General features: G+C 45.6%; 2 protein-coding genes, 1 long non-coding RNA gene and 1 pseudogene across 20 annotated transcripts; 2 read left to right on the top strand and 2 right to left on the bottom strand.

The window, feature by feature from the left end:
• Nucleotides 1–96,724: 96,724 nt before the first annotated feature.
• TENM4 (teneurin transmembrane protein 4) lies at nt 96,725–817,378 on the top strand. Of its 12 annotated transcripts, XM_084773617.1 has the most exons (35): nt 98,114–98,252; nt 243,481–243,534; nt 327,479–327,568; nt 397,416–397,513; nt 449,850–450,137; nt 453,611–453,880; nt 548,897–549,106; nt 600,076–600,331; nt 610,526–610,624; nt 611,793–612,028; nt 635,490–635,660; nt 642,418–642,632; nt 643,426–643,636; nt 677,898–677,999; nt 679,656–679,850; nt 683,483–683,683; nt 702,758–702,943; nt 710,602–710,628; nt 717,849–717,995; nt 731,538–731,754; nt 744,987–745,106; nt 750,572–750,833; nt 753,345–753,612; nt 755,592–755,735; nt 759,544–759,793; nt 761,835–761,855; nt 770,119–770,351; nt 774,538–774,692; nt 780,302–781,179; nt 791,848–792,020; nt 795,321–795,556; nt 799,566–799,862; nt 801,445–803,059; nt 808,783–808,925; nt 812,004–817,378. In XM_084773617.1, the coding sequence occupies exons 5-35, from the start codon at nt 449,915–449,917 to the stop codon at nt 812,760–812,762; spliced, it is 8,520 nt and encodes a 2,839-aa protein (XP_084629743.1). In that variant the 5' UTR covers nt 98,114–98,252; nt 243,481–243,534; nt 327,479–327,568; nt 397,416–397,513; nt 449,850–449,914; the 3' UTR covers nt 812,763–817,378. The 12 variants fall into 12 exon arrangements, with proteins under 12 accessions (XP_084629740.1, XP_084629744.1, XP_084629745.1 ...); XM_084773624.1 differs by lacking the exon at nt 397,416–397,513; XM_084773616.1 differs by lacking the exons at nt 98,114–98,252; nt 397,416–397,513 and adding an exon at nt 98,456–98,614.
• Nucleotides 817,379–852,112: 34,734 nt separating this feature from the next.
• Nucleotides 852,113–964,615, top strand: NARS2 (asparaginyl-tRNA synthetase 2, mitochondrial). Of its 6 annotated transcripts, none has more exons than XR_014777594.1 (15): nt 852,114–852,560; nt 856,837–856,946; nt 859,914–860,034; nt 862,091–862,231; nt 868,266–868,346; nt 891,837–891,931; nt 912,531–912,663; nt 919,609–919,707; nt 919,812–919,849; nt 924,126–924,192; nt 928,869–929,006; nt 948,491–948,588; nt 950,676–950,702; nt 954,898–955,637; nt 963,662–964,615. XR_014777594.1 is itself a non-coding variant. In XM_084774181.1 (14 exons), the coding sequence occupies exons 1-14, from the start codon at nt 852,420–852,422 to the stop codon at nt 955,040–955,042; spliced, it is 1,434 nt and encodes a 477-aa protein (XP_084630307.1). In that variant the 5' UTR covers nt 852,114–852,419; the 3' UTR covers nt 955,043–955,843. The 6 variants fall into 6 exon arrangements, 3 of the variants coding, with proteins under 3 accessions (XP_084630309.1, XP_084630307.1, XP_084630308.1); XR_014777595.1 differs by having other exon boundaries at nt 954,898–955,434; nt 963,564–964,615; XR_014777596.1 differs by having other exon boundaries at nt 954,898–955,434.
• Nucleotides 855,626–856,040, bottom strand: LOC311583226 (interferon-induced transmembrane protein 2-like; annotated as a pseudogene). The gene has a single exon. The product of its transcript is annotated as an interferon-induced transmembrane protein 2-like (transcript).
• On the bottom strand, nt 959,605–963,557 carry LOC311593108. Its single transcript, XR_014777599.1, has 2 exons — nt 962,535–963,557; nt 959,605–962,490 (listed from the first exon to the last, which is right to left on the bottom strand). It is a non-coding gene; the product is annotated as an uncharacterized lncRNA (long non-coding RNA).
• Nucleotides 964,616–973,682: the final 9,067 nt, after the last annotated feature.

The raw sequence follows: 973,682 nt of genomic DNA on the forward strand, positions 1-973,682 counted from the left end.
GATTTTCCTCATTCTGTAGATCATATCGTCACTCTGCTGATGATTTCCTCGCTTTAAATTGATATAATCTTTTCTATTTTTGTTTTTATTTCTTATGTTTTGAGGTCTTAGATAGTCTTTGCCTATTCAAATATCTGAATGCATTTCTCTATGTTTTCTTTCTGAAAGTTTGTTCACTGGGGTCACTTTAATCCAGTCTAGGGGACTGTGTGACTGTTGGTGTAGAGCGGTCTAGTCTTGTTCTTCTGCATGTTCACATCCAACTTTTGTTCTCGTGTCATTTACTGAAAGGGCTGCCCTCAGCTCAACATCATACACATTGTCACCCACATTAAAACTTGACTAGCCGTAGATGTGCAGGCTGATTTCTAAGCTTTCTAGGATGTTCTGACAATTATCCTGCCTATGAGGGAGGGCACCTGCACAATGCTGCTTGGTTACCATGGCTTTTTCGTAAATTTTGAAATCAAATAATACAATGCCTTTCTTCTTTTTGTTCAAAATGAGTTTGACTGTTTGGAAAGTGTGTATGTATGTGTGTGTGTGTGTGTGTGTGTGTGTCCTGCCAATTTTAGGGATTTTTTTCCCAGTTCTGTACAGAATGTCAATGATATTTTAATAGGTTTGCAGCAGATCTCTAGATAGCTTTACAAGGTATAAAAATTAATAGTACTGATTCATCTACTCCACAAGCATGGGATTTCATTGTCTCTGTTTGTATGTTCTTTTTAGTTTCCTTCATTAAGACATTATAGTTTTGTCTCATGGACTGCGCTGGCTAGTCTTATGTCAAGTTGACACAACCTAGGGTTCTCTGAAAGGAACAAACCTAAATTGAAAAAAAATACCACCAGAACATCCAGCTATAAGGCATTTTTAAAATTTGTGATCGATGGTAGAGGTCCCAGTCCACGGTAGGTAGCGCCATCCCTGAGCTGGTGGTCCTGGGTTCTACAAGAAAGCGGGCTGAGCAAGCCTTGAGGAGCAAGCCAGTAAGCAGCACCCCACCATGGCCTCTGCATCAGCTCCTGTCTCTGAGGTTCTCCCATGTTTGAGATCCCATTGGACCTTCTTCGGTATAAGCCCAATGAACCCTTTCCTCCCCAGCCTTCATTCTAGTCATGGTGTTTCATTATAACAGAGAAACCCTGCCTAAGACACAAATCTTTAACCTCTTTGATTAGGTTGATCCCTAGGTATTTTGGAAACTAGTATGAACGGGATTAACTTTGATTTCTGCTTCTTTTTGTAATATGCTATTGGCATATAGCACCCCTACTGATTTTTCTGTGGTGATTTTGTGTCCTGAAACTTGGCTGAATTCCCTTATCGGTTCTAATAGAGCTTTGGTTGAGTCTTCAGATTGTTCTATACACAAGAGCACGTGATATGCAAATGGTGGCAATTTGACTTTTTTTTCCAGCTCGGATGTCCTTCATGACTTGCTGTTTGCCTGATGGCTCTGACTGAAGTGGTGTTGAATACAAGTAGGAACTTGCATATCCTTTTCCTGGTTTTAGAAAGCTATCTCATTTCTCCATTCGATCTGATGCTCACTGCTGGCTTAGCATATGTGGCTGTTATTATATGAAGTGCGTTCTTCCCAGACTTCATTTGCTCAGATTTTTTTTTAATTGTGAAGAGATATTTGGATTTACTCAAGTGCCTTTTCTACACCTGTTTACATGACTGTAAACTTCTACATACATGTAAAAACTTTTCTAAGTAGAACATTTGTCATAGGAAGGTAATGATAGCTGAATTTTTTTTTAAAAAAGGGATTCTATATTTTTGGAGTTTCTAGTATGTTTAATGTACCTTACATATGCTCATGTCACAATCCAGTGACAAACTGTGGGGCTCAGGGAGATGAAACTGCCTCCCTCAAGGTCATGTAGCACCCACGTGTTCAACTTCTCTCATCTGCTTGGTCCTACAGTCCTTGCTCTAACAGCTGGGACACACTGCTTCTCTGGTCACGGCCTCACTCTGAGCTTAGTTGTCAGCTCTATATTGAAGGCTTACAGCACTCTCCAGGGTATATGATCAGAACTGGGCTTTAAAAGCCCATGTGGTCCTGGGCATAATAGAAGCTGGCATCCCTGAAAAGAACTTAGCTCTCTCAGGCTATTCGTAAGACCAGTCAGCACCTGGAATGATTGTTTGCCATATCAAGGCCCTCGGCGTCACTGTGCAAAGCTGTCGTTGTCAAGTTGAGCCATGTACGAGACCCACACTGCTCAGGCAGCAGACCGTTCGTTCATTCTTCTTACACAACCCACCAGCCTTCCTTCCACCATTGGTAAAATTACGATCATTAATCTCAATGAAGAGAAATATCAGACTCTGATTTCCTCACCATGGGCCACTATTATTCATACTTTAGATATCTGGTAGCGCTCGATGACAAGTGGAGAAATGAGTTACCATGAGGCGGAAGGACAGGAGTGAGAGGGCGCTGTTCTTCTCTACCTAGGTGGCCACACTTGAAATACCTACCTACCTGTTGCCTTGCCGGGTCGAGATCTAGCGCGGACTTGCCTCTGTCACTCTCCACAAGGAGAACTGATTCCCACCACTGACCTTCATGGCCGTGTGTATTGTGCATCCAACATCCTGCCAAGAGCATCCTGTTGGGTTTTTTTTTTCTGAAAGTGAACAATCTCAAGCCCTTTAAGGACCCCTGCAGACCCCACCCCCAGATCACTCAGCCAGAGGAGCACGCCAAATGTTTGTCCTGTGGGTAATTCTGGCCAACTCTCCTAGATTCCTGCTTTACACAGGCCTCCCAGTGAATAACAGCCAGGGCTTCTCTCTATTGAGCTGAGCAGTCCTGGGCAGTTCAGTCAGTACACTCCCAGCCAGATATATTTAAGGTGCTATTGTGAGGAGTTAGGGGAGGGTAAGGAGGAGGACGACAAACAAGGGAGATCAAAGAAATGCTTTTCAGCTTTGGGTTTCGGTGCACAGACAAGCTCCACCTGGTTAACCACAAGAGTGTGCATTCTTGCTTGAGACGCCTTTGATAAATGTGACTTAACAGAAACATTTTATCATTCGGCCGGAATCTGCACAGTGCAAATGGAATGCCTGTTGCTAAGACGGCTGGGAATAGGCTCGGCAATGGCATAAAGCGCCACGGTCACTGTGCTCTCAAACTGGCCTACTGATCTCAGTAATACCATGCCATAACCTGGCTCTGTGCCTCAATTTTCTCCTCCATAAAATTAGAATGGCACAAGCACATGTGTATACTCATGTGTGAGCAAACACACACACACACACACACACACACACACAGAGAGAGAGAGAGAGAGAGAGAGAGAGAGAGAGAGAGAGAGAGAGAGAGAGACAATGAAGGCAGGATGGAGTGGGAGAGAGGAAAAGTTGTGCTTCAAGATGCTAATATATGGGAAGAAAATTTCATGAATAGCAAAAGGAAAAGGCTCTGGGAGATCGAATTAGTATTCACCAGCCATCCTGCCCAGTGAAGTGGGCATGGTTGAAGTCAGTTTGACACAGTCGCATCTTCTAGCAGGACTATACACTAGTTTAAAACAGTGAAACCAATCTGGACCTTTTCTTGCTACAGAGCTTTTCTCCCACAATATTCCAGCACTTCTAGTAGAATGTTTATTCCAGAATCTCTCTGGAAGGCTAAAAGGGCAAGGGTCCATAAAGCTAAGCCGCACAAGGACAGCACAAAGGAAGGAACCAGAACCAACTCCGCCTCAAGGGCAATAGAGCATGAGGGTTCAGTGTGGCTCTCTAAGAGTTCTGCTTCCTCCTACCAATTAGAGGGCTTCTGAAGAAAATAAGGATGTATCTGTTGCTTGTCTTGTTGCCATGGGGGAAAGCAACTTAAGGGAGAAAGGGTTAATTTGCTTCACAATTTGAGGGTCCAGTCCATCATGATGTGGAGCAGTGGCACACACCTTTAATCCTAGTACTTAGGAGGCAGAGGCAGTTGGATTTCTGTGAGTTCAAAGCCAGCCCGGTCTACAAAACCAGTTCCAGGACAGTCAAGGCTAATACACAGGAAAAAAAAAACCCTGTTTTGAAAAACCATGGGGTGGGGTGGGGGAGAAAGGCTGATTTTCCACTTGCTGCCTCCTTTTCCATTTAGTCCAAAACACCTACCGGTGAAATGGTGCTACTCACAGTTCAGGTGAGTCTCCTCTCCTCAGTTAAACCTTTTGACAAGCAGCCTCTTAGACATGCCCAGAGTATACCTATGTGGTAATCTTAAATCCCATGAGCTTGAGAATCAACTATCATAGCCTTCAAGGATTTAGGGGAGAATTTCAGGAGTTAATAATACTTGATGCATGGTAAATGCTAATATCAACTGTAGCTGGCATACAAGGCAGTCCAACAAAAAGGCAGTAGGAAATTATCTTATGGGCCTGGAAGTCCATAAGATTTGAGGCAGAGAAGAAAGAGTGAACACAAATATGCCCTAACATAAGTTGGCAATCAAAACTAACTTAGGTATTCTATTTAATGCTCTGCTGTGGTTCTGTGTGTTTTGTTTAAACTTTGGTTTAGGTGTACCATGTCCCTTGCAAGTTCATACATTTGAATACTTGGTCTCCAGGTGATGGCACTGTTTTGCAAGGTTGTGAATCATTAGGAAGTGGGGTGTGGCTGGTGGCAGTGAGCCACTAGAGGAAATCCTTAAGGGTTACAACCCTGTCCTTTTGGCTTCCAGCAACCTCTGTGCCCCGTGATCTACCAAGATGTGACTGTGCTGTGTCTCCTGCTCTGTCACTAAGGTGCTCCAGCTGCCATGCTTTTCCCCATTGTGATGGGCTGTGCCCTCCAAATCTACGAGCTGAAATAAGTCCTTTCTGCCCCCTTAGGTTTCTCCTGTCGGGTGTTTTGTCAGAGCAATGAGAAAACGATTGTTTTAGAAAACGTTTGGTTTGTCTTGGGATTTCTGTTCAGCAACTGGCATCTTTTATTCAGTCCTAGTTGCTACTGGGGTGGTGGGGTGTGATGGGGGAGCTAGATGGAGGTGTCAAAAATGAGCAATGATAACAAAAAATTAACATTAGGAAATGCTTTCAAGTCTATATGGCATATTTATACCCAACAGCTCATTTGCCCCTAAAAGCAATGCATGGAGATGGGCCAGACAAGGAACTTCACATACAGCTTAGTACACACAGATGGAAAAAGTGGTACTGCAAGGAATAAGGAAGGAAGATGAGGGAATTGGAGATTATGGAGCAGTTATTACATAACACAACTTACTTGAAAGGTTGTGTGTTAAGTGGCTATATGAGCTGCATGCCAAAGAGACAGAACTAAATAAATGACATTTCCTACACTTGAGGAAGCAGTCTTCCCTATAATGGGGACATACAGATAGGAGACCAGCCATTTTTCTTGGTAGATGCACAGAACCAATCAAAGTCATCAAGAAGTCCCTAGGAAGGCAGTAACGGATAACCTGGTAAGGCCTGAGTGAGAGTTAGCCAGAAGTGACAAGGGGCAGAAAGAGGCTTCCCAGGCATCAGAAGAAGGTAAGCACAGGGCAGAAGGGCAGTCACCATCGCCATGTGGGATTAGAATGGGCTCAGGATCCCTGGAGCCAAGGTGAGAGGCAGGGCAGGGAGACACAGATCACGACAGAGACGGATGGGAAGACTCGGGTTGCAGTCACTCGGAGCCCTGCAGGTCATCCTAAAGAGGTGAGATGTTTTCCTGTGGGTGACGGGGCATCTTAGATCATTCTGGCAGCTCTGTGGGAGATGGAAAAGAAGCACTGAAAAGACTTTAAGCTGAAGGCAGGGAGACCAGTGCACAGGCCATTGCAAAGGTCCAGGAAATGCTAGTAAGAGCCTGAGCAGGGCGATGGCCATGGAGATGGAAGACCGGAGGTGTCAGAAATTGGAAACTTCCTGGCTATTCAGGGAAGAACCCTTGGCTGTCTTAAGGGTCCTACTGACTTACAGACAATGTCACCTTGGGAGGCAGTGATAAGATGGAGATTGAAAATATAGTGGATGGAAATTTCACCCAGCAAACTTCTAAAGACTCAAAGGACAGAGTTCTGAGGCACTAAATGCTGTTTATTTTTTAGATTTTATTATTGAAAAAACTCCTGTTGGATGCTTCAAAGTGGCATGTAAAAAAAAAAAAATACCTACTCAGATGGAGATCCACGGGCTCCATAAATTCCTAGTCAGCTTCTTCAGACTTTATGACACGTGTTTAAAATATGAAGTAGAAAAAAAAATAACAGGTAAGGGGAGAGTGACATTTTGTGCCAATCACTTTACAAACAACCTGACTTTGCTGATGGGAAAATAGACCTTGAAAAAGCCGGATTCATCAATAGAGCAGAGGTCAGACTCCAGTAAATAAAAGAAAATTGCTATAATTGCTGATAAAATGCAGCTTTTGTCATTTCATTTATGCATTTCAATTGCAATTAGATTAACAAGGATTTCAAGGGGGAGAAATTTCCATTGCAAACTACTTTTCAGATTGAACAGGCAGGGAGTTTCAGAAATAGCTCCAAATCTACAAGCAAGGGGCCCAGAGGGACAGCCAGGGCAGGGTCGGTATTTCCATAATCTTCAAATCACATCTCCAGAGGAGAGGTTTCCTGGGGTGCTGTGAGCAGAAGGAGGAGCCTATCAAGCTAATTGTGACACAAGCAATAAGTGGGTACACTGCCTGTAGGAAATTTGAAGACAGAAGAGAAGCCAGAAGTCAGAGTGCTTAATTACTTCCATATTCAGACAATTCCAAACATTTTCAATAATGTAAGACTCCTCCCAGGGGCCCTCTCCTACCATAGCCTCTCCTGAAAGCCAGTATTTCTAAGTCAACGGGTGTTTATGTTTAGATCCACTGAGGCTGCAACGTTTCATAGTCACCATTCACTCACCTATCCATTCTCCAATATAGCAACTATATGAGCGTCTTCCTCCTCCTCTTTGTCGTTGTCCTAAAAGGTAGCAAATTTTACTCCTATTTTATAATGAGAATTCCAGGGTCCAGAAAAATGAACAGACTTACTAAAAGAAAAGGAAAATCTAGATCACAGACAAAATCTTAGAGTTTGAATCCTGGACTACTAGAATTTCATAACCTATGATTCTTTTCCATCTTATCAGCTGCTCACTGACCACAGCTGGTCATATTCATTACTTGTACTTGGTTCAGGCTCCCATACTGAACAGGTTTCCCTTGAGTCTCCCAGGCTTCCTCTAGGACTGTCTGGGATGAAAGCTGGTGGTAGGGGGTTGTTTAAGAGCCCAAAATAAAAGGCTTTTTAAAGGAAACAGACATACAGGTCCCTCAAATTAATATTTTTGTATCAATATTTATAACGCGAAAGGAGATATTTCTATGCCAAGGAAAGAAGGAAGGGAGTTAAGAAGAATAGCAGAGGGGGAATTTTTTCATTTTCCAGTGCATTGAGGTTTGAAGACGTGATCCTTTAACAAGCTGAAAGACACATGAAGATAATCTGACAGAATTCAGCTCTTCATGGGAATTCAATGAATTCAATTCCCCAATGTTCACCATGAGGGCAAAAGGCTAGGAACAGCCATGATTGGGACAAGATCCAGTTACCACATGTCTCCACTCAAGGCAACTTCTCTTCTATTACACAAGATAATGTTCACCTGTGCTGGCTAGTTTTATGTCAGCTTGACACAAGCTACAGTCATTGAAGAGGAAAGAGCCTCAATTGAGAAAGTGTCTTCATAAGATGCATCTTTTCTTACTTAAGAATTGATGAGGAAGGCCCCAGCCCATTGTGGGTGAGGTCATCCCTGGGCTGGTGGACATGGGTTCTATAAGAAAGCAGCCTAAGCAAGCCATGAGGAGCAAGCCAGTAAGTAGCACCCCTCCTGGAAGCTCTTGGTTCCAGGTTCCAGCCTTGCTTGAGTTCCTGTCCTGACTTCTTGCAATGATGGACACCAATGTAGAAACTTAAGCCAAATAAGTCTTTTCCTCCCCAACCTGTTTTTGGTCTTGGTGATTCATCATAGCAAAAGAAACCCTAGCTAAGACATAAAAAAAAAAAATCCATAATCCTAATCCTAACCCCATTCACATGTTTAAAAAAATAAAATAGAAAAATATCATTAGTGTATTAACCACAGAAATCATACTTCGTAAGCACTAAGCTAGTGTACAGTTGCTGTTGGTTAGGTATGCATTATTATGACCAAACAACTGAGCAAAGCCACAGAAGGGGAGAAGGGTGAACAATATGTCATGGCTCCAGCCCATCATGGCAGAAGGGCATGGAGGTGAAGACGCAGCTCAATCACAGTGGCTAGAACGCTACAGTCCCCCTTTTATTCTATCTGGAGTCTGAACCTGCGGTATAGTGCCACCCACACTTAAGGTGGGCTCCCTAGTTGGTCACAACCTCACAAGCAGATATGTTTTTATCCAATGTCTAGGCATTTCTCAAGCCAGGTTTAACCATCCCAGATCATCTCTAACACCCTGTAAATTATAGTTGAGTTCGGTTCATTGCATCTTCTGGCTCGCCAGCTGACTGTCCCCTGATCAGGGAAGACAGCAGACGGCATGACATGAGTTCTAATGGGTTAAGCAGCTCCATCGCTGGGGCCTTAATCTATGTACACATCACCTCTCTTTTCTTTTGGCTGTACTCCAGGCTCCACCATTAACTACAACTCCATACTACTGGCAACTCTGGCATCCTGGGATCCCTACTTCAACCTCGCATTTCACACGAATTACCTCCTTTCAGGGATTATTCCCTGAGATGTACTGCCCATAATTCAAGGCTTTCCTTTAAAATCTCACTGCGTGCCTCCATCGCTCTATAATGCATAGACCCTGCATTTTGTATGAGCACAAAACCAGCACCATATGGACAGGGCCAAGTTCTGCCACCAGTGTGAGTAGTAGCTAGCCTTCCTCCCTTGGACCTTGGTTGAAGCTACCTCTGCGGAGTGCCTGAGTGATAAATCTGGGGAAATACTTCCCTGGGTGACTGGGTGACTGGGTAAAGTACAATATAGCAAAGATTCTCTCTTTTTAAAATTTTTTAATTTAATATAATTTATTCAGATTATGTTCCAACTGTTATCCCCTTACTTGTAGCTTTTATCTTCCTGTTCCCACCCTCCTTCCCTCTTCTGCCCTGTTCTCATCCCCTAAACCTCTTACAGAAGGGGACCTCCTCCCCCACCATACGACCACAGCCTATCAGGTCTCATCCAGATAGCCGGCTTCCCCTTCCTCTGTGTGCCGCTGGGCATCCCCACCAAAGGGAAGTAATCATGTTAGAGGTAGTCTCCATTTCTCCAACAACCTCGAAGAATGAGCTAGATCTGAAAAGGGGGTCTAGGTTTACTGCATGCATTGTCCTTGGTTGGTGCAACAGTTTGTATAGACCCCCTAGTTCAAGATCTGCCAGCCTTGATGGTCTCCTTTGTAGGGTTCCTGAACCCTCTGGGTCCTTCCATCCCCCCCATTCTTCCATACAACTCTCAGCACTTTGCTCAGAATCCAGCAGAGAGTCCCAGCATCTGTCCCAATTCCCCATTGGGTAGAGTCTCTCAGATGACATCTATGTTGGGCTAATATCCATTTATGAGTGAGTATATACCATGCATGTCTTCCTGAGTTGGGGTTACCTCACTCAGGATGATTGTCTCCAGTTCCATCCATTTGCCTACAAATTACAAGATTTCCTTGTTTTTAATAGCTGGGTAGTATTTCATTGTATAAATGTACCACAGTTTCTTTATCTATTCTTTGCTTGAGAGACATCTAGGTAGTTTCTAGATCCTGGCTACTAATAAAGCTGCTATGAACATAGTTGAGCAAATGTCCTTGTTATATGGTAGAGCATCTTTAGGGTATATGTCCAGGAATGCTCTCTTTTAAAGACAAATCTTCAAAGTGAGTTTGACACCATGGAGTCCTAAGTGGCTGGGTCTCACCAACTTCTAAAGTGACCTTAAGGGACCTTAAGTGCTTGGATCCCATTTAGTGATGCTAACCACTTTAACAATTAAAGCTTCTTTGTTTGCTAATGTGTGTGTGTGTGTGTGTGTGTGTGTGTGTGTGTGTGTGTGTGTGTGTGCTCTTCCTTTCTGACTAACCTTCATATTTTCACACCTTCCCATTCTTCTTGTTGTTCCTAATTTTCACTGTAAGCCTGGCTAAAACCATCCAGCAGCCCTATGCCATACTGCCTTGCTATTCCTTCAGCCCAATATGGTGGGCCATTATCTTTGACTTTGGCCTCACTTAAAATATTAGTAAAATGTATACAAACTCTTGGCCAGCCTGTAATTCAAGTGGTCCTTACTCTAATTCCAAGCAGAGTCCTTATTCCCATCAGAAACCTCCCCAGTGTAGTTTGCTAGCTATAATGCTATTGGCATTCTGGTCTTCCAAATCCCCACAAGTATATTTAACTATTCTCTGGTGACAACATACTAGGGCTGTTGGAATGATCTTCTTGTGCACTGTGTAAAGACTGTCTTTGTATTATTCAGATGCTGGTTTCTGTACCAGCAGAGAGATGACTGCAGGCCAAACTCAGTATTGTTTGTTATTCCTATGGCTGCCTCATATTCTGTAAACATCCCCTCCACACCTTCTGATTGGCTTAATAAAGAGCTAAATGGCCAATAGCTGAGTCAGGAGAGGATAGGCAGGACATCTGGGCAAAGAGAAGACTCTGGGAAAGAATCTGAGGCAGAAGAGGGCCAGCCAGAGACACAGAGGAAGACAAAAATGCAGGGACTAAGGTACTGAGGAGAGGTAGCAGGTCAAGTGGCAGAATGTAGATTAGTATAAAGGGGACAATTTAAGTTAAGATCTAGTTGGGAACAAGCCAAAGCTAAGGCCAAGCTTATATGATTAATAAAAAGTCCCCATGTCGTTATCTCTGAACTGGCAGTCCAAAGAAAGTCCCATTTTATAGGGCCTTTAGTCTGCATTTCCAGGCTCTTATAAATTCCTCCTCTAAATCTGATCAAAAGGCCTAAGAACCACATGATCAGGTTTAGTCACAGCTCTCCACTATGACATAAATATTCTATATTAATTATTTTTATTCACTGTGAACCAAGATGTCTGACAGCAGCTGCTGAAATATGGAGGTCCATTCAGACATACAATTTCAGCAGGAGTCAATCCATGTGTGCTTTATCTTATACACTTGCACAGGACAACATCTTGTGAAATCGTGCAGCAAAAGTTGGTTTTTCATATCCCAGGGAACCATGAAGAAAAGAGCAATGACAGAAAAGAGAACCAGGCACAGTTTCAAAGCCTTAGAGACCTACTTCCTACAGTTAGGCCCCATATCCCGGAACTCTTGCAGACTTCCCGAAGAGCACCACCACCTAGGAAATAAGCATTCAGAGTGCAAGCCTGTGAACAACATTTCAGATTCGATCCATACCAACTACACAAGACAACAATTTTAAAGTTATGTGAACTGCTACATATGTATAAAGATGCAATTTACAAAGTAACATTAAAAAGTTGTAGCAGTGCTTAAATAAAGACCAGGCTTTTATACAACTGAAACTGAGTTGTTACTAATTTAGACTAAAGTTCTATACATTGAAGTAATAACTGTAATTCATAAATGACTCCAAGGAAAGAATTCAAAAATAAATAGTACAAAAATTAGAAGCTAATCAAAACACTACACTAGAAAATGTACCTATTGTCAAAGAAGACAGAAATGGACAAATTGGACAAATTTAGAGTAAAATATGTATGATATATATGTATATATATGAAAATAACAAAAGTAGCCCTTCAATGTCATTAAATGTTAATGGACTAAATTCTCAAATTAAAAAATAGACTGCTTTTAAAGATCTCTATATAGTGCCCATAAGAGACTCATATAAGGCTGAAAGGATGAAGTGAAAAAATTCTAAAATATATACACAAACAATAAATTTCAATTTCAATAATGAATATAGAACAACTTGAGATAGAAAAAGGAAACTTTCTCAACACTTTAAACTAACTACACATATACAGAATGTAGCAAAAATGATTCTTCTCAAGTTCATATGAAGTAGTTTCCATCAGTTAGGTTATAAAAAAAGTCAATAGAAACTTTAAAAAATTGGCAACATGCAATTCCCATAATGAGATAAAATTACACATAAATAACAGAAATCAATATGGAATATTTACAAATATGTAGATCTGAAATTCTCAATTAGAAGATCAAAGAAGTCCCAAGATAAATTGGAAAATACTTTTAGATAAATGAAAGTGAAAACACAATATACTAAAACATAACACGATATAGTGAAAGCAGTGCTCAAAAGAAAACTCATCCCTTTAATGCCTGCATTAAAAAAAGAAAAACAACAAATAAGTAATCCTTGAAGAAGTGAGGAAAGAAAACTCAAATCTATCCAAAAGCTACCATAAGGAAAGAAATATTAAAGATGAAAATAGAGATAAAGTACAAACCAAAAATAGCAACAAAATTGATAGATCTCTAGCTGAACTGAGAAAAGAGAAAACTGAAAGTACAAACATTACTACCAATTTTACAAACATAACAAGAATTATAAAAATATTATAAATTCCTGCATGCTAATAAATTGGATTACCTACATGAAATAGCCACATGCCTAGAAGCATCAAGTAAAACTGACAAAAGAGGAAATGGTGCCTGTGTATAGACCTAGAGGTAGGTTTAATCAGTTATCAAAAAACTCCCCAGAGATTTTGTCATGATAACAGACACCTGTAATCCCTGACTGAGGAGGCTGAGACAAGAGAAACACTAATGATGTAAGTTCAAGCAAATCTTGGCCCTGTGTGTAAATAAGACAGAAAAGGAGAGGAGGGACAGAGGGGCCAACTGCTTCACTTGTGAATTGTGTCAAACAGCTAAACGTGAATTAAAACCATTCTTTCTCAATATCTTTCCAAGGTAAAGGATCAATCTGAGAAATGTAATCAGAAAATAAAGTGTTTGCTGAACAACCTGGTATGGTAGTACACATTTTTTATTTGTTTTTGTTTTTCAAGACAGGGTTTCTCTGTGTAGCCTTGGCTGTCCTGGACTCACTTTGTAGACCAGGCTGGCCTTGAACTCACAGAGTTGCCTGTCTCTGCCTCCCAAGTGCTGGGATTAAAGGCGTGCGCCACCACCCCCGGCCTGGTAGTACACACCTTTAATCTCAACTCTTGGAAGGCAAAAGCAGGCAGTTCTCGGAGTTTGAGGTCAACCTGGTCTACAAAGTTAGTTCCAGGACATCTAGGGCTAAGTAGAGAGACCCTGTCTCAAAAACAAACAAAAAAGTGCTTGCTGAGCAAGTATAGGAACATTTGAATTCTAATTTTGAATCCTAAGAGCCTATATCAAGTAGGTCTATGATTCCAGAGTTTCTACAGTGAGATAAGAAGTGTAGACAGAAGAATATTCCCAAGATGGTGAGCCAGATAGCCTGGAATGTGCAGCAGAGAATAAAAGTAGACCTTTCCTCAAACAGATCAGCACTAACACCCAAGTTTGTCTTCTGACCTCTACCTGTGTGCCATGGCGCATATGTGCCTGCACTCACACACATGAATGTGTAAACACACAAGCATATCCATCATAAACACAATCAATGTAAAAAAAAACTTAAAAGAAAACAGTTATGATAAATGTATAGCTAGCATCACATTTAATGATAAAAAAAATTATACACCAACTCCTCTCCCAAGATTATGTACATTTTCATCTGTCCTATTTAACATAGTATTGTTGCCATCATACAAGAAAAAGGTTTAAGAGGTACCTGAGTCATAAACAAAGAAGTAAAGTCATGCATTTTTGTAGATGGTATCTTATAGAATATACTGAGGAGACTACTTTAAAAACCTTACAACAAATGATTTCAGCAAGATTGCAGGATATAAGATCAATATACAAAAATCAATTGCCATTTTCCTACTACTTGCAATAAACAGTAAGTTCACGCTGCATCCCAAAATTAGATTAAGAAAGCAATTCCATCTACAAGGCAGTAAAAAATAACAAAGTGCATGGGAACGCATTTAACAAAACGCACACTCTGAAAATTGGAAAATGTTGTGGAGACAAACCTAAATGGATGGGAATACATCCCACATTCATGGATCAGTAGACAATTTTGTTAGGAGTATGTTTCCCTTAATCTATAGTTTCTATACATTTGCAGTCATAGTTCCACCCAGTTTCTTTGAGGAAACTAGCAAGTTAGACTAAGGAGTGGGGGACAGAGACAGAGATGGAGACAGACAGGCTCCATGATCTTAAAACTTACTACAAAGTAATGACAATTAAAAGGTGTGACCCTTTTTAGTGATAGAGGTATACATTGGTGAGATTAAAAACTGAATGTCAGGAGTGAACCATGAATCCAGAATCAATGAATTTTCAGGAAAAAAAAATATATATCCTTTCAGGTGATGCTGGAACTATTGGATTAACACATGGAATTATTGTTAAGTGTTCACTTTTATTTTTGAAGAAAATGTGATATCATTATGGTCCCTTATGGCCAGTGGAGTCTTAAACATGATTAAGCAGATAAAGAAACAGATGGCTTTGCCTTCATCAGCATTTGAGGACACCATGAGCAAAGGGAAATGACTACCTGCAGAGGTGGAGAGACTGTTCGCCAACCAAGCATTCAATAAACAGTTTGTTATCCTGAACATATAAGAAATAACTCAACAAAATGATTTGATTTTTACAATGTGCAATGGACTTGGCAGATGTTTCTCCAAAGAAGGTATGCAAACGGCAAAAAGATCATATAAAAAAAAAACCTCAGTATCATTATTCATTAGGGAAATGAAAGTCAAAGCTATGATGAGCTTGTGGGCTATATGCTCACTAGAATGGTTATTATCATTAACGTGGAAATTTAAAAAGTTTTTTTTCCTTAAAAACATAAAAATAGAAAAGTGAAAAGTAAGTTCTGGAGGTGGGGAGAATGCGATGAAACAAGAACTTTGCACGCTGCCAACAGAAATATGCAAGAGTTGGGACATATTACTGAAAATAGCTTGACAGTTTCACGGAATTATCACGCCCATCTCACTGTTAGCCACAATAGCCAGTCATCCAAATGGCTAACAGCCGATGAAAAACAGAATGCTGCCTGTCTATACAATGAAATATGTAGTCTGTAACCAAAAAAGTACTTGGATACTAGTACATTTTACACAGTGTGTGAGCCTTGAAAACGCAGAACAAAACAAGGAGGACAGTAGGACGGAAGATAATCTAAAGACAGTATATTGCATTATTTCATGTATGCGAACATCCAGAATAGATAAATCTATCGTGACTGAGAGATTGTTGGTGGATAGGGGAGCTGAGGGAAGGGGCCAGAATGAATGCTGAACGGACATAGGTTTATCTTAGGTGTGATGTAAACGGACAACATTGTGAGCAAACTGAAAGGCTTTTACACTTTGGCATAATTTAAGTAGGCTGAGGATTTAGGTCAATAGAAGAGGACCCATCTGTATAATGATCCCGGGGATGAATCCCAGGTAAGAAAGAGAGAGAGGAGGACAGGTAGGCAGGCAAGCAGGAAGCAAAGAAGGAGGGAGGGAGGAAGGAAAGGCTCAGCAGGCGCTTGCCTAGCATACACAAAGCCCTGGATTTTGTTCCAGGACCAAATCAATCAGGTGTGGTGGTTCACACCTCTAATCCCAGCACTCAAAAGATGGAGGGAGAGGGGCTCCGCAGTTCAAGGTCATCCTCTTCTACACAAAGTTGGTGGGTACCATGGAATAGATAAGGTCCTGTCTCCAAATGGAGAAAGTAAAAAGGAGAAGAAAAAATACACTAGTGAAAGGAAAGGTGAGAGACGGGCTCCTCAAGGAGCGACTGGGGCTGTGCAAGTGTATAATATACACACTTAAACTGGGTAACATGGGCCCTCCCCCAAGAATGTAGTGATTTAAAAACCAAAGACAGAAAACTAAAACACCTACAAAAACAAAATGTAAACTTATGAACATTTCAAAACGTCAAGAATTAAATTTTAAAGCAAAACAAACAGAATGGTAGCAACAAATTGGGCAAATTTCTGTGCATAGGAGTCTGTTTGTATAAACTAGCATAAAAAAATGAGCATCCGTAAATAAGTAAAGTCAAGCATGGAGAAAGTCTAAAAATGCAGACAGAACAAGAAATACAAGATGACCTTCACTTACAATAAACAAATAAATAAATAAATATATTTCAACCCCTAGCAATTAAAATGAAGCAAATTAAATGGGTCTAAATAGTTTCAGTACCTTCAAATTGTTATTCTAGTAATAATGATATTATTCTTATTCTTATTACATAAGAAAACTGTTGCAATCTGGTTTTAACTACATGATTCAAGAGCCTAAGACTATTCAGACAGCATGTAACAGTATGTAGTATTAAAAAAAAAAAAAAGTTAGGGAAATAGACACGGGCCAAAATAAAAGGATTGTTTTCACTGCAATGTTACGATTTTTTAAAGTATTCATGCACATTGAAAAAAAAACATTACAAGAGTGAGTGTTAAAAACCAGAACAATCAACCCAAATCTGATCTTGCTGTAATAACCATCAGTAAAAGCAAAGCGACATGCCATTCTCTTTCTGGGGCTGAAGACAGAAAGAGGATAGGTGGGGTTGTTTGGGAAGGCCTGGAGCAGAGTCACACATAACGAGATAAAGAGCCTATTTTTTGTGTATTTATACATCAAAATGGACATTAAACTGGAGGGTTAGTAAACTCAGCAGATGATTTCCACCATACATATTTTATTTATACAACAAGACACTACACTGTGTTTGCAAGACTGTTTGAAAAACACCACACACCGAGTGGCTTGGAGCAGCAGTCACTCCCTGTCCCACAGTTCTTGGTGGGGAGGGGGTCAGGAATGGAAAGTGGGGCGGGCGGGCTGGCAGAAATGAATGCCTCTTGAGCAGGAAGATCAGAAGTTCAAGGTCGTCCTTTGCTACGTAGTGAGTCCTTAGCCAGCCTGGAATAATCAGGCGCCGTCTTAGAAATCAAAAGCTAAAATGAGAACAAACAACAACAATAACAAAACACGGTTTGTTTTGCAGTTGGGGACTAGGGTCAGGGTGTCTGCTGGTGAAATCCTCTTCTTCCTCCTGCTCCTGGCAGCCTCTGACACTGTCACCAAGATGGCTGACTTCTTCCTACGCTCAAGTCTGTGGCCAGCTTCACCCCTGCTTGTAAGGACACTGGTCATAATGACTTAGCGTCTGCCCCTATGACCTCATTTAAGTTCTGAAAAGACCCTGTTTCCAAAGCTATCACTTCTGAGGTAATGGAGCCTAGGGCTCCAATTTATCTACTTAGGAGGACAAAATTCAGTAATGATTATGCAAATATAGCAAGTCTCCTTCCAGAAAGATATTTTTTAAAGATTTGGAAATTGTGAGCCTATGTTTTCTAATATGGTCTTAAACAGTATTGAATGATTCTTTGCTGGGAAAAATGAGAAAATTAGCACTTCCTCAGTTTTCCCTCTTCCTCTGTCTTCTTTTTTTCCCTCAGGGATGTTAGTAATTTTACTCTATCAATATTTATAATATTTAAGTTCTATGGCATAACAGTTTAAATTCCCATAATTTTTTCAACCATAGCTTTCTATTTGTTGACAACATTTTAAGAATATTTTGCTCAAATCCTTTTCTTTGTTTTATTGTATTTAGCCTGGTTGAATACTAACTGGTATTCTTACCAAGGCATCTGTACTGGTGAAATTTCATGTACTGGCTCTTCATATAGTAAACTCAATTTCATCATCAGCAAAACTAATTTTTAAAACATAAGATTCATACAAGTACTGACCTGTGTCCTAGGGACCACATGCTCCCTGGGAGAGTTACCAACTTGATCCAACACGCTCATAAGCTTTCTTAAGCATCCTGGGGGTTAGGCATGCAGCTGAGGTGGTAAAATGCTTGTCTAGCAAGCATGACAGCCTGGTTTCTATCCTCAGCACTACAGAAATACCTAACCTGGGCGTGGCTGCACATCTCCATAATCTCAGATTGTCTATATTTTTACTTGAGAGGTAGAAGCAGGAAAATCACAAATTCAAGGTCCTCTCTGGCTCCGTAGTGAGTTCTTAGCCAGCCTGTATCAAAACAAAACAAAAAAAACAGAAGAAAAAAAAACAAAAGCTAAAACGAAAACAAACAAAACCTAATGAGAATTTTTTTTGCAATTTTTTTGTGACTTGATGGTTTATTTTTCTAGCATCAGCCTTGTAAACGACAATGATTCCACAATGTTATAATGTCGTACATGCCTATAGATTAGTCATCTCTGTGTTCCTAATACCTTTAAAATACACCAATCCTCACTTGTACCAGTGTAAAAAATATAATTTAACTCAGCACAGCCACCTAGGGTCACACTCTCTCACTTGATCCTTCGAACATTGTTGTAGCACAGTCTGCCTTTGACTGTATTTTTTTTTTCCACTCAGGCTATCTATGACTCCAGTTGGCTGGGTTTCAGTTGAATAGTTTTATCTGGAAAGCAACAGAAACTATGCTCTTACGTTTTATTATCTGATGTTTGCTTTTTATTTATTATCAATTATTATTGTATTATTGTTTACTTTATCAGTGTATTACTAGTGTATTTGTGTGCATATGCTGTGTGTACTGTATGACTGTGTATGTGTGTGAGTGGGTGGGTATGTGGATAAGTGAGTGTGCCTGCCAGGGGCACATGCGTGGAGGTCAAAAGACTATGTGTGGGAGTTAATTCTCTCCCGCTACCTTCTTAAGGCAGGGGCACCGGTGTTTCTGCTCTGCCGCCTGCCAGCTGGCACAGTGCCCCTGTCTCCGCCTCCAATCTCTCGGTAGGATTGCTGGGATTACAAGTGTCACCACCATGTCCGCTTTTCAGGTTGGTTCCATGGAAGACACTCAGGTTTTCAGTCTTGTGTAAAATGTGTTTTCACCCGCTGGACCAGCTCCAGGCCTGGACGGTGAGTGGTCAGGTACAGCAGTGCTCCGAGCCTGGGCAGAATTTCCAGCTCTGCTTTCTTAGCTTCCAGCATCAGGTGTGTTTGTGGAGAAGTCTGAAGTCAGCTTGACTTCTCTCTTTGAACTCATCTTTTTTTTTTTCTGTTTAGTTGCCAGAATTCTTCATTATGGGAACTCGGGAGGAAAAGGGTATTGTTCACATCACCTCATCTATGTCCCTGGAATGTGGCTTGCCCTTTCAATCCTTAAATGGTGGAAGGATGTGTTTCCATAGACCTCACGGGTTACTCCTCAGCAGAGATGTCGTAATCCTTATTTTTACGTTGCCTCCTTCACTAAGGACCTCTGTTCTTTTCAGCAGCTTTCGCTGTTACTACAGCAAACCTATTTTCCTATGACAGCAGTGCAATGTTCAGCTGTCTAATCTAGTTATTTGTTATTATGGAAATAATTGGTTATTTCCATAACGCTGTGGTTTGGTAGCAATGTTCTTACCATTATGACTCCTCTTAATGCCGTGCTGACTTGATTGTCTCATTTCTTGTTGAACCATCTCGTGGACTTTGGGATGTTGATGTTCTTCTAGTGCAATTCAAAGCACACATTGCCCTTATTCTTTGAGATGCATTTTTTCATAGCTGAGTTTCCCTTTATCCTTTGTAAACAATTTTCTTCTTCCTTCCCTCTTTTCTTCCTTTCCTCTCTTGAGGGTAGAATGGAGTGAGGACCACAGTACATTTATTCAGCCATTGCACGGTTCCTTGCTTGTCCTGAGCAGTTTGACGTGGCTTTCTGCCTCCCTGCTCCTTTTTGTAATATGTGGTATCTGTGTATAGTGTGTCAACACTATCACCTTCTCAATAGATGAAGACATTGCTTTCCAGCACGTGTCACAGCACGGACATCATAGCATCCTAGAAATGTGGTGGACCAGGAAACATTCTAAACCAGTGTAGATGCCTTAAGGATAGTAAGTGCAGGTCAAGAGAACGTGCCTTCCTCTGTACAGTTTGCTCACTCTGCCCCATATGATGTCACCTCTCTCCTATCTGGTTTCCAACCTGGTGTGGTTAGGTTAAAATACCACCAACAGAGAGAGAATGTTTCAGTGAAGTTTATCACATGAAATAAAAACTCTTACTGATTGCTAAAGAATGTGGGGGGGGGGAAGGGAGATGAGCAGATTTCTAATTAGCTACTACTTATTTAGTCAAGAATTAGAGTGGACCAATTGTGCAGCTGGCATAGTTAGAGTTGTTCCATGTAATTATTTAAATGAGTGAAGAAGCAAAGAGGATCCAAGTTTTCAATAACAGAAGATTGAATAGATCAATGAGAATAGGCCTTCATAGTTGAGTGTTAGTCCTGAAAATATATTTGAATTCAAATGAGAAAATAAAGTTTTCACAATATATTAAACAGTGGATCAAACCATATGTGCAACACAATCTATTTATGGTTGGATTAAATATCTAACCAAGCAGAATAAATCAGCAAGCACAGTTTTGAGCCCTGAAGTTCCCACGGTGTTGATGGCCATCCTCCTGGGCAGTTACTTCACCTCTTCAAAGTTTGGTTTCCGCCATAGAGAAACCAGTTGAAGCATTTGAAACAAAGAAAATGTGCTTAGAAAACTCCTCACGGGAACTGGAGAGATAGGCTCAGTGGTTAAGAGCACTTACCGCTCTCCTGGAGGACCTGGTTTCGATTCCCAGCACCACGTGGTGGCTCACAAGCACGGATAAACTCCAGTTTGGGGTAATTCACTGCCTTCTCCCAGCTTCCATGGGCACCAGACATGCATATGGCACACTTTCACGTGTGTAGGTGAAGCATCCATATGCATAAACATTTTTTTAAATGTTTAATTAAAAAAAAAATAAAAGAACTCCTCACACAATCGATGGAAACCTAAGAATCAGAGAAGAGGTGACTGAAATATTTAATAGCAAGAAAGTGAAGGCCCCGCCGCTGAGGTTTAAAACAAAAGACACCAAAGTAGGAAATGTGATGGGGGCTTGAAAGGGTCCAGTAGTATAGCAGGGAATGACGGGAGGTGCAGGTGGCCACAGTACCTACATGCCATTAAAGAATACATCTATAAAATCACAATGAGATTAAAACGAACAAACAAAACAGAGCATGGTGCCCAGTCTTGGGGCGGGGTTCCTTGTGAAGGTGGCCACAGGTCACAAGCACAGTATCCTGCCTCCATCCAGTGCTACCCTGCACTTAGCCCAACCCTGAAGAGGAGCCCTCCTGCTGCAAGGAAGGGAAGAGAACGTGTTCCGAGGTGAGAGTGAGGGCAAACAGACTCCAGCCAACACAGTCTCTTCCCATGAATCCCATGCCAGGGCTCACCAGGGAAATAACAGACAGAAGGAAAGCATCAGGACAGGACTTGCCTGAGAAGGGATTAATAACTTCTGGGCTTAGCGAGGGGCCAGGAGAGAGCTGTGGCAGAGGCTGATGATGACTCAGAGTCCATGACAATGAAGAGGCATTGCTTGCACTGACTCACACAGCTTACTATGCAGGTGTGCTGTCAGCTCCAGGATTGTGAGTCCCTACCATCCCGTTCTCCACCTAGAAACCGCCCCACATACACAAGCACCCCAACTAGAGGCTGTGAGAACAAAGCAGTGAGGCCCCACTAGTGCCCCTGAGAACCATGACACTCCTAGTATTTAGGATTTCTTAGCAATCTGCCCCATCCCTTTTTTTTCTCTCTCTCTCTCTCTCTCATTTTTTACAACTGCCGAATGAAGTGTGGGATCATAGCCACCAAACAGTCTCCTTATTAGCATCAGAACTATAGTCAAAACACATTATGCTTGGCTAATACATTTATTTTTTTATGTAATGGAAATGCCATCAAAGCACAGTTAATCGGAATTGAATTAAATCATAATTGGAGCTCTTGTGCACAAGGAAGAGAAATTATTCTTTATTGTGGCAGATGGAAAATGCACCCATTGTAATTTACTTTTTTTAGCAAAAAGCCATTCTTACTCAGAGGAGTGCATCCCAGCGGCACAGGATTCCAGTGTCATCAATGCCAAGACACCTTGTGTCCGTGGCTCTACCGGTGGAGACTGAGGAGGAAAATGCTTTGATCTAAGGCAAGAAGCTGCCAGCCACATGGCCTTTGCCCCTCTTTGTGAGAGAAGAGTGTTCCTACATGCACACAGAGGCAATTCTGTAGGCGATTCAATGATGCATCAGACACACCAGTCACTAGGTCAGTCATAGGAGACAGGAGTTTAAAACCAGATCAGGTTTCTGTGCTGTGATTGGTCTATTCTTCCAACCATGCTTGACCTGAAGAGTGCAGAAACACCTTCTAAAGTTACAGTTAGGGATCGCCAGTGCCTTCCCACGGTCCTGTCAGCAAGGCTCCAAAGTCACGCCTGGGGCCTTATGGGACTTTGGAAGCTCCCTAGACTCTACCTAATCTGGGCTCCCAGGTCTGAGCACCACTCCAGGAGCCATCAGCACGCTCACGGTAAAGAGCAACCATGTTGTGTGCATTTCCACTGAACCCAAATAAAGCCATCTATGCCTCCTGCTCCCTAATAGCACTAAAGACATTCATATAAATGTGTTATAGCTCAAACGCAGACCAAGCAAGTACAGGCATGTGTGCATGTTTACACATGTACACACACACACACACACACACACACAGAGTGACTTTCTTCTGGGAAAGCTTTAGTCACCACACTACAGAACTGTTCCTTGGTTCTTCAGCTCAGTGTCTACAGGAAGATGTTTAATTCCACCTCTAGGGACTCCATCTCCGTAAAGTGGTTTGTAGATGAATCTCCTCCTCCCCTATTATTCATAGAGAGTGAGTGAGCATCTTGAACACTACATGCAAAGAGGGTCAGAGTCTTGTATCAGGGAGGGAACCGAACATGTCCCATGACCCAGAATGGCCCCAGGCAAATGCTGTTCCAGCCTTGTGTTCCCAGACTTCTAAGCTAACATCACATACAGCAGAGAGAAAATCAATAGAGGCCCCGACTCCAGGAGCCTCTGAGGCTTTGCAGGCTCTCTCTGAATTTTGTCCAAAAACAAGACCAGCCAGAAATGGCAAAAGATACTATAGGATGTTTTTACTTCCTGAAGTCACATTGTGGCTCACATTCTGGGTGTTTAAATTTGACCCTTGGGATTCATATTTATCAAATGAGAACAGTGAGGCTCAGGGAACTCGGTCAGCCTGGTACTGCATGTGGCAGAATTGGGAGAGCAATTGTGCTATGCACATGTTCCTTCTGTCTTATATATAGTGCTGTGTTCTTCCTTTAGCATCACGCTCTAATGGGGATATGGACTAATAAATACATTGTTCCATCACTGTTAGTCCTTTCATTTGCTTTGAAAGGCCTCGGTACATAACCCAGTCTGACTTTGAACTTGAAATACTTCTTTGTTCTTTCAAATGTTGGGACTACAGATGTGTGCCACACAATGATAATAGATTATTAGGCAGCTTGCAGTTTCGTTGCACAAATATCATAAAATGCATTCAGACAAATTAAGCCGGCCATAATATAAGTGAACCATTATTGACCAAATGCCTTTAAGCAGAACATACATAACTATATGTGCATCTAGACCAGAGGAGCAGGAAGTACAGTGCAGAAGGAAAAGTACACATCTCAGAAAGGGGCATCTTGTGCCCACACTCAAGCCAAAACCACCTATTGTGGACCATGGCCAGACAAGTTGAGAGAGAATCCTCCCTATGAAGGAAGGCCAGGGTTCAGGGAAGAACTTGGCTTTAGAGTCCCAGTGCCCTGAGTTTGTTTATATTCCAGTTCCGTTCCCACACTTCCTAGCTGTTGTGTCCTTGGACGTCATAACCAACTATGGGAGCCTGATTGCTCCAGGTACCAAATGGCAGTAATAATAGTACTTGCCTCCTGGGACAGCAGTAGTAATGGTTAACAAACCATGCGAGTTCTTAGCGCAGCGCCTAGCATGGAGCAGGTACCCAGTAAGAAATCACTGAAGCAGGTGGTGAATGCACAGCAACAGTACTGGCAACATTAGCATGCTAATCATGAGCATCATCTTAGCAGATGATAGAAGTGCAATAAATCCATCCCCAAACCAATGGCCTGCAGGCTTCCCGCAGCTCCAGCCTCTGAAGAACTGGGGCCCAGTGTTAGCTGTTTCCCTTAGTGTAGATGTGATCTTAAGGGTCATTAAGCTGCCTCCCTCTGGACTCTAGTTTTCGTGCAGTTTGTTTTGTTTTATTTCCTAAACTTAAGGAGTCAAATATTTACCCAAAAGATGCGTTGCCAATCATACACATCACAGGGACATTTGTACATAGTGTTTATTGCAGCATCAATAGCCAATGGAAGAATGGCTGAGGAAAACGTAGTATATATGCACAATGGATATTTGTTCAGTTGTAAAGCAGAGCGATTGCATCATCCACAAGGTTAGTAGGAGATAATCATATGAAGTGTATTAGGCCAGCCTCAAAAAGACAAATTCCATATGCTTTCTCTCATTTTCCTAGATTTCAGATGGGTTTTTTTTAAATATCACATTTTTGTATATATGACATGAAAGTAGAAATAAAACTGTCTAGTGTTACAAAGGGAGTTGGTGAGAGATGGAGGAGAAAAGGAAGGAGGAAAGGGTGGAAGAGTATGGAGAGAAATACATTGAACATACAATCCATACTTGTATGGAAACTTTAAATTAATTTTTCAAATCAAGCTACAGACAAGACTTCAGTCTTTGACACTGATGTGTCCTAGCGTACAATAGGGCATCAGTTCACATGTAGCCAATGGTACAGGTGCTCTTGTATTCTGTATCATTATTTCCAAGGCCAGCACAGGTAGGGGTTGCATCTGCATTCTGCTGGGGTGGATAGACCTTGGCAGAACTGCCCTATAGCGGTGTTTCAGGCTCCTAATTCATCCAAGAAAGGAAGGGGCCCGACCATGAACCTGTTTGAAACTGCGATCCGCTGTCCTCTCCCCACCAAAAAAGCAAAAACCACTGTGGCAGGCAGGGACGCGGTGGCGAGAGAAGAGTGTGCAAACTTTTACACAAATATATAAAAGGCATTTGAGCTAGCAAATCAATTTTGTAAATCCAGAGTGATTTTTTTTTTAATGTTTGATTGTAGAGGCTCAATTCCCTGAGCTGATTTCAGTGGCCATGTTGTAAGCACAAATCTCCAATATTATAAAATATTTACACCCAACACAAAAGAACAAAAGCATGGTTTTTGACTCACTAAAATGTAGAGAGAACAGGTCCCACCAGCACACCTGATTGGGCTCTGCTCTTCCCCACACGAAGCCCTCCACCCCCACCCACAAGTTAACGAGGCCACCCCACTCCCTCCCAGTGCCCCACTTTCACTCCCACTCCCACTCCCACAAGCACCCTTGTCTCTACCTTCACGTGCTGGCATCAGTCTCTCCCGTGGAGCCCTTCCTAAGACCGTCATCCTCCATGCATCCTCCACCCTCATCACCACCTCTGGTACAGGCAACGGGGAGTTGTGACTGTCTCCTTGCTCAATGGGAAATGCCAGTTCTAACCCTCTGTGGGGTTAGACTTATCAATGTCATAAGGGATGACAGTCAGGTAAGAGCCAGTGGGGTTGAGCAAATCTGAGGGCCACAAACTGACCACAGAGGGAGGACGCAGGAAGGAGAAGAGGCTCTGAGGCTCTAGCCCTGTTGGCAAAGTGATTGCTTTGCAACCATGAAGAGCTAAGTTGGGTCCCCAGGAACCACATATGAAGAATCTAGCATGGTGACACAGGTTTGCAATTTCAGAGCTGAGGAGGCACACACAGACAGTGGTCCTCCAGACTAGTCTTGGCGAGTTCTGGCTAATGAAAGATCTTTTCTTAAAAAAAAAAAAAAAAAAAAAGCAAACAAACAAACAAGGTAACCAGAGGCACCTGAGCAAGGAGAGCTGAGATTGTCCTCTGTCCTAGACGCGCACACACACACACACACACACACACACACACACACACACACACACACACGAGAGAGAGAGAGAGAGAGAGAGAGAGAGAGAGAGAGAGAGAGAGAGAGAGAGAGAGACAGAGACAGAGACAGAGACAGAGACAGAGACACAGAGACACAGAGACACAGAGAGACAGAGACAGAGAGAGACAGAGACAGAGAGAGATTGAGAGACAGACAGACAGACACAGATTGAGTGGGGTGGAAGCCAGAGTTAGCAGAAAGCAAAAGAAAAAATAATCTGGCCCACTTAGAATTTCAACAAGGCTGGCCTCTTGAGCATTACGTAACTTCTTGAATTGATTTATATGCTGCCTCTTTCTAGAGTCTGGGCGACGTTACTAGAAAGAGGGCATTGGTTGTTGTGAGCTTAAGTACAAAAATAAAAACATTAAGAAAAGGGACAGCAGAAAGGAGATGTGAACAGTTCATTTAATTGAAATAGGAGGAAACAAATGTGTGGGATGCAAGTCTCGGGACTGGAACACTAGAACAAAGGAAGGATTAGATGTATCCTCCCCCCCAACCTCCACCGGAGGGAACACCTCTGGGAAGCAGGTGTGAGCTGAAGGCCCTGCCTGTGGAAACCAGCCTCTTCCTATTTGCAAATCAAAGAAGAATTCCTAAGGCTTTAACTCCTTCTCCATTCCTTTGAAATAGGAAGTCCAACAGCAAGCACAAAAAGATCCAGGCTGCTCCTGGGGAGCTAGAGTAAGAGGCCTCGCTACCCAGGGCTGGTAGTGTGGTGTTGAGGCAGCCAGGCAGGCTGGATGCACTTTGAGCAGAGTCAGGTATCAACCTGGCCCTTCACTTACATAGAAACGTTCTACTGTAGAAGTTTGCTTGGCTTGGAAGGGACAGGATCCTAGAGCTGGGATAGTATAGAAAGGAAACAACTTCAGGTGTCGCTTATACAGATGCCCCTATCAAAATGTCAAAGTTTATTTTTAAAAAAAAATCACAAAAGCTTTACGTTTTTATTTCTCTACCTTTAAGAAAAAGTATACTGTGTTGACATGTTAGTGGCCCCATGCACCTCCTGGTGTATCATTGAAAGTCCCTAACAGCACAACACACCCTGGTGGCCCCATCTAAGCCTTGTACTCTTGTACTCTGGTGCTCAGGGCTGGAAACAGGATTCTAGTACAGAATTAGACTTAGGCGACAGACAAGTAGGATGAAGTTTGACCACACACAATCAAGGAGGCCCTTCTCTCTCCCCATCTCAGTAAGGGTGGAGAAAGGTGAATCCCTTGAGATGCTATAAGGTGCTGCTAGAAAGAGTATATGCTGCTCTTACAGAGGACCCAACGCACCCTGGTGGTGACTCACAACCTTCCTCCCTTCCCTAACTCCAGTTCCAGGGCATTACATGCCTTCTTCTGACCTCTATGTGAACTACACACTTGAGTAGGCAAAACATACACATGAAACAAAAATAAATAAAATTTTTAATTAAACATTTTTATTTTTACATATACATTTATATTATTACACATAAATACGATAAACTATCTATAGCAAGAAGAACCATGACACAAATCAGGAATTATATAAATGATACGTTCTTAGGGTTTTGGCTATTTGCATTTGACAGCCTTCAAGAAAACAGCTTTCCTATCTTGGTGCATCTAAAATTCTGAATGTAAACCAAACTCCATCACATCTTGTCATTATCAACTTAAAACATCTATCTAGACGTAAAAAAATAAATCGTAAAAGAGAAAAGAAAGAAATTCTGCTGGAAAGTTTGGGGATTTGGGCTCAGGGGCGAAGTACTTGCCTGACATGCGCAAGGCCCTGAATCCAGTCCTCAGATCTGAGTTAAAAAAAAAAAATACTGACTGAGGTGAAATTAGTAGCCAAATAGCATTCCTAACATCCTTGATGACTGAACAATACTTCTGTGAGCTTACTTAAGCTGACAGGCCCGTGAGCCTTGGATGAGGGTGTGACGCAGTTGCCCCATTTATGGCTGAGCACTCCAAAGACACTTACTCTGCACTTTGACCAGTTGTCACTCATCATCAACCACAGGACACTACCAAAGACACAGCAAAAGATGTTCAACTCATAAGTTGAAGATAATTTTTTTCTAGAAACACATAAGTATTTGTGATATTGAAGCCACAAAGTTTTCCCAAGAATCCTCTAAAGTATAAAATACATGAAAATGATTAGAAGAAATGCTATGAAGAGCCACATCATTTTTAGTACTTAATAAGTAAGTAACACTAGTGGGAATAGTTGATAATCTCCAAAATCTTTCTAGTCTTAAAAATAAAACAAACCAAAAATACCAAAAAACACCTTTATTCAATTCGGGCATGCTGGGACACACCTGTAATCCCAACACTAGGGAGGCAGAGGCAGGTGGATCTCTGTGAGTTCAAAGCCAGCCTAGTCTACAAATCAAGTCCAGAACAGCCAAGGCTACACAGAGAAACCCTATCTTGAAAAACCAACTAACCAAACCAGCAAACACATCTTTAGCTTTTGAAAATTTAATCACGCATATAATATATTTTGATCATATTTACCCCCAATTTCCACTAGCCAAATCTTTCCAGATTCCATCCTATCCTTCTCTCCTACCTTTCGTGTACATTTTATTTGAAGATTACTGAGTCTAATTTGCATTGCCCATATTTGCATGCCTGTGTTACGCAGGGACTGTGTGCATAGAGCATCGTCTACCTAAGAGGAAGCATATCCTCCAAGAGAAAATGGACTCTCCCTTCTGTGGCAGCCATCAGCTCTCAACGAAACCTCTACTAGTATTGGGACTTGAGAGCTCCTCCTGTGCTGGGGTGTGGTCTGCCTTGCTCTCATGTGGGGCTTGTGTGGTCATGTACACATCTACATACCTGGAAGACTGTTTGTTCCAGTCTTTTCTAACTTCTGTGCTTACAGCGTTTCCACTCTCTGACCTTGGGAGAGGGTGTGATCCAAATGTCCCACTTATGCCTCACCGCTCCATAGACACTCACTCCCTGCATTTTGACCAGTCGTGACTCGGTCATCTATTGCACAATGACACTACTCTAGTGACTGAGAGCTGCCCTAATCTACAAATCCTCAGTAATCTTACCACGATGAAAGTTTATTTTTCCTAACACAAAGCAGTCAAAGTTGGCAAGTAAATTCCGTTTTCATCTGAGGTGCCAGGGCTGCCCCTATTGGAGCACCAGTGCCCTGTAGAGCCTCTAGGCTGAAGAAGTCAAGATTCCAAGAGAGAGGTTTCCGAGAGTGAACCCAGGAGGCAGCTCACACTCATCCCCCGCACTCCATTGGCTAGATTCAGTCACGTGGGCACTCCCACTGCAAGTCACGCTGGGAATTGGATATAACTGTGCTGTGGGTGGTCTCTAGCAGTTTTGGACTATAGTTTCTCTTTGGTCCAGCTTTCCTCTTATTCTCTAGTAATCCTATGTGTCTCTGTGGCCCAGACGTTCCTTCAGCCATCAGCCATGCAGCCTACTGTGAGGATCTTTTGAAAGAATCTAACGTGATAGTGCAAACACGGCTTAAGCCACGACCTCGCACAGTGGCTGGTCCCCATGTCCTTCAGTTCCTTCTGACCCTGACAAACTGTTCTGAGGACCGATGACATTTTGCAGTCAAAGAAATCCCAGCACAGTGTGCGCCATTACTGGACCATCGTTACTGAAACAGACACACCTGTAGAAGCAGGCGTATGCAAATACACACCCCTCTCCAACAGCAGATAACTGTGTCAAATGTGCATCAACTAAAGGAACTTTACAGCTTCACAGCTACTCATCCCACATGCTGAAGGAGATAAGTCAGGAGGCTTCCAGAACAATTGTCTATCAGGATTATCAACAACCCCTCCTGAGGCACTGCCCACCCCTCCACCACCAAGAGCTGATTATCACACTGGGCGTCTCTGCCACTTAGCACGGGTCACATACCGTTTCTGCTTTCCGACCTGCCTCAGTCTTTTATCTCTGACATGGGAAAATAGAACCACCACCCAGAAATTTTGTGAGGATTTTGATAGAATAATCTATTAAGCAATGTTCTGAGTAAAATAATCAAAATGCTTGTGAATATGAATTCCTAGAAAGAATGTGTGACTGTAAAGGCTGATTGATTGATTGATTGATTGATTGATTGATTGATGTGGAGATATTGGAATTTTTCAGGTTGAGAGCATAACTACAATGTTTTGGGTTTTTTGTTGTTGTTGTTTTTGTTTTTACTTTTTATTGGTTCTTTGTGAATTTACATCATGCACCCCAATCCCACTCATCCCTTCTTGCCCTGGTATCCATCCTTTACCCTTGTAACCTTTCCCTCCAACAGAAAAAAGAAAAAAAACTTATTGTAGAGGTTGTAGTATGTCACAATATACCCATTTATCCATACTTCCTTGCTTGTAAATATCCATGGCAGTGAGTGTTTGATCTGGCATGGCCTCTGGATTCTGCTACACTATCAATACTAGAACCCTGCTGGGACCTGGGATTCCTCTTGAATGTTGTTGTCCCCCACCCCCCCCCCCATCCCAGGTCATGGCAGTCCAATAGTTTTGTATCTGTAGGGCTGGCCCTTCACACACTGCAGCAGTACATCAATAGGGTAGATGTTTTGGTAAGCCAACCCCCATCCCTGCATCTGGGCCTAAGAGGTGTCTGAGCTGGTCAGCCTACAAGCTGTCCTGCACACATACAATTGGATGCAATGCCAGCAAGGGGCAGCCAGCTCTTCTGCTCTCATGCTCTCTGGCTGGCTCATCTGCAACCATGCCATCAGGACCAGGTCTTCTGTACGGCCCAAACAGGATACAAGGCCCTCTCTCTGCAACTGTAGCAGGTGAGGGGCTGGGTACAGTGTATCTTGTGCTATCTTTAGCCCCACAAATAGTTATTCCTTACCCACTCTGTGTTACCTTACATCTTGCCATTAATAGGAAAAAGAAAAAAAAAAGTTTGAATGCATTAACTTAATGAAATCCCAGTTTTCCACCAATCAAAGGCTAAGAATACCGTCAGATATCATCGTATGCCCATAATGGAATTCTCTCCATCCTGCCTGATGTATCCACCGATGTATTTGAAAAGGACCTTGATTTATAGTTTATTTGTTCTGTTACTATAAAAAGTTCCTGAAGTTGCCGCTTCACCAGAACCTAGAACTTGAGGTAATCTAAATCTGCGTTCTTGGGCCATGATCACTCACATTTGGCCCCAAAATAAATTACTTCTTTATCCCTTTTGAGGTGAGTTGTGTTTTTGTGTCAACATGCCCAAAATGACTGTCAGCATCTCCATGCAGCTTACCTAATTCAAATGTTTCTCCCTTGACACAACATTGGGGGGTGGGGGGAAAGCTAGCTTCTATAAGCTATCTATACACCTGCCTCGAACAGAGCAAGGGACAGTATAAAGCACTATGTGGTGCCCTATGACCTAAACCTACATAGAAAACTCAGCAGTGGACTGAACACCCACGTGGCACACCTTACACACTACTGTTAGCTTGGCTTTAATTCATTGCCTTTTCAGCTATCTTCAGATAAATCTACTATTGGCCATCCGTGTCCTTTATTGGAGACTGTATTAGTTAGGTGTTGTTGCTGTTGCTGTTGCTGTTGTTGTGATAAAAATGCCTTAACAAAGACAATTTAGGGAAGAGATTTTCTTTAGCTCACAGTTCCAGGGTACAATCTATTGTAGCATCAAAGTCACAGTGGTGGGAGCTTGATGGGGCTAGTCCTATCACATCCATGGTCGGGAAGCACAGGATGAGTTAACATCACCTGCCCTAACCTAGAAAGGCTCTCACAGACATGCTTAGCGACCTGTATCTTTGGTCATTCTAGATCTCATCGAGTGAATAATCAATATTAAATATCACAGGGACCTGGCAAAACTTTCTTTCTGCACCTCAGTTTGTTCATCTGCAAAGTCCAGATATTAACTGTTCTAGCTTCATAAATTTGTTGTGAGATTAAATAAGAGGATGCAGGCTACATGTGGGGAGCCACCTTAGCATGTCTAGAATGTTCACTGTTTGCATTAGATTCCTTGTAATTCCTCATGCTCGAGCTGTTAAAGCGCCTGAATAATCCGCCCCTGGCAGGGACTATAGGTTTAGACTCAAGACACTTGTGAAAGATCTATTTCCTCCCTCCTTGGCCATCACTCTCAGAGGGAAGGCCACGTTGAAAGCAATTCTGTGTCCCCAACAACATGCAGACGCATACCTGACATTGTTTATGGAGACAGAAAAATGACTGAAAGATGTAACCTGAAAGTGGTGACAAGCTGATACTTAATAAATTAACTCATTGTTAGTGAAACTAAGGCGCCTTTATGCCTGGAATATGCCAATTCCCAAAAGATGATGTACAGCAATGACGGTGATAGCGGTGGTGGTGATGCTGCTGCCGCTGCTGATGATATCTTAATATATCTTTGAAGGGAAAAGGTGCTGTTGGCTGTTCCTATACCACCCATGTCACTTAATGAAAACCAATAACAAAACTGAATAAATCCTTAGTAGTGGTGATGATGATAATGATGATGGCAATGTTGATAGTGATGGTGATGATCATGGTGATGATGATGATGGTGAGGATGATAGTGATGATAATGAGGGTGGTGGTGTCGAGGATGATGATGATGATGATGACGATGATGATAATTAGCAACTAAACTGACCCCGTCCATTTCACGCTTTCTCTCTATATTTTTAAGGGAAAAAAATGTATTGCTTACTTTGCAAAGAAGCACATAAAAATAAACTCATTTATTATCCTGCTTCTAACCTTGCCACCGAATCATTATCTCCATTTTGTAAATGAGAAAAATCAAAGCCTACAGAGAGCTCAAGCCGCTTGTCTGAGGTCAGAGATGGGTGTGGCATCTAATCTGAGTAGCTCCTCCTTCTCATCACCTCCATGCACACCACTAAGACAAATAAATCAGCTTCATTTCTAAGGACTGCTCAAGGGACATGGCCCTTAGAGTCTGAAAACAATTGTTCAAAATAACAGAAGACTGTTGAATGCAGTCCCTGCTCAAAAGCACACCTTCTCCATCTCCTCAGGCCAAGAGTTTAATCACCTCATGGTTTGGTTTCCTTCATTTCTAAGCACAAATGTACACTTACCTACACACAAGGGTGCAAGAAGATTAATCGGACGTGGCAGAAGTGCTTTTAAGATGAAAAATGTGGATTATTTGCATCATTATTTTAATAGCCTTGGACTTTGTTATCCCCAGTTTACACGAACACGGAGCGCAGAGAAGATGGAGACTGGTGAGGCTCATTTTCTCCAGCCTCATCCTTTTAGCTGAGCAAGGAAAACACAGTCCCCATAGGCCTGAGAATTAGACGGCTCCTCTCTAGGCCAGCCTGGGTGGGCGTGGGACCTCAGGGCTGAGGGCTAACCTGTAACTGCTTGAGAAGCTAGAAGCTCAGAGCAGCCCTCTACTGAATGAGTGACTCTACAGCTATAATACGAGCAAGCAAGGCTGGAACTCTTTGCTGTCTCTATGGGTATAAACCCACATAGGGTCTCATATGGAGTGGTGCTCATTAACTGTGTGTTAAATATGTGAGTGGGTGAGTAAATGAGGGAGGGAGGGAGGGAGGGAGGGATGGGGTGAGGGAGTAGATAAGTGAGTGCATGAATGCGCAAACAGGCAACACAACAAAACCAGGATTCATCAAGTAAAGAAAACATCCAGAACCTTCTAGAAAAGAAGCAGACACCATTCCTGCTAGAATAGACGCCAACTTCCACAACCCCACCTTTAAGGAAGTCACAGTCTAAGAAAAGAAGTGTCAAGGTCCCTGGTAGCACGGCCCAAGAAATTTAGGTTCTGATAGATGACTAGAATTCCCTGGAAGCAACTGGTGTCCCTGGAAGTCAGGGAAGGTCGCATGCAACTAGATCCTAACGAGGGACATTTTTTAAGGGCTGGGTCAAGAGGTCTCTCTCACTGTGGAGTGGGAAGTGTGTGAAGGGAGCAGTTATGAGGTTAGTTATTGCTGTATCAGCAGCTCAACTTTCCTCCTGTAGGTGCTGTGGCTATAAGAAAGTGAACTAGTATAGGGGTACACATGGGAACCTCCACAGGACAGGACATTACTGACTGAATGCTGGTTAGCAGAAGCAATTGCACTTGAGAAGATGGCCAGGTATCCTTTGTTCCACGGTGAGGCAGAGCTCTGCCCCTTGCCCAGGAGGGAAGCGGATAACCTGGAGTGAATTCCAAAGGGCCTTGAACACCATGCTCATATTCAGGAATTTGGCAAGCTTCCCACACCCTGTCCTTGCACGGCTCAATTTACTGTTTCAAGCAAAGACTTTTTTTTTTTTTCCTCCTAAGGCTCTCTTTCCTCTGCCAGGCCTGAGGGCACGCTCATAAAATGTAAAAATCTGTTTAAATAATTAAACCTGTGGGCAAGAGTCGTGGTCAGGGTGGAGGACACCACCCCATGACACCATAAATCACTGCCAGGGTTGGGGCTTGGCATAGCCCAGCTGAGTCTAGCAAGGCGAGCGAGCGCAGCCAGCCTGAGGCCTGTGGAAAGAAGTGCCAAGTCAGCATCTCACACTTGGTTTGGGATGAATTATGGCGCTTGGGTAGGGACACTGTGCAGCCCGCCTTCTGACAGACGATATCAGTTCACGCCACCCCCTCTGCCCCTCTTTAGCACCAGATTGGCTTCCTCTCAAAAATGCAGTAAGAGAGCAGACGAAATCTGCATGGGAGAACTTTGCCCCAGAAAGGCCCTCCGGTTCCAGTCAGGCCTGGACCCACCTGCCCTGGGTCTAGGAGAACAGAGGCCAGCAGGGACAGACCCTGTGCTCCCTGCGTCTCCCCAAGAGACTCCCAACCACTCAGATTGAGCTTCTGCTATCATTTGCATCATTGCAGTCTGTCCTAACAGTGGGCCAAACAGCCCATTCTGCCACCTGGTGATGAATCTGAGAAAGCTGTTTAGCCTCTCTGTGCCTCAGTTTCCTAATCTAGAAAAGATCCCTAGGTAGAGAGGTAGCTAGGTTGGGGACTGGACTCAATCCCAAAGCCAAGCCTGTGTGAACCAGTCACTTGTCCGTAATCCCAGCACAGGAAAAGGGGACAGAGGACCAGAATTTCCAGGCCATCCTTTAGAGCCCAGCCTGGGACATATAAGAGTGACTTTAAAAACAAGCAGAAACAGAACAAATGCAAAAATGGCATCACTAAGCTAATAGTGTTAGCTGTGAGAATTTCATACACGTCAATGCTTTATACCACTGCCTGGTTCATGAGGAAAAAGCTGTATAAATGCGAATGCTGATGACCACATAATTAGCCAACACTTAATTGACCTTCTAACCATGCCAAGTTCTGAGATGCATGCCTTGTTCGTGAGTTCATAAGTCTTAAGATCACCTGCTGGGGCTGGAAAGAGGTCTCAGTGGTTAAGAGCAATGACTCCTCTTCCAGAGAATTGGGGTTCGATTCCCAGCACCCACATGTCAGCTCACAACTGGCTATACTAGATCCGGTGGGGATCCAGCGCCCTCTTCTGGTCTCTGAGGACACCAAGCACACAAGTACCTCACAGAAATCCCATGTGAAGGGTCTGTTCTATATTATTCTCATTGATTTGTTCTAGAAACATGCATGACCTTGGACCTTGGATTTGATGCCAGGCCGCAGCCCTGGATCTATGTTGCCTTCAGTTTTACTAATGCTGGCTGTATTTGATGCCCAGGGCTGCCATTGTGATATGTCACCAACTAGGTAGCCTGGACAAAGAAATAGATTGTCTCTTGTCTCTGGAGCCTATACAAAATCAAGGTGTCACCAGGTTTGGATTCCTCCATGGGTTGTGAGGCAGAGCCTGTTCAGATGACTCCCCTATCTTCCGTGTTTTGGCATCCGTCTCTGACATCGTGAAGTTGTGCATGCCCCACCCTGATCTCTATATTTGTTTCTACACAGTGTTCTCTATGTGTCTCCATAACGAAATTTGATCTATTTATGAATAATCAGACCATTGAGCTAGGAGGACCTGTTCCCAACCTCCATCACCCGCCCCAGTTTTAATCAAAAGACCATAGGGCCGACTAAAGCCATACTTTACTGCTCACATCCAGACTCCATGACAACAGCCCTTCGTAGGTAGCAATGCCACCTGTGGGGTGGCCATTACTGTGCACATTGTACAGCTAGGGGTTGTGTCATCAGCATTCAGGTCCACATCAAAGTCTGTAATGCCGCCAAGACAGCTGCCACCTCAGGAACTCAAGCAATCTTTGCTTTTTCCTGGGTTCCAATTCTAGGAAACCCTATTGCCCTAGCACCGGGTGTCTCCGACTCGCAGAGTTAATAAGGTGGGTAAGCGGCAGAGCAGCTCGCCACAGGGAAATGGGCAATAATGCCATTAGTTCTTCGGAGGAGCTAAAAATAGCTTGACACTGCCTAGCCGAGGGGGCTGTTGGGTGACACTACCTGTCCCCAGCACATACAACAATGAGGGCATATTGCAGACTCTGGCAGAGGATTCATAGGATAAAGTCAGAGGCAAAAATCACAGAAAAGTTCACCCTTAATGAGAAATGACCTTCATAACTCCCTGTCTCCCCAGAGCTCCCTTCACAGAATATTACATTTTTTCATATCTAATTCCACTCCATCTATCTTATCACTATTGTGGAAATATTAATAAAGATGGTTTTGTTTAGGGCCTTTAATACAGCACTTGTATATATACATATATTGGTACTAAAGCCTATAAGATGAATTTTCTGCCCCTTCTCTGCCTTTATATTCTTTTTGTTTTGTTGTGTGGGGTCCTAGATGGTCATTTTAATATTTTTTTTCATATCCTGCTGGTTCGGCTGACACTCTGATCCTTTGCAAAACTTAGGTACCCCAATGGGGTGCTGGGCGTAAGTCTTTCAAACCACCAAGCTTCAGGCCTGCATCTAGGCCTTACTAGCAGCTTTTCCACCTCATTGTCCTGAGCTAGTATGAAGCATGTGTCCATAGCTCCAAATCCCCAGAATGGCCTCGGTTTACCCCATGCAATCCCACTCTGTTCCCTCTCAGGTTTGCAGTCACCCTTATGCAAAGTCAGCTGAGCACACCTGGCTGTGTTTGTCTGAATTTTGTTCTGGTGAGCTTAGCTTTGGCCTCAGCTGTACTGTTGTGTAATGCTCAGACATCAGCACAGTGTGCTATTTATCCGACACCTACAGTCCTCTTCCCTTTCCTTCTGTGTCCTCCAGAAAATGGCAGCAGCCATGCTGTTATGTCGATGTTACAGTGAGAAGGAAGAAAAGCCCAGTTCACACAGAAATGGTAAATTTGGTTACTAACGTAGGCATCTGAGAAAGCTATTCTTTATCAAGTACAGGCTCCTCCTTATTTTTTGTTTTGTTTTGTTTTTTCTTTTTTTTTTTTTAAACAAGGGCCAGGGGCTGGGGAGATGACTCGGTAGAGTGACCACCACGCAAGCATAAGGACCTGAGTCCAGAGCTCCAGCACCCGTGTGAAAACCAGGCATGACACTATGCACATGCAATCCCAAAGCTTTCGAGGGTGGAGGCAGCAGGACACCTGCGGCTTGCTGACCAGTCTCTCTAGCTAAATTGATGGGCACCAGATTCAGTGAGAAACCTTGACTCAAAATATAAGGTGGAGAATAATCGAAGACACCCAACCTTGACCTCTGGTCATGAGGGCACATACACCCATGAGCACACACATATGCACACGCACATCCATTGCCTGACCTGACAGCGCAATGCAGAGACTGAGTAAGTATCTTAAACACTATTCCACCAAAAAAGAAAAAAAAGATGGGGAGCCTCCCAGAACAGCAGGAAGCCAGAAGGGAAGGAGGACTGAGATGTTTGTGTGACATATCAGGGACTTAGAAGGTAGGGAGCTGCCCAAAGTCAAAGCTAATGCAGTTTCCTCAGTGTCTGCCCAGGGCCTATGTTACTCCCAGGTTTTCCAAGTGCCAGCTATATGTCTCTCAGTTACACATTTTTTTAGTTCATAATTAAGTTTCTCTTTTATAGAATGGTATTGAAAGATTTGCCATTAACACATGGACAAAGTGTGAAACTTTCCTCCAACAATCAAATGAATAACCACGCCCTCCAGCACCTCCCACACCCCTGGAGCAGGGCCTTGTGGGGGGGGGGGGAGGCTCCCACTGAAGACTTGGTATCGCTAGGCTCCCCCTGCCTGGATCGGTGAGCTTCCAGGTGGCTGCCTCCCTTACCTCTTTGTGGCCTTGCTCAAAGCTCAGTCTCTGGCTGGCTTTCTCCAGCACCTTATTTCAAAATAACTTCCATTCCCTCTCGAATCCTCCCCATCTCTCTTCACCTTCAAAAATACTAAAAGGAAGTTCCCTTTCTGCGTTGTGCCTCCTTTGCTCCACCATAGTGTAAGTTCTAGGAGGGCCTACCTTGGGGCCTGGCTTGTTTGCTCCCTGAGCCTATCACTTGACCCAATAGTATCTTCTCAATAAGCATTTGTTGAGTGAATGAATGAGGGAGAAATATTGTACGAATGAGTGAATGAATGAATGAGTGAATGAATGAATGAGTCTGTACAGTCGCCAGTCATGTTTTCTTTTTATAAAACATTCATTCCATTGAAGTGCAGATAGGGGAATGAACCGTTGGAGGGGCTACATCTTGGACACTGAAGAAATACGATCTTATTTTAGTTCTTGATTGCAGAGCCAAGAGAGAGAGAGGGAGAGAGATGGTGCTCCAGAAGCTGCGGCTAATCTAGGCAGTTTTCCAGTGTGGGGAAGCAGATGATCTAAGTTGGCAGCAGCGAATGCTTCCAGCAAGTCAAAGAAGCATTCTTCGTGTATATTTTACACATTGTGGGATGCTCCTTGACCTAAAGATTCTTTGTTCTGTTTGCAGCAGCCAGGCTAGAGATTTCCAAGTCCCACAAAGCCCTGAGTTCAAAGCTCCTCTCAGCCACCCCTTGGCCAGAGTGGTTCTCTTTGTTGTCACTGTAGTGAAGGGGTTGTTGTGAGGGTCAAATGAAGCAGTATTCAGAAGGTGCTTATCACAAGACCAGGGATGTAGAAAGCGCTCGAAGAAGTACAGCTCTGGGCATCAACCTCAGAGCCAGAAGTTCTCCACGAGAATCCCAGCTCCTCTCTTGCCTTGGTGGGTGAACTTAGAAAGCTGCTTGGCTTCTCCTGGGGCAGTTTCTTCATTCACAAAATGGATGAGCCCCGTGCCTGCCTGCAAGGGCCATGGCAACTGCACCAGTTAAAATAGACGCAGCACACAGAATCATATCACCTACGCCCAAGGCCACTTTGCCTGGGATTAACTAGCAAGCTTTCAGGTCAGAAATTAGCATCTCAGAGACTGGCAGGTCTTACAGCAAATACTTGCTGAACCTGCCTCTGTGTTCCCCTTGCACTCATCTCCGCGTTGGATGTTTGCTCTCCAGCAACTGATAATCTAAAGACTCTTTCTGGATGTCGGGGAGGTGGGGGGTTGGGGGGAGCCTCTCACTTGGGACCGGTCAGGTTCCCCAGTGGGGTCAGGAGGAGTCTTCAGATCAGGCTGGATGTGACCTAGATATTCAAGTTGTTGTTCTTCCTGTCTGGAGAAACCCCGTGCAGAAGTGACAGGAGGGCAGTCCCTGTGAAACTCACATGAGAGAAGGTCACTCCCGGGGATGGTGAGGGTAGCCAGCAGGCTATAGGGGCAACTTGGGAGATGATGGAGTGAGTCAGACTTGAAAAGAAAGGGTGTGCCCGGAAGTGAACTAAAAGATAGACCACCCGAGAGAAAAGCAAAACAGGGAGTCCTGAGACACAACTCCAAGTCCAGACCATACGGGTCACAACTTTCAAGCTGAACTACCTCTAAAGGGACAGCCCCTGGGCATCACAGGGCCACTGAACAACAGCAGGCGGGGACAAGTGATCCTATATACTAGAGTGACTCTGAGTGGCCTCCTCTCGTAATTTGTCTTGGGGACACTGTAGAAGCCAGGGAGAGGTTTGCAAAGGGGAATCTGTGGAGTGCAGTCCTAGCTGTCAACTCTTTCTCTCTTTTTCCTTGTCAGCCTGTCAGTCTTTCACATTCGGACATGTACACACACCATCTCTGTGACACCCTCTGCTCAGCCTCCTGGGGGGTGGGTGGGGGTGGGGAGGACATACCAGGTAGGCGATGCAAAGCCATCTTTGATGAAGACCTTGACCAGGGTGGGTAGAGTTCAAGACTCATCGGGTGTGCCCTGTCGGCAGCCCTTCCCTAGCTGCATGCCCTTAAGCATCCTGATTGTCTCTCTCAGGAGCTCCGTTTCTTTGTCTGAAAATGAACTAGTATGATTCGTTGAGTTCTTGTGAGGAATAGCTGGGGTGCATGTCGAGTGCTGGCAAATGGCCCAGCAGTGGGACGAACACCATCAGCTTCTACATAAATGCTGAGTTCTTCCTGCAAGCCACCTCAGCTCCTCATGCCTTCTCCACTTCCTCACCTTTAGGTACCACACGTTCTGGAGGGACATCATCTTACTCCCACTCCACAGAGGGGAAATAGGACTCGGACAGGGTGATTCACTCCTCTAAATTTGAAGAACTAGGACAAAGAGGGGAGGCAGGGACTCGCATCCACACGTTGTGTTCTCAAGAAAGTGGCGACAAAGATGAGAGGGAGGGAGTTTTCCTCTGGAAAATGATTTTAAGGGAACCGTTCACAAGTCCAAGGTCGAGATTCTCCACCCATTAAACACAAAAAGCATGAGAGCCGAGGAAGCCTGGTACATTGAGTTGACTCTGAGTTGAGGCCTTACTTCAACAGCCCGGGCCCTGGCGATCGCCAGCTGATTCTGGCTCCTTAGAGGGAGAGCTGCGCCCATCAGCCAAGCCTAGCCGCCTTGTCTTAGAGAGAGAGCGCGCACAAAAACAAAGAGCTAAAGTTGAAAGTCACAGGCAGGGCCCTTGGAGCCCAGCCCTCAGTGGGCAGGCAGCCTTCCAGCTTGGCATTCTCTTCTGGCACCTCTGTGTCCAGGCACTAAAAATAACGCACAAGGTCTCTGCAGCCAACCCAGCTCCCCAGCAAGGACTTGCGCCCTTTGTGCCCAGTGAGCATCTGTGCCTTCTGACTGCTGTTGACAATTAAAAGCAGTGGCTTATCTCAGTGGAGGCTGTTTCCCAGCCCACAGGAGGTCCCTGCTCCAGCCTCTTGCTAAGTGGTCTCCTGGCCAGCTGTGTAAGCGGCCAGGACCCCGCCCACACGAGGCTGGCCATGGAAGAGTGGAGTAGAGAAACCAGGTCACAAAGAGGGGTGTAGCTGGAGCCAAGAGGGAGAAGAAGAAGAAGAAGGGGATAAAGAGCTTTCTTTCAAACCTGGAGCTGCCTTGAGCCAGAACAAAGGTGGCACGCAGAGATGGCGGAGTACCAATGGGCAGGATGGAAAAGCTTCCTGTTGTCGGTGGCCATGTCTCCCAGACACCCAAGTGGAACACTGTACAAAGGTAGTCAGGCCATGGTAGTGAGAGGGGCTGGAACCTATAGGGCCCCCAAAGGAAAGAGCAAGTATGGTTAACTTCCCAGCACCATGAGAAAAGACTAAGATACTCAGCTTAAAAGGAGGAAAGGTTTCTATTTTGCCTCAGGGATTCAGAAGTTTTAGTCTATGGTCCCTTGGCCAGCTGAACGAAGAGCAAAGCTGTACCTCGTGGCAGGGAGCACTTGGTACAAGAAACAGCTCATCTCATGCAGACAGGGAGTAAAGAGAAACAGAAGAGCTGGCCTCCCAATGCACCCCTCAAGGGTACGCCCCAAGCCACCTGCTTCTTGCCTCTGGTCCTTTGCAAACTAAAGTTTCTGTTACCTCCACCACTTCCCAGTAGCACCAACAGTTGGGGACCACGTCTTTTACTGGAAGACTTCAGAGCATTCGGATCCAAATCTAGCAGAGCACTTGTCCGTATTCATGGTTTAGCCTTGGTCGTGATCACTGGATGTGTGCTGAGCGGCTACCTTAGTGCCAGGCTTGTGGCCTTTTCACTGCAGGCTTCCCAGCAGTGATTTCCCCACACTGTCAGGCCAGAGTATCTCTTTCCTACTCCACTGTTGGGGGATGTCTGTGCTGATTACTTGAAGACTGTGCCAGGCAGGGTGCTGGGTGGTTCCTGTGCATTCAGTACTTCTCCCAGGGCCTCAGATGAAGTAAGGCACAGGCCTGCTATGCAGTTGTTTATGGCCACCTGGGTAAAAGCCCAGTGGGACTTATGCCTGGTTTCTTGACTTGAAAGCCTTTGCTCTTGACAATGCTAATCCAAAGGCCATCTGAAGCTTCTTAATCTTTGAGGGATTTTATAACAATGGACCTAGATACCCCTAATCTACACCCAAATCCTACTCAGATTTTATGAGCCCTCAGAACCACCCAGTTTGTTCTGATTGCCCACCCTAGTGGGCTCTAGGTTCCCATAGCTAACCAAGGAAAACCAGAGGTAGCTGCCCATCATCTTGTGTCCATGTCTTTGGTCCACTTCCTACTCATGTCTGCTTGTTTACCCCAGGTAGAAACATGGCTTTGAAGTGTGATCTTCCCCCAAAGATCACACTTTGGCAATGATTATATGGCAGGCTGGTTGATATTAAGTCTACAGTACAACAAAACAGGCCATGTAGAAGAGAAAATACAGGAGGGTCCCCCCAGTATTTGGGAGTCTAACATATCTGACCCATAGAACCTCTCCATGGACTGTGTTGTTCCACCAGGTTGCCCCCTACCCCCTCCCCTTTAGCTTTCACTTTTCTACCCCACACCATGACCTCAGAACTCAAGTGTTCTTTCAGCAAGGTGTTCATCTTCTTCTTATCTCATGAAATGAAGTGGCCTCCAAGGCATTTTAAAAAAATAAATACAGGTTTCCCCACTTCTGTGAATCCTAGTTGACAGCTCTTCAAATAGTTTTTGGCTTTTGTCCTTTGATAGACTGTCACCAGTGGAGTAACCCACCCTCATTCTCTTCCAAAAATGAGGACTCAATGTGTCCCACACCAGAAAAAGTCAATGGGCAGTATTCAAGAGCCCAGGCTGGAGTTAGGTGGCTCCAGCCACTACTGCTGGCCAAATCCCAGAATCGTCGTCTAGAAACTGAGAAGACTAGGTAGCTGGTCTCCCTTACACACCAGAGATAACTTTCCAGTGACTCCTGGGTCATTGGTGGAATTAAATACAAATTTAATTGAAAGTAAGGGGTCATAGTACCCAACTGGAAGTAAGCCTTCAAAGCCACAATGATGAAATAGGTGGATATATTTTCTCCCAACTGAAATATTTTTATTGAAACAGGGTCTCACTAAACAGTCCAGGCTGGCCTTGAACTCATGTTCCTCCTGCCTGCCTCCAGCTCCCAAGAACTGGGATTACATCACACCCACCTCCAACCCTATGCCTTTCTGAGACTCTACTCTTGTGCTTTTCTGTCTCAAAAGACCTGTGATGGAATCCAAAATGCAGTAGACACTGGAGGGATGGCCTGAGAGTAAGTAAGAGAATAACAGGGTGGATGAACAAAATGGATAAATAATAAGAGTGTCCTAGACACCAGAAGGACATCATGAATCATCCTTCATTCGTATTGGTTCGATTTCAATTTCTCACTAATCACTGTGTATTTTCTTGTTTTCTTGGTGTTGCCGACAGAAGAAAGTACAGTCAGTTCTGCTATCTTACCCCGTATGTGTTCTGAAAAAATCACTGCGCTATGCAAATTCACCCATGGGGGCAGGGGGACAGAATAGAAGAAAATGGAAGTAGAGCCACAACACTCTTAAACTTTTCCAGTGGAACATAATTGTTTAAAAAATATATAAATAGACACCCAATAATAAAAGGTAGCATTATTTAAACTATCTCAATGGGTAAATAGTAAATAACCATGTGATTTTATTTTGAGAAAGCCCTACAGCTTAGACCCACTAGTAACACCATCATCTGAAATGGGGCAAATTGTTGAGATGTCAGGTGTACACAGATGTGGTTAATAGCATGTGTATTTTTCACTTTTCTCATTGATATAACAAAATGCTTTAAAAGAAACAGTTTAAGGAAGGAAAGGTTTATTTTGTCTTACAGTTTTAGGGGACACATTCCATCACCTAAAGGAAAGTTGTGGCAACAGGAAGAAAGAAAAAGCTGACTGATCATACTGTAGCCACAGTTAGAAAACAGAGAGAAAACAGGAAGTGAGACTTGACTATAAAACCTCACGGCCTGTCCCTAGGGACCTACTTCCTTCAGCATGGCTCCACCTCCTAAAGGTTCCACAACCTTCCAAAACAGTGCCACCAGCAAGAGACCAAGTATTCAAACATGGAAGCCTGTGGGGACACTTCACATTCTAACCATGATAGCATGTGCAAGGAACTGAAGTGAATGGACAATGTGTGTGTGTGTGTGTGTGTGTGTGTGTGTGTGTGTGTGTGTGCATTCTTTGTATTCCCACATACTTGGCTGCTTTTAAGCATCCAGATAGGGATTTTTCAGGGGGAAATGTTTCCCATGTTCAAATTTCTCTCTAGTATCAGCTGCGTGAGAACAAAGCCATATCTTCCAAACAGTAATTAGAACAAAACCATAGACAGATGTTTGGATACTTGTTTGTTAGTGTTCTTCTCATTACTGGGTCACAAGCATGCGCACAACAGTCTAGCTTATTTAATTTATTGGTGATTCCTTCTCCCTTATAACCCTGCTTTCCACATGGGCCTACTGAACCCCTAGGATGCTCACCTGGAACTATAGAGCTAAAGTACAGATGGCCCCTTGCTTCACACAGCTTACACACTAAAGCTGTATCTGAGTAATGAGCCGGAGATGCAAAGAGTGCCTCAAATGGAATGTTCCACCCCTGGGCAAGAGCATCCCAAGTTTAGTAATGCGGTACTTCTGAGTGCCTCCATATCAGGGGTCAGGTCATGACATAAATCCTACTGAAGGCTGCCACTCTAACGACTCACTGTGTCTTCAGGGGCCATGCCCCTAAACAACCGGACTGCTGGGCCAGCATAAAGAGAAGCCCCTGCTTCCTACTGAAGACTGAGATTCATCTAGGAATGTAACAGGACACAGGTGCACCCGTGTGAAAGACATGTTGGTCTTGACTGTCGCGAGGCTTTCTGTGTGCTCCAAGGAAGACTCTTCCTCATGTTGGCAAGTTTGACCAACGCAGTGATAATTTACCTCCTCCCACCTAAAAATTCTCCAGCAGCTTCTCTTTGCTTCTTTTTATTTTTAATATTTATTTATTATGTATACTAGTGCTCTGCCTGCATGTACACCTGCAGGCCAGAAGAGTGCACCAGATCACATTATGGATGGTTGTGCACTACCATGTGGTTGCTGGGAATTGAACTCAGGACCTCTGGAAGAGCAGTCAGTGCTCTTAACCGCTGAGCCATCTCTCCAGTCCCCCTATTTGTTTCTTTTTAGTCAAATCCCCCCCACCTCGCTGTGGTCTTTAGACACTCTGATGTGAGTCCAGTGTAACTGCCCAACCTCACTCGACAGTGCCCAGCTCTCTTGCTGAAGGGCGGCCACAGTGGCTGTCTGTTCCTCGTGTTCTGTGCCTTAAGACCTGCCATTCCCTCTGCCTGGAATGTCCTTCTTGGGGATGGTTGTCTTATCCTTTCTCTCACAGTAGCCTTCTCAGGTTGTTATCTCGGTGTGATCTCACCTTTATTCATAGCCTGGGTCATAATCCGTAATTACTGTATGTATTCAGCTCTGATTGTAGCTGTCGTAAATTACCATCAGCTGCCTTCGGGCAACCGAGATCCACTCTGCCGAGAGATTCCCAAGTGACAAGTCTGAAGTGGGTGAGCAGGGCTGCATTCCTAGCAGAGATTCCACAGAGAAGCCCACTTCCTCTGCCCTCCCACAGTCTAGCACGAGGGGGCTTTCCTCCTCTGACCATCTGGCTCTCTCCCATTTTGGAGCTGTCAGTCACAGCAGTTTGACCTCTGGTTCCAAGGCCCTTCCCTCTTTGTGACTGAGAGCCCGCTGCCCCCCTTTTCCAAAGACTTTTCTGATTGCATTGGGCTCACCTGGGTAATCCAGGTTAATTCTCCATTTCAAAGCCACAACTTAATCACATCTGTAAAGTGTCAGGTAGCTTTCAGAGGTTCCAGAGATAAGGATGAGGAGACCTTTGGTGAGAGCCATTATTCACCCATCACATCTTTCTTTCTTTCTTTTTTTTTTTTTTTTAATCTCCCTTCTCCATGCTAAGCCCTATGAGACAAGGATCTTCTTTATCTCATTCACTGCTGTCTCTCTGGAAACCAGCATAAATCCTAACACATAGTAAGTGATCAATAAATATATATAGAATAAAGGAATTGATGGCTTAAGAGTTTTAGCAAAACCTGCAACCCATTCCCACTTTTAAAATAACATAAAAATGTACTGCTTTCTAGTAAAGAGGATTGGCCCTCAAAATGTCCCCTAAACCTTACAACTGACAGGAAAACTTTAGCACAGGTTGCTCCATTTCTCTGTTTCCCTGTGGTCGTCTCTGTAAAGTTGAATCCAGAGAACAGAACAAAACCTTAGCTCCAATACCGTAAGTATTAAAGATCATGAAGAAGAAAAATGCCAGGAAAGCAGGGCCTCCCTAGCTGTGCTCACTCCTGGTACATAGATTATAGATGAGCAAGGCGGCCTAATGAGAAATTATGGCATGAATAACTAATGCAAGGCATGCATGTTTCTGGGCCGCCATGGCCTGAGGGACAGGGTAAGCACAGAAGCAGGGCTCTCTCCACCTGAGGAGCCAGAGAAGATGCAGTTGTGGATGTTGGGGAGTGCCCTGAATGGCAGCGGCAGCGGCGGCAGGAAAAACCCGGAATGGGAAATGATGAGATTGTTCCAGGAACCACATTCCAATAAATCCCCCTAGCACAGTGGAGGCAGAAAAGGGAGATGCTAAAGGAGCCATTTGCAATGACCATCTGGCTTGTTAAAATTGATTAAAGGTAAAAAGAGAAATCGAGATCTATGTCGGTGGCATTAAATTACTCCTCAGACAAGCCAGTCTGGGAGCTACAGACTCTCCTCGCTGCAAAAGCTGAAATATCTGAAGACACGATTTCAATTTATAAAGAAAATTCTTTTTAAAAACTCCACTAAGAGCCTGCTTCATTGAGAAATGTTGAGCATTGCTCAACTGCTTTATTAAATCCTTTTTATTTATGTGTTGGGAAGGGCACGGTGGCATTCTGCAAAAATAAAGCAGGCTCTGCGTCATGTCCTTACTGGAGAGTGGAGACAGCACAGTCACATGCATCTTCAACCTTTTTCAACGCTTAAACGGTTTATAATGATTTAGGAGAAGAAAAGAGAGTAAGCAGTAGACTCTGGGGTGAGACACACTCGAGCACCGTGCTGATTCCTTGGAGCTCCCCAGGCTGTGTGACCTTGCCAGGAAAAGGGGTATTTCTGACCCCAGGTTCTTCTCTACGAGAGACCACCTTGCTTGGAGGTGTGATGTGAGTGATGACACGATGTAGGATTTACTTTTGGTGTCACAGACCCATCACACAAGGAGAATTCAGTGAGTTCCAGTTCTTCAGTGAAGGAGAGACCAGAGGATGGCTTGGCATGGCAGAACCTGACTGAGGTGCTCTCGTGCCTTAGAGATTTGCATCTGGCAGTCCCTTCTCTCAACTGATTTCGTCTTCAAGAAACCAAGAGTTTTTGTCTGAGACTCCCTGGAGAGCCAAAAATGTCTTCAAGCCTGCCAGCCTCCATGCAACATACAAACAAACAAGCTAAAATATAGAAACACACCCTCTGTGGTGTGCGCGTGTGTGTGTGTGTGTGTGTGTGTGTGTGTGTGTGTGTAGTGGCAAATGATTCTGAAGCCACTGGGTTCATTTGTCAAGATGGACTAGCGGCTTCTGCCATAAACAGGATTGTAAAAGCAACAGCACAAAACACTTGTATTTTCCTTTTAGAGTTTCTGACTTATGGAAAAACCTTGACAGTGTTGCTTCACAACAGCCCCCTGCACACATGCACACACACACTACTAATACCACCATCAGGCAAAATAACATCTAGTTCTTATGTGGTATTTTGAGCTCTATGTCTTGATGGCCTTTGTCTGTGGCAAGGATCTTTTCATGGGATTTTTCTGCCACATTCCATGCTGAGGTTCACAAGAACAGAGGCCAAGAGTCTGTGGGCGAACATATGGAGGAAAGTGCCCTGGTGACCGTGTGAGCTTCCACTTTGGTTGATCTCTGGCTGATTCTACCACTCCAAGAGCCCCAAACCTCAGGCAAAGTGTTTCACTCCCCGCACCTCTGTTTTCTTATCTGTGAAGTGCACTGACAGATATTCTTGGAGTCATCATGGGAGGCAGAGAAAAGTGGATTTGAGAGGCTATCCTGTGATCCTGAGATTCTGAGAGGGAGATGCAGGAACAGGTAAAGGCACTTCGTAAGAAACAGGGAACATCAGGATGTGGCCAGGGTAAGTTTGGGTGGGTTGGCACAGTGCTGGAGGTGAAATCTTGCAGTAGAATAGAGCAGAGAGTTCTTTCCTAAAGCCCCACCCACCCGCCCACCCACCTACTCCCCCACTCCCCCACCCCCTGCCCATCTTGTAAGCTTCCTTCCCTCTGAGATACTCTTGTCCCAGCCAGGCTTGCAGATTAGAGAGAATGCTGACTCTGGGTAGAGCAGGGACGGTAACCGGTTTTAGTAGCATGACATTAGTAGCTGCCTTTGCTCCTCCCAGCTGCCCTGGACATCAGGAGTGTGAGTGGTCTCAGCAGCTCAGTAGGATGAAGAAGCCTATGGTCAGAGTAGCATTTCCTTTCTGTGATGGAGGACCTCCTCCAGGGCCATAAGGGAGGCGTGGCCATGACCGGCCACATGGGGGAGCCCGAGAGACTGAGGCTGAGGGTGGCAGAAGCTGGAACAGAGACCAGGGGGGCCTGGTCACCTGTGTCCTGGGTGAGCTAGAGTGACCCTTGGAGAAGCTAGTTTGTGTCATTGAGGCAAAAATGCAGGGAGCAAGAATGGATAAAGGAGGCAATACACGCTCGGAAGCTTCTAGACCAAGCCTGCAGATTGAACTCAGCTCTTCTGCAAGCTAAACTGAGCAGAGTGGGGAAGAAGCAGGGGACTTGATAAAGCCCCTGGAAATAGCCATTTATTCCTAAGGATGTCCTAAATTCACACATGAGGGAGAAGCAAGATTGCATTCCACTCAGAGCTTCTTCTTAATACTGATGAGTTGTAAGACGAGCATTAGCACAACATAAAAATTATGATCATGATAACAACAATAATAAAAAGGATTTAAATTTGTACAGCACTTTATACTTTGCCAAAATGCTTTCCCATTCATTAGCTTGTACGCGCCTCATAATAGCCCCTGAGAAAGGCAAGATGATGGCCGCTCTCCATTTTATGGGTGAAGAACGGGCTCAGAGATAAAGTGACCGGCTAACAGCTGATGGGAGATGAGAGCTTTACCCCAAGTCCAGAGCTGTTCACCAAGCCTTCAGAGAGAGACTTGGGTATCCTTGCTCATTGCCCTGAGGTCATCACCAAAAGATAGAGTGGGAGACATCCGTGATGGAACCCCAAACCCAGAGCGGCTTCCTCTAGGCCTCCCACTGTCAAGGAGTATTTTGGCTCATTGGATTTGAACCACATCTTTGGATACCTCCTCCACCGTTGCTGCCCCTGCTGCTCAGAAATAAGCCAAGTCACCAGTAGGGGTTCCAGAATTCAAGCCCCTCTGGTTAGAAAACTTTTGAGGATCACACTGATGTCTGCTTCAAAGCCAGGTGTGCAATTCACCATGCAAGAGCAAAGGAACAGAAAAGTGAAAGATCTCAACGCTGGAAGATAACCAGAGAAGGACAGCAGAGACACAGAAGAGCGATCCAGAGGAATAAGGAGTCTAGGTAAGAGAGGGCAAGAAGGGGGCTGGAGAGATGGCTAGGGCGTTAAGACCACTTGTTGCACTTGCAGAGGACCAGGGTTCAGGTCCTGACATCCTCATGGTGGTTCACAATCATCCCAGTCACTGCTTTCAGGAGATCCGACACCCTCTTCTGACCTTTGGGGTCACCAGGCACATACACACTCATACACAAAGATAAATCTAAAAGAAAAAAAAATTAAAGAAAGGGCAAGAGTGAAAAGGAAAAAGGAAAAAAGGAAGGAGAGAATAGTTTTAGAACAAAGGAGATAGAGCAAACAGCGGCAACGACATGGCGCGGGGGTGGGAGTGGGGGGTGGGGAGGGCGAGAAAGAGTGGGGGAGTGCTGCCTGGCTTGGAATAACAAGGAAGGTATTTGTTTTTAAGAGGCGATTAAATATCTTATTCTCCTGTCCCCAAATGTAAATGTTTCTGTCTCCTCCGGAGTTAATCAGGCTTAAAGCAATTCTAAGCCTCAAGGGCTTGGCTTAACCGCAACAAAGAATGTGTCCAGTATGCTGACCTCTGTTGGGCCAGTAAGTAAAGGCAGCGGAGAAAGGAGATTAAGGAGTTGCCCTCAGACAGGCGGGGCGGCCACTCCTACTAAGGCATCTCCAGCCCCTAGCCCCAACCCCATCCCCAACCCCGCAGTGGTTAGAAAGCTGACCCACCACCGCAGCTGTGACTCAAGAGCTACTTAAGCAAGCTTCCACGCCCTCTCGTTTCTCTTCTGCCCTAGAGCTACCCGAGGAGCAGGAGGGCAGCTCACCAGGGAATGGCTGAATTTCCATTGACTGAAGAGGGTGGTAGGCGGGGCAAAAACCTCAGGGGTGGAGTCTCTGCAAACAGCTCGGCCTACCGCTGTAGTGGATATTATAGGAACTTCTCTAATCAGTAATCCCGCAGCTACTTCTGTCTGCTATTGTATTTGTGGTTTTATTAAAATCCTGCTACATGATATATTGCTGTGATTTTTTTTCCTAGCTTAAAACAATTTGTAGGTCAGGAGTTTGGGAAGAGGAGCGAAAATGACTGGTTTCTGCTCCTGGGCGTCTGGGTCTTCAGACCCCAAAAGCAGTGTATGGAAACATCTAGGAGCTTCTTCACTCACATTTCGGTTCAGCCTATACCAACTATTGGCTGGAGTAAAGTCCCGGACGCTCTTCCTGTGGTGCAGACTCCCTCATACCACCATGGACATCTTACAAGTCCACCCAGATTCAAGGAGAGAAGAGACAGAGCCTGTTCTGGGGGGAGGTGATGGGGGAGGTGGGTGGGGAGGCTGGCAGGTTCCAATAGAACACGTCAGGTGAGAGATCTCACTGTGTGTCTTTGGAAAATGAACATCTCTGGGACCAGCTTTCCCCTTAAACCACTATACTTCTATTAGGTACCAGTGACCTCCTTCCTAGGAATGAAAAGTCTAGTCTTTGAAGGATGAAGTAACAATGATCCCAGATTCATCAACTAACAGTGAGCCGAGAGGGAATTTAAACCCCTGTCACTCAAAGAGGTCTGACTCCATATTGCCACAGGCATTCTGAAATTATTTTTAAAAAAAAATTTTTTTTTCCTCTTGTGGCTCTTGCAGCCACACCATATGTGGGACACTGTCCTGAAAATATTTTGTTCTTTTCTTCATAGGACAAATAATAATCGCTGTTATTTGTTAAGATTACTTTATGAAAGGGCTGGTTTTGCAGCTAGACTCTTCAGAGTCTAGGTTGAAGGAAGAAGCAGTCACTTGCTCAAGCTCCCAATGCTAGGAAGAGCGGCAGCTGGGAACCTGCCTTTCCTTTGCTAACCAGAGAAGGTTGACAGGTGGTGCACCATGAAGGGGCTGTTGTTTGTGCACAGAGTGCTGAGGGGACCTGGGGCTCCTTTACAGAGATATAAACTTTTCTAAGGAAGCCTGTGCAAAACAGGACATAGAAGACTTCTGTCTTGTTTGCAAGGTTTTCAGAGGTGTGTGTGTGTGTGTGTGTGTGTGTGTGTGTGTGTGTGTGTGTGTGTGTGCATCTGTGTGCATGTTCCAAAGCCAGAGGAAGACACTGGCTGTCCTGTTCCCTCGTTCTCTGCTTTATCCCTTTGAGGCAGGGTCTCTCACTAGAATTGAAGGAGGCTGCCCGCGGCACAATTGTCCTCTGCCCTCTGCTCCCCACAGTGCTGGGGTTACAGGCGGGCGTGACCATGCCTACATTTGGGGCTTCTGATATAACTCCTGGTCCTCACTCTAGCAAAACAAGAACTCTGGAAGGATACCCACTCTGGCTATCCCCCCAGACAGCTAGCTGCTCAGCTCTGGACTGAGCCATGGCACTCAGATTTCATGTAGCCCGATCACGCACTTTTGGCCAGAATTTTCTTCAAGACACCTTGCTAAGTGACCTTCAGTAAAGTCTTCTAGTTTCCATGAACATGCTTGCACTGCTCTAAGGCAAGGACAGTATGGAGTTAAATATGAAATTTTTGTGGCACTTTCAGGCTTTCAAGCTTGGTGCCAGCCAAACATCATTTAAAACACACACACACCCCACCATGAGGACCAGCAAAATAGCTCAACAAGTGAAGGTGCTCGATACCAATCTGAACAACCTGAGTTCAATTCCCAGGACCTATACAATGGGAAAAGAAAACTGATTTCTGCAAGCTATCCTTGGGCTATTTTTGCAAGTTTCAAAGCATGTATACACACAAAGAAATCAATACATTTTAAAGAACTCCATGATGTTCATAGACATGAAACCACTTCTTAAAGACACATATCTGCCACCTACCAAAATCTTCCTTTTCTTGAGGCAATTTTAAAGGAGCAATTTTAAACGGTCTATTTTTATTGTTTCAGTAATATTGAATGTTGACGACATCATGAAATGTGAATATCAGAGAGGTTCGTGTACATTTTTAATTCAAAACAAAACAAAACTTTCTGCTGGATGTGGTGGTGCACACCTTTAATCTCAGCTTTTGGGGGGCAGAGGCAGGCCGATATTTGTGAGTTCGAGGCCAGCGAGGTCTACAAAGTGAGTCCAGGACAGCCAGGACTTCAAGAGAAACCCTGTCTCGAAAAAGCAAAACAAAACAAAAACTTTCTCTGCCAAGTGCCTAAGAACATTGATGCAAAAATAAAATATAAATGGGGGCGGGGGGACTCTTGTATTGATATCTTTAAAAATCTACATGAAAAATAATACTGGGGAAAATGATAAATAACACAAATTAAGAAAGTATCCCAAGAATGGTGGCACAATCCTGTGGTGCCGGCACTTGGGAGGCAGACGCAGAAGGGCCAAGAGTTCAAAGCCATCTTCAACAACATATCAAGTTAGAGGCTAGCTTGGGTTATAAGAGACGGTGTATGGGGAAATGACCAAAAAAAGAAAGTAAAAGAACAAGGAGGAAGGGAAGGGAGAGAAAGAGGGAGTAGGACAAAGGAAAGCGGGAATAGAGGAGAGGAAACAGAAATGAAGAGAAAGGAAAGAGAAAGCAGAGATCAGCTGATGCAATAATTGACCTGGGTATCCATGTAACCTTGAAGTAAATGGCTCTGAGATCTAGGGTAGAGGTTTGTGAGCTGGTGTGAGGTGTGGCTCTCCACTTACTTGGGCTTCACCAGCTACCTGAGCATCTTCCGAGTGGATGCGGGCTATGGGGGATGTGCTATTCACATGGCTGTTGGTCAGTCTCTGATTTGGTGCTGATGTTGCTTGCTATGTTGGCTGTATTGTTGGGACATGGCTACTGTGTCACTAGCCTCAGTTTGAGAGGTGAACATTTGCTGTTCCAATCAAAGCAGAATACCAAAAGCAACACTGAGTGCGTATCCAAGTCAGAGGACCAGTTCAGAAATCCAGATGGGCCCTAGTGACATGGCAGGCTCCCCGACCTTTCTAACACCCGGTCCTTACCTGAGAAAAATGAAGACGCTGGGAGGGTAACTGCAGTCACAATGGGTGAGCTCCCTGATGGATTGTCCTAACTGTGCGCATGAAGAGACCTCAGTTCCTTTTGTGTCACAAGGATGAGTTTAGTAATGAATATTGTCAATTGTCTGACTCATCCTGCAAGGGGACATGAGGCTAAATGGCTCAGCAGGCAGGGTTTGGAAAGTACTGGAAACCAGACCTTTGCCTGTGGCTGATCCTCCCCTGGGAGGTTGTGAAATGGAGTTGGCCTGGGGATTTCAGAGCAAGGGTGAGGTGGCACTCCTGGTTCACTTGGGGAAAGGTTCCATGGGGAGAGAGCCAGTTCCAGCGGCTGCATGGTGCTCCTAATGCCCAAGGCTCCCTGGCCCCTCCTCTCTGTGTGGCTTTGTAGAAACCCTTTCTTCTCTCCCAGACATACCCTTGGCCTCTAGCATGAGGCTCTCCATCAGTCCCCACTGACGGTGATAGTTCAGACTCTCAGCATCATTGTCTGCTGCTGCAGAAAGTGGTTATTAGTATTTACTATTAATTACACATAATTATTACAGTGGTTATTATTTAATCTGCTGTCATATCAATAAAAGACACAGACTCCCGTTAGATTTTTTAATGTGCTAATATACTGGAACTGAGCAGAAACTAACCCCCTACGCTATTTTTTACCTCCCAGACCCACATCCCATGCCACTTGGGATTATTCCTATCTGGGCTTCTTCCCATCCATAATTCCCATAAATACTTGCACATGCTTTTCACCTGGGTTGTTTCTCTCCATCACTGATCCTCAGAGCAAGCTCCTCCTGGCTACATGGTTCTTCTTTACACTAACCCGTGATGACTCTCCATTCTCCCTTCTGTCTCTCTTTCCTCTCTTCCCCTCCCATGATCCTCTGTCCTCCAAATCTTAACTATCACCTACCTCACTTCTGCCCAACCCAGGTGGGTAGGCAACTTTATTTAGCCAATCAGGGATAATTCTGAAGGCAAAGTTACACAGCATCACTTGGTTTACGTGAGGGTTCACTCGGAGAACAGTAAGAATCACGGGGGGGTGGGGGGGAAACAATTAACTAAACACAAAGCACCAGGCCATGCCATAACAGTCTGCACAGACCATGAGAATGGAAGCAAAGCTTTCTGGGTAATGAGCAGCAGCACCACTAATCCGAATGGGACAGAAGGGATAGAAAAACAGCCTTCAGCTGCAGCTCAATTGTTCCCTCACCACACTTAGGAGTCAAATCACAGGCTATTTGTTCAATGTTGGGATAATATCTGATTTTATTTCATATTAAACCAAAAAGTATGATTCTCTGTCTGTATCCCCTCACCCACCATGACTATATGAACCAAAGGTGATAAGTGGCCACCCTGGTTCCGGGTGGAATAAGAGATCTCCAGTTCACAGTTGCTATACTTGGGCATCTGGGCATCAATTAAATTCTCAGTCTGGCCTCTATCAGGGGTAGTTTGAAATCTGTGACTAGGCCCTGAAATAAGTAGACATGGGATATTAATTGTGTCTCTACCAGATATTGGACTCGGAGTTTTGAACAAATTCCTTACCTTCTCTAGCCTTCAATTTCTTTCTTCTTGAAAATGGGGGTAAATTAGTTCTAAGCTTGTAAGTTGTGGGTAAGGAGTGGGATGATGCATTTAGCATAGTGTATATGCACACACTAGGCACTCAATAAGTGCTGTTTAGAATAATTGTTATTGTGACTACTCCCAAGTTCACTGGAAAAAGATTAAACACTGGTAGGCCAGGAGTCACTCTCACTTAACTTGTGCCACCATCACTTATGAACAAGAAAGCACAGGCCAAACCTGGGGAGGATTTAGAGGCACTTTACAGTAAGTAGATAAGCAGCTGTACAGTGAGTTCCCCTCCACCGTGAAGGTGCAGGCACATATTGGCACAGCTGGCACTTGTCACATCTCACTTTAATCAGGTCACCACATCAGCTCTATGAAATGTTGTGTCATCATGGTCTCCATTGCAAAAATAAAAAAGAAACTAGACTAAGAAAGAGATGGAGTCAGAACTCAAAGCCAAGAGTCCTTTTTCTTGATGACTGAGGCAGTTTCAGGAAGTATGTTCCCAGTAGGGCACTGGAGCACAGCTCTGAAGTGAAGCAAGAGAAGCGAGCGCACATGTAGGGATGGAGCCCTAGTTCTGAGCACCAGGCGCTTCGGGGCCATCCTAGCATGATCTGAAATAGACTGGATGGTTTCCTGGAAGCCAACAGGTTAGTCCTAGCATTCCTAGCAGGGGTCTCTGTACCTAGCCCAGCACATAGCTCTGCAGAAGAAAAACCGTACCTACGTCATACCTCCAGTAGAAGATGAAATGAGTTTCTGCGGTGTACTAGTCCTCTTAGGTCATTGTATATTAAAGTAACATCGCCTGGTGATTTAACTAATAAGCACACTCATTACCAGTCTAAAAGCTGGAAGTCCAAGGTCAAGGTGTTAATCTAGTTGGTTTCTGGTAAGGTCTCTCTCTCCCTAACTTACAAATTGTTGTCTTCTTTTTCTCTTTCACATGGCAGAGATGGGGAGCTGTATCTCTTTCTTCCTATCTCTTATAAGGCCACTTATGACATCTTAGGGGGTCCCAGCCTCATGGCTTGATCTGATACTAATTGCCACCCCAAGCCCCCCACTTCCAAATTACATCACACTTCAGAATAGGACCTCAACAGATGAGTTTGGAAGAGGCACACTTCAGTCTGTGTGGCCCTACACACATCCCAGATAAGTGCTACAGACGCGCTGGCTGGTGGACTGTGTAGTCAGTTGTGTTGAGCATGGCCATAAGATGGAGAGTTCCCACTCTTTTCACTCTCTTAGCCTGCTTCCTCCTGGGTGGCAACATTGATGGCTTACCATGAAACCTAATGCAAATGTAAAGGATGGAAGAGAAAGAAAGGGCAGAGTGACAGCTGTGTGACTGCAGGCTGGCTCACAAGATTTGCCCAGTCAAGTGTCCACTGTTGTTAGACAACCTACACAGGCTGGATGGTAGGAAGGGGATGTGACTGAGTCATACAGCATTAACACCAGCTACTCCATGGAGGCAGAGAGCATCCCACCTTCTATGAGGAGCCACAAAGCTCTACCTTGGCATACAGAAGGAAGGGAGCACAGGCCTGGAAACCTTGCCAATTCCTAGACAGCCTTGGGGAAAGTGCTGTCCCTAATGACCTGTACAGTCACTCACTCACTCACTCACTCACTCACTCACTCACTCCTATAGAAGGTCCAGATTCCTTCTTCTGGAAATTTCTTTCAATCCTGTGACAGTAAAACCCAAGTTATGAGGGAAAGGCAGACCTGAACTTAACCTCTCACTCACTCACTCACTCACTCACTCACTCACTCACTCATTCACTCACTCACTCCTGGATGGCCCAGTTTCCTTCTTCTAGAAATTTCTTTCAACCCTGTGAAAGTACAACCTAAGGTATGAAGGAAAGGCAGACTTGGAATTAACCTCTTTCTCTGCCTCTTTCTAGTCCTGTGACCTTGTCCTAATCACAGGCTGGCTAAGTTTTATTCATTTCAAGGGCCAGACTGAATACCTGCTGTCTAGGCTCATCTCTCATCAGTGTGAATTTCTCACTTCTCCAACCAGAGGCACACCAACCCCATAACTCCCATGCTTCAGAGAGAGTGATCCAGAAAAGACAGCATACTCACTTTTGTTCTCCTTCAGGTACTTGGGCACTTTGATCTTCCATTGTGTTTGAAAGGATAGAAGGTTTTCAGTCTGGTTCTCAGACAACGGTGTTTGGAAAGCTAGCGATGCCCACATGTTGCCAGACATTCTCAGAGCCACCAAGGTCCAGCCAGGAAAGCCAGTATCTTGACCCACAGGGTTGTGCCCTTCCTACTCAGCTGCTTGATGCTCATATACAATGCAGCTCTTTAGAAAGAGTGAAAGCAAGACCACAAGATGAAAGACCACTCACTGGAGAAGACAGGTCCCTAAGCTACAGACACTGAGGAAAAGTACCAGAAAAAAAAAAAAAAACCAACCAAACAAACAAACAAACAAAAAACTAAAACCTTCTCATTTCAAGAGGTCTGGCACCATTGTAGAGGAAGGCAGGCAGGGGACCCTCAAGAACTTAGAGGTGAATGAGTCTCCTTCTGGGGGCTCTAAGAGCATAGTGAAAAGTGTTTCTATGTCTTAGCAGGATGCTTGGAAAAATTCCACTTTTATTCAACCTACTCTATGTGGCTCTATCTATCCTGTCCCAGCACACAAAACTCTAAAACTGGTTCAGTTGGCTGAACTGCACACAAAACTCTGAAGTCTAATGTCAGTTGAATATATGGGTTCCACAGTCCACGGTGATCAACAGAGTTCTGTCTATCTATATTCTTAGGAAATCTCAGTGGAGGAAGGAAGGAGGGCATCACCAGCTCCTTTGAGGAAGACTGAAGGTCAAAGTTCACTGATGGCCTCTTCCAAACTTTCCTTATCCTTGCCAATGCAAAGGCTAGGATCTGTTAAAAAAATAAATAAATAAATAAAAATTAAGCCCAGCACTATTGGTCTGCAGCCACCTCACTTCTGAATTGAGAGTGCTGGGTGCCCATTCCAGAAAAGTTTTAGGAGAAACACAGACAGGATGGGACCTTGACAGATGTCTGTCATAGCCAGCTACAACTTGACAGAGTCACTCGAGAAGGAGGGAACCTCGACTGAAGAATTTCTCAGGTCACATTGGTTCATGCCCAAATCTCTGGAGCTTTTTTTTTTTAATTGCTAATGTGTGAGGGAGGGCTTATCCTACTGTGGGCTGGGCCATCCAGAAGCAGGAAGGGCTGGGCTGTGTGAAAAGCTAGCTGAGGAAACCAGTAAACAGCATTCCTCCATGATCTCTGCTCCAATAAAAGCTTCTCTGTTTCTGCTTACGTTTCTATACTGACCTCCCTCCAAGATGGAGTATGGCCATCTTAATGAGAGACGTAGGCCAAATAAACCTTTGCCTCCTCCAAGGTGGTTTGGGTCAGTGTTCTATTATAACACCAAGCAACCTCTATCCCATCACACACTGAAGAAATTAAACAAAGCAAAATCTAAGTGGCCTAGAGAAAAGAATGGGTTTATAAAGCAGAGTGTTAGCCAAAGCTAAATGGCATGTAGAACACTCTCTGTCATTTTGGAATCTATTGAAACATGGAAATCCCAACAAGTCAAGTGAGAAGCAGTATGTTTGTCTACACATTGATTCTTTCATGTAAATTTTCAAGTATCTATTGAGTAGCCACAGTTATAAACACTGTGCTAGGAATCCGAGCAAGTATCCCTAATATTCCTAGTAGCCTAATAGCCTAAGGATAACCTAATATCCCTAATCCTCTATCCCAAGGAAGTATATGTGTCTCTAAGAGCTTTGATATTGCACATAGTCTTAATATCCTGGTATCTCACTGTGCGTGAACTAAACTTGAGCCATATGCTAAGCAGGAAAGAGAACACAAAGATATCTGGGTCCTAAAGTTAAGACCTTGAGGATGAAGGTAGCCATGGCCGGGAAGTGTAAAACACCTCCTCGACAAGCTGGGAAAGCACAGGGAAATAATTCACCTGAGCATTTCCTACATAGTATATAGCCCTTGCTGAAAACTCGATTCTGGCCAAACTAGGCCTATTTTGGACTTACATGCTCTGAAACTATAAGATGATAAATGCCTATTCTCTGGCGTTTTAAAATGGGTGCTGATTTGTTACAGGAGAAAGAGGAAACTAATTAAAGTAACCGCAACTAAAGTCATTCAGCATGGGAAAGGAAGGAGTGGGCCATAGAAAAGAAATATGTAATCTATGTTAAATGAGGTAATACTTCTGTCCACCTTGCTGGCAAAGGGCATTTTAGATCAGTCCTGGTGCTTTTATTTATTTATTTTTCTATATTTGGTCTAGAATTTGATGCACAGCTTTTGGGAAGTTTTAAAGTTAATGATAACTCTGTGCCATGTTCCACACCATCCCTAATGTCACAACCTAAGCTCTAGACAGGTGACATTCTTCAGCTTCTGTTTCCTCCTCTCCTCATGACTTTTATGCTAGGCAAGCGCTACACCCCCAGCCAAAATGGCATCATTCCATCAGGAATGAGAGCCCCTGCCCTGAGTTTACCAGGTATGATCTTGAGCTATGAAGTCAGACAAATCTGAGTTGAGCACACTGCAGCCCGACCCTTACCAGCTGTGCATCCTTAGATAAGCTTCTAAACTCCCCTAACCTCAGTCTCCAGATCTGTGAAATGGAAAAAAGATGGTGCCCCCCCACCCCCACAGTACTCCATAGGAAGGCTTTGGGGCGATGCAGGCAGAGCGCCTGGTGCCTGGTAAACTCCTAATAAATGGTCGTCGTTAGTACGGTCTGAATTATTGTTGGGATTGTCTCTGCTGTTGGGATAGAATTGCCCTCCGTAGGCTAATTTGCCTCCCAGATAATGTGCCTGCTTCCGGTACCTATTGCACAAGCTTATTAATAAGCTTCCCAATGTAGGTTTGTTTTTTTTTAAAGTAGGCAAAGCTTGCAGGGACTAAAGGGAGAATCATGAAAAGGGGGTCCTTGTAGTGAAAAGAGGGGGTGTCAAGGATCTCATTGTTGCACAAATCGGATACAGCTGACAGACGAAAGGGACATATATGTGGCAGCAGACAACTCCGTGGGAGGGTAGACAAAGGACCAGAACTTGGCTCCTCAGACATCTCTGGCTTCCTCGCCAGCACTCCACAGACTTTCTCTAACTATAACAAAACAACCAGGTCAGACTAAGGTCATTGGCAGCCCTACTTCAAACTACAGAAACTACAAATATTCCTTGTCCCCTCCTTGAGCAAGTTGTGGACTGCTATTCTCCTGAATCTGTATTTCTGAAATACAAATATCAAGTATTTGTTTATCAAATGGGGCATGGAAGTATGTGTTCTCCATGCAGCCAACCTTTTAGCACCCTCAGTCATTTTTTTTTCCTTTCAGAAAGGTATTGTAGCTAAATCATGCCAAAAAATTTACAGAATTATCTGTTCTATGACAGCCTATGGTTAAATTAAAAAAGGCAAACTCCTTTTAGCCAGCTATAAAGTCTACTTCCTCTGGAATGAACTCCATTTCTCTCTCTCTCTCTCTCTCTCTCTCTCTCTCTCTCTCTCTCTCTCTCTCCCTCTCCCTCTCCCTCTCCCTCTCCCTCTCCTTTTCCTTCTCTCCTGAGTTGTCAATACATGAAACATTGGTGTTCTGGGTTACTCAGTGGGGCCCATCTTTGATCTTTTCAACTCAAATGTGAAAAATCATCCTAAATCGTCCATTTGATGGTCATATTGAAGGAACATACTAAATGGCCAATGGGAGACAGCGACCCCTCCCCCAATGTCTTGAGCAATGGGAAAAGCCTAGGCATTTTTTTTGTTAGCTTTTGTGAGCATTATAAATATCATATTATAAATTATCAAATCATATCAAATTATAAATATGATATCCACATTTGTTGAATATTTAATACATGAAGCAGAGTAACGCTGCTCTTCTCCCATGAATTTGGAATTTCCACCTCCACCCCTCCTAGTAGATGTTGTTATTGTTGTTATGATTATCATCATCGTTCTCAGTGTGCAGATTAGCACACTGAAACTGCAGACCTTGTTCAGGGTCACATAGTTCAGAAACGGTGATGTCAGAACTGAAGCCCTCATCACGGGACTCGAAGCTCTTCTTCCCGCCAGGCTCCCTGAGTAAGACGGCCGTGAACCATACTCCACGCGTGAACTTAATGGAGAGGAGTGGGCAGAAAGTTGCTTTGCTTCTAAGTTCCCGGTCACCTCGTGGTACTGTCAAACATTTGCTTAGTCTACAGGTAAAACAGAAGGAACAGCTCTATCCCCTTGCACCTAAGCATTCCCCTGGGAAAGGGCCACAAAAACCCAGCAAGAGCGTCTTAAAGGCTCAACCATGAGAATTAGATGCTACTTCTATCAAATACCAAGTTCAAATGAGTTTTCTTTTCCCCTTTCTTTCTTTTTGTTAAAAAAAAAAAAAGCCAAAAAAAGAAAAAGGGCTTTTATCTAGGGAAGTCTCCTCTGGGCGTCCTTGTGTCTGTTTTGTTCTTTCCCTTTGTAGCTTCAAACGTAGTTGTTTTTCCTTTGATTTCCAGGTCTGTTCTCACTGTTACCTTACACTGAGCACACCTTGAGTTCAGAGTTTGTCCCCTCTTGTGTCACCAACATCAAGGTAGTGCCCTACACGTCATTGTCGGTGGTTCCCCAATAGCTTCTGCTAAAGGAACGACTCCTTGTTACCCATAATGTAAAACCGTATGAATTACTATTTTACTAGACAAAACTTAAGTACAGTCTATGAAAGGCTTCACATGGGAAATGAGTATTTACACATACTGTATGCATAGATATGCTTTTTTATTGACATCCTCTCCAGCAGCCCAGAGGGTGATCACACTTAGCATCCAGGCCATAGCTACATTGCTCTTGGTTGCAGGTTTACTGGTGTCAATCATTCAGTTGCCTGTAGGGTGGAGAGGGCCCTATATTGGACCTGCTATGCTTCACTCCCTGTTTGAGAATTTAATTAAATGACAGCTGGTGTCTCTTTATTGGTTATATAAGAAGGAGCTCATTTCTCTTTAATAAAGTGAAAAATTGTGTTTATATTTACTATTTAACCTACATGATTAATTCTTAGAATTTCCCTTTTCAAAAGCCCTCTTTAGCCGGGCGTGGTGGCGCACATCTTTAGTCTCAACACTTGGGAGGCAGAGGCAGGTGGATCAATGTGACTTCGAGGCCAACCTGGTCTACAAAGCAAGTACAGGATAGCCAAGGTTAACACAGACCCTGTCTCAAAAAAACAAAAACAAAAACAAAAAGCCCTCTTTAATATGTCAAGAGCCATAAGGAAGAAATACAAGTTAATCCAAAGTTCCTGTTAGAGATAAAGTACCAACAACTGAAGCTGGTCAATTCCTCTGCCATTTGCAAACTCCACAGTGACAATTATAAGGACTCCAGCTTTGCCCCTCCCCCCACCCCATCGACTCTCTTGCCACCTACTGTCAGTTGTCATCTTTGCACCCATTCTCCCTGTCATCATCAGATCACACCTTCGAAACAACATTTCCCCTGCAGCTTCAGTAGAGTACTCAGGATATAAAATCACCATGCAGTCAGTCCCCGTTCCTTGGGAACTGTACTTACTGCCAAAGGCAACTCAAGCCCTAGGCTTTGTGTGGGGGGTGGGGCAGGCTGGGGGAAGGGGGAAGGGGGAGGCAACGGCAAATGGTCAAACCTCAGTCGTTTATCTCTCTCCCAGTGCCACTGGGAGTCCTTCAGAATGTCTCTTCTGAGCGCAGGCTTGTCTCCTCTTTTCACACTCATCTTTATCTAGGGCATGTTTGCAGGGCTGACTCAGCTGGCTCAGGACGGTGGCTAAAATGCTGAGGTCCTTTCCTGCTGGATGCAAGGCCAACTGTTCCAGACTCTACAAAATACTGTTCAGTCCTAGCCCTTCCCCTCCCCCCCTCACCCCCCCACTCCCCCCACCCCCCACACGCAGCTATGTCGTAGCTTAATTAGCCATCTAGGAGCAACTAAGCCAACAACCGAGCCCAAGTATCCTAAACAAGAGACATTTTCCTCACTGTTTGCAGGCCTGGAATCCAAGGTTCAGGTGCCAGTAGGGTTGATCTCCTCTAAAGCATGCTGGCTTGGATTGCAAATGGCTGCCCTCCTGTTCATTCTCTACAACAGCCCCTGTGTTTTCTGTGTCTTCATTTCTGTTGTTGCAAAGGACACCGGATGGGGTTGGGATCCATCCAAGGGCTATCGTTTTAACTTACCCACTTCCTAAGGACCGTAAGGCTCAGGGCCTAGGACTCCAAGGAAGTAAGGGACACTGTTTAGTCCCTGCCATTGGCCTCGCTCATTCTAGGAGCGTTCTGATCCTTTGTGTCCCAGCATGCCTGTGGTCATGTCTCTGGAAGCAAGAGCACTGAGCCTGTTCCGTTCTTAAGTTCTCATTTGCAAGCACAGACTGTGAAATTAGTCCTGTAAGATGGCCATGGCCTATAGCCCCTGCCATGCAGCACAAAGGGAACCATTGGTGTTCGGTGACATATTTCTATGTCCTCTCTGCCGAAAGTATTTCAGCATAAAGAAGAAGCAGTGTATACTATAAACACATATTATATACGACCTCCAAATTAAATCTCTCTCTCTCTCTCTCTCTCTCTCTCTCTCTCTCTCTCTCTCTCTCTCTGTGTGTGTGTGTGTGTGTGTGTGTGTGTGTGTGTGTGTGTGTATACATGTTCACACATGTGCATGTACATGGGGAGACCAGAGGTTGATGTTGAGTGTCTTCTTCTCTTGCTCTCTACGTTATGTCTTTGAAACAATCTCTCTCACTGGGCCTGGAGCTCACCCTTTGGCTAGACAGACTGGAATCTCTAGGTTTCCGCCTCTCCCGGCAGCAGGTCACAGAAGTGCCACCACACCCAGCTTTTATGTGGGTGGTGGAGGTCTGAACTCAGTTCCTCACGCTTGCACGGCAAGTACTTTACCAAAAGTTATTTTCCCAGGCCCCCAATTTTTACATACTATTTTGAATATCTGGCCTCCTTCTGTTCACATTTCACGTTACAGTTTCAAAAGACAATAATAATAAAAAAAAAATAGGCCAAGAACCCTTCATACATATCCCAATTAACAGACCTTTAGAAATAACTAAAAAGTTACCACAGATGACAACCTTCATGAGCACATGTATACTGGCACATCAAAACAGGGTTTTTGGACTCACACAGGCCTACGTTTAAACTCTGTGCCTACCACTTATTAACTGTATGATCTTGAACAAACCTCTGAGCCCCTCGGTTTCCTGGTTTGTAATAATATCTGGCTCATGAGGACACGTCAGTAAACACCTGAGCTGACCTCAGGCAGCATGTGGGCAGGGCCTACATGGGCCCACAAACTGCTCACAATGTGGGGCTCCCTCTCCTCTCCTCTCAGACCATTATACCTGCTAGTCAGATGCCTGGCCTCCCACCTGCCACCCACTGCCAATGTGGCTGCCAAGCCCAGATCTGGCTCAGTTCTCAAACCCACCCTCTGCTTTCACCCAGTGCAGAGGGCTTTTACAAATCCTATGGTAATAGATTTCTTTGGCTGATTCACTTGGCAAGTTTTACATCTGAAAGACTATTTGACAGTCTCCCCGGGCAGTTCTCCAGGGCACCCCCAAGGGCTGGAAACCTTTGGGAGATTAACTTCTGGCTCTCCCAGCCCCTGGAGCAATGCCCCAGGAGCAGTACCTTTAGCCTCGCTCCCTGCCCTCTCTAGAGAAGGAAAAAGGAAACTTGCTGACAGGGCTGTAGGGAAGAAATCTAAAGAGGAAGGAGAGAGAATCTAAACATTTACAGAGCACTGCTTTTAATCTGCCAAGCCCTTGACATCACTGACCTCAGTCTCCCCAGCCACTCAGAGGGGAGTGTGGGAGTACTCCTCACTAATTTTATTTTATTTTGAGACAAGGCCTCATGTTCCCCAAGTGAGACTCGAACTCATAGCCAAGGATGACCTTGAACTCTTAAGCCTCATGCCTCCATCTCCAGAGTTCTACAGCTATTATAGACGTGTGTTACCACTACCCACTTTGGTGGGTCAGAGCTTTGCACATGCTAGATAAATACCCTACCAACTGAGCCATAGCTTCGGGCCAATCCCTGCCCATTCTACAGATGCAGAGAGGGTAACTAACTAGTGCAAAGCTACACTGGGTGTACAGCTTGCTTCAGGGCCTCATGCTCTGTAAGAGTAAATCCAAGTGCAGCACTCTTTCCCTGGGGGACAGGAGGTTCCCTCAGATCTCCCCTTTGCCCCCTGGAATCCATCATCTTCCTCCTTGTGTTAAAGTCTAGTTCTTTGCCGCTGCAGTTCCTGTCATCCACTGTTTCCCATCTGGAGTTCATTCTTTTGCTGCTGTGGATTTTTTGAAATTGTATTTTAATCACAACATCTCCTCTTTCCATTTCTTCTTTCCAAGCCTTCTGATACACCCATCCCTGCTCCCCTTCAAATTCATGACCTCTTTTTTCCCTAAATCTAGCCTGTTGCGTTCATATAATGTCACTTGTTTGTATGTTTCAGAGCTACCAATTGGTGTGCTCTTATTTTTTTTTCTCAGCATATAGTAGGACTTTGGGTGTATCTCTAACAGATGAAGAATTGCATGGATATGTACATAAATAGATGAACATTTACTATCAGACAACCAATCAGTGAATTTAAAGTGATTTACTGGGTGGTTAATGGTTAGTTGGCTATAGGAACTAAAAGCAAATGCTTCTTCGTACATGCAAGTTGATTGCATGCACGTCTATTAAGTGTATAGATTACATAAAATGATAAATAGGTGAATAAATGAATCTTAATAAATAATAATACAAATGAATGTGTCAATCAATGAGTAAATAAAATATTTCTGAATATCGGATGGGAGGATGAACAGTAAGAGGCAATAGGTAAATTAATAGATGAAGCAATCAGAGCAAGGATGAATGATAAACAGACTGATGGATTCACACAAGCAGGAAGGAATGGATGAGGCGAGGGAAGGAGCCAACAAGTTCGGGCACCAATGCCTTCCCTGTTTTCCTAGGACAGTCCCACCCAGAGTGTGCCTTGTGATCAGACAGCGTGAGATGCTGGGTCCAGTGAGGTTCCAGGAGTCAGGCTTGAGGTTATAGCTTCAAGTCTAGGCTTGAGTCCTCCTACCTGCAGAGAGGATGCATTTGGCAGGCATCACCTATGGCTCATCTCTTAGGAACCAGGCTCCAGTCAAGCCATGGAACCCTGGGGCACAGTTAGAAAGAACACAGCCTAGGAGCAGGAGCCCGATGCCCATCGTCCCCCAGTCTCTGTTCTCAGCAAGCACCCTGCTCCATCCACATCCCGCAGCACAAGCAGGCACCCGCAGGCAAGGAAATTAATTCTTCGCATCCAAGAACAGTCTCTTGTAATAAAGAGGCTGCTGCAATACCTTTGCAACAAGCAGCAACCCACATGTTCTATTACAACAGGTTGAGCCGTTCCACGTTCCCCAGTGCCAGGGCTCAGGGAAAAAGAAATGAAAACACCGGCACTGAAACATGAAGCAAGAACACGCGCTCCCTGACAACCAGCCCCGGGTGGGGATGGGAAGCGCCCCGAATCTGGACTCCTCTGCTTGCCAGCTACTGAGAAGCCCTTTGCTTCCTTTTCTCTTCTTCAGACTCCGAGCTTCAGCAGTTTTGAATGACTGACACCACCCTACTCACCCCTGGGACGTAATTCCTGCAGGATTGTGGCAAACTAGTATTTCAGGTTCCCTTGGCAACCCTGGTGTCTCCTGAGAGCTGTGCTTGTCCAGGACCTCAGAAGACCTGACTTCTGGGTAAGGATCTATACTTTTCTGTTTTTCCGCTGTCCCCGCCCCCTGCAGCAGCCTGGATAGGGAAGGGCTGGCGGAGGAAAGGGTATGCTTGAAGTTAGAAATCACACCGGGGGGGGGGGGGGGGGGGGGAGGAGGAGGAGGACCCTATGTGTTCCTGGCCCTGGGCAAGAGAGCATGGCGTGTAGATTCCTGGGACGGAAAACTGCCGGCTTCCAGTCTTCAATCCTGTCATTGCTTGTTCTATGATGCAACTTTGGAGTAATGCCTGCCCTGCCGCTGAGGACCCGGTGCCCACTTAGCCTCAGGCATTTGTCAGCCGTTTTTAGTTTGACACATGCAGGAAGGAGTTACTCTCCCTTATGGCTAGGGGGAGCACACCTGAATAGAGCCCATGGTGGCAGAGTTGGGGGCCAGGGCTGTGCCGATGGTGGTGGCTTGTCTCTCTGCTTGCAGAGTAAGTGTGCTTCCCGGGCATCAGGAAGTCTATAAAGCAGGCCACCAGCCATCCTTTGTTTGGGGAGGGAGTGGAAGCGGCAGGACTTTGGCCTTGATGACTAACTCCAAACAGTAGACTCTGAGAGTGATAGTGATGTGCAAATTACTGATTTTTTATTGGACACTTTGGGGAATATAGCTGTTTGTCAGGAAATGAAAGAGAATGTTTGTGCTTATAAAATTATATGGAAAATCAATGTGGTGTTAAGTATATTTCTCAGTTGTTTGAGTCAAGGACTGTTCTCTCGCCAATTCTAGCAAACTCTAAGGGGGGACGGCGAAGTCCCAAAATGCAGCTAGGGGACTGGATGGAAAGGTCAAACCTCTGTTTACAGCCGCCCTCCATCTTCCTGGTGCATGCCGAGTGACATGAAGTGACAGAGTGATGAGAGCTTGGCTGGGGTTAAATGTGGTGGCTATCGCTCCATCTAAGTAGCTGCACTTAGCTCCATGCAGTGCGTCTTGAAGCTTGGGTCTCTTCCTAGTTCTTCTTCTCCGCCGAAATTCACGGATCCCCCGTAACATTAAGCTTCTGTCACAGATACGGTGATCCCAGGGGAAGCACGTGGCGGAAGGGAACACACGGAATAAAGCAGCGGTGCGGGGCAAGCCTTTTGCCCCTTTAGGAAGTACTAGACATTGCTTTATGACTGAGGGTCTTCGACGAGGGATGATGTCAAGCAAACTGGACAAAGCTTTTTATCAAGTCACAGTTTGAAGTCTAATAAGCTACCAGTAAGAGCCCTACCTGTGACTGCAAATCTTGTACCAAATATTTTCAAGAGCTTTCATTGAGGGCCACACCTCTGTCCCTAACCCATGTGGGACCTCTCTGGGCATATGCCGTTCCTCTGTGCAAATACTTTGCGATTTAGAAGCCTCTTAGTTTGTTGTTTGAAAACAGGTTTTTACTGCATAGCTCAGGCTGGCCTCAACCTCACTGTACCATCCAGACCAACCTTGAGTTTGTTGTGATCCTCCTGACTCAGGTTCTGGAGACCAAAGATGCCAGGTATATTTATTTTACCATGCCCGGCCAAAGAAACTCCTTCTATAACGTTATTTTTATTATTCACCCTGCCCCCTTGTGCATGTGTGTGTCCACTTGTGAGCCACTGCACACATGTGGACGCCTGAAGACAACTTCTGTAGCTTTGGGTCCCTCCTTCCACCCATATGAAAGATACAGGAAATCCAACTCTGTTGTCAAACTTGCGTAGCAGCTGTTCTGAGCTCCCCCTGGCCGCCCATAGAACCTTCCTGTGCTGCCCTCACCTGTGCCTTCTGCGATGTTACGGTGGAGTGGCCACCCTGATTGGTGCAGACAGACAGCTGAACGGGTGAACTGTAGGTTTTATCTTTCTTACATGGATGCATTTAGTGAGGTGGGGGTGCATCACTATGGCAACTCTTGTGGAGGTCTGAGAACAACTTATTAGGACCTGGATCACCCCTCCCACCATGTAGACCTAGGAGATCGAACTTCAGGTTATGAGACTTAGCAGCAGGCGCCTCTACTCAGAGCCGTCTCTCGGTCCCTTCACATTTTCCTTATGTCTCTTACTAGCTGTATGTTAGGCAGGCCGTTCATCTTTATTGCGCCTTGGTTTCAGTTTCTTCATTTGAAAACTAGGCTTTTGCTTGCTTGCTTGCTTTGGTTTGGTTTGGTTCTTGTTTTTCCCTTTGATACAATTGTGCAAGTAATTAAATGCAGGAATGCATGATATATATATATATATATATATATATATAGATATAGATATAGATATAGATAGATAGATAGATAGTGTGGCAGATACACACTAGTTACTGCCTACTGCCATTATACAAGAAGGCGAAGAAAACAGTGTTTAACAGTGTGTCCTGCTGTCCATATTCAGGGTAACTGTTGTGAACTAAATAACAAATTTCAAGTGACTCTTTTTCAAAGACCAAATGACCTCGTGAGTACCTAAGTGGAGTCCGAGGTCCGCATTCCATGGATCTGCATAGCAAAGCAAAACACAGCCCTGGGTTCAGATGGTCTCATCCATCGTGCGCCAGTTTCATAATCTGTGAGTCAGGTTAAGGCGCAAAAACTATTGGAGAATAAACGTGACATGCGCACCAGATAATGGGATCAGTTACTACATTAACAGTTGTTACTTGAAATTCATGATTTGGAAACAGAAAGATCAAAGAAGCTGCCCAAGCACACATCTGTTTTTAACATGACTTCCTTGATACGTGGGCACTGCTTTTTCCCAGAGAGCTTTTCTTTATGTGTCTCTTTTCATTTCCTTGTAGGTAAAGCTCATTATTTTCTAAAGCAATGAGGTGGAGGTGGCTAGAAATAGTATCTGTATTTTAGTCAAGTACTAGAAGTTTCTCAGATGTTCAGCTGTGTGGCAAACACAGCCCAAATGTTACAGCTTGTGCTAGTAACAGAATTTCCTTGCTGTAGCGCATTGAAATTCGAGAGAGAAATGTATTTGGTTGACAAGACGTTACTGGCCGTGACTGTGGCCAATTGTAGTCATAGACCCAAAGAACTCTTACACAGTATTTTCTAGCATGAAAGGAAAAACATGTGTCCCTTAAAAATGATCCAGGGGTACAGGGTGGCATATCCCTTTAATACCAGCACTAGAGCAGCAGAAGTAGGTGGACCTCTGTGAGTTCAAGGCCATCCTGAGTTATGTCATCAGGGCTGCACTTTTAATAGGACCCTACCTAGAAATAAGTAAGTAAATAAACAAGCAATCAGACACATGCAGCTTCATTCACATTTCTATGGGCCGGAAGGAATATTGTGAGATTCCTGTATCCTTTGCCCTGCCCTGGAGACTGAGGGTGGGGATTTGTTAATGTATAGTTGAGCCTGAGCATCAAAGAGAAAGTTCCTAAGTCTTGTACACTATACAGACCAAAGTTCAGAATGAAAATACCATTGTGCTACATATTTTCCAATGTACACACAGCTGTATTTTCTTGACATTTTTGTTCTGTGGCTTTATACCTTGCCAAAATGGGGCCATTCCTCCACATGAACATGAATAACTACAAGTTATCTATCTATCTATCTATCTATCTATCTATCTATCTATCTATCTATCTATCTATCTATCATCTCCTTCATGTACATGAGAGCGCGCGCACACACGTTTTAAATTGCATTTCCTTTAAATTAAGATTATCTTGTCTCCTGTGGTAGTGGTGGTGGTGGTGGTGGAGGGGAGAATCAGTGGGTTAAAATAAAAGTTATTTCTTTAGGAAAGAGACATAGCAATTATGACAAAATCCAAAGAGCAACAAACCAATTAAAACACACCATTCTTTTTTTTTTTTTCCTTTTGGTTTTTCAAGACAGGGTTTTTCTGTGTAGCCCTGGCTGTCCTGGACTCACTTTGTAGAGCAGGCTGGCCTTGAACTCACAGGGATCCACCTGCCTCTGCCTCCCAAGTGTTGAGACTAAACGTGTGCGCCACCATGCCTGGCAAACACACACCATTCTTACAGATAGAAATTATAATAAAATGTGAGCTGTGACTATCTTTGCATGGTAAAACTAAAGTTTTCTTTCTTCTCTCTGTTTTTCCATACTTTCACAATTTTTGTTGATATGTGTGCATATTACATTTAAACAAGTTTCCATATTTTTAGAATTATTACATTACATGAGGGTGCTCTTCCAGGAAAATGTGTTTCTACTTATTGAGTCACATAGTCACCAAGGTCATGTCGTCTTTCATCTTTCTGATGGCAGATGTCTCCTGTGTGTGGTAGCCTACTTCTAGGCACGTGTCACAATGTCATGGCAAAACATGACAAAAACAAGAGCAATGGTAGAGAGCTTGCCTCACACCTACAGCTTATATGAGGCCCTAGGTTCAATCACCGGCAGCACACGTGTGCATTCAGCGTCTGATGGCTTCCAAGGTGTGCTGACAGTAGTCAGGGATGCTCCAATAGGCTTGGCTAGATTCAGCTCTTGGTTAAGCCTAGACCCGATACAGTTTGCACCCATTGCTGGCTCACTTCTTCAGAAAGTTCTCCAACCCAGCCTGCCACATTTTCATGTTGTCATAATAACCATATTTCCTCCACCAGGACTCACCGCAGCACACTCCTGAGTTTCCTCCCCTTTGGTATATGCAATGTTTACTGGAATTTTTTTTCAAACAATTTAGATTATATTATGCCCATGTGTCTGTGTGTGCTTACGGATTTATTAGATGTGCCAGATACTTTCTAATGTCACTCCAATCGTTTGTTATAATTTTTTGTACCTGTGTAGCAATTTATTACAACAACCTGTGTTGTAATTTATTCAACTAATTCTGTCGCTGGGGATTTAGCATCCTCTGAAACCAAGTTTTGTTAATGTAAACAATGCTGTGATAACATAATTCATACTTCTATTTTTATTGTTTTCTTAGTCTAGAAATTGGAAATAATGGGTCAGAGAACATCAGCACTTTAAAACCTTTTAGAGTAAAGAAAACACAAGGCTGAACTGTCATGAGAGAGAGGCAAGTCTGTGTGCATCAAACCGGGAAACAAAACACTGCACCCCCATGCTTACAAACACTGGAATCTATCTTTTTCACCTTTGACACAGAGTATATGAACATTAGTGCTTTCATATTATTTTAATTTACATTTCTTTGATTATTCCTGAGATGAAACTCTTTTTCATGTTTATTGCAGATTGTCTATACTCTTTTAATTTTCTGTTCATAGCCCTTGCCCATTTTACTGCTGATTTCTTTTTTCAATTCATGAAAGATTCACTCCTATTAAAGATACTAGGCCTTTGTCGCTTCTATTAAAATATTTCCTTCTTGCTACTTGCCTTTCATTTTTTAAATGAATTTTCAGGTGGATAGAAATTTGTTTTCTGTGGTCCCACCACTGATCTCTCACACTGTGATTTCTTCTCTTTGTGATCCTTAGAAGTACGCCTCCTGCATTCAGAAATGAGATGCCCACTGTCAGCGTTTTTAAAGTTCTTGTCTTTTTTAATGTAAAAATAAAGAGTGTGAGCTGTGACCCAAAGATGAGACCGATGACTTTCAGCAAGAGGCTCTTTCTGCCTCTTGCATCATAAGGACTCACAGAGCACCGGCTTCCTAGAGTGAGCGCTCAGGGGCTGGGAGACACAGACACAGGGTGAGAGAGGTAGCTAGGACCGGCATACCGGCATGGGTGTTTGCATAGCAAGTGTTAGTGACTGGTGTAAATGCTGATCCTGAAAAGTCGGCTGGTCTGACTAGGCCTGTGAGTCTTCCTCCTGTGAGCCCTGGCTGCTGGAGAAATACAGTTGTGGCCTCAGGTGGCAGAGAGGAAGCTAAATGATTTTGAATTAGATCTTTGCTTTTGGGTCACATCTGATAAAGTCCATTTCCCTTCGTCATTCTAAGGTGGTGGTTTTCAGCTCAGATCACTGGGCACAGTAAATTCTATTCTGGGGGGGAGGGGGCGCCGGTGTTTCAGGAACTAAGCAGGAAACCAAGGCAGGCCACAATCAGAAGCCGATCACACTGATAATTTCTGGCTATGTCACTTTGAGCCTCAGTTCCCTTACCTGTAAAATGGGTATGTAATAGAAGCCAGCTTGCATAGGTCTTATAGCTTAGTGGTTCTCAACCCACCTAATGCTACTACCCTTTAATACGGCTCCTCATGTTGTGGTGACGCCCAACCATAAAATTATTTTCGTTGCTACTTCATAACTGTAATGTTGTCACTGTTATGAGATGTAATGTAGATTATAAGAAGATAACGGTTTGCCGAAGGGGTTGAGAACTGCTGATGTAGCAAGTACAACGCACCACGCACAACATGAAGTCTCTAAAAATGACTTGCCTTTGGGATTCAAACAACAGATGACTATATGTCTTGTCTCCCACTCCCCTGCATGCTTTCCTTGTGCCACAAACTATAGAACCTTAATTTTTTTTCTCTATAAAAACCAGAAGTTTCCATTTTGATCTTTTTTTTTTTAAAGAAAGATTTATTTTCTTCAAATTAATGCCCTAGAGAGGTACTCACTGAGCAATAATAGCACTTGTTATGGAAGCGAGAGGACCTGAGTTCAAATCCCCAGCCCCCAGATTTTCTCAAAGCTGGCCATGGCTGAGTATGTCTGGGCCTGTCACCTCAGCAGATCCCAGGAGCTCACTGAGCAGCCCACATAGCCAAGATAGCACATGCCGGCTCATTGAGAAGCCCTGTCTCAGACATAAGGTGGAAAACACTGGAGGGAGACACCGCTGTCCTCTTCCGGCTTTCACATATGCTTGCATGGCTATGAGCACTTGCTATACATATGCACACACCACATGCCCCATCCACACCACACATGCACACACACACACACACACAAACCATACACACAAGAAAACCACACCTAACTATAGTGTAATAATGTAACCATATCTTACTGCACATTTAATGACCTGCCTTATTTTAAAAAGTAAAATTCTAAGAACCCCCAATGTCTTGGGAAATCAAGCACATCACACACAGTACCCAGTGCCCTTCCCACTGGGAATTCTTCAGAGCTTCCTGGAGCTGGCTCTGTAGTTCCCTGATTTGCATCTTACCTGAGTACTGACTGCCATGTGAGCTAATACCTGCTTGCTATTTCACTATAAAGAGTTACTTTATTAGGGAAGGCATGCATAATCAATAGTTGTTTTAGACCACTGTTTATTAGTCTTTGTCATGTTGTGTATAAAGGAGACATTAAGTAAGACTAAAGTAGTGGGAAAGCAAAGCTGCACCTTTTTACTTAAAACCTACTAAGCACCAGGTGCCGTGCTAGTCAGTCCCCTTGGCAGGAGAGGTGGCTTGTGGGATGGGGCAGTAGGGAGGCAAGAGTGCCAAAGCCACCAACTCAGCTCTTCCAGTTCAACGGCATCGGGAGAAAGGTGTACAAATGTGAGCTCTCCAATGGCAGTGTCAGGTGGAAAGGTCACTTAACCCTCCTGCCTCCTTCTGAATGCTTTAAGTGATGGTGTTAGAACCCTTGGCTATTTATGAATCTGATTTATGTGCTACATGTAAAAGAGGGTAAAATTAAAAAAAAAAAAAACAAATGATCCTTGGGCCCTTGTCTAGATGTACAGAGCTGTGATGGTGCAGGGTCCCCAGGGTATCACAGATGGCGTGATGGGAGCAAGTGCTCACTCACATTTGCAATCCCTAACTCCAGGAAGAATCCCCAGATGCCTGCGCACTTTCTTCTCTCACTCTGAGGCCCAAGAAACCTCTCCTCCTCTTCCTCCTTCCTCCTTTTCTTCTTCCTTCCTTCTTCCTCCTTTTTTTTCCCCTCTCTTCTCCCTTTTCCTTTCAGTTTTTTGGTTTGGTTTGGTTTGGTTTGGTTGTTGTTGTTGTTTTAACATACAAAACAGGGGTAATACCAGGTCCTAGTGACATACAGCTAGGGACAGTAGGAGGAAGAAAAAGGAGGGGTTGAGGACCCTTTGTAAATTTTTGAGGAATAGGAGAAGAGCGCCTCCCCCCACGCCTGCTCTTCAAGCACCATTAAAGCAATAAAGTGAGAATAGAATCATCAGTGTGCATGGGCCTGTCTGGCACAGAACTGCCCTGAGTCCTTCCACATCTTGCAGATGGCCCTGGTTTCTTCCTGTCTGTAAACATCACTAGATGGCAAGTGAGGCCTGGGTTACCTGACCTGTCTTTATCTGAGCTGGATGACTAGTGCCTTACAGAGAAGAACCCCACATGAGGGGAAGTGCGGTGTGTACAGAGACAGCTACCTCTTAGGACACCAGACGTCTATGTCGTATTGTCTGCCATGCCCTTGGCAGTTGAGCAGGCGTTCCTTCGCTAGAGGCTAGAATAATGTATTACGTATGGGTTTGCTCATGAATTGGTTATGTTAGGCATACTAAATTTAAATGGGCCATTAACACAGATCATGCTTACACACTTGGTCACTTAATTTACTTAAAATAATCTTTAGTGTGGGCTGGGGGTAGAGCTCATTTTTTTTTTACAGTGTTTGCTTAGCGTGCATGAAGCTCTGCATCCAATCCCTAGCACCACATCAACAGGATGTGGTTTTGCCCATTGTAATCACAACACTGGGAGGGAGAGGCAGGAAAAGCTCCTCAGCTACATAGCAGGTTCAAGGCCAGCCCTAAGTTACATGAGACCCTGTTAAAACAAAACAAAACAAAACAAAAACAGAAAATCAAAACAAACAAACAAACAAAAACCAACAACAACCAAAACAGAAGGTTGGGGGATTGGACCAGTGGGTATGGTACCTGATACACCATAAAGACTTAGGTTTGGATCTGTAGTTCCCATATAAAAGCCAGGCATGAAGGTGGCTGTCTGTAACTCCAGCTTGGAAGCAGGGAGTGGGGAGTCAGAGACAGAAGGGGCCCTGGAGCTAGCTGGTGGGTAAGTCTGGCTGAAGCAGTGAGCTCCAGGTTTGGGGAAGAGACCCTCTCTCAGAAAATGAAGGTGGAGCAGTGAAGCATAAAGGCCCAGGGTTGCTCAGAGTTTGTGTCTTGGCAAATGCTGGACAGATTGAGAAGTACATATTTCACAAATGCTGAGCTGGGGGCAAAGTAGAATTTCTGGAGACAACTTTTGCCATGCGGGAACCTGGTCTAATCAGCATCAGTCCGACACATAGCTTCTTCTGACACACATAGCTGTAAATTAGGCTCCCACCCTCCCAGCCCACCCTCACCCAGTAAAACCCAGCAGTGTAGAAATGCTTCCATATGCTTAAAGCTGCTTTCCCCATTCTTGCTGAGGGGAAATAAAGAAAAAAAAAATGGAGCTGAGGAGCCAGCTTGCATATGTGAGTAAACCCTCAGCCGTGCCACATGGAGAGGGAGTAATAGCGATGCTCAGAGTGGTCCATAAATAACGCTCCAAGCCTGCAAGACTTTGCTCACTGCCTGTTGATGTTTTGCTATAGAATAGCCTATTAACTGGAATGTAATTATAATTTACATAGGTTAGGGAAATAATGTAAGACCGGAAATGCTCGAAGTTCCCAAGTTGGGAAATGTTGAAGCAATGAAGAGGGATGCTATCACCTACCAATCCTGCAACCCAGCCTCTACTCTGGCCTACATGGTTAGGTGTTCTTGAGTGGGCTGCCAAGTCTCTCCGGGTTTCAGTAGCATCGATGAAATACAAGGATCATAACGGCTGTGCCTGTACTGCAAAATGTACATGCAACTGAATAAGAAAAACGGCTTGTCCCCAGCACTAAACTGAGGTTGGCGATGTTGGTGCAGCACTGGGAAGGCCTCAGGAACTACACTCCTTGAGTACGACCTGGCATGCCTCCCCGAGAGTTACTGGTTCTTAGCTTTGGATTTGTTATCTGTACTGTGGGGGTCTCCAAGAATGCTGATTTCCTCAAACTTAGATGATGTATATGGAAGGATCTAGCAAACCACAAACCACTCCAAAAGAACCATGTCTATATTTGATCTCCAGGGTGTCCTCAGGAATTGTCATAGTGGTTGGCACATTGTAAATATATCATAAATATTTGTGGGATAATGAAAGAAAATAAAAACCAGCAAGGAAAAGAGTCTTATGTTTCCCACTGCCTCAGGCCTCAGGCAGAGCCCAGTGATGGTCTCCTTCCAAATGGAAGTCTCTGTCCAATGCAGAATTAGGCAAGTTATTACTTGTTTGGTTGTATCTCTAAAGGAACATGTCACCGAGTTCACCATGTCTTCCTCACTCTTGTTTGGAAATGAAGTCAGAGAGGGCAGGGAATGTGATTCTCAGCAAGCTTTGTGATTTGCTAAGAGACACACAGGGGCAAAGGCGTATGGCCAAAAGCAGAGCTCAGGTGAAGCTGACACAAAGCTTGCCATTTTGTGTTCTCCAGTGTAAATCCACTTCCCAACCTAAGGCTCAGCTGCTATCCAAAGGCACCCTGGAGCTTGCCACCCTCTCAGTGAGCCTGGCCTTCACTGGAGGCCCAGGGGACACTGCATGAAGATGTCAGGGCTCTCTTGCCTGCTCTTGAAGGGTATTATAAGTGTATACACTTTCTGCAAGATTGTAGGCAAAAAGCCATCAGTGGCCCCACATTGAGAAATAACTCCAGGAGGAAACCACACACTTATACCAAACATCTGAATAGTATTTACTATAATTTCCTAATCAAACAGTTTTATTGGTAAGGACAACAATTACCATGCCCAGCCCCCTTCTTTTCAATATACGTAAGAGCTAGAAGAACCTTCCAGATCTTCCAGATGAATGATATTTTCAACTCAGTGTCTGCGAAGACATCTTAAACCTTCCATGACTATATGTATCCAAAATGCCAGCTACTCAGGAAGCTGAGGCAGGAGGATTGCAATGGGCTACATAAGCCTAGGCAACTTAGCAAGCAAAAATCTAGCTCCAAAAACCAACCAAATAAAAAACAAGGAAAAAGGATGAGGATGGAGTGTTTGTTTAGCATAGGCAAGATATAAACCAATAATAATAATAATAGCAATAATAATATTCCAATCTCCAAACTGTCCCTAGCTCTATCCCAAAGTTCTTGGTAGATAACTTTTTTCCCCCTCATCTTACCCCCAGCCTTAGATAGCTCAGTTCATCTGACTAGCAACGCCAAAACATTTCCCTTTTCTGGATAAGCCTGCCTGCTTCACCAGAAAGGCCTGACCGCCCGAGAGCTTCTGCATTCACTGTTGGCATGGTTTTCTTCTGCAAAAGAAAAGAAGAAAGTTCACTTCTTGTCACACATGGCGTTGCACTTTAAAACACGCTGCATGCAACAGTAACATCATTTCATCTAATTAATGGCTATCTTGGGTAAAGCGCAGAATTCAACTTAGGATTCCGTGCACAGAGTAATTGCTGCGGATCTACGTGCAGAATGTTACTGAAACATACAGTAATGGGAGTTTTGACAATTCTGTGCTTTTAAAGCCTTTTAAGAATACCATGGGCATATCTGTGAGAAAGCAGTGTGAAATGAGAGTCTTTAAAATGCTAATATGGGTATAAAATGGGGCTGAGCCTTAACCTTTGTCCACGGCAGCCAATATCAGCTTAATCACTGTCCCTTCTTCCCCCTTGACTGGATTTCTTCATTCTATTCAAAATATATTCTTATGTCCACGTGCTGGACATCTGACATGTGGTAGTCAACAAGACTGACACGCTGAAGTCTCCAGAACCACAAATAGTGAACAACTATTTATAATGCTGCCTTGCTTAAAAGGGGGCAAGTGTGGACTTAATCCATTCTTCTTGGCCTGGCAAGATGGCTGAGTATTAAAGCTGCCCGCCACCTAGCCTGACAATCCAAGGTCAAGTCTTGGGACACATTTGATAGAAGGAGAGAACAGACTCCTGCAAGTCATCTCTGACCTCCACATGGACCCACAAACATGTGCATGTGACACACCCTATAAATAAAATGATAATTTTAAAGTGCCCTTCTCTGGGTCTCGTACAGATTCATCTTGGTACAGATAAGGGCGACTCCCTTTCTCCATGTGACATATCCTGCTCACATGTCTGCAGATTGACCCCCTCAAACACAATAGACACAATACAGTGTAAGCCCTTTAATTAGGAGTCTGTTCTGTGCTTTGCCTCAGTTTCTCCATCTGTGGAGATCTATCCTAGTACAAAACTCCTAGGACTGCCTGAGAGGACTAAAAGGATTCATTGTATAAAACGCATTTAAAATAACACCCAAGTTGCTGTAATTGTAACACTTTGTAATTTATTTGCTGAAATGAAGTGTTTCATTCATCTGCCTTCTTCTCTGCTTCACAAATTGTTAGATTTCTGGACCCTTCCTTCATTTATCCATCCCTTCATTCTAGCACATAGCATAGGATTTAGCCCTAGTAGTTATCTGTCTCGGTTACTTTTCCTGAGGCTGTGCTAAGATACCTTGACAAATACCTTGACAAAAGCAAGTTAAGGGAGGAAGGACTTACTTTCCCTCACTGTTCAGGGTCAAAGAAGTCAAGGCAACTGGAGCTGGAAATAGTTGGCCACACTGTGTTCACAGAGAGAGCAAGGACTGTGTGCTCAGCTAGCTTTCCTCATTCTGTAGAGCCCAGGCTTTCCCTACGCAAGCTCCACCCACAATTAAAGTGGGATTATCTCCACCAATTACCATATTCAAGATAATCCCCCACAGGTGCGCCTTTTCCCAGATTGTTCTAGGTTTTGTCAAGTACACAACGAACATGAGTCACCAGAGCATCTAAGCAGTGTTCAAGAACAGAACGTAAGAGAGGTGAATCCCCACAAACATGGCTCACCTACTGTGTGCCTGGACAACTTAAGTTAAAATATTCTAGAAACTCAGTTTATGCCCCTCATATGTAACTGTGCTCCCTTTCTTGGTAAATAACAAGAGAAAATAAAGTACATGTGTCTTTTGGACAACCATCCGGTATGCTCTTTGGCTCTTTTATGTAAATATATCTGTTCCTTGGTTCTGTGGACAACACAGAAAATAACTGACATCTCTTTAGATACAGCCGCCATAGTCTTTGAGTAGGAAAATATCATGTCTCTCTTACGCTAATTATGCCAAGCTGCGTGCATGAGAGTCACATAACACAATTGCAATTTTATTTTGTCAAGTGCTTTTCATCTGGAGCTACATCCCCAGCATTCAAGTTAAATAATAAATAATGCAACACAAGCTGTTGGGGGTGGGGAAGGGGGGACTCAGACAGCAAAAACAAAGGAGGGAAGCTGTGAGCACAAAGCACCTCTCATCAGATTTCAGAGGACCTTCCAATTCCCCCGTCCAGATTTGATTGTTTGGTGATGGTATAGACGGGGGAACAGGAATGGAGATGCGATTTAGCAAATGGCTTAAACAATGGCTTTGATTTTGCGGCGGTGACACGGCTGCCCCACATTTGTCATGCTGCCTTGGAGCTCTTGAAACACCATACAGTTTTTCACTCAGAAGGACTTGTCTCCACAGACAAGACGTTACACACACACACACACACACACACACACACACACACACACACACACACCCCAACTTCCCCAGCCTCACCGTCTGGGGAGAATCAGAATGGCAGTGCAAGCTCAGATGTGCACCGTGGCACTCACCCATGTCTAATGGCGAGAGAGGGTTAGGCTCGATGTTGCGATGCGGGGGAAGGAACGTTTATTGATACACCGGCTGCCAGGCATTGTCATACGGGCTTCACAAGCTCTGGTTCAGGCTGGGGAAAGTTTGGCCAGAGGCAAATCGGCCTGCTGCCTGTGTTTACACAGACTGAGAGCCAAGGATGGATACATGCTTAAGTTTACCTTTAAATGAACGGTAATAAATAGAAGAGGACTGTGTAGCTTTGGGAAGGTACTTCAGCTGGCAGAGTGATCATGCTTGAAGCCCTGAGCTCGATCCCTAGAAAGGGAGAGTGAAGGAGGAAGATCAGAAATTCAGGGATATCCTTGGCTACTTAGGGAGCATGAGGTCACATGAAACTCAGAAGTGGTGGCAGGGGGGTGGGGGGAGAGGAAGAGAAGGAAGAAATTATTTGTGATTGGCAAAACTAATATACTTCCCTTTTTCCCCAGAAGGCTGCTGAACACTATGCTCGCACATTAATGCAGCCTGTGCAATAACGTGAGCATTTATGATCCCCACTGAATAACTGGGTCCTGGGTCTTAGAAAGGGTAAGCACTTACCTGACACTCCTGCAGCTCATCCGTGTGACTGCTAGCCAGGGATCAGAAGCACAAATACTTCCAGGACTTGAGTGGGGAGGAAAAAAAATCACTAATACGGGCCCAGGAGGAATGAGCGAATGCAGAGGGCACACACCCCTTAACAAAAATGGCTGTAATTCCCTCGCGCATAGTGAGGCAGTAAACACAGGAGTGTAGAAGTCTTTTGCAGGACTGATTTCCTTTCCCTCAGATATATACAAAATAATAAATGGAGGCTGGGGAGATGGCTCAGTCAATAAAACACTTTCCACACAAGCACAGAGACCTGAGTGTGGTCCTTGAGAAACCAGGTGAAAAAGCCAGGCTCAGAAAGCATAGGCTGAGCCTCATTCATAGATACAGAGTTGCATATGTCTGCTGATTTCACAGACATCGTCTGCTTTATCCACCGGAAGTTGGCTCTAGTTGACTTACTTTCAAGGCTCCTCTGTGACTTGTGACAGCAATAACTTTTAAGAAGCTCTGGTCTTGGTTGTAGGAGTACCTCACTCTGGAGTGAACTAGACACTCCAACCTTGTGACCTGCCATGTCTTTATGGTTCAGTATTGACCTAAAGACTTAACTCTCCACACCTCAGCCTGTTCCTTTCTGGAACAAAACAGTAAAGACGTACATGTACAGAGATGCCTCCAGACTCAGTTGAGATAACATTAGAAGCCTGCTGACACATGATAAGCTCCTGCTAAATATCAACTGTCATCATAGCCACCATCATCGTCATATTACCCTTTATAATCCATGACTATTCATTAAAACATAAGGGAGGATCCTCTCATTCCATGGAGGCTTCGTCATCTTTATCAATAGTCCAATAAGCTTTGCCACCCACATAGGCAGAAATTGTGACATTGCAAATATATGTGGCTGGCATTTATAGATATTCTTCACAGGAGTAGGAGCTAAGATTACATATGAGACATCACCCTGGTTGTTCTCACAACTGTAAGACACGTGGTTATCTGCGCTGCAATGCTAAGGACACTAAGGATACCCGCAACTCACCCACAGCCTGGGATAGTCCAGGGCTACTCAGAGAAGGGGCGCAAGATCCCAGGGGTAGCTGAGTGACATGGCTGCCTTGGTTTCCTGCTGCTCATGGATGTTAACCACACCTTCAATTCCTTGTGTCTTCTCAAATAACTACCAGCACTGCTAACATGAGAAGGAGATATTTAAAAAGACACACAACCATAAGGGGCAAGAAAGAGCCAAGCAGACAATAGCATTTTGAAACTACAGCTGGTGAGCAAGAGCTAACAGACTCAGCAGACATGTGGGTGTGGCGCCTAAGCTCTCTGTAAGGGAAGCCTGTGGGTTTCTGACTGTCACCTCACTGCAGATCTCCTTTTTCCCTTTTCCCTGGAAAAGGGAAGCTTGAGGTGCTTCTGACAGAACTGCTCTAAGAAGAGTTGACAATGGAAAGACTGGCTGACTGTGCCCAGCTCAACCCTTCTGTCCCACTCTCCTGCCTGCTCAACACATGAGTGCATGAGACACTTGGATTCCTGGGAAATCGGTCTAATACCGGAAGATACAATATGCTGCAAAAAGGAACAGAAGCAAATGCAATCTGGCTCGAATGGCCACATCAGCTCTCTACTTTTCCCCCGATGCTGGGTCTCTAGAAAAGTTTTAGATTTCCTTCTCACTTGGGAGAGGCTGAAATACTACTTTTAAAGAAACTGAGAAGCCGGCTGTGGAATCACCAAGGAAATTGCCTGGCCAGAGCATCCTATAGCCAAGCACACCAGTGGCGAGGGTTACTCTATGCCTGGGACTGTCCAACTATATTGTTGATTATGTGAGAAAATATAGGCATAGTCATTAATGTGAACAGGTAAACTCAAAAAAAAAAAAACTTTTAAGAAAGTCCCAAAGGTTACTTTTGTTCTCTCTCTCCATAAATCTATATTTAAAATTTTTTTCTTACTATCCTCCAGTTTAGTACAAAGAAACTCTTTATCCTATACCCATGCATATGCAAGCAACTTTAATTAAACTCAGTGTATTATTTAAAGAAATAAAACCCACAAAAGTAAGAGGGGACGTGTTGAGAAGGAGAGAGTTCTAGAGTGAGTAGGGGTGGGTAAGACAGAATTAGGATGGAATTTGGTCATCCCACGCTATGTGTGTGGATGAAATTGTCAAAGAATAGATAAAACTCAAAGAACAAGGAGACAACAATGAGAACAGCATCAATAGGACAGCTCATAAAGTAAATTGTTAGCACCCTTAGAGCTGCTGCATGCATGAAATAAGGAGGCTATTTAAAGAGAAGCATTCAAGCGACCAAAATAGGCTCCTGACAATTAAAAAACATAACAGCAGACGTGAAAATGTCAACAGAAGGGTTAGTAGGCAAAACTGACAAAAATCTCCCAAAAGTAGAACAGAAAGACAAGAATATGGAAAATAAGAAAGAGAGGATTTTAAAGTGAGAAACGGTCTATAAGTCCTAGTATCTGAATGTGATGATTCTAGAAACAAAGAAGAAAAAAAAATCATCAATGAAATAATCAAAGTGAGTTTTAGATTTTCCAGAGTTAAAAAAAAAAAAAAAAAAAAAAGCAACAGCCTAGCACAGTGGATGAAATAAGGCCCATAGCAAGCATCCTATGACCTCTGAAATAGAATTCTAGGAAATGGGGACTGGAGAGATGGCTCCAAGCCTGCCTCAGTCCCTGGGACCCACATGGCAGATGGAGAGAGCCAACTCCAGCAGGTTATGCCCTGGCCTATACCCGGTCACAGTGTATACACACACACACACACACACACACACACACACACACATGGAGGCAGGGGAGGAGAACAGTAAATACAACCAATATTATCATTATGTTTGTTTGTTTGTTTGTTTCAAGACAGGGTTTCTGTGTATAGCCGCCCCCACTATCCTAAAACTCTCTTAGTAGACCAGGCTGGCCTTGAACTCACAGATATCTGCCTACCTCTGCCTTCCAAGTACTGGGATTAAAGGTGTGCACCACTACCACATCTGGATCACAATATTATATTTTAATATGGGAAATTAAAGTGTTCTTAAAAACTTCCAGAAAGGCATAAAGGTAAAAGAGTCACAGTGTCACAAGACAGAATCAGGATAAAGAAACAAATAGCATTGGATGCTTTCATGGCACATAGAAGGCAAGAAGAGATGAGGCCATCAACGTCATGAGAATGGTAGAGTAAATGATTTTGGTAGATAGGACCAGTCAAAGCAGGCTTTCCATATGTAGGTTTCCATGTACTCTTGCATGAAGAGTAAAAAAAGAAGAGGTTATGAGATCCCAGAAGCCAAACAATCACTGAGTAGAGATCCAGCAGAATTCCCAGGAATAAAGTAAAGGAGATCCTAGAACAGGGCCCAGCTGCAGGCCCAGATCACAGCCAGTCCACACTGCTACAGTGGGGACAGTGAAAAATGAAATTATATTAGGAAAGAAAGAAAGAAAGAAACAAACAAACAAAGATAGGAAACAGGTAGATTTTGTTATGGATGGGGTATATCAGGAGTTTATAGGTTGATAAAAAAGTGAATGGCTCTCCAAAATATTGAGCAACCATTTAAAAAAAAAAAAAAAAGACCCAACAGGAGAGAAAGCAAAACTTAGTACAAGAAAGCTATATGTACACTATAGCATATGATATGGCTTAACTGAGAATAATTGTAACAAAGTCATAGGAATAAAACTCTAACATTTACTGGAACGATTATATAAGCACACGGAGAGGCTAGGAAAAGACTATCCCTCAACTTTTGAAAGTACTTTCAACCACTGAAAACAATCAAGAAATCGCAAAGTAGGCATGCTACTTAGAAATGTGGAAATAGAAATTGTAAGACATAGCTAAAACAGATGGCATTTCCCTCAGGGAGAGAGAGAGTGTCAAGTGGGATTAGGTGGTGAATTAGAGGGCAAGGGAATTACATTTTGCACCAAATTCATTCACAATATTTGAGTTTTAAAAACTACGCTCATGAACCACTTTGGAAGAAGGAGGAGGAGGAAGAGGAGGAGGAGAAAAAGAAGAAGAACAAGAAGAACAAGAAGAAGAGGAGGGGGGAAGAGGAAAAGGAAGAAGAAGAAGAAGAAGAAGAAGAAGAAGAAGAAGAAGAAGAAGAAGAAGAAGAAGAAGAAGAAGAAGAAGAAGAAGAAGAACTGTTTAAAACTTCCCTCTTGCCCTGTATTTGGCTTTCCGTGGCCTTTACTGGTTTACATCCTGACACTACTGTGAGGTCGCATCTTTCCCATCCGCTAACCCCAACCCCAACTCCAGATTCTACCCCACTGTGCGGCGAAATGAGTAAAGGTGTAGTTGTGGTTTCACAGCCGTGTCCATCCACATGCAGGTTCCCTGAGCAGCGACCAAGTCACCAGCTGTTGTGCTGTCCAGGAGTGCCAGGAGGAGGAGAGCAGCTAGAGAGAGGGCTGGGCCTGCAGCCAGGTTCAGGAGGAGCAGAACTCCTGATTTCTCATGCTGCATACACATCTGAACACTATTTATTTTACCAAATTTCTCTTCAACGTTCAGGAGCATCCGGAATCCTAATGGTCATTCACACACTGATGAAAATAGGTTAGTTATGTCCTTAAAATATGATTGGCATGGGCGCTGGAAAGACGGCTCAGTGGTTAAGAGCACTGGCTTCTCTTCCAAAGGTCCTGAGTTCAATTCCCAGCAACCACATGGTGGCTCACAACCATCTATAATGAGATCTGGTGTCATCTTCTGGTGTGCACGTATGCATGCAGGCGGAACATTTTATACATAATAAACAGATCTTTAAAAAAAAACTAATTGGCATTCATAAATGTCTCCAAATCCCATGCTGAACGAAGCTCTGGGGCAGCATCTTAACCAACAGGAGGATGGCATAAGTCTCCCCCAACTGTTAAACCACGCAGGATGTCCACTGACGGCAGCACTGGCCTCAATTCTGTGATCTGTGCCGCCTTTAAACCCCAGATTTCTTTTCTTCTTGTTTGCCTTGAACCCATGGAGGTCCAGTTGTCTGTGCTTCAACACTGGCATTAAAGACACGCACCATCACACCTGAACTAGCCTCCTGGTTTGTCAGACAAAATTCCTATCCTGCCTACTCCACAAAAACTTTGCAGTGATAATGAAAGATAATAAATACTTTGTAAATAGTACAACACTCAGCAGACGTCATAGATTTATCATTATTCTGCCCATGTGTAAGATGGATAGTTTATACTATTGTAATTTATGCCATCTGGTTTATTTTGGGGATTGCTTGGTAATTTTTTTCTCATGCCAAAAATATAATATGGGCTCATTGTGCACATTGAATATTTTTTTAAATAATAAAAAGCAAAGAAAAAGAACCTAAAATTTATGCTTAATTTCACCATCAAGAATTATTACTGGTAACTTTTTACCTCTCCTCTCTCTCTCTCTCTCTCTCTCTCTCTCTCTCTCTCTCTCTCTCTCTCTCTCTCTCTCCCTCTCTCTCTCTCTCCCTCTCTCTCTCTCTCTCTCTCTCTCTCTCTCTCTCTCTCTCTCTCTCTCTCTCTCACACACACACACACACACACACACAGACACCCCACACATGCACACACACACACACATGCACCTTGTTTACTTTTGGGAAATGTAAGGAGCCAAGTAGTGTTTTGAAAACCTGCAAGTGAAAAGAAAAATATGGAAAAAATGTATCCTACCATTTTAAGATAACCACGGAGTTCATGAGAGGTCATTTCTCTTTATAGAAGTATTCTGCTAGAAAGTGAAGAAGGCATGATAGACGAGCACCTCTTTACAACCTCCAGAGGAGTGATGAATCTGGTCCATGAACACCAAAGGCTGCTAACATCACAAAGACAGATGGAAGCACACTTTACCATCGATAAAGCAGTCCTGCCAAAAAAATTAACTCTGAACTGGACCAAGTTTCATGATGAACTGCAAGTTTACAGGAAAGAAAAAAGAATATGCTAAGACATCTTCAGAATTGTATAATCAGTAACTAGATTATAGGACACATTCTGGGATAAATCAGTAACAACCAGTTTACCAGAGAAGAGAAAGAGATGGCAGGAAGCCTGTAGATCAGAAGGAAGGTAGGAGACCTACCAGTCATTTGCACCATGTGCCATTTACTTGGATGATGACACAAACAAACAGACTGGGAAAAGGGACTTGTGAAGCTGAGTAATTTTAATAGCAACTGGATAGTTTGTCACTACTGACAAATTTCTGTTGGTTTTCATATAAAACCTATTATTGTTACGTATCTTAAAAATAGATGATATATTAATGTGATGGCTACTGAAATATTCATGGGCAAAATAAAATAATTTCTAGAATTTTCATTCAAACAATATGAGAGAGAGTAAATGGGAGTCAATCAACTGAGACTGGATGTGAGATAATATTACTGTAACTAAAGTGATGGGCGTAGTCAATTTGCCTGCTTTTCCTTTGCCTGGAATTCTATATAATGCTTTAAAGAAAATTCACAAGAACACTTATCTCAAGTCTTTCACAAATTCATTAAATATTGTTCTACATTATGATCTGTAGTGGCTACGTAACAGTCTACCACATGACTGTATGCCATAAAACATTTGATCAAAAATTAATAGGTTAATATTTAGGTATTTCCAATTGGCCTGGACTGCTTATAACACTAGTGGCTTCCTACAGTTCTCCAGGCCCTGTGATTATCTTCTTTAACAACATTAAATGCACACTAACAAACATAGAGTCTATGTAGAAAGTGACTCACAGCTGAGACCTTTCATACATATGTTTAAATTCTCTTCTAGGAATGCTGTGTGCATATTCTTGTATAAAGAATAAATAAGGAAAGTGACAGTTTTCTTAGTAATTTTTTTCTTATGTTTTCTCATCTGATGAGTAAACCCAAAATAAAACAGAAATACAATGTCATTATATCTCACATTTCTTAGTAATTAGTGATATATATATATATATATATATATATATATATATATATATATATATATAATGTTCTTTGCCCACTTTTCTATTGAAATGCCTTTTCATTTTTTCTTTTCTTTTTTTTTATTTATTTAATCAAATTATATGTATGCCTTTATGTCTGTGTGGGTATGTTCACATGCATCGAGGTGCCTGGGGAGGCCAAAAGAGGTCACAGGGTCCCCTGGAGCTGGAGTTACAGGCAGTTGGGAGACACTCTGTATGGATTGTTGGACTTGAACCCCCAGTCCTCTTCAAAAGCATCATGTTTTTAACTACTGACTCATCTGGCAGCCCCAAGACATCTTTTTCCTCTATGTCTATATAACCTCATTATATATTAAAAATACTTACATTTCACATATGCTTCAAATATTTTCTTCTGACTTTTGACTTAGATTGCAAGTATACACATATTTTTTAATTTTACACCATTCTTTATGATTTCTTCCATTTACTCTGACATTTGCGACCTTTATTCCCCCTCCCAACTGGATAAATCATAACCTATGATTTTTTTCCTAGAATTGTTAAATTTTCAGTTTTATATAAAGTCTGGAAATTTGTAGGATCAGTGACGGTACTTGCTGACAAGTTGGGGTCCTGAGTTCAATTCTCAGAATTGATAAAGTGGGACGAGAAAGTTATCAGAGTCCCACAAGTTGTCCTCTGACCTCTACCTGTACAACATGGTACATATGCACACATACACATAAAGAAATAATGAATAAATATTTAAAACCTTAAAGAAAGCAGTTCTCCTTAGTTACTTCAACAAGTAATTGGAACATTTGACTTGTCTGAGGTGTCCCAAAATCCTTCCTTGTTTTACTTAACAATCTACAGATAAGAAAGTGATGATATAATTTGCCTATTTAACATTTTGAGCAAATGCTGTGTGTTTTACCTTATGTTATTTGCATGACATTTACTTAAGTGAATATTATCACAATTACTGTGATCCCTATGGTCAACTTCACAAAGTATCATATATGGATATGCTGACAAAGCATAACTATGAAAAATAAGGCTATATGTATATTTATGTGTATATATATGTGTGTGTCCAGATGTACTGTACACAAGAAAAGTATTTGGAAAGTATTATTGCATATATATAAATATTACATAATATATTATTATGGTATAGTATACATTTGGTATATAATATACACTTATATATAATACATTACATATTTGATATATAATATATTATTTCATATATATGCTGTTAAGGCTGGAAAATATCAGATGATAATAACTTGGAAGTAGCACCAGGATCTGTAAAGACCTAATGTGTGAATAATTGTAAAGTGCCTGGCCTGCGTGGCATAGTGACTCACCATAAACGCTCTGAAACTTGAGTGAAAGGCATTCTGGAAGCTTTTGTATTTTCTGTTTGTTCTCTTCTTGGTTATCTCTGCCACACACCCTGGAGCAAGACATAGTTCTCATAAAGGCCACAGAATTCTCAAAGCCCAGGGTGGGGCTGGTTTTAGCTTTGCAGAATATTAGCCCTTGCTCCTGACCTACCTTGAGTATAAAAGACAAACCTGTGTGGGTGGCAAGGAAGGCTGTTAAGCCTGTGGCAAGATGAGGTGAAAGGGAAAGTGGCAGGATGGATGCCGTAGCTGAGCAGCATCCTTTTTGAAGACTGTCACATGGGATCAAGCAGGCTGGAGAAATGGGAAAGCATTAGGATTCCTTTGAGGAGAGCCCTGGGAACCGCTCTGAAAAAGAAAACATTATGCAGGCAAGGTCAGCTGATGGAGCTCCAGTGTGTGACGGTGGGGATGGGGGTGGGGAAGGTAGCTACTCAGAGAGAACGCTTCCACTACAAAATTTCACCAGCTAGTCACCTTTGACCAGGACAGATGCTGCTATTTTCTGACCAGTGTTTTCCCTGCTTTTTGGGAGCAAATGTCAGACGAAGGGCACAATCTGACATCGGAATCATTACGCGCTCACCTGAATCTCAGCCCCACTGCCCGAACTGCATGCCCTCAAGGGCAGATAGTATAGTGTTGGCATGGAAATGCACTGAATTAATGGAAAATCCCCAGCTTTTGCCAGTGTACATGTACAGAGGCTCACAGGGGCTCTGGTGCTCCGGAACAACAGGAGCTCTCGTGTATTTATTCATCTCACATGTATTTATTTAACACCTACTTAGTGCCAGGCATTGTGCTGAGTGCTAGGATACACAACAGTAGCTGAGACATGCTGTGGTCAGTCCACTGTGGGATACCTTACATCTTGAAGACGAAACACACACATAAATAAGCACTTGCAGCTTCAACTTGTAAGCTAAGCAACAGGGCATCACAATGAAAAGCAGTGTGTTTACCTACTTTCAACAAGCTTAATTAAACCGTAAGCTGGACCATAAGCTCACTACACTGCTACTGTCAACAGTTCATTCACCTCAACAATGCAGTGTGGTGGGCAGGTATAATCTAGCCAAACTGGAAACTAGTTTTTGGCATTTGTTTGAATAGTGACCTTCAGCAATTTACTTAACTTCTCTGTCTTATTTTCAAATTGCATGTATTTGTTGCCTGTGTGTGTATCTACACGCATGTGCAATGATATGCCAGGACATGAGTTACTGGACATCAAAGGATGAGTTACTATCCCTGTGATGAAACATCGTGCCTAAAAGCAACTTAGGGAGAAAGGGGTTTATTGGGCTTACACTTCCATGTCACTGTTTATCACTGAAGGAAGTCAGGACAGGAACCCAAGGCAGGAACCTAGAGGCAGGAGCTGATACACAGGCAGTGGAGAAGAGCTGCTTACTGGCTTGCTCTCCATGGGTTGTGCAGCCTTCTATCTTACAGAACCCAGGACCACCAGCCCAAGGGTGGTACCACCCACCCAGGGCAGGGGGGCCCTCCGCCATCAATCACTAATTAAGAAACTGCTTTACAGCTTACCTACAACCAGATCCCATGGAGACATTTTCTCAACTGAGGTACCCTCCTCTTGTATGACTATAGTTTGTATCAAGTTGGCAATACGATTAGCATCACACATAATTGTTTTAAAATTATCTGTATTATTAGTATTATCAGTATGCCCAGGCTAGGGATCAATTAAGAGGAAGACACTTGTTATCTTTTAAAATAGCCTTAGTTAACCTGGGGCAGGGCAGACACTAATCCTCTAAACAACTTCACACAGTGGGGCAGGTGTTGCCCCAATATCATGCCATCTGCTTCTAATAACTTCTATCAAGCTACCTCCCATCCATAATCCCAAATACTAATGTTCTTCCTTTGAGCCGAATTCCCCATCCACGCCAGCCATGTGCTTCTCCTCCATCTAACCCATGGCGGCCTTCTTCTCCTTGTCCGGGCTTTCTCCTTCTTCTTCGTGGTGGTCTCTCTTCTTCCCAGAATTCCTCTCTCTCTCTTTCCCCAAGCCCCACCTATCTCCTTTGCCCTGGCCAGGTGGGATGGCTTTTTATTAATCAAAGGGTGGGTCACAGAAACAACAAGCAGTAATTAGCATCAAAATACATCAGACCATCCCCCAACAACAAATCTATGAGAGTCAGTGCTCCTTCTATGTGAAATCCAGGGATCAAAGTCAGGATGACAGATTTGGCCCCAAGCCCCTTTACCTGCTGAGCCCTGTCACTAGGCCTTGCTTAACTTGCCTCTGTCTCACTTTTCTCACCTTTGGAGAGGAAATAGTGACCGGGTTGATCACATGGCATGGAGCTACAACTGAAATGAGGCAACACTCTTTGCTGGTTCTCAGCAGCAAAATGTTTAGGCCATGCTAGCTCTTGGTATTATCATCCATTTCTTTCTTTTTTAAAAATATTTTATTAATTTATTCATATTACATCTCAATTGTTAGCCCATCCCTTGTATCCTCCCATTCTTCCCTCCCTCCCATTTTCCCCTACTCCCCTCCCCTGTGACTGTGACTGAGGGGGACCTCTTTCCCCTGTATATGCTCATAGGGTATCAAGTCTCTTCTTGGTAGCCTGCTAGCCTTCCTTTGAGTGCCACCAGGCCTCCCCGTCAAGGGGACGTGGTATCATCTATTTCTTATTCAGCGGAGGAAGTTTTGCTGAAGATCTATAAATGCCAACTAGGCTGCTGAACATTTAGGAGCAAGGAGTAGGGTAGAGGAAAGATCCAACTGTCTTCCCAAGAGAGTATTTGTGATGATTCTAAGAAGAAGCGGTTCTCTTACTCTCAGACGATTTAAGTCATTGTTTAACCCCAAAATACCAGTTTCTCAGTCCCACCAGGCAGAGAGACAACTCACAGGTCAGACAAAGGGTGGCCAGACACGCCACCTAAGTTGATTGAGTCAGCCTGCTAGAGACCCAGTCCGGGCTTTGCCTCTTTCCTTTCACAAATGGGCTGAGCTTGGGAAGGCAAGGGGCCTGGGTCTTCTGATACTGACCTTCCCTTCTCACTCTCCTGCTCCGGAGCCAGAAGTGCACTGGCTTTGCTGAGGGCACATCCAGGAAGCTCCAGGTGTCACCAAACGAATTCCAGGAGCCTCTCCTGTTCTCCCCAGCCTTTCAGTACTGTTCGAGGTGGTGACCCTTTCTCTGTCACAGGCTCCCCTCAGGGTGGGTGAGGAAGTGAGTGAATCAGCCGCTGTGGAGGCCCTGGGGAAAAGGTGAGAGAGCTCTGCCTAGGTGCTGTGTTGTTGCTATTCAGGTTGGGGAACATCCCAGCCCTCCTGCTGAGGATCTATAAATGCCAATAGGCTGCGGACTTTCCATTTCTGTGAGGTGGAAACTCAGGGGGTGGGGGCAGCTGTTCTGGGGAGCTTTCTGCTTACATCAAGCTTTCCAAAGCCTGGGGACATGCTCTGGCCCTTACCTTACCCTCTAATTGTGAAAGTCTGCCTGGGCTTATCAGTGGGCGGGAGTCTAAATCCTATGTAACCAGTTTGGTATTTGGTGAAGGATAAGGCAACAGGCAGGAAGCATTGGCCGCTGCCCCTCTGTGACCCCTTGCTTGGAATACTTAAGGTCCAGAAACCCTTCTCCAGGAACTACTGGTCTCCAAACAGAAGTTTTGCTTTGTTTGTTTGTTTGTTTGTTTGTTTGTTTGTTTTCCCCCCAAATAAATATGTTCCCTAATTAAAACTTGCCCTTTAAAGACTCACATTTTCTTGGCCCTACTTCTATGTTTTCTTTTCCTTGTAACATATTACAGAATCAATAAAGGCAATGCAAATATCTTTAATATATACAGCTCCAACGATTCTAATAACACATCTGCCTCCACAAAAATCACCCTCTCTCCCCTCTCCAGCCCAGCTGATAATTTCCCCTGATTTGCTAAATGCCTTGGTATTTCACTTTGGATGATAAAACTTAGCTGCTCAGGGGAGTGGGGAGGGCACATTGGAAAGGGATAAAGTGGATGGGGGAGGGTTCCAGCCATATTTGTGTTTTTTATGACAGTTCTTAATAAATAAGGAACATTTATTATTCAACTTAGAGAACATATAAAATTAAAAAAATAAAAACCAAAATACCAAAATGCCTATTACTCTTAATCCCAGAATCCTCAGGTAATCATAGCTAATATTTGACATATTTTTACTTTTCTTTCCTTTTGTTCCCCCAGATAGTTTCACTAGAGGATTTCAAAAATATAAGTATCAATTTTGAATTCTGTTTTACATTTTGTTTACATCATAACAATGATATATTAAGGAAATAAAAAAACTAGACAAAAATATACTTTGAGAGTATATGTGTAATATTCTCACAAAGGCTGCTCCCATGTTAATTTTTATACTTCACCCTTTAGGCTGGTTTTATCTCAGTCTTCATTATTATAAATGATGTAGGTTCCAGCCTTTGGAATAATACACTGTTTTCTGTGGCCCAATCTAGCCACAAAGGAACATGTGCAGTTAGCAACAGAGCTGGATTATCACATGACAACAGACTTCATTTCCACCCTAAGACCTCTACTTACATCTGAACTTGCTCTACACTTCAACCAGTAGTTTCATCTCCCACCAAGATAACCAACCTGGAAAACAGATTGTTACTTTTGACTTCTAGCACAACACGATCTAATCCGCCACTCACCCAGGCTCACTGTGCACCCCTAATCTTCCTCAAAGTGCTCCCTATGTTCTTCATGACAACATAAATGACTTAGTTTACCTAAGTGACTTACTTGGTCCTCTCATTTGTCTTCCCGGGCTACACCCATTCCACTGGTTTTTTGTTTGTTTTTGTTTTCCCTGCTGCTGCAAAACCATCTCCTTTCAAATATGCTCAAGATCACATCCCTCCAGAGCTAAGAAGCTTCAGTGGCTTTCTCCCACCCCTCACAAGTGAACTTTGAAACCTTTGGATCCTTGGCTTCCTTCAGATCCCTTCATCATACAAATCCAAGCACGCCTACTGCTCTAAACTTGACCCACCTGTGGCCTACAAGTTGTTATGTTTACGTAAGTGCCCCGCGCATTTTCACATGTCCTGTACTGTTCCCCATAGTCCCCTCTCCCTTCACACTCTAGGCTACCCTGAAAGGCTACCCCTATAGGAAGCTTCTCCTTGCTCCCTATACCAGGGTGGACAGACTGGGCTTACACTGCACCTTCCAAGCATCACAGCTTTTACACTTCTTTTTTTTTTTTCTCCTTGAACTTCTAAATATTTCAGCTGCATATTTATTTAAGTGGAGGGAGGTCTCTTATATAATCACCCAAACTGGAAATTAACATGGGCATACAATTGTGTGACATAAACTTTATTTAACTTTTGCCAATTTCCCCACTAACGCTCTACTCAGGATCACATGTCACATTTGTTGTAATAATGACTAAGCTGTCCCTTTATCTGAGACTACCGTGGAGCCCTTTGTCATAACTTTGTTATTCTTCCCTCCTCTCCCTTTCCCCCCCTCCCCTCCCCAGATAGGGTTTCTCTGTATAGCCTTGGCTGTCCTGGACTTACTTTGTAGACCAGGCTGGCCTTGAACTCACAGTGATCCACCCGACTCTGCCTCCTGAGTGCTGGGATTAAAGGCGTGAGCCACCAGGCCCAGCTCAATTTTGCTGTTCTTGGATAGCATATAGCACTTGTGTGGAATGGCCTGTAGTTTGGAGTTGTCTGACACATCTCAATGATTAGATTCAGGGTCCTTGTTTCTTGCAGAGGTACCACAGAAGTGATGTCATCCACCACATCACGGGGCACATGATGCCTGCCACTATCCCTATGATGTTGACCTTAATGCTTTGATAAGATGGAGTATGACAGAGCTTTCTGGTCTAAATCTATTATTGCCTTCTTGGAAATGATCTGAATCTTGGGCGAAGATACTTTGAGGCTATTTGAATATCTTGTTTCAACAAAAAGGTCTGTTTTCTTACCACTTGAAGAGGGTGGAAAGTCTGAAGGTAATTCCCAAAGTTTTCATTCTCAAGCATCCCTTATTACCCCGACCTTTGACCTCAATTATCATAAAGTCTGTAAGTACTACTGAAGAAATGGCAACTCTCTCTCTCTCTCTCTCTCTCTCTCTCTCTCTCTCTCTGTGTGTGTGTGTGTGTGTGTGTGTGTGTGTGTGTGTCTTCTTTTTTTCTCATTATATACTTATGAGGCATGCCTAGGACACTGAAGTCCAGAAGGCTTTATCCTAAGTAGCCAGAGCCCATTACACACCTGCCAAAAACTAGATGGTCAACAGGTACTTTGCTGAAGGACAGAATGTGATTGCCATTCAGGACAGTAGTCAGCATCTGACGTCTATAGTGAGGACAGGTAGTTGAAAAATGCCATCCAGAGGCCTGACATTTTAGTTAGTCTCAAAGGCTTTGTCACTGGTCAGTGTTCACTCACCATGACGATTTTTAAAATAGGTTGGACTGATTGTAAGGCAGTGTGCCCACACCATCCCTATTTTATTTTGCCTGCTGAAGTGAGTATATACTAAGGGGTACCCAGTACCCCCATGTTTATATATAAACCACGATGGCTTTGTAATCAGCACAAGGTCTCTAGAACACATAGCAGTGGTTTGTTGTGTTGTTGTTGTTGTTGTTGTTTAAATGGCCTCATTTTCCCTTCACATCAGTGTGAAATAAGCAAGCACCCATCACTTATTCTCCCTGAAGCACTTTAATAGAAAGTTAGCGGAGGAAGACGGAAGGCAGAAGAAAACCAGAGCTGAGTACTTTCTATGCACCCGGCACCTTCTCTCCATTCTTCTCTCTAGTGAGGTGGCTATAACTTGAGAGAAAGGAGAGACAACCGAGGCTGGCCACAGGGGAGTCAAGTCCCACAGCCAGCTGGAAGCAGGCTTGGGGTGGGGTTCCTTTAGTCTCTCCACAAAGCCTCTCTCAAGCTGTCACTCCATCATAATCAAATGCCCTTCCCTTGGTAATGTGCTGCCAACTACGATCCAGACTCATGAGGGACAGAAATTTCTTGGACTATATTCACTGTTGGTTTTCCCCTCCTCAAGAGTGGCTGTCTGTTACTATGGTTTGGGGGAAGTTGTCCGTGGAAGGAAGGCCTTTTTTCAAAGCATATAGCATGCTTGGGGAAGGAACTGTTAATTACATCTGGCCGAGCTGCAGCTACAACCTGCAAAACCAACCCAAGAAGTGTTGGAGGTGTGGAAAGCATTTCAGGGGTTTAGGAAAGGAGAGAGGCCAAGGTGTGAGGGGAGAGAGGAGCCTGGGCTACACAACACACTAACACACAAGTCAGAGGGAAGGTGGGGGATAAAAACAGAAGACAAGAGGAGTGAAAGTAGAGAAAAGTAGGGTTAGGGGAGAAAGTTTTCGTAAATCTGCGAGGAAGCGAGGAAGCGAGGAAGCGAGGAAGCGGGAAGGGAGGGCAAAGAAGAATCCGAAAAGATAACGAAGAGCTTGGAGAATTCCAGAAAGAAAATGAGATGAGGAGATGGAGAAAGCAGCCCAGAGAAAGGAAGGACAGATAAGGGAAGACAGGACACACAACAGAGACGGGTGAACGTGAGTGGATAGGAGGGACAGTGGCTACGGGAGAAGGGGTGCGTCACCTGTGTGGCGCCCCCCGGCGCCATGGTGCAGCCCTGTTCCTAGCACGGCTCGCCCGGCCTCGTAGGATTGGCTCCCGCCTCCCATTCATGTAACCTGCGTGTGTGTGTGCGCGCGTGTGTGTGTGAGTGTGCGCGTGTCTTGCTAGCTAGCTCGCCCTGTGTGTAAGAGAGCGAGGGTGGAGGACGAAGGCAGGCAGGCGAGCAGGCAGGGAGGGGAAGAAGAGGAGGGAAGCTATTAAACACACACACACACATACACACACTCACACACACTCACTCACTCACACACACCCGCCCCAATCCCCCAGAAGCCTCGGGATTGCAGCTGTTACATGTGGGGCAGCAGTGCTGGCAGGAACGCCGCCGGCCGGGAGCGGCCGGGAGCCGGAGCCCGGCGTTTGCGCGCGGCTGGAGGTTCGCTGGGGCTCCGCTCCCCGCAGGGGCTATTGTTGGTCTCGCCTGAGCTGAGCTCAGAACCCAGACCTGCTCCTTCTTGGGCGCCTCTATCCGACTCACGGCGCGGAGGAGCCAGCGGCGCGGTGCCTTGCTTCCCCGCTGTCATCGTTCCCGCTTCCCCGGCGGTGGCAGCCTGCAGCCACGGTAAGGCGGCGTGATCTGCTCTACGGAAAAGGCGCCTTGGGGACCGCGGCGGCGGCTCCCTAGCTCTGTCGCCCCTCTCTGCGCTCACAGGTCCGGGGAGCCCAAGCAGCTTGTTGGGGGGTCTCCCGGAGATGCTAGCTCGCTTCCCTGCTCCGCACTGGGGAGGGAGGGAGGGAGGGAGGGAGGAAGAGAAGGAGAGTCGGGCGTCCAGGTTGCCGCCAAGGCAAGGAGCCTGGAGCCCAGAGCCTCGCCACCGCAGCCCTGGGAGTCCGCCGCGGACTGGAGCCTGTGAGCGAATGTTGGGGAAGAGCGGAGGAGAGGTGGGAGTCGGCCCCAGACTCTGAACCGCGGGTGGGATGGAGGTTAGTTCGATCCAGGTTCGTCAGCGACGCCCGGTTCCTCTTCCCCGCCACGGCCCAGTCGCCCGCAGCCCCTCTGCAGACTCGTCCGCCCTAGACTCCCGGCGGGCGCTGGAGGAGCCCACGAGGCGGCGCCGGGCTCCCGCTCTGCAGCCTGCCCTTCGGGGCCAGGGCCGGCTGCCGCGGCCCCCATGCGCGCTGCGGTTGGAGCCAGGAACCCGGGGACGCGAACCCCAAGCCGCACGCCTTCTGCTACCCGCTTGGCTCCTGACTGTCCTCTCCGGCCGTGTTGTTTCTCGTTCGGTTTGTCTCGGAACGAGTTGAGGCTGCAGGCGCTGGGTGGATTTTCTGGGGGGAGGGGGGTGACGAGTGTGAGTGTGTGACTACTTGCACCCCCAGCTTCGGGAAATGTGCTGTGTATTGAAATGTGATCTCTGAGCTCCTTAGTCATTTTCCTAGTGATTTAAAAAAATGCAGTATTTGCATTGGAGGAGCGGATAGAAGGTGGTGGAGCTGTGTGTGTGTGTGTGTGTGTGTGTGTGTGTGTGTGTGTGTGTGTGTCCACACATAACCCAGGAATACCCCGCTAACTAATTGGGGGAGAAGGGTGGTTTGAATGGTCACTGCTTCCTGGTGGGTCCGTAGGTGGGTGTCTGTGGTCACTGCCCTCCTCTTCTATGCCCTGCTCCCTCCCACCCAACCCCCGCCTAGGCCAGGTTGGAAAGTACTAGAAATTCAATTGCGTGATCTCTAACTTTGGAAATTGGCACCCCTTTCAGTTGGAGACCGTAAGACGATTTCTGCACTCGGGTCTGTGTGGATGAGAGTTTTGCTTAGGCTAGCTGTAGAACCCCTCCTCAGACCTGCACCAGTCCCCTACTCAGTTGCCCGCCCCCCCTCCCCCCAATCCCCGGAGAGAGGTTTGTACACATGCAGTTAACCGTAAGCCACCAGCGCAGCTACAGAGACTCAGGGAGTCAGCCCGGGTTTTGCGGTAATCTGAGCGCACTATTGGCGTTTGATTAGCCCTGGAGATCGCCCTGCTTTGTAGAAGGCGCCAGTGGGGTACGCTCGCGATCCCCAGCGCCGGGGCCAGAGGGTGCCCATGTGCTGAGCTGTGCGGCCGTGCACGGAGGATATCTGCCGAACAGTATCGCGGGCAATTATATAAGCTGGCTCGGTAATCACTCAGAACCGTATTGCGAGCACCTGGTTCTTGAAAGGCAACCCTGAAAGTTTTCCGGCTTGGGGACTGTAAGTACTTGGGAGATCCACTTCGGAAAGGGAGAGCTGAACACCTTGTACCGAGGCGCCCACTTCCGAGATGGGTTTTGGGTGCTAGAGCTCGTCCCCAGGGAACCGGTTACTGGAGCAGGGAGTGAGTGAGTGGAGAGCCACGGTTAATCTGTGAAGAGGAGCCGGTTTCTTTGAGTCCTCGGAGCCCTGAGATTCAGGTATTGGAGGTGTTGGGGGTTTTGGAGCGCCTTCCAGGGAAGGTAGTGTTAGGAAAATCGGTGTTCTAGGCACTCCCAAGAGTCTTTTCTTGGCCCCTCCCTGTCTTGAAAATCCAGGGTCCTTCACCTGTTTAGAAACCTACTTCCCGTCTCTTTTAGAAATGCCCAGGTGCCCCCAGGCATCCAGGCCCAGGTTTGGGATGGTTGTGGTAGGCAAAGAAGTAGAGTACCGGCCTCCGCGGGGATGAGGTGGGGGTAGCAACGATTTATGTACCTAATGCGGATGCGATGGAAATGGGTGCGTGATGTGGTTTCTGTTCCCTCGCCTCCCTCATGGACTGAAAACAGTTTGTTTCCACTGCGCTCATTCCCACCTCTCCTCCAACCCCCGTCTCGCAGCCTCCATTCGCTGCCGCAGCCTGTCGCACGTTGATGGGCTTTGATACAGAACCACAGTAGTGGAGTGTTTTTAAATTTTGTGTTTTTTTTTTTTTCGCCTGTAGAGGGAAAAGCTAACCCAGCTCTGGCAGAAAGAACCCTGCGGAGCGCTGAAGTCTGGGGCTTGGTGGCCCTGAACTCCCCCCCCCCGCCCCCGCTCAAGTCAGATGATACCGTGCACGGGTGGGGAGGGTTTTGTTTTTGCCACATTCCAGCGTCCTGAAACTCCGCATCCCCCCCCCCCCCCACCCCGCGCCCTGAAATCCCGGGTCTGTCTGAGTGTGTTCGGCGCTGTAAAATAAATCCTCCCCCGCGCAGACCTGTGGGGCTGTTCGGATTTCCTGCCTCTGCCATGATCCTTAACAATGCGATCGCAAAGCCAGTTCTGAGCTGGGAAAAAATCCCCAGGTGCCGGCCGGCCGCGTCTTGACCTTGCTCAAGGCGCCTTCGCTTGGGTTGCCGTAGTGGCTCTGGCCCAGTCGCTGGGGCTAGGGATGGAGTGCACCCTGGAGGCCGCTGGGTTCGCTCCCAGGGCACCGCGGGAATCGCGGGGGATCGCGGCGTGTTGGCTTGGGGGAGGGGGTGGGCTTGGCGGCAACCTGTTTCTCAGCTCTGGGGCCCAACACTTAGCGTTCCAGCCCCGCTGCTGTTCCCCACGTGACTTCCCTCTCCATCAACCTTTAGAAGCCTCTGGGAAAGGGTTTCCAGTGTTAGCTGCGGCCCCCTACAGCTTTCTGCCAACCTGGGCTGGGTGCCTTCGGTCTTGGGTGTTTTGGTGTTCTTAGCCGTGGTCGGCGTTGGAGGGGCTGCAGAGTGGGCGGGGCCTGGTCACTGAAATCAGAGCTCTGGCCTGCCAAGTTCCCACCAGAAGCTTCGCCCAGCTACGACCATCAGTCCGAACCCCTCCCTTCCAATGTCTAATCACTTTCTTTAAGACCCTGGGCGCGCTTATGGCGCCCTACAGCTATACTTGCCAGCTTCTCTTGCTCTCTCTCAGTGCTAAAGTTATGAAGACTATTTTCACAGGTGGTGGCAGTGGGAGCAAGTCTCTCTCTCTCTCTCTCTCTCTCTCTCTCTCTCTCTCTCTCTCTCTCTCTCTCTCTTTCTCTCTCTCTTTCTCTCTCTCTCTCTTTCTCTCTCTCTCTCTCTCTCTCTCTCTCTCTCTCTCTCTCTCTCTCTCTCTCTCTCTCTCTCTCTCTCTCTCTCTCTGTGTGTGTGTGTATGTGTGTGTATCAGAGAGGAATGCAAAAAGGTTTCTGACCAGGCCAGACCATAGTCTGAAAGCAGCGTTTCTCTATTTCTAGGCGCTGTAAAACTACTGTAAAAGAGTACGTTTTCTTGGTGAGGATGGCTAGGAAACCCTTTCTCCTAGTAGGACTGGGTCAGTTTATGCTGCATGTCTACTCGCAGCAAAGACTTGTCAGCAGTGGCTCTTGTGGCTGTTTAGAGTGGTGGATGTCTCCTAGCTGAGCCTATGGTTTAGCAGCTTTTCCTCGTCCAGGTACGGGCATTGAAGTGAGTGGGAGCGGGAGGCAGGGTCGTTTGTGCAATTACTATGTCCTGGGGTGGAGAAGGTGTCAGGGATGGAGAGATTCCATTCTCTAGAGATTTCTCTGGTTCTTGGGTTGCCACTCCTGCTTTTAATCAAGTTGTCTCTGGATAGAAGTAGGGTTTGGGCGTTAAGCCATGAAACCACCCTGTGGAAGAAAAGAGTCCATACTTGACCCAGGGTGGGGTGGGGGTGGGAGTCCGCGACCAAGGCTCAGTTTAAAAAGGAACCCTGAGAGTACAGCAGCTCTGGAATTCTAAGGAATGATCTGGAATTCTAAGCAGTGAGCAGATGTTCCAGCCAAAGGGTGGGTATTTTGGGTTAGAGGATTCTTTTTTTTTTTTTAATAGAATTTAGTTCTTTTTGGTATAATCCCTCAGCCTTTTGTTATTTTGTGGGAGCACCGTTGACTGGGATGCGACTTACTCTTTTGAGGTTGTAGCTGTGTGGCCTTAGGCAGATTATTTGGGGAGGTTCACTCCCCTCCCTTGTGACAACGCCATCTACTTTACTGTCCTGTAAGTAAGCACTGACACCCATTAAGCCTGCGACAAAGGTCAGAGATGGTCATTCTGTCTTGCTTCTTTCACCTTTCTCCAGTGTTGCACACTTGTTGGGTAAGGGTAGTCAGGGAACTAAAGCAACAGCCCCGCAAAGAAACAGCAACACTGCAGCCAAAGTCTATTTAAAACCAGCTTCAAGTGCTGGGAATGAAAATATCTTCTCTTTTCTTAGAAAAGTCATTTCCAGTTTTGTTAGAGTTTGTGCTTCATCGGGTCCCTTTTGCTGTGACAGAATTACACCCTCGTGCAGATTGGCATATTATATAACCTGATATTTTCAGATCAGAAGTTACAACTCTGGGAAAAGAGGTGATCAGGAATGTAAGGGAAAGATCACTGGACAACACGAAGGAAGGACTCAATGTGAGACACCAATTGACGCTCTTCAACTGGAATGTTCGTTGAAGGACAATGAGATTGGGTAAACACAGCCGTGCACATGCTTGACCACGTCCTTAGCTGCCTGCCATCCTATCCTGACAGTCGCTCTGCCCAGGCCCAGCTTCCAGGTGCTCCAGTCCCAAGGCACTCTCCTACACACATCCATCTAAACAGTGAGACAAAGGAACAATGGCATTTAGATCGCCCCTTTGCAGATTTGATTCTAAAAGCCTAGCAGGGTAAATCAAAGCCAATTTTAGATCCAAGGGGCCAATTTTCAGCTGCCTCCTTACATGGTCTATCACACAAGTTTATTGTAACTAAGAGCCGACTCTCTCCATGGTTGCTTCCCGATGGCAGACAGTTGTAGAAGCCACTTTGGTAGTAAGCTGCCCCAGATCCCAGGCAGAGAAGCAACATGGTTTCCTGAGCCTTATAGCTTTCCATAGGAAAGTATTAAATGAAACTTGTAAATATGTATATTTACACACTTGTAAATATGTATATTTATATGGTATACACTGTATGGGTAATGTATTTATTACTTTGCCATCCTTTTTCTCTACTGTTTTTGCTCAAATTACCTAGATAAAAATGTCACTGAAGCAGTTCAGACAGTAGAGACAAAAACAAAATAGATTTAAAATGAGTAAGTAAAATAAGTTTAATTGCTGTTTGGGGTTGCACCTTGAGACTTTACACATACAGGAAAAGTGAGGTCATATTTATAATATTTTGAATGCCTGTTTTTATTTAGTCATACAGCATATAGATCTGTCTTGTTGTAACATCACCCCCCCCCCACACACACACATGTCAACAGTTTCAATGGCCATAGAGAATCCAGATGTTTAATATAACATGCTTTTATTTATCCTGTCCAGGCTTTTTGATCTCTTGTTTTACTTTTAGTGTTTTGTTGTAACATCACTACGACAGTCAGCTTTGTACATTCCGCAGAATTTTAGCATTTTCCTGGGACGGATTCCTAGAAAGTAGGGATGCAGAGTCAAAAGGCACGTAGTGTACCAAGGCTCTGTCACATGTGAGAAGCAGCAGGGTAAACTGCGCTGACTACATCTTTTTTGAACTGGAATCTGGCTGTTTACTTTCTAGTCCCCTCTAAGCTTGAGAACCGAGATGGTGGGGGAAGGCAGGGGTGACAAGGAAATCTTTCACAGGGGATTTGCATAACTTTGAGGTGTTTTGCAGAACTGATAGGAAAATCCCCCCCCACCCCCCCCACTCCCATCCCCCACCCCCTCCCACCACCCCCCCACCCCCAAGAACATTTTTCTTCCCTGGCTGTCTTGGAATTATCACTTTCTCTTGCTGCTTCAGCCAGCAGTGGAGTTGAAATATGTTAATATGTTCCCCAGCCTTGTAGGTGGGGTTGGCTCCCTGTTAAATGACAAACAGTTCCCTGGAGAAGTGAACGCGTCTTCCAGCACTTGCTGAGAGAGGAGAGCCACACTTTCCGTGTTCTTCCCGCCCTGTGGCTCAGAGGCCTTCCATTGACCGAGAGGGGGGGGGGTGGGTCCTAGGAAGAGACGGGGAGAGGGAGATTGTTGTCAAAGAAGCAGGGTCCCCCACCTGCTAGATGGCAGTGCACCAAAAATGAAGCCTTCCTCCTCTTCACCCCTCATTCTCCTCATCATGCCAGGGCAGCAGGAAATAAGTCACTCACTGTACCTACTTGCTGTCTCAAAAGCAAAACTAGTTGGGTAGCTTGTCCTTTCAGTACAGGATCCACTTCAATCAGGGGGTGCACTCATCAGCCTTGGTCCTTCCCCTGTTGCCTTTCTGTGACCCAGAAAAGATATATTCCCTATGGTTGGATGACTTGTCATGTAATAAAAAATTCTGTGGAACTGGTAGGGGGAGCCTCCCACTTCCAACGTGTCCCTATTCTCAGCAGGATAAATCAGGAGTTCCCTTAGATCCTATAAAAAAAAAAAAAAGGTCACCTCAGGGTTGTTGGATAGTAGCTTGTCATTGTACACAGAGTGGCTCTGCTGGTCACTGCCTCTGACTTCAGATAAGGTTCAGAGGCTGTCTTTGATTCCTATTACACTCTGGTGTCACTCAGGGAAAGTGAGAGAATGTGGCAGTCATGTGTCTTGTCTGAACATCAAATCCCAGCTTTTTTTCTAGTTTGAAAAAACAGGCCACAAGTGAAGCACTCTGTAAAGCGGTGACCACTGTCCACTCCTTTCCCCCATTTGTCCTGTGGTGGCTCTGTGGTATGCGAGCTGGAGCATCAGAGGGCATCAAGTGTACTCAAATAACATGAGCATCCTCTGGAAGTCAGGCTACAAGAAAAAGGGAGTTTTAGCTGGGTTAGGGGAAATACCCCTGCAATCCCAGCACTTGGAATCCAAGAGTTCAAGGCTGGTCTGAGCTACCTAGAGAATTCAAGGCTAGCCTGGGCTTCATAAAGAGACCTTGTCTCAAAACAACAAAAAAACACCACCACCCCCAAGCCCAGAAAAAAAGGTTTGTTTGTTTTTTGTTTTTCTCTAAAAAAAAAGTTATTTCTTGCTGTGACATAACTATTGGTTTTTTGCAAGTTTGGGCTTCAAACCTTTTGAAAGACAAACAGGATTGGAGCTTTGCCTAAACCTCACTAATTCCTGGAGTCAATCCCCCCCCCCTTCTGATTTTTGCCTTGGGAGAGGAGAATAGATTTGAGCTGTTGGAAACCAGTGTTGAATGTAGTCCACACCTATATGAGAATCCTGTTAAAAGGCACAGTGTGGTTCAGTGGGCTGGTATACTCAAGAACCTACATTTCTAGCCAGTCTGGAAGCTTGGGAGGGAGGAACTGTTTGCCCAAGATCTCATGCCTGGGAGTAACGTTTGATAGTAGGGTCTCTCTAGCTCTCAACCCCTCTGTTCCATAGAATGGCAACCGTAAAACTTTCTAGAAGAACACATAATCAAAATTCAGCACTTAACAAAGTGCTTGTTTTTAGAAGAGTTTCTCCTTTTGTTTGTTTTTTTTGTTTTGTTTTGTTTTTGTTTTTGTTTATTTTCTTCTGGGCCAACTTTGGGAGTAGATCAAGACATTTACAAATTTGCATCATTATCATGTAAGCAATTAAAGTGCTTAAGAGCTTAAAAGCAATTTGTTCAAGTTGGTTAAATATCCACCCTCCCCAATCTTGTTTGTATTATTAATTTACTCATCAAACTCCTGTGATATCAACTCTGCAAGTGAAGGCCCATCTCCGTATCTGCTTATTGGTAGCACCGTCCCAATGAAAGGGGTTTGTTTTGATAAGGTCCACAGTGAGAGGACCCAGTTCAGGATGAGTCAGGGAAACCAGCATTTTACTAAATAAACCCAGCCCTTCTTTGGCCTCTGGACGAGAACTGGTTGTTTAAACATTTTTATTAAGGTGCAATTATTCTGAGAACCAGTTAGTAATGCAGCTCTTTGCAAACATTAATTAGCTGATCCCTACATCACCCCACATGACTGATAAGTAGCATTAGCCCTCCATTTGAGAGAATAAATGGACACAGTGAGCTGAGGGAGTAAAAGGCCAGCTCTTGACGTGGAAATATGGAAGTGGCAGGTGGAGTTAGGAGACTGAGATCTTCACTCAGTAGTACGTATCGCAGTGCAATAGCTAGCATAGAGCCACACACTGTAACTCAGCAGTCACCAGTCACATTTGAAGTTAAATTTAACAAAAATTCAATATAAGGAGGATGTTCATTTCATCAGTTGCAGACGCCATTTTTCAAGGATTCGAACGCCGCATGTGGAGAGTAGCTCCCCTAGTAGATAAGGCAGTTATAGAATGTTTCCACTGTTGTGGAAAGTTCTCAGAGGTAGCACTAGGTCAGATGATGAGGGTAACCAAGGAATAACACAAAAGTCCTTGCCATCATGGAAGTCAATCTCCAAGCTGGCTGTCATATGAGGAACACTGAGTAGCCCAATCCGTGGGCCCAGCACTTTAGGGTATTGGTTAGGGGGCCTACTTAAGACACCAAATGATGACCTCAAGTCATGGCTGTGCCACACATGCATTCTAAGATCAGCTTCCCGTGCCTCACTGAAGACTCGTGCTATTATTTATCACTTTTCTTATTAGCCAAGATTATTTTAAGACAATGCTGGATCCTGGATTGGATGATGGAGACAGGTACCCTCCTTCCCTGCTGGTGGAAATGCAAATTAATATACTCTTTTAGGAAAGCAATTTGGCAGTAGCTGTCAGTCGTCTTAGAAACACTTACTCCCTTCAGTCCAGTATTCCAATTCTAGGAATCTAGCCAAAGACAATATTCAGAGACAGGCAGAGAAGGTTTAAGAATAAAAATGTTCACTGCAGTGTTATTTATTAGTTGGGAAAGAGTAAGGACTGGACTGGACAGAGTATCATGTAGCCCTACAGTGGGATAGTCTGCAAAGGTTAAATGTTGTTTTTGTTCCTTTTTTTTTTCTTTCTCATCCTTCCGTCCTTCCTTTCTTTCTTCTCTTTATTTTTATTTACTTATTTTGAATCAAGATTGCTGCATAGCTGAGGCTGGCTGTAGTTCAGGCTAGTGTTAATCTTGTAGCCTGCCTACCTCAGACTCCTAAGTGCTAGGAGGATTACAGGTTTGCACCACCATGCCCAGGGAAGACAGTGTATTTTTTTAAACATGTTTTAATAGTAGCAAAAGTATAGACTTATTAAAACAGAAATAAAAGCATTGAGTTTATTCCACATAATTCCACCAAGCATGTGGCTGAAGAGCCTAAACACCATTTTATATTATGACATTTTTCTATGCCACAAACTGTGTTTTCAAAAGCAACATTCAATATGGAGTACAGTGGTGATTCATCCATGACTATAATACCAGGAAATTGATAGGCTGAGGCAGGGGGATCATAAGTGTGAGGCCACCCTGTGCTGTATAGTGAGATCTGTCTCAAAAACAAGCAAACAAAACCCCACTAAATACTGTATTACTGAATCCCTATTTATTTATGTATATATTTTTTAAGTTTTTCTTTATATGCTTGTGTGTGTGTATGTTTGTGGAAGCCAGAGAGTGACAGTGCCTATCTTCCTAACCTGCCTTCTACCCTATTTTTTGAGACAAGAACTTTCACTCAACTTTGAACTCATCAGTTTAGTTAGACTGTCTGAGGAGCAAGCTCCAGGGATCCTCCTGTCTTCACCTCCATAGTGCTGGGAATTCAGCCCAGGACCCCAGCAGGCATGTACAAAGCTGAGTGTAACATTTGCCTGCTATCCCAGTGCTGGGGTGGTAAAAACAGAGGGATCCCTGAAGTTCACTGGCCAGTCAGTCTAGCCAAATTGGCAAGCTCCGGGTCCAAAAGAATAAGGTAGAGAGCAATTAAGGAATTCACCCAACACTAGCTTCTGGCATTCACACACACGTGCATACATATACATCAATATATACACACACATACACACACACACACAAAGGAGGGGGGCAGGCTGGTAAGAAGGAAGATGGAAAGAAGAAGGGAATATAAAGCAATAAAGACAAAGAGAAAGACTGAGGTGACTCAGATGAGCAGGATAGGATCATGAGAAAAGCATCGACTTTGGAGCTGTGCTCAGAGAAGACCCAGTGTTCAGACCCTGAGTCTTCACCTTCCTGGCATGGAAACCTTGAGCAAACCTTTTGTACTGCACTGTCCTCATCTATAAATAACAGAGAGGGCAGTAAATCAACCTCACATCTCATGGAAGTGGAGTCAGCGCTCACCTTAGTAAAGGTCCAGCCCAAGCAAGTAAAGATGCAGATGCCATTAGGGTCTGGTGTGTACACTGATGTGCCCTGTAGGCTCCTCCCTCTCCAGAGGAAGGTAGATGATGTCTTCCGGTTCTGTGATCCTTGCCTGACAAGCCTGTGACTAGGGGAGCTGAGCCTGGTACAGATGTGGCTGACTGTAGTCCCCATCTGTCTCTGGTGCAGACTAGGAAACCTGGTCCAATGTGTTTCTGAGCTTTCCTGCAGGCGCATAGCACTGAAATGCTGCGTAAGCCCCTTGCCAGTTCCTACCTTTTGCTGCTCCTCTCTCTCTCTCTCTCTCTCTCAACAAATAAATAAAGCTGGAATGCCTTGTTTGCAGGACTGACTGATTAAAATCCAAAGGGTCCCTTATTCAAAAGTAGTGGCAGTGGCTGTGAGGCTCAGTGCAGAGTCACATTCCAGGAAATGGCCAGGACTGTAGATCAGGGCACTTACTGCAACCCTGGGCCGTCTCCTCCCAAGCTTTCTCCCTTGGCCCCTGAAAGAGGCACCAATTTGGCAACACCTACCCCTTCCAGCTTTAATGCCTTTTCTCTGTGGGACCTTGACAAGCTACTTAATGTCTTCATGCCTTAGTTTCCCTGTTCATCAAATGGGAATAATATTGAGAAGTTGGCAGCGTCGTTAGCATGGTTATTGGGAGATATCATTTATGACGAGCTTAGGAGTCCTTGTTACTGCTGAGTCAACATGGTAATTCCCAGAACCTTAAAAGTGATGTATTGACTTTTAGCTTAGTAGTGGAACATTTGCTTGGCATTGCAAGGCTCTGGGTTCAATCCTCAGCACCAAATAGAAACAAAAAGGAAAGAAAGGGAATTTATTGAGGTATAGCTAAGGAATGGGTTCCTTTTTCTTTCCTTGCTGATGGTTCTTCCCTGTGCTGTGGTTCTGTGACAGGCAAATTATCAACACAGGGAGGGATGATATCTGTCTTGTCACCTAGTCACTGCATGCATTCCTCTGAATGTCCACCCTCTTTTCAGTAATAAAATGTGAAATCAAAGCCTCTATCTCCAAACGGTTTGTGTGTGGTGTGGTACTTGCCTAGTATCTTTTGGTCAGCATCCTTTGTGCCAGTGGTAGCTTCTGACATTGGCATATTTCTCCTCATTCCTCCATCTGCTCAGCTCTGGGTCCTCTGAGCTGCTTCTGAGGCTTGACAGGACACAGCTGTGACTGGGGAGGATCAGAGACTTAAGAGGTTTGAAGACACTAGTTGCAAAGTTGTACATGCCTGGTTCCAGGAGAACCTTGGCATCCTTGCTCTTTGATAATGAAGGTACCTATAGATGCAGAAAGCTGGGCATCTATGGGGTAAGGTGAGCAGACCCTGTTTCAGTATCAATAGTCTCTTTTGTAGATGCTACATCTGCATCTGCAAAATTCCCTGCTTCTCTGAGTGACTATTCAATGCTAGCGTTTGTTGCTACTTTCATTACAGAGCCTGGCAGGTATTTCTAAGCCCATCTCTGCAGCAGACTCACCTAAGATGTTCTTACCAAAGACCAGCCCCTTTCCCCAAGAGTGCTTTACTGTGTTTGTGTGTGTGTGTGAGAGAGAGACAGAGCCAGAGCCAGAGAGACACAGACACAGAGACACACACACACACACACACACACACACACACACACACACACACACAGAGAGAGAGAGAGAGAGAGAGAGAGAGAGAGAGAGAGAGAGAGACAGAGACAGAGACAGAGACAGAGACAGAGACAGAGACAGAGACAGAGACAGAGACAGAGACAGAGACAGAGAGAAACAGAGAGATGGGGGAGCCAGCAAAGCTACTGCCACCATCACAAAGTACAGCTAAGGCTGGGAAAAGAACAGTTGGAGCTTCATAAAATGTTAGTCTCTTCCCATTTCCAAAGAAGCAGAAAGGATCCCATATTGAGTAATTTATGTATGAGGTGAGTGACCTAATTCACTGAAGCCATGGGACTAGAATATGGTAATCAGGGCTTCTTGCTCCACCCTCCCCCACCCTGCCTCTGGCAAACTGGGGCATCTCAGAGGGGGGAGTCAGCTTTCTCCCTAGCTGGATCTGTTCCCTCCAACAGCCGCATTCTGATGATGGAAAAGGCCTGGCCCTGCCTGGAGCTCTCAGGATGGGCCTTTGGGCTATTTCTGATCTCTTTTTGGGCCTCTCTCTATTAGACAACTCCTGCGCAATTGCCCCAAGCCTGGATTCCCCAGATAGAAGAGAGGCTAACTCATCTCTTCCAGCCTGTCAAATGTACATCACATAGCAGTGACCTTCCAAAGTTGTGCCAGAGACTTGACATCGCGGAAGGGGCCTGCAGTTCGCAGGGCTTGTGGATGACTACAATTTGTTTAGTAGTCCTTGGAAGGCAAGAGGAATTAGCCTGCGAAGGTGCTTGCTGCAAAGGCCTGAGTGTGATCCTTGGAGTGTGTGTGTAAAGGCTGAAGGAGACAACACATTTTACAAAGTTGTCCCCTGACTTCAACACATGTGCCATTGCATATTCATCTCCCTCCAAGTCATGCATGAACACATAAATACATGCACATACTCTTACTACTAATAATAAAAAATAAAGAAAGTCTTCATTCTTTTGAATGCATTCTTCTTGAGACCATCTCAAACCTACCTCAAAGTGGGAAACTGAGTTGTACTATAGAGAGACCTTTTTTTAAAATTTTATTTTATTAATTTATTCATATTACATCTCAGTGGTTATCCCATCCCTTGTATCCTCCCATTTCTCCCTCCCTCCCATTTTCCCCCTACTCCCCTCCCCTATGACTGTGACTGAGGGGGGACCTCCTCCCCCTGTATATGCTCATAGGGTATCAAGTCTCTTCTTGGTAACCTGTTATCCTTCCTCTGAGTGCCACCAGGCCTCCTCATCCAGGGGACGTGGTCAAATATGAGGCACCAGAGTACATGTGAAAGTCAGACCCAAGAGAGACCTTTTATTTAAAGTTAGATGCAATTGTGCATGTCTCTAGTCCCAGCAACTTGGGGTTCTGAGGCAGGAGGATCACACTTTCAAGGCCAGTGTGGACAACATAGGAAGGTCTGTCTCAAGAAATGGACAAAACAATATAACAAACAAATACCTTAGTGCATGTGGGAACTAGCTCAGGCTTGTTAGGACACAGGTCCTAGGGTTGTAGAGATGGGTCAGTGGCCAAGTGCTTGTCACATAAGTAGGACAACCGAAGTGTGGTTCCCTAGCACCCACCTGAAGGCTGGGCAGGTTGGCCTGCTCCTATAGCACTAGATCTGGGAGAGACAGAGGCAAGAGGATCCCAGGAACTCCCTGACCAGCCAGCAGGCTAGCCAAAATGCTGAGCCTCAGGTTCAATGCTAAGACTCTAAAAGCTAAGGTGCTGCGAGATAGAAACAGACTTCCAGTGTCAATCTCTGGCCTCTGAATGCATACATGGAGAAACATGTACCCATGTACGGGTACATATTCACAGGCGCCACACAAATGACCCCTTGCTATACACACGCAGACACAGATTCTTATTCAGTCCACTGAAGAGTTGACCCGAAGACTCTGCCTGTCCGACAAGCTCCGTGGAGATTCCAACACTGAGGATGGACATCCCCTTCCTTGCTGAGCATTGCTGGGAAACCTCGATCTCTCTCTTTGTTTCTCCTTTCTCTTTCTCATCTCCCCAAGTCCATGAGCACCAGATGTGGACTGTCATAGAGCAAACGAAGTCTATCAGCTGTACGCATCCGGCTGTCAGGATCGCTGTGGTCTTCCGTAGTGGCAGCTGCTGCCGTGTGCCAGTCAGCGTCATTGCCATGCCACAGACCAAGCACTTGCAGCTAGCGCACTGTGCTCCTCTGGCTTCCTTAACAACCCTTAAATATAGTAAACTCCGTGACATATTGTGGAGGAGGTAGCAATTTTATTATTAAAGTATTACTTTAAAGATTTCATAGGTTTTTTTTTTTTCATGTTTGGAGGAGGGAAATACAGTTGAGTGAGAGCATTTGCCTAACATGCATGAGGCAACGGGTTTCGATTTTCTACAAGACCAAAATTATTTTTAAAACCATAGTTTTACTAATGTGTTTTTCCTTATGATAGCGACAATACACATTAACATCAGCTCTTTCAGAAAGCCTAAGATAATCCAGATAGTGAAAATAATGGCAACCCTGTGGCTATGCAGACACACTTCCTTCCGACATGTTGATCTTCTCTCAGGTATTTTAATTTTATGTGCAATTCTTTTTTAAAAATTTTAAGATTTATTTTTATTTTGCATGCATGTATCTGTGTGCACAACATGCGTGAGGACCAAAAGAGGGCTTCAGACTGGGGGTACAGATGGATATGAGTCATTTCTATGGTCCGTTACCTGTTGAGGTAACCTTCCTCTGCTCCTGCCCTCCCCTGCTACATGGAGCGAATTATATAAGTTATTTTCTGACTTTAATTTCCCATGCTGTCACGTCTGTCTGTCTGTCTGTCTCTGTCTCTGTCTCTGTCTCTCTGTCTCTGTCTCTGTCTCTGTCTGTCTGTCTGTCTCTCTCTCTCTCTCTCTCTCTCTCTCTCTCTCTCTCTCTCTCTCTCTCCCCAACATGCCATTTAAATATGTAGTTTTCCATCACAAGGATTCACCATTATTTATTCATTTCCCTACTATTGTTTCCAGTTTTCTACTGGAAATAAGGCTGAGCTTCACACAGCTATGGGCTTTTCTGTTTATTTCTTTTACCTGTTTTCTTGACTTGAAATTTCTAGGTGTGTGTGATTAAAACCGTGTCATACAGCCGGGCATGGAAGCACATGCCTGCCTTTGATCCTAGCACTCAGGGAGGCAGAGGCAAGTGGATCGCTGTGAGTTCGAGGCCAGCCTGGTCTACAAAGTGAGTCCAGGACAGCCAAGGCTACACAGAGAAACCCTGTCTTGAAATACTACCCAATCAACCAACCAAAATAAAACAAACAAACAAACAAACAAAACCCTGAACCATGTTAGGTGAGTTGGCCAGCAGGTGATCCACGAAAACATAGACACATATTCTTTCATGAATTTCTGTGTAAATGAGCATGCGAAAAGGAGAAAGATGCTGGTAGAGTCCTCCCAAACTCTAGCCTCACATGTCTAACTACCTCTTGGATATTTTTCTTGAATTATCTTATAACTATCTTGAACTCTATCAAAAATTATCCTTTCATCATCAAATAGTGTTCTGTCTGTAGCCTTTGGCCTATCTTGGCCAATGGGACCTACAGCCTATGTTTCATAGGTACCAAACATTGGAGTTGCCTTTAGTACCTGTGATTTTGTTTTGGTTTTGGTTTTGGTTTTGGTGTTTTTTGTTTTGTTTTGTTTTAAATTTTCATGTCTGAATGCAGAACTGTCTGGACATCTTAAGATGGTTCACCTTCAAAATAGACCCAGAAAGGGACATATTTTCATCATCTTTCCTGCTACCATCTTGGTGTCTGCTCATCTTCTGACATCTGGCTAGTGCCCTGGATTCCCTGTCTGTCCTTGCTCCCTTGCAGTTTCTTGTCATCAGAGCAGCTAGAATGATCCTGTTATTAAATCTATATTTAAATCTTGTATTAAAATATAACTCTGATCTTGTCCAACTTCTCCTCAGACTCCATGAGGGAGCCTCACTTGCCTCGGGGCAATGACTAGAGTACTCACAGAGACTGCAACACACCCTTCTCAAGCTTTCCCACCTGACTCCTGCCCCAAGACTCTCTCACTTGCTTTGTAGGCCATCAGGCCCACTCTTGCTTTGGGACTGTTCCTTTGCCTGAGATGCTTTTCCCCCTTAATGTTCCCGCAGGTAACTGCCCAACTCCTGGTCTCTGCTCCAACATCACCTTGTTCCCAAGCCTCGCTCTGACAATCCTGTTGCAGTGAGAACCTTGCACTCACGACTGCTCTACTGCTCCACGCATCCCTACCTCAACTATATATTTTCTTCCTTCCACCGTGTTAAATGGTATGCTCCAGTACTCTTAACAAGATCACCCTAGCTACTATGTTGAGAATAATCTGAAAGGAGGGGGTGGGTCATGGGCAGAGCGTGCTATGTAATTTACTTATTTATTACACTTCTTGGCAGAGAATGAATAAAGACTACCCAAATAGGCGCAGGCAGAGACTTTATTCAAAGCTTGTTATAACAACGGAGTCAGCCACCATCACTTGCCTTTGTCAGTGCCTCCAAGGCAGGCAGGGGAGTAGTCAACCTCACAGTGAGAGAAGAGAGGCTTCCGGTTTCTCTGATTGGACACTGCCGGGGGAGAGCTAAAAGTCAGCATCCTTCAAGACTGGTTTAGCCAGCAGAGTTTCCTTCCTCTAGTTTTGAGTGGGGGCAAAGTCAGGAAAGCTGGAAGGTCAGGCTTGCTGATCAGTTTGTCCAATTGTTTTTGTATCCAACCTGGCCATTGTCCATTCTCTTGTGAGTGCTATGGATCTCCATGGAGGCGAAGATCTTTGTATTTGGTTCACAGAGGCAGCCCCAGTGCCTTGACTAGTGAGTCTGGCAAGGTCACCTCCATTTCGTGTTTTTGCTGAATTGTGCAAGGCATCTAGCCTACATGGTCTCATTTAATCTTTCCAACAAACCCAGTGAGGTCTTTGTAAAAAGTTACATTTTCACTTACTCATTATGTGCACATGTATTTGGGGGGTCAGGTGCATGCACAGATGGAGATCAGAGGACAGTCTTTGTGTGTTAGTTCTCTATACCATGTGAGTCCCAGTGAGAAAGTTCAGGCCATGAGACTTAGCAGACTGTGTCTTTTCCCATTGAGCCACCTCACTGGACATCAATTTAGTAGTAGACCCGTGGGGCCAGTGGAGACGGTGAAGTGCCTGTAGCAGCTACCCCACCTCTGACTGCAAGGTCATCTTATTTCTTCTTTCTAAAAGTGGTTCAGAGATATCAGGCATCTTGCCCAGAGTCTTCACCGACAGTGAGTCAGAGAACTGGGTCCATAATCCACCAGGCCCATGCAAATATTCCTCCAGTGAACCTTTCAACTCAGCTCATGGAAAATGGAGGCGGTGGGGGACTTGCCCAATGGCAAGAGAAAGATATGTCCCATCTCCAGAGGTCACTGAATTTTCAGGCAAAGCTTTGAGTAAAAATCTACCTTCATTGCTGAAGCAAACCTTGTTTCCAAAATTAATTTGAGCTCTTGGAGTGCCCCTTTAAAGGACACCCCCTCCCTCTCCTTCCCTCCCTCCCTCCCCCTCTCTATATAGACTATAAGAGTCTTGAGTTTGGATGACAGCCTCATAGCATCAAACAGGCATATGAGCGCATGTGTGTGTGTGTGTGTGTGTGTGTGTGTGTGTGTGTGTGTGTGTGTGTGTAGTCTAGCCCTCCTTCCTCTCCTCCAGGGCTCACTCCTGTCACAGGAGTCCAATACTTAGTTGTGCCTCACACACATGCATGTGCGCACACACATACACACCTTCAGGCCTACCTACAATTTCCAGAACATTCTTGGAATTGTTCAAGTGTAAAGCACTGCCATGGTAACTTTCATGGTTGTCACTCGCTGATCTGTTGTGGTCACTCTTCTCAGTTTTCCATCCTCTAATCATTATGAAATTAAGTTCACTTGTTCAGAAATGGACTCCAGAGGCAGGCCAGCAGGTGTCCCAAAGTGCATTCCAGAGGCAGGGAGTGAAAGCCAGGTCCCTTGCAGCAGACTCTGCCAATGCAGATAGCCTTGCATGTGCTGAGCACACTAGGTGTCCAGCATAACAACTCTGCCAGCAGCACTTATTATGCTCCACTGTGTGCTAAACAATGGAACCAAGTTTGAGTGAAGGCCTTCCTGGCTTTGACTTCATTACACCAGGTCTCACCAGCATGTAGCCAGGACTTAGGGACCAGTTTCTCATGGGCCCATCAACAGTTATTCCCCTGGGTCTTCTGATGCCAAGGGAGTCTAGGCTGGATGGAGAGCTGTCTTCAGTTCAGCTGTGAGAGGTTTATTCAACTAAGTATTGGACTCCTGTGACAGGAGTGAGCCCTGGAGGAGAGGGAGGAGGGCCAGACTCCTGAGGCCACACTTCTCACAGGGGTTAGAAAATTCTGCTCCATGCTTTCTTCCAAGATCCAGAGTGAGAAAACGACTGGTTTCTTTTGGTACGGTTCCTCCTCAGTGGGATCCTGGGCATCATCAGAGAATATGACAAGTTGAATAGAAAGAGCTTGCTGAGTGAGCTCAGTCATGGACGACATGTAATGCGAGGTGAGAGGAGTGTCTGCCCAGAATTCAGGGTTCTTAGGATCCGAGGGAATATTTCAAAACACCCAGGCTGGAGTCAGGCTGACCTCTGTTTTCAGTTCTGGCCCAGCCATCTCTGCCTGAGGTTTTCTTACCTTTGCCACTATTGGCTGAGCAATTCTCAGTTACACTAGCCTGTCTCGTGCATTGTAGAATGATTGGTGGTCTCTCCACATCACTAGATTCTGGTACCTTCTCTACCACTTGTGACAGGCAACATTTCCCAAGACATTGTTAAATGTCATCTAGGAAGCGAATACAAGATTGTCTCAGGGTGAGAACCACTGTGCTGACTTACATGACCTTTAGCCAGTCACCAAAACTCTCGGGTTTAGTGTTTTCTCTTCACTGTGTGGTAACCAGTCCAGATTAAGGACTAAAGGAGAGAGCACCAGTCAGGCTTCTGACAGAGAGCCTGGCTGAGGGCAGATGCGTTTGGGAAAAGAGCTGTCATTCCCATGGTGCCTGGCAGAGGCAGGGGAGGCTTCCAAAAGGAAGAAGAGCTTGTGGTCATGCTGGAGGATGAGAGCATGTTTTCCGTAAGGACGTGACCCGCTGTGGTCAGTGCTACACTCTCTCTCTCTCTCTCTCTCTCTCTCTCTCTCTCTCTCTCTCTCTCTCTCTCTCTCTCTCTCTCCCCTTGGTCTACTCCCACAAGCCTACTCTCACTTGCTCATCACCCTTACTTCTCTGCTGTTAAATAGGCCCAGCAGTCTCTCAGCTTTCCAAAGAGGTGGGTTTGGTTCTGGCCTCCCATCTAATGCCCCTGAGCCTTCTCCTCTGGACGAACATGGACTTTGCCCTGGGTCCTGGTGCAGGCCAAGAATAGTCGCCGTTTCCCTGTCTTGTTAAGTATAGATTAGAAATTTCTTTCTGCACAGCTCCTCTGTAAGAAAAAGAGGTCCCGAGTAAGCTTTCAGATCGGCCTTGGGTGAGACAGACAGAATGTGCCTGAATAATTTATGGAGACCCTTTCAAACTGCACACCTGGCTCTCCTGGACGGTGTATGTGTGTGGTGGGGGTGGGGGGTGGGGTGGGGGAGGCGGTGAGCTGGGAGTCAGTCTATCATAGCTCAAGCCCCACCTGCTAGATGGAACTTGGTGGGGGGAGGTCTCTTCATTTCTCCGAACCTCAGTTTCCTCACAGCATCTGCTGTGGGGGTTGTTGGAAAGTTCTAGTGGGTAATGTATGTAGAGGGCTTGACAGGGACCAGACACTTAGTGTCTGTCTAGTTGGAACTGACTTGTCCACTCCTAGACTCTGTGGTTTCAGGGACAGCACTATCCTTCTGAATGACATGGACTAGTGGCATTAGACTCCTTGAGGGACTGGGTCTAGAGTGGCCTTTCTAGTCTTCGCTTTTGAATTTGCACTTTGGGATTGGGCCTGGAATCTTTGGAGGGCATACCAGAAGACCAGATGTAGAGAGAGCTTCCCTGTGCTTCCAGCAGCCCAGCTGAGCATACTTTGGATTTAAAAATAAGCCAGCCTATCAGAAGGCAGTTTTAAAATATAGCTGTGACAAGCAAATGCCTGCCCTGCCATTGCACAAAAATTAGTCATTAGAAAGGTCAAATGAAGCCTAGACGGATCTCAAATCAAGCCCTAGCCCCACCTCAGGCCTAACCAGGCCAGGCCAGGCCAGACCCTCACTCCTCCTGTTTCTGCTAGGGAGCTGAGGTTGTTGAAATAAAAACACGAAGAGTATGGTGTTTTGTAACTATTTTTATACCGACATCAGACTTGCTGTTAGCGCTTCTGAATTATTTAACATTTTTCTTTCTCAGCTGGCCTCTGCAGCGAGTTTCTCTTCCAGGGCGGAGGGAGTTGTTTTTATAGGAAACGAAGGAAGCAGGCAAACATGGACTGCAGGCTCTCAGCTTTCTCATTGGGAGAATGACAGTGTCAGGTGTCCTGCCGTGGGCCAGTGGCCTCCTCTTAAATGGATCTTGTCTCCAGTTTCCAGAGAGGGTGCTGTAGCTTGTGTGAGGGTGCCCAGCAGGAAGGGTGGGTGTGCCGTCTCTGTTGGAAGGGCCTGCACATCCTGCTGCCCTCTATGCTATATGGACACGGGAGGCTCACATCACCTGCTGGCTAACGGGGTGCCAGGCCAAATCACCCCTGAAGAGTGTGAAGGTTAAGAGAGTTGAGAAGGTGAGCCTCAGAAGGCCTACAAGAAGGAAGAGGAGGGCCTCGCGGTCCCTGGGTCTTGGCATCACAGGGAGATTGTCCGTAGCTGTAGCAGGAGGCCGGTTCTGTGCACTTTGCAGTTCTCTAGGGCATTTTAACTTGAGTCTGTCAGTTCTGTGGGCGTGTACAGAGCGGGTAGAGCCCTTCCCTCACCGTCCAGCCTCTGCATCCTGGGCCTCTTTGAAGGAGGTGATGATTGGCAGCTTCAAACCACCCCTAACAACGAGAGGCAAGGAGCTGGATTCTTATCTGCTGCGCCTCGTAATTAAAGTTCGCCATAGACTTTTAGTGGCCAGTTGAAATAGACATTTGGGCTGAAAAGAATCCTGCGATAGATTGCGATGGTCTCGCTGCTGCCGCCCCAGTGTTATCTGTTTCTTTATTTCAGAGTCACAGATTAGACATTTTTCTTATTCTATTCCTCCAGCTCCTATTTAATTATCAGTGACCCCAAGATGACTCTCTTTTAAGCATTTTAAAATCCTCATTCTACCGTGTGTGAAACCTCAGTCAGAATTGTGATATGAAGTCTCTGGGGGGCGGGGGCTCTGGAAATTAGCTAGGGACAACTTACTTCAAAAGTGTCCATCATTATGGTTTCAATAACATTCTCCAGGATAAAATAGCTGTTAGTAATGTTAATAACAGCTGTATTTTGATAGGACTGCACTTTATGACTCTATCAAGCGATATCACATTCTGTTAAATAAAGTAATATTTGACACAGGCGGATTCCATGTTATTAAATTTTAGATAGCTATATGAAATACTTGGTTCTCCCTCCCTTCCTCCCTCCCTCTCTCTCTCTCTCTCTCTCTCTCTCTCTCTCTCTCTCTCTCTCTCTCTCACACACACACACACACACACACACACACCAAGACAGCTATGCCCTCTTCCCCATCCCCATCTCCAATGACTCTTTTTCTTCTAAGATGGCTTTTTATATAAATGGTTTGGTTTTAGTTTTGCAAGAAGAAAAGCAACTGACTGGTGTGTTTTCAAACATCTCTGCTTATGATTTTGCAATGAGGAGGGAAGAGGGAGAGTGATGTTTTCAAAGTAAATCCCGTGTGGCAGATGCCTTGGTGTGTGTGTCTCAGCTCAGCTCATGTGACACACACAATACTTCAGGAGCCTACAGATCTTCTCTTACAGGCTAAATGGCATCTGTAAAGAGACATTTCTGGTGGAACTATCATTGAGCCTAGCCTTATCTGACTAGAACACACGTATTACCCTGCCCTCAACCCCATTTGGCTCCAGGAACTTTCTGAAAAGCATGTTTTTTCCATGTTGTGCGTGTGTGTGTGTGTGTGTGTGTGTGTGTGTGTGTGTGTGTGTGTGTTGTATGTGCAAAGAAGTACCAGTTCTCTTCCTTCATGAGGGAGAAGAACCTTTGGCAAACTGTGCCCAAATAAGTTTGAAGGATGCCAAACGAGACTGCCTAGACATGTGTCTGCATTGCCACATGCCTTGGAGCCTTTCCCATGCTCAGGTGCGTCTGCAGTGGAGGTAAAGAGTATGTAGGAACTCCCCAGCTGGATGGGGCTATCTATCTCGCAGTGGTAGAGTGCTTGCCTTGCATTGCCGGAGGGCCTGGGCCTTGAGCCCAGTTTGGAGGGGGTTTTGAACCTCCCAGTTGGAGGGGGAAATTGTGTTCTCAAACCAAGAATTGCAGAATATTTCCAAGAGACAAGTAGGATAGGATCCCTCCAAGAACTGTTTCACAATGAGCCCTGTGGATTCTTTTTTTTTTTTAATTAATTTATTCATATTACATCTCAATTGTTAGCCCTTCCCCTGTTTCCTCCCATTCTTCCCTCCCTCCCACTTCCCCCCTTCTCCCCTCCCCTATGTCTGTGATTGAGGGAGACCTCCTCCCCCTATATATGCTCTTAGAATATCGAGTCTCTTCTTGGTAACTTGCTATCCTTCCTCTGAGTGCCACCAGGGCCCTGTGGATTCTTGAGTGAGTGGGATTAGAGCTGTTGTTCTTAGTCAAGTGCTCAGACCAAGAGCTTCAGATGGCCTGCTGATTGCCCCTCTTGGGAGGCCACGAGCCTACCTCCCTTTCTGACATCTTAGCTTCTCAGATAAATGGAGTGAGGATTTGTTCTACCCCGTCCCGACTTATCTTATAGGAAACATCAAAAAATTTAAATATAAAACATAAGGACTTAACATTTTTTTGGTATATTATTAGGAGGGAGAAAACTTTTACTAATAGTAAAAGAGTTAAAAGGCAAAGATAAGCTTTTAAAACCCGTACAGAACAAAGAGACGATAGTGGGTCAGAATACAAATATTGAAATTCTGTTCCATTAAGGAAACCTTAAAATATCCCTCCCTCCGTTCCTCCATCCCTTCTCATAGGTACACATTCACATGTACGAAATGCCACATGGAAAGTCTCGCCCTCAAACCGTCTACCACGGATCTAGAGGGAACCGACAGATACTTGTCTTAACCCACATTGCTGGGGACCCTGAGGCACAGAGAAAGGAAGTGCCTTAAACCATCAAGAAAGCCTCTTCAGGAAACATGAGACCAAGACTTAGATAGAACATTGATGTCTAACATCTAAACTCCAACTGTATGGCGAGCGGTGAAACTCTGTCTTCTTACAGCCAACCCAGATGATGGGTTCATTTTCCCTAGGGAAAAGAGGCTTGGAAATTTTAAGCATGGCCCAGGCTAGTAAGTAACTATGTGGTGGAATTTTAGCTCACTAAAGGAGTGATGTTACCATTACCAGCCCTGGAACACAAGCTTTTTGATTGCTGGTCTCATTTTCTCCCAGGGTTTTGTTCCCGACTCAGAGGAAAGAGCAGTGGGCCGACCCAGTTGTCTCCTAGAGAGCAAGGAGACGGCACCTTATTCTGGGGCTGGGGTTGCTGTGGGTGCCCTTGTGAGCAGGAGGAGGAGCAGAACGCCTATCTGTGGGCGTGAGCCTTGTCTTTTTTCCTGGTTCTCAGCTGCTCAGGTGGTTGGTAAGTCTTGGAGTGAGTCATACAGGGCAGACAAAGGCCACAGAGGCAGTGCAGAGGGAGGCGCCTTCATTGTCAATTCCATTATTACCATGGCTTACAGGAGTTGTTTTGAAATCGTTCCTATGTATTTTTTAAAAAGCTGTGTGTGTGTGTGTGTGTGTGTGTGTGTGTGTGTGTGTGTGTGTATCTCTTTGACTACTTTGATTGTGAGTTTGTAGTGGAGGTAGGGATATGGCTCAGCTGCTGTCCTGGTGGGCTGCATTCCGTCCTCTGCGTCAAACATTTCTGGGCTAACCCTATGATCGATATGATCCAGCGGGTACACCATCCCGAAAAGTTGCCTCCTGCATGGGGTGGGTACCTGGGAGACCATCTATTTATTCAGGTGATGAAGCTATGGCTAAACACAAGGCTGAATTCCTCTTTGGGAGTTTGGCAGCTCAAGCACTCATTTATTCAGCCTTTCAAGTAATATTTGTGGAGAGCATCTGATTTTTTTTCTAGGCACCGTGGTAGACTATAGTCAGGGGAAGAGCCAACACCTGCCTCCAAGAATGTAGCTTATTTGAGGACAGCTACATGAGGGAGTGGCTGCAAAGGGTGTAATTCTACCTAGAGACAGGAGTCAGTGGCCCTTGCCTACAGGCAGTCAGGGATGGCCTCATGGGAAAGGAGACGCTTGGTGGGGATGCGCCTCAGTGAGCAATGTCTATGCTCTGCACGCGCAACGGCTGGAATTTGGATCTCCAGTGCTTACATAAATTCCAGATGGATGCAGCAGCTCACCTGTCATCTTAGCATGTGGTAGGCAGAGAGAAGCGATCCACAAGTGGAGATAGAGGAGGCTCCCCCACCCCTATGCAAGTTAGACAGCTAGACTAGCTCAAATTGGTGAGCTCTGGCCTCAGGTCAGAGACATCTCCTTAAGCTACGAGGTAGAGGGTGATCAAAGAAGACAGCCATCGTCAACCATGGGCCTCTACGTGATGTACATACATGTACACCCATGCAAATGCAAACATGTATGCAAACACACACAACATACACATAAGCATTTTTAAAAAACCCCGATGATCCCTGAGCAGTACAGAAGGGTGATCAGTGCTCGCTATGCTGACAAAGGAGGGCATTTTAGGTGCAGGGGTCATCTAGATTACTAAAAAGTGGAGACATGGAAAGTCAATTTATTTTATTAGGACTCAAACAGAGGGTGGCCTATCAGGGGTCACTCTGTACAGGAAAGAATAGGTAAAAGTTCATAAAACACAGAATTGACTGTGACTCCATGGAAAAAGCACCTCATTGCTAGGCATGTCAATAGTCCTGTGTTTATGTTCCTCTTACTGCAATCCCAGTATATTTTGCCATAAGAAATTAGTTACACTTTACAGCAAATGTAGCACCGCTGGAAGAATTTTGTACAGGAATATTCTAGAAGACCATGTCCTACCCCTGTGCTTTCCTAACATGGCAGCTGTTAAGTAGAAAGCAGCATTTGGCTCTTTGGCTTCTTGTTTTATTCTGCTTTATTTGCCTTGTTTTGTTTGAGACAAGGTCTTGCTGGGTAGTTGAATTTGGCTTTAGATTGTGATTTTTTACTGCAGCCTCTGGAGTAGCTGGGATTATGGGTGTGTGCCACCATATCTGTCTGCTACTGGGCTCTTGACATGTGGCTAGAATAGAAATTTGCATTTATTTAGTGTATTATGTAACCTTTAAATATAACATTAGTTTTTATGTTTATTATTTAATTTATTTACTATTATAGTAAATAATTACTGTTACTGATTTTTTCTTTTTTTGAGACAGGGTTTCTCTGAGAATCCCTAGCTGTCCTGGGACTCCCTCTATAAACCAGGCTGGCCTCAAACTCAAGAGAGTCACTTGCCTCTGCCTCCTGAGTGTGTCCCACCACTAACATTTTATTCTCTATCCATGCCTATTTGCTGTATTTACATTTTTATTCTGTTGGGTGATCCTGCTGTAGTAGAGAGAGAAACACACCAGCCCATTGCTCATTCACACACCATTTGAGGCACATACACAATGGGAGAGGAGTGACCTGGAAGTGAGTGTCACCAGTAGAGGGGTGACCCGATCTGTCTGGAGGTCACCAGAGAAGATGTCATCGAATGGAGATGCCTCTAAAGAGCTTGGATAGTTGAGGAGATCCTCAAGTACATAGGAGGACTCCCAGGCAAAGGGCAGAGCATGGAGAAACTCTGGGGAAGCTTATTGGGGGAAAGATGAGGTGACCATAGGACTGAGGGTGACCATCAGGGAAGTTGAACTTTATTCTGATGGGGCAAAGGAACTACGCATAGGTGATATCACACTGTAATTAGAACACTATCAAGAGCCTCACTTAAAATCACAGGAGACATGCATCTTTTTATTAAAAAAAAACTTATTTATTTTTATTTTATGTGCCTTGGTGTTTTTGCCTGCATGTATGTCTGTGTGAGGGTGTCAGATCTCCTAGGACCGTTACAGATAGTTGCGATCTGTCATGCGGGTGCTGGAGATTGACTCCAGGTCTCCTGGAAGAGCAGCTGGCGCTCTTAACTACTGAGCCATTTCTCTCGGCTGACATGCATCTTTTTGAATGTGATATAACTCTACAGACATGGAGCATCAACCCCACAGTTTACAGCCAGGCTTTCAGAGTCAAAGTGCAAAGTTGAAGTTTGGGTGTGGCTCCTCTATTGGGCATAGCTTCCCAGGTGTATATCATGTTTGCATTGGCTCTCAGGGTTGCAGTTTCTTTAAGTTCAAATAATGCATCTTGCTTCCAGGAGGGGGAAGAGGGAGCCAGCTTCAGCCCAGAGAAGACATTAACCTCAGAGAGCTTAGCAGGGAGGCTCAAAGCTTCTCAGGTTTCTCATGAGCTATGCAGCCATGCTCTTGAGGCTAGAACCCAGTTTCTGGGCTAAGAGAGCTCTAGATGTGTTTCCAGTGCTTATATAAGAATCAAATGCTTGAGATTCTTGCCTTCAAAGAGAAAAAAAAAAATAGACTCCTTTGAGTGATTTCTTCAGCATTGCACAAACGTGCTAAACATTGATGTTTTATGCCAGGCCTTTAGATTTGAGGCTCTTAGTTAACTGTTTTCCAGATATCTGCTCTGCCTTTAATGTTATCCAGTATTGATGTATTGATCAAGACCTCAGCCACAGTGTATCTTGGCTAACCTGTCCCGTGTTCCTAGCAAACAGGGAATGACTGGGTGAGCGGCAAGAAAGGGTCGATGTTACATTTATCTGCAGTGTCCATCTGCACTGTCTGGTCGGAAACCGGTGCTCTGGCTATGCTGAGATGGAAGATGCAAGCTGTGCAGAAGAGCCACAGCAGAGGTCATCTCCGGCTGGATCTCTGGGAACAGGGCCTGAAAAGGAGCCCAAGGAGCCTCTGGCCTCACTGAGTCTCTTTTTTCACCTCTGTAAACCTGGATCTTAATACCATCTGCTTAGGCTGACATGAGAGTCAGGCGACATGATGGATGTAAAATTCTTAGCATGATAGCCATTACAAAGTTGAGTAAGAGTTTATTAAATGATGATTAATACTGTTATTTTGATGTCATAGCTAAATAATTAGTGTGGGTCAGTATGGCATAATTGTATATACCTGTTCATGTGTGTGTGCAAAGGCCCAAGGTTGCTGCAAGTGTCTTCTTACCCTGCTATCTCCACTTTATCCTTCTGAGATAGGATTTCTCACTAAAGTTGGGCCCACCAGTTGGATATACTGGCTGGCCAATGAGCTTCAAAGATCCTCTTGTCTTTACCCATCAGGGCTGAGATTAGATGTGTGCCTCCACTTCCCGATTTTTTACATAGGGACCAGGGATCTGAACTTGGGCCCTCATGTTTCTTTGGTAAACACTTTATTGACTGAGCCCTGTAGCTTTGTTGTTAGGTTTATTTAATGTTGTTTTAAATAAGTTATCAAAGGGATACTCATCATTAATCAATCATTAGAGAAAATTAAAGACACAATGAGATGCCACCTCGATCTTGTTCGAATGTCTGAAATTGAGAAGGCTTATTACACCAAGTATTGATGAGGGTGGGGAGTGGGTGGGGCCTAAATGTCAAATGAAGGGTGATTCGACTTCTGAGAACAATTAGGCTGCCTCACAGAAGGAGAGAAATGTAAGGCAAGCTTAGCGTGCATGCTTGTAATCCCAGGAGTTGGAAGGCTGAGACAGGAGGATCACCATGAGTTAACATGGTTAACTGGGCTGCAGTCAGTTTCAGATCTCCTTGGACTACTAAGTGAAAGCCCATCTCAGAAAAAATCCAAAGCAACACCCACTTTATAGCAAGCCTGTGCACTCTCAAGTGCTTGGCTGAGAAATGAGCCACATTTCGTGACACAAAGACCCCCACAAGGCTGCTCAGAGTGCCCTTATGTGTACTAGGCGAGAGGGGTAAGCACCAGAAATGGCGATCAACAGGTGAGTACATAAACAAATCATACTGTATCCACACAGTGGGATCTATCAGCAATCAAAAGGGAATGAATTGTTAATAACCCCAACAGAGTGGAGTAGTTTCAAAAATAACTTGTGTGAGTAGAAAAGCCAGACAAACAGAATATGTACCGCGCAGTTCAACTTTCAGAGTCGAGCACGTGTCGAATAACCCTCTCCCAGCAGAGAGCAGATCAGTGGTTGAGGAGAGCAAGGAGGGATTCCGAAGGGGGCAGGGAAGCAGAAAGCGATGCACGCATCCTCTCCTGGACATCATGACGTCTCACAGTGGCGTGTCTATATTGAGACTCCAGTGATACAATTTAGATATAGAGTGGTTTGTTGTCTTCCACAAAAGGCTTCTTGATGCTTTTCAAAAGTGGAGGTTGAAGATGAAGGGCAAATAATGTACTCAAACTGAAGTTTGTTCACAAAGATGACAGGCCAGCACAGATCCAACTGCAATGATTGACTGCTCCCTGGCACCCTGGACATGGTTTTTAAGCTCTCCGAGCTGCAGTCTACTTTTATATATATATAAAACAGGGATGATAGTCCCATGGCATACCATTCCTGTGGCCTTTGACTTAAATACAAGTCTCTTGGCGTTGAATTCAGCATGTGTTGGGTGCCCCCCACCCCCAATGGCTGCCTATAATGCTCAAATTGTTTACTGGGTTTTTTAAAGGTCTGTAGATGACTTGTTTATCCCTAATCACCTGCCAATAGATGACTTCTCTATGACTCACCCAGACTGGAAACTGAAATGAATGTTCTTCCATATGACATGCTCGTGAGAATGTGCAAAGTTCTCTGAGGCTGTTTATTCTCCTTGTTTGGTTAAGTGTGCTTGATGTTCACAGGTGCCAGTTCTAGTCAACAATTCTCTCTCTCTCTCTCTCTCCCTTAACCTAACCTATCTTCCTTGTATTTTTAATTTGTTTTTAGAGAGTCTTGCTACGTAGCCCAGGCTAGGCTAGAATCCCTCATCTTCCTGTCTCATCCTTTCTAATGACAGGACTGCAGTCATATGCCAGCACACTCAGACAACATCATAATTTTATGAAGATGAACACCTCTGGGGAAGGGAAGTGCCTTGTTGAGGTTATAAAGTGATGGAGTCTAGAGAGAAGCAAGCTTCTTGCCCCACACCCTGCGTGCCCCCCTGCCTCCCAAGCCAGGCTGTTCCTCACAGACTGGACAAAGGCAAGGTCCAATGAAGTCTTGGCTACATGAATTAACAGTTTATGCATGAATAAGGTTTTCTACCCCTGTCTGAAGTCACAAGGCACTCAGGAGACTTCCGACCACAAGTTCAGCATTCTCTGTCTGTGAGCCAGGCTTGGTTGTGTAGTTGCTTGGGTTCCACGTCTCGTTTTAGCCCCTCTGCTTCTGTCACCACGCTTCAGATTTATTCATATAAGAGGACTTTACACACTCTTTCTTAAGATAACTGAAAAGCAAGTGATCCTACTGCCAGGGCCATAGAGGTACAGGCTAGTGTTCTGTGTCTAGCACTAGCAGCAGGTGGCTTTGAATGGCACATTCTTGGAGTCCAGTTTTAAGAAGACAGACACGGCAGAAACCTTTAGTCAAAGAACGGAGACTCACTCATGCTCCTCCGTCTGAATATTAGTTGTGCAGGCTTGTCTTGTTTTTGTTTTCTGGGGGGTTGTTTGTTGGTGCTTTGTGGGATGTGCAGTCAGGGTACACTCATATTCCCTGATGATACTGGAGGAAATGATACTTGGGTCAGTTCAACGGTCTCTCAAAAACATCCCCACAAAGGCTGGAGAGATGGCCCAGCAGCAGTTAGGAACACTTTTCTGCTTTTGCAGAGGACATGGGTTCAGTTCCCAAGGCCGACACCACGGGTCACAACCTTTGTAACTCCAGTTCCAGAGGGATCCCATGCCTTCTTCTGGCCTCCTCGGGCACAAGACAGACACATGGTGCACATACATACATATGGACCAAACAACCACCCACATTAAAAAAAAGAAAGAAAACACACACGCACACACACAGAGAAAGAGAGAGACAGAGACAGAGACAGAGACAGACAGACAGACAGAGACAGACAGAGACAGAGACAAAGCTTTAACCCAAGCCCTCCAGCACAGAGCCTGGCACAGACTGTCACTGTCCTGTAACAGCTCTTCTGAATTTTCTCTTAGCGCTTTCCACTTCAAGGAAGTGCCTTCTGCTGCAAGTATGTGCCCACATGTGTGTTTGCTTGTCTGCATATATCTGTGTGTGTATGTGTGTGCAAGAAGAAGTGCAGGGCAGGGGGGTGGAGATTTTTCTCCTTTAAGAGACAGGCAAGTTGAATTTTGAATTGTGGAGATAAATGTGTCCTATGGTTCAGTTCTCCATATAAGGGATGCACAAATAAATAAACTGTGTGCAGAGTCACGAGGAATTAATCTTCCTTTTGCTTAAAATATCTTCCATGTATGCTTTATCCATGTGTATGTATAACTAACATATGTGGATATATGTATGCTCTGCATCCTATGGACATGGGTCTCTTTATGTACACAGGGAGCAAATATTGTTTTGTTTTGTTTTGGTTTTTATATCCTCACAATAAGGTACTTAAACCCCCCCCCCCAAAAAAACTAATAACACCATAAATAGCCATGTGATTTCACGTTCACATCACATTGCCCTGATTATCCAAATATGTCTTCATGACTTCTCTTTTTCTCCCCTAAACTAGGATCCAAACATGATTTATGCATTACATTTGGTTGGAATGTTGAACCAACATTCCTAATAAGCAGTTTTCACAAGCTGAAATCATCTCCAAATTGGAGTGAGCCGGCCCTCTCCAGCTGAGGCAGCTGCTAGGGGCTGGCCAGCAAGGTCTCATGGGAACATGTGTGCCTTCCCTCTGATGTGCACATACCAATCAGCAGGAAGGTCCTGAGTCCCTGTGCCAAGACAGAGAGGCTTATAGAGCAGGTAGAGGTGAAACCATCTTGCTTCTGGCCTGAGGAGCTGCAAACCTGAGGCTTGGAGTCAGTGGCTGGCTTCTCAGGTGCCCGAGAGCTGCCAGACAAGTTGGGAAGAGCCTGGAGTGTGAGCCTAGGGTTGTCTTGGCAATAGGAGCCATTGCCAAGACGTTTGAGGGCCCTGTGTCTAATAGGAGCAGAGCATGGACAATCTCCTTGTATTCCAAAGTGTTCCATCTGTATGTTTTCACTCTGACCTCTTTTTTTTTTTTTCTGTTTCTCATTCCATGTTTTTAGTAGTAGCCCTGCGAGCATGAATCTGCCCTTTAGATAGAGATTTATTTTTTTCTCTCTCTCTCATTACCTGATTAGGTGGCCCCTGGTTGTTACAACATCATTAAGATGCTTAGTAAGCAATACTTGGTGCGGCTTGTTCTTGGCCCTGGCTTCTGGTATGTGATATGTCCAGTCTGATTCTTTCTTCTCTGATGGACCGTGTGCTATCTGTGTGCAGCCTCAGTGTGGAGCAGTGACAGCCACACTGCAGTGAGGATGCTCTTAGAATATGCTTCAGTGATCCAGAGTTCTCAACGCTGTGCTCAGACAAGGGTACTCTGGGAATGCAAGGGAGAAGGGGGAAAAAAATGAATGTGTGAAGATATGATAATTAATGTGTTTTTTTAAGAGTTAGCCCTAGGAAGCTATTGGAAGGTGTGGTATCTACTTCGTAAACACTTACTGTGTTTATGACGCTGTGGTGCTTTTTAAACTACTTTGTAAATAACTCATCTTATTTTCTTGTAAGCTCTGTGAATAAGGTCTCCTACTTTTCTCTCCTCAAATTTGAAGAAACTGAGCTGTAGACACATCATGTGGCTTGTCCAAAGTCATGTGGGGTGGATGCCTCAGGTGATTTGTCTCAAGTTGGCTGCCATTCACCTCATTTTGTGAAGGGATAGGTGGGTTTTCCACAGTCAGGGAAGTCATTGATAACTTCCGGACTCAGAGCGTCTTCTTGCAATCCCTGCTAAGGCTATCCTGGATTCATAGACAGCAGAGGGCTTCTCCCTTAGCTTGACTGCTCCGAGGGAGGCAGACATTTTTGTCATTCTTGCCATTGTCATTTCTCACCCTGTCGCTTAACCTTTCCCCCAGACAGCCTTCTAGAATGTTCTGGGGTTCAACAAGCTGCCGCAGTACTGAAAGAAACAAGAAGGCTCCTTTCACAGGGCCGTGGAAGCTTCTGAGCTATCATGGCTGCAGCCCGCAGGCTGCCGTTCTTTTTCATGCCTTGACCCTGGAAGGTCTCAGCTGAACAGAAAGGCTGAGCTAGTGGGGCTCTGCCCTGTGGTGGCTGAGCCACATCAGGCTCTGCTAGGCTCGTCGGCATCATCGGAACTGAGCTATCAGCTCCCACCGCTGTGGACTTCTCTCTTGACAGGGAGCATTTGGTGGTGTTTAACAGTGTTGTTTGGTGGTTTGAACTGCTGCCCAGTGCTTGTCTTTACACGTTAACAGAGCTGAAACAGGGCCATCAGCGGAGCAGCATTCCAGATTTGAGAGCTAGCTCCATTGAGCATCCCTTCTGCAGAGCAAATCTTCCCTGAGCTCTAACGCTACCTGCAGATGAGATGGGAAAGCAAAGTGCAACTCAAGGTGCTCTTACCTTCTGCCCTTTGGTGAAACAGAAATGGGGAGAGAGAAGGGATGCTGTGGGAGATCCAAGAGGATGGAGCAATGCCAGGTCAGAAGAGATGGGGAACAGGAGGCACCAAGGAGGCAAAAGCACAGCTTATGCTCTGGAGAGTCTCAACTGTAAAATAGGCCAGTAGGTCCAACCTGGAAGTGCCTGGCCAGTGCATTGGTTATCATTAGACCAAGCAAGAGTAAAGCCATTCACCATAGTAGGGTGCTGCTGGGACCTTCAGCCGGCTGTTGGGGTCTTATAGTATTAGCCCACGGCATGCTCTGGACTTCACTGGGAGTCCAATGGAGGCGGTTGGTCTGGAACAATCAAAGACTCCGTAGTCCATGTGATCCCTTAGCACTGATTCAGTCAGCCTCTCCCACTGGCTTTCACTTCCCTTTATTATGCCTAGGAATACTCTATATGGAATAGGTGTCCTAGGCTTGGAGGTCAGCAACGTGTGTGTGTGTGTGTGTGTGTGTGTGTGTGTGTGTGTGTGTGTGTGTGTGTAGAGAAACACAAGGACAGTTCACCAGGGTCTTGAGGCTTGGGTGACATGAGGAAAAGGTACTCAAAGACTCTCCTCTCTGTAAAGCTATGGAAGTTTAAGGGCCTTAAGGATGGCAAGAGAAGTGGGCGAGTGAAAGGAACTCATGCTTGTTAAATGCATTCTGTATACCAGAAGCTCTGAATCTCTCAGCCCACAGTGTTGCTGTACACACACCACGGAGGCTGTACTATTGCCACCTAGTTCAAGGAGGCTCAGAGAAGACAGAGACTTCTCTTCAAATGTGACCACTGTCCTTCAGTTACAGCACCTCAAATAGCCTTAGAGTACATCCCTTGATTTAGCTCCACCCAGGCACACCTGAGTCTACTTTTAAACATTCTACACACTCTTTGAGAACTCTATGGTGTGCCCAGGTACGTCTACCACAGTGCCATTCCAATACCAAATTGCAACCTTTTTTAAAAAAAGTATACATTCTACTTTTTTCGGGAAGAGAGTCTCACAAAAGATTTTTGTTTCTGTGGCTTCTTTTAAAAATAACATCACCACACACATGCTTGTGAGTCATGTGCCAACATTCTCTCTCTCTCTCTCTCTCTCTCTCTCTCTCTCTCTCTCTCTCTCTCTCACACACACACACACACACACACACACACACACTACTTTGCAAATTAGGCAAAGAAAGACCAAAGGGATTGCTTAATACTCCCCACTTATTCCATTCAACAACAAAGTACTTTTAAAACCCCACGCAATTACACTGTTATTTTATAATGATTGTTCTGTAGTGAGCTTCAAACAAATCAGATTCCATCAAGCACCTCGGTTTCGCCCGTAAGTCCCTTCCCAGTAGGCAATGCTCCCACAGCAACGCTGAGTGCTGGGAAGAGCAGCCCTTTCTAGCCCACTGGCTTTTGCTCCAACAGGCTCCTCCTCACTCCTGCCTTTCTTTTTCACCAGCCACTACTTTCTAACATCTTTTTGCTTAGACGTGGGCTGCAGGTGTGACTCAGTTGGCAGAATGTCTGCCTAACATGCCCAAAGCCCTAGGTTCAGTGCCCCCACACTGCTTCAGATGGGCGTGGTAGTACATACCAGAAAGCACTTGGAGCTAAAGACAGGAAGATCATAAGTTAAAGGTTATCCTGGATTTTATATACAGTTTCAGGAGAGAGAGAGAGAGAGAGAGAGAGAGAGAGAGAGAGAGAGAGAGAGAGAGAGAGAGAGAGAAAGAGAGATTTTATGTAGGATGAAATAGGCCCCAAAGGGCCAATGCACTCCCTTCAAAGAAGGTAATCTGTGTCAGAGAGCATACATTTTCACTGTGGATCACTAATCGGTATTATTAGAAGCCGTGTTTTGAATGCGTACTATACAGTAGGTATTTGACAGGTTATATACATAGCCTCGTAGATGTAATCTGCGCTGGACTTTAGGTGATGGCATTTTTCTCCTTTAAAAATGAGATCAGACTCTGAGACTGGATGAAAGTCGCACGAAAATCAGGTGGGCCAAGCAAGTTCGGGATGGGGCTCATCTACCTCCACAGCGCATGAGTTCATAACCTGCTGTTTCTCAACACGTGGTTTCAAGCAAGCAGCTTCCCCTCGTGGGGACTGTCTGGGAATGCTCGTTCTCAGACCCCACCCTAGACCTGCTGAGTGAGAACCAGGGCCTGGTCTCCTCAGTCTCTGTCCTAACAAGCCACCTAGGTGAGTCCAACTCGCAGTGGTGTTTGGGGAACAGAACCACGCCCATCGTACTGATGAACGGATAAACTGTTAGTTAAACTGATAGGGTTTTTACACTCTCCAGCCTTCATAGGGATATAATTCAAGCAGAATAAAACTAAACTAAAACCTCAATGAACTTCTATTTTTCATTCTGATTAAATATGCCTCTCAAGAGTTGATCCATTTTTGTCTTGTAGCCAGCTGTCTGCATTGGTATCAAGGCCTCAAGCCTTTTTTACTTGGGTGATCTGGGAGAAAAAAACAAAAACAAAAACAAAAACAGCTTAACCTCAGTGCCAGTCTTGGTTCCCAGCTCTGTGTGCTGCAGATGGTAATGATCCTTTATAGAATTCATGTGAGGATTGCCGGTGTCTGCGAAGGTGTTTACCACAGTGCCAAGTGTACTGTAAGTGCCCAATAAATATCAGCTAGTTGCTAACCAGTAACTGATTAATGTGGCTAGGCTGGCTGTTGCTAATGATAGCTAAACTAGCGAATGGTTTGCTTTGCTTTTTTGGAACTGCTGGAAACTAAACCTGGAGCTTCGCGTACGCTAAGCAAGGGTTCTCCCACAGTTGTACCCACAGCCTAAGTGACACTGTTAAAGTCGTGCCCTCTGTCCTAGCTTGCTTTCTGTTGCTGTGACAAAAGCAACTGGTGTCCAAAAACAACTTGAAGAAGAAAGCTGCCCTTAAGGGCCACAGCCCATCATTGTCAAACGTCAAGGCTGGAATTCAAACGCAGAGCTTAAAGCGGAAACCTTGGAGGAAGGCTGTGGATTGGCTTGCTTCCCAAGTTCCCCTGCAACTACCCTTTCTTCCGTATCCCAGGCCTACCTGCCCAGTGACAGCACCTCCCACAGTGGCTCTCGCACATCAAGCAGCAATCAAGAAAATGACCCACAGGCCAGGTACTACTGTCACGGCACACTCAAAGATCTAATAAACAATTATCAAAATAAACCTCTATTTCTCTCTCTCTCTCTCTGCATATGCCACTGCCCAACACTGAGAAACAAGCCCATGAGCTCTTAAATAAGACCGTAGTATAGGAGGAGGCTTGCGATCTTGGCTCAGCTTTGCTGCTAGGCTTAGATATAGCAAAGTCTTATCCTTTAACCTTTCAGACTCTTTTATTCCCATGTAAGTGGAGAAGGTCAGGCCCATGAGTGGCTTTCACCAGGGACAGGCACCAAACGGCTCTGTGTGGTACCTAAGCATGGTATTAGATGCCACTGAATCATGCGGCGATAAAGTCAGTTTCGGTTCCTCTTCATTCTTTTTGATTTAGTTGAGGACAGAGCCTGCTATTGGTGCTGGTAGACATTTAATACTTCAGTGACGCTTGCTCAGCTCCCTGCTAAACAAAAGCCTGAGTCTGCATAAGGAGGCAACAGTATCTACTCGGTTTCCCTGGCTTTCATTCTTAACCTTTTTCTCTCTGCCCACAAGACAACATCTCTTAAATTATCATAATATGATACCTTCTTCTTCTCCTCCTCCTCCTCCTCCTCTTCCTCCTCCTCCTCCTTCTCCTTCTTAAATAAACTGATTCAAGAAATAGTCAATTGAATCCAAACAATACTAGGTTAATAACAGTGCAGGAAACCTGTGGGTGTGGCTAAGGTCAAGACAGTGGATGGAGTTTCCTGTGAGAAGCTAGAAGATGCCTCAGGCTTTGCTGGCTGTACACTTACTGTAGGCCTTCTCTTCCATCAAGCTAGCTCATGTGTATAGTCAATCTAGGAGAAGGGGCAGTTGTAAGCCTCAGTACTGGCAACTGTGTTTGGAGACAGAGTCATCAAAAGCATGTATCCTACCCTCCCTCCACCCCCATCCTCATCGGAGATTCGGGTTCTTGCTTTGCTCTGGGCTGTGTGCATATTCTGGAAACTTCCCTAGGAGATGTTCTCACTCAGTCATGGCTCTAGATAAGAACATGAAATGCAGAACACATCTTGAGTTCAAAGCTTTAAGGGCTGAGAGGTTTAGGTTGAGAGAAAGTAGGTGGACAAAAAAGACGGCGTCAACATTATAAGCATACACAGGAGCTGGAAAGCATCCCTCTGCCCAATGTGAAGAGTTACCTATGGCATCCCAGGGGTGGGGGCTAGACAGCTGCACAATAAGTTTGTAGGGAAAGCTGTTTGATGTAGGGGGTGTTCGAGGTGTGATGTGAAGAGAGAAAGCAATCCACCAAATCATCTATGATTTAACATATGGGTTCACTCCTGTGCATGTGACTCTTTTGCCGACATGTATGTCTGTGCATGCAGTGTCTTTAGGAGCCGAAGGGGATGGGAGCAGAGTTACAGATGGTTGTTAGGCACCATGTGGATGCCAGGGATCAAACCTGAATCTAGCTCTTTTGATACATGGTCTTACTATGTAGCCCTATCTGGCCTGGAACCCACTCTGTAGCCCAGGCTGTTCTCAGACTCATGCATCCGATAGCTTTATTTCAACCAGGTAGGAGAAATATACCAGTACCTGCTGAAGTAATTCATGTCCTTTAAAAACATTTGTGACAGTTTCTAAGATTGTTCTTTGGCAATTCAGAACATCAATTATGCTCTCCTTCTCCTGCCAAATCACAGGCATCCACTACATGGACCAAATTTGACCCTTGTTTCTGTCATTACTAATATGTGACCTTGGGCAAGTGCTTAACCTTGATCCTCAGCTTCCTTACCTGCAAAAAAAAATATGAAAGAATTCCTTTCTTCTGGGCTGTTGTGAACATTAAATGAGGTGAATCATGAGAGACACCTATTGGGTGCTTCCCTCCCATTCATCTCTCAATAAGTAACTCCTGTCATTACTTAGTAATGGGCACTATCATTTCTATTGTTTGGTTTGGTTGGTTGGTTGGTTGGTTGGTTGGTTGGTTGGGTTTTCTTTAGTATTTATTTGGAAGGTGTAGCAAGTTACTATGTCTAAGGAAGTCCAATCCTAATGGCACAAGCTTGAAATCCCAGCTACTCAGAAGTATGAGTCAGATGGATCACAAGTTCAAGGTCTACCTGGTCAACAAAATGAGATCCTGTCTCCAAAGAGGGGGTGGGTGGGTATGAAGAGCCAAAACCACAGTGCAGTTGTAGAATCTTTGCCTAGCATGGATGAGGCCTTAGACTCAACCCCCAGCACCCCAAAAGGAAAGAGTAAAGCTATAAAGCTGTAATTTTTGAAGCTCCTCCCTGTCACTGCCCACTGTATAAATGCAGCCGCATTTGCACACTCGTGGAAATGGATGCTCACATGTGCCTAACTCGTGCTGGTGCTGAACACACACTCTGTTGAGTTCCTGGATGCTCAGTCTGCACAGGACTCAGTTCACCTAACAAACGCCTCCCAAGACTTCATCATCTCCAGATCCAAGAGTTGACTCAGCACATGCACCTTTCATTTTTCATCTAGAGCTCATCATAGAAGATGGCAAAACCCTGGGTATCTAAGGTCCCCAGGGTCATTTCCAGAACTTCCATTAAAATTGAGGTTAAAATTAATAGTACCTAAAATTAAACTTTTTTTCTGCTTTAATAGAACATACAAGTCAGTGGTCCTGAGCACACTTATAAAAATTGCTCAGCCATCACAACTGTGTAGCTCCGAGATATTTTATCACCCTGCAAAGAACCCATCTGTTTAGATCTCTGTGTCCATGTTGAAAATCTTGTGGACTCGTGTATAGACCCATCCCACTCCCTTGTCATGGAAGTTTGTAGTTCTCTGAAGTTGAACCTAAGGAGTTTCAGTGAATTCACTGAAGATAGTACTTTCTCTCATGAGGGAAGTTTTTTGATGGGAGACACAATGCCAGGTGTTCTGCTAGAGCGCCCCTCAGGATCCCTGTTAGGGTGGCCCCTTTCCCCAAACCATGGTGGGGCAGAGCTGGGATCTAAAACGGAACAAACTCAGCTGGTGAGCTAGTGAGGGACTTCATTAGCCTTGGAGCTGTCCTGCTGTCCAGAATAAAACCAAGTTCATATCCTAGCTCTCTTGCTGATCGAGAGCCCCTGAGTTCAGATCCTGGCTCTGTCCCTGTAGCATAGAACCGTGGTCAAGATCAGTGTCTTACTGAACCTGTGTGCACGTCTCTGAGAACGTGGCTATTGTAAGTGTTTGGTAGAGTATTAAATGGAGGCCTTACGGACATGGTGTCTGGTCCGCTCCTTAGAAGCAGAGAGGCAAATTAAAGCTTACTCAAAAAGCTGGCGCTGAGCAAGATGCGTTCAAATTTTAATGCTACTATTTCCCCGTCATTTTCCTGTGGGATCCTGGTAAAGAAAAGGTTTGGTAGACATCAATAGGACTCTTCCACTTTAAGCTTTAGAGCTGAGAAGATTTGTTTCTCCAATACACCTCATTTGTTACATGTGATCAACAAAGCCTCAAATCCAGAGCTAGGTAAAGAGATGAGATGCCATGTGTGCACCCAAGTGTGTGTGTGTGTGTGTGTGTGTGTGTGTGGTGTGTATACATGTGTCAGTGCCTGTTTGTGTGTGTGTGTGTGTGTGTGTGTGTTGCTGAGTGTCACTTCTGGTACCCACAATACTAATATATGACTATGGATAGTCTGGATGGCCACCAGTGGACCAGAGAAGACAGTCATGGATGAGGGAGGGGAAATACAGGGCTGCCTTGTGGACACTGGCAATTCTCTGGTGATTGAATGCCATTCCATTTCAGTTTTATTTGTCCACTTGTAAGCCAACAGGAAACAGATTATTGGGGGGGGGGGAGTTGTCATCACCTGATTGCTTCCTTAGGGTAAAAGCCTCAGTTTCTAGATTTGCAAAATGGAGATATCAATCAATAACTCCCTTGAATACCCCACAGGGGTGCTGTGGAGAAAAAGTGACATAAAACTGTATGTAGAGATATTTTGTAAACTGTAAAATGCTGCATAAATGTACCTGATTACTTCATTGAAAAGACCTTGTCATGCTGCTGTCTTACTCAGCAATGTTCATCCTCCCTCTTAGTCCAGGTGACAATTTTGTGTCATAAATATGCTTTGGGAACCAATGGTGAACAGGTCTTTGGCTTTATCCAGGTGGGCCATGAGCTGGAAAAGATGGAGTATTTCCTCACTAAAGGGCCATATCACTTGACTCTATTGACAGCGTGTCATGCAGAACTCAAATGTGCCTTCCTGAATGCAGATAGATTGCATCTATTAGTTGCTTCTTGTCGTCATGACCTGCCAGATGGGAAAATTAAATGTGCCTTACAATATTTCAGTATCTGTGCTGGGCGAAGGTTTAATATTCATTTGGAGCAGTGAGTTGAGAGAGAAGGAAAATAACCCACATCCTTTACTTTGGGCTAGGAAGTCACTAAGTTCAACGAGCATTCACCCAAAGCTAGCAAGTTAAGGGTGGGTTAAGCCTTCGAAAAGAACGACGCCCAGGTGTAATGTTGATAACTCCACCTTGAGACACTCTTTGAGAAGCTACAAGGATCCAAGTCAGGCGGAAAGCTGCCTGTTCCTGTAGGAGCAGTAGATGGGGCTGCATAGCAGAGGAAGAGCACGTCCATGAGGCGGGAGAACAGTTAGTGGCAACCTCAGCAGCCATCCTGTCAGGTTGTGGGCCTGACTGAGAGATAGAAGTCAATAGACTGGAGTCATAAAAGCTGTAGGTCTCTAGTTAAAGAGCTGAGAGCGTAGCTCAGTGGTAGAACCTTTACCTAATAGATTCGAGGCCCTAGGTTTGATCCTCAGCACCTCAAGAAACAAAATTAAAGATGAGAGCATAAAGCAAAGTGCACTGAGCAGTTGCAGGGGAAACCAACCACACAGACAGAAATGGCTGTGAGCAGTTGATTTATTTCTCCCAACAATACGAAGGTGATTTCATATACATGTTGTTACAGCTATGAAGAGAAATCTATTAGAGAAATGAATGGCCAATGAAAATAACTTGTAAAGTGTATGCTGTTAACATATGTTGATATGTTTTAAGTGTCACAGATTTTCCATGTTTTTAGTATGCTGTCATTGTCACTTTTCTATCAATGTAAAAATATGATTTCAGAAGTTTGTTGGTGACTTCATTCCCCTAATCCTGTTTTTTATTTCCCTAATAAGGTCTTAATTTCCTCAAGCCTGACTTCTCCTTCCCCAGGGGTTTACCGAAACCTGTTCCCCTTGGTTGACAAGGGACATCTGTGTTTGAAGTGGTGACTGCCCTCAAGGAGCTTACAATCTAGCTGGGGGTAGATGTCTTGCGCTTGAACACAACTAGACTGTGAGCTTCTAGAGGGCAGGGGCCTTACCCTAGTCATCTCTCTGCTCACCCTGAACACCCTCCCTGTGGGACACCCTCCATCCCCATGACGTCAGCCACTGCCTGCTTGCTGAGAACTCCGTAGGCCGGAACTGTCTTCTGAGTGCTGGATCGAGCTGTGTAGGGTCTCTAGGCTCCACCCCTGGTAGAGATGCTCCATGGGCACCTCTGATGCAACCTCCTCAGCAGCATCCAACTCAACATCAGTTACCTCTTGAGGCCAGCCCTGGTTCCTCAGGTCCTGGGCTTGGTCATCAAAGCAAAGATCCAGGGTTATTCTTTTGGACTGAGCTCAGTGTAAAATGTTTATGATTGGTGGTGATTGGAAGAAAGGTCTTTCTCATCGTATATAGATTGGTTTGAAAGATTAACAGAGAAATGCTCGGGAATGTATCAGTCATTGCCTCTAGCACCAAGAAAATTGTTGATGTTTTAGTTTTCTGAGAATGTACTTTCTCAATGGCCTGTGCTGACTGTGTTACTTTTATAACCAGCAAAACTGTCTTAATAATAATGGTTGAAAGGTGATCCATATAAGAGTCTCCTGCTCTGGAAGATCTTTTACTTCTTGATATTGCACATGGAGTCTGAAAGCTTGTCCTTTCTCTGTTGGGGGACTTGAGTTCTTTGTATAAATCTGTTCCTCTTAGAATGTGAGCTCCTGGAGGGCAGAAGATCCCTTGGTGTACTTGTTTTCTCTCCCCAGTGCTTAGCACAGGGCCTGTACAAGGAACACATCAGTGCCTGTTTAATGTCTAAAGGCAGAGTGGCTGGGGGAGACACCTGACAAAGGGGCCAAGACATGAAAACACACAAACTAACTAACTAACTAACTAACTAACTGACTAACTAACTAACTCTCCCTCCCTCCCTCCCTCCCTCCCTCCCTCCCTCCCTCCCTCCTCCCCCCCCTCTCTCTTTCTCCACACACACACCTACACACACACACACACACACACACACACACACACACACCTTGCTATTACTTCTCCTGTATGCTCGCTTATGATTTTTAATCTACTAGTCACTGATTTTTAAGTCAGTATTTAAAATTGTTCTAAGTTATCACAGTTAAAGACGTCATAAATGACTACCAAGCTCCTTTGAGGTGCGGTCTGGCACATTGGCTGCTCTTTTAAATCTACCTTGGGTAAAGCGCCCCCTACCTGATACCTCCGGCATAACGTTCAGGACTGCACAGTCTAGATCTGAGTGTAAATTCCAAAGAATTCTTTAAATGGAAAGGTGGCAAGTGGCAGTGACACATGAGGGAAAAATATGGCAAGGAGATAGATAAAATAAGAGAAAAATGACAGTGAACAACTTTACTTCTGTGTTTACTCTGTACCAGGCACTGTGCTAAGCATCAGCATGCATTGCCCTTGTCCTCTTTTGTCCTACAAGGTGGGTGTGGTTGCTATCTCCATTTTGTTCATGAGGAAACTGAGGCTGGAGAAGGCTCTAGATGGGGAGACTAGAATCCCAACCTTGGATCATAGATTTTAGTTCATCTTCCACATACACTGTCATGTGGGTAGCCTTAACTTCTCCAGTTTACAATGACGAATCCAAAGCCCAAAGAACAGGTAAACAAGGCCAGCCCCTGTGTCTCTTATGAATGTACCGGAGGAGAGGGAGAGAGAGGGAGGGAGAGAGCAGCAGCTGCCACTTGGAACCCTGTTTGGTGAGGCGCCAGCTTAGGTGTGCTCTGCTGCAAACGCACAGATGTGCACCAGGTTTGCAATGCTCCTGGACTTAGAAGCGATTTGTTCCATGGTTTGGCGGTGTTCTGGGAAGTTCTTCAAAGGAGCCTGTGTGGCTTAAGAAACATGGCAGGGTCTGGAGAGGAACCGTGTCAGGTCTGGCTCCATGCTGGGAATCTCACCTGTAAGTGTCAGCCAGCACAAGAGGCATGGCCTGGTTGATAAGATACTTTCCTTCCAGAGATTTGAGAATTCTCCATGGAGAGGGTGTGTGTGTATGTGTGTGAATGCATGTGTCTCCTGGGTATGTAGCCGACTAATTACAAAATCAGCCAACAAATATTTATTTAAGAAGTGACCTGACAGTTCTCTAGTTTGTTGTCTGTTTAAAGAAGGGTTCCTGCCTTGGGTGGGGTTTGGGCTGATGAGGTAACAATAATTACCACTTACTGAGTGCAGGCTTCATGTCAGGAACTTTGCTGGGCACTTTCTTTCTTTTTTAATATGTTATTAATTTATTCATATTACATCTCAATTGTTATCCCATCCCTTGTATCCTCCCATTCCTCCTTCCCTCCTGCTTTCCCCCTAACCCCCTTCCCTATGTCTGTGACTGAGGGGGACCTCCTCCCCCTGTATATGCTCATAGGGTATCAAGTCTCTTCTTGGTAGCCTGCTGTCCTTCCTCTGAGTGCCACCAGGCCTCCCCATCCAGGGGACATGGTCAAATATGGGGCACCAGAGTTCGTGTGAAAGCCCTTTCTACACACAATTCCAATTAATCCTCCCCACCCCAACAAGGACGTTTTCATAGCTTTGTCTTGACAGAGGCAGGAACTAACATGAATGGCTCGCCTAAGGTCATAGTGGTTCAACGCAGGCAAGGAGAAAGGGCCCGATTTGACTTCAGCTGTCTCCTCAGCCCCACATTTCCCTATCCCTTCCTGTTGGTGTGTGGGGAGTGTGGCTTAGGTGTATCAAATTAGCAAACATCTGCTAATCAAGCTGGTTTGTTAGGGAATCCTATGCTCGGTAGCATGTGGAACACCATCCTTCCGGGTTGTCTCCTGACTGCATGTTCCCCTCTCACACTCTAAAATATCAAAGGCTTTATTACCTCGACAAGCAGAAAACAGCAGCTCCCACCCCACCCGCCTCACACGTTTCCTTGCTTGTGCTAGGAGGGATTGCATTTTTTTCCCTTTTCCTTCCTTGCAGAACAGTCCTTGTCCTGAGCTGTTTCAAGGCAGAAGAGAATAACATGTAAAAGCAGGGAGCAACTACTCTTTTCAGTGGATGCTAGTTCCCCAGAGAAGAATATGGAACCCCTAGACTCGCGTTTGTTAAACCAGTAAGAACTCTTGTTACGTTGCCTGGGACTGGTTTGCCTTCAGGAAATTGCAAGCAAATCCCAGAAAGAATGGCAAAGCAGTGCTAGAAATCGTCCAGGTTGGGGGTGACATGGGGGTGTCTAGACGCTTTTGCCTCTAAAAAGCCATTCGAGGAGCTGCAGAGACTGTTGTCACCCAGACACACCTTGTCCCTTCTCAGAGGAGGTGAGCTGCCCTGTGAAGACCTCCTTCCTGAACTTGCCTGTGTCGGTCTCTGTACATTGTCCTATTCGGGCTTCCGTGGGATGGCTGTGCTGTGGGATAGGAAACACCTTCCACTTGGCTGAGTCTTGCTTTCCCTTTAGAAAAGATTACTCATTTAAAAAAGCAATTTGCAAACTGATGGATTCCGTTACAATATTTGTAGACATGAACATCCTTGTATTCCATTCATCTTTACCCTCCAATCACCTTCATTGGTTCCATTTTTACTCCTACCAAGGGGTCCCTTCCTTACCCTAAATAGCTCTCCTTTTATCTACCTATCTACACGCATGCACTCACACACACACACACACACACACACACACACACACACACACACACACACCTCTCCAGATTTTGCATATGGAAGAAAATAGGTTATTTATCTTTTTGTGTGTGTGTGATAGTTTGTCTACCTTTGTTTAGCACCACAACATCCAGACCCATCCATTTTATCGCAATGATGTTATTTCCTTTTTATCTATGAGGGACTAAAACTCAGTTATCTATTTACAAAGAATTTTCTTCATCCTTCCGCGGATGGGCTGATTCTGGGCCTTGCTTATTGTCAATGTTCTACTTATTATTATTATTTTTTACTGAGTCCTAGAGTCCCCGTGAGTACAGGAATCTCCTTTCTTAGTTATCTTAGAGGCTACTCTACCAGCCTCCGTGTGGCCCCCAAAATTCCTTATTTGTCCCTACTCATGGTCTAGAATATAATGTACCATGACCCTGATTTTCCTTTGGCTCTTGTCTGTCTTTTATTACAGAGTCAGGTTTTCAGCATACCTTTGTTAAATACAGTTGAATCAATTCTGCATCAGACCTGATTGTTTCTCCTTAAAGTTGGGTCCTACTGGGCCCATACTGTTTAGCACACAAACAAATCCCCACTCTGATGTGGCAGCTCCTGGTTTACTTCCCTCTCTCCTGTCCCTCCTTCTCAGCAGCCATCGCTAATCCTCCCATGAATATGGATGTGAAGAATGCAAAACCACAGGGAGGAGAGGGGCCTTCACAAGAGCGCAGGCTTGTAAAGGGCACCTGGGGTCTTGCTATCTTCTGGGGTCCCAAGAGATAGCAGTCATTCCTGTCTGAGAATCCACAGGAAATTCACACCTCTGCCTGCAGAATCCTATACTGTGCACATGGGTGGTGGTGGAGGGTTCTCTTAAAGGATGTGAGTGGTAGGGTGCCTCAAAGAGTGTGGGGGAGAGTATCTAGCACCTTGGGCTGGATTCCAAATGGTCTACTTTCTGCCTGCACTAGACTGCTAATTTTTCTTGCATAAGTTGGAGTAAATGCAAATAAGCAGTACACAGATGTACCTTGTTCATTAAAAAGATAATCTCTTTTGAGTTTTTTATTTTTTCAATTTAAGTAAATAAAGTAATAATAATAATAATAATAATAATAATAATAATAATAATAATAATAATAATAATACCTTTTGTGCAAGGTTGCAATGTGGATTTAATGAGGAACCTCTTGTGAATGTGGCTTACTTGGAAGTATGGACTTAGTATTTTTAATAGCTTGACTACTTTCTTCTAGGTTTCCACCATGCTAGCTCCATTTGACAGCAGCTAAGATTGATTTGATGGTTATATGCAAGTCCCAGAAGGGAAAGGAAAAGAGTTTTAAAACTGCCCAAGATTTTCAGGCACTTAGCAGCCAGCTCTCCTCGAGACAGACGTGAATGTGGTCCTCAGGAGCAGCCCAGTGATTCCCCAGACACAAACGCCTTAGTACATCCAGCCTCACAGCTTCTGTTCATATTCTCTGGTGACCCTTAACATTCTCCAGAGTCACTAGAGTGTCCTTCTTTGTTGCCCATGAGTGGCAGGTACTGTTGGTTTGGGAAAGAATTAACTTTAGATATCAAAAACGGAAGATAACAGGTCAGCTCAGGAAACTGTATAAAGGAGCCTTTAATGGACACGGCCGTGGGGTTTCCCAGTAGTGATGAGGCATGAAGTCACTTGGATGGGTGAGGGTCCTGATGCTCTACTCACTAGCTCTCTGACCATGTTTATGTCACGAGGTCCCCTGGGCTTTTGTTTTGCCATTTGTAAGATAGAAATGCAATGGAAACAAATTGAATACAAGGTAAGCTCACATAAAAATCAGTGAGCACACACACTTTCTGCCTGGTTGTGTAAAGCAGCCATGAGCTTGAAGTCTTCATCCACAGAAGCCTTTGTCCTCTATGCTCCAGCTTTCCCCCATCCCAGCGATTGTGATGTCCCTTCCCAACGCCTCAAGGCGAAGTCTGTAACTCACTGTGAACCAGAGTCTGTCATTTGAACTGGAAAGCCCCTTGAAAGGCTCGCATGTTCTCGCCTAGGCTCTTAAGCCCTCAGAAGCGGTGTTCAGGAAAAAAAAATCCATTGAAAGAAAGACCTGGCCATGCATCTGAGTGACAGAGCACTTGCCCAGCATGTGCAGGTTCCTGGGAACCGTCCCCAACACTGAAGAGAAAAAAAAAAGCAAAAGGCAAGGCTGAAGAAAGAAAAGCAAGAAGAAAGGAGGGAGGAAGGGAGAGAGAGAGGGAGAGAAAAGTCAATGCCTCTTTATTAATGGGGGTGGCTAGATTCCCCTAAGTATTGCCTCATAAAGAGCAGCTTTCTCTGTGTTTGTCTGTCTGCCCTGGCCTTGGTGCTTTAGTTACTGAAGCCATTCTCGCCTTGGATTTGTTGTCTTTCCCTACGCCAGTGGCGCTAAGAGGTGGAAAGCAGGAAGTGCCATGGGGCTCCAGCAACCTGACCTGTAGGTTAGAAGGGGATGCCATGAGGTTGTGTTCTGGGAGACACACAGGGGGAGGGAGGCTGACATTTGAGTTTGGCCACCATAGACTTTTGTACCATCATCCTGGTCTTCCAATTAGGGCCCTTATTTGGCTATTTCTTCTAGCTGGTGTGGAAAGGCCTTGGCAGCAGCATAAGGAGCTGGCTGCTTTGGGAGCCAGAAAGGTGTAAGTGATGAGGCCATTTAGATCTGGAAGCCAAAGGGCTCTGCTGAGAGTTCCTCTGCCTTAACTGATAGAGAGACTGGCTCCTGAGTAGTCCCAGTCTTTAAAGGACTTGGTATGACATCTGTTTTCTCCCCTTTTAAGAAGCTTGCATAATAAATCAACCAGATACTTCTCGAACAAGAACTAGACATATAAAATATAATAAGGCAAAGACCATAAGAGGCACAGAGCTAGGGTAAGGTAAGATACAGATTAAGTAAGGGATGCTCAGACCAACCACACAGTGGAGAGAGCCTCAACATCCATGCACCTGGAAAGTGTTGGAAAACTAGTGAGGAAACAGTTCAGGAAGGTCAATAGTCCATGAAACTTACAGATGTGTCAGCCATGGAAAAGTGGAGATGAAAGGCAAAGACTTAGTGGAGGCGGGCAGTTCTGCGCAAAGATATGAGAGAAAAAAAGCAAGTACAAGGAGATCTGGTATATGTAGCACACCTGCCTCCTGTTAGACATGTGTCATATAAGTGTTCCTTAGGCTAACTGGGAAGCGGCCAATACTGTTTGCCTGCATTTTACAAATGAACATATGGAGACCCAGGAGCACTCACTTGTTCTTTTTCTGCTTGAGGGCATAGAGAAACACAAGTGATGAATCTTTGTGACCTAAGTATTGAGCCCCAGAATAGGTTTCTGGTATTTAGTAAGACGGAAGCACAAAAAGCTGAGCCTGACATTAACTCGGTTCCCCCAAGGCCCATACTGGTCGTCCATTTAGTGGGATAGACAAGAGTAGTGGATGGTACAAGTCCAGAGAGAGATGAGAAGAATTCTGGAAACAGCTAGAATTGGCTTTTGGACCTGATGCTGTAGCCACTAGAAGTCATGGCAAGATCCTGATATGTGAGTGATGTGTTGCCCATGGCCTTTTCTAACTTATGTGAGTCTGGCATAGTGGAGCTGGTGACAGATTTAGTGAGCCATCTTTCATCTTCCTACTGTACCTCCTCAGAGCACATATATGCCTGGTCCTGCCTGGTCCTGCATTTCCCAGCTGCAAGACCTTGTTCAAAGTGCCACCCTTCTGTGTGCTTCACCACTGTGTCTTCCATGCCTGCCCTGGAACAGAATGGCTATTCGGGCTTGCTTTGATCTACCAGTTATATAGAATGTGGTCAGTACCCATGGGGTTGCATTTCAGAGATACCTTGTTACCAAGAAGTCAGAATTGATTTGGGGACTGGGGGCCAAGGCCAATGAGAAGCATAGCCAGAGATGCAAATATTCAGGGGTGGTAGAGGGTGGATTTGCCACTTCCTCTTGTCTGTGGCCTTGGGTCTTCTGTTGTGGCACTTCTTGTATTGTGGTTTGGCTGGTGTGTTTGTTAGCTAGGACTTCCATTACAAGGTCTCCCAAACTGAGCAGATTGAAAACACTTCAAGGGACCCTGTGGTTCGTCCCCATTTGCATAGCAAGTAGATAGCAGAGTCAGAACAGCGGTTCTCCAGCCCATCTGCCCCAGCTGTACCACAGGGAAAGGAAAAGAGGATGGAGGACAGGCCTGGACGGATGCCTTTAGGAATCAAGGACACCAAACATTATCATCTCGAGGACACATAGAACCATCACATGTATGCATTCTCCTCCAAGACTCCTTCATGGAGGGAACTAACACTAGAAGCAAACGGCCATCCAGGCTACTGATGTCAGCTGTAGCTTCATTACCCATCAGTTGTCAGAAATGACCACACTTACTAATTAGCCAATGAAGCCATTATTTCCTTCGCCTTGCACCTTCTCCTTCCCAGTTCACAATATACTCTGGCTTGCCTGATGTCCACACCCACTCTCTGTGACCCTGAAGGACACCCAGGTGAAGCACCACCACACAGAAAGGATGGATGACTGTGTCCTTGGGGGTACTGGATAAAGGCTTCACCCTTAGAGTCCCTGCCTCCTCTCCACATCGATCCTGCAGTATTCCTGGAGCTAAGGCATGGTAGATGTAGCTGGCCTTACCTTCAAAGCTGTATATTTCTCTTTGAGGCTATAGGAACCTGGATTGGTTATAAGTAAATGCTTGAAATATCAACTGCATAAAAAGGGAGGAAAGCTGATTTTATTGCTTGGATCTCAACAATATATTGAATTTTTTTCAAAGAGAAATAAAAAGTCATTCAGTTATAGGCAAACACCAATTTTGTGTATCTTTTGGTTGAAGGGAACAGTAGGAGTGATTACAGCTGTCCCATGGAGACCATAAATGCATGTCCACAATCCATCATCCAGAGCCTTGGGGTCAGATATGTTTGGGAACCTGTGTGTTTGGATGTTTGAAGGGAAATGGGTTGCATATACTGTATATTCTATAATACCCCCGGTGGAGTCTGGGCAGTGTTCTATAATCAAGCCTATTAATTTTTCTGCAGGAAAAGTGTCTGCCTGTCACACTAAGTGGGAAAAATAAAGACAATAAATAGCCTCACATCACTGCAGGTCAGGTTTTTGCCATCAACTGAGTTATTAAAAAAAAAAAAAGAAAGAAAGAACCCAAGCAACCTTTCGGTTTGAGAATTTCTTGAGTGTCAGGATTGATAGGGGCCCGTGGCTCTCAATGATTAATACTGGCTACTTTACTCTATAAACCCATACAGAGAAGATGATTGCCTGTGTGCTGCTGTATAAATCAATTTTCAGTAGTTTATCAAGTTGTGAAGACCTCAGACATGGGGCAGGAAGGGGACATGATCCATGTGGCATCCCCAGGGATTGACCAGCTCAGGCATGGAGAGGTGCTGATGAAACCTGGCTGGACACATCCCTTGGTGGGCTCCTGGGTTGATCCAGTTAGATCTGAGTAACTGGATGAGTGGGATGTATATATATATTAAACCAAACTATAAAACAAAAGCAATAGCTCACACCGCCCTGCCTGGGTCTTTCGTATAGCTCGGTTCTGCGGCTGACGTCCTACATGCATGCCGCTCACTGGATTCTTAAGGCTACACGACCAGTCTGTTTTGTAAGTGACTCCTCGAGGGTAGCATAGCTGGTTAGCTGCAAAGCCAGACTTGAGGCTCCAACATTTTGTCTCCTGAGCTTATATTTGCAAACCCATCACATCCTTGTGTATGTGCATTGAAGCCAGGCTCCACTGAGAACATGGACCAATGAGGAAGAAGCAACCAAATAGGGTAGTGTGCATCACTGAGCCTCTACTGAGCTCTCTGCATCGCCTTGTGTTGTCCTCTCAGCAACTCTAGAAAGTGGGCTCCACCCTTATTTTCCAAATGGAAGAACTGAGGTTCAGAATAGAAACACATGAAGAACTGGAATTCAAACTGGAGGAATTCAAACTCAAGGGTTTGGCCCTTGAATAAGTGAAGATTTGGGGCCCTTGTCACCCACACACTAAGAGGCATTCTGACAACAATTATGAGCCACACAGCAATGTTGGTGACCCATCAGCACACTGGGGGGGGGGGGAATACACTGAATTGGCCTGTTTTTTCCTGACTATGTGTTGTCAGCTAAGCTCTAGCTCTTCTCTATGTCACTGCTCCTTTCTGTAAAACGGGGACAGTATAGCTTACTTGGTTATCCCAGAGGTTGGTACTGAGAATGGTTTGAGGAGGCAAATGGTATTAAAGTATAGCTACCCTTTTAGCCAAAATGTCAATACATGGAAGTAGCCAGAAGTGAACCAATTCTGACCAATTCGGTAGAGCACACAGGGTCTTTGGGAAGGTAAATGTAAGAAGGAAGAGGGGAAGGAGAAGGGTCTCTTGTGCCCCACTGAACATGGCACATCAAGTTCATCAGTGCAAACCTGCCAGTAGATACATTCAGCCAGGGCTTCTGTGGATGTTTCTGCACCTGGTTTGTGCAAGTCTTCGAGATGGCAAGTACCATACCACCCCCGCCTCCCCCTCCACCGCCCCCCATGCTTGAGGTCTTCACAACTTTGCATGATGGGGCTGGTGGGCTTGTCTGGTCTCTGTGGTCCTAACAATGTCTCCCGAACCTCCCCTTGTCCTCTTCTCCCAAGTCCACCAGCCATTTCCCTGGATGCTTTTGCTGTTTCTCAAACCTCTGAGGACTGCGTCCTTCACCTACTTCATTCCCACTGCTCTGTTAGCTCTTTCCTAAGCCAAGACAAAATGATGATTTTTTTTCCTATTTCTTCCTCCTTTTGATTCACCTCAAGTCTGTCCCAGATGGCTGTTTTGAGCAAATCCTTACCATGTTTCTTTCTCTCCTGGTGAAAACAATTTAGTTATTTCCTGTCAACTCTACCGGAGGTCAGCAAGTGTTTGTTGTCAAGAGTCAGATATAAATATTTTAGGCTTCTAGTCCAATGGGAGAAGTTAAGGATGTTAAGTGAATACACACTGAGCATTATTAACCCCTGACTGTGAAATTCTCCAGGACCTGAAACTATTTAAGTGACAACCTGAAACATCAAGTCCTATAAGTCACTGCAAACAAACTTTGCCTTATACAATAGTTATTAAAGATAGCATGTAAAATTGCCTTTGTGTCATGTGTATATGGTGCATATGAAATATAAATGAGTGTTGCCTTCAGATATTTTGATATGTGCAAGTACTTCTAAATAAGAAGTTCATAATCTGAAATACCTATTTCTGTATGTGTGTGGTATGTGTATTCATGTTGACATATGTGTGTGGTTGTATGTGAGTATACATGCATATGGGAGCCACAAGGTTAAAATAGATTATCTTTCTCAATTATTCTCCATCATAATCCTTGAGGCAAAGTCTTATTTGAACCCAGAGCTCACTGACATAGGCTATAGATTAGTCTAGCAGCCTTGCTCGCTCTAGAGGTCCTCTGTTCTCACCTTCAGAGTGCTGAAATTGCAACTGGGACACAGTCCCATCTGTCATTTACATGGGTTCTGGGCATCAGAACTCTGGTCCTCCTGCTTGCTGCTTGCCTGACAAGGGCTTTACCTGAACCATCTCCTCAGCCTCTGAAATACTTCAGGCTCAAGAATTTCACATTAGAGATACTGGATTGGTCTCTGGTCATTCACTAATACAGTAGGATGGAAAGCACATTTGCATAGGCCTTATATTGGTGAAATTCAGTGTGTAGGGAGCACTGAATACTTTTTGTTTGCAGAGTTTTCATTTTAAGCTAAAATGTTAAAAAAATTAAAGTTATATCTATTAATGGTATACTATGTCATGCTTATATATGAATATGTATATGAGAGAGCTATTTAATTCAAATTAGCCATGTACCTCCTCATATACCTCTCATTTCTTTATGATGAAAGTATTCAGAACCACCACTTTTCCAGCTTTTTTGAGATGTGAACTACTTAGCTAGTTGGGAGTCCATACCGCTGGACCAAGCTCTCCTCACCAATCTCCATCAATTCTCCACAGTCCAGAGACCCATTTGGGAGTTCTCTTTCCTGCTTTACATCTGCTGAGGATAAGGATGGAGATTCTTGGGTATAAAATCAGAGTTTGCTTAATTGGAGTTCATGTTCCCTATCATAGAATTCATTGCAAAGTTTTCACTGGTGAAAACCATTCTGAGTCCACAGGCCATACAGAAATAGGCTTGGGCCCAGGGCTATAGTTTTCCAGGATGACCTGGATCATTTGCAAACACGCTGATGATAGTGACTTCACTAGGGCCCACTTAACATGCAGTCTGCTTATCAGAACAGGGCATCAGTATTGTCTGGCAGTGTCTTTGTGAATCAGAGGTGCAGGCAGGACTAAGAACTACGGTCCCACCAGACAGGGTGTGTGGGAAACCTGTTCTGATCTCACAGTGACAACCTCTCTTCTCTTTCTTGGTTCTGTCCTAGCAACACCAAGTGGTCCTTTCCTACCTCTAGGTCTTTCCCATCCTTCATGCAGGAATGCCCGCATCTCTCCACCCATCCTTTCATCTCACCCAGGAGGGATGGAGAATGTTTGATTGGCAGGTAAAGGGTCAAAGCACAAGCTAAGCAGTTGGGGGAGGGACTGCTCATGTGCATGCAGGAGCCCACAACCATCCAGGAAGCCCATAGTACTTTATTTGTGAGGAGTCAAAGGCAGTAGTATGTTTCAGGTTCCTAGTAATCAGGAGTCCGTTTTCTGGGAATCTCATGTTTTCTGTAACTTAGACTTTCTCGCATCAGTATTTTGGCACTTGTTTTAAGAAAACAAAGTGGGTTTTCCTTGGTTTCTTTTTGGTCTGTGAAGCATTTCGCTATTGAAAAACAGCCCGTGTGTGGTTAAAAGAAAAGAAAGTGTGATTCTACGTTGGCATGCATTGCCCCTCCTGTGTTCCTCCTGCAGACCCTGCGCAATCCCCGACAACAGCAACAGCGCTTCTGAACTGACCCCAGCTGTGGCCCACCCTCCGGTTCAACTCCCCCTGCAGTGCTGCGGCCTGAACTTGCTTCTGCTCTCTCTGGAGGTGGAGCTGTCTCCTTCTGTTGGAGCTCTGAACCTCCCAAGCCTTCTGTGAAAGCCTCATGCTCTCTTTTACTCTCAAGACATTTTCTTGGGTGATGTGGTACTTACTTTGGTTTGGGTTTGTACCTTCTAGAATGTAAGAGTAAAAAGACTGAGTCTCTAAAAGCCAAGGTCATAAAAACATACTATGATGTTGCAACAGGGAAGGGAAGAAGGAGAGAGGAAAGGAAAGGGAAAGGAAGGAATTGCATGTATGCAACATGGAATCCGTGGATACTTGTCTCCGGGGTTTCTGTTGTTTTGTTTTCCATTTTAGCCTGGACATCCCAGCAAACCAGGAGAAGCAGGGGATGTGTCAAATGTATTGTCTAAGGTCTCATAGTTAAAACGTAAATTGGCCAAGGTTGGTTGGTTGGTCTGTTTGTGTTGGTGCTGGAGCAGCGTGTGTGTGTGTGTGTGAGTGTGTGTGTGTGTGTGTGTGTGTGTGTGTATAGTATACATGAAGGATGCTCAGCACATTGTAAAGTGAACATTAACCACAAAGTGAATGTTATCATCTCCTGTGTGCTCCCCACCCTGTCCCAGGCTCTAGCTTTCTTACTTCCTGCTAGGTTTATTTCTATCCAGACTTACAGTGCTGTGAAGTCTGTAGTGTGGCTACTGTAGTTTGGCCAGTTTTATGATGATATAGTGGGATCATGGAACATAGGCTCAGTTTGTTTGTTCCTTTTACTCAGTGTTCAATTGTTTGGAATGATCCCTGCCCTGCCCTGTAGTTGTTCCTTCCTTATTGTCACTGTGTAGTGTTGGCTCTGGCTTTATATGAGGTTGTTTTCCATTTAGAGTCATTTGCAAATGGCGCTTCAAGGAGGGTTATTGTGCAAGCCTTTAGGTACCACTTTGATTTTAGGATTAGAATTTCTGGAATATATGTCTGTATACACACACACATACATACACACACACACACACACACACACACCCCGAAACCCCAGCTGTCCAGTAGTGTAGTCTGATTGCCTTGCCTACTCCAAGGACACACATTCCCTAACAACTGCTCTTGGGGTCACATTCTCCTGTCTCAGTGTACTTTGGGTTTCCCTAGTCTCTGACATCACAGAGCACCTTTCACAAGCTTGCAGGCCTCCTGATGAGCCTCCTCTTTTGTCATGTTTTTGTTTAATGTTCTTGAACCAGGAATCATGGTCCGTATTCTGTTTCTTATTTATCTGTGGGAATTCCTGGTGCATTACAGTCTAAGTCCCTCATCAGACATTGTCATCTTCTTCACGTTGGTGACTTGTCAGAGTTTCTTCTCTCGTTGCTGTGATAAAACACCCTGGCGGAGGCAACATAAGGGGGACAGCTTATTTTAGCAAAGCAATCAAAGCAACCTGAGCTTGAAGCAACTGGGCACTTTGTATCCACAGTCAAGAAACAGGGAGCAGCCAGGGCTTGGGCTTAACTCATCTCCTGCTTATACAGTCCAGGATCTCAATGCAGAGAAAGGGGCCACCCATAGTACACAGGTCTCCCTACCTCAATTAATACAACCACGCTAATCCCCCACAGACAAAGGCCCAAGGCCTAGTGATTCTACTTCTCAGATTAGCTAACACGGCTAGGTTTCTGTCAGGGTTTCTCTGTGCAGCCTTGGCTGTCCTGAAACTCACTCTGTAGGCCAGGCTGGCCTTGAATTCAGAGATTCACTGGCCTTCACCTACTGGGTGACGGGATTAAAAGAGTGTGCCACCACTGCCTGGCTGGCTTTTTACTCTTTTACTTGTATCATTTGATAACTAGAAGTTTCCATTTTGGTGAAGTTGAGTTGGTAAGCTTTTCTTTACTGTTAACATATTTTACATCATGCTCAAGAAAACTTTTCTATTTTGAACTCTTGAAGATGTTTTATTATTTTTTTCTTGTAACTTTTTTTTTTTTTTGTCGTTTATACTTGGGTCTGTGGTCCATCTGGAATTGATTTTCCATTAGAGTGTGAGATGGAGGTCAAAGTGCGCTCTCTCTTTTTTTGCATATGGATAAGTAGATGAGATAGAAACAGCCACTGAAAAGACACCCTTTCGTGCCCTGCTAAGCAGAGTCCTCGGGCCACATATAGGCGTCCTGCACCTGTGGGTCTGCTGCTGGCTCCAGCACTTGGACTTTTTGTTAGTGATCTAATCCCCCCAGTATAACCTCTTTTCATTATTCTGTAATAGAAACAATTAGAGTAAGTGACTTGAGAACATGTTAAGAATGGAAGGGCCCCACACACTGTCACTTGGGTAGGTTTCTTCTGGACCGTCTGATAGGACCCTGTCAAAGTAAACAAGTGGCAAATGAGGGTTAATGGAAGTGTGGGGTGGCCTGGGGGGAGGAGGACAGGAAGCCATTTTCCCTAAGAGGGAGGTGTGGGAAAAGTGCTGGCTGTGGGCTGTAACCATTGAAAGTTCTAAGAGAGTTTAATCCCAGAGGATGGGGAAAACACGTTTTCATTTTCTATAGCTGTAAAATAAAGCAAGCTGTCAGACGAGGAATTATTTGTTGAATAAATGGAGTTTATAACAGTTTGATTTTAATGAGCGTGCATAATTTGTACTTAGGGATTATTAGCTCTTCAAAATCTTGTTGTAACTAGGTTATTAATTACATTTTTTGATTACAGGAGTTAATCCATATATGCTCTTTCCTTAATAGGGGATTACATTTTTGTAAATGAAGTACTAACATAAATAGAGCCGTTAGCAGCCCAGCTTCTTGCGGGTTTTCCATGATGAAATCTCCTAGGTGCTCAATCTGAAATCCATGTTCTGAGTATACATGATTGACCATCCCGTGTAACTTATCCAGGAGGCTGACATTGAACATAATCTTGGCTGAACATTTCCATCATAACCATGAGCTGATGCCCCAGATTCCTGTTTGATCTGTCCTGAGAGTAACCTGGGCTTTGAGACTAAAAGAAGTTCATCAACCAGTCTAATGATTACCCAAGGTGAAAACCATAGGACAAGGTCAAGTTCATCCAGCGGAGAGACTTTCTCCCTATTCCCTGCAGTACCACAGTAGGCCCCAGCTGTTCTCCCTCATCCCACAACATTGCTCAGTGGCAAGTAGCTGTGGACTGGGCAGTGAATTCCCACAAAGGGCTTTGCCCCTACATAGTCAAAGGCCAAGGTCTCCTGCAAGTTTGGAACTGGGGGATGTGGGAAGAGCGTTCCTGGTGTGTGCCGATAGAGTAGTGTGTTAGTAACAGACTGATACTAAAACACAGGGCTCAGGGACAGTAACAGGGTGAGGGAGACAGGAAGACAGGGATGTGAGTGACCCTGGAGAAGGGACACTGAACAAGTATCTGAAGCCAAGCTCTGTGCAAGGCTGGTCCCAAACAGGAATCTCCAATGACTGTTGAGTGAATTCAAGAGACAATAGGGCATCAGGTCGTCAGAAGAAACCCTGACGAGGAAGATTTGAACTTAGGCCTCTGTGAGCTCATGTTTATGCTCTGTGCAGATGGAATTTCTAGTCTAATTGTCCAGGTCTTACACAGTGTGGTCAGGGCCCCCAAGGAAATCCCTGACTCCCCAGATCAAGTGTGTGGCTCACCTTGTCCTACCAGATGAGTCAGTAGGATGAGGAAACTTTCTCTTTGTTCTGGAATAGAAGGTTTTCTTGGTCACACACTGGAGGCCCAGTATCCTGTAGACTGTGGGGCAGGTATACAGCTCATGAGGATTCTCCTCTCTTTGGGGTGACTTCTTGTTCAGGGTTGGGCACATAGAATGTTCTAGGGGTCTTTTGGACAAGTGAAATAATTATTGAAAAACAATCCCTGCTGTTTATTCTAGTATTTTATTTATCAAGAATGTAGTCAGTGTGGCATTTTGTTTTAGGCTAGGGTAGAAGATGAACACCCTTCTCTCCGACAAACACTGTGCTAGAAAAGAGACTGTAGGGTAGTACTAATCCTGAGTCCCTGTCTTTCTCTAGTGTCTTCTACTAGACGAGGCCAATTAACTGTTGCCAACTAGGGGACCAGAGTGGTGTCCTACTGGGACAACCAGCATCTCTAGTAGGAGCCCAACATGAGGGTGCAGTATGGCAGGCTCAAGGTGGCCACTGCTATAGCAACACATGTGTGAAGGGTCTGACAGAGGAAAAGTCAAGAGACCTACAGGCTGCATGTCCTCACCCGGCTCTCTGAATCCTGCAAGCTGCAGGGAAGTAATTAATACCACATCCAGGAATCAAATCCCTGGACCCATAATTACATGTACAAGAATGTTTAAAGACGTGATGGCAGTGGTTTTAATGTCTCATAAATATTCCTCCAAGGATCCTTGGCACAGAGAAGAGTGGTTTTGCTTCTCAGGCATGGAGCCAGAGTAGCCTGTCTTGGAGAAAGAGTCTGTGGTGGTTCTTCCTTCCTTGTTGCTTTGCCCAGCTCCAAGCTACACTAAGATCTTAGCCTGTGGGTTCCTCTCTACAGAAGCCTCTGTACCTTGGAATCTCTTGTAACCTGTTTTCCAGGATTGCTGCCATGACAAGCATGGAGGCTTCCTGTCAGGTGGGGAAAGGGGTGCTGGGAAGAGCTTCTTTGGGAAACAATTCTGTGTAACTAAGTTCTGTCTGAGCATGGCATGTGCATAGGCAAGGGGTTTTTATTCCCTGCTCTGCAGAGCGTCGAGGAAGGAACTAGAAAGCAAAAGGCGTACAGCAGTAAGACAGTGAAGATGATTCAGTAGTTGAAATGCTTGCTGCACAAGCATGCAGACCTCAGTTCAGCTCCCCAGAAATCACGAAGAAGCCAGGCATGGCAGCATGCTGAACCAGTGAGCTTCAGGTTCTATGATGCACCCTGTGGAAGGAAGGAGGGAAGGAAGGGGGAAGGAAGGAAGAGTAACAGAGAAAGATATCTGATATCAACCTCTGGCCTCCACATGCACTGGCAAACACATGTATGCACACATACACACACAACACAGACACAAAAACATGCATGCGTAGAGACCCAGAATAAGAATCTTTTTGCACAGGCCCTTTGACATAGGCACATAGGAACACTCAGTGGAACTGGCCCAAGAGAAATACAGACTTAAGTCTGAGTCTTAGCCTCACCTCGTGAGCTCTTTAGATTTTTCATTCTACGTTTGTATAATGTCATCATCATTGTGTCGGAATAGAAATAATTTATAGGACATCTCCATCCCAGAATCTGGCTCGCACTAGTTGCTCCCCAAATGCAAGCTGATTTCGAAGCCACTTTTAGAATGAGCCAGTGCCTCATCCTTCCTGTGGTCACAGGACTGTTTGTAACTCTGCCCCGATGCTATCTGACTCCTTTGCCCTCCCCTCTCCTGCAGACTGGCAGCTCTTTTGCACCTTAATGCCTGGCTGCAAAGTCTGTCTAGAGAGGGGATCAGCCAAGAAGTGTTGAATGAATGATGGAGTGCTGAGCACACGCCAGGGGATGTTGAAATTCTGAGCCACATCCTGCCTTTGAGCCACTGCAGAAGCCATAGTTAAGAAGACAGGGAGCTGGGAACGGTCCAGAAACCTGATGCATTTAGAAGGCTGTTCACACTGCTTCTTTTCTTTCTCGAGTTTTTCAGGCCACTTAACTTCAGGGATGTGATTACATCTTTGGCTACAGTCAAAGGGGAGCTGGGGGTGTGGGTGCCTCTTCTGAAGTTCCAGATTGCTCTTGGCTGCCCCTTGTCTGACTACTTGAGAGCTGATGAAAAGCAAGGCATCGGGGTACCATGAGAGGGCTGTGGCCAAGGACAGGTGCAGCTGATGGAGTAGGGGGAGTGTGATCTCCACAGACACACAGACCATGTCCCCGTGGTCCAAGGAGGTCTGCTATGTGCTGCTCGCCTGCATCCATGCGTTCCTCATGGGTTATTCCCATCCTTGTCCACTTGCAGTTGAGAAAACGTGATTCAGAATGGTTCCTCCTATGGTTGTAGTCACACACGGGCATTCAAGGCCAAGTCTCACCACACAGCCTATGCTATTCTACCCTCCGAGACTCTGGCTTTGCTTTCTGATCTACACACTGGGGAGACTTGAACCTTCATGTCTGCATAGTGAGTCTGTTGACTTTCTTTTAAGAGTAAGACATGAGCCCAGTTGGTTTCATCGATCTGTTCCCTGGAACTCTTGAACTAGGAGATTGGTAGCTGTGATGGCTTACCTTTGGGGATTCTTCTTCTCTTCCCTGGAGGGTTATAGGGTGCATTACTGAGTTCCACAGAGCTCTTAGGAAGCTTCCAGAAGCCAGGCAATCCTGCATCTTTGTTCTATTAATAATGTTTATTAGCATCCTACAGAGCTGAGATTTCTTCATTGAACTCCAAGACCCGAAATCAGCCTGTTTCCAAAGCCTGACTGGCCAAATGTGTCCCCTAAGAAAGGAATTCTCCCATGATTCCACTAGCATACCTGAAAAAGTACTGAGTTCTGTCTCCAGGATTTGGAAATTCAGTACAGCTCCATATTGGCATTCTTTCTCTTAGGATTCTTTTATGTCTTAACTTGCACACAAAATATAAATATACAACTGTCCATGTGTGAACAGCTCTTTGCTTTGCTCATTCAGTGTTTATTGCAGTTCTGAGCATGCCTGCAATCTGCACAGGTAGAAAGCACTTCTTCTGGGTCCCCTGACCCATAAGCCCTGTCCTCACAAAAGGTGCCCTCCATTGGCTACTGTCAAGTAGCTGCAAAGGGCTGAGGAGCCCATGGACATGGCTAGAAGCCTCCCCTGACCCCAGGTTTCCCCTCCTGCCTTCCACCCACCATAGTCACACTAACACTCAGGCTGTAGAAAAAAAATACCCACAAATCTCACTCTGGGACTAGATGTGAAAGACAGGAGGAGGGACCGAAAGTCATGCACCCAGAGGGGATATGCTTGTGCTCACAATAGCGGGACAGGCATTTGTCTGGGTATAGTTCGTGCCTTTGGGGAGGCTATATACATTGGGTGGCTTCTAACATGCTTTAGAGTTTGGATTTGGGGATCACAGTTCATGTTGATTTGTTAACTAAGGAGCTATTGGGCCAATATTCTCTGCCAGCCCTCTGAATCTCACAAGCCAGACAATGAACCAGATAGACACGTCAAGAGGTTAACATGTGTACTGTGGCGAGTGCTAGGATGTAGCATCAGGAAGGGTATTCTCCACCTTTCCTGGGGAAACTTTCAGGACAAGGCACACTTTAGACTGAGGCTGAGGATATGGGATAAGGAAGGGCCAGCTGGTCTACCTGAGATGGGAAGGAACAGTTTAACAGAGTACTGTTAACAACGCTGTGCATTCACAACCAAGCCTGGCCAGGTGTGGAGGCAGGTCCCTGTATTCCTGGTCCTTGAGATGCTGAGGCAAGAGGATCATGAGTTTGGGGCCAAACCGAAATGGGGCTAAAATAAAAAAAATTCTTCTTTCTACAGATGTCACCCAGTGGTTATCTGAGAACTGAAACAACTGTTAGGTGAGGCTATTTTGCACCAAACACTGTATTTTGTCATTTGAAGTCCACCTAGTGTCTTTCCCCCTGTAGCTTTCCATATGGGCAAAATCTACCAAAGGAGGGAAAAAGGACAGATTCTGCACGTATCTGCGAGGTGACAGGGCTTGTCTTCTGTTGGATGGATGCCCTGCTGTCCTGTACATGTGGCCCATGGTGCGCAGACAGGCAGACTGGCCAGCCGTGAAATCTGAATGCAGACTGGCTGCTAATTAGAGGCTTGTCAGGTTTGAAGCATCCTGGCCCACAGTGTTCTCAGTGTTAACACACCTTCCCTTTAAAAAATGTTAAAATGCACCTCGCATTTATCACAGTGTGAATGGCTTTTCAATGTGTTTAGGCTACAGTGACCTGGCGCAGCCCTCCCTGCTCTCTGCATGGTCCAACCATGAAAGAAGCCCTGTGCAATCTGCACTGAGCATTCAGCTCCTGCCCAGGTGTGTTTGCATATGCATTTTCTTCCACCATCTGACTCGGTTTACTCCCCTTCTGGCCTCACTATCTCCTCTGGCCTTCAGGTCTCAGCAAAAGGGCCCTTTATCTTATTGCACTACACAGCTTTGTTTAACTATGTGTGCGTATAATCTACTTCAAATATTTCTACCCAACATAGAAAAGATAATTTCATTGACCCAGGTCCAAAACACATGAGCAAGTAATAACAAACACCAAAGGAAATTTCAGAGGTCGACTGTTTAGCAGGTGAGTGAGCTAATAGCCACAATATATCCATTATAGATAATATTCTTTAGCCAGTAAATATTTTTGAAAGAATAAAACTAAAATGACAAAAGGGAGAAGCAGGAGAAAATGTTACATGCAGTCTAGTCCCAACTTTATAAGGTGTGTACAAATTCACTTTAAAATCTATCAGAATATTAGTTGTGGCTAGCAATGCTGCAGAATAACTGTTTTTGTTTTATTTCTACCCCCTTTGTCCTCTTTTCCCAAAGTTTTCTCTGATAAAAAATATGTGACATTAATAATTTAAAAATGTCAAACTATTACTGGGGGTATTTCAAGCCATCTGGTGTCTTGGTTCTTTCTCAAACTCAGCCTTAATTGTCCCCGTCCACATCACAGGCATGGCGGATGAATTGGCAGCCCCTACTAGAATGATTTAACCAATTAACTTTTTCATTAACTGCCATGGTATCTTACAAGAGCTGGACAAAAGATCTAGAGTAATCCTTATGACAGGATAGACAAAGGGAATATTTGAAGTACCCCTCCTGCATCCCTTTCAGCTTTTCTCATGGAATTCCCACAGGGACTAATACCCGGGGGGGGGGGGGGATAAAAGACAAAGTGTTATTAGAGTCTTTGAAAGGAAAATGAGTTCCAAGACGCGCCCATTGTCGCTGCCAGAGCAGAATTCCCATGGAGAGAGAGAGAGAGAGAGAGAGAGAGAGAGAGAGAGAGAGAGAGAGAGTTTACTATTCATCCTAAGCTTTCAGCTGCCCTTACCTTCCTCATGGTAAATTCTTGGACTACTCTGTTGAAACATGGCTGTACTATGTGTAATCCCATCCTCTAACCTAGAACAGTTTTAGAAATTAGGCAGGCATCATTCTTCCCATTCAATTCCAGAGAGAGAGAGAGAGAGAGAGAGAGAGAGAGAGAGAGAGAGAGAGAGAGTCTGTGGCAAAATTAGCATCGTATTTATTATTTCCTGGCAAAGCTGTGATCCAGTGATAACATTTTTGAATGCTTACCTTAAGGATACGTTACAGTTCAAGAGAAAAACAAAGGAGCTGTTAGCTGAAGAGGTAGTATTCTGCTGCCATCCACAGCAGAGAGCATTTGAAAGCAAGGTAGAAATACAATTCTGCCTGTCAGAGAATGAGCTTTCCAGCTATGTTCTCAGAGGGCCCGATGAGGCCCTGAGAAAGGACAGCTTTAAGTAACACGGGACGGTGTGTAAAGTGTGAAACGTCTTGGGTTCAGTTTATAGATTAGTGTGCCAAGGAAGTTTAAACTTATGCAGAGAGACTTATGTGCAAATGGCTTTGCCACACTGTGACACAGATGTTATCCCCAGATCCACTGGGATCCCTGCAAATAGCGCTGGACTTCCACTTAGTTCCATATTAGCAAGCACACATGGTTCGCATAGGCCAGTGTGGTCAGTCATTAGAGATTCATCTTGGAAGACTCCCGATTCTCAGGCGCCATTACTTCCCTGAATTTCACTTGGGAAATTTGACATGTGACTTTGGGCTCTGGCACCAGATTCACAGAAGGTGTCATCTCATTTCTCATTTGTAGAGGGAGTGCTAGCCGCTTCTATGCCACTGTCTTAGTCTGTTTTACGTCACTATACTTGGGACTGGGCAGTTTATGGGAAAGAAATCTTCTAGGCTCCTTGCTCTAACGCAGTGGTACTCAACCTGTGGATCACAACCATCGGAAAATACACTTCCCGTTGTTTTAGGAACTGAAATACCACTCAGTAGCAAAGTTACAGTTATGAAGTAGCAACAAAAATAATATTATAGTGAAGGGGTTACCGCAACATGAGGAACTGTTCTAAAGGGCAGCATTAGGAAGGTTGAGAGCCATTGCTCTAAAGGCTGGGAACTCCAAGACCATGGCACAGGCACCTGACAAGGACCTTCCTACTGTGTGACAGAAGGCAGACGGGCAGGAGAGAGTAAGAGCAAGAGGGGGACAAAACTCTCTTTATTTATAACAACAGCCTGTGCAATAATGACTCTACTTGACATTGACCTCCAAGCCTCTTGGCAGGCCGTAGCCCCCAACATTGTTGCATTGGGATGATGTTTCCACACATGAACTTAGGAGGTATATTCAATCTCTAGCAGCCCCTCCCCTCTCTCCCTTTCTCTCCTCCTCCAGCCTTGGGTCATCCTACACTCTCCTGTTGAATCTGGAGTGCTTGTTTTCCTGGACTGGGAAAGAATGGAACCTAACGGGCTCTCTAGGGACTAGCCTATGAGATTGGGGCTGAGTATCTTTACTTTTAGCCTAATGAGACTTTAAGATGACTTTTAGCTGCACGATGGGTCATGCCAGGCTTTTAAATAAAGCGAGTATTTTAAGAATCATAGTCTACCTTTAACATAAACAAAAGCACATATTTTCAAATGATACTTTGTACTACCAAAGACGGTACAAAATTTAGCAATAGTATACAAGCTGCCTGCTTCCTTTTCCTCTTCTCTCTGTCTCCTGCTCTCTGGTCTCTCCTCTTGCCACCATCCAGCCCATGTTTTCATCTGTGCCCCAATCATCCTTTATCCACAGACGTGCGCACCAGATATTGGGTAAATAGTTGCTACTTCTCAGAAATTGTTCTAGCTTTGGATATACAACAGTGAACTTGACAGACAAATCTCTGTGTATTTAATGCCTTCTGTTTGGCGTGGGTTTCTAATAATGAAAACAAAACAAAACCCTGCTTTAAAGAACAAAACCAGCAAAGTCTCTTTTCCTAACCACCCAGTCACCTCCTTTGCCCTTCTGCTGTGCCTGCATTAATATACTTTCTTGTCTTCATGAGTAAGTCCCCACCAACCAATGGTGCAGCCTGTATTTATAATGCTGAGGTTTGCCATCTAGCTCGCTTATGCAGTGCTGGGTGTTTGCCAAAAAGGAGCAAGTAATGTGGAGCTCAGATGTACTGAGCAACTATTGCACAGCGTGCCAAACCATGTAACTTTAAGAGCTCCTGGGCCTTTCCACACTAACAAGGATTTTGTTACTATTCTATACATTAATCTGAGTCTTAGTCTTCAAGTTTCTTTTAAAGACTTATTCTTATTTTGATACGTGTGTGCGTGTGTGTGTGTGTGTGTCTGTATCTGTGTGTGTGTGTGCCTCTGTATCTCTCTGTGTGTCTCTGTATCTCTGTGTGTATGTCTCTGTGTCTTTCTGTGTACATCTATATCTCTTTCTGTCTTCAGGCCATCTTCATTTAAATAGAAAAACAAGTGTGTACCGGTGTTCTGCTTTTGTGTATGTCTGCACCACGTGCATGTATTGCATCCCCTGGGACTGGAGTGACGAACAGTCGTGAACCACCATGTGGGTTCTGGGACTCAAACCCAGGACTTCTGTTAGAGCAGCCAGTACTTTAAACCACTAAGCCCTCTTTCCAGTGCCTCCTTCGTCAATATTTTAAGGCTAGTGTTTGCAGCTCAGGATTCACACCCGATCCACTGATTCTATTACAGGACTGTTGGCTTACATCACTGACTGGGAGAAAAGGGCCAGAGTTGAGTTTCAGATGAGGGCACTTAACAGCTGTGGGCTAGGCCTTATGCCCCTCCCCTTGCTGGTTGGATGTAGGAACTCTGGCCTCGTAGCGCTCTCCTTCTAAGGAAACCAGGACCATGAAGATTTGCCACAGTGAGGCCATTCACTATTTTCAACATATAATCTTAACCTCCTCTCCTTGCAGATTTTCTTATTACATTTTACGGCAAAAGAAAATGATTCTGCCTTCCAGATCCCATCACATGGGTCCGGGCTGTATTACAAACCCTGGGATGTCCATCTAGTATGTATTGGATTGACCTTTAGAGACTGAGATTGGAAAAAATAAAAATAAAATCACCACTCAAAATATATTTCACTAGCTGAAAGAATGATACGAGCATCCATCTGTCTGGGCCAAACTTTCGATGACCCCAATGGAAGTACGTGATGTTTGGCTGCCCAACAAGCAGAGAAGCAGGGCCAGTGCGGCCTCTAAGGACTTCTTGCTGTATCCTAGTCCGGCCTCAGCCTGGTGTCTAAGGCTCTTCCTCAGCTGGTAGCAGCTACCACTTTGCTCACATTCTGAATGCCATTTAGGGAAAGTTTGCCCCAGCATTAGGGTAATAGTGGAGCTTTGAGCTAAGGATCAGATAAAGCCCCTTTTTCTGAAAATTGTGGGGGTGGGTGGGTGGGTGGGGGTGGGGGTGATGTTGTTTGCTGTGTGTAGTCCCCAGGAGGTCTGTTGCCTTGTGAGTGACAGCCATTGTTGCTTGAGGCAACACTTTATTTCTTTTGTGCTTTTCCTCAGGGATTTATAGGGCTTGGGGGATATAGTGCCCAGGCTTGTGTCAAAGGTAGGGAAGGGAAGGCAAGAGAGAGCCGAGGCCTGTTGTAGGGAAGGGCACACTCTGTGTGAATTTTCTTCTTTTGCGACACTGTAAGAGAGCTTTCTGGGCAGTAAATCAGCCCAGGTTGGAAGGGCTAGTGATAGTCTTATCAATGAAGCTGTGTCCTATGACGATAGGTGTTTTCTCTGTGCCTGAGCCAGTGGACCTAGCCCATGACGATGCCAGCCAGTGCCTAGGAGGAACCCTGCCTCTCTTCCAGCTCCATGCCAAGCTATTGTTTTTATTTAATACTCAATGAAGTTGTACCATAAAAACGCCTTGAACATAACTACTACTAGACTACTAGGCAACACGACTGTTATTAACAATCTTGCTCTTTCTGCCAAGGGAGCTCCTAACCACCCCCAGCCTCCCTTTGCAAGTTAGGCAGTGCTGGTTAGTGGCATAGGCAACTGGGGCTCAGATCTGAGACACGGCTATGAGTACTGCTTCTGAGGCTCAGTTGCTGGGTGACCTTGGGCAAAACACCCCTGTCTAGCATCTGCTTCTGCATCGGTAAATGGAGGTTATGTCTGACTCTTGTGGCTTTGGTGAGATCAGATTAGAAGATGTGAATAAAAGTGATTTGCAGCTTGGAAAGCCTTCTCCCTTCCTGAAATGGGCTGCTGCAGGCATTTCACTGTCCCCACTCTTCCTGTGAAATGGAGTCAACTTTCGGTTTAGAAATCTAGATCTGTCTTTGCTCTTTCCCTTGCTGTGTTGTCCTGCCTGGTCTGGAACTCCCGGTTCCAATGATCTTCCCATCTCAGTCCCCCAGGAGGTGACTGGAGGTGTGCACAGCCATGTCTAGCGTTAGGTCCTTTCTGAGAAGATGCTTTGCTCAGGTTGGGAGTGAACTGTGTGTCATAAAGACAATGGGCTTTTGAGAAGTGGTTTTGAGAAACTACCTCTGATGGAGTATCTAATGTGGACAGAGCTTGGTTGGTGGCAAGGAACCTCACGTGTATTCCATTTAAAAGTCTGTAGTCACTCTAAAAGAGGTGGAACCTCACCTCAACCTCACAAGTACTCATGCATTCAACCCACGTGCACACACACTAGAACTGAGGCTTAGAGAAGTTCAGTAGCTTAGTAAACCACAAGATCAAGTGACAGGATGACATGACACCCTGTCAGGTGCCTCTCGATCCATCACGTCTGCCAATGTCTCAGGTACTTCCCATATTCTACATCCTGTCAGAGGCTTGAGAACAAAGGGCAGAGCTTTCAATCTTTATCAGTCTGATGGTTGCACCCACGCCACGCTTTTGCTTATTTTTTTGGTCTTCTTTGAGCAAAAAGTCTGTTGGCTTGTTGGCCTTTAGGATCTCTTGTCATGGACTTCTCTATATTCTTTGTCTATTTGTCAAGGGAGGTCCTTAAATTTTCTTATCTTCTGGAAGAAGCTTCTAGTGAATTCTAAATATTAATGTTTTGTTAGCAGTAGATAAGTATTTTCTTTAAAATTAATATATGTACACAAGTTGCAAAATCTTTAATTCGGGGTTATCACATCCATCCCCTTTTAAGCTTAGAATCCATGTTTCTGTAGGCTTAAGTTGTGTGTCCACCACAACACAGAACTTTCTTCTTTCCTTTCTTCTAGTAAGTTCAGGAAGCTAAGGAATGTTAGACATGATGTCTTCCAGTGGAGGTTGAGTCCTGATGTCCTCTAGCAGAAGGCAAACCTTGTGAGTCCCAAACTGACCTGGCTGATAGTTTTTCTTTCCTTCCCAGGACATTGTATGCCAAAGGAAAGCAATTAGATGAGGAGGGCTTTAATTAAATTCTCCACTTTTTAATTTTGCTGAACTTCAGGGTTGTTCATACCTCATATCACAGGAGCACTAGCTGATGAGTACAGGGTCCCCCAGAAGCTCTGCACTGTTTGCAGTCAGCCTCCATCATCCATCACTGCTGTCTGTTAGTCTTTGATGGCAGACCCAAAGGCATCCGTGGACAGAGGAAAGGAGGCAACACTGAGGAGTGGGTAACAGCAGTGTGCTTGACTCAGGCCTCCAACTCACTGGACTCTTCTCCATGCTGAGGCCCTAGTGAGAGCAAGGAAAGCAAGCAGGGGGCAAGCACAGAGCCAGAGGAGAGCTCTGCTTTTTGTTGGCCTTTCCTCTTTGGGGACCATGTCTTATACACATGAGCTCTATTTGACAGCACAGCCTAGAAAAGCAAACTGGAGTAAGAATCAGATGTCCCACCCCTTGAGGCATGGTCCCCTTACTAAAGGGGAAATGCACAGAGAGAAAGCAGGTGGTAGAGTCTGGAACAGCCTATGAGATGGAGACCCCCAGTGACCAGCTTGACAGCCTATGAGATGGAGACCCCCAGTGACCAGCTTGAATGGCATCCTAGGCCTTGGAGGAAGGAGATCTAGGGTTGAAACTGATCTCTAGCAGCCATTAGTTAGTGATCACACATGGAGTATAGCATTGTTTTCCTGTGGTTAGTGCATTAAGTCGGTTTACTCACAACTTAGGGGAGTTTTGATCCTATCTTCCAAGGTTCTAGATGGAAATCGACATAAGTCCATAGGTGAATGCAAGTTAGTCTGGTTAAAAAAAAAAGGGGGGTGGGGAGAATATTGGATGCATAGGAGAATGGGGAGGAAGGAAGGAAGGAAGGAAGGGTGGGTGGATGATGGCTGGAAGGATGGATGGACTGTGCTCTGTTTCTGCACACCAGTTCTCTTGCTTCCCGGCCGAGGGAGCCTGATAGCAAATTGCTAAACCTAGCAGGAGGGCATGAGGAAAATCTCTCTTTCCCTGCCTAACAATTGTCTAAGAATTTCACTGAAAGCCAAGCACATGCTCCACCGAAGTGCTCACCCCTGTCCTCCTCTGCTTCTTTGAACCTTGGAAAAGGAAAAATGAGAAACAAACAAACAAAAAACTACACCAGAGTAAAAAAGGCGTTAATCACGCTGAACCGTAAAGCTCCTCTCTGAACCTTAGTAGATGCGAATTATACATGCTGATTTCACCCCCTACTTAACTCCAGGGTGGGGGTGACAGGCTGCAACCTTAGAGGCTTCAGCTGCAGAGGCTGCAAACCCTTGCCCAGGTTCCTAAGTGCCTTTCAGGGCCCTCTGACACTGGTTGGTAATTTGGTGGTCATCTTTGCTAGTAAGTCTTGGCTCTGTCTTTAAATATAATGTCATCCCTACCTAGAATGTAGCCCTGTTCTTTTGTTGTCTGAAGACTGGAGACAGTAAAGAGCAAAGGGGGTGTGGGAAGGGAAGAAAGAAAAGCAAGCAAGAATGGACTCACGCACACCAGAAATAGGTAACCCCACCACGGAGCTTTCTTCTTAGTGGAATTGGGGAGGCAAAGAGACAGAAAGCTAATATTTATTTGTTGTTTACTGCGTTGCAGGCTCCTGTCACTCTTGAATTCTTGAATTCCACACATTCCAGAAGACAGGTGTTGTTATCCCTATTTTTCAGGCTTGAAATTAGGGTTAATTAGCTTGCCCAACACGACACCACAATGGTGGCGATGGTGACAGTATGGTAAAAGCTGATTTCATATGGCAACCACTGCTCTTGGTTGTTAGTACTGTGCTCACTGACTGGCTCCTCGCAGTACAGGGGCAGTTAGCCTAAAACTGTTTTTCAGATAAGGAATACGTCCGAGGAAAGCCTGTGTTCCTATCATTCGCTAGTGACTGCAAGAATTGGGATCCAAAGACAAAGTCTGACCAAAGCCTGCACTCTGACTCCTAGGGTGAAAGTGGGAAAGCAGATCTGAAGGGCCGTAAACACCCTTATCTCCCCTCCTGCACACCTTGCTTGCTCCTGGGAGAGGACAGCGCTGTGCACAACAGTCCCAGGGTTATTTGAGTGCTGGCCAAGAGCGGGTCCTGCACTTCTTGCTTCATCTTTTTATGTCTTTGCTTCTCACTGCCTGCCATCCAGGCACGTGGGAACTGAGGCTCGGAGGGGTCAGGTGGTTTATGCAAAATCATGCTGCTAATTGGGGGCTCTGGGCTACTTTTAAGCTAGATGATTTTCCTTTCTGGCTCGTCTCATTAAATTAAAAAAACAAAACTATTCCTGCAGGCCTGCTCTGTTGAACAAACAGTGGCTCAACAAAAGCTGCACAGCTGCCCTTAGCAACCATTGCTGGGGGACCAGAAGTGACCCTGGTGTTGTTCTGCCTCAGAGGCTAAGTTTTGGGGTGCACTGTGAACTTCTCCTTTCTTGCTCCCTCCTCAAGAGGCCACAGTGAGCATGAAATGGCAGGACTTGGCCTGTACCTTTTGAGTCAAACCACAGCAGCCTCCAATTACCCAAGTCAGATTTAGTTACAGCCAGATAGGCATCAATTATTATTCCTGTTAATCCGACACAATAAAGGCTAGATTCCTTGATGCTGGGAAACAAAATATACCCCTGCAAAGGGAAGATCACGAATTATCCAAATTATCACTTTTTGGAGGCTTTAAGGAAGAAGCTCCCGGCCTCCATCATAGCAGGCCATTGGAACTTCACATTTGCTTCCTTTATCTCATTTTTATAGTATTCCACATATTTGAATCAAAATGATGATAAACTACTCTATTGTTTAGATGGTTTCAGCAGGTCATTGATATATTGGATTAATTGACTTTATACCAGTGAGGTTTCCGAAAGCCCAATTCATAGAGCCAAGAAAAGCATAAACATCTATATATAGATTCCTTTTATACACACACACAAAGATGGGTATACGAATGTATGAATTATCGAGCACCTGTAGCCAATGATGGCAGTTCTTCCATGGACCTTAATGAACTATTTTCCTAAACTTTTCTGAAGAAGGAGAGTAGAAAGGCAGGATAGGAGATGGGGTGAGAAAGAAGATCACCAGGCACCACAGCCATGCACCATGCTGTGCGCATGGGGCTCTTCCTGGTCGGCCCATAGCGGTCATCACCTTGACTAGAGCATCATGCATGTCCATGTTGAGGTGATGCCTTTATAGGTGCTCACACAGCTCCATCTTGTCTTCCCACTCTTACACTGTGATTTCCAAATGAAATTTTAAATGACCAGTGTGGCTCTCATAAAGTTTCTCTTGAACAATCCTTCTTGGTGGAGGATGAGCTCAGCAAATGTCAGCCCACTGACCTAATCAAGGCCCAACCTCTAATTTTATATGATTATATGACCAATGTACTAAGTAAGGATCGTGCCTATGTTTCAAGTGTTAGGGAAAATAAAATCAAAAGAATATTTTGTGTCCAGTGAAAGTTATGTGAAATTCATATTTCAGTGTCCATAAATAAGTGTCTGTTGGATGACAGCCACACACGTTTGTTTCCATATTGTCTGTGGCTATTTGGGGGCTGAAGTGACAACACTGAGTTGTGACAGGGACAGTAAGCTGTGGGTTGGAACTCACTAGGGTGCTCTGAGAGACCTGTGCCTCACCACTTCCTTTCTTTTGCTCAAGCCGGCCTTGCTACCCCCAGTGCATCCTTCTGCCCATCTCCTACAGCCTAGCTCTCAAGACTGAGATCCAGGGTACCAACTCTGGGAGGCGGAAACTTTCCCATGGATTCCCTAACACCTGTGAGAATTTGGGACAGGTTACTTAATCTTTCCAAAGATAAATTTAGCCACTGATAAAACAGGAGCGGGTGTAACAGGGCACCTTTCTCTCAGCAAGCATGGTCATAGCTACTGCCACTAACCCTGCTTCAATGTTCGCTACAGGATTTAGTGTGACCCAAAAGTTGGCCTATCTTACCATAATACCACAAGCTAGAGTCATTTTTGCATGGCTTTTCTTTAGTTGACGACATGTAGAATATTTTTCCGCATCTTCCGCCTGGTCATGGGGAGGGGTCCAGGAAATAGTGTCATCATATGTGGGTCCCGATCTCCCTTCGTATGCCTTCACAATTGGCATTTAAGCACACGCTCGCCTCTTTTTGTTCACCTCCCTGATGGTGCCCTTGTCCCTGTTACCACCTCCTGCCTGTATTCAAGTTCCTCACTGTCCCTCCCTATGTTATTGACCTTTCTAGTTGCTGGCACAGTGGCAAAAATTTAACAACCAGCTTTCAGAGAGGAAAAGAAGAGTGTTCCCTGGTCTGTGTAGTGTCTGCCAGTTTCTCTGATGCTCTCGCAGCAGCGGACCCAGGCCTTCTGACATAAGGCCTCTGCGTGTGGGGCTGCAAAGTGAGGCTCACACAAAGTGGTCCCTAACTCTGTGTATGATTTCATCATTTCAGCAGCCTGCAACCTGCTGCTCTACAACCATGGTGACATTTTGCAGTGGGCTCCTCTGCTTCAGCCACTTCCTGTTGATCTCAGAGTAAGGCTCTGAGTCCTTAGCACACTTACGGGGCTCACCAATCAGCATGCTGCCTCCCCCAGTTTTGTCCTCTCCCCAAGATTCTGCCTATCTGTCTGAGCCCTTACACATCTGCCTCCCCAGGTCTTCCAAGATGCTCTGAAGCCTGAGGCAGCCAGTTTCCTTGCTTCCAGGCTCTAGGCACCTTCGATTTGTCTGCACTTGTTGCTACTGTAGTACATCACTACTCTTCTCAGTTATCCATTGCTACTGCCTGTTTTCTATCGGAGTATAAGCTTGAAAGTACAGCACCTGTGACGCAGATCCCATCACTGTGTCCTGAGTCCCTGGTACAGGGGAAAGCTTAGAGCATCTTTCACAGAAGGTAGTGGAGCTCAGCTTCTCTTACGTATTTGATTTCTGTGTTGGGGATAACATTTGAACACTTGCACCTTGTTTGCTTTAGTCTCTCATGTTTTTTAGAATTTAGAAGGTCTCATGATACAGTAGCTTCTGGGCACACTGAGGCTGACTAACCCAGCTCCCTGGTGGGGGGAGGGGTGGCTGTGCTGCCATGAGTCTCATGGAGGAAAAGTCCATGAGCTACAGTTTTAAGACAAGGAGACATTCTTGTCTCAATTCTTTGGGAAGAAAGTTATCCATCGGAGTAGTCGTTCCTTAATGTTGATGGGACAGATGCTGGTGCTTAACATCCCAGCCCAAAGCTCTGTAATTCCTGTGTTGCTGCATCCATGTAATTACATGTATGTTCTCCAAAGTCAGATGCCCATCCCACATTTATCCCACAACCTGAGGATTGTGCATTATCAGGCAACTGCCTCATACAGGAGATTTTGAAATATGTCTCCCAGTGGTTTTTTTTTCCTTAAAACAAACAAACAAACAAACAACAACAAAACCCTAAAGTTTCTTTTAAGTGTGTCTATTGTATCAAAAATGATTCTAGTCATTTTGAGCATCTCCTGAGAAAGGAGAATTATAAGATCACAAGTTCCAGATGACTTTAAAGGAAGGCGTAGACTTCCCGTGAGAGCATAGTCGACAGGACTGCGCATGTGTGTTAAGCTCCCTCTCTGGCATGTGCTGATGTGTGATTTGGGTACCCAGTATCATCTCAAACACCGTGGGATTCTAATACTTCAAGGAGCTGCTGTTGGATGAAAGGAGCCGGTGTAACAGGTATTTAGTAGGAGCCAGTGTTATTAATAGCGTATGACAGTTCATTGCCTACTAGCAAGTTGGCCTTACTTCGATTTTACTATTACTTCTCTACACCTGTGAATATTTTAGTGAAATCTTTGTGAAACTTGAAGCTGCTCCTTATAGAGATAATTGGGGGTGGAGAGGATACATCAGACTTAGACAAGGAAAAAGTGGTAAGACTTTGAGGGAACAGGTGGAGGGGTGATGAGGGGAACCCCAATCTCCTGTCTCACTTCTCACCCTCCAGGCAGGACCATGAGGCCTGTGGAATATTTTGAGATGTAAGCAAGGGTGACAGCGATCTGATGTGCTTGAGGAAGCACATGTAGTTCAGGACCATAGAGACCAATTCTGTCGCATCCAGGGTCATATCCCTGTGCCCAGCAATCTCAGGCTCTGCTGACACACGGAGTTAACAAAGCATGCATGTATTTAACAAGTGGCTTCTGTGGCCAAAGCTCAGATGACTCATCCTTCTGTTTCATAGATGGCATTTGGAAAAATACCTCCTCAGCGATGTCACTCAGATAAAATAAGGGCCACTCCAAGAATTTTCTGTTTCCATCAGCAAAATACTCTTTCATCTCTGGGGACACAATGGATGGGGAAGGTAGAAGGTGGTGACTCCAATTGAAAACACCTGTGTTCGTGGACATTAAGATTAATGGTAAAACTCATTCCTTTGGGCTGTGTATCACTTACTAAAAAGCACACAAGGTGATAGATGTGTCATTGAAACAATGGGGAAGATCTCCAAAGTATTTCTAGCTATCAAATATTAGTATCTAAAGGTGAGATATGTAGCCACTGCTATTTAAAACCATCGTGGATGTAATGGTCTCTCTTTTTTAAGTAAATGTAGAAGATCTATTATTAGTCTCATTTAATAAGACAACATGAGGAGATTTCATAGGCTTCTTCATAATCTCGGTCTCTCATCTCAATTTCCTCTAAATAATTATGAAATGCATATCCCATGTACTGCTTTGGCCACACAGTGGTTTCTTCTCACTTTTCAGAAATACATGGGCAAACATTTCAGAAAGATATTCAGAGACAGCTGAATTCCAGAGACAAACTGGACCACAGAGTCATAAGTTGCAGGATGAACTTTATCAAACTAAGGTCAACCAAATTCCAAAACCCATCATCACTCTAGTGCAAGTTTTCTGATATTATACATTTTCAAATTTATATCATTCTACCTTCAGATCTGGGAATGAAAGCTCAGATCAGGATGAATATAAAACAATTTCAGGAATCAGGAAGGTGAACCCAGTGGGCTGGTTAGGGACAGCAGCAACAGTGTGACCACTGTCAAGCTGACACCTCCTGCTCATTATGATTAAAAATCATGTGTTTTGACATTACACTCTCTATTGTTCCATGAAAGGCTGGAAATCCAAATTTTCATGTGAAATTTACATCTTTAGCATGCTATCAATTCATTTGACTCAAAATAAAAAAAACCACACTGGTACAAAGTCACAGTTAGGAGGAAAAAGTCTTCTCTTCTGTTACGCAATAGGGTGACAGTGGCTAACACTATCATACTGAATACTTCAGAACAGTTAACAGGGGTTTTGGATGTTCTTGCAAAGGAAATAACATGTATGTGAGATTATGTGTATGCTAACTACCCAGATATGGTTGTTACAAGATGTATGTGCGTATTGAAATTTCATACCATCCTCCATAAACTGTAGCACGGTTACATACCAATTAAAAAAAAAACAGTAACAAAGCTAGCTGTGGAGGTATGTGCCTGTAGTCTCAGCTCTCAGGAGACTGAGGCAGGAGGCTGGGAGTGTCCCAGGTAAAACTGAACTACATGTGAACCAACAAACAGGGAAAACCCAGAACAAAATAAGACGTGGTCATTTTGAGGGTCGGTGTCTGTGTATGCAGTGTGTGCCTAAGTATGTGTTCAGAGGAGAAGAGCAGATGTCCGGCTGTATCAGTCTCACTTTATTCACTTGACATGGGGTTTCCGATTGACCCGGAACTAGGCTAGCAGCCAGCAAGCCCCAGCCATCCTCCTCCCTCTGACCCCCACCTCAGCACTGGGCTTGCATGCACGTGTATAACCATGTATAATTTTCTGCATAGGTGCGTGAGATACAAACTCATGGTCCCCTGCCTGTGCACAAGGGCTCTCACACTCCTCCGTCCTAGAGTGAAACATTCTAAAGGAAGAGAGGAAAGATAATGAGGAAGGAGCAGGGAGGGAAGGGGAGGGAACCAGAAGAAGTATACAAAGCAATAGACTATACAGAAGCAGCCTACCCCAGGTGATGTTAGTGGCCAGCCTTCCCTGATCTGCTCATCTTCCTTGATGATGAGTTCGCATTGGAGGACTCTGCCCTGGGAGAATCCTTTTGGATAAGAAAATGGGCCACACCAGGAAACCAACTTAGTCTTAATTAAAGACCATTGGCTACCTATGTTAATACCACTTAGTCTTCCAGCCCACTGACAGATGTTGTCATCCTTGTCTTTTGCTGGTGAGAGAAAAGGTTTGAAGCGATTGAAAAACCTCAGGCAGGGTCATAAGACTTTGAACTAGCCATGTCTGCCTTGTTTCTAAGTCTGCTCTCCTAATCTCTGAGCCGTCCTGTCTCCTCCGTGCTCTATAAGCATTGAAAACCTGTGTGGACATTGCTTTACTCCGTGCCCATTGTTCCCCAGGGCTAGATGTCAGAAAATGTGGGAACCTGTTCTAGAAATAAACACCTTGCCTGGAAAAGCATCTGTCTTCCAAGTAAAGTGCTTTGTGCATCGTAAAAACCTTCAATTTAGCTCCATTATATTTTAGGTCCATGAGGAATAGATTGCAGCTCCTGCTTTCCCGCTGATTAGAGCATCCTATTTACGTGTATACAGTACCTATTAGATGGTGAGCTTTGCAGAATTAGCTCCCTGATGAACAGGTATTATTTCCCCCTCAGCTGACACACAGCAGCTGTCTACACTCATCGTGTTCAAGTTCACCTGTGGTATGCTGGGACAAATGGTGCAGCACAGCCTGCCTTCAAGCCCAGGGATGGGTGAGGCCAAGCCCTATGGAATGTACCTTTTTGTTACGAGGTGAACCTGGACCGCCTATGTCATGTCTGGGCCTCACTTCCTCGTCTGGAGAGGAATGACTCCTCACTGGGTTCAGGATCTGCTGTGGAGCCTCTGACAGTCCCGTAGGCGTGCTCCAGGCCCTGTGTTCTCCATCACTGAACGTGTTCTGTGGACTTCTCAGGAAGCACGTGTTGGATTTCTTGCTATGCCAGCCTGATTTGTGTCCATATATGCTCCTGAACGGTCTGTTCCTTCTCATTCTGGGTTTGAACTGCCACTTCCGTTGTGCGTCCAACCCCAGCCTCCCTCTCTTCTCTTCTGCTGACATCTTTACCTCTCTAGGGATCCCATGCTGTGAAGAACATCCAGAAGGGCAACTGTCTCTGCTTTCTTCATGGTAGTTCACCTGTGCTTCTCTCCTCTGGAGAGAGATGGTGCCTTAGAGCAGGGTGACTGCAGAAAGAGAGTTGTCATCTGCCTGTGTGCAGAGATGTGAGCCAAGGTGGACAAGACAAGCAGTGGTGAAGAACTCAGAAGCCATCAATAGAGAGGCGTCATGGTCTCCTGTGCCTAAGGGATGAGGAGGAGATGAAGGGCATGCCCGAGAGATGCAGGACGTGGAATCCATGGGATATCCCAGAATGCTTTGTGCATGGGATCTGCCTGTCTATGTCCCCCAGTTGCTGGGACCATAGATACACATAATCATGCTTAGTTTTTATAAGGATGGAAATTGAATTCAACCCTTTCTCTTTTATATGCCCTCTTACCCACTGAGTCATCTCTCCAGGTCCCTAGCCTCCCGCAATACTTTAAAAGTAGATACATTGTGAATATGGTGACATATGTCTATAATCTCATTGAAGACCAACCTAGACCCCCTTACACACACACACACACACACACACACACACACACACACACACACACACACACACCATTTCCTCATTCACCATTCCATTCCTGTCCTTCATACTCAAGAGCGCAATACTTCCCTTCCAACTCATCCTATTTATTTTAGTTTGGCTTCTAAATATTCTACATCTTAGTATAAAAATACTCAAAATTATGCAACATATAAGCTCGTAGAAGAGCCTCCACATATTCACCTTCTACCTTTAACACTTTGGTGAGAGTCTAAAAAATTTAAGATTTCCCCTGAATTTGCATTTAAAAAAAAAAAAGAAACATGAGATCATGTGTACATTAACACTAAATAATTAGTAGTGTCAGCTATCTGGGAAGCTCATATTTCTCTGATTTGTATATAGAATTTTACAATTTTATATTTCAAATACTATAATCGTTTGGTGTCATAAAAAGAGATACTCATTTTATTTTAAAATGAAGTGAGTTTTCAAAATATACAAGAATATAATGAAAGAGAAAAGCGTGTTTCTGGTTGCTAAACTATCAGTAGGACCCAGCATAGTAACTGCCCTATTGCTCCTAGCCTCACAACCAGCATCTATTTTTTTTTTTAAGCATCTATTTTCTGAATGGAACTTCCATAGGTGTGTGATCTGATATGCCTATGGTCACAGTGTATGTACAGTCTGTGTTTTGCCTTCCCCATATGGTGATAAGTGTGTGATCTCGTACACCTATGGTAACAGTGTGTGTACAATCTGTGTCTTGATTTCCTCATATGGTGATGTGTTTGTCATCAGACCTACTGGTGATTGATGTGGCTGTTGCTTCTCCTGGTCCCCAAATCCTCAATCTTGACCACAGCCTCCTCTCTTTTTTAGTCCATAGCTTCCTGCAGGGAGACCTTCACTTACAGGCTGCCCCGGTAGCCATGGCTTCTCAGGCCTTAGAGCAACATGATGTAATGCTGGCATCTATTCAGCTGGCACTGTGCTGAAGGTCATTTAAAAATATTTATCATTTAATTTCCTGAAATTGTCTGCCTTATACTGAGGGGAGAGGAGAGTTTTCAAAGTGGATGAAAGAAAGAATCATTGTGAAGAAGCGGAGCGTCTCCATCCAGCAGGATGCTCTGGCTACAGATCACATTTCACCCAGGCCACGAGGCACCGGCCAGGGAGTGTCATGAAGGAACCGTGCATCTGGGGGTAGCTGTGGTTAAACTATTCCCTGGGACCAGCTTAAACGTTGTTTAAGCTGATGCCTGAGCTAACTCTGAAAGTGACCTCAGATCAGGAGATCTATTTTATACCACATCTGGCTCTTTTGTTTGGTCAATATTGTGCGTATGCACATATGTGCACAAGAATGTGCTTGTGTTCATGTATGTACAGATGTGTGTGTGTGTGTGTGTGTGTGTGTGTGTAGAAGCCAGAGGACAACCTTGGGTGTCATTCCTCCTCAGGCACTATCCACTTCAGTGTTTGAGACAGGGTCACTTTTTAAGACCTGGAGCTTGCCTTCTGCGACTGCCTCTCTGGTGACATAGTTCTAAGTCCCACATCCAGCTTTCACTGTGGTGCTAAAAATTCAACTTAGGCCTTTGCTTACCCTGTACTGTCTGAGCTATGTCTCCCAACCCTAGAACCCAGTCTAAATCATGAGCCTTGTTGGCAACACAAAGAGTCCAAGGGATTTGAAAGTGCATCAGTTTTTAAAATTTCCAGATAAAACTCTCCTTGGTCAAAGTTCAGGCTAGGCATTTTTGCTTTATTTGGTGGCACATTTTATAAGAAACTATCTATAATGACTGCATGAGGGTAGAATTCACCTACCATGTAGAATCAGGTAACAAATACTTCCTGTCTTCTGCTCCCCGGCTTGCTGGAGTAGGGGTGCAGGAGAGGGAGAGAGAAAGGTCTCTGTCCTGTTCCTGGGCAGCTTTTCATTTCTGTAAAGTAGATGTAACACCTCCTAATTCCACTCTTTTAGTAGCACGTTCATGTCCCCAAAGGAGACTTCCCTGACTCTAGCAGACCTTGCTGGGGAGGGGTAGATCTCACTAGACTGTGTTATCCATTATGGATACGGAGTGTAGGAACAATTTCTGAGAGCGAGCACCAGGTCATGAAACCAAAGTTAAAAAAAAAAAAAAGTAAGAACTCATTGCTCTGTCAGACATAAAAATGAGTCACAATGGCTCTGCAGACAACTCCTTTACTACAATAACCCTCCCATCACTTAGAACTGACAGTGGTAATGATGATAATAATGACCTTGACTCATTTGTGAGCAGCACTTTGCTGTTTACAAAGCCCTAGCGTGTCTATTACCTCACTTGATCCTTCTAATGGCTTCACTACATGGATAGATGGTGATCATTGTTTCCATTTGTGAGGGGAGGGGACTGACTGAAGGTTGGGGGAGGGCGGTGGGGGGGCCGGTGTGGGGTAACATCGGTTGTATGGTGAGGACATTCAGGGAAGGAGCCTGAGCGTCCCCAGTGTCTTTCTCTGAGATGAGGTGTCCTGCAGAACAGGGTCGTAGCGCTAGTCCAGAAGGGAGACTGTTCTAGGCACAGGGATGGGCAGTTCACACGGATGCCCTTATGTGACACTTTCAGTCCAGCCAGATGCCTCTTTGGACAAGAAACCTGAGTGGGGAGGTTATCACTTGCCTAAGGCTAAGCAGCTGGCTTTGTAGACTTGAATCTGGGACCCTAGAGCCTCAGGTAACTTCCTCTACCCCTCATTCCTGCTGAAGAGACTCAACGGTGAAGGATGAGGTCATTATTGGTCCTTTCCTTGGAGCTGTTCCCTAACAGATGGTGAGGACTCACTGGATGTGTGTGTGTGGCAATATTGTTTATGTTGTCCAGATGTCGCTGACCACTGGCAAGACCCACCCTGGTGCCTTAAGTCATTAGGGTGACGGTGGTTTCTGAAGCTGAGGGTCTAAGGACCACAAGAGAGGCTCTGCCTCGGGCCTGTCAAGCCTCTAAGGAAGTGTGCTTCCTGTCTTTCAAGTTTTAGCTTCTGCCTGCTAAAAGCATCAGGGTAATTTTCATTTCTCATCTTGACAAACACTCAAATGTATGAATTTGTTCCACCGAGGTCCCATGATTCATCACTCTGGTCTCATGTGTCAGTGCGAGCTGCAGCTCAGCTTATAGCCAGCTAGCTGCAACTTTAGCTGAGACACTTCATTTTCTAGGCCTGTTTTTCTTTTCTATAAAAGAGGAGGTTATGACATGTGCCTCATCTTCACACGGCTTCTCTGACCATCAAATAGGGTTAGATAAGGGAAATTCTCCATAAGCTAACAATACTTGGTATGACATAATGCAGATAATTTATTCTATTCAGGGCAGCTTTTCTTTAGGGCTGACTTGAACCTTTTAGAATTCAAATTCTGTTTTGTGTAGGGATTTCTTCCCATGTGTCATAAGGAGACACATTGTGAATCCTTGAAACTTTAATTTTCCCATGTATATAATCAGCATAAATGAGATGGAGTGATGGTTCCAGCTTTGTCCTAGGATGCTTCTGTCAGTTACATCTGTCCATGGGAACCTGTCAGGATTTAGAAGTGGGCTATTATGAGTCTCAGACTTTCCAAATAAAATATCTAACACCTTCAACCATATTGTTGTAAGGCAGAAAAACAACCATTGTGGACTTAAGGTGTGAATAAAGGAGACTCGGGTTTGCCCGCTTGGTTCTTTGGGACTTGATGTGGCTGCTCTGAATCTCGACGGCCTCACTCATGAAAACCACTAAGTCCTTATGCGAATCAAAGAAACAAAAGGGCAAGTGCTTATTAGAGAAAAATGTCTATTTCCCTCATCCTCAGTTTCATGGCACATTAAACTCAGTCCACCCAGCAACCTGTCCCTGCGTTCCGGAAGAGGCTTCTGTGAGCATAATATTGATAACAGAAGAGATCATTCAGTGAACAGGCTATATATACGATACAATTTTTCAGCTTTCTTTTTTTCATTAAATTGTTATGTGTTCGGGGTGGAATGCTTTGTGTGTGTGCATGGGTGCATGCTTGTGTGTGTGTGTGTGTGTGTGTGTGTGTGTGTGTGTGTGTGTGTGTGTGTGTGTGCATGCATGTGTGCGTGTGTGCGTGTTTGTGTGTGTGTTTAGGCCAGAAGTCAGTCTTGGTTGTTGTTTGCTAAGAGTTACCACCTTGTTTTTTGACACAGAATCTCTCACTGAGACCTCAGGCTTGTTGGTAGGCTAGACTGTGTGGTCACAATGTCTCAGGATACAGTGTCTGTCTCTGTCTTCCCAGGACTAGGGTTACAAGTGCACACCACCACACCTGGCTTTTTAAGTGAGTTCTGAGGCTTGAACTCAGGGCCTCCTGCTCACAGGTCAAGCATTGTACTGACTGAGCTAGCTCTCCAGCACTTTCAGATTTTTCAGACTTAATTTCTAGTCTGGTAGACAGTGGTTATACATCCACTTTTTAAATGCAGCAAGACAGCACACAGAGAGAGCGAGATTTAGACTCTGGGAACAAAAGAAAATGTTGAGTGTGGCTTGCAAGTCAGAGGTTGTCAAACTTCTTTAAAGATCCTGCTAGTAAATCTTCTCAATAGTGCAAGTTGTACAGCTTCTGTCACAAGCACTCAACTGTGCATTGTCATGGAAAGCAGCCATCTATGACAGGCAAGCAGATGGGTGGGCCTGTGTGCCAGTAAAACTTTATTTACAAAAATTGGCTGGCTGGGTGGACTTGGCCTGTAGCCCCGAGCATGCCGACCCTGCTATAAACCACCTTTTTTTTTTTCCTGTGTTCTTTTATTCGAATTACTCATCTCTGGCTGATTGATCACAAGCATACCCTTTGTAGCTTTGCTTGGCAGTAGTTATATAAGCAAAAACTATTTCTACAGCTTTTCTGATTTGCTTGATTGGCTATAAGCGTTTCTCGTGAACCAGGCAGCACGTTGGAGTCATTTATGAGCCATGATGCATTAAAGATTGTCACAGGCCCAGGATGCCACCTTTGTTGGGAAGTCAAAGCAGTTCAGAAACTAGTTACATGGGTTCAACGTGAAAATACATTTCTTCATCAATGAAAAACAGGTCCTGAGCTGGGGAGATGGCTCAGTAGACCAAAGTGCTTGTCATGCAAGTATTAGGACCTGTTTGCATTTTCAGGACCTGCATAATAGCTGGACATGCAACATAGCACAAACACCTGTAACCTCACTGACCCTATGGGTGGATGAGAGACAGGGACAAGATAATTCCCTGAAGCTTGCAGGCCAGAGATCATGCACAGCAGGAAGAATCAGTGAGTAAACCATGTCTCAAATAAATGATTGACATTTGAGATCATCCTCTGGCTTCAATATGCACTTTACGTCTTGCACATGCTCACATTTATACACATGGATACTCATGCATATATATATATCATAGAAACACGTACAAATTAATGTAAAAATCATGTCTAAGGCGGGGTTGAAAAATGAAGCTCTCTGAAATCAGAAAGGCTTTCTGGACTTGGCCATCAGAATTTAGAGTCCCTCAACAGAAGCTGGACCTACCCTAGGAAAATTGTTTTATGACTTTGAAGGCAAAGGGTAGCCTCCAAAGAAAAATAAGCTTAAGGCCAAGTATTCTGGAACATTCTGTCATGGATACTATAGATGATCCTGTCCCATGATCCCACCACATTCACACTTCCATCCCCAACCCTAGCAGGCACCATACACTGTATTTTCTCTCATGCTAAGCCTTGCTTAAAGTTCTATAAGGCAAAAGTGCTCAGAACTGTCCATCCCCTGTCCCTATTTCCTAACTGAAAGACAGATACATTGCCTATTTTATTTATCAGAGCTAATTGTGTTCTTATGTTGCTGGCATGGTCAGGATGGTACCCATCTCCCTGCATTTCTGTCCTTTTTCTGTCTCTGCCTCTCTCTAACCTATCTTTCTTTCCTTCTCGCTGCGTCTTATTTTCCTATTTCATTAGAAAAAACCTCAAACACAGACAACGCTCAAAACACACTCGTGTGTCCATGCCCTCATTTAGCTCTTTCTTGCTCTCCTCTGTCTTTTCTTGTATTCCTATCAATTAAACTCCAGAGGCCACTGTAGACACTGCTGCAGACTGGCCAGCTGGCCAGCAGCATACAGAGCTATCCCTTTGCTAGCAGCCGTCTCCCCAGAACACCCCGCTCCTTATTTTCTTCTTGGGTCCTGCACGTCCCTCGGTCCACAGTGTCCACGAATCAATTAGCTGCAGCAGTCATGCTTTGCGGCTCCTCTCTGTTCCCACAGATGTCAGTGCACTGGTGGTGTGAGGTGCCTGCCTGGAAAGCAGACCAATTGGATATAATCTGGGCAGAGGAGGAAGTGGCTGCATTCTTTGGGAACTTAACAGCTCCAGAAGGTCTGGACTTCCCGTCATGCACATGGCTGATGATTGGGTTAGGCAGTCAGGCAAAGCCACGGCCAGTAGTGGCCTCCCATAACCACATACCCCGCCTCTTCCCCCACAGGATCCTCCAAGCACTGCTCATTTGAGGTTCAAAGGTCCTCCTTGAATATGGAAAGAGAGGGTGTGGAGACATGTTTGGGAGATATTCATGAGCAAACCTCCAGAGTCCAGGACCCTTTGAATAGTTTTTTTTTAATCTTTTTTTCTTATGCATCCACTATGCCATACATGTTTGTGGACTCTTTATACATGTAATTTCGTCTCATTTTACAAAATAGGTATCATCATCTTGATTTTCCAGAGCAGAACACTGAGACTTACTTAGGGTTTGAGAGAGTGGAGAAAAACAAGACCTAGACCACGCGCTCCAAGGTTTCACTTTGTTTCCATGGCACCCAAAACTGGCTCATCACCTCCTTGGCTCCAAGGGAAACTTGTCAAGTAATGCCACCAAAAGCCATGGGTGGTTAGAGATTGATACTCCTGCCTTGAGCCAGAAAAAAAAGGGAGGTCAAAGGGAAAAACAAGCCTGTTTCAAGCCCGGCACTACAAACCAGACAGCAATCTCTGTCATCGTGGACCTTATATCCTGTTAACCAGGACATTAAGCGACCAAGTTAGACTGTTACACATGAGGAGACTCATGAGAAAGAACACGGCGGGGAGCAAGGAGTGTTGGGAAGGGGTAGGGTAGAGGTTGCAAATTAAAATAAGATGAAGTCCATAGGGGACAAATCTTGAAAGTACCACCAGGAAGGCCACCGCTCAGGGGGAATACAGGTGACAGGCCTTGTGCATGGAGAGGGGGACAAGGAGGTGAGAGGAAAGCGCAGAGTGTGATAGGAAGAGCTCTCGAATGCGAGGGGCAGATTGCATAGGGTCAGGTGGCCGGGGGGCGGGGGGATGGGTAAGCTTCTACACTGAGCGTGCTAAAGAGCACTGGGGGATTCTGTTTTTTTTTCTTTTCCTTTATTAATTTATTCTTGTTACATCTCAATGGTTATCCCATCCCTTGTATCCTCCCATTTTTCCCTCCCTCCCATTTTCCCCTTATTCCCCTCCCTTATGACTGTTCCTGAGGGGGATTACCTTCCCCTGTATATGCTCATAGGGTATCAAGTCTCTTCTTGGTAACCTGCTGTCCTTCCTCTGAGTGCCACCAGGTCTCCCCCTCCAGGGGACATGGTCAAAGGTGAGGCACCAGACTATGTGAGAAAGTAATATCCCACTCTCCACTCTACTGTGGAGAATGTTCTGTCCATTGGCTAGATCTGGGTAGGGGTTTAAGGTTTACCGCCTGTATTGTCCTTGGCTGGTGCTTTAGTTTGAGCGGGACCCCTGGGCCCAAATCTGCCTATCGTAATGTTCTACTTGTAGGTTTCTAGGACCCTCTGGATCCTTCTACTTTGCTATTCTCCCATGCTTCTCTCATCTAGAGTCCCACTAGAATGTCCTTCCCTCTGTCTCAGTTTCCTGGTAAGTGAAGGCTTTCGTGGGACATGCCCGTTGGGCTAATATGCAGATATAAGTGAGTATATACCCACGCTGGGGGATTCTGAACAGTAGGGTGACGTGATGGATCAGCGTTCAGTAGGACACTTGGCTGCTGCACTGACACTCTTGAGAGGATATGGCAGTTTGGGTGCTGAGAATTCCAGGTGACAGATGATGACAGCATCCACCAAGTATGAATGGGAGAAATGGCTACAAGTTGGGCCTGAGTTACTTAAAGACAGAAATGTTCTTGAGTGGGCCTCCAGGAGCCTGTAGCTAACCCACAAATGCTCCTTAGAGAGCAAAACACCCCCCCAAAATGTTTTGTTAGCTTATGTGTGTGTGTGGGGGGGGGAAGGAGCCTCATTTGGAAGGGTCAGAGATAGTTGTGTGCTTCCCGACATGAGGCATAGCTGTGTATGCATTTGTCCCTGAGGGCAGGACCTGTGTCTGCCAAATCTCCTCAGCCAGTGTCTAGACCAGGTCCCTGCACATACTGTAGGTGATGGCAGGCGGGTCGTGAAAGCATGGAATCCAGGTCACACTGAACTCACTTTGTCCCTGGGACTGTCCTCCTCACAGACTCCATAGAGAGAATATCAGGTGGACTCCTGGTCCTTCTGTGTGCTGGCTGGGGTGTACTTGAGCTCTGTCTCCACACCTATAAAAATCAACATTTGGTCATTCATACAGCAGTTCGGTAAACCTTGTAAGCCTTGGAGAAAGCTTCCTGGCTACTGCAAACAATACCCCCTGCCCATCCTGCCTCCATTTCTTCCACCTTAGTTCATCAAAAAACACCCACCAGTACCTGAAAGCACTTCCCTCATGGATTATGATGTGTCACGTTACCACAGCCGAAGCCCTGTGCAGGCAGAGGCATGTGCGTTGTCTTATCCAGGATTAGTCCAGGACCTTGTTCTGGCTAGCACTTGGGGAATGCTGAGCATGTGTCCATGAGGCAGTGAGAACTGGGACCTGACCATTCACACACCATAAAGAGCAAAGCAAATTGAAAACTATCAGGCTAGGATAAACGTGCCGTGGTGGCGGGACGGCTCAGCGCTACCTCCTCCACCCCCTCCACCTCCCCTCCCCCGTAGCACTTCTCAAAGCAAACGTTGGTTATTACAGATTGTGTTATGTTTTAATTGGGGTCTTCTTCAAAGGGACGAATCTTAGCAACCTAATTTAAGATAATTCCAGGTGTGGCATTCCAGCTGTAGCCTTCACCTGGAGGCTGTCTGTCTCCTAGCAACCTCATTGGAAGCCTAGTACCACAGGAGAGAGGTGATCATGTCAGTGGGCAGACAAGACATCAGAGATGGTGCAGAGGAGGGGCATGTGACTTTTCCAGATGGCGGAAGAGTCCGACACCTTGGATCAGATATTCCCTAGCTATGACACCCCCTGGGAGCTTTATTTCTACAGCACAGGAGCCTCAAGAGCCTCGTCCAGCCCATCATCCTCTGAAGGACATTTCTCTGCCATTCCTGAATCCAAGCACCATGTTAAGCCTTTGCCAGGTGTCATTCCCTCTTCTCTCATTTAGGCCCTGAGGTAGGGTTGGAACCATATCTACTTTCCGGGTAAGGAAGCTGAGGCATGCAGAAGAAGTAACACTACCCTACAGTAGCCATGGACTACTATAGTGCAGTACGGTGCACATGTACTCCAGCTATCTGAAACCCAGGAAATGTGTTTCTTGCAGTACCAGAAGCTGGGATGTCTGAGATCAGTGTGTGGCTCATTCCGTATCTAGTGACCTCTTCCTGGACTTTGGGTGGCCACCTTTTCAGTGTTTCCTCGTGTGACCTTATTTTCCCTCCTCTTCTTATAAATCCTATACTCCCACCATAAGAGTTCCCCCCAGAAGACCTCATCTCACTCTACCTCCAAAGTCCACCATCTCTCAAACCATCACATTGGCGGTTGATCCAACTTGGGAATATGTAGGGTGACAGGCACAAACATCTAATCTCCACCAGTCTCATACCTAGCAAGTAACAGAACCAAGGCTTAATTTCCATCATCAGCGGGCCCCCTATTCCGCATGCTTGGCATCTTGTGCAAGGCCTTGATTTGATACCCTACACTGAGGAAGGGGATTCCAGTAGGATGGAAGGGCCAGCCAGGTGTACCATTTGCTGTCGGAGTACGGCTGCCACAAATTCAGGCAGCAAGACGGTATTGCTCACCAGTGCATCCCTGTATCCTCAACATAATCACTGAGCAGAGATGCTTGATAAATACAGATTTCATAAGTGAATCGATGGCTCTGATAAAGACTGATGACTATATTTGGATAGGAAAAGCTTTCAGTGTTGGCTTTGTTCATGTATCCTGGGAAGCTTTGAATCAGTAGGTCTTATAGCCTGTTCTGAAGTTTAGGCATATGAGGGATTCCTTGGATGTTTGCTCAGAATCTGTAGAGGAAGCCTTGAGGGTTTGATGCAAAATGTATCTAAGATCTCTCCTCCCTCCCTCCTCTCCTCCCCTCCCTCCCCCTCACACACACACACAGTTACTATGACAGATACAACCTCTGCTACAGCTGTAGTTGAGTGACTACGGTAGCTCCTGTTTTTATTCTTCAACCCCCTAGAGGTAGGAATGGTTCCCTTATTATGGAAAAGGTAATTTAGAGGTTACCTGAGCTTGAAGGTGACAGTATGACAGACCAAAGCTTCACATACAAGGCTCACTATTGAGTCAGTTCGCGATGCTTGTGTTCACTGTGTGTAGTGATGGCTGTTGTCAGGAGGAGAGCAGAGTGTTCTCTTGAGGTTTACAACCACTTGAGTGATGGAGTAATCAGGAAGAGCCTTTGATGTTTTCTTTGGGAATGTCTCCTTGTGACTTCTCTTATGTCCTTAAGACTGAGCCCAGGTGACCAAAGTGCTTGTGAGGGAACACTCTGCTTTTTTTTTTTAACAAGTTCATGATAACTCCCCACCAGAAAGGAGCAGAAAAACTCCATTTCATTAAGCTTCTGGATAGTGGAGATGGGGTTCCCCACACTGAATAGCATGGGTTTCTTCTGGAAGCCTCTTCTGGTTCAGCTTATTTGGAAGTCACAAGCAGACTTCATGAAAACATAGTTTATGCTTAATTGGAATGGTTGTTGAGATAGGATTGTAAGAAAGAGGCCTTACTAATTTCCTACTAATTGCTAGGAACTTCCCAACAACATGTGACATGGGTGCTAGTTTTGTCCATTTACACGGAGGAGAGTGTCATTTAGAGGGATACACTAACCTGAACTCATAGCTAACAAGTGCTGAAACACAAACGTAAGCACTCTCAATGCTGCTTTCTCTATATAGCCATGTTATGAGTATAAAACTACCCAGGGATTGAAAGATGAAAACTTTTGGTGGTGATAGTGGCAGTGTGATGAGAGTGTGTGTGTGTGTGTGTGTGTGTGTGTGTGTGCGCGCGCGCGTGCTAGCTGGCCTACAAGCTTCTATGAATTCTCCTGTCTTCCTATAGGAGCAATGGATCGCAGGCGCATGGGCTTCAGTGCTCAGCTTTGGGGGGGGGGGGGGTCCTTGAGATTCAAACTCAAATCTCATGCTGGAGGAGAAATGCGTCATCCACTGCGCCGTCTCCCCGCCTCTAAGGATAGGGGCTCGTAATACATCAGACCATTAGTTTTCTTCTGATTATGGAAAGAGCACGGGAAGGATGTATTTTTACAAATTGTCAGGGCTTTGGGATGTGAATTCTCATTAATAACCAAATAGTGGTAGTATGGAACTTAACTACGCTAATGCTATGATAAGTGTGGAGGGGAGGTAAGAACGTAAATGAGGGTGGGAGCAAAGCATAGCATTTGTTGTAATGCATGTAAACACAGAGAAGCAAAGCCTGGGAACAATGGATATCCATTGAGGAAAAAAAAAAAACCCATGGCATTAGAGGAGAATGAAACAAAGAAAAAGGCATTCCTGTTTCTTGGCTGTGCTTCCTCCCCTTTGGGTTCAGAAAATAGAATTGAGACAGCACCAAAGGGGGGCGTGGGGGGTGGGTAAAGAGTTGGAACAATGCGTTTCCAGCATCGGCTGGGTATCTTGTTAGTGTTAACCTGATGCATGGCAAGTGAGCTGCAGTTAGAACAGTAATTACAGTAAATAGAACCCATTTAGAATCCTCAAGCAAATATGAGCTGGGAAGAAAGATGAGCTGAAAAATTCCATTACCCTTTTGGAAGTTGTGGAAGCTCCGGATGGCAGTGATTTCTACCGTGGATTGCATCTGACTAGGAGGAAGCGGGGATGTGAATGAATCTCCCTCGCTCTCAAGTGTGTTTAGATGGTAAATAAAATAAATTACCTACCCGTTCCAGCCATGTGCAGTTGCCTGAAATATTTGTCTTGGTAATTTCGGTAGGAAATGTAGGTAGAATTGAGGAAATATCCTGTCTTCGCTTCCTTTTGCTTGGGCTGCTGGCTTTCATAGTAACACAAGATATTGCTGTTCTGGGAAAGTCAAAAAGAAGGGCCGAGGGGGATGGGAGCAGGGAGAAGTTTTCACTCGCTGGTTGTGGGTCCGCACTTGCACACACTGGCACATGTGTGTGGAAACCCGAGGCCAACCTCAAGTGTTATTCTTCCCATGACTTCCCCCTTTTCTATTTTTTGTCTTGTTTTGGTTTGTTTTGGTTTGGTTTGGTTTGGTTTGGTTTGGTTTTTCGAGACAAGATTTTTCTGTGTAGCCCTGGCTGTCCTGGAATCGCTTTTTAGATCTGCCTGCCTCTGCCTCCCAGAGCGCTGGGGTTACACCACCACACTGGCCTTACTTGATTTTGATTCGGAGCCTCTCATTGGCTTGGAGTTCAGCACACCCATTGTGTTGCCAGGCTGGCCAGTGAGTCCCAGTGATCCACCTGTTCCCAGATTCCCAAGAGCTGGGATTACAAGCATGTGGCACCACACTGAGCTTTCTGTGTGGTTTCTTAGATCACATTTGGTCATCATGCCTGCTGAGCAAGCACTTTACCCATGGAGCATCTCCACAGCCCAGGGATCGGTTTTATTCATAAAGACTCCTGCACCAGACCACCATGTGTATCTAGGTACTCCGAGTCCTGTGGGTGGGTGTCCATTCCCTCTGCTTAAGAGTTCTAGACACCTTCCCAGCTCAGCTGGAGCAGCAGAGAGAATCGGAGTCCTTACAGCCTGAGTCTCCCTGGCTTTACCTTCGGCCTTCCATCTCTGTTCAAAGCCCGGGTTAGATTTCCTTGTCTGGCTCCCCTTTTCCATCTCCCCCACCTCCATTGAAGAGACGTCTCCTCCCTAAGCTTCCAGTTTCCTACCACCTCATGCTCTGAGCAGCCCACCCCTACCCATTCCCCACAGATCCAGCCCTGGCAAGGAGAAGCATCACCCTGGAGGAGTAGCCTTGCCTCCCTTTTCACCTTCACCAAAAGGTGAACATCCTGTCATTGACGGGTGTGAGTACAAAAGTTAATTAGTGATGATAATGATGCCATTAGCTTTTCAGAAAGTGTGGGAAATAATCAACACAGAGATAGGATGGATAATGTTCTGGTCTCAAGCTATTGGTGTTTGTTTGTTTGTTTTGTTTTCTTTTGTCAATGTAACTATATGACCACTTCAAGCCAAATGCCCATTAGTATGGCAGCCTTTCTAAAAGGGAAACCAAGGGCCTTTATATCAAGTGTTTACATCTAAGTACCTAACTACCTGCATAGTTAGGTAAGCATGGTATGTTTTAATGTGCCCAAGGAGTTATTAGATGCCTTCTCATTTTACAGGTGAGAAATTTAGGCTTTGACTGAATGTCAAAGGCAAACCTCTGGAGTTAGCAGACATGGGCGTGGGACTCAGTCCTATTTATGAAACCCTAGCCTGTGTCTTTCTCCTTCCCTGGGCCTGTGCATGCTCAGCTGTAAAACAGGATGCCTGATTCAGCTAGTCACCACATGAGGAATCATAAGAAAATGACTCCCATGATTGGACAGTCTCCAAAGCCAGATGCAGGAAAGTCAACCAATCCTTTACTTCCCCGGGGCCAATAACAAGAAGCCTCCCCTCAGCCCACTCCATGCATGACTCCTTTTTCTCTAGGCCATTCACACTAAGGATGGGTCACAGTGAAGCAAGCTTTAGTTGTGCCCCTTGTGCGCTGTCAGGGCAAGGCCTCATGAGTCCTAGGGTAAGGCCATCAAAACCACTGAGATGTGCTCTGACTGGCAAGGAGAATGAGGCAGGTGCAACCTAGTCCTCAGACACTGCACAAACACCCCACGGAGGCCCAGTCCAGAACCGGGCAGGAAGGGAGCTTCAGGGCTGGAAGGGCGAGGCCGGCATTGGGGGTGGGGGGAAGTACTGTGGCATCATGGGAAGTGCTGAAGATAATCCATTGGGATGGAATTCAGATGACTCCAAGCTGGCACTCTGCGCCCCTCACACCCCCACCCCCCACGCCCAGATGGGTTCCTGAGCACAGCTGCTCAGCCTTTTAAAAGATTTGCAGTTTCCCAGCGAACCTCACTCTGGGAGGCTGGGTTCAGTGGCTTGGCGTGCAGCCTGGACCCTAGAATCTAAGCACTCCTCAAGTGGCTCTGGTTATACAGAGAGGGCAGAGAGTCCTTAGCCTTGGTGTTTGTCTTGGGGGCCCTTAAGCTCGCAACTGCCAGTCATGCAAGGGCCTTACAGAAAGGCCAGGCATCTACCCATTTCCATTTTCATTGCTTTCCAGCCACTGACACTATTCCTGTTCCTTCTCTTTGCGTTTCTTCATACCTTTCCAGTCTAGCTGCCAGATCCTGCAGAGTCCGGTGCCTTTGCCAGGGAGGCCTTGGCTCCACATTCCTCCCACTTCCTCTTGCCCATGAGGTTTTCCTGTCCTTCATGCCACTGCTCAGCCTCTGCAAAACGCCCAAAGCCCTCTCCTCAACATGGTACGTCAAAGCTCCTTCGATGATGACAGGTTGGCTCAAAGGTTCTAGGCTTCCTCTTCCGTATGTAAATGGAAAGAATGGATCTGCCTGGCAACACCATAGTAAGATTATGTGTGTGCGTGGTACAGGTTTTAGCTAGCCCAGAAGGATCTTGAGAACATCAGCTATCAAAAGTCCCACAGCAGACATGAGGTTCCAGGAACCCAGAGAAGAGAGAAGAAAGTCAGCGTGTGTGTGTGTGAATTGGTTCCCTGCATTGCTATAGGCACTCACAGGCAAAGCCTGGAAAGAGTGCACATATATTCTCTCATAGATGAAGAATTCAAAAGTCTATGGTCAGTGTCATGGGGATGCAGACATTAGCAGGAAAGGCTCCTTCTGGAGATACTGGAAGTAAACCCACGCACTCACTCACCTCTGTGGTTCCTATGGACACCTACAGTTCTTGGCCTTGTTCCTCCTGGGTGTTCCTTCAGTCTCATATCCTACAACCAAGTCTACATCTCCTGCTCCCTTTCTCCTTAGCAAGGACATGGAGATGATAATGGGAGATAAGTAATATTCCCATATCAAGACCCAGAACTTCATCATGTTTGCAAATTTCTTTTTAGCACCTGCAATTCATAGTTATAGGTTATAGGGACTAGGGCATGGGCACGATAGGGATCTATTGTGGTCAAGGGTGACTTTCTTCTTCTCCTCCTCCTCCTTCTGTTTTCTTTTTCACCTTCTTTGTTGTTGTTGTTATTTTGTTTTGATTTTCGAGCCAGGGTTCCTCTGTATAACAGAGCCCTGGCTGTCCTGGACTTGCTCTGTAGACCAGGCCAGCCTCGAACTCACAGAGATCAGCCTGCCTCTGCCTCCCAAGGACTGGGATTAAAGGTGTGCACCACCGCCCAGCCCAAGAGTGACTTGTTACGCAGGCACATTTCAACTATTCTTACATTGGGAAAATGAGCAGGGCTCTAACAGGATGATATGCAGGACCAGTCATTCTAAACAGAGCAAAGATGCCAGGGCATAGAAGGAAAGTCTATGTGAGTGTGGCCAGGTAAGAAATGTCACAATGAGGGGAATGTAGCTGTGAGCTCTGGAATGATGGTTGTCAGGGCCTTTTATGCTATGGGAGCAGAAACAACTGTGTATGGTATGGCAGCTGCAGAGGGAGTCACCGTGCAGTGTGACATCCTGTTTAGAGAATGCTGGCATTCCACCCCAGCCTAGTCTAGCCAGCCTCAAGGGTATCACATTCCACTTGGTGGTAAATGTGTGTCTGGCCAAGAGGCCCCTAAGGCTCACAGTTGTCTTTCTTGCTTTCTCCAGACCAGGCCCCCAACTCTCACAGAAGAGTGCCCCACTCTCACCCCCCCCCCTTAAGCCTCATCCCCTGACTCCACTTCCTGGAGTTCCTGGCCTCAGAGTAGAGGATCAACGCTGGTGATGGAGAACAGACCCCAGTGCCCATTTATTGGAAGCCATTCTCCTCCTCAATATCTTCGGGAGAGGTGGACCGGCAAAGCGACATTCCCGCAGAAATAATTTTTCAATTTCTTATAATAGGACATAAAAGTCGGGCCAGGGAAATTGATTCTGTTCGGTGCTCCCTTTGTAGGACACTTTATCTTCCAGTGCGGCCTCTGTATTTCAGCAATTTCTAAAGCCTGAGGAAGTCGCGCTTAATTTTTTTTTTTTTTTTTTTTTGCCACCTTGGCAGAAGGCTTTTGTAGCTCAGCTGAATGTCTTTGCTGACCTGTCACTTCCTCATGCTGTGGCTTGTGGGTCCCCCCTCAGGTCTGAAGGGGCCAACCCTTCCCATCCCACACTCACCCACCTGGAAGCAGATTGTTCCCCTCCTCAAGGTCCTTTCTAATGCAGTGTATTCTCGTCCTTTGCTCATTCCTCCCATCTCTTTCCCCCTCCTTTCATCACGTTCTCTTTTTGATACTGACTCCCCCTCCGCTTTGCCTTTACTTGTGCTTTCATTTCTCTGTCTTCTCCTGTGACGGTTCCTAGGTTACGGTTACTATTTAATAGCTATGGAACCTAGCAGTTGATTTAGTCCTTCTACATCTCAGCTCCTTAGTCTATAAAATGAAAATTAATAACACTTTACTTCAATAACTTGAGGGCTCCACATTAGATATTTAACGAGCCCCGGGGAGGGAGAGGTGTACTCAGGGGCAGGGAGCACATGCTTGGCCTGCAGTCCTACACAGGAGTTCCTGACCTTGGTCCTGGCTTCTGGAAGGAGCAGTGAGTGCTGTTTCTAGCGTACTAGGATGGCTCACAAACGCACAGTACTTTTCATTCTGAAGGATTGCTCTGGTGTATTACCAAGTTTGCTCTCTGTGACAGTGCTTGACTGAAGAGAGAGCAGGCATGCTGGCCTGTTTATAGACGAGGAGCCCGAGGCTCCAGAAAGACATGGACATGGACACCTGGGTCAAGTGCCCACTGAGCCTGATGTCCTTTGTTCCCTGGATCATGGAGTATGTGGCATCAGCAGACAAGCCCATCCAGCTTTCTCCTGGCTGAACTAGTCTCTTGCCCTGGAGACACAGTCTGGGCAAAACTAAATTAAGATCTCTCCGAAATGCGGAGCCTCAGCTGCATCTTCAGAGTCCCTGACTTGCAAAGCAGCCTTGCTCCACAGCTCATTTAAGCAGCCAAGCTATTCACAGGCAGATGTGCCTCAGCTGGCCAGCGTTCTTCTGCAGAGCTCCAGGAAGAGGCTCCATCACAAATGTTACTTCCCAAGGTCCGGGTGGGACTTGAACCCAGGACCGAGCCAAAGTTTCAGGCCTTTTGGATTCAGGGAGGCTAAGTGTAGTCAGCCAAATTTCATTCGCCAAGTTTAGAATTCATGTCCCCCTAGGCCACATTTCAGAATGATTCTTTTGCTATGTGCTCTATTTGAGGTAGGTTAGACTGTCTTCATGTGAGTCCAAGGCTAGGGCCAGAGCCCTGGAAGAAGAAGCACAAGTCAGTTGGTAGATTCGCCTTTCCACCTGTGTAGCTACCTCTGAGAGAAAGGAAAGATGGGCTGGCTGCAAATCACTTGGGTTTATGGGCAGGCACCCAGATCTCTTGCTGGAGATGCTATGAGGGGAATTCCAACTCCTGCCATCTGGGTGGCAGTCAGAGGCCATGCCATTCCAAGGATTAGCTTAGCCCTCTTATATCCCGGCACTGACCGGGAGCTGAACTCCGAGCTGATCGCAGCTGTCGTTCACAAGTAAGGAATTGCCTCCCAAGAATCTGGAATCTCCAGTGCAGTGGCTTTCTTTGCTGTCTGTGGCTGAGGCTGTGCAAACCTCTCTTTTAATCTTATTATGGTCAGAAAGTCCTGCATCAGATTAATGGATTCAGTCATTCATTTCACACACATCTTTAAGCATCTGCTCTGGGGCAAGCCCTGTTCTGGACTACAGGAATGCAGCAGAAAACACAAGATGGCGCACACACACACACACACACACACACACACACACACACACACACACACACACACCAACGCTCCCTTGCCCTCACCAGTCCATCCCTCCCTTCATGATCCATGGAAGGAACAATTGGGTTGCAGCTCATCACAGTTTATTTGTCAGACCGTTTCTTCCTTCTGAGACTCAGTGGGTCCTTTGCAATTTCTCATATCCTGGTGAACAAGAAGGAGAGAAGATCCTCCTGAAATCGCATTGGGTTGGGTACAGGTCGTGTTGTGAGAACAAGTTGGTCCTTGTGCTAATTGCCTATGGAATGAGGATAAAGGCGACTACTCTGATCTTGTCCTGCATGGGATCTTAGGCATCGCGGGATAGTGACTTACCTACCTACTCCAGCTACAACAGAGAGAGGGAGGCCTGCCGTGCAACACTGGGGGAATCCAAAGACAAGAACCCCACTGCAGCCAAGCCTAACAGACACCGGGTGAGAGTTGTAGGCCACTGAGGTGTCTATGTGTGTCTTTCTCAGTGTAACCACTACTCTGCTCTGCTCTGTGCCCATCTACCTCTGAAAAGCTTACAGACCCAAAGGGCTTGAATTCCACTGGGCTCTCCCTGGCCTTCTCAATATCCTAACAGCCCTTGGTAACCTCCCTTCTGTGACTTCCCTCTGCTATTAACCACTGGCTCTAGTTCTCAAATTAAGGTCCCAATCATCAGAGGAGGAGCCTAATCAAGGCAAAGCAAGGTTCCTGGACAGTCAAGGGTTGTCCCCTTCAAGGGACAAGTACCAATTCTGTTTTAATCAGCCCTGATTACAGCAGGAATGTGATTATATGATACAAATATCCTGGGGCTCTACATTGCAGTTTCCAGTAGGAGGGGGCACTGATCCATTTACCATACCACCAGCTCCTCCTGGGCTGCTCTGACCAGTTCAATGGGTTTTCCCATTTGCTTTGTTTGGCTTTTGTTTTTATTTTATTTTCTTTTTAAGCACCTAGCAGGCTGGTTTCCTGTGCACAGCAAGGTTCACTAAATGGCTGTTGTTTCTAGAATGCCCTGAACTATAAGGTAGTCTGCAGATGTGAGATGTGTGAGTCTCGGGCAAACATTGACAAATGTAAACACTGCAAAGGCTGGCTGGGCTGGCTTTAGGCCAGTGGTTTTAATCAGGAATGATTTAGGGTGGTAACTCCGTTGTTCCCTCAGCAGTTGCCTTTCCTGGGGCTTGAGGAGACTGTATCTTGAATGTGAATCCTCTGATGTGGCTCCAATCTGTGTCCCTGAGTGGGGCCAGGTCTCAGCCTTAGAAACTACAGCTTGTCTCATCCTGATAGACAACATAGAGTCCATGCACACTGGTCTTTCCCAGGACTTAGGAGATTCAGGGCAGTCAGCAGCAGGAGTGACAGAGTGGTCCTTGTCTTCTAACATTCTAGAGAGAAGGAAGAGGCAAGAGAGACTCACAGATATGTCACACTTCTACTGAGTCTGAATCTTAGCATACCTAACATCATTGCATCTTCATAGCAATCTCATCAAGGCATTATCATCCCCATTTTACAGATGTAATGAAGAGTAAGTAAAGTTCAGAAGGATTAAATAACTGATCCAAAGAGTAAACAATAAATGGGGGGTCTCTTGGCTCCCCAATGCTTTGTAGTCATAACTTATAAGCATACAGGTAGCAGTTCTTGCTGACTACCTACAGCTCTCTCCTTTGGTGTGGAAATGAGGCTTTGCCAGGTTGTGTCTCCTGCAGACTCCACTTACATAGCTATGCACAGGCTCATATATGAAGCCTTGGTACTTATAGAGGCTCTTTGGCTTTAGACATGCTCTAGGGAGCATCTACAGTTTTCAATCCTGATTTCAAACTTTGCCTTTCCACCAGGTCTGGAAGGGAGGTAGCGTGCCAAAGCCTAGCTTGGACAAGGTGAAAAGATGAAGTTGTTTCTTGGTTTCTGTCTTCCTTGCAACACTAATCAACCTGCCTTGTAGCAAACTAGCTGTTTCCTAGCAACGCCAAGTGATGAAGCAGGGTGGCAGCTATTTTGAATCTTCCCAAAGTGACCTGTTGACTCTCTTCGAGCATAGCAGCTATTGCCTTACGTAAGTGGCCTTGCTGGCCGGGTTCTGCAACAGGGATACCCTGAATTATACCTCTAATCTGAAAACAGATTCCTTTATTTTCATATTTCTATCCTTCTTATATTCCCTACACAATATCTGTTGCCTTCTGTGCCAAGACCAGCGCCTTCTATGGTCATCTCCGGAGAAGAATCAGGCCCAGTTCCTGTTACTGGGTCAGAAAGATCATTTTGTACCAAGTCTTGTGATAAATGCTATCAATAAGGAAGAAAATCAAGGTTGGAGTTTACAGAAATATTGTTCAGAAAAGTCATAAGTTGAACCAGACTTTGAAACATCAATAGGAGTTATCTAGGGAGAGAAAGAATACATTAGTCCCAGGGTATCATGCAAGTTAATACTCTAAAGGCATAAAAGTCACAGAGGGAAGTGGTTGACTTTGCTGACAACCCCAGAATGCTTCCCCTTGGGATGTTAATGGGATTTTCCCTCAAAATAAGAACTTTGAGCTTAAAGTGAAATACCCTTTCTCAAAGGTGTCTATAACTACCTTTCATACAGTTTTCCAGGGTCATGAAATGGTCTACAGCATTCCTTAGGCTGCCTCATGTCCTAGGATACCGAGACCAGGTTTTAAAAATATTGGCTAGAAAATTCTGGGCTATCCAATAAGGTTGTTTTCTGGAGATGGTTCTAGACTGGAAGATCTATGCTGAGAACAGAGTTTGCTTTGAGATGGTGAGCACTATGGGATAATATGAAACAGGTACAGAGAGCAGGCAGCCCAGAAGCTGTAGTACGACTTATTCTTTGGAGTCTTTGTTACGGATTATAGTAAGATCATCCCTAATTACCTGGGGCACCTCAGGGGACTCAGCACCAGCACACACAACCAAAGACTCTGTTGAGTGATAGCCTGGTGTACTGGCTCTTGCCCTTAATGCCAACATGTGGGAGGCAGAAGGAAGTGTATCTCGGAGTTTGAGGCCAGCCTGGTTTACAGAGCAAGTTCCAGGATAGCCAGGACTACACAGAGAAACCCTGTCTCAGAAAGAAACCCTGTTGGGTATCTAGAGAGGCCCCTACTGGCCAAGAGTAATTTCTTGAGTGTGACAACACAGTAGATTTGGCAGTCCTTTGCCTTTAGGATGGCCAGGTTATGTTCTCTGGTTTTGGCACTTGGGTTGGTTGGGGTTGATATTCTGTCCCCTCTCTGTTCCTGTGTCTATCCCAGCTAGATACCCAGTGCTATTTGTCTACCCAGCTTTGATGTGTCCAGGAACCTTAGAAACCTGAGACAGATCACTCTCTGTGCTAACAAGGGTAGAAAGTATCACCAGATAGCAGATCAAACACAGTATCCCAAAGCAACGGTCCTGTTCAAAGGAGAGGAAACCTAACAGATAGAAATGAGAAAGCCCAGGAGGCAAGAGAAAGCTCAAGAACCAGAGGGCTAAGATCGTGCACCCCAGCTCTCCTGCTCACAGGCTAGAGGAGCACAGTCAAGTCAGTGGACTCTCTGAGCCTTCATTGTCTGGGGGTGGGGGGGAGAATAAGGACTTTTGAAATGTGCCCGTTGTTTGTCACATGAAGTCAGCACTACAGATATTAGAAATGTCTTTTTTTTTCTCCTCTCCTTGGTTCTTGAAACACAATACTCAAGAACAGGCATAGTTTAGTACCAACAGCCATGGAAACAATTTTCATGGTTTCAGTTGAAAAGTTGTCTGTGGGGCCAGAGAGCTCATGTGAGCAGAGGCTCTGTAAGTGAAAGGAGAGATTGCCACATCACAGAGGAATCACTCCCAGCCCCATGCTCATCCAGGCTCTGGTCCAGGATCAGCCTCCACTCAGACTCCTGGGGATGTTGGTCCATCTTCATCTTAGACAACAATGGTCTAGAAACTGAGTACATGAAGGGCAGCTAAAGGGGCCTTAGAATTTTTGCCTGAAAAAGATGATGGACCATGATACGGTAGCCAAGAAACGTGTCTCCTTTCATGGCTGTAGCTTTGTCTGGTGCACAGTATTTTCTCAGGAAGCATTTGCTTGGATGGGCCGATGATGGCTAAGCAGGCCTTTTGTGGCTTCACATATCTAGCACATGTCAACTTTGGTGCTCAGCCTTCCTGACATCAGTTGCAAATGGGAATAGGGAAACCCAATGTGTGTGTGCTCCCTGGAGTCAACGTAAAAAGAAGTATACAGTAGGTGTCAAACATTGAGATTCCTACCCTGGGAGATGCTTGTGAAATGCTCTGCCGTATTCATGGCAGCAATGCCTGCTGTCTTAGGGTTTCTGTTGCTGTGATAAGATACTGTAACTAAAAGCAACCTGGTTTATTTCAGGGGGATTATTTCACCATAGTTCCTGTGTAGATCATCATGAAGGAAAGTCAGGACAGGAACTCAAGGCAGGAATCTGGGAGCAGGAGCTGAAGCAGAGGCCATAAGGAGTGTTACTTACTGACTTGCTTCCTATAGTTTGTTTTCTTATACAATGCTGAGCTATGTGCCCAATGGTGGAATTAACCCTATGGGCTAGGCCCACCTCCCTTGATCATGAACCAAGAAAATGCACTACAATTAATAAAGAAAATGCACAACAGACTTACAGGCAATTTGATAGAGGTATTTTTCAATTGAGATTTCTCTCCACAGATAACTCTAGCTTATGTGAAGTTGACAAACAAGGCAAAAACAAACAAACAAACAAACAAACAACAACAACAACAACAAAACTGGGCATTTGCCTCACAGATGGAGAATTTGGTATGCCTCTGAAGTCCCAGAGTGGGTGGGATGGGCAGGGCTCAGGTCACTTTCTCAAGACTAGGGCCATTCAACTTGATCAAGGTTACTGTCATAGAAGTCAGCTTTCCATCCCCAGAGGAGGGTATCTTCAAGGGGGCAGTGTGAGATGTTCGGCCAGGACAGTGTATGCATGAAGGTCAATCATTTCTAATGATCACCCATAGGATAGACATCTACTGACGCTCTGCCTTTCATTGTGTCCATATGTCATGTGGAAGGAGAGTGAATCAGGTATCCCAGAAAAATAAATAACTATGAAGAATGCTTATGAATCTCAAAGTACTGGGACGTCACTCACCCCCGAGAGGATTTTGATAAGCTGGTGTAATGAGCATTGTGTTGGCCTTTGCTGGAGGGTTGGATTTCATGTGAAATGTTCAGGCTGCTCATCTTACTTTAAAGAAAGAATAGAATAAGATGATGAGGCCCATGCTGTCACCTGGCTCACGGAGCTAAGCCGTGGCAAATTTCCAGAGTTCTCATATTCTCTTACACAGGTCTCTTAAAACCTCAAGGCTAGACTTGACTTTCTGCTGTCTGTAGCCACCTGGCTGTGACCTCTGTCCTCGTTAAATTCTAAGATGACCTATAACTCAAATTTTCCTTATCTACTGAGGGAGCATAAACAACAGCTCATAATGGTAGTGGACACTTTGGCTTCTGTTATTTGGTTACTTTGGGGGCATGCACAATTTCTGCTCCTTTCTAGCTTACTAGTTTCTCAACCTTTCTGATCTCAGTTTTTACTATAAAATGAGGCTAGAAGTCAAAACAGCTTTACAGGTTATGTGGTGACTTGAGGGTGTGTCTGGCAACTGAGTGAGCACTCAGCAGCAGGCATCTATCATTAACAAAGCAAAGAGCTCTCTTGTCATGAGAATCAGTGTCACCCCAGGCTGTCTGGACTTGTACTGTGGACCTGGGCACAAAGTCTGGCAGGTTTTGACAAGGATTTTTAGAACAGGTGCCCTTTCTGCATGAGTAACCAAGAATACCAAAGCTGGACCTGGAGCCAGTTACATGGCAAAAAAGAGATTAGATAATGTGGCCCCTGCCATAGCTGCAGGGGCCACAGGTGAGCATCTTGGCCTGTGAGCCTCCTAGCCCTATAGTTGTAGGAAGCACTGTGATTTTCCAGGCCCCCGGCTTCCTTTGGCATCTGGCAGTTTATACCCTTCCCAGGGTGTGAAGGAACTAATGTGTCACTTACGTTTCTATAACATCTAGATGAGAGCTGATGGGATGAGTCCCCCTTCATCACCACCCCCCTCCTGCTCAGTCCACTGATACTGTGTGCAATAGAACTCTGAAAACTCACCATGCATCCACGGGGAAGGAAAGGGGCATGCTGGGATTGGGCCTTTGCTGGCCTTCTGCATTCCAGTAGCCCCTCAGTCCTCCCCACAGATCTTTGAGGGACAGACTCCACTGGACTCATTTCCCAGGTGAGAAAAGAAAGGTGTTGCCTGTTCCGACGAGCTGCTGACTGCTGGCCACACACACAGCTCCTGAGTAATCTGAGCAGAACCTAAGCTTACCCTAAAAGGATGCTCCTACACTTCTGTCAGCCAGGGAAGAAACATGTTGGCCAGGCAGACAAGTTTCTTTTTTTTTTTTAAATCACTTATTGGTCAGGGACAGGTCAGCCTGTCTCCATCAGAGAGACACTCTGGCTATTGTGCTGACCGCATATAAGTTGTTTCTAGAAGGGCCGCCATGCTACCATCACTCTTCCCAAACAGTGTAGGCAGATCATCATTGCTTCTGGGAGACAGCATTGACCAGGGCTTCAAAGGAAGCTCTGCATTGTGCCCAGAGGGCTTGGTAGACACTGGCCATTACTATGCTCTTTATACGCATATGGCCCTGCTGTCCCTGGTGGGAACTACTTACCCTTAGCTGGGGTTGTATCAGCTACCAAGAAATCAATGTGACTGCCTGAGCCCATTTGAATCCTGCCTCTGGCACATGTGAGGTGACGTGTTTGATCATACAGCTCAGCATCCATGAAACAAGAAAATGCAAGTCAAAGGGCTTGATGTGAGGACGCAGTAGCAGGTGTGCAAGGAGCCTTAGGTCTTCACTCCTGAAGCTGTTCTGCTAACTCTGGGCTCCCTTTGGAGGGAGGCCACACCACCGTCCCATTTGCAGATGAGGCAATTCAAGCATGCATTTGTTCTACACCCAGCCCTTACTAAATCCTGTCTGCGTGTGACCCAAGTGCTGGGGCAACTCAAGGGACTAAGTAAAGCTTGAATCAGCATTTGGTGGCCCTGAGCCTCAAGACTGTTCTTTCTCCTTAGCCCCCTCTGCCTTTACAGAACCCAGAGGTCAGAAGCAGCTGCAGGCCAGACAGGGATTCAGAAAATGCCTTCTTTACTCTTCCTATCACTCTAGCTCAAACCTTTGAGGTCATCTTTGCTTCCCCTCCCCCACCCAAATGTCCGGTCCCTTCACAGGCACTGCTGAGACTGCACCTGGACAACGGGTGTACTGGAGGGCTCCCAGCACCTACTAGGAGTTTGCTGTGCACAACTCTTCCAGTTCAGCACTCAGTGGCACATTGACCGCTTGACATCAGCCACAGTGGGTGTTTGCACTATGGAAATTGGCAAACAGGGATGCCTCCCAAGTCAAACACTTACAGCACTCCATTGCCTGACTCTCTCCACTTCCCTTTCTTTCCCCTTCTACCATCTTAGCAGAAGCCAGTGTCTTGCCCTACTCCAAAGATTCTGCCTGGCTTCTAAACTACCTACTGTGTATTCCCTCACAAAGAGTTGAAGCGGTCCTTTGAAAAATACAAACTAGTTTCTGACACGCATCCCTTTTAAAAAACATCTATGGTTCCAAGATTACTGGGGTTAAAAACCCACTCCTTGATGGGGCTTTCCCAGTGTGTTCCATACGCCCTGCCAGATTCTGATCTCGGCATCGTCCTTGCCTGCCCTGCCTCTGACACCTGGCCTTCTTTCCACAGTCAGAAACAATTTCTGGAGTTAGTCAAGCCTTAGCCATTATCTATCAGTTCTTTTACATTGGAAAGATCTTGAACTCCTAGGAGCGTCAGTTTTGCCTGTGAAATAGGGCTCATATGGATCACTTTCTGTTTTGCAGTTTCAGCGATCGAATGTAATATTCTTTATAAAAATGCTTACTTAACTGGCGGGGGGGGGGGGGCGGCCATAGCACATAGGACTCAATCATTGCTAGTTTTCTTCCTTGATTTTCTGAATGTGTATGAACACACGTCTGTTCAAACCATCAATAGGCGTGTTGTAGAAAATGCTGTGTGCACAGACTTTTCTTCCCCTCACTCCCTGTACCTCCATACGGCACCCTCTGAGCTTCCAACCAGGTAAACCGAAGACAATCTTGTAGGTGCGGCAGCCAGGTAGCTTGCTAGCCCAAGGATGAGAATGTCTCAGTATGAGATCCAGCAACTTTGTTAGAATCAGTCAGACAGTCAGAAACACCCACTGCAGAGCCACGCTCTGTCTTTCTTTACACATACTGTGGCTCCCTGAGTCCTGTGCTCTAGTGGCCGAAAAGATCCTCTGCCTAGCCTGAGAAGGAAGAATCGGGTGCTAGAGTGTGACAGCCCTGAGCTGGCATTCAGAGCTTGCCACCACTCTTTCACCGCTGATAACTCAATGGCCTTTCTGCATCAGTGTGCCCACCCTGACTGATGAGAACACAAGTCCACCTTGCAGAGCCTAGGGAAGAGAAAGGGATTGGGTACCAGAGCAGGAACGTGATCAGCATCTTTTAAAAAAAATGTGTTCACTACATCCCTATTGTAGCCCCCTCCCTCATCTCCTCCCAGTCTCATCCGTCCTCCCTCATTCCCCTCACCTATCCTGTAGTCCTCAGAAAGAGGGAGCCCTCCTCCCCTATCAGCTGACTCTAGCCTATCAAATCTTATCTGGACTGCTTGCATCCTCTTCCTCTGTGGCCTGGGAAGGCCACCCCACCAGGGGGAAGTGATCAATGAGTAGGCACCAGAGTCCACGTCAGAGGTAGTTCCCACGCCCCCATATAATGGACCCCACAAGGAGACTGTGCTGCCTATTGACTACATCTGAGCAAGGGGTCTAGGTCCTCACCATGTGTGGTCCGCGGTTGGTACGTCAGTCTCTGCAGTTCCTACCCTCCACCCAGATTTGTTGGCTCCATTGGTCTCCTTGTGAAGTTCGTGTCCCCTCTTGGGCCTTCCATCCCCCAACTCTTCCATAAGACTCCCTGTGCTCCATACTGAAGTTTGTGAGGCTCAGCATCTGCTTTGATCCTCGTCTGGGCGGAGTCTTTCAGAGGACATCTATGGCGGGCTCTCCTCCTGTTCCTTCTCTTCAATCTCTTCCTTTGTCTATTCTATTTGCCCTTCTGAATGAGAATTAAGCATTCTCTCTAGGGTCTTCCTTATTATTTAGCTTCTTTAGGTCTGTGGATTGTAGTGTGTTTATCCTGTATTATGTGGCAAATATCCGCTTATAAGTGATTATATTCCATGTCCAAGTTCTTTTTTTTTTTTTTTCAGTTCTTTTTTTTTTTAATACATTTTTATTAATTTATACATATTACATCTCAGTTGTTAGCCCATCCCATGTATCCTCCCATCCCTCCCTTCCTCCCACTTCCCCCCCCTACTCCCCTCCCCTATGTCTGTGTCTGAGGGGGATCTCCTCCCCCTGAATATGCTCATACGGTATCAAGTCTCTCCTTGGTGACCTATTATCTTTCCTCTGAGTGCCACCAGGCATCTCCATCCAAGGGACATGATCAAATATGGGGCACCAGAGTTTGTGTGAGAGTTAGATCTTCTTCTCCACTCAACAGTGGAGAATGTCCATCGGCTAGTCCGGGTAGGGGTTCAAGGTTTTTACTGCCTATTTTTTCCTTGGCTGTTGCCACAGTTTGCGGAGGACCCCAGGGCCCAGACTCGCCTGTAGTTTTCCAGGACCCACTGGATCCTTCCATTTCCTCTTTCTCCCAGGCTTCTCACACCTAAAGTTTCAATAGGATGTCCTCCCCTCTTACCCATTATTCTGGTAGGTACAGTTTTTCATGGGGACGTACTTAAAGAAATGCTCGACCTCCTTAGTCATCAGAGAAATGCAAATCAAAACGACACTGAGATTCCATCTTACACCCATCAGAATGGCTAAGATCAATAACTCAACTGACACCTCATGCTGGCGAGGGTGTGGAGAAAGAGGAACACTCCTGCATTGCTGGTGGGAATGCAAACTAGTACAACCACTTTGGAAAGCTATCTGGTGCTTTCTCAGAAAAATGGGAATAGGGCTTCCTCAAGACCCAGCTATTCCACTCCTTGGAATATACCCAGAGGATGTACTACCACACAACAGGGACATATGCTCAACCATGTTCATAGCTGCCTTATTCATAATAGCCAGAACTTGGAAACAACCTACGTGTCCCTCAACAGAAGAATGGATAAAGAAACTGTGGTACATTTACACTATGGAATACTACTCAGCTATTAAAAACAAGGAATTTCCAAAATTTGTGGACAAATGGATTGAACTAGAAATTGTCATAATGAGTGAGTTCACACAGAAGCAAAAAGAGCTAAATGGTATATACTCACTTATATCGAGACATGTCCAAGTTCTTGACAACAGCAGAAGTTGCAGCTAGATGTTAGGATGGGTCTTACAGGCCAGTGCTTGAGTTCCAGAAAACATCTTGTTGAGGGGACATCTTGTTGAGAAACCTTTTCAGGTCAGGTGTGTGCCTTTAATCCCCAGCACTCAGGAGGCAGAGGCCGCTCTTTTAGAATGCACTTTTGCTATTGGCTCTAAACGCTCACTTACTGGGAAGGAGTACACTGAAAGGTAATGGGCTTGTGTGCCTTCCTCATCGATTCAAATTAAACCTCCCTATCAGCTGGCAGCGGAACCCTCCGCCTCTGTCTCAATCAGAAATTTTTATATCTGTAGAAATAAAGGACCCATTAAAATTACCTATTTCTTTGGCGCTTAAAACTGTCAACATAGTCTTCTTGCTTTATGTCCTGGCTGACTTATACAAGCTCACTTTGCTAAGACTCGGGGAACAAGCGGGAGGGTTTGCGAAGATTAATGCTTTGTTTTAAGAACCAGGACTTATGTGTGATTCAGTACTGAGTAGTTCCTATCCACTATTGAACATCCGCTGTGATGGAGCATTCAACAGGGCAAGACAACTGAGCCAGGCGAGGCTGCTGGCCTTCTGGAACAGACACTCCTGGCTTTTTTTTTTTCTCTTCACGTCTTATTTATTAAATAGTTTCCTCATGTGTTGAGTGGTGAATCTATACTAATCCCTACAATATCACCCGCCCTGGGACAAGGGCACAGAACTGGGTAGACCTGGTCCTCTCCTAAGAGGAGGGTCAGAGGAGGAGAGGCAGCTGAAGCACACAGAGGCCCATATAGCCCTTAGATACAATGCTGAGTTCCTGGTGAGGAAGGGCGGAGGCCCAATTTTCTTAACCAATATATTTTATTACAACTTATTAACCGAGCGTATGTCACCTATAACCCAACTAATCAAAACAATAGGAAATGAGGATTAAGCAACACAACAACAAAACCGTAAGGATATCAGTTCTGAGGAGTGATTCTCCTGGCGTAATCAGCAGGATTTCTTCTGCTGGAACCTGGAGCAACCAGAACCCGGAACCTCAGCAGGAGCCGGAGCCCCAAAGCCTTGCCTCAAGCTGTTCTCTCTAGGAGCATCTTGAAGTGGAGCCATGAACAGCCAAAACTAGCCCAAATCTCCAAAGGCCCCACCTCTTCTTTCTGGCTCATTTACATATCTCCTCCCAGAATCTGGTCACAGGATCTTTCATCTGGCAACAATCAAGCTCCTGCATGCGCACGAGGTGGTTGGTCTTCTAGTGGATTAACCTCACCTGTTCTCTCACAAGACCATTCCGATCCAACACTTGGGAATCCTAAAAAACAGGTTTCTCTCTCCTTCAGAAGGGCTTGCTATATATTTCACTGCTGCTACAGAAACCCACCTGGACCAGACTGCGAAGAGGCAGGAAACGGGAACTCAAGATATACAAGAACGTGAAGCCTTTGTCACAGTGACCATAAGTGTTGTAAAAGAAAACTGAGCCTGGAGCCGTGGGATTTCACGAGATGTCTTTGGACTGGTGAGTCATGAAAGGCTTGGCGAAAAGGTCGCCTTTGGCAGAAGTCTTGAGAGCTGGCTGGACACTCCTGGGATAAAGACACAGACGCGGGTCACATTGGTCAGTGCTCGCTATGAGCAGAGTCACTCTAATGAGAAGGTGATGAGTTAGCCTGGTTAGGGAAAATAGCATCTAGGAGAGGTGGAGACTAGGAGATCGGCAGGGCTTTTCCTCGTCCACCAGAAGCTTCACCTTTGGCCTGCAGGCAGAGGAGTACAAGGTAGGTTCGGAGCCAGGCTCTACTTCGGAGCAGGGAGACTTTGGCGCACTTGTTGATGGCACTCACTATATTGGGAAGTCTCTTCCCCGACAGTGTGTTCCGGGGATCGGGCACACATTTTCTCTCTGAGGGCGGTGGTTAATAATAGGTGCCCAGCCCAAAATGGGAATGAGAAAAACACACAGAGATGCACACAGGCGCATGTTTAATGACTTTACAAGTTGATTCGGTTTCCTGATTTTTCACAATGCATCCCCATCCCCACCCTCCCACCTGTGTGAAAATCTTTAGTGGAGCTGGAGCCTCATGTTCCCCTGAGGCTGGCAGGAACTGAAGGGTGTGATGTGGCCTATGTGCAGCTGCTGTGGGGTGTGTCACAGCATGTGCAGGAGCAGGTCAGGGCCACCTCCGTGCCTTTGGCCCAGTGAACTGGAATGTGATAACTATAATCTCAGAGAGGGACTCTGTAAGTTATTTTTTTCACTGCTGCGATGAATCATACACTGTAAGGAAGTAAGGGCTTGTTTTGGTTCATAGTTTGAGAATATGGTCAATTATGGCAGGGAAGTTATGGTGCTGTGGACATAAGGCAACTTGTCAACTTGTCACATTCCATCCACAGTCAGAATGAAGAGATAAATTATATATATATAATTTGTTTGTCTCATGGCTGACTATAGAAAATGACCAGTTGGTAATATTAGCCATCATAGGGTCTCGTCATGATGCCCAGGCTGCCCTGGAACTCATGGGTTCAAGTGATCCTTTGCCTCATGTGTCTGACACATGAGCCATGCTTCTGCTCAGCATGTGGCCCTAAAGGCAGCCCTTGACAGCGGACACTGCTGTGGTAGATGCTCCTTTCTGTCCACGCTCACACAGCGAGTACTTGATGAAGCTAAAGTTATGACAATGAAGTATTCTTTCCAGAGCATGTCCTAGTTATGGTTTCTATTGCTGTGATGAAACACCGTGACCAAAGCCACTTGGGGAAGGTAGCATTTATTTGGCTTAGGCTTCCACATCATTTAAGGAAATCAGGACAGGAACTAAAACAGGGTAGGAACTAGAGGCAGGAGCAGAGGCCATGGAGGGGTGCTTGCTTGTTAGCTTGCTTGCCATTGCTTTGCTCAGCCTGATTTCTTATAGAACCCAGGACCTCTAGCCCATGGATAGCGCCACACACAATGAACTGCCCCTCCACCCCTGTCAATCACGAATTTTAAAAATACCTTGCAGCCAGATCTTGTGGAGGCATTTTCTCAATTCAAGTTCCCTCCTTTCAGATGACTCTAGCTTGTATCAAGTTAACACAAAACTAGCCATCACGGAACAGAGAGGGGACAAGTCGAAGAGGGAACTATTTGGCCTTTTCATTCAAATGGCTGTCAGCTATGATTCTGACTTGGAAAATTCCCTCGTCCATGGTTCCTCGCAGTGGCACAGTCATTCATCCTCCATAGTGGCTTTGAGAGGAGAAGGTGGTAGGCTTCTCATAGGTGACAGGTACATCTAGAGAAGCCACTGTAGGTTTGGAGATTGGAGCTCCCCGACCCCCGCCTGCCAATCCTTCATATCCCACTCATTTTTTGGTGATGGATCAGAGCTAGGTAAAGCTACCACAGCCGTCTTCTCCCTTTGGCATCCCACTCCTCTCTCTAACTTTGGAGCACCTTAACTATTGATTTGTATGTTGTAGATGGTGGAGGAACATAAGAGCACACCCCAGCCCCGTGCTGGTTTGTGCCTGCGAGGATTCCCTGCAGACTGTAACTGAAGGCACAGAGATTTCTCATAGCAGTGGCTCGTTCTGAACCCCACTTTCTCTATTACCTTTTGAAAGTCAAGCAGATGATTCCTCACAATCACTTTGGTTCTGGAGAATCCATTTCATGTGTCCAGTGTGCTCATTGTGTGCACTTATGGTGGACATGGCCTCTGGGGAGAGCAGTACTGTCACTTAGGATACTCCAGAATACTCAGGCCCTGTGCAGGGTCCCTATAGAAACAGAACTATTAGGACAGGTCTGCCTATCTACCTCTCTCTATGGACATATAAGCCAGTTATATATCCATCTCTATAGCTCCCATGTATATGGATTTATTCACATAAATATGCCTTTTGAAAAGAGGAGATTTATTTGGAGGGATTGGTTCATGTCATTGTTGGGACTGCCAGTTCCAGCATGTAAAGGGTAGACTGAGCAGCCTGGAAATTCAGGCAGGATTTCTTCATTGAATCTGGAGGCAAATCAAGACCTCTGTGCCTTTATTTGGGGGGTGGGGCAGTAACCCTTTTTTTGTTTTCTTCTGTGGACTGAATGAAGCCTTACTGGATAAGGTCTACCCTCACTGGGAAGAATAATCTGCTTTTAGTCAACAAGATTATTAGTGCCCATGGTATCCACGGTAACTCCAGACTAGATCCAGATGCCACCACGGGAACTCCCTAGTGCTTGGAAGGGGGTGCCCTTTTTTGATGAGTCTCCAGGCAGTTCTCACTAGATACATAGCTAGAAAGGAGCCCAGTGTTTCTGAAGAACAGCCTCATCTACAGGCAGATGGCAAGCGAGTCAGATGGACCTCTAGAAGTTTGGGTCACGTGTTCATCTATTCATGCAGCTGTCTGACCACTGCTCTCATATGCTGATTAGATGCTAAGTCTTGGGTCAGGCCTCCTAGGACAGGAGATAAGAAAGAAAGGGGGTGGAGAGCAGCTTCAGGAGTTTGTAATCTCATCATGGTTCTCCTTGGTGAGTGCAGGACTCTATGGGTATCCCATTAGCTTAGATTATTGGCCATTATGGGCAAGTGAGAAGTTTCCCTAGAGCCCAGTGCATCTCAAGCCTTTGTGGGTTGCGTGTCCATGAACCATGGAGCTTACCCTTTGTAGTGATTCCCTTATGATAATGTGAATGGATGGGGGCTGTTTGAGAAGATACAGAGACCAGATTGAAGTCGTTCTGGTTTACAAGGTCCCTCGGGTGAGGATTCTCGAGGAAAACACCACACTTCTTTTTAATTTTAAGGACATTAGGAGAGGGTGGGGGAAAGGGTGCCGTGGGAGGAAGCGCTTCCTGGGCAAGCCAAACTACCTGAGTCTGATCCACGCAACTCACAAGAGAGCATGTGCGACGGGCCCTGCAGCTGTACGCCCGGAACTCCTGCAGTGTGATAGGAGAGGCGGAGACAAGAGAATTTCCCAGAAGCTCATGAGCCAGCTAGCCTGGACTACTAAGCAGCACACAAAGCAAGAGAGAACATGCCTTAAAAACAAGGTAGGGAGCAAAGACTGGATTTCAGTCTGACTCACACATGTGCATCTGCACTTACTTATGCTCCCCCTCCCTCCCCTTCTCTCTCTCTCTCTCTCTCTCTCTCTCTCTCTCTCTCTCTCTCTCTCTCTCTCACACACACACACACACACACACATGTTAAGAATATATATCTTGGGGTCTGGAGAGATGTCTTACTGACTAGGCAGCTCACAACTCTCTATAACTCCAGTTCCAGGGGATCTAATGCCCTCACACAGACCTAAAACGGCAGGCAAGTGCACATAAAAATAAATGCACCCTGAGAAGGAATACATATCTTCCTTGAGAGGTTTTATCTTGTAAGCATAGAGTTGTGAGCGCAGTGATGACTCCTTGTCCTAGTAGGCTGCTAGGAGGTGCTGAGCCACAACCAAAGTCTGCCTGTTGAGAGAAATAAGCTAATTCATAACTCAATTTTGGTTATCGTCCTGTCTTTTTCTTTCTCATCTACATGTTCGTGGTCATAGAGTTTTGGGAAGAGTTTATCATCCCTTTTCACAGTTTAAATATCTAATTTTTTGGTAATTAGAGTAAAAGAATCAAAGAACTGAAGCAATGGTAAGCTATGTCGTACAGGAACTGGCAAGGCATGAAAAGGACCACCTGAAGGGGTCGGAATTCCTCATTCAAACACCTGGACTTTAAAGACATCAACAGTAAAGCATAAGGCCAGGACAGACCTCATCTATGCCTGGGGAACAAACACGTAGAAGAGTCCAGCCCCTCTGGGGGAAGGACACTGGGAAGGCAGCACTGGGAAAGTCAGGGAATTTTATCTGCAGAGCATCACAGGACTATCTGGGCCGGGACTCAGCTGGTGCTGAGATATGAGTCATGAGAAGAGATTAGCCTGAGGGGATGCAGAGAAGGAAAGATAAGTGAAACAGGGCCTGCCAAGAGCCTGTGAGCTGTGCTTTTTCTCAGGTCCCCTCCCAGGAAGTCTATGTGACCCCGACCTCATGCAGATTTCAGGCCCACAGAATCCCACCTGGGACACAGCCCAGACTATCCTCTTTTGCTGGCTCATCTGCCCTTTACCTTTACTCTTGTTGCCTTATCTTCCTTCAGCAAATAGGGGGAAGGCCACGCTGTAGCTCTGGCCAGCTCTCAGCTAAGTTGAGCACAGTCCTGAGACACAGGGCACTCAAAACCCACAATCCTTTGAGGTTCTGAGACAACAGGCTTTGTGAGCTACTGCCGACTCCTTCAAAGTGTCCCAAATTTGTCCATCTCGTTGTCATTTCCTGTTTGTGGAGAAAGTCGTCACAGGAGCTTGGTGACAAGTTTGAACTCTGACAGATAGCCTGTTTCCTCACCGTTATGGCTACCTTGGTCCTTGCCAGCAGAAATCGGGTGGTTAGCCCCCTTCTTCCTCTCTGCGATGGCTTACTGTTCCTTTGTGTCACATTCTGATAAATCATTCGGGACATGGAACCATCAACAGCACTGCCATAAACCCTTTCTACAGATTCATAAACGAGATCATGCTGAGAAGACACATTAAGCAGTGACTTGGGAAGTGTTTGGGGCTCTTTATTTGCCTGGATCCATAACAGGCAGGGCAGTGGGACTGATGGAGCATGGAGCTGAAGGCAAACTTCTCTGAGCTGAGCTGGGCTGAGAGACTCCCCCACAGCTCTTAGTGGCAGCCAGGGTCCTATGCCGTAAAGCTGGGCTGGGGCTTCTGTCAGAGACCCTCACTGCTCTCCAGAGCAAAGCAAAGTATACAGGATAAGGGGCTTAAGTGCTATTCAGACAGTAAGCAGCAAGCTTGCTCCCCTCAGATCTTCTATTCCTGCAATATGATCACCAGTAGATAAATACTTAAAATTCTCAGCCATGCACCTCTGAAGAAGCCTTTTGACTTCCATAGACCTCAGTTTCCCCATATGAGAATAGATGGCACTATCTATTATTTCCCCCAAATTGATAAGAGCTGAGAGAAGTATTCATGCAGAGGCACCTGAAATCCTTAGCCTACAACGTTGGGGTAGGTCACATAACCTCTCTGAGCCCCATCTCCTCGCCTCAAAGGTGAAAGTTTGTTTTCTGTCTTTTGTTTGTTTGTTTGTTTGCTTGTTTTAGCAGAGTTTGGAACCCAAGTTTTATCACTACCTGGCATATACAGAAATGTCAGCTATTTTCACCTTTGCTATTATCGTCACTATTAGTAGTACTGAATAATCCTGTAGTAATTATTATATTCTTTCCATCTTGTTATAGACAAGAGCAGCTGTGTCGTTGGAATAAGCGTTCTCAGCATAAGCAGACAGGGCTTTAAATCATGGCTGTGCAATTTATTGGCAGTGTGAGCTTCCCAAATGTCTGCGGCTTGTTTCGCATCCAAGAAGTGGAGTTGCAGTAAACACCTTGAGTTGCTGCTTATGGCGACTGGGGAGGGGCGGTGCACTGGGCAAAACCTGGCCTGCATGTACTTCATGCTGAAAACATTACCACAGTGAGACACCCCCTCATACCCAGCCAGGAGCCACTTAGTCCTCCCTGTGTTTGTGGCAACAGAAGCATTGCCTGCAACTTAGGCAGTTTGCATCATGCGTCTGTCTCCAGTCCGTCTGTGCTACAGAGGTATGATGAAAAAGCCACCAATCCACATGGCCCAGGGATCTCGCTGAAGTTAGCAACGAAGACTTTTGCAGGTAAACACTGAGTGTAGACGCTTGCATTTGGTTGTAGGCTTGTGCAGCTCTCCTCCTGGAGACTGCAGAAGTGGGCTGTTTCCTTCCTGTGTGCTTTGGGCTCTCTCTACCTTCTCTACTGTGTTTGTGCTCTTCCTGTCCTGCAAGACCCCCTGTTGTGGAAGGTAGGTGGTAAATCTTATGGGGAGGGAGTTCGACCAACCGCAGGTGCAACAACCATGAGTGAACGCCTTTAGCTTATTGGTAAAAACACCTGCCAAAGCACAGGGCAAGCTCAACTGGGATGATTACCTACCGGAGATTAGGAGACGCGGGACAAAGCTTCAGGATGGGGCAGTTGCCTCTGCAGAGGGTTATTGTAGTGTCTGGAGGCACAACAGGGAGAGAAGGGACTGGTATTGAAATAAGACATATATGCTACCTGCATCTGTGCGATGCAGAAATAGGTTCTCAGGCCTGTCTTAGCTGTCTACCATGGGGGTATAGCTTACTCCTGTGATCTCCTTCAGCTAAAGAAATGGGGATGTAGTCAGTCAGCAGAACACTTAACTCTTCTCACCTGCTCCTTCATTGCTCAGCATCTTATTTGTATACTCCACATTGTTCGCTCGTAGGAGAAAGTTAAGTTATGCATATTTCACTGCTTTTTTCCGCCTATAACGATACTTATTTTATATAGAAAGTCCTACCTTAAGTCTTAACAATTTAATTCCTTTTATTGTTCATTAGCAAACCAAAAGAATAAAATGGAGTGTGTTATTCATTTCAAAACTTCCTTTATATGCTCTGGGCTGTTTAATTTTCTAGATGTCAGGGACTGAGCGATCAGGCTCATCGTCAACTGTGAGGAAACTATTTTTTTTTTTCAGTTTTCTGGATGAGATTGCCTTGGTGGGCAATGGGAGAGTAGAAATAGTATATGGCTTATTACATCAGAGTGATATACTTGATTAAGGAAAGAGGATTGGAAGTCAAGTCCTTCCACAAAGTCACTTAGTGTTCTCTGATTTTAGGCAAGTTGTTTAATATTTCTAAGCCTCAGTTTCTCAACCTGTAAAATGGGGATGATATCCACTAAAAAAATCTATCTACTGTGGTTTTGGTCAGGATACTGGATTAATGCATACACAGCTCTTGACACTATTTTAGGCACATGGCAGGTCATGACATGCCATCAAGCTTCTTAAGGAGAGTAAGACCACAGCCACAGCAGTGGCTTGTGCCATGACAGTGTGGTCTCAGAGACATATGTGATCCTCTCTGAGATAAGCAGCTGTCCAGCATCAATTGGTCTACTCCATCCCTAGGGTACTAAAAGCCCCGTGAAGGTCTACACCCTCCAAGCTGTCTGATGAGAATGCATCAATGCATTGTTAATTATTAAGGGCTTTGTGTTAGCTAGTTATTAAACACAGTTATGATTAAAAATTAAAGGACATAAGCTTACTTGTAAATAAATTATGCTAAAAACGAAGAGAAAGCGCTCAACAATCACCGTTTTATAATTCTTTTATTACATTATCCTGTCATCCTGAAGTCACAAGTATGTTTTAACTTCGTGGTAGAAACAGCAAGATGGCTGCTTCAGCCCCTGTCTTCCTAGCTCCTCTCTGATAACTTTACCGATTGCCGGAAGCCAGCCATAGTAGGAATATTTACACCATGGGAATAAGAAAACTCTGCAAATCAGAGCTATTTATTTATTGACTTATTTACTTTCTCCTTCAGGGGGGACAGTAGTTAAATATTTACCAGCACAAGTTTGGGTAAAACTCACTAACAAGCAGAGCTGCTTTATTATGGGGCAAGGTCTGGCAGCGAGCTGAAATGACTCTCCTTCCAGCTGCCGCTCTTGTTAGAATTTACAGGGAATTTGTGGTTTTGATGGTAAATAAATACACATTTTGTGATGATGGCTTGGTACAGTTTTGTAGCCCCTTCTTTGCAGCATATGCAATACCAAAGGCCCGGAGGAAAAGTATTATTGTGTAAAATCACCTATCTTTGTATTCAGATCAGGGGTTTTAAAATGTCATTTCTCAGACAAGCCCATTTTCCTCCAAGCATTAACCAGTTTTGGAATGCTTAAACTGTGCTATTGCAGAAATTCAGCATCACAGATGAATCTAACTGAAATTTCGCCCACTGTGGGAACAGGCTATTTTTTTTTCAGAGTGGTTGACTGAATAGAGAAGGGAGGAAGATGTTATTTGGGCCAACATGAAAAGCTTTCAGAAGACTCCTTTCTGTGACTGACCGTCCACCCACACAGGACAGCATTGGGAGGGGGGGGGATGTCAGGCAGCTTCAGTGCAGAAGGACCCAGAGTGATGAGCGCAGGAAGGAAAAAGAGTAACAAGAAGCCACAGGAAAGGCCACTGTGACACACTAGGGCTGTTAGAAACTCAAGATAGAAAGGCTGTTGAGTAGGTTGACCTCTGGACAGCTTTATTGAGATTTTGTGGTCACGCATGCTGCTGTGTAGGTTCTGCTTGTATGATTTTGATGGGCTGTGTGCTCTGAGGTAGGCCACTAGACTTCTCTGAGATTCATTTTTTTTTAAACCATCTCAGAAAATAGAAGCTGTAGTACCTACCCCATTGTTTATTTGTGTGTGTGTGTGTGTGTGTGTGTGTGTGTGTGTGTGTGTGTCAAATGAGATAGTTATGAAGGCCCTAGATCACTGAGTTTCCAGTAATTGTTAGCCACTCTATCTGCCATATCAAACTATGCCAGTCACTTTAAAGTCTTGAAGTACTCAAGATGACTCTATAAATAAGATATTCTAAGTAAGAAAACTTATTTTTAAAAGTTGTAGATTTTTATCCTTTGTTCATTTCTCTATTTAAAATCTAAGGTGAAATTGTCCAATTGAACATTATAGGAGCTTACTTTTGGAGGAGATGCTTGTCTTGATTCTGTTACTTTGTAGGACAGACAGAGGACCAGCTGTAAGAAGTTGTGTTGAGCCAGATATGGTGAACCATGCCTTTAACCCCAACACAGGGAAGGCAGAGGCAGGCAGATATCCACAAGTTCAAGACCAGCCTGGTCTATCTAGTGAGTTTCGGGGCATGCAGGGCTATGTAGAGAGACCCTGTCTCAAACTTCTCACCCTCCCCCACAAAAAGAAGTAGTGTATGCCTTGATTTTTACTGATTCTCTTCTCTTCTCTCTCTCTCTCTCTCTCTCTCTCTCTCTCTCTCTCTCTCTCTCTCTCTCCGTGTGTGTGTGTGTGTGTGTGTGTGTGTGTGTGTGTGTGTGTCCTGTTTCACTCCCTCTACACAGAACTTACCAAAGTGGAGATACTGAGCTCAATGTTTTATAAACTCTGCTAACCTGGAAGAAAATTATTTTAAAAGTCATTTTTTGTCATCTCCCATTAGACACCAATTTTCTAGGCAAAATGGAATGTAGGACACTGTTGTGTGAATGAAATAGCAGACATGTGGCCAGAGGTTAATAACTCCCATTGCCTGGTCCTGAAAGAAAGAAAAATCACAGTGTCACTTCTAATCTTGACATTTAGTTCTGTCACCCCTTGAAGCGAACAAAGCATCTTTGTGCATTATAAAGAGGCCTCCATTTATGTCTTTCCAAAGTTCTCTGGAGCTGTGCCTCTCCATTTTGGGGGAAGGGTGAACAGTGAGGAGAGAGAACCCTTATGAGAAGTGCAGAGAAAAGCACCCCCTGACTGTTGACCGTAAACTACATAACCCTCAAATTCATCCAAGTGGCAACAAGCCATCGGAAATGATGGAAGACCCCTCCAGTACAGAAAACCTGCAGCTCACAGTGAGAAATATTATCACTATCACTGTAATATTTGTTTTTAGATGGGGTAAAAATGCTACAAACTGCCATTGAACTAGAAAGAAAAATGAAGAGAACTTTAACATCACTCTAGGAACAAGGATGCTCAGATGCAGGCCCCTCTGCCTCAGCAAGTGTGCTTGCTTGTCCATACTGCAGCTGCCTACTGTTGGATATTGCTTCACTTACAATAGCTGTTGAATGACATCAAAACCAGTCTTGTGAATTGCTCTGTTCTCTGGGGCTTGCAGCTGTGTACCTCTCCAGGAGCTCCAGGGGCACTCTTTCATTTTCGCTCTGTTGTGCTGTAACCTTCTTTTCTCAGGCTATCTCCTTTTATATCTTGTCAAAGTCCTGGGAGATACTGGATAAGAGTCACCAGTGCCTGGTCTTAAGAAAAGTAGTAGATTCAGGCATTGTTTAAAATGCAGCTCCTGGTAATGACTACCTTTAAGTCTTGCTTAGGGCCTGCATGTAAGAATAAAGCATGATCTTGCTACTTGGGATGAACTCTGATATTTTTTAATCCTTTTCAGACCCATTCCATGTTTTAAACCCTTCGAAATGCTCTTTCTGATGCATTGAGTTCATTTCATGGCTCATGAAAGAGATGGCAGCTTCCTGCTGCAAAACTCTGCATTTTGGACTTTAATGGGCACACAGATCATCTAGGTGCTGGTAAATGGCAGGTTCTGACTCATCAGGTCTGAGATGGGGTCTCTGATTTTTCATTTTTAACAAGCTCCCGTGGGATGTGGATGGATGGGACTTTATCTTCTGGCTGTATCTTGAACACCTGGGTTCTCCGGGGAAGGCATTGTTCAGCACCACGGACAGAGCAAACACAAGTCTTCCTTTCCCATCCCCCAATTCCTGAGCAATCAAGCCTAGGAGGCTCCACAAATGTCTGGCTTCTCTGCAAGAACTGTGTCACCAACTGACTGGGAAAGCAAAGCACCCTTCTAGAGGCCACTTAGTGATGTAAACTATGATTACTCTTCCACGAGGGAAGCCTCTTGGTCTTCAAGGGTGAGCAACTTGGAGCAGAGACCCTGCCAAGGAGTAAGGTAGAAAAGCAGGGCTTGACAAAACAGAGGACTAGCCTTACTCCTGGGAATCAGGCTAGCTCCTTTCAGTATCCTATCTCTCAGGTACACTACAGTTCCTACCTTCTGACTACGTCTTTGTCTACACTTGGGGTCATGCAATAAAGGTGCCGAATGTCTCTCTCACAGACTTGCTCTGGTGAGCTATATTCCCACCTCAGCATGCAGCTGAGGTGACAAGACCATTACAATAGTCTGTGACCATGACTCACCTGTTATGAAATATGGCTGGAGCCCAGAGCACACGTTGTTAGGAACAGCTGTGTGTGTTTATGTCAATCTACAATTAGACCAGTCCTTCTCGGTCCTGGCCATCTTAAGAGCACCTGGAAGCTTTGCAAAATGCTGACAGAAGGTCCTTACCTAAGACCACTCCCATCAGAGTCCCTGAGTAGATGACAGATTTCTGATGTTGTTACAAGTTCTCTAAGTGGCTGGATGATGACATGTACCATATTCTCTGTGAGAATACAGACAGATCAGGCTCTAGGCAGCTTTGCTTCCTCTTCCTGTTGTACAATGAATGAGATGGATTCCCACTACATATCACATGCATATGTAGCTGATGTAACTACCTGACCTTCACTGAGCACCCTCCTCTGCACCGAGAATAAAAGGCTCCCACATTTGCTTCCACTGCTACCCGACTCCGCAGACCCAGGGTGGATCTTAGCTATCTCACTATGAAGTGGAGGGAGCTGGGCCTTAGAAAAGCTGACTGGATCACAGGAGGTCATGCAAGGGAGTGCCAGAGCCAGCATCTCAGCTTGATCCAGGCTGTACTGGAGTTGTTTAGAACTGGTATCAACAGGATTCTAGAGTTAAAGGGAGACGCCACGCCCCAGACAAACTCTTTGTTTCTACAATCAATTGTAGAGCTTTATGAAAAATATAGGATCCTTATTAGTATTTTATAGTTTTCATTTCAAAACGAATAGTAGCCCTTATTAAGTATTTTTGGTTTGCCAACTACTGTGCTTGGTGATTAGCACTGCCAATCAGCAGACAGGTGTTTGGCTTCAGAGCCCCTTGAGGATGTAAAAGTTCATGGGCACTCAAGTCTCCTAAGTACAATGCTGTAGTATTTACACATAATCTGTGTTAATCTTTACATTTAACAGAAATCCTCTATGGAAGACTTCCAGTTCCTAATGTAAATTCTGTGTAAATAAGTGTTAGATGAACTGTTTAGGAGATATTAAAACTGCTTAGGTGAGAATTAAAAGTATCCTGTATATGTTTGGTATAGACACGAATTTTTCCCCAAGTGTTTTCAGTCCTGATTGGTTGAGATCTAAGGTACAGCACCCTGTTATAGACAGCCAAAGGTTGTATCCATGGCCTCTTTACCCAGTTGAGTTTCATGGTGCCATTGTGAGGCAGGTGTTGCTCCTCCTACTTGGATAGAAAAGAAACTGGGTCTTGGAGGGGTTAATCAGCCTGTGTATAAGGTTAGAGCCAGAAAGTGGCAAAGGCAGGTTTGAGCCCAGACCTTCCTAACATGAATCCAGCCCTCCTTCAGCACTCAGCCCATTCCTTATTTGCAGTGCAATGTTTGCGAAATTGTCTCATTTTAGATCCTTGAGCTCAGTAGAGAGATGGATGGCACGGTGGCAAATAGGTTCAGGGTGCAGACACAAGATGGATGCTAGAGGTGAATGGCCACCCGGAAGAAGACTACCCAAACAACACAGCTTAGAAGGGCTTCTTGTAAAAGTAAAATGTCTCTCCCTCTACTCCCTGCTCTAGTAATCTCAGCATTCCTGGTATCCCTCCCAGGACATGAGGAAGCAGGTCCCAGGCCACCCCTCTTCCTGCCTGCAGAAAAACACAGAAGCATCTCTGTTTTGCCATTGGAGCTCCTTAATGATGGATGGCAGGTCACTTGTAGAGCCTGAAGCCATCACTCATGAGGGACAATGGCCCACTGGGACCTAACACATTCAGAGAAGAGCATGAAACAGACAGAAGGGGGATTATATGAAACAAAGTCAAAGGAAAATTGTTAGGAGTCTTATTTTCCCAGACTAGAAACCAACAAGGCTGAAACTCTCTAAAAGAGCTGTCAGCAAATGCACTGAGAGCTCAGGCAAGTTCACTAGCTTCCTGGTGTCCATTACTAGCAGCACTGAAAGTGATTGCGTAGGATTTAATAGAGGATTACCCTTTTGGACAGCATTACATGGGATATACTCTGGTGTGGAAGAGAGTCCTGTATCTGTTTTAGTCTGTAGTGAAGAATTGGAGTACAAAGAACTGCATCAGTAACTTAGACTCCTGGGTCAGCAAGAGTTTTCTTTGTCTGGAACACTGGTCCCTGTGCTCAAGTCTGGGAATGTAAACAGATGAATATCTTTGTTTCACTTGGCTTGGGAATCACTTTCTAAAATGCTGGAAACCCCACTGTGTAATATGAGGAAAATTAATGCTGTATGTATGAACATGGGGTTAAAGATAATAAAAACATCTGAAGTCAGAGAAATAGTCACTAGCCTACTTCTTTCTCTTTTGACTTTGGATCAAGAAGCATTTACTGGCCATACAGTTTGATGCTTTCCAACAGTGGCTAAGGATGGGGCTTCTGGGAGTTGATGGATAGCCAGCCTTGATGCTAACAAAGCACACAGTTCCTTACCATGAGGACGCTGTGGTTTAGACACTCAGGTATATCACCAAGTTAAAGGGAACAGCCCACTTCAGGCCATGCTTAGGGCTGGATTTTCAGAGCTGGGGCACATTCTGCCAAGCACTCATCACTTCTTGGCCTCCCCATGGTGGGTGGTAGCCTTCTACAGAAGGGATGTTGGAAACACATCCTAAGGAGTGCTTGATGCTTGCCTACTTGCACCAGAGGTGCTATTCATTGGTCAATACTTAAGAAATCCATTTCTGAAACAACATGGGCCTGGATTTAAGCACGCACCCTGTCATTTGCTCAACCTTGACTGAGCATATTCCTTGGCCTCTTTGCAAGTTGGTTTTTGTCTTTGTTTTTGTGGATTTTTTTTTCATCATAAAAAGGTGAGACTAGAGGGATGATGTCCAGATGGCGCAGCATCTAAAGATGCTAAGCATGAGGGCCTGAGTTTGATCCCCAGGGTCCACGTGGCAAATGTAGAGAACAAACTCCTAAAACTTGTTCTCTGACCTCCATACAAGTGCTTTAGGATGCATCCTCCCCACCAGCACACACACACACACACAAAAAAAAAAACGAACAGAAAAGGAATATAATAGAGCATACTTCATAGAAAGGTTATACATATTAAATATGCAAAATAAATTAATACTTGTAGAGCATTAAATAAGCTAATATATTTAAGGAATTAATTAAACTAATATATAAAGTATAAAATAGTCTAACATGCAGCAATTACGATAATATCTGGCACATAGTGTCTTGTGTCTGTTTTGAGTTACTGTAATTTTGTACATATGTGAGCAGATGTACGTGTATATATGAGTACATGAGCACATGTGTGCATATGCATGTGGAGGCTAAACAACCTTTGGTGTCATGCGTCAGGAGCTGTCCACCTTATTATTTGAGACATGGTCTCTCCTTGGAACCTGGGCTAATTTACTGAACTAGACTGGCTAATTGATGAGCCCCAGCAATCCTACTACCCAGACTGCTGGGATTACAAGTGGGTGCCAGCACATTTGGGTGGTTTTGCATGGGAGCTGTGGGATAAACTCATGGACTTTCACGTGCCAGGCTTGGAGATATATTGACCAAATCATCACCCCAGCCCTGTAAAGCTGATGTATAGTGAAACCTTGCTCCATGCCTGTCTTTGTGCTGATGCTAAGGATGCAGCAATGAACACCATATGGCCCTTCCCTTCTACGCTCATGGTGTTGAGGAGCAGCCACATAAACGACCATTCTCCATGATGGGAAGTAATATGTCCTCTGAAAATGATTTAGGGGAAGTGCTGCAGGGAGTCATTCAATGGGAGAGATAGAGACCAGTTTGCTAATCCAAGGAAACCTGGAGAAAAGAGTGCCAATTATGAGGCTTAAGGACAGGGAGGAAATTCTGACCTGGTGAGAGCACATGAGAGCTTGCTCCTGCCCTACCTGGGAGGTGCCCTTCTTGTGAAGGTATGTGGAGGCTCTGCAGCTAATGGAACATCCCCAGGGAGAAAAGAATAGAAAGCTGCCAGCCACTTCTCAAAGCACCGGGGGGCTCTGAGGAGGGACAAGGGAACAGGGGCTTCAGTGACAGAGATGCTGCCCAGTATGTGGGCAAGGGTGAGGGGGACACTGAAGCCTTTGTATTGTTCTGGGAGAGGAGCTGTTAGCATGACCAAAGGTGCAGAGGCCTGGGCAGCATGGTGTGTGTGTGTGTGTGAGAGTGTGGAGAGAGAGAGAGAGAAGAGAGAGAGAGAGAGAGAGAGAGAGAGAGAGAGAGAGAGAGAGAGAGAGAGAGAGAGAGAGAGAGAGAGATTTTCGTGAAGACTGGAGGGACTTTGGCCAGAGAGCTTAGAGGATAAGCTTGAAGGGCTGTAGTCCTCAAACCAGAGAGTAGCAGGTGAATTTGATTCCTCTCTGAAGATTTTTATGGCCTCATAAAACCGTATATTGTGGGCTTGTAAAACATCAACTCAACCCACAACGTAGGATTCACAAGGTACAACAGAAGCAGGGTCCCAGGAAATAAATAGCACATCTACTGCATTTGTCCTTCTCCATTCATCTTTCAGTTACTTGTTTCGCACACTCAGCCCTCAAGAGCTCTGAGACGAGAGTGGGAGGGAGCGCAGGGAAGCAGCATCTAACATGTGGGAAACACTACTGGACAGCTGGCCTTTATCCCATTACCACTGGAGATCCGTCAGCCTAAGCATAGAAGCAGAATTAGAGGTTTTTGAGGACTTGGGACTTTGGTCCCTCTGACTCCTGGCCCTTGCCTCATCACTTAGAAAGTATGGGAACTCAGGGTACTAGTAGTTGTGAGATGCAGGGTCTGGGCCCACTGTAAGTCCCAAACACCCTGTATGGACAGAACAATCAGGATGGCTTCTATCGTGCGGACTCTCAGACAGTGTCTGTGCTGCAGGATGGGAGTCGGGTAATAATTTATTTGACGCCCACTCCTGCCTCCCATGCCTAAGGTAAGCAGTGAGCTGTGAGGATGCAAGAAGGAGGCCTGCAGCCATGTGCATTGGTTCCAGCCTGCCTTCTGTCCTGTGGTCCTCACCCTTTGCTCTTTCCCTCCCCAGAAAGCAGGTGTTCCCTGCATCCTTCAAAGCTCATGGAGATGCACAGTGTGGGGAACCCAAGTGGAACCTGACACTTCTTAGATCTGCAGCCACTACTTAGCTTCCCTCCTCTATTTGTTCACAAGAAAGCCTTTCAAAGAAACCATGGACCTTGCTCACCAGAGTTTTGGCTCTTCTTTGATGTTGGAGACCGTAGTCTCTTAAATCTCAGACTTGGGACCAGTTTTGCACGTTAGCTTGATATCAAGGCAGCTTCCTCACACTCTACCACAGGTGAGAATTGACAGCTCTGACTTCCTCACCACAGTGATTCATAGAGCTCCTGTGTGCAGGCCAGATCTGGGCACTGGGTAAGGATTGGTGGGAGGAGGCAGAACCCTTCCTTAAAGACTCCCAGGCTTACTGCAGTGCAGACAGAAAACACCAACAGTGGCCACTCTTCTGGGCGTGTTCTGCAATTGATGTGGACACAGGAACCGTGGTTTCCAATAGCTTTATATCTGCTTCTGCACAGAGGGATCCAGGACCAGAATCTCACAGGCAGACTTGGAGGGTTCTTTCAGGCCAAGTCTGAGATGGTCATTATTTCTGCGAGGTGGAAAAAGAGTAGAACGTTTTCAAGAAATGGTTACTGTCCCTTTAAGAGTTCTCCTATAAGGAAACCGATGCTGGGAGAATTCACGAGTATCAAAATGATCAACAGGACCCCAGCAAGGCTCTTCTTTTCTCCGGGTGTCTCTCCATACTCCACATGAGCATCTTTTTCTAGTTCCACAATCCTTGATGCAGTGTGTAGCTCACAGCCTGCAAGCCAGTGTGAAGCCGACTTGGCTCTCGGTCTATTTATCTCCTATTTATATTTGGAAGCCTGATTCTTCATCTGTTAGAACTGCCTGCATTGCACGCCCTGGAAATGTCTCTGTTTACCTTGATGTGCTGTGAGCACGATCCAGGGTTATTAATAAAACAGGGGAGCTTCCCAGCTGCTAGGGCTGAAGAACTGCTATAAAAAATGCATGGCTGCTGTTGGGGGCTCTAGTCGCCTTAGTGAGAATGCCCACTCTCCTCCATGGGCCCCATCTGACCCTGTGGACCAGGGTGTGGCGAGGGCCATTGAACCAACCAGCTTGGGAAACACTGCCTTGTTTTAGCTTCTCTTTCTTCAAATGGTAGAACTCAAATTTATGTAGAAGCCAGAAATAGCAAACAGACAAGGTTTTGGTCACTCCTGTCTTAGCATTAAAACAAGCAAACGAACATAACAACAACAGCAACAACAAAACCCAACAACAACCCACTATCTTACCAAAGTAACTATTCTCATCATCCGGAAATCCTGATTTGCCCATGGCAGGCAGGGCCTTTCTTTCGGTGTATATCTCCACCATTCTAAAGGACACCGTGTTGAGTGTTGGCTACCCCATCCGCTTTGTCTAAGTTTGCTGTGACAAACACTACAACCAAATGCAATACGGGGAAGAAAAGGGATTTTTGTTGTTGTTGTTGTTGTTGTTTTTTTGTTTTTTTTTTTTGCCTTCAATATCCTGACACTAGTCCATCATTAAAAGAAACTGAGGCAGGCACCCAAGCAGGGCAGGAACTTGGAGGCATGAACTGAGGCAGGCCCTGTGGAGAAAAGCAGTTACTGCCTTCCTTCCCATGGCTTGCTCACCTTTCTTTTTTTGTTTCAATTCACTTTTTAAACTTGTAGTTACTCTTTTTATTTTTAAGACCATAGTATACAGCCCTGGGCCACCTGCTCAGGGATGGGGCAGTGAGCTGGTCCCTCTCACTTCGATCGCTAATGAAAAACGTGCCCTACAGGCTTGCCTAGAGGTCGATCTGATGATGATATATTCTCAATCGAGATCCATCATCCCAGATGACTCTAGCCTCTGTCAAGGTGCAAAAAAAACTAACCAATATTCCCTTTTTTGCAGGGGCATGAAGTTTTGTTTGCCACTCTCCACCCCTCCCCTTCCACTGTATTTTTTTTTTTATATATGGGAAAGTGAATTTGCCTCCGTGGACCTGCTTATAATTTGGTTTCTCATGACAGGATAATTATGCACATTACTGATACATAGTCCCCGGCTTGCAGTTATTCAAAGTTAAGAATTTTGTGATAGTGCAAAACGTGACACAACCAGTAGAAAACATTCCTGAAGTGATGAGGATTTATCTCTCACTAGGCTAGGGATTAAACCATGAGAAATTTTTCCATAATGCTGGGTAGTGAAGCCAGGAGCTGCCAGTCACGCTATCAAAATGGGAAATAAACAATACTCTGCAGTGCATTGTTTCTAGTCTAGAATAGTCAGTAGGCCAGGTGTCCTAAGGGCATTTGTGTGCATGCGCGGTGTGTGCCTGTGGTACATGTGTGTTTGCGTAGGTCTATATACAAATGAATGCAGACTCGTGTGTTTGTGTGTGTGTGTGTGTGTAAGGTCAATTTCAGGTGTCTTCCTCATTTGCACTCCATTTTCTCTTTTGGGACAGGCTCTTCATTGAACCTAGAGCTTAGTAATCGACTAGGCTAGCTGGCCAAAGTCCAGGGACCTGTCTGTCTCTGCCCTTCCTCCACCCAGTGCTGTGGGCTGACAGATGCAGACCGCTGTGTCTGCTTTATGTGAGTGATGAGGATCAGAGCTCAGGTGTCTGTAGCTCACACCCGGCACTTTACCACCCCAGCTTTTTCCATGGCCCCTTAGGTGAACTTTTGACTCTGTAGTATTTTTAATTTACAGTGGGCTTATGAGCTCTGAGCCCATTATGAGGAAAGGACGAATCTACACACACTGCAGAAACCTTTCCAGCCCTTAAGAGCCCCATTCCTATCCATTCTCTCATTCTGACCTCACCCAGGCTGCCAAGATGGGCAGGTGGGCGTGGCTAGTCCCCTCCTTCAGCTTTGGAAATGAAGGCTGAAAGAATGAACCGACTGTCCTGTGTCATGGGTTCCAAGAATCTCCCATTTGGCTCTGCAGAGTGGGTGGGGTGTGGCTAAAGAGGCAGCAGATACCCAAGCTCATGTCTAGTAAGTCATACCTTCCATGTAACCCTGTGCAGGGACCTGTGCCTCCCCTTGGGAGCTCAGTTTCTTCCACTGTAAGGTGAGGTCCCTGCCCTAAATCAGAGCTTCTTAATATGAGCATGTGGCCTGGAAGAAAATAACTGAAAGTTAGCATTTTCTCCCATTGCGAGTATAGGCAATAAACCACAATAGCATTAACAGTTTCTGGGACTTTGTTACCAGGAAGAATCAGATATTTTTGTATCCCATTATAGTTATTGGAGATGCCTCAAAATATCATTTGCACTCATCACTACCTCAAGGTTATGATAGTTATTAGACAAGCCGTTAGATCTTGTTATGACTTGGAAAAGAAATAAAAATATAACAATCACAAGTTTCTCATTTTAACATTTTGATAACTATTTCAATATAATTGGTTTCCTTTGTAATCTGGTTGGTTTTTATTTTATGCATTTAAAAGATGTGGAGGGTTTTTTTTTTTTTTTTTTTTTTTTTTTTTTTTTTTTTTTGTCTTTCTGGGAAGAGAGTCTATATGTTTCAAGGGACTGACAAAGGGGTTTGTGGGACCCCAGAGGTAAGACTTTGCTGAGTCACTGCAGGACCCCAGGTTCCACCAGGCCCAGGTGCTCACTCAGCAGCTCAGCCCCCCTCCATCCAGCCCCATCTGCTTACACACCTGAGGCAGCCGCAGAGGCGCTCCCCTGGGCCCCATGTAGCTTGGATGGCATTCAATTTCATCAGACCAGTGCCTCCTGGTCTAAGGTTTAGGGGAGGCTGGTGCTGTCAGCCAGTGAGGGTTGGGTGGGAAGGGGGGGAGGAGGCTCTAGGGCCATCCAGGTCTTTTGAGATGCACAGCATCTAGTACTCAAAGATTTTGGTCTCATTTTTTATAGCAGGCATCCTCCTTACCCCTGTTCTTCTGAAAGATCCTCATGGAAGCATCACAGATCCAGAGAGCATGGTTTATTTTATTTTATTTTATTTTATTGTCTGTCTATCTGTTTGTAGAAAAAGGCACAGGGAGGGCCAGAGTCCATAGTCACACAAGATGGTGTAGTAAGGCAAAGATGGTGGGGGTAAGAGATTGACCTCTGTCCTAACACACACAGACACACACACACACACACACACACACACACACACACACACACACACACACGAGGAAGCAGAGCTGTTGGCAAGAACCAGGCCAGTCTGGGCTTGTAACTGGGGGAGGAGCCATCTGTTCTAAGAGCACAAGGCACAATAGAACTAGTGATAAGACCATACCGGAAGTTCAGGTGAGAGGACCATGGCTTCACCCAAGGTTGCAAATGCAGGCAGAAGAGGATAAAAGCTGGGAGAGCCTGAGAAGGCAGAACCAGCAGAGCTGGAGTCTGGTTAGCTATTGGATGGACATAGAGGGTCAGGAGCTAAGGAACCTATGTGTTCCACTTGCTGACATGGGAACCAAGCCAAGGGAGGCTCTCTAGTGAGAGACTGTGAGGTGTAAATGGCGCTGTATGAAGTTTGAGGTTAATAGGTGGTTCCTGGCATCAAGACAACGGTTTCTCTTTCAGGCTAATTACTCTGCAATGGAGAAGCCACATCACCCTTGCATGCTTCCATGGCAACTACCAAACGAGGAAGTAAAGCCTACTTTAGGGGGTTGCTGGGATGTTCTTGCAAATGTGGAGTAGAAGTGTCCGATGTATTGTGAGCTTCCTGTGGCCTCAGGTGGCCTCTGGCTGTGGTTGAGTCCCTAGGAATCTGAGAGAATCCCGTTACAAAGAGACACCTCTAGTGCATTTCCCCCTCATGGGATGAAATTTGGAGTTCAAAACAAGTGTGGCAGGAGTGATGCTGAGTCTCTTTTCTTGACTGTTAGAAGGAAATACACCCTTCTGTCTCTAGCCCTTGAGACGGTGTCATACAGTGGCATCATTGGATGCAATTCAGATATTTAGTTTCCAGTGTTGTCTTTGTGGCCCCTGGTTGGCTGTGTAAACTCTCTGAGCCTTAGCTTCTTAAGCTAAAAGAAGAAATGGTTGTGTCTCCAGCTCGTTAGGACCATTAAAGTTGAAGCTCAATGAATTTATGAAAAGTTAATGTAATAAATCATCTTGGCGGGTGCATGGTGGGTACTTAAGAAGAGTTCTTGCTTTGGTTTTTATTGCAAGACCATTTCTCCTCCTTACATGACCTCTGCCTGTATCCCCTGTCACCTCCTTTTTACCCATGAGGTCCAGCCACAGCCGGCAGGCCCGTTTTCCTCAGTACAAATCTTCTCTCAGCCTCTAATGCCTTTTTCCAGACTATGACTGGTAACTTCTGAGTCCTTAGGACCCAGCACATGCTGCCTTGTCTCTGAAGCTTTCCCCGGTGTCACCAAGGCTAATCTGAGGTTGCCCTTTGTCCTGACAGCACTATTATCTGGCCTTCTCTTGAACATATCCTAGGACTTAGTTTGGGGTTATGGGACAGCTGCACTTTCTTCACTGAAAACCTCTTTGGACTATGGCCTTGTCTCTTGAAATTTCATGCCATTCTCAGAGCTGAGAACAGGGTCCATGTGTGTGAAAATGCTTTAACTGAGTGGAATATAATTCATTTAGATGGTAGAGGTGGGGGCAGTACCTCTGCCTCCCTCCCCATGGCTTCACCCAGCTTCTCTGTGTCAGCACAGGGCCTGCCAGGCCTGCCTCAGAAGACACTCTACACCACTTGTCACAAAGCAGCATGCTGGGTAGGTTCTGCAGCTGGTGTCTGAGAGGCCTTTCCTCGGAACAGCTCTAAAGATGCCCGGTCCAAAGCCTCTAGGAACGGAGCTACATAGGATGCTGTGAGCGCCAAAGCAGGGGACTAGGCTAGGCGCCCACGGTTGGATAAGCTATGGCCCTGTACCTGTCTGCATCAGCCTCCATCCTAGCCCCACCTTTCAGGATGTCTTCACTGCAACCATCTAGGAGCTCAAGATCAAAATGGGCACTGGGCATCCTGCTTAAGACATCTTGACTGGTAGGACTGGAGGCCTGAACTTCATCCTTCCTCAGTCCACATGTTCTGCTGCTCTCTCAGAGGCTCAGCATCTTCTTGTCCACCTGCCTGCCCTCCTGCCTGCCTATATCAACATGGGTCCACATTCCACATCTTGTGCCTGGATCTTCTGATGGCAACTCCTCATTCTCATCCATTAGAGCAGACCATACCTGGGTTCCACTATTGAGCATAAGACCCCCTTCTTCCACTTTATGCTCTAGAGACATGTTTTATAGTCCTGGAGCTGAAAGATCAAAGGAGGCTGTGGAGATGGCCCACCTGTATAACTCTCATAGTATGCATGGACATTGTGGTAAAGAGGCCTGCTTTGGGCATTAGGAAGATAAGGCTTGGCGGTGATAAGTAACTTTCTCAGTGTCACATGACACCTTTGGTACAGTCTGGGATTTGACACTGTTGACGGGGTACGTGATCTCTATCAATGAGCTATTAACAGCTGGTAATTATTGGTTGCTGGGGGAAGGTGATTTCATTCTTTTCTGAGGCTGTGTCTACTGGTAGGTCTCCTATACTCCAGTGCATGGCCCCATATCTACACACATGTGATCAGAACTACCTAAACCTAGTGGATTACAAACAAGAAAACAAAAAGACATGAAGTTGGGAAGGGGGTTGGGAGCATGTAGGGAGAGTTGCAGAAGGGTAAAATATGGGGTGGATTTTGATCGTATTTCATTAAATTCTCAGCAATAAGTAATTTTTTTCCTTTTGAAAAATTTTATTTTTGATTTATATATTCACTTTACATGCCAATCATAGCCCCCTCCCCCCTCTCCTACCAGTCCCTCCCTCCCATCCTCTTCCCCCTATGCCCGCTCCCCTTCCTCTCAGAAATGGGGATCTCCCCGTACCAATATGTCAAGTCACATCAAGACTGAGCTCATCCTCATTGACTGAGGCCAGGCAAGGCAGGCCCGTTAAGGGGAAGTGATCAAAAGCGGGCAACAGAGTCCATGTCATAGACAGCACCCACTCAGCTTACTAGGGGACCCACACGAAGATCAAACTGCCCATCAGTTACATATGTGTATGGGGCATAGGTCCAGCACATGCATGTTTTTTAGTTGGTACTTCCCTCTCTGAAAGATCCCACGGGTCTAGGTTAGTTGACACTTACTGTTAATCTTCTTGTGGCATTCTTTTCCCTTCAGGTCCTTCGGTCTCTGCCCCACCTCCCCCACACTTCCACAAGACTCCTTGAGCTCCACCTAATGCTTGACTGTGAGTCTCAGCATATGATTCCATCAGCTGCTGGGTGGGGCCTTTCAGAGGACAGTTATGCTAGGCTCCTGTCACTAAACATAGCAGAGTATCGTTAATGGGGTCAGGGGTTGGCTCTCTCCGATGGGGTGGGTCTCAGGTTGGGCCAGGCACTGACTGGTCATTCCCTCAGACTCTGTCTATCTCTGAACATTGTGTAGGCAGGGTAAATTTTGGGTAGAAGGTTTTGTAAGGTTTGGTATTTCCCTCCCATCACTATAGATTCTGCCTGGCTGGAAGATGGTCTCCTCAGTCTTCATGTCTCCCGTTGCTAGGAGGTTCAGGTAGAGACATCCCCATATCCTCTCCATAGCTTGCCCTGCCCCAGGTCTTCAGCGCATCTCATTGATGGCCCTGCCCTTGGTTTCACATTTCTTTCCAAGCTCTCTCAACTTCCTTCCTCATTCTCCCCATGTGTGATCCATACACTCCCCCAACCCTCCCCAGTGTCCCCTCCACACCTGCTCATTCACCCAGTTCCCTCTCTTCATCTGCTTTTTCCTTTGGTCCCTCCTTGTTTCTTAGCTTCTTTGGGTCCATGAGTTGTAGTATAGTTATCCTGGACCATTTGGCTAATATCCACTTATAACTGAGTGCATACCCTGTGTATCTCTCTGGGTCTGGGTTACCTCCTTCAGGATGATCTTTTCTAGCCCCATCCATTTGTCTGCAAATTTCATGAGTTCCTTGTTTTTGATAGCTAAGTCATATTCCATTCTGTCAATGTACCATATTTTCTTTTTTCATTCTTCAGTTGAGGGACATCTAGCTTGTTTCTAGTTTCTGGTTACTATGAATAAAGCTGTTATGGACATAGATGAGCAGATGCCCTTGTTGTATGGTGGAGCACCTTTTGGGTATATGCCCGGAAGTGGGATAGCTGGGTCTTGAGGTAGAGCTAGTCCCAATTTTCTGAGAAAATGCCAAATTGATTTCCAAAGTGGTTGCTGGTTACACTCCCACCAGCAATGGAAGAATGTTCCCCTTTCTCCATATTCTCACCAACATGTGCTGTTACTTGAGATTTTGATGTTAGCCATTCAGTCAGATGTAAGATGGAATCTCAAAGTCATTTTGGTTTCCATTTCCTTGATGACTAAGGACTCTCAGCATTTCTTTAAGTATTTCTTGGCCATTAGAGATTCCTCTATTGAGAATTCTCTGTTTAGCTCTGTGTCCCATTTTTTCAATTTGAATATTTGGTTTGCTGGTGTTTGATTTCTTGAGTTCTTCATCTATTTTTGGATATTAGCCATTGGTCAGATGTAGAATTGGTGAAGATCTTTCCCCAATCTGAAGGCTGTCCTTTTGTTCTATTGACAGAGTCCTTTGTCTTAAAGAAGCTTTTCAGTTTCATTTGTTAATTGTTGATCTTAGAGCCTGAGTTGTTGGTGTTCTATTCAGGAAGTTGTCTCCTGTGCCAATGAGTTCAAGGCTGATCCCCACTTTCTCTTCTTATAGATTTGGTGTATCTGGTATTATGTTGCAGTCTTTCATTCACTTGGACTTGACTTTTGTGCAGAGTGCTAAATATAGATCTATTTGCATTTTTTTTTACATGCAAACATCCAGTTAGTCCAGCACTTTTTGTTTAAGATGCTTTCATTTTTTCATTGTATGGTTTTGGCTCCTTTTTAAAAATCAAGTGTCCATAAGTATGTGAACTTATTTCTAGGTCTTCAGTTCTATTCTATTGATCCATCATCCTGTTTCTCTGCCAGTATCATGCAGTTTTTATTACTATTTTTCTGTAATATAGCTTGAAGTCAGAAATGGAGATCCCTTAAGAAGTTCTTTTATTGTACAAGATTATTTTAGCTATTTTTTCTTTGTTCTTTCATATGAAGTTGAATATTGTTTTTTCAAGGTCTGTAAAGAATTGTGTTGGAATTTTGATGGGAATTTTATGGAATCCATGGATTGTTTTTTGTAAGATGTCCATTTTTACTGTTAATCCTACCAATCCATGAGCATGAAAGATCTTTCCATCTTCTGATATCTTCTTCAATTTCTTTCTTCAGAGACTTAAGTTCTTGTCATACAGGCCTTTCACTTGCTTCCTTAGAGTTACACCATAAATTTTTTGTGGCTAGTGTGAAGGTGGCTGTTTTCCTAATTTATTTCTTAGCCAATTTGTTGCTTGTATACAGGAGGACTACTGATTTTTTTTTTTTTAGAGTTAATTGCGTATCCAGCCACCTTGCTGAAGGTACTTATCAGCTGTAGGAGTTCCCTAGTAGAATTTTTGGGGTCACATATGTATACTACCATGCCATCTGCCAATAGTGATACTTTTACTTCTTCCTTTCCAAATTGCATCTCCTCGATCTCCTTTGTCTTATTCCTTTAGCTAGGACTTCAAGCACTATATTGAAGACTATGGAGATAATGGGAAGCCTTGGTTTGTCCTTGAATTCAGTGGAATTGCTTTTAAGTTTTTCTCTGTTTAGTTTGGTGTTGGATATAGGTTTGCTGTGTTTTGCCTTTATTGTGTTTAGGTATGCACCTTGTACTACTGATCGCTCCAAGACTTTTAGCATGAATGGGTTTTGAATTTTGTCAAATGCTTTTTTGCATCTAAGGAGAGGATCCTGTGGTTTTTTTTCTCTTTCAGTTTTTTTATGTGGTGAATTACATTGATGGATATATATATATTGGACCACCCCTGCATGCCTGGGATGAAGCCTACTTGGTTATGGTAGATGACCATGTGTTCTTGGATTCGGTTCACATGTACTTTACTGAGTATTTTTGCATCAATGTTCATAAGAGAAATTGGTCTGAAATTCTCTTTCTTTGTTGGGTGTTTGTGTAGTTTAGATATCAAGGTGACTGTAGCTTCATAGAATGACTTTGGCAATGTTCATTCTGTTTCTATTTTGCCTAAATGTTTGAGAAATATTGGTATTAGCTCTTCCTTAATGGCCTGGTAGAATTCTGTGCTGAGACCAACTGGCCCTGGCTTTTTTTTTTCTATAGACAGCTTCTATTTCCTTATGGATTATAGGCCTATTTAACTTGTCTACTTGACCTTGACTCAACTTTGGTAAGTGGAATCTATCAAGAAAATTGGGTTGGGCATGGTGGCACACACCTTTAATCTCAGCACTTGGAACGCATAGGTGGGTGGATTGCTGTGAGTTTGAGGCCAGCCTGATCTACAATGTGAGTCCAGGACAGCCAAGGCTACACAGAGAAACTCTGTCTCAAAACAAACAAACAAACAAACAAAAAAACAAAAACAAAAACAAAAAAAAAGAAAAAGAAAGTTGTCCATTTCATTTAGATTTGCACATTTTATGGCAAACCGGCTTTTGAAGTAAGACCTAATGATTCTTCAGATTTCTTTAGTGTCTGTTGTTATGTCCCCCTTTTCATTTCACATTTTGTTGATTTGGATATTGTTTCTCTGCCTTTTAGTTAGTTTGGCTAAAGTTTTGTCTATCTTGTTGATTTTTTTCAAAGAACCAGCTCTTGGTTTCATTAAGTCTTTGTAGTCTTCTTTTGGTTCCTGATTTATTGATTTCAGATAGTCAATAATAATTTGATTATTTCTAGCTGTCTACTCCTCTTGGTTGTGTTTGCTTTTTTCACTAAAGCTTTCATATGTGATATTAAGTTGCTAGTATTAGAGCTCTTTATTTCTTTATGAAGGTACTTAATGCTATAAAATTTCCTCTTACCACACTGCTTTCATTGTGTCTCATAAGTTTGGATATGTTGTGCCTTCATTTTCAATGAATGTTTAAAAAGTCTTTAATTTCTTTCTTTATTTGTTCCCTACCCAGTCATTGAGTAGAGAGTTGTTTAGTTTCCATGAATTTGTAGGCTTTCTACTTTTTCTGTTGTTGTTGAAGTCCAGCTTTAATCTATGGTGATCTGATAAAGTACAAGGGGTTATTTCAATTTTCTTGAAGTATTGCTGAGGCTTCCTTTGTGACTGACTATATGGTCAATTTTGAAGAAGATTTCATGAGGTGTTGAAAAAAAAGCATATTATTTTGTGGTTGAGTGAAAAGTTTTGTATATATTGTTAGGTCCATTTGATTCATGACATCTGATAGTTTCATTATGTCCCTGTTTAGTTTCTGTCTTGATGACCTGTCTTTGGTGAGTGGTGTGTTGAAGTTGAAATTTCCCACTATTAATTGTTGGAAGTTTATGTGTGCTTTAAGATTTAGTAATATGCCTTTAAATTTTTTTTATGGTGCTTTTGTTTTGAGACATAGATATTCCAAATTGAGATGTGGTGGATTTAGAATCATGGTGGATTTTTCCTTTGATGAGTATAAAATGCCCTTTTTCATCTCCTTTGGTTAATTTTGGTTCAAAGTCTATTTTATTAGACATTAAAATGGCTACTCCAGCTTGCTGCTTGAGTCATTTTTCTTGGAAAACCTTTACTATGAGGTGATGTCTATGTTTGTTGGTGAAATATGTTTCTTGTATGCAACAGAATTATAGGAATTGTTTAAACATCCATTCTGTTAGCCTGTGTCTTTTTATTTGTGAATCAGTTACATTGGCATTGAGAGATATCAATAACCAATGATTGCTAGTCTTTGTTATTATGTTGGTGGTTGTAGTGTGCTTGTGTGTTTCTCTTCTTTTTTGGGGGGGGGGTTCAGGTGGAGTTACTTATTTCCAGTGTTTTCTTGGGTGTAGTTACCCTCCTTTGGCTGGAGTTTTTCTTCTAGTATATTCTGTAGGGCTGGTTTTGTCCATAGATATTGATTATATTTGGTTTTGTCATGGAATATCTTGCTTTTTCCATCTGTGGTGATTGAAAGTTTTGCTGGGTATAGTAGTCTTGGTTGACATCTGTTGTCTTTTAGGGATGGCAAGATGTGTGTCCAAGCCCTTCTGGCTTTTAGAGTCTCTGCTGAGATGTCAGGTGTGATTCTGATAGGTTTGCTTTTATACATGACTAGGCCTTTTTTCCCCTTGTCACTTTTCATATTTTTCTTTGTTCTGTACATTCAGTGTTTTGATTATTATGTGGTGGGATGATTTTCTTTTCCAGTCTAATCTGTTTGATGTTCTATAGGCATCCTATATGTGTATAGGCAACCCTTCCTTTAAGTTGGGGAAATTTTCTTTTATGACTTTGTTGAAAATATTGTCTAGGCCTTGGAGATGGGAATGTTTTCTTTCTTCTATTCCTGTTTTTTTTTTTTTTTTTTTTTTTTTTTTTTTTGTCTTTTCATAGTGTCCCTTGATTTCTTAGATATTTTTTGTCAGGAATTTTTTATATTTAACCTTTTCTTTGACAGATCTATCAATTTCTTCAATTGTATCTTCTACACCTGAGATTCTTTCCTCCATCTCTTATATTGCACTGGTGATACTTATCTCTTTAGTTCCTGTTTTCTTCCCTCAGTTCTCCCGCTGGAGGATTTCCTCAGTTTGTGTTTTCTTTATTGTTTCTATCTCCATTTTCAGGCCTTGGACCAGTTTTCACATTTCCTTCACCTTTCCCCCCTTTATTTCTTTAAGCGATTTATTCATTTCCTCTTTAAAGGCCTCTATTTGTTTGATTGTATTTTCCTGTATTTTTTTTTTCAAGTAATTTATTCATTTCCTCTTTAAGGGCCTCTACCATATTCATCAGTATAAATTTAAGGTCATTTTCTTGTGTTCCAGTTGTATTAGGGTATCCAGCCCTACTTGAAAAACCTTAGGTTCTGGTGGTGCCATATTTCCCTGGCTTTTGTTAATTGTGTTCTTATGCTGGAGTTTATCCATCTGGTTGTCTCTGGCATTGGCTGGTTGTTCCTGGTGTGTGCTGTATTTCTTGGAGGTACAGGAAGAGCCCTGGGCAGAAGGCTGGATGTTCATGGATCAGCCCTCCTCAAGGAATATCCCACTGTTCTCCTCACGTGGCTGTGTCTCAGTTAGACCTACAGGCAGGGGATTAGACTGGCAATGTCTAGCTCTTATGATCTTGAGAACAAACAAGTAGGTCTCCTCAGGAACCCAGGAGCCCTATTTCTAGGGGAACTTTTAGAGTCAGCAGCCTCACAACTACCACTTGCTCACTTGCTCTGAGGTTTCTAATCTGAAGCTGCCTAGACACTGTGTGTGCTGAGAGCTGCCGTCCTGGAGCAAGATCCTGTATGCTCCTGAGATCTGGTAGTCTCCTTGGGAAGATGAGTAGAGCCATGGAATAGAGGCTGGAACCATTTCCCTTGATCTCAGGAGTGGGTGGCCAGAAGCTGGAACTGCACATTCCCTGTGGATCTGGGAGTTTTCCTCAGAACAATAGGAACAACTGGATAGTCAGAGACTGGAACTGCTAGTTCCTGGCACCTCTGGGCTCCACTGGTGTTTTGGAGTCTGCAGCATGGGCGTAATCTCTTTGCAGTCACCATCATCCTGCTACCCAGATACTGTGCTTACTGGGCACTACCATCTTGGATCTCCAAAAATAAGTAAATCTTAAAGTTGTGACTTGGACACCAAAGAGGCCTATGATCTTTCTGTTTTTCTCAGTCACCAGCTCCTTGCCATGTGCAGTCCAGAGATGGGGCTGGCAGCTGTGTGTCAAATGGAAGGGTAAGCATGAAATTCCTGAGTGTAGAAGCTGCTCTTCCAAGCAAAGCTCACTTGCTTGAGTTGTTAACATTAGAAAGGCTCCCTCCCATTTTTCCATGTGTCTGGTTGAAAAGATCAACAGCGTCCTATAACATCTTGGATGATTAGACCTTTCATGTTTTTAGATAAATAACAAAAACCATTATTTCAGTAGCAAACTCCCCCTGAAAGCAATGTAATGCAGAACATCGCAATGGGAGTGCCTGCACATGGGACAGCTGTCTGAAAGCCCTGGCTGGTCCCTGGAAAGCTGGTTAATGCTCTAGTGTTTCATTATTGGCTCTGCCAGGCCATGAGAGTTGTTTGGTGCTGGAGGTTGAGACCTTGTGTGTACGTTATAATTTTTTTTCACCCTAAATTGCTTCCATCACCCTGATCTCACACACAAGATGAAATATAGCTGAGAAGAAGTAAGAAAGGGCAGGACCTTTGATTCTAAAATGCCCAGGAGAAAGCTCAAGTGCACATGTTTTGATACCCTAATTAGGAACATAAGTCCAAGGAAAAAAAATACAAACCCCAGCAATGATGACATGGGAAATAACAGCCCATCATCCCAGGGAGAACTTTCTCACTCAGTCATCTGGTGGCAAGGCTTAGCTTAGATCCACAAAGTTTCCTGAAAGCATCTACATCTGGAAAGTAGACACTCAGAGCTCACACAACAAGTCTGACCCTATGTTTCTCTATAGCCTCATGAGTAAAAGGAGATAGGAGTTTCCAGAAGGACTCAGTTTATTCCTTCTTCAGCCCTACCTTCACTGGTACTTATTGGTCACTGGGAAAGGTCGGTCATCCCCCTTGATACACCGGCAACCCAGGGAATGTCTCAGGCCTCCTGATAGGTGAGCCCAGAATTAAGGCTCTTCAGCACAGTGGTATTTATAGAGCATTTAAGGCAGTGCATGGCCTGCTTGGGCTGCTCTGACCATGCAAGTAGAACAGTTGCCTGTAGTATCATAGGCAGGCCTAAACACGGAAAGCCAGATCTTTAACTGGTGCCTGAAGCCACACAGAACAGTTCCCTGCCAAGCAAGGCACAGGGCTTTGGGAAGCTTCAGGAAGATATAGGAGCTGAGAGAAATGGAACTGCCCTGGAAATATGATAGCGGGAGTTAAGAGATCCAGAGCAGAGATGCACCAGGGTAGGAGGCTACACTATACCACTGGCAACTCAGGCTCCCTACCTCATTGCAATCACAATGGTAATTACTAACTTCGTTGAATCTCTGCTAAATGTCAGGCATACAAAGACTGTGGCAACACTGCTGGTCAGTGCTCTTAGTATCTATCCATTTCAGGTGAAAACATGGATTCTTAGGAGATCACAAATGCTGCCCAAGGTCAACAAGTTTGGAAGGAAATTAGAGGCAGGGGTCAATCTCAGGCTTTCATTGCAGAGCCTGTGGTTGTTAGCAGTATTTTCTACGGACTAAAGACGACTGGTAGCTCATTGTCCACACCGCTCTTCTTTGAATATTGAAATGGAGAAGGGAACTTATTCAGGGGTGCAGGGAGGTGGCCCTAAGAAAAGGGGTACTGAAACAGTGACTAGAGTGTTTGGGAATGAGGCTGAGACAAATGCAGAACCCAAACCACTGGCAGTAGCTTGGTCTTAGCTTCCCAGTGGAAACTTGACTTTGATTGGGGCAGCAGACAAATTTTGGTCTTTCTTGGTACCTCCTTCAGGGCCTGGAGAACCCTGATTTACAGACCATCCACTTCCATATGTCAGTGGCCTTCTGGGACTACAGCAAGTTATCAACATGTTACTGGCAACAGGGGTAGATTAACTTGAGAAAATTCTAAACTGAACTGTAGAAATGGCACCATACCTATCATCGTTTTTTTTCCTGTTGCTGCAATAAAAGGCAACTTAAGGGAAAGGGTCTTCATTTCAGCTGACAGCTCACGGCATGCTCCATCACGGCAGGGACGTTAAGGCAGCGGGAGTTGGAGGCAGCGAGCCATATCATACCCACAATCTCAAAGAGAAAGCAGTAAATGCAAGCTGAAACTCAGTTCACTTTCTCTGTTCTGTCCAGTCCAGAAGGTGCTGCCCCGGAAATGGGCTCACCCTCCATTAAGATGGCTCTTCACCATGGGTGTGCTCAGAGGGCCATGTCTCAGGATCTCTAGGTCCTGTCAAGCAAACAATTAAGTTCCAACTTGACTTTTTATTTCTGTCTCTGGAACCTTGTAGGGGAGTGGGTGTGGAGTGAGTAGAGTTTCAGTAAATGTGTTGACTGAGTGCTGAACTGAGGACAAGGTAGACTCAGGAGACAGAGGAGAGATGCCTGCACAGATTTAACTCAGAAAAACAACCTAGGAAAAAATATAAATATATGTCTCACTCTATAGAAGGAAATGCCCATCAAATCAATAATTCTAGTCATGCACATTTACTTTTAATGTGGGAGGGAAGAGGGTAAATTTGATGTAATTACTATATAATTTGACTTTAAGTTAAGCCCACTGAAAAGACATTGATTGAATGTGGACATAGAGGGTAGAGAGAGACACTGGAGCTGCAGAAGAATTTGTGATGTGGCTCTAGCCTTCCAGGCACCCCCCCGCCCCTGTGCCCACCCCCCCCCCCCCCAGTTCTAGGATTCTTGGTGTCAAGGCCGAGGCTGTGAATCGTATGTGTGAAAAAGATGGGAGAGCCCTTCATGATTGTTGAAGTCAGAACCTGGCATTTAATACACACCTGGCTTATTCCCTCATCTTCCTGTCATCATTAACATCTATAGGAACCAGGTATGGGGGTACATACTTGTAACGCAAGGGAGATGAAGAGGGAGACAGGACACCCAGCAGTGCTGTTCCCAGCTTCTAGTAAGTAAGCTTGGGAGGCTCAAGGACTTCCTGAGGACTTAAGTTTTTAATGTCAATAGAACAGGAAGTTTCATGGGGGGGGGGGGAGGTACTCATTTATCTAAGACAACCCTTCAAATTGTGGGGAGAGAATTTCAGTAGGCTATATGAGCAGAGTAGGCAGGAGGGTCATGCTGAAGTCCACCAAGATGGCTTGGTGGAATTGTGGAACTCCTTGGAAGGAGGAAATAAACGGGTTTAAGGTATATTTGAAGGCAGAATTGATAGGCGGTGGTGAGTAATTGGCCAGGGCCAGTGTGACATGTAGGATGGTGTCAAAACAGTTGCCCGGGACTTTGGTGGAAACAACTGGGAGACAAATGCTATGTTTGAACATGCTGGAAGAAAGCTAACAACAGCATCTGCTGCAACAGTAATAATAAAGGAAAAGAAAAAAGGTAAAGCCTTTTGTACCGATACCTGGTAACTACTTAGAAATGGCTAAAGGGCAGAGAGCATGCTAACTCCTTAAAGAAGTTAATCGCTAAGATGCGGATTAAAAACATGTTTACATTGAAGACACGAAGATGAGACTACCAAGGCATCATGCACCTGCCATCCCAAAAGAGACAGGATCCCAGTGTTTAATATTGAGGAGAGCAAGAGGAACTTGCGTGCTCATGATGGCTGGTAGAGATTAAAGCTGATCCACTCCTTTGTGGGAGGCAGTTACACATTCTTTAAACTGTTCAGCAATGTAGCTTAAGTACATAATCAAACTGCCACGTGAGAAATATGTATGAAGTATTAATTAGTGAAAAATTGGAAAGCTTATACATCCACCAATAGGGGATTAATTACTTACCTACACAACCATTTTAAAGTCTTTTATTTTACTAAGTTAAAAAGACATTGAACTAGCCAAGAGTGGTGGTGCACGGCTGTAATCCTAGCACTCTGAGACACAGAGGGAGGCTGATTTCTATGAGTCCGAGGCCAGCCTGGTCTACCAAGTGAGACCAGGATATCCAACGCTGCACAGAGAAACCTTGTCTCAGAAAAAAAAAAAAAAAAAAAAAAAAAAGACATTGAAGTCAGCATACATTTGTTTCTCCATATTCTTATGAAAAGGCTAAAGGGGCCTGTATAAAAATTGATACTGCCAAGGTGGTAGGTAGCACATTGTATAAATATTTAGTGTATTCTGGAAAATAAAAATGACTTTAAAAGACAAAGCAATCTATAGCTGCAATATAACAGACTGTAATAATTGACTAGTTCCAATGTGGATTGCTGGACGAAGGATTCTGGAGACAGGTTGCTGGGTTTGGAGTGACTACCTAAGGCTACACTTTGTTACTGCTTCGGCCGAGCCTTCTTGAAGGAATGAGGACTCTGCCCCAAGGCAGGCAAAGCCACTTCCACAGGCCTTTCCACCTATTTACTCTCCTTTCATGAAAAATTCATGGCAATTAATTTTAACCAATGACAGGAAGTGGGAACTTAAGAGCTCTAACAAGACTGTCCCACAGCCACATTGGCCGGTGTCCAGCGCAGCCTCTTGTGGCTGGGGTTCCGTCCTCATTTCCAGTGACAGTAGAGTCCTAGGTATTATGTGACCAGCCCTTTCTATCCCCTTGGTTACTATCTTGGATCTTTGAATAAAGAATCACTTTCTGAGACCTGGATGCTTCTTACTAAAGTATCCTTTTTGGGAACTTAAATAGCTATTGATAGGATCTCATCACTTTATGGAAACGCTGACGATGTTACAGAATGGGCTGAACCTGCCTGGATTTCAGAATAGAACTTAATTAGTGGCCAAATGCCAAGGAGTTATAGATTGGAGCTCTGAGAACAGGTTGCAGGAGAGGGAGTGAATATATCCGCAGCGCAGCGGACTAGAGACGGCAAGTCCTGGCTCCTTCAGTTGCTGGCTGTGTGACCTTAGAAACTTCTGTGACTTATAACAAAGCGTAAGGCGCTTTTGTTATTTTAGCTTTGAAATGGGATAGCTCTGAGTTCTGAGGCTACAGACTAGTCACGGGCAAAACGCTAGCATCCCCAAAGTATAGTTAAAGAAATCGCTAAGAGGTGCCATGGTAGATGGATGAGCATTTTAGATTTCAAGAGCTACATAGGCTAATGAGACACGGACAGATAAGTTACACAAACAGCACCTAACCCCTGAGAGTTCGTCGACATTTGTGTGTAGGTCGGCTACTATGATGAGCTCTTTTACATTGTTAGCAGTCCTTTTGCATTTATAGACTCCATCGTCACTGCAAGGTTGCTTTTTATTGGACCAGGGAGAGAAGGACAAGAAATAAAGAGCTGCAGGAACTTTTTTTAAAAAATCCTTTAAACGTGAAGAAAAGGGACAGGGCTGAAAAGTTCAAGCCACCTGCCACCAAGCCTGATATCTTGAGTTTAATCCCTGAACCTACAGGGCGGAAGAGAGAAGCAATATTCACAAGCTGTCCTGACTTCCACATGCGCACTGTAACATGCTCCACCCCCACCCGCCCCACGTGCACATAAAATAAATACCTAAAATGTGTAAGGTAACAAAAGCTTGAAAATGAAGTAAAGCAAATAAATAAACAAACAAATAAAAGTGAATTGATCTTGAAAACTTAGTAAATAATGGTATAAATGACACACAGACAGGGTGAAAACGGTGATGGTGGCACCCGGTGACTGCAGCGGGCTTAGGATGGATGGCCAGCCAGGCTGAACTAGTCTTCTCAGTTGTGAAAAGTTCCCAGTTTGGTTATGAGGACATGAGGTAATATCTGTAGGTCATGTCAGCTTGACAGCTGTCACTGTAGAGGCTCAGATACATGAGGGCTTCCTTTTCTTTCTCTCGTTTCTAATTTGAAAGTAGTGTCTGTAAGTGGCTGGCCTCCTTGTCTTATTTTCCACACCAGGTATGGAACGGAAGTCTAGGGTATAGTCCAGTGGCCAAGGTTGCCCCCTCGGTACTCCCCTGGGCCTGGTGTAGACAGTGCTACTGCCAGAGCACAGAGCTTTTTCTCTGCTTGACACAGATCACTGAGCTTAATTTGTGTTTTAAACTCACCCTTCATGTTGTGAGTAGTTCCCAGGTGACCCTGACCATCAGGAGCACCCTCTCTTCCATGGGCTGGTGAGTAGGCGGCAGGCAACATTAGGAGTCAAAGTTGTGATACTTGTGAGTGCAGAGGACACCCCAGTTCATTGTGGTTGTCTTCTTGTTTTTCAGATGGACAATCAGACTGAGAGAGGGCTAGTGACTTCCCGGACACTTGGGCAATAGGTAAGTTATGATGCTGAATTGGGCCTGAGACAAGGCATACGTCCTGTTGCCTGGCCTTCACCTCAGGAGGCACATGCTCCCCAGTCTCCTGACCTTTCTGCTTTGTGCACTTCAAGTAAGGAGATGAAGTGAGCTGAGCCGGTTGGAAGCATTTGGGTATTAACAGTGCTGTGATCTCTGTCTTACTGCCATGATCTGGCTGAACCGTTGGGCAGGCAAGTTTGTGAAGCTCTCTTGGGCCCGAGCTAGGCCTTTGCTTGGGATGCTAGGACCCTTTAGAACCCGGTTGCTGTGACACCTGCGCTATGTCTCTTCAGTAGACCTGAATGTTTCATGTAACCAGTAGTTGGTGGACTGGTGCTCAGATCCTGCAACGATGCACTCTATGATTTTTAGTAAATCATTTCACCTTTCATATCCAGATTTATTCACTTTCATCAACTTCACCTAATTCCATTGAATTAGATTTTTTTTGTTTTATTTTGTTTTTGTTTGTTTGTTTGTTTGTTTGTTCAGAATATTAGGCTCCAGCTCTGTGCTGGGCACAGAATGTGACCAGTAACATGGAAGTAGGCGTTACCTCCAGTATGGGCACACCCCCTTCCACCATTACTGTTTCATAGAAACTTCTAACAAGCACTTGGGAGTTCATGGTTTTTGTGGTTGATTCCTGCTGTAGATTGGAACACCATTGGTCAGTGTTATAAATGAGTGAGGGTCATGGATATGTGCTTGAAGTGTAGACTAATGCAAAGGCGTTTCTGACCTCAATGAACTTTCTCCAGGGCTTTATCGCATGAATAGGGATTCTTTAAACATTCTTTGACAGTTTCATATATATATATATATATATATATATATATATATATATATATATATATATATGATTTTAGTCACCAATGGCCATTTTGACCCTCTCTCAGCTCAGCAGGGGTGGAGGGAAGAGAATGGAAATCAAGATAGGTTTCTGCCCAGGCAAGGATATTTTCTGCATAGTGTTGTTTTGTTGTCATTGTTTGTTTGTTTGTTTTTCTGTGTCTAACTCCATTTTTTGCAGAAAGCAACACCTTCCCTTCTTAGGAGCAAAGATAGTATGAGGTCTGGGCAAGCTGGTATCCAGATGGAAACCTGCCCTGGGCCAGGGCTGCTGCCTCCAAGTGGCTGAGAGCTAACACGCCAGAGACTCTGAAAGGGCTACAGGGACATTCCTCTCACTGTGCACTGATCCTGCTAAAGGCTGCTGCTTCCCAAGGCTCAGTGGTTCTGGACATTAAAGCCAGCTCTTAGCTCTTGCCTTTGCAGAACCTTGCCTCGGGCACTGCTTGGAGAGTGGTAGGGATTAGAGGCCGGGCTGTTTGTTTATATGGAGGACAGCTTCTTGTAGTTGAAGCTCTTGGGCTCTTTCAAAGTGTGGAATTTCAAAGGGTGCATGAATAACCTCAGGCCCAACCTCGTGTTTCTATTTGAGTGTGGGTTGGGCTGGCTGGCTGTCCTGTTTAACTGAGGAGACATATTTGTGGATTTGGAGAGAGGGAGGAAGAGAGGGAGGGAGGGAGGGAAGGAAGGAGGGAGGGGAGGAAAGAAAGAAAACACCTTGGAATGTGTGTGTGTGTGTGTGTGTGTGTATTTTCTAGATTTAAGTTTTTTTTTTAAGCAGGGCCCTGCTTAATGTGTTTAAAAAATGGGCTTTATCTTAATTTTTTTATTCATGTGTCTGAATTTAGTGTATGCCACATGCATGCGGAAGCCAGCCTCTGCTCGAGAGGCCATTGAATTCCCTGAGAGCTGCTGTTACAGGTGTTTTTTTTTTTTTAAGTCTTTCAACATGGATGCTGGGAACTAAACTTGGGTCCTCTGCAAGAACAGTAAGCACTCTTACCACTGAGCTAGCTCTCCAGCCTCCAAAATGGCTCTTACCATGCCTCATCAACCTCTCTGATGCCAGTGGGAGGCCAGCTGTCCCTTCATGCTGCCTAGAGTTTACCAGCTCTCCATTTCCTTCTTCTTTGGAGTCAACTACAGACTCTCGGGTTTTGAACTGCTCTCTCTGTTCATCCCAGCCCATCCTCTACGCTACCCCCTCCCTCTAGAGCTCTGATTTCTCCCTCCACCTGTCTCACTCAGCGCTAAGAAAGCAGGTGTCCACCTGGCCTGACAGGCGATAGCAGCCCTGCCCTTGCAACCCCATCCCCTGACTTTTCATGTTGTCCCAGCAAGAAACTTTGAGGTCTTTGTTCAGCAGTTGCTCTGTGCTAGGAATCCGGGGCCACCATTCTTTCTCTGCCGGTCACTTTCAGCTGCAGACAAGGAGCAGAGCAAAATCTTTCCTTGCCAGGTAGGGTTCCCCTCATCCCTCACAGGACAAGGGGAAGGCTTGTTGAAAGGCAGCCTTGGCTCTGCACTGCAAGCATTCTGCCAGGTCTCCTGAGCAGAGCCAGTTCCCAGAGTGATTATCTTTCCTGCGTGAGAAGCAGGTGCCTGGTGACAGGAAGCAAGCAGGCTTAGCAACAGACTTATCGGGCTCTCTACAAGAATGTCGTTCCTGTAAACAGGTCTGAGGCTCGGTTGTTTTGCTCCTCTCACCTGCTCAGTTGCTGGGCTGGAGCGCTCTTATTTGTACAGCTCTGCTGCAGAGGTAACCAGTCCCTGTAATGTGAAGTTCTGTCTGCAGTACTCCTGTTTATCCCCTGAAAGGGACCAGGACAGACAAGTTGTGGTCTCCAGCGAAGCCTCTGGCTCTCTCCAAGAAGCCCTTGGAGTGGGCATGTCTCTGTCTCTCTCTCTCTGTCTCTATCTGTCTGTCTGTCTGTCTGTCTCTCTCTCTCTCTCTCTCTGTCTCTATCTGTCTGTCTGTCTGTCTGTCTCTCTCTCTCTCTCTCTGTGTGTGTGTGTGTGTGTGTGTGTGTGTGTGTGTGTGTGTGTGTTCCTGCATTTTAGTCCTAACTTGGCCTTTTATTCAACCAGTCTACTTAATCTCTTTGCACAGGCTGTTGCATGCTGGTTTTGAAAGTGCACCTTGTATGTAGCTGCCTAAGCTAGGAGACAGGGATGTGTTGGGGTCAGATAAAGATGACTGTTCCTCACATTGATCCTCTCACAGCTTCCTCTCACACCTCACATACTCTGCAGCCTCCCCCCCCTCCCTCCAAGGCTGTGATGTCTCCACTTGTCTTGCTCACAATGGACAAAGCTGGTGTCTGGAGTGACAGCGTGGCTGCTGTGTGCCTGAAACCCTAGCTCCTGGTGTCTCATGCTGTCCTGTCAGGAAACTTTGAAGTCTTTGTTCAGATGCTGAGTCTGTTTCTTTCCACCTGTTTCCTCATTTTATTTTTTAAAATAAAATTTTAAGTGAAAAAAGATGGTGGGGCACATTGCTAATAATCATTAAAGTACACCTGACAGATATATAATAGCCGGTGTTAGTACTTGTCATAGGAGGAGAAGTAGTGGGGAACGTCAGTATTGATAATGTATCATTTCTATAGAACTTTCTATTTTCCAAGGTTCTTTCACATTTGAGTCTATCAGCAAACCCACAAAAGACACAAGACTAGAATCATTCTCCTGACTGGAGATAAGGAGACAGAGACACTGAGAAAGATGATGGGAGTTTTCTGCTGTCGGCTGCTGTAGGCCTGGATGGAGGCAGCAATAGCCCTGTAGCCGTAATGTGGAGGTGGAGAATACAAACCAGAGTGTCAACTGCTTCGTCCATAGGTCTAGCTGCTCAATCCTGTGGCTGACATCTTTTCCTGCAATGGGGTCCATACCAGAAAAGCCACACACCCTGTGGTCTGTTGCTTGCCTTCAGATTTCCCCAGACATACAGTCTAGGGTTGGGAGAGCACAGCCACTCAGCGTCGGCTTCCCATACATGCCAGAATGCTCCTGCTTTCAAGGCTGTTTCAAGGCTATCCTGTAGCCAATGGACATTCATTAATATGTACAAGACCCTCTGGTGATGTATTCTGTATATATGCTTATGTGTTTTCTATTTTCTCTCCAAAATGAGATAAATCAATTTTTAAAAAAAGTTAGTGAATGAGGCCAAGACTGCACAAGTGCCTGGCAATAATGCTAGAATTTGGTTCCCAGTATTCAGACCAGAAGCCATAAGCACTTGCCTTATATGGAGCCTGTACCATACAATACCTAGTCTAAATGGGGTGTCACTGGCTACTGGTGGTTCTTTTAAAAGCGATACAGCATCCTAACCATTGGCTTTCCACGGTCTTCTTCCACTTGCTGGTGAGGTTCCCTGAGGTAGCAACTGCAATTCCCAGTCCCAGCAGGGCATAGGGTCTGCACCAGCTGAGGGATACAGGATGGTATGACCAACAGTGTTAGTGCTAAGTTATCAACAGTGTGTCAACAATGCATGGCACTGAGGGCTTTGATGTGATGGTTAAGGATGAGACAAGCCCTGAGAACTTTGAGGTGAGGTGATGCCTTCTTTGTGCAGCCATCAAAATGCAGATTCTTCTAGATGGCACGGGGTTCAGTCACTCCACACAGACTCTTGATACAATCAGGCATGTAATTAGCATGGGTATGAGTCTGGTGCTGACATAACATGGCAAACTGTACTAAACTGTTTGTAGTACATAAAGGTATACTCTAAGAGCACGATAAAAAACCAAACCAAACCAAACATGCTGAATCAATAAACTCACACAGTAGCTTACTATCACTACCAAGTAGTGCACCGTACATGTTGCCCTTTCATTAGCTTGTTCAAATAACTTGTTTACTTTACATTAGCGTCACTGTAATCATATGAACAGCACATTGAGCTCCACCATGATGATGATGATGTTACCACAATGCAATAGGAGTTCTGTCAGCTCAGTTATCTCTCAGGAGACTGCTATTGCATATGTGATCTGCTATTGACCAAAACATCCCCATGTGGAATGTGACTGTATTATTTTGTTTAATTTCTGCACCACCTTCTAGAGTAGATGCTGTAGTTATAACCATCTCGCAGTAAAGGCAGCGGATTGAACACCTTGGATTACTCTTCCAGGTTGCACGGACTTAACAGTAACAGACTTGGGAAGGGATCTGGGCTAACAGACACAAGAGCTGGTGTTCACTGGTCGTCATGCCCTACTGAGATGCACCTGTTTCCTTTAGCAATATTCCTTATAGACACAGCTGGTAGCCATGGCTGCATCTGTGAGTTCCTACGAAACTATCATTCAGATCTAGTGCTGATAACCTAAAGCAGTGTTTCCATGCAGTCAGGGCAAAGCTGGAAGAGGCTGAGAGGCCATGCCACGTATGAAAGAGAATATAAAGAGCCACTAATAAAACCAGTGTACAATGGTTCTTTCTTGGGGGCGGGGGTAGATCTTATTTGTAACATAAGAGTAGGACAAGTTCAGCATCAAGAGATGAAACCTAAATTCCTGGAGAAGAGTGAGGAAATTTGCAGCCACATTCTCTGGGGACTTTTTTTTTTTTAAGATCTGACAAGTTCTCTATAACCACATTATTGGTGAGTGAGGCCAAGTGAAGGGAGGGAGGCAAATCTTGATGCCTTGCTCTCAAGGGAGTGCCTTCCCCTCCCTGTCCCTTCCCACAAGACCTCATGGGTCTGTGACGGGTTTCATCATATGGAGTTTCATCTTATGCAAGCCGGCGAAATGGTCCTCCAGCCCCATTGCAGGAGGATAATTGACCCCTTGTGACTTTGTCCGAAAGGCAGTAGGAACATGTGCTCTTGCAAAGTCAAGCAGCAGGGACGCTGATCTGAATCAGGACGGGGTTGGAGGCGGGGGGGAGCTTGGAGAGGCTTCTGGTGCGGTTCATCAGCTGCCAGAATTCCCTCACGTGGCACGGAGGTGACCTCCTATGTAATTGCCAGCGCAGGGGCACCTGTTTGGCGAATGGAAAGTTAACTAGAGTGGCCATGTGGTGACCAGTAAGCTATAGCGTCGCAGGCTTGCCTTTGGATAGAATTAACATTGCTCCCTTGGTGGCTGTCCCTGTGCACCAAAGGGAGACGTCATCCTGGGTCTTGAGCTGAAACCCAAAGGCCCTGTCTCTTTCCTGCACTGCACCTACCTTCTGCAGAGCATCAAGGTGGGGGGTGTGGGGAGAGTCAGGAATCCTCTCTGGAACTTCCGGGTGAGATAAGCAGGAAGTTCTCTTTTTACATCTGGGCCCCAGCTGTGAGATTCTCCTGTCTTTATTTATGTGTTAGCTTTCTATGATGCCGGGGCAGGTGTTCAGCTGGCTCACCCAAACCACCGTGGCACTGCCAGTCTGTAGCCAACGCCCATTTTCGTTCTCTGCTCTCATTGTCCAATGCCCAAGCGCTGCAGTTGGTAAACACTTGGCATTTGCCTTCTGTTTGCAAGCTGTCCTTTGTGCAGAGCCAAAGGGACCGCCTTGTGACAGTTGCTCCTCACATAGGTCCATCAGGACACGGACTTGTCGTGGAGCCTCTTCTGGACGTAACTAAACACACAGACATGCTGACAAGTGCTTGTCCTGCTTACCAGTCTGCCCCCAGGGTGGCAGGATCACTGGGAAGTCACCAGTTCTCGCTGGCACACGGTGCTGGTGGATTTGTCTGTAGCCCAATCTTCCCATCACGTCAGAAGACCAAAGTTCACTGCAGTGGCAGAGCTGGAAGCTGAATCTGCATTTGCTGTCCCTTGACATGTCTCTTCAGCAAACAAGTAGCGCCACAGCGTGTCACATGACTCTCAGACTCACCCTGCAGAGCAGGGGAGGGCAGCTCCCTCACAAGAGAGAACCTGGAAGCTTCTTGGACAGAAGCTTATTCATTCTGTTATGAAAAGGCAAAGAGTCAAAGGAACGACAGAAGAAATGTTTTATAAAGATAAGTGTGTGCACTCAGCATCCAGGTAGACCAAGGTTCCTATGCAGGCTCCGCTCCATATTCAGACATTTGTGTGAATGTCTCAACTTCCTTCTCTGTGCCTATAATAATAATAATAATAATAATAATAATAATAATAATAATAATAATAATAGTTGATGTTGACTACATCACACTGAGAGTCAGGGCAATGTACTCTTTTTGTTCGTTTGTTTTTTGTTTTGTTTTGTTTCTTTTTGAGACAGGGGTTCTCTGTGTTAGCCTTGGCTGTCCTGTACTCCCTTTGTAGACCAGGCTGGCCTCGAACTCACAGGGATCTTCCTACCTCTGCTCCCGAGGGCTAGGATTAAAGGTGTGTGCCACCACCACGCCCAGCAGGGCAATGTATTCTTAAGGCCCCCAATGGCATTGATCTATGGTGATCTCCAAAGCTAACCTGTGAACAAGAGCCATCTCACAGTCAGAGACCAGGAACTGCAGTGTCTGAAATGAGAGAAAACGTCAAGCCAGCAAAATATTTACCTCTGATATCAACAACGGAGAAGAAAGAATGGAGAAGCATCTTTGAGTCTCCTTGCCACTTAGGGAAAAAGAAAGCCGTGGAGTATGTATCGTTCTCAGTGGCTAACACTGAGTGCCTGCTGCCGGAGTAAGCAAACACAGCTAGCTATTAACCTGGCACAGAGACATAGTGCTTATGCAATACGTGATGGACTGAGTGGGGTTTCTCTGACCGGTTCCAGGACAGATTTCCTTGTGGAAAGTTTATAGGTGCACATTCCTCAAACCAAGCACTGTGAATGAGAAGAGGAACCAGGACAGGCGGAGGGAGGGCTGTGAGCTTCAATGTATTCCGAGCAGTTCTTTCAGTTGACCCCACTGCAAATCACAGGGCTGGGATGCCTCTTCAGATATCCCGCATTACATCATTACGTCTTGTGCTGTTTACCTTACTGCCACTGTAGTGACAGCTGCAGATTGCCTACAGGTGGCCACTCTCTTGAACTGAAGGCCACTTCTAAAAGGAGCCCAACTGGGGAGCCCACGGCAACCCTCTCCAGAGCGCCTTGGTTTCCTTGTACATAGCAGGCAGCCACCAACCATCTATAGACACCTCTGGTTAACACTGTGTTCTTTACCACCGTGTTTCTATTAAGTCTCAGAACTTCCCCAAATGCAGTACACTGGATAAATGTTCTCAGTCGCTGGAATTCACTCACGAGAAGGAACTTCTTTGTTCCCTTTGCCCTCTTCATCTGTAGGGGATGTTTATTGATGGTATAATAATAAGTCTTCAGTGTTATGATTGAGCTGGCAAGATCGAATGCTTGGCAGACCTTGGACAATTTCTCTGACATGTGTGCTGGAAAATGTGATTTTCTCCTGTTGTTCCTTACTATGCTCTCTGACCACATTCCATATGAGTGCAGATGTGTTTTCCTCTTGCCTCACTCGATGCACTTCCCTTGACCACAAATTCATTTCTTTTCCCTCTTATTTCCTAGCCCACACACTCTTTTCAACTGTGGTTAATCACGCAATTACCCCTGTAGCCTTCCTGCCACAGCCATGTTAGTGGGTGAAGACACCGGAACATAAGAAGGTTACAATGTTTTCTGAAGATCAGACATCTTGTGAGAGACAAAGCCAGGCTTTATCTTGGCTCTATGGCTCCCTAAGTCTATGTTCCTGCGTTCTCCCTTCTGTACCTTTGGTATATTTGCTAGGGTGATTTTTTTCTCCGTGTATGTGCATGTGTGTGAACGTGTGAACGTGTGCATATGTGGAGGCCCTGGTTGATATCAAGTGCCATCCTCAATTGCTTTCCACCTCATTTTGAAGACAGAGTCTTTCAGTGAACCTGGAGCTCAGCACTTTCGCTAGATTGGCTCCCAAGAGAGCCCTGGGGAATCTCCTGTTTCTGTGCTGGGGTTATAGAGGTGCAGCACTGCACTCATCTCTTCACATGAGTGTGGTGGATCAAACTGGGGTTCTTGTGCCTATGTAGAAGGCACTTGAGCCATCTCCCCTGCCCCTGAGGTGATTTCTTAATCGCCTGGTGAGTGTGGCCTGCCTTTGATTGTTGTCCCAAAGTGTTGGTTGTTAATCTACAATGTCATTGGAAATCACACTGGAACTGTGGGAGCTCCCCACCCTTGCCTTCACCCCTAAAACACACTGGACATATCAAAGAAGCCTATATTTCTTTCCTGAGCACACACTGGCTCTCAAGATGAGCAGAGTAGAGCCCCTTATTCATTTCTGTACAAGTTTAAACTGCAGGGGGCCTTTGGGGTCACCAACCTGCTGTCGGAGCCAATGGGATGGGGCAGACACCTGATATGCCAGGTCAGGGCTGGTAATGAATGACCCTTGATAAATGACACTGCTCTTGGTCCATCTGGCCAGCTGCTACAAGCTTGGCAGTGTCCCTTCAGGGTTGCCTGGGTCTTTGAACTGAAGGCCCGCTTTCTGTTACTGTCTTTGCCTTTGTACAAGTTGCTTTTGGTAAAGGTAAGAGTTTGGCTCTGAGCTGGAAGCAGACTCCACCACAATCTACAAGAGATTAGGCCATTTCAAAAAGGACCTGCTGAGGCCCAGTTCTATGCCCAGTGTTAAACTAAGCCCTTACAGACATGGGCATAAAACTAGTGTCCCATAGTTTAAATTAGAAGTATGCTTCCTCAGCTCCGTGACGCTACGTGTCTCCTGTGCTGTTTGTGGATTGGACCCTTAGTCCTTGAGATGATCTCTTCTCTATGTAGAATTTGGAATCAGCACGAGTGAACAGAGACAGGTTAAAATTTTCACTCCTTTCTCTGATACAGAGTTTCTATGCGATCAGGAACTGGTTACTTGACCTCTCTAGTCTCCAAGGTTACCTTGGTGTCAGTTACAGACTGTGTCTACTGTTTTTCTCAGGCCCCATATACTGTGGGGAGCAATAGTACAATGCTGGCATTCTATGAAAGTCAAATGCTCTGCTTTCTTGTCATGGTCTAACTTTCCTTAAGGAAACAAAAGCATTTGATTCATCCTAAACTGTCTCCAACAGATTGATAAATAATTGTACACAAGTCCAACTTGGGGAACCAGTGGGTTTACTGGAGCTATTTATGCAAGCATGGGTGACTTAAAGGTGCCACATCACCAAACAACACCAACTCTTAGTCAACCTTCCACCTCTCATATTCCTTGGCATCCCTCATACAGCCCACCCCTCACTCAGCTGTAATTGCCTCATCAGCATCACCAGTGGCTGGACCTGGCAATGACAGAGTTCTTCTGCTCATCTCTGTCATGTTTGTGCCAGGGTCTTCTGTAACTCACCACAGGAGCTCTGCTTCATGGTGGCTGATGGTCATGCCCCACCAAGAGGAAATAGATTGGTTAAAGCACCACCCACTCGTGACTTAGTGACCTCAGTGGGGAAGTACTTACTAAACCTGGACAATCTGCAGACCAGGACTATTTCCTGAAAGATAGCATTAGTCTCCATTGGTTTATCTAAGGCCAACAAGTCCTACAGTTTCTATCTGACATGATATTCCCTGGACCCTAAGCAGCAGGTGGGAGGGAAGAAGGCATAATCAAATTACCCTACCACCATGACTTGGGGAAATTCCTGTTCCTTGTCAAGGGGCAGGTCACTTTCCTGTCATCTTTCTTTCTAGTGGTTGAGGCTGGGTTGCTGAGGTGAGGCAGCTATAGCAAAGTGGGAAGGATTCCATCCCTGGTGGTGGCTGTGTGAAACCAAATGCTCAAGGTCTTTAAGACTAGCTTGCCATCTTCAAAGTGGGTTGCCTTCTTTCTCTTGCTGCCATTCACTGAGGAGAGCACGAGACTATACGTGTGAAAGCATACCACAAAGCAAGCACGGGCCGGGGTGAGGATCGGTAGCTGTGGTTCCATATTTTTCTTGATCTGAATTTCTTAGTCTGAGCCCTTCCCCAGTAGCTCTCAAGGCGATTGTAGAAATGTATATCCTCTGTGAGCAAAGCTATCCAATAGGCTATCTGTGACTAGCATTATTGTTACCCTCTCCTAGTGAACTCTACGAAGCCACATCTATGTCCGTCTTCCACTTCCAGTTCTGGCGTATTTAAGAACAAAGCCCTATCTTGACACATCTTTATCTTTAGAAGGTAGTTGATGCTCTAGAACTGGATGAATAAATGAAGAAAACCAAGCACCATGAGAACGTGTCACACACTGCCCTGGACATGGAAGGCTTCGTGTGAACCTCATGGTGGCTCTAGAGGCCCTGGTGTTATCCTGCAGCTGAGAAAAGGATGCTGGGGTCCAGAGAGGCTCATTAGCTAGCAGCGTGAGGGATTAAAACTTCAGCTCTCCTAACTCCAAACCTGGGGCCCATTTTCTACCAAACTCCCATCTTCCTGTCTCCTTCCTTTTCATGTTATTGTTCCACAAACAACAATAATGGGAAAAGAAATAAAATCACTTTCCCGTCTTACCACTTCTAGCAAGTCAGCTGTTTCCATTTTTTCACATTCCCTACAGTCTCTTTCTTGCATATTTTTTATAACAGCATTATTGAGATATAATTCACATGCCATAAAATCCACCCTTGTAAAGCATACAATCCCCTGGATTTTTTTTTTTTTTTAGAATACTCACAGAGTTGTGCAACCATCATCACTATCTAATTTTAGAACATTTCATCACTCCCAAAAGAAGCCCTCATTAGCAGTCACTCACCATCCCCCTGCATCCCTCATCCCCAGCAACAACTAATCTACTTTCTCTCTCTATGGACCTGTCTATTCTGAAGGCTTTATATAAATGAAATCATACAAGATGCTGCCTTTCTGTCTGTTTCCTTTCACTTAGCATAATGTTTTCAATATTCATCCATGTTGTAACATGAATTAGTATTTTATTCCTAACACACACACACACACACATACACATACACACACACATTTAACATTGTTTACCCATTTATCGCTGAATAAACATTCAAATTGCATCTACTTTTGGACTGTTATAAATACTGATGCTATTAACATTTATGTGCAGATTTTTTTTGTGGTTATATTTTCAGTTCTTCGTGTATATTCAGAGAATGATATTGTTAGGTCATACATTCTTTAGATACATCTTTAGGGTGAAATTGCTGGGTCCTGCATTATTTGTGTATATTCTGAGTGTGTGTGTGTGTGTGTGTGTGTGTGTGTGTGTGTGTGTGTGTGATATTGCTGGGTTCTGCATTCTTTGGATATTTCCTGAGTGTGATAATGTCATGTCCTGCATTCTTTGGGCAGATCCTGAGAGTGATATAGCTAGGTCTTTGATTCTGTGGGTATATCCAAGAGTGGTAGTTTTAGGTCCAACATTTTGGGGGTATTTTCTGGATGCAATATTGCTGAGTCATCCATTCTTTGAATATGTTCTGAGAGCTCTGTTGTTAGGTCTTACATTTTGGGGTTTATCCAGAGATTGCTATTGGTAGGTCCTACATTTTGGCTGTATATCGTGAGGTCCTATTGAGTATATCTTGAGTGTATATTGCTATGTCTACATTTTTTGAGGCATATCCCAATGGTGATATCTTAAGTCCTACATCCTTTAGGTATATCCTGAGGATGCTACTGCTGAGCCTAAAATTCTTCAGTTGTATCCTGGGGGTAATACTGCTAGGTCCTACAATGTGGTAAGTCCATGGTTAATATTTTAAAAAGCTGGCAACCATTTTCCAAAAGTAACTATACCATTTATAGTCCCTCTAGATAGGCATGAATTTTCTAATTTTTCATATAATTTCTACTTGCTGATTTTATTATATGTCTTTTTTTTTTTTAGACGTTCTGGGGGGTTTTAATGTGTTATCTTGTTATGGTTTTGATTTGGAGTTTTGTAATGACAAATAGTGGCATCTTTACATGTGATTATTGGCAATTTAAAAACTTCGTTGGAGAAATATCTATTTTAGTTCTTTGCCCATTTGTTAATTAGCTTGCCTGTCTTTTATTGTTGTGTTATAAGATTGCATATATTCTTAATTTAAGTCATTTGTCCATGGCTTGAGAGTATTTTCTCTCCTTCTATGGGTTGTCATTTCCCTTTCTTGAGAATATGCTCTGAAAGGCAAATTTTAAGTTTTGATGAAGTCCAATTTAGATTCCATTTCTCTTTTGTTGCCTGTCATTTTCATGTCACATCAAAGAAGCCACCGCTTATCCAAAATCATGAAGCTTTATTCCTGTTTTCCTCTAATACTTTAGCTCCTACATCAAGGTCTGTGAGCCACTGTGAGTTCACCTTTGTATCTTGAATGATGTCTGAGCCCAACCTTACTGATTTGCATGAGGATGTCCAATTATCTTTGAGTCATTGATAGAAAAGATTTTCTTTTCCCATTCATTTATCTTGGTACTTTTGTCAAAAATCAATTCAGTATAAATGTGAGACTTATTTCCTAATCTCCCCAATTTATTTTATTGATTTATATCCTTGCAGTGACCTCATCTTTAGGAGATATGTGTCTGTTTCTAAAAGTAAAACAAAATAAAAATTTTAATTCTAATATTAAAGTGTCCAATTTGTGAACATGGGGTGTTATTCCAATTAACTAAGATGTTAATTTTTTTTTCTCTGTGTGATATTTTTATTATTCAACATGCAGGTCTTGCATTAATGTATGTATGTATGTATGTATGTATGTATGTATGTATGTATTTACTTTTGGTTTCTCTTGTAGTCCTGGCTGTCCTAGATTCACTTTTTAGACCAAGCTGTCCTTGAATTCATAGAGATCCGCCTGCCTCTGCCTTTGCTGTATTACAGACATGCACCACCACACCTGGTTTATTTATTTTCTTAAATGTGCTCTTATTCTATTGCTTTTGGTTGATATTACAAGAAAAGTAGTTTTCTTGGTTACATTTTTTGATTGATCACAGAGTATTTCTTTCCTTTATACATTGAGTTTTGTCTCTTGATCCTACGGACTGCCTTCCTGATCAAGTTATTTATTAGTTCTAAGTGTGTGTGTATGTGTGTGTGAGAGAGAGAGGAGAGAGGAGAGAGGAGAGAGAGAGAGAGAGAGAGAGAGAGAGAGAGAGAGAGAGAGAGAGAGAGAGAGAGAATCCTTAGATTTTCTATACCTGTATGATCTTGCCAGCTATGAATAGAGGCTGTTTTTCTTTTTCTGCCAATCTAAAGCATTTGTTTATTTTCCTTGATTAACTTATCTTATGGCCTCTTGTCTGGTGTTTAGTAGAAGTGTTAAGAGTGGATATTTTGTCTTGTTTTTCATCTTAAGGGGAAATTTCCCATTTTTCACTCCCTAGTCTGATGTTACCTGTGAGTGCTTTGTACATATTATTCATAGGCTGTTGAGTGTCCTTTGTCATGAAAGACTATTGGATTTTGTCAAATGATTTCCTTGTGGGGTATCTATCGTCCTTTATTATGTTAATGCAGTATATAAACATTGATTGGTTTTTGCATGAGAAACCATTCTGACATCCCTAGAGAAACACAGCTTGGCCATGATGTATAATCTCTTCTATATGTTTTATGTCAATTCAATAGTATTTTATTGAGAATGTTTGTATTTGTATCTATGGAGTATATTGATTCGCAATTGTCTTTTGTGTTGTCTGTCTGGATCGGGCATCAGGATCATAAAATGACTTGGAAAGGGTTCTCTCTCCTATTTCTTGCAAGAATTTACTAAGTAGGGGCTGGAGAGATGGCTCAGTGGTTAAGAGCACTGCCTGCTCTTCCAAAGTATCCGGGTTCAATTCCCAGCACCCACATGGCAGCTCACAACTGTCTGTAACTCCAAGATCTGATACCCTCATACTAAGGCACATTAAAATTAAATAAAATATTTAAAAGAAAATAATTTACTAAGTATTTGTATAAATCTGCTTCTTTCTTGAAAACTTTTAAAAGTTGTGATGAGAACAAGATTTTGACAGCTCATGGTTATGTTTTTCCATATGCTTGTGTCAGAAAGAAAAAGTCAATGAACAGAAAACTTGATGTTGAGTTGAATCGTGAACAGTTCTCTATGAGCAGAACTGTAAATCTCTTTCCATGATGCCAGGCAAGGCCCTTAACTGCAGACCAATGGTTGGTAGAACAGATGGAATTCCTGTTTTTAAAGAATGAATAACTGTAATTATTTCAGCACAGATGTCTGGGTAGATTCACCACTGAAGCAGGCTTTTCCCCTATCACAGATAAGAGACTGACCTCTCGAATACATGCTGAGTAAGACCAATGCTCGTATTATTATCTCCCCTGGACCCCATTCTGGTCATCCTAGAAAATAACAATATCCACAGTTATTAATAGTTTTGTATGAAGGGGTTAACCAAAGGGCCTTGAGTTTGTTGTTGTTACTTTTTAACATGTGAAATTGGGAACCAGCTTGTTACAGAAAAAAACAGGAGTCTGAAATTATAGTCAAATGCACAGCATTTTCACTATAACACAGGCGAGTATAATAGTCCTGAACATTTCTAACAGAGAGGCTTAGAAGTGTGGCCTCTTACTCTTTCAATCAGTCTTTTCATTAGCTATCACAAGCCAGAGAGACAAGGATGCAGTAAGATGAGGTCACATCTTGGCCCATGTCCATGGGTCGAGGGAGGGCATATGTCTTGTAAAACCTATTTAAGAGATGCATTTTGTGTGGAACTGCAACTTGGGCATGATGGGAGACCACAGGAGTATAAGTGAAGAGACTTTATCATTGGACAATGTCAGGAGAAATGTTTTCTCTACATGGAGTCCTGAAGAATACATAGGAAATTTCCAGCTAGCCCATGGTATAGAACTGAGGTCCAAGAAGAGCAAGGTAATAAGATTGGAGTCTGTCCTGGAATTCAAAGTCATCCTCAAAAGTTCAAAGAAAGAGCTGGAAAGTGGTTTGAAAAAACCCACGAGGCAGATCCTAGAGGGCTTGTGTGCTTTTTATCCTGGTACATACAAAGTGGTAAGGATTTAGGACTTTTGTCCAAACAGCAGTCCTACTGTGCCAGAGTCAATACTGAAATACGATATTACAAAAGTCATGTTTAGACCTTGAAGTCATCTCCTTGCATGGATGTAGGCTTCCTGGAGCCTTTCCACAGAGTTCTGCCTCTATAGGCCTTTTCTTGTCTGTTATGACTTACATAAACCATTTCCCATGACTAGGAAGTTGGACTTAGACTAAAACATATTGAATTCTGGGACGGTAAAGAGTTCAGTGCCATCCTCAGCTGCACTAGTGAGCTCTAAGCCAATTTGGGCTTCATGTAAACACAAATGAATAAGCAAAACCACAAAAGAAAAGGAAAGAAAGAAAGGACCTCCAAAGGTTTTAGGAATCTCTGTCACCAGCTGGATCAACGATGTGTCCCAGCCTGTTGTAGATGAGGGAACACCAGTGTTGAGAATTCTACTGACCAGCCCCACTTACTCCTTGCAGATTGGATCCTTGACAAGTCATCTAATTCCGAGTTTCTTCTTCCGCAAACAGAAACGACTTCAACGGCTCCTTCATGGTGCTGCCAAGGGGGTACGATGATCACTGTACCATCCAGGCATGGTGGATTGAGTTGCTTTTCTGATTGTGAACACAAACATCTTTTTTTTCCCCACCACCTATCCTCCAAGCACAGGGCTGTACTTCTACCATTCGCAGCCCAACACCATGCTTGACACATAAAGACAGTCTAATGTTTCTGTAGCTGCATTTACTTCCTGCCTTTCACCTTTTACTCGGTATGGGCTTTTTCCATATAACTACAAAAAGGCTTGGCTGTCTTTTCAGAAATCTAAATAAATCAATCAGGAAAACAGATTCTAAATCATCTTATTTTATGTATGTATTTTGCTGAGTGGATCAACCAAGTCTGAATTGGGTGCTACGACCAAGGGAGCAGCTCCTGCTTCCCTAACTCAGCCTGGCTGTTCCTGTTTCCCCAGCCAAATGGCGGGGCTGTGGCTTCTGTGTATTAGGGCAGTACACAGTGTGATCTGGGAGGGACATGTCTTTAATAAATCTTCATACCCCTGGCCCACCAAGAAGAGAACTTTGCAAAGGTAGAGTGAGACAGAGGCTGCCAGAGCCAGAGACCAGGGCGACAAGGATGCAGTAAGATGAGGTCACACCTTGGCAAGTGTTCATGGGTGGGTGGAGGGCATATAGTTTGCAAAACCTATTTAAGGGATAAATTTAGTGCACTGTATGCTCCTAACTTGCTTTTCCCCACCATCTGGTTCCCACGTGTGACATCTACTGATTCTCTTGAAGCTACTGAAGAGAAATATCTTGGCCTGTTAAACCCTTGAGACAGGGGCATTTACAAATAATGGAAAAATCAAGGGGTCAGCAGGTTTAATGTGTGTGGAAGGCTACTTTCTGCTTCCAAGATGGTGCCTTTTTCTCTGTCTTCCAGAGAAGAAGATCCCAGGCCCTCACATGACAGGAAAAAGATATAAGGACCTAACCAGATCTCTGCTTTAATAAGACACCACTCTCTAGTCATGAGGACAGGTCTCTCATGTCCTGTGCACTTTGCACCTGTCAAAAGCTCCACCTCTTAAGGCTGTGGCATTGGGGAACTAACTTGCAATGTTAATTCTGGAAGACCTGAGCTTCAAACACCATGACAAGAATACATTTGAGGCACGCCTGGAAGGGTGAGAGTGAAAAAGAATTCACACGAGATAGAGAAGAAAGCAAAGGATATTTCAGGGAGGGAGGGAGGGAGGGAGGGAAGGAATGAGAGAGAGAGAGAAAGAGAGAGGGAGAGAGGGAGAGGATATATTAAAAGTAAAGAGGAAAGTATCCCCAGGCACAGGGGTCTTCACAAGGCCTCTGAGGCAAGCTCAGTGGAGCAGGAACAGTGAGGCAGAGACACTGTGATGCGAGAGATTCACAAATGATGACAGGTTCCCGACTGATTCAGTAGGCCTTGTAGAGCATGTTACAAGGGATAAGCACTCAATACTTCTGAGGGGTGGAGATCAGATCCCAGATGGAAAGACTAAATAAGGTCCTGACTTATCCCTTAATTTATTCATTAAATAATCATCTCTGGCATCAAGAGCAGGTGTGCCTACCTTGTTCTATATGGAATAAGGAAGTTGCAAATGACCCTGAGCAGGCTTATTCTCCATTGTCCTTAGTTCCTGCCTCCCACTTAACATCGTCCTATCTGGTGTCTTCTCAGAAGATGCCAGTGTCCTAAAGGCTGTTACCCAGATTCTGACTGGCACACTTGCCCCAATGCCTTCTGGGAAGAAGAGCTTAGGAAACATGCTGAGGATGAGTCTTGGCAGATGGGAGAGTTCTCTGAGCTCATAAGGTAGGATAAACTCCAGAGTAGGTACCCAGCTGGAAAGTCCCTAATATATTGGACTTCCAACTTGAGAAGACCATCGTCCATTGCTGCAGGCTACAGTCTAAGATGCGTGTTTGTGTGTGTGTGTGTGTGTGTGTGTCTGTCTGTCTGTCTGTCTGTCTGTCTGTCCATCCATCTGTCCGTCTATCTGGTACTTGATGGGCATGCAAGGATCTACAGTGTCAGAATGTACTTCTTGCTCCATGAACATGTGGGGTCTGGTCTCAAGTGTGTCTATTACATATGTCTGCATCCTCAAGTTCCCAAGTGTCCCTTTGGTATGCTGTGTGGGATGTGCCTATGAGATTTCCCTTCAGGCTCTATTGGTTCCGAGAGATGCAGAAGCCCTGCCTCACCTTGAAAACCATCCTGTTGTTAGTGGTTTCCTGATAGTGACAGTATCGCTGCGCTTGCCTGTCAATTGTGCACATGTGCACACATCCTCAGTACCACTTGGGAGCTGTGAACTCAAAGAATTCTCCAGAGACTACCATAGGCCACTTGAGTGACTCACTAATGGGACTGTTTCCTTCCTCAGAGAAATACTATGGGGAAGGTTCTAGAAATGCAATTTTAGTATCAGCTCAACTTTAGTAAACAACATCAAGTGGCCTGAGTCTGAATGCTTCCTCCTCAGAGGCTACCATGATGGGAAAACCCCTCAGATGTCTGCAGCCTGGGAAGGGAATCCTTCTCAAAGGCTCTTGTGAGTTCCTTCTAGTTTCCCAGCTGCAAGCAGGGCCTGGTGTTTAGTTCTCACTCTTTAATCCAGATGTTGGGGATGAGGCAGGATGCCGTGCTGGGTGTGTTTCTGTAGCTGCCAGAGAAGAGCTCATGGGACTTTCATCAGTCACTGTACCCAGAGATGCTAATGTGTGTGTCGGGGGTGGGGGTGGGGTTCACTTTGAACTTTTTTTTCACTGACTTCCCACTTTTTTGGGAAATAACATCCCCTTCCTGTTAGGTCCTGCTGCGTGTCATTGTTGGAACAAGGCAGGACAGAAGAAGCACATATTAGCATCCGTGCTGATGTTGCCCCACATGTGGCCTTCTGCTCATTCCGCATGCCTGTTTTCTCCTTTGCTGTGAGTGACTCTGGGGCCCCATCAAGCCCTCATCTGAAGTACACTGCTTTGATAGAGTCATTGTGTGTGTTTTATCGTCTCCTGCTTAGTGGGAAGAGGTGCATGCTATCAAGCTGAACTTCAGTTGGTGCTCCAATCTGGGCCATCAAGATAAGTGAGAAAGTGGGCACATGGTGTGATATGTGCACCTGTAGTCTTGCCACTTGGGAGGCTGAGGAAGGAGGATTGAAAATCCAAGGTCAGCCTCATTTCTGTATTGAGACCCTTTCTCTGAGAACAATTAAGAAAGGGATGGGGGAGCAGAGAAAGTAAGAGAGGGAAGGAAGAAAAGAAAGGAGTTAGAAAGCAGAAGGGCAATCTCCAAGGGTCAGGGCCTTAAAAGTACATTTGGGTTTCCTTTTTGTGAATCCCAGTGCAGGCACAGGCTACCCAACTGGCCTGGTAGCAGGCAATGTACAGTCCAAATCTCAGCATCCGAAGTCAGCACTTTGCCTCTCCAACCGTAATTATGCGCCTCAAAGTAATACGTTCACACCGTCACCAATGACATCCTGCCAGGGCCAGGACAGATGGATCCTGCAGCATGAAGAAGGGTTAGGTTTCATTAATAGTGTCACGAAGCCCTGGGTTCAAACCCCAACCTTGACCTTGATGAGCAAATGGCGTGCTCAGCTTCACTTCTGAAAGCCTCAGTGGCCTCATCTGTAAGACAGGGCAACAACCTTCTCCTCCCAGAGTGCTGCTGGAAGAGTTCAGTGAGATCGTGTGTGTGGAACTCGATTCTCTCAGGTTGGCCTCGGAGAAAATGATCAGCAAATGTTAGTGTCCCCTCCATCTGGAAGCTGACAAGTCCAATTAACTCGAGCTTCCCATTCCCACCCCGGCTTCCAAGCCTCCCAGTTCTCAGAATCATAAATTTCCTGTCTGAAAAGCAGCTCTATAAATCACCTGGCACAGCCCGAGTGGGGCGAACCCTGGCAGGAGTTGGCTCCTTGTGTTCCTCAGTCTTGCTGGCTCAGCCTGTGAGCCTTCCTATAAGTAGAAGGATTCCCACCAGCCCAGCCAAAAAGAGGGAAAGATGCTGTCAGTGGATTCCACAAAAGGGCTAATATTAGCCGGGCAGGAGGATGGCTAAGGGTCTATATTTAGAATCTGTGTCTTCAGCCCTTTAGGATGTAGCAGAGTTGGGGGGTCAGAGAGGCGTGGGTATTTATGAGGCATGCAGAGCAGCTGGACTGGGCCTTCTTTCTTCTCTCTCCAGGAAGTGGGCAAGCAGCACAAAACAGGGCTGCTGGGGAAGGGGCAGATAGTGGAGGATGCCTCCATCGTAGAGCAAAGTCAGATAGTGGCAGAAGCTTTGGGAGAACTCCCAGGATGACTGAAGTTGGCCAATGGGAGAGCAGAATCATAGACTCTGTGACCTTCAACTCTGAGCTGGTACCCAAAGAAGGGCATTCCTGGCTTTATCGTCTCGTTGCTTTGGATGGATGATGACAAGGCGGTGCACCCTTGTCAGAAGAGAGGCACATGACGTGTCTTTCACAGAGGGCTTTTGCCTGTTCTTCCTCCTTCCCCTTCTGTGCTTTGCTTGCTCTAATGTGATCCACACACCGTCTGCCTCTCTGAGCTGCTTCTAAGCCCTTCTATACAGATTAAACAAAAATGTATACTTCTACCACACACATATAGTCTTGTGTCAAGCAAGGCTCAAGGTAGAGGAGGTGGAGGTGTTTTAGGGTCCCATTTACTCCATAGTGTGGGGGTACAGCCTGAACAACCACGTGCAGAGGCCTTGATATTTCCCTCCAAGTACCATGTCCACAGGTGCTCCCCACTTTGTCCTCATCTCCTAAGGAGACTTCCACACTGAATAGAGTGGCCTGTGGCCTGATGTCTGGCCTGGGACCTCCTCTTACAGCTAGGCCATTGAACCCTTAAGGAATAGAGACAGTGTTAGTAAGAGACGGAAAGCAAAGGGCTTTCCCACCATACCGGGCTTTCCATCGTTCAGATGAGGGATGTGAACCAGATGCTCACCAGGCCTCCCTGCCTTGCAGCCTACTTATCTTCCGAGTTTTAGGTGGCATCATGAAGATATAATCAGAAAAGCATGTGTTCTCCACCCTGTCCCTACTCCAATAAAACCCACGTGATCCCAAGAGAAATGGAGATGACTTAGGGTTTTTCACAATCTGGTGTTCTTCTCTTCACTCCCCTTTCTGGAGGCTTGGGTAGGCCCGGAAGGCCTGTCTACCTACGCAGGATGCCAAGGATTACCCAGTCAGCCAGGGAGAGCTGGCTTCAACTACTTACCACCCTTAGGCCTTGTCTGAAACTGCAGCTCTGGGATGGGCCCCCAGGTTGGCAAGTTGCCCCCATGAGGTCTGGAGACTTTTACGGCCTGCTACCCCTTCTGCGAGTGCTTTTTGCCCTTACGTCACTGTCTTTTACGGTTCCTGGAGCATGCTTTCTCTCTTCCCCCTTCATCCTGGCTCTCTGCTCTCTCAGTTGGTTTGCTTGTTTGCAGTCTGGAGGCACAGTGTTGTCTTCCCCTGTAGACTTCAGAGCACATGGCTGAGCTGGCATGGATGCAGGCTCACCCCTCTTAGCCTGCAGGCGTTTTTGACACATAAATAAATGACTCCAAGGGTAGCTTTCCAGGTAAAATGTTTGCACGTGGTTTGTATCTGTGAAGCAGAAGCATGCAGCCATGCTCACGTGTGTGTGCGCGCACACACACACACACACACACACACACACACACACTTACACACACACACACTGGAGAATTAAAAACACAGATATACTACTCACCCATGCCGGGCCCCTAGAGATGTATTTGGAAACTGTTTCTCCCTTCAGGGCAGTTGGTAATTTTGAGAATCACAGACTGTCAGGGCTGGGAGGAACATAGGAGATTATTCAGTTAGGGGGTTTAAAATTTACTGACCTCCATCACCCATCATCCAAGGGAATTTTATAGAGATCCATGAGATACAAAACAGAAAAACAGAGGTGTTTTGGATAAAGTGATGAAGAGGAAGGAGAGGAGGCCTCAATTCCACTGAATAAGGTATGAAAGCCAGAACACTCAGTACCCTCCAGGAAACTGAGGCCAGAGGGAAGCCTCTCATTTGGCATCATATGGCAAGTGGGTGCTGCAGCCAGAAACGGAGCCCAAAGCCACACCATCGGGACAGACATGAACACTTGACTTCTGGCACATGACTTCACAACTGAACTAAGATGGAAATACCATTGACCTTTGACATCTGTGGAGGATTAGTTCCAGGAAGGCCAAACCATGAATAGCAAGGGCTAAGGACACTCAAGTGCCTTATAAAGAATGGCATGGTATTTGCCTATAACCCAGGCACATCCTCCAGGGTACTTGAAATCATCTGTTGGTTGCCGAGCATATCCAGCCCAGTGTAAGAACAAAGTGACAGTGTTGTTTGGGAGAACAAATGTAGTGATACCAGGATAGTCTTAGTTAGTCTCTAGTCTGTTTCTCTCTCTCTCTCTCTCTCTCTCTCTCTCTCTCTCTCTCTCTCTCTCTCTGTCTCTGTCTCTCGTGTCTCTGTCTCTCTGTCTCTCTGTCTCTCTCTCTCTGTATGCATGTGTTTACACACTTACTATGGCATGCATATCAAGGCTAGAGCACAGCTTTGTGGAGTTTTTTTCATATCCCACCATATGGGCTCTGGGGATCAAAGCCCAATATGCACCCTTAGCCACTGACCCTTCTTCCTGACCTTCCTTGGCTGTTTGAGCTGTTCTTAACTGTGTATCCAGCCCGCCATCTTTCTGCTGTAATGATTGCCGTGGTTTTGTATGTAAGTCCACACTCCTCACACACACTCATCAATTTTCAGCAGAATCACCCAACATCATAGATGGAAATGTCAATATGTCTGTTTCAAATCACTCTGCTGCTCAGAGCTGGGGTCTCCCCAGAGGAGGGAGGGGTGGACACGGAAGCCCCACCACCCTCCGCTCACTTAGCTAGGCTCCTTGCTTATCTATTTGACCAAGAATTTATCTGACAAAACATAAGGGGGGGAGCTACTTTAAACAAAAGAACTCCAGAAACTCCCACGTTATAGATACCTTCAAACGAGCAAATCTGGACCCTGTTTACCTGACTCTTTGGTGAGATATTGACCTTTCTATGACAGCCAAATGAAAAGCAAACCTTCTTCGGTCATGCAGGCCTAGAGCTCTCTCAGTAAATCTGAGAGAATTACAACTTGGCACCAGCATGGTCCCGTATCTAAGCTGAGGGACCCTCTTGCCAATTGTCCTAAATCCCTGATGCCCATCCAGTGTCCCCTTTGACATTGTTTACTTCCGAAGGTGATTCTATCATCTCGCCCTGCCTGTGGTTGCCAGCTTGGCCATCTCAACCTTCTAACCCTACTGATGCCTGACACCCTCTCAGCTGATTACTCCAGAGGAGTTCTTGTTTGGGGCATGGATGGGCTCTTGTCTGGCTACTTGGATTACCCAGAACCATGTAGATCCCCACCATGCAGAAAACAGGCTCTGCTCCACCCTCACAGCTGTGTGTGTGTGTGTGGGGGGGGGGGTTTCTCTAACCTGCCATTTAAAGTGTATTGCTGGCATTAAATCCAATACATTCATGTCTGGCCTCCTGTATTTGAGAAGTTTGGGGCCTGTGAGGTGCATTAACGGGACATTACTGATGGACTTTGAGAGTTAACTTGTGCAGGGAAGGGCCTTGCTCGGTGGACACATGGGTCCAGTTTCCATCCAGGTCCCGTCACATGCTCGAGGATGAAACTTAACCTCAGACTGACTCTTTGTCTCACAAGTGAGGAATATTCAGGGGGATGAGGTGGGCAGTTGGTGAGAACTAGACCAGCCTGGCCTACAGTGTGAGCTTTAGGCCTATACAGAAAGATCCTGTCTCTAACAGACAAGAGAAATGAAAAGCAGGAATCTTTCTGATAAGTATTTAAAGCATTGTGCGGAGAAAAGCTAGCCCACAGTGGGGACCCAGTAGATGACCATTCCTTCCATCCAGTTTCTAGAACAGCTGTGACACCCAAACCCCTGACTCCATGTAACGTGACCCAGATCTGAGCCGGACACCTCTACTAAAACTGTTGCCCAGGGACACTCCAGGGTGAAAACATGTGGGTGGAAAGCGTGTCTTTGATTTTGAGAGCAGTAACTTCCTGGTCTCCAAATACTTTAATACTCTCACATGGCGGGGCTCCCTCCAGCTGGAGGCTGTCACGGCTTAGATGGCCTTGTTGCAGGAATTTTCTGCCTTTAAAGAATGGCTCATAAAATGATGATGCTATCTTATGAGTCAGGAAGTTGTAACTGATACCACTTCAACTTCATAAAACTGACGTCGAGAGCTTCTTGTGGGCCAGGTCCTATTCTAGACCACACTGCATCGCTCATTATTTAATCTGTTGGAGCCATTTTTGCATGACAGGGGTGGAAAGCCTCCCCTCTTTAGATGGGAAACTGAGCCTCTAAGAAGTTAAGGCCCTTACCCAGGACATAGATAAGAACTGGAATCTGAACTAGTATCTGTGGGATTCCTGCTCTTGTGGGTAGATGCGGAGGGGGGAGGGGAGGCAGGGGGCAGGATGGGCCACAGGGAGGGGGGAGGGGGGAGGGGAGGCAGGGGGCAGCTTGTTTCTCTTCATGTTCTAGAGCCAACCTCGTACAGACCTAGGTGCAAGGCCTGAGGGCAGCTTCATTTTAATTAGTAACATCGTCTGCACTAACTGTTGTCTGCTATGTACTAAACACATCCTAGACATTAAAGCTTTTTGCCTATAAACAAGATATAGTTAAAGTCAAAGAAATCCAGACAATAGCAGTTCGCTTAATGCATATTTCAATAGCTGTAAAATGCTGCAGGGACATGCTGGAGAGGCCCTGGTCCCAGGAGAGAGGAGCTGCCCTATGCTATGAAAGTTTGGGCAGCTGAGTGAGTTGGGGTGGTAAGGCTCTGGCATGGAGAACAGGCCTGTGAGAAGTCAGAGAAAATGTAGCCACCTGGAGACTCTGAAGACAGCTGAAGGTTTCCATGTTAGCCAGGGAGGCTGACTGAGCACCAGGAATGTGGCTGGTCCTCTCTGATGTGTGCTAGAGATACAAAATACACATGGATTTAAGAAACCACATAGGGGGCTGGAGAGATGGCTCAGAGGTTAAGGGCACTGACTGCTCCTCTAGAGGTCCTGAGTTCAATTCCCAGCAACCACATGGTGGCTCACAACCATCTATAATGTGACCCAATGCCCTCTTCTGGCTTGCAGGTGTACATGAAGCCAGCTCACTGTATGCATAATAAATAAATAAATAAATCTTAAAAAAAAAAAAAGAAAAGAAACCACATAGGAAAAAAATTGTCAAGTATCACATTGATTTTTTTTTTTTTTTTTTTTTTTTGCTATTTTGGTCACATATTAGAATTATAATTTAAATAAGCCATGTTTATAAATAAAATTAAAGCTATCTTATTAAAACCAACATACTTTTCTCTTGTAAGAAGCTACCAGAATTATATATATGGTCCACCTTTGTGACTCACGGTATGGGGACTTAATCCATCAGGACGTGGCAATTGTCCTAAGAGTTGGAACCTTGCAAATATAAGCTAGGGTGATTGGGCTTAGAAAATGTGAGATTCTGGTATGTTTCCTCTAAGCTCGTTTCTTCCCCCTAAGCACCTCTAGAGGCAAAGATTGTCCATGTTTAAGGCTCAGACAGAGAGAGGATGTACCTAGTGGTTCTCTGTTGGACCAGCTGCAAGCGAGTGCTCACAGCATGCTACCATTAAGGTATGATCTGAGCTCATGTCTTACACCCTGTCTATTCTCGGCACTCCACCCCTGGCTGCCATCATCAAGCTAAGACTGGGTTCTTCTGTGTTTCTTGTTGCTCACACATTACTATAACATCTGGAAGAACAGCGACCTCTCTACCAGTCTCATTGGAGAGCTTCTGAAGGTGATGTGACTAAGACTGTTGTCTGGGTAGACTGTGTTGTTTAGCTTTGTTGTGGGAGCTTCAGTATATGTAGTATGTTCAGTGGCATCCATGTCAGTCACCTGGGCTGCAGGAGCTGTGGGGTTGCACGGATAGGCATTATACAACCCCCTTCCGTGGGTGTGTCTCCGCAAGCTTTTTGACCTAGTTCAGCTGACTGCAGGTACAGGGTGTTCATCAATTTCTGCAAGTTTGTTGGAAGTGGGGTCACTCTTGTGGGCCCAGGTAGGTGCAGCCCAATGGGACTGACAGTTTTTGAGTGCTGCACTGGAGTGAAGCCACAGCTTGAGTCCCTCTAGTGTCTGTGAGCTGGGCAGGGGACCTCGTAGAATTCTGAGGGGGGATAACCTATCCAAGGAAGGCAGTCTGGTATTTTGTGAGTCTGGAAATGGGCACATGAACACTGCTCCTCTGATTTCCTGGCCCTATGCAGAAATGAGCACTTGAGGTTGGTGCTCAGGGAGTCTTGTGAAATCCTCATCATGCTTTATGCTGTAGAGAGATATTGGGACCAACCTTTTAAGTTCTGCCTGTGGGGAACTTAAACACTGCGGATGCTGTAAGGATGGGTGTGCGTGTGGGACTGTTGGGTAACTCCAGGATGCATCTCAACAGACACACAGTTCTATTTGAGAAAGCTCACTTACCCTCACTCTGGAGAAATCTATGCTCTAGAGCCTTAGGGCCTTACATCAAGACTTTGGGTGGAACCTCAAACTTCCTCTTCTCTGAAGAAAGGAAAATACAGGGAACATAACTAGAGAGAATCTAGGCCGATCCTTCCCAAAGTGGAAAGGGAAGGGCCGAGATCTTATCATGTAACTAACTCACAGGCCCGGACTCCAGAGTTACCCTGAGCCACGGAAGGAGCTGAGAATGAAACTCATACGAACTGAGAACTAAACTTCTGCTGAGACCGGGAATTCACTGTGGTGGGATATTTAATGGGACGTGAGTGTGTATGGCTGAGCGAGTGGGTATGTGACGATGGGTGGAGGGAAAATCATTGATGGAGGGTATTCTAGGCAGGGGATTGGGAGCAGCTGGCACAGCTGGAATAGAAGTGAAGAGTGTATGGGAGCGGGGCTGGAATCGTGGTCAGTGAGATGAAGGAAGAAGAGATGACTGGTTATATAGGATGCAGAATTCAGTGAAACTATGTGTCATGTGTCACACTTACATTTGATACAGTGTTGGTGGTATCAAGTCACCTAAGGGAGGGGAAGTATAAGAATTGAATTTGAAGATAGATAGATGATAGATAGATAGATAGACAGACAGATAGATAATTTATTTAGACACAATGCACATAGCACATAATGTGGTGTTTGGACTAGGAGCTAAATTGCTTTGGCTGCAAATTGACAAAGAAAACAAAACCACTGGGGATCCTTCTGGACACAGCACACTGCTTGTTGTGAATAGGCTAAGCCCTACTTACACTCCTTGTTAACCAGGCAACTCTGCCCTCCCTGCTTGCAGAAATCATTTGGGAGGAGAGACCATTTCCAGAGTCAAGAGCCATTTCCAGGATCCAGAGGAGCAGCCTTTGTGGTTCCTACAGGGGCCAGGCAAGAGGAGACACCATGAGGCCAGGCTGGAGGTGGAGAGATGAACCAGGGAAAATGGACAAAAGCAGCAGCCACAGAGGAGCCTTAGCCTACAGGAAGCCCTGGGAGGTGTGGGAAGGAACCTGCTGGGGGTAGAGGGGGGGCAGAGAGAGAGAGAGAGAGAGAGAGAGAGAGAGAGAGAGAGAGAGAGAGAGAGAGAGAGGAGGGAGGGAGGTGGGGCTAGCAGGACACCCACAGAGCAGCAGGGAGAGGAGGAAACCCAGAAGCAGTTAATCCTGCTGGTTGAACTGTTTTTATAAACGACACTCTAAAATCAAATAGATGCAATAAAAACACAGTGGCCTTTTCATTAAACATGCCACAGAGGCCCCTTGTTCAGCAGCCGTTGTCAATCAGATCTGGGCCATTGTCTCTTTTCCCAACCCCCTATAATTGGCATCTGTCTGGGAACAAACAAATAAATACCAGGCTGGCATTTTAACTAGGGCAGCAGGGAGTGAGGGCCCTGTGTTTCAGAGTCTGCTGGGCCACCAGGGCAAGTGAGGGCCCCAAGAAGGCCAATTTTCACCCAAGCTACAGCCTAGCATCAAGGCCCCACTAGGGACCGCTCGGTCCCTGGCTGCTGCTACACTGATTTGATCAGGAGAATACTTTGTTTCCTGCCTCTGGCTGAAGAAGCCCCTCAGAGACCATTTGTTGGAAGGCCTTATTTTTGTTTCCCTTCATGAAAAGTCATGGGAAAAAAAAAAGAAGAAGAAGGGGACGTGTTTCCTGGCTGACTTCAGATACAACCACTTAATGTAACGCTCTTGCCAAATTACAAAAGTGGGAACAAAACTATCACGCTTAATTAGTGATACCATTAATGCGTTGTGACTAACGGGTAATAATAGCTTGTCAATGCACTGTTATTAACTATGAGTTTTAGAATAGATTGCTAGCTACCACCTTGGACCACATATTCACCCAGGTGATTCTTATTATTCACGGCTGCTACGCTCTACAGAGTGGATACGAACTCTGGATTAGCGAATTCCAACCCCTTTGCTATTGGACGAAGTTCCCGCAGGCCGGCAACCGCCGCCTGTCCATCCACCTTCAGTGCGTAATCTCTTTTTCTCATGTGTCACTATTTAAACATACCTGATTTAACGTATACTGTTGAGGCACTGATGTTAAATTCAGGCGTGAAGGGAGGTCGTGTAACACCGAGCGACCTCCTTGCATGTAGGAACACTAGACGCGAGAGCTGTGGGGCCATTTTGCTCAGGGAAGTCGTCAACAGAATTAGAAACACAAAAAGTATGGTGCTAAGTATAGACTGTGACAAAGGGGCAAACTGCTGCTTTACCAACTTAAATGATGACAGTGAGTGCTTCAGATCTCTCTCTCTCTCTCTCTCTCTCTCTCTCTCTCTCTATCTCTATCTATCTCTTTGTCTCTCTCTCTCTCTGTCTGTCTGTCTGTCTCTCTCTCTCTCTCTCTCTCTCTCTCCATGTTGCAAACCTTCTGACAGTACTTAGTGTACAGTTACAAGCACATTTAGTGACTGAGCAAATTCACACATATGTTTGAGCCTCGGGGTAAACAGGGTCTCCATGATTAATTAGCTCTGACTGTACCCCATTTCACCTGGTCCTCATTCTGCCACTACCTCCTCCATTTGGGTGCAGGAAATAAGATTTGGGTTGTGGTACACCGTCGAGCTCCAGGGTCAGGTGGCCCTATAGACTTCCATGGCCCTATAGACTGATTTATAAAAGTAGTTTTACCGAGGTACTGTTCTCTTTCATATTGTTTGGTAGCGTATTGGTGTGTGTGTGTGTGTGTGTGTGTGTGTGTGTGTGTGTGTGTGTGTGTGTGTGTGAAGATGAAAATAGAGTAGTTGCCTCAGAGATCATATAGATTGCAAAAGCCGATACCATTTACAGGCTAAGCCTTTAAAATCCAGGGATAACCACAAATGTATCCCCTCCCTTCCTTTCTTTTCCAACCTCGAGGTTCAGATTGGAGGAGGTTTCCTTTGATTCCCACGCCAAGGCCATTTGTGCTTTACGTAAATAATTCATTTTCCCCTCTTGAACATCTTTAACATTGGAAATTTTGGAACTGTGGTTTCTTCTCTGCATTAACATTAAGAAGCTTAAAGCACAAACAGACTGGGATTCTTCCCACTAACGTGATAGAAAAGGAGATAATCTTCATCTTTGCGACACGGAAAGAAAGTTAGGTGACCCCAGCACAAAAAGGAGATCAATTTGTAAGTTACACAAGGCGTCTGGAACTTTCCAGTAATGAAGTGTTACATCTGGGACAGGGCCTGGGTTCTGCAGGAATCACAGTTGTCCCTAAGGAGACAGAGACCTATTTTCCACGAATAACCTTTTTTTTTTTTTTCTTCCTGTTCAGGCAACTATGTTTGGCTGAGGACTTACATGCCAGTTTCCTTGGTGCCGTTTTCTCTATGGTACATGGCTGTAGATCTGGAATGTCTACACCATGGGATCTGATATGATTATCCCCATTAGTGGAAAGGGAAGTAGAAGATTGGTTACCTGAAGTCAATTTGACTCTAGAACAATCCTTACAGGTTGCTCCACCACCCTGAATTTTAACTTCAATGTGGAATGTCCCCCATTGATCCATGTGTCTCTCTCCAGCTGGTAGCACTGTTTTAGATGGTTTTGGAATCTCAGAGATGGAGCCTAGCTGATAGAAATCACTAGAGCTGACCCATGAAGATTATACCTGTGTCTGGTTCAGGTCTGCACTGTAGGTACCTTTACCTTTTAAAATTCTGTTTTTATTTTACTTGGGTTTTCTTGTATCTCTTTCTCCCATCTCCACCCAAACCCCTTCCAACACCCCAACACCATGTAACAGAGAAAGAAGATTAGTGGCGAGGAGGGGCCTAGGTCTCTTTGGTTACTTCCTGCTGGTTAGGGTCATTGGGTTCCTTGGGGCAAGCACAATCTTCATTTCAGGACATCTGCAACTTCTTCTCATCAAACTGCATCAACAGCAACCAGGAGCAGCCTTCTTCCTTTTCAGAGCACCCACCCCCTGACACACACACACACACAGACACACACACACACACACACACACACACACACACACACACACACAGACACACATACCCCGACTCTAGTTCTGGCATTTATTTCCTCTCAGAGTCTTCAGAATTAAACTCTCGGCAGCTGGCAAAGATCACGCCTTTCTGAGAGCCTGCATGAGGCAAACAGTCAGCTGCTATGGACAGTCTAAGGAAGCCCCATATTCTGCACCTGGAATGAAAACAAAAAACATGTTTACATAACATGACTGAGTTTTTATAGACACCAAAGCTTCCACTGCACTGAACTCTCTGCTTCCTGGTAGGCCACCACAATGTGACTAGCTGACATGGACTAACTCATTCTCCTGGTGACATGCTCTCTCCACGTAAATGAACTGATATCTTCCTGAACTAACGATCCAAGGTAAACCCTTCCTCCTTATTTTGTGGCAAGATGATAAAGTTGCAAGTAAGCCAGATATATCTGACACTGAAAGTTGATCCCATTGTCATCTGTAATTTTCCAGCATTTTCCTCACCGCTTTCCTAACTCCTGAGGTTGGGGCTCGGGATTGAGCTGTGAGGCAGTGTGCACATTCTCCTCATGTTGGGACACCTGCTTTTGGGTTAGAGTAGAGTAGGAAGCACCTACATATCACAGGCATGGAACCAGGGTAGGGACCCTGTCCAGATGAGACCTTTGGAGACTGACAAGAGGAGTAGGTGTGCAACACTAGTGGCCTAGACGTGGAGAAGGGGGCAACCGGTAAGTGTGTGGCATCACGTCTGGATGGATGTGGTTGGTGACAGAGGGGACAAGGACATAGGACTGGAGAGTCGATGATTGTTCCATGTGGATGATGAAAAAGGAGGGATGGTGTTAGGGTGGCCCCCATTCCAGACTGGGAGAATCAACTGTAGAGGGAAGATAAGGAGTTTGCTCTAGTTAGCTCAGGAAGAGATTCCTGAAGGAGTCCCAGAGTCCCCTTGTGTGATCGGCCTTCCTCTCAACCTGAGAGCATGCCTGTTTTCCCCCATAAAGCTTGAGGTACCTAGGAGAGAGTCTTCAGATTTATGGCCCGTTGTATAATGACCAGATGGCTTCAAACAGTTCCTCTGAAGCTGTGGAGATAGCTCAGTAGGTAAAGCGTTTGCTGCGTAAACCCAAAGACTTTGATTCAGAACTCCAGCACCCACATATAATGTGGGTATGTCATCACACATGCTTGTAAACCAGTGCAGGGAAGAAACTGGCGGATCCCTGGGGCTCACTGGTCAGCCACTCTAGCTGAAATGGCGAGCCCTAGATTCAGTGAGAGACTTTGTCTTAAAAGAATAAGGTGGATAGTGGGAGAGAAAAGACCTGATGTGACTCTTTAGCCATATGAACCTGCACAGGAAAATGCGCGCATACATATGCCTTCCCCTCAATGGTTCCTCCTTCTAGATGATTCTGACAGTCTTGCCAATTTCCTTGCTCACTTGTGCTGTGACTGTAAGAAAAGCGAAAGTCTTGCCTGGGCCAATTCAGAGCCTCCTTCATCTCCATCAGCGCCAATAAATTGTGGTTGTCACACTGTTATTGCATGTCCTAAATGCTTTAGTACACAGTGTAAAGAGAGGGTTGTAAAGACTCCTTCCAGAATGTCTCCATAGGAACAGAAGCCAAGACAAGGACCTGAAGAACAGGCTGAGGTTCCCTTATATTCCTTCTCTGCAGTAGTATTATGTGTGTCAGCTGTGGCAAGGGGCATGCCACAGGGCCTGAGACTTCTCAGTGAGCAGACACTTGGTTTGCTTTGCTTATTCCCTTTCCCCGGACTGAGCTTACCATGGGTGTAATGCTTCCCTTGGAGGACAAAGAGGCTCCCATTGATCACTGAGCATGCAGTGATCAGTCAGTCTTTGGGACTCAGAGAGGACCAGCCTGCATTCAAGAAGTCATGAAAGAGATGGCTACGTGGTGAAGGTACAAGCAGGAAGGCTGGACTTTGGATCCCCAGAACCCATATAAAGGTTAGGTAGGCATAGCAGCTCACCTGAAATTCTTGTTTGCAGGGACTGAGGCAGGTTCCTCAGAGTGAGCTGACTAGCACAACTAGACACTGGTGAGTGAGTGATTTATTTGAGAGACCCTGCTTCATTTGGACACCATGAAAGAGTGGCCGAGGAATGTCTAGGGTCCACCTACTCACCTGTCCATTCAGCCACCTGTGGACCCAGCCCTCCCACTTATCCAACCACTCATCTGTCATCCAACCACTCATCCACCTAATCACCTAAGTCACAATCCACTCATCGACCTATCTAGCCAATGACCTATCCATCATCCACCTACCGTCCACTCAGCTGCCCATCAACCATCTATCCAGCCACCCATCCACCAATTTATCCTTCTATCCATCCACCCATCCAGACATCCACCCTTTTTATTCTTCCTTGTATCCGTCCATCCACCCATTCAGTCGGCACTTGCTGACTGCTTACCATGTCCTTAAAGCTTCCAATGGAAAGTCAAATGAGACATGGCCTCACGTCACAGAAAGTAACTGCAAGCTAGTGAGCGATCCACCTTATGTGTACTAAGACCTGTCAGCTTACTGGGAATCTCAACCTGGGGCTACAGGCCATGGAAGTCAGTTGGTTTTCCTTGCTCTTTGTCTTAAACAGCAGAATAACCTAGCAGGTATAATACTTATCTCTGTTCGGGGCTTGGCTCACATTACCAATGAGGTTCCTTGTGGCTTTTATGTGGACATATGTTTGAGAACCCTGCATCAGACATCTCTTAGAAATCTCAAATATGGACAAGCTCAAAGCCTGGGCAACCACAGCCCTGAGAGGCTGTTTAGGCTAGGCTCACACAGTAGGTCATGCCTAACTTCCCATCCCTGGTGTTTACTCCAAATAGCACTACTTACAGGGAACCCTCTGAAAGTTCTTGCATATTCATGAGGTTCCACCACACACCAGGAGCTTGGAGCAAGAAGACAGGAGTCTGGAAAGGCTATGTTGCCTCTTGAAGAAGAAAGCCTTTGTCGGCTTACCACTCTGGGAAGATTGCCAAGCTCCGGTATTAATAATAATCCCTTTGTATTTTAAATGCCTTATAATTGCATAAATAAAGCATACTTTCTCTTCTTCAATGGTAATGAGCCTTATTTGACTGATTGGTTGATTAATAACACTCTAATTCCTCCAATGACAAAACACAAAGGCCGAAAGATGGATGCGAAGTTTCAGTAGTTGGGGACAGGGGGTGGGGGCTGGGGGAATAGGGGGAGGTGTAGGGGGAGGGAGAGAACCATTCTGACAGGTTTCTGTAGCTGCCTGGGCAGCTCTGTGAGAAGGGACCGGCAGCAGGCTTTCTTTACAGCTTCTTGTTGATAAAGCTAGGGATGGAGTCAGCATCAGGAGAAGAGTCCCTACCTGTTCAGCTGTGATATCATGGACACTTTTAATAGGTGTATTCTCACAAGACCTATGGCAGAGATGTCTGTGGCGTTGTTGATGGAAGCACTTGTCCTGGATTGCTCGGGTTACTTTTAGACATTTGAAATCATACAAGGAATCCAAACAGATCGTATTTAGTGCTTCACATTTGTCTCTGAGAAACTCGGAGTGAACCCTAAGTCTGCCCTGCAATAGGCATTAAAAAGTTCCTGTGCTGACACATTTGTGGACCATCAACTGTCTGCGTGGGCTCTTGGTACCTTTCCTCTTGCAAGCAACATGGTCCTGCAAACACAAGGGTGCAGAAATTAATGGAGTGATGCTTTTTCACCCGTTTGAATCCTAGACTGTTGAAGAGAGGCCCCCTTGTTTTTTGTCATTGCTCTTTTTCAGAGCCATAGAGAAGAATTGAGCCCAGCGGGTTGCCTGTGATTTGGCTGTGAACTTGGCTTTCCTGAGCTCATCAAAGCCCCTGCTTTCACTATGAGTCAGGAATCACAAGGTTAGATCAGTCCTTCACTGAGGGAGGTGGCACGAACAGCGCTCACTGTCTTGCACCGGCCCACAGTGCACAGGAGGCTCTTGTGGATCACCTGACTCCTGGTACCAGGCCTCTGACAGACAGTAGGTAGAGGGTGTAAGTGAGGTATGCATCCTAGCTTTCTGTCCTCTTTCCAACAAGCTACTGGGCTGGGCAGATGATCAGGGCAAATTGGAAATGTAGCTGAGGCAGACGGAAATTTGCCTTGTCAGCATGAAGTCCTCACTATAACACCCAGCACTGCATAAAACAGGATGTTGAGGCTCATAATTGTTATCCCAGTACTCTGGAGGCAGAGGCAGAGGCAGGAGGATGAGAAATCCAAAGCTGACCTTAGCTACAGCATGACTTCCAGAAGCCAAGCAGAAATGATGTTTACTGGCTTGCGCTCATGGTACATAAATACACACATTTATCCCAAGATGTCTGCACAGGGGTGGCACCACCTGCAATGAACTGGGCCCTCTTAAATCATTTATTAAGTCAAGAAAATGCCCCCACAGGCTGGCCTACAGACTATCTGATGGAGGTGTTTTCTCAACCAAAGCTCCTTTTTACCATACCCTTCTACCATACCCTTTACACACCCTTCTACCTCTATGTGTCACCTCATTGGATCCTCCAAGGTTTCCTTCCACCCCTTGTCAATTCTATTTCATCACTGAGATTCTTAACACTCAGAGATGTCAAGCAAATTCTCCAAGATCACACATCCAGCCTAGGCTTAGGAGAGAGGAATTTGAACCCTGGACTCCATTTATATGCAATATATTAAGCTGCTTCTTCCAAATATTCTTGCCTTGCTGTGTCCCACGTTCCTGGTTAGATAGTTTCTGAGGGTTCTATCTTGAGGTCTCATTTCCAAAGCATCTCTTCTTGGTGTCTGGAAAAAAATGAGAGTGGAAAGGAATCTTTGAAGCCAAGAGGGTAGTAGAGGGAACAAGCAGTTTATACTTACAAAATTATTTTTCAATTCTAGCCAGGGGTCGTAGTAATTTAATCATCAGAGCTGGCGTCCACTTCCTTGGGGACTTCCTGGCCTGAGCCAGATGGATTTTTTTTTTAGGTTGGTTGGTTGGTTGTTTTGTTTTTGTGGAATCTGGTAATTTTCAAAGAAAGGTCTACATTGGGCTGTCAGATCCATGGCTGGCATCAGGAACACACCGTGTAAAGAAACATAGAGGGACACGGGAACAGAGGGACATTGAGCTTTATACTCCAACAGCTTCTTCTCTGCTCTCCTAGAAGCCCAGAGAGGCATGAGTTAGTTCTTGGGTGAGAAAACTGAGACCCAAGCTTTTGAGAGTCAAGGCAGACCTGCCAGGCTCAGCATGGCTCTGCACTGGCAAGCAGGGCTGCAGACTGCTGTTGGGACACGTTTTCTTCCCGGGTGCTTCTCTGTCTGTAGTAACAACCCACTCAGAATGCCGCAGTTTTTTGAGGGGGAGGGAGTTGAGTTTTTTGTTGTTATTGGTTTTTTTTTTTTTTTAATCAGACAGTCCATGAAGGGCTCTGATCACATGTCGGGCCCTGTAGATCTCTCTGATTCCCCGCAGGCCCTGCACAAGCCTTGCCTTTCATCCATTCCAGGGTTGTAGGAAGCTGTGTATTGAAAGTGTAAGTCTTTTTTTCAGAGGGATTCGAAGGCCAAGCCCCAGCTTTTGTCTCTGGGGTCAAGGAAGAGATTTGAGAGGCTGTGGAGGAAGGAGGCAGCTGGCCTTGTTTTGTCAAGATCTGTGCTGTGTTTTTAACAATTTCCATCCTCAACCGGCTATATACTCCCAGCAAAGAAAAGTACCCCAAAATAACCACAGGCCTCTGTGATCTGAAGCTACAGTACACATGCTTTCTCTTGTTCAGCCCACCCTTCTCCATCCCTTCATCCCAGCCAAGACTCCCAGACCCCATAGACAGTAGAAAGAACTGTTCTCCAATGGCCACTGGTCTGAAGAAACAGGGACCTATTTCCTTAGTACTTCAGGGAGTCACAGTGAGCCCTCCAGAAGGAACAGCAGTAAGACATAATGTGGCCAGCTTCTCCTTAGCTTGTGTCACTCAGAAATGAGTCAGTGTCTCACTCGACCTATCAGTGCAGGGCAACCAGGTTCACTGCCCATCATTTCAACTCGCCACCATCCTGTTACATTTCCACCTTTGAACAGAGTTCTTCAGATTGACTTAGTTGCTCTCTCTGAGATGCCTCATTTTCTCCAGTTTTCTTCTTCCTCTGATTCTAAGAAGGAGGAAGAAGAAACAGGCTGAGGAAACACCATTTCCATAGCCCATCTGATGAAGAGCTTTGGGAAGAGGCCAAGAGTGGCCTAGGGAGGTCTGAGCATGATCTGGCTTGGATCCTGAGAAGAGCCTCAGATCTGTCTGTGTAAGATGGGGTCCCAGGAGGGGTGCAACGAGGCCAGTCTGGAGAGATGTTTTGCTGATGGGCCAGTTCGGTGAGGGTTCCAAAAGGCACCCACTATGCCTTGGGCCCCAGGGAAGCATGACAGGTCTGCAGTCCGTGGATTTCTTCATCACCAGACTGAAGATACATAGCTTCTTTAGTCTTAGTTTCTTCTTCTCAAGATGGAATTTAAACATAGCCATTTAACAGAATGATTATGAAAACAGAAATAATATGTAAAAGCATCCATAGTATCTTTAAGGGAATAAAAACAATGTTTGCTGAAGGAATGCTGCTATTATTGCTGTTGAGATTGGGGCATAAGCGAGATACCCGGAGTGAAATTTAAGGAGGCACTCACAGTCAGTATCATACCACTGCAGCGGCGCAGTCAAGAATGAGTGCCACCTTAAGTGTCCATTTTTGCCTCTCACATATTTTATACTGGTCCCAGCTATGAGATTATATAATGATTAAGATCACTGATGCTTTAAAAAAGAAATTTATGTATTACTACAACAGTATCTATCTTTACATGATAAACAGGTGTAAAGATATATGTCAGGTATGATGTTCAGTCTATAGAAAAGTCGTGACGTTCCACCGGAAGCCACAACCCTCCAGCCACCCACTGTTGAAGGATGAGTAATGCCTGCCCATTCTGTCTTGATAACTTCAGTCTTAACTTACACTATAGAGAGCTGTTTAGCTAGTAGGTCTGAGAATAAGCCATAAACTGATCATAGCCCAGGGATCTCTTCTGAAAACAGTTCCATACTGACCCATCTTGGATTGTGGTTACCTCAAATATGTTAATGCATAACTGCATAGAACATCTTAGTTGTTTATTTTGAAAATTCTTTCTGCTGGGCAGTGGTAGCATATGCCTTTAATCCAGTACTCAGGGGTAGAGGCAGAGGGATCTCTATGAGTTTGAGGCCAGCCTGATCTACAGAGCAAGTTTCAGGATAATCAGGGATACACGGAGAAACATTGCCTCAAAAAAGTAAAAAAAGAAAAATAAAGAAAAAAGTGGTGATGGGGAAATAGTTTTCATTAACTAGCATAGTGGAGTACCTAGTGGTGATTTAATGAATATTTGTTGATACAGTTCATTGGTAAAAAGGTAGATGAATGTAAGCACACACACATGGATGAATGGGTAGATTTTCAACTAGACAAAAATATAGATGGGCAGAATCTATGAATAAATGGTTGAGTGGACTTACAAATAATGACCAGATTGATGAATAGATAGATGAATGAGGAGACAGATAGCTGTGTGGATGTAGAAATAGAGGGAATAGGGCATTGGATAGGTAAATAGAGAGATGGGTGGTCAGGCCTACAAATGATAGACAAGTAGGGAGGGAGGGAGATGAAGGGATTGACAGGTAGAGTCACAAATAGACATGTGAGAAGATAAATAAATGGGTAGGTTGAAGGATAGAGGAATAAGTATTTTATGAGTAAATGGAATAGAGGGTGGATAGATGAATAAATTAATAGATGGGTGGATATACAAATAGATGAACAAGTGGATGGGTGGATGGATGGGCAGACTTACTAATAGATGGCCAGGTGGGTGGACAGATGGCCAGGTGAATGGATGGGTGGATGGGTGGATTGATGAGTAGAGAACAGGTGGGTGGATAGATTGATGGGTTGCTAAGTGGCTGGGTGAATGAATTAATGGCTATCTGGGTTTCAGTTCTGTAAGTTCCCAAGATTCAGTAATTTCAAATATTCTATTTATTGGTATTTATACAGTGCTTTGACTTGAATATAATAGACACTCACTAAATATTTGTACATTTGTTATTTAATAATGTGAGGGGAAACTGTATAAACCACGTAGGTGGGTGGATGAGTAGATAACCATTCACTTTTGAACACCTTTCTTTCCATCCTGTAATGTTATATGAGCCTTGGCAGTCTCGGGGGCCACAGAAGTCGCACCTCCAATTCCTTCCAGAACTGCAAGCTCATCCAACACTAAGCATACGGCCTACCATACTGTAGCTGGTCCACTGGACCACTTAAGTGTGATTGTCACAGGTTTTGGATGCTCCAAAGCAATGAAGAAATGGGTCTCAGGCCACATGACTTGTCAGCAGGGAAGCCAAGACTAAAGCTCATTTTCAGACTATTCATCTTAGACTTCTTTCCAGGTGAGGTGATTGGCCTGCCTAGAGAAGTAATGCATTGATTTAGTAAGGCGCATCATTCTGTGGAGCTGGGGAGTCAATGGGAGATTGTTTGCTTAGAGGAGACACAACTTTGCCTGAGCCTCACTGTTTGAAATAATTGCTACTGTTTAAGCCCCTGATGGTCAGCCACCAAGGACTATGTGCTTTGTCCATCTCTTTGTGTTTAGTGGATTCACTCTCAGTTTAGAGTCCCTGGGGCTGGAGGGACATAGAGATGCAGGCAGTTAATGCCTCACATTTAGAGACCAGTGTCTTGCGAGTCGCTTTTGCCTCCTGCAAACTCAGCTTTTCTGAAATAAAGCTTTGTTCTGGTCCTCTTTCATGGAGGGTGAGTGTGTGCAGAGCGGTTGACAGGGACCAGCCTTTAAATTCACAGACTTGGGTTAGAGTGGAGGTACCATGTCACCCCAGCTTAGAGAAGCAGGAAAGGGGAAGGAGGTTCTGTTTTCTGGGCATCATCCATACTAGGTCACCTGTAGCAATATGGAGGTGCACCAACAGTCTTTCAGATAGAACTCAGAAATATGCTTTACACATCGAGGAAGCCAAGGGTCAGTGGCTATGCATCCTGTTCGATGTCTGATCATTAGTCACTCCTAACCTAATTCCAACATTTGTTACTTAAACGTGTGCCAAGGCCTTCTCTCCTCCCCATTGTAAGGGGAATAACTAAAAGTCCAATTGCCCAGTTTGTCTCAGTAATCATATGAACCCTCACCTTCCAGGTGTTGGCAGGCAAGAGGCCTGAATTTTTGCACATGAGGAGGCTGTTTGTACCCATGATGCTGGTGGATTCTCAACTGACAAGCCTTTTGAGCACTTGCCAGTATCTCAACCCTTCTAATTAAAACCACATTATCCGTGATGATTCTTAATGATAGCATTTGTGGAGTTGGGATGCTCTCTGCTCTCAAGTTCAGTGTAAAAATTTCCCATCGGAACAGCATATGCCATGGCCTTGATAATGGGTCGGTGGAGATTCTACACAGCCTGCTTCCATAGCCTGCCTATTTCTTCTCCTTCTAGAAACTTCTTCTTGGGGGAGACTCAGCCTGCCTGACAAATTGTTTGGTAGCCATGAACCAAAGGCACATGTGAACACTTTCTCATTTATTGTTCTAATTGCATTGGCTATGGATCCCTCTGCCTTACAAGGTGCAAGTATTAAAAAAAATAGATCTGTGTGCTGTCCAGGATTTCCAGTAGGCTGCACTGGTGTGTCCTCTACCACTACCGAGACTCTTTGTACCTGCAAGCTTTTCAGCAACAGACCATTCTTGACCTGAACCTAGAGGAGTCAGCTAGAGAACATCCTGAGTAATGGGCCTATAGAAGTTCACTGAATTATTCATTTCACTTCTAAATAAATTCTGAAACAAAAAAAAAAAAAAAAGAGAGTATGTCCCTTAAGAAATTCCACAACATCCCTTTGGGGCCTAATGTACAGTCTAGAGGCTATAAGACTGACTGGTCAGGACCACAACTGTCAATTTCATAACAGAGAGGCCTGTTTCCTTAGTTCACTGGCCAAGGGCTGTTATGACTGGTCCTTGCATACCTTTCCAGCCCATCTCCCATGTGGATGGATTCTGTGCTTAATACACTTGACTTCTGACATTCTCTGTACTCACCCCTTGCTTAGCACCTTCTATGCTGGCTAGTCTTATGTCAGCTAGAGTTATCTGATAATCAGTTAGAGTTATCTGAAAGGAGTGAACCTCAGTTGAGGAAAAACCCCCATAAGATCCTGTCGTAGAGCATATTCTTAATTAGTGAATGGTGGGGGAGAGCCTAGCCCAGTTGGGTGGTCCATCCCTAGGGTACTGGTCCTGGGTTGCTGTTTTTTCAAAACAGACTGAGCAAGCCATGATTAACAAACCAGTAAGCAGCACCCCTCCCCAGTGTCTGGAACAGTTCCTGCCTTCAGATTCCCACCCTGACTCCCTCCAATAATGAACAGCAATGTGGAAGTGTAAGCCAACACACTCTTTCCTGCAAATTTGCTTTTGGTCATGGGGTTTCATCATAGCAACAGTAAGCCTAACTAGGATACCTTCTATAGGCCCACCATGCAAACTCCCATGAATCCTTTAAAATGCATCCTTTCTTCAAGCAGCCTCTGCTGCTTGACAGACTCTACAGTACTCACATTGCAACCAGCACAAAATTCCCATCTCGTTTTGTTTATTTTGGCCACTCCTCAATGGCCTGAACAGACTTGTCCTTTGGTAATTGTTCACTGGATGGATGGATGGATGGATGGATGGATGGATGGATAGATGGATGGATGGAGTGGAGTGGAGGGGAGTGGAATGGAGTGGAAGGGACTGGGCAGTTACTTACATGAGCTTCTACCTCACCACCAAGCCCTATCCCCACAGTGTCCTGGAGCCAATGATAGCCATGAGACCTGAAATTAGCTCATAGGGGGCTCATTTTCCAGGATGCATGGCTGGGAAAGGATCTGAGCAGTTAAATTCTAAAAGATAAGGCAGTTGGTAAAAGGCAGGCTTTTTACCACATCTGGAAAATATGGCATGGCCACTCTCAATGACCCACTTTCTGTATACTTTCAAGTCTCTGGGGAACCTCCCAGCCGTTCTTTCACAGTTGGCAGCATCTTGCAAATTCTGGCTGACTGTTTTGGTTTCACAGCAACATAATGAAGCTGTCAGTAATGAAATTCTGGCAGTAGGCAGCCTTTGCTTGGGCCCCAGCTCTGCCAACTCCTAGTATTCAACTTAGGCAAGTCAGTATCCTTTTTGAGGTTCTCTACTCCCCTGGAAAAATGAGGCCATGGAACAAGACAAAAAGGGTACACTTAGAAGCCAATAGCATATTCAAATGGGGTGGCTGAAGATTTTTAATAAAAGGCAAGGTGATGCAGCTATCCAAGACAGTGCCACAGAGCAAGACCTTAGGTAGAGAAAAACGAGCCCTTGTGAGCCTATAGCCTATTAGCAGGCATGTCCAACAGCATGACCCACTCCATGTGGCCAAAGATAGCTATGAAAATGGCCTAACACAAAAACATAGACTTTCTTGAAATACGACCTTTTAAATTTTAACTCAGTGGCGGAGTTCTCAAGCATGGACTCTGTACACGACAATGTTGTACATTAATGTCAAAAGTCTCTTTTTCTCCTCCAAAGATGGAGCCTCCCATTGGCTAAGCCTACACAGAAGCCAAAGGGAAAGGCACATGTATTGCTGGAAGGCACTGGGGCAGGAGGGATAGGGAGAGGAGCGGAAGGACAGTGGAAGCACACCTAACCAGCGCGCTGGTTAAGGAAGGTTCCCCCAGGCAGCCTCCTTTCCTTCTTATCAACCCCCCTTCACTCGGACAGGAAAGGAGACCAAAGACAAGATCAGAGAACTGAGGACAGTTCTTCACAGGGCTTCACAAGAGTGTGGTAAAGGATGAAGTTGAAATGGGAAGAAAGAATAAAGGATTTTTAATTGTGATTATCTGTGGATTTCTTTTATCCGCCTTATCTCTCTGTGCCAGTAGCTGGGGGTCATTAGAAGCTCAAGCCTCCCCTAACTGTGGCTCTTACATGTGCCAAATGCACTTCAAAGGTGCTTTTGTAAGGAACTGTATGCTGTCATTTTTAATTAATTTTTAGCTTTATTTTTTCCATTTGATCGGATGGAGTCAAATGAACTTTTATTGCCTAGATATCCCTAACGGGTGAACTAGATCAGCATTTCCAGGAGCTCTTTGAAACTTTTCACATGTATAAATAACTTCTGCCAGCAGAGTCCGGTCTCTGCAGGAGCCCTCGATACCCCGTAGGGATATATGTTAGGTGGGACCTACCCACTGGCTACTTCCATCAGAGAGCTTGGCCCACCCACAGGTCTTCCTGAGCACCAGGCACTGGGTGCTGAATAGGGAAGGGGATCCCCGGGGGCTGCCTGTGTCCCACAAGGAAATAACTTTCAGGGCCCAAGGAGAAGAATTAGCAGGCATCTTGCATTTTCCTCCCGAATCTGCCTTCCTGTGGGGGAATGCAATGTGCCCATCTCTCTGTCGTGGTTTCTGGAGCTTTCCTGCCACCTGTGGTCACTTCTGATGATGCTTCTTTTTTTTTTTTTTAAATTAATTAATTTATTTATTTATTCATTTTATATCCCAATCATAGGCCTCTCCTTCCTCCCCTCCCAGTCTCACCCTCTTTCCATCTTTCCCTCTTCCCCTTATCCCCCACCCTTTACCCCTTTGAAAAGGGGACCCCCCCCACACACACACACACCAACCCTTCCCAGCACAGCAAGTCGCATCAGGACTGAGCGCATCCTTTTCCTCAGTGGCCTGTCAAGGCAGCCCCACCAGGGAGAAGTGAGCAAAAAGCAGGCACCAGAGTCCATATCAGAGCAGCCTTTGCTCCCCTTACTAGGGGCCCACATGAAGTCTGAGCAGCCCATCAGGTACATATGTGTAGGGGGCCTAGGTCCAGTCCATGCATGGTCCTTGGTTGGTGTTTCAGTCTCTGGATGTCCCTCTGGGCCCTGGTTAGTTGGCTATGTTAGTCTTCTTCTGGAGCTCCTGTCCCATCCGGGCCCTTCTATCCTTCACCCCGACTCTCCCACAAGGCTCCCTTTGCTTCTGTCCAACGTTTGGCTGTGAGTCTCCACACATCTGTTTTGATCCGTTACGGGGAGGAGCATCTCAGCGGACAGCTGTGGTAGGCTCCCATCTGCAAGCATAGTAGAGTGTTGTTAATAGTGTCAGGGTTGGCTCTCTCCCATGGGGTGGCTCTCAGGCGTGGCCAAGCATTGGTTGGATACTTCTTCAATCTCTGCTCTATCTTTATCCCTGCTCATCTTGTAGGCAGGGTAAATTTGGAGTTGAAGTTTTTGTGGATGGATTAGTGTTCCTCTCCTCTAGTAGGAGTCCTGTCTAGTTAAAGGGTGGCCTTTTCAGTCTCCATGACCCGGCTACTAGGAGTTTCAGCTAGAGATACGCCCATATCCTCACAGGAGCCTATCCTGTTGTAGGTCTCAGGCTTGTCTCAGAGATGCCCCACTCATGGTTTCTCCTCTCTCTGAAAGCCCTCTGTCCTCCAGCTCTCACTCTCCCCATATCAGATCCCCACCCTCATTTCCCTCCACACTCCCTCTCCTACCCTGTTCCCTCTCTTCATCCACTTCTGCTGTCTATTCTCTTTCCCATTCTGAGTGAGATTCAGCATCCTCCGTTGGGTCCTCCTTGTTACTTAGCTTATTTGGGTTTGTGAATTGCAGTAGAGTTATCCTATACTATACGGCTATTACCTGCTTATAAGTGAGTACATTCCACGTGTGTCTTTCTGGGTCTGGGTTACCTCTCACAGGATGATCTTTTCTAGTTCCATTCATTTGCCTACAAATTTCATGACTTCCTTGTTTTTAATAGCTGAGTAGTATTCCATTGTGTAAATGTACCACAGTTTCTTTATCCATTCCTCGGTCATGGGACATCTGGGTTGTTTTTAGTTTCTAGATATTACAATTAAAGCTGCTATGAACATAGTGAGCAAATGTTCTTGTTGTAGGTGGAGCATATTTTGGGCATATGCTCCAAAGTGGTATACCAAAGTGGTATAGCTGGGTATTGAGGTAAAGCTATTGCCAGTTTTCTGAGAAAGTGCCAGATTGTTTTCCAACGTGATTGTAGAAGTTTGCACTTCTCCCAGCAATCGAGGAGTGTTCCCCTTTCTTCATATTTTCACCAGCATGTGCTGTCACTTGAGTTTTTGTCTTGTTTTGTGTTTTGAAATAGGGTTTCTCTGTGTAACACCCCTGGCTCTCCTGGAACTCCCTCTGTAGACCAGGCTGGACTCAAACTCACAGAGATCTACCTGCCTTTCCCTCACAAGTGCTGAGATTAAAGGCATATGCTACCATTGCCTGGCCACTTGAGTTTTTTTTCCTTTATTTTTTACATATACATTTATATTATTATACATATATAAAATAAACTACATACAACAAGAAGAACCATGAAACAATCAGGAATTATATATATGTTACATTAATGGTTGTATTTGGCAACGTTGAAGGAAAAAATCTTTCTTATCTTGGTGAGTTTAAAATTCTGAATGTAAATCAATATCTATCATATCTCATCTCTATCAACTTAAAACATCTACCTAGACCTAAAAACATCTTAACCCTTAAACAACTAAGCCTAATTGTAGAACTAAACTATCTAGTCTTCAACTCCATCAGAGGCTTGAGAAGGAATAAAATTAATTAACTGAGTAAAGAGGTGGCCCAGGTTAACAGCTTCCAAAGTGAAAAAAAAAATGACAGAGACAGTTTGCTGCCTGAACAGTCACCCAAAACTCTCTATAACATTGGAGCATCATCTTCAGCCTTCTGGCCCAATATATTTGACAGACATATTTGTGAGGCAGAAACTACTGAAGACTTGCTTGCCTTGTCTTGGCAGAGTTTGGCCGTCAACTTTGCCTGCATCCAAGCTTGCCCATTTTCAGGCAGAAGTCTGTCAGAGGCCTAAACGAGGACATTTTGCCCAGTGGCTGGTTTGCCACATTTGAAGCCATCTTCATTAGGAGGTTTATTTGATGCTCATCTTCTTCTTTCAGGTAGGCTAGTTGTTGCCAGGAGTTAACCTGTCTTATTGTCAATGAGTTAAAATAGTAAAAAAAAAAAAATCTTTGAATATCATATTCTGTAGGTCTCTGGGGTTTTTGAAGACCTTAACTATTTTACCTTATCTATCTATAGAATTATAACTATCTGTTAAACCTAGTATGTATATTCTTGTAATGTAAATAGACTAGTAATTGACATGACCATGACTTGATCAACTAACAATTAACTTGTATAACTTATTTATCCTAAAAAGCCTGCAATAGCACTTTCAAAGTATTGGAGGTAAATCTTGTATCCACCTTGTGTTGTATGGTTACAATACCTCATATTAAAGTGTGTAAAGAATAATCTTAAATTTGAATTCTATACCAATGTATCCAAATTAAACTTAGTTTGCATCATATTGATACAAAATTCTATACCAATGAATTAGAAATAACATTATGAGTAACAATTAAGGCCTTAAGTTGAGGAGTAGATTCAATAATCTATTTTTATTTTCATTGGGGGCTGGTTATAAGTTGCTTTTGGCCTTTATTCAGAGGGAAAATAAGGTTGCACTCAGGGATGTCTCTCTTTTCCTTTATTATTCCTCCTTGGGTTTGGAGACAGGGGTTGAAAAGAAAGAAGAGGGAATATAGAAATATAGAGGGATGAAAAGACGAAATGTAAATTACTGAATCTACTTCTCAACTTAAGGTCACTTGAGTTTTTTATCTTGGCCGTTCTGGTGAGTGTAAGATGAAATCTCAGAGTGGTCTTGATTTGCATTTCCCTGATGACTAAGAAAGTTAAACATTTCTTTAAGTGCTTCTTGAACATTGACAATTTCTCTGTTGAGAATTCTCTGTTTAGCACTGTATCCCATTTTTCAGCTTTGTTTTGCTGACAGTGTCTTTTGCCTTAGAGAAGCTTTTCAGTTTCATGAGGTCTCATTTATGAATTGTTGATCATAGAGCCTGAGCTGTTGGTGTTCTGTTCAGGAAGTTTTTTCCTGCCAATGAGTTGAAGGCTGGTTCCCACTTTTCCTTCTAATAGAATTAGTGTTTCTGGTGTTATGTTGAGGTCCTTGACCCACTTGGACCTGAGTTTTGTGCAGGGCAATTAATATGGATCCATTTGCATTTTTCTACATGTAGACATCCAGTTAGACCAGCACCATTGGTTGAAGATGCTTTCTTCTTTCCATTGTATGGTTTTGGCTTCTTCGTAAAAGAATCAAGTGTCTAAAGATGTGTGGGTTTATTTCTGGGTGTTTGATTTGATTTCACTAATCAGCCAGTCTGTTTCTATGCCAGTACCATGCAGTTTTTACTACTATTTCTCTGTAGTACAGCTTAAAGTCAGAGGAGGCTACCTCCAGAGTTCTTTTATTCTATAGGTTGTTTTAGGTGTTCTGGGTTTTTTTGGATGATGTTTCTTAAAACCAATGGGTCTCATTTGCTAGCCCCTTTCCACCACTGTCCTGGAATTCCAGAAAAGTCTCTGTCATCTGGAAGGACTTTGCTTCTTGTCTCTCTACCCTTCTCCTAACTCCTGCGTTATCCCTGTTGCTTCTTATTAGGGGTTATCCCTCCCCTCTAAGAAGAGAAGCCCTCTACTGGGGAGCTACCCCCAACAGCAGCCCCCACCCCTGCCTCCTACTATGCATGCATGAATGTGTGTGTGTGTGTGTGTGTGTGTGTGTGTGTGTGTGTGTGTGTGTGTGTTTTCTTGTTCCTCTCATTTTCTGCTCTTTCACATCCTCTACTTGACCCTAGGACACAAACTATTAAGCTCTTCATATTATGGTATGTTACAACATTTGGTAACCTTTTTTTTTTACTGTGCAGGGGTATGGAAAGTATACACATAATCTCATTTCCCACGTAATTCCTGTGAAGTGAGGGGGAGAGGTGTGTCTGTCTGGTGGGAAAGCGCAGTGCTCCGAAGATATACTGAAGCACATAGTGACTTTGGCTGCAGAGGTAATTGTATCCCCTGGTTTTCCTTAATGAGGTAGGCGGGAGCTTGCTCACGAGAGTTCAGGCACTCCTGTGAGCCATTACATGCTTCTGCATTGTATGAATGCAGTTAAAGATTTTCTCTGCCCTCACACATGTGTATAGTTCCAATAACAGCTGTTACAGACAACTCTTCAATGACCTCCTGTGTCTATCTTGATGTGTTTTGTGGGGACTGACTATAACTATCAACTCATCTGATGAATTCAACTCAAGTCATGCATCCACTAACTGAATTATAGACCAAAACACTTTGCATTTTAGTGTGAATAGCCACTTTGGCCTGCAAAAAAGTTTCTCTGATGGACATCTCATCAGCAGTGTATGAAAAAGCCTTTTTGAAATAGGAAAACCGTGGAAATTATCATGCCTTTGAATGTTTGCCAACCTGATAAGGATTTTTTTTAAAAAAATCATTTCTTTGTTGTTTTGATCCCTATTTCTTTAATTATCAATGCAGCCAAATATCTTTTCATATGTTTAGTAAGACGCCTGCCTTTGTTCTTCCCTGAATACATTTATATCCTTTGTTTTGTTTCTACTGGGAATAAGTTTTAAATTACTTTGTGACAACAAATGCAGGATCCAAATCACAAGTATTTTAATGTCATCATCAAATTCATTTTGGCTTAGTTGGAAATGCCAAACCGAAAGGGCGAGAGGAGGCTCTAGATGTCTCTATCTCCTGCTGCTGTCACAGGCAACCCTCTGCAACCTCTCGGAATGGCTTGTCACGCCCACACTGGGTAGAACCAGGCAATGAATTATTTAGGATGCCATTGGTTCCAGTGAGACGCTCTCCCCATCAGAGCATTCGCTGGCAGCTGCTAAGTAGCAGGCACTAAGGCACGGATCAGCCGTGGGACTCCGTGTCTTCCATTTAGATGAGGGCTCTGTCAACTGCCCATTGAGAACCTCTAGGGGTCACATCCTTGACACCATCTGCTGGACCATGAAGATCACCAGCCTGCCAAGAAGTCTGACAGGCTGTGATTATTTTCCACTCCAGTGCCGTGTGTTTTTCTTTCCCCTGGCATGAAGGGGATTCATTTTCTGAGCAGGCTCTTTGGGCTGCAGACATCTCATAGAGGGAAATGGGCCTCTCAAGAGATGCTGATATGTTGGGCCAGACTTCATGTGCGGAGGCCCTGTGTGTGAGCTTGTGTGCCTACGGGTGATGTTTTTGTTCCTGAAGATGAATTGTTATCCACTCATCCATCTAGTCTACAACAAATGTGCTGAGCTGCAGTTTGCTAGTACATTAAAAATACAGGCTTTAGGGGGCATCTAGACGGCCAAGTAGGTAAGGGTGCTTGCTGCCAAGTGTAATGGCCTGAGTTCAATTCCTGGAACCCACATGATAGAAGGAGAGAACTGAGAACACACACACACACACACACACACACACACACACCACACACACACACCACACAGAACAAATCCAGGTTTTAGAAACAGTATAAGTCTTAATTATTCAACTCACTTGACTGACATTGAACAAATTGCATTTTTGCTTGGGGCCTATGAGGTTTGCTTAAAATCTAAAAGGAAATAAATAAAATGGTGTCAGCAAAGTCCATCTCGGACTTGTGAAATTTGTTGAGCTAATAAGCAACTGTCAGAGTTTAGCTGCATTAATGAGCCACTTCAAAGTACAGGTACTTAAAATAATCATTCACTCCTGTACATATGTCTGAGAGTTGGCTGAGACCTGCTGATCTAAGCCAGGCTTGACCAGGGTCACCTCTAATCTGCAAGGTAGAGTCATGTCTGCCCAGGAATCTCTTACCACTCTTGGACCAGTGGGACAGATGAGGCATGTGGGTTTCGCCACAAAAGAAAAGAGGGCAAACAATAGCAGTACATCTGTGACTGTTACAATACATCTGTTAGTGCCATATTGGACAAAGGAAGTCATGTGACCAAGCCCATCTTGGGTCCGAGAGATACATTCCAGTATTAAGTGAGAAGTGCTGGGAGTCAAGGGCACCAGGCCAGAGAATAAGTGCAGAGAAAAAGCAATACTGCCAACCTGTGCTGCTACAGGTGTGGCCCCCACAGTTGCTCTAGCCTCCTGGCCCACACCAGAGAGCAATGCTTGTTAGCATGATTCTTCAAAGCCGGCTGTCGTATCTTACATTTGTTTTAACCCACGGCTTCTCTTTACTTCTGCGCTCTTCATATCCAGCTACCCTTTAAGAGTAGGATATGGAGCAATACTCAGGTTTTGCCGGTTTTCAGCGAAGATGCACATGCAGTCCGTCAGTCTGTCTGCTGGCTGGCTTTACCCTGCCCCAGCACTTTGTTTTTTCACAGAGCTGTTGCATTTCCTGGCTGTGTCTGTTGCCTTGTGCTACATTATGGGAAATTTCCCAAAAACCATTTTAAAATACCTCTCTCTCTCTCTCTCTCTCTCTCTCTCTCTCTCTCTCTCTGTGTGTGTGTGTGTGTGTGTGTGTGTGTGTGTCTGTCTGTCTGTCTGTCTGTCTCTCTCTGTCTCTCTCTCTGCCCCCCTCTCCCCCCCCCCCCGACCTCTGCATATGCACCTTTACCTGCTAAGCCATCTCACCAGCCCCACAAACATATTTTTTGAGTTTACCAGATCTCCTTAAATTGTATTTAATCTGCAATCTCATTCAGCCTCTGAAGTTTAATATAAATGGTGATTTCCTTAAAAAAAAAAAAAAGTTCTTGACTTTCACTTGTGTATGATTCCAACCTGCCTTTATGTCTTCATAGTTAAAAGAGCAAAATGCTGTTCCTCTAATATAAATTTTATCCCTTCCCTTCTCCCCTTACTCCATTGATTATATCTATCAGATTATTTAGGATTTCAAGGCTATGAGCTCTCACTGTTGTGCCTGCTAATAAAATATGCTCGGGCGAGCTGTAAATTTTTTGTAAGCTCATTTCCAGATGATGTGTTTCTTGTTCTTTTCGTTTTTATTGTTGTTGTTATTGTTGTTGTCATCTTCGTCCCAGTGCATTTTACTGTCTTCAGCATTGCTGAAAGGCAGAGTCCATGAACCGCCCCATGCTTGTTACCTGCCAACCACCACCAAGGGCGCCCTGGCTTCTGCCAGGCTTCACATTAACTCTTTGGTGTAGGATCCCAGCAACCCATCAGCGATGAGAACCTAAGTGTCATGTTTGTATGTAACAGGCTTCATTTTTCCAATTGCAAGATATTTTTTTTTCCCTTCCCCAAATCCCCAAGCAGACACGGCTTCTTGGTCTCCTATGTAGCTGACTGGACAGAGGTCTCACCACTGGAAGAAACCCATCCAGGCCCAGGCTGTAGGCAGAAGCAGGGACTCTGTTCTAACTCTTTGCCTCCTGTGGCCTGGGTATGTGTCATGTTTCACTTTGTGAAAGATAAGCTCCCAGCCAACAGCTAGTAAGGTTTCTGTGTCTTCTACAATTCCAAACCTCTGTGGCTCCTGCCTTTTCACTTGACACTCTAGGCAAATGTTCCTTATTTGGTTTTTTTTCCTTTCTATTTCATTTTGTCCCAAGTTTTGTAAGGCTTAATAGGAAAGAAAATCCATGAATTCAGTCTTCCATATTGGTCAGAGCCACAAGTCCAACACGTACAGCTCTCCAACAAAACCACTGGAGGTTCAGTGTATTTTGAGCTTCTTCCCATGGTATGTCCCCCACCAAGTGTTTTCATTAAGTAATTGACTAGTTTTAGGTGCCTACTGGATTTAAAAAGCAATTGAGAATTTAAGCTGTGCCCAGCAAGTTACTGTCTTGAGTTACCTTCTATTGACTCTTGTAATAATTAGAATTTCAATTATTCATTTTCAATTAGAAGTACGGCATAATCATCACGAATGTCATTAAGAAATTTAATTGTATCTAATGTTGGCTTGATAGAAGGGACATTTCCTAGGAAAGCAGACATCCTTAATTAGAAGAGCAAGAGTTACAGAAGAACCTTTGAAAGATGTTGAAAGAAACAGGACACTGGGCTAGGCTCTAGTGGGTTGAGAGTGTGTGGTTCAAAGCTCCATTCATGACAAATGTCTCCCACCTAACCACACCAGAAACAGGAATGAAACGCCCCCCCATCAGTTCCAAATCTAGCTCTGCCATGTACCTCCTCAGGCGGGTATAATGGATGCCATGGTGCCTGCCCTGTGCCTGGTGCCCTGCTAAATTCTATGCTTGGATTATTTCATTTAGTCTCACAGCTGACTTTGTATGTGAGTTGGTGCAGGGCACAGACAGGGAGCTGAGAGTCACTGATGCAGAGTGCGTGTTTGTGTGATGGATGAGCAAAGCCAGGACTGCTGTGGGAAGTAGCTGGTTCCTCCACTCTTACTTACCTGGTGGGGGTTACCAGAGCAGTTGCCTCCCACGCCTCTCCTGATAGTGCTCTGTTTTACTATTGAGAAGCTAGCTGGGGGCTCATGGGTAAGTCACAGAACTCAGGGCTAGGAGGAAGTGAAGGGTCTGCATTCTATGCCTCCACCTTCTATTGTGGGCTTATTGACCTTGTATAGAGAGAAATAGAAAAAGTTGTCAATTTCTCAAGTAAGTAAGGTGTGTGAATTCATGCATATGTTTAGGTGACTTGGAGGCTTTTTGATATAATTCCTTTTTGGTGGTGGGGGTTGGGGGTGGGGCGGTGGTGGGAGTGGGAGGGATTCACCTGACTGAGTCTGCTGGCAGGTGGATGCATTAGGGCATTGTGCCTGACATATAGTAGAGGCTTAAAAATATTTAATGAATCAATCAGTTCATTAAGGATTTGCTGACTGGCTAGGCCTTTTGAAGGTAGACAAAAATAGCAGTAGAAAATTTCCAGGCTAGCTTTGGGATTAGAAGAACCTATACTCAAATTATACTTTCTACTCTGTGCCTGTGGGCACATGGATCCAATCTCTTCCCTGCCTTCCTTTCCTTGCCTGTAAAGTGGTCCACTCAGAATAGGCTTTGTGCAGAGTAAATACTAAACAAAAGCTCGTGTTTTGTTATAAGCACTCAGATGACACTTGTCATTATTAACTGTCACAATATTATGTTACAGTGTGTTAACAAGAATGAATAAAAATTGGAGAAGACCAAATCATTAGTGAAGGTCATGGGTAAAATGCCCAGGTTCTATGAGTAGGATCAATAGGCCGAAATTCTTCCTCTTTGCCTGTTCTTGTTCCTGCCTTCCTGGAAACCTGTTAGGTAACATCCTGCTGTTCCAGAGAGGATGGAGGATATAACACATCTGGAGAGGGATGGGGAAGCAGAGCTTTGTCATCCTGGAAACTGTTCATTATTCCAGGAGAGAGGTGTGGGGGGGGGGGGCTCTGTAAAGAAAAACTTGACCATATTCCACTGAAGATGCTGTAGTTTCCATGGCAATTAATGGTGTTAAGTGCACTTCATAACTCAGAGGTCTCTAGTGAAGATACAGGAGAAAGGTATGTGGGTTTTTCTTTTTTTAAAGAAAAATTGTGTCTGGAGGAAAAAAAGTCTGCCTGAAAATCATTTCATTGACTATTGGGCAAGAGGTTGGTTTTTTTGGTTTTTTTTTTTTGTTTTTTTGAATTCTTGATAAGATAATGCAAAATAATCTCAGTACAATTGCAAGACCCCAAACAGGCTCTGTGCCAATGAGGGGGGCTCTCCTGAAGGCAATGCTTTGTCCTCCGCCCCTGGTGGGGATTCTCTTAACACGACAAGAAAACATGGCCTTGTAGCTATATAGACTCTCAGCAAGGAGAGGTTAGTAGGCCTCTACCCTAGCCCATCCCAGGGAACACTGGACAGCATTCAGCTAACTAATATCCCTTTATTAAAATGCCTACTGTGTACCTGGCACTTTCTTGGGGTGGCACACAGGTCCCCCAGCTAATCCTAAAAGGGGTGGGAAGACCACCAATTTAGAGGCTCCTGGGCCTCAAGCGAGAGACTTATGAAGTTCTGCACTCTGAATGACAGGTTTCACATTTTAGGGCAAGCCACCACGAAGCTGCAAAGAAGCCAAGTCATTTTGGGCTTCTCTCTTTTCCTACAGCCAGGAGATGGTTCCTATGCTGGGAGGCGGCAGGGTGAACAGTTAAGCATCACTGCAGGTGTCACCTGGGAACAGACTCACGCTGCATACTGCCCCTCTGTCACATCTTAGCCAAGAACACTGGAAGTATTCACATATTTCCACAACTGGAGAGTAAACTATCACTGGCTACATCGCAGTGTAGTGGTAAGAATTACTGATGAAGAAAGTAAATACCCAAAGACGATCTGGACCTGCTGGGTCCTCAGGACATAGCAGCTGTAGTGATGCCAATTTCTGTGGCTGGAAAGGGTAGACCACGCCTCTGGACTGCTACCCAAGACCTTCACCAACCTTTCTTCCTCTTAGGCTGATTTCCATATGCAGTGCAACTTTGTCACACTTTCTACTGCTGTTAAGGGTTTGTGTTGTTTCAGTGTTGACTGTTACACATGATGACGCTAAGGACATTGATTGTGCAAATCTACTGGGTTTTTTAATCTAGCTTGGCCTTGCTGGTGCCTAGGCCTGGTGTCTGCAACATCACCAAATAACACCACATTTTTTCCCCAAAAAGTGCCCAGTTTGCTGTCCTGTTCTTTTGTTTATACTGTAAATAGACAGTTCAGCTAGGCTCCTGAATAGAGGCCCCTGGCTGTCTCCTCTTCAAAATCAGAGCAGTAAAGTTGCCTCATGCCTTTTATTCTTGTAGTATTGAGGAATGCCACAAGTTTGGGATAGCTTGGATTACGATGTGAAATCTTTCTAAACAAACAAACAAACAAACAAACAACAAATACCCAAATACCATTGTATAAAGTCATTACAATGGTATAATGTAATTAACAAGAAGCAACCTTTCATAAGCACCCTGCAAATCTGGCCCATTCATCTGCCCCCTCTTTGCTTTTTCTACGAAATATGGAATGAGGTTATAAAAAGACTCAACCTTCCGCAGGCAGGTGCTCCAAAGGTAAAAGCATTTGTCACACAAGCCTGATGGCATGAGTCGGATGCATGGAAAATGGAGAGAATTGACCTCTATATGTTGTCCTCTGTCCCCCATGCCATGGTAGACACATGCCTGCACTCACATAGCTCCTGAACACATTTAACAATGAATAAAATATTAAAAAAAAACAGTACCAATATTATCTTAATCCCTTATCCTGTGTTCCCATTCTCTCTCTCTCTCTCTCTCTCTCTCTCTCTCTCTCTCTCTCTCTCTCTCTCTCTCTCATACACACACACACACACACACACATACCACACCACAGAGGAATGAGAGAGAGAGAGAGAGAGAGAGAGAGAGAGAGAGAGAGAAGGCTCACCCAGTTTACTATTTTGACCCACTTCTTTTTCTTTATTCCTTTCACTTTTTAAGGAGATTTTCCATGTGCTTCCTGTGTGCCCTCTGGCTTATCCTTTCTAACACTGCCACCCTCGTGTCAATTCCATCCTCATTCCTTGATATGTGGGAGAGGAAACTGAGGTGCAGAGAAATAAAACGCCTGCCCTCGAGGTCCCCTGGGGAGGCAATAGTGGAGCTGGTTCCAGGGACCTAAACCAAACAGGACTCTGCCTGAAGGGCATGTGTGTCCACTGGTCTGTCTTCAGAGGCTTGATGACTCCATTCAGTACCCTTATAGCATATGAGGTGCCCTCCTCAGCAAGGGGGTGGAATAGAAAAGGGAGCTGAGAGACCCAGTTACGTGAATCTATCTACCCTGAGGTGGCACAGGGCTCCTTGTTCTGCAGGAATAGGTCTGCCTTGGTCTAGCCAGCTTTGAGACTAAGTCCAACAGGATAGCAGTAGCCATGTGCATAGAGGGAGGGCCTTTCTGTGTTTAAGATGCAGTTCCAAGTGCTTCTACCTGGTGAAATCCAGGAGGGATTCTGGAAGAGGTGTCTCCCAAGGCCCTGCATCCCCTAACTCCCTTCTGTTGGAAGAGAGTACCTCCCTGTAAAGTATTCTCTTCCATGTGCAGCCAAGGATCTGGGTTCTGCATTCCTCCTCAATGCAGGTTTCTGATGTTTAAGAAAGCTGCTGAGTTGTTTCTAGTTTCTGGCTATAATGAATAATGCCTCTATGAACATGGTTGAGCAAATGTCATTGTTGTATACTGGAGCATCTTTGGGGTTATATGCCCAGAAGTGGCATTGTTTCCAATTTTCTGAGAAAGCACCAGATTGGTTTCCAAAGTGGTTGTACAAGTTTCCACTCCTACCAGCCACGAAGGAGTGTTCCCCTTTCTCCACATCCTCCCCCAGCATGTGCCGTCACTTGAGTTTTTGATCTTAGCCATTCTGACGGGTATAAGATGAAATCTCAGAATCATTTGATTTGCATTTCCCTGATGGCTAAAGATACTGAGGATTTCTTTAAGTGTTTCTCAGCCATTCAATATGTTCAGAATTCTCTGTTTAGCTCAGTACCCCATTTTTAATTGGGTTATTCGGTTTGTTGGTATTTAATTTACATATATATATATATATATATATATATATATATATAATATTCACCCTTTGTCATACGTAGGGTTGGTGAAGATCTTTTCCCAGTTAGCTACATGTAGTCACTTTGTAACCCAGATGTCCCTCAATTGAAGAATGGATAAAGAAACTGTGGTACATCTTCACAATGGAATACTATTCAGCTGTCAAAAACAAGGACATCATGAAATTTTTAGGCAAGTGGATAGGACTGGAAAAGATCATGCTGAGTGAAGTAATCCATATCCAAAAGGACACACATGGTATATACTCACTTATAAGCAGACATTAGTCATATAATACAGGATAACCATATTACAATCCACAGACAGAAAGAAGCTAACTAACAAGGACCCTAGGATGGATGCTTAATTCTCACTTGAAGGGCAAATGGAATAAGCAGTGGATGCAGTTGAAGAGCGGGAACAGGATGGGAGCCCACCATAGATGACCTCTGAAAGACTCCACCCAAGCAGAGGATCGAAGCAGAAGCTGACTCTAACAGCCAAGGGTGAAGGGCAGGGAGTCTTATGGAAGAGTTGAGGGATAGAGGGCACAGGAGCTCCACAAGAAGACCAACAGAGCCAACAAGTATGGGCCAGGTGGGCCAGCAGAGATGGATGCACCAAACAAGGACCAGGCATGGAGAGGACCTAGGACCTCTTCCCAGATGTAGCTGATAGGCAGCTCAGCTTCCATATGGGTCCCCTAGGAAGGCGATCAGGGGTTGTCTCTGCCATGGACTCTGTTGTCTGCTTTTTGATCACATCACTTCCCTCTGGTGGGGTGCCTTACCAGACCACAGAGGAAGAGGATGCAGGCAGTCCTGATGAGACTTGATAGGTTGGGGTTAGTTGGTAGGGAAGAAGGGCTCCCCCTTCTGAAGACTCCCCCTCTGAATACTAGGGGAAGAGTTTAGGGAGGAAGAGAGAGGAGAGAGTGGGACTGGGAGAAGACAAGGGAGGGAGCTACGATTTGGATGTAAAGTGAATAAATTTTAAAAATAAATTTAAATTAAAAAATTTTAAAGGCCCTGACTGCAGGCTTCACCTGGAACAGTGAGCTTCCTTCCCTGTTCCCCTCTCCCCACCTCTACCTAGCCCACCGTGGACACAAGCTTGTGAAAGAGACAACTGTTTGTTTTATAACAGGAGCTTAACAGGATTCATTTCAGATCCCCCAAGGACTTTTGTAAAGTTTGGACTGAGTGATAATATGTTTTTTATTAAACTCCAAGACCTAACAAGCAGGAGAGCTGTGTTCAACAACATAATAGCGCTGATATGCTGCAAAGCGGCTTTTCACGGGTGAGTCTTCGGTGATTCCAGAAACTTCCGACCTTCTTGTACCAACACCTGCTTCAGCAGGGAGATTAAAAGGGCGATGGAGATTTGCTATACCGCACACGAAGTCCTGTCCCTCCTACTCAGGACAAGGACATCCCACCTCCACACTTACCAAGAATGATGGCCTCTCATCCTCTGCAGAGCCCAGAGGGCTGAAGGCAGCAGCACTCTCTTACAGGGCCTGGCTCCTCGGCCATCCCAAGAGCTTAGGATATGGAGGCTGCTGCAGAGATTGTTCATTTGACAATGTGCTTGTCCAGCAAGCAGGAGGACTGGAGTTTGAGCCCTCAGATAACGATGTAAAAAAATGTGGGGTTTCATGGCACGTACTTGTAATCTGAGGGCTGGAGAGACAGAGCCAAGGGGACCATTAGAGATAACTGGCAAGACAGCCTAGTCAGTCCATGAGCTCTGGACCAATGTGAGGCCCTGTCTCAAAGGCAAAATCTCAAAGAAAGTATGAGGTTGACTTTTAGCCTCCACATGAATGGACACACACACACACACACACACACACACACACACACACACACACGTATAGGGCTGTGGCAAGGGACAAGGGGTTGTCCCCTACACAGCATTAGCAATGTCTGGAAGGTTCACATAGCACAAATTCTGAGGCTTCATCCTAGACCTGCTAAGTCACAAGCCCCAGGGGCTAGACCTAGCATTTGTGCTTGCAGGGGCTCTCTGGGTAAATTGTAATGTTTGCCAAAGCTTAGGAAACACTTGCTACTCAAACTACGGTCTTTGACCCAGCAGCTTCAGCATTGCCTGGGAACAACTACAAAAGGTAGGCACCAAATCAGACGCTGAATTTAACAAAGCTGCCAGTTGCCTCTCACACACATGTAGCTAGAGGAACCTTCCTGTCACTGCAACTGCACGCTGGCTGCAAAGGCTCAGGAATTTCAGCTAGGCATATGACTTCTTTGGGCCCCAGCATTTTGATGGGATCCCTACATCTGTCTTTGACCTCTTAGCTGCAGTGAGAATTATGAGGTCACCCCCCCCCCCAATAACCTTTGCTGCATGGGAAGGTACCGGCCCTCCCTGGCGCCAGGGCCCTGTTCCTGCAGCCACCTGCCATGTGTTGAGGTTTTCTTGTAATGAAAAGCCCCTGTTGGAGTTCTCATTCTACTACAGAAATCCTCATCCGGACTCCCTTTGAAGTATTCCGTTGTATGTGTTAGTTCCTCATTACCCTCTGGTCAGGGCACCTCTGGTGACCTTAGACCACAAATCAAGAGTTTCTCCAAGGCCAGCTGAACCCGACCCCAGAATCCACCATGTAGAGTACATTTGAAGACAGCTCTTTAACATGGCACAAAGCCTTCTCACATGCCACATGAGTAGGTCCCTGAAGAAAGGAGAAAAGAAAAGAAAAAAAAAAAAGAAAGAAAGAAAGAAAGAAAGAAAAAACCCAATTCTGGCTATCTAATACAAGGCTGAAAAAATGCTAAAAGTCCTTGGAAGCATCCGTGCTTCCTACCCGTTTGTTGCATCCTATAGAGTTGTGATGTGCAATGGGGCAAGGCCATGCAGAGCCTTCTCTGTGCCTTAGACATAGGGCCATGACACCAGAATCAAAAAGGGGAACTCTGGAGGAGGGGAGAGGAGTCTAGGAGATAGGAAGACGCATCCCACGTGTCTCCATGGAGACAGGAACCACATCCTTCCACTTCTAGGCCAGGGCCCCAGACAAATAGTGCTTTCCCTTCCGCCCATGAGGATAGTTTTAAAATGCACCTTTGGGGCAGCCTGTAAGTGCATCAAGGGGCCGTCAGACTCTACAGCGGGAAGAGGATCATGGGGCTTCTGTGTGACAGTGAAATTCAAGAGTGTCTAAAAAGCCTCACCTGACCTAATCACTCTATTTCTGGGAATCTGTCCTAAGAAAACAGTCTGAAGCGCAGGCAAAACTGTCTCCACACTGGCAATCGACGTGGCTTTGTTTATGAGTGAGAACCGGAAACCACTAAATGCTTCACTTGGGGAGACTGGTTAGTGAATTGTGGCTTTAGTCATAGGACGGAGTATTCTGTAGCTGTTAAAAATGATGTTTGCTGAGCTTTTAATGATGGGGAGAATGTTTCCCAAAGACCGTTAAGTACAAAAGGCAGGATGCAAGTTCTCCAAGTTAAAACCTAAGCTATGTGAAACAAGTACAGAAAGGCGGGTGGGGGGGAGGGGGGAGGGGGCGGAGACAGAAAGCAAAAGAGCAAGAGAAACTTGCTCCCACTGGTTTTTCTAGGTCCTGGGACCATGTGTGAATTTGCTCTATATTTGAAAACTGCTGCTCGTCCGCATGAGGTGATGCCTAAGGCTTGCTTGTGATAAACCAAACAAATATTCCTGCCTGGTCGGAGGCCAGGCGTGGAATGGAACAGCTGCTTCTATCTCCTGAACATACATTGCTTTTGAAATGAGAAATAAATGTTAAAGAAACATTATTTACCGAATTAAATTCAAATAAAAAATAAACAAACAAATAAAGCATCGGCGCAGCCTGTTGAGGATGGCCTCTGCTCCTGAGGGAAGCCACTGCCCTTTCTCCACTTATCGTTTTTTTTGAGGATCTGCAAAAACCAGCCACTGTGAAATTGACTTCTAACTGATCTTAATTGAGATGGGCCCTGAATACGAGGATCAGAAATGACATCTGGGCTGTCTGTCCCCATGCTGTCTTATGAATGGGTCCTGCACCTTTCTGTGTGTCAGCGAAGATGTCTTCAGCGTGTAGGGGGTATCCTGGTCCACATCCCATCCCTGCCTTTCAGGATGAATGAATCCAGGGTCCTGCACACATTAGCAGCAGGTTAGATTTTTTTTTCCTACCCCAAGCAGAGTAGGAGTTGATCTTAATCCACCTGGACCTGCATATAATTGAGCCTTTCTCCTCACCTACCTAGACCTTGACCTCACGTCACATGTGCTCCCCTGCCCTAGCATAAAAGGGTGTAACACTCGAGTGGTACTGTGCAGGACATGCGCCCTGTGATCAGCCTCTAAATCCCACAGTGACCTTTGAACCATATACTATTAATTTTCCCCCTGCCTCTGCTTTATATACAACTCCATTAAATCTTTCTTTTTCTGCCTGCTGGTATTGCTCACATAATTTCAGGAGATGTCCTATACCGCATCCCCCCAAGGGTAGGATTCCCTCTACCATTGGAATGATCAATCTCTTACGTGTACTTTAAGTAAGCTGCCAAGTCTCACTGCCAGTTTTACACTGCATGTCATCTTATAGCCTGGTCCCTTCCCCCTCTCCTCCCTCAGGACCTCTCTTCCAGCTCTCTTCTGCTCATAAGTTTGGGGCTGTCACAGACGGAACAATGTAACTCTTCGTTCCTAGACCGTGGAGAACTCACTCCCCTTTCACGTCCAAACTGACCCATTAAAGCATTTTCCCTCCCACTAAAGTGTTCCTTCTCAGATACATTGTGGTTTCTTTTCAAGCCAGTGGCTAGTATCTTGACTTTGCATCACCCAGCAAATGTTAATAATAAAGGACTGGAAAGCACCCATATTAAAGCAAGAAGAGCCGACAAAGGAAAAGGGACGCAGGCAACTGATCTGACTTAACAGTCCAACAAAATGATACTCTGTGACTCTCACATGTGTGAAAACCTTAAGATGGGAGATTTTTCTGAGAAATGCAAACTGACTCAAGGAAAATTAGAAAGACTTAAAAGGAGAAAGATCCTATAGTCATTGGGCAATTGCTCAACTTACTGGGAGTTCCCCAGTAGAAATAATAGGAACCCTTTTTGTCTCAACAAAAGACTATGGAATCGACATATCACTGTGTTCTGTGTCCATGGGAAAAGAAAAACTCTCTGATCCACTTGCTATGCTGGAAACTGGAAGGCTCTGGGCCTTGGGTAGTCATGGACAGAATTCTAGTTTCCCTTGTTTCTCTGTATAGACTGGGCTCAGAGACTGTGCTGTGCCTCCAACTGAATATGGATAGTTAGCATGTGTGGATATGCACTAGCCTACTTTCTCTTCTTTAATGAAGATAAAAGAGAGAGGGGCATGGAGACAGAGAAAGACTGTGAAACAGACGAAGAGACAGAGACAAGAAAGAGAACATAATGTAAAGGTTAGCAACAAATGAGTTTGAGATGCTTGGATGGGTCAAGAGGGATTTTGATAACATGACTTCTTCTTTAGCATGTTTAAAGTAAAATTCTCTCCTAATGGTGGCTGGAGCCCTGCCCCTCAATGGGACAAGCAGCAGAACCTGAAGGACTTTATTTGGAGTTGATATTCTTTACCATGTTTCTGTTCATTTTCATTTATTATTTACTCATCCATTCATTCTTTATTTTGTTTTCATTGGAAAAAAGGGAAAGATGATGTTTAGTTTCAAGCATCAAACATTTACAAATCGTTTGCTACAATAAAATTAAATCTGTATATTCTGTCTCTGTCTGTCTCTTACACACACACACACACACACACACACACACACACACACATGCGTGCGCGCATGCTAAAACACACAAAACAAATGTTTAAGGGATTAGTTGGAAAAAGCTCCAGGTTGAGTCAGCTCACTGCTCACTTGCTCTTGCCTGTGGAGGGACAGGTTTCAGTTTTCCCTTTTCCAGTCCTGTAAACTTGGGTGCATAACTTAATCTCTCTGAATCTGAATTCCCATAGAAATCCAGTACAGGAAGCAGTTTTCATAAAACAACAGTGCTGAGGGATTTTGGGAATGGCTGCCTTAGATGGATTAAGCTATCTATCATGCTACCAAGAGTCTTAGACTCCTTACTCTTAAGGCATGGACTTTTCAGTGACTTGCAGAGTCTGGCTGGAATTCACAACAGGAAAGTGTTGAACATCCAAAAGCCCTCTGCTTACCTCTTGACTATCTGTGCAATATGGCTCATTTAATCCTTGAAGCAACCTGGCGATGTGGACACTACTGTCATCTCCATCTTAAAGATGAGGAAACTGTGCAAAGACAGACCAGAGTGTGCCTCAGCCAAAGTCCACCCACAGCAGAGTCAGGAATGGAGCTGAGCAGTCGGCTCTCGGACCACTTGGCTGCCCTGGATTTCTGCATCTGTTACAGCCTCAGGTCTGATGTGCCTTTGACAACTGACCTATGACATCATTGGCAGTGCTCGAATGCTCCCTGCAGTAACCACATGCTCTTATTTTTACAAAGTGGGAAATGGAGAGCTGGGAAGAGACTTGCTCATAGTCAATAAGATGCCTTAGCCAGAGCCTGGCCTGTCCTCTCTTTATTCTGTAGAAAGCCAAAGCCTCAGTTTCTGCACTCTCAGGATGTAGGGTGAAGATGCTTAGCTCACAGGGGCTGCAGAGCACATAGGCAGGTACCCAGGAGCGGTGCATGCTGAGTGGATGTCAGTGACAAGTTATTTCATTCAGTACTATCAAATGACATTTGTTCCCTTTGTCCTTCTTGAACACCGAAACATGTCTTAAAATGCCCTGTGATGCCTGCTGCCTTTCCATGAACCCTTACAGAGAAGTTAATTGATGCCAGGTGTGCTTGAAGTCACAAGGGTCCAAGTCACTGCACCCCGGTCTATCCACAAATGCACATAATGACATCTCCCTCAAATGATTCTTGGTTACAGGAAATGAGCCTTGTGTATTTTGAAAGTGTCTGGCTTAGAACTTGCAACAGCAAATATGATTTCCTTCCCCTTCTCTAGTTGTATTTTTCATGGAACAGAGCCATCTTTCTTTCTTTTTTCTTTTTTTTTTATGAGAAGCAGACATTCTGCTGTAGCTTTTCAGTGGGACTTTTCAAGGCAGGTCCAATGGGGGCGTGTTAACTGAGCACTTCCTATGAGCACTGAGTTGTGTGGGTTGCAGAGGAAACACAAAACATGGCCTTGTGGCTCAGTGACATCAGGTCTAGGTGCAGGCATAGCTGCCACACGGACAGGAGACTAGAACCTCATAGCTCACCAGGCAGCACCGACCAGCTCTACAGAGAATCAGAACCACGAGGCTAGTAGATTAAAGAAGGAGACGAATAAAGAGCCCTCGTTCTAGAAGTTGAGAAGTCTCGCCAGCTGTCAGCAGAAACAGAGAAACCAGTGGTGCTGATACCAGTGAAGCCCAAAGGCCTATGACCTCACAGAAGGCACCTCCAAAAGAGAAGATGGGTGGCCAAGGGCGGAAGATGGGTCTCCCAGCTCAAGATCCGCCCTTTCCCTCTGCTCAGATCCACAAGAACTGCCTAATACCCACTCATACTGAGTAGCTCCATCTTGGTACAATGTACAGAGTCTCTTCCATGAAAGCCTTTGGCTTTTTTTTTTTTTTTACCAACTACCTGGGCATCCTGTACACCAGTCAAGTCTTCATAAAACTAAGCAATCAAGTCCAGTCCCAGGTCAGGGACGGCTTTCCAGGAAGCGTTCGTTTGCAAGTAGGTAGAACAATCCAATCCAGACGGCACTCCTAAACTGTTAGCTGCATATTAATCTGCCTGGGCTAATATCATAACATAATTAGTGTAGCAGTGCTCCCAGCTTAATTGAAAATGCTGCATATGAGGGGTAGTTAATGAGAAATGCAGGGTTTGATGATTCAGAACTGCAGAGATTTGTCGGTTTGGTGGGCGTAGCTGGAAAGTGTTGGATTTATTTCCTTTTGCTATTCTCTTGTGCATCTGGACAGGAAGGGTCTGAAAGGAGTTGCTAACAGTCCGTATGGCGAGCGAGCTTTGATTATCTGGAAGTCCCTCAGCTATTTGGAAGGCGGCAGAGAGCCAGCCAAGCAGGAAACAAACAAACAAAATAAACCTCTGCATCAACAAACCCATTTCAATTTGTCCACACAACAGCCTTTTCACATTTCTGATAAGAAATCCTCTCAGTCCAGCCCATTGCTATTAATGTTTACGTTATGTGCAGTGTTAAGAAGGCAGCTGATCTGGTTTTCCAGTCCCTAGCTGGAGCAGCAGCTGCACCTCCCCGCAAGGGCGAAGGCACCCGCAGGGGCCCTTGGCTCTGCACCTCCTCAGTATCAGAAGGGTTTCAAGACACAAGGTCATGCTTGACTATAGATAAGGCAAAGATGTAAGAGTCTCCACTCATAAGTAGTCGATGGTATTGGGGAGACTTGTTTCAGTCTAGTTCTGAGCAGTTTAAACAGAAAAGGGTTTAAGGGAAGCTATTGGGCTATTTACACACTTTCTTTAAAAAAAAACTTATGTTTTTGTTTATTTATTTGTTTGTATGTTTGTTTGATTACGTGTTTGTGTCTATATGGGGGGCACTTGTCCCATGGTGTGCATTTGGAGGCCAGAGGAAAATCTGTGGGGGTCAGTTTTCTCCCTCTGCTATGTACGTCCTAGACATCCAACTTAGGTCATCAGGCTTGGCAGCAAATGTCTCTGCCTACTGAGCTGTCTCATTGGCTCATTGTGTTTTTATATCTATCTGTCTATCTACTTATCTCTCTTTCTATCTATCTATTTATTTACTTATTTGTGCACTTTCATGGAATGCCAAGGCCAAAGCTTGGCTACCACAGGTGCAGAATCGCTCTTGTCCTAAGCATTTGGCCATGAAGGTTCAACACTCTAGTCACATAAACAGTCGCCTCTGCCAGTGTGCTGGTGGGAAGGTCCCAAGTGCATCATTCATCCCGAGCTATCTAGTAGGCTTGCTGTGAGGGGAGGGGTCTGTGCTTTTTTCACTTTCCAGCCTATTAGGAGCACAGAGGATACTGAGGCGGGTTCTGAGAGAGTATGTGGTGCTTACTACGAATGTAGACAAAAGATGAGAACACCAATGACGAGTCCTATTGTCAAGCTGCATCCCAGGGCTAACCTGTTGTTGGACAGGAATAAGGCAAAGGGGACTCAAAGTGATGTCTGTGTGCTGATAGTCAGGGAAGAGCTCACAGCATGAGAAAGAGCAAACAACAACTTCAAACAGAGGTGGGGACAGGTCAATAAGAGTGACTAATGTTCCAGGGGGCAGCCTCACAAAGGGCATCACTGCAGAGTGCATGAACGGGATAGCCGGGCATCAGCCAGAGTAAAGACTGAGTGGAGGGGAGACATTTCCAGGAGGCTGTTGAAGATTTTCCACAAATTCCCTGTGACTTTCCCCTGGCTTGTAGGGCTCCAGCACCCAGCCATAGAAGTGTTATTTGCCACGGCCTTTCTTCGGCCATATTGTCAGATGACAGAAGGGACGTGGCAATATCACAGCCCGGCTTCATACTCCTAGAGTGTCAACCAGGGATCTAGATGCCAGGAACTGCATGCATCCTGCATCCTGCATCCTGCATCCTTTTTTTTTTTTTATAAGGCCAAGCTCCCTCCAAAAAGAACTGCAGACACTCTCAGAAGACTGTGCCTGCCTTAGAGCAACAGCAGCCGCAGCCCCCTCCCCTGTGTTCAGTGACACAGAATTGGGTGTGGGCACGGAGACACCAGAGACCAAGGCAGTGGTATGAGCAGGTAATCAAGTTCAGCTTTTAAAGGAAAAAAAAATCATCCTAATTCATTTTGTTCTTTCTGGTTTGAGATTTTCTTTGCTGGGTAGGCAGGAATAGGGTCTGGCTTTATACCCCAGGCTAGCCCAAACCTCATTATTAGTGCAGAATGGCTTGCTGGGTAGGCAGGAATAGGGTCTTGCTTTATACTCCAGGCTAGCCCAAACCTCCTTATTAGTGCAGAATGTCCTAGAATGCAAGGTCCTCTTGCCTCTTTCTGCTAAGTGGTGAGATTCCATATATGTGACATTATGCCTGAATCATGGTTCTAGAGGTCCTACCCAGTTCTCTGCCAGCTAAATGAAAGTGTGGGCAACAGTCTGGGAGAAGGGGACGGGCCAGAGGGAAAAGTCATTTCCAAAGAGCCATAAGCAGGTTATTTAACATGGTAATCTAATATGTATTTATGTATTTGTATGTTTGCATGTTCATTTACATCCAAGTGTTTCTACATCTGTATCTGTGTAGAGGGCCCCACTAAGTCTGCTTTCCCCAGCTCCCATTCTCAGTGTTCTGTCCATTTGCTGTGCCCTTCCATATTTTGCTGACCTGAGCTCCACTGGGTCAGGCACAGCCACAGTCAATGTCACTGGTCACTGACCACTAGTGTTCATGTCAGGCTTCCAGTTTCACCACCTCGGATTCCCTACTGCCATGTCAGCTAACCATAACCAAAGAGAACCATAGCAGGGGCTCTGACAGTCCCCAGGTCCTCACACATCACATTCAGCTTCGCCCTCTATGGCTGTTTAGCTAGGATGATTGTTAGAAACATTTGCTAGAGCTTTCAGTCTCTTCTTGGTGTTGATATAAGCCCATGGCTTCAGTGAGGCCTCTACCAGATATTTGTTTTTATAAAGTGGTGTGTGTGTGTGTGTGTGTGTGTGTGTGTGTATATATATAGTGTGTGTGTGTATGTGTGCGCATGCACCCATGTGTGAGTGTGTAGGCCATAGATCAATGTCAGGTGCCTTCCTCTATTCCTCTCTAGCTTGTTCTCCAAGAGAGTGTCTCTCACTGCACTTGGACCTCATCAATTTGCCTGGGCTGGCTAGTTAATGAGCCCCAGGAATGAGCCTGTCTCCATCACCATTCCCAGCAATGGGATAACAGACACGTGCGCCATATCCAGCTTTTACAGGATTGCTGGGGATAAGAACCCAGGTCCTCATGCTTGTGCAGCAAGGACTTTACCCAGCGAGCTATCTCCCAAGCCTTAGCTCTAAAAAAAATCTTAAAGTTACAGGAAGTGCTGCTTTCTTGCCTAGCCAGTCCTCCTGGCCAGCTGCCCAGAATAGATCAGGGAAAGCCAACCACATGCTCTACCAGCAGGGATGGAGGAAGCAGGCTCACTGTTTCCTAAGGGAAGCACCAGCTTTGGGAAATAAGCAAGCTTCCATTCCCACACAGCAATTATGTGCACAATTACATCTCCAGCAGGTGTCACTTAAGAGGGTGAAACCCATTAAGTGTTCAAATGAGAAAGCAGAAAGGAGTCTCCGAGAACACCCAGGAAAAGTGTGCTCGGCAACACAGGGACAGGACACGTGCAGGGCTCCACCATGGCCCATGTGGCCCCCTCCCCCACTCTATCTGAAGACTGTAGGGTGTGCAGAAGTGCACAGGCCTGATGCAAACTAGCGCCGGAATAGAACTCAACTGGGAGAGCGAGCTGCCGAGGTGATTGGACACATAATATGTACACGCCCAACTAGGCAATGAGTGTGGAGTATTGGATGGTCCATTCCAAGTCCAGAGAGATCTGAGCCTCATCCTCATCCTCCTAGTTCAGTTTTCAGACTACCGAGCACACAGGAAAGAAATAAATACATGATAGGCACTCTTGTAGCAATTTTCTCTGTGTTGCTTAAACAATGAACTAAATGTTTAAGAGGAACAACTAAGGGGACAGAGAGAGTTCTAGGCATATACAAATGTGCTAAGTTGACACTTATAATAACAGATGAAGAAACAGACACTCATAAAAGGGAAGGGTCTCACCCCCCTCTGCTTGTTAATGAACTGTAGACCTAGGATCTGAATGCCTGACTCCAAAGGTAATGCTCTTTGCTCTACACTGAACAGCCTAAGTTGAATTAGTATTAGTATTTTGTATTAGTCAGGGTTCTTTAGGAGAGACAGAATTGATAAAATGTGCATGCATGTGTGCGTGTGTGCATGGATGTGTGAAGGGAATTTATTAGTGTGGCTTACATGCTGTGGTCCAGCTGGTCTAGCAATGGCTGTCTACCAACAGAAAGTTCACAAGTCCAATCGTTGGTCAGTCCCACAAGGCTGGAGGTCTCAACTGGTCCCCGGTGTATGCTGGAATCCTGAAGAGGTAGGCTCCAATGCCAGCGAAGGAATGAGCTTGCCAGCCATACTAAGGGCAAGCAGGCAAAGAGCAGAAGTGCCTTTCTTCTGTGACCTTTAAAGAGCCCAGACTACAGGTGGATCTTCCCACCTGAAAAGATCTGGATTAAAAGTGGGTCTTCCCACTTCAAATGATTTAGTTGAGAGAAAAATCTCTCACTGGTGTACACAGCTGCTTGGCTTTTATTAATTCCAGATGTAGTCAAGTTGACACTAAGAATTCCCATTACACCCTCTTCACGTCCCCCCGCCCCTCCCAGCCCCTGCCTCTGCTGTCATCCGGCCCTTTACAGGAGTCTCTCTTGGGTCTTCTTTGTTTCTTCCTTCACATATGTCTATCACTTTGTAAACATTTCATTGTATCCGTCTACCCTTCCATCCATCCCAGACACAGTTACAGCATGTGAATACTTACTACAAGGTAGAGTTCATGATAGATTTGAGATGGATACAAAATTCAGTGACAAGTCCAGTCTCTGTGTTGGAGAGATGCATCACCATCTATGAGTGCAGGTGAAGAGCAGACAATGCAAAGGTCCCACTTGCCTGGCAGCCTTGGAGACTTCTGGAGGAGCTGGCTTGGCACCAAGGCCACAGTGTACTTACAAAGGCTTGCCTAACACTAAATGTTTGGGCAGCTATCAATACCTAGATAGGCAGTCAGGGGGTTCATACTGTAAGAACCAAACCAAGAAGTGCCTGTTCTAAAGGGCTATAAGAGTAGTAGCCTGAAGCGGATCATTGTGAGTTCGAGGCCAATCTGGACTACAAAGCGAGTCTAGGATAGCCAAGGCTACACAGAGAGACCCTGTCTCAAAAAATCAAAAAAAAAAAAAAAAAAAAAAAAAAAAAAAAGAGTAGTAGCCTGTAGGCTCTGGGAGGGAATGCCCAGGGCCTTCCACTAATGGCTCCCTGGTCTTATCAAACCTCCTAGAAGCTGGTGTCCAAGTTCCACCTTCTAACCAGATCACTGATCAAGCCTCTTTTCTGGCTGATTTGCATCTGATCAACAATTGTATTCTCTCTGCCACTCATAGGAGTCCTGAATCTCACTCAGAGTAATCCATCTTTAGACTCTCTCTGTGGTCAACACTGTGTCTGGAATGCAGACACACTTCTCTGGACCTGGGCCTGCAGTGTGTGAAGAGAGGGTCATATGGGATGCACATGAGCCACCCCTGCCTCCTGTGGCTGCCGAGTGCCAGGAAGTTGTAGGTCCAGCTGCCACCTCCTGCTCTTCCAGTCAGTCATAGGAAATGGGGGAAGGCCTCCCAGCTGTCCTGTCTGAGGGCAGATGGTGGCCAAGTATTTGGAGCTTGGGTTTAGGGTGGGATTTATCTGCTAAGAGTTCCTCATCTGAAGAATCTACTCCAGCTTGCAGCCTGGCCCTGTCTTCGCATCTGCCACCTCAGGTCCCCTCCTCAGCCTCTCTTTGGGGTTCTATTCATGTATTCAGTATATCTGACAAGGAGAATGTACAGTGGGTACCAAGTAAGTGTTCTTTTTTTTTTTTAGGAGCTGCCTCCAAATAGATGGTGACTCTTCAATGAGTCTTGCAGCCATTTGAAGTTAAAAGTAAGATGACTAATTTAGGTATAGGGCTATTTTGCTTTGCTCTGATTTTCATTTATTTGGTTAGTAGGAAAACTGAACATTCCCCCTACATGTCTATTCACTTAACATACTTGTTGTGTAATTGGCTTCCTGCCCAAGTTATTTATTGGGAAACTAATCTCCCCTCATCATTTGCACTGGATCTTTGATGAGTAGACATTAACCTTAATCTACCTTACGTTCTTTCAGATGTGGGTTTTTTTAGTTCGGTGTCCTTTTCGGCTTTTTTTTTTTTTTAATCTGGTACAGAATTTCAGAGTGCACTTAATTTTCATTCACGTTAAGTTGTATCAGCAGTGCCCTAAAATCTACACTGAACGTTGGAAGTGAGTCTCCTCAGGCAACACATACTCTTCCTGTCCCAGTAAGCTGAGTGAGTGAAGCAGGTTGAAAAGGCCACACACGTGCACCCACAGGGGAATCCTTTGTTCTTTATGTCATCACACCACTGGCTCGTGTGTGTGTGTGTGTGTGTGTGTGTGTGTGTGTGTGTGTGTGTGTGTGTGTGTGTGTTTTGCTCTTAGTTAAAGGCCCAGGTACTTGTGTAAAATAGCTCTACTTGAACCTGATGGAGCACCCTCTCTCTCCATCCACTGAGCACCGCTTGCCTGAAACAAATGTCACAGGATCAGAAAACAAGAGCAGAGGGCTGTTGCTGATGAGGAGCAAAAAGTCTTTTTCTCTTTGGTTGGGCTTCCCTTTGAAAAATGTGCTTGGACCCCTGGGTCCTCTCAGAGGCTCCCCTGCACAGCAGTAGAGGGGTATCTGATATGAAAAAAATGAGGCTGAAGAGCTTGGCTCTGGTCTCTAGCGGTCAATGAAGGCCAGACCCTCCCCTCTGATGTCAGAACAGCTGCTGGTTTTTTTGCCTTAACAAGTCCCTACCATCTAGTCATGGAACTGAGCAGTGTTTGGGTCCTAAACTCAGCTCTAGAAGGGCAGGGATGTCCCCACCATGTAGAAGTTGTAAGATTATAAACATCTGGAGACAGTCTCACAAGGACCCTCCTGCAGGAGGGCAAAATGATGTTCTGAAGAAAAAAAAAAAAAGGAACAGTAACACAGTGTCCAGCCTTTTCTGGAACACCTGCAAGAGGTGACTTAACTGCCAGCTTTGCAATTGGCTTCTGGTTTTTGGTTTGTTTGGGTTTTTGTTTTTGTTTTGTTTTGTTTTGTTTTGTTTGAGACAGGGTTTCTCTCTGTAGCTTTGGCTGTCCTAGACTCATTTTGTAGACCAGGCTGGCCTTAAACTCACAGCGAGCAGCATGCCTCTGCCTCCATGAGTGCTGGGATTGCAGATGTACACCACTGTGCCTGATACAAATGGCTTCTTTTGCTAAGCAAGATCTGTCCTTTTCCAGAATTTTATCATCCACCCTATGAAACAGGCAAGCCTGGACAACTCTAAAAAGTGTGGGAAATGCATCGTGAGCCCACGCATTCATTCAGCAGATATTAAAAATTATTTACTAGCTAATGTCCCAGTAGACACACAGACTAAAATCTGGAAGTTGGCAGCAGGAAAGGCAAACAAAAAACAAGTTAAAAATCCTGATGATCCAGGCACTGGAACCTCAGGGTTGCAGTCAAGTTCTCAGGATTAGACAAGAACTTTGCACGATGCACAGAGTACTGGGGTAAGTTCTGCTTTCAGGATGAGGGGTTTTGTGCTATCCTGTGGCTCTCAACGGGGCTCTAGGCAGCTAGCGGGAGAATCACGTGTTTGGTGAAAGAAAGGGTGAAAGCATAAGGCTGAGCTTTCTAGCACAGCTAGATAGAGGAAGAGGTTGAGGAAAACTCAAGACTCAGTGCTGGAGATGTGGTTTGTAGCCAGACTGTGAGGGTTTGGTGGTTTGGTGGCATCTCCAGGGAAAGGGACACCAGGATCATATGCTGTGGTGACCGCAGGCATGCCATTGCTGTGAGTCAGCAATATTAGCTAGTGGCCTCAGCAAGAGTTCAGGCGCACTTTGTAGCAAGGAACAGACACATAAGAGAGTACAGAAGAGTGAGACATCCCTCTTCCAGCCTCAAGGAACAACCCAAACAGAGTCCAATGGTGGGTGCATTAGTTACTTTCTTGCTGCTGTGACAGTATCTTAGTTAAGGTTAGTATTTCTGTGATAAAATACCATGACCAAAGCAACTTGAGGAGGAAAGGGCTTGTTGAAATCACAGTTCCACATAACACCTCATCAAAAACAGTGAGGGTTGGAACACATAAATGTCAGGAACCTGGAGGCAGGAGCTGATGCAGAGGCCATGGAAGGGAGCTGCTTACTGGCTTGCTCTCCATGGCTTGCTCAGCCTGCTTTCTTATAGAACCTAGGGCCACCAGCCCAGGGGTGGACCCACCCACAATGGGCTGGACCCTCCCCCCATCAGTCCCTAATTAAGAAAATGCCCTACAGACTTGCCTAAAGCCTGATATTGTGGAGGCATTTTTTTTTTCAGTTGTGGTTCCCTCCTTTGAGATGACTTTAGTTTGGGTCAAGTTGACTTGAACTATCCAACAGGGACAGACTACAACTGAAGGAAAGAAGGCATAGGGATAGCGAATTCCTCACAGGGTAGCAGCTGTAGAGTCAGGAATCCAAAAATGATGAAAATTGGCATTCAGTTCATTTTCTTCATTTTCCATTCAGTCTAGGACCCCAGCCCATTGCATGGGGTTTCCTTCATTTAGGGTAAGCCTTCCCATTTCAGGATTCTGTCTAGAACCTCTCTCACAGTCATGCCCAGAGTGATCATTTTAAGTGATTCTGGACAAGTTGCTAATCAAGCATTAACCAGTAGCATGAAAGCATCCTGCATGGACCTGTTCATTGCTCCCCAAACTGCCAAGGACCTGTCTGAAGAGCTGGCCCAACCAAGAGGACCTTAAGAGCATGTGAGGAATAAATCAAATTAGGCATCATTGCTAGGGATCCTGAAAGGGACTCTGAAAAGCTGAACAAACTATAGCTGTTAGGTAAAATGATTTCCCTGTATTGGTTCATCATCTGTAGCAAATGAAGCTTAGTAAATGAAAGGTTAGTATGAGGAAAATTTGCTGCAGGGTAGCGGGGGTTTCTCTGTACTATCTTCATAGTGTTTGGGAAATCTGTAACTTCCGAAATTTTTATTTTAGACATGTAAAGTATGTGTGATAAAAATATAATATGATATGTATTACATAGTATAATAACAATGTTTTAAAAGAAAACTAACGGGGTAAATATATGTAAAACAGATTCTCCCTCCTTCTTTTGCTTGGTTTTCCTATCTCTGGGAAACACTTTCTCTCCTGTCACGGTCTCTCCTCTGGCCATGTCTTCAGCTTTACTAGGGTAGATCTGGTAGGTGTCCACTGGGGTAGGCCCTAGGAGGGCTGAGGAACTGAGCACGGATGCTGAGCTTGAGAGGAAGTCTGTGTTGAAGTCTCAGCCTCGGTTTCCTCCCTGGGGCCAGTTTCCAGGGAAGTGAATCTACAGTGGTTCATTACCAGCCCTGGTGTCCCACACCTGGTGGTCCTTTCACTTTCTCTGGAGAACATTGGTCCCAGACACTTGGGTCAGTCAATAAAAGGCCACCTGTGACAAAGGCATGAAGAGATAGAAGGAAATGTGTCTCGAGATCCCAGAACCCCTGCTCTCACTGTGAGAAGCTGACCTCTGCTGTGAACCTGCCACCCAGGGGACTTGCTCATCTGGAGAGCTCGCTGGGCTTTTATGCCTTCTGTGGTCTTTTTGTTGTTGTTGTTTTTTCAGTCTGCTCGGTCCCAGCTGGTGTCTGTATGTTTATACATACTTTAAAACACACACACACACACACACACACACACACACACACACAAATGCTTCTTTACTCACAAAGGCGGTACTATCTCTCAGCGGTCAATCCATCATAGAGAGAACAGAGAGACTTCCTGTCTCAGAGAATTCAACAAAGAGTGATGGCCCAGCTGGAGGAAAGATTTCCCATTATTTTCCTGTCCACATCCATCCTCTCTCTAGAAGAAATGGTGGTGTTCCCAACCCTTTTGAGTTTTGAAGGATCAAGGCTTCCAAACCCATACAGTACTAAGATCCCAAAGCTACATCGAATGGGAACTGGGCTATCTCACCATCTGAGCTGAGCACTGTCTGTCTTGGTCAATCTTTGGTTTCATTAAACCCCAGGCTTCCCTGAATCGAAGCAGCACATACTGACCTCCCCAAGAGTTTGCGTGTCGCAGTGGAACTTACTGGCACTCAGTGGATCCATAGTTGGTTGGCTTTCCCCATGTTCCTTTGCCCGAAAGAGAGTCACATACAACTCTCAACACACACACAAAGACTTGAGGACATGTTTTCCCCTTTCTGTCTGCAGAGCTGCTTTCTAGTCCTCATGCATGCCTCACCTCCTGCTCCCTGGCTCCGCCCCCAAACCCTGACCTCCTTGGTGCCCTGGCTCCCTCTCCCTCTGAGAGTTCCCAAGCAGCACTTCCACCTGCAGGTTTTCTCAGGCCCTTCATCAGCTCAAGCCCAGGCAGGAAAACAGAAATCGTCCCAGGTGTTTCAGCAGAGGCAATCTAATACAGGGAATTAACTGCGGAACTGAGCAAATAGCTAAGCAACAGTCGGGAGATCAGCTGCGGGGCTGGCAATTCCTATCACCCCTAGGCTGGAAGGACAACAGAAGGAGGTGACACTCAGCAAGAATCAGGAGGAGGTAGGACCGCTTTGCTGAGTGCCTTTCAACAGAGGGTTTGTGCTCACTGCCGGACGGACGGATGTACGGTCTAAGACAAAGCAAGAGAGGGAGGGAGGCCCTGGCTGCTTACGGGCTTTCATTAGCCAAATCTGTCCAGAATCCAGTGAGCAAGGGGAGCCTGAGAAAACCAGTTCCCCACAGAGCCAAGTAGAGGATGCCAATGTGGGTAATGAATCAGGAGCCAATAGGCTAGTAGTCACAGTGTTCAGACTTGTCCGGTGCTGAGCTGGGCCCCTCCCTTCCTGAAACCTGCACTTTTCTAATTTCTCTGAACCATAGCAACTGCCTCCTGATAAAGGCCTCCTATTCCCATGCAATCTTCTGAAGAGAAAGATTTCCCTTTACCCTGGGGGAGAGGACAAGGAACTCTGTCACACTCTGTAACCGTTAGCTCTGGCTCCTGTGTGGTAGCTGCTGCCCTGCCTCTTTTCTTACACGGGATCTTCCAGGTATAATGAATGGTCCTGTTTGGCCTCATCACCACGGCAGCCTCTAGAGTTAAACTAGACCTTGAACAATTATCTTCTGATGTACAAGCTCAAATTCATCACTCAGACCCCACTATCCAAGAGCCATACGCCGGCAAGGACTCTGTTAAGGAGCTATGGGGGAAAGCTAGTGAACTGAACAGGGCCTTCAGTTCTGGTCCAAGAAGGGTAATCAGTTCCAGGCTTTCAGCTTTGTGAGCGCACTTCCTTCCTCTGCTCGCTGAGAGCCATTACTGCTGCCACAAGAGCTCTGGACAGCAGTGGATGTGGAGAGAAAAAAAAAAGCCCAAAGACAGAACAGAGGAAGAAACAGAAGGTCCTTCAGTGGCTGAAGCCAAGAAAACAACATGAAACATGAGAAAAGCTGTATGCCTGCCTGTCTTTGTTGTTGTTGTTTTGCTTTGGAGCATTGCAAGGACCCAGGCACACAGTTGTGTTTGGATTGGGGGGAAAAAAGCGTAACTTCACAGAAGGAAAATCCTTTCCAATTTTATTCCGGCTGTTAGCTGGATTAAAGGAAGCAGCAAGAGGATTAGATTGTGCACGACAGGCAGCAGCAGCAGCAACCAGGAAGGACAGATCTGTCTCAGCCTGGCATGTGTTAAGACAGCATTTGCAGCAATGGGATCCCCTGGCCTTCTGTCCCCATTCTGATAGCTCCAGCATCAAGTGGAATCACCTGGGTCACTTCTTTCCTTAATGTTACTGGCAGTGGTGACTATTAAATATTAACGGCAGTATTAGCTGAGACTGTCGGTGTGAGGAGACAGAGCCCCACCCCCACCCCCCAGTCCACTGTACTCACAGCAAAGTGACTTCCCACTGTCTCACAGAGCCCAAGAAAGAGTTGGCTGTCCTGGCTGGAGAAATGGCTGAGATAGGGTGGGATTAGGATGGGGTTTTAGTCCTGTGGGCAGCTCGGGTCTGGCTCTCTAGGGCCATGTGCTTCCTGCTCTCTTGCAGACTTTTGACGTTACCATGATAAAATATGCAATTAAAACAACTTAAGGAGAGAGAGAAGGGTTAGTTTTCACTCACAGTGTGAGTATATAGTCCAGCGGTTCTCTACCTTCCTAATGCTGCCACCCTTTAATACAGTTGGTGTTGTGGTGAGCCCTAGCCATAAAATTATTTTATCACTACTTCATAACTGAAATTTTGCTACTGTTATGAATCATAATGTACAGAGATGATTTGCAGGATATCTGATATCTGGCCTTCTCCCTGTCAGCTCCCTGCAACAGCACCTCTTCAGACAGACATACAGACAGACAGACAGACAGACAGACACACACACACACACACACACACACACACACACACACACACATAGTCAGCAGCATACCTATGGGGAGCCTCACAAACCATGGCTCCCATTGTGACCCACTCATGCGTAAACATGAGAACCACCAGAGAGAATTCAGAATAGAAAAATCTGGTTACTATGTCTGGACAAGAGAACGGCAGGTGTAACCCGCTTTTCACAGCAGCAGAGCTGACACACACAGTCTCTCTACAACATATCTAGAGCTGGCTGTCTTTGCCTACAGAGGCCCTGCCTAATAGCCTCTCACTCCTTTACAAATACAGACATCCAGTTAAAAATTCATAGGGCTGAGAACTACATTTGTATTTAGGAAAATATATATGCCTGCATACACATATGTAACAACAATGAAAGAAAAAGAGGCCATATAGATAATCAAATTAAATCATAGGGAGATTGTGTAAAGCCATCTGCTGCCCTTACTTCCCCCTGTGTGAATTTAAGATGTATAGTTGCTCACCCTAAAACATTCCATCACAGCAATGTGATGGGGCTCCTGGACAGGTCTTCAAAGTAGATAGCAGAGAGGTCAGGTGGGGAAGTCGGTGTGTAAGCCCAGGGCTCCAACTTGGATCTGTCATGAGAAGTACAATCCAGATGGACTCATGCTATTGCCATACTCTTTGGAGAAGGTGCCATCCTGGGTTTGAGATAGAGTCTGCGGTGAGTTTGTGTATGTGTCTCCTCTCTGATCTGAACATTGAACCCCCAGCAGCTGAAACCACCATAAAAAAAAAAAAAAGATAGAGTTTGCTTTGCTTAGTCTATGGAAATGGCACTGTAAGTGAACCCAGGAATGCAGTATGTCTTCACTTCTCCCGTTGACTTGGAAATTTAATAATTTTATCCTTCTCCAGAGACAGAGGAAGAGAAGGGGAGCAACCTTTACCGAGCACTTATCCTGATGTTGCACTGGTCTGGGCTCTCCATGCATATTCAGAAGAGTGTTTAGATCTAGTCTGCCTGTTCCACGCTTCCCTCACTAGGCCTTGTTGGCTCCCCTATCTCTCAATCTGGCCTGATTCTGGGCAGAGAGCTAGGAGAATTGGCAATATTAAGATGATATCAAATAGGTTGGCACCTTTAATTGACTTGGATTAGAAACCAAAACTCTCAGCAAAGCAGCAAGGTGAAATATTTTGAGCTAATGATTTATACAATAACAAGATGGTTTTCTGGAGGATTGCTTGTGTTCCGGAAGGTGTAAGTCCCTCCTCAAACCAGACTGGAGATAGGAAATCTCACAAGAGCTAAAAAAAACTCTGTGGCTTGGTTGTGTCTCAAGAATAAGGCAGCTAGTGAGGAAGGAGGAGGCATGGATGAGCTAGGAATCCAGAAATGGTGGCCATTGCCAGGAGTACCCAGTCTACAGGAAAGAAAGATGAAAATGACTGAAGGACTCTGGTCTCGAGATGGTTTCAGAACTTTCTCTCCCCACATCCATTTCTTCAGCTAGGGAGAAGCTCGCTTACTTTAGGTCATTGCCATGATCAAATACCCAACAAAAGCAACTCCGGGAAGCAAGGTCTTGTTTTGGCTTACAGTTTGAGGGTGCAGTCTGTCCTGACTAGGAAGGCATGGAGGCAGGAGCCTGAGGCAGCTGGTCACATCATATCTGCTTCCAGGCAGGGAGAGAGAGATGAATCCTGGTGCCTAGTTTGCTTTCTCCCTTGTATTCACTCTGTGACCCTAGCCCAGGGAATAGCACTGACTACAATTACGTGGCTTTTCCCACATGAGTTAGTTCAGACCAGAAAGTCTCTCACAGGTATGCCCAAGGAATTGTATCCTGTCATTCTAGATCCTGTCAGATTTAATTAATATTTACCACCACAGCATCCTCGCAGAGGGGGGCTGGCAATAGAATGTTGTGAATTAAAAGACAAGAAGAACACCCCAGTGTCTGAGGCAGGAGGGTTGTCATGAGTTTGAAGCCAGCCTAAGCTATACAACAAGACTCTTTACAAACAAACAGAATGATTGTGCTGCCCACTGTTATAGATGCACTAAGGATCCGGTACTTATTCTGTGCTGCTCTGTTTTCACTCCCATCTAATGAGAATGGTTAGAAGCTGGGAGATCAGCCCCTGGCCAGCGAGCTGGGGATGCTCCAAGTAGGCTCAGGGATGAGCTCACTGTTCAGGGACTCTCCATGCACTTGGACCATCTGTTAAACTTAACGTCACTGTGACAAAATACCCAAGAAAGTCGAGGGAGGAAGGAAAGACTCACTTTGTCTCACAGTTCCGAAGTTTCAGACCAAAAACAAGTGGACTCAACGCTTTGGGCCAAAATAGTGAGTTCATCGAGGAGCAAAGACATAGTTGTGCTCAGATATCCTGTCTCACACTCAGGTCTCTGTGCACATAGCAAATGGTACGTGGGGTTTCAGAGCCCACTGCTTCAGTGATCCCAGCATCAACTGAGACATGAAAGACGGGCATGAGCACTCTGAGAAGTGGCAGGTTCTCTCCCACTTTGTGGAGAATGGTAGTGGCTAACATTTGGGACTGAGGAACATTTTATCTTTGTGATCTCTGGTCCTTTAGGGGAGACACTGACAAAAGCCAGTGTTCTCTTTCAGCATGGCCCACATGTCTTGGGACATGCAGGATGTGACATAGGAGCAGAAGCAGGTGTGTTAGGAAGACACATTGTGTGCAGAGTCAGAACATGCTTCCAGCACATTTGCAAAGGAACAAACGGGGTTGAGGACATTTCTCTACTGCTTCCTAGCTGAGGATTAGGGGGAGGCAGCCTGGAGCCTCCCAAAGCCCCACCCCACCCCATCAGCAAGTCAAAAAGAATAATGCTTGCCTTCTGCAGCTACTTAGAAGACTCAGTGAGATCAAAATACCCAACAGCCAGCCAAATACGTAACATATAGCCACGAGCTTCCTGCCCTCGATGCCTCCTCGTCAGGCTCTTCACCTGTCTATAGCAGATCTCCAATAAAATCATACCTCTTCTCAAAAGCCCTTTCTTCCTGGCTTCCTATGGCTGAGCATAGCTTGCAAATCTGGCTTGCCCTTTGGGGCCTGCCTGTTGAAGTTCTCACATCTTATGTTATAATATCTACTCTCCTGTTTGTAGCTACAGTGCGGGATGAGGGCATGGGATTTTTTTTTTCTCCTGTGCTTTTGTTCCCTTGGTTGGAGAACCCCATCCTATCCTCACCCTGTACCCTATCCCTGGAGCAAGATTGAATTTCTTTTCTTTTCTTTTCTTTTTTGGTTTTTCGAGACAGGGTCTCTTTGTAGCCTTGGCTGTCCTGGACTCACTTTGTAGACCAGGCTGGCCTCGCACTCACCTTGCCTGCCTCTGCCTCCCGAGTGCTGGGATTAAAGGCGTGTGCCACCACGCCCGGCTAAGATTGAATTTCTAAAGCACATGCTTTATTAAATCCCTGCTGAGATCCCTCAACCCCTGGCTTCGCATATGGTTTATCTGTAACCCCTATGAAACTGCAGGAACATCATAATTTTTGTGGCCAAACCTTGTTGTCTTGCCTGTGATGTTTCTGAAGTAAAGATTTTGTCCTCAGCTTATCCACCCATCATTAGGCTCATCCTATAAATGAATGAATGAATGAATGAATGAATGAATGAATGAATAGCATCCATTCTTAACTAGACTTCTCTTCAATGGAGTGTTGAAACTCTTTCAGCCACCTATATGTGCTGGTTATTTTTTTGTCAATTTGACACAAACCTAGACATATCTGAAAGAGAGAATCTTAACTGAGAAGATGCCTCCGTAAAATTGGCCTGTAGGCAATTCTGTGGGGTATACTTTTGGTTATTAATAATGTAAGAGGGCACAGATCACTAGGGGCAGTTCCACCCCTGAGGAGGTGGTTCCTGGATTGTTTATGAAAGCCAGATGAGCAAGCCACAAGGAAGAATCCAGTAAGTAGCATCCTTCTTTAGTTTCTGCCTCAGTTCCTGCCTCCAGGTTCCTGCCTTGAGTTTCTGCTCTGATTTCCTTCATACAGACTACAAACTGTAAACTTAAATAAACCCTTTTCTCCCTAAGCTAATTTTGGTCATGGTATCTATCACAGCAATAGAAAACAAGCTAGAACACCATGAATATTGGTTTTATGAACAGTCATTGTGATGCAGGCTGAAAACTGAAAATGAAATAGTGAAAGAGGTGGTTCTGCCTGGGGCCCCAGCCATGACAAAGTCAGGAAAGGAAGAGGCAGGGCAGTCCTGAAGCTTCTTCTAGGCAGGAAGCCAAGGCACACAGCTTTGGCCTTCAGCCCTTGTGGACTAAGTGGAATCTTATAACCTGGACCCTGTACAAGTTTTCAGTCAGACATCATCCACCAAGATCAATAGATGTGACAGGACCCCACAGGATCCTTGGGAACAAACCCAGCAGATCTAGATCTTAAACTCTAGCATTCATTTGGGATAGGTCCTGACACCAACACCAGACATGCTGTACCTCGCCCATGGGTGGAGCGGACAAGGCAAGTTCCTGACTTCTTAAAAGCCCCGGGGGATGATATTCTCATGAGCAAGACCTTGTAAATAGGAATTAAGTCTTTGCCGGTTAGTTTTTGTCAACTTAGCATGTTAGAGTCTCCCAGGAACCTCCGGTGAGGAATAGCCTCCACCAGATTGGCTTATGGGCATGTCTGTGGGACAATGTCTTGATTAGTGGTTGATATAAGGGGGCATAGCTCACTGTGAGCCGTGCTCCCCCTGGGCAGTATCAGAAATCAGGCTGAGCAAGCTTCTGTGGCTTCTGCTTCAGTTCCTACTTCAGGTTTCTGGTCTGAGTGCGTGCCTGGGCCACTTTCAGTGATGAAGTGTCACCTATGAGATCAAAGAATGCTTTTCCTTCCCAAGTTACTTTGGGTCATGGTTGTCACAGTAACAGAAAGCAAATGACAAAGTCCCAGAGCCATTTGAGAGGCATAGGATTAGCTCTTATTTTCATGACTGTGTCGTGTGTGTGTGTGTGTGTGCCTGTGTGTGTGTGTGCGCGCACGTGTGTGTACCTGTGTGCCTGTGTGTGTGTGTGTGTGTGTGTGTGTGTGTGTGTGTGTGTGTGTCTGTCTGTCTGTCTGTCTGTCTGTCTGTTTTTCTTTCTGTTCAAGTGTTCCTGTGTGATAGTGTTTATATGTGTGCAGGTGCATAAATACATATGTGTGTTGAGATCAGAGGTCAGCCGTGAATATTCCTCAACTGCTTTTCACTTTTTGTTTGAGTCAGAGTCTTTCTGGCCTGGTACTTCTCACCAAGTTGGTTAGGCTAGCTAGCCAGCTTCCTGTCTCTGTCTCCCATCTCAGTGATGTCAGGATTGAAGATGCATGCTGCCAGAATATACATACATACGTACGTACATACATATGTACGTACGTATGTATGTATGTACGTATGTATGTACATATGTATGTATTCTAGGAATCTAAACCTAGGTCTTCAAGCTGTTGGGAAAGTGTTTGATGGGCTGAGCCATCTCCTCAGCCCTGTATTTGATTTAGACCAACTTTGTTTAGTTTTTCTCCAGATTCTTTCTCATTACTCTGTAGTAGCTCCTGAGGTCAGCCGAGCTTGACCCTGGGGAGGGTGTGGGAGGCCCTGCACTTGGGAAGAGCCTGGAAATGCCCCTGCCTGATAGCTACACTCTGCTTAGAATAATTAGAATTCACAGTAGAGAAACAGCTGAGACACTGGGAGAGTTGGCAAAATTTCACACTTACAAGATTTTTGTTTTTAATGGGAATTACCAGTAATTCCTCACCTTATAAGAGACAATAATGACTTCTTAGCAGGGTTCCAAGGTATATTTGGCAAATATGTATTCAGGGAACTTTTCAAATAATGACTTGAGAACAAAACTAAGCTATATTAAGTGCCTTGACACCCAGCTCTTTGCCTGTAGGCTCTTTATGCAGAGTGTTTGGGAGTGTCTGTTATGTGGCAGGAACCTGCAGCTTTTTAGGGTCTGTGTTCAAATTCCAGTTCCTTTTGTTACAATCACCTGAGGCAAGTGGCTTAAAACCTTGTAGCCCCTCCCTGCCCTCCTAATGGGATGGGATTTCTTGGGCTCATTGACAAGCCTTTATTGTGTAAGGGTATTAGTGATGCAGTCAAGGTCACAGTCTTGAATTCTAGGACAAAGAAAGAGCTTTACATGTCGCCCAGCTCAGAGTTTCCCCTTTTCCAATGATGGAACTGAGCCTAAGAAATTAAACATGCCTTGACAGAGGTTGCCATAGCAAGAGGGCCACAGTGGAGTTCTCTCACAGAGGACCCCTGTCCATGTGACTCTGAGACTATATGGTACAGCCCGGTGAGGCAGGCCCACTTCCTAAGCCAAATGTTGAGGCTCAGAGATCCAAGGTGCTTCGCTTATTTTGCTGGCATGTCATTGATAGGACTGTCGCAAGGCTTCACCTTTGGGCTTCAGCCCCATGCTGGGTGCCTTCCACCCCGTCACAGCACAGATCAATCCTCTCTGTCCATTGAAGAGTTGCTCTTCTGCTTCAAGCCCTGTACTGTGCACCTGGGTTGCAGAGACTAGCTAGCTATCTAGCCTCTGCCCTGGAGAGGCTGCCTTTATAAGAAAACTTACACGCAGGAAATGACTATAAGACAAGGTGATCACACTCGTAGCAAGACAAATGCAGCACAGGGCAAGGCTCTCCCTGGAGCCACGGAAAAGCTACAGAGATGACCTTCTTATTTAAGACCTTCACGGTTAGAGTTCTACTTGCCATAACTGCACAGCCATGGGACCAAGAACATACCCTGTGTCCCGGCTGGCATGGACTTACAAAGGGTGCTGGGCGAGGTCTGTGAGAGTGCATTGGGGCCAATCAAGATGCCATTTTGCTTAATCCTTTCTCTCCTCTTCCTCAACAGAAAGCGTACCACTCTGTCCTCTAGGATCCGATGGCCTTGGAGAAGGGTCTGCGGACACCAACTCTTCCCAGAGTGCTGACATGGAGCCAGGTCAGTCCGTCATTTCTGATTTTCAGTCATCAACTATAAGCCTGGGGCTTAGCGAGAAACGCATTTTAGAATCTGGAAATGTATATACTTTCCAGGCTGTATAGGAAGTGCAGGATATCAAGTAATGGTGGCAGTGAACCTCTTCATAAGCAGAGGGCAAAGGCTGCTGGGAGATGTAGTGCCTGATGTATTCACCTGGTAAGCAGGTGATGCTAGGCTGATGTCCCTTGGCTCCTCCTCATGCGTCACACTGCAAGCATGATGAAGAGGGCTGGGTAGGTAGGCTTGGCTATCCAACAGGAATGTGATGGTGGTGCTGGCAGCAAGTAGATACTATTCAGGCCTGTCCATGACAACACAGAGTATGGTGGATTGGAGCCTGCTCTTGTATCCAGGAGATCAGGGCGAGAGTCCTGGAGCTGGTGGCAAAGCCAGAGTCATATTGAGCATGAGAGAAGAGCAGTAAGTGGGAGACTGTCAGAAGGGGTCCAAGAAACCTCCCTGAAAGGCTTTCTTCCTATTGTCATGCAGCATAGCAATATACAGGGGTTAGGAAGTGCAGCGTCATGGCGATGAAGCTGGGCTGTATGGGGAAAGTTGCATGATGTTTCAAGCTGGAGGAGTGTGGTCCAGATTAGGGCAGCGTCGTACATGGAGGCTGAGCCCGATAAAGGAGGCTGTAGAGGTGGCCCTGGGGACAGCAGAATAAGTTCTTCACTGGAGATATACTGCATACCACTTACACCAAGTTCTGATTCTTAATCTCCAAGCAGTCCCGTAAGGTGACATATGGGCTATATTGGACTCTATATTGCTGGACTCATGAATCAACTCCAGAATCCCAGTGGACAAGCAGACTGAGGTCTTACTCATGACAAAGGCTACCACAGTCCGGTAGAGAGCCCTGCACACTACCTGGAACACATAGCTATCTTGGTAACTGCTGCAGCACAAACAGCTGGAAAATGTCAGCTGATAAGTACTTCGGGTCAGAAGTGACATACCCATCACAGTCTGTGCCTGACATCCAGGGTCCTGGGGCCTGTGCGAAGGAGATAGTGAAAGAGTCCTAATCATGTTCACTGGATTAGATAATTATTTCCATCTTTCAGGCCAGCAGTTGGGAGACTCAGAGGCATTCACTGTACTGTCCAAGGGCTCCCAAATATAAAATGCTGTAGTTCAGATGTCACACAATCTCTGCCTGCAACATTCATATAGCAAATCAACAAGATATATGCAATAGTTACCATAGCCCAGGGAATGACAGGACCGGCGGGGATGGATGCATATACAACTGCCCAAGACAGTGATGCTCTGCCTTGATCAATGGCTCACCAAGAGCCTCTGGAAGTTTTAACTGTCATCAGCAGGGACAGGTAAAATGAGATCACATGTATAAAGGCTTGATTTACACATCTCACTTAACTCACATTAGCCCGTGAGCCAGTTTTCATGGCCTCATCTTTAAGATAAGGAAACTGAGTGTGGCTCAACCAGGTAAGAGGAAGCCACACCTGCGCCTCGGCCCCATCGAAGGCTCATCGTGTGCAATAATGACTTGGACTCCAGTATGACCGTAGCTGAATCGCTCCCACTCCATCTGTAGCCAAGAGATGTGGTCCTGTGGTCTTCCTAGAAGTCTCCTCCAACTAAGGCTTTCCTTCCCTGCTTCCTCAAGGCATGCCCAACATGGCATGCTACACTTTGGAGCCACTGGCCTCAGCTCTGATAGAGGCAGACTGAATTGCTCATCACCTATTGTGGTGCCACCCACAGAGCTGGCCCTGGAGCAAGGCTTGTTGAGCTCACGTATATCAAGGGAAGGAAGGATGACACTGTACAAAACTATTTGGCTGAAAGATCTGAATCTGCCAGGGTGGGGCCGGTCACACCTAAACCTTGACAACAGCAAGTCTCTGCTTCAGGAATATTCTCCCTTCCCTCTCCAGCTCCATCACCCACCATCCCATGCCTGCACTCTGTGCTGTATTTACACTGACAAATCACTTCTGCCCTTTCCTCATCCCTGTGGTCACCTCTGGTAGCCTTCTTTCCTTTCTCTGTCTAGCACAGAGGCACCTGCCACGGTAGTCTTCTATCACTTGCCTGCCAAAACCTGCTGTGACTGTCTGCCTCCAGTAGGCAAAAAACAAACCAACAAAAAAACCCTCCCTAAAGGCCCTTTTACCACCCACCAGTCTTGGGTTCTTTTTCCGCATAGGTCTCTAAGCACTAGTCTCTCATGCCACTCACCTCTTCCAGCTTTCCTAAATCATCGAAATGCTTCAGTTTTGGAACAGTCAGCATGGGCTCTCCCCCTGGCCTTTGAGAAAACTCTCCTGACCCAGGGAATAACAGATGGAAAAGGCATTGCCCCTGTGAGCCAACCCATGTAGGATGAGACGCTTTTGTGGAGGCACGTCAGCTGCTCCGATGGCTGCAAAAGCCAGGGGCTTGGCGAGGAATGTGTGGAAAGGCAGAGCCTTCCCTAACCTACCACCCTATGGGAATTCCCCTCCTCCCAGCACAGGTCTTTCTAGTACCTTCTTGTGTGGGAACATTCAACTCCCCCTGGTGCATTATGCATTGCAAGATAAGCTTATTCATTTTCAGACTTCTCCCATTAGACTGTAATCTCCAGGAGGGCAAGCGCCTCCTTCTTTATAGTTCTCTGAAATGTCCTCATACCAAGAATGATGCCTAGCACTTGGCACACAGTAAAGACAGACAGACTGACTGAATCAATGAACACGTGATTGAGCAGCAGTTTCCGCTGTTGCTTTCCTCCCTGCCAGTCCCAACTGGACTTGACCAACTCCAAGCCCTCAAGCCAGATTATGCCCTTTCTCCCCCCCTCCACCAGTCTCTCTGCCTGCCCAAGAGGCTGAACTGCCTGCAGCACATCACACAAGCATTGTCCCAACTATCATCAGATCTTGGTCTTTGAGCCTCACACACTGGGAAGACCGGGTTACTGCTTGTTGGCCTCAGAAGAGCAGAACAGAATTTTATCCTCAGCTTCAGCCCAGGGCCCCTTGGCTTCTCCTTTTTTCATGTCCTCTTTGCCTTTAGTCAGGCACTGGGGAGCCCTGCTTATCAGCTAGGCCCGTCCTGCCTACCACCTGCCTCAGAGATCAGGAAGAAGAGGCAAATGGGGCACTAATGAAATTCAGAGGGAAACTAAATCTGGAGGTGTTGCAAACAGCATGGAGGAGGAGGAGACAGGACTTAAAAGGATCTCTCTGAGAGGGAAAGGGAGCCAGGGTTGTAAGCAGCCAGTATCAGCATCACACAGACCCTTCTTGGACAGCACATGCAGAGTGACCCAGATCGACCTCTTTATCCCTAGGGGTGTCACTTTGCAATCTTTAAAGACCTTTTAATTAATGGACTGACTCATTCATGCTTTTTCACCCCAATGAAGAGAGAGAGAGACAGAGACACAAAGACAGAGAGAAAGACAGAGAGAGACAGAGACACACAGGGAGAGAGAGAGACAGAGACACACAGAGAGACAGAGAGACAGAGACAGACAGAGACAGAGACAGAGAAAGACAGAGAGAAAGACAGAGAGAGAGAGACAGAGACAGAGACACACAGGGAGAGAGAGAGAGAGAGACAGAGACACACAGAGAGACAGAGAGACAGAGACAGACAGAAACAGAGACAGAGAAAGACAGAGAGAGAGAGAGAGACAGAGATAGAGACACACAAGGAGAGAGAGACAGAGGCACACAGAGAGACAGAGAGACAGAGACAGATAGAGACAGAGACAGAGAAAGAGAGAGAAAGACAGAGAGAGACGGAGACAGAGAGACAGAGAGAGAATTTGAGTAGGTTCACAGTTTAAAGTTAATTAATCAAGTAACCAAAGACAAAAGCACTTAATACTTAAAGGTAGAAAGTTAGGAAGAACAAAGAGAAGAGGGGAGAAAATCGGACAAGAAAGGGATGCGTAGGAGAGGGATTGCAAGCTGGTGTCACATGGCAATGACCATGTGACAAATAAGTTAGGGCTAGAATCTAATGAGCATTAGAAACAGAAAGCTCAAGGCAAACAGTAGTGATGGTGGCTCCTGTGACGGCCTTTTCAGATCTTCTGGTCATTCATTCAGATACGGGCATTCGCTACTTCATGCTACGGACAGCACAGGCCGCTTCTCTCTGTGTATCTCATTACACAGCTTTCAAGTCTTGCAGAGTAGGCTCTGCAGCCACCAGGGAAATGCCAATCAGAGGCACAGAGTTGCTTATGCTGCCCAGCCCTTTTTATACCAAAGTTCCACAAACCTGGGGGAAAGGCTCCAGTGGGGAAAGAAGGGTGGTGTGCTACTGAAGGCTCGCACAGGCTGCGGGGTGGGGAGGAAACCACCCTGCAGGGTAAGAAAGAGGAGTTTGGCAGCATCTCATCCTCAAGCAGCAGGGTTCCTATTTTCAGGACCTTGTTTTATTCTTCAGTATTATTGATGGCCCCAGAGGGGTGTTTGTTTGTGCCAACTGTACCTGTTGAGATAGTGTTTGTCATATTAGTAATTAACAGTTTAAAATATTAAATTGGCATGTATAAGTTACTTAACATAAAACACCAAGCTGTAATATCAGCATCAATGACACCTATGAAGACTTATTTTTTACCATGGCAGGGTGGTGGGGGCTAGGAAACCAGAACTGGATAGAAAGGCATCACTTTATATATGGCAAATTTCTTTAGCGTTTGGCTCACCAGAAGACGTCCTTACTTTGCATCCAGTCTGGAGGTCCCACCTACATTCATGAGGGAGCAGGAAGGAAAATGAATGATAGAGCATTTTTGGAAAGCGTAGAAGACCTAAGGTGTATTGAGGACCCTCAGGGATGTGTGCGCCTATGTTTTGAAAAGCTTATGCGGGGGGGGGGGGGGGGGGGGCGCAGGTGTGGAGATGCACGCCTTTAACTCCAGCACTTGGGAGGTAAGGAGGCAAGTGCATCTCTGTGAGTTCAAAACCAGTCTGGTTTACATAGTAAGTTCCAGCATAGCCAGGGCTATTGAGAAAGACCCTGCCTCAAAAAAGGAAAGAAAGAAAGAAAGAAGAAAAAGAAGAGAAGAAAGAAGAAAACCATACAGAAGTGAGGGCACTGTGACTAGCCTGAGTACTGTGTGAGCGGAGGAGACAGGAATTCTGGGATGGAGCCTGGCTTTCCACGAGGCCCACCTATTATGCTGGTCACCAAACACCTCCTCCTCTCCTGGCCCATTTAGCAAACTCCTACTCATGCTTTCAAATGCCGAAGGGAAGCCTTTTAGCCCATCCTTTACCATCCTCCAGTCTTGGCTAAGCTCTGCTCAATCCAGCACCTGGGCAGCTGCCGTAAGAGTGGGCGTTTTGGCAGAAAAGTGGTGAAGCATGGGGTTCCAGAAGGAACCGAGTCCTATTTGTGGAAAGGCTGTGGTGTCAGGTGGGGAGTTGGCACTCTGTGTGATTGCTGTCTAGAAGGTAGGAGCCATTTAAAGTTTTTGTAGAAGCGTCTCTTGGATACCTAGACATGCAGGAGACCACAGACACCAACAGGCAGAGGAAAGCTTTCCCACTAATTTCAGCTCATTAGCAAACAAAGTAGCATCTCTTTCCCAGAAGATAAGGGCCATAAGGAAAGGAGGGAAAGCGATAGCCGAATGTTCCTCACCTGCCAAGCATTCCACACGTTCCTAGCACAACAGCTCCCTGGAAGACTCCACTGGGAGATGAGTAAACTGAGGCTCTCTCTCCTATGACAGAGCCTTGATGGTAAATGACGAAGGTGGGGTTCAAACGCGAAGTTCAAGCCAGCTGGCCTATGATACAGCTCGTGTCTGTATTTCCTACTCCCCCGTCTGACCTTGGCGTCATTGGTTCAGACAAAGCTGTTTATTGGCTGCATATCACTTTTTGATGTAACGGAGTCAGGGGCTGTGGAGATGGCTCAACGGGCAAAGGCATTTGCTATGTAAAAACACGGGGATCTGAAAAGGCTGGATATGGAGAAAAGTACCTATATCTACAACATGAGGGTGGGGGTGGGGGCAGAAACAGGAGGGGTGCTGGGACTGATGGCATAGCTCAAAGTTCAGTGAGAGACCCTATCTTGAGGAAATAAAAGAGAGAGTAGGACACACAGTAGCTTGTTCTGGCCTTCTCTCATGGGCATGTGCAGTAGCTAACACATGAGCACCATAGACACACACACTGCACACGTGTACACCCGCTACCCTGCACCACTCACATATCTGTATCGTTCCAAGCGTCCTCCCTAACTCTTAGTAAGATGGACAGAAACACCCAAATGCTTCTTTTTTCCAACTTCTAGTGCTTACATGGCAGATTCCAAAGACAGCTGACAATCTCTACTTTCGCATTGCTTCCTTTTCATCAAATAACACCACAGTTAAGATGTAAACCCAAGTGTCTATCAGTTAGAAGTATTAGGGACCCCCACACACTCAACTGGTCAGCCAGTCCTTACCAGAGATGTCCATGCTGGTTGATCATGGGGGCCAGGAAAGTCAGAGACTGGGATGTAAGGTTAGTTTGGAACAAATCGTGCTAAGTTAGATATTCAACTTCTAACGTCAACAATGAAATAAGCCTTTGGAAGCTAAGAATGTGCTGTCACATGTGGTGGCAATGACGTCAGCTAGCAAGAGTGAGCACATATTTTACGAACTCTTACTGTGGGTCACATCTGTGGTAGACAAGATGCAAGTTTTACGTCTAGTACAAAAGCCTATATATCTGTGCATTTATGACATAAGACTTTTCCTATTTTTAAGCTGTGACTCAGAGAAAAATCTTGCTCAGGAAGGCATAGCTGTGACATGGTGAAGTCAGTGCTATTTGCTTTGTCCTTTAGCAATGACACTGGGAGGCAATGATGAGTCTGGTCTCATAGAGAACCAGGGCTGTCACTCTGAGCTGGAGTCACAGCGGTCATGTTCACCTCACAGAGGTTTCGGTATTTCTTCTCCGGCTCTGTCCATCTTCCCTGGCTGTGTTTATTGCACTGAGTCTATACCTCCAAATTCACTCAGAGTCTCAATATGCCCACTACTCTGCAATGTCTCCATCCTCCTCCAACACATAGCCTTGTTGATGTTCTTGGATGGACAAAATACATGTTTAGGCTTAGGGAGGAAGAGTGAATAATTCCTCTGAGTAGAAATCCAAACAGTGCCGCTGTCTGAGCCTGAAGCCCACGGTTCAATTTGACCAAACAGAAATCCCCTATAATAGAACTTCTCCTGGCCAATGCCTCCCACATTTTGAGAGGCAAAAGACTAAGCAAACATTTTCAAAGCCTTGTGTAGAAATCGTTCTATTCTTAAGGCCTGACCGGGTTAAGATTAGATGCTTTGATTCCCACCAGTATTGCGAATCTGGCTGCCTAGGTTCGGAACCCTGTCAGGTCATCTTTCACGCCAGCCTCATTTACCTATCCTGCTTCCCCAGAGTGGTGCACAGTGAGAGGGGTGTGTGTGTGTGTGTGTGTGTGTGTGTGTGTGTGTGTGTGTGTGTTTGTGTGTCTGTGTGTGTGGGTGTGTCTGTCCTCTCCCTCTTTCCCTCCCTTCTGTGTATGTGCCTGTCTGTCTGTCTTCTCCCTCTTTCCCTCCCTCCTTCCCACCTCCTCCCTCCTTTTCTCGTGTGTGTGTGTGTGTGTGTGTGTGTGTGTGTGTGTGTGTGTGTGTGTGTATGTCTGTGGGTGTGGGTGTGTCTGTCCTCTCCCTCTTTTCCTCCCTTCTGTGTGTGTGCCTGTCTGTCTGTCTTCTCCCTCTTTCCCTCCCCCCTCCCCACCTCCTCCCTCCTTTTCTCCTGTGTGTGTGTGTGTGTGTGTGTGTGTGTGTGTGTGTGTGTGTGTGCACGCACTCAAAGTGCTCACAGAGACATTTAGCCATTTGCAAACTGAATGCCTAATTTATTTCCAAATGGGAGATTGGTGTCATTATCCTTGGTGGATTCTATCGCCAAATCATGAGGCTTGTTTCCCGTTGCTAATTGCATCTCCAACCACATACTTCCCCTGCCCAATTTGACCAAAGCAGTGGAGGCAGGAGGCAAACCACCCATTTCCAAGGCTCTGAACCTCTGTGGCTGTAGTGCCTTGACTTACCTACCATGAAAGGAATATATTTAGATACCTTATACTTCCAGTTGCTTTCCTGAAAGTTCCCCTGATAGAAATGAATGAGTCAACCAAAGGCTCAGAATGCTCTGCCTTTTTGGATTGTAACCATAGTGGGAAAATCCATGTGTGTGTAGAACACTCCAGGGGTGAGCGGAGACATTTGTTGAGGGCCTATAAGATGTCAGCCACTGCGCTGAGAATTTTACAGTCCATTTAACCCTCACAACTACCAGGAGAGGTAAGCGTTGTTATTTCTGATTCACAGATGGAGCCATGCAGCCTCAGAGAGGGTCAGTGACTTAAATCTATACAGCTAGGAAGTAGAGGAAGCAGGAATTGAATCAAGGTCATCTACCACGAAGCCCCGCGTCTCTCCAGGGTATGAGAGACGCAACAGCTGGAGCTGGAACTACCTATTTGCAGAATGCCCACTTGATGCCCTATTTTCGTTAACCCATTTAACCCTGATAAGAGCCCAGGATATTACATACTCATCACCCATTTGGCATATGAGAAAACCAGGGACAAGAAAAATGCTTTCAGAATGGATAATGTTCTGAGAGTGAGTGTTTAGAGGATAAGCCTCAGCAATCTGTCACTGTTTGCTGCTCTGTCATAAGGGACTCTTATCCAAATCAGCAAATAAGCAAAGGCACTGTACTTAGTAATCTTGGGGGTTGGTAATTAACTCTGTAGTTTTTCTTGCCCCAGGGAGTCATTATTCTAGGCAGTGACTTGCCCTCTACTATGGGAGACACCTAACAGGTCAGAGGATACCAGAATGTTGAGCAGAAAGCACAGTAAGAGGCTGTGGACTAAGCGATGGGGGCGAATCCTGCTCTACCAGCTCTGAACTCTGGGAAAGGTATTAGCTCTCTAACATACAGCATGGGTATAAGTTCATACTTTGCTCAGTAATCACAAGGACTAAAAGTCACATAAGATGCTTATAATCATGGGCACACACACACACACAGCCAAGGAGATGCTTCCCAGCGTGATAGACTGCTAAATTAATGGATTGGCCTTAGATGGTGATGTAGAAACTCCTTCCATCTCATCTGAGGAAACTGAGGTGCAGAGAGAGGTCGTGGTTTACACAGCACACAGCATTTTTTAGGCCACTGTTGTTGTGTTGTTGTTGTTTTTGTTGTTGTTCTTGTTCTTGTTCTTGGAGACAGTGTCTCTATGTAGCCCTGGCAGCCCTAGAACAGTGGTCTATAGACCAGCATGGCCTTGAACTCACAGAGATCTGCCTGCCTCTGCTTCCTGAGTGCTGGGATTAAAAGCCATTTGCTTTTGATTCACCAAGGGCCCTGCTGATACTGTAAATAATACTTAGAAGCCCAGTTTAAGAAGCTCATGTTCCAGCCGCTTTGCTTCCCTCTCAGTGTGGTCTCGGTGTGAACGTCCACAGTCCTTGCGGTATGTACACACTGCACTTGTCACTTCACTGCCTGAGTCTGATTGCCATGGTACTTACCACGTGTGGATCTGGCCATCTCTGCCACTGCTTCTTCTGCCTCTTCCAATGGTGGCTCCTTTCCTGGTCCACTCTTTGATTTTGTGTGAGTTCGTGATTTTGAAACTTTGAACTTCGTTGAGGCCCAATTTGAAAATTTCCTGATGCAAAAAAGGTTTGAATTTGCTATAGAAGAAACCACCTTGGGGGCTACTTCAAATTAAACATACACTTTGGACTTTGGGGGTTTGGGGAGGGATGTTTATTTTTTCTGCCCACAAGTTGATAAGTGCAAGGGCCATTTTGTGCTTGGGAATTCTTAAGAGGATATTTAGTACTTTCTCCCTTACCTCTGACAGGTGTGTCCTTCTGTGGTGTGAGGCACAGGACTTTTGTAATTCATCGACACACCACAGTTAACGGTGCTGTCTTTGAGGACCAGGCTGTTGCTGAGAACCATAGCCTTTTGGAGATCTATGGCTTTGTTTCCTATGCTGTTGCCTCATAACCCCTAGCCTCAAGGCCACCGAGGATGGTCAGATACCCCCAGGACAGTCATCATGTCCCCTGCTGTGTTCCCTCTGTGGAGCCATGTTATCTTGTGTTCGTATGGCCTCTGAGGATTTCCTCCTGTTTCTTGCCAGCTTAGCTATGCATTTAAAGATAAATGAATGTATTAAACACCGGGAGAATTCCTCGGGGTGAGCAGGAAGCTGTATTTCTGGAAGTAGAATTCTAAAGTGTTCATTGCCAGCCTTCCCTGCTGTAAATGGGTGGCTTCATCAGTTAGGGCTTCCGTGGGCATTAGACTATTGCTACTTGGTGTCGGCTTCCTTCTGAGTCAGCCCTGTGAACCAAGAGAATAGAGGGAAAGTTTCCACACTATAGAAATCTCTGTCTTTCAACATTATTGTTGTCATTCTTCTGAGACCCTGTGCCTGTCTCAGCACCAAAGGGACCTTGACCACCTACAGATATTGACAAACAGAAACTTGTTTGTAAAAAGTACCCGCTAAGTGCCACATCCTGAAGGAATAGCCGTGCTCTATCCCTGTGAGCCAGCAAGCTCAGCTTGGTCCTTGCTAATAAGCACCAAGCCCAGCAAAGTAGTGACAGGCAGTGTAAGCAATGTTATTATTACTTTGGCTCGTTCATTCTGCACGCATTTTCTAAGTGCCTATTGTGGGCTGTGCCCATACAAGGTTCTAGAATGTACCAATGGATAGGTTATGGCCCTTTGAGTCATAGGCAAAGACATATGGACCACAGCTTGGCGTTGCTGTGTGAAAAGGGAACCAACACAGCTTTAGGTAGATGTACCAGACAAGCTTCCCCGTGGGTGTGGCTTAGGAAGCCGAAGCACAAGGGATGATGTAAAGAGCTAGAAACGAAAAGACCAAAGATGGCTGGTCCCTCAAAAGAAAACGCTACTCGAAGAAATGACCCTTCTTTCAAAGTGCTAGGCTGCGGTTTGCACCCCAAAAAACACCTTTGAGAACCACCATTTAAATTTATATATTTTTAGCGGGGCAGTATTATCTCTAAGGGGGTAAAATTGTTACTTGAGAATTAACGGTGAAAAAAAATATTAGTTATTATAAAGGTCTATGTTCTCCCAAGGGCTACAGCATATAAATTATGCAGTACTGTGGTGCTTTAAAAAGTAGATAGGAGACAGAGAGTGGTCAAGAAAAAGAACCTTATAGAGGCTCCTTGGAAAAGCAGGCAGCATCAGCCTGAAGAGAGACGTTGAGCATGACTGGTGTAACTGAATGAGCAGCAGCATTGGAGTCAGCCACACCTAAGTTCAAAAGCTGCCAGCATTGTTGAAAACATATACAGCCAGGACAAACTGATCTCACTGCACCTCTGCTTCGCCGTCTACAAAGTGGGGTAATGTGTCCCTTCACCACATTGCTTGGGGATTGATGAAATAGCACCTGCCAGGTCCCTGGTACATAGAGGGCAGCTGGAGATGCCAGTGCATTAGCTCCTTGTGTGATCAGCCCATCACTGGCTTGTCCAATGCTAAGGATGCTTGTGGAGGAGGCTGCTTTCCCACTGGCCTGTCCTGGGGGTCAGGGACAGAGCTCTTCTTCCTCTGTTCTCATGAAGATACACATTGTCCAGAGCCCTTGGAGTCAACTGGGATGGGCTTGAGGTGATCTCTGATACTCAACCTGTTGAAGGAAGGAGGATAGGTGGATCTAAGGTCCGCTAGGATTTTTCTCTTGGGTCTTCAGTTGACTTGAAGGCCTCAGCTCTTGGTCTCCATAACACCATGTAGGGAGCCCAGGCCTGTATGGAGTTTGAGGAGAACAGCCTTCAGTTGGAAGCAGTGAGGGTAACAGGGAGAGCTGATGAGGAAAGGTTAGTTAGGCTAACTGGCCCTGTACTCTAGAATCCTGCTTCCTTGTCTACATCCTTCCTACCCAGTGAAGGCCTGTGAGGACTCCTGAATAATGCTGGGCACAAGATGGGCCTTTTGCTACACTATTTCTCTTCAGCCTCAAAGCAGCTCAGCCATCAGTCTCCTCCTCCTCCTCTTCCTACCACCACCACCACCACCACCACCACCACCACCACCACCACCATTACCACCACCATCACCACCACCACCACCATCACCACCACCACCACCACCATCACCGCCACTGCCACCACCCTCCCACAGCACCACCACCATCATACCACCAAACCACACCATACCACTACCACTGCCACCACCACTACCACTGCCACCACACTACCACCATCATCATGCCTGTTAAAATCAAGCTATGCTGTAGTCTCAGTCACTCCATACTATGTAAGCAGTGGTTTTTCAGACTATATCACCCTAGAAACGCCATTTTACACAAAGCTTTTGACACCATCTTGACGATACCCATTTTATAGGCAGGTAAACAGAAGCTCATAAGAGATTAGGCATTGCCCCGGTGAAGAGTCTGGAAAACTAGTGTAAGCGGTTTATCCTACTTGTCTTTTACCCTTGGCTGTCACAAGACCTTCCCGGGGCATGACTGAAGGCTTTTAGGCTTCCTCTTTAGCAGTGAGCATGGCTATCTCTTCCCCTCAGCCGCACGGGAATCAGCTCAGCTCAGCTGCCAACCCTGACTCCTGTCTGGTGTTATGTATATCAGGTATGACAGGCAAGTTGCCTTTGCCACATCTGTGGCATACAGAAGACAGCACCCAGGCCCATGTACCAAAGAGCGAAGGGATGTCACCGGTGTTCCATAGAGCCAGGTAGAAGGGCTTCTGTCTGACAGCAGTTGTTTCCTGGCAAGCCTGTCTCCTATAGCAAAGAACACCCATCAGGCAGGTCTTAATCTCTGTACAGAACATGTCAGGACAGAAGCCCAGTAGACCTGGCATGACCCGGAGGATGTGCTGCTGCAGCTCGGTGGGCCTCTTCAGCCCCGATCTGCACCTGCGCCCACTCAACCCCTGCTCTCTCAGCCCTTCTCAGTGTCTGCCAAGGAAACACATGCACAGTGGGAAGGACAGGGAGTTCTAGAAGCACTGCAAACAAGCTAGCTTGGAAGTGGCAAAACAATCCCCTGCTTTTCAAAACACAGGGCAGGTGGCCAGTGTCGGCTGTGCACTTTTCTCCTTGACCTTCCCAATGGGCTGTCACGGGAGGATGGGAGCTGTTGTGTCTTGGACGGGGTGTGGCACTGCGAATATTCCAGAAGGAGCAGCGTGAGCTGGAGACACCTTGGGATCTACCCAGGGGTGGTGGGGGCTGGCTGTGTGTGTGTGTGGGGGGGGTCTTTTCCGGAAAGTCTGTTCAGGTAACAAGCAGCAGGGCTAAAGACTGAGCCCACAACCTCACTGCAAAGGATGAGTTCATCCTGCCACTGCATAGTGACATTTCAGGGAGGAGAAACCATGTGCACTAAGGTCTGGCCCTGTGTGGGCCAGGCTCTGGGGAGTCTCGAGTCTATTGGCCAGGACAAGAGACCTGTGTGCTGTTTGGCTTTGCTAATACCGTGTCTTGTCTGAGAGACCAGGCGTGGGCTCTGATCCTTGGATACTGCGAACTCTCTAAACCCTGTTCCATCATCCTGGACCCCTGGTGAGCTCCTGCTAGGTAGACTGCACTGACACCTGAAGATGACTGCCTTGCTCTCCAGCTGTCTCACAACAAGAACTTGACACTTAAGTGGCCATCTCAGCATGTGTCACTATTCCCTGGGCAGATAAGAGGCATATATGGACGCCTAAGCTGCAAGCCCTAGTGGGTAAGGAAGTGTTTGAGGCTTTGGAGAGCCGGCACTGCATGTTTGTGACATGGCTGTTCTCTCCTTCTGTTCTTCTCAGGGCTATGAAAGTCATAACAGATACTTGCAAGGATTTAGGCAAAGAAGGCTAAAGCCACAGGGGGAACTGTGTGGGAGGTACACAGGAAACCAGGGCTCCACCTGGCTCCTCTGCACCTGGTTCCTCTGCATCTGGAAGACACAGATAGTATCTGGGCCTCATTAGCTACTCACAGGCAGCAAAAATCCCAAACAGCATTGACCTCATTAGAAGACGATTCCCTCCTATGCATTAGGAATTCTGTATTCCAGGCTTTCAGGAAGCTATTTGTTGCCATTCTGGGTCTTTCTTGAGGACCATGGGAGATTTCATGATGAGGCTTCTGTGTTCCCATGTGAGGCCTAGAACCTCAAACCATCTGGTACCCAGGTCCCACTTCCCATCTACCAGACCAGATGCTTAGGTGAGAGGCTGGCCCAGCATTCCTGACATCCCCTTTCTCTTTCCTCTATTTAAGCATTCTCTGGGGTAAAGAATATAGTGAAAGTCTACATACCCAGCACCCACTATAATTCTGGTCATCCAGTCAGTGGGCGGCCAACGCTGAAGACACCTGGGCTCCATCCATCCCACGCCTCTTCACTTTTCTTAGCACCAAAACAAAATGAATTATTGATGCACCCAACAGCTTGGATGAATCTCTAGGGAATTAGGCTGAACGTGAAAAGCCAAATTCATAAACTTAGGTATTGTACGAGCCCATTGATTTTGGAAGTTACAAAATATTATAAATAGAGAATGGTTTAGTGGTTGGCAGTAGATGAATGGAACCAGGGGTCAAGTAACTGGGATAGGAAAAGGACATCATGGGCGGCAAAAGCGTGGCTAAGCAGGTAAAGGCACTTGCTGTCAGGCCTCTTGAGTGCCTGCGTTCAATCCCTGAGACCCACATGGTGAAAAGAGAGAGCCAACTCCTGGACCTCTACATATGTGCAGCAGCACATGCAGGTCCCCTCTTTAAAAAAAACTAAATATGTGTGTGTGCAAGTGTGTGTGCACATGTGTCTGTGTGTACGCTGTATGTGTTGTATATGGGTGTTGAGGAGAAGCTCGGGTGGTGATAGGAATCTCCTTTGTCTTGATTGCGCTGCACAAACCCAGTAGAGGTGCTAAGATCATGTAGAACTTAACACTGATGAGCTTAATCCAGATGAGAACGTGAATAAAGTCAAGGGCTATCCACCAGTTTATATGTTCATAAGATGCTCTTACTGAAAAAGCCGGGGAACATGCACAAGACACTCTATGAATCACTTCCCACGACTGCATCTATAACTAATTTATAAACTGAACTGTAACTAAATGTATAACTATCTCTATATTAGTTATTTTCCAGTTGCTATGACAAAGCACCTGACTAAAGCAGCTCAAGAAAGGAGCTTTTGGCTCACAGTGCGAGGGTCAAGCCCATCATGAGAAAGAAAGGATAGGGACAGGATCTTGAGGCAGCTGGCCATATTGCATCTACAGTCAAGAAGCAGACAGTTAGGAATTCTGCCACTCACCTCACTTCTGCTTTAAACTCAAGCCACAGTCCTAGCCCGTAGAATGGTGGCCCCACATCCAGGAGAGGTCTTCCCTCCCTCCTCAGTGAATTCTGCTGGAAACTCTCTTACAAACATGCCCAGAGCTATGTTGCTATGGTGATTGACAATCAAAGTTACCCATCATAATCTCAGTGTAATTTTTTGTTTGTTTGTCTTTTTGAGAGGGAGTATGCCTGTGTATCCCTGGCCCCTGGCTGTCCTGAGAGTCACTCTGTAGACCAGGCTGGCCTCAAACTCAGAGATCCGCCTGCCTCTGTCTCCTGAGTGTTGGAATTAAAGACATACACCACCAGCGCCCAGCTTAGTATAATTTTTTCAAGGAAAATAAAAGGTATTGTGAGTAGTTTTAAAAGGAAACATTAGAAGTACAATTAAAAGTCTTAGGATGGGGCTGGAGAGATGCCTTAGAGGTTAGTTAAGAACACTGGCTGCTCTTCTAAAGGTCCTGAGTTCAATTCCCAGCAACCACATGGTGGCTCACAACCATCTGTAATGAAGTCTGGTACCCTCTTCTGGCATGAAGGCACATATGCAGACAGAATACTGTATGACTATTAAATAAGTAAATAAATATATATATATATTTTTAAAGTCTCAGGATATCTCCTGGTCTTATTCATCTTCTTCCTAAGGGCCATCTAGCACCCCCAAATTGTTATCAGTCATTCCCTATCATCACCCTCAAAAGAGCCCAAACCCATTAGTAATTCAGATTTTTTTTTCCAATATAAGCTCTATTCTATGCCTACTCGTGTTGCTGGATCTGACATCCTTAAGTGGCCATTTGCTGTGTTTTCAGAGACTGGACTTGCTTGTACTGAACATTTCCAGTAAAAACAAAACCAACCAAACGAAACTTTCCATATGTGTTCTTCTGTGACTGGCTCTTCTCATCTGCTATGTTCCATGATTCATTCACATTGGTCTAGGTTTAGTGATCTTTTCCGTTGTATTGCTGACCAATAGTCTATCACATAGTTGCCTGCATTTCTTTGTTGGTTGCCTTATGAATGTATGAGGTAGTTTCACCCCTTTGTTGTGATGAATTGTACTATACTACTATAGATGTCTGGGGGTAAGATTTCTGTATGGATGTTCCTTTTGTTTCTCTTAGACATATAACAAGGTGCTGACCCTTGTTTTGAACATCTCAGATCGTGTCTGAACCACTTGAGTTTGTCTAAATAGACTCTTTCCTCCTTTTCTTTGGCAGAAGCTCCATTTTTTTATGCAATCATTTTTTTTTTCCTTTTTGCAACAATTACAAACATCAGCACACCCAGCCGTTGTGTTGGGGAAAGAAAGGATGATTGCTTCCTGATTGCCACTGTTGTTCATTTGGAAGGTGACTCTACGGATAGGAAGGACGCAGCTTTGTGTGTGTGTGTGTGTGTGTGTGTGTGTGTGTGTGTGTGAGAGAGAGAGAGAGAGAGAGAGAGAGAGAGAGAGAGAGAGAGAGAGAGAGAGAGAGAGAGCGCAGCACAGTTCATAATACCAAGGCATAGTGAGGAAGATTGGTAACCAGAGGCAGGAGGATGGAGACAGGGGAGTCCGTCACACCGGGAAAGCACTAGAATGGTGTGACAGTGGCAGGTCCCCATGCTGGCTCCATGAGCAGTGCACGCAGGAAGCTGCTAAGAGGTAAACATACCAGGCTCAACATTCCCCCCAAACATCAGCACAATCCCTATTTCCGAGTTTCTTCCCTAGTCCACACTGTTTTCTCTTCATCTTAGTCGATGGCCCAGGAACTCATGCACCATCTTGACTGTCCCTTCATCCCTCCTCTAATCTAATCGTTTGATTCCCCTGTTAATTCTATCCTGCAACTCTCAAATCAATCCACATTTCCTTGTTGTCTCACTCCTGCATCTCCGCAGCAGCTGCCTTGTTGTCTTCGTGCCTCCCAGCTCTGCCCTTCCTAGTAATCCACAAGTTCCCCCTTAAGATCCTACGATGGCATTTGCCCCACCCCTTATCCATCACAGGCTGCTGTGGTTCTTGACTACTACACCAATTGTGCCATGGAGCACTCAGCTGCCTTCCTTCTTCACCCTAAGTTCTCTAAGGGAAGATTCCATTATCCAGATCAGTATTCCCATCATCCACTAGGCCTCTGATTTATAGCGACTGTGCAATAAACACATGTTTTCTCTTACATTTACATAGTCTTGACAATGTTCAGATCTCCTTTGCCCAGTTATTTCTCTCTTTAATCCTTACCTCCTGTAATTTACAAATAGGAAACCCAAGACTCAGAGATGATAACGGGTGGCCTAAAGACCCAACAGTACAGGCAAATGGCAGAGCTAGACTGGCAGGCAATCTTGCAAAGGAGCCGTATCTATAATCTCACGAGAAAGACAAAGCAGGTTGTTACTCCCTATGGTTCTTGAAGCGTGATTCCTAGATCAGCAGCCTCAGCATTATTGTTATCAGGTGCAGACTATGGGCTGGACGTTGTTCAGTGGGTAACGCACTTTCTGTGCAAACATAAAGACATGAGTTTTGATCACTGGCTCACACACACAAAAGCCAGACACAGAGGTATGCATCTGTAACCCCAGCATTGGAGAGACAGGCGGATCAGGGGGAGCTTGTGATCTAGTGTAATTGCTGAGCTCCAGGCCCTTTCTAAGAAAACAAGATGGAGAGGAACTGATGAAGACACTTGATGTTGAGCACTGACCTTGGTGCACGCACACACGAGTTTGTGTGTGTACTTGATAGAATAGCAAGGACCCAAATCTAGACTTCTTAATCACCGTTGACCAGGTTGTGTTCGCTGCCCGATGGCAGTGTGTTTTGCTAGACTAGATAGAGCCAAAGCTGTCTCCTACAGACCCTCTGCTGCACGGCCTTTTTAATTAGGTCAGAAGGCCATGTGAGGTATAACCATCCCTGGCCATGGATCCACTCTCTGCCAAGACAGATTAACGGAATGGCTCTCCTCGATGACTCTGGGTGTTAAGGCACCAGAACATGAGTCCCTTCTAATGCCTCAGGTAGAAGTATTTCTGAGGACAAACAATCTCCCAACAAGAACAGAAACTGTTAGTGACAAGCAGAAAGTTCAAAGGCTGTGACTGTGCCTCAAGCAACAGCCTTGTCCTCTCCTGCCCCTACCTTGACTTTGAAACATTCTGTCAAAAACGATCAACTTAAAATTGAAAGGCATCCATGCGCCAACTGAGCCTCACAGCAATGAAGAACAAGCCTGGGAGGTTTGGCCTACATCATTCTAATACCTGACCTTGGATGAACCTTGTCTTTCTTAGACCTCATTGGCTCTAGTGGCCTATTTCTGGGGCCCCTTCCAGCTTTGAGGTTAAAATTGTGACATATTCTGCAGGACACTAGGTGCAGTGCGGGTCTGAACAGACTTCCTCCCAGCTCCATAGATGGGAGGTTAGCGGGATGTGGTCAGCTGATACCACAGGAGGTTCCCCAACCCCCAACACCAGAAGCTCAGGAGTGTGTAGCCTCTGAATGACACGGAGAGATGATTGTGTCCTGAGTCTCTGAGTCTCTAGCTCTAAACAGCTTTAAGGGTGACCTTGGACTTTCTATTCTGCCTGACCAGCCTTGTCTAGACATCTGGTTCTCAAATTTCATGGTGTATTTGTATCCCCTCAGGGGGTGAGCCTTGCTGCACCCTGAGACTTCCTGCTTCGGTAACTCAGAGATGAACCACTACAGTTTGCGTCTAATGTGTTCCCAATACAAGATAGAACATTCCTAAAATACTCCATGTGTGGTTGTTGCCACTCTGAAGGTGACAGTGAAAATGATGATGCTCTACACATGGTCCCTGGTGGCCATCCTTCCTGTGATCTCAGTGACCTATGATGACACCTCATTCTTTCCCAGGTGGCTCCATCACTCTTTGGCAGTTGTCCCTTAAAGGAGTTTGAAGCTTATCCCCTGCTTCTTTGGCTCACATTTACACTCCACAGCAAGTCACAATGTGTGAGGGTGATGGCAGTGGCCTTTTGTCACCTGCTGTTGTCAAGTACTTGGGTCAGCATTTTACATGCACGCTACCAGCTCTCTTACTCTTACTGGGGGAAAATACTCTTTCTACCTTACAAGGTCATTACAAAATAAAACAAAAGCTGTAAGATGACTTTGTGATCTTGTGTACACCAGTAAGAACTTAGTTTCTATTTTTATGCTTTAATATTTGTTAGCTAGAACTTCTGTCATAAGATACCTCGGAGCAGAACAGAATAACAGAACTTTTTTTGTATTGTTGTGGAAGGTTAAAGTCTGAGATCCTAGTACTGGGAAGTCTGGTTTCTTTTGAGCCCATTCGCCTTGCTTTGCAGAGGGTCACCTTCTTATGCTAGCCTCACAAGTCTGTCCCCCATGGTGTGGTATCTGTGTCATAATCTCTTCTTTATAGGACACCAGTCACCATGGATTAAAGGTCAGCCCAGTGACCTCTTTAAAGTCTTTGTAAATACAGCCCTGTCTGAATTACTAGGAGCCAGAACTTGCACACATGAATATAAAGGAGAGAGCTGCATCATAATCCAAGCTTGGCTGATAACTAGCTGTGTGACTATAGAGCAGTGACTTAACGTTTCTGCGCCATCTTTTGAGAAGGGACTGGGTTTGGAGAAGGACTATTGTTAGAATGGGCTCAGCTGAATCTGAGTGGGGAAAGCCCTCGTTTGGACATCTCTGAAAGCTAGAAGTGAGGCTCTGACCTAACCCCAGGAGGGGGTCTGCAGTGTCACCGTGTGGAACAGCATGTTTCAGAGCTTCCTGTAATACATGTGGCAGTGAAAGGCGGGACTCCAGAGAAGATCCCAGAAGGGAAAGCCAGAGCTTGTTTCCGTTCACCAACTAGCCCAGGGAGGTCTCTAGCCAGAGAGCTGCTGGCATCTGTCTCAGAATTCTAGAACCTGGCAGAGAGGGAGCCTGTGGTGGACTTTAGAAATAAGGTAAATATCTGTCGCTAGGGGGAATAAAGAGATGTTGGTTTTGGAGGTAGTTTAACAAAATTTGTCATTATTCATTGTATTATGTCCGTGTCGGCAATCATCAAGCAGTTATTAGGAAAGCATTTGTATTTGTCACAATCTATGATGGTGGTCACTGCTCCTGACAAATTTCAGGGATGCACACACTGTGGCTCAGGGTCTCTGGCTACAGACCCAGGACTTGAAGCAAGGTCATTCCAGAGCAAACTCATATGCTTCGTCTTTATACTGTGCTCAGTTAAAGTCTCAATGCAGAAGACTACGCATGATGAAGGGAGACGCCTTTGATGTGATCTTCAGTGGGGGAGGGGGAAATCAAATATGAAACACTGTCTCAATTATATAAACATATGTGGGGGAGTATGTGTATGCAGAGTATATGGTATATATGTATGCGTTCAAATGTGTGTGTGTGTGCAATAGGTGTCCATGTGTTATATGATATGTGTGATGTACATGTGCATGTGATGTGCATGTATGTGTGTGTTGTGTGTGCACTGCATGTATGTGTGTGCCAGCATGGGAACACATGTGAACATTTGTGTTGGGGTGGTACAGTGCTGAGGAGAGAGAGAAAATGGTTATTTCTGGATAGTAAGATTATCTTTTGATGTTTTCCATATTACCTAGAGTAATGGACAGTGGGTTTGTGTTTTTAAGTGCAAAGTAAGGGATTCGTAGAGAGACAAACTGGGTAAGAACCCCAAGTATTCCCACTCTCAGCATTCATGCTGCCCAGTACCCAATTACTACCCAGCCCCTGGCTCCCTGCAAAGGACTCTGGGACCTCTGGTGAGAGACAGGGATGAGGAAGCGTACCTGATTGGGGTTCTATTTCTGAAGGAAGCCTGCACTGCCATCCCCAGAGACAGATCACAATATTTCCCTGAATAACCACCGCTATTTTTAGAGGGCGCCGTTGAACTGCACCCCAGGAGCGGGGAAGGGAGCTGTCGGATGCTTCTGAAGCCCCTGCAGATCCAGAGCAGCCTCGGTTGCTCTCATCACCCTCTCTGTGTCCCTGGTGCGGTGCAGCATCCTGTGTGCTGTGAAAGCACAGGAGGCTGGGAGGCTAGCCGGGGGGGGGGGGGCATTTCTTCTTTTTGTGTGGTGCCCTCTTTTGCAGGCTGCTCGCTCTTAGAATCTAGGGGGAGATGGTTGAATCTAACACCCACCCCTCTGACACTGCAGGAAAACTAGCAAGAGGGGGACTGTTGTCTGAGGGTGAAGCCTCCAGGACATGCTCAGCAATCAGCAATCAGCAGAGGTCAGAGATGGGTCAACTCGTGGATGCTTGATGCCAAGGGCCCCTCCTCCAGCCACCTGCTTGGGTGTCCTGGCCAGCCTGAGATGCAGACCCACAGTCGAGGTGCACCTCCCCTGAGACTGCTCCAGTTTGCTCCAGGCAGCTGGGCAGTTTGCTTCAGGAAGTCTTTCATGCCCTGCCCAGCATGAGCAGTGACTTATGGTAGCTAACAGCAGTGGTAAACTTATCCTGTTGTTCCCAGTGCGTGAGACGTGTGCTGCACACTCCCTTTCTCCCCCTTATTCTGAGTCAGGTACATCACTACTCATGGTCTGTGGATGCGGTACCTGAAACAAAGTCCGGCACAATTACTAGGGCCAGTGTGTGTTTAGATGCTCCTCCCTTTGTCCCATGTACTCCTTCAAGTGCTTTTACATAAGCTAATTAGTTTAATCTCATCTTCACCAAAGTCCTCATTATCATCTCTGGTTTAGATATGGAGTTCAGAGAGGTTAAGTACACAGCCCACGGCCACAGACCGCCTAAGTGTCTGAGGCAGTGCTTGAACCTTGCCTTTCTAGGCCATGTAGTCATGTTCTTAGCTGCCATTGCTACCACACTGTGTTCTCTCTCCCACTACTCCTGTTACCATGAAGAATAAGGGATCCTCCTGCCTATTGTCAGGGATCGTCAGCTCTGTCCGCCTAGTCACTGTGTTTCTGGTACCCAGAGTCCAGGTTGCTGCTCAAGAGAGCTGCCCTCCTCTGCTAACCGGCTCAGCCCACCTTACCATGTAGTCTCCTAGCAGCCCATCTGTCCTGAACTTAGAGCAGAGGTGCGGGGGCAAGATGGCACTGCTGTCCTCAGTTAGCAATGCTGCAGGCGGCTGAGTAGTGCTCAGCTGGGAAGCCAAGGAAATAGGCTGGGAATACCAGGTCCTCTAGAAAGCTGCATGAGGACAGGCTGGGTGCGTCCCACCTACTCCCCAGCTTACCCTGAACAAGGTTGAGTGCCTCCCAGCAAACCAGGGAACACACGCACATGGACACACACACACACAAACACACACACACACACACACACACATGCACACACACGCACATACACTACATACACACACACACTACACACACTACATGTACACACACACCACACATCATATATACTGCACATATTTACACACACACACCACACACTACACATGCACCACACCTATGCACACTATACATACACACACAACACACACTACACACACAACACACCTATACACACTACACATACACCACACCTACACACATTACACACACACATACACACTATACCTGACCCCCACGCCTGCATACCTGTTACCCAGCCAGTGGAGTCAGAACCTCTGGTTTGAGATTGGCTTCTATTTTTCAGTTTCTTTAGCTTTGTCTTTGAGATGGTGTTTTGAGGACCAAACCACCCAGAGAGAAGGAGCCCTTCTTAGGAAGTGAAATCTAACCAGATGTGGTAGTGAAGCCTGTGGTCCCAAGAGGACACCAAGGTTGTCTGCATAGGCAAATCTTTTCACAAAGAAGGAGTCAGAGAAGGGAAAGGTAGAAAAAGTGGAGAAAAAAAGAAGGATGCAAAGGTGAGGGAAGAAGTCAGGCAAGCATAGCCCAACCTCAGTCAGTCTACACATGCCAAAGACCTACCCAAAAGGCTCACAGAAATCTGTGCTCTGATAATGGCGCCCACCCTGACCACTTAAAGACAAGCGACAGTTACTATATGCTGAGTAAGTGTTCAGAACCCCTGTCCCCATCATGGCCAGTATGCTACTGCCCTTTCATGGAAGGGGACCCAGGCTAGAGTCATGTCATAGGGACTTGGGCCTCTAAGGAGCCCTGAGCCTGTGATCTGCAGGGAGCTGTGTGGCACAGCATTGCACACATCTCCGTTTCCTCTTCCCTGAGCCTGCTACAGGTGGGAAGGTGTCTGCCTTCTTGACCAACAGGGCTCTGAGACAGGATACTATCCTGATTGGAAGCCCTCAGTATTCTGCGATAGAATTTAGAAGAAAGCCAGCATCCTCCCCCAGTGGGGTCCCCCCCAGGAAAACAATGCATTTTAAATGGCTCCAAAATTGCTAAGCTATTTCACTACTTCAGAGGAGAAATAGCTCGGGGGAAGCTATTGGCCCTTTGTGCCTTGAACATGAAAACAAAATGCCAGATGGGAAAATGAAATCATAGGAGGTCAGAAAAGTGGGGAGGAGTATATGGGAAGAGTTTGTGTGAGGCGGAGGGAGGATGTTGAACCTGGGATTCTAAGAGGATCCGTAAGATGCTCGGCAGCATCCTGCTCATGAACTTGGGCTCTGGCGCATCTGGGTCAAGACCTACCAGGTCTTTGGTGGGCCTCAATGTGATTCACATGCGCTTGCTGGCAAGACCTTAGCACTAACCCTTGCACACAACGCACCCGTAAGGGAAGCTTGGGAAGTGCTGACACTCACCCTCAGAGGTTCTGGCTCAATTGGCCTGGTGTTGGATGTTAAAGGGACATCTTAGGAGCTGCCCAGGTGATTCTGAAGGGCCAGACCTCTGTTAGTCTCTCCCAACTCTTTCTGAGCCTGTTTCTTCACCCATCAAATAGTGCTACCTGAGGAAACAACCCTTAGTGTCTACTAGGGAAGCCAAGGTGATCTCTGTAAACTGTGATGAGGAGGTGGGGACAGGCCCAGCCTGTCTGTAGTCATACCTTTGCCTCTGAGAGGAGCCAGTGCCAAACCTGTTTTCTAGTTGGCACAGGAAAAAAAAAAAGCCACTGGGAAAGAAGTGCAGTTGGGTTGGCACCAAGCAGTGAGAACTGAGTGTGATTTCTTTTGGCTGCAAAACTCATTTAGAATCCCCCAAACCAGAAACCCTGCTTACAACCCAATGGCACATGTTAGACATACTCCCTTGCTTCCACAGTTGTACCCCAGAAACAGATACCCACCTCTATCCTGAGACAAAGGCTCCTACCAGTGGCTCCCAGAAAAACTGTATAGAAAGTTCTGGAAGTGCAAATTGTTTGTGCTCTGGGCCAGCAGTGTCACAGCTGGGGATACAAATCCCTACATCATAAAAAGGAACAGAAAAGGGACTTTCTGGCTTCTAAAACCTCCTGCTTGATGAATAGCCTGGGCTTGGGAGAGAAGAGCCTAAGAAAAATGTGACCATGGCCCTGTCAAGAAGAGATGTGTCGTTCTGGCGACATCCTTGGGGAACAAGTCCCAATCTGCAGCTGAGCTGCCCTGTGTGTGGCTGGGTTAACAATCAGTACTTCTGACAGAACACCAGCTAGGACTGGCTAGAAACTGCCAGCTCTGGGTAGCAGAGTTAAAACTGAACGTCAAGGGCCCACACTTAGGCTGGAGCCTAGAGAAGGTCAGGTGATACCTTTCAGAGATGCTTTCCCACTTGATCTTCTCAGCAAACCTGCGAGATAAGTGAGAATGTCCTTATCTTCTTTTTTTTTTTTTTTTTTTTTTTTTTTTGAGACAGGAGTCTCCTGTAGCCCAGGCTAGCCCCAACTCACTTAAGCAGCCAAGAATGACTTTGGACATTTTACCCTCCTACCTCCACCTCTGGATTACCGGAGTAGTGGATAACAGGCATATGCCACCACACTCATTTTTATTTGGTGCTGGGGATCTTTCATGCAAACACTGGACCATCTGAGCTACATCCCAAGAGTTCATCATCCTTAGTTTAAAAGTGAGGAGAACGTGCATAGAGATGGGTCATGATGGCCTCGCTATTACAGCCAAAGAGTCACAGGCTCAGATGGTTGTCAGCTATATCACTTTGGGGAGTTTGGTGACCTTTCAACCTAGGTAAGTGGTCGTTTTCATCTCATTTCATTTCCTAGCAAGGTGAGGAGAGGAGCATGTGCCTCTGAGAGATCAAGGAGGCGACTGGCCCCTCGCCCCATGCTGCCACTGCTCAGTCAGTGCCAGATGCTGCTGTGTGCTAAGGGACCTCTTCAGGATCACATATGCTAACTATCAGAAAGTACTCATAGAAGATCAAAGAAAACCAGAGTTGGTGAGGAAGTCAAGGAAGGGCCACCCAGTTCAGTCCCATCGCTACAAAGCATGGTACCAGAAGACCCGGGGAGAAGGGAAACACAGGTGAATAACTGTAGAATTGGTTTCCACTTTCAACCCAGGGTATATGTGGTGCTGATGAGAGGCCTGTGCCATTGGGAAGGGCTTCAGAGTTCCCTCTCAGACCAGAGCATCTGGTAATCCTTGCCATTGTGGCTGCCTAGATCCTACATGCTGGAGAGCCTTAGCCCTCTGAGGCCCAGGTTTCAGGTCTGTAAGAGCAGGATGAAGATGAGTTGTGCCCACACTGATCAAGATTTTGACTTATGAGCCATGGGCTGGAGAGATGGCTCAGATGCTAAGTGCTTGCTGCACAAGTGTGAGGTCCTGAGTCCAAGCCCTAGTTTTAGCAACAACCAAAAGCCTGATATGGTAGCTCATGTTTCTAATTTTGTGCAAGGGAGGTGGGAAAGAGCTCGTCCTTGAGATCACTGGCCAGAAGGCCTATGCTAATCAGAGAGCCTCCAGACCAAGGAGGCCCTCTTTCAGTAAACAAAGGATGGGGCACTCCAACATGAACATCAGAGGTTGGTTTCTTGACCTTCCCACGTGCACACGCACAGGTTCATGCAGACCCACATATACATGTGCATCTGGATGTGCAGATACACAAGTATTTGCATGCACACACAAAAATGATGAGGTCACTGGGAGTAGTAGTCATGGCGCTGGGAGTACTCATGGCGGTGAGAGTAGTCATGGCGGTGGGAGTAGTCTTGGTGGTGGGAGTAGTCATGGTGGTGGGAGTAGTCATGGTGGTGGGAGTAGTCATGGTGGTGGGAGTAGTCATGGTGGTGGGAGTAGTCATGGTGGTGGGAGTAGTCATGGTGGTGGGAGTAGTCATGGTGGTGGGAGTAGTCATGGTGGTGGGAGTAGTCTTGGTGGTGGGAGTAGTCATGGCAGTGGGAGTAGTCATGGCGGTGGGAGTAGTCATGGTGGTGGGAGTAGTCATGGCGGTGGGAGTAGTCATGGTGGTGGGAGTAGTCATGGTGGTGGGAGTAGTCATGGTGGCGGGAGTAGTCATGGTGCTGGTGGTAGGTGGGAAATCTCACTGTGCGTGCAGCCATCCTACTCTCTGCTTAGCTGGGATCTGGGGAACTCCCAGCTATTCCTGGGGAGGAATAGCCCACTGCATTCAGGGATTCTCCTCAGGCTATTCCGTGTACCTCCTGCAACACCCTCACCTGGCCTTGGCCTTGCTGGGAACAGTACAAACAAGGAGTGAGGAACTGTGGCTGGAGGAGGATGTCACTATTCTACCACTGCTGGGAAAACAATCATCCCATCTGCCTTGTTCTCCCAAGCATCTTCTGCATGCCTGAGGTGCTCTGATGTAGGCTTGATACTCAATGTATTCTTTTAAACTATAATTATAATTGCAATTTCTTTGCAACCCATGGGAAAAAAAACTACCATGTTCCTTGAACCACACTCCCTATTCATGTTGACTATTTACATTTTAAGCATTTCCTTCCACATTCATTCTACCATAGCCTGCATTTCAGTGCTGAGGGGCTGCCCGTGTAGTGTGTTCAGGATGTTTCTTATAGATGTAGAGACAGTATTGTTTAAATTCTGATGTGCATACATTGAAGCTGAAAATTAATAATGAGCACCTATGCTTGCACAGGAGGTCCAAGGCATAGCTTGAGGAGAATCCCTAAGCACGGTGGTCTATTCCTCCCAGCTAAGCAGAGAGGAAGATGACTGTACAAACAGACTGGTGAGTCTTAAGGAAAAAATAAGTCTAAGCCTTTATTGCTTTTGAGAGAGGGCAAGAAGAGGAAAGAGAGGTTGCTATTGACAAGACACGGGGACACACTCTGCACCTTTTATCTCTTTGAAACCTGTTGCAAACTCGGACGCAAGCTGAGACCTGGGTAGGAAAGTCAGTAGCTAGGACACTGTCACCAGTGGCCTGCAAGAGGAAAGGATGAGAGCTGGTGCCTGGTTAGCTGGCTAATCTGGGCATCTCTTCAAATGCCACTGTGCTACCCTGTAAACAAGACACACATGTAAATGCTGAGCTAACCCCCAGTGTGGCTAGAGCTGTGGGATATTACTTTTTTTTCTCCCAAGCTACATAAAAGGAGCAGACAAAAGAGTGTGGACAATGATGCTTGGACTGATGGTTCCAGAAGATTGCCCAGAGAAAGTACCATTTTGATAGACATCTGTCTTCATCCTGCTGGGGATGGGAAGCCACCACTAAGACAGGAGGTGACCACTGCCCTCAGTAATTTCTTCTGCTTATCAGTGGAACAGAGGTCCCACAATGCTCTGCACTTTGAGCCCACGAACAAGAACATGAGCCTGGCCCAATAAGTGTCTTGCCCCTACAAAACCCATAGGGACTAAACAGCCTCTAGTTTTATGCTGTCAAGTCTCTCCACTGTTACTCAGGCCAGCTGTGGAGCTGGTCAATATTAGCTTTGGTTTCCATTCAGATCAAAGCAAAATCCATTTTGCAAATATTTATCAAGGCCCTACAGCTTTTTACACAGGCACCACTCACCCAGGCCAGGAAAGGATAGTTAAGACTGAATTTTGGGCTTGAAGGGCTCAAGCTAGGCAAGTAGTCTCATTGCAGGTCCCAGGTCAGGCCACCATAGGCGTGCTGCAGAAGAGAGCCATAGATTCATTTCTCAGTGTTTGATGTTCACCTCCCTTTTATCTAATTTCCAAACCTGGAAATTGCAGAAGAACATGACCCAGACGTCATTGCAAAGAAACACAGTCCCAGCTGGAGGAACAGGAGTATAGACACAAAATTACAGGAAATTATCTGGCGTAACGGTGAAGCTGACTACAGTAGCGGTGCAGGGAGGGTAATAGGCTAACTCAGTATGGAAAAAGAGAAGAGGCCTAATATGTGTAAGTCCCCCTACTAAATGCTGGATATTTACATATGCTCCCTATGTAAATACTTCATGAATTTCATTTTCTATGTAGATATGGAAAATACTACTTGCCCCAAATCGCAAACTATGAAAGTGTATAATTAATTGCACATCCTATCACATAAGAGACCCATGCTTATAATCATGTGATACAATGCTTTGAGTGACTTGTTAAGCTTGTACACATATTGCTTATGTTCCCTGCAATTCAGCAAGAGTGGCATCCTATCTAGGAAGCTATGCCAATTACACCAATCCTGATACCTGAGAATTTCATACTGAAATATTCCATAAGCACTGAGAACTTTTCACAAATTTGGTGATATCTTTAAATATTAAATATGTTAAATTTTTAGTACTAAATACATATTTGTGGTTTTGAAATGCTTTAATTATCATTTATAATTATACATAATACTGGGCTTTATTATGACCTTTTCATACATGCATATAATACATTTGAACCACATTTACTCACTGCCCTCTTTTTCCATCATTCCGATTGATCCCCAGCTCATCCTAACTAGTTCTCTTGAACTTTCATTGGTGTGTGTGAGTGTGTGTGTGTGTGTGTGTGTGTGTGTGTGTGTGTGTGTGTACTTGTGTGTATGCATTTCGTTAGCATGACTCAGAAGATCAAATATTTATTTTCAATGTTCACAGCTAATATGACATCAGTACTTAGCTCTGGGCCTCTAAGGACTGATGCCTTTCTGAGGTTGGGACTTGGGATTTGTACTGGCCACATGCCATGTTCTTGTTTGTTTGTTTGTTTGTTTGTTTGTTTAAATATCATCTTTATTACAGTTTATTCAGATTACATCTCAGTTGTTATCCCCTCACTTGTATGTTCCTGATCCCCCACCCTTCCTCCCTCTTTTGCCTTAGTCCCCTCCCCTAGACCTCCAACAGAAGGGGACTTCCTCCCCCACCATATGACCACAGCCTATCAGGTCGCATCCAGATAGCCTTCTTTTGGATGCTGCTGGGCCTCCCCACCAAACGGAAGTGATCAACTATGGGGCACCAGAGTTCATGTCAGAGGCAGTCTCCACTCTCCCCACAACTGTGGAGAATGCACTGTCCATTGGCTAGATCTGAACAGGGGGTTCTAGGTTTACTGCATGCATTGTCCTTGGTTGGTGCATCAGTTTTTGCAGCCCTTCCCCCCTGCCCTGGGTCCCGATCCGCCAGCCTTGATAGTCTTCTTGTGGGGCTTCTGGACCCTCTGGGTCCTTCTAGCTCCCCATTCTTCCATAAGTCTCTCAGCTGGAGCTGGACTCCATCTTCTTGTTTTAACTCTGTTGTTTCTCAGTCCCTCCTCCATGCTCCCATGTGCACTTCCCCCTCTTCCCCTCCCCCGACCTTGGATTCTGTTCACTTCCCTTCTTCTCCATCTTTCCATTGTCACCTTTCGATTCCCTGTTCCCCATCCCTTCTCTGTCTCCCTTCTCCTTATATAAACCTTCATCCCTCCCACTCTTCCTCTTCTTTCTTACCTCTATCAACCCATCTGTATTCGGGTTCACTGGCAGTGTGTTCTAGGGTTCATCAGCTGGAGTCCAGGGAGCCCTGTTGTGTTTGTGGGTGTCTTCCAAAGCAGCATTCATTAACCCTTGACGTTCAACTCCTGATGACTCTACTTTCCTCAGGAGAAATTCCACAGCTTGGATTAGATTCTCAGATTCCTACGGACTGTGTTAGCGGACTTCCCAATTCCTGATCACCAGTAAATGTTGCTCTAACTCAGTGCATGCAGTGAGATTTAAATGCACCTACAGTGGCTTGTTACTACTGAAATAAAGGAAGTTTAAAGAAGCTTATATAAATGAGAACTTGTGGGTAATTTGTACCTTGGTGATGCTAAATAGTAGTGAACTGGAACCCTGTTCTTTGCAAATGAGCAAAATTGCAAATATTGTCATGGCTGCCATAAAGTACCATAAGCGGGGTAGCTCACATGGCAGACATGGCTTTCCTTCTAGTCTTGGAGACTGAAAGTCTGTGGTCATGGTAAAAGCAGTAGCAATTCCTTCCAAGACCTCTCTCCTTGGCTAGTCTATAGCTGCTCTTTTTGAATGCCTTCATGCAACCTTCATCTGTGTGTCTGTGCCTTGGTCTCCTCTTTCAGGGACACAGTGTTCTGGATTAGGACCCATTCACAAGATTGCATTTTTACTGCATCTTCTCTGTGAAGGCCTTATGTAAATTCACTTCTGAGATACTAGGAATTAGGGCTTCCACATAGGTACTTAGTGAAGGGGTCACTTGGCCCTTAACAAATTGTGCATGCCTGAAGAGGTGACCCAGGAAGGGACCATGTACAAAGCCAATCCGTGGAAAGCTATTGCATTTAGAACTTGGTCTTAATTCAAACCACTATTGACAAAAGGCTATTTAGGAAGCACTTTCTGGCTGAGCGTGGCCAGGATTAATTATTAAGGACCCATCCATGGGCCAAGCAGGAGTTGTGGACACTACATTAGCAAGTAGCAGGCCCACGTGGTTGCCCCTTCTCCCTGACAGATAGCGAGAAGCTCTGTTTTATTTATACACGTAGCTATTCTTAGTCTTGCTCGTTCGTTCTCTGCCCAGTGGAAGAGATTATTGTAACCACTGTATCTCGAACGCCTCTTGTCGTCAAATTGATAGACAGAGTTCAGGTCACTATGTTGGAGTTCAAGGGCTGGGGGTCATTTTAACTCCAAAGCTTATCAGCCTATTAGAGTTGTGTGTGTGAAACTATCTCCCAGGGACAGGGAGGAGAGGAGAATATGGGAAGAAGTAACAGCAATGAGACAGAGAAGTCCATCCCCACCCCTGCACACTTGTTTTTAGGTTTTTATTGATAATTGTACTTATTCTTTAATGTTTTCAAATATACTTATAAAATGCCTTTATTATATCATATATTATATTTATATATGTTATATAAATATATATTTAATTATATAATTATATACCTATACATATATATATATATATATATATATATTGTCTATTACATATCCTACTCCCCCTCCCAGTCTTCCAGCACACCTCCAGTACATCCCTCTCACCTTCGTTTCCTCATATATATTCCATCGAGTCTAGTTGGTGACGCACGTGGGTGTGGGCCTATCCACTGAGCAAGGGGCACCCTACCAGCGACCACATTCGGAAGAAAACCACCCCATCTCCCAGCGGCCATTAGCTGTGAGTAGCTCCGGAGCTAGACGTAGTGAGACCTCATGTCTCCTCTTCCGTCCGTGCTGGAATGCTGGCTGGCTTCATCTTCTGCTGGTCTTGAGGTAACCACAGCTGTATGAGTTCATAGATGGGATGGCTGTGTCACGTCCAGAAGACAGTATTTTACAGCACACTCTTATCCGTTCTCTTTTTCTGACATTTTTTTCTCTCTTCCTCTCTTCCATTATATTCCCTTTGGCCAGTGATAATTCTCTTTCTAACTGCTTCTCTATATGAACAAGCAGCCTCTCTAACCAAGGTTAGAAGCAGTAATAATCTATGGACGTGAGCATAAATATTTAGAAGGCAGGTTTACACCATAGCCGTTCTGTTAAACAAGTACAGTAGGTTTCCGCCTCAGGATCTATGACCTCTCCAGCTATAATCTGTTGGCACTGTTCACAGTATCAAGCTTGAGTTACTTTCTGTGGAGCAGGTCTCAGATCCAATCAGAAAATAACTGGGTACCCCCATAGGGGCTATACCATTACCTCACCAGCTGGAGCATCTTCCGTGGCAGGTCAATGTCGTAGTATACAGGGTCTAGTATTGGGTAAGACTGTTGATGTATTTTCTGCTCCAGCAGCCTGTATCATACCCTCTGGTAGTAAGACAGCTAGCCAACACTAAAGATGTTTCTAGGTCAGTTCACACTCGATTTCTCTATGTCCTACAATGGACGTGTGCGGTATCTTCAGAAACAGAATCTTAACATCTAGATACATAAGATGTTGTGATAAATAGCAGTAGCCTGTGTCATTTTGGGGCATGAGAAAGTATCTCTTTCCTGGCACAGGGATTTTCAATTAATAACACAGGTCTTCTGGGAGCCGAATTGAGTACTTGTGCAGGTTACCTCCTTTTAAGCACTTTTAAATGCATATGTATGTGTGTATGTATGTATAAATATATACATATATGTATACATATATGTGTGGTTATATAGATATGTATATACATATATAGAGTTATATATACATACATATACACAAATATATGTATATATACACACATATATACAATGTACATATGTATACATGCACAAATACACACACAAAACCACACACATATATAAATTAGTTTACAAAGTAGTAGATTTCCATTAAACTTTTTCATACATCCTTAATTTTTGTTAGCCAACCTCTACTACCTCTTTTATCACATCCTCTATCACCATCCCTGCTTAGACCTTTAATCTCTAATATTCTCTTCCTCTATTTTTATATCACATGTACTCCATTATCACTTCGCCCACTTAAGTCCTTTTCATCATCACCATCTTGTGAGCCCTTTCTGCTTCTTGACCTCTACAGACATTGCAAGTTAAATATACAAATTCACAAATCAGAAGCTCCTATCCATATATCATAGAGAACACATGGCATTTGGTTTTCTTGCTCTGGGCTTATGTCACTTTGTAAAAAGAAAAAAAATCCATTCCATGTATTTTCCTGCAGATTTTTAAATTTTATTTTATTAATTTATTCTTATTATATCTCAATGGATATCCCATCCCTTGTATCCTCCCATTCCTCCCTCCCTCCCATATTCCCTTTACTCCCCTCCCCTATGACTGTGACTGAAGGGGACTTCCTCCCCCTGTATATGCTCATAGGGTATCAAGTCTCTTCTTGGTAGCCTGCCATCCTTCCTCTGAGTGCCACCAGGCCTCCCCATCCAGGGGACGTGGTCAAATATGAAAGTCATACCCCACTCTCCACTCAATATCTGCACACTAGCCCAAGGGACATGTCCCATGAAAATCTTCACTTACCAGGAAAGTGGACAGAGGGGAGGACATCCTATTGGGACTATAGATGAGAGAAGCATGGGAGAATAGCAAAGTAGAAGGATCCAGAGGGTCCTAGAAACCTACAAGAAGAACATTATGATAGGCACATTTGGGCCCAGGGGTCCCACTTAAACTATGGTTCTAGCCAAGGACAATACAGGCCTTAAACTTCAAACCCCTACCCAGATCTAGCCAACTGACAGGATATTTTCCTGCAGATTTTTAGAATTTACTTTTACTTTACAGCTGAATAAAGTTCCATTATGTCTATATACCACGAGTTAATACAACCTGTACTGTAGTTCCTGATCTGAACAATTGCTGGGTGAATAGAGTTAATTATTATTAAAGATTCTGCATGTGGCTTTCTATTGAGAACAGGGCTTTTTAACATTTCTACTCACAACTCCTATATGCCCAAGAAAATGTATGTGACCTCAGGTCTACAGGCATATCAAATAGGTATGTAAATCAAACAAACTGATAATGGATTATACATAATTTTTTAAACAATGCTTTGGTGTATATATTTTTACCATTTATTAAAGATGAAAGGAAATCTGCAAGGCAATGAGATGGATGTGCCTATTTATCTTATATAAACAACCGAATCTCACCTGAATATTTGATACTGCGGCATGTAAAGCATCCAGTATTTTGATCTTACAATTTCCATTGTTGAGAATGCCACTCCACATAAATATGTAGTGCAAAACGGTACAAGTATATTTTCAGCCTTTTCAAAATGGATGAAAATCCTGTCTTGATCCCACATCAAAATTCACTGAGTATTTTTTTTTATGAAACTTAAGTCAGCAGCTCAAATAGCAATTTCTTTTAGATTTATTTATTTTATGTGTATAAATATTTTGCCTTCATGTATGCATGTGTATCACATAAATGCCTAGTGTCCTCTGAGTCAGAAGCAGGTACTGGATTCCCTGGACCTGGAGTTACTGATGCAGGTGAGCCACCATGTGGGTGCTGAGAATTGAGCACCAGTCTTCTGCGAGAACAATTAGTCCTCATAACCATTCAATAAGCAATTTTAAAAATCGGACATTTAAACACAATCTCACACCCATAATAAACTGCTTTGAAACCTTTATTCTGGGAAATGGGGGTAGGGAAGTACTAAAGTCTTTTTCTACAACTAAACCATTATGGTCCTTTGAGATGGAGAGTCTTTCTAGCATGCTGCAGTCTCAAATCCGAGCCAGGATGTCTTAGGCATCGGCCATGGCGCTGTGCGACTTGACCTCATGAGCGATTCACACTGCTCATTTAATGAACTCAGACCAAGGTTGCAGTGAAGTGGTGGGACACAACGCAGGCCAGTTCTACTACAAAGTGCTTGGATTCACCCTGTGATCCACTGATATTAAACCTGTTGCTGTTGTTGTTGTCGTTATTGTTACATACCCAACCACCTCTTATGATCTTACGATCACCAGTTTTTCCATGGCATCCCCATCTCATTATGCATGCCATGGGGTGGCAGAAAGCCCACGATTTAAGAGTCTGAGGTGTAGGATATATTCTCGTGAGCAGCAAGCATGCCTCTCTATTGTGACCAGGGGATCTCCACTCTGAACCATAACTGCCATCCTAAACTCTGAATTCATGCCTAGCTTTGTCCACAGGCAGCTAAGCATGATGCTTCTTGCAGTGGTAATGCTTACCCAGTACATGACGGAATTGTTGAAAGTAGTGCAGTATAAAAGAAAGCAGGTCTTGTAGTTAGACCTAGATTCAAACCTCAGTTTTGCCTCCTACCTTGGACAATTGACCCTTATCTACCAGTCTCTGATATTTTGTCTTTAAAACTGAGTTGTTTGTTTTGTTGTTTGTTTGTTTGTTTTTAGTTGTTGGCCAAAACGACCGGGAAAATAAAATAAACTCTTCTGTACATGCAAAAGACCAGACTGAGTCACAGAAAAGACACCCAGCCATGCTGTGGTCATTACTGTGGTTCTGGCCCTTAAATCATTTGCAGATGATAGAGGGACTACATCTGGAAGAATTCTGAGCAGGAACAGCTACTGAATGGAGTTCAATCTTGGGTTCTAAGCCAATGCACTTCTATTTTTTTTCTAAATAATGCAACAGTTTATGACTCCATCAAAATGAAGATCTTGTGGGCAGGGATAAACAAGTACCCCAAACCTTGGGTAATGCCATGCCAGCCTTTGTGTTCACACTGTCTGTGCCCATGAAAATCAGTCAGCAGTAGGCCGACCTTCATGGTAAGTAGGCTCCGTGGAAAAGTCCAGACTGATTGGGATTACGTTCCTGGGCCCCAAGAGTCAGACAATATCATGCCATGCTTGAGGGATGTGATACAACTGGCCGAACAAATGGACCCAGTGAAGCTACTGGGCCCTGTGTCAACTATGAGGTTAGAAGCATCTGTTCTTTCTTTTCAGAGTCATAGGCTTCAAAAGTTACTGGTTCAGAACACTATATTTTTCTTATGTTTTTAGATATTAATGGATTGTTATTTCTAAGAAACATATTACAAAATTTGACAAGGATATAGGATGTTAGACATCTAGGATATTGAGCCTTTTGCTTAATTTTTTGAGTTACAGTAAATCATATGTTAGGAGCTTTAATATTCTGACCATTGCAAGGGTATAATTTAGTAGTATGAAATCTCTTCATATAGATGGACAATTGTTGACTTCCAGGGCCCTGTCTATCTTCCCGACTGGTACCCTGTCTATATGCCCTAGGCAATAATCCTTCCTCTCCACAACCTCCATCAGCTACTATCCTGTGTCTCTGTGAACTTGATGACCCTCCGCACCTCCTATAAGTAGAATCACATACTGTTTCTTTTTACCACAGCTTTATTTCACTTGACATATTCTCTCCAAGTTCCATCCACGATGTGGCAGAGCAGGAAATTCCTTTCTAAGTCTAAACAATATCCCACTATGTATGTGTGTTCCCATTTAGTCATTTAAAATGAACCTCCGGATTGGTCCATCTTTGACTATTAGTGCTGCTATGAACACCTGTGTATGAAGATCTCTCTAAGTCCTTATTTTCAGTTCTTTGGTCATATACCTACATGTGAGATTGTTGGGTCATCTGGTGCTCTGTTGTTAATTTTAGTCTTGGTTGGTGAATCAGCTCGTTCTTCGCACAGTGGCTGTGGCATCTTGCATTCTGATCTGTGGTGTGCAGGGATTTGGTTTTGTCACTTCCTTTGCTAATATTTTCTCACCATTTTGACAGTAGCCACAGTAATGGGCATAAAGGATAAAGAGAATGATATTATTTCTCCTTTTAGTTGTATTGAAACAACATTTTTTAAAAACAGTTTTAGTTTCACACACACACACACACACACACACACACACACACACACACAAATTACAGCGCCTGGTATGTCTTTCTTCTTATGTAGTCACAGTCTCCTCCACTGTCAGTGTTCCATTTCAAAATGGTACATTTACCACAACCAATGACCCCTGCTGACACCGTCCCTCATAGCCCATGGACTACAATAATCTTCACTTTGGAGCTTAGAAGTCCTGTGGGCTTGCATATAATGCCATGTACCCACCATGGAGGAATTACAGAATGTTCTGCTCGCTGGTCCCTCTTCCTGTGACCCCTGGCAAGGCCACATGATGGGGAATCCCAGAGTAGCTGGACTTTTTGGATCAGCTGCTTTCTTTTAGCAGTATGCATTTACACCCTCCCACATCCTTCCATGGCTTGATGGCTCATTTCACTGGCCTGATGTAGTAGTGTTTATCGATCATTCACCTCATCGAAGACATCTAGGTTGGTTCTGAATTTTGGCAGATACTAATGAACCCACTGCAGACCTTCACATGCAGGGTTTTGTCTAAATAGGATTTGTTTACTTGGTTGTTAAGTGTCAAGAAGTACAGCTAAAAAAAAATTTTAAATAAATAAATAAATAAATATTAAAAAAAAAAAAAGAAATACAGCTGCTGGGATACAAGAATGTGTTTAGTTTAGAAGCTACCAGATAGTCTTCCAGAGTGGCCATCCATACCCACTTACCTCCCACCAACAAATAAGTATTCCTATCACTACACATCTTTACCAGCACCAACTGTGCCAGTGCCTTGGATTTTGGACATCCTATTAGGTGTCTAGTGGTTTCTGAAATTTTTCTGAATTTGCAGTTCCCTGTTGCTATGTACTATTGAACACAATTTTTGAATCTTTAGTTATGTTTGGGTAGCTTCATTGGCTAAAATATCTGTTCAGGCTTTTTTGGTTATCCAAACCTCTTATCTACTTTGTAATCAGGGTATTCACTTTATTATTGTCAAGTTTTGGTTCTTTTTATATTTTGCATAATAATCTTTTATCCCGTGGCTTTTTCAGATATTTCTTTTCCCATTTATGTCTTTTTTGTCTCATCAAAATGCAATCTATCACAGATAAGTTTTTATTTTCAATGAGTCTAACTTACCGATTCTTTCTTTCCTGGATTGTGTCTTTGATGTTGTATCAAAAAAAAAAAAAGTTGTCACCAAACCCAAGGTATTCTAGGTTTTCCCTCATGCAGTTTTCTAGAAATTATACCATTTTGAATTTTATATTTAGGTCCATGACAACTGTGTGTTAATTAAGTCTATGCTTACTGGTTTTGCACATGATTGTCCAGTTGTTCTTTTTTTTTTTTTTTTTTTTTTTTTTTTTTTTTTTTTTTTTTTTTGGTTTTTTTCAAGACAGGGTCTCTCTGTGTAGCCTTGGCTGTCCTGGACTCACTCTGTAGACCAGGCTGGCCTCGAACTCACAGCGATCCGCCTGCCTCTGCCTCCCTAGTGCTGGGATTAAAGGCGTAGGTCCATGACAACTGTGTGTTAATTAAGTCTGTGCTTACTGGTTTTGCACATGATTGTCCAGTTGTTCTTACACCATTTACTAAATCACTCTCTGTTCCGTTTCTGTTCCTGTGGCATACTCCGTGCCCAAAACAACTTAGGGGAGGAAAGAGTTCATTTCATATTACACTTCCAGGTCACAGCCCATTGTTAATGGGATGTGGAGCAGAAACCACGGAGGAACAGAACGCTGCTTGCTTGCTCACTCCTAGCCTCATGCTTAACCAGCTTTCTCTTGTACCCAGTCTCCCTGCCTAAGGCTGGCTCTGCCCACAGTAGGCTGAGCCCTCCTTTATCAATTAATAATCGAGATGGTCTCCCAGACATGCCCCCCACTGGCCAATCTGATCTGTGCAATTCCTCAGTCAAAACCTTCTTCTCAGATGACTCTAGTCTTAGGCAAGTTGACAGAGCAAATTGGGACACTATCTTTTGATCTACTGTTCTGGTTTTTTGTTTTGTTTTTTTTTGTTTGTTTGTTTGTTTGTTTTTTGTTTTGCCTCTTTCCAAAGACCAGCTGTTCATCTGTGGGTGAGTTCTGGGCTCTACCTGCTATACTGTTGACAACTTTCTCTATTTTGGTGCCCATACCACACTCACTTGGTCAGTGTAACTTTGTAGTAAGCCTTGAAGTCCTTAAATACTGGCTCTTCTGGATTTTTACCTTTTCATATAAAGCACCAGTCATTATCCACTGAACTTGCCGAGACATGGTTGAAGTGGTACCCAATCTACATCTGAGAAAACATTTTTGAAGCCCTGAGTCTTCCTCTTTAAAAGACATGAAATCATTTCTTCATCATTTAGTTCTTTTCTAATTTTTAATCAAACTTTTATCTGTATGCTACTGTTGTATGTAACTGGAAATGCATGTAAAATTCATATTACTGTATGTAATTTATTCTCTTTATATAAATATCACTGGGGATATATTTTAAATTTCAAGCCTTCCTTTCAAGCCATACACAAGAAAGCATCTCTTTGTGTACTAATCTTACATGTGTTGTAACTTTGCTATTCATTTGTGTATGAGTTCTAATAGGTTTGTATTAGCTTGGCTATTTTTTGGTTTTTGGTTTCTTGAGAGAGAGAGAGGGAGGCTGTTCTGGATTTTTCTTTTGGGGTTTTGGGTTTTGGGTTTGTGAGACAGGGTTTCTCTATGTACCAGCCCTGGCTGTCATGGTTCTTGCTCTGTAGACAAGGCTAGCCTCAAACTCACAGAGATCAGCCTGCCTCTACCTCCCCACTGTTGGGATCAAAGGTGTGCACCACCACATCAGGCTTTAGATTGGCCATTTTTCACCAATTTGTTCAGATCTTTTGTTTAGATAATCAAGTATCCTTTCCAGTACACTTTGCTTCTCTTTCACGTTCTATGGTGTTATCCAAGGTTTCCAACATAATATTGAAAATTGTGGTCAGAGGAACACTCTTGCCTGGTTCCTGGTAGAAGAGCCTTCTCATTGTGCTAACTATGGTGGTATTTTTCAACCTTTGCAGTTATCTTTTACCAAACTACATACACCCTCTTCAACTTTCAGTTGACCACGATGCTCTTCTCACAAACACATATCGAATTTTGTCAAATTCTTTCTCTGAGTCAGTGTATGTGCTTATGTGACAGCTAGCCTGTTAGTGTGGTGGATTAATAACGGAATTTTAAGTGTTGAACCAGCCTTATATAGCTGGAGGCAACCCCATGCAGTTATGATCTGTAATTGTTTCGTGTGTTACTCAGCTTGGTTTGCTAATATGCTAATATTTGGCTGAGAAAGTTGTTTGTTTGTTTGTTTGTTTTTTAATCTGTACTCATGAGAGATATGGGTCTACAGTTTTCTTGTAATGTCTTTGTTGGCTTTGGTATTGAGGTAAGGCTGGTCTTACCGAATGAGTTGAGAAGTGGAGTGAATGTGACCCCATGGTAGTTGCATAGAGCCCCATGGGGTACTGGGAAAATCCTGGCTTTCAGGCTGAGACGGGAACCTTTAGAAGTTTTCAAGCAGCAAAGTAAATCAGAGGAAAGAGGAGACAAAGCAACATGAAGGTGTTTGGCCTTAGCAAAAGAAGCAACCGTGCCATCATAGGAGACAAAAAGGAAGAGGGTCAGCTCCTAAGTGTTTGGTTGACCTAAGCAGGGCCCCTCTGGGTTTGGTGGGTGCTTCAATTTAGTGTTGGGCAGAGGCGAAGGCTAGAGGCCCTTTCCAGGAATCAGATATAAATAAAGAATTTAAATAAGTGGGTGGCTGAAGCCCTCCTGGGGAGTATGGGAAAAACAGTAAATATACAATATGTTGGATATCTGATAAGCAACTCCTGTGAAAGAGTCAGTCCACTTCAAAGGGTCGCGATCACAGGTGGAGAGCCATTGTTATAAAGGGTCCCATCTCTGAGTGAAAGCCAAAATCTGCCGGGTATCCTACAAGGCTCTACATAAGGATTACAGCTGGCCCCACCCTCTGCTGGGGACTCTGCTCTCTGTACCCCAGCTCTGCTCCACCAACCTCCACATCATTTCCCCAGCAGGCCAGTCTCTCATGCCACATCCCTTTGTGTCTCCTGGAGCAGAACCCAGAGGTCCCCTGCAAGCCTGCCCTGGATGCTGCCCGCTTCCTCACCTCCTCAGAGAGGCCTTTGACCTCACTGTAGAACAGAACTCCACTGTCCCCTCCTGCTTTGTTTTCCTCTGTAACACTATCTGTCACCCAGTGTGTCATATATTTGATCTCTGAATTCTGCTTTAGACCTGAGGCTCTGATAGGGCTTGTTTCAGTTCCACGCTTGAACCTGGTCCTAAGACAACACTTACAGATGCTCAGGGGACCTTTTATGAGAGAGGAGAAAAGAAATGAAATGAAAAGCCGTGAGAAGAACTCAGCACCCACCTGCAGGATGATGGGCGTGTCAGGTCTGAAAAGCCACTGACACTGGAGGGGGCACTGCAAGCCTTCCTTTGCTAGGGATGCACTCATTCAACCAGATTGTATTCCGAGCACTTATAGAAATCCCACTGGAAACCTAAAATAGTCACAGTACTTGTCTAGAGGTGTTTTAAAGGCTCATTCAAAGCAGCCATCCCAAGTCTGGGAGGCCTCTGGCTGGCTCAGCACAGCAGAGTCAAAATGCTCTGTCTACACGTTCTGAAGATGAGGCTGGCAGGGGAGGGGCAGTCAGAAGAAAGGTGTGGGACCACAGCCAAGCATCCAGCTGGGAAGCCATAGAAGGGTTAATGTCAAAAGTGGTGACCGATAGTGTGAATTTCATCAGGAAACCAAAAGGGATGGAGCAGGCTCTTGCCCCTTCCCCCAGCGCGGTTTCTGGATGCCAAGAGCATGTCCTGGCTTGGGCTTCTCCTTCCTGTAAGCACAGGTGGTGCTTACACGTCCTAACTCTGCCCTACCGTTACTGAGGAGGTATGATGCCGCACACCTCAGTCACTACTATGGCTCCATACATAGGAGCTTGTCTTCACACACATAGGTGTTCATGCAGTTCTGTGTTAGTTAATTGCCTTCCCTGAGTCCTCTGGAAGCAGAGGCAGAGTGAAAATGAAAGAGTAAGTAATTGGGGGCCTCACAATTAAAAGTGCTATTGAGAAAGAACGTCTCTTGAAAAAAAATTTTTTTTTATATAACTGACTTAGAAAGTGTCTCTGAGAAGATGTGGCTGATTGACGGCCTATGTAGTTATTAATAACACGTCATCAACCTGCTTGGAATACGTTATGTGTTCAAGGGAGAGCATATCTGAAAAAGACAGCTGGGATACTGGCAAGTCTCAGTTTGGGACACATGTCTGTCTTGTGGAGAGACAGTTGAGCCCTGCACAGAACCGAAACTGGTAGTATATACAAAAGGCAATGGGCCTGGGCATCCCAGTGGGTCCAAGTATTAAGATTTGAAATGCCAGCCTCCTCCAGGGAGACCAGAGCCATTGGTTAAATATCTAGCTTTATAGGCTATGTGTTCCGTAAAATTGGAGGCTGCTAATGAGCAGTTCCTGGATAACATGTCTCTGAAATGATGCTAGGTGGCTTGGAAAACTATGTTTTATTGTGATATTTTTCTCACCAGTAAAGCTATTTATTCCTGAAGGCTTAGAAACTACGGATAAGCAAATGGCAGGAAATGAGCCACATTACCAGAAGCATTGCAAGTAAGCTCGGCTAAAAAGAAAAGGTGTAGGCAAATTAAACTTAGCAGAGTTTATTAGAGCAAACTGCACCTCGTGAGCCAGGCACCACTCAGAGTCCCTACCTGGCAGCCTAAATAACATAGGATTTGCAAGGCTCAAAACAAAAGTGAAATCAGGAAACTTCACTTTCCAGGCATCTGCCTCTGGGGCTTGTGGTGTGGTGAGCTGGCTAAAACCAGCTGCTTACGACTGGCTGGAATTTGGTTGTACTTACATTTGTAAACTAGGATTCAGTTTGTAAAGAAGAGCAGTTAATATTAGGTTGCAGTTTAAATGAAAGAATTCAAAGTACAGCATCGCCCTCATGCTTTCAGCTTCCTTAGCCTTTCTTTTAAGGTCTTTGTGATTTTCTTCCTTTTTCTTTTTTTTTTTTAAGATTTATTTATTTATTATTATGTATATAGTGCTCTGCCTGCATGTACACCTGCATGCAGGCCAGAAGAGGGCATCAGATCTCATTATAGGTTTTTGTGAGCCCCCATGTGGTTGCTGGGAATTGAACTCAGGACCTCTGGAGGAGCGGTCAGTGCTTTTAACCTCTGAGCCATCTCACCCGCCTTTCCCCTTTTTTTTAAGATAGGGTTTCTCTGTGTTGCTCTGGCTGTCCTGTTGACCGGGCTGGTCTCGAACTCACAGCAATCTGCCTGCCTCTGCCTCCCTGATTGCCTGGATTAAAGGCGTATGCCACCAAGCCCAGCTGTGATCTTATTTTTCATTGAACAATATACGTATCTTTCCCTGTCCACTATTTACCTACAGAACGGGCCATTCTGTATGGTTGCACAGTATTCCACAACAGGGAAGGTCCGAGTCCATTCCCATTTCTCTTCCTGTTCCCTTCTGTTGTTTCAGTGTACTCATCAGCGCAGAAGCAGCGCCCCCTGCTATGTGCTTGAACCAGTTATTCAGTATTTTAGAACCCCTGGGAACTTCTTTACGCAAATCCAAGGATTATTAGAATATTTGAATAATAGGAAGGTAACATTTTTCAGGATGTTTTGGAAAATTGACGTCTAGAAAATAGGTAATATTTTTACGTTATAAACAATTTAATTGTGTCATGCCTTGTTAGATAAAACAATAACAAGCTGTTATTAGTGGCATACATGGCAAACTGCTCTTGAGTAATCCTTTGCTTTTTTATTTTTTATTTTTCACTTTTCACTTCTTTCTTTTCTTCCTTTTCCCTTTCATTGAACATATATTCTTTCTTCACATAATATATCCTGATTGTGCTTTCCCCTCCCCCACTCTTCCCAGTTGCTCCCGCCTCCCCTCCCACCCAGATCCAGTCCCTTTCTGTCTCTCACTCGAAAAGAATAAGCTTCTAAAAGCTAACAACAAGACGCCACAAAATATAATAAGATAAAACCAAAACCATCACATCATCAAAGATGGGCAAGACAAGCCCACAGAAGGAAAAGAGCTCAAGAGAAGGTGCAAGGATCAGAGAGACCCATTCGTTTGCACACTCAGGAATCACATCAAAAACACTAAGCTGGAAGCCATGATGTGTCCACAGAGGAGCTGGTGCAGACCTGGGCGTGCCCTGTGCGTGTGGATTCCGTCTCTGTGAGTCCATATGAGCTGTGTTCGTGTTGTCTTAGAGGGTTTTGTTTTCTTAGTGTCCTCCGTCCCCTCTGGTTCTTACATTCTTCCCACCTCCTCTTCCTCGGTGTTTCCTGAGCTCAGAGGGAAGGGGTTTGATGGAAACATCCCATGTAGGACTTTGCGTGATGTCTGGCTATAGATCTCTGTGTTCCTTCCTATCTGCTGCTGCAGGAGGAAGCTTCTCTAATGATAGCTGAGCAAAGCACTGATCTATGAGCGTAGCAGAATATCAGTAGTAGTCACTTTATAACTATGTTTCTCTTTTTATTTTGTTGTTTTTATTTTTTTGGGGGGGGAGGGGTTTTGTGGACAAATGGATTGAACTAGACATGATCACAATGAGTGAGCTAACCCAGAAGCAGAGAGACTCAAATGGTATATACTCACTAGCCCAAGGGGCAGGTCCCATGAAAGGCTTCACTTACCAGGAAAGTGGGACAGAGGGGAGGACATCTTATTGGGACTCTAGGTGAGAAAAATATAGGATGTAGGGAAATAGATGGATCCAGAGGGTCCTAGAAACCTACAAGAAGAACACTATGATGGGCAGATCTGGGCCCAGGGGTTCTGCTTGATTGAAGCCACCAACCAAGGACAATATGTGCAGTCATCATCAAACCCCTACCCAGATCTAGCCAAGGGACAGAACATTCTCCACAGTTAAGTGGAGACTGGGGACTGACTTTCACATGAGCTCTGGTGCCCCATATTTGGACATGTCTCCTTGATGGGGAGGCCCAATGGCACTCGGAGGAAGGATAGCAGACTACCAAGAAGAGACCTGATACCCTAGCATCATATTCAGGGGGAAGAGGTCCCCCTCAGTTATAGTCATAGGGAAGGGTAATGGGGTGAAAGAGGGAGGGGGGAGGAATGGGAGGATGCATGGGATGGGATAGCAAATGAGATGTAATATGAATGATTTTATTTTTCAATTTAAAAATGTGTAAAAAAGAAAAAGGAAAAAAACTATTTTGTTGTTTTTAAAACCAGTATTACTTGGTTTTACCCTAGGACCCTGGGCTATCTGTTCTTCGATTGTTGGTTACTCAAACAGTGTTGGGTGTAGGCCATATCTCATGGAGTGGGCCTTCAATCAAATTGGATATGGACTGGTTGCTCCCACAAGCTTTGTGACACCATTGACCTAGTGCATCTTGCAAGCAGTACACCACTGTAGATCAAAGGGTGTGTGGTTGGCTTGGTGTTCATCTTTCTCTTTTGATACCATGTACAGTATCTTTCTTTCTTTTTCTCATTTTTTATTATATTTCTCTTTTAAACATATACATTTATATTATTACACGTAAATAGAATAAACTACACACAGCAGGAAGAACTATGAAACAATCAGGAATTATATAAATGTTACACTCATAGAGATTTGGCTATTTGTATTTGGCATACTTAAAGTAAACATCCTTCCTATCTTGTTGAGTCTAAAATTCTGAATGAAAATCAATATCTATCATATCTCATCTCTATTAACTGAAAACATCTACCTAAATCTAAAAACATCTTAACCCCTAACCAACGAAGCTTAATTTTAAGACTAAACTATCTGGTCTTCAACCCCATCAGAGACTTGAGAAGGAATAAAACTTAATTACCTGACTGAATCAGAAGTGCAGGTTAGCAGCTTCCCAAATGACAAACAAAACAAAACAAAAAAAAACGACAGAGACAATTTACTGCCTGAACAGTCACCCAAAACTCTCTATAATGTTGGAGCATCATCTTCAGCCTTCTAGCCTAATATATCTGACAGACATATTTGTGAAGCAGGAACTATTGAGAATTTGCTTACCCTGTCTTGGCAGAATTTGGCTGTCGACTCTACGTGCATCCAAGTTTGCCCATTTTCAGGCAGAATTCTGTCTGTGGCAGAAACAAGGACATTTTGCCCAGTGGCTTGTTTGCTACTTTTGAAGTCATCTCCATAAGGAGGTTCTTTGATGCTCATCATCTTCTCTGAGGTAGGCTGGGTGTTGACAGGAGCTAACTTGTCTCGTTGTCAAAGAATCTTTAGAATAATAAAAACATCTTTAAATGCCATATTCTGTTGGTCTCTGAGGCTTTTGAAGACCTTATCTATTTTTACCTTATATATCTATAGAATAATATCTACCTGTTAGGCTTAGGATGTATATTCTTGTGATAAAAATAGACTAGTAATTGACATGACCATGGTTTGCTCAACTAACAATTAGCTTGTATTACTTAATTATCCTAAATAGCCTGTGGTACCACTTTCAAGGTATTGGAACAGAATTGCTTTCTGTACCAAAGATTTTTATATAGAAGTCTTTATATAGGCACCAGTTTGACTACTAAGTGTTCAGTGAGTTGTGTAGGCATTGTCTTCAGCAATGGGGCCTCGGGAGAATGGTTTTTCAAAAGAAATACATCCATTTGAAGTCAACCGAAGACAGACTTGGATATGTCAGTTGACGTGGAGTTGCCCTATATTATTAAGTTCCTAGCAGGAAACCACTGTGCCATCATATGAGGCTCTGAGACAGGGGAGGAAAGGGATGAATTTGAAAGCATAGGCAGGAGTAAGGACAGCCTCTAAGGTTGGAGACACACCCCATGACTGAAAGCAGCTGAGAACTATCATCCTAAGCTCAATGGACAAAGAAAAGAGCAGGTACTGGCCCCAGGAGATAGCTGGAGAGATGTCTCAAAGGTTAAGAGCACTGGCTGCTCTTCCAGAGGTCCTGAGTTCAATTTCCTGCAACCACATGGTGGCTCACAACCATCTATAATGAGATCTAGTATACACAGTAAATAAATATTTTTAAAAAGGACTCAACCAAGGGATCTGTGCCCTCCTACATAGGACCTCAGCCCCTGCTAATCTGCTGCCCAGAGAGTAGCTATCTAAAGAATAAATGCCCTAGCATCAGTCTCCAAACTAGCTCAGACTTCCTTCCTCCCAGCACCTCCTATTGGCTGGCTCCAACCAGAAGCCACAAGGACCCACTGACTTTCGAACAGTTACAGGACTAACATTCCAATGCGCAGAGCAGTCTGGAAAGGGATAGGAAGAAGATGCGCAGCGGCCTCGCCTTTGGTGGAAAGTGCGGGCAGCCTTCATTTTGCTGCTGTTGTTTTTCCAGAGTCAGAAGGATGAAGGAAGAATGGAGCAAAGCAAAAAAAATGAAGGACTGTAGCACTGCCCTCTATTGTTGTAGGGGGCGTGTGAAAAGCAGCTCCCTAAACTAGGCTTCCTTTTTGTCTCCTCTTGCAAGCCACTTCCAGTGTTGTTGTTGTTTTGTGTTGTGTTGTTTTGTTTTGTTTTTGCGGTATCTGAGCCGAAGAGCAAAGGGAGGATGGGAGCGGGGGAGCCTGGTTGGTCTTATGTAACTCACATCCTCACGAGAGCTCAGTTTGCTTTTATTTTAAGAAGTGCCATTTATGAACCCTCCAGGGGGTTAAAGAGCATAGGAGATGGGTTTTTGATTCGATGTCAATAGGAAAATCGCTTAGCTCCTGAGATAAATGATGCTTCTGTTTGGGCTTTCTGTTTTTCAAACGGGCCATCTGTTTTCATAAACAGAAACGAGCCTCTCTAGCCACGTTTCCCTTCATAACCCTCTATCTCTTTGCACAAATGACAGTATTCCCTTCGTGATTCATTTCTGGAGACATTCTTCTGAGCTAAGCGCGTCTGCTAAATCTGTGCTTGGGCTTTCATTGAGACCCACGTGATTCCCACTCAGGCGGCAACTGTGGTTGGATGGCAGCTTTCCTATCTCCAGAGCCAGGATGGCATACACTTGGCTTGCCAATGGCTGTGCGTCAGGCTCGAAGCAGGGGCTTTTCCTATTCCTGGGAATATCCAAAGTCCTTGAGGGAGTCCAGTAAGTGATACTCTTCTCTCCTCCCGAATTTGGATGCCTTGAGTGAGAAGCAAAGAGTGGCAGATGGAAGCCAAGATACCATGTTGATTGCTAAGGATGAATAACTTAGTTCAGTCTGAGTGCCAAATAGACTTGGTAATTGGATTCAGAGTTAGGCAGACTGACCCATCTGGTCATGAGCAGTCGGGGGGCAGAGGAGAGGGAGTGAGCAAGGAAGAGCCAGCCCCCTGGTGGGTGGAGCAGAGGAGGAGCCAGTCCCCTGGTGGGCAGAGCAGAGGAGGAGCCAGCCCCCTGGTGGGTGGAGCAGAAGAGAAGTCTTTCCCCCTCGTGGGTGGAGCAGAGAAGGAGCCAGCCCCTTGGAGAAAGCAGAGGTATATGCCAACTGCTGAGCCTTAGAAGATGGTGGTATTTAAAAGAGTTCATTCCTTGTTTACTGTTGCTGTGACTCACTGCACTGCCTATGGCTGAAGGGACCTTCCTTCTCACGGAAATTAGCATTAGATATTAAGAATAGGTACTATGGTACTGCATGCCTATAATCCCAGGACTTGGAAGACTATGGAAGAAGACCATGAATTTTAGGCCAGCCTGGGCTGTGAAATAAGAACTTGTCTCAAACAAATAAACAAACAAAAAAACGTCAGAAACAAAGGCTAATGATACAGCTCAGTGGTAGTTCACTTGCTCAGAGGCATAAGGCCAATGCCCTGGTCCTATCCCCGACAGCATGAGCACATACACACGTACACGCACGCGCATGCATACACACACACACACACACACCCCACATACACAAACACACACAACACACACAACACATACACAAACACAACACACACACACACTAACAACAACAACAAAAACCCAACATTAGAAATTATGATGAAAATTTCCTCCCAACAGTGACGTGGGTACCTTGGAAGCTAAAGGATAGTTTTGCATGAGCCTAGACCATGGCATATGCTCAGTATACCTACATTTTGGTGTGTATTTGTGTAACACACATTAATTGTGCAAACATGGAAGACCAATATAAAAAGACGGCCCTTGGTTTGTAACACAATAGAAAGCTGCTAGAAGATTCTGGACAAGGGGAAAGTGTGGTCAGGTTTGTGTGTTTAAAAAAGTCCTCTCTTTCCTCCTCTCCTGTCTTTTCCCATCTCTCACATTCTGGTCTTCTTGTGCTCTCTTTTCTCCCCTCCCCTCCATGTAAGATAAGCAAGTGTCTGAGGGGTTTACCCACCGTGTGGTGCCTTGTTGTGCAGTCATAGCCAGGCAAGATGATAGAGGAAGACTCCAAGATGCCTTTCAAAGGGCTGAGGTCAGGAGGGCAGTGCAAATTCCCTCAGTTGTAGGAGGAACTGGGAAGGGAATATCAAGAAAGCCACGGGGACTCGCACTAATCCCTGCAAAGGCTCAAGTGAGACTCATCTTGACATGGGAAGCAGAAGGGAGCCCTGGGTCATTGTGCCACTTCTTCCTTTTCCCTAACGCAAGCATGTGTCAGAGTTGAAGTAATAAGCAGCGAGGAAACAAAAGCTCATGATAGGGAGATGTGCTCATTAGCAAGGTTGAGGCTGAACTTAGGCTAAGCGTCAGCAGTCTACCAACGCCCTTCCGTTTCCAGCATCCCTCGGCCAGCAGACACACAGAACCATGCCATTTGCAGGAAGCGCTACAGCCTCCGTGGGCACAACTGTATATTTAGACATTCCCAAGGAGAGAGGGGGGCAGGGAGGTGGTTCTTTCCGCTTTTCACAGATTATTTTAGGAGTTGAGACAAGGGAGGATTTTGTTTCAAGAATGGAGGGAAAGGTAGCCATGAAGAAGCTGAGCAGTAGGAATAAGCGGTTAGTGCCCGCACAGCCTTTGGTCAACAGATCAGCCTGAGGTGTTGTGAAATGGTGGTGAACCCATGGGATGACTAAGTAGCATGTTTCAGAAATCATCCGGGGAGGAAGAGGGGGGGGGGGAGGACAACATGGAGACATGAGTTCCATCCTTGGTGTGGGGAGCCACATGACATAGATCATGAACCAGACAGCTGAAGAATGTGACCTATGGCCTAAAAGAATAAGAAAAGTTACTGGGTAGAGAAGACACAGGCTTTGGGCAAATCGTCAGCCTGGCTGTGCTGATGGGGCGCTTCATTCTTGCCTAGTGCTTGTCCCATGGTAAAGCACATTTTCACCAACTCTCTAACAAGCTCAATATTCTCTCTACATAACAGTGACTCCCTAAGAGAAAGTCCTTTGGAGGGTGTGGTGGCTAGTTTTAAATGCCAATTTGCTGCAACCCAGAACTAATTGGGAAGAGCATCTCCTGAGTTTGGAGGGTGGACATGCCTGTAGGGAGTTGTCTTGACTGTGAATTGGTGTAGGAAGACCCACCCTGAATGTGGGAGGCGCCATTGTATAGGGTGTGCTCTGGACTGCATAAGACTAGAGAAAGCTTTCTGAATAGCAAGCAAGGAGGCATTGGCTTCATTGGTTTCTCTCTGCTCCTAACTGTGGAAATTATATATGAAGCCCCTTTAGGTCTCTGCCTTGATTTCCCTCTAATGGTGGACTTGAACCTGGAGTTGTATGCCACAGACTCTTTCTTCCCTAAGCTGCTTTTTTGGGGGGGGGAGGGTCATGCTGTTTTAGCAACAGAAATGAAACTAAAAGAGGACAACATGAAGTCCGCTTCATGATGTCCTGGACTCAGAAGGTGTGACCCAGGCCTGCCATAGACAAACAAGGATGCTGCAGCTTCCAAAAGAGACACCAAGGATCCTAGCTTCCATTCCTTCAGCTGATTATTTGCCAGGTTTCCAGCCTGGGGTTCCCTGCTTGGTTTCTGTCTTTCTGCTTGCTCAGATAAGAACACAGCTCTCAAGTCTTCTCTCTCTCGTGGCTCTTGCTCCTACACCAATCCACCAGCCCATCTCTCCAGCTCGGTCTGCACATTCCATCCCCACACGCCCATCTGCGCCTTTTCTCCTCAGTAGCAGGAACCTTTGGATTCATCACACCACCCAGACACTTGCTTATCTTACATGGAGGGGAAGGGAGAAAAGAGAGCACAAGAAGACCAGAATGTGAGAGATGGGAAAAGACAGAAGAGGAGGAAAGAGAGGACTTTTTTTAAACACACAAACCTAACCATACTTTCCCCTCGTCCAGAATCTTCTAGGAGCTTTCTATTATGTTGCAAACCAAGGGCCGTCCTTTTATATTGGTCTTCCATGTTTGCACAATTAATGTGTGTTATACAAATGCACACCAAAATGTAGGTACACTGAGCATATGCCATGGTCTAGGCTCATGCAAAACTATCCTTTAGCTTCCAAGGTACCTACATCACTGTTGGGAGGAAATTTTCATCATAATTTCTAATGTTGGGTTTTTGTTGCTGCTTTGTTAATGTGTGTGTGTGTGTGTGTGTGTGTGTGTGTGTGTGTGTGTGTGTTGTGTTGTGTCTATTTGTATATGTGTACATGTTGTGTGGGTGTGTGTACGTGCACGCTAGGGAATGTAGCTGAATGTCACAGGCTGTGAGATGTACCTGTTCGTCCTCTCCCTTAGCCTCTGCCAGTCTTTGTCAGCCTCAGCACTCCTGGACCAGCAGATGTGATGCATTACCCTGGTCTTTCTGCCTTTCTAGCTCAAGATGCTCCCCCAGGGCTTATCTCTTGGGCCGAATTTCCATTTGCTTGTTCCAGGTCCATAGTACCTAGATCTGACCTTAGTCTTGATTAACCTACTGCCTCCACAACGACCCCACTTCCAGATAAGATGACATTTTTGAGGTGGCAGAAATTAGAATTTCAACAGAGGAACTTGGAGTAGGTGTAACTAGACCTCCCTAATGTGAAAAAGACCAGGATAATCTGAGCTACTGCCGCAGCTGCCTCCATCTTGCCTCCCATCAGAATCCTGAGGTAATGACGTCTTTACTGCCTAACTTCCTGAGCCTGGATGACTCTTGAGAGAAGATGGGTCTTTCTGATGATGTGCTTGTTCCTATGTCCCCCACAAGACTCTTGAGACTAACTACCAGTCCCCCTTGACACCAGTCTTCCACCCAAACTGCGAGTCATCTCTATTGCAAATATATTCATAGCAAACGGACGGGAAAAGGCTCATAGAACAAAAAACCAAACTAAATCACATCGGGGCACTGATGCCCAGAGAGAAATACAAAGATCAGTGTAACTCTTGGTAGGATTGGAAGGAAACTTGAACTTCTTCCAAGTGAATCAGCCAAGGTCCCAAAATGACTAGTGAAACTCTCAGCTTTAGTTGCAGGAAAAGAGCAGAAGCTGCAGCTGAGGAAGTGAATCCGTGAGTAAACGTGCTGAGTATGCAAGTCTAAAGAACCGAGTTCAAATTCTCAGCATCTGGGTCAAGAGTCAGGCATGGCTACACATGCCTCAACCCCACCCTGCACCGGAGGCTAGAGACCTGAGGATCCCGAGGACTGGCTAGCCTTCCAGCTTAGCTGAAAACAATGAGCTTGCAGCTTTCAGCTCAACGAGAAACCTGTCTCAAGGCAACAAGTCAGAGAGTGATAGAAGAAGACGCCAAATGCCTCCCTTTGGCATCTGCAGGCATGCACACAAGCTAATGTGCCCACAAACTCAGATGATTAGAACAACAACAACAACAACACACACACACAGAGAAACACACACAACAACACAAGCTAAGTATACTCTTGTGTTAGTTTTATTGTCACTGTGACCAAGCACCTAACAGGAACAACTTAAAGGGAAGAAAGACTTGCTTCTCTTGGTTTCAGAAGCTCTGGGCCATGATGTCAGACAGAGCATGATAAAGCAGATCACATCATAAGAGATAGGAAACAGAGATGAGCCACCATAGGAAAGGGTCACCATGAGGACCAATCCCAAGGGCATGTGTTCAATGACCTGCCTCTCTAGCCAATCCCCACCTTCCAAAGTTCCACCACCTTCCAATAGTCTATGGACTCCAAGAGTGGGTTAGACCATCAGAGCTCAAGAGCTGTCTCTGCAAATGTGCTCACAGGCACACCCAGAGCTGTGCTTTACAAATTGCCTGCATGTTTCTCAGGTCAATCAAGTTGACATCATGGCTCACATGGGGTCAAATCACAATGTCTTTCATCAATACACATTTACTGAACAGCCCCAATGCCCAAAACTAGGCTTTGGATACCAAGGTAAAGAAGCAATGGCTTCTGCTCACAAACACTCCACCATGGAGGGTCCAGATTTTTTTTTCTTTTTTAAGATTTATATATTTATTATTTATACAGTATTTTACCTGCATGTGAGCCAACAGACCAGAAGAGGGCACCAGATCTTAATATAGATGGTTATGACCTACCATGTGGTTGCTGGGATTTGAACTTAGGACCTTTGACAGAACAACTAGTGCTCTGGTCCAGATCTTATAAAACGGATTGATACCAATCTGACAGAGAGGGACAATATCATGTCCAAGGTCCTGGAGCTGGTGTCTCTAGGAATTAGAACTCAAATCCCCTGTGAGCTCCTGTTTTATTCAAAGTCTAGGTGCCTTTGGGCCTATGTGGCAAGGGGAGCGCAGGTTGTATGTGTAAAATCTGAGCATGTGATTTTTCTGACTGACAAGCACTTGCCTTTTCCCCTGCTCTGTGGCTATAGAGGATCTGGTGGTGGCTTGTGGTTAAGCACCGGTCTCATTGGTGCCTCTGGGAAAGGGGTCATAGCACATGCTCTGACACTGGATCTTGTAAAGAAAACCATCTTTGAGGCTCACGCATGACCAGAAATTTGTTAAATTAATAGTCTCTGGGGAAGCTCGAGTTCCTGCTGCATAAATGTGCTGATTAAAGAGGCATCTGAGTGGAAAGAGGGATTGGAGCCCTGGTCTGCATTCCAGATTCATTGTTGGTTCAGAGAGTGCAGGCAGGTTACTCACTTTCCCTCAACTTCCATACTTTGCCTCTCTCAAGGACTCCATGAGACTGTGACTTCTGAGTCTTCAGGGCAGCTCAGAATACCTGAGGGTCTAGACCAAGCCTGGCTGAGCTCATTCGTGACCCAGTTCATGCACTCAGACTGAGTGACCGGCCATCTCCATTTGCCTCAGGCTAAAAATCTTCCTGGAGTGTTGGACTTTCATTTTGAATGTTAGCCAAGTCTGTGGTTGTAGAGAGAGGTCCCTTGGTAAAGTGTACGTCTTGCAAATATGAGGATTGGAGATTAATCCCCAGAATCTATGTTCAAAACATGTTGGGTCTGTTGCTGCACGTGTTTAGTCCCTGCACTGTAAGGACACAGAGATCCCTGGGGCTCTTTGGCCAGCCCACTTATCCTACTTGGTGAATTTTAGGCCAGCTAGAGACTCTGTCTCAAAGTAGATAGATAGATAGATAGATAGATAGACAGACAGACAGACAGACAAAAACAGAACACAATGGACAGGGTGCCCAAGAAAGACCACCTGTGGTTATTCTCTTGCTTCCGCTCATGTGGACATGTGCACACAGCACACAGCACAGGTACCTGCAGACACACCGCACACATGTACATGTGCACGCGCACTCTCAGAGAGAATGAGCTAGGCGACTTGGATTAGCTGGTGGATCTTCTGAAACTGAATGTCACTCAGGGCAAAGATGTAGTGGCACAAGAGGAGACTTGATCACATCCATCCTAGTAGGCTGGCCTGGGTGTGATCCTTCAGGTGGCAGAAAGGACTCGCAAGGATTCAGACCACAGAGGGGTGTAGATGCCTGTAAGACCTAAGAGTCCACAGTTAGTATGCCCCAGCACTAACAGTTTTTTTTTCTGCTACTGTAGTCGCAGGTTACCAGTTACCAGGTTACCAGGTATGACAGTGAGCAGTCCCGGGTCCTTCCTGATGCCCTCTGTGTGCTTTGCTGTCCCTCCTGTCTACCAGGCACAGGCAGCAGAACAAGATGGCAGCTCTGCTCACTGCCTGCAACTAGTGAGCTTTGGTGGGACAGCAGGTATGACTCTTCACTGGGAATCTCTGCTTTGTCCCACATTAGTGCCCCAGCTATAGTCACAGAAATCCAGGTAGCCAGCAAGCCCTGAGCTTCTATTCTCTCATCACCCTCAAGCCTGTGCCAAGCCTTTCTGTATGTCCTGGCACTCTCTCTTCTTCCCTCCCCTTGGCCAGCTTCCTATCCCCTCACCGGGAGGCAGCATAAAGTCAGAGTGCTTTCTAAAATGCATAAAAATGTGTGATTAACAGTAGACATGAGCACCCAGAGCACCCAGTTCCATTGCTCCAGGCTGAGCCACCTTGGGTTACTATCTAAACTATTCTGTGCTTTTTTGCTCCCAGGATACAAAATTCATCTTGGCTAACAGAGTGTGGCCCACCCCCTACACTACTGGTAACCCCGCCCCTCTTGGTGCCCCATGCTTCTCATGAATTAAATGAACCAATGAACAGAGTGCGATGAAAAATGAGACCGTATACATAGGTGTGGTCGCTTAGAATGACAGCTCAACATAACCAACAACTCCACGTGTCACTCCCGAACTGATAATCAAAAGTGAACGCCCTGCAGGGGGTGTCAAGTGCCACTCAGGACCACCTAAACCAGTGCAGACGTTGTCAGTGATCCACCCCTGCAGTGTGGCGGGACCTGTCCCCAAGCTGCAGTCCCTTCCTGAGCCTGTATGAAACCCTAAGCACCCTGCCTGCTTGTAGTACGGAAGTGAAGTCTGATGTTCCCCTGGTGTCAAAGCAAGTGCAAGGCGGGGTTTGCTCTCTTGGATTTTCTGGCTTATAAAACCTAAACAAGTGCCTACTACATTATTTATTTATTTATTTATTTATTTATTTATTTATTTTGCCTCAGTTTCTGCAATGTAGCACAGAATCATTCAAAAGATGAAGTACAGTCACAGATGGAGGACTCGGACTGACATCTGGCACCAGAGTGCTCAGCCCTGTCCTTTCCTTCCCTTGGCCTCCCTGCTCTCCCTCCCAGCCCATGTGTACAGCTGGGGTCAGGGGGATTCCTACCACCCTGCAGAGAGAGAGCATACTGTCTCCCTGAGGAATCAAGGAACTGAGCTGCCCCCACCTAGGGATGCGGCCCTAGAGCCCATCAAGAGGAAGGGCCTTGATTATACCATGCTTTCTCGAAGCTTCGCTGCAACCCTCAGCCAATCAGAGACCTGGACATTGTTTGCCTTCTATGCTGGGAATGACGAAGACTTCCCTTTGAGCTGCAGCCCACCACCTCTGGGGCATGTAGGAGACTTTCAGCCAGTTCTACCTCGTGAGGGAGGTCTGGTAACTCAACTCTCCATGCTAAGAGAGACTGTGCAGCCTCCAAAGGTAGCCAGGGGTCCCCTGCTCATCTCTGAGACTGTTTCCTGATTTGCGAAAGGAGGCTAATGAAGATTTGAGTTGATAAGTTCTAGGGCTCTAGGGAAGCCAGAACATAATGAAAATAATGCCAGTCATCCTGAGCATTAGCTGAAACACAGGAGAATCAGAGAGAGGGGGAGGATTATAATAAAAGCAAACGCTCACTGGGCCCTGCCAGTGCTAGGCAAAGCCTTAGCACTGACATGGCCCTAGTTATTCACTTCATGCAACGCCTTCCAGTAGCAACTATGGCACAACAACTCTAGAAGGAAGGGATTATTTTTATCCCCATTTTCCATAAGAATAAATGAAGGCACTGAAAATTTAATTTTGCCTACCACACACAACAGTTAAGGGTGGACCAGTCCCTAATGCTGGGTGGTATGGCTTCGTAGGCCATTGTGACCTTGATCCCAAAGGAAAGGCCTCAGTGTGGCTGTACATCTGCAGCCAGAAGGTTTGCTCCCACTTCACCCCCTGGAGTCAGACAACTTTGGCCTTCTGTTTTGCTTTTTGTTTTTCTTTGGCCTTCTGAAGAGGAGAGCAGAGGGTAGAGGACAGAGAAAGGAGACCCTGTTCAACGCAGAGAGGTAAAGCTTGCTTTCTGTAGACCGTCTAGGGGTGAGGCAGGTCATCTTCCTCCTCTGCGTACTGCACACTCCACTCGGAGATTCTCGGTCTTCTAGTGCTGCCTCTGACTGTTGCCCAGAGTCCCTGATGCTCCTTGCTTATAGAAGTAATGATCCAAGTTCTTCCTGAACCTTCACCAAGTCCCCCACCGTGACCAGTGTCTTTTCCTTTTTCATAAAGGCTCTCATGGGATGGAGTGTCCACTCTAACCCACCATGGTCTCGTTTTCAGCCACTACTAACATCGCCAAGGACCCTACATGACTGTGCTCTGGGGTTCTGAGTCGGCGTGAGTTTTTAGGGGACTCTGTACTCAGAAGAGAACGAGAGCATAAGGGAGGGAGTGGAGGCAGGAGTATGCCTCTGAGGAAAGTTTCTCCTCTGGGAAACAGGATGCAAAGGCAGCCACTTCCTCTTTCCACAGCATCTAGTCCGTGCTTGCTTGCAGCCTTGTTGGCACCCCACTGTGGCCAAGTGTGATACATGAAATCCCAGCCAAGGCACAAACTCTACTTCCCCAGTTTCTTCAGTAACCAGAGTTACCTATCACTTTTTCTTCCATGCCCTAAAACATTTCCTTAACCTCAAAGTCACATGATGGTACCTCTCTGCTGCAGACGGAGAGGCGGGAAGTGGAGAACTCCCAGCCTCTTTTCTAGGGTATAGCTGATTTGTTGCACAGATAGGCTCTGCTCACACCCACTGGCTACAACTTGTTGACTCATCATTCAGCAAGGGAATCTGGGAAATGTAGTCTCTGGCCAAGAGGTAACAAGACCAGCCACAACTCAAGAGAATGAAGACTGGGGAGGACTGTACTGAGGGACAATAGGCATAGAGTGTGAGAAACACACAGCGCATGTAGAAGACCGGAAAGGAGTGTTTCCTTCTTCTGCCATCATGGTGTTGACAATGTTCTCCATGACAGCAAACATTCTCTGACTCTGTGGCCTATCAAAGGTAAAAAGATGCCAGATTTCTCATCCCTGGCATCCATCAGCCTTCTTCCCCAGGAGGCCCCAATCTTGCTTTTCAGAACCTGCTTTCCTGTCTCAGCTCAGCTGACACCTGAGATCCTGGAGTAGAGAAGCTTTCCAAATGCCCTGCCTGGCTGCCTTTTGCTACCCCATGCCATGGAATCTTTACCCCCAGGCAGTATGTAGCTCCCTGCCCATATTGCCTGCTTGCTTTCCCATGTGCTTCAGGAGTTTGAGGAAAGAATGTTCTGGCATTAGGGGGTGAAAGTCAAAACAGTAATTACAGAAACATCTGTTCCTGAGTGCAAAGCATGTCCCCAGCACACCAGGAGACATGCCTGCACAGCTCAGCAAGCTGATGTTCAAATGGAAGAGAATGTTCTGGAAGGGGGGGGGGGCTAATGGACCTAGCCAAAGGAGGTTCGGTTTCCTGGTAGGATGTTGTGCTGTGCTGAAGAGCAGAGAGGGAGAAGTAAGGGGGCAGAGGCAGGCAGGGAATGAGGGAATGAATAAGTCAATGTGCATGGAACGGGAGGAAGGGGAGGGGAAAATAACTGAAAAGAATGAAGGAGTGAACAGGTTAATAAAACGAGTATATGAAAAACGATAAGCAAGATGAATCAAGGAATGAAAAAGTGATATACATATTAAGAAGCGAGTAAGTGAATACATGAGTCAATATATAGTGCTAAAAATGTAAGAGAAATAAATATGAATGAATGAATTTAAGTGAGTAAATGAATGAATAGTTCTAGAAAGAGATGGAGTGATAGTGTAAGGAATGAGTGGCTGGCGAGTGAGCCTACAGTTCTGCCATCCTTCTTATCAACCAGAACAGGCCAGGAGAGTACGTCCAGTGTGGGGAGTGTGGCTACCCTTAGCTTCTCGGTACTGAGCGGAATTGCGGAAGCATCCTTCTCCCATGCCACAGATGGGGAAACAGAGGACAAGTACGAGCATAAAAACCATGGGAAGTAGACTGTGGAGACAGCTGCTACGTGATGGTGAGGAAGGTACATAGTCCTTTAAATTTTCAGTTTCCCTATCTAAGTCGAAATGTTACTACCTCCTGCACAGTATGAGATCAAGGAAGGCGCCGTGGGCACAAACTGTTATCTTCACCATATTGATCTGGTGTTCTTCCGATCAATCAGATTAGTTGGCACGATATATTAGGATAAGATCCAGTGAGAGAGGAGCCCCAAACTTAGTTTAGTTGTCAAAGGTTGGTTTCTTATTCTTGCCACACACAAAGGTCATGCCCTACGCCTACCTTGTAGCTCTTCAGCTTTGTAGTCCTGGACTCCAAAGTCATTGTGGTGAAGTGTCCTGGTGGACGGCACTGTTTCGTTTTGTCAGTTTGACATAAGCTGGATTCGTCTATGAAGAAAAAGCATTCCCATCAGGTTGCATGGAGGTGATTCCATAGGACATTTTATTGATTAATGATTGATGTAGGGTGTCCAGCCCACTTGGATGGTTCCACCCATGGACAGGTGCTCCTCAGTGGTATAAGAAAATAAAATGAGCAAGCCATGGGGAGCAAGCTCATAAGCAGCATTCCTCCATGACGTCTGCTTTAATTCTTACCTCCAGGTCCTAACGGGTCCCTGCCCAGACTCTCCTCCATGGTGGGCTATAAACTGTAAGCTGAAATAAACCTTTTCTTCTCCAAGTTGTTTTTGGTCATGTTGTTTACCTCAGCCACAGGAAGCTAACTAGATATGGAGGAAGGAAGAAGAGCAGGACGGGGTGCTGGTGCTACAGGCCCAGGAGTGGCATGTATCTATTCCACCCCCCACCCCCACCCACGCCTGTCTCATCCCCACCTCCAGGAAGATAACTGGGCTATCCAGTGAGAATAAACCACCTTAACTAGCCATGGCCCTCTAGAGGTCACCATCAGAACAGAATTACTCAGCCATTAAATGAAGACCCATGTAAGTGTGTAAATGGCTTATTCTGTGGCCCAGAGCTACTGAAGGCTCCAGATTTTGAGGCAGAGAGTTAGCTAGTCCAGGACAACCTCTCTGCCATCTTCTGGTGTTGTGTTCTCAGACAAGCCATTCAACAGCTGTGAACCTTGATTGCTTTCTCTGTAAGACAGGAAGAACAGGACGTGTCACACATACATTGTTGGAGGCTTCACCCACCGGGACATTGTGCATAACATCAACTTCAGATTTATAAAGCACAGAGAGGCATGGTTTTATTATTCTGTTCACCTTCACAGTTTGTCCAAGAGGCCTGAGAGTCACTTCTCTTTGAGAGTCCAGTGTCACATTCCATATCCCCGAGGTTAATCTTTGTAGCAACAACAGAAAGGTGGTGTGAGCCATGCTAACTTTCAGACACAGACCTGGAGCCTCTTTGCAGTAAACAGGTCCCTGAGGCCTTAGAGCAGGTGTGTCGCAGCCGAGGCTCAACTGCAGGGGTCTTATGCCACAAGGTCTTACCTCTTTCTACAGACGATCATGGCTTGATAGACTTTGTAGAAGGAAATCATTGTTTCTTCCTTGAAGAACCAAAGTTGTCGGACGCAGAAAGCTGGGCTTCCGGTGATAGGCACGTGTCTTATTTGTGAAGGCAGTACAAAGGTCAATTTGCTTCCTGTGGATGGTGCGAGTTTGCCAGCACCCCGTCAGAAAGTCCACAGCATTAAGTAGACATTGAGGATCCTGGTGCAGGGTTCACGGAGCCTGTGTGAGCTGAGAGCAAATTCTGAGGGCCTATTGAACAGGCCAGGTTGGGCTTTGCTAGTAAGATAAAGGGTAGAATAAGACCTGTTGTGCCCTTCCTTGCAGCCTGGGCTGGTAAGAGGACATGGTTAGAAACATGATGGCAGTCCAGTTAGTTCAAAATCTGTCAAGTACTTGTTGACTTGACTTCCACTAATTTCCAAGTGGAAAGCTCTAGGTCAACTTTATCACTACAGCTGTAGACATGGAGTATACTGCTAGGGAGGTGAGAAGAATCAGAGCTTAGCTGAGAAGTGGTACAGGTTTCTGGGCCAACAAGGTTTGTGAATCTCTGCAGGGAGAACTTGTCCTCTGGGGCCCGCAACGATGCTTCCCTGTGCCATGTGTGTCTTAAGACTGTATCACAGGCCAGGCGTGGTGGCGCATGATTTTAATCCCAGCACTTGGGAAGCAGAGGCAGACAGATCACTGTGAGTTCAAGGCCAGCCTGGTCTACAAAGTGAGTCCAGGACAGCCAAGGCTACACAGAGAAACCCTGTCTCGAAAAACCAAAAAAACAAAACAAAACAAAACTGTCTCACAGGAAGAAGCATACCTACACCATTTGAACAGGACCGAGCCGTGCTATAACTTATCATCTGATGTGTCAGCTCCGACCCTCTGATGTTATAGCTGAAGCACCTGAGGCTCTGCTGGAGGCAGCAGCTTACTGGACAGATGGACAGTGACCTGGATTGAGAGTTAGTCACCACTGGTCATTTCTCAGGTCCCAGTGTCATTTTGTAGCTGCCATTAGTTGGCAGGCTCCTCCCTCTCTCTCTCTCTCTCTCTCTCTCTCTCTCTCTCTCTCTCTCTCTCTCTCCAATACTACTTGCAAAAATATGTGCTCTATAAAGGCCCTTCAAGTCCTCCCCATCAACCTATGTCATGTATACAAAAAGCATCCACTAAGTGTACCCACATATCACGCCTGGTCCAAAGGGTACTGGAGGAGAGGTCCTTTTCTCAGAGCCCTCATCCAGGTCTCATTATCTCAGTCTTTATGTACTTTAAAAATGCTTATGTGTCTGCCATCCCCTGGACTCTAAGCTCCTCTGGGAGTGTATTTGATCTTCATGTTTCCTTAAATTCTTCCAAAGGTAAGGCAGAGAGTCAATGCATAGATTAATTAATGTATTGACTCTTCTTTGCATGTGTGTGCTGGGCAGGCAGTCACTCCCTGAGACATCAGCTGGAGGCAGGTACAGCAGCAGACCACTGCTTAAAGACAAGAGGAATCCCCAAGGAAGCACAGGGTGGGAAGAATCAGCAGCCATAGACCCAAGCCAGCCAGGGAGTAAGGAGGAACTAAGTCTTCAAGGACAAAGAGGAATTACTTCATAATATGGGCGTTGGGTAGAGGAGAGACAGAAAGAAAGGAAGAAATAGCCTGTGCTTGACACACTAGGGTCAGAGAACCTTGTCCATCGGAGGAGCTGAAAACAGTTTTGATGGTGGCAACATCTTAGCCTTCAGCTTGTCCCTCTAGGACTTCTTATCAAACATGCTCAGCATAGCCAGAGGGAAGACAAATTCCAGTGGGCACTCCACAAATATCTTTGGCACATAGGATTCTCTATAACCCTAGCTAGCCCTGCAACCAAGATAATCTGATAGGGAGGACAGGCCCAAATGTCATTTCCTCAGGCTTCCAGCTGAGATGGAGCCTTAACACAATCCCTACCCTTCAAGCCTGCACAGGGCATGGATGCCCACTATGCATTTCTTCTGAGCACAGTAGCTCCTCACTTCTGCTGGAAAAGGCCAGCCATGACTACCTCTTACCTATCATGAGAAAAAAGATGGCCCCTGGCAAGGAAGAACATGAAACATTCTGAGAGTTACATTAGTTCTGAGACAGGTGGCAAGTAGGTAGGTTGGGAGGGGGGAGCGCGTGGAGTTGGGGGGAGTAATGATAAAAAAGAGAAGAGGCTGCTAGGGGCAAGAACGAAACTCCGATGTTACCCACATATGCATCTGCATGGGAGAATCCCAAGGCCAATATATTCTTAGAGTAGGAGTGAGAAAGGAGAGAAGGAAAAAAGAGAGAAAGGGAGGAAGGAGAGGGAGGGAGGGAGGGAGAACGGAAAAAGCAGAGTATCCAACTCTACTTGGAAACAAGCATCAGATGTTATTTAAACATCAAATATTATTAAAGTAGAAAAGCGGCTAGCTTCCGGAACCCTCCCCAGTGCATCAGATAGGTTGCCATTGCTGCAGGGTTAATATGAGGAAATGACATTCTTAAGAACCCATATTAACCTGTCTGTTGTTCTATGAACTGTGACAGCTGCATTTTACATCTTAATGGCTAACCATTTATTTCATGCCAAAGGGGGGAAAGAAAGAAAGAAAAAGAAAGGCGTTTTTGTGCCCATGAAGCCAGAACTCGGGGCTGGAAGTTTGGCTCTAGAAATAGACTATGGGGTCTCTGCCTGCTGTATGTCTCTTTCCAAGAACCCAGACTCGGGTTTTCCCTTCATAGGCCACCTCTGCATTCCTCTCTATGCTGATATGGTCTGCAGAAGACAGGCTGCTGGCTGGATAATGATTAAGATACAAGAGTAAACAAAGCACGGAAAGGCATCAAGTGCATAGGGGGTGGGGGGTACCGGGTCAAACCAAACCAGGTTCAGAAAAGAAAGACTTGACTTGCATAGAAATGTCCTTGGTAAGATTTTGCTAAACACCTACTAGGTGCTGCGAGTTGCTATAGAACCATCAACAAAGCAGGAGCAACTGAACTCACTGTGTGCCTGGCTCTGGAGGACAGACATGAGTCTGTCTGTTCAGAGGCGTGACTTTTGAGTCTGGAGGTAGACACCGGTTATAGAATCTCTCATGCAGGGTCTGGTGACACAGACCTAAAGTCCCCAGTATGGGGAGTATGGCGAGCTCTGCAGGATCATGAATTCAAGGCCAGCCTGGGCAAGAGCTTATTTCAAAATAAAAAAAAAAAAAAAAACAAGAGTGTCTGGCAAGTACCACAGCAGAGCACTTGCCCAGAAGACCCTGGATTCAGTCCTCAGAGTTAAAACTACTTTAAAGAGTCAGTGCAATCTGTATGTGATTCAAGGGCTCTGAAAGGCAGGGGTGAGAGGGTGGACATTCCGGTGTGTGAGCACAGCGAGGCTTCCCCAAAGCACTCAATCTAAGTGAGCCCGAGAATGGAGAGAGGGTGAGTGCCTTTCTGAGGAGAGAGAGCCTTTGTGTCTTGGATAGAGCCGTGGGGTGGGTGATAGCCGGAGAGATGTTTGTGAGCAATCTTGAACACAGAATTCAATCTCTCCAGTTCTTCTCATCTTCCAAAGCGTCTCAAGCACACCCTTGTTGACTGTGAAAGTTGTCCCGACACTCAGGCTGGACTGGCTCTGGCACTAAAGTTCTCTCGGCTTCTTGGAGACCAGTAAGGAGAGACAGTGAAAGCCAGGGCCTTATTGATGTGGAGAGAGTTAGTCAAGATAGAGAAGAGGCTTTCTCAGTGCACATGCACAAGCCTGGGTGACGGAGCACTATGGCAGGTGGCAGGCTCGCACATGAGGGCAATGTGAACGTGTTAGTTCTGTGCCTGGCACAGGGTGGGTGCTGGGTAAGTACTTCTTTCCTTCCCTCCCTATAAGAAGCACTTGTTTATTCTATGTCATAACCCCTGGCTGCCCCATTTCACCTCCCGTGTCAGGGTTAAAGACTTGACCTGAAACTCAGGCCTCTCTCCCAGCTACAGATGGCTTAACTATGAGACCTGTCTTTGCCCAGGCACCAGACAAGAAGCCAGAGAAGATAACCTTTCTAGTGCTCTATCCTTGACCCTAACTTTGGGAGACTGGATGGATGGTGGGGGGCGGGTAATTGTTGCTCAGTCAGTAATATGCTTTCTGTACATGAGGCGGCAGGTGGCGGGGACAAGAGGACCCTTGCTTGCTGGCCTGTCTGCAAAGTTAAGGTAAAGGACAGCACACAGCCTGGACCTCTGGCCTCCACATGCATGTGCACATGCACACACGTGCAACTACACATGGACAAAAATGCACACACAGGCATACAAATGTGTGTATTTACTCAACAGAAATCTCTTTCAGACACTTCTCTCATCTTATCACCAGAGCAACCACCTGACCATTTTATTATAAAAGTACTTGGCGGGGGCTGTTATTCCTGGCACATGTAAGGAACGAAAACCCAAACAGTTCTTCTCCCAACCCAGTCCCGTCTTCCTTCAGCTGCATGGCCTAGCCTCTCCACGCTCCACTCTCTGCTGAGCCTCTCTGAACCTTCACCGTAGGCTTCTCTCTGTGCTGAGGCAAGCTCAAGGATGCCATCCTGACAACATGTCTAGTGTTTGTAGAGGGTATCCCTCTGTGAGACTAGCCTCTGCTGTGTTTGGCTTAATGCATGCTAGTGCTTGTAGATAAATGTAAGGCCTGTGCCTCTCCTTTCTTCCACAGGGAAGCCTTTGGGTTTCCCTTTATATTGACAGGGTGGTTTTAGGCATCTTCCTGGTTACTAGAGGAGGACACTCGGACCCTGTTGGAGGCTTTATCTCCAAAGTCATACTTCCTAGGGACACCAGAACCCAGAGTTGCTGTCCCCTCTCATGGCATGTCCACTGGCCATCAGTAGATGGATGCTTGCCAGCTTGGAAATTATGGCTTTGGAAGGGGACATGTGGCTGGCTCCCAGCCCTTTCTTTTCCCATTCCACTGGAAGGTTGTGTTCATTTGAGCTTTGGAAAACCAAAAATAAATCATTGTAATCCATTTGCTAATTATACCATGTGAAGTTCTAGACGCTGTAAACCGCAGCTGCGATATATCTAGATGAAGTTTGGGGGCTTTATTTTTAGTGACACCAAAAGCACTTGACCTCCTGGAGGTTTCATTTGCCAGTCTGGGAGGGGACAGGGTGGTGCCCGGACACAGCCCTTTAGTGCCCTGCTGTGCACCTCTGGTTGTAGTGGCTCTGGCTGAAGACCTTTCTACCTTCTAGCTTCTGACTCATCTTTTGACTGTGGGAACTGGGGTGTGTCTGAATGTAGGCTTCCAATGCTTAATTCACCTGGAGAGTGTGAAAACTACCTCACTGCCATGTGTGCACAGGCCTTCAGCAATTCCATGCCCAGAGGAAGCATCCTCCTCCTATTGGGCTCTTCATCCCTTTGGATGGGTTTGATATGTATTTAGTACCTGGTATTTGCATTCCCATCCACTAAGACTTACATTTGGTGAAATTTGGATGCCAATGCCATCTTGTTTCAGTCACTTACTGACATGTGTGTGCCAAGCCCCAGGTTTGGTTCTGAACGCATCAGGAATGAGCTGACTTCACCTTTGAGCCCAGAGGCTACCACAAAGAGGATGCTGCAGCTCCTCGTGATGGGTGATGGAATGCCAAGTGTGACTTAGCTAGCAAAGATGCTCTGGAGTGAAAGTGGACTCATTTACACCTCTTAGGGCAGGAGAAGCGAATATCTCAAAAATGAAGAGGCATTTGAGTGCGGCTTGATGTGTAAATAGGATTCTGAAATGTGGTGATTGGGTAAGGAAATTGACAAGACCTGGTTTAGTAACCTTGGCAACTGTCCTGGCCAGATCATGTGAATGTCGTCCATGCACAAACGCTGAGCAGAACTCCTCCCTTCCCCAAGCACCATGACTTCTAGTAAAATTCCTTCCATTTTTAACAACAGCCTGGTATAGTGTTTCCAAGATTAAGATAAAAAATCTTTAGGATGGCTGGAGAGTTGGATCATCACTTGATGTTCTTCCAGAGGACCCTGGTTCAAATCTCAGCACCTACATGCAACACACAACCATCCAGGACTCCAGTTCTGGAGGATCCAACACTCTCTTCTGACCTCATGGGTCCCAGACATGGATGTGGTAACATATAGACAAAACACCCATCCACATAAGATAAATAAGAGGGAACAACCACCGTCAAAGAAAGAAACAAACCAAGGGAAAAATCCTTGAGAACAATCCCTTTGTTTGGCTGCATCTGGAATTTAGACTTCTGAAAGAACACTCTGCCCTGTATATGCTTGCCTAGCATAGCCAAAGTCCTGAGTTCAATCCCCACTTAGCAGTCTGGAAGCGGAAGCAAAAGGAATAGGAGTTTTTGGCCAGCCTGGGCTACGTGAGACCCTGTCTCATAGGGGGAGAGAGGGACCAATGGGCACCTTCCTATGGAGATTTTTCACAATGAGAGATGGGAGTAAATTCATTGGGTAGGTTCGACAAGAGCATTGAAGAAAGGCGTAGGAGCAGAGTGCGGACCACTGAGTGGCTTGCAGGGCAAGGTGAAGGGTGGCATGTGTGGTACTGTGGGGAGGTGGTAATCCCAGAGGCCAAGAGCTAGGAGGGTGGCAGGAGTGAGGACCACAGTGGAGCCCACATGCCCTGGATTAGATATAACTGGAGTTTGCCTCCTAATCTGCCATGTCTCCGCTGAGTGTTCCTAGGAGTCTACAAAACTTTTCTAAGCTTCCATTTTCTCATCTGGAAAATATGAACAGTGACATCTACCTCTGGTGGTTATTGTGCAAATGGAGATAAATAAAATAGCGATGAACCCAGTACCTGGCATGGACTGAGCGTGCACTTAATCAATGATGGCCTAAGGTTATTGTTCTTTTTGAAATGATCCTAATGAGATTACATAAATTCAAGTTCAAACCACAGAGAAATTTCTTAGAAGGTAGAAAGAGCTGGGAGAAGTTGGCAGAACAGTTTCTAGAGCGATGGGCAGCTGCTATTGCAGATAACTTGGAGGGGCCACCATGATAACTCTCAGCGCCATCATCATTGTGATCCAAAGGAGAACACTGTAGGGTGAGAGCTACATACACCACAGGGATCTGTGAGGAGTGAGCAGAGCGTAGGTGTGGCAGAGAGACACAGACAGCTCTTTCAGCTAAGCTCCGGGTTGGGGGGGGGGGGACGGGGAGGGCGGAAGAGCAAGAGGTGGGGGAGGGGACAAGGTCACGGGAAGGGCGTCAGCTGAAGGAAGAGTTCTGGAACTCTGTCAGCTCTGGGCTGCTCTGCTCACCACCCACTACCTAACCGCAGCCCTCTGCCAGAATTACACCTGCCAAGGAGATTGCATCTGAGTTTACCTCCTATGGCTGTATATTAAAATCTTGACAGAATGTAATCTTGGAAAGGAGCGGGTTAGAAAGGAGGGCAGCATGGCAGGTGATCATGGGGAGGGGGTGGTGTCTCTGAGACAGAGAGTGAGAAGATGTATCTGGGCTGGTCAAGGAGTGACAGGAGGAAGGAGTGGAGCGATTTAGGTTCCAATACTCAGGGCAGAGTGACTGACTGCACCTCACCAGGTGGGGAGTGTTTTCCTTTGCAGTGTCCTACCCCCTACCTTTCTGAGAGACACCGCAGCTTCTGTTCAGGCAGATGTGCTAAGACCCAGTGACAGATGTGCTCATCATTTAGAATCTTCAAATGCTCGGTGAGCACAAGATGCTGCCAGTAATATTATCATAAACAAAAGCTAGCCCAGCCTGGATTGCTTTCTCTTGTACTCTCTGTGTTTTTGTTTTGGTTGGTTGGTTGTTATTGGTTTGTTTGTTTTTTGTCACCAGAACTAAGTGTAATTTGGAGCTATATGTCATTGCTCACAGCCTCTTTCACCAGTCAGGAAATGGGAGTGTAGAGGGGGTCTGAAAGAAACTGGCCTGAGTGGGGCTGGGCTGGAGTGCTTGCCTGGCATACACAAAGTCCTGAGTTCAATCCCCACTTAGCACTCTGGAGGCGGAAGCAGGAGGAATAAGGGTTAAAGGTCATCTTCAACCACATAGTGAGTTTGTGGTCAGCATGGTCTACATGAGACGCTGTCTTAAGAAAGAGGGATGAGGATGGGAGGAGAAAGAAAATAAGAAGTAAGAAAGGAAGGCAGGAAGCAAAAAAGAAACTGGCCTGAGATCACACAAAAAAATGTATAAACATTCTAAGCATACATTAACAAAAGTTGATTACATCTCAGTTCATAAAACATTTCCCAATAAATTTCAAGGAATCAGAATTTTTCAGACTGCATTTTTCTCACCACAGTGCATTAAGCTAAAAGTCAATCACAGAAAGATTTCTGTTTGTTGTTTGTTTGTTTTCATAGTATTGCGAGATTGTTGTTGTTGTTTTTTTCTTACAAACACACTACTAACTCACTCATGGGTCAAAAAGAAATGACAATAGAAATTATAAAATAGTTACAAATGAACAATCAAGGAAATATTAAATATCAAAAGTTATGGAATACAGCCAAAACAACACTTAGAGGGAAATTTATGGTCGCCGGTGCTTATATTAGAAAAAAAAAAAAAAAAAGAAAAGGGCTGAAAATTAATGAATGGCCAATGTATCCAACGTAAGCACAACAGTAGTCATGAATCAGCCAGCATATGACCAGAACTCTGGTCATAGATACAGCTTGGCCCAGGGTCCCTCATTCATAGTACTGTATTACAAACATGGCTTCAGTGCTGTTTCTCATAATACGCTCAGAGCCTAGAAATTGTGTTTCTCCAGACAGAGTTGAGGAGTTAAGCCTACAGGGCATCTCTGTATCAGAGTGTGATGATAACCCTCCTTCACCCATCCTTCCCTCTGTCTCCGTGTAGACTGAATGAACACTTGCTCAAATCAGCCGCTGCTGCTACCTTCCTGGCAAAACCGAGCCTCGGCTTAGGACCCGCTGTAATGCTGTGGCTCCTCCAGGCCACCCCTCCCCCTCGCTCCTGCACCACCCCTCAGCTCCCAGAATCTTCTCTGACAACTTGTAAGAAAAGCAACCCTCATCAACAATGACTGATCTCTCTTTTGTCTTTTCCAACAGGTAGACTGAAATTACCATGTGTCCAAATTAAAATTGCGTACTTCAAGGATTATTTGAAGGACTATTCTTAGACCCTTTTAAGAAGATTTTTTAAAAAAGTGAGTCAATTTTTTTTCTCCCCACTTCAGAGTATTTATGACTTAAGTGAATGTTATGGGTGCTCCTCCCTCCTCCTACCACTTAAATATGCACTAATAGGTAACTTCATCTGCATTTATTTTATATTAAAGGTTGTTCTCCCCCCCCCCCCGAGAACAATGAGCAGTGGACATGCGTTTATTGCTATAGTGATTTGCATTTGCATATATTTCACAGGCTTATGGAATTTCAGAGCTGAAAAGGTGTTAGAAGTGTGGAGCCTTTTCTCACTGTCAGAGTGGAGATTCCCATGGGTGTCTGGGCCGGACCTGGAGAGTTCCAGGAACCGCTGGGGAAGCTAGTGTCTATCCAGTCTGGAGCCTTTCAGAGCATTCTCTCAACTACCTGGTTTCGAAATCCACTCCTCCCCCTCCCTTCTTACCAAACCTTCCCTGGAGGACAATGCTAACCACGGTTGTGCAGCAAGAGCGCTTCCCACGCCCCCCCCGACCCCCCACCCCCAAACAATTTTTTATCAACCCCCTTGTTCCTCCAGGGATTCCACACAGTTTCACTTCCAGCACAAGGCCTGCTCAGTTTGTCTTTCCAACCCAGTCAATGTCACCTTAAAAATGGAGGCAGCCTAGAACACAAACTGCAGGGCACCGGCAGGCAGGAGGGGCAGCACGGAGGCAAGCCTGCCTTCTTACTCCAGTTTTGCTCATGCTGAGCCTGCAGGAAAGCTACTGGGTTATTCTGAGCTTGGAGAAAAGGAGGAGATTGGGGTGGGGTGGGTGAGATGTTCCCACAGGTGCCGCTCCCTCCGTCCAGACGGTTTTGCTGACTCATAGTAAGGAAGTTGCTGCCCCCAGCAGTCTCGGGCCCTGGAGTGAGTCAGGAGTTGCTGTCAGTGGGACGGAGATCCAATCCTGGCTTTTAAGGCTTGCTGACTGTGTATGTGGCTTTACACTGTCGCTTCTCATCTCCAAAGTTCTTTCTCTTCACTTGTGAAATGGGGATGCTAATGCCTGCCTGTCAGAGAGGCTCTACGCTGGGGTAATGTGCATGTGGCACTTGGTGCACCAGGAGACCCGCAATCAGGGAGAGAGTCCTTGAGCTCATTAACTAGTGATGGGATTACTGGGCTATAAGGGAAGACAAGACATGGTGGTGACTCTAATTTTAAAAAGGAACAAGACGATATAGCAGGCTTATTAGGCATAAAGGAGAAATGTTCAGACCTGATAAACTCCCATGCACACATAACCCCAAGCCATGAAAACGGAAGAAGTTAAAACTCAGAATCTCATAAGGATAGATTGATTGCTATGGAAACACAGAGTTGAAAAGGAAAAGGAAAATTGAAGGTGGGTCCCAGAGCTACTACCCATAGCCAGGGTAACATCTCTAGTCCTCTCAGCAGCAAGAACTCGTGTCCCTGGAATAGGGGGTCCTAGACGAACAGATAAGGGCTGTGTAAAGCATTGTGTCTTTATGTGTGTTTAGAAGGCTTTTAGGAGAGCTGTAAACTGTAAAATGCCCCCATGCTTTGTGCTTTTGAATTATTCATGCTTTAGGGACTCTTAAATATTTTCAAAGCGGCAGAAGGTAAAATTCAGATGAGTGTGTGATGTACCGTTTGAGTACAGCCCAGAGATGGTTCAGAAAAATGGCAGCATGCACACATACATGTACATGTCTATGTGTGTCCAGATGGTCATGCATGTGCATCTGTGTGTATGCACACAGGGTTTGTATGTGTGCAAGAGAACTTCCAGCCCTTTTAACATGACCAGTCTCCATACAGTGTCTGGTTCCCACCAAGAAGTACAACCCGGGCCACACATTCAGTCAGTCTGTCTCCTTAGCGAGCTACGTCAACTGCCTGCCTTTGTTATCGTGGGTTAAATAGGGTCACCCCTGCCTCTGCCTTCCTGAAGCTTTGAGTCTGTGGAGAAAGCTACCCTGAAGAGTTGAGGGGCTGGGGAGACTGCTTGGAATGACCTTTTACCTGAGAAAGTACCCTGGTGGTGGGAAAGCTGGGATCCCGTGGCCACCAGCTGCTGGCAGAGCTATGAATGTCATCCTTACTTGTTGGGTTTGGAGGACTTCTGGGCGTATCTTGGATGCTTAGGACCATTTAAGGACCTAACCCTGTCTGTAGGTGAAGAGCGATATGGGAAAACATGCCCCTATCTCTGCTGAGGTAAACCCACAACTTGTTCATTCCCAAAGTCCCTTCCCTGAGTCTGGGCTGCGGGAATGGCAGACCTGAATTTCAGGAGAATTGGATGTTGTTGTTGTCGTTTATGGTAGAAAATGGATTTGTTAGTTGGTTTTAACTAAATAAAAGTAATATCCTGGTCTTTGCTCTTCAGACAGCTACTGCCTGCAGACACGGAAATGTTCTGAGTGCTATAGAGCCAATTGGGCCTTAGGGGCAATCCAGATCCATGGAAGCTGCACAATCAATTTGTGCATTTCCACTTCCAAATTATGGCTGGTGATCCATTTGCAAGTTATGAAATTAATTTGGTGATTCAAGACCATCATTTATTAAAATTAAATAGAGTATTGCTTTGTTTCATTGAAATGGGTTCTCTATGTTGTCCAGGCTAGCCTGGAACTTGTTTTTCTCCTGTCTGAGCTTCCCCTCCTGAACACTGGGATCATAAGCTCACCCCACCATGCTTGAGCAGAGATTCCTTATCTGATATGTATGCTGTAGGAAATAATTAACTCTTTATGTAAATCAATAAGAAAAAGACAAGCATGTCATAAAAAAAATAGACAAAAGGCTTAGATACTTCCAAAAAGAGGGTAGCAAAATAACCAATACCAATATGGAAATACCACCATTCTTGAGAAAATGGTACGTGAGCCCAACTATGGAATGCTACCACTACCATTCTCCCATTAGAAAGGCTTATGTGGAAGAGATGGACTTTACCCAGTGTCTGTGGCCATGCAAAACTACTGGTGTACACTCTCGGTGGTTGGATTGAATTGGGATACAGACTTTGGAACACTGTTCAGCAGTCCCAACCACTCAGAATACAGGCAGGAAAGCAGTTTCAGTCCATAGAACATACGCATGAAGTCTACACATGGGTGCATATGATATAAAAACTGCATGGCACACACAGTAATGCCACACACATGATACACTCATCCCGTAATGGACAAGATGCAGTCTCTTCCCACAGTGGGCAGTGCATTCAGCAGAGCTAATGACCCTCCATGCATAAAACACAGAAGCCAGACACGGTCCTTCATGGCTCCCTTTTGTAAAGTACAAAAGCAGGCAAAGCAGATACCTTATACGTCTGGGGAGTGAGTGAATACTCTTAGGGGAGGATCTGGGGTTTTGGAGAGAATGTGAACTGCTTCCAAGGTACTAATGTTGTTCTGCCCTTTGACCTGAGGGCTGCTTGCCTGGGGACTTTTGTTTCTCAGCCCTTGGACCCTAAATATTAAACTAGGGTCCTTATACTTTATACTTCAGTGGCAAACTGTGTATGTGGGAGACAGAGAGGGTGAGAGAGAGAGAGATAGACAGACAAAGACAGACAGACAGACAGAGACAGACAGACAGACAGACAGACAGACAAAGAACATTACTAAGTTGTCATTTGGCCCTTAAAAGTCACTCTGGAGTGAGGTCGATGTGCCGATATCACTGGACCTGGCTTCCACGGGTGTTTGCAGTTTTTGAAACTACATCAAGCTGCTGAGTTCTGATGGGTTTCCTCTACTGCACTTATGTCACACTTTAAGACATGCAAGTGGCACTGATGGAGGAAACATGGTGGGTCACAAAGGTTGGCATTGTTCGGTAGCACTGCGGATTGGTGCCTCACCCTATGCATGTCCGCAAAGTTCAGGTGTCAGTCCCAAGCTGGGGGTGAGAGCCACCAATGTAATGTAAGCTTCCATTTTTAGATGGAGAACTTGATACCCAAAAGAAGAATTAAGAGCAGAGCTGGGGTAGCACAGAGCTAGGCCGCAGTCTCAGGGCCTCTTGTCACTATGAATGGCAAGTGTGCAGGCACTTTTCACCACATGGGCGTGGGTGTCATGGTGAGGACACCTTTCTCAAGGGAGGTGGCCCTGCACAAGTTGGCAGCAGGGAGGGTGTTGGAGGGGTCTCTGGCTCCCCAGAATTTCTTTCTCTCTTCCTTCTTGCTTCCTCTATCTGAATCTGTTCTTGGTTCACCAGTGCACTCAATCACTTTTCCATGTGTGTAGAACAGCCTCCATGCCAAGGTGGAAAACTGGAAAGAAAACAAGCAAGGTAACTGAAGAGACAATAAAGCACATTTCCAACCAGTTTGTGTTTTTGTTGAAGAATTTTGGGCAACAGGGCCTCTGCTCTGGGCCTGGGCAAACTTTCTGGCTGAAGGCAGGTTTATGCAAAGGGCCTGGAACTCTCCCAAGAAAGATGATGGATGTCATTAGCCCCTTGCCAATCCTTCTAACAAGGATCCTGCAGTACACGCCGCATAGGATCTCTTTACCCAGGCCATGTGTCTACCTGCACAGATTCAAGGGAAGTATCGTGTGGAGTCTCCCCGGCTGCTATTGAGAGGGCCAGAGAGGGTTCCAGAGATGTTGAGCTGGAGCTAAAGACCAAGGATCAGGAACGTGCCTGCATGAAGATGCTGAAGAATCGCCATTGTTTATACCAGGACGCTGCCTGCAGTCCATGTAGGGAAAAGAGGCAGAGGAAACTGAGGTGGGCAGAGCCAGGTGCTGATGGAGCCTTCCTGAGTGATGAGGAAAACCTCACCAGAGACTTCCAAGGCAGGAAATGCCTGTCACCTAGGAGACAGGCTAAAACGATGCAGGCAGATGCTGCTGGGAGTGGTGGTACAGGTCTGACATGACGCTCTACAGCACTCACTCGCTTATGCCATCCTTGAAGACCTAGGCGGCTGTAGGTCTGGATGAAGGCCAGAGATAGAGAGATGAGTAAGAGGTTCCCCAGCCTCACATCCCTGCCAGGGACCCAGCACCCCAAAAACCAGACACAATTCAACATCATCATTATTCTAGAACAAATGTCCTGAACTGTTTCTAGCATACATCAGTCATGCAGAATAGTTTTTCAGGTAGGGGTGTGTGTGTGTGTGTGTGTGTGTGTGTGTGTGTGTGTGTGTGTTGTTGTTGTTGTTGTTGTTGTTGTTGGATGATCTAAGAAGCACCATCCACTGAATCCATTTAAGGAGGTGTTGACACTACCAGCATGCTAAGGTTCTGAGAGAGCCTGCAGTGAGGGTGCTAGGATTGTGCCAAACTTAATTGCCCTGAAATCTCCGTAGTTCCTGTCTTGTTACACAAATCCCTCTGTTCCTCTCCTAGAAAAGTCCATCCTTGAGAAGGCCTGAAAGCTGGTTTGGAGAGCTGAAAAAAGAGAAAGGGAAAATGTGCATATTATGTAAGGCCCAGGCTGCCCCAGGAAATGCTCATAGGATTGTAAATGAAGTGCTGGCTGCTGTGTTCCCTTGCTGAGGAGACCTTGAAGTTCTCAGCAGAGGCAATGGCATTGCAGTGTAGCTTTGGTGGCCTGATTCAGGGCCTCTGCCCTCGCTCCCTCACCTGCCTTCTCTCTCCCAGCTACTCAGGAAAAGGCAAGGGCAGAAGTAAAATGGTCAATCCAGGCATGGAAATATATACCTGGAATCCCTGCCTTCCAGACACGACAGCAGGAGGACCTCAAGCTCAATGCCAGCCTGGGCTACATTGGAAGATTCTATCTCTAAACACATCATCATCACCATCATCATCATCACCACCATCATCATCATCATCATCACCATCATCAAGGAAAATGGTTTAAGGGCAGTACACACTGGAGCCAGACCACCTGAGTGTGAACTCATGCTGTTTCTCCTTTCTAGTTCCTTAGACAAGCTGTCCAGGTACCACCTCTGCAAAAGCAGTGACCAGCTCCATAGTGGCCAGGAAGAAGTGTGTTCATCTGTTCCTTAGGGGGCTCCAACATGAAACAACCAGTGTAGGTATAAGAAACCTTTCCTGGGTGCCCTTTCCAGCAGCTGCTGGCAGCCCGAAGAATCCCCTACTCGGAGTGAACCACCTGCGAATCCACTTTTCTCTTCAGTCTTAGGAAGGGCCGAATGCTCCTCCATCCTTTACAATAGGCAGAACTGCTCCAAGTCAGGGCTTAAGTTCCACTCCTGGTTTTCAAAACTGGAGCAGCTGCCAGGGAGCTTGGTCCCAGGGACTCCGGTGCATCTATTATTAATTTTCTGCAAGCAGCCGTTGGCCTCCCAGACAAGCTTCTGTCTGTAGACGACTGTAGTCCTCTCCGAACACTCCTGTCCTTAGTACTCCTCATGAGGCCTCATAGGAAGCAGCCCTCCCTGACCCCCGCCCTCCAGGGAAGGAGGACTGTGGTGTAAACAGTGAGCCAAGAGCCCAGGATGGTCATACTGGATCTGACCTATGGAGACAGGAGGTCTTGTTTGTTTGTTTTGTTTTGTTTTGTTTTTCTCTTCACACCTCCTGCCTCATACGCGGTGCACAGGTGGAGCTGTAGAGATATCCTTGACAGCAAGATCCCATACCCTATTAATCAAAGGGCTGTGATGCCATCCACAGTGTGCCATGCATCCGTCATTTCTCTGTGTAGCGTCACCAGGGAAACACAAGCAGTGGTCTTCCTTATCTTCCAGTCTACCCTCCCCAGTCACTGAACTGCTTCTCTGTGTACCCTGGGGCACATATGTTCCTTTAAAGTCACCTTTGGGTCTCTCACTTAGCTGTTGAGCCTCTGATTTTGCCCCTGGACTGTACTCTCGCAGGGATAGGGGCCTGTTCATCTTCTAACATAGTCAGCACTGTAAATCTCCCCCCAGCGATCACCACAAGGGTGCACTTTACCACCCCCGGCTTCCTCTCTCCTTTGCCTTCTTGCCTTCTCCCGTTCCGCAATTCCTTTATTTTTGTTAATTATATTCGAAAGGGAGTTAGCTTCACCTCGCCGAACATTTCTCTAGAGGAACTCATAGGCCCACTGTGGGAAGAAAAGGGGACAAATAGGCAACATCTCAATGCCAGCCCCTGCTGCTTCATCTCTCCTAACAGGAAACCAAAAGAAAAGTCTTCTATGATAAAAGAACTTCGATAACGTCAATCTATTCTTATAGCCTTTCTCTCCCTCTCTTATTTCTTTTCAAAACTGTGCCAAGTGGCCCACATATGTTCAGTCATAACAAGCAGGGCGTTGTCCTCATTTGTAGCTGCAGAAGATGGTCCCAGTTAGCTCAGAAGCTTACCCACGCTGGACACACAGCCAGCGTCCAACAGATCCAGAGTCCATGAGAGTCGCCACATTCTGGTCTCTGTATGGCCACCTCCCACCTCCCACGTCCTACGTCCCACGTCCCACGTCCCACCTCCCACGTCCCACGTCCCACCTCCCACCTCCCAGGGGCCTGTGGTCCTCGGCCAACCTTTGTCTCTGCCATGGGCACAAGTGCCAAAGATAGGCCACTCGGGCTTAATTGGGCACCACTTGGCTGTAGGAACAGGCCTGTCATTCCTGAGGTTTCCTGGCTGAGCTGGAGTGTGTTGTTCATTAAAGAAGCACCAAATCTGTGCAGCACCAGGGGAAAGCTGGCTGCCCCCACACAGTGCCCTATGCCTAAAGTGAAGTCCTGTGTGACCTGGAGCACTGGGTCCCCAATCCTGTCCCAAATGTCAGGAATTTCTTCCAAGGACATCCTAGACAGACCGGGGAAAGAAGGCCTAATCTAGGCAGTGTCTATCTCGTCTTAACTTTTACTATCTCTCCATTGTCTTTTTTTTTTCCCCCACATGGGACATTTTGACTTTCACTTTGGGATAAAGTCAGCCTTGTTTTAACAATAACATAACTAGAATGGAAGATGGAGGGTGGGGCTAAATTCTCACCCTAACACCCTCAATAATTTTAGGCACTTCACATGGCCTCTATAAGTCTCAGTCTTTCCATCTTTAAAATGGGTATTTTAGATGCTACAATCTCTGCCTTGACAAGCTTGATAATTGAAAAGCTCTAATTTGGGAGCCATTAAGTTCCTGAACTTAAATGCCAGCTCTGCCCCTGCTAGTGTGTGACCTGGAACAAGCCATGGGAGTTCTCCCTGATTCCATGTGGTTATCTGAATATTGAGATGTTAAGAATGCCTATCTCATAGGCTTGTGGTAGGGACGGATGCCCAGCACACAGCACGTTGTTGACTGCGGCTGTTATCATCATAAATCCGTACGGTGTGCGTCTGTACTTTTGTTTGCCAAAGCAGATCCACAGTCTCCTGCTGGGTAGCATTTAATCCTTTTGCTTTCATTGGTTCAGGAAATAGAGGACAGAAAGCTCTTATACATCTAGTAATGGTTGACGTGAACGTGTGCAGATCACAATAGCTCCCATGTATACTGTGCAAGGCATTGACACATATAGACAGTGCTTAGATAAATAACATACAGCTTCCCAAATCATGCCAGTAGCAATGTGTCTCCCAGCTAGAAACCTCCAATCTGGATTATTGGGTTTTTTTTTCTTCCATTTTGTTTCATGCCCACAATAGGTGCTAAGTTAATGATTGAAGAGACAAGTGTATGCATGTTTGGATGGATGGATGGATAGGTAGATGATGGTGAGTGGGTGGGTGGGTAGATAGATGAATCTATTTTATATGTGATTCTTTGTCTTAAGCAGGGTAGTAAGTGTGTATGTATGTGTGTGTATGTGCGTGTATGTGTGTGTGAGAGAGAGAGAGAGAGAGAGAGAGAGACAGAGACAGAGACAGAGACAGAGACAGAGACAGAGACAGAGACAGAGACAGAGACAGACAGACAGACAGACAGCATTTACAGACAAGGCTCCAGCTATTTCTTTTGCAGGGAAGTAGATGGCCATAGCCTTGTATTTGCATATCCCTCCCACATCTGTTAGCATGTAGGGTCATTTTTCAGGAGTCTTCTCAGCTGTCCACCTTTGACAACAGATATGAACTCCTCTGTTTCTCCCATGCCTTCCTTCTCCAACAATGACCATTTTGTGCTGGGAATATCGCTGCGGCTGCCTCTTTCCCAAGGCTCCAAAGCTGGTCTGGCTTTTTATCATCAATGTTCTTGATGGAGGAGGGGTCCCAGACAGTTGGATTCAGGCAGTGGTGCCTGCGGCCTGGTGCCAGCTGACAACTCATGCTAAGATAGGTCACTCAGGTCTGCTCTGGGATACAGGCAGCCTGGTTATCCAGCTGTTTGCAGCTGTTGCCTTAGAAGACACCAAGCCATTTTCCCAGAGAGTTTTCTGGAAACCCAGGGGATGATGGGGATCTGGAGGGGATGGTTAAGGCATGGCAAAGTGGTGTGCAGCTATTCTCTGAGTGTGAAGAACCTTGTCCCACAGGGCAAAGGGCTGCACAGGCCACACTGCCACTTAGAGAGCCAACTTCCTAATGGGATTAAAATGCCAACACCCTGCCTCTGAGCACATTTAGGAACACATTGGCTTGAGTTGCTTAATGAGCGTTAATCAGAAATCTGAGGTCTGGGCAGGCGCCTAGCTGATGTCTAGTTGATTAGAATACTGAATGTGCTGCCCTTTGAAAGCCAGCAGTTGTTAGAGACCAGGCTCTGGGCTCCATTTAGAGAATTCCTTGTAACCCTATATTCTGCCAACTACCAAACATTTTAAGTGATCTGGTACAGGATGACTGGGACGGGGGAATTGGTAACAAAGACAAAACTGGTGATAATTGCCACAGTAGTAAACAATGGCTAGCAAACCTGGCACCCATGAGAAACACTTGGTTCAGCTGTTGCGTGGAGATATTTCTTTTTCCTTTTCTTTTCTTTTTTTTTTTTCAGAGATGGGATCTCATGTAGTCTAAGGTGACCTCAAACTTGCAGTATAGCCCAGGTGACACCTGCACTCCAGATCCGCCTGCTTCTACCTCCCAAGTTGCTAGGAGTATAGGCATATGCCACCACGCCCAGGTTATGCTGTACTGGGGATTAGGCTTGGGGTTCCATGCATGCTAAGCAAGCCCTCTACCAACTGAGCCACATCTTGAACCCCTTTGGATGGCACGTTCATGGTTCTCTTTCTTTAAACACAGAGGTCTAGGACACTATCTGCCATTCGAAGGTGTTGTAGGGTACCCTGCTCCCCCCCCCCCGCCCCCGGCTCGCAGCAACATTGGGAACTGTGGTTCAGTCGGTTCAGGCATGCTGCACTACAGTGTGCCTGACTGCCACTTCCTAACGGGTACAGCTGTGTGCCTGCTGCTTAGCCTCTGGGCTTCAGTTTCATCATCTCTAAAACGGGATTGGGCAAAATGGCAGCAGGGCTATAGGAAGCAATACAAAAGTTGAAATTGACAATACAATTACAGCGTGACCCAGCAACTCTGCTTCTGAGTAATAAAAGAAATAAAAAGCAGGACCTTGAGAACACAGTCTATGCACCCACACTCTTAGCACAATTCACAAATCCAAAGGTAGACCCCCCCTAAGCTCCTGCTAACAGATGACTCGTCTCGGCAGAGCTATACCATGCAATGCTATTATATTTGTGGGGTTGGTGGTGGTGGTGGTGGTGGTGATGGTGGTGGTGGTGGTGGTGATGGTGGTGGTGATGGTGGTGGTATAGGTTTCTCTTTGTTTTAGCCCTTGCTGTCCTGGAACTCACTTTGTAGACCAACCTCACTGAGATCCACCTGTGTGATGCATATCATGAGGGACCAGAATAGTCAGAACCATAGAGGAGAGAGGAGTGGGGGTTGTTGGAGGCTGGAGGGAGGGAGGATGGGGCTTTAACTATCTCACAAGTTCAGAGTCACTGCTGGGGAGGTTGCAGGGGTCCTGGAGCAGGACAGGAGCACTATAGGCACAACTAAGTCTTAGAGCCACAGCTGGATCCTTGAAAACTACAAACAAGGTGAACCGTACACTGTGGGTATTGTATGTTGGTTTTTATTTTACTTTGTGAGTATGTGTGTATGCAGTGTGTGAGTGTGCATATGTGTGAATGTGTGTAAATGTGTGTGAGTGTGTGTATGTGTATATTTTCATGTGTGTGTATGTGTGAGTGTGTGTATGTGTGTATTTGTGTGAGTGTGCATATGTGTGAATGTGTGTAAATGTATGTGAGTGTATGTATGTATATATTGTCATATGTGTGTATGTGTGTATGTGTGTGAGTGTGCATATGTGTAAATGTATGAGTGTGTGTATGTATATATTGTCATGTGTGTGTATGTGTGAGTGTGTATGTATGTATGAGTGTATGTGCATCTGTGTGTGTATGTGTGAGTGTATGTGTGCAGGGGCACACATGCTCCAGCATGCTTGTGAAGGTATAAGACTTCTGGGAGCTGGTTGTCTCCTTTTACCAGGTTCTATGTCTCCTACTGTTTCTGCTGCTGCCCTGTGTACTTCAGCCCAGCTGGCCCATAGCTCGCAAACTGCTGCAGGAGAGCTGGGATTGCAGATGTGAGGCACCACACCCAGTTTTTAAATGTCTTACTTTATTTTATGTGGATCAGTGTTTTGCCTCCATCTATGTCCTCACACTTCAAGCTTCACGAGACCAGAAGGCGGTGTCAGAGCCCCTGGGACTGTGGTTGTGAGCTGCCGTGTGGGGGCTAAGAATCAAAGTAGGTGTCCTGAAAGAATAGCCAGTGCTCTTAACTGCTCGGCTCTCTCCCCAGCCTCCCCATTCAGTCTCTTGCAGGTTCTGAGGATCAAATTCCAACCGCCAGGCTTGCATGGCAAGTGTCTTTACTAGATAAACCGTCTCACTAAGCCCGTAGCTTAATTTGTTAAAGTTCGGCATACTATATCTACCCCTCAAAGACCCTTTGAGGAGGGTACCCAGCAGGACATGGAAATGGCTTAGCATAGCTTCTGATACCGCGCCTGTACTTAAACATCCCTTTGTCTTCTCTTCATCATTTGCTAGGTGCTTTTGAAAGAATTTGTCAACCTAGGATCTTTACACGTATCTCCCTATCTGCACAGATGTGTCTAGAGGGAGGAAGGAAGGAGACACGTGTTTGTAGAGAAAAAGCACAAACACTTGTGTGTGTTAGTTTGAGGGTGACTTGCCCCCATGGGCCATAGGGAGTGGCGCTATTAGGAGGTGTGGCCTACCTAGAGGAAGTGTGTCACCATGGGGGTGGACTTTGAGGTCTCACAGGCTGTGGCTATGCCAGGTGCGGCACACAGTCTCCTTTTGCTGCCTGTAGGTCCAGATGTAGGACTCTCAGCTCCTTCTCTAGGACCATGTCTGCCTGAATGTCACCATGTTTCCTGCCATGACAATAATGGGCTAAACCTCTGAAACTCTAAGCCAGCCCCAATTAAATGTTTTCCTTTATAAGAGTTGCTGTAGTCATAATGTCTCTTCACAGCAATAGAAATCCTAAGACAACTTGCATACCCACAAGAGGTTTAAGTTTAGAGACTTCTCAGAGTCACAGAACTAAGGCAAGGCCCATCAAGGCTTGCCTCAACTCACCCTTCTGAGGGAAGTAGCTGCCACTCTTCGAAGGGAATGTTCAAAAAGTCACACTTGCCTATTGACTTGAATGTCATTTCAGACAGTGGGAAACTTCACTGAGGCTCTTCCCAAGAGTCCTCAAGCAAAGTGAATTCTTGATTAAGCCAAAACCTTGTCTGGCTTTCACCACACAAGCCTTCCTTGTGTCCATGCTTCTATTAAGCCAAGCCCAGTGATGCTCACAGCAGCAAAACATCAGCGTCTTCAGGAGACTGGGATTGCTTGACACTAGACAGGCTCCAAATCAGCCTTGAAAAAAGCCACCTGCCTACCTAAGTCAAGCAGGAAAGAGTGATGCCCCTCAGGTCCAAAGGAATGTCCATTTCCCTCACAGTATGTCTAGAGCATGCCTGGCTCTACGATAAAGAGAGCTGGTGAAAGGGAAAACCATGTGGGTGTAGTGTGGTCAGAACCCCAAGGGTGTGGTTCCTGCCAAAGTCAACATTAAGATTGGGGCTTTATTACAATGAATGAATTAAATTGGACAGCAAATTGGATCGCTACATTTTCAACATTATCATAGAAAATTAAGTAGTTACCTTGGATAGCTAAGTAAAGATGATGGTGGTGATGATGATGATGATGATGATGATGATGATGATGATGATGATGTCGACGACGTTGTGGTGATAATATAAAAGACAACTTGAACAGCTAACGTGGAGAGAAAATTGGATCTCCGCTCCCCAGAAATGTTTTTTTTTTAAAGATGTATTTATTTATTATGTATACAGTGTACACCTGCAGGCCAGAAGAGGGCGCCAGATCTCATTCTAGATGGTTGTGAGCCACCATGTGGTTGCTGGGAATTGAACTCAGGACCTCTGGAAGAGCAGACAATGCTCTTAACCTCTGAGCCATCTCTCCAGGCCCCAGTAATGTTTTAATTGTACTTGCCGTAGGCATGATCTAAGGTTACCACGTTATACACGTGGCCCTGCTTTTCTATAAATAAAGAGTCAAAGAGATGTTGCTGTCTCTGTTGCCAATATGGAACTCTGAGACCAGGTGGCTTGTGTGTCTAAGACAACATGGTCAATGCTGCCTAGAAATGAACCAGGAAGTCTACCTGGCCCCAGGCTCCAGGGTGTACATTTACTGTGTCTTGAATAAAATCACAGCTAATTATGAATCTTCATAAACAAAATGATTTACTTGCTTTAGAGGAGGAGCCATTTAAGAAGTAACACATTGCATAAAGTCCTGATTATGAAGAGTCACTTGGGAGATCATTTCCAGGAGTAATTTAAGCCATCAGTGCAGTGACGGTACTGTCGCAGCAGGGCCACGGTACTAGGTTTCACATCAACTTGGCTTAGATGAAAGCTTACCGTCCCTCTAATCCATGGCAACACAACCCATTCAGTGTCTCTCAGTGGTTAAATAAGCAGAAAGTGGTGCTGGGCTCCCACAGTCTCGGCTCTGTCAGGTACAGCCACGTAAGCCCAAGCAAGATATGAGTAGCATTTCTTTCTTTTTTGTTGTTTTGAAACAGGGTTTCTCTGTGTAACCCTAACTGTACTGGAACTCACTTTTTAGACCAAGCTGGTCTTGAACTCCGATCTGTCCACCTCTGCCTCCCACTGCTGGAATTAAAGGAACACACCACCGCGCCCTGCACTTCTTAGCCTTTCTGAGCATCCATCAATGCCTATGTTCAATGGAGGTGCACATTCAATGTGTGTTAAGCATACTCTGATCCCACAATGTCACAGGCTAAGCAAGGAATTTGTTCTGCCCACCTAACAGTCAAGTGAGACCACCCTGACTTCTGCTGTGGACAGCTCTGGCTTAGCCTTAAGCCTTAAGGGGGCAGATTGATGTCAGTTCCCATTATTGGCATTCCATCTTGTACTTCAGTCTCAAGGGATCTTCCTTAGTGCTCTCAGGTCCCATTGGCCCGGGGACAATAATTATCAGGTCCTTGGTAAAACCAAAGCTATTATTGTGACGCTAGGTTATAGAAAATTTCCCTAAATTCTGCCTTTGCTGCCTTGTTCTCAGGGATAAAGATACCTAGGATTCTAGAGCTAAGCTGGCCCTGAAGATCACGCAGCAGGGCCCACAGCAGGGAGCTTGGCCCTCAGGGTTAGATGAGGTTGCTGACTGATGCTGGAGAAAGAACAAGACCTTGCCTGGTAACTTTGTCTTCACATCTATGGGTGGTTTCCACTCCTTGCCCACCCACCGGCTCTCTCGTATCCTGAGCAAACATAACAAAATGCTCTAATGAGACAGCTTCTGGAGACAGCTTCTGAAACCAGCCGGGAAGCACCCCTCCCCCTCTTTCAGAGGCCCAGAATTCCCCCGGGGAACAAAGGCATTCCGCATCTGTGTCTGAAATTCAAGAAAGAGCTGAGGGCTATAAGATAAGATTAAGGATAAAGGTCCAAGCATCCATGTAGAATCCCCCAGGAGAGGGGACGGCGTGGGGAGTGGGGTGGGAAGATGTGGAATTTGCTGCAGAGATTAGGAGAAATGAAGATCTATCTCTCGCCTCTCCTGTAATAGCAAAAGAATGGAGGAAAGAATTCCTAAGGACAGATAGGAGAAGATGGTTTCTGCTCCCTTGAGAGTTGAGGAAAGAAGATAAAAAAATAAATAAATAAAAAAAAGATGACTCAACGCTGACTAAATCCAAGCCCTTCCCTAGTCCCGTCCTTGCTCACCCAGGTTGTGCACGTTCCCGCTTGTGTGTGCTCAAACTCAGTCTCTACGATGGCAAACTCACAGTGTACTGCAAGTTTCTGTTTAGGTGTCAACATCTTCTGTGTTTGCATCAGCCGTGATTTACAGACCTTTTTTTTTTTTCCTCCTGCTCTGAACCGAAGAGCGTGCCCTCCCCTCCCCTCCCCCCCACCCCCTCCCCTCCCCCCCACCCCCTCCCCTCCCCCCACCCCCTCCCCCAGTTCCAGCCCTCACCATCTTATCCTTCTGTGGTTTTCCTCATAGGACTGCCCAGCAGAGATAATTGTTTACTTATTATCCATCTCCCCTGTCAGCATGTGAGCTCCACAGGGCAGGGGCAGATGGTCCTGCTTTATTCCGTTTTGTCCTAGAGCTTAGAAGAAGGCTGGATAAAGCCTTACAACGTATCTTCTGCTCCTTCACGAGCCCACACCGAGAATCCCCAGTCTTCTTGGATGCTGCAAGCGTAGTTTAGCTTCCTTGCCACAGCCTTGAACACCCAGATGGCTAGACAGACACGGTAATCCAAAGGGTGTTGGCTAAAGGACCAGATGGGTAAAGATACTGATAATAGTAGCCAATTGCCTAAAATTGTGATATATATGGTGCTCATATATCACACACACACAAAAATATGCCAGACTTTTTTTTTTTTTTAACTTAAGAAAGCCATAGCAGAAGCCTCCACCACCAACCCCGTTTGCTTTTGAGTACAGGCCCTGCCCTGTGTAACTTCACGCATCACACGCCATGAAGCCAGGCCTGCTGATGAGGACCAGACCTTAGAAGACTATAAATACCAGATACTGGATTTATGGTTTGTCATGTTTAAAAAAAAAAAAAAAAAAAAAAGGAACTACGGAAGGATTTTGAACAGAGGTGACATTTCAAGTTTATCTCACTGTTTCCTGACTGTAGGTCATAAGCACTGTGGAAAAAAAAAATGCACAAGTACAGAAAAGCATAAAGCCAGGGCTAATCTCCTCCTCCCTCTTGCCCTGCAGGCACCCAACCCCACAGGAACCAGCAAACATTTGGTTAACATCCTTCAGCTTTTTCCAAGTTGGTGTTTTCCTAAGTCTCATAGTTAAGCTGGTACTTCTTCAGCTGTAGGAAGAATTGAGTTTTGCTTTTATTCAAGTGACATTTTAAAGGGTGGAGAGGGGCTTTGCAAACATATGTTTGGGGAGCCTTAGCCCGGAAGTGAGCTTGTGGAGTGGAAAGGAGGAGCAGTTATAGGGCTGGCAGCAAGGTATTGAGGTGGAGGAGGAGGAAACGGAGCAGTGGCGTTCCTAATGGGTGACTATGGAGGGACGGACAGGGAGCTGGTACCACCGTGACACGAGCCTTTTGGGGGATCTGTGGGTGACAGCAGGTGTTAGGAATCGTCTATCCAACAGTGTTCTTTCTCTCTCTCATTCTAAGGTTGAGCCTGTCCCTCCTGCCTGGGGCGTAGGCTCTGCATTCTGAGCAGCCTGGGGTACCCTATGGGGATGGGAATCCATCAGAGAGCATGTGTGACAGGGTCACGGTTCCTAGCATGGGCGGCTCATGCCTTGGGGCTCAGATTTGCCCATTTTCTTAGTAATCCCACGTGCCTGGGCTGGCAAAGGAGAGAGTTAACATTGTCATCGGGTCCTTAATTGTGCGTTTCATGAATTTTCATGTTTCCGCTTGCAAGCTTAATGTTGCTTTCTCCACGAGGTTTTTTTTATACTCAAGCATAAGAGACTTGTAATTACAGAGTGTTGTGGATTGCAGAGGGTGATTAAAATGGATTTCATGAAATCTGAGATTCAACACCCCCAACTATAACACTATAACTCTCTCTCTCTCTCTCTCTCTCTCTCTCTCTCTCTCTCTCTCTCTCTCTCTCTCTCTCTCTCTCTCTCCCTACACTACATACACACACACACACACACACACACACACACACACACACACACACACACACATGCACACTCCAGTCCAATGGGCAGGAGAGTAAGTCAGAATCCCACAAAGTTCAGAGAGCTGGGATATGAAGGCTATGAATTTTCTTTATGTTTTTCCTCCCTGCTTCTTGGATCTTCTCCAAGACAGCCGTCCCCTCCTCTCCCTCCTCCTCCTCCTCCTCCTCTTCCCTTCCTCCTCAGACTCCTCCAGTTCCTGAAAGGAGTCCAGCTCCATCCCTGACCCCCAGCCAATTTGGACCCCGAGGGCCCTCTGACTGCTTCTCACTCCAAGAGGCAATGAGACAGAGTGGGTCTGTTCTGCCTGAGAGCACTTGGTGAGCTGTTTGATCACGGTGATGGTCAGCCTCCATCCCTGTCACTTTGAATAAGGCCTGAAGATGCTGAAGCCAGTGAGGGGTAAGGAGCCTCATTTTGTGTGTCTCTCCTCCTAGGACAAGGTTGGTGCCCAGTAGACATGAAATCTGCTCTGCTCCACTTTAGTCTGAACCCGGAATGGGCTGGTTGGTGTTCAGAGGACAGGAAAAAGAGAAGCAGTGTAGTAGTTGGGATGGGGTGGCTGGAAGGCTTCCTTGAGGAGGTGGGCTTCACCTTGAATATGAGGGAGCTGGGTCTCTGGGGAAGGCAAGGGGAGCAGTAGGCAACCCAGCCTGGCCAACCTGGGAGCTGATTACCTGGAGCCTCTCGGGTGGCTGCCTCTGAAGGTGTGTAATACAGTATTGGACGGGAGTAAGAGCACTCCCATGGAAAAGGACAACAACTATTTGCCCCAGTAGGCGTGAAAGAGACCATGGAGCTTCCTCCCCAACCCAGAGAGAGGTGAGCACGCACTGAATCAGCCCCTCAGCTCTGTGCCCTTTAGCAGTAAATTACCTACCCCGTGTTATGTGGCACCACTGGAGCAGAGCGAAGCCAGACCTTTCTTTGTCCCGGGTCATGCTCTGTCTGTGTCCATATGCTGTATATGGAGGCAGAGTTCTAGCTACTCGGGGGCTAAATTGTTTGGGTTTCTGCCCAGAACAGGTTCTGGTACATTCTCCAGGCTTTTATTGAGGCTCCAGCATTGGTTCTATTGGCTTCATAGGGAACAGATAAAATCTGAGAGAGGGAGGGGCCTGCCTGGCACACAGCCTTAGAAACGGGGATTCTTCACAGCCAGTGAAAGCAGGGTAGGGCTTGTAAAACTACAGGCCTAGCTCTTGGGTCCCATGCCCTGGTTCCAGTGTCATGCCTTCCAAAGCAGACACCTCCCCAGGCGTTACCCGAGCCTTTTTGAGGTACACTGCTCTTTAACCATGAGCATAGACCTTGCCCGCAGTACACATCCTCGCCAACCTGGCTGTGTCTGTGAGCTTTGTTCCACCCTGTAGGCCCTGAAGCTGCAGGTGCCGTCCTTTCTACTCTTAGGCCCTCACTGCTACCTGGCCCTGGTCCAGTTCTTGACCTAGTGGAGATCGCTGCTGGGAAAATGCCTGTGACCCCTCTCTCATTCCACAGCATGTTTTCCTGACACCCCTTGGACTCCTAACCCTAGGCTAGAGCTGCTCTCCAGAGTTCAATGAGTACTGTGCCTGGATGACAGGGTCATAACCATGGATCCTCTGTTGCAAGGTGGCCAGGCTGAGGTTCTAGGGGAAGCCCACCATCATCATCTCCTCCGAGTGCTGAATTGATAAGGTTGGTGGCTGCATAACAGATGAAAATTGGGCCTCCATGGAGGATGCGGAAGAGACAGTGTTCTCAAAAATGGATGGGTCTCATACCACAGTGGGGCTAGTGAAGACAGACAAGGTGTCCTGGCAACAGAGATGGCGGAGGTTATATTTTTAACAAAAGGAATTAGGGAAAGACTGCTAGAAAATGAGACATTTAAGCCAGGCGTCCAAGAATAGGAATTTACCAGGAAGAAATACCATGTGGGCTCAAACAATGGAAAGTGGGTAGAAGAGAGAGCAGTTGCAAGAACAATAGCTGTGCTGGTGTTAACAGAAAGCCGTGTGTGTGTGTGTGTGTGTGTGTGTGTGTGTGTGTGTGTGTGTGTGAATATGTATTCTCTCTCTCTGTGTTGTGTGTCTATGTGAATATGTATTCTCTCTCTCTGTGTTGTGTGTGTATGTGAAAATGTATTCTCTTTCTCTCTCTCTCTCTCTCTCTCTCTCTCTCTCTCTCTCTCTCTCTCTCTCTCTGTGTGTGTGTGTGTGTGTGTGTGTGTGTGTGTGTGTGTGTGTACACACCCTTGGGCATCTCCATTTACAGATAAGCTGACTAAGCACCGGACTGCTTTAGAAGTTGTCAGAATCACACAGCTGTGTGCAGCAGAACCAGGCTTCAAAGCCAAACTTCTCTTGTTTTCTAACCCATTCTCCTTCTAAACACAGAGCTAACCATGCTGGCATGCAGGCACTGGCGTAGGCAGCTCCCAAACGTGTATTTATTAAGCTATCTCAGCAGGTCCTTCAAACACTTCATTCCCGTTTGTCTGTGGGAAAAAGAGGTTCTGACGGGCTGGGCTGGGATTCAAACTTCTGCCTGCCTGCTACCCTAAGCTCTTTTGCCTGTATGGCCATAGCAGACTTTTCGTTGCAAGCTCCCTCAGTCTTCTGCACCCTGTTGCATGCTGGGAGGCAATCCTAGACTTGTTCCTCTGGCACTATAAAGGGTTCATTTCTTTAGGAGTCTCCCCCAAACAGAGTGATTCCTTTGCTGGAATTCACTCTCTCCCTGTGGATAGCCCTGAACTTGCTGCAATCAGGCCCATGGCTCCAAGCCTGCCAACAGGGCTTCCCAAGTGCTTGTCTTTGGCCAAATTTATTGGCCTGCTCTATTGAAACATTTAAATGCAAGAAGTGAAATAAGCACTAAATGGTAATATTCTGCTTCCATAAAACTCGTACAACTCGGAAGGGTAGCGGCACCTGGCGTCCCTGAGCACTGCTTACCCAGGGCCTGCTGAACCCCAGGATGTGTTTGTGAGTGTGTGTTTGGGTGGAGAGAAGAGGCAGGTGGGGAGGGAGAGAAGAGAGGAGAGGAGACGAGCAGGGGAGGGGAGGGGAAGGGAGGAGAGGAGGGGAAAGGAGAGGGGAGGGGAGGGGAGAAGAGGGGAGAGTTAGAACCCTTGTGCTCCTTGTGGTAAACACAGCCACAAGGTATGAACCTGTCTATGCAATAACATTATTATGGCTGCCAGGCTTATGGGCCACTACCACTCCTCGTATGTGAGCAACTAAGGACAAAAAAAGGTTTACTTCTACTATTTCATTTTTTTTTTTTTCAGTTACATTAAAAATCCTGCATAGGTTTGTTCAGGGTGGGGGAAGGAGTTCCACTGGAAAGCCCAGCTCTCTTGTCTCTTACTAATGATGCTCCTTTGAGCTTTGCTCAAGATCCTGTGTTGGTCGGCATTGTCCAAGAAAACAGAGCCAACAGAAGATTCTCACGGGTACATGCATGCATCCATATGTTTATAATCTAACACACTGCATATGCATGCAGACTTACTGTGGGGAGCCAGTGCACACACGACTGTGTGGCTGTTGAGTATGAAATCCACAGGGCAGGCAACAGGCTGGGGGCTCGGGCAAGAACTGCTGCTGCGGTCTTAAGATGGAACGTTCTCTCTGAGAAACCACAGCATCTGTTCCTGAGGCCTCCAACTGGTTAGAAGACGTCTACCCAGACTCTCAGGGTCCATATGTCTGTCTTGAAGGCAATTGACTGCAGAGGCCAACCCATCCCTCCAAAGGGATCTGTGATATGAACTGTGGCTGCATTCCCGGCCTCTAGACTCTAATCCATGCGCACACCAATGGCAGTTTCTGAGTTTCTCCCATTGCCGTGTCCCTTTGGTCATAGGAACTTTGTAAGGAGAGAGTTCCAGACTGTTCCTTGTCTAACCTCCCCCACCTGCACCAAGCATCTATTGCTGGTCCTTCCTGAAAGGAAACAGTAACAGCTGGGACCATGGTGAGCTTTCCCTTAGAGAAGAGGTTTGGGAACTGCCTGTCCATGACAGATCTGCCATGTAGCTGGCCCTATGGCCTGGTCAGGTTCCCATCCAGAGTCCCTTGCTCATACAAGGTGGACAGACTTGTGCAACTGGGTACAATAGTGATTGCATGCAGCAACACATGTGAAAATGCCTCGAACACGACATGTGTGTGGCACAGAGAGCCTTAAATAGACACGCACAGGCCTCAGTCATGGCCAAGCGTCTCATCAATTAGGGAAACATTTATCTTTGCCTTCATCCCCATCACACCCTACAGTGTTAACCCCTGCTGGGCCAGGGAGTGTCGCCTGCCCTGCTCTATTACTTCCATCGTTGCTGTTATAAAATGCCTGACAGAAACAAGTGCAGAAGGACGGAAGGGGTTATTTTGGGCTCTGAGGTTGGGGGTAGAGTTCTTCATGGCGGACAAGGCATAGCAGTGAGGGCATAAGGCAGCTGGACACATGTCCACCAACAGTCAGGAGACAAAGGCATGCCGGTACTTGGCTGGCTTCCCCCTTTTGTTCAGTCTAGGACCCCATGGAACCACCCACCTTGCCCTCCTTGGTTAATCCAATAGAAACATTGCCAGGTTAGCTGTCAGTATTAACCATCCTAGCCAGCATAACCAGGGACACTGGAGAAAGGGTCTCACACAGATAGCAAGCTGCTAGCTGAGTCAGGCCTAGAAGCTCCACCTGGGAGGAAAAACCCGTGGGCAGAGGGTGTAGTATGAACATCAGACCTAAGGAAGAGAGGGGCAGGAATAGGTATTTGGGAAATATTGGGTACATAATATTAAGTTCCTGAAGAGGAAAAAAAGAAAAAAGAAAAACAGTTTCCAAAGAGATTCCTAGGGAGTTTTTTCCTCACATAGTCTCTTTAATTGTGGCTGTGGTTAGTGTTCTCAGGCAGCACCCATGCGCACACTTGAATTCATGCTATAGAAGCAATGGTTCCTTATTCCTAGTGAGAAGCAGCACATCATGGTAGTTATGACTCTGGAGCCACACTCTCTAGGTTCAAATCCAAGCACTGCTGGTTTGCCGGAAGCAAGACGTGATGCTTGTCAACTAAGCCATGAGCACCCCAGTTCCTTCATCTATGAAATGGGTTCTCCCAGGCCTGTAGTGATGACGCAATGAGTTAATTCAGGGAAAGGCACTAGGGAAGCAGCTGGCAGGGGCAGAGCAAAGCTTATGTGCTGGCTTGGTAAGTTAGGAAGTACACTCTAGATATCTGTTCTTCTGTTGAAGAGTTGCTGCTGTCCTTGCAGCTACTGGACGCAATAGCATCAATTCTGCCCTTTACTGCCACTCTGTGTATACCAAAGCTAACTATGCCACCTCGCTTACTATGCCAAGCTGCTGTGGTGGAAAGAACAGAAGGCAGGGATCAGGAGTGTGAGGTCCTGTCCCATCCTTGCCATGGCCCTGTGCTAAGACCTTGGGGGAAGTTAGGCCTCCCTGAACTTCAGTTTTACCTTCTGCAAAGTAGAAGGGTTGGACCAGTTAATATCTAGCCTAAGCCCCTGCCATGCAGCTTTAGTTCAGAGATAGGTAGGACAACTGAAGCCTGTCAGGCACCTAGTGCTTTCTCAGCATCCATCAGATGATGCTCCATTGGGTCCCCAGCTTAGCCTTGTCCTGGATATGTTAGAGAGATTCTCCCCCATGCTCTGAGATGCTGGAGGACTGTGGGGTCCCCTACTGGTAAGGGGCACAGCCAGGACTCAAGCCTGGGGCTGCCCACCCCAAATAGTCTTCCCTTTGAGCTGGCTTTCTCCTTGATCAGCAACCAGAAAAGTGAATTGAGTATGCACTAGGCTCATTCAGTGTACAGAGAGCCCTGTCCCTGCGTCTTGAGTTCTCTGAGTCCCACAGGCGACACTCACCACTTGAGCTCTTCTGAGTATGTGACTTAGGGAGAGTCATTTAGCTTTCCTATGCCTCAGTTTCCTGGTTTCTGAAAAGCAGCCATTTCACACAGTTACCCTGACGCTTGACGATCCTGAGGTAAAATATTAGCACAGACACTAGGATGTGGGTAAACTGAGCTAAATAGTCTGGGCTAGACCAGCCTCCCAAACCTGCTATGAGAGCAGGTGCACCGAGCCATAGAAAGCATATTAGAGGCCGTGGTGTGCTGTTTATATATGAAGGATCAGGATTCTAAGACCTGAACATAGAGAGGAAGTTGAGGGCCCTGGGGGAAGGTGAACTTGCTGCTTCCACACATCTTTTGTTCCCGAGTTTCCAAGTGCAGGTTTTCTCTTAGCTCTGGCTACATTTGTCAGAGGAGACGGGTAACATGAGTTTGTAAACTTTTAGTTCAACTCAATTACAAGAAAGTGGTAATGGAAGTGGGAATTCCGAATGAAGCCAAATTATATGCATTCGTTTTACACCAGCAATTAAGTATGCTGAGGGGAAGAAAACAGTGATTTCACCCTTTTGAACTAGAATTGGGGTTAGTCGGTGGTACGCACCTGTGTTGTATTAAGTTGTGGGATCCGTGGGTATAATTACAGAATTTAATTATAAATTGTGCCTTACCGACATGTGTGTGCATGGATAATACATACTGTAAAACCTTTCAAGATAATCTAGTTAAAAACAAAGTTATGTCAACCTGGAAGGTCAGCACTCACTGAAAGGTTCGTGGTGGGTCTCCCAGAGTAGGGAGGGGATCAGAGAGTCTGAGGTGTTAGCGACAGGCACTCAGGTGTCCTCTGTGGGACCAGAATGAGTCTTTCAGGCAGACTGTGGGACGGAGAGCCCCAGGAAGAAGGGGCATCAAATGGGCAGCCCGGGGTTTGTGGGGGGCAGGGTATTGCTCTGGCCTTTACAGAGCTACTGGGAATAACAGTCTTCCCCTGGCTCAGGCAGCTCCCAATTTGTTAGGACTCTTGTCTCTCTAGGGAGTCCAGGGCTGCCAGTCAGCCTCTCCCAGAGAAGTGCTCCAGCACTGGAGATGTGGTTTGCATGCTCTAGGCCCTGAGTCCAATGTCTTCTCCTAGCCCGTATCCGCTTACACTCTGTCTTGCTTCTTGCCTTGCATGGGTTTGTCCTGACCTATCTAGGGAGTGGGTAGAGGTCTCAAGAAAAGGCAGAGGACAGAGGCACCAGCAGAATTTCTCTTCACAGATAAGGGGAAGGGGGTATTTGTTTGCTTGTTTATTTAGATTTTATCTATTTTCATTTATACAATTTACATATATGTACCATGTGTGTGCAGTGCCTGGGGAGGCCAGCAGAGGGCGCTGGTGACCCTGGAACTGAAGTTACAGGTAGCTGAGGGGTCTTGTGAACCAAATCCAGATCCTCTGCAAGACCTTTAAGTGCTCTTAACTCTTGAGCCATCTCTCCAGCCCCTGCTGCGGACACTTGTACTAAACGCTTTTGTCCAGTCTCACACCTTGGGAGGCAGTAGAATGGGGCTTCCTCCATAGACTGACCCCAAGAACAACACTACTAATTGTTATCATGTGAGCATCTAAAATGTAGAGGGTCATTTCCTGTACTGATATTTACTGTGTGCCAGACAGTGTCACAGGCACAGGGAATGGAGTGGACAAAAATAACATTGGCAAATTAACTGATCTAGGATTTACTATTCAGGGCAGGTCTTGTCCAAGCCCTATATCTTACTTTGATCCCCTGTTTGCCATTATTATATACAATAAAGGTTAGAGTGTGGATAATATTAGGTAATAACTATGGACGTGCTTGGAAAAGCAGACAGAAACCTGGCTGAGTCTTCTTATAGGCCATGCTACAATCCTGCAGAGGCTGGAGCCTTGGGTATGCACACCTGCAGTTATTCAGGATTACCACTAGATGTCAGTGGTGTTCAGGAGGGGGAGGAGGCCAAGCAGTGATGACCTTTCAGCCAGGTTGTAGGGAAGGCAAAGACTTTCTGTGGTCTATATGCTGTCCTGGGTGCAGTGAATTTCTCATATCATTTGATGCTCACAGAGGCCCTGTAACCTACATATCCCTATCCCTAGTTTACAGATGTGCAAATGGGTACTCAAAGTAAGGAGGGCTCGAAAGGTTCTATCTGAAGCCACCAAAGATTGTCTTAGGAGCAAGTGGTCAGTCAGACAATCCTGGGCTGCTGCTCACCCACTGTGAACAGCTTCTCCCCAAACATGGGCAGCAAATGGCTGCACAGATGCACAAGAACGGAAGCTTCCGTGCATATCTGAGTAGGGTGCAGTATGGCTGATCATTAGACAGATTGAGAGTTGCAGGCTCAGGGTGCCGTTATGGGTGCTCATTAGACAGAGAGGTGCAGGCTGATGAAAGCCACGCAAAGGCAGTGGGCTGTCTGTATACTGTTACATATGTTAAAAATCACAAAGGCTGGTGATGGCTTAGACTTGACACGAGAAACACGAAAGGTCTCGGGGACCCAGGCTTAAATGAGCATATAGATAGACCTGCTGAACGTCATCCCTAAATAGCCAGGATCTAATCCTGACCAGAATGGCAAGATGATCTCAAAGGTGCAATAGTGGCACTTATATCTTGGGGGTTACCAACAGCCATTACATACTTAAGGCCTGCCCAATAAGAGGGAATTTGTGACTAGTAGTGTAAATCTAACCAACTATCCATGGCTGATGATGTCATGGACCCTAGAGGAAAACATAATACAAGCCAATATCCTTTTCGGGGGGGAGATTTCTGTAAAGGTCTGTCTGCTGCGTAAAGAAACTTGACGAAAGATGGGGGCTATGCTGATGTGTGGGTCTAAAGATTTAGAATATAGTTTTAAAAGTATGCTTTTTATAAATATGTATTTTTATAAATAAATAAATATTTTTTTAAAAAAAAAGAGCTAGAGTCTAGGTCCTCCCTAAGCAATGCCTGAAGACACTGAAAGCTGAAGAAGAAAGTGGGGGGAAGGTGCAAGGTCAAGATCATACAAGGACAATCTGCATGTAGTAACTCTAGTGCTCATTCCAGTCAATCCGTCGGCCCCTGGGAGCTCAGCAGCTCAGAGCACACACTGACCTTACAAAGCACCTGAGTGTGACTCCCAACACCTACATGGGGCAGCTCACAACTTCCTATAGCTGCAGCTCCAGTGTGCTTTGCTTTGACACCCTCATGGGTACATATCCAGAAACACACACACACACACACACACACACACACATGCACCTAAAAATAAAATAAATAATGACATCATCCATCTCAAGAGAGGAAGTGACAAAGGCAAAAAAGACACTAAGTCTTTGCTCTCAAGACCCTTAGACCATTCATTTAGAGCCTGGACCATGGCGAGACAAGGATGGCTTACTGAATGGGATGAGATACACAAGCCTCCAGGGAGGACTTGCAAAGGGAAGAAGAAACAGACTAGGCCTGATACCCATGGACGAAAACCCTGGGAGCCCTCTCTTAAGCTGAGCCCCACCCAAGGTAGAGCCCAGGTGATACCTGAAGCAACCCAATGACCTTGGAGATGGCTGGGCAACAGGGATCGCACAGAGGTAGGGAAGGCTCTGAGGATCTGATGCCAAGATACCTTGGTGATGTCCAGGGCACTTTGTAGCTACAAGGAAGCAGGTTGGGGCATGGCAGAATATATGCTCACATTTGTCCCCGTTGAACCATGGATAAGGCCATTTCTACAAGTAACATCTCGTTTGAGGGCAGATAACAAACCGCTGAAGGAGCTCTTTCTCTCCTTACTTGACAGGTGAGGAAAGCCAAAGTTGGTGCTCAGTCATTTCCCCAGGTTTGGGTGCTGGAGTGATAATTCTGGTTTTTCTAGTTGCAATGACATACCCCACCCCTTTCACAGCAATGCTGTCCAGAGATGGTGACAAAGTTGCTGATGTCTAAGTCTCTGAGGACAGGCACATTGGTCTGTTCTGCACATTGAAGCTCTGAGCCCCTTACAAGGCATAGCACATGACTACCATGGCAAAGAACATTATCTAGGAGACCGGGGGCTGAGTGCAAACTGACACATGGTCTCTATGCTCCTCTTCTTGGGATTGTCCCCCTGTTCCAGGAGGGTGGGAGCCTGTTCAGATGGCCTGTCGCCAGCTTGTCTTTTGGGTGAGTCCTCCTTAGGCTGGTGCTTGGGAGGAGCCATCCGTCGCTAAGGGCCAGCTTGGGAAGGCAAGTTCTCTGACTCATGCTGAGTGGAGCCTGCACACGAGCAGGTGCCTGACTGGGAGCACATTCCTGGGGCTTAATGAGCACCTGTGGGGGAGGAGACACGAGGGTCCTAGGGGCAGAGGAGCTTGGCAGTAATGCTAGGAGGAGGGGAGAAGCTGGAGAAATAAGCCTGCGCTGGGAGTGATATGATCACATGGTGTCTATGAAAGATGACTATCACTGGCCAGGAGATGGGGTGGAGGTAAAGCAGGAGACCCAGGATGATGCTGTGGATGGTAGCAGTTAATGACACTTGGGCAGGACACCGCAAAACAGCGAGCAGCCCTGGGGAAAGAAGAGTCTGTGAGTTGAGAACTTGGATGTACCTTTGACTCTGCTGAGTCCTCCCTTGCAGCCTTTGCCAGCTATGGGGAGGGCCTCTCCCTTCTCAGCAATGGCTTATGCTGCCTGCTTAGGAGAGCTTGGCCCACTGTCATCGTTTATAGCTAGCTGTATGCGTCCGCTTTATTGTCTTGTGGTCTGTTGGCTCGGAATTCCAAGTCAAGTGTGGTGTTAATTTGTCAAGGCTTCTTCCCTGGTTTCAAATCTGGGTTCTAAGAAGGATGTGTGAACATGACCACTCTGGGGAGTCAGTGGCTAAGAAATCCCATCACCTGGGTCCCCAAGGTGGCTGGCCACTGGCATCCAGGTGATTCTCATGGTCACTGTTTGGTACTGTCCTGGCAGGACCACCCAGCTTGTCATTTGGTCTCTCCATGATATATAGTACAAGATGATGCTTGTGAATGTTTTTAGGATTCATTTGGTCTATTTTGAAGGGTTGGAAGACCTGTTGTTGTTGTTGTTGTTGTTGTTGTAGTTTGGGTTTTGTTAATTTGTTTGTTTGTTTGTGAGATTAAAAAAATGAGGGAAATGTCATTTTCCCAATATATGTTCTGGAAGAAGGAATCTGGACTTTAAGGATCTGTTCTAGCCACAGAGAGGAGGGACAGCTGGCTAGGGCTGCACTGCTTTGGAAAGCCAGGGAGGAACCCATAGTAGAAAGTGCAAGGTGTTCTGGATGTCTGGGCTTCCAGGGGCAGAGACTCCCTGGTGATAGAGTCTCTTTGAGGAAAGGTCAGCTCTGCCTTGGCAAGCCCCTTGGCGCAGGGGGAAATGGCTCCTTGTCACAGGCGGAAGGAAACGGGGGCCTGGGCACCATGTCTGCACCCTGTCCTCTGTGCCAGCTGTGCAGGACTCATAGCTGCCCCTGGCAAGTCAGTGTGCCTGTTTGCCTATCTGTAAGATGGAGGTAACAGAGCCATCTCTTGGGGGCTGTGTGAGGACTCGGTGTGATGATAAAGATAAAAGCTACATTTTTTAGTTAACATGTACTTAATGAATAGTATAGTAATTACTATTATTTGATGCATCATTGAAATCTTTTTTTAAAAAATTAATAATTAGAACTTTATTATAAAGAACTCGCAAATAAAATCTATTCAGTGAGATTAGCCAGGCCTAAAGTCTATACACTGAAATCTTATTAATCATATACAGAGCTGAATTAAGAGAGAGAGAGAGAGAGAGAGAGTGAGAGAGAGAGAGAGAGAGAGAGAGAGAGAGAGAGAGAGAGAGAGAGAGAGAGAGAGCGTGCATGCGCACACACACACACGCTCTCACACAGAAACTGGTCTTCCAAGAAAAGGGATTTAAAAGTGTGAGAAAAGAGCAGATTGTTCCCTTAGAGACCAGAATATCCTGGGAAAATGTCTGTAAGTTGCTGAAACTATTTTAGCGTTGCCAGAATATTCCAAGGAACAGAAGAAAAAGTCAGCCAGTGGCCCAGCTGTGGGCTTTACTAGGCTGCAGGTCCATATGTTTGGCTAGGTCTGGTCTTCTGGCATCCCAGCCTTGCTGCTGAGCAGGGGACAGATCCCAAAAAAGGGCTGGCCAGAGAGCTGCTTGCTGTCTTCAGAGCTGACCATGGGAAAGGTTGGGGGACAAGGAATCGGTGCTTTCCAGGTTTGGATGAACATGAAGAAGAGCCTTGGTAACTCACTGTGGCTGGCTGTGCTGACAAGCTCCCTCTGGACATCTCTGTAACAGTGGAACTGACACTGTCACCCTCAAATTCTGTCCTCGCAGCCTCCTCACTCATCTCTCTGCGGAGTCAACAAAAGTCTTTCTTCATTTTATTATCTCCTTGCTGGACCCGATGGAGGCAGGGCCATCCTGATCTTAAACGTTTCTCCGTTGCTTTCCTTTGTCCAGTGTGGCGCTAGACACTTGGTGAGAATAATCAGTTACCTGGGTTAGGTAGCTAGGCAGAGCTGGAAACAGATTCTGGAGAGCTTCTTTATGGAGAGTCGCACAGCTGGCAAAAAGCAAGGGCGGCGTCTACATCCAGGTTCAGACTTTAGGGCCCACACTTGGCAATCTCTACTGAATGTGTTTGTTATCTCCTGGATATGAGATGCCTTCTGGGCAGAACAACAAAGAGATGAAAATCGCATGGCGCATTGAAGAACTTCATTGGGTTAACCCAGGCTAGCCCATTTTTAGAGGCCACAGTGCTGCAGTGAGAGCATAATGGGGTTAGAAGGAAACGGAGCTGGGCTGAGTGCTAGGGCTACTATGCATTTGCTATGAGTCATAAACCCCTTTGAACTCCTGCAAATCAGATGAAAAAAGCGTTTACTTTTCCAGGCTACCAAAAGAAATAATGATGACAGAGTGGCCTGGTACCTGCTGGGCAGGTGTCTGTAATTGCAAGTGGTGCCACAGTTGTAGAGAACAGAGAGAGCAAGGGCTTTGTGGAACCCTTGGGAGCCTGGTCCCTCATGGCAGGAAGATGTGATCTGTCCTCTTGAGGCCTTGGGCTAACAGTTGAGAGCTCCCATCTCTCCCGCAGGCTGCAGGCTGAGAGGCCTGGTGCCTGCCCTGGCATCAGAACTCTTTCTGTTTTCTAGCCTTTTCATGGTCAAGTGCATCGGCCTTCTTTCACCCCTCAGCACAGCATGTAGGAGAACACAAAGGGGCCTGCTGGCTGTTCTTCATGAGGGCTGTTTGTCTTTCTTCATCAAGAGAGAATGGCAGATTGTGGGAGGCTGTGCAGGGAGCAGAGGACAAGCAGTGGCCTGTGAGTGTCCTTCCTGGCTGTCTGCCGCTTACCTTGGGATACCACTTGCCCTCCTGAGCTGCTGCTCCCGCATTTAAAAGGCGGGGGGTGGGGGGTCCAAGCTTCCTTGAGGGATTTTCATGATGGCTGAAGGCCAGCTGTGGAACTACCTCTATAGGCAGCACTTCAAACCATTAGGAACCCCACGCCCAAGGTTGTCAGGCCAGGCCTCTTCTGCCCCTCACCCACCCCACCTTCCAGCAAGGTAAAAATGAGCTTGGCCAAGGATACCCTTCCTGCCAGACACACTGCTGACTCTAAGCCTTCTAGAGAGCAGATGGAATAGATCTGGCCTATTCTGCGGGCCTCAGTTCTTTTGACCCATCTCTGGTCGAATGCATTGAGGCTGGGGCAGGCACAGATCTGGGACAGCCTGGAGCCATCAGCAGCCTCATAAATCAGGCCCAGCCTTTGAAGCTTCTGCAAGCCCTCTGGGGGAGCTGAGAAGCCCAGCTTCTTGAAGCTGTACCCCTCACTCCCACTCCGGTCTGGAGTCCAAAGGGTGAATGGAGCCTGATTTATGCGGGCGGGGGGGGGGGGGCTCAGGACAGCCTGAGAAGGAAGGCCCCGGAAAGAATGAGTTTGCCCTATGACCTGCCTCCCAGGCCACAGAAAGAAACAGAAGTGGCCTGAAGAGAAAGCCACCTTCCTCTGGACTAAGGTGAAAACGATCCCCCACAACCCACTCCTTCTGGGATTTGGCTTTCCTCACTGAAAATATCCAGTTTGTCATTTCTGAAATAAATGGAAGGAAGAATCTCTTCCAAAATGGCCCCCTGCAGCAGAGGTGCAGTAGACCAACCAGGTTCCACATACTGGTATGAGAGACAACCAGCTAGCAGATGTCAGGCACACCGTGCAGAGACAAACACTGCGCCTCTTGATAAAGATTCTCTTCCCCACCCCTTTCTGCTTCTTCAAGCCAAACAGGAGACACCGTGTTTGGATCCTTGTGCAGGCCCATCAGGTGTAGACTCATGAATTACTCTCTGACCATCCCGAACTCCTGGAGTACCACTGTCTACACTTAGCCAGCCTCCACCTGCACCTGCTGTACTCATGAAATATGACCAATACAATTAAAGACCTTAATTTTATCTTAATTGCAATTAGAAATTAAACTCTAACCATCACATATTGCTGGCGGCTACTGTGGTAGGCAGCCCAGGCCTTAACCACAAAGATTTGAAGACCGGGTTTAGCATTGGTCCTTGGATAAGCCTAATTACCCCTCTATACCTCCAATTTTCTCATCTATAAGGCAAAGGTTGTGGGTGGAGTTTGCATGGAAATGCCTGCTTCTCTTCACAACTGTAGATTTTCAAGGGTTTGCCATGATTATAAACCATTTGCTGAGCTGAGAGCAAGGGCAGTGCCAGAGAAGGCGGGAGTCCAGTTAAGGAAACATCTGGTTAAACAGAGATCAGCTCTTATGGGTCAGAGCTAGGGGGTGAAGTTCTAATTCTGTCCCAGTGTTCTACAGTACCCTGCCATGGTGTGGGGGGCCCCATTCTATGTTTTTACTCTGTCTAGTGTTTCCTCATACCACAGGGCTTCCCCTAGAGTACCACGGTGATTGTAAGAGGGGCATATCGCCATGATTTCTGCCACATCAGCTTGACCCTCAAGAGTTTACCACGAGACAGCATCTGGTTGGAGACTAAAGCTGTCACCCATGACAGATGGTGCCTCAGGTGGTGTAGTGGGCACAGAGATGGAGTAAGCAGAAAGGACAAGTAGGGCTGTGTTGCCATCCTTGAGTCGTGTCTGCTGGCCCTCCATGGCCACCTGAGCTCATATTTATGATAAGAAGGAAATAAGTGGTATCAGCCATTGACCTTCCAAGTTCCCTCTACCGGGGAGCTTCCTTTCCCATCTTACTGGCCAGAATGAAGTCATGTGGTTACCAATACCTGCAAGGGAGTCTGAGAAACTGAATAGCTGGCAACCAAGGGCTAGGCAGGCTCGCCTTGTTTCTTTTCATTGCCTTAGACAAAATTTGTGTCAGCCCGGGAAATTTGTGTGTACGTCTCGTCTCGGCCAACTACTGAGTCTGCCTTCGCAACCTCTGGCATGATTCATATAGTGTCTTCTAAATCACCGCGTCCTTTTCAAGTTTGTGACTCTGTTTGCGTTTCTCGAGCTTGTGGACTACACAGGGATTGTGACCCTAGTATTATAGGTAGAGAAAAGGAGCATGTGCGAGGTAGAGTAACTTACTCTGGGCTACCCAGCTTTCCAAATTCTTAAGCCCTCCTCTGAGCTGGAGAAGAAACCTCAGAGAGGGCAGCAAGCACGTGTTATTTATATTTATCCCCCAAAATAGCCGCCTTGATGGCCTGGTGCACAGTATCTGTTCAGCAAACCTTTGCTGGTAATAATTGATGTGTTGCTCTATTTCTTTATTGGAATGATAAACAGAGGTAGGACCGTTCATATGACTCGGGCGTCTGAGAACCCAGCTCAGAAAATAGGGGCTGCTCCTCAGAGAACAATGAGGAAGAAAGGAGAAAGTGCTGGCCTCCTTGCCTCTAGCACCCTCAAAAAGGGTCCAGGCTAGTAAGCAGCCTATTCACAGGTGTCTGTTGAGAACATGTATTTGTACTCCCAACTCTGGCAGTCTGCCTTTTTTTCACTGAACTAAATGGGTGTTCCCAAGGCAGTCTCTAAATCCCCTGTGCACCCCCAGGGCATAGGAACACAGGGACTGAGGCAGGACCCAGAAGGGTGCAAGGGAAGGGAAGCATAGGCACATCCCTGCCCCACACTTGGACTCACCGTCTTTGCAGCCAAAAAGGAAACTCCAGGCACATGGCAGCCTGCCTTTGCAGGGATTTAGCTGCCTGTGTGCAGGGACGATAGTCTAGGCAGAGGGCAGTGTGCAGTCACGGCGAAGGAGAAGACAGGTGGACAGGAGAGAGCACCATTAAGAGAGGTGTGTTTGAAAACAGGGTGGAGAGGACCTGAGCAGGTAGCCGCAGGTCTTTGGATGGAAACGTTGATTTGGTATCCCACAGTTCAGTGCCTACCAGACATCAATGCCACGGAAGAGCCGTGAAAGTCTATTTTCAGATGAGGGGTGAGTTGCTCTGGCATGAAGCCCGAGCCTCTGCATTTGTTACAGCCTCCCAGATGCTTCTGGTGTGACTGGTCAGTGTGGGAACAAGGCCACCAATGGTCAGGCCAGGCCAGTTTTTCTCCCATTTAGCTGGATGAAACTACTGAAGGGAAATGATTGTAGTCTTCATCATTTTTTTTTTTTTTTACAAAAAGTACTCGGAAGGCTCTGATTTTTTTTTCCTCTGTATTCCTAAAACCTAGAGTGCTAGCTGGCCCATTAAAGAATCAGTTGCCATTCATGATAGAGTTCTTAAATGAGAAAAAGAAGAATGAAGGAATCACTTTATCCCAGCTGGAAAGCCAGTGCTCCCTACATCTCTCACTGAGGCCAGGCCAAGTCACTACATGAAGGGCATGCTTTCCTAATTTTAACCAAGCATCTAAGCATACATGTGAAATCTCAAAAGAACACATATGTGAAGCACATTAAAAAAAAATAAATGAGTACACTCCCAGATTAGTTCAGGGATGGGGGCCAAGCCTCCTGTTATGTCCCCGACACCTGTGACTGGCAAATGCCCACTGCTCCCCGCTCAGTTCTCATGGTATCAGTGTTCTTGGAGAGGCCAGGCCAGCTCTTCTCCCATTTAGCTGAAGCCGCCTGCTGCGGGATCTCAGGTGGGGACTGGCTTGTCTGGACTGGTTTCTCCGATCACATAGTGTGATCGATCTTACAGGATAGGACCACCAAAACCCCCATTGGAATATCCCATGCCATACACAAACTGGTTCAAATGCGGTCCTTAGGAAAGGGTGACAGGAGGTTGGTGGCTGATGCATCAAGTCCTAACGACAAGGTCTGAACTCACAGAGCCCCTCTCCTCCCAAGCAGCAAGGGAGGTGTGAGCAGCTGAAGCATATAGGAGTTAAAATTCATATGTAGCATATATGTATTCGGTACAGCATTTGAGGGTTCAAATCCCAGCTGGGCAACTTTAGAGAAATCCTCAGCATCTCTGAGTCTTGGCTTCCTTTTCTTAAAAGAAGCATGACTGGTCCTGCCTTTAGAGACGTGCACTACAGAGAGCCAGATGAGCGACTAGATGCAAGCAGAGCGTTTTCAACTCTGCAGCTCTCCCCAGACCCTGCCTCTGCCAGCTCCCAGCCTGCTTTGCATCGGCACAAGTGTCTGCACACACTGTTGCATTTAAGCAGAAAGCATCAGTCACACTGACAAATCTCTGTGCCCCCAGGTGGTGTTTCTAACCAGTTAGAGGTTTGGCATTTATTCTCAACTGCTTGTTGGTATATTTTTCAAATAGCCAAGTATTTAAATACCATCAGCCTGATTGCTGCTGCAGATTTGTAGCCCTCATCCTGCATCTGGGGAATCCTCTCACAGGCTGTTATAACAGAGGTAGCTGCAGCCTAGTGGGAAGGACACTAGGACTCAGAGAAAAAGAGCAAATCCTGGCTCTTCTTCTTGCCAGCCAGGTGACCTGGGAGGAGACACTTCGCCTGCAGGAAGCTTCATTTCTTTAATGGGAGCAACACATATTCGTGTTATAAAGTTTCAAGGCCACGTATGTATACCCTGCTGGTGTGACGTATCTAAACCTCCCTGACTGTGAACCTTCCTCACCTCCAAGTCTTAGCTCAAAACATTGAGGCTTACTGTGCAAACCTTTGGACTCTACTCCCCTTCAAAAGTGCAGTGATGCCACAGGGAGATGGTTTAGTTTATAAGGTGCTTTACTTGTCAGCATAAGGACTTAGATTGACTTCCCTGAAGTCATGTAAGACATTTACCAAGTGTAATAGTGCATTCTTACAATAGCAACACGAGGAAGATAGAGGCAGGGAGATCTCAGGTTTGCTGGCTAGACAGGCTAGCTTAATGGGTGAGCTCCAGGCCAGTGAGAGACCCTGCCTCAAATATAGGTAGGTGCTGCGCAGAGAATGACACCCTAAACTGTCTTCCATCCTCCACGCGCCCCTGCCGGGTGACACGTGCATCCTCATACACATGAAAACACTATATGTATACACAAAAACCTCGAGTGATATATGTCATGCTCTTGCTCACCAGATATGGGTTTTCTGTAAGATGATAAAAATGTGACAAGAACGGAGAGATGGCTCAGAGGTTAAGAACAGTGGCTGTTCTTCCAAAGGTCCTGAGTTCAATTCCCAGCAACCACATGGTGGTTCACCAGCATCTATAATGAGATCTGGTGCCCTTTCTGGCCTGCACTGTACACATAACAAATTAAAAATAAGAAAAAGAGAGGTTGTGACAAGAGGGCATCACCAGGTACCTATAAGGTGGCCAGTAGCTGAAAGCCACCATTTGAGCCACTATTTAGACATTTTTGTCATCCCATGATCTCAAAAGCAGGTCTAAGGCTAGCTCTCCTGAGCTGAACTCCATGCTCTGGCTGCTGACCTCTGAAAGGAGTCTGTGACGCCTGCTACTAGGGGCAGAATGAACTTAGGTGACATAGTAGGCTGGCAGTACTTGGTCCAGGTAAGTCCTCAGCAGGGAACATCCTCAGGGTGACATGGGCCATCTGTCAAAGTGTGGCCAATCTTAGCACAGGTTTTGACTGTTAAGTCTGCACATTATTTAGACAAAGCAGTGGCTAGGCCCTTCTTGGTACTTCACTCAACACTTAAACACCCATTTCTTCAATTCATGAGAATAGGAAGAGAAGGACCTAGCAACCTCACCCCCAAAAAGCCTCAGCACGGGCACATTTCATGAAGGTCTAGGCAAAGTGGGCCAGTGTCCAGCCACCTGCCCTGCCTGTGGGGCCTTGGCCTGCTCTGTGGAGTTGGGGGTGGGGGTGGCACTAATCCTATTCTTTTTTTTTTTTTTTAAGCTGTCTTGGAGTGGGCACAGAGCCTAAGCCAATTAAAACCTCCTCTTTGAAGATGGTTTAGGTTTCCCAGAGAAGATGGGGCCGCCCAGTGACCTGCGGTACTTGCCGGAGGACTTGTTCTCCTTCCTGCTGGCCTGAGCTGGAGGAGACCAGGGCCTCCGTTGGGAAGGCACCATCACACGATGCCTCTGGAGGACCCGATCAGACAATGGTATAAGTCATCAGGAGAAATAAGACACTAGAAATATTAATGGCCCTTGACAAAGGAGGAAGGCAAAGCCTAGGATGACTTACCATGGCCCGTGCCTAGCAACTTCAAGGGTGAGATTCAAACCAGATCATACTTGCTCAAAATCTTTCTCTAATCACCAATCAGGATGTATTATAGGTTTCCAACAAATATTTATTCCGTGACTAAATGGGTTAAGTCCTGCTAAGCAATGGTGAGTGGGGTGGGGAAAGGTCAGAGCTGAATACAAGCTAACAAGTGCTTGCTTTCTAACCACAGACCCAAATTTGATCCCCGAGACCCACAATAAAAATAAATAAATAATAAAAATCACCAGTATGCACTGCTGATCCCAGTGCTGGGGAGGCAGAGGCAGGCAGTCCTTAGGGTTCAGCCTGCTTTGCCAGTTTCAGGCAGTGGGAGACCCTGTGTTTTGCATTTATTAAATCACTAGGACCCTTCCTAGCAGCCCTACCAAGGAGGTGAAATTAGCATCCCCACTTTGAAGAGAAGACAGGAAAGTGGGGAGGTTCAGGGAGTGTCATGGTAGACCATGGGGCACGACAGAGCAGGGATCTGAACCCTGACCACAGAGGGAGGGCTCTCAAGGGCCATGGCTTTCTCTCCCAAGGGACCGCGCCCTCCCCCCCAGTAAGGTAGACATGTTGGCGGCACTTGAGGCGAGGATGGGTGGTCTGTTAAGAACGCAGCCAGACAAATGGAGGTTTCAGCTGCCTCAACAAAGCCAGGCTTGGCCCCTGGGCTGAGGCTGAGTGGCCCACCCCTCTCCCTCTCCTGCTGAGTAGCCTCCAAGCCTGGCACTATTAATTGAGGTTAACAACCCGAAAGGGCAGAATTGATGGAGTGACAGGCAGCATTTCTTAATGAAAACAAATTTAGGTCTATGATCAAGAGAACAATGTCCCCAGGAAGTCAGACTGCCGTGACCCAAGTGTAACATTAGACGGTGGAGGGGCAAGGGCCAGGGCTCCCCACAGACTCCGGACCCTCCTGAAACGCAGAGAGATGCCACAGCCACCCAGGAGGCAGTTGACAAGAGCCCATGGAGGCAACAACGGAGGACTATAGCTTGGTCTTGGTGCCTGAGGCTGCTGTAAAGGTAAACACCATCTCAGGTCCAATCAGGCTTCTTGGTGTAGAGTGGCCATGGTGTTCAGAAACAATCACTTCCATGGAGTAAGCACAAGGGGAAGACAGGAAAAAGGGAAGCGGGCATCTGAAACTGGTCCCACACACAGCCTGACCTCGGGCTAGGGAGAGATGGGGCTGTCCTGAGCTCTTGGGTCTGCAGGATGCTGGGTGATACAAAATCATACGGGAGTTCAGCTAACAGGCATCTCTGATCCCAGGCAGTGGGGTTCGCGCCAGCATGCTTTTGCTCCAGCTGGGAACGTGTTTTGATCAGAATCTTCTTAGCATGGAGATTGGCATTCCTTAAACATATGGAATTCATCCAGCAACATTCCCTCCTAACTGTGGAGTAGTTACTCATTTCCTCGTCTGTCTCGCCCTCGGGAGGCATGGAAAATTGAAGGGCAGACCTTTGCACTCTGGGGCAAAAGAACAGAGCTTCATCAGAGTTCAGCCCCTGTTAGCCATGCAACTTGGCAACAAGATCCTTTTCCTCCCTGGGTGCAGGTCTTCTGTCCGAGATAGCACAACTACTCGGAGATATTGCCCATTTATTCAGTAAATCAGTCATTATCTATTAAGTGCCTACTGTTCGAGGGGGTTTGGAAGCGCACAGCTTAGAGCATATGGTTAAGCAGTTACTTAAATATAAAACATATTATCTATGTAAGCAGTAAATTATTTTTTTGAAGGTGCAAGGTGGTGGTAGATTAAATTACACAAAAGCAAGGGAGAAGTGTACAAGTTCTACAGTGCTGTTTTTAACTGGAATCACCCGAGTCTTCTCATATATAATGGAAATCATAGTGATACTTAGAGTAATTTCTCTTTACCCTGTAATATGTCACCCTCAGATCTAGTGGCTTACACTGGTCATTCACTGGTTCTTATTTATGATCCAGGTTGGGTGGAGTTAGGTGGGTCAGCTCCCTCATGGGCTCATACATGTGGCTGTAATCTGTAAGAGCTTGTTGCTCAGGCCTGGGTCTAGCCGCAAGAGCCTAAACGTGACAAAAGCAGCTAAGGCAACAAGAGGAAGGCAAGTTCTAATACTCAAGGGTTGTCACTACCTCTGCTTTGGATTTGTTATTCAACTTTTATTCCACAAGATGCAAGCCACATGGCCAACCCTCAAGGCAGGGAGTAAGTACACAGGGTTTGGATACGAGGAGGTATGATTCCTTCAAGTTGTCTACCAGGGTACCTAGGTTCCAGGGATGTCTTGGAGATTTAGGGAAGGACTCCTGAGGTTGTGCCTGTAGTGTCTGTGTTAATAATACCATTACCTGGGGCTAGATAAATATAAAGCTGAACTGCTTGCTTCTTTCTTAGGGAAAAAGCCATTGCATAGAAAATGAATGGCATGTAAAGTGTGTCACCGTGGCTAGAAATCATAAGGTGTCAGAGCTGCGTGTGGTAATGAGACGGCACCAGACCCTGCCATTGTCAATCCTGGCATTATAAAGGTGACATGGAGTCTAAAGTCATACCTCTCTGAATGTACCTGGTGTCATCTGATCTCAAAAAAAAATAATAATAATATTGGCCAAAAATAGCCTTTTCTTTAGAGGAAGATGGGCAGAAAGGAGAAATGTAGGTGATAGCCGAACCAGGCAATTAGCCTAAATAAAGATGCAAGATTTGTACCTGTTGTCCACTGAGCCCTTACTCTGTGCCAGGCCCAGAGCGAGGTATTTCCATGGAGGATGTCATTTGATGCTCAGGACATCCCTGCATCATGAAAGGAACCATCTTCGTTATATAGATTGGGGAAACTGGCTCAGGATCAGGCACTCGATTGGTCCAAAGGAGCATAGGAGGGCACAAGTAGATCCAACATCCAAACCCATGTGCGCCTGACTCAAAATGCATTGACTCAAAACACTCATTTATTGAATTAGTTGTAGTTCACATATAAAAATAATGGAGATATTTTGTGCATCCTTTACGCGTTGCTCTCCCGCCGTGCCACTTTGCAAAGTAGTAATAAGAGAGTGCACGTCGTCATTGGGATACTGGCACTGGGGCCCTCCTTACTCACATTTCTTATTTTACTGGAGAGCCCTTGGTTAGTTCTGTGAAATCTGACAGCACGTACAGCTGAGTCTATGCGAGAAGGATGACGTGATGTCCTCCAGCACTGGCTTACCTCACGGTACCTTTTGTAGCCACACTCTACCCTGTTCCTCTGTTCTCTCATTCTGAAATGTTGGCAATTCCAAAATGTTGTGGATATGGAAGTATCTGACCTTCTGTGGCTGGCTTCCCCCCCACACACACACTCAATATCAGTCCCCGGAGATTCATGGGTACCATCACTTCTTTCCTTTTTTATCATCAAGTGGTACTCCATGGCGTTCTACCTTGATGTAAACAATCCTCTGTCAAAGGATGCCTGACCTGCTTCCAGTTGTTGACTCTTAAGAGTAACTCTTGAGTGTGTTATCACCCAGGCTTTTGTGCGCACATAAGTTTCCATTTTTGAGGGCTAAACGCCCAAAGAGAGCAACCACTAGCTTGTACAGTAATTGCATGCTCCGTTTTCTAAGCAATTTGCCAAATTATTTTCCAGAGGGACTGCACCATTTTTCATCCCTACCAGCAGTTCATGGATGATCCAGTTTCTCCGCATCCCTGTCAGCATTGAGAGCTGTTGCTATTTTTCATTTTAGCCCTGCTCAGGCGTATAGGACGATGGTTCGCTGTGACTTTAATTCCCGTCTCCTTGGTGGCTAACAACGTTGAACATCTTTCCCTGGGCTTCTTTGCCATCTGTATAGCCTCTTTTGGTAAAATATTTATTCGTATCTTTGGAGTGTTTGTTTAGCTCACTATTGAGCTTTGGGTTCCTGATGGGATGTGCATACGAGGCCTTTGTTGATGGGTGGCTCGCACAGTTTTTCTCCCACTTTGTTGCTCCTCTTTTCATCCTCTGAACAGACTTTCGCAAAACACAGGGATTTCAGAGAAGTACAGTTTATCATTTTTTTTCTCTTTGGAAGGTGCTTTTGATAAAAAAAAAGCCTGCATCTTTATTTACTATGTTCTACTGATTTCTAGAGCCAGGGGGTGGGGTAGGAGAGAGGGAAGAAGTCATGTCCTGAGAGGAGGATGCTCTTGTTTGTGAGCTTTCTAAAGCAGACCTAGGGCCAGCAGAAAATCTCTTTTAAAGAAAACAAATGCTAGCTCACTAGCAACATGGGCCAAATTCGGGGGATGTGATGTGGTAAGCATCAGCACCCTGTCATCCCCGGGTCCATCAAGGCTCGGCGGGGTCTGTGTGGACACACAGAAGCCATCCAAGCAGCAGAAATTTTTACATTTTCTTCTAAGTCTGAAGATCTGAGATGATTTTTTTAGTTCTCCTTGCCAGAACTGGAATTTTTAACAAGCATATCTACCATAGAGTAACCCTATTGAGAAATTAAGAAATTGAGAAAGGCTTTCCATGGCTCCGAAAGGCCCAGCAGAAGTCACCAGTTCCTTTATTGGGGCAGAAAGCACAGAGGTAAGTAGCCACTGAGGACTGTTCTCAGGGACGGGGACCTAGTCCTGCCTCCCTACCCCCTGTTCTAGGAGCTAGCACATGGCTGCCAGCTCCCCCTCACACACACCCTGGCAGTCGTTTCTCTATTCTGATTGCCCTGGAGAATTCCTTTCTTTAAGACACTTAGGAGACTTAATTACTGATGGCAGATCTTTTGAGGCTTTGGATGAAAGGGATGGAGGCAGTGCAAGGCTTGATTAGGCGTGTACAACCCTGGGCACAATTAGCTTCGTGAGAGACTGGCCCTGCCTTTATCTGTCTCCAGTTCTGTGAGACTTACAACAGCTAATTATTGAAATGAAAATTGCCTGGCCACCCAGCTGCTGGCAAGAGGGCCCTAATATCTGCCCTAATGACTGGAAATGGAGGCAGCTCCGGGCACTTGGGGTTTTCCCATCATTAAAGGACTTTCCTCCACCACTTCCACTCAGACTTGAGTGCCAGGATACAGAAGCGAAATTCTTCTCTGCTTTGCTGTCTTTCTATGTGACATCCCTTTCTGGGACACCTTCACTAAACTAGCCTCGTTTGCTAGGAGCACCTAAGGTGTGTTTTAATCCATGCTACATACAGAAATCCTGGTACTTGACAGCCAACTGTGTGCACGTGCATGTGCGTGTGCGTGCGTGCGTGTGTGCATGTATCTGGGTATGTCTGTGCATCTGTAGGTGTATTGGTGTGCAGTTCTCTCTCTGCATGTGTGTCTACCTGTGTGTGTGTGTGTGTGTGTGTGTGTGTGTGTGTGTGTGTGTATGTGTGTGTGTGTGTGTCTGTCTGTCTGTCTGTCTGTCTGTCTGTGTCTATGTCTGTGTCTGTGTATCTGTGTATGTCTGTGCATCTGTGGGTGTATTGGTGTGTGTGTGTGTGTGTGTGTGTGTGTGTGTGTGTGTGTGTGTGTGTGTGTGTGATGGAAGGCCAGGGAAGTCTGTGGGCATAGATATGATACCCACTTCTTGTATAGTGGACAAGAAGATGGAGGCTGTGGTAGGACCCAGGAAGAAGCTGACAGCCTCTGTCCCTTCACTTTTCTGGAATGTAGCTGAGCCTCAGTCTCCATGGTTCGTAGGCTGTTTCTTCCTAAGTACAAATGTCAGGACTCACATAGGCTCTAAGGAAGAGTTCTAAAGAGGAAGTGGGTTTGGAAGGTACATGAGGAAATGGCTAAACTGGTGGGGGGTAGGGCTCCAGCCACCTGATCAGGACACAAGGAGGGTGTGTCTCGGGTGCTGCTGAGTGGCTTGTCACCAGTGGTATTCAGGCTTATGAACTGGAAAGAGTATCTCCAAATCATTGCATAGCTGCCTGGGGCTAGGGTCCATGGGATGGCATAGAAGACAGAAGGAAGAGAAGTATCAATTCCTTTTACACGTGAGGAGTCCACCCTCCCTAAAACTCTCCTCAGGCTGAAGAATCCTCCATGCTAAACTGTTGAGTCAATGAGTATGGTAGGGCACGCCAGTAATCCCAGCAGACAGACGGCTGAAGCAGGGAGCTGCAGGTTCAAGTCTAGCCTGGGCTATATAGCTTGGCTCTTTCTTGAGTCTGGTGTTTCAGCTACTGGGATCAGCTTCCTGGGAGAAGATGCAGAGGGCTCCAGTGGTTCCTGGTCACCCAGTGGGAACGCCAAGGAACAGTGGAGAACATCTTCCTCTCTGGTCCCTGGGAAAAGCCAGACTCAGCCTGGCAGCAGTGACCTAGAGTTGCTGTCTCACCTCTGGTCCTAGGCATCTGTGTTAATTGTTCCTTTGCATCCCTGGGAACCAAGGGTAGGTGTGTTTGACCTGCTTTCTACTTTGTGACTCTGAGGAGACCAAAACCAATCCAGTTCCTCAGGCCACATGCCCCAGGATTTCTTAAGGGCCTGCGTAGAAGAGAGGGAACACTATAGAAGACAAATTTGGGGCAAATCACCAAGAAGACAAGGCCGGAAGATCATAGGAGACATATGGCAGACAACACAAGGACACAGGTTGGCTCTACCTTCAGTCTGGAAGGATTATTCTGGGAAATAAATACTAGAAAGACTTCCTAGAATCCTAGGAATTGAAGAGGTGAGGCCTAGAGTGGGAAGGAGTGAAAAGGGGCAGATTTTGGCTCCTTAACAGGAAGTAAAAGCTGGCCGACAGAGCTGTGCCTAGACATAGCCAAGTCTTCAGAGTGATGATTACTTAGTAGAAATGGGACAAAAGGACACAAGCACTCAATGTCAGTGTTACCTTCTGTCTGGACTTTCAGATGGCACTATTTGTGAAAGGCACTTTGATCAGTGGCCATGATAGCAAAAAAAAAAAAAGAAAGAAAGAAAGAAAAGAAAAGAAAAAAAAGAAAGAAAGAAAGAAAAAGAAAAGAAAAAACAATAAGGACAGAGCGGGAATATAGACAGCACAGCTGTCATAAAACCTTCTGACTGAAGTCCTACTGTGTCCTCAAGTCCTGAGCATGCCCAGCCCTTTGAAGGGGAAGCCCCTGGCTCAGGATCAGAGTCCCTGCCCTTTGATACCTGGCCTCTGACAAGATTCCAACAGAAGGCAAGATGGCTCCTGCAAACAGTGACACCATCTGTCACCTGCCTGCCAGCCACTGATTAGAGATGTCCCGACAGCCAGGCTGGGCACAGGGCCACACTCCATCCAGCTCCACTCCCAGGAAAGCCCTGTCCCTGGCCCAGTGTGTTGTTCGGCGCCAGGCTACCAAGAAACTGCTGTGAAATCCTTTCACCTAGCGCGCAGAGCAGACTGGTGGCTCAGTGCAACCCCCCCCCCAGAAGGACTACTGCTATTTTTAAAATGAAGTGATACACTGGTACTAATCAGAAAAGGAATGACCAGGTGAGAAGCTGTATAGGTTGATTAAAAGCTTGAGCCTTAGGGTAAGACAGCTGAGGTGCCCGGCTCGCCCGTTCTCCCATCCTAAAGTGGTCCCCTAAGCAAGCATTTAACCTGTGTAGTCTTGGAATCTCATCAATAAACTGTGGATGGAGCATAGGGAGGCTTAAATGAGGGAATATCCATGAACACCTTGCCTTAGGCACCACCCTTAACATCACTGTCACCTGCTTAAGAGGTGAGGGGTTACCCATAATGACAGGGCTGGAGAAATGCATTCTGATTGTCATAATAGTGAACATCAATATGGAAGCCAGAGCTCTGGGATGCTTGTCTCCTGGTGTCTCGTGGACTTAGATTTCTTTGACACTGTGAGCCTTTTCCAAATCCATCACATGGAGATGATGCTGCCTTCCTCACTGGCTTGCAGAGTCCAGCACAGAATCTGGCACCAGGGTAAGGACCATGCCTTCCCCCTTCCCAGCTGAAAACAAAGGATCCTAAGAGCAAACTTTGAAGGCCTGTGGAAAATAAGATTTATGCTTTTAGACATGCCAAGCTACTCCCCAGGACTCTCATCCTGCGGAACACATGTTAGCTCCGAAATGTTTATGGGCCTTTCTGACACACACGGAACTAAAAATACCACCCTCTGCTTATGTTAAGCAAAACTGATAAAATTTTAGCCCAGCAGGAATTCAGTCAATTTCCTGGCTGGTTTCGGGTAAGCAGGTGATAACAGCCCTTCTCCCTGTGGGCTGTGGCAGGGGCCGGTGTATTAGCAGCCCAGGCCCTGTTGTCTGTGGATGTCTCCCTCACAGATGTTCCGTGCCCCGCCTCTGTGTAAATACAACTGGAGGCCATGTGAAAGGTCCAGATGTGAGCCTCTCCCCAGACGTGGAAGCTTTGTTTCTGAGATCTCCCTTCTGCATAAGCCCCACACCCAGCTTATTCTCCTAGGCAATTTTAGCCCTACCTTGCTGCCCCAGGCATCAGGGTCTCTGAACCCAGCTGAGGGTACCCTCCCTAAGGACTCCCGTGGCTTTTCCGCCAGCATTCTCTGCCACGTGCCCCCTGCTTCTTATTGTCCACTGATATTATGGGAATGTGTTTCTTCTAGCAGGCTGATCCCTACACACGTCAAGCTTCATCTCCCACTTCTCTCCCCATGGTCTCAACTCCAGGAATAACCTGGCTTCTTTCTGCTCAGGGTCATTCATCCGTGCCGTGACCTTCAGGGGTGTATTCTAATGTCAGTTGGAAATCTATTATATTCATGAAGCATTCCATATTTTAAAAAATAATAATAATTCCATATAAGTAGAATGGACTTGAAACTACCGAAACCCACCCTTGCAGTAAGGTTTAGCACTGTTTCATGGAGCTTAAGGTTTAGTTGGAAAATTGGTAATGCAAGCATCAATACCCGAGTTCAAATCTTCCACACGTATAACCCTAGTGCTGAATGGGCAGAGGCAAGAGGAGCCAGGGCCTTTCAGGTTAGCCAGCCCAGCTGAGCAGTGAGCTCTGGGTTCAGTGAGAGACCCTGTCTTTAAATCCACGGGGAAGAGTGATTGAAGACAAACCACACGCACCTCTGTCCTCTGCACATGCAGGCAAGGACACACACACACACACACACACACACACACACACACACACACACACACACGAGACATTTATAGTGTATGTGGGCCTTGAATTGCAGCGTCGGTCCATTTTCACTGTGTATCAGGGCAGTTTGGAAGTCACATATCTCTTCTCTTCTTGCCTCAGAACCTCTTTCCTGCTCACCTTTTCCCTAACTCTCTTTGTCTTTGGTTTAGACACTAGGGTCTCTAGTGAAGGACTCTGATCATCTGTTTACTGCTGGCCTGTCTCAGCCTGGCCTGGTGGCCCTGTGACCCCTCTCCTTGCCTCTCTCCCTCTCTGACTTACTAGTTGAATAGAGGTTCCTAGGAGTCACACACTCAGCTAAGCACTCCATACTGGCCCTGACTTCTGATGCCGCAAATAAAGCACGAGACAAGACTTGGAACTAAGTGAGGAGGGAAGACACAGTAAGGGAGGCAGAGGGAGACTCCTGTGATGCTAGCCCGGGCCCCTGTGGCACTGAGATCAGAAATGGGATGTAGCAATTATTTACCCAGTGATTCGGCCTGTGGTACCAGGTGTTCAGTGTTTTTCTTGATTTTTGAACATTTTATTTTGTTTCAAATATCGAACCAGACATGAGAGAACCACATGGAGTAATTCACTTTAGCCTCCTTGAACTTTTGTTATCTCAGTGCTAAAACAAGGATAAGAAAAAAATATATATAAGTTAAGAGAATAGCATCTAGCTTGCACCGTTACCATGGGAACTGGAATAATATGCACATAGTAACCAGGACACAGGAGGCTTTTAGTGAAGAGGGGTTTGCTTGTTTGTTTGTTTACATGTTCTCTTTGTTTCAGGCAGGGTCTTATGTAGCCAAGACTGTGATTAAAGCCACTTTTTAGCCAAGGCTAGCTGTCTTCGATCTCCTGGTCTTCTTGCTTCCTCCTCCTAGGTGCTGGGATCGCAGGTGTGTGCCTCAGTGCTCAACATAAATTGACTGCATGCGTAGTATCTCTTAGCTTCGTGTTTCCAACAGTGGTGATTTAACCTATACGTAACCTTGCTCAAGCTAAGCAGGAACTCTGCCACCGAACTCTAACTCCAGCATGCTTCTTTGTTGGTTCGTTTCCTATCTGAAATGCTGCTTTGATCCCCATCACCACCTGGTGTGTCCCCATCCCCCTCATTTCTACACACCTGCTCAAGCCTTCCAGTCCTTTCAGGACTAGCTGGATGTACAGGAAAACTACACCGAACCAAAGCGAAAATACCAAAATGTGGTAAGGGTGCTTGCTTTAAATGAATTAAGGACTTAAGGTCAAGTCCTAAGCACCCATACAAAGTAGAAGGAGGAGGAAAAGGAGGAAGAGGAGGAGGAGGAGGAGGAAGAAGAGGAAGAGGAGAAGGAGGAGGTAGACTGATAGTTGCTAGGAGACTTGAAAGTTGCTCATGCTCCTGACAGTAATCCCAATTAAACTCATTGGTCAACCAAGGTAGATCTGAGCAACATCACTTCTTAGCTTTACCTGGCATAAATAGGCTAGATATTTGTTCATGTCTCATAGGTTGAATTTAATGAGAACATGGCCCCCATGGTTATTAATAAAGAAATGAGGATGGTGATGATGATGGCTGACAGTTAACCAGCTAGTAAGAGGTGGAGCCCTATCATGTGACAAGATCTTTACAGGAAGCAGATTCACTCCCATGTGACATTAATGAAGAGACAGAGGTGTGCCAGGCTCAGGGAAGGAGGCAAGGGAAGGTGCCCAAGGCCTCAAAAGAGCAGGGAAGTGGTCTATCCTGGAGCTGCACAGGGAAAGATCCTGTGCCAGAGGTAGAAAGGCCACATGGAGGGAACTGGTGTGGGCAGAGATCTGCAGAGAGTAAAAGGAGTGATGAGGGAAGCACCCACAAACCTCTCAGCAGCCACAACCCAACTCCTCATCTCCTTCTGCCCCTCCTGCAGGTGAACCTGACAAACAGTGGATGCTCAACATCAGGACCGGGCATAGGGGCATTGAGTAACACCAGGAGGCTCTGTGGGGATTGTCTTAATTTGCCTTCTGTTGCTGTGATAAACATCACGTGTGGAAAAAACGTGTGGAAGGACAGTCATGGCAGGAACTCAAGGCAAGAAACAGGAGGCAGGAACTGAAACAGGGACCCCAGAGGAGTGCTTCTTACTGGCTTGCCTCCATGGTTTGCTCAGTTGGTTTTCTTAGAAAACCTGGCATCGCCTGCCCAGGGGTTGTACCACCCACAGTGTGCTAGGCCTTCTCCCAATCAATCATTAATAAAGAAAATGCTTGCCTGCTACCTAATCGGATGGCTAGGTTTTCACAATCAAGGCTCCTCTTGCCAGTTTACCTTAGTTTGTGTCAAGGTGATAAAAAGGCTAATTGGCACAGGGACTGAGATAGAGACGCATATGGGGAGGGGAGAGGGGAGGATGGGGAAATAAGTTGTTCTGGTGCAGTAAAAGGACATGAAAAGGGGGCTAAGGGAGCAGGACCGGAATACCTTTCCCTCTTACGTTTTATGGGCAGTGGAGAACCCAGAGGTTGGCTGGTTCCTTAGTCATCTGCAGTTACCATGGAGGACCACAGGCTGGTTGCTACTTGTTTCTCAGATCTGAAGTTTGGGAAACACATTATCAGGAAGCGTTGTGTGAGCCTCTTCTTGCTCACCTTGTGACTGTGGTGGAGGGCGTCAGCAGAAGAGAATGTGGGCCAGGGGGAGCTTGCTGAGGCCTCTCTTCTCTCTTCTTATTGAGTCACTAATCTCATCTGGAGGCCCCCAACCTCCTGACCTCATCGGAACCTGATTATTTCCCAAATATCATCAACCCAGAAGGGGTTTGGGGATGGGGGACTCGAAGCACATTCAAGTCATAGCAAGATCTTCCCGCCTGTGTGTCCTTCACCCATGCATGGATCAGAGAGCCATGAGTGGCAGTCAACGCCCTCCCTGCAAGCTCCCCCTCCCCTACGGGCAAGAGCCCAAGGCCACTGCTTGCTTCCAGGGAGTTCCCTTCTCCATCTCATTCCTCTTTCACTGAACCCCCTTTCTGGTTCAGCTAAATGGCAATTTAAGTGTGAACTCTGTCTGACCCCCTATCTGTTCAGAGAAGTAAATATTTACTAAATTGCTATGTTAAGTGGGCAAGGCAGGCTCTCCCAGCCTGAGTATGCCTGAGTTGGTGTGTCCCTGTTCTCACGACTGTCTTCGTGTTGATTGGTTGTGTTCAGCCAGAAGAGACACTGATGGAAGCGTTATCACCCACTGGCTTAGCAACCCTCACAGCATATGCTTCTGTGAGGTGTCCCCTTTGTAATTGTAACTGACATCTAGTTGACGCCTCCTCAATTGCGCCTTTTAAAACTGGGTTTCTGACATTAATAGTTAATACACATTGAGCATTAATTGTATGCCAGGGGCCATATATTGGCACATTTAATCCCAGGACAGCCAAAAGAGACTTTGCAGGTAAGGAAACTGAAGCACACACAGGTTGAGTAGCTTGTCTAAAGTCACCCAGCTAGTCAGTACGGGGACACATATTTTCAACACAGGCTGACTACTACATTTTTAAAGGGGCACGTTTAAGGAGTGCCTCTAATTTAGTTTTTGTATCCAACTAGTTTAGTTGTTACATATTCAACTAAAGCGAACCACCAAAAGCTTGTTAGGGTCAGGAGGAATTAAATACGTGCCAAAGGGTTCTTGGCACTTATTTACTCAGTGAACATCTGTGAACATCATGAAAGCCACAGAAAGCTAGTGTCTACCGGTGTGTGTGTACAGGGGAAGAGCAGTGTGTCCAACAGGGTGAGGAGAGTGCACATTGCACAAGGAAGTGAATGTGGTTCTTGGGATGAAGGAGATGGTCAAACTCTAGAAGTTCACTGTGCTCAAAAAGCTGGAATTGGTCCTGGCAGCTAGGCAGGGATGCAGAGGGGGCAGGAGCGGACGGATGGCATGCCTTGAGCTTTGCAAATTCCTAGCAGAGACCAGGAGGGCAAAACCATCCAACAAACCGTCCAAACATCCATGTGCCAAATTCAATTCTCTGGGCCATAACTCAGGCTTTCCTTGGGCTGGAAAGTCACCCCCTCAACTGAAATGTATAAATAGTCCCGTGGTCCACATGGCAGGATTAGCACAGAGACCTGACGTGTATCCCCCTGCCATGTTACTGTGGGTGCTAATTTGGAATGCTTATGAGGTGTGTCCGTGATGTGTGTTCATGGTGGCTAACCCTTACTGTGTGCGTGTTCATATCAGCTGCGTTTCTATCATGCTGGGGCTGGAAAAGCCACAAGGGACAGATGTAGTAGTAGTTGCTATAAATTCTCACCCAGATTAAACCAGAACAGTGCTGCGGGTCAAAAGTCATTATGGGGTCATAATATCCATGCAAAGAGATATAATCAGCCTTTCTTTAAAAATTAAAAAGATTGAGGAGCTGGGGCGATGGCTCAGCAGTTAAAAGTCCATGTTCCTCTTTCAGAGGACCCATGTCGGGTGGCTCACAACCACCTATAATGCCACCCCTGGGGAAATCATACACCCTCTTCTGACCTCCACAAGCCCAAGCGCACACACACACACACACACACACACACACACACACACACACAGGAGATAAATAAATCTTTTTTAATTATTTATTTTGATTTTTTAAAATTTGTCCAATTTACATCCCCTTTGTAGCCCATTCCCTCGTCACCTCCCGGTCCCACCCTCCGTCCCTCATCCCTCTATGCCAGTCCTTAGAAAAGGGAGCTCTCTTCCCCTAACATCTGACCTCAGCCTATCAAGTCGCATCTAGACTGCCTGTATCCTCTTCCTCTGTATCCTGGCAAGGCTGCCCCACCGTGGGGACGTGATCAAGGAGTGGGCACCAGAGTCCCATGGGCACCGTGGCAGGGGAGACACCATGATCAGGAAGAATTCAAAGCCTAGGTTTGGGCCTTGGTTGACATGACTTGATTCTTGTGTGTCCTCAGTCAATCCCCTGCTCAATTATCAAGGACATTTTGAGAATTAAGAGTGCAAGAAATCCATCCCATTTAACTGCAACTAGGTACAGCGCTCAGGATCCATAATCCATCCGAAGACATGGAGGGCGAACTCCAGGCCATCTCCTCGCCATGGGGCTATGGTGTCCAGCTTAGGACTTAGGTTGACCTGAGTGGATCTAGAGGGCCCTTTAAGAAAGTGGACAGAATCTTGCAGTGGAGTACAGCTAAGAGCTACCCTAGAGAGAGCCTTTGAAGTCTCTTGATGGAAGAGCAGATGGGATGCTGCAGATGCCGATGACGGCGGGCAGACCTGCTTGTCCTCAGACCAAATAGGCTTTTGTTTGGCCCGCAACATATTTTGAAATTAAACAAAAAAAGTCTTAAAATTACATATTTTTATTTCAAAATTCAAATTCCTGGGTGGTCTTATAATCCCAGAAAGCATCCCCTAACACTCACCCACCAGGTAAGTCACGGGTGCACTGAGCACCACCCTTGCTAGCAGAATCCAGCCAGGCACTGAGACCCTGGGTACCTTCCGTTTATCAGAGATCACCTAATCAGCCACCTCTAACAAAGCAGCAAAGAGAGAATGTTTTGTACACCCGCGTTGCTCTGCCAAATGGAGCAAGGGGGAGCCAGGACTGAAGAGGTTGGAGGCGTCAAGAAACACAAGTCATCTCCTTAGCTGAGGATTTGAATGGTATATGGCTTTCCTCCTGGACTGAGCGCCTGGCCCTTTCAGGGGTGGGGGAAGGCTGTACTTGTGCCTCAGAGCCAAAGGAAAACTCTGGAAGGAAAATCCAGATGCCATTAAGCTACAAACTCTCGGACTGTCAGTCTGGAGCGATAAAGCCACTGTCCTTCTGACCTGGGGAGAGATGACGCTCAGTAGTGTTCATGTGTAGTCAGAATGGCAAGTTGCTGAAAAAACAGATAACAACAAACCCTGGTGAGGATATGGACAAGAGGAAACCTTGACATCCTGCTGGTGGGGATGTAAAGTCAGCCAGTATTTAAATCAGTACGGAGATTGTTCCTGTAGAGAGTCACACGGTCTACAGACCCACAGTGGTCTAGTGACATAACTGAAGAAGTGTTTGCTTCCTGGCCTGGCTATAGTCAATCATTTCTCAGATCTCTAAAGACTCCGTAAGTTCAGGGTTAGGCCCTCTCTCAACTAAGATATGGTAGGACTAGCAGGGATGCAGATCCTGCCTCTAACCATCACTAGATCCCAGCACACTCTGGTCTTTGTTGCCCCATTGGCCCGCAGCCCTAGAGGAGAGCATGAAAACTCCTCAGATAAACCCAGTAACAGAAACAGACAGGATTGTTCATGAGAGGCTCCAAGTGCCAGTACCCTGTGCTATTGACTGTCTGTTAGTGATGGAGCCTGCTTGCACCTCAAAAGCCTGGTGCTTGACTCACTTTGCCCCATCCAAGAGTATGTTGGCTCCGGGATAAACTCTGGCTCTGCCTCCCCTGCCCAAATCTGGCGCTCAGTTTCTCTTTGATTTTCCCCACTGCAGACCACTCTGCCCTGAGTGCAGCAAGGGCCCAATTCGTGGATGTGGAAGAGCAGGAGCCAGAGGCCATGGACGTGAAGGAGAGGAAGCCCTATCGCTCGCTGACCCGTCGTCGCGATGCGGAGCACCGCTATGCCAGCTCATCAGCGGACAGCGAGGAGGGCAAGGTCCCACAGAAGTCTTACAGCTCCAGTGAGACCCTGAAGGCCTATGACCAGGACGCTCGCCTGGCCTATGGCAGCCGCGTCAAGGACATGGTACCACAGGAGGCCGAGGAGTTCTGCCGCACAGGTGAGTGTGGCTGAGCATGAATGTACAGAGGTGAAAAGGCAGGTGAAGCTGGGCAGGGAGGGGGTGCTTCTAGAAAAATCCAAGTTCCTGCTGCTTTGACCTCAGAGTCTGGTGAGGGCCTGACAGATATGTTCTGGCTCAGCTGCCTAGTTTGGAGAGGTGGCTGGAGGCTGGGTTCCAGGATCAGCCTAGATCTACACTCTCCTCCTGCTCAACCTGTCTTTGTACGTTAGATGGCTATGCACAGTCTCCCCATGGCAGTGACTGGTGAGGGGGGCCTCAGTAGGTGGGATGACACCTTTAGGTTGTATGCATGAGAGCAGAAGTAAGTGCTAAACAAATGCTGCTGCTTAGTTTAGGGATTTACTCATTCCACGCGTATCTTAGCACCTTCCTTGTACCATGCTGGGTGACCTTGAGAGAAGGCAGCTCAGATGGTTGGACTTTAACACCCAGTGATTTGGAAGATACCATGGTGTCAGACATTCCTTCCCTTGCTCCTTCCATACAGTCCTCCCCAAAGGCTAGCCAGTCTTTCCCAGAATGCCTTTCTGCCAACCCCTTTTCTCCCTTCCCTCTGCCACTGCCAAGTCCTGGGCATTGGTTTGGTTTTTGTTTTGTTTTGTTTTGTTTGTTTGTTTTGTTTTTAATCTTTTTTATTTATTAAATGTATATGATAATGCACACCAGAAGAGGGAATCAGATCCCAATATAGATGGTTGTGAGCCACCATGTGGTTGCTGGGAATTGAACTCAGGACCTCTGGAAGGGCAGACAGTGCTCCTAACCTCTGAGCCATCTCTCCAGCCCCCTGGGCATTGTTATATGTTCTGGAAGATTGGCCTCAATGACCATCCACCCCGAGAGCTGTCCATTCAAGCCATCCTCTTCCACAAGCCCCAGTGAAGCTTGGGAAAACCTCCATTTACTACAGACCCTCCAGGCTCCTCCACCTGACACTCAGTTTTCTCCTTGTCCTCTTTGATTGACTGACTGATTGATTGATTGATTGATTGATTGATTGATTTGCCTCTGGCTTGTCCACCAACCTCTCCACCACCCCCATCATGCGTGGCCTAGCCCATCTGAACTGTTGCTGCATCCTTCAAGGATGATTCGCATCCTACTGTGGTACCCTCCAAGGTAGCTGTTGTTCTGCCTTCCAGGGCTCTGTGAGGCCTGGTAGGTGACCATATTCCCTCACAGTGGGAGTGGCCCACTGGGATTCTGCTCTCTGCTTCTCCCCTCCCCAGCCAGCATCAGCCACGCAGCAGGCTTCGTCGCTTAGATATCTTATAGCAGTGCTATGTGATCCTCACAACAAGCCAAGACTGAATCATGTTTGCAATGTCAAACAAGTAAGAGATGCACACAGGCACACACGCATGCACATGCACACACACAGCCACCTATGGCCTCGTTTCCACTCCGTCCCACAGGCCTGGATCCACATGAAAGCTGCCCCACTAGCAAGGCTTGGGAAATGACAGCTCTGCAGCTCTTCCCCAGCTTGTGATTAAGGGCTCGAGCTCTGGCATCAGACAGACCTGGATCTGAGTTTTGGCTCTGCGGCTGTTACAGCCCTCGGCATCCTCACCTGTGCAGAGGGATAATGGCACCTAATGGTAGGGTGCTCCTGAGGATTAGTGGGGGCTGTAAACAATATCCTTGCCACCGGAGCCTGGCACGTAACTGATGCTTTATAAATGCTACCCACAACTCACTGTCACCTCTGAGCCTTGGTGGAGGGAAGAGACAAAACACTTCCAAGCTTTCCTCTAACTCTGTCCAGCCTATGCTTGACGGAGCTCAGTGAGCCGGTGGCTCAGATGCAAGGCTAGCGCACCAGGCTCAGGAAAAGAGCCCTTCTCGTCCTTGTGGAAAACAAATAAGCATCCATAGCCGTGTGCAATGCAATCTGCAAACTGTCATCTGGGACCTTTAAAGATCCTTTGAAGAACCAAGGCACAGGTTATGCCCCACAACTGAAAGAAGCTCAGGCGATCACAAGCCCACCATTACAGTTAGGTGCTGAGGGAAGTGCAGCGGCGACCCATGTTCTAGGCTCCTCAGGAAAGAGGTCAAAAGGTCATCAACAGAACATAAATCTCCCGCCTTGCCCGTTGCCTCACTAGGATCCCTGAACTCCAGAGGTTGGCCCTTACCTTGCATTCCTTCTGTCTCAGGATTACCTCAGCTTCCTGGTATCGATGCCAATTCTGTCTGCTTCAAAGGGGATGGAGGGCAAGCCATATGGAAGTCAGTGTGGCTCGGGCTGTTTATGGCAAATGAAGTTGAGTTTTCACTTTGCACAGCAGTTATTCTTTATAATGTGAGTGGCCTCTCTTGAGAGGATTAGCCCCGTAAAGCACAGATACAGTCTGGGAGGGGAGCAGGGCAGGGCTGGAGTGTGCACAGCAGCCAGGACTCAAAATGTGCAGAGACCTGCAAAGGAGCTGAAGGACTGGGACTCCAGTGAACACTTTGTTGTTGTTGTTGTTGTTGTTGTTGTTGTTGTTGTTGTTGTTTTTTCTTAGAAGGAGAAAAAAAGATAGTAGAGCAGAACAGAGTATGGCACACAGGGGTGAGATTCAAAGTGCATAACATCTGGTCTGGCCCACACCCCAGCCAATCAGAACATTTGCCTGGCCACTGAGCAGAGCCCCAGAGGTCCCTGAAGTACAGGGTCTGCCTGCTGACGTGAAACCATTTGTCTGACAGCTGGATCTAGGGGGAGATAATGGAAGGGGTTGGAAAAGAAATGGCTGGAGTAGCCAGGGCAGAGTATGGGGGTGGGCACTAAGGGGCTCAGATCCTGAACGTATTATATACCCACCAGTATGGGAAGATTTCATGACTTTAACCGCAATCATGGCTGGGTCAGCTTCTGGATGCTCCCCCCATTCCAGGCTCTCCTGGCCTGACCAGAAAAGAACTCCTGGTTCCAAGGACCAGTTGTAGGGCTCATCCAAGAACTTTCTGTCCTGTTCGGGACTTGTTGAGGAGTGCCCTCTGAGAGAGGAGACCAGAAACCTTCAATGCAATTTAACAGACATATTAAAACGAGAGCTTGACAATCCTGCAATTTTTGCCAGAGTCAGAACTTTAGAAGTAAGCAAGAAATAGTAACAGTCTGTGTAGGCGCCAACCTTCAGCAGAAGCGGCAGACAACTCTACCGGCTAATAGCGTTGGGACAGGGCATCTTGCAGAGGGGCCTGGGAGAAAGAGACAGTGAACTCAACAAACTATGCACAAGTATAGTTGGGTAATGGGGCAGGGCTTTCACAGAGCAAGGGAGCTCTGATACACAGCTCTGATACACAGCACTTGGCTAGAGAGGCAGAAGAGCCTTGCAGGCAGAGGAGGTGGCTGGAGTCATTACAAAGAGTTTAAAGTACAGTGGTGAATCCAGTGTGGGAAACCCCCCCCCCAAGCACCCTCACAATGACTATCTGTCTCGTCTCCCCCCCAGGCACTAATTTCACCCTGCGTGAGCTGGGGCTCGGGGAGATGACGCCCCCTCATGGGACCCTCTATCGGACAGACATTGGCCTCCCGCACTGTGGCTATTCCATGGGGGCCAGCTCTGATGCAGACCTGGAAGCAGACACTGTGCTGTCCCCTGAACACCCGGTGCGCCTGTGGGGCCGAAGCACGCGGTCAGGGCGCAGTTCCTGCCTGTCCAGCCGGGCCAACTCCAACCTCACGCTCACTGACACGGAGCATGAGAACACAGAGACTGGTGAGTGGCTCACCTGGCCTGCTGGTTACCCCAGGCTACCAGGCCATGGTTTTAATTATAATATTGATTTCCTGCTGTATCCACTGGGGCTCTGGTGAAGCCGATGAAAAATTTCTTTGCCCTCAGCAGGCAAAAGTCAGAGCCTTGTGCAGTGTCACATGAAATATCCACCCATCAGCGGTGTCAGAGAAGAAGTCACTGCAGTTGCAGCCCAGACTAGGGCAGGGCTAAAGTGCTGGGTTATTACTTACAAGGTAAGGGGGCAGAGGGCTGCAGGGGTTGGTAGCCCAACCCCTCTATAACTGGTTCACTGTGGAGTCTGGAGTCACCGGCTCTGCTCCCAGCCTCTCTACCACCCAGTTACTCTGCAGTCCTAGGCAACCTCTTGCCCTATTGCACTATCTCATGTTGCTCAGAAGGCTTACAGACCAAGACGTCCAATGGGAGCGTCCACTTTGACATTTGGGGGTACACGGGAGATAGAGGTCAGAGGCTCCAACGTTCCAGGTAGGAGAAATAACTTTACATGATTGTATGTGTGAAGTGTCCAGTAACCCAAGGCTTGGAGTCAGGAAATGTGTGCCACAAAAGCACAGTGTGGTTTGCCTTGCAAGGCCAACCCTGTGGAGGGGTCCACTGGGGTCCAAGGCCTAGGAGAGACTGGCAGAACCTAGAACAGCCCCACCTGGGGAGACTAAACTAAGCCAGGAATCTAGACTACTTACTCCTATAACTGACAGTGCAACATGAGATGCTGTATTAAAAAAAAAAGAAGAAAGAAAGAAAGGAAAGGAAAAAGGAAAAGGAAAAGGAAAGGTCAGAGCCAGCCAGATACCAGTGCCCCCTACTGGCTGACAACTCTAAGTGCAAGAACCTGGATTCCCAGCCAGCATCTGGGTCAGGACAAGGGCTTAGCCCCTTTAACAAGACAGCTCCAGCTGAGCTGCAGAAGATCAAAGCCCGGATTAGAGATCAGGCAGCTGACCAGGGGAGTCATAACCAGGTAAAGGATTTCATCCCCCTTCCAGAGCCAGCTGCAGCAGGATTCCAGATGTCTATTCTGCCATCTGGGCCATTTGAGTTCTTTGTAGGGGTCCGGGGAGAGGCATGGCCTGGGAACTAACTTGACAGTATCACTCTGTCCCCAGCTCCAGGAGGGCCCAGTGACCTCATCCCCTGTGGCTCTCCTATTCCACAGTGGACAACTTGTACAGTTTCCTGCCCCACCAAGGTCCAGGCTAAGCTGACAGTCCTGTCTCTCTCTAACCCACAGTGCACAGAACCATGGCACAAGTTTAAATGGCAGGGTCACTCGGAGAACATGAGCTTTGGCCGGGGAACAGGAAGTATCTATTCCATCACTGGTCTGGAGTGTAGCTTTGGCTATGTTGTGTCCTCTCTCTGGCCCCCACTTTCCTCATTTATAGTTTAAATGTAGTCAGCACCCCTCATTTTGTGAGCTCCTAAGTTTGGAGAGGGAAAGTGTTTTTGTGATCTCAGGGCGAGGAAACACTAAACAAGCTGAAATCGGTTTCTCCTATGCAGAACTTCTCAGAGCCTTTAAAACATTAGCATGCATGCTGACGGATAAGTTGGCAGCATTTGTAGAAGCACACTTAATAGTCTCGGACCAGGGATCCCTTGATTCTCAGCTCATCTGGGAGGGGGGCAGTGTTCTGATAGCTGCTTTTGTGATAGCTGAGCTGACCCAGCGTTCTAGCTGTCTAATGTTGGCATGCTGACAATGAAGGTACACGGGACAGAAGTGATCGGGAGGCAGAGAGTTAATCACGGCTCCTGCTTACCAGTGCCCAAGCTCAGCTGAGCATTCCAGCCATGGGAGCTCACTTACTGCCCCTTCAACTCTTTGAATTCAGACGATTTTATTACAACCATTGCACAGACACAAGGCACTGTAGCCACAGAGGCCAAGAAGTCTGCCCAACTCACACGCGAGGTGGAATTAGAACCGGGGCCCTTTACCAGTCTAAATCTTAATTCGGTTAGCTTTAGTAATTTCGTTGAGTTTTCTGTGTAGCAAAGTACGGGGATTGCCTGTTCTTTTGAGGGCTTCTTGCTATGGTGATGCTGTCTGTGAAGTCATGGCAGAGTAAGACACACTCCGCTCACATTATTGTATATCCCTGAATTACAGCTGAATTAAGCCTCTGTTGGGGGGATAACGACATATGTGATGAGCCTGCAGATCATGGGGCCAGGAGGTCGTTTGCTGGTCTCTCCCTTGCCCCCTGCCTGCATGACTCCCTCCCCCTCCCCCTGGCCTCTCCTTCCCCACATAGCTCTCTCCCCCTCCCCCTAGTCTGCCCCCTCACCCCTGCATGGCTCCCTCTCCCTCCCTCTGGCCCCCCCTTCCCTACATTGCTCCCTCCCCATCCCCCTGGTCTCCCCCTCATCCCCCCTCACATGGCTCCCTTCCCCTCCCCCTGGTGTGCCCCCCCACCCCCACCCCTGCATGGCTCCCTCCCTGTTCCCCCTGCTTTCCATCTCCACTCAGAGCTCTAAGGCAGCTATACTCAGAGGAAATGGTCAGGCAAAGGAGGGGGAGGGGAGTCCAACAAAGGACCCCTGATTTTGACACCACTTTCAGGCCTGAACTCCCAAAGCAGACACCCTACAGGCTTCCATCCCTCCATTGGGAAGTTACATTGATGGCTGGTTTACATTGCAGTCTGAATGAAGACTGTGACCATCAGACTGGCTTGTTATTACTCATTGATGAGGTTTGTGGTACTGTTGCTTGACTGAGGAACTTAGGCTCATAGAGATAAAGATCATGATGCTTTCTGGCTTAATTGAGGGCAGGCCCTGTCAAGAGAGTCTGTTCTCTCCAGCTTTCCTCTTCCTATGCGCTTCCCATCTAAGCTCTGCCTGCCTCCCATCCTCTGCTACTCAACCATCACCCCTCTGGATCTGGCACTCCCTCCATTTTCTCTGAGGAGAGGTTACAGCTCATCAGAGGACGAGGGATCGATATATACTGGGTGTGTTGGCTCTTCATCCCATCACAGTGAGGCAACTGCTCAGGGAGAAAGGAAATCGGCCCCTGCCTCAGAGCACACACATGATAGCCTCTAAACCTCACACCACCACAATGGCATGCCCAGCCGCCTGATGGGAAAACAAACACTCTGCCAAACAAAAGTCAAGTAACACAACGGCGACGATCAGCATCTTGCAAAGCTTTGATCGGAACGTGGGTCTCTCTGGTCCCTTGCTTGCACCCAGCTGAGTCACAAGGAGCTTGGGGTCTTTCATTTTAGAACAGCAGCAATGTGCGTCCACGCTCTCAAGGGGACCTCCTGATAAATGTAAAGGGCAGACCATAAAACCCTGTGACCTTCAGCCACAGAAACGTGCACTCCCCTTCCACACTGGCCTTCCATCAGTCAGGAGTAATGGTCAACAGTATTGACAGCAGTGGGAGCTTCCGCTAAGGTCACGGGGCTGCTGTGTGCAAATTGTCATCAGTAATAACTTTTATAGGGTCCATTAAAGCCAATTTCTGTCCCTGAAAGTTAATGTCAGCAAGCTTTTATGCCGTTGCTTAATATTTGAAATAAATATGAAGTTTCCTAGGTGACACTAGTCCTCCTCCTCCTCAAGATGATCAGGCAGAGATAGTCTTCAGGCCCCTCCTCCTGGAGGGGTCACAACACTGGAGGCAGCAAGGAGGATGACAGATACCCCAGAGGCAGCCAATAAGTGTGTGTGTGTGTGTGTGTGTGTGTGTGTGTATGTGTGTGTGTGTGTGTGTGTGTGTGTGTGTGTGTGTGTGTGTGTGTGTGTGTGTTTTTCAGGAGGTAGAGGCTGTTACTGGGCTCCATTCCCACCACTGGGGCAGGATATCAAAAGTCTCTCTTGTGGATTCTTGCGTAATTTGTGTTGTGATAGCTGGGTGTCTCTGCCACGCCGGCATTACTCTCTAGGACATGGGAAACAGAGTAGTTGGGGGAGACACGGGAAGTTGGCCACCTGCGGCTCTGTGTGGCAGCAGAGGCATCCTAGATTGGAAAGAACACCTACTAGGGAGGTCCCAGGGAGACCTACCTCATAGTCCAGTGCAGCAAGTCCCTGCTGTGAGGCCTTGAACTTGGTGCTTTGCCTCCTCTCAGAACCACAGATCTGCATTTTAAAAGCAACACACTGGCTGGTCATGGTGGCACACACCTTTAATCCCAGCACTCGGGAAGCAGAGGCAAGTGGATTTCTGTGAGTTCCAGGCCAGCCTGGTCTACAAAAGCAAGTCCAAGACAGCTAAGGCTACACAGAGAAACCCTGTCTCAAAAAGCGAAAAACAAGCAAACAAGCAAACAAACAAAAGCAACACACTGCTGGTTACTAGAGACAGAGGGCGTTATAAGGGGTGTTTGTCACTTACAGGGCTTCAGTTCTGGCGATGAATGGGCATGACGGCCATACAATAACATAAACATACCAATACCGCTGGGCTATGCTCTTTAATATGGCTCAGTGTTAGTACGTTTTTTTTTTTTAATTTGTTTTGTTTTTCAAGACAGAGTTTCTCTGTGTAGCCTTGGCTGTCCTGGACTCTCATTGTAGACCAGGCTGGCCTCGCACTCCAGAGATCCGCCTGCCTCTGCCTCCCTGGGTGCTGGAATTACAGGTTTGTGCCATCCTACCTGACCAGTGTTAAGTTTAAGTTTAATCATCATAGTTAAAAAACCATCCAATCAAAGGCCTGTGGAGCTAGTTCAGTCAGCAAAGTGCCTGCTATATAAGCATGAGGACCTGACTTCCATCCTCAGAAGCAACATTTGACACACAAGGCCAGGTGTAGTGGCAAGCTTGCAATACCAGTACTGGGGTCACATGGATCTCTGGGTCTCACTGGCTACCCAGTATAGCCTAATTGACAAGCTCCGGGCCAATGATAGATCCTATCTCAAAAAGGAAAACAAAAATAACTAGGGTAGACTGTGCCTAAGGAACCCTATCCACAGCTGACCTCCAAAACATGCATACCCATAGACCCATGTTACCCCTCACAAATATATGTGCAGGTACACATAGAAAATAAAAACAATTAAAATTTAAAATATAGGACGTCGTGTCATCTCTGAGCTGTTGCTAGCCTGCACAGCACAGGGGAAGTGCCTGCTCTGTGGGTCCCGAGTTCTGGCATCTGGGTCTGAGGCCTGGTAAGATGAGAGAGAGAGAGAGAGAGAGAGAGAGAGAGAGAGAGAGAGAGAGAGAGAGAGAAAGAAGAAGAAGGAGGAGGAGGAGGAGGAGGAGGAGGAAGGGAGGGAGGGAGGGAGAGAGAGAAGAAGAAGAAGAAGGAGGAGGAGGAGGAGGGAGGGAGGGAGGGAGGGAGGGAGGAGAGAGAGAGAGAGAGAGAGAGAGAGAGAGAGAGAGAGAGAGAGAGGTGTTCCCAGGGGAGTCCACTGCAGCAGCTACACCTGGAGGCATGAGGGGAGACCTGGGTGGCCTCTGTGATTTTATCCCAGGCGCCAACTTAGAAAGTCACTTAGAAAAGAAAATGAAGGAAAATCACTGCCCACCCCCACCCCCACCCACCCCATGATTACACAGTCTAGCATCAAAGAGGAAATTGTGGGTTAAGCTAATGAGGCATCAAGTCCCACGGAGCAGGCGGGCATCTCCAGGGCATGTGAGGAAAGAACTCCTTACCAAGGCTGCCTGGTTGACCCTCCACGCTCCCCAGCCCCAAACCCTGGAGATTCCTTCTTTCCAAGATCAAGCAGAACATCTTGAAATGTTCAGAGTGCCACAGCTCAACCTACTGTCCAAAGAGACAGCCTCTTCCCGGCCAAGCAATCGAGCCAAGTAGCTGGGCTAGAAACTGAGCGCCCACATTGCGCTCCCTCTACTTCAGGAGACTGCCCACACTATGCCTGCACAGACCCATGTTTTCAGGGAGTTTTTCTCCTATGTGGAAGTTTGCCATGTAACTCCTGGCCATACTGTGAGCCCCCAAGTTCTGAAAGGGACTGGAAAGGACCTGGTATGAGTCAGAGAAGTTAGGAATAATGAGTTAGAGGAAACCTTTTTTTATTTTAATTTATTTCATTTTAATTTATGTGCATTGGTGTGAGAGTGTCAGATCTTGGAGTTACAGACAGTTGTGAGCTGCCATGTGGGTACTGGGAATTGAACCCAGGTCCTTTGGAAGAGCAGGCAGTACTCTTAACCACTGAGCCATCTCTCCAGCCCCGAAGAAACCTTTTTTTTTTTCTTTCATTTTTCTAGGCAAGCATATTGTGGCATGTTGAAGGGGATGCAGCGGAAACTTTAAGCCCAGATATCTCCCATTCCGTCACCATTATGTTGCTTGCCTCCGTGGTGTACGCTGTTTTGTAGAAATATGTGTTCAGTTCATAAACTGAAAGGCCTGGGAAGTAATTTTGGCTAGAGCTAGAACATAAATCTCCTTGTTCATGTAAGAAACTTCCAGAAAAGCAAATGAACTTATGGCCTCTCCAATATGATCAGGATATAGGAATCAAACCAGGCCACTCTCAAACTGTCTCAAGCCAGAGAAGACAGTTTAGGAGAAAAGTCCAATTAGAAAGCACCCTAGAAGACTCCATGGATGAGGTGCCGGACCGCGGGCTTTGAGAATCAGGGGGAACTTGGCAGGTAAAGAAATTGAAAGAAGGCCACTCTTTCTGGACGGCAGCAAGGTTGTCCCCAGAGGCTATGCTGAGTAGACGTGTGCAAGCATGTTCACAAAGAATCAGGGGATGGGGTGTGGGGAGACCTAAGACTGAGTTCAACGCTGTGCCGCGCAATCTGGAGAAAGCAGTAACCATCCTCTCCGTTTCAAATGAGCGAGTTCATTAAGCTTGTAGCAAACAAAAGTAAAAGAAGAGCTAGCAAGTAGCATATAGGTAATGAAACGTCACCAAAGCAGATGCTTTTACATCCAGCAGGGGCAAAGCGATAGCCTAAGTGAGAGCAAACATTGGTAGCATCATCACATCTGGCTTACGGAGTCCAGAAGAAAGCGACTGGGCAAGAGCCAGTCATGCTGGGGCTTCCGCCCGAGAGTCTCTCCATCAGCGAGCTTCTGGCTTCCTATTACGACAACGCAAAAGTGTTTTTATATTGTAGGCTAAACAAAAGCAGTGTCCGTTGGGAATCATTCACCTTCTAACTGTTCTCAAGGACACTGGGGTTTTTTGTTGTTTTTGGTTTGGTTTGGTTTGGTTTGGTTTGGGTTTTTTTTTTTCTTTCTGTTTTTCCCTGTCCTTGATACAGAGCCAGTGGATGGCCTGACCCATATCAGGATTTGGAGGACACTTGATATAAACATGCTTGAGTCTGAGACAAGGGAGAGCCTTCTTGATACTACAGTCCACTCTGGGCAAGTCCAAACATCTCGTGACAATTCATTAAGATAATGTACATCCAGATGCCATGCTGTTTCATGAGCACTTATTATACCTAGGAATGGTTTTAGGTGCTGAGATTCTGTCAGTCACCAAAACCACTCACTCTTAAGGACATTAGATTTGAATGGGGAATAACTGAGGGTGACAAGTTAGAAAATTAAGCTGTATCAGGTGCTTCAAGATAATAAGTGTGAACAGATCCTATGGCGAGGGAGAGGAGTTATAATTTTCGATACGGTGGCCAGAGAGGGCTTCATAGAGACAGCGAATTTGGAGTTTTGTTATTGATAACAGTAGCCGTGAAGTTGTGGAATAAAACCCAGTAGAGGGGACGGCAGCTGCAAGGTCCTTGATATGGAATGTAAACAGCTTGTTTGAACAGCAGCAATCGGGGCCAGTGGATGGAACAGTGGAGGAAGCCATAGAGATGGCATGGGGTGGGATGTGTACAGGCTGTCACTAGGACTAACTACTGAGGGGTCTACTGAGCACGGGCAGGGTCTAACTCGTGCGTGAGTCGGATCATCCTGGATGCTGTGTTGAGAGTAGACTGCAGCAGCCACAGGTGAAAGCATGATGCTGGGGTAAAAATCCAGGCAAGAAAGGATGGGGACTCTGAGCAGGCAGGCAAGCCTCGTAAGCAGCCATGTTGTCTCCGGATGGAGCTTCTCTATGCTGCTTCCCCAGAAGTCTGCTGCTGACGAGAGCTAGTTCCAGTCTGGCCTGTAGCATCCAGGGACGATCTGGTTTCAGAAGGAGCCTGTCACCAGCCCTAACGGGGCCCCAGACCAATTATTTTTTCTTCTCTGAGCACCAGACAGACAAATGGGACCAAAGGGCTCTCAGTCAGTGGGGTGACATAGAGGGAGGATTGGGTTTGGGGCTTACACTCGGCGTCTCGGCAGCAAAACAACTGTCCTCAAGTGAGCCTCAGTTTCCTTGCCTGCAGCTTAGGGAAAAGTACCTATTACCTAAAGATATGATGGGAGTGGGGAAGGAGTCTCTACAGGAAGGAAGTAGGGCACTCTTTTCCAGTCAGGGCATAATTACCAATTGTGACATAAACTGTAAGACTTAGGACTGTTGTTAGACTTATAACTAAACTAAGGAGATGCCGAAGAGCAGACACGGCACAGAGCCAGACAGGTGTTACTTTGTAAGACGTCGGTTTCAGGCCACTTTACACAAAGCTTGTGTACTAAGTCGCAATGTAAAGTATATCTATGGTTATAGATTTCCGGTTTTTTCCAAAGTTTAAGGGGCCAGTGAGATGGCTCAGTAGGTAAAAGTGGTCGCCATGTTAGCCTGACCACCCAAGGTGGATCCTTTAAACCCACCATGGAAGAAGAGTACCAATTCCTACAAGTTATCATCTGACCTCCACGTGTGTGTGGTGGCACATGCACCGTGTGAATGCATGCCTGCACGCACATAACACACACACACACACACACACACACACACACACACACACAAATAAGTAACGATTTTTTTTTAAAGATTTAAAGAAAATGCCCAGCATATAACTGGATCCTATAAATGTTAATTCTCTTACTTTTAAAGACCTGTTAGCTCAAAAATTCCATGATTTATTTTATGATGGGTTTGACCAAAAACTATTAGCCTACTATTTCTAGGGCCCCTACCTAAGAAGGAGTGTACATCTGTTGGGCTGACTCAAAGTCTAGAGCTTGTATGATAACCCTGGACCCCCTAGCCTGAGGAGCCTGTTCTCCCTTCTTTCTCTCCCTCCCACGTGAATGGATGACTAATAAGCCCAAGGGTAGCCATGGGCAAGGAAAGCATCCTCAAACAGGAAGTGCTGGCCTCGGAGCACCTGGGGGCTGGATGAGTCATAAGGTGGATTTACTCAGCCATCTGGACCACTCTGCTCAGCATAACCGGTGACGGCAGAGGAACCTTGGGGCACATATTTAAGAATACCACATGCAGCCAGCTAGCGTGGCAAGTGAGCTTAACATCTCCCAAACCCTCAGGCCTTACCACAATTAAAGTTCACACTGATCACCCAGGTGGATGGACCACCATGTAGAAAAACAGCTTTCGGTCCATTGACTTCATTGTGGGGGCTCAGTATGGGGTAGGTAAAAGGGGAAGGGGGCCCAGGGGCCTCATATGGGCTTGATACATGAAGCTTGATGTGGGAAGGATGGCACTAGTTACCCTTGGGATCTCAGGGGAAACCCAGAACAAACCCCTTTAAATGGTTTAGAGAGGATGAGCCCCTCCCTCACCCCCCCCAAAAATGTCCCACAGTGACAAGCCCAGCTGTCTCTGATAGGAGCACCCCTAGAGTGAAGGGATTGGGTCTGACTGCTGGCTGAGGGTACTGTTTATCAAATAGCTAACTATTTGTTAATGGCTGAAGCTTCCGGAATTAAGACATGGGCCAAAGGGAAAGCTAGGCTCCCTGAGGAGGTGGATAGGGCTGAATTGTTGCCCTGTATGCAGCCTTTCTTCTGAAAGGGATGAGACCCAAGGCAAAGTTTAACCTGGAAGAAAGTAAAGATCTCCCCTGCTTCAGGTTAGCATATATCTGGGGAGACCTTACTCTCAAGACAACAGTTGCCTTTGGGTATGAACTGCAGAGCAATCCAGCAGAGTGTCTGTGTCTGGCTGGAGCCGCCTGTATTTAGAGTGTACCTGCCTGGAACAGAGTTAATCACGAGTTTGACTCATTGACGCTCTCACTAGAGGGTTCCCTACCGTCATCAGAGCCAGTTTATAGAGTTTGCTTGTATATATAATTTCTGCCAGCTTGTATTGATAAAACTGACTGAGTCTGAGTTTTCTAGAAAACAGAACTTCAGGCAAGGAGAAAAGTTCATGCCTTATTTGGGAGATGTAATTTTAGAGAAACGGGGGAGCAAGCCAGTGTCAGAGGCGTCTGAGTCCATTCGACGGTGATGGACTGTGATGTGGATGTGTACGCTGAAATGAGCCCTTCTTCCCTAAGCGGCCTTTGTTCATGGTGCTGAACACAGCAATAGGAACCCAAACTCAGCCAGGTGCATAAACTGTCACAGGTACGACTCCTTGTGCATTTAATCAGAAATGTTCCCAGGAGGTTCATTTTCTGGATGTTTGGGACGGAGACTCTGAGAGGTTATGTAGCCTTGAGTGAGGCTTGGCTGAATGAAGTGGGGCACTGCAGAGCGGGCTCCTGAGAGACACTGCAGGGTAGGCTCCTGAGGGGCGCTGCAGGGTAGGCTCCTGAGGGGCACTGCAGGGTGGGCTCCTGAGGGGCACTGCAGAGTAGGCTCCTGAGGGGCACTGCAGGGTAGGCTCCTGAGGGGCACTGCAGGGCGGGCTCCTGAGGGGCACTGCAGGGTAGGCTCCTGAGGAGCACTGCAGGGCGGGCTCCTGAGGGGCACTGCAGGGTAGGCTCCTGAGGAGCACTGCAGGGCGGGCTCCTGAGGGGCACCGCAGGGCGGGCTCCTGAGGGGCACTGCAGGGTGGGCTCCTGAGGGGAGCTGTAGGGTTGGCCCCTGAGGTACGTTAGCCCTAGCTATGTCCACTAGTGCCCTTTCTACTGCCTCTCTACCACAATGTGAATTGTTCTGCAAAGCCTTCTTTGTTAGGGTGAACCCAAAGCATAAAACCATGACCCAGAGAAACCTATCCACCCTGTAAGTTACCTGTTTGAGGTAGTTTGGCCAGGGCAGTGCAAAGAGACTACTACACTGGGGTTAGCTACTCCCTCCCCCACCTTCTTCCTGCCTTCCCTCTCCTTTTTTACTCACAAACTCTACATTTGTCAGCAAAGGTGTCAATCATGCTTACTGTCTGTTGTGCACCACATTCACAATCAGCTAGGCAGTATGGCCGCTTTGTTTCATCTAATCAGTTTGTAAGGCCATTTGCTATTAGCATTCTACAAATGGTTACAACGAGGCCTTAAAAGCTTTAACCGTTTTCCAGGCAGGAAGTCTCAGAGTTCATATCTAAACCAGAGCTGTCAAAATCCAAAGCTTGAGCCACCAGCCATATTGCCTGGTGGGGACAGCGATACAGAACACTCTGAATGAGTGACTACCAATGTGTTTGCAGGTTAAAATGATACTGAAACATCACACTTACCCCTCTAGAAAAACATAGTTACCCACACTTAAGCTCAGACGCTGGAGCCACATTGTCTGCATTTGAACTCATCTCTTTCACTGTGTGGTGCCTTTAGTTTCTCTGGTCCTTAGTTTTCTTGTCTGGAAAGTTGGGACAATTCTGCTCTCCACCGCATAGGAAAGTTGTAAGGGTTAAGTGAGCGAAGAGAGTCACAGCACTTAGCCTATTATCTGGCACAAAGGAGGTACTGTGCAAGGGGGTGCTGTTATTATTGCTTGCACGGCGCTCCACGGCTTATGACATTGCCTAACATTTGCAGAAGCCTAAGAGGTGGTGGCTGTGAGGCTCATTGTTGGGTACAGTGCTCACAGATCACACATCTGGATTGAGGCAGAGATGGGACTCCACTCCAGGTCTCTCGGACTCCACACCCACACATGATTGCTCAAGGTCCCATCTGGCAGCCAGTCAGCTTGGCTCTTATTCTGCGGCTGATTCCCAGGTTCCCCGGGCCAAGTTTAAGGGCTCCAGCAAGCCTGCTCTTCCTCCAGGACTCTTCTCCCAGGCTTCTCTGTGAGAAACAGCCACCTCCTGAAAGAAGTGCACTTCCCTTCAAATAAGTAGGCAACCCCTTTATGTTCTGCACACTGAAGAAGCGGCTTCTCTCCACCCCCTAAACGAGTTTGCTACACTTAGTTTTGTAGTCGCCTAACTACAAAATAAATTGCTTTTGCCGAGCACACCTCTGTGGAGGAAGAAAGCGTGTGAAACAACCCAGGTTCAAAACAGGGTATAAACAAAGGGAAATTGTTAGCAATTCTAGCTCCTTGTAAAGATGGACGAGGGAAGAGAGAAGAGCCATCTTGGGTGTGAAGTGGGCTGTGAAAACGCAGAAGCCATTTCAAGTGGGAACCACACGGGCTGGGCTGAAGGCAGAAGTTAGGCAGCACTTAGAATCCAGGCATCTTCCACCTGGCAGCAAAGGGAGAGTGTGTGCCTATACCCTAAATGTTACAGACAACCTGAGTCGCAGGGTACCTGAAGTTTCCAGAAACATTCCATACCAAGGACCTTGCAGCTGCCGTCCCCTCTGCTGGGTTTTTATTCCACATCCTCACAGCTACTGTGATCAATGACAAAACTCCAAATTTGCTGTCTCTACAAAGCCTTCTCTGGCCACCATATCGAAAATTGGCTCAGAAATAGATAGAGACAGTTATTAAGAAAGGGTAGCTCCCCCCCCCCAAAGAATAAAAGTGAGCTGATGAGTTGAGGTAAGAGCATTCACTCAAAAGAGCAGGGCCACAGGGACTCCTGGACCTTCATAGGTCATTTCCATAGCACCTGTCTCTCCCACATTTGTATACCATGAGCTTGCTTCAATCATGGCCTGCCCTTTATATGTAGGCCTGGTGGGGAAGGAATTCCAGCCTTTCTCTGACAACTGATTTCCTTCATATGTTAATTTTGATGTAGCCTTTCCAAGTCCCTATTCCTCTTGTCACGCAGGATTTAGGGTTTTTTTTCCTAGCTGTATCCACCACCTTCGCACTCACACACATTATAATGACACCCACAACGGCCTGTCTTCCAAGAAAGCACAGGAGAGACATGGAGCTGTAGTTTTTGATGAGGGAACTGATCATATGGGTAACTTCGGCTGGCTCCACCCAAGTTCCAGACTCAGAAACGATGCAGGTGCTCACCATAAGCGTGTTACTTGAACAAGCAGCCCAGATACTATGAGCCCCTCTCACATTTCAGGGGGGCTATTTATCAGCAGGTTCTAGGACACCAGCCCAAGATCAGCCCTGCATGCAGAACTCTCTAGGTCCACTGTGGGTTAGCGCCTTTGCATGACGCCCTTGGATTTGCTTCCTGCTTGATCAAAGAGTGATCCAAGCGGACCACCCAGTACATAATACTTCTCAGAGCCGGGCGTGGTAGTGCACGCCTTTAATCCCAGCACTCGAGAGGCAGAGGTAGGCGGATCGCTGTGAGTTCGAGGCCAGCCTGGTCTACAAAGTGAGTCCAGGACAGCCAAGGCTACACAGAGAAACCCTGTCTTGAAAAAACAAAAACAAAACAAAACAAAACAAAAATACTTCTCAGGATGAGATCGAAGGTTTTCAACAGTCTCTGTCTTGCAGACACTCTTAACCAGTGGCTATACATTTTTGCTAGGAGAACTTGCCTAATAAAGAACACTGAATTCTAGTGCAAGTAATAAGAGAAGAGATGAAACAGAGCTTCTTAAAGGAAAGCGACCTGTGTTCAGGTGAATCTCACAGTAGGACCACGTTCCTAGGTCTGTAGTAGTGTGGGTGAATTAAGCCGTTCAGAACAGTATGAAACTCTTTCTTTCTTTTGACTATGCAGTGGACTAACTATGTGTGGCTGCAGGAAGCCAGAGATGATCTCAGCCTAGGGGCACATGGTGCAGAGAAGACAGTAGATAATCTCCCAAGGAGCCACCCTGCAGAAGGACACCTCAGTGCGGGGAAGAAGTATCTGGCTTTAATACTAGGTAGCATGAGAGCCATGTGATGGTTTTGTGGTTTAGACAATGCTTTGGCATCTTGCCTGAGCTCAGGAATGACCCCAGGGTGCCCTCGTCTTCGGCTTCATCCATGTTGTCACAGACTTGTCTGAAGCTTGTGTAGAAAATGATGTTGGTTGCTTACGTCCAACTGGAAAATGCCACAGTCTGCATAGCTGTCTGTCCACCTCCTGTCCACCCCAGGCTTGCTTTCCCCCGCCCCATTCTCGTCTCTGTGACTTACTTTTCTCACAGAAATGGCAAAACGCCCAGCAAAACTCACTTAAAAAAAAAAAAAAAAGAGTTTATTTTGTCTTACAGTTCAAGGTAGGTGCAGTCCACCATGGCGAGAAGGCATGGTAGCCAAAGTTTGAGCCAGCTGCTCACACTGCATCTGCAGTCAGGAAGCAGAGAGAGTGGGGGGGGGTGGAGAAGGAGAGGGAGAGAGGAGAGGGAGGGAGGGAGGGAGGGAGGGAGGGAGGGAGGGAGGGAGGCAAAGACTGGTGGTCCTCTCATATCCTCCTTTCTATTTACTCTTGGATCCTAGTCCCTGAATGATGGTGCCTGAGTTGATAGTGGTCTTCCCACCCCAGCTAACTCCAGTCTAAAAACTCCTACGCAGACGGCCAGAGATTCTAGAGCCTCTCAGATTGGTGGTTACTATTAACCAACATAGCGTGCCAAACCTAGAACTAAAGAATAGGACGCTGGTATCAGGTGTGAGAATGTGCCTTGAGAGCCTTCAGGAAGCTGTATGTACCCCTGACAAATTCCAGTGTTGAGGGAAGATGATAATGAAACTGACTTATTTAATAACAGGTATAATTATATTGCCGAATTAAGTGCTAGTGAATTTTATTTGATAATATATATTCAGCAATAATTATTATAGACCGTGTATAAATATACTCTTTGAAAACCCTTATTTTATCTTCCTGTCTCTATAAAACTGCTATCTTCTTTTTGAGCAGATAAGAAAATAGGGACTGAGACACATTAGGCACCACTCATGAGGTCACTTATATAATAAGTGGTAGGGACCCAATTCGAGTATATCATTTGTGAATGACAGCTACATAACTCCAGAGCCCACACTCTCCACTGCCTGGAGCATCACTGACTTGTGGATGTCATGGACTTTGGAAGAAATGACTGGCCAAGCTATTTTCCTGACCATAGGCTACTGAGAGACCTTTGTGACAAATCTGATATGTGTTCACAGATGGGGTTTATACAGGGCCCCAAAAAGGCAGAGGGGGAGGCTCCCAGCAGCTGCTGTCATAGCTGAACCAAGTGAGATGTTTGCTGGGCATCCCCAGAGAGCAAGCTCAAGCTTTCTCTACTTTCTATTCCCTGCACAGCCGGCTAATCAATATGAAAAAGAGCTGCCCACCATTGATTAGTTTTGTACTCCACCATAACGACGATGATGTCTTCTTCTTCTTTTTTTTTTTTTAACCTCTGAGTCATCTCTCCAGCCCAACGATGATGTCTTAATGAGCCTCATGGCCTACAGCTCAAAAGTGGGGTGAAACCTTCAAAGTGGAAGCCATAGTTAACCTTGCTGTCCCCTTCAGGGTTCAGTACTATCTCATGACAGGGACTCTCCAATGACCTCTTTAACTGTGTCTCGTGGTTTCATGCATCACTTTTCCTTTATATTAAGACCCTTTCTCAGGTCTGTGTTTCTCTTGGCAAGATTGGTGCATGCATCTTTTTCCATGGGATCAGAGCCTGAACATGAGAGTCCATAAAGGCATGCAGGCAGGAAGATATTCTCCATACATCCTGCCCATTCTGCCCACTATTTCAGAATACTAGATGGAGGTCCAGGAGGATACAAGACATGGAACTCATACACAGAGTACAAGACTGGGTGCCTTAGAGTGACCAAAACCCCCAAACCACTCACCTTACCTCTCTGGATAGAAGAAGTCTGACATCTAGGATGCACTCACTCTTAAGCCTTTCTCGTTTCCTCCTGGCTTCTGATGGGTGACTGGCTATTCCTACCTCTCCTTGGCTTGCAACTGCATCACCACAGTCTCTTCCTTCTGTTACATGGCCCTGTATTCATTTATTCATTCATATGTCAATGTATTCATTTATCTCTTATCCTATAAGGGAAGGCTGGCTAAAGGGGCCTCTCTAGCTCCCGTGTGACCTCATCTCACAATTCCAGCCACAGAAATCTTATTTCCAAGTATGGCCATGCGCTGAGGTCTTGGCCATAAGGTTTTAATGTATCTTCTGAGGGGAAAACAGCTGATCCCATTAGAAATGCCTATTAGGCGCCAGGCACTATGCTAAGCACCATGGTTTTCCAATCAGAAGTAGGATTCTTGAGTCTGTGTGCCCCGTGAACTACAAGCAGGAAAGAGCACTTTAGTCTGAATGGTAGACCAGTTCCCCTCCCCACACTGCTTACCCCTCCCCACACTGCTTACCCCTCCCCCACACCGGAGCTCTCCACTCTTCCCTGATCAAGCCACCCAACCTGACTTAGTGACTCAGCCCTTCACTGGGGACAGAGTGGCCCCAGAACACATTCCTGCCCAAGATCACAGATGTGACCCAGCAGCTGAGCCTTAGAGACAGTGTGTGTGGCAGAGTGCTGACCTGACACTATGTGTCTGCACTGGAACCACTGTGTGCACAGCACCTGCAAGTGTCAGTCAATGTGCACTTGGCAGTATGTAAGCCACAGCAATGTAAGTGTGTTCAGTGTGGAAACAAGTGTTTGTGTGTGTGTGTGTGTGTGAGGGGGGGGAGGGAGGGAGTGAAGGAGGGAGAGAGAGAGAGAGAGAACAAGTGGGACATTTCTGCTAAATACCTGTTGTATTCTAGAATTCGCCAACAAGCACAAGATGAAGTCTTTCCTCCATTAAGATGGGAAGAAAGGCTTTGAAGACTTCTTAGCTAAAAAAAAAAAAAAAAAAAAAGAGTCATCATCCAGTTAGTGTTCGTTAATTAGGAACAGGTCCCAGGGAAGCTGCTGTATGACAACACCAATAAATCACTCATTAACTGTCCATGGCTGCCTGCCTCCAAGTCAGCTGCACTGCAGCTCCAGAGGGACCTGGGCCAGGAGGGCTTCCATTCCAGACCTGTCAGCTGGGGAGAGCCATGTCTCCTCACCTCCTCCTCCTCCTACAAGCTGCCCTAAGCCACAGTAGGCCAGATAAGGGCTGAGCCACCATTCCTGGATACATGGATTTAGGTCTAAGCCTCTGCATCCAGCCTTAGTGGTCGCCCGACTGACCTCACTGGCATCTCAGCTCTCCACTCCTCCTTGACTGCTTCCATTTCCATTGTGTTCTGGTCACAGGCTTCTTCACTGCTCTCTGGGACCTGTGCCTGCCCTTCACTGACACCTCCCACTGCAGAGAGCATCCTGTGGTTACTGACATTCACCCAACACCCAGTCAATGCTCATAAAGTAACAGCTACTAGCAGTGCCTTAAGATCTGTTCTTTATCTAATCTCAGTATAACTGGGGGAAGACAACGGGAGTAACTCTTAATGACAATGGGAACTTCTCTTTGGAGTGAGGAGAATGTTCTAGAACCAGGCAGTTGCAAAAGTTGCATGACCTCCAGTGCTCCCAAATTTTATGGGGACCAAAAAGTCCAAAAAAATCCCCTCAAACAAACAAAGAAAAGATAGAAAGAAAGCGCTAGAACATCTTATCTTTCACTTACATTTATTTACTTACTTTTTGGTGTCCTAGTTTTGCTTTTGGTGCTGTCACTCAAACCCAAGGCTTGCAAGTGCACTCTGTACCACCTGGCAACTCCTCAGCCATCACATGTTTATTGCATGCATCCATTAGATCAGTCCTGGGAATATGGAAGTGTCTGGGGTGAGAGAGGATGCAGGCTAACAAGCTGTGGAATACAATCTGTGCAATCCTCCAAACCGTAGAATGCTCCTTCCTGCACTTACCTCTTCTTTATTCATAGAAAAGCCTCAGAACCACAAGGACATGGACCTTGCCCCAAGTCACAGCATCCTAAGGTGGTCTGCTAGGATACGAACCTCATCTTTTCACTGCTGTGTGGATTTAGCACCTTCAGCTTCCTCCTTGTTTCAGGCTCAGTAGCAGCTAACTCCATCTTAGTACAGCTGGAGAATGGAGAAACACAGACCTGGCCAAGGCACCAAGGGCCCTGGCTCTGCCTCCTTCGAGAGGAAGCTCTTCCATGCCTTCTAACCAGCCTCCTTGTCTTCTGGGCAGCCACCTCCCATTCAAGCACTTTAAGCCAGGCTCTTTCTCACCTGTGAGTTCAACATCTGTGTGAGTGCTCGACCCTCCTGCTAATCGGGGAACTCAAAAACTTGTGACACTGGAATGCAATGCTTTATTTTATATTTGGTTTTGTAAGCTGATAGAATCAGTCCAAAATTTAGAACCTCTGCTCTTTGTACTCAAGTAAAACATGCTAAAAAGGTTTAGGGATAGTGACTCCCCTGCATGCAATGTGATATGTGGTCTGATGAGGCTGTTATTTAACCTGGTGCAGGGCAAGGGGCTGTCAGAATTCAAAGCCTCTGGCCTGGAGAGCTTAGAAATCTCTATTTTGAGGTCAAATCCAGATAAGACCCTAGACACATGCAGGGTTATAGTTTGGTGCGAAAGTGATGAAAATGGGTCACCAATTCCCCTCCCTAGGCTACCAAAGCACACACCAGGGTCTGCATGTAGTTTTTTTGGTTGTTTGTTTTGTTTTGTTTTGTTTTGTGTGTGTGTGTGTTTTAATATTTATTTATTATGTATATAGTATTCTGCCTGCATGTCAGAAGAGGGCACCAGATCTCATTATAGATGGCTGTGAGCCACCATGTGGTTGCTAGGAATTGAACTCAGGACCTTTGGAAGGACAATCAGTGTTCTTGACCTCTGAGCCACCTCTCCAGCCCTCTGCATGTAGTTTTGATCAGCATAGATCCAGAGCTATTTCAGAGGTAGAAATGAAAAGGTTCGTTCAGTCCTAGCTGGGTCCAGACGGAGATAAGATGAGCACTATGGGGGAGGGGGGCTATAGAGAGGGTTAGCACGGGCTGTTTCCTCCTGAATATAGGTCTCTAGTTCCATTTCTAGACGTATTTGCTTATACATTCCCACATCCTTGCTACTGTCCCCTGCATCATAAGTTCCTCTACCTCCAGATCCTGTTTTGAAGATTATAGATAGAAACAACATTCCTGTATTTGTCAGTGTGTTTTTGTGGTGAAACTAACAATTAGGGGCCACCCTAGTGTTTTAGTGATTTAACAATCTTTATTTCTTCGATCCCTTGCCAGTCCGGCTTTTCTCTACATAGTCTCTCAAGAATCCAGAGTGATGGGGGTTCCATTTTCTTGCAGCAAGTGGCCTGCCTTCTGGCTGCTTTTCACAGCCCACGGGTCTGCTTAGTCATACAGCTCTGCCAAACTGGAAGGGAGCAGAGAAGTGCGTAACTGCATAGACGTGGGTGGGAGAGAAGGACACAGGTTCATGATAACAGTGTTTGGCTCTGGGTAGGTCTTAGCTCAGTGGTTCTCGACCTTCTTAACTCTGCTTTCCTTCAAAACTGTTCTTCATGTTGTGGTGACCCCCAACCATTAAATTACTTTCTTTGCTACTTTATAACTGTAATTTGGCTACTGTTGTGAATCATAATGTAACATCTGTGTTTTCCGGTGGCCATCGGTGACCCCTGTGAGAGGGTTGTTTGGCACCCCCAAAAAGGTCATGACCCACAGATTGAGAACCACTGCCCATGTGGCCTGTTATAACAAGGTGACTTAGACTGTAAATTATAAACAGCAGAATGTTCCTATCAAAGCATCAGTAGATTCCTTGTCTGGTGAGAGACCCACTCTCTGGTTCTCTTCTCTGACCTCACATGGTAGAAAGGGGGACAGTGTATTTGAACCTGTTTCATAGTGGCACTAATCTAAGAAACAAGGGCAGCATCCTGTCCTTCCAACCTAATCACTTGTTAGCAGCCTTCCCTCTTCAGACTAAGATGATGCCCCAAATTGGGTTCCAAGATATGAATTTTGCAGGGACGTAAACACTGAGACCAGTTGGCAAGGCAACTGAGTGGATGTGGTGAGGGAATGCTGGGGCGTGACTGGAAAGAGAGATAATAAGATGAGAGCTAGACATTGTTGTGTCTGAAGGGCCCATGGAACCTCTAAATCAAAAATGTTTGTGAAGCACTTGAGCATTAGGGCCCCGAGGCTTAGAAGAGCTTTCCGGCTTTCCCTAGTGTCTCAGAAATTAAAGGTGTGGGGTGACCTCTGGGGAAAATTGTGCTTTCCTCCGGGGGATCTCAAATTACACATCTATCGCAGTTCCAGAATTGCTTTTTTAAATTGTGTGGCAATCTGGGTGCTTTCAAAATGGAGTCATTTCCTGCTTGTCACCTTCCTTGGGCCCAGTCTCTCTAGCTGGGGGATGTCACAGCTCCCTGGGCTTCTGCAGTCCCCATTGTTGGGATATGAAGCTGCCATTGTTGGTGGCTGCTGACTCCCAGGGGGCTGGCCCTTGTACACCAGGCCTGGTACCCAGGTGCTCAGGTAGTGATTCTTGGGACAAATGAATGAATTAGCAACCAGCTATTCCAAGCTGTCGGATCCCTCTCGAGAACCAAAATAGAACTTTCACATTGCAGAAGCTTTTAATAAGTTATAACTCAGCAAATTAAAATAAACATTTGTCTAAACTTCCACCAACCAAACCTCCGGAGGGTTGAATACCTTTTCATCTTCAAAGTGCTTTCAAAACAAGAGCTGATTCCCCCCCTCAGGGCCCCTCAGTGGGTTTTGTAAACAGTAAACACATACAGAAACATATTAACATTCAGTAGCTAAGTTAAGTTGCCTTAGGCTAGTTTCAAAGAGTGCCTTCTCAGGAAAGAAAAGTGAATTGTCTTGAGGGGGGTGGTTGGGGGGGGGGGTTGAGGTGGGGGCGGGGTTGCCATGAGCCAGGCATTGTGTCAAAGGCTTCGAAGATCCTGGTGTCATCCTCTCAGTGCACATGTCAGCCAGGTATTCGGCTTCCTACTTTCAAGGTTTCAAAAAACCTAAGGCTTGGCGTTGTAAGCTGTGCAAGGGCACTTAACTGGGCAAATGAAAAGCAAGAGCCTCTCCTAACTTCTGCTAGTGCCTCAAGTATTGACCCTTATCTTGAAGGCTTATTTCCCAACATTTGGTCTACAGATTGCCAGCATTAGCAAGATACAGCGGGGTGACTCATGGCCCCATCCAAGATTTATTAGAAGAGACTCTGGGAAAAGAAACTTGGGAATGACACTTTTTTTTTTTTCTTCCAAAATCTCCCAGGGTCTTCTTTGATCACTTAGACCTTATGCCCATGGCGTGTCTCTAAAACCGAGAGAACGTCTGTCTACAGGGATGAGAGGGAAAATCAGAAGGGAATCACTGGGTCCAAACACCTCATGCCTGGTGTTGAGCTTGGCGGCTCGGCTCTGTGCACAAACCATGTGGCAATGGCTTTCCTCCCCCCCTTGCCTCTGCAGGCTCCGCCCGGCCAAGATGGAAAACTTCCTCTGGGCCCTGCTTTTTCATGGCAAGCCTGGGTGGATGTTTTCTCTCCACTCCATATGGATTTTGCAATTAACTCACTAGAAAAGTAAATCACAGGGTGCCTGGAATAATAAGTGCAGTGAACACCAGACTGCAGCCAAGTAGACTGGGCCCAGATCCAGCATGACTAAGGTTGCTGGGCGGGCACAGGAAAAAGGCAGGAGGCTGAAGGCAGGAGAAAGGCCCAGAGCAAGAGAGGAGGAGAGCAACCCGTGGGTGAGGTGGGGGGCCTTCATGAGCATGAGGCATAGGTCCTGTCTTGTGTTTCCATTTCATGTCACTCATATTGGTCATATTAATGACATCATCTTGTAGAAAAAGAAGCCGAGACTCCAGGAGACATCATTGCTGACTTTGAAATCCTCCAGGAAGCCTTTAAGCCTATCTCCTGGCCTACAGGGACCTTTTCTCTCAGTAACTGAGTGGGAAAACCCCTTCCCTGTGAGCCTGAGGACAACTGGGAGGCAGTTTAGGGGCCCCAGCTCTTCTGTGGAATGGGCTGGTGACTACTCCTAATTGAAAGGTATCGAATGGGGTAACTTACACAGCAGCACCTCAATCCCTGCTTGGCACACGGTCGGCCTTTGAAGTGTCACTCACCTTGACCTCCCATCCAATCACAGAATGACTGGTGCTTCCTTCAGAGGAAAAAATATATTGTGGAATCACACAAGGAGCAGAGACATAAACTGTCTCAGGCTCTCTCAGGGAATGGGGTTCCTAGAGGCCTTATGGGTAGAGTAGGGGATAAGTCACAGGCGTGGAAACCAATGATGCTGGTCATGCCAGAGACTGCTCCTGGCTAGAAGTTCTAGATCTAAGGCTGGTGCTGCATCTACCCAACTGGGCTGCAAGAGGCCCAGGAGAGTCCCTTTCTTGTCATCCTGCTTCCCCATGGGTCACTTTCAATCTCTTAATCTGATTGGTTGAGCCCATCTTTGCCTGCAAAGCTGCTGAGCAGGTGGAACTCTGCAGCTTGACTACACAGGCTTTAGGAGAGACCCTTGGGCAAGCTGCCAGCTTACAGAAGGGGAGCCATGGGCATACATAGACTCAATACTGGTTCCCCCCCCCTTTTTTTTCTTTTTAGCAAGCCTGGGCTTTGGACCTTGTTCATGCTATGCATGTGGTCCGTCACTGTGCTATATCTCTAACCCTCCTTTGCTTCTTCTTTTGAGACACCAAGGCACTCAGAATGGCCTTTAGTTCACTCTGTAACCCAGGCAGATCTTGAACTTATAATCCTTCTGCCTCAGCCTCCCACATAGCTGGGAGGCTGCGCCACCAGGCCTAGCTACAAAATGGCCTCTTTGCCATGGCCAGTCCTATCTAGGTTTTGTACTACACATGATGTCTGCCAATCTGTGTCCTCACTCTGAGCCCATCATCAGTCATCAGGAAAGACTAATGGGATTAGGAAAGAGATAATGAAGTGATTCAAGACAAACAGAGGTCCTGTTTACCCCAGCTGACAAACCTGGCAGCTGGCATACAGGCCTGAACTTGGGACACGAATGCCAACATCTTCTGAGAGGGTCTTATCTACCTGGAGGTTGATGAGGCTCTTCTTCAGATCTCCTGGGGACCCTGCCCTGGGCCTGACACACTGTTCCCTCTGACCATCTCTACATCCCCTAAGTTCACTTTACAAGTCAAAAGAGGCTTGTAAACCTCTAGAAACCAAAGTGGCTCTTTTCTGATTCTAGCAGCTTCCTGGGCAGTCATATCCAAGCCTGGCTGGCAGCTCTATTGAAGTAGAGACACACAGGGCTATGCTGCTGCTGGTGGCATTCACTGCCTGTCACCACAGCTCCCAAACCTTCCTGAAGCTGGAAGGCCAATGAGTGAGAATGACTCAGCCGGCACCAAGAACAGGCAGGGGAAGGAAAACACACTCGGGGCTCTCGGTGGCTTTTGGTGATGGTTTCTTTGCCTCGATAGAAAACCAGACAAAGAGAACAGGCTTTAGAAAGAGCAGAGACAGGGTTAGGGAAATAGCTCAGTAGGGAAAGCCCTAGTCATGCCTATGTTCAAGACTGCCAGAGTTCAAGACTCCTCCCCAACATAAAATCTGGATGTAGTAGCACCTGCCTACAGATTCAGGAGGATGGATAAGGCAGCGACAGGAAGATCCCCAGAAGCTTGAGGGCCAGCTGCCATGGTGTACACACACAGTGGAAAAACTACACATGGAGACCCTGCTTCAAACCAAGGCAGAAGGTAGAATGACACCCACGTCACCCTCCAGCACCCACAATTGCCACACAGCTATTTTAAAAGTAGACACAACTACTTTAGTCGAGAGGACCATTTCTTTTTCAACCGCGCTACTCAGCAGAACTTTTTGCAATGCCCAGATGTCCTGTCTGCACTTTTCTGTACAGCACCCTTTAGCCTCGTGTGGTAACCGAGCACTCAGGAAGCAGCTGGTACAACCGAGGAAACAGCCTCTCCATTTTATTTTATTTTATTTTATTTATTTATTTATTTATTTTTTTTTTTGTTTTTCGAGACAGGGTTTCTCTGTGTAGCCTTGGCTGTCCTGGACTCACCTTGTAGACCAGGCTGGCCTCGAACTCACAGAGATCCACCTGCCTCTGCCTCCCGAGTGCCGGGATTATAGGCGTGCGCCACCACGCCCAGCTAGCCTCTCCATTTTAATTGACTCAATCTTAAGCCTAAACTTAAACCGCCCAGGCATGGAGACTGCAGCATGCCACTCACAAACCAGGGGCCCGTCTTTCATCTCTCTGAGGGCAGGAAATATGCCCTGTGCTCCATGTTCCCCATGTCTAGCACACAGGCTGCCACGGGCTCAGTTATGCTGAAAGAGTGAGTAGAGTTGGTGCTACTGAAGCCACTGGAGACAGTGTGGAAAGTGAGCTCACCAGATGTAGGGTCGGTTAAACCTACCTGCAAAGACCGTCTCTGAAACGGACCCGTGTAACTGTGGAAATGTGGCAACTATAGGAAGCCTTCCTCTTCCATGAAAGTCTGCAATGCCTGTCCTTCTCATGAAGGGATCTAACAGTTGGCATGCAAGAGTGTGCTATAGTGCCTGGCATGTCATAAGCCCCCTGATATGTAATAGGTTCACCTTCAAAAAGACAGAGATAACGCAAGTTAGCCCTTCCTACGTCCAGACTGTGATATTCCCAGTATGGGTAAACCTTCCCTGTGACCATACTCAGGCCATAAACATGGCCAGTGCATGCTACGAAAGTGATGGCCCAGCCACCTCTGACTGCCGTTACCCTCTTCCGTGTGACCTCTGTTGCTTTGTTCATTGCAGACTCTACCACCCTCTCATCTCTGCCCGCACACCGAGGTCATCTATTCCAGAGCTAGTGCATCTCCCTTGGCTTGTCTGGACTCACCTGAGGCCTGTACTGTCCCCGCAGTCCTATCCAGTGCATCGCCCCCAGTTAAATATGTGTACATGTTTCACAACACAGATGTGGTCCTGGAAGCCTCTAAGTATTCAGTGAACACCATCAAAAGTCCCAAGTCTTGATTTTCCCTCATGACACCTGAAAGCTGAGCAGTGAGTGAGACATCCCACCAATGGCCTCTTCCCGTGAGCCTCTACTTCCGGCAACCACCTGCCAAGTTCAATGCAATTCTAAGATGGCCATTTCCCGAGACAGAATTTGAACCAAGTAGGTGCTAGTTAGAGGCCCTGGCCTCCTCTGCTTCCCTCAATCCGAGTTCTATTTTACTGCAGCTAGAAGGACAATAATAGAGAGAAAGATGATCTAGAGGAAACTTTTTCTTGCCCTGCAGAGACAGTCTATAAGTTTAGCCCAGTTGTTCTTCTCAGATCCCTAAGGGCACAGGCAAGGAAGGGTCAGCAAGATGGATTCACCTGGTTCCAAGCGTGACAGACTGAGTTCAGGTCCTGGGACCCTCTTGATGGAAGGATAAACTGCCCCCACCCATACACACTCACACGCATCCACACATCCACACTCACGCACGCATTTTCACGCACACTCTATAAATTAAAACTTAAAACTCTAAGGGCACAAGTATGGCTTCTGAATCTAATCTATGCCCAAATTAAAAAAAAAAGCCAATGAAAAGTGTCCAAAGGCACCAGAGAGAAGGCTCACACCAAGAGCTTTGTAAATAAAGAAGGTGAGGGAGAGAGGCTCCCGATGATTAAAGATGGCGTTGAAATTCCAGAGTCCTGGAGGAGCAGTTTGCAGGCACAGGAAGCACGGTTTGATGGGTTAGAATTGTAGATGTGATGAGTTTGAAGCACCTGGGAGGCATCTCAGTCGAGATAATCACTAGACACCTGGAGCCGAATAAGAGCTTCTGCAGATATTGATTTAGAAGTGATCACGTTCCCAGCCCTGCACCCGTTTGTTGAAGTGAGATGTATGCAGCACCTACTCCACGGGCCTGAGCTGGATTCCGGGCTACAGTGATAACAGAGCAGGCAACTTGGGCGACACAGCCCCTGCCTCCCTTCATCTGGCTTGGCTTTGCAGGTCGCTGGTTGGGGTGTTTGTCATCTGTCCCTGTTCTCCTTTCCCTGGAGCTGTCCTATAAAATGAAGGTCTGGGAAGATGGTCCAGTGGGTTAAAGCTCCTGCCATGCAAGTCTGAGGACCTGGGTTCAAATCCCCAGCTCCTATGTAAAAATCAGATGTATCATGAATGTCAGTAAATACCAGTGTTCCTACAGGGGGATTATGGGAGACAGAGACAGGAGACTCATGGGCACAGTAACCACACATATGCAGAGAGAAGACAACAGATTCTGTTTCAAGATGCAAAATACAGATCAATACCTGAGGTTGTCCTTTGACTTACACACACGCACACAGGCATCTTGGGGTGCTGACTAACTGACTGACTGACTGACTGACTGGCTGACAGACATTGGTTCTGAACTTTAAGCCCTTCACTCTCTTCCACCACAAGAGTCATTTTCTCTGACTGTAGCTCGGGTTCAGTTAGGGATTGAAAACCAGCTCTTTCTGAACATCTCTGCGCTGATTGAAGTCATGAAAGTTTATTGGAAAGACACATTGATTTCCAAGATCTGGAATGATATGAGTGAACGCTTCAAATGCATGTCCTTCTGTGATCCTTGTAGGTTTGAGTTATTTTGAGGGATAATATTTATAAGCAAATCATAGAGAAATAACTGCCATCCATTATCAGGGAAAATTGAAGTCACTGTGGTCTATTAAGGTCATAGTTATTCTCTAGTATTCAAAAGATTTAAATGTTTTTAAAGGTGCAATGAAGAAGCGCACTCTGCTTAACTGCCAACACTATAGGTCTATGCTTGGCAGACACTGCCACCCTACAGCAGTGGTTCTCAACCTTTGGGTCGTGACCCCTTTGAGAGTCAAATGACCCTTTTATAGGCGTTGCCTAAGACCATCAGAAAACACAGATTCTTACATTACTAGCCATAACAGTAGCAAAATTACAGTTATGAAGTAACAGCGAAAGCAATTTTATGCTTAGAGGGGTCACCATAACATGAGGAGCTGTATTAAAAGGTCACAGCCTTAGGAAGGCTGAGGACCACTGTCCTAGAGGAACCCTGCTTTTTTGATTCTCAGAGTATAGAAGATTCAGAGCGTCTCACTAGTTCCCAGGCTGGATGACAAATCTGGTCATGTGACTGAGTCTCCAAAGGCACTACCTTCACCATGGCCAGGTGCTGTGGTCACTATAAGGTACCAACGGGCTGCAGTTTAAGACCAGCACTGGGAGGACAGGGACTCGCTGAGGTTCCCTGGTGTAGACTATCTACAGAAGCCACACTGGCGGCTATGCTAACGAGCAGCTGCTTCTCTTCTAAGTGCCTCTTCTTGCCTGTGTGCACATCCCCACACCACATCGTCCCATCTGGGCCCCACACCCACCCAGCATCCTTTGCCAGAAGGAACCTTGGGTGTAGATAATTCCACTAGCTGTCCATCTCTGCTCCTTGCACCCCATCTGTCACTTCAACTGGGGTGCCCAAAAGTACTAAACCTCACAGCTGAGTTTAGGGGTTCAAACTTTGTTGCACTTCTTTGAGCTTCCATTGTTCAGGACAATTTAAACATCCTTGGATGACACATCTTTGTGATCTTCATACAATGATTATGATGTCTCTTGGCTGGCAGAAGATGATTCACACTAAGTTTCCTTTAGTTTGGGGACCCAGCACCCCCGCTTCCCAGAACCCATTACCACCAGTTCCCTAAACTCTCAAGAAAGACCTGCATTTGGACCTTATTGAGTTTTGTTCCGGCCAATCAGGAAATGATAGTGACACAGCATTTGGGATAAATAGGGGAAGCAGTTATCGGGCTGTGTTGCGAGCTAGGAACAGGAAGGCCTGACTCCGTCCGATGGATGCCCTGGAGTCTCATTCCTCGGACCTCCTCACAAACCTCCTCCACACCCAGCTCCCTGGTAGATCAGACACACAGGGAAGTTGAGCATCCCTGCTCTAGATTTTTAAGTTGATTTCAGAGGTAACATTGAGTCCAGTTTGAAAACCACATACTTTCATACAAAATGGTCCAGGAGGCCTGAGACATCAACACTAGGTCTGAGACCATCTCTTAGGTTTTCATGCATCAGCAACTGACTCTCATATGGAAATCAATGAACAATGATGGCTTAGCGGGGTGGTGGGGTAGGAGCAAAGGAAGACATACAGCTATGATCAGCTTAGCTCTGTGTTGCTTGAATTTAAATACATGAATACATTAGTATTATTTTTTTTGAGAGAAGATATATGCAAACTAACATTTCATAAAGGATGGGAGATTGTGGTAAATGTACGTTTAATGTGGGGAATAGCCTCCAGAAGCATCACATGCATTCCAGAGGACCTTAAACTGAAGAAAAGCATGGTTTTGTGTTTCCAAGGTAGCTCCAAGGAGTGACATTATGGGTCGTTGGTTTCTTTCTTTTTTTTTTTTTAATTGTCTGAATTTTAAAGTTTCCTACAATGAATGTGTATTTCTTATGTAATAAGGACAAATAGACCAAAAATGTTAAAAGGAGGAATTAGAAGACAGGACGAGAAGACATTAGCTAATGTGGTCACAGTGGAGTGACACAGGCCTGCAGGACTCAAATAGCTATGGCTGAGGGTGGGCTGGTAATCTAAAAATGAGACACAGACAGAAGTAACATAGGGGAGTGAGGGCTAGGTGGTTGTTGTGTCAAGCCTCCGCTACAGAACAAACATGATCACAACACAGCTGGGGGAAAAGAGGCTGGGAGAACTACTGACATCCTTCAAAGGTCAGAGGTGAGCTCTGCAGACCTCACAGGGCAACTCTACCATTGCCTGGCAACAATGATGGGCATGAGGTTCGGGCTGACCCAGAGACCTCTGTTCTTCCTCTGTTCAGGAGAGGTGACTTCCCACATTTTCAGTGGAGCATGGAGCTGGTCCAGACCCTATGAGCAGCCCAGCTTTCCTCCAGGGGCCTTGGAATCTTGACGAGCAGCATAGAAACCAGTGTGCAGCAGAGATCCCAGAGCTGGGTGTGTGGCGCAGCAGTAGAGTACTTGACACACGCGAGCAAGGGCTTGGGTTCAATTCCCAGAACCACTGGTAGCGGGGAGGGCTCCTATGAAAGACTGAAAAATGAGTTCCCCATATGTCCTTAGGTAAAATGTTTCCAGGAAGGTTCCAGAACCTCCTACCACCGTGTCTTCTTTCAAAGACGTGTCCAGTGCACCGGCCTGGTCCCTGCCTGTCCAAGTCTCACAGCCACATGTTCCCCTTGTCACCCTTTGGGCCTGCTTGACCGCCAGTGACTTATGATGAAACTCCAAGGAGCATCTCACAGACATCTCAAGAGTCCCGAACCATAGTTTCTGAGATGCTTTTTAAAGACATCTTAAACATTTCTTTTTTAAAACCTAGCATTAAAAAAAAAATTAATTAAACTTCCACAATATTTCCTACATGACGGCTTAGGATTTTTTTCCCCGAACATTTTGTTCTTTGAAAGGGATTCTAGAGAGCTAAAAATGTCTGTAATTAAACCCACAATGAGAGCAGGATCTCAAGTGCAGGCCTCTGAGAACTGGAGGTTAACAAGGATCACGCCTTCGTGAAACACCAGAATAGCATCTGTGGCTAGGCCGACTACGCTACAAATTACAAGGTCCTTTCTTCACTGACATGCAGTAGGGAAGGGAAGACAGTGAACTCAGATGCTGACATCTATCTGTAAGCAGGCCTACCGTTATACGCCATGCAGATGGTAGGTTTCTTTCTTTCTTTTTCTTTGTACATAATTAAAGTTGCTCTGAAGTTAAGCATTTCTCAAGTGGACACAAAATACTAACCCTCCCACACCTATAATAGCCAGTACTCCTGTGTTGTGGCTTACAAGGATTATTGCAAGGCCATGTTCTCACAACAGGCCTATGTAGGTTGCGTGTTAGCCTCACTTTACAGATTGCCTGAGAATTGCTCCATTGATAGCGCTTGTGATCCAGCTCTGTTCTTCTCACTCTATGGCCTATATTGTTTCCATTACCCTAAGTCACCCACAGTGGTTAATGACTATGGTGAGGCCTGGATGTCTTGAATAGATGTGAATTTGGGTCAGGTCATTAAGGCCTTAGCAAAATATTGCCTATTTGTATCTTTGTAGAAGCTTTCAAACAAACAGCCTCATAAATCTGGAGTCTACAAATCAAATCAAGTCTTGTATGTATTTCTTCCGACTGAAGAAATAGACTGCTTGGTAGGCCAGGAAAACCTGGCTCTTTTGGGTATAATACCATGTCTTTATCAGTAAACTGGGGCTAATAACACAGTGGCCCTGGAGTTCTGATGGCTCAGTTTAGTAGGTTATTTTGACTTGATGGTCATATAACCATTCTGCCTTTCATGGCCAGACAGTGTTCAGTCAATTGCATGAGACAGGCAGGACCTTGTTATAAAATGGATGTTGTATTAACCATAGTTGCTGACATTAACCCACTACTGGAGGCTACTGTAGGGAGGCTACATTGAGCTGGGCATCCTGGTGCATGCCTACAGCTCTGGCACTTGGGGTGCAGAGGCTAAATGACCACAAGTTCGAAGCAAGCTTAGGCTACATAGTGAGTTAGAAGCTATCTTTAGCTACATAGGAGAGAGCTCACCTTTAAAAGACAAAAGGGAACCCTAAGGTAGGCTAGGTAAAGCTGTGGTGTCTGGAGGGTCGAGTGGATCAAATGCATTTTTTAAAATTTACCCCAGTTTCAACCATAGGCTGGGTTTTCTGGAATATAAACTCATCAAAGTCAAGTACCACCTACCTTTGGTTTATAGGCTCATCAGGTGGACTAAGGTTATCACAAGTGTCTCATACAGGAGGTAAAAACCTCCTTTGGCATAAGCAATATTTATCGTTCTTTCTGGTATGTGCCTTAAGAGCTCTCTCTGTCTCTGTCTCTCTCTGTCTCTGTTTCTCTCTCTGTGTCTCTGTCTGTCTGTCTGTCTCTCTCGCTCTCTCTCTCTCCCTCTCTCCCTCCCTCCTTCTCTCCTCTCTCTCTCTCTCTCTCTCTCTCTCTCTCTCTCTCTCTCTCTCTCTCTCTCTCCACCCCCCTCCCCAGTGTGTGTGTGTGTGTGTGTGTGTGTGTGTGTGTGTACATATCAGGGGCTAAATGTTGATTTCGGGTATTTTCCTCAATCTGCAATGGCTCCTCACCTTAGTTTTTGAGAGAGGCTCCCTCACTGCAGTTCTCTCTGATCCACCGAGGCTGTCTGGCCAATGAGTTCCAAGGATTCTCATGTGTCTACTTTCTCCCTTCTAGGTGTATGTGGGCACTTCTGTTTTTTGGTTGTTGTTGTTGTCGTTGTTGTTGTTGTTGTTTTAAGTGTGTTCTAGAGGCTTTGGCATGTCAATAAGTGTTTAATGAGTGACTGCTCTCCACCTACCTTCATGCCAAGCACTCCGGACAGATCTCATAGCCTGGTGCGGACATACCCATAATATATATCAGGTGCTGGCTACACAGCCATAAGAATTGTGAGATAGTAAAAACTTGGCTCTTAGAACAGGATGAGCTGTGCCTCCTGAGCTAAGAGATGCAGGAGCAGAATGTTCAGAGATGAGTAGGTGGGTGGAGGGGGATTTTCCTGCTCTGTGACTTGTTAAATGACCCCCATATCTCAGGTTGAATTTGTGATCTTCAATTTTCACTCAAAGTGAGTCAGCCACTGATGTGTCTCCCCGGGCAAGTAAAAAGCGGCTTTTTAATCATCAAACTAAGTCTCCAAGGCCTGGGGAATGGCATAGAAATATCAGTGCCTATTTGTAGTGCATTTTATTTATTTTAACAATATTTTTATTAATTCTTTGAGAATTTCATACGATGTATCTTGAACATATTTGTCCCCCCTCCCTCACCCCAGTTCCTCCCATCACCAGCCTCTCCACTGTCTATTCCCACCCAGTTGTGAGAGTTCTTCCTTCTTTTTCTTTTTTCATCAAATCCAATTTGTGTTGCCTCGCTAGTCTCGGGAGTGAGGCCTGCCCTGGCATGTGTACTACCCACCAGGGGGTCATGCTATTAAAGAACTGACTCTCTCTCTCTCCCAGAGGCTTTCCAGAGGTGGGATCTCATGTTCCCCTACTCATCTCTGGGATTTTGTCTGACTGGAGCTTGCACTGGGTCTTGTGTGTGCTCTCAATAACTGCTGGGAGTCCATATGTGTGTCTGCCCTGTTGTGTCTGGAAAACACTGTTTCCTTGATGTCTCCTTTAGCTCTTACTATCTTTCCACTCTCTCCTCCTCAGAGATCCCTGAACCTTGAGGATGGGGTGCCGGGGGTGGGGGTGAGTGTGATGTCTGTGTCTCACGTAGGACTGAACACTCGAGAGTATCTTAGTCTCTCCCTGTTGACCAGTTGAGCGTCTCTGTACTGATTGCCATCTATTTCAAGAAGCTTCTCTAATGAAGGTTGAGAGATGTCTGATCTATGGTTGCAGCAGGGGAGAGTCTCTCCTGTGTCCCAGGCCAACCTCAAACTCATGTAACGATGTAACAGGTTGACTTTGAACTCTCAATCTTCCTCCCTGTGCATTTCTATTGCTAGGGTTACAGCCACAAGACACTCTGAACAAATGGCGTGTGCCAGTCTTTTCACTGCCTAGCCCCATCTTTCCTTGGGAAGGTAAAGGAGACGCCCCAGCATTATACAGTAGTCTTGGTCTTTGCCTCTTCCAGGCCCCTCATGAGTGGTTAAGGAAGTTTTAGAGAACAAGTGAATTGCTCAACCATAGGCTCCAGACAGAACATTGCCTTGGACTCCTTCTTCCTGATCAACAGTCAGTCTTGGGTGAGCTGAGCCTGGTAACCCTCAAGTTTACAAGGCTTGCGGCAGGCCACCTGTGTACCTCATGCCTTTTCATGGCAAGAGGCGGCACTTTGGGAACTAAGTTACCAGAGGCTCTTTCACATAGAAAAATCCCAAGGCTTTCAGTGCCGACCTGTCCTGCTGCTCACATGTCCTGGGACCCTGGATACATCACTGCTCTCTTGGACTTCTGTTCCTGTACTTGTCAGGCAGTAGTTTTCTTTCCATTTCAGTGGTCCATGGTTGTAAATTCCAGAAAGCTAAAGGGAAGCCCCCAGTGAGGAAATGCTCTGGAGTGCTCTTGTGGTGGTCAGTGAAACCTCAGACCTCTGGAGGAGGGGAAGGGGCTTGTGTCCATTTGATTTAAAGAAGAAACACAAGATGACAGTTCTGCTTTCACATACTGGTGCTCAGTGACTCTGTATCATCACCAGTTATCTTAGTCATGATGGTTATAATGCTCTCCACAAGGCCTGAGATTCACAGGCAGAGAGGCCCTTGCTCTCCCACAGAACTGTAGAATGTGCCCCGATGTCTGACAGGCAGCTCTTTGTTACAGAGTGCCCTGTGTGTTGTGTTGTAGTATGTTAGCTGCAGTCCCTGGCTTGACCCTAGCACCTTCCCTGAGTTGTAATAGCCAAAAATGTCTCGAAACATGGCCAAGTATTCCCCAAGGGGGAAGACGTGGACTCTTTTGGAGAACCAGATGTGTCGGTGTGTGAGTAGAAATAAGGTTCATGCACTGTCACAGAGACCCAAGGTTTTAAGGCAGGTTCTTTTAAGCCACTGTACCCACCTCACAAATCTCATGTGCTGTGCCCAGAGAGCCCAGATCATAAGGCAGGACCCTTTAAACATCTGTGCCACCTCATCAGTCATGCTGTTCTTCCACGGGGACTACTTTGAACCTCTAACCTTCTCTTTCTCATCCTCCAATTCTGTTTTCATTTATGTCTGAAATGGCGCTGGACTCCCAGAGAGCAGCTACAAGTTCTCACCCTGGCATTGTGTACCCTCCTCTGCCACTCTTGCAAGACTATGACCTTGCTGCTAGCTTCCTGGTCCTTGTAAGGAAGCTTATATCCCGATGATTGTCCACCCTAGCCTGGGCCCATTTGCTTGAGGGCACTATTTGGCCATTCACCTTTCCCCCTCAGTTCTTCTTTTCCTATTGGATCTGCCGGACCCATGGCCTGAAAACTAGGTCTCTTGGAGTCCCTTTCCCATGGCTATTTAATCTACTAATGCCTACTCCTGATCTTAAGTAGGGCATCTAATAACTAAGTGTTTGCTGCATTCCTTATAGGTGCCAAGACTGGCTTTCTACTGTTTCTCTTTATTTTGAATCGCACTTGATAAATTCTTAAAGCACCCTCTTCCCTCATCTCAGTCACTATGCTGGGTTCTGTGGATGTAAAAGTGAGTAAAACCAGGCATGGCCCTGTTAGGGGAGGGGGTTTCATCACATCATCCATCACACACATAAATGTGCCTTCACCAGCCTTCCTGTCTCCTCTCTCTCTCCCCACCCCCCGCCTTCCTCCCACTTGCCGTCTGCCTCCTTCCTATTTTGACCTGTCTCTTATGCCCCGTGGCACTCTCCTTCCTTTACACCCATCTGTATCCATTAGGGTCCTTTCTCCAGGCCAGTCAGCAGCTTCTCCGGGGTGCTGGATCTCGATCAAGTGCCTTGCACCCTGCCTTTCTCCTTGGCGAGAGGATGACTGTCATTTAAAAGATCTGCTGAGGTGGTTGACAAGCTAGCTTGCTGAGTGATGAGAGAGGAGGATTGGCAGGCTCTGAAGCCCATCAGTCATCCACCACAAGCCCTGGTCTAGCACGTGGCTCCTCCTGTTCCATGTGCTTCTGTGGGAAATTCCCAGCAGTAGAGGATGGGAGCCGTTACCCCAGGACCCACAGCCAGATGACCCGAACCCCCTGCCTGTGATCCTGTCTCCTCCCTCCTAGGAGAAAAAGACATGCCAAGCCTTCCTAGTTGCCTTGTTCCAATGAAACAACCATTTCTTTCACTTTCTGGCTGAGGCAAAGCCTCTCTGGAGAGTCAGGCCAAGGAAAGGGGGAGGTAGTTTCTGAGGTGGGCTCCCCATGCCTCTCCAGGTGAACCTGAGAGGGTCTCTTCACTTCTCAGACTCAATTTCCCATTATATGAGATGGGAGTATAAAGGTTCCATCACCCTATAGGGGTGAGGAGTCAACTGTTGCTTTGCACATGGCTCTCACAGTCTCTGGCCCAGGAGATGTTTGGCATATTCCAGCCTTGCCCCCTAGGTGGTTGTTCTGGCTTCCTCATCTCCTCCTCTGAGGCAGAATCTTGCTCCTCACCCTAGGTAGATGCTGACTGTCCTGTTAAAGAAGGAAAGTTGTGCCTAGTACCTTTCCCTGCATTGTTCCAAGGCTCTTTCCTTTCACTAGAGAAATGCAGCTGTTAAACAGCTGTTAACTTGCTCAACTCAGCAGATCAAGTTCATTGTCAGGCAGTATGATTTTTCCCCATAAAGGACTTGGGGATTTCTCACAATGAAAGCCGTTTCCATAGTGAATAGTGTTATTAAGGAAAAGAGCCCACCTGGATAGAGAGAGCTACTTGTTACAAATACCAAATCACCCCAGTCCCATTTTACACTCCTCTGCTTTTCCTTGCCCTCCAACTTTGAAGGTAGCTCTCTGAATTAAGATTCCAACTGCAAAGGCCCCTCTAGGAATAGAACTGAGAAATGTTGGGGCCTGGTTCTGAGGAGTTCTAAATCACTCTGTCCTCTGGGGCCTGCAGTTCCCCCAGGAGCTCTTGGGTTTCCAAGACAGCCAAACATCTAACATGAAATGGGTTGCTGTACTCGGCTGAGAGCAATTTAATGATGCAGAAAGCAGAGAACATGGGCGAAGGAGAAACTAACCCTGTGACCCAGTGCCGTTGGACAGGAAGCAAACGGCTGACGGTGGAGGAAGTGGCAGACCCAAGTGGAACCCACCTGCTAAATTATCTGAGCATGGGTTATCTGGGTCCCAGGAGGGAAGACGGCAGCCCTGGAAGATGCCTAGTGTGCTAGCTTTGAGCTCCTTGCAGGCAGAGGCTGGCTCTAATATTTGTAACCCTAGCTGGTAGTAAAGACGCATAAGCGAGAATGAGGGTGTACCTGGGACCTACGCAACAACACTCTTACTGACAGTAGCTCTTAAGTGCAACTCCGAAGGCTGTGTTAACTAGTGCCCCTGCACCTGTACCATGTCTATCCTTGCTTCTCAGGGGAGTGGAAGATGGTACCCTGACCTTCTGCTAGTTAGGCTTGGGGTAGATGCTATAGAGGGGCACTTTCCATGTTGCCACCTAAGCCCAGGATTTTCATTGCCCCGGAGGCCAGAGAGTGAACTCAGATTTCACAGCTACTTTTATTCTTCTGGGAATTGGTTTCACTTGAAAGGAGCTGCCCTACCCAGGCCAAGGTCAAGCTTCTATCCCTGGAGGCTTCCTTACCCTGCTCAAGATGACTTCTAAAGGCCAGCTCAGCTCCAGGACACTGGCTGTAGTATGTGCTTCCTGCCTGCCTCTGCCTGTCCTGGTAGGGAAACCTCACTCTGGAGAGCTGCCATTCACACTCCATTTCTCAGAGAACCCAAGACTAGGCCACTCCAGATAAGTTTGAGGAGTAGATAGTCCAAAGACAACTAGATAAGCTGACATGAGAACGATGCCAGGAGCAACAACTAGCACTAATTGGTCTTCCATTGTGTTTTAAATCCTTTACATTTACAAAAACTGAGACACAGAAAACCAACATCTTCTGTAGGATCACATAGCCAAGGAGTGGCAGTGCTGGGGTTCCATTACTTAGAGTCTGGCCTTGGCCTACTTTGGGCCACGATAGAGTCTTTTACTTCTCAGGATCCAATTGAGGCATTTCCTTGTGATCATTTCCTAGTAGTGAACTCACATGAGCCTCACTAATCTACAGAAGGGGCCAGTGGTGCCTGTGCTGCAGGACTGTGGGGCTCCAGTGGGTCTCAGTCACAGCATATACCTGGGTCTTGTTAGACCTAATGATGCCGGAGCCATGGCAAATTCAATAAATACTTCTCAGATGGTGTCTGGAGGAAGTGGGTTCTCTATGTCCCACAGAAACCTTGGAGCTGGCTAGATCCAAAAATCAGACAAGAAATGACCAAGGAAATGAAAGGCCTGGATGTAAGAGGAAATAAGAGTGGAATAAACTTCAGAAGAGAAGGCAAAAAAACAGTTCCCACCTTCAAAACTCAGGAAATAAGATGCAGCAGAGGATGCCAGTCTGCAGAATGGTGACATGGGTTATCCAGGTGGCCAGGTAGGACCCAGACATTATGGCCACTTTGCTTGCATAGACATCTTCCTAAATTACTGGACTTTGATCCACAGAGTCTCTGATTCTGGGCTCATTACAAATAGCCATGTGACCCAGGAGGAGTCCATCTCTCCTGATCTTGGCTGCAGTTGAAAAGGAGTATGGGGAATCGGAACTTGTGACCACCAAGATGCTGCTAGACCAGAGACTTGGAGATTATGTGAATCTTTGCCCTTTCCTTAATTTGGGGGAGAACTGCTGGCCCTCTGTGGTTTGTGGAGGAAAACCACAAACCACAAACCAACTCTTAGGAGCATTTTCTCTTCTAACCTCTTCCCTTGAATTTCACAAGACTCTTACTTGGGTCTACGAAATTCCAAGTTCACCTCTCTGGGCCAAAGCCCACACTTAACCACTCTCTGCTCCCTCACTCACCACTCATCCCCTTCCATTTCACGTCAGGGGCTTGTGTGCCAACATCCGATGCTAGGAACAGGGCTTGCTTCCTCTTTCTGTTTATGTATCCGAGTCTTTTTTTAAAAGCAACACTGCAGGCTAGAGACTCTGCTCAATACTTACAAGAACATCCTATTTTTCAGAGGATCTGAGAGTGGTCACCATCACCCACATCAGGCAAGGAAAACTGCCTGGAACTAGCTCCATGTCCAGGGCATCCAATGTCTCACGGCCACATACTCTGATCCCTACCACCACTGCCACACACGTATACATTTAATTTTTAAAATAAATAAATATAAATCTTTAAAAAAGACACTGGAAGGAGACCTCAATATGACATATCAGAATATCAGATATTGATCACATGTCTCCCTGAGCCTCTGCCCATGTGCATAGTCTTTTTTTTTTTTTTTATCTTTTTTTTTTCCCCAGAGTTGAGGACTGAACCCAGGGCCTTGCACTTGCTAGGCAAGTGCTCTTCCATTGACCTAAATCCCCAACCCCATACATAGTCTTATACAGAAAGGCTCCAGAACCTTCATGGCATTGCTTATTTGGAATAAGATTGTTGACTCCCAGGAGATTCCTCGGACTTTGCTCATTTGTGTCCATACAGTCACCTTGACTGATCCTTTTTCCCATAGAAGTCATTCTGTGAGGCTTGGGAATCAGACTAGCCAGCCTTTCACTCAGCCTGACAAGAATGCCTTGAAGCCCTTCTCTGGAAAGCTGGAATTTCCATTCTTGATTCTGTTTCAGGTCACATGACAGAATTCACAGAAAGTACCCAATAGGGCCTGACTCCCAAGAAGTACTTAAAATACTATGAAGAAAACTCTCTAGTACCACTGAGCCCTCATTTCTGACCCACTGGAGAAGGCTTGGAGATGCCCTAACTGTTCCAGGCCCTTCCAACCACACCTTGTTGATAGGAAGCAGCACTGCGTGTTGTCTGTCATGCTCTCCATCTACCTTCCTTCCACTCAGCTCCTTGGATGCTGAGCTTTCATTCTGAGCTGCTGACTGCTCTTCCCCAGCCCCGACTTCTGACTGTCAATGCTGCTCTTGTTCCTCCCAGTCCTAACGGTGCCACGTTGGACAGCCCATTCCCGTTGACTTCACTGTACTCACTGTTAAATTCTATTTCTGGCTTCACATGCAGAGCTGGTGATTCCCTTATGGAATGTCACACACACACACACACACACACACACACACACACACACACACACGTGCGTGTGCACACACACACACATACACACACACCCTGCAGTTCTCAGCATGAGGATACTTGCCCTCCAGTTCACACCTGGACAGATGCTACTCTGAATTTGGCTCAAACATGCTGTGACTGCTACTAAGGTGTTGCCCCCACCTTACAGCATAAGGAATAGAGGTTTGCAGACTCTCGGAATATGCAAGAGATGACCCCCAAATGAGGCTACTGACTAATATCCTCTCTCTCTCTCTCTCTCTCTCTCTCTCTCTCTCTCTCTCTCTCTCTCTCTCTCTCTCTCTCTCTCTCTCTCTCCTCTCTGCATTCGTGCATGTAATCAGAAACCAGTCATGCGACTCACCCAGAGACTGGGCTTGTTTTTGTGGTTCCTGTAAGAGTCCCAATTACCTTCCATTCGGTTGTCAGTGTGACAAGCACCTCATTAGAGTATCCAGCTCTGCTCGGAACTGCTAGGGCTGGGGATCCAAATCAGCTGGGCTTCTAGTAAAGTTTCTACTCCCAGGACCTTTGGCCTCATCTAAGGGGTAGAGAAAACAACAGAACGTATCACAAAGTGCAGACCATCGCCAAGATTTGGGTGAGCTACCACTACCAAAAAAAAATTGACACAGTTCAGCAAATGACTGAATCCTACACTATCTCCCAATTTAAAATGATAGTGGTTAGACAGATAGTTAAGTGGTTAAGAGCATTTGCTGCTCTGGAGGAGGACCCAGGTTTTGTTCCCAGCATCCACATCTTGTGGCTTACACCTGCCTGCAACTCCAGTTTCAGAGGATTTAATTGCTTTTCTTCTGGCCTCCATGGGCACTTCTATAAGCATGTGTATGTGCGCGCGCGCTCACACACACACACACACACACACACACACACACACACACACACACACTAAAATAAACCTTGAAAATAAAAGACAATTCTTGTCATGAAAAATAGTCTGGAAAATGTGTTAATTACTGGCATGTGTTATGAAACATGCTGTGGCTCTAACGTCCTATGACGTCACACCTTGTACTTGAAAATATGTAGACGCATTGATTAGTTTAGCCTTTCATTCCTTCTTTCATGGATTCCACTTTTATGTCAAATCTCCCTTGATCCTGGAAGTGGGGAAAATGCACATAGATTTGACCTAGACCTTGCCTGAAGGAGTCTACTGTCAGGGACAAAGGGACAAAATAACCAAGCTTTTATGGCAACAACACAAAGCTATTTGCAGCCGGGAAAGTGCCAGGAGTCAGCCTCGCTTCCCTTTACCCAGCATCCTTCAGGCTTCTCATAGGGTCCACAGCAGCCCAGTGCAGACTCTGGCGGGTCTTCCTAGAGCATACTCTACTTTCAGAGGAGGCAGCCGCTGACACTTTTCTCTTCCTTCTGAAAGAGGAACCGATCCCTCCATCAATGCTGGTGGCATGAACCTTGGTCCAGAAACCGGAAGACCTGGCACCAGCTCCACCTCCTACTGCTATGTACTGTGTGGCCCTTGGCCAGGCCTTCTGGATTCTCTGGGCCCCAGTTTTCTCCTGTGGAATATGAAGTTCTGATAAATTAGACATCTGAAACCCTGTAATTTTATAGTAATTCAAGCAGTGATCTTTAGAGATCTCTTTCTGTGCCAGGGCTGTGCAGGGCCTATGAGAAATGCAACAGAAGTAGAAAATGGGATTCCTTTCCGCCACCCCCCCACCCCCTCCCCCCCCACCTCCATCTTGTCTTCTCATTGAGGGGGAAATGTACACACGTGATCTAGGCAAGGACATTGAAAATACAAGACAATATATTCTACCTTCAAGATATAATCCAGTTTTCTCCAGGCTGGCTCTAACCTTTCCGTTAGGTTACTTGTTGACTTCCAAGGCATGCTTTCCTGGCTAGGCTCCGCTTTAGGGTACTATGATGCATAGGTTGACAATCTCTCCTTCTACATTGTTTTTATGATCCAATGAGTTAAATAATAGGTGAACGACCCGAGACTAGACTCTAAAAAGTCAGTGGGGGAGTCTGAAGGGACCTGGGAAGTTATAGCAAGCAACTACTTCTCTCTCTAGGGGAAGACCCTGCCCTGTCTGCTTGTGCTGCCATCTGCTTCCAAGATGGCACCTTGAACACTGTGGCCTCTGGACAAGGAAGCCATGGGAATTCAAACACAGCAAAGAACAGAAAGCCCGGAAGACAGCCCCCTCTGTCAAGCTATTGTAATGCATTTATCTACTCGTGAAGTGGAAGTCTTTGTGGCCTAAACTCCTCCCAAAAGGTCCCACCTCTTAAAAATGTTGCATTAGAAAGTACATTTCTAATGTATGAATTTGGCGGGGACACATTCCAACTATAGTGTGCCCAGAGACATAAAGAACAAATATACTTCAGGCAGGTGAACAGTCTAAGTGAGAGATGAAAGTGGACCTACAGTCCAGACGCCCTGGCCGCTAGCCTTGCTCTGACGTCATTACCGACGTCTATCATATCTGGCCTTCCCACTATATAATGAGTTGGAGAAATACCTCTATGGCAGCTCTCACATAAACTTCCAAAGTCCACAGACACATATGGGCAAATACTATTTCTTCACTTACTAACTGAAGGACCTAAGAACTGTAAAGCTCTTGTAACAGTATCTAATGTTCCTTTTGTTGGTGTCACAGGACAAGACAAATTCCTAGCAATGGCTCCCAGCAGTGTCAGAGAACAAGACCCTCCGTGGTCCTTCAAACCGCCACAGGGAAAAGCCAAGAGTAGTAAGGCTGTTCAAATCTCCACCCATGTTTGCCCCAGATGTTAGGCCCACACTGTGAGCTTTCAAGCCCTCCTGCTGGAATCTACTAACCCTGCTTAACTGGGCTGCCATGCCACCTAGGGCACAGATATTAATGAAATGCAGGCCAGCCCCTCTCTTCTCAACCAATTACTGAGGAACTTTTAACGGCCACATTAATTAAGAGCGAAGCAGATAATTGGCATTAGCTTATAGGAGCTGAAAAATCACTAATGGGGTTTTTTGCACTAGTTGTAGACCATTCATTGTGATAAATCTTGATTTGGATGTAATTCACGCTCGTTTTCATTTGTCTCTCACGTGAGGATAGAGGCATATTCTTGACACGTGGACATTAGAAGGGCCTAGTCGTTGCAGTAGGTAGACCTGAGACTGGTGTTTGCTGAATAAATGAGTAGATTTTTAAAAGTAAATGAACAAGTGGAAGGGTAAATAAAGGGAGTGTGTGGGTTAGTGCCTGTGGGTGCACGCTTTAGGTTGTGACTTCATTTCTCTGAGCTTTAGTTTCCCCTGTGTTGTATGGAGATGCTGGTCTCCATTGCACAGTCACTGTAATCAGCACAAAGTCTATTTGAAGTACCCCCTAACAACTGTCCTAGTTAAGTGCATGGGGAGTGTTGGTTGTTCTGCCCTTCTCATCATCATCACCGTCATCTCCTTCATCACCATGCTTTCTTTCAGTACATGCAGCATCATCACCATCTTCACTGTCTTCATCATCGCCATTGTTTTTTCTTTACAAATGATCAAAGCTAGTCTTTGCCCCTTTTGGGAATATCACTTTCAGAAAAACAAAACGCTTCCTTTTGTTGCCTATGTCTTTTTCAAACCTTTTATTCCGAAATAATTGCATTTCCAGACAAGACCCCTTTTATTCTGCTGTCTGTGGGGTAATTGCTGCAGCCACTGCCATGTTGAGAGGTTTCCAGGATCTTGTGAATAGGGGCATGCATGGGGGGTGAGAGCCGCTCTCCTCCTGGCCCTGGAACTGATTATCTTGTTTGCTTTAATCACAAATCAGCACAAAGATGCTTTGCAGGAGACATTTACTGCCTAGCACAGCCCAGTAGCACATCCTTTGAAGGGCTGTGAAGGAGCAGCATCATGGAGAAAGGCACCGTGGGGTCACAGGAGGCGTGAGTAGCAGAGGCACATCCCCACCTTGATTTGCAGTTTGCTGTTTAGGTTTTGGAGCACCAGTCACTTCATAGGCAAAATTACATTTTTTTGTGATGTCTTCAAGGGTAGCTGGGAAGATTCTCTGAGGTAAATTCATGTGAGCATGACATAGAGCCTGGGACAAAATAGGTGGCTGGTGAAATCTCAGATAATTGGCAAAAGTCAGCACCATGATTGGAGCTCCCTGGCACTTCCTAGTAGTGTTCTCCCTGCCTTTCACTGCATCCCTCCCTGGCCCTTGGTCTCTCTGCAAACTTGCTTTCATGTAAGGATGACTGAGGCAAAGTGGCTATACATCTCCACACCCTCACACTCCTCACAAGGTCTTTTACTTGCACAAGCCAGAGACGCAGGAATCTCCCTTTGAAAAGAATCTGTACCATAAAAGCCAGGAGGAGGCTGGCAAGATGGCTCATCAAGCAAAGCTGCTTAGTACTGCCAAACTTCCTGACCTGAGATTGAGCCTCAGGACCCACAGGGTAGAAAGGAGAGAAGTGATGTCTGCAAGTTGTTCTCTCACCAAGACACACAACACACACACACACACACACACACACACACACACACACACACACACACACCATGACAAGCAGAAAGAGGCACAGACAGAAATAAATGTAATATTTTTAAAAAGCAAAGCCTATAGGATACTCGTGGTTACAGCATACTAGACTATGCTAATTAGCATGGGGACCCCCTCGGGTCTTAACCTCCAGGTGAGCTATGATTGTTCTAAGTCTACACTTGCCGTTTGGATGTTCTGAGGTTTCCCCTGTCATCATGTGGTCAGTTGTGTGTAGGTATCCAGTTCATCCCCTCTGAGGATGGCAGTGCAGCCAGCCCCAACTCTGGCTCAACTTCCCTCCCTCAGCTACCCCCAGAGACATTCTTTAGTGCAGATTGGGTGTTATACAGAATGAACATCACCCCCCTACACACATACACACTCCAATGGGAGCAGCCATTAGCCAATGATCAACTGACATTGCTATGTGAAATACCACAGCCCCTTGCTTTTTCAGGGGCTTTTTCAGTGATAATCATGTGAGTGTGTACCACTGGCTGCTTTCCCATCCCTGCCTCACATCCTTACTCCATTAGTGCTTACCTGGTCCTCAGAATCTCTGTGAAGTCAAGTAATTTCTTCACTAGTCTCATATAGCAGAACAGTTGTAGGAAGCATGGCCAGTCACTCAACAGAAGCTGCCTGGACCCAAGAGGGCATCATAAAGGTCCCTATCCTCAGAAGCTTGTGTTCTTGGGAGGAGTCAAGGAAATGCAGACGTTTAGCTGGATGGAGGTTGTGTGGAAGAAAAGCTACCCAGATCACTATGAGGACTAAGAAAAGACTATACATTTTCAGATGACTTGTTAATAGTCACTGAACGATGGGAGAACATGTGTTGTGTGCCAAGCTCTGGGTTGGAATAACAGGATGCAAAGATGAAAAATATACCCACTTAATCCTTTAGGCGCATCATGCACTAAGACTGCATCATCTTTAAGGCCTGCAGTTGTTAAAGAGTACCACAGGAATTCCAAAGAGCTGGCCTGGGCTCAGCGATGGCAGGTTTCCTTCCCATATGGCAGGATCTTAAGGGTCTTGGCATAGAGTAGATGCCCAGGAACACTGGTGGAGCTCAATAAAACCATCGGGCAGGGAACAGGTCAATGATCTAACAATTCCTAACAGGCACTTTCTTCTTAGACCCTTTAAAAATGCTTTTTCATTTTTAATTTGTTTTTAGTTTACGTGTATGGATGTTAGGCCTACCTATATGTCTTTATATCACATGTATACCTGGCACCCATAGAAGCCAAAAGAATGTCCAGTCTCCTGAACCTGGCATAACAGACAATTGACTCTACCATGTAGGTGCTGGGAATCGAACCTAGATCCTCTAGAAGAACAGTGAGTACTCTAAACTGCTGAGCCATCTGTCTAGCCACACTCCTTTAAAATGTATTTTAACATTGATTTAATTCATTGTGGATGAGGCTGTACATGCCACAGTGTACACAAGGAGCTCACAGGACAGGCTGAAGGAGTTGGCTCCCTCTACCACGTGGGTCCCAGCATTGAACTCAGGTTGTGAGACTTGGCAGCAAGAAGCTTTACCAACTGAATCATCTTGAGGGCCCATTTTTTAAAAAAGCATTTATTTGTTTGATTCTTAGATATATTTTTTTTAATTTCAGAGAAGAAAAAAAGGCCCACCGAAATAATCTGAACCTTGTCAGAGACACTAGGCAACAGGGCACAAAATGCAGGGGTTTTTGTTGTCTTTTTTTATGTGAAGAAAATTCCCACTTATATTCTAATGTTTAAATGCTTTTGGGGATGGAGGGTGGGAAGAAGAATCTGAGCTATAAGTTATTGTTCATGCTCGGCTGGATTTTTAGTCAGTTTGTTGGGTTGTAATTGAGACCCCAGCTCCAATGGCAGAAATTCAAACGACCCAAGTTGAAGCCAAGGAGTATTTCTCATTATTTATCTTACAATAGAGATAACCTTTTCATTATTGAAATATGGCTCCCAAATAAGATAGTTAATATTAAAACAGAATTAGCAACACAAACACAACATTTGGGAAGAAATTTCTAATAGCATTTTTTTTGTTTTGTGTCTGTGTGTTTTAATTTTAATTTTAATTTTGTCTGTAATATTAGTGCTCAGTCTTGCTGCAGTGTTAATTGATGATTGAAACTGGGTGAGAGTCTGGTCCCAGCCACCCTATGTCTAGCAGTGGAGGTGGGGGAGTCTCTAATTCTTTGTATCAATCACATAACTTCTGGGCCGGCAGACTGGAAGCTTTGTTTTACGCTACATATGGGCTATGATTGGCTATTTTGTTTACTAAAGAAGTGTTGAATTCTGGGTACTGGAGGTGAGCTATGGGTATGGGAAAAGATGACCATCTTAAAGTCCTCTCAAAGCACCAGGTGTTGTGGCAAACGACTTTAATCCCAGCACTAAGAGGCAAAGGCAGGCAGATCTCTGAGTTCCAGACCAGCCTGGTCTACAGAGAGAGTTCCAAAGCCCAGGGCTACACAGAGAACCCCTGTCTTGAAAAGAAAAGAGACAAAAAGTCCTCCTGAAGCTGTCTAGCTGAGACAGTAGCAGGGTAATGAGATAAGAATTGGCAACGGGTAATCACATGCCTGGAGGTCTCGGCGCCGGCCTTGACACGCCTCTCTTTACCTTTCACGTTTATTTCCCCAATTCACAGACACACCAGGTTCACCTTCCAAGATTCCACTATCCCACTTCTCTGGGAACCCTGGTTTGACAGGGAGTGGTGGAGGGGCATCCTCTGTGTCCCCAGGGCTCCCTTCCATTCTCAGGTGCTCAGAGACCGTTGTCTGTATACTCGACTTCTTCCATCAGACTCTTCTCCCCCCGGCTGTGAACTTGAGGCTAAAGGCAGTGTCTTGTCTTTCTGCTCTCGACTGCTACCAAGGGACTCACGCATACCAGGGAACACAATGTCCAGAAGGTGGTTAGTAAATATTCATTCAAATAATAAGGAAACAAGAACTGGGGTAGGGCTGTGCTCCGAGAATAAAGTGGAGGGAAAACTTGGGAGCGAGCGTTCCAGAAGAGACAACAGCCAGATAGGAACCCCAAAGGCAGTGACAGAGATTCTTCCTGCTCTAGCAGGCTCTGCTATTTTCATTCTTGTGGGAGAAGTGTCACCCTGGATACATTTAGGTACAAGAGTTGAGCTTTGGAGGGAACAGGTCGCTCTACTCGTGACCTCTGCTGAAAGCCCTTGCTCTCAATCCTCCAGGAAGTGAAAGAGTGAAGGTCCCGAGTGATGCTTCCTGCTAAGCTGCTTTGGTCCAGGCCCTGGGGACCTATGGGACAGGCTCTGGAGGAATTCCCTCTCTCAAGTACAAGCATCTGGTGGCACTGCAGATGGAAGAGTGGCTTCACCAGGTCACAGGGCTGTGAAGGGAAACAGCCCAAACAAATGTTCTAGAATAGATTCTTCCAGAAAAACAAACCCAAGAGAGAGTGGAAGAGTAAGAAAGTAGGACTTGTGCTTCTGTCCTACAAGAGTCCTGCCCCTCTCTGGGTTTGCCCCGCCCCTCTCTGGGTTTGCCACGCCCCTCTGTGGGTTTGCCCCGCCCCTCTCTGGGTTTGCCCCGCCCCTCTGTGGGTTTGCCCCACTGTGAAATGTACTTATGCTAACTCTGTAAAACCATCCCCATTTCTGCCTGTTTGCCAACCCAGTCATTCTGCGCCTACTAATTTGAAAGTTTTGGGGGGAAACACTCCATGAAGAACACATGGATCTGCTTGGCCTTAGTGAGTTTCCCTCCCCCTCCCCCGCCCACTCTACTTTCCCTGCCTGGCTCACATCACATCTCACATATTAAACCCATTCAGAAAATGGGGTGGGGGTCGGGCAGTGGTCTCCAGGAAGCAAGTAAACCTATTCCGGGTAATCTCTCTCTCACCAGCCACTCTTGCCTCCCGAGACAAAGATAAGCACGTTGTTTCAATCAGGCCCAAGTTCCCTTTCCTTATCTTAAAACTATCTTCTACCACATTATAAATAATCAGCTTACCAGGGAGCTCTGCCAGATGTGTGTGTGTGTGTGTGTGTGTGTGTGTGTGTGTGTGTGTGTGTCCGCGTGCATTAGTATAGCAAATGGGACCCAGGTAGCAGCCAGGATCCTCAAGCAGCATAAATGAAATGAGGTTCCCACCCCACCCCCCAACTATATTGGAGACTGCCAAGAGAACCCAGGGTGAATTTACCATCTAAACATTTGCAGCTAATAACCATAGGGCAGCAGGCACAAAACACGCTCATCCCAGGCTGGCTGCATCCTGCTCATCCAAGCTGTATACCTTGGTATTAGAAACAGCTAGAAGGAAGGGTTTGAGTCAGGATAGAAGGCCCCCCAAGACACTGAGATCCACCTTTTCTCCAAGCAGGACCTGCTACATTGTTTATGGGACCAAATGCAAAATGAAAGCGTGTCTGTGTACAAAGGGTAATAATTTCAAGGTGGCAACAGCAGAGAATTACATGGAGCCTGGAGACCTTCTGAGCTCGGGGCTCTGGACAGGCTGGCAGGGCCAAGCCCTGCCCCTCAGGGAGCCTGAACCATGCTTGAAGAGCTCAGGGCTCAAACATACTTGCTTGCCCTGATGCTTGCATGTTTGCCAGCCAACCTGCTGCCCCCCCAACCCTGCCTGCCTGCGTGCTTGCTAGCTTCCATTCCATTAATATTTTGAACATGTGCTATGTTTCTTTGGATCAGACGTCAAGCAATTCTTGATGCACTAGAAACTGACTCTTCCCCCCCCCCCTTTCTCTTTCCCACCCATTTCCCAGCATTCCACAGCATTCTGAGTAGATAACTAGTTCGCAGTTTCTTGGCTATTTTGCCAGAGTCCTTGATATGATATAAGCATGTTCTTATCCATGTACCCTTTTTAAGAGCCTAAGTTGCATACTGGTCAGTTATTCTGTGCCTTACTTTGGAAAGTTCTTCCAAGAATCCAGCACAGCCCCACCATAGCTGCCCACCTTCAGAAACACACAAAGCAAGGCCAGTTCCTCTCCCCCACGTGAAACACTTCAAAGGGGTGGAAACTGGGGACAGTTCCCTCCCCAGCCCAGCTCTCCTAGCCTCAACTTCTGTGACTAAGACTATCTCCTCAGAAACTTCTCTCAGGTTATGGTGTCTGGATAACAGCTGTTACCTGTAACATCCTATATGGACCCAGAACCAACCAATAGCTCTTCCAGATGTTGAGAAAAAAGAATAGATCCCTTCTAGCATTTTCATTCCTCCCTATCTGATAATAATAGTCTGCTTGGGAAGTTATTCTGTGCCAGGAACCATATCAACATGATATCACCTTCATGACAACATTATAGGATATTTGTATAATTGCCCCTTATACATAGTCCAAATGAAATGACGTTCCCATTATCCGCCAACTACCACAACAAAGACTGAATACTGGCTCAGGAAGGTGAGGAAACTTACAGCAGGTTAAACAACATGGAAATGTCAAAAGGAAGGTTCCAGCAGGTCTGTCCAATGCCAGACTTTATCCTTTTCTGGTCCAGAATCATGCCTCCCCTCTCAGTCCCCTTGGGGTCCAATATGAGGTTGACAGTTGGATGCTTCCTGAAGAACTTCCTTATATACACGGTGTCAGCTGTGCAATACCTCCAGCACTTTTTGTTTCAAGTACAGACTCTTCTGAGCCTGCCTAGTCTCTGCCTTGACTCTCAAGGTGATGTTGTGGTTTCAAGGCTTTATCGACCAAATTTATGACTTTGGCCCAGCCAATCTCCTCAAATTCCAAACTTCAATTTCAAACTATCCATTTACATTTCATCTTGAGTGAGTACTGTGCCTCTACATATAACATGAGACAATGCAACTCACAATTGTGACCCCCCCAACCTGAGTGTGCCCCGGTTTTTACCATCTCAGGGAATAGACTGGTCTACCTCCTTGCCACAGTTGGAAAGCCATGTCACACATCCCCCTCAGTCCCTATGACTTCTACGTCCAACTTATCAATGAGACTTATTTATCCCACCCCCAACATTTGCAAAAGATATAACTTTACTTTATTTATAATGCTGCCCAAGCCCTCATAGCCTCTCAATTTCCCCTCTGTGAGAGCCTGCATACTGCTTTACTTAGTCTTCTGCTCCCCTCCTCTACAGCAGATCTCCAAGTGACAGAAAATGGAGCATCATTGTGTCCCAACTGAAAACCCTTCTATGGTTTCCTTTAATTCAAAAAAGAAAAGGAAGCAAAACAAACCCAGAGCATCTACAAGGCTCCCTTGTGTCTGTCATGCATTCTGGGTCATTCTTCGCTCTACTACATGTATTTCCCCAGGGATATCTTCAGTTCCTACACATCAAACCCACCCTTGCCCCCGGCCTTTGCACATGCCAGCCCCCTTCTTGGGATGCTCTTCCACCTTCTCTTAACAGCCTTTGCCTTCCTTATTCTTTGGATACCAACCTGATTGGCATCTTCTTCGGAGGCTTTTCCTAATAATATTTTTATTACACGTTCATTATTATTATTGTGTGTGTGAACACACATGCCATGGCTTGCACATGAAGGTCAGAGGACAACTTTGTGGAGTCAGTTCTCTCCTTCTACTTTTATGTGGGTTCTGGGAATTGAACTTGGGTCATTGGGCTTGTGTGCTAAGCTTCATTACTTGCTGGACCAACTCTCTAGCCCTTTCCGACAGCCTTATCTGAGTCTTATCTCCTCTATCAAGGTGTCTTAATGGCGATTATAAATCTCCACCATAGTACTTAGGCCCATTCTTTTGGCTGTTCCTTTTGTTTCCCTTTATTTCATGTCTCCATACCAGACATTAAGCACCCAGAGGGCAGCATCTGCCTCCCACACTCACCATGGCAACTCCTGCAGCAAGCACGGCACCACATGGAAGAACTGCAGGATTCTATTTTCTTCTTTCCTTGGTCCTTTCACATAATAGGTCTTATTGGAAAGCCGCAGTATGAGTTTTATGACACGTTATTTTAATTTAATAGTTTCTTGCATTGTGGGAGAATTGACAATGAGGATGTCTTTTGGAACGCGCGCGCGCGCGTACACACACACATACACACACACACACACACACACACACACACACACACAAAGCTCTTGCCTTATGAACTCAGCAGTTGCCTTTCTCATGCTTTGCTGGTTCAGGAGGCAGTGGAGCACCTTGTGATGAGAACCATTGTTGGTACCAGTGAGCGCAGCAAAAACGCTTTGCAATGGCTTTGGCTTTGACTCTGGACAAAGTTGCCTGGGTTGAAGTCCCAGCTCTACAGCAATCCTTCATCTCTATAGCAGATGATAAAAATACTACCTCCTAGCTTGGGGAGACGGCTTCATTGGGTAGAGTATTTGTTTCACAAACATATATATAATAATATAAATGTATATGTAAAACATAAAAAATATTTAAGAAAAATAAAAGAATTGAATCCTGCTGAGCATGATGGTGAACTCCTTTAATCCCAGCACTTGGGAGGCAGAGGCAGGTGGATTACTGTGAGCTCGAGGCCAGCCTGGTCTACAAAGTGAGCCTAGGACAGCCAAGATAAAACAGAGAAACACTGTCTTGGAAAAAAAAAAAAAGAATTGAATCCAGATTCCTGGCACACACTTAAAAAGTAGAGGTGTGCACTTGTAATTTTAGCGCTGACTGTGAAGTGGAGGCAAGAGGCTCCTGGGACTTAACAATTAATGAATTCTAGGTTCAGCAAGAGGCTCTATCTTGAAAATTAAAAGTGGAGAGCAATAGAAGAAGACACTTGGCATCAACCTTTGACCTCCACACATGCCCTTCTGAGTACACCAGCACACCTGCACATCACACACACACACACACACACACACACACACACACACACACGCATGCACACACACACACATCACATGACACACACCACACACCTGCATACCTGCATACACACACACCTGTACACACCACACATACACACCACACACCTGCATACCTGCATATAAACACACACACCTGTACGCACTACCACACACCACACACACCTGCATACCTGCATACACACACATGCACACACTATACACATCATACATACACACCTGCACACACACACACACACACACACACTCCTGTACACATCACATACCACACATATCATATATACACACCTGCACACACACATCACACGCACACACCTGCACACAACACATGCCACACACATCATACACATACACCTGCACATACCACACACCACCCACATCATGCACACGTACTCACACACCTGCACACAGAACACACTACACACATCATACATACACAGTCACACACACCTACATGCACACATACCACATACATACACACACCTGCATACACCACACACACACAGGCACACACCACACACATAATACACACACATGCACACATGCACACACATCACACACATTTGCATGTACACATACCATGCACAGCTACACACCTACACACACACACACACACACACACACACACACACACACACCAAAACCAACCTCATCCCTCTGCAGATTCCACATATAATCAGTTAGTTCCTGGCCGACAGTGGTAAGCTTTACTGAGCATTAGCCTCCAAAGCGCAAGCTGAGCTTCTAACTGCTGTTTTCTCCCAACAACCTAAAGGGGGAGTTTTATTTCAGTTTAACTCAACAAACACTTTCTATAATCACCTGCCAGGGCCTGCAGATATAAACTCAAAAGATCTCTAGACTTTCAGGGGCACCACACCACTCAGAGTGAAGCCATGAAGTGAGGGCTGAGTCTAGGAGCTGCCCGAGGAGATGGTGGACCGCTCCCACTCACTCTACAGTTATTGGCTAAAGCCACTGCCCTTGGTCCCTCTGGTTGCAAAAGCCACAGGCTCTGGCCAGTGCTGCAAAGCTTTTGCCCACCACTGCTTCTCTTTATGTCTGCCAGAGCCCACAAGCTCCCTTTTATATGACTGTTTGCAAAGGGAAAGAGAAAAAGCAATTCTCTCTGCAGAGAGGCCCTCTTACTCGCCACTGGGAACCATGTGTGGCTGCCTGTCACTCTCTAGACTATTGGTGGCCACCAAGCAATTAGACTGTTTGGGGCCTAATGAAGTGAAAAGGCGAGTGAGTCCCTGCTGCAGACACGGGAGAGCAACAGTTACTGGCTGCTGAAGGCAGACATTAAGGAGAAACATTTTAATTGATTAGAATGTGCATATGCTGTATTGGTTTCGTTTGAGGGCATTTTGGAACAAATAGCACTGTCATTGTGAGCCTTAATTAGATAATAAATTAATAGATAAATGGATCCCCCAGCTCTGTTGGTCTCCACCTCTTTGTCAGCCCCAGCTCAGAGTTAGAGACTTCCTCTTGCATGCTGGGGATCGGCGTGAGGGACAGAGATGGGCCTCTGTCATAGTCTCCTGAGGGCTTCCTGCCTCCAGCATCCTGCAGAGAGCGCAGAAATTAGAAGGAGGTAAGGAGCAGCTTCTTGCTGTGGAAGAAATGGCACAGAGCCTGCGTCCCGGGCTGGCTTGGTAACTTTGTTACTGTTCTGTGTGTGGGCTCTAGACTATGTTGGGCACTAGAGATAAAAGTAGCAAAAACTCAGCCCAGCGTGGTGGCATAGGCCTTGAATCCCACCACCCCGGAGGCAGAGGCAAGTGGATCCCTGTGAGTTTCAGGGCAGCCTGGTCTACAAAGCGAGTTTAGGACAGCCAAGGCTACACAGAGAAACCCTGTCTCGAAAAAACAAAACAAAAAACAAACAAACAAACAAAAGTAGCAAAAACTGTCACTGTGGAGAGACAAATGAAATAAGGGAAGTTTCATTTGCTGTAGTTTGTTAGGTACAGACTACAGAGAAGAGTAAAGTAGGGAGGGAGTGGGGGGAATGACTCGGGCCATAAGGAAAGGAGATAGTATTTGAAAATAAATTGGTTAAAAAAGTGACTTGGGGGCTGACATTCACATCAAGAATAGTGAGGAAATGAGACAAGAGTAGCCAGTTCGGAGACAGCCAGGAGAAAAGCTGGTGAGCTGAAGGAAAAGCAAGGAGATCTGGCCTGTATGTGCTCAAGGGGCAAAGTAAGAGGTAAAGAGGCCATAAAAGTGACAATCCCAGCGGGCTGGAGCGCTCAGAGTCTTGGAGGCTGCAATTAAGAATTTGGGCTTTAGGTCTCAGCAGAGGACCTGCATTCCTTTCAGTATTTCCTCCTTTACGATTGCTTACAGTCCAGAATAATTGCTTCCAGTCCTGAATAGCAGGCATGCGTGCCCAGAGCAGGATACCTTCTCCTACACCCGCAGCAGACACTGCTAATTGATCACAGCCCTCTTTCCAGTGAACTCAGTTTGGTCTAGTCTGCTTATCCAGCCTTCCTGGGTTCTACCGCTACCTCCAGGTGGCACTCCAGAGAGTGTAGGCTTTGCCTCCTTCTGGGGAAGAATAGGGGGGTTCTCAGTGGGTACTCTTGTGTTAACATTAAGAGTGCTCACCATCCCATGGATGTGCCTTTTCTAGGAAGCACAATGAGAGAAGCACACTCGCACACACACACACACACACACACGTTCATTTGCCAGTTTTAGTGGAAGATTAAACCTAACATCTAGAGGCTTGTGTAAATCACACTTGTTCTTGCATCAATCTGGATGGCAGCAGCATCTCTTTATGCTGGGTATGACTGAGACACCCACATTCTTTCTGCTTTGTGGCTCTTTATTCAACTAACACTTAGGGGTGACTATAAAAGAGACAGAGGTAAAGAGGAAACCTGTGTTTTATTCATCTGGGCTGAGAATAGTCCTAATCTATTCAGGCCAATTCCACAAGTAAAAGCCGGTGCCCTGGGACTACACAGATACAGAGAGAGCTGAGGAATGTGGCTGAGCAGACCTGTGAAGTTTTGATTCTGTGCTCTGAATGGAAAAGCACACATGCGCGTGAGCGCACGCACACACACACACACACACACACACACACACACACACACACACACCACACACACACACAACAGTGAATATACAATTAACTCATAACTCATGGTTCTGTCACCTACATCTAATCCGGTGCACCAGAACACATCATCCATGTTTCAGAAAAGCATCATTTCTTGAGAATTCAGATTGACAAGCATTCACTAAATACCTTCTCCTATGAGATGATGGGGCAATGCTCCCTCAGTTTCCTCCTCTATAAATAAGAATGAAGACTCCCATGTTCCAAGTTATTAATTAGTATTAATGTGGAGATTCCAAGGCATACAGTGGGCACTCAGTAGCCATCAGCACCCATTTCTTTTGAGCTTTCGCAGGAGAAATCTTGAGGGTAAGTGGATTGGCTCCTCTTAAACACCTCAAATTGAAAGAGCTTGTCTTGCATAAGAAAAAAGAAACTACTGCCTGCATAGATGGGGCATAGCTGAATACACAACAATTAAACATAGAGGTGAGGGCTGGAGCGATGGTTCTGAGGTTGTGAGTGCTTACTAGTCTTTCAGAGGACTCAAGTTTATGTCTTAACACTCACATCAGCTCCAGTTCCAGGGCATCCATTGTCCACTGGCCTTTGAGGGCACCTGCAGAAGCCTAGGATGCACATAAAGTCACACACACACACACACACACACACACACACACACACACACACACACACACACACTAAAAATAATAGTAAATGTTTTAAAAGGATTTAGGTAGTGATATATCTAAATTCTACATTCTATCTAGTTCTTCAAGCTATGATGACAGAGTTCAAGTTCCTTTTCCCCAGTCTCATTTCTCCAGTGGAAATGCCATGGCCTGGACCAAGAGGACCAGCAGTGATTGGACGCTGTTTATCATGAAGGCTCCACTTGGGTACCTTGGTTACAATCTGCCAGGAATGTGTCCAAGGAAGAGCAGTCCAGAGGTTTCTCCCAGGAGAAAGGAGTACCACCTAAGGAAGGGAAACTGAGAGAGGAGCTACAGTCAGAGTTGGGTCTCCTGAAGCCGAATGCCAGTTGGAGTCAAAAGATGTTTTAAAGACGTTTAAAGATGATGCTTAGAATCCCCTTCATGCCTGATGACTCCACTGCAGACACAGTGCAATAGTCCTCTAAATAATACCCACTTCCGGTCCTGTGTGCCTCCCAGCCACCAGAGAAGTAAGGAAAAGTGTCAGCAGTGCTAAGCTGACGGCCTGAAGCTGGACAGGAGCTGCAAAACAAGGGATCCAGGCGGTGTTCTAGCCAGCAGCTAGTTGGGTACAGGCAGAGGATTGGCCATATGTTCCACTCTTGAGAACTCAGACATATGCCGGCATCTTCAAAAGGCTCATCTTAAGAGGATGCCTCACACAAGTAAGGCAGCACTGACCTAGGAGAGCTGTGGTCAGGCTATCAGGACACACAGACACAGTTAAAACCAAGACCAAGCTGATCCAGGACTATGAGAAAAACAAACAAACAAACAAACAAACAAACAAAAAACCTGTGACGTCTTTCTTAGGAGAGCAAAGGTACTTGGAAGGGTAAGGTCAGTGTTGTGGCTCTGATGGTAGATTATTGGGGCCCCCAGGGAAAGGCAGAGTTTGAATGATGCTCAGCCAGGCAGAGGAGCAGTCTAAGGAGCAGGGTAGAGCAGAATCCATGTGAAAGGCCTTCTGAACTTTTGCTTGTTCAGGCAAGTTTTATTTTAAGAGGCTATTCCCCAAAAGCTTAATAAGGAGGAACAGAAATGGGAACACACTAATTTTATATCAAACATTCTATGTGTTTTCATCTATTTTTCACAAGCAACCTTCTAGAGATCAGAAAACCAAGAACTAGAGGGTGGTAACTGACTCAATCACCCAGTTAATGAGGTGCAGAGCCTGGCTCTGAAGCCTACATCCTATCTCCCAAACCCCTGTGGACTGTACTGGGGTTAGCGCTTTCTCATGGGATTTTTGCCCATCTTTCCCTTGCTTGGTACCCTGGTTCCCTCATCTGATACCCTCACCTGCTACCCTGGTGAGACACTTCATCACCACAGTGGGAGGCAAATGAGGACTTCTGCACTGATCTCCCCAAGTCTCCTCTGAATGCCAGTGGCCCAGGACCTCTGGTTATGTACATGGCCCACTCCCTGGAAGGACCTCTCCTCACTAACTGTGAGCTCTTTCAGAGCAAAAGCTGTGTCTGTAACTCCTTGAACTGGTGATTGACATATAGGAGGTTTTGTATAAAGCTGAGGAGGCAGGAGGCCTCCACGCTCACACTGTGTGGCCCTTTGGCCTAAGACTCAGGCTCCTTGGGTTGAGGGACTGACCTCGGAGCTTTATAGATTGAAGAACGTGAACCCCAAATGCTCTTAGGTTCCAGGCACAGACACATTTCTTTGCTTACAAGGTGGGGTGCAAGTTTCTCTTCATGTCCCCAGGATCTGGGTATATAAGTCAGGCATGAGAATAATGCAATACCGAGTTGGAGACCTATGATTGAGTTAGGCCACCCCTTGAGTACCCCACATACCTGACAAAGCTTTAGTACCCAATCACTTCAATGCCAGAGGCTGAGGTCTGGGACGGATAACACAAAGAATTAGAATCCCATGGGTTCCTCCTCTGGATTTGTGCTTGAGAAACAGTCCAGGATTAACAAACGGCTGGCAGTCTTCCTATAGCAAATACAGCAGACAAGCCTTTCTATGGCAAAGCACTCAGTAGAAGGTCTCTGCTATAACAGAAAAGGGCAGCTGACACACAAACAGGAGCAACGTTCAGCCATGCCATTGACCTGGAAACACAGTGAGGTGGTGTCCAGTACTGATGTGTTAGGGGCTGAGGAACACAATCCACAAAGGTGTGGCTGTGTAGGTAGAAAGAAGGACCAACTGACTGTCTCGAAGGAAAACAAGTTAAAACATACGTCAGGGCACCAAAACGTAGACCGTCCCTGAACCCAGTAATTCTGCGCCTCAAACTCTAAGCAAAGAAACTCATGGGAAATATGAGCAAGTTTTATATCACCAGATGTTCATGATGTCATTATTTATAGCTACACACACACATGCACACACACGTGCACACACACACCAGAAACCAGCTCCATATCCAAAAATATACAGTAGTACAAAGATATATATCTCAACCTAATGGGATATCACAAAGTTAATTAAAATGAGGTCAGTCTACAAAGAGATTCCCGCGATTCCAAAATGTTTAACATAAAAGTGTTAAGCAAAAGTTATAAAACTGCGTCATAGCTGTGCTCAAACTATGTCAAAAATGTGGGTAATGTGTAACAAAACACTAAGGCTAGTGTTGTGTGAATGATGTCATTGCAGTGTGGTTTGCTTTATATATATTTTTTGAGAACTTTCATTATCTTTATTTTTCAAAGTATATATTTTAAAGAAAGATATGGAAGAGCTGTTTGCTGCCAGCAGAATAGTTAGGACCCATTTGTCTTTGCAATCACCAGGGACCGCCTGCTAAGGAAGCCGGTTAAACCGGGGGCGGCAGAGCCCCTGCGCCGAAATCGCTCTGTCTCTGGAGCATATTTTTTCTTTACTGAGGAAATTGCTTTCCATAAAACCAGCTCTCTGACACCTCGGAGTACCAGGGAACCATGCAAGCCTGCTTTCCTGGGGACATTCTCTAATAGGGAACTCCATCACGTTCCAGCTTGGCGCTTCCAACGAATCCTAGCCAGCCATAAAAAATTTTAGCACCCTGTATGCAAGACTGATTGCGGCGGCCTCATAAAAATCCCGTTCACCAACCAAGAGCTGTGGCTCTGAAACTCAGAGCTCCCTGCTGTTTTAAACCCAGTGGCACCACGCACTGCTAAGTGACGCCTGCTAGAACTCCACGCAGTGTAAGTCGGAGCTGGGATCTGGGGCGGAACCATCAACAAAACAGGGCACAGTGGGCCCTTGTGACGGCTCCGGGTACAGTTACCGTAAAAAAGCCATCTTGTAGCTGCAGGTTCGGTGGGGTGAGTGGAAAGGGGAGGATCTGGGAAAGATGGGTATCCTTTAAGAAGAAAAAGGGGGACCGGAAGTGTGTTAGAGGAGGAGCAAGCTAGGGGGCTCTGCCTTCATTGGAATGTGAAGGCCCTTTATGGGTCTCAGCACAGAGGAAGCACATTCCTATACAAAGTATCTCCGTCTTCCAGGAGGCACTTCCTTGACTAAGCGCTTGATTGAGGGTTTTTTTTTTTTTAACTCTCCTTCCAGTAAAGGAACCCATTCTACACAGACATGGTTAGGGCCTAACACTGGATGTAACCTCTCTTTCCACCACTGGGCTCTAGGAGGCCTGTGTTCTAGCCACTAGGCTTTGGTTCGTTCAGTCACATCAGAGATGCCACTACAAGGTCCTTCTCCCACCTCTGTGCTCATCACCCATAGAGAGAGAATCATCAACCATCATCCCCGGCTGCTCCAATCACCCATCCTCTACTCACTGGGTTAAATGTTCACACAAAAATAGCTCAATGCTCCAGTCAATTAAAATCACTTAAAGGTCATTGAGATGACCGGCCAGGGTTCTCCAGAGAAACTCTTCCAATGGTATGTCTGACTCCACATGACATGATCCATGGTGGGGAACTGGCCAGTACGGAAGCTGAGAAGCTCAAAAGCTAAAGGATGGGCTGCATGTTTGGGACCCAACGTGATGTGATAGGCCCAGAATGGGAGACGTCTGCCGAGCTTGAGAGAGAACAGGTGTTGCTCTAGTAAGGCCTGCAAATGGTTGGATGAGGCAGTCCCCATTGTGAAGCCCCGTCTGCTTTACTCCAAGTTTATCCACTTAAATATTCATTCATTTTAAAAATCCAGAATAATATCTGGCCAAGCATCTAGGTTCCAGGGCCTGCCATATGACAAACAGAATCAGCCATGACAGGGCTGGAGAGATAGCCCAATGGTAAAGAGTACTGGCTGCTCTTCCAGAGGACCCAGGTTCGGTTCCCAGCATCCACATGACAGCTCACAGCCATCTGTAACTCAGTTCCTGAGTATCTGATGCCCTCTTCTGTCTGCCACAGGCACCAGGCATGCAAGTGGTACACAGGCATGCATACAGGCAAAACATACATATAAAATAATAAATTATTAAAATTTTAATTTTAAAAAAAATAAAAAATGTTAAACAAAAAGTTTTAATTGTAAGACGTGACCATCAATACTGTCTAAAATATCTTTAGTTCCCCTCTACTCCTGTGCATTTGGAAGTCTCTGTAACTCTATACTGTGCAACCAGAGGTAATAAAGTCTGTCTCTCATGCAGGCGTTGAGGCCCATGCTACGCAGCTAAATTTGATAGATACATATGGCAGGCCTAACACATTCCTTTATGGGTTTGGAATACAACTATCTATGTCTTAGTCCTCTCATCTATGAAATAAGAGAAGCATGCCCACATCACAAGTCTTGGGAGAACAGTCAAAGCATTAACATCTTAAAGGAGTGACTTGTACAATCCTTGACCTAGTAAGTGACCCTGCCCTGCATTCATCTTACTATGAATTGGACTTGAAGCATTGCTCGGAGCCCACACTGAAGGTCTGTATATAATTAGGTCCTAGGTTGTGTTTTAGATAATACAAACGAATGCTCCATTTTCACAGCGTTGGCACTGACCATCTTGTAAAATTCCCCCCAAAAATGTGGTGCTGCTTTTTTTTTTAATTGCACATCTAATGGGGGTAAAAGAATGGCAGAATCAGAGAAGCCCTGGGGATGCCATTTTCATGCTTCTACATGAAAATCAATTACTTCCAAGAGAGGGACCCTGGCTCCTGTAGGTTGCACTCTGATGAACTGGACATAGAGCAGAGGTTCCCCTGTTTTGTCCTTTGCGATGGAGAGGATGGTAATAATTTCAAACATAATTCTGTTATGGTGACAAAACACTGGCATTTCAAGACCTTTAGATTTATTGGTATTTGTCTTCTGGCCTAACACATAACCTAGAGAATATTTCTTAGCCTCTTGAGACAGGTGTGTGTTCAGCAGCCATTAGGTAGGGTGTCTTCTGGACATTTGTACAGTGTCGGTCTTATCTCCTATAGCATCAGTTGTCAAACTGGGGTTCGCAACCCCTTCGGGGTCACATGTGTGATATCTTGCACATCATAATATTTACATTATGATTCATAAGAGTAGCAACATTACAATCATGAAGTAACAATGCAATAATTTACAGTTGAGGTTCACCACAGCCATGGGGAACTGTGTTAAAGGGTCATAGCATTAGGAAGGTTGAGGACCACTATTGTATAGCATGCTAGTGTTCTGTATCTGGTTTTTCTATTGAGAGTTAGGTTTGTTGTTGTTTTGTTTGCTTGGGTGTTTGTTTGTTGGTTTGTTTGTTTCTCTTGGATCATGGCCTGGTGGTGGATGTGTGGCAGACAGATCATTAAGTTCAAAGTCTGCCTCAGATGTAGACTGAGTAGAAGTCCAACCTGGGCGACTTAGTGAGATCTGTCGCCAAATGAGAAGAGAGGTCTTGGGCTACAGCTCAGAGGACCAGTATTTACCTCAGTACCACAACTATGAAACAACAAAAGAAGAAATTACATTAGAAGTGCATTCCTCATTTGCACATCTTCCTGATATACTGATCATCTTCTTACAACACTACTCTTTGTTTCTGGAAATGTTTCTTCTTCTTTAGTCAGCTTACAGTAGCCATGCCTGCTTTCCATGGGTTTCTCGTTTGCAAGCTTTTCTTCTTCCCCTCTCAGCCTATCTGTCTGTCTTATCATCAGTCTGAGGTAAGATCCCTCCTAGGGATATCTGATTAGCCAGTGACCTGCTTTTCCTTGGGTCATGTTTAATGTCCTTGAGATTAGATTCACACCCGCCACTTTCATATTTGCTAATTAGATGTATACTGTCTTTCTCGTTCTTCCTCTTTCTGATTACCCCTTTGTGACTGAAATTTTTTTAGTATGGCATTTAATTCCCTTGTTGGAGTTTTAATAGTGCTTGAAGCATTTATTCTGGTTGCTATGAGGATTGCAATGTGAAGTACCACAAGTGCTTCAGATTCATACTAATGATTCTGCTAAAAGTCCTGGAACTCTGGCCTAAGGTGGCCGTATTTCTTCTTTCTGCTGTTTTTATAATACCAAGTTGTAAATATCATTGTACTCAATGATACTGCTTTTAAATTAATTAAGAGAATAAATGCATGTTGAAATGCATGAAAAAATGCATGTTGACAAGATGGTTTTTATCAACCCATGCTGTCCATTTCTTATGCTTTAACCTTCCTGCCTATAGATGCTAGAACATTCGGAGTCTTTTTCTCTCAACTAAGAGAATTGATTGTTGTATGTCATATCTTGCTCGGCTTCAAGAGTTTTAAAATAATTATTCTTGTCATTTTCTCCAGCTTTCTAGTTTTTTGTGGAGTTTTGTTTGTTTGTTTTGTTTTGTTTAAGGGAGTTGATTTGCTAAGTTCCTCATTTGGGCACAGCTAGAAATCCCCTCTAATCTTTCTAAACTCCTTTATTATACATGGTCTCATTTGATTAGGAGAAATAGGTGAGGCAAATGTGGCTAGTCCCATTTTAAAGACAGAGAAACTGATGAGGGTGCAGTGTAGCAGTGGCTCAGAAATTAAGACTAAGAGGACACTTGTTCTTCCTAAAGACCTTAGTTGAGTTCCCAGCATCCATATCAGATGGTTCACACCTGCTTGTAACTGTAACTCCAACTCCAGTGAATCTAATGTCCTCTTCCAGCCCCCATAAGCAACCACACAACTGGCGCGCGCGCGCGCGCGCACACACACATACACACACACACACACACACACACTTTAATTACATTTAAAAAATAAAATTCAGGGCAGGACAGGGCCTGCCCTGTTAAATGAATTTCTGTCATTATCCTACTAGAAACTAACCATACCAGAATCCCAGGTCAGTTTCCTGCCTTTCGGTGTAATTTCTACTATGCCTAGGGTGGGGCTTTATTGAGCGTTAAGGATGGAAATCTCCTAGATCTGGCAAAATAGCATAGCGTGGTGGTATATGAAATATTTATTCATATATAATGCTCAGGAGACTGTGAAGTCCAAGATAGAGGCTGATGGGATTTTTCTGACTCTCTAGAGACTCCTGTGTTTGTGGGGACCAGGTTACAAGTCAACACCTACTTTCTTGATGTGTCTTAACATGACCTTTCCTCAGAGTGTGCACAGCTGAGCAAAGAAAGGAGAAAGCTATCCCTTCTCTTACACAGACACTAATATCAGCCCTGTGATTTTGTGTAACTGTATGTACCAACTTGTGCTGTATCTCCAAAAATCCATCACTTTGGATTCTAGACCTTCATTCAATTTAGAAATCAGAGAGGATACATACAGATTTGAACTACAAAGGAGTCAACACAAAGCTGACCCTCTCTTGCTGCCCAAAGCCTACAGTTGTATTGAGTCTCCATTTTCATCAAGGGTCAGCACACAAACAAAGGATCAGTTGTGCCTTGACCAGAGCCTTGCCTCTCTCACCGTGAGATGAAAGCTGGTGATGGGCGTTCTATCCTCCTTCAGCTGCCTGTGAGGGATGCTATGCCGTGTCTGTAAGAAGTGCCTGAGTTATAAGTGTGGTACCTATTTTGACTGGACTAAAAGTTGCAAAAGGCACTTTTATCTCTAGCTCCCTATAAGAAATGATCCAGCAAAGAAAGGTGATATTTGCTTTAAGACTCAGAGACTCATAACACTCAAAAGCACAGAATTACTTTTTGTCCCAAAACAAGGCCTTTCGTGGGCAAACCCTGAAGGTTGGTGAGATTTTTCTGAGTCTCCAGGGAGTCTTCCGAGCTCTGCATTTTTATTGTAGATGCTGCTCCCTCTGAAATAACCTGAGAATAGTTGGCAACGGGTAGTCTCATGGAGAGAAAGTGCTAGACTTCTTTGAATGTCAGAACCTCTCCCCTAATAATAAAGACTGGCACATATTGAACACTTACTATGTACTAAACACTGTATTAATAGTTTTACTTAAAAAACCATGAGTGTTCCCTCTTCAATCTTTGGTCACATTGGAAATTAATCCAGATTTCCTATATTACCAACCACCACTAACAGAGCCTTCCTCTAATTTGGGGCTTTCTGGAAGCCTATACATGAGCTAAAGACATGCGGTGATAATTCACATTGTTCTTGCCTCTTCACGTGCAGCTGATCCCTCCACCAATCCTGCCCATATGGCGAGCCCTGAGTAAGCCTAAGGCTGCAGACCTTCCCTTGGAGGTGCTCTGTTCCATAAACGATTGTCACTGCCCTACAGTTGCTCTATAACATCCCACTGTGTGCCAAATGTCAGTGCCTGTGTCGAAGAGCATCCCTGCTTGGGACCTTCCCAGCAAGTTTCAAACCTTGCCTAGATCTAGGCAGCAGAGCAATCCTTCTTATCTCTTGTGAGTGCCCTCTACTATGTAATGAACCATCCCCAAAGGCTTAAACTAACAATCATCTATTATTTTTTCATAATTATGAGGATTGGCCAGGTACCTCTCAAGTGCTACTCCAGGTCCTCACGTGGCTATGGGGCTGTGACGGCTGTGGCTGGAGCTTCCAAAATGTCTTTGCTCTGCTAAGAGGCTGGAACCTCTGTCTTCCATGTGGTCTCCTGATTTGCCTACCTTGGCCTCCTTTCCTGAGAACTTGACCTCCTGAGCTGAGAATCCACATAGATGGGAAGCACAAGTGGCCATTTCTCTTAAAGTCTAGACCCAGAGCCATCAATGTATCTCATGTTCTACATTTGATTAAAGGGATGATGGCGAGGGCAGACAAGATACCCAGGAGAAAGTAAGGCCTATTTTTTTATGGGCTTTGTGGGGATCTGTGGCTATCATCAATCTCCCTACCTTTCCTTGTGCATGGGTCTTTTTCCAAGGAGGCCGTCTCATGAGGCACTCCCTGTCCTCCATGGAGTCAACTGTACTGGAAGCAGCTGAGGAGCTGAGGAGCCTCCACAGGACAGTTCCTTGTAGGTTCCATGGCAGCTTTTCTGTGGATCACCTTTGTATGTCTTCTGTCTTCAGTCCTACACAACAGGCTTGTTTTCTCTGATGTTAAGTGAAGGAACCAGAACCTGGGGAACGTAAGTCATTTATTCAAGGTCACAGGCAGCGCATGGCCAAGCCCAGATTCATGGCATCTACCTAACCACAGAGCAAAAGCTCCTCAGTAGTCCCTCCCCTGTAGGGCATCTCTCTGGGTCTGTTTCTTCTTGAGGTGGAAAAAGAGACTGATTTTTCCCCCCAAGGGTCATTTTTTTTTCCCATAGTAGAAACGACATGTTTTAATTTTTGTTAAGAGGGTGAGCAAAAATGATGCAAAATGGACTAAGGCACCTTAATATCACAAAGGTGCTTACTCCACACCGTTCACCATTCACCTTGTGGAAATTCAGGCCAGACTGAAAGCCAAAGTAGCCATGCAGAAAAAAAAAACTTATTAAGTACAGAGCAAGGCAAAAGGAACAAGACCCTTTTCGTGTCTGGATGTCGTGAAGATTTTAGGTTGGCCTCATAACTGAATTCTGACATATCTTTTCTTCATATTCCATATTAATCTAGAGACTTGAGAAGCATCTACATTATTCAACTTCTACTGTTATCAAGGACCACTCTTAAGCTAAACTGTTATAATACTCCCAGCCCACGACGTTTCTGAAAAGACGTACATACTACTTTTCTGTGTCTCTTGAATGAGACTTAGACCACATAGGATTTGATTATTTTTTTTATTATGCCAAGTGGCTCTTATGAAGGTCTTTCCAGTTCTGGTAGACAAATATTAACTTCTAAAGCCCTTCTCAGGCCCATAAATCTCCTTGGAGTATTAGATTGGTTAGTTGCCTTCTGGGAGATGTCAAGGACAAGAATTTTCCAGATCCTGGCTTAAAAGCTTTCCATGGCTCCTCCTATCACCCTCAGGACAAAATCCCAACCCTTAGCATGGCAGACTAGGCCCCTAGAGACCTACTTGCCTCTCCAGGCTCATGTCATCCTGCCATACTGAGATGCTTCAAGCTTTCAGCAGGACCTCTGTGTGTGCCATTGTGTCTTGATTAACTCTTAATCTTTCTTGGATACAATGTGCATATGTCACAGAGGTAGTGACACCTACTACTTCTCTTCTCCACAGTGCCCTAAGCATGACTTTGTCACCTGGCTGCTTCATTTATACCTCTCTCCTAAAATCACAGGGCACTCCCTAAAGAGAAGAACTATACTTTATTGTGACACCAAATTTTGCCCCAATGTTGACTTGCCCAGAGGAGGCATCCCAAGAGTCATTGACAAGAACACAGATCACAACATGAGGTCAAGTCTCCATTTGTCTTATTCAGCACACCCCTGTGCATAGCACACATCAGGAGCTCAACAAATCTTTTCAAATCTTGCTGAAATGAGCCTCCTCATTCATTGCCTTGTGTCTAAGTCTTTCCTATTTGTCAAACAACTCTAAGGGCTCTCCATTCTCCTGGCATCTACTCGAGCTATCCTTTAGTGACTGGAACTGCCCATCCTATCTGATAGAGGCCTGTGACAATGGGCATGATATATGAAATTACTATTTGCTGATAATGAACAATAGGCAATAACAAGCAGTAGTCCCCAGAGAGGAAATTGTGTGCCTGTCACATGTGGCCATCCCAGCTTCAGCCAAGGGGAGATTTATGAAGCAACAGAGAAGGAGATGTCAAGCAGAGCACAGCCATCCTACCAGGGCAGGTGCAGGTGCTGGCATACCTGGAATTAAAAACTGCTTGACTAGAGAGAAAGGAATCCAAAAGTAAAAGCCCTATCAGGCACCTGCATGGCAAGAATTACACAGAGCTGGGTGACAATGAAACTATCTGGAGTAGAAAGGCCTTGCTATCTGCGGGAGACTCCCAAGATGGCTGCCAAAAGGGCACCCATGAAGAGCAGGGCTAATCTATTCAGGCAGTGAAGACTGTGTTGCCTTGTTCTCATGGAGTTTAGACTAAGCTTTGAAGTGACAGAGCTAATAGGCCCAGAAATTAATGTCCTACTCACCAAAGCTCAGCACATTTCCAAGGGAGACAACAAAATCCAGAGCACAGATGTCCCAGCTCTCATGACACGCGGTGGACGACCGGAACATCACGCAGTGCAAAGGAGGGTGCAGGACTTGTAACTAAGAAGAGCAAAGCCATCCAAACATGAGGAAGCAAAGAGGAAATCTCCTTGAATAATCCAAATGGAAATTTTTTAACTGTAAAGTATAATATCTGAAATGAAAATTTTATCAATGGAACTAACCATTGTTTATAACCTGTGTAACAAAAGATCCAAGCACTATGGACAGGGGCTATGGAAAGTACCCAAACAGAAGGAGAGAGGAGAGAGACAGAGAGAGAGAGAGAGAGAGGGAGGGGAGAGAGAGAGACTGAAGAGAGCCTGTCGGTGAATTCTACTTAGTATAACATGAAATCAGAATGCTGAGCAAGGAGACATATTTAAATAATAGCAGATGCCTCCCCAAGTTTAATATAAACTAAACCCACAGATTCATGACGCTCAAGAAATCCCAAGAACAAACACAAAACCATAATAAAATTAATGAAAATAAGCTATAAAGAAAACCTCGAGAATACCAATTGTCCTTTTCCTACGAGCTGACTTCTCCTTCCAGACTTCTCTGTCTTTCTTCAGACTGTCTCACTCCTTTCTCCTCAGCTCCACTTTGGTTCGTCCTAGCCCAGAGCTCTATGCCTCTATGCAATTGCCCATACGGGATTTTGAATTTTGATGGCTGGAAATTGATTTTTAAGTTACATTTAATTTTTATTTGGGTGCATGTCCCACAGTGCACATGTGGGGGATCAAAGGACAACCCTGTGGGAATCGCTCCTCCCACCATGTATAGATCCTGTGGATAAAGCTGAGACCCTTAGGCTTGGTGGCAAGTGCTCTCATAGCACACTGCGTTATCTTGCCAATAGTAGTTACTCAATAAGCAAATTACATCAATGAATGAAGCACCCAAATAAACAATCATAAGAATAGCACAAGTTAGTTATCAAGTCTTGATCATCTAAGTGAGCATTTCCTAAGAACCAAAGACCCAGGTCTTCCCACAATCTTAAAATAACCATCACCTTCCAGGATAATATTAGTTAAACCCGCAGTTTATTGAGTGTTCGTTGGATGGCTGGCATTGTGGCAAACCATTAATAAACACCCAATTAAAGTCATCCTGGGAAAAAACCAAAGGGCAAACAGCTAAATAAATTGCCTCAGGTCACATAGGTAATAAGTGGTTTTTCTAGACTTCTTTCAGAATTGATTTCAAATGGTTTTTTTTTTAAAGCCCTGTCTCTATTCCCTACTGCAGCTAATTCGTCAGCCAGCCCCATGCTTCTTGTGTCTGTTCCTTGTGTTCGCCAGTCCTTCTTGTGTGTCCAGCTCCCACCTGATAACGTCCCTTCTCACTCTAGGTCCACGGGGAGTGCTAACTGCTGGGAGGGGAAGGGATTGGTGCACACACAGCTATGATCCGAGAGAGCATGAGTGTACTGTATCGTAAGCAATAAGAATGCCAGTGTGAATCAGTGGCCTTCCACTCTAAGGGAGTGCACAGTGCGATCAAAGAGCCTGTGAAAAATAGCATCACCACATGAGAAAAGTAGCACTGTAGGTTTGGAGGGTTCTGAACCAGAGGGGTCATAGCAGCAGTTCTCAACCAGTGGGTCGGGACACATGAGGAGGTGTCAACTGACCCTTTCACAAGGTTCACCTAAGACCAACGGAAAACATCAATGTTTACACTGTGGTTCATAATAGCGGCAAATTACAGTTATGAAACAGCAAAGAAACAATTGTATGGTTTGAGGTCACCATAACATAAAGAACTGTAGTAAAAGGTTGCACCATCAAGAAGGCTAAGAGCCACTGATCTAAAGGAATAAACACTAGCCAAAGTCTAAAGTACTCAAGAGAGAAGGAATCCATCATGCCCTCACAAGAGGACCCGGGCAGAGACCCAGGGTCAGTGGGATGGCGGGAAGCAATCTCAGAATCGGCCACTTCTCACGGGGTCTTTCCCTAGCAGGCTTTGCTAATATGGAGTCCCTAACAAGAGTCTGTGGTAACTGGCTCCTGCTCTCCCTACAGCCCAGAGAATTCAATTCCTTCCAAATAGATCTGCCTTAAAAGTGAAAAGTTAATAGCTCACAATTTTTCAAATTTAGAGGAAATCCATAGTTGTCCCTGCTTTATAGCTTGGTATTATTGGATAATCAAACACGACTATTTTCTTAAAATAGAACGGGTTTCCCTTGCTGCCTCCCAGGCTCTTCCTGGTTACCTCCACAAGCCACGGAGGCACAGGATATTTTACCCAGGTCCAGGCCCAGGTTGCTCTTTTTATTCCAGACTGTATAATTGGCCCTTGCAGACAGAGGTTAATTCCCCACCGTGAATTCCCTTACCAAAGACGCCCTGCTCCTGGGGGTGAAACCAGCGAAGAAATTGCTTCCAGGTGCCACCTGGCCTCCTCTGTGACTATGAGGAAGCCTTGTGGAGCCTGGCAAGGAGCAAGGGCTAGAAAGCCAAGCCAGGGTTTGAATTGAGCCACTTGCTAGCCAAGGGCCCCATGGTTCAGTGGCATAAACTCCAGCCTTCAGGTTACTCATCCGTAAAATGGGGCTGCTAGTTGTCTGCTAACCAAGGGAGGAGACCCAGGAACTTGACATAGCCCTTGCATAAACAAGTGCTCAACAGATGCCCCAGTCTCTTGGGTACTCCGTGCAATCCAGCCGCTGTTGCGCTCTCTCTCTCTCTCTCTCTCTCTCTCTCTCTCTCTCTCTCTCTTTCTCTCTCAGGAAGTTTTCTCCAGAAGGCTTGCGGGGAACCTACCTCCTAAATATTTCCTCCCTATCAACAAGAGGCAAGAGCAAACTCTTCAAAGGGAATGTGAAAATCAACACGGGGGGGAGACATTCCAGAACTTTCCTTTTAGATATTCTATGGGTGTTTCTTAGAAGGGTCCCATTGGCACTTTGGGCAGAACATTTTACTATTCATAGCACCAGAGATTCAGAGTATTAAGTGTTAGCAGTAGGCTTCTTAGTCACTGTGACAACGAAGGAAGAACTGTACACAGCTACAGCCACACTCAACACTCAGGCACCTCAGGTCCACCTCAGAAACCATGGCCACATGACACTAGCCATGTAGTGTCATCAGTGTAGGGTTACCCTCTGTGTTCAAAGCGTGCCGCACCAAACAGGTATTCACATGCAGGTCACTACAGCTACTGCGTATTTATTTTTAATACCATTTTTTTCAAAGTATGCAAATAGTGCATGCTAGGTGGAGGAAAAGTCAAACAACGGGAAAAATAAAACATGAAAGTCCCCAACATTAATATTTAAATATTTATGCCATTCTTCCCATAAAGCCACAAAGTCACACAGTTCAAAATTCAAGCAGTGCTAAAGAGTATAAAATGCAGAACAAAGGCCATTAGCATCCACCTCAACGTGTCATTCACAGCTGTACGTCTTACCTTTCTGGAAATTTCTATACTAAGTTGACGTGTCTATACCTTTGTCAAGCACTAATAGAATCCTGCACTCTATGGTTCACCAGCCTGCGTTTGTGTCAGCGGGCACTAAATATTCTGTAGCTTACTCTGTAATAACATGCTAAAGTTGCCCTTCTGGAAAAAAAACCACACACTTGCAGTTACTCCACAGACTACAGGGCCCTGGCCATGCCCATGTCTTCACTGTTGCGGATGGTACTGCCCTGTTAGGGCACATTTCAGTGATGAAGGCAAGCCAAACAAGAGACTAGAGACACAAGAGGCTACATCAGGACACCTGGGTCCCAGGCTTAGCTCAGCCACTCTGGTGCTGAGGGGGCTTTGAGCAGTTCTTTCTGCATCATAAAACTCCAAGGTGGGACAAAAGGACTCGTACACCTCTCCCATATATGGAAGTTCAAAAGTCGTGAAATGGTCCTGTGACCCAGGGAAAGGGAGGCACAGAACAAGCTCTTCGTAGCTGTGACTTCAGGGAGGGCTGGGCTCTGAGAGGCTGTGTAAGACAGGACGGGGAAAACCCTAGAGAAAGATGAGAAGGTCGAACTGCGAGTTAATTGCTCTCTGCGTGGCGTCTCTGAAGACGGCTCTTAACATTTGCTCCTCATGCTCTCAGAAGAAGAAGCAAAAGAAAAGGCACTACAATGAAAGCAGGGAAAATGTGTGCGGGGTGCAGAAATGTATCTGATTGTCAGTATTAAGCAAAACACAGAGAGCACAGTTGCTACCAAAAAAGAGATTGTGGGTCTCTATCTCAGGGCACATCTGCCTGGGGACAGAAGATAGGGCCAAACAGTCAGTAGGCTCTTCCCTGTGTGCTGTGATTCTTGGGGTCATTTAAATGCTAACTGTTGACCAAAAGCTGACCTTTGCTTAATGTTAATAGAACCCAGGGAGTCATGACACTGGTGATTAATATTCTAATGAGGAGCGCTGTTACCAAATGCCACTGAAGTGGTATGCTCTTTGTCTTGCGTGGAGCTAAGTTTTTAATAAGCAGCAAGCATGATTTTTATTTTCTGTGCAATTTCATGGTATTCAGGTCCATAGGTTTAAGGTTAGGGGGCTACAGGTGAAGTATGGGATGGCTGTTCTATCAATCTAACAAAAATCAAATTCTAAGGAGAACCATGAAGACGAGAGAAGAACTGACACCAAGGCTATCCCATTGGGAATTACATTAATCTACTGATCTCTGTCTCTGTCTCTCTCTGTCTCTCTGTCTCTCTGTCTCTCTGTCTCTGTGTCTCTGTCTCTGTCTCTCTCTCTCTCTCTCTCTCTCTCTCTCTCTCTCTCTCTCTGTGTGTGTGTGTGTGTGTGTGTGTGTGTGTGTGTGTGTGTGTGTGTGTGTGTGTGTGTGTTTTGGGGGAATGGTCTAGCATCTTCTCAGTCTCTCCCGTGTTTTAAAGTTTTGACTGCAGAGGCCTCTCATCTCTCCTCAGTGACACGTACACTTCAACATCTTTGGATGCTGTTGTGACTGGGATTGTTTTCCTGGTGTCTGTGTGCTGATTTTGTGCCCCCGCTGATACTTTGCTGAAAGAATTTATGGTCAAATCTTTAGAGCAGAGGTTCTCAACCTGTGAGTCACGACCCCTGCGGGGGCTAAATGACCAACCAACCCTTTTACCTAAGACCATCAGAAAACACAAATGTTTACATTATAATTCATAACAGTAGCAAAATTATAATTATGAAGTAGCAATGAAAATAATTTTATGATTGGGGGTCACCACAACATGAGGAACTGTATTAAAGGGTCGTAGCATTAGGAAGGCTGAGGACCACTGCCTTAGAGTCATTTAAGAATAGGATCATATCATCTACAAATGAGGATGCTTTGACTTTTTCTTTTCTTCCCTGTATCCTTCTTATTTCTTTTTCATGCCTTATGTCTGGCTTAGAATTTGGAGCTATATTTAATAAGAATAAAAAGAGTAAGCACCCTTGTCTCAATCTTGCTCTTAGAAGAAACATCCCCAGTGTCCCTCCATTTAGTATAATATTGACTTGAAGTTTGTCATTCACAGGTTTTACTACATTGAGGTAGTTCAATCTTCAATTTCTTTTTTTTTTTTAAGAAAAAGTTTTTATTACTATGTTGTGCATGAGCACACATGACAGTGCACATATGGATGACAGAGGACCACTCTGTGGAATCTGTTCTCTCCTCCCACCTTGACAATGGGAACCAGGGTCTGAACTCAGGCTGTCAGGCTCAGGCAGCAAGTGCCTTGATTTTAGAAGCCATCTCAATCGCTGATTGTCCCCCTAACCCCTGATCTCCCCGAGGCTTTTATCACAGGGTGTAGCACTTTGTCAAAGGTCATCTAGACATCTGTTAAGATGATAATGCCACTTCTGTCTCTGAGTTTGTCTGTGTGCTATATTGCATCTTCTTTCATCTCTGCAATAACACTGACTTGGTCACAGTTTGTGACATTCATAAATATGTTGTTGAACTCAGTTAATGAGTTTATCGTTGCAAATTTTTGCATCTAGTGTTTTGCTATAGTGCCCTATAAAGCCACGGTTGGGCATAGGTTTTTGGTACCAGGGTAATACTGATTTTGTAGAAAATATTTAATAGCACCCTCCCATCTTGTTTTGTGGAATAATTTGAGGTACAAAGTGTTAATTATTGTTCAGTTTGAAAGCATTTGGTAGTTAGTCTGTCTATTCCTGGGCTTTTCTATATTAGAAAACTCTTTAATTTAATTATTTAATATTTGAAATAGGGTCATAGTCTCGTGTAGCACAAAGCTACACGTAGCTTTGAACTTACTATTTAGTCAAGACTAGTCTTAAATCCTTGATCTTCCTGCCTTTACCTCCTACATTCTGGAATGACAGGCATGAGCCATTATACCTGTTTTATTTGGTACTGGGGATCAAACCTGGAGCTTTGTACATGCTAGGCAAGCATTCTGCCGACTGAGGTACAGCCTCGGGCTATTGTTAGAAGACTTCTAAAAACTCCTTAAATCCTATTCTTCATTATAGATCTATTTGAGTTGTTTGTATCTTCTTGGTTTAACTTTGGTATGTGATCTGTGTCTCAGAAGTTATCCATTTCTTCATTTTCCAGGATTTTTGAAGTGTAGCTTTCTAAAGAATTCTCTAAGAACTCTCTGGATTTGTTTGCATATATTGTAATATGCCGTTTCATCTCCAGTTTTATTGATTTGAGTCTGCCTTCTCTCTTTTAGTGAAACCAGGGACAGACCAGGGCCTCCACTCAGTAACCTGGTCTTCAGTAACATGCTCCAGGTCCACTGAGAGTTTGTCAGTCTTACTTATCTTTTCAAAGAACTGGCTCATAGTTTCGTTGATTCTTTTTATTGTCCCTCAGTCCCCAATCATATTAATATCTGCCCTGGTCTTATCACTATTTGAATATTTAATACTTACTATTAAGTAAACAAAAGTTACTGGAAGGCAAGTGTTGGGGTATTAAGCCAGAGTCATTCTGATAACTGAGAAGCTTACTAAGTCACTAATGGCAGGAAAGATGGATTGAGGGATGTTTCTCATCCTGGGGAGGAGCTAGCGGGCTAGCATGAGATTTCATCACACTTCCCAGAATCCCACGCTGTAGGAGTCATTTATTTGTACAATTTTTCATTTATATCTTTGAGCCATGGCAGAACATAGGTAACTGAAGCCACAGTGACTAAAGGGGAGTGGCTGTGCCAGCCACAGCAATAGTGGCAGTGTTAGTGGCAACAACAGCAGCAATGCTATGCTGATGCATCTGAAGGAAGAATTTTCCTTTTCCTTCCTTCTCTGTTTAAAAATAGCTTTCTGATGGTCAGAGCCTACTGAAATGAGAATAGGCAGCCCCTAAGAGAACAGTGAGTTTCTTGTCATATCAGCATCAATGACATAGGAGATGAGATTTGGGCCTTAAATTTGGATGTGTTGTTGCACACATTTCAATAGGGTGTGAGTTTTCCTTCATCATGCAGGTTGAGCCCATCAGTGAGGCTTAGATCCTAAGAACCAAATGTAATTCCCACTTCTTCATCTCAGGAGAGAAACTGTGGGGGGAGGAAGTTCTTCTAATTAATCTTGAGGTTACCTAACTTCTCAAAGAGGGGAAACAAAATCTCCTGGGTACTTTCTGAGTACCAAATATTATTATTCTGTGCTTCATAGATTATATGCTAGCTTTGCATCAGCATAACAATGCAGAGGTGGAAATCTCCATTTTGAACACAAGGAAACTAAGACTTAGAGAGAAATAACTTATTATGGGTCACAGAGAGTCAGAGGTGGAGTTTGAACTTAAATCTAAAGCTTCCTTATTTCAAAACCTGGTCCCCTCACTTCCAAGATGAAAAACCTGGGACCTAGAGAGGCATAGGAAAAAAAAACATGTAAGTGACTCCTGCAGGCTTTGTCCTGGCTTTGCTTCCCCCACCCCCACCCCCACTGTTAGAATCCCTTCCACATGACAGTTGATGGGGACGCGGTTATCCATTTCTTCTAGAACTCCCTGAGAACTCTTTGATGGCTGGGAGAGCCTAGTCCTGATGAGATATCTTGGATTTGCCCAAGACACAGAGAATGTTGCTAAGAGACCAAAGCCAAGAGCTGAGGCTCCAACTCCTGACCTGAACTTCTGCTCCATTTACCCATGTGGCTCCTGCCATAGCCTCAAAGCGCAGGAGATTGTCCTTAATAAGAATGTGGCCACAAAAGTCTCTATAGCAGGTGTGGGGGTGGCTGTACAGGGTGAACAGAAGGTATTCTAACTCATCTCCTAGGGTGATTAACCTCCTGAGCGTGATGCCTCCCCTCCACCAGGCTCAGGTTGTGCAAAGCTCCTGGCTGATTCAGCCTCCTGCATCCTTCGTGCTAACACAGAGGAGGCCTCAGCTCTTTCCTGGCTGCAGGTAGAATGGATGGCAGAATGGAAACACAGAGAAAGGGCTCTGTTCCTTTGAACTGGGCTTCAGCATGGGTTGCCCTCACCTGTGAAATGTCTCAGGCAGGTACATCATCAAATAACATACACATAACACACAGCAATCCCTACCTTGGTTTTTGTGACAGACACACACACACATACAAAGAAACAATTAGAAAAAGGAAAGATGTATGTGGGCTCAAAGTTTCATAGGTTTTAGCCCATGAGTCCTCCAGTCCACTATGGTAAGGCAGAGCATCATTGCAGAGAGAGCACGATGGCACAGAACTGCTCACCACCTGGCAGACTGATAGACAGGAAGGGACCAGCAGCAGGCAAGATACGCACTTTTTGAAGGTATTCCCTCAATGACTTCTTGCCTCTAACCAGGCCCCCCTTCTAATGGTCCATTCAGTATAAACTCATCAATAGAGCAAACCATTGATATGATTAATACCCTTGTGATCCCACCACTTCTTAGCAGCACTACCAAATGGGAGCCTTTCTGGGAACATGCAAAGCATAACAGTGAACATTCCATGAGTCTGTGAGTTTCCATAGGATAATACCACTGGTATAGCCCCAGGGATTGCTATGTGTGGCTTTTAAGAAGTACTTGTTGAGTGAATGAATGAATGAATGAATGAATGAACGAACTAACGAACAAATACCCGGCAAGTAAATGCATGCTTTAACAATATGAATGAGATGCGAGACCCTGACAGCCTTATATATTCACCACCTGCTTAAGGGGGTGCGTTCTCCCACCTCTTCCCAAGGATATGGTATTTGAAGTATACTTTCCAAACAGACACTGGAAAGGTTATCACATGTCAGAAGAAAAGTCCACACAAAAGCCAGAGAGGTCAGGACAGCAAGTTCCTGTGCGTAAGTCAGTAACTGTGAGCACAGCCATGGGGACCTTCGACAGAGGTCAGCGAGGACAGCCCTCAGCCTGCCTTTAATGCAAGCTGGTTGCAGAGGCTTCATGATAGAATGACAGCTGTTCAGAAAGCAGCAGCGGCGGCGGCGGCAGCCAGCATTAGCACTGATGGGCACTCCCGCACCTGGGATGGCTCAGCTGGACATCAGGAAATCACTTCTGACACAGGGAGTTATCTGTTGCACTTTGGACAAGCCCTTCTTTAGGAAATACACAAGCTCAGGGCTGGCTGGGTGGCTGGGTGGAAAACTGTTCCCCAGCAAGTATGAGCAGCCTTCAAGCTGCAGGCTCTATGGGGGTGTTGAGGAGCGCTGAGCGAAGGGCCCTGCTTGACCACCTGAGACACGACACCGAGACCAGCTGTGGGACCCTCTGAGAGGAAGTCAAGGTTTACAGCTGCATACCACACTTTTGCCATCACAGAAGCCGGCTGCCAGGAAGAAGGAGCCCAAGGCGCAAGACTTCTGACTGTGGCTTTACCCCTAATAGGATTACTCCCTGCCACTGGTTCTTACAGGAATCAAAGGTCTTAGTGGGCCTGGGATGTAGGGAGACGAGGCATCCAAGAGTCCCTGCTAGAAGTACCAAGAAAGCAAAGGATTCATTCACCACCACAAGTTCCTCGTGCCTGGCGTGAAATACTAACCAGAAAATGCAGAGCCCCAGAGCTGCACTTAGCATAGGCTGTGACTCGAAACTAATTATGAAAAGCTGAAGTAGTGGGAGTAAACTTTTAGGAATGCTATGTTAGTTTCCTTGTTATTATGATGATACACCTAACAGAATCAATTTAAGGAAAAGGGCTGGGGAGTTTTGTTTTGTTTTGTTTTGTTTTTTTCAAGACAAGGTTTCTCTGCATAGCCTTGGCTGTCCTACACTCGCTTTGTAGACCAGGCTGGCATCAAACTCACAGCGATCCACCTGCCTCTGCCTTCCGAGTGCTGGGATTAAAGATGTGCACCACCAAGCCCGGCTTTGGGTTTTATTTTTGACTCATGGTTTCAGAGAATCGAGTCTATGATGTGCACAGTGGTGGGACTGTGAGATGGCTGGACACACTGTCTTCACAGGCAGAAACCAGAAAGATGAACGCTAGTCTGCAGCTGGCTTTCACCTGTCTCTGTTTGTGTTCAGTCTTGGACCCCAGCACATGGGATGGTGCCACCCACATTCAGGGTGGGTGTGTCCCCAGTGAGACCTCTCTGAAAACATCCTCAGAGGTTCACCCGGAGGTGTGCCTCCTAGGTGGTTGCAAATCCAGCCAAAATGATAGTGGAGATTAATCTTCTCAACTTTCCAAAGAAAGGTGGGAAATCATACAAAAGCCAAGCTCAGCTCACTTGTAACCATTATTATAACTCAGTCCTTCATTATTTCACCTAGCAAGGTGTTCTAAGGCAAAGCATCTCCAGGCATGGTTTACCAAAGCTCAGGGCAGCTTCTTGGCCTCTGCTACTGCAGTCCTGAGCATTATATGCAGACAGCTCAACATCTGGAGGACCCCAAGCTTCTCCTTATGTCAACTGACCCACGTTCATACTCTCAAGAGGCGAATGGACACACTGTAATTAGCCAGCCAAAATAAAGCAACGGAGGCAAGTAACAGACCTGGCCTACCAAACAGAGTCAAGATGCTATTAGCGAGGGCAAATGGGTATTGGTAGGCAACCAAGAGAGGCTTCCACAAGCAAAACACAATGTGATTAGCTGTCCTCCCCCACCTGTAGGGCCATTATGGGATGCAATGAGATAATGGTGTGAAAGGGTTTCCTGTATCAGGCATGAGTTATTGCTGTCCTTATGAAATAATTACATTTCTATTATAGAACAGTAGCTGATGCCTGAATGCACTCTCCCATGCTTCTCCTGTCTCTGCTCCTTTGCTTGTCATGCTTTGTCCCCCTCACCACACCCACACATGCACACACCTACATGCACACACACATACACACACATTCACACACAAACACACATACCCAGCCCCTGCACATAAACACACATCCTCACATGAGCATACACACACATACGCACACAGGCCCATACACACAAATAACATGCCGGCAACTTTACCATAATGGCTGACGGTGCTCTCTGTAACACTGCATGCATAAAGACGTCACTGTGGCAAACAACGTGGACTTGAGAATCAGACCATCATGGACTTCAGTCCAGTTCCCGTGCTTCATAGCTTTGTGCACACAGCATCTTTCTAAATGTATTTCTTTGCCAAATAGAAACACAAAGTTCACTTCCCTGGTTCCTGTGAGAATCAGGGATAAGGCGCATCAGGTATAATGCCTGGTGCAGAGCAGGAAACAAGTGGCCACGAATGCTCAAATGGAGTTTTTGGGTTAACACTTGAGTCCTGTACGAGCCTGTAAGACAGGTACTGACACTGCCCCAGTTCTATGGCTGAAGCTCTGGAAAACAGATTTAAACCAACCAGGTAACCTCAGGCTTCGTGCTCTGGCTGCAAGGTGAGGCTGCTCCAGACCGCGTTTCCTGCTTGTGTACACCCCCATACAGTTGGTCTATAAGAGCCCTTCTACTTGTAAGCTTCAGAGAAGAGTGACTGGCTGCTCCGGCACCGGGTCCTCAGTCATTTGGAGTCACCTCTGGTCTTTTCTCTGCCGGGCTGGCCACACGCCCTTGCTCAGGCTGATTGAGCACTGTAAACAGGAGCCTCCTCATCTCCTGAAGTGAGAATAGCATAAGTAACTGCCTCATCAGGTTGTTGTGGGGCTTAAAAACTGGATGTGTGTCTTCCACACAGTGTGATAGAGCGTCTGCTGAGGAGAAAGTATAAGATCGATAGTAGCCACTGTGATCATTGTTGTGATTAACGAGTCATTTTTTTTCCCCTCCACTGCATAAAATTCCTCCTGAGAGCAAAGGATTCGGTTATTCAGGCAGAACGCTTGAGGGCGACTTCCTTCAGAAAATCATAGACTTTCAGAATGTAGTCACTTAACCTTCCTGAACCTCCTTCTTCTCATCTGCTAAATGGGGGTAATAAAGAAGAACTCGGAGAGACAGGCTCGGGGCTCGCGGAATGGTGGGAATCAATCTTGCCAGCTTTATTACTGGGGCGTTAGGAGAGCTCAGACGGGAGCCTTGTCACGTGTTCATTTGCAGCTTCAGGGAACTTTGGTGACTCAATTCTCATGCTCCCGTTGGGTCTACCGGCAAAGAAGGAAAGGCAGGCAAGATTGTACAGAAAGCTTTCCTAGATCCCAGCTTTCTCTCTCCACTCATCTCTGGGCCACTCCCTACCTCTTCTCCAGACACACTCTCCTCTTCCCATTTCTCCTTAGCAGTACTGTGTTCTTTCCTACCTTTGGGATTCAGCATATGCATCTCTTTCTGCCTGGGACATTGACAAAGCCACCTTGTACACGTGCAGCTTACACATGCTCACTCAGAACATATCTGTGTCCCCCTGCGTCCTTAGCCTGACCCCTCAGAGCTCACCACTAGGATTCTGAAAAAAAAAATCAGACTCCATAGACACTGAGTCCTCCATGAGTTAAGGGCCAGCTCTGGCATGTGTAGCCTCAGAGCATTATAGGAAATTGACCTAATCTGCATTAGCTTGACTTCGCAAAGACAGGTAAGATCCCAAGCTAAGTTCACAGGTCCACTAGAGTGTTGGTTAGAGCAGTTGTGGAACTCTGAGGAACAGTCTGGGCATGACCCATGTGTAGAAGAATCCTCCAGAAAGAGACTTAAGCATCTCCTGTAGCTGGTACTTGCATTCTCTGGCTTGCCCAAGGACTTAAGGCACAGTTTCACACAGAACTGTTCCGTATGCACAGCCCTGCCTCTCCGCCACCAGACTCTCTGCTTTTAGCACAAAGGATCATCATAAATGCACTTCCTACCCTGCAGGCCCCTTTTTCTCCCCTCATTTCCCCAGCCACATAAAAGCCAAGGCCTATGTAGTCCTTGCAAGTGGTCAAGGAACACCGTTCTTTAGGATCTGCCCAAGAGGCAGCAAGAAGCTTTGTGTAACAGCATCTCTCTGTGCTCTGCCCTCCAGAAAGCAAGACACAGCTTTGCTAGTCAGGCTGCGGCTCTGATACCCAGGAAGTAAGATGCGACCAGAATGTCTGCAGTGGTCTGCCCTGTGCCCTCAGCTTCCAAACTATAAACTCATCTATCTCCAGAGGAACCTTTCTTGGTTAAAGGAATCATAAGTATTTAAACCCTTACCGCCCCCCCCCCGCCCCAATCATGTTTATAATGTTAAGATGGGCAGAAAGCCTTGAGCATCACTTCAACTGTGTTGAATTCGTGGTCCATTTCTGGTGCCATTGATCTCTTAATGAGACCATAGAAGAAACGAGGGTGCACAGTCTTTTCTAGTGTCCTGGAGCTCAGTCTCTTCAGCAGTAAGATGGGGATAACACTTATCTCACAGAGGTGTACGTGGAAATCCTTTACATGTGAGTGGCCCTAGCTGAGCAAACCCCCTATTAGCAAGACAGGAAATTATGGAAGACACCTGTTGGGCATTGTGGGAAGATCTAGATTTGATTTATGATTTATCACTATAGATCTTGAGCGAGTCACTTGGCCATTCTGCCCCTCAATCTTCCTTCTGCCAAAGAAGGTTCTATGTTAGAAGCACCACCAGGGTGTTAAATTGAGGCCACCGTCACCCCACATCTTCACAAAACTAGAAAGGATGAAATCCTAGCCTCCAGTGGCTGGGCAAGTGACTATCTAAAAATCAGGCCACTGTAACTACAGTTGGCTGAGAGGAGGTCATCCTGGAGAGGGTGGGACCCTAATTCAATAGGACCAGTTGTCTTGTAGCCAGATGCCATGTGAAGACAGAGACACATAGGAAGAGCATCATCCTCTGACAGACAGCAAAGTGAGATGCTCTAGCCATGTTGCTGTGAGTCAAGGAATGCCAAATGCTTAGCCTAAGGCCGGGCAGGAGCCCCTACATGCTTCAGAGGCTGGCTGTGGAGGTTACTGTTAACAGTCACCTCAAGAGAATCTAGAACCACCCTGGAGACAAATCTCTGGGTGTGTCTGTGACGAAATCTGTAAATTGAGTTATTGTAGTTGGAAGACGCACCCTAAAAGTGAGCAGCAGGGGTCCTTGTACTGGGCTGACTAAAAGGATAAAGTAAGCTGAGTACCCACACCAGCCTCCCTGCTTCCTGCGTGGGTACCATGTGACCAGCCACCTCATGTCCCTGCTGCCATCACATTCCCATCGGGACTGACTCTTCAAACTAAGAATCAGTAACCAGGTACGGTGGCGCATGCCTTTAATCCCAGCTCTCGGAGGCAGAGGCAGATCGCCCTAAGTTCAAAGCTAGCTAGATCTACAAAGTGAGTCCAGGACAGCCAAGGTGACACAGAGAAACCCTGTCTTGAAAAAAACAAAAAACAAACAAACAAACCCTATGAATAAAAGTAAACCCTCCCTTTCTAAAGTTGCCTTTGTCAGATGTTCTGTCACAGCAGTGAGGAAGGATGCTCTGGCCCTGCCAACATCTTGATTTTCAGATTTGAATAGTATTTGTTGAGGAGAGACTAACGGCTTTTGTTAAGGCTGTCTGGCGAAGCAAACCTAAAGTGCCCGGGAGAGTTACCCAGTGCACTGGAAGCAAGTGGTAAATGTCCTTCTCACACAAAAGCTCCTTTCTGAACACGGTGCAGTTTAGAGTAAAAAGCAAGTCTGTTTTTGTTGTTGTTGTTGTTGTTGTTGTTGTTGTTTTCATCTCATTTGTTCTTATAACCTGCTCAGGGAATCCTTTCTGAGAACCTCCCTCTGAGGACAGCTCTACCCGGAATGAGACAGAGTCACTGGGAGACAAGAGGAGGCACTCATTTCGCTACCTGTCCTCTCTGGCCCTAGATGTTTCTCTTCATTTTCCAAAATGATCTGAAGCGACAGGAGTGGAATTTATGGATCTCTTGGCTCTTATCATGTTTGTTCTGTTCCTTCCCTTCACATTGTAAGATCGCTACAGGCGTCTAGTGGGAGCGAGAGGCTGTGGCCTGGAGAGCACACCCAGGGCAAGCTGTTTCAAATTAGTCCATTTAGCAGGAAAAAGCCACTCAAAGACATGCCTTTCACTGAATGCTAGCCTTCACCAAGCGTGGCGCTCTGCTACTTTTTTAAAACCTTTGATTGAAATATCATAGTGATTTAGAAAACAGTGCGGCCGATAAGTCTATAGCAGTGGCTTTATTTTTATATGCTCTCTGTTTCCTGGTTGGTTTTCACCCCAATTCGCTGGCTACATTCATCCCTAGCTCCCTTTCTAAGACCCCCCAAGAGCACAGAGCATGATTCTGCAGCAAACTTCTGACTTCAGGGTGTAGGGTGGAGGCCCAGCTGCGCATCTATTGAGTTCACAAGTGTGAGAAAGCGGCTTGATTTTGTACATTTTTGAGCTCTTCCACTGCCTACTAAAAGACGGGTGAAAGGGGCCAGGGAGATGCTCGGTCGATAAAATCCTTGACTTATCAGCATGGGGACCTAAGTTTGAGCTTCCAGGGCACACATTTAAAAGCCCACTGCTGCACATAGTGGGGCATGCTTATAATCCCAGCGTTGAAGAGGTGGAGACAGGCAGGTCCTTGGAGCTTGCTGGCCAACCTTGCTGAAGAGTGTGGACTTAGGGTGCATCAGAGTATGGTCCACAGCCCAGCGTGGCATCCATCAGCTGAGTAACCTTGAGCACCCTGCTTCAGGATCCCATTCTACATCTGTCAGCTGAAGGGAGCCTGACATCTTTCAGTGGGATGTGTGGATTGAAGGTAATGATTCATATAAAACGGCTTCCACTGAGCTGGTCACATAGTAGGTGCTCAATTAGTGTCTGTAAGCACCCTACCCTCCAGCAACTGGCTCTTTGCCGGTGGCCCGCATCTCTTGCCACTCTCCGGCATCTGAGTAGCCTATAGCAAGCAGGCCTGGCAGTCAGGTTATGCTCTTCCCCCGGTTATGAGGACTCGAATGCTGCAGCTGTGTAAATTGAGTGGGAGAAGGCAAATATCTGGAGCTACAGCCCCAGGAAGTAAGAAATTATTCTGAGCAGCTGTTTGGGAAGCACTTTCTTAATCACATCACAGTGCAGGAGTTAGGCTGTCCAAGCCTCCCTGACAGTGGAGTGCCATCAATTTCAGTGGCTCTTTGGTCCCATTTGCCAGCAAATTTTGACAAAGAGAGATAAGGCAGATGGCCTCGCATCTTCCTTTTCTCCCACATTCCACGGAAAGTGGCCTTCTGCCCTAGCTCAGTTCTAGCCTCCAGAGACCTAGATAAGGCTTCATATACCCCTCTAGCAAAGGCTGCAAAAGCCTGCAAGAAGCCTGAGGCTATGGCTGGGGCTGGGGCCTTAGAGCCACTGCCATCACTGTGCTGTCAGTGCTCCCTCACCATTCCTCCCTTCCTCCGTACTCCTGCCTCTCCTGGTCCTGTGATACATTTCTGTCTCCTGCGTTCTGGAGGTCTGGGTCGCTCCAGGGTGAGGGCTGCTTTTTGCTTTGTCTACAATCCCAGTTAAGACCCTCCACAGAACTGCCTTGGGGTGTGGATGTGGTTGGCCATGAAACGTGGGGAGAGTAAGAGGGGGAAGGGAAAGGGAGAGGGGGAAAGGGAGAGAAGGAAGAAGAGGGGGAGGAGGAGAGGGGGATCTGAAAAGGGAGAGACAGAGAGAGAGAATGATTACCTGGTCAATGTGTGTGTGTGTGTGTGTGTGTGTGTGTGTGTGTGTGTGTGTGTGTGGTGTGTGTGTGGTTTTTGTTGTTGTTGTTATTATGAGTCCCATGTTGAATAGGACCAGATCTTGACACGCTATGTTTTTAAAAGATGAAGCTACCTGCCCAAAGTCTAAGTTTTAAGTCTAGATCTTACCCACCGGACCTTCTCTAAGCTAGAGTCCCATTTATCCCCCTTGTAACTGGAATTGTGTGTCCTTGCACAAATCGCATCATCTGTCTTCAGTCCCCCTATCCGTAAAGGGAGAAGGATGGGGTTAGAGCAGAGGTGTGGACAAATGTGAAGCTCGTGTGTAAACTGTAAATACTATCACAGCTCGGTGCTGTTTCGATTGGGAGCTCAGTAAGTTGTGATCCACTCTAACACAAAATGGGGTCCACTCCTCCAACTTGGAATGGGATCCACTTCAACATGTAACAGACTCCAGCTATGCGTAGAATCACTATATTGGCTGGATGCACAGGCAATGAATAAGATCCATCCCCGTCCCGGGGGGGACATGAGTCAAAAGACACACATGCCTGGTGACCTTAGTTGCAGAATTTAACCATCTATTAACCTGGCCCCTGGAAAAGTCTCCAGTTTCATCTGTAGTGCTCTCCTTATTAATTCCATCTGTCTGAGTTAGCTTCCTTACTGTGCCTCAAGTGGCCACAGTCCTGCTGCAAGGGTTTGACATTTCTGGGTTCTCTGCCTAAAGCAGAGGCAATCCCCAAATATTGAATGGGTCATATTTCAGTTACTTTAACTGTCACTTCCTCAGGGAGACCACCTTCTACCACCCTGCTAAAATAACACACCCACCACATCACACTTGGCCTTCAGCTCATTTACCATCCCTTCATATTGTTTACCCCTACTTGATTGTCTTCCATGTAGATATTTGCTTTATAGATTATTAATTTTCTCTTCTACTAGAACGAGACTTTTCGGAAGGCGAGGAGGTGCCCTTCTTTCCCTGGCATTAATTCTCAGAACAGTGCCTGGCAAAGCAGACACAAAATAACTTGTGTAGGCATAAGACTATTGTGTAGTTTAAATTATGAATTCCTGTATAAATGTTGTATAAACTCTGCTCCCCCTGTTATGTCAATAAAGCACCTTACAGCCAATTGATGAGCAAGGGAGAGAATAGGGCTGGACTTCCTGCCAGCCAAGGGAGGAGGAGTTAGGATAAGAAGCATGGGATTGAGCCATGGGTAAAAAGGTCCAAGGAAGATCAGGAGGAAAGAACTGGAGCCCAGGAAAGCTACAAAGTGCAAGTATCACTGGGATGTTCCTGGGAGTAAGACAAAATAGCATAGAGGGTTAAGAACAGACTTAAACAGCTCAGATTGTGTTGTGAAGCCTTGTATTATAAAAGAGCCTCAATTATTTGTGTGATAGCCGGGTTAAGAAATAAGCTAAGAGACGCAAACGCTGTTTTATAAAAAAAAATAACATCAACAAACTTGTTTGAGGAAGACGTCAGGGTTGCAACTGAGTTTTATGAAAAATAAGAATAAATTTAAAAAGAAAAGCAAATAACTCAACTTAAAAATAGGTACAAAGAAGCCAAGAAGAAAGCAATGAGAAATTTCTCCAAAGAAGATGCTCAAGTGGTCAGTAAGCATATTGAAAGCCCATCAGTTTCACTGTAGGGGAGATGCAAATCAAACCCACCACAATAGCTGCAGTCAGAAAGGTAAGTAATAACAAGTGTTAGCAAGGATCTAGAGAAGTCGGCTGTTAGTGGGAACGTAGCATGATGCAGCCACTTCGGAAAGCCACCTGACACTTCCTTAAAAGGTGAAACATGGAGTTGCCATACGTTCTAATTTCCTTCCTGTTGCTGCGATACATTGCTCTGACAAAAACAACTTTTGGAGGAAAGGGCTTATTTTAACTGACGGGTTCAGTCTATGGAGGGAAGCCATGCCTGTTTGTTATCCCAAAGCATTGCCTCTAAGCAGGGAACTCAAGAGCCAGTGAAGTCCAACAGTAACCATGTCAAAATGATGCTCCAGGCCTTGTTCAAGTTCATGCTCTGCCAGCTTTCTTACATAGGCCAGGACCACCTGCCCAAGGGATGACACCACCCACAGTGGGCTGGTCCCTTCTATACTAATGAACAATCAATACAGCCTCCCCCAACATGCCCACAGGTTTTTCTGATCTGAGAGATTTCTCAGGTGACACTCTCAAGAGACTCTGCTGCTGAGGCTGTGCCAATTTGACAAAGCTAACTACAACAGCGCCCAATCTAGCTTATCCAAAGGAAGTGAAAACATACTCCTTGTGCAAAACCTCATGTGAAAGATGTTAGCAGCCAACTATAGTAGCCAAGAAGGGAAACAAGTGAGGTTTATATGTGAATGATCAAATGTCACTTACCCAGCCAATGCAGTGCTATCTGGCAACACAGGGAAATGTGAGTACATTTTAAAGACATGTTCGGTGAAAGAAGCCAGTCACTAAGGAGCCCAGAATATATGACTTCACATCATTGAAAAACCCAGACTACACAAAACCATGAGGACGGAGATCAGATCTGTGATTGCCCCAAGCAACAGGCTCTGGAGGAATCCGGAGATGGCTATGGCACTTCCTTGTAGGTAACGCAAACATTCTAAGATGGATTCGAGTAATGGTCCCACCACTCTGTGACTATGTTCAATGCTGAGTGGTGTGCTTGAAATGTGTGGCTTGTATGGCATGTGAATTATTTGCCAAATAAAACAGAGATCATGTAAAATAAATGAATGCCTCCATCAGAGATTGCTGTGCCACACGGAGTACGAACTGACAGATTGTCCATCCCTACGTGAAGATCAGGTAGACCCCAAGGCTATCTTCTCAGTGTGGAGGATGAAACTACTTCTTGGGCAAGCTCATGAAAGCAGAGCTATGTTCTTCATGAATTGGGGTGGGGGGAGAGAAAAAAAGAAAAGAAAAACCTCCCTGGGAAACGTGAGAAGGAGAGGAGATCAAATGCCTTAAGCCTGAGTAATTTACTGTGACCTGTCTCCAAAGACCGTTTTCCCAGCGTAAGTCACAGAGACAGATGACCAGGGCTTGCTTCTGAAAACAAATGCTGTGGGAGTAGAGGCCTGAGACCCACAGATTCCCTAGGTTGCACTGCTCAGCCTGAGCCTGGGACTTGGAGGGTGTTGTTCTTACCTGGTTCCTCCCAGCAGGGGTCCAGGGTGAGAACTATCTCCTGAGTTGGATTTCTGTCCCTTTAAAATAACTTTTGTTGTTTGTTGTTTGTTTGTTTTCAAATCTCATCATTGAATTTGTTCTTTGAAAAGAATGGGCAATGAAGAAACCAAGCACAGTGGCTCATGCCTGTGATCCCAGCAAGGTTAAAGCAGGAAAAATGACAGGAGTTTGCGTTTGAGTTTGAAGCCAGTCTGTGTCGCATAGTGAGACCCAGGCAAGTGTGGGCTATGGAGTGAGATCTGTCTCACAGAAACCATACAAGAAGAGAAGAGAAGAGCGAGTTAGGAAGGAAGGATGGAAGGAAAGAATGAAGAAAGGGAGGGAGGGAGGAAGGAAGGAAGAAAGGAAGGAAGGAAATATAAAATTAAACTTCATAATTCTATTGTCTGAACATAACTGATATAAACATTTTTGCTCGCTCTTGCTCACTCTCTCTCTCTCTCTCTCTCTCTCTCTCTCTCTCTCTCTCTCTCTGTGTGTGTGTGTGTGTGTGTGTGTAAGGGTTTAAAAAGCCTTCATGCAGTTTCCATCCTGTTTTTCTAATTGCTGCTTTACAAGCACAGTTTACAAGCTTTATCTGTCTATCCTGGCATTGAATTTCTGTGTCTTACTTTATAAAGCTATGCACTTGCTTTTAAAATTAAAGATGCTTAACCTTTTTTAGAAACTTCTTTAAAGTTTTACTTTTTACTGTTATGTGCTAAGAACATCCTTAAGTATCTTTCTTTTTTAAAATTTTTTTCTTTTTTTTATTTTTGAAACAACACAAGTTCTTTTTCTTTTTTTAAAAGATTTATTTATTTATTTATTTATTATACAGTGTTCTGCCTCCATGTACTACTGCACACTAGAAGAGCACATCAGATCACATTATAGATGGCTGTGGGCCACCATGTGGTTGCTGGGAGTTGAACTCAGGACCTTTGGAAGAGCAGGCGGCGCTCCTAACCTCTGAGCCATCTCTCCAGCCCCGCCCCCCTGCCTTAAGTATCTTTCAAAAGTCATTTTTATATAAGTTTCTAGAAGTGGGGTTGCTTAGTTAAAAATTAGCTTATACCTAGATATATTACTAGTTTCAGTATATATTTTCATGTTTATTATTCCATTTTCCTTGAAGTTTTAAAGCAGCAGCTTAAAAGTATGAAAAGAAGTATATATGCTCATTGCAGAATTTGTTATGTCTTTATTTGTTATTTATTTGGCAGTGCACATCTGCCAGTGTTTGCATGTGGAGATCAAATGACAGTTCCCAGGAGGCCTTTCCCCCTTCCATCATGCGAGCTCTGGTGGTTAAATGCAGGTTGTCAGGCTGGACAACAAGGATCTCTACACACTGAGCTTTCTCCCCAGAACATCACTGTACAGTAGATTAGAGACATAAAACCATATTCTAATTTAAAATTGTTCACACAGTGAAGACATTGTAAAGAGACTTTTTTTCACTTTTAGTTAACCTTTGTTTCTAATACATTTATCCAAACTCGTGCCTTCTATAAGGGTCTTAGGAGCCTCGTCTGCGCTGGAAGAATCTCATTTCCTATTTTGACTGAGATCATTTCTGTCCTGCATCTTTTTCCTTGCCTCCTTTAATCTTCTGAACAACACCAGGAAGTGTGGACTGCTCTTGCTTCCATCTTTTGGAATCTTGGACCAGGAAAGAAGCTTAGGGGGTTTTAGTTCAAGTAAAATGTGAGGGGGAATGCCAGGATGTGAGATGCTCCATTGACACTGCGCAGAGCAGTCGCCTCCTGCTCCATGGGCACAGCCTCTGATGCGGAACTCAGTCTACATATACTCCATTGCCTTACAAGAGCATGACCACATAATAGCCTATCCAAATAAGGCCCTTAATGATAACAGAGTGACGCTATTGATCAGTGCAGAACAGCAAGTTCAAATTGGGGCCGCCTACCTCCAACCCCTGCCACAAGCCAGACCAGATGGTCACTAGATTCGGCATATATTCAGCCCTTTGAAAAGGAATGAGATGGAATCAGTGCGGAAAAACCAGGGGAACAAGTTTTGTAACTTGTTGCTGATGTTGAGACTCTGGGCTGGACCCCAGCTCGGAGGAGATGGGCAGTGTATGGTCCCTGCTTGGAGAGAAGCCCACTCAAGCAGGAGACGTGGACACAGTTCACTGACATAGGGTGCAGGACCTGGTGCTGCTGCAGTAGAGCTCCCTATCATCCTAGCCCCAGCCTCTTAGGTCTTGTCACTTCCCCTTCCTACTCGTTCTATGGGCAGCTGGATGACTGACATCTGTTCATGGGAAGACAGGGAGGTACTCAGCCTAGGCAGCGGGATTCAAGTGGTGCCAGAAGAGAAGAGGGAAAAGAGGCAACACAGATAGTCTCTGCCGTGTTCTGTATGTGTATTTCACATGTCATTTTTTTTTTTTTGAGTGACATCTTCCATGTTACAGGGCTTCTGGGTCAAAGGTTACTAGGAAACTCTTCTCATGACCCAGGGAGTTTGCCAGGATTGTCCCTCCCCAACAGGCCACAACTGAAACTGCCCAGATAGAGGCTCACACTTTTCAACATTATACACATGCCAAAAAAATTCCTTACCATTGCCTAGATGGGGTTAAACGCTGATCAATACAATTTCCTTTGGGCAGTCAAATGGATTTCTCAGGAATGCTAAACGAAGTGTTTGGGGAGTGGGGAAGACATCATCTTGTTAATGGTCCTTCTTTGAGGGAAATAAACTTGTCCATCAGCTAATGCCACACAGTTTTAGTCTACCTCAGAGTAATTCTCAGAATCCAGAATGCTAAAAGGTTTCCTTCAAGAACTGGTGTACTAATAGTTATAGGTAGGTCAGGGTTCTTTTTCTTTTGTTCTTTTTGTTGTTGATGATGATGATGTTTGGTTTTGCTTTGTTATTGTTTGTGGTGGTTGAGACAGGGTGGCCTTGCACTCAGCAATACTACCTCAGCCACCCAGGTGCTATGACATCACAAGGGCACATACATTGGATTTAAAATGCTACAAAACAAAACAAAACAAAACTACCATCAATTCAAACACATGGTTTAGATGTCAGGATTCTCTGAGCTGAGATCTCTTCACATATCACAACTCTCTCTCAAACACTTTCCTCTTCTTTTGTTACATTATCAGATAATACAAATTTGTAACAGTCTCATTGGCAGGCACTTGCAGAACTGCCACTGTCCCTTTCCAAAACCCGCTTCTCCCAGTCTCTCCCAGCAGAGAGAGCAATATTATTGGGTGAGCTTTTACTTAATCCGTTGAGAGCCAACAGATTGCTGGGCATTCAGTGAGCCACCAGCCATTAACTCCCAGCAGCACTGTATTCCCTATGGCTGCTCTGATTTTCAAACGAGAAGACAGATACTATGGGATGTGACACAGAATGTCACCTGGCTGGTAAAATTTGGCTTTGATCCTGGATTTGACCGAGGGGAAGGCCACGGTCTTGCTGCTTTCTTTTTGTCTCTTTCCCTGACCCTGTGCTTTCCCCATAGCCTCCTTGGGAATCCAATTAGGGTTCATCAATTTCACTCTCAAGATTGAGTGATAAGAACTTTGAAGCTATGGGTTTTCTAACGGGTCCTATGGTCACAGACAAGTGACTTTATTGCTCTAACCCTATATTGCTTAAGCTTTAACATGGGAATGACTCTGTCTCTAAGGCATCTGCCCATTGCTGGCCTCCAGCAAGAGCTCTGCCATGTCTGCCTCATCTTCTACCCCAACCTTGCAGGTGTCTGCTCTCCCTCCCTCTTGGCCTAACCCTTACCTATTCCAATCCAAATCTGGATTCACTGGGACCCTGTCCCCAAAACTGTACATGTCATATATGTATACAGCCAATGAAAGTAGAGGTGATATTGTCTAGGGGGGGAATGAGAGTAGGGTGGAACTGGAGAAATATGCTCAAAATATAATATATATCTGTATAAGAATTAATAAAAATTTAAATTATAAAAATTTGAGTAATCTGATGTTTTATTAATACAGTAAGTTCTTCATACACACACACACACACACACACACACACACACACACACACACACAAATACTGAGTGCCATAAAAACAAATGTCTAGCTAATGTTAAAAGCCCAAATGTTTCTTCTCTGTCTGCCTAAGTGTTTCAAATTAAAATAGTCATTCTCCCTCCCCTCCCCCAAGAAACTGACATGACTCTTTCCACCCTTCTACGGCCCCTTTGGTTGTTGGCATGGGCCATGGGAAAGTTCATTCTAGCCACACCATCCCATCTGTCCATAAACACAGTAGCAGCATCTATACTTCTGGGTTCCCCTCGGCATACCTGAACCCCAGGAATCAGACATCCTTATTGGCTACATAAACACACATCCGGCCCCACTCTAAGGACAATCCCAGGGACATCTTGACATATGAAATCCTACTGAACTGTGAACGCGGAAGAAAATCTGGGTGACTGAGCAGATACTGTAAGCTTACAGACCACCCCCTGGGCTTGTCACCTTCCTGCTCGGACAGCATCCATAACGTTCCACTTACAGTCTGATCTTCTTTTTCTAGAATTGAACCCCTAAAAAGCTACTCGAGATCAAGATAACATCCTTCCTCCCGTTCACTTTAGCAAATATTGATGAGTGCTTTCTTTAGAGAAGACACTAAACCAGGCAGTAGGTTAACAGAGAGACCAGGCAGGCTGGTGCAGGGCACAAACAACTAAACACTCCAGAGAGAAGAGCGCTGCAACATGGAGGATCCAGGGTGTTCAGGGGAGCACCTCGATGGGGTGAAGTCTAGGGCGGCAGCAGCAGCAGGGAGGCCTTCCTACAGGAGGTCGCAGGAGTTAGGCCCAGAGGATAAGCTAGAACCACAAAGACAAAGTGGGTGGTTAGCAAGAGGACAAAGGCTCCGTGGAGAATGAACAGCAGGTGCAAGGCTCGGAGGCGACACCTCTGTCCGCTCCAGATGGACGCGGAGCAAGGAGCTGGGCACGCTCACACACTTAGAGAGACACGTGACTAGTCCTGGGGAGCAAGAGCAACCTGCACGCCTCTGCAGGTCTCTGAAGACAACAAGACGTGAACCTAGGTAGATAGATTGCTGAGAGCAGTGGAAGAAAGGGGGCTTTAAGTCTGTGTGCCCTGCCCTCTGCCAAGCGTGCTCACCCCCATGTTCTGTCCACTGTAACCTTCTATGGCTCCTTGGAATTTTTCTCACTTCCTAAGTGAAATGAACCCCAGCCTTTCATCCCTTACATAGGACTGGTGTTCTGACTGGCTTGTCCCACCCGCGCCTCCCTTTAGGCCCCATGTGCACGCTCCTCTTCCCTACCTTCCCACAGGCTGTTCAGTGCTGGGTCTCCCCATTATGCCCCTCATCTTCCAGGCTGGCAGTAGACAATGTCTGTAGGACGAAGCACTGTTTACTGTACATTTTCAGACATCTGCTGCTCTAGTAAAAATAAATAAGTAAGCCCAAGGTTAACAGGTATGCCTTTCCATCCACACATCCCAGCTGTTATGATATGTGCATCCTAAAACACAGGCTACAGAGAAACATGAAATCTGTGAATTGACCAAGCAAATATTTCCTATGATTTTTTTTCTTGACTATTGGGAAATTACTCTGTGGCACCTCTACCCTGGAGAGAACTGGAGTTTAATGGCTGCCAATGAATGAGAAGAAGGTGACAAGCACGATTCTAGCAATGTCTGTACCTCACAGGCACTTCCCAAACCTACTGAGGTCTGACCCTTCGTTAGGGAACTCAGTGAGTGATGAGTGTTCAGAGAGACCCCAGAACCCAAGGAACGGCCAAGACAGGGGAGCAGAGGCAGGCGAGAAGCCATGAGGGATGCACAGCATTGTGCTTGAACACGAGCCCTAAAGCTTGAGGTAGAATACTTTACTTAGCTCTGTAACTGTATCGCTGGTGAACCTTGACACGTCTACTGAGGGAGCTGTCCCTAAGCACTCTGAAACAACATAGTCCCCTTCTTGGTTTTTTGGTGAAATTCTAACATCTTGATATGTTATGGCCCAGCTCATCAGAGGTTCTGATTGGAGACTGAAGAAACAAAAGACAAGGAAATGAGTACATATGTACTTAATAAATACAGCCTGGCAGAGAAAAGTTGTTCAAAAGCTGAGACTGTAGAGGGGCCAACAGGGGTCCCTGTGTGATGGCTTTGTTCAATTTTCTAAACCATTGGATGAGCGCTGACCCTAGGCTCCTATGTGCTCTAGTACACTGGGGACTCACACAGATCATCTATAGTGCTCACAGCAGCAGCATAAAAATCAGAGTGTACAGGGAGTAGACAGCTTCCAAATGGGCAAATGGAAGTCATTCCCCCCCCCCCCATGAAAACTGTAGAACTAATAAAATAGTAGGCAGTGATGTAAACCTCAATTCTGTTAAACTTGTGAAGCACGCTCAAAGTGTGAACCATGCCCACAGGATGTATTGTGCGTTTCAGTGTTGGAGACACTAGCAGATGTTTGAAATATAACAAACACTGGCATCAGATGGGGGTGGGGAGAGGTAAGGCTGAAAGGTGTGCTCAGCCCTACGGTGGTGGCCGCTATGTGTGCCAAGGAAGGCTCGCGTGGTGACTCTGCAATACTGGTTGGACAGTTGAACCATAGTCCAAAGGTTTTGGATAAAAGAAACCAAGACCCAGAATGAAAAACCACCCAAAGAATGTACCTTGGTCATTGATTCCCCACTACTTCCACTGTCCTTGATGAAGCTCCGAAGTGAACCAGCCAAAGGTCACCATGGGAAGCGATTCTAGGAAGCGTTGTTACGCAGCTAAGCTCAGGGGTTGACAAATTAACGTGGTGGAATCTGTAAAACACTGCTGGATTTAGTGGCTGTGAACTGAGGGGGGCCTTCTGTTATGTGTCCCCCCCAGAAATCAGAAGTTCTGTGCCTCTTAGGATCCTCCTAATGTTACGATGACCCATCTGGGCTGGGCTGGGCTGGGCTGGGCTGGGCTTCCTGAGGTTAAGTCCCTTTGCAGAGATGGCCACATATGACTGTGTTGTATATATTCTGCCAAAGTGTGAGAAAATAACCGCCCTTGCTGGCGGGTGATGCTTGTGTTGTACTGTATATTTGTATGTGTTTGTGCTTATGTGCCCCTTTGTACCTGATGTACTGCATGTGTGGAAAGGTCTTCCACAGACAAGACTATAAATGTCCCCAAGCTGTCCCCTCCTCCTTCTGAAGAGCTGGGAATTTGCTCACAGAACCGTGGGAAGCTGTAACCTTAGAACTATACACTAGCTCCTCAATATCATAGCAATTCAGTCAGAGGCTCTGCCTCTTGGACCTCACAGAATGCCACTGTCCTAATGTGGCAGGGTATTATTGTCATAACTATCAGAACATAAGCATCCTGGTATGCCAGATCTCTTACATTGTAACATGTGGCAAATATCTCTTCCGCGTTTTGCATGAGCCTGGCATTACCTTATGATCTGAGGATAAAGGAGTGAGTAAGACGTCTAAAACTCTTGATTTCAAGACGTTTGCAAAGAATGTCAGAGTTTCAGAGCCATAAAATGTTAGATCCTCAGAAAACTAAAACACTGGTGCGCTGAAATTCTAAGCCACTATAGGTGGAGAACCTTAGGTCATTTTTTCCAGCTCTCACTACCTTTTTATGAGGCCCAGGACTTGTTTCAGGCAAGTTGGATTCAAATCTCACTAATAAGAACATCATTTCAGTTCAGTGACATCACAGAATGGCTGGGTCGCAGGGGCTCAAGCCTTTACTCAGCCCAGGCTGCTCATTTTACCAGAGGCCGCTGCGCTGCGGCTCATAGAGGGCAGCCTCTTGTTCTGTAAAAAAGCTCAGTCAGCAGTAGACACCTCCCGGTTTTCCGGCCTCTGTCAAAGAAAGGCTAAACAACGAAGACCCTCCTGCTGTTTCCGAGGTGGTCTTTACTAGTCCCACTCGTGTGGGCCTTCCCTGCTCTTCAGAAGGAGCTCTCAGCAACTTTCTCTGCACAGGGACAGTCCCTGCCCAGGCCACACGTGCAGTGGATCATAGCGTTCAGAGCCCCCTCCTCCGTTGATGCGTGTTTTATTTCGTTTTCCCCTTCCCCGTGTGCCTCGAAATCGATTTTCATTATTTTTTTTTCTGTCTGTGTTTGTCTTTGTGGCCCGCAGGTGCTCCCTTGCGTTGTTCATCTGCTTCATCAACCCCTATTGAGCAGTCCCCCTCCCCGCCCCCCTCCCCTCCGGCCAATGAGAGCCAGAGGCGGTTGCTAGGCAACGGTGTGGCCCAGCCAACCCCGGACTCAGACTCTGAAGAAGAGTTTGTCCCTAATTCATTCTTAGTTAAAAGTGGCTCCGCCAGCCTGGGGGTCGCGGCAAACGGTAAGTGCTCCTCTCTTTTGCTAACTTTTAATGGATTATTGCTTTTCCTTCTGTGGTGGGCTATGCCTGTTTGGGCCGCTTGCAGCTTGCAGGGGCGGAGCGGCCTGGTGCATGGTGGGGCTTGTGTGCAGGCAGGGACCTGGGCAGTTCTGTGGGCTTGAGGTAGCAGGCTCCTGTCTCTGCCCCCACGGAGAAGGCTTTGTTCCGTGGCAGGTGCATGAGACAGAGGTACAGGAGACTAAACACCAGGCAGAGACACCCAAACTGGAGAGTGGAGGGACATGTTGCACCAATTGGCTTGCTGCTGTATGCAAAAAGCGACCAAGCCAGGCACAGCCAGCCACCTGTTGCTTCGTTAGCTCCTCCTCACAAGGCTATCAAGAAAGGAGTATTACAGTACCCCTCATTAACAATAAGAAAACTTAGAGAAAAGATGCTGCCCGAAGCTGGAAGCTGTTTTTTTGTTTTGTTTTGTTTTGTTTTGTTTTGTTTCAAAGTTCTCTACCCTGGAGTTCCAGGCTGCTGCAGAGCTGACTCTTGCCACAGGCAAAAAGGCTGGGTTTCTACATGGTCTGCCCATGGTTCGGCTCCTTTTCTCCGCTTTCCTCCGCTTTCCTCAAGGAAAGGAGGTGTGAAGGGTGTGGTGAAAAGAGCCACACCCTGATCCTATGCTATCACACTTGGCCCGAGATGCCCATCTGTCCAGGAGCAGCCAGTGCTCTTCTCCTCAAAGATGTTTCTGCAGGGGATTCGATCTCTTACGGGGGGAGGACTGTGTGAGCGAACTTGGTATCACAATAATGGCACCAAAGTTTCACGATTCTAACGGAAGAAAAGAAATTAGGCTTTTCCCACAAACACCAGGGGAGGGTGCGTATTGGTTTGGCAAGCCCTTATGAACGCCTGTCTAGGCTAGAGAGATGGTCCTGTGCTTAGTAGTGTACGCTGCACTTTCAGATGTTCTGACTTCGGTTCCCAACACCCGAGTCAGGTGAATCCCAACCACCTGGAACTCCAGCTCCAGGGACTCTAATGCTGCTAGCCTCCTCAGGCATCTGTACACACGTGTGCCTACCCATACACAGAGGTACACATAATTTACAGTAAAGTAAATCTTATGAGTGCCTATATGGAACTGCATTCTAAGCCATATTCCGGGGGGGAAAAAGGAGCCCGAGATTGAGAGAAACATGAGGCAGGGTGGTTGGTGGACACTTCTGCACCCAATCAAAGCCCTGGGCCTGGGGACTTTGAATACGTTTCATTGACTCCCCCCAAGTGTCTTCAAATGTGAAAGCAGGAAATGTGGTGTTCAGGGCACAGTGAACAGCACCATAGGGTCTGGGGTGGGGGGTTCAGTAAATGGTAGTGCTTATCTCATCAGCTGCCACTTCCCTGTAGAGGGCATACAGAGTGTCTCTGGGAAAGCTCTCCACACACCGCGAAGCACTCAGCTGCCTGAGAGAAATACCAGAGGCCCCCCTCTCTCTCTTCTCAGAAACAGAGGTGGACAGATAAAGGTGATAAGGAGGCATGGAGCCTAGCATGTTGGGTGACAGGGCGACTGAGAAGTCTCCTCACTGCCTGAGAGAACTAAAACTGTTTCCTGTGGAGATGCTGGCTGGGTGAGAAAGAGCTGGTCAGGTGGGGCAGACTTTGATGCCAAGACTGTTCTGGACTGATGGCACCACGTGGACATGGAGTCCTGGGTAGGAGTTGGGGAGCCTGCTGTCACTCCTTTATACCTACGACCCTGGGCACAGAATAGGCATTGACTTGGAAGGATGTGAAAGGCTTCACAGTGAACACCACTGGAGCGTCTCCAGGAGCTAATCAGAGCATGCGCACACAGGCCCTGCACACATCCACCCCAGGGCCCCATATCTTTGGGGCTTCCTCTGATCCAGAGCATCCTGAAAGAAACCCTGGAGTAGGGGTGAAAGGCCTGAGTCCCAGCTCTGTGGTCCACCCGGCTCTTTGTCCTTGGCAAATCACTGTTTCGCCTCAGGGCATCTTGTCAGGGATGGAGCAGTTTCTAAGGTATTCTAATTTCATTAGTGCCATGTGGTACTGATCATGCCTCTGCCAGTCACCATCATGAGCCTAATGAGGAAGAAAAATTACGTGTGTGTGGGGGGGGTAAAATCGTGCACATATACAGAACAAATATAGATAGATTGATAGATAAATGATAATGTTCTTCATTCATTTCTGGAGTATATAAGCCTTGCAGGAAAAAAGAAGACAAAAGATGAAAGTCCTTAATCCGTCCCTTTGCTAATAACTGACCCGGAGCAACACCTTTGTCACATGCTCTGAGGCAGGCTGAGGCACTGTTACTTTGTTGATGTGCAGGGACCACAGGAGGCCTTTGGACTACAGCTGTTTGCTCAGTTCTCTTCCTTGGTGCTCCTGCTTCCCAGGGGCCTTGCTGTACTATGGATTCCTTCCCTGGGGCCTCTGCTCTGAGAGTGTCACCCTAAGCATCATTAGTAAATGTGTCCCTTGTGGGAAGGGAGAGTCTGGGTCCAGATTTGGCTGCCGTTCTGGGGGTAGGTTCCCTGAGAGCCCATTGCTGTGCCCCACCTATTGTCTTCCTGGCCTTGAAGCCCAGCATGGGAATGTCCTGCTGGTACAGGTGACAATAAGCCAGTCTCTGCATAGAGGGTCCAATAAATGTCTGCAAGGCTTTATTTGATTTTTAAGGAGGGCGGTGAATATATTTTAAATGAAATTACCTTTATCGATTTTGCTAGTTACAAAAGGATGCTTGTTTACACCCAAGATGATCCAGAAAAGTGAAAGGTGACTTTCTCATGTAATCCGTATTCCAGCAGCACTTTCAGCAGTTTAGGCAATGGCCTTACAAATGCTCTTTATGCAGTGTCCTGTTAATACGTGAGTAAATGACCCAGTGAGCAAGCCAGGTCCCCAGTGTGCCATCTTAGGCAATGTCCCCATCCCCTCAGTCAGCTGCTCCATGGCAAGGTAAAGAAGCCCTGCTATGCTTGTGATAGTTTTAAAGTGACAAAGCTGGGTACTGGGGATATAAAGCAGAGACAGAGAACTTTGCTAGCCTGAGAGACCCTGGGCAGGATCAGAAAATGACAGAGATGGTAGTAAACGTCCCTAGCTCCATATACCACCCTCTGCTACCGAGCTGAGGCTTGAGGCCACCCTAGGCAGGGAGGCTCACAGCCCCTTCACCCCGACTTCATTCCCACTGTACTTTAAATGCAACGGGCTGCTGCTCCCGCTACTGGAGCGTGACAGCACAGAGGTTTCTCACTTTCCAGTGGTTTCCAGAGGTGTTGGGGGAGGAACTAGCCTCCTGGAACCAGCCTTCTCAGGGCCCAGGCTGCCTTCTAGTTGTCCCCTTCCCCACCCCCCCCCTCACCCCCACCCCCGGAGTCACTCACTACCAGCAGCTGTGTCCGCTCCAGCCAGTGCTGGAACCTGGCTCTGTGAGGCCTCAGAGGTGCCCTGCAGAAATCCCCCATGTAAAGTGCAGAGAGAAGTGTGGGGCTTCTCGGGCAGCTCATTGTCCCCACGGAAAAGAAGAGCGGAGGGAGTCTCTCTTTCTGTCCTCACACAATCCTAATCCTCCCCAGGGCACTCGTCCAGAAGTCACCCGGGTGAATAGGAAAAGATTTCACCAAAATATCAACTGGTCACAGTCCGGGAGATCAGGAAGTGCTTAGGATTTAAGTAAGATGCCTGTCCTAACCCCATAGAAACGTCCAGAATCAACAGTGTTTCATCCATTGTGCTAATCTAAATTCTGAATCCAGGGGGCTTTGGGAACTTGGAGGTAGGGCTTAACAGGGTCAGGAGATAAAGAGCCTTGAGAAGACTGTGGAGGGCTCCCCGAAGCCTAGGGGAGGGTGAGAGACCGTGCATCTGATGAGCACTTTCCGTATGCACACATTTCCTTTAAAGGCCGTTATCAGCTTTGAGATTCAATTTATTTGCATCTGACTTTGGGGGAAACTGAGGCCCAGAGATGAGGACAGTGACTTAATCACAGGCCAACTGGAAGACAAAGACTCAAATCTAAAGCACACTTGCCTCCAGGATCTCTCTTTCTGTCTTATTTCTAATGCCAAATTTGGGTCTTTCTACATCCAGAGCAAGACTGAAGACAGTAGGAATCCCACTGGAGCTGGGATGAATTTTTTTTTCTTTTTAAAGAATTCCAGATTGTTTGATTCCTGTTACTCACCTCACAAACATTGATGAAGCACCCCGCACCTTTATCTTAGGGAGTCACTGACTCCTCTTAGCTACCCTGTGAGCTGCTTCAGTCTCATGGAACAACAGGAGCCCAGAGAGGTGAGCTCCTTTCCCTCATCTGCCTCATGGGGCTTCTAAGTGACAGGCTCAGATTGGAACTCTAGGCCTGCCTCAGACCATGGAATCTTTGTGGTATATTTTCATGGGAACTTTTAAGGGCTTCATAGATGAATCAGACCAGATATTTTCAACATAAAATTTTGTTGCAGATCCCCCAAAACAAAACCCTCCGTGTGTCCTTGGCTTCCCCCCAGGCTCCAGGTCCTTCCTGCCTGGTGGTAGAAAGGCCTCCCTGGCCAGCAGCAAGACTGTTTGGCATTTTCATTGACTTGCTTAGGTCTTAGGCAGCTGGGATTATTTTTGCTTTGACTTCCAATCTAGCAGAGGGGTGTTTATTTTTCTTTCTAAATGAGAAACACTGCTATGCATACACGGTCCTTCCAAAAAGTGTTTTCCTTTAAAAAAAAAATCCAACTTAATTTAGAACCTATGGAGGGTTCCCAGGAGAGTCTGCTGGGTCCTTTTAAGTCAACTTGTGAGATCAGAAGGCAAAATGATGCCTGCTTCTAATGACAGAGAGACGTGCCCAGCCAGGTTGTTTTTCTTCTATCGCTATGAATTTCTTGGAACCCGTGGCAGTCCCAGGGCTTGGGTCTGACTGCTTGACACGTTCCCAGAGAGAAAGTCTGCTGGGCTGTGTAAAGCTCTCTTGCCAGTTCTGTCCATTGCTTCTTTCGACTCTTCTTGCACCAAAAGACACTTGTTGGTTAAAAAAAAAAAAATCCTGTGACACAAGCTGTGAGGGGAAGCCAATTCCTTCCTTTCTTCATTCATCCCCGATGACATGTTAAGTGTTGGTGGACTTTGTTCAGAGAGATGAAGGTGAAGACTGCCATAAGCAGAACGATCTTATAAACTAAACGAGCACGTGGAACCACATGCCTTGCAGATTCCAGTGTTTTCAGATTTCACAGAAAGGACACACTCTGTACTTATCCTGAAACTCCTCCCATCACCAAGAGTATCACCGTCTCTGCAGTAAAGCATACAGATAGTTTATACTAGTGGAAATAAATGGAGAGAGAGAGAGAGAGAGAGAGAGAGAGAGAGAGAGAGAGAGACGGACGGACAGACTAACTCCAGACCTCATGTCAATTCAAGACAGATTTGACAACCAAACAAGATTGACTGGTTGGTTGGTTGGTTGGCTGTTGTGGTTTAGTTCGGCTTGGTTTGGTTTTCTGAGACATGGCCTTACTATGTTTTTCAGGTTGGCTTTGAAATTGTGATTCCCCCCAATGCCAGCCTCCCGAGTGCTAGGATCACAGGCATGGCTGCCCATGCCCACATTCGTTCTCAGCTTCAAGGTTGCTGTTGTTGTTTAAGGTGTGTGGGCATTTGTGTGCACGTGCAGTGCATGTATGCATCAAAGACAACCTGGGGCGTCACCCTTAGCAATGTTTTCTTCTTTCTTTGACTTGGGACTCACCAGTTGGGTGTCTCTGGCTAGTCACTGAGCACCAGGGGTCCCCCTGTCTCTGCCTCCCCGGCACTGTGACTGTTAAGTGTCCACAATAACACTGAGCTTTGTATGGGGGTGCTGGAAACCAAGCTCAGGCCCTCATGCTTGTGGGGGGGAGGGGAGCATGTTACTGGCTGAGCTGCCTCTCCCGAAACAGTGAACTTTGGCTGCTCAGTGCCTTCAGAACACAGTCCCGTCCTGCCTCTGTTTCATTTCTTGGCCCAGTTCTGAGTTTGGGAAGGGCAGCTTTGACTGTGCCTGGCTCCTCACTTCAATCTTGAAAAGCCACAGCTGTACTAAAAAATAAGATCAGTTAATGTCCGCACTTCTTTCTTCCCACTAGCACCCCTTACCTGTGGCACACAACCATCCCCAGGAGCAGCGATCCGAGCCAGGCCACAGGGCCATGTACGGTCCCAGAAAGAGGGCTGGCCCCGGTACAGTCAGGGTCCAGTATGGCCTCAGCTCCTATGTTCTTTGTCCTCTGCCAGGTGCCTCCTTAACTAGACCAGGGCTCACCTATGCCCCCCACCAGGAACAAACTATTATGTTCCCTAATTGGGGGCAGCAGGGACGCCCTCAACAGGGTCACTTTTATTTTATGTAGTTTACAAAGCCCTTTTTCATGCGTTACCTCGGGCAAACTCTGGTGACTATAATCTAATTGCCACTTTGGCTTTCTAGGAGGTAAGGCTTCTCCTTGACCCTGCAAAATAAACAAGTCACACTTTGAATTAATATAGCCCAGTGTCCTGGGAGAACTGGGGGGCAGGGGGGGGCTCTAATTGGGCCCTTCGTGACTAGAATGCAACCTCTGCCATTCCTTTTCCACTCGTTTCCCCAAATGCAGTTGTATTAAAAAGTACAAAAATAGTTCAACGTGTGGCCTGTTTGGATCGCAGGCCTCCGAGGCCGCCCCATGAGGAGGCATGCCAGCCATGCGTTCTGACTTTTTCCCATCTGGAAAGAGCCCGCCTTGGGCTCCTGTTGAGAGGTCAGTGGCTGGACCTGTAGAATCCTCACTTACAGCAGAGCACATCTGAGAGTATCTCCTGACAGCTGAGTACCCAAGCTGTGGAAGAGGAGGAGCCGGGAAGGAGGTCAGGGAGAGTGAGGAAGTCAGCATAACTAACTCTCGGCAGACCCCTTCCCCAAAGCCTGCTCAGATCCATGAGCCTCACGCTCAGATCCAGAGCCTCAAGGATGGCTGAGCTTGGGACCAGACGAGCACTGTGTGCTGGGGGTGGAGGTGGGGTGGGGGGAGCAGCTTTGGGTCCATTTGACTTGTATGACAGTTAGTCCAGCCCTTGAAGCACACTGCCATTTGCACAGCTTGCTGCCCAGTTACAAACCTCAGCTGATGGTGCTGCCCAGACCCAAAGCTGGCATGGACTTCCACTAGTAAGGGGACTGCAAATCAAGACAACACCTGCGTGATCCCTCTGCCCATCCCTGACGTTCTATGCCACCCTGAAGGAGTCTTGTCTTTTGGGTCTGGGCAGTAAGAGAATCGGACTCAATCAACGTTTTCTAGGCCTTGCTTGTTTCTGTGTCCCTGTCACAGTGTGGACTCATGCTCACAAACACCTTCTTTTGTGTTCTTTTAAACTGTCCCTTTCCCCTGGTCTTTTTTTTTTTTTTAACTGAATTTCCTTGTTTTAAGAGGGAATTGTGTAGTGGTGCCACAATTCCCTTGCCATATGGCAAGTGTATGATTGGCCATAAATAGAAGCTAACTGTCAAAATAAACACAATGGGAGCAGGTAGGGCATGCCTGCTCAAGGCTGCGGAGCAGAGCCTTGCCTCGCTGCTCAACAGAGACATTGGCAAGTGTTGACTGTTAAAACACGCACTAGGTACCAAGCTGAGATTTCCTCCATCAGTTCATGAAAAGGATTGAAGAAGGAAGCCCTCACCATGGGAGAAATACTTAGCAGCTGTTCTCAGCAGACGCTGATGACAGGGGCAGAGCTCTGCAGCCTTTTCTAGACCACTGTCCAAGCATTTTGTGCCACCCCGAGCAGCCTTCCCACCTTGAGAATAAATGTCTCTGGCTGCTCCCAAGCACCCAAGTCTTCTTCCCTCTCTTATGCTTGGTCTTTGCAGGCCATCTGTTCCCACCCTCCCCCCTCTGTCTCTGGCCCTCTGCCCCTGTCATCAGGTCTGAGCTGGGTGCTTTGAGCTCAGCTGGATCCCCCATTACTGGTTAATGGCTCCCAGTGTGGACCAGGAAACCATGTGGCTTCCTCTGAACTGCCATTATTTATGTAGGTGTTTGAGATTCAACAGCTTTTTTTTTTTTTTAAATCTCTTTGCTTTACAAGGCCAGAAGAACCAGACATGGCATGATGTGGAACCAGGGTAAGGAAAGATGGGTTGGCGCGGGGGTGTGCATAGATCTCTGCTGTGAGGGGTGGCCATGCGGAGTCTGTTCAACCTCTTCTTGTCCTAGCTCTTCTTCTGTCAGATTTATTTGTTTCACAAGATTGCTGTGCAAATGAGAAAACAAGCTGTTTCCTCTATCAGAGATGCTGGGTGAGTGTTGGTTTTCTTCCCGCCCCTCTGTAGTACAGAAGGGTCCAGACATCCTGGAAAGAAGGCAAATCCTGTCACCCCATTCCCTCCAGGCTTAGAAGAGCCACAGCAATTGATAACTCTGCCCAGGAGTCCTCAGCCGGCAGCCCACCATCCACCCACCCACCACCCATCCCGGTGTCTTCCAAAGATTTCAGGTTGGGATGGAAGGAAGGAGCCCAAGACAGCAACTAAGCAAAGAGAGCGTGAGGGTCTTAAGAACATCACCATTGCTGAATTGCTAGCCATAGTTTCTACACTGGTCCTGGTCCCCACTAGTGTGGCATCATGATGCCTTTTCCTTCTGGCCAGCGGCCTTCCCTATGGAGTTGAAAGGAAAGGAAACTGACTGGTAATTCATTTATGCCCCTTCCCTCTCTCCTGGTAGATCATGTTTCTCTAAATAACTCTGGAAAGCTGTAGCAACAGCTCATGATAGTAGTATGTCTATTTATACTTCCAGAAACTTCTCTTTCAGTGCCCCAGAGGAAGTTCTCTGAGGTACACACCCTATACAGAACAAGTTTCTACTCCCCATTCCCTGTGTGACCTAGGGCGCTCTCCTGTTTTGCCCAGTGGCCATCTGTGAAAGGGGACTAAGGACAACAGCCTAGAGCTGTCTCAAAAGAAGAACAGGCTATCATCAGTGTGCTCTATGCCCCCTGCTCTCCCCTTGGCCTCATCCCCTACTTATTAGAAAGAAATAGGGGGTATTTTTTTCAGGGTGAATGGTTATTGTATCTAAACTGATGTTTGATCACCTATCTGCTGTCACCCTGGAAAGAAATGAAAAGCTGAGATGCTTCCTACCTGTTTGCTTGTAGTGCTTCCTAGGATATTCGTGCCCTGAACCATTACAGGAGCATCCTCTCGGGCTTGCTGCCTCCCTCCCATTGCAGTAGCATCCTCTCAGGCTTGCTGCCTCCCTCCCATCCTTCCCTTCAACCACAGTGATGCCTCCCACACCCAATCTTGGTGGCTCAAGGCCTCACTCCTACAGTGAAAGCCCATCCCTCCATCCCTCTGTCCAGTGTTTACCTGTTTCTGAAGACACCATCCGCTGTGCCCAGAAAGCAGCTTGCATAGCCTTCAGACACAATTCAATTGGGCAAATCATGATCAAGGACGAACTATGTGCCTAGGGCTTTATATACTATGTGCTATGTGCTAGGGTTTGTTTGACTATGGAGAAGAGCCTCACAGGCTTTGAGATACGGACTACTTAACTTCAACAGCTCAGCCCCAAAGCAGGCAGGCACCAGAGAGGACAACAAAGGGGGTTCACAGGGGGCAGAGCTACAGAGGTTCCATGCAAACTGGGAAGATCCCTGTTTCATATATATTCTTGCCGGTGGTTGGCCTGACTTTAGTATGTTGCATGGCAGTTGCCTACATATGTAGACAGATACCCCCAGCTTCGTGCTGGGGTCTAAAAGTGTTTCATCCACAGAAGAGTCTCTTGCTGATGTGTGCTGTAGTGTTCTTTGCTAGGATGCAAGCTCTGGTCCAAGCACACCCCTGTTCTCTATGAGCAGCTAGGTGAAAGAGACACTAAGGTCCCCTGGGAGGCAGGGCTCTCTTCATGTCTGTGGAGTAAGAGCTAGTGTAATAGGTCCACTGTCAAGGCCCTCTCCCACTCTACCTTCTTCCTTCTCTTGGGCAGCTCTCTGGCAAACTCCATTTTCCTAGGGTTGATGAAAGGATGGAGTAAGCAGTGCCATCTGAAGGCAGGGGTGCTACCCCACACCCTGTACCCCGCACCCTGTACTCAGCTCATGTTGGAGCCCACTCACCAAGGAACTGAGCAGAGCTTGAAGTCACACTCAGATTGTGTGGCAAAAAAGCAGGTCCCATCACCAAGCTCCTCGGGGACATGGCTGCCATGCTGGGTACTTTGCCTTTTCCGCCCCACCCACACCCATATCGCCAATGAATCTGCCAAGAGACCAGAAAGTTCTAGAAAAGGAGATGTGCAGTATGGATTCATTACTGTATTAGCTATGATTAGCAAATGACCAAACATCTGAGTTTCCTCCTTTTCCTGGTGTTAGAACACCAAGTGAGAAGCGTTAGCAAAACACCCAGCTTGTGTCAAGTCTGAAAAGGAAATTTTAACTGTAGACATTGCTATGGTTCTGTGTACTGGGCTAACTAAGCCACGGACAGATACAATAGTCTTCAGGATCACACAGACAGCAGGTGGCAAGCTGCACCCCCCCCCCCGCCTACCCCCCCACTCCCCAACCCCCACCAGTGCGCCTGGCCTTTCAACCCAGTCTCTTCTTGCCCCATTGAGTTCCTTCTTTGGTCATCTAACAACCTTTGTCCTCCTTTCTTGACAGCCCCCTTAGGAAGCCATAGGATCTAGGGGAACCTCCAAAGCAGATCAGAGGTTTCCTTTCTAGGCCCCTTGTCTGGAGGGCAAAGCTGCGTGTGCATTTTGGCACCAATCCCTCAGCCCTGATCAGAAGCCCGCTGAATGGAAGTTGCTGAGCTGCACTCCAGTGCTCTCGGCTCTAAGGCACCCCTGTTGAGCCCCTGTGTGGGTGACAAGATGATGCATGAGGTCTGGCTGAGCCGCTTATTTGTCTGAGCTGGTGATGGCCTTTATCCTGAGGTGAGTTAATGGCAAGGGGGCAGGGGCCCCGTGCGGCCAGCACAATGGGCTGGCTTCTCAGGTCATCACTTATCCGGCCTGGCCCTGAGTCCCTCCCAGCACAGGAGCCCTCTGCCCCCTCTGCTCACCAGCCAGAGGTGCTCACAGCCCAGCAGGAGAAGGCCTGGGACAATGCGGAGCCTCATCAAAGGGATGTTGTGACAAGGGATGAGAGGGGAACCGGCTAATGGGCCATCCCGCATGCCAGCCTGGACGGACAGACAGACAGACAGACAGACAGACGAGATTCCAGCTGCTCCTTTTACAGCAGATTCCAGTTCTGCTTTCTCCCCTGGCAGCATGGCCCTTTCCTCCTTCCGGGGAAACACATCTCCAGCGAAGCAAGTTATTGGCCTCAAGGCTCAGCCCCGCCCAACTCCCCCTACATTAACATCTGACTAAGATCCTATTTAATGAACAGTTTTAATATTAGGCTTTTCTATTTTCAAAATAGGAAAACTAAACTTATCCTCTGTTTGAAGACTGGGAGCTCAGAGCCTAGCCTTCTCAGTCCAGATGTATTTGTTCACTCGCTCATTGGCTCATTCATTCATTCATTCATTCATTCATTCATTCTATGAAGATACATGGGATATTTATAGAGTGCCAGACACTGAGCTAAGAGGGGCCTGAGCATCAATGTTTAACCATGCTCAGGAATCAAGAAGACATACATACATACATACATACATACATACATACAAACAGACACATTAACTAATAGTATGTTAAATCTTTAGGTGTTTAAGTCCAATTAAAGAGAAACTTAAGAAGCCGGGGGTTGGGGGAAGCAAATGTGAAAATACCTATTGACCTTGGCACCTGGCTGGCTACTGCAGACCATGACTGGAGTGTTTTCAGGGCATGGAGGCTGACCTTTCAGAAAGATAGATGGCAAAGGGAGAGCTGAGGCAGTTTAGATGACAGACTCACAGAGCTGGTCCTGTGTCACATACTGCTTTCTAATTACAAAGGGAGGAACTGTGTAGGGACCTAATTCTATCAAGGACCCAGTGTCCAACAGAGCTCAATGGGGGAGCTGGCTATGGGCAATACCATAAGAAGCTCAAAGGTTGCAGCTGGGGCTTCGCGGTAGAGCGCTTGTCCATGCAAGGCCCAAGGTCCAGCAGCATTACAAGAGCCAGACAAGAAGAGCAGAAAGGCAAGAGAAAGAAATGTAAGAAGAGACAGACTCAGCAGCCGGTCACACCGCCCATGGGCTCACCAAAGATGGTGAACCTAACGCTGACATGAGAACACAACCAGGCCATCCATAGTGCTGGGAAGACTACAAAGCAAGAGGCTGGACTGTTTAGGAAGTCTGTACCATGAAAAAGAGGAACTTTGGGTATTTGGTTAGCTGTGAAGCATCTCTAGATTAAGAGAGACCGACAAAACACAGCCAAATTTCACTTATATTTTGATCAGGTTTTCTTATTTTTGATCTGTAAGGGAGAGTGTGGGATTCTTTGGCTATGGTGTGTGTGTGTGTGGAACTTGCAGCAACGTCTCTCATTAATTTGCTGTGTTGTGATACTGAGGCTATGGAGCATCCTGTTCCTAGGCTGGGTGCTCATATGAAATGTACGAGAGCCTGTAATTTGCTTTTTTTAAAAAAAACTACATATAAATATAGATTCTGCAACATATTAGCCAGGATTGGTTTAGGTAAAGAATGTAGGGATGGTTTTTGTAGTGTTTTAAATTTCCTCTATGGTTGAGATTTTTTTTTTTCTCAGAGTAAGAGTAGAAGTTTTGTGTGGGTTGAAGAGACTAGAGTTCAGAAGAGACAGGCCCCTTTTGTAGAGAACACCCACTCGTCCATCACCCTGTCTGCTGGGCTCTGAAGCTTTACAGAGGATCCCAAGCTGGGCTGTGTGATGAAAGGAGCCTGACTGGGCATAGAGGGGCGGGACCTCAGGGAAGCATTAGAGCTGATAATAGGAACCACATTGTCAGGGGTGTAGGGAGCCCCACCCCAGGAATGGCTCTTCTGTGCCGAGGCCGAGCTGGAAGGAATTATGTACGTTCACACTTGTTAAACTGCCTTGGCACCAAAAGGGAGCCTCATAACCCTAGCTTTACAGTGGCCAGGCCACAGTTAAACCTGGGTCAGCCCCGTCGCTGCACCCTCTCTGTCAGAGGTTTATGGCTGCAGCGTAAAACAATTCAACACGAAACATGAAAAAGCTCCGGACTGCGAAGGCGCGCTTTCCTTTCTGAAGTCTGCTAAGGGGGAAGCAGTTGGGCATACTTCTTTGCTGGTCCCTTCTGCTCTCCCAGCCAGGCCCCAAGCACACTGCTTTATGCGTCTCCCTACTTCAAGCTCAGACCACAATCCAATCAGACCCTGAAGCTGCGGCATTCTGTGGTTATATGCAGGGGAGGGGGGTTCAGTGGGGGTTGGGGGGGGATGGTAGTGGAAGGGGCGTTGTACCAAGGATCCTTGTTTCTGAGTTGGATTCCTGCAGCTGTGTGACCTTGGATAAGTTGGTTTCTCACTCTGGCCTTCAAACTCAAAAATATTTACCACATTGTTGGCAGCCCACACAGACACGTAGTGAGTTACTGGGTGCACAGAACACTTAGTATTGACATTCTGAGTGTGTCAGAGTGTGTCCAAGACATAGAAATGGACAAAGTAGTTGTTCAAAATGTTTGTTTGTTTGTTTGTTTATTTGCTTGTTGGTTTGTTTATTTTTCATCTGAAAGGTAGTCAAAGAAAAAGTGGGTTTGGGGTTTTTAACATTGATTTCCTTATCCATGTGTGTGCATGCATGTGTATCCTATGGATGAAGCCAGGTTATCAGGCTTGGCCACAGCATGTTTACCCACTGCATGGTATCTCTGGCTTTCAAAGTACAATTCTTAATAGGAAATAAATCATATGGGAAATCACGTGCATGCACACACACGTGTGCACGCGTACACACACAATTTTATTTTATCCTTTTAGGACATTTTGTCTCAGAAAAGCAGAAAGAGGCTTTGAAATATCATAGGCCTAGATCCAAAACCACCTCAGCTGCTTACTAATGGAATGGCCCAAACAGACCAGCAAACCTTTCTGAGCCTCAGTAGCTTCGTTGGTATAACAGAGTATGACATTCCCAGGCCAGCAATGAGGGGGCAGTGACTGATTTGTGAGGGACTCTAGCCCAGGAATTGGATGAATAGAACCACGGTTGGTCCCAAATCTGAGAAAGACTGAACGCTGCCTCAGGGCCAGACCTGTCTCTCCAGAGTTATTCGTGGGCAGGAAGACTGAGGACAGGGGAGGCAGCTAACACCCAATGCTCTGCCCACAACCCCGCAACCCCCCATGATGAAAATGCACTCTGATTGCAGCTCTTCTGAAGGTGCATTTGAGATGAATCCTTCCAGCTCTGGGGGAGTTGAAGGGCTTCCATTTGTCACTCCAAAGCACACAGGGCCTGAGGGAACTGATTGTCCTAAGCCAAGGAGAGAAGGAAGCAAGCAAGTTCAGAGCACAGTGGAGTCAGGTGCCTTGCTCATTTCTGCAGCATCAGGACTTTGACCCAGGTGGCTTTAGAACAGGTTTGGTTACTTATTTCGAAGCATTAAAACCATGGCCATTTCATCCCAAATGACTAGCACTTCGGACCCAGAAAGTCTCCAGGTCCTCTGGATTTTCCCTTGCCTTAAACTAAAGCCACCTGCTCTGCTGGCTCCTATGGGACAAGGCACGTAGCAATGTGAGTGCTTACAAGGGCAGGTGTGAGAAGGTGGTCCCGCCATGAGACTTGTACCACAGGCACATTCACGCCCTGCGCAGCAGGTGTGCCCAGAAGTTGTATGTGAACAGACATGTCGTGATAAAATACTTGGCTAACTGGGTACTTACTACATAGAAGCTTTTCCAATACAGAGCAGGAGAAAGGGGAAAGTTTGCTTATCTTCTGTTAGCTTTCTGCTTCTGGTATCTAGAGGCTTGGTTTGCTTTTGTTTGAGAGAGGATCTCATGCATCCCAGGCTGGCCTCAAACTTTCTATGTAGCTGAGGGTGGCACTGTACTTCCAATCCTCCTGCCTCCACCTCTAGACTGCTGGGGTTTCAGGTGCGCTTACTCATACCTTGTTTAAATGATCCTGGAGATCAAAGCCAGAGTTTCATGCTTGCTAGGCAAAAATTCTACCGATGGGGTCATAACCCCAGTTCCTTGGGCAGGTATATTCATGACTATAGTTTTGACAGTCATAAGGGCTTCTGGATTCTTGAGTCACTCAGACCATCCAGTGGGCTAGCCCCATCTATACTATCACCAGAGATCTAGGAAGTTTCCCGCTAAGGGAAAATATAGCTTTTGGATGTACCTTGACCAGTTTCCCTTGCTCCACACAGATGAGATCTTATGAGTGTCAATTAAATGATGTCATTTGCTGAGTGTGACTGTCCCCCCATGCACAGAGGAAGTAATATGTAAAGAAAACAGTTGAGAGTGGGAAGGGAATTGAGCTTGTTTCCAGGCCCCCTCCCCGCCCCCCAGCCCCAGCAGGTGAGGGTCAGCACTTCCACTTTGATCACTTCACTACCGGGATAGGAAGGCGTCCCCTGTTCACACCTACCCCAAACCCTCACCACCACACGAGGGTGGCCTTTCTGGCTTTGTCTCACTACTTCCAAAAGTCAGGATGCCGCTTGGACCATCCCTCGGGCTTCTGGAAAGCAGCCTGGAAACTAGGGTATGAAATCACTGCCTTCCTTCAGGGCCCCTCCTGAGCCAGATTGAGGGGTGCTGCATACTTGCAGGCTGAAGCCAGCTTAGGGCTTGTCACCTGCAGTGTGTTCATTGAGGACAGCTGTGTAAGCCTCACTCTGTAGGGGGAGAACTGGAACCGATGCCATTTCTGGGCCAGGAAGAGAGATTCTCTTCCTCTTCCTACACCAGGCTCTGAAGGGAGTGACTCATTAGATGAAAGGTCTGGTGAAACCCTCATGTTACACTTGGAAGGCCACAAGTCTCCCCGATTTCTAGGAGTTCCCTTGCAAAGACAGGTGATGCTGTGCCCAGTGCTAACTCTAGAACATCTGGAAAGGCTTTGGCTCATCGCTTTCCCATGTGTAGCCAGGGAGCATTAGACACGGTATCTCCCTTACCGAGTGAGCATTGTTTTTCTCTTTTGCATTATTAAGATAATTATTCTAATGTGGGAGGAGAAGAGCGTCATTGGCAAGAGGGATTCAGAAAAGATAAGCAGATCAAGGGAGACTGGTACCTCCCAATCATGGAATGAGGCAGTTCTTTGGCCCATCAGCTCTTTGAGGATGGGCTGCCCCATATTGCTACAAGCTTGCACCTAGAAAACCACCAAGATCTACCATAGGATGGGGGAAGGTCTACTGCTGGTAGCTTGGTCTACCAATGTCCACGGTGTCTTCAGTGTAGCTAACTGCACTGTTCTGGTTCTACTTTTAAAGGGCCTCATCCCCAAAGTCTCCCGCTAGTGGAGGATGAGCACAAAATAACTGCATCACACAAGTATCACAGGGAGCCAGTGAAGTCTGTGCATGAAAGCATGAAGCCAGCACACAGTAGGAGATCAGACACTGCTGCCGCTTACAGAAGAGGAGCACGGATAAAGACAGGTCAGGAACGCAGCCTGGGTTCTGTCAAAGGCAGGGCCTACCCACGTCAGGGACAGCTTTGTGAGGTGAGAATGAGTCAAGGCAGCCTGGGGAGAGAGCCTGCTCTGCATTGCAAGACACCTAGGGGTGGGCTCAGAAAGGCAACGGCGGCTCCTGCTTCCCATGCCTGCCAGCCTAGCACCTGCATCCAGCAGGCTCCTCATTGGCTCCCTGCCAGCCCTTGCCCCCGCCCTCCTCCCCCCCTCCCCCCCCACCCCCCGCCTCCCCGACCCCCAGTACCGAGACTAAGCTGTCTGCAAGTCACACCTGAGCCCATGTCATCAAGACCTGCATAGAACTGCCCTTCCCTATTTCAACATTGCTCCCACTCCGTCCCTCTGCAGCCTTGCAAAGGGCTACAGGAGGCCTCAGCTGTGGTATGGTGGCCCTCCTCCCCATACCTACTTGCTGTCCCTCAGGATCACCTGGTCCCTTGTATATGTTCCCCCCACCCCCCGCTGAGCACCTTTTCTTGAGGCACGGAGTGCTTTCATGTATCAGTTCATGGCTCATCTTCACAGCAATCATAGAACAGAAGCTCAAGTGCTTTCTTTTATATATATATATATTTCATTAATTTATTCATATTACATCTCAATTGTTATCCCATCCCTTGTATCCTCCCATTCCTCCCTCCCTCCCATTTCCCCCTAACTCCCCTCCCCTATGACTGTGACTGAGGGGGACCTCCTTCCCCTGTATATGTTCATAGGGTATCAAGTCTCTTCTTGGTAGCCTGCTATCCTTCCTCTGAGTGCCACCAGGCCTCGCCATCCAGGGGATGTGGTCTTTCTTAATAGCTGAAGCAACCAGAAGGCTCAGAAACCATCCCATTTGTCCAAAGCCCAGGCGTTGAACAGGAGACAGGGCCCCTATGTCAAGTGCCTGTATGTCTTTGTACTGCTCAAGCAGAGAGCTCCGGAGACACACTGGCAGCTCGGCCAGTCCTAATACAGGATGTTTATTCGTTCCCTCAGTTGACAAAGTGAGGCAATTTGTCAGGCTCTTTTGGGTAAGTCTTGGGGCACAGGAGCTGTGGCGAAGACAGCTCTTGGCTTTCACATCGAAAGGCTTGCGTTTGCTATTTGTGGTAGGCCTAGGAGCAGAGACAGGAGCAAAAGCAGCTGTAGAGACTGGGGTAAGTGCTTGTCTTGTCAGAAAGATAATCTCCCCACACCTGTGTTCTGGAAACACAATCCAGGGCTCCGAGATGCACTTTAATCTGTCACCAGCGTGTCCCCACAGTGACCTGCCCAAGTGAATCCAAGCCTGTGGGGCTCAGGTTACAGGCCCATTCTCAGGGCCCTTGAGTCCCAACAATGCCTGCCTGTCCTTTGGAGCTGCTCTCCCGGGAGGAATGTTAATGGGATGGAATACTGGGGGCTGGGGGCATAACTGACTTAAGTCTAAGCCAACAGTCTCTTGAGTGGGCTCCCCTGAAAACATCTGCTACTTAAACTGCCCCCAGGAAGAAGAGCCGTTCTCTGCACTTCCCAGGACAGAGCATCAATCCTGCGATGGGGTGGGGGAGGGGGGCAATGGACGGACATATTTAACTGGAGCCCAATCTACACCTTTGTCAGAGCACCCAGTCAATTGAAAAGGTTTCAAAAGCAAAACCGCTGGAAACATCATGTACGGATGTCCCATAATAACAGGAAGTGGGTAAAAACACAGCTTTCTGTCCAGACAGCAGTACTCTGAACGGCTTAAACCATCTTAGGGGTTTGGTTTGGTTTGGTTTGGTTTGGTTTGGTTTGGTTGATTTGGTTTCGGTAGGTGTGGTTGGTTGGTTCTACAGGGCTGAGTGGGAATGGAGACCAAGGCCTTATGTGTGCCAGGTAAATGGCCTACCACTGAGCTGCGTGCCCAGCACCTAAAAGTATGTTTGAGATAGCAAAGATATAAAACTTCTGTACAAGAAACTAGATAGAAATGGGACGTGGGACATGAACCTACTTTACTGAGTTTATGCACATGTCTCTCAGAAGGTCCCATAGCAGAGAGAAAATCTCTGGTTTTCTGCATGGTGTTGAGGCTGATAGGCTTTTGTTTTAATTCTTTGGACTTTTCTCCTTCATACATATTGTGGTAAAAGCACCCTACTTTAGGGTCCATAGAACATTAATGTCTTAGAAAGTAATTTATGTCCTTTCTACTCTACAACTGACAACCTAACCCCTGCCCCACAAGAGCCAGTGGCCTGGCAAGGGCGTGAGAACCGTACAGGCAGATAATGAAATGCCATGTTTTGTAACAACTGCAGCGATTGCACAGGCAGGTTGGTTAAGAGCTACTGGTTGTTCCGAGAGCTTTAGTTGTGTTTACATTTAAACCCACATCTCCAGGAGGAAGGCGGCAGTTAGCTCGTTTTGCTAAAAGTTACTATGGGCAAGCCCCGGATTGGTTAGACTGGACACGTGTCCCTCAGACTGTGTTAACTGGGAATTCAACAAGCAGAGCAAGGAAAACTGTTCAGAGAATGCCATGGCCAGAGTAAAAGAAGAGGCATGCTTGTGAGCTAACACTTGCCTTCCTCCTTCCTGAGAGCAGGAAGGCATGAGCCACCTTCTACAGTGGGCAGCCATGGTTTATGGTTGCATGGGATTGGTTCCCTTAGGCAGCAGGAAGTCACCCAGGACTCTGATATGGGCAGTTCCTCAATGGAGAGAGCAAGCCCACTTCTTAGACCCAGAAACAGCTCGGTCTTTGGAAAAAGGGACTGGTTCTTTCAGAAATCTGAGTACTGCCTGGAAACCCTGTTGCCTCACCCTTCACTGGGAGAACATTGCTGCAGCCATGAGGAATCTGGTCCGGCATGGGAGATGGGTATGCACAGACATGTGTTCACCACCCACACTGTGTAAACTGCATCTATTGTAAAAGTCAGGCCCGTAAGCCTGACAAGGTGCCAGAAAGCCAAGGCAGCCCTCCTTTTTGCCATGTCTATAGTCTACCAGCCAATGGCCTGCTGAGCTTGGCACAAATCTGTGCTTTGAAGAGGCGGGGGGGGGGGGTGGGGGGGGTGGGCAGGGGGTGGGGAGGGTTGCACTTGCTCACTAGGGCTCCCTCCCTCCTCTAGCTTTGTCCTCAGGTGTCCTTTTCAAAGAGGTCATGGGTAAATAGTGAGTGGGTTTCTTCAGTATCTTTGTTTTTTAGCTTTCTTTTATTTTTGCTTCTGGGTTACTTGTTTTTGTTTGTTTGTTTGAATTGTTAGAACAAAATGGGGCACTCTGGGAATCCCCCAGCCAATGCCAGGTTCCAGGTTAGACACAAAAATAAGTGAGACATAGACATGGATTTTAAAGCAGATGATTCAAAGGTAGGAAGTGAAGAAAACTATTTGGAAAAGGCTGAAGATCGAGGCACTAAGTAAAACATACCGAGAAATTCTGTACTTTTTTTTTTTTTTTAACAATTTTTAGGTGAACCTAAGATTATTTCAAAATAAAGAAATATATGCTGAATCTTACTGAATCCTAGCATGTACAGTCAGAAACCAGGGGCAACAGTAGATAAGAGTAGCCGGGGATTGCTATTATTATGATTATTATTATTAATTTTGTTATTATTATTTTACTTATCATAGATGAGTTTTATTTTATAGTTTTCTTTTTTAATTTAAATAATTTATTCAGTAAGTAGGCTATCTGCGATTGCTATCATTTAACTGTGTGTTGGGGAGTTTAGTCTAGGACAGTGAGCAGTCATGGGAAGTTTTGGATTGAAAGTAAAGTCAGGTTTCTTATTAGAAAACTCACTCAGTAATTAGGGTGGTAACTGACTGCAGAGAACTGGGTCTCGGAATCATTGAAATAATGCAAATAGGAGAGCCAGCCCTGCACAGTGTTAGTTGGTGCTGCTTGGATTAAGGGTTCTAAAGACAAATAAAATAAGCTTAAGGTCAGAAAGATTATTTGCTGCGTGACTTCTCTGGGGCTTTAATTCATTAGATAATGTCCTCTGATGTCTCTGAGCAGGAGCGAGTATCTGCAGTGCTTCCCCGCCTCTTGGTGGGGGCGCTGTTAGTGTGTGTGCTTATAATGCTGTTAGTGTGTGTGCTTATGATGCTGTTAGTGTGTGTGCTTATATGATGCTGTTAGTGTGTGTGCTTATGAGGCTGTTAGTGTGTGTGCTTATATGATGCTGTTAGTGTGTGTGCTTATATGATGCTGTTAGTGTGTGTGCTTATGATGCTGTTAGTGTGTGTGCTTATGATGCTGTTAGTGTGTGTGCTTATGATGCTGTTGTTGTGTGTGCTTATATGAGGCTGTTAGTGTGTGTGCTTATATGATGCTGTTAGTGTGTGTGCTTATGATGCTGTTAGTGTGTGTGCTTATGATGCTGTTAGTGTGTGTGCTTATGATGCTGTTAGTGTGTGTGCTTATATGAGGCTGTTAGTGTGTGTGCTTATGATGCTGTTAGTGTGTGTGCTTATGAGGCTGTTAGTGTGTGTGCTTATATGAGGCTGTTAGTGTGTGTGCTTATATGAGGCTGTTAGTGTGTGTGCTTATGAGGCTGTTGTTGTGTGTGCTTATGAGGCTGTTGTTGTGTGTGCTTATATGAGGCTAGCGGTCCACCTCTGAGGCCATTCCTTAGGAGCTATCCACCTTGCTGTTTTCAGACTGGGAACTTCTCGCAGCACTTGCATCAAGTGAGACAGCACCATGCCTGCGTTGGTGGCACAGTCACGCCTAAGTTCTGCAAACCTAACTACTATTGGATGTCATTTCCAGGTGGAAAGGAGGACAGTGTCCATATGACCCCTTCCTGCTTCCTCTGGTCTCTGCACCCCAAGGTTTAGGAATGCCTGGGGTCACTGTTCTTCACGCACAAAATACTCTTCAGCAGGTCTGTCAACAGTGGTGTTGGGGATGGCCCTGGGCCACACTTCCGACCTAATTTTTAAAAAGTTTCAATGATGAAACCTAATTCCCATAGAAGGGAAGTGGTTTTTTAGGGCCCTTTAGATGTCATTTTCCTAATGAACTGATCTTTACATGTGAGAAAAAATACAGAGCAGTTTCTAGTTCCCTTCTCTCCATCTTGATTTTGGCCTGTGGGCTCTAGTCAGTTGGGTGGTACCTCCTCTCCCCCGTCCGCCTGCTCACTCTCGCACACTACCCGGTGACGGGCAAGGGCAGGGTGGTTACGGCAAGGCTTATTATGTTTTGGAGGTCTTGCATTGTGGCTCATTAAGCCTTCTGCTTGCACGGCAGTTCGTTCAAGCCCTCTGGTCTTGCCACTTCTACTGGCCTCTACCATTTGTTTGATGTTAGCAGGCCAGCTAACTTCTCTGAACTTCGCTTTTCTGATCTTGAGAATGGCAAAGGCAGTCCCTGCCTCCAACAGCTGTGTAGAATACCATGAAGCACGGAGGCTGCAATGTTCTCTAGTCTCTAAGAGACGATCGCTTTCCAGTGATTAGCGCTCGCCTCTCCGAAACTGCGTATCAAGTGAACACAGGTACATCTACGCAGCTGCCATTAGCCTAATAAACCTATTCATTACAGAGCTAATTGCACCCTTTAAGGTTTTTATTTATTCTCTCTCTTTCACCTTCCTTTCAATAAAAATACTTAACTTGGCAATAATAATAAGCAGTAAACAACTCTGTGAGGAAACCGTTATTGCTCCCAATTTATAAATGAGGAAAACAAGGCTCAGAATGAAGCTATATTAAGATTTCTGTTTTTTTTTTTTTCTTTCTGGCTCCTAAGTTTATTTTCTTGAGATTGCACCAGGAGTGATAAGGTCCTCCTGTCACCCACTCTTCAAGTTAACCTCACGGTTGGGGGGGGGGGCATGTGCTGGGCGCCAGACGCTACACACATTCCAGCCCTCCAGGAACTCACCTCCTAGCTGAAGAAGATGAACTGTGCACATGAAACTTGCAAGGCAGCCCTGTAACACCTCATTTGTCCCTCACCAGGCAGTGAGCTGTTGGGTTAAGTGGATTTTACAGATGGAATCCCAGAACTTTAGCTCAGAGGAGCCTTAGAGATGCACCGGATGCACTACCCCCACCGTCTCAGGGGAACAAGTGCCGCCTCCAGGTCACTGGGTGACTGGTTCCCTGTGGTTCCCTTCAGCAATGGTAGATTTAGACGGGAGTTCAGCTCCTTCAACTCCCCAGACAGGATTATTAAAATATGTTAACAATTGTCTTGAAGTATGTCTTTCTCCGGAATTTGGAAGTATGGCATTCTTTGCCAAAGGGATGGTTCCCATCAAAAACTCTTCCACCATGTGTTAGTGTGAGTATATTTGTCACAATCTATGTAATGACACTGTGCAAGGACACAGTGATGCCTCTGAACTTTCTGAACCATGTGTGGGAGTTTGTCCTGTGTTTCCATGGACCACATAGCTGCCTTTCACCCAAGCTCCAGAATTCTTGTCCAGCACTCAGCATTGTTTTTCTGGTTTTATTTTTTACAAACACACACACACACACACACATACACACACACACACACACACACACACACTCATACACTCACATACATATGCTCACACTCACACACATACATATACACACACACACACACACACTCACACACACAATTGAACAAAGCATGCTAACTATGTAATTAAACACATTTGCTCGGCTCATTAGCTTCAGGCCAAGGATCCTATTTCTGAGTCCGTTTCCTCACCTATAAAGTGGGCAGGTACAACAGCTCCACTCGCAGGGAGTTTAAAGGTCCCTAGAACTTAATAGGCGTTTAGCTCCCACCTTCCCCTTCCCGCTTTCCAAGGCTTCAAGGAACTCTTACAAGTCATGTGCTTCCTCACTCACAAAGTGCACAGAGATACAAAAGTAACGCCAAAATAAGGGCGGCCCGTGAGACGCAATCCCCTCCTCACAGTAAATCAAAACTTCCTCGTCTCCAAAAAAAAAAAAAAGCTAAAACAAAATAATCTGCAGAGAGTATGTCTGGCTTCTTCCTCCCAGGAGAATAAAGTAGGCTTTAACAAAGCATAATTCATATCATCTCCTGATCTCGGGCCATAGCACCTCATGAAAGCTATTAACACATCTCCCGCCGCCGCCTACTTTATGAACTCATATAAAAGCAGATCGGGTGAGTATGCTCGAGGTAATGGCTGGATCACCGAGTGTGTGTAATTGGACCTCATGCGAAGCCATTGTGTGCAAGTCACCTTGGGAAGCAGGCAGAGCTCTTTGCGATGGGCCCCACCCAGCTGTCCCCACTGCAGGGTTGACTCAGTCACAACATGAGCAGAGGGAAGGGACCCCTCCCCCCAGCTCTTCTAGGTCAGCCGCCAAAAGGTAAAGAAATGGAGGCCTAGGAAGTCCTTTTGAGGGCCCCAAAACATGGAGTCTGTTACAAGTCCCGGATGATTCCGGATTTGTAGGAATCCTGTATTTACCGTATGACAAAGCAACAAGAGAAGGAACCAGGGGTTTTTTAGTTCCTGTCTTTGATAGGATTATGGGGAGGAGTCTGGGTAAAGGTGCCTGATGGGTCTTTGTGCTGAGGCTCCCTCAGCAACATCCCCTAGGGTCCCTGGGTTCACCATGAAGAGCCATGCCTGGCTCCCTTCACTGGCAAAGGTTCTGCCCTTGCCTTGCCTAAGTTATGACTGTCTTTTTCTCCTTCCTAGAAGTATTTCTCAGAGTCAGAAGGGAGGTTACTGTGCCTGGTGCTAGGAGGCGGGCGAGCAGATCCCAAGCCCTCCCCTTTTCCTATGAAGGATTTTAGACTCCGGCTGCCAGTTGGTAGGTGGGAAATAGCCCGCAGTAAGGCCCCGACCGCCTCCCAAGCATGACCAGGGTGCAGGGGACTCACATGTGTGTTTCTTCTTGTTCCCAGGTAGGTACTTCCTACCCTGTACTACAGGAAGAGGGGTCTGGGTACACTGAACCACACCCAATCGTGTCCCTGGCACCTCAGAAGCCAGCTGGGACTGCTACCCTCTACAGCCCGGCTTCCTCAGTAGCTGCCCAGTCTCCGTAATACCTCTGAGACTATAACTGAGTGAATCCATAGCAACACTCTCTGCCTGTTGCAAAATTGCATCTGCCTTTAGCAGGGCCAGGTGTTTGGAGAGTGTTTTTTTATGTCTTGCCTGAGGCTTGGATAAAAGTTACAAGGGAGCACAGAAGACCAACGAAGAAAGCAAATGTGGGCAGCCAACCTTGCAACCTCAGCTAATCGTTAATTGTGCCTTCATTGAAGGTCTATGAAGTAGATACCCGAAGAGGAATAATAATAATATGTTGAGTTCATTGGCGTGTTAACCCTCAAACCTGTATTATAATAGTAACTGCTGACGTTCACCGCACCCCCAGCTAGGTTCAGGGGCTGGGTAGCTTCTTTGCAGTAGCTTTCTTTTCTTTCTCCCCTCTCTACTCTGAGGAGAGTATGATCCCTTTCATACAGATGAGGAAAACAAGTCTCACTTTCCAGAAGAGAAATAAAATGAATAACCTATATTTATTTAAACCCTTACCCCAGACTCAGACAGAGGCCTCTGCCATGGCCAGCTGCAGCCCCACTTTATGTAAGTGCTATCTGCAGTGGGCACTTGACGCCTTGAAACCGGGGGCTATATTCCTATGCTCTTGTCTCTCCAGGGTGACTCACTCACCTCTTTGATGGCAAAGGTACGGAAACCCAAGCCCAGTAATGTTGTGATGTGCATCTTACCATGTCCCTTTGTGCAAATGAGGAGCACAGGAGATAGAGGATTTCTAGACTTAACTTGCCCAAGCACTCCTTCCAGTGAGGCAGGCTGGGTATTGGTTATATTTATTTGCCATTTTTCTCAGACACTGCGAGCGCGCGCGCACACACACACACACACACCATTCATGTTATCACAGAGCTATTTTCCTACCTGAGGGTGAGTAGAAACAATGTGTCAGACCTATTGGGCGGTCACTAACATACCTGGACTGATGAGCTTCTGGCCTAAGACCTCCCAGGGCTGGAGCCTCCATGACTCAGGAAAAGTATTTGACTTGGTTGATCTGCGTTGCAGGTTATTCATTTCATTTTGCCAAGATTGAAGCTTTTGATAAGTTCAGCTGGTTAGGTTGAACTTCCCCTTGTCTGGCAAGTTCATCTGATTTGCCCTTTATTCTTCTGCCAGGCAGCCTACTAGGTGCCTTTACAGGGTTATTCCAGAAATTTCGCCATAACCAGAGAGGCAGACTGATCTGTTTGTTTGTTTGTTTGTTTGTTTGTTTACATCTCATGTAGCCCAGGCTAGCCTTAACTCACTAAAGATGGCCTTGAACTTCTGATTGTCCGCCCTACACCTCTCAAGTAAAGAGATTATAGGTGAGCACTGCTGGGAATCGAACCCAGGACGTCCTGCGTTCTAGGCAAACACTATCAACTGAACTACATCCCTAGCTCCTGATATCATTTAACTGAAGTTCAGAGGTCCTGCCGCACTGCTTAAGGTCACACTAAAGTTAAGCTAGTCAAGGGTGTCTGATTTGAAAAGCAAAACTCTCCCGTTGCAATGATGATGTTACCAACCCCTTAATAGCATCAGGGCCCAAAGCCAGCCACTTACCACATACAGATGGGAGCACAACAACCCTGACTCCTTGGATGGTTTGTGGAGATTAAATAAGATGACAGTTTGCCAAAAGCCTGTGGATACTGGTAAGTGCCCTTCTCCTTCCTTGAGCTCTCCGTGGCCAGTGAGTCTCGCTGACTTGGTTATCAGACACTTTGATGCAAGTGCGAGTTCTCGCTGCATCTCTTTCCTTTTGTGACAGTGGAGAAGGGCAGAGACCGAGGCTGTGTGCTTTACAATGGGACAGCACAGGTCCCACATAGTCGCTTCCCCTGGCTTCTTCCTTCAAGGCTTCGGGTGTCCTTTGTCATGCATCAGCACTCAGTGGTAGCATGCCTTTTTTTTTTTTTTTAAAGGCTGGCTTTGGGCTAGGGTGATGTTTTATCTGGTAACATGCGCATGCGCAGGAGGACTTGAGTTAAGATTTCAGCAATAACACAAAAGCTGGGACTAGAGATGTGTCACGCCTGTAATCCCAGCACCTGGCAGGAAGAAATGAACTTGCTGAGGCTTCCTGTCCAGCCCGTCCAGCTAATCAGTGCAGTTCAGTGAGAGATCCTGTCTTGAACAATAAGGCAAAAATCCATAGGAGATACCTGATGTCATCAGCCCCTGGCCTCCAAATATGCATTAATGGGCATGTGCAGTCATCACACACACACACACACACACACACACACACACACACACACACACACACACACCACACAAAACCTTTACAGTAAAAGAAGAAAGATAATGAGGAATCTTGCAGGCTGTACTAGGAGGGTATGGCAGGGTGTTACTTGCCACATGCTCTGTAACCTTCTTTGTGATTGGTGGGCAGTAAGAATCCACACAACACTCCAGCACTTTGGGGGTTTCTGGGAAAGTGCCCTGACCTCCCTGAAAGGGAGAGTGAACATGCTGGGGGGAAGGATTGCTAGCAGCCATCACAAGGATGAAGTGAAATTTCAAATTACATTAGCTGTTTGCTTAAGGAACAACAGATGAGGCCCCGTGGATTCTTAAATCCTGTTGGCAATGCCGCAAAAGCAAAGCACAACCATTTGGAACCTTCCCCTGGACCATATGCAGTCTGGACCGCAAAGATGACCTTTTACTGACAGCTTCCTGCCTCTGAACAGTCAGAGTGTGGTAAATTGTTGTTTGCGAGCGGCCTGGTTTTAATCATCACTTCGGTCAGAAAAAAGGGCGCAAATCCACACCATTCTGGGATGCTCTTCCAGCCTTCAGGGTGATATTTACCACCTTTGGAAGCTTTTTTTTTTTTTTTTTTTTTTTGAGGACCCACAGTGGCCCATGAACAGAATTTCATCTTCTGAAGGATTCTGGCTCTAGACTTCAGAGACCTGAAGCCATTGTCAAGAACACACCCACCCAACAGAGAAATAACCCTTAGCTCTGTGTAGAAGGGAGGACCTGTATCTGAAAGACCATCTTCTAAGCTACTGCCTTCCTCACTGCACTACAGCGAGCTCACAACTGCAAGGAGAGTTATGTGTAAGAGCCACAAAGGGGTTTAAAATAATGTCATCAAAACAGCTTCCAAAAGGTGCCTCAGTTAGTTTCTCTCTCATTTAAGCCTCAGTTAGTTTCTCTCTCATTTAAGACTCTTAACTATCATTCCGTCCCATTAAAACCATTCGATGCGTACCTACAGTAAATTTGTTTTATTGAATCGATATGAAAAATTACGCACAGGGAAAGAATAGGAGCTGACCAAGGTCGCAAGCTTTGCGTTTGTTTATTTTAGGTGTTCGTGATGCCTACTTTTGAAATTTGTGTTTATGTGTATATGATGTATCTTGGTGTGTGTGCACATGTGCGTGCAGGGACCAATGGAGGCTAGAAGACACTGGGACATGGGGACAGAAGGACAGACACTGAAGACAGAGGGAGCTGGAGGCATTTGTGAGCTACCTAACATGGATGCCGGGATTTGAACTCCAGTCCTCATGATTAAGCAGCCAGCTCCTAAGCCTAGTGGCTAAGCAGGCGGATCCTAGATGCGCACAGTGTCCCCAGAACTTCCTTCCCAGGGCTCTGCCAGGGTCTTCTCTAGTTCTTTGGTAGCAGCAGATCCCTCTCTGTAAGGCTCTCCTCACAAAACTGAAATCCACTAAGAGCAGAGGCTCAGAGGTGTTCCACTCTAAATTTAATCCCTCTGTGCCCAGCCCAGGACGGCACTGGTGCCCTACAGTCCCAAATCAAAATTTAATTAGTCTTCAAAGGAACCTTTGCTGATAAAATAGATGGCAAAGAAGTCTTTGTTTTCAATGTTCAGTGGCTTTTTTTTTTAAGCACATTTTTTTTTTATGTACCCAAATTACAGAGTCTGGGGTTAGTGAACTTTTGACATAAGGAGAATAAATCCTTCAATAGAAAATCTATAGCCACTTGAGGCTTGGCTTGGCCCCAGCAGGATTTTAGGAACTGTTATAACTGGACCCCTCCTTGCCACCCCCTTCAAGGGCCCCAGTGCTTGGCTTAATGCTTGCATTTCCATAATAAAGGCCACCATCTCTCATTTCATCACCAACTCCCCAAGAACCCTTTAAAGACCCAGGCAGCACCATTGTAGGAGGATTTCCCTGGGTCCTTCTCTGCCCTCTCTCTCCCTCTTGTCCCTCCTGAACCTGTGGGTTTTTCCAAGGGAGAGATTAAAATGGTAGCAAGGAGCTGGTTAATTAAACTCTTCCCCCTCCCATCTCCAAAGTTGCTGGAGATTTTTTTTTTTTTTTTTTTTTTTTTTTTTTTTTTTTACTTCTCCTTGGCAAGGCCTAATCACTGTAATTTGGCAGATTCTGTAATTACTTACCACACGGAAGCAGGTTGATGGCTGTTTCTTTGTCCTGCCTATTTCAACCTCAGCCGACAGCTGAGTTCACCCCGCGAGTGTCTGGAACAGCCTGGTGGGAGGCAGTGAGGTGCAAATCCACTAGCGATCTTTAAAAGAGTCTGGGTTATAAGTAAAAGGGGCGAAAGGCATGGGACTAGTTCTTTGTGCAGATCCTAGGAGGGTGGTGTGTCGTGCTTGTTGAATTTTTGTGACTGTGCCTTGTAGAGTGAAGTCTACCCGCAGCGTGCCTGGGAATAAAAAGAAAGCTGTGGCGCTGATAGTGGGGACACCCAAGGCCCACTCCACCATGTTCTTGCAGATGCCTGCACTTGTGCCCTGCAGAGAAAGGAAACCTACTTCAACCTCAGATGCTCAGTCCCCATTGTACGAGCAAAGAGAGACCAGACTGTCTCTGGACGTTGCACTGGGATCGCGTTCTGCCTCTAGGCCCACTCTACGCACTCAACACACTCTCACTGGGGTTCTGTCCTGTGCAGAAGGCCTCTCTTTATTCCTTACTTAATTCTGCCAGAGATAATATACTACCTACCTATAGGCTAGGCTTAATTCCATTCATTGTGAAGGAAAGGATATTCAAAACGTTATGCAATATATGCATTGTCAGGCAGCCAGGAAATGGGAAGTTGTGATCTTTCGCACTTGGATGTGATCTCAAAGCTACATTTGTAACCACCACACTTGTGCATTCCAAGGTACAGTCCTTTTCTAGTTTTCTTTCTTTTGTACTTTTTTAAAAATAGATTTTTTTTCATATAGTACCTTCTGATTATGTTTTCCCCTCCTCAAACTCTTCCCAGATCCTCCCCCACTTCTCCATCTATTCAAACCCACATCCTTTCTTTCTCTTTCTCATTAGAATACAAACAGACATCTAAATAATAATAAGAAGATAAGATTAAAAACAAACAAGTCAGACTAGGACAAAACAAACAAACAGAAAAGAGCCAAAGAAAAAGCACAAGAAACACATCCAGATGCTGAGACACAAACATGTTCATACAGAGAAAACCCACAAAAACAAAACCAGAAACTATAAGCAAAAGATCTGTAAGAACAAAGCATTGTGAGATCAAAATACCATTGAGTTTGTTCTGTGTTGGCCATCTATTGCTGGGCATGGGGCCTGCCCACCAGTGTGGTTTGCATACCCAGTGAGACTCTACTAGAGAAAGCTAAACTTTCCTTTGTGAGTGGTTATCAATTGGCAGTAGCTTCTGGGTTAGGGATGGGGCTGTGTCTTCTTCCCCTCTCAGCACTGGGACCTCAGCTCAGACCTCTGCAGGCCTTGTGCATGCTGCCACGGTCCCTGTGAGTTCATACGTGCATCAGTCCCGTTGTGTCTTGAAGGCCTTGTTTCTTTGCTGTCTTCCTTCCCCACCAGCTCTTACAATTTTTCCATCTCCTCTTCTGCAGAGTTCCCTGGAGCCCTGAGGGAAGGGAGCTGACGGAGACATCCCATTTAGGACTGAGTGTTTCAAGATCCCTCACTTTCCGCACATTATCTGGTTATGGGTCTCTCGATTTATTTCTATGTACTGCAGGAGGAGCTTCTCTAGTCTATGAGTATAACAGAATGTCATTAAGCGTCATTTATTTTATTGCTATATTCCTTTAGCAGAACAGTAGTTTTTGGTATTTCCCTATGTCCACACCCTATCTAGTCTCAAAATCTTCATCACTCAGGCTGTATCAAGCATGGGTTCCATTTCAGAGGGGCTTAATTTCAATCACACAGTGGTTGGTTACTCTTATAACTTTTGTGCCACTATTGCACCAATGTATTTTGCAGGTCACTGTTGTAGACCTCAGGGTTTGTAGCTGGGATGGGAGTTGCCTTTCTCCTCTGGTACTGCACAGTGTACCTTCCTATACCGTGAACACAAATCAATAGGAATGAAGGCTTCAGGTAGGCGCCAGCTCAACAGCTTCATCTTGTTTTCAGCACTTGGGTCTCACCATTCATTTATGGAAAACAACCAATATCCCAGGCAGTAGCCTAGGTTGTTTGGAGGTTCCCATGGGCCTCCTTCGGCCAACAACTCAGTTAGTTGTAACCCAGTCCCAGCACTGGAGGTTTCACTTGGTGGTGAAGATATCTACTTGGGGCTCTGTCTCCCTGCTATTTGGGGATTCCAATTTAGATTTCTGTTGTATACGTATATATTTCAAGAGGCCTCACTGTGTTAGGTTTCCATATGATCCCTCAAATGGTCCTCTGTTTTATCTGTCCCTCCCATATTCCTTCACTTGGCCCCCTCTTCCCTCTCCCGCTCCGTCTGATCTTTCTGTTCCAGTTTCCCCAGGCCCCTCCCCCACCCATTCACAACCATCTAACCGTGTCTTATTTAGCCCAGACTAGCTCTAAATGTCCTACATTTCAGAGAATGGCCTTAAACTGCTGATTCTCCTGCTCCTTTGGCATCTGCCACCATTAAAAGTTTTATGCAGTGCTGGGTATCCAACCCAGGGGTTAGTGAGTGCTTGTCAAGGACTCTGTCAGATGAACTGTATCCCCAGCATTATGTATACTCAAGTTTTTAAAGTATTTGTATGTGTATTGTATACGATGCATATGTGAGTATGTTCACATGCGGGAATGCCAGAGCAAGAGGCCTGATGTCTTCTATTGCTCTCCACCGTATTGCTTTAATTACAGGCATGCTTAGCCATGCTCGCCTTTTTACATAGGTGCTGGGAACTCAAACTCAGGCCCTTATGCTTGCAAATCAAGTGTTCTTACCCACGGAGACATCTCTCCTGGCTCTCAGGATATTTTTCAGTGCTAGTGAATGTGTTAAGTGAGTCTCTTTATAGATTTTGGAACAATTTCTATGTTGCTTTACTTATTTTTGCTTGATCAGGTTTTTAATTATTGAGAAGTTGCAAAGAGCTCTTTAACTTAACAGGAGTGCATGGGTGTCCGCCATACACATATCTGGTGTAGAGAGCATCCTGGGACATGAGCATCCAGCCTCTACATAGATGGGACAGCTATCCCACCTAGGTTTGGAGCGAAGGCTCCTCTAACAAAACCCCTCAGAGTGTATAACCCTCTATTCAAATCCTCTTCCTTCAAGAGATCATTAACTTTGATCTGTTTCAACGTTCCCCCTGCTGCCATCTCTTGCCGATCATCTTCTCATATTCGCCATGCTTGCCTGATTACCTTCAGTGGAAGGATGAGGGAAGAGGTGCCATGGAGGCAGCTGCTTTCCTGACAGATGCTGCTTGTTTTTTGTAATATACAAGTAATACATCCCTGGTTCTTTCCTTAAAAAAATAAACAGGAAATACATTGCCATACAATCCATGTAGACAAAGCAAATAAAGCACTTAAAAAAAAAAGGCATGGGGCAGTGAGGAGATGACTTCCACGTTAAATCAATCCCCACTCTAGTAGTGGCAGTGCTTACACGCAGATAATTCATCAGAAACAAGCTCCAGTCCCACAGCCAAGGAATCCAGTTGTCACTGAGGGAATTTCAGCATCCTGCTCACACATGGACGGCACTAAATGTTAGTGCACAGTGAGCAAAGACGAGTTTAGTGGTAGGAAGTCTTAGTCAAAAAGCTAAGTCTTTTGGTGAATGTCAGTGCTTTATAAGACGTGTCAAAAGTGTACAGTGTCACCAAGGTTTTAACTTTTGGTCCTCCAAACCATAGAGTTATCTTCTGCCAGGCCAGGCAGGCCCACATTTGCAAAGCCTTCAAGTTCACGTCAGAGAGGGATTCCACATGATCTCCCAACCACTGGTGTTCACTGCAGCACTGGAATGCTTCTCTTCCTCTGTAAACCACCGCCCAGCCCCTCTGTTTACTGTGGCTTTGCTCAAAGCAGTGGTTCTCAACCTTCCTAATGCTGTGACCCGTTAATATAGTTTGTTGTTACTTCATAACCGCAATTGTTCTACTGTTATGAATTATACTGTGGATATCTGTATTTTCCAATGGTCTTAGGTGACCCCTGTGAAAAGGTCATTCCATGCCAAAAGGGGTTGCTACCCATAGGTTGAGAACGAGTGGCCCCAACAGTGCCATTAACATGAAACCTAGTGTTGAAGCTCGGCTTCTCTAACTTGGAACAACCTTTTTTCTTGCAGTTATTTGTAAGTAAAAGTGACCTGCATACAAAATTTTACAAGTTTTATTTCTCTCAGAGGTTTACAATAGAAAAAGAAAAGCCCTTGACCTAGCCCCTCTCTCTCAGGTCTCTTTCCGCAGGAGGAGGCATCAATTCTGACTCCCATGATTGTTGTCTGTGTCCTCAGTGCCTCCAAGTCACAGGCTTCATCTCCCAGCTATAAACACTATTTGTTAATTTTGTATAAGGGAAGATGATTCCCACACCACCTGCTCTCTTACTATTCTTCTTCCCACAATGCCTCGTAATTAGTATAATCATTTTTTAATAAACAGCCATTGGTCATGTAGTTATAATTATGTGGTACATGGAACTTTGGTTCTGGTTTTCATTTCTCTTTCCTTCCAAGCCAAGCAGCAGATGATCACCATCCACACTTTCTTGCATAGACCTTCCTTTTTCTATGAGTTGCTAATTGCTTCTTTCTTTTGGAGAGATTTCCATGGTCTCGTTGTGACCAGGATGGATGCTTAATGCAAGGGGTTGTTGACAGATGAGACTGTAAAAGGAACCAAATATTAATGGACCTTGAATGTCAGGCAAAGAGAGACCTACACTTAAGGGTGACGGTTTCCTGGGGAAAGGCTTCAGGCAGGGAAATGCCCTTCTGGAACATAGCTTTGTTAAAGCACCATGTGGGAACTCTCATGACGCGAAGGGTTGTGAAGGCGGCTGCGTTGTCACCACCTCTCCAGCACATCTGGTGCCACCTTTAAGAAACACCCACACTGGGGTACTTGTCTGCTGAGCTGCAACCAGGCTCCCTCTCTCTCCCTGTACCAGCCTCATATGGCGGTGGTGTAAGGCAGGATAAAGATCCTATCTGAGTACACGTGATTAGAATTTCTCAAGCTTCTGAAATTATCTAGCCACAAAGTGGCTCATATAATGAGCAAAAGGAAAACCATTTTCCCCCACCTCCCATCTACTTTCATCTTTTAAATAAAAATAACTCAAGTGTGAGTGGATTGGGTTAGTTCATTGCCCATCACCAATGAGTTAGAACTTATTCCCTACCCTAAAATCCAACTCTTAAGTTGAAATCACACATTTTAGTTGGTACTTATTTATTGAGGAATATTGGACATTTTCAAGAGGCTAAACTTAGAATATAGAGTAAGAATTCAGATTTGGTTACTCAGATAGAAATAGAAGCTAGCGTTGGTGTTGGTAGTGGAAGTGATTTTTCTGTTGAGTCTTAATATGTAGCTCAGGCTAGCCTTGAACTTGAGATCTTGCAACTGCTCCCTCCCAAGTGCTAGGATCACAGGCATGTGCCACAACTGTTATTTTTCTTGCCCCTGCCATCTCAGGCTATTCCATGAACTTTGCAATTAGCATTAGGAAGAAGAAAGCCCCACTATAGCAAGTGGTTGGGGAAGGTCCAGCTTCCCAAAGGCACAAACCTCTGACTACCTCTGCAATATGAACATGACCTAATTGGATTTTTTCTACTCCTTTAAAATCTATTGCTATAGTTATATGTCGCTTTTGGTGCAAAAAGAAAAAAAAAAGCTTTATTTCTAATAAAGACTTCTGCTGCTTTTCCCTGTAGTTGGCAAAGTTAGCTCATTACCAACTTATCACCAGGAAACTCAGAGACAGCAGCTACCCACTAGGTTCAGACACTGTCACCATCATGATGCCTGTCAGTGACCTGGCCCCTGCCACACACCAGGCACAGTCCAAGCATCTTCTCGGAGTTACTTCTTTTGGTCTCCATGGCTGCCTTATAAAATGTGATTACTCACCCTCATTTTCAAGTCGGGGAGAGAGCATAAGGCTCCTGTAGGTGTAATGTGGGTAAGTAGCAGAATCTGGCCTTCAAATGAAGTTCTTCTGTCACTTGAGATACTTGCAGCTGCAACTCAGAGCAGCACCAGGTACTGAAGTGTATTGTACTACATAGAAGGGAGCCCAGAGATCGGGTAGCTTGAGGGTTAGTTGCTTAAGAGAGAGATGAAACCCTGAAGGGGCCAGGCACTCTCCACAGCTTTTCTCTATCTACTCAAGCCAGCTTCCCCTTGTAGCTGGAAGATGGCTGTTAGTAGCAATGCAGACCATTTAACGAGCAAGGAAGACTTCCTTCCTCTCTATGGATGATGATGATGATGGTGGTGATGATGATGATGGTGATAGTGATGATGATACACAGAGAGAGAGGGGGGGGGAGAGAGAGAGAGACAGAGAGAGACAGAGAGAGAGAGAGAGAGGGAGAGAGAGAGAGAGAGAGAGAGAGAGAGAGAGAGAGAGAGACAGAGACAGAGACAGAGAGAGACAGAGACAGAGACAGAGAGAGAGAGACAGAGAGAGAGAGAGAGAGCGCGCGCACGCGAGATAGAGATAGAGAGACAGAGACAGGGACAGGGACAGAGAGAGAGGGGACAGATTCTCAAGAAGCTACCTTTGAGTCTCGTTGTCCCAAACTGGATCACATACTTATTTCTGAACTGTTCATTGACCCAGGAGGTGGAATCACCTCTCTGTCTCACAAACACCTTTCAACAGTGGTCACTTCCCCCAAATGGTCTTATTCCTCCCTGTCAAAGGGAAAAATGGAAGCCAGATGGAAAAGCTTTTCTTCATATTCAGAATTGCCCACATAACTTACAGGGCCAAATATACAGTGCAAGTGTTGGGTCTCTTATTCAGAAATTACTTGAAAAATTTCAAGATGGTAACAGCACATGAAATCAGCCCTTGGGTGACTGAAAAGGTGACACACTGGCCTTAACCACTTGCCGCTTGCTACACAGTGTTTAATTGGTGATCCTCCGTCTTCTGTTTGAGAGGAGACTTTCTTGTTTGTCATATGTTCTCTGTGATTGGTTCAGTGCCTGGCAGATAATAGGCGGGAAGGAGAGGCAGGGCAGGGGTGGCTGAGCTCTTCCCTGTGGCCTGGGGAACGGTGGTGGTAAGGAGCGTGGATGCTGATGACTTCTGCCTGATTCTGAGGTCAGTCATAAAACATCCCCACGTCCCCTGAGAGCTTCCTAGTGCAACCTTTGTATTTCAAACTTGGAACACTTTGTTTTATTTATTTTCTTATTTTGATCTTTTGGGCTATAATGCCCACTGCAGTGTATCGTACTTGCAAAACAATGCTACCTCGGGGACACACTCAGACCTTGGACACAGGTGACCAGGGTTACACGCATTTACCTCCCACCTGGGTTACACGCATCTGCCTTCCACCCGTGTTCACCATGCAGCGCACTTCCTTTCTGAAGTGGTGACTGGCCTTTAGGTGGGATGTTCAGGAACGGCAGCCATGCGAACGGTGTTCTTTTCTAACTTGGAAAAGTGGTCCTCGGTGTGTTAGCAATGGTTGCGTCAGCTCTTGTCTCACACCAAGAACTATTTGGACTCCGGGGAGGACCAGAGATTTAAAGAAATGTTTTGACAAGATGGCCTAGTTTGAGACACTGGGCAAAAACACAGGAAGAGTTAAGTAACAAGAGCTGTCACCATAAAGACATCAGGAGGGCAATGCTTAATTAAATTAATTGCCTGTGAGTGTCGCAAACCACATTCCCTCTATTTTCTGCCTGCCTGCCTCTGCTCACACTGTCCCTGCATGTTATACGTTGTCCCTATCATTTAGCAGTGTCCGTCTTCAAGGCCTCCGGAGATTGCCTCTGAGACCTTGAAGAAAATGTCCCGCAGTGTGCAGCTTGCTGCATGCTGCCATCTGGTTGCTCATTGCTCCTCCTAGGTCTCCTCTTCAAATCTGGCGAGAGTCTGGCCGTCCGTGCCAGCCCTATCACACTGGACATGCAGCCAGGATCTTACTGATTCCCGTTGCTGCCGCCTCCAGTTAGGGACCATTGTCCCTGAGGCTCCTGAGGGAAGCTTGGCATCTTAATAGCCTCGTCTTTCTACTCCCATACCCTGGCCTTGTACACAGTAGATGGTAGTGGCTGGCTTGCCTCTACCGTGAGGTCAGAGAAGGGGGAAAAGGGCTGTGAATTTGGAGGCTCCGGGAAGTCTGAGGTCACAGCTGAAAGTGGCAGCATGTGTTCTCTGGCTGGAGAGAGGCCAGGCCAAGCACGGTTTGAGCTGTCAGCCTCATAGCAGGCTCCCCAGAGCCACTGCCTCTCTTCTCGCCTTGGCCTTCCACCTTCAATTACCAGTTTTCTCCATCAGTCTGCTGGGACAACAGAGTTCCTCTGGGAGGCTGCCTGCAATGCTTTCCTGCGCTGACGACAGCCCAGCACAGATGGGCTCAGGCAAGGCAAATATGGAGGGCCAGGGGAGACGTGCCTGTAATTATAGCGCAGACCTCGAGTGTGTGCGAAGGGGGCGGGCAGACAGTCTTCACAGAGGCTTTGACATTTAGAAATCTATCCCCCGGTGCCACATTTGAGTCCTTGAGAAGGAGAAACAGAGATGTTATTTCTGAAGTTCCTCCAGGCGCACTTCCCGTGCTTGGACACGATTGCTGCTCTATGGCTTTTCCTCTCCAGACCTCAGCGCTGCATATCCAGATGCAAGATAGACCTGCGCATCCAGATCATCCCTTTGTCTAAGGCCTCTGAATGCAAGGCTTATTGCATTCCGTAAGTGGCAGTCTTCAAAAACACTGGCTGTCCCCAGCCTCAGTGGGTTGCCAAAGGGAATAGTGAGAAGAGGAAGAAAAGTGCCTGCATAATGCAGGATAACCTTAGTCCTGGGTTGAATCGCCCACTTCCTGGGCAGCCTGGGGCTTACCATTCATTTCCGCAAGCATGGGTTGTCTTCGTGTGAAATAAGGATGGATGGCGTTAGGTGTGCATGGCGCAATACTGTGGGATGGAAAACCAACCAATGTAAAGTCTTCAACAGTGCTTGCTTGCCACACAGGAGACTCAGGGTTTGGCGCTCGCTCATGAGCCCTGGATGACCCGACCCAAAGAAGGATCCTGAGAGCATACAGAGCCTCCAACAGCTTTTCCCTATTTAGAAGGCCTCTGCCTGATTTGCATGGGCAGTTAAGAGAATGAAGACATTAAAAGAGTTTTGGTCATATTTTGTTTGATGTCTTCCTTTCTGGAGTAATGCCTAATGCGTATCAGATGGCTGCGTTTGCCTAATTTGAGTCATTAGATTAAGGAGGGATGAGGTAGTTTGTCCTCAGGGATAAAAAAAAAAAATCAATGGGAGTAAGTGTGATTAGTAACAGTGCGCCTGAGTTAAACAGCAGGAGCTGAGGATATAAGGAAAAGTACAGACCTCAAAATTCCAGAAGGATGGGAAGGGGTTCAAGGGGACCCACCTTTAGCTGAGGGGTTATTAAAGGCAGATGAAGGCAGCTGGAGGAGGAAGAAGCATTTTTCTTTGGGAACATGGCCACTGGTAGGTTGCCCATGCACCAGTGGCTGGGAAATGGCTGCACAGCCGTGTACAGTCAGGTGGCTCTGCTAGACTCCGTGGGTTACAAAAGCAACAACTGAGATAACGCGAGGTTGGGAGGGCAAGAGGAGTGAAGGGGTAGAGAAGAGAGAAAGGCGCTGTATCCTGTGTACATAGCTGAAATTCTCATAGGAAATTTTAAAAATTACATTTTTTAAATAAAAAAAAAAAAGCACAAACCATGTCACCATGACCCACAGACTGTACTGCCCCATCTCCAAGTCCAAAAGCACAGCTGTTCTGGTCCTGCACTGGTCCTGCCCTATCTACTTAGAAATGGACACCCTCTTCTTACTTGGTACCCACAGACCACTACGGGACATTTGCTTTGTGAAGAGAAAATGGACATCCTTTATTGTAGGGACAGAGTGTTCACAAAATTTGCTTAAAATGTTAGTGAAAGTCTGAGAAAGTCGTTCCTGATCCTTTGCTCACCCACCATTTGTACCTATTACTTGGCAGGTGTCTGACTGGGTACGTGTGGTGTGACAGTAGAGTTATCTCAGGGGACTCTCAGACCTCTATGAGACTCTCATGGACACAGGAGTTAGTGTGTACCCGGGTAAGTGCAGGCATATGAATGACCTTTAAAAGATAGTGCTGAGTGGTCCATCTGCAGAGTGAGGAAGTAGCATTATTTCAGTATCTGAGGTGAGCTTCAACCTGAGGAAATGAGGAGGAGGCTAGGGAAGTTACCATTGTTACATCCCTCTGCCTGAACCAGGCTCCCAAGCCAGAAGGGTGAGGATGCTCACCAGCTCCCTTATCCCAGCCAGATCCACTGGCCGACAGTAGAGATGCTCCAGTGTGGAAGGTAACCAGAGAGAGAAGAAATGGCAGGCCAGCAAAGGCCCTATAGAGTTGCCACCTGAGAGACGAGCACTCGTGAGGCAGAGGCAAGTGGATCGCTGTGAGTTCAAGGCCAGCCTAGTCTACAAAGTGAGTCCAGAACAGCCAAGTCTACACAGAGAGATAGCACTCTCAAAGCCCATGCACTTAGGCCCATTTCTACTAAGGACAGTCCCAAAGATTCCACCTCCTCCAACAGCTGAGCCCTCCTCACACAGGAGCTACTGGGGACAATTCACAGGCAAGCCACAACCATATGCAAAACAAAAAGAGACTAGAATGGCATTCAGGTGTGAGTAGAGGTTGAGGGGCAAGCTTACAAGTCCACATGTGCCCCCAGATTTCCCAGGATGCCAGGCCTGGATAGCCATCCTGTCTCTCTGTCTTGGTGTTGGTTGCAAAAGTTGACAAGAGACGATTTCCTAGGGCACCCGGGGTGGTATAAATTAGGCAGAGCTCTGATCACTGTAGCTATGAATATAACTGTTTGATTAAGGTTCTGTTGCCGGCTGCATTATTTGTTTCATAAACTTCAGCCGAGCTGATTGGATTTCTCTCTCTTCCGTTTTTAACATAAGTAGATTCTGAAATTGGAAAAATAAAATATGCCACAGTCGAAAGAAAAGAATCCGCGTGGGGGAATGAGCCCAGGTGTATGCGTTCTGCATCAAAATCAGGCTAGCGGCATCAGGGACCGGAATAGGGGACCGGAAAAAGGCCTGTGGTGTGGCCAGTTTGGGGCAGGGAAGGTGAGCTCTGGCCCTGAGGCTCCTGGAGGGGGAGTTGGGGCACTCACATGCCCCGAGAGCCTACTCGGGGTTCTCACACCTTTTTAGCCAATCTGTCACCTTCGCCAAGGTGTGCCAGTGCGAAGCAGTCCAGGATGCTGGGGCTGTCAAAGGGCAAAGAGCATCACTTCCTGGGATGGCATTCACCAGAATGCATCCCTGAAGAGGCTGTTCTCAAGTAGGAGTGATGATAGCAGCATGATGTACAGGGTCCCCTCCTGACTGCCAGGTGACGTGAACAGGCGGGCTAAGTGTGGGAACTGAGCTTGCCCTAGCCACGACAGGCAGATGAGACTAAAGACACATGCAGTCCTGTCTATGCACTGGGTAGCAAATGGAGCAAGAGCATACTCCTCCTGTGTGTGCCTCAGTTTCCCCTTCTGGACTATGGTGATAAATATAGCTAAAGCTAGTGGGCACATGTGGTTTTTATTACCTCTTTCTGTGAAGACTGGTCTCCTAGGGCTAGTATCTCCATTTTTCACATCAGGAAGATGCCAGAAGATGACCTCAGTCACTTGCAAGTCCACAGCTGGTTCAGTCCCAGGCCACCCTCCTAGCACACAGCCCTGTGTTCCTCCTACTGCCTCGATGATGCTTAATGAAATAACCAGCGGCCTGCCTTCTGATACTTTGAGGCCAGTATTGGTATTAGTAATACATTTCTGTGGTCTTAGGACAGAGTTATGCACTTTGCAGAAGACTACAAGAGGACAAAAATGTTTCCGGTTTGTGGTATGACTGGCCTTCTGGACACTGATGTGTAGAGTGCCTGCCCACACTCTCCTGAACAGGAAAGCCCACATATAGTGTGTAGTGAAGGATTAAAATACCTCCCTGGCCTGGGCAATTTGCCTAATGCTTCTGGCCTTTTCTCCCATCAGATGTATTAGGCCCCAAAGGAGACAGATGTCCATCATGTGAGCAGGGTGCCCCATGTTGTATTGAGACTTGATGGGTTGGAATGTGCTACAGTTGGGGCTCAAGGTTTCAGATTTAGCTCTGTAAAGCCTGAGGTTGGCCTCTGAATCCAGGCTTGAGGGTGTCGGCTCACAGGTGTTGACAACTAGGTAAGACACAGAACCATGTAAACTCCAGGTTCCCAATCTTTAAAGCAAAGGTAATATCTGTTTCTTGGTGTTGTTCCTTTTATATCGTGACTCTTCTTTCTGGGGTCCATGGCACCATGGGCTTCTGCACCCACGTGCTATTGTTAAGAGGCATGAAAGGTTTTAGGGTATTTCAGACACCCTGATCCTTTCTTTACACTTGGCCTGGTATTCTCCAAACTGCTCGGGAGACACAGCTGATAACTGAGGTTGCTGTAAAAGCTTTATGCGTCCATCAGCAGTTAGAGACAGTATGAAAAAGAAATAAAGACACGACTCCGAGAGTTCCTGCAGGGAACAGCCTATATTGTGGCAACAGACCCCAGTCCTGAAGGTCAGGGCAGTTTATCAGGTCATTTTCCTACTTCTCTTCACCCAGAGAGTGCCCTCAGGAGGAAAATTCACAACCCTCACATTCCTTCCCTTCCCTCCATTTTATTTCTATCAGTAAATTCTGAAGAAATAGCTTTATCTTGTGATAAACGCTGGCACATCTAGGTGACCTCGAGAGGTTAAGAGAACCCGGATCAGGTTAATAGGGGGACAGTGATGTGAATGTCACAATTAAGGCTGAACAGCGTCAGGTTCAAACCTCACCTCCTGTTCCACATGCTGGCCACATCACAAACCCTTTGTGGGTCCCTTTCCTTCCATCAGACTGACCGCTCTGGTGTGCTCTAGGCATATGGTGAATGTGGCGATGACTTGGTGAGATATGGACGCTTGAAGAAACTGAAGGAAGAGCCTCTACCTCAAACGAGGGGGAAGGGCATCACAGAAAGCTGCCTGGAGGAGGCAGCTTCTACTGTGAGCCAGCCTGGTAATGAAGGGAATATGGCTTTTCCGGTCAGACCCGCGTATGCAAAGCTATGACTGAAACAGCTTCACGAGGGGTCTAAGGTGGACTTGACCTTGGCAACTTTCACGGAGGGAGGTGAAGAGTGTGGGCACTACCCTGCAGTGGTAGGGCTCAGGCTGCAGAGCGAAGGATCTTATCCAGTGGGCGCCGGAGCCACCCACAGGCTTGACACCAAGGAGTGACATGATCCAGTTTGCTGACTCTTCAAATGGGCTGCCAATGGCTCCAACTCCCTGGCCTGGTCCTGATATATCTGTTGAGGGCTCCACAGAGACAAGGCACATCTCTTCCATGTTTATTCTGTCTGAGGGCAGCAAGTGTTCACCCTATCATCTTCTTTCTAGGACATTCCCTGAGAGGAGCAAAGGGAAGTCACTAGGAATCAGATTGTCAAAGCCTGGCAGAGACTATCATAGATCCTCTGGTGAATGGAGAAACCCCATTTTCCTCATAGACAAACTAAGGCCCATCCAAAGTCATGAGTGAGTTAGTAGCCACACTGGAAGTTCTTCAGTCTAGAACTCTACTACGAGAGCTATAATTGGGCGTTTAACTCCCTGGCACAGACTATGTGGACATGAACCATGAGGCTTGGAACACTAGTCCTAAGTTCCTGGCAGGCTCGCTCACACACACACACACACACACACACACACACACACACACACACACACACTTTCTTTCAACTCTCCCATTTCCAGGCTGACAGGATTGATCTTCCTCCTATTCTCATAGGACCAGTCCCTCCCTCAGGAAGCCAGGGAAGCACCAAATAGTCCAGAGGAGGGGGTCACCTCATCTAGAGGGGGGGGGTCACCTCCACTAGGACCACACCACCTATCAGCATACTCTGAAAATTACCTGCCCTCATTCTTGGTGCTTTGTAGTCTATGGACTGTGTTCCAACGCACCCTACTCCTGCTGAACACACACAGTCACACATATGCACTTATACAGGCACACACACACACACACACACACACACACACACACACCACTCACTCACTCACTCACAATCACTCTTGTCTTACCTATCAACTGTGGCCCTTTGTTGATTTAGGCCGTGACCTGACTGTTTATGGGTCAGACCATTTTTGAAAAGCCGACGGAGGTGACAATGACAGGAAGGAAAGCTCACTTGACAGCCAGAAAGCTCTCCCAGAACAAGTTCAGCCTTGAGGTAGACACAGATTTAATGGAATACCTGCACCCAGAAATGACACAACAACAACAACAACAATGCTCCTGGCTTCAGCTGCCCTTTTCCAATAAGTTTGTTACAACTTTACAGCAGAAAGCCTGTCTAGCCCACCTCTGTCTCCAGCATCCGTACTTAAGAATCCAGTGGGAAGTTTGCAGGAGACATAGAAGCGGGAAGCAGGGAAGGAGGGAGCACCCTACACTTCTCTTTCATCCTTTCTGGTACCCAGCCATACAGTAATGCCCAGCACACAGCATCCTAGGAGTGTCTTTTGTAACCAGATGCTCATGAGCAAATATCACAGCTTCACCCGACACCCCTGATCCAGTCTTGCATCCTAGAATTAGAGAAGTCTCCTTCTTCCTCCTCCCCCTGTTTGTCAGTACAGGAAACTGGGACTTGGGTACATTAGGTGCCTTATTCAAGGTCACAGAGCAAATTAGCCACCGACAGAGACAATCACAAAAGTCATGTGTCGGTGGGTATCTGCTGATAGTCACAAGCCACACAGCACACTTAGAAACATGGGCTTTGATGCCCTTGATTAGTTTGTGAATAACTGTCCCTCTGGGGGCGGCGGGTGGAGAGCATTGCTGGGACTCCGAGAAACACCCCTTCTTCATTCCTAGGCCCCTCTTAAGAAGCACTGTGTCAGACAGAGGAGCTTTGGCATGCACGGCCCTGCTGTTCTACCCTGTACAATGCACCCATTGACGTAGTCTGGGTATTTGGTCTGCTACACATAAATAAGAAAGTCAAGCAGACATCTTTCAACCTCAAGGCTCTGTGTTTCTCCCAGCATGCTGCTCCACCTCCAAGGCCTCTCCTTCTCCCTAAGACCATCTAGTGTGTCAGACCAAATACCACGGAGAATCCCTGTACACTGGCCAGTAAAGGGACGTCAGTGAGAATGAACAGCAAACATCCCATACGAGGAGGAAGGGATGGAAAGATCTACCTACCCCTCACATCCTGCTCACACCAGGGCTTGCTTTTGGGTTGGAATCCATTCTAGGTTGATACATAATACTGATGATAATTCTCTCTCTAACTCTTGCTTGGGACTTTACAGTTTGCCAGCTACTGTCATGTACCTTTGACAGGTGACAAAGTTAAAACCCAAGTTAAATAAATTGTCTGTGACAGCACAGCTTAAAGGAGGCAGGACTGAGATTAGAAGTGGGGCCGTCAGATGCCGCTGCGGACCGTGGTGACAAAGAACTCTCTGGTCTCTCTAAATTGGTCTTGTAGGCCAAGGTTCATTAGCTAAGCACTCGGCACCTCTATATCACCATCCCGAGTCAGTGGTGGTCGATGGCATTTTAATGGAAGCCAAATAATTCTTTCCGTTGGCATGCTCAGGCAGCTGCAGTTTTTGTGTTTTATGATAATTAAATACCATCATCTTTCATATCCGAAGATCTTCAGGGCCCGATTAATGACTGCAGTGCAAACTGGGGTCATCATTAACTCCGAGGCAAAGAGAGCTTTGGGCACCTGTCTGTGGTTTGGCAGGGTTGGTATGTAGGGGCACCTGACCTGGCACCTTTTCTTGGAGCTATCTTTGATGTCCTTAGACCTCAGCACTTGACTGTCATGGCTGAGCCAAAGCCTATTAAAGTTTATGCTTTCTTTCTCATGAGCATGGCCTACTCCATTGCAACCTATTTCCTGGGAAGGCACCCTGCTCTTGATCTGGGGCACTACCTCCCACCCCCTGCCTCATCCTCCACCAGCCTCAGAGCCTCCCCCAGTGCTAATACTGCACCAGTTCCTACCCAGTGATGACCAAGTTTTCCAGCTTTCACCTCCAAGCAGTTACCTCCTAGGCCTGCCTCACTGTCTTACCTCACTCACAGCCAACCAGTGCTCCTCATACTATGAGTTCAGTGTGCCCCCAGCACCGTGCTCTCTTAGGCTTCTAACGCTCACACAGTTATCATTCTCTGCCTTGACTGTCTCACAACATGGGCCATGTGTCACCTCTCATGCTCTCTTCCTGGGCCCCAAGAGCCAAAGTCAAGCAGCTACCCTCCGTGCCTCCAGGTGCTCCAAGGGCTGGAATACAAGGTGACAAGAAGGATTGCCATCAACACTTGTAAGGTGCTCCCAGTATGACAGGCATTGTTGAGTGCACTTGGCCTGTCCTGACCCACTGGATGGACACAAGTGAAGGATTTCACACTGCGGCTTTGAAACCAGTCTGCTGAAGTTCAAATTCTGGCTGCAGCGCTTAATAGTCTGTAAGTGTGGGCAAGTTGCTTGGCCTTTCCATGAAGACTAACAATGGTCTCTTCTTTTCAGAGCTGTTGCAGGATTTCCTAAGGAAAGCACTTAGTGTCTGTTACTTACTCCTCAATATTTGTGAACCAATGTAGGTGGTGACATCACCCAGAGTTCATGTCCGTAGATGTTGTCTAACTAGGTTGAGCATTTCAAAGTTGGCCATGCTTATTAGTCTCTATTTTCAGCCTACACCAAGACCATCACTTCTCTACCTTTTATTGGCATTTCTAACACAGGTCCACTTTCTAAATGAGTAAGTAGGGAGAGGCTCAGGGAAGTGGTGACCAGCCCTAATATCACATCACCTGTCAGAGGCCAAAGCTGCTCTGTAAGGACTCCTGGGCTCTGCTCTGTGCTCTTCTCATCCCCCGGAAACTGACACTTGTCAAGGAGGGATCCTTCACCTGAAAGCACATCAGTCCCTGAACAAGGCACAGGGCTCCCCCCCACCCCCGGCCCACTGTGAGCTCAGGATAGATACATTTGGTATTGGGCCTCACCTGCCCTGAGATGCTCATCTGATGCATCCAAGAGACTTACTGTTTGAAGCCTCGGGAGCCCCCGGGTACCCAGCCCTGAGGGTCGGGGCCAGCCATTCTGGTCACTTTTCTGGTCTGTGTTGTACTCCAGGCACTTTCCTGGCTTCCCGAAGGCAGTGGGTTGGCCACAGTGGAGTCTGTCAGCCATGATAAAAGGGCATTGCTCTTCTGCCAAGTAATTCCCTGTTCTTCCCCTCTCACTCCTTTGGTCTCAGAACTTCTGCTGTAAAATGCTTAAGAGTCGTCTCCATGGTGACATGTTATGGTTTACAGTCTGTTCACTCATGTGCCTTCATCATTGTTGCAGACTAGCAGCTATTGTCTGCAGGGTTGGATGTAGGACCATGGCAGAGTACTTGTCTAGCTCACCTGAAGCCCTGGGGTTAGTCCCTAGCCCTGGGCAGAAAATAGTTACCATATAGTTAAAGTGCTGTACACCAGGCACTGTGCTGAGCACCTAGCATGCACCATCTCGTGTGAATCTCAAAACAACCTTACACAGTGGGCATTGTCTCTAGAAAGAAATCTCCAGAAAACTACAACTCGGAAGAAGTTCAGTGACTTGATAGACATCATAGGGTGTTTTAATGCTACATTAACATTTTTACATTTATTTATGGTTGTGTGTGTGTGCACACTTGTTCCAAAGTATGTGTATATACACGTGTGTATGTGTATGTGCTACTTGTGCTATGATGTCTGCATGAGTATGTTTGTGTGTGTGTGTGTGTGTGTGTGTGTGTGTGTGTGTGTGTGTGTGCATCAACGCTTGCATGGGAAGTCAGGAAACACCTTGCCAGCCCCGTGGTCACAGCTTGTAAGTGGAAGAGAGAAAACTTGAACTGAGAGCTGTGGGACACAAGGCCAGCGCCTCTCTGTGATTCACTGCTCTGCTCAGCACGGGAATGGCACCTCCACATGACCTCAGTTTGGGGAGAGTCAGCAGAGACACCAGTGCTCAGGAGTTTCTTCAGATTTAAAATAAAAGAAGGTACTGGAGAGTCCTGGCAACTGCACATGTTTGGGTTTTATTTACTTAGGTTTTATGAGAAAGAATCTCACTATAACCAAATCTATCATAGAACATACTATGTAGCCCAGGTTGGCTTCAAACTCATATGAGGCAATCCTCCTGCCTCAGCCTCCTTCATGCGTCATGTACATGAGTCACCAAATATACCCAAGGAGTTTTTAGAAGAACCAAAAACTGTTCTGGAAGAACAGGCTTGCGAAATGTAGCTAACCCAGTGGCCTTTGCTGAAGGTGGTGTCTGTTTAATTATAAAATGTCTCACGTGCGGGCTGGATGGAGTGATATGTGTGGACACTGGATCTGTGGGAAGAAAGTATGGACTGAAATTATAGAAGAACTTTACAATGTCCCAGGGCTTCTCAACAGTTAGTGAGACAGGTGTCCTTGCTCAGACACAGAGCAGAAGTCTGTTGCCTGAGGCCAGCTTGTCCCAGCCCAGACACTACTCCCCTCTCTGAGAGCACTTTCACTGCCATTGGCCATAGACTCCAATAACCTGTGTTAGACACAAAGGCACATTGGTTTAGAAGACAGAAGTCACACAGGCCTTAGCGTCTTCATCCAAAAAAGTGGGGGAAGGGTGCCAATAGTTCCTTCTAGGGGTTGTTGTGAGCATTAGAAAAGTCAAGGATGTGAAAGCTCATAGTAGATATTTAAGTGCACAGGAGTCATTGTTAATATCGATCTAAGTAAAATGTCAAAAGAGGATTCCTCCTAGGGCAGGGCAGGTGCGGTCTATCCTGACCTGCTGTCTCTGGACAGCCCTGGCATTGTAGGCTCACTTGCTACCTGGCTGCTTCGGTGCCCTGCAGCTAGAAAGGTGCTGGCGGGCGGGCCACACCCCAGGGGCAACTTTTTAAAATTTACTTTTCATTCTAATTGTAGCCCCCTCCCTTCTCTCCTCACAGTTCCTCCCTCCCTCACTCTTCCCCTTATCCCCCCATCCCTAACCCTCAGGAAAGGAGAGCCCGCCTCCCCCCCAACCCACTCCAGCACATCAAGTCACATCAGGACTGAGTGCATCCTCTGCCTCGGTGGCCTGGCAAGGCAACTCCACCAGGGAGAAGTGATCAAGAAGCAAGCAACAGAGTCCTCGTCAGAGACAGCTCCCTCTCCCCTTTCTAGGGGGCCCACATAAAGACCAGGCTGCCCGTTGGGTACATAGTGTGTAGGGGGCCTAGGTACAGTCATGCATAGTCCTTGGTTGGTGCTTCTGTCTCTGAAGCCCCGCCCTGGGCCCAGGTTAATTAGCTCTGTTGTTCATCTTGTGGAGCTCCTGTCCCCTCCAGGACCTTCTATTCTTCCTCCCACTCTTCCACAAGGCTCCGTGCACTCCGGCCAGTGTTTGGCTGTGAGTCTCAGCATCTGTTTCAAAGCTGGGTGGAGCCTCTCCGAGGACAGCTATGCTAAGCTTAGGGGCTGTTTCTGATGCTGGATTCTGTCCCTGTTCAGTCTGACTCTATTAAAATACTGCTTGCCAGGTGTGGTGTCACATGCCTTTAATCCCAGCACTTGGAAGGCAGAGGCAAGCAGACAAATCTCTGAGAGTTTGAAGTCTGTCTGGTTTATACAGTGCAGTGGTTCTTAACCTTCCTAATACTGCCACTTTTTAATATATTTTCTAATGTCATGGTAACCCCCCAATGATAAAATTATTTCATCGTTACTTTATAACTGTAATTTTGCTGCTGTGATGAATCATAAAGTAAATAATCTGATATGCAGAGTATCTGATATGCCACCCCTGTGAAAGGGTCATTTAATGCCCAAAGAGGTTGTGGCCCACATGTTAAGAACCACCAACACAGTTGGTTCCTGGACCTCCAGAGCAATGTAAGAGATCTGGGTGCAGCAAATGGCCCCACCCTTGCTTACCTCCTGGATCCAAGGCTACTTGTTCACTGGGAGAAAAGCAGATATTCTACCTGCATTTAAGTCAGATTGACTTTCAGATTCTCACCCCTAGCTCTCTGTTGACCCAAGACATCCACACCCGGTGGCCTCTGGGGACCCTCCTTCCCTATACTGAAGCTTCAACCCCCTTGAACCGCCTCAGTCACTCCTGACCTTTGAGGGTCATATGGCCGGAGGAGGTAGTTATGGGGGAGCTGAGGAAAGAGGGGGGCGGGAAGGCATGGGGTACATCAGAGACCAGAGAGCCTATGGGCCCCACACAGACTTTGGACTGAAGGCAGCAGCTGGGAGTGTGTACCCTTTCCGTGGGTTATCATTTTCTTCCTGTTACTTCTAATGGCCTCCCCCAGGTTCCCCCCAGATTTACTTTGTATCCATTTGCCACAGAAGGACACCTACAAAGCCGAGCGGTGTAGCTATCCTCTGTTAAAATGTTTCTATCCTGTCCCCTGCTTCATATCACTGTAGCGCTCTCCTCTCGGTAATTAATGAACTTTCCATGTCACAGATGAGAAAGCTGCAGCTCAAAGAGGTTGGCTGACCTGTCCAGGATTATACTCTTAATAAATGGCAGAATCTAGACTGGATTTTAATTTCCTAACTTCTCCCCCCTCCCCCCTCCCCACCCCCATTATGCTCTGCAGTTTTATGAGAGGAGGCGTTCTGTGAGTAGCTTCGGAGAAGGGGAAAGATTCACTCCCAGGCCTGCCATCATAATAGCAAGTTTCGTTTGCTTGATTTATTTGCAACTAAAATCTGCTTTGCCACATTCCCGTGGGAACTTGAATTCTCCACGCCAAGACCAGATTTTGGTCTTTTGTTGGTGGTGCTGTTTACCTACATATAAGTGATAGTAATACCTGTTGCTCTGGGTAGCTGAGATGATTAAATAAAATGTTTATCCCAGTCTTCTCCTCTGGGTGGGGGCTCAGAACAGCATTTGGCACCCAGTGTATGCTCAGTAAGTATACTAGTAGTTTTTAATCCACCCAAACACAGCATGGCTCACTATGCTCAAAAGTCCTTCTCTGCCCAAGGCGGTCTGGTCTACACCTTCACAGGCTCACGCACTTCATACAGACAGAGCTCTGCCCTGGCTCTGTGTTCACAGATTTGTCAGACTCCCAGCTAACTGTTCTTTGCACTTATTTACCTTGTTAATTTCATTTACTATGCACCATCAATTCACAAATTGAATCATGTGTCAGTCACCCACAGGCTCTGTAAAGTCAGATTCCTTGGGCCCCTACCCCAGGGTTCTTGATTCGATACATTTGGGTCAGGGTGCTAGAACTTCCATCTCAAACACACTCACTCCCATGTGAGGAAGCCACTGGTGTGAGACTATACTCTAGAGACCAAAACCACGAAAGTGTGGTTGATAAAAGGCAAAGGAATAAAGCTGCTGATAACGGGCAATCGGAGCCCCGCCTGCTTGCGCCTGCTCTCGCTCTCTCGCTCTTGCTCTCAAAATCTTGTTTCTTATTACTGTCCTAAGGTTTAAGTTCTGTGTATGGGGCAGGGATTTTTCTTTTATTGCCCCAAACACAGGCACAGAACACGAGGGACTTGGAACTATCTGTGGACTACAGACTTGATTGAATGAATTAATATGCAGTTTGCTAGTCTCAGATATCTGTACCCCTTCCTGCCCCTGTAGTCTTGTTCGGTCCTCTATGGCTGTCCCTCCTGCCAGGGGCAGCACCCAGCCAGTAGCCCATTGACCATGACTGCTTGTTCCCTAGATCACCCCAGTGGCCTGCAGAACCACCCTCGGCTCCGGACGCCACCGCCACCACTCCCCCATGCCCATACCCCCAACCAGCACCACGCGGCCTCCATCAACTCCTTGAACAGGGCCAACTTCACCCCAAGGAGCAACCCAAGCCCTGCACCTACAGACCACTCACTCTCCGGGGAGCCCCCAGCAGGCAGCGCCCAGGAACCAACTCATGCCCAGGACAACTGGCTACTCAACAGTAACATCCCACTGGAGACCAGGTGGGTCCCAGTGGACTGAGGCTGGGGAGGGAATGGGTGGGCTAGGTGGGCAGAGGGCAGACCAGCCGGGGTCTAGGGTCTGTTGGTGGCCAGGGCAGCAGGGAATGTGTCTCTAACTCCTATCTGTTCAGAGAAGCCGCTCTGACGTGCCTGGCCTTGGGCTGCTGCTCTCTGGTGGTAGGAGGAGAGAGCTTTGGAGAGCTGGGGTCCAGTGATAGCCTGCTTCTTACTAAAGGTACGGGTCAAGTTGATAGACTCATGAACGTCTCCTGCCTTGTTTACATAATGGCAGTGAAGCTTGCCGGGCAAGGCTTTTTATAAAAGTAGGCAAGAGGTGTGCAAAGGAGGAAGGCACAGAGGTAGGAAAAAGCAGGCACTTGCTTCCACTTGGCTGGGGTCCTCAACTCAGCCAACTGCGTGCGATTTCACTGCCCTGTACTTAGCATCAGACTTGTCTGGACTGTGACAGGTGCTCTGTGAAGGCAAGTCTCCCAATCCCTTCTCCTGTCCGGATGCCCTGACCTTTCTGTACTCAGAGGGAACCCCTAAGGTTTTTTTCTGTCAGACTTGGTAGCATAGGCCTTCGTACTGTGATGTCCTGATGTCCTGTAATGCTTATACCCTGACGAGATGGAGCCCCCATCCAGGAGCTCTGAAAGTTGAGTCAGTGAGTCTGTGACAGCTCAGGTCATACAGGAGGCTGATACGTGGCTGGGACTCGAACCCAGGGTGCTAGACTCTCTGTCCAGTACTGTTACCCTGTGGTTTACTCCCTTCTTCCAGGAGTGCCATGCATGGTTCCTTCAGCCAGTCTGAGTCTTACACCTATCTGCTTCCCTTGTACTTAGCCACTGTTTTTCAAAATGGTGTGTGTGTGTGTGTGTGTGTGTGTGTGTGTGTGTGTGTGTGTGTGTGTGCACGCGCATTTTTGTAAAAAACATGCAACTCAGTTAAGAAGTCATGGGAAGATAAAAAGAGATTTAGATTTATCTGAAGTTCTACCACCTGAGCAGAACACTTTCAGCATGGCCTCGCCCTGTTCTGTAAGTCACAGGTGAAGTGAACCAGGCTGACCCAGCAAAACCTCTTCTTCTACCCTCTCTCTTAAAGTAGTGACACACAGGTTTTCTTTTCCCAAACTCCTGCTCTTTTGGGGGACTACAAAGCTAAACCGCACTTAAGGAAGCAAAATTAACCTTCACACCAAAAGCATGTGTACCTGTCTCTGCCCAACACAGGACCACATTGGTGATGGTGTTGGCAACACGGAGCAGGTGGAGTCTGCAAGAGCAAAGTCACAATCCTATTCTTGTGGAATCATCTCCCCAAACCCAAGTTTCTCAGAGAGATGAGTCTACCATGACTCACCCCAGTGTCTTAATTATGACCGTGCCTGTTCACATCCTTTAAGACGCCTCTCCTGCCCTCATCAGTTACCGAGTGGATTACTTGTTGTTCATCCCACCCGGGGTAGCCAATCAAGTCTCCATTATTTTCAGTGCTTCTTAAGTGGGACACGGCTGATGGCAACCAGCAAGTAATCAGTGGCTCTAGTTATCTGCATGGCTCATGGCTGCCGTTCTCACTATTTGGATGTTCATTTTTCTCACTTGGGACCAAAGCAGGAGTTCCTCCGGTGAGTCTGTAAGTTTCTCAAAGGAGACGGAGGCAGAAGAGGGCCAGCAGGAGAGGTTGCCCAGGTGACCACTATGTGGAATAAAGATCGTCCCAACTCACTTACCCTGCCCCGTCAGCTAGAACTCACCTGCCTTGCTGGTCCTCTCTCCTTTTCCCCCCATTGCTTAGAATGCATGGTCTTATGCTTCGTCTTCTATTATTATTCAGATAATTGACACATATCATAAAGAAAGTAGCAAAGGAAATAAGCAAGAAGAAAAATGTCACTTAAATCTACAGAAAGATGCATATGGGCACACATACCCTTTCATACATTCCTCAACATACATGCAGCACAGCATTGTATATATTATAGCTTACATGTGTTTAACATTCAGTGTAAGCATGTAGCCTTCCCCCACTCTATGCTCTTTCAGGTCTCTGCAGAGGCCTTTCTATGTCCCTCCCAGAGTTGCTGACCTACCTATTTCTGAAGCCCTGATGAGTAGTTGAAGAAGGCTTCCTCCATGACTCCAGAACACTGTGCATCCAAACTGAGAACAGCATCAACTGGGCTGGCTGACACCATCAGAATTCTGCATGTTAATGCTGACCTTAACAGGCTGGTGGCGCCAGACTAACAAGATAAAGTTAGAGAGTAGGGGGTCAAGTCTGGCAGGTAGAATCAGCAACTGAGCATCAAGGACAGATTGTGGAATTTTTAAAGTAGATGAGCCATCTTCTTACCTTTTAGGCATGCTAAAGATTTTGGCATGACAACATGGCATATCAACAAAGTTCACACTTGAGAACCATATAACCAAGTTACCAAAACAACAACAGCACACACACACACATACACACACACACTCATGCCTCGTAATGCTTTAGGTACACTAATGGTTTTGTGTTAGGCCACATTCATAGCTACCTTCAGCCCATCATACCTGTAGGTTAAACACATCTGCTAACTGAAGGAGTTATTCAACATCCCTAAGCCTTGATTTCTTCATTGAAAGATTAGGATAAAAAAATTATACTTTCAAAGAGGGTAGGAAGAAATAAATGGAAGAAACACACATACAGTGGCCAGTATCTAGAAGCCACATTGTAAGAGCCATTTCCACATTTCTGAAAGGCTCTGCTTCCCTTTGTCAATTCTATAAAGAACTAAGTCTTTGAGAAACGTCCATGAGTTCCTACCCACCACAGGGGTGAATGGGAGAGGCAACTTTGCTTTGCAGAACTGTGGCCTGGTGTTCTGAGGGTGTGACAGGCCATTCACCATCCAGAGTGTTTCAAAGCACAGTCCTCAGGGTCAGGTTCACCCCCTACTCAACCCCCCCCCTGACCCTACCACACACTCATAGACCTAGATGTTGTACATTTTCACTCCTGAAAGTAACAGTAATTCCTGGTTCCAGCTGCTTATTGCTCCATGGCAAATGTCCCCACTTTACTTACTGGCTTAGGAAACATGTAGCTGGCTCTTCACAGGGAAAGTCGGGAGGTAGGGAAGGCCTTAGATGGCTCCTGCTCCACAGGGTATTAATGGTGTCCATTAGTCTTCAGCTGGCATCATAGGCCTTACACCTGACTTGTGGGGACATCTTCACCCCTAAGTTGCCTATAATCCTCTGAACTTCATTCTGTGTATAAATCAGGCTTCCAAGGTACTGAGACAGAAGCCGTTGATCCTACTGTAAGCTTAGCTTAGAATCAGCAGAGCACCAATTCTGCTTTGTTTTGTTGGCTGAAGTGGTCATGGGCCAGCCTGCTTCAAGGTGAGAGCAAACAGACCCCACTTCTCAATGGGAGAAGCATCCAAGCTTTGGTACCCACCATCCTGCTTTTTTTTTTTTTTTAACAGTTCCATTGAGATATAACGTCTTAGGGACTCTATGAATTTACAGTAGAACTTGTTACCAGTAAATACTCACTTGATGCCTGCTATGTGTCAAGATATCCCAGAGACCAGCCTCTTGCAGTAGATTGTCATGGTAGAGGAAGCTGGGTGACACTCTGTTCTTTACCACGGGGTCCCTAGCCCATGACGCAGCGCTTCCACAGCACGGCAAAAGATTCTAATACAAACACACAGGTAGGAAGAGTAAAGATGGGACAAATGGGTGACTATGCTTAACTGAGACTTGAGTGGGGGATAAAGGGACAATTTCCCAATGGCCCTAGAGGAGCCATGTAACTGAGATAAAGCGAGTCAGAAGTCCTGAAGGTACAGAAGAGAAGAGGAAGAGGCCCATTAGAGCCAGTCCTACTTGACAGGTTGTCCGCAGGCTTTTGCCAATACCCAGGAGAGCCCCCTAGTAACACACACACACACACACACACACACACACACACACACACACACACACACACACACCCTTCCTTCCTTGCTAAGCAGAGTCCATGCTAAGAATCCAAGCTAATGTGCAGAAACCATAGCAGCTGGTAAGATGACCAAAAGGGGATTGCATTTTATCCAGGAAAAAAAGGGGGGAAACTATCGGAAGGATGGAGAGAGGGGGATTCTGTAGGCCTGTTCCCTTCTTATACCTCTTACATATTCCTCTGACTATCTCTAAGGTTAGATGAGTCCTCTAGGGAGGAGCCTGGACCTACCTGTGCTCCCCAGAGCTGGAGTAAGTCCTCCCTGAGCATCGGTGGTTCTTCTGTGTGGAGCCATGTGCCAAGGGTCCCCCCAGCCTCTGATCTACTTCTTTGAGTGACTGCTGCATCAAGCAGCTAATGGATTTCACAGGGACTGTCTGAGTAATAACCCATCAGACTCCTGTAGGATGCAGGTGAATCCTGAACAGAAGGCCACCAGACCTCTGCTCTGCCTCAGCTCATGTCAGGCCTGCTCCAGCAGCCTGGAGCCCGTTCTGTGGTCATACCGAATTTGTAACCTCAGGGATGAGGACTACCCGGCAGCCCTACAGTGGCTCCCCAAATGAGACACGGTGCCTCCCAGTAGGTCAGGACAACCACAGAAAGTCACTTAACCCACCTGAGCCTCGTGACAGTCTTCCCTGTCACTTGGCATGCCAGAAGTTTCTAGATGGAGGCAGAGCTGTGAAGGGATGAAAGCACAAGATGATGCTTGGCTGGAGCAAATGCAGCACTCAGAGACGATATCGTCCCGTGTGCCTGAGCTCATCCACAGTCATGCCGGCCACTCTCAGAGACTGCCCTGCGAGCTGCCAGGTGCTATCCAGACCCCTTGGCCCTCCCAACCCTCCCACAAATAGTTATATGTTTGAGGTCCCCAAGACCACTTTGGTGATTTGCAAATAGAGCTCATGATCCTCTGCCACAAAGCTCGGCTCTGAGTTCATCAATGTAAAAAGATGTGAAGCAAAATCAGTAAAGGAAAGATGTGTAGGGTAAGGTCAGGGGCTTCAAACCAGGCTTCACCCCATGGAGTCACCCAGAATAGGCGTACCCTGCCCCCCTACATACATGAAATACTGCCAGGCGGGAGGCACAATAGGGACTTAGTACCCCAGGGTTATAGTAGGGATTGCCATATGGACAACCTCAGACTGGAACATACTGAAATTACAGCCTCCTAGAAGAGAAATATGTATGTAGATTTGAGTTGAGTATGCAGTTTGTGCACAGTGCAGCAATCGCCTGTATCAGTTCACACAGGGAACTCTCCTAAAACCTGTGTTTCCAGATGCAACTAGGGCCCAGTCTTAGCAACACTTTTGACAGCAGTCAGGACTTCATCCTAAGTCTTTTCTGTGTGACTAAGTGCTCTTCTTAGCACACACACACACACACACACACACACACACACACACACACGCATAACACACATACATCACACACATGCACACTACAAAAGGCACACACACACACAGGCACACATACACATACACACCACACAGGCACACACACACACCACACACAGGCTCACCACACACACACACACACACACACACACACACACACACACACACCACACAGGCACACATACACATACACACCACACAGGCACACACACACACCACACACAGGCGCACCACACACACACACACACACACACACACACACTTCCCATTTAGTGAGGAAGATATGAATCATAAAAACTCTAAATTACGGGCCGGGCGTGGTGGCGCACGCCTTTAATCCCAGCACTTGGGAGGCAGAGGCAGGCAGATCTCTGTGTGTTCAAGGCCAGCCTGGTCTACAAAGTGAGTCCAGGACAGCCAAGGCTAGACAAAGAAACTCTGACTCGAAAAATCAAAAACCAAAACAAACCAAAACAAAAACCCAAAAACTCTAAGTTACTGGAGAACGATCCCACAGCCAGCGTGTGAGAAGGCTAGAACACCCACGGTCTCTAGTTCCAGAGCGCTTGTGTCTAGCCACTGTCCAAAGCCCCCTTCCTGGTCACTGCTAAGTGTCTTCTTGGGCCAGATGCAGTCGCATGAGCACTCAGAAGACTAAGACAGGAGGATGGTGAGTGTGATGCTCCATAGTGAGATCCTGTTTCACAAACAAGGGAAAAATGAAGCAGCTTCTCCAGGCATCCCGTTGGCAGGGCTTGTCGGCAGAGAGAAGCTGGACAGAGGCACAGAGCCAGATAGAGGAAGGGCCTGGAAAGGATGGCAAATAGTAGGGAGAAGTGGGAGGACCAGGGATCTCCTAAGAGTGACAGAGAGAAGTGAGCAGCAGCGGGGTTCAGGACATTGAAAAAGAGGTTGCATGCTTCCTGTGGTCATGAGGTCACAGCTTTTAAGTAGTAGCATTATGAGATCAGCCTTTCAGAGGAGAGGTGTGGCCTGGAAGAGCTGGCAGCTGCTGCTGCTGTTGCTGCTGCTGCTGCTGCTGATGATGATGATGTTGTTGTTTCTTTCCTCCATCAATGTGTCTGAACACCGGGTGCCTAGCTGATCCTCATGAGCTTTGCTGCATCACTGACATCTCTACTCCATGAGGTGTCAGCTGCCTCATGGGCAATATGATCTCCACTGTCCTACACCACTCAGTAGACATGACAATCCGATGTGGTGATGTCTGCCCCAGGGCTTTGTGGACAGAAACACAACCCAGCACAGTGGCTTATATAAGAAGAAAAATTAGGGGATCCTTGAGCGGGGATTCAGGATATCCCTGACTTGATTAATGCTCTATCACTGACTTGTGTGGGTTTGGGGTCAGGGCACATGTCTCCCTGGACCTTAGCTTCCTCATCAGTCACACAAGGCCAAATAGCTTGCTCCAGAACTAAAGTTTCAAACGTATAGAGTGAAGTTATTTTACCACAGCAACAGTTTGAGTCACCGTCACTTTCAGCAAGTCCTGCCCCCTCCCAAATTCCTGACTGACCTAAATGACGAAGGCTGGAGTTGGCACGCCAGCAGAAGCACGTTCAAGAGCTCTGTCACCGTGTAGCTTGAGAAATCCTTCCCTCTGCTCCATGGCCTGTCCCCTTATCCTCTGGCTCTGTGCTTTTAAGTGATGATTGTCAGCTGTCTCTCTTTTTAAAACACGTTTCTTTCTAAATTGTAAAACTTAAAATAGGGATGGAGAGACAGCTCAATCAGTCAGCCGCTTGCTTCCCGAGCATCAAGACATGGGTGTGATCCCCAGAACCTGAATAAAAATTCAGGGTGTGATAGCACACACTATAATCCCACTGCTGGGGAGATACAGACAGTTGGATCCATGGGGCTTGCTGGCTAGCCAGCCTACCCTAATTAGCAAGCTCCAGGCCAATGAAGAGACCCTCACTCCAAGAGAAAAAGAAAAAGATGAATGGTGCCTAAGGATTAGTGCCCACATTTATTCTCCAGCCTTCACACGTCTCAACACACAGGAACACGTATTTACACATAAATACACGTATTTATAATAAAACCACATGACCCAGGCACTTGAAGTATGCTGCCATTGACATTTTGATCTTATTTCTTGGCCCTTTAAAGTGCATGCTAATTTGTTTGTTTTTGGTGATTATGAGGTTCAGGCTTGGCTCTCCGGAACATAGGCCGCTGCCAGACTCACAAGCATTCCCAGAAACAGGGTGTGGAGCCGGCATCATTGCAGGAAAGCAGCAGAACTCTGTTCAGGTCCTCTGAGCCGACACTGCGGGGCCTCTGCGTGGCGGGTGATGTAGAAATCTTTCTTAGAACAAGAGACTAGAGGAGATAATAATACACAGCCCCTCCCACCTGCTGCTGTCTCTAGGCACTGACTGTGTGTCTGCCATTATGTCGGGGGGGGGGGGGGCAGGCCACCTCCTGCATACCCTGAACACAGCAGCACTCAGTGCAGATCTGTTTAGTGACTGCATGTGGGTACCAGGCAATCTTCTTCTCTGGGCACATAGCAACAAGCCGGACATAGAAGACACCTGCCTCGTAGAACTAGAATTACATTAGGAGGAAACATACTATGCAGACAAGCAACGCTGAGTTCCTCATCGTCACTCCCTGAGTGCTCGAGTGTGTGTGTGTGTGTGTGTGTGTGTGTGTGTGTGTGTGTGTGTGTGCGCGCGCGCGCACGTGCGTGCTGAAGCAGTGCAAAGGGTCAGGGAGTAGCTGGGGAGTAGAAGGGGAGCCTCTGCGGGTCCATGAGAAGTCATAGCTCTGGCAGGAGCTTACGGTCTAGGGAATATTTATAGGAGGACAGCGGTTCAGGCTTAGCTTGTTTGAGAGAGGCAAGGAAGCCAGTGTGTCTGTGGCCAGGAGTGTGACTTGAGGGGAGCAATCCAAACCAGATCTTATAAGACTTTGTGGGTCTGGTAAGGACTGGAGAGGGTTAACAAGCAGACAAGGGACCCACAGAGCTCACGTCTGGTTGTGTAAGTGAGCGGTTATCACCCTTTGATAGATTCTCAGAGTGATTTTCTGCCAAGGGCAGATGAATGATGCAGCTGGGGCCTTGAGTTGAGCATCTGCCTTGTCCCTCGGCTCTCTCATCAACAGTGCTACCCGCTTAGAGAAAATAACTAAGCTGCTCTAAGGACTTGCAACCCCTGCACATCTCCCAGGTACTGTGGGAGCCTCACAGTGAAAACTCCTGCTAGCGGTGGGCTCTAGCTTGTGACTCTCCATAGGGCAAGGCCCATGAAATGCCTCACTCTGAATGTATATCAAGCCAGATACAAAACAGTGTCACTTTGTACTCTATTGTCCCTGGGATGTTGCCACCTCCAGATGATCCCTCTCTCTCTCTCTCTGGTTTGGGTAATTCCTCCCACCTGGTCACCATGTGATATGGCCTCAGAAGAGTTGCTTCTCTAAGCCACGCCCCACCAGCCTGCAAGGGGAGGATGACAGAGCTGCCTTGATAGGAGTTGAGTGAGGGAATAAATGTAAGTCAACCACAGAGCTTCTAGAACAGCAGACCACATGTCATGGCTGCAGGATGGGCTAGCCATCACATTTAGCATCATCCTAGTTGACCCCAGAGCAACCATAGTGTTATAATCCCTAGTGTATAGGAAGGATGATTCAGAGCCGTTAAGATTTGTACCCAAAGTCACACATGAAGGAGGTGATACAGGAAGGCCTGGTAAGAGGCACACGGGTTCCTTGGCAGGACTGAAGCCTGGGGCTGGCTTGCTGCCATCTCTCCTCCCTCTGGTATGTCTTATTGTGAGGCAACAACGGTCCTGAAACTAGTTGGAAGTAGGATCCAGAGCCCTTAAGGGTGAATGGCATCGCCCAGCAGGAACGGTTGAGAGCCAGAAGGTCAAGGGTGGCTATATTCACTCTGGAGTTCAGTCAGATGAATGCATAAGCATTGTAGTGTTATCACAGACAAAGTGCCCTTCCTTATGTCTTCAGCAGACCGTGTTTCCTACTAACCAGTTACCATCCAATTCTTACACTGCCGAGGAATGGTGAGACTCTAACCAGGGTCCACATCAACAGGGACTTAATTAAAATACAGATGCCATGGCCCCATCTCAGGGTACCAGTTGCTTCCCTGGGGCTCTGCTGGGCCTGGGCAGGGCACAACTCTCCAGATTATTCTCCTTCTTTAGCAGATAGTGTGGCCACAAGTGCTTGGTGCTCTTGTGTCTTCAGAGAAGCTGAGTGGGTGTTTCCAGATGTTGCTTTAGCAGATGCGGAGGGAGTAAAAGGAGAACACTGGGCTTTGGATCCAGACAAACAAGTTCAAATTCTTGCTTTGAGCCTTGCCTTCTAGTGACCTTGGCAAGTCCCACTATAACTCCGTATCCCAGTATCCTCCTCTGCTGTACCGGGATCACTCTGCCTTCCTTGCATAGCATCTATTTTGAAGATTTGAGAAAATAGGTATAACGTGCCTATCCCACTGCTGGGCACCTGCCAGTCCTCTTCAATGAAAACTGTAGTTGGATTGTCCACAGCTTCCAGCCATGCGGGTTTGTATAGAGAGTGCTCCTTCCAGATGCTGTGTGCCAGGTGGATTCCCTTGCACACGTGGCTTTGCACACTGACCTTCTGCCTGGAACCTTTGCCCCTGCTGGTCTCATGCACAGCTGCACCCAACAGCCACTCTCATTTGTTTCTATTCTATCCCCTTCATCGATGCATGACTCATGGCTTCATTCATGTCTCCATGTGTGCGTAGAAACCTAGGCAAGCAGCCATTCCTAGGGACATTGCAGGACAACCTCATTGAGATGGACATTCTCAGCGCCTCCCGCCATGATGGGGCTTACAGTGACGGGTAGGTAGCACACCCCCACCCCATGCTCCCCTGTTTGTGCTCTCCCTGTCGCTCCTGCACTTGCATGCAGACCCCTGAGACCTTTCCCTGGGAAGCTCCTGGAAGAAGTGATGCCATGCTGCATGCACATCCCCTAGTCCATGTTCAACTTGCAAATTTGTCCTTGGAATACCCTCGCCCCGCCCCCCCCCCCGGCATATTAACAGAAGTCTTGTTAATATGCAGCTCTCAGCATCTCATCGGCTGCCTTCGCCATTCTGGAAACCATCTCACGTAGCAATTTTTCCAACAGCGCAGGCCCTGTGTCTTATGTATTCTGGCCTTGAGTGTGTATCTGTGGTCCAAATGTCTTCTAACCCAGGAGGGATAGGTTTGTCCTAAGATTCCAGGGCTGTGTGGTACAAGGCAAGCAGCCCATAAGTCCTCCCAAAGCCATGGCTCAGGCCACGTTGGGTGGGATGTTTGAACACCTCCTTCGGCCACAACCATGTGCTTTGACCATAGTCTGCTGCCTTCAAGACTACCGCTGGACTACGAGATGGAATTGCCAGTCTGTCCTCCACACAGCTTTTACATGGGCTCTTCAGACAGCATTGTTACCTGTCTTTCACTCATGGGCAAAGCTTAGGAGTGAGTTCTTGGTTCGTCTACCCCAACAAAATCCCATTGAAAAAGATAGGCTTCCAATGTCTTACCAAGGTGCACTGGAATGCAGGTATTAGACCAACAGGGGGAAAAAATTAAGTCCCAGTGGCCTCCCAGAGATGTTCAGGACTTTAATCAACCCTCAACCTACTATAATGACTTTAGAAAGCACAGTTTATTTCCCAAGACCCAACTCCTACCCCCAGCTCCAGTGTTCCCAGGAAAAGGACCTCAGGGCAACCTCTGTAGAGTTAGTAGTGTCTTCTGCCTTGGATGGGTATTCCTGTTCCTATGGCACTGTCCTATTAGTGCTGTGTGCAAATGTGTCTTCTTGTACCCTGTTTGTGGTCTGGCCCGTGACGTTTCCTGAGCCTGCCATCTTCCCTGTGACGATTCTTTCTCTCTCTCTCTTCCTCCAGGCTCCTCTGCATGCTGCTTCTTCTGCGCCTCTATCCTGCAGGTTGGCCTGTGTGCCTGGTTAGCTGACAGACCCTGACACCTTCCCACCTCTCTCCATCCACAGGCACTTCCTCTTCAAGCCCGGAGGCACCTCCCCGCTCTTCTGCACCACATCCCCAGGGTACCCCTTAACGTCTAGCACCGTGTATTCGCCCCCACCCCGGCCCCTGCCCCGCAGCACCTTCTCCCGACCAGCCTTTAACCTCAAGAAGCCTTCTAAGTACTGCAACTGGAAGTGTGCAGCCCTGAGCGCCATCGTCATCTCAGCTACACTGGTCATCCTGCTCGCATACTTTGTGGGTAAGCATGTCCTCCTCTTCCTCCTCCTCCTCCCCCGCAGCTCCCCATGGCTCCCATTTGGCCCAGGGGGCACCAACCAAAGCACCTAGGGCCACCAAAGGCACTGTACCAGCTCCACAGTCATAGCGCACAGGTTGTACTAAGAGACCTTGCACTGGTCTAGTCTGCGCCCCACACCATAGGGGCGGCTCTTCAAGCCCCTTCCACTCTCTCCTCAGTGCTTGGGCCCAGAAGGAATAGTAGCATCTGCCCTGTGTGTGTTAGATCCCTAGCATTGAGGCATAAGTCATTGAAGACTTTGAGCCGGCGGTCTGTGACATGAGTGTCATATGTCAGAGTCACTGAAGATGAAATAGCATCTTAGGAGGACTGGGCAGCAGGCAGGCCTCTCTTGTGGTCTCTGTGGCTAGGTGAGAAGCAGGGAGGTAGAGAAGCCTGCGGTTCACAGGAAACTACTAGGAAAGCTTCAGGTGAGTGTTGGGCAAGGTGGTTGTAGAAACCTCCATGATTGTGAAACCATGGTCAGCACTCAAACAATCAAACAGCCCTGCACGAGAAGCAGCAGGCCCCAGTAAGTGGAGAGCTAGCTGAGCGAGGAAGCAAAGGCCCAGAACCACAGGGGCCCGGGAATTTCCTACCTAACCCCAGGGTCCTGTGACATGTGGCCTTGCTCCAGCGGGATGGCTTCTATTTGGCATTCTTTGGGCACATTTCTAGCAAAACCTGGTTTTTCTACTTCTGATTCTTCTCTTTGGTTTTCTTCTGGGAAAGAAATTAATCTAAATAGATGTGGGCGCAATGAGGATTTCTGAAACCTCTGTGATAATAAGAAAAGGCATCCAAAGTGGGTTTGGCTTAGCTCTTAGTGCATTTTCCAAGGTTGAAGGTGGGTCATGCTAGCCTGAGAAGGCCTTGAACCCACGAGGAGGAGTTCAGAAAAAGATCTGGAAACAAGTGAGATTGTGTTCAGCTTAACGCCAGGAAGTAGAAATAGAACAGACCAGCAGAGGCCAAAGGAAGACAGAGCACTTCCCTCTGCCAAGAAAAACTCTCTAGCAAGCTGTCACCATGGATGCAAAGGGAGCTTGTCTTGAGAGGCGTTGCCGTGCCGTCATGAGGAATGATTCCTAGGACACGCGCCACTACTCGTTGCGGAAATGGAAAAATGTTTTGAACATGGCTAGGGTTGAGGTGAGCAAACAGGAAGGGCACCTTGCTGGATGAACAATCCAAGAACCATTGAAGAGCTGTCTACCGGCAGTGGTAGGTCACAGTTAGGTTTCATTTCATAAAGAAGGAATTGATGGTCGAGCTCTTGGGAAGTGGTCACAAAGAACTAACTTGTCAGGAAAAGCTGATGGCTTCAGCTAAGATAATGGCAACGTGGGCATGAAAAGAAAGGAGTCAGATGTAAGACAACTCTAGGAGAATTTGCAAGTCCAGTTAGCAGCAGTCAGTCCACTAATAACATGTCCTTGCTAAGAGTAAATGCATGCTTCTGATAAGTAACCTAAGGCCGGACTATAGCCATCACACCCAAGAAAGACATCAAAGAGTCAAGCCTAAGCATTTGGATAGACTTACATGGCAACCGTTGACCTGACAGCTCACTGATTTCCCAGAAGGATGCCTCTGAGGCTGCAGTTAGGAGATGCAGATGAATGCACTACAGGTGCGGGGACCAGCCACACCTTTCTTCAAGGGCTGGCCATGGCAACCTTGGTACCTGGGTTCTTCCAGCTGATGAAGGCTAGAATGAACATGCGAGCATCTTGCTTGGCCATAATTATAGGCTGTGATGACTAACTTATAAGAAACTATCAATTATTAAAAATCAAATTAATTGTTCCAGCCAAGCACAAATACCCTTAACAAAGACTCTTTTCCAGCAGACCAACTGATCTAATCAACAGGCAAAAAGCACAGATATTTTAATTAGATTTTTGATGAAAAATTGTGTTTAATTTCAAGTATAATCAATTATTAATTATTGTAATGAGTGAGTCTGACTGGGTTTACTAATTAACTCATTTAAAAATTATGAATAACCTTTTTCATTTGTAATTATTTTCTACAGCCTATCAAATTCGAGATAAGAATTGTATCACCTACCCTGCAGAGGGGGAGGCAGACACAAAGGGCGGGAAAGACTGTTACTTCTAATATCTGCCCAGGGCAGCTATATCTGGGTGGCAATCCTGACAGAGCTATTTGACATTCAGCCTCTTAGCTGGGAACTGGGCTGAGAAATGAACAGTGACTGACCTTTAAGTTTCAGATGTATTTATTAGTATTTTCATGGGAAAATAGAGAAATTGGAGTTAACACTCCGTGGAAACTTGCCTTTGGGCCCTCTCTTACTTCACCCAACAAGGCTTACTTGCTTAGGGTAGACCCCTGCCCCCCAGGACCTTCTCACAGTCATGTGATGTCTTCAAAGGGGGAGATGTAGCTCTTTTCACTCCAAAGGACTCCCATTCAGACAGGCTACCACGCGGATGTTTCTCACCCTACGTCACTCCTGCTTTTATGGTTTTCAGATCCTCGCTGGCCTCCGTCTGATCACCTTGCCTTTCCTTTTCTAGAGGAATCTGCTTGGGAGATGCACAGGTGACGCTGAGCTGTCATGTAAATGATGCTTCGTTCTCACAGCATTTTGATCTTTCTTAGAGTATTTTCAGTAAAACGAAAATATGTGTAGTGTAGAAAAGTGGTCACTGTCCGTCATTCACAAGCTCAGCCGCCTTTAATTCTGAGTTTTTTTAGTTTTTAGTGCTCTTTTTTAGCTAAAACACCTCACTTGTACTCTTCTGTTGAAATCTCTGAACTCCAGTGAGTTACATCCCCATTTGCAGATGAGGACCAGAGAGCCCCATGGAGCTTAAGTGACTCACTTACTGTTGCATGATGCTAAACATTAGGAATGTGACTCACATTAGGAATGTGGTCCTAGCACTGGGCCAATCCCAGGACTCTCTCTGGAGCCTCACAGTGATTCTGTGGAATCAGTATTATTTCCTCATGGAGATCTAAAACTCAGAGAAAGTGACAACTTTCCAGGATCCTACAGGTAACAGATGACCTAGCTGCCATTCAGCCAGGACTCAGGATTTCCAAGCCTGTGCCTTTAGATATGGTGATGGAGGTCCTTGCTGAGCCGAAAGACCCTGCTTAAGGTCGCACTTCTGATCTTTAGTCACTAGGAAAGCTTAAATGCCGTTCTTCACCTCTCCAAACCTCAGCTTCCCAGCCTGCAGTAGACACCAGAGCAGCTGAGAAAGCAAACAGGGTGCTTGTCAAAGCACATTTGTTGGGATGTCTGGCTGTTCCAGGAAAGCAGCCACAAAAGGAACCGTCATCTGAAATGCCCCCGTGTCTTTTCTTTTAAGTAGGACAAAAGTTGATTTTGCTCCACTGACAGTTAGCTGGAGCCACACGAAGCTGACAGCTTCCCTCGCTTCTGCACAGCTGTGTAAGAGGCAGGAGATGAGCTACAGATTCCGATCTTGAGGCTGCTTCAAGCGCCTGTCTGGCCAGAAACCCTGTGGAATAGGGGTGAGGAAAGGCTTTCTGTTTAAATGAAGGCCCCAGAGCACCCTGGGATGCTGGCTCTTCCACACCAAGTCCAGGCCCACCCTTATGAGTGGGGGGTGAGTTTGCAGTACTGTCTATATAGAAGCATGGTGTCCTCCAGGAGTATGACCCATTGAGTCTTGTTTCTACATCTGCGTAGTAGAAGGAATAATAGAGCTGTTCCAGTTAGGCTAAGGGACACAACGGTCAAGGAGACATTCCTTCCTGGTAGCCTTGGCAGACTGTCATTACTGCTCCTTGAACGGCAGTTATCTCAGCTTGAGGTTTGGTGGATGTAGATGATCTATCCAGCCTTTTCCAGCGCACAGTTCCCTGCCCATGGGAATTGTACCAGAAAACACAGAGTGTCACAAATATGATCTGGAGCCGCCTCCGAGTGGGACATCCCTGCATGCTCAGAAGCGGTGACTGATTGTTGCATTAATTAGGTCGTATTTTCACCTCTCCCAGAAACTGAGTGTGGGCTGCAAAGACTAAGCCAACTCTGGCACAAAGTGGTGATAGTTTAGTTTGTAAGCGAGGACGTTGCCAAGCTTAATTGCTGTTCTTCGAGAGGCCGCTTTGCAGTGTGGGGTCTGGTGGGGCTTGAGTCATCCACTTCCGGAGGCCTTCTGGAGAGTGTTGGGAGAGGTGCACTTGGGCAATGAGTGTGTTTTTTGCAGAGAACGTTGGCTCCCTAAAGATCTCTGACACCCCATTTCAATTATTAGTTATTTTTCTCATCACTATGTTAGAATAGCTGACAAAAGTGATTAAGGAAGGAAAGGTTGATTTGGACTTACAATTTAAGAAGGGGTACAGTCTGTCATGGCACAGAAGCTATAATGGTAAGAATGTGAGGCAGATAAGTTACATTTGATACATATTCAGAAAGTAGACAGTGAGCAGGAAGTCTGGTCAGGCTATGAACCCTCCAGCCCCGCCCCTCAAGGGCCCACTTCCTTTAGCAAGGCTCCAACTCTCCAAATTCCATAACCTTCCAAGACAGTGCCACCAGCTGGGGAGCAAGTGTTCACAACGTCTAGGGGAGACATTTCCCATTCAAGCTACAGCACCCCATGAACTCTGGCCTTCAGGGTAGCAGCAATGCCACAGGAAGGGGCAGTAGCCGTCTCATCCCAAGAGAGCTGCAGTACACATATCCCATGGCCAAGTATCTTGCCCAGAACCCAGCACAAGGTAGCTGCATTCGCAAATGCTTTATTGAATTAAGGACCTTACATAATACTTAAGTCAGCTATGGGTAATCTATGTAGAAAGCATAGGCCATGGGAAGTGTTTGTTTCACCTCCTGGCATGAGATGGGCATGAGAAGAGTAGGGAAAACATTAGCCATGGAAACTAGGGTGATCATAGGCCCCTCCACTAGTCCTTAGCCACAGCTGGCTCTTTCATGCAGCTTCAGGCCTCAGGTGGCATTTGTTTCGTAGGCACAGGCCTGCTACAACTGGGACCTGGGTACTATTAGTGAGCAGCTTTAGGCTCATTTTTTTTTCTCCCTTCTCTTTAACCTCACATCAGGCCTTTTGGACAGAAGCCATAGGTTTAACTTTATAGCCCAAAGAATGGGCAGGCGGTGGGGGTGGGGGAGGAGTGACAATCCATAGAACCTCATCTTTCAGGAGAAGGAAGGAGTGACGGAGATAGAGGATCCTGTGTTAACGCCTTTCTCCATAGGACTGACTCTCTCGCTGCTCTGTAGGAATTGCTAACGGCAAGACATCCACGGGCCGTACTCTTTACAACTGACCCCACACAAATGTCCTCCAGCTCCCCAAGAGGAAGGCCTAGAGACTGGCATGTCAGAAAGGCTGTCCTGGAGAGCAAGCTGACTCAACCTGTGCAGTTCTGGAGGACAGAGTCAGGCATGGGGCATTAAAAAAAAGTGTGTGTGGGGGGGGGCGCTTGGGAGATGGTCCATGGGGTGCAAGTATGAGGACTAGAATTGGAATCCCCAGCATCCACAAGAAAATCTTGGCAGAGTTGCATACCTGCCCGTAGCCCTAGTGCTATGGGGAGGGGGAGAGCGAAGAGTCTCTGAGGCTTGCTGAACTCCATGTTTGGTTAGCAACTCCATCTCAAAAAGGGAAGATGGACAGTGGTATAACATGACATCTTGTGTCCTCTTTGGCCTCTGTCCACATGCACAGTGCTCTGGAATGAGAGGAAGGGTAAGTGCCCAGACTTTATGGGGCCATGACCTTGTCTGCGTCATCCCTCCACAGAGTCTAGCCCTGCCACCCAGGCATAAGCCTTGTCTTAGTTAAGCTCTCGCTTTCTTACTTGTTAGGCAGGAATAAAAATGAACAAACGAGAGACTGGCTGAAACTATGACTCACTCAACATGTTTCATCTCAGCAGGAAAGAAAAGTCTTGCAGTCTTGCCCAAACTTCCCCACAATAGAACAGTTTGGGGGTGATCTTCCTGGCAGTAGAATTATCAAGCAGTAGGTTGTTCTATTTGTTTGTTTGGTTCTATGTTTGATTGCTCATTTGCTTCTAATCTGAGAGTAATGTAATAAAGAGGCTAATTGCCAAGGCGAGTGCCATGTATCAAGCATCAAAATGGCTCTGGACTAATGGTACCAGAGGGTACCCAAGCATTGCAGGGTAAGAAAGGGAATGAGTGCTTACCAAAGTCAGGAGAGGCCAGTCCAGGATGCTTCTTAGGAGCTGTGGTCTTCAGCAGGAGGGTGATGGTGATGGAGCTAGGGACTATATGCCACCATCTCACTCTTCCATTCCTCCCATCTCTTGTTGATTGATCAAAATCAGCAGCCAGAGCCCCAGGGAGCCACATAGAGGGGAATCACAGAGCATACAACAGGTGGAAGGGAACTCTAGGGCAGATGGCTGGAACCAGCTCCCACGTCTTAAGATTCTTTCCCACAGTGCTGGTGCATAGAGATATCACTGCCCCACAGGAGTGTCTCCCTCACCCTCACACCCACTCAGACACAAAGCCCCAGCCTTTGCTTCTCAAATTCGATATTGTAATCTGATGGACACATAGATCACTTTCATACCATTTTTGGGAGTGCTGACAGACAGGAAACCTGTCACCACCCATGTGAGCCAAGCACAGAAGAACATGTCCCTCTTCTGTTCTTCATGATCAGCCTCTTTCCTCACTTTCAGCCTCTGAAAACCATTCTTCCCTTCTCGGTCTAGGCACTGTTTTAGAAAAGCGTGGTAAAGAAGGCCATTGTTTACTATCTCTGAAATCAGTAATTACATAAAGTGATGCAGTTGAGAAAATGGTAAAGATATGCTTTAGTATTTCAAGTTCCTGGAGCAGCAGTGTCTCGTCTATGTACCTCAGGTGTCATGCCTCTAGCACCATCTGTCTGTCTGTCCATCTGTCTGTCATTGTATGGTTTGGTTTGGTTTGGTTTGGTTTGGTTTATGATCGAACAGCCAGGGCCTCACCCAGTAGGCGAGGCTGGCTAACCAGAAGGTCCCCAGGATCTACCTATTTCCACCTTCGCAGTGCTCAGATCACAGGTGTGTACCATGCCTAGATTTTATCCCTTTTAAAACACAAGTTCTGAGGATGAGCCCTGCATGTATCCTGGAGTTTCTGTGTGCTGCTCTGGACCTTCCTTTGGAGCAGCAGCCACAGCCTCAGTACGTGGTACAAACGTACAGGCTGATACTCGTCCGTTCTCCCAGGCCATTTTCTTTGTGTGCACATTTTCAAGCATGACACACCCTCTTCCTTGTCAAGTCCCCTGCCTCTGTTACCTTCACTGCCATCCTCGCTTGTTGCCTACAACACGTCCATGGACATTTTCATGCCTCTGCTGAGTCCTTACCTCCTCCCGAGTGGGATTCCTGGGTGGTAAGCAGATGTGGACAGGCCAATGGTGCAGGTTAGGACTAAATCCCGGGGTCCCGCTCACATGTCCAGTTCCATTACTGTTCTGCAAACATGGAGCTTTGTGTATGATCTTGGCTCAGCTGAGATCAGTGGGAAGCAGGGGTCACAAATGACTCTGGGACCCAAATAAGGTAACAGCTCTTCATTCTGGAGGGTGCCACTTGCCACCTTCTTCTCCCTCTCTCTTCTTTTTCAAGACCCCCAGCCAAGCCAGGCATGGGGGTGCACTACCATAATCCCGGCAACCAGGAGGCTGGTGTAGGACAGTGAGTTTGAAGGCAAGCTGAACTGAATATCCAGATCTTAGCTCAACACAAACCCAAATTAAAAAAAAAAAAACCCACAAAAGAACTCTTCTTCAACATCACTATTCAGGGAAGCCCTTTGACAGCCCTCACACTAAGCCAGCAACTTAGTCATCTGTCTTTCTATAGGCTCTGATACTGTCTGGGGTCACATCTAAATCACGGTGACATTGAGCGGTGACAATCAGCACCCACCATTGGGCTTCAAGTGCCATGGAGATAGAAACTGCTCCTACCAAGCTGGGCTCTCAGCACAGCTTCTTATGTCTTGGTTCAGCTGTGTTTGGCCAAAGTTTCTTAGAAGATAGAAAGAACGGTGAACATCCAGACTAGAACCAGCAGACACTAAGAGGGAAAGAATAGAGGCTCCAAATTCTTTTGTGCATCTCAGATCCCAAGTCTAGATCACATGAGAGTGAAAAATGGCTGCTGGAAATGGGGTTGGGGTGGAACTAGGAGAGGGAAGAGCAGAGGTGGCTGTGGGGGACCAGCGGCCCCCGAGCCTTCGTCTGTGCCTTAGCCTGGTTACCGTGCAAATTTTATGCATGAACCCTGCTCGTGATGAGCCTCTTTCTCCTAGTCTGTGAATGCAGTTAACAGGCCATTTTGAGGATAAAGTGACTTGCTGGCACACAGTGCTTACTTGTAACAGTCACCAGCAAGGACATTCTGTCTCCTGGCACAGTGGCAGACTGGACACATTGAACTTGTGGGCCTAGCAGATCCTGAGTTTGGAAACATCCCAAGAAAGGCAGAAGCCAAGGTTGTGAATGCATTCATTTTTAAGAGCAGCAATCCGGGCGACCCCTGGGGAGGCAGCAGAGGAATGGTGGGCAAGAGGTGGCCATAGCTGTCTCTCAGGATGTTCCTACAGCTTTACCCAATGAAGGTGGAAAAGCTGTGGTTTTGTAACTTAATAGAGTCCTTGGAAAAAATTTTCCTTCAATCTTATTTTTATTCCAGACTCATTACTGTGTGGTCACATACTTTAAGTTTACTTACCTGAAAGCTTCCCTGTTCACCATTCTTTCGCTTTGTAGCATCTGTAACTGTGAGATCAGTTCAGTCAGGGTGTCACATAGGGTGCTGGCGCCTGGGACAGGGCTGAGAAGCAGAGCTCAGCCACTCTCCATAGCGGGGAGCACAGAAGGGTGGGGGGCAGGGGGGAGCAATGGTTGTAAACACAACATACTTTTTCTTCCACTCTTGTTTTGTCATCTCAGTAAAAGAATAAGACCATATACAATCTAAGGATACAGTCTAAGGATACAACAGCATAGACTTCTCAGTGGACTTGCCCAGCCGGACCTGCACACAGGCCCCGCCCCCCGGCCCTCTGTCTGTCTCTCTGTCTCTCTGTCTCTGTCTGTCTGTCTGTCTGTCTCTCTTTGTGTGTGTGTGTGTGTGTATGTGTGTGTGTGTGTGTGTGTGTGTGTGTGTGTATTTACTCACATGTTTGAGGGAATGTGTACATGCATGTATGTAGGTAGGTAGGCCAGAAATCTACCGGAGGTGTTGTTCCTCAGGCACAACATCTATCTCTTTCTGCAATAGCATTTCTCCCTGGTATAAGACTCATCAAAGAGGCTAGGGTCTCATTGTCAGGCAGCTGGGTCCTCCAGAGATTTGACCCTCTCAGGTTCCACACCCTAGAACCATCTTGGGCTTTTGGTAATCTAGGATTAGTGGGCAGAGCCTCCCACACTCATCGAGGAGCAGGCACTGATGCATCTGATGCACAGCCCTCCTGGGCTGTGATTGACAAGGCTGGACACGCTGCTTAATGCCCTTGAGTCATGCAGGGCTTTCTGGAGATCCAGATGTGTGGGGGCTCTCCTGGCAATATGAGGTGGCTGTTAACACTAGGGTACTAGACTTTGAATCTCATCCCTGAGGGATTCCCCACGAGATGAGACACCAATTCATTCTAGCCAGGAAGTTCAGCTAAGACTTCCACAAGAGGTGGAGCTTGCAAATCAAGGAAGACCTCGAGAGGGAAGGTATAAATGGGTCTCTGGAGGGAGGACGCACACAGAAGAGGCACAGGATGGCAGACATCGGCATTTGCAGAGGGAAATATTTACATGTCCTTTTCTGTGTTTCTGTGTTTACCTCTCTGGGCCTCAATCTCTATTGCACCAAAGGATTCTGGGGGTAGAGCTATAGAAACCAAGGTACAGGTGGGTTCTGTTGCCTGCCCCATTGGAGCAGAGGCTTACTAGGCAAATGCATCATAAGCCTTGTCTTGGTGAGGCCATCAGCCTTCTCCAGCATTCCTTGCACCAAGTACAATTAGCAAAGACATTTCCTGAGGTGGAAACTGAGGCAGAAGTAGTTACGTCACTCGTTCAGCTGTGACAGTCAGTAAGTAGTCTAGAGAGCTGGGCCTAGAAAACAGGTGTCAACTCTGTAGAGACCATTTCCGAGGATGATCCCCATGCCTCACACCTGAGCTCACAGTACACAAAGAGCCTTTGCTTTCCCACGTGGGGTTTTCCTCTAAGATGTTTCCAGACACCTCAGGGTGTTGGGCCTGATGAAACAGCCAGAGACAGTTTGCATGAGCTGTGAGTATACCACGTGCCTGGAGGTACAGCTCCAAATGATGCTTGCCTTTCATGCACTTGATCTTCCCAACAATCTCAAGCAACCATGAGCTAAGTGCTGAGTTATCTGCAGTTCAGATTTTCCCGGGCTGCACACTTCCCTCTGGTGTCTGCACCTGGCTGAGGGTGGGAGGACTCGGGGTCTCTCATCTCACCTGAGCTGCGTATGGAGGGGACCCCTTGCTGAGAAGTACTGGCTGTGTTCCTTACAGAATGAGCCAGTGTGAATCAGCCTGTGCAAGGCAGGGTGCTTTGAAAAGACCGTGCTTTGTAACCTCAGTGCTTCAGAACTCAGCAAATGCAAGGCCTGCGAGCTGTTGGGAGACCTCAGGACCGATCAGCCACGTGCTCGGCAGCAGCACCTCAGGGACTCTGGTCCTGCTTTTCCCTGGGCTTAACAGGTTCCTGTAGGTTGTCACCAAAACCACAATCCACTCTGAAGAAAAGGGCCTTTCTGTTGGTGTCTGGCAGGAAGCTAGATTTCCAATACCTTTCGTCTTGGACTTAGTTTTTGTTCACAGCCTCAAGTGGGGAGGAACAAATGGCAGGCTCATTCATTGAGTTCTGGTCCCCATGCTATCACGCTGTCCCAAATGTTATCCATCAAACCATCCCTAAGACGCTGTAGTGAGGCCCTGCTCCTCCGTTCTGTGTGTGTCTGTATATAAGTGCACACAACTGCATGCAACTCTGTGTGGAGCAAGAATGTTAAGGGGGGGCAGTAGGAGATGGGCAGGTCTTCAGGGAGATTTGGGGGGTTGATACCATTTTTTTTGTTCTGACAGATACAAACTCTCCTTTGCCATCTGGTGTCCCCTAACTACCCTCTGAGACATAAGACCTATGGAGTCCATTCGAGTGGTACATACACATAATTGTGTGCATCCGAGAGCCTGTTGATAGCTTCACATAGAAATGTTTACGTCCGTCTCTCTACCAAACATAGACTGTATCGAACTAGAATGTTTGAATGCTTTCATTTCATTAACTGCTAAGCAATGTGATAATGACTGTTTTCAATAAATTTTAAAGAACCCTCATGAAATTTAATCTGCACAACAACCTAGAGGACAGTTTTATATCATCTTTATCTACATAGGGAAGAATAAACAGGGGTCAGAGTGCTTACATGACTAACCCGCTATTGCCCAACAAGAAAAGGCCAGAACTGTGGGCCTGGCTCTGTCCACAACTCTGTTCCCCTGGGAGCAGTGTGACAGGGAAGTAAGCAGGAAGGAAGCATAAATGGACACCGTTAGGGCAGTGTTGGGGAGAGGTGCAAAGCGACAGGTAAAGGCCAAGGGAAACACTCTCAAGGGAAGAGGCAATATTAGAAGTACACCTTAAAATATAGTGAAATTGTCAGGCACACATGCCTTTAATCTCAGGACGAGGGAAGCAGAGGCAGGAGGATCTCTTGAGTTTGAGACCAGCATGGTCTAAAGATTGAGTTCCAGGACAGCCAGGCCTACACAGTGAGACCCTGTCCCAAAAAAACAAAACAAAACAAAACAAAACAAAAAACAAAAAACAAAAAAAACCAGAGGGTGGGGAATCATCTAAAAGTTAATAAGGTAGTAGACATTCCAGGCAAAAATCAAAAGCATGGATGTTGGCTGGACAGGCATGTTGAAGGACAACAAAATCCACACAAAGCAAGCCTTTTACACAGGGAGAAACAACAGAGCTCGTCAGACATAATATTCAACATACATTGAAAGCCTTCCTAAAACCAAGTCCTTCTGAAGAGATATTGCCTCAAGAGCCTGTTCTCAGGGAAATATTGCCAGCAAAATTTGAGCAATTAGGCAGGTTCATGTAACAGAAGGACTGAGCCATTTTCCCATCATCTTTGTCATTTCCAGAGTTCTATATCTAATCAGAAAATGATAGGCTATAGTCAGTCTAGGCCAATTCATATTTAAATTTACTCTCTACCGTTGTACTAAATGGAAATCTTGGGCAAGTTGCTGAACCTCTCTGAGCCTCTGTGTCCTTATCTTGTCAAGGCAAGGGATCCTATTACGGGCTTCTGGAGACACCACGAGAGTTGTTTGTTCATTTGTTCACTCGTTCCTTCCTTCCTTCCTTCTTTCATTTTTATTCTTTGCTCTTTTTAAGGCAGGGTCTCAGGTAGCCAAGCTAGCCTAGAATTTTCTGTGTCTAGGCACTAACCTGACACTGGCAAAGCCTCTGCTTAAAGCCAGTGGCTGTGGTTCATAACGTTGCTGTCATCTTCACTGGCCTGGTCATCATCCTTACGGTGCCTGCACTTCTCTCAAATTTCCTAATCAAAGACCGAACTAAACACAGGGGCCTGTGTCTACAGACAACAACAGAACCTCACATCTGTCGTCTGTACAGACTGAGGCAGGAAGGAGAAAACCCATGATGAGCCCAAGGGTGGGAAATGCCCAAGGGCAGGAGCCTAGAGAGTCTCAGGGTAAGGGAGGACATCAGAGACTGTCCTGTGAGGTTTTACAGCCCTCATTGACAAACATTCCCCTTTACAAAGAAACACTACCCTTTGATACTCTGTGTGGCAGGGTCCAAAGCAAGTTGTCCACCCTCGTTGCTGTCAAAAGCAAATGTTCCAGGTGGGAAAGCCTCCCACTAATAATATGTGCCCAAATTAAAACTCTACCTAAGAGACAGTGGGAAACATTTCCTAGTTGACTTTTATCACAGAAAAGCAAAGATAAGGCATGTAGCTCATGTGCCAAAAGAAATCGGAACATGGAAAGCTTTGTTCTTGGGGACCCAACCATAGCATAGCGTCTGGGTGGTGTGGAGGTGGAACAGAGCAACTAGCATCTTTTCCCTAGCCACCAGGACTAGCCAATCCTCTGTTTTAATTCTACCACACTGGATCTTTTCTGAAGGTGAAGGAGGGGGGATCACACAGTGACAAGGCAGTCACTTGCACGCAGCCAGGTAGATTTGTGGTCTGTGTTGCAGTGTGCCGCAGAGAGGAATCAATCCTAGAAGATCTTTAAGGCAGTGTCTTGCCCCCCCCCCCCCTGAGGAAATGACAAGCAGTTTCCCAGACTTCACTGCTGCCCAGAGGGCAATGTTGCCTGGCCCCCAGCTGAGTGGTGTGAATAGGCAGGCTGTCCCTGGGCTTCTCTGATCCCAAGGTCATCAGTAAAGCCTTGACCATAAGGCGCAGACAGGCTCTCCCCAGGCTTCAGCGTGTTCTCTCTGTAGGGTCACTCTCTTCACTGCTTGTTCCCTCAGCAGCGGTCTTGTGAAGCCACTTTTGTTCGAACTGAGATTAAATAAGAGGGAGGGGGACGCTGCCTGGGCTGCGCTTCCGTGGCAACAGCAGGAGAAGAGCTGAGGTCCCAGAGTCCCTGGGGCTCTCTGTCTGAGGCTATGGCATGCACTATCTTAGTAAATGGTACAATTGTAAACAATCGGAAGACGACCACTTTAAAAAAAAAAAAAACTACAGAATTTAATTACTGTGTGCTGTCTAGCTCTGCTTTCAGACTCCCAATCTATAGAATGGGTTACTAACAACATCTGCCTTAAAGGGTTGTTTAAGTGACACGGTGACGTCACTTCTTATACACATGCACAGGAGAACAAGTCTCATAAGTGAGAGCTGTTATTATTTTAATAACACTCCTCATGATGTCCGTGTCCACCGGGCTTCACACCTCTGGAGCTAATACTGAGAGAGCAAACAGGAGGTGTCTCCAGCCTGAGGGGAGAGAGGTGCTCTCTTAGCTTGGCCTGGCCTGGGGGGGGGGCTCTCCCTGCTCTCGGGGGATTTTCTCTGTGATTTTAGAAGAGGGTCTTTTACTTAAAGGAGCTCAAAGCGATCATCTGAAGATACGGGTTCAGTTCTTGCCCAGGGCCCTCCACAAATGCACTGGCCAAGCCTGAGTCTCCCCGGCTGATCTTTGAAGGGGCCAGTGGGTCTCCAAAGCAACCTTTCCCCACCCTAAAACAACGTCTTAGGCCTCGTAACTCCCCAAGTCCTCATAGGCCTTGTTTTACTTTTCATCACAAACCCTGATAACAACACAGAAGCAGTCAGGGTTCTGCTAAGCACACTGCGGTGCGCACCGAGCCCACTTCAGTACCTTTCTAGCTCTTGAAGGTAGGTACTGGGTCCACCATCTTATGGATAAGGAAACATCAGCTGCAGAAAGGGAAGTTACCCCACACCCCGAGAGCATCACCACTGGAAAAGCCGCTGTATGTCCTTGGCCACAGAGGCCACGCTGACCATAGCCATACGTCATTGACGTTGCTCCACTGTAGAATCAACAGTGTTGGTAACTGGCAAGGGAAAGCCAGATGATGAGGCTGGGGCAGGGTGGCAGTGTGGAGAGAGCAGACCAGCCTCTATGTTAGGAAAGCATGGAAGAGGTCTTGGTAGAGCCTGCTGCGGGGTGGGGGGGCAGGGGGGCAGGGGAAGAGCTTTCTTAGTCCATTGCTGCAGTAAGAATTCTGCACAATTAAAACCCTGTTTCCCTTTATCTTCAGCTTGCCTGCCTCTCACTGTTTCTCTGTGCCTTCCAGTTAAATGGCAATCATATTGACCACGGGCTCACATATTTGCCACACAAAAGTGGCCTTCTCCCCAGTGCTACCCAGTGCAGAATAATGACCCATGGTGCCAGAGCCCATCCAGAAACAGCGCAGCTGTGAGCAAGGGACTGCAGCCCCGACTTCTGCAGCCACACTCTAGCCAGAGACAGGAGGGAAGGCAGTATATTTACTTGATTTAAAATTAGCCCCACGTAGCCACTGGTGGGATCCTGTCAAGCTGCTTTATAGCGATTCTACACTTAAAAGCTGTTTTATCTGTTGGACAAATAACTCTCATTCTGTGCCCAGAGTCTGTCAACTCATGGGAACACGAGAGTGCCTGCAGCTTAAAGGAACCCGCAGATGGTGTGGCAGGGAGTCATGAGGAGTACAGAGAAAGAAAGAAAAACAGAGCATGCAACGGAGCTGGCTTAATTTCTCAGTAAGCACAGGAGCTAAGGGCAGCAAGATATCAAGCGGCCGTGGTTATGACGGCTGCCCTTTATCAAGCTCTTACTATGTGCCAGGCTCCACTGGGAGATGATTCCGTGAATTCTCACTTGATCCTTTGGGCTGGGTGTTATAAGTAAGCTTCATTTTGAAGAGGAGGAAGCTGAGAGTAAGCTAGGTTAAGACCTTTGCCCCAAGTCAGGACACCAGTAAATGACCGTGCTCTATGCATTGGGCAGACTCCGCCCCACTCTGTACTTGGCTACAATCTGGCATGCACGTGGTTTTGCTTAGGACAGTCTGGGTATAAAAAGAAAAGCCTCCTGACGCATCCCAAAGAACAACGCTAGCTGCGCTCACAGTACAGCTTTACACTGAGTCGGTTTTGTTTTGTTTTTATTTAATTTTAGCCATTGTAACTCATCCTAAGGGGGATAACTGAGGTACTCCTCTTTGAAGCCACCGAGATCTGGATTCATGTGTGGCTCCTCACTTACCTGTGTGCCTTTGGAGGTCACAGGGCCTTCTGAGCCTCCACGCTACCCTGATAACCCGCTATGGCTCCCCTTGTGTAGAGTCTGACCCCTGGTTTATAAGGGCCTCCTCCCTCTGCTCCATTACCCTCAGACCTATCTAGCCTGAGATTTAGCTACAGAACTTCTTTATACGTAAACTGCACTAACATACATCTGGAAACCAGAGAACGCAATGTACCCACAAGCCCAACACCCCGACTCAAAGCATGGTGTCCTATTTCTTTGTTGAAATTTTTACGCATATACAGAGGTACATACAGAAACACAGCCTGGAAAAAAAAACCCACGAAGTTTTATGCCTTGCTCCCCTCTACAACACTATATCTTAAACATCTTCTTCATCTTGGTTATGATAAATGTTTGTTATCGTGGTTGCCATGCAGACAATGCCAGTCCCTTAGCCAGTCCCCTGTGTCAAGCGTCCAGGCTACTTCTGGTTCCTCTCCTGTTATATTGCCATGCACATCTCTGTGTCCCTGGGCTCTTGGTCAGAACTTTTGAGTGTGGTAAAAGAAAAAGCAGGGCTGTGGACTGAGAGGGGAAAAGCTGCTGTTATCATTGTGTGGTCTTGTCTTTTCTGTCATTATTGGTGCTGCTGCAAAGTAGCAGTAAGAAGTAGTTTGTCCTGAGCCAAATATGGTGACCATGACCTGGGAAAAAGATTTAGATGACTTTAGAGACATGTTCCACTCTGAATGCTGTGAAGTAAAATCTTTATAGCCACCAAACAAACGGAAGTCATTAAGCAATTCATTTGTCAGATACTTTGGTGGAGACAGCAGGCAGGTTACAGCAAAGCATGGTAATTTGCTATGCCGAAGATGCTTTCTGATAACTTAGCTTTGGTGCTGGAGGAAGCCAGTGGTCTGATTAAGGTACTACGTTCCAAAGGTTTACCAGATAGCTGAAAGGGCAGTAAATCACTCATAGCAGCTAGTAATAAGTGACTATTAAGGAGACTGAAGACAGCCCAAGATAATTATGGCCCTAGGTCTACAGCATCCCACAATCCTGAAATTCTGTTCAGTTGATCTGCAGGACCTTCAGCACAGCTGTGGCCTTTTCACGGACTCTTGCTTTGTATTGATATTGTCATCTTCCCCGTCCTTGGAAGACCATAAGTCAGAACACTCTAGTGACCTCAATCGTATACAAGTGCCTTATTTAAACAAACAAAAATCACTAATCTTGAGTACTGAAACAGACAAGTGGGTAGCCAGCCATGTGACCATAAAAATGCCACTTGATGAGCCTAGAGGACACTGGCCTGCTCCTCCAGAGGCCTGAGGTTGGATTTACAGAACCTACATTAAAGCTTACAATGATCTGTAACTCCAGGCCCAGGGCATCTGATGCCTTTTCATGACCTCTGATAGCACCAGGTATGCAAGTGATGCACAGACACACCAAAACACCAAATGCCACTTGGACCAACAGTTCTTCACAGTTACAACCATCTCTGCTCACTCCCCGGAGCTACTCCAGAGCAAATGCAAGTGGGTTCCTGCGCATCCCCTTTTTCCTCTACCTTGTGACGGCAGAAACTCCCGAGTTCTGGCTGGTTTAATGGCTTTGTTAACTGCCTTGTCTGGGTTGGGTGCTAGGCTGCCTTCAGTGTGTCTGAACATCAATGGAGCCTTTTTTTTTCCAAATGTCAGGACAAAGCTTGCACTTTCTGAGCCATCTCTCATGTCTCACTGGGCAGGAAAAGGCGACAGGAAAATGTCAGCCCCAGGATCAGATGGACCAGAGCTGGGGCGACTGAACTTTCCTACCCTGGCTCTTGGCTTTTAGAAATCATTAACATTTCAATGTGGGTGATCCTGTGAACCCTGCTACTTCTCCACAGCCTCTCTCTGAACTCTTCAAGCATCTTGTCACCTTTTCATTGAATTACAAGTAGTCTAATGGGAAAACCAAGTTTCTTATCTAGGTCACCCTCAATATACTTGAGCAGGGATTTGCACCTTAGTTAAAAATATATGGTGCTGGTATAATTTAGATAATCCTGTGAGGTACCTTGGAGGGTGGTTACCCATCCTTCTTCAGAGAATGAAGGCTACAATAAATAATTTATCTTGTTTGAATGGCCTGGTCCATCCTCAGCAAGCTGGGGAGAATCATTTATAATTTTAGCTTCTCTTTTGATTACTTCTGATCCATGGTTGCTTCCAGAACATATGACCAATACTGTTGGCTGCTTTATACAGCTTCAAAGAAGGGATACTGTATTCCCTGTAGAGACTATTCAGTGGCTTCATCAGCCCCTGGTCCCCTACTCTAATTTCAGCCTTTATTTTGTGGGTAGATTTATCTCGTTTCTTTTATCTTCAATACATTCTTCCCTAATGTTTCCTGTTCTCCCTTCTGCATGAGCATGAGGCTGAGTGACATGCTCAAGGTGTTGGCTGTGGAGCACACTTGAAACGATCCTGTTGTCACTTGAATGGCTGTCATGGGTTGGGTTGTGGCTGCAGTTTATGGATTCCAAGGATGAAATTCCTGATTGCACTTGTGGTGTGTGTGTTCATGCATGTGTGTTCGTGTGTGTGTATGTGTGTGTGTGTGTGTGTGTGTGTGTGTGTGTGTGTGTGTGTGTGTGTGTGTCCCCATCCGTCCTTTGGAGAGAACCAATCAGGGCAAACTATTTCTCTTCTTCTCTCTTTACCCAAGACTGTAGAACTCACCACCTGCCAGACAGTATGGCGACAGAGTTTAGGGTGTCTTAGCATGACTTCTATGTGGGACCCTGGCTGGCAGGCAAAGGTTCTCTTCATTCTGGCTTCAAGGTGCTATTGTTTACTGGTCCTCTGCCTCCTCAAATCCCATGTCTGTAATTCTCATGTTCCAATGATTCCAATGGTTTTTATTAGCATGCACTAACCATGCATGATAACAGGCAACATTTTCACACATGCGTAGATTGTATCTTGACCATATTTGCCCTTTGTTGCTCTCTACTGGGTCCTTCCCACCTCCCACTGTTCACCTTCCTTTTCCTAACTAGTTTTCCTTTTGACTTTCATGTCTTTTTGTTTTGTTTTGTGTTTAACTTGTGACCTAAATAGTTTCATTAGGTTTGCATACATATGGTGAGAGGTCACTTACAGAAACATGGGCACCTTACCAGTGGCTCTACCACAGCAGAAAATGTCTCTCGCTCCACCAGCAACCATTAGTTGGCTATAGATCTTGAGGAGTGAACAAAGCCCGAGAAAGCCCTCCCCCCATCCATGATAGGATGTTGATAGGCTCCATCTTGTGCAGATAATCATAGCAGCTGTGAATTCAGGAGTGTGAGTTCAAGGTCATAGCACGACCAGACGATAGCATTCTACAATATTCTACCCAATCCTCAGGCTCTTGTGTTTTTGTCACCTTGGAGAGGGTGATAAAAATATCTCTTGTGTTGTTGAACATCCAACAGTTACTTACTCTTAGCATTCTGGCTACTTAGGAGTCTGCAGTTACTGCTATGCATAGTTTAAAGAAGTGTCTCTGACCAAAGCTTGCGGCAGCACTAATCTATGGGGATTAGGCATAACTCTTCAGAAGGCAATTTGACAGCACATCAGTGCTTTCCCAACTAAGGCCTATGTCCTCCTTAGACCTCCAGCTCTCATGGGGTTTATAGTGCCGGATGTGAATTCGATCCTGACTATGGGGCCTGAATTCCAGTCAGAAAGTGGTTGGTTGCCCCTGTGCAGACTTGCCACTATAACACCAGGGGGCACCTCTTGCCTGGTAGGTTAGTAGTGAAGTAGCAACAAGGGATCGCTGAGCTCCATGCTGATGGCTTTGGTCCTTCCCTGTCTCCATCTTCCACTGTCATTTCAGGATGGCCTGGGGAGTGTGGGGAATCAGTCATGTGAGTTTCAAATGGAGTTTTGCTTTCAGAGGGGCCTCTTCTACAGGCCACAGAAAGTACCTGTCAGAATAGAGAGGATGAGATGGAAGGGCCACCTGTCATCTTCCAGGCCCCTCGCCTGAACTACAGACTGACTTGCCCTATTAATGTCCCCTGGGACCCTGGACCTGGGAATCAGATTCGTCTCTAAAACTCTGCCCTTCCACCCTCCCAAACCCTGCCCCAGCAGTTGGTTTGATTTTTTTTTTTTTAAGGAAAGGCTTGCTTTTGTATCTTCTTAAATTTTAGAGAAAGCTCTGACAATAAAAATGTTTCTTTTCACAGAGCTGTGAGCATTGTATTCATTCTGGAATTAGTTAATTCGAGTGACCTTTTAACAAGACAGCACTTGGCACTCTTAGATAAGATAATTGACTTTAATGGGGGAAGAAGCAGTGCTCATTTAACGGTGTACATCTGAGTTGTGTGTAGTTCAAGGAAGTTCTCCATTACCTCGGAGTTGCCAATATATAGATTAAAACAGTAGGAAGGTAAGTAGAAATGTGAGCTAATTCAACCTAGGAAATAGCAGTTTCCCTCCTTGCAGGCAAGCTAACTGCCTCTTTATTGTTACCACTACTCAGGAGTGGAAAGCAGGGTAAAGCACCTCGCACAGTAAGTATCCTTGACTATAAAGTTGCTCAGTCAGTGGGAACTGCCATTGTCATCATCACTGTTGTTATCACCAGCACAAATCTTATGCCTGGGAAAATACAGCAATTACGTACACTTGTCAAAGTACCTTGGCACATCATATCCCACTGATGGTGTGATACACTAATCACATTGCACCCTTATGACATGGTACTCCATTGACTTGGCACCTGTCTGCCATGGTATCTCTCTTACATGGCACCATCTTGATATGCTACCCCAATGACATGGTAGACCACTTGTACAGTACCTCAGTGACATGGAATACACCTCTCTGACTCAGTACCGGTCTTGCATGCTATATTCCCCTGACATGTTACGCCTCCCACATTACCACCTATGTACTACCCCACTGACATGGCATACACCTCTGATGCAGTACTCTTCTTACACGGCACCCCACTGTTTCAGTCATTAAAAAAAACCCTGACCAAATGTGTTTTCCCCATTTCTCAGATAAGATACTGCAACTAGCAAACAGCACTTAGGGTTCAGGATATTTTCTTACCTCAGGTTCCATATGACAGAAACCAAAACAAAAGTGAAGAGTCATTTTTCCCATCAACAAAATGCAACCTCCTGGCTAAATCAAGCATGATTTGAATATGGCCTGAAGTCACAAGAATGTGCTGTGTGTGCCAGGTGCCTCTACCATGTTTTGTGGCTGAAAGGTTGCTGTAGGTCTTCAAATCCACCATCCATGAACTTATCCATGACACAACAGCCTGGTGCTTCAGGTGGAAGAGTCCTGTGTTTTAGCCCCTGGAGTCTGTCCAATGGCCAGGAAGGGATGTCTTCATGTGCCCACCTTGTGAGATAGAGCTGATAAGAGGTAACGGCTGTGTGGGTGGAGCCTGAGCTCCACAGAAGAAAAGCTCGGGTTATGAGTTTTCAGATCTGGGCAGATGTGGGTTCTAGACCAGACTCTGCCTCTCCACCTAGCCTTGCACATGTCAGTTGTCCCCTTACCGTCACTTTATCATCGGCAACATCTGGCTGTGAAGTTTAACCTTGTAGGGTGGGCGTGAAAGATAGAGAAGACATTGTTCTGCTTAGTTTTAACACAATGTGTGACACAGAGTAGAACATCTCAGTCATTGTCTTGGAAGTATTGTAATATTAACTAGCTTTCTGATTTGTTTTGTTAATTTCTACCAAGATCTAATATTTGTGCATCCTCTCAAAGTTTGGTTTAATGGAACTGACATCAGAATCAGACATGATGTGTACAAGTCAACACACACACACACACACACACACACACACACACACACAGTGCATAGTAAGTATAGTCCCATGCACCTCCCTATCTCTGCAGACCCCCTGCACTTTTTGTGGTCACCTTTCTCAGTCACCCCCTCCTCTAGGCTGTGACCTTCTGAGTGGACATCCTTAACCATCTGCCTTCACTGCTTGACTGTGGGTTCTGGCTGACTCCAGGGTCTCAGAGGGCCTTTAAAAACAGGATCATCAATGAGATGACATAGCATGGTGTGAGATCCAGGAAGGTAAAAGCTTGAGCCATGTGTGGAAGCCAGGGTGGGCATCCTGGAAGTGGTGAGTGCAGGCCACTAAGCTCAAGTCTTGTCTCATTTTATGGGAGGAATTTTGGTGTGGCTTGGGTTTTTGTCTATGCAACGTGGTAATGTGTGAGTACTGGCACATGCACACCACAACCCTCAAGTGGACATCAGAGGACAACTTTTAGGGGTTTGTTCTCCCCTTCCACTTGGTCAAGGCAGAGTTTCTTGTGTTGTCTTTGCCACTGTGCACACCCCAGACACCAACAGTGTTGATTCCAAAAGTGAACCTCATACACCAATCCCACACTAGATTACAAATCTTTCTGGAAACAGAATTCACAACCTTGTATGTTCAGACAGTAGCTTGCTACTTTGGAAAAATACTCTTAAAGCAGGAAAACATGCCCATGGTACAAAATGAAGATGTGCAGAACACCCCCTCCCACTCTTGCCCAAACTCTTCCTTCACAGGGAGCACCCCGTGTTATGACTGTCCTTCGTATCCTTCCGGAATCTCCATACAATTTAAAGCCAAAGGTATCATATCAAACACATTCTTCCACAGGTTATAGTTGTAGAAAAAACACCCGTAAAAAGCTTCCTCAGTCTATTTATGATCTGTGCTATTGTGTTGTGTGGCTCGATCCTACCTAGCCTCTTATCCATGGACCAGTTTATGAAATTTTGCTATTAAAATTAATGCTGTAGCGAGTAACTTTGTACGTGCTTCATGTATTAGATATGTGAGTACACGTGGAGGAGAAATTTCCAGAGTTGGGACCTTGAAATCCCAGGGTAAAGGGTGAATGTATTTTAAATTTGTTTCGCTTTTATCACATACCAATTTGTGCTCACACCAGCAAAGTGTGCGGGCGCTTGCTTCCCATCCTCTGCCAACATAGTATATTTTCAGCCCTTTTTTATCTTTGCCGAACCATATGTGAAACATAATATTTCAGAGTTTGACTTAGATTTCTTTCGCAGTGAGTGATGTTAAGCGCCTTTTCATATGATTAAAAGCCCTGGGCAGTTCCCATCAGTAACTGCTCTGGCCATAGTCTATGCCCACTTTTCTGCTGCACTATTAGATTTTACTTACTTCTGAGTGTTACTTTTATATTAAGGAAATAATCCTCTGTCATACCAATTACAGTTCTGCCCTCTAGATCGTTATTTATCTTTTGAAGAAAAAAGCCAAGACTTCTTGAAACTCTGATTTCCCTGATCTGTTCCCAACATCACCAGACTCTGAGCTCCTCAAGGGCAAGGCCTAAACCTCGATCACGGCGGTGTATCGAGTCACCTTGCGGGGCCTGACACTCTAAGAGATCACTCTCCGGGGGCCTGTTGTTGAGCTGAACTGAGGGTCTGTGTTCCCCACCCCAGACCCCCTTTCCTTGTGGCGTGGGAGTTCCGTTACCACCTCCAGCAGAAAAAGATGACTTTTTTCATTGCTCACCACAGCCATGCACCTGTTTGGCCTAAACTGGCACCTGCAGCCGATGGAGGGGCAGATGTATGAGATCACGGAGGACACAGCCAGCAGTTGGCCTGTGCCAACGGACGTCTCCCTGTATCCCTCAGGGGGCACTGGCTTAGAGACCCCTGACAGGAAAGGCAAAGGAGCCGCAGAAGGTAGGGTTGCTGCGTTGTCCGTGTTGTGAGTCGTCTGTGTCTGCCTTTGAACGGAGCAGGCCTCCATCATGCACATCTCGTGCCTGACTCACACTCATGCTTCTTCCATCCTCTGTCCGTCATGCCGGCTGCAGCCCACCTGTGTCTCCATCGCCACTCCCTGTCAATGTGAGCCCAGAGCAGGGTTCCGCAGGACCCACGGTGCTCTGCTGCATCCCACTCCATGCCTCCCAGGATGTCTTAGGGGTGTTCACATTGGCAGCTATCCATCTTCGTGTGGGGTCAGGGGGAGCCCTTCCGGAGAACCCCGTGGGATCAAAAGGTGTGTGTGGGAGTGGGACAGGGTAGGGGATAGTGTGTTCTAGTAAGAGACTTTTGGACTGGATGTTTCAATGGAAACATTTCAGGTGATCAACCTACCCCAGGCACGGACCTGGAGCAAGTTACTTCGTATGTCTGACCTAGCTTCCTCATTTGCCATAGTAACAATTACTGTGTACTCACTGTGTCTGCATCAAAACTTCTTACTAATATCGGTTTATTGCACACTTAAACCTCACAGAAACCCCTGTGAAGTAGATGTAATTAGTTATGTCCAACCTAGGTGCAAACACAAATTGCATGAAATGACTTGACCCACAGAATGGCAGAATTAAGTATATGAGCTCAGGTGCGGGACCTCATGGCTCTTACTCCCTCCATGAGTTTCCCCACCTGGCCCAACCCCATGGTTACCAGGACCTCAAAGATGATATGGATGTGAAATCCTGTTATACCCTGAGGCAAGGGTGCTCTATCCATGACAGAGATGGTAATGACGTTTTGGGTTTGGCATTCTTGAGTAGGAATCCACAGATCCATGTTTTGAGTTGCTCAAGGGTCTTTAGAACAAGGCATGGATACAACTCCTTTCACTGCCAGCTGAGAATGGTTCAGGCTTACCAAAGTTGGAAAGCTCTGTAAACTCCCCGGCCAGTCCAGTTGTCCTTCAGACACAGGGCCTCCCCTTCTCCTGCATCTGCTGTGATTTGTGTTGCCTCTCTGGTGTTCGCCTTTTGGCAAAGTGGCCTTGGCTCCTACATTTACAGCTCATGCCATGTTTCCTCTTGCTTCACTTAACTGTGGGGTCATGCCTTTTGGGTCTCTGTGTCCTTTCAAAGACTTGCCTTCCAGCTATCGATTTGATTTAAAGGCTAACTTGTGCTTACTCAAAGTACCTCCTCATGACCTCCGCATTGATGATCCTCAAGTCCAAAGTCAACTGTTGACCTGTACACACATTAAAGGAAGTGAAAAGAGGAGATTTGATTTGACTCTAAAATGCTTACCCACTGCTTGGAGAGGAAAGGCCAAGTCTCTTCCTTTTAAAGAGCTAAAACACCGCATAATGTATGCTTCTTTATAATGGGATAGGGCATTGGGGCCACTGGAGGAGTTAGGAGCCACTGATTGTGATGTAAGCTTAGGCAAATCTAGGTGTCACTTTCCTCCCCTTCAAAAAGCACTGAACCTTAGGTTATGCATTGCAACTTGCAAGTTCTACAGGTGAAATTTGTACAAGAATCATCATAAAGCTAATTGGTGCTCTTGAGGGATTGGTTCACCATGGTGGCACTGTCCATGGTCCTGGTGGCTTGCAATGTTCACACCAGTGGATACTGTCTAGTGCCACCAGTGAAGGCTCATAAAGGGACAATTGTCTTTAAATCAGTCTGTGAAAACACACTTAAACCATCTTTATCCATTACAGAATTGGTAAAGGATTTCCTATAGCCCAGTGTAGTTTCTTCCCACCATGAATCTCTGACAGACATTCCTTCAGCGGGAGTTAAGTCTATCTGAAATCTTCCGCTCTAATGAAATTAGTCTGTGGGTTGTTTGGGCTCTGCTTAGTTTTTCCGGAGGAGCAGGAGGTGTAGATAAGAGACAACATAAAATTACACTGCCTTATTGGCTTATTTTAATTGGAGTATTTTTGCTTAAAGGGATTATCTGTCATTACTGATGCAAATGGAAATCTTGCTTATAAACCCCTTAAATGGAGGGCAGTACTGAAAAACAGTCAGCATCAGGAGTAATTACTGTAAGGGAAAAAAATGCACGTGCCTGAAAAAACAGAAAAGAAAGCTTCTATAGTCTATGGGAGATCACATGGTTCTCCTCCACCCCAGTCAAACCAACGTCTACTCAGTTTCTGTTTTTAATCATGATGAAACAACTCTGCTTCTTTAGACTTTATCTCAACAGTGAGTTTTTTAACCCTACTGTGAGGACACATTTCTGGTCCCTTCCGATGGTATCAGGGGAAAGAATTGATTACAGAATTAAGATTAGTGTCCCTGCATCATGACAACGGGAGAAGTAGCATGAGGTGATTAAGAAGGAAGGGGGAGGCAGGAGTGTGAACGTGCCTTGGAGGCACACAACCCAAGATGTGGTTCGAAAGCCAGCATTTCATTTGTTCTGTTAACTCATACTAGTTACTTCATCTCTTTGGCCTTAGTTTTCTCATCTGTAGAACAAGGGTGACGATGGCTCTTTTCACATCCCGGCAGGGAGGGGCCACTCATCTACAGTGTTCACCGGTCCAACTGGTCAACTTCATCTTGTCTACTTAGTCCAGGGTCATTCCACTTCAGAGATTAAGATCCTAGAGATGTATCCTAATTAACATTTACCCTCACCCTCACAGGTCCTCCTAAGTATTTGAAAAAGTACTTAAATGTATGTCTTTTAAGTTATATAAATTAAATATCTGATAATCCCACTGCTGTGTTTGTCATGTCTGTGAGAATAATATCAAACATCAATTATGATACTGTATTTTTCAAAGTGGCCGTAAGCATTTCAGGGTCATCATGGGATAGAAACCAAATGTTGCCGCTTCCTCAAGCAGCACCACATGATCCTGTGTTTGTATTAATGGGGAAGGGGGAGATCGCTAAATAAACAAGCATTTCTGATGGTTGACTTGGTGGGCTAGGGGTAGCGCTTTCTTTTCGCAACGTAATAAAAATTGCCCATCAGTTTGAACCATGCAAATTGCTGCATGCAGGCTCGACTGGTCTCTCCAAAATGGGACAGCTTATTTTGTTAACCAAATAAATTTCAGACAGTTGCTAAGGAAACTAAGGGATTCTTTGTGCAATCTATTGCATCGAAAAGAACAACAACAAGCAGGTAGGGCCATTGCTAGATGATTGGAGATCCAGACCCCAGTTAGATGGGTGTGGTCGGGACAATAAAGACTGTGATTGGGAAGCATGGCCGTTCCAATGCTTCCAAATCTTCCACATTTGATGGTGCTATCTGACCAGCAACTCATTATGTGCATGATTGCATATTTGGGCAGCATTGCTCTAGAAAGCTTGAATCTTTCTAAATTTACAAAGGTAAAGATTCGTATCAATGGAATCCATGCTGTGAAACAATCAGCTGTGGGGAGGGATAAGGTCTAAACTAAGTCTCCCGTACCGTTGGGTGAGACCTAGAGACACCTAGTAGTGGTCTCTCTAGCACCTAGTGTGCGTCCCTTTAGACCCTGACTACACTGAGTCCTGCTTACAGCTTCCTAATTAATAAAAACGATCAACTTTCATACCCTGACATACCACAAGGTTCTTAACTGGACTTCGGGTCTGGCTGGCTAAGTCTTGACATTTACCCTGAATTGAGCCCCCACTGGAGTTGCTGCTCTTTGAGAGGGTCAGTGCACCCCGACACCACCGAGAGTGTCTCTTCAGAGTTTTCACCTATCACTCCTTTATTTAATCCCCTGAGAAGCCATATTCTAAGAGGTAAAGAGGTTTCCCAAGTGCCTTCATCTCCCACTGGCTTGTTAAGCAGGCAGAGCCTCGGTGCAGAGATGTTCTTCATGAGAATCAACTAAAACTGATGTGAATGAAGGCACTTGACACAGCTGGAACTCATTAACCTCTGCCTTCACTACTATTTCTCCTCCTAATATCTGGTATCTTGCAGAATACACATGAAGAGAAGGATTTTATACACAGGCTGTTTCCCCTCTACCAACCTCCAACCTCTCTCTGTTCTCTTCCACCACTGGTGTAGTATGCTTTTGCAATGGAACATTAAAAAAAAAAATTCTAGTCCTCAGGCTTTGTGTTCAGAATTACAAAGAAGAAATCTTATGATCTGGAAAGACAGGCAAAGGAAGGATGGAATTTTCTTAAGGCAAGAAGGAAGTTTTTCCCCCACTTCTAGCCCCCAGCCCAGCCCTGGCAATCTCAGATTATCTTTCCAGTCCATTCTTTCCCTCTCAGCCCCCAGTCCACACCCATTGGTCCAGTGTGGAGCCAACATTTCCCTCGCACCTGGCCCACATCTTTGAACTATGAAAGAACCCCTCCCCCGCTTCTGTCATGTTATTTGGGCAAGAGACACATGCCCTTGCCTTAAAATCCTACCTGAGTTCTGAAGAGATTAAATTTGTGGACCCAGCCTGAGCTGTAAGGCTGCTGGACCCAGCCTGAGCTGTAAGGCTGCTGGACCCAGCCTTGAGCTGTAAGGCTGCTGGACCCAGCCTTGAGCTGTAAGGCTGCTGGACCCAGCCTTGAGCTGTAAGGCTGCTGGACCCAGCCTTGAGCTGTAAGGCTGCTGGACCCAGCCTTGAGCTGTAAGGCTGCTGGGCCCAGCCTTGAGCTGTAAGGCTGCCTCCTCTGCTGTGCTTTCTTTCCTCTTTGCTAGGGAGGAAGGGAACCCTGCTGGCTAACGTGAGGGACTGGTTTTCCATTATTTATTCTGAGACAGGGAACATCTGAGTGCAGACAGTTCTCTAGCCCCCTTGGCTCCGACTCCTCCCTTCTCTCAGAGGAAAGCAGCCTTCGGAATTAGCAGGCATATGCAGCTTTCTCAGCTCTTCCTAGAAGCGGTAGGTTCAGAAGGCTTTTGTTTCACAAGCCCCACCTCCCCCCACCCCTAGGTCTGCCTCCCTGGGAGAACTTAAAGCTGAGGGTGTACAACTTTGTACCTGCACTATAAAAAGGTTACAGCCCTGGGAACCCACAAATCAGATAAAGAAGAACGTGAATAATTCTCTCCCATCCTAATGCTTTGTGAGTTGTGCTTCTGTCTTTGAAGTTCCGTGACTCACAAAGTGGGGGTTTGTGTGTCTTCATTTTCTAGGTAAAAGTCTGGGGCACATTCCTTCCATAAGGAATTAAATGCGAATTCTTTCTTGCGTTAATGGTAGAATATCCATGGTGCTTTTATTGATAACGTGCATTTTAACTTTTTTTTTTTGTTGGCACATTTTTAATTAAAATAACATTTAATGGTTTAAAGTTAAAAACCTGATGTTTCTGCCTAGGAGTTTATAAGGGAATGATAACATATGGAGAAGTTTAACATTTAAATTGAATTTTATTATTTAAAACAGTAAAATATTTTATGACTACAACAATGCCCTGCCAAGCTCCATTTCAGCATCAAATGTGCTTTGTAAGGAGTCTTACAAAGCTGAGGGGGGAAAGCCATCGTAATGTCTTCTCTCCAAATGCTTTTTATAAGAAGTTCCACAAACGTGTTTTCTTTGCAAATGATTCTTGTTCTCTTAGAACAGCTTAGAGCATCTCTAACCACATGAAAAGCCTTCGAGCCAAGATGCGAGGGGGAGGGGGGTCAGGCTGGGGGGGTTTGGGGGGGATAGGAGGGATGTTTACTCCTGACAAATACAATGGCGCCTGTTGACTTGATTTGAGGTCCTAAGGGTGGTCTTCCCAATGTCCCTGCCCCTCCTCCCCACCCTTAAGAAGGCTAATGTCTGGCAGGAAGCTAGGGCTTATCTTGTTCATACACAAGTGTGTTTAATTACTATGAAGAGGAAGTTTGGTAAGTAGCCTTCCTTCTTGGGGTTTGTTGCTTCCCCCCAAAAGCAGTCACTGCTGATTGGCAGTGGAGCAGAGCAAGAGATGTCATTCCTGAGCGCCCTTCATCCCTTGTGATCTAGGGCTTGGGCCGGGTTCAATTTCTAAGTATGCTATAGATTTCATCTGTGGACCTGAGAAGTTCCTTTAACCACTTTCGCACACACGCACACAGACACACACACACACACACTCACACACACACACACAAACTGCCACAGCACTTTCAGACATGTTTCCTCCTTTCTTAAGCACCCCCTTCCTCATCATTGTCAATCCATGGTGCTCTTCTAACACACACACACACACACACACACACACACACACACACACACACACACGTACGCTTAGGATATGGCTTCCAGTTTTCACACGAACATAAAATACTTCCCTCCGTTCCCATCATGTCTCCTGCTACAGGGTTGGAAATTGAATGGGAGACAACACCTCACTCCCTTCTGTCTTTTCTGCTTTATCATATAGCCTTTTACACACACACACACACACACACACACACACACACACACACACACTCACAAAATCACAAAGTTATTCTCATGTGACCACCAATGCTTATTTTTAGGATCAAAATATATCTTAACAAGCTGTGGCATTATGCAGTAAACAGATGGTCCTTTGGGAGGAACCCATACTGCTTTGGAAGAATGACTATTTTTAGCAGAACAATTTGAGCATCATTGGGGGAAAATTCTAGACTATCTTACTCATGGTAGATGGGGAGCCTGCCAGGCAGCTGGCTGCAGACCTCTGGGGTGAAAGGTTGAGTGGAGTTCTGGACATTGGGGTGCTGGCTCCTTGTTGTGTATGGCTGACCAGAATGCTGTTGTCTTCCCTTCCCCATGTCTTGGTAGGAAAGCCAAGTAGTTTCTTTCCAGAGGACAGTTTCATAGACTCTGGAGAAATCGACGTGGGGAGACGGGCTTCCCAGAAGATTCCACCTGGAACGTTCTGGAGATCTCAGGTGTTCATAGACCACCCTGTACATCTGAAGTTCAATGTGTCGCTGGGGAAAGCAGCTCTGGTTGGCATCTACGGCAGAAAAGGCCTCCCTCCTTCCCATACTCAGGTAACTGGACCTCACACGCCCACTGACCTCACCAGCTTTGGAGCTAACGTAATCAAAATCATAAACATCTCTCATGCATTCTGGGCTCATATGCGGATCATTTTAGCTCCAGAATTTGACCAAAGGTCAGGTCCCAGAGCACTAGATGGGCCTGAACTCTGGTGACAAAAGAACCACTGTGCAGTCCTAAACATCACAGCCTCAGCTTCATGTGAGATAAGATAAATACCTTCCATCTCCTAAGACCTGGCTAGGTAGCTGCTCGGGGCTTACTAGTGAGGAAGCAGGGCTTCACCCCTCCTAGGGGTGTGAACACTGCCTGATGAGTTTTTCTGGAGCTTCAAACCAGCAGTCCTGGGGCAATCAGGGCTTGTGTTTGACAGATGGCATTTTGCGCTAATCCAGTTTAGCTCATGACTAACCCATCCCCACTCAGTGGCCTTGTCCCACTTCAAACCCCTAAGTTTCCCTTCCATACTTGCGAGCCTCCAGTTATCACAAAGCCTCTACCAAGGCACCTGCCACTGAAGACACCATGGCTATCTTAGTATGTACATAATCAGGGAAAGAATTGCATGTCCCCAAATTAAAGCAAAGCAAGACAATGAATAATCATTATGTATGCTACATCCATGAAGGCTCTAGATCTAGGGAGGGCTTGTTTGGTCTGCTCTCCTTGCTTCCTTTTTCTGACTCTCTTCCATCCGTCCTAGACACGCTAGAAGAATCCCGCAGGGAGCTTGGCAGGTGGAGGCGTCAGTCCATTGCTAACTTTGCTCTCTTTGCTCTTCAGTTTGACTTTGTGGAGCTACTGGATGGAAGAAGGCTCCTAAGCCAGGAGGCAAGGAGCCTTGAGGTTCCCCAGCGCCAGTCCCGGGGCACTGGTCCCCCATCTAGCCACGAGACCGGTTTTATCCAGTATCTGGATTCGGGAATCTGGCACCTGGCCTTTTACAATGATGGGAAGGAATCGGAAGTGGTCTCCTTTCTCACCACCGCCATCGGTAAGCAGCCACACCCTCCCTCCGCTAGTGTCTTTGGATGAGAGGAAGGGTGGACTCAGGAGTTGGAACTGAATAGTGATAGCTCTTGCCCAGAGCTAGAGCTGCCACGCAGAACCTGCAAGGTCAGCCCAAGTGGACTTGCCGGGTAAGGGTGATGTGTGGACCACCAGCTGCCTCTCAAGAACTAGGAGGCAAAACTGACATTCCGATAGGCACCCTGGATGGCAGGCCACACAGAGGACACATCGCCCTCGTGGCCACTTGCCTCCCTCCTGTCTTTAAAGTCTCACCTAGTTCAACTGGCTAATTTGTCTTCTGGGCCTCTGGTTTTGGTTGGGTTTGCCTTTTACTTTTGAAATCGGCAAACGCTGGCAGATGAGAAAAGAAGAGACTGGCTAGAAGACTAGAAGAGAAGGCAAAAACAGCAGAGCGAGGGCCCGGAAGAGCAGTCTGCAGGAGCACTGGGGTCTCCTGAGAGCAGGCATGTGCTGTTCTCTGACACAGAGTGAGCCATGGTATCGAGAACTCAGCTCCATGGACCCGGCTCCTGGACAGGTGAATTGCCTGCCTAGTGGGTACTTTAGGATGCAGCTGAAAGCACTTGGCCCTGGCTGGGAGTCTCTCTGGCAAGGGAAATGGAGTTGAAGGAAAATGTTTCGATTTGGCAGTAGGTTTGCAACACTCTTCAAAGACCCCAAGTCTCCCTCCTAAATGACAACGGTAGTTATTTTCAGCCCAATGCCCCCTTATTTGCAGTTTTGCCTTTCGTATTGAGGCAGAATCTTCTATGACAAAGAAGGAAGGGTGGGCATCCAACAGCTGGTGTTGAGGAAGGAGATGTCCCTCTGTGTTGTCCTTGACAGGAGCTGTAGTCTCCACAGTGCACACTGACTGAGTCTCCTTGGTTGGTTTGGACTAAGCAGGAGTCTGACCTTTTCTCTGTTCAGGTTCCTCTCAGCAGGACCCTTGGCAGCTCTGGTCTTGGCAGTTACCATGCTATCGGTTTCCCTCTTGAGCAGTTTCTTGTGTGGTGTGGTGTGGTGGAAAATAGGCTTAGTCCAGAAGCTCTACCATGAACTTGGCTTTTAACATCATACCAACCACTTATTCTTTTCCATCTGTCGGTTTCTTAAGATTCTGGAACCTGAGGCTGGAAAGATAGCACAGCCGTAAGAGCACTGAGGGCTTTCTCAGAAGGCCCAGCACCCACATGGCAGCTCACAACTCTTTAGAACTCTAGTTCCAGGGCAGCTAACACCATCACACAGATGTACATGCAGGCAAAACATTAATGCACATAAAATAAAAATAAATAAATTTGCTGGGTAGCGGTGGCACACCCCTTTAGTCCCAGCACTCGGGAGGCAGAGACAGGTAGAGCTCTAAGTTTGAGGCCAGCCTGGTCTACAGACTGAGTTCTAGGACAGCCAGGGCTACACAGAGAAACCCTGTCTCAAAAAAAAGTAATTAGTTAATTAATTTTAAAAGATCCTTGGCTCTGAAGCCGTGTCTTGGTAGTGACTACTGACATGGAGACCAGTATTACAGCTCCCAGTTCCTGCCGTTGGAGGCTGGGCTCAGGCCTCACTAACATCTAGGCTGTCTTCACTTTTCAAGTTCCGCACGGCAGAAGTCACTACATATTGTCTTTCTTGATATGGTAGCTTTAATCTGGGGACACAATCTTCATGCCCCATGGCATCTGAGTTCCCTGGTGTCTCAGCCTGACTCCTGGGTACAGTTCACAAGGAGGCACACAGCATCCGGCCCACAGAGAGCTGGAAGCCTTTACAGTCAGATTTCTGTTTTAATAACTGGGTATAAGTATAAAAGGTTATTAATTTAAATCCCTACAGAAAGCCATTTTAATTAGGACCCGCATCTTAAAACAGTGAGGAAATAGTGGGATGTTCCGTTGCCAACCCTCAGCTTGTCGGAGTATGCGAACCTTTCAAACTAAGGCCTTGGTCTCTCCTTTCAACCTGGCTCCTCTCCTCTCAGCTGCATGGTGAACACTGTCCCTTAACCCCTTCATGCCTGCTAGAGCAGGTAGGCTGTATCTGCTTCCTACACATCGAGGCACCAAAGAACTACCTGAGGGTTTGGATAAATGCAGAGTCGGCTGCAGCGGGTCTGGGAGAGCAGTACCCGGCAGAGCCCTTGCTGCTGTGCCCGTCCTAAACACCAAGGGGTTCTGGTCATGGTCCTTCTCAAATGCTTTGGGACAAAGGAATCAGCTGAGGCATGGAGAAGAAGTTCCGATCCCTGGTCCTTTCTTCAGAAAGTCTAACTGAGCAGATAGACAGCCCAGGTTTTCTTTCTGCTAACAAGGCTCCAAAAACACCCCATGGAGCGGCCTCCCTATTCTTCTCTTCTCTTGAGCTTCCATGTCACTTCTCGAATCATCAATGACAGGCCACCCTTCCCTATCTGGAAAAAAATTTTTAAAGAGGTAGTTTGCGGTCCCTGTTGTGAGGATTAGAAAAAGCAGTAGAAAGTTGTGCCGCTACACGGGGAGAAGCGGCTAAGGTACTCTGCTCACTTCCTTTCTCTTCCGTTTTCTCTCGCTGTCTCTCTGACCTGTCTGCCTCCCTTCAAGCTACAATGATTGTGTAATGAACACCGGTTTTTTTCCCTTTAATACAAAAACAGACTGATTCTGATGTTGCTATTAATCCCTCTTTCCCAAGAGTCCCCAGCATTGAGTCTCAGCTGTCTGTGATCGTTACCTGTGAGCTGTGAGCTCTAATTTGTCTTGGCAGGTTAATTAAAAGTTTAGGTCTTGCTTTAGCAAAGTCATTATGGTCCCAATATACAATTATAACTCTTGGGTTTGCTTAACACACAAACTGGAATATGACCCTCCTTTCATTACTTGCTGAAACACAGATCGAGAATTTAAGAAGACCTGAGATGTCAGAATGCAGGGTATTTACGTCTGCTTGTAATTAAGTAACGGCAGAAATAATTGTGTTTAACAAATGGCTGCATTGTGTATGTTTTTGCTTTTCCCTCCGTTTAATGCAATCCAGCTGATGGCTCTAAATTAAATGAGTTTATCTTTTGCCTTGGAAAAAATGTCTAAAAGCACTTTCCAAACTGGATCTACAAATAATTCCACACAGAGAACCTGATGCTGACAGTTCTCAATGAACTGGATCTAGGGCACACACATGTATGCATGCACACACATGTATGCATGCACACACATGCACATACACACGTGTGCACATTCCCACTGAAACCAAGCTAGTTTTAGAATAAAATATGGCATCTGCCTTCTGAAGCAACAACCTTTCCCTAGCACAGGGAGGTTCAGCATCAGAGGGGACTGTTTCTACCCTTGACTCCCATGTGGGGATGGCAGCCTTGCTGACCGCAGGTGTTAATGACATCACAGGTCCACTGGCTAAGCAAAGGATTTTGACATGTGTCTTTTAAGACTTACAGTAGCTGCGTGAGGAGGCAGGCGGCCCTCCCCACTGCAAATGAGGAAGTTGAGGTTTAAGGATGCTACAAGAAAAGCTAGGCGTGATTTCACACCGGCCTCACGGCAGTGCTTAGGCTTTCCTTCTTTTTTTAGTATGTTCCCTCCTCACCTGTCATATTTAATTTGTTTTCCATATGTTCATCAGTTCATTCACTCATCAAATATCTAAAACACATCTAGCATGCATTGGAGACCATGCTTTGCTCTTATGTAACTTACAGCAGCCTTAGACAAGAGGTGTGTGTGTGTGTGTGTGTGTGTGTGTGTGTGTGTGTGTGTGTGTGTGTAGATGCCAAAGGAAACTGTTAGATGTTGTCCTTCGGATGTTATCAACCCTCTTTGTGCCTGGGAACTCCCTGTTTAGGTTGGGCTAACTAGTCATCAGGCCCCAGCATTGAGATTATGCGTACCACTAACCTAAGCATTTTTATGCTGCTTCTGGGAGTTGAACTCAGGTCCTGGACCATGCAAGGTAAACACTTTACTCGCCCATACATCTCCCCAGCTTTGAAAGAGATGTTTTAACTTCAATGTAACTTTACAGATGAGCAGGCTGACATTAAGAATGCTTAAGATGACTTGCCCAAAGGTACAGACAAAGCTAAGATGGAAACTTGAATTCTAAATCCCCCCAGGTCTCCGCTGTGCAGGAGTCTCACGCATTTGCCATGGATACAGTTTAATATTTTATTTCTGTTTGTGTTCTATGGATCATAACTTCCCCCCGTGTTAACTTGCCTCCAATTACCAGTAAGAACCTCACATTTATCCAGGAAGTTTTCTTGAGAAATCATTAAAAAGACCATGGTGAAAAAAAAAATCTTACGGTATCCAAAACTTTAAAAACGAGAACACCTTTCTGAGGTGGCTTGTCACCCTGAGGCCTGACAAGTGAGCAGCGTGGTATTTTGAGTCTCCAGCTAAGGAATTTATCATTTCATTTGGGTTGGTGCCGAAACATAAAAGGACAGAGCAACCTGACACCGCTGCAAGGTGAGCCCGAGCTGCAAAATGACAGAGGTGGCCCGCAGTGGATTTAGAAGGCCAGATGGAGAAGTGAGGAGTGCTGTTAGAAAGTGCCGGCCGTGGGAGTCTGTAGAAGGAACATGCTCTGTCTTCCTGGTGCTAACTGAAGGAAGGGATGCTCTTGTTTATGCTCAGGCAGCCGCTGGCAATCAGTCCGCTCTGCATCCAGGCACTGCAAGTGGTCCAGCTCCTGTCTTTGCTTCCATCGTCCTTTCTGCTTGCTTCCCATTTATTATTACCCAGCCTTGCTTCTTTTCCACACTGTGTCCCTGGAAAAAAAGTAGCTCGTGGCTTGGATTGATGGAGATGGTGTTTATACAGTAACTGCCTCTGAGACAAAGGAAAGGGCAAGAGAGGTCATTCCTGGAGGCACAGATCAAAGGGCCAGGAGGCAGGAACAGGAGGAGGGAGTGCCCTGCTGACTATCCCAGCAGCTCCCGGGCTAGAGGAACATTTATTCTGGTCCTTAATGAAGGAGTGGCCCAGTCATATGTAAATAAGATAGAGGACTAGTAGGATGGTTGCTGCCAACTGGTAACCTAAGTTCAATCCCTGAGACCTACACAGTGTAAAGAGAAGAAGTGACTCCTACAGGTTGTCCCTCTGATCTCCATATGTTCATCATGGGTGCCGCACATGCACAGGAGACAACACACACACACACACACACACACACACACACACACACACACACACACCATAGAAATCTTGGGGCTGGCTGCGCGGTCGGTAGAGCAGTTCTGTGCCACTGGAACATGTGGCAAATGAGTCACAGAGGGCAGCCTTGACTGCTACCCTGAGCAGAGAGTTAACTCTGCAGTCAACATAGGACTTTGCAAATGAAGATAACGTGATGAGAACCAGACGGCTTTCTCTGAGGCCTGGAACAGGAGCCATTTATTTATGTGGTCCAGAGAGTTTACTGGGTTTGTAGGCTGTGATCTGGTGGTGGGGATGGGGCGGGGTGGTGGGGTGGGAGGCAGGCATCAGAGATGACAAAGGATTCTCACAGTGGTGCGAGCTGTGGGCTCTCTTGGTTTCCTCTAGTCCGTTGCTCTTTGTTCTGAAGAACACTAGGTTCCCACGCCTACATTTCTGCCTGTCTTCAGGCCATCATAATCAGGTCCCCTCCCGCATGATGACCCAGAGCTTGTTGGACCTTTACTGCTTCTTTAATTCCCTTTTCTTATCAGGCATCGGTCTTTGACTGTTTTCGCTAGGATCTGGTGAGAAAGTAATTTGTATACAAACCAGCTACTGGGCCTCAAAGAAGAAACCAAGAAAGGTGATTGAGACCGTGTTCAGTCTTTAATAAGCCCGTCATCACCACTCCCAGCCCCTTCCCTTTGCACTCTACTGCCCAGTAGAAAGAGGGCAGAGAAGAATCTGGCTCTCATGATGCTAAATTAACCTTCTTGTAAATGGCATTGGTGTACTTTGTGGGCTTTCTAATGGAACCACTCCTTTGGAACAGTGCCCCGTGCATTCACCTCCCCTGATATAGTGAGTCATTCTGACCAGCTGTGGCATGAAAGTGAGGTCAAAGGAAAGCTCAAGTCAGCACACGCTGGAGATCGTGACCAAGACCCTATTCAGAGGAAGAGCTGGGAGTAGCCGAACGCTGCATCTGCGCACTGGAAAACTAGCCCCGCAGTAGCTGCCCCTGTTCCCCACTGCCCAGCTCCTGCTGCTGCTCTGGGTATCTTATCTCAGACATCTGAATGTCCTAAGCCTTCTAACACTGTGGCTGCCCAGCAGTAGAAGGCCCTGCCTGTGTAGGGAGGATTTGAACATGTGACTAGTGTGTGAAGAACAATACTCAGGTGCCATTTCATGTCACTCCTACCCCAGGTGTGTCCAGGAGTTCAATGGGGGACCGTGGGGACAATATTCTCCTGTGCTCTGACAGTCTTGCTCTGAAATTTTGTTTTCATATTTGCTGCCTCATGGTCTTAAGGTAGCTGCTACACACACACACTCACACATGCACACACACACACCACATACCACACACACACACACAGACACACCACACACACATGTACACACACACGCACACCACACACACATCACACAGACACAGATACCCACACACACACAGACATACTACACACACCACACACACACCACACATACACAAACACACCATACATACCACACACAAACACACACACACCATACACATACACACCACATACACAAACACACCACACACAGATCACATTACTAAAGTAAGAAGTAAGCCTAGGGATGCTATAAGCTAGAAGAGCCAGGGCTTACTTTCCCATGTTAAGGAATAAAAGAAAAGAGAAAGAGGAAAAGAAGAAAGAAGAACAAGGAAAGAAAGCAGGATTTTCCCCTAAAGCATGTATTAAGTTGTGTTTCCTGGATATTTGGGCCTGGAATGGAACAATTTTAGCTTGCTATATTGTCTCTTCAACCAAAACTAGGTTCCCAGAAACAAGGGGAGTAAGCAGCCAGCAGTGTCTGCCTCAGATCCCATCCTTTGTGTTTGTTCCACAAACACCAGCCGGGAGCCCTTGGCCTGTGGGAAACTAACCCAAAGCTTAGGTCCAACTATGAGGCAGCCTAGGACTTGACCTTGGAAGTGATTCCAGGGGAATCAAGTGAGATTAAGCTAAGGAAAAGGACGTGCTGCATGGATAACTGAGGGAGAGGGCAAAGGACTTCACTCAGTTTCTTCACAGCACCCAGAGAACCAAACACTGTGTCCTTCATGTGATATTTTAAGGAGAATGGTCAGCAGTCTCAGAGGCAAAACAGCAAAGACCGGATTGCAAAACAGACTGATACAATATCATTTTCTCTATTCATTTATCCACCCAGTGGTTCCTGATTGCCTTTTTTTACTAGCTACAGCCCGAATAGGCATTCCATGTCTGTGTACATAAAATAACCATGTTCCATGCCCTGTTAGAATCTGTAGATATGTTTAAACTCCTCATATTGAAGTATAATCATGAGCTCTACATATCACATCTATGTAAAGATCCATGACCACAAATAGCCAATGTGCACTGGGATAAGAAACAAGGATGCTCCCCCGGAAAACACCCATGAGGCCTGAGCTAGACTGAGGGAGGGGTGGGGTCAATTATGGCAGGAGCTATGAAGAGCAGAGCTGGAGGAAAAGCGATGTAAAGCTTGAGGAGGAACAGGATGGGTTTTGAGGAATAAGCGCTTCAAGGGGCTGATGGATCTGGGATGGCTGGAGTGGCAGCCAGGAGCCCATCAGGGAGGGTCTTCAAGGGCCATGGGCAAACTTTTATTTTTCAACACATCCTAAAGGAAGCCACTGCAGGACTTTGGGTTAATCTGATACACATATTTAAAAGTTTCATCGAGTTACGGGTGCTAAGAAGTCTGGGAAGGATCTTCCTGTGACCTGCGCAGGGCAAGTCTGAGCCCGAAGTGGAGATAAGTGAGTCGAGTGGATCCACGTCCAAGCCTTGGAGACAGCGGGCCAGCCTCTGGAGTTAGGATAGCATTTTCTAAGGGTGGAGGCTAAAACAGGAAGAGAGAAGAGGGGGGAAGGGTCTATTTTGGGGAGGGAGTGAAGCTGTGCAGCTGGCAAAGGAGCTTTGAGGGTCAGAGTTGCAAGGGTAGTGACTAGGAAAATATACCGAGGGATGTTCAGCAGAAAGAGCCCCGGTGCTCCAAGACTCCATGCACGGTGAAGCTATGTGATGCCGGAATCCTTCCTTGATATTGGATTCCCAATGTTAAGATGGGGAAACTGAGACTTACTCAGTGAGGCCACATTACTCACTCAGGATCGTAACTGTAGCACCATGTGGTGGAGCCTGGGCCTGGACTTAGTACGTTATCTGTTTCTGAACAGCCTGGGAGTTAGACTCTGTCTGTTTCTGTGTTATAAGGTGAAAATTTTGAGGCTCAACGTTATTACTAACCAAGGACTCATAGATAAGCTAGCAATCCAGCCTGTACACTCTTTCTTGTGCACCAATGGCTGGATCTATATCTGAGTTTCTACCTGGTCACATCCGTGTGTCCTTAGGCAGTCACAGTGCATCATGAAGTCAGAAGTGCTTTTAAAGATTATGGCTTCCGTGCCTCCCAGACACACAGGATGCTAGTGAAGTTCATTTTCCTGGCTGAGAGAGCACTCCCAACCTGGGCCTCACCCCGTTGAAAGACTCTCTCTTCTCACTCTCCAATCAGATGAATGTCGCCCATGGAAAAGATTTTGTCAGCAGCAGTTTGAGTTTTGCAACTGATGTCTGAGTTTTCTGTTATCTCTTTTCTCTGTCAGTCACTTATAAGCTGCTTCTCTTGCCTAAAAGAGATGCCAGCACATCAGCTGTGAGAGCCATCGGTACCTTTGCTCTTTCCTTTCATGATGATACTGACAAAAACGTATGGATGGCCCTTTGCTTTCTAACACCTCTTGGGTACCCCAGCTTCAGGAGAAGAGGCTCTGCTGGGACAGGCATGGGTGGTGACTAGTGAAAGCATCCGGAAATAAAGCTGCAGCCGAGCTGTGTCTGGAGAGAGATGGTGTGGTCCAGAGGAAGAGCAAAGGCTTGAATCTCAGCCAGAGCCAAGTTGAATTCTAGCTGCTATGTGTGTGTGTGGGGGGGGGGGGTAGTGTTGGAAGGGGGTCGTCAGGGTGGTAGGGTGTGCGGGGGGTGGGGGGGCTGTCTTAAAGGTGCAGGGTTTTTCCTAACTCTCATCTCACCAAACTCTCCTATGAAAGCCGACACCAGAGTCTCTAATGCTGTCAAAGCGCCAGGATCTTCTTATTTGTTTTCATTTGTATTCATTTGCTGAGTATCTGCTTGGCTAAGTGCTGGAGACTTAGCAGTGACTAAAACGAGCCTCTCTCCCTCAAAGAACCAACACTCAAGTGGGAGAACTGACCCTTTCACGAGTGATTACACCATAATGAGGTCTGCAGGAACAGAGAGGCCCCTGGGAGTTCTTGTGGGCATAGGAAGGAGGGCTGTCCCCACTGCCAAGGCTGTAGGCGGGGCTCTGAGGAACAAAGGGCCACTGTGAGGAATACTGAGTGTGCTGGGAAGCGCTGGGTAAATATTTTTAACAACTCAGGGCCAGAGCAGAGGTGGAAGCCCAGAAAAAGAGTATAGTAGTGTCTATGTGTGGAGGGCATGCCCCAAGCCCCCAGCGGGTGTCTGAAACAAACTCTGTATGCACACACACACACACACACACACACACACACACACACATGACTATGATAGAGCTTAATGTATAAATTAGGCAACAGCAATTAACAATAACCAATGACTACTAGAACACTTACCAAAGTGTGTTGTAATTAAAGTTATTGAAAGTGAGTCCTCTCTCAACATATTCTAATGTCCTCACCACAAATAGGAGGTTAGTGATGTGATATGCAAATTCTCTTTGTCGAGCACTGCACGGTATGTGGAGAGAACAAATCCTCAGTTATCATTTTTCTCTATTTTACCTCACATATATACAGTTCCATGTCAATGCAAGGCATTTTTAATCGTCTTCTGCTGTATACTAGCCGTCCTCAGTTGAAGGCAGACAACTGATGCCACAGAAAACAGCAGTGCCCCTGCTGTCTGTACCACCTTCTTTTTTCCCCCACTTAGATCTTTGGGTAAGACACCTAGTGTGTCTAGGAGTCTGAGAGGGAAAAGAATAGTAACATGAGGATGTGGACACCCAGAGAAGAAGAAAATAAAGTCAGGGCTACCTGGGAGAGACTTTGTAGACCAGCTAGGAATTCGTATTTTGAAGACAGTAGAGAGTGCAAGGTGTTTTTTAGGCCAAACTGTGGCACCCAGAGTGTCCTGTGTGGACCTTAGACAGTGGCGTATGCAGAGATGCTGGGTTGTCAGACTGACATGGGGAGACCGCCTGAAGGCTGACTCTGGTCAAAAGGGTTGAGAGAGGAGAAGGCCTGGACTGGGGCAATGTCGTCACCTTCTCATAGAGGAGAGAGTGAACCTTCGAATGCTGTAAGCTGTTTTTCTTGACCACTTGCATTTTAGCTGTTAAGTAGAAGCACAAAGTATCGTTTTCAAGGTCAGATGGATGAGAGCTAGAGAGATATCTCAGTTGCTGAAAAACAAACAATCAAACAAACAAACCTGAGTTTGATGCCCAGACCCACGTTAAAAAAAAAAAAAAAAAAGTCAGGGGCAGTGACATGCATTTATAGTCCTAGCACCGAGGAGGCAGAGGCAGGCAGGCCTCTGGGGTTTGTGAACATCCAGCCTAGCCTAGGCCAAGGAGACAGCTTACCTCATAAAACAAGGTGGACAACACTTGAGGAATTACAGCCAAGGTTGTCTTATGACCTCCACATGGATGAACACAGGGATGGAGGTTAGGGAGAATGAATGAATGAATGAATGAATGAATGAATGAATGAATGATGCCAGGAAGAACTATGAAGATGTACTTTCATGTTAAGAGTTGTCCTGCTAACAGACTTTCAGAGTAGATGTTAGCTGCTGACGGGTACCCTTTCGTACTTGGGGATAGGGGTGAGCTGGAGATAGAGCTCCAAGAGAGCTGCCCATGGAAGTGTGAGGAGGTAGAGGATGGACTAGCTAAGGAGATTGTTAGAACGGGAAGTGAGGTGGGTTAAAGGTGCGATCCCCACATCCAGAGGCAAGGAGGGGAAGACGTCTGGAGAGGTTAAACCCAGGGAAGTCAGGGAGAGCCCATCTCACAGGAGCTGCCAGGGTTGGTCAACGGGGAGGCCTCTGTGGGAGCAGCTTCCACCTCTGGTGCAGGCTGCCAGCAGAAGCAGGGTCACCATGAGTTCAGGAAGGAACAGGGCGGAATGGAAACAGTTCTTTCTAGACAGAGCAGGCGGGAGAGACAGATGGGCGTAACCTGAGGAGGAGGAGAAGGAGGAGGAGGAGGAGGAGGAGGCAGGTTGACAGAAAAGTTTCTGTGAGGTGAGGGGAGCCCTGAAGGTGTTGTCAGTAACAGGAAGGAAGCCAGGGAAGAAAGCTGGAGACCCTGGAGATGACTTATGGAGGAGAGGGCGGCTCAGGCGGAGAGGGTGGGAGGGGGAACACAGGGAGGCGCTGAGGGAAAAACAGGCCTGAGGGCACAGGAGAGGAAGATAAGGGGCTAGCTTCATCTTATCACTGGGTCGTGGAACTTTCTAGACATGGCCTGGCCTTTAAGGACAGCCACTCTGCTTAAGTTCCCTTTTGTGTAAAACTGCCTCAGTGTTGGTGCTGGGGGTCAATTATCTATCATGCAAAGGGACAGTGGAAACTGGGGCTTTAGTAGTTAGGCAGTGAATGGGAGTGGTTGTGTTTGTGTGCAGTCTTGGCTATGTATTAGCAGTGTGACCTTGGATGAGACGCGTAACCCCTCGGTGCCCAGTTTCCTCATCTGAAAACTGATGCCAGGACCTACCTCTTGAGGGGAATGATGAAGAGAAATAAACTGATATTTAAAACCACTCAGAATCATGCCTGGCCCATAAGAATAGGTGTGGCTATTATTGAGACAGTCACCAATGCTTCCTGAGTTCGCCAGGTCCCAGGAAGCATGAAGTGATACTCACAGACTTCCTAAGTTGATGAAGTCTCAGACTTCTTTTTCCCTTAATGATGAAGAAACCATGGTCAGAGAAACGAACACACTTGCTCCGAGCAGCATTAAACAGGAACAGTGGTAGGATTTGAACTGAGTCCGAGCAGGTCTAATTGAAGAATTCCTGATCTACACCTCCCCCTGGCATGTGAGCATCTGTTTCTCTGGTCCTCATCTCCTTCCCACCACATAAGAAAGACACACAGGCATGGACTGAGCTTCACCACTCTCTAGCACCCTTCCCATGCCAAAGAACGAGTCCCCAGGACCACTACATGGGGGCAACGGCTCCTTCAAAATCAAGCCACAGTTCAGTGGTAGCAACTTTGACAAAGGGTTGAGTTGGTTCCTGGAGCTTTAACAGAGCACTGGACATTCTGTGTCAGTGACAGGATCATGAGTGTTACGTGAAGGGCAATAGGAAAGTGAGAGCCACAGCTGCCTGCACATCTGTTTTAAGTTTGAGCCGCCGCTGCCTCCTCCTGCCTTTATCTGAGCACACTCATGTTCCAGGCTAATGGAAGCACAGTTTGTTTCAGTCCTGGCTCATATTACATGTCAGCTTGACTTTTTATTTCCATCGGGTGTCATAGGTCAAAAGAATCCCTTCGGGGTGCAAGAAATGGACTGTGTGGTTTGAAAACATGAGAAATGGCCACATGCACCAAAGCAGGAGGGCCAGCGTAGTATTGGTTACAAATGGAACTTGCATTTTGCAAGCCTGTAAGTGCAAGGCACTCCTTAGAAAGCATGCATTCAAGGGGATTGATTGTCACCACTATCGCTCTTTTGACTGGTCAAAAAAGAAAATGTGTAGAGCTTTTCCTGTTGCCAAATATTACCCTGAACATAGTGGATGTACATCAATTCATTTGAATACTCATCATGAGCTTGTGTCATCAGCAAAGTTATTATTTTTGTGAGGGATGTGTTTATATTTGTAAAAAGCATGTCTGTGTGCATGCATGCATGCTCACAAATACACACCACACACACACACACACACACACACACACACACACATTCACACACACCACTAATTTAAAAAAAAACTATAATTTTTAGAAAGGAGCGCAAACTTGTAACTGAGGTACAGATAGCGTTTCCAAAGGCAAAGTATTTTGAAAAGATCTGAAAACCACTTGGGCAATGTACTAAAAATGTCCTACTCAAGAAAATTAATAAGTATTAATATGTCATCTTAATGAGAACTGGGTAAGACCTGTTCAATAAAACTGCAAAGTTTCACTGAGCAATGTAAAACAAGATTTGAATAATGAGGACATGTAGCATGTCCCTGGACTAGGAAGGTTGAAATTTTCTGAGATGACAATTTGTAGGTTTGACAGAATGCCCAAGAGAAACCTAAAGGAAGCTGTAGAGATCTGGCAGAACAGCTTAAGACTTCATCTGGAATAGTAGACAGATGAAAACACAGACGAGCTCCCCAAAGGAAGAGTAGTAATGGTAGCCCACGTTAAAGATCTCACCACATCGTACATCAACAACAATTAAAAGACAGTATGAGCCAAGCTGATGGATGGCTTAAAACTGCCGAGAAATAGTACCAATAGTATGTTAAGAAATTAACACCTGAAAAGCAGGAGTCTCAAGTGAGTAGAGAAGAGATGGTGTCGTCAATAATACTAATGGAAAAACATGAGCTTAAACCAAAGGCTGCTGATGGGCACAAAGTAGTTTTATAACCCACAGCATTGGCCCAACATTTACAAGACAGATTTTCAGAAAACTATCTGCTTATGGTTCCCTCGTGAAAGTAGGGGCTGGAGATGTTGTTCGCTTGTTAGAATGCTCTCCGGGCAAGCATGAAGCCCGGGGTTCAGTCCCCAGTACTACATAACCCAGGTGTGGTAGCTCATGTCTGTAAGAGCAGCATTCGGGAGGCAGAGGCTGTAAGAATGTAACAACGCCCATCATCAAAGAGGTAGAAGAGGAGACCCCCCACTTGTACCACATGGGCCCTGATTTTCTCTCTTTGGAGCACCACCCCCCATTCCCCCAACCGTGCCCCCACACACACACCCCTACTCTCCCACCATTTTGCCATCTCTGATGGTGAGACCTTAATTCTCCTCAGAGCCCCTACTGTTATGTTATTTGTCTGTCTGCCCATGGCACTGACTCCTTATGGAACCATTACCGTCTGTCTGACTCAGTGTCCCTCTGGAACCTGTCAAAGGTGGGAGGAGCAGAATTCAAGGCTGTCCTCACCTGCATAGCAAGTCTGAGGCCAGCCAGGGGTAAAGGAGGCCCTGACTCAAACAAAACAAAACAAAACAAATCAGGAGCCAGAGAGACAGTTCATCAGTTAAGGTGCTTATTCCACTTGCAAAGGACCTGAGTTTGGTTCCAGTAACCAGGACAATTCACCCATAACCCCAGCTCCTAGGGATCTGAGGCATATACCCAAACATGCATATATCCCCCCACACACACACAATTTAAAATACTAAAATCAAAGCACTTTTAAACAGAACAACAAACAAAACAAACTTATCTGCATGACCTCCAAAAAATTTTGAATTTTTAGCCTCAGATTCAGACTTCAGCTCTTACTGTATGCCCAAAAAATTTTCAGATGGACAAAAGAGGAAAATGCTTGAAAGTCAATCCTAGAAATGGTAGAATGCAACATCCGCTTGTCTCTGGCCCAAAGAAGGGCTTTTAAGCTTTAAAATTTATTGAAGAAGCCAGGCATTGGTGGTACATGCCTTTAATGCCAGCACTCGGGAGCCAGAGCCAGGTGGATCTCTGAGTTCAAGGCCAGCCTGCTCTACATAGTGAATTCTAGGACAGCCAGGGCTACAGAGAGAAACCCTGTCTCAAAAAGCCAAATATGTATACACAACATACACACATACTCTCTCTCTCTCTCTCTCTCTCTCTCTCTCTCTCTCTCTCTCTCTCTCTCTCTCTCTCTCATACACACACACACATATGAAATCACAAAGGAAAAGGCTGTCAAATGTTTATATAAATATTTGAAATTTATTTCCATATCTTATCAAAATTAGAAGAGAACAATTACATTGGCGAGATGCTTGCAGTAAATATGGAGACCAAGGGTCAAATGCATGTATATATGCATGCATATATACATATAATATTAAAGCTCATTTACAGCACATTATTTTAAGAAAATGGCTAAAGTGTATTTGTAGAAGAAATGAATGGTTGAGAGGAACATACATCAAGTATGCTTCCCCTGACTAGTAATCAAGTACAAGCTGAAGTAATGGCGTATCAACTTCTAGCCTTGTGAGTTAGAATCACTTATACCAGTCCACCTGCGACCGCTTCTAGCTGCGTTGTAAATTACGACAGCCCTTTGGGGAAACAAGTTGGCTAGTTGTATCAAACCATTAAAAAATGGTGAACTTCTGAGAGTCTCCCATAAAGGAATACATCCATAACTAGAAAAGGCTGCCTCCTCACCACAGCCTTATTTACAAATGTGAAAATTTGGAAACAATCCAAAGGCCCAATAATGAAAAGAAACCATTGAAGTAGACCATGGTATATCCATTTACTGAACATTAAATGGCCATTAAAAGTCTTATGAAAAGTCTAAAACACAGAGAACTGCTTATAATTTTTAGCCCCAAAAGTAGGGCATAGATGTGATGTTTACAATATAAATATATCTGGCCAAGCAGTGGTGGCGCATGCCTTTAATCCCAGTACTCGGGAGGCAGAGGCAGGAGGATCTCTGTAAATTCGAGGCCAGCCTGGTCTGCAGAGCGAGTCCAGGACAGCCAAGGGTACACAGGGAGACCCTGTCTCCAAAAACCAAAAACAAGAACCATATAAACATATCTGTTGATAAGGATTAGTTTGCCCAATTCTGAGGGGAAGTCTGGACTTGAACTCATACCTGTCAACTCTGAGACCACTACTTTCTCCCACTGCATGTTCCCTGCCGTGGTGACCAAGTTACTGCATCAAGTCCATGGGCTGCTCAGGCAGGATGCAGGTTGCCTCTACTCTGAGGTGAGTCCCCCTGACAGGATGTATGAGGAAGGAAAGTTTTGTTACCCAGAGACCTCCAACAACTGGGACTTTCTAAAAGCTCCTCCTCTTCACACTTGGTGCGGGATTAAGTGGACATCCAGAGGACCAGGAAAAAAGCTGTAGGCTAGGTACTATGGGGTGTGTGTGTGTGTGTGTGTGTGTGTGTGTGTGTGTGTGTGTGTGTGTGTGTGTGTGTATGTGTGTGTGTGTGTGTGTGTGTGTGTGTGTGTAAAATATGAAATATTTTCCTGGTGTCAGTTGTTTCAGTTGCTTCTTAATGAATTGCATTAAAGTAAAGCCACGGTCCTGAGGCTTACCTTCTTTCTAAACCAGCTTTGCCTGAGGTGAAAGCCAAGCCCCCAGGTGGTCTCCAGAGCCTGCGCCTGCTGTTACAGAACACGGAGAAGGCTTAGTGGGGATTCACTTTACAAAAGCGAATCTATTTTAGAGAATCCTAAGATGTGAAAACCTGAGCCTGCTGTTCTGTTTCCTGCATCATCCATGCCCCAAACAGGCTAGAATTTGCTGTGTAGTACACTTCACATGACAGTAGTAATCCCTTGCCTTGTACAGAGGGCAGAGGCTTACTGAACAGTGACATCGTGTTTTCATTTTTGTTTTTTTGTTTTAATCTTCACAACACAGGAAAGTAGGACAGTACTGGGATTATTGTCCATATTTCATAGCTGGAGCAGGTAAGGTTTGGAAAAATTAAGGCTCTTAAGCGTAATGCTTTTTGACAGACATGATCACCGCAGGCACCTGCGTGAAAAAGACTTTTTTCAGATGCTATGCTCTTCCTTGCTGTACTCATTATTTGTTCATTCATATGTCATTGTTAGCATGCAGTCGTGTGTGTGTGTGTGTGTGTGTGTATGCATGTGTGTGTGTATGTGTGTGTGTATGCATGTGTGTGTGTGTGTGTGTGTGTGTGTGTGTGTATGTGTGTATGTGTGTATGTGTAGTGATGAGGCCCAATGCACTCTGCCCTGGAGGATCTCAAAGTCTACCAAGGAAGCCGAGCTTTGATAGGTGACATGGCATGGTGACCCAGGAAGGGAAAGCGAGGGGTCTAGGGATATGTTAGCAAGGAGTGCTAACCTAGTCAGAATGGGGATGCGGAGGGCGTGGCATCTGCACCGAGTGGGGAGAAGAGAGAGAGGGCTTCAAACAGATGCCAAAGGATGACCAGCTTTTAACAGGTGGAGGGAGAACCAGAAAAGACAGTGAGGATGGGAGTCTACGTTGGTAGAAGTGTCAGAAAACATGTCGCTTGTAAATCTGGGGACTTCAGAACAAAGGGGCCAGAAGCTAGTGTCAGGGGTGACAAAGTCCCCTATAATATGAGCAATGGCTTGAAACAAACAAGTGTGTAATGAACACACGAGGATGAGACATGGCAGCCGACTTGTGTTAAACAGACAGTGGCTAGAGTTGGGGCCATGGAGAGAGCAGAGCAATAAGTGCTTGGTGGTTGAAACATAGTGTGAAGGGAAGTCCAGAGAAGTTCTGGTGTGGGGGCGGGAGGGAGGGAGCCCTGCGGGGGGGGGCAGGAACAGTGATGTGAGGCACAGCTGGGTGATATGCAGCCAATTGCAGTCATTTCTTAGCTTTCTTCTCTCACACACACAGGGAATCTGGGGCACGGTCCTTAGGTAGAAATACTGTGGTGTGGGGGGTGGGGCGGCTTCATACTCAGGGCAGTGGCAGCAGACAGAGTGAGGGCAGGGGAGAGTCACACACAGAAAACAGGAAACCAGTGTAAGCTAAACGCTGAAAGTGACATTTCTAGCCTCTGTCTTTGACAGCCAGACACATGTCTTCTGTCTGAGGAAGGAGATTATTAGAAAAATAAATTATACGAGGGACTGAAAAGCCCCTGTAGATGGTGCCTTTGGGGGATTATCCACAAAATGCAGGAGTCCCCATCCTGCAGTGACAGTCGGTGGCTGACAGGGAGCCTTTTGTTCTCATCCCTAAATATGAACAGGCCAGAAGATTATCAGGCATCTGAGCAAACCTTCCAGCAAGTAAGAGAGAGAGAGATTAAGCAAATAGGAGAAGAAGGAAAATAAAAGAACCAGAGGGAAACAAAACAAAACAACACTGGGGAAAGCTCAAGTGTGGGAACTTCAAAGGAAAAGAAGCCGTAATCCATCAAGAGAGTGGAGAAAAGATCTCACTGTTCCATAAAACAAGAGCACGCACCCAGGAGGGAATAAATCAGGGAGGAAGGACGGTCCCTTGGACATTAAAGATAGGAAAGTTGAAATAAGATCTCCTTTAATGGAGTGGATATGGTTTGAAGACAAACACTAGATAAGAAAATTCAAGGCTGAGTTTATCAGGCCCAAAAGCCGAGTTAACAGGAATAACACAGCTATGTTCCTGTCACTGAGGGCCAATGGCTCGCTGGATCGCACGTGGCCAGCCCAGTTAAGTTTTCAAAAGCCACTCATCTTCCCGAGAGATCTCAAAGAGGAAGGTCGTAGTGTTCTGAGAGCTTCTCACAGCCCCGTGGACAGGGACAGCACTGAAGAGGAACAGTACTGTTGTGAAGGTCGCCATGGGGGTCACTGCAGCCTTGGGTAGACCCACAGAGCATAGCAGGGTGATTAGAAGAAACCAAGGGACCGAGCTCCAGGGTAAGAGGAAGCTGCAGTGTAGAGAAAGCATAGAGAGTGAGTCTTGGGAAAGAGAAGAGACGTAGCCCCTCGGCACTGAGGCCTTGGGCAGGTCCTTAACCCCTCTGACCCCTGGAAGAACTGAGTGAGCCACACAGAGGCCATCCCGTGGGCAGTAGGCATTTGCATTGTCTTCTTCCATTTCTATCTTTAGTCTGACTCCCAGCACAGAAGCACAGTGAGAAAGCCCTAGGACTAAGCACAGTTTGAGGGAACTTGAGCCCTAGGCCCAGATTTGTGCTAGGTCAACCTGCTAGTGGTTGACCTCAAAAGGCTGTCTGGAGAGGAGACGTATTTAAAACAGCCAGCACTCCATTGACCTAAGAGACTGCTCCTCTGGCCTCCAGCTTGAACTGTAGAAGTCTCTCCTGACCCTGTTTCTGACCTCCATCAGCCTCCTTGTAGCTGCACTAGAAACACAGGAACACAGATGGGAGGTATGTGTATGTATGTGTGTGTGTGTGTGTGTGTGTGTGTGTATACATACATACACACATACATACATACATACATACATACATACATACATACACACACACATACCTCTCTTGTTATGCATAGCTTTAAGGCATTCCTGGAAGGCAGTAATAGGGCATTAGTTGGGAGTGGGGGCCAGTAGTAAGACGTTCCATGAGAAAGATCCAGTAGATTAGACACTTGAAAATCATCTTTCACAGGAAGAGGAAGTTGTATCTATGAAATCCCTGTTGGTGCTTGGGAGTTCAGCGTCATAAGGAAGAGAGAACTGAGCAGCTGTAGTGTGGGCCCAGCTCAGTGTGATGTGTGTCCTGCAGGTGGAAGAAACATCATCTCCCACGGACCCAGCGGTGTCTTTAAAAGCATAAGCCACCTCTTTGTGGAGACAGTGTGGGAGCACTAACTGCTGCTTTCCCAGGCCCACAGCCAGGCTCCCTCTTACCCTGTTGTCATGAAGGCTACACACCTGCATGCACGCATAGTGCGCCGAGGGCCCTGATGAAGGACAGGGCGCTAAGGTCAGCCAACAGTCAGCTGAAAGGAAGAATCCATAGGCCCCTAGCCACAGCTGGTCAGTTTCTGATACTGGAGTGATGTTTGTGTCGTGAACTTTACACTTCCTGGAATTTGCAGGCCGAAAACACTGAGGCATGGAACAGGAAAGAGACCCACTCAAGACCCACCCACACGGGTGGCACCATGGAACTCGAAGCCCAGGAGCTTGCTTTAAAGCCCGTGATCTTTCCATTGGGCCACATAGGTTCGGGCTTGGCACATACACATGCACACACACGCCCTTGCTTTGTTTGACTGAGCTTCTCTCACCTCTCCACTGAGCCCGTCACAGCAAGCCCTCCTGAGGTCTGTGTGTGCTGTATCCTCTTTACCCCATGACTAACTAGAAGATGTGTGAGTGACAAACTCAGAATCCAGAGCTGCTAGTGAGAGGCAGAGCTGGAACTTCCTCTGGGACTCATCTGATGACATAGGCCAAGTCCAGCCACGAACTGGGGCATTTGTTCTCTCTCTCTGCCTCTCTCTCTCTCTCTCTCTCTCTCTCTCTCTCTCTCTCTCTCTCCCCCCTCTCTCTCTCTCTCTCTCTGTGTGTGTGTGTGTGTGTGTGTGTGTGTGTGTGTGTGTGTGTGTGTGTGGTAGGCTCTCACCTGCGGAGCTTGGGAAAGTCCAGAGAATCAGCAAAGAGAACAGGCACTCCCACTGACCCCTGGGTGCTGTGGACAAGTGGAGGTAACAAAGGGATGAAAAGATGGCTGGCCTGACACAGGCAGTGGCAGAATGCTCAAGGCTGGTCTTTACCCTGGCACACAGAGAAGTGAAGGCAGAAGCTAGTGCGGTCCCCAACTTTTTCATAGATACAAAAATAAACAGTCGTAGCATGCAGAATTCCAGCCTCTCAGTGTGCAGGGAACAAGTCAGCCTTCCTCTGGAGGCAAGACCCGTGTCTGAGTTATAACCCAGGACGATGGCAGCTTACTGTCCTGCTACTGTTAAGTCAGAAGCAACCAGAAGGTTCTATGCACTTTCCAGAGCAGCAGCTATTTCTCAGTTCCTTGTGAGATATGTAGCTATTGTGTTTGCCGTGGGCCAGTGTCTGTCTTGAGACAGGGAGAATGACCTGTCTAGGTGGCCGGAACGGCTATAAAATATTGAACATGAACATATAACCGCATTACCATGATCTCTAATAGGATTTGGTGTCAAGCAGAGGTCCAACTTGGCCTCTGGCCCATAGATATAGACCCAAGTTATTATGCGGAGTGTTGCCTGGTAGATAAATAAAAAAGAGCAATTGTTCAGATCACTGTGCGACTGACCTGCACAAATTATGATTATTGTAAAGAAAAATCCACCAGAGGCACAGAATTTCTTCTTCTTGCTAATCAATTTTGTGCCTTGTGTCCTGATAGAAGTCACTAAAGTACATAATTCATGGAAACCGTGTTGCCAGCCCCTACTGAAATAGGGGCCCCATGAAATGTCACTGCCACATGCCCTCCCACCATGTGGTTAGTTACTGCTGCTTTGAGAGAAGAAGGCCAACACCAAGTCTAGACAAATATAATGGGTCCAGTGGAAAAGAGATGACAGTGAAGCCACAGGTTTGGGGAAAAGCTGGCAGAATGAAAGTTTCAGAACAAAAGAGAAGCGAACAGGGAAGCAAGGAGTCTAGTCCCACAGAAGGAGGCCAGCCTTGACACGTGGGGCCAAGCACACCAGAAGACATCAACTATTATTGTGTTCTGTCGCTTGCAATCTGGCAGGTATTGCCTTGGGATGAAGCCGGGTGTCAATCACGAGGTGGCACAGATGAGTGGGGATGGACCCTTTGCCGGAATCTGTTGTCCACACAGGTGACCGTCAGAGCTTGTAACTGACTGCACAGTCGAAGCCACAAGACAAGTGAGAGAATAATATAAATTGACACTAGAAGATGCCAAGAGCCCAGTCTTTCTAGGAGGAATCCGAACACTTCAGAGAAGGGGCCAGGGTATAAATTAGGTTCAGGGGCTGGAGAAATAGCCCAGTGTTGTAAGAGCATTTGCTTCTCTTCTAGAAGACCTAGGTTCAGTTCCCAGCACCCACTTTAAGTGGCTCACAACTGCTGTAACCCTAGCTGCATAGCATCTGCCACCCTCTACTGGCCTCACAAGAACACTCACACAAGTGTATAGCTACGTGACATGAACTCATGCAGACATATGCCCACATACATAAAAATTTAAAATAAATCTTTAAAAAGAAATCAATTGGGTCTGAAGCCAAGCCAAGCAAAGAGGGAATTAATAGGGAATTTTATCAGCTTTGGCTTCCCCAAGGAGGGCAGGCTGTTTCAGAAATCACGGGTTTACTAGAGTGAGCTGGCAAAGCTGCAATTAGGAGTAGCAAGTCATCGTTTCATAGTGATATCAAATTTTGTTTTAAATAAATTTGCTTCATAAAATCAACAATACAAAGAAATGACAAGTGACTAATAGGACAGATAGTATGTGACTGTGGCACCCAAACAAGTGATGGTGGGAGGACGACACTGCTACAGACCCTGTGGCCTTTCAGAAGCCTTTGGACCAGACAGGTGACACCAGGCTAGGAAGCTGCAGAGTGCCGGTGGTTGACCACAGAGCCTGGACCTCCCCTAAATGCAAGCCAACTGCTACCACATCACTACTAGTTTTTAAAACAAAAGCCAGCATTAAGATCCCCCCCCTGCCCCCCCCAGAAATCTCTTTGTTCAAACATCCTGACACCTCATTCAATTTTTGAAAAACGCTGTACAAACAAAATGTGTCCATAGGGGTCCCATTGGTGGTGCCTGCCCCAGATGGTGAGAAGGAAACTCAGGTCCGGATTGACAGCTCCATCTGCCATGGCTGGGCTGAGCAAAGTGGTGTCGGGGTGGGGGCGGGCAGAGCAAAGGCCACGCAGAACACTGATGCAGGGGTCTGGGCCAGAGGTAACTCTGCTTCGTAAGTAAGGAATTTAGTGCGTTAGTTTGGGGGGGGGGTATTTTTGTTGTGTGCATGTTCCTATGTGGGGGTCACAGGTGTGTATTCAAGGAGGTAAGAATGCTGGTTCCCACCATCCCTCCTTGATGGAGACAAGACCTCCTTGCTGACATATAAACCAGGCTCGCTGGCCCTTGAGATTCCCAAGATTTTCTTGTCTTTGGCTCCCATTTCTGCGGCGGAGCATCCTGGGAGTTACAGACACTTATCTGGCTTGTTTGTGGAGCCCTGGACTCAGAGCATTGGCCTTGCCCATCAGGCACTTTTTACGCACTGAGGCACCCAAGGAACAACCCAAACAAAGCTGTTTTTACCCTGTGCCATATAAATCATCCTCGCTTAGCGGTATGGATTTTCCAAAGCCACTGTACTGACCTCCAGGGAAGAGGGAGACGTGGGTTTCTGTGTGATCTGTAAGCAGCAGAGAGTGGCTTGGTGACTAGCCTAGATAAGTGATTGGAGAATAATTAGCAACAGCCCCCTCCCCGCCCCAGCCTGTTTCTGTTCCCTCGTTGCCTGTCATCCAGGAATAATTCAGCACAAAGTGATGCTCAGTAGATGGACGACTCTAGCCAGCAGCTGAGTCGAGCTTTTAAAAGGCTGATTTTTTAAGTAATTTGTCCAAAAGATGGGCTTGACATGAAGTTGGCAGGATGATTAGCAGGTCACTGCGTGGGAGTACAAAAAAAAAAAATCTTAATCTGGCTCTTGCTTGGCCCCCATCCTTCCCAGAGCTGCTTAGCATTTCAAAAGACAGTCTAATCTCAAAGCAACTCACATGGTAGCCCCTGGAGGACCAGGCCCTCCTCTTTGGAACTGGGCCACAAGCCCTCCTGCATCCTTATGTAGTTTGCATCTTCCTGCCCCTTCTGGCTTGTCTTCACACACCTGTGCATAAAGTGCCATCATCCTCGCAGTTGTCAAGAGTGTTGTCTAGGCCTTTGGCATCAGAATCACCTGGTCTCCTACCTCTTTACCTTTGACCTGTTAAATTGAAAGCATAAGGGGTAGAGGCCAGGATCTCTGTTTTAACAAGCTTTGAGGTAGCTGACATAGACCAAGGATTGGAAACTGCTGCATGCACATAGGAGAAGGCTGATAAGCCTAAGGACCTCTGTACCCGGCGTATATTTGGCATTAGGTGAGTGGTCATTGGGGAGTAAACTGATATTCGGGTATAGTGAGTAGGAGGGAGAGCGTTCACAGGGAGGATTTCATGATGGGCAATACTACCCTGAATGTGGGTGGCACTGTGCCATATGCTGGGGCGGGGAGGTAGAGTAAAAAGGAGAAAGCCAGATTACATGCGCTCTCTCTTCTCTCTTCTCTCCTCTCTCCTCTTTTCTCTTCTCTCTTCTCTTCTCTCTCTCTCTCTCCTCTCTCTCCCCCTCCCTCCCTCCCTCCCTCTCTCTCTCTCCTCTCTCCTCTCTCTTCTCTTCTCTCTCTCTCTCTCTCTCCCTCCCCCCTCCCTTCTTCCCTCCCTGCTCCCCCTTCTCTGGCTGCTATGATTTGAACTGCTTTGCTCCCTTCCCACTGATGATGGAATGATTTCAAAAACCATGAGTCACAATAAACAATTTCTCTGATTAACTCATTTATGGCGGGTATTTAGTCAAAGTGGAAAAAATTTTTTTAAAATCTAATATACCGGTGCTTCCTGAACAACAACCAGACTTTGGGAGTTCCTGACAGCATTAGTTTGATAAATGAATAAGATAAGGAGTGATTCAGTATTATGGTCTAAATAGAACACCTGTGAGTGCTTCCTAGCGTGTTTTGAGTGTGGGATGGTAGTAGACCTGTTGTAAACGATCAAAATCCAGACTGTCTATGGTGGAGCCAGCCAGGGTGTGCACATCTTCTAGCCAGTCTGGATTCTGCAACTAGCTAGAGTTTTAAGGTAAAAAGAGTGACAGTGGCAGTCATGCAGGAGACCACCCCCCCCATATGAAAGGGAGTAGAATAACCCAAGTTAAATACTAGTCTGATGCTAGGTTTTGGGAATTCAAGCATGTTCTATCAGCCTGAAATTCTCATCTATAAAAAGGGGGGGGCGGGGGCATTGTGATCACTGTCCTTTTCTCCTTATGAGGAATGTACCTGCATATCCTACATAGGGAAATGTGACCCTTTCCTCATGGGGACTAAGTATAAGTGTATGTAGAAATGCTGTTGTTAAAAAAAAACAACAACAAAAAAAAAACAGCAGGCTCTGCACTTGTCAGCTTTCACCCAGGCCTGCAAATGTCAGGTGTGTCACTCCCGAGAAGGGGCACCTCAGTGTATGTCTTGGGGTTCTCTCAGTTGCCTGAGGCAAAAGCACACTCAGGTGATCTCAAGGAAAAGGAGCTTGACAGAGAAGTCATTTCACAAAGAGCTCTGTGGGCTGGGGCTGAGGGCCACGAAGAGCCTCCAGGAGGCAGGCATCTGGCAACCTCCATCTTTCTGTCTTTGGAGGACTCATTTCCCTCATCCTGGCTTCTCCCTCAGAACTTCAGCCCATGTGTTTCTCTCAGCCGACACGCTGGCATCCTGGCCTCGACCACTTCCTGTGACTGGCTTCCTCCTTGGCCATAACGGCTTTTCCAAGTCTCCTCTTTCCACCATATCTTCTTATTTTTCTGTCTATTTGTTTTTTATGCCATGAGACAGAGTATCACGTAATCCTTAAACTCACTATTGTACCCGAGGATGACTTGGAACTTCTGATCCTCCTGCCTCCACCTCCCAAGTGCTGGGATTGGTTCATATTTTTAGACTTTTGCACCCACCACCAAATATCACACTCTCAATCTTTAAAATGTCTTCTCAGTTTTAAATGGCATGCAATAACCCCATAAAAGGGACACAATGCAGCTTACCTATGCATGCACACAATGTGCAATGATCAGATCACTGTCACCAGGATAGCTGTCACTCCAAACATTTATGGTTCTTTGGCAAATGTTGAGTGCAGTCAAAGTCCTTTCTACTAGATGTTCCAAAGTATAAAACAGATTATTGCCAACTGCAGTCCCCCTGTTGTGCGAGCAAATGCTACACTTAGTCATCCGCTCTAGTAGATCTCTTGTCCGTCGGATATGAAAAGGCAAGGCCCTGATTGGTCCAAAACTGTACACTGAGACGCAGAATGGAGTTTAGCTTGTGAGTATGTTCTCCCTGCTTGAGATGCTAGGCCTGGTCCAGGCCACTGTGGGCAGAGGAAGGGTGAGGTCATGCAGCCTACCTGTGCCTGCTGCTTCGGGAGAAACTCAAATGGAATACTGGTTGTGAGAAGCACTTGTGGGTAAAAGATCCCAGGAAGGAAAGGTCTCTCTAAACAATGGCCGTTCACCTCTCCTCCAGATCCCATGTGCTTGAAAAGCACAGCCCTTGTCAGACTCGTCACCACCTGGCCTGCATCTCAGGGCCTCGTCAGCACATACTCTCAGTCAGAACAGGAAAGTACGCACGCATGTCATCTTCCCTAGGGAAGGCTGTGGAACCAAAGTGACTGGCCTGCCCCTGACCCCTGAGAGTGCCACTGCCAACAGATCCAGGAGCAGAGGCCAAGCTCAACTAGAGCCAGCCAGTGAGGACAGAGCCAGCCCTGAAAGGAGCAGACTTCTCTTCCACTCTCAGACTACGTGAAAAGTGTCAGGATGCTATTCGCAACCTTTTCAATGACGTGCGTAGTTCCCAAAGTAGTGTCAACCGGATCTGATTCACTGAGTCCCAGATGCTAGACTTGACAAATCACCTTGGCCATAATCTTCACTAGAAACACCTCCTAAGATAACGCAGTTGCTCAGCAAACACTTGCTGAGTAAATTAAATAAATGTTGAAATGAAAAGAAATGGCCCAAGACAGGAAGAGACTCGGTCAAGGTCACTCAAACAGGAGTAGGAAGAAAGTTCAAGTTTCTCGGGATGTCCAGGCATGTTCCTTATACCATGGTTTATACCTCGAGATTCCACCACCAGTCCTTAAACCCTCTCCTTAAACATATTTAGAGATTGAAAATGTACTTTGTGCCAGCTACCTTCTATTTCTATGATGAACCCCATAACCAAAAGCAACTTGGGGAGGGATGGGCTTATTTGGCTTACAGTTTATAACCCATCATCAACGGGGAGCCAAGGCAGGAAGGAACTCAAGGCTCCATAAACTTCAGCAGGAAGCCAAGGCAGGAGCTCATAAACTTCAAGGCAAGAACCGAATCAGAGGCTATGGAGGAGCACAGCCTGGCTCTCTGTAGCTTTCTTAGCTCTCTCTCTTATATAGTCCACGGCCATCTGCCCAGGGGTGGAGCTACCTGCAGTGAGCTGAGTCCTCTCACATCGGTCATTGATCGAGAAAGCGTCCCACAGACATGCCCGCATGCCGGGTCAGCCTGACCGGAGGAGGCACTTCCTCAATTGCGGTGCCTCTAGTCAAGTTGACAAAAACCAACCAGCGATGTGGTCCTTCAGCTGGCGAGTATTCAACAACCCCCCAGCTTTTGTCTCAGGGGTGCTATCATTTGCTATAGATTGGGAGGTGACGTGTACCCCCCCGAGTCTTACAAGTCAGTTTCCCCGAAGACTATTAGATAGTCCTTCCTTGGTGGATGAGTCAGCCCATCAGGGTAGCAAAGCAAAAAACCCCTATCCCGTCTCACATACTGTCTGCCCGAGCTCAGTTCTCAATCTCTTCAGGAATTCCTTCCTTGAAATGTGGCTTCTGGCTCACTATCTCCCTTCCTGTTCCTCCTGGAGCATTGCCCTAGCTTGTCTTATCAGTCTCTTCAATGTGGCTGCCAGGTGTGAACTTCTGAACCCTACACATGATCTGAGAGCGCAGTGACGCCCGACTGTGAGCTTCCTGTCACTGCCTTCCTTCTGAGCACTGCACAGTAAGAACCGGAGGGCGGGAAGGGGGCCTCTCTCCAGGTTAGGGGTTGCCCTAGTCTTTCCGGCCTGAGCACTGTGCCGTGTCTCCTTTAGTCTCTGACCTCACCCACCCACTTCCCCATCGCGTTCCTGCTTAGCTGTCAGTATGGCAAGTGTTGTTGACTGTTTTGGTTGTGTTTAGCCCTCACCAGACTCTTTGAGAAACCAGACATGGCATCTGTCTTTAAGGGACTCACCATCTTGCTGGTGGAATTTGGTTTCCTTTCCCCCCAACCCCCACCCACCCGCAAAGAACCAAGACAGAGAGAGACAAGGGAAGACTTTTCCTAGCCCCCTCCCCGAGTGTCTCTGTAGTGGTTTGGTAGACTTCTGGGTTTGACTGAAAACAGGTCTCCCAGCTCAAATGCCAGCTCCGAGCTGGCATCAAGCCCAGGCTGTCAAGGGTTCTGTCAAATCTTTGTCATTGTGTTGACCTAGACGGCTGCAAACTGAAGACCTTTGAATTCCGTCATCTGCAAAGAAAGCTGGGGTGCCTGCAGGGACTGACACCTCACAGGCCACAGAACAGCTTTTCCAGCACCTGGCGCCTGCCCAGCGCCAATCTGAAAAGCACAGGAGAAAAGTTTTTTTTTTAGGTGTTGGCATGAGTGTGCCAGAGTTGGTGCTTCAGGGAGACAACAGGTTTAATTTGCTTTGACAGTGCTGTCCCCAGGAGAAAATTTATCCCAACACCCTGCCCCCTGCACGCTAGGAACATGGCTTGTTTGGTTTTCATTTTTGCCATGGGGAGTCCCTGTGTGTTTTACATGTGTGTGTGTTTACCTCCAATAACCCACACATCCTTATTTGGATTCATTAGACCAACTGAGTGTTTTAGCTTACAAATGAAAGACATGTGCAAATCTTAAAGCCTAAAGACCAGCTCTGCCAGGTCCGAGGCCAGCCATTTTACAAGTACGCCATGACCCTGTTTATTGTTTTCTGTGGCAACTCTCTGAGGCGGATGCTGTTACCAACCCCACTTCACACATGAGGGTGGAGAGATGCCTTTGTCCAAAGACTCATAGGTCATAAGGGGCAACCTGTTTCCGGAATCTGTGTTATGGCTCACGCCATACAGCACTTCCCAGACTCGCCTTCTGGGAGTGAACTTAAGCAAGTACCTTCAGCCTCCTGTCCCCATTAAGACTCTAAAATGATTGGCCATGATATGTGTTTTTTAAATCATTGTAAGGATTAAGTTAGACTCTAGGATTATATGTTTATATAGGGTCATACAGGTTCATTTAGTAGGACCTGACTTAAGGTGGAAGTAAACACTAATATCGCCATCGGGCTTGCTTTGTGTCCCCTTTTGGTTACTCTTCATAAACTGAGCTCAGTCTTTGTCAGGAATAGAAGGGATATAACATAAAGTGTAAATTTCACTAGCTAAAGTCAAGGTCCACGTATTGAGGTCGGCCTTGTCTGCAACATGAGCTGTCATCCTACATAGCAGCCAGAAGCAGGCATCAGAAGGTTGGACCACTGTTTGGGTAATAGGCAGACCTCGTCTCACCAGCCAAGTTCTCAGAGAGTTTCTGGCACCTGCCTTTACAATGTAGGGTAAGACACCGAAGCAGGAAAAAAGTGGAGGCAGTAACCACAGGCTCAGATGCATCCCAGGGGAGCAGAGGCTCTAAGGATGCTGAGAGGTCCTCCTTGTCTTTAGTGAAGGGTCCAACATCGCTCTTCAAGGGTCACAGGGGTTTGCCTACCCAGGCCAGGATCACAAGCAAATGTGCCCATTGTGCCAATACATGGTTAGCTAGCTAGCAGAGAAGATGCCCCTCCCCCTCCTCTTCCTCCTCACCCTCCATCATCATGGCCCTGAAACAGGAGGCCCCTGAGCTGCTCCCGTTATCTTCTTCCAGTCAATAGTTTCCTTGGTGACCCTAGCAAAACAGGCTTTAGAATTTCTATCTATCTATCTATCTATCTATCTATCTATCTATCTATCTGCCTATCTATTTATCTTTCTTTCTTTTTAATCTGTCTAGTCCTGACTGTCCTAGAACTCCCTTTTGTAGACAAGACTGGCCTCGAACTCACAGAGATCCACCTGCCTCTGCCTCCCCAGTGCAGGCAGCACTTCCCAAGCCTTCAAAGGACTTCAGTGTCCTATGTCACCTATTTCTCCTTAGCAGAGCCATGTTAAGGATTTGGCTCTAATAAGAAGCCATCAGTAGGCAGAATGAGCCTTGCAGTGGAGCGACCACATCCTCAAGACTCCCTCCCTCCAAGATCTCCTTGCTGTGGGGGAGGGGCGCCTTTGACCTTTCTTCCCTCTGAAGCTGCACCTTTGTGTCTGAAGCAGCAACGTTGTGTTCAGCGTCCACAGGGCATTCCCAGTCACAACCCATGTCCAGGGAAGGAGCAAAGAAACCTTTAATCTTCACATTCCCAGGCTGATGGGTGGGGAAACAAAACCCTGAAAGTCAAATTTCCTACCAAGGCCCACTGCTCTGATAGGAAAACAAAAGGCTGAGGCGGAAGAGACCTGTATTTTTCCAGCATACCATATACTCAGCTATGATAATCAGTTACTCACAGGCAGTTGGATTCTTAATTCCAATTCAGGCAGACCAGAAGGTACATCTTCTGCTAAGCAAAAGCAGCTGGAGTGTGAACATTAAGCAGAGTGGAAGGGACGCAGGGGCGAGGCTCACCGAGCACTGATTGGGAACATACACCAGGTTCACACTTTTCACAAGTCTGAGACAGTCACTTCTACCCCAGAGTTTAGCAAAACATAACTAGGTAGTCAGTGGAGACTCAGTACTCATGCGATCTTGACCTTTTTTTTTTTTTAACTGTTTTTAAAAATTGTGTGTAAATATTTTGTCTGCATGCACGTATGTATGTGTACCACATGCATGCAGTGCCCACAGAAGCCAGAAGAGGGCATCAGATCCTCTAGAATTAGAGTTACAGATGGTTGTAAGCCACCATGTGGGCGCTGGGAACTGCACTCAGGTCCTCTGCAAAAGCATAAAGTGCCCTTAATCACTGAGCTATCTCTCTAGCCCCAAATTCTCGAGATCTTAAGTAGCCCCCAAGTTGCTGAAATTTGATGTGGAAGAAAACCTATACACATAAACGTTTTATCAAAGGCAAATATTCTCCAAATGGCCCCCTTCCCTTTTACGCTGCCATCTTCAAATTACTTTGTCTCTTAAAACATATGCTTTCCACAACACTAACAGCCCCAGGCGAGTTCCTGAGCATCCACAATTCCACTCTGTCAGACTTGGCAGCTGACACTATACTGAGTCCCAGAAAAAAAAAAATGCTTTCCCCTCTCAGTCACTGCAAAGGATTTTTGGCAGGTAATAAACAGGTTTGTGTATTGTAGAGTTGATAAATCAGACTCTAGAACATGTATGCAAGCTGTCCACAAGCAGATCCTATTGAAATACAGCTAGTAGCTAGTGTTTATTCAGAGGGATACCTATGCCTTTGCCTTAAGAAGAACTGAAGTGCAGCGTTTTCGATCTGGGAAACTCTGGTGAGCTCTTGCAGTGATAGCATCAAAAGCAGACTGAGACCCTTCTGTGGGTTAGATTCCAGAGTAAATACCCAAAGGAGTAAAGTCAGTTCCTAAGCACAAAGGTTCATAGTCAATAAAGTTGACAGTACGGTGTTTCCATAGTGATGAGGACCCGACCTGCTTAAGCTGCCAAGAAGGCTTCTCAGAGATTGTGGCATTAGCATTAGCTCTGGAAGAAGGAACAGAAGTTGTAAACAGGGATATGTGGGGCGAATGAGCACAGTGATGAGGAGAGAAGTATGGGGAAGACCCAAGGCTATGGCCCCCTGCCATTCCAGAGCACAAGGAGACACAGAAAGCAGGCCCCCCTGCCTCCCTGGGCTGGCCTCCTGCAGCAGGGCTGGGGAGCTGTGCCCCCTACTGTACAGTTCACAGTAGCTTAGCGGGAACGTCATCTGGCCTTGAACTTTATTCAAGCCCTTGGGTCTTAAAACAACATTCAGAATGATATTTCCCCAGTGGCGTGTATTTAGAAATGTATTTAGGAAGCTAGTACTGATGTAAACACTGAGGAACATAGACTTCTCCAGGCAAAGCCTGTGGGGAAAATAGATATTCAGACCCCATGAGCCCCACTCATTCCCAACCCAGACAGATCACTTAGCCAGGAAGTGAGGCCACACGTTGGAGTAGTGTCTCTTGCTCTCAATTCAGGAGTCTCAAGTTCTGAAGGTTCTGGAATGGTTTCCCCCTTCTGCTGGCTCCTTTGCTGCCCTCACTGGTGACCTTGCTGGTCCAGAAACCTGCCTTGCTCAACACTCCCAGCCCTGGCTTCTGCTCTAGGAGGAGTTCCTGCAAGGCCCAGAGAACATGCCTCGTGGTTCTAGGAACCAAACCCAGGGCTTTTGCAAGAGCAGCGTGTGCTCTTAACCTCCGAGCCATCTCTCCAGCCCTGAGGAAACCCTTTCTATCAAAGCCCCTACTCCCCTTCTGTGTCACCAAGCTATTATTCAAGCCTTCTGCCGCAGCAGTTGCCACATTATACCCTTGAGCATTCTGCTGCATTTCAGTGTTGATGCTCTCAGTACAGTGATCTCTTCATTATAATTCCTGGTAGTTTCAAGCAGGAAGCAGTCCCAGGGAGTCACCTATGCCATCACTATTGTATAGAACAGGAAAATGGGGTTCAGTGAGGAGAAGGGAATTGGTTTTGATCACACAGCATGATACTGGAAGACTGGACCCCAATACATGTCACCGTACCCTCAGGAAGAGCTTTTGTCATGCTGTGGACCGTGCCACTTGTCTTGCTCACTAAGCTCAGTGCAGGTCTAAAATGGTGCTATCACTTTCATAGATGCCACAGTCTTGGCTTTTTATTATTGTGATTTACTTATTCATTTGTAAGAATATTTTACTTTTAATTTTATATATGGAGGGTATATACACATGAGTGCAGTGCCTGTGGAGGCCATCAGATTCTCTGGAGCTGCAGTCCCAGGCACCAAACACTGGTTCTCTGCAACGCCAGTACATGCTCTTAGCTGCTTAGCCATCTCCTCAGCCCCCACCTTGGATTCTGGATGGATCCTTGTTATCTAAGACAAACTGAACCCTTACTTCTCCCTGCCCTACAACCTCCCCTCTGCATTATCTCTTACCCCGCCAACTCACGCGGTGCCCTTCCTCCAAGTCTCAGTTTCCTTTTCGGTTAAGTGAATGCACCGAGCTTGATGGTCTCCTGGAAACCTTCAGCCTCCAAAAGTTCTAGAATTCTCTACCCTCCTTCGTTCTTCTGCTGCCTCGGGGGTTCCTCCAGACCCCTGGCTCCTGCAGTGGAATGAGTTTCTTCAGGGCCTAGAGAGCTTGGCATCATGGAAGGAGGCTGAGCTTGAAGTCCAAAGGCCTGTGTTCAAATCCTGCCTCTGTGGATAGTATCTGTGGCCTTCTGCCAGTTGCTTTAATCTCTCCTGTCTGCTTTTTTTATTTCTAGTGAAATGGAAACAATCGTACATGTACTTGTCAGATTTGGTAACAGTGACATAAGATAGATTTGTGGCTCCGAGCAAGTATTCTAAGCGTAGTCATGTCTGCTTTGTTCTGTACCCAGAATTATTGACAAATGACTATTCTCGGTGGATGATTTTTATAGATATTCTGTTTACTAATTAGAGCAATTAAACTGCTTAATATTTTATTAAAATCTTGGGCTTCCTTGACATGTCACACAGAGCATTTGTCAGAGATACTTAAGGGAGTCAGAGGAAGTAACTGAATCCAAAGGTGGTCATGGAGGCTGAATGTGGGGCCCAATGGGCAGAAGAGAAAAAAAAAGTCTATACCTTTTGATGGAGCGTGGATTTCCCATGCAGCCAGTGTGGACAATTGGAAGATTTTTTTTTTTTTTTTTTAGTAACAGAATAACAGCATCAAGTTCGCATCACAGAGACCCCTAAAGCTGTCAGGAGAATAAATCGGAAAGTAGAAAATGCTAAAAGGCCACCCACAGGCTGCCATAGAAGTCCTAGCTAGAGATGGTGGGGCCCTGGATGAATATATGGAAAGTAAAGGTGGGAGAAGACACATTTGTGCAAGCATGGAATCGACTAAAGATAACTACCATTCACAAGTCTTACTGCTTCCTCCCAACAGTGTTTACTGCAGCACCAGCATGTACGTGTAGAAGGCACAGTTGATTTACTAAAGTGTGGCTCAGAGGTTGGCCTTGTGACTCAGTGGGTAGAGTGCACACCTACCACGCACAAAGCCCTTGCTTCCATCCTTAGCGGGGCATAAAACGGGGCACGGTTGTGCACAGTTGTTATGCCAAGGTGGAGACAGGAGGATACAAAACTCAGGGCTATCCTCCACTATATGGCAAATTCAAGGTCAGCTTGGCCTACTTGAGTCCTTGTCTCAAATAATGTGTGTGTGTGTATGCGTTCAGGTGGGTCTTGGTTCACCAGAGTCTTGCCCCTGGGCTCTGTAGCATGAAGCCATCCCTACGTTCAGCTCTCCCTCTCTTCTCTCCTAGAATCTGTGGATAACTGCCCCAGCAACTGCTATGGTAACGGCGACTGCATCTCCGGGACCTGCCACTGCTTCCTGGGTTTTCTGGGCCCTGACTGTGGCCGAGGTGAGCAGTTACTATTTCCCAGACCTACTGGGCACACTTCTCAGAGGGAGCTTAGGACCCACGGCGCCTCCTGACATACCTAGAAAGGGCTGCAAGAGCACGTCTGATCAGCTGTTGTTAACCAGCTATGGACAACACACAGTGATTGCTCAGGACTGGGAGGGTCGTGTTCCTTTCAGGGCAGCGAGGGGTCCTCTGAAAACATGATTCCCGCTTTAAAGAGACTGTCTGGCCTGTGGGTGGGACGCATACGGAGCCGCTCCACTTCCGTAAATACAAGCAGCACCTCAGCTAAAATGCCGGCACCAAGTCCCTCACTTGGAAGCCTGGCGTCTCCTCCCTCTTGTACCCTAATGCTACCTTCAGCGTATACAGGGCTATATACAACAACTCCTGAGATAATCCGAAGGCTACCCGAGACCTACTGGGTGCTTCTGGCCTTCAGTTTTGTTCACCACAGGAAAACCAAAATGACCCCTTGTCGGGGGTTTCTCCTTCTCTCTTCCAGAAGCCTCTGGCTTTATGTCTGTTTAGTAGTTTGTGCTGTGTTTACTCCACTGACAGGGCCTGGACCAGCTGTTTGAAAGCATCCTTGTGATACCTAAAACAGAAGCAGCAAGGCTAAGTGTGGGTTTCTAGGCAGGAAGAAGGTCACACAGAAAGCTATAGAGAAGAGATGGGGTTGTGGAGTTCAAGAACAGAAGGCAGAGATTATTTCCTAGGGGCCAAGGGAACGGCACCCTACAAATCCTACCGAGTGTAGCGCTGGGGACTCTGCCTACTTTACCTAATGTGAAATAGTCTTGCATTTGAGCCAGCCAAGCTGGCAGCCCAGGGAAGCTCAGTGACCATTGCCTTCTAAGTGCTCTAAAAAGAAGAGACGCCAGGTGGGGCACAGCGAAGGTGATGCAGAGAGAGAGCTGAGTCATCCTTCTACAGAGACTTGCTCTCTCATCCCGTGCTTCCTTCAGGTTAAGAGTCGTGTATAAAACAGCCTTATTGCATCTCAGTAAGGCAGGTGAGTGCTTACACCACAATGCAATATAAATTCATCTTTAGATAGTGTCCTTCATAGATGGTCACAAAACCTTTATGCTAAAGGCAGAAGGGGAAAATACTTCAAAGGGCTAAGTAGGGCTCAGCTCTTCTCTTGAAGGGCTGTGGTGTGAGGGGCTGGAATGGGGGCCTGAAAGGCAAGGGAAGTGGAGACTTGCCAGGGTTAAAGGCAACCGTTTGTGGTGTTGCCGTGGCAGGGGGTGGGGTGACAATAGAGTGTTGTGAGAAAGAGAGTGTTGGAGGGGATGATGTAGGCAGCCAGGGGCCCCAGATACAGTCTCTTCCAGCGATAACACGAAACAGATGACAGCTTTGTGTCTCCAGCTCCTGGTAGCTATGGCACTTCATCTGAATCTGAGGAGCCTGGAGAAACCAGTAGCACACAGCTTGACGGACACTGGCCTATGCATCACACACCTTCACTTCCAGCTCCAGAGGTGCTGAAGCTGGAATGAAGGGAAGCAGATGATGGGTACACAGCAGTGCTTACTACCAATCAGCTGATGATGCTGTCAGCCAAGCTGAGGGGAGAAGGGAACAGAGCCCAATTGTAGGTTTCCTGGAGGTGATTTACCCAGGCTTTTGGCCCTGTCTCTCCAGCCTCCTGCCCCGTGCTGTGCAGTGGGAATGGCCAGTACATGAAGGGCAGATGCCTGTGCCACAGCGGCTGGAAGGGTGCCGAGTGTGACGTGCCTACCAACCAGTGCATCGACGTGGCCTGCAGCAGCCATGGCACCTGCATCATGGGCACCTGCATCTGCAACCCTGGCTACAAGGGTGAGAGCTGCGAGGAAGGTAAGAGTCACGCACAGGCTGCCTCTGAGGTAGAGGCCAGCAGACAATCTGGGACGGCTTCCTAAGATTCAGGTTTTGAAATCGGCTGTACCTCTGAGTCCTGGCTCAGTCTCCTCCTCCGTAAGTGAGGCTACCTTCCTCAGGGGGCCACCGTGAGGACTGAATTAAATAGCTCATTTCAAGTACTTAGCTCACTGGGTGACACCTGGTAAATGCTCCATAAATGTGGCTCTTATATTAGTCGCATTATTCTGGGGACGGTCAGGCTTCACTCTCCTTACCGCATCCAGGGTTGGGAAATGGATGGGCTTCCCCATTTGCAGGTGATGGTCAATGTACGCAATTTACTACCACCCAGCGCTTTGCCTCCTTCCCCAGTGGGAGGGAGAGGTTCCTAGGAAGGGCTTGTCTTCTAAACCCATGTAGTATTTAACAGAGAGCCTTCACACACAGCACCATTCTCTCTTAAAAGAGAGAAAGTGAACAGGCCTAAAGTAGGTAGCCAGGCCGGATTAATGTCTGAAAGGCATTTCCCGTCTCGGTTACAAACAGCCCTCCAGTGAGGCAGAGAGTCCTGGTGCAGACCCCTCGGCTTAGGGGATGATGGTAACTGTTGAGAGAGGACAGCAGCCTCCAGAACACAAGGGCCTGGCTCTTCTTACTTGGAGCTCTGTTTTCCCTTGAGATGGAGACCCTGTGCAGCAGAGGGAAAAGAGGAGAGTCCTATTAGACAAGTGGGCTGGTCCACCTGAGCAGAGCGTATGTGGTATTTCCCAGACAGATGGACACTGCACAGTACCCCAGAGCTGTGGGATAGTTTTCAAAGAGAAAAAAAATTAGCATTTACAACTTTGATTTACGTTATCTATTTGAGATGAAGTGTTTTTCTTCCCGCTCTGCTTTTTGAAGAGGGGGGGGGACTGATTTCTTTTGTTATTTTTCTCTGCTAAAACATGCTTGCACAGTCTCATGTTTATAATAATGTTTTGAGGGGGGGCCTACATCCTTCTCACCGTCTTCCCTGGGCCCTGCTGCTAACGGGTTTCCCCTGTTTCTAGAACATCAGCTAACAAGCTTACTTTTTTCTCTCCTTCTTTTTCTCTTCTGAAGTTTATGGCTCCATATTTTTTAAAGCCTGAAAGGAGCCAAGGGTGGGACGCTGGAAGGGAACCAGGGGAGGGGCAGGAGAGCACAAACTCAGATCTTTTTTTTTTTTTTTTTTTTTTTTTTGGTAGTGAAAAGTGAGATGCTGCAATTTCAGTCCTAAAGGGCACCTAATGGCTCATGTGGTGAAGCGTGGAACATTTTTGGGGTCAGGGAAGCCTGTGCTTGCAGCCTGGCAGTGTGGGCGCCATCATTCATTAATGAGCTAAACTTCTGCGGAGACTTTTGGCTCTTTGAAAGAGGGAAAGGGGACAGTCTGGCCTGCCTTCTAGAAGGAATCTAAATCAAGTCAGCCCACCTCCCAGACACCGCCTCTCTCCCAGGCATGCTACATTACACATAGCTCCACGAGGCTGTCTCAGTGTGCAGGAAGAAGACAGCTTTATCCCTTCTTGGAGCTCCTGTCACCCAGAGACCCAGGAGGGGCAGAGCCAGGCCACTCAAAGCCTCTTTGGCAGAATACTACTGTGGTACAGATCCCAGCCCTCGGTTGAGGATCAGGGCTCAAAGCCAATGCCATTCAGCAAGTTCCTCAACTCTAGCACAGGTTCCAGGGGCTACCTTGTCCCTGTCAGGCAGACTTCTGTGAGGCTCCAGTGCTTGCCAAGTCACCTGGAGACACAAAAACCAGCTGTCTTTAGAAGACACGGTCTCTTATTAGCACCCCCTAGCCTTTATTCTACTGAGATTGGGATTCCCTTTCCTGGATTCTGGGTCCCTCTGTAGAAGAACAAACCTGTACAAGTACAAGTACATTTCACCAAAACTGATACCTTTCCAGCCTGCAAGCTAGCATTGAATATGTACAGGAGGCCACACTGAAGGCTCTATAGGGTCCTCAGAGAGACAGGGTCAACCCAAAGCTGGGGCCAGGCACTCACGGGTCGGGAAATGCTGTCCCTAGGTCTCTGGCTATGAATCGCTGAGTTGATTCCTGTGGAGTTAGAAAGCTCTCTGGACCCAGGGAATTACCATAGTAGCCTAATGGGCTGGAATAATCCTTCTGAGGTTCCGGGATCTAAGGCCCGTCACGAGAATTTATCACTGGTGTTGTCTTTATTATTTTTAATTATCAGAACTTCGGCAGGTCATGCTTTAGCCGTTACTAAACGGTGTCTGGAGACCACAAGGGACGAGTCATTTGCCTTCATTGGGCTTTATTAATTCCCCACATGGTCCTGTTTCTTTCCATGTTTTGATTCGGTTTCTATTTTTAAACCACTTCATGTGTTTATGAGCGCGTATAGGCACAAATGTATTTTTGAACCACTCAGATTATAAGAGAAAATAGCAAGCGATCTAGACAGGAGAGAGAGGCTGAAATGTAAATTCCTTCTGTGCTGCCTTGGAAAACTTATTTAACAGAAATAATAGATTAAGTAGAGCTACATAAAATGCTTAACAGCAAAACGTAGCACAGATGAGCATCTAAATAAATGACAACTTTTGCTACTGTCATTACTGTGATTTTAGCACCTAGTTACTCCTCGCCCCTGGCCTTCTCACTTACTGTTGCGACTGCCAAGTAAAACTCCTTTTAAAACTAAGATGATAAAAGAGCACTCTCCGCAGACTGGTCCTCAAATCAAATGTCCCAGAGTTCTCTTTCTGTAAAGTCTCAGCCCCTTTGTGCCTGTGACCCTTTTATACCCAGACCAGGTTTCTTGGCCTTTGGTATAAAAGTCAAATATTCTGGATTATAAATGAAATGACTTAGTACACCTAAATGGCTGAGTTGTAGATAAGCCTATAGTGTACACAAGCCTCCCTGCTCAAGTTCTTGAGAGGATGGAAAAATAACTGTTCATATAGTATCTTCATTGCCACTGTCACTGGTCCGTTGTGCCAACGTGATAGATGGGGATTGTTGGCCATGTCTGTTTCATAGTTGGAAAGCTCAGAGCTTCCATTTAATGATGTATCTTATGAAGACAAGAAGGCAGATAGTACAGAAAGTCACTCAATATCTTTCTCCTTATGTGCATGTTCACATACATGTACACACACACACACACACACACACACATGCTTACACGCACACATATGCATGAATGAGTGTGCTCACACATACATATCAGAGAAAAATCCTTTCTGGTGGAATTTATTTATGTGACCTGGCATAAATTATTATTACCCTTCTGAGCCTCAGTTTCCCCATCTGAGGCTCTTCCTCTCTCTTTGCAGTTTTTGCACACATGGGAGGCTCTGGGTGCTGTGCTGACACCTGATAAATGTTTATACTTAGTTCACTTCACAAGCCAAAGGGCAGGGACTTGTAGCCATGTTTTACAGGTGAGGAAACAATCTTGGAGAACTGGGAACTCAGGCCTACTATTCACTGACGTCCTGTTCTTTACCGTACCCGTGACCTTCCCAAATGGACAGGCCACTTTAACGGTGTTGCCCTTCCCAGGAGCCTCGCTCTGCTGTTCCAATGTTCACTGTGCCATCTTCCTTCCATGTCACAGTGGACTGCATGGACCCCACATGTTCCAGCCGGGGTGTCTGTGTGAGAGGAGAGTGCCACTGCTCCGTGGGATGGGGAGGCACCAACTGCGAGACACCCAGGGCCACGTGCTTGGACCAGTGCTCAGGCCACGGGACCTTCCTCCCAGACACTGGGCTTTGCAACTGTGACCCAAGCTGGACTGGACACGACTGTTCTATTGGTAAATATGGGGGAAAGGGTTTTGCCTGGGTGGAGGGAGGGATGGACTGTTACATGCAGCGCACTCAGGCCTGGTGAGTGGTGAGTGGTGTGGCCCTGCTCTCTGGCACCTAACTGTGGACTCCTCGTGTCATGGACGCATTTTTTCTTCCTAGCCCTTCCCTTCTAGTATTTGGTGCCTCTCCTTGTGGTGAGCAGGTAATTCAAAACTTACATCTTTCCCTTGGTCAGCCTTGGGATTCTAAGCAGTGTTGTACTGGTCATGTTTGTATACTTCTAACCAGAACAATGAGAGAATGAATTGAAGGAGGAAAGAGTCATCTTTGATCATAGTTTAAGAGGATCTGGTCTGCCATCAAGAGGGTGCTTTACCTCATGATGGCAGAGAAACAGAGCAGGAGACAGGAGGGAGATACTCACAGGATGTGCCCACAGTTGATGACTTGCCTGGTTGCTGTGATAAAATACCTGACAAGCCATTTCGAGGAAGAAAGGTTTATTCTGACTTATAATTCGAGAGAATTCATTCCATTGTAGGGTATAAGATATAGCTGCAGGAGGTTGGCTGGAGGGCCACATTATTATCACAGTCAGGAAGCCTAAACAGGAAGTGGAGAGCAGGCTACACCCTCAAGGACCATCCCCAATGGCACATTGCTGCTGTTAAGGCTGACCCTCTCAGAGTCCCCACAATCTTCCCCAAGCAGTACCACCAGCCATGGGCATAGAACGCCTATGGCAGACACTTCACATTAAAGCCACCACAGTGACCTGCTACCTCCAGCTGCGTCCCACCTCTCAAAGCCTCTAGAACATCTCCAAGTAGCATGATCAACCGAGGGCAGAGTGTGCAACAATAGCGGGTGTCATTTATCTAGGCTGGCAGTGGCTCCTAGGGTTCGAGATGTATTTCACTGAGACTTGTCCGCTGCAAGGCCATAAGGGGTCCTAGGAGAGCTGCAGGAAATAGGGGTCATGGGGAAGCACCTGCCCCCACCATGCTGTTCTTTTAGTTTCATGCTTTGCTCAGAATGAAAGATAAACTCCGTGTGGACTTTAGGGGCCTCTGAAAGCTGCCCTCAATTTCTTTCTGGCTTAGTGCTATACTGGACAGTAATTGTCGTGGATGTGGTATAGCAAATATGTCTGTTAGTGAAGACATAGGCCTGACCTGCTTTACTTGCTTGGTAAAGATGGAAGGAAGGAAGGAAGGATGGATGGATGGATGGATGGATGGATGGATGGGTGGGTGGATGGATGGATGGGTGGATGGATGGGTGGATGGATGGATGGATGGATGGATGGATATATGAGTGGACAGGCACATGACTGGGGCATCTGGTTCTACACAGGGTAATGCTGTTGGCACCCTTCTCTCTATAAACACCTCTGCTTAGACTCTCCCAAGATGAGGATTTAATGAGAACATGTGTAAACCACCTCGCATTGACAGTAGGTTGTATTCACACCTAACAACTCATTTAATCCATACAAAGCCCTTGGGAGAAAGCAATAAGTACCCCCTTCCAATTCACACCACACTTTAACACACCTACTGTGTGAAAGGTGCTTTTTAAAAAAATCAGATGGGATGGAGAGATTTAAAAAAAAAAAAGATCTGCCTTGTTAGTATGTACATTCTGGGAAGTGGGGAAGAGAGACTTACCTCAAATCACTGTCCAACCACTCCATACTGTTAAAGTTCAAATCAGCTCATTATGATGTGGATTAACAGTTCTGATCATGGTCAAGAGAGATGGCTATGACCTTTTTCAAAAATGAGACCTGTGCAGCATTTGTGCCTTAGAATACCTTGAGTTACCTTTCCTGCTGAATGGAGAATTGCTGTTCAATGCACAGTTTAAATTGGACTTTTATCCCTGTTTGCAAAGCTCACGTAAAGACATGATTGTGAGCACAGATGTACAGAGTCTCGGGAATAATTCTCTTTATATAGCTCTGTTTATTGCAATATAATAAATGGTCCTCTTAAAGCAACGCTGCCTTGTATTGTTCATTATGTGGCTGAAAAGCTAATTTACAATGGGTCTATAACCCGAGCCTTGCACTGTTAATCCCCAATGAAATTCCACAGCCTGGGAGGAGGCAGGGGTAGCTTTGGCTGAGCTTTTTTGAGTACTCTTCAGTTGGAAGCAAAAACAATGATGACAAAACCACTAGAAAGGGGGCTAGAGAGATGGCTCAGTAGGCAAACGCTGTGCAAGCATGCGGATCTGAAGTCAATCCCCAGCACTCATGTAAAACGCCAGGTGCTTCATTACGTCTCTATAGCGCCAGCCTGGGTAGAGGGGGTGTAGACAGGTGAACCTCAGGGGCTCTCTAGCCAGCCAACGCAACAGAATCAGTAAGCTCCAGGCTCAGTAAGAAATCTTGCCTTGAAAATAAACTTTGAAAGCAATCAAGGGAGAAAGCCAATATTGATCTCTGGCCTCTGTATGTATTCACATGCTTATGAGTGTGGGCACCAGCACCACACATGTGCACACCCACACAAACTCTCCTCTCTCTCTCTCTCTCTCTCTCTCTCTCTCTCTCTCTCTCTCTCTCACACACACACACACACACACACACACACACACACACACACACACCTCTGAAAAGGACTTTGAATGGATTTGTTGATCTCATCCTTCTTAGTCGTAGGTCTTCACGGCCATTGCTGATATCAGCCATGTGTGGAAACTCATGTAAAAAGACAAAGGAGCGTCTCATGCTGGCAGGAGATCCTGAAGAAGATAGACCTGGGTTCAAATCCTGACCATACTACTTACTAATTATAAGTTTAGACCAATTACATCATCCCTTTAAGCCAAAATAAATGGGGATAATGATCGTGCCTACTTCTTCTGGGGAATATTTATTAAGATAATGTTAAAGAGAGCTTAGCATGCAACTTGGCCCATGGTATGTGCTCAGTAAATGTTATTGCTTGTTATGATTTGATTAAGACACCCATTGGAGAAAGTACCTGATATTCACAAAGACAACTGATAGCAAAGCATGAGGGAAGCTGCAATGTACCTCTTAGAAGTATGCACTGCTGTCTTTAAGTCTCTAGCCTGTGACTGACTAAATGGCCCTGTGGCTGTTGCCAGAGCAGGAATTTAAAGAGGACCACTGACTTAGTTATAGTCACCCTTTGTAATAGCAATGACATGCTGTGTTTGTTGAGTGCCACACCAAGGTATCTCACGTAGGAACACACACACACACACAGATGCACACATACAAACACACATACTAACTCACACACACACAGATGCATACACACTCACAGATGCACACACACAAACACACATACTAACTCATACACACTTACCCAGATGCGCGCGCACACACACACACACACACACACACACACACACACACACACACACACGCATGCACAGGCACAGGCACACACACAGAGCCATGGAAGATAGAGATGGTGGTGAGCACAGACAGAACCTCTGTATGCCCGTGAAAGTCCTGGGGTGGCTGTTACTCACCTAAGGCACACTGGTGAGTAAGGAGGTGAGAGTCAGACACCAGGCCTGGGTTCAGGTCTATCTTCTTATCACCCTGTGCTATCACTTCAGCTCTGGACGCCACTGGTTCCAGACTAGCTGTGCGACAACGGCAGGGTACTTATCTTTATTTCAGTTTCCTTGTCTGAAAATATACAGAGGTACCAATACATATCTTAGTGGGATATGTCACCATTAAATTAAGTCATTTTTGCACACACACAGCAGTGATCATCACCGACTAAACACGTGATCTCTCTTCCAAGGGTATTTTCACTGAGAGGAGCCATTCAAAAGCTATTAGTAAAAGCAAGCACAAGATGCCTCATTGACTGGACCCACTCCAGCCAAGAAACTTGTCTTCCAGGGACCTCAACAGAGCTGTGGCCTCTGTTCAAGAGCTCTCGTGGGAAGCTTTATTCCCCATGAGCAGCTTCAGCAAGTGGCTTAGCCCCTTCAAGCCTCAGTTTCCCCCTACATTCAATTACCTCACAGACCCGGCACAGTGCTGCCTGTGTCATCTGTGATGCCTGACACCGGGCACATGAGGTAGGCACAGATACTGCCCTGTCTTCATCAGGAGCCGCAGGTCAGTGGGCTCAGCCTGAGCAATCCTCTTATCATCAGCAGTGCAGACTGTAGGTTGATGGGTAGGCAAAGATGGCCGGGTCTGCCACCTCCTAGGAGAAAAAGTCTGTCTCTCCTCCGTGATATAAGTATCTGGCGCCAAGAACCGGATTCCGTGAAGGTAGCTTAAAGCAGCACACCCAATAATGAAATGTGAGCTGACAGGGTCCTCAGCACTTTTGTGAGGTCTGTGGAGACAGTAAAGTCAGATCTTACACAAGCATTTACTCAGGCCCCTGCCTCCCAGCACCCTGGCTTCCGGTCTCATCTCAGAAACTTCTCCTCCGATCCAGCCCCATCCACACAGCCTTCCTTCCCGCCAAGCCAGACAAGGTAACTGGAGACAGAGTCTCAGAGGCCACAAGGCCCAAGCTCTCACCTGCAGCACACCCCTGACTTCATCTCTGGGCCGAACAGTATGCCACTGAGTCAGTGGTTTGGAATATTGGTGCTGATGCTCAGGGGATGTTATCTCCACCCATGTTTTAAAGAAAAGAAAGACTTTAGGAGGACAAATGACTTGTCCAGCTTAGTGACAGAGTTTACATTAAAGCTGGGCCCTCTGCATCTAAGTCTTCAGCTCTTGTCTTAGACACTGTTTCTATTAAAATGAGGTGTCCTTGCCAGTATCTTGCCTTTCTTTATGACAAGCAGTAATATAAAACGTTAATTTTCAAAGCCATCTATTTCTTTGTGCTTCCGGCACACCTGCCATTGAGCTGCATGATCGGTAGCTGTTAAGTGGGCCAGGATTCCTAAGCTCCCTGTAAAGGTAGTTGTGATATTGAGTGTGACATTGGTTGTCCACTTGGCAGGATCTAGAACAGTCGTGAAGATGAATCTCCGGGTACAGCCGCAAGGGAGTTCCTAGTCTAGGTCATCTGCCCTCCCTGCTCAAGGGCAGTGCCACTCAATGGGCCGGGCTTTCCAGACTGCGTAAAAGGGGGAAAGCGGTCTGAGCAGCAGCAAACATGGCTCTGTGCTTCCCGAGTGAAGATGCTGTGACTAGCTGCCTTTAGGCCACCGCTAGCATAACTTCCCCAAACATAACGGACTGAACCTTTGAACCATGGGCCAAATTAACCCCTTCCTGCCTTTGGGTAGATTGTTTTGTTTTGTGAACAAAATAAATCGTAAATACAGTCGTGCTGCTGTTGTTAACATTGCTGGATGAGGAAACATCAAGGTTAGAGGGATTGCACCAGCATCCATGCCCTGCTGCTTAGTGAGTGGCAAACACCAGCCAGATCTGAGTGCTGTGTGGCCTTTCTTAAGTATAGTAAATCAGTCTTGTAGCACTGTGACAAAACACCTGAGAGACAACCATGTAAGAAAGAGTGAGGCTTAGTTTTGGCTCACAGTTTTTGGAAGTTCAGTCCATGGTCTCTTGGCCCCGCTGCCTTTGAACCTGTGTCAAGGCAGCACACTGTGGTCGGAGCAGGAGCTGCTCTGTTATGGCTACTGAGAAGTGAAGGAAAGAGGGGGAAATGCCAGGGTACCATTCATTACTCTCTTCCAAGATACGCCCCAAGTAAACTAACTTATCTGTACTTAGTCCCACATAAGAAAAGTGCCTGATAGTGCCACAGGCTGATGACTAATTTTTAAATATATGACCTTTTGGGGGCTTTTGGGGGGCATCCAGATGCAAAGCATAGTATTAAGCCCAGAGGTAATATGATCTCTGTCTTGCAGTCCTGTCATGCATGTCTCTCAAGACAAACTATGAACATCATGAGGTTAGGGTCCGTCTATCGGTATCCCCAATACAAGGACAGACAGACCGTAGGGTCTCATGATTTGAATGACCTAACCAGAGAATGATCAAAATAAGTGTAACAGCCCTCAAGCCCCCCATAAAAACGGGGGGGGGTGTGCTACAGCTGAAGCTTCCCAGGAAGACCCCAGCATCATCAGAAGGATGTTTGCACTGTCTCGGGGCTCCTCTCCAAGGGTTTTACTCCCCCTTTCTTTCCACGTCCACTCACTCTATAGAATGCATTTCTGTCACAGTCCAGACCTCATTCATTTTGGTCCCCCATAGCCTCCTGGACGAGGAGCTGCATTGGCTCACTCCTTCCCAGCCACCCCCTTAGTGGCTCCCACCCAGAGCCGGCACGCTGCGTGTCTGTGCCCGGCCTCCACTCCAAGCGCTTTAGCTAGTTTTTCTTTTCCTCAGAATAGAAGGGGGAGGAAATTTAACCTCCCTAACCCGGTCCTTAAAATCAGCAAAGCTGACTTTTCTTTCAGAGTCTACCGGCTTCTAAAGCCAATTCAGGCTCCTTGGCCTTTTCTAGGCACCAGTTGCCTCAGGCCAGGTTTTTCTTGGTTTTTCATTCTCACTCTCTCCCCAGAACCTCTCTTCCAAGCCGCATGAACTGGGTCCTCATCCCACGGCTCGGCAAGCTCTCTCCCCCATCTTATCTTCTATGAATGTCGCTGTATTTTATCCCTCTGGGTTGCTGGCTCAAAGAAGCGGCACATAGCAGAGAATTCTCGCCTATACAGTGCTCGTGCTAGTAGTTTATGATTCTTATCATTTTGTTGTACTTGGGTTTCATGGAGTCACAGGTGGAGACGCATGGGAGGTTGAGTGACACGGGTGTGAAGGCAGCATGTGCCATCAGTAAAGCTGGAGTAGGACCAGGCTGCGTGGGCAAGCCTCGGGTTATTCATTAGCACTCCTAATAATAACTCACATCACAAGACTATTTTCCAAATTAGCTTTTGTACATGTGCATAAACTGCCTAGTATGGTGGCTGGCATTCAGTAAGCACTTAATAAAGGAAACATGAGTATATTTTTATTATGCATAAATAGGTCTAAATTAGCCAAGCAGTTCTTTTTTTAAAAAAAAAAGTTTTATTTACTTACTTATTGTATGTATACTCTATCTGCATATAGAGCCCGCATGCCAGACAAGGGCATCGGATCCCATTATAGATGGTTATGAGCCATCATGTGGTTGCTGGGAATTGAACTCAGGACCTCTGGATGAGCAGCCAGTGCTCTTAACCACTGAGCCATCTCTCCAGCCCCAGCCAAAGTGGTTCTTAACCCCAAACAGATTCAAGTTTGGAGAAGAGTCCTCACATTGGCATCAGCCTCCTCTCTGAACAGTGGCTGGACTCCCTGCCAGGTCTCCATAGACAGCATTACAGAGGAGCCTGCACCCAACCCAGAGAACTGCACACATTCCTGTCACTCTTTCCCATGTGTCCTGTGTGCTGGCTAAGTATCTGAGAGCCATGCTATCCCCTCAAGTACGGGTCCCCATGCACACAGCCTGCTAAGAACCCTAGCTGGTACGCATATGATAGGTTTGGGACCATAGAGGTTAGACAGTGATGAAATTCTTGGAGATGACCAGAAAGGTCATTGTCAAGAAATTTTGAGAACTATTAGGAGAAGGGAACTGAATACAGGCTACCTGGCACCCAAGACAGAAACCATATGGGCAGCAGCAGAGAGCCCTCTATGAGGCTGATGGGAGAGCTGTTCCACCATCTCACCAGAGAGGAGCACTGGGGTAGAGAGACCAGCCAGCGAAGCTGCAGCACAGGCAGGGTCCAACTCTAGGGGCTCACTGAATGAACACCTCACCAAAAATTTCGGATTAGAGTCCAGGGAAACTGGTCAGACATCAAAGTGTTTGCCACATAAACATAAAGACTCAAGTCCAAGTGCCAGCACACATAAAAAGCTAAGTGTGGCAGCCTGCACATGTCACCCTCATATTGGAGAGGCAGAGACAGGTGCTTCTCTCGGGGCTGTCCAGCCAGCCAGCCAAACCTAATTGGCTAGGCTAACCTAAGCCAGATCTCAGTGAGAGAACTTGTCTTAAAAAAAAAAAAAAACAAGGCAAAGATCTCCTAAGGCCTTCTGCTTCCACACATGCATGCACATACATGTACTTATACATACTTGTACTCAGATGCACACACACACACTTATACCAGCACACATGCACACAAAATCCTGCATTAAGTTTTTTCAATGAACCTGGATACTTTCATGTTCAGAATCTGCCTCAAGCTACTTTCTTTGCTCTCAGATCTACCTGGCCCAGGTTCTTTCTGAATTTGGGTAGAGACATTCCAGAATTCAGATCCAGATCCTCTGAGCTTCCTTTCTCTCCTCTCTCTCTCTCTCTCTCTCTCTCTCTCTCTCTCTCTCTCTCTCTCTCTCTCTCTCCCCCTCTCCCCTTCCTTACAAAAAGTAAAAGAAAGAAAGAAAGGAAATCACAAAGCATGTAAAAGAACAATAAGAATTGGATAGATTGGATTGATAAGAAACTAAAAGCTCTGTATTAAATTAAGTCACAATTGACAGCAAATTGAACCAAATGCTTAAAAAATAAGCTGAAAGTAGCATCAGGGTTAAGAAAAATTAAAGCTCTGAACAGAGCCATTGCATTAGTGCTAAGTTTCGAAAATGGTAATTCGATTTTATTTACGAGGCAAAATATAATTACATTTAAATTTGAGGGAAGAGAATTTAATTCTTATTAATGACAGAAAGATGGAATGAGATGCTTTAATGCCAGAAAAAAATTGTCTGATGTTCATGGATGGTAGAGAAAATTAGATTCGGCGTTGAGCACTCTCCCCTGTTACAAGTCTCATATGTGTAGCCAGAATTGTTCTCTCTCTCTCTGAGAAACATTACCTTCTCAGCCCAGAAAGCACAGTGCCGACAGCCAATTAAACATCAAAAGGAAACGATCGGGCCGGCTTATTTCTGTAAAGGTATGTTACGAGACGGGAACTCAAGGTTAGAATTTCACCAGAGGAATACTATCCATTGAGACTTGACATTTCCCATACCCCTTCCCGAAGCCAGTGACAGCCTAACACTCAAAGTTCAGAATAATAAATAGCTGAGAGATTGACATCAGTGCAGAGGAGTGGGGTGGAGGGGGAGGCAGGGAAGAGGCCACCAGTTGGCTGGGAAGTACCAGAGGTTTAGACAGAACGAGATGGTCAGTCCCAGCACTTCATCAAAGACTGGAAAATTGAGCCCAGACAGGCACACCGCTAAATACTGCCAGAGTTAAAGGTTGATAAAGCAAGAGCTGGCAGCTTTGTAATTTAGCAGAATTTCCCTCGACAGCCCTGGAACATTTTCTATCAGAACTGGAGCCTCTCAGTATGCAAATATAAGCCCTGCTGCTATTGGACTTCAGAGTCTTCTGTTTGGATGCTCTGGCTGACACTTTGTAGCAAATCTCCAGTCAGCCTCCTGAATCAAACCGCTGGTACAATAACTTGTAATTTAAAAGAAGAAAAAAAATCCTGTTCTTTTAATGGAAATGTTACATCTTACCGAGTCCCTCCCCATCTGCCTTCATGATTTATTCAAATAACTACATAAGCCCCTGGCATGGCAGGTGGTGTTCCCGGGAAACCTGGGTTCAAGGAACTTGGGTGATTTGCCCAAAGATACTTTGGGGAAACCAAGATTTGAGGGCAGGATCCTTTGGGATCAGGGCTCATATTTATGCCTTGTGCAACTCTTTCCCTGGCAACTACCAAGGTTTGTGCTGATGCTGGCAAGGCAAGGCAGGAGTCAGGATCACTCAGTGCCAATCAGTTTATGCAGTACCATTGCCAGGGACCATGTGCCTTGCTTTTGTTTCCTGTGGCCATGATAAAATACCCTGACAAAAGCCACCTATGGGAGACAAGGGTTTATTTTAGCTCACAGTTACAGGTCATAGTCCATCATCAAGGCAACTAGTGCAAAGCAGCTAGTGACATCATATCTACAGGCAAGAACCGCAAGAAAGGAACGCATGCCCAGGGGATGGTGCCATCTACTTTCAGGCTACACTTTCTCACGCCGATTAAAGGAATCCAGACATGTGCACAGGCCCCCCTGACCTAAGCAGCTCCCTCATTGCAACTCCCTTCCCAGGTGATTCTCAATTGTGTTGAGTTGATCCTTAAAACTCCTCAGTGTGCCATAAAAACTAAGTCCTAGAAAGAGGGAGGACGTGCCTAGCTCTTTCATCTGGGTGGCTTCTTGGGAAGGGTCAGAGCTCAAGTGGGTGATGGATGTTGATCAGACAAAAGTAAAAGTTCCTTGCAGCAGCCCACTGTAAAGACCACATATTTGTAGAATGTGCAGAGGTAGACTAGATCAGAGTGTTTTCTGGGCATCTCAAGTAGTGCGGTGTAAGTCATCTTAGGTGAGAGGGAGACGCCATAGAGGCCACAAACGAGAAACAGAGAGCTTGACGTTGTTTTGTCTGTCATCGGGAATCATGAAGAAAGTTTAAGCAGGGGTCTGGCATGGGTAAATTTGGTTTTAGAAAGCTAGCTCTAAGGATGGGGCTGGGCAGGGGACATGCCCGATGGGTAAGAGCGCTTGCTATCTATGCAAGAGGACCCTAATTCAACTCCCCAGCACCCACACTAAAAAGCCAGGGCTGGCTGCACATCCCTACACTCCCAGCACTATGGGAGGCAGAAGCAGCACTTCCTAGCAATTGACCTAACTCAAGGATCATGGAGAAACCCTGTGTCAGAGCAGAGAGATAGTGCAGGATACTTCATGTCCTCCTCTGGCTTCCTCAGGTACGTGCGTGGGTGTCACTCACATGTGCACATTTATCACACATCCATATACAGCACATAGACAAATGGTGGTAATAGTAGTAAATAAATAAACAGAAAGCTTGTGTAACACCAGTAGGAAGTCTGAGGTACCTAGGGGACATCCAGGTGGCAGTATCTAGGAAAACCAGATAGATGAACTCATGGCTAGATGGAGAAATTAAGCCTTTTATAAAAGGAGACCAGAGTTAGAGGGATTTGGGAAGATCTATCATCATCTGTCTCCTCAGTTTACCCCCTTAGGCTCTCTTAGAGGAGTTTGAAGTGAGGGATTTTTCCAGCCCTAGCCAAAATATGCATTCCGGTCATGTTCTTTGGCTGCTCTGCTCCTGGCCTTTTCCTGGGTGTTATCCTGCCAATTCAGACGCCGCTCCGAGTCCTCTTCTGGCCTAGGTTTGAAGCCCTCTAATCAGGAAGCCAGACGCCCTCCAATTAAGGTGAATAGCAGCGGCTTACTGTTTCTTGCCACAGGTACTTTGTCAGTACTTGAAATCCGGACCCCAGGGAATAGGTGTGGAGCCCTGCTCTGTTCCTGCGTCCTGGGTTTCTAGTCTGTGCCTGGTCTGAGAGCTCTCCGAATGATGAGGTGAAAGGCCATGCGCTTTCCAAGGCTCATTAGCTTCCTGCCTTCTCAGTCTATGGAGCAGAGCCCTGACCTGGAGCACTTCTGGCTGGAGGGTTCTGGGGAGGGAAGGTGAAAAGCACAGGCGAGCGGCTCGAGTTTGGCATCGGTGTCTAGAGGAGACTAATTACTGTAGGGACATCAGAGGCTCTTTCTTGTACCTTCTGCCTCTTCTGGTTCCTTCCAGAAACCTGCACTGAGACACAACAAACGTCTGCTCAGCTTGTGAGGGAAGGAAGGAGGGGCTGCCATACTCGAGAAATGCTTGTTTGTTGGAAACACAGGAGGTTCTCACCCCTGGGAGAGAAAAATTAACTGTACTCTAAAAACCTACCATGCACTGGACAAGTGGCTGGCTTTGTGCTAGTCTGTGCACATGGGTTCCTCAGAGATAAGTCTAATTTTGTATTATCTCCACATCCTGAGCTTCTGGGGATATCATGTACATAGCAGATGCTCAGCATATTTTTGAATTAATTTTAAACTTCTGGTAGAGAGTTGTCATTGTCACCATCTTATAAGTGACATAGATGAGGCTGGACGGTGGGTAGTTTTTGTTCCCCATAGGTAGCAGGACACCCACACATAGGAAGTAGTGAAACACCCAGCTCCTTACCTGGCTGTAGGCCTTTGCTCTGTGCAGTCCCAGAACTTTGGGTGATTACATGGTACTCTCTGGACCACGCCACTGACATTTGGCAACACAGATATGTAACAGAAGAGACGTTTGCTGTATGAGACTCACCAGGTAATGCAGATATTATTAGTCCATGGTGTCGGGGTCCTCCAGGTAACGCCTACAGGCTAAGCACCCTGAGAAAAATAATATACGCAGAGGTGCATTGGGGTGCTGAGAGCCAAGATGATGAGCCTGATTCCAGCCAGGATTAAAGGAGGGGGACCAATAGGGAGCTGGTGTCGGAACTGAAAGCCTGGTTAGACTTGAGCCTATGTAGATTGCCCGAAGGAGGCCCACATGAAAAGGACCCTCAGAGGAGGGACCACAAAGAACCAGGACCATTCTCTTGCAGCCATTTGCAAAGATGACTCTTCTATAGGACTGCTGCTTTTCTGGGGAGGGGGGCAGGGTAGCTAGCTTACATTTCCTCAAGTACTGGCACGTATGTCACCATGTGTATTAGGCAAGGCACCCCCTTCCTTCTTGCCTTGTCTTCTGGTCTACAGCTTGGCTAGGTGATTTCTGAGGTACCTTCTCATGCTGTAACCCCAAAAGGTGCTCTTCAGAGACCTCAGCGCTTCCTCGCTTGACTCTACGTCCACTTTAAGGGGATCTCCTGGTGGCACCTCCAGCTCTCTTCCTGGCTTGCCCTCCTTCAGTTTCTATGCATCCCAGCATCCTTGGCCTCACCACTCACAGGTTCCAATTCCCAGGCTCCCCCGCAACCATTCACTATCTCTGAACACACACCTGGCTTCTTTACATCGTGAGCGAGCGCGATGGGCAGCCTCGCCTCCATCCACCCTCCAGCCGCAGCACTCTACACACTCTGAGAGCCACGATGCTCAGTGCACAGGAAGGCTACTTCAGTGTCCACATCTACTCATCAGCACACCATTCAGCAGAGACTCCTGCCTCCGACTTCCTGAGGACCGACACCATTGCCTAAGTCAAGCCCAAGGTCTTGGTATCCGGATCTCGTTTTGCACAATTTCTATACAACTTTTTTTTTAAAGAAAGCTAAGACACAGAGAGATGAAGCAACTGGCTTGAATCACAGGGTTTAGGTGGGTGGATGGTGACATGCCAAATGACGGAGTAGCTGGGTAGACAGACAGATGGTCTGGTGTTTGGGCAGACAGATAGAGAGAAAAAAAAAGCAAAAGAGAAAGAGATTAATCTAATGCGGGTTGGGCTAGGGGGCAAGGAAGCTGCCTCGGTTTCCAATTCCACCAGTCATGTTGTTTAACCAAGGCAATGATGCACTAAATAATTAGACTCACAAAACACTGTCAGATCGCATCAGGGGCCTTACCTCAGCCTGATCCCACAGTTGACGGGCCAAGAAAGCTAGGAGAGACAGTCACTTTTCGTTCTAGCCAAAATACCATTAAGCAAAAAAAAAAAAGCTTTATCTGCCCAAGCTGCTTGCTCAACTGGGATATAAAAATGAAAGTCTAGCTGACCAGAGATATTAGTGAGGGGGGGATATGTGTGAGCACCACCAATAACTGGGGAGCACTGTACACACATTGCCCCTTCCCCATTTAGACTCGCAGGCTGGCTAGTGTGACTTGGACTTCACATCTGCTAAGATTTCAAAGACAAGTAATTAAGCAGGAAATGCTATCAGGAAACATTTTAAGCTATGAAGGCCTCTATTGAAATTCCTAAGGTCATCCTCCAAACCTCAGGTCCTACGCAAAACAGAGCCATTCGCCTTGTTACCCATGTCATTGCCCAATACAGACTTATGAAGACTTTCCAGAGGTCACACGGGGCAGACTCTGTTTACTCACCCAAGGAATTTCAAACCCATCTCTGCCTCCTTTTTCTTGTTCCACGGGAATGTTCAGGCGTTTGGGTGGGGAGCCTTCTCTATGCCCAGTTTGTGTCAATGTACATCTTCCAAGTAGATGATACTCTTTGGGGGAAATTATACACAAATCTCTCCCATTAGAGTTAAGACACAGTTTCACCTCCCAGCTTTTTTAATGAACAGGATTGCAAAGTAAGTCCAGACAAATTAAAACGCAACTGTGATAGGTCCCAGGCTTCAGCTCGGCTTGTATGAAGATTAGTGTTTAATGAGAGGAGCCTGGGGCAACTTTCCCCTAATGTATACACTTTGGGGCATAATTACCAATAACCAACTCTTACGTCTTTTCCTGTCCTTTTCATTTGTTCCTTGTGGGTCCACACCACAGAGTGAGGACGGTTCAGGTGGCAGTGTGAAGGAAGGTGGCTCTGCGAGTATACGGACTGAGTGAGACATTTAACAGTTAACAGAGTTCGCAGGCTGGAGATGGGTATCCAAAACGCTTATCGACCAAGACTATTGAGCCTCTGTTTGAGTTTATTTGATAGTAATGTTTGAATATCATGGCTTTGAGAAGGGGTTGAGCTAATAGATACGTATCTCCTCCAGAAAGCGTGTGTGTGTGTGTGTGTGTGTGTGTGTGTGTGTGTGTGTGTGTGTGTGTATACTCAAAAAATCTTTATGGAAAAATCAAACTTGTCAACTTGTCATACTTGTGTCAGTGTCAAGGAACCAAGATAGATAAAAGCTAGACCCTGCCATTCTTCTGGACGCTGCTCCTGTGCAACTTGCTACCATGCTGATACAGCTGTGCCCTGGGTCTCCGTCAGTCAGTCCTGTTCACAGCAGTTTGCATCTGAGCTTCTCGTGCGCGCCATTTTCTTCAGTTCTACAGTTCATGCTGTAGTGCAGGTGTCATTACTCTCCCCGTCTCAGAAGTGCAGAACTGTGACTGAGAAAGGTTAAGGGATTTTTTTTTTCCCAAGGGCCCACATCTGGGGAGTTTGGTAATCACATCCGAAACAAAGTCTACCCTACTGCTTGTGTGCTCCAAAAGATTTCTTCCAGACCCTGGGGCCTTCCACATTCAGGCAGCACATTCTGGTTCTGATCATGAGAGTCAAACAGCCATTACCAAGTGTTCTCTCCTTACATTAGGTGTGACGCAGACGTCATCATTCATGCTGATCTTCTGACTTGGCTACATTGGCCATGTCTCATTTCCTTTTTAGCTGAAAACTAAATAAAAAAAAGGAGCTATGACTTTTGTCGTGTTCTGACTATGCTAGGGTCTTTCCTTTGGGGCATGCCAACTTGTCTAATCTGACGGACAGAGGTTACCGCCATCTGTGGTGCTGGACCACAACTCCCAGAGGATGGGAAAGCAAGTTTTGTCAGGCTTAGGTCATCAAGCCCACGGTCAGTTTTGCACTTAGGAAGTCACCCATGTGAAAGTGAGTCCTGCAACACCCTTTAAAGTGGCTGATACCTGTCACCACCACCCCCCCCCCCATTTAGAAAAAAGAGACCTGAGATTTAGAGAGGATCTGTGACCCACTTTCATAGAAGACCGTGTCTATTATGAAAATGGCATATGAGCCGCCAGAGCACATGGTAGAGCATTGTCCTGCTTGGTTCTCGCCGAGTGCCCTGTGATGTTTTATCTGCTTTAATGTCAAGGCAGAATCCGAGAAGGGAAAATAAAACAGTTCCTTTTATTTCAAGGGCAAAAATAATAAATAAAGGATTTGAAGGGCGGGGGGCGGGGGAGGGGAATAGGGACTACAATCTGAAACCAAATGGTAAAGTAGTGTCTCAGGTTTTCTACTCCCATCATGCACTGCGCATCCCTTCCACTTGGTCAAACAGGCTTTCTGTGTTACCATCAGTTAGCACCCCATAAACATCAGGGTCACCTGGTTTGGGCCCCATCCATTAAAATGCGCAAGAGCTTACAACCCAGCTTGTAAAGGGCCCCTGGAGGGGGACCCAGCCACCGGGCAGCTTCAGACAATAGCAAAACATGTCCAGCATAGATCAGCAGGAAAGTGGGGCACTGAGATGTCAGCTCAAACTCTGCATGCAAAGAATGCAGTGCAGTGTCATCCTGGTAACTCTGCCTGGAAGACCCCATTTCATCTCATGGATACCCAGGGTTGGACTTGAATGTAACAAAGAAAAGAACACTGGGCCAGAAGGGAGTAACAGGTATCTGCTGGATCTTTGAGCAAAGTCTCCGCTGGGTGTGGGTCTTCCTTAGTCTAAGGCTCCATTTAAAGAAATGCCTGGTTTGCAGGACTACGTTGTTTCAAGGATGCCAAAACAAGGAACATGCTTCCTTAGATTTTGTAGCTCTCAGACGCCACATCTCTAAGGACAGTAACAAGGTGTTCTCACAACATTATTGTAAAAATTAGTGAGAAAGCACATGTGAAGTGTGCTTTGGAAGGTGTAAAACTTGATAGAAGTGTTAAATCAAAAATATCTTTCCCCCTACATTACTTCATTTGATCTAATACCAGGCCTGTGAGAGCAGTGAAGTGTGAACTACTACCCCTATTTTACAGAAATGCAAAGTGAGGCTCAGTGGGTTATATAATGCAGTGCAGTTTATTAGTCAGTAAATGGCAAAGCCGTGGGGGAAGTCCTGGGTCTCTCTCCTCCTTAGAGCTGAGGTTTTAATCCATCGTACCTAAAAAGAGGTACAGGCAGTAATAATGGCTGCATATGAATATATAGCTATATGCATATATTGAATAATCTTTAGAATGCCACTATCAGTTTGTGATTTACATGGACGGGGCTCTCCTAAGGCAGAACTCTATCTTACTGGCCTGTGTATTGCCAGCACTAGGCACAGGGCTCGGGGCAGGCATGTGTGGGAGATCACTAGAAGTGAGTCAGTGGGGATACAGTGATTCCTAGGTCAGTCACCTATGTGGTGGGGCTTTCAGCACTCCCATCACACAGAGGAAAGGGAGGGTTCAGAGCGATCATGAGACTGACAGGCCTGACGCCCATGGTCAGCACTGCCTCCAGACAAATTAATACAGGTCTGAAGCGAAGCCCACGTTCTGTGCTCATAACTTCTGCATCTGGAAACTCGATCAGCTGAAGACTGGAAGCAGAGTTGCGTCTATACTGAACACAGATTGTTGTTGTTGTTGTTGTTGTTGTTGTTGCCGTCATCACCTAAACAATATAGGAAACAGCCATAAACACAGTTGTTCGGGCACAACACTAAGCTAGCGATGATTTAAAGTGTAGAGGGTTAGGTTAAATGAGCATGTTGTGCTACTTTTTATAAGGAACTTGAGCATCTATGGATTTTGGTCTTCCAGGGGTTAGTGGTTCTAGAACCCAAGATGACTGTGCCTGAAGCTAAGAGCTGAGGGCCCTGACGCAAGTGCAGGACATAGCCAGCCTTTTCTGCTCTTGGCTCCTCCGCCTCTCTGTGCCCTGTTGCCTAAAACCACAGCTTTGGTCCCAACGGCTCCTAGCCTCCTGGTTCACACCTCAGAGAACAGAAGTGTTGCTTTCGGTTTACTTTCACACACCGTCAGTCAGTTGCCACTTGGAAGAAGTACTGGGCAAACCCAAACAAATGCTAAGTTATTCTTCCCTGCCAGAGAGTTCAGCCTGCCTCCAGAGTCACCAGGAGGTCACTGACCTTTGAGTGTGCATAAATAGATGGAAGTGTCAGAGATGTGACCCAACCCAGGACCCATGGGGGTGTGGAGCCTGGAGACTGTTGCTTTTCGTCTTTAGGAAAATCCAAGATGTTGTCTGAGGGAAATGGCACCCTGGAGGGCTGCTGGATGTGTGACACGGAGCTCCATCTTCTACAGATGCTAGACAGACAGGCTTGTTGGACTGTTCTCTCGCTTTCTACCGTATTCCACTAAGAACAGGCTCCCTCACTAAACCTGATGTTCACCTACTTGACCAGGCTGGCTGGCTAGGAGTCTCTGAATTTGTAGGCACTTGTAGCCATGCCCAGCTTTTCCATAGCTACAAGGTACAAACTAAGGGTCTCAAGCCTATGCAGCAAGCACTCTTACTCCTTTTCTTTCCTTTTGTAAAAGTGCTTTGACCATTAGCAACTTGTAGGCCAACAGCACCTCTTACAAGGTAGAAATGGGTGGAGACAGCTTGACACAGGTGCCACTTAACGCAGTTGCAAAGAAATTTAAGTTGTTGGGACTCGCACATACATTGGAAGACTGTTGGGCCAACAGTCAAGTCTAGGCCTCCATCGGAGCCCTGGAGACGTAGAAGATTTTGGAGTATGTGTGCTACACAAGTTTCCTAAAAAGCATTTGCAGTTTAGAAACCTTTTGGTCTCAGCTTTCAGTAAGCATGAAGCAGCTGCTGGCTTGAAGCCCAAGGGACTTGTGAATCAGGCCCTGTGTGCTTTGCACCCACACAGACTAGCCTTTGTGAAGGACAAGGTGGCCCCACTCTGCCCCCTCCTCCCCCAGATGTTTACTTTGGAACCAAAAGCTCACTTAGATGGTGCTTAGAGTAGGGGTGCATGGGGGGCACCCAGGGAGAGCATCAAGTGGAGGGACTGAGAATAAACCCAACATCATAGGACAAACCGTAGATCTGGGACAATCCTAAAAACCCATGGGTGGACCAACCCCCACACCAACTCCCCACCCCCCTTCTCTCTCTCTCTCTCTCTCTCTCTCTCTCTCTCTCTCTCTCTCTCTCTCTCTCTCTCTCTCTCCTTCCACTAGTCAAGGCTGCGAGGAAACTCTTCCCAGGGTCCTCTCCAGGCCCACAAGCACTTCATTTGGCGACAGGGACTCATCCTCACTTTGTTTTCACACATAACTGGTTTTTAATTAAATTTGACTTTTTCTCACATCTGTTCAGAAGGCCGGTCCCCTTTGGAAGTGGCAAGCACAAAAGCAGAGACAGACTGGCAGTAGGGAAAAGCAAACAGAGTGCAGCTACACAATCCGCCCATTTTGGTGAGGAAGCTAGGGCTGGCAGGCTTCTGCCAAAGGACTCTCCTTCGAGGCCATTGTCTGTGGAGATCACTCTGCCAAGCCCCTGGAATCCCCACCGCTCACACACAGAGCCTAACTAGGTGACCCTTGTTCCCAGCAACAACTGGCTCAATACGTCGTCTTTCTCTCTCCTCCTACCCCTTTGCCTTCCTTTCTTGCCCACAGAGATCTGTGCTACTGACTGCGGTGGCCATGGCGTCTGTGTAGGAGGCACCTGCCGCTGTGAGGATGGCTGGATGGGAGCCACATGTGACCAACGGGCCTGCCACCCACGCTGTGCTGAACATGGGACCTGCCGGGATGGCAAGTGCGAATGCAGCCCCGGCTGGAACGGCGAGCACTGCACCATCGGTATGGCGCATGTCCCAGGGCGTTTTGATTGTTCTGAAATACACTTCAGGGCCAGCCCGGCCCTCCATTGCATGTGGATAGATGCCAAAAGTCCTTTCATCTGATGACATTATGACTGGCTTTTCCTAGACATCAGTTGGGTTTAAATGCACCATCTGTCATTTTCAACATGCGTTCTCCCAGCTTGCATTCCCCGCGTGGCATCTAGCTGATGAGCAGCTTTTTGCTGTTTAGCCTTCCTGAGCTAAATGCAATGCTGCTCTTTGCCCAAACCAGAGATGAGTCAAATGACAGCTATGGGCAAGTGCCTTCTCCTCTCTGAGGTTGTTTTCTCACCTATAGGGTGGGGAGAATAATGAAAGTAAAGAGCTTGGCACAGGGTGGCACACAGTGGAATGCTCCAAACACGTAGCCATCTTTAGCAATTTCATTCTATGGTTGTGTGGCTCCTAGTAGTATATCCTGGCAAAAGCTCTCCTCCAGGGCCTGTAGGCCACATCTGCATCCCCCCCTCCCCCCTGCCCCAGGCTTCCATCCTGTCTGCATCTCTCTCCTTTCTCCTCTCTGGGGGTTGCTCTGCACTCAGTCCCTGCTGAAGCAGCACTGTCGGCAGCTTTAAAAACAAGCTGATCACTTCTTCCCGTCTCTCTGCCTTTCCTGCTGGCTTTGTTGATTTTAAACACAGCCAGACGTTTCGCTTGGTTTATTATCCTGGAATGAACACTCACCAAAAGCTCTTTATTGAATCAACTGCTTTGTGTACGCGTTTTAACTTCTTCCCTTTCCTCTTTTTTTCCCCCCCTTAAGAAAGGGTTTGCAATCAGATGGTAAGCACATGGCTTTTATAAGGCAGAATTCCAGGTGCCTTTCAGTGCAGAAAGTGACCTCTTGGGTCTCATAGAAATGGCAAGAAAAGCTCTAGCTTTTGAGAGAAAAAGGAGTTTTGAGCAAATGGCGCTACTTTGCTACTTTGTATCCACTCTTTCTGTTTGTCATTACTTCATATCCTTGGTCCCCTGCAACATCATCCAGTTAATAAATAGCTACGGAACATGATATATTTATTAACAAGAATGGCTTCTAATTTTTGAGTATTTATGATGTGCCAAGCACTGTGCCTAAGGCCTTAACTGCATTATTTTACACTTCTAACAATGCAAAGCGGTGTGGATTATTTTCTCCTTCTCAGAGACCTAAGAGGAAAGGTCATATAACTTTTTAAAACATGAATTAGAAGCTTGCTCTTTTTTTTTTCCCTTCCCAGCTGTTTGCTCTACAGTCCTTGCAGATGGCATCCAGCTCAGGCCTTGTTTGTCTAGTAGATCTGAGTCCCCTCCTCTTTGCCTCACATAGCCCCTTCCTACTGGTTGATGCTGCTTTCTCTCCCCCTAGCCGGCTCTACCATCCTCTCTCGCTGTATGCTGCTTGACAACTTCTGTATGACAATGGCATCCTGCTATAGGTCTGTCTTGGAATTCCCTTACCGAAAGGTGAGGCTGCTTCTCTGAAGGGCCTCTGCTTCCTTCTCTCCTTTACTCTGAGGACAGCCTAACTCTTCAGCCTCTTAACCCCAGCGGTCCAGTCCAGTCCCACTTAAAGAAAGAATCATGCTGGCAAGCCTCAGGACCCGGGTTCGGTCCCCAAGAACCCTTGTCCGCGAGGTGTGGTGGCCCATGCACTGGAGTGGTGGAAGCAAAAGGATCTCTGGAGCTCGCTGGCTGACAGCGTAGTCTAATTAGTGAGCTCAAGGCGAATGAGAGACCCTGACTTAAATGAGGTGAATGGTGGTGACACCCAGGGCTTTCCTACGGCCCTGGATGCACAATGGTTGCCCTGCCTCTGCGTCCTGAGCGCTGGGATTAAAGGCGTGCAGCACCACATCCTGTGCACACACTTTTTTTTTTTAAAGAAACAAACAGTATTGGACAGAAGGAGAAGTGCAGTTTGTCCCCCTTCCGAGGTTGCTTTACTAAATTCCAAAAAGTACCTGCCTTTTATAGGACAAGGCTTGTCACCCGAGTCAAATGACAGGGTGGAGGGAAGTTCTCCCTTCGTCTCAGCTCAGAGGACTTATGTCCCGGCCACGGGAGGCTGGGCTACATGTGCAGGAGCTATTCACCAGACTGGCTTTAAGAAGGCCCTGTTTATTTTGGCACCAAGAATCCCTGCCTTTCTTTCTACCTCCCCTGCCCGCCCTGTTGTCACCTTTTAAGAATAGGTTCTTCTCTGGATGCAGATAAGAAATACACCAAGGTAAACATGTGTAGCAGAAGAGGAAGGGTGATAGTCATAAATATAAAATAATAATAATAATAATAATAATAATAATAATAATAATAATAATAATAATAATAATGAACAAATGCCATGTAGGACACAGAAGAGGTCATGGGCTAGTCACAGTGGTTCAGATGAAAGGACCTTGGGCTTGGAATCCTGTTCTCTCATTGTGTGATGAGCATTTTCATTGTCCTTGTGTAATTTCCCTGCATGGCTCCCTCCTCTCTTTGGGTCTCTGCTGTGGCCAGCTGCATCCCTGTGAGAAACCCAACCCCCTCGTGTTGAAGGAACACTTCAGTGGCCTTGTAGGATAGAAGGAGACGGGGGCTCAAGTTAGAGAGCCGATGATGGGTACCCCCTTCCCTTGTTGAAACGGTGAGAAGAGGTCCTTTTTAAAAATCACTCCCCGTGAGCATCGTGGGGGTGGGGGAAGAGGGCACTGCCGTAAGAAGTTAGAGGCGGAAAGCATTCAGGGTTTTCTTGTCATCAGTTCACCGCCCTGCACCCCAGCTCTCTCCCAGCCCCGAGAAGAAGCTGGCACCTTGACACTTATTCAGGTGACTCCATGCAGCAGAGGGTCTGTTTACACAAGTCTGCTCTCCCACAAACAGGAAGGAATGACTTTACCTTACCACCGCAGGCAGGAAGGAAACAGTTAAAGACCAAGCTAACTCTGGTCTCCTCAAGCCAAGTCCGGCAGAATAACCCTTTACCCAGGCAACACTTCCCAGAGCGGAATGTCTACTATAGTAGACATTACATGCCACCTTTAGAGAACTTGGTTCCCGTTTCTCTCAAGGAAGCTGCGTGTTTTAGCTCAAAGGTTGGTTTTTCTGAAGAAGAGGCAATGTGTCAACGGCATCTTAATGATGGTATTCTTTTTTTTTTTTTTAATTATTTGTAAGGCTGCTCCCCATGGATCCCCTCCCCTTCCCATGCCTCCTGTGAGGTATCATCCACTTTTAGCGCCTAGAGGATGGATCTCTGGTGAAAGCACCCTGGGAAAACCACATGGTTGCTTGGGGCAGTTTCTCCCCCAGTGAATCACAGAGTGTGCAGCTGTCACCAGTAATAACAGACTTCCAACGCTCTTCTCCACCACCCACACAACAGCGTGCCCATCATTCCAGAAGTGGCTCACTTGGAATTGTGCCCCCACCCTCCCCCCCCCCAAAAAAAAAAGAAAAAAAGAAGGATACTCTCATTTTATTTTTGGGCTCTCAATACTGTTTTCATTTGCATATGTGGCCCTCATTTGCATATACAACACTCATTTGCATATATAGGGCTATGTTTTTCTAGTCTAGAAGCTAAGGTGAGATGGATTGACTTGATTCTATTCCTCAGATATATGGTCCGCACACAGTCATCAAAAGTGTGTTTTTAGACTTCTATTCCAGGAGTGTTATGGGTCCCATAAGTCCAAGGCTTGACCTCCAATTTCTTTGGAAAAGCTGAAAATCATTATTAAATTTAAAAAGGTGTTTAATTTTTTTTTCCTGTCTTTGAAAACACTAACATTTTGCATCAATTCTACGGTGATTATTTTATTCACCTCAGTGCCCCTCTTCTACGAAACCTCAAAGCATGTGTGGGAAATGCCAGCCTCTGATTTCATTTATAAAATCCAACCTTGACCCCAAAGCTGTGATTGCGGGAGATGCCAGACGTTCAGAATTATTTACTGAGCTTCGGGAGAGCTGTCCAATCACATAAATCCTGATACCTAAACAAAAGCCTCTTCGGGGAGTAAAGATCAAAATAACACCCTGATGATGCAATCACTTGAGTGAGCAAAAGCAGACCTCACGAGGAAGAAGAATTTTAAAGCAAACCACAGAATGTCCTGAAGCACTTTGTCCACTTTTGAATGGTAGTTCTTGGTTTCACTACATAATCAGATTGTCCTTCAACAAGGGCTCAGAAGTCACTTGGAAGGTGTCAGCAGCTGGGTGATGACCCTACACTACCCAGACTCAAAAGCTCTCACAACAGGACCTGACACCAGACAGGATGGACAAGACAGGACAGGACAGGACAGGACAGGACAGAGTGAGAAAGAGAAATTGAACACATGGATCCAACTGGAGCTATCAAAGTCTGAGTATGAACACTGGTGTCTCTGGGAGATTTCAGCACATGTGGGAAAGGTGGGGAGGTAGAAGAAAAGGGAAGCACTGACTATTCATCCAACAGTCCCACATTCAGAGGAAAAATTAAAAAAAAAGAAGAGCATGCATTTAAATGTTGGATCTTAACAAGAACATCACATTGGTAGTTGATATCTTCCCAAAAGAAGTTCAAGTGACTATAACCGCCTTAGCACCACTGCTGTGATTATCTCTACTTCATCTGTCTTATGAACTAGTGATACAAGTGTTAATTGTCACCCAAGACTCCTGGGGAGGGAGAAGAGGCCCCAGAGCTCCTGGACTGCTGTTGTGATGGGAACTCTTAGAAAGCCCTGCAGGTCCAGATGAGTGAAAAAACACATCTTCCAATGAATGGTCCCAGAAATGCCAGAGACCTAAAGCCACCCCCAGGACCTACTGACATTGGCTCTGTGATGCCAATTTCTCTGTCATCTCATTGTCAGGGAGATAGCAAAAGCTTAAGAAACATTTGTTCAACATCAAGGAAATGACTGCAGCCTATGAGGGAAGATGCTGCTGCTGCTGCTGCTGATGATGATGATGATGATAATGGTGATGGTGAAGATGATGATGATGGTAATGATGCTGCTGCTGATGATGGTGATGGTGATGATGGTGATGATGGCACCACCACCTTTATCCTGAATCCATGAGTGGAAAGACACAGAGATTCCATGAACTCTTGAACCACCTTCCATAGCACAAGCTTATGGGTTTGCCATCATCCCCAAATTCCTTACTGTTGTGGACTTCAAATGGTGGTGTTCGAGAACATTCATGTCAAGTTGTTCAAGCAATAACAGTGTGAGCTTCTGAATTTGTCTTTTCTAATTAAACAGTATTAGGCTTCAAAAACCCACATGTCACTTCCACTTTCAACAGCCCAAGATAAAGAAGTTGTGTTCCATTCCCAGAGAATGCTTGGACTTGGCCATGACTAGTGTATAAGCTTTTGGATCCCGTGTGATTTGTGGTGTCTTTGTAGCAAAGGACTTTTGGTTTCTGGACTCAGGATTTGAAATTTTAAATGCCACACTTGCCTACCGAAAACCCACACTACGAATACAGCCTGAGCCGTCTCAGTCACTTCTGCTGGCTTCAGTTCCCACTTGTGGTCTGGAGATATTAGCAAGTATTTTTAAAAGGTATTCAAGTATTTGTACTCAATGGAGATCAGTATTATTATACAGTCGTTGGAAATAAAATGGCATTCAAAGAGAGAGCTCTCTGAAGTGAGCCCTGTCTTTCAGAAGCTTATCCTGTGGAGTATATATAATCTTCAGTAGCTGCCATTGAGTCTGGAGACAATCCAGAATTTTCTCTGTCCATCAAACTCTTTCAAAGCATGAGCTAGCTACACAGTGGTGGCCCTGTGGATCCCAGGATCGGGGCATCTTCTACCCTCACCATCTTTGGGAGGGAAATCACAGCTTATGGGGCACATCCTGTCACAGGGTTTAGAGTTGTTAGAAAAATGGATGATTAGGATCCTTCAAATATTTGAAAGCAAAGAAAGCCACCAGAGCCAGGACATCCTGCATGCCTTTGCTCCCTGATGTCAGAACTCTGGGACCCCACACGAGGTGACAGCTACAGAATTTCAGACTGCTTTGCACATTCAGACGATTAAGTTCTGTATGCAACCAAAGAAATAGATGAACCAAAAACCAGTGAAATCCTCTCTTGGCCAGAGACCTCCTGGCTGTTTTTAACATGGTCTCTCCCCATAGCTCATTTTTTAAGTTTGAATGGTCCCTATGTTTGCCATCTCATGATAGATAGATAGATAGATAGATAGATAGATAGATAGATGATAGATAGATAGATAGATGATAGATAGATAGATGATAGATAGATAGATAATAGATAGATAGATAGATAATAGATAGATAGATAGATAGATAGATAGATAGATAGATAGATAGATGATAGATAGATAGATAGATAATAGATAGATGATAGATAGATAGATAGATAGATAGATAGATAGATAGATAGATAACAATAGCACCTATATATCTCTTTTATGAAGTGAGGAAAAAATGCTCTTGCAGTTTATACAGTCCTGTGGCTTCCAGATACAGCCTCTCTATTACAGTTCAGTCCTGTCCCAAGGACTTTTGTGTTTCATTTGAAGTCAAGCTGAGGATAGGGTACAGCCTAGCTGGAGGCATTGGTTGCTTTAGAAACCCCTACCACCACCCTGCCTGGCTTGTATGAGAACACAGGGAAAAGAGGCATAGAGAAGCTGGAAATGGAAGCCTCTTCTACAGCCCAGATGAGGAAGGTGGGACATATTACTGATGTGGGCTGGGACCGAAGAGACCAGCCCTTGTTCTGAGCATTCAGACACATATGTCATATGTACACACTGGGTTTATGTATCAGAGCAATGTTTGGCACACATCCTCGCAGTAGGTAAGACCTTAAATTGTCATATAGCACAAATAGCCCCTCCATTGGAAAACCAAGCATGCATCATTCTGTCTTTTGAGTTAAGAAGTGGCCAGGTTTCCCTTCCCTTTTCCTACTTTTCAGAGTGGCGCCCATCAACATGTGCCTCACATCCTTCGTAAGATGCACAAAGTAGGGCTACATCTTACTTGGCACACTCAACATTCTGCCTTTGAGTCCGTGTAAACATATTTAAACATGTAAATAGACAAGTTAGCAATGTATTCAACCAAAGCCTTAACCTAGCACCCTCGTATATACAAAATGATGCAAAATCCACATATCTCTAACCTCTAATTTCTCTCAAGAGCTTGTCTTGTCAGTTCTAGCTGCTTCCCCTTGAGGGAGGCTGACCACTGCTCTGGGCAGCCCTGGGGTTAGCTGTAATTTCCCACAGACTTTAATGAACCTGACGGAGCAGGACTGTGGCCACTTGTGCAGCTTCCCAGACTTGCTTCTCCCGTAGCCCTTTCCCACGTGTCCTCTGTGTCCGTGATCACATTTCCAAATGCCTGGGTCCTAGAATGAGTCAACCACCCCTCCTGGCTCTTCGTGGAGAATGTGCTCGCTCCCCTTCCTTCTATCCCATGTCATTTTGTCTTTGGTTTTGTTTTTCCCACCATGGCAGAGGTTCTGTCCCAAACGTTGGATATCGCCCTGACTTCCCCGCCCCCTCCCCTAGTGTCTCCTTAACACTTGGCATGGTTACATGGCAGGCAGTACTGCGCTTCCTTGGTCCTACCTTAAATGTCCTGTCTTTTATCTCCCAAGCTCACTATCTGGATAGGGTAGTTAAAGGTACGGTCTTCCTCTATGTTCCTGTTGTCTTTGTGTCTGTGTTTGTGTGTGAGAATAAAAGAAGAAATGGGCATATAAAAATGTATATCTACGCACCATTAGCATGCCAGTGTCTATATGCTGCCACCCCCACTCCCCCCCCTTCTCCCCACTTTGTCGCAGTATCCATTACTTAATGAGGGTGGGTTTTGGGGGGGCGGGCGGGTCACAGAGTATTGCATAGACCTAGAATGTTGTTCTTTGCCCAAGTTACTCGGATCTGTCTATGACATTACCATTGTGTTGTTATCCTTCTGTCACCCCTGCGCCCCTCCCCCACTATGCCTCTCACCCTCTCCACCCCACCTCATGTCACCTCACCCATTCATTATGGCTTCTGGCCCATCAGAATTCAGACACTGGGAACCAGCCTGGGTGGCCTGAAAAAAAAAGGAAGAGGCTCAAGAGCAAGAAAAACAAAAACATTATTGAGGACTCCTCCATTACTGTTGTGTTTCTCCACGCAACAGCCACACGTGGAGCATCCACTGTGTGCTAGGTACACATGCCAGGCCCTGGAAACAAGAAGTAGACTGAAGCCCTGGGGAGTGGTTTGGTCTATTGCTTGCTGTCTGTTTTCCTTTACAGAGAAGGCCTGGCTTTGGTAAGTTTGTTCTTTGAAGAGGAACCCCTAATGGCAAAACAATTTGTAATGTTGGGAACATTTATGTGGCTTAAGTGATGTCTAATTCTCCACAGAGATCTCATAGCTGTAAGAATAAGGCTCAGATTGAGACTTTTAAAAGACCTAGCACTTCATAAGGAGAAGCATCATGTCATAGCTTTTAATCCTTGGGTCTAAACACAGTCCCCGGCACAATACATGCGCTCATTGGTCAGGGACACTTACACTGTAATGAGATCTTGGATTGAATCTGCTCCTGCACTTGATAGCCAGGGTGACCTTGAGCAGGTCGCTTCACTATGACACATGTATCTGTAAAATGAGCATGGTGGCACGTCCGCCTCACAAGGTCCACTCAAGGATGCTGTGAAGCAATGACTACCAAGCCCTAGTGCACGGGCAGGAATGCCGCTCGCTGCATTTAAGTTGCACCGCGTTGTTTTCATATTCTCTCCCTTCACTTGGCGGACTCTGTGAGCTGGAGTTAACATCTGAAACTGTAATAGGAAAGGGTAAATTGGTTTTTTGTAGGGAGAACAGCAATCTAGGGAAAAGGTTTGGGGGACCTTACTACTTTTGTTGTTGCCATGACCAAATAAATCCCTATCTTAAGCAACTTAAGAGAGAAAGGCGTTTTTTTCCGTGGACGGTTTGAGGGGATACTGTCTATCACGATGGAAATGTGGCAGCGGGATCATGGGGCAGCTGACCACATTACGTCAGCAGTCAGGAAGTGGAGAATAGACAGGAAGTAGAGCGAGGCTCCAAACCCCAGTGATCCACTTTCCTCCTATGAGGTTGCACCACCTTCCCAAACAGCTGGGTAGCACGTGTTCAAACACATGAGTCCCTGGGGACAGTTCCCGTTCAAACAACAGGGATCAATAACAGACTAAATGCTTTTCAGCTGGGTCAACCTGGCCACTACAACACATGTATTACTAGGACCCAGCTAAATTGGTAGGAAACAAGGTTCCTTGACTTTAACACACTGGCCTTTGCTGAGAATAAAATCATCTCAGCTGGAAATATATGTCTCTCAGCATCCGCCTGGGACTCATGCACTGTCACCATCAAAATGTAGACGAAGCCTCATAATGGACTCATTATTCAGTGGACTGCACCCTACTGTGAGGAAATTTTTATGGCCATGAGTCTTGAGTACTGTTAATTTTTTTTTCCCAAAGGAAACAGATTTAATGCTGCCCATTTTGTTGAAAAGGGAGGCTGAGGTGGAGAGAGTTTAGTGGCTCATCCCAGATACACTTCTGGGACGTAGTGAGGCCAAAGCTTTGGACTAACTGGTCAGATCTGGCCTTCCAACGTTTTATACTGTCATAAGTCATCAAGAATGTTTCATAATTTCCAATATGTTACATCCAAATCACAAGGGCCCAGTGTGTCCTTCCTGGGAAGCAAGCTGCTTGCTTCCCAAACCACCTGCTCTGCTCTTTAGTCGAGAAAACCCTATCAAGTGTGATAAGGGCTAATGTCTTAGGAAGGAGACCGCACCATACTAGGCGGGGGCTTGCAGATGGCGGAACTGGACATAAGGTCAAAGAGAGCTACTGAAGGTTTTTTAAAGCGCAAGATGGCAGGCATTGTGGTTTGGAAGGCTCCCACTAAGCCATTTTGTGAAAGAGGAATTGGGGGAGAGTACTAGGAGCAAGTTAGACTAGTGATGTCATCTGGGTGAGAAAAGACGTTGATCTTGTGCAGGGAGGTGAATGCAGGGATGGAAAAGAAGTGCTAGAAGACCAGACACAGGGCAAAGGACATTTGGAAGGTGGGAGGCACGCCGCACAGCCTCTTGCTCCTCTGCAAGATTCTGAACGGCTCCTGGCCCTTACTGATGTTGCCCAGCTGCAAGGGGGGTATTGAGATGAAGTGGTCCCTCGTCACTTAAAGGGCATCGTTTCCTTTGAAAAGCTTAGCCTTTCTCTAAATCTTAAGGCTACATTATTTTGGCTCCAGCAAATGCCTGGTGTGAGCCCTTCCATAGGGGATTGTTAATGTCACTCAGGCTCTCTGAATTATTGATGAGTTTCAGGGTTTGTAGAATTAATGAGCTTCTGCCACAGGGAAGGATGGGCATATTGCTTTAAGAAAGTCAGCAAGTCACCCTGGAGGAGGCTTTCTCCCTCTGCCTAATGGGGGGAGTTGTACAGAGGCGAGTTGTACAGTAAAGTGTGAGCCTTACTCCACTCCCAGGAATTCTAAGGCCCCTCAGAAACCAGAGAGGCCACAGGTCCTCAGGGTGGAGAGTGACTCATCTGAAGAAACTGACTGTGTATAAAGTGTCCCTGGGGTCCCATATAAAGAGCTTCCCTCCCCTGGGCGCCTCTGAGCAGCATGGAGTTGTGTACACAGGAATTCACAAGAAGCCAAGAGGGGTGCCGTGGAAGAGGCTGTTACAGCAATGCGGGGGTGAAATGAGTTCTGAGGACAAGATGAAAAATGCTCTGAAAATCAAATAAGCAGGGTTTTTTTTTTTTTTTTTTTTTGTAGTACAGTTATTACCATTCAGTGGGACTAAGATAAGAACGGAAATGTTTTCTGACTTACTTGACAGATGTTTGTTGGTTGTTGTTGTTTGAGATGGAGTCATTAGCCCGGGTTTATCTGGAAGTCTCTGTACAGCTGAAAACGACTTAGACTCCTCATCCTCCTTCTTCTACCTCTCACGAACAGGAATTGCACCCAGATTAGACAGTAGTCGCTAGGCAAACAGTCTGCCAACCGAGTCCCCCATCCAGTCCCGGAAGCTTGTGAGGCCCCTGTACCACCAGTCCGTCCTAGACTTCCTTATGAGAATGGGTGTTGAGAATCTTAAGACCCAACAGATTGTGGATGCACAGACTTGTTATCCCAGCACTTTGGAAGGCTGAGTTAGCTGGATCACAACCTCAAGGTCATCCTGGGCCACATAGTAAAACCGTGTTTTGAAATCTATTTTGAAACCCTGTTTCAAAAAAAAAAATTTTTTTTTAAATCTTTCCAGAGACACAGCGAGGTGTAGAAACACAGAACAGAAAATGCAGGCAAAAGGTACCCTCCCTCTGCCCGTCAATTAACACAAAGTCTGGCATCTAGAAGGTGATAAAGAAATGTGTTACATTTATTAACTAATTGATCGAATGTGATGTTCTGACCTTCGTGGAGTCAGTTTTGCTAGAAGCCCCTGATGGATCATTTATGTTATACATCAGGAAACTGAGGCCAAGACAGGGAAGGTAGGAGAACCCAATTCTGTCTTGCCTGTTGATTCACTTCAGCCAGTGCATGGTGAGCACATGCTGTGTGAAGGCCCTGGGCGAAACCCCAAGTTTCCTTTCTGGAGTCTGCTTTGTAACAGAGGGAGTGAGACCGTCGCACTAATTGCAGTATTAACTGTCACAGAAGAAGGACAGCATGGGAGGGAAGCCGTATGGCATGGTGACCCCACGACCGTGCCACTGGGGTACCTCTTCACTTCAGAAAGTTTAGTACACATGAGGCCTAAGCAATGACACAGTTTGGAGCAGCAAAGGGTTCCTCCCCAGTGAGTGCAGATCTTGGTGAAATTATACAGAGTTTAAACTACTCTAATATTAATGGCTCTTATATACTAAGTGCCCCCCCCTTTCGGTGCTAGCAGCCAGCTCCCATGCTTACTGGGTTGAGTAGCATATACCATGTCATTTAATCCTTTCACTGCCTCTTTCATATATACAGATATGAAAACTGAGGTTCAGAGTTAATTTGGTAGTCTTCCCACAGACGGAAAATCCAGTGACAGTATTAAGATCTAAGTTGAAGTTTGCCCAGCTTCAGAGTACCCACCACTATAAAACATGTCTCCTTCCTCAATTCAAAACTTGAGACTAATGATGTGAAACTAAACTTCTCAGAAAATCTGTAAAATTCTTTTTTTAATTTTGTGTGTTCCCTCTCTCTCTCTCTCTCTCTCTCTCTCTCTCTCTCACACACACACACACACACACACACAGTAAAGCGTTCACCTTTCTTCCTCTAAGATTAATCCCAATATAAGTGGTCTAATTAATAGCAGTCCCTGGCTAGGTGAACACAAATTTAAGTGAGACTAAAGGAAAGGCAGGAGAGGTTGAGACAAACACCAGGTGACTGATCTCAGTGGCTTAGTCAGAACACGGAACGATCACCTGCACACTACCCACTGCTCCTGGCACCCAGTTTTCTCCTTGATCAGTTTTGAGGATAGCCACTCTGGTAGCCCCCCAAACACACTCTATGTTTACTACCAAACTTTCTGTGTGGTCCCCTACTGAATTCTGAGGACACATGCAACCAGTGTTTCTTCCCTTGAGTGTCAAGGACAGTGGCTGTATTGACTTGTCGGCAGTGCCATTGATCATCTCAAGTGGAAATAAACATGTGTATTTAGCTGGAATAAGAGTCAACTATTGAAAGCCCCTGAGCCATAATGGTATTTAATCTTTGTGTGCTAATTTTAATATGTATTTTTAAAGTATTTGAAACACTATTCCCAGGTTCTGATTGACGAGCTGTTCGTGAGTGTCTATGTGTGCCAGGTCTGGCAGTAGACAACCACAGTCACACTTATTGTCCCTTCTATAAATAATAAGTCACATATTTGGATAGCTCAGCTGATAAGGCATGCAGGAAGCTTGGGCCTCAATCACTGTCACCACATAAACAGGATGTGGTGGCACACACCTGTAATTCCAGCACTTAGGAGGGGGGATCAGGAAGACAAGAAGTTCAAGATCATCAATTGTATAGCAAGTGTGAAGTCAACATGGGCTACATAAGACCCTGTCTCAAAAAAAAAAAGAAAAGAAAAGAAAGAAAGAAAGAAAAAAAGAAAGAAAGAAAGAAAGAAAAAGAAAGAAAAACAACCCCCCAGAAGGTAATAGGTTCATTTTCCCTAATTTCATTGCAGAATATTTAGTTCACGGTCAAATGTATAAGTGTCTGCAGCCCATCATAGTAAAACAAGCCAATCTTTCTGGCTTAGGAAGTTTATTCACAGCCATGCTTTCCCTGGAGACTATGCTGGAGCAGAGAAGGGAAGGGAGCCAGGAATGGCATAGTTTGATAGCCACACAGAGAAGACATTTGGCCACTATGGAAAAATAAGGACTAGAGTCAAAGAATAGAAATGAAAAGTATTCAAATGAAAAAAAAAAATAGAAGCTAAAGTGAGCTGGGAAATTTAACATTTTCTTAAACATAAATCTCTCCCTGTCTCTCTCTCTCCCTCTCTCTCTCTCTCTCTCTCTCTCTCTCTCTCTCTCTCTCTCTCTCTCTCTGTGTGTGTGTGTGTGTGTGTGTGTGTGTGTGTGTGTGTGTGTGTGTGTGTGTACCAAAGCATGCAGGACTTGTACGTACCATGACACAAGTGTGGAGGTCAGAGGACAATTTTTAGAAATCAGTTCTCTTTTTCCATCCTAGGATGATACTCAGGTCATGAGTCTTGCACGTCAGTAGTTGTTAACCTTCTGAGCACAAACTGCAGGGTTTGAAAAGGTACTAATAAAACTTCGTAAGTGTACTCGACTAGTACTAAAAGACCTCCACCTTACCATGGAGTCAGAGCAGAAGTAATGGGGTCTAAGTACTGTCCTGTTCTTCTTGGTTAGGTCATCCACATCTTCTCAGATAGCCATGGCTGTGCCTAGTTCCCGCTCTGTGGTTCAGGTCCCCATTTGGCACTTCACAGGTCAGCTTTTGTTACCCTTGTGTCAGGATGCCCGCTCCTCCAGAAGACAGCTAGGCATCATCCATGTCTATGCTTGTGGCTAGCCCACAGAAGACGCTTAGCAAGTGACAGCGGATAGATACAGAGCTGAGCAACTTTGGAAGCAGGATGGCCTGCTCGGACCTGCCTTTGTACTTGAGACCAGCTTGCTTATGTTGTGACAGTCTCCTGAGCTACTCTGATAGAGAGCCTCTTTCAAAGTGTAGTGTAAACACAACGGTACTAAAAAAAAAAAAAATCTAAGCCCTCTTTCTCCAAGCAAAGACCACTGTTTAAAAGAAAATAAGACCAAATAAATAAAAAGCTTAAGGTCCACTAAAGTTGACTTAGTTGAAAGAACTAAAAACACAAAAATAAATAAATAAATAAAAGTATACCTCTAAGCCAAACATGGTAGTACACACCCTTAATCCCAGCACTCAAGAAGCAGAGGCAGGAGGATCTCTGTGAGTTTGTAGGCCAAGAGACAAGGTGACCAAGCACAGGAGAGTGAGCAAAGATCAAGGATGGATGGGAGACTTCCCTGGTCAGACTCTGGCAGGCTTGATCTAATACCTTCAGCTCCAAAACCCTGATCACTTATGCGAAACGGGAGGAGGTGTTGGAGATGGCAGGGGGTTCCAGGCCTGCCTCTACCGCTTCTGAGTCTTTCCTGCCTTCTCCGTAAAGCGAAGATTGTTTGTGATGGTACCCTGTCTCCCAGGATGCTGAGAATGGTGGGTTTGAAAGCATCATCATATAGGCAGCAGGTACCGTGCAGAGATAGCAGCTGCTGTTGGGCGCCAGTGCTTGACCCTCTGCTTTGTCTTGCAGAGGGCTGTCCTGGATTGTGCAATGGAAATGGCAGATGTACCCTGGACCTGAATGGTTGGCACTGTGTCTGCCAGCTGGGCTGGAGAGGAGCTGGTTGTGACACATCCATGGAAACTGCCTGTGGAGACAGCAAAGACAACGATGGAGGTAGGGATCTGGCACCTGTGAACTCCGGGCAGTTCCAGGCATAGGAGACAGAGAGAAAGGGGTGGACATTGCTGGGTTGGCAGGGCACCAACATCCTAGTCCACAGTGAGAGGACCTTAGGGCACAGAAGACTGCATGGGTGACCTAGGGAATGGGTGCTATTGCTAGTTGCAGCACTTTGGTTCATTAAAATGATGTCGATTAAATGAAATTAATTCTATTGGCCAATAGAGAGAAGGCATGGAGATGTGGCCTCAGTAAACTCCTTGGTGGGACGGTTGCCTGGCCAGGGTTAGAGGAAGTGTTCCTCTTCTGTATCCCAGGTGCCGTGGAGGTTGTTCCTCCAGTGGGGAGGCTCATGTACATGGATCTAGGTCTCTCCTCTGATCTGGAGGAGACACCAAGGGACATTTGCCCTCACACTCTCCCATCCATGTGGGTGTATAATAAAATCTGTCTTTGATCTGCATTTTTTTTTAAGTGCTGGGGAGTCAAAGCCCAAGGAAAGAGGCATTCATCTTATGGAATATTTGTTAACTCGGTGAAAACTCGAGTTAATTCCAGCTGTGGCTTTAACTCCTCGTGCCTTCATAGGCATGGCACTGGGTTTCTCTGAGCCGTACTCTCCTCGATTATAAAATGAGGCAGTCTATCCATGAAGATTCCTCAAGTCTTTATATCAACCATAAAGTTAGCTTTTGTGTCTCTATTATGTAAACTTGCATAAAGGCAACCCTAACACACTCCACATTTCCGCCTGGAAGAATCTGGTTCAACCAACCTCAGGGAGTTACCAGAAAAACAAAAAAGACAGATATGAAAACAAAAAAAAAATATCTTTCTAATGCTGGCAGCTGACACATCTAAGCAGCTCTCCAATTCAAACCCAGGGACTTCCTAGTGTGCTGCACAATGTTAGAACCTGGTGAACTAGAAACTCGGCATCCTTCTTTTTGGGAACGTCCTACCTAGAATGTCCCTACAACCTCAAACCATTAAGGATCAAAGGGCCAAGTGTGTAATCTTGTGGTCTCTCCGAATTGTTTGGCTACAGTGGCTCGGGAATCCCAGAACAGCTGCTGTAAGAGCACTGAGGTTTGTCCGAGCCACCCTGTAGTCTTTCTCCACTGCCCAAATCTGGAAGGCAGCCATACAGATAACTCCAGACTAGGTCTATGAGAACAAATATCAACAAGGTGCCCACGGGGGCCTTGATCCCCAAGCAGAGGTGTGTGTCCCCCGAAATCCAATAGTATTGGCATGTCCCTTAATCACGCTAAAACCTGGCATCTTTCACCTGCCCAAACATGCAGAGACTCCTACGGAGGACCAGGTCCTCCAGGACCAGAGATGCTTAAGTCCTGTCCACTCTCCAGAAACTCACAGGAAGGAGACAGGCCCAAGGCTGAGCGTAAATGGATTATGCAAGGTGCTACTGCAGGGTTAGGGTTAGTTGTGGGACAGGGAAAACATTTATCAGGAAGATGATACTAGGGAAGGAAGGAGTGTTTTGTTCTCAAGAGGCCACATAGAAAATTGCTGGGCAAAGTGAGTAAGGGTACTAAGGCTCAGTCTGTGGGAAAGTGGTCACCATCCCTTGTCTATATCACACCCTCAGCATCCCATGGTGTTTTGTCTATGTGGCTGCAAGGCCAGGGATAAACAGTAACATTCGTGGACAAGAAAGAAAAAGGAGAGGAGCCCACACTGGGAAGTCATTCATTCCCTTCCCCAGAGTCCAAGGTCTTGGCTGAAGCTTTCAAACAGCTGTGGAACATCTGGGCAGATAAGGAACTAAACACCTTTGCGATGTTCAGAGAACACATGGTCCCCCACATGCACATATGCGAGAACAGGCTACAGACATGGGCTTGTTCGTTCCTCTCCATAAAATGCAGTACCAGACTATACACCCTGGTCACCATGCTTCAGAGACAGCCAGCACCGAAAAACCATGGTGTTCACAGAAAACCTGGCCCCACAGTAGCCCCAAGCCCCATGTCATAGGAAATGATCCAGCCCTGGGGAAATGGAGCCTTCTCCAGCTGCTCCGAGCCATGAGCCCCCAGAAAGCAAAAGAGAACAACCAGAAAATCCCCAATCGCGGGAGAACATGCCTCGTACATTTTTTTTTGAAGCATATTACAGAGCAAAATGAGATTGTACGTACTTTGCGGCAAAGACTTCCAAAAAGCTGTGCTGTGAGTTCATTCCTTCGCTCCACAAATGCTCACCGAGCATCTGCGCTGCACCAGGCCCTGGCTCGAGGGGCTTCAGAAATGAACCTGGCCATCTCTGTACATGCACAGTGTATCATCTAGAGAGAGAGAGGAAGTGGGGGTGTCTGGAGTCTGTCTGTGGGTCCCCCCCCCCTCCACCATCACAGAACATCCAGGCACTTGTCTGAGATTGTCGAATGCCTCAGAGGGAACTACGATGCAGTTTCAGCCAAGAAGACCTCCCATAGGTCATCACAACCGGAAATGCAACCATGTCAGGAGGATACCTCTTTGGCATTTGGCTCTCGACTGTGGAGTGAGGGCATGCCTCACTTTGGAAGCCTCTAAGTTCATAAGTTCAGTGAGCTTTCTATCTATTGGGAGAGTTCAGAAGAAGGCTCAGAGGGTCCCTACTTTGCAAGGTGGCGTGGATAAAATAAACTACAGGACCAGAAGGGGCAGAGATTATCTTCACTGGCCTTTGTCTCTTGGTCTTGCCCATGCAGAGACAATTTGGTAGACGAGAAAGCAGGGTCACTGTGCAAGGAGCACACACATAGGGCATATTTTGCACTGGGCTATTTTCCCTTCAGCCCAAGCACACATATTCTTGGCTCCTGCTGTTGACAAGACACCACAGTCTCTTCTGGGGTGGTGGTGGGGGGTGGTGGAATCTAAGGTGAGCACGGCCCAGTCTCCCTCCCTCACAAAGCTCACAGCCATTTGGGGGGAAAGAAAAACCTGTTACCCGAATGGCTAAACCTAATGGAAGCAGAATGAAATAAGCGCCTTCGTGTCAGCCAGGCAGGGCATGCAGCATAATGCTAGGAAGCAATTCAGGCTCCAGGGAGAGAGTGCAAGACACCCACCGAGGGGCTGAAAGGACTCAGTGGCTTGAAGGAGAAATTACCAGAGCTTAGTGTTGAGTCGGGACTAGAAGAAAGCTTAGCTCCTTTCTCCTCCCCTGCACGGCATGGATAAGGAAAGAGGAACCCAGATGTGTGGCCTCATATATATGTCAGTATATATATATCTTGGCCTAGACTCGGACTCCAGGTTCCCGCCTCTGCATGTGACCTTGTCCATCTAGAATACTCCTACTCCTCCTCTTAGAGAGTTTTCCCCCCACCCAAAATGTGGGATTTGTTTACCCAGGCCTGAAGAGGCCCTGGAGAAATGCCACGGGGCCTTCTAGAGCATGGGAGAACTCCGATGTCATTTGACAGCTCGTAGCTCAGTGGTGCACTCATGCGGCAACGCTGTGAGGAAAGAGGTGTTGATGTCCCTCGCCATATCCCTTGGAGAAGGACACAAAGGCTTAGCTGTTGTTCTGCCCCAGATCACTGCCCCGCCTAGGAACAGTCTGCCAATGCCTCTGAGGCCTGGCTGCATTATAGCTTTTCTCTATACCCAGACCTCAGACCTGGCTCCCTTGTCAACGAACCACCAAGGCACTGCAAGCTACCTGAGAACTCCCATTTTCTCCTCGTCCACCCCACCCCCAACTTCTTAGGCTTAAAGCAATCTTTTCCAAATTCAACTTGAATTCAAAGGCTCATTAAGAATGCTATTGCAGTGTTTTTAATCTGTGAGACCCCAAAAAAAAAAATGTTACGCAATATGTTTGAATTGGGAGCAGGGCTATTGGTTTGGTTTGTATTCACGCGTAGTTTGTTGCCTGAATTGAAAACTAGAAAGCATCCTGAATGTGACTAGGAAGCAGCTGGGCTCATGAGCCTCTGTGGGGTTGCTCAATGCATCTAGAATGCCTCAGATTTCACCCCAGAGTACTGAGAGGGCCCAGAGGGGCAAGCACCGGGGGGCCCTGACACTCACGGAGCACCAGTTCCTCTGTGTGTCTCAGTTGCTGATGCTGTTGACTGCCTTCTTTATCTTACCCTATGCAAAGTCCTTCATGAAATGCTATCACACACATCTTCTCTAATGACACACAGTGGCCATCTATGAGAACGCATCACACACACACACACACACACACACACACACACACACACACTTCAAAGATGGTGAAACAGTGGTCCACCAATGCAGAGTAGCTGTCATCTAAGGAAATGGTGCCTCTCTTGCAAGATCACAGTAAAAACCACAGGTTGTGACTTTAAAGTGCCTATGATTAGGCAATGTAACACAAAGATGAAGCCCACATCCCCTGGGTTCAGATCCCAGGCTCCTCTTGTGTTACTTCAGGTGAGGTACTCAACTTGTCATTTCTAAATGTCAGCTCTCTTCCTGGTCCTTTCTCCATGAAATCACAGAGGATCATGTTTATCGTAAAATATATATTTATATATAACCATTTTTCACTAAAATTTTGCTCTCTGTGAAGTTTTATTCTATCTATCTTTTCGCATACAGGTGTAGTATTTTTTTATATATATTGGTGTATTTTTGACTATTTTTTCTTTTTTTATTAAAATCTGTATTCCAAGCTGGTATAGTGATTCACACCAATAATTCTAACAACAATAATTCTAATTCACACCAATAACTGGGAGACTGAGGCAAGAGAGCTCACAAGTTCAAGGCCAACATGGGCTACTAAGTAAGACCTGGTCTTGAAAAATAATCTATTCCAAACAATTACACATTCGTAGATAAAAAGCCCACATATGTATTGTTTTCAAAGCTTCCCCTAACAAGCTCATGGACAGAGACATTTACATACAAGGACACTGAGTCCGAGAGAAAGGAAGTTACCCAGCCTCACACAGTGCATCAGCAGGAGAGCCAGACTAGACAGGAGCTATAAAGTCTGTAAAGAAGATGCCAGAATCAAAAACTCCACTGGAATTTAAACAGCCAGATCCTTTTTGATAAAGCTCCTCTAAGCAGCTTCAATATATTATAATCTCTTTGATGCTCTTGGCCCCACGAAAGACAATCATGGGTGGCAAGGCCCAAACAGACAGAGACAGCCCAGGAGAAATTTCAAGAAAACTGAGAACAAAGCTCTCGGTCCTTCCTCCTCCCCCTACACCCCATCTCCCACTGTGGGGACGGAGCATTCACACAAAGCCCCACAATCTGGTCGCCCTCCAGCCCTATCTCAAAACCACGCTTCTCGTGATAAGAGACAAGAGAGAAATTGACCTTTAAAAATCTTGTGTTCCGAGGAGCAGATAAAGATTTCACAAGCCCTTTTGAAAGAAGGCACGGAATTCATTACAGCGAATGACAAAAACTTCTCTGGGATGCGTACAGAAAGAGGGGGCACACTCTTCCCTCTCACCCCAGGGCCTCCCCCAGGGCTGCTCGCAGCTTGCAAGCAGTACAGTGGCAGAGACTGCCCACCACAGTAAGATGAAGTTAGCCGATGCGACCTGGCAGAGAGACTGATGAGCTGAGCACCAGCTTAAGGAAACCCTAAAACAGCCACCATAAACGGCTTACTCTTGGCAAACCTAGTCTACATTTAAGCATTCTCTCTTAGGGTACAGCCCACCTTGGCTGAGGTGGGTCCCTCCCCACCTTGGGAATCTCCACAAGCCCCTGAGCAGCCGGTCCATGAGAAGGACAAGCTCCTCTTACATGGTTTTGGTCACAGCTCCCACCCCCCCCCCCCCCGATGGGCCTGACCAAACTGATCTGTTAGATCTGAGAGCCGCGCTGAGTCATCCACGCATCTGTTCCTTTCCACGGTGAGCATGAGGCTTACGTGGGCAAGGTGCTGTACCTCAGAGATGCAGAGATAAGTAGGCCATTTCCTGTCCCTGTGGAATGGACATGAGGATGAGGGGCAACCAGAACACCTGAAACACTGATATAAACAGATGTAGATTGTGGAAATGGTTCGTTAGCATCCATGTATGGAGGAAGATGAGGGGCCGAATTCCCAGCTTCACTGGCAGTGTACATTAGGTAAATTACCACCCTCCCCCAACTACAAACCAATACCCTCATTTGTAAAGATGAAAAATTAGCTCAGCCATTAATGTTAGTAGAACTCACAACAGGCTAGCTAGGCCTGGTGAAGACAGCCGGTGGCATGTGGATGCCAGGATGTGACCATCAGGCAGGCTGCTTCATCCTTTTACCAAGGAGGATCTTGACAGGACAGAAAGAGACTTCCTGTCGAGTGCCCAATCAGGGACAGCAGTTGTTGGGGTCACATAGCAAAGGGAAGCCATTTCCAATCTGGTCCTTAGGATACTGTTCTCACAGAAGACCCATGCAGCCAGCAGAGGGCTTCACTCATGTCCATGTGCCAGCCTGTGTAAGCTCCAGGTGTCCCCCGTGCAAGGGGAAGACAGGAAGCCTTCACTTGATAGCTTCCTCCTTTCCAGCCACTGCTGATCTCTGGAGGATCCCAAGAAGCTGGCCAGCCTCTGCCCATGGGCTTTCGCGGCACACTGCAGCGCTGTCCTGTGAAGTGCATGGGCTGAGGAGTCAGCTGCCAGGCTCACTGTCTCCCTTCTCCCAGCTCTGCACAGCAGCTGACACCTACCTGCAGGGCAGGCACAGACCCACAGCTGGAAGTGGGCACAGTAGTTAAAGGGTCAGAAGTACATGATCCTGTCAGAAAGTGTCATATATTATCCCAGAGACCCTGGGCTCCCCCACTCCTTAGCCTGATTTGGCCTTTCTTTTAGCCATGCTTCTCTTTTCTTGCTTTGCCCTCCATTCTTCATCTGAGGTCATTCTTAGATCTGGCACTGCCATGTTCCTCCCCCTCTAGGAACCCAAAACATAGTTTTCACATTTTCTTCCATTTCTTTCTTTTTTTCTTTTCTTTCTTTCTTTCTTTCTTTCTTTCTTTCTTTTTTAATTTGTCTGTGTGTTTGTTTGTTTTTCAAGACAGGGTCTCTCTGTGTAGCCTTGGCTGTCCTGGACTTGCTTTGTAGACCAGGCTGGCCTCGAACTCACGGTGATCCACCTGCCTCTGCCTCCCGAGTGCTGGGATTAAAGGCATGCACCACCATGCCCGGCTTTCTTCCATTTCTCTACACTATCTCAAGCTCAAAAACAAGTAAGTTTCTAGAGGAAAAAAAAAAAACCTTTCCCCAAAGTTTAGTTCTTAAGTCAGGAGAGTTTTGCTGAACCTTTGAAGGACATTGAGGGTAATTCTCTCTGTTTGACTGACTTTCCTTCTGTGATAAAATGAGGACCTGTAAAGGAAAATATAAATATATGAAACATAGACAGTTAACAAATCCACCAACTCATTTGCAATACATAGTTAAATGAGTCAGGAAGTACTCAGAAAATACAGAAACTTGCAAACCAGAGAGTTCTCAAAATCACAGAGTCATATTTTTTCCTTTTCAAAATTTACTTTTCTGTCCCAAAGCATGACAATCTCCTTATCATACACATCTTCTAAAATTTATCATCTATGCCTGAGAAAATTGAGTTGTTAAGGAGCACACACACACACACGTATACTCACACATATGCATACATGTACACCCATGTATACACACGTGCATACACACATATGTATACACACATGTACACACAAACACTGTGGAGCAGGCATACATAAAGCTGCCACTCTTTTTTTTAAAAAGGGGGGAGAGGGGCTGCCCAAATGCTGGTCTTATATAATGCAGCTTTGAAGGTGAAGTTTGAGGGGCCCATTCATAGTCCCTTAAATAAGATGGTGGAAGAGTTGCCCACATTTACTGCTCAGCAAATATTTGTCAAAAGTACAAGGAAGAGACATCAGCCTAACAAGGCACAGGCAGGCAGAAATTCTGGCCTGGCATCAATCACTAACCCGCCGTGCACACACTGAACAATTCCACAGTCCCGAAGTTTCTGGTTGGAGTACGGTTTCTGTGGTATCTCCATTTCATAGTCACTCGTTTGAAAGGCCCCTGAGAGCTCCAATACCTTAACTTACATGTGTCACCATGGCTGGATTTACCCATTCCAGTCCTCTAAGGTCACACTGTACCCAGAATCCTGCCTGGAATGTACGCAGAGGAAGAGACCGGGGCTCGACAAATGGCAACTGGTTGCCAGGATACCAGGATACTTGCTGATGGGAAGCACTTGTCAGAATCCACTAGTAGCTGTCCTTGGCTGGGTCCTTCCATGGGAACCTCCCCTCACCTCCCGCTGATCTCACAGCATCTCTGTGAAGTAGGTTAACAGATGGAGGCAAAAAGATCAAAGCTCTTGTTAGGACATTTATTTCCAGCAAACTGCCCAAGTAGGTCAGCATAGCACCCTACTGACTACAAGATATAACAATTTACCTTTAAAACTCAGCAATGGAGGAAGTGGGGACAGGGGAGCCCTGGAACTCAGAAATAAGATGAAACTGAAAGCCAGGGCAGCTGGCATGACACGTCATGACACACTCATTGTGACAGGGCATGTTCACAGTGGGGCATTGCTGCTGACACCACAGAGAAAACGGGAATGCTGAGAGGCTGGCCCTAAAACATGTGCCTGCTAAAGCAGAAAGGGTGGCATGGAGGCATTTCTCAGTCTTAGGGCGAGGGAACAGAAGGAAACATCTGTGAGAGACAGAGCTTATGCCATGAGGGTCCTGACCTAATCTTGCATACCAGAGTACAAATGCCAAGCTAAGACACCCACTAAAAGAGCAGTCCTGGACGAGTGGTACCCTGGCACGGCAGGCAGAAGTCACCAGAAGTTGCGCTTGGGGCTTAACTAGCCATGGGGGACCCCAGTGAAAATTCTAGAATAGGCAGGAAATGGCTGACCACAGGCTGGGGTGAACAACTATGGCATACGAAAGGATTGCCACTCCCAAGGACTTAATCCAAGACAGATCATACCATAAATAAGCTTTTATATAACTACAGAGATAAACTGATGCTTAAAATAAGGATGGAACAATCTACCATCAGGAGGAAAGAAAAAAAAACCAAAAGAGGCAGATTTTGAAAAGTTCCAAAGAGACCATCTACAAATCTTAAAGTACAGTCATTTAAATTAATGACCCGAGGGACAAATTAAACAGCAGACCAGACACAAATGAAGGAAAAATAAGTGAAGTAGAATAGAAGTCTAAGGAAATATATCAGAGTGGGACACAAATAAAAAAGACAGAAATGGAGAGGTTGAAGGGCATGAAATAGGAGAAGGCCCCTTTAAGCTTTTATGAGTACCCTGAAGAAAGGTACATTCCCAGTTTATAGGAGAATTTTCCAGAACTCATGCAAGGCACAATCCTAAATAAAATGCCTAAGGTATGACATATGTTTCACTGTAGAGCATGCATGCTGTATCCCAGGCTTGGAGACAGATTGTCAGTCTACAACTTTTCTAGACAATCTGTTTCATTGTCACAGGGATACCCAAAGGGAGCCTCGTGCCTGGCAATGGGGGCAGATTCATGAGGCTAAAGGATGAAGTGTCTTCCTTTCTCCGTCATTATGCATAGCTAAAGGTTTGCAGACTCTGGTTTAGAGGCATTAGCAACTTGGACAGAGTCACACAACCCATGTGGGAGTGGGGTTTGGCTGTCTGGCTGGAGAGAAATTATCTTAAGCACTATGCATTCTGCCACTGAGCATGGCATGATAGGGCATTGCTTCCATAGGATTCCTACGTTCCTGTCCCCTCACTTTAAAAAACTAGTTCCTGAGAGTAATCAAAGAACACTGCAAGCATGTTCATAGCAGCCTTATTCATAATAGCCAGAACATGGAAACAGCCTAAGTGCCCCTCAATAGAAGAATGGATAAAGAAACTGTGGTACATATACACTATGGAATACTATTCAGCTATTAAAAACAAGGAATTCCCGAAATTTGTGGATAAATGGATTGAGCTAGAAATGACCATAATGAGTAAGTTAACCCAGAAGCAGAAAGACTCAAATGGTATATACTCACTTATATCTGCATATTAGCCCAAGGGGCATGGCCCACGAAAGCCTTCACTTACCAGGAAACTGAGACAGAGGGGAGGACATTCTAGTGGGACTCTAGATGAGAGAATCAGGGGAGAATGGCAAAGTAGAAGGATCCAGAGGGTCCTAGAAGCCTACAAGTAGAATATTATGATAGGCAGATTTGGGCACAGGGGTCCCGCTCAAACTAAGGCACCAGCCAAGGACAATACAGGCGGTAAACCTTAAACCCCTACCCAGATCTAGACAATGGACAGAACACTCTCCACAGTAGAGTGGAGAGTGGGATATTACTTTCTCACACACTCTGGTGCCTCACCTTTGACCATGTCCCCTGGAGGGGGAGACCTGGTGGCACTCAGAGGAAGGACAGCAGGTTACCAAGAAGAGACTTGATACCCTATGAACATATACAGGGGGAGGTAATCCCCCTCAGGAACAGTCATAGGGGAGGGGAATAAGGGGAAAATGGGAGGGAGGGAAGAATGGGAGGATACAAGGGATGGGATAACCATTGAGATGTAACAAGAATAAATTAATAAAGGAGAAAAAAAAAAGAACACTTCATGCGTCAGATAGAACTGAGTTCAAATCCTCAGCTTCTTTACAGAATACCTCTATGACCGTCACTAAGTCAACTTTACCACTTCTGACCTGTGGTTCCTTCTCTCTGAACTGACAACGATGACAGTGGCTACCTCACAGAATGGGTAGGAGGAAGGCCATCATTCCTTATAAAGTATTTAGCACAATGCCTGGCCTGACATCACTGTCATTTGTCATCTTCATCAACCTAATACAGTTGTCGATGAGAACCACCCTCATCCCTGGCTCACCTTCTCCGAGGCTGCAGAGTCCATCTCCCTCCCCAATAGGAAACAGTCCCTCCCAGGTGCCACAAAGCATAGTGTTTATAAAAAGGTAAAAGACTGGCTCCCAGGGACTACTTTGGTGGTAAACAAGAGCAGGCAAGAGCTAATAAAATTTCAAATTAGCCATGACTTTTCACGGCCCTTCAATTGTGCCAGCTGATTTAATGGTCACCGTCCCTGCTCGCCGGGATTGAATAATAGAGTGTCTCTTCAGAGTTATGGATGCAGGAGCTGAGGCTGTCACGCTAACATCAATAGTGGAATGCAAACAACCCACGCTTGGACTGCAATTATGTGTTTAAGCAACGTCTGATGGGGGCATCAGGGAGGTGTGGGATGAAACAAACCTGCTGATGGCAGGAGAGGACGGGGCCTTTGCTAGCCAGTGCTACCTGGCCACTAGAAGACAAGCGAAGGTGCCCACCCAACATAATACCTGGGCAAGGAACTCAGGGTGATTCTGCCAGGTAGATGTGGCCCCCACCACACTTTAGTGAACCGTGTTCTAGGTTCAGGTTCAGAGAGGGAAACTACCATGTACCCCATACTGTGTTGGATTTAGGGGTAGAGCGCTACACAGTTTATTGTGGAACGGAAACTTACGTGACACTCTCGTTTACTGCATACAAAATATAGGAAGCTGCCCAACTGAAGTGCCTCGTGAGTGAAGGGACCTTCCATCAACCCTAACCACCTGAGCTTGATCCTTCAGACCCAACAGTGTGGGAGAAGGGGACTCCATGGGTTGTCTCCTTAGCTCTACATGCCCGCTGTGGTACATGCTTTTACACACGTGTGCTCACACACACACACACACACACATGCACACTGAAGAAAATGTAGTGATTTTAAAAAAAAAGAGAAAGATACCGGAAGGTTAAGTGGCTTGTCCAAGTTCATACAATGGGAAGATTTATGCCTGACATTTGCTCCCCAGTTGTCTCGTTCTGGGATCCAGGCTCTGTCGCTGTGCCTCTTTCTAGGAGGCCACACACTCTTGGGTAGAAAAAGACAGGGGGATATTGTCGTGGATGGTTGTCCCTAATTTACTTAATGGGGGGAAACTGGGATCCGGGTCAACCAAGAAGCTTGGCCATTGACTACAGATAAGTTCCCTTGAACACTGCTCGTTCTTCCATTGAACATATCATAGAAGGGTAGGCCAGAGGCGACTCAGCCAGTGAGAAGGTCAGGACCCGAGGTAGGCAGTGACAATGAGCTGTGGGTGCCCACCGTACACTATAGCCCCTCTGGAAACAGAAGGTGAGGACACTGGTACTCAGAGAGATTAAACTTGGCAAGCTGTCTAGGGCCAACCTGACAGACAGTTGCCGAGACATGAACTTTGGTCTCCACGCCTAGTGACCCTACCGTCGTATCATATCATACTGCTGAATATGGTTGATTGACAATATCATTGTCTGGCTTTTACAGACCAGCATCTCATGTTATCTCCTGATTCATTTGTTAATTGTTTATTTGGGTGTTGTTCTTGTTGTTTATTCATTAAACAGCCATTTTTTTTAAACATGTCTACTAAGTGCTAAGGGTACAACAGAGATAAGAACACATCTGTGACCAGAGTGGTAGGGAAGTTGTCCAGTGTCACACAGTTAATAAGCAGTCAAGCCAGGATTCGAACCCAGGCAGTACGCATGTCATCTCTGCCTCTAACACACACAGATGTGACTCCAGGCTTTTTCCTAGCCAATGTTGTGGTCACTATCTTCTGTTGCCCTGGTTTTGGTGTCCAGCCTAAACTGTTAACTATGAAAGTATAAAAGTAACTGGGAACTATAAAAGCACTTTGCAATAATGAAGCCCCAAAAATCTGTAATCTGGGATCATCTCTTTCTTTCAATTCTTTGGAAAGTCAGATGAGCTGTAAGAGTGTAGGGTCCTGAAGAGACCCATCCATGTGGCAGAGAGAACTCCATGCAAATGACAACTCACAGAAGGCAGAGCTGGGCCTCTGAATGGCTGAGGGCAAGATGCTCCAGTTACAGAGCCCTAAGCATCCTTGCTTCTTCCTCATTCCAGAGCCAGGCAGTCACCTACTGTTCATTCTCCATTAGTGTGCTGCTCTAACCTGAGCTGCTTTGTTGTTCATCCACACAACCTCAGCACCACCATCCCTCCTGTCTGGCCTGTGGGTTTTAACGGTGTGTGCACCACTATTTCAAGCCTTTGGGGGTACCCATAGCCTGTGGGTAAGATTCCAGCTCACTATCATGGACTAAACAGCACAGCACAGCTGCCCCGACCCACACAGCAGCCTCATCCTTTGCTACTCCCCCTCACCACCAGCATCTTAGCATCTCTGGTGTCCATGCATTCTCTCTCCTCTGAGCTCTCCCATAAACTCTTCCTGCTTTCTATCTCCTTAGGAGACGAAAAAGAAGGTACACACCATATGCTGATCTATCTCTATCACCTATTAGACTGAAAGGTTGGGGTAAGCGTTGAAGTACCTGGCTCTCCTTGTGCTCAGGAAAAGCCTGGGCTTGTGTCTGCATTTCAAGTTTGCCAGTGACAGAAAGACGGGACAAACATGGCCGATAGAATATAGCTGTATAAACTACGTGCTCTGTCGCCCCTGCAGATGGTTTGGTGGACTGTATGGACCCGGACTGCTGCCTCCAGCCCCTCTGTCACGTCAACCCGCTGTGCCTAGGCTCCCCTGACCCTCTGGACATCATCCAAGAGACACAGACCCCCGTTTCCCAGCAGAACCTGCACTCCTTCTACGACCGCATCAAGTTCCTCGTGGGCAGAGATAGCACGCATATCATCCCTGGGGAGAACCCGTTCGACGGAGGGTGAGTCCCTGGGGTTCAGCACTGGCAGCAGCTCTTGGAGAGAGACTGAGTCAAGCCTGGGTGTGAGGAGGCTGAGAGGGTGGGCGGGTCTCAGAGGTTCTAATGGGTTTGCAAAAGAGGCACAGAAGCAGCCTCCAGTACCCATGGTGGCAAAACTGCTGTCCTAGGCCTTCCGGATTATTACGAGCAAAGCTGTGCTGCTCCCACCGGGTGATAGATGGAGAGAGTGAAAAATCAAAGGCCTGAGGGGAATCTTGGATCGATACCCACTTTGCAGTCAGCTCTTTCGGATCCTGTGGTCTCCACACGAGCTGAAGGGTTTTGACACTGTTTGCCCTCAGAGCTGATGGAAGGCTTTACCAGCCTGCAGGCAGAGATGTTGCTGCACCTCAGGCCACATGTCCATGCATTCTTTCTTTGATGGTTGTGCCATCCATTGGACATTTTTCTCACGGAAACCCACTGTGTGCCAGGTCTAGTGCTAGATAACAGAAATGAGTAGCTCATACTGTCTGCTAGGGTACAAAATATGCTTGACCAAAAATATGCTGCAACGTTCCTAAGGGGCGCAGAGGAGGAACTATTGGGCAGGAAAATCTAGGATGTAAATAAAAGAAACATTCTTTTTTTTTTTTTTTTTTCCTGAGACAGGGTTTCTCTGTGTAGCCTTGGCTGTCCTGGACACACACTGTAGACCAGGCTGGCCTCAAACTTATAGATATCCACCTGCCTCTGCCTCTCGAGTGCTGGGATTACAGGTGTGTGCCACCACGCCCAGCTGGAGAAATAAGTCTTAAAGATGAGAGACAGTTAATTAATAAGGCAAGTGAAAGAGGGGAGGCTCCGAATAGAGAGGAAAAAAAATTCATACAAAAACAGCAAGAGTGAAGGGGGAAGTGACATTTCTTGGCCAGAAATTTTCCTTTTGTTCCTAGGCAGTAAGCTGCTATCTTATTCAAGTGTGTGACTTTGTGTGTGTGCTTGTGGGCCTTCCCCTGGCGTGAGTTCTTTTAATCAACTGCAGATATAAATAATATTGCTACCAAGAAAATGTTACTTGCTCAGCCTTTCATGACCAGCCCATATGGCATCCGATTAGGGCTACGGCTTGTCGGTTGCCTGTACCTGTTCTGCTTAGGGAGTGCCCTATTCATGCCAGAGTGCTCTGTGCCAACAGGAACATGTCCCCCGGGTGCCCCCCCCCCCGCCGGCTACATGCTGGGCTTGCTGCTTAAGCACTACAAGACGCTGTGGGACCTGCACTGGGTTCTCAGCACTGCCTCTCTAGTACAGAAAGCTCCCAGGGACATGAGAAGCCCGTGTTAGGGGAACAATCCAACGCCAAGCACCATTTCAGCTCCTGGCCCTGCCACCCCTGTGTACGTGGCTCTGCTGAGGGACTAAATAAGATGAGTTGTTCCAGGCTCTGCCACCCCCTCTAATCCGTGTTTCCCAGGAAAGTCTTGCATCACGCTCATTAGAGCTCTCAGCCATTGCTTAAGGAATGGATGTGGATGTGAACTGCCTGAGGAACAAATAAATAAAAGGGAAAGAGGGAGGGGGAGGGGAAAGAAGGAAGTGTGGAAGGAAGGAGGAGACTCATATTTTGTGGTTTTCCTGGCTTTATACTGAGGATTTGGGGTCCAGCAGGCTTAGATCACCAGCCAGACATCAAACTGGAACAGAAGCCGGAGAAGACAGCTCTCGGTTCCTTGTTCATGCATCTGTTACCTTCAGTCGAATTTCACACACTCTGAAGGCAGAGGCTCATCTACCCCTCCAAACCTGTGACACTTGGAGAAGGGCCTGTCATGTGGTATATTTGTTCTGCAAATGAGTAGATCATGGAAGGTTCCCAAATGTTAGCATGAAATCCCTCTCTCCTGACATCTGCCAGCATCAGTATGATCTGCTCCTTGCTGGTCTAGGAAATGGCTCCCAATCACTGTGGACTCCCCCAAACATCCCTCTGTGAAATACGCCTGGGTGAATCCCAGCACTTGGGAGGCAGAGGCAGGTGGATCGCTGTGAGTTCGAGGCCAGCCTGGTCTACAAAGTGAGTCCAGGACAGTCAAGGCTACACAGAGAGACTTTGTCTCGAAAAACCAAAAAAAAAAAAAAAAAAAAAAAAAAACGCCTGGGTGACTGGTCATCAGAAAACATCAGGCAGCAGAAGCCTACTCAGTAGCCTCAAATGGGTCTAGAAGGAAAACCTTTCTCTGTGCAGTTGCAATGAAGCAGGATCAGCTACCCAGCCTGATTTGTTGCTCTCTTTCCTCTCATACGAGAGGGTGTGGTGTGTGTGTGTAACAGGAAGGCCCAGTGTTTCCTTTCTGGCTTTACCCTAAGTCACGCATGCATGAAATATAGTAAATATCTCATAGCAGCCATCAAAAAGATTAGAATACAAGACGTACACCTGGGGCTGGTCCCTAACAGGAGATCAGTGGATGGTGGCTTTTACAGTGGTAGCATATCACCAAACTAGCCCAAATGCAATTAGGCAGACCTGGACTGAAGAGCAGTCGCTTTCTTCTCCCTCCTATGACACTAGGGGAAGAAAACCTTAAGCTTTCTGAGGTCCAGTCTCATGGTCTGAGAGACAGGGTGAGTAATGTGTGTCTCAGGGGGCTGTCGAGAGAATTAAATGGAAAAAAAGTACACAAAGACTCGACCTGGAGTATCCGCTACCCAGAAACCCCTCTGATTATTGCCTAATGGTGGGATGATGAAGGCCATGGTGTTAAGAGCTGCAGAGTCCACTTTCTTAATTGGAAGCAAAGCTCGGGCATCAGTTGCCCTCCAGAAAAGTCCAGAAGCCCCACACAGGGAGAAATGGGTTGAGATTGTTGAATCACTATCTAAAGATAGAAAAAAAAAAAAAGGGCATAGTCTTGCCAGCTGGACGACATAGGGAGCCTTGTTAGTGAGGAATTTGGTGACAACAGGGTGCGGCTGATGGCCAGGCAGGCCAGCCTCGGTGCCCGTATATAACAATAATAAGCCTGTGCCTTACCCATATCCTGACATCCCATGTGCTGTGCCACAAGTTGTATAGTTTGTCTAGGATTCCTTTTAACAGCTCCCAAGATGCAGACTGTCACCCCGACAGCACTTCTGAGCCCCATAGGGATGGCGGAGCTCCAAAGGGTTAACTCCTTCACTCTGTACATTCCCAGCCATATGTCAGGTCCAGGGAGATTCAGAGTGACGGTTCAAGGCCACTGCTTGGACCTGGCTGGGTCCCCATGGGGGATGGAAGCAAACAAGCCACTCTCATAGCTCCAAGCCTCTCCTCCGCAGCCACCCCAGGCCTGCTTTGAAGAAATCGGGAGTGCTGAGAGGGATACCCAACTCAAGAAGCTACACGATAAGAGGGCGCGTTCTCGTGCTTCTGTGCCCCATCTGGTGCCAAAGTGATGGAGCAGGTGGGGGTGAGCCACAGCTCCTAAGGAAGCTGGACTCCATAAGGGGGAATAAAACCCACAGTGGTGATTCAGAGCTGAGGCAGAGGCGCTTCAGGGAGCAATGCAGAACAGGGAGGGCCTCCCGCAGCCACTCTGTTCGTGTTAGTTAGCTTTGTGCCGAGCAATGCCCACGAGAACACCTTAAAGGGAGGAGAGGTTTGCTTTGGCTTACAGTTTAGAGGTCTCAGTCCGTAGATGACTTACTCCTTGCTGTGGGCCTATACAGAGGCAGAATATCAGGGTGCAAGAGGATGTGGCAGCACAAAGCTGCTTGTCGCTTGGTAACCAGGAAGCAGAGCGAGACTAGGGAAGGGACCTGCCTGGGGCAGTGGCCCCAAAAACATGCCCCTCAGCCACCTACTTTTCTCTAACCAGAGCCCCTGCATCCTGCAGTTTTCACCATCCCAATAATGTGGGAAATTATTTCAATTCCATGAGTGGATGCATCCATCAGTTAGGTCAGAGCCCCTTGTGATCCAGTCACCTCTTATTGATTAGGTCCACCAGGTTGGGACTAACCCTTCAGCACATGTTTCATTTAGGAAACACCTCCTACCCGAACCCTAACACCATTCATCTGTGCCCCAGAGCCCAGCACAATGCTTGGCTAGAGCACACGCTCAGCATGGGTTTAACAAAACCAGTAGCTCTGGCATTCTTCTACTGTAAACGGTATGACGTCATAAAGTGATAGAGCTACAGATAACTTCAGGGCATCCTAAAGTAGGAGGACACATACACGCCTAGGCGCCACCATCACCAGTTTAGGTAACTAACCAGGACACCAGGAACAACCGCCCTTACCTGTTCTCATAGGCAGATATGATGAGGAGCACTTGCTATTGAGATTGGAGTGAGAGAGAAGGAGCCATTGGGGTTTCAGATGGAAGAAGGGTCTCCAGCTGCCCAAACAGAAAGGAAAGAAACTAGGACACAGACCATGGGACCTTGAATCAGACAGCTGAGGAAGGGACAGCAGCCTGAGCATCTCTAGAAAGCCCTCAAGGCAGAGCAATTTCCTCTTCTGGCCATACAGACTTCTGAGCAGAACAAAGAAGGCTGCGAAGCCGGGTGTAGGGTTGATATCACCTCTTTGAGCAGTTACTGATTACCAGTGCTGGACAAGTTAAAAGATTACAGGAAGATGTGCTGGCAAAATGACCACCCAAGTGTATGCTGAAGGCTCAGCTATTCGAATATAGGGTGAGAATAGATTTGAGAAGCTTGTCTAGGTCTGAGGAGTGGTATGGCATTGAAAGGTCTTGCTGGTTGTGAACTTACTCAGCCAGCAGATGCATGTGGACAAGATGCTACAATACTTAGCACATAGAATATGCTGGACACAGGGGGAAAGGCCTAGAAGTGGTGAGGGGTGTGCGTGAAAGCATAGGAACGTTTGAGCAGGTGTATGCGTGAGAGTGTGTGGATGTGTGGGAGTGTGTGGATGTGTGGGTATGTGTGGATGTGTGAGGGTGTATGAAATGTGTGTGCATGTGTGTGCTTGTGTGTGTGTGTATGTGTGCATGTGTGTGCGTGTGTGTGTGTGTGTGTGTGTGTGTGTGTGTGTGTGTGTGTGTGTGCTATAAGGAGAACTCTATTACTTCCTGTAGGTTTCAGTCACGTAGGAGTTAGAAATGCCTGCTAGATTGAGGAACCAAGATGAGGAACAGCATGAGTTTCCAGCATAATCAGAAAATAGGGGATTTTAATGGAGCTGGAAGACGATTGTGGTGATATTCTTTAAGAGACAGGTTCTAACATTTGAAATCAAGATGGGCTTATGAAGTGAAAGAAATGGACATGGTTAGCAAGGCCTGCTGCTTGTCGCCTGCAGGAGAAGGACACACATGGTAGAGTAAGGCAGAAAGGGGATATAAGGGCAGGGATCCAGAAAGGTCCACAAACCACGTTAAACCATTGATTGTGTCTGAGTCAAGACTCAAACTCAGCTCTGAGCAGAGGAGAAACAACCATCGTGCCTCTTAAGCCCTTGGAGTTTCTTAAGTAAAACCCAACTGTTTTGAGAAAATTTAAATATGGGAGTTTACAAAGGGAAAAATGTAATAGGGAAACAGAAATGGTCATCCATGTGGTATCATGTTGACAGGTCCACCGTCAAGCATAAACCACACCCAAGCATTGGTGCCACCGAGTTACAGACGGACACTCACTCCCCACCCCAGACTCCTGCCCCCACTTGTGCCCCAGGCCTCACACAACCACCACAACCCTGAGCGGTGGGGAATCTTCTGATGAACTTCAGATAAACACCGGCTTCCTGACAGCTGGCCTCTGAGTGGATTTATTATTGAATTACACTCCTGCACTTTCAAAACAAGCTGAGCTGACAGGCTACACCCCCCAACCCCCCCCCCATCAGTTTCCAAAAAGGGAAGGAAAAAAAAAAAAGGAAAGAAAGACATTGATAAATTACCTACTGGAAGATGGAAAAAGATAAAGATCCTGCTTCCTCCAAAATGTCAGCCGTAATATATTATTCATGTTGTTGTTTTTTTTTTAAAAAATCCCTCCCCACATTGAAATGAATGTTTATGATGATAAAGCAACAAGGTGGATCCAATTGAGGATGCAGGCAGCAACATCTCCCATCATCCTGATGAGCAGCTAACAACTCCTCCTCGGCCACTTGATCATCCCTTTATTGATTTCAGAAGGAATTACCATCTCTGTTTGCTTTGCAGCTTAAGCGTGCTCCTCCCTGTCCATCACAGGAAGCATTAGCACAGGAGGCCGTGGTGATGCGGAGACAACCTAGTGCACAGACAGGGGACCTAGATCACGTCCTTGGGCAAGTGACCTTGGGCAAAGGAGACTCACTCTTCTCTGTACCATGAAGTTCCTAACTCCCACTGGGTTGTTCTGAAGACTCAATGAGATAAAAAATTCCCAGAAATCCAACTGCTGTTTGAAGCCTGTATACAGAAATAACACAGAACATTCACCATTAGTGTACTCCTTGTCAGGCGTGGCTGGGAATACCTTCCATAAGTAATGATGGGTTTACATCTCCACCCCCAAATCCCAAAGCATAGCACAGAGGGCCTCGGTTGGTGGCTCTTGTTTTAGAACCTAAGAAACCGAGGCACAGAGAAACTAAGTCACTAGGCCAAGGTCACAGACTTGTAGATGGTAGATGGCATCTGTTCTCCATCGTGGATGCTCCAAGTTCAGCATCTTCAGTCCAGAAATCTCTACAGCAAGATGCTGCTCCACTGTACATCTCCAGCTGGCTCCAACCATCCCGTTAATGCCACACAACACAGCACAACACCCAAAGAGGCTTTATGCTACAACACACTGGCTCAGAGCAACCTGGTCTGGGCCTGGAGCCCAGCCTTCTTTAAAAGCAGCATGGCTGTAGACACATCTCATACAGACTTTGGATAAATGGTGGTCGGTGCTGGAAAACTCCCATTCAGTCAGCAGGAGCTCACAGAGGACAGTTTAAAGGTTTGTACAAGTCAGGCATATAAATCCACTTAAAGCACCTTATGCAGTGTGGTGATTTACATAACCAATAGCATCGCCAAGCACCAAATGCTGTAAGGCAGGGAACGCATGCCGTTAGTATTCCCTACCTAGATCCCTAATGGGTTTTCCAGTGCCCTGAATAGCAGCTGTTTTCATTGAAAAACCAAAAAAGAAAAAGAAGTTGCAGGCTCTCTCCCTTCCTTTAACACTTCTTTTACATATTTATACACTATACCTCAAACAGTAAGCCTAAAACCTAACTTGATTTCCTAAATTTTTGTTAAGTTTTTTTTTTCTTCAAAGAAGAAACCAAGTAAACTACCCAGGGGAACCCAGGGTTCCCACCTTGGGAAGACAGTTCAGTGCTTTCAGCCTGGGGTCTCTAGCCACACCCCCACCAAGGTCACATGACTCAAGGTTCTCTGACGCCACCCTCACCTTCAGAAAGAGAAGCATCTCATCTCTGGATTCAGGAAATAATGTATTAAGAGCGCATGCCACGCCGTTGCGTTGAGATTCTAGGGCAAACAGCCCCTTGGGTGATGTGTTCCTTTGCCTACTAAAAATGAGCGTCAACCACGCCCAGTGCTGATTACAGAGTACAAGGGAAATGCACTCGGTCTCATCCACGTGGAATTGAGCCCCCACTTTGGGAATAAGGTTGTCTTAATTGTGTAACTAGTTGTCTACAGTAGTATCCTGGGGTGGGGGGGGGTGGGGGACAAGAATGGTGGCCTCTGCTTGGTAAATGCTTTGGTGAGTCTGAAAGGTGAGCAGGCAGACTCCCGGTGAACAGGTCGGTGGAGGACCGTGAGACTAGCTGGGAGGCGAGAGTTACCAGCCCCATTAAGATGCTGAGACCACCTGTTCTGAAGGCCACTTGGCCTGGATTGCACAGGGCCAAGTCAAAACAATTAGAACTCTTTGGAAAAACAAAACCTCCAACTCTTGAACGTACGTTGGGTTCTGTTTTACACCAGATTGGGGAAAACGTTAGGACACATAGCAGATGAAAAGATGGAGGTTCAGAGGGTCGGGTGGCTCTCCAGGGTCACCCAGTTCCCGGAGTCAGGACAAGGAACTGTGACTTCCCAGCCACTGTTCTGCTTTTATGCCCTGAGTGACAGTTGAGGCTGGTTTTTTGTTTCTTTCTTCTTTTTTTTTTTAATTTTTATTTTTATTTTTTTTTTTTTATCTACTGGCTTCTGTTTTTGCTGAAGGGCTGGATAGCAATCCATCTGTTGTCTCTCCAGCAGATCCTTCTCCGCATCCCAACCTTGGCCTCTGGCCTCAGGAAGCAATCAGGCAGGATCACATTGCCACCAGCAAGGGCACCTTGTTCAGGCTCTAAGTGTATAGTTGGGCTAATGCCAGGATGTGTGACACCACCCCAGCTGGCCTGGCAAGAGCACTGCCTCCTGGCAGGGTTCACCCAGCGTAATTGCTTGTTTTGTGTCCCAGCTGCCTGACATATGCTAATTCCATGTGTTGACATTCTGATAACAGGGGCAAACACACCAGGCCATTTCAAAATGGCTTGTGTGAGCTCTAGCAAGTAATCAGGAGCCGGGATTTATACACCTCAGTAACACTAGCACCTAGCACAGGGCCTGGCTCATAGGTACCTTGGATTTTTGTGACTGTAGACACCGATCACAGTAAGGATCCGGAAGTGAGAACTAAGCTTAGCCAATCGAGTTCATCTCTGGGTGACTTTGAGCAAATATTTTCTCTCGAGTTTCAAGTTCTTGGTCAGCTGCACCTCGAGCTTACCTTACCTAGAAGTGAGTCATAGCCCCAGGCATGTGAGACAGCTTTGTAAGTGTGAACGGTGTAATTGTGGGACAGTCAAAGTCATGGAGAGACGCTTGTAAGTATAGAGGCTCTCCAGAGGAAAGGGTGATTAATTGTACAAGAAGAGTTGGTGACAGCTTAACTAAAGTGATGACAGTGGGATCGACTCTAAGGATAACTACAAAAGAATACCTCTAACTTGCATTATCCCAAGAAAGTGACCTAGGAGAAAATAAGAAACATTGTGCTAGTTTGCTTTCATTGCTGTTATAAAATCCCATGGCCAAGGACCTGGGGAGGAAAGGGTGTATTTGGTTTACATGTGACCGGGGGGGGGGGGGGGCCACACAGGGGTAGGGGGGGACCTTGGGGACATTGAGGCAGGGACTGAAGTGGAGGCTATGAAGGACTGCTGCTCACCAGCCTACCCTCCATGGTCTGCTCAACTTCATTTATTTATTTAAGGTTTTTTTTCCCCCCAAGACAGGGTTTCTCTGTGTAGACTTGGCTGTCCTGGTCTTGCTTTGTAGACCAGGTTGGCCTCAAACTCACAGAGATCCACCTGCCTCTGCCTCCCGAGTGCTGGGATGGGCAGGTGTGAGCTTCAACTTGCTTTTTTATACAGGACCACCTGCCTGAAGTGATCTGGGCCCCTCCACATCAACCATTAATCATGAAAATACCCTCACAGACTTCTCTATATGCCAATCTGATGGAGGCATCTTTTCTTTTCTTCTTTTTTCTTTTTTCTTTTTTTCTTTTTTATTTTTTATTTTTTTCATTTTTCAAGACAGGGTTTCTCTGTGTAGCCCTGGCTGTCCTGGACTCACTTTGTAAACCAGGCTGGCCTTGAACTCACAGTGATCCACCTACCTCTATTTCCCAAGCGCTGGGATTAAAGGCATGTGTCACCACACCCAACCTGAGACATAAATACAACTGCGATTTTGTCTTCCAAGATGACCCCAGTTTATATCCAATTAAAAAAAATTTTAACTAGTACGTATGCATCATACCTACAGGACTGTGAGCTAGCTGGGAAACCCACAGAGAGACAATGATTCTCACCCCTGGCCAGTGGTTTCTTGCTAACATAGAGTTTCACAGTCAACGAAGCAGCTATTGTACCTTAGCCTCATCCATGACACCGATATGAGGTCAGTGTCCCAGGTAAACACAAACACCAGCTCATTTGAGCTCATAAGAACTGATCGTTAAATATTTAGGGATTTGGACCCAGCTTCGATTCCTTGTACCCACATGATGGCTCACAGTAGCCTATACTCTAGCTCCAAGGGATTCTATGCCCTCCTCTGACCTCTGCGGGCACTAGGCAGGCATGTGGTACATAGACATACATACAAGCAAAACACTCATATACATAAGTAAATTTCTAAATTTAAGTTAAAAGAAGCTAAACTATATAAAATTGAATTATATTAGAAGATTATAAACACTCAAAACTTATAACTTCCTAAGTATTTTGTGGTCTTTTATAATTACCATTGCTTTTAACCTTATTTGAGACTAATATATCCCTGAGATAGAAATATTACATAATACTACCCCATTGTTCATTTCTTCCCAACTCTGTATTCCATGGCATCAGGTTGGTAGCTTGAATTCAGCCATGATGGGAGTATTTACACCACAGGAAAGGGGAAATACTACAAATCACAACCTCTCCTCTCCCTCACCCTCCTACTCTCTCTCACTCTCACTCTCTCATCTATCCTTAAACGTTTACCAGCATCCCACTGGTACCATCCACTGAGTAACTGCATAAAGGAAGCAACCATCGGGGAAACCTGGCAGTCACATCCTTTCAAACCTCCCTAGACAAAAGCACAAGATGTGAGGCACATGCAGAGGCCTCCACAAAGTCAATTCCCCATCTCCTTTGTTCCAGGGAAGTCCTAATGTTAAACAGGGTCCTCTTTGACAACTGAAAGCCATGGTTAAACAGAAAAAGAATGGAAGCGTTTTCCTCTAGGACTTGCTTTCTGAGCCAAATGCCTGCCTTGCCATGAGGCCTCTGCGGCCTGCAGGGGCTGGGGGAGTCGACTTAATCTTCTCCAGAATCCAAAGCAATCCACAGGAGCCTGTGCTAAAATTACATCTGCTCTGGTTTGCCGAATGGAGACTAAACGATTGCCAAATGGTGCTGATTTAATGTTTCCCAACAACCAGGAAATCCCCCACAAGAGAGAGAAATATCAGGGGATGTTGGTCTGTGTGTGCACAGGGTGGGGCCAGCCAGGGCAGCCCCATGAAGGAAACCACCCTCAGAGGGCTGGTTACTATCCAGGCAGAATCTGAAGGTATTGTGCATGTCACAAGGCTGGATACTAGCCAGGATCGGGTGCTGAGATCTGTTAGTAATTCACTGGAAGGACAAAGTTCCAGCAATACAAAATTCAATTGCCCTCCATTAAAGACAGCCTCTCTCAGTGCCAGCTGAATACGATTGATGGAATAAACCCTTCCCATTAGTGGAAAGATAATTTCACATAAATACATCGAGAGACCTTCAAGAACAGGACTGAAAGTCTTTGCTGAGCCTCGCCTGCTTAACTGGTTTGCCATGTAATTGCATTTAGACCAAGGGCCTCAGAAGGAAACCACTGACTGAATTAGCATTAAGCCAGACTGTGCAGAGTGAGGTGAGGCGGGGTGGGGTGGGGTGGGGGTGGGGTAGGGGTGGGAGGGTAGTGAGGGTGCATTGTGGGTAGTTGTTGTTGACTTCAGAAAGGACAAGCTGACACTAGTGAGACCAGCTGCTTAGGAGCCTGGTGTTAATTGCCTTTCTCATCAAACACAGAAAAGTTTATCACTTGAGGGAAGTAAGGATCTGGGTGCCTAATAAAGATGGGATAGAGTTTGAGGTGTGTTTTTTCATTTATGCCCACAGGCCTTATTAGTAGCTCTTCCATAGACCAGAAAAAAAGCGGTTCCTGAGCCAGGAGAAAGGAGAGAATGTGATTGGCAGCACCTGTATTTCTGCATGAGGCTGGCCATCAGTGGTTGTGTCCACAGGTCTCACAGAGCAGTCATCACTTGAAACAGCACCTTCGCTCCCACCCACGGCTCCTGCAAACACACCAGTGCATCTTAGCATCTGGCCTAGAAATATAAGGTCCCCAGTCCGGCCTCCTGCTACTTACTACCTTCCTGGTGGCCTTGGGCAAATAGTAAGCCCTCTCCCTCTCCTCTTTGTAAAAGGGAAAGGATCCTGACAACTTTCTGGGTGGTTCCTTCAGGTGATCCAGCAAGCTGCCCTCAGGACCACCCAGGGGAGGGAGGAACTCTGTCACCATTGCAGCCAGGGCTGGCTTTCTTTTGCTTTGTTGCCTGCTTTGAGGTCCTTAGAAAATGTCATCCATAAGATAATTCTATTTCTGAAATACGTGAAAAGCATCAGTCTAAATGATTGCTATGCGTCCTGCTTTTTTGGCTCCCCCTCCCATTCTTTCACTGTGACCAAGTACTTGCTAGGCATGATCCAGGCGCTGCATTATGGAGAAAGCCTCGTGCCCTCAAACAGCCTGAGATCTCGGTGGAGATGCGCAGCTCGGCGAGGTGCCAAGATCTTTGTGTGTGGTTTTGAGGGAATGAGGTGTGAGTTCTGAACAGGAACATCAAAAAAGGCTTGAGAGAAAAGATGTCCTTTGAAGTGGGTGTTTAGGGATGAGAACGTTGGGAGGTGCGCGCAGAAACGACATTTTAGGCACAGGGGAGAACATCACACAGACACACGCACCATTTAACGTTCTCCTGGCAATCACAAGAAAAGCACATGGTTTGTTGTCTCGAATGCAGGGGACAAGTGGAAGTGGGGGATGCGAGTGAGTGGGTGTGAAAGCTGAGAGTAGGCCCAGGGTCCCAAGGAGACACTCCAAGGGGATGTTGTCATCTCTCCTTCTCTAATGCCATGTAAAGGGAGTTACACTCCTCCTTCCTGTTCTTCTTCTTGTGGTCTCACTTCCAGTAACACAGTGATGGCCGTTGTCATTTATTCTGCACCGAGATAAAAAGAAAATAAAGAAAAGAAATAAAGAAAAGAAAAGAAAAACTTAAAAAAAAAATGAGGCTCCAAGAGCCGTCACATAGCTGCACAAGTTTAGGGACCTAGGCAGTAGCAGAGCCGGGATTTGAAGCTAGGGCACCTGACTCTGTAGCAGCTTAACTATACCGTGCTGCTCTCTGGGATCAACTTTCTCTCCTTACAGCATATGATGGCCTTAGAAAAAAATAACACTAGGGCGAGATATTTGAAAAAACGTTTCCCCAGATTCTCTCAAAGACACTTTGATTCCTTGAGAGGTGATATTTTTGAGAAATCATTGTTTATCTGAACACCTGGGGCTCCTGGGTGTAAGGTTTCTATATGACCAGCCTTCTGGGTCTGACCTCCAGGGCGAGGAGTTCCCTGTGAATCATGAAAGGTACCTCATGTTGTTCTCTCTTCTCTTCCCACAGGCATGCGTGTGTCATCCGTGGACAAGTGATGACATCAGACGGGACCCCGCTGGTTGGTGTGAACATCAGTTTCATCAATAACCCTCTCTTTGGGTACACGATCAGCAGGCAAGATGGCAGGTAGGAGACCTTTGTGGTCGAGGGAGAGTTAGGGTCTGTGGTCTTGCTCAGCAGCTGGCACCTCTTGATTGATTGTGTACACAGAGGCCAGACACGGACCCAGACAGTCTACATTCTAACACCCAGCTCTGCACCTCACGGCCTCACGACCTGTGCCTGGCTCCAGCCTCTGCCCCTGTGGCTGCAGGCTTAGCGCTTTGTTCTCATGAGGATCCCACACAAACAGTACTCCTTACGCACGGTGCTCTCCAGTGGCTCCTCCTAGGAACACTGTCACGTGGACTACTTTACAATGGATCAGGTGGCTCCCAGGGTCTAACCATTCTTTTGTTTCTACCCTTCAATGGCTTAGAAGTTGCTCGAATCGAAACCATTTGGGTGACAGCAGAATTCTGGCCTTTTAATGTCCCCTGAGAAGCTGTCGTGCTAGGGGTGGCTTTATGGCCCTGGATCTCCCAATGATGCGGCTAGAATATTGCCGGGATAAATATTGCCTCCCGATCCCTGAGCTTCTTCATCCATAGCCTGGTTCTAACACCATTGACCTCAGAAGCCAATTGTGAGGAATAGAGGAGTTGGCTAGGATACTACAATGGATGAGGGATCATCTAGCATATAGTATGTGCCCAATAAATCATCATCTCCTGCCACACGAGGATTCACTTCCCCACGTGACACGTAGTGAGTAAATAAATAGTGGACATTAAAATTGCCATTTGTTATAAATCATTGCCTAACGGGGAGATAGTAGCACAAATATTTTAGAGGAAAAAAAATAGTGGAATATTTAGCCTGTCGGCAGTGAGAAGTCCTCTATTTTTAATGAAATCAGGTGGTTTCAGTCCATCTGGCTGAGCGTGGGCCCATAAGGTTGGTTCGTCGCTCCGTGTTGGAAATGATGCTCCAGTCTGACTGAGTTTTAGCACCTCTTTAATCCAATATCAGATGTGAGCATGTCCCAGCCGAGGTGATAATGAAGCAGGACTCATCTGTTGGGAGACATGTGTGCCTCTCAGACAGCTTGGCAAGCTTGGTGTGGGGCGCCTCCCCCCACCCCATGGCAGTGGCAAGGGCCCAGCTGGGAGAGGTCTGTGCCAGTCCCCAGGGAGGAAACTGGCCAGGCCAGGCCACTGCTCCCTGCCCTGCACAGTTTCTGCACAGAAGCCTCCCACCCCACAGCAGACGCCCACCAGGCCAGGGAAGAGGTCCCTTTATTCACTATGTGTGTCTTTGGGTTTTAGGTAGTACAGAAGCGCCAGCTGTGGTTATCTTTATCTTAGTACATTGCCACCCACAAGGGGACAGTCATCAAAACCAGAGCTTTCCAAAATTGCTCTTTTCTTCCCCCCAAACCTTACCATGTGAAAGAGCAAACCGTCAGTCGGTAGTCTCCTCTGGGCTTGCTTAGATGAGGTCCATGAAACATGCCATTGTAACCCTGTGTGTGGTGACTTCAGGAATTGGCCATTCGTTGGCACCTCTGAGCTCTGCTGTCCCTGTTTGTGCAATGCTGGCCAGATCTGCTACGTCTTGAGGGCATCAGCCTCCCACATTGTGACAAAGTCAGAAAGGGTGCTACTTAGAATTTGCATTTCAAATCAGCTCTCACCCATGCATCACGGGCCTAAAATGTTCTTTCCACCACAGACATCATGACATTTGGGAAAGTTTTCACTTGTTTCCACAGTGTCTGAAACTCCTTCGGTTGCACGGTTACGCGTGTACAGGGAGCTTCTGGCCCCCTCCCCTCCCCTTCCCTGACTCAGCTGCCCTTACCCTTGATACACAGGAGAAGCTACAAGGCTAAAGACAGTCAGATGAGACTGAGTGAACGTATCCTGAAGGCCTAGGCTGCTTCTGATTGGCCTGCATCATCCTCACTTTCCAGGCAGCACCATGACACTCTGACCACTTCTTCATCCATCCCTCTCTGTTTCTGTCTCTGTCTCTCTCTGTGTGTCTGTCTGTCTCTGTCTTTCTGCCTGTCTGTCTCTGTCTCTCTCTGTGTGTCTGTCTGTCTCTGTCTCTTTCTCTCTGTCTGTCTCTATCTCTGTCTCTCTCTCTGTCTCTCTGTCTCTGTCTCTGTCTCTCTGTCTCTGTCTGTCTGTCTGTCTCTCTCTCTCTCTCTCTCTGTCTCTCTCTCTCTCTCTCTCTCTCGCACACACACACACACACACACACACACACACACACACACACACACACACACACACCTTCAAACTTTAACAGTAGCTCATACACAGAAAATAGTAACAGAAAAATGACCTGAAAAGATCATCTAAAAGATGGAGAAAAACCAAGAGAGCTGCAGACAAGAGAAGCAGGTCAGGCTATTATCTTGCCACATAGGCCTGTGCTGGGTGTGATGCCCAGGGAACGTGTAGGACCTTGGGCTTGCCCACCCATCACTCACCTAGCTAACTGGTAACCTTGCCAAATGACTATGATGCTCACTCAGCCTAAGCTTACAGATGGGGAGACTGAGGCTTGGAAAGGCGATGTAAAAACTCACCTGTAATGTAAGCAGTGGTGCTTGGACCAGCAAGAAATGGGCTGTGCTTGAGAACCAGGCCTTTCCTCTGGGATCTGGCCCACATTCACATCTACCACAGGGTTTTCCAGGCAGATGAGTAGGGCCTGGCCTCAGCCCATGGCACTCAGCCCCTGGCATGGCCAGCTACCCCAGCCTGCTCACAGCCTTGAAAATAAGTCTTTTCATGTTTGTCAGACCCCCTCCCTGCAGGCTGCCTCTCTTGAACAGAGCTTTTGCGTCTGGCCAAATTTCTGTTTGCTTGTTAAAAAACATTCTGGCAAACTACAGATACTCATTAGTTCTGTGACAGGAATGTCGCCCTGTGAGTGTTTTCTCCAAACTGTGGGTAGACCATAGAGAGAAGAGTCTGTCTTTAGAATCTGAGGACCCACCATGACCAGAATTTGCCTCTAGGACAGGATGGCTGAATCCTTGCAGCCTCTAAGGAAGGAAAGAGGGGGTTGGACAGCAGCCATAGCTATACAAAGTAGCATTTGTTGAGGTAAAGATGAGGGCCTGCATTGAGGGGAGTCTCACAAACCCACTAAGAGGATTGACCTGTAGCCAAGCTAAGAAGGGACTCTTGCCCCATTTGGCAATCTGTTCAGATGCAATGGTAGTGTGTCTCATGTATTCATTCTGTAAGCCGAGTGCTAAACTTGTCCTAGAAAGACAGAGAAATTGATATCCTAGGCACTGGAGCAATAACAGTGCATTATAGTACAGGCACTAAAGAGTCTCCATGGTACAACAGACCCCTAGGAGGGAACTAGACTTCTGCTTGAGCAAGGCTGTGTAGAGACATTGGTGGCAGGTTTTGCAAGTGTACTCGAGCTGGGCATGGTGGCACACACCTGAAATCTCACATCTTTTGGGGTTGGAGCAAATGAATTATGAGTTAAAGGGCAGCCTGGTCTACACAGAGAGACTCGGTCTCAAAAGATAAAACTGTAAACCTAAATGTACCACCTAAGAGCACTTTTGTCCCCAGAGATACTGCAGTGGAAGAGAGCTGGCAGACAGCCAGTGGTCCCAGCGTACCATAGCAAATAAAAACAAGCTCGATACATAAGAAACCAGAAGTAGGCAGACCCAGATGTGTTCCAAATACTAAAGTCCTAAATGTCAGAAGTACTCAAAGATGACCATGATTTCCTGTGGCAGCAGCAGGCTTGTGGTGACTGGACCTGGGCAAGGATGAAATGACCGGCCTCTTGATGGTGATTCAGTAGAAGCAACTGGCCCATCACATTGGGAGAGACTTGGGAACGTGACCACTAAGTTCCCTTCCAGGGGCTCAGCTATCACATGACTTCAAACGCTTTAGGAAAAAGAACAAAACTCTAACACCAAACATAGAGTCTGAAGTGACAAACGCTGGTCTAGGGTTAAGCAGACCCATCCTGCAGGACGCGTGGTGCCATACCTTGATATCTAGCAGAAACATTAAGGTATGCAGATGGGACTCACATTCCTTGGACTTTCAAAACTGAAAAGAGCACATCATGGCTCATAAAGGCAAGGGCCTGGCAAGGTTTATCTGCTCGTGGTAGGGACGGGGGTGCAAGAATCCTACAACTGCTAATATGTTTCTGGAGGGATCCTATCTGGGAGTAAGGTATTTGGGAGTGAAGTAAGGAGGATTTTTACCTACATGCTCCCACACAAACCTGAAAGGAGAGGCCCAGTGTAGAGCTGTCTGAGACAGTAAAGGGCCTGGAGAACACAGAGCCAGGAGCATGCACTGCTGCTCAGTGCACTCTTAAAGAACCAGGAACCGAGGCTGGGCAGCTGCCGCTGAGCACTGTCACAGTACTCTCATGTCAGCTGGGCATGCAGGCTTCCATCTCCCCTTGAACTTACAAGGCACTGTGGTCCTAATTACATAGTCTCAACCTGCTCAGCTGCTTGGGACTTAAGAACAGCCCATGTAAGAGATAGACAGATGGCCCGGATGAGAATGTGCTTCTGTGCAAACACGGGAATTTGGATCCTCTACCACCCACATAAAAGCTGGGAGATGGAGACACATAGATCCCAGGGGCTTCCTGGCTGGCTAGTCCAGACAGAACTACAAGCTCCAGGTGCAGCAAGAGATTTGTTTCAATGCCTGGGCATAGTGGCACATGCCTATGATCCCAGCACTTGGGAGGCAGAAGTGGGAGAATCTCTGAGTTCAAGGCCAACCTAGTCTACACAGTGAGCTCCAGGACCATAGACAGACCCTGTCTAATATATATAGGGGGGATGGCTGTCTCAAATAACAACAATAATAATGTACAAAAGCAATTGAAGACAGCCATACCCATATCAACCTGTGTCTCCATATATGCGCGTAGACATACAGATGCTTGTGCATACATGCTCACACGAGCACATGCACACACACACACAGAGAGGGGGGAGGGGGAGGGGGAGAGAGAGAGAGAGAGGGAGGGAGGGAGGGAGGGAGAGAGAGAGAGAGAATATATGAATCCACATGAACCTTTGGGTTTTATATATGGGAAAACTGAAGCTCAGAGAGGCTGTTTGATTTACTCATGGCCACACTATAGTTAATGGCAATACAGACTGGATTCGGGTTCCCACTTATGCAATCTCATTCTGCTGGCTCCTTAGCGGGCTCTAGCTCTGACACAGTGACAGCACCAGGAGCTCCACAGCCGAAGTTCACCAGCTGCCCTGGGTCCTGCTAAACAGCTCTGGCTGTCATGGTTAATGTGGCATCTGTAAACTCTCCCTGGCCAATCATTTTATAGCAACAACTAATGGTTTCCAGAGTCACCGTCACCCTTTGTGGCTGCATTATGGTCTCTGGGTGTTAAGAGCAGCCCTCGCCAAGCACTCGGCCCCTTCCCGTGACTTTCCTGCCTCTCAGTATCTCATTGTTCTCATCTTTTTCTCCCTGCGACTACTGTCCCCCCACCCACAGCTTTGACCTGGTCACAAACGGCGGCATCTCCATCATCTTGAGATTCGAACGGGCACCCTTCATCACACAGGAGCATACCCTCTGGCTGCCCTGGGACCGCTTCTTTGTCATGGAAACCATCATCATGAGACATGAGGAGAATGAGATTCCCAGCTGTGACCTGAGCAACTTTGCCCGCCCCAACCCCGTGGTGTCTCCATCCCCACTGACATCCTTTGCCAGCTCCTGTGCTGAGAAAGGACCCATTGTCCCAGAAATCCAGGTACACAGACTTCTTGATAATGCCATGCCATTCTTTTATTTTGTTTGGGGCGAGGGGACAATCTCAGAGATGATGGAAAGAGAGAAAGCACCTGTATGGGCCTCGGTAAGACCCCAAGAGCCCGCCTTGCCAAACCCCATAGTGGACATGACATCAGGATATGAAAGCTACCTATGTGCTATAGACGGGTACATACCTACAACCTGCCTGGCACAGTGGGGCTAACAATAGACTCCTTGGCTCTTTCTCCCCTGCCATCCTGTTCACTCTACTTGGTTCTTTGGCTTTCAGGGTCTCATCTCTTGTTATTTCTACAAAAAGTATTTGTAATAATAGTTTCTATGTATAGAAATAAGCTATGGGATCCCAAGTAGTAGGCATTTTAATAAAGAGTAAATAAGAAAAATCTAATATGAGGTACTTAGTACACTGCCTGGCACCTACTAAGTGCTCAATAAATTCTAGCTATTATTATTACTAAGATTATTTAACACACGCTGCCTTCATGCCAATTAAGGATTGCTTTGGATCAAACCTACACACGCAAATGTTTTACTTAATTATCATTAAAGGGAAGTAATTGAGAAAAATGTATTTTAATCTGATGAAAATTAAGATAGAGTCTTTGCCTAGAAAAGCAACACTGAGCTGGCTCTCTTCCATCACCCCGAGTCTAATGTCTGTGGGCAGAAAAGGAGGCCAGAGGAAGACAGGACATGGCAACGCAGATGCCCAGAGATGCTCCGGGCACCTGCCTCCCTAATGAGACCTCCAGCAATGTGCATGATAACGGATTGCCCCCGTGCAGGTGGAACGAGGCGTTCTACACGTGTGTGTGTGTGTGTGTGTGTGTGTTTTATGCCTGGATGAGCAAACACATCTCCCTGAGTGTGCCCTGTTGAGCGGTTCCCAGTGCCAGTCCCCAGGAAGGAAATGCAACCATTTCTGAGTTCTCACTGTATCGAAAGCTCAGTCCTTCTCAGAGATTCAGCACCTGTCTCCTGTCTCAATGGCCAGGCTGACCTTTTGTTTGAAATGCTTGTCAGCAGAGGCAGAACTTGCTGGAGAGAAGTAATTTGTTAGTCAGCCCTGGCTCAGCTCCAGCTGGACACCTTTTCCCAGGAGCAAGGGCTGTGGAACAAATGAGGTTCAAGGTCACCCCCTTTTCACAGTGCTCTCTGAGCTGGGTACCTACAGGTTCAGCTGGGGCACAAACCTCGCGTATTGTTAGTCTCACAAAAAAGCACACATAAACACAAGCTCTTTGTTTTCCCAGTCCCATCGTTGGTTAATCTTTGCAAATGCTGGCATGTGGAAACTGTGATGCGCGCGTTAACGAAGGGAAATATTTATGAGAGCATCAGGCCAGCACTCAAGTGCTGCTGTGGCTCACACGGGTGTGTAGCCTACTTTGCCTGCAACTGTAAACTGTGGCCTGGGAAGACGGCCCTGGATTAAGCCCAATCTATAGCATTTCCTGTATTCAAGAAAGCAGCACAGACAGAACATCTACACCCTTCTATGGAATAAACAGAGTGATAAGGGTTCAGTTCCTCTATAAACACGGGGTAAAAATGGCCATCATCCCTTGAATGTGTTTGGTTCAGCTGATTTAACGTTCCCCTCTTGAGAAAGAGCCCAGAGCATCGAACTGATGACAGGCCCCTGTGTTCACCTTATGGGTCATCATCTGGAATTCACTGACTGTTTTCCCCTTCAGTCTGAGCCTGCTGCCTTCTCTACTCTGCTCATGTGGAAGGCACTGGAGTTGGGAGCCATTGTGTACTGAAAACTCTACATATCCAGCCCAACCTCTCTGGGGATGAACTGGGACATCAGAACAGGTCCATGCCGAGCTCTCAGGCATTGCCTGGTGATGTGTTTGTCCAGCCCAGCATGGTCTCTGCTGACCTTCCTGGAAAGGACGCATTTAGACTGCATCTCACTTTAAGAAAGCTTTAGATAGAAACCATCTATCAGGCTTAGGCTGCTTGTCTGCATTAGTTTTTCTTCCCGACACTGCTGCTCTCAATACCATAGGTACCAGCCACACCATGTCCTGCCTAATGACAGCGGCGGGCTGGGCACTTTTGTAGCCTTACTGGTGTCGATCCAGCGAGGAAGTGCAGATTCCAGGATTCCTTGAGGGCTTTTTGGCTAGCACAGGTGTACATTGCTGGTTGTCCTATGCACGTTATCTTATGTGTCGTCTCAGGCCTATGATAAAATACCTTCTTCCATGTTACACTGGGGAAGGGCCTGAGGCTCATGGAGGTGAGTTTGTTGATGCAGGGACACCATGCAGGAAGTGGCCCTGGAGACCATGGCTATTCCCTTTGCTCTTCCCTCACTTCTCCCTACTTTCTTCCTCCTATTCTCCCTTCTCCTCCTTGCCTCCTTCCCTTATGCTTCCTCCTGTGGCCCCTGAACACCCAAAGTCCACAAGGTCTTAGATGTCACTTCCCCTGGGACCCACAGTGACATCCTTGCTGTGATCTGTCTATGCTGTAGGCCCTGCAAGAGGAAATCACCATCGCTGGATGCAAGATGAGGTTGAGCTATCTGAGCAGCCGCACCCCTGGCTACAAGGCTGTCCTGAGGATCAGCCTCACGCACCCCACCATCCCCTTCAACCTCATGAAGGTCCACCTCATGGTGGCAGTCGAGGGTCGCCTCTTCAGGAAGTGGTTTGCTGCAGCCCCTGATCTGTCCTATTACTTCATCTGGGACAAGACAGACGTCTACAACCAGAAGGTGTTTGGGCTCTCGGAAGCCTTCGGTAAGTCTCCCCTGAGCATGTTTGACGCAGGCTCCACACACTGGCAGAGACAGAGCAGAACCAGAGAAGAAGCAGCTTCCTTCGTGGATGTGTCTTCCTTCCTTGCTATTTTCAGGTCAGAACCACCCAGGGCTTACTGGGTCTGTGAGACCTCGGTGGCCATCCATAACCTAGAAAGATGCATTGGAAGACCTGGATGTGCAAAGCCCACACATGAAAAGGGGTCACAGAAGGAGAACAGTCCTCAGAAAGCACTACGGTGGTATGTGGTGGGCTAAGATACACTGTGTGCCAGGAAAGCAGACTAGGCGTATGTTATCTGGCCACCCCATAGCCATCCTGCCCAAATCTAAAATTAAAATAGAGGAGCTAAGGTTGGGCTGCCCTCGTGTTTTCAACTATGACAGCAAAGTCAAAACTTTATTTTCAGCCTCATGTTTGTTTTGACTTGAGACCCAGGGCATTGCTCTGTAACTCAGAGTAACCTCAGATCTCCTGGGTAGCACAGACTGGCCTTGAACTCACAATCTTCTTTCTGAGTCAGCATAGCCTAGTGCTAGGATTGTAGGTGTGTGACAGCACGCCCTTCTGGCCTCCTGTTCTATTTCTCGCCAGAGAAGCTGCCTCTGCTGTCCCCGTCTCTGTCTTCTTTAGGGTGACATAGGAGCTGGCTGCCTCACCAGGGTCTTAGGCTTCGCGAGGTGACGACTGTCCTTCCAGCCTCTGGATTAGAGCAGGGTCCCGGAAGCTTCAGAGACTGGGCAGTCAGTAGTCACAACCCCTAACAAGATGGCTGACCAAGATGAACAGTAGCCCAGCAAATTCCTTCAATGGGAACGCTGTTCCTGTTCAGTTGTTTTCACCTAGCAAAGACGGAAAGGAACCGAGAAGTCAAGTTGTACTTAGAAAGGAAAGAAAGAAGGGAGAGGGGCCTGGAGAGATGGCTCAGAGGTTAAGAGCACTGACTGCTCTTCCAGAGGTCCTGAGTTCAATTCCCAGCAACCATATGGTGGCTCACAGCCATCTATAATGTCATCTTATGCATACTGATACATATGCATACATAATAAATATACCTTTAAAAAACGAAAGAAAGAAAGAAAGAAAGAAGGGAGAGAAGTGGAAAGGCAGGGTGGGTAGCAGGAGGAAACTGACCAGTTGTTCGCTCTTGTCTCAACCACATAGTCAGATGTTGCTAGCCTGAGAACAGTGCCCTGTCTGAGGAGTTACTCAGAAGAAATGGCTGCCTGTCTCAGCTGACACTCTCCCAGGACCTGGGCTGCCACAGAAGTCATTTTTTTTTTAAATCACAGATGACTGAGAACAATCAGCCTTTTCAAATGAGCATTTTTCTTTAAGCATCTCCTATGACATCAGCGGGGCTTCATGACAGTAATATCTAGGTGCTGAGTAATATCCCTGGGTTGGACATGATTAGATTCTTACCGGACTGTACATTGTGTCACTCCCAATCATCTACTGCCACAAATAAGGCTACAGTGAAAAGTCCATAGAGTCCTTTCCTTATAAAGATTACTTCAGGGCTAGGGAGACAGTGTCAACAGTAGAAACACTTGTCAAGAAAGAGCCCCAAAATACATGTAAAAGTCAAGTGATCTCCATACATGTGTACACACACCCACACATAACGTATGCACTTACACACATGTGGATAGCACCACAGTATATACAAAACATTTTAGAGGATTATTTCCTGAGAATCAACTCACTTGGATCTTTTAAAAGTGTGTGGTACTTTTCTACTAATGTGCACTTGTTCTTAAAAAAAAAAATAAAAGTTTTAAAGCCCACCATCACTGTGTTGGTATTTGGTAATTCACATGGTTCTAGTTTGCAAGTAAACCCATGATCCCTTTCTTCCCTTTTCTATTCTATGGTAATCAAAGGCCTTGCCTGTGGGGTGAGTGTCAGAGGGGAGACGTTGCTCACCTGCGCACTTTGCTCTTGTGTTCCTGCAGTTTCCGTGGGTTATGAATACGAATCCTGCCCCGATCTGATCCTGTGGGAGAAAAGGACAGCGGTGTTGCAGGGCTATGAAATCGATGCCTCCAAGCTGGGGGGCTGGAGCCTGGACAAGCACCACGCCTTGAACATCCAGAGTGGTGAGTGGAATCCCGGGACTCCTGAGCTAGGCTCACGTGGCACCTTCTTTCTTACCCTATTATCCCCTCACAAAAAGAAAAGAAAAGAGGAAGGAAGGAAGGAAGGAAGGAAGGAAGGAAGGAAGGAAGGAAGGAAAAAAGAAAAGGAAAAGGAAAAAACATACAATGAACAACACAGGCTCCAAGGTAATCAGTCATTCAGAAGGTTGTCAGCAAATGACAGATGAAAGCACAGGACACCAGAGAGGCATAGGACAAGCACTTCATTCATTGTCATCAAAGCAGCAATGCAGACCGGATCCCTGAGCAGCACCCCAAAGGGTCTAGGATTAGCCCCGGGCATTGGGCTGGAGATGCTCTACGAGGGCAGGCCGTGAGTCCGGGCCACTAGTCCAGGCACTGCAGCTCTGGAGAAGAGCGCTTGAGAGAAGGCCTGTCCTCTGATCCAAGGAAAAACTTCCAAAGCTCAGGCATAAGCAGCTAGAAGCCAGAGTAAGAAAACTGTGACTTCAGGCTTTATCCACAGTGGGTGTCAAGCACATCAGTCTGACCATCTTCTTCTGCCTTGGGACAGGAGCCAAAAGTGACAATGTTGTTATCTCCTATCTATTATCCCTAGACAAGGAGAGTAACAATGTTGCTTATCTCCTGCCTAGTCTAAAAGTGAAAGGAATACGTGTCAATCCCTTAGCAGGTTTAAGGTAGAGAAGTTGAAAACCCAGATCAAAGCATATAATAAAAGACGTGTACTTTCCTATGAGTCTTTAAAAAAAAAAAAGAGCAAAAGAAAAGGGCTCACCACATAATAGAGTTAGAAAATGAAAATCTGGAGCTGTGTGGTACTGATAAACAGGTAAATAGAGTCATGGGGGCAGAGCAGGGCATTCAGAACTGACCCGTGATGAGTAGCAGGGGTCAGTGATGAACAGAATGACTGAAAGAAAAAAGCACAAGTGGCCAGCAGACATGGGGACATACTGAGAGTCACATGGCCAGTATGAGATCAACCCAGGGAGGGGATGGGAGCACGAGGAGAATATAGCCAACATACAGCACGTGCTTATATAAAAATCAACCTCTAAAAACAAATAAAACGGAGAACAGAAAATTGGTAACAACCAAAGAGAAGATACAGGAAAGGAAGCCCTTCTACACCGCTGGGAATGTGAGTTGTTGTTACCGCTATGGATGTCTGTATGGAAAGGTCCTCAACCAACCAAATGATTCCAACTCACCCTACCACAGAGGTACCCAAGCATCCCCCTTTACTGCTACACCCAGTCACAATAGCCACATTATGGAGCCAGCCTAGCAGTCCATCAAGAGATGAATAAAGAAAACGTATCTTATATAATGGAGTCTTATTTAACTACAACAAAGGACAAAATTACATTATTTACAGGGAAACGGCCAGAACTGAAGATAATAGTGTTGAGTGAAATAAGCTAGACACAAATACCTTGTTTTTCTCATGTAAAAAAGTCTAGGTGTTTTTTTTCCTCCCCCTCAAAAGATGTAGAAGTAGAAAGGCATCTGTTTAGGACCAAAGTGGGCATCAAGGCTAGGGGGCAGAGGAGAGAAGGCAGTAGAAGTGAACGGGATTAAAGCACATTGCATGCGTGTGAAAATGGAGAAACAAAAAGCTAGGTTTGGCTCTCAGTATCTAAAATTCCAAATTAGCAGAACTGCAGTCAAGCTAACCATGGCTTCACTCACCTGCAAGCCCTGGAAGCAGGTTGTCCCGGACTGCGGGCTCAGAAGCTCAGGCTCCTCTGTTTCCCCTTGCTCATACTGTCCTTTACCCCAAGTCACAGTCCAAGGTGATACTTCAGCTCCAGCCTGCACATCCTTCCTGATGTTCCCACATCACCAAGGAAGAAGGAAAAAAGACGTGAGCCAGGCCCCTCCATCGTGGGGATGCTGCCCAGCAGACGACCACAATATCAGCACTTACAAGCCACTGGCCAAGACTCAGTCACAGAAGACACTGCCCCAGAACTGGGGTCATGAGTGCTCCTGGCAGACATGTGCCCAGCTAGATGTCAGGACTTATGTTAGCTACAGAAGAAGGAAAGGGTGGATGGGTCATCAGTGGATGACTGGAAAGGCTTGCTCCACACCCTGTGTATAAATAGAAATGCCATACTCTATAGAGAGACCATTACGTGTCCTTGGATGCAGGTTTCAGAAAATAATACTGGAGAAAATGCTTCAGTGTATATAGAAAAATTATGCTACACCTCTACTCCACACTCTGTGCAAAATAAGTTTAAATATTTTTTTAAACATCCAAGTGTGAAAGTACTTTAAAATTAAAAGAAGAAAATATAAGGCACTTTTAAATCTCAAGAAAGGATTTCACAAAAATCTAAAAAGGCACAAACTTGGATTTGGGGAAAAAAATGACTGATTACACTATGTAAAATTTAAATTAAACCCACTCGATAAAAAGACATGGTTTGTGCCAAGCTAGGTGGCACTTTAAACAGAGATTCTTGTGACCTATGGATCTCAGCCCCACAGGTCTCATGGGAACAGGTGTAGCAGGAGGCAGGGTCCAACCTGGAGGCTGTGGCAATACCCAGATAAAAAAGGATGTCTAGGAATGAGGAAACAGTGCAGATGTATGAAAGAAGACAAGTCATTGAGGTCAGCCCCCTTCATTCAGTTGGTGGGAAACTGAGGCCTCAGAGCAGTGAAGACACTCAGGATGCCTGCGCAATGTAGGATCAGCCTGTCAGTTGTAAAACCTGGGTCAGTGCTAGTGAGCAGAGACTGTGTGTTTCTCTCCCTTATTTCTATACGTTTGTTGGTATCTACTCTGTGTCAGATTGTATGCTAGGCACTGGCATACAGAAACGGAAATGACATTGGATTGGTGGGAAGAAAAAAGTAAGCAAGCATGTGCACTGAGGAATCTGTGCTGTACACAGACTTGGACTGAGCCCAGCGGAGAACCATAGCCTAAATGGTCAAGTGTTGCACCCTGGGGATGAAGAGATAGCTCAATCAGTAAAGTATTCGCCTTGCAAGCAGAAGACCCTGGTTCAATTCCCAACACCCACACAATTGTTCACAGCCATCTGTAACCCCAGTTCCAGGGAATCCAATCCTATGCCCTCTTCTGGCCTCTGTAGGCATGGAAGCACACATGTGGTACACATACATAGAAACACTTAGAGCATAAAACATATCTTTTAAAATGTCAGGCATGGTGGAATATGCTTAAAATCCAAGCCCTGCAGAGGAGGAGACAGGGAGATCCCTGGGACTCACTGACAAGCCTGCCTAGCCTACATGGCAAGTTCTGGGACACAAGAGGCCCTGCATCAAATAATAGGAGGATAGCACCCGAGGGAGGATGGCAGAAGTTGTCCTCTGGCCTCCATTTGCACCTACATATACCAGTACACACATGCACATGTACCCTTGCATACTCTCACACAAACACACACACAGAGAGAGAGAGAGACAGACAGACAGACAGACAGACAGACAGACAGACAGACGTAAAGAGAGAGACCAAGAGACAGAGAGACAGATTGAGATTGATTCTTGATCTGCCCACATCGCTAAACTTCTGGTCTTTTCTGTCTGTCTCAACAGTAGTAATAGATCTACCTCATAGACTTAAGGTGAGAATTCAGTCAGTAAACAGTGGAGCCTCTCGGGCAACACTGGGTTTACAAGTCTGAAAGTGTTCAGCCAAGGCCTCCTATACTTCACAAAATCAAGATAATGCTAGCCAGCCAAAGGGAGAAGGAGCCAGCTTCCGTGCCTCACTGATGCTGAGCTGTCTTTGTCCCAGGCATCCTGCACAAAGGGAATGGAGAGAACCAGTTCGTGTCTCAGCAGCCACCGGTCATCGGCAGCATCATGGGCAATGGTCGCAGGAGGAGCATCTCCTGCCCCAGCTGTAACGGTCTTGCTGACGGCAACAAGCTCCTGGCCCCCGTGGCCCTCACCTGTGGCTCTGATGGCAGTCTCTATGTGGGAGACTTCAATTACATCCGCAGGATCTTCCCCTCTGGAAATGTCACCAACATCCTGGAGATGAGGTATGTAAGGAGGTGCCTCCCCCGTGATTCCTGTATTGTTCCTTTGCCATCATGAGGCCCCCCCCCTCATAAAAAAGCCAGCCTTACCCATGGGGACCAAAGAAGTAGGACAGGACGAAGCTGTAGGTGCCAGACACTGGGATTTTTCACTTCCCAGCTCCATCAGGTGCTGTGTCCCCTGTGCTCTCTGATGTAGACAGAGTTGTCCTTCATGCCCAGATGGTGTGGGAGGCTGCTGACAGATGAAAATGAGTCCCCTCAGAGCCACTCAGCCTTCTTTCTGCACTTAACTTATAGAATCTGTTACGAGAGTCTTTCTGTAAAAACAAAGGACTCAATGGCAAGCAAGTGTCACTGTTCCCTCCTGTTCCTCAGAAGTACTTACCTCTGTCCAGCCAGGCTTGAGGTGAAGTGAGGTCCCAGGCTGATGCAGGTTTCGCCTCTCTGCACTACGGGTGCAGCACAGCCCACAGGGAGAGACTCTCACTCCTGACCGGGAGTGGGGGAGGAGAGCTGGGGACCACCTCTTGACTTTGCATTCTTCCACATGTCCCTGAGCCAGGCCTCTTTAGAACTTACACCCTGTCACAAGGCGGCTCTGTGATTAGAGAGAAGCTGCACTTCAGAGACAGGGAGCCCCAACTCTCAATTTCAGAGGGAATTGTGGAAAGTTTTTTTTTTTACAGCTGTCGTGGAGCAAACACTCCACCCATGTTCTGGTTTGAACCCGCATGAGCATGGCATGACTTGAGATGGGAGGGCGTCCTCCAACGCTGATGCTCGAAGGGCAGTTAGGTCCTACTGTTTTACAGCCTGACAGTTCTGTAAGGCAATTACTATTATCAACCTATTGGCAAATAAGGGGAAAGCAAGCTCAGGGGATTTAAAGTCCATGTTCAAAGTCCAGCGCCTAGAATGGCGAACCTAAATCTAGGAGATCGTTACTTACTATACCCCACCTGGCATAACTTGCTCCATCTTATAAAGTTCTCCTTAGCTGGACCAACATCATCCTGCAGCTCACATGTGAAGCTGCAGTTCACATGCTAACTGCCTGTCAGCCACCACAGTCCTAAGAACTGTAAGCAGCCATCCCCACACAGGTCAAACTGACGAAGTTCAAGGATGCTCACGTGCTGTGTTCCCCGAGGGAATCACACACCACGCTGCTTCAGACACCAGACTCCAGTAGAATGTGTTTGCCCTGTTTCTCGGTTCTGAGGGTGATACATAGGCACTGGTCATGCAAGAAGGACCCCCTTGGCTGTATTTGCTTCAGTCTGACGATGAGCTTACCAGCCCTACCGGAAAGAGCGAAGGACCAAGGGTCAGCTCCACTTAGCAGAGAAGCCGTGTGGCTTGGAGCAAACTTGAAAATTCTGGGCCTCCCATTTTCATAGCCCCCAAATAAGATATACTATTTTTTTTTCCTCCCTTCCTCCCACTACTGTTGGGGATGGTGCAAGAAAGCAAGAGGCGGAAGAGGGAATCAACAAAGTTAGGACAGAAAACTCAGAGTATTATCTTGACATATCTTCCTGCAGGCTTCTCCTGCTGGGGCCCCTTTCCTCTGTGTCATAGCCTAACCCTAATTATACTCATTCTCCAGTCTCATGCCGTGTTTTGGGAAGGATCTTGATGGGCTCCCCATGTTTTGAAAAACTCCCTTAGGAGAGCACGCATGCAGAGACCTGAAGCAGCAAGCCTGTGCACCTCTGTCTGTCCAGAGAAGAGAATCACCTGCTCCTATGTCTTGTGCTAAAGCAGCACGCTGTATCAGGCCTGTCTGCTTCCCTAAGTCAGCAGGATGGTGCAGGTGGAACTGGGCCTCCTCTGTGATATGCAGCTGCTTGGGAGTGAGCTCACTGACAAGGAGGCTCCAATATAAAAACCTATCAGTGCAGTGGCTGCAAAGTCTTTATTTATTATGATGTTGTACAGTACCCTTGCTGTCAAGTTTTTCAGCTGCTAATAATGCTCCTAACCCTGCTGCTAACACCTCATTCTTTCTTCTGTTCCCTGCTCTCCTGTCTTCTGTCAGAAATAAAGATTTCAGACATAGGTAAGCGAACCCGTGGCGAATCCTCTGCCTCTTCCCCCCGCCTTGGTGCATGCTGTGTATGGTAAGCCACACTTGTCAATCCCAGACGGCTCAATGGCAGCGAAACCCTGAGAGCTTCGAAGCTGATAAGGGATAATCGGTTGCCATGAGAACACCCAGCTAATGATGGGGGGGATGGTGGCAAAGATCTGAATTCCTTGTACCTGGGGCACAGTGAGACACTTGTCCTGCAGTCTACAGATGGGACAGGCTCGAGTAATGGGGGGGAAGAACTTATGGGCCACAGCCTGCCAAAGCCTTAGAGCAGTAGTACTTCATATTGATTGCTGAGTGAGGTCCTGGCTTGGGAAGTGCAAGGGAAGAATATGAAAACAGACCAGGGACCCCTCCAGAGGCTCCTCCAGACAGGACATCATGGTGACTTCATGCAGAGAACAGTTCTCCCACAGAACTGTGTCAGGGTGTAGATTGGAAAGCTGCCCATGAGCAGATAGAACTGTGGTATCTACATTAAGATTCAGACAAAATGGTTCATGGGACGGCCCTATAAAGGAAGGTTCGTTGGAACAGTGAAGAGACAGACAGAGCCTGAACCACCAGTCCTTACCGAATTTCCGTGTATATGTAAGTAGGTATGTGCATATGTGCATATGCTACCATCAGTCATAACTCATATGTGTGGAGTCCTTGCTGCACGGCCGAGAGTTAGACAATTCCCATGAATACCATCTGTGTCCAAACCACTCTGTGAGAGAGATAGACATCTGTGATTATATCCAGTCTACGGAGGAGGTGACTGAAGCTCCCCAGTGGTGGAGCCCTGAAATAATTGCTTCATCTCTCAGAACTTTTATTTTTACCTTGCAGTTATTAAAAATTATTGTAAGAAAAAAAAAAGGATCTCTGCAAACTAGTCAGAGGCACAGAGAGAAGTTCCAAAAATTGCTATGGGAAGACATGTTACTGGTAGTTGTAATAACTATTGCAATCTCTATATGCTGGCTTTATAATTGGCATATTACAATTTATTATAAATATGATAATCATGATGATAAGAGGCCTCCATCTTTCCCCCAAAAAGGAACTGAGTCCTCTTATAACCAAAGACACATATAAGAAGGTAAATTCAGCAGAAATTGGGCTAACCGTAAACTCTAGGCTTTATGATCGCCAGAATAATCATGAAAACATAACTGATTTCCTGTTCCACATTGTCACAGAAAGGAACTATGCACTTCCCAGAGCAGGAACAGACCTTGTTCATGCTGAAGCCTACGCCCAGTGAGCTTCGTATGGACGATCCTGGGCTGTTCACTGATCTGCCCTCTCAGTTTCTGTATCGAAGAGGTACACTTCCTGTGTGCCCTAAATTAAAAGCTGAATCACTCAGTCCATAGTACACACGCAGGCACACACACACACACACACACACACACACACACACACACACACACATGGGACGTGGCTGTGGTACTGGCAGACACAGCTGGAAGTCTTGCGCCATGTGGCATTGGCTGACCAGCCAGCTTGTCTGGTTTCCATTCTCTATCAGTTGAAAAAGGTCAGATTATCTCTCTGTGGGATTGTGGGTATGTGTTGGTGTGTGTGTGTGTGTGTGTGTGTGTGTGTGTGTGTTTACTTCTGAGCTTCATCGATCCTTTGATACAGCCCTAATATGTGATCACCTCGTTTTTCTCAGCTGAGAAAAATCTTTCAGAAAAGGAGACTAGCCCATTGCCACCCACTTTCCTAATAAGGACACAGGGAACCTGAGTTCCAGCTGTGATTTTTTTTTTGACTGATACTGATATTAGTAAATTCTTTGCTCTGTTTAAGCCTCAGTACCCACTCCCCCCCCCTTCGTGAATATTGAGTAGTTCTAGAAGTTTATCTTCTTCATCTGTCAGCTCTTTCAGTTTCTTCCAGCAACAGCATTTGCTTCCATGAGAGCCTTGGCCTGTGTGTATACACCCCCAGAGAGACATATCTGTCTTTGACTTTTTTACCCTCGTGCTACCTGCTATCCTGGGATTCCTGGTAGCCAGAGTCCCTTCAGCGTCTGCTGTGGACCTGCTCAGGAAACAAGCATCCTTATCTCTTCCAGGGTTTCTTCCCTGGGGTCAAGGAGAACTGTTGGAAGCCTGTTCTTATGCATAAACATAATCCCCTCAAAGCCAACCTACGCATATTGTACTAACTCAAAAGAGCCCCTAACTGTCATGGAAAATAGACTAACAGGACAGCATTATGTCAAGAATACACGGCTATTATTCACCAACATAAATATTCTAGAGATTTCTTGGGGGTCACCAGATTTGGGGGCTGGGGACATAACTTAGGTAATAGAGTGCTCCTTTAGTATTCTTGAAGACCTGGCTTCAATCCCTAGCACCACAGAAGCTGAGCACTGTGCTCCAGGCCTCTAACCTCATAGAGGACCGAGGGCCAGAAGTTCAAGATCTTCCTTGACTACCTAGTACATCCAGGGTCCCTTGGAATATATATGATGCTGTGTCAGAAAGACGAACAAACAAGAAACAGCTGCATTTATTAAGCATCTCAGTTTTTATTGGAACAGACACTATATGTAGAGGTTTATATTCTTTGCAAAGCTTTTTATATATTGCTTTTGTTTGGCTGGTTTTTTGAGACGGGGTTTCTCTGTGTTAAAGCCTTGGCTGACTTGGAATTCTCTTTGTAAACCAGAGCGGCCCCTAAATCATAGAGATCCACCTGTGTTAGCCTCCCGAGGGATTAAAGGCGTACACCACCACACCCGGCTTTCTTTGCATTGTTATCATCCTTACACTAACTCTTTGAAGAAGATATGATTGCCCCCCACTTCTCAGATGTAAACACTGAGACTGGAATCTGCTCTGTGGTGTTGGTGTTTGATCCTTGGCCTGTCTGCTCCAGCGTTCACCTCTGCCTACTGGTAGGAACAAGTGAACTAGTTTCTCTCAGGGCCATATCCATCATGGCTAAACAAGGCTCCTTGCTCAAAGGAGATCTTACTCTGGGACCAAAGAAGGTTTCTCCCTCAGAAGTAGAGAGATTATCTTCCATCACAAGAGAATCCCAAGTTCCCAGTCTCTACCAAGAATGTCCCTCCTTCTGCCCAAAGAGGGTGGAGGGAAGGTTGACTTCAGGAATGCTACCATAGCCAAGGATATATTCCCAGAGCTAGAAAAGAACATGAGACATTGGAGTTCCCTGCAGCAAGCTCCGGGGCATGGCTGTGGTCCAGTTCTGTACCTGGCCCTGTCCTGCACATCAGGATTGGATTAGACACAACCTGTGGAGCCTGAAAATGCTTCCTGTCCACAGACCTGAGCCCGGGGCCTCTGCTGCAGTCCATGTTCCATCACATGCCTACAAGGCTTGTGTGGTTTGTAGCAGATGCCCAGGCCTCTAGAATGCAGCACGGATGTGCTCAGGGACATGCCAGAAGTGCCAAGTGAAATCTGCATCTCAGTGATGTCATCAAGTGCATCCTATGCACACTGAAGTCTGGCTGAGGCCAGGACTCGCCTGAAGGGAACCCAAAGGCAGAGGCCAGCCCCCTCAGTCTCTCTTGTTCAGCCCACTTCTAAATTCTGATGTGCAGAGCAGTCAGTCACTCTAACATCACTAGCAGTGGGTGCTGGATTCTTCCTGTGTATACAGCATAAAGTCAGCAGAGATTTTCAGAACAATTTCCCCGAGTCTGTGCAGTGGGATCATTATAGGACTTGAAGTCAGTCCCTACATTGGATGAGCTCAAGGTATTGGTTGTGGTGGTTGTGGTGTTGTGGTAGTGGCAATGGTTTATGTACATGGATGTTTTCCCCATATGTGTGTCTGTGCCACATATATACAGTACCTTTGGAGGCCAGAGACAGCACTGGATCCCCTTGGACTGGAGGTACAGATGGTTGTGAGCCACCTGTGAGCTCAGGTCTTCTGGAAGATCAGTGAAACTGAACTAGTGTCCTTGGCTGCTGAGCCATTTGTCCAGTCCCAAGTTCAAGGCTTTATTGAGGAGACAGACAACACAACAGAGGAAAACGCTGTGCAAGTGCTACAGACATAGTAGTAAGATCTGCCGTATCTCTAGTGCAAACGTGAGGATGTGTTGTGCTATAATGGGAAAGCGGGGTCCAGGAATGGTAGGGCAGGGGAGGGGAGGCCTCAGCTGAAGCTCCTGAGATGGGCGAGCCAAAGGGGCCCCTGGAGCTGCCTTCCAGCATATGTTTTCGAGGATTGTATGGCTTACAGCAGATCCTCAGGCCCCGAGGACGCAGCGTTGATGTGCTCGGGGAACTGTGGCAGCTTTGTGGAGAAATTGAAAGAACAGACTGTGGAGTCGGGCAGATAGATGTAGATTGAAATTCACTCAGCAGCTTGTGGTCCCAGTCAGGTACTTTATCTCTGTCCATCTCAGTTTTCTTAAATGTAAGAAGACAGTCTGCACTTAGTGTGATAGTTACGGGGGGAATGAAGCTGTGTGTGTGTCTAGTGCAGACACAAAGCCGAGGGCAGAACTCACACCCTCCCGTGCCAGGCACATCCCAGTCTGTGCCATCAGCTCCACAGCCCTGTTCCATAGGCAGCTGGGGCTGCAGCCTGGGGAGGGCCCCGTGGAGACCACAGACACAGTGCAGCTGGCTGGCTGGCGTGAGGAAGAAACTCAGAGTTAGACGTAGAGTTCAGTTGGTAGAGTGCAAAGCTCTGGGTTTGATACACACACACACACACACACACACACACACATACACACACACACACACACACACACACACACACATATACACACACACAAGGCAGGCTTAATGATACACACCTATAATCCCAGCATTTGAGAGGCAGAGGCAGGACAATTAAGGGGCTGTGAATATCCCCAGCTGTGTGGTGAGTTTCATGTTCAGCCTGGAATAAATGAGCCCCTGTCTCAAAAACGTGTGTGTGTGTGTGTGTGTGTGTGTGTGTGTGTGTGTGTGTGTGTGTGTGTCTGTCCCTCTGTCTGTCTGTCTGTCTGTCTGTCTGTCTGTTACATAAGTCTCTAAAGGCCCATGTGTGAGCAGAGCAGAGACCTGACCATTGGACAGCTGAAGGAGCCATAACTCTTTCATTGACTTGCCCCAGTTAAGCACTCACCTCCTCCATTGAGAGCAAACAGTTTCCTTCCATGCCGACCACCATACAAGCATAAAAGATGCAGCCATAACTGTTACAGGATCTGGGAAAATCCTGCCAAGGCCACCCTCTCCTGACAGTCACCCATTTGAGAAGTTTCGCATGAGTGACACTTCTTCAGGGCAGTGCAGGACATTGTGAGCCAGAAACTCAAGGGAGCTAATCTAAGTGGACAGGGCCCTCCACCATACTCCCTAGGGGTCCTCTTTCTGCCAAGGTAGATAACACCAGTTTATCATGAGTGATGCACACCGAAATGAAATAGTCCCCCTGCCTCCTGGCTGTCATGGGGAAAGCTGGGGAGACCAGGATACTCCAGCCCAACAGAGCAGGAGCTGAGGTCACTGTGCTTTATTAAGCCAGGATCAGGGTTGTCTGGGAAGATTAAATCTGTGCCACCTTCTAAGTCCCAGGGGGACATTTCAAGATAAACAGGACGTCTGTGTTATTACCGCCAGCCCCGTGAGAAGTAAAAGAAAAGCTAAGTGATTTTAATGCAAATACCACCTAAATAAACTAAAACTGAACATGTCATCTATTTAAGACAAGCCGCTCTGAAGGGCTGGAGGCTGAAAGCGGAGTGTTGGAAATGCAAAAGTGGATAAGAAAAAAAAATCTAGCTTTTTCTCTTTTAAGTAGCAGAAGGTGATATGAAAGGCTTATGAACAGCCATGGCCTTGTAATTAGAGTGAGGCATACGTTAGTATGAACCCCAGGGCACAGAGGCAAAATGGCCAGGGAAAGTTTGCCAGGAAAGGTCCCCGAGTGGGCACTTGCAGAATGAATGGCAAAGAGAAAGGATGGAGCAGAGGACTGGATACAGGCAGGGCCAAATGCATTGAGGGGCCTGGTGTTCCTGCGAGACCCTGGTGTGGGATGTCTGCGCGGAAGGGACCGAGGCACATCTGGCTTGGAAGATGTGTGCTTCCTCTGAAATATGGGAGGGCCTTGCAAGCTGAAACACTGAAATGGCCTGGTGGGGTTTGGGTTCAAATTAGAAAAAAAAAATGTTCTGAAGGAGACCTGGGCTGCAGGAAGAGGACCCTGCCCTCATTCACTAGGAGGCAACGGCATAGCAGGTTGGGGACACTGGAGAATAGCATGTCATACCAGTAGAACTCAGAAAGAAAACAGTAAGGGGGCCTGGGGCCAGGACACCTGGCTCTGGCCCAGAGGACATTACCGAAAGCAAGGGATGTTTCTAATCATGAGAAATCAGGGCCAGACTAAGACCCCATGGCCCTAAACACAAACACACACAGACAGAGACAGGGAGAGAGGGAGAGACAGAGAGATAAAGAAACAGAGAGACAGAGACTCAAGCGTCATGTATAATAAACACCAGTTTGTAAGATTAAGTTTTTCCAAAGGACCAGGATGGGTTACTCTCTATGCTTGATAAATATATGATACTGAGATGCTGCTTGAGGGACCCATGGATGATCAGACCACACAGGGGCTGAAAATCGACATCACAGTGGGCTCCCAGTAGCAAGCCCGGTACCCGTGTGCTCTAGACTTGGAAGAAGTTGTATTCAGGACCCCTGAGTAGTTAGAATCCAGGCTTAGCAGGAGACGCCTAGCTGGAAGTCAACTCCAAAGGCAAGCACGAACTCAGCAGCGGACGTGATTGCTGAGCACCTCCCGTGAGCCGGGCATCACATTCCGTGCTTGACACATGCGGTGGTTTCATGTGAATGTCCCCAATTCATAAGCAAGCACTAACACCCCCCAATTCACAACAGAAGCACTGAGGCTCACCTTGGAATCCAGACTGATCTGGTTTCATGCCCTGGGCCCTTTCCCCAGCCTCTGGCTAGGGGAAATAGCCCTTTTCATGTTTCTTCATGGTCTGACTTCTTTCCTGTTCCCAGAGCCCAGGTTTTTGTGACTTTCTTCCATAAACAGACCCCTATCGGTACTGGTCCTCTGCTCTGTTTCTTTTGCCTTGAGTTTGCTGAAAATTAGAAACTGATCCTGCATCTCATTTATGCCTGACTGCAGGAGGGAGACACCTGGGCTCCTGATAAATCCATCATGAGGAGCAACAGGAAACGGGGTGGACACTGACAGCAGGCCAGTCTAGCCAGTGTCTTATCTGTTGGTCCCAAGATGCAATTGGAAGTTGCTGTGAAAAAAAATCTTAGAGAGAAAGGCTTGTTTTAAACCTTGGGTTGTTGCTTAAAGTCAAGTGTTGAGCCACCTCTCTAGTCCAACACGTGTGTTCTTGAAACGATTATGAGAAAAGCTTGTCACAGGAGACCCAAGATAGGAAAATGGAGATATCCTTTCCTGGCCTCTGTGGGCACTGCACATACTTGGCATACATGCATACATGTAGGCAAAACACTAATACACATAAGAGAAAAAACAGAAAGCATATGTTTAGCATTTGATATGGGCAATATAGCAAGAGGCCCAGTGGAGGGAATTGGTGTATGTATTTGTATGTTTGTATATTATGGGAGAGGGCACATGTATGTGCAGGTAGGCATCAGATATGTGTACCAGCATATAGAAACTAGAGTACATACAACCTTGGGTGTTATTTCTCAAGTACCATATACGGGTTTTGTTTGTTTGTTTTGTTTTATGTTTTGAGTCAGTTTCTTGGTGGTCTAGAGCTCATGACAGAGCATAGCTCATGCACCGCAGGATTCTGTCTCTGCCTCCTAAACACTGTGATTATAAGAACAGAGCCCTACGGCTGACTGGGTTGTTTTAAAACATGGGTTCTGCATATTGAACCCAAATCCTGGTGTTTGCCAGCACTTTACAGACTGAGCCGTGTGCCCAGGCCAGGCAAGAGGTTGGTGTATTAGTAATTAGAAGGATCATTAGGCCAAGCTCTCAGGTCACCCCCAATTAGGACAGCACCCTCATTTTGCTTAGATTCAAATGGGTTGAGGATTCATGTTGTGTAACCCCCATCCAAGTACTAAGTGGCCCAACCCTTCTTAGTTTCCGATATCAAATGAGATCCAGCACCAAAGGAGATCAGGGTGGTGTGGCCATAGTTGTGCTGTGCCAACTCTAGTCATGTGATGGAGAGAAGAAAGTGTTCACCCTGGCCCTGCCTCTCTTGCAGTCACAGCCCAGCACACAAGTACTACCTGGCTACAGACCCCATGAGCGGGGCCGTCTTCCTGTCTGACACCAACAGCCGGCGGGTCTTCAAGGTCAAGTCCACCACAGTGGTGAAGGACCTTGTCAAAAACTCCGAGGTGGTGGCGGGGACTGGTGACCAGTGCCTCCCCTTTGATGACACTCGCTGCGGAGATGGTGGGAAAGCCACGGAAGCTACGCTCACTAATCCCAGGGGTAAGGCCTTGCTTTTTAAAAACAATACCATTTTGTTTGGCATTGAAATTGTGTGTGTGTGTGTGTGTGTGTGTGTGTGTGTGTGTGTGTGTGTGTGTGTGTGTGATATAGGCAATCATCAGCAAGAGGTCTGAGATAGACAGACAGACAGCGTATACAGAGGAATTGTGATAATTCCACCTGTCTGAAACAACTCAGGTTAACAGTACCTGTCTTTCCCCCTGTCTTTTTTTCTGAGTGTTTGTGCACATTCGTCACTGCAGTCAAACAGGATGAAACATCACACACTCCTTTAGCAAGCTGCTTCTATCTAAACAATGCCAAATGACTTCTCCCTGACAGTAAATACTCTCCCAGCTCCTCATTCCTTACTGCTGTGTAGGATTCTAACAAACCAACATCCCAGCCCTTGATCAGCGCCCTCCCGCTGGGCGTGCAGGCCTTCTCTCAGGTGTTGCTACACGAAGCCATTGTCCTGGGTCTCCCTCGCATCTATGGTAGACTCAAAGAGACGAGCCTCTAATTTCCCATTCATCAAGCTTTTACAGCGCGCGCCGAGCTTCGCCCATGCATAGCGAAGCTCACGGTAGCAGAACCAATGAAGCTTGCATAGTCAGCACTCTGATAGGAGCGAGGCGCCACATGCTCTGAGGTGCAAGGAGGAAGGGCTGTGCATTGAGGGCTCTAAGCCAAGAGAGACCCACGGTGCCTGGAGACTGAGGAGGCCGGACAGAAGAGAAGCCATCATTACCAACAGGCATCCTTCAGGAGGGCAGTTACTGTGTAGCAGGCCCTGCAGCCGGGGACTTCCAGCCCCTAAGCCTCGGGGGGGAGGGGGGGCTACTCAGTACAATGAAGGTAATACTGCCACCTGTGACTGCCTCCTAAGATTGTTCTGGGGGCCAGCATGGACAGAGTTCACATGCTGTCCTGTGAAACTGCTAGAGATGGTTATATTGCTCAAGACCGGCGGACTGCAAGGCCTTGTTTCAAGTCAAAGCTAGAGACTGCTGAGAAAATGTGTCTTCAAATTCAGGCTCTGTTACCTAGTAACTGTGTGGCGTTGGACAGGTTGCTTAACCTCTCTGAACCTCATCTTCCTCCTCTCTGTTAGAGGGCTATCCTACGCAGTCATACTTCAGTTTAAGTGTCAGGAATATAACTGTCTAGGGCAGCCAGCTGGGTACATATAAACATCATCAGAGGTGGGCCCTGTTTTTATCATTATTGTGTATTGCACAATCATGCGGGGTCATGGCAGACCATCTACCTAACTAATGGGATGGTCAGGTGATAACTGTGCAGGGTAAATGCTGTGGCATCAGTGGTTAAACGCCCTGCTCACTGTGACTCCTTAGTACTGAGTGAGCAGTGGAGAGCACGCACAGGCTTGCATTGGGTTTTTTCTCTGCCTCTAGAAGGCTCTCAGACCTCCCCTTTTGAACCTCAGTTTCCCAATTTGTAAATAAGCAGGTTAAGCTAAATGCTCCCCGAGGCCCCTGTCAACTGCAACATCCTACTCTCTCTCTCTCTCTCTCTCTCTCTCTCTCTCTCTCTCTCTCTCTCTCTCTTCAAATTAAAACAGTGTCTTGCTGAGAGCTTTTTCTTCTCTCTTGGCATTTCTCCGTTGTTCTGCCTGCCTGTGGTCCCCTCCCTCACCCACACAGATGGAGTAGCAGTACCATTGCCCAAAAGCCTGTAATTAACCCAGATAGAAATGACAAGGGTGCTGCAATATGCAGTCACTTTGCAGTAGGGAGGAGAAAAGATGTCCATCTATTTAGCACAACAAAAGGAGAAAAAATGAAGTAATTAATCAGGGGACAGATCACTTCTATTAGCCTGCGCAGCCAACTTTGTAAACAAGAAACCCAATTGTTCATGGAGCGCTCATCAGTCCTGGCAGATGGAAGGGAGAGACAGGGCATAGCCAGGCAGACAGGCAGACTCATGTCCTGCTGCTTAAGGAAGGAAATTAATTGACATTCTAGGCAGGACCACAGCAAAGGCTCCCAGCCCTGAAGCTGCCTGCACGTTGGTGTGAAGTCTTCTTCCCGCTTCCCAGTCCTTGAAAGAGGGATGGAATGAGTGTTCTGGTGAGGCCATCACTCAGAGGTCCCCTGAGGCCTGGAAGAGACACAAGGACCTGAGAAGCCACCCAGGCCTTGGAAGCCACAGCCACAGCCACACAGAATTGGCTGCTGTCTCACAGTCACAAAGGCCACAAATGAGTACTGGGGGCTAAAAATTCCAAGTCAGCTTTTTCTCCACCACCACCACCGTGTGTGTGTGTGTGTGTGTGTGTGTGTGTCTGTGTGTGTGTGTGTGTGTCTGTGTGTCTGTGTGTTTGTGAGGGTGCATATGCACATGTCAAGAGTACACAATCATGTATGAGATTTGTATGAGGCTGTGTGTACAATCATGTGTAGGAGGCCAGAGACAGGTATCATTTCTTTTTTCTTTCTTTCTTTCTTTTTTTTTTTTTTTTTTTTTTTTTTTGAAACAAGGCCTCTCTTTGACCTAGAATTCAGTGAGCCTCAGATCCACCTGTCTCCACCTCCCTGTGCCAGGATTATAACAGCACTTCCACACTTAGCTTCTTCTGCGTGGGTTCAGGGACTGGAAGTCGATTCCTCACTTTACTAACTGAGCTCTCCCCCTGCCTTCCCACTCAGAAGCTGTCATTCTGTACTGTACAGCAGTGAGGAGACTAAGAGTCACGGGTGAAGGAACTCAGCCGGGAGCCTCCTGGCTCAGGCATGCCCCCTTCCCATGCCTCTTTTAACCCTTCCCCCCATTGCCTGGCCAGAAGAAAATGGAGCATATCAAGTGACCAGATTACCCTTTATGTCACTGCCTCCCTTCTGGGTCCGTCACTTCCCTTGGTACCCCATGAAGTTCTGACTCAGTCCTGTGCCTCCATTTCAAAACCTGTCACCCTTTGTTGGTAGCAGATACCACCTGGAAATTCTGAAAACACACATCAGTCCTAGGCCCTTCCATCTCCTGGGTGGCATCGCCAGAAGTGAGGCCAAGCCAGAGCTCTCCAGGTGATTCTGAAGAGTCCCTGGCCGGGAGGAATGACCTCCCGAGTGACCTGACTTTGTTTTGTACTGCCATGGCGCCCTTGAGAAGCACAGGCTTCATGGGAGGTTCTCTCAAGCAGCCACCTGGGGGTGCCACGAGCTCCTCCTAAGTCTTCAGGCCTGGGGCAGAAATGCAGGCTTACAAACAAATGCCAAGAGGTCCAGTGACTTAGTCCCACAGCCCTGTGGAGAATGTTGTCAGGATGAACAGTCTAGCGAGTGCAAGGGGGAGGGGGTGGGAAGGGGTGGGAATGCTGAAGGACAGCCTGGACTCTCATCTTCGGTATGCCTTCCTCAGGTCAACAAACCCGTTCTCTACCCAAACCCATAGGATGCTTTTTAGTCTGTGAGTTCATAGTACCCAGTGGAACTGAAATAAAGAGGGTTGGTAAACTTAACGTATGATTGTCTTGGAAGAAAAGAGACATTGTTACTAAAAAGGAAATGCATTCTTGTTGTCTTTGTAGGGCTTGAGAGAGCGTTAATTTGAATAATTCCCAGGGACTCTGGGAAAGGTCTTTCCCGCCTCTGCCTCCAGTGCTTCCCAAACCCAGATTCTGAGCCACCAAGTGAGAAACCGAGCCTGAAGTCTAGGACGTGGATTTGTAGCCCCAGTTCATGGAACACTCAAAGCCTTGGCACCTTCCCTGCCCCTTGTTCATCTAAAAGGGGACGGGAGGGGCTGGGGATGTAGCTCAGTTGACCGAGTGCTTGCCCCACATGCACAGAGCCCTAGGTTCAATCCCCAGCACTGCATAAGACCGGGCAGGCGTGGTCATGCACACGTATAGGCTTAGCACTCGGGAGGCAGAGGTAGGAGCTCAAGAGTTCAAGGTCATCTTCTCTATATCCGGAACTTGAGGTCAGCCTGGGCTGTAATGAGAACCTGTCTCAAGGAAACAATAATCATTTTAGATGTTTTTTTAAGAAATGAAAACAAGTACCAAAGAGTTAAATAAGAAATGAGAAGTAGAGGGATTTGAATGTAGCTCGGTGGGACAGAGTGCTGGGTGGGGGCAGATGTCAAATCCTGAACTTTCTATCATATGGCTCCTTCTCCTCTCCAATGCTGAATTCTTGTTTGGCCTTCTCCACCCCAGGGATTACAGTGGACAAGTTCGGGCTCATTTACTTCGTGGACGGCACCATGATCCGACGCGTCGATCAAAACGGGATCATCTCCACTTTGCTGGGCTCCAATGACCTCACCTCAGCCAGGCCCCTCAGCTGTGACTCTGTCATGGATATTTCTCAGGTGAGAAGACACTGAGTGCCGGAAACCCTGTGTGGCTGTTTGTTCTTCCCGTCCTCTGTCACCCAGCCAGCCTGGTGGCTACTGCTCTTGGCACTATTCAAGCCTTTGAATGGAGCCCACTTGGTTCAGGGGGAAGATGAGGAAGAAACTGACCTGAGTGTTCACCGTTATGTATAACAAGTTGTGTGGCTGGAGTGGAGACTCAGAGATTGGTGGAAAAAACATCTTCCTAGGGCCAGCAGACTGGCGTGGATTTAAATTCTTAGCTCTGAACTTTCTCTTTGACAACACATACACACACACACACACACACACACACACACACACACACACACACACATTTGTCTACTTTCTAAAACGTAAGCTGTATGGACACATTGATTATAGCTGTCATCTCCTCTGCTTTAACCAAAGAGCCCGGTACACGGTCAGAGCACAGCCCATATGTTTTGAATAGTTGTTTGACCTGTGGCTGTACCACTCAGTAGATGCATAGCTACCCTGAGCCTAGGCGCACAGATGGGCTTGTGAAATCTTTCCTTTCTCCTAACTATACGATGAAGTGGCCGTCATCAGCATAGCTAGATTACCTTGAGAATACATGCAGCAGTACCTGGCATCAACACTGCTCACCACTTGAGAGGTAACAAATAAAAAGCATCCACTCTCAGTAAGGAGGAGGCATAGGTTTGGACTTTGGGTTGCAGTCCTATGTGCAAAGATGCAAAGGTGTCAGTAAGCCTGGTGTGGCCAAAGAACACTAGGAGCCTGGGGTTGCAGCTCCATTGATAGAATGCTTGCTTGGCATTCACAAGGCCCCGAGTTCAATTCCCAGCCCCGTATAAATTGGATGCGGTGGCACACTCCTGCAATCCCACTTCTGAGAAGTGGAGGATGGAGAATCAAAGTTCAAGAGTCATTCTTAGCTACATTATAAGTTCAAAGCCTGCCTGAGATGCATGAGACCCTGTCTCAAAGAACACTGGAAGGTTAAATGCCAAAGCAGAGGGCACCACACTTTGGAGGGGGTTAAGATAGGAAGTGTGGTTTAGAACCAGTGAAGAAAGGGCCTCACACTATGCCAAGGGACCTGGGCTTCAGCAGGTAGACAGCGAGAACCCAATGAGACCCAGTGACTGGCTATCCAGTGTGTCCTGAATGCATCCCATAATGACTTGGCAAGGACCAGGTCCTTTACTGCCAGGTACTGGATTAGGGCTTGGCCTGAGTTCAGTCGGTGAGCATCCATCCCGCCTAGGGCATAGACAGAGGCCAACAGGAGCCTTTCCCCCCCAGCCTCACTCCCCACGACTTCCTCTGGTACTAACACGTATCTCTGAGAGCCTTCCTCCAAGCCCCATGACCACACTGTTAGCAGCCCTAGCGTTCACATCCCATTGCAGCCCATTGCTGGTACAGTGTCCTCCTGTGCCAGCTTCTGGGATGATGCATTCCAGAGTAGAATCTGTTCTCCGCCGCCCGACTCTGCAATTTGGCAGGCTTCACCCTGCTGGCTCGAGAATTTCCCTTTCCAGTCTGTGAGCAAGCTAGAATTACCCAGGAGGAAGCCGCCAAAACCTAAGGATGTGCAGACAAGTATTTTTGCTTCTCTAAACGGGGCCTGGACCAGCCAGCACAGGGGTGCCGAGCGCTTTCAATCCACACACTGGAAATTTGTTTAGGTTTAGATAGAGGCACTGCCAGGCACTCATGCCAAAGCCTTGGAAGGCAGCCGCCACGTGGAGGGGGAGAAAAACACAAAAGCCACACACTGAGAAGTCATGGAGTTAAATCTCTACTCCTGGTCCTTGCTGCCTTTGTGTGAATATAAGAAGTGGATTTTTTTTCCCCTCCCACTGAACTCTTAACACAGGCGGCATACATTTTTACATACACATAGGGAAGGTGGCATTTGTGTTCAGATCCCACTACTAACAGCACCCAGCTAGTTGGCTTTCCTGTGGGGATCAGGAAGGAAAGGCACCAGAGCCTGCAAAGGGGATAAGCAGTGGAATTTGGGAGAAGACAAAAGACCGAGCCCCAAAGAGACATTGCAGAAGACAAGCAGAAGTTTTCAGCCCAGGAGGCTGGTTCTCACAGCTCAGCGGGTAGGGCCTCCAATCTGTACTTTGGAGCCAAAGTGAAAACTTGGCATGTGCTGGGTATTCTGCTAGAGATGAGGTCAGAGCTGAGGACAAGCTCTCTTTTCTCATTCATTTGCCGCCTTAGTCCCTGGGGTAGAATGAAGGAAACTGAGGCCGGGTGGAAGGAAATCCCTTTACAAACTGAGCCCTGCACTGGGTTTCATCAAGGATGCGGAAATGAATCTCTCTAATGAAATCAAGAACATAATCGCCTAGCACAGAGCACCCGGCTGGTAATAGGATGTAAAATTAGTTCCCTGAAAATCTACAAAGAGTTTCCTTGTATATTGTCTCATTTGCTACGACTCCTCTGGATAACGTTGATTACTCTGATTTACATGTGGGAAAGAAGCTCTCTCGGTGTCTAAGAAACTTGAGTAAGATGGCCTGACCCGTTAGTGACTGTGGAAACAAACAGGAAGTGAGGTGCCCTGCCCCCATCCCTCCGGCTCAGTGTACCATTTGTAGACATGCAGTCATTTACTCCTGTGACAATGCGTCTGTGCACAATCAGCATTCTGTGGCAACGCAGGTGGCTCAAAATACCTTAATGGAGCTACAGAAGGCTCAGGACAACTGGGAAAGGGCGCCTCCCCCACAGCATATCCCTTGAACGCAGGAGCTCAAGGACCACAGAAGTTCTTAAGGTCCAGCTCTGACATTTTGGTGAGGGGAACCGAAGCTACAGTGGGATTATCATTAACAGGAGGAGAAACCAGAAAGCTTTACGCATGAGGTCTGGTGCAGAGACGCCAGGCAAGGCATGTGTCAGACCCTAGAGCAGCTGAGAGCGGTGGCTTTCGTTCTTTTCCCACTAATTAATGAATTTATTTACTTTACATCCTGATTGCAGCCGCCTCCCTCCTCTCCTCCCAGTCCTGCCCTCATACCCACCCCCATTGCCCCTCCCCTTCTTCCCAGAAAAGGGGAGGCCCCCCCCATAGGTACCAACCCACTCTGACACATCAAGTCACAGCACAACTAAGCACATCCTCTACCACTGAGGCCAGACATGGCAGCCCAGCTAGAGGAAAGCCTTCCAAAGGCAGGCAATAGAGTCAGAGGCAGCCACTACTCCAATTGTTAGCGGACCCACATGATGACCAAGTCACACATCTGCCACATATGTGTAGGGGACCTATGTCCAGCCCATGCGTGCCCTTTGGTTGGTGGTTCAGTCTCTGTGAGCCCCCATGGGCGCAGGTTAGTTTACTCTATAGGTCTTCTTGTGGTGTCCTTGACCCCCTCCAGATGCCTCAATTCTTCCTCCTACTTTTCTACAAGACTCCCTGAGCTCAGCCTAATGTTTGGCAGTGGGTCTCTTCATCTTTTTCTTCCATCAGCTGCTGGATGAAGCCTCTCGGAAAACAGCTATGCTAGGCCTCTATCTGCAAGCAGAGCAGAGAGAGTATCATTACTACTGTCTGGGATGGCTCTCTCCCATGCGGTGGGTCTCAAGTTGGGCCAGTCATTGGTTAGCCATTCCCTCAGTCCATTGCTCCATTTTTTAATCCCTGCACATCTTGTAAACAGGACAACATTTTGGGTTAAAGGTTTTGTGGGTGGATTAGTGTCCCCCTCCCTCCTCTGGAGCAACAGTAAAAAAAAAAAATAATAGTCCTCATGGTATTGGCATAAAAACATACAGATCAATCAATGCAATAGAATCAAAGACCCAGAAATAAATCCACACACCAATTGACACTTGATTTTTGACAAAGAAGACAAAACCATACAATGGAAAAAAGATAGGTAGCATCTTTAGCAAACAGTGCTGATCTAACTGGATGTCTGCAGGTAGAAAAATGCAAAGAGATCCATATTTATCACTCTGCGCAAAACTAAAGTCCAAGTGGATCAAATACCTCAATGTAAAACCTGATACACTGAATCTAGAAGAAGTACTTTCTTTCCCAGGCACACAGCAGCATAAAGCAACATGTAAAACATGCTAAAATGCTCTCCCGTTCATTTCTGCTTTTCCCTTCTCTCCCTCTCTGCTTCTTTCCACCCACCCACTCATCAGGACGCCGTCTTTTCATCATAATGACAGGCAGAAAGGTCTCTGTGAGTAAGTCCCCAAGGTGCCACAGGACCAGAGGGCATAAAATATTTAGTGGCCAGTGTTGACAAGAAATGGGTTTTAGGAAATTGAAAATTCTCCTGTCACTTTAGAGCAAACTGTGTTCTTGATGTAGCCGAAAGCTGGCAGGACCATGCCCCCAGAGGGCCCGGGGAGTGTACGCAGCAGCCTAGCTGTAGCTCTGCAAGCTCCTCTGCTCTGCAGATTAGACAGGGGCTGGGGCTGGGTGAGGAACAGCAGGCTGTTAGCACACAGGAGCTGAGCACTGACTGATTTGGCCTATCCTGGGAATGGCTCTAAGCTAAAGAAACAGAGAGAGCCAACCTCATAAACTGGGTTGGGGTTTTTTGTTGTTGTTTGTTTTTGGTTGTTATGTTTTGTTTTGTTTTTTGGGACAGAATTTCTCGTGGCTGTTCTGGAACTTGCTCTGTAGACCAGGCTGGCCTTGAACTCAGAGATCTGCCTGCGTCTGCCTCCTAAATGCTAAGATTAAAGGCCTGTGCCAGCACCACCACCCAGCTTTGTTTTGTTTTGTTTTACATTCACTAATAACTATATGTACATTGTAACAATTATTTTTAAAAGTAATAATATTAACATCATCCTTGATCCTAGAATGGTTATCATTTTGGTATATTTCCTTCAAGCTTTTAATCTCCTCTTTGTCCATAAACCAACTTATATATTTTCCTTAGCTGGTATCACTCTACTCCTGCAGGTCTGTAGCCAGTTGTTCCTACTTAGCAAACACTTCCCCGACGTCATCACATAGCCACTCAGAGCAACGGTTCTCAACCTGTGGGTCGAGCCCCTCAGGAAGGTGGCATATCAGATATTTACATTATAATCTATAACAGTAGCAAAATTACAGTTGTGAAGCAGCAACAAAAATAATCTTATGTCGGGGGGGGGGGAGGGGTCACCACCACATGAAGAATTGTATTAAAGGGTCACAGTGCTAGGAAGGTTGGGCACCACCAACCTGGAGCATCATGCTAAATGGTTAGTCACAGTATTCTAATTTGCAAGTAAAGTAAATGTGTTTTAATTATTTAGCCAGTTCTCAGCTGTTGGGCATCCGAGTTGGTTCTGTTTGGTTACTTAGCTGTGTGTCAGGATGTACAGCTCTCATCTCTAATTTCCCAATATGAATATTGAAGCTCAGAAAAGCAAAGCAACTTGCCCAAGGTCCTAAGCGATAGGTCTAGGTTCGAAACCCAAGCCTGTCTCCAAGACTATGATTCCCCCCTTTCAGTTTCTGTCAGGCTGGGTCAAACTGTATGTAAAGGCTCTTTGGACATGATGATGGGTTATTGGGAGTTTAGGGATGACTAGTGGTGGGCATCTTGGCATCATTTGATTGTTGGTGTCTCCACTGTCAGGTTCGCCTGGAGTGGCCCACAGATTTAGCCATCAACCCAATGGATAACTCTCTCTATGTCCTTGACAACAACGTGGTCCTGCAAATCTCTGAAAACCACCAGGTCCGCATTGTCGCTGGGAGGCCCATGCACTGCCAGGTTCCCGGCATCGACCACTTCCTGCTGAGCAAGGTGGCCATCCACGCAACCCTGGAGTCAGCCACTGCTTTGGCCGTTTCACACAATGGAGTCCTGTATATCGCTGAGACCGACGAGAAAAAGATCAACCGCATCAGGCAGGTCACTACAAGTGGTGAGATCTCACTGGTTGCTGGTGCCCCTAGTGGCTGTGACTGTAAAAACGATGCCAACTGTGACTGCTTCTCTGGAGATGATGGTTATGCCAAGGATGCAAAGCTGAATACTCCATCTTCCTTGGCTGTGTGTGCTGACGGAGAGCTCTACGTGGCCGACCTCGGAAACATCCGAATTCGATTTATCCGGAAGAACAAGCCTTTCCTCAACACGCAGAACATGTATGAGCTGTCTTCCCCCATCGACCAGGAGCTGTACCTCTTTGATACCAGTGGCAAGCATCTGTACACCCAGAGCCTGCCCACAGGAGACTACCTGTACAACTTCACTTACACGGGGGACGGCGACATCACACACATCACAGACAACAATGGCAACATGGTGAACGTCCGCCGAGATTCTACTGGGATGCCCCTCTGGCTGGTGGTCCCAGATGGCCAGGTATACTGGGTAACCATGGGCACCAACAGTGCACTCAGAAGTGTGACCACACAAGGACATGAGCTGGCTATGATGACGTACCATGGCAACTCCGGCCTTTTGGCAACCAAAAGCAATGAAAATGGATGGACAACGTTCTACGAGTAAGTATCAAGACATGGCTGTGTTCTATGAGATGCATTGTAAGACTGACAATGAATGAACTGATGGAGTGTAATTTTTTTTTCTGTACTTCATTTTAATTCAGGATTAGGGGTGAAAACCATTACCAGTGATAGGTTCTGCATGTTCGTATTCTAAAATATTTCTCCTAAGAGGGAAATGGTGTAGTGGGGTAAGGTGCATGAACTTTGAACCCACAGGTGTGGAGCCTCAATCCCAGCTCTACCATGGATTTAACCTCTCTAGGTCTCAGTTTCCACACCTGTAAAATGGATACAGTAGACACCCACTCAGATTACCAACTCAGGTCAGCCAAAAATACTTAAAATGTTATCTTCACATAAACAGCAAGGTGAGAATAGAAGGAACCACTTCACATGGATAAATTGTCTACATAATTGAAGTTCCTTTTTTTAAAATTTCGGATGAACTTAAAACATTCATTACATGTCTCCCTTCTCAAACACATGATATAAACATCAACTGGCCTTTCTTTTAATAAGTAGAGTTCATTAAACAATGATAACAGGTGTATACCATGCTGTGCTACAGAAATAACTTCCAGAAGTGAGGACACAGAACCCTTCACCCCTAAATGAACAAAATGTTTTTTGGCTTCTGTATCTGGGGGAGGGGGGGAAAGGTGGTTTGGCCCCTCCCTCCTCATCACAGTGCTGCCATGGCACTCTCTGGTTTCAGGTGTAATGCAGTGTCCACTTCCTACTTGTCATGCAAGGTACGCATCTCAAAGCAGGGTAGCCAGAGAGATGGAAGTTCAGTTCATTACAATCTGCCACATATTATTCACCTCACATATGTATAGAAGACGGAGGTGCTGTTTTAATGAATGGGCCTTGTAACATCTCTTTTTTGACATAGACTTTCTCTAAGCTTCTCTCTTTTGTCATGTTCCAGACAACCGAGCCTGCTGAGTGTGTCAGCATTAGACAGGCTGCAAGAGGCGGCAAAGCACTTAGTCTTGTCGAACATCAGCTTTGTGCTAGAAACTGAGTCACTGAGCTAATCCTCACAGTGGAGGGGGTGATGGGGACATTTTCCTTTTACAGAAACACAAACTGAGGCTGAGAGAGGCCCACTTGCAGGTTGTAATGTTGTGAGAACACTGCAGGGAAACAGAAGATCTAAGGAAGTTTGTCTGGGGCCAGAGTTTTAGCTCTGAGTTGGCGTGTCACCTCCCTCCCGAACCTCCCCCTGCGTTTGCAAATACTAAATGCATTTGAGCCCTTGAGCAACAAGGTTTCCTCAAACTAGATAAGCATCAGTTTCTCACAGCCCTAGAACCTGGTGATGGGGGAGAGGGCTATAATTGATTTTTTAAAATATAATTTACACTTAAAAAAAAATGCCACAGCCCCATGTACAAAGTTCACTAGTTAAATTCTTTTCCCCAAACAGGGGCCTTGTTAATTGCAACAAAAAGACAAAGATCCAGGAAAATAGCAATTATCTTGATTAACTCTTTGAAATGGAAATATACTAAATAATTCAATTTTCCCCATTGCCTGGTGGAAATTTCTTATACATTATTTAGCCAATACAGGGGTTTCTTTGTCAGAGCAAATCTGTTCACGCAATTAGTTCGCAAGGTCACTCCCTCAAATCCCAAGCTGAATGCTAACGCATCAGTGCCACTGTCACTCCCAGCATCCCTGAAAACTAAAAATCCTTTCCTATACCTACACCAAAAAGGAGCCCTCCCACTGTGTCCTCCATGTAAATCACAGCCACAGTTGATGGCAGTTTAACTATTATGCGGATATGTGAGTCCACGGCTTTGCTTGGATGCATTGGTATGTTCAGGTACAAGTGTTTGGAGGCCAAAGAACAACCCAGGCACCCTCAGGATGCCTTCCACCTCCTTTACAACAAGGTCTCCCAGGGCTGGAGAGATGTCTAAGAGGTTAAGAGCACTGGCTGCTCTTCTAAAGGTCCTAAGTTCAATTCCCAGCAACCACATGGTGGCTCACAACCATCTATAATGAGATCTGGTGCCTTTTTCTGGCCTGCAGGCATACACGCAGACAGAACACTATATAGCTAATAAATAAATCTTCAAAAAAACAAAAACAAAAAAAGGGACAAGGTCTTTCATTGGTTTGTGGCTCAGAAATTAAGCTAGACTAGCTGGGCAGCAGGGGAACTGGCTGTCTCCACCTCCCCAGTGCTGGATTGTGCACTCGCTCCCAGGCCCTGGGGGCCCGGCACTTTGATGTGACTTCTGGGGGCTGAATTTAGGTCCTCATATTTGCAAGGTAAACACTTGACCAATTTGGCTATCCCCTCAGTACCAATAGTTAATGTTTTAGGAAAAAGAAACTGTTACAATTTCATTTTTTAAATAGCATTTAATTTTTTTTAAATTCACTTTATAACAGAGCACAGAGAAACACTGATCCTTGGCACAAACCAAAAGTAGAAGGTAGGATACCTAACATTAAAAGGAAACTTTTTTTTTTCTTTTTGAGATCCTACTGAGTGCCAGACTCTTCAATAGCTATAACAGCCCCTAGGGTTTGCAAGCCCCTGGGCCTGACACAAAAATAAGTTGCCAAGGGTCTCCCCAGTCCGTAAGAGTTACCATCTGCATACCCTTTCTACCTATGAGTCCACTGAGGCTCAGAGAAAAGTCCCAGCGAGCTTCAAGTGGTGCAGTTGGTATAGTGAAAGCGCAAGTCCCCGCTCTCCTGCTGCACTGGCCACGTTCTCTGTGTGCTTCCTGACTTACCTGTATGGCAGGGATCAAATCAGTGTTGTGTTTCTAGGGGTGGTCTGAAGCCTGGAATTTCAATGCGATACGGTATGGGAAATTCAGTGATAGCTGCTGTTGCTGTTTCCAACAACACAGTGACAGTGACAGTAATTACAGGAGCAGCACGCAAGGAAAGCAGTGAATGCTACAGAGGGGAAAAAAATGTTGTAATAGAGGTGGGAATCAGAAGTCAGGCAGGCAGGAAGAGTAGAACCAAATGTCATGTCTGAGAGTTCAAGGCACAAACCAGGAAAACAGTCATGTCCTGGGAGTACTGGAAATGGGGTGCACTGCGGGCTCCAGCAAAGTGCTCCAGCTGAGGCTGGAAACAAAGTGAGAGTGTAAGACACCAATGCTCAGGAGACCGTAGCCATGGAACTGAGGGCAGGCTGGGGGGCTTTCAAGCAGCCTGAACTAAGGATTCAGAACTAAGGATCATTCTGGGGCATTCTGAGCATCTAAAGACTTGATACCTGCCTTCTCTCCGTCTCTGTCTTGTTTCTCCCTGACTCTCTAGAGCCCCACTTCCTCTGGGTGAGTCTCTGTCCTGCTTGCTGTCTCTCTGGGACTCTATCCTCTTCTCTGAGTGTCTGCTTTCTCACTCTCTAGTTTTATTTCCCCTTGCTCTTGTGCCTGGTCCCTTCTGTCCTTCTTTCTGAGTATCTCTCTGTCTCTCTGCTTCCATTTGTTTCTCTCTGTCTTTCTATGTTTCCCTCTTAGTCTCTGGCCTCTTCTGGCTCCCCTCCCTGTGTGTGTGTGTGTGTGTGTGTGTGTGTGTGTGTGTGTGTGTGTGTGTGTGTGTGTGTCTATGTGTGTGTGCACATGTGTGTCTGTGTGCCTATGTGTGTGTGTGTGTCTCTTTTCTGTCTGTCTCGGTACACCTCTTTCTAAGTCTCTGGCTAAAATTACACACACACACACACACACACACACACATATTCTGAAAGTGAAATTATTTCATAAAGGATGAAGCTACCTAGAAATCACTACAACATTTTTAACCAAAAAAATTATACGAAGTTTTGCCAAGGAACCATTTGCTGAAGTATTGTGTCTCCCTTTAGCATCACGAGGCAGCTTAGTGGATACAAACTTGATGTTCAGACCTATAAAACCCTGGGAATGCCTGTGGCATGAGCTATTACCGAAACAAGCTTTAAGTTTGTTTTATCAATTCTCTTAATGTGATAAATAAAACATATAATGTAAACAGCATATACTTCAGAGAAACGTGTCTTAGAGTGTCTGCAGTTGTAAAAGAGTCACAGTTACTCAAGCCTCCCCCCTCCCCATCTGTTTGGAAAACCCTTCTAGAAGACTGCGATGCGGCCCTTGGCTCTACGCAGGGGGCACCATTGATTTCAGACTCAGCTCCAGGTCACACAAAACTTAGTGGCAAAAAAAAAAAAAAAAAAAAGGCTTGATAAAGCCAGATGTGCTTGTATATACCTGTAACCCCAGGACTCTTGAAGCTGAGGCAGCCTGGTCTACATGCAGCGTGTGTTGCAAGGCAACCTGTGCTACATAGCGAGACCCTGTCTCAAAAGGAAAAGCCAGGGAGGAAGGAAGTGGACAGAATGAGGCTAGTTCCAAAGGTGACTTCCTGGGAGGGAGGGAGCAACAAGCTTCCCTGTGTTGCTTAAGGGGACGTGGCTTTAGCTCCCCCACAGTGCCCGTGACAGCTCCTGTTATAATTATGCTAACTTGAAGCTGGGCGTGGTGGCATACGCTTTTAATTCTAGCACTCGGGAGGCAGAGGCAGGCAGATCTCCGAGTTCGAGGCCAGGCTGGTCTACAAAGTGAGTCCGGGACAGCCAAGATAACACAGAGAAACCCTGCCTCTAAAATAAATAAATGACTAAATAAAAATGTATTTCTGCTTCAGATTTAGGGCTTGCCACTTCATAGGTGCTCAGTAAATATTTTATGAATGAAATGTAGATTCAAGAGGGAAGGGAGATAATGAAACACACACACACACACACACACACACACACACACACACACACGCTGCAGTGAGAATACTAGATTTAGATCCTGGCTCCAGCTTCATCAATGTACCTGGCAGGACGTAGAATTCAATTCACACAGTTCAAATAAAATACTTGGCTGTCAGTCTGTGCTTGAGAGATATGAGAGCTACAGAGAGCATCGTCCCCAACTTTACAATGAAAATAAGCCCCGCTAGAGACAAATTCATGCGTTTTCCTTTAATTCCTTCTCGAAGGCCACAAGGCAAGCAGCTAGCCCAAATCCAAGGAGTAAACTGCACCTGCAGAAAAGGACCACATTTAAGCTCCAGCTTACCTGGGTACACATAGCCAGACCCTAGAAGCTGAGGCTGCAGAATTAGGGGGGGCGGTTTCATGTTCTCTTTATGATCCACCCCACCCTTTACAAATCATGTCAGGAGTTCACACACACACACACACACACACACACACACACACACACACACACACACACACACATAGAGAAAGTGGGAGTAGGGGAAGTATCTCACACAATTGACACAGTAGAGGGGCATCGCAGATGCCTGTCCCACCCACTTCTTTGTCACCCTGTCTCCTCCTAGGAGCAAAAGAAAATGGCAACTGTGCACTCTCTTTAGACACTGGTGAAAATCCACTCAAAGAGACAGAGAGGAGAGCATCACTGCTGCTGAGAGGAGCAGCGATAGGTCTTTAGCCCAGAGCTGCTTCCTAAGAAAGGCCAGGGCCACTGACCAGACCACAGTCCCATGGGTACCTCCCACAAAGCCCTGTCAGAATGATAGAGGATGCTCCCCCTCCATCACCCACAACTGCCTAAAATCTTAAAGTGAAAGCAAGAGGCAGAATACAGTATAAAAAGAGGTAAGGAGTGGGCCAGCATGTGTAAGGGCATCCCTCTAAGACAGGACAGAGCAAGAACCTAAACCTGAGGGTAGAGTGACTTGGAGGCAGAGAGAAAAAAATAAGTAAGTAACAGCTCTGGCAAAGCAGTTTCTAAATCAAATTATTGCTAGAAGAATGCAATGTCTGTGGTATACCAAGGTTGGCCATAAAAACAGTGAGCCTCAAAGCCAGCCCTAATCCTAAAGCCATTACCTCACACACCCTCACTAAAGACCTCGCAGGAGGAAACTCACGTCACCTCAGTCTCCGCTGTGCTACGCAAGATGTCACATTTTCCAACTGGCCATGCAAAGGGGCAAGAAAAAGCAAAAAGGGTAGTCATGGGACTCGCATCCAGATATGGCACGGATGTTGAAAACACCTTTCAGGCCATTTAAAATAACTGTTAATTATATTAACAGCTCCAATGGAAAAGGTGAGCAGTGGGCAAGATCAGATGGATGAGTTCAGCAGAGATGTGGAAGAAAGAGAATCAAATGGAAATGCTAGAAAACGAACAGGGCTACACAGATAAGGAATCTCTTCAATGGGCCCATAGCTCTCGGTGACAGCGTGACACAGCTGAGGAAAGAAAGCAGGTCAATAGAAATTACCCAAACTCACACACACAGAGGAAAAGATAAGCCCACAGAGCAGAGCATTCAAGAGCTACGGGAGACTATCAAATGCTCAAATGTACATGGGATGGAATTCTAGAAAACAGAAAACAGGCAAAAGAAATAGTTGAGCAAATAATGGCCAAGAAGTGTTTATAATAAGTAGTTCAAAATGCTCTGAACGTACCAGGCAAAATATGCATGCACATACGTACATACATATACCCACAGAAACTTCGAAGCATGTTCTACTTAAATGATTGAATTGTTTAAAAGGGGGAATTCTCTGAAAACAGCTCAAAATTGGGGGAGGGATATTTTATAAGAGGGAAAAGGGATAAGAAACCACAGCAAATTCTCACCAGAAACCACGCAAGCTAAAGGACAGAAGTGCAAAAAGAAACGCAAAACAAATACCTATCTGTCCACTGAGACATGATTCCAAAAATGCCATTTGGATGAAGGCATCTACAGGGACAGGTGAGGATCGGGGATCACAAAAAGGTGCTGAGACCCATGGGCACTAAAAAGAATGACCAGCCATTACTCCCCTTCAGGCTAAGGCAAGAGTAAGAAAAGTCACTGAAGTGGTAGCTAAGGAGAGAGACACCCGCCCCCCGGCAAAAGATGTGGTTGGTGCAGCTGTGAAAGGACTAGGAGGAAAGTGAAGGAAAGCATGTCCTGATAGCATCTCTTTCCAGTGTCTATCACTGACTTGACTCTAGGAAGACAAACCAACAGAGATGCCCAGTGTGCAGTCTATAGCCATTAGTCTCTCAGAGGACAGTATAGATATTGGCTGGCTCTTTGCCATAGTCAATGTGAGAGGGAGGGAGAACCAGGATTCCACCCCAGCTGGACCTGACTCCTAAGTGCCCCCGTCTCGCGAGCTGCATCCCGCCAGCAGATACCTGGCCTTGGAACAGCATCAGTGAGCTTATGATAAGGCTTGCAGATCTTACGGATCTTGGTAATCCTGAAGGCTAGAATTCATTGTTGATACCTAATCTTGCAATAAATCCCCAGTATGAGTCATGACTGCAAGCTCCAGAGAGTACTCTGGCTATGATTGGCCTTATGTGTACCCAGCGAAGTGGTGCCATCCATTAAAGTGACCCGGGGCCAAGGGAACTACTGTCATAGCTGGCTTTGAACTCGTAACTATTTACAAATGACATAGTGGCCTGGTCCTTTGCTGGTGACACTGGTATTTAGAACAATTACAGAGGAAAGTCATAAAAATCACATCTCTGCTATCCAACCGAAAAGTCAAGATCAGCAAAAGTTGAGTATCACAGGGGGCAATTTGGCATTTTCCTCACTTGCTGCACGTAGCAAGTGGCTAGCAATGGAGTGTGCGGTGTGAAGAAAGCCTTGCGGGGTGTGTGAAGATACCCTTTAGCAGTCCTCTTCTGAAAGCCAAGTTCACGGCAGCTCTATGAATCTTTTATGTGTTTCTTTCACTGTGCTGTAAAGATGCTTTGGAAAACTGGCGTGAAGAAAAAAAAAAAGTCATTGGAGGGAGAGCATGGAAAGCCAATCATCTGGCCATCTTTTGCCCCCCCCCCCCCCCGCAGCGGGGGCCTGGCTCTGCTGCAAAGTGAACATCTTGAAAACCGTCAGTCTTCTTGACCCACTTGAGACTTCCAAACAGAGTTATTTCCCCTTTAATGCAGAGATGAACTCTAAGGTTTGGAGGGGGAGGGGTTGTTTTGGTTTTAATCTAAAACAGCATCATTTTATGAAAAGTTTGATCAAAGAAAACAACCTTTATGGTCAGGCAGGCCAGGTTTTGAATCTGTACGCTTCTATGAGCTGTGTCATCTTAGGCAAATTGGCCTCCATCATCCTCTCTGACCTCCATCATCCTCTCTGACCTCCATCATCATCACTTGTAAAATGACAGTAACAATCCCCACCCGTAAACATGCTTATAAGCATGGTGCTTGGTACCTGAAAAGCGCTCCAATTATTAGTGAGCCCGCTTTTCCTCATATAGAAGAGAATAAAAATAGATGATTGCTCTTAATCAGATCAAAAAATTTTTTCAAGAAAAATAATTCGCATCACTCAGCCAGTGAACACTGCAGAGTAAAATCTCAATGCTGAGGGTCCGCTAAGCACTGAGAACACAGACAAGGTCCCTGCCCTTGTGGATCTTATACTCAGTATAGGAAAGGCAGGCAAACGGGACGGTGGCTCCAGTGAGGAGAATACAGTAAGGTAATGTGGTAGAGATGCGGGGTGGGGTTAGAAACAGTCAGGGATGACCTCACTGGGATGAAAGGAATCAGCTGTGCCAGTACCAAAAGAAAGAAAGCACTCTCTACTGAAGGAACAACACCCCAGCACAGCACCTGGGCTTGGCGTCTTTGGGACAGACGCACGGTAAAGCCAAGGCAGTTCAGAGGAGGAATTTTTCCATCCAAAGTCAGAAAGAGAAACAGGAGAGTCGGCTCACGCAGCCACCCTTTGTTTGCATAGTTACACACTCCAAATTCTCAGCACTCAGCAACGACCAGTTGAACCCCTGCCTTTAGGAGCTGGCTTTCCACTGAGGACAGTCTCCTAGGATACTGGAGAGGTAAGAGCTGCAAAGTTCTCATCCACAGGAAATGCATCCCTTCCTTTGGCCCTCCCTGTGTATCTGTGAGGTCGGCCTTGGTATTCTCACTCACAGAGGAGGAATCATAGCAGCCAAGGTTATACAATGGAGCCTGCCTGCATCGCCACTGCCATATCAAACCAACAAAAAAGCCACAGCAGTCAGAATAAAGACAGCATCCCAATATCACCCAAACAGAACTGAGGCTCAAAGCAGCCACTTGGAACCTAAATTGCTCCAATAACTGCCCTTCTCTGGTCCCTACCCTGTGCTGTAGTAGCTCTCAGTCTACGCCATATAAAAAGCGTTCTGCAGAGGCGGCCCACAGGGCAGAGGTCTCAGGTCCCAGAGGATGGGAGGCTCTAGCTCTCCCCACACAGTGAGAAGGAGCAGAGCTCTGATGGGATAATCACAGGTATTGATCAGGAGGCTGGGGAATTCATTGGCATTTCTCAAACTCTGGGAGATCCTGACATTAATGAATAGGAGACAAAAATGTATAAATCGGCTGTTCCATTTGATGTTCATTTAATTAAGACATTCAGTCCTTCTAATGGAATATGTGAAGAGTTTGGGCTGTCGCGTATGAAACCCAGATCTCGAAGGCACGGGGGTCCTTTCATTGTATCTTCCTCTGGCTCGATTTAATTATGCATTACAAGCCACCTTCCATAATAATTACCATTGTCTGCCTTAATAACAAAGCTTCTTTCTGTTTGGAGACTAACACTCAAGGGGGAAGCCTGGGGAGATTGCTCAAGTATCATTTAGTGGGAGTAGTTGCCTTTAGGCTTATTTTCAGCAGATGTTTATCATGTACCTACTGTGTGCCCCGGGTCAGCCAAGGCTGTGTGTGAATAGACCATGGTTCCTTTCTCCCCTTACCCACTCTTGCATCCATTTATTTGTTCAGACATTTCCTTGTTCATTTCCTGCCTGTTTTCTTGATGTCCAGTCTCAAATGATGCTGAAACAGGGGTGAGCTGAGAGCCAACACCCCTGGGTCACAAGTAGTAGCAGATGGCAGAGGCGGTATGGTCAGCCTAGTGGTTTGACTCCACAGAGCTGTCCCAACCTGGGTCACTTATAGTCCCAAGAGTGAACCAACTTGTGCACCAGTCTTCTAAAATGTTCTAGAAGAACGCAAGGCAAGTTTCCTGGGCTCTTCATGGGTAATGCTGGACTGCGGGCAGGACTAGGAAAGAAAGATTCAACAGTGATTCATTTTCCTGCTGGATATCAGCAAGTAACGTCACATCTAGGAAACCATGCCAACCTTTGGGCAAGGGCAAGCTGGAGACTGGGGAGTGGACCTGACCAGAAAGAAAAAGCCGAGCACACAAATCCACCTCGGCCACCTCACGGTTCTGCTTTGTTTTCTGTTGCTGTGATCACAGCAACAGTGATCAAAACTAGTCTGGAAGAGGAATAGGTTTGACTGGTTTGCACGCCCACATCACGGTCCATCACGGAGGGAAGTCGAGGCACGTAAACGCTCCAGCAGAGACCACGGAGGAATGCCTCTTACTGGCTGGATCCCTCTGGGTGGCACAGCTAGCTTTCTCCTGCAGCTCAGGCCCACCTGCCTAAGGATGGCATCACCCACTGAGGACTGGGCCTTCCCACATCAATTAGCAATTACGAAAACGCTCCCACAACCATGGGCATAGGCCAGGGCTTTTCCCGGATGACTGTACATTGGTCTCAGTCTGGCAGCTGAAGCCTGCCATGACGTGCACCATCGTACTTGTGTCACTAAGTGCCATCCCCTTGATTTCCAGGTATGACAGCTTTGGTCGCCTGACAAATGTAACCTTTCCAACTGGCCAGGTGAGCAGCTTCCGAAGCGATACTGACAGCTCAGTGCATGTGCAGGTAGAGACGTCCAGCAAAGATGATGTCACCATAACCACCAACCTGTCTGCCTCGGGTGCCTTCTACACTCTGCTGCAAGGTGAGTCAGCGAGGGCCTAGGGAACATGTGTGTGGTGTGTGTGTGTGCACGCGCACGCGCTTCAAGACAGGGTTTCTCTATGTAGCCTTGAAGGTCCTAGACTAGCTATGTAGACCAGGCTGACCTCGAACTCACAGAGATCCGCTTGCCTCTGCCTCCCCGAGTGCGGAGATTACAGACTTTGAGATCCAGAGAGGAAGCTACTATAGTAGGTATCCAAGACCAAGAAAGCCTCCTCCCTCGCTCTGGTTTTCCTCTGTACTGCCACCTCATTTGCAAAGTGTGTCAGGCAGAGGCCTGTAAATTGCCTCCCAGAGGCTTCAGAGTGATTTTTCATTGTCCCATCCTATTATCCTCAGAACAAAGGGGAAAGAATCCATTAGCTGTTAATCCAGGTGACCTCCCACTCTGGCAGCTGTAATGCCTTCCAGATTAAAAAAAAACAAAACAAAACAAACAAACAAAAAAAACTTCTTGCTCACACTGGTGCAAGGGAGACACAGGACAAGAGTAATTACTCCTAATTGTGGCAGGGATTTGGTCCTGGAGAAATCCCTCCTGAAGCCCGGGAGAGCTTTGTGCCTCTCTCAGGCCTCCAGGGGAAAGAGATCCTTCCCTGCGTCCATCAAACCTGTCCCAGATCCGGATTGGCCTTTCAGCTTCAGGTAAAAATGACAGCGAGAGACTCTTGCTCTGAGTCCCCTCTTTCGACTGTCCCCTCTAGAAGTGATGACCCCAGGGTAGGACTGAAGCTTTGTTGGGTTTAATACCATGAAAGGAAAGCCAACCTTGCTTAGGAAAGCCCTGGCTGGCCTTTCCCTTTCTTTCCTCTCTTAGTGCACTCGCAAAGCCTTGACACCTAGTAGCCGAAGGAGCTCTGCACTGGGTGTCCACGGCCCAGTTCTGGTGCTGTCTCTGCCACCTCATCATCCCACAGCCCTGGGTTTCTTCTTCCAAGAAAGAAAGCATGTTGAAGGGGTGTTGGGCAGTGTGGAACAGTCCCTGGGGAGACCTGAGGCACCTGTGCCTACTGGAGGCGGGGGTCACTCTTGGTCTCTGAACCTCTGTTTCTCCATCTTGGAAGTGGGGCTACATTTAGAAGTTCTGCCTCACAGGCTTGCTTAGACATATCTGGAGACAGCATTTGTAAAATGACCAGCATGAGCCAGGCTCAGAGTGTCACTCAGAAAACACTTGCTGGAGTAACTGGTTAATCAGTAAGCAGCTGGATTTATCACAAGGAAACAGATGTTTCTATGTTTGCATTACTGCTTTTGTTCCCAGACGTAGTTTTTTGGTCTTTCAAAATGTTGAACCAAAAAAAAAAAAAAAAATAGAAGTTATTAAAGAGAGACCACGTCCAGGAATTTCTTTCTTTAATAAGGAGTTGGAACACATCACAGGGTGCATGTTCTGGCAGGGATATTGCCAAAAGACACTGCCAGCCCCCATCTGGTGAGAACCCTGCCCCACAGACCTAGGACAGCAAAGTCAATGACTATGAAGATGTGTGACCTTCAGCCTAGTTTTTTTTCCTTCACCAAAAATTCTTTCATCTACCTACTTTATCCTGCCAAGCCTGCTTCAATACATTTTTGTGTTTGGGCAACTTTTTAAAATTCAAGAGTGCCACATTCCTCAATTTAAAAAAAAAAAATACTACCATTTAATCACAGCTTTTCAGGTGGAGTGAAATAAAACTGCAGTGTTGAGCATTCAAGCCTAGATTGTCAGGCCCTACTCCATAAACTCTGGGATGTAGAGAAGAAACGCACATCCTAGCATACAGGGGACACGGCATCTATTTTCTGCCTGGTACCACTGGCAGTTCTCTGCCTGTTGTGTGTTCCAGGCTCGGGTGCTCAGCCTGGCAGCAATCTCAGCAGAGTCTTACAAAAAAAGCTCCTTCGGCTTCATCTTAGGTCTGAACCACAGGAAATAATGAGAAGAAGTAGCTGCTAATGAGTAGCAGCCTTGTGCGGTCACAGGCAGCATTAGCTGGGATCGGGTGAGATGGACCTCCCCACACGCTGGTCCACCCAAAGTCAACAGTAATAGACACATGTGCATTCAGCGAGGAGGAGATTTGCGAGATAAATTGACACAGGCTTTTTCACTCTTCAAATGGAAGCAAAATACAGACTGTCAGTGAATGATGCGTAGCAACACTGAGGCAGATTTTTAGAATCCCTGCGAGCAATAAAGTGTGGAAAGATGGAGGTGGTGGGGGGGGGGGAGAGGAAAGGCCCAATTTGATGTCACTTAATGGAAAGATTCAGTCAGAGTTTCCAATGAAAATCACATCTTTGTAAAAAGATGTATTTATTTTGTCTTATGTGTTTGAATATTCTGTGTGTATGTATCTGTGTGCATCACATTCATGCCTGGTGGGCATGTAAGCCAGAAGAGAGGGTCAGATCCCCTAGAAATGGAGTTACAGACATGGTTGTGAGCTACCATGTCATTCTGGGAATTGAACCCAGGTCCTCTGGAAGAGCAGCAAGTATATTAATCACAGATCTGTCTCTCTCATCCCCCAGCACTATATTTTTATGGCTTAACATAGCCTAGGACATAACCTAATTTAATCCAGCAAATACTCAGAGATCACGTACAATAATAGTAATGCTAGCTGTCATGTTTTGAACACTTATCAGCTTCAAAGGATTCATGGCCACTTGTGTCTAACTTCCTCTTACAATAATATTGATAATACATTTTCTTACAGTGTTATTTGTAGTTGAAAAATCTGAAACAAATTAAGTATCTATTCAGTGTTGCTAAATAAATTGTACTTCCAAAAATGGAAGACTGTAGTTATTATGGAAAATATTTATTAAAAATATTTCATGGCAGGCTCAAGAGATGGCTCAGAGGTTAAGAGCACTGACTGCTCTTCCAGGGGTCCTGAGTTCAATTCTCAGCAACCACATGGTGGCTCACAACCATCTATAAGGTATAGGATGCCCTCTTCTAGCCTGCAGGTGCACATGAAGAAAGCACACTGTATACAGAATAATAAGTGAATAAATCTTTTTAAAAATTTAATGTCATGCTATGATACATTCGCCAATGAGAAAAAAAACTCCATAGTAGCCATTTGACTCTATAAATGCATTAGGAAAAATTGTAAAATACACAACATATTTCCAATGGTTTTGAGTATCGGGCTTGTGTATAGTCTCCATATATCTTCCTAGTTTTCTTCAGTTATAATGTATTACTTTTATAGTTACGGGGAGACACTTTTAGACCTCCATCCTCTCTCCTCTTGAGCATCTTTGCTCTCTTCTCCTTCAGACCAAGTCCGGAACAGCTACTACATCGGGGCCGATGGCTCCCTGCGGCTGCTGCTAGCCAATGGCATGGAAGTGGCTCTTCAGACCGAGCCTCACCTGCTGGCTGGCACCGTCAACCCCACTGTGGGCAAGAGGAATGTCACGCTGCCCATTGACAATGGCCTCAACCTGGTGGAGTGGCGGCAGCGCAAGGAGCAGGCTCGTGGCCAGGTCACTGTCTTTGGGCGCCGTCTGCGGGTGAGCAGAATCCTATAGGTGCTAACCTTGGTGGAGGTGGGGGTGGGCGAGCGGTATTTAGAGAACCAGGTTCCATTTTTTTAAACTCTTCCCAGGACCTCAGTTTCCTCATCTGCCAAAAGGGGGAACTGAGGCCATGAGCCATGTGGAACAAAAGGCCCTGGACATCCTTTCAGTTTTGGCCTGTGGGAACATGGCTGGATTTGGGGTTGGCTCTGAGCTGAGTTTCCAGCGTATTCTATTCCATGACTGAACTTGGGCATGCCAGTCTTCTTAGACCCCCAGTTTCAGTCACTGGAAAATAAAACCGATTTCACATGCTGTCTCAAGGATTAGAAGCGGCATGCACAGTGTCTCGCCCAGAGCTTGGCACACATCAGGCATCGGTAACCACTGCTGCTGGTATCTTTATTGCTACAATGTTTGCTATTGTCACTGCTAATGTGTCCCCACGTTTATTTCTGCTACTTAGAAAAGTGGCCACGTTTTCCACTCTTTTCAAATAGGATGACCCTTCCTAATGATCAAAAAGACCAAGTATGGTGGCAGGAAGATTACAGATTCAAGCCTGTCCTGGCCAGTGTACCAAGACCTGTTGCAGGGGGCAGCGGCCTTGAGGTCTGAAATTTTGGAGCATTTTTCGGGATGTAGAGCCCTGAGCACCATGTCTGTTCCCCTCCCATGTTTCTATAGAGTGAAACCTTGGCCCAGGACTCACTCACTGCCCCATGGCCTTTGCCTCCAGTTTAAAAAGAAAAAGCAAACTGGTTAACTGAAAAGGGTTCTAAAATATAAACTTGGTGAATGAGCGCTTGCCTAGCAGGTGGTTGAGCTTGGGGACAAAGAGGAAACCAGGCCTGAGGGAACCTGGAGCCGCAGTTCAGTGCTTGCAGCTTGGCCAGCAATGCAAATTACAAAGCAGAAGGCTGTGGAGAGGGACAGCTGGTGACCCTGGCCTGGCTTTCTGCCCAGGACCTTGTAGACCACAGGTGTTCGGCAGACAGCTGCTGAGCTGAAGTGAACCGTACAAACGCCCTCACCACAGCAGCAGAGTCCTGAATCCCTGCTTTGCAACCAAAGAAGCCTGTATATGGTCCCATCATCCTCACAGCGCAGTCCAGGTCCAAAGAATAAGGGATTGTCTCAGACTTGCGTAACTAGGTGCTTGTAAATCCTGGGAAACAGGCCACGGCAGAAGCACAACGGCTAACGGCCTATCCAACAGCAAAAACTAGAACCCAGAAAACCAAGCTTCCTTTGCGCCTCTACCAGCAGAGAACTCAAGAGCTAGCCAGCTAATGTGGAAACCAGCCTCCTGCTAGTTCCTGAGGAAGGCCTTGCCTGTCTTTGTTCCCTGCCACCATCTGTGGCCTCACTAAGCCCTCATCTGCATTCTCAAGAACCCTTCATGCACATCTGAGGCAGTGTGCCAAAAGGGAAGTTTGACCCGGGTTGGATTCCCGCTGGGTCTTGTGTGTAGCCTCCAGCCACACTCCTCTGAGGCCGAGCTTCCTCTGCAGATGCAGGGCTATGATGTATTCCAAGCACCTAGGCCCCCACGCTGCAGATCCCAGGTGCTCAGTAAAGGGCAGTGATTAGTGCCATTAGGAGTTTCTCTCCACCGTGTGAACAGGACCAGAAGTTTCCCAGGCTTTAATTGGTCCCCTCTCCCAGCCGGAGATAGATGATACTCTAGTCGGCTGGCCACATCTCTGCTTCCTCCCAAAATAAATGGCCACCCACAGTGGCAGTGTGTGCAGTGAGAATGTTAGCCGGGTGTGCCTCCCCATAATGGAGCTCATTTTTTATACAGCTGGGAGTTTTTTTTTTTTAATAAAGAAAGATGTAAAATAATCTCATTGCTGCCACTGCCGAGCACAGGAAATGCAAGGTGCTTCCCCCAGTGAGCCGCTCCGTTCAGTTTTATTAATTTTGTCACAGAAGTGCAGATCCCATTCTTCACTGGATCCTTGGAGATGGTGGGGGGAGCTGTCTAGGTGGCACCAACACTGGGGGGGGGGGGGTATAGGAAGATCTCCCAAAAGATGCTTTTAAAAGGTTCCCACTATCATGGCCAGTGCGCCCACCGCACCCCCGCCCTTTTCATGTGCCTTTTCTGCAAAGAACACGATTTGAGCTTCCAACGCCTCTGATTTTTCACGGGAATTGTCTGCCACACGGTTTTTGCTTCTGCAATTGTGTTTGATTACCCTAGGGAAGGCAAGCTTATTATAGCCAGGCCATTCACAGCTAAGGCTGTCTCAGCAGCATCATTATAAATCCTTAATTTAGGGACCTTGGCATTTGTAAGGGGAGAGTTGAGCAAGGCACACACACACACACACACACACACACACACACACACACACACACACACCTCTCCTTCCTCTAAGACTGACCATGATCACGTGCAGTCAGTTAGTGGAAATAATTATAGCCATTTATCTGGTGCCTTCTATGCACCTAGTAGTCCACAGGAGATTTATTCACAAGTCTAGGAGTATACATGGGAAGAAACTGGGTAAGGCACTTGACCAAGGTCACACAGGAAGGCTAGTCAACAAATCTGAGGTTGAAATTCCAGCCTTAATCCTGGCACCTGCCTACACCCAAACCCTCTTCGAAATACAAAGATCCCAAAAGGACCTTTGATTTCTTCAAGCCACACATGCCATTGTATATTGTAAGTCCTAATAATCTGTTTTCCTCTTCAGTCGTCTTTCTTGTCAAACTTACTGAGTGACAAGTAGAAAAGACAGCAAAGGTGCCCCTGTGCCCTATCAGGCCAGCACCCCTCCACACTGCTAGAGGGAAGCACCAGTTTAGCTATGAAGAACCTACTAACATTTGGGGACAGCCCGTGTGCTAGAGGTCAGAACCAAAGGCTCCAGAGCACATTTCTTTATTAAACTATGAAGCAGGAATGCTGGGAAGATGGCTCAATCAGTGAAGTGCTGGAGGGTTTGTTTGTTTGTTTTTTAATTCCCCTGAACCCATGTGGGAGGAGAAAAAACAGACATGGTGGTTCATGTTGGTAATCTTAGCAGAGAAGGGTGGATCCCTGGGCCTCACTGGGCAGCCAGCCTAGCCGAAACCAAAGGCTGCAGGTCCCTGTGCATCCCCACACATATGCATGCACTCGTACAAACACATACAATGCTCCAACTTGCAGCTACCTCTGTGTCTGACTCAAAAGGGACTCTGAGTTGGTGGTGGCCTCACCGACCACAGGGAGACTATGGGGGGTGGGGAGCTCCTGATCCTGGAGGCAAGAGCAAAGTGCTCTGGATTTAGGACTAGTTCCAACCAGAGCACAAGTGAAACCACTGGAGGTGTGAGTGCCCCTGCCTCCCAGCAACCTCTCAGGAGAAACAAGAGGAGATGTGTCAGGAGACAGAAGGTGTCCCAGAAGCCTTGGCTATGGGCAAAAAGGCAGGAGAGGCCCCAGAGGTAGCAAGTATAGCACCCCAGGAATGCTAGGACTTGCCCAGGAAACCAATCTGTCTGCTGCACTCATGAGAGTAAAGGCCACACTCAGTCACACATGAGCCTCAGATCTGCAGCTGCCCTGAGCTTGGTGACCTTGAGATCCAAGACAGCACGGTGACCGGAACATAGCGGATGAGTCAGGCTTTGATTTGCTGTCCCTACTTGGTAGCTTCACTTTTAGGATAGAGCTAAGAAGGATCTGACTTTAAAAAAATAATAATAATAAGTCCCCATTGATATGGCACATGATAAAATCATGTGTCTTCAGCCATGGGCCCATTACCCACGTTGTCTTTATTCTTACAACAGGCCTATGAAGCTGGCGTCTTTTTTTTTTTTTTTTTTTTCTATTGTACGGATAAGGAAACTTCAAAGAAGTAGCAGATGGCAGAGTGAGGGTTGATGGCCACAACCTGTGCTGCTTTCTATTCTCAGGAGCTCGACACAGCTGGGTGCTCATCAGAGCCCAGTTCTCAGTGCCCACAGCTAGGCTCTCTCTTTCTTATATCCCTTTCCCCAGGTTCACAACCGAAACCTCTTGTCTCTGGACTTTGACCGCGTAACACGTACAGAGAAGATCTATGACGACCATCGCAAGTTCACCCTTCGCATCCTGTATGACCAAGCAGGGAGGCCCAGCCTCTGGTCGCCTAGCAGCAGGCTGAACGGTGTCAATGTGACCTACTCCCCTGGGGGTCACATTGCCGGAATCCAAAGGGGCATCATGTCTGAGAGGATGGAATATGATCAGGCAGGGCGCATCACATCCCGGATCTTTGCAGATGGAAAAATGTGGAGCTACACATACTTAGAGAAGGCAGGTGTCTGTCTCACCGCCCCCCCCTTCCCCCCATCAATGGTCTTGCCATACAGGAAGCTGATCGTTGTGGCTGTAGTTTTTAAGATGGGTACCCACTAACACTACCCAGGGTGGACTTGAACTCCTGGGCTCAACTGATCCTCCTGACTTGGCCTCCTGAACAGCTGAAGGCACTCACAACTACACCTGCTTTCATCGTTGCTTGCCATGGCCAAGCCCTAGCCGGCTGACCTCAGTGAGCAATCTGACTGTTGGAGTTTCCAAAATGAAAGAGGGTCCCAGAAGGTATCTGGATAGAGGATGGGTTTAATGTGGTGAGAAGGAGGTCCTAGGCCAAGAAAACGAGAAGGGCAGGCCCACCCTACCAGGACTACAAAGCAGGACCAAGAGTGCTGACCCAGCACAGGGTCTCACTCCAAGAATCATCACACACAATGCAACCTCCCCGTAGAAACCCAAGCAGAAGTCTGGGGACAGACCTGGCGCAGAGCAAGCTCTAGTCCTGGGTGTGGGCAAATCCCTTCCACTTCCAGTCAGGATTCATTTCACCCGTGAGACTAACAATCAAAAAGGACCTAAATCATAAACCATATTTGGGGAAATTTTTTTTTAATTACCTAAATTCAGAAGTTGGTCTCACAATGTGGGGGGGGGGGGACTTGGTAATTTTGATAGCAAGATCTAGGCTGGGTATCTGATGACTTTCCTGAGATAGAATATTCACTTTACTTATGCCCCATTTATGATTCTAGAACCCTCACTTTGTTTCTCATTCTGGTCGCCTGTTCGTGGCCCCAGGCTCTGTTTGTTCTGTGGTAAATGTCTCTGCCTGCAATGTCCTGATGTAGGGTTACAAGACAGACGATGGAGGTCATCCCGTGTACTGAAAGGCCACACACGCCTGGTGAGGGCAGAAGTTGCCAGTGTTGTGCAACGAGAGCATTGCTAGAACAGGGCTCTCCCGTCCCATCCCAGCCTGCCCTGTCCCAGGGTGGGCCCATGACTTCCTACCACATTAAAAGTGGGGAAACATCGAAAGCGTCCTTCCCAAGCATGGTCTTTATGCTACAGGCACAGGGAAGCCACCGAAGCCGTTTAGCAGGCGGAGGCTGTCGGGCTTCGAGATCACCAGGCTGTGTCTTAGAGCGCTCCTTCTTGCTTGAATAAGGCTGAGGTCAGAAGCCTGGATCAGGGATGGCAGTAAGGAAACTGTTGCAAATACTTTAGGTCAGAGCATCCTGGTCTCACCCCCACTTCAGGTGCAGAAGTGAGCTTATCCACACCACACACACAGGAGCAGGCACTCAGACTGTTTGCACACAAGAGGAAAAACAAATGGCCAGGGTGGACCTAGCCCTGTGAGGCTACGATTAAGCCCAACAACACATCTGCAGCCTGCTGGCAGCATACCATGGTACACAGGTCTCTGCTTGGACATATCGCAGAGCCACCATTTTTCTCAGCCTTCCTTTTCTTTCCTATACGTTGTGGGTACTTGGGTTGTCATTCCTCCCCCCCCCCACCTCCCTTATCTCTGATTTTTCTTTTCTCCCTTCCCCCCCCCCCAACCCCCCTGCAGTCCATGGTGCTTCACCTCCACAGCCAGAGGCAGTACATCTTCGAGTTTGACAAGAATGACCGCCTCTCTTCTGTGACCATGCCCAATGTCGCCCGGCAGACCCTGGAGACCATTCGCTCCGTGGGCTACTACAGGAACATCTACCAACCCCCGGAAGGCAATGCGTCAGTCATACAGGACTTCACCGAAGACGGACACCTGTTGCACACCTTCTACCTGGGCACTGGCCGCCGGGTGATTTACAAGTATGGCAAGTTGTCAAAGCTGGCCGAGACCCTGTATGACACCACCAAGGTAAGCTTCACCTATGACGAGACGGCGGGCATGCTGAAGACCGTCAACCTACAGAACGAGGGCTTCACCTGCACCATCCGCTACCGTCAGATCGGGCCCCTGATTGACCGCCAGATCTTCCGTTTCACAGAGGAAGGCATGGTCAATGCCCGTTTTGATTACAACTATGACAACAGTTTCCGTGTGACCAGCATGCAGGCTGTGATCAATGAGACCCCACTGCCCATCGATCTCTACCGCTACGATGATGTGTCGGGGAAGACGGAGCAGTTTGGGAAGTTTGGCGTCATCTACTATGACATCAACCAGATCATTACCACTGCCGTCATGACCCACACCAAGCATTTTGACGCCTATGGCAGGATGAAGGAGGTACAGTATGAGATTTTCCGGTCACTCATGTACTGGATGACTGTTCAGTACGATAACATGGGACGGGTCGTGAAGAAGGAGCTGAAGGTCGGACCCTACGCCAACACCACGCGCTACTCGTATGAATACGATGCCGATGGCCAGCTGCAGACGGTCTCCATCAACGACAAGCCACTCTGGCGCTACAGCTATGACCTCAATGGGAACCTGCACTTGCTGAGCCCTGGGAACAGCGCGCGGCTCACGCCACTACGGTACGACCTCCGTGACCGCATCACTAGGCTGGGTGACGTGCAGTACAAGATGGATGAGGATGGCTTCCTGAGGCAGCGGGGTGGGGATGTCTTCGAGTACAATTCAGCCGGCCTGCTCATCAAAGCCTACAACCGGGCTAGTGGCTGGAGCGTCAGGTACCGCTACGATGGCCTCGGGCGCCGAGTGTCTAGCAAGAGCAGCCACGGCCACCACCTCCAGTTCTTCTACGCGGACCTGACCAACCCCACCAAAGTCACCCACCTCTACAACCACTCCAGCTCTGAAATCACATCCCTCTACTATGATCTGCAAGGACACCTCTTTGCCATGGAGCTGAGCAGCGGCGACGAATTTTACATAGCTTGTGACAACATCGGAACTCCCCTCGCTGTCTTCAGTGGGACTGGCCTGATGATTAAGCAGATCCTATACACAGCCTATGGGGAGATCTACATGGACACAAACCCTAACTTCCAGATCATCATTGGCTACCATGGCGGTCTCTACGATCCACTCACCAAGCTGGTCCACATGGGCCGACGGGATTATGATGTGCTGGCCGGACGCTGGACGAGCCCAGACCATGAACTCTGGAAACGCCTGAGTAGCAGTAGCATCGTGCCTTTTCATCTCTACATGTTTAAGAACAACAACCCCATCAGCAACTCTCAGGACATCAAGTGCTTCATGACAGGTGAGGGCTGAGGTATACCCTAAGTCAGGACCTTCCCCGTTGCTCCTTGAGAACCCTGGTATGCGGTGACGGGAGACACTGTCTCTAATGGCCCTGTTTTCTGAAGTCTACTTAAAAACACAGTAGTTCGGAGACTACTCCAGGAATAAATGGATCCAGCATCAATTATATTTGATAGGACCACCATTGTTTCTTTTTCTCTTTTAGGAAAAATTTTTTTCTTTTTAAAAATTTATTCTTCTCTCATATATTACATACTGACTGTAGTTTTCTCTCCCTCCCCTACCCAAGTCCCTCCCTCTCCACCTTCCCTTCCCCCATAATCGCCCCCCCCCCACTTCACCTCCCTTCAGAAAAAAGCAGGCCTTCTAGGGATATCAACCAAATATCGCATAACAAGCTACAATAAGGCCAGGCACATAGTCTCACGTCAAGGCTGGATGAGGCAACCCAGTAGGAGGAAAAGGGTCCCAAAGGTAGGCAAAAGAGGCAGGGATCCCACAAGAACAGTGAGCTACACACACATAACATATATGCAGAGGGCCTAGGTCAGACCCTACACGGTTCCCTGGTCTCAGTGAGCCTACTTGACTCTTACTTGATTCTGTGCGATACATACACCCTAAGCAGGCAATAAAGGAAGATAGCGGTAACAAATAATTCATGGAGCAAATACAAGCCTACTGGCAAGGGTGACCTGAGATACACATGCTGGCTTTCTTTTCTCCACCCTTTGTTTTACCAACTTGAATATAAAGTGCCCCGTGTGTCCTGTAGATGGAGACATCTCGGGCGTCCACAATGCCTCAGCAAACCACACGGGAGAATCTCTATAGCATCCAAATAAAGCCACCCAGTTCCTTGTGAAAATGTGTATGGAAGGAAACCCAGTAATCTTGGGATTCAGTCCACTTGCCCCTTCTTTCTGTCTGTTTCCTTCATTCCTAACCCCCACCCCCACCCCTAGTTTTAGGCACTAAGAATAGAAAGATGATCCCCCACACTCCAGAACTCCTCACTATCAGGGGCAACGCACACTCCAGTCTAGTGTGCGGGGCCATGAGGAAGCTTTGCACAGATGGCCAATAAATCCCAGAAGGCTAGCAACTGGCTCTGCCCACAGGGTTCTGGGAAGCCTTCAAAGAAGAGCGAGCTGATCCTCGAGGCTGGCTCCTGAGGTAGATTTCACCAAGTAGTAGGGAGAAAGGCATTCTGAGGGGCAGTGTTGACATTCACAGAGTTGGAGAGAGGCCGTTATGTCAGCTAGCTCATGGAAGGTGTGCTCCCTCACCCTCAAACCTCATGGCCTCATCTGAAGCCTGTTTCTGCTGACAGCAATGGGAGAGTTCCTCTTTCTAGGACAGATTCTAGATTTTTCTATCAAGAGGAAGAAGGTACTGGAAGGGAGAACAAGGTGGTACACAGGTGTCGTGAAAACATATTTGGGACCTGGGGATAAATACTTATATCTTGACAGTGTTCCCAGCTTTTACCACGTGCAGCTTGGCTGCTAACACTAGAAAGCCTTGACAGGTTAGGATGACATTTCCATTACATCTGTCTGCGCAAAGCACGCCCCCTGCCTCACCCTCCAGTGAGTTTCCTGTGAGACAGCTTGGCATGTTACTGTAGCTGGGGGCGGGGGGGGGGGGGGGGGGGGAACAGTGCAATAGGAAATGTAATTTTCCATAAAAAAAAAAAAAGCTAAAGCTTGCCAAACTATTACTTCCCTCCCCCTCTGCCTTTGTACACTACCATATGCGTGTAGCCGCCCTCTAGAATAGCGCTGCATGATTAAACACTCTTTGCCAAGCACTGATTGACGGATACCGTCCCCTTCAAGCCTGGCAACAAGTCTGTGAGATCAGGACAATTGTGTTCGACCAATGAGACCTGTGAGACTCCGCAGGAGCACGGGACTGTACAGAGTCCCACAGAACAGCACTCTCTGCTCTCAAAACATTTCCCCTGATAACCACATTGGTCTCTAAACCCTGCTTTTCAGCACGGCTTTCAACCAACCAAGGGATACCTCCTTTGTCAGTTTGTGTTTCATTTCCCAGACAGTTAAAGCCAACAAATATCGTATTGCTTATACCTTCTCTGTGTCAGACCCACCCTAAGGATGCAGAGCGGAAGAAGGCTTGGCGTCTGCCTTCACGGAGCACGTGCCACTCTCACACATGGCTTTGGCTGTGAGCCCACCTTAAGAAAACGAGTTTTGAAGCCAGAAGTGTAGCTCCATGGGTAGGGTGCTTGTTCGCATGTGTGAAGGCCTGGACTCCATCCCCAGCACCAAATAAAGTAGGCGTGGTGTTACGTTCCCGCAACCCCAGTATTCCAGAGGTGGAGACTGGAGGATCGGAAGTTCAAGGTCATCCTTGACTACACAGCCTGAATATGTGAGAACCTATCTAATATCACTATAAAAACCTAAAACCAAAGGTTTGCAAAGCAGTCCTTAGGTTTGGTGTCTATTTTCTAGTCTAGCATATTCCACTTCAATGAAAATACTGGTCATGACTCCAAAATTGATTTTTCTTACACAGTGGATCCTGTGGCATATATATAGACAGCTATCTGTCGTCTAAACAATCAAGTTTTCAGAATGTCAGAAATTATTTGCAGTGGCTAACATGAAACTAAGACTCTGCCGATTTTCACTACACCTTCCTTTTTACCCTTACCGTGGGCTAAGTGTGTCCTCACTGAAACAACAAAGAAAGCTTACTTTTTCCAAACATTTTCCAAACATACCTTCCAAGGTCCTGAGCTATTCTCCAGTTAGGCAGGCCTGGGTCATGAGACAGTGGAACAATTACCGGGGTTGAAGCGAAGGCGCTGATTGGCTTATCCTGGATCACATGGTCCAACAGAGAAAGAATGCAAAGTTGGATCACGGGAAAGCAACCCTAAAATGTCCTCCAGGGGCATCTCTCACACATCATCATGCTGAGTCTTTGCCTGAGACACGTGATGTAGGGGAACACAGACAGCGAAGTTCCAAACTGGTAAAGTAACCCTTCCACCAAGACGTTGGGAGGCCATCCTTAGAACTCTGCGGTGTTGGACTTCAAAATGCTTAGCGGATTCAAATACATTCTGTGAAGAACAAAGCCATGCATGTGTGAAAGGGATTCAAATCGCTTGCTTTTTATTCCTCCCTCCCAGCAGCAGTGACTTCTGGGACTGCCAGGTAACGCTAGCTTCTCAACAGGAGGGAAACGCCTGCCCCTGAGGTTGTAGGAGCACAATTCCCAGTTCTTCAGAAAAGCCCTGTAGGAAAGCAAATAAAATAGTTCTCTGACATCTTCCTGAAAGTCGTGATAGCAAAGCTTCCCGTCTTCCATCACTCATAACTAAAGTCCAGCTCTCTTCTGCGCTCCCTGCTTTTCCTGGAATACGCGCTATTGCAGATAACCGCAAAACCTCGGTGCACACTCTCAGCCTCAAGCAAAAGGGCTCTCTCTGTCAGGTGTTCGCTCTGGGTGTGTGCTGTTTGTTATAATGTCCCCAAGAGTCATAGAATGAGAAACTCCTGGAAACTCAGTGAGGAAAGGGCCATGGAGAAGTGTCATTCGTGCCCCCTGTTCTAAATAAGAAAACGGCAGAAAGCCCTCTGTGAGCCAGTACCCGACCTAGGTACCAGCATTTTAGGCACAAGCTTGGACCAGCCCCTGCTATACAATAACTGCCTCCAAATGTTATCCTTATTCTTCTCCAAGGCTTAGTTAGAACCATTCCTATTGTCAGTGTGCAAACAAGGCCACTAAATCTCAGAAAAGTTAAGTAGATTCTCCACGTTCCACTGTTTGTACACTGAGGAGCCAGCCTGTGGGTTTGGGTGGCCTTGGCTGCCACGCTCTTCTCCTTCCTATCTGTGAACTGCGTAGTGAGGCTGACATGAGAATGTTAAACCTGGGTCCCAGTGGAGGAGCCTGGGACAACTCAAAACAAGACAAAACAAGCAAAAAAAAAAGGCAAAGACAAATAATGAGGGCCTTGGATGAGAGAGATGCGTGGGTCACAACAGTGTCAAGAACACAATTCCTGACCACACCTACTCACTTCCCACTCCGCAGCTGCCAGGAGGGGCTCACTTCCTCCTTGACCTGGGTCCTCAATAGGACCTCCCAACAGAGACATGTGTTTCCATCGGAAAGAAACAAATGACGCGTGGCTCTGAGGCTGGCCTTGAAACCTTGTACTCCTCCCCCCACCCCAAGCCCTTGCCACTGAGACAGGGTTCTGGGTCTGTCTGGCACCTGCTTTAGTGTCTTCAGCTGCCCCTTCCCGAAGAAGGCTGAGCCACATTGCGACACAGACTCCTAGCCCCTCCACCAAGGCCCAGATCACTTCCCTCCTGTCACCCCTGCCTCTGTCCTTTCTGGTTGTCCCTCAGCGTTTATGAACTACTCTCTGCTTACCTGAACACTCCCGCACTGGCCTCCGTATGGCACCTTACCTGCACAGCCATCTTTCCCTGGAGTGCCCCGCCCCCTTCATCTCCTTGGGTGGCAAACAAATGATGATATTTTCTCTTTGTCTAGCTTCAAGGCCGTGCCTTCCCCGTGTCTGATTTTTATCATGTTTAGAAGATATCTGGGCACAGGTCTCATCTCCATTTGGGGTCAATGGATGTTCAAGGGAGAGATTCTGTGATGATACAGTACCTATCAGCATAATTGGCCTTCTGCTGCATAGGCCAAGTGACCAATAGTCTACCTTAACTCCCATCAAAGGTCATGGCTTTTGGGTTTTTTTTTTTTTAATATGGTTGGTTAGTTGGATGGTTAGTTTGTTGTTGTCATCCTTGTCTTTGCTTTGCTTGCTTTTGCGATAGATTTCATGTAGCCCAGGTTAGCCACAAACTCACTATGTAGCCAAGGATAGCCTTCAACTTCTGTTCCTACTGCCTCCACCTCCTGGAGGGTGCTGGAATTAAAGGCATCAATTTACATGGCTCTGGGCCCTGAACCCAGGACTTCACACATTCAAGACAAACACTCTATGAGCTGCACTAAATCCCATCCCAGGAGCATAGATTTCTGATTCCCTTCTTCAGTGAGCCAAATGCTCACAGAAAAACCTTATCTATAACTTGAAACTCCAAGGACTGTGATTAACAAACTTAGAGACTAGCAGGCTAAGGCACTGGGAGGTCAGGTGACTTCCTTGTGCTGTCAGAAGTAAAAACACTGTAGCAAGCAGGAAATCCCTTTGATCTTTGCACTAGCACCATGCCTAGAGGCACTTTGGCCCTGAGGCTCTAATGGCTACAAAGAGGGTGGATAGAGGAGGGGCAGTTTGTTTCCTAAGTGAATTTTTCTCTTTGAGAGTCAGCCTGTTAAAATCCTTTCTTGGGGTTGGGTGACCTTTGCAAGTGTTTCCTATTGATGTTGGGGGTGGGGGGGGGCCTGGGAGAGCTTCTTCTGTCGGCAGCTACCTCTGGGTAAGTAGAAAAGGGTAAGAGACAGAACTATCTGGAAACCTAGGTTCTGCCTAGGATTCATCGCTCCTAGATCTATCCCTTAGAAAAGGATTCTGAGCATATTCCTGGCAAAGAGATTGCTGGGGTCCAGCAGTGCACTTGGCTTTGAGACCTGGGCATTTATTTTCCAGTGTGTGTAGCAGTCAGCCCTGTTACCAGTCACTTTTCACTTGTGGCCCCTGGTCAGAAGTCCACTTACTCTCAAGGCATATTTCTGCTTCTCTCCACCCAGATGTCAACAGCTGGCTACTTACCTTTGGATTCCAGCTGCACAACGTGATACCTGGCTATCCCAAACCAGACACCGACGCCATGGAACCCTCCTACGAGCTCCTGCACACACAGATGAAAACTCAGGAATGGGACAATAGCAAGGTAACTCTCCACGTAACAGCCACATGTCAGGCCATTCTGACTTTTAAGAGGGGACCCCCACCACCTGTGCAGGAAAATTCAAGCCAGTGATGGAAACTGAGGCAGCACCTTCATGGTTCCTGCCAGACAGATTTCAAAAAACAGCAAACTATGGCTAGGCAGGCCCCAGGGACCCAACTGTAGCACACAGACACTCACAGGCTACACAAAGGGTTTTTTTGTTTGTTTGTTTCTTTGTTTTGTTTGTTTGTTTGTTTGTTTGTTTTTTTAATCCATCATGTTCAGAGTAGCACACAAAAATAATAATAATAATAATAAGCCTTTGTCACTATGCAGGCAAAAGCCTGGGAGAAGGAGTGTTCTGAATACAAAGGTGCTGTTTTTTGGGCACCTCATGTACCTGGCATTGAGTGACATTCTACTTGAGTTAGCTCACAAATACACATGCTGTTATTCTTCTCATTGTACAGTCTTAATGCATGAGACAATTCAAACCCACATTGTCCATTTTGTGTCATCTGGCTGAGCAGGACCTGAAGGGCTATAAGAGAAAAAAAAAAAGGTCACTTTCTCTTATCTTTCTTTTATGGCCAAATTTCAAAGACTCAGAATTATATGGCTGGGAAGATCTTTCACAACAGTCTCATCCCACCTGCTGATCACTTCATGCATTGCTCATCCCAACCTCAGCCTCCATTCATAAATTCTCTACCAGGAACAGATTCTGTGTCCAGCCCCATCCTGTGGCCCATGAAATGCAAGGGTAGATTAGCAGAAACCAAACCTTCTAGGGGATGCCAGCCCAGGGACAGTAAACTGTGGGCAGAAACAGCAGTGCCCCCATTGCACAATCCTGTGCTTGGGAACTTTCCTGCTCCTCTTTCTTTTCTTCCTCCTCCTCCTCCTGCTCCCCCTACGTGTGTGTGTGTGTGTGTGTGTGTGTGTGTGTGTGTGTGTGTGTGTACATACCACCACGTTTTTTGAGAGAGAGAGAGATTGTATTTGTGTGTGTCCCTCACTGAGCCTGGAGCTCACAGAGTCAGACAAGCTGGCCAAAAGACCCAGGGACATTCCTTTTATCTGCCTCCCAAGCACCGGGCTTATAGACATGCACCTCCATGCTCAGCTCTTTACCTGGGTGCTGGGGATCTGAACTGAGGTCCTCATGCTCGTGGGGCTAGTACTTACGCACTGAGCCATTTCCCCGGCACCAGTCTTGTTCCAGACTAATTTCTTTAGGCTCGTCTTAGCTATCTCCTCCCAGACTTGAGGATGAGTCCACTCAGGTGGTCCTCTCTATCCAACTTCTGTGCTCTTTCCTGTTCTTTCACTAGATGCTGAATCCCAACAATTATGTTACATGTCTCAATTAGTGCCCACTACACAGGTTGGCACATTGTAGGTACTTCAGTGACTCAGTGACTGAGCCGTGTAAATACCCCATTTCATAAATAAGGAGGTTAGGCTCAGGGAACAATAGTGTTCAGCTGAGACATGAGGGAAGATGGCACGAACCCAAGTCTGCTTGGCCAAAGAGCCTGTCCTCTTTCTGTCCCAGCCTGTCCCAGACCTTGCTACCTCAGCCCCTGGCCCAGATGTCCCAGCATTTGCTGTCCCCAAGGCTGAGTCCAGCCACACAGAACTTCCTCCCCCGCCAGGTTTCTTCCGTGCTCTCCAGAGTCCCTGTCTCTGGCTGCCTGTTTGCCAACCTCGCCTGTCAATGAATTATTGATTTCTGCCCTTGGCAAGCATTGGAGATCTTTGTTGTTGAGCACTCCAGCTTTTGTGAAACTCTAGGAAATAATTGTTCACAGACAGGGTTCTATTAATTATAAAGAGGACTTAATTTCAGTGTGTGGCCGATGGGTCTGTTTCTAAAGCCCGTGCCCTGAGTTGCAGCTAAAGCGCTGAAGCTCTGAGCACAGCTTCTCTGAGCTCTTTGAGAATGGGAGGGGCAGACAGATGGTACACCAAGTTGATGGGGTCCAACCTGACCCCACAGCAGCCAAGTCAGGGATACCTGAGGATGCTCAAAGAGGCCCTGGGGGCAGGCGGCACAGAGACCCTCCATGGAAAGCTTGGGTAATGGGAGTACCGATCAGTAGAAGCAAGGAAGAGGCTTGAGACAATCCATAGCTTTCCTAAATACCATGCAGTTCTTGCCACTTCTCCCCTGACGTCACCCTCCACATCCATTAGGCCATAACCTGGGCTTAGCCCTCTCCTTGGAATGCTGCCGCCTTCTTCTTCTCTTCTCCACCTCTAGGCTGAGCATCTTCTGGGCCTTGTTTGCTTCTCACTACCCCAGCTGCCCTTGACGCAGGCTTCTAGAGTTAGACACACCTGGGTTCAATACTAATGTGGAGTGAATGGTTGGGCTGTAGGCTACTGATGAGCTGTGTTGGCCTGAGTTCCCTTAGAAGTGAACTTGAAGCTGAGTATGGTGGTGCACGCCTTGAATCCCAGCAGAGGTAGAGGCCACAGAGGTGGATCTCTGTGAGTTTGAGGCCAACCTGGTCTACATAGTGAGTTCCAGGCTAGCCAGGGCTGTATAGTGAGACCCCGTCTTTAAAAAAAAAGAAAAAGAAAAAAAAGTGAACTAAAATAATAGTATCTACTATAGGGATCAAGCAGTGTGTTAAATTGTAATTCTTGAACTTGAAGATCAAGAACTGTTACTATATCTATTAACAATTATGTATTTTAGACCATCAGTTGTTACATTTGGCTGCAATATTGTTGTCACCTCTGATTGTGCCTATGAAATGAGGAAGGGGTTCTTTGAGGACAAAGATGTTGCCCAGTTCTTTCTGTATTTCCACTGCTCACAAGAGGGCCGGGCCCCAGCAGCTGCTCCCTGAACTGGCTCTGACTAGAAGGATGTGGGGATGAATGGATGAAGGATGAAGGATGACTGGCTGTCCTGATGGTCAGCACCACAGGCACAGATGCAACAAGCTAATAAATACCTGTAGATTTGACTTCCCTATTTGAACTGACTCTCTGTGCTCTTGGGGTTTGCTTTTCCCCTCATCTTACTCTCTCCCTCTCTCTTTTTTTGTGGCCCTCCCCCACCAGTCTATCCTCGGGGTACAGTGTGAAGTTCAGAAGCAACTCAAGGCCTTCGTTACCTTAGAACGCTTTGACCAGCTTTACGGCTCCACCATCACCAGCTGCCAACAGGCCCCAGAGACAAAGAAGTTTGCCTCCAGTGGTTCCATCTTTGGCAAAGGGGTCAAGTTTGCCTTGAAAGATGGCCGAGTGACCACTGACATCATCAGTGTGGCCAATGAGGATGGGCGAAGGATTGCGGCCATCTTGAACAACGCCCACTATCTAGAGAACCTTCACTTCACCATTGATGGGGTAGATACCCACTACTTTGTGAAAACAGGGCCTTCGGAAGGTGACCTGGCCATCCTGGGCCTCAGTGGGGGGCGGCGAACCCTGGAGAATGGGGTCAACGTCACCGTGTCCCAGATCAACACCATGCTCAGTGGCAGGACTAGACGCTACACTGACATCCAGCTGCAGTACAGGGCGCTGTGCCTGAACACCCGCTATGGGACAACCGTGGATGAGGAGAAGGCACGGGTGCTGGAGCTGGCCAGGCAGAGAGCTGTACGCCAGGCTTGGGCCCGAGAGCAGCAGAGACTGCGGGAGGGGGAGGAGGGCCTGCGGGCCTGGACAGAGGGAGAGAAGCAGCAGGTTCTGAACACAGGGCGGGTGCAAGGCTATGACGGTTTCTTTGTGACTTCCGTCGAGCAGTACCCAGAACTGTCAGACAGCGCCAACAACATCCACTTCATGAGACAGAGCGAGATGGGCCGAAGGTGACAGAAAGGGCCAAGGCCTGGACTTCTTGCCAAAGACAGCTACTCTTCTGTGGCCGTATACCTGACTGTGTTGTACTTAACAAAAAAAAAAAAACACACAAAAACAAAAACTTTTTTTTAACAAGTGCAGAAAAAAAAAAAGAAAGATATTTGTTGCATTGTTAATTCATGCAACATCCTTTTTTTTTTTTTTTAAGAAAAGCAAATTTGGCCTTCACACTTTTTTTTTTTTTTTTTGCAAAGAATGGAAGGTTTTTGTTTTGTTTCTGTAATGTGACCACAATGCTAACTTTATTGTCTTTTGTTCCTTTTTTTCCCTTGAGAAAATTTCCCTGTTGTTTGGGGTACATTTCTCCTCTCTTTGGGATGTGTCCTTGGGTGTGTCCTCATGCATCCCTAGGTACCCAGTGTGATGTGACACATGAGTGTCTGTGCGAACTTGTCTCATCTGTTATCCTTTCTTCTTTGACTGGGGTTGGGCAGGGGTGAGAGGTACAGAGAGTAACGGGCCTGTGGGACCTTGGAAGCTTTGGTGAGGCTCCCACAGAAAATGGTGAGTTTCTCCTCACCATGCTTTGTGCCTCCTGAGGACCTACGCCATGCTCCAGAAGAATCCCTGATCTTCAGCACCTTTTCAAGCCTCCCCAAACTCCTGTCCAAGCTTTACATTTTTGATGCTAACTGAGCTCCCCCCTCCCTTCTGCAAATCTCTAGTGTAGTTGTCAGTGCCACCCCCACCCCCATAATGAAATAGAGAAAGTGTCTCCCAGGCCCCTTCCCCAGTCTGGTGACAAAACATCCTGGGGGCTAACGAGCCCCAACCTTTCCAAGAGGTGAAAGCACCCAGGATGTCTGTGAGTTGTTGATCCCCCTTCATATCCCGCACTCACCTCCTCCCCTCTCCCAAAGTCAGACATGAGAACCAGCAGTGCAGAGCAAGCGCTCCATGTCCAGGGAAGGCGAGGAAACCCCGTGCCCGCGGCTGCAGGTTATCTGCCCTCCAGAGGTCAGCTGATCACCACTGAGAGTCAGGAGAGTGGCTAGAGCTGCCTGATGGCCTTTGACCCTGGAAAGATGCTTAAGAAACAAGTCAGCCAAAGAAAGGAGTCAGTGAAGGTGTCAGCTAAGAACCCTAGCCAGCTCCTGAAGTCGCCTCCGCCTCCCCTGTACAGGCTCTCGCCAGGATGCCCTGGAGTCCCAGAGCCTGACCTTTCAGGAAATCCCTTCTGTGGAATTCTTCACTAGAGAACCCCAGGCAGGATTGGTTTTGGTTTTGGTTTTAAATAAGAAGAAAGAGCTGTTTGGTATGGCCTATCAGCGTCGTACAAGCCCACTGGGATCAGGGATGGTGGTGCCGGAGGCTGATACCTGTGGATTCAGACTGCCAGGCTGCCCCTGTTCCTAGGAAGACCTGCACGCATCATCTGGAAAGGGCTAGGCATGGGAGGAGGGGGGGAACAGGCGGTGCTGGAGCTGGAGGGCTGCCCAGAGGGAGGGAGCAGCCAACAGGCCTGGGGAAGTGCAGAGGGCAGAAGGTTATAACAGCGAAAGCTGGGAGCTCACTTGACGATTCCTTTCCTGGTTTGTCTGCCTGGATACCATTGTCATCGGCACTCAGAGGAGGCTCTGGGAGAGAGGGGGAGGAAGCCAAATGCTTCCTTCTGAGCTGGGCTTCTTAGAAAATGGGACTTTTATGGGTTACATTTACATTAAGTGTGGAAAATGAATTCTGAGTCTAAGCTATTCCCCGTGGAAACCTTGTTGGACTGATAAAGCTCATGGCACCTTTATAGCCTTACAGAGTCTTCAGAATACGACATGAGTTAATGAAACCAAGAAGGTCTCTCACTGCATGAGAATCAGAGCAGTGTGTAGTCTGGGTTCTGCCTGGCAGAGGGTGGTGTCCAAAGCTCGCTGGGGAGGGGAGATCTCGCCTTACGTTGTCCCGCTGGGATTAGAGGATGTGTTTCGCTAAGTGCTCTTCTTGATTCCAAAACAAACAAACAAACAAACAAACAAACCCATGCCACGCTGCTGCAACAGTGTGCCATGGCCTGCTTTGTCCATGGGTTGCTGATCACTTCTGGATCAGAGCTCTGCTGGGTCAGATTCGACGCTCCCTCCGGCCCACTGTACCCAGCACATGCTATGGAATGGGGACCCCCTTCCGGCATGGTCATTCTTGGCTGGGATAGAAAATCCTTTGACCTGAACAACACAGGTCATTTGTATCCAAAAGACTTATGCCTCTCAAAATGTACTTTTGTTGTAAGGGTCCTTTGGGCAGAGTTGGCCCATGGGTTGGCCTAGTTGATCTGTCCCATACTGGCTGCCCGACACTGGCTGGGATCCACTGGGGACATTCACTTGTAAGACAGAGGCAGTGTGTGACCTGAGAGAACCATGTCCTTACAGCCTCCCAGCCTGTGTCTTCCTCCTCTAATATCTTCTTCCCTCAAAGAACAGGTTTTTCATAGGGATCATTATACACAATAAATTCATGGGTATTCTTTTTTTTTCTTTTCTTTATTATTATTATTATTATTATTATTATTATTATTATTATTATTATTATTATTAAGGAATGGGCCTGTATTCTGCCTGGGCTGCATCCCAGAAAGAGTACCTTGCTTCTGCTGGGGAAACGGGCAAGCATCCCTGAGCTGTAAAGGACCTCAGCTGTAGGCTAGCCTGTGCTATGTGCCTCCATTTGATGCTGATGCTGGCCTCTCTGAACTCTGGTCTTGGTCCCTTTGAGTTGGATCCCACCTCCCAGGTGGATCTGAAGGCATAAGCCACAGTTCCTTTTGTCCATTTCGGGAGGCTTTGAATATTAAATGCCATCCTGGACAACACCTGTCCTTTGAAAACTGACTATATATCTGTCCAGTTGGTCGAGTGGTTAGGTCTTCCTCACCGGTGGAAGTCTGTGGTTCCAATGGGAGTTAGCTTCCAGATCTCTAAAGTTCTCTCCTCCTCTACCCTCCACAACTGCCCATCAGTCCCTCAGCCTCGGGCTCTCCTCCATGACCTTAAACAAGATATTATTAATCCCCAACTTTATCTTTTATACCCTGAACTCCCTTTATTGCTATCTCCCAGACAGGCATCGCCAGGGGGTACAGTGATGATATTGACTCCACTGTACCCTTAGCCTCCACGCCTTAGCCTCTGACAACCGGCTTAGAATCGCTGGTGGAGAGTTAGCCCAAGATCCACACCAGCGCCTGACTCTGCTGAGGGATGCGAGGCTTGAAAGAAATGCTAGGAAGTAATGGCAGATTGAGGCTGGACAAGTGCCTGCAAATTACAGGGATGGGGTGGGGCGGGAGCAGATGCTGGAGAAGCAGAGGAGCTGAGTAAACTGGGCGGGGCTTTCTAGGCACAGAGCAAGGGAAGAAGAAGAGGAAGAAGGAGGGCCTTTCAGCTGTGACGTTTAAGTTACTGCCTTTATAGATAAGGTTTTCAATGTGACATCGCAGAACACGGCTTTGCCATTTGCAGCCCTCATTGCTGGCGCCCACGCGGTGAGAGCAGTGATGCTGGGCTTTGTGCCCAGGGAGATGAGCTTGCTGGCTTCCAGCAGAGGGCTAGGTTTGGGGGTTTAATTGCCCATTACATAAAGATGAGAGTGTTCTTCATCCCTCACAGGAGCCACCTAGCCCAAGATCCTGGTCCCAGAAAGACCCAGTCTCTCCTTTCTTCTGGGATCTTCACCAGGACTAACCCCACCCCCACCCCTGACCCCACCCCTGTGTGAGGCACGCCGTCCCCAGCTAGGTCAAAACCGTTGTGGGAGCGGAAGGAAATGAAAAAAAAAAAAAAAAAGAACTCTGTAGTTCAAGGCCTTTTTATTTAGCCTTCTCAAAACAGCAAACTCATTTTAAAGACTCATTGCTCAGGTGACAGAAATTTTATCCTCTCCAACCTTCCATTCTCAAAAACCAGCCTTGTGTACTTGACTGCCCGGAACAGTGGTGCGCTCCGAGGTTTCGCGGTGTTGTGCAAGGAAGATCAACGGTGGGGAGGCATGAGGTGAGGACCCTGTGTTGTGTTTGGGAGGCCTTGGTGGGGCCCTGTGTTGTGTTTCTTACCCTCTGGGGAATGCCAAAGGCGTGAGACTGGGCTACTTCCTGGTCCCTAAGAAAATGTGATGATTCTACGGGCAGATGGTTCAGGGATGACTGCGCGTGCGCAGGCTCGGCTGTGCCTGCAGAAGCTGACCCACAGATGTCTGGTGGTCTCCAGCAGCTCTGACTCACTCACCACGAGAACCCCACTGTTCTAAATGTGCCCGTCGTTCTGAGGACTTCTGACCCCGCAGCTCTGGCAAAGGACAGTTCTGAGCTGCCTCTGGATGACCAACACTGGAGACTCTGGCCTTACCATGTGGAAATAGTTTTCCTGAAGTCTGGAACTAATTTTGAGAAGTTTTTTTCTCAACACTTTTGTGTTTCTAACACTGTATTCTTGACTGTGTAAATACCAACAAGGCTGTAAATAAATGCAGATGTAGATACCTTCTAGAGAAAAAAAAGGGGGGTAAGCATAAAAACAAAACCAGAAGTGATCCCGTGTAGCCTTCGTTGACAAATAAAAGACTATTTTGTGTTTAAAGGTGTGCAGTGGCTTTTGTTGAGAGACAGTGGCAATTACCAGGAAGGCTGGAGGAAGACCCCACGTTAGTCCCAGAATCCCTTGCAGCTGTCGTGGACAGAGATGTCCAGAGGTCACAGAAGACCCAAGATCTCACTTTACTAAGAGTATAGAGACAGCTCTCACCTCAGCTAGTGCCAAACCGACCCCACGCCGTGTCGTAGCCTGGTTCTCATCCTCACTGGCTTCAGAGACAGAGTCCAAAGGGCTGGACCACCTGGCCCCGCCCACCACCAGGTGCAGGACCTGCTGCAGCATTACTGCGCCTTACAAATAAACAGGTGCGTGCTCATCTGGGGCATGGTTATAATCACGTGGTACAACTTACAGAGAAAGGAAGAAAACCCCTTAAATATGGGTCTTTCCCGGTCTGTTCTTTTCTTTTCAAGCTAATGTAGTTCTAATCACGGTGTATAGGTACGGTATTTCTCTCATTTAATCCCACATTTAAGCTATGAGCCCCTCAGAGTCAGGGATGAAAGCGAGTGGTTTAGAAGAGGTTATTTACTAAGCCCTGCTCCCAGGTGTACATGGCAAACATTATGAAAATTCAAAGAACTGTCCTTGTAGGCCAGGGATGTCATATACCCCTTTTGCTGGCCTCGGCGTTGGCCCATGCCAAGCTCTGGGGAAAGGAGCTTCAAACTGTAGGCTCCTTCCTCCCACCCAGGCTGGATGGAGACTTCACTGCAGAGGCGGCAGGCAGAAGCATCAGTGAAGGCCTTCCACTGTGAGGCAGCCTGGTATATAGACTGGGGCGGCAGTGCCACCTGACCTTTGGTAGGTCATTTAATAACCCTGAACTCCTGATCTTGCAGCTACATGAGGGCGGGGTGACACAGACCTTTTGGTCGGTTACTCCTTAAAAGAAGGTTGTATATAAAGTCGTGCACTGCTCAGAATATCATAAACCCTCTCTCCCCAGGCCAGCCCCTCCCCCAGCCCACCCCCCATCTTCACTGTCCCCAAAGCTTAGCACTCTTTACACTATACCAAGGCTTCGCCTTGCAGTGCATGAAAAAGAAGCCCTCCCCCCTGCATTACTGAGTCAGCAGGCCTGGAGTGTAGCCCCAGAAAGTGCAATGTGAACAGGTGCCCAGGTCTTCCTGCTTTGAGAACTACTGGCGACTACACTAGCCTCGATGCTTTGTCTGTAAGAACTATTTAACACGTGCAGCACTTCAGGTGCCCCGACTCAGCAAAATCTCCCATTTCTCCCAGTTGGGCAGTTGCCCTAGGCCCGCCTTCCCTTCACAGGTGCCACAGTGGGCTGCCTGAGAACTCGGACCACCCAGTCAAACCCTCACACCTGTCAGCCCTCCGGGCACAGCCTTCACATTGAGCTGCGATAAACGCTCAAAACCTTCTTGAGACTCACTCTGCCTCCAGAAGGTAGCCTCAGCACATCGCCGGCCTCGCCTGACCCCACCTAGCCAAAATGGGATCACTCGAGGAGTAAGCTCCCCCAGGTCAAGCAAGACTCAGTATCTTCTCCCGAGTGTGAGTATCCCCAAGCGTCCCCAAACAGAAGCCCAGCTCCTCCATCAGACTACAGCCAGCCTCTCTTTGACTTAAGGGTCCAGTCCCTCCAGTGTCTAGTCGCCAGTTCACAGCTGCCCTGGAGCCAGGCACTTCAGTAAACGTTGCTAGGACAGCTTACAGAGGCTCAGCGGTGTTGGCTGCTGAGAGTGAATACCCAGCCTTCATTCATTTCACTCGGCAAGGCTGGTACAGTCCCGTGGCCTGCCTCATAGTGAACACCTGACCAGTGGCCAAGGGTTGGTAATGAGAGCAGCCAAGATGGCGGGACAGGCTACATTCAGGTAACGGTGGACAGGACTCGATTGCACTTTTGCTTGCCAGTTTTCCATGGCACCCGGCACAGGAGGCCCTCGTGTGTATCCATTAGATAAAGGGTGCACACATGTCTGTGGTTCTGTATGAGTCGCGGGGTCTCTCCACTGTCCCCTTTCATTTCCTCCCTCACCCCAGTTTGATTCCCATTCCGTACCTCACTCCGAAAGCACATGGGAGGTGCTCCCCAACTCTGCCCCAGTCTCCCTGACCAGATGCTTCTAGGAACAAGTCGTGTGTCTTAATGGTGAGCTCTCAGTAGAGAGAGCAAGACTTGCCTCTAGACAAGGTGCTGTTTATGTTAATCTTGCTTGAACCCACAGCCACAGGTAATGGATGGCTTTGGAAGGTGAGCTGTAGGTTCACGATGTGTGTTTAACGACGGGATCCGAATGTGAATCTAGGATTGCCTCATGCCACATTCTAAACTATTTTAGTTATTGAGGTTGGGGTACCAAGGCATTTCCCATGTAAATGGCTTCATACACTGAAGAGAGTGGGAGGTGGGCAACCACCTCCCCCTCAGCAGACACAGGCTCACCTGAGATTGTATAGCATTTCTACCCTTGGAGCCAACTGCATGGGCGATGGATGACCAGTGCAACCCTACAGAGCTCCACGCTTAGAAGGGGCTCAGTGTTCCGCTGTCACCATCTTGAATGCCTTTTTCTTTTTTTTTTTTTAAGGGGTGTGTCCTCTATTTTCATCTTATGCCGGGTTATGCAAGCTATGTGACTAGTTATATTTCTATTGCTTACCCAGTGTTGATAATCCCCCAGCATTCTGGAATGTTCTCAAGACCCTGAGATACAGTGGGCCCTATGTACCTATGCTGTAGGCAAGAAAAATCCTTGCAGGTGCTGGGATAGGATTGACTAAACTCAGCCAAGATATCTACAGTCAAGCGATTCCAGAAAACTCTCACTTGATGATAAACACCTGAGTCTACCAAAGTGCTAGCGAGGGGGAGGCGTGGGGAAAGAGGAGCGGGAAGAAGCTATAAGCTGGTTCTTCCTTTGTGGAGAGATCAGGGCTGGCTTCCAGGGGAAGGTGACACCCTGACGGAGTCGACAGAGAGAGAGGAATAAGAAGGGTGTTTTAGGTAGAGGATGTGGCGAGCAAAGGTGCAAATGCGTGCTGGGAGAGCGCATCTCATGAGTGAGGCAGCACTGGGGAGGTGACTAGAAGGCGGGACAGGCACATCCTCTTGACTCCCCCTCCTCTCCTGACAGTGTCTTTGCACACTCCTGCATGCTTCCGAAGCCAGTCTCCATTTCCACCCCAAGTCTCACTAGATGGCTGGAGTGTATTTAGGCGAGGACTCCTGATTCTCTGTCGGCGAGGGTCGCCAGCTTTCCTGCTTACACACCACCAATAGTTACTCTCACGATTTCGCACTGATAGCACCACCTAGTGGTCACCTGCCACATTTTCCCATCTCTCCAGTCTGAGTTGCAGAGAACACAGCTAACACCAGTCTCCTGTCCAGTTTCTTCACTTCCTGGGGTTCTGGTGACCTTCATGCAACATCCTTTGTGACCTACAGTCAACCATTTACACTTATCATATCCAAATGGCTTCTCTGATTCTTTCCTTAGCATTTTTTATGCCTCTTACCTAGGAAGAGAAGAGAAATCCTTACTAATGTGTGATCAGGCAGGGCATGACTTCTTTTTTAAACAATTTATTTTTAATGTACATATTCACTTTATATCCCTTACTAGCCCCTCCCTCCTCTCCTCCAGGTCCATCCCTCCCACTCTCTTCCCCCTAACCCCTCTTTTTTTGTCTTCAGAAAAGGGGAGCTCCCCCCATCACCACCAGCCCACCCCAGCACATCAAGTCACGTCAGTACTGAGCTCCTCCCCATCCACAGAGGCCAGGCAAGGCAGCCCGGTTAGGGCAAAGTGATCAAAAGCAGGCAACAGAGTCCATGTCATAGACAGCACCCGATCAACTTACTAGGGGACCCACATGAAGATCAAGCTACCCATCAGTTACATACGTGTAGGGGGCCTAGGTCCAGTCCATGCATGCCCTTGGTGAGTGCAGCCATCTCTGTAGGTGCTCATGGCTTCCTATAACAACAACAACAACAACAAACAACAATGGGACTAGAACCTCCAAGATGCCTCTGCAGGTAAAGACACTGGTTACCAAGCCTGGTGATATGGGTTTCATCCCTAGGACCCACATTGTAGAAGGAAAGAGAGAACTGACTACTGAAAGCTGTCCCTCAAACTCCACACCCATGTGCAAACAAGTAAACTACATCTACGTACATACATATACATACATGGACACATGCATGCAAAGTTTTAAAAGCAAACAAGATGAACTTCTCGTGCTTCTGGCCTCCACTCTGGTCTGAACAATGACTCTCAGAAGTTGCTTCAAACATGTGAAAGGCTCTAGAAGGAAAGAGAAGAAAATGAGCTTTGAGGTCTTTTCCTCTTCTGCCTTGGTGCTTTCTAGGGGAGTACTCAAGGGAGCCGCTGTGAAGAGAATCCCTCTCTAGTAAGTGTGATGGCCCCAGCACTCTCAAGTAGTCACCTGCAAAAGCCATTGCTGAGCCTGAGGCTGGCAGAAGGTGAGCAATGCAGTGTCCCCGACTCATGAAGTTTGGAGACTTACCCCAGACATCCTCAAGCTACCAATGACAACAGTGATAATGAGGATGATGAAGGCTTTCTTCTCCTTAGAAGCCACTACCAGTGTCCAGCCTTTAGCATATCTTCTTTGGTTGCGCTTTGCAATTACATCGTGTCATCCTTTGGGCAAGGCCAGTTTCAGGAGGCAGTCAACCTGGCCTGGGCACCTACAATGTGCGTGGCATTTTTTAAGCACCACGGGTACACCTGCCCATTTAACCCTCACCACGGTGCACTCAGAGCGGCCCCATCAGTCTGGTTTGCAAGTGGAGAGATGAAGGCATATTTGAAAGGCCATGAAGCTAGCAAATGGCACAACTAAGATGTGAACCTATACAATCCAGTTTCAGAGAGTAACATGTTATTGTTAGCCAGCGATACTGCCTCTTGAACCCAGAAACAAAAGGGACATATATAAACACTGACCCGGAGTCTGCACGAGAAGGCCAACGGATAATCATGGTGCATTTTTTTAGCCGTTCAGTAAAGTTACCATGAAGGGCATCTAATGCCAGCTACGGGTAGGTACATAGGTACAACCTGCCTCTAGTCTCAGGAGGAAGAGAGCATCACATAGGTGATGCATGATGGGGTGGAGTGCAGTGGGACTCCAGTGAGGAGACGCAAGATCCCAACAAGCAATGCTTGAACACTGGTTCAACTGGATCTAAGGCCTACCTTTGTGCCCTGCAGATAAATTCTAAACAAACGTATTATACCTAAAGACCTCACCAACTCTAACCCCTTCCAAGGAGAGAGAGGAGTGCTGGCTGCCATGGGTCAGGCAGCCTCTTAATTTAAAGAAAACAAGTCCAGCATCTCATAGTTCTGGACTCTGCATAGGCTAGCCTTGTCTGCCATCTAGTGGTCAATATGTGTATTACCCTAGATATTGGTGGCACCCTGCCTTTCTACATAAGTGTAGAAGGAATAAGACCTAAGATGGAATCCTCAAGTTGGTAAGCAGGGCAGAGACGCTGTCTCCACTGTCTCACAAACGAAGAGGCTGAAATGGGACTCTTGAGAGTTGGCTTGATGTAGCAATAGTTTTCATCTACCACTTGCCAGGCAGCTCACACTGACTTCACTGAGTCATCTTATGAATACCATAAGGACAGTTATTTAACCCCCCACCTGTCTTTTGTATTTTGAATTCTATCTCGTAATTTCCCCCCTTACTTTGGGTACCATTTATTTGTTAGTGAGACCTTGCAGTGACCCTGAGAAACGTCAGACAGCCGGAATACAATAGTACTTCAGAATGCCAATTCCTGTGCTCTTGAGCCTTCATCTTTCCTACATGCTCCTCGGGTTTGCATCAAGTTTGGTTGTTGTAAACCAGACTAGTTATTCATGAGTACACTCTGCCATGTCTGAACAGGAATACGTGGTGAGATTTGGAGGTGTCAGTGCAATGTAAAATGCTGTTCGTCATCATCTCCTCCTCCTCCTCTTTCTCTTCCTCCTCCTTCTTTTTTCTTGGTATTTTAAGACTGTGTGTGTGTGTGTGTGTGTGTGTGTGTGTGTGTGTGTGTGTGTGTGTAGCCCTGGATATCCTGAAACTCTCTCTGTAGACCAGGCTGGCCTCAAACTCACATAGATCTGCCTGCCTCTGCCTCCCAAGCGCTGAGATGAAAGGAGTGTACCACCACTGCTTGGCCTTTTTTTTTTTTTTTAAATAAATGTTGACTTAAGTTGTAATTGTTCTTTAAAGAAGAACTTGCGGGTTCTGATACCCAGTAAGGAGAGGCTGTAGAACTTGATAGAACGTATCAAGCAGAGTGGGCAGAGCAGGGGCACCAGGCATGGGCCTAGAGTCCCACTGAGCTCACACTGAGCTCACACTGAGCTCACACTGAGCTCACACTGAGCACACTTCTTGTCACTATTGTAGATCCCCCTGCCTTGGCTCAAGAGACACTGCATATCCAGCTACCTGTATAGGAGAAATGGCTATTTCTGGTGAAAGAAGTGGGAAAAGGGTTTTCTAGGTTTTAGAGGCCCACAGATACAGTCTGAGGTAGGATGTGCTGGCTAGTTTTAAGCCAACTTGACACGAGCTAGAGTCATCTGAGAGAAGTGAGCCATGGTTGAGAAAATGCCTCCATAAGATCTAGCTGTAGGCAAATATGGGGGGGGGCATTTTCTTAATCAGTGATTGAGGGGGGAGGGCCCAGCCCATTGTGAGCAATGACAATCCTCGGCAGCTGGTCCTGGGTTCTACAAGAAAACAGGCTGAGCAAGCCATGAGGAGCAAGCCAGTAAGCAGCACCCCTTCCATGGCCTCTGCATCAGCTCCTGTCTCCAGATCCCTGCCCTGTCTGCGTTCCTGTCCTGACTTCCTTCTATGATGAGCAGAGATATGGAAGTATAAGCTAAGTAAGCCCTTTCCTCTTCCACTTGCTTTGGTCATGTGTTTCTTCACAACAATAGCAACCCTAACTGGGACCTAGAGGATGCTTCCCTGACTGGAGGGGGGGTCTCAGGAATGTAGGGAAGCCCCACTCTATCTCCCCAGCTTCCTGTCCACTGGCTCCAGGTACAGTTTGTATAACTACAGGAAGTATCTGCCAGAGAGTGATGGACAACCCACAGGCTTTCTGACTGAAACTGAAATGAAGGTTCTTGGGGAAACAAAAACTATGAGCGGTCCAGTGGCAAGAGAGGAGCTCAGAACAGTGAATGCAAAGAGCTCTTGGTGACCATGTGATGCCTAGACATCTTCTGGCATCACATGCTCAGACCTGACCATGGGTTTTGCAAACTACACTAAGAAGACCATGGCCTGGTCCTAGACTCATCCAGTGACACTCATGCAAAACAGATCCAAATAGCTTTACAGAGCCTTTGAAAACCAGTTTAGAGACCACAGTCTACAAACGCTTGTTAATAACGTGTCTATACCCAACTTGGTGGGTATGCAGACCTCCATGACAGATCCCTCACCTAACGTGAGCAAAACCCTATGCTCAATCCTCAGCACCACAGAAAAGAATAAGTAAAAGGCCAGCTGTGGCAGCATACCAGAGACAGAGGCAGGCAGAGCACTATACGTTCAGAGCCAGCCTGGTCTATAGAGAAGGTTCCAGGGCAATGAGGGTACATAGTGAAGCCCTGTCACAAAGGGGGAAAATTGTTAAGAATACATAAGTGAAAGTAAAGCCAATCTTTAAAAATTCCCTAGAATTTAAATAATACCCAACCTTATATTAAAAATATGAAAGATACTTAGCACATGAAAACACAAGAAATCTCAATTTGGCGAGTTCTGAGATGACACAGATGTGGAAATGATCTAAACATATAAAGCAGATATTACAAAAGTGCTCCAAAAGTAAGGATGGAGACTCTGGGAGCAGCTGAAAGAAACAACCACGAGATGTAAAGCAGATACAAGTGGGAACATAACAACTAAAGGAAATCTAGCCAGTAGCCTCCTCTGGCTGGGCCAGGTAGAGAAAGTGAAAGGGGAAAAAAAAGGGAAGAGTCACTGAGCTAAAATAAATTGGTTAAATTTAAATTGTGATCAACCTGAGGAAGAATGATTGTAAAGGTGAATTCTGGACTCAGAGGTCATGGGACCATCTGTGAAGGTGTAAGACTATTGTTAGAGTCAGAGGGGTGGCGGGGAGCAGAGACAGAGAAAGAGCAGAAACAGAGCGAGACAGAGACAGACAGAGAGCATACAGGGAACACTTGATGAAACAAAAGCTGACAACTTCCCAAACCTAGAGAAAGCCATGAACTCATGGAGTCAAGAATGTCTGCAAACCCCAAATAAGGTATTGGACTTCTATGCCCAGACACTTTCTAAACAAGCCACAGACGCTAAAGATGGAGAGATACAACCATGGCGCTGGGGCCAGGGAGACAGCTCAGGGAGTAAAGTGCTGGATGTGCAAACGGGAGGACCCGAGTTCAGTTCCCAGCAGCCAAATACTAGCCGGGGTGCAGTGGCACACACGTCTGACATCTTACAGCTGGGAGGCAGAGGCAGGAGGAGTCCCGAGATGGGCTCCAGGTTCTATGAGGGGCCTTGACTCGCAAGACAAGGTGGGGAGTGATTAGAGAGGATGCTCAACATGACCTCTGACCTCCACGCGCATAGACACAAACACACATGAATGTACATCGACACAAGTGCACACATGAGTATGTACACACACACACACACACACACACACACACACACACACACACACACTTTATTTCCTTTAGTTGAAAGAATTCAGGGGGAAACATAGCGCACTGCTTACAGGGAAACAGCGGCTCAGACGGCTGCCAGCACACCTAACATTTCTAAAGTGCCGAAAGAAAAGAAACGTTGGCTCATAATTCTGAGTGGAGTGAAAAGAACCTTCAGGACAGAGGATCAAATTAAAATCCTCAGAGGAAGTGAGCTAAGGGGGTGCGGCTCAGGCCACTCTTCAGACAACAGGAGCGAGGCCAGGAGGAAACCTGCAACCTCAGGAGAAGAGCAACCCAAGGGCTAACTATTTTGCTAAACAAACTAAATGATTTTTAAATTTTTTAATTTTTTTTTCTTTAAAATACAGAGTGCTTCAAGACGTTTCATGCCGTTCTTACACAGGGGCCATGCCGATCTCGTCTGTATCTTTCCAATTTCAGTATATGTGCTACTGAAGCGAGCCCTATTTTTTAAACTCTTTAAGGTACGTCTCATTGTTGAAAGTGGGTTAGGGTTAGGGTTAGCCCTGTGATGAGCTTTCAATACAAGGGCAGAGGGGCCTGTGCAGCATACCTTTACATCGTGCTTGCAATAAGATATTGTTTCTAAGCAAAGCAAGGAGGATGTCTGTTTTAAGTCCTGAAGCGGTGACTAAAAAGCCAAGACATGGTTTTTTAAAAATGACAAACTTTTAAAAGCAACAACAACAACACACAAAAGAAATCAAGAAGAGTAGGAGAAAAATAATTCATTAAAAAGCCCAAATGTAAATATGTCAGTGATGACATCAAACATAAACTGGTATGAGCTCATCAAAATAAAAGAGATGATGGAATAGAAAGTGGAAAAGAAAACATATGGCCCGACTCTATGCTTGGTGAAACAGTCACTTCAAACATAATGATATGCATAGGTTAAAAATGAAGTGATGGGGTAAGATACACCATGAAAACAGTAACCGAAAGCAAGCCAGAGTGATTACATGGACATCAAACAAAGCCGACTTCAAAGACAGGGACGGATTACCATGATAAAAGAGCCAGTCCACCAAGAAGACATAATGTGCTTAATTGTGCATGCATTGAAAGCAGGTTCAGAGTGCACAAGGAAAAAACTGACAGAAATGAAAGGAGATAGAGACAAATCCACAGTCGTAAGTGGAGACGTCCACATGCGTGCCTTTGTTAGTCATCGGAAGAGTTAGTTGGCAGAAAACCAGCAAGGTTGTAAAAACAACTGTGACAAACACCAACCAGCCAGACCTTTTGGGCCCAGTGTTCTGCCAACCACCAGCCAGCTAGATCTGATTGGCCCAGTGCTCTGCCAACCACCAGCCAACTAGATCTGATTGACTCAGTGCTCTGCCAACCACCAGCCAGCTAGATCTGATTGGCCCAGTGCTCTGCCAACCACCAGCCAGCTAGATCTGATTGGCCCAGTGCTCTGCCAACCACCAGCCAGCTAGATCTGATTGGCTCAATGATCTGCCCAGCAACAGTGCCACAGTGCATGTCCTTTTCCAATAAAGGTTAGAGGGACACCAGACAATATCATCTCCTGAGTCATAGACTAAAATCCCACAAACTTAATGTAATTGAAGCAGAGTATGGCCTCAAATCAATAAGCCTTCCACCCTAAGGAACTGGAGCATAAGGGCAAAAGGAACAGGGGGCAAGCAGAAAGGAGATGATGATAAAATCAATCAAACAGACAACAAGCCAGACCCTGAAAATCAATTAAACTGGCACTTGTTCTTTAAAAACATCAATAAAATTTGATAAACCAAGAGAGGGAAGAGAGAAGACATCGTTAAAAGGAATGAAACAGGGAATATCGCCATGGACTCAACAAAAATTAGAAGAATAATTAGAGAACGCTATGTACAACTTTATACACAAAAGTTCCTCAACTTCCGTGGGATAGACCCAGTCCTTGAAAACCACAAACCACCCAAGCTCACCCAAGATAAAATAGATCATTTGAATAGCATTGTAGTATTTGAATGGGATCTACAGTTTTAACAACGTTTGAGAAGAAGAAATATCCAGGTTTAGATGTTTTCACTAATGCGTTCTTTTAAGCATTTACAGTAATAGAAGAAATGAGTTTCTGGATGCCGTGGCCCTGTGTCTGTAAAATCCATGCACCTGGGAAGCTGAGGCAGGGGGACCGCGGCTACAGTGAAAGTCTGAGAATCTGAGACAGAAGGACCATGAGGTTGAGGCTAGCCTGGTCTATATATTAATTTCCAAGCCAGCCTGAGCTACATAGAGGCTTTTCACTTTGAGAGAGAGAGAATTAAAAAATCTCTCCCAGACGACAAAAGAGGATAGAATACTTCCTAGCTCACTTCCTAAACCAACATTACTTTAATAGTAAAAATAAAACACAGATAGCACAAAAAGAAAACTATAAGCCAATATCCCTCAGAAATAGACATATAACAATCCTCAGCAGATATTACCAAGTATAAATAATGTAGAAAAATAATATATTACAATCAGGGTCAATATTCACAAATGGACCCACATTATCAGTTCCTAGATAATCTAAAGACAAAACCACATAATCATATCAACTGATAGAACTTTTAACCATATTCAATATTTGTGATTTTTAGAAACAAAAACAAAGCAAACCTCAAGAGGCCAGCCCACCGCCACTCAGCACAGGCAGGCTGTAGACACCTAGAGGTCCACCTGCCACCACACCACATGGCTAGGCAGGCAGCAACCCAGAGGTCGTGGCCTGCTGCAGTGGGAGCCACTATAATAGGCAAATATATGGTGGACAAATGGGAGAGAAAAAGAAGTGGACCAGTTTGAACATCATGAAGAGAGGTGCAACTAGAGACATGAGGGCAGAGAGGAGTAGCCAGTTGTGAGTAGCCTGCCCTGCCACCTGAGGTCATGGCGAAGTTCCAGCCCTTGCTGCCGCTGAGGGCCTTGTCTGGGTTTGTGGCTATGCAGTTGCAGGGGATCTGTGTTGATATCCATGGTTCGTGTTATCACTAAAGACCGTACAGACTTCCCTGATCTGGGCTGCTGTGCCTGGGACCATGTTGATGTCCAAGGGCTGTGCAGAGCTGGCCCTACCCCTCACTGGCTGAGGCACTCTGGAGAGCTGACCCCACCTCTTATCAGAGGCAGCACTCAGGGGAGTGGGACCCCTGTACCTGGGCCAGGCAAAACAATGGAGCTGGCTGTTGTAGTGGGGCATGTGTGAGCACAGGAGTGCTGGCCCTGCCCCTCATCTGCCCCAAGGTGACGTGGGCAAGATAGTGATGCCCTTCCCTCCTCACCACCTCAGACATTCAGGAGAGCTGGCCCCAGGGTCAGGAGAGTGGGAGAGCTCGCCCTGCCCCTTGTCAGCTGCACCATGCAGAAGAGCGGGCTCTGCACCTCACCTGGACAGTATAGTATAGTACAGTACAGTAGACCTGGCCGTGGTGGCTACCACGCAGGCCCAGATCCAGGGCTCTGAATTGGCTCACCCCCAATATCTACCTCATCTATGAGCTGCTTGAGCTTGTGAAAGGGCTGGTCCTGCACATTCAAAGCTGCAGGATCTCCATGACCCAAGGCAGCAACAGCGTCTCTGAGAGGAGTCCCAGTGAGGAGCCAGTACTGACAGTGTAGGAGAAGCCGGAGGCCTGGAACCAGACCAATGACTCATTGCAAGTAAAAGTGTGTGGACAAAAGGGTCTACCGTGGAACATATTATGACACACTACAGTTTCCTCAACAAGATGTTTTCTATGTTCTATTTTGCTTTCTTTCGGTTTTGTTTTTATTTTCTTTTGTAGGGGAGGTTGCAAGGACAGAGGGCAGATACAAAGAGAGAATGAGATGAATAGAATTGGGATGCATTATATGAATCTTACAAAGAATCAATATAATTTTTTTTAAACTTCTCATCTAATAGGAATAGAAATATGCCCCAAGTTGACAAAAAGAGAGCCTTAAAAAAAAAAAAAAAAAAACAAAACAAAACAAAACAAAACCAATGTGTAGTTAATGACAAAAGACTAGATTCCTTCCCTTTGATCAGAAATAAAACTAAGATGTCTGCTCTCACCATTCCTAATCAACATATATTCCATGTCCCAGCCTGTGAAATAATGCCAGAAAATGAAATACATAGAAGGAAGTGGTAGCGCCAAGGAGACAACCAAGAAGATGCTAAGCTTAAGATAGGAGGAACGTGAATTTGAGGCCAGCCTGAGCTACATAGCAAGTGTCTCAAAAGGAATAAAATCATGCTGGCCCTATGTGCAGGCAAAATGATTAACTACGTAGAAATTTTCCCCCTCCTAAGGAATCTATTTTTATAATCTTATAACTGACAAGTGAATTTAACAAGGCTGTAAGATACAAAATCAATAGACAAAATGAATTTTATTTCTACATAATAGTGACTATCCTTTGAAAACCCCAAATTTTAAAACCAAAGCTGAAAAAAAATGTAGGCAGAAATTTGATAAAGTATGCACACATTCTGTATGTTGAGAACTACAAGACACTGTAAAATAAATAAAAAAGAAACTGAGCAAATGGAGAGGCATATCATATTTAAAGGAAATCAGAGAAATTATTGGAGATACATATATTATATTTGCCAGACTGGAATGTTTAAATAATAAGGAGACCTCACAGGGTTGCAAGACAGTGGGTTAGATCACCCAGGAAGTACATTGCTGTCTTGTTAGAGCTTTGAATGAGAGGCTGGGACACAGCTCAGTGGTAGAGGATTTGCCTAAAATGAGTGAGGCTGTGAGGCCCCAGCACAGTGGGAGAAGTTTGCATCACCATTGTTCGAATTGAATTCGGAGCTGTTGACCTCAGACATACGTTCTCATGCTGGCATTCTTCTGTGGGCTCCTAATTTGAACATTCTTGTATGAACCGAAAGAGTAAAAAATGATAAAATTGACAGCCAACAGTCATAACTGCAGATCTCTGTCAGTAGATAAAAGTGTCTTATTTGTTTGTATCCCTGGTAGCTAGCTAAGATTTATTCCATACAGTTGTCCAATAAATAGCTACTATATCTGCCAATAACCCATTTGTCAGAGCTTTGAGTCACTGGTGGCAAATACTTTGTGTAGCACAGCTCTATCCGAGACCAGCTTAGCCCCGTGCAACACCTGAGTAACTCGGATTGCAAGAAAAGTCACTTCTGAGCAGATTACCCGGACTAAAAATGCAAAGTAAGCCGACTGCTACATAGAAATTAAAGACTCGCATCACGAGCACCAGGGCCTGCTGTGGTAATCATGATTCTCGAAAGAAACAGAAGTAACACAGACTGTGTGTGAGACGAAGAGGAGGGATGAGTAAATGTTCGAGTGGTGTGTGTGTGTGTGGTGTGTGTGTGTGTGTGTGTGTGTGTGTGTGTGTGGTGCTATTGAGTTTAAGTGTGCATATGAATACGTGTATAAGTGTGTGTGACTGAGTGTAGTTACTGTGTAAGGGTGAATAAATAGGTGTACGTGAGCATGTTTGTGCGAGGGTGTGTGCAATTATGAGAATGTGTGTGTGTGAAGAAGTGTGAAGGTGAGCGTATGTATGGGTATGTGAAATTTTCACTACACAAAGTCCCAACTGTAACCAAGAAACAGCGGATCCCTGCCGGGAGAGGGAACATCGGCTTTCTCCAGTGGCGTGTCCCCTGGTACATAAACCATACTCTGGGGCAGCCCCAAGCCAGGAGCGGTCGAGAGACTTCGTGGCTTTGTATGGTGCACTTTCTGGTTTTTGTTTGTTGTTTGTTTATTTGTTCTAATTTATTATAATTTATTTAGATTACATCCCAATTGTTATCCCCTCACTTGTATCTTCCCATCCCCCCTCCCTCTTCTGCCCTATTCCCCTCCCCTAGACCTCTGACAGAAGGGGACCTCCTCCCCGACCATGTGGCCCACAGCATATCAGGTCTCATCCAGATAGCCTGCTTCCCCTTCCTCTACGTGTCTCCAAGGGGAAGTGATGATCAAATGGGGGGAGGGCACCAGAATTCATGTCAGAGGCAATCCCTGCTCTCCCCACAACTGCAGAGAATGAACTGTCCATTGGCTAGATCCGAATAGGGAGTCTAGGTTTACTGCACGCCTTGACCTTGGTTGGTACAGGAGTTTGTGCAGGCCCCCCTGGGTGCAGATCCCCAGGCCTTGTGGTCTCCTTGTGGGGACCCTCTGGGCCCTTCCACCCCCCCCATTCTTCCATACCACTCTCACCTGGAGTCCAGCAGAGATTCCCAGCATCTGTTCTGATCCCCCACTGGGTGGGGTCTTAGTGATTATTTAATTTGTTTGTCTTTTTGGATTTCCATTTTGCTTATTTGTTTGGTTAGTTGTTGTTTTTCCTCGTTTGCTTTGATTTGAGAAAAATATCATGAAGTTGGGTGGTTAGGGAAGTGGGTAAGATTTGGGAGGAGTTGGGGAAGGAGAAGAAATGTGATCAAAATATATCATATGAAAACATTAAATGAAAATTGTAAAATAATAAGAATCTACTTTCTCCCCCAAGTTGCTTGCTGTCTGGGTTTTTTTCATCACAGCAACAGAAATTAAGCCAGAACAGATCCCACTCAGAAAGGTCTACCTGTATTCATTCCCATGCCCCATATTCCCTTGTCATCAGATTTCCAATCATATTTCTCCCAAGTTTCAGACCATTCAACCAAGCCATCAGCCACAGCCTACAGCTCTGTACAGATCACGTGCCTGGTCATTCCAAGCGAGAGTGACTAGGCAGGTGTGCTGTGGAGTTCTAACCAGCAGGAGGATCTTCTTTCACGTCCATTCTTCCTGATTGTCCCATAAAGAGGGATACGGTGAGGTCACAGTGCATCTTCAGGTGATGCTTGTGTGTCTTGAGGAAACAATTAGGCCTGAATTTTCTCTTTCTCTGTCAAAGGACCTTAGGGAACAATCCCCGAGGCCATGAGAACAAGCTGGGAGCAAGAAGGTATAGGAACAGTAATGGGAGCTGTGAACATTTGGGTGACTTCTTCTGGTAACTTACTTGGCCTTCAGAGTCAACCCAAGCCTGGTCCCATGCGTACCACTTCCAGTTGATGCTCTGGATGCACACAGCTTTATAGCTTGATGGTTCAGCTGATACTCAGTTCAAAATGGGCAGCTCAGGTTGGTTGGTTGATATGTTGGTGCCATATAGCTAAGCCCTTGATCTCTGTGGCCTACTAGCTAGCCATAAATATTTTATAAAAATAAAGATGATTGTCCAACAGAAGACATTAATGCTTGGCTTCAAAGGACTTTTTAGTGGTTTATTATAGGAGTTTGCCAAAGACTCCAAACTGCATCTCTATTGGCCGTTGGAATTTCAGGCACTACTGGTATATTGTGTTAATATGGTCCAAATAGCAGAGTAGCCTGGACCAGTTATAGAGAAGTCTCTTAGGCTAGCCTCCATGCAAAGTTAACAGCAGATTTTCAGGTCAGTTGACATATGGGACAGGCATGAAAATTGATGACTGTTACTTTCAAAAGGAGCCTACTACCTAATGTGTCATTTTTTTTGTTGGTGGTGGTGGTTTTTTGTTTTTGCGTTTTTATTTTAAAGAGAAGCTACATATATCATCTTTTCTTACACCCCAGTAAGAGTATCTTCCCACATCAAAGGAGAGTCTTTGATAAGATTCATGTTCCTCCTATCTTAAGCTTAGAATCTTCTTGGCTGCCTCATTGGTGTTACCACTTCCTTTTATGTATTTCATTTTCTTGCATTATTTCACAGGCTGGGACATGAAATATATGTTGATTAGGAATGGTGAGAGCAGACATCTTAGTTTTATTTCTGATCAAAGGGAAGGAATCTAGTCTTTCGTCATTAACTACAACATTTTTTTAAAAGACTCTCTTATCAAATTAAAATTAAAATTTCACTAAGGTCCATGGATTTTTAACTTTACTTTTATTTTATGTACACAGGTGTTCTGTCTGCATATGAGTGTGAATGTGTATGTGTGTGTGTATGTGTGTGTGCATGTGTATGTGTGTACTGCCGAAAGAGGTCAGAAGAGGATGTCAGATCCCATGTAACTGGAGTTACAGATGGTTGTGAGCCACTATGTGGGTGCTGGGAGCCAAACCCAGGTCCTCTGTAAGAGAAGTAAATGTTTTGGGGTTTGTCATTTTCCTAGGAAGATGCATTTCAATTGGGTCAGTGAGTACTGTTTCACATCACCACGATGACCAGCCTCTACAGGCTAGAAGGACAGTGTGGAGAGCCTGCCAGTTGCTCAGAGTATCCACGAGAGTTACATTTCAGTACCTGGGGAAATGACCATAGGACAGGTCCAAGGACTCGGGATAAAACTCCATAATTGCCCGACCTTTAAGGTCCCTTCTCTGTGGACCACAGTGACGTTTTGGGCCCCTAAGGATTAGGGTCAGTTCAGAGGCACTGTGCTATCGTCTCGAAAGGTTCTGATTTTTTTTTTTCTCAGTCTAGTCACTCAGATAAAAGGCTGTGTGTTCCTCGGGGGAAAGCCTGAGGAAACACTGACCACATAAAGTTTTAGTATCTTCCCTTAAGAAACCCAGTCTCCCCTTTATCCAAGGGGTTCTGTAAGAGCTTCAAGTCTGAGAACTGATTGGGGGGCTATGAGCCTCTGTCTTTTATTATTCAGATGAAACCTTTCTCCCATTGACATAGAAACTTCTGGATTATGAAAATCAAATAGGGATTTAGTAGGAGTTCCACAATCGTCTAGCTAATGTGTCTACATGAGCTAGGCTACTCTGATGGCTGTCTGCTGTCCACTATGGTAACCATGTTTACACTGCCTTCAGTGTTTAGGTGCTACCACTTGTAAGTCTCCCAACTTAATATAATACACTGCTTTGTTGTGGTTGGTGGTGGTGGGGTTTTTTGTTTGTTTGTTTGTTTGTTTTTTGAGACAGGGTTTCTCTGTGTAGCCTTGGCTATCCTGGACTCGCTTTGTAGGCCAGGCTGGTCTTGAACTCACAGTGATCCACCTGCCTCTGCCCCCTGCCCTGCTCCTCCCGAGTGCTGGGATTAAAGGCATGTGCCACCATGCCCAGCTAATAACACTGTTTCTTGAGTGCCTACTGTCATAAGACAAGTTACTGTAACCAAGAGCAAAGCATTAGAAGGTAACCTACTTTTAAAATGTACCTTACTGGGACCAATATGATACAATGTACACTTGCTCAGTGTTTCCTCTCCTTCACAGCTAGCACACATCGGTCCAGAGATCCTCAGCAAGTTCTCAGCCTTCTGGCTGAGCAGGGGGCCCATCACTTTGTCAGCATCTTCTGGGTTCCTTGGGACTAATCTTTCCAACAACTCCCTAGATGCCAAAGCCAGCTAAGCTCCTCACCTTTACATATTTTCTCATTGTCACCAGGCTCATAACTCAAAACAGCAGATGCTATTTGCTCTGGTTTTGTAGCTCTGGTTTCCCTCCTGCCCGATGCTTCATTTCCATTTGACTTTTCAAAAGAAGAGAGAGGGGGGGAAGAACTCTAGATTTCTTGACACGATCAGACCCCTTTGCCTTCAGAACTCCTTCTATAATGTCAATATTTTAAAACCATCTAACTAAGCAGAGTAGATTTTTATGCACATTTACAGATTAGGATCTCTGCAATACGTGGCAGCTAAATGTCAGAACTGGATAATGTCAACATTCATCAGAACGGCCAGCTAAGCATTGAAATCTTGTAGGAACTTCTTGGGTCCCTAACATTCCTGAAGTAATACCACATTAGCAGATGTCAAAGTTAACAGCATCAGCTAACTAAATATGTAACTGTCTGCACAGATGGTGGAGGTTAGCTGGTCAGTGTTGATATTAATCATACTTTGGACAGTAGACAGACAATCTATAAACACACGGTTTCACCAGGGAAGAAAAGTGATTTTATCTTTTTCTATTGCTATTGAATCCCTGGCCATATTTCTTGATATAAATTTATTGATCAAGTTCCATCTCCATCTTGTACAGACTTCTGTGTTTAAAATTCACTGCCATCTCTTCTAATTACTTGTCTTTCTTTTTTTTTTTTCAAACCAGCATGGAAGATTCTTGAGGGATTGCGCTTTGCTAATATCTGCGCCCCTTCCTCCCCCCAATGAAATAAGCAAGGGGTTTGGGATAAACTAGGCTTGGTTTAAATCACAGACTGTGAACATCCAGTGACATCCTGAATAAATGCTTACATGTATGTTACAAATATGTGTATATAATACACATCTATACATATATAAAAATAGAAATCAGTAAAGTAAATATGAAATTGAGCCTCAGAGTGCTAATTCCTAAATCAGAGACTTTTGTGCCTACATGAGAGCATTGGTTAAGATGGAGGGATGAATTAAATTGGATCTTTGGTCATAAATAATAGAAACTATATCATTAAAATTATTCAGTTATAAGGAACAAAAATAAGCTCTGGATGATGAGGAAAAATAGACACAAAAATTAAATGGATAATGTGGGTTTGGATCTTAGGTCAAGGGGAAATTTTACATAAAGGATATTACTGGAGTAATTGGTACAGTTTGAAGATTTTAATGTATATTATAAAATATTATTAATATTAAACTTTCTAATTTTTTTCAAGGCAGGGTTTCTCTGTGTAGCCCTGTAGACCAGATTGGCCTTAAACTCACAGAACTCTTCCTTTCTCCTGCCTCTGCCTTCCAAGTGCTGGGATTAAAGGCATACGCCATGACCACCTGGCGTAAATTTTCTATATTTTATCATTAAGTTGGGGTTATAGAAAAGAAAGTCCGAAGGATATAATGGCAATCTGGCTGCAACATCTATCACCCAGTGATCACCAGAGATGATTGAGTTGAATTAGGCAGGCATATTCATTTTCTCTCTCTCTCTCTCTCTCTCTCTCTCTCTCTCTCTCTCTCTCTCTCTCTCTCTCTCTCTCTCTCTCTCTCCACATCATCTATGTTTCTTAGAATTCCTCAGTAGAAGAAGATAAAGGCCAAGAGTATATATAAAAGTTACTTTTCTACTGCTAGGATAAAACACGATGCTGAGGGCAACTTACATAAGATGGAGCTCCTTTGGGCTGGACTTGTGGTTCCATAGGGATATGAGTTCATAATGGGGAGTGGAGGCATAATGGCTGGACCTAAAAGTTGAAATCTCACACCTTACAACTATACGCAGAAAGCTGAGAGAGTGAAATTCTAATGTCTTGTGGCTTTGAAACGGCAAAGCCTGCCGCCAGTGACATATTCCCCCAGCAAGGCCATACTGTTTGAACCTGCCCAAACAGTACCACCATATCTGAGCTGTGCTGACACTCTCATTAAACCACCACAGAACACAAGTAGCTGCTCTCTCCTGCTGGAACCTCCAAGCAAGCTCTTAAGACGTAAACAGCACAGCGTTTGAAAATAAAGAAGCATAAATCTGAAACTCTCAAACAGATCAGGAAAAACTACTCATCTATACATATATATTCTAATAGATATTCTAGCATATTTTTTGGTTTTTTTGCATACTTTTATAATGTATAGAGACAGAAACAAATAAAATGTGAAGCTAAGTAAAGGATATAGGAACTCTCTCAACTGCTCTTATGGTTCTATATTACTTTTAAACAATGTAAATTTTTTAAATGTAAAAAAAGAAGGAAGGTATAATTTATAAGAAGAGCCATCAAACCCTCAAGATAAACCTGGACACTTGATATATACTAGGCGGTGATTGACTGTACTCCATGACTGGAATGCAAGATTGGTCAAAATGACTCCTCTATATTTTCATTATTCCCACATGAATCCCAAGCCAGACAGAGAGAGCGAGAGAGAGCGAGAAAGAGAGAGAGAGAGAGAGAGAGAGAGAGAGAGAGAGAGAGAGAGAGAGAGAGAGAGAGAAAGCATTGCTCATTAACATAGGAGATAGACTCTCATGGGCGTTTCCAGAATGTTTCATTACTGTTGCTCTCTCTCTCTTTCAAAGCCTAGAACAATGCTGGGATGAACACATAGTAGGTACTTGAATACAAGTTCGAATAAATGCTTACAGTTATGGACATAAGAGTACATAAGAAACTCATAGAAGGGGTCTTAGTTCTCTTCCCTATGGCCAATAGGATAACCCTAGCCCATAGACTGTTCCTATGACTATTGAAAGTTAAGCGTACTCAGTATATATTTAAATTTTTCTCTCTTAATTTATTTCAATTTAGCAACTGTATATATTAATAACATAATGATTAATACATATTTATATTTTTAATGACTAAATTAAGACAATTAACATATCACCTCCTATATTTATCTTTTGAGATGAAAATGTATCAGCAATTTCTAAGAATATACAGTACATTAATTTTTTAAATTGTTTTGCCTTACTGTATGGGTGTTTTGCCAGAATATATGTCTATGTACCATGTATATGCCAGGTCTTGTGGAAATCAGAAGAGAGTGTAGATCCCCTAGAATAATAGAGTTTCAGATGACTGTGAGCCACCAAGTGGATGCTGAAATCCCAACCCAAGCCCCCTGGAAAAGCAGCCATCACTTTTTGGATATATACCAAAAGCAAAGCTTTTGAAACATCTGGTAATTCTATTTTAATTTTTGGTAGGGACTTCCGTCCTGCTTTCCAGAACAGCTGTAGTGATTTACAATCTCATCGTCAACATGCTAGACTGTCCTTCTTCCCCCATATCCTTAAAGCGCTCGCCATTCGTTGTCTTTCTAGTAAGAGCCATCCTACCAGATACAAACTGACAGGTCCTAGAGGCTTTAATTTACATTAATTTCTCTGATGTTTAGTGAAGTTGACCTTCTGCTTGCTTTGTTTGTTTGTTTATCTATTTATTTATTTACCATAGGCAACCATTTCTTTGTCGTCTTCAGGAAAATGTCTATCCCAATTTTTCATGCATACATATAAGGCTGTTTTCAGAACATTGAATTGAATATCTTATGCATTTCAGCTTATTAAACATGTGGCTTTCAGTAGTCTAGTCTGTGGGTTGGCTGTTTGCTATGCAGAAGTTTTTAACTTGAGAGACCTCCGAGTGTCTGTACATGCCTTTGCTGTCTGTGTTTTCTATCTTAATGCTGAAGCAGAAACCATGACTCAGAATGCTATAATGGAGTGTTTTTCTAGTTTTAAGTGGAAATTTTTTAGTTTCAGGGGCTGGAGAGATGGCTCTGTGATTAGTAGCGCTGTTGCTCTTTCAAAGGGCTGGAGTTCAGTTCCCAGTACCCGTGTCAGGTGTTCTCAACACCCACGTCAGGTGGCTACCGCTCCAGTTCAGTTCCCAGTACCCATGTCAAGTGTCCTCAACACCCACGCCAGGTGGCTCCCCCAGTTCAGTTCTGAGTACCCATGTCAGGTGTTCTCAACACCCACGTCAGGTGGCTCCCGCTCCAGTTCAGTTCTGAGTACCCGTGTCAGGTGTCCTCAACACCCATGTCAGGTGGCTCCCCCAGTTCAGTTCTGAGTACCCGTGTCAGGTGTTCTCAACACCCACATCAGGTGGCTCCCCCAGTTCAGTTCTGAGTACCCGTGTCAGGTGTTCTCAACACCCACGCCAGGTGGCTCCCCCAGTTCAGTTCTGAGTACCCGTGTCAGGTGTTCTCAACACCCACGTCAGGTGGCTCCCCCAGTTCAGTTCTGAGTACCCATGTCAGGTGTTCTCAACACCCACGCCAGGTGGCTCCACCAGTTCAGTTCTGAGTACCCGTGTCAGGTGTTCTCAACACCCACGCCAGGTGGCTCCACCAGTTCAGTTCTGAGTACCCGTGTCAGGTGTTCTCAACACCCACGTCAGGTGGCTCCCCCAGTTCAGTTCTGAGTACCCATGTCAGGTGTTCTCAACACCCACGCCAGGTGGCTCCCCCAGTTCAGTTCTGAGTACCCATGTCAGGTGTTCTCAACACCCACGTCAGGTGGCTCCCGCTCCAGTTCAGTTCTGAGTACCCGTGTCAGGTGTCCTCAACACCCATGTCAGGTGGCTCCCCCAGTTCAGTTCTGAGTACCCGTGTCAGGTGTTCTCAACACCCACGTCAGGTGGCTCCCCCAGTTCAGTTCTGAGTACCCATGTCAGGTGTTCTCAACACCGACGTCAGGTGGCTCCCCCAGTTCAGTTCTGAGTACCCGTGTCAGGTGTTCTCAACACCAACGTCAGGTGGCTCCCCCAGTTCAGTTCTGAGTACCCGTGTCAGGTGTTCTCAACACCCACGCCAGGTGGCTCCACCAGTTCAGTTCTGAGTACCCGTGTCAGGTGTTCTCAACACCCACGTCAGGTGGCTCCCCCAGTTCAGTTCTGAGTACCCATGTCAGGTGTTCTCAACACCAACGTCAGGTGGCTCCCCCAGTTCAGTTCTGAGTACCCATGTCAGGTGTTCTCAACACCCACGTCAGGTGGCTCCCGCTCCAGTTCAGTTCTGAGTACCCGTGTCAGGTGTCCTCAACACCCACGTCAGGTGGCTCCCCCAGTTCAGTTCTGAGTACCCATGTCAGGTGTTCTCAACACCGACGTCAGGTGGCTCCCCCAGTTCAGTTCTGAGTACCCGTGTCAGGTGTTCTCAACACCCACGCCAGGTGGCTCCCCCAGTTCAGTTCTGAGTACCCATGTCAGGTGTTCTTAACACCGACGTCAAGTGGCTCCCCCAGTTCAGTTCTGAGTACCCATGTCAGGTGTTCTCAACACCCACGTCAGGTGGCTCCCGCTCCAGTTCAGTTCTGAGTACCCGTGTCAGGTGTCCTCAACACCCACGCCAGGTGGCTCCCCCAGTTCAGTTCTGAGTACCCATGTCAGGTGTTCTCAACACCGACGTCAGGTGGCTCCCCCAGTTCAGTTCTGAGTACCCGTGTCAGGTGTTCTCAACACCCACGCCAGGTGGCTCCCCCAGTTCAGTTCTGAGTACTCATGTCAGGTGTTCTTAACACCGACGTCAAGTGGCTCCCCCAGTTCAGTTCTGAGTACCCGTGTCAGGTGTTCTCAACACCGACGTCAGGTGGCTCCCCCAGTTCAGTTCTGAGTACCCATGTCAGGTGTTCTCAACACCCACGTCAGGTGGCTCCTGCTCCAGGGCAACCATTCCCTCTTCTGTCACTCACGTGCTCGTACACACAGCACATACAGAAGAATAACATTTTTAATGTATAGTTTCAACCTTATGTGTAAATCTTTTCTCCATTTTGAGTTTGCTTTGTACATAAGGTAAGATATGGGTCCAGTTTCTTTTTTATGTATGTAGTTACCCAGTTTTCCCAGACCCGTTTATAAAAGAGACTGGCCTTCCCCATAGTCTGTTCTTAACATGGTAATTGGAGATCAGCTGGATGTACACATGTGATATGTTTCTGATCTTTCTTCTGTTTTGGACAGCTACAATTTTGAAGAGCTATAGAGACAGACTTAAACAAGAAGAGCAAAAAAAGATTATGTGAAAAAGACCCCACGTGCCCGTGAAGCCTGGAGTAGTTTACTATCTCCCTTTTACAAACTATTTTGTCCATCCTGATTGTGAACCTCAGTCCACTTTAAGTTTTATCTTTTTTTCCAAGAAAACTTCACAGAGTATATAATTATTTCCTGCTTTGCAACATTAGGGAACATGCAATGTCTAACTCTCCACACCCAATGGTGTGGAGCTTAATCCGTGCTTCAGAGGCATCGGGTTGGCTCGTTCCTTACACATTTCTCTGCCAATCTTTCTTCTAATGGTTTTAGTAGCCATTGATGATTGTTGCCTCAAAATTTCACTTAAAATTGCAAGATGATGATTGTCCTACTTCCAACATTTCCTTTGCCTTCATTAACTGGAACTTTTCAGTAAAAAAAACAAACAAACAAAACAAAACAAAAAACAAAAAACAACAAAAAAAACTACCTTTCTTGTTGAATATTTGATTTCTCTGAAGCACCCTGGGTTTCTTTTTTATTATAAAGAAAGGTGTGTGTGTGTGTGTGTGTGTGTGTGTGTGTGTGTGTGTGTGTGTGTGTACAGGTGCCAGTGGAGGCCAGGAGAGGGCATTAGATTCTCTGGAGCTGGGATTATGGCAACTGTGCTGCACACTCAATCAGGATCCTTTGCAAGATCAGCAGGCACAGGCAGGCGTGGTGGTGCACACCTTTAATCCCAGCACTTGGGAGGCTGAGGCAGGTGAATCTCTGAGTTTGAGGCCATCCTGGTCTACAGAGTGAGTGCCAGGACAGCCAGGGATGCACAGAGAAACTCTACCTTGAAAAATTAAAACGAACAAACAAAACAAAACAAAAGAGCAGCCAGTACTCTTAACCACTAAGCTGTCTTTCCATGCTATTTTAAAAACTATCGTTGCTATTGTTATTAACATTTTTTTCAACAATAAACTATCCTAACAATTTCTGGAAGAGGCCAATAAACACCCCAGACCTTCGTTTTTAATATTTTTAAACCTAAATGTGTATGGTATATGTTGTGTGTGTCAGGGGTGCATGTCAGTGAGTGTTAGTGTGTGTAACTATGTGGCAGGAGCATCAGAGGACAACTTCAGGTGTCAGCTCTCACCTTCTACCTTGTCTAATACAAAGTCTCTTGTTGTTTCCTGCTGCAGATGTCAGGCTAACTGGCTCATGAGCTTTTAAAGATGCCCCTGCCTCTGCCTCGAATCTCTCCATAGGAATACTGGGATTACAAGCATATACTGTATGTAGGCTTTGATTTTTATAAACATACTTTATTTTGGTTTCTTATATTTCTTTCTCCCTTCTCCTCTCAATCCCTTCTAACACTCAACACCAGGTAGGAAAGAAAGAGGGTTAGTGGGGAGAGGCGGGTACAGTTCTCTTAAGCTACTTCCTGCTGTTTAGGGTTGATGGATTTTTGGGGGTAATACCGATCCCCACTGTCAGGATATTCAACCAGCAACAGCAAACACAGCAGCAGCCTTCTCTTCCTCCTCTGACCATCACCTCCAAACAGTCTTCTTCTTACAGCCCTCCTCTCTCTCTCTCTCTCTCTCTCTCTCTCTCTCTCTCTCTCTCTCTCTCTCTCTCTCTGCTCTAGTATTGTTTCCAACTGGCAAAGACCACACCTCCTCAAGAGGCAGTTTTTCTGTTGACAAAGATCATGTGCAACTCATGAGGCTGTGACCAGCGGCGAACAAACTAGAGTAGCCCCCAAATCCCACAACTGGGATTAAAGCATAACCATGCTTACATAAACGTAACTGAGTTCTTAAAGAAACCAAAATTTCTACAACATTGAACTTCTGCACCCAGCTTTACATGGGTCCTTGGGATTTGAACTTAGATCTTCACACTTGTGTAGCAAGCACTTTATCCCCTGAGCCATCTCCCAAACCTGAAAGCTAGGATTTCAATCAACAAAGAAATTTAAGTATTTTTGTGCAGCTGTTAATTTTTGTGCAGTTGGAGTAAGTGTGCTGACTATAGCAGCCACCATTTCATCACTCTACTGATGAAATAACTAACATTTTAAGTGAACTTTCAACTGCAGTTTAACTCAGATGAGTTAATTTTTATAAAGATGTATTAACTTTTTATGCATATGTATGTGTACCTGCATGAGTGTATGTGTCCCACCTACATGTAGGTGCCTATGAATGCCAGAAGGCACCAGATCTTCTGGAACTAGATTTACAAGCAGTTTCTAGATGTCTGATACAGATGCTGGTAACTGAACCCAGATCCTCTGCAAGTGGTTGTGGGCCCCCATGTGGGTGCTTGGAATTGAACCCAGGTCCTCTGCAAGGACAGCAAATGCTCTTAACCACTGAGCCATCTCTCTAGCCCCCAATAAGTTCAATTTGAAGGACAACTGCATACTGCCAGCATTGGATGCCCTCAGCTGTAAGATAGGCTCTATAGTGAATGTGGGTTTTTTTTTTAAAAGATTTATTTGTTTTATTTACTGCATATGAGTGCTTTATCTGCAGAAGAGGGTATCAGATTACATTATAGATGGTTGTGAGCCACCATGTGGTTGCTGGGAATTGAACTCAGGACCTCTGGAAGAGCAGGCGGTGCTCTTAACCACTGTGCCATCTCTCCAGCCCCAAACGTGTTTTTTTTTTTTAAGGGAAAGAACTTAGTCGTTTTCAGCTTTATGATAATGGATAGTGCTCTATACCACCGAATCTAAGGGGACGAGGAGGAAAATGGCTATTATCCCTGCCCTCAAAGAATTACATCTAACTTGAAGGAATTGGGTTTGCTTTTGTAGGGAGAATCCGGAAGTCTTTCGTTTTTTTTTTTTCTCTCCCATTATCTTCCTACCATGAGCCAGTGTTATGAATGTATTTCATTCTGTGAGTCAAAGAAGGTGGAAAACTGTGGCAACTAATGTTTTGTATGAGGCCAAAAAAAAATATACTTGCCAGGGTACAAGTTACCAATCACTGTGTAAGAAGTTACTGCAGCGGGGCTGGGCAGCTGGCTCAGTGGACAAAGCACTTGCTGTGCAGTCATGAAGATGAGGGTTTGGAGCCTGAGGACCCGTGTAAATATCCAGTGGGTGCAGTGCTGCCCTGTGATCTTAGCATGCAGGAGGCGTGGTCAAGATCCCTAGAGCAAGCAGACGAGCTAGGCTAGCCAAGCCAGGGAGTTCTGAGTTCAAGGAAGAAATCCTGCCTCAGTACATAAGGTAAAGAGCAATGAAGAAAGACACCTGATGATTGGCGTTACTTTTTACTCTGTTTTAATGGGATTTCCTATGCCTCTACCTCCCTTCCATCAACCCCCCCCCCTTCTCAACACTAGGTAGGAGAGAAAGAAGGTTAGAAAGGAAAGGGGGCAGAGTTCTCACTAGCTATTTCTGGCTGTTAGGGTCATAGGATTCTTTGGGGCCAATACCCATCTAAGTTGCCAGGATATCCAGAAGTCCAGTGAACCAGCAGCCTGGTTTTTGTTGTTGTTGTTGTTGTTTTTTCCTTCCAACCATTTTCTTGAAGCATTCCTCTCTCTCTAGGAACACCCCTTGAAGTGTCTTCTTTCTAAGCGCCTCCTTTGAGTACTTAAAACGTTCACACAATTGTCTGCTTGATGTAGACCAATGGTGAATGCTGACAGCCTAGAGCCTAGAAAGACAATGCTTCCAATTTCCCTGTCATTTGCATGAAGCTTTCTCAACTTTAGAACTTGCAGCGTTTTCGTTTTGTTTTGTTTTGCTTTGCTTAAGGACAGCAGAGACATATTTCCTTCTTCACACTATGTGACTAGAATTGGGCACATACCATGAGAGCAATCCTGGGAGAACTGGGGAACTTCCCTATGGGATGAGACTTTTCCTGAAAGTTCACAGCCCCTATAGTCTACAGCAAAGTTGTTCCAAGAGCTGAGACCCTGGAGCGGTCTTCCAAAGCTCTAGACATGGTGCCTAGGTGCATGATTATAGAAAATTTAAAGACCAAAATAAACTGATCACAGGTCAGTATTTACAATTATGAACTAAAACTAGAGCACTGATAAAGCATGAATCCCTACAACACTATGAACATTTGTAGAATGCGTTCTTTCTGAAGCATTTCCTTTTTGTTCATATTTTGGGGGAAAATTGTCCTTTTCTTTTCAATTTCACCCTATCAATGGAAAGAGCTGCAAAATGCAGGTATAATAATAAAAAAGACTTCCAAGAAGCGGTAGGGTGCCCATTATGAAGCTGTGTATGCAGTAAGACACATTTTCAAACGCTATTCACAACCTTTGAAGTTCTATATGATTCAAAAGAAAATACGAACACAAAGGGGATCGGCTCAGATTTTTGTTATCTGCTATATACAACTTTACCTTTCTGAATTATATTATTTTCTGGTTTGATTTTAGAAGTTAATCATGCACACACACAAAAATTTGCAAACAGCCAGAACCAACTTTGCTTGAAGCACAGCAACACCCCAGGCTGTGCAGATTGTTCCAGGAAGATCGCCATACAGACGACCATTAGCCATACTTCAAGTAAGAAAATAGGTATTTCAATTTTAAACATCCACTTTCAAAGAACGACAGGCGAGACAACAAAAGATGCTGGTCTCAAGTTATCAGAAAAAGTATAAAGTATCTTAATAGTGTTCCTTAAGAACGGAATATTATTTCTAAAGCAACGGATAAGACACAGATCAAGGTTTGCTGTCCCTCAGCCCCTTTTTTCACAACATGCCATTGTAAAGGCAACGCACAGAGTTGAAGATACTTGCTGTGAACTTAACTGAGGAGAGCTCATTTATCCAAAGACACACCTTAGGCTTTGTATAGATTTAATGAGAAAACCAGTGAGAAGAAATAAGATCACTCAATAGAAAACGGGCAAAATACTTAGTCCATCCAAGAGTGTTCAATAAAAACAAGCACTGAAAAGGTGTTCAGCAAGAATAAAGATAAGTGAAATGCAAATTTAAACTGCTAGAAAGAAATAACTACTGGATGGGCCTTCACCTTTACCAACACAGATGCATTAAAAAGTCTGATAGACGTTAGAGATGGCTTAGCAGTTAAGAGCACTTGCTGTTCTTTCAGAGGACCAGGGTTTAGTTCCTAACACCCATATCATATTGCTGGCTCACAACCACCTGTAATTCCAATTCTGGGAGATCTGACATCATCAGGTCTCTATGGACACTTCACATACAATTTAAGTTTAAGTTTGAGAAGGGGGTTGGGAATGTATCTCAGTGGTAGAGCATTTGCCTGACATGTGCAGAGCCATGAGTTCCACTCCAAGCATGGACACACACACACACACACACACACACACACACACACACACACTGGTAAGCCAAGAGGACATGAAGCAACAAAAAGTCCGGAAAGTGACACTTTGGAAAAGCTGTTTTATCACAGGCAAAGGTTTAAAATTCCTGTAATATAGTAATTTAACTCTTAGATGTTATTCTCAAGTGAAGTGATGTACATTTATAATGAGTTAAATATAGAAAACATTAGCAACAATGTTACTCTAAAGAGTTCTAAAGTGGAAACAAACTAAATGCCCATTAATAAAATGGGTACAAAAAATGTAGTTATTGCTATGGCTTCAGGGCTGGTGTTCCTCGAGGGCTCATGCGCTGGAGGCTTGATCGTCAGTGTGCAGCGGCATTAAAGGATAGTGAAGCATTTAAGAAATGGACTCTAGTGGGAAGCAGGTGGTTAAGGGCCTTTCTTTGAGAAAGGATTAACTCTAGGTTAATGGAGTGAGCTCATTCTTTAAAGCACCATATTCTTTTCTGGTTTGAAGCATGAGATTAATCATGCCCCCAAATATTTACAAATAGCCAGAACCAGCCTCCAACAACATATAGTGAAATCTCAAGCTTTTAAGTTTCTTCCTTTACATTCATTAGATAGATTGGGCCCCTAAGCCCTTTGAGACTTCCTAACACACCATGTTCTCTCTCTTTCTCATACATTCCCACAGTGAGGCCACCCACTGTGTTGTGACATCATCAAGGGACTCTCATCAGAGTTCAAACGGATGGAGCTGCTCAACCTTGAACACACAACCCCATGACTGTGAGATGAATAAACCTATTTTCAGTGATTATTCAAGATCTGGGGCCTTTGTTCAAATAACCAAAAATGGGCTAATGGACACACATCATGGAAACTGAACACGTTCCAGTACAGCCCCCTCTCCTTGGGTGTCTTCTAGTACCTTCAGTAAGTGTCTGAAGCCAAACAGCACACCGAGCCTCATCTATACCATGGATTTTTTTTGCATATGTGTATGCATGTGTGTGTATATATGTTCACATGTGCACATGTAAATAAGGAGGTCCAGGATTGACAGAGAGTGTCTTTCTCAGTCACTCCCCATCTTATATACTTAGGCAGGGTCTCTGGCTTGAACCAAGAGCTTTTTTTTTTTTTTTTTTTTTTTTTTTTTTTTTTTTTTTCTTTAGCTAGTCTTGTTTGCCAGCTTGCTCTGGTGATTGCTCAACTCTGCCTCGCAGTGTGCTGGGATTACAGGCTGGCCGCCACACCCACACATCTTGTACATGAGTCCTGGGGACCCAAACTTCGGTCCTCATATTTGTATGACAAGTGCTTTACCTCCTGAGCCATCTTCTCAGCCTTATACTGTGATTTTTGATTTGACAAATGAAATGGTTATCAGGCGACTAAGAGACAGCTGGGATCTATAACAGGATGGATATACAGAATGACGGGCTGTCCTGTGTGAGATGGTGCAGACTATGTGAGAGTTCATGATGTTCCTCGGAGTGATATTCTTTTTAAAACCTTTAAACTGTTTCTGTAATTTTCCGTTTAATGCTTTGGACTGTGGCTGCCCACGGGTCAACTTGAAATTATAGAGAGTGAACCTGAAGATGAATGGAAGCAACAACTGCATAGCTAGAGGCAATGACACAGCTAGGCCTTGTGAAAATAATGTTGAGTAAATAAGTCACACACAGAGTAATGTATTCTGCAAGAGTCTATGTGCATGGGCTCAAGTATAGGCAAAATGAAATTATAATGTTTAGACTACACAGTTAGCTTGTTAAACTGTAAAGAGAATTACAATAAAAAAAGATTCCATAATTAGCAACCCCTGTGGGTAGAAAGAGGTGAAAAGTAGCTAGAATATTGCTTGGCAATGCTCTTTACCTTGACCTACATAGTGTTTACACAAGTTCCATTTTATACACACTCCTTAACAGTACATTTATGCTTTATGCATTTTCTGTTATTCATGGAACAACAAAAGCATTTTAAACCTCCTTTTGACCTCAGCACTTGAAAACCCAGGTAATTATTTTACAATTTATCGCCCAATAATAAGGCATAAAAATTGGTATGCTTCACACACTGGCCTATTTGCAGTGGGTGTTATAATTCACATTCAACTCCATTTTAGGAAAGGCAAGCATCTGCCAATGAGTCAGCTACTTAATGAGGATCTAGAATTTGCTGAACAAAGCTAGAATTAGTAGCAATCTGTCTGCTCCAGTTATGTTCAATCACTCCTAAATTTAAAAAGCGATTTTTAAAAATCTTGAGCATTCAGGATTTCCTTATCTGCAATATTACACGTGACAATGCGTTAAGATAAATATATCCGGCTGGGTATGGTGGCACACGCCTTTAGTCCCAGCACTCGACAGGCAGGAGGAGGGTGGATCTCTGAGTTTGAGACCAGCCTGGTCTACAGAGCAAGTTCCAGGACTAAGCTTTTGCCAGAACCTCCCAGCCATAGGTAATAATGCACCTTGAGGTCACTTAAGACTGCTGTTCTACTGTGTGTTCTGTCTGTTTATTTAACTTGCCTTTAAGAGAACAACATAACCGCCAACCTTACTTGCCTTATATTTCCCTTGCGATGAGCTTTACAGCCTAAGTTAACACGGAGCTGTAACCTTAAGTTATGTGCTCTTCTGTGCCCCTCACCTGTGAGTAATGTCATAATAAACACTTGCTGGAAGCAGCAAATAGGAGGAAATTGGCCTTATTCAATGAGTATCCACCAGAAATGTGGAACACAAACTAAAGATGTTGCTTGATAAACCAGGACCTTTGTAACACTGTTTCTTACCTGGGTCAGTTGGAGTCTGTAAAGCCCCCATTGAAATATCTGGTAAAGTAGCCCTCATTGCTTTGCCACGCGATACTTTCTTTCACAATAACTACAGAGCAAAACCCTTTTGTTGGGGACACAGACAGACAGAGATTCATTAGACAGCATTCAGGAAGGCACAGGGACCTGGGATCCATTCCCAGCACACAGACGACAGCTCAAGCCTGTCTACAACTCCATTTCCAGGAGATGCCCTCTGTGGGCAGCAGACATACAGGGTACACAGATATACACAGAGCTCGGGAATAATGCTGACACAATATACTGCACAGATGATGGAAAATATCAGTGTGTAATAACATGGAGGTTTCATTTCTGTTTCTCACTCCAGGCCACTTCAGTGAACTTGGTGGATCAGAGAAAGTCTGGTAGCCAAGTTTTTTTTTTATGCTGTCGGGGGAACAATTCATGGGTGTTTAATCACCAGGGTAACAAGATGAGTAAGAGCATTGACTGGAGCAAGACTGTTAAGTAACTTGGTGTATATGGCAAAAATCTCTCTAAGCATCATTGCTACTAACCCCAGGAAGGCAAGAGCCATCGTGACAATGGAGTGACTACGTGAAGAGGTCTCAGCATATAGCTGTCATCCTGTAACCCTCTGCCCATCATTACGGCCGACACAGCATGCTATTCATGATAGAAACGTCATTCTTGCTACTATCTGGAAGGTGATAAATCTAAAGACAGAAGGTATGGATCCAAACATTGAAAACAAGCTGGGCAAGGTGGCGCATGCTTTTAATCCTAGCACTCTGGAGGCAGAGGCAGGTGGATCACTGTGAGTTTGAGGCCAGCCTGGTTTATAAAGCGAGTCCAGGACTACAAGAGAAACCCTAGGGGGAGGGTGGAAAGTCAGCAGATGATATGATACAGTAAAAGATAAAAGGGAGAGGTTGGGCCTCAGCACAGGCATGCAGGCAGTAATCAGCTTTCACTGAACAGTTTAAATTGACCGTCACTAACTTCCCATTTCACCCCTTGGGTTCCGTTTTCCTTGGGTTTCTGAACAATGTTCCTCCGCTTAGATTTTCTAATCAGCCCTTTGATTTAAGTAGAGGGTGACAGGCTTCTTAAGACTCAGACTACAGCTCTTAAAATCCAGCATAACAAAGAGGAAGAAGAAAGAAGGTGAGACAGAAAATTAACCTCAAGAGATGAGCTTGCTAGTTGCTGGTTTCACTTTTTGGGGGGGGAGGGCAGGAGGAGGGAAAGGGTTATCTAATATATACATTTATGCTTTAAGATAAAAGATATATCTACACAATTCTGAAGGCTACAAGTTTCTGCTTTTTTTTCCCTTTCTCAGTGTTCTAGAAGAGCCCAAAAGTATTGGAGATATTTTTCAAGTCTGTCTAGAGAAAGTTTTACAGTTCTTTCAGGGCCATTATTCCTTCCAGCAGCTTTTCCTGTCCTCTTCTTAGAGGAAATTTTCTGACATTCTCATCTGACAGAATTCTAACCTTCCTCAAGACTCAGCCTAATTATCTCTTTCTCTGGCTGGCCGTTTCACTTGTCACATACATATCTGTGTTTGCTCTTGTTGGTGATCCTGTAATCTCTCTCTCTCTCTCTCTCTCTCTCTCTCTCTCTCTCTCTCTCTCTCTCTCTCCCTCTCTCCCTCCCTCCCCCTCTCTCTCTCTCTCCCTCCCAATCATCATCTTCAGATCACAAGCTCCTTGACGGACAGGACTAAGGTTTTTTATTTTGTTGTTGTTGTTGTTGTTTTTTCTCCTACTGTGAGACGCAGTAGAGCCCAATAATTTAGTGCATAGAGTCAGAGGTTCTGGGTTTAAACTGACACTTTTATTAAGCTGTTCCTGTTCCTGTTATCTGTAAAATGGGCCAGTGGGAACTTTAATTAGCCCTTACCTTGACCTTTTCTTATTTAACTAGATAAAAGGATTATCATGCGTTTAACTGAGTTATGATAAAAATAATTTTTGTGTAAATTAAAAATGTAGCTGAATACATGAAAAGGTCATTGTTTTCAGGTCAAACAAATGCAAGTAAAAGAAGAAAAAAAAGACTCGAAGATTCTAGCAGAGTGCACTTCAGTCTTTCCTTTTTAAGCAGGGGCGGTGTGTTTTGGTATTTGATATCCCACAGCTACGACTTAAGCAGATCCTAGGTCTTGAGTCTGACTTCCCACAGCTCAGAACTCCTCTCTACACCTAAGACTCTGCACAGACGCTTGCCTTCTGCGGCCCTCAATTCTGCCCCTCGGCGTTCCTCCGTCTCCACAGGCAGCTTTATAAAGGAACACTTAGAATGACCTCCAAAGCAGCTTCCTACCTATTTCCGAGAAGCCAGCAAAAGCTTTGAGCCTTAGCCCCGCCCACCTCAGCTCCTGACACCGCCCCCTGCCTTTCACCCTGCCTCTTGGCCCGCCCCGCACACTCTGAACACAATCACGCATGCTCAGCCTCAGGCCCCACCTAGCGTGATGACGCAAGGGCGCGCATGGGGTTACGTAGCCGGCTGCAGCATGCTTTAGCTGGGTTTACGCTCGGGTTGCTCCCGTACTGTAGCATAGTTCTGTGTGCTGTGCTCTTTGAGTGTTGAGCCTTCTGTGCTTTCCGGAGCGGGACGCCCGAGAATTCCTGAAGGAACGGCTCGGGGCGCGGAAGGAAGAGCGACGCGAGCTCCTGACAGCGCGACTGCGCGGGTGAAGAAGGCTGCTCAGACGGGCTGCGAGTCGGGACGTCCCCTTGGGCGCTCCGCGGAGCCCCGGCCGGCCGGGACACGCCATGCTCTGGGCCCGGCATCTGCTCGGCGCGCTGCGCCTCTGCTCCACCGTTTCCTGCCCCAGGCCCCGCACGTCTGCCAGACTGCGAGTGCGGGACGCCCTCGGGGTCCAGGACGCGAGTGGAGAGCGCGTAACGGTGCAGGTGGGTATGTGGAAACGCTGCGGGCCGGAGCTTGCTTGGCCCGGTCACGTCTAGCTTTACTCTGAGCTGTCTGTCCTGTTGGACCAAGCTTGGGCAAAGCAAAGTTGCACTGTTACTTTCCGCAAGTCGTTGTGGCGATTAGGAGTGCGGCAGCTGAGTGTTACATGCCAACCATGCAGAAATGTTTAAGCGAACACGCCCCCTTCATTTTTTTTTTTTTGTTTGTTTGTTTGTATTAAGAGCATCGGATGTCTTGCCCTAGTTCCTTAAAAGTAGAAATCCTTCCCGTTTTCCAGTTCACCTGGCTGGCAGGAAGCACTGGTTCCTGATACATCCAACCTTTTGAGATTGCAACACCAAGTTCATACCTGAGCCATCGAGTTACAAAAGCACCCCCCCCCCCCCGCCCCCATTAAAAAGCCTCAGAAGTTTATGGTTTTGTGTTTGGCTGCATTCATAGCAATCGCAGCTTGATGTGGCTCACAGACACAGGTTGGACACACGGGAACTCATAGTTTCAGCTTTGAGCTACCTTGCTTCCTAATCTGAGACTTGCATGGAATTAATCAGCTAGGAGAAAAGGTGGGGTGTTGTAGTTTGACCAGCAAGGGGTGCAGCTGCCCTGGCTTAATTCGCTAGCTTTCTAATTCCGGGCATGTCACTACAGTGCCCCAGGCCTCAGTTTCTCTTATGAAAGTGGAGATAACAGTCTCTATTTTGGAGAGTACTGAAAGATATATGGGTTAGTGGGTACAGGCTATTTAGAACAGAGGCCTCGTGGTCTATGTTAGCTGCTGTCATTTCTCTTCATGGTATTTGCAGCAGCGTTGAATAGATCCTTAAAGGGACAGGCTAAACCTGGTGCTTGGCTGTTTGTCCTTGAAATGCTGAAACACTGATTGGTCTCTCCCATGGTCTTGAAGTCTAGCACTATGACCAAGCTGCTCTTCGTAGCATTTTTTTTCATATTTGTTCCATGATCCAAATCAAAGCTATCAAACCATTTACTGTACTCTTTTGATTAGATTGACATGCATTAGCCATATCTGTTGTGTGATGATCAAGAGAAGATTCAAGGAACTGAACCTACTGCCCAAGTAACAGACTATTTCACTTCAGTACTTAGCAATATATATAGAAACTGCTAGCCACTTGTAGCGCTGAGCATTTGAAATGTAGTTCAGCTGCATGGAGATGTGTTGTAAGTGTAAAATACATAGTAAACTTGAAGAAGAAAGAAATATAAACATATTTGAATATATTTTATATAGATTATGTACAAATGGTTTTTGGAGTATAATTGGTTGAATAGCATATTATTTGTTGCCTATTTTTTCTTTTAATGTAGGGGCAAATCTTTTTAAAGGTTTATTTTGTATTTATGTATACGTGTCTGCATGAGTTTAGGCCATGCACATAGGAGTACCTATGGAGATCCTATGGCCTATGTCAGATCCCCTGGAGCTGGAGGTACAAGCTGTCGTGAGCTTCCTCAGATGGTTCTAGGAACCAGATTTGGGCCCTCTGTAAGAAACAGCAAGTGATCGTAACCTTGGAGGCGACTGTCTGGCCCTAGATTTGTTTGTTTGTTTGTTTGTTTGAATTATAACCGTTGGAGAGATTGCTCAGCAGCTATGAGCCCTTCCTACTCTTCTAGAGAACCAGAGTTCTCTTCTCGAGGAGCTGAATCCATCAGCAGAACCTGAGTCAGGAGGCTGTCAGCCATGGTAAATCCAGCTCCAAGGAATCTGATGTTCTCCTCTGCCTGCTGTGGGCACTTGCTCTCACGTGCCATACATACACATACACATAAGTAAAAATAAATCTTAAAAGAAAAAAAGGCAGAGTGGATGGTACGCACTGTTGATTCCAATACTTAGGAGGCAGCGACCTTGTCTCAAAAAAACATCAACAAAAACATTGGACTGGTGTCTGTATACTAGCAATTCACGTAACAACGAATAAGCGTGCTTCTTTCCCTTAAAGTGTCCTGGGCCCTCCTGTAATAGTATCTGTAGGTATTGGCTGAGAAGCAGACAAGGTAATAAGAGGAGGTTTTGTGTGTCTAGCCTCATCTCTTGCTTTCCATAAGCATGATTAGCAAGGAGCATCTATCTGTATCCATTCCTTTGCATTTAAGGGAGACGTCACAATGTATCTTCCAGTGTCTTTGAAAACATTGTTCTCTGTCAACTCCTTATGCTGGTAAAATTCAAATTGGGTGTGTAGCCCTTAGGAGTCTTCTTGAAAACTTTTTGCCTTTAGTTCCAGGACTCAGGAGGCAGAAGCAGGCCAATCTCCGTAAGTTCCAGGCCAGCCTGGTCTACAAATTGAGTTGAGGATAGCCAGGGATCTTGTTATAGAGAAACTCTGTCTCAAAACAAACAAACAAACAAACAAACAAACAAAAACAAAAAAGAAAGAAAAGAAAAGAAAAAAGAAAACTTCTCATTTGTACTTGCTTGTGTCTGTGATTTAAGTTAAGACTGTCTCTAGAATATATGTATTGCTATGTGTTCATAGACATTTATCGCGTGTTTCTATTTGCTTGGAATTAGTTTCTGTCTCTGCTGCAGAACAGATACATCTAGTTTTTGCTATAGCAAAAGATCACGTTTTGAAAATGTTTAAGAAGCTGTTTTTGATAATAATATTTCCAAAATTTTAACTTATTGGTTGATGTACAAAGAGATGGATTTTGGGGCCTGGAGAGATGGCTCAGTGGTTAAGAGTACTTAAAACTATATTCACATCAGGCAGCTCAGTTCTAGGAGGCCCAACACCTTCTCCCAGCCCCTGTACACATGCTAGACACACATACAAGTTTTAAAATCTGATTTTAAACTCACAAAAATTTTAAAAAGAAATAAGTTTCTTTGTGACATTTTCTTTTTCTTTTTTCTTTCTTTCTTTTTTTTTTTTTTTTTTTTTTTTTTTTTGCCACCATGTGTACTTTATTGAGTCCACAGTGGACAGATAGGTGAGAGTAACATTTGCAAATGCTTAGGGTCAAGGCCTTGGCCCAAGGATAGGGTCAGATGTAGACAGTGGAACACAGGGCAGGATTAGAATCCAGAGTGTGGTTTCTTTGTGAAAAGGCTTGAAAGCCTGCCACAGAGGTGGTGGGGACAGTGACAGTGCAGATAATGACCATAAGGATGCTGAAGATCAGGGAGCTCATGTTCAGGCATTTGGCAGTGGAGATGTAGGCCTGGGCCCCAGTCACATCGCCCACCGTCTTCCTGTCCCTGGACTTGACAGCTAGGCACAGGCAATGAAACCCAGACAGCAGAAGTTCAAGAAGAGTGTGTTGACCAGGACCAGACCACATGGTCGGGCACAGAGACCTCTCTGGGCATGTTGATCACGGTGGTTCTCACGACAGCTGAGTTGTGGGGTTCCCCCAGCTCAGTCACCCCATACTCCTCTTTGATTGTCTCATAGCTTGGGGGTCAAGAAAGCTTGGGAATTGTGGCTCATGGTAAAGACTCTGGAACTCTCGTACCGTCTGAAGGATGGCTGCTGTAACTGCTGCTACCCTGGCTCTGTAGGCCCCTCCTTGTGACATTTTCATATGTTCATTTCTTTATCCCTCCCTCCCTCCATATATTCATTCTTCCTTCCTTCCTCCCTTTCTTTCTTTCTTTCTTTCTTTCTTTCTTTCTTTCTTTCTGACACAGGCCTCAAACTTGGGGTCCTCCTGCCTTTGCCTCCCAAGTGCTGGGACTACAGGTGTACACTACTGTACTTAGCTTCATGAGGATATTTTGGCTTTTCGTTTTATAAGAACTTTTTTGTATAATATTTTATAATGGAACAAAGTCCCAAGTGATATTTCTAGTCTAATGATCTCTCTGGGAATTTGACATTAGGAGAAAGACACCAACTTGTAATTTTTTTTTTTTTTTTTTTTGTAATGAAGGCAAGAGGAATAGCTTTGAAATGCCAATGTTAAGGACATTCTTTACGCTAATTAGGCTTATCAGCTTAATGTGAAATGCTCCGCCTCCATTTAAAATGCTGAGCTTTATTAACAAAACAACAAGGTGGCCTGCCCGAATATCTCACCGTGATAAGAGTCATGTGGAGTAGTGCACACGTACATGTTAGCCCAGAGCGGTTCGTCTCAGGTTAGCCCAGAGTGGTTTGTCTCATGCGGCTGGCATGTTGAGGCAAGACTGTAAACCTTTCTTTCATTTAATCTTTTTTTTGAATGTGTAATGAAAATGTAAAGTGTTTGATTTTTAGGCTCACATTTAAAAACACTTCTCTTCAGGGATGGGTCCGTTCAGTCAGATCCCAGAAGGATATTTTGTTCCTGCACGTGAATGACGGGTCCTCTCTGGAAAGCCTTCAGGTTGTTGCTGACTCCAGCTTTGACAGTCGGTGAGTTTTTTTGTTTTTGTTTTTTAAGGAGCTGTTTTTCTTCTTCTTCTTCTTCTTCTTCTTCTTCTTCTTCTTCTTCTTCTTCTTCTTCTTTTCCTTTCCTAGTGTTCTCCACTTCCCTAATTGAGCGTTCTCTTTGTCACCTGAATGATCTTTTTTAAGCCATATCTGAAAAATAACTTTGAAAACAAAAATCCAAATACTTGGGATCCAGAGCCTCCAGGCTCTAACATCTTCCTGTGCTGATGTCCTCTGCCCATGTTTTGCTCCCATCTTTTAAAAACTGCTTACACCTCCCCTAACCTGTTGCACATGTTTGGTGCAACCTTCTAGACCTTGCACATGATACAAGTCCCTCTGCCTGATACAGTCCCATGTGTGGTTCCTGCCTGGTACAGTCCATCATCTGATGTGTGTATCCTGTGACTATGGCAGGTGCTTCTCTGGTCCCATAGTATCCTGTGTCCATCTGTCCTAGAGTGGATAACATTGTTTGGAAATTAACTGTATTCTTATTAGACTACTTTGACTAAAGGCTCTTAGTTCATTGAAGTTAGGGGTGATGTTATATTCAATTTTCTGTTCCTAGCTTCTGTCATGGTGTTGGAAAATAACCAGTTACTATTGAATAAATGAAAGGTACTTTAATGATCTCATCATTAGATGTTAGAACTAATACTATTTTGTGTTAAAGTATAGCCTCTCAGGGGCAATACATACATATTACAAAACTGATGGGTCTCAACTGGGCAAAACAACAAAATCTGTCTTAGTTATGTGCCTATTGCTGTGATAAGTCACCTTGACCAAAACAACTTATAGACAAAAGTTGGGGGGAGGGGACTGAGGGGACTGCATAGCAGCAGGCCTGATGCTGGAGCAGTGACTCAGAGCATCGTCTTGCTCCATAAGTATAAAGTAGAGCGTGAGTGAGCTAACTGGGAATGACCTAGGATTTTGCACCCTCAAAGCCCACCTCCAGTTACATACCTCCTCCAACAAAGCCAGACCTCCTAATCTTTAAACAGGTCCACCAACTGAGGACCAAGCGTTCAAATATATGCGCCTCTGGGTGCCCTTTTCACTCACACCGTCATACTGTTCCATTGTAACAACAGCCTTTTAAAGTCGGTTGTGTTCCTCCGGTGGTATCTGTGAGGATAGCAGGTGCATGGGTCTGCATCACCTGAATTCTGGAGATGACTACATACCTCTTTGAGATATTTTCAAGAGCCCTTACAGGAAAATTCATATCTATCAAATAGTCAGTAGCCAATGGATACCAGTTCTTTTCTCCACTTGATATAATAGTGAGCAATTTTACATATACACATTCATACATGACTAAATGTTCAAAGGAAATACCATATATTAAGTGTAGCAAGCAAATAAATTGTGTGCGGGATTTTCCCAACACATTTACTTATGAGCGTACACATACATGTAGAGGTAAGAGGAAAATCTTCAGGTGTCAGTGCTTGTGTTTCTACCTTGTTGGAGCCAGGGTGTCTTTGCTCCCACCTTAGTCAGGCAAGCTGGCTGGAGAGCTTCTGGGTCCTTCTCTACATCCTGTCTCCCCTTAGGGGTATACTGAGATTATAGACACTTGCACTTTTTATGCGGCCTTTATGTGGGTTCTGGGTTATGTGATAATTCAGTTATTAGGATTTTACTACTGAGCCACTCTATAGCCTCCCAATTTTAAATATTATGATTATAAAATACTAGAATTAGTAAGGATATGCAGTCATAGAGCCTAGGTTCCTTCTTAGTAGATGATTCTTGTTTTGTTTTGTTTTGTCTTGTTTTCAAGATAGGGTTTCTCTGTGTAGCCTTGGCTGTCCTAGAACTCACTCTGTAGACCAGGCTGGCTTCAAACTCACAAAGATCTGTCCACCTCTGCCTTCCAAGTGCTGGGATTAAAGGTGTGTACCACGACCGCCCGGTTTCAATGGTTTTTAAAACAAATGGGTGCATGTTGCTTTCTGTGGCAGTCACATAATTAATTTGTGGGTAAACTTGAACTAGAATATAAATTCATTAACCAGAATGTACTGTCTATGTATTCAGACCATCAACCAACTAAATGCAGTTCCATCCAGGCATGTTGGCACATACATGTAATCCCAGTCCTTGGGCAGCGGAGGAGGAAAGCTGAATTTGAGGCCAGCCTGGACTACAGAGTGAGGTCCAACTTGGGCTGTGTATGGGACCTCCTCTTAAAAAGACAACAAAAAACCTGCATGTGCCAGGTGATGGTGGTGCACACCTTTAATCCCAGCATTTGGGAGGCAGAGGTTGGTGGATCTCTGTGAGTTTGAGGCCAGCCTGGTCTACAAAGTAAGTTCAGGACAGCCAGGGCTCAAGAAACCAAACCAAGCAAGCAACCAAACTCTACATGTGAACAGTAGTACCAAGAATTTTCCTGCCCCTTGCTTTCCAATGTTAGTACCTTGTGATACCATTGTATGTTGTCAAAGCTGGGAGGGCATTGGCATTGATGCAATGCCATCAGCCAAACTATAGGCCCTAGCTCTGGACCTTACATACAGCCTGCAGTCTGAAAGTGTGTGGGCCAGTATAGTTGATAAGAAGACAGGACAGGCCTGGTGGTGCACGCCTTTAATCCCAGCACTTGGGAGGCAGATGCAGGTGGATCTCTGTGAGTTCCATGCCAGCCTGGTCTACAAAGTGAGTTCTAGGCCTTTCTCCTCCCACGTCCTCTAAAAATCATAATAGTTATATAATTTATTAATTCTAAATACGTGAGTAAATTGTTAACATCCTTCATTCCCATTTTAAAGTTCAAGGAATTCATTTTTAGAGTCCTGGTGCAAGAGAGTGTCTGCATATTATTTAACTTAACTAAGGGTAAATACTTTTGACATTATGTACTTTAGCAAGATTTTAATTGAAATGAAGGTTATATAGAGTGCCTTTTTTGATCCCAGTTTTTTGTTACTATAGAGAATTGGCTTTTGGAAGTTCTGTGCAAGTCCAAGGACAGCTGGTCAAAAGTCAAGCCAAAAGGCAAAACGTGGAACTGAAGGCAGAAAAAATTGAGGTTATTGGAAATTGTGAAACCAAGGTATGTTTACTGATAATTTTAGGGGGCTATGTAGATTTAATCTAAAACATTCATGGTCTGTTTAAGTCTGTTGAGAAGATGACACTTAGAGCATGTTTTATTTGTGACGTCCCTGATCACTGAAACAGACCACAGAGCCTAGTGTGAAGTAGCATACTGACTGCTTCCTCTTCTGGGAGCAGGATTAGTCAGTCAATGCATCTCTGTGGTACCCATCTTCCTCTTCTGGGATCAGGGTTAGTCAGTCGGCGCATCTCTGTGGTACCCGTCTTCCTCTTCTAGGAGCAGGATTAGTCAGTCAGTGCATCTCTGTGGTGCCCGTGAGCAGGGTTAGTCAGTCAGTGTATTTCTGTGGTGCCCGTGAACAGGGTTAGTCAGTCAGTGCATCTCTGTGGTGCCCATGAACAAGGTTATTCAGTCGATGCATCTCTGTGGTACCCGTGAGCAGGGTTAGTCAGTTGGTGCGTCTCTAGTGCCCGTGAACAGGGTTAGTCAGTCAATGCATCTCTGTGGTACCTGTCTTCCTCTTCTGGGAGTGGGGTTAGTCAGTCGGGGCATCTCTGTGGTACCCGTAAGCAGGGTTAGTCAGTTGGTGCATCTCTGTGGTACCCGTGAACAGGATTAGTCAGTTAGTGCATCTCTGTGGTGCCCATGAACAGGGTTAGTCAGTCAGTGCATCTCTGTGGTACCCGTCTTCCTCTTCTGGGAGCGGGGTTAGTCAGTCAGTGCATCTCTGTGTCACTTCTGAAGTCCGTCTTCTAGCCATTTGCCTTCTTGCTTTTGTTGTAACTGATTTAAAAAGTCTAATGGGCAAAATTATTGTCCCTTGACTTCTGTTGTTTTTATATGTTTGGTTTAGTGTAATTTGTTTATTTTAAACCCTTAGTGTTCCTAATCCCATAGCCAAGACCTCCAACATGTACCTGGGTGGTATCCCCTGCCTTTGGGTAGGTGCTACACCCGTAGTCCCAGCGGAGTATTACTTAACACATTCAGTCAGAGAGAATTCTGAGCTTCTACTAATGGGGTCACAGTTTACCTTTAATAAGTGTGATATTTGTTTCTATACAGCATAAAAATCAGTATTTACCCAAGACCTAAAGAACAGAGGAGACTAGAAGAAGCAGTCTGCTGGTGCCTTCTTTTTAACTTTGCTGTTATCTTTTTAACTGAAACTTGAAGTTTTGTTTTTTAAAAATGTTTGTCTTCTTAATTTTCTAACCTGAGTTAGAAATGTTGGAAATGTTTCAGGCTAGAGCCATAATTTCCTTTATTTTATTTTTTCCAAATCTTGAGTACTAAATGAAAGAAAGCTGCTGTCTCTCCCTCATCCTGTCAGATGCCAATAACAAGTTGATAAACAGTAAAGCAATCTTAATTGATTGTGCTGGTGGCCTCTCAAGACACTGGGGAGAAGTTAAACACCAACTGTGTGTGTACAGTGGTAGGAAAGGCCTTTCTTTCTGGAGTGTTCTGAGGCGAATTACTTTGGATAATTACATGCTAACCTCTCTAGTTGTAAGAAACGGACAGCTAATGGGTAGAGACTTGATAAATGACAGGCAAGCCTCAGTGACAGTAATTTCGCTGCTACGTAGTGAAGCTGGCTTTAACCCAGCATCCTCCTTGCTCCATCCAGCCATTCTGTTTCCCCGGTAGAAGTAATTGAGCTACAATCAGTTCTGTTAAGAATAAAGGCCTGGAGACGGCTCAGTGGATTAAGGTGCTTATTTCCAAGCTTGGTGACCCTGAAGCGTGATTCCTGGCCTGCATGGTGGAAGGAGAGAACCAACTCCAAGTTGTCCTGTGATCTCCACACATGGGGTGCGCGTGCATGTGTGTAGGTACACACACGCACATACAAGTGTACACACACAGATACATGTAATTATTATATTTATATAATAAAGAGGGAAAACATTTTCCCAAAGCACTACTGTTTTAAGAAATACTCTGGGAACTGATTTGTAAAATGGTTTTTGTTGTTTGGTTGGTGGGTTTTTTGGCCTTGTTTCTGTTTTTGTTTCCTTCTAAACCTTCCCCATATTTTTGGCAGGAGTTCCCTCTAAAATATAAGGAGAGGCATCCTCTGGAGTACCTGAGACAGTACCCTCACCTGAGGTGTAGGACTAACGCTCTGGGCTCTATCCTGAGGGTTCGCAGTGAAGCCACAGCTGCCATCCATTCCTACTTTAAGGTAAGGCGCTCTGCTTCCACGTGCTCTCTCTAGTGCGGAGTTTGAATAATTATAAGCTTGGAGCATTTTCCTGAAAGCACTCATCTGTCCTGAACACTATTCCATAAGAATCACAGACACACATGTCTCTCTTCTCCCCTTCTCCCTTCTCTTTCCCTGTGTATGGGAGTATCAAGGAGTAACTGGAGTAGAGTGCTGTGCATATTGGAAATGCACGGTCTTTTGAGCTTTGGCGTGACTACACCCCCGAAAGCATCACCACACTGAAGGGACTAAGTACATCTATGATCCTAAAAGTTTGTATCTGTAATACCTATTTCACCTTCGTTTTTGAATATTTTTTTGTGGATATAGAATTACAAGTTGGTAGACGTGTGTGTGTGTGTGTGTGTGTGTGTGTGTGTGTGTGCGCGCGCGCGCGTGTTTGCATGTACGTGTATGTAAGTATACCATGTGCATGCCTGGTGTCTGTGGAAGCCAGAAGAGAATGTCATATCCCCTGGACCTGGAGTTGCAGACAGCTGTGAGTGACCATGTGGGTGTTGGGAATCGAACCTTGGTCCTCTGGAAGAGCAACAAGTGCTCTTAAACACTGTGCCACGAGGCCTTGTCAAGGAGGCGGGCCTTTCTTGAAGTTACATGTAGCCCAGATAGCCTCAAACTCAAGCTCCTCTTGCCTCAGCTTCCCAAAGTTTAGGGGTACAGACATGAGCGCAGATTCTTCAAAGTTGCCACCGTGTCTTCTCATTGTTTCTAGTGAGAATTGATGTCATCTTTTTCTTGGTTCTTCTGAATAATACCTTTTCTTCTTGGCATCTCTTTATAGTTTTATTTTTATGGTTTTGATAAGCTTGATTATCTGTGTTTTGGCATAGATTTCTTTATTTCTCTTTTAGGGTTGGTTAAGTTCTTAAGATAGATGAGTTTGTCATTTTTATCTTTGGGCTTCTTGGTTTTTTTTGGAGGGGTTGTTTGTTTTTGTTTTTTGAGACAGGGTTTCTCTGTATTCTCCATATAGTCTTGGCTCCTGGACTCTTTGTAGACTAGGATGGTCTCGAACTCATAGTGATCCTCCTGCCTCTGCCTCCCTGAGTGCTGGATTACAGGCGTGTACCATCACACCTGGCTGTTTTTTATTTGCTATCTTGCTGAGGCTTTTCTGGCATTTGTAATTCTCCTGATTTTAGTCCCCTTACTGGCTTAGCTAGGCTCGTGTCACTGTGCCCAGCTCCTGAAGGGTGTTTTTAACCATCACTTTTTAAAATATTTTTTGTAGCCTCTGAGATTATCCCCATGTTAGAACACTTAATGATATCACACAGCCCACTGAACCCAGGCCCTCAAGCATGCTAGGCAAGTGCACTCACAGGCAAAAGATCCATTCCTAATCCTTGTTTGTTTTGAGACAGTCTCACTGGCTTGCCCAGGCTGGCCTTGAACTTATGATGCTCCTGCCTCAGCCATTTAAATAGCTGGAATCACAGGCTTGCACATCTTCGCCTACTAGGGACTGGTTTTTTATGACTTTTGTGCCTAAGTATAGAATATAGACCTAGTTTTAAAATTCTGTACTTTATGTATGTCTAATACCTAGTATGTTTGTCACTTATAGGTTAGTTTTGATCAATCTATTTCATTTTGGGTTATGCTTTCCTGCCACTCTGTGTACGGGATATTTATAAGGGCTCTCAAGCTGTGGTCTGCTGTATCATTAAGTTACTTGAAGACTGTTCAGTGTTTGGGTCTTCTGTTTTTGTGTGTCATGTCTGGATCAGTGCTCAGTGTAGATGTAGGCCCTACATGGTCTAGGCCAGTGGCTCTCAACCTTCCTAATGCTGTGACCGATGGATACAGTTCCTCATGTTATGGTGACCTCCAACCATAAAATTATTTTTTTCCTTGCTACTTTACAACTGTAATTTTGCTACTTTAATAAACCATAATGTAAATAGCTGTGTTTTCCGATGGTCTTAAGCGACCCCTGTGAAAGGGTCATTTGACTCCTAAAGTGGTCGCCACCCACAGACTGAGAATCACTGATCTAGGCAGAGCCTTCCTGATTATTCTACCTATCTGGCAAGCATCATGCAAGTACCAGAGCCTGTCTCCACTAATCTCTCTGGATCGTTCTTTTCATAACCTTGTATGGTTTCTTCCATTTGTGTCCTGGTCAGTTCCGTACCTGAAACACCTGGTTGACACTTCACCTCCCTCTTCTCACCTGTCTGATGGTCTGACCTGTGGACTAGAGCCACGTCGGTTTCTTCAGACTTTTGACAGTTTCTCCTCAACTCAGGAAGGCCTCTGGGCCCCACCTCACTTCCTCCTTCCTGAGCTGTGTCCAGAAGGTTCCCACTGGAGTAACCTGGAAGCCTGTAGGGCTCACCAGGTTTGTCTCTCATCACCCACAGAGGACTCTCAGCCCTTGTTGTGTGATGCTTGCGAATTGTCTCGTGTGGTTTGCCTCCTGTTTTTATTGTATTTATTTGTTTCGTGCTTGTTCAGATAAGAGGGTAAATCCAATCTTTTTCTGCATTTTGGTCATATTAGTGGGAGGGCACCAAAGGCCAGTGGTCATTCAGTGGAGAAAGCCCACGCTGTTCCCCACGTCACCTCTTCAGACTCTGCTAGGTCACAGGGCAGGGCAGCACTGTGGTCTTCCCCCAGGGTCTTCCGCGTGCACGCAGTTCCAATCCCGTTCTTCTTCGCCAGGAGACTTTCTGATTTTTAGAAAGGCCCGCTAGAGGTCATTTCTGGAAAACTACCAAAGAGCATCGTAGCTTTAAGGCACGTAGTTTTGATTAAAACAATATGCAATTTTATCTCATTATAGTTTGAAAGGGTCCGTTTCTGTGTCATCTTATAGATTTACTTAGGCACCTTTTATATGACTTTTTAGTAGTACTTTACCCACACAAATGCAGAATCTCTCTAGAGCTAAAAAGAAGGTGGTGTTAGGGTGTATGTGTGCCTCCCCCACATCCTGACTTTCAACAAAACTCTGAAACAGTTTTATACAATATTGGCCACTAGATGGTGGTATTGGCAATCCATTGACAAGTAAACTTTACCTACTTATATATTTCTTTATAATTTTGAGCTTTTACAAATATAAAGACAATTTAAAATATAAACTATAAAAATATGAAATAAGATAAATAATTAAAATAAAATTATAAACAATAATGGAGTTGAAAATAATCTTAGCATTGTTAATAGAGTAGTTATAAACTCAAGAGACTTTTTTCTTTCTTTTTTTTTTTTTTGAGACAAGGTTTCTCTATGTAGTCTTGGCTGCTCTGGACTCACTTCGTAGACCAGGCTGGCCTAAAACTCACTGCAATACACCTGTCTTTGCCTCCCGAGTGCTAGCATTAAAGGTGTGCACCACCACGTCTGGCTCTCAAGAGACTTTTAAATGCGGTAAATTTACTTTTTACTTTAAAAAAATATTTTATGTGTATAGGTGTTTTGCCTACATGTATGTCTGTGCATCACATTCATTCTGGGGCCCATAGATGCCAGAAGAGGGCTTTAGATTTCCAGGAACTGGAGTGACTAGATCATTGTGAGCGCCATGTGAGTGCTGTGACTCAAACCCAGGTCTTCTGGAAGAACAGGCATGCTCTTCATCCTGAACCATCTGTGGCCCTCACGTTTAAACTTTTTATTATATTTTAAAAATATAACCCTGATGTTTCATTCTGCTTGTGTACATGACAGTTAGGATTGTGTGTTCTCAAATCGCTAGAACTAGCGTGTGGTGGTTCATGGCTGTAATCCCAGTGCTCAGGAAACTGAGGCAGGAGGATTTCCAGACGTTATGGTTAGTAACTCCCACCTTAGCCAGGGCTGCACAGTAAGACTGCATCTCACAAGTCAACAAAAAGACTATTGTTGTACTTGTAAATAATGGATACGTATTACCTAGTATTTGATATTGCTTCTTTGATTTATTACTGTAGGCTCCTTAAAAGATGTAAATTTTCAACAATTTAAGACCTATCAAATATTTATCAATGTAGTAAAGACTGGGAATTTGAGTAGTATTTTAAGCTAGGATATTCTAACAGTCTAGAGTTATCTTTTGGTTTGAATATCAAAAATTATTTTGTGCAGAGCCTGGGCCTGTTGTTCTGTGGGTAGAGAGTTCACCTAGTTTTCACAGAGCCTTTTGTTACGGAGGTGGTCAGTAACTGAGGCGAGGCGGTAACCGCATGTCCCGCCTCTCCTTGCTAGCCACTTTCCGACTCATCTGTGTCTTCCTCTCCCACCTCCTCTTTAGACTTTGCTATGGCTCTGCCTTTGCATTTAATCTTTTTTACCTTCTGATAGCGCTGTGGCTTTGATGAGCTTTGATGAGCTTTGCTGACAGGGTTCAGACTTAAAAAGCTGCTGGCCTCTTGGGACAGTTTGGCATTAGTGATTAAAAACAGCCCCCATGCTCCGTTTGACTCTGTTTTTTAGTTTCATGTTATTTACCTCACATGTGCAGTGCTGTTTTCCATGGCATCTCACCAGATCTAATGCTGGCTGTTATAGTTAGCCGTTCCATTTCTTCTCTCCACCCTCGTTTCCTTTGGATTTTTCACTTCCTCCCTTTGTTTACTGTGCTCATGCTCAGAGTTGCCTACATTCGCGTGGAATAAATGATTCATGACCATACTTCTTGGCTCATAAGAAATAAAAATTTTATGCAATAATCTTATTGATTGTATTTCGTTGTTCCTTTACAGTGAGTGTACAGCTTTGTACAGCGCCTCTAAGCATGCCACTTTCAGGTTTAGTGCATATTTGAATAATTTCTGGGGATGTAAATTTAAATCTTGAATGTTTAACCAGTTTATATCTAAGTAAGTTGTTGATTAAATAATTTCTTTTGTGGTCAGAACCTCTCTTTGATTATGCCTACAGATGTTTTTACATTCTACCAGGGATAGGTAGAACCTGGCAGGGATGCAAATGTATGAATTTATTGTATTGATTTCAAGGCTGAAATTCTGCATTAAGTACGCCCGTGTGCCGTAAATTCACTCTTAGCTACCTGCACTCGTGTCCTGCTGCATCTGTTCTGGATGTAACCTTTTGCCTGCATGCATAGTCAAAATGAAGAAGGGTTATCTCAATCCTGCTAGCAGCAGCTTTTGTGGTTCACTAATGGAACTCCTCGCAGACTTTTGATCGGAAGGACTGCAGCTGGGCGCCTCCGTGATGGATGGCCTTGCTCCTCTCAGAATGTTCTTCAGGCCAAAGAAGTACACTCACTGCCTGCGTCATGTGCAGTGCGTCGTGCCATCGATTGAATGACAGAGACTTGTTAGAAGCCCTTGCTCCCTCTTCCTATTTACCTCTTTAGTCCTTACTTATCAGCCTTTATTTTCTCCTTTTTGATGATTCATTACAGCTGAGGTTTCATTTCAAGATGAAATGTCTTCATGTTGTTCACTTTACATTCCATTAGCGCTGCAGGCGACATCATTCCACGTTAGCCTTGGGGGGAAGTGTGTTCCTTAGGTCATCACCAGTATATTGGGAACGTGGGCAGAAATAGGGGGCAGGGGTGGGGGTGGGGACAGAAAGTGCTTGTGCTCCATCCCTGCCTTAGCTGCCTACTAGCTGTCTAACTTGGAAATTCATGAGATCTCTCTGGGACAGAGCTCGTGTGTTTTTGAGGTGAAGTAGTTAGACAAGGTACATCTTTAAAACTTTCATATTTCAAACTTGAGCGTGCTTCTAAACACGACAAAACATTCAGCTGTCCAGCTGTGACAATGTATGGCTGTGATCCCAGCACGAGAGACGGAGAGACAGGAGGATGCAGACTTCAAGGCCAGTGTATAGTCCTTAGCAAACCACTCTCAAACACCCTCAAACAAAAAAACCACTTAACTGATCTTTGAACAGTCTTATATTTGGAGAGCCATTGAGAGATGTGTAATGGCATTATTTTGGTGTCATTTTAATAGTAAAACGCATTTGTTTCTGGAGTTGTTTCACATACAAATGCACTGAAGAGTTTTCCTTTCTCTTCCAGGACAATGGCTTTGTGCACATTCACACTCCAGTCATCACTTCCAATGACTGTGAGGGGGCTGGAGAGCTTTTCCAGGTGGAGGTAAGCTGTACTTCCCCTCTGACTGCTGCTTCAGATTTTTCGTTCAGGCTTTGCTTTAAATCTAATAATGGTTTTGTGCACCGAAGATCGCAGCAGCACCTGAAGTTGTCAGTGGTAACTCTGGAAAGCCGTTCCCGTTGCTCTGATCCCTTACACTTCCAGCCCTATTATTCCCTGCAACTAGAAGAGATCAATTTTTAATTTAGTATTCTGTTTGCATTTTTGTGGATTATATATGTCAGTGAAGTCAGAAGGGAGGGAAGTTTGGAGTCAGGAATGGGACCAGCAAGGGGAGGGGGCGGTGGCAGGGAGAAGAAGGGTTGTAAATAAGAACAAAGGATGATGATGATGATGATGATGGTGATGATAAATAATTGTCACAGTCAAGCACATTTCTTTGTATGCTAACCAAAAATATTAAGAGTTAAACAAAAGAATAGAAAAATAAAGAATTTTCTAAATTTGCAGAGGAATAGATTTTCTTCATAAGAAATGATACACCTCCTGAAATACTTTTTTTTCTATTCATCTTTATTTTAGCACATTTCCCCTGCATATTCTCCTATCTTCTTTTTTCTCTGCTCTCCTATCTGTCTGCTGTGTTCCCCTATACAGTTTTGTTTCCTCTCTCATGTCATATATGCATACATGATTTTATGTATATATATAAAATCTAGAAACCAATAATGAGAGAAAGTGTGAAATTTGTCTTTCTAAGATAGAGGTAACATAATAGCATCCATTTTTCTGCAAATGGCATCTTTGTTCTTTATGACTGAAAAAAAAATCCATTGTGTAGGCAGGAAAATTAGCTCATTTGGCAGAATGCTTGCCAAAGCTTGGGTTCAAGTCTCACTATCTCATATACAGAGCATGGTGGTGAGTCTTTGTAATTCCAACACTCAGGAGATGGACGTGGTAGAATCAGAAATTCAGCCATATAGCGAGATCAAAATTAGCCTGATTTATATTAAACTTGTCTTTATTTTTTATTTATTTTTGTTTTTTGGTTTTTGGTTTTGGTTTTTTGAGACAAGGTTTCTCTGTGTATCCTTGGCTGTCCTGGACTCACTTTGTAGACCAGGCTGGCCTTGAACTCACAGTGATCTGCCTGCCTCTGCTTCCCAAGTAAACTTGTCTTTAAAAGCCTTCCATTGTGCATATATACTATGCTTTTTTTTTTCCTTTTCTTTCTTTCCTCCTCCTGCCCTCACCACCCCCCTGGAGACAGGGATCCTTTGTGTAGCATTGGCTCTCCTGGACTCGCCTTGTAGGCCAGGCTGGCATCAAACTCACAATTTGTGAGTCCTCCTGCTTCTGCCTCCCAGAGTGCTGGGAATACAGGCATGCCCCACCACACCTGGCGTATACCGTGCTTTGGATGATGGACACTTAGGTGGTTTTATTACTTAGTATTGTGAGTAGTGTTGTAATAAACACTCGTGTACAAATATTTCTTTGAAGTCTTTCAGATAAATACCTAGGAGTGATATATCTAGGTCATGTGATTGATTCAGTTCTGGAGTTTTTGAGGTGCCCTTGTAGGGATTTCCAGACTAGTTCACATTATCAACAGCAGTTCGTGAACGTTCTCTTTTCCCCATCCTTGGCAGCGTTTACTGTTGCTTGTTTTCTTAGTGACTGCCATTCTGACTAGGGGGAGATGGGATCTCAATGTAGTTCTCATTTGCATTACTATGCTAGCTAGGGTGAACTTTTTTCTTTCATATGCTTACTGGCCATTTTTGTTTCATCTTTTCAGAACTGTTTGTTCATCTCATTAGACTGTTTATCAATTGGTATGGTGGTTTGAGTGACAGTGTTCCCCATAGGCTCATAGATTTGAATACTTGGGCACCAGGGAATGGCACTATTTGAAAGGATTGGGAGATGTGGCCTCAGATGAGGAAGTGTCGTCACTGGACATGGGTTTTGAGGTTTCAAGGGTCCATGTCAGGCCCAGTGTCTCTCTTTTCTTGCCACGTGCAGACTGGGTATGGAACTCTGAGCTCCTTCTCCAGCATGCCTGCATGCCATGAAAACAGTGGGCTAACCCTCTGAACTGTAAGCCAGCTACAATTAAATGCTTTCCTTTGTATGCGTTGCTGTGGTCAAGCTGTCTCTTCACAGCAATAGCACACTGACTAAGACAATTGGGTTGTTTGATTCTGGTATTTACACTTTTGGTTATTTTATTTTATTTTAGTTCTTTGTATATTCTAGGTATTGTATTAATCTTTTCTTGGATGCATAGCTTGCAGATCCAAGGCGGTATCTTTACTCAGTTGCTTCTTTTGCTCCTACAGATGCTTTCTAACCTCACGAGCTCTCACTTGTCAGCCGTGGGCATTATTTCCTGAGCTACTGGGCAGTCCTTACCTATGCCTGTATCTTGAAGGGTTTTCCCAGCTTTTTCTCTAATAGTTTTGCTTTCATTCTCTCATTAAGGCCTCCTGTCCATCTGGAGTAGATTTTGTACAAGGCATTTGATGGGGATTTAGGTTTATTCTTCCTCATGTGGACATCCAGTGTTTCTAGCACCGGATGTCAAAGAAGCTGCGTTTCCTCCAGCGTTTAGGTTTTCATTGTAGTCCTTCATTTCCCGAGGTTTATTCCAAAGCCTTTTGCTTGCTTGCTTGTTTGCTTTAGGGCAATTGTGAATATAATTGTTTCCCTTATTTAGTTGTCAGTACTTGTCATTGGTCTATAGGAAGGTTTCTGTCTTTCTGTTTTAGGTTTGTAGCCTGCCACTTTGCAGTGTTTATCCTATTTAAGAGTCTTCTGGTAGTCTTTGGAATCTTTGTGGTAGTTAAAATGAGAAATGTTCCGCATAGGCTCAGGTGTTTGAACACTCACTCCCCAGTTAGTAGCACTGTCTGGAGACGTGTGGGAGGTGTGGCCTTGCTGGAGGAAGTGTGTCACTGGAAGCAGGCTTTGAGAGTTTATAGTCTTACCCAGCTTCCAGCTCCTCGACTCTGTGCTTGTGGTAAAAGATACGATCTCTCAGTTTCCTGCTTCTGCTGCAGTGCCTGCCACATGACGCCATGCTATCCCATCATACTGGTTTCCCATCCTTCCGGAATCGTATTTTATCACAGCAACAGAAAAATCATTAATACAGTTTTTAATGTATGGAATCGTATCATCTGCAAACAAGGATACTTTGGCCTCTTCCTATTTGTAGCCTCTTTTGCTTTTTTTCTCACCTTATTGTTCTAGTTAAGATGAGAAGCCTTGTAGTTTAATTGTTTTTGAAAGGTTTGTTTTTATCTTATGAGTATGAGTGTTGCCTGCACGTACATATGTGTACCTCCTACATGCCGGATGCCTGTGGAAGCCGAACAAGAGCTCCAGATACCCTGGGGCTGGACTTACAGATGCGTATGAGCTTATGTGTAGGCGCTGTTGACAAAACCTGCCTTCTGCGAGAGCAATGCACGCTCTTAACCACAGAGCTCTCTCCAGCCCCGAGTTTATTCTTTTCTTAGTAGTTATCTTCTGAGTTCCTAGTAGTGCCAGACACTGTAAACCTGTCCACACTGCAGGTAAAAGTAATAATGCATTACCAGAACAGGCCATGCTTATAATTATATTCATGTAATTTCCAGATCTCAGATAAGCTAAAGCAGGGGCATTGTGCATCTTAGGGCATCATAAGACTCTGCTATAACGTGAAAGGAAATAAAATACTCAACCACCGCCTTGGTTTTTTGTTGTTGTTGTTGTTGTTTTGTTTTTTGTTTTTTTTTTTTTACTTGTAGACATTTGAAAGCCATTTATTTACAAACTTTGCTGTTCCATATCATCATTATTTAGTAGTAGACTAATGGACACCAAACTATATGTTGTTTTCTGTTTTTGTTTACTGACTTTTTTATTCCTAAAAGATGCTTTTTTATACATCTGCTTGATTCTATCAGTTGACAAAATTTACTTTCTCTGCGTTGGTACTTTCTGTCTTTTGGTAACAGTGTTTTCTCTTAATGCTACAAAACAAAGCATTCACTGTAAGAAGTTATCTTGACCTATTGAAGTCATTATTAAGAATAAGAATCAAAGGTTGTCCTTCATACAAAAGTTGAAGAAACCTTGATGATAATTATCTTTTTGGAAAAAGCAAAATAAAAATTACTTGAGAGCCAAGAAAGGTATAGTGTTCCTGTAATACTGGTACTTAAAAAAAAAAAAAGACTTCAACATTTGAAATGGAAGTGTTAGCATCTGTGTGTATGAATTCAAAGACAGCAGGAAAAAAAAAGCATAGTATATTTAAGAATATTCTTCTGGTTGTTTGCTTCATTTTCTTCTTAGTATTCTGAATGTGAACTGCAGAAAAATTACCCACCTTAAATACACATCGTAATTCCCTAACTAAACCACTTAATAGTTAAAATGAATGAAGATTCAAGTCATTACAGATAAAAGGGGAATCTTTGAAGGAATTCAGACAAGTTAAAAACTGTCTCTCTTGGACTTTAATGATAAATTTGGAGATAACTGATTTGCTCCTGGGGAACTCTCTTCAGCAAATCTGATAGATTACATCCTGTGTCCTCTGACCTCTAGATCACTCAGGAAGGGCAGCTGAGTATGACTAAGAAGAGGAAAAGATATTTCTAAAGCTAAACAAGTGAGACATGTTCTGTGCCCATGTATATTATTTCCAGACCAGACACTGGGATTTTACATGGTGGAATTAGACGTGGCTTCTCGGAGAACCGTGAAAACACACTCTGGAGGTCACGGATGTAGTACACCTACAGTCACGTAGGCCGGGGCTCAGCACTCAGAGGTCATGGATGTAGTACACCTACAGTCACGTAGGCCGGGGCTCAGCACTCGGAGGTCATGGATGTAGTACACCTACAGTCACGTAGGCCGGGGCTCAGCACTCGAAGGTCATGCATGTAATACACCTACAGTCACGTAGGCCGGGGCTCAGCACTCGGAGGTCACGGATGTAGTACACCTACAGTCACGTAGGCCGGGGCTCAGCACTTGGAGGTGTTTGTGCTTTGTGTGACTTGCCTTCTGTCTCCATTACCTGCAGAAGTTCACAAGTAACTTAACCTACAAACCCTTCCTTGTTTGGAGGAAGAGCTCCCCAAGCTCACTGTACATCACCCTGTCCTTCCAGGATTTATTGTTAATCTCCTAGCTGCTTGTTCAAGTTTAGGGGTACACATTTTGGCATCTACTTTGGTATTTAAATTCTTGCTTTTCTTTTCTTTTTTTTTTTAAATGAGCTCTCTCACCCACCCCCATAGCATTGAAAATATCCCTAAGCCTTAAAAGATAATTACACACTGATTTAAGGGCAGCATTAAGAGTCCTCTTGAAAAATCAAAGTAAGAATATGTATTTCCAGTACTCACCGAGAAGTGAATACATGTCCTATTGTTTTAGTTTTATTTCCTTTCTGTCATCTCTATTTCCTATATGAAAGTTTTAAGACTTTGGATATTTGTTAAGATTTAGAGACAATTACATACGTAAGTAAGAAGCTGTATTCAAGGCATTCATTTGTTATCCAGCACACATTTGATACCATCTGTGTTCAAGATGCTGTGTTAAATACTGCAAGGGGTATGACGATTAGTTGAGGTTCTAGCCTGTAAACTGCTAAGTTGGCAGGAAGTGAGAAAGTATTTGTATCTTTTTCCTGTTTGGTCACAGCGTCCTAGCTGAATTCAAAATTGTGTTTGATCTACGCAATTCTGGAGCATCCGTGAATGGTCCCCGGTTTAGGATGGATCAGTGTGGGATTTTTTTTCAGCTGCAAACAGTGATAAACATTCAGCAGAAACAGAACTCTGGTTTTGCTGTGCTGGGAATTAACCTAAAGCCCTGAACACACTAAAGGGAAGCACTCTCAGCCCAGAAACCATATTCTGAAATGTAATCTTTTTCTGGGCTAATAATATGTGGTAGGAATAGTTTTTCATAATGTTGGGTAGTAACAGCCACAACAACCACAAGTCAGCCCCACGATCCTTAGTACACCAACTCTTCAGTGTGGTATGTTGCTAAGTCAAAATATTCAATGGGTTATATTCAATGGGATATAGTAAATGTATTTTTCAGTATTTAATATTTTGAGTTGATGAGGGACTTATCAGGATGCAGTCCCATTATAACTCCAAAAACATCTGCGGTTTGTCTCTGAGAAGATAAAAGAAATTAAGGCATGAATTAGAGACTGGGCAGAAGAGTGAGGTGAAACGACTTTATGTATGCAGTGGAGATCACACTGGTACCGATTATAGGCGATAGGGAACCTCAAGCAAAATTAGGTCAGTGATGACTGAGTAGCTAGAAAAAGCTTGAGGGTCTGAAGAGATGGCCCGTCAGTTAGGAGTCCTTAGTCATGGTGCAGAAGACCCAGGCTCCGTTCCAGTACACACATGGCAGCTCACAGCTCCAGCTTCCTTTTCTGGCCTTGGTGGTTTTCTACACTACATGCATGCGGTGTACATACACTTCTCATGATACACACATACACACATACACATAAATGAAAAATATCAATCTTAAAGCTCTTAAGTGAACATGTGAATTGGCTGCCTCAGGGAAGGCTTTCCAGGGAAAGAGGACTTAGAGAATTGAATTAGTAAGGGCTTTTCTTAGACCCCAAGTAAACACACAGGAGGGTGCCTATTGATGAGTTCTGGAGGATATAGATGAGTGGCTGTAACAGCCATCAGGGAACCTTCACCCCAGCTGAGGGAATCAGATGCATCTAAACAAGCGTTAGATGGAGCTTGGGAATCTTAGGGAAGAGGGGGAGGAAGGGTTGAAATTGGGAGAGAGGTCAAGGACACTACAAGAAAACCTACAAAATCAACTAACCTGGACTCATAGTGCTCACAGAGACTGAACCACCAACCAGAGAGCGTCCATGGGACAGATCTAGCTGCCCCCCACCCCCCACTCATATGTGACAGATGTACAGCTTGGTCTTATGTGGGACCTCTAACAGCAGGGGCGGGGGCTGTGTCTGACTCTGATGCCTGCCCTTGGATCCCTTTCCCTAACTAGACAGCCTTGTCCAGCCTCAATAAAAGATGGGCCCAGTTCCTACTTGATAATGCCAAGGTGGGTTGCTATCTATGGGAGGTCTTGCCTTCTCTGAGAAAGGGAGGGAGGCATTGGAGGAGGGAAGGGAACTTCCTACTAGAATGTAAAGTAAATAAACAAATTAATGAAAAAAAAAAGATGGATAACTTTAGGAATGAGAAAGAGCAGAAGGTAGCTCAGTTGGGAGAATTCCTGTTTAGCAAACACAAAGCCCTGGGCTCAGTTCCAATGAGGCAGAAAACCAGGGTTTAAATTCGTCCTCACTATTGTTTGAGGACAGCTTGAAGAACATGAGACTCTGTAAAACAGAGTAAGAGCGCTTTTGGGGGACGTTTCACATACCGCTAAATATACTGACTCAGTGCCTGTAACCCCAGCACTCTAGGAGGCAGAGGCAGGCAGATCTCAGTGAGTTCAAGGTCAGCCTGGTCTACAAAGTCAGTAAGAAAGAAACTACAGTTTCATGACTTTAGTGTGCTAAGTGAGTTTTCCAGTCAGTTACTATGCTTTATTATGAGGGCATTTTTATTACCTCAAAAACAAACCCAGAACTCATTAGCAGCCTTTTTCCTGCTTATAACTCCCACTAGGCTACTTGATGTAAATTTGGTTCTCTTGGAATTTGTGGTAATATGGGGTTCATCCATGTTATGGTGTGTATCAATACTTGGGTTTTTATATCCAGTGTATATTCTAGTATGCAAATGCCACATCATGTGTACCCATTTGGCATTTGATGAATGTTTGTGTTGTTTTCTACTTTGGGGGTAGTGTGAGTACTATGGAAAGAAGATTGGGTAAATTTTTTGTCCGATGAACATTTCTTGGATTTGCTAACTTCTGTCCAACATTTATTTAAGACCTGTCAGTATATTCCAAGGTGTCTATATTGCCACCAGCACTGTAAGGGGGCTCCAGTGTCACTGCGTCCTTACCTACATGTGTTATTTTTCAATCTCTTTGATTATAATTCTCCTGGTGTGTGACGCGGTATCTCACTGTGGCTTTAAGTTGTATTGTCTTGAGTGGCTTTTCTCATATGTATTGAATCTTTGCCTTTGTCCATTTTGAAGTTGTCTTGTTTGTCCTTTTGTAGTCAGTTGAGTTGTAGGGGTTCTTTTACACACTCTAGAGATATGAGATTGTTTACTCCCTCCCTTACTTCTGCCCCAGTAGTGTGAAGACCTATTGTGCCCTCAGGCAGGCACAGCCTTGAATATGCCACTTACTTAGCCAGACTGGACACTTCCTAACTTGGGCAGGGCTTTCTTTGGTTCTCTCTTCCCCTGACCACAAGCACACTGCTTTATTATTTTCAACAAAGTCATGGGCCATAGATTGCATCACTTTGTGATGCAATCAAATACAGGCTTCTATGTGGGGATCTTTCTCATGGTCAGCATGTACATCTCTTCTGACCTCAGAATGACTGTTTGCAGCCAGCTTTCCCAGTTTCATTCCAGCACAGTAACAGACCTGGAGTTTAGCCTGTCCTCAGTGGACCTGCCAGCCTCCTGCGGCCTCCTGCTGCGCTCACCACCCCTCTGGAGAGCACGCTCCCGTGTGAACTTTCCCGGAGACTGTTGCAAATCTCTGCCCTTAGGGACAGATTTCGACTGATGCTTTCTGGCCTGCTTCTCTGCAGAGACAAGATCTTGGAGCTGGGGTTCTAGTGCTCGAGGCAGAGACTCAGATGACTCTCTGAATAACTTCCTCATTTAGAAGCCCAGTGCTGAAGGGAACGGCAGCTCCAGGTGGCCTGGGTTTGCCTCACCTGGCCTGGAGTTCCGTGAACTGGAGCAAGAGCTTTTCACCTGGGTGGGACCTATGGGGCAAGCAGAGGCTGTGTGTGATTTGGCTGTGTCAGTCTAAGTCAGGAGCTCTCAACCTGTAGGTCAAGGCCCCTTTGGGGTCTGGGATCAGATCTCCTGCATACCATGTTTACGTTACTATCCGTATAACAGTAGCAAACTTACAGCTATGAAGTAGCAAGGAAATTATTGTATGGGTGGGGGCCATCACAACAGGGGGAGCTGTGTCCAAGGGTCTCTGCCTTGGGAAGGTTGGGAACCACTGGTCCAGGTAGAGTTTCTGTCGTTCTGAGCTGTGAGGAGGGGTGAACAGGAGTGGTCTCTATTGCAAACACTATAGGCTCCTCTGTCCATGCTAATTTCTGGTAGATTATTTTAAATAGATCTTTCTTGGTTTGCTCCACATTCTTGGAACTATTTATAGAGACCTCACTGGTTGTTTTCAATAATTTTTTTTTTTACCAGTTTCACTGAGGAATGGGTCAAAAGAGTTTCCCACAATCATCCACAAAGTAAGGGGACGAAATGTCCATTCTCTTCCCCACTCCCAGTCCACCATGTTGATCCTTAGTTTTCTCACTTACAGAGTGTGAATAATGTCATACTTAGGAGTTATAACAGTTGACTAGAAGACACACAGGGAAACCTAATCAAAAAGTACCATAAGGCACGCTGACATAGCATCGCTTGCCCAACTGTTGCGCTTTCTAGACTAACCAGATATTACTGGACAGTAGGAGTTTTGGTGGTTGTAAATGTCATGACTACATTTTTATGCCCCATCTCTTTTGTGTTCTGCCTGATTTTTTAAAAAAAAATTTGTGTATATTTTGCCTGCATGTATGCCATGCACCACTTGCATGTCTAGTGCCGAAGGGGAGAGAGGACATCAGATCCCCTGAAATGGAGTTATGGATGGTTGTGAACTGCCAGGTAGGTGCTGAGAGCTGAACCTGTAGCCAACCCTAGGTGTCCTGGAACTCACTCTGTAGACCAGGCTGGCCTCGAACTCACACAGATCTGCCTGCCTTCTGAGTCCTAGGATTAAAGGTTTCTGTACCGCCACCGCCACCCTTGCAATAATTTTACTTTTTAGTTACTCCTATCTCCTTTTAAGCTTTTAGATGGCAAATGAGCTAACCTGGGTCAGCCCTCTTATGAAAGAAAGCCTAGCATTCGATTCCCCTGGTCCCTGTTGTCTTCAGTTGCTTTGGCTTACTTAAACATCCAGCCCCACTCATCTTTCCGTCCCCTTGTATCTTATCTGCTCTCCACCCTTGCAACCTCCCCCCAAAATAAAAAGAACGTACAAACAGAACAAAGCAAAGCATAGAAAACATCTGGTCATGTAAGCTGTAGTGTGTTACAGTGTCTCCCACACGATATCTTTCTGTCCCCACACCTTCTCTTGCAAATGTTCGGTGCTATGAGTCATTGGTCTGGCTCGAGGTCTCTGGCTTCTGTGACACCATCAATATTGGATCCTCACTGGAACTCCTCGTGGATTTCCTGTTGTTGCCTTATGTCATGGAGAGCCTGCAGTGTTGTAGCAGCAGGATCAACCCTTCCAGGCACCCCAACAGCTCACAGATGATGTAGATTTTGGGGTGGGGTGCCCTGAGTGGTAGCTGAGTGTTGTACAGCACCAGGGCGAGCACAATACTGAGTATTTGTGTGCTAATGCAGAGGGACTCTGTACTCCTACAGGAGTATGCATGCCTTCTTTGTATATTTACTACCCAAATAACACTATTTTTAATGCACTGTATCTTCTTTCTTCATTCATCAGTAGTTCTTACTGCTCTTTCTAGGAATCTACCTTATTCCTTTAAGGCCACTTACTGTTTCAGAGTATTATCACATGTACTTTAGCTCATTGGAGTTATTCTTTACTTGTAGAATTTTAACTATTTCCACCCTTTCACTAAATTCTGTCATATTCTAACTATGTTGCACAAGTGAATATAGCTATAGCATTGTACTGATCACCTTTATGTTGCGATTATAAAAATACCCCTAGAAAAAGCGACTTAAAAGAAGAAAGGGTTTGGCATAGCTTTCGCTTGCAGAGGGATGGAGTCCATCATGGTGGGTAAGGCAAGAGCAGGGAGCTCGGTGTTCACATTTTCATCTACACACGGTGGTCGGGGTGGAGGGGCATGTGAAGCGGTGAGGCTGTGAACCCTCAAGGCCCACCCCCAGTGATGTACTTCCTCTAGCAGGCTCCACCCCTTAAAGATCTCATAACCTCTCATAACAATGCCACAGCCTATGGAGGACTGCTGTTATTCAGATCACTACCCTCTTACAGGAATGACATGTGGGAAAGACATATTTTGTGTTTTGATTGAAGTTCGCTGTTACTTATTTCTGCTATATGGAGTGTGAAGATAATTTGTGGGGGACTTGTTTGGGGTTTAGGTTTTAACACAGCAGCCCTTAAGTGTATGGAGCCAAATTTTAATTTTTCAACAATTTAATTTGGCATGTTTTTAGTCTAATTTTAAAGAACTTTGAAAAAGCTAACTAAAAAAAGAAAGAACTGTCAGGTTAAGAGAAGTATATTAGGCCCTGCACTGGCTAGTATAAAATCCAGGATGCAGCTCCACAGCCTCAGCTCACTTGTGTATTCACTTGGTCCCCACCTTTACTCTCTCTGTGCTATCACCATCTGAGCTTACGAATCGCAGGCCCTTCTTCCATTTTTCTTGCCTGTTCTCAGATGTTTGGCAGGACAGCAGACAGTTACAACTTCCTTTTCTGTACAGCAAATTGTTGTCAGAATGAAACCTTTCTTGGACTGAGCGTGGGTGTTTTGGAATGTGGACAGACCCTAAGTTTAAGAAAGATTATTTTTACTTTAGAAGTTCAGTGTGTACCAATACACATTTGTAGCAACCAGAAAAACGTGGAAAGAAACTGGACTTGCTAAGAGTGGCTAGGCAGTGAAAGTCTTGTTAATAACACGCCCAACAAAGTGCACGCAGTCGTTGCTGCTCCTGTTTCCCTTAGGTTTCCCTTTTCTCTGTACGGTGCTCTCTAAGGACTTGTCAGGACCATTCCTTTAGCACTTCTAGAAGCCTACTTGAGCACAGCTTGATAGGGAACTTGGATGCTCCCTACTACCAACTGTACATCCTTGGAGACTGCCTGGCAAACTTTGTCCTTTTGTTTTATTTGATAAGAATTCTATACTTTGGTTCTGGGGAGATGGCTCAGTTGGTAAATTGCTTGCTGCACAAGCGTAAGGACCCAGGTTCAGATCCTCAGCACCCATGTGAGACAGTGAGTGGGCCACTGTGTCTGTAACCCCAGTGCTGGAGGTAATGGAGCAAGAGGATCCTGACGGCTTCCTGGACAGCCAGCCAGTCAAAACTGAGCTCCAGGCTCAGTGAGATACCCTATCTCAAAACAAAACAAAACAAAACAAAACAAAAATAGGGTCATGACTGAGGAAGGCCCCTAGTGTCAGCTTCCGGCTTCCACACATAGGCGCATGGACACATGAGTACACCACACATAGGCGCATGGACACATGAGTACACCACACATAGGCGCATGGACACATGAGTACACCACACATAGGCGCATGGACACATGAGTACACCACACATAGGCGCATGGACACATGAGTACACCACACATAGGCGCATGGACACACGAGTACACCACACAGGTGGATGTGGGAGAGCACGGTATACATTAGGGTGATTTTTAAAGAAGCATTCTGAGGGGGGGGGGCGTTGCGGGGAGAGGGATGTTTGTAGTGCATGTCTTTAATCCCAACAATTTAAAGGATTAATCCCTTATCTTATAAAGGGATTATAATATAAAATCCTTTATAAGAGGATATATTAAAAAAGGATTAATGAATAAATTAAAGGATTGATCAATCCTTTAATCTCCTCTGGGAGGCAGAGGCAGGTGGATCTCTAAGATTGAGGCCAGCCTGGTTTACAGAGTGAGCTCCAGGACGGGAAGGCTACACAGAGAAACCCTGTCTCAAACAAAGCACATCAAAAGCCATTCCGAATACCATTAACTTCATCTTATCTCTGTGGAGAAACGAGCAGCGTAGGAACAGCCTGGAATACTGGTACTAGTAACTGCACCGGAGCCCGGGAACCTGGATTCTAGAACTGATCTCACTCAAAGCTGCCTGTGTATGGCATTTGACCTAACACTCAGTGGTCCCGTTTTTAAGCATTGAGGTTTAAGTCTGTAGAGCTTAGGTTCTTTGATTCTTTGTTTTATCTCTATCATGAAGATTACAATGCTTTCTTAAGAGCCCTCAATTGAAATTCACACACACACACACACATGGGTGGTGGAGCACACAGATGGGTAATAGTCTGCATTTTCTTTATGATTTTGAAGAGAAATTACAGATTGGAATAAGTAATACAACGGCTCACAGTTTGGCTTTAGACCTTTCAGGTTTCTATGACATGCTTTTTATTTACCAGTTTTACTCTCAACTTTTCCATTCTGGGATTATGAGTAAACAGAAGTGAGGGTGCGGGGACAAAGTAGGGGACAGGAAAAAGCAAAGGAGGTGAAATAGCATGTGAGCACTTTGGTGGCTGTGCGGGTTAAGTAAACTTTCCATCAGTGACTGTGTTCTTTTCCAGTGTTAGCTCACTGCTGCTCGCTCACTCGCTCGCTCCCCGCTGCACAGTTTATACGGAGACAGCTGACTTGTGTGGGTTTTTCTATCTCGTTCCCTTGAGACTGAAACTGCTCAGCTATATTTGTTCTGCCATGAGAACAGATAACTGGGAGGCAATTCAAAACATTTGTTTAATATTTTCTTGGAAATCCTTGAAGAAGCAGAGGGTTCTACACCTTGATGATTTAAAAAAAGAAAAAGGTCACTGGTTCTGAGCATCTTAAACTGTTTGTTGATTCTTGGTTTTCTGCTTCTTTGATATACTATTTTTTAGCTTCTAGTGGCAGAATAACTTAGAAAAAATTTTTTTCTCCTGTTACATGTGTTGCTCTCATAACTTTTATATGACCAAGGTACGGTTGGGCCATAGGTTGGTTGGGTATGGGAAAGATTTTAAAGTCCTTTGTTGTGTTAGCTTCATTTTTTTTTTTTTTTTTTTTTTGGTCCAAAGGTCAAATAAAATCTTATACTGAGACTCAATCTATAAAAGAGATAAAAAGTAGTGGGTGTTACTGAGTTGGCTTATGTCTCAGTCCTATGATCATTCATACGCATGTAACATTAGGAACCTGAGACACGGTGGAAAAAGCCATCTATAAAGTGCTGTGAGCTCTTCCTACAAACGGTTAAGGTCACAGTCCAGCAGGAAGATCTTAAGGCGTTGCCTGTGACCATGCTGCTCTGCATCCCTCCTGGAAGACCGGCCTGAGGCTCCTTTTGAGCTGGTCTTTCCTGAAATACACTGTGGTTTGCCTGTTGTCTTTGGTTTCTTGTTCTGGCTTTTGTTTTTTATCAGAAATTTCCATGTAAGAAAATATATCATGAATAATTCCTCTCCACTAGTGAAGACCTTCCATTGTTGGTATCCATGTTTTTAGGTGTGTGTGTGTGTGTGTGTGTGTGTGTGTGTGTGTGTGTGTCACTGGGGGTGGGGCTTGGATGTTTCAAAAGCCCACAGCCTTCCTTGTTAGCTCGCTCATTAGCATGCTTGTGTGTGTCCCCTCCCCCACTTGCAGTGGGTCAGATGTAAGCTCTACTGTTTGAGTCCCATGTCTTCTGCTACACTCCTCAACAGGATGGTCATGGACCCTAACTCTCTAACACAGTGAGCCCCAAGTTAAATCATGCTGTCTTAGCACAGCAGTGGAAAAGTAACTAAGATGTCTCTTGTAATTCAAGCTATCTTAACACATACTCTGTAGCCAAGATTGACGTTACACTCCTATTCCTTAGCTTCCTTGTTGGGATTATAGACATGAGCTATCATGCCCAGCCTGTTACAATCTCTGGGGACTACCATTGTACATGTAGTCCTTTGTAGTCCTTTGTTGACTAAAATGTAATTGTTTTATATGACTTGATTAAAACAGCCAATATGAAGCCTTTTCACACTAGTTTTTTTTTTAAACTTTTAATTGTATTTATTTAGTTGTTCACTTTACATCCCAATCATATTCCCTATCCTCCTCTCCTCCTGGTCCCCCCCCTCCTTCCCTCTTTGTCTCTCCCTCCCCACCACCCCCCTACCCCGGTCAGGAAAGGACACACCACTACTACCACCCCTGCCACTAACCCACCCCTGCCACTAACCCACCCCTGCCACTAACCCACCCCTGCCACTAACCCACCCCTGCCACTAACCCACCCCTGCCACTAACCCACCCCTGCCACTAACCCACCCCTGCCACTAACCCACCCCAGCACTTCAAGTTGCATCAGGACTGAGCACATCCTCTTCCACGGTGGCCTGGCAAGGCAGACTCACCGCAGGGAAGTGATCAAAAAGCATGCAACAGAGTCCATGTCAGAAACAGCCCCCACTCTCCTTAGTAGGGGACCCACAGGAAGATCAAGTTGCCCATTAAGTATATATGTGTAGGGGACCTAGATCTAGTCCATGCATGGTCCTTGGCTGGTGGTTCAGTCTCCACAGGCCACCCTGCGCCCAGGTTGGTTGATGCTGTTGGTCTTCTTGTAAAGTTCCTGTCCCCTCTGGGTCCTTCTATCCTTCCCCCCACTTTTCCACAAGGTTTCAACTAATCTTTGGCTGTGAGTCTCAGCATCTGTTTCGATCCTTTGCTGAGTGGAGCCTCTCAGAGAACAGCTATGCTAGGCTCCCATCCGCAAGCATAGCAGAGTGTGACGAATAGTGTCAGGGGCTGGCTCTCTCCCATGGGGTGCGTCTCAGCTTGGGCCGGGGATTGGTTGGGCATTCTCTCCATCTCTTCTCTATCTTTATCCCTGCACATCTCACAGATAGGGTAAATTTTGTGTTGAATTTTCTGTAGGTGGTTTGGTGTTGCAACTCCCTCCACTAGGAATCCTCTCTAGTTAGAGGGTGGCCTCTTCAGCTCCTGGACCCCGCTACTAGGGGTCTTAGTTATAGTCACCCCCATATCCTCCCTGGAGCTTACCCTGCTCTAAGTCTCCAGTTTGTCTCAGAAATCCCCTCCCCACACAGTTTCTCTCATTGTAGACCAGGCTGGCCTCAAACTCACAGCACTCCACCTGCCTCTGCCTCTTTGAGTGCTGGGATTACATGTGTGCACCACGGTGCTTGGCTCAGACTGGCTTCTCCTGCTTGTAGAACTCATTTAAAGTCCATATCTCTCCTGGGATTGACAGTTCATTTCTTTCCATCACTGAATGGTATTGAGTCCTCTGAGTGTACCACAGCTCGTTCACCTTCTGAAAGACGTCTTAGTTCCTGCCTGCTTCTTAGTTTCGCCAGCTATGAATAATGCTGCTATAAGCATCCCTATAGTTTTCTTAATATGGACTTAAGATTTTGGCCCTTGTGGATAAATACAAAGGGACACAATCCAGGCTTCATGGTAAGAGTGTTTGTTTTGTAAGAGACCTAGTGTGTTACAGAGCAGCTGTGCCATTTGCCTTCCGTCAACAGGAATGAGCCCGCCGCTTCCCACCCTCTCTAGCATCCAGTGTTGTCATCATGTTCTGGCTTTTGACCTTTGAACTAGGTATGTGATGATCTTGATGGGCTCTTCTGGGTGCTTGGCCAGCATCCTGCTGTGAGTCATTTTCTGTGCCTCACAAGGCTCATCCCCTCCCACCCTCAGCTATTAAAATGAACAGCAGTCTGTGACCCACAATTCCTTAGTATGCCTGAATAAGCAAAAGCTTGGGGAGAGTTTTAAGTTCCTTTGAGAAAACACAGCAGTTAGTAATGGGCGACTCAACGAGGTGACTCATCAGCATCCAGACACGCTCACTTTGAAAAACTCCTACTTAAGGTTTTTGGGGGCTTGATTTTCTTGTTGTTTGTCTGTTTGTTTTTAACATTTATTTATTTATTTATTTATATAGTGTGTGTGTGTGTGCTTAGAGGAGTTAGTGCTCTCCTTCACTTGGTAAAATGCAGAAGTACCTATAATTGAGGTGGTACACAAGTTTGGTTTTCAATGGCAAGAACATGAAAGAAAACCTCTATGAGGAAGACAAGAGATTAAAATGCGTGAGTAACTACACATTAGAACACAGTATATGACCTAGATTCCGTTCCCAGCATGACATAACAGCTCACAATCATCTACAGTTCCAGGAGACTCGGTCCGTTATCTGGCCTCCACACAGTGCACATACATACACAGGCAAATTAGAAAGCCTGGAGACCTAGGGCGGGAGTTAAGTTACTCATAACGCCATTCTGCTCTACTCATAGGTCACTGCCTTCCTTATCCATCGTTAGAGAAGCTTCCTCCCACAGCAGGTGGGAACAAATATATAGACCCACACTCATACATTATGCAAAGAGTGAGAGACCTTGGAACACTGAGCCCTGAATGGGATGTCTCCATCAAATCCTTTCTTCTCAGGGTTAGGGTACCCTGAAGAAAAGGAGGCGGGAAAAGTGTAAGAGCCAGAGGACACCAAGAAACAAGGCCTTGGAAATTAGTATGATCAAGGCAGATATGAGCTCACAGAGACCGAGGCAGCATACATAAGGCCTCCATAGGTCTACACCAGTTCGGTTCCTCTGCATTCATATTATGGCTCTGGTTCTCACACTGTGGGTAGAATGACCCTTTCATGGGGGGTTGCATATCAGATGGCCTTCAAGTCAGATATTTGCATTATGACTCATAACAGCAAAATTACAGTTAAGAGGTAGCTGTGTTAAAGGTTGTAGCCTTAGGAAGGTTGAGAAGCACTTGGCTTCCAGTGTGGTGTTTTTATAGGGTTCCTGACTGTGTGAATGAGTTGGGTCTGTGTTTCTTGTGCTTTCTCTTGGGCTCTTTTCATTCTGTTTCTTTGTTCCCTCCAATTGTAATGTGTTAATTTTTGTTTCATCTTACTCTATTTTATTTTATTATTATCCCTTAGAAACCTGTTTGTTTTCTAATGGGAGACAGAAAAGGGTGGATATGGGTGGGAGAGGAGGTGGCAAGGCCTGGGAGGTGAGGAGGGAGGGGGAGCCTTAGTCAGAATATATTATACGAGAGAAAAGAACCTAGTTTCAAAACGAGGACAAAAATTAAGTGTGTTGTATGTGTGGAGGTCAGAGGGCAGCTTGCAGTGGTTCATGCTCTTTCCATTGTGTGGGTTCCAAGGATAGAATGGTAGCAAGCGCTTCTACCCAGCGAGCCATCTGGTGGCCCTACAGACATCCTTAGCTTCAGCACGTTCTGTAGAATTAGCAGTAACAGTTTACAGTATGCCAGCATTTCCTGCTGGTTTCTGTTTCTTATGAAATCATTTTCCATTGCTTCTTAACAAATTATAAGACCGGTGGCTTAAATCAGCCTGTAGTATTTATCTTACAGTCCTATAGGTCAGAAGTCCGGAACGGCATGGCTGGAGTGTGACAAGGCCAAAGCCAGGGTCTTGGCAGTTCTCAGTTAGAACCTGACTTCTGGACCCCCCCCCCCCTCCCCACACACACTTTTACGCAGAGTTCAGTTCCTTGTATTTGTAGTGCCCAGGATGCCCTCAGCTGCCAGGGACTGCTCTCCAGGGCTCTTCATGGCTGTCTCTGTCCGCAAGCAATAGCAGCAGCATGTCTCCCGACTTTCAAAGTGCTCATGCCGTTAGGCTAGCTGTGCCCAGCTGAACTCTGGATCTTGAACTTGTTCAATATGCAGCTTCAGTTGAATTTGGAAACTCAATTTACATCAGTAACTAGGATTTAAAAATAGCCAGGGTCTGGGAATCATGGGGACACGTCTTAGAGTGGTGCGCCTGCCACACTGAATTTCCACCTGTACTTGATATTATACAACCTTCTTGTGTCTAGCAATCTGGTGTTTGTCAAGTGTTCTTAGTTTGTCTTCTTGTAATTTACTTTTTTAACTTTTTGATCAGTTTGAGAACTTCTTCACATATATCTTAGCCATTTAAGCATGCATTTCTGTCAATCTACTTGTCTATTTTTAGATTATTTTGTTTTCTTTCTTGTTTTCTCAGCAGGAGGTACTTTATATATTCTTCTCATTAATCACTAATTTTAAGGATTTATTTTTATTTTTTTATTAATATGTGTAGGTAGATATGTGTGCACTTGGTACCCAAAGAGGCCAGAAGAGGACATCAGATCCCCCGGAAGCTGAATGTACTGTTGGTTTTGAGCTGTCTATGTCAGTTCTGGGAACCAAACACAGGTCCTTTGTAAGAGCAACACTCTGTCTTAAACACTAGGCCATCGTCTCTCCACCCCAGGACTTGCTGATTTCCTGTGCTGTAAACATTTCTCAATACGACACTCCTCTGTTAGTCTTGCATGTCTTTGCTTTTTTAAACAATATTCCTTAACTTCAATGCTTTCAGATTCATGTTACTAGTAACAGAGATGTTTAGGATTATAAATTTAAGATTATAACCCTAAGTTTTAAATTCATAACCTCAGGGTAGTAGTTTTTGAACTCAGGAGATTCAGACTCAGTTTGTTTTCAGTCCTAAGGCAAGGCCTCACTTTATTTCCCAGGCTCCCTAAGCTCTTGGGTGCAGGCCCTCCTCCTTGCCTCGGCCCTGGACAGCTGTAAACAGATGTATGTACTGCACCTTGTAAATGAGCACATGAGCTCATTTTCCATTTATGCTTGTATAAGTGGGCCAAAATTACCTTGACATGCATATGTATTTGGAGGGAGTGTGCATGTTCCATAGCACTAATGCTTGTGGACATCAGAGGACAGTGTTTGAGATTTAATTTTCCCCTTTGGTCATGTGAGTCCTGCAGATCAAACCAGGTAGTCAGGCACCTTTACCCATTAAGACATCTCCATGACCCCAGGATTAACCATTGTAAAGAGTACATTTATGGTATTAGGTTTATAATGCTTGATAGCTAACTACCTCTGTTAAATTCTGAAAGAGATGTTTCTCAAAACAACAGAGAAACAAACCCTTTAAGTGGTAACCTCTTATTTTCCTCTCCCCAGAGACAGGGACCCATCAGTGTCTCTCAGTGGATTTCTCTATTATGGATGTTTCCTGCAGTGGAACTGTACAGCAAACATTACTTTATTTTAAGTATATGTATTTGGTGTGTATGAGTATTCTGCTGCATGTGTGCCTGGTGCCCTTGGAGGCTAAAGAGGGTATCAGAGCCCCTGTGCCCAGAGTTAACCATGGTGGTGAGCTGCTGCATGGGTGAGGGGAGCTGAACCCAGGTTCTCTAGAAAAGTAGCTAGTTCATGTAACCACTGAGCCAATCTCTTAGCTCCAATATATGTTATTTTAAGTATACCTTATTTTACTTTGCATAATGTTCTCAGGGTTTATATTTTAATATTTAAACATATATAGGCATATGCCTTCTAATCCTGAATAATATTCTATTTTGTATATATCACATTTGTTTGTCCTTTTTTTGCATTGATGGATATTAACATTGTTTTCCCCCTTTGGCTGTTACAGCAAATATTTTTGTTCACATACTGTTAAGGACATTTCACACAAGTATTTGTTTACTTATTGAATTGCAAAGTTATTTTAATGCCTTGAGGAATAAAAGAAAGTTGGAAGAGTGAGTAACCTCTTTATCCTCAGAAGTGGTGCAGTCGGGGGCAGTGAGGGATTCCCGCCTGGATGGGTACACAAAAGGGACCCCTGTAGATTCAGAGCAAAGAGGATGCTATTGTTGCTTCTAGAGGAAGCCAGGCCAGATAGGACAGACCCCTTGCACATAGGTGTGAGTCTGCGAGGCTGCTTGGGTTCCCGCTACCTTTTACTTTGCCCGTCTCTGCACCTGCTGCACATAGTTCCAATCCTGCTTTTTTTCACTTTCTCCTGGTGGACAAGGTTACCTCAGGTCATGGCCACAACAGTGGTTCCACCCTGCCCCAGTTGTGGCCTTTCATTCTGTCTCCAAGGATTTATTTTAAAACCTCATTTTAATTCTTACTGATGCATACTAGAAGTAGCTTTGTTGGGTCATGGTAAATATATTTTAAATTAGGAAACCGCTAAACTCCTTTACCCTGGTGTCATTTTTTTGTCTCTAGTTTTATTTGTTGTTGTTTGATTGCTTGGTTTGTTTGGTTTTGTTTGAGTTCCCCCCCTCTCTCTTTTTAATTGTGATAATGAAAAATTTATTACTCCATTCTTCTATGATCAACCTTGGAGATTGATTGATCCATTCACACATTCTGTGGCTAAGTGAATTTTTACGTTACCATTTTCTTGATTTAGCATTTAGTTGTTTATTATAAACTTTTGACTGTTTTTCTAAGTTCTTTAGTTTTTTTCTCCCCATGTTGGAGAGGCTAGGCCTGTGGAGTTATCCCCATCTATCTCAGTTAGAGTTACTGTTGCTGTGATGAGACACCATCACCAAAGCGACTTACCTTCCTGGTGAGACCTGGAGTTTTTTGTTTGATCTTGACTGTGTCATGTGAGAGACTGTTTAGGCAGCAAAGGGGATGAAGGGAGAGACATTGGGTCACCTTTGGCCAAGCTCACATGATACGTCATATGATAAGTGTCCTCTGCTGTAGGAAGACTGCTCACAGGAGGCTCAGCACTGTGAGGGCAAGGCAGGAGTCTCCAAACCAAAGTCACCCCTGGTTTCTTTTTGCTTCCCTTTCCTCCCTCTTGGCTTCTGCAGCACAGCCTTCAGCATTTTCAGCACTCTTTAGTTTTGTTGTCCCTGGGTTCTGGGGGCTTGGACCCTTCATTGCATAACTGGGTCATAACTACATTTTCGTGTACCCTGGGACTTTCCACATACACACACTTTGCAGACATTGCTCTTAGGAATTATTTCTTAATACGAATAGCTCACAATGCTTTTTTAATACTATGAAATAAAAGGTTATAGGCAGTATAGTTAGTGCACATGGAAGTATAAAACTGAATGTAAATAATTGTAATATAAGGGGAAAATAAGCCAACTTACAATGCATGCAGTTCATCTTATCAATGCATGTACATAACATTAGAAGACAAAGAGAAGCAGGATTATGTTTGCACCCACTTAAGTAAATTGGGTAGATGTACAATTCGAATCCATTTGCCCACCTCCTAATAAATGAAACATTGAAATCTGCTCGTAATTCCACCAGGAAACTCTTAGACCCGTCCCAGTAATGAGCATATCTAGAAAGAAATCAAGAAAGCAATACCATTCATAGTAGCCTGAAAATAGATACTAAATGCCTAGGAATAAACCTAAGCAAGGAGTTAGAAGACCTCTGCATTGAAAACTAAACAATGAAGAAAACGCTAGAGGATTGAACTACCGCTCCTGCATATACATTGGGAGAATTAATGGGACTAAAAACAACATATGGATCGGATGCACTCCCCTATCAAAATTTCAGTAACCTTCTTCAAAGTACTAGAAGGAAATCCTTAAAATTATATACAAGCATAAAATACTCCGAACAGGCTGAGCACATGCCTGTAATCCTAGCACTCAGGAAGAAGAGGCAGGTGGATCTCTGTGGGTTCTAGGCATGCAGCGTGGTCTATACAGGTAGCTCCAGTATAGCCAGTGCTATGAAGCGAACCCATCTTAAAAAACAACAAAACAAAACAAAAAACCTCCAAACAGCCAAAACAAAGCAATCCTGAGAGAAGAGTGATGCCAAAAGTATCATTATGCCTGATATAAAAATATGCTACAGACTCATACTTACAAAAATATAGTACTGGCACAAAAACAGATATGTGGGTGATTTTTATATTGTGTAGGGCATAATAGTGAGGTGATGGGGTGGAGACATTTAATACAGACAATTAAAAATATATTTTTCAGTCTGAGTCTAAATCGTGAAGAACCTGTGGATACAGGAACTGCTAATAATTTTATTCATAAGTTTATAATGCTTTTTATAAGAATCTGAAGTAAGGGGGCTAGAGATTATGCAGTAGTTAAGAGCACCAGCTGCTCTCCAGAAGACCCGGGTTTGGTTCGCATTGTCCCATGGCTACTCAGACCATCTGTAATTCCGGTTCCAGGAGACATACGCTCTCTTCTGGCTTCTATGGGCACAATGCAAGCACTAATATAATTGCAGGCAAAATGCTCATACGGGTAAAATAAAAATAAATCTGTTTAAGGAAACGACAGTAAAAGTACTATTAATATTTTAATAATATGGCATGTCCTAGAAGCTACTCCCTGAGACAATTAGGTCTTAATTGTAGCTCCTAGTTTAAGAGGTCATGTGAATTGTCATGTTTTATGTTTTAATTCATAATCTCTTGCTCTTTAAAGAAAAATGCATGAAAAAGTCCTATGTCCTATAGTTACTGTGTTTTGAAATTACATGGTAAGCTCCTTGCTGTTAGAACTGTTTACATAGGTATGCTCTGATTTAGGTATATGAACACGTTTTATTTTAGTGACAAGGAATAGTCCTTACATATGCTTAACTGCAATACTGTTTTTAAGCTATGGATCATGTATGGTTGTGAAAAGCTAAATAAAATGCATAATAGCTTTTTGTGGTGTGTGTTTTTTATTTATAGCCTTCAAGCAAGATGAAGTCACCCAAGGAGAACTTCTTTGATGTTCCCGCTTTTTTAACCGTCTCGGGACAACTTCACCTCGAAGTGATGTCAGGGTACACAAATTTCCTTCTTGTTTGTGATTTGAGGAAGAGTGAAACAGTGTGCTCAAGTGTAAAAGCTGAAATTATTCTGTCAATAGTCTGTTGAACAATTTGAAAATGTCCAAGTGAGGGGCTAAAAAGATGGCTCAGTGGTTAAGACCATTTCTTGTTCTTGAAGAGGACCTGGCTTTGGTTCCCAGCACCCACATGGTGCCTCACAACTCTTTGTAACTCCAGTTTCCAGAGTTGTGACATCCTCTTTGAGCTCTTAGGGCACCAGGCATGCATATGGTACATAACCACGCATGCTGCACTCATACACATACAATAAGTAAATCGAAAAAGAAAAGAAAAAGGAAATGTCCAAATGTTTTCCAAGTAAAAATCACATTAGTCTAGACTTCTGTTTTTAGTAAAAAAAAATACAGTAAAATGTGAAGTAAAAAAAAAAAATACAGTAAAATGTGAAGTTGAAAAAATTGTTTTAAAGATTAATTATTTATTATGTATACAGTGTTCTGCCCACAAGAATGCCTTCAGGCCAGAAGAGGGCACCAGATCTCATTACAGATGATTGTGAGCCACCATGTGGTTGCTGAGAATTAAACTCAGGACCTTTGGAAGAGCAGTGCTCTTAACCTCTGAGCTGTCTCTCTAGTTCCCTGAAATTTTTTTATTCTTAATTATTCTTGCTTACATCCTAACCATGTAATCAAAATTTTAATATAATTGGCCATAAGCATGGAAGTAAAGACTGCTCAGAGTTTATGCTTGAGCCATGTACTAGCTCATTTCACTTAAAAGGAAAAAAAGGAATGTAGGAAACATTTTTGTTCAGTAATTGATAGCCTGTGTGTATGCATACATGGGTGTGTGTGTGTGTGTGTGTGTGTGTGTGTGTGTGTGTGTGTGTGTGAGTGCATATCTGTGTCCAGAAGAGGGCAATGGGTCCTGTAGAATAGAGTTGCAGGCAGTTGTGAGCTGCCTGACGTGGGAACCAGGAACTGGACTTAGGTACTCTGTAAGAGCAGCAAGCGTTCTAACCCACTGAGCTATCCCTCCATACTATCAGCAGCTGGATTTTAAAAAGAAAATTAACACACTACACTGTAGATCCATTAACAAATCTTTTAAGTTAAATTGAGTAAATCTCTGCCACTGTCAGACCTTTGGGAAATCTGTGTGTTCCTGTGAGCCCAACCTCCTTTCCTGAAAGAAGAGATTAGATGACAAACATTCTCCCTGAGACTTCTGCACTGTGACTCTGTAGCTGATTTCTTGATGCTCACCCAACAGTACTGACTTACCTAGCTACACCTTTGTTTTTTATCTCTTGGAATTGGGACCTTTAAAATCTCATTAGAAAACTAGCTTAAATGAAAAAATAATTAAACATTTGTATATGTGTTTCCCATTGTTTTAAAAATGCACAAATAGGTACACTCACAAGAACTGTAATATAGAATAAATTGCATGGTTTTTTTGGTGTGTGTGTGTGTGTGTGTGTGTGTGTCTATTTCACTGGCAGGATGGAAAGTCATTGGTGACCAACAAACTCAACAGCAGACTAGAGGTAATCTTGAAAACAACTGTACTTTCTGCATATGGCAGTAAATGCCTGCAACCCCAGCACTTCAGAGGCTGAGGCCCTCCTAGGTATTCAAAGACAGTTTAGCAACTAGCCAATTAAGAATTCTATATTAATTACAATTTTTTTTTGCATCCTATAGACAGATAAACCCTAACTTCTGGTATTATTTATTGTAACTGGAAGAAGTTATTTGTTACTGTAGGTAGCAAAATGTACACATTGATCTGTAACTTCACATAAGATCTAGACTTCCTTTCATAGTAAAGAAATAATACTAGAGCAAGGGCATTCTCCTAAGTGATGACCTTTGCATGGGTCTCTATTCCCATAGTGCACTGAAAAGACATTGCCTTTTAAAAGCTATTTACCTTTTGCACTGTATCCAAGGTATAGATGAGCTTTATAAATAATCTTTCCAGGCTCGATACAGACCTATAATCCCAGCATGTAGAAGGTGGAGAATGGGGCTCGGGGCGGGAGGCTGGAGAGATGGCTCAGTGGTTAAGAGCACTGTCTGCCCTTCCAGAGGTCCTGAGCTCAAGTCCCAGCAACCACATGGTAGCTCACAACCATCTATACTGGGATCTGATGCCATCCTCTGGTCTATGGGTGTACATGCTGATAAAGCACAGATACGTAAAATAAATAAATAAATCTTAGAGAAGGAGGAGGAGGTGGAGAATGGAGGACCACTAGTTCAGTGTCAGCCTTACCATGTATAGCAAGTTTGAGGCTAGCTTGGGCTACATGACACATTGTCTCAAACCAAACCAAACGTTTCTACTCTATTTAACCTATATGGTAGAGGCAAGGTGTTTCCCCCTCAGATGGCCCGTGTATAGGATGTCAGTGTACCAAGCATTCGCTTCTGTATTATGAGACTACTAATGCAATAAACATGTCTCTTTCTCAGCAGAGTACAGTGGTGTATAAAATTCAATGCATGATGAAACTTGATGAAGAAGGATTAATTGGGTCTTCAATTTATAATATGTATTTCTAATAATGCCATGCAAATGTTACTAATTTAATATGCACAGTTCTCAAACTATTAATATACAGAACACCATGTTTCATGATTACTCTAATAAGAAATTTTTAGTATTCTTTCTCTTAGCTTAGTGTTTTGTTTAATTTTATTTAAAAGACTGAAAGCCATGAGTGTAGTTAAATTTAGAAGGCTAGCATTTTCCAGAGAACCCCTGTTAGTCTAATGGGTTATGACTCTGTTTTCAAGGTTTTCAGTTTTACATAGATACTCTGTTTTGGAATAGTGACTGGATGGAGAGACAAGTTACAAATGCACTGTAGTTTCTCCCCTCCCCCCCCCATCACTCCCCGAATCTTCCATTACTGTGCTGCATTTATTAAAACGAAGAGCACAGTGTTAATGAATAACTATCAAGCAGATTCCAGGCTTCGTTTGGATTTCACTGGTTTCTCTATTAATGTCTTCTTTTTCCAGGGTTCAGTTCAAGACATTTGAAATGTCCTGCTTCCAAGTCTCCTCGTGGCTGTGGCTGTGTCCCAGCCTCTGTTTTGCATGACCTGTAGAATGTAGCCTAATCTTAATTCATCTAATGTTTTTCTCCAAATTAGACCTGGTTTGTGAGGTTTTTTGGAAAGGATAATACAGAGATGATGAGCTGTTCTCATTTCATCCTCTGAAGGAGTCTGCGTCGTCTGTGGAGCCGTCGGCTGCACTGTTAGATAGAATCCTGCTTGTCAGATCTCTCCAATGAAAATGTGCTGTGTTCTCCTTTCTCTACCCTGTTCTTTATAAGGGAACAAATAACTCGACTCTCACTTGGATAAGGGCTTGGGGTGTAGAAAATGGAATTAACTGAAGCTCCTTGGGGCTCTGGGGAGGGGATGGCTGAAATTCTGTAAGGCGGGTTTGTTCATTTATGGAAAGTCTGTCATTTACATCAGAGTGGACTCAGCTACATCTGTCCTGTAGTTCAAGTTAATAATGTTTTACTACTTAATTACTTAAACCACTTTAGCTGTGCAAAACTCCGTACAGATTGAGTCTCATGTGCCTTTTACTGTCTTGCTGCCCTGTGAGTATTCCCATATCATCTAAAACTACAGGATGCCTTAGTTTTCTCCTTTTGTTTTAGGTTTGTTATCCCTCGCTATGATAAATCTACACGGACACATCATTATCACCTGAAGCCATCCGTAGTTAACATGAGGGCTCATCCTCAGTGTTGTGTACTCTGTGCCTTTTGACACTTGTATCTACCATTTTCACATACAGAATAGCTGCCCTGCTGTGGAAACTCACACATCAGTCTGCTTCGTGTCCGCAGAGCTCCCTGTTTTCTACACTGCCATGGACCTGGAGTCATGCATACAGCCTTCTTCTTTTCCTTAATAATAGGCATTGGAGGTTCCTCTGTGTCTTTTCAGTACTTGATATCCCATTTCTTTTTAATGTTGGGCCATATTCTGTTGCTCACATATAATAGTGTTTATTTATTTTCCCACTGAAGGACATTATTTTATTGTTTCCAAGACCAGGCACTTTCCGCAGTGTGTGTGTGTGTGTGTGTGTGTGTGTGTGTGTATACACACACACACACACACACACACACACTTATTGATTTGTTTTTGTGTGTTTGAGTGGTACATACATATTTGTCAAGGTTAGAGGACAACTTTCAGGAATCTTTCTCTCATTCCTCCTTTGCAGGGTGAGCCATGTTATCAGCACTGAAACAGTAAATATAAGTTTCCCTACAAAGGAAAACCAAGGATTAGGAGATTTAGTGCTTATCCTCTCAAACATTAAGACTAACACTTCTCATAATGTTCCACAAAATACAAAAGAAAATAGCATAATCAAAATGCTAAATGAAACAGATATCATGGTGATATAAAACTTGCAAAGGTCATAGTAATAAAGAAAATTAAAGATTAATTTCCCCAATGATCAGAGATGTAAAATTCTTAATAAATACCTTTAAATTATATTCAATAATATTTTAAAAAATATCATGCATCATAGCTAAACAACACATTATGATAGTCATATCATTTTATTATCCTAGGGATGCAAGGCTGTTTTGAAATATATAAATTAGTTTATGACATACAACATATAGTTGCAGAATATTTGCTTATACTGTGACCCTGAGACTATGCTGTTTACTGGAAAAACCTGTTTCTAGCTGTGATGTGGCTCAGCCCTAGCACATACCTGTAATCCAAGAGCTTTCTGTTTGAATATTGTAAACAGGATTAAATAAAGTCAACCATAGGTCAAGAGGTGGAGCAAGTAACCAATTGACAGGGAGAAAACAATGATTTTCCCCAGTCTTATTTCCCTTCCTCAACTGCTTAAAATACACATTTTGAATGGTAACTTTTACATTATTTATTATTATTATTGTGTATGTGTGTGTATGGTAGACAAGTAAAGGTCAGGATACCACTTTGTGGGGTCATTTCTCTCCTTCCAATTTTCTGTGGGTTCTAGAGATCAAACTCAGTCAACCAGGCCTCTACAGCAAGCACCTTCACTTGCTGAGCAATGTTGTCAACTTTGATGAGTCTATATGTGGTTGGTATAAGCTGCCCTCAGCTCATCCCTCAGGTCATTTCATCAGGTCTTATGCTGAGCTCATAAACCATGCTCTCACCCTCATGTGGTGAGGCTGGTGGCATGGGAGCAGAGCTAAGCCAAGGTTCTCCCTGTAGCTGAGTGTGATCCTGCTCATATGACTTTCTGGGTCTTCATCCCTTCTACCTTTCTGAGCTTTGTTCATTTATACACATGCAGTCAATTCATCATTTACTGAAAACTGTGCCAACCAGAAGATCTAGGTTTATGGCAACTGAGATGTACAAATATTTATTACCCCATAGACTCTGTTGAGGAAGATGTACATTAAATAAGAAGTTGTAATTATGGTAAGCCATTATTTTAAAAGATTTTCCTAAGCTCAAGAGCAGATGTCAAGGGAATCTCACCTTGCCTAGATTAAGTTTAATTTAGAGGTAATGTTATTTCAGTGTTTATATGAAAGTACACTTTAAAATGACGTTCATATTTAATGGTTATGACTTTCATATTTGTTATAATATTTCATTTTTGTAGTCTTAAAACCACAGAAGTCCAGTTAGTTTCTCTCCATTGTTATAGAGTATTTATGGTTTATAATCTTTAGGTTGCAGTACATGTTTTCTCTATTTGGCTCTGGGGTATCTTTTGTTGTGATGAATGTAATACTGAGTGAATTATGTTTAGACAAATCATGAAAAGCTAGGAAACTGTGTAGCCTCTCTGTTCTATTCCTTTATCAACTCCCAGATACTTAGAGTCTAAGATTACTAAACTTCATATGAAAAAGTTATGACTTCATGTCCTTTCTGTCTCTAGAAGAGTTACAGGGATGATGAAGGACACCATAGACTGAAGAAGTAGTTGAAGATTCTGAGTGTATTTTGCATAGGGAAGACAGGAAAGGGGTGGTTTTATAGGTGTTAAAATCTGTTTCATGGGCTTCTATAAGAACACTGTTCAGATGAGTAAATTCTATATTTTTTAAGAAGAACAAATTCATTGATGTAATTTAACATACCATAACGGTCACTCCTTTAGGCTGAGGAAATGGCTCTATCAGTAAAGTATTTGCCATGCAAGTACAAAGACCCAAGTTCACTTCCCAGAACCCATGTGTGTGTAAAAGCCAGGGATAGTAGTGCGTGGTTGCAATCCCAGCCCTAGGCTGGCAAAGACAAGGAGATCCATGGGGCTCATTAGCTAGCTTCTTAGTGAGCTCTGGCCCAGGGAGAGCTCATCTCAAAGCAAAACAAATAAACAAAAAACAATGTTTGGTACCTAAGGAATGATATGCCAAAGTTACCTTCTGACCTCTGTGTACACACACACACACACACACACACACACACCCTCTAGTCCATCCTTTGAGGGAAAGTAGGCATAGAACTTACTGTTCATGAAATACAGTGCCTGTTGGTGCTGTCTAGAAGCAGCTACTAGTCAGTTAACTAGGAAGATGTCAAATTAATCCTTAGTAATTAGGTCCACGCAGACAGAAATTAGATTTGTAAAAAGCAAAGCAAATATTGTTTTATTTCGATGACTGTATATTCTTATCCAAATTGCTAAGGTGGTTTTAATTACTTTTTTAGGAGAAAGAAAATCTGTGTGTTGTGTGTTTGAGGAATTTAAGTTAGATTGAGAACAGTTTTTGTCAGTTTGAATTTTTTTTCCCTTCACTAGTTTTCCTCTAAAAATAACAGTGACGCTCATTTATTCAACAGTGGCTTTAATAGTCACCTAAGTGGTATGTGACTGTTGGACATCAAGGAGGATAATGAGCGTGGAGAGGGCGACTAGGATCCTAGGATAACCCTGCCAAAAAAGCAATGGCCCTGTCAACCAAATAAACGGTCTGTTAGCTGAAACTGATGCAGTCAGAGAGAGTTAGGATGGAATTCTGTCGTTACATACTTACACTGTAAGCTTAGTGTCTGGGCCTCCACTTTACAATCTATAAAAACAAATGATAACAACTGCCTTTTAGAGCTGTTGTGAGAATTAACTGGGTACCATGCAAAGCCAAGCATTTATCACAGTGTGGGCACTGACTTGTTGGCTGCTCCGCTGGTGGCAGTATTGACAGCTGGGACCTCTCTGGATGATAGGTTGACACAAAGAGTTAGCTCAAGTAGTGAGACCAGGAGGAGACACAGCTGACAGGTAATATTCAAGTTGTTTTTACAACAGAATAAAACAAGAGTTCGCAGGAAGCAAGAGAGTCTGCCTGCTCCCAGAACTCAAAAGACAGGTCATGTTGAGCCTGACCAGTGCCTGGAATGAAGGGATGGATTAAGACATAGAGCTCAGATGCCTCTGGAAGCCTGAGCACCACATCAGAGCTCAGCTGGAGGATTGAGAGCAGATTAGACTGCCTTTGACTGCAGCTCGGGGGGCCCAGCACTGCTGGCCTCTGTGTATACCAGCTCTCACGTGCACATGCACGCACAGACACACTCACACATAATTAAAAAATAAAAATCCCTTTAAAAGCTCGGAATATTATTCTGTCAATATACTGAAATATTGAAGTATATCTAATACATAAAAATGAATTTTTATTTATCATTTTCACATAAGTATGAATTCCTGTTTGTGTTAATTTAAATCTTTTGCTGTGTTTTTTTTTAAATCAAAACTTAATTTTTTGTATACGGTACATAAATTACATGACTCATTGGCTTGTTTATGTGCATTTTATTTACTTTTTATTTTATTTTGTGTATATTTTATTTACCTGAAACCTACCCAGCCAGACTTAAGGAGGGATTGGAGCAGGTTGGGTATCTAAACAACTTCTGAAAAATTACCAACCAGCTTTCTGAGGTAACTGGTGTCTTTGGTGTGATCAGCAACAGGTGAGAGGAAGTGAAAGGAGCATTGGTGATCATTTCAGGCCACACCCAGCTGTGTGTTCACCCTAAAGAAGATGACTATGAATATATTAAGTATCTGCCTTCACTAGTATTATAATTGATTTGAGGGAATTATTTAATAAACAGCCTGGTAGGCCTAACTCGAAATACAAGAAAATATTAGTAAGCTTTCTTTAATATAAAACAAAGGGGCTAGAGAGATGGTTCAGTGGCTAAGAATATTTGCTGTTCTTTTAGAGGGTTCCACAACACCCGCATGGAGGCTCACAACCATGAGAAGAAGCCAATGCCTTCTGACCTCTAGGCTCTCTCTTTTGAGCAAAAGCTAATAACAAAGAAGTTTGCATAGATATTGGCTAATCTTGTCTCCGTTTTTCTAGACATTACCACCTAGTGTATCTCCTATGATGTCTTGGATGAAAGAAAGAAAGAAAGAAAGAAAGAAAGAAAGAAAGAAAGAAAGAACGAACCATGGTGTTTTGCCGTTTGAAACAGGTGGCTAGACTAGACACGCAGATGTGGAGTTGCACACATCTTCACAGTGAGGAGAGTATGCAAGCCTGATTTCACACTTAAACTGTAGACTTAGCACATGAGTCATGATAGAAAGGTTCTTGTTGTTCTTCAGAAGTCCTTTATTGACACTAGTTTTTATTTCTGGAACATTTAGTTCTTAATTTTACTTAGCTTTTCAGCTGATTAGTTCTGGCTTTTCTTCCTTTGTTCTACTTCAGGACACTGACAAAAACTTCAGCCAAAAAAAAAAAAAAAAGCTCTGGTAGACACCACTTCACGACTGTTACACAAAGGGTCTCCTATGCTTATCTCTTTTAACCTAACTACATATTTGATTTGAAAATAATGCTATTCGATACACAGCTGTAGAAGTCTGGGTATAACTTGAAGATTTGAAAATAATCAAGTAGTTCAACTCAGAGTCTCTATACCTTTCTAGTAAATTATAACAAGACCCATATCACTGGGAGTTTTGCTTATTGTTTGTTTGTTTGTTTGTTTGTTTGAGGCAGTGTCTCATAGCCCAGGTTATCCTTGAACTCATAGGCTAGCCAAGGATGACCTTGAACTCCTGGTCTTGCTTGCACCTTCAGTGCTCTTGAGATTACAGTTTGTACAACAACATCTGATGTTACATGGCGCTAAGGATCAAACCCAGAGCTTTTCTGCATTTAAGGGGAACATCCTATCAACCGAGCTTATATCCCTAGTCCCAGGAATAGTTGTAGTGCCAAAAACGTAGCATTTACAAAAATGTTTCTTCATGTTGTACAGAGGAAAGCCAAGTCAGAAAGTACAAGTGCTGTCTGCTTCATCTTTTCTCTTCTGAGTGTTCCTTACTGGAGAGCCAGGGTCTTTGGAGAACTGTGGGTCCACTGTCGCTGTCAGAGATGTGAACAAGGTGGCTCAGGGCTTGTACAGTTAACCAAAGCTGTAAACATGCTTTACTAAATAATCCCCAGGTACCATTACTGAGAGACAGCCATTCTGTCAGAAGCACAAAGATGTCAGGTGTGTGCTCTGTGAAGCGGTAGATAGAGAAAGGGAGAGAGCCCGAGGTCTGGCATGGAGGGCTAGGGGCTGCGGGAACAACAGAGCAGTCCTGTCTAGACCCAGGAGTGGATTCAGAAGCTCTGCCTGACCATCCTACACTTTGTTACCCAGTGTCTGAACATGCATTTTTTCCCCTCCTTGGTTGATGGTCATCTTGCTTTGCTGAGATTTCAAGTCTGTTTCGGTGCTAGACAGACTTACTGCAGTGGTAGACCTGGACTGCAGCTGCACTTTCCAGTAGGGAAGCCACAGCCATGGCTGTTGTTGGCACTTGGAGCATGGCTGGTGTGACAGCCATATTTCAAGGAACTAAATTTGTGTTAGTTTTATTTGATTATAGCTAAATTTAAATTTAAATACCCATATGTGGATGGTGGCTGTGGCTGGCACTATATAAAACACTTATGTCACGTACAGTTTGTAGGTTTCTCTTGCCTTGAGTGGCTGCACAGATGTAAGTACCTAGTATATGTTGAATTAAATGGGCAATGGGGAGAAAGGTGAGTTAGAGGCTTATGACTTCCCGGTGGCCTGGTGGGTTCTTTGGGCTCTGATACTGGTACTTTTGTTACAATTTTGCCACTTTTATTTTCTGCATTGCCTTGTTCACTCTGACTCTTTTTCTGGTCTCTAAATATTGTGTAGCCACAAATCTAAATTTTTGAGATAGATACACAGGTGTGTGTCTGTGTGTCTGTGTGTCTGTGTGTCTGTGTGTCTTTCTAGAAGCTGGAAGTCAACGTTGGGTGTCTTCCACCGTTGCTTTCTACCTACTGAGACGGGATCTCTCACTGAACCTAGAGCTTTCTGATTGGCTAGTGTGGCTCAGGGTATCTGCCTGTATGCCTGTCCCTTTGTCTTACACCCCAGCCCTGGGGTTACAGACGTGCACCACCAAAGCCAGCTTTTACATGGTGCTGAGATCAGAATGCAGCCCCTTGTTCTTGCAGAACACTGTGCCATCTCCCCAGCCTGGTCTGACCACTTTCTTGTGTCCTAAAATGGAAGGCAAAGCTGTCCCAGCTAACCACTAGGACTATGAGAAGGGCTTTGGGTAAGCGGAAAAAGCAGCTGGAGGAGCTGGAAGTGTTGGTCTTGGAGATGACGGATAATCCTGGTGGGAAAAAGGCAAGTCAGAAGCAACTGTGGATGTGCTTCTTTTTTTGTTTTTGTTTTGTTTTTGTTTGTTTGTTTGTTTGTTTTTCGAGACAGGGTTTCTCTGTGTAACAAATCCCTTGGCTTCCATGGACTCACTTTGTAAACCAGGCTGGCCTCGAACGCACAGAGAGAGATCCGACTGCCTCTGCCTCCTAAGTGCTGGGTTAAAGGTGTGCGCCTGGTATGAATGTGACTTTTAATATTAGCCCTATTGTCTTCTAATGTCTCTAAGAATAACCGTTTCAGAAAGGAGCGGAAGTTCTGAGTAGTTGGCTTACCATCTTCCTCTTCAGCCATCATTCCCTCTCAGTGCTGTTTCAAAGTTCTCTTGAGAGAGGTTAGGATATTTCATGGAAAGTTATCTTGTTTATCTGACAAGTAACCAAGGACTGAGAGATACCATAATAAACAACATATAGTGAAATCTATTAAGTATAAAACAAAAAACTGGGGTGGGGGCTGGAGAGATGGCTCAGTGGTGAAGAGCACTCACTGGCTATTCTTCCAGAGGACCTGGGTTCAGTTCCCAGCACCTACACGGTAGCAGTCACAGGGACTCCACTGCCATACTCTGACTTCCTCAGTACCAAGCATACCTGTGGTGCACAGACATACATGCAGGTAAAATACGCATACACATAAAAATATTTAAAACATTAAAATAAAAATGTAACCTGTCACAATTTTTGAAATATCATAGAAATGAGTGTTAAATGACCACTATACTGTATGTAAATTTTATATTTTACAAGGCACTGTGAATAGCAGTTCATGGTGGTATTGAAGATGATTAGGATTGACGTGGATGGCTGGAGAACACTGAAGACAAAGTGTGAACTTGGAATGAGTTAAGTTTTTAACAAGGGAAATTGTAGGTATAAGGTTATTGTGTAATTCAAATGCTGATTTCTGTTAACCCCCCCCCCCCCATAATCTGGTTTTAATCCTTGTTTGGAAACTCTCGATGTTGTGTAAACACTGCTCCCCAATTGTCCCCTGATAAGCCAATAAAGCGGTTTTCAGCCCTTGGCTGAGCAGGGGAGAGAATAGGGCTGGACTTCCTGCCAGACAGAGGAGGAGGAGTTAGGAGAAGGGATTGAGCCAGGCACAGATGTCCAGGAGAGAGCTCAGAAAGCTACAAAGTGCAAGTATCTCCAGTGTGTAATAACTGCTCGGTTCTTAGGCCATGAAGATTGCTAAAATAATACATTAGAGTCTCAATTATTTGTGTGATAGCTGGGGTAAGAGAGAAACTGAGAGCCAGGCAGTGGTGGTGCACGCCTTTAATCCCAGCATTTGGGAGGCAGAGGCAGGCAGATTCTCTGTGAATTCAAAGCAAGTTCAGGACAGCCAAGGCTACATAGAGAAAGCCTGTCTTGAAACACACACACACACACACACACACACACACACACACACACAGAGAGAGAGAGAGAGAGAGAGAGAGAGAGAGAGAGAGAGAGAGAGAGACAGAGAGAGAGAGAGAAACACACTATTTTGTAAAAATGATATTTACATTTTAGCATACCAAGTGGGGCTGGACTTAACATAGAAAGTAAAACTACAGAGCAGTTTCTTAGTTTTGTTCATTAAGAAAGTGGCCACAGTTTCCTGATTAGACTCCCCACAGAGCAGGAAGGCCTGCAGCCACTGCAGAAAAACAAAAACTGATACAAACCCCAGAGAGGCAATTCTTTTAGGAAACTCTTGCTAAGAGGTAAAAGTGGCTCTTTAAAACAAGCGAGCTCCTAAAGCCAGACTTCCCTGGCCAAAGCAGCAAAGCCTCTTTGAGAAGGGGCTCTTGCTGGCCAGAGGAGCAAACACTGCTAGATGCAGTAACTTCCCAGAGCCAGGAGGGGTCAAGACCCAGTGATAGATGCAGAAAAGCCTCGTGAGCATGAGCCAGAGCCAGACTGAGAAAAGACTCAGGCATCTGAGCTGCTAAGGTCTAAAAGAAAAGCTGGGTCTAAGAGAGTAAAGTCCTTAGGAAGAGGTTTAGAGAGCAAAGAAGAATAATTTGTGTTGAAAATAGAGGAAGACACAGTGACACGGGGCTTCTGGACTCTGTTAGCGTACAAATAATTTTTTTAGTGATGATTTAGTTCTGTATATTGTCTTTGGGAAAGATCAGAATTAGACAGACTTGGAGAAAAAAAAGACTGAGTAGTTAGATGCTAAAATTAGAACAGGGGTTGGAAAAATCTTTGAATCAAAATAGGGAACCTTCAGAGAAATCTAATCTGGTACTTACAGTAACACCAAAAGAGGTAATTCCACATGAAAAAAGTACACAAAGGGTTGAAGAAATTGCAAAATGGCAGCCCATTGAGATGCTAGCTACAAAGGCTATAGGCCAACAACACTGTCAGACTGGATATTGTGTGTGTGTGTATTGTCACGATTCAACTACTGATAGAGGTCTATATGCTAACGTAGAAATACAGATTCTGCTTGGTGTTGCCTTAGAACAAGGCCATACAATGGCTTATATGCTCTATTTTACAGAGTTTGGAGAATTGAAATATATGTACCATGACATAGTTTCATATTCAGAATTCCAGTGGGCTTTTGCCCTAAATTCTGGAGAGCATGATTCTAAGGTGGTGACTGTCTCAGAGATGCCTTTACCAATTATGGCTGATGGTGTTTCAGCAAGTACTTTTTTAGACACTATGACATAAAACCTGTCACAGATACAACTTGTAATCCTATAGGTCGAACAATTATGAAAAGACCTAACAATAACTTTTTAAAGATGGTCATAAAAGAAAAGGGGAATATAATATCTCCCCAAGATAGATTAAATAATGATTTATTGATTAAAAATTTTTCTAAACAAGACAAGTAGCCCAGGTGATCCCTACCTCATAGACTATCTCAATAACTGTTTCCTCAAAAATCTACATCCAGCACAATTTCAAGACTATCTAGATTGTCCAGCATCACAGACTGTTTCAGTCAGGACTTCAGTTAAGCTCTGAACTTTCGCAGCATGCAGAGATTGGACAGCAAAATTCACAGCTGACTTTCCTAAGACTGGACAGTACTCCAATTTTCTTGGGCATCCAAAAAGAAAAACTGCATTCCAAATCAGCCGGAAGCAATTTAAGAAAACTGCATCCCATTCCCATGGGGGGATGGATGGTTTTTGGTCATTCTGTGGGTAATAGATGTTTGTTATTATTTTAAAGGAGTCAGTTATAGGATTGATAAGTAAAAGGGTAGATTAATGAATCTAATTTGAGAGTGAAGAACATTAATATGCAAAAAATGTTACATTGGTATAGATCTTCGTATCTTAACACAATTTTGTAAAAAAATAAATAAGAAATATTCAATGAAGTGGATGGATACATGCATCTGGACCTTAGAGAAAAGACCCGTACAGAAAGTGTAGGATTGTCAATTGTAGGTAATTAATTGAAATTGTTGGCTGAGGGAGATCATGTAAGGCAGAGTGAGGAAAGAAGAAAGTCTAGGGCTGGGATAGAGTACTTACCTAATATGCCAGCCCCCTAAGTTTCAGTGTCAGTATTGCAAAGAAGGTGACATTCAGGACTAAGCTCTGGTGAATGTTAGCATTTAATAAACAGATAGAATAAGTAGCATGGTAAGAGAGGCAGGAACAGAGGCCAGGTAAGGAGGAGGAAAACCCAGAGAATACAGTGTTAGCTATTTCAGACAAATGGAATGTTTAGAGAAGCAGTAAGAGCGTGTATCCCTTATCATGGCGTGCAGGGAAGGGTCTTCGTGTTCTGGCTGCTTGCCACCACCTTGACCTCGTCCCTTACCAATCTCCTTGCACTGGCCTGCTCTTTGCTGTCTGTTACATAAGAGCCCCATGGTCCTTTTACTGGGATGTCCTTTTTAATCCATGTCAGAGAGGAGTTAGCACCGCAGCCCTTGCAGCAGTGTTGTTGCCAGCAGTGTGTTGTTCCTCACTGTATGATAAAAATTAAGCTTTGCCTAGGTCTCAAATTTTGTTCCAAGTAAAATATTAAAGACATGTTAAAAAGTGAGTCTTTTGTGACATTTATTTATTGTGCATATGTCCATATTTGTACAATGCATGTGTGCACACACATGCAGAAGACAGGTTATGGGTGTTGATGGGGATGAAACTCAGGCCTGTGCCTCCACACTGGCCCATAAAACTTTGATATGTAACAGTGATGGTATAGAAGAGCTTTTAGGTTCCAGAAAGGAGTCTTTTTAAAAATGTGTTTTTAATATAATTTATTTATTTTTATTTTATATGTTTTGGTGTTTTACCTATCTGTATGTCTGTATGAGGGTGTCGGAACTCCTGAAACTGGAGTTTTAGACAGTTGTGAGCTGCCCTGTGAGTGCTGGGAATTGAAACTGGGTTCTCTGGAAGAACCACTGAGCCATCTCTCTAGCCCCAGAAAAACAGTGTTTCCTTAAATCGTCTGGCATGTTGAAATGATGGGGCTATACTTTATACCTTCTACACGTGCAAGATAAAGTAATTGGAGAAAACTGAAAAAGAAGTGTCTGGAATCTTCTCTTAGGTATGCATCAATAATGAATGACAAAATACATTACAGCATTCATAATGCTCTGGACAAAAGATAGTAAAATAGGTTACCTTTCTGCAGTGCTGAAAATTGAACTTAGGTCCTCATGCATTTTTTTCTAACTTTTTATTTTAGACTCAATAAGTTGCCCTGGCTACCCTTAAACTTGCTCTGTAGCTCAGGCAGGCCTTGATTTTCTGCTGTCTTACCTTAACTTCCACAGTTGCCACATATTCAGGCAGGCAGCGGGCAGCTGGCAGTCACTTTCTCTCATCCAAACTGTTAACCAGACAGCTGAGATAGGTGCTTTCGGAGTGGTGCAGTTACCAGTCGCTTTCGGAGGTGGGGGAAACGCTTAGCAATGCCTGTTTTAAAGGCCAATGTAAAGCTGCCTGTGATTTCACTGCAGGTCAGTGAACGTGTACTGAACTGACAGTAGGGGGTGGTATGGAGGTTGGAGGTTATTAGGGGTGTTGACTGGCCTGTCTCATGCCGATTAAGTTCTCCAGCTGAAGAATAAAATCCTGTTTTCTTTCTAACTATGAAACTACTTAGCAACTTGAGGGCTTCTGGAAAGTCCACATGAGAGACTGACCTCTCTAGAACTGTCTGTAATTTTACTTTTTCTCCCCCAGAAACCATTTTTACAGCTACCTGGATTGGTGTGTATTGGATGTACTTTGTTATCGTAAACGTCTACTCTAAGCTCATGGCTGCCCTTACACAGTTCTCATCTCCTCATAATTTGGCATGATAATGGTTTTTAGTGCTAAGTGTTTTCTGCTGGCCTCTTCTCAGAGGTGTGCTGGCCTTTCACTTGGTTTTGTACCTTATTTTAGAAATTGTCCTTGTTCTTTGGCTTTATTTAAATGTTGGTTGGTTTAAGTTTTGCTATACTTGATGTAACCAAAAGGCAGCTTGGTTACAGAGAAGGAAGCAGTTTTTAAGCCTTGCTGCAAATGGCTTCATGGCTGTGGAAGGCGGGGGGGGGGGGGGGAGGAATAAATTAAAATGAATGTTTTCATGCGGATCCAGAAACAAAATTACTGCAAAATACTATAGAAATCCATACCAAGCCTCAACTACATAAGAAATTTGAGGCCAAGCTAGGATATATAAGTCCTTACCTCAGATAAATAAATAAACAACCGCCACTACCCATTCCGTAGCATCCTACATAGGATTGCCATGCAAGAGGCAGTTGCCCTTGTGATTTGCATTTGGAGTTTTGGTTTAAAATTAGGGTTGTTTGTACCTAATTCTTTAACATAAATAGCATGTATCTTTTGAGTAACAAACTTATATTTCAGAACTTCCAAAGTAAATTTCAGCTTTCCTGCCTGTGAATTTATGAAATGTTCACCAAGGTACACTGGAATGTTAACATTTGTGCTTATACAATATATCCTTGTAAGACTTACCAGAATTACCGTTTTTAAAAAATGGATACTATTGGCATCCTGTCCCAGAGAGCATAGCCCTAAACTGGAAACTCAGCGTTTACAATTTGGATAGATGCTTGGAACATTATTTGACCCAATTTTAGATACCTATTTCAGTATCCAGTTTAGGTACTAAGTAGCAGCCTGAAAAAGCATCTGAGTGTTTTTGCTCTTTGTCACGTTTCTGTATAAGGATGTGTGCCTCTCCAGCTGATGCCAAGGAAGCCTGTCATCATCATTAGTGCTCATTCATTCACTGTGGGCACCTGTTTTAACTAGGCACTGGAGACGCAAACATGAATAAAACATGATTCGTGCTCTGGAAATTTTCATAGCTTGCTGTGGGAGAGGGGGATTTTTAAAAACTAATTACATATCAAAGTGAGACACTTTATATAATAATATATAAATAAAGTGTTATAGTACTAGATAAGAGGGAAATGATTTGGGGGAGGGATTATACATTTTCAAAAATGAAATTATATTTAGGGCAGTTTTTGAAGGTTTTGTGGGAATTTGTACTTAGAGAAGAACAGGGTGGAAGAGAGAATATTCTACGCAGAGACGTGAGGCTCAGGGACGTATGAGGGAAGGAGAGGCCTTCAGAGAGCTGGAGAAAAAAGCTGCGTGGGGAGAGACTAGGAGCTTACATTTATCCTTCTGGAGATAGAGTTGTTGAAGATTTTTAAAGACTACTGACATAGTCAGATTTAACTTTTAAGAACTCATAGCAGTTTGGAATCAGAGGAAGACAGAAAGCCAACACTACTCAAAAAGTATTTATTGGGCATGCTTGATACATGCTTATAATCTCATCACTTGGGAGGCTGTGCTTAGGATTTTGAGAGTTCAGTGCCAGCTTGGGCTGCATAAGGAGACCTGCCTCAAACAGTAGGAACAAAACAAAAGAACACGTATTTTCCAAGCAAAAGACAAAGGTTTATACTGGCAGCTACTGGGAAGATGAGTCACTAGATTTTAGAGTGTTTTTGCAAAGTGTAAGCAAGTAAATTTTGTAATCAAAATGGTAGTGGGCCTGTTGCCAGTAAGGGGTGGAGGAAGGGAAGTCTGGCATAGTGACTAATAGATTAGCAGAGCTGGGGAAACTTTTTTAAAACGAGGATTGTTCCTCTTGCACATGGTAGGTTTAGTCCTCTTAGGAAGATTCCAGTAGGCAGGTCTGAATCTGAATCGTGGTAGAGAGGTAACTAAAAATATAATTTTTTTCTCTTTACTTTTCCGTGAAATGCTAATGTTCTCCTCAGAGGTTTACTGATTTTGGTCTTAGGAAAGTGACTGCAGAATCAAAATGTACATTTCTAAGCTTCTGACCAATTGAAAAGGCCTTTTGAGAGAACGAAAAAACATTGTAGGCCTCTATTACAATTATTATACTTCTAATTTCCCCAAAAACCTTGGAGGAAATTTGGCATATATTTCTAAATTCAAATATTTTCTATAGTGAGTGTACTGACCATGACAAAGTAAGTCCGAGATCACAGATAAGCATCCTTAAACCATTTGTTAAAAAAACAAAATATAAAATTAAATTCTTAAGAAATATTCATCCTTAATTTATATGCCTTGAATGAATATAAGGGAAACTATACAGATTAAAGAATGAAGCTGCAGCATCTACTTCTAGGAAGAATTTAAAAATCAGGAAACCCCCCCCATTTAAGTAGTTGTATTCCTGCTCAGACCTGATACAACTTGATAAGCTGGGGTGGATGGGAAAGGGGGCTCCCCTTTTCTGAGGGATAGGGGAGGGAGGGGGGGGACTGGGCGTGAGGAGGGATGGGGTTACTATCAGGGTGTAAAGTGGATAGAGATGATAGATAGATAGACAGACAGACAGACAGACAGTGAATAGATAGATAAAGTGAATAGATAGATAGACAGATAAACTTAAAAGTAAATAGTTGTGTTCCTTTTTGAAATTGAGGCAGTAGATAATTCTTCAAAACTCTTTCCTAACTCCAAATTTAGTGTCAATTAAAAGATACAGGCGGAGGCTGGCGAGATGGCCCAGCAGTTAAGAACACTGACTGCTCTTCTAGAAGATCTGAGTTCAGTTTCCAGGCCCATGTGGCAGTTGTAACTCCAAGATTTGACACCCTCATACAGACGTACATACAGGCAAAACACCAATGCACATAAAACAAAAATAAATAGATGTAAAAGAGGCAAGTTGTAAAGGATTTAAGTAGGCCTTAATGAATGGTTATTATTCTTAGATTATCTTTTATTTATTCTTTGACAGTTTCATACATGTAATAGTATGTCTTGATCATACCCACACCCAACTCTCACCTCACTCTTTTGAGGAAGACCCCCAACATATCCCCCCCTCTCTTATTCTCTCTTACTCTCACTGTCGGTGTGTGTAACCCAATGAGTCCAACTAGTATTGCCTGCTGATCCTTTTTTTTAAATTATATTTTATATTTATTTTATATATGTTTTTTTCATTAATTTATTCATATTACATCTCAATTGTTTTGCCTGCTGATCTTGACCATAGCTAGAGTGGTCATGTTGTACCCAGAAGACAGAAATTTACAGCATTCCTTTCTATCATCTGGCTCTTAAATTCTTGCCACGTCTTTGATGACCCCTAAGCCTTCTGGTTGGGTTGTCCCACTCAGGAATGAGCACTCAACAGTCACTTTTTCTGAGCGCTTTGACTAGTTAAGTCTCTGTATATGGCCCACAGCAGAAAAAAAGGGCTTTTCTGGTAGAGATTAAAAATAGCGCACTAATCATTGGGTGTAAACATAAAGATTTAGGAAGTGGTTTAACAACATGTTTATTTAGCAAAACAATAATAGCAGGTTCCCCCTTAGGGTCTATGACCTTCCAAATCTGGCCTGGCCAGGTTTACAGTACAAGGCATGAACTGATTCCTGTGGAGTAGGCCTGAGATCCAGTCAGAAAGCGTTTGGTTACCCCCATAGCCTTCATACCACTGTTGTGCCAGGAGTTGGTCACATCTTGCCTAGCAGATCTGTATTGAACATTCAGGGTCCAGTGCTGAGTGAGACCATCGATGCTCCCCGCCCTCTCCCCACCCTCCACCCCTACCCCGTGGCTCACACAGCACCACCTAGCACTGTGAAAACTAGTTATCAAGAAGGAAGTTTTCAAGTCAGTTCCAGCTTGATTTCTCTGTGTCCTTGCAACTAAAGTGTGCTGTGTCATTGACAGTAGGGTCTTACAGACTAATTGTGGTGGGCAACCAGAAGCAGTGGCAATAACCTGTGTTGTTCTGGAGGCCTCTGGGGCTCCCTTGATCACCAGCTCATAGGGAGGCATCCTATACCTGGTACTGAGATTTGCATTTAATAACCTTTGTCTACGGGGGATGTTACATGTTTATGACGTGTATGTGTGTGTGTGTGTGTGTGTGTGTGTGTGTGTGTGTGTGTGTGTGTATTTAAAAATAAGTTAAACATACCTTATCCACATGGAATTTTAGTTTTCGTTGTTATTAACTCAATCCTGTTGCTTGGGCTGTGAAATTTTTCCTTTACTTTATTCTTGATTGCTCTGAAATGTAGTTGCTACTGTTTAAGGCAGCTGCAGTAGAGTGCACCCAGAAGTGGTTATATTTCTATATTTAGAAAACCATAGGGTTTATAAAGCAGTTGCAGATTCCTTTGGGATATGATGGTTTCTATAAATGTACCATTTTTTAATGAAACTATTATTATCCCCCACTACAGAAGGAGAGCAGCTAATACGTGTGGGTTTGTGGGCACAGCATAGATGCAAAAGATTTTTTTTTCTTGAGAGCTGAGGGTATTTTAAATACTTACAATGACTCATGTGTATCCTATTTTTATATTCTTAATCTTGAATTGCAGAGCTTTTACCCAAGTATTTACCTTTGGGCCAACATTCCGAGCTGAGAACTCTCAGAGCCGGAGACACCTGGCTGAATTTTACATGGTTGAAGCAGAGATTTCTTTTGTTGAAAGCCTGCAGGAGCTCATGCAGGTAGGTATACAGTTTGCCATTTTCAAGAATCCCTGACATTATTGTGCTTCTGCATTATAGAGATTCATGGGGGTGGAAAAAAATAGCAACCTCTTTAATTAGTATGCCTTAATTCCTGCTTCATGGAGCAGTTGAGAATTACCCAGAGGTGTGTGTATGTGTGTCTGTCTGTCTGTCTGTCTGATTGATACTTAGTAATTACCCAGAAATAATTAACTGTTACTATTTTAAATTCTCTCTTAGTTTGTATTTATAATTTTATAATTAAATTTATAATTAAAATCCCTCTCTTAGTTTGTATTTATAACTGTCTCTAATTTAGTAATTCTTGTTAGCTTTACTTTCTACTCATTGTATATCTTATTCTCCTATTCACCAAGTACTTGGTCGTTTCAAAGCATAGGCACCACAGGTTGAATAGAGCCTTGACCAAATGGCCCTGTCCTTTTCTAGTAAACTCTGTGACGGTTTCTTGCCACCAGAGTTCTTTTCTTTACTTTCTTTCTTTCTTTTTTTTTTTTTTTCCTGAAATTGTGTATAAGAGAGAAAGAGACAGAGACAGAGAGAAGTAAGAAGGAAACGAGAGAGAATGCGAGTGAATACCCAGCGAGGCCAGAGGTGTTAGAGCCACCCTGGAGCTCGAGGTGCAGGCAGCTGATAATGCATCCATCCTGGGTGCTGGGAACTGAACCCGGGTCTTCAGTAAATAACCACTGAGCCATCTCTCCACCCCAGAGTTTTGGTTTTAAATTTATTTTATTTTATGTGTATAAGTGTTTTACTTGTGTGTATATGCACCACATGTGTGTATGGTGCCTGCAGAAGCCAGAATAGGGTGTGAGAGCTGCTGAACCTAGAGTTGCAGACAGTTTGTAAACAACCTTGTGAGTTACCAAGAATCAAACTCAGGCAAGAACAGCAGCTGCCGCCAGCCCCTGCTGTGTGAGGCTTTAGGAATGCTCTTGAGAACACCTCCTGTAAGGAAAGGCTCTGAGTAGGGGGGAAAGTTGAACTGTGGTACATTTACAGAAATAGCTACCTTTACTCTGAGGAAGTTAGGAGCTAGAAATAACTTCTTAGGAGAACGGAGGGCGGGGGCGGGCTTTTGTGCTTTTCCCCCTATCGACCAGTTAGTTTGGCCTGGTTAGCTAGCCACAAAGAAGCACAACCTGGAGTAAGACAGTGCCTTTGGGCTGGGAGTTCCTGAAGAGTCCATCAGCAATTAGTACTGCCAGACAGTGTAGTCGGCCATGTATGTGATGCCTTCCGCTGATTGTTTAGATCAGTATCACCTGTGGGACATTTCTCCTCATCCCTACAAGGAGTAGGCGGCGATGGGCAGAGTGATTACTGCCGGCATGTGATGCCTAAAGACAAAGATGCCGTGCACCGTCCTGTCATTCACAGAATGAGTTCCCTTCCCCTGAAGAATTATCTAGTTCAGAATGTTGTTGCCGACTGTATGGAGATAGGCGCTGAGCCTTAAAGGACAAGATGCATTCCTTAAGCAGCTTTTTCTGAGCCCACCACCCAGTGTTTTTTCTTCCCTTAGTTACTGAGAGCATGGGAGGGAAAAGAACTCTCAGGCCTCCCCATATCTGCCTCCCCTGCATTTCTACTACCTCAACATGCATACCAAAGGGAAAGGTTATGATGGTAATGTGGCAATATGACAGGATTGCAAAATACTTATATTTCCTCAAGTTCTTTTTTCCCATAAGAACATTGAGAAATGGATAAGTAAATACCACTGTGGTAAATGTAAACAGAATTCATTTCTAGATTTCCATACAGTGGGTAAAGGTAATTGCTACCAAGCCTGGTGACTCTTTGACCCCTGGGACCCATGGGGTGGAAGGAAAGAACTGATTCCCACTCTGGCCTTCGCAGTAGTAGCATGGTATCACAAAGTTAACCAGTAAAATGTAATCATAGGGGCTGGATATGGTTCTGTGGTTAAGACACTGGCTGCTCTTCCAAAGGGGCCTGGGTTTGATTCTCAGCACCCACATGGCAGCTCACAACCATCTTTAACTACAGTTCTAGGGAATCTGATGCCTTCTCCTGGCCTCTCACAGGGACCAGGAGTACATATGGTACATAGTCATACATAGAAATGAAACACCCATGTAAAATAAAAAATAAACCTTTTAAAATATTTTTGAATATTTTAAACATAACAAAATTTAAAACATATTTGAAGTGTATCATTATTCCACTCTCTGTTTTCCTCACACTCATTCATTCTGTGTTATTGAGGTTGTTTAAAGATATTTTAGCTGGTGGAGTTTAAGCACTAATGATAAATGTCCAAGACCAGTGTGAACCATAACAGCAGTCATTTTATCCAGGGCATTACCACTCTAAGATACTTCTGCTCATATTATCTCATCTACATTTCAAAACCAGTGTGGGAGTAATAAACAAGGTCAGACAATGCCGAAGAGATGAGTAGTTGTGTGTCCAGTGGCTTCAGAAGAGATGTGCCTGGGACAGAAGGCAATTCTAGTGACACTCTGAGAAGCACACAGTGGCTTCCCATGACAGCTTTGATTTATGCCTGTTTTAGTAGCATCATATTCATGTAAACTTTTAAGTTTTAAGGCATGTATCTACCTCTGTTACTATGACTGCAGTCAAAATATAGGGCAATTTTGCTATTACAAAACAACTCTGACTTGTTGCTGCCTTGCATTCTAACTCCTCCCACGCCAGCTGCTAATCTGCCCTGTCTCTCTTAAGTAATTTGCCCTTTGCAGACTGTCATGTGAACTTTAGTAGTGTGTGCATATCTGACTCTGTCTTCTGCAGCTTACTGTACTAGATATCAAATTCTCCCGTTGTCTCGTTCGCCATTGGTACCGGAGAACGTTTGGTTTAGTCCAGTCTTTGAAAGCAGTGAAGAAAGTTGCCATAAACCTTCAGTGCAGGTTCTGTGTGAACATGGTTTTCATCTCTCTTTGGTAAGGTCTAAGGAGTGAGGTGATGAGATCCGAGTTTGCTGTTTAATTTTTTTTTTTCAGGAATTTGTCTGGTATACAAAGTGATTGCATCATGTTGTATTCTTACAAGTTATATACAAAAGCCAGTTTGTCTGCTCATCACCAGTACTTAGTCAAGGATGTGCTGTGTACGTGAGTCTGTGAGAGAGCTAGACAGATACACACTCACGAACACACACACACACACACACACACACACACACACACACACATGCTCACACAGAGAATGAATGAGCACGTGTGATTCTGTTAGCTAGGCATCAGCATGGGATTCTGTATTTCCCCGATGTCTCTTGAGGTTCTCTATGTTAAACATCTGTGCATCTGCCTATTAGCCATTAATTTCTTTAGTTGAGTTGTTTGTTTTCTTGTTGCTGAGCTAAGACTGTTTTGGTTTTTTGAGGCAGGGTATCACCATGTAGCTCTGATAGCCTTGAATTCCAGACTTATGCCGCTGTCTACCTCCTGAATGCTGGAGAGGTGTGCTTCACCACACCCGGCCCTGTGTTGTGGAACTTTGAAATTTCTTCATTTTCAAATGTAAATCTTTCTCCAGGTATATAATTTGTAAATATTTTTTCCAATTTTGGCAGTTTGTTTTGTTTTGTTTTGTTTTGTTTTTTAGCTCCCTTAGCACTACCATTCCCAGAGAAAAAGGGTTTTAGCTTTGGTGAACATTAATTTTCCAATTTTGAATTGGGTAGGGTAGCACATATCTACAATCCTTGACTTGGGAGGCAGAAGGAGAAGGATTATAAGATCCAGGCTAGCCTAAGCTACAAAGTGAGGCTGATTCTAAAAAGACAAAACAAGACTTACCATAAAAATAAAATCTTAAGACAATAAAAGTATCCACAGTTCACAGGATATGGCAGCATATACACATTTGATCCCAGCTCTTGGAAGGCAGAGGTAAGAAGAGCTGAGTGTGTTTGTGGCCATCCTGGTCTACATAGCAAGCTCTAGTACTGCCAGAACTACGTAGAAAGACCCTGTCTCAAAAGAAAGAAAGAAAGAAAAGAAGGAAGAAAGAAAGAAAGAAAGAAAGAAAGAAAAAGAAAAGAAAAAAAAGGAAAGAAGGAAGACCCCTTTGAGGCAGTTTCCTTCATAACTGCACAAGAAGACCTCTGACTAGTGTTTTGAGTCTCAGTGTTGACTCCTGAAGCCAACAACAACTAAGCACAATGAGATGGCTCAGAGTGGACAAACGCCCTTGGCCATGGAATCCTGATGACCTCAGCGCACTCCCAGGACACCACAGTGGGAACCGAGAACCAGCTTCTGAAGGTTGTCCTCTGACCTGTACCATGGTACCATGGTACAAATGTGCTGACAGGTTTGCTACTTAAGTTACTCTGCTAGCAGTACTCAGAGCACATACTATTGAATGATTCAATTAGAATATAAATCTTTTTCCTGAAGGGAGAAAAAGTAACCTCTTTTTCTTCCAGTCCATTTAAGTTTTAACTCTGAATGTTATAAAAGAAATTTCGTTCATGAATTATAAGTAATTAATTATTAAAGACAATTTTAGTAATTTAAAAAAGTGTCTTATATAGCCGGGCGTGGTGGTGCACGCCTTTAATCCCAGCACTCGGAAGGCAGAGGCAGGCGGATCTCTGTGAGTTCGAGGCCAGCCTGGTCTACAAAGTGAGTCCAGGACAGCTAAGGCTACACAGAGAACCCTGTCTTGGGAAAAAAAAAGAAAAGCAAAACAAAAACAACAAAACAAAAGTCTTATACCCACCACTCACTGTAGTTTCTGTTTCATCAGCTGTGTTTATAGAACTTAGTGTGAAAGTTTGGGATGAAAGGCAGGGATTTCCATCTTCAAATTAAATTCGTAGTTTATAAGACAACGGTTACACAACCCAGATGGTCAAAGATTGTGTTCTTCACGGTACGGAAGGACCATGCCCTCCAGCTGCTCTTCTCCCTCCTATGTGTGTGGGCTTTGCTTGGTAACTAAGGATGTGACCCTTGTAAATCACTCATGTATGGCTGTGTCGGAAGGTGACAGAGGCTGGAAGTGCCGGACCTTTAACCACTGGTTGTTCCTCTTTTCTCAAGCCTCTGGCTCTACTCCCTCCCCACTGGTTTGGTCGGCCTCTCTTTTCCTTTTAGAACGTACACATTCTGTGTGTGGTGCTTTCAGGGTCTTGAAGCAGGATCTTATATAGCGTAGATAGACCCTCTTGACCCTGCCTCAGCCTCCCTAGGACTAGGGTTACATGTGTGCTGCTGCCACACTGCCACACTGCCACACTGCCCAGTTTATGCAATGCTAGGGAGCCAGGCAACCACTCTCCTAAAGAAGCCATATTCCCAGTCCTATTTGTAGGCTTTGAACTTTTAAAAACCTACTTTATTTGGGGTTCTTTAATGCTTATACCTCCCTTCCAACCCACCTACCTTAGACAGGAGAGAAAAGAAGCTAATTGGAACAGGATAAGTAAACCTTTTTCAATTCAGGTCCTTGGAGCAATTCCGCTGGTGTGGTCAGCAGGATCACAGCAGCCCCGTTAAACAGCAAACCAGCAGTTTAGCAGAAGTTACTGCAACTGCAGCCTCCAAAACCCAGAGCAGCAGCCAGAATCCGGAACCTCAAAGCATTTTCTGGAGCTGTTCTCTCTAGGAGCATCTCCAAGTGGAGTGATAAACAGCCAAGACCAAAAAGCCCCGCCTCTTGTTTGGGACATATACATACATACATACATACATACATACATACATACATACATACATGTACACACACACACACACACACACACACACACACACACACACACACATCCTTTCAGAGTCCATACTAGGATCCTTATCAGTTGGCCAAGAGCAGGCCCCTACAAGAGGCAGTTCCTCTTCTAGTGGACAAACATCACCTGTTCTCTCACGAGTCTGTTTCCAGTGGAGAAACACCACACACCCTCACACAAGTCTGTTTCACATCCCACACTTGGTATCAAAGCAAAAACATGTTTACATCCACCACACCTATTCATATTGCTAGTTTACATTTTTATATTATGGTAGACAGTTAACTATCTCTCTTCTTAGAATATAAAGCCCTTAGAAACTCTTAACTCGATTTTGTCTACTCCCTTCAACTTTTCTGTGCTCTTATTTCATTTTTGGATTCTACTTGTTTTTCTATTCCCCCAAATTAGCTGTTGTTGCTATTTACACTATTGGTGACTTCGAAACTCAGACTCTTAGTTGGGTGTGGTGGCAACATTAATAATGCAAGTACTTTCTATGAGTTCGAGACCAACCTGATCTACATAGTGAGTTCCAGACCAGCCAGGGCTACATAGTAAGACCCTGTCTCAAAAGAAATAAATAAGTAAACTAATAAATAAAATATTTCATATTTTCCATTCTAGTTGCTACTTCCTTTTAAGGAAAACATGTCTCCTATGAGTCCTACAGGGATATTCTTGGTAGCATTAGTTCTTATATACTAATTTGTTTTTATATTTTAAAAAACAAAGGTATATACAATTACTGTTTAGATGCATGTTGTTGCTTCTCAAATTTTCAAGTTTCCTTTTCTTTACCATTGACTGACCCAACCACTTTGCAAATAGTTCTCTCTTCACAAAATCTAATGGCATGTTTATTTCTCTGCACTAGGAGCTAAGCTAATACCCCAGCTTATTTTATATAATTCTCACAACAGTCCTGTCAATGAGATGCTAAGATTGTCTTAATTCTGCAAGTGAGTTCATTAATATGTAAAGAGACACCAGTCAATGATAGCTGTTCATTTGACAACTCATTTCAATACCAATATTGATCTGAGTTGCTGTAAAACATTCAGGGATTAACAAGCTTAATAGATTTTTTAGCTGCTGGAAGCTAACGGAAGGTCTTTCAAACTCTGAAGCCCTGAAGGTTTTTGTGTAAAACTGCTGCTCAGGCAATTGTGTCTCATTTCTCATAGGTTATGGAGGAGCTCTTCAAGGCTTCCACCGAGATGGTTCTCGCCAACTGTCCTGAAGATGTTGAACTGTGTCACAAATTCATAGCTCCTGGCCAGAAGGTAGTAAGTTTGTGGATCGGCCAAATACATAGCTCTTTAGGTATATTGATTATATATAATGAATATAATTACATGTAAATTTTGTTCCCTTTTGTCTTATCAAGGACAGACTAGAACATATGCTAAAGAACAACTTCCTAATGTAAGTAGATATTATAATAATTTTTCTGAATTTTGCTCATATTTGACTATTGTATCACATTGAGTTATAAGTTTTGTTTATGTATCTCTGTGTTTATCATACCAGATTTGAAGCAAGACCCGTTTCTTAATTATTTTTGCTGCTCTTATACTTATATCATAGTTGATAACCTATATGTCATTAAATAAATTAATCATAGCAAGATAATATATTAATTATGATTTGTAATACTAAAATTCATACCTTATACAGTAATCCCTTGGTATTCCTGGAGATTTGTTCCCAGAACCCAATGTACACTAAATTCTGCATGGTGGAGGCCCTATATAAAATGACATGCTATTTGCAAATAAGCCATACACGTCTACCATATCACCTCTAGAGTACCTATAATAGCAAAAAGTATGATTAGATCCCCAAAGCAAACTAAGAAAACTACAGTGTCTTTCCTTTTTTTCCACAAGCACTTTGGAAACAGTTTCTGGAAAGGCAAAGAAATATTCCTTTGTGGGTATCAGGAAACATACTTAGTAGAGAGGCTTCGAGAAGCCCATTCAGGGTACCCAGTGTCAGAGCTGTAATCTGAACTTGAAAGCCATGCTTTAATTAAGCGGGAGTGGGGGCGGGGAGAATGGAGGAGGCTGTCGTCCCCAGAAGAAATACTAAGAATAATGAAACAGTAACAACTGCATAAAAACTACTGCTTCTTAGTATTGCTCAGTGTAACTGGTAGATCTTACCAAGTCATTGATGGACTAGAACAATAGACTGTCTAAGGAAAGACCTGCAGGCAAAATATTTTACATGTACAAATACTCAATTTTTTAATGTTTCTGTAACATTACAAAAAGGAATCACGTGTTCTTGTTCAGCTGAAGCAATTGGTATTACTAAAGAGTCGGAGGGACTCAGCGCCCCTCTCTTTTATTCTGACAGAACACGTGAGCATGCGAGCGTTAGATACTGTCCTGCCGTTGGCAGCAGGAGCTGAGTCAGCAGAGCAGCCTCTTGTTTTACATGGGGGATCTCCGGCAAGTTGCTCATATTCCGTACAATAGTCAACTCTTAAATTATTCTTACTCCTACAACCAAATGCCACCACTGTTTCCTTAGAAATTGCACAATTTGAGTAGAATGTTCATTTTAGAACAAAGTCTGTCACTCAAAGCAGGGCTTTGAGAAGCTGGCTATATTTGTACTGTAAAGACGTTTTCCAGTTAATTTGTATAGGTGTGAAATTCAGAGCATAAGTTTAAACTGGGTAGATGGTCCTTCAGAAACTTTTGTTGATTCTTTTTCAATCATCCAAAATGCCATTGTTGTATTTTTCCTACAATTTGCAAGAAAACTGGTGTGTTCATATGCTACTTGTGTGTTCATATGCTACTTGTGTGTTCATATGCTACTGGTGTGTTCATATGCTACTGGTGTATTCATATGCTACTGGTGTGTTCATGTGCTACTGGTGTGTTCATATGCTACTGGTGTGTTCATGTGCTACTGGTGTGTTCATATGCTACTGATGTGCTCATGTGCTATTGATTTGTTCATATGCTACTGATGTGTTCATATGGTACTGGCGTGTTCATATGCTACTGGTGTGTTCATATGTTACTGGTGTGTTCATATGCTACTGGTATGTTCATATGCTACTGGTGTGTTCATATGCTACTAGTGTGTTCATATGCTACTGGTGTGTTCATATGCTACTGATGTGCTCATGTGCTATTAATTTGTTCATATGCTACTGATGTGTTCATGTGCTACTGATGTGTTCATATGCTACTGGTGTGTTCATATGCTACTTGTGTGTTCATATGCTACTGGTGTGTTCATATGCTACTGGTGTGTTCATATGTTTCTAGTGTGTTCATATGCTACTGGTGTGTTCATATGCTACTGGCATGTTCATATGCTATTGGTGTGTTCATATGCTACTTGTGTGTTCATATGCTACTGGTGTGTTCATATGCTATTGGTGTGTTCATATGCTACTGATGTGTTCATATGCTACCGGTGTGTTCATATGTTTCTAGTGTGTTCATATGCTACTAGTGTGTTCATATGCTACTGGCGTGTTCATATGCTACTGGCGTGTTCATTTGCTACTGGAGTGTTCATATGCTACTGGCGTGTTCATATGCTACTGGCGTGTTCATATGCTACTGGCGTGTTCATATGCTACTGATGTGCTTATGCACTACTGATGTGTTCATGTGCTACCAGTGTGTTCATATGCTACTGGTCTGTGTACATTTTTATGACCTCAGAAAAGAGGGGCCATTAAGTTTGGCAGTAACCTCAGAATACCCAAATCTTACAAGGTTTAATCTAATAATCCTATTTTCTCATGTCCATTAGATAGGTGTGTATAGTCATGGTTTATAGTAGCAAAATACTGGAAACATCTGAAATACCATTAATGGGTAACTAGTTAAAATAGATACACATATATTTACATATATACATTTACAATTGGAATTTTATGTTTTAATTAAAAAAATGAAGTTCTTGCTGGTCAGTAGTGGTGCTCATCTTTAATCCCAGCACATGGGAGACAGAGGAAGGTGGATCTTTGAGTTCCAGAACAGCCAAGGCTACACTGAGAAACCCTATCTCAAAAAACAGAACAAAAAATGAAGTCGCTCAGTCAGCAGAGAACTTCTCTCTCAAGCATGAGAATTATCTCTCATGGCCAACCCTCAGCATCACCTAAAACTGTATGTGGGGGTGCATGCCTGTGATCCCAGTGCCAGGAAATAGAGGCAAGAGGACTGGGGGTGCAGGGACACCTTCAGCTACATAGTATATTGAAGCTCTCCTTGGCTACATGATACCTTTTCTAATAAAACAAGTTTTCATCACAATACAAGATCAGTAGCATACAATCTGGAGTAAAACAAAAGTGTATATGATACACAGAAGTGGAAACAGTGAATAGAATATTTGAGAGGAAAGGCTGGGAAGATTTCTCAGAAGTGCAGAGCACAAGGACCCACGTTCAATTCTCAGCACACACCTGATGGCTCACAGCCATCTGTAACCCCAGTTCCAAAGGTTCCAACACTTTCTTGTGGCCTCCGTGAGCAGCAGCACACATGTGATGTGCACGTATACACACAGGTGCTCATAAATACAACATAAAATTAAAAACACATGAGAGGAAACTAATTCCGTGGCTGTGGAACATGCCGGGAGATTTGTGTGCTTTTATTTCCCTTCCCCTTCTTTCCCTCCTTCCCTTTCTTCCTTCTTTTCCTCCCCCCATCATCCTCCTCTCTTACCATCGACCTCTCTCTTCGTAGCTCTGAGTAGCCTTGAACTCCTGGGCTCAAGCGCTGCTTCTCCCACTTCAGCCTTTAGGTGTGTGCACATGCCATGGTGTTTTCCATGTTAGACACAAGAGTTTCTTACTGAGAAACCAATGCTAGCTTTCTCTGCCATCTTAGAATATATTACGAAGGCCCAAGGCGGTGCTCATGATCCGACTGCCGTTCTCATTGAGTTTCCTGGGACTTTCCCCCTTGTCTGTGTGCTCCAGTCACGCTGACCTTTCTGTTCCCTCAGTGGGACAAACTGCTCCAAACAGAAGGCCCTGTACTTGTATTCTTTTTGTCTAGTATGTTCCTCCCAGTTACTTCCAGAGTTCAATTTTTTTTTTTCATTTTCTGATGCAGGTTTCTATTTAAATGTCACCAACTCAGGGGGGTCCTTTCTTGAACATCTTCTCTAAAATGGCTCCCCAGACACCTCTCTTACTGTATTTTTCTTTATAATTCTACCTGTCACTGTTTCATTTATTTATTTTTGCCCCCTTCCTCACATACATACCTCTTGTCTCCGAGAAGGTGGGAGCTTTTTGTTTTTATAGTGTCTCCAGTACCCAGAACGATGCTTAGTATCTAGCGGCTGTGACACACGTTTGCTCGATGAATAAATAATAGCGGCAACTTCCAGAAAAGTCTTCTGCTCTTTGAGCCTCAATATTTCATACCTTTTAGCAGAATTTTGGTATGGCATGGATATTGAGAAAGTGCTTTCTGAGGCAACTTTGGTGCACATTGCATGCGGTCAGGAGTGGGGTTACTCAGCAGCCCCTTGTCTTCATGCAGGTCACACTTTCCTAAGGGTAGCTCAGTCCAAATTCCTGATTGCTTGTGCTCATTTATGACCACACAGATTATATTGGAATTGATTTTGTTTTTCTAGTTTAAGCCGGCCTACTGTAGAATAGTTCCACTATATTAATCTTTCTCTACTTTTACATTTTCTCCAGCATTTCTTATACAGAAGCAATTGAGATCTTAAAGCAAGCATCCCAGAACTTCACCTTTACACCCAAGGTAGTGTGCGTGTGTGTGTGTGTGTGTGTGTGTGTGTGTGTGTGTGTGTGTGTGTGTATGTGTGTGTGTGTGTGTGTGTGTGTATGTGTGTGTGTGTGCGTGTGTGTGTGTGTGTGTGTGTGTGTGTGCGCGTGTGCGTGTGTGTGTGTGTGTGTGTGTGTGTCTGTCTGTCTGTCTGTCTGTCTGTCTATGTCTCTGTGTGTTTGCCTATCATCTTTAGCTTTAATTTAATAAAATTAAATAAATTTATTTCTTTTATTAGTAACATGTGTTTATGGATCTGTGCATGGGCTTTGTGACTTTTTTGTTGGATGTGATTGAGAATAATTTTGAGACAAGTCTCTTTACAGAGCCTGGCTGACCAGGAACTCATTATGTAGACCAAACTGACTTGGAACTCACAGAGATCTGCCTGCTCCTCCCTCTCAAGTACTGGGATTAAAGGTGCATGCCACCATGTGTGGTGGTGAAAAATGACTTTAGAAGAGAACCCTATCATTTGGAATAGAAGTAATTAAAGGCTTTAAAGGACTATACCAAGCTTAGGAAGATGAAAGTTCAAATACAAAAATCATAATCATAGACTATTACTATTAGTTCAGTGTTTTCACAAGTGTATTCTAAATGATATTGAAAGCTGATAGACAAAGAAGTTATAGGATTAAACATATTTTGGCAACATATTAAACTGCTGCACACATACCTAGTAGCTAATGAAAGTTATTATGAATGGCTGCTCATCATTGCAACAGATCAGATTCTGATCCAACAGAGCACAGTGCAACAGATAACATGGGACCAGTAGTAAGGGCTGGGGTACAAGGACTGTCTCTGTGATACGGGCAGCAGGCGGTGGCCAGACTCCTTTTTTCTTCAGAACAAGAATACATTCTCAACTGGAACTGCAGTTTGATTCTACCACACACCACCTACTGTGGTAGTGTTTTCTTTTTCTTTTTTCCTCTTACTGAAACTAAAATTTTTTTTTCCTCACATAATATCCTGATTATGGTGTCCCCTCCCTCTACTCCTTTCAGTTCCTACCCAGCTCCTCTTCTTTTTGTTTTGTTTTCTGCGACAGGATTTCTTTGTGTAGCCTTGGCTGTCCTGAACTCACTTTGTAGACCAGGCTGGCCTCAAACTCACAGCGATTCACCTGCTTCTGCCTCCCAGAGTGCTGGGATTACAGGCGGTGAGGACCGTTGCCCTCAGCCCACCTCCCCTTCTATCTGGAGCTGTACCTTTTCTGCCTCTCTAATATAAAACAAACAGGTTTCTAAGGGATAATAATAATAATAAAGCATAATAAAATAAAACAAAAACTAGTACATACATTGAAATTGGATAAAACAAACAAATGGAGAAGAGCCCAAGAGAAGGCACAAGAAACAGAGACCCATTTGTTCGCTTGCATGCTCAGGAATCCCATAAAAGCACTAAACTGGACGCCATGATGCATATGCCGAGGACCTAGGGAAGACTGGTGCAGACCTTGTGCATGCTGTGCCAATTTCTGAGTTCATATGAGCTTTGATCATGTTGACTTAGAGTACTTTGTTTTCTTGATGCCCTCCATCTTTTCTGTCTCCCACAATCTTTCCCCTTCCTCTTCTGCAAGGTTCCCTGAGGCCTGCGAGGAGAGATTTGATGGAGTGTTTCAAGGTCTTTCATTCTTTGTAGAACATCTGGCTGTGGTTTCTGTATTTCTTCCCATCTGCATCTTTGATGATGGCTAAGCAAGGCACTGATCTATGAGTATAACAGAACGTCATATTAAGAGTCATTTTGTTGCTACCTACTGGTTATTTTAGGCCAGTAATACTTGGTTTTGCCCTTGGTCCCTAGGCTATCAAGTCTCAGGTTTTTGGTCACTTGAGCAATGTCAGGGATTGTTCTGCCTTGAAGAGTGAGCCTTCAGTCAAGTCAGCTACTGGTTGGTTACTCCCACAAACTTGGTGCCACCATTGAACTATCATATCTTGCAGGCAGGACACCATTGTCAGTCCAAGGGTTCAAGATTGGATTGGTGTCTCTTTCCTGATAGCTTTCAGAAGAACCTTTCTGTACCGAAGATACTAGACCATAAGGGTGAAAGTTCTATCTATACACCAGCTCAACTTCTCCACGTTCAATGAGTTGTGTGGGTGCTGTCTGCAGCAGTGGAGCTTTGCCATCATTTTGTCTACAGTCTAGACAATACCCTGGGTTGTATGGGGGTTCCCTTTGGCCAACAACTCAATCAGATGTACAGATCCCAGTACTGGAAGCTTCATTTGATGGCAAGAGATGCCCAGTTAGGACTCTGCCTCCCCCACTATTTGGCAATTTTAGTCAGATCATCTTCGTACCGTTTCTTCTAACGTATCTTCGATGCCTGAGGTTCTCGCTTCCATCTCTTGTATTCTGTTGGTGAGGCTTCCTTACCGCTGAGGTTCCTGTTTGCATTCCTAAATCTTTCACTTCCAGATTTCCCCTAGTTTGGGTTTTCTATATTGATTCTGTTTCCATTTTCAGGTCTTGAGCTATTTTACTCATACCCTTCTGCTATTTGTTTGTATGTTCATAAAAAAATTTTAAGGGATTTATCCCTTTCCTCTTTAAGGACATCTGTCTTATTCATAGGGCATTTGTTGTGAGCTTTGGCTGTGTTAAATCACTCACGGCCGGCTGTGGCAGGGCTGCAGGGCTGTAGTGGAGGCACGCTGCTCTGGCTGTTATTGATTGTGTGTTTACACTGGCATTAGCCATCCGGGTTTGGGAAAATTGTAATTCTTGGTGATGATATCTGGTCTTAGACAAGAATTGGGTGGGTGTTTTGTTCCTCGGAACAAGACTCTTACGGGATCCTGGTAGGTGTGGCCACTGAGCGGTCCACGCAAAATGTGTTTCTAGGTATTGGGAGCTGGCACGTAGGAATGGGAGTGGGCCGGAGGTGGGACCAAGCAGGTCACTGCAGAGAGGAAAGCAGCATGTTCCACTGCGATCTGCTTAGTCCTCTCGGAATGAGGCAGAGAGTGAGGAGAAGCCACAGCACGTAGTCTGCTACAGGCTGAGGGTGAGGCTTGGGGATTGGATTTGGAGGAGCAGAGAGAGAGGTGAAAGTATGCCTACCTATTTCTCTGGCCGGAATGGCCTGTGGGTTCCCATGGAGAGCCTGCTGGGGCTGGGAGCTGGGGTAGAGTTGGAAGTGGGGATCTGTGTGATCCACTGGAGGGGGCGTGGCTGCAGCAGGGGCTAAGATTGGAGGCTTGGGTTTAGAGGAGCTGAGGGAGAGGTGAAGAGCTTCACTGAGCAGAACTGCCTCCCTGGCTGGAGTCCAGGAATGACCCCCCCTCCCATACACACCCCCCCCCCCCAACACAGGGTTTCTCAGCTTTATCTTCCATTTATTTGTGTGCTCATTTGGTGAAGACCTAATGCCTCTTGTCAGTCCATAGCTGAGGAGACTCCTGTGATTTCTGCAGCCAACTGAGAATGCAATCATACTAACTTCAACACAAAAATAATACAAATAGATATCCTTGACTGGAGAATTGGAATGTCCTCACTTATCTTTATAAAAATCGGGGCAATTTTATAATTTTTGTTTATGCATAACTGTTAGATGTAGGCCAATCTATATTTTAAGTAGGAGAAATTACTCTTTTAAAAAATGAGTCTAAAGTAGTTTTACCTAATTGTGCAACTTGCTTAAATTCCTTGTTTAAAGTGTTTGTGGGGTGGAGGGTATTGCCAAACACGTGGGAATAGTAAGGGAGCATGGTGTGCTACCTATGTCTCTAAACAATCCTTTACACTAGCCCTGTCTCCATTTGCTAGATGCTCTTGCAGAGTTTATCAGTGATGAGCTTCTTTGATGGCTCTCATGCAGTCCAGCTGGCCTCAAACTCCCTGTGTTGAGGATGACCTTGAACTGCTGATCTTGCCTCTACCTCCCAAGGGCTGGCATCATAGGTTTGCACCTGCAGCCAGCAGTGCTTGTTGGTTTTAAAGCCAATTAATTCTTTATGTAATTTCTATTTTGATATTTCCTACCAAGCTTCATGAAGTCAAAAATGATACCATTTGGGGTTTGTTTGTTGTTTGTTTGTTTGTTGTTTCCTTACTACCATATCCAGTACTTAATATGCCACCTGGACTTTAATAGTCACAGTAGTATTTACTAAATAAATAGACGAAACAGTGTTATTACATATTCATCAGAGAACATCTTAAATATGAATTGACTTTTATTAAAATAGAAATTCACTGAGAAAAGCCATCTCACCAAAGATAGGCCCAGCATTAGAGGTACTGCCACTGTCATTTAATTTCCTGAGATTTAGAAACAGTAAATAGGGGAGAAGCTGTAGGCAGTATTAATAAAAACCGTAACTCTGCATCAGCTTTATCCCTTTGGAAAGTATGTTGTTTTTCTGCCTGTGCTGCCCTTGCTGAATGCTACTCCCTGAGACGGGACACAGAAACAATAGTGTTTATCTACCAATTTCAGCTTTCATCTTTCCAGGCCTTTGGCCATTCTTATTAGCAAGCATTTCCCTTTAGTTTAGTCAGCTGTGTAACCTTGGCAGACAGCTGCACACATCACTGAGCCCCAAGGAGAGAAAGCCCTTGGGACTGGGACAGGTTGTTTTTCTCTGTGTATTTTAGCCCTGTCTTCTTGTTTCTCGTTACAGTGGGGTGTTGACTTACAAACTGAGCATGAGAAGTACCTGGTGAAACACTGTGGCAACACACCAGTCTTTGTCGTTAACTATCCATCAGCACTCAAGCCCTTCTACATGCGGGAAAATGAAGACGGTCCTCAGCACACAGTAAGAAAATCATTATAGAAGTATGGTTCAGCATCTGGATCTGGAGCCTCCCCCTTGTTTCATTTCATTAGCTTCAAGACTATTTTTTTTCATTTATTTAATTTTATTTTATGTGTATTAGTGTGAAGGTGTCAGAAGGTGGAGTTACAGACAGTTGTGAGCTGCCATGTGGGTGCTGGGAATTGAACCCGGGTCCTTTGGAAGAGCAGACAGTGCTCTTAACCACCGAGCCATCTCTCCAGCCCCTAAGACTATTTTCTTAAATTATATTCATCAGTCTTCCCACAGAGCCCAGTGTTACATTCTAAACATACATCTCCTTTTTCTCACAGGGTGTCCTTAGTTTAGCAGATCCAAGTGTAAGTGGGTTTCATTTTGCCTTTGCTTTTGTTTGAATAACTAGTTCTGGCAGTAGCCTAGAACACTGGAGAACAACACCAGGTTGATGTCAAGTTCAATATTGATTAGGAGACTCCTGGGAGGGAAAGCTAGAGGACCACAGCTAATGCCCTGGCATGACCAGGCAGGAGAACAGGCAGCTTAGAGTTCTTTTGTCTGTGCTGTATATAGCAACAGTGAGGGAAGGCAATGGGGGGGGGGCTGAGGAGTTCTTAGCAGACCGCCCTGCCACAGGCCTCATCTGCCTTGTCTCTCTGCTTCTGTTGGTTCTCTGATCTGTTCACTTTATTTCTAACTAGTTTACTCTTCTGATGTCCTTTGTCTTTGTTTTCTTTCTGCTTACAAGATGAGCTTTAGGAATATACTTTGGCTTATGAGATACCTATTGAATTGATATGTATATATATGCATATATGTGTGTGTGTATATACATATATATGTGTGTGTATATATACATATATATGTGTGTATGTATGTGTGTGTATATACATATATATGTGTATATGTATGTGTGTGTATATACATATATATGTGTGTGTGTGTATACATATATATGTGTGTATGTGTGTGTGTATATACATATATATGTGTGTATGTGTGTGTATACATATGTGTGTGTGTATATATACATATATGTGTATGTGTGTATATACATATGTATGTGTGTATGTGTGTGTATATATACATATATGTGTATGTGTGTGTATATACATATGTATGTGTGTATGTGTGTATATATACATATATGTGTGTGTGTATATATATACATATATGTGTGTATACATATATGTGTGTGTATGTGTGTATATATACATATATATGTGAGTATGTGTGTATATATACATACATATGTGTGTATACATATATGTGTATATTTGTGTGTATATATGTGTGTGTACATATACATATATATGTGCGTATATATACATATGTGTGTATACATATATACATATGTATGTATGTATATATACACATATGTGTATATATGTGTATGTGTGTATATATATACATATATGTGTGTGTGTGTGTATACATATATGTGTGTGTATGTGTGTGTGTATATATATACATATATATGTGTGTATGTGTGTGTATACATATATGTGTATGTGTGTATATATACATATATGTGTGTGTATGTGTATATATACATATGTGTGTGTGCGTATATATACACATGTGTGTGTATATACATATATATGTGTGTGTGTATATATACATATATGTGTGTGTATACATATATATGTGTGTATATATGTACATATATATGTGTATATATGTACATATATGTGTGTATGTGTGTGTATATACATATATGTGTGTGTACATATATATGTGTGTGTGTATACACATATGTGTGTGTGTATGTGTGTATATATACATATATGTGTGTGTGTATACATACATATATATGTGTGTGTATGTGTGTATATATATACATATATGTGTGTATATTTGTGTGTATATATGTGTGTACATATACATATATGTGTGTATGTGTGTATATATACATATGTGTGTATACATATATACATATGTATGTATGTATACACATATGTGTATGTGTGTGTATACATATATGTGTGTGTATATACATATATGTGTGTGTATGTGTGTATATACATATATGTGTATGTGTGTATATATATACATGTGTGTGTGTGTATATACATATGTGTGTGTGTATATACACGTGTGTGTGTGTGCATATATATACACATATATGTGTGTGTGTGTGTGTATATGTACATATATGTGTGTGTATATATACATGTGTGTGTGTATATGTACATATATGTGTGTGTATATGTACATATATATGTGTGTATGTGTGTGTGTATATATACATATATGTGTGTGTGTGTGTGTGTGTATAAAATGTTATTGGTTATAGGTCTGTGAGACAAATATAGTTATCTCAAAATTGGCCAAAACCATAAATTTTGCTATCCACTCTCTCACCACTTACTTGTAGAAAATGAAGGCTCTAGCCCACCAGTAAGCAAAGCATTCCCATCTTAGGTATACACAGATGTCTGTTTGAAAGCTTCCTGTTTTCCTCTACAGTGTTGTAAGACAGTATCAGTCACATGCTGCCATCTTGTCTTAAAGTCCTAGAGAAGTTGCCAAGAAACTTGTTTTCTCTATTTACCAATGAAAAATATACAGAGATAATTCAGCTGTGCTATACCTATCCCACTGTTGCCCTGTGTATTCTTCCATGTAATGTCCCTAAATGTGGTGTTTTTCGCTGTGCTCCATTCTCTACTGCCCTAAACCCTGTTTGCCACCCTACTCAGAGTCTGTATAGCATGTAAAGAAACGGTAACACTTTGTAACATGTGTTTATCCCTTCATAGTCTAATGTAATTGTCTTAGTCTAAACGCCTCCTTGAAATTGCTTTTTTTTTTTTTCACTTTGTAGATCAGCCACATTTTCTGCTCCTTGGCTACCACCTCTGATACAGGCTCCTCTTCTGCCATCTAATGCAGCAGTTCCTGGTCAGTTCAGTAGTGATCTTCCTGCCATTAAGCCCGAGGGCGTTCAGAAGTCTTTTTGATTTGCCCCGGCTGCATGATACAGCACCGTCAACTTCTTAGCCTTCAAACCCTCTCATCCCCTGGCTTTGTGGCACGTGTCCTGTCACTTCTTTTCTCACTGGTTAGTCTTCTGTACAGATTGCTTTTTCTCAGTTTATCAGATGTTGGGATTCCTTACATCTACTCCTGCATCTTCTTTCCTCTTGCCGGGTGACTTCATGTGTTCCAGAAGCTTGTCATTTATTCTAGAACAACTCAGACCTTCAATTTAAAGAAGTCTGCTCGAGGCTTCCCTTTTAAGTTCTGGCCTCGAATCTTTTTATTATTATTGCTACTACATTCATTTATTTATTGGAAGGCACACATGCATGCTCTTGTATGTGTGTAGAGTTTGGAGGACAACTTGGAGAAATATGTTCTCTCTGTTCTGCTATGTGGAACTCAGGGGTCCAACCCAGGCCATTAGCCTTAGTGATGAGTGCCTTTGTCTCCTGAACCATCTCACCTGTCCTGCACTCGTAGCTTACTGCCTCGTTAATACTATTACAAACTTAAATGCTTGTCAAATGCAGTAACCAAAACTGAGTCCATGACTTCTCTTTTCCTCCCTCAATCATATTTGTTCTATTCTCTTCCTTCCTTCCTTATTTTCAATAGGGTCTCACTATGTAAGCCTAGCCAGGCTGGATCTCAGTGTGTAGACTAGGCTGGCCTGAAACTCAAAGAGAACTCAAAGAGATCCACCCGCTTCCGCCTCTACCTCTGCCTCCTTAAGTGCTCGGATTAGAGTATGCCACCATGTCTGGCCACGATCTTCTTTAAATATTTTCTCTCCCTGTGATTGTGGAAATTCCACACCTGAGTCATCTCTGAAATCTCTCCTCACTGTGGTATGCAAGCCGTTACTAAGTTCTGACATTTTATACTTCCAAATATATCTTAGATCCGTTCGCTTATTTTCGTTTCTCCTTTTACCTTTTCAGTGAAGATCTCTTCGTGTGTTCCCTGCACCTGTCCTGTGGCCTCCTAAACTTCTCTCCTGCGTCTGCTCTTCCCTCCACGGGCTCCGTTCTTGTTTCCGCATGAGATGTTAGAAAAGGGAAATCTAAAGCTGGGTGTGATTGCCCAATTCTGTAATTCCACCGCTTGGGAAGATCAGGAATTCATCATTAGCTTCATCTAGTTACTTTGGGGCCAGCCTGGACTAAATGAGACCTTGTCTCAAAAAAAAAAAAATTTAAAATGTAAAGTTGATCATGTTTCATGTTAGTGCCTTTCTTTTCTTTTTTCCAGCTTTTTTGAAGACAGGGTTTCTCTGTATAGCCTTGGCAGATCTGGACTCATTTTGTAGACCACACTGGCCTCGAACTCAGAGATCTGTCTGCCTCTGCCTCCCTGGGTGTTGAGGTTACTGGCATGCACCACCATGCCTAGATGTTAGCTCTTTTCTTCAAACCTCCTGTTGCTTCTACTCTGCCAAGTCTGACTGTGCCCGCTGTACTCATTCTCTGCTATGCCCACCCCCACTGCCCTTCTCCCAGCTTAGGCATCCTCCTACCCTGGGCTCCTGCACGTGCTCTGTCCTTGAACAGTCTTCTACACCTCAGTAATTTTACTATTCTCCAGATCACCTTTTTTTTTTTTTATAAGAACCTTCTTTGACCATTATAACTAGTCAGAGACATCTTTCAGATGCTGTTAAGCTTCAGATCCAGTGCTACTCAATTTTAAAATTTAATGTAACTTTTTATTCATTATTTGAAGATGTCATATATGTATGCAATATATACAATCTGACTCCCCCCCTCCCCCCAGCCATCAGCTATGCGTAGTGCCTCAGGCAGGGGTGGAGCCTTGTGAGCCCTCCTCCATCTGCGTTGGAATGCTGGCTGTCTGGATCTTGCGCAGGTCACCACAGGTCACCACTGTGAGTTTATGAGTCCAGTGGCCCTGTGCGACATTTCACGGCAGTCCTCCCCACCCTCTAACTCTTACGTACGTTCCACCCTCCTCTTCCGTGATCCCTGAGCATGCTATACATGTTCCATTTGGGGCTGAGCAATCCCCAGACACTTGTTCCCGGCATGGGGACCATGGCCTTGCAATAAGAAGCTTCTCTGGTAGGGGCTGAGCACCGCACAGGCAAGTCAGTGAATCCCGTTGAATCTTACTTTATAAAAATACATGTTAGAAACAAGCCCAGCCACGTACTTCTAGATATTTCAGAAAGCTTTAGTCAGGTAGGACTGACATCTGCTGTCTGGGTTTGAGGACTAGTAATGTATAAAGTGTGTGAAGCACTGTTGGGTAGCAGGAAGTTAATATGGCGTTGTCTCTCATCCACTCTAACTGTGACAACTTTACCATGAAAGATACTGTAATGCTAGTGTTCCTGTGTATGTGCTACTGTCACCTGAGTCCTGAAAACCAGTTGTGCTCTCACCTGTCCTTCTTACCTGCGTACATTCTAGAAGGCCTTCCGTCTTTCTGATGATGCGTCAGACCGTGCAAGCACTGCGGTGAGACTTTAGTGTACTTCCATATTATTTGAAGTACTGTAGCATATGGCTTCTCATTACCATGTTGTTTGAACATGATTTAATTAAGATATTTACATTAGCCATAGACAGCAACATTTATATTAGCAAGCGTAGCTTGTTTGTTTTTTCAGCCTCAACCTATAAAAAGTGCCTGTTTGTACTCCTTAAAAAATCTTCAGTGGTGAATGTACAGACCTTGGGGCATATGAATAAATACCTTATTTCTTTCTTTTGGGTTTGGGGAAGATTCACAGGAGTTTATACAAGAGTTTTCTCTTAGTTAGCTTTAGCTCTCAACTTGACAGGCCGTAGTTAGTCATGGTTAGGGTTCCAGCAGACTGGCCTCTAGGCATGTCTATGAGGCATTTCTTGACTGCTAATTGATATAGGCCAGCCCAGTCCACTGTATAGTACCATCTCTGGGCAAGGGACCTGAGACTGTTTTAAAAAGCTAACTGTGCTGGAAAGGTGGCTCAATGCTTAAGAACACTGGCTTCTCTTTAAGAGGACCCACATTCAATTCCCAGCACCCACATAGCAGCTCACAACTGTCTGTAACCCCAATCCCACGGGGATCCAGTGCCTTTTTCTGGCCTCCACAGGCACCAAGTACACACATGGTACTCAAGCACACATGCAGGCAACACACACACACACACACACTCTCTCTCTCTCTTAAAGCTAACACAGAAGGCAGAGGGAGGCATATCTCTGAGTTCAAGACCAGCCTGATCTACATAGCAAGTTGCAAGCCAAACAAGGCTCCATAGTGAAACCCTGTCTCAAACAACAACAACAACAACAAAGAAACAAAGCAGGAAAAAGACAAGTAGCTGCACAGAGGCCAGGGAGCAAGGCAGTCCGCAGATTGCCTCCCTGGCCCTGCTGCTGCCCTGGCTTCCCTCAGTTACACAGAAGATGAAACAAACCCTTTCCTCTCTATGTTGCTTATCATAGTACTTATCACAACAACAGAAAGCCAGCTACAAGATTCAGTGAAATCTTAAAAAGTGAAACAGGTGTGAAGGTGTGCATGGTGGCTCGCTCATGCAGTAGGGAGGCTGAGAGAGGAGGGTTGCTCCGAGTTGGAAGGTAGCCTGAAGCACAGAGTGAGTTCCAGACCAGCCTAGTCTACAGAGGGAAAGTACATCTCAGTGTCCCCACACCAACCCCTCAAAAAACAAAACAGTGAAAAAGAGGTGTTTCCCTGGTATTTTCCTCAAGCAAGTGAAAGATAAGGATAGAGAAATATTTAACTTGTGTTGAAAACTTTGGGCTTAGAGTAGTAGATAGAAAAAATGGTTTTTCTACAACAATGGTGTTCCTTTTCTTCAACCTACTCCAAAAAGATGAAGATATGCAGCCTGCCACAATGAAAAGTACACATGACTGAGAGCTGGAGGTTTGAAATCTAACACTCTTACAGTTTATCTGTGTGAGCGTTTACAACCGTCTGCAGGCACCAAGCCTTACCATCTCCCTCCTTACAGTCCGAGAATCAGGTTAGATGCTGAGGTGCAGCTCTGAGATCCTCTGATTTCATGTGACCTGCTTTTCTTTGCTGACTTAGGTAAGAATAACACATAAATTACAGTGCATAACATTATCATCTGAAGGCCTAATATAATGAATCTAAGGAAACATGGAAAATGCCATGTGCTCCTGGGTCCGGGTTATTGACCAGTACCATAAATGCATATGGAAATGCTCAGCTATGAATGTGTGGCTTCTCATTTATAACTTCCAAGTGTGACTAGGAAAAGTAATCACCCAGCAGTTCTGAATGAGGCAAATCAGGACTACCAGGTAGTGTCAGGCTTCTCAAAATAGTGTCAGGATTACACAAGTTTACTATTACATAAGAAAAAGTGACCCACCAGTGGCCATTCAGTAAAGTATGTGCTGTGAAGTCACTTGGACAGACAGCCAAGGAATAGCTGGTGATCTTCCCTAGCCGCATGAACCTTGAACCAACAGAAATAGTGAAGAAGTTGCTAGTTTACTTAATAAGGGTTAATAGTTGTCCTGGCAATTTACAGCAAATAAAAGCATGCACGATAGCCTAGCTCAGATCGCTCGTGCGTTCTTTATAACGGATGGTATGTGTGTACTGTGGATTGTAGGAATAGAGAACATATGTAAAGAGCGAAGACTTAGTTTTTAAAACTTTTATTGGTATCCCGTTTCTCTCCATTTTAGTCTCCCCATTTTCGTATAAACAATGATTTAGTTAAAGCAAGAGATATAAAGCAAGAGATCAAGAGATAAGCCTTTGGGTAAAATGGGACTCTAAAGAAAGCTGCACTGTGGGATGGAGAGATGGCTGAGTAGTTAAGAGCACTGGCTGCTCTTCTACAGGACCCAAGTTCAATTTCCAGCAACCATGTGGCAGCTCACAGCCCATTCCAGTTCCAGGGGATCTGAGACCCTCACACAGACGTACATGCAGGCACATATGGCACCATTGCACATAAAATAAATAGATAATTTTTAAAGGAGGCTGCACTGTTATGAAGAACAACAAAGAAAAGTAGTTCAGTATAAAGATAATTCTTCTATTGTCTTATTTAAAAACTAAACCCATTTTTCAGCATTAGAAAGTATACTAGGTACTTTTCCATTGCTGTAACAAAATGCCTGACAGAAAACAACTTAAAGAAGAAAGGGTTTATTTGGCCTTTAGTTCAAGAGGACACATCCCATCGTAGTGGGGAAGATGTAACGGTAGGAGTGGGAGCCTGCTGGTCACCTTGCATCCAGTCAGGAAGGAGAGAGTGAGGTTCCTCTTTAACCATTGCAAATGCTTTGGGGTCTTCATTGTCTCTGTCAGCAGCTTTAAACTTGTTTACTCACTTTTCCTCACCAATCTTCACATTTTTCGCATGTTCGTATTACACTTTGTATTTTTCTCACTGTAGATATGAGTGAGACCAGTGAGCAGTAGCCATACCACAGCCTGAGTGCTGTGCTGTCTTGAAATTTCTTCCACCAAAGAAATTGGTCTGTTACTTTGAAATTCAGCTCTACCTGAGGTCTCAGGACACAGGCAAAAAGCAATCATATTCTTTGCCAGAACATAACACACATGGCCTCCAACCCAGTTCCTGATTGACTTGTTCCCTCAAAGCCTCAAGGCCTACCCCACTAGTGTTCCGTGTTTCTGTCTGCATTCTCAGGAGAACTATCCCAGGAGTCACCCCAGAAATGCTTTATGCTCCCATGAACTACTGAGCCTCTAGTGGGTGTCTACCTCCTTCCAGTAGCTTCTGTGGATCAAATCTTCACTCACCCTTGGGAGACCTCACAAGTCATAGTCAGCTCGCATAGCCCTGATGAACATTATGGAATGGGATATAACAAAGAGAGTAAGATTTCAGTCAAGGGGTAGTAAGAGAGGCTTCTTGGTGGCAAAGGTGTAATTCTCTGTACGGGTGATAACCAAAAGAGGCACGAGAAGCACTTTTGGGGGTGTTAACCTTGTTCTCTTTCTTGATCTAGACTGGTGCCACACAGTGTGCTCATTGTATGAGAGTTAATAGAACTATACTGTTTATTTGTATACTTTTATACATAATGTAGTATTTTAAGTAAGTTCACTTCAAAGGGGAATGCTGCTCTCACACATGGTTTGTGAAAGTCAGAAGAACCAACATTATAAAAATGTTTAGTTAGCTTGGCAAACTAAACTCTGCATCAATATTAGAGGTACCACCAAAATGGCTCAGTTGGTTAGCTGACAGCCTGAATGGAAGGAAGAGCAAACTCTTGCTAGTTACTCTCTCACCTATACACACTTGAACACACACATGTGCTTGGGTGCGCGCGCGCGCGCACACACACACACACACACACGCACACGCACGCACGCACGCACGCACTATTCTGAAGAACTAGTGATGGCCTGTGGTCTGTGAACTGTGCTGGAAGATAGAGGGCTAAGGCCGAGTCACAGTTGATTCCCTGGAATCGGACTTTTCCTTCTAAAGATGGTGTTTACAGAAATGTTTTCCTTTCTTGAAGAGAAAGAACTCAGATAACTTGTATGTTTATGTACTTCCCAGCTGATTTCTGCTGGCCAGCTTGGAATTTAGAGCTCCCTAGAGGAAACAGAAGTGTGGTAATTACCTTGGCCCTGAGGGAATGGAAACATTTTGAGACAAGGTGAAAATTCCATTCCTTTGAAACCATTAGTGTCTTTGTGAGCTATAAAACTCTGCCTGTTCAGCAAGCACAAGCAATGACACGGACTCAGGATTTGTAAGAACTTAAGTGATTTTCAGTTGCTGCTGTCTACCAGCCCATTTGCATCTTCTGACATGGATCTGGAGGTTATTTCCTCTTTCTGCCATCTTTCCAGGGCCAACAAGAGTAGCAGATGAAAGGGCATGAAGCTTTTTCCTTTCATGAACTTATTGTAGAAAGGTCGTATATGAAAGGTTTTGTTCCTGTTTAGCCTATTTTTTAAATTGAAAAATCTAAGTTTTATTTTGAGTACATTGATTGGAATCAAAGAGTCAGAGCCAGAAGGACAGCATAAATAGAGACCAGGTTCGCTCAGCTTGAATACCAACATGGATTATTTCGAGACAGCTTGCTGCTGCAGCTGTGTAACTTAAACAGAATCCAAACTCATACCCATGGGGGAAGGTGGGCCAGGAAGCATTCTGAGCCCAGAAGATGCATGGAGTGCAGCAGGTTTGTGTAAGCTAGGGCAGTTAGGGACATGTATATCTCTTAGCGGGAGAATGAAAGGGCAGCAGAGCCAGAGTTCTTAAACTATTTAAACAACCAGGCTGCATAAAAACACAGTGGAGATTCACACCTAAAGGGCTCAAACTTGGTCATCTTTGAATCGAGACATTTTTCTCTGTAACTGGCAAATCATTAATGAGATGTTTGCCTCTCGTGTCTGATACCATATTACTCCCTAGAGCCACCAGATATACACCAATGTTGTATGCTCTGGTCCTGTTTTCTATTTCTATTTCTAAAGTAGAAATGGTTGTTAATACAGAAGATTTTTAAAAATTCAAGGTCATGGACTGAGTTTTGCCTGTGATTTGACAAATTTCTAGGAAAAGACTAATGTAGGGAAGCTCTAGGGTTCTGTACCACTCATTTGTTGTTCGGAGTAGTCATAATGAAACTCACAAACAAGTAAAGAAGGATGCTTTCAGCCACGTAATTAGAAGATACATATGTTTTCCAAAGGGAATTTTCAAAATTTGCAGCTTCTGAAGATATGCTCTAGGCCTTCCTAATGCTGCAACCCTTTCGTACAGTTCCTCATGTTGTGGAGACCCCAGATTATTTCATTGCTCCTTCATAACTGTAATTTTGCTACTGCTGTGAATTATAATGTAAATATCTGATATGTGACCCCGGTGGAGGTCACACCCACAGGTTGAGAACCACTGCTCTGGCTGTTTTAAGGCATAACCCCTCCCCCACCAAAAAATCTAGCTGTTTCTACAGCTGGGCACACGACAGCTGACTGGGCAGGTTAGGGGTGCCAGCAGGCCAGGTTCACAGTCGCCTTTGCAGGTGGCGCATTGGAAGTTAGTTGGAAGGACTGTTTGTGCTCGTTTCATGGTGATTCTGACCTGGGATTATTTATGATGTTTTGTGTTTTTCTTGGGGTTTGATGGAGGGAACTAGGAGAACAACTCTTCTGTTCTTCATTGTACTAGAGAGAGAAGAACCATCTGGAACAAGACAAGGCAAAGAGACCCAGTAGGCGAGGAAGGGGCAGTGCAGTGGACTCCTGTACAGCCAGCTTCTGTTTCTCCCTCAGTGTGTGCTATACTTTCCTGCCCTCCCGACAGGAGTTCTGTCATGTGAATTGCATTAGCCAAAAGATTGTGAACAGAAGTGATATTTTATATTATTCTTGACATGCTTTTTAACAGATTTCAATATACTTTTTCTGTCTGCCCCAGAACTTTTTAAAGAGATCGTTTTCTCTCGTCCCCAGGGCAGTTTAAAAAGTCAGATTCATTGTAAACCAGTAATTATTTTTACATTTATTTTGTGCACATGCATTTGTGTGCACTGTGATACGCATGTGCCATGGCGTAGTGGAGGTCAGAGGACAAGTCGGGGCATTAGTTCTTTCCTTCTACCATTTGGATTCTGGTGGAACTGAGGTCATTGTGCTTAACAACAGGCACCTTTACCTGCCAGCCCATAAGCTAGTGATTCCTCGTTAGGATTGATATAGCCCCTTGGTGACATTTAGTAAAGCTTGGAGACACTTAGGTTTGACCACCTGGGCTAGTATAACTGGCACCTAGCGGGTAGAAGCCAGTTATGCTGGGAAGTACCTTACAGTTGGCAGAGAGTGCAGCTCAGAGAGCATAGAGACCCTAAGTGCCATTCCCAGCACCAAAGGAGGAAAAGGTTCTATAGAACTAAAAACTATCTAGCCAAAAATGTTATTAATGCTGAGACTTGAAAAACCCTGGGGTTTTATTACTACAGTATCTTGTCTATCCTAATATAGCCACTGTCACCTCGACTTTATAGTAGTTAATGCATAAGTAGTTAAACATAGCCAATTAGATATCCCAGTAATTAAGACAGGATTGGACATTTTTATTATATTTATTTGTTTTTAACTTATACACTTTACATCCCAATTGTAGCCCCCTCCCTTATTTCCTTCCAGCCCCACCCTCCCTCCTCCTTCCCCCCCTCCCAGCCCTAGTCAGAGCCCTCCTCCCCTACCATCTAACCCTAGCCTGTCAAGTCTCATCTAGACGGCCTGCATCGTCTTTCTCTGTGGCCTGGCAAGGCCGCCCCACCATGGGGAAGTGATCAGTGAGTGGGCAACAGGGTCCATGTCAGAGGCAGCCCCTTCTCCCCATATTATGGGACTCACATGGAGACTGTGCTGCGTATTGACCACATCTGAGCAGGGGGTCTAGGCCCTTGGTTGATGCATCAGTCTCTGCAGCACTGCCCCACCCCCACCCCCATCCCAGATTTATTGGTTCTGTTGGTCTCCTTGTGGAGCTCCTGTCCCTTCCAGGTCCCTCTACCCCCCAACTCTTCAAGGATTACGCGTTTTTTAAAGTCTGCATGAATATAATACCATGATACAAGATTTTAAGGTGATTCAACGAACTAGTGAGATGGCTCAGTGATTAAGAGTGCTTTCTGCTCTTCCAGAGACCCCAACTTCAGTTCCTAACAACACACACACACACACACACACACACACACACACACACACACACACACACAGAGTAACTCACTGCCTATAACTCCAGAGGATCCTATGCCCTTTGGCCCCTAGAGCTTCTGCACATGGATGGTGCTCAGGTACACATGCATGCACACACACATAAATAAATAAAAATACAAGGCTAGAACTGATTTACATAGTTTAGAAGGTTCTATATCTACTGCAATTGCAGTGTTCCAGATAAAGAAAAGCCACACAGAAGGCCTAAGGAGTGCTGTAGTTACATAGCGAACTTTCCAGTGAACTCACATAGCAAGATGTGTACAATCAAAGAGGAGGACTAGTTTTTTAAGCTTCTCTAAAAATAACATTGAGAGAGAGACAGAGAGACAGAGAGAGACAGAGAGACAGAGACAGAAGAGAGAGCAGGGAGTGGTGGTGGCCCAGCCTTTAAGCCGAGCACTCAGGAGGCAGAGGCAGGTAGATCTCTGTGAGTTCCATGACAACCAGGGCAGGTATACAGAGAGACCTTGTCTTGGGGGAAAAAAAAACAAAAAACTAAGATCCAGAACTACTGCTATAACATGGGACTGAAAAAAGTGCTAAGATCCCAGAAGCGTGCTTTGCTTGTTGCTTGTTTTGGTTATACCGACATCGGGGCCAAGCAAGAGCTGCTCTCTGCTCATGTGCTCATGGAGAAAACAGAACACTCAGCTGGGCGGCTCCCACTCAACACTCTTCTCACCTGCACCACGCCTCCCCTGCGTGTTTTGAGGCACTTCCCTTTTCGGTTTGGGTTGTTAGCATTTGTGTGTTCTTGCAATATAACAAGGGATTATTGCCACCCTTTCACTTAGAATTTCCAGAACTTCATCCTTGCAAGTAATAGGTTCTTTATGTATCCATCTTTTCAGTGCTGCCCAGAACGGCAAAGGCCAGAGACTCACTTGGTTAACTATTTTCTTCCAAACCTAATTGCCCATAATTCTAAATATAAAACTCTAGGTTAAAGTTAAGAACAAACGTTTCAGACTCAGTTGGTAAACTGCTTATTTAGTGCGCACAAAACCCTGTCTCCAGTCTCTAGCACCACATATATTAGGTTTGAGGGTGCAAGACTGTAATCCCAGAACTTGGAAAGTGGAAGCAGAAGGATTTGAAAGTCAAGATGAAAGCCAGTAAACGTTCTCAGTGGGTTAAGGCTTTTGTCCCCAACCCTAACCGCCTGAGTTTGCGTCTGAGAACCTACATGAGGGAAATAAAGCACTAGCTCCTGGGAGCTGTCCTTTGACCTTCTCAGGCACGCTCTGGGGCGTGTAGTCACACATGTCCATGCATACGCATACCCACACAAAGTACATGTTTTTAAAAAGCACCTAAAGAATTAAGTCACAAAGTAATACAGATTGCAGGTAAACTTTCTTTTTAAAAAAAATGTGAAGGGGGTGGGATGCTGAAGAGGTTAAGAGCAGTTGTGATTCCTGCAGAAGACACAGGTTCAATTCCCAGCATCCACATGGCAGCTCTCAGCCATCTATAACTTCAGCTCTAGGGGAGCCACTGGCCTCTTCTAACCTCTGCAGGCACCAGGCGTACAGTACATGCAAATACAGTACATACATGCAAATAAAATTATTCATTTTATGTACATAAAATAAATCTAAAAGAATTTAAAGAACCACTAGCTATTAAAAAGTACCAACTAACGTAGCACACTGTCATGCTCCTCTATTAAAAGGTTTTGCTGTTTCTCTGACAAAACTGCAGCACATCTTCATTGTAAAAAAGTAAGAAAATACAAATGAAAGGAAAAACTTTAAATCTATATTCCTGTAACAATGCAGTGCCATTAACAATTTTATTATGTATATAACAGTCTTTTTTCCACACCCAAATGTGTTTAAAGTGCCTTCCTAATCACACTTGAATTTTTGATAGTGGAACTCATGCAGTTTAAGTGTCCTACACGCTAATGTTTTTTCCTATCTTTGATTATTCTGTTCAGACCAGTTCCTCGAGCTCTTGTTGCTGGCTCAAGGCATTTTGCGTTTTTAAGCCTTGGTTATCTGCTGACAACTTGCTGGCCTGGAAAGGTTGCTTCAGGTGTATGAGGGTATTGGTCTATCAGTTCTCTTATGTGTGGCTTATGTTGCTTATTTTTCGCTATCAAGATAAATTTTAAAAGTGGTATTTCATTGTTTTAATTTATACGTCTTTGAGTAATAATCAATGCTTAGTACCTATGGTATACAAAAATTAAGAAACATTTTCACTTGTAGGAACTAGAATGTAGCTCAGTTACATAGTAAATGCACAAGGCCCACATTCCGTTCCCAACAGGAAAAAGAAAGGGAGGGAGGAAGGAAGGAAAGCTCTTTCATTAGTCATGACACAGCAAAGAAGTACACACATATAAATGTCCAACAAGAAGAGAAAAGAAGAGCTAAAAATATGTAACCCAGCTGGTAGAGTGCTTGCCCACCATGACATACCCCCATTCCATCTTAGCACTGCATAAAACAAGACCTGGAGATGCACAACTGCAGTTCCAGCCCTCAACGGCTAGAGACATGAGGTCAGGAGCCACAGACCTCCTCACCTACATAGTGAGTTCAAAATGAGGGTAGGCTACACGAAACCATACGCGTGCGTGTGTGCGTGCATGTGTGCGTATGCGTGTGTGTCCATTTTTGTATGTGTGTAAGTTTGTGTGGCAGGGGAAGCAGGTGCACTTGTACATATGCATATAAAGGCCAGAGGTTGGCACTGGTCATCCTTCTCAATTGCTCTCCACCTCACATCTGTATGAACCCAGAGCTGCAGATTTAACTAGGCTAGCTAGTGAACCAGGTACAGGGATCCTCCGCCTCCACTTTCATAATGCTGGGGTTACCAGGTTTGTGCCACACATCTGGCAAAATTACCCTTCTAAACAATAAACTATGCAGCCGTTGAGACATTCAAAAGTATGTGAAGTGCCGGGCGGTGGTGGTGCACGCCTTTAGTCCCAGCACTCGGGAGGCAGAGGCAGGTGGATCACTGTGAGTTCGAGGCCAGCCTGGTCTACGAAGTGAGTCCAGGACAGCCAAGGCTACACAGAGAACCCTGTCTTGGGAAAAAAAAACAAAAGCAAAACAAAAACAACAAAACAAAAGTCTTATACTTTTGTGCTATATTGTATGTCAGATGCTATTTTATAAGCTTTATCTAATCCAGTCTAGGTGTGGTATGCTCGTGAGCTACTGCACACGCTTTATAATAAGTTCCCGCCAATGATACTCAGAGAGAAGAAACTAGTGCCTCATACATATAAGCACATGGTTACCAGGCCATGGAGCTAAAGAAGCACGCACAGCTTACCTAGTCCCAGTCCTTTGCCCTTTCCTCAATTTTCGTACAGACAAACATTCCTGTGAATCTTTTGTCTCTAAAGAGTACTAATTTTAGAGCCATGCATCGTGCTTTACACCTGCTGTCACTTGGGAGGCAAAGATAATGATCACTGTAAGTTCAAGGCCAAACTTTGAGGTCAACACAGTCTACATACCTAGTTCTGGGCTAACCAGGTATAAAATCTTTTTAAAAATATTTTATTAATTTATTCATATTACATCTCAATTGTTGGCCCATTTCTTATATCCTGCCATTCCTCCCTCCCTCTCGCTTTCCTCCTACTCCCCTCCCCTATGTCTGTGACTGAGGGGGGCATCCTCCCCCTGTATATGCTCATAGGGTATCAAGTCTTTTCTTGGTAGCCTGCTATCCTTCCCCTGAGTGCCACCAGGCCTCCCCATCCAGGGGATGTGGTCAGATATGGGGCACCAGAGTTCGTGTGAAAGTCAGATCCCACTCTCCACTCAATTGTGGAGAATGTCCTGTCCATTAGCTAGATCAGGGTAGGGGTTCGAAGTTTACTGCCCATATTGTCCTTGGCTGGTGCCATAGTTTGAGCAGGACCCCTGGGCCCAGATCTGCCCATCATAATGTTCTTGTAGGTTTCTAGGACCCTCTGGATCCTTCTATTTCCCCATTATCCCATGCTTCTCTCACCTGAAGTCTCAATAGGATGCCCTCCCCTCTGACCCTCTTTCCTAGTAAGTGAAGACTTTCATGGGACATGCCCCTTGGGTTAGTGTCCAGATATAAGTGAGTATATACCATTTGACTCTTCCTGCTTCTGGGTTAACTCACTCATTTTGATCATTTCTAATTCAATCCATTTGTCCACAAATTTTGAGAATTCCTTGTTTTTAATAGCTGAGTAGTATTCCATAGTGTAAAGGTATCACAGTTTCTTTATCCATTTTTCTACTGAGGGACACTTAGGCTGTTTCCATGTTCTGGATATTATGAATAAGGCTGCTATGAATATGGTTGAGCAAATGTCCCTATTGTGTGGTGGAGCATTTTCTGGGTATATTCCAAGGAGTGGAATAGCTGGGGCTTGAGGAAGCCCTATTCCCATTTTTCTGAGAAAGCGCCAGATAGATTTCCAAAGTGGTTGTACCAGTTTGCATTCCCACCAGCAATGAAGGAGTGTTCCTCTTTCTCCACATCCTCGCCAGCCTGTGGTGTCACTTGAATTTTTTATTTTAGCCATTCTGAAGGGTGTAAAATGGAATCTCAGTGTCGTTTTGATTTGCATTTCTCTGATGACTAATGACATTGAGCATTTCTTTAAGTGTTTCTCAGCCATTTAATATTCCTCTGTTGAGAATTCTCTGTTTAGTTCTGAGCCCCATTTCTTAATTGGGTTGTTGGGCTTGGTGGTGGTTAATTTCTTGAGTTCTTTATATATTTTGGCTATCAGACCTTTGTCAGATATAGGGTTGATGAAGATCTTTCCACAGTCTGTAAGCTGTCACTTTGTTCTGTTGATGGTGTCTCCTGCCTTACAGAAGCTTTTCAGCCTCATGAGGTTCCATTTGTTAATTGTTGACCTTATGCCAATGTGTTCCAGGCTCTTCCTCACTTTTTCCTCTAACCGATTTAATGTCTCTGGTTTTATGCTGAGGTCTTTAATTCACTTGGACTTGAGTTTTGTGCATGGTGACAAATAGGGGTCTAATGGCATTTTTCTATATGTAGACATCCATTTAGACCAGCACCATTTGTTGAATATGCTATCCTTTTTCCATTGAATATATTTGGCTTCTTTGTCAAAAATCAAGTGACCAAATGTGTGGGGATTCATTTCTGGGTCTTTGATTTGATTCCACTGATCCACCAGCCTATTGCTGTGCCAGTACCATGCTGTTTTAATTACTGTTGCTCTATTGTACAGTTTGAGATCGGGTATGGGGATTCCTCCGGAGGATCTTTTCTTGTATAGGATTGTTTTTGCTATTCTGGGCTTTTTGTTTCTCCATATGAAGTTGAGAATTGATCTTTCAATGCCTTCAACATATTTTGTAGGTATTTTGATAGGGATTGCATTGAATCTGTAAATTGCTTTTGGGAAGATGGCCATTTTTACTGTTAATTCTCCTGATCCACGAACAAGGGAGATCCCTCCATCTTCTGATGTCGTCTTCAATCTCTTTCTTCAGAGATTTAAAGTTTGTTTTTTTTTTTCAAGCAAGTCCTTCACTTGCTTGGTTAGAGTTACTCCTAGATATTTTATATTGCTTGTGGCTATCGTGAAAGGTATAGTTTTCCTAATTTCTTCCTCTGCATGTTTGTCATTTGTATATCGGAAGGCTACTGACTTTTTTGAGTTGATTTTGTATCCAACCACTTTGCTGAAGGTGTTTATCAGCTGTAGGGGTTGTCTGGTGGAATTTTGGGGGTCACTTATATATACCTTCATATCGTCTTCAATTAGGGATAATTTGACTTCCTCTTTTCCCATTTGTATCCCTTGATCTCCTTTTGTTGTCTTATTGCTCTAGCTAGAACTTCAAGAACTATATTGAAGAGATATGGAGAAAGTGGGCAGTGTTGTCTGGTCTGTGATTTTAGAGTAATTTCCTTGAGTTTCTCTCCATTTAATTTGATGTTGGCTATTGGCTTGCTATATATAGCCTTTATTATATTTAGGTATGTGCTTTGTACCCTTGATCTCTTCAAAACTTTAAACATGATAATGATCACTGTAAGTTCAAGGCCAAACTTTGAGGTCAACCCAGTCTACATACCTAGTTCTGGGCTAACCAGGTATAAAATCTTTAAAAACAAAAACAAAAAACAAAAACAAAAATGGAGGCTGGAGAGGTGACTCAGAGATTCATAGAACTTGTTGCTCTTACAGAAGACCCTGGTTCAGTTTCTAGCACCCACAACATGGCTCACAACTATCACTCCAGTTCCTAGGGATCCATTGCCCCCTTATAACCACTGCAGGCACCAGGCACACCTGTGCAGACATGTACATGTAAGTACAATACTCATACACACAAGATAAATCTAAAACATCTTTTTTTTTTTAGATTTTAATTCCTCATAAATTCTCATCGTGCACAAGTCTGTCCTGCCTTCTTCACATGGGGCTTTTAATCCCACCAAATGCTGTTTGTGGAACCCACTGCAAGTCTTCTTTGTGGTTTCCCCTCTCGTTCCTGACAGTGGGTATTGCTCACAAGACACACAAATAGTTTAAGGGAGAAAATCTTTGCCCATAACTTATTGCATTATTACAAAGATAATATTGATCTGATTTTGAAACAGAGGATGTGGACAGAAAAGGTGAATGAGATTCTAATAGTCAAGCAGCCAACTTTAAAATTGTTTCAAGAAAATGTTCCATTTGCTTGAAAATCTCAGTGTTGTTGGAATCACCGAGAGGTGCAGTGCTGTTCATTGATTGGTTTCTTCTGTAGGTCGCTGCCGTTGATCTTCTGGTCCCTGGAGTTGGGGAGCTGTTTGGAGGTAGCCTCAGGGAGGAGCGGCACCACGTCCTAGAGCAGCGACTAGCAAGGTATTGGTCAGACCTAAAAGAAATGCACTTAAGTAACTGGGGTGGGGTCCTCAAAGGTAGCTCCCCTGCACAGTAGCAAAACCTAAGCATTTGGACTCAGCTCCATGTGATCTTAAGGAAGGCTGTTCTATCATCTGTAAGCATCTTCTTGAGGTCTGGACTTATTGACAGGTGTTCCTGCTTAAAATCTCAGCGAGAGGCCAAGGCAAGAAAAAGCATTTCACAGGTTGCAAGCCAACCTGGATGACAGAGTGAGACCCTCTCAAAAAAAAAAAAAAGGCATGATGGCACATGCCCCTAGGCCCAGCCTTTTTAAGTTTCAAGGTCATCCTGGTCTCCATAGTGTATTCCAGGTCAGACACAATTATATAAAATTTAAGACCCTGTCTTAAAATTTTTTTTAAAAAAAGGAGTAAAAGCAAGAGATATTCTCAACCCTTCAAAGCGTCTCCTTCATTTTTATCTTACTTGTGTCCTTTTTATGTCCTATGTTTTATGAATGTCATGGTCCTACTGTGTCATAAAGACAAACTGAACTAAGAAAAAATAAAGATAAAAAATGCTAAGCTAGCACTTATAAGTAGATTTCCTTTCTTGAATTCTGTACTGTACACAAGTCCTGATTTAGCTGTTTGTATAACTTTGTTTTAATTTGCCTTTTGAGATGTGAAAAATGAATCCATAGATACATAAAAATATTTTGGAGACAGAAAGTGAGGAGTTATATTTCTAACTGAACTGTCTCTCCTGTATAGTGATGCTCTGCCAGTAAACCACAATGACTTCCTAAACTGACCATGGTTATAAACCTCCATTTTCTATGATTTCCATTTTTTGCTGTACCAGACATTTAAAAAGTTATTTTCTCATGTTTGTGTTAATCCTTCTCTCCAATAGTACTGGATTTTGTAATACCTGGAAGGAGAGGCATTTGGACAATATCCTATGAAATGAGCCCTTTTTAAGGCCAGCCTTTCCGGTTGGAGACACACTTTGAAAGTGGATGCTCTTCCAAGATCTAACCTGTAAATCTCTTGAGTAACTTGATGTTGCAACTCTAGTCTCCTTAACTGCTCCACTGGATTAGGTTCCAATAGAAGAGAAGTAAAGGGTTCTGTGGAAGGTTCCCTCCGTGGGCTAGACTGCCACTCACTGTAGACAGTGCTGGGAACGTTGTGGGATTGCCGTGCAGGACAGAATCTTAAGCACAGGAAGAATCGCACATGGCAAGAAACCTCATATGTTGAAACATTGGTCATTTCATTTTCTTCAGTTGCTTCCTTCCTCCCGGAAACCTTCCCTCCATAATTTTAAATGCTTTCCTAATATCTGATAATATCCAAATTTTTCTCTTCTAGTGAGGTAGCTGTGTGTTCCTCCGTCTCATGGGTCTGTCTGTGTCTCGTGCTCATGTTCTCTGTAACTGTCTTTCAATTAGAACTTTGATGGCCCTCGTCATTTCAGATACAGTCCTACAGACCTTTTTCAAGGGCCGCGGGTAATTTTAATGACCACCAGGAGCTTAAAATGGTTACTCAAATCTCTCTCGGCCAGAACTAAGTTGCAGTAGTATTATGAAAGCAACCTCAGGATTGCACTATTGTGGGAAATGTTGTGGGATGAAAGTTGTGTCCCGGTGTGTGTTGTCTGTGTGCGCATGCACACGTGTGTGCGTGTATGTGTGTGCGTGCATGTACACACGTGCGCCTGCCTGCCTGCCTGCCTGCCTCCAGGTACCGTGACTAGTAGTGACTCTGCTTTTCCTTCACAGGCAGGAAGCTCACGTCAGACCAGTCCCTTCAAGTCCTATTTTTATTCCATAGCATTTATTGCCTACATCTTTTATTTCATAATACCTCATTGCTTAATGTTAATATTGATTACCTTATATTAATAGGAAGTCTCCGCTCCAATAGAAAACTTCACTTCCTCAGTGCTTTTGCGTATGATTGGAGGGCACAGGCTTCACTGTGTGTGCTTCCTTACAAAGGTCCCTGTGCATACACACTAGAATAAATGCTTTATGGTTGATTAATAAATGTTTTATTGCTACAGTCACAATTTTTTTCCTTATTTTCTTTTTACAGATTGGGACTAACGAACGCCTACCAGTGGTAAGGATGTGGCCGTGTGGCCCTATTCCGACATTCTGAGTCATGTTAAAGGATTCTTTTTTCTTTTTTTCCAAGACAGGGTTTCTCTGTGTAGCCTTACCTGTCCTAGATTCACTTTGTAGTCCAGGGTGGCCTCAAACTCAGAGATCTGCCTGCCTCTGGCTCCCCAAGTGCTGGGATTACAGATGTCTGCCACCATGCCCAGCATGTCAAAGGATTCTTACTTGGTTTTTTTGTTTGTTTGTTTGTTTGTTTGTTTGTTTTTTAGGATTCTTATTTGTAATTTCCATGCCCCTGTAAGCAAATGCTAAGAACTGAACATGAAGCTCAGGAAATTGTTTACTTCCTTCCAATCTGTGAAACTAGCAGTAAAAGTAATGGTTACCATTTAGTTACTGCCTCTTATGTATCCCAAACAATGTTTACACTTTTATGTCTGTTATTTCGTGTTATCATCATGACCCTTGAGAGGCAGGTACTGTTGTTACCCCTTTAGCACACTCCCTAAACATGAGGCCGAGACATGTGAGCTAACTTGGTGAAGATCATGTTAGGATGGACCTGAGAACGCTGTACACCAAAGCCTTTCCTTGCACTTTTGCTCATTTGTGATGCAGGGCCTTGCTGCACAGGCCAGGCAGAAGCCTCTAGGCCTTCCCTTAGGCTTCAGCATCCTTGTGTTTGACACTGGGAGCTTCAATTAAGTGATGCCTGAGATACCCAAGAGCTATGGAGCACTGCGCTGCCTAGGAACAGCCACCTGTCCACAGCCACACTCACTTCCACAGAGCTGACCTGGGTTTCTTTCCAGGCTTGTCAAGAACTTGGAAGTGCAGATGGATTACTTACTTACAGTAAGATCAGCGATGTCTTTAACCACTTTGTGTTCTTAGGAGAAGGAAATGACAGATTATACTTTCTAGTCTTGATTTTAGAGTTTCAAAGTTCAGCTAATGGCTTTTGACGGCCTGATAGTGACCAGCAATAGCCTTAAGTATCTTGCTGTCTCTTACTTCATTTTGTTTTTCATGATTTATAAGATGAAGTGATAATATCTTCCTCACAGCGTTACTGTATGAAATGAAAAAGTGCATTGTATTCACGCGGAGTAGCAGCAGTTCAGTGAATGCTGGTTTCTACCCCCTTTCCTTCTTTTCTCCTAAGTGTTGCTATTTAGTAGATAAGGCTACTCAGCCAATTATGCTGTTACCCCTCAGATTCTATCAGCTAATATTCATCGTGCTTAAAACCCTACTTAAACATCAGCAAATACTATATATTGGCTAAGAATGTACGATATTATTAATCATGTCTATACTTCTCTATCTCTCTCTCTTTTTAAAAAATATATTTTAACTGTTTTCGGGAGGAAAAAGAGGACTCATGCCACAGCAGGCATGTGGAGGTCAGAGGACAGCCCTTGGGAGTTGGTTCTCCCCCTCTCTCTCTGCCATGTGGGTCCCAGGATAGAACTCAGGACAGCAGGCTTATCTTACCTACCTGCTGAGTCATCTCTCCAGCTCCTGTACTATTTTTCTAACTAAGGATTTCACACCCTTAGGATCATCAAATAAAAGTATCTATAATTTGAATTCGCTTCCTCTTATGTGGTAGTCATAATATGTTAAAGGTGAGTGGAACTTGAGAAAGTTTTACATCCATGATCTCTATGAAAGTTCCTCTGACCTTGAGAAGCCAGGTGTGTGAGTGTATACTCACTTCCTGTTTCTGCTTGTCACATGCAGATGAAATCAGTAGGCAGTTCCATATGTTTCTGGCACCGTTTCTATACCTGCTTGCCTTAGAATCCATCCAACTATCAAAGACACAGATCTGAAGCATGGCACGGTAGTAAACTGTGATCCAGGACTCAGAAGACAGAGGCAGAGAGGATCTCTGTAAGGTTGAGGCCAGCCTGGCTACATAATGAATCCCAGGCCAACTGGGACTACATAGTTGACACCCTGTCCAAAAATAAAGATATAGAAATGATAGGTAGGTAGATAGGTAGGTAGGTAGGTAGATAGATAGATAGATAGATAGATAGATAGAAAGAAAACCACATTTTTTTTATTAAAAGTAGATTTTTGTTTTTTATATCAAAGCAAAGTCGGGCTGAAGCCTCCTGCTACTTCAGCTTTTGACATTCATGTCAGTAGTTTGGCCTCAGTACATAAGAAATTTAGAGTCACGAAACCCAACACTGAGCCTCTGCAGCCAACTCCAGTCCTGCAGGTTTTTATGACAACTGGTTTGCTGAGCTTTCATCTAATTGTCAGTAATTCAGTGTGCACTTGTTTCCATGCCCTGTACACCTAAAGTGAGCACTCATCAAGACTGCTCACTCCATCTATTGCCTGTAGTGTGTACTAATCAGACGCTTTCTAATAACGCCTGTCATGCTGGTCTCACTTGGATACAGCTCATCCAGTTGCTGCTGGTTTTTATGTTAGAATCTTTACTCTTAAGTGTCAGTGTGTTAATACTAGAACTGAAGAGTCAAATGGCCACTAGCTGTAGTGCTCTTAAAAGTCTTACTATGAAGCTAATTTACAAATTATTTGAGAAATTGTGAACTTGTCTTAATTCACATATATGACTTATCAAGCTTGGAACAGTAAGATGGCTCATGGTGTAAAGGCATTTACCCCCAAGCCTGACAACTGTAGTTGATTCCTAGGCCACTGTGGTAGAAAGAGAGCTATAAGTTACCTGACCTTGGCATGAGTGCTACAACACACATGGCACACACAAATAAATAAATGTAATAAACTAAGAAAAATTCCCAGTTAATTGATAGAATATTTAGGACTGTCCTTTTCTTTTCCTCCTAAAATAACTTCATTCCATGCTAGTTTATTAGAATCTGAGTTTCAATCATAGCTGTAGTATTTTTTTTTTTACCATGTAGTCTTAATTGTTTTAAAGTAGAAAAACATATCATTGAGTTGAGAAGTGGAAAGAAACTTTCAGTTCTCTGCTTCAGGCTAGTGAAGATGCTATCATTTTCTGGCATGGGAGATCACCTCCAATGTTTACCCATGTTTTTCTACTCTAAAACAATTAAGCTTTATGAAATATGCTGCAGATGAAATATTGACTGAAACCAATGCCTGCTCCTGATAGAACTATACAGCCTCATAAAGAGCAAAATCTTGGGCTGGAGGAATGGCTTAGTGGTTAAGAGCAATTGCAGCTCTTCCAGAGTACCTGGGTTTGATTCCCAGCACCCACACAGCAGCTAACAACGGTTTATAGCTACAGTGCTAGGGGATCTGATACCCTCTTCTGGTTTGTAGGCACTGCACTCACATGGTGCCTAGATACACATGCAAGCAAAACACCTATACACATAAGATTAAAATAAATGAATCTTTTTAAAAAGCAAAATCGTTTTCGTAACACTTCATTCTCAGGGATAGAGCATGGCTGAGTTGGTAAAATGCTTGCCATACAAACATGAGGACCTGAGTTCAAGCCCCAGCAGCCACATGAAAAGTCGAAGGTAGCACCTTCCCTCTGTACCACCATCACTGCAGGGAGGAGGGCCACAGACATAGTCAGATCCCTGGAGTAGGCTACCCAGTCTAGCAGAGTCGGTGAGCTCTATCCACATTCAGACCCTGTCCAAAGCGTAAAGTAGTTTGGTTTGGTTGAGGAAGACACCTAACACCCATTTCTGGCCTCCACAGGCCACACACCTAGACATACACATAAACCACATCAATGGCCACCTCTTCATTCTCCTCTGTGTATTGAATGGTACGATTTGAGTGAGGCAGAAATGCTGTCCTTAGCATACCAAAAAAAAAAAAAAACAGAAAATACGTGTGTTTTTTAAAAGGCTAGTATAAAATCTCTGTAGTGTCATGAGGCAAGTTTTCTGTACATGAATGATGCGTAAGTAGCTTGACGAGAAACAAGGGCAAATAACCAAAGCCCACAGTGGCACGACAGGACCCACTGCTGCTTGTGTGAGTAGCCATCGATAGCTGGGCCACTTGCTAACTCCTCCATTTTCATTTCTCTGTAACTTCTCTATTTGTATGGTCTCTGTGGAATGAAAAGATGGGCCTGCTTTGCCACAGAGACATAAACAACAAATGACTGAAAATTACTTGTAAAATACGCAATCCTGTTGAAACATTCAACCTCTTTAAATGTTTGTAAGTAATGACTCTGTCTTTAAAAACAGGTACCTGGACCTTCGCAAGTTTGGATCTGTACCACATGGAGGCTTCGGGATGGGATTTGAACGCTACCTCCAGTGCATCCTAGGAGTGGACAATATCAAGGATGTCATCCCTTTTCCAAGATTTACTCATTCATGTCTTTTGTAGCTGCAAGATCGTTTAATGACAAGTACTCCAAGGCCAAGACTCTGCACATGAGCATACATGTAGTAGACTGGTGTTTGCACTTTGGAAATGTGGATTCCAGTGCACAGTTCCTGTGCTATGAAAAATAGAAGTGGTCTTGATTTCCTTAAAAAGTCAAAGGCTTTGAAGGACAAATAAACTCCCCCAAGAAGAAATACTTAGAGCAAGGGGACTTTCAACTCTATCACCTCAATTAAGAAAAGAAGTAGCTGGGCCTGTTGTCCAGCTGCCGGAGAGGCTGGTACATAAGAGTGACTTGAGCTTGGATAACATCTCGAAAAAAGAGAGAAGGAAGGAAGGAAGACATCGAAGTGTTGGGTCTCAAAGTTTCTCTCAGCCTCTCAGATAGGGTGGTAATGTTTCACCTTGGTTTGCCTTTCATCAGTACCTTATTTCCCTTTGCACTAAAAAACAAAAAACAAAAACAAAAAAACAGCTAATGGCTAAAAATCAGTTGATGCTTACTCTTTTCTGCCTTGCCATTTCAAGTACAGTAAATGCCAATCTTGCTCTTGGGCTTTACTCAACCTTATAGAAGATAACACTCCCTTTCAAGGTACGAATTGATAGATGCAGTTGCTATTCTAAATTGAAACATTCTTCATTGGGTGCTAAAAAGAAATAGCATTTAATAGCTGTTGGTCTTTACTTATAAAAGAGATAACATTAATCATTTAGACTCTTTAATCACTGTTGTAGTTCATTTATATTGGATATTTATAAATTCTCTAGTAGTCAATAAAACAGGGTTTTTTAAATTGATACCTATGAAAGAAGTTATTTTTAAATTCCTCTTGATCCTTTCCCATGAAATTTGTAAGAAAGATATTTTTAATCAAAAGTGGACTGTGGCCTAGTAGAATGCAACAAGGGCCAGTTTGGGGCCTCCAGATCTGACAGTTCCAATACCTTGACAGAATCACTTACTTTGTGTCCAGTTCTTGGACACACCTGTATTTGTGTGTGTGTTTAAAAGTATGCTTAGCCTCGAAGTGTAGCTCAGTGGTAGAACATTTGCCTAGCTTGCTTAGGGCTCTGGGTTTGACCCACAGCACAGGTCGGGAAATGCCACACTTTTAAAGACTCTTAACTGGCTTCATTTATGTGGACCTGATATTGGTTGTATACTCTATAGAATTGAAATGTATCAATTATAAAAGGACATGCATACCTAAAATAATTTTTAAGGTTTCATTAGATAGCTCTTGCAGGTGAATTATTTTAATTTAATTTTACATGTGTGTGTGTGGTTGTTTATGTCTACATGTATGTATGTACGTATGTACACCACTTGTGTGCCTGGTACCCACAGAAGCCAGAAGGGGGCATCAGATCGCATGGAATTTGGAGTTAGAGATGGTTGTGGGGCACTGTGGGGATGCTGTGAGTAGAACCTGTATCCTCTGGACAAACAGCCAGTGCCCTTAGCTACTGAGCATGCCATCTTCCTGCCTCTCTTAGATTAATTATTTTGGGGACTGCAGAGTGACAGGGTCTCTCTATATATCCCTGACACTCCTGGAACTTGTGAAATAGACCAAACTGGTCTTGACCTCAGTGCTGCACCCTGACCCTCTCTTTGGTTAGTTCTTAGTCAGTTTGTTTAAGTTCCATGTCTTAACCTAATTCAAAATTAATATCTGAAAAAAGTGAAAAGAGTGAACTTCAAAACCTAAGGGTTAAAGGACATCTAAGAGGGTGGCTGGGTTGACCTGCCTGATGCGGTGAGCACCTCTGTACCTGGGCCATCTGTCTTTCCTTGAAAAGATGCTCATTCTATTGCTGAATGCATAGGCAGGATATGGCTAAGATGAAGTCCCAGCTTTCTCTGGACTTACATGCTAAGTTTGGGACAGGACAAGAGGGATAATTAGGACCTTCATAAGCTTGCTGCAGCCATGATTAGAGGGAGAGGTCCATTTGTATCTGCAAAGGACACTGTTTGAGCTGCTTTTATATGTCAGTACTGTGTCAGGTGCTAAGCACTTATGAGCGAAACAGAAGTGATACTTCATGGAATTAATAATCTATTGGAAAAGACACCTAATGAGATAAATGTATTATTTCAAATGCGATATGAGATAGAAAGCTGGGCAGGGAACAAGAAGCTTCATAGAAAAGGCATCTTTGAAAAACAGTGATATTTAAACTTGGATGGCTAAAGACAGAAAACATTTCATTTTTAAGTTATTACATTTATTTATTTGTGGGGACAGGGTGTGCATGCCATATACCAGTGCCACGGCCAAGAACAACTTTCTGGAGCCGGGAGCCTGTTCTCTCCTTCCACTATGGGCATCCCAGAGATGAGACTCAGGTTGTGGGGCTAGACAGCAAAGGCCTTCACCTGCTGTGCCACGCCACCAGCCTGTAGCACATGTAAAACATTTGCACCATCAGCTGGTATTGACATAGCAGTGGTAATTTTGTGGAGTAGGGACACAGAGAGAGAGGGGGGAGAGGGAGGGGAGAGGAAAAGAGAAGAGAGAGGGGGGACAGAGAGAGAGAGACAGAGACAGAGAGAGACGCAGAGAGAGAGTAAGTGTGTGTGTCCAAGGAGCTTAGAGCACTAACAATTCCAAACCCTCCAAGAATCATGTCTCTCATGATTTTCAAGACACTAATCTTACAGGATGGCAGGACATCACAACAGCCATGATGGAAAGAGAACTGAGTGAGAAGGTCCATGTTCCAGCCTCAGCACCAGTTTATGTGAGGAGTCTTAGGCATGCAGAATCACCTGTGTGCTTCGCAGCTATTTCATCAGCAGAATTCACTCTGAAGGAGATGAACTCTGAGAGCCCTTCTCTCAGTCCGTGTTGGACAATGATACTAAGAATTGTTTAATCTTTAGGTCACTCTTAGTCCCTAGAACACACCGAGCTTCTAAAAGTAACTGGTAGTTGCACAACAGATTTAAATGCGTGCTAAGGAGTTGTAAGATCTTAGGACATCAGTGTATGTTATATTGTTCGTGCCTTTCGCTCAGACCGTCAGTAGTGCCTTTTCCAAAACTTACTTAATTATTCTTTGTCTTGACAGCTGTTCATACATTGGGTATCTGGTTGAAGCCAAACACTTGTCACATGCCTAAAGATTTCCATCTTTGGCCCAGTATGTGTTTTATCAATAGTTGGACAAAACCAAACATTGCTATCAGATGATGACATATTTGTGGAAAATGACTAAAATAACAATTAAAGCCAGCTTACAAGTAAGACAACAGGGAACAACTTAAAATCTGAGCAGTTGACATATATATAATTGTATATATCTGGATATAGGGAATAAAAACATGATTTTAATACCAGTAGAACACATAGTCTCATCAATCAGTGAGCAAATTTATTAAGCAGACAGTTCTCAAAAGAAGCACACATTTTAAAAAAGAAATACAAAGGACCGATAAGTACACACACATAAATGCTCAGCATCCTTAGCTATAAAGGAAATTAAAATCAAAACTGCATTGAGAATCCATTTTACCCCTGTCAGCATGGCTGTCATTAAGAAAATAACAAATTAAAAAAAAAAGAAAATAACAAATGCTGCTGAGGATATAGAGAAAAGAATTCTTTATATACTGCTGGGAGGAATGTAAGTTCTGCCACTATGGAAATCATTTTGGGGATTCCTTTTTTTTTTTTTTTTTTTTATCTTAAAAGCAACTAAAAATAAAACCACCATATGATCCTGCTGTACCGTTCTTGGATATATACCAAAAGGAATCAGAAGCAGCATACCACAGAGATATATCACACCCATGCTTACTGTTGCACTGCTCACAGTGGCCAAGATAGAAGCAGCCTACGTGTCTGTGAACAAGGGAAATATGGCATATTGCACAGAGGAGCATTCCAGCCACCTTAAATGGAATTATGTCATTTGCAGGAAAATGGATAGGACTTGAGATCATGTTAAGCAAAATAAGCCTAACTCAGAAAAATAGCACACGTTTTCTCACGGAGAAGCCAGCTTTTTGTTTTGAAACAGGGTCTCACTGTGGGACCCTGGCTAGCCTAGAACTCAATTTGTAGACCAGGCTGGCCTTGAACCTCAACCTCCCTAGCTCTGGGATTGAAAGCATGCACCACCATGCCCAGTTAGAATGTTGTTGTTGTTGTTGTTGTTGTTGTTGTTGTTAAGATATGACAGTAGAAAGGGGTTTATTTAAGAGAAATGGGACCAATGGGAAGGAACAGAGAAAAGAGGGTGACAAGGGATAGGGATGTGATCTAAGTACGTGTATGAAAATGTGAAGCCCAGCAATGTAAACGCTCACCGTGCCTCAGTTAATATGAGTATGTGTGTAAAAAGGGTCTGTGAGCCCAGCTGTTTTTTGTAATGTATTAACTAAGATGGCACGTGGAATCACTTCCCAAAGTTGAAAACTGAGGCTTAAGCAATCTCTTTGATATGATGTATAGTACGTCTTATTAGAATTTTTCAATGTAAAACATGGAAAAAACCGAAAGGGGTATTAAGAAAGCAAAGGTAAAATAAAACTAGGTTTTGTTTCAAAAAAAAAAAAAAAAAAAAAAAGGGTCTGTGGTAGCTTGACTGAGAATGGCCCTTGTAGGCTTATATATTTGAGTGCTTTGTTGGCAGCTGGTGGAACTGTTTTGGGAAGGAGGTGTAGCCTTACTAGAGGAGGAGTGTCACTGAGGGTGGGCTTTGAGGTGCAAAAGCCCACTCCAGGTCACCTCTTTCCGCCTCCAACTTGCAGATAAGATGTAAGTTCAGAGCTACCGCTCCAATGTCATGCTTGCCTACCTGCTGCCATACTCCCAACCATGATGGTCATGGCCTTACCCTCTAAAACTATGAGCAACGCCCCCAATTTATACTGTTTTTAATAAGTTGCCTAGGCCATGATGTCTCTTCACAGCAATAGAAAAGTAACTAAAACAAAGTCTCATTATGTTATACCAAGGCTGGCCAAAAAATACTGTCCCCTGCCTTAGCCTTCTGAGTGCTGGTATCTACAGCATGTACCTAAAGCCACACTAGCACTACACTGATAATTTTTTAGGGAAAAAGTATAATTTAATAGTGTAGAATTATATAATAATACTATACAGTATTGTGTGTGTTTGTGTGTGCACACGCATGTTTGTGTCTATGCACATGCGCACAGGTGCATAGACTCCTGGGAGCTGAAGGAGGATGTTAGATTATCAGAGTGGGAGTTACAGGGAGTTGTTTATTCTCTGGGACCCCAGGTCTTTGTGATTGGGCAACAAACACTCTTAGCAGCTGAGTCATCTCTGTAGCCCTATAATAATATTGTTCTAATGTTTTATATATTAAAAATTGATTTGAGTTGAGTTAGGTTTTTCTTGGGAATACTAATTTCCAATGAGAAAAAAATGAAATTCTATTTACCCAACTTTTTCAAATATCACTTTCAAAGGGTAACCACAGCAATTCAAGAGTATAATTAAAAGTATGTTCTAAAATGTATATATTTTCTTGATCTTTAGTTCCCATTGTATTTCAATTTTTGAAATTTCCATCTGACTGTCCTCTTGGCTGGTGGCAGTTGTCATGAATCTGAGGAGAGCATAGTTGTGTGAGTAATCCACTCCAGATCTGTACTCTCACTGTCTGATCCATCCCAGAGACTGCTGAACTGTCACAGATCTGCAAGGAGCTGTTTGCCCTGTGCCCTTCTCAAACAGGATCTGTCAAATGCTTCCCTCTTCAATTCATGTGTCTTACATTAGACATTTAAGCATGACTGAACAGGCATTGAAGATGCACTTGGCAAAATGGAGTAACTCTACCTGTTCTGAATGTCTTGCTTCAGGTAGTTTTCATTTGGATTGCATAGCTGTTTATCCATGTATTTGTTTTAAGTAAGTGGATGAAGTAAGAACATAAAAACACAGTTGAAAGACAGATTGAATTGGTAAATGTGTGGGGTATTTTGGCTTCTGATCAATATTTGTATTCAGTCTACAATCTAAGCTATGTGTAATTAACAAAGAAATCAGTGAGATTAGTATCCACCTGTAACTTCTTCCCAACTTAGACGGCAAGTTAAGAGTTAGGAAAGCACTAAGAAATGAACAAAAGCCAGCCTTACTCGTTCAAACTTCCATAAGTAACCTGGACATTCTGTGGTAGCCAGGAACCCTGGATTCTCTTATTAGCTGTGGCTCCAGAGAGCTCTTATTCAGAGTTCCGTTTGGAGTGAATTTACAGCTTTTATTAGCACATGGGTAGTTTCTGGTGGCCTTTGTTAAAAAAAAAAAGCTGCCAGGTGCTTCCTAAATTGACATCAGGCAGGTCTGTCAGTAACTTTTTTCTAAAGCCTTAAGTTTCTGTGGTTGTTGCTAGTCTTATGACTATCATTTGGACATCACTTTACAGTTTCTAAAATGTTTTCACATGTCTTATTTGCCTAATTCATAAAACAGTATGTTGTAGCTCTTGCTCCCTTTCATTGGTGTGGTCTTGAAATTCATTGGGTTAAATAAAAGATAGCTTAATTAAGAGAGAGAAAGAGAATGACTACAGATAAAGTTCACTGCCCTCAGCCTCCAAAGAAACTAAAACCAGAACTTCCTGGTAACCAAAGAATGTCGCGTCTTAAACCCCAGCATGTTGTAAAGTACACCTCTGGCCTCTGATTTCTTTGTTCTACCGAGGGAGAAGGGAATTAAAGTGGAAGGGACACACACACACACACACACACACACACACGAGCTTAAATATATTCTAGTAAAAAGAAACTGAAAATGGGGCAAAGGGCACTAGGTCAAGCAGTTTATTTCAGTTTATTGTGCTTCGGTTAACCTCGGGAGGGATGGATGATGGGATACAGGGTCACATTATGTAGCCTAGGCAGGCTTCAAACCTGTGATCCGCTTCCTTCACCCTCCCAAGTGCTGGGATTACAGGCACGCGCCACTATGCTTTTTGCCTTACCTTTGTTTCCTTCCCTCCTGATTGGATCCTATGTAGCCCAGGCTGGCCTGGTACTCAATATGTAGCTGAAAATGACCTTGAACTCCTAAGCCATTCCTATCTTCCCAAGTGCCAGGATTACAGGTCCACACCATCACTCTAGGTTTATGTGGTACTGGGAATCAAATCCATGATAGACAAGTACTCAACTAACGAAGGGTCATCTCTAACCATCCTCAGTTTCTTAAATGAATTTATAATCCTATTTTCCTCTTTGATTATCTTAGATGTACATAGAAAGATGGAATAGCTTGGATGAGAACTGCTGATATTCTTCCAAAGTAATGGGCTTTTGTTGTTTTAAAATACTCCTCTGAGGTGGCACACACCTGTAATCCTAGCACTTGGGGAGGCAGAGGCAGATGAATCTCTGTGAGTTCAAAGCCAGCCTGGTCTACAAAGTGTGTCCAGGACAGTCAGAACTATGCAGGGAAACCCTGTCTCAAACAACAAACAAAAATATTCCTCTGATAATAGAAACTTAGAATACCTGTCTAGTAAAAGTTCTGGTATTTTGTTTAATTTCTTTGGTTGTTAGTTTAGTTTAGCTTTTTATTTTTATTCTATTTTTCTACTATAAGTACACAGCTCAATGTATTTGGCAGAACCTGGGCTATTTACAACTGTGGCTGACACAACCTTCTGCATATGCTGACTCCACAAGAAATGCTGGCTTTTCTGTTTTTGTTAGGATCCTAGTTGTTGTTATTGTTTTTTTGATTTCTTAGTAGATATCATATCCCACTTCCCAGCCATCATATATAAAACCTCTCTATTTCCCCATTCTGGGTTATTTGCCAACTGTCCTTGTAAACAGTAAATAGCAACTCACTGCCTTGGTTTTATTCCAACAGAAAGGAGGTTTGGTGGGTGCTTCCTGTTTGTTTATTTAACTGGTTGATTGCAGTCCTGGCAGTTGAACCCAGGACCTCACACATGCTCTCCCACTTACTCCACTAGCCTAGATGCACCGCCTCAAGAGAGAACTTTTCCTGTCCTCGGGGTTACCATTAGAAACCCCGGCCTAATAGTAACTAAACTGATGTGTAGCTCGGTACTAAGTGAGGAATGTGGTGACACTTTTGCCTCCCAGGCCTTCTCTTCTCCAGTACATAACTCAGCTGGATAACTCTATTTTCCTGGGGTGGTGTCCCCCTCCAGGTCACCCCTCAGAAGTATGTCCTTCAAATATGGCTTTTGGCTGAGAGCTTCCCTCTGCTGTTCACCCTGCAGCTCCCGTGTGTGTGTCCTGGGAAGACGTTTTTGATAGGAGAACTTTGAAGTCACCTACTGTCCACCTCACAGCATAGGGTGGTTGCTGTACCTCCTATACATACTACTAAAGACTCTTAACTCCACATTGAGAGAATTCTGAAGCAATCCCAGCCTCCTTCACTTTTGGATTACACAGACAGGCATAGGTCATTTACCACAGCACAAGACAACTGAAGCACACTGCATTCTTCACTGAAGATCAGCACTAATACATAACTTTTTTTTTTTTTTGCAGTACCACAAAAGGCAAGACCTGGTTTCCATATATTTAGTATATGTGTGGCCAGTGATCTCTGTAAATGTAATTCCCACCAGCCGTATTCTCCATTACAGGATTTTTGCACTGGGCAAAATGATGAGTTAAATTTCCTGCGAGAACATTTCCTGAGTATTTGGTGACAAGGAAGTGATACAAGCCATAGAAGACCCTCGCTTGAGTCTGATGTTCTAGTTCCTGGCTGTGTCACACTCAACTATTTACTCAATCTCTGAAGTCTGCAAGCCACCTACAAAATGAGACGAAAGCTCCTATAGTGTTGGAAGAAGCTATGGGGTTATATGACAGGGTTTCATAAGTTGAAAGCACTGTCCAAGTGTAAACTCTCTTAAGGGAAACTTTCAAAATTAAAAAATAAAAGCATACCTAAATTAACACATGTTCATGTCATATGAAGTATTTTATAGCTAGTAAAGTAATGAGAAAATATGCTGATAATTTTGAACAGTTAAGGTTTTTTTTCCAAATTTATTTATTTTACATATATGAATGTTCTATCTGCATGTACACCTGCATGTCAGAAGAGAGCATCAAATCACATTATAGATGGTTGTGAGCCACCACATGGTGGCTGGGAATTGAACTCAGGGCCTCTGGAAGAGCAGAGCCATCTCTCCAGCCCCAGTTGAGTTTTAAACTGTGGATAAATGCTGTATACATAAAAGAGATAAATCAGTTATTACAGGCCAATAGCATTGTGTGGCTTTTCCTTTAAAGACTTTCTAAGTATACAGTTCAGGTCTCTAAGCTTTTATTGACCACTCACTGTGCCACACCCAGTAATGCACTCTGTGCATAGTGGTAACTATGGCGTGCCCACTCGTCTTAGGGACTCCCAGTTCATGCAGTCTTTGTCATAGCTTATTGTTTATACTGATTGAGTATATCTTGAATAGAACAGCCCATAACTGTCATTTTCTTACATGTCATGTAACGATGTAAGAGCTTCCGCACTGAGGGAAGTTCAGACGGGTTTTAATTCTTTATGTATGTAATAAAGGATACTTAATTGTACAAATGTCCTACTCAGTGAACACAGTGGGTTTGCCCTCTGCATTCTGTGTTGTTGCTGTTGTTTGAGACTTGTTCTCACCATGTCAGCAGGGACATATAGTCCAGGTCTGCTTCAAACTTGAGGCAACCTGCCTCAGCTTCCCAAGTGCTGGGATTAGAGGTATATGCGGCCATGCCTGTTTGTTCCCAGTGCTTTTACGCTCGTTTTTATGCCTCCATATGAAGCAGAATGATCCCCCCTAGGAACCCATGCATCAGAGCCTGCCATAGCACTCACCCACACACACTTCTCCCATATCTCCTCCTCTCGCTGTGTTTTTTTCTCCTGCTCTGGCTACTTTTATACTATTTCAGTGTCCAGGTGCTTCCCGTTCCTTTTTCCACACCAGTACCCTAGACATGTCAACTGGAAGCAACTGCTATCATTTGTCTAGACATCAACATGTGCCAGTTAGTATTTTAAAAAATCAGAGTGGGCCATTTGCTGATTAATGACCACCAAAAAAAAAAAATCCATAGAATCAAAAGCAGCAATCAAAAGAAATATTGGAGTCTCGAAGTGTTCGTTGCTCAGTTGATAGAGTACTTGCCTAGAACGCTAGATCTCCAGTCGTGCATAACCAGGTATAACAGTGCATGCCTGTAGTCCCAGCATTTAAGAGGTAGATACAGAAGAAGGAGAAGTTCTAGGTCACCTTCAGCTACGTAATGAGTTCAAGTCCAGCCTGGACTGCATGAGGCTCTCCTGTTGTAAAAATTAATAGGTCAGATCTGGTGGTATATGCCTGGAATCCCAGCACGCAGGAAGCTGAGGTAAGAGAACAGTAAGTTTGAGGCTAAGCTGAGTTGCATAGTGAGATGCTATCTCAAAACATACAAAAAACAATCTGAAGGTTCAACTAATTGTCTCTAGGATTTGTGTTTCTAAAGGTGATGTCTGTCGCATCTCTCCTGGTATTGCTTCTTGAATACAGTGACTCAGCAGATGACTTCTCAAGACCGGATCTGATTATTTGCCGTTGTAAGCCCAGGGCCTACCAATGCACCGTGTATATGGTATTCGGGTAATATTATTCGGTGATTATATCCAGCTGAAAAAAATCCAGAAGCAGGCTCAGGTGGATTGGGCTGAAACTGCTGAGATTTTCAGTTCATGATTTTCTTCAAGCTTACCCTTATTCTAGACAGGCTTCTTGCCTCCAATTTAAAGTAGTAACTACTTATATCCTCTAGTTCAACAAATGTCCCTTGCCCATGTTGATGACCCAAAAGCGAGCTGAAAAGTCTCTATTTCTTTAGACCCTGCAGTGGTGGTGAGTAACTTGTGATTTCATCTAAACACGCCTCCTGAAGCCATACGATGGGGCAGTTCCTGAGAGACCACTCTGCCGTCTCAGTATTGTGCTGCTGCACTTGAGGTGGTAGTTTCTCAGCGGATCCTTCCTGAGAATCAAATGCCGTCTGCACAAGTAACCATTGCTAAGTAACGCGTATTTGGCTATAAGCATGATATTTTGTATCTGAAAGAAACACATGCTTTTCTAAGTGTTTTTGAAGTTCAAGTGGTAAATAAGTAGATACACACTGAAAAATAAAGCAGTTGCCTTTTCTACCTATTACACTTTACAGGCCTGACATGGTAGTGCGTTCTTGTAATCTCCATATTCCGAGCCCGGAGCCAGGAGGGTGGGCCAAAGGTTGAGGAGAGCCTATATACCAAGACTCCATCTCAAAAGAGAGACAGACAGACAGACAGACAGACAGAAAAAAAAGAAAGAAAGAAAAAAAGGCAGGCCTGGGGATGTGGCTCAGTTGTGGAGCACTTGCCTACCATGCACTACTGCTCCCGTTTCAGTCACCAGGACCTCATAACTGCTAAATTCATTGATTGATCAGAGAAATTTCAGAGGAGAATCTTAAAGGCTTTTTTCCTAGACTATTATGAAAATATTAAATTACTATTGCCGCCAACAAATTTCTAACCACTCTAGGAAAAGAAAACAACAAATGAATTTCCAACTATTTTGAGATACACTGGACCATGGATTTGCTTGCATGTCATTTGACTGCAACTGCTTTCCTTTTTTAGCTAATTGTGTTTAATATGGTTTATAACTTCTAATCCCAGTGGAGCTGTCATTTAGAAGGGGGCTGAGCCGGAAGCTGTTTTAATTCTGGCTTTTGTTTCAGCCACTAAATGTAATAGCACATGATTGTTGACCCAACATTAATCCAGTTTAAAAAAAAAAAAGTCTTCAGAGTTACTACATCATCAAAATTAACCCTGATTACATCAGATTATGTTGAAACAGACCACAGCTGTTTGTCCTGTTGCAGCAACTGCCTGAGGGCTCATCCAGAAGCTGCATCTGGGTGTCAGGGAGATATGCTTGGGGTTTATTTTTGTTCCACAATATGACTGTACAAGGGAAACACCCTCTTCTCCCTCCAATGCTTGGTGGGAGCTGAACACTTTGTGATTATCCAGCTTCAGTCAAAAATTATCTCCATTCCCAGGACCTTCTGTGCAGTGTTCTGTGAGGGGGAAAAGGTATAAGGATCTGCTGACTAGAGAAAAGGTGGGTTTCCATCAGGCTGTGTGCAGGGGTGTGTTAGAGCTGGCCCATGGCGGCCAATGAGAATAGATTGTTCTGTTGTAATGTATCACAAGTTAGTTGTTAAGTAATATTTAAATTGTAACAAAAAATGAAAAATAAGAATCGGAGAAGATGTGGACAGATTGGAAACCTGCTCAGACATGGCAAGTAGGTATGGCTGCTGTGGAAAATAATCCAGCAGTACTTCAGTAGTGAACAGAGGGATGGTGAGAGAGCTTAGCAATTCAGAGTGCTTACTGTTCTTGTAGAGCTTGGGGTCTGGTTCCCAGCACCCACATGGTGGCTCACAAATGCCTGGAATTCACTTCAAGGGTTCTGACACCATCCCCTGGCCTCTGTAGGCTCCTATACATACGTGGTGCACACACACTCATTCAAACAAATGGTCATACATATAAAATAACATTTAAAAAAGTTTTTAATTTGTTTAAAACAGACCAGACCCAGCTGGGCTACTGTTATGGTTTGGATTTGAAATGCCCCTTACAGGCTCCGGTTCTGAATGCTTGTTCCCCAGGTTTTTGGTTTGGTTTGGTTTGTTTTTTGTTTGGAAAGCTGTGGAACCTTTAAGAGGTGGGGCCTAGCTGACAAAAGTAGGTCACTAGGGCTAGGATTTGAAGATTACACCTGCCCTGAATCCCCACCCCATTTTAGGTCCAGTCTCTTCCTGGTTCTGCACCTGGAGAGTTTCTGCCACATGCTCTCACTGCCACCAATTATGCTAATCTGCTGTGCTTTCTGCACTATGATGGCCTGAAACCAGTAACCAAATTAAATCTTTCTTCTCTAAAGTTGTGGCTATCAGGCACTATGTGACCATGAGGCAAAGTAACTAGTACAGCTACCTAGTGAGATCCTATCAAAAAAAAAAAAAAAAAAAAAAAAAAAAAAGTAACCAGAGACTTGAAACCACGTGTTTACATAAAAGCTTGAATTTCAAGCCAGATGTGGTGATGCATACCTTCCATTCAGCAGGTGGGAGGCAGAGGCAGGCAGAGCTCTTAGGAATTCAAGACACCAGCCAGGGCTACACAGTGAGACCCTGTCTTTTTCTCATCCCCAATTCCCTGCCTTTTGACTGTCATAAATTGTTTCCTGGGTATACATTTCACAGTCATTACGTGTCTTAGCAGTAACAGTGAAGCTGAAGAGTATTGTGCCTTCTCCAGGCTGCACTGCGAGAGCCACTGACAGGGTGATAGACTGGGCAACCCTTTCCAAGGTCATGGCGTGAAATAATGTTCATCACAGCTTTCATAGTAGCCTAAAACTACAAGCAACTAAATTATCAGTTGATGAACAGGTAAGTACAATGTGGTATATCTACTTTGTGGAATATAGTTCATCTGCCTTAAAAAAAAAATTCTGAAAAGTACTACAGTGAATGTGCCTTGAAAACATAAAAAGTGGTCAGGCATGGTAGCAAATGCTTTTAATTCCAGCACTGGGGTAGCGGAGGCAGGCAAACATCCTTGAGTTAAAGACAATAGTTACAGGGCAAGAGCTACATAGTGAGACCCTGTCTCAAAATGAAAATTGTCTTTTTAAGAAATGATGTCTCAACACACTGAGTCATATAAGTCTGCAGTTAAATAATTTTAATAGCAAATGGAATATTCCAATAGGTACACACATCTGTAATTGTAGTAGTGGGGTCTGGAGGAGCTGGAGATCAAGGCCATCCTCAACTAGGGTTCAAACCCTTGGTATGTGACACCCTGTATTTTAAAAAGTGGCAGTGGATACATACTCCCCACACCATCATTTGCTCTATCATTTATTTGACTATTCTTTACACTATTATGCCTCTTAGTGTTTTATGTTGCATATCTTCATGCTGGAAATAGTAAATTCTGGTGTGTTTGTGTCCATCTCTTGACTCTGTGTTCAAGGGCATTAAACTGATAGCCTTAAATGGTCCCTGGGGTGGGGGATGGATGAGTATTCACTGGCAGATACTCTAAAGCAACCTCTTCCCTCCCAAAGAGCCAGTTTTTAAAGCATTCAACATCTATCCCATACGCTTTGGGCCAGTCATCTTGGGGACCTGGGAGGAAATACAGAATCGGGTCAGGTAATCACCAGAGGCCTTTTGGATCCCCCTACAAAAGCAAAGCACAGATCTACAGCCTGCAGACTCACATAGTATGTGGTGCAACTGGTGAATGCAGTGGCAAGTGGGGTTTTCTTTGGGGGATGGGCAGGGGACTCCATAGTCTAGGCACACCCAGAATTTCTGCTCAGCATGGGCCTCCAGCCATGGCAGTCTTCTTCCCTTTGCTTCATGAATGCTGGGGTTACAGGTGTCATGAACCATTTTGCTCCCCAAAATCATGTCTGCTCACGGTGATGAGACTACCTTGAACCAGGGGGTGAGATTTCTCCCGCTTTCCCTCTTCTGTGTGGGTAGAGACGTCTATTGCTACAACTGCAGGACCATCCATAAAGCCAGGTGTCAGGAGCACCAGAACAGTTCAGTACTTAGTCCCAGAGAGGAAGAAATCAGGCATCTACTACCGTGGCGGGATTTGGAAACCAAAGGTTAACAGAGCTGGCTCTCTGGAGCCTGAGGGTAGAAACCAAAAGGTCAGAGGAACCATGGGTTTTGAAACTCCCTGGGAGTTACAGCTGTTAACTAGGCAAGCTCCACAGCTGTAAACTACACTCCAATCTCTATACCCGCCTGGGGTGGGGGTCAGGGGCAACCTCAGGATTCCTTGCATCTCCTCAGCCTTTCCAGCTAGGCAAGAGCTGTGGTAAGACAATTCCTTCTCTGATACTCTGGATGTTCCAGTAGTCCACAGAATTGCTTAGTTATATATGTCTCTCTAAGCCTCAAGTCAGTGCTCCTCACAGGACAAACTTGGGACTAGGGGCGTGGACCACTGAAGCTTTTTATTTCTCAGTGTGGCCACACTGAGTAAATATCCTTTTTCAGCTTTCTACTGTTAATTGTCTCTTTATTGGTATACAAGGACAGGTAGCTTACTGAGGTTGCCAGAGACTAGATTTTCAGCTAATGACTCTAGTAATGTTGTCACTCTCCACCACTGTTGACACCCTGTCCTAGGAGGCTACCTAGCTAACTACCATAGAACAAGTAGCACTGGTCTGATGTTTGTTTTGTTTTCCTTTTTTCTTTTTTCTTTTCTTTTCTTTCTTTCTTTTTTTCTTTTTTCTTTTTCTTTTTCTCTTTTTCTTTTTTTTTTAGACAGGAGCTCACTATGTATTTCTGGCTATCCTATAATTCACTGTGTAGTCCAAGCTGGCTATGAACTCACAGAGAACCACCTGCCTCTGCCTCCCAGAGTGCTGGGATTAAAGGTTTGCGCCACCATGCCTGGGGCTGGTTCTGGTTATTGACATAGGTGAAGTTGGAAAACTGGATAGCTAAACTTTTCAAAGAAGTTTATCAAACAACTCACACCGTAAGCCCACCATCCTCAGCCGTGGATAAGTCTTGGTAATTTGACGAGGGTGATAGAGTTGGTTCAAGGCAATCAGCAGGCACACATATCCCCCAGAGGTGAATGTCCTGAAAGTCACCAGCTGATACCATTCATCTGGTCACACTGACTTTCTCACAAGCAGCACTCAGCTCTGAAATCAACCTGTCATCTAAATTGAAGGGGAGAAAAGGCAGAAGGGCTAGGACACAAATATCCAACCCCACCAGCAGGCCAGTCACTGACGTCAAACCTGGTGAGGACGGTATTAATCACTCTGCCCGGTGAGCAGTGGAGGACAGCTCTTTCCAGCTCTCTCAACCCATTCCTGGGATCCTTCCACCAGCCACGCACTGCTGCTGGCCACAAACCCTCAGCTTTGAGACAGGCACGGATGCAGGCTGCCACCAATAACATTCAAAGCCACATTGCACCCTTAGAGCCCAGGCTTTGTGAAGGAGAACGGCAACAAGGCATAGGTGGTGCCTGGGTGCCCGCCACCCCAACTTGTGCATGTCTTTAATCTCTGCATGGCAACCTCCCTGAAAATGGTCATTTCCTGGGAACTTAATTGGAATATAGGATTAATGTCCCAAAGAACTCTTGGGGCTGACTATTAATTCCCCTTAGGAAATACCAGTGGCCTTTAATCAAAATTGCCTAAATTACAAGCTAGCGAAGCATGCCCTCCCAGGGCTTAGGGGGTACTGTCACTCCAGCTATTTCCAATAGATGGCGCCCACCTGCATGTAAATAAATCACTCAAATTATTTGTTGTCATTATTCTCCCCTTCCCACCCGAGATAGGGCCAGGGGGTGGGGGTGGGGGGAACAACAGCGAGTAGGGAGGACCTAGTAAAGGCCAAGACAGGAACATTCTGTCCAAGGGCTGTTTGCAGGCCTAACACACTCCTGAGACTCTGAAGACAGAGCCAGGGACCCCAGCCACTGTCCTGCTTCCTGTGCACTGCTCATCCAGGACAACTAGTGGCAAGAAAGGGAGGGTGGAAGTCAGGCGCGCAACAGCACCAAGCAGAGCCCCTTTGTCTAAGTTTTGGAGAAGGATCAGGGTATACAGAGGACTCCCCAAAATCCATACTCTAAAACTGCTGTGTTTCAAGACCCTTTTCTGTCTTTGATCACAAAATACCAGGCTTCAGTTTCCATGTGGACTTATAAACACAGCCCAGGTCTTGGCTAAACAAAACCAGCCCAAACTAACAGTTGAAGAGTCTCCCAGCCTCTGTCTTAAGTCATATAATTCTCAGATAAGTGTTCCTACTCTCTTTGGAAAGGGCACGGCTAATTTCTGCTTGACTTTCATCACAGACCCTCAAGGCAGCCAATCCTTGCAGATTTCTCAGGCTGCGATCCTGGAGACTTGGCACCATGACTCAAACGTGAATGGAGTCAGCATTGCTTTATTTTGACTGGGAGTCGCTGCCTCCTGATTGATTTGGCAGACTAAGTATTTTGATATTTATGTCTCACAAAGGGTTTAAGGTCCTGGGAGCCAGAAGTTTAAAATGGCCATAATTCTAGTGGTGGCTTAAAAAAAAAATCCCTAAATTAAAAAGCCAAGGGTGATTCCAGTCCCAGATACAGCCTAAGCATTCTGGCTTCACATTCCATCCAGCAGCACTCTGGCTGCTTGATCAGTGAAGTATGAGGGCAAGCAGTCTCTTCACCTCCCGGGCTGCCTAGGAAAGCTAAGCCCATGGTAGGAATTGGCTTTTACAGTTGAAATGGTTGAAGATTCTCCAAGCCAATCCAAATCTATTGGACTAAAGGATGTCCAATTATCTAAAACAGCTTTGCAGCTTTGCTGCGCCGAAACAGAAAAAAAAAAAAAAAAAAGAACAAACTCTCCATAAACTAAGGTTGTGCGGAGGCATTGCAAGATGCTGCCTCCCTGGCGCTTGGTCCACTGCATGAGTCCCTGGTGATAAAGTGGGTTACTAAGCAACTTCCCAGAGAAACTAGAAGGGAACCCGCCTTTTAATGCTGTTTGTGAAGGTGATTTCTGAGTTAAAAAAGAACTCTTACCAGAGGTTTTGGTTTTCTTTTTTCTCCACCTTCCCTGCCCACCCCCCCCCCCGCCCCCAAGCACTGGTATTAGGTGTATGCTTCCTGGTACTTTATCTCAGTCCTCTCAATGCCAGGCAGTGAGAAAGAGGTCTATATTCACATTTATATATGAGAGATCCCATTGCAAGTCACTGAGTGGAAACTCTGGGAAAAATAATTTTTTTTAATTTCTTGTTCTTCTACACCTCCTTGTTTTCCAATTCACTATGAAATACATTGCCTAATTTTTGCTTCCTCCATTCTGCAGACCTTACAATTTCCTTTTACTGGATTCGATTTCTCCAGAGGCAACAGGGGAGAGAGCCAGCTGGACTTTGTTTCCCAGCAATAAGGTCCCCTCCCTCCACCCCCATTTGATCTGCAGATCTGCCTCTCTGAAGAGGAAAAAAAAAAAAAGCCAGGTGAAAAGCTCTCCTCCCCTCCTCCCAACACACCTGGACTAGAAAGGACTGCGCTGTATCAGCTGTGAGACTTCGGGCTATCTGTGAAATGGGTATAATCACAGCCTACCCAATTTGTAGGTTAGTGGAGATAATCACCGTGAACAATGAATGCAAAAGCCCCCCCCACCCACCCCCCCGCCCCGGGCACATAGTAGGCCTTGTTTCCTTCTTCTCCGTCCTAGAGCTGTGAGAGTTAACTTGCAGCGAAGCAGGACACCCATTTCAGTCAGAATCAGACTTACTGAAACCTGAAACTGTGGGAATGGACAGGAAACTGGAGCAGCCCTTGGATCTCCTTCCCACACGACCCTAGCCGGTGGGGGGTGGGGGGTGGGGGTGGCGGGGAGGGGGGAGAGGACAGGGTCGACGTTTGATCTAGGGTGGACAGCCTCTCTCCTTCACTCGCCCTAGCACCAGCGCCAGCCCACAGGTCTTCACGACCCCGCCTGCAGCTCGAGGCTGAGGGAA

The sequence above is a fragment of the Acomys minous genome (assembly GCF_964271855.1).
Source record: "Acomys minous genome assembly, chromosome: 2".
Lineage (NCBI taxonomy): Eukaryota > Metazoa > Chordata > Mammalia > Rodentia > Muridae > Acomys > Acomys minous.

What these genes read in the sequence shown, in the direction of transcription:
- TENM4 (XM_084773614.1), top strand. Translation starts at nt 97,985, where the DNA reads ATGTGGGGCAGCAGTGCTGGCAGGAACGCCGCCGGCCGGGAGCGGCCG. An exon ending in TCTGGATAGGGTAGTTAAAG is followed by an intron (nt 710,629 to 717,848) that starts GTACGGTCTTCC and finishes TTTGTCTTGCAG; the next exon opens with AGGGCTGTCCTGGATTGTGC. An exon ending in CTGTCATGGATATTTCTCAG is followed by an intron (nt 774,693 to 780,301) that starts GTGAGAAGACAC and finishes CTCCACTGTCAG; the next exon opens with GTTCGCCTGGAGTGGCCCAC.
- NARS2 (XM_084774181.1), top strand. Translation starts at nt 852,420, where the DNA reads ATGCTCTGGGCCCGGCATCTGCTCGGCGCGCTGCGCCTCTGCTCCACC. An exon ending in CCATCCATTCCTACTTTAAG is followed by an intron (nt 862,232 to 868,265) that starts GTAAGGCGCTCT and finishes TTTCTCTTCCAG; the next exon opens with GACAATGGCTTTGTGCACAT. An exon ending in CTAAAGAACAACTTCCTAAT is followed by an intron (nt 919,850 to 924,125) that starts GTAAGTAGATAT and finishes CATTTTCTCCAG; the next exon opens with CATTTCTTATACAGAAGCAA.